Source organism: Vicugna pacos, chromosome 5 (genome assembly GCF_048564905.1).
Source record: "Vicugna pacos chromosome 5, VicPac4, whole genome shotgun sequence".
In the NCBI taxonomy this organism is placed as follows: domain Eukaryota; kingdom Metazoa; phylum Chordata; class Mammalia; order Artiodactyla; family Camelidae; genus Vicugna; species Vicugna pacos.
The window spans coordinates 23,510,319-24,650,876 of NC_132991.1; the positions used below are offsets into that span (position 1 = coordinate 23,510,319).

General features: G+C 36.5%; 7 long non-coding RNA genes and 2 pseudogenes across 12 annotated transcripts; 7 read left to right on the top strand and 2 right to left on the bottom strand.

The window, feature by feature from the left end:
- Nucleotides 1-23,731: 23,731 nt before the first annotated feature.
- Nucleotides 23,732-36,899, bottom strand: LOC140696358 (uncharacterized). Its single transcript, XR_012072569.1, has 3 exons — nucleotides 36,692-36,899; nucleotides 27,736-27,880; nucleotides 23,732-23,998 (listed from the first exon to the last, which is right to left on the bottom strand). It is a non-coding gene; the product is annotated as an uncharacterized lncRNA (long non-coding RNA).
- A 283-nt stretch (nucleotides 36,900-37,182) lies between these two features.
- Nucleotides 37,183-598,906, top strand: LOC107034178 (uncharacterized). 4 transcript variants are annotated; one of them, XR_012072565.1, is made up of 7 exons: nucleotides 37,183-37,326; nucleotides 86,526-86,641; nucleotides 218,697-218,820; nucleotides 220,897-221,179; nucleotides 240,931-241,070; nucleotides 241,995-242,100; nucleotides 242,623-243,182. It is a non-coding gene; the product is annotated as an uncharacterized lncRNA (long non-coding RNA). The 4 variants fall into 4 exon arrangements; XR_004190107.2 differs by lacking the exons at nucleotides 218,697-218,820; nucleotides 220,897-221,179; nucleotides 240,931-241,070; nucleotides 241,995-242,100; nucleotides 242,623-243,182 and adding exons at nucleotides 360,730-360,865; nucleotides 414,487-414,670; nucleotides 516,821-516,905; nucleotides 598,833-598,906; XR_012072566.1 differs by lacking the exons at nucleotides 218,697-218,820; nucleotides 220,897-221,179 and having other exon boundaries at nucleotides 242,609-243,182.
- On the top strand, nucleotides 43,400-43,999 carry LOC140696585 (small ribosomal subunit protein uS12-like; annotated as a pseudogene).
- Nucleotides 134,990-136,857, top strand: LOC140696357 (uncharacterized). Its single transcript, XR_012072568.1, has 3 exons — nucleotides 134,990-135,342; nucleotides 135,990-136,147; nucleotides 136,771-136,857. It is a non-coding gene; the product is annotated as an uncharacterized lncRNA (long non-coding RNA).
- Nucleotides 140,040-148,823, top strand: LOC140696360 (uncharacterized). The gene is made up of 2 exons (XR_012072570.1): nucleotides 140,040-140,103; nucleotides 148,446-148,823. It is a non-coding gene; the product is annotated as an uncharacterized lncRNA (long non-coding RNA).
- A 48,362-nt stretch (nucleotides 598,907-647,268) lies between the features above and the next one.
- On the top strand, nucleotides 647,269-649,594 carry LOC140696356 (uncharacterized). Its single transcript, XR_012072567.1, has 2 exons — nucleotides 647,269-647,508; nucleotides 649,438-649,594. It is a non-coding gene; the product is annotated as an uncharacterized lncRNA (long non-coding RNA).
- Nucleotides 649,595-652,474: 2,880 nt separating this feature from the next.
- LOC116280706 (small nucleolar RNA SNORA11) lies at nucleotides 652,475-652,589 on the top strand (annotated as a pseudogene).
- A 258,084-nt stretch (nucleotides 652,590-910,673) lies between these two features.
- LOC140696588 (uncharacterized) lies at nucleotides 910,674-1,118,841 on the top strand. 2 transcript variants are annotated; one of them, XR_012073078.1, is made up of 5 exons: nucleotides 910,674-911,142; nucleotides 1,021,934-1,022,030; nucleotides 1,102,683-1,102,778; nucleotides 1,110,953-1,111,812; nucleotides 1,118,638-1,118,841. It is a non-coding gene; the product is annotated as an uncharacterized lncRNA (long non-coding RNA). The 2 variants fall into 2 exon arrangements; XR_012073077.1 differs by lacking the exon at nucleotides 1,102,683-1,102,778.
- Nucleotides 1,004,434-1,026,784, bottom strand: LOC140696586 (uncharacterized). 2 transcript variants are annotated; one of them, XR_012073075.1, is made up of 7 exons: nucleotides 1,026,722-1,026,784; nucleotides 1,026,352-1,026,564; nucleotides 1,022,107-1,022,174; nucleotides 1,021,945-1,022,000; nucleotides 1,014,722-1,014,800; nucleotides 1,010,329-1,010,454; nucleotides 1,004,434-1,004,635 (listed from the first exon to the last, which is right to left on the bottom strand). It is a non-coding gene; the product is annotated as an uncharacterized lncRNA (long non-coding RNA). The 2 variants fall into 2 exon arrangements; XR_012073076.1 differs by lacking the exon at nucleotides 1,021,945-1,022,000.
- Nucleotides 1,118,842-1,140,558: the final 21,717 nt, after the last annotated feature.

The following is a 1,140,558-nucleotide window of genomic DNA, read 5'->3' on the forward strand; positions in this document are numbered from 1 at the left end:
TCTATGATTTTATTAAGAATTACTTAACAGGTTCTTGGGTGTTTTACAGAAATTAATGCTCACTGATAGCAAAGTTGGAAAAGCAATGTGGAATTTCTCTCCTTGTCGTAGAAAAGGCGGTGTGCTCATAATTGTAAGTGTCACGATTCTAACCTCTGAGATGGATAAATGTACTTTACAATTTGATTATGTACTTCCATTTTCAGAAGTCTTCACACTCCCGTTTACAATTGTAGGGAAAAAATATCTTTCCACATGATTCTCCCTGTACGATCTGGTGTGAGAGGAGGCACACTTGCAGCCAGTTTAGTGTGGCTGAGAAGTGTCACAGATCACTGATCCTAGGTAAAAAGAAGAGGCTCTTAACACTGTTCAAAGCTCTATACCTGCTCTAACCCCAAACTTCAGAAGCTTGAAGGACCTGGGGAAGGGGTGGAAGGGATGGACTAGCACTGAGACAATTTGTTTGCAGTTATGTTCTTCCCACTCTCCAGTTGAGTGCTGAAACGTCTGCTTAAAAATTTTAAGAAGGTAAGAATATATATGTAGTACAGACATTGCTTCACTCTGCCGCCTGCAATTTCAGGAGTGGGGTTGTGTCAGCGGGCCCTGGCATGATCCACTGTGTATGTGACTTTTCTACCCTCTGCCCTAGAAAGGAGAGTGTCAGGGGAGGACTGGGCTGTGGACACAGGGAGCATATTGTTCCAGTGGTTCTGCTACAGTGCAAACCAGGCTTCTTTCTCTCTGGAACTAACTTTGCTACACACGCAAAAAAATTCTGTTCCTATTAGGTTTTTCCTTGGCCATTGTGGAACCATAAGTATGGCTCCTGTGGCAAAGGGGTAATTTTTCTGGGTTGAGGGAAGCTGGCTTACCTATTGTTCTTGGCACAGGGCTAGCACCCTTCTAGACAAGAGGGACAGAACAAAGCTGAGAGTTCACAGAAAATACGTGGCCTTTTAAAACGAGAATGAAAAGAATAAACCCTGTTTCTCTAAAGCTTAGTTTATCTCACTACTAAGTATTTGGAAATTCAGTTTAGAGAAATCAGCCTGATCCTGAGCTACATTATTACCTACCATCATTTAGCATTTATATGGGCTATTGAAAAATATTGACAATAATTTGCTGTCGTCATTGTGTAGCAGTGATCTCTTCTGAAGTTATGCTTCTATTGAGCAGGATTCTTACGTAGTTGAGAGAAATACTTGTTCGGTAAAATATGTTTATAGATGTCATTTGAAATCACATTGGACTTTGAACTGGGGGTACAGTAATGCTCTTTACGATATCCAAACAAAGTACCATCATTTGGAGATTTTTTTAACCATTGCTTCATTTGGGATCCTTAAATAGTAATTTATTTGACAAAGGAAGGTGATCTATCACCAATGTGTCTTTCCCAATCCTCTGGGATAGTCCCTATGATATGGTAAATATTTATTGTTGTTTGTGGAATCTGCCATTCATTAAGAAGCTTTAAAGGGATGTGAACTCATCTTTACTTCACACTTGTAAAGGCTTGAGATAAAGATGGGGATATATGAGGGAGCAGGCAGGTACCATGAACACACAGACCTGCACAACCTCCTTGTTATCGAGTGATGTACCTAGTTATGTTTTTTGACACAAACTGTTTTATCCTTTCTTCTGGGTCAGTTTTACACATGTTCTGAAAAAGAAAATGAAGGAGCAAATGCAGAATTGGATGTGCATACTTCCTTTCTCTTCAAATGGTTCTGATGTGTCTTTTCATGGTTTATTTTTAAGCCAATATATTAAAATTTAATAAGAGGTTTTCTCCAAAGAAGGAAAGGAATCATAAAGAGAGAAAATGGAATGGATTAGTAAAAGTGTGTTTTGCTTAAGGAGGCAAGTATGTAATTGTCATTTAAGGTAAATGGTGCCCTCACATTCCCCTACAACATCATAGGTACATAGAGGAAATAGAGAAGACGGGGAGTTTTGTTTTGTTCCTCCTTTGAATGGACAGGCTCCATCAGCCAATGGGCTTGATGTCTTTCCTGCCAGCAGCTTCATTTCATGGGAACCAGTTAACTGGTTGCCCAAAGGTACTGAGCCCTGTTTGCAATGCTTTCTCCCTTCTCCTCTCTGTCCTTCCCTCTGCTTCAAGTCCTGTTTCTTACTCAGGGCCCTCACCTTTGCTTTTTATTCAGAGGAAAAACTTTCTTTTCAAGACAGCCTTGTCCACAACTGTCAGCAGGCTTAGCATTTAAATAAGTTGTGACCCTAAGGTTTGAAATTTCCACTGTGCTGCAGAAAGCTACCTGGAGGAAACTGAATGTTTACCTGAAATATGTTATGAGGAAGGACAGTTCCATACTATTACTGTCTGCCCACTGCCTAGCATAGAGCCTGGTACATGAGAGGCACCGAAGAATGTCTGTGAATGAATGAATGCATACATGCATGAATGCTGTATGAAAAAGCCAGACTTAAAACAATACATGCTGTTTGTTTTACATGGCAAATAAGAGTTAAAAAGTATTAATATAGGTGCAAAAATCACTGCGGTCACAATAGGATTTTGATATGATTTTTGAATTCTGAGTATAAGATTTTACTTCCAAAATGAAATACCTAAATCATTTACCAAGCAATAGAGATATAACAGTCACTCACTTGCAAAGGAAATTTTCAATACAAATAAAGTCATACATATTTATACCAGGGTAATTCAAAATAACTTCCTCACATAAGCACTGCTACGTTCAAATACAATCTTGCCAACACTTCTGAGTACATTGCTTTAAGAAAAAAAAAATGCTCCCTGTAGCGTCCGAACTATTTAAAAATCTTGCCAGCTTCTTCAACATACATCAGTTATCTCTCTTCAAATCACTGACAAGAATTTGAAAAACTGCTTCATCAGAACAACTGTTACCCTTTCCCATACTCTAGTTAGAACCTGATCTTCTAAAAAGGGCCATATTTACAGCTTCTTTGGAAATTTTGAAACCATTTGGCTGATATGTTTTTGCTACATTTTCTTTTCCTGATTTAATTACTGGGGACATTTGCATGAAAACAGGAGGATAGGGACATAAGACTTTTGTCTTATGAGTTTATCTGTTTCTGATGCTTATTCCCCACCTGAGATCAGTATCTGTTTTGTTACAATTGGGAGGCCAGGAGCTAGACTGGAAAAGATGAAGAAGTTGGTGGAGGTGAACTGAAGTTCAGAGAGAGGAACTCAGGAGCTAGGGGATTGGTGGGTGACATGATAATGGATTTTCTTCTAGGTCACTTATTTACCAGCAGTCTTCATGTTGGTGACACATGCGGTTCCACTGAAAAGATAAGAAAATTGGGGAACTATGCAGAACAGGTGGGTTGATGCTTTTCTAAGAAAGAGCTCAGGCAGTTACTACTCTGTCGTGGGTGTTGACAGACATCAAAGAGAACAATGAAGGAGCTGAGACTAGGTCACGTCTGAACTCTGGAGATGGCCATTGAAAGTTGGGAAGGAGATAAAGCAAAATGCCCCACTAATTTAGACCACCTTACAAATGCTTGCAATTTTTTACGAGGAGAATCAGAGAGGACCATCAGCGTGAATTCTGAGCATCTTCACCTGGCATTCCATGGATGTGCGGGAAGGTACACGTTCAGAGCTGAAGTCATAATCTTCTAACTTTTCACTTTCTCCCACACATACCAGCTTGCTGAAGGGCACCACTGTCCATCCAGTCTTCTAAGCCCATACCCCGGGTAGACTTTGATTCCTCTCTTTCTTTTAGCCTCCATACTGAACCACTCAGTAAGTGCTGATGATCATACCTCCACAATTTCCTCCAATGTGCTCAGATTCCTCAGACCCTCTACACTTACATCCCCACCCTGTTTCAGCTATGCAATGTCTCTTTCCTGGAAGACCATGCTCACCTCCTAATTGGCTTTCCTGTTTGCAGTCTTACCTCGGCCATATCTATTCTCCATACCGTCACCAGAGTAAGGGATTGATCCAAAACATAAATCTGACCGTGTCACTCTTGGGCATGAAAGCCATCAGCAGTTCTCCAGTTCCTACCTGTGTACATCTCGAACTCAGGTAACCCTAAGGAGGTAACCCTAAGGATGGCTGTTTTAATATTCACAAGTATTGTCTTGAAATAATAGAACTTCAACTTCAACTTATCTTTCCCATAGTTTTAGGTAAAATTGAGAATCCAAGAGCCTGGACCATGTTAAGCTTGCCCGGCCTAGAATTTGAGTACTTCAGTGTGAGAAGCATGACGCCCATGAGATAAACCACAGATTCTTTAACAAAGCACATAAGGTCCTCTAAGAGGGAACATTTTCTCTTCTTCATCCTCTTCTCCCGCCACTCTGCAAATGACACATTACACTTTTATAATAATGTTTGCATTTTCCCCCGAACAAACCACACAGTTTCCAATGTTAGGGCCTTTGCCTATGCTATGGCTCTACTGGGAATACTCTTTCCTGCTCTCTTCGTTTGGCTGACTTCTCTGTTCATCCTTTAACTCAACTCACACGTCATCTCCTCCTGGAAGTTCGAGGCCAGGCCTTCTGTGTCCTCATAGCACATAATGCTCTGCACTAAGGTCGTTCCTTTATGTCTTCTTTCATCTGGAATAAGGCCTCCAGGAAGTCAGGGACGTTATCATCTTCACCTTCCACCCTTTGATGAGTTGCATGTTGTGTCCTCCCAAATTATTGAAGCCATAACCCCCAATATGATGGTATTTGGAGGTGGGGCATTTGGGAGGGAATTAAGTTTACATGAGGTCATAAGGGGCCCCCATGATGGGATTAGTGTTCTTACAAGAAGAGGAACCCAGAGATCTCGCTCTCTCCTAGAGCATACACTGAGGAAAGTTTATGTGAGCACCCAGCAAGAAGGTGGCTGTCCACCATTAGGGAAACCAGTTCTCACTAGAACTGCGTCTCCTGGCACCTTGACCTTAGACTTCCCAGCTTTCAAAACGATGAGAAGTGAGTGTCTATCGTTTAAGCCACCTAGTCTATTTTGTTATAACGGCTTCAGCTGACTAAATCAATATCTCCAACTTTAAGTATCTGGCACATAGTGGACACTTAAAAATACTTTTTGAACTGAATATGAATGTAATGGTACCTCAACTAATTTCCATCACTGGACAAAGAACTCCAAGCACATGCATGTTCTACTGATAATGTGTTTAGCCACAGGAAGGCCATCCATGCTTCATAGTCGTAGGAGACCCGAAAGTTGGAAACTGTCTCATTGCATTTTTCAATAACTTGCATTTAGTTTAGACGTGCATTTGCAAAAAAATATTAAAATAGCAAGACCTTTCACATGTAAATATTTTTAAATTTCAAAGCTTTTACATATGCATTATCTTACTTGATCCTTCCAGTAAAATTTCAAGGTTGGCAAATATTTTTATGCCTGGTTTGGAAAAGCAGGAAATTGAGATTTTTTGAGGGAGTAAGACAAAATAATCAAACCTATTTTGGAAGTCCCAATTATGTGTTTCAGATATATAAACATCTTTGTGAAACTGGTAAATGGCAAATCTTTTTATTCTTATGTGATGGATGAGGAAGTAGGGTTTTGAAAGGACTTGCTCAGTCTAAGTAGAAATTGAACCCAGTGTCCTGTGACTTACTTTGGTCCCGATACACATGTATACATAAATATAGAATTATTAGAAAGGAAGCTTTGGTTTTAAGAGAGCACCAGAAGGAATTTTTTTCCTCTTCTTTTCCATAACTGGTCTGTCACTTGTCTTTAGCACACAAGGACACAAAATCATAAACAGTCATTCAGGAGAGTAGTTTGGGAGTGAAACTGGAAAATTAATTTGGTTTATTTGACATAGGAGAGTAGGGGAATCAGGGATCATATGGAGACTGAACATTTTAAAAATAATTTATTCCTTTTGCCATAAAGTCATTAAATTCTTAGTTTTAAGTAAACATAATGGAACTATCTGAATATATGTCACCTACAATTTTCCAGAATATTTTTTCTGATAAGTGTGAGTTCCAAGAAAATGTGTATTTCTTAGAGTTCTGTTGTTGAATGAAAGGCTGCTTCCAGTAAGAGGCTGTCTGTCCCTTCTCTTCACCCAGGATTTTATACAGCAAATTTAGGAGACGCTCTTTTGACAGGAGAAAAATTTCACGGAAGTTAAAATGGTAGATAAAAACATATTATCTGATATATTTGTGCTTTACAAGATAATGTAAATATGTAAAAGGTGAACTGCTGTCTAATGCAGCAGTATTATCAGCCGATTAATACATTTAAATATGTGATGGATCACCTCATTTTTTAAGCTAGTGGATTGCCTAACAGTTACATACATGTGTCATAGATGTATTCATTCTGCGAGTGCTTATTAACTCCTACTATGCACTGGACACCATGCTGGGAATAAGGATGCAACAGTGATGAAGACAGACTTAATGCTTGACGGCTGGCTGGGAGGACAGACCGTGTGTGATGGATGCCATTGGGAGTATAGAAGGCAGGTCCATCCAGCCAAATGATAGCTACAAAATAAAGTGAAGGCGAGAGTAGATCTTCCTAAATGCACAAAAGGTCAGGTCTTTGAAATCCATCAACCGCCAGTGAAATTAGTTTAAATCACCTGTGACATGTTATAACCCTTCCAGGCTGGGCTAAAGGCATCTTGGGACCTCAGAGTGGGAGGGAGGGAGAGGAAAAAAGCCTGCGTCAGAACTTCAGGGAGGGCGGCCAACGTTCCAATGACCGTAGCTAAAGGGCTTTGGTGCCCAAAGTTCTCAGAGACTGACTCAGAACCCAGGGTTCATTCTGCTGGGGTGGTAACCCTTCTTGCCAAGTATGAGGCAGTGTCTCTTCCTTTCTGGGGGTTCTGCTTCATTGTACTAGGAGCCCAGACAGCTCTGGGTCTCGTGGATAGACTCTAGCCTGACAGGAGGACATTAGAGACAGGGCTGGACAGGCTACCGGGGACCTTCAAACTGGGGGTCAGACCTGGGCGCTTGTTTCAGGAGAGATCCAAAATGTGAAATGGGCACCACAGCAGACACAAAGACCACATCAGAAGGAACTAGAGGTTTGGGGGCTGCCCCTTAGGGGGTTTTAGGGTGACTGGGTACCCCCAGGGGTTGGGCTCTGTGTGGCAGTCTCCCTCTCTCTCTTCAGTGCTCTCTTCGTGCCACCGCTATCCCCTCTCCATCATTCGTTTATATTCCAGTAAAAACTGTTATGCTCAAGTATTGACTAAAGCTTCTGTTTGCAACAAGAACAGTTAGCAGCTTTTGAATGTGGATTTGGCTTTTATCAGGATAATATTATTTTTGGTAATTGTCAGTTCTTTAGAATATAGGTAAGGCTTTGGGGTTTTGCTGCAAAAAGTATGATGCTTGGAGTTAAAACAAATATAAACAAATAACTTCAATATTTTGGTTTATGTATTGACTTGAATGGTTGTACATTTTTTAAACCTAAAACAGAAAAAAAAAAGATAGCAAAACAATACAGAAGTCTTTAATTAGTGAATATATGACTTTGGTTTCTTAAGCATCCTTACTCTTAAGATGACTAATGTGCTCGTGCTGTTGCCATGTAATGGATTTGGTCTTTAGAAATGGACCCAACAGGCATAAGCTCATCAGTTGTTTATGTTTTGCTCAACTTTATTTTTTAAAAATCACATTAAAAATGGAACTTTATTTTCTGTCTGCATTTTAGCTCATTCTTATACCACTGTTTGAAGTCAGCTACTTACCACTTGGGCAAGTGATTTTGGCCAAGTTACTTAACATCTTTGGGCCTTGGTTTCCACTTGTATAAATACAAGACAATCGCAGCAAGCTAAGGGGACTATGATTTAGAGCAAACAGGACAGTGGGGACCCAAGCGGCTTGTTGATTGCAAAGTGCTAATGCAGGTGTTTGGTGTTTATATTCACATGCAGGTTATGCTCACGTCGTATAAATTAGAAGGTGGATACGTTGAAAACCTCAACCAGTTCCTGAGGCAAGACATGTGAAATGGCAACAACTAAAAGGGTCAGTGAAGCGCTTGGCTCCTAACCAATCCTGCACAGAATCTTTCCTAACCACATAGTTTAAAAGATCAGGAAAGATAAAGGCATGAGGAGAACTGCCCTTTTCCTCTAACCCTTAAAACATTTTTTTCTTCCCAAGAAACTCAGTGATAGAAGGTTGAGGCCTAACTCAGTGCTAAAGGTGGCCATTCCAAGGACTGTTTAGAGTGTGGTATTTGTGAAAGTGAGGTGTCATGAACATGTACTCGTACCAGACAGAGGTGGACATGATCAGAACAAGCTTGTTCCCAAAGCCCTTCCCTGTCCTTGGCCATGAGTCACAAAAATCTGACATCTGGACATGAAATGAAATGCTCCCTTGAACCAAAATTGAAACTCTGTGAGTGTGTGTGTGTGTGTGTGTGTGTATTTAATGTGTAAAGGGGGAATGAAATCAAGACATGAAACTCTCTCATTGACTCAAGTTCAGGGCCAAATTTTAATAACACAGCTGTCCAGATGTGAGACACTAATGGGAACATAAGGAATTCCTGGATAGAAAAGGGCTGGTTGGCCCAATGGCCCATCTCCTTCAAGTTTATTGCAACACACCTCTCCGTGTTGTCAGCATATCTTCTAACCCCTTCTGCCTACATAAACATGTCCAGCTGTCTCATAAACTCATTTTTTCTGTATGTTTCACTCAATGGACTTATTTGGTAATTTGCAGTATTTTCCATATGCTGGGGCATCTTTGGATGAAGTGGTCCTACATTATCACTACTTCTTCGTTAATTACGTGAAATATTCAATAATAAAAATTTTCAGCAGATATCATTGGCAATGTGGAAGAAATCAACTGAGAAAACAAACTTACAGTGAATTTGTAAAGAAACAACTGTTCTTTTGCTAATCTATGTTTTAATCTTAAAGATGTGAAGACGAAAGTGGAGAGTGATTAAGGTAGGCAAATATAAACACTTTCTTCTGCTGTATTAGTCTCATTAACAGATTTCTTAGCAGGAAAAAAATGCTAAGCTCAACTGATGTAATAAAGAAAAGGATCTGATGTTTTATTTTGGTTGGGTTAAAGCCATATTCCAGATAAGATTTTTTATTTCCTTAATTATATCAATATTTTAGGCATAAGTTTGACTTGAGTTATTCAAAACATTGAATCAATTCTCTGAATCAGTGTAGAGATGATTTACATTGAAAAGTTTTTTCGAAACTTTCCAAGTGCCTGAGGACCAGTGCGCTTGGGGTGAGTTCTTTGGTTGACTGTGGGACCTCCTGACTGGAAAATACCCCTAAAAATTTCCTTTAAGATTCGATTAGTGTATAATTAGTGTATAATTTAGCTGATTAATTAGTGTATAATTTAGCTGAATATTTTGCATTTTTCATTTTTGAATGCCAGTATTTTCAAATTATTTCAACATACATGTGTTGAGGTGTGTGTAGAGATTATACATCCGTTTTAGTCTTTTGTCGATAAACACATAAGGTAAACAACTTGCCCTGGCTCATCTCGGCATTTCCTGGTTTGGAAGTCCCACTTTCTGTGGAATCTCTCAGCACCAGGTACTTCACAAACACATGTGAAAAAAATAAAAATAGTTTGCCCCCAAAATTTGCTTAACTTTTTGGTCTGTGCACTCTTCAGACCTTGGGAACTCAAAAAGCAAAGTGTTATGTTAGCATTAAGGATTTTGCTCTCTGGTTATAACAGCCTATGTCCGGGTGTCAGCACCTTGGTGACTATGGTAAAAGATGATCTATGTGATTGTTTCTTTTAAATTGTTTCCAAGCTCAGATGCATACTGGCTTATTAAAAAAAAAGAGCTGGAAAATATTTAAAAATCAAACCTATTTTCTTCCAAACTTTTCTCTTCCAGACATACTGTAAGATACATCCTGCATCAAGCACAATGAATGATCTCCAAAATCTCTGATGTCGAAGCCATATCCTATTGTCCAGATTAAGGTAGGAAAAATGATCTATGTTGAGTTATTTTAATCTCGTGTGCCTCACCATTAGAGGAATCCTGTAAGTATTTTGTGTATTTTAGGAATTTTAAATTTGTGGACTGTGACTTCTGAACTTTCTTAAGAAGGGAGTCTCAGTAAAGAGCATGCCTGAGTCTACGTCTTAAGGATTTTTAGCTTCAGCAAAGCCATTTACAGGATTCCCCTTCCTAACAACTGCTCTGCCAAGCATTGTATAAAATAGCATTCTTCATGGTTAGATGAGCCCATGGAAGGTGACCAAAAGATTTTAAATGCAGAGGCATGTAACCAGCTACTCATTCAGAATTTCTCCATCTTTCGCATGCACGCCGTGTCTCTGTGGTAGCATCTTGTTGTGTGCACAAGCGTGCGTGTGCGGGCATGTGTAAACACATAGCATTTAGCTACAGAACATGTCACAGATTTCTTTCCTGGTCACCATGCTGCATGACTGATCCATTTCATATGATGTGTTTAGTATGGTTCATTGCCCACTGGTCTTATTATTTAACAATTTGCATTAAATTGAATTTTCTATTTACAGGTGTAAATGGAAATTTTGGCTTCTGAGAATTTATTATTTACTGGCTAGAATGTTCTTGGTTGAATTAGCTCTGCCAATGTTAGGTTGTGTCCACCTGGAATAAAGTTTGGGATACTGAATTAGAATATCATAATAATAGGAACTTGTTATTCTTGTGACTAAGCTTGAGCTACTGAGGCCAGATCAGTATCATTAGTCTAGGAGACATTTACTATAATTCTTCAGTTTTTTTTTTTTAAACATGTGTATTTCTTGATGGATGAGAGGAAGTTAAATCAGTGGTAATGTGTATAAATTACTCAAAAGTTCAAAAAGCTTGAAACCTTTATCACCAGCTATAACATCTTGTTGATAACTGGAAAGTTCTTGTTTTCAGCTCTGGGCTTCCCACAGGCTCAGGGCGCTGGTGCTTATTGACTGCAAACTGATTGTCAGGCTCGACTACATGCTTTACCTATCCTATTTCATTAAATCCTCTATGTATCTTGTGAGGGGAGCATGATGTTTATTCCCATTTTACAGGAAGTGGATGCTTAAGAAAGATCACAGACTTGCCTGCTCATATGCCCAGTGAGTGATGGAATCACTCTGAAGCCTGCTTTCCAGGCCACTGCTCTATTCTGGGTCAACTGTCCTAAGAGCCTCTCCTGCCACTTTCCCCACGTCCCGGCTTCCGCTTAGCAGCTCAGGGCTTCAGAACACATGAACGCCATTCACTGCCTCGGTCTTTGTTGTGTTGTTCCGTTCTTACCTTCTCTTCCTAACACTCTTAATTTTGTTTATTTTATTTATTTATTTTAAATCAGCTCCAGCACAGGAATGGTCACCAACAGACACTATCCATACTGGCTCTTTCAGAGTCTGGCCAAACTCCTAGGACGTTGTTGGGTGTTGTAATATTTTAATTTTTAGCTTATCGCTCTGTCTTTTTATTTTTTTATTTTATTTTTTTAAAAGTCATTTTCATTGTCTTTTATTTTGAGTGGGGTAATTAGGTTTGTTCGTTTATTTATTTTTAGAGGAGGTACTGCAGATTGAACCCAGGACCTCACGCATGCTAAGCAGCAGCTCTACCACTGAGATATACCCTCCCCTCCTCTTTTCAAAACAGCCTCATTGAGATATAATTCACATACCATGTACTTGGCCAATTCAGTGTTTTTCAGGTTATTCACAGACATGTTGTCATCACCAGAGTCAACTTTAGAATATTTTCATCACCACAGAGACACACGTTGTACCCTTTAGTCATCACCCTTTTCCACCTACCCATCCATCTCCCTCAGCCCTAATCGACCACTAGTCTACTTTCTGTCTCTGTGGATTTGCCTATTCTGGACATTTTATATAAATGAAATCACATAATACATGGTCTTTTGTCACTGGCTTCTTTCACGTCATATAATGGCTTCCGAGTTCTTCCGTGTTGTAGCGCGCGTCACTGCTTCACTCCTTCTTGTGGCTGAGTAGTGCCCTGTTCCATGGGTGGGCCACCGCTGGCTTACCAGTTCATCTTGGGTTGTTTCCACCTGTTGGCAGTTGTAAAAAGTGTTGCTATGAACATTTGTGTACAAGTTTTTGTTTGAAGATCTATTTTCAGCTCCTTTGGGGATATACCTGGGAGTGAAATTGCTGGGTCTCAGTTCTATGTCTCACTTTTTGAGGAACTGCCAAACTGTTTTCCACAGCAGCTGTGTGATTTTATGTTCCCATGAGCAGTGTGTGATGGTGTTCATTTCTGCACACCCTTGCCAACCACTTGTTATTTTCTGTTGTTGTTGTTTGGTTGTAGCCTTTCTATCGAGTAAGTGGCCTACCTGATTTTTAATATCTTTTGAAGACTTTTCAAGAAAGCTTTGCGCTTTTCTCTTTTGCACTCTCAAGCACTGGTTTATACCTCTCTTAAATTATTTGTCACCACATCCTGTAATCTTTTTCCTTGCCTCCCTTACCTCCTTCTTGAAACCAGGATGGACAATCTTACGCCTTCTGTGTTCCCAGGGCACAGTACCGAGGGAGAACGAATGACTTACTAAAAGAATGCAGGGAGCTGTGCAGACAAGGAGCGTTGGGAACGAACATTTCTTTGTTATCACCATTGTGCCAGGCACTGTGCAGCACTAACATATATTATCTCATTTAATTTTTATAAAAATAATAAGATGTTATAGTCTTTGTTTTACAGAAGAAATGAAGCCAGAGGCAATATCTTGTCACCCCACCATCAGGCATGGAGCCTAGCTTCAAACCCAACTCTCTCCCAATTCAAAACCTGTGTTGATTTCCCAACAATGTGTTACAATAGAAAAAACAGACAATAAGCACTATTGCTGCTCATTAGCACTACCACGACGACTTCCACTTACTGGGTGCTTCCTGTGTGCCGTACACCATGACAGCTATTGGGGGAATACTATCTAATTTAATCATTTCAAGAATCTAAGGACCCAAAATTATTAGTATTCCAGACAAATCAAACAGTCATTGAGAAGTTAATTTGCCCAAGAACAAACAGCAGGTAAGCGATGAGCTCAAAACCAGGTATATTTAAATGCAAAGTGTATGTACTTCTGTCAATGCAGGGCCAATGCATCAGATTTCTGAGAGTTTACCTGGTTATCCGGCAGGGTGGAAAGTCAGCCAGGTAGTCAGGCAGTCAGACTTCCCTCAATTTTCTCCAAGTACTTTTTGTTTTCCTAATTGCCACCAATCATGATTTTGTTGGTGTCAATATTTGGCTAAATCTATGTATGATGAGAAAAGCACTTTGTGACCCTAAAAGAATGTTCTGTTCACTAATTTATTGTGGTTTAAATCATCTTATGTATATATGTAAAGTATACTACACCTGACTGACCATTTTTTTTAGATAGTAATAAATTGGCTACTCCTGCTTTTATCAATTTGGTCATCCTTCTATCCATCCATTCATCCATCCATTCAATATTTTTGCCACATACTCATTTTTTCTTTTACTGTGTAAATTCTACCTTAGGGCTCTATGAAATACTGCTAAGAATTCATAGCAAAGAGAAACCAGAAACATTATATAACAGGTATAGAATACTTTAAAAAACATACTCATTTTATACTGATCTGTATACTCTGATTTCAGAATATCTTTCCAGGATTTATAGTAGGCTGTTAAATATTGGAAAACCTCTACATGGCCACGTTTTGAGGGCAGGTATAGGTGGAAAAGAAGAGGCATCAGATGACTTTAAACTTCAAATAATTTTAATCAATGCACTTTCTCATTCTTAATATCCTGTTTTGATGTTTCACCCATCCTTTCTGTATCATGCTCTTCATGCCTTTTTCAAGTTTTTTTTTTATTCAATACAGAACTGTGTTACCATTTGGCATATGTCTCCCTTGTCAGTGACATCTTGAAAATTAAAAAAAATAATACCTCCCTTGCCTGCATCCACCCAGGTTGGCTGCCTGTAACTGCCCTGTGCTTCAAAATATGTCACCTTATTAAATTCTGCAAATTGTTCTGAACATTGTCTCTATAAATGTTTTGGAAGGGCTTTACTGTCAGGTCAGCTTTCTAAGGGCTAGAAATATGTCAAACCTGGCAGCCTTACCTTTATTTAAGAGCCAAAATACAAATAAGTAGATTACAAAGCAATCAATCAATACAGCATCGCAGGATGTTACCGTTGGCATTGACCTCGAAGTTCGGCACCCTCATTTTACAGCTGAGTAAGCTCATCCGTAAACTCTGCAGGAGATGGGGCTTTGCCTCCATCAGTTACAGCTAGCTAGGTAACCTTGGACGGGCTGCTGTGCCTCAGTTTCCTCATGTGAAGGAGACGCGCTTTTCCCTTCTTAGATAAAATCCCCAGGTATTTCCCCCCTTCAGTTACTACAGTGCCATGACAAATGTGATACGTTGTACTTAAGACTTTCTAGTCCTTAAAAAGCTTCCGACCTCACACAAAACATCTCTCTCATCTTTTATGGGAACCCCTTACATAGTCTCTAAATGTTGGGCGCAATATCAATCCATAATTATTGGCAAAATCATTAGCTTTTTCTCACTGTTGAAAGAGTAAACAAATGAAGATCTCTTTCCCATTCAGAACATTTCTTCACTTTTTTCCCTCCCTGGTTTGTTGTTGCAGGGTTGCTTGGGGATATTAGGTTACTGACCTTTGTTTTTCTTTCTACAAGAAGCTTTCACTAAAGTATTTGAGGGGGGATGTCATATAAGAAACAATGACTCTCACATGCAAGTAATTAAATGGATGTAAGGCAAGAAAAAGAATGGCACAAATTTGAATTGATTAATTTTCTTTCTGAAAACTTGCGGAGCCTAATCTGAAAGTTGTGTGCTGGAGCGCACAGGTTTTCTGAGAATATTTCCTCGCTTTCGATACATGGAAGTCTCTGGGTGAGTAGTAGCCCTGCAACGCCTGGGCAGGCAAGTTTGGCAAGCTTGGCAAGCAATCTAATCTGATATTATACATGCTTTTCTACTCAACTGTAAAAATCTATTTCATTCATCACCTGCTATTCTTATGGCAAGTCTTTGGAATAGAGATCCTAAATGTGTCAAAAATATGTAATGTGTTTGTGATGGAAATAAATAGAGACTAGGGTGACTTAAGAAACTCGCTTTCACATGTGCTGGCCAGCACGTGCAGAATTCTCAAGTAGGTTATGTTAGCCTTCCCACTTTCAATGCCTTTATGGATGTGGTGTTTATATATCCTAGATTTTCCAGGGCAACCCTGGGTTGTAAATATTCTGTCCTGTTGTTCCCATAAGTACAATCATACTTGTCAAGCTGTGTGTCGTGAGTTTTGGTTTGGAAAATATGGATGCCGTATGTCCATCAGAGCTTGTTTGTTCTGGCCTGATGCCTTACGCCGTTGCTCTCCTATGCCCTACCCCAGCACACTTTCCATTCTCATCAAAGGCTTGTTTCTGTTTCAGTCCACTTGTTCTCTCTGCCTAGTGTCTAGGGGGCAATGTGAAGAGTAAACTAATCTGTGCTAATGGGCAAGGGGGAGAAAATCGGGGTCAGGAAATGCCACACATCTAGCGTGTTCTGTGCCCTCCCAGGTAGCAGAAGTGGCCCTCTGGAAGAAGTGCCTGAGTTTCATTTAGCTATGACAAAGTCCTTCTACGGGTGGTTTGTGGGTGCAGATTCTCGAAAGAGGCAGGAGCCCCCTCGTTTCTCTGCAAAGATGACTTCCTACTCTGTCAGTATCTTGGGCCAGCTTTGCATATGTGTCCCAGGAATGATTAGCTCCCTCCAACAGAAGGAGAGGAATAAAAGGCCAGCGTGCCAGCTTAACTTCTCTGCCCATGATTATTTCTTCTGGTATGTGGACACTGCTCACTTTTTTTTTTTACCAAGTTGGAAAGCAGAATTGTTTTATGACAATATTTGCTGAGACAGCAAGACACTTCAATGCCTCTCCATTGTTAAATCCCTGTCTCCACCTAACCTTGACTTAAAAAAATTTTTTTTCTTTAATGAGGAGGCTAAGTTTAACATTTGTAGAAAGATGTTTAGGATTATTTCAAATCGTTTGTAGATTTCATGTTCATTGCCTGCCATTTTCCTTTTAGCCTAACCTTGTTATTTGTTTATTTTATGTGATTTTATTACGTAAGCGTATAAAGATTTCCACTAACTGTCCGAACAGCTTGCTTTGGAAATCTCTGCTTAACCACTTTTATTTGTATCACATTTTTTTTCTTGTCTTGCTTTGGTAGTTAACTGTGATATATTTCATTTGCATCTCTTCTAACTTAAAAAAATAACTTCTCATTTCTTTCTGTTAAGCACTTTACCTTTCAGAAATTCAATCAGCATTTTTTTTTTTTTCGGCAGTTTGTATTACCTGAAAAAGCAATGTTAGTACCTTGGCTTTTCAGTGCTGAGAGCATTTGCTGAACCAGATGCTTTCAATATCAGCTATTATTTTTAATTGTATGTGGTGAAGTCTCAGGATCAGTCTCTGTAGTTTGTTGGCTATTTAGGAAACTAGAAGGAGCAAGCAAGCACATAAAACAGGATACAAATTTAGCGTCGTTATGATCTGCATCAGTATCTGAGTCATTAAGCTGCTTCATTATCAAACTCAGGCTTTCCTTACAGTCTACTGTCAGTTTGTTGTTCCTGATCTTTCATGTGTACATTCAGTTAATTTAGTGCTAACATTGTAACCTAGTCTCTTCTGTTAACTGAAATCTCTTAATAATTGCATTTAACCTAGGTGTTAGTGTGTATCTGAACAAATCTGAAAGATTTATGTTATTATTCCCATTTTACAGATGGGAATGTAAGTTTTGAGTGAGTAAATAATATTTTTCCAGTATCACAGACGATGAGAAGGAGGCTTAAATTCAAGCCAAAATCTGTCTGACTTAAAAACCCCCATTTCTAACCACTGTGCTATAGTACTTCCTGTTAGCTATGGGTAAAGGTGTCTGTTATGTAAATCAACATAGTTATTGACGATGGACTTCCTTCTTTTATCCTGCAATATGCATATATGAAACATTTAGTGTTAGCCTTGTCTGGTTTTCTTTTTTTATTTGAAAAATGCCAAAAGCACATCATATATTCATGGAATCAGATAAAACAAGAAGTGAAAACACTTCCATCCTTCCAAGGTCTTTCTTACACCCCTTGGTGTATGTACTTTCAAAGTTCTGCTAAGCATGCCTAGACAGGACTCTGTAGACATTTCCTTCTTAATTTTTAAAGTCTTATCTTGAGGTTTATTACCAAAATGACTACGTCTTATCACTTTCTGCTTGTATAGGGAACATATAAAAATTTATTCCTCTGAAAAATACTGCAAAGTGTCTTCATTTTTTTTTCCAAAGGATTTTGAGAATCAGAATCTGTAAGCTGTGAATCAGTCAGGCAAATAGTTTAAAAATATTGACTTTTCTCTTTTCTCTTGATATTTGCCCATTGTTAGACTGTAGGATGAGAAATTTAGTCAAAGAAAATACTTAATATTTCTTACCATTTTTCTCTAAGTGAATAGCTGGAGATTCTGACAAATCCTTTCCTCTTTTAGTTCAGAAACTTCTTTTAAAAACAGATATTTAACATTGGGTCTTTCACACTTCCATCTTCTACTGAAAATGGGGGCGTTTTCATAATGAACAGGTTGGGCAAAGACCGAAAAGCTAAAGGAAAGGCAGTCACCACTGCAGACGTTACAGGAACACTTCTTTGACTCCTTTGAGTCCATCAGAGTTGGTCTTGGATAAAACTGTAGAAAGCAGAGCCTGCCTCATTCATTTCTCAACCAGGGCATTCTTTCCGCCTTTGGGCTCCAACTGAAGGCCATCAGCCTTTCACATTTGCGGTTACCTGCCAGGGCCTTTGTTTTCATGTCTGTTTCTCTCTGCTGGACTGTAAACCATGCAAACCAGGGGCCTTGTCTTTGTAACCCAGTGCCAAGTCAGTGCTGAATAAACGGTTGTAAGATGAAGACAAATCCATATATGAGTGATTGGATGACGACAATGATGGCTGTTTGGAGTCCCCAGAGTAAACCACACAGGGATTTTCAGTAAGGTGTAGCATTAGTGTGAGAGGCAGAGTGTATTACTAGACAGAACACAGGTTCAGAGTCATTGCTCTTCCAAGCCCTCCACTTACTAGCAGAATGATCTTTGCTGAATTCTGAGATTTTTTGGTCTCAGCTGTCCTGTCTGTGACATGGGCATAATATCACTCATGGCCTGTGTTGCTGTCAAGATTCAATGAAAAAATGACAAAACATGCCTAGTCCCGATCTTCAGACTACATTAAATTCATTTATTTCCATTTTTAAAAATATTTACTGATGTTAAAGTACATATAACAAAATCAACTATCTTAACCATTTTTTAAGTGTACAGTTTGGTAGTAGTAAGTACAGTCACATTATTGTGTAACCAATCTACTGAACTCTTTTCTTCTTGCAAAACTGAAACTAGATACCCATTAAACTACAACTGCCCATTCTCCCCTACCCCCAACCCTGGGAATCACCATTCTACTTTCTGTCTCTGAAATTGACTAGTCAAGGCACCCCTTGTAAGGAGGATCTTACAGTGTTTGTCTTTCTATGACTGTCCTATTTCACTTGGAATAATGTCCTCAAGGTCCATCCACATCGTAGTGTGTGTCAGAATCGCCTTTATTTTTTAAGGCTGACTAATATTCCATTGTAAGTATATAGACCACATTTTGTTCATCATCCATTCAGCTATGGACACTTGGGTTGCCTCTACTATTTGGCTATTATGAATAATGCTGCTATGAACATGGGTGTACAAATCCCTCTTTGAGACCCTACTTTTTCAATTCTTTTGAGCATACATCCAGATGTGGAATTGCTGGATCACATGGTAATTCTATTTTTAATGTTTTGAGAAACTGACATGCTATTTTCCATAGTGACTGAATCATTTTACATTCCCACAAGCAGTGCACAAGTATTCCAGTTTCTCCACATCCTCTTCAACACTGGTTATTTTCTCTTCTTTTGATAGTGTGTACCTTACAGTGGTTAAAGTGGTGTCTCACTGTGGTTTCGATTTGTATTCTCCTAATATTAGTTATGTTGAGTATGTTTTTAATGTGCTTTTTGGCCATTTGTGTTTCTCCTTTGGCAAAATATCTATTCAAATCTGTAGCAGACTACATCAAATTTAAATTAATAACAGTAATAGTATGAATCCTACTGCTATTAATGACCATTTATTAATCTGATAATTTTTTATGGGGCTTCATCTGTGCCAGAGCCCACTCTAGGCATTAGAGATATCACAGAGGTGAAAACAGACAGAAACCTCTCCTCTCAAGGACGTTACATTAGAGACAACATATAAAATAAATGAGTAAAGAATAGAATATACTAAAAAACGATAAGAGTAATGGAAAAAATTTAAGTGGGGAAGGAAGATAGGAAGTAGGATGGAGTTGGGATTTTTGAGGGGCCCTAGGAAAGCCTCACTGAGAAGGGAGGTACAGTCTGGAAGAAAGTGAGGGCACGAGTGGTAGCAGAATCCAAGGGAAGAAGTTTCCAGACAGAGGAAACAACCAGTCAAAGCCCCGTGGCAGAAGCATGCCTGGTGTCAGTGTGAATGTCATTGTTCTGGAGCCCAGAGAAAGGGAGGATAATGGGAGGGGAGGACTGAGGTAGAGGGTGTGTGTGTGTGTGTGTGTGTGCACGCGTGCGTGTGGTGCTTGAGTGCACATGAGTGCACATATGCCTGGTCAGGTAAATCCTCGTAGGACTTGCCAGATAAAATATAGTTGCCCAGTAAAATTTTGACTTTGGATAAACAACAAATGCCTTTTTCTGAAAGTAGTGGTATGTCCCAAATATTGTATGAAACACACTTGCACTAAAAATTATTCATTTAATTGGGCCTTTGTATTTTTACTGGCTAAATCTGACAATTCTCCTTGTAGACCATGGTATTGCCTAGCTTTTACTCGTGGTTAGATGGGGGAGTAACACCATCTGATTTACCTTTAACAAGGTCACTTGCTGTTGTGTTGAGAATACACCCCAGGGGAGCAATGATAGAGGCAGAGAGACCAGTGAGAAGGAGGATGCACTCTAAGCAAGAGATGATGGTAGTCTGGACCGGAGTAGTAGCTGGAGAGGTGATGAGAAGTGGCCAGATTTTGAAGGTCATCATCAATTTTATGTAGATGCTTCTCCTTCTAGGAATACCTAGTTTAAAAGAAGATACCCAAAGCGGGTAATGTTTTATCTGAAGGAGTGAATCTTCATTCATCCAAAATACATTTATTTAGCATTTGTACTGTACTAGTACTAACACTGTACTTATTGCACATAGTTAAGTAAAAACTCAATCTTGATACTCAAGGAGTCTGCAGTGTAGCTGGGAGAATTCAGACTCTGGGCTGTCTAGGTGGGGGAAATACTTGAGTCAAATGTGCTTGGTAGCCTAGAAGTCATATCAAGTAGATGACATCCACTATCGTATAAGAAGGGTGGCCATATAGTCTAGCATCCAAGCCTGGACACTTTTGAGACTGAAAGAGCATGTTACTAACAGTTGCTCCAGGTACAGAGATGCAAATCAACACTGTCCCAGGCAAACTCAGAGCCAAGACCTTTATACGTCTGAGGTCCACTCCGATAGTGGTTTTGAGTACAGGTGGTGGGAAAGGGGCATAACACGTCACCAACTTTTAAACTTTTAAGTGAATTCCCATGGTTTACGTATCAACCATGAGAAATAAAAATATTTATTATTTTTAAAAAATTAGGAATAATGTACAGACAAAATAAAGGAATATTGACCATAGCAAGAGCAAGGTGTTTCCATATTTATCAGTCGAATTGCCATAGACTGCCTGGATGTGACTCTGTGGTTGTTCTTGTAACAAATGTGTTCACTGAGTCCCCTGCGTAGGGAAAAAGCATGGTTAAGTGAAATTTGACCTGACTTCTTATAAAGATTATAGAGAAAGCTCCCTATGCAATCTTCCTTTCTTTGGATGGTATTATTTCAACTCATCATGTTTTGCTTGTTGAAAAGTGCTTGTTATTCTTCCTAAGTGACTTAAGGGTTTTTAGACATCACTATTATCCTTAGCCCAATGAGGCAAAAGCTTGTGAAGGATTAAAGCGCTGTCGCGAGTTTTAAGTGCTGGAAGTAAGGTATGTACCTCCTACCTTATGGAAGGAGCATATTTTCTGCTACTGAATCAGGCCTCGGGGCTTTTTGGTCACTGCAGTGAGAGTGCTTGTGAGTAAATGCAGATGCATTTCAGGGCACTGTAATGCGATTTTAAAAATTGTTCAAACAATCAATTTACTGTTGTCATCACATCTCTTCCGATTTCCAAGTGCAAATTTGACACCATTGTTCTTATTAACAATTAAAGGAAAGTTTTGGCCCCCAAGTTTCCATTATAAGGGATGCATTCTTGAAGTTATGGTTACATTAAAATTCTTACTACAAATGAAGCCAGCTAAAAATGTTTACCAACTTGAATTGAGCTCATCATGTTTTGTTTGCTGAATAGTGTTTTGTGATTTCACCAACATAAGAATGAGTCTCCAAACTATTTTTAAAAGTGGAGCTTTTACTCTAAAGAAGTGCTTGCCTCATTTTCTTCGTGCTACTCCAAACAAGATGTTGTTTATTACTTTGAAACACTATATGTAAACCCCAGGAATATGTTAAATATGATTGAAGTCTTGGCTGTCTTTAACAAATTGAAGTTTCCAGAAATTTAGCTGTGTTTAAAAACCAAAGCCATGTTTTCAGGAAAGATTTCTATTTCCAAATATGTGGTTGCCCAAACCTTTTATATTTTCATGTCAAATTCAGCTGCCAAATAACACACACTGTACCTTAGCTATAATAGAAAAACACACATAGACTTCAGATTTTAAAAAGCACTGCAAGAACAACTATGATCATATTTCTTGAACTTCTGCTATTCATGTGCATATAAGTGTGTTTTAGAGTGAGCTCTGTAAGGCACCGGTCACTTACACTGGGACAAATTGACATGCACAGCACAAGATTGGCACTGTGTAACAGCCGATCTGGGAAAATATAGGAATTCCTAGCCAGACCAAAATATGAGGTCAAGGAAGTCGCTTTTATAATAATAGTGGTTATCTGTTTAATGTGTGATCTGGCAGTGATATGATGTTGACCATAGGCAATTATGCATATTTCTAAACTGGTTGTGTGCAAGCCCAGGGTAAGAGAAATCCCCTAGTTTGTGATAAAAGGGTATTTATTGCCCTTTTATTTCCTTCATATGCTTTACTTAATCATTTATAAAAGACAAATTAATAGTGAATACCAATTGCATTTTGTGTTTTATTCTGTACTCATTCCTACACGTTTGGGATATCTTATTAATATGTGCTCTTAATAGTTTTGGCACAAGTTCAATGTCAACGAATGAATGATGTACACATTTTATAGTCTTCTTACAGGATAATAATGTGGTTCAGTGACAGTGTGTCTTTATTTCTTTGGGGGCAGGGTACTCTAATATGAGTCATGAGGGATAGAGACCTATTAGTTTTTTTTTTCTCAGCTAGTGCAATGATGCAAAATTTTTGTTACATTCTAGTGCATTTTCTTAGAATGGCATTATCAGAAATAGTGTATAGATTAGTGCCTAAGAAACTGGTTGATCACATGGGACTATATTTTCCTTTATCCTTTCAATGTGACTGAAAACTCATATTCTATATTTTCATATCAATGACAATGTGATGACACAGCAAAGGAGTTATATTGGCATGTTGCACACATCAAATGTAATCTTATTTGGGGAAAAATATGTCTATTTTGAACAAGAAAAAAGCAACTTGAGCGTTTCAAGTATCTGGAAGGCTATGCTGGAGAGGAAAGGGATTGGCTGTTGATTCCCTACCCCATGGGCAGGGCAAGGAGAAATGGGATTGAATTTTAGTCAAACGGGTTTAAATTAGCCGTGCAGAAGCTCTTACATAACTACTACAATGGGTGGAGCGGTTGTCTTCTTGACTCCCAGGGACTCTGCCTGCCGTGTTCACCAGGGCTCAGCACAGTGCCTGGCATGGAGGCGGCGCTCCACCAGTATCCAATGAATAAAGAGAAAAAACGAATTAGGGAGATGCTCATAAAAACCACAGTGCAGTATTAATTTTTAGGTGTAATGGTGCCATTGTTTTAGAAACATCTACAAGGAAGCCAGAATGGTAAATATTGAAAAAAACTCCCTGGAATTTTCAATTATAACAGCGTGCTGTATTTACCTACACAGTTTCCAATTTTTCCTCAGACGTTTTTCCTTCAAAGCTGTCCAGTAGAGAGGCTGTGGGCTCTCCCGTTGGGAGTGGTGGCTGGGAGACTTCTGGCCCCGGCGCAGTTCACCGCTGGTGGGGATCTGGGATTACTAGCTGCAGGGGTTGCCTTCAAGAAGCCTCTGAAGACTGAATGTTCTGGCGATGTTAAGGGGTATACGTTGTGTCTGTTTTTGAAGAGATTTTCCACTGAGTGATTTTTGTGTGTGTGGGTGAGAGGGAATGCACTCAGTTATATATTATTCTTTCTAACATTTAGCGGGACTTCAAAAGAGGATTTTATTTGAAAGATGTAAAAAAAAAAAAAAAAGAAAGGCTTCAAACATGGAGCCAAGCACAGCCACCAGACACTGGGGAGTTCTGGGTGCTCAAAGAAGGTATCCCTCCCACCTGCACATGGACTGCTTGCCAGGGGACCAGCCAGCACCAGATTCCAGCCAGAGAAGACCAGTGCCCAGCCTTGGGTTGGGGCTTTGGTGGCTCAGGCTCCAGGAACTCCTCTGCTGGGTCTCTGGTGAAGGTGACATCGGCGGCTGATGTGCGTAGGGCCACCTCCTTCACTGGGGACTGAAGGCACTCCAGAGCTTACACGTTTCATGGGCCTATGAAAACATTGAAGGCCTGATCACAATTATATTGGTTGCAAATTACAGGAAGTTCAAAATCCAGACTAATAAAAACAAGCGAAATACAACGTTACGTCATCCTCAAGGAGGGTTTCTTAAAAATGTCATTACATTTGAAAACAATTTTTAGGTTAAACGTTTTCACTCTGCATACCTTCCTCCATGTGCTTGATGATGGCTTGGAAATAGTTGATTATAAATTTGGCTTGTTATTCGAGGGCTAATATTTCAGAAACAAAACAGTAAAAAATTCCTCCAAAATTATTACAGCAAAAAGATTGTACTTAATGTGGAATGTGGGTACATTTTAATCTGTTTGCTATAATTGCTCCTGAGAAGTGATGGTGCATGGGGTCTGCAGAGCATTTAAATAGCCTCAAATCTAGGAGACTGAGTGGGAGAAAGCACGAGGTTAGGTATATTTTAAAGGATGCTAAGAGAACGTAGCATAGGTGCTGAGCAATATTTCCTAATAAAGTGAAGCATCCAATGAGCCTTTTGCTTTCAATGAAATCTTTTATGATGTGCAGACAGATAACTTTGAAAGAGATGGATCTAATCCTTAAGTACATAGTACTTGATAGCCAGTCTGGATGAGGAGAAGGTGAGAGTTTGACCTCATGTAAATAATGCTGTGTGGTGCATCTTGTGATGTGTGCTTTTATGTTAAAATGCTTAATATTGGTCTAATCTGTACAGCCAGGACAAATGCTCATTGTTTTCCAGTCGACTACCCTTCTTCGGTGTAACTCCCGTGTTGGGGAAGGGGAGATGACAGCTCCAGTTTCAGTTAGAGGGGCTGTGAGTGAATGTACAACTCTCTCTGGAATAGAGTTATTTCTTAGCATGCTCTGAGCTTTGCTTGATAACAGGAAAGGACTATTTTAAAGTATGTTTTATCCCTTACATAACCACACTGTTTGCACATCAACAGATAAGAGTGCTCTGCTGCTTCCATTTCAGGCCGCTCTTAATTATGTTTTTAACATCCTAGAAGGACTATGTTTGTAATTCAGTGAGTCCTTCAGTGCTGGCAATTAAATTTTATTAATTAATATAGTTGTCTAGTATTTAAGAGAATAAATTGTTCATTTTTAAACTTCGTTATCTTGTTTGTATTCTTAAAACATTTTTCAGACTATGACAGACACGCAGGTGTACTCATGGAATAGTAGCTTTAAGGTCCATTTTATCCATGTGCACACCACCTTTTGGATTTAAGAGTTCTGCAGTGTTTTTTGTTTTTTTGTTTTTTTTTTTTTTGCTTTCACACCTTACTCTGTTTTCCTTTCACAGAACATTATGAAGTATTGGTTGCAAGTATTAGTTTCGTTCTTGATAGATGAGGCAGCTGAAGGCATGACTATTGAAATGAGCTGCAAAGTCACAGTCTTTAGTTAATCCCCAGGGAAGGGCTCTCTCCAGATTTCCGAAGGAACTCTTTGATGAAAAAAGGTAGGGTGTGGAGTTTTAGTGATTAATTTTTCAGCTCCATGCTCTTCCCTTGAGTTGGCCCGATTCAAAGCATCTTCAGGTAGAAGTGAACCCACAAGACCCATTAGGAAGGGATCCTGTGTGTCTTGTCCACCTGTGTTTCCCAGGCACATAACCGTAATGATAACAAGTAAGCATTTGTTGCCTCAGTGAATGAGTGGAATCAATGGGTGGGAGTAATGGCTCCTAACAGAGGTTTGCCAGTGGCACCTGGGGCTCTCAGCAGAGCTCAGGAACAGGGGGCCTCTGTCCAACCAGTGAACCGGCACAGCCTGTCACGATGGCTCTCTTGGCCTGGCCTTGCCTGCTCTGCCCGCTTCACTCGTTCCCCTCAGGCCAGCTTGGGACTTGAGTCTAGTGCACAGGCTAGTGATTTTGATCTGTTCCTCTTCATCAGAAGAGATTAGGAAGAGATTCAGATTGGATGAGATCGTGGAAGGGGGCCAAAGGCCTCCCAGGTGGGGACAGGTGGAGCATGCAGCAAAGGCGTAGAGGCAGTCAGAGCAGCAGAGCTGTGTCTGGGGGGAACTTCCTCCCTGTGGCTCCATGGTTCAGCATCCCTCCCTTTCAGCACCCTCCCCTCCTTCATTCTGCCCTTTCCCCAGACAACTAGCTTGCTGTCCCCAAAGAACTGCCTTGGCTGAATTCTGCCGAGTGCTATGCTGTGGCACCGAGGACGCTGAGTGAACAGCCCCATGCTGCCAGGGTTACCGTTCCTGGGTCTCCACCGCATCTTCTCCAGGAGGGGCATTGGGACACATCTCTCCATGGTCTCATAACCAGGAATAATTGTGTCTCTCCTGAGCAAATGGCTTGTTCTTTGTTTTAGGGACACTGCAATTCATATAATGGATCACGTTTTCCTCTCTTAGTAGCCTGTCTGAAAGCCCACATTCAAATTTACAGCCTACCTTGGGCATGTATATAAGACTTCCGGGCAAGAATTTTGTCTCTTTCAATTTCGCTGTGTTTTCTTCTAGAGTTAGTTCAATCACCTATTTTAAATTTAGTTTATCTTATTGTATCCAATGCATTTTTGTTTGTTTTCTGGTTTCTTTGCTTTTTGATAAACCAATTTACATCCTTTTTGGGAAAAAAAGCAGGATATAAAGAAATAAAAATAAAGACCAGTGTGTTCATGCAACATCTTTATTTTAGCTTTTTTAAAAAAAAATTTCCAGGCCTTAAATTCGTATCTTTTCCTCCTCTAATCTCAGCATCAGTCCACTGCTTGTCTAGTGCCATAATCCCGTCTGGAGGCATTTTTTTTTTAGGAACTTGACCATTATATTAAAAGTGAGGTGTTAATAGCTGATCCCCACAGCTGCTATTTTCTAGCCGTGTGAAGTTAGCTAAATTACTTAATCTTTTCCATTTGTAAGAGGAGCAATGACATTTATTTTTTGTGAAGGTTGTGAGGATTATGTGAAATACTGTTTGTAAAGTATCTAGTACCATATTTGACACATAGTAAGCCCTTTGTTTAAAACAGTCTCATAAGTGGGAAATGCCCTAGCGTTGGAGTTTATAAAGTCTCTGCTTTTTCACTCATTAGGTTAAGACTTTGGGCAAATCGTTTTACCTCTTTGGACCACATTTTTATCATATGCAATTTTAGGGCATGGCCTGGAGAGTTCTTGTGGTTCCAACTTCACTATTCTTGGATTCTTAGGCTAGCCCTGAGTCTGTCCTCCCTAGAAATGGCGTGGATATATTCACCTCGGTGAGGAGATGTGTGGGGGAAAAGGGATCCAGATCTGAAGCAGGGAAACGAAATGGTCCGTTGTGCTGGTCTCGATGTTCTTCACTGGTGTTGATTATGGTGTTTGCAAGGGTGGTAGGGTCTTCTGGAACACTATGAATGGCTACTGATTATAGTCCTGAGTTCAAGTGGATTTCAAAATATGCGCCATGATGGATGTTATTCTCTGTAGCGAACGGTCTGTAACCCGGTTGCTTGGTGAGTACATGGAGAGGTATCAGTGGAACAAAGGGAGCTGCTGCTGCTGGTCAGTGGCCACGCTGACCAGTGATCACATTTGGTTCAGTCATGGAGTCAATCAAAACAAGTGTCTGTGTCCAAGATATGGTTTCTATTCAGGAACTATTGGGCAATAAGAGACCCCAAATGCAAGAGGGAACTTATTTATCAAGAAGATTAATAAAAGAAGAGTTTGTAATAGATGATGTAGAAGAATACACTGAAATTCTACACTCACAGCAAGTCATCAAGATGCAGGGGAGCTCTGTGGTTCAGCGCACAGCATTCTTTAGTGTGTGGTTTTGGCCAAGTTATTTAATCTCTCAAAGCCTCAGTTTCCTCATATCTCAGAGGCATATTGATATTCAGCTCATATGGTGGTTCTAAAAGATAATATGAGTGAAAAGATATATTAGTCATGGGTAACTATTATTATTAAAACTGTTAGTAATATTACAAACTTCAGATTCACACTGGACTTCAAGGTCTTGCTACCCTAATCTAAGAAAGTATGTGCACTACAAGAATAAATGTTAAAAGCAAACCATTAGGTGATGAAATGATTGAGTGCATATGCAAAAGGAAAAATACTAGTGAATGTTTGAATCAGTGTACCATGTTCATTAATTTTTGACCCTGGGATCTTACTTTAAAAAGGTAGCCATCTACTTCTGGTTTTGACTGGTTTCATTTTGTGTGTGTAAGGTGGGATCATAAAGACACTCGTTTTCATAAATGTCCCCCGTTACTCCATGGTCCTGTTCCGTCTGCTTTGTTTGAAGCTTTCCTCTACCACCTTTGTGTAGGGTAAATGTAAATGTGCTCAACATGTTCAGAGAATGGATTATGACTCTGAATCCTGAAAAATCTTTATTTTATAACATAACTTTAAAAATGGCAAAAAAAAAAATTAACCCTGAAGAAAGTGAGTGTTAAGAGACTGTGGAACTACTGTTACAAAAACAGAGAAACCACTGAAAATAGTCTGGTTTGGGTCCGAGTATTTTTGTCTCAGTGAGCTTCAACTTTGCTTGGTCCACTGAAAACTCGGTGAAAATTTGAGATTCTAAGTGGTAACAACGTGTGGTAGTTACAGCCTCAGAACCGAGCACCTGGGAGTGGTGGTTTTCTTGTGTTTCGTTGTTTGAACCTTTCAGAAGAGAAGTGAAATTCTATAATCCGAGTTTCATTGATAGCTTTAATTTTGACCTACATTTTCAAGTGCAGTTTCTCCTACATAAAGTCCCTATTCTGGTCCATTTGGATTCGAAAACTTTATGGATAATTTTGCAGGCAGTATTTGAATAAAAAAGAAATTAGAACTGAAATCTAGGGTTCTGGTTGCCTAACACTTAAAAATCAGAATACCCTTAATTCAGTTTTTAAGAGATGTTCCATATTTATTTATTATTGAATTAATGCACTCATTTCTACAAGCAATTTCACTACATTATTTTTTTATTTAAAAAAACTGTTAAATTGTGGTAAACATAACATAAAATCTGCCATCTTAACCATTTTGAGTGTGCACTACTATAGTGTTAAGCACATTCATACTGTTGTGCAACAGAGCTCCAGAACATTATCATCTTGCAAAATCGAAACTCTATACCCATTAAATACTAAATCTCTATTTCCTCCTTCCCACCAACCCCTGATCAGTTCAGATTTGAAGTTGTGTATGTATATGTTTTGTGATTAAAATTTGATGAGGCCAGAGGTCGTCTAGATGAGTTGCAAACTGTAGAGTACCATGTGCTTACTTGAAAATATGGATAAGAGGCAGGAGTAAGTGTTCTTAGTTAGGTGAAGTACGGGATGCTATTTAATGGCAACCTGAAGTGCTTGAAAGGCAGATAGCCCTCATGAGTTTCGAGTAGTAAGGTTTACAGTTAAAATCAAAACCAGAAATGGAATAAGACAGAAAGCCCTGATAATGAAGAAGGGCAACTTTCGAAATACGTAAATAACTGAGAGAAGTTGTGAAATTATTTTCCATTGAGAAAGGCAAATATTCACTTCAATGTTGTGGTTTTGTTGAAGTACTGCCAGCATGCCAAGGAATATGTTATCAGGTCCTGAGTGAGCGAGCCCCTTTCCTAGATATTGTGGGTCGAAGACAAAATCCAGAAGGAGGGGATCTTGGAATGTGGGTGCTGATACCTCAGAGTCTTCATTTGCTTAACTGAAAGTGTTTATTTATTTATTTTTAATTAAAAAAAAATTTTTTTTCAGGGTTACCCTTGCTTGTGAAGACCCATGGAAGGGTAGGATCCAGGACCCCTGGGTCAGAGCCACTGTTTTGCTGGGAAGGGACGTGTTTTAAATGCAGCCAGGAGGGCCACTGGAAGGACAAATGCCCTATATTTGGGGAAAGTCCACTAGGAACCTGTCCAATATGCAAAGAAAAGGCCACTGGAAGCAGGGCTGCCCCAGGTCCCAAAGAGGGCTTGGGGCTCCCAAACCAATGATGGCTGAGATGACTGAAGACTGATGGGGCCCAGGACCCTCCCTGGCTCCCAAAGGACACCTGGTCATTTCTCTGAAGGAACCTTGGGTAACCCTTGACGTGGCAGGCAGGAAAGTTATTTTCTTATTAAATTTGGGGGCTGTCTACACTGTGCTGACTAATTTCCCTGGAGCCTTGTCCTCCCAATCCTGTGTAATAACTGGGGATCAATAGAAGGCCCCAAACCTCTTGCTCACTAGGAAATTTACTTGAAAGCGTTTAAATAATGCTCAGGGTCCTGACTGGGAAATGAACATCATGGAAGAGGTTTAAATCAAAGAAAGAAAGAGTGAGGTCCTGACACCCTGGTGCAGGTCTCCTCCACTTAAAAAAAGTCAAGATGACAAGATGCCATCTTATTGGTTACCTAGCATCACCACCTTCATAGGTACCATGTACTAATATAATGGGAGGGATATGACAGGATGATAATGATGATGGTGGTGTTGATATGATGATGATGTTGAGAATTGTGATCACTCAGCTTCATGGTTGTTCCATCCTTCTATCAGATCTCCTGCCTGATGATGTTCCAAAGTTTAGAAACTCAGTGTTTGATGATACTCCTTAAGCCTCCACAATGTGAAATTTATAGATATCATGACCTAGAGTCACTTAAAACTTGATTCTAGTGTGTTACAGGTTCATTTTACATTAAACAAGTTTTTAATGTGTCAATCTGGAAATGTAATGATCACTTATAAACTTGCTTCCTTCCTAAAAATGTATTTTGAGCCCAAAACAAATAAATTAAAAATTTTAAGGAAATAACCCTTTTAAGTGGGAAATTATTTAAACTTGTTCTTGTAATTTTATATCAGCATTTAATTAAATATTTTAGTTTGGTTCTGGAATGAAAGCTATAGCTTCATTTTAATAATGGAGGAGAACACTAGAGTAACTAAAAAAATGAATATTGCCTATATTAAGTTTTTTGAATTAATTAAATACAAAGTCTTGTTTAGTTATTTGACTCTGAAATACAGGGTAAGAATTTTAAAATTTCCATTCAATTTTTTAATGATGCTTTTCTTATTTTGATATAACATAAATTTTTCCCATCTCTGAACACACATATTTTGCCTACTCTGGGCTAATTCTGAGTGGTAGGGAGAGTTAACCTAAAATTAAAAGTAGGTTTCAAGCAATCTACAAATTAGGTGGTTCAAGCACAGACGGTATTAGTACTACTTTGGTAGTGATGTGCTGCAGGAAAATATGATGAGAAGAATAGCAGTTATTGCAAGCTAATTAACTAAATCTGGGTGGCAATATGCTCCTGAGAGGTTTTATTTTAAGGTCATTCCATTGGCGGAGTAAACAGAGATGACCCCAGTATTCATGAGAACATTGGCATATGAATCGGTGGCTATTTGGTTTCAAAGCCTGGATTCTTTTCCTTTCTGAAGCCCCAACTGATTCTCTTTTTCTTGGTTGATAGGGACCCCCTTCCTGATTGCAGGAAGACCATTTCTAAGGCAAAAGAACGTGGGTGGCTGTACTCCTCTGCTAGGACCTACGTCAGAGTTAACGTAGTGAGTACACTCTTTGACCAGAACTGTCATCTACGACTTGGGAACACTAAACCATGTGGAAAGAGTCCAGCAGACAGGAGAAATGGCACCAGATGAGAACCTTAAGGACCTTGTGGATAGGTTTAAAGAAACGCTAATAATTTCATCAGTATTTACCAATAGTTGTATGTTTTTCATGTCCCAGGTGCTATGTGCATCTTCTTATTTAAACTTCACAAAACCTTGTAAGGTAAATCTTCTCATTAATCCCATTTTGAGATAAAAAAACAAACAAAACAGAGATTTAGAGAAATTAAATCATGTTCTGCAAGCTTATGCATGTGGTAAAAGATCTGGGGTTCACCCAAAGATTGTCAGAGCCCATCACAGGTATGTCAATTGTTCTGGGGGAGGATATGAGACTTGGTTGCTGTTCTTTGGGTAACGATTTTGCCCAGTTATTGCCAATTAGTTAAATTTGAAGTTCTTTACAAAGTTCTTTTTTGTTCTGCTTCCTTCCTTTTTTTTTTTACGTCTGGTTATTTTCTTTCCACTTCTCATATCACTCTCAGATGTGAAGCATAGGTCATAATTCCTGCCCGTTCTCTTCTCTCACTGCAAAACTTGGATTAATTGGTACAGAGGAGCCAGGAATATGGTGACCAGTCAGTTTCTCTGTCTGTGCCCTTTAGCCCAGCTATCAGGATGAATTCAGAATAGGCACACTCAAGGATCTCCATGAGTAATAACTATCAGCTTTGTCATAGATAACTATATTGGGTGTGTTTAAATGTACAACTCTGTTTTTCTATTATTATGTGATATTTCACGTTGACTTGTCAAACTGAAAAATACCCATATTGATTTTGCAGAAAGCTTCACATGTGAGATAAATGCACTCCAAGACTCCTCACAAGGAGCTCTTTGGAGCTTCAGATGTGAAATGGATCATTCCTCAATCTGTAATAGACCCTTCTGTGAAGCTCTTCAATCAAACCTGAGAATATAAGGTGAAATTGAGGGGAGGATGGGAAACCCCTACAGGGGGATTTGAGTGAAGTAGCTGAGAAAGAACCTAGGGTATTTGCTGCCTCTTTTTTTCAGTTCTTTTCTGGAGCATAGGAAGACTGTCAATCAAGGTGTGACCTTACACGCTGTCTGTGTGTAATACCTGGAGACAACAAGCTGTAGAAGGAATGTCGTATGCACCTTTGATTTCTTCCCATTTGTCGTTTTCTTCCTGAGAACCTTCAGGTTATTCTTTAAAGCGGTTATTTTGTGTAATTTATTGTTTTATTATGGGTTTCTCTTTCCATGAAATTATTTATATTGTTATAGATAATAGGATGAATTTATCTTTTGAGAAAAGCATAAATGATCTTTAAAAAGTTAGTGGTATATGAAAACTACTATAGTTGGAGACACGTCATATTTTGTTAAGTGATGATCCTGGTAAGTACATCTTATTTAGAACTCATGTTTGTAGATCATGTAATGACTTTTAATTAGTTTGTTCCCAGTAAAGCAATAACATAGATTTACCCCTACTAGGGGAAACAGCATTCTTCTGAAATTAGTTTTTATGCCACATTTTAAATTTATTTAGGGGCACATTTTCAGTTGGACATCTCTAGGTTAATTAAAAAAAAAACTCTAGAATTTTCAATGGGCTATTTAGTTTGGGGGAGCAGTGAATCCTGACACTAGTCTGAGTAATAAAAACTATGCTTTAAAATTTATGCTCAAATATAGAATATGTTTGATAATAGTTTTGGTTGCTGAAGCAGCTGTGACATGTTTGCTATCCCATGTCTGTGTCATAGTTTTTCTAAGCCATGGAGACGGGGTTGTTCATAAAGCTGGAATGTTAGTATAATCTTAAGAGCATATTAATTGCCCGGGAGGTTTACATATTTGTTCTGCGCATGTGATTAAAGATCACGGCAGCTTATACAGCATAATTTTAGAGATGGAGAAAATGGCTATTGTAATACTTGCTACTCTCAGTTTCCTCTACAGCAATGCCCTTACACCTTTCTTTTTCAGGCGTTTTGTAGCATCCTAAACAGAAGGATATTGAAGGGAGCTGATTCTGCTTTGATCCTTGTGCTTGTTGTCAAAGCGCTTGGGATTGAAGAGACTGTTGGCTACAATTGACTGTGACAATTAGGAGATGATCAGAGCCCTAGAGTGGAGCACTTAAAGGGTAATTTACATGTCAGTTTGTCGAATAAAAAAAAAAGATATTCAGCTAAGATTTTTTTTCCCTCAGAGCCTTGTAAACTGCAATTTGTGCTCTGGTAAGAAAAACCTGGCAGAGGAGTTAGGATAGCCATTACCATTTGAAAAGAAGCAATCATAAGGCCGCCGCTGAGTCCTTTGTCCACTAAAAACGCTGATTTGCAGGCAGTGAGTGAAAAAGTGGAACCGTCACTAAATAAAACCTAGAGCTAGGTAACTACCCCCACCCCCACCCTTGGTGGCTTTTTAGTGTTGGTTAAGTGTGCTTTTTAAAAAACATATCTTAAATCCTACACTAACTATCATTATAACAGTGTTATTGGTCATGAATGTCCTTTCTCAAAAAAATAATAAAAGGATGCATTGGAGAAGTGGTAGGTGGAACACACACCAATGGTCAATGGAAAGGCTAGAGCTGGCTTTCAGCTGTGTCTTATTCTTTTCCCTTTTGTGCACCATCACAATTTTCCTCTAGTCATCCTCTACACTGTGCTGTTTCGCCCCACTGTATCAGTGTGCATCTAGGTTTCTCCAGTTTTATTTATACTCCAATTTTAAAGTGAGTACTGTATTTCTAACCTTCACATATTTAGCCTATTTGAGTGCACTTGGCCAAAAAAATAATGCAGTTTCAGTCCATGGTTTGCTGTGGGTGCACTTGGCTAAAAAATAATGTCGTTTCAGTCCATGGTGTGCTATCCACGTGTGGTCACCTGTACACTTTTCTATTAGGTAATCCGTACACACAAGTAAAAAAAATAGCTACAAAGCTAAAAAAGATAGTTGCTAGTAAATATTTGGTGATAGCAGTCACACGATCCATTTAGTTGTCAAATAGAGTTTTAAAAATTAGTTATTTCAAAAGTTTTTTTGTCTCCTCCTCACCCCTTGGAGACCATTAATAATAATAATAAAAAAAAACATAGTTGCAAGATTTTCATTTGGATAATTACCTGAAAAAAAGTTAATCTATCACCCCAACCATCTTATCCAGGTATATTTAAATTTGGTGTGTGTATTTAATTCAGATATATATTATCTTTCAAAGGCAGATACATTTTATATTCCATTTTTGGGATTCTTGGCTATGGTGAAGGGCATTTGCAGAAAGGCAGCAGAGGGTTAGAAATGAGTTTGTCTTTATACTAAAACACCAGGCTTTGTTGATGAGAGCTAAGATCATGCGTGTCCTTCAAAAGCCAAAGTTCCCAACAGCCAATTTCTGTTCTGGATACTGTATGTTAAGTTTTAAGGCTGTCCTTCCATTAAAGACATTCACTACGTCTGAATAAGAGGGCTTTATTTATCTTCATTTGCATCTAATACCTTAACAACAACAACAACAAAATTTTTTTTCAAGAGATGCCTTATGAAAGGGAGTCACATTCTATTTTGGGGTGGTTTCTGAAAATCACAATAGTCACTGTGGAGACCGGTTGAGAGGTCAGTAATTCATAGGCAGGTGTGGGTGTCTCCTCTGACTGCTTTGCAGGAAGGCCCTGAGCTTCTTTGTAAAGTTTTCCAACTTTCTAGTTTTCCTTGTGTGCATCGGCCCCTCACAGAGAACATACAAGCAAGAAAAGAATTAAAATGAATAAGTGCATAGGGTATTAAGTGCAAAGTGGGTAATGAGAGAGAGGGTCAGAGAAGGGCTGGGCTTCCGTAGCATGTGTCTGGAAAATGCAGGCAGTGGTGAATCTGTATCAAAAATCAGGCACAGCAGGAGGTGATCGTCTCCCAGGTAATGGGTAAATGATGAGCAGATGAGCCATCCTCCTATTGATTTAAGCATTTTGTTCCAGCCAGTCACAATTAACTTTGATTTGTTTTTACTTTCCTCTTATAGGTTTGCATTTAAAACACTCTTGGAGCACTAATTGTATAAAATTCTGGTAACTGCACATTCTCTTTTTAGAGAGGTAATGAGTGAATGAATGAAAAGGCAGGGATTATTGGCCATTCTAAGGGGGGATTGTCAGAACATTTCTACTTGACTGAAATTGTTTTGGAAGGTGAGCTGGAACAAGAATCTTGCAACTAAAATGAAGTGACTCTGCATGTGGTTCTTGGATGTTTCTTTCATCAAAGGATTCCGCAGAATTGTTCTTAGGCATAGAAGTTGATTTAAATTTTATTTATGAGAAAATATTTAGGTGAATCCAATGAGAACATTATAAAGTATGTGTATTTGACTCAGCAGGTAAATGAGAGTCTTTGAAAACTCACTTGGAATTATTTGAGATGAGTTTTCCTATTATCATCACGGTATTCCCCCCCCCCCCCAGTATAGAGATTGCCATGTTGTGACAAATAAACTATTGAAATACTTCGAAAAGTTTTTAGAAATGTGCCCCAAGGAAACAATATGTAAATTGTTTAGTTAATTCACATGTCTATTTAGCAAAATGTTGCTGTTACTGAAAAGTCCTCGAACCTTTAGCACGACATTCCAGAGCATCTACGGTCCTGTTTGAATGTACACCTCTTTGGTTGTACATGTTTGGAAGTGATTAGAGTTACCAGGCTTAGCAAATAAAATTAAAGAGTTCCTAGTTAAATTTGAATTTCTGATGAATAATGAATAATTTTTGATATATATATGTCTTATCAATATTTGCATTTTATCTGGCAACCCTAGGTGGCACTCTGATTGGACAGACATTGCAAATATGCATTGAATGGACAATTTAATTATTTATAAATTATAAATTGTCATTTATAAATCATTCTACTTTTCACTGTCAGAATAGGTCACCAAACTTGCCCCTTCAAATGGAAATCAAAAGTCTCTTTAACTCATCAGTGCTGGGTTTAATTTCCCCCATAATTTTCCCAGGGCAAGGTGTGACTTGTCATTTCAAGCCTAGAGTAATTTCTGGCTGACTAATATCATGGAGACTTCAGAGAAGGGGACTGAGGACCAGGCTTACCTACATTGATCAGGCTCTGACTGGAGTGTTTGGTGGTTACAGGAACAGAGGACTGAATGATACGATGAGGACATACTATCTTTGTGAAGCTACATCTTTCCTTTTGTGGCAGTATGGTGACGACACATACATATACATTTGTTACCGACACTCCTGAGACGGTCACCATCAAGGTTCCTTCTGCCCGGAGTCATTGGAACCAACAGAATCAGAGTGAGTTCGGTTTGGAAGCAAAGGAAAGCTTTATTCTTGGATCAAAGAACGGAGAGGTGCGAGGAGAGATCTAGAGCACGTGCTGTTTTCTGGACAGGCACGGGCGGGGCTGCCTTGTACGAGTGTCCTCAGCGGGGGAGGGGAGGGGAGGGGACGGAGTTCTCGCGGGACACGTGCAGCCGCGCTGCTCACGCTCCCAATCACAATGCAGGGCGCAGCGTCTCTGCACACGGCCCCCAGCCGCCCCCACCCCCACCGCCGCCGCCGTGGACTGAGTGTTGTGCGCCGTGCAGCGCCTCTGCCGGAGGCCCGTCAGCTGAGGTGCTGGGCGCAGCCGTTTCTGAAGGGCCGGGTGCGAGGCCTCTGCGTACAGACCCCTGTGAACCAGTGAAACTAGACTGAGCGCAGAGGATAAGAAAAAGGTTAGACTTTATTTTTATTACCCAGAGTCTATTTTTATTTCCCAGGAGTGGTTAATGGGCTTTGCCTGTGACATAAATACACACACATACAGACGACCAAGTTTGAAACCCTCGTGATTCTAATCCTGGTAGGCTCTTCGGGGAAGGAAAAGATTCCATGTTCTTTTATTTCACTCAATTTCGTTCATCATAATCGAGTTGCCATGAAAAAAGCTAAGCTACAATGTACCGAAAAACCAGATACCTGGTTTATTTTGGGGGCCAGCATTCATTTTTGCTGGTGTCATTTCTGTCATAGTCAGTTCAGGCTGCTGTGACGAACCTCCATAGACGGTGTGGCTTCTCAACAACAGACATTTATCGCTCACAGTTCTGGAGGCTGGGGTCCGAGGTCAGGGAGCCAGCAAGGCGGGGTTCTGGTGAGAGCCCTCTTCCAGGCTCGCAGGTGGCCATCCTGTCTGCACATGCTGGGCGGCGGGAGCTCTGCTCTCTTCCGTCGCTTTTAAAGTCAATAATAATTCCATACATGAGGGCTCTGCCCTCATGCCCCAGCCCCCTCTCAAAGGCCCTACCTCCTAATACTGTCACACTGGGGGTTAGGGTTTCAACACGAATTTGGGAGCGGGGGACACAAACTTTCAGTTCATAACAATTTCTCATTGTCCTGATGCTTGTTTATGGTCTGTCAGAAGGACTATTTGTGGCAGAAAAGTTTGGAGCCCTGTTTCCCATTGCCTAAGGTCCCTTCTCTCACCTGTAGTGGAGAGGTCCTGACAAGCCCGGGTCTCCAGAACATTTTTCGAGTCTTCCTAAGTTCTGCCTCAGACCCTTCTCCAGACTGCAAAAGCCTGCTCAGTGCTTCCTCAGGCTTAGCATGGAAGCGTGGCGGCGCTAACATCCTCAAGGGCAGCCCTCAGCTGATGGGAGCCAGACGCCTGTGGAGAAATGTTTCAGCCACCTATCTTTCAGATGGGCAGTTCTGAGAGGCACTCAGCAACCTTCTCAGAGGTTCCGTCTTCAGCAGCAGACTCTTATGTCCCCTCATGGCACATAATTTGGCTTTTCCCTCAGCTCTGCTTCATTTTCTCCATTCGCTCATTATTTCTAGGAATAACCAACATGCAACCAATTCCTTGTCTTAAGATCTGCTTTCAGAAGAACTCCAGCTAAGACTCCCCTGATACTCTTTTCCTCCCAGCACCATGGTTCTCTCCTTGATCTAGATTCAGATATTTTGCTTCCTCTGTTTCCATTAAGGCTTACTTTATTTATTTTACTTTATTTTTTTTATCAGAGGAAGTGAATTCTGCCACTGTACCTTCTACTAAAACTGGGTCAAATTGGTTACCAAACACACGGGTACATTCAACGCACCTAAACTTTCCTTTACAAGAAAAACCGCTTTTAACCAAAAACCCACTGCATGTGAGGGCATATGCTAAGGGATCCATGAACATTGTTTCATTTAGTCCTCAGCATATCACCAAGAAAGAATCAGTATTTCTATTTTACAAATGAAGAAACTGAGACTCAGAAAAATTAAGGGGTTTCTTTCAAGACCCCAAAGAAGCTAGTAAGTGGTAGAATAAGCATTGGGTTCTGATCTGACTCCAAAACTCATTCTTTATTCTTTTTAAACTGAGGTATAACTGATTTACAGCATTCTTTTAGTTTCACATGTGCAACATATTAATTTGATACTTGTGTGCACTGTGAAATGATCACCATAAAAAAAATCTGGTCACTATCAATTATCATAAAAAGTTACAAAATTTTTTTTTCTTGTGATGAGAACTTTCAAGATCTGCTCTCTCAGGAACCTTTGAACATGCACTGCAGTGCCATTGACTGTGGTCACCATGGTACACACCACATCCTCATGACTTGCTCATTTCACAGCTGCGAGTCTGTGCCTCCCAATCTCCTTCACCCCTTTTTCCCACCTCCAACACCCCTCCCACCAGGCAGTCACTACTCTGTGCTCCGTATCTGTGGATTTTGTTTGTTGATTGTTTTGTATTTTATATTCCACATAAAAGTGAGATGGTACAGTATTTGTCTTTCTCTGACTTATTTCGCTTACTGTAATACCCTGGAGGCCTATTCACATTGTTGCGAATAGCAAGATTTTCTTCTTTTTTGTGGCTAAATTGTATTCCTTTGTGTATGTATGTATGTATGTGTATATATATACCACATCTTCTTTATCCATTCATCCTTTGTTGAATTCTTAGGTTGTTTCCATATCTTGGCTATTATAAAAAAGCTGCAATGAACATATGAGTGCTCATATCTTTTCCAATTAGTATTTTTATTTTCTTTGGATAAATACCCAGAAGTGGAATTCTGGGTATCATATCATAGTTCCATTTTTAATTTTTTGAGGGACCTTGATACTGTTTTTCATAATGGCTGCACAAATTTACATTCCCAAAGCAGTGCATGAGGGTTCCCTTCTCTCTACATCCTTGCCAACAAATTGTTGTTTCTTCTCTTTTTGAGAATAGTCATTCCTAATAGGTATGAGGTGATATCACATTGTGGTTTTGATTTGCATTTCCTTGATGATTAGTGATATTAAATATCTTTTCATGTGTCTGTTGGCCATCTGAATGTCTCTTTTGGAAAAATTTTCTATTGAGATTTTCTGTCCATTAAAAAAATGGATTTTTTATTTTATTCCAGTTTTTTTCTTGTAATTGATTTCTAGTTTAATATCATTGTGGTCAGCAAAGATGTTTGATGTGATTTTAATCTTGAATTTATTGAGAGTTGTTTTATGGCCTAACATATGACCTCCCCTGGAGGATGTTTCATATGAATTTGAGCAAGTTGGTAACAATTTAAGTTTGAACAAAATCTAAAACTCAACATTTTTACTAATCCTCTCCACATTTAATGTTTTTGATGTTACATTTTACAGTTTTTTAATTTTGTGTATCCCTTAATTGATTATTGTAGTTATGGTTATTTATTTGTTTTTACTACACATGTCTTTTAACCTTCATACTAGCTTTTTAACTGATTAATCCACTACCTTTATGATAATTTACCTTTACTAGTAAGATATACACTTTCTTATGTTTTCTTGTTAATAATCAATGCCTTTTATTTTTCAGCTTAAAGAAGTCCCTTTAGCATTTCTCATAAGGCCAATTCAGTGGTGACAAACTCCTTTAGCTTTTGCTTGTCTGGGAAATTCTTTATCTCTTCTTCAGTTCTACATGATAACCTGACTGTGTAGATCGTTCTTGGTTGGAATTTTTTCCCTTTCAGCATTTTGAATATACTATGTCACTCCCTTCTGGCCTGCAAACTTTCTGCTGAAAAATCTTCTGATAATCTTATGGGGGTGCCCTTGTTATGGAACATTTTTTTTTCTCTTGCTGCTTTTAATATTCTCTTTTTATCTTTAACTTTTGACATTTTGATTGTAATGTGTCTTGATATGGATACTTCTAGGTTCATCTATTTTGGAACTCTCTGTGCCTCCTGGATCTGGATGTCAGTTTTCTTCCCTAGGTTAGGGATGTTTTCTGCCATTATTTCTTCAAATACCCTCTTCTCTCTTCTTCTTCTTGGACACCTATAATGTAAATGTTATTTCATCACAGGTGCCTTATGATATCTTCACTTTTCGAAATTCTTTTTTTCTTTTTGCTGCTCTGTGGAGTCAGTTCCACTGTCTGGTCTTCCAGGTCACCAATCCTTTCTGTTGTTTCATCTGGTCTGAGCTTGAACTTCTCTAGTGTAGTTTTCAGGTCAGTTATTGTATTCTTCAACTCTGTGGCTTCTATTTGGTACTTTCTTATACTTTCTGTATCTTTGTTGAAGTTCTCACTGTGTTCATCCATTCTTCTCCCATTTTGTGAGCCTTTTTATGACCTGTAAACTCTTTTTTTTTAATTGAGTCATAGTCAGTTTACAATGTGTCAATTTCCAGTAGAGCACAATTTTTCAGTTATACATGAACATACATATATTCATTGTCACATTCTTTTTCGCTGTGAGCTACCACAAGATCTTGTATATATTTCCCTGTGCTATACAGTATAATCTTGTTTATCTGTTTTACATATGCCTGTCAGTATCTACAAATTTTGAACTCCCAGTCTTTCCCTTCCCATCCTCCTCCTCCTTGGCAACCACAAGTTTGTATTCTGTCTATTGATGAGTCTGTTTCTGTTTTGTATTTATGCTCCTTTTTTTTCTTTTTTTTAGATTCCACATATGAGTGATCTCATATGGTATTTTTCTTTCTCTTTCTGGCTTACTTCACTTAGAATGACATTCTGCAGGAACATCCATGTTGCTACAAATGGCGTTACGTTGTTGTTTTTTATGGCTGAATAGTATTCCATTGTATAAATATACCACATCTTCTTTATCCAGTCATCTGTTGATAGACATTTAGGCTGTTTCCATGTCTTGGCTATAGCAAATAGTGCTTCTATGAACATTGGGGTGCAGGTATTATTTTGAAGTAGGGTTCCTTCTGGATATATGCCCAGGAGCAGGATTATTGGGTATGACCTGTAAACTCTTTATCAAATAAATGACTTATCTCCACTTCATTAAGTTTTTTCCTTATTAGGTTTTGTCTTGTTCTTTCATTTGAAGCATTCCTGTTTCCTCATTTTGCTTGACTCTGGTGTATTTCTATGTATTAGGTAAAACAGCTGTCTCTCCCAGTCTTGAAGGAGTGGCCTTGTGGAGGAGATGAAACTTATCTTTCAACCTTGCCCTAGCTCTTGGTTGTCTCTCGAACCTTTGTGATTGTTTAAGCAGCCTGATTGTTCCTGGTAGGTCCCAGTTGATGAAGGTGTATCAAGACCTGTCAGTGTTCCAAAAAGAGGGTTGTCAGTGAGCACCGAGTTTCAGGCTGATTGGAAGCCAGACCGTCAGGCAGCAGCTTTTAAAGGATGCTAATATACACACTTCTGTGGGATTGCAATTGTAAATCCTGCTGGCCTCTAGTCTGTGTGATCTGGCGTCCCCTGGGCAACACTTGCAAAAATCAGGAATTCAGACAAGGGTATAAGCTCTTCTGGGAGGTACCAGGGAGATGTAGGGAGGCAGAGGAGGAGCACAGAGATGGTGTTCCCCAGCCTCCGTTTCCTGAGAGCACCTCTGTAGCCTCTAGATGCATGGCACACCTGAAGCCTGCCCGCAGGCTGAAGCTCCAGGACAAGTGACTAGGCCTTTTTTACAGAAAAGCTGAGGATGCGTTTCAGTCAGCTATCTGTGCAGTGCCCTGGGGGTAGTAGCCTGCCAAAAACTGTTTCACTGATTGTTCCTGAGAGTCCTGTGGGACCCAGGAATGCAATACCCCCTGGCCACCAAAGCCAGGAGATCAAGGAGCGTCTCTTGTGCGAACTGTGTGTGCCCACTGGCTTTAGCGAATTAGTGGTAGAGCACAGGACCAGGTGTACCTGCCAGCTTTTGCAGGGCTGCTAGAGAGCACAGGGTCAGGGTGTGCCTGCTGGCACTATTCAAGGTGGAGGGAAAGCACAAAAACCATACCTGCCAGTGCCTTCATCCCTGAGAGAGTCCCAGCAGGCCTCTGCTCCACTGTAGAGGCTTTATGATTAGCAAATGAATCTCCTTCATATTCAGTCTAGGCACTTTTCAAACTGTTGCTTTTGTGCTGGTCCCCGGGGTGAGTGATTCCATGTGTGAGCCCTTTAGGAGAAATATCTCAGTTTCCTACAGCCTTGGTTTTCAAAGCCAGGCATTCAGGGAGCTCATCCCTCTGTTGCAGGTTTGCAGGTCCCAGTGATCTGGGTACCTGGGCTGGGGCATGGACTCCTTGCTCCAGGTTTGTGGGCTCCCTCCTGACCGTGGGTCGCCAAGTTGGGCCTGGAGCTTTTGGTGAGACTGGTTTCTGCCTCTCCTACCCATCTTCATGTGGCCCTTTTATCACTTATTGTGAAGGAACTATTCAGCTAGTTTGCAAGTCTTTGTCAGAGGGTATTTTTCCATATATAGTTGCAGATTCAGTGTGTCTGTGGGAAGAAGTGAGTTCAGGATCTTCCTACGCTGCCATCTCCGAAGCCTGTCATTTTAACCACTATACTATAGAGCTCACCATATAAGGCTCTTAGAAATTAAAATTTTGTTATCATATACCAATATGAGTGGCTAAAGGAATAATTGAGTAGGAAGTAGAGGTGAGAGTATTGGTTTATATCAAATTAGGCAAAATCTTTAAAAAAAAGTTTCTGCTCTTTTGCTCAGGCCTTTGCTACTAGCAGGATGAGCAAGTGTTGTGGTCTTTGTACTATTAGGAAGCTATGGGGCCACTGATGAGATCAGAATTGCATGACAAACAATCCAAGAAAGCCCACTTGGGCACAGCCCTGAAGGCCAACCCTTTTGGAGATTCTTTTCATGTGAAGGAAATTGTCCTGGAAAAAAATAAGGGTTGAAGGCAAATAGCCAAATTTTGCTATTCCAGCTGATCAAGAAGAATGGGAAAAAAATTGAAGTCTTTGTACCCAGTGATGGTTGCTTAAATTTTACTGAGGAAAATGATGAAATTCTGGTTGCTGGATTTGGTCACAAAAGTCATGCTGTTGGTGACATTCCTGGAGTTCGCTTTAAGGTTGTCAAAGTTGCCAGTTTTTCTCTTTTGGCCTTCTATGAAGGAGAGAAGGAAAGACTGAGATCATGAGTTTTGATGTTAAAAACATGGTAGTAATAAATTTTCATATGCCAAAAAAAACCTCATAAAAGCTTCCTATATCGACTTATAATTGAGTAAAAATTCTGAAGTGCTGCTTCCATCATGAGGTCTGGAGCTCTATAAACCTGTGTCTGTTTTGGTTTACAGAGCCTTACACATGGTAGGACTTGAAAAATGTGCATCGGATGAGTTAATTGGAGTATTGTAGAATATGGTTTAAATTGACTTCAATGAACCCAAATTCTTAGTGATCCACCTTATTAAACAGTTGACTTTAGCGTCTTTTAAAATGATTTGTTACTTGAAAAAATAAAGTCCTAGTAGTGTCACATGATTTAAGACCAAGTGTTTAGAAAAATGCTGTAACATGGTTCTCAGTGAAATATGGTGACTTCAGTTAATTTAAAACTCTTGGAGGCAAAGGGAAGTAGAAACATTCCATCTGATGTTATAGTAGGCACATAATTAGAGGTCTGGAAGTGCTAGTGTGCAAAGCTTACGTGTAGTAACATGACTTTCATGGAGACAGGGAGCGGCTACCCAGAAAAGCCACAGAACATCTATTCTCCACTTGGAAAAGGGTGGGAGAGTTAGTAACCTCTTTTTAACAACTTACTTAGAGGGGAATGAGGACCCATTACAAGTCTTCATTGTCTACCTATCTTGACAAAATAATATATTTAATAAATATTAGAGTTTTGAACTCCTTAGAAACTGACTACAGTTTGGGATCAATTCTGTAAACCCAGCATCTTTATCCTATTGCATCCCTTGGTGTAGAGGTAGGAGTTACCCATGCAAATGGGTTACCCTGACTTTTTATTGACAGAACTTCAAATTCTCTCTGAATTTCCATGCAGTTCGGGACTCTATGGCAGTTTCTAAAACCTTCAGGAGGGTGTTAATTTTGAACAGTAATAAAGATGAGCATATGCAAAAGATGAGATAGTTCTTTGCTGATTTCTGTTGGTTTCTTATGGCAACTGTAAAAACTGGCAGCCCCCTCAAGAGAGGAGGCAGAAACTATTGTAGTCCCAGTGCCTTCACCACTGGCGGAATTAGCTACACCAAAGAAACATTACATCAAAATGTAACTCAGTCTTTTACATGTTCAGCAATGGGAGCTATGTAATAAGCAAAAATAAATTTTGTCTATTGGATTTCAAGACTGTAAAAAGAAGTCTAATATTTTGCCATTCAACATGTTGGATGGAAATGCCTTAAGATAAATTCAATACAATCCAAAGGAACTTCAACATATGTATAAATGTCTAAAATTCTACTCAAAAGATTGATTGATTTTTAGAGATACTTTTAAGGTTCTTTTTGCATGAGAACCAAACTTCTTGCCTGAAAAATTAAGTTATTTTGATTGGCTGAATTTTAATGGACAATTTAAAATGTAAATAACAGAGAAGAATATGATTATTATATATTTAGTTACATACCAATTACCATGTCTGAATTCTAATTAGGATTAGGATACATGAATCAGTGCAGCTAATATATGGGTAAACATAAAGTACCCAACTGACCCAGTTAGGAGAATTAGACTTACATACACCTTTACAAAATTAATGCTAACAGTGGGTACAGACTCCATCCAGAATATTTCTTAGACCAAATTTAGGAACGTCCAGGGCATTTTTCTTCAAAAATGCCTAAAACGATACCTGATATTCAGTGTCCCTATATTTAAGCTTTTATTTGGTTAAGAGCACTCAACCAGCTTGAAGATTTTGGATAAATACCTCAAATTATAAAGTTGTATATGTGAACTAAGAAGCATTCGGTATCATCATTAGACAGACATCTGTGACTTTTAACTCTCATTGATGTAAGCATTCCCCACTTTGTACTAATGTGAGACACTATTTGAATCAGAACTCTTGGGGTCTGGAAAGACAAAGAGTCTGATGAACCCATACCCTTTCAGAGAAGAAAGAAACATTTTCTTCTCATACATGTGTCACCTATAATTGTTGGCAGAGGTGGTGTTACCATCAGAAATTAGGGCTAGAGGTAACAAGCCATGGATTTCCACAAGCTGCTATACAGATACCTGAGATCGCTCTGGGAATTAGCCCATCACGTTTGTAAGATAGCCATGTTTTCTCACATTTAAATCTGGGGCTCAGGAAAATAGCTTCTACTGTGTGAAATAAGAATGACTTTACTTGGGAACATTCACTGTTCTCTCTATTTAGAAGGATATCTGAAAGATAATAGTGGACTATCATATACTTCAAGCTTTAAAAGTTTGTCCTTTGGACTACCTTGCAAGTCAAGGTTGACTTTAATGTAGAAAAGCTCTCTAGTTTTTCCTTATATGAATGATAAGTGGCATGATCAGGATTACAGAGTGAGTGTTCTGTCCCTGGATCTCTCTCCTAGAAAGGTAGGCAGGGACCAAAGGTACCAGCTCTCTATATTTAAGCTGTTCTTTGCCGAACAGCATACTTACATAACTTCTACTCATCAGTGGGGACCTGACTGTATTATCACATAATTAACTTATCAACTAACAGTGACCTTAAGCAGGTGCTGACTTTATATGCACACAATTTAGGCACTGGTACAATCTAGTTTATTAATTTTTATTTTATTATTCCTGTATTCTCTAAATGTAATATTCTATAAACACTGTATTGTTATATAATATACTACTTAGTATAGTACTTAGAGAGTAAATCACTAAAAACATAAAATTAGTCCATTATACCTAAATATTTCAAAATTTGCAAACAGAATGGTTTGGTGGAATAAATCAAGCCTCAGAAAACATGATTTCCAGGCATATTCGAGTTCTGTGAAACTGAATAGTCATATTGCCTCTTGGACCTCCTTTTCCTAATATTTTAAATGAAGAAATTGAAACAAATTTTCTTTAATTTTTTCCCACAGATCTTTATGTTCTATGCATTTGTTGAATGATGATTAAGAACATAACTTCATACTGAGTACTAAAATTGGGAGGATACACTTTCATTTTCTTCTTGACTGTTCCAAAGTTTAATAAGTTTAATTTAGGTGGAGTACTGACATTTTCTGTGGAACACTGAACTCCATTAAGCCTCTGACTAAAACTTTTGTTTTTTTAATGGATAGGCAAAATATAATTAAGAACTTATAAAATGTTTTGGCCTTATTCACATGTGTCAAAAATCCAGAAATAAAAATGAAGACTTGCTTTATTTAGAGAAGAGTATACAGGCTTTTGTTAGTTCCAGAATGATAACAAGGTGTTAGAATCATAGAATGCAGAACTGCAGATTTATGTTTGGTACCCTGCCAGAAACTACAGGGTTGAAAGAACATGTCGATTTATGTATATTCTCAAGATTTTGTTATTCAGTCTCAGGCTGTTTGACCATTTGCTGGGATTCATATTCTATTTCTAATTCTTAACCTCAGACTAATTCTTAGAATAAAAATATGATTGACTAAATGTTAGCTGTGGAATTCAGTAGGTTCTGAATATGGATAGTAAGAAGGGAAAAAAAATCAGGAAAACTTAATGTGTCTGACCAAAACTAAGAAAAAAAATTGATTTCAATATGTCATATGTTATTTGGAGCACTTAAAAATACTCATTCATTAAGTCTGAAAATGTGCTCAGAATTTATTTTAAATGATCCAACTATTAGCTTTTATATTTCACATCCACAGCTTCTTTATTGTTTTACAATCTCTACATCTTTGAGGTGAGTCACTTTTATCAATATTTCACACCTGAAATGACAAGTTAATATTATTGATGGTGGCAGTAAGTTGAGTTGATTATTCTACTATCTCTTATTGAGCAGATTTACAGTGCTATCAATAATGTTCCTTGGTAGTTAAATGTTTTAGATAATCTTCTTATAAATGCATATCCTATACATATTGTACATTTCCATGTTATCATAATTGACATTTATAACTATACACTAGTTATCACTACAATGTATCAGTAATAAGGCAATAACTACTATTTATACTGTGTTAAGTATTTGCATTTTCCAGAGGTTCAAATACCAAAGGGATCCAAGGTGGGGCCAAAAGAAGGGATAAAGGAGACATTCTAGACTCTAAATAGAAAACATTCAAGAATTGCTTTGATATCAGATTTAGGGAGAAAATATGCCAATAAGAAAATGCTTTTTTTTCAGGGTTAAATTGGCATTTGTTACTTAATAGCATTTGTCATTTTCCAATTTTTCATAAGTAGCAAATTAATTTCAAATCATTTTGCTCTTCCAAATGCCTTTGTGTATTGTGTTTCTTTTTTCATATTCTTTTGGATAACATTTGAGGAAAAAATAAGACTACAACAGTCATTGATTACAGTCAGGATGGAAGACAGTTGTAAGACCAAGGAACAGGTGGAGTATGTATGATGGGAATATTCACTTTTTGTGCCACCATTTTGTAGCTGTTTAAAAAAAATTTTTTAGCAAATGGTGGATATTGTTTCTTTACAAAAAATGGTTCTGTACTGGATCCATCTGCGAAGTATAAACATGTCATCAGCACTCATTTTCCATCTCCAAAAAACATTCCCCATGTCCATATTTGATTTTCAAGTGCATCTGTGCACTGATGGAAACCCTCCCAACATGCTGCCACACAATTGCAAAACCCACACATTTCTGTCTTTGAATCAAGCTTTCATGAGAGCCTGGCCTCCCCTGGGTATAAGCTTGTTTCGAAGTTGCAAAGGTCCCCTGGGTGACCCCAATAAAAGAAACTTCAATGTCCACAGTAAGGTTAAGTTATTCCTTTTAGGAAGATAATTTTGTCCATGAAGTGTTATTCTACTTTATTGTGAAAATTTTTTGTGTTATCTTAGAATCTCTCTTTTTTCCCCCACACTGTACTTACCTAATGATTAGCCCTTGTATGACTGAGTTTCTCAGTGACTAAATTCACATTTAAGAAAGAAAGAAAGAGAAGATCTCAACATTAGTTTGCTTATTTAGAAAGTTTAAGCAGAACAAGCAGGAAGTCCATCTCAGAAAGTTGAAAGGCAAGCCTCCTGAATTCTACGAGTCCCTCGCATTGTTGGTAATCACGTAACCTGAAAGAATTTAAAACATCACTGGAGAAAATTTAATCTCTTCATAAACACACATTCAGAAGTGAACTGCTTGATAAAGAAGGAAATTTTATTTTACCTCATTATTTCCCCAACGCGGGACCAGAGTTACCTTCACTATAGGGCAATGGAGTAAGCCTTGCCTGTCATTTTTAATCAGGTTGTTTTAGGTAATTTTTGTTATGCCCCTCATTACTGAATTGTTTATCAATAGGTGCAGCAAGTGTCACTAGCTTTTCTCATCAAACCAGGTCTGACAAAGCAGCACAGTGCATGGGAAAGAGGCAGCTAGGTGAAACTAATGCCATAGATGTTTGATTCATTAGGAGCTTATTGTTAACGGGGATGTCTGATTGTAAAGGCTCAGTCAAGCAAAAGAGTGCAGAGTAATCAGTCGGATTTATAGTTTGCAGGGCTCAGAAAAAAATCAACATAAACCTTTGGATATAGCAGAAACAGAAAAATCCCCTTTGGGCAGCCCTAACCTGGAACCAGCCAAATAAGGTCATGCTACACGAAGGTTTCCTGTTAGGTGATGGGAGATAGAGGCGGATTAGAGCCATATGGCATGGCCTATCATACCTTCTGACTTAAGATAACAAAGCCAAGCTTTGTGCTTAGCTGTTTTTGACTGACATCATCAATTTTATTTTATGTTGGTCACCTCCGGTAACAGGAAAAAATGGCCTAGGGTTGATAACACATGCCTTTTTTTTTCTTTTTCCCTTTTAGTATTAAGATGCCTAGAAGCTAGTTTTGTGCTGTTAAAAATTTCAAAGAATTAGTAGCTTACTCTTCTATCACCCATCCTCCAGCAACTGTCAGCCCCCCTCCCCCTTGTTTTCAGTTTGTACCTTGCAAATGAGAGGCAGCCTTATTCAGAACCAGATGTAAGGCTCCTAGAGAATGAGCATAAGCTGGTGTACTTTAAGCCTAATGGGAAGTTTTATATGCAAGGGCCTTGAACTGATTAGTATAATTCCCTCTTTAATACAGCTGTCCCTCCAGATTAAGGTAAACCAAATGTTGCAATCAGAGATTAGTGTACCTTGCCAGTTATTAACATCCCCGGTGCTCAGCAAGCACGTCAGACGCTAATGCTGTGTATTTATTTGCCACTTCCCCACTGTAACTTGAACTTCTGCACCTGTCAAAGCATTCCAGTGAAGAGAGGGGCATTATTGGAAAGCAAAAGTTTTATACCTGTACACCTGTTTTGTTTTGTCACAGCTTAGATTTTCTTTTGGCAGGCCAAGACTGCCAGGTGCTTTAATCTGCTACTCTTCTGGTTTTTTAACGAAAGACTTTGTGTACTAAATTGCATTTGTTACTTTCATATGCTTGCTTTTATGCCACCAGAGAGCTGCTCACCTAAACTGAGGGCGTGTGTGTGCCTGTGTGTGTGTTTTCTTTTATAAAAGAGGTAAAGGGTGAGGTTTCTTTCCCAGAAAACCCACCTGTGTCTCCTGCATTCCTTAGCTTCTGCAGTGTTTTAAGTAACAAGGTGGGTTGCACAGCTGTAATACATTTGGCAGGATATCCTGCCTTCTTGCAACCCAGATGTCAAGAAAGACAAAGTCCTGGCTATCTCAGAAAGATCTGACTATGTTTCTTCCCCTCCTCAGCCCCCACCCAGGGCTCACTTGGACTCTAGGGCCGAACATATACAGTAAACACACTGGAGAAGCTTCGGATGGTCCCCGTCTTGTGTTTTTGGTAACGTTGGTCAGGGCGCAATGCCCCCATCCTTTTTCTTCAGGGTGGCAAGTAAGGGAAAATAATGGAAAATTTGAGGAAGAGCCCTCACACTTGTCAAAAAAATGTGATTTTTATCAGCATCACTTATTACTCAGAGATTGAGAATCAAAAAGTACTTTCTGTAAAAAAGGCATAGTTTGCAAAGGAACCAGTAGGGTCATGTTGGGGTCTGATTTTTTTTTTTTCCGTATGTGGGTTTAAAGCATGTAGCTGTGCTCTTACAGAGCAATCACCTGATGCCAGCAGAGGTGGGGCAACACCTGCCACCCCCTAAATTTTGTCACAGACAGGAAGGAGCCACAGTTTCCTAGCTAACCCATGACACTGGAAGCAGTTACTGATTCAGGGTGTTATCAGTGCTGGGGGAGCATTTTTCTCGTTTGCCCTCCTACCCGCCAGCTCCATCTTGGTGTTTGCATGTTGATTGCTGGGTGCAGAGTTTCTACACGTTACAGCTTAATTGCAGATTTTTTAAAAAGACAAAAATATGTTCATATCTTAGGAATTATGTCTTGCAGCCTACTAAATATGCTAATGCAGCACTAAGCAGGGATAAAGTTCTTGCCATACCCCCCAACAGTTGCGTGGAACTCGCTGCCAAGTGATTGTTAATTGTGAAGCACAAGCAGGCTTTGCAATCCATCTTAATTGTCATACTTACTTCAGGTTTCGTGATAAGGCTCGATGTTCTGTTTAAAGTGACAATGTTGACAAGGGGAAAGGGTGTGGGCCTGAGCCTGTGGTTCTGAAGGGGTTGCGTGCTCTGACCTGCCAAAGGTTGATATGGACGGTCTGCGAGGGGATTTTAGTTGTCATGGGGTCCCCAGGCGGTTGAATGGAGAGACGGTCTGTCCTGCTTTTTCCTGTTAGGATCCTGACACGTGGAGCATTGATGAACTCAGCACAACGTTGAATGGGAGCTTTTTGGCAGCTGAGACACTGGGGCTAAGCTGCAGGTCAGAGATAACACCAGTGCGGATCTCCTCTTGCACAGCTACCAGCGCGCTTTCTCCCCTCCTGAGTGCAGGAAATGGCTCATGTTAAATACGTTCACTTTTCAGTTTTCCTCTCTTCTAAAATGGAGCTTGACAGATTGGACTTTTCAGCTCCCCCTTTTTTTCACCACCTCTGCTTTCTACCTCAGAAATACTCTTCAGGAAGCAGGAGTTAATCTTGGTGAGGAAACAATAAGGTGATGCTTGATTTTCAGGGGAAAGCAGAAGGATATGGCTGCCTTGGTGCTGCACATAGACTCATAACTCCCCACCTTTGAGGCTTTCCCCTTCACATTTCTTCAGCACAGACCAGAAGAGGGACAGAGTGAAGAACCTACCACTTAGACGGATGTAAGAGAGACCTATGTGGCTTTAAATAGCCGTACAGAATAGGAAGGACACTTTTGGTAGGGAACGCTGACTTTTAAAGAGGGGCCTCTCCAGTACCCATGTGGCTCACCGCCCGAAGGGTGAATCACCGCTGACACCAAAATGCTACTGCCTGTAGCTGAATCATGCAGGTGTCTGCGATGTAGAGAACAAAGGGGAACGGGTAACAAGAGTTACTTTGATAATCTCTTGTCAACATGCTGTATTCACAAAAGTGATGTAGGAAAAAGTGCTATCTCATTATAGTGTCTGTCCTAAACTTGGGCTGTCAAAACTCCATTGCAGGAAAGGGTATTTGAAATTGATTCTTGTGTGGTATTGATGAGTGACTGTGAAACTAATAAAACTAATAAATGGAAACTGCCCCCAGACCAACTCAGAATCTGACTTAGGGTACATCTGTATGGTCTCAGTGAGGTCTGAATGTTTCCTTTTCTCTCTGATGAGTCCTTGACGCCCTTTAAAGCAAAAGGGAGGTTTGTGAGAATGTGTGTGTGTGTGTGTGTACGTACGTACGTGGAGGTAGAGGGGACAGGACTGGCAAAGGGAGATGGGATGGAGACTAGGGCATGGGAATCGAGAAAGCTTTCTGGTCAAGGTTGAATATGCATCAGAAAATAAAAGGGTTGTGGGTGGAAGTGAGAGTAACAGTATAGTCCCAGGCTAACACCTTGGAACAAGCAGGGGGATGCTGCCCTTTGATCTTTGTCACCTCTCACCACTCTGTGCACCCTTTCTGTCTCATGAGGGCATAGAGCAAAACTGAGAGAGAGAGAGAGAGAGAGAGAGAGAGAGAGAACGAACGAGTGAGTGAGATTATAAAGCCAAACTTGGTGAGTCAATAACCCTGAGGAGAATGATTCAGGTTTGGAACTCCATTAGAATTTGTTGTGATGCAAGGTAGTGGCACCCTCCATAATAGAACAATTTTCCAGTCCTCCCCACCCACTATGTAGCCTTTGTCTTCTTGGAGCAATTGGGACTAGGATATTCTTAGACGTATTCTAGATACCTCTCTGGCTACCACTGGTGGGAAACATCCAAGGACCTTTGAGTTCCCCTGGGTTTAACTTTAGATAGAGTAGCAAGAACTGGACAGCCTCAGGAACCCAAAGAAATAGTGGAAGTAAAGTGTTTCATACAGTTGTCAGCACATAGTAGGTGCTGGGTAAATCCTCACTCGTCCTCTTTGAAGAATGAAGCCAGTTGAATTTCTTGTGGAATGCTTCTTTTGCCTGTATTTCCAGTTGTAGCCCTGCCTGAAGAAACTTGTGAGCTTGGAAGGGGCTGCTGTCTTGAGTGGAAGATTTAGGTTTGGTTGTGTTTTCTACCCGCTTTGTTCAGACCCAGTGTGAAAGTTGGAATTGACCCAAAACATGCTAATCCTAGATGTACATGATCAATGATCATTGCCGTCAGGTCAAAGGGAGACAGCTACAATATGGTTTCAAGAGCCTGGAAAACCCTTACTCTCCATGTGTCTCTCCAGTTAATCTTGGAACCTGCTAACATTCCTGATATTTCTGCTGGTAGAAATAACTCTGAGTAAAAGCCTGTTTTCTTGATACTCCTCTTTATGGTACAATTATGATTCTAGAGAGAGGCCACCTTTTGTTATGTGGATACTGTTGATTTCTGATTACTATTTGTGACAACTGGAAAGAGAGAAACTTGATACAAATGGCAGCTTTGTTAAAATAATACAACACTGTGACCACAGAATGGGACAAGGAGATTACTAGGTTGGGGTTGTATTCCACCAGATAATTTTGGATCAAGATGCACAGATAGCAGGAAAACTTCTAGTCAGCTTTGTGAGACAACCTGATCTTAATTTGGGCTCTTTTCTTTCTTCTTGACATGACATTTCATTTCTAATGACATAACATGTGAAACTGCTGTTCCCATGTTGTCTTGGGCTATTCAGAATCTTTCACCTTGCAGATAGTAGGCTAGGAATTCTCAAACATTTTTCTGCTCCAGAAAGTGTGCGCACACGTTTGACACTTCCATGGGTATGCCTTGATTGTGGTACAGTAGGCATTCTATTTCAGCCTTTACTTTAAACACGTCTCCTTGTCCATCCTTGATGTCCCCGTGGGAGGGCATGCTCTTTGCCTTGTGCATGCTCTTCATCTTCACATCTCATCACTGTATAAGAGTTGCTGCCTTAAGTGATACGCTAATTATATAGATGCTTTTTCTTTTTTTCACACAGTTTGCATGCTTTTGCCATTTCTCTAAGGGCCTTACTCCCTGTAAGTATTTATAATATGTATGTATGTGTATATTTGGTATATGTATGTGTGTGTTTATATATATATAAATATATATGTATATATACTCATTATTTTAACAAGAAATAAATTCATTATGTGTGCTCTGCAGTAGAGTTAGGTTAATGGTTGCTTTGAAAAATAAAGACTGTTAAGTGACCAATGTGCTTTATCTTATTTGGCTATATATAGTCATCCCTTGGTATCTGCCGGGGATTGTTTCCAGAAACCCTGCCATCCTTATACCAAACCCTGAGAGTGCTCATGTCCCTTATGTAAAATGCACAGTACAATGAATACAGTTGGCCCTCCTATCCGTGGATGCAAAACCCATAGATACGCAGGGCCAGCTATAATCTGAATCCTTTACTTTTTCTTCACATATCACATGATTTTACCCTTGGCTTTTTTCTTGGTTTAAAAACTATGTGCATTATTTTCCTTTTGACTACACTAATCTTACATACTTATTGCAGAATGTTTGAAAATACTGAAAATTATGGGAGAAGTTAAACTCACTCATCACCCCACCATCTAGAGTTAGCCATTGCTATAATTTGGTTGCATTTTCCTACCTTTTTGGCTTATTGTTTTAAGTATTGAGAATGCATGGGTCACTCTGTAATTTCTTAATTGTTAACTGTTTTTCTCTTTCCTTTTCAGACTTTCAGCTCTTCAAGTTCTCTTTATTCCTTTCGTGCTGATGGGTCCCATGTGGGACCAATATAGTACTTTTGTATCTGAAGCTAGATCTGACTTGTATTCTGGGAAGGTTAGCTCACAGCCTCTACATGCTACATTTTGAACTTCTTAATATGCACTTTCCTGCTCTGAATCAGTGATTTATTTTTTGATCTTTGTTAATACTTCTTTTCAAGCTTGAAACAAAAGAAATTATCTAAAAATAACCAGAGACTCTTATCCAAGACTTTAAAGGAGCATGAGCCAATAGGTTGACACCTTTGATCCTTAGGTAAAAAGTTACAGTTCTTTTGTTGGCTTTCTGCAAAAGGAGGAAGTAGGGGCAAATTACACAGCTGATGCTATTTTATGCATGAAGGAACCTACATTTGACAGCTAGTAAACAAGTTTCAACATTTCTTTGGTAAAGCAGCTCATTCATTTAACATTTATTTGTTGAGCTAACCCCTACCATGTGGCAGGCACTGTTCTAGGCATGGGGATTCAGTGGCCCAAACTCCACCCTTGTGGGAGCTTACTACTTAAAAATAAAGGAGCTAAACTTTAAAACTTTCTACTTAAATTCCCACTTTAAAAAGTAATTGCACTTCATTTCCTAAACTCTGAGTCAGTCTTGAAGCATGGGAGGAAAGAGCTCTTTTATTACAATGTTATTATGTATCAAATAATGTCTTTGCTTCCAGAGCCCTCTCTCCCTCATAATTCTCCAAGTTTCAATTTTTCAGTAGGCAAAAAGACAACGCAGTGATAAAGACCAATTTTCATAAATTAAAGTAAATGTCCTTGATTTTGATGTATGTTGTTTTATTGAGGAAGGAGATCAAACAAACAAACAAACAGGAGATGTAAGACTGATTAAATTCTTACAACTATTTTGAGGAGTAAATACCAGATGCAAAATTAGGAGCAGTCCTTTACTTTCAGATAGAGCTGAATAGTTTTGAATTTGAGATTATGGATTTTGCCATTTAGTTAACCTACATGGTAATGGAAAAATAACTATGAGGCGCTAAGCAGAGAAATAATGTCTGAGGCAGAAAGACATAGGCCAAAATTTCATTTGCTTCAAATGTGTAGTCCATGGAGGGTCTATAAGATGTGCAGTGAAGGTACAAAGGAATATGTAGAAATTAAGAAACCAGAGCAGACAATGGTTATCTTGGTGGCTTTTATTTCCACTTGTTTCAATTTGAGTGTATTTTAAGTAATTTGTCAATCAGACATCAAGGGAGATGAATTTTACAGATAGAATTGGACAAGTTTTTTTTTTTTAATCAGAATTCAGGATATGCCATAGACAGTTAGATTGTGACATGAAAATATTGAGAGTTTAAATGGATGCTACATTAGAAATTCTCCTAGATTCTTGAGTTTGTGTGTAAGAATGGAGTCTTTGTTACTTTTTTTTAGAGGTTGATGGGAAAAGTATGTGTTATAACTCAACTGAGAAAGGAAGAGTGTGTGTTGGAGACAAGAACTTGTGCAGTTAAATAACTCAATCTGTGGGATAGAATATAGCTGTTGACTAGTGGCTGAAGACAGAGACTGTTAGCTGGAAGGGTTGATCAAATTATTCACGAATGTTGGAAAGTTCAGAAGAAGAAAGGAAAAGAACAGAAGAAGAAATGGAGGACCTAAAGGTGAGGAAAGAGAGAAAAATGCAAGTGAACCAGGGTAAACTACAATAGATTATATTAAGGCAGAATTATTCTGGAGTTTTGATACCAGCTCATCACTAGGGAAAAATGACATTTTTTTTTAGGCAAGGTTGTATAATTTACACCTGTAAGTATTTGGATATAAGATAATCTAGGAACAAAGAATATAATAACATTGTGTTTTCCAGAATCTATAGGAAATCCTGGCTAAGCTTAAGTGGTACTTTGTGAAGAAAGATGCAAAGACTCCAGGTTTATCTTTTAATCTAGTTTATCCCTATTTTAGCATGTTGTCCTTCGTTAAAAAGAAAGTAAGCTACCACTGACCCTTGATTGAGTTTCAAATCCAAATTCTTTCCCTTTATTTCTCCACTAGACTCTGTCCTTTTCAAATCTCAAAGCCTGTGAAGTTCCACCTGTTCATTGGAGGTTTTCCTTCTTCTGTAAGATGAGATACCAACTATTTACAAACCTATAGAGAATTTTTTAAAAAAAATTTATTGTGGTAATGAGCTTTGTCTTTCTTGACATGTAAGAGAGCAAAGATAGTGCCTTCCCACTTAGAAAATGTGTACAGAACACACAGCACGGTGTGCTGCATCTGTGCTTTGTCCAATACATATTAATGGATTGTTGGTGAGAGGGCACATGTCACTACCGGAACCTCCTGCCTAATGCCGGGTCTTAAGAGGCCTGAAGGTTTTTGTGAGCTGGAAGGATGCCCCACTGTGGCAATTCCTTACATTTAGGATTGAAGAGACGGTTTTCCTTTTTAACAATGGCACCACTGGTGAATTTCATTTGATATATGCATTACTTGTATTGAGTGTTCAAGAGTTTGTTAATTCAGAAAATTCAAAACAAATTAAAATGTAGATTGCATACTGTATCTACAGAGCATATATAGTGTGTGTATATACATATACTACCACAGTATATGTGCATACTGGGCAATATTGAATTTTAAAATAAGAAAAGAAAGGTTAATATTTCTACTTTGAAAAGAATCAATCTATTTGGTCAAAATAAATGAAGATCTTTCAAATTGTTTACTTTATGTTCTGCCTTTATCCATCACTAAATATTCATAAAATATCTACTAAATATAGAGATAAAGAAGGCACATTATATCCTCAGAGAGCTTTTCATCTAGTGGGTCAAAGGCAACCACACAGAGTGGACTGTTGTTTTTCATAACAGAGTTGAAGAACACCGAAATGAAAATAGCAACAACAAAGGAAACCTAACATTGAAGAGTCCTGACTGTGTTTCAGCCTACGTGACATGTTTTAGGTGTGTCATCTCAATCCTCAGGACCACTTTGTGAGTTACAGGTACTCTGACTTCCCCCACCCCACATAGACTTTCCAGATGCAGCGGTAGATAACTATACATACTAGTAAGTTACCCAAAGGCACACAGCTAGGACATAGCAGTGGGCCTGTGAGCCGAGTCCGACCCCAGAGCTGGAATCGTCAGCCATTATACTCCACTGCCTCCTAGGGGATGGGGAGAGCGAAATCACCTCTGACTGGGGAGGGGTCAGAGATGTTTCTTTGAAAAGCGATCTCCTGGTCTGAGTCTTAAAGAATCGGCTGGATTGTGAGGCAGGTGGAACTACAGAGAGGGAATGCAAGTTAGAAGACAGTTATGGAGAGGGCAGAGCTCCGGCTTGAGTAGCGTAGAGCTCGGTGGGGCGTTGAGAATACACAAGGGATGCAGTTGGGAGGCGGGGCAGCTGTGGGCTGAAAAAGGGAAGGAAGGCCAGGGAATCTGGTCTAAATCCAATAGGACCTAAGAATAAAATAGAGTAACAGCTTCATAATAAAAACTGAAAGAATGGATGTTAATTAAGGGGTAATCATTATGAGGAGAGTTTCATCAGCAAAGCCTTCTTAGAGGAACTGGGTTTTAAACAATTATTTGAAGTTGATAGGAGTGGAGTAGAAAAGCATGCCAGCAACCTAGAATACTGTGATTTAAATAGAACACTAGAACATGAGGAAAATGAGGAAAGCTGATAGACGTCCATTTTTCATGCTTTTAAGGACTGCTGAGGGACAAGGTTGAATAGGTAAATTTCTACCTCTCACACCTAAAAAAGGGGGAATGGAAATATTCCTCCCAGTTGTCTCCATCTCAGTTACTCGCTTACCATCCACCCAGCTGTTCAAGTAAAAACATGACAGTAATTTTTGATTGCTTTTCTTCCTCTCTCTCTAAAATATATCCTGAATCTTCCCTGCTTTGACCCTTCATTAGACTCCCCAGGGAGCTAACACTCTGCTGTTCGAAAGCCTCAATCAGATCAAGTCACTTCCTTGTTTAATACCCTCCAAAGGCTGCCCACTGCATTTAGAACATTTTCCAACCTCCTACCCCCTTAAATTTCCAGGCTTACCCTATTTTGCTTTTCATTGTGCTTCAGCCTTCCCACCTCCTTTCTGTCTCTTGGATTCACCAAGGTCATTCTCACAGTAGGATATTTTTTCTTTTTCTTTTTGACTGTTTTTTTCTTCCAGCAGAAAGTCAGCTAAGAAAATATCCTAGCCTTAGAGAGCTCTTCCTTGGACAGCCGAGCTGAACGATTATGTCCATGACTGTTTTCTTCCCTTGTTTGTTGAGAACTAGGCCACTCTCTCCAGGAGAATTTTGGCTCCAGAGGACAGGACTTGCTTTGTCTTAGCCAGTGCTGCAAACTCAGTGCCTAGGAAAGTGCTTTGAATATAGTAGTTGCTCAATAAATATTTGTTAAATTGATGAACAATGAATGAAAAGAATGGGAGTGAGGATGGCTTGAATAATGGGTAGAGCTTATGTTTTATCCAATAAATGAATTAAATTGTGGAATAAATCATGTGGATTTTTTAAAAAATTATGTTCTGTTTTCAACAGTTAACCAAGTTGTTTTCTTTGCATACCAGCTTACTGATGGTGGGTAGGTGGACTAAAAGCCTTTTGTGTTGCAGGGGAAAACAAGTTTGAGATTTAAAAGAAAAAAAAAGGGTCTTAGCTAATCCATAGGGTGGGTGAGAGCTCAGCCAGAATGCTCTTTGGAATCCAGACAATTCAGTGACAGTAACACTCACAGTACGTGTTGGGGAGGTCAGATGAGATGAGTTTGTGACATGTGCAATCACTCCTGATGTGTTTGATTTTTTGACACTGTTTCATGGTGACATTTGAATTTGAATGGGAAATGACCTCCTTGTTCACAGTTTCTTTCCTAGTCAGTACAGGATCACTCCTTCAACAAAAACCAGTACGTTTTATTCAGTATACTTCTCCAGTGTCTTAACAGATGAAGTTAATGAATTTATTTTCTCGTAGAGAGAGTGATTTCAGGACAAGGAAGAGGTTTGTAGGAGCTGTTTATTTTTACTTTTTAAAAAGGAATACCTTCCTGGCAGATAAGCAAGTAAATAAGCCAGCAGTCTCAACAGCTTTCCTGGAAGGAGTCAGCCGGTGCAGGTATGGGAGAATTCCTTCGGCCAGCCTTAGCTTCCCCGGGCTTTTCTCACACTTGTGTTGGCACAGTTGGTGGCGTTCATTATTAGCGGTGTGTCCTACAAGCCATTCACTCATGGAATATGGCCTTGGGAGTGGAATCTTCATGTGAAAATAAAATTGTCATTGTTTTTTATTGGCTCGGGAGGCATCTCACATCATGAAAGAACATCCTTAAACAGACCTCAGTTCTGAAGAAGAGAAGGAAAGGTGAGGGGGGAGAGAGGGAGAGAGAGAGAGAGAGAGAGAGAGGTGCCCTCCATGGAATCAGCCTGGAGCTGAGAAGTTAAGGGTTTGCTTTGTGCGGTGCGAGTCGCCTTGCCAGTCTCAAGCTGGCACTGTGGGCTTGCTGTAGCTGCTGCTCCTGAGCTGAGAAAGGAGACGCTTCGCTTCAGTTTTACTGCTCAGCCTCACCATGCGTCTCAATATGCTTTTGATTTTTGTATTTTAAAAATAAGGTGAATGATCTCAAAAGGAAATCATTGCAGGCAATTTTATTCTTTGTGTTTTCTAACGGACAATTAAAAAGCAATCCTGGTCCTATTCCAGAGATTTTCTCATTTCTTAGTACAACTGCAATTTAGGCACATATAATAGTGCAATGATATTATTAGATATTATCATGTTTATCTTATTCATGAAAATATGTGACACACCTTATTTGTATTCTTTTTGGAGGAAATGTCCTGGAATGGGTTTTGTCCTGGTTCCTTTTTGCGCCTCTCATAAGGTGTGTGTTAGAATTTGAGTTCCTAGGAATAAGAATAGCATTTCTTTCTTTTTTTCTCCAGGAAAGCATAATGATTTTGAGCTTTGAGGAGTTTCAATGGGCTATTGTTGCTTGTTTTTTTTTTTTCCACAGTGTTCTAGCCCACTAAGTCCCACTGTGACACACTCTCTACCTCCAACGGCAAATATTTATATTTCAAATTAAATAAAACTATAATTAATTTTCTTCTGAAAAATTTTTGGAATTTTGCTTTTTCAAGATCTATGAGGTAATTGGAGACACCCCAGACTATCACAAAACTGGCGCTGGGAATCACTGCTTTAATGATTAGCATTTTGTAAGCCTTCAGAAAATATTAAAACCAGGATAGATTTTCTAATTTCTAGTGGGTGGATTCACTTTAGTATAATGTAATGTGTTAACAAATGTGCAGAGAGGAGGTTGTGGATCCAGAAAGATGGCTTTTGCAGAAGGCTTTTATACAAATTAATTCAAAGAATAACAGGAACAGTTGTGTATTGGGGCAGAAGAAATAAGGTGACTCAATTAAATGATAGAGAAATCTCCAGGAAAAAAATTGTCTCACATCAACCCAATACTAACAATAAAATTCTCATTACGGAAATCAATAATCCTGCATAAATGCATAATAACTTCAAAAAGGGAATCTTTTATTAAGTATTTTTTATATGATTGTCTATGCACCACATATTGAAATCAAATACTGCTTTCCTCTACTTTAAGAATGATGAAGTTCTCTTCTATGTCTCCCTAAAGAGAATCTTAAATGAGAAGGACCAAGAGAGTAATTTGCAAATAAATTCACCTACTGAATTTGTGCCTGAACTTACTATATTTACCTAATTCATTTTTGGCTTTTGCTTAGCTCTAGCCATGGCAACTTTCTGAGAAATTAATGCTAAGTTCTATCGGATTCCTGGAACATTTGTACATGGCAGTGATGAATATGTAAGGGTAGGGCAAGCTCCAGGGTTTGGGTCCCACTCAGAAGGGGGTCTTAGGCAATGGCTGAGGAGCCATTGTGTGGTCTAATTGGTACGGCTAGCCTATTGCCATTTCATGGATCCAGGAAAACAGTTTGGTCTCTTTCCACATTCAGAGTTGAGCCTAACATACTAGTAGTCCTGAACTGAGAGTGTTCAGGATCCATTAATTTGATGCTAAAACCAGGATCACCTTTGTGGCTTTTGGAGATGGATTAAGGATGTTTGTAGTGTTCACAGATATACGATTTGTAGACTACAATGGTAAACAGGTAGACTGAGAAAGGATACATGGCCCTGAAAATGCTTCTGTTTTGTCTTTTAGCATGGATGTCTGGTTTAGGCTTCCTGAGTTTTTTGCCTGGTGTTCTGCAGAGAAATTTGCATTCCAAAAGATAGGCCAGGCTGCCTTCCTGCTTCTGAAACCGCTAGAAGGTGTTCTGATATAATAGGTGTTTCCCCAGCTTTTTCTTGGGTGAATCCTCCATCCACCTGGTTAATACAGGTTGTATCTGGTTAATGCTCCAATAGTCTTGCATTTATTTTTCTTTTAACTTTTTTGAGGAATAAGGGTCCCTACTTTCTTTAAGAGAGGTTATCTGTTACACTTCAATAAAGCTGAGAGAGAGCGAGAGCGAGAGAGAGAGAGAATATGTAACATTATTTTGAAGATGATCCTTTCATTTTTAACCTTTCGTTCTCTTTACCCTTTACCACCTAGATCTACAGGTACAAACACAGGTGAAGAACCACTCTATCTCTGCAATGATGCTGAGTTCCTGAAGGTCCCTGTCCCTGTACACTTCTCTCATTTTTTTTTCTTACTGTCCTTACATTTTTATTCATGTAGTTTATCTCTTAACTGTCTTATTTTTCTATTTATATCTCACAATTTAGGATTTGCTTGGAGTGTAAAATATGTTTCAAACTTGAGAGTGAACAAAACTAGGTAGCTTTGTGAATAACACCCCTCCTTTTTTTATTCCAGAATTATTTAGAAGGGGAAGAATGGAACTTTTCGGATCAGTCCCATCTGCTTTGAGCTGGTTAGGCTTTCAGTCTGGCCCAGTTCACTGGCATCAGATGCCAGTAGTACCAAGGTCCGGGTCTGATCCTCCCTTGGGCTGGTTTGCTGCATATTTTCCCAACAGGTTGTATGGAGATTCAGGGCAGTCATTATAGAAATGCTTGTCTTAAAGGAGATTGGTGAACACATGAGTGACTAGGTGACGAATCCAGCCCCATTCTTGGATAAACAAAGCCTACGCCCCCCCATCATTTTTGCAGTGCTCCTGGAAGTGAGAACTTGGTCCTCAACCTCCCTGCATCTCTGTTTCCTCACACGTAGAGCGAAGATTAGATTTGCTCCCTTTCTACCTATCCAGGATCTGTGAAGATTAGGTAATGGCTGTAAAGTCCTTATACAGAGGTATAAACATTATCATGAACAAGGAGATTAGTCGACAAATACAAAGAATATTTCAAGGACCCCCCAAAAGTGTATTGCCTAATAACTTTGGAAACAGTAGCAGTAGTTTGCAGTCTAATCCATTCTGAGTTTGGCTTCGCTGCAAAAAGCTAGGTGTGACTATTTAACCTTTTTGTTTATTAGGTAAAAAAATTGATAGTGAACATTTTTATTAATAAAAACAAAGTGGGCTTTGAATCTGAAACAGGTTTTATTTGAAAAGAAGGTGAAGGCGAAGGTCTCTAGGAACATATGTGCCACTGAGGAATATTTGCATACATTTGATCTGCAAGCACGCTTCAGTGATTTTCACAGTATACCTTGGAGTTTAAGTTGTAGCAAAGAGCCATTGCCATCACTCAGCACCGTAGTTCATTCTCTCTCCAGCTTTATTATGGCACACAGCAACAACTTCATTTTTAGCATTAAAAAAAAATCCTCTTCACTTAATTCAGACAGTGACCTGCAGGCCTCCTTCTGACTGAAGGAGCCATTCAGAATACTTCCAGACAAAAGCAGGGCTTTTTCCTAGCAACCAGATCAAAGCCAAATCTCCCAGAATAGCTCCCTCCCAGGTTTCCTTTGGCGCATAGGTTCACAAGGATTCTCAGGCTCGTGGTATCCAGTTCAGACTACTCTTTCAAACTGCAATGGAAAGGAAAACTCCTGAGGAATTTTCGCAGACTCTGAGAACTGGCGGGCATGGCAAAAGCACTTAATCTCGGGAGAACACGGTGGTCATTTGGAGCATCCCTAACTTTGTTATCGCCTGCATCTGCATGTACATTCTGTCGGACTCCCACAGAATGAAGTCTCTGTTTCCTTTCTGCCAGTACCTAATATCAGCTATGCCCAGGAGCTGGCTGATGAAGACTTCCTGTTTGTTTTGAGTCACTGTTAGAGTGATAAATATACTTTAGCTTTCTGCTTAGAGAGGAAAGAAACCAGCTGTCCTGAACGAAAGAGAAAAATGCAGAAATTCCACTGAATGGCCCTGTTATCGTGGAGTTTCAAGGGCAGCATCAAAATGAAAACTATCAGCCTGGACAAAGTAAATAATTTCCATATTAAAGCATCTTGCTGCATGCATAGACCTGTGTTGTTTGTCTTTAATCATTTAGGCGAAAGATGAATTTTTCACTCTTCTAAGACTAACTCAGCAATGTTTAGAAATTTAAAAAAAAATGTAAACTTACACTACAGAGCAATGGTGAGCTATATAAATAAACAATTACAGTTGTGGTTTTTTGATCTGACCACAAGCTTTTAATGCCATTTTTGCATGAACATAAATGCTTCTGGATAAACAATAATGTTTACATTATCAGTGGCATCCACTGTTGTATTGAGTCATTTACATACATGATTATTTGGATATAGAGTAACCTAAGAACAAGAAGAATCCTATAAAATTATTAAAACAAGGATAACAGGAAATCCTTTATAGCTTAAATAACACTTCTTAAATAAAGCTGTGGAGTTTTTATGTTTTTGATCTTGTTTTTGTCCCTTTATTCTCAATAGGTTTTGGATTTGATGACTAGAGTGTCCTTTGGAATTTGTATTTTAATTCTGATCTGGAGGACAGTGCATTTAGGAAGCCTTGCTGATCTGACTGTCTTGACCACTGCAATCTGGCTTGTCTTTTGTTTTAAAGCCCAGTTTAGACTTGACTTCCAGTAGTTATGAATTGGAAAAGATGACAACATCGTACATGTACTGGGAGTGGGTATGAATTGCTTATTTCCTTCCAAAAGCTATGGTCTCTTAAAACAATTTCTAACAGTAAAAGAAGAAGTATTTACTAATATCTACAGTAAGTCTCTTTGTCCAGGGTAAAGAAAATGTTTAATAAACAAATTCAAAATAAAGTTAGCATTAACACTTTTATTCTGTCAAATTAGTGAGCAGATACAGAGTCAAGATGGTGTGCATTGGTCTTATCACAATGTATCTGATTGTATTTGTAAATTGAGACTTGAAAATGCCCTTGAATTGTTGTATTTAAATAAGGTTCTCCAACATGTCAGTGTCAGTGGTTGGAACATCAACACAATAGCTTCCTGGGTGAAAGAATTACAGTGCTAAAGGCTTGATGGAGACTGGCTCCTTATCATTTAAAAGCTCACTTTAGAAAAAAATTCATGTGATGTTGGCAACTTATAAAGGAAGACAGGCATTTAGAAATGTTTAGCACATTAGTTAAAACAAAGCCAAATATACTAAATATTGTTTTTACTTTATAAATATGTTGTGATGTGTTTTTTTTTAATATTCTCACTTTACTGACCCAAGGAAGTTGAGAAGAAAGTATTTTTAAATATGATGGAGGATGGAAAGCTTAAAATACTGAACAGTATATTTTCTGTCAAAATGGAGATCTGTATGTATATGAACTTAGAAAGAACAGAATCAGAGAGTGGATGGTATTAGGAGAGAGGAAAAAACAAGAAGCAAGGATTTTTTTGTGGGTAGGGAAGAGGGTATAAAACAAATTTATGAGAAAAAATTATGCCAGGGGACAGTTTTAATGGGTATATCAGCCTCTGTACTTTAAAAGAAGAGGTTGAAGTTTGACAGAAATACATGAGTTAGTGGTTTAGGTGAGGGTTGTTTGTTTGTTTTTTTTTTTTTTTTGTAAAATCTGTAATTTAAAATAAATTGGAACTCTAATTGGGTGGAACCTATCACTTACCAAGTATAAAAAGGCGTGAAGAAACCGCCCTTTACCTTTTCCAGTGCTATTGAATGTCAAATATCTTGTGCTGAAGTGAAACTATTATGGTCAATTTGGTGTTGCCTATGTTAAGTCACCATTCTTCTCAGCACTAGTACTTCCTTAGATTGTTGAAAACTCGCTTTGGTTGTGATGACACATTTGTGATCCAGCCTTAAGGAATGAAAAATCTGTAGGGATTCTACTCATGGATAACCAGTACCATTTCCTCATGACTGAGTAAAACATGAGAATCACGTCTTATATTTTCATATTGCATGACAATTTACAAAATGCTTTCATTTGCAACATCTCGCATGGTCCTTGGTTGTATCTGGTTCTGGTTGTGAGAGCAGTAACAGTGTGTCTTCTGTCCTGTGCCAGTGGTGATAATTCCAGCACCATGGTTCCTTTGAAGAGGACAAATATCCCTCATGCTGTCAAACATTTCAGGACCATCTTCTTATGAAATAGATGCTTCAAACCTGTGTTTTCAAGCATAGGAACTGTAGCAAAGTGAAATGAAAGTATGTAATGTAGTTAACCCCGTATCTCCTGGAACTTATTGTAACACCACACGCCTGATTCCAGGAGTCTGGGACAATTCTATTGAAGAAGGTGAAGAATAGGCATGGGGTATAAGAATTATGGGAATCCATTTGCTATCTGAATAAAGTTTTTTTTTAAAAACCCCTATTAGAAGAAATGGGGGTCATAAGGGGGGATGTTTTTCACACCTGTCTTCACACTTCTGAGGTGATAAGTCCAGCCCTCACAAAGTACAATGGCAGGTTTCACACCAAACCCACCCAGGCATATTCCTATAGTCTCCTAACTCATTTATTCTTTGAGAATAAAGAGGCAACAAGATCTCTTGCACAAACCAGTGGCTTAGAGATGTCTCTGCCATCTTTGTTTTGCCCTCCTGTCTTCCAGATGTCTGCTATCTTTTGCATATCATGTATGGGTCTCCAGGGTAATGTACTAGGTTTTCAATAACTTTGGCTCTACATCAACAGTCTTCCTAGTCTTGATCTTAATACTCAGTGAATTAGACACCTGAGTTTATGATTTTACCAACTGGGCTCATACAGTTTCTATGTGTCTTAGATTATCTTGGCCAACTTTTCTATTCTACTTCAGTCATGCATTGACATAAAGATAATTTATTTCTCATCATCTCTTATTTTTCAAAATGGTCTATCTCTCTGATCATAGCCTAGAGTCACAGAATATTATAACTGGAGTTAACTTCAGAGACCACGTAGGGCAATGTCTAACAACCAACCAACAGACCTCTTGATTTATCAACCCTCAAACCTGATCTTCACCATTTTTCTCCAGCTCGGTTAACACTCATCTTATGTAGGTAGGTGTTGAAAAGAAAAATTCCAGAACCTATCCTGGACTCCTTTTTGCCTTTACCACCCTGTATACAATCCATTAGTAGATCTTACCTTTTTGCTCTCCTGACTATATCCAAACTTTACTGAGAGCCACCATCACCTCTTGCTTTGATATGATAAGAGCCTGAAATTTATCTCTTTGCTGCATATTCTCTCATATTTCCCTGTGTTAGTTTCTATATATTATTTTCTGAGACCTTGCTTATTGATTTGCCTTTTTTTGTGTGATTTTCTGGCTCTGCTACCCCTCACTAGGCTGTAAGTTCCAGGGGAGTGGAGACATTGGGTATAGTGTACACTCTGTAGCACATATAATTGTGCCTGCGACATCTTACACTTTCAATGAATGTTTGTTGAACAAATTAATCCCCTCCTACACAGACTGGTAATATGGTTCACAAACAAGCAGATTTCTCTTAGGCTTTCAAGATTAGTTAGTAAATCTACAACTACAGCTCAGGTCTCTTGTCTCAGTCTAAAGCCTTTGTCATTGGACCATACTGTGGTTACTGCAGTTCTTACCGCATAAGACCTTGCTAAATACACGTCAGGAATGCAATCCTCCTTGCTCCTGGCCTGTAATGTGGGGCTGGCTGGAAAAGTGAGTGAAACTCATTATAAGATCAGTAACTAAGTGGCTGGCCAATGTCCAACACAGACCTACTGCACCAAATTCTACTCTTCAACAAAGTTTTAGCATACCATCTAGTGCAGGTAATTAGCTGTAAAGGCCAGTACAAACTTTAACTTTCTGGATGATCATTCAATACCATTTTAGCTGTAATGTCACCTTCAGATATAGAACCATTTAATTTTTAAAGCATTCTTTGCTTTGTCTCTGAGAAGTAAGTACGTTTCCACCTTCCAAGGCATGCTTTTCCTCCTATACTTACGTTTCGAATCCATTTTTCTCTAGCCTCTCGTGAAGTCTTGTTTATTCAAAGAATTGTGGGGTCTTTCCTGCATTCTAGCCTTTCCCTCTTCACTGCCTTCATTTGAATGGTCATGTGCAAGCTTTAGAGTCTGTAGACCTCAGTTTGAACAAGACTCTCTCATTACTAGCTGTTTGACAGTAGACAAATTAGTTAATTTCTCTGGACCTTGGATTTCCTCACCCAAAAAATGGGGATAAGGAAGGTCAATTGTATAGATTAAATTAGAAAACGTATGTGAAGAACTCCCTGTCACAGGGTATTCACTAAATGGTAGCTACAAATATTATTATAGAGATAATCAGATTTCCCTTATCTGAAAAACATCATTAACATAAATGAAAACACCACCCCAAATTCTCTCAGCTCTACTACCCCTAAATAACCCTTCTTTGCTCATCGTTTATATTCATGGCCAAAATTCTTGCAAAATATGCTCTATATTTATTCCCTTTCCGTTCTCATAATACTGTTGTGTCTGCACAGACTGAGACATGTATGTTATCTAGTGTCAGATGTTACACTCTTGATTTTTCTATGCAAACCATGTTATTATTAGAGATTTTCTATTTTTCATGTATCTGTGTTCTTTAATTGCATCACGAGTGTCAGTCTTTCAGGAGAATGAGCTGAAATTCACTAAGCTAGGCTTAGTGGCTCCAGAGAACTGGAATTTCCTCCCAAATGTTCCACAGTCTTCCAGATATTATTGGAAGAATTTGGAGGTGATGAAAGGTGTTGGGTACCCTAACTGGGAGGTGGGTTAATGGACAGAGATCTAGTCAAGATTCACATAGTTAAGAAAAAAAGAGAGGTATGCTATTATTTGAGGGAGACCCAAATAGAAATTTAGAAAGAGCTAAGTTGCTGATACAGGAAATGTGTCTCAAGAGGAGACACTTCCAAGGGTGATGTGCCGTTTTCTAGAGCTAAGGGTAGTACTGGAAGGTGAGTCTGGAGGAGGAACTTAACAGGAAATTGTAGGACAAGAGTGAGCTAGACACCCTCTCAAAGCTACTTCTGAGAAAAGTGAGAACTGAGCAGTCCTCTCTGCACTGCTAGAAAGCCTTATCATAGGTTGGGCGGGTCTGTCTATAGAAAGAGACTTCATCAGCGGACCATGAGGAACACTGGGCAGTGAGATAGTAAGTAATAATAACCTATTAGGTTTATTTACTTTTTTCCTTTTAATTAAAAGAACAAAGTAGCTCAACTTCTTGCTAGTGTATCTGCTGTGAGGCTCACAACCAAGATGTGAAAAGCTGCAAATTCACCTGGGTTCTCAGTGCCACAAATGTCTCTGGAAAAGGGAGTCTTCTCAAAAATAAACTCAAGCAGCATCCCAGGTTGTGCTCCAACCTACTTCTCTACCTCCAGATGCTTAATGCTCTACCTGGTCAAGCGAAAACGACCAGCTCCATATTTACTCAACCCATTCTTAGTGAATGGAATATCTGCCACATCTTTTCTCCTAACAACAAATAAATTTTTTTTGAGAAAAGTTTTAAATATTTTATTTTAGTTGGAATACTACAAAAGGCCAGTTACTGAAAATTACATTGGGTCAATCTTAATCAGACTAGGTTATATCCAAGTCTTATGTGAAGTATCATAGACATTTTGAGGCCTCTGAGGTGACTTGGTATGTGGTCCCTCCAGGGTTTGAGTTGCAACTATGATGAGTTTACTTGAATAGAGAATCTATCTTCTTTTATTGTTTTGTATTATATTTATCATCTTCTTATCTGCACTATGTGCCAAACAGTTTTCCATGGAATGATTTATTCTAATAATTAAAGGAAGGCAATATTCTTTTGGTGGATGACTGTTTTGTCTGAGTTGTAAAATATAATTTGCCTTTTTCTTTGTGTCATTGTTCCAGAAGAGATTCATATTTAATTAGTTTGTGGTGTACTGTGGCTTACCTTTGTCTCCAAGTAAAAGATTTTTCTTTTTCAAAATCAGATGGATTCTTAGTTGACAAGCTAAAAAAATCTGCAGTAAAATTAAAAATACTAAGAATTTCCATTAAAATTTGCTTCTAAGTTGCCATAATTTAGCACTTCAGATTCTGAACACCTATTAAAGAAATACTTGTTTGCATTATGTTAGATGTAAATTAGGTGACTCACTTTCTCCATCTCCTTCTCTATATTTGTTTTTAATTCTGTTCTAAAGCAGGAGCTAGGACCAAATAAAATTAAAGCATCCTTTTGGTTTGATTGGGCTAATATTCTTCAATGGTTTGAGTATGACTCACAGTCTGTCCCTTTTTTATTAGTAATTAAACTGAGACACTGAAAGATTATGTAAACTTATAACAGCAGATTAAATGGCAAGGCTGTACTTCACTGAAAAACATTGCTGTGTGTAAACTGATTCCTTGAATATCGTCCTCAGATAATTTAAATATTTGAAATTATAGGATGGTCACAGAAAAGTAAGGTAACTAAAAACAACCACTGTAGTTTATTTTCATTTTTGTTGGAAAGGGGTTTCACTTTGAAAGGGAATGAGCTTAAATAATGTGGCCATAGCACTTTTTGTTTTTGCTTCATTGACAAATGCGTCTCTAGCGTGGTGCTAGCCATTTCTTCTTTATTTAAAAAATATCTGCTTTGTTTTTCTCTTAACCAAAGCAATTCATGTCCATTATAAAAATTTAGGAAATATAGTGAATATAAAATGAAGAAAAGTAGAAACCACTCAAAATCCCACAACTTAAAAATAACTGTTTTTAATGGTGTACATTCTTCCAAACATTTCTTCTATGTATGTTATGTTTTATGCACACTAAAAAAAGTAAATCTTACTGTAATTTAAAAAATCACTTTTCACATAAGAATACATATTGAATTATTTCAGTGTCATTAAATATTCTTTCACAATAGTTTTTATCCTGGCTGCGCCATTATTTGTTTAATTAATCCGCTATTATTGAACAACTAGGTTGTTTCCCACCTTTTAAAAATTATAAATATTGTTGGCATAAATAACTATGTAGCTAAATATTTATCCATACTGTTGATTATTCTCTTTGAACATATTTCCAGAAGTGGAATTGCTGAGTCAAAAATATATATGGATTTTAGGCTTTTAGTTCATGTTAGTTGCCCTTCAGAAAGATTACATTAGTTTACATGCTAATTTGGTTGTAGCTTATCAATTTGGTGTTTTTAAACTTTACAGCTATTCCTCTTATGGCAGCCAAACATACTGACTGTATACTCCTCCAAATTGATAATAAGAGGGTCAAAAATAATTGACTAAATTCTATCATGTCCTGATTATTTGTTATATAAATTTAGCTTAATCCTTTCCCTGTCTGTTCTTGGCTAGTTTTTGCATCTGGATCCATGATATGTTTTACTCTTCTGCAAGAAGCCTCAAATAAATTGAAGAAGGGACCTTGTCAGTTGCAGTCTAATATAGTGTATTAACAGTCAACCCAAATTCAGGCAAATGTCATCCATTAATCATAGACTAATATAAGAAGCAAGAATTGTGATGGTATTAACCAGAAAAAGGTTCCAGAATAACTCTGAAGCAGAACAAGTAACTTATTCACTCAAAAAGCTATAATACAAATTAATGTGCTCAACATTAAAACTGGCAAAGCTTCCAAAGCTCAACCAGGTTTGCTGCTTAGATGACATTGGTAGGAAGAAGGCCCTGATGTATTTTCATCTTTTAATTTTCTTGTCTCTTCAAAGCTTTTTTTTAATATGCAAATTTTACTAGGTGGAATATGGTAGAGATTATGCATCACTCATATGTTTTAGATTCCAAATTGTAAAAACACAAAAATTGATAGAGGTGTTTTCTTTAGTGTCTGATAATCTCTCTATAAGGCATAAAGTCTGTTCATGAGTCATGCACCAGCAGAGAGAAACAATTAAAATATCAGCTCTTCCCCCACTTCCACCTCTAAAAATGTTTCTAGCCTCAAAAAGGAACTTAGTTCTCGGCAATTTTAGCTTAAAATGCTTCTTCAGCTTTTCTTAGACTGTGGCCATCTCAAAATGCAAGTGAAGAAAAAATTGTCCCATAAGATTAATTTTCGGTGATTGAACTTACATCTTAAAAACTAAGCTGTTTCACTTCCTTATGAACAGACAGATTTCTTGAAGGTAGGTTTCCATTCCATGTTTATAATCCCTAAAGTGCCTAATCTTTGACATGCATTTTGTGGCACGAGAATGTCTTGTGTCCCCACAAAAGCATGATATTATTATTACTGGTAATACACTGTAGCGCCGAGAATGCCCAGCTATGCAGCAGTCAAACACCCAGCTTCTCCTTCCTGCTGTACCAGCCTACTAGCTCTGTCACTTTTGGCAAGTTAATAACTCTCTCTGAACTTAATTTTCATAGTTATAAAATGATGATACAAATAAATTTTCTCCTTATAGAAGAGGTTGTTTTAAGAGAATGAGATAAGAGAATACTATGTAACCTGATTACATTAAAAATGAAAATTATTTATTAATAATATTATTATTTTGAAGACACATGTTACTGTTCACCTTATTGGAATTCTTATTTCCCAGTGTTTGGGTTGAAATGATAACCTAACTTAAGTAAACCCTCTTTGTATGTGGTGTTTTATTTTACTTTAGAATCTTACATCTAGAGTTTTTTTTTTTTTACTAGAACTGATACATATATGTGGGTTTTTTTTTTTTTACTGTATTTAATTGTTTTTCCATCTTTTTTAATTGAAAGACAGCATATTTGCAGAAAAGTGCCCCACCATAGGTGAAGAAGTACATGAAAACAGCAGCCTAATTTAGGGATCAGTACCCCAGAAGCTCCCCTCACACAATTCTGAATCTGCTACATAACACCCTGCCCTAAGGGGACCAGGACCCTAGCTTCCAGCACTGCTACCTGGTTTCCCATGATGTCATGTCTGAGTGCAGCAGAATCAGAGCACTTACTGAGCTGTGTGACATAGCAAATGGCTCAGTCTCTTGGCTCCAATTCTCATCTTTAAAAATAAGGAGGTTGAACTTTGAAGGTTTTTTTTTTTCCATCTCAACATTTAATGATTCTTCTTAGGGACACTCTGTTTATCTAGGTTAGTACTGTTTTTGTACAACAACTTCTGTGGTTTGTTAGCTCAGGTGGAGCTTCACAGAAGCCATGTTCCAAATGAGAGGTGGCCAGTTAACTTTTTCCTCTTCTGTGAATGTAAGCAAATCCCTGACCTCACCCACCATGTTATAGACATGGTCCCGGAGGAGTAGGTGAGAAGGACTGACGAGCCAGAGGAACTGAGGGAACTCCACCTCTCCTGCAGCACTGGAAGGACTACCTCTGCTTTACCTGGTGGGCTGGGCAACATCACCTCCCGTAAAGAGCAGAAAATTCTCTATAGTTCGTTTTGGATCCACCATTCAGTTGTGGGATGAACACAGACTTTTGCTCGTTTGCAATTAAAATACTATTGGGGTAGCAACATTTACTACTTAAGTAAAAGGATGAAAAAATTTTTTTTTTTGCCTTAGTAATATATCTAGAAGGAACCTATAGTTCCATGACTTCTGTCCTCAGAGGCTGAGTGAGATGAGGAAGAATGAATTAAAATAACTTCCTTTAAAAGTCAGAACAGTAAGCACTGCCACGTTCCTCCACAGTCTTGTGACACGTGCTCTGCCATGGGTTCAGTGTTCTGAGGCCTAAGAGTCTCCTAGCATAAGGGATTTATTTAGATGCTTTTATTTTATAATCTTTCCTGAATGATTTCTTCAAAGGGAAAGATTCAGTTTTACAGTACCCAAACAGATGAATGAATGAGAACCTACTTTCCAATAGGTTTGGAACCCCAAGACACTATGCCATTGACGGAAAGTGCACAAATCTCCAGGGCTCAGGGGACATCTTAACCCACTACTTCCTGTTCTGGGTCTCAACCAGGACCCACGTCTTTACCTGTGACCCACAGTAACCTCTTCTCCAAGATGTGCATGTGGTGAAGTAGAAACTCAAATTTCTTTTTTATTTTTTTGAGGAACACTGGGTAGTACCACATTGCCCAAAGAGACAACAAGAACTTAATTTCTCCCAATAAGGGTGCCTCCAAGCATATTTGCAGTTCATGGTCATGGCTTCCCAGGATAGGCGGTATGGTGAACCACTGGTTCACTATATATTTTGTGCCACATCCTGACCCAACTTTAGGAAAAGGGGAAGGCATGTTCCAGCTCCTCATGCAGGGAAACCCATACTGAAATGGAGATGGGCGTTGTCTCCTCTGCAGCCTTGTTGGGTGAAGAGAATGCTTTCTGCTTACCTTTGTGGAAATTGCTTAAATACAATTACAAACCCAACAAGCATTTCCTCCACCTCCTCCAGTGTCAAATAAGAAACTGAACCCCCAAATCTAAACACCAGACAAGTAGCTTGCAAAATGAAAATAAATTTTCAAATCCAAAAGCCGTGTGCTTCTGTGATTGAAAATCTTTTTCTTAGTGAGTGGGAGTTGCTTTCATCATTGCTGGTCATATGTTTTTGTTTTTCATTTCTGGTGGAGAAGTTTTCTAGGGTATTTTTCAAACTTTCCAGCTTAGCAAAGCGTTGGCTAAAATTGAAAAGAGAACTAGGCTTTGGGTCGGAGGCAGCATTAGATTTGTTCGTGTGGTGGTGGGGGGGTAGCAGGTTGCTGACACAGCGAAAATAAGACAAAACATTTGAAACTTCTGGCTTTGTACTTCTCAAATGCCTCTTTTAGAAATCGCTTAAGTCGTTATTAACATCCACCACCCACCTTCCCTTTTTGGTCCTGACATTGGGTAATAATAGATAATGTTGACATATGTTCCCTGCTGGTCAGAAATACTATACTTCTGTGAAAGGTAAAATTTTCAAGCTATGACAAAATGTATTTTACTTGGACAGAACATTAGTTATTGGACTAATCTCAGAATGTGGGCTGTGGGGTAAAAGTTTTAACATTTTAGTTGTGGGAGAAAGTTTGTTGGGAGAGTAAAGGCATCAGTATGGGGTGTGTTTAGCTTTCACCATTTCTAGAGGTATTGGCTTGCTGTCAAACTCTTATGTCCTTAGGAATGTAAAGGAAACATTCCCAGTATGTATGAAGAACAGCTGTCCATGGACACAGCAACTTTTAAAAGTGATTATACCCAACTTACTGCACTATGGATTATGGAATCGAAAAATATTTTTCACTGTGTACCAAAGAATGCTGTTTTACGGGCCAGTTTTAAAGCTTTTAACTGCATGAGACATATGCTGTAGTTCTGTTGTTTGTTCTCCATGTGATGTACTCTGAAATATGTATAAAGAAAAAAAAAGGAGAGAGAGGGAGAGAAAAAAAGCATGCAAATTCTTCTGATCAAATGTGGTCCTCAAAACTACTTTTGAGACTAATTTAGGGGGTGAGTAAGGAAATGCCCCAGCTGGCTTCCACGCTACTGAAGTCTGTACAGCCCTCTGCAAAACTGGAAAAATTGATTTTGTTTTGAAGGCTCGCACAGACTTTAGTGTTGTGGAAGTTGGAGAGAGTTTTTATTGAATCTGGTCCTTTGTGTTTTATGACAGTCTGAATGGGTGTTAAGATCCATGAATAAATCTCTTGCCATTTCTGAAATTTCTGATATAAACATGGGCTCCGTCAATTTGTTCTCCGCACAAATGTCTTTCAGAATGTTAACAAACATGGCGCATTGATGGGTGGGCTGGCCAATGGGAGAGCAGTCTGCTTTACTTGGTAGGACATACTGGTATGATTTTTCTTTTGTTTCTCAATGCTGTTGTCATTAAAAAGCTGGGGGGCTGCCGCGGGGTAGAATGGTGGTGGTGGAGAATGAAGCCTTCATGACAAGGAAGATTCAGTTTAGGCTGTTGGGGAAGTGATGTTAATGACCTTCTATTGAAAGTCTGGCCAAGACACGCATCAAGGGATTGTGAGTTTGTCCTCAGGAAATGAATTAGTTATCTTCTTTAGTGCCTCAGGTGAATCACTGGGAGAAACATAGGTGGTGAAGACATAATTTATTTTAAAAATATTGTCTTTCTATATTCTCCATCAGTCTGTGATTCTTGATTGTCCTTTAAACTCAAATGTCAAATTGATAATTCCCTAAAATTAGTTTCCAAATAAATACTGTAATTTAAAACAAGCAAGCTAAAAAAAAAGTCTCCATTTTTATGATAAAAATTAGGACATGCACTATATAAACACTTTTGAAGAAAGAATCATGATTGAGTTTCAGGAAATGTTACATTCCACTATTAATGGTAGTGAAAAATTGCATATTGTATAATTTAAAGGTTTCTAATATATAACTATCATTATAACTATCATTCTGAGTCTAGTATTAGGTTTTCATTTTGAAACACAAGTCCAAATCTTAGGTTTAAATCTTATTCTTCAGATATTTAATGCTCAGACTAGTGCTGTAATGGCTCCTATTTCTTGCATCAACAAGAATTTATTATGTGGTTAAACTGCCAAGCAGCATCTAGCCTTTACTTAGTTTTACATAATTGCCCTTCTAGGATGGTTATTGGGTATACAGAGCCATTCCCTAGCCTTATTCTCCCATATACACTGCCCTTCATGGAGACTTGGTAAAGGATCTGAGTAGTCATTTTGGTTGAATTTACGTTTATGATGAAATCAACGAGCTAATGGGGATGCTTCATGGGAGATTTTAATACACTCTGTTACTGGCATTATAAATTGGGCTAGTTACTTGATGTGCTTCTCTTTGTGGGCCAAATTCTGCCCTGTTTCTTACTTGAGATTCCCACTGAAGTAGTAATTACCAAGTGCAAGAATACTAAAAATGTTCGGCCAAATTCTGCTCTAAGTTGCTATCATGTAACTCCCAATGAAGTTAATTACGACTTAGTAAGAACTAGTGCTACAGAGTCTTAAGGGCTTTGGAACCCTGTGATCTGCCATCCAAGACACCAAGCCAACAGTCTGCCTTTAAATATCTCATTTTCAGAGGCGAATCGACTCTGAGGAAGGTAAGAGATGGGCTATGCCAGTAACTACATATGTAATGGGTTTTAAACAGTAGACTTTAGCATCTTTGAACTTCAAGAAGTTTGATCTTTTTGCAGTTTCCCTCTTTAAGGGAGAGTCTGTTTTATAGAACCTTTAATTCTCTCTTGCTTTAGAGTCGATTGGTATGTTACCTCCTGTCCCATTCTCTCAGCATCTTTTAACTGTAATAATATGTAATTTTTATTTCCATTAACTGTAAAACATTTGCTTAACTCATCACTGCTTAGCTGTTATTTCCTGGAGCTAAACCATTATCTTCCTTAAATACAGATGTTTATATTGTGCATAATGTAATTCCTGTCATAAGAATTCATTGTAAGTTTTCAAGTACTTTGGCTCTCATAAAGTGTCTATCTCAGTTTAGCCTTTTATTATTTTTTTAATGAAGAAAAAAAGGGCCCTGTGACCTATTGGATTTGTAGGCTTTTGTCATACAAATAAGGTAGAAGGGGTTGGGCCACTACCCATGGTTTGGTGTGAGCAGAACACACCACACTTTGGGCCATCTACTGGATTGTCTCAGGTTAAGAGTCTTCTGAAAGTTGATATGTAGAGCTGCCTCGCTCTGGAATCCTCTAGTTTGTACCTGAGACCCTGGTAGCCCAGAGAGCATCTTGAGGTATGTACTAGGAACCAGGCAGGTTGGGGAAGATGGTGAACAGAGACTAGTTACGTATCCTGTGGGAGCCCAAGGTTGAGAGTGGATTTACATTAAAAGCCTTTTTAGATTAGAGCCAGGGAACAATCAGCTCAACCTTAGAGTAGTGTGGGCTTGACAAGGAATGATTTTCACCTCCTTCAGTGTTGCCCTTGTTCAAAGCTGTCTTTCTGTATGTTGCTATCAAAGCTATCTTTGTAGAAGGGGCATTGAGAATTCAGTTTCAAAATTAGAAGCAGAGGATACTAGGGCTAGAAGGAACTTCCTTCTTTCCTCCCTCTTTGTTCTTTCTCTCCCTTCTTCTCTTCCATCTTCCCTTACTCCTTCCTTTTTCCTTCTCTACATAAGCATTTATTGAACTCCTAGTATTTGGCAGGCATCTTAATGACCACTGGGTATAAACAAGGAAAGCCACAGTTCCTGTTCAGGAGAAACTCACATTCCAGTCGTTCAAGAAAAGCAACAATTATAGAGGGTCTCTTACATATGGGAGCACTAAGGAGGGATACACAGGGTGTGCCACTGAAAAATTGTGTTGTACTCCTTTGTAATTAAACATAAAAATCATGTTAAACTATAAAACCAGTGCAGTCAAGACCAGAAAAGTTTTGATTTTACTTGGTATAAGTTTATTATTGCTTTAAAAATGATTTCGAATTAGTTTTTATTCTCAGTTTTCGGTGCCCCTCCAGCTGGTGCCAGTGGCACGTGGTGGGTCTGTTAGTTCATCTTACAGTGGAGACACCTCTTCTAGGCTGGGCTTTCAAAAAAGCCTTCCAATTGTAGGCGATTCTTGAATCTTGAAGAACATGGAGTTACGTACATTGTGATGGAGTTGATGAGGTGCCTTGGCTGGGAGGAGGAGAGAGGTTAGGATTTGGGGGCGGTGTGTGTTATGGTTAGGTAAATTCTCTGTGAAAATGCACTGAGAAAAAAAATGGTTCCCATGCTTGGTGTCGATGGAGCATGGAGTGGAGATTTGTGGGAGTTAGGACCTGTTATAACATGCTGATGAGTCTGGAAACAATTTGGAAGAAATGAGGGAACATTGAGAATTTTGAGTAAGGGAATAATGGATTAATGCTTTTGACTGAATAACTCATTTGACAGTATTGAGAAGACGCTTGGAGATGGGGTTAAGGCTGGTGGTAGAAATGCCAGTTAGGAGGCTGTTGTAACATTCCTGACAAATACTGGGAGACTTAAAATAATATTTCAGTGGTTTAATCACTAGGACATAAGAAAATTTAAATAATGGGAATGGGAGAGGGGAAAGCTCTCAGAATGATACTTATGTTTCTGGATGGGCAGTGATTTCATTCATTAAGATTTTAAAATTAGGATTAGAAAGCCACTCAGAAAGGGAGATGATGCATTCTGTTCTACATGCCTTGAACTTGATGTCTTTCTGGAAGAGCTCTGTTGATTTGGCCTGAGAGGAAGGCCCCATACTTTAGAGCCAGAAAAGGGGCTGAAAGGGGTTATGAGGGCTCCATCTGTACCATGTGAAGGGATTTGGACTTTATTTCTGTCTTTTGTTTCATTTACTCATGTTTAACTCAATTTATTCAGAGTTTACGGGTATAAGTGGTTTGTGTGTTAGCACTAATTATGAAATACTCTTTATCAGACACCGAGACTCACCTTGAGCTGACCCAGCCTTTTTTATTTCTGTGGCAGGCATCCAAGTTCTCTGCTCTCAGGTAAACACAGAGAAACCCTGCTGTCACCCATCAACTATGGCCTGATAGGTGGGGGGGGGGGTGGATTGGGGTCAATTGTGGAAACTGGATCAGCAGCAAATGATTACGTTCTATTCTAATGTAGGTCCAGCTCTGTGTAATCTCCACATACTGGTCCTAGAAAAATATTTTATTGACAGAGGAATAGGAGCTTAGGAGTGAGCAAACAGACCCATTGTTAGATGAGGGGTGCCCAGTTGGGACCCATCATCCGCCAGAGTCAGACTCTTTTGTAGGGAATGGTTAGGAAAATGCTCCTTGGGATCAGGTGAGGTTTGGAGACTCAGCTTAAACACTCAGCAGCTGTTAAAACAAACAAACAAACAAATCTTTCTGCACTTATGTTTCCTCATAAGCAAAGAGGAATGAAAGTATCTACCTCCTAATGTTGTTGCCAGGATGAAATGTGATAGAGTGTAGGACAATGCTTAACCAAGTGTCTGGTACTTATGAGCATGTGATAACATTAGTTAGTATTAGTTTTACGGATGGATTTCAGGGAATTCGTGAACACCTGAAATTGTATACATTGTTTGTGATAACGTGTAGAAGTGCTGTTATTTTTTTATGGGGAGAGAATAAAGTACGGCTGTCATTGGAATCTCAAAGGAGTTCATAATTTAACCAAAGTGACAATAACAAAGATTAAACACAAAAACAAAAACAAAATAAAGATTAAGAAAGACCATCCTAGACAAAGTTGTTAAACAGTTGCTTTTTTAAAAAATAGAATTTATTTTTTAGGGCAGTTTTAGGTTTACAGCAAAGTTGAGTGGAAAGTACAAAGAGTTCCCATATACTCCTTGTCCCCACACACTCAGCTTTCTCCACTATCAACAGCCCACACCAGAGTGATACATTTGTTACAACAAATGAACCTACATTGACACATCATTATCATCCCACGTCCATGGTTTACATTACGGTTCACCCTTGGTGTTGCACATTCCTTGGGTTTGGACATATGTTTAATGACATATCTACCATGATAGTATCATTCAGTGTAGTCTGACTTCTCTAAAAATCCTCTGAGCTCTGCCTATTCACCCTTCTTTCTCCCTTGACCGCCCGCAACCACTAACCTTTTTATCATTTGCATGTAGGTTTGCCTTTTCCAGAATGCCGTGTACTTGGAATCACATACAGTATGTAGCCTTTTCATGTTGACTTATTTCACTTAGTCATATACATTTAAGGTTCCTCTATGTCTTTCATGACTTAGTAGCTTATTTCTTTTTGGCATTGAATAGTACTCTATTATCTGGATATACCACAGTTTACTATCTATTAACCTACTGAAAGGCATCTTGGTTGCTTTCAAATTTGACATTTATGATTAAAGACGCTATAAACATCCTTGTGCAGGTTTTTGTGTGGATGTAAATTTTCAACTCATTTGAGTAAATAGCAAGGAATGCAGTTGCTGGAACATTTTTTCCTCCCTTGTGTTTAATAACCCTTTGCAATTGTCTTTTCCCTGGAAACATTCTTGTTACCACCCATCTTGCTCAGAGAAGTCTGTTGCATTCTATCAAGATTTCATCTTGTCCCTCCTCTTCCAGGTGGTAGGGTCATACCTCTACCCACGGCAGCTCATGGTCTCTACTAGAATCCAGTCTCCCTAAGAAGGATTCCACACTGAATCCTCTTTATTCTTAATCTCCACCCAAATCACTTTCTACCCTGGGTCCTATTCGCTGTCATCCCAGATCTTTGTTAGGAAACTGAGAAATAAATTCCTCCTAATGAGTTGATGGATTGTTATTCCTACAAACTATGATATTTACATTTTAACAGGTCAGAATTTCCAAGGCAACACTTTCAGATGGGGTGGAAAGGTTGGAGTGTATGCTTAGGCCACCTGGCCTACCAGCAGCAGAGATATTTCTGGGACTGGGGGCCTCTGCGGCCTGCTGAAACCCCACTTTATGATTGATTGTTTCCTCTGTCTTGAATAAGAAACACACCTGTGAATTTTCATCCTTCTGCAGCTACTAAGACTTTGTTAAGCCTCAGAAAAGTGACAAATGTACCTTACCTCAGTTATTCTTTCGGCAAAATGGGAACAGCCATAGACTTGCTGCCTAAGAATTGTATATAGTTTGATTCTTTTATTTTCTCTTTTGTTTAAGGCACCTGAAAGATGGGAAGTGCTAAGTGTTCAGAAGTTAAGTATGAGATTTAAAGTACAAAATATCACTGCATAATGGTAGATCAGGTTTTTCAAGAAATCCTTTGGGGGAAGTTAAACTTCCATTTATACAGTGGAAGTAACATTTATCTTGCCCCTTAATGTTATTTTGTAAAATCTACCTTAGAATAACGCAAATCAGCAAAGCTTTCTTCCTTAAGAAGAACTTTTTAAAGGGAGTGAAAACATAGTTGTAACATTACTTTTTGTGTGGCATGTGAAAAGAAAATCCTGGAAACACATGTTTATTTTTTTCAGTTCCTGACCACTGTGTTTGGAGAAACTGCCAAGTGTGACTTAAAACTTGCAAATACAGTAACTTGCTTTGAAATTTGGACCCATAAAGTCTTGGGCTGTTTTTTGTAGAAGGGGAATTGTTATGTTAACTTTGACTTCTTCTGATCATGTTGCTTCCCTGAAATCAGCTGCATGCAGATTAACGGAACAGATTCCAATGAATGAATAAATTAAATATAACTGACAGTACTCAATATACAAATACTGAATGTGGAACATTATCAATTCTCCAAAGAAGTGCTCTTTATGCTTTTATACAAGCGCTTAAGAACAGACTTTAAAAAAGGACATTGAAAACTTGCCAAACTTTCTTTGTATTTTGAAAGCCCACATCAAGAAGGGGTAGTAAATAGTCGTTGAATATAGGAAAAAGGAAACTATTAGCATTGTTTTCTTTTGAAGATAAAAAGACAGTCACAAGAAAAAGCTTCATAATCTTTGAAATATGAATATGTTGTTTAATCTGTTTAAAACAAATGACAACTTAAAATTTATGCATCTGTATAAATAGACAAAATAGCACATTATCTGTTAATTAAAAAAAGATAACTGGCTGTTTTATTGAGGGCATATTTAAGGATAGCCATTTCTTTATGCCATTTGGCAAGTTTCAGGCAGAGTAAGATAAGACATTAGTTTTGAGTTTTCAAAGCTAAAAAAAGTGTATATATTTTATAATCTAGCTTTGAAAAAAATGTCTAAATACATCTGTCTTTGTTTTTTAAAATACTGTAGCTAAACTTTTTTTTCAGAGACTTGATGTACAAATATATTTATTTGTGTTCATGTGTGTAAATAATATTTAAGAAGCATCTGAGGCTTCCAGAGCAGTATTTTTAAAGCATAAGTGACATTCAATATTATATTAATTTCAGGTGTACAACATAGTGATTTGACATTTATATACATTATGAAATGATCACAAAAATAGGTCTTGTTACCATCTGTCACCATACAATGTTATTGACCATATTCTCCAAGCTATATGTTGCAATCCAATGAGCTACTTATTTTATAACTGGAAGATTGTACTTCTTGATCCCTTTCACCTAATTTGTCCCATCACTAGCTACTCTCCCCTCTGGCAACTACGAGTCTGTTCTCTGTATCTGAGTCTGGTTTTGTTTTGTTTGTTTGTTTTATTTTATAGATTCTACATATAAGTGAAATCATATGGTATTTGTCTTTGTCTGATTTATTTCACTTAGCATAATGCCCTAAAGGTCCACTCATGTTGTCAAAATGACAAGAGTTCATTCTTTTTTTTTTTTTACTACTACTTTTTTTTAATAGAATATTAATAGACTAATATTCTATTGTATGCATATACCATAATTGCTTTATCCATTCATCCTTTGATGAACACTTAGGTTGTTTCCATATCTTGGCTATTGTAAATAATACTGCAATGAGTGAATATATCTTTTTCAAATGAGTGTTTTTGTTTTCTTTGGATAAATAAATTCACAGAAGTGGAATTTCTGGATCGTATGGTAAGTCTATTTTTCATTTTTTGAGGAACTTCCATACTGTTTTCCATTATGGCTTCACCAATTTACATTCCATCGACAGTACACAAGGGTTCATTTTCTCTGCAACCTTGTCAACACTTGCTATTTCTTATCTTTTTGATAACAGCCATTCTAACAGATATAAGGGGATATCTCTTTATGGTTTTGATTTGCATTTTCCTGATTAGTAATATTGAGCACCTTTTCATGTGTCTGTTGGCCATCTTTATGTCTTCTTTGGAAAAATGTCTAATTAGATGCTCTGCCTATTTTTTTTTTTAATTGGGTTGGGTTTTTTTGTTTGCTTGCTTGCTTGCTTGCTTGCTATTGAGTTGTATGAGTTCTTTATACATTTTGGATATTAATCCTGTATTGAGTATATGATTTGGAAATATTTTCTCCCATTCAGTAGGTTGCCTTTTCATTTTATTGATGGCTGTCTTAGCTGTGCAGAGTATTTTTAGTTTAATATTGTTCCATTTGTTTATTTTTTGCTGTAGTTGACTTTTCTTTTGGAGTCAAATCCAAAAAACTTATCACCAAGATCTATGTCAAGGAGTTTACTACCTATGTTTTCTTCTAGGAATTTTATGGATTCAGTTCTTGAAATCAAGTCTTCAATCTATTTTGAGTTAATTTTTGTATATGGTGCAAGATAGTGGTCTACTTTGATTCTTTTGCATGTAAGCTGTTCTGTTTTCCTAACACTATTTATTTAAAAGACTGTCTTTCCACATTGTATATTCTTGTCTCTTTGTCATATGTTAATTGACAGTATATGAGTTTATTTCTGGCTCTCTATTCTCTTCCATTGATCTATGTATCTCTTTTTGTGCCAGTACCATAATATTTTGATTACTGCAGCTTTGTAGTATAGTTTGAAATCAGGGTGTGCAATACCTTTAGAGGAGCCTGTCTTCAAACTTCTCCTTCTCAGCTCCTCATTTTTATCTCATACAAACTGGCCTGATAAGTATTAGCATATTAAAGATGTTTATTTAATTTGCAGCACATTTTTGACAAGCATGATAATAAAAAATATTTGTAAAATTCTCTGTGATCCAGTAATGGCATGATATGATGAATTTCTAAGGCCTGAGGGCTTTCAATAGTTTTGGTAGGCCGGCTAGGAAAAGTCTAACTGAACAGGGGATAGCTGAAGATTAAGTAAGATAATGAGATTGGAAGAGTCTAGTTTAGTGCCTGATGAAGGGCAGGTGCTGAAAAATGTTCCTTTTCCTTCCCTCTACACACTTGAAGTTGTAGCTGATATTTATCTCTTGTGTTCAAGGCTGGGAAAAGTGTCTCCCTGTTGATGGGAGGCCACATGTACCTTGTCTCATAAGTTACATCTTGGAAGTCTAATGGCAGTTGGAAAAATCTTAAACTGGGACTTTACTAAGTTCCTTGGCCTTTTTGCTCCTATATGACACAGGAACTTTCTGTAGGAGTCTGTCAACAGTCACTGATGACTATCCCCCTAAGGAAATTAAATCATTCCACCAAATAATTTAAGGGGAAATACATGAAGGCATACTGTTAAACAAGTCAGGAAAAGGCATCCACTTCCTTTACTGACTGCCGTTCTCCTGGGCTCCTGCAGTTCTCGAAGTTGAAAGAAAGATTTCTAGAGATTCATGGATGAATAATTTGATGGAGTATATAGCACAGTGACTGGCACATGGAGTAATTTTTTTTTTAATAAATGGAAGAGTGGATGATAGAATGCTAAACAGGCATTATCTGATGGGCGAGGAATGTAAGCTTCCTTTCTCATCCTGGGCTAGTCTATCTAAGGACATGCTTTTGGGGAAAAGTGATGGTGGTGGGCAGTATGTTTCTGGCTTCATGAGTGACATGCAATTTTTGTTATGATCATCACTTATCAGTATCAGCTTACTATTAATATGTATAACTTGGTCTTCAGTGAAGACTCCAATCTAGTTTTCTGTAATTGTACAGTAAATTAGACTTGCCACACTTACATGGGAGTTTCACAGAAGTCATCAACTAGTCACCAAAGAACTTATTCTGAAAACCACTGTAATAGCTATTTGTTTTAGGATTGACTGTTAGCTATTTGAATGTCTTTCACTTTGTTTTCATTATAAATGTATTACACATATTTCTAGGTCAACATTAAAATCATCTACAACAAACTGAGCTAATTTGGCACTCCAACACACAGTGTTCTAAAATGGATGTGCTCTGAATTTCTAGTTCCAGATTTGAGATGGCCAACTGAAATTCTGTTGAATCCCTCTTTGGTTTCTTCATCTGTAAACCAGGCATAGTGTTTTATCCCTACAGAGGAGGCTGTGACCATCAATTAGATATTTGTTGTATAGGGCTTTGATAGCTTGAAAGAATGACCTTTTATAAAACAAGATACATTGTATTTATCCTTACAATATTTTCTTGATTCTAATTATAACTCATTTTTTTTCCAACCATAGAAAGAGAACGGAAAGGGAAAATGTGAGTACAGAGAAAGTGGCACTGATTTCCATCACAAAAAGAGATTCTACAAAGCTCTGGAGGAAAGTCACACCACAGCATAGGCTGATCCTGGGTGAGTGAGTCTTGTGTTAAATTTAAATACTGCCTTCAAGTAAGACAGCAGGGGCTTTTTCAGAGCACCTACTTCAGACTAAAAAAAAAAAAAAATTAATTGTTGGTATCTGTTACTTTATATCTGTAAACTTAAAAATTCATAGGACGTCACAATTAGAGGACACATTGTAGATCTACTTTAACTTAATCTTTTCATAGATAAAGAATGGAGATTCAAAAAAATTTTGTCAGTGTTCCATAAACTACATAGTGAGTTGTTCTCCTGTTCTCAGTTCAATGGTCTTTAGTTTGCACATGACTGGGTTGTAGGATACTGTAAGCATTATTTAAAAAAAAACTTAATAATATTGAGATGAATCCTCATAAGCCAAGCTGAGACTTTGTTATCTATCTCATTGTGGCCTGTGAACATGACTTGTTTGATCTAAGCTTCTTCCAGTGAATTTCTCCCTGTTATCAGTGCTTGGGGCCCCTGTATTCCTAAATGTTTTGGGGTTTCTGAAATGGACTTTGGTTAATTTAAAAAGAAATAAAGAAAACTAAATACATAAGTAAATAAAGTAAGGGTGATATTGGAAAGATATGATGTAGTCTGCAGAAGAAAAGAAGCGGCTGAAGAATCAGGGCTCAAAAAGCTCTGGGCCAGCATAGCATGGCTGCAGGGATTCAAGTAGCAGCACCTGGTGGAGAGCCTGCTCACTGTCCGCAGGGTAGGCACAGAGGCTCCAGCTGCTCCTACATCCCAGGAAAGCTGCATACCTCAGGGTCAGAGGGTCTAGCTTGGGTAATGCGCCTGCACCATGGCTGGGCATGAGGTGGGTGGGTACGGAGTGAGTGGAACATTTTGAAGGGCAGGTTGCCAGGCTTGGTGCATAGGGAAGGGGGAGCTCCCAAAAGGGGGGAAAAAAACTGAGCTGCTGTTACCAAAAGAGGGAGGCATGAATTCAGGGCAGCAGAAACATACATGTGTCCTGGAATCCATTTCATTACCATAGATAGGAAAGAATGCTGTGTGTTCAAATTTTTATTTTGTAAAATAACTTAGAAATATTTCAGATGTTGGCATTCAGTCTTAGTTAATACTTTTCACTTGTTCATTTCTCTAATTCCAGTTATATTTAGACTGTCTCTCATATCCCATTCAAGTCAACTAGAGAAAATATGGTAATTATAATAAGAATTTTACTCAGTTTGGTGATAAGTATTCATTCAGTTGGTCAATTCATTTATTCAACATATATTTATAATAGACTTTGAAAACACAGGATTTAATTTCAGTGGCTGAATTGGCAAGAGGGGGAAGCAGAAATTTCCTTTTCATTAAAATAAATTATGCAATAGACTAAACGAGTGGCTTTCAAGCAGTGCTCTAGAGTGATGAGAAGTTCTCAGTGGCCTTTGTCGAGTGGTGAGTTAGGGGCCAGCTGGTTGCACTGCAGTTCCTCTGTGCCTCCACCTCTCCCCACCTGCTGTTCCACCCAATCCTCTCCACTTACTTCAACCAGAAGAGTTTCAATGTTGTTCACTGGGTATCTGAATGAGATTTCCTTTTATGAAAAAAAAAAAAAAGGTTTGAAAACTACTAAACAAGATGGTACCATGTTAACTGTTAGCATACTTACTAGATATGATAAATACCTTCCTCGCCCTAACCCTCAACAGGGAATATGTCTATCTAGGCATGGAGAGCTCATCTTCCTAATTAAAAAAAAATTATTTGAACTTATCTGGAAATAACAAATAAATACGGAGTGCTCACTGTGGATAAGGCTCTATACTATACCCTTTGGGGGAATAATAAGACAGACCAAAGGCAACTCCTTAGCTCAACTTAGTTGGGAAGACTAAACAAACATGTGAAATAATAAAAGGTCCACAGAAGAGCTGCTTAATAAGTGGTACTCTGTAATCATAAACTGGATCACGTCATCTCAGCTGGAGGGAGTTACAGGGAGAGCAGGCCTGCACAATGGTGGCGTTTTCTGTCTGGGTTTAATGTTCTATGAGTCTAAGGAGTTTTAAAAATATATCAGGAAGTACTTTTTTGTTATGCTTTATTTCTGCACCTCTAAGTTATCCAAATTCCTATGTACCTTTTGGATTTTGGAGCAAATACGAAAACAATATTTCAAATAACCTCATATTATTTCTCTTTCATTAATCTGATGTTGCTAGGTCTGAAATGAAAGGCAAAAATCACATAATTTTATTTGTGTATATGGGGGATGAATTGTTTTTATTTGAACTGTTAAGAGGAAACAGTGTTAGATTAATAAAAATCAAAATTATGCAGATAATTAGTGTTTTCGTAGCTACAAATTTCACTTTGAATTTGATCTCTGTCGTTGCCTGCTGGGTGAAGTCTGACTCTATGGTTTTCCATTATGTCTGCTTTTGAAGGCTTGGTTCTGTTCTTCCTTCATTTAACATGTTCCTAAAGCCATTTTCCAGTGAAATCCCACCCAGTGAATTGACTCACATCAGAAGAATTCCAGAAATAAGAACAATCATGCCCTTTCTGCCATTGATGTAATGGTGTTTTTCAGCATACTTTAACAGTCATGAGCGATATTTTGGCAGGCAGCTGAAATAGCCCTAGTTATCTGATTACATTTCTGATGCTACCTTCCACGGGGTGCCTCAGGGGAAGGGACATTATTGTAAGAATATATATATATTTTAACTTGGGGATGTTATCTGTTAACAAAATAGTAGATTAAAAGTCATGAGAAGTTTTTTTTTCTTTTTTAGAGTGTATCTGAGGAATACAACAACATATATTCAACACACCAAGTTCTAAACATATGGATTCCTTAAAACAGACTGGTATAAACATTTTGATAACTCCTTGGTCTTTTCCTTTTAAGATAGTTTTAAACTGTGGGATTATTAAAATGTTTACCATCTAAAGTGGCAGCATTGTCTTCAAAATTTAGGTTTACAATTCTATACCTCATTTTTATGTGCATTTTTTCTAGAAATTATTCTTTTCTAAAAATTGAGCTAAAACTCTTAATTTCGTTTGCTTTGTTTCATAGTAAATATAGTTTGTACAGCTCTCCCTCTCTCTACTTTGCATGTTTTAGCATCCTCTCTAGGAACTCTTTTTTTTTTAATTTAGAATTTTCTTCCAGGTAAAATGAAACTGTGAATACCTTAGGTTATAAGGTAGTTCTTGTGCAGATTGCTTACTTTCTCTCCTCAGTTAAGTTTCTCTCCTTAGTTGATCTGGCAGTTTGATAAGCTTCGCATTTGGTTGGGCCTGAGGTGGGTTTGTGCAAAAGCAGATTATTTTAGTTAAAGTAATCAGTGTACCCTCTTCTACCTGGATGTCTGGGACAAGTGCCAAGAGAGCCCCCAACATTTCATTCAGAGGCAGCGTCTATGAAACTGTCATGTTTTTTGAAGGCCAGTTTTTGCCATGGTTCTAAAACTTTCTTCCTTTATTAGGAAATCAATTCTAGTCTTCTGACTTCATATTTTGTACTAGTTTTAGTTTAAAAAGTATCTTTTCTGAAAGGATTTTTTTCCCCTTAGGGAAAGAAAGCTTTATATTATAATTAAGGTTTAATTACAATTGATTAACACTGTAAATATCTCCATTTTTGGTCTATGTCAAAGCCAAAGTATATATTTTATCAGCAATAAGAAACTGAAACCCTTATCCTGGAGAGAGGTAGTGAAAATTTGACCAAGAGTTAAAAGGTGGTAATCATCTGAGTAGTAATTACCATCAGGAATTCTAAACTATTTGAAAATAATCCTTTGTCTCAACCAAAACTAAATTGCAAGCTCACTCATGGTGGTTCATATTCAACTGTTTTAAACAGAGCATAGTGTTTAAAAGCAGAAGAGGTAGAAAATTCTGAATCAAATCTCATACTGCCCCTAATGTGCCATGTGATACTGAAATACTTATTTCATCTTTTGAAAACTGCAGTTTCCTCATCTCTAACATATAATGATACCTGCTTCACAGAGGGATTAAAGTGTTCAGCCCAGTACCCAGTTCAAGTCAGACTTCATTAAATGCCAGCTCTTACTATGACTACATTCAGTTTATTTTGCATCATCATCTAAATATATCTCACAAAATCTTTTGTCACCAGAATGTTTTGCCTATCTATCTTCAACATGCTGGCCAGTGCCAATGCAATATTTTGATATGTTAGGAGCTACTGGTAAAATCACTTCTAATTCCACACTCAGAAGTTGCTATGATCTGAATATTTGTGTTCCCCCCAATTTTATTTGTTAACATTTTAAGGCTCAATGTGAGGGGAATTAGAAGGTGGGCCTTTGGGAGGTGATTAGGTTGTGAGGGTGGAAGGCACATGAATGGGATTGGTGCTTTCATAAATGAGACCCCAAAGAGCTCCCTAGGCCCTTCTGCCCTGTGAGGATTCAACGAGAAGTTTGTGACCTGGAAGCAGTCCCTCAGCCTCCCATCCTGGCACCCTGTTCTGAGACTTCCAGCCTCCAGAACTGTGGAAAATAAATTTCCACCGTTTATAAACCACCCAGTCTATGGTGTTTTGTTTCAGCTGCCTAAATTTACTGAAACAGAAGCAATCACCATTAACATACTTGGAAATTTCATCCCAACTTTTTCCTGTGGCTATATTATGTATTTATTGTTTGAAAAGTAAGCCTTACAATGTGCAGCCTTAAGTTTTCAGTGTTGTGTTGTGAGAACAGTTTCTTTTGATGGTCTTTGAAATCACGATTTTAAGTGACTCAATAATATTCTACTATACAGAATAATAAGAATGTAACTTATTTGAATATTCTCCTATGGTTGAATATTTAGGTTGTTTGCAATTTTTATTCATTATAAATTATATTTCCATGAACATTCTTCTATATACATACTTAAAAATATAACAAATGCATTCAAATATATGGATATTTTAAAGGAATTTTGTATATTCTAATTGCTTTCCTGAAAATTTGTAGCAATTTACCTGCCTGTCAGTGTTGCCTCATAGATTTGTAAACCCCAAATCAAGATGTTCTTTTTCATTTTGACTTGTTACTCCTACATAATAAATGGGCAGATTCTCACTAATTTCCCCCACAGTTAACATACATACATAATCTATCCTACCTCCTTAAGACATTAACTGCATGTCTTGAATCACATTAAAGTTTCAGGAGTTATAATTCATTTCTGAAGGAATTTTAAATGGGCAACAGAAAGAGAAAGAGATTTTTAAAAATTATATTATTGGATATAAGAACTATGTGGGTTTAAAAATGGCTAATCATTACAAAGACTAGAGAAGCCAGGCTAAAGCTATTTGTATTTTCTGTACCTCATTTCAAAGGTGAAAGATAACCAGAAGGAGACACTGGATCATTGTATTTATCCAACTACTTGGTCCTTCATGTGGGGTATATCGTCTTTGCATCATTATTCACAATTATCTTTTCAGCCAAAGTATGTTTACTGGATGTCAAGTTTAATGCACATGTGGCCAATGGAATTTATGTGAGAGGAGCACATCACACATGTGGCTTGAGTCTAAGAGTCAGTCATTCATTCTTTAAATATTTATTGAGGACCAACTGGGTGCTGGGCCCCATTCTAAGCACATTAGTGAGTCAAAGAGATGAAAACCCTTACCCTTTTGGAACTTATATTTTTGTGGGGAAGACAATAATAACATAAGAAATCCATTTTATAATACATTTGGAAGTAATTAGTGCAACAGAATGAAAAAGGCAGGGAAGCGGTATGTTGGGATGGCAATGGAGGTTAATATTTTTTAATGGGTACTTAGGAAAGGCCTCCCTGACAAGATGACTTCTGAGCCAAACTTGAAGGGGGTGGAGACATGAACCATGCAGATGCTGGGGTACGAATTTTCCAGTGTGTCTACCCCTGCATGTTCAGGCATGTCTGGCCCACTGGGAGATTAGCTTCATGGAAGTTTTTGTGAAAATGGTGAAGAAAGTTCTATGCATTTTGAGCTTGATCCATGAGCCACTGACATTGAGGATAGTAAGAAAGATCCTGTGGGGTGGTTCATATTTAAATCTGGTTCTGGACATGTCTAGAAAGAACTTTGCTGCCCAAGCTACATTGAGTCAGCATGGAGTATATCACAATAGGAGAGGGCCCATCTCCCCACCTCCATGGACCTCAGAGGAGAAAGGAGTACATTGCTTGGGGTCCAGGGTGAGAAGAAACATTGGCCACTATGCTACGAGATCTCCTCAGGGAACTTGGCCCCTAGCACTTGGACTGTGGCTATTGGTGGGGCTTGTCTGTGTCTCATGGGATAAAGATCACTACGAGTGGGGAAGTGTTCTGTATCAAGAGAGCTGGTGGAGCCAAATGGTCAGAGTCACAAGAATCCTAAATCAGTGACAGAACATGGCTGAGCATGGTAGAGGTTGAAGGGATAAGGGACGGAGTACGTGAGAGAGATCCCTTGGGATTGCCCAGAAATACATGTGTGTTTGTGTGGTGGTGGTGATGGGGGCTTTATAGGAGGTTGAGATCTGTCAGAATAATTAACGTATGAAATTCATTTTCACCTAATTGTACAAACATGTAGATTATTAAATAACTTTCTAGCATTGTTTCAGCATTGAACTAAAGTTTTGGAAAAGATACTTTTAATTCGTTTTTTCACTCGTTAGCTCAGTAATATTGAAGACCAGCTCATTGAGCTGGCAACAGGAATGATCCACAATAAAACTCAGTACTCATCTCTGTAGCAGGGAAGTGTGACTAACACCACAAATACTGTTGTTTTTACTGGTCATTTCAAGGCCAGGTCAGCAAGAGAGACTTAGGTCAGAGACAGGGGATTTCATTATTCACAACTCAGTGAGCAGCATAAGCATCAGTGTATTTGGTCCCCGCAAAGCCCTCATTCTTTACTGAGTGACCTGAGAGAGCCAGGTGACAGCCGCTTGTGCAGTTCATTTGTAACACAGGACAGAAGTCTTTGGGGGAATTCTGAGGGATTCTGAGCACCGAGGGGACCTGAAAGTTTCATACTGGGCAACCAGCTTGCTGTCCCACTACTCGAGAGAGAGATACTCTCTCTATCTCCCATGTTGTTCATTGTACAGATATCCTTGCACAGACAGGCTGGAACAAAAGATGTCAGTGCTTCTGCTTACAAGAAATGCAGAAAATGAGAGACCTATGGAGCATTATCTGCAGCAGCGTTCACAACTGGTTTTAAGGAAATAACTCAAGAAGTGAACAATAAACCTAACACCTTCTTTTTGAGACTACATATTGCCTGGAAGAAACTCTGCCACAAGTAATAAATCCTCAAATTGCCATGACCTTTGGACTGTTAGACACATCTTCTGGGGGCAGAGTGGCCTTTTCTTTTGTGCTATTGAGGGAAAGCCCCTGTGGGCGTGTATCTCCAGTATTCTTCAGCCACTGTCACTGTAGGTGAATACCTTATAAAGAGTGGCCCCTTGCTCATTGCTTTCTTTCATATGCTCCATCTCCTGTTCTGCAGGACCAATTGCACTTGGTCCTAAATGGGGAGATCTAGCTATCCAGTGACCTAGAGTCCTGGGGTAGAATCTGAGATGAAGAGGAGGTTGTTGGAAAGGAAGTCTGACACGGTGGCCAAATCATAAACCATAACTCCATTAAGTACTATTTTCATATTGAATAGGCAATGAAATTGTATTACCTGTCTCTGCAATGGAAAGAAAAATCAATATGTGCTGTTTCTTCATGTAATAAATGTCTTTTCTCTCCTCCCTGCTGTTGCCACCCCCAACATTTTACATTAGCATATAAGAAACACTGCAAGGTGTGGGATAGGACTGGATCTTCAGAAGGTGATTTCTCATATCAGTTAGTGAACAGTTTTTAAAATAGCATTTGTCATTATGGCTAAAAAAGTACATAATCAGGACAGAGTAAAGCAACATTACATTACTGAAGAAAGATCTCTTCTACTGCCTCCTAGGATGTCTGGGAATTGTAGTCAACCGTGTATTGTGTAATAGAAAAAGGGCTAGACCTGGAATTCACTTCAACTTCTTGCAAATTAGCTTTGTGGTCTTGATTAAGCCACTTCACATCTCTGACTCGCGGATGTTGATATTTAAAATGGGGAGAACAGTCTTTGTTCAGTTCTTCTCATAGATCATAATGTTTAATGCACTGTATGCATACGAAGGTGCTTTGGTAATCAAGTCTGATGTAATTGTAAATTGGTATCACAATTGTGGCAGTATTTAACCTAAAGTAGAATTTATTCTTCATAGTATTGACATTGAGGAACAATATTCGTATTTCCTTGAGTTACAGTTTTTTTGCAGCATAGGGAGCATAATATGATCAATAAAAAAACAAAATTCCATAAGAATGAATGATATTCTAGAATATGTTAGGACAATCTAAGCAACAACTTTCCAACATTATTCTCATTTTTCACTAACTCATTTTTTCTTAGTTGCACAATCCCCAAATATAACCAAGTGGTGACCAAGCAGTTTATTCAAATTTCCTGGAATGTCCTCTATACTTTCTTCTTCTCAACCTTCTGTGATAACATCACCCTTAATTGATGGCTCTCATAACATCGCATCATAATCCTAATGTTTTCTCTTTCTGACAATTGGGAAATTTTACTAGGAATCAACAAATATACTTGGGGTGGTAAGTAGAAAAAATTTGTCTCTACTTATGACTAGAGCGATTCATGGAAACTGCGACCTACAAAGCAACCTGCAGTATCTGCTTTTGTTATAAATTTGAAAATAAGACATGGATCTGCAGTGATTCCATAGATTTTAGCCACCAATGTTGGGAACTAATTCACTCACCACTAACTCACTCACCACTAACTTACCTAAGTTCTCATCTTGAAACTAGTGATGGTTGACACAGAAATATTTCTAGGATCAAAACTGAAAGCAGGTAGATGCAGTGGTTGTGTAGCTAAGAATATCAAATCTGTCTGAATTGAATACATGTTGAGGTTACTGAGATTTGGTTCATTGAACAATTTGGTGAAATACATATCATAGTTCAGATATGACTGCACATGTGGAATTTCTTTTAGCAACCGAATAGGTGCCGTGTGTGTGTGTGTGCGCATGTGTGTATGTTTGTAGGAGAGCCATTCAGCATGGTTAGTGTAACTCAGGAGTCAGTTCTTTCCTGAGAACCAGTGGTCTCACTGGAGTGGTATCAGCTAAATTGAAGGCAACAAAGGAGAATGATGTAGAAGGTGAAAGAAAGCTGAGTAAAGGATTAGGTTGAATCCTGTTTCTTGGATAAACGTGGATCAATGAAAAGCATTCTAGAATATCTGCTTCCTACTACCCAGCTTGGGCAGGTCTGAGTCATTAAAAATATATATATTTAATGCCAAGACTAAGTATTCTTGCAATCACCAACTTTCCTGAGCAACAGACACTCATAATGGTATATGTGAATGTTAAATTTGTGGTTCTCAAATTCTAGCATGCATCAGTATCATCTGGAGAATCTTTAAAACACAGATTCCAAGATTTTATGTTCAGAAGGTCAGGGCAGACCCTGAGAAGTTGCATTTTTAACAAGTTCCCAGGTAATGAAGATACTGTGGGCTGGGGAGAACACACTTGGTGATCCATTGGAATCACCCTATTTCCATGCATGTGTTTTATTATTATTATTATTATTATTATTATTATTATTATTATTATTATTATTACTACTACTACTACTACTACTATTACTATTATTTTTAAAGTCAGAGTGGAAGGCCCTAATGCCCAGCAACTGCATATTCCCTCTCATTCTGCAACACACTCCAGAACTTTTCTTTCAATTGTGTATTCATCTACTCACATATCAAAGCAGTTGTTGGGTACCTACTACATGCTAGGAGTAGAAAGAAGTTGACTCTGATGCAGGGATTTCAACTGGGAACAAGATAGACGGTTTCTGCTTTTGCGGGGCTAACCTCTTAGTGTGGATGGGAGGAAGGTGGGGAGGGAGAGAGGGAGAGAGAGAGATTGAGGGAGGAGGGAGGGTAGAAGAGAGATAGATCATGAGGAAATAAAGAATCCAGAAAAATACCACATAGCAATAAGTGAAATGTGGAGAAATAAACAGTGATTTGATATCAACTGGCAGGTTATAGAGTGGCTATTTTGGATTGGATGGTCCGGAAGGTCATTCTGAGATGACATTTAAGCTGTGATTTGAATGACAAGAAAAAGCTCGCTGTGTGAAAGATCAAGGACTAAGAGCCTTCCAAGCAAAGGAGCAGCTAGTGCAAAAGCCTTGCAGTAGGAGTGAGCTTGGCAAGTTTAAGGAATGCAAGATCAGTGTGGCTGAGCATCGTGGACCAGAGAGTGAGTGATGCCAAATGAGGTTGAAAGATAAGCAGGGGCCATTTGAGAATCATTGATGTGATTTAATTGTAGGTGTGATGGAAGAAGCCATTATCTAGTAGTAATCTAGTGTGACTGGTACAAGGATGCAGTGGACAGAACATCCTACAGGACAGAGGACAAAATAGAAGCAGGGGACTAGTTGGGAAACCATGACCGCAGTATAGGGGAAAGAGGATGATGACGCTGACCAGGTGTTGTGAGTTGGTAAGTAGTCATATTCTGAAGAAATGTGGTCAGTTAAGTGTGCTGACTTTTTGAATATGTGTGTAGGAATGTGCATTAGGGAAACAAGAATTATGTCCAAGATCCTTGCTATTTAATAGTGTGATTCGAGGACCAGTAGCATCACATCATTTGGAACTTGTTATAAATGCAGAATCATATGCTATAACTCAGACATACTGAATTAGAAGAACCCTCAGGTGACTCATATACACATTAAAGCTTGAGAAGCCTTGTGCTAGATTATTGTCTTGCTCTCCAGGGAAAATAGTGCTACTTATTGAAATGGAGAACCCTGAGGCAGGAGTCAGTTGGGGTGAGGGAAGGGAATCAAAATTTCTCTTTTATGTGTGTGAATTTTGCAACATTTATATGACATACGAGTGGAGACCTCAGTTAACAGTTGGCTATGTGTCTGGATTTCTTTGGAATGGTCAGGGCTGGAGATAAAGATGTAGGATATGTTAGTATTTGCATGGTGCTGACTATCCAGTGAATGAAAAGATGAGCTCACTAGTGAGAAGGTAGAGATAGAGGAGATGGCCAGGAGTGAGCTGGGCACTCTAAAGTTTAGACCTTCTCTTAAGAGGAAGAGTTAGCAAAGGAGACTGGACAGAGGAAAGCCATGAGAGCATGGTGTCATGGAAGCCAGGAGAAGACCATGTTTCAAGAAAAAGAAAGCAGCCTGTTGTGCTGAACGGTGCTGAGAGGTTGTGTAAGAGAATACAGAAAAGGGCATTGGATTTGGCCACATGGATGTCAGCGGTAACTTTGACCAAAGCAGTATTAAAATGGTGAAAATGGATGCCTTTTGGAGTACACAGAGGAGAGAATTTGAGATGAGGAAGTAGAGACAGTGCTTACAGATGACTTTTTTAAGCTTCAGGGAAGTAATATAGTTTTATTTCTTTGGTGCTCAGAAACCAATGATCCCTCCTGGTTTCTCCTGCCACAGCCAAATTCCTAATGTGTCCTTCCAGGTATGTAGAGGAGAAAGTATAAACGATCCTAGTCATTGCCTTTAAGAAACTCATAATCTAGTGAGACACAGATGCACACAAATAATGCAGTGCTCTGTTAACTTTATATTAGAGTTATTAGGATTTATGGGCTGGGAAAGAGTTAATATTTTTGCCTACATTCTGTTAGGACATTGCAGGTACTATTTTATTTAATCCTCACTATATTCCTTTGAAGTTATCTCAGTTTTACTGATGGAGAAATGGAAATTCAAAGAGGTCCAGGACTTGTTTTTGTGTAACCAGTCAATGGTGAGACTAAAATATGAACCCAGGTCTCCTGACCCCAGTGCTATGTTCTTTTACAACACCCTGTTACATTTCATAGGGGAAAGGAGAAGTAATAAAAATTATGCTTAGCAAAACTGTGAGTAGCCCTTCACAAGTTGGAATACAAAGATTCCTTACTGTATTAATACAGAAGAGCTGCAGCTTATGTGTTGTTTAGGGGTAAAATTCCAAATGGTGAAAATTATCCTAAAAACTCCATTACATCTCTCACATGTGCCTGGGAAATGCTTATATCATGAGGGCCATTTAGAAACTGAGATGAGCTGAAGAAATGTCAGACTTATGTCTCTCTTCTCACTCAGGGAAACACAAACATTGAAGAGATTCACCTGTAATACTGTTATTATTATTGGCTGTGTACATATGGCTTCCTTAACATCAGTTAAATTCACATATTAGGCAAATCTAATGACTTATTGTTAACTGAAAACTTACTATATATGGTCTGTGTACTAGGAATATTACATGCATTTTCTTATTCGAATTTTAATCCGCACACTAACCCTGTGAGGTAGGTGAGGTAGGTATTTTTATCCCCTTTTTGCTGATGGGAAGACTGATTTTCCTAAGGTCACAGAGCTAGCAGGTTGGAAAACTACTTTGCCAACTCCAAATTACTCCAATGTGAGTATGCTTTCACTATGCACATGGTCTTCCTGGCTTGCAATCTTCTGTGCCAGCTAGGCAGATCCTTACTGTTAGTTAACTCGTAGGGCTCCCTAACCATGTGGCCTGCTCATTCCTCACCAGCGTAGTTATCCCCTATATCTCCACCTCATACTTTCACTCCTTTCTTTACTAAGGTGCCTTTCCCTTCTTAAGTCCCTGCTGGAGCTCATTAGTATCTATGGATCAACTAGGGAATTTGTATTACAGAGTCTGTAAGGAGGAAGCAGACTCCATCTGAAGTCAAAGCCATTTAGGACCATGTGACCTGATTTAATGTAAACACAATAACCACATTCCTGTTGAAGCAGAAATTAGTTCTTTGTCTTTCAGAGTCATCAGAGCAACTGTTTTAAAAGTTTAGATGTTTGCACGTACCATCTAAAAGATTCAATTAAAAATACTGCTTAACTCAATTCAGATATAATTTAATTTTTTATGACATAAGCCCCCTTTTAAAGATTATTTATAACTGTTATTTTTCCAGTCCTCTTTGACAGCTCTCTGGATAGTACCCTATTTCTGTAGCTAGCTAGCGGACATTTGCCCCCTGCTTGATTGGATAATACAAACCTGAATTTTAGGGGTTTACCTAAGGGAATTTCCCCCAGCCTTCTTTGACTCTGTCATGGCTTTGAATGTTAATTCTCTGCCTGTGGAAATTGTCCTGAGCATTGTGAATGACTATTATCTTCCAAGTCTCTTGATGGAAAAGAGAAGCCTTGATGGAAAGATATAACAATTCACTTTTTTTAAGATCAAAGTATAAGACACAAAGGAATCAAAGGTGAGGAGTGAAATCAGAGCTTGGTGGACTGTCTAGAGTGACTTACCCATCTTCATATGTTAACTCTCTTGCATTAGAAGCTGGAAGAAGGCAGTGATGACAGTTACATATGGCTGTCCACCTAGTGGGATTTGGCTTGGAAATAAATTCTGAAACATTGTTTCAGACCAGATAGTCTCAGTAATGTTGGAGCAAAAACACCACCAAAATCCTAATAGTTAACCAACGTAGTATTATTTTCAGTCATTCAAACCTTCTGCTGGTCCAGATATCTCTCCGAGGGTCCCGTATATGGAAACCAGTCATTACACACTGCTTCCATCTCATGGCACTTTTCTTGGCATAGGGCTTAAGGGTTTGTCCAAGCAGAAAAAGAGAGAATTGGGGATAATTCCCTGGCTCTTGAGTACTTTCTCCCCAGAGAAGCTTCCATATCCCAATCTATCAGCCAGAATTAGTCATAGTTCCACCCAAATGCAGAAGGGGGCCAAGAAACATAGCCTTCTGTGTGTCTAGGAAAGGTTGGAAAACCAAGGTGGGCACCAGCAATGTCTATTACAGACACCTTTGGAAAATGTTCCTCCCAGCCTTATGTTCCTGGACATTCAGATGCCTGGAGTACATGAAGTATGGCCTAAGGTGGAAAAGTATGTATGCAGAAGAGTAAAAAATTTGTCCCATCTCAAAGACACCCCAATGTCTTTATCCACAAGCATGGATGATGAACTCCCCCCAAATTTTCTCGTATGCCATCTTGACACAGAGACCATTAAAGTAAAACAGACTAACCCCCTTACAGCCATGAGTAAATAAATACACTTTTACAAGATATTTTACAGGGTAGCCAAGGACTTTGAATTGAAGGCCTAGATCTGGATCCTCTTAGGCATAAAATAGGCAAATGTGCATTTATATATTTTTTAATTCTGTTTTTTTTTAAGGTTTGTTGTAGGAATTAAACATTAAAATTGAGTCCAGGCATCAATGGTGAATCAGAAAGGGAATGTAGGAAGCTTGGGCACATAACTCAAGGATAAACTACAAAGCTGCGAGCTTTCTTTGAAGGGGGCAGGGATGGAATCTTTCATTTAACACATCTTCTTTGTCTGTTATCCTGGGAGCAAGTTTGATCCCAGTTTCTAATTATGGGAATAGTGATCAGGCCCCAAATGCCTTACAAACATCATATATAGGTGTATATATAGTCTCACCTTGAAAATTTCAGGGATATAAAAAGTAATCTAATTATGTGGATAATTAAAAACAACCAAAGTGCAAGTTTGAAACTTGTACTTTTATGACTGCAAAGCAGGCTATCAAAATGACAGGGTGTCTGGATGTGATCGTTGCACGCACTCAGATTAAATGAGTGCATTAGTTGATTGTTTCTGGTATGAAGATAAGCAGAGAAAAGTATAATAATGTTGGCATTTAAGTGGACCTAATTAGGCTTCCAGTTTAACACTCCATTAAGATGAATGGGAAAGGGTCACCCCCTGTTCAGGCTGTGGCATTGTCTTAGTGTGTCTGGATTTCGCCTCTGAAGACAACAGTATGTCAGCATACGTTCTCGCAGTCACCCCTGTAAAGCAGACTGAAAATTTAATTCTTTTAAAATTAAATCTCAGGTCCTGGAAGCCACAGTAAAATCCATGAGGAGATCTTAAATCTTCAAGTTCTGCCGCTGTATTAGTCATAAATAACAACAATAACAATGATAATGTCTGTAGGAACATTCAAGAGCAGACTTCCATGTTTCCTGAATAAGAACTGGTGAAACTAACAGCCTCCAGTTTGCCACTGAAGGACCCTGTCCATGGGAAGGGTGAGTGACTTGGGTAAAGTTACAGAGGGAGTCGTTGGTAACGCCAGAAATAACATGGAGGGACTGCTCTGTTCTTGTTACAATAGGCTATCATCTATCAGGGAGAGAGAGTAAGGAATAACGATCTCGTCTACTAAACTGAGTATACATGCATTTGAAAGAAAACCTACGAACCCAAGATAGCCCAGCCCAGGAGGTATGTTCATAGGGAGATGACTAGGAAAATTCTGCCATCTTGCTGTATGGAGTTTTGGCTCAGGGGTGTGTGAGTGGGAGGAGAGTTTAGTCATAATAATGGCCAAAGTATATGGATGTGATCTGAAAGTTAGGACATTCTGGAACCATATTCACCGTCATCACCCAAAGAGCCACAAGGTCACCACGTGCCTTTTAGCGACTGGATTAAAAAAACTAGGTGTCTGGAGATTGCATAAGGAGAAGTCACATGTGGCTTGAATTGAGCGGTTGGGTAAATGGCTGTTATAGTTCTATGATTCTTTTGAAACTAGTATGTCTACATCTCCAAATACAAACTCAGGACTGTAACTTGTAACTCTGGTTATGATGTAGACTTGCTGCCTGTCATTGGACAAATAATTTTCTCTTGCTAAGTTTCAGTTGCTTATTTTTTTAAACTAGTAATATGAAATATGGCCTGCTTATCTAAATTCTAGGTTTTGTGGCTGTTATTCAATAAGATTGTAGAAAGGAAGTTTTGGTGTACAGCGGGCACCTAGATAGACCCATTACTATGTACAACTCTTTTCTAAATGTGAAAATTATCATAAATTTTGGAACTGTTTAAATGGGTCCAATCATAATAAAATAATGGCAATATTCTTTAATTAAAAATAAACCACCTATAGAATCACTGCTCTTAGCATTTAGGAGTTGGATGGAAAAAAATGTGGTTCTCTTTGAGCCGACTTCTTTCTGAATGCTGGGATTCACTTTTTCAGGTCGCTGACTCATGATACGCCATTGCTTGAACATTTCTAATAATGAAGAGTTGAGAATGGGACATCTTTTCTCAGTGCTGATCATGTTGGGTTATTTGTTCTCACTTGTCTTGAAGTATTCTATACCAATTGATACTAATCTTGACTCTGGGAATACAACATCTGTTCCTTCTGCTATACAATAGCTGTCAGATCTCTGAAGCAAGTGGTCATGTCAATTCCTTGTTTTTCTCTTTTTCATTCACTATAAGGCATACAGAAGTTTTCAGAAACTTTACTGCTTCAAAGATGTCCCTCAAGCTTTAATATTTCATGAGGATTCAACCTAGTTATAAATGTCCTATGTTATGCTATTATGTTTGATTATTCCCACTTGTTGAGAACAAACAAATTAGTATTTGGAATGTATTCTTTTTCACAGTGTATTTCACTAAACCACTTTTTTTGTTTTAGGGAAATCAAATTAATTTGAGTTTATCACAGTTAACTTAAATAATCATTTACTTGTAGTTTGCTTTGCTCTAGAATTAGTCGTTTAATGCCAGTTCCAATAATGCATTGACAAGGTAAAAAACATGGAAATGACAAAAAATAAATAAAATGTAGGAAAATAAGAACGGGGTAAGTTTCACTATATAAAATAGAGGTTATTATATATTTCTTTGTGGAGAGTCCAAATTTAATTCTGAACTTGCTAGCAGTCAATTCAAAGAGAGAACTAAGACCCTTTAAGAGACTAATAACATCTAAAATGTCAAACAGACAATAGGAAAAAAACTCGACAATTCCTCATGTCTAGTCCTTAGAACACTTTCTCCTGACTTCTCATAGGGAGGACTCTCTATAATGAAGTAAGAACATCTTCAACAACATTCTTATAGTGAATTCCACAACATAGCTCACAGGGTTTTCCATGATAAAGTGATAAAATCCCCAAGTGCAACGGCCTGGGACTTAGAGCTTGTCATGGGTGAACTGTGTTCCCCCAGAATAGGTTGAGGTCCTGACTCTCCACACCTATGAGAGTCACTTCATTTGGAAACAGGGTCTTTACAGATGTAGTCGGGATAAACAAAGTCATACTGAATTAGAGTGGCCCTAGTCCAGTAGGACTGGTGTCTGTAAAAAGAGAAGAGACATGTGCACAGACACGGGGGGAGACTGTTGTTGCGCAGCCACGCGCCAAGGAACGCCTGTGGCTATCAGAAGCTGCAGGAGGCAGGAAGCGTCTTCCTTGAGAGGTTTCAGGGCAGCGTGGCCCTGCCCACACGGTGATTTTGGATTTGTAGCCTACAGAACTGTAAGCGAGTAAGTTTCTTTTCAGGGAGTCAATTTGTGATACTTTGTTATGTAGGTAGCTCTAGGAAACTAATATGGTGCTCAGTGAATATTGACTAAGTGTATACATCAGTTTCGTGGACCAATTCACTGACGGGAAAAGGCTGCTCAGAATTGAGAGACATTGTTATGATTAAATAAGAAAAAAAATTGTCACAGTCCCACCTGATCTACATATAGCGATTTCTGTTTTGACTAAAATCAGTATTTCTGCCTAGAAGATGTGTTTGTTGTGGGGTTTATAATTACTGACCTGTGACTGGGAGGTTTAATTTGTAGATTTGGCCACTACCATGAGCCATTTTATTTTCTGTGCCATACAGGTCTTCTCAGAGCTTTGTGTAGTATCCAGCCTATAGTAAGTTTTCAATTAATGTTTATAGGAATAAGATATATGGTAAATTCTATTATTACTTGATAAATAATGAGGGTAGGGGAATGTCTTGTCCCTGAATGCCATTATTTAAAAGGGGACATATTACACTTATATATTTTAATTAGCTATGTCACAGGAATCCTGTTATCTCCTCTGTAAATTTTACTAAGTATGGGTGTTTCTGCCTCTTTTTCATTAGTCCTTTTCTCAAAACACATATCCATGACTTTAGTCCTTATCATCTCCAACTATCTTCAAGAATCAGATAAATCAATGACTCCCTAAACATTGAGAAGAAAAGAAAATAAAAAATGACCGAAGAGGAAAAACAATGCCCTAATTTTGGTTGGAACACCATCTACCAAAGTTCTTGTGTGCTGGCTTCCCCTCCTACGCTCTCCTCAAGGCAGTCAAATGTTGTGATAAGATAAACGTAGGAACTAATGGGTCATGAGCCCACTGCAGTTTATGAAAGCTTGTGGAACATAGATGAATAGCATGCATGATGAGCTGGTTTAGAGAGAAAAAAAAATCCACCTTTTCAATAACCTAATATTTTATTTGAAATGATAAAGCTTTGGAGAATCATTGAAATCCAATGAATTATGACACCTTCAACTTAAAAAGCAGAGATGAAGTTTCTCAATACAAGAGGCATCGTTTTGGACCAGAAAAGAAGAAGTAAGAAACCCAAACAAACAAGTTTAAACAGAACGAAACGAAAAACAAACCCTAAAACGTGGTGGGCAGTCTTCAGCAGAAATATGGAGCACTTGAATGCTCACGTGTTTGCAAAAAGTTCTGTTCCTCTTTCCTAGGTTCATCCCACCAACAGCTCCACCGCTGTCGGGAATATAATGGAGCACAGTCTCGAAGTTGCCCTGTGCCTGTAACATTCACATGTTCTCTCTCCCCCCAAATTTGAGCTGAGGCACTTTTCCTTTCTAAAGAGCAGCATCTGGCCTCTTCGTGCGCTCATTTGCATGCCAATACTGGATTGCTCTCCCAGCACACAGCTATTTAATAGTGGTGCTGGTGTCCGAGCTCTGGGAACAAACCAAATGGTTTGGGTGTGCTTTTGTGTGCAGTGCGGGTCGTTGCTACAGTGTGCTTATTAAGAATAGTACACATTCATTATAACAAGATTGCTCTTTTGCTCAGGGGCCATCACAGTGCATTCTGTAAATGAATTAACAGTAGCATGCATTTGTGTATTATGGGCCCAGAAGATGCATTTGTTTATTAAATAAATCTGCAACACAGAAAGTATAGTTGAAAAAAATCTAGAAAATAATCAGAGTGCGCACGTACAGTAGCTGTTTGTTTGTGTGATTTTTTTTTTTTGAAACCTCAATGTCTTGGCGAGTTTTCCTCCTTTGTTTCTTTCAAATAACCAGAGATCACAGAGTCCATACTATAGACTAACAGCCTGCAAAAAATGATGTAAAAAAAAAAAGGAAACCAAATTTAAGTTACAGAAGCATGAAACATTCCCAGAAGCGGTATTGTAAATAATCATATACCTATAAAATGATTTAGTATTTTGATTCTTTTGATTTTCTTTAAATTCTTTTGCTATTCTTGAAATCCCTTTTTTTCTAAAAATCACTGTTTTTACTTTTTAACTTAATTTTTATTTTTGGCTAAAATTTAGCATGCATCACGTACTTAATTTCCCCCATGGAACTTTTTCTTTTGAGATATAAACTCTGCTTTGGGGGCATTTCTCTATTGATCCATTTATTTTCAACCTTTTGGCCCAGGTATAGCTAGTATAACTATATTAATCAACATAAATCAGTCTGTTGGATTTCATTCCTTTTAAATAATGATTATTTTAAAGCCCAATGGCAGTTCACAATTACACTGAGAACTCAGATATGTTTTAGATGTGGCTATTCTGTATTTCTCTCCACTTATATTACGTATCTTGCTGTCTTTAATATGTAATATGATATGTTGTGTGCTTGAAGTATAATGGAAAGAAAATGGAAATATTTGAACCTATGAAATGCTGAAAGTGTCTAAAGCCACAGCATGGATAGTATGAAATCTATTAAAATGAACTGAGGAAAAAAAGAAGAAACAGCCATATCTTCAAATTTTTGAAGTTCTTATGTTACTCAAAAGATGGATGTCTTTTTTAAAAAGAAATTGATTTTGTATTTGGTTTCTTGAAACATCTCTATAAAATCCAGGGGTAAAAAAATGAAATTTGCCAAAATATTTTAAGAGGGAAAGACTGGTAGAATGAGTGAATTAGGGCTTCATAGATTTTTGGCTTAGCTAAACATCTATGACGCTATTAAAAATACCCAGCTAATTACTACATAATAAAAAAGTGTATTTTGTAAGAAACATAGCAGGACTGCTAAAAGATATTCCACATGTAGCAAAAACACATAGCTGATTGAAACAGGATTATACTTTTCTCCCACATGGAATCTTAAACACTTAGCATTTTGTCCTTTAAGAAGTAATATTCAGCTCTGCTGTTTATTGGGGGGAAAAAAACCCTCTACCACTGTAACAATTGATTTGATAATTATATAAGGGAGAAGAAAATATTTGAAACCTAGTTTCTTTTTTCATCTTTTTTTTTTTTTTAAAGCTCTATTTTCCAGAGCATTTTATTTATTATTCTGCTGCAGCTTTTAGAGAGGCCAGCCAATCAGAAAGCCTGTAAGGGCCCAGGCCCGGACTCGGTGCTGAGCTCCAAACGCGATCCCAGCCCTGACAGGGGGATTATAGGAAACAGATGACTTACGCTTCTAATTTGTGGCCTTAAATTGCAAACAGAATTTCAGGAGTCGAGCAGAGTAATAAATGGCAATAGAAAAAGCCACACACAGCCAAATCAGTATGTGGTGGTTGTAGGTTAAACTAAATGGGAAGAGACAGGTTATGATGGTTCAGTGTATTACAGAGAAGAAAGTCTTAAATTACCAGTGCTGAGAGGTATTGCTCCACGGCGGACAGCATTGCATTGTGCAGTCCACAGATACCCCAAGCAGAACGATAAAAAAGCAGGCTTAACATAGAACCTGTTGCTGGAGGAATCATTTTTTTACCCCCTCTTTTAGAAATGGAAGCAGTGTTTTATGTTTGTTTTGACCTCTGCTGTATACTTGGCCCCTTAACATCTGTTTTCTCCCGTTGCCGTTTTTCACACCAAATTAAATGTCGAGGAGTCAGATAAAATAAGTTCAAAATATGTCCAAATTATTTTTGTTGACTTCCAACAAATGTCTCAGTAACTCTTTTCACACAGAACGATACCATTTAAATGCCAACTTAGAAAATTATTTTCCTTTCAACATTTTAAGAGCTAAAGAAAGGGGTTTCGAGGTGTACTTAAACTCGGGAAATATTGCATTGGCCTTTTTGGTAACTTGCATGACTCTTTCAGACTTGCTTTAAGGCTTTTCTGTCATATAAAGTTATGTGCATTTGTTGGGATAAAAATTTGAGGAAAATTGCTTAACAACAGCGTATAATAAAACCATTATTCAGAGCTGCTTCAAGCCATAAATACCAGTTAGAATCAAAAGAGACCCACTGTTTATCACGTGGAAACCAATATGTATTTGTTTCCTTTATAATCTCTGTATATGTGTGTATGTGTGGAAGAGGAAGAGTTAAGATGATAATGACACGAATTTCTACTATCATAAGAAGCCTAGCTGTCTTAAGTCTGTGATATAAAAATAAAAAAAGCATCGCATTGTCAACTTCTAATCCAATAACTAATTTGATAGAAGTAAATTATTTTTCTTTGAAAAGAATACCACCTTCTTTTAAGATCCAGTGTATCTGTATGTCAGAGATTGGCACCTAATTCATGATGAAGATTTATTCAAAAATAATTACCCCATCCTATATTATTTATTGCCAATATATCAAAATAACACTTTTTTTTCTAGTGAATGATAGAAACAGGGTTTACTTTAGTCCACAAAGCTGTGTTTGAAGTGAGACCAAGTAAAAATCTACAATTTTTCTTCTACTTTCCTTATGGACAAGAAATTTATTACTCTAAAATTCAGATCTTTTAACTTCTATATTAACTTTAAATGTGAACCTTTTGTTTTATATGCTGAAGAAAAACTGTTATCCTATGGGTAACATGGTGAGAAATGAACTATTTTCATTGTACTATTAAGTAAGTTTCTTGATCATCATTGAAGATGACTGCCTAAATAGATTTTGATTAATCACTTGCAAAAATTATGCTTGTTAGAACCATTTTATATTCTGTGTCATGATGATATCAATGTAGGTTATAGCTATTTCTTTGTAGATGGTATGGTTTTTGTTTTTAAATCACCTGGCAAAAAGAGAAAGCAAACCTTAGTTGAAAGCTTTGTCTCTAAGAGAAAACTCTTTTCATGCCTGTCTTTTTTTTTTTTTAAAGAAATGCTCAATTATTATTTGTGTCATAGTGGGAAGACTGGATCTCTACAGGGCCTGAACCATTTCAAACAAGAGATAGCTTTTGTTTTGGTACCCCATCAACACTGATCACCTAATTAACTCTGATACCTCTCTGGCTAAAGCAAAATGATTTGTAATAGTTCTTTGGAGTTTACTTAATTAGTTTCAATGTCTTTTGTGTGGTAAATGTGGTGATATTTTATAAAATGGAGCTGAAAAAGGAGGAGGCAAAACACAATCTTGTGAGGGATGGGGGAGACGGGAGGTGAGAGGGAGGGCAGACCAGTATGACCACACTATGAAAGCAAGGTGTAGTTCCAATGCAAAGGCTTGCAGGCCTGAGTCAGTCATTAGTTGAGATCATCAAGCAGATCTGACCTGGGAAAAGGCTTCCTGTCAAATGTAGGCCCAGGCATCTGTCAGGGCCTCAGATTCTACACCTTGATCAGCCCAAGACACTGACACCATTTTCTTTAACAAACACCAACAGCCTTTTTTCTCCTTCACTTTAACATCTCTCAGGGGTTGGATTCCCTTTCTTCTCCCGCTCTGTAGAGAGTAAAGGGAGCTTGTTAACTTGCTTAGATATTTTGACTGCCGATGCTCTTTGGCCACTTGCCTGTGGTAACAGTGTCAAAGCATAACTTGGTATAATTGCTGTATTTGCAGTCAGAAGAGTGTTCTGTCTTTATGTTCAAGCTGCTGAATAAAAAGGAAGTGTCATTTTGGAAAATCCTGTAAATTATCCTCAAAGTTCAGGCAAAATACAATGTGTGACATACCTGGTAAGTCTTGTTTTCATTGCCAAGATACAGAAAAGGAAAATAATGGGGTTTTACCTATGTCAATTAAAAGCTGGCAAATCCCTGTGTTTCTTAGTCTGAGATTGGAGAACAGTAAAATAAAATTAAAATTAAAAATGAAAGCAGCAGAAGTGGGCTCTTTATAAGTTAAAAAGTAACTGGAAAGCATTATAATTTTTAATTATCCATTGTGTCACAATTTATATACAGTATGGATTAGAAATGACAATTTGAGATGGACCTTCATTTAACAGAGATGTGCATAATTTACAGACATTAGCGATTCCCACTCTGCAAGTGGAAATTAAGACTGTAATGAGACTTTATCTTATTGATAGGTAGTAATAGATGGCAATCTAGAAACATATTTATTATAAAGTGAACTTTTAAAGTGATAGAGTTGTATTCACTCTGTATTTTGTGTATTTTCAAAGAATCATTACAGTAGGAAAAAACTGCAGAATGGGATTTGTGGGGGGTTTCCCCTTAATACATAACAATGCAAAGTTTGAGGCAAATAGTGATGAATGACAGAACACTATGGCTATCCCTCTGGCCTTGTCTACACAAGATCCATGTGTGTACGTCTTCAAGGATGATCCTTCCAGAATGAGTGCCAGCTGAACATTACGTAACACTGGGAGGCCCAGGGCTGCCAACACTGGCATTCCTTAGTCTGCGAAAAATCATCCTTCTTGCTAAGTAGACCCTCCTTGTGTCTCACGTACTGTACAAAGCTGTGTGCTGCTGGCAGGTAGTGGCTTGTAATTAGTGTGGCAGGCAGGTAATGACTTGAAATCACCTGCCAATTGTTTCTGAATGTTTGTTCCAAACCCTGGGTGAGTGGGAAAGTCATGTGGTGGTGGGGGAGCTACAAGGATGCAAACAGAGAGAAAGGGGAGTGACACAACCAGAGAACCTCAATAGAATTTCTCCCCAACTGATGCGTATTGTACCCTCAGGTCCTCCCTGCATGGCTCTAGAAAGGCACTGAGAATTGGCAGGTTACTTTACCTGCCTGCCGCTCCTGCTGGGAGAGACGGTGCCTGTTGAGAAATTCGTTGCTGTTTTGGAATCAAGCCAGCCTTCTTAGCTTCAGCCTCTGCACTAGGAAACTGGGATGGGGAGAGCAAGGGCAACTCAGCTTGTTTGAAAAGAAGCATGAATTACTCAGAGCCAGATTTTTACTTCCCCTGTTTCAACCCACTTCTTTCTCTTTCACGAGCTTTCTCCAACCTCACTGAGAGCTGTTGGTGTCGAAGCAAGAATAGCTGAGCAAGGAGCCTGTGCAAAATCAAGACTCGACCACTTCTCTAAGGATCCTGCAAGTGCTTCAGACCAGTGCTCAATGCACACAAATGCATGCGGGGCCCAATACGGGGCCCAGGGGAGGGATGATGAGGCTGTGACTGAACATGTTGAGAGGAGGGCAGGAAGGGGAGAAGTGATGGCCAGCTGGGCAGTGTGTGGCCTCTTCAAACTTGAACAACAGCCATTTCGCTCCAGCCAATTGCTAGAATACGGGTATGGGGTGGCCAGATTTCCTAAATTCTCAAGAGGAGCCAGAAATCTGGAATTTTATGGAAAAAAAATCCCACTTTTACAGCATTGAAACTAATTAAAACAATTTTAAACCTTTGTGTGAGTCAAACAAAACCAGTGGCTGGATTTCAGGCCACAGGCAGCTAGTTGATGATTTCTGTTTCAAATTAATTCTTCTTGGTACCTTTTCCTTCTGTCATCTTGTTAGATTAGTAAAAAGGGAAAAAACAAAAAAACAAAAACGAAGGCAGACTCAAACATGCAACAAGTGTTATTTGGCTTTTACAATTTTCTCGTGATCATTGTGCCCAAATGCTTGGAGAGAAACCCCTTTGGAAATGGCTCCACATGCTGTCTGCCTGGTTTCGAGCTTTCCCTACACGTTGAGGGCATCCTTGGGCCAAGCCTATAGGGCTCTTTCCAACTGACTTCTAGAGAAGAGCCTCTCTGAGCTCTGATTGACTGGCTCTAACCAGGCATTACTAAGGAGAATCCACTGACTTCTCCCAGGCCAGCCATCCCAAAGGGCTCCGAAGAACACAGCTGGGGAGCTGGGAAGGCCTAGATTTCATCTGATCTGGGCTCTGACTGCCCACTAGCACCTCGACCTTCAGTAAGCACCTCTGTCAATTCAGCCTCCATTTCCTGGCTGGCAAAATAAGAGTAATGTGCTTACCTGGTGGAACCGTGGTCAGGATTAGAGAAACATGATTAAATTAGTCCTTTTATTAATCTTTCAGGTAACATAAATACATAGATTGTGGTCGTGGGACTCAGTAGCCAGATACATAGTTTACACTGGTTAAAATCCAAATCATAAATACCCTTTGTATTTATTGGAATCCAAATCCTATGCTTTTCCAGAATATTTAAAGAAAATTAATAAACATTCTTGATAAAGTTCCTTTCCAGTTGAAACAGTATCAAATAAAATCATGCTCTGGCATTCTGGAACACATATGCAACTGCATAAGTTTTTAAAAAGTTGAAAAGTTAATTAGAGTGAAATGAATCTGAAGGGAGAGCTTGCTTTGATTTTGGACTTGGCCTACTAGACAGAATGATGAGAGTCATTTTTTTTCTTTTAATGCCAGGTTGTTCATTTACATTTGTGTAAGAATCATCTAGCAGATAAAGGTTAATAGAGATTATTCATACATAGAGAAAGCTTATTAGGTTTGTGTGGGAGTAACAGCAATAATGGGGCTGGCCACTCTGAATGTGCCCAGGGCTAGAAGAGAAGGAATTTGCATAGACGTCTTGTAGTCCAGGGACCAGATTTTGGAGGTGACCTCAATACAGTCTGAAAAGTCATCATGTCTGTATTTTGGATTTCCTTTCTATATGCCCTTACTGTACTTTTAGAAGAGAGATTTCTAGCCATATGGTGTCAAACTGAAAAATTACTTGCTTATTTGTTAGGTTGGGTATTTGGGGGGCAGAGGGGTAATATAAGTATTAAAAACTTTATTCTCAGACTGAAAAAGAAAAGTGAATCTACATGAAAGCAAAAATGAAAGTGGCCTAATTTGTCCTTTTCCAACTTTTTTTCAATATAGTTGACTAAACATTTTGGAGTCGCCTTTATCCTCATCCTGTCATCAATTTTGTATATAGTCTCTCTTAAAAAGAAAAATATTAAAATCAGTCTCACATTCAGCTGTTAGATTCTAGTTTTTAGTTTCTGATTGTGCAATTGCACAATAATTAAGATAAATTTAATATCTTTGAAGTTCTTTGAAGCTTTTTTTTTTCAAGGTAAAAAATAATTCAGCACCTAAATTGTTTGATGAGCTAGTTTAATTTAGAACTGACAAAACCAAACCACAGGTATAGAGAGGTATATCAGAATGTATAAATGGAATTACACGGCTATTTAAAGAGAAGGGAAGATGTGTTTTTTAACACACCATTGTTATTTTTTCTGAAACATTTGACTACAATGGAAAAAACTTAATATACCCTGATTTTTGCATAGTCTGATGGCTGTAGATACTGAGATATTACTCATCTTCCTCACCTTTTGAGCTTATGTGTGTTCATCTTAGTATTAAATAGAACTTAACTGATAGATTTAGTTTTCCATAAAGTAGGACTCTAACAGACTTTAAGCAGGGAAATCCAAACACACATTATGAACAATTATGTATAAAAATTACGATACTTAGGTGGTTTATCAGCATGAAAATGAAAAGATAGCTCATAACTGTGTACAGCCATCAGGTCTGTGTTGCACTAGGGAAAAAACTCCTTGAGATCAGATAAATTATTTTTCTAAATAGAATTTTCTATTAATTTGTGAAAACTTAAGAACTAGGAGAATTGATATCATGCTTTCAAAAGAAAAATTTAAATCATTTACACTTAGGTTTTTATGAGTCTTTGTCAGGATTTGTGCATTTTCTCCAATTAAATTGTTTTCTTTTAAAAAGCTATCTTTGGTGGGGGCTGGGTGGGAGGAAGCAGGCGGAGGGAGAGGGTACCCTGAGAGGCATGGACATAAATTGTCTTAATTTCTGAGAAATGTGGGTCTGACAATCACTTAAGACAATATAGTTGATATGGCTGCCAGGATGGACTCTTTTCAAAAGAATGTGTTTATAGAATATCATTGTGACACTTTGCTCAGATGGATGTCTTTAGCAGTATTTGATTAATGTAACGTAATAAAAGAGATGCACACCAAAGTGTCTCTACATGTCTTGTTAAGTATATTTGATTCATTATATGTGGTTCTCAGTTCTTTCCTTTTTCTGCAGTTCATTTTTTATCATTTCAATAATATATCTATAAATATGAAAAAGTTGGCACTTTCAAAGTCTTTGACATATATGGCTATTAATTCATAACTCTAAAAAATTGTATCTTTCAACCTGTCATTTTAAAGCTTGTAGAGTTTATTACAGTAAGTAACCTGTGTTGGAAATTAGATTTTGAACTTTAGCAAGAAGATAAATAAGCTCATGAACCTAAAAGTTAAAGAAAAGATATCTAGACATAGTTACAAGATAGAATCACACAGAAAGATCAGTGATTAAAGATATAATTTTAAACTCTCTGAAGATATCACTGAGGTTTATATTGGTTACTAGTTTTCAACTTATTTTGCTCTCTAACTCCAGATATCAAATATTAAACAAGCCTGTAACTAACAAAGCTATTTGAGTTCAGTTTCACCATCATCTTTGTTGCAGTGAGTTAATGGGTTAAACTTTCTGGCTTATATGTCAGTGATGCGGATGGTTTTAAGCGAGGGTATTCTGAACGCAAGATAGAAATAGTACTTACTGATATTCACATTCTCAGTGTTACTGTTTTAATGAGACTAATAAGCACTATAAGGCAAATGCTATTTTATGTCCATTTTACCGATGAGGGAATGAGGCAGTGGTAACAAACCCAAGACCGCACATATGCTAAGGGGCAGAGCTGGGCTTGGGACTCAGAATTCTGACTCCAGAGCCTTTGACCTCCCATCAGGAAAGCTAAACTTGGAAATTTTTCTCTTTGGTGCCTTTGGTCCTGCTTCACATCCTCTACTGCGTAAGTAACAGCTGGGCCTCTCCTTCCCTATGTTCCTTTCATGGATTCAATTAAGAAAATAATGGCCAAACATTAGGATAGCAAGTCTGAAGTGTTCCACGTAATGAACTCTGACTCACGGGATGATTTGGGAGTTTTGGGTGCCAGGCTAGCACATCATGTGTGAATAAGCTTGTGGCAGGGACTGAGGGTGAGGCCTGAGGACATGGTTTATGTTGGAGCCTCACCGGGTCTTGGTGACTCATGTACACCAAACAGCAGAGTCATGAACACTTACACACACCCAATATCAGGTTTACTCTGAGGCTGTTCTCCCACAGCCATTTTACAGCCCTCTCTACAAAGCACAGGACTTATTTTGGCCTTTTCACAGAAGGATCGTGAAGGAGAATGAAGGAACAGATGGCCCCGAGGTCCTGATGGTCCCTTCCTGGGGAGATCACTCCTCCTCTGAGCTCTAAAAGACACCCAGATGGCACTTTTCTTTCTCTCCTGCTGCGTGGAAGGAGTGGGTTTGGGGTCAGTTAGAAGGAGGCCTAGCTCTTGGCAATATCGTCACCACATCTGAGACCTTGGGCAATTCACTTATTATTCTTGGGTATAATTTTCTTGGAAATCTATAAAACTTATAGGATGGGATTGGAGCATTTTTATACGTTTGCAGGAAATTAGCACAGAAGAAATTTTAGCATTATTTTCAGCTGTCACTTTGGCAATTGCTTCAGCTCCGGGATGGCCGATGCCGGAGCACTGATTAAGGATGTTAATTTTATCCATCTTTGTATCTGTTTAGTGTCAAATGAGGGGAAGAGAGGGTTTCAAATGTGCCCTGGTAATTTTTTTTTTAACACAAGGATTTTTGAAACTAGAAATAAAATCAAGGAGTCTATACAAGGACTAAAGGAAAGTCAAAAGAAGCTTCTGACATTGTAGGCTCAAAGCACACATGGCATCTTCCAGGCCAGGGAAAGCATGGTCCACACTGCACTGCTCATAGCACAATCCATTCGGGGCTTAACAGCACCTTCAAGCCTCTGAGCTCTTCTTCCCTAGTGGGGACATGCCACTGTCTGTTCTCAGTGCCATCACTCCAGGCCAGGAAGAAGAGGTGGCTTTAAGGGAGTCAACTAGGTTGCTGAGGATTGTCTATTTTGGGGACACACTGGCTAAAATGAATCATAAAATCATTGTTCTGAGGGATCCTCTGTTCTTGGAGATACAGAATTGGAGAGGAAAGCTGTGTTTGTCATTTTAAAGTGCTCAGACCTGGCACTTCCCTTCAGCGTGTGTTTTGGGCAGGTCCCCTTACCTTTCAGAGCCTAACTTACTGCCCCCTAGAAATGAGAGGTTGGACCCCAAGATCTCTAAGACCCCATTTGAGCTTGCATGCCATTGCCGGGACTTTTCTACATAAACACTAAGCAAATTTACAGTAACCATGGAGAAAGTTTGTGTCCTTGTTGATAATTGTAAATGTCCATGATGTCAAAATGCAGGATGGTAAAAAGCGAAGTTGAAAAATGAGGAAGAGGTGTGACAGGGTGTAATCTAAATAGTTTTGAAGGGTGTGCACTTTTTAGGCTGCCTGAGGTCAGGACTGAAAAATATGTCTTCTCCAAGCATATTACAGAGTTGGCCGAACTACATTTTGGTTAAGAACTACTTTCTCCAGAAATAGAGTGTATGATAATTAAAATAAAAGTAGCCCCTTCGCTCGGTGCCCCGTTTCTCTGATGGAAACCTTTGGATGGTTGTTTTTCTACTGAGCATTTAAAAGAGAACTCTAGACTTAAAAAAGGGGTAAGGGGCCCTCGTAGAAGGAGGCAGAGAGGAACAAGGGAAGGAGAAAATACTTCGAAAACTTATTGTTATATTCTTAAGTTATATCAAATTAATTATTGAAATTTATATGTTTTAAACTTATGTAAAAAATAGAGTGAAGAGTGTAATGAATCTCCATGTTCCCATCACAATTCAACAATCAATTCATGGCCAGTCTTGTTTCACCTGTATTTTCACTTAATCTTGTTTTAAGAAGGTTGTTTCGAAGCAAATCCTTACATAATTTCATCCATAAATATTTCCAAATATGTCTCTAAAGGCTAAGGACTCTTCTATTTAAAAAGGCAGTTGCAATATTATTAACAAACCTAAAAATTTAACAAAAGTTCCTAAATATTATTCAGTATCAAGTCAGGGTTCAGATTTCTCCAGTTGTCTCATTTTTTTTTTAAAAAACAGTTTATTTGAATCTGGATCCTAACAAGGTCCATAGACAGCTGTCGGTGAATGTGTCTCTTAAATGTCTTTTAATCTATAGGTTTCCCCTATTCTTTCTTTTTTTCCCCTTTAACATCTATTTGGCAAAGACACTGCGTCATTTTTCCTGTGAATTTCCTAATTTTAATGATTAAATTTCTGTGTTATCTTTTGACTTGTTTCTCAGTTTCTATTTCCTGTAAATTGATACTTAAAGGCATTATTATTAGATTCACATCTGTTTTTTTAGCAACTTTACTTCATAGATGTGCAGTATGTTTAGGATTCAAACAATGTCTCATCACCTTCCTTTTTGTGACATTAGTAGCCATTATTGATCATTGCTTGGATCTTTTAATTTAGTACAGGTGGCAATATATTAGTTCTATTAGTATACTTCTTTAAACCTAGTAGCTAAAATATTTTTATTAAGAGAAACTTCCCCTATTTGATTACTCTGAGGAATTACATGTTTATAATTATTCATATATCAAGCTCAGGATAAATAATGACTTTAACCATTTATTTACTAGATTTCAGCTTACTTTCTAGCATTCTTAAAAGATAACCAGTAAGAGCTGTATGTGTGCTTTTAAATTGTATTTCTTTGAACCTACAAATTAAAAAAAAGTTGAATCATAAACTTTTAAGTTATATAGATGTAGATTTAAATCCTGACTCTGCCTTATTACACCAGAAAGAACCTTTCTTCCTTTCTTCCCATAGTTAAGTGCTAGTCACTTTTGGCTCTCTTCTGCAAAAACTTTCCTGACAAATTTAAAACCTCCCAAATGCACAATTTCACACTCATTTGTGTGGATGTTTGTTTAGTGCCAGGTTTCTTAAAAGACTGTAAGTCTCATGTGGGCAGGGGCCACATTTTGTTTTAACTAAGCATCATATCCCCTTTATATGTACAATGCCTTGCAAACTGAGTGTGCCTATAAGTATTGTTTATTGAATGCTGAAAGATGTGGGCAAATTGATCTCTCTGAGCTTCAGTTTTCTCACCCATGAAATAGGGGTAATAACACTGGTGCTCTGAAGTTATTGTGAGGATTAAAGAGGCAGTGGGTACAAGACACCTGATCCATGGTAGGCATTCTCAAGTGGTAGCCAGCTGTATTACTATCTCATAGCTAATGACCTTGGATGCGTCAGCTCCTGCTGTGAACTTCTTTGCTGATATCTGTGAAAGTATTGCCTGAGAAACAAGTGTGAGAAAAATATTTGTCTGCTTCTGTTTATGAAATGCTAGGCCAGATGATAAATTAATAGCATTTATAGAGCTCTAAAATGTTCTGAAAGGGGGAAGAGAAAGAAAGACTAAAGTCTCCTGCCCCTAAAGTGTTCTTGGGGAGATGAGGTAATAATTGAGAATAATATCAGAATAACCAATAATTCTATGAACCAATTAAATCTGATAAATAGATGGAAAAATGTCTCCAGGGATGATGGATTCTCAAGGAGGTGAAGAATGTACTTTGGAGGCGTCTTTGAGGGTAAAAGAAATTCTGAAGTTAGGAGCGGCCTCATTCTCAAAAAAAGGAAGTTGCTGCTTTAGGAAGGCTGACTAAATGTCCTCACAATACTCACTTGACTAAAAATATCTCTTCCATTGGCTTGAGATCATTCAAATCAGAGTCTATCCTTATGCAAATGCTAGAACTTGAGATTTTTCATGCTCACACCATTTGTCCCTATTCCATAATTTTGCTCAGTCTGGTCCTTCTCTGGAATGCCCTTCCCACTGTCTTTCTCCCTTCCTATTTCTGCACCAGGTCAGGAGGCACTTCTGGAAAGTGTCTTTCTCAGGCTCTTACTCCAACCCACCAGGTGGTCTAAGGGTTTGCATTTTAGCAAGCTCAGTAAGCTAATAGCATGGAGCCCAGGAGACCAGTGGGAAGTATCTAGGGATAGTGGTGTCATAGTCCCAGGAGATGATGAGGGCCTGGACTGGGGCAGTGGGTTTGGAGAAAAGAGGACAGGTAAGAAACAGATTCAGTAGAGAGAACTGATAGTGCTTGAGTATGGCATTTTGTTTGCGATGGCTCCTGAGCATTCACCACATGAGTACATCAAAATGTTAGCCCATTAGCACAGTGCAGACCTTAAGGTTCTTGTATTATTTGGTGTTTACAATTGCACTTACTCCTGTTCCCTTCCATAAAGCTGTGTGACCTTGACTTTTCTTCTGTGTTTTCCCAGTGCATCCTGTGCACATCCCTATGACTGTATTTACCACACTTTATGTTTGCTGACATACTGAACCCAGAGGTAAGAACTCTCTTTCTCAGCAGACTGCCCAGAACATACTTAGTGCTTAAGAAATAACAAATGGATGATTGAGGTCTGATCTGGCAACTTACACATTTCAATTTGTGAAAGATACATAGTTACCTGGAAGCATAGACATCAGTCATGTGTTGACACATGAACCTAAGTTAGTTTATCCAACTGACATCTTTTCAGAAGCTGGCACTTTGTGGTGGCGAGTTGGCACAGACAGCAAGCTCGTTTTGGGTGGATCAGCAGTATAAACTGACTTTTAACCCTGGCTGAGGTGCAGGGAGAGAGGAAAGGTAAACTACTTAGTTTGTGTTCTTTCTTCTTAGCATGGCCCCTCTATGAAAGGTGGGAGAAAGCAATAAGTGTTTAAAGAATAGGGATCTGTCTTTTAGTCTTTCTTAACTAGATTGTGGAAACTGAGCAGAAGCAAACCACGTAGAGATTAGAGGGGGTCGGCAGTTCTTGGAGAGCTTTAGAACATGGACATATGAAAGGGTGGTATGTAGAAATGCATAATAGTCTTTCCACACAAAAAAAGCATCTTATCTTCACAGTGTTTTGTATATTTGCACAGACAACTTGCTCCTTTATCTAAGTTCTGAAAACACCCAGTTATCTGCCTAAGAGAGATGCTTTTTGACATAAACAACTATCTACCTGGTGTCAGAATTTCTTAACAGATAAGACACACTTGTGCTCAGGAAGGAACTTCTGCAGTCAGATAGCACACTAAACTTTTATTGTTAATATGGGAAGAAAGGCGTGCGTCAGAATAACAGGAAGACCCGCTCCGGTGTATCTGAACCTGACATGGGGGAGGGGTTGTCATTTTTATTAGGCAGCAGTTCTTGAAACATGGACTGTCCTAGATTTTATTGCTTTCTGAAATTTTAGTACCATGGCAGAGATTAAATGAAATCCAGGATTATTTCAGACAGCGTTAGAAATGAACAATAAAATGTTTCTCATTAAGAATCTGACTGATCTTGTTGTATTTTAGAGGATTTAGCACTCGTCTGTGTTTGTCCAATTAAATGTCTTCATCTATAACATGTGTTTCTTTCCTGGGTGGAAGGATGAGCAGGAATGGATCATTTTCTATGCAAAAAATTTTTATCATTTTTTTAAACGTGAAATTTGTTATTTTCCAATAGTTCTGTATTTCCTAAACAAGGTTGTTTAAATATAAAGATATATAAGTGATATTTTGACTTCTGATTTATGCAGAATCTTAAAAATTATACTAACTAAACTTGCAAATTATACTGATTTGAAAGTTGGAAAAATTCTTCTCCAAAGGAAAAATAAAGATTGTAAATTCTTTTAAAATATATGTTTTTGTGTTATGTCTCAGTCTTATGACAATGAAGAGATAAAATAAAATGCCTGTTTGAGGTAACTTTTCACATTTTTTATTTTCATATCCTAGCAATACAGAGATAATTCCTAGGAAACGTCATTTCCCGGACAAGTCAAAGGTTTACCTTTGTGCTTCTTGTTATTTGCTTTCAAAAGTGTCAGAGACTTTTATTCATTTTTTTCCTTTCATCTCCAGAGTCAATTGAACTGCTTAACCAAATACATCTTAATAGTGTTGATAAGGTCTCATTATTATTCCCCATAATAATTATGTCTTAAGGACCAGCAGGAAGTCTGGTGTTCAACATGGTTTACAACCTCAGTGAGATGGACAGTTCACAGAAATGCCAGCTAGGGTTGAGACTACAACTGAGTTGTTCAAATAGAACAACAGGGTTATTCTGGCCTCCTTTGCCTTATTATATATTTTTGTTTGTTTCCGTATTCCTGTCAAGCATACTTCCCCTGAGAAGTTTAGACAGACACTCTAAGGAGGTGTGTTTTCAGGAAGACGTAGCGGCCACGTTGGAAAGAAGTCTTGCTGAAAATGGCAGAGGTCATCATAACATGGTCTTGAGCCTCACAATTCTGGAGGAAGCAGGTGTGAGGTGGTGGCACAAAGGGCAAGATACTGAGGTGTTTCTAATATGGGCACAGGAATAGGTGGCAATAGTAGAATATCACTAAAGCTTTCCTCTGGAATGAGCCATTGCCAAATATAATTTTAAGCTCTATGCAGTCCCAAGAAAATATAAATTTCCATGATTTTTATGAACTTGCACTTTGGGAAGGTTGGCAAATTGATTCACAGACAAAGAATAAATGCACTCTGAATTCACAGTTGAAGCTCATATTGTGGCTTGAGTTGAGCTAGGTGTGGTACACATGGATGTCCTTTCAAAGGTCTATTTGTTAAAAACAATACTGAAATTTGACAGGTAACTGTAGATATTCAAGGCTTACCTAGGTAGGAGGCAAATGTTGCATTCCAGTTCAAGAATAGGCAGTAATTTTTAAAACCAAATCAAGTATCTAACCAGCCTAAAGAAATGTGTCTTGTGAACTCAAGAGATTGCACAGTATATTCTTTAATTTAATTGGAGACAGATGTACCTCTGGTCTAATAAGCTCCACATTGTTAAATGGCAACGCCGGCAACCTCCCTTCATCAGCGTTATCCAAAATGTAGTCTTAACATTACTGTACTGAATCTGTGGGGAGACTTGTTATTTTTCCTGTTATTTTTTGTTTTGTTCTGTCTTTGGTGGTAGCTGGGGTGTGTGGAGGAGTGGATGTTCAGAGGATTGGGGAGCCAGTTTGGATGACTCTCCAAAGGGTAGCACTGAAATAGTAGGTGGAATTATAAACAGAGCTCTACGTCCTTAACTTTTTATATCCAGGAAGCTTTGCCACTTTAAACAAAAACCAGAGCAGGGAGACTGAAACCTGTTTCCATATGAATTATTTTCCTATCAGTGTAAAGTCTGATAAAGTGTGGAAAAAAGCAAAATTTGAGATACTTTTGTGAGAGCTTGGTATTGTAGGTGGACACATGTCAGATATTATACAAATTTAGTCTAAATGCTCTTGGACTGTAAAATGAGAGGCAGATTGGCCATATTCTCTAAAGAGGACATAGTTAAAATAATACTTAGCAATGGCCAAATATTAGCATAACTTTTCACTTTAGAGATACCTTATTGTACAGATAAATTCAGTAATAGTGGATATTTTACTTCTAAGAATTTGGTGACCAAAGGACTTTGCCTTCTCCCTCATACTCTGTCTGATAATAAGATTTCATATTCTGTGAACACTTCACATTTCTCAATCCTCTGAACTTGTGAAGAGTCCGCCTCCCTTACATTTCAGCTCCCCCACGATAATGCTGAAAAGGAGAAGTCCAGTTCCTTCCACAGGCACTGCCAATACCACACGGCAACCTTTGCCTCTTCCCAGGGGCTCTGGATTGGCTCGGTTTGTGGGGGTCCATGGAAGACTCTACCACGTTCAGTGGTTATTTAGCACAGTTGAAATGCCACTGGTCTACAGCCCACGTCTGCTTTCCTATGGCTCTTAGGAAGGCCCTGGCCTCCATTCTGAAAACAGAAATTAAAACCACAGATCTATGAAGGTCAAAGGGGAAGTTAAGAAAGCTGTAGCGTTTGTTAGGACACGGCAACTTCTTGTTTAAATTTCATTGGCCTCATTTATATTGACCCTCAGGTAGATGCTCTAATGACTTGTAATTTTGTTGGGTACTTTGTAAAGCAGAAGAAAATGGCAGATGTTGCAAAACGCATAGTTAGAGACAAAGCTGCAGTATTGGTAATTAACTCAATAGAATAAAAAAAATGGGACTTGGGCTATTTGCTGGAGGTTTGAGTGCAAATCTGACAAGGCAAGGAAAATGGATTGCACTCCAGTGAGAACCAGCTTAACACTTGAATTCAGAAATCTCCAGATCTCTTCCTTGTTGAGTCCTGCCTTCGATTAGAGAAGAGCTTAAGAAAGGGAAGTCATTCAGAAGTAGGGGTTTGGAGAGTAAACTGAAGATTTCCATGGAAATGAGCTTTTTTTTATGACTTTTTTTTTTGTGTGTGTGACACTTTTAAGCCATTGCTTTCAGTTTACTTCAATGCAGTCACTGAAGTAACTTAGAAAGAAATCTTTGATATACCAGATCAACCAAAAGTTTTAAAATATCCTTTTGTGCCTCCATTTATAATGCAAATAGTAAGCTGGCATTTTGGGTTCATTTCACCATCGTCTCTGAAGTGGGTTAACATACACAGAGCGAGGAAGTGAAGGGAGTCCCACAAGAGAGCACATCTTTGATAGTTCAATAATAGTAAAAAAAAATGTATTTAGGTCTTTTCTAAATACCTTTTACTTCCTAAGAGTATAAAAAAATGAGAGGAAGAGATCTAAGAAGAATAAATTGTGGTTGCCCTCTATGTTAGCTGAATGACTAAAGATATTGTTCTATGAATTACCCACTACTTAAATATTCCTAAGTCTAGCCTTTATGAGCTCATAAAAAAGACTTTGCTTATGTGTCTAGGAAAGCCAGTATCTTTATATACTGTCAGAACTAACATACTGTTTCAATATAAGTTTGAAAACCAGCAGATACTTTGTTATATAAAGCAAGCTGGGCGATCACCTTAAACCCACGTTTACATTTCAGTTTTATCATATGTAAACATTCCCTCACTGAAATAGTTTAAAAAAGTGGTAACCTATGTTTGAGAATGATGGAAAGAGACTGAATTCTGGTTGAAAATAATATTGCCCCATAGTGTTTTATTCAGGAGAATCTCCCAATCTTTTTTCCGATATACTAAAAAAGCCGAAATTAATTAATGTCAGAAACAGAAATGAAGGTTGGCAATGACCATCCATCCATGCTAGGAGAGAGGAGGCTGGGAGTCCTGGGTGGTGTATAAGCCCTGGATTTCACTTTCCTGTTTGAGTTCCTCTGTGAAGCCTCCCAGGCATCCTGAAGTTTCAGAATTTCTTCAAGGCAACTGATGTCAAAACACGTTTTCTGACAAACACCCCCCAAAAAATGCAACCAAAAGCAATAATATTTCAGGAAGCTTCAGCTGAAGTGTGAGTAATAACCTTTGGATAAACAGAAGTTTTACCATCTTCTGTTTCATGATTGAGCTTTTCAAAAGTAAACAGTTTACAAGGGAAAAAGTGGGGCACGTCAGATTCGAGAAACAGAGAAAAGCTTGACAGGAAAACCAGAGTTGTGCTTTGTCAGGAGAGGTCGTTGGGACACGCCTATGTTCTAAACTGTTTAGATATACTCTCTTCTTTGCAATCATCCCTCCTGCCCTTCCCATCCCTCCTTTCCCTCCGCTCTTGGGCACTGGCTTGGATCTCTTTGCCTTTGCATCTCTCAGGGACTTGAGTTCACAGTTTCTTCACATTCTCCCCCTTCTCCTCTCATTCATCTTTCCTGGCCCTTCTCCCACTCAGGCGTGCTGAGAAACCAGTCCTTCCAGGTGCCCTCCTCTCCTCAGCCTTGCTTAATTACCTCTCATTTATATTTCTTAATGGTTCTATTTCAGGAGGAAAAAAAGTCTCCCAGTGACCCCCTATCTTTTGTGATCTGATCGGAGTTAAGTTTCACAGCTCTGATTAGAGACAAATCTTTATTTTTCCACACGACCTCTCCTTCTGCTGTCTCATTTAACACAGCTGGTATAAAAGCGATCCGATGCTGGAACTGTTTAGCATGTCAAGACTCTACTTGCAGAAACGATGCTAAAATACCACGAGAAAGTTGCTATCTACATGCTGCAGTGGATTCTGTGGGTACCTTGCCTGGATCCCCTGAAGAGACTGGTTCATGGGCTCCCCAGCTGCTTGGAGTGTGGCTGGTAAACTTTCAGCCGCCTCCCCTGGAGACTTGCCCTCTGGCCAGAGACTGTCAGGAAGCAGGGAAGCTTGCAAAGACCAGCCTCTTGGCCTCACTGTGGACCTACTGCTGTTGTGTGACTTGTGCTCCAGAGCTTCTCTGTGGGTGGATTGACACTAGTCTCCAGCTGAGCCCACATCTTGCCTGTGTTCTTCCTTTCTTTCTTCCCTCTCCTCCTCCTTCAAACACTCCTCCCCCAGAAAATCACTTTACCAAGAATTTCTATCCCAGTCTCTGCTTCTGGGGAAACTCACCTAAGACAAGCACCTTTTAAAAAAGAAAAATCTTGGAATGATTTAGCCAAATCTCCAATAGATGAGCTATGACCACTTTGAAGGTGGATGTTGATTGACTAAAACCTTAGATTTGGAAAAGCAGAATGAAAACTTAAGATATTTTCAGTTATGGCAAAACTTTAGAAGTACAGAGATATTATCTTTTACCTCGCAAAAAAGAGGAAATATTTAGGATGTTATTAGCCTAGAGAAGTCCCACGAATGGGGCTGCAGCAGTCTTCTAAGTCCTTACAGTATGACTAGCTTCATAATTTCCGAAGTACTTTCTATTACGCGACCTCAAGTCAACCTCATGACAGGCATGATGGGCAGGGATAATTATTAGCTCCATTTTCCACATGTGAAGACTGTGTCTCAAAGAGGTTAAATGACTTGGCTGTTATCTCACAGTTAGTAAGTACCTGGTCCATAGTTTGTGTTCAAACCCAGGTGTCTGTGTGAAATATAAAATAAGATTTGCTGGTTAATTTAAACACATTCTTATGTTTATCACAGGTTGGATCTTCATAATCCTGTTATTAAATCTGTTAGGGCTGCCTTAGTGATGCACCTACTAATCTAGAGTTAATCTTGGACAAAGTGGTCAAATTCATATTAAATGTATTTTAGCTACCTATTGATGTGTAACAAAGTACTTTGAAAAATAGTAGCCTAAAAACAACAAATGTATTACTCACAATTTCTGTGGGTCAGGATTCTGAGGGTTGCTTAAGTACTTCTGTCTCAAAGACTTCTCAGAACTACAGGCAAGGTGTTGGCCAGGGCTGTGATCTCATCTAAGGGCTCGGTTGAGGGAGGATTTGCTCCTAAACTCACTTAGGTCGTTGTTGGCAGGAGTTGGTTCATGGGGAGCTATGGGACTGAGAGCTTGATTTCCTCGCCAGCTGTTGGCTGCAGGCCGCCCTCTGCTCCTTATCACACGGTCCTTTCCACTGGGCAGCTCAAAATACGGCAGCTGAATTCCCTCAAAGTGATCAGGGGAGAGACAGCAAGAAAGGACAAGCACGGTGGAAGCCAGAGCTTTTTTGTAACTTCATCTTGGAAGTGACATCCCATCACTTTTACTGTATTTTGTTGGTTAGAAGTGAGTCACTAGGTCCAGCCCACTTGCAGTGGGAGAGAATTACACAAGGACCCGAATCTCAGGAGGCAGGAGTCATGGCAGAGGCTGCCTACCGCAGTGGGTCCCCTTTACTTTCTCATATAGGAGGCAACTTGATCCACCCCTTCTTGTCTCCATAAGGGAGCACTGGGTGATGTTCAGTATGTTAATTTCATGGGCGTGAGCACATGTGCTCTGGTTTAATGCTCTTCTCACTTGTTCTTCCTCCCACCCACTCTTCAATTTCTCTTCTCCTTTTGCTCTTCCTTTCTTGCTTCCTCTGCTCTCCCGCTTCTCTTTCAGGCTCCCTATTTCTCTCTCTCTTCCCTTCTCATCCCCTCAGTGGTTACCTTCCTTTCAAGAATCCAGGTCCTCTATATCTTTCATGCTGCTGTAGCCTTTCCTGCTTCTCTGTCTGCTCAAAGGGACCATGGACAACCAGCAATTTTAGATGCTGGCTTTTAGTTTCTAAATTAAGTGACTGAACTCGACTATTAGGTCTAGGCTTCCTTCTAAGTTCCTCTAGGAAGATGGCACTGCCGTGAAGTGAGACAGTGTGCTTTATACCGAATATTGAAAATCTCATTTTAGAGAAGAGTGAGGTGGTGGTGGATTTCTTTTCTGTTTCTCCATGTGTAATGCTAGGACACAGTTACATCTAGTGTCCAGTCTTGTGAGTTTTATGTTACATTCTTTAAAAATATAAGATGATGAAAATGATGATGATGATAATGATGCAGGCCAAAGTACACTGTTACATCACTTATCTAAAGTGACCTTAACTCTTAATGACAGGGACAGCAAACTTTCTATTTCCAGTTCTAGCACTGTTTTTTTTTTTTTTTGAGATTCTTTTTTTTTTAATTCACTTTTTTTTTTTGGTGGGAGGAGATAATTAGGTTGATTTATTTATTTAATTTTTATTTTTTAAGGTGGGTACTGGGGACTGAACCTAGGACCTCATGCATGCTAAGCATGCACTCTACCACTGAGCTATACCCTCCCTCTAGAACTGTTTGAATGAATAAACAAATGTAGCACTATAGCAGGAACTACAGTAGATTGCATAGGTTGGTTATTTAAGCCATTAAAGATTGGGTAGAAAATGGTTTTTCTAGATCTTATGTGAAACTCAGACAAAACATTAATGGCATCTTTCTAGGAGCTACTCTCAATGCAAAGGGACTGTTAGACCCAGCAGAGAGCATGTTTCATCTGTGGGGATGGTGTGCAATAATTAGCCTGCTTTGGTCCAGGATGACTGACAGTGATTCCATGGGACTCTTTTATGATATTAGGCAAAGATTCTTGGGACAAAACATGATTAGAATATGTTAAACTCGAATATTGTATGTTAAGCCTATTGGCACATCGCAACCAATTTCATTGCATGACCTATTGGCTAGGAACATCAAAAGTAGGAGTCAAATTATTTGGAAAACAGTTGTTTAGTGAATTAGAATGAATGAAGTCTTTAGTGAGAGCAAGCATCAAATTCTGTCCTGGTTTGTTGCTTGTCATGCCCTATTCTCCATCTGGGATGCCCAAGGCACTCTTTTTCAGGACACTTGACCTACCAGTCATATTTCAGAAACTACTGATTTGGTGCTTGCTGATGGAGTTTAGACTCTGAGGAGTCCAGCTGCTGGATTACATACAGAGTAATGACCCATCAGATGCTAAAGGCAAAAGCTTAAAGTGCGCTAGTGAATTAAACCACAGTATTATTGGAAAGGAAGAATTTATTATATTGTTAAACTTAATTCAATAAGTTTTGCTTCTTTAGGTGCACTTGCACTGAGGGAAAAGTAAGAAATTAATCTTAAACAAATGTTATCATTTTTCTTCCACTTTCCCAGGTAAAGGATATTCATGTGAAATTAATAGACAAAGTATTTCATTGGGATTAAAGGAAGGCCATTAAAAGGAACGATAAATTGTGAAAACTGGGCATGACTGCTTAGCCAGGCATGTACTTCTAAGATCAGAGACTATGTGCCTGATCTTAGTAAACACAGAGGAAAACCAGCCTTGCCTAATTCAACGATACCCTGGGTGACAAACTTTTGGGCTTTGCATAAAATCTCAGAAGTTCATTGATACAAAGATGTCAGCATTCATCATGGTTGATGCTTAGAGTTTAATCTGAAAGTTAAAATGGGCACAAAATCAAAATAAAAATGGAGTTTTTGCTTCAAATCTAGGAATTATTATGGTACGAAGAACATTCTCTTAATTTAAAGATTACTATAAAATGAAAATGTAATATATTTGGTGTTTATTCTTTCTACATATATACCTCATTGCTGCTTTTTAACAATGGATAAAATGTTTATAAATAGTAACTTAAAGATTACTGAGGAAATTGCTGAGTGTACCTTTTGTCACTTATGAATCAAAATAATCTGACAATCTTCCCAGGAGTTCTAAAATGATATAAGAGAGGTAAATAGTTTAAAAAATTAGGCTTCTCATTGTATCTATAATGCCATTTCTAATAGTGGAGACACTTTTAGTATTCATATTTCAGGTAATAAAATATATTTTCTATCAGTGCTTATTATGTAGTGGAATAAATGAAAGGGTTCAAATCCTCAAAAAAACAGATTTTTGTCATTGTTTTAACTGAATAAATTCTATAGCAGATGGCTTATGTCAAAGAAAAGAAAAGAAAAATACTATGAGGTAGGTCTGTGTCCAAAGGACTAAACATTGTAATTTCATTAGAATTCTTTCCTATCGCAGGATATGCAATATGCTGTGCTTAAGGTGAACACAGAAATAATAATGAATAAAGCACTTTTTTTCTTCTGTTCATTCACTACTAAATGTGATACTTTGAAAAAAAATTTAAAGTAGTGTTTTAAAGCGAATCTGATTTGGAATTTCCCTTTTTCCTCCCTCCCTTTCCCTCTTTCCATTCCTCCCTTCCTTTCTCCCTCCCTCCCTCCTTCCTTCCTTTCTCCTTCCTTTCTTCCTACCTTCCTTCCTTCTCTCTGCCCCTCCCTCTTTCCCTTTCTCTTCCTCCCTCCCTTCTCTCTTTCTTTCTTTCTCACACTGGAGTCACAAGGTTTGTTTTGATTTTATTCCTGAAATTATTTTAATCTTGGACCACTACCAGGAATAACAGACAAGAAATTCCACCTTCTAGTTATTCAATATGCTTAGTGTTGCAAAGAATTTTTTTTTAAAGAATAGCTTTCCCTTATGGTGGTCCTGAATTTCAAGGTAAGGTACACCTTGGGAGGAAAGGAACACTGAGATGGAAAATTCATCTGCCCTTTATGGAGTTTGCAATTTTCTCAAAAGTGTCCCTCTCCACAATTTTGGGATGAGTATCTGGCTTGGTTTCTCTGTCAATTGCTTCTTCACCAAGAATGGAAGTTTATAAAGAAAGGAATGTCATAGACCAAGGTAACTGTGGCTATCCACAGAGATTTCCTAAAGAAATGTTGTATAACCACTAGTGGAGTGTGAGAGAGGAAACCAATTTCTACCCATAAATGCTATTTTAAACATCTCTCATACATTAGTGAAACTAGGTTTTTGCCTATATCTATAAAGGTTTGCCTATATCTATAAAACCGTGGTGTTTATACCTACTATGTGAGTTTATTGTATGGGTTAATTGAGTAAAGGTATATAAGCTCCTAGGACAGTACATGAAATACAGAAAGACATTCTATTTTCTATATTCTGTATGTATTTATTTGTTAGCTCAGTGCTTCTCAAATTTTAATGTTCATAACAGCCAACTGGAGGTCTTATTAAAACGCAGATACTGACTCAGTAGGTCTGGGAGGGGCCTGAGATTCTGCATTTCTGAAAAACACTGACATAATGTCTGTGCTGCTGGTCCACACAGCGCACTTGGAGTAGCGAAGATTCAGGCAGTGATTTACTTCATCATTTATTTATAACTGTGGCTGAAGAGTCTATGTGGTCTTCGTCCTGACTGGCTGTGACTGTCTTTTGCTAATATCTAGAAGCCTCCAAGAAAGGCATTGTACAATATCATTTTATATGTATTTCTTGCCCATAAACTCTCTTGAGGTCTGAAGGAATCTGCGATGCGTCATAGGAATAACTGTGACATGTAATCCATAATCTAAAATCTAATCCAGAATCCCACCAACCCTCCAGGTGGTTCTCACTTACACTTTGGAAACCATTAAGCCATTTGTGAGAAATAGGTGCTCTGGGGAAGTAAAATTTTGTTTTGCAAATTCAAAAAACTTTTCTTGTTTTGACTAAAAATGTTTTCGTGATGAAGCCTATCTGGTACATCCCTGGGAAACCTCCTAAGGATTCATTGCAGGCAAGGTGTTTAGTCAGGTTCAGTGCTTGCCACGATGAGCAGCAGATCGCTGCAGAAACATTGGTTGCACTGCGATTCACCCTGTTATGAGGTTGAACTTACTGGCCAGTGTTGCCTGTACCTTCATTTCAGGTACATGATTGTGAACGTTGTGCATGAGCCTTTTCTCTCTTTCTCCAGGATTTTCACCCATTTTTCCTGCTGTGTAACATGTGTCCCTAGATATCAGGGATATCCTTGTCAAACAATAATGGTTATTGGTCTGATCCTGGGTGTCCAATGATCAATGAATATAAAGAAAATCCAGTTTGGAATTAAGATTTTGGAATGATCACCTTCTAGAAACAGAAACTAATGTTGCAGCAACAAAAGGGGGGGAAACCCCAGCAAAATCTATCACTTCATCTCTTGAGTAATCTTAAATTTACTTTAAATCTATTATTCTCTGACCCATCCCTCCTACCAGTTAAGTAGTTCAAATGAGCATGGTAGAGATGTAGATTTTCCTCCTGTATCTTCTGCACTACGTAACAGCTCATCTATTCAGGGATATGGATCAAATGTATTCAGAAGTTCGCCATGAATAAAGAAGTACCATAATGTGCATATATCATGAATGTAGTACACGCATGTACCTCATCCATTGGCAAGAGCCATAGACCCTCATTCATGGCCAGTTGAGTTTTCTAGTTCAGGTATCTTGTGTCCTAACGAGCATTATCTGGAAGCAACAAGGTAGAAGAGGGCAGAGTTACTCTGAGAGTAGCATGGCAGCTAATGGAAAAGGAGAGGATTGAAAAACAAAAAAGAATCCACAAAATCAGATACAAAAATGGAAAAAGAAACTGTGATCTGAACTATTTCTCTGGGGGCAAATAGCGCTTTATGCATCAGAGCTGCATTACAATATAGTTCAATCATAAATGGTTCTCATGGTGGCCAGGAGTAACCAAGGAAGGCTGAACCTGCTCTTCATTTACTCTGTCTTAGCAAACCAGAGCGTTTATGACACAACTGAAAAAGATTTCATGAACATTATTTTAAAATTTCATAACAGAGATTCATTTCTTAAAGAAATACAGCTTCTTTTTCCTTGATTATGCCAGATAAATGAAGCATTAGCTTGATTTTAATTTGATTTGTGTTTCCAATCTGAAAAAGAGAATGAATTCTGAGTGAGAAAGAGGTTAGGTATTTGAGTTTCATGGGTATTACAGTTTTTGATTTACATTCAAACTTTGTGTGGAAAAGTAAAACTTACTCTTGTCCTGGGAAATGAAGTAAAATGCAAGTAGGGAGTAGTTTTGACCAAAAGTCTGAGTTTATAAACTCCAAGTGCTGCAAAACTGACGGAATCTGTGAGTTAATATTTATCGGCACCTTGCTACCTTCAGGTGAAAAGAGCGACACAAACACCAAGCACTGTGAACTCTGGAATTTTCAGTCCTTACAGTTTGCTAAAACAGCAAGCGACTCAGTGGCTTATTATGAAAGGTGCACCTTTTGCAGGCCCACAGAAGCACTGGTTCATGCTGGTGTCTGAATTCATTCTTACCTGTCGCCTTTCTCAGAGTCTTTCCGAATTTTAACACGATCAATGAAATGGGCTGTTTTTCAGTTTAAAATATTTTGGCAGAAACTTTATTTCTGAGTAACCAGAGTGGAAAGTGTATTTGAAGTCATATCAGATGACTTCTGTATAGAAAGTGAATACCACCTGATGCTGGCTACACAAAATTTGAGGTTTTCCCTTGACAGTGGTGCCCAACTCCAGTGGTCGCTGCCCCTCAGAGGGGGGTCTCCAAGGCGTGCAGTGTACCTTTCTTTATCTGTCAAGCACGGGCAGTGCAAAAGGGTCTTCACAAGCTGGTGTTCTTGGGAATGTGGGGTTATCTACAATTTTTGTTTAACTGGAAGATAATCCATAATGTACAACATTGTTCTGAATGCAAAATACTACACAGAAAAGCTTTCTTACTTCTGGAACTTCTGGAACACTTGCACTAGTTATGTTCTATTCTATATTTTTAGAAACCTAGCATTTTAATGACCACAATCTACAATGTATGAAGTAGTCCATCCAACACCGAGCCAATGAATTTGCTAGTTCTCTCATAAAAATAAGATGTAGAATTATCTGATGAAGTCATTAAGCAGAATAAACGAATATTCTTGCGTTCACACTCACACTCACTCATGCCCGCACTCACACGCATACACAGAGGCACACACACATATTCACATACGCATGCAGTCACACACTGGTTCTTGCCCCCACATTCACACAGAAAACAGAAAGTTTAAAATTATCATTAATTTTAGTAAAAGTTAGGATAGGAACTGATGAATAATTGGCAAGTTGAAAGTGCTTGTTTATATAGAGGTTTAAAGACTAGCACAAAATGTAAATAATTGTTAAATTAGTAAGTATAACAACCTAACATTGATGCCAAATACTGTCTCACTCTCCACTTCTGACCTCCCCCACGCTGTCCCTCACTGCACCTCCCCCCCTGCCCCCATGGTGTCATACACAGAAATTCAGGGAATTGTTGTTTGTGCTTTGGAGTAATCCCAGATCATGATCTTTTCTGACTACAACTTTAGACATTTTTAGTGTTTTCTTTCTTCCTGAAGATTTTTCAGCAGCAATACTTGAATATAGAGCGTTTGGTCTTCCAAGTTGTACTCTATTTATGTTTCTGTCTCTGAATCTTTCCAACGTTGTAATGCTAGTTCTGAAGTTGGAGTTACCCAGGTGGTAGTTATTAACTGATGTGTCATGGTTCATGGTGAACAAGCTAGGTCAACAAACTTGTTTTTCATCATGGCTGGTTTTAATTTGAAAGGGAGCTTGTTACCTATTTGATAATGCTTCACTGAAGTTCACCTATTTCAGGTAGATTAATAGCTTGTTCAGGGATGAGGAACCCAGGGGCCCTGTGGTAACTGTGTGCTGTTAGGTTCAAGGTTCAAACTTCAGAAAGTATAAAAGTCCTTGTTTTTCTTCTACCTGTTTGGCAGTGCATGCCTTAGTGAACTTTTATACTTGGTAACACTTGAACAATCACAGGTTTGAGATCTTATAGTAATATTCCTGTGGAGCTGTGTTGTATAACTACAAAAGAGATGTGTTTTGGTAGGACTTTCCAGATTAGAAAACTTTTCAATTTTGAAGAGCATGGGGTTGGAGGAGATTTAAAAATATTCACATATAGTCTCCTGATCATTCACCAGGAAAAAGGTCCAAAAATCTCTCCAAAATGGAATATTAAATTTCATGTAAATCCAGATACCATAGGTAGGTATTAACTTGAAGCAAATATGTAAGAAAAGGCTGTTCATGTTTGGCCCAATTAGTGATGATGACATATCAGTAATTCCTTAAATGGATGTCTACATTGATACAGTTATATTACATTAATACATTATAATACATTTTAAAATTTGCAGTAAATTATTAACTGAAAAAACCTCTTTTCTTAATAAACGGGAGGTTCATCTCATTTGTTTCTCTTACCCATTCACAAAATAGATCATTGGGCACGAAAGTCATATCGGCTAGCTCTGTCCTCATGGAGAAGAAAAAATTCAAGATGCACTTCCTTCATAACATGATCCTTATGCATCTCAATGTTGCTAAAATTCTACTCAGATTTTGTTCCTGAAGCATTTAAATTCAGCACTACTATTTGAAGATTAAACCACAATGGAAATATTAATGATGTCTCTGTACTGAAAACAGCTTGGCAGTCTCTTAAATTGATAGGTTTCTGAAGAAACTCTCCATTTCAAATAAGGATCTGATGTTTGGATCTCCCAAACAGTCCAAAATGTAGTTTACCTACATAGATTGTCTATCTAGGAGCTTGTAAACAAATTCATAAATTTGTCATGCTGATTATAGTGTTGGCAAACACAATGGCTGATCATGTTATAAATGTTTATCAACACTCGCACTCACCCACCTGCTAAGAGGTGCTACGCTTTAATGAAATTGTTTGAATATCAAGGCTGGTTGCTAAGATACAATGTTCTTGTTACTAGGGATGTGATGCTTGCAGATTTCTGTTATCAAATAATGATTAGAGATGTGCTAACCTCAAGGTGCTCAGTGCAGTGAAAGGTTTGCCGAGCTACAAATTAGTAAACTGTCTGCTTGAGCAGGCACTGGCGGAAGAAACATGAGCCTCATCCATACACGCTTGGCATTTTAAAAGAAGACAAGAGAGGACAGGGAGCATGGCCATGAATGACGGGTCCTTGAAAGTTTGCCCTGGAAGGTTTACCTACTCTGCTACCCAGCATGATATCTCTCTAGCCAACCAGGGGATTTGTTGAAATCCATTGCCAATAATGCCCTTTTTCAGAAAAAATCGATGTTTTTACATTTCCTTTTAAATGGTTGTTATGAAATTAATCACATTAAATACATCGCGTCTTTTGGTGAGAAACAGAGGTAAGTAAAAGTGTAATCCTGCAGAATGGAGATTTTAACATGAACACATTTTTAAAAATAAGGCCAAGTTTATGAAACATATTGGTATAACCGTCATAGTTAGTATGATACATTCTGCAAATAATGATGCAGAAGTTTTTCTATTGGGAATTCAATCCGCCAGAATATTTACTGTAATATAAATTACCATTCATGAAAGTGTTCAAATGTTTCTCTTTATTTTCATATTCCCTCAGACAACGCAATGGAGATGACCAAAGCTGTGTTGTCTATATTACTCTGATCTTTTATTTTGTTAAAGTGGGATTGAGTTGCAGTATGGCACCTGTACTGGGGAAACTTTGAGCACAACACTTTCAGGTTGAAAATGTTTCTGTGGTTCTATGACCGTCCCTGGAATTCCCAAGTGCTCTGCTCATGACTAGTAATATTTCAGAAATGTGTGGGCAACTGTACTTCTGGTGTCATGTCTAATTTTTACTCTTGTTACTTTATAAGAAATTTCAATTATTAGGATCACAGATCTGATGGATGTTAAATTGACTCATGAAAGTTCCCTTAATAAAAATTGAAATTGTAAACATATTTTAATAATGGAAGTGTTAAAATGAAATGATATTCAGATATAACATCTGGCCTTCCATTAGATCATGAATACCATGAGAGCTGACTGAGTCTGCTTTTGCTCACCATTGTACAACCCTCCATCCTTCAGAAGAGTGCCTACACAAAACAGGCTCCTGATGAATGGATGAATAACTAAATCCAGAAAAGTTTGCTGATATCCCTCGCAGATCAAAAGTTTGTAAGTTAAATTTTCCTGCCTGTTTGTGTAGAGTACAAAAAGATCCAAAGAAAAATTTATTTTGCCTTTATAAAATAGATTTTATGTATCCCAGTTTTATAGATGAGAAAAGCAAAGTTCAAGGGAAGAAGACTGTGGATGAATCTTTCAGAGTCACACAACCAATGTGAGGCAAAGTTGGATCTGAAACTCAGGTCTTTTGTAAGCCTAGTCCTATTTCCAGAACCCCAGCTGCCTCTCTTATATTGTCAGAGCTGAGGAGGGAAGACGGGGCTGACAGCTAAGTTCACATGGATGAGAACGCATTTAAATGCAGCAAACATGAGATGCCTACTTTGTGCCCAACACAGAGGTAGTCACGTGAAGGATAAAAATAAGTAATTTACAAAGTTCTTGGCCATAAGAATCTGTTTTCTGTTTATTTGTTGAAATACGATATGCTCGCTTTTAAGAACATGAAGACTAAATGTGAGTTCCAAGGAAAACATATTTAGCCTGAGCATAGAGAGAAAATTCTCATTGTGGATGAGGTTAGGAGAGGGCACGGAAAAGCTGGGTGTTTAGCTGGGAGGTGTGGTTGTGTTACTGACAGGATCTGGGTTTGAATTCTTGTTCTTCCACAGACTGGCTACATGAATTTGGACGTATTTCCTAACGTATACATATATATGTTTTTGCTGCTGCTGTTATCATTTTCGCATGTGGATGAAATGAGTTAGGTAAGGCAATGTGCTTAGTGCATACTGAGAAGTCAATAAAAGATATTTCTAAGACACTCGTTGATTGTATTCTACAGCATAGAGCTATATTACACTTGTTCTAGCCCCAAAATTGTTTCTGAAGCTGAAATTTCACCTCTTCAATGAGATACGTCACTCGTTTTATACTGTCCGAAGGTTGGTTCAGTGAAACTGATTCACATTTATTGATTACCCAAAAGAGATGTTGCAAAAACCTCCACATGTTTTTAAGACTTTTGTACTTCAAGTGGATTTATAAATGAGCACATGGTTAATTACAGTTGTACAGAGACGTGTGGAAATTTCTTGGGTAGCGGTGTACTGTCATGGGAGGGGTGACCAGTATTGGGTGGGTTTATCTGGAAAGATTTGTTCTTTTTCTACTCAAGGTGTTCTTATGAGGCTTAAGTGAGAAGCTAAATCAGAATGTCAGAAAGTGGTATCTAAAGTCAAGGTAATTCAAAAAATTACAGTGTTACAGCCTATCCAAGGAGGAAGTAGACAAACAGAGAACAAATCTCCTAGTGTTTTCAGGACCTGTAATATTTGCCAGTGATACCGTATGCACTGACTTTTCTTGGAAATTAACTGTTGTGATATTCAGCAACACATCCCTCCACTTTCTCTCATTTCTTGTTTTATCATAATTCAAGACTGCTTTCTTTTTTCCCTGAGCCGTCTTAATATCTGCACTTGCAGAGTATTTTATCTTTAGTCTAAATAAGAATACTAAATATTTGGCCTAGTGGCTCAGAAGCCAGCTTGTCTAAGCCAGAAATTGTCCCTGCTGTCTAGTTTTTAAGACTATATTTTAAAATGCTGCTTATTCACCAGTGAGAAAATTAAAAAATGCAGTATTAAAAAAACATGTCGTTTATGCCATTTAGAGAATGTATTCTATGCACCCAAACACCCATCGTTCATATTTAGAGATGCTCCTAAATATAGATGTACTGAACTACCTACATATAATTCAGATCATGTCAAAGCACAAACCCCGCTCAGTGTGGGGTAGTTTGGGCATTTTGTTATCTACAGCAGCTGTTACCTCTTTTTGTGGAGAAAAAAACCTACTCCTATTTAAATTTATGTTGCATTGGGCAAGTTGTATTGCTTGCGATTATATGTGGCTCAGCTGTGTCACGTGGCACGACCTGCTCTAACCTGACTTAATGCAGTCCACATGTTGTACTGAATGACACACATTAAAACATTCCACTTCTCTGCGGAACTGTGTGAGCAGGTGATTTCTCTAAATGGCAGACACTCCCATGCTTGTATTTTAAACCTCTACCACTTTAGCTAAAAATATCTTCAAAAGCCCACCCATAACATTTCCCTTGGTTATTTTTGCAAATTGTTGGGTGACTTACAAAGAGCAGGGAGGGATGCCCAAGGGGAAGTTTTGAATTATTTACATAATTTGTTAGGATGGTGCCTCCTTTAAAAAAATCACTTGGTAGAAGTCAAAATTCTATTTATTTTGCATAATTTGAGTCCTAGGGAAGGGGCCTAGTCATATGATTATTAACTTGCTGTTTCTTAGATTCCAGCAAGTTAGTAGTTACATTTCTCATCAAACTACACTTTAAAAATTATAAGAAAATTACTATGTCCCAGCAAACAGCCTTCATATGAATACACACTATTTTTTACCAATATATTTATTCCTCTTCTTTGTGAACAATAAGCATCATTGGTCTCAAACTCAACTTGAAGTGTTTGGTCATTGGTGATAAAATTTTATATTGGGCCATTCAGACATTTTCACCTGGCTTCCTGAATGTCCAGCGGAACACATTGGTAGCACATCTGGAGCAAAGTTCTCCTTTGTTATCAAGCAAACTGACCAAACAGGGATCTAACATACAGCCCTGGTTTCTCTACTGTTGTGCACCAACCAAGTGAGGCAACTAGGTAGGTGCATAGTTCAGAAAAGAGATCCTTAGAATACAGATTTGGGAACTGAACATACTATTCAAATTTTAGTTCCAGCACATAATAGCTGGGTGACCCAGTGAAAGTCACTTAACCCCTCTGAGCCTTTCCCTCTTCTACAAAATGAGATGATAATATTATGTTCACTGTAGAGTGCTTTTAAAGAGGAAATTAGCTAAATTATGTGAAGTGCTCTATGAAATGCTTGACATGTAGAAGATATTCAAGGAAACTGAGCTGTCATTAGCTTTAAGTTCAAGCAGAGAATGATAAAACCAACAACTTCCCACAAGTGAAATGAGTTAAATAAATCAGCATATTCACAAGATACTCTTTTGCTTCTTTTTTTTTCTAGAAATGTTTAGAGCCCCAGTGTACCATGCAAGTCAGTTCTTCTGGGCACTAATTTTCTGAGGCATTTTGTTACAGGCTTTAGAACTTTTGCTAACTTTTCCTTTAACTGATTAAGAAGACTGTTTACCTAAAGTATTTGAAAATGTGAATGACCAGAAAGCTAAATAATATGGCAAAAGCAAGGAAGAAAACATTCGCTTACCTAAGACTTTAATTTTCATGTGATAATGTATGTATTTTTAACCTAGTGTTATCAAGGTCTCCAGCACTGTTTGACTTGCTGAAGGCAAAATGTCAGGTTGTTTGAGCCTATCAAGAAAGGTACTGATTTCTCAGTGGAGTATCTATTAATGATTGAATAATTTATCAGTTATAAGGTGTATCTGTACCCAGATATGTCTATATCAAATAGAGCATAGGAGATAATACAGCCAAACCAAAATCTAGTGGGGTAGACTTGGTTGCCATTTGACATAAAGTAAATATTGAATGGAAAAATGGCTCTACTGTAGTGGAAAATTTACTTTTTGCCTGTAAAGAATAAGACATAACTAATTTAACAACCATGCAAGTGAAGGTGATATGGAATGTTTTCCAATCATTCCTGAGGATGTAGCTTTATCCAGTTTATCAGCCGTGGTTCCCTCTTCCTGTGCAGATGAAGTTAACATCTTCTCTAGTCTTAGAGAAGTCTTTCTTCTGACTTTGGGGGGACTTTTTTCTTTAAGTTAAATATAAGGGTTTTCTGCTTTCTCTCCATCATTAAATTTTAAGTTGTTTATTTTTTATTTATATAGCATATTCTAGAAATGAAATAATTTTTGTATTTCATCTAATATGACAAAATCGAAACTGAGCAGCTGGATCCATGACTGATTTCTGGTAGATGATCAGTAACTTCATGTTGGATGCATGAATGGATGGGTAAGTGAAGCAATGAATCAAAGAAAGCAAAAGTATGAAGGGAAAAATGGTTTGTAATGAATGCCGTGTGCTATTGTGATTGTTTTTAATACCTCTCACAGTTATTATTTGTGCTGCTTTAATTTTATGGTTTGCCTGTGACACACGGCCTTACATTACGTATAGGTATTTCCTGGATTAATAGCAAACTTCATGAAATCTCCATTCAACATTTTTGAATCCGTCTCCCATTCTAATGCATGTGGCTGACTTAAGTAAAAGCTACAACATAAGGAAAGACAGGGTGGTTGGCAAGACAGAACTGACTTTGACTCAAGTGTTACATGTGAACATGCTATTTTACTCCTGAAGCATTATGCAGAGGTGGAAGTTTGAGTTTTAGAATAGGCAACACTGTGATTTTTGCTAACAAGCCATATTTACTGGAACACACGTGTTAGATATATATGGGTGGATTGGTGGGGGTTTGCTTTGGGAAACTGGCTATAATTTGAAAAGAGCTTCTGTTAATGTCTGCATTTTTCACACTGCAAGTGCTGGACCTTATCAATGAGGTAGAAGACACGGGAGGGAGAATTGTGTCTCAGTGGAGAAAATCCTGAGTAAGCCTGGCTGCAAAAGTCACGGTCACAACTATAATTTTTCTTTTTAGAAACACAATTTAAAATAATATAATGGGAGGAATTCTGTTTAGGTAACATCTAGTTTAAACTGGTTCTTTCACAGATGAAGAAACTGAAATGTCCTGAAGTTATAGTACTTTTCTAATATGGTGCAATTAGATTCTTGTATAGGGTGTCAGCTGAGGTCTCTGGACCCCCAGTACAGTGCAGTTTTTGTATATGACATCAATTCTTAATTTATTTTAAAAGAGTCAAATGATACAATTAAAGAAAATGAAAACATAATTACCACGACACAGACTTAGCATTTTCAATAGTAGTGAAGCATTTGCACTATATTTATGACACACCAACACTGAGGAGAAGAAAGATGGGGAGTTGAAGGAAAACTAAAATACAGAAAGGTACAGTGTAATTGGGATTGAAATAATAGTCTACTTAGAAAACAGTTCAAGAAAGGATATACCCTGAACTAACTTACACTCACAGAAGCCAAATTGTGCAATTCACACTGAGAGAGGAATGGGCTGGTGGGGAAGTGAGACTTCATGTAGAAAATGGCTTTTGAAGGGAGAGTAATGTTTGCGTAGTTAGGGAGGAAGAAGGATATCTAATTAGGGGGAAAAAAACCTGATGTGAAAGTGTATGTAGTATAAATGGGGTGGTTGCAGTGAGACTCGCTGTTGGTGGACAGCATCCAAGGACTTGGAGAATGGAAAATAGGTGTTGTTGTGTAGGGATAGGTAAGATTAAACCATGTGGTATGTTGTGAAGAGCATAGGCTTTAGACCAGACAGACCTGAGATGGAAGTAGCATCTGTCATTTAGTAACTTGAAAACTCTGCACAAGTCCTTAAACTCTCAGAGCCTTGGTTTCCTCATCTGTATAATGGACATAATAAGCTCAGGGTTGTGTCAGGTGAGATAAGATATAAAGTGTTCGAAGGTGTACAATAAGCATACCCCTTTATCTTCTTTCTCCCTTGCTTCCTCTAAAATGCATGACATACAATTCTAAGAAACCTGATTCATTCATTTAACAAATACATACTAATTGTATGTGGTGAGTCAGTCACTCTGCTGGTTCTGAGACTCACAGGAACAATGCAGAGAACTGTCCAAGATCAGGAGTATGTTCCGTGGCTGCACTTTAACGAGTGTCTCTAACTGGGCCATGCGGTTAGAGACTACACAACCTTCATCACATTAATATCCTGTCCACATGAACTAAACTAAGTTCCGTGGAGAGAAATATTTGATTAATCTTTATTTTAGCCAAGAACTGTGTGCAGAGCATGACACAAGAACTTAGCCAAGAACCATCTGCTAAGTATGACCTAAGTACGACACTATGCGTCCAGAAGCCATAGTTAGCAATTCCAAATACATGGATTACTTTTGTGGAATAGTCTGCTTTATGGGCACTTAAAGTCTATGAGGTATATCTTTGAGCATTCTTTGGTTGATACAGTTCCACTAAGTCTTGCTTCTTGCTAATTGGAAAAGTGTGCATGAGGAGGCATGACCTGTGTGAAGGGTCCTATCTACTTTGGAACATTTCTCTAAGGAACTTGGACAGAAAAACATCCATTCAAATGGCTTGTGACAAAGAGAACAAATTTGGCTGAATTTTAAGTTTTTCTAATTCCAAAAATTAGCCATCTCTCTTTTTAGGCCAATTAATATTGATGCTGCCTGTTCTATGGGGACATTCACTGTGAGCATGATTTGGCTGCATTATATTGGAATGACAGGTAAAGGATTTTGATGACACCTATAACTTATTGATATACACGGAACAGTTTTCTCATGGGTTTGGAAATACCAGCTTCCTGGTACTTTCAATTATTTTCATCTATGGCTGTGAACCTAGGTTTTTATAAATTGAGGCCTATTATATAATCTTCCTCTTTTCTATTTAGAGTAATGAGAAGTGTTTGAATCCAGTGTCATGAAATAGGTACTAATGCAGTCCTGCCAGAAACTGGCTTCTTATATCAAAAGGCTAAAATTTAACAAGTTATAAATGCAACTAATTTTTTTAAACATGAGAATTAAGAATTGCAAGAAAAGGTAAAATAAAATTATAAGAATAATTATAATAATTAAGGAAACCTTAACAGGACAAGTTTCTTTTGTCCATATTACTCGATTTCCCGTTTTAGTGATGCAATACTTGAGTCACGTGAGGTGAGGCATACCTGTGTGGAAGTCCCTTGGCTCTCTTTTGTGTATATATATTCTATATTTTTCAGGTGTTACAATGTGATTCTGTGTTTGATAATCTGGTGTGATAGGCATTGTTGTGGTAAGAATCTTGCCCTTGATGGAAAGTAATGAGACCACATTTGTTCCTTTTTCACTTTTCACTTGGAAGATGTAAGTGCAGGTGCTGCCTTGGTTCTTGACGGCTTTTCTCTCTGGTTTTGTATGTTAAAGTAGTCATATCAGATTTGAGTGTCAAATTTTCAATTTTATTTAAAGATTTTTGACATTCAGGCACATAGCTGACACTTATATCTTGTCTTCCCAGAGTTTATTTTTAATTGGGAAAGGGCTCAGCTAATGAGAAAAATATTTAAAAACTGTATTAAAGATTAAATATTCAACTTTATTATTTTTCCTTTTAATCTTGAGAATGTGCATGGTGATAACTCCTGGCCTGAGCAGAGAAAAGAATCTCTCCATTTTTTGATTGCATACATTTTCCCATGCTTACTAGTGTTTTTAAGATATATTTTTCTCATGTTTTTTTTTCTTTTCCTCAAAATTCTCTATATATTTTCACTCTGTTATTGTCTCTGCCAGACATCATATGGTTACTTCCTAGACTATGTGCTCCTCACTTTTATTCAATCTACCTTTATTGCCACATCATTATAATTAAGGGAAAAATACTTAGAAATTGCCTGTGTCCCAATAAAAGAAGGATCAGCTAGGTTGTGCTGTATAACAAAAATCCTTAAGGTTCTAGTGGCTTAAATAACAAAGTTTTATTCTCACTCACCACTTTATCCTGTTACAGATCAGCAGAGGGGTTCTGCTCATTGTAATTACACAGGAACCCACACTGGTGGATCCACCTCCATCTTGAACATTTCTAGGTTTAATACAAGAATAAAAAGAGGGTTCTGAGAGGCAGTGAATTGGGAATTAAACATTACATCCTGTGAGTGTCACATCCACCTACATTCATAACACATTGGGCAGAACTAGAACTAGCCATGTGTTTCCGTATAACCAATGGGGAGGAGGATGTATAACCCTATCTTATGCCTGGAATGGGGTGGACTGGATCTACAAGTACTACAGGGAGCTTGCCAGGCTGCCTTTGATCTTAGTTGAAGTTATAGATAACAGATGGAGGGACAAAGATATTTGGCTTTGTTAAGCATTTGTGAGGATGACTGGCATCAGACAGTGTCTAACATGTAGCCAGTTAAGTTACACCATAGCTTGGACTGTCTAATCTGGAATCCAAGTACTTGGCACCTTTCTAGCTCAGTTCCAAGAGTAGAGGTAGGATGACCTAATGATGTTAAATACAGGTTTTGGAGCTAGAGTCCTGGATTTGAATCTTCAAATCTGTCTTTTACTGTACATATCTTCTTTGGAGAGTTATTTAATTCTCTGAACTTTAGTTACTTCATCTTCAAAGTAAAGATGATTATAACAATAGTAAACAGGTTTATAGTTCACACATCTACCCACCTGGCTGAAATGTAAGCTCTATTGTGGCAGGGATGTTTGTCTGTTTATGTCACTGAACAATTTCTGAGTTCTTAGAACATAAAAGATGTTTTATGTATGTCTGGAACATAAAAGGTACTTAATCCACATTGAATGATTAAATATATGTATAGGATTTTTATTAGCATCAAATGAGACTATGCATCTGAAGTCTACTGCACAGTGGCTGGTATGTATCTAGGGATCAATGAATGGTAGCTATTATTTTTACAATTCTGGAAGGAAGTTAAGAGATAAAGTGAGGTTTGCAAATAATGGGGAAAACCTTTCCTAAGTCTGTTCATAGTAGAATGTACTTTAGGGAAAATCTAAAGATAGATTAAATTCTGTGGCGGGCTTGGAGGTCCAATTTGATTTTAAACTAAAATGTATTTCTATCTTAGCAAACATCCAAATAAGCAACATTCTTATAACTGGCATTGTTTTTAACTGTCTGACATAATTTTGTAACTTTTCTTGGGGTCAAGACAAACTGTCACAGAGTTGTATCTGTTGGGGCCTCTCTGAGGGCTGTGTGGTTGGCATCTGTAGTGCCAGCCTTCATTCTTCTCTCTATAATCATCCATCCACCCATCTATCCATTCAGTTCAATGCATGTTTATTGAATATTACTTTGTGCCAGAGAACAAAACTTTCCTGTGAAGTTTCCTCATATTATTATTTTGTTTTCTACCATCTTAGCAGAGATTTTAACTTCAGTATTGGTAATGATAATTAAAGACCTATAGTTCAGATTACAACAGGACCCTCCTGGTAACCAGTGTCATATTCTATGATAACATTCTTGTCCACAAAATGATCACGTATTTGAAATGGTTTTGTAGGTAAACTAAACTGAACCAGAGAGCCAGTAAACATTCCAGCAAAGATGCCAAGGCTGGCATCACCTATAGACAAGGGCCTGACCTGATTAGCCCCACTACTAAATTTTTGGTGCTAATTGTAGCTAAATGCCATTTCAACAGTTTAAACTTGAGGAATTCTGGGGATGTATTTTTCCTTTTATTCTGAATATTCGTAGATGGTTTGGCACATATACAAAAAAAAATTCTCTGCTGTATTTATTTATGGTGCTTCTCTGTTGGGAAACAATAATCTTTCTGCTTCTTAATCTAAATCGAACTGCAGTATACCAATAAAACAAGTCACAATGTACAAAGTAAATTTTCTCTGTATAAATAATTAACTCTTTAAGATTTATTGGCCTTTCTCTATTTCCCCCTTTCTCTGAGTGGTGTAATCCAAATAAAATGTTGCATTTATTCTCATCTGATGAAATATTCATAAAAGAAACCACTACCTTTGAATTTGGATTAAGAAACTATGAAGAAAAACGTGGTTATGAATGTTGACCTTTGTCTAAGTATTACCTAAAACCTATCAGCTGAAACCAGCCGTCTGCAGGGAATCTTTTCATGCTTTACCTTTATTGTTGCCCCTTGGTTCTTGTTAAAACTTTCATTGACTTTAAACTACTGTATAATGATTCTGAGACAAACAAACGTGAGTGATTCGTTTGTATTTTTATCACGCATATGCTGTGATAAGTGAACCAGGACTTGACTAGAACATATTTCTTGGATGGTCTGAGTGGTTTTGGGAAAGCAGATTCCCTCTGTCCCATTTAAGCAGATTGTGCTGCTATAGAAATGAGATTTAAAATTGCTGTTTTGATCTTTTATGGTTATTTATTACTCTGTGCCACGTGGAGATAAAATTATGTACCTGTATCAATCTTCAGGGTAAACTTGCTGCCATGTCCCGTGATTTTTTCATGTGTCCCAGGACAGTAGGTATATTTTGGTTTTGGCTCTAATCTAGGCTGGAGGATTACAGCAAGACTGAGGGAATGCTGGTGCCCACCTAGGACTCTGAGTTTACCACGAGTTGGGTTCTAACGTAATATTCTAAAAACCCCTAATCCGCAATGATGCTCAGTAGTGTTCTTAGAAGAAGTAGATCTCTGGTGCTCCTTTTACCCTTCAGAAGTTTTAAAGTGGATTATCAAATAAATACTTGCTGGATTGTTCATCCCAGTGTCAGTTCAAGGTGGACAAATAAATCTTTGTACCTTGCCTCATTTTATAATCAACTCTGCAGCTCAACAGTGAAACCACTTTAGCCTTGGAGGAAATGCCTCTTGGAGAAGTCACTAGATATTAAGCTGGTTCAGGAGTTCCTAAATACCAGTGAAGGATCACCTCCATTTGGTGTTAATATTTTCAGTGGATGGTGTCACACATGTTTTAGTGTAAGGCTGACAAATTTTTTTCCTGAAAAGGTCATATTTTATTTTGAGATCATGTCCCTTTTCATGTAAAATTGTGTTTTCTTTTATAAAATGAATATAAGGTAGAAAAATAAAGTTTTTAGCTATGTAGGTCCCTTAATTTTTGCTTAAAATGGGCCAATTCTTAAAATTTAAAAGTTTGGGAACCAGTGAACAGAATAACTAGAAGTGGCCCCTTTGTTCTAAGTGCAATCACACTCCTCTTTTCTAATGTTAGGAGTCAACTGTCTTGCTGAGGCTCCATGTCATCACCTGTCCTAGCCCAGCCTAGCCAAATGGTACTGGATGGATTAGAGTTCATATTTAGTGGGTTTTTTTTATTTAAAGACAAGTTAAATTTGACTAGAACAGCAAGCACAAAGAGGATCTGGACCAACAGGAACTGACATGGCCTTTGCAGTTGAAGAGTCAGCATTTGACTGCCTTGTTGTGGGATAGACACATTTTAGTGTTAACGTCAGGGTTTTGAGAAATTCTTATTCTCTGACCTGAATGAGTCCTTGAGTTTTTCAAGGTAGTTTTTTTGGTATTAAATAGTGATTGAGTATTATCGGATGTTGTTTCACTCTTCTTAAATAATTGTGCTTAATGGCTAGACTTAACTAAACTCTAGAGAATGATGTAAAACTCTGTGTATGTGTATATATTTTGTATTTTAAATTATGTGTCTTTTGAGGAAATTTAGAAACAAGTGAATAAGAAAATGAAAAGCATTTGCATGCTCATTCCCTAGAAATGACAACTGTTGACATGCGGTTATACACCCTTTTGGTCTTCTTTGTGCATGTATTTATTAACTTGGAATCATGCAGTATGTAGCATTTTGTAATTGATTTTTGCTATTTTACAATATACAGTAACTATTTCCTTTATCATTTATCAGTCTTCAGCAACTTAATTTTTAATGGCTGCATAATATTTTTGCAACCCCATCTTGTTAGATATTTAGTTTGTTCCCAATGTATTGCACTTGAAGTTAACGCTTTGCTGAGCATCCTGTATCCATTTTGGTTTTTTTTTTTTTAGTATGGCTTCCAAGAAGTAGAATTACTGGGTTAAAGACTATAAATATTTTTAAGATCTGAAGAAAGATTTAAACATTTTCTGAGAGGGGACAATAAAAATCAGGTACTGTTTTGAGACATATAAATCACAATCCAGATTAAATATACAGCAAGCAAACATTCACATTTTCTGCAGAAGATTCTAAGAGTCTGAGAAAGGGATAATGTAGGGAAAGAATAAAGAACTGAGTTGTGACATCATTGTGACCAGATAGGAATGTGGGAGAGCAGAAAAATATTGACTTGCTGTTCTTGCCTTGAGGCTGGAAAATGTTGACATAGGTGATCACACTTGGTAGTAATATCTATCTTTATAGGATGAGGAACAACTACCCCAGAATAAATAGTCCAACAGAGTGGACACAAGACTAGTTAGCTATTGACTGCATAACATTAAACTTACGTACACTTAAGAAATTTCAGTTTTTACCTTTTGAGTTTTGGAGTTTTATGCAAAAGATAAATTACAGATTTATGGTGTTGATACAGGGGGAAGTAACTTTGAGTTCAGTTCATGAGGGTTTTATTCAAGACCTAACTGGAGATAAAATGGATGTCAAATATCAGGTTTCATGTAATTTATATCTTATTTTGCTGTGTGATCTTAACCTGCAGGTTTTCTACCTACACCTTAACAGGTGAAACATGATAAGAGTGCAAGATGCTGACTAGACATCACCCCGCCATCCGCTGCTCTGTGTGCAATCTGATCACACCTCTGGCTTTGTGAGCTGTAGCCATGGCTTTCAACTGAATGACTAGACTGCCATAAATCTGATTTTAGACTGAATTTCATGTGTTTAAAATACTAAACCACTATTTACCAATCCCAAATGAGAAGTCATGAAATATTTCAAACCACAGTACAAATACTTATATTTAACTAAAGGTAGAGCCAAATTAAATAGAACTGTATCTTTATGAACAAATATGTAAAAACATAGCTCAAATATATTCACTCTGTTCTATTCAATAAACGAAGCTGGGAAGTTATCATGAGTTTACTTTAAACACCTTTATTTGGGACGTGTTTGACCTCCAAAACTAAATTTATAGCTAAATTGACTCACATTTCCCTCAGACAGCATCTCCTCTTGAAGGTTTCCTGGATCACCAGGAATAAATAGGCTCTCATTTCTCCATTCAGCCATGAGACCCAGTCCATAGTACTGTCAGTGTTTATCTTCTCGTTACTTGTTCCCAGGTGTTCCCTTCCAGTGAGGCTGTGGACTTGGCGAGATCTGGCTCTGAGTCTGTTATCTCTGTCTTCCAAGGTCCTGGTACAAATAGATATTTGAAACTTGCTTACTGAATGCATGCTACATACGGTGTTTGGCAGTTCAGTAAACTATGAAACTATAAATGCACCTGAATTCTAAAAATGTTCTGTGGTTAGTTATTTTTCTTTAATTTCTTATCTGTTTTCAAAGATGGCAGGTATAATACTCAACATTTCAACAATGTGCACTACAACTTGCAGGTCCATGTCTGTAAGTGAGGGAGGGAAAAGTGGATAATACCATTAATAAATATTTATTAGAACTTTTCCATGGTACAATACACTTCACTATCCCCTTAGGATACAAAAGTAAGAGGAAAGCTCTTCAGGAATGGAGAGTGTAAAGGAAAAAAAAATAGCATTTCTCAAATTGTGTTAAGGGCTTGTGATGTTTTAACTGACAGTCACAACAGCACCATCATATGTCTTCCAGGGTTGCTGGGGCACAGAAAGATAGAGCCTGGGGATGGCAAACTCTTGAGTACCTTGTTGCAGAAGTGATATGTCACATTCACTCACAGCTCATTGGCAAGAAGTAGTCACAAGGCTTCAAGCAGACTGCAAGGGAGAATGGGAACTCTTTCCATATGCCAAAAAAGGACAAGGCCTGGAACTGGTAAACACGAATAACTTCAAAGAGTAAAACTGAAAAAAAAATTTTAAATAAATTAAAAGTTTTTATTATAAAAGTGATAAATACTCATGTTAGAAAACTCAAACAATATGAAGGAATATAAAATGATTAATAAAATCCTTCCTCTAATCCAGATATCCCAAATATAGCCATTTGTAACATTTTTATGCATCATTTTGGAAATTTTAAATTTTATTTATATATACTTTATTTATTTATAAATCATACTATAGGTGATACTAAAATAGGATTATTCAATAGATACTTTTTGCAGAACATTTTTTATTCAAATAATATATTATGAGCATCCTTTCCTTTGAGCACATATGGATCTATATCATTATTTTTTATGACATCTAACGGCAGGATTTTCTATTTGGAAAGATAAAATCATATATAGAGAGTGTTGGTCTAATGCTGATAACAAGGGAGTGGAATTAAGGGAGGAGGAGAAAGATGATAATATTTGATGTTAGTCAGATATTATTCTATGGGCTATCCTCTGCACTAAGCACTTTACAGATAATGTCCCTTTTAACCCTCACAACTTTGGGAGGGATGAGGCAGGTACTATTATAATCATTTCATAGAGGAGTAAACTGAGGCACAGTGAAGCTAAGAAACTTGCCCAGAATCACATAGCAAGGAAGTTCCAGAACCACAACATGACTCAGTTCTTCCTGGATCCAGAACTTGAGCTCATAACCCTGGAATATATTGCCTCTCCAGGGTATGAGACTTTAAATTTTGATGTATATTTCAAAATTATTTTCTGAAAATTTAGCAACATATTAAAGTCCCAGTAATAGTGAAGAGTGCCTGTTTCCCACAATTGCATCAACCCGGAGCAGGTTTAAACTTTGTCATCCTGACATGGGAATACTGTGTTGGTTTGTGAGGATCTCCAGAGCTATGCATTAGAACTTGAAGAGAAGCAAGAAAGATTCGGGACACTTCTGGGAAATGATACTTATTTTGCAAGAATCTCTTGCGTCCATTGTCTTAGAGGAAGGGTTTAACCAGATGATTAATTGTACATTTGCTACTCATTTGAAGCAACATTCTTTCCCAATGTCAGCAGTAACCTAGTTCTCAGCTATTCATAGTTACATTTTTGTTAGGACTTAGAGCAAAGAATCAGAAGAAGCATTTCCCTGGTTTTTAAAGGATATTAAATATGAGAGTGCTATTCAAGGTAGTGGGTTGCACTGAGCTGTGCCTGTGTGCTGACAGCCATGTAAATGAGGTATCTGCATGGTCTTTAATTCCCTGCGTGTGTGGGATGGAGAAAGGCTCTAGGGAATAGGACCTTGGCAAAGGCCCATTTAGGCAGGTCTCTGGGCAGTGCTGTATACAGCAGTTATTACTGAGCAACTACAATATGCCAGATCCTATGCTAAGCATTGAAATACAATGAGAACCAAAAAGAGGTACTGTCCCCATTCTCAGAGTGTACTGTTTGCAGGAGACCCAAAATAATTAAATACAACCAAATATCAACTGAGGCAAAGGACCAGCTAGAGCAGTACATAATACTGTAAGAACCTATGAATAGTCATGAATGTCCTCTATGAGAAACTGATGTTTAATATCTGAATGATGAGTCACTAAAAACTTTTCTTTTGGGAAAGATCACATTTGCCATCCTCTGGTTGAAGACAAGTCAGATAGTGCTGGTACTTGTCATCACTGACCAGCGAGAGACAATGGTGGTTGAGGCTCAGGGGTGAGTAGTGGAGATGGAGAGGAGACACATTCAAGAAATGTTTAATAGAGAAAGTCAAAAGGACTTGTCAATAGCTTTGATTTGGATGGTAGGTTAAAGAGCAGTGCCAAAAATGAAGCCAGCTCCCTGGGTTGCACACTTGGTGGTGGTGTCCTTAGCTATGGAAATCCCTGGGATAGGACTGAGTTTGGGGGGAGTACATTATAAGTTTGGTTTTGGATAGACTGAACTCTCGGTGCCTTTGAAACATCATGAAGACAGGAATCTCATCTTTCCTATTCACTGTTGTTTCCCTACTACCTAGAATAGTGTCCTGCATTTTGATAGGTAGTAAGTAAATTTTTTTTTGGAGTAATTTCATGAAGACATGTCTTTTCCATTATTTAAATTACTTTACTTTTCTTAATGACATTTTGACATTTATTCATGTAGGTTTTACACAATTCTTAATGGCTCTTTTTTTCATAGTATTTCCTCTGTTTTGCTGCTATTGTTAACATCCTAATCAATAGGATTTCCCCCCATGATTTTCTTTAATGAGTTTTTTTTCTATAAAGAAATGTTATTTACTTTTTAAATTAATTTAAGCAGCCACTTTACTTCTTTCTTAGATTTTTCTAATGGATTTTTAGTCAGTTCTCTAGATTCTTTTAGTTATAGGCTTCATTTATTTGAAAATCAAAGTAATTTGGAATCTTTATTACCTCTTTAAAATACTTTAAAACATGTATTATCTTACTTAATCCTTCTCATGACCTAAGTTTAAAAATTCTGATGAGCTCAGAAGCCAGCATATGACTTCATAGTTGAATAAAGTAATATTCCATTTTGTTAAGGGATTTATCTGAAAAGGAAAGGTTTCAAAACACTGTTTCTTTGAAAATGTACAATTTTGATACCTTACGAAGAAGGATCAAACATAAATGATGAGACTGTAAATCCTGAAGCCAATGCCTGGAGGTATCTTCATTCATTCATACTTACTGAATGACTGGTACATACCAGGAAATAGCCTATGTTCTTTAGTTTCTAACTACTATCATTAAAAAATAAAGGTAAAAATTCCTGCCACGAAGGAACTTGCATTGTAGTGGAGCTGCAGACAATGACTAGGACAAACAAAGAAAACATACTGTTTGTTAGGTAGTGAGAAGTGCTAAAGATAAAAATACACTAAAGTAGGACAAATATAAGGTGTCAGGGAGGGATGGTGAGGTTTCAGACAGGATGTCTAGGGAAGGCCTCACAGAAAAGATCCAGTTTAGACAAGAGGAAAATGAGGGGCACATCACCTGGATATCTGGGAGGTAGTTCTGGACAAAGGAGCACATTTAGTGCAATGGCAGGACAGTGTCTGGTTCACTCTAGGCACAGTGCTGTGGCTGGTATGCCTGGAGCAGAGAGATGGGTGAGTAATGAGAGAGTTCAGGGAGGTAATGGGCACAGGGGTGGGGTGGAGGTAGACAGCATAGGGCCTTGTAGATCACAGTCAGGACTTTGGCTTTTCCTCCGAGTAATATAAAAAGCCATAGGCGGGTTCATATTGAAAGAATGGCAGAACGTGGCTTATAACTGAAGAGGGTCACTAACTCGCTCTGCTAGGACTGGACTGTGGCTGGGAAAGGAGGCCTATTAAGACCTATTTCAACTGTCTACACAAGAGATAATGGTGACTTGGGCCAAGCTGGTAGCAGCGGAGGTCATGAGGAGTGGTTGGATTATGGATATAGTTTGAAGGTATAAGCAGTAGGATTTCCTGATTGATTCGATATGGAGTATGAAGGGCCCAGAGAAGTCAGTGATGCACCAAGGTTTTGGTTTGAGTAGCAGCAGGATGAAATTCCCATAACTGAGATGGGTGGACACTGGGAGGACTGGTGTTTTTATCTTGGAGGGGTTTGGTTATTAGGAGCTCTGTAGTGCTATTTGAGCAGTAGGGTTTAAGGACAGGCAGAGGGATCTTGTAGGGGTTTATCACTGCATTGCTTCCTCACTTCTGACCATTAAGGCTCCAACCATGGCAATCCATTGATGAATGAGTGGCATTCAAGCAGTATCAGGCTGAGAAAAAGTGGGGAGATTGAAGATGAGGCCAATCTCACAACAGGCAGGGGAAAGGGAAGGGAACCTGGCTGCCTGCTCCTATGTTAAGAGATTTATTTATATTTGCTTACCATGTAGTGTTTGTTACCCAATTACTAAATGCGATATTATTCACAGGTAAAATCTTTATAAAGACCATGATTTATATGCTATTCTATTTATTTAACAAATACTTACCAAACACCTCATCTGTGCCAGAATTTGGGGCTACAGAGAAGTATAAGATTTGATCCTTGCCCTGAAGCAACTCAGCCTGGAGGGCAGATATACATAAATAATGTGAAGCATTATTACAGAAGGATAGTCCCAAGCTATGAGATTAGAGAACAGGGGATGATGAATTGTCAGGTAAGTTGGGCTGTGTATTCCTCCTTGGCTAATTAATTCTGGGATTCCGTTTTATTGGTGTTCTTATTTCCCCTTACGAACCAGGCATGTAACTATGAAGGGGTTGCAGGGTAATGTATCATAAGACTCTTTGTTGCCTGAGCTGAATTTCCTTCAGGACTTGCAAAATCTTGGGTCATGGGACTCCAACCTAAGATTAAAAAAAAAAAAGTTCAAAGTTTCTGTTCCTTGTTTTAAATTCTCCTAAACACAATTATCTAATTTCTTTTCCAAGTGCCATGACAAAGCAAAGTTTTTCAGTAAGGGTACCTATGTGCAAATTGAGTGTGTTCACAGTCTTCATAACCAGGTGCTTGAGAAGGAGCAAGACTAGTAATATTCAAAAGTGAGCAGTTTAAGAAGTGTTCTTATGAAAGATACCTGTGTGTGTTGTTCTTTATTTGTTCATCCCTTTGAAAGGGCTCTGTGAGCACCATCATTCATTCCATAGAGCATGTACTTGTTTCCACAGAAATTTCCTTTTCTATTTTTGGTGTAGACCAGCAATCTAGTGACCTTGAGTAAACTTGGCTGTTGAGGATGGTTACAATCCTCTCAGCTTCTGTAGCGAGATATTACTTGAAAGAGACCATCCAGCTTTCTACCTTTAAATTCACGCAAGTGTAGCAGTGGCTTTGAATTCACACACACACACCAAGTCTTGTACCATTGTCTCCTGAGCCTAAGGTAGACTCATCTTTGAATTATTTTCTTCTCAGAGTCTTTTTATTTCTAAAGACAAAGGATAGAGCAAAGAAGGAAAAAATGAGGAGAAGTAAAATGATGGTTAAGTGATATTTGTTCATTTACCTATGTAGCAATTGTTTTGTAAGGGCCCAGTCTATATGGAAGTCATTTTGCATGGCTGGTTTATGAGGCCCATGCATTGGGTATGTGCCTGGAGCAGGTTAAGAGGCGACTTCACCCCACTGCGTGTTTAGGGAAGTGTGACTTTGCTTCAGTGCTCCACCACCCTTATGGAGCCCACACCCCTGCCACTACCAAGAATTATAGAAGTAGTGGGTTAAAGTTCTTCCTATCCAAAATTCTCCTCCCACCGTCTCCTCATCTGGCAGCTTGTCTATGACTTCTGCTATACTTTCCACTCAAACTACCTAGCTTGGCTAGAATCACCTACTTAAGGTTTGTGATTACTTTTACTGAAATCATTTTGCACTGATGACAAATGAGCTTCTGACAACACCCCAACAGGGCAGGAAGGGGCTAGATCAAGAAATCGGGAATTTAAAAATGTGTAATATTCTTTTTTCCTGATTACCAGTGAACCTGGGATATATTATAAACTAAACTGGGTCATGTTTCCCCTGGATTGTTCTTTACAATAAATTTAATTTAAAATTATCTACTTTTTATTTCTAGTTTTTAATATTAGATGTATTCAGAGGATGTATTCAGCCTAATTCAATGAACAATTATTAAGCCCTACTGTGTGCCAGACACTATGCTGAATGCTGAGTAACAAACACAGCAGAGACATGATACTTGCTCTTCAGGAGCTCAAGCCCCAGGAGAGAACATTGGTGTGTAATAATAACAACTATCGCACAAGTCACTGTAGCCTAGACATCTATCCGGTGCCAGGCACTCTCCTTGAGATTTTTCATCCATTTCATTCTCACAATATGCATGTAAGGCATACAATTTTTTCCCCCATATTTAACAGATGAGAAAACTGAGGTTCAGTGAGGTCTAGTCACTTGCTCCAGGTGACAGACAGTAAGTGGAAAATTAGGGTATAATATTTGGATTATCACATTTCATGATCTGTGTTCTTACAATTATGACACATCACTTTCTGGTACAAGAAAACCCACACCTTTAGAGCAATGTGAAATGGGTTGATGTGCTTTTGTGTTTATGCAGATTTCACTAATTAGGAATAAAATTTCTACAGAATATTCTTACTACATTTTTATATTTTCTAATGCATCTAGAAAAAGCAAGATGTTAGGGCCAAATAATATTGTATAATTTTAGCAAGCATATAAGATTTACATGGAAGTCCTATTGGATAGACTACATTTAATTCAGTGGTATATTCCACTATTCAAAATGTTTTGTACCTCTTTTTTAAAAATTTTTTTAGATTTTTTTATTCCTCATAGAGTTAATTCTATTATTTAATAATAAAAAATATTTACATTAAAAAAAAAGACTTGATCAATTTATCGGTAGACTCTGGATAAACTTTGGATGTTTGCAGAAACCAAACCCACCTTTTGAAGAGGACAATTTGCCACATTTGGATTTCAAAACAATAGGAGAAAAGTTTTGGTGGCAATTCCACAATCATTTCTTAAGCAAACATAGAATCAGTGTACATTTTTCCAAGGTCATTTGCTTGAAAGTGGACAATACTTATTTGCTGCAATGAGCAGAGTAATATTTTTAATGAATGATTGCTTTATAGTCACATATCATCCAGGTAGATTCACTGCAGTGAAGTGATAACTGAAAGAGCGCTACTTAATGTGTGAATGTGTCCTCACCTCTCCTAGTCTTTGTCCAGGAGAAGAGAATAGCCATTTTAGGCAGCACCTTCCAAAGGATCTAAATTCAGTTTTAAAAAAGAAACGGAGGCTGCAAGAGCATGAACAAGAGAGGGAAAGAGAGAGAAATCATCAAAATGAGGAAGTCATTCCTCTGGTTATCAGAAACAGGAGCAAAGTAACAATAGCTGAAATTCACCTCCCCGTGGGGGAATGAATCATCAAAATAACCGGTGGAAAACAAGGTTGTGCAACCTTGACCAGCGTGTGTCACCGGCTGGTGGAATTTTTAGAAAGGCAGCAGTTTGGGTTCATCACTGCGGTTCGTGATTGCACACACCTGTTTGGGGTATGGATTTTGCAACCCCCCAAAAAGGGGAAACTGAACTCACTGCTCCTCCCGAGCTGTGCAAAAAAGCAGAAAACCACAGCTGCTCGAGCAGTTAACAGATATCAGTAAAATACCCATGTTACATAATTAAGGATAACGTTCTTGAAGCATATGGGCCGGAGGTATTATACTCTCATTAAAACTTTAGGTAGGAAACCATTTAGCATATTCTCACACATTTCTAGGGTTGGATTCTATAATAAATGTTTGTAATTAGACATGCTCTAAACATTTTATTAAATAATGCATGAAGAAAATGGTTGATGAAATATAGACAGCCCTGCATTTTGTGTACAATGTCACAGAGGCATCAAGAAGAGACATAAAAGATTTCTTCCCATTGGCTTGATCACTAGTCATTCCGGGCAGCTTAAGTAAGACTGGAAGAGGTTTCATTCGTCAGAGCAGCCTGTCTGTAATCTTAAAGAAATAGGAATTGATGACTCTGTTTTTTTTCCCCCTTTTCTTTTAAAAAACATTATAGGTAAGTGGTCTTTGAACTGCTGCTCCTGAATAGGAAGGAGTGCTTTTGACCAGAGCAATGCAAAAATCTCACGCACTTTGTTCTGGTAAGAACATAGATCAGCTTGATAGGGGATAATTGGGATGGACAGAGCCAAAAAACCCTAAACCAACATTTAAAAACTTGTATCTTGGCCAACAGGTGCTGTTATTTATAAGTTGGAGAGGAATAAGGGACTTAGGTCTCTTGAGAATCGCCAAAGGCAGGTGTTGGGTCCCTGGGGAAGTGGTAGGAAACATGCCCTTTAGATGATATTAGAAGCAGGAAAGAAACTCTTTCAGTTCTGCAGCCCTGTTTGATATTCAGGACAGGTGATTAATGGTCAACAATTCTTATCTAAATGGAAGAGTGTGTGATCTATGGAAAATGAGCTTGGATGATCTCGGGAAGTTCTGAAGGGAAGAATGACCACTTTCTGCAGTCATTAAGGTCAACTAGATATTTTGTTTTCTAATGCACACAAATAAGAAACCTAGTGACAGAATCAACATGAAATTTGGAATGCCTTCTAGAACATACTTGGGGAAACTGGGCAACGTTGACATCGCTTTTACTGAATTGTCTGCTTAGGAGGTGAATGGGGCTGCCAGTCTGGCAGTTTCCACTGGCAATAAATCACCACTAGACATTTTATTTAAAAGTTGGCTCTGGCTTGAGGGAGGTAAGGGATTGTCAATTTGCTTTTATTTTGAGGCCAGGCACAATCATAACACACACAGGCCACCTGGAAACTTCAGCCCACATGGAGAAGCATGGCTCAGGTCTCTGTGGCTGTATTTTTGTATGCTTGGAGAGTGCAGGGCTGAATGAGAGTCTCAGGATCCTGACCAGAAAGATCCTGGCTGACTGGCACAGCCTGGAGAAATCCCTTTTGGAAACCAGTTTGGTTCTAGAATTATGATGTAGGCAGGATATCATAGATGTGATATTGGGCAGAAAGTGTGGTGGTTTACTCGTTTATTGGTGATGGTGATGGGGGTAGGGGAAGCAGCAGAGCAGACAACTAGTGCATTCCGAAAATCACTCCAGTGTTAAGGAATTGAGTAGGTCTCTATTTTTTCATCCTTATCTTACTTGGAAGTTGACTTTTTAAATTTATGAAGAATGGAGTCCTAGTTTTGAGATCAAAATATACTAAAGTAAGGGATCATGCAACTGCACTATCCTCATGTGAGCAGTGTTAGATGTTCTTTGAAAATCAGTGTAGTTAAAAGACGACAAAACAGAGAGAAGAAAAAGGTTATATCAGACACTTATAGCTTCTCTAAGAGAAATCCTTTCTATTCCTTTCTTCTGTTTCCTGATTCTCTGAATATTCTTCAAAGCTTCACAACATCCATGCAGAATTTTTTTAATTTAAATATATCAATTTTGAAAATATGAAAGTTAGTGTGTCAGGACAATTATATTACAAATAAACTGATTTACAAATTACCAGACTTTCTTCTCTGTTTACATGTGATATTTATCAGTCTTAATTGTACTTCATATTTTGTATCATGCAAGCTATTAGAAAGGATCTGGTTAATATAGAGATATATTGACTTAACTTTGGTCTCATGAATAATTCAGTTTGTTCACTTTCTGGAGATACCCAGTTTGCTGTTGATGCTGCAAATATTTGAATTGGATTCAACTTGTCCATCAGAGATTTTTTTCCCCTCTCTCCTGGATTTCATGTATGTAATTTTGATGACACTATCTACCAAAAAGTAAGAAAAATATATACTTTGATTTCTGCTTGGTAAAGTCATTCAAAGTGATACAAAACATCGAGAGCAAAAAAGGAAACCACTCCAGCGATGTGTGGAAGCAATTGGCAATTTTCCTGGTATTTGGGACGTGGGAGTAGTTAAAGATTTATGGCATTAATTACACATAAACACTTGGAGCATCAAATATCTGACCTGATAGGATTTTTCTTTGTTTTAAAATATATAATATTAGATCTTTTAATAAATATTTACAAAAAGTTCTGTTATATATGCAATGAGATCTATGTTCCTTGGGCCACAATTTCTTATAAGTTGTCTGCTAATAAATGACAATATTCATAAAATGAAAAAGAAAAAGAAGAAAAATGGAAATCCCCCAAAGCAGTCACTTTTATAAAAAATTCCACAATTCTGCCTGCATTAAATGTCATGCCAGCAAATCTTCACTCAAATAGATCAAGATGCAGCATATATAAGCCTAAGGAAGAAATAAATTGTCAGCATTCCTTGGGTAGCCTCCAAAATGATGCAGGTAATTAGCAGGTGTTTATATTTTTCATTTTGATTTGCCCACAGGTATTCATTTAACAATATGTTTTAGAGACAATCATGTGAAGATTTTCATCTTGGCATGTGTCTCTAACATTTGTTTGGATTTATTATACACATAATTCAAAGTGAAATTTTCTGACCTGGATTTTATCAGATTTGAGGGCCCTAAAAGCTAATATGTGAATATTTACTGTATCCTGTGTTTTCCAGCTAACCTGTTAATTTCAGAGCAGTTAAATTTCTAGTATTTACCTTTATTTTTTTTTCTCCTTCTGCTTGAGAGTTATTATAGGACATCAATTGTATGTGTGTGTTTTGTGTGTGAAGATAGTGTTAACTCACTTTGTGGAAATCATAGTTCTAATCTTATTTTCACTATTTTGTTTAGAAAAATCTCTTCTCTCATCCTGAAGTCTTGAAGTGGATAACATAGTTTGTTTTAAAAAATTAAGATATGAGATATTTTGGAGATAAAAACAATTCAGGGGAAGATTATGTATTTTAAAAGGTATCTTATTCTCCATGAAAATAAAATGCCATTAACGTTCATTGAGTAAACAAAACAAGACAGGCATGCACACGCACTTACTCACTTGTTCACTCGCTAACTTGAGCAAAAATAGTCTCTGAGGGAAAGAGCCGCAAGGCTGGTGCCAACTTCCCCAACATACCCAAGAATTTCTTTATTTAGAACCTCCCATGTGCTATTTTTTTAATCTCTGGAATCTCAGGGATTTTCCCATCCCGTTACATGCTTGAGACGTTTCAGAGCATGGTAACCCCCTCTCGGAATCCTCTAACTCTTCTGTTATATTTTTAAAGTGTGGGCAGCATTAGTATACAGGGACGTGACTGTTCCTATGACAAAGGACGATGTGATTCTCGGCATGCGTAGCAATACCTCTGAAGATCATTGTTGGGTAGGGAAGAGAACACCATGAGCCACCAAGGCTTCCTTTAATGGGCCCTTGAAAATCATGAGATTTTACATCAAGAACTCTGAGAAGGTCAGAAGAGCCATGCATGGCAACACCTATAGAACACTCTGAGTAATTCCTGAATGTTCATTAGGTGACAGGTGATCTTTGCTGAGAGCCAAAAATATGATACATGTCTAGTCTTTTTCAAATTGTAAAAGATACAGTGGCCCTGAATTTTGGTAATGCATTTGCTTTCAACACAAGTGTGGCAACTTGGCTCTTTTTGGACCAAGACCATGATAATCTCTGAAGCAGTATTCTAGTATTGTCCCCTTGCATTATATGGGTGAAACTATTAATATGTATTTAAAAATCATATTTGCATGTGGTGTTTCTGATATAAACACACTACCTCCTTAACAATAAAGCACAATATGCAATTGCAGAAAACTCCTTTTGACTTATGAACGTCTGGGTCTGAGATTCACACAAACCTCACTTTTGTTCGACTCCAAAATGTGGGTGCCAAATGAATCTACGGCACTAGGCTTATGAACACTACTGCAACTGTGCAGCGACTATTTCTCTACTGGGAGAATTGTTTCGGCAGATAAACCATCTGGCTGGAAACACAGCCCTCTTTGAAAATATTCCCCATTATGTTAGCTCTGAAACAATGTGTACAACTATGCTCCAGTGGAGGACATGTTAACAGAAATTCAATGTCAAACAATATCTGCTCTGTAATCTTTTGCTAAATGTGAAAAAGAGGTAATCAAAATGCAAGATTTTAATTTTTTAAAGAGTCATTGTGAATGTGACATAAGATGAAGAAAATTCAGGAAAATATTTAATAAGGAACTGTAATAGGAGAGTGTTTAACATAGTGACTTTTTTTCTTTAAGGCTCACCCATGGAAAATGTGGCTTCTTTTGTAATAAGCAGCATGAAGAAGGCACATTAGTGCTTTGTGTTCATTCATTTTCTTTTTACTGTTTTTCTATTTTTACCACTTTTTCTGTTTTCAAATATAGATTGATTATATATGGTGGGTGAATTGTTGGAGGCCACTATTTATAGCTATAAATCCTGAAGTGAACGTGGGTGACTCAAAGTGCCTGATGAGTCAGGAACATGATGGAAAAACTAAACAAGTGATACTGGATGGAGAAAATTAGTATGCAGTGGGAATAGGTAATATCTATAACCAGCTAGAGGAAATTCAATAGAAGTTTTAAGAATCCAAGCCAACAGTGCTGTTGTTTTGGAAGTAAAGTTTGAGGGAAACAAGAGATTTAAAAAATATATAGATTCAATTCTATTTAGGGTGATATTAAAAGAGAAGACTTGAGTGAAGTCATAAGAAAGTTGTAAAAATGTTAAGCCATCTGAGTTTATGAGACCAGAAAAATCTATGGTGGGTGTGTCTGGGCCACTGGTTGGGGTGACTACAGGAGCAGTCAGCATGTTACTGAAATGAGGTAAAATTAAGCTAAACCTAGGAATTACTACAATGTATATGGAGTGAGAGAGTGTCTTAGAGAACAGAGCTAACTGGTCAATTGATGGGAAAGACTGATGCCATTTGATGATAATAATTCCCGTGAGGCTAAAAAAAAATGGTACATAGATAAGAAACAGTTTTTTCCCCTTCATCATAAAATTGCCTTGTACATCTAAGATACTCAGTTAAATTTTTTTTTTAACTCGATAGAACTCATTTTGGTTACTTTGTTCTTCCATCTAGCTCCCTCCTTCCCCACTCTGGCTTTAGCTATGCAAACAAACATGTCTCAACAAAAATCCCAGCTTTCAACCCTCAATGAACCATGCTGCTTATTTTTTCCTAGTACTTCCAAGATGAAGAAACTAAAGTCCATAGATCTTGAGTTACATTTTCTTTTATTTTTATAACTGTATTGTACTGGATAGCCAGGAACTTGTATTAATCAAAGGCTTCCTTATACCTGCTCTGCATCCAAGGTGATTTCCAAGTAATGGATTCCAAGAAAGAGGCCTGGTGAATCCCATGAATTGATAAAAGGACCCAGGAGGATCCTTCTGGGGCTACAAACTCTTGTTAATAGGAAAACAGAGTTCTGTCCCTAGGAGGAAGGAAGGCTCTTTTGAGGGTTAGGATGGTGATTTTTCACGATTGTCTTAGAAAAACTTACAACTGCCTACCACATGGGAGCCAGTATCAGTGACCTATAGAAAACGAACTGATGGAAGCTTTTGGTCAAGTCTGATTCTACCATTGTTTCCTTGGTGAAGACAAGGAACACACAGGTTCCCTCTGTACGCTGGGGAATATACTACCAGTCCTAAAAGCCCTGGCTTTTCTCAGTCTATTCAGGGCATTAGCATGAGCAGGCACTCTATTAGGTTACATTGTGTCTGTGTTTATGACTAGGAAGTGAACTCTGGATTATGTCTCTATCAGGAAAAGAATATTCAGCAAATTAATGTGTTGGACTTCTATGAAGTCTTCTTTGGTAAAGTTTAATTACTGCTCTAATACTGTAAGGTCTGCTGCCAGTGGGGAGAATACTTAACACACAAACTTCTCTTTGCACTTCCCAATTTTTTTTCCCCTCACCAGTAATGGAGACGCACTGTCACGTGGGAAAGACAGATTTTTGTTGGAGAGAAACTGAGGCACTGTTAAACATTAACAGGCCATTTGATTTTGGGGGGAGGATCTTTAATCTTTCTTCTGCAATTTTATAGATTGTCTGTAGTGTCTGTGTGGGTGTCTGTGTGCCTGTGTGCGTATTATATTGTCAAGGGTTTGACAAATTTTAAAAGTTCACCAGAGACATTTAGATACAGATATAAGGTGAGTCTTTAATTTTTTTTTTGTTTGGTTTTTTTGTTGTTGTTGTTGTTTGAGGGGGAGGTAATTAGGTTCATTTATTTACTTATTTATTTTAATGGAGGTACTGGGGATTGAACCCAGGACCTTGTGCATACTAGGCACACACTCTGTCACTGAGCTATAACCTCCCCCTGTGAATCTTTAATTTTTAAAAGATGAAATTCAAGTAATTTTTATTGGAAAACAGAATGTGACTTTGAAAGGTTACCAGGATTTGATGAGATACTTATTTGATGATATATGCATAAAATTGGACTTCTCTGTATTTTTGGTTAGCATTTTAAGTAAAGACAATTATCCAAATGATCACAGTCCCTAGAATGGGATTCCAAGGAAATCTGAGGCATTCTTGTCCCCACAGGGCTAGGTAAAGGAATAATGGCGAATGATTTTCTTCTTTGCTGCCTTCTACAGTTCTTCAGGTAGATTGTGTCTCCTGGCTCTTCTTAACTTGACAAAAAAAAAAAAATCAATGTGGCAAGTCCACATAGTTTGCTTCCCTGTCCTAGATGAAAAAGACATAATCTAGAAATTCTAAGCAGTCTTTACAGTTTAATGGTCATCACCATCTACCCAAGTAAATGAAGTAATAGTTGAGGTTCGAAAAAACAAGAAACAGAAACCAGCCCACAACTGCACTGAGGTGGGCGAGCAGCCCGTGCTCAGGGCAGGTAAGGTAGATTGACAACAGGCCACTTCTAAGAAGGTTTAGGCCCTTACTGTCAGAGAGTAATAATTAATGATCAAATGTTAATGGAGATACTGGGCTGTTGACGTCATTAATTTAGCTCACTGGAGCCAGTTCAGCCCAGGACCTGCCACAGCTGTCACTGCATTTGCTTAATTATTCCAGTGCCCTCAGGCTCTTTCTTTCATTTTTTCCTTACTCGCCTCCACCCCAACACTAACTGTAGGATATTACGTTTTCACTGACGCAGAATTAGGAAGAGTATCCTGCTCCCCAGGCAGTGCTAACCCCCAAATATGTGAACACCCAAAGGCAACAAGGGAGACCATAACTTTTTTACTTAGATGAAAAGATGGAAAAGTTGAAGAAAGACCATCTTTCTTCAGCCCGATTGTGCTGATATAATTTTGGGGTTCTTTAAGGATTTGGATGTTGAACGTGAACTCTGAGCTGAGTAAAATGTCAAAGTGCTCACCCTCTCCCACAGTCAAACAAAGAGAATACAGAAGTGGTGCAAGAGTGTTGGTAAAACATAATGCCATACAATCATTCTTCCCAGAGGGAACCAGAAAGTTAGCTTTGCCGGGCAAATTGAGGCAAGGAAAAACACGGCGAGGGAAATGCCACCGTGATTAAAATTCAGTTGTAGGAGTATGTGAATTTGTCTGTTGTGCTTTCAGAGCCTTTTGCATCTCCTTAGTTTTGTGTCTCTTTTATCAATTGCACTGCCTTGAGTTTAAGGGAAACCATTCTTTGTAAATACCGTTTGGATCTTTCTTTCCCTCACCTGTTCTAATAATCACCACACTTCTCACTTTACTGTTTCCTAATTGGAATGGGGTACTAATTTGGGTTTTAAACGACCCCCACCTTGCAAAATGTGTAATTAGAAAAAAAAAAAAAAGCTATTTCCTTGGCTTCTCGGTATACATTTCTAGTTGGGCTGGGTGTTGTGATGTCAAACGTGGCCATTGTGTTTTGTGCCTCAGTGCTGGAATTCTGCTGGACTCTCCAGACAGGAGTGCTTAAAAGAATGTGAGGCACCACAGCAATTTAGTTCTCTCTCCAGTCTGCATATAGTGGTTTGAAGTAATTGAAGCTCTTCAAATTTTTATATGCCCTCAAATTTGGAAGTGATTATATCTGAGCATGTGCAGTGCACTATGATTTAAAATTATTAGAGTCCCTCTAACTTATTGTAAAGATTTCAAATTGAGAGTGATAGACGAACCTGGACTTAGCAGTTCACAGTGGGTTAAGATAATTGCTACATTGAGATGGTGTAGAGGTGACTGAAATTCTGGATACTAGTGTACATTTTTTAACTCATTGTTGAAATGACTTATTTTTTAGATTCAAAATATATCATTAGGCCACCAGAAAAAGCATTTAAATAAACCTCTTAAAATTCACCGTAACACAATTTTCCTTTCAGTGCCATGAGCCCCACTGATGACCTGAATGTGATCATTATTGTAAAGCCAAACGCCCAAATTTGGCAAAGAAAATAACTGTTCTTTTCTAGCTAATGTATAAAAAGAAATGTATTCAGTAAAAACACCTGATGCGCCATGGTGACAACACCTTGAGCCTGTAGTCTGTCCTTACAAATTATACTGTTTTTGCTTTAAAAACTTGGGACTTTTTGAACTATTGCATAAACTACTACTTCTAATACATGGTCAAATCTGTTTTTTTATTTAAATATTTAAATAAAGTGCTTTTATTAAAGATTACTTATCTTAAATATTCATATTGTCTTATCTCTGGGATGAAATATACGCATTCATTTTTAAACCCTTTTTTTTATTTGGATATTTGGATATTGAACCAAATGCAAAGGCACATAATTATGAAGTGTGCAAGATGGAATCCTCTGATGATTTACTTGGTCACTTGATGGTCATTAAACATTCCTCAGATCTTTTACCAAAGGATATTCTCTAAGTGGGAACATTGAAACTCTTGTTGAATGCCCTGATGCCAAGATTCTAAGTTGTAAGGTAGATTTATGGTTCAAAAGTTAATAATATGTAAGAAGAAATCCAGTCATTAAGAAGTCAGCAAAAATTCTTAACATGTTTTATTTGTACCTTTGAAAGCCACATGGATGCTCTTTTACTTGATTTAAATGAAAGTGACAAAGGTGAAATTCCAGCATATTTCTCAGTCACTTCCCTTCCTCAGTAAATGTTTTCATTTTGATAAAAATTAGGATAAGTTGATTATGAATTTTATTTTTTTAACCAAAACCTAGAGTTGGTGTTTGAGATATCCCAGAACATGAAAACTTTCTGATCTGATAAACTAGCTTTATGAATCTCCATATTTTTATTACAGCAGAAATTTAATAGGATTAGGAATAGAAAATTCTAATAATAGAAAATACATTGTATTTGGGATTTCTGTAACCCTAGGGATTTATGGCCCTGAACTATGTAATGTCCTACATTTGGTATAGTAGTCAACTTTTGCCCTCAAGTTTCTTACTCGTTTTTAAAATTTAAAAATGTTTCTTATGTTCACATATTTTTAGTCTCCACTATTACATTGCTCTTTGGTGCTTACTTTTGACAAGCTAAGAAAGTTTGTTCAATTATTTGTGGCCATGCTAAATTAAGAATGTATCAGAGGACTAATGTTATGCTACTAAAGAATTGAATTAAGCCTTATTTAGGTCACAGGTAGAATGAGCACAATTATATCATGCTAGCCTTTGCTGAGCACATTATGAATGCCTAGAAATTGTCTCATTCCAAAGCATGATTATACCAAAATAAAGTTCTTGCTTTTAGCTGTATCAGTTTGGGAGTCCTTAGGAACTGGAAAGGTTAATTGGAAAAACTAAATTACTATTTGTACTTTAAGTCTTACAGGAATGTTAGCTCAGTAAACCAGTTTAAGTAAACTTTCTGTTATGTATTGACACACCTTTTAAAATAAAGAATGCTGTTATTTCATATTTTAGTATTGCCTACAGGTAAAGCTGATACTATTTTGGAAATAATAAGGACATGAGTTACCATTTAAAAAATAACACACAGAATATACAACTCTTGGCCTTGAGAGATTTGGAAGGAGGTCTCTCAGGTAAAAACGCACGGGAGTTCTCAATTATTTTGCATTTTTAGAGAATGATAAATTTATTAAATCCTTTTCTACTATATACAAAATAAATCCCAGGAGAAAAAAGGGATAATTTAAGAAATTTAACCATAAAAATTTGAGGAATGATATAAATTATATGTGTTTGCTCTTAGGTGTAACAGAATTTAAAAAGAAAGTCTAAGGGAAATGATCAATAAATTTTACCTCATACAAATGAAACTAAAAAGCCTCCTCTGTATATCAAAAGTATGAAAATTGAAAATACAAACAACAAGGAATATTTCTATAAATATCACAGTTGGTATAATATACATAGTATAAAAACATTTTACCAAAATTTATGAAAAAATTAAATCCTCCATGAGTAAAAGATATGAAGGAAAGGGTAAAAAATAGTGAAAATAAATTATAAATGGTTAGCAAACTTGTAAAAATGAAATTTGGCAAAAAGTCTATTTAATATATTATCAAGTATAATAAATAGGTTGAAATTAATATAGTTATAAGATAAAATTTCCTAATTTTGAACTGCAAACATTAAACAACCCCAGTCAATCATTTAATAGATATTTTCAGTATTTTTATAATAGTAAATTTTTATGTGCATTTTAGCTCAATAAAAAGATTAAAAAATTACTATCAACAAGGGAATATGTAACTTTAGGTATATCCATACAGTGGAATACCATATAACAATACAAATGAATGAACTGCAGGACACCATAGATGAATCATACATGTTGATGAAAAAAAAAACATAAAAGAACATACACAGAATGATTCCACTTACCTAAAGTTCAAAAGCAGACAAATTATATTGTATAAAGGTGTGTACAAGGGAGGTATAATTTGAAATGAAAATAGGCATGTGAATAACAAAAGATGACCTCTAGTGGTTCCCAATATTGGCACTACCTCAAAATCACCTGAGGTGGGATGGGACAGCTTTAAAATCTACCCATGTCTAGATTCCACACCCCCAAGTTCTCATTTCATTGTGTCTACAGGGCACTGTAGCAGGTCCTAGGCATATAGCAATGAATAAGATATAAACAATCCACAGTCTGGAGAGGCTTGCAATTTGAATGGATTATAGAAAATAAACAGGCATACATGGGGTAGCATGACAACCACTTTGCTGTCTAAAGAGCAGGGCCGTAGGTATCACACAATCTAGACTTGAGGAGCCAAGGGAAGTCTCTTAACAGAGTGAGGCTCAGGCTCAAAAGTGTACTGTCATTCTCATCTCTTTGCTTTTTCTCACAATCCTCATCCAAACCCCTCAGTAAACCTGTGATTGCTATCCTCAAAATACACCGAGAATCTGATCACTTCTTACTCCTCCATTTCTATCACTCTGGACGATCACCCATTTCCTGGAATATTGTAATAATTTCCCAATGGCTCTATTTCTACTCTTCCACTGTGTGTTCTGTTTTCCACCGGCATCCAGGTACTTCCAACATGTGCTACCCACAACCCTGCAGAGTTTCACATCTCATTTAGAATAAGACCCAAAGACTCTGTGACCTTCCACCTTTACAAGGTCTGCCCCGGGAACCTGACCGAACTTAGCTCCTTTATTTCTCCCCTCACTGCCTGAACTTCAGTCCTTCCATCTGTCTTCTCTTCCACAAACAAATTAAGTGTTCCATCACCTCATGAGCTTTGCACTTGCTATTTTAGAAATGTTTTTCTCTCAAATAAAAGTAGGACATTGTTTCCTCACTTCATTCAAGGTTCCACCCATAGATCGTATTATCAAGAATTCTTCCTTGACCTCCTATTTAAGATGGCAGTCTCTGTCTTATTTATGCCTTTACCTTACTTAAGTTCTCTTCATATTATTTATCTCCTCTTGATATATTTACTCATTATCTGTGTCCTCACTAGAACATAAGATTATTGAAGTCAGGGACTGAATCAGTTAAGGCTCAACCAAAGAAGCAAAATAAGTATGACATTATCTATCTATCTATCTATCTATCTATCTATCTATCTATCTAGCCATCCATCTAGCTATCTAGCCATCCATCCATCCATCCATCCATCTATATATCTATATATACATCCAAGGAATTATGCTAGGTGATTGTGGGAGCTGGCTAAGAAAGTTTGAAATCCATAATTCAGGCCTCCACAAAGGAAAGGTTATGGTCAGTGTGAAACTCACAGTCGCAGGTTTAAGCTGCTGTCCACAGGGGGAAATTTTTGTTTTCTTCCAAAATTTACTGAGATATAATTCACAAATAAATATTGTGTATATTTAAGGTGTATAGTATGATGATTTTCTATACCTATACATTATGAAATGATAACCACAATCAAGTTAATTCACCACCTCACATAGTTGGGACCTTTTTTTTGTAGTGAGAACACTTAAGATTTACTTTTAGCAAATTTTAACTATCAAGTGTACAATACAGTATTATTAACTATAGTCACCACTCTGTACATTATGCCCCAGAAGTTATTCATCTTATAACTGAAAGTTTATAACCTTTGACCAACATCTCATTTCTCCCACTCCAGCCCCTGGCAACCCCATTCTGTTCTCTGCTTCTGTGACTTTGACTTTTTTTTTAGATTCCCTTTATAAGTGAGATCATACAGTATTTGGCCTATTTTACTTAGCATAATGTCCTCCAGGTTCATCCATGTTGTCACAAGTGGCAGTGCAAAGAACCTGAAAAGACATTTTTCTAAAAAAGACACAAATGGTCAACAGTTTTGTGAAAAGGTGCTCAACGTCACTAATCATCAGGGAAATGCTAATCAAAACCACAGAGAGACATCTCCTCATGCCTGACAGAAGGTCTATTGTCAAATAGACAGGAAATAACAAATGTCTTGGGATGTGGAGAAAAAGAAATCATTGTACACTGTTAGTGGGAATGTAAATTGGTATAGACATTATGGAAAACAGTAATGGAGATTCCTCAAAAAATGAAAAATAGGATTACCATGTGATCCAGGATTCCTGTTTCTTGGTATGTGTTTCAGGGAAATATAATCACTATCTCAAAGAGATCTCTGCAGTCCCATGTTTATTGCTGTATTATTCACAATAGCCAAGATATGGAAACAAACTAAGTGTTGATGAAGAAGGGATAAAAAAAATGCAAAAATATGAAATGTCCATAAAAAGAAGAAAATCCTGTTATTGGTGACAATAAGCCTTCTAATGGATTAAATCAGCCCACTCAGATTATCCAGGATACTTTCCCTTATTTAAGTTAACTGATTATGGCTCTTACTTTTATCTGAAAACTTTCTTTATATCAACAAATTAGTGTTTGGTTAAATAACAGAAGACTATATCCTTGCCAAATTCAGGAAAACCATCACATTGGGAAGAACTCATGTGGGAATATGAGGCCCCAGACACAAAAGGAGTTTACATTCCCTCAGAGGCATTTCTGCATGGAACTTTGCGGGTTCCTCATGAAATAATTGGGGGAAGGGAAGACGAATGGAGTTCCTCTCAAATGGTTTGTGTGTGATGGAGGTGATTGGCCACTGAGGGGAGGGCAGCCAGCACGAATCTGCTTTCACGCACCCTTTTTTCCTATAAAGGAAAAGCCTGGCCAGGAAGGGGCAGCAAATCCTCTCTTCTAGGTATAAGTATTGCTTCTGGCGGAAAAGTAGAAACAAAACTTGTCTGTTTCTGGAAAAGGAACAGGAAACAATCTCTTAGGAACCAAGCAAAAATTTATTGCTGGAAAAGATAGAAGCAAAATTCTCTACCCCTAGGAGGGCTGCTGGAATCCAGCTTGGGCCTAGAATCTTATATTTATAACAAGTAGACACCTACAACTTCTAGTGGAGAGAGGAAAACTTCCATCCAAGCAGAATTGCAAATACAAGGCAGAGTTTTGCTGCCATAGGTGGGAAGTTAGGAATGCTAAGAAGGCCCAGGCCTAGAGAGCCTGACTAAGACTAAGGCTGGACCAGGACAAGAGAGAACTCCCCTGCCTTCTCCGTGAACCTGATGCTGAATAACAAGCAACAGCATTCTACTAGTAAAGGAGAGACAGGGCATGGAGGGAGACCACAGTGTGGCGTAGGCTTTTATGCTATGCTAAAGGCTGATGGGAAAGCAAGAACACTAAGAAGAACCATCTAGTACTTAGGCCCCACTCTGAACTTAAATTGACATCAGTCTATTGCTAGAGGAACATGAAAACAGAGGTGTAGTCAAGTTAAGGTTAGCTGGCAACAATAAAACCAGAACTTAGCTCAATTCCTGGCTAGATTGGCTCACAGTGCCATCCAATCACTTCATAGCAGAAGATGGATGTTCATTTCCAGGCATAAATAGTATTTCCTCCAGTCTCTATTATTCTCCTACATATTGAGTGATATTTAATGATAAAAAGTCACAGGACATATATAAAAGTAGCAAGAATTTTCAACTCTTTGGCAAGAGATAAAGCAATCAGCAGGACCAGAATTAGATATGACACAGATATGCAAACTATCAGAAAGGGATTTTAAAATAATCATTATTAATATTTTAGAAAACTGATAGAAAGTCTGGACAATATGCATGAATAGTTGGGGAACTTAGAAACATATGGAAACTGTAAGAAAAGGTCAATGGGAATGCTGAAAGGAAAACATGATATCAGAGATGAAGAGCTGATTTGATGTATTCATCATTAGACTGGACACAGGTGAAGAAAGATACAATAAAGTTGAAGAGGGGATAACAAATTATCCAAACTGAAAGACAAAGAGAAAAAAACAATGAGTAATAAATATAACTGAACATTCAAAATCTGCACAGCATCAATCAGTCTAATGCATGTATAATCATATCTCCATGAGGAAGACAGAAAATGGGGCAGAAGATGTATTTGAAGAGGTAATGACTGAGAATCCCCCTCTCCCCAAGGAAGTAAGAGATCAAACTACAAATCCAAAAGCTCAAAGAAAGACAAGACAAATACCAAAATACAACAAGCCAAATCACAGCTAGACATGCCATAGTGAAAATAGTGAAAATCAAAGACAAAGAGAAAATCTTTAAAGAAGCTAGAGGAAAAAGAAATATTACATACAGAGAATGAAAAATAAGGGTTGCACCATTATATTTGTCAAAAACTATGCAAGCCAAAAGCCAATGGATTAACATCATTAAAGTACTTTAAGGAAAAAAAAATAACTTAGTCAACCCAGCATTCTATACTCAGAAGATATGTTTTGAAATGAAAGTGAACTAAAGTGAACTTATCTTTAAAGATAAAGCTCAGAGAATTTTTTGCCAACAGCACTATAAGAAATAAAGAAGGTCTCTAGGAGTATAATACCAGATAGAAACTTGTATCTACATGCACACACACAAAATAAAGAGCAGAGGTAGTGATAAAAACTAAGTTAGATTTAAATTTCTAAGAATATTTAATCATTTTAGGGACATAAAATATGTAAAAATAGATGTTTGATAAAAATAACACGAAGGATGGGAGGAAGAAATTGGAAGTATATTGTTGTAAGATTTTTATACTAAATGTGAAATGGTAGAACATTACTCAAAAATAGATTGCAAAAAGTTAAAAATGTGTATTGTAAATCCTGTGGCCAGCCCCCCCAAAAGAGTTGTGACTAATAATCCAATAGTGGAGATGAAATAAAATGATAAGAAATAATTGGCTAATCCAAAGAAAGCAGGGAGAGAGAGAAAGTAAAGAACAATTTGGACAAACAGAATGCATCTGACAAGATGGTAATTTTAAACCCAGATCAATAATCCTTTTAATAGCAAAACAACTAAACACTACATTTGAAAGACAAATTGATAAAAACAGCAAGACCCAATTACATGTTATTTATAAGAAAACACTTTAAATATAAAGGCACAGATAATTTAAAAGTTAAAGGATTAGAAAAGATACACCATGTAAATCTTAATCAAATGAAAGCTATAGTGGCTATATTAAAATCTGACAAAATATATTTTGGAAGCATGGTATATTACCAGGGACAAAAATAGACATTATATAATGATGAAGGGTTCAATTCAACAAAAAAAATCATAATTTTTAATGTGCATAGATAATGACAGAGCTTCCAAATATGTGAAGCAAAAAATGATAGACTTGAAAGGAGAAACAGAACAATTCTCAATTCACTTGAAGATGTTAACACTCTTCTCTCACTAATTCATGGAAAAAGCAAATAGGAATTTAGTAAGAAGATGAAGACATGAACAACACTATAAATCAACTTGGCCTAATAGACATTTTTGAACACTACATCCAACAACAGCAGAGTATTTGGTTTTTATAAGTGCATGTATAGTCCATATTCTGGGCTGTAAAACAAACCTTAATTCATTTAAAAGAATTGAAATTACACAAAGTGTGTTCCAGGACCACAGTGGAATTAAACTATAAATCACTAAGAGAATGGTATATAGAAAATTCCCCAATACTTGAAAATTAAACAATACTCTTCTAAATAACTCAGATGTCAAAGAGGAAGTCATAAGGGGAATTAGAAAATATTTTGAATTGAATGAAAATGAAAACAGAGAACATATCAAGATTTATGGGACAGAGCCAAAGCATCACACAGAGGGAAATTTATAGCATTAAATTCTTGAATTAGAAACCAAGAACAATTTCAAAACAATAATGTAAACTTCACCTTAGGAAAGTAGTAAAAAAAGAGCAAATCAAACCCAAACTAAGCAGAAGAAAGAAAATAATGAAGATAAGAAAAACAAATGACAAAGCAAATAAACCCAAAAGCTGATTTTCTGAAAAGGTCAAAAAATGTTATAAAGCTCTAGGCAAACTGATCAAGAAATTAAGAAGGACACAAATTATCAATATTTGGGATGAGAGGGCATTACTACAGAAAATTCAGACCTTAGGAGGACAGTAAGTAACTATTATAAACAACTTTATGCCAATTGATAACTTAGATGAAATGGGCAAATTATCTCAAAGACATACACTGTCAAGGTTTACTCAAGAAGAAATAGATAGCTTTGGTATGTCTGTACCTATTAAGGAATTTAAATTCATTGTTAAAACAGTCCAAAAAACAAAAATTCCAATTCCTGATGGTTTGGACCATCAGGAATTTAACATTAAACATTTTAGGAAGAAATAATACTAATTATATTCCAAAGTTTTAAGAAACTATAAGAAGCATAAAAATCCCCAATTAATTTTATGAGGCTAGCATTATCCTGAGACTAATAATTGGAGAAAAAAAAAAAACCCAGGAAAGCGAAGCTGCAGAGCACATTCTTTATTGAACATAGACACACAAGTCCTTAATAAAACTTGGAAATTAAGTTCATCCATATATAAAAGATAATATGTTGTGACCTGGTGGGAAGCAAGTTTATTTCAACATTCGAAAGTCAGTCAATGTACTTTACCATATTGAAAGACATATTAAAAGACAGAAACTGTACAATCATCTCATGTATACAAAAATATTTGACTGTATTTAATATTCATTCATGACAAAATTCTCCAGAATTTGGGAGCAGAAGAAAAAGTCCTCCATCTCTTAAAAGCATTTATAAAAAACCACAGTTAATACGATACTTAATGATAAAAGGCTGAATTATTTATCCCGAAGTTCTAAGGAACAAGGAAAGAAAGTCCATTCTTACCACTCCCATTCAAAATGATCCTGGAGTTCCTAGGCAATGCAACAATGCTGTAAAAAATAAAAGATACATAAATTAAACAGTAAGAAATGAAACTATTCCCATCGGAAGACATGGTGTCCACATAGAAAGCTTCAAATAACCTACAAGAAAATTACAAAAACAAATACATGAGTCTAGCAAGCTCTCAAGATACAAAAATATGCTGCATCTTCCTGCTTATGAAACTAGCAGGGAAAAGTTGGAAATTGAAATTAAAAAAATATATCTATACAGTACCATTTTAAATAACATTGACAAACCTGAATCATTTATGGATAAAACTAAAGACATTTTCATTATTTGCACAGAGAACTAACACAGTTGAGAAAAATCTAAGACCCAAATAAATGTGGTGCTCTACCATGTTCATAGATAGAAGATTTAATATTGTTAAGATGTCAGTTCTCCACAATTCAATCTATTGACTCAATCTAATGACACGGCAATCCCAACAAAACCCCTAGCAGGATTTTGTGTAGGGTTTAACAGGTTGATACTAAAATGTATATGGAGAAGCAAAGGACCTAGAATAGTAAAAATAGCTTTGAATAAGACAAAGTAGATAACTCACACTTCATTATTTAAAATCTATCTATAATTCTGCGGAAACTAACTAGTATAGTTTTGGTGAAAGGTCAGATATATAGATTATTGGAGCAGGATAAAAGACTCCAGAAACAGAGACATAGACGTCACAGTAATTCAATGGAGGAAGAATAGTCTTTTCAATATATGGTATTTCTAGCACCCTTAATAAAGTGCTAGAAATTAATGTCAATCTATTCCTCATGCCATTTATAACAATTAACTAGAAATATATATTAGATCTAAAGGCACAACCTAAAACTATAAAATTTCTAGAAGAAAACATATGAAAACAATCTCTGTGACCTTGGATGATGAAAATCTTTCTTAGATAATACACAAAAAACCAAAAATCATGAAAGAAAACAATTGATAATTTAGATTTCATCAAAAAAACTTATTTTGTTCAAAAAATCATATTAAGGAAAACAAAAAGATGAGTTCCCAACTGAGAAAAAGACAATTGCAAAACACATGCTTGGTAATGGAATTGTGTTCAGAACTATTGTATAAAGAAGTCTTACAACTTAATAAGAAGAAAACAAATAACCAAATAAAAATAGGCAAATGACTTGAACAGTTTACAAGAGAAGAGCTACAGATGGCAAATAAACATATGAGTTGATTTTAAACATCATCAGCCAATCAGAAGATGCAAAATAGAACTACAGTGAGATACCATTACATACCTATTAAAAAGCCTGAACATTACAAACAACAAAAGACAGTACTAAGTGCTGACAAGGATCTGGAGCAACTGGAACAGCCATATGTTGCTGGTGGGAATGCAAAATTGTACAGCTACTTTGGAAAACAGTTTTTAAATCTTCTTATAATAACAACTTCTACTCATTATTTGACTCCAAAAATCTCACTCAAGGCATTTATCCAAGAGAAATAAAAACATATGTCTACACAAAGTTTTATGTGAATATTTAGGAGCTTTATTCATACTCCCCAAAACTGTAAACAGCCTAAATCTCCATCAACTGCCAAAAGTATAAACAAACTGTTCAATGAAATATTACACAGCAAAGCACTTACCCTTGCAACAACATAGATGAATCTCACAAGCATTATGTCAAGTGAAATGAGCCAGATACAAAAGCAAACATATTTTTTTTATTCCATTTACATGATATTTAGAAAAGAAAAAACTACTGGGATAGGTAACAGAGCAGTGGATGCTTAGGGTTGGGAAACATTCCACATTTTGATTCTGTTGATGGTTACATAACTGTAACTCATAATAAGAGTATGCACCTAGCACTAATTATAATAGCCAAGACATGGAAACAACCTAAATGTCCATCAAAAGATGACTGGATGAAGTATACTACTCAGCCATAAAAAAGAATAAAATAATACCATTTGTAGCAACATGTATGGACATGGAGATCAACTTAGTAAGTGAAGTAAGCCAGAAAGAGAAAGAAAAAGAAAAACATATGATATCACTCATATGTGGAATCTGAGAAAAAAAAAAGACACAAATGAACTTATTTACAAAAACAAAAACAGACTCACAGACATAAAAAACAAAATTATGGTTACCAGGTGGGGAAAGGTATGGGAAGGAATAAATTGGGAGTTCAAGATTTGCAGATACTAACTACTATATATAAAATAGATACTGTATAGCACAGGAAACTATATTCAATATCTTATAGTAACTTATAATGAAAAAGAATATGAAAACAAATATATGTATGACTGAAACATTATACTGTACTCCAGATATTGACACAACATTGTAAACACTGACTACACTTCAATAGAAAGTATGTATCTAAAAGCCTAATGTTAAAAAATACAATTAAAAATATTAAAAACTACATGAAAGTAAGTGATAGTTTAAGGCATTGTCTTATAGAGTATCACCTCTTCTCTTTCCTCTATTTCTTGAAATCAGGAGGGGGATGAACTGCCAGTTTCATAAGACACATTTTTGACATCTCTTTGTGATAGAAGCGCTGAATAAAGCTTAATCAAAATGCTCTCTTTCTAAGAGAATGGTGTTTGAAGTCTAAGACTTCAAATTATTTAAGATGAGAAATTTACTTTTACTGGTTAAGGGTGGATGAAGGAAACCTTTTACAGTACATGAACAAATTTTATGATTCTGAAATCCAGGCTTAGGTGCTATGGCACATAGGAAAGTCATACCTTCTATTTAAATTTTTGAGAGACAATGGTATCAGTTTCTAGAACACTAACAGATGAGGAGGTGTAGCTATGTCCATTTCAGGTGAAAGTTAACATCTGTACTCTGAACTGTTGAAGGATTGTTCCCCCACAAAATGGGAGACAAGGGCTCTCCAGCAGCAAAAATGAGGTTGAACTTGGCTTTTCTAGTAGGTTAGTACCTTTATATGGCCCTGAGATTACTTACATGAAAATAAGGTATTTAGCTATAGCAAAAAAAGCAGCAGAATTTATTATCTTTATCTTTATAAAAATATACAAAACACTCAGCAAGAATACCTGGAGTTCTCGAAGCAAAAACTAGTCAATAATAAAAATTTAGTTTACTTCATTTGTCAGGGTCCAGATGTCCCTGAAATTGCATCTGTTTGGTTCACCCTGCCAAGTTCTCACTTGCTTTGCAGCCATTGGTTTGAAAAAGAGTAATGGCAAGAAGCAGAACAGAACATCAGAACATAACTTATATTTTTGCAAGTGATGATTAAAACATTCATTCATCAAATGAGACCCCGTGATTCAGTTCTTTCTACTGGAGTTATATCTATTGGGATCAGGGAGAGGATCATTAAAGATATATCTGGTCATGGTGGGAAATGACAAAAATTCCACATTTTCTTATTCTTTGGTCTCTTAATAAAAATAGCTACTATTTATTTACTTCTTGCCAGGTGTTTTATATTCACTGTCTCATTTCTTACAATTCTGCATGTTAAGTATTTAAGTCCAATTTACAGATGAGGAAATGAAAATTTTGAACGGATTATATAACTTGAATATTGTCACAGAGTGAATCAATAGTGAACTGAAGATTCAAACACAGTCCACAGCCCATGCTTTTCTCATTTCACCATGTGTGTGTTTATCTCTCTTTAGTTGACTATGTTGGCCTTTGATGCTTTGGTGACCTTTCTTGCTCCGTTGGTTTTGGTGATTGCCAGCACACCATCCTAGCTCCTAATCACCTATGCATATACTTCTGCAATAAGATCCTAGTTCATTTTCCTTCTTCAGGGGTGTCTTCAATCCATTCTACATATTGTACCTCTATACCTAGGATTCTAAAGCATCCATTCCATCATGACATTTCTGAACTCAAAACCTATCATTTCTCTCCTACTGCATTGTGTCCTCCTGCCTTTTGTTGGCTTAGCTTTAAATACCTTATATAGTCTTCTTATATTTTACTCACCCCTGTATTTCAGTTTCTTCAGAAGCACTCCTCACTCTGGTCAGGTGAATCTCTCTGTCCTCCAAAGATCAGTCTTGTGCTCTGATTCTTGTTCTTCACTCTTCCTTCTGTGTCTACTGTCTTTTTCATTTTTTCCTTTTCTCAATTTTATCCATCTCTCCAGGCCTAATTTAAGTCTCATCTCTTTAGTACATTTGCCTTCTCCCAGTTACAGTAACCCTTTCCTTTATGAATTTCAAATGCTTTTGGAATTTGTTTTGGGAACAGACAAGTTAGTTGTTTCAAAAGATTTTAATTGTGTTAAATTAGATAAAATGTCAAATTATTAAAAGGAGCAATTACTATTGTATCTTCTGACCTACAAAGTGTTTTTTGTGGGATAAAAGATGTGATATCCAAGTACATTCTAATCAATATTAGAATTGTGTATTATGAGTCATTGGTAATGGGTAATAATTTCAGTGTTTTTTTTAAATCAATTTTTGTTTAGTAAACTCCTTGAACTCTTTTCTTAAGAAAATGGTGCCCATAATAACTAGTATTTTGTAGAATATGATTGACACAGAAGTAGGGAAAGTCTATGATCTTTTGTTTATGTAGTACTGTTTTTTAAATTCCTTAAACTATTTTCCAATGATTAGAGGTTGTTCTAGCAGGACAGGTGAATTTAAAATCACCAAGACCATTAGAGAAATAATTCTACTTTGATTATAAACCCAAAGTTCAAGTCATTTCTCTCATACTGGTTATTTCTAAAACCAAATCAACTTGTGAGAAAAATGGTATCATTATATTACAATGTTTTTGCTATGATCTTTCTCCTGCCATCTCTTCTATTCCCTGGATTTCCTGTACTTAAGGACATGATGGGTATGATCCATGGCTGGCACCAACGTTCTTTCTTGAAAGAGGATAGTGGTGACGCTAGATCTGCAGAATGTATATCCATCAGGCTCTAGTAATAAAAAGTTTATTAGTCCAAAACGATGTGCCAGCACGCCCACATTTTAAGCTCATTAAACATCTCCAGTTATTTTACAAATGGCTTGTTTTCAATAAAATCCTAAATGCTTTCTATCCCAAGTACTTCCCTCCCTTAATTATTTTTAAATGATGTCAAGGAAATTTTATCCATATGTACTTGATTTCAATATTTATTGAGTCAACTATTGTTTGTAAAGACTGATATAATAGTGTACCCTTTCAAAAGTAAGGCTCCAGATATGCTTTTAAAATGTGCTTCTCCTGTTATTTAGAAACTTAATTTTTGTTAAATCTTGCTTGTAAGCAAAGGTTTGGGTTATAGTCAAAACTAGCACTTCTGAACCAGCTTTGAATTTCTTCTTCATTCCTCTGTGTTATTTCCATGTGGAGATGCACGAAGTATGCAATTAGAAATGTTTTCAGATTAGGAATAGCCTTAAGTAAGCCACTGCTATTTTACTCTCCCACTCAAATTTTATAGAATCATTTGTAACTGGAGTAAACGTTGCTCCTAACATATTCCTTACTGTTGAGTGCTTTTCTTCTCCCATTGATTTTTCTTAGAACCCTTTGCATAGTTGGGCAAATATATAGAACATACCAGAAACACAAGAATGAATAAAAAAATGACTTAAAGCTATCACTCTAGACTTAGGACTTGAAAATATTTTTATATTTAAACTGTTATACCATATCTATTACATAGTCATTGTGGGAAATATAAAAAGGAGAGGTTTTTTTTGCTATGAAATATGTTTATTTTAAAATTATAAATTTACATTATTCTGATACATTAAAGGAGCAAAAGTTAAATCGTTCATGTGCATGCTAGATAAGTTTAGGTAAATAAATTATTCTAGGTAAATAAAATAATCTGATTGCTTTCATCTTCTAAATAAATGACTGAAAATACATTTTTCTTTTGACATTATGCAAATATATTGAAGGGTCTGAAATTATACCTGTAGTGATTTTTGTATTTCAAGGTTGAGGAACTTGTCAAACTTGGTTAAAACTTGTTATTTAAGCTCTAAACTATGCAGAAGACAACTCACAGCTAATTAGTGCCCTATAGGGGAACCTGCTATTTAAAACTTTTCCAGGGAAGAAAAAGTCCCAAGCCATTTTGCCTAGTGACGTGACATTATGGGAAATGAGAGATTGTTTATTGGTGCTAAATCTGGTCAGTCGCTAAAGGTATATCTGATTTTTAAATTGCAGTTTAATTTCTGTCTGTTCTGAGGAAGAGCTGTGTGTAAAGGTTTTTTTGTGCCTCAGACTATGGAATTTAAGATTGGTTCTAAACATTTATACACAGACTATAACAGCTTTGGTGGAATCATTATAATCTACTAGGTAAATACTATTACTTACAATATTCAGTTTGTACTTTAAAGGCATATTCTAATAACCCCAAATAAAATAAATAGTCAGTTGGATTAATAATAATCAGTAGTGTTTCAATGTCTTTGATGAGTATTTGCCTAACCTGCATTTCAAAAATTCCACAAATAAGTATGCATCATCTTTAGAACCTTTACAGTCTATCATGCCATCTCCTTACACTTCTATGAAGAACTCCTTCCATTAAAAAAAAAAACTGTTATAAAAGGAAATTAACAACTTTTAAATAATACTCTTAGAGAAAATCTCCAAAGGTGGGAAACTCAAAGTGAAGGCCAACACTTAATTCCTCGTTTTTTCTGCTTATTCCTACGTGTTGGAGGGATCTCAAGTCAGTATGGTACGAGCCATATGTGCTGTAATAACAAGATACAATGGAACAAATTACGGATGAAGTGCCAGCGTGTCATCCCCCTCTGTAAACTCCTCCTTCTCTCCTGTTTAGTGCAAACACAGAAGAAAAGCACTTTTGAGGTATATACCTGTTGTGCTTTTGGGAGCATTACAACCCCAGTTGCCTTGGTCATAGTATCAGATAACTTAAAATCTCTATCTAGAAAATGAAATAAAGCTCAATCATCTTGGAGTTAGCATGTGATTGCATTACCTGGTTAAACATGTTCAGCTGAATTATTAATTTTCTGTCTTGTTAAGTACTGGATTCATGGCTGGAAGTGAAAATGCATGCAATGTAAAAATATGCTGGAAAACAGTTGTAAAACCATTATTAGGACTCAGTATTGCATGACTTCTTGTGAGACAGAGTGACACGTTTCTTAAAACAGGATCAGCTGTCATTTTCACAGGTTTATCCAAATAGTTTACATGATAAATTACATATTCTAAAAAATTAGATGACAGGAGGTTCATATAAGATAATTTATATATAACAAAGGCTGAGAAGATAGGGGTAAACTGTACTTGTTTTAGAAAAATTACTCAATATTATCATGGACTGTTGGTCTATGTTGGAGAAATTTTTTTCTGATGCTTAGAGAGTTTAGTGACCATTAGAGTTTATTTTATATTGAGAAGTCATGGCTTCAGTTTATTTGTTCTTATTTAGCTTCACTGTATAGTAGTTATGCCATGGAAAGTGATAAGAGGTCTATGAAGGAGAGTATACAAGAAAAGAATAATTACTTGTTATTGTTTGCTAATTTCTTTGGTATATTCCATATTATCACAGTACGCTTTTCAGTTACACACTTAAAGTTTATTTTGGAATAACAAATATGAAAACATTTATTAGCGACATTAAAACAGAGTCTAGTGAATAATAAATTCATTCTTTCTTTGTAGAAGATTTGTTATCAAAGTTTGTATAGTCCTACTTACTATGCTAGGAATTGAGTTTCTATTTTAATGTTGTAAAAAGTTAAACCCCCTCCCCTCTCTTTAATTTAAGAAGTTGTTCAGATTTCTAGAGAGAATAGTAAGAAAAAAAGTTACAAGTCAATTCAATTGCTAGCTTTCTGGACACATTACATTCTAAAAAAATACTTCTGCAGTATCAAAGAACAGAGTTCCACTTACTGATGATAAACAACAATACACTTAAATTATTGGGAATGTTTGTGAATAAGCTAATTTTTAAAGGTCAGAAGTCCTCCTCCCAGGGCACTAAATATATAAAATTCAGTATTATCGGATTGAAGAGGGAGGTAGAAATACTTTTTTCTTTTTACCTCACAGATAAAAATAGCAGAAACATACTTGAGAGGGTCATCAAATTTTAATGATAGTAATTGGATAAATTGTCTTTGTCTTTCTGAATTTCAGTGTCCTCATGAAAAGGAGACAGGAATATTTACTTTTAAGGTTGTGATGAGGATTACACTGGCACTGTGTCCATATGCCAAATAAAGCTCATTTAGTGTTAGCTAACATCGCTATTACCACCAGCATTATTGTCACCCTCTTCATTTTAATCATTATCAACATTAGCCTCACTGTTTGTGAATGTCCGGTTCTGTGGTCACTTAAGTAGTTGTTCTTTGGCTGATCACTATTTTTAGGGAGTATCTATCTTCATTTAATAAGAGTTTTCAGAATTCAAAATTCATTAATTTGTTCTACGAACACTGATTTAGCACCTACAATATGCTGGAGCAGGAAATACCAGACCCTCACTGGCCAGAGATATATATATTATATATATGTATCTGATCATCATGCAGATAATTTCCATACTATAACTGTAAGAAGTGCCACAAAGTACAGGTACAGAGATGTTATTATAAGAGCATATTATGGGGGATTTGGCCTAGTCAGGGAGGTCATGGAAGGTTTCTCTAAGGAAGTAACTTTGAAACTGAGATCTGCAGGAAGAATTGACTGAGCCAGGAGGAAAAGAGTGTTCAGCAGAGGAGATACCAGATGAGGCAAGAGGGAACATGGTACATTACAGGAACTGAAAAAAGGTAGGTGTGCTGGAAGACAGTATGGGAAGGAGAGTGTAGGCGATGTTATAATGAAATGTGTAGAGAAGAAGCCACTGGGAACCTTGGTGTTTATTTGAGAGTACTTGATAACTATTGAGGCGTCTTATTCACTGAATGAAATTTATTTATTTATTTACTTCAGTTACTCTGGCTTTGTGGGGCTTTAGTTTTGGGAAAGATTAGAAGTAGAAAAATCAGTTAATGAGACTATTTTGATGGTTTAGATAAGATATAGTGGTAGCTTGAATGAAGGTAGTGGCATGAGAAATGAATAGAAATGGATGGCTTCAATGAAAAATCAGAAGGAAATTTTATTGGAATTTCTGATGGATTGATTATACTGGGAAGACTTAGTGAAGAAAGCTGTTAAAAATGACTCCCAGTCTTTTGGTTTGCACAACTGGATCGTTGTTGGTGCTATTAGGAAACATTGGGCGAAAACGGAATTTAGAATATAGAACTACTGTGAGATCAGGTCTGAACAACTTAAATGTGGTTCTGTAAGGGAGCACAGTGAATATGTCAAGGCAGTTTATTATTTGACATGGGAGTTTTAGACTGACGAGTTAAGTTTGTGACATATCCCCATAAATATTGCATGAGTTTCAAAGAGGTTGTGCAGGAAGAGAGTGTGCAGTGAAAAGACAGGGTAACAACCCAAACAGTGATATCCAGGCAGAAGAGAATGAGACTGCAGAGAGGAGAAGTCAGCGTTAGAAGGGAAACCAGAGTGACATGTTATGGAAGCCAAGGGAAGTGAATGTTTCAAGAGACAGGTAAAGAGTGGCTCTTGTTTCTTTAGAGGTCAAATAAGAAGACTAAACATATGTCAATTAGATTTATCAATTTTATTTATGTTAATTAGATCTTTATCCTTGGTAACTTCGGTGGAAGCTGCTCCCACCTTGTGTGTGTGTGTGTGTGTGTGTGTGTGTGTGTGTGTGTGTGTTGGGGGAGGGGAGCTACAAAACAGGGAGGGCTGGGCTGATGGTTGAGGGGGAGATAAAAAAAATAACTATTTTATACAACTATTTAGAGAAATTTGGGGCGATTTTCAAGGTGTTTATGGTTTTGTTTCTTTACGACAGAGATTTTTTTTTAAAATCTCAGAAATGAAATTTGATTAGGATTTGTTTTTTTTCTTTTTCTCTTTTAGAAAATTTCCACAGTAAAGGCTACTGTGATAATTTTTCAAGGCTTTATTTTGTTTTATTTTTAAAAATTGTCTCTCACAATACATATGTTGCTAGGATTGCCACTGAACTTAACATGTGCAGTCTGAATTTTAAATTTTTTCCTATTAATAGCCAATCCCAATTCATAATTAGATCAACTATATCTCAGTATAATTAACTATCCCATTTATGAATCTATCTGGTAGTTTTAAAAATAAGGTCACAAATTTATGTCCTGGTGACTCATAATACTAGCACAGAAGCCACAGGCATAAGCCCAAGATGATCACTTGGAATTGGTCAAATCAGTTATTATTGGGCACTTACTTTTAGACACACCCAGTGGACTTTTCTTACCCTTTGATGTATTTTTTTTATATTATATTTTGAAAAAAAAAAAAGAAAAAAAACAAAGAAACATCCGAAGTGAGTAATAAGTGTTTCTTAAAACTTCTCTAAATTATTTTTTTCAAATTTGGGATTTTATAAAATTGAGTTTTTTTTTATATTTTGAGGTTCATAAAATATTTTCTCCCTTAAATTAAATCATTACTTTTCAAGAGAAATTTTACTTGAAAATGTATTTTTTTTCCCTTGGCTAAATAAATGGAAGCCTAGGTTACATAAAACATTCAGGTTTCAAGTTTAAAAGTAATTTTTTCCCTACATCAGGGTGTACCAGGCCTTCCAGGGGAATAAAATGCAACAATGACAAGGATTTGTAGCTGCTCAAAATTTCTGTGGTGCTCAGAGCAAACAGAATGGAAGCATTTAAGCTTCTCATAAGAGGAGAACCCATTATTGGATGGGTTCTCTAGCTCCTTCCCTCCCTGGCAGCACAGAGATATGATATTGCCATTTCTAGCACTGTTAAATCAGCAGGGATATCTGTAGCTAATGGTTATTCCTTTCTATTCTGCAGTTTGACTAAATGAATGGGCTGTGCTGTCAGCTCTAATGACTTTGGAAAAGAGAGGCAGCCTACTGGTCCCCTCATGAAGCATTACATTAGATCTCACCATATGAAATAAATATCTTGATCCTTGCTTCAAACCAGGGCGGTGCATGCCTGCAAAATTCCAGTGAGAGATGGAAGTGTCCCACATATTGTGGCAAATTTCCCATAATGTCTTGCAAATTGCAACAGAGTTCGTGGGAAAAATAGGAGGAAATGATCTTCCTGCATAGGGATAGCTCATGTGGGAAGGCTAATCCACAGGTTCCTGCAAGAATGGGGAAATACATCTGGTACATTTTTGAAGCACACCGTGGAATGGTTATTTTGCATCTGAGTTTTACACTTTAGAGAAGAATTTAGAATGAACGAATTTCCAATAGATGCTCTGTGTTTATACATTGCACCTTTTTGCTATTAAGAGAGTTGCTTACCAAAAGAATGGCCAGTCATAGCCTTGGCGATTCTTGCATATGTCTATTTCTCCAAATTGTAGAGTCGTAAAGCAATTAGCATTGACATCACAAGTATATAGCAAGCTAGTCCTAAATGCATCAGCTTTTAAAAAGGCGTTCCCCAACAACATAATTGGTGAAAGTATTAGTATAAATTAAAACATGTGGGGAGATGGTATGTTTGCACTTTCCTCCTAGGCAATAGGAGAGTAAAATATATCAGTGAATAAATGAATTTCCTATTGTCCACTGTTACTATCCTTCTTTGTACTTCTTCTGTACAAGATGAAAATTAGATTTCCAACAGCAGCTTTATTCCTATGACTCTACAAAATCTTTGTCATTCTGCAAGTAGGATAAATTTGGTAAGTAACCATGTATCCTTTTTGTGCTTGTTCCTTCTGAGCAAGGGCAACTGCTCTCCACTGAACACTTTTACCCTCCCAGGCTGAGTTTGACATAATTACCGCACTGGAGCTAAGATTCGTAATCTGATTGCCAATGTCAACGGAAATGAAGGCTTTCATGAAAAACAAAACCTGTTAAGTATACTCAAGACTCAGCATCAGTCCCACTCATGAGTAATTAAAATACCAATTTATGGTGCGTTTGTCTTTTACTGGTAAATCTGGGAATCCTACAGATTTTTTTCTTCAGACACAGATGCTTGAAGGAGAATAAACTCTAAGGACGGTACATAGATTCAAATTTTGGATTAGGATTTAATTCCACAAATAGTATTTTGAAGGTGCATGATATGTGGGAAATAGGCTAAAATAAACTGAAATAGCTTTTCATATTTAAGATTTCCTGAGCCCTAAATAGGAAGGAATCTTGGTGACTTAGAGTGGTTGAATTCTCTGTTGGTTTTTATTGTTATTATCATTGTTATTTTGCTTATATCAGGATTTGGTTCAAGGTTGAAACTTAAAGGAGGGAACAATCCAATGTTCTGTGCACTTCTTATGTCTTAGGCTCTGTGACTGTAGCTTTATTTATTCCATGCACCAACCTTGTGAAGTAGGTATTGTTACCTTTATTTGATGAGGCTCATGTACATGGAATGGCTTGCCTGAGGCCACACATTCAGTGGGAGAATGAGGGTACACAGGAGAGCCTAGAAAAAGAGGAACAGTGCCCGGTTGTGGAGGAAACGGTTTCAGGACCTTGTCAAGTTTTATTAGTAGGAGTCTGTGTGGCATATGTAAAAATACCTTCTAAGGGTATTAAGCCAAGGAGGAAAATATAAGATTATATTGGGACAAATTTGTTTATATTGTTGCCTTTACCTGGGTTTGGGGATTTATTGTGTTGGCTCAGCCACCTTAGAAGGATGTAGATTTGGTGAATTGAAGACTAGACTCATCGGTGGCCTAGAGTCAATGAGGAAGAAATGTAGGAGTTTCCCTGGAAAGTTGTAGTGGAAGAAGTCCAAAGGCTTAGGGAGCTGTGAATGTTGGGATGAGAATATTCTGCACAGTCTGCTCAGCTGCCCACTCACCGTGCTCCCAAGAAGAACTCTCCCTCACCGGAGTGTTCAGAAATGTATTGGTGAGGGAACAGCTCCATCCCCTGCAGTGGCTGTCCTCCGCAGAGTGGAGGTCATAGTAGGAGAGGCTACACTGACACTAGACTTCCAGATTTCAATGGAATAATGGGACATGTCTGTGCTTAGCCAGCAGAGGCAAGTGCAATATCTTGATAAGCTGCAGAGAGGAAGCGGTTATCAGAGTGTCTGACCCACAGAGACTTGTGGCGACGATTCCTCCATCATGCAGTCCCTAGGGATAAAAGGGATGTGCAGTCGGCTGGATGTGTGTTGCTTCTCCTACATGGACAAAGCCTGGTGGGCAAGAATTTGACTCAGGTCACCAAAGTGAGCATTCAAGGCAATCATATCCAATTCGTAGACCTAACCCAGCTCACCAGTTTGGAACCACTACGTTGGTGGTGATTTGTTACAGCAGCAATAGGAAACGTACACACGGGAAAATGCAAAGTTACAGAGAAAAATAGGTGAAAGATCGTTCTTGGCTGTGAAAGTTGACAGAAAAGTTAGCCACCAATTAATTTTTCTGTAGACCAGTACATGGGCGTGTATGTAATTTAAAGCAACAAGATCTCTATTTTTAAAGATGAAGTTTGGGTATTCCATTATACTTAAGGCTAGGGATCTGTGAATTGCTATATGGACACATCTCTGAAAGATGAGATCTGTTTTAAAAAGGTAAGAAAGTTCCTGGAGAGCAGTGTGTCCTTCTAGGAGAAGACTGTCTCTTTATTGCTGTTATATCAATCCTTACATCTCCTGAAGGATTCGTCAGGTTCAAAAATCTGATGCTGATTCTAAGGAGGGGGCTGGAGAGTCACACCTAACCCATCCCTGGTCGTGTCTCTTATTTCACCTCTCACTCTTGCCTTTGCAGCTGCTTTTACTTTCTTTCTTTGGAAACTTTCTCCTCTTTCCGCAAGGCAGATAGACCTCAGGCTTTTGTCCTGGCCTGGGAGTGCTAGGGCAGGTGGCTCAATGTAGGGGATAAATACTCTTACCTTCCCCTTCAGAAAAGATGGCCTCAGAACCAGTCCATATGTCAGTCAGCGGTAAAATCTGATTTAATGTGTGCTTAGGAGAAATTGTAGGCCATTCAGTGTGCTTTAGTTCATGCCTCTGTTCTGCTTCTAACCAGGAGGAAGGAGCTTTACATTGGTCCAGCCCAGCCAACTAGAGTTCCAGTTCTGCTTAGGCATTGGAACCAAAGTCCAAGTTAACAATGAATGCTAATTAAGTCAATCATAATGGAGGTAAATTGGCCTTGCTCTGCCATTTTTATTGTTACATGTATTTCCATGGGGACTTTGTGCGGGTAAGAGTTGGTTGGGCCAAGGCAAGATTTACGTATTTCTGTGTTTCTACATTAACACTCTGCCTTAAAAGTTCCCCTCTCCACAATATCTAAAGTTGATGCACATTATAAAAATTTTACTTTATCTTTATTTATTGTCTAGCTCTGGAGTACTGTGGATTTTGTTCTGATTTGCTCACTTTAAGATAAACACAATAGAACAGGAAAAATGTACATAGAAAATAAGTTTTAAATTTACATATGAGTCATTTATTCAGAATAGTCTCATAGACATGAATAGTGCTATATTAGGTTTGCCATTTAAATATGTTTTTAAGATTAAAATAATTCATAATGATTAGAGATTTCTAACCTTAATTTACTTTGTATAAAATTATATCATGAGATATAAATAATAGATATTTGAAATGTTTTTATTCATGTTTGAGTTAAAACTTTTTTAAAATTTAAAACTTCTGCTCTCAGCCTATTTCACTTTATTGGAAAAAAAATCTAAGGTTACATTTTAAAATTGTACATGCAATCCCCTTTCTCAAAGTTAGATTATGCTTCATCTTTCAATTTAATGACACCTGGGAATTTATTTCTTGAAAGTTTTTTGAAGAAAAACTTACCCTACCCTAACCCCTAAAGTTTCCAGGATCAGCAGTAAATTAAGTTTTTCCCTTTTTAAGTTTCTAAAACACAAAGTGGCATTTCTACTCCTCTTGATGACAAAAGCTAGATGATGAAGAATGTAACTTCTCCACATACATTGAGGAAATCTGGCTTCCTCACAGTGGTCTTTTTCCCAGACAAGGGAAATAATTTGTCATTTCCTAAAGAAGTTGTCTTCATTTCCCTCCAATCAGGTATTTGAAATTAATGTCTATCTTTCTATCTTTCTTCTCTTCTTCTTTCCTTCTTGATCTACTCTCCATCCCTCTCTTCTTCTTTCCCTTCCTTCCTTCCTTCCTTCCTTCCTCTCCCTCCCGTCACAGACAGGTCATTGATATAAGCTAATTGTAAAGTAACAATAATTTTTATAAGCTTAACTTAAAAAAAAATTTGGGATTAGCAGATACAAACTCCTATTTATAAAATAGATAAACAACAAGGTCCTACTGTATACCACTGGGAACCATATTCTATATCTTATAATAAACTATAATGGAAAAGAATATGAATGGAAAAGAATATATACATACATATATATATACATATACATATATATGTATAAAAACTGAGTCACTTTGATGTATACCAGAAACTAACACAGCTGTGAATCAACTATACTTCAACTGAAAACAAGAACAACAACCATTCAGGAGTTCCAATTCTGGGTGAGACAGAGTAATCACATGTCAAGCAGTCACTCATAATAAAGGCTGCTACAGAACCTGGCGGAATGGATAGAACAGCGGTTTGAGGACATTACTGTAATTTGAAATATCACTGACCTGACAGTTATGTTTTCCCCTCCAATATACCCTAGTCTGGATTTAAGTAGTCAAAGATATGGGAGTAAGCATCAGGCTAAGAGAGAGAACCTGGGGTGAAGCCCTGTAGGTCTGGTTTCAGGAAAAAGAAGGGGATCTTTTGGTAGCAACAGTGGTGGCTGCAGGGGCCCACAGGTATTTCAAACTTTGAGAAATGTGAACATTTAATACTTTGTTTTCTTTCTCTGTCCTCCCGTTGCTTGACCCTGAGTGCAGGTACAGTCACAAGAAGTTTGTGTTCGGGTGGTTAACTAAAGCCCCAAATTTCTGTCAAACTAAAAAGGGAGTCACTGGGGATCAGAAAGTATCAGAGAGAAGGATTGGGAAAGCAACCCCATAAACTTGTTTATGAACTTCTGGACTCCCTTGAGCTGCACATGCATGGATCTAATTGTAAGCAATTTACCACATACTTTGACAGTGGAACTAATTGACAGGCAATTGCCCAGGTCCTAGACTGTCCACTGGGTGGCAAACACAGAAGACAGGTGTGAATAGCACTGCAGAGGCATGGAAAACTGGAACATACTTTGAAACCACAAACCACAGAAGGCTAGTCAGAACGTAGGGTCTGAGCCCAGCTGGGTTGATTGCTTGCTAAAGCAAAATATCAACATTTTCCATGGATTTTAACAAGTCATATAAGGTAATATTTAAAGTGTCTTGAAAATAATGGATAATTAATTGGCAAACAAGAATCCAGGAAAACCCAGTTCACATGAAAAAGACAAAGAACAGATAGATGCCAGTGCTGAGATTAAGATTTTGGAATTACCTGACAAAGATAATAAAGCAGCTGTTATAAAATTATTCAAAGAAATAAGAGTGAATACCCCTGAAGCAAACATAAAGAAAGTGTAAGCAAAAAGTAAAAGACAAAAAGAATTACCAAATGGAAACCTTAGAACTAAAAATATGGTAACACAAACTCTGCAAAAAATAAGCAAACAAACCAGAAAAACCCAAAGTAAGCAAACTAACAAATAAAAACCTTTATTGTATGGGCTCAGGAGTTGCTTGGAGATGAAAGAGGAAATAGTGAACTTGAGAATAAATCAATAGAAATTATGAAATCTAAGGAATAGAAAAAAGAGAAGAAAAATAAATAGACCCTCAGGATAATAACAATAGGTCTAATAGTCATGTTATAGAGTCCCAGAAAGTGAAGAGAAAGAATATAGTACAGCAAAAAATATTTGGGAAAAAAAAGCTGAAAAAGTTCCAAATATGCTTGAAATAAGATGCAGGAAAATCTTTCAGAGATGCTAAACACCAGTGACCTTGGGAAGGAAGCAGGAGTTTGGAGATACATATATAAACCCAAATTTCTTAAAGCTTTTATCAGAGGAATCAATGTAGAGGCTCAAAAATTATAGTCAGGCTTATAATAAAATGCAGTAGTTCTAAAACCTATCACTTTTCACCCTTAGTTATGATTTTTAAAGGCAAAACCTTTGCATTATTCCAGTTTTAAAATCTTAGGAACATTATTTACATATTTCTAAATAATTTGGTTATATGTCTGTTTTTTCACTATTAACTTTCTGAAAATAACCCTAAGGATTTAGACAATTTATATCTCATCCTTCTCCTCTCCCTCCTTGTCTTAGTGCATTTGGGATGCTGTAATGAACTACCACAGACAGGGTTAGTTTATAGACAATAGAAGTTTACTTCTCACAGTTCTGGAGGCTGGGAAGTCCAAGATCAAGGTGCCAGCAGATTCAGTGTCTAGTGAGTTTCTAGTTCATAGATGGCACCTTGTTGTATCCTCACATGGTAGGGGGTGCAGCTAGGGAGTTCCATGGGGTCTCTTTTATAAGACCTCCAACTTCATGACCTAAGCACTTCCCAAGTACCATCTCCTGAAACCATCATCTTTGATGATTAGGATTTCAAATATGAATCTGGGGGAGTCATAAACATTCAGACCATAGCATTCCTAATATCATTATATTCTCAACTCTGCCTTGGCTCATTTCTGTAATTTCAAACAACATATTAACCTTACTATCTTGTTGCATCATTAATAGACAGTATCACTGGCCTTTATTTTGTAAGTGTGACACTGTCCTTTTCCTTTACAGCCCCTCACCCTCTGCTACCTCTGATTCTGTGTCAGCTGTACTCTCATTTAAAAGACATTTATTTATTTATTTATATTAGTGTGGATTTATAGATTCTTATTTAGCTTAGTGAGTTATAATCCACTAATATCATTATTTTGGTGCTCAAATTTAGCTAATGGAAGCCTCTTGAACTGTCCTTTTGATATAGTCTCATCGTTCTTTGATTACATCCTGTATTCTTCCATGCTGAAATGTTTCAGGCTCATCTTGCACTTTTTTCCTGATACAGCTTGGAATTAGCCTTGTATTCTTGCAGAATGATATTTGAGAATCAAGTTCATGGTCCTAAGTCTGTTCATTGTTCCTGGTGTGTTATTGTTTCTAGGTCCTCTCAATGGTCACGACTAAGAAATGTATGTATGTATCCTATATATATATATATATTCATACATATATTCATATGCACTTATTTTAATATAAATATGTGTATGTGTGTAAATGTATACTTATATAGAGATACAAAGATATGCATTTACATTATAAATAAAACAATTATATAACATATAATTATAAATACATATATACATATTTTTACATATATATTTAAAACTCAGACTTAATACTGATACTCCAGTTCCAATTCAGCATCATGGATGGTAACTTTTTGTGTTTTTGTGCTTTGTAAGATACATTTTCTATTCCGTTAACCTTCATAACAGGAGAAGTTAAGTCTTCTGTGATTTGTACATACGTTGATTCTAAAAATTAAGACACAATGAACACATTTCAGATTGTTATTGTAGCTTAATTATTCACTGTAGAGACACATAGTGCTTGTTAGGATCACTTTTGCTTCCTCACATTTACAGATCCAACAGTTATCTCTCTGCTATTCAAAGGAGAATGTTTCCAGGGATAAATGAACCAGGTTTTCTCTTTCATACCTTCCACCAATTAACTTTTACTAAGTCTTCAGGTTTTCCCCTCATCAGTGATAGTACTGGTTCCCTGCGCACATCCTCTCACCTTCACTTCCCTCTGAGCATCCACTTTTTTTAGTCATTGATCTTCCTTCTCCAGTTTGGCCTGGGAGTACACATCACTGCTCTTCTGAATTAAATCCACTCTTTCCTGAATCTTTCAGGATTTCTTTTTTTTTCTTTTTGCTAAATGTACACCCTAAACAGGGCCTATACATTTTCTGAACATTAGAATGTTGGGAAAATGTCTTTATTTTTCCCTGTGATAAATTGACCATTTTTGCATGGTTATAAATATTAGTTTAAAAATACTCCTCCATTTTCTTTTAGCATTTTGTAATGCCAGTAAGGAAGTCTGATACTAACTTGACCCTTATTTCTTTTTAAGCGACTCTGTGAATGTATTCAGGATAGAATCTTTATTCTTAGTATTCCATCTTTTCATACTAGGGAGTCCAGGTGGCATTGCCTTTTTATTCACGCTGCTGGGCACTTTCAGACTTAGTCTTGATAGCTCTAAGATTTTATTTTCCATTATTTCTTTGGTAACTTCCTTTCTTCCTTTTCTTCTGTTCTTCCTCTGATCTGTGTTAATCAGATGTTGGGATTCCTGGATTAATCCTTTATATTTAAATGTTTTTCTGTCTTATATTAATATGAGAGGACATCTTTTTTGTTTGTTTTACATACCTCTAATTTTTCTGCTAAAACTTCTATTTTTTATTTATTATTTATTTATTAAATATTCTAATTTTTTTATTTGAAAAAGTTTTAAAAAAACTATTTTGAAAAACTCTAATTATTTACCTGTTCCTTTTTTATATCATTTTATTCTTTTTCTTTAAAAAAAAAAATAAAGCCTCTCCTAGGCTATTAAATAGTGCTCTAACACACCCAGAATAATTGCTCTCATTCTCCCTGCAGAGATTAATCATTCTCCTTTGAGAAGAACTGTTTTTCTCTATTTGTCTGTTTTGCCTGGGGGATGAAAATGCCCACTGCTGAAAGTTCTATGAGCAACTTTTTGGGAAAGAATCATTCATCAGTGCCCCCTTCCTTCTGGCCCGCTATCTTCTCCTCCCTCCCCTCCACCCCACCTACAGTTTCTGAGTTCAGACTTCTTGAAATTCTGCCTTGCAGATTGATTTCCTTCTAGACTACAGTTCCTTTTGTGCATATTCTAGGATGTGGTGTTTGTCCATGTGGCTTGTTGTCTATTCTGTTTTGTTTTTGCTGGTATATATATATATATATATATATTGTATTTTGTCGATATTTAGAAGTACATTTCCCCCAGTTTTTGACATCTGTTAAATCACAGCATCTCACAATTGGTGATGTTTCAGAACACATTAAACATGTATATTACTTTTTTAAAAAAATGGGGTCTTGGGTAAACAGGTAATTAACTCACGTGCTCTATGTACTGTCTTGAATCAAGTTTCTTTGGTTTCTATGTCCTGAATTTCCTAGCAAAACAGGTAGCCATGTATTCCCAAGTCACTCTGCTTGGTGCTTTCATCATGAATAATGTCTAACATAGCGTAGTATGCATGGCACTTTTAATGTTTTTATTTATGAAGTTGACTAAGAGATACTATAATAGAATAGTTATAATATGTAGAAAGTGTGCATGCAGATGATGAGGAGGAAAAGTTTAAATGAATGAAGGAAAAGTTATTTCTCCTCATTAGTATGATTTCTGAAATTTATATTATGAAAAAGCAAAATTCTTGGGAAGTCCCAATCTGGGACAATCATAGGCTATCATTCCCTAGAGGTGCTATATACTGATCTAGATCTAGATCTAAATCTAATTTCCTCTGTGAAATAAGTTTGAGAAACATACTATGTGTTTCTTTGGGAGAGTAATAAAATTCATTAACATGTTAAAGACTGAAAAGTCTTGTAATTAAAAAGTGCATTAACATTGCTTATTCCAGTGTATCCCAACTTTTTGATTATAAAAATATTTTTTTGCAATAATTTATAATCTCGTAGTAGAATTCACGTTCCAAGGAACATTTTTGGATTATGCTGTTCTAATGGAAAAAATAAAAACTTGGTTTCTAGTCATGATCCTGGCATAAAATAATAGCAAGGCTTTTATTGTCACTCAGTATTTTGTTCCCGTCTCCCACTTGTTAATTCTCTATTGTCTAAATTCCAAGTCTAGAGATTCTTTTCAAAATTCCTTATTCTTTCTAGTTTTTCATTTTTCTTCACATCACTGTTAGAATTACTTTCAGAATTCTTTGTGTTCTTTGCAACTTAAAAGAAATTCATTAGATTTTTCCACTGAATTCATCAAACATTTCCATTTTATCTTGCTTAAAGTATACTATATGTTTGGAAATATGTAAATATACTACTTATATGAAATAAATTAGGAGGCAGTGTTTTTTTTTAATCAATTTGTTGGTTTCTATTAAAAAAGAGAAAATGAGTGAAACAATGCAAACAAGAGATGCAATTACATGACCCTTGTCCTCTTACTGTCTCTAGCAGACAGAAGTATTCATTTTGTTGCTTTTTATTTTCTGAAAAGGTATTAGGTCTTTGCCTCAAAGGTGTAACATCAGAATAACAAGACGTCATCTTTTGACTTATATCTGACCTCTGCAGCCTACTCATTTTTTATTGAGAGTCAGCTAAATAAGTTACCAGATACTGTCTCTCTTAGGAAATTCTTCCCAGAATCCTGTAGTAAACTTTCAGAGAGAAAAGGCAAATAAAGTCAAATTTTCCTGTGGAATGCTGAATACAAGAAATATGTTAGTAGGACTTCTGACTTTTTCCCAGAAATTTATCACCTATTGATTTAGCTACATTATGCTGCCTTGAGTTAAATTGTTAATTGTTCTCAATTAGTCCTAGTTAGTTTGGGCCAAAATCATTTTGACCAGACTTCTTTAAAACAGAAAGAGGGAATACTCTCATATCCTAAAAAGAACTAATTCTAATACAGCTTTAATTTTTTGTTTTCGTAAGTGAATGATCAAAGTAATTAGTGATCATAAGTGTTTCAATAGTTTATCATGTGATGTTAACAAACAATAGATCAGAATGTGACAGAATTACTTATTTGCCATTGAGTAGTAATTTTTTTTTGTGCTGTGGTTACATTGTTAAGCAAACTAAAATAAGCAAATCTTCATGCCAGGGGCTTAGTTAAAGTCATTTTATTCGGCTGAGAAAATCTGAAACATCTCTGTGAAGACATTTTTAAGAGAGCATTAGGACATGCGTATTTTTAGGATGCTAATAAAGCCCATCACCCCCATTGGTTTTAGCTGCCAGAAATTATGATTCATAGTTCTTGATAGCATAGAACAGAAAACATTGTAAGGGGAAAGAAATTCTAACAGATTGCTCAGGAATGATTTCTGAGTGTCAGTTAATCAAACATTTCTATTTCATTCCTTTAGGAAAATGCACACTTCTGTTTTAAAAATGTATTTTTGCTTTCTAATAGCCCACAGTTATTGATGAATTCTTAGTACTATTAAGGAAATAGGAACATAAAAGAATATGAAGTATTATAATTATTTATAATAACAAGAATGACACAGCTGAAAATTTGCCTGTGAAGAATGTTTCAAAAGCACAAAGGATGTTTGTGTGTGAGTGTAAAGATTCTAGTTATACACAGTTATATTATTATATTGCATTACTTCTACTATTTTTGTTATTGTTCTAAAGAAATAAAGTTAGCCAATTAAATACTTTTAATAAAATTTTAAAACTTATTTGAGAATGTAAAGTTTTAAAATACATGACAACATTCTGAATTAGCTGTATTATGCTAGAAAGCTTTGGAATAATTTAGACTTAGGGATTAAAAAAGAATTACTTGCTATCATTATTATAATTGATAGTCAAAGTATTCTGCGTTGAATAGCAACTCTTGCAAAAATCCCAAGTTATGCATGATTTTGATTGTGATAATGCATTTCTTTACTTCTACTGCTTCTTTATTAATGTTGACTTTACTTACAACATGGTTTTCTCTCAAATTCTAGTTGTCTGGACTATTATTACCCATTCACCTTAGTAGATTTATACTCTCCTTTTCTTATTACAGCACATTTAGAAACACACAGAGATGTGAAGGGAACTGCCATTGAAGGCCTTGCAGTGTGATTCAGTTTTGAAAGGGCTTTCACGCAAAAATAACTGTTTTGTGGAAATTTTCAGGTATGAGAAAGCATCTCACAAAGAAATCCCCTCTTATCTGACTGATCAGTCAGTATTTAAAAAAATGCATGTGTGGGACACTGCAGATTGAAGTGTGCAAAGCATTTGTGTTTTAATTAAAATTTTAGAGGAAAAACTCATTCACATGAATTAATAGCAAGATTTTTAACAGGTTGCATAAATGGTGACAAAATTTACATCTTTGTATTCAAGTAGAGTATGGAGTTATTTGGTGAAGATCACTACATATGTTAAATTCTTTCAACATGTGCTATAAATATTAAAGATCTGTGGCTATTAAATTATGTGAAAGCAAATGACTCATGAGTAATCACAAATACCTGTTCTGCTTTCACTTACCACTTATTTTCTAAAAGGTAGCATGGAAATGAAATGAAAACATAACATAAAAGAGTATAACTTTCTGTTAAATGATGCTTTATCATATAACGGGATATTACAGCCTAATTCAATACAGGACTAAACCAATATTTAAAGAAAATGAGAATTCCTGAAGCCAGGAGCCTCAGGACTCTGAAGTGCATGCTGTTTACATATCTCTCCAGAAGTTTTTCTTTTCTTTTTTAATTGCTCCTGTGGAAGAGCAAAAGACTTTATATTTAAGTAGATTTCATAAACCGCAGAAGTCAAAACAAGCAAGTAAGTGATATTAAAAAAAAACACAAACTTAAACAAAAACCATCTATGGAGTTGATAAATGAAATAAAATAAAATTTGACTCTGTTAGAGTTGTTACTATCAATTAAATATATCCTTGGTAACTCTCATCTTTTTATCTTTTGGGGGGAAGGTTCCCATCCCCTCACCTGTCTGCTTTTTGACTTGTTTTCATCAGACATCAGTGAAAAAGGAGTGTGCTTCTTTCAATACAAGATCAAAGAGAAGAACCACTGATCTGTTCTTTGGACACGTAGATACTCATTAAGTGTCTCACACTGAGAAGTGAGAGTGTAGCAGCCCCAGGGCCAGAGAACATTGGAAGGAAGAGACTGTGTGGCTTGGAGTCCAGAGATACTCTCTGAGGAGCCTCGGGACACCAGGCCTTCCCAGGATAACTCAGCTCTAGTCATTTCTACATATTGGCCTTCCAACTCCAGTGATACCTGCAGATAGGATTCCACTGTTTAGAAAAAAAAAAAAAACAACAAAACTGAAGCTCTCCAAGTACAACCTGTCATTTTGTAGGTGAAGAAATAATCCCTGAAAGTTTAACTGATTAGGGAAGGGTACTGAGATGCTAGAGTCTCACACTTTTCAGGGTACACACAGTGGGAAGTGACACTGGGGAACTCTTCAAGAAGAATAAAACTCACATCTCCTACAGTCCTGAAACACTTCTTTTCCATGGCCATGCGTGATCCCCTGCAGGGATTAGGTAACTCCTCAGAACACAGCAAGCGAGTGGGTAGGACCAGGAGGGAATTTGTGAGCATTTTGAATCTGGGTTTTTTGTTCGGTATGGTTTCTGGTAGGCTAGAATCTGCCGTATTCCAGACTACTGGAGCAGGAGCAAGTGACCTTATTTGAGGGTGACAATTCTGGTCTCTTTTGATACTTGATTCCCAACTAACTGGTGAAAAATAAAAGATGGTAAACACTGAGGATTCTCTCCCTTGACGTCTCCCTCTGCCTTGAGCTGGTGCAAGGCAGTGATCCTGCAAAGGCCTGACTCCTTTTGAAACCTACACTGTTCCTCTGTTGAGTGGTCCTAAGGCTAGGATGGGGGATAGCATGTGGGTTGTAGAGAGTGTTAGCCAGCCTTTTGGCCACGGATCTGAAGTTTAGTTCTCTAGTAGGCATTGTTGATCTCTGGCGGGTGTGTGTGTGTGTGTGTGTGTGTGATATTTGTCAATTGGTTTCAACCCAGGGAGAAAGAAATCAGTTACTTACTTAATACTCTAAACCCCCCACATTCATGTTACTCCGGTACAACATGAAGGATGGGACATTCCTCAAAGAACGAGATAATACTAATACTGCCCCAATCTGTTCTTCAAATTTATTATATATTTCAGGCTTTGCACACCTTATGAAAAACAGTTCCTCTCTGTGTTCTTTACTGAAGGTGATGCTTTTTGACTGACTTTCCCAGAGTACCAGTGTGCTTGGGCCTATCTCACTGAAGACCAGGATGGTGTTCCTTCACCTGCCCTGGCTCAAGTTTAATACGTGGAAGTCATTCCTTCTGCTGCTCCTTTTCTCACCCCTAAAGCTAATGAGTAACCAACTTCTGTCAATTCCACCTTCAAAAGAAATTTGAAACCTATGTATATCTCTCTATCACCTGTCTGTACCTGATGCTAATCCATTACCTTTTCTTTTTTCTGTGAAGTTTATCTTCACTGTGATCAATTCCTAGTCAGTCTTCCTGTTTATTGTGAACTCATAAATCCATTTCCCACAGAGCAGCCATGGTGATTAAATTATGTTAGTCTCCTACTTAAATTTCTTCAGTGGTTTCCTATCATGCAGAGTATGTATCTAAGCCCCATGCGCTAGCCCCTAAGGCCCTTGTGCCCTGATGCCTGACCAGACTCTCCCGCTGCATTTTGGCTTATCGCCACCGATGCCTGCACTTCAGTCTCCCTGGTTGTCCCGATGGCCTACACTCCGCTCCTTGACTGTGTTGAGTTTTCATGGCCTTGGGACTTTCTTACACCTCTCTTGCCTAGAAAATTCTATTTTTCCTGCTCTTCCTCTAAGCCCATTACAGAGCTCTGCTTAGCTGTCACTTCCCAGGTCTTTCCTGACCACTCCGTCTAAAGTAAGTTCCCCCTTTTCTCCATTGTTCTCTTTGACAGTACTCTGTTCTTTTATCACATAGCACTCTTCACCATCTTAAATTTGTGTGTTTACTTGTTTGCTTTTAACCTGAATAAAGCTCATCTCAAACTATCTTATGTCCAATGAACTAACAGTTAAGAATATTTATATATATATTCAGGTATATCTAGTTAACTTACATACAGTTATAGCTATAGTAAATACCTTGTGGTAAAGCTGATTCTTCTTGTCTGGAATACTGGTGGCACTCTTAGGAGTGAACAGAGCAGGATCCGGGTCTAGACCAAGTCCTTTTCTTTACTTGTCATCTTGGTGTGTGCCTTGTCTGCTTCCAAGTCTTGTCCTGTCATCACAGACCAGAGCCATGCCATCTACAGCCATCAACTTCTACCTAGTCACAGCCCAAATCAAAGCTGTGGTAGTCACTGAGAATGCTCAGGCTTTTGGCTTCAGTTGTACCAAGATGAGTCTTTCAAATACAGGGATTTCTATCATATGCCTATTATGCTGGACATTATGTTCTTGTTACTACCGTAAAAATTATGTATTATTGAAGAGGTTAGGGGGTGACACCCTGTGCTAGGGGCCTCTGCAAAGTTCCTGTTGCCTGTCAACACACATGAATGCTTTAGCGAGAGAAGTTTTTACAGTCCTTTCTGACTTTGAGTATGAAGAAGGACATGTTTCTGCAAAGTCCTCTTTGTTAGTTAAAACCTTTTTTCCTGTATGAGTGGTTTAGCTCCTGATAACTGAGGTTACTCTGTAAATGACATTTTTATTACCTGAGCCCACAAACCTAAGGCAGGAATTTTCACTTACCTGTTTCTGGCCTATGTTGTTGATATATATTTTTTTATGCATTCAGGAACCAGTGTTCCAAATTAAGATAGAAACTGTCTGGACACATGCAAGTTTGATATGGTCCGAAAGGTTCATTTTCTTTCAGACAAATACTGAGGCTGTTAGAATGAGGTATCATTTCGCCATTGTTAAAAACTAACAGTCTCCTCTGTAGAAAAGTGACAGTTTCTTAAGGGCCAACTCCATTGTGAACACCATGCTAAACATATATGTTAAAACGTAATGTTGATCCAAGAAAAACAAAAACAAACACATGTCTGTCCATGTGCTTTGACAGGAAGAGAGAGTTGAGATCTTTATATTTTAGAGAAACTTCTCTTTGTAAAGTCGTGTTAAAAGCTATGTCAGTAAAAGTTTTGAACTGAGGAAAACAATGTTCATGATTAATGATGCCTTTTCCCAAGATGTCTCAACAACGGGTGAGCCCTTGTGGACCTGAACACAGTCCAGGCTGGTCCTCAGCCTCCCGGGCTCAGAAGCCTGACTTCAGTTGCACACCAAGAGCAAATCCATGGTTCAGGATGACTGATGTGAAGTCAGAACGCCATCTTCCTCAGTTAGAGTGAAAAATATAACTCACAGACTAGACTTAATAAGCACACTTAGCCACCTTGGGCTGTCCTACCTGGGCATCTAAGTTATTAACACAAGTGTGGTTGGTGGCCTAGAAGAAGAAGGAGAGGGAGAGAGAAAAGAGGAAGAGGAAGAAAAAAGAATCAAATAATAAATAGATTTACATTGGTGTGTCCACTTCCATAATAGGGATGGAATTTTCAAAGTTTTTGGCTAAGTATTTGCCTCTTGTAGACAGAGCAGGATAGCACTACCAATATGTTCCTCTGTGACTTTTTTTTTTAATGTTTTGATGGGTGACCAGCTCATTTTTAAATGCACACATTTAAAAAATGTCTGTTAAAACAGTCAAACAGTCAACTCAAGTGCAATCAAATATTGCAGAACTTGGAGCCATTTCTCTTTTAAGGTGGTTATATATGTCTTCTCTGGTACGTGGTACAAAGATACATTAAGCTTCTCAAAATTAAATCTGGGTTTCAAATATTGAGAACACTATGCTCAAGAATACTGTGTGGATCACATTAAAATAATCACTTGTAGGCTAGCTGTTTAACAGTGTGTTTCAGCCAATCACAGAAGTAAGGAATGTTGGAAATAAAAACTGAGGATTAGACAGAGAGTAAAAGGGGGTTAAAAATCAGGACTGTTGTTAAAGGGCTGCCTCTTAGGTTCCGTTTGGCTGGGGCTCACTGATGTTCATTTGCCTCCTTCCTGCTTAGCCTGGACAGAAGAGAAGGTCCTTGTTTGCTATAAATCTGTAAAGCTGGGCTGCTCCTTTTCCAGATAAAGTACCTTACTACAAAGCTTTTGATTTAAATATTGGACGAGAAATTTTAAAATTGCCTAATTTAATTTTTATCTATTTACAATTTTCTTGTTTCAGCTAACCAGCCCATTTTAAATGCAAATGTTGTTTCATTGACACTCTGCTTGTTTTGTTGTTCCGTTACCTGTACAGAGACCTTATCGGAGCTTTCTTTTTGAGCACTTGGCTTCTTATTGTGAGTTGTGCCTCTAACATTGGAGGAGGGAAAAATAACTGGCAAGATTTTCTTTCAGCATAAAACATTCAGAGGACCTTTTATTCTTTCTAAATGATTTCATGGAAGTTAGAGTCTGAGATCACTAGGGATGGATGCAGGGCATTAGAAAATTGGGGGAAATTCATGTGGGTATTTGCACTGTCATTCCCCAAGAGGCATCTGCGGGTTTGAAATCATCATCGGAAAGCGTGGAAAGAGATCAATCAGGAAAGAAACATTTATGAACAGAAGCAATAAAGCTACTTTTGTTCTTTACTGGGGATCAAAGTACCGTTAAGAAAAAATTGAAATAAGTTAAAAGTTAGACCATTTACAATTAGCTTAAAGTCTATCGTTTAAATCTTTTGAGTACGTTCATTTGCAGGATGTTTTCAAAATTTTGTCTTGAATCAGATGAGTGGTTTTTAGACTTTTGAAACGAAGAATGTGCCTGCCTTAGAGTCAACAATCTGACTGTCATTGCAAAGGCAGAAAACGGGACTGTCCGGTAGTTCTGTGGACATGCTGTCTAGTTTTGGTAGTATGTGTTTATCATGTAGTAGTGAATTTATCTCAGGCATGGCAGATCAAGGCCTTCCAGGATTATGGATTGTAGAAGATGAACAAGATGACTTTTATCCCCATTGCTCTGAATGTCATAATAAATGCTCTCATAAGATAAGGAAATCTTCCACGCTTTGGCTAAATACAAAAAACCACACACTTTGGCTAACACATAAAATTGTAATTTTATATAAATATATAAATCACACACAATGTATCATTTAATTCCCATACAACATGGAAAATAGTTTACAAGACTGACTGGCCATGGATTCTTATTCTGAATCACAGGGATTCGGTACTGGGTTAAAGGCAGCTGCCTGAACTTTTGTTTAAAACCAAACAAAAGCAAGATAATAACATGAGGAACCCTGGCATTAACCCTGGCATAGACGGAAATCTTTGAGGGAAGCGACTCTCCTGCCGATGCCAACTTCATGCTCTGGGAGAGCTGTCATCTCTGAGTAGGGTGGAGAAGTACTCTTTTCAGATTTGTCACGAATATGCTGTGGCCCTTTAACCAGGCCGGATGGGAAGCTCTGCACAGGTATCCAAGGGAACCAAAGTGGGGTTTTCCTGGAAACTAGGCGGGAGGCTAAATGAATACTCTCAGAACAGTGAATCTCAAATACTGGCCAATGGACCCAGGCTGACCTGTGATGACAGTTTCACTGGATTACAGTGAAACTAGATAATCAAGAGAAAAAACATTTTCATTAAGTGAAACCTTTCTGAAGAATTATCTTTTGTTGAGAGATTCTGTACTTCCTACTTCTTGGTGTTAAATGATATAATGATGATAGTGAATGTAGTTTTATTCCTTTCATTTAATTTTTTTTCTTGACAAAATTTAAAAATATAATGGTAACTGGTTACTTTCTAACATTTTGGGGTATTTTCACTGGTTCAAAAAATTTCAAAGTCTAGGAGCTCAGGATTAGGAGAATGTTAACCTGCTGTATAACAGGTTGTTAGCTTTATTCTTCTGGCTTAGCTTTTACTGTGACGTTATGATCATTAAAATTGGTAACTCTGGACTGGTTTTATCTGAGATTAGAAGCCAGATACAGGGGTAGTTTAAAAGCTATTTAACATTACCCAAAGCTTACGAATTTTTTGTAAAATTTGGCCAATATAGTTATGGCCTAAATATTGTTAACAGAGGGCCACTGTCAGATTCTGGAAGTATCTCATAAACAAATATTACATTTTATACTGGCACAGTTTGTTTGTTTGTACATTATTTATGCTTAACTCTGACAAGTGATAGAAACAAAGTGGATTCTGCACCTTTAGGAAACATGTTGCCCAGTTAACAAGAACATTTTTGGTGGTTTATATGCCAGAGCCAGTCTGGGTTTCCATACCTTGCAAGCGTACCTCTGAAGATGAACCCTCCCATAATTTCAGCAGCTGTTGTGCACAGAGCACAAGCCCAGACCGGAGCCGGCTTCTCAAGCTGTGTGAGTGTGCTTGGGAACCGTGAGCTGTACCACTTACTAAAATGGACTCTCAAATAGACATATTTGTAAAATTACTGAATAATTAGATGAAAGATGTTTGAGTTTCTGTAAGTCAGCATTACCCAAACTAACTTGTACTACAAATTGTTAAACTATCTAAATTCTGTATGATAGACTCCACATATGACATAGAAGAGAAAAAAGAGGATGTGAGTGGGAGGGAGTAAGCCTGAATAAAAATTTTGTATTATTATTCTGACCCAAACTCCATCTGCTTACCAAGACTGCTATTTTTCTAGGGGACTAATTTTATAAAGCATTAAAAAAATCTTTTATACTTCAAGTATTTTATTCAACAATAGGTTCTCTTTTAAAATTTAATACCCACCTTTATTTTTAATGGATTTTAAAGGTACATCATATATTATTATAATAAATTCTTAACGATTATCAAAAATAAAAAAAATACTTAGAATAGTTTCCTTTTACTAAGGATGATAGACATGCAACTGATAATCATATGTCTAAATATATATCTATTACTTACAACCATGGCTGCACAGTAGTATCAACTGGGGAGTTTTAAACCATGTGATGCCTGGGTCTACCAGGTTTGGGCCTGGACCTGATGGCTTTTAAAGCTCCCTAGGTGATTCTAGTAGCTTTGAGAAATATGTGTTCTGTCCTAAGGCAGGTGTTTCAGAAAAAGGTGACTACACAAAGAAAGAGTTTTCTTACATATTATTTGTCCTTATAAAATTTATTTCCAAAGATTAAATTTAAGATCTGTTTGTTAAAGAGTGCATTTCCGGGGGAAAAATTGAGGAAAACAGATGTTTTTGAAGGGAATCTTGGTACGTAGTTTCTTCCACATCTTTAGAATATCCTCTGCATATATCATCCATTTATTTACTTCCTTCCATCTCTCCAAGAGCTGGTTCCCAACTCCTACTCCTCATCCAGAAAGGAGCCTATGTCTACCATTCTGAGTATCCTTGCATATATGTTCAATTCTTTAAAAACCTGTTGAAATCCAATAAAAGACCAGGAGACATAGGAATGATGCCAGGAGAGTGTGTAGTAAGTGGGGGAGGGTCTTTTCCCAAGGGATGGGGGGTATTTCAGAATCAGACTATGTCTGTACATGTTTACATTTATGCATGCAGTGTATATATGCGTGCTATAAGTGTTCTTTATGTGTCTATAAGTGTTCTTTATGTGTGTCGTATGTGCTATGTTGTGTTAAGGGGTGTGGGAAAGGACGTGTCTTTCTCTTTCACTGTACTGTGTGCTGCTTAGGATCAGGGATCTGGATTTATTATTTTGCATCCTCAGCCTCATGAGTAATATATTGGTGCTGTATAAATGTTGGTGAAATGAATGCATGTTAAAAAGGGAGAAGGAAGAAAGAAAGAAAAAGAAGGATGCATTTAAGGTGGTATTCAACACAATAGGACAGAGTGTAAATAGTTTCGACGTTCTCAGCTGTGCATAGGTAGGAGGCATGCTGGACAGGTCAGGAAAGGGAGAACGGAGACCACGCAGCAGAGCCTGGCCCCTGGGCTCAAGAACATCAAGATCCACAACTAGAATCCCTTATGTCTCCAAAGGGGCCCCATGCCTTCACGTGGGAGGCCAGGAAGGGGTGGACAATGGGTGGAGAATAGAAATCTAGATCTGAAATCACTTCACTGGTTGTGGAAATAGCTTTTTAGGGTCCTTCATTCCCCAGTGACTGGGGAATTGTACTTGTGTATTTCTAAATGTTTTCTTCCTAAGATTGCTTGGAAAGTAGGGTGGGAACTACTGGTTTGTAAGAGAAAAAAGCTTTATGTTTGCAGGGACCTAAAAAGCAGTGAAATTTCGGGAAATTGTTGGATTCCTGCTTCTAGGAATTAGCAAACATTCTGGGGCTGCGCTGTAGGGCGGAAAAGGCAAATGAAAAGACTCATGCTTCAGTTAATTTTTCCCTCGGTCATCTGTCTTTTCCTGTTTTACTTTTTTCCGCTCCTCCTTCTTTTGCTCCTCTTCGTATGTTATATTATTTTGAGGCAATATTTAATAAGTGATAAACTACTTTCAGTGACTTGATACAATTAAAAAATGGGCTTTTCCCCACCAAATTAACTGGCTAGATTATATTTCTTAATAACAGACAGAGTTTTAAAGTTATCTGTAATTTTACACATTCTTGTGTTTTCTTGTCATACTTTTATGTTTTAAAAAGTCTCTTAGTTTTATAATTTGACTTCTGTTTCTCTTTTGACAATAACTCAGTATATGTGTGTGGGCAGGTGTGGGTGTGTACATGTATATTTTTTATCTCAGAGTACTGTCAAATGTTCTTTCTGAAAAAGACATCATGTTTTCCTTCCATAAGTTCATTAACTTTTGTATTAATGTTAAGAAACGTTTCTTCTGCACAATTAAATACTCAAGATCATTTGTGCTGGCTATCTGACGACTGCCCTTCCAGGCCACCCTCTTCCAGGGAGGCTGATTGCAAGAGCGACCCTCTGCCTTCCAGTTGGTCTCTGTCAAAGACCGTCGACAATGGTAGAGCAGTGGGTGGGAGGAGCGTGGGGTCAGAGTATTTGTCCCCCCAGATCCCTCTCTGGTGCGTGGCTGCGGTTGGCTGTGGCCCTAGCAAAGCCACAGCTCCTCTCCAGTGAGTGGTCCTTTGCCCTCCCGTCTCTCGGGGCTCTGGTATCCATTCCTTGCTCTTTCATCTTCAGGCCTCAGGGTGTACCAGCTCTCCACTGTCACTGGCCCTGGTGCACCCCATCCCTGAGTTGTTTCCCTGCTCACGTTTTTACAAACTGTCCTTTTATTAAATTCTTCTCAGTTTCCAGGCTTCAGTGTATCATCTGCTTGGACTGTGACCTGCCTGGGCATTTACCCCAGGCCCCCAAGAAATGGTCAAAGTGTAGGGGATCCAATGCCCCTTTTCATCCTTGGTATGTTTGAGGAGAAATGTCTCTTGCTTTTGGTCTTTATTTTCCTCCAGGAAGGATTTTATATTTTTAGTTCCTCTTCAACTTGCCCCAGCTAAGAGTGTTTAAATAGCAACAGGTTTTCCAGGGATGTGGAGAGTATCAAGGGATGTGTGCAGTCTCAGACTCACCCTGGGGTGGGCTTCATAGTATTTCAGGAGGATGGACTGAGAACTAAGGGTCCTGGCTTTGTCTTGAAATCAGACATAAGTAAGTTATTTCTGCTCTGCTGTGTATTCTCTGAGATTGTAAAAGTATCTGACATTCACAGGGGAGAAACCTATTTTTTTAATTTGATCAAGTCACTGAAAGTAATTTCTTATCATTTATTAAATATTACCTCAAAATAATAATTTTGCCTTTTCCCCCTCTCAAATTTGGATATGCGTATGATTTTCTTTTCATCTATGACTTTAAATAATTTTGTATACTTTCATATGATCCTGGTAAAAGTAAGGTTTTTATTTTTCTGTGAACAGTTTGGATTGACTTTATCAATCTTAAAAGAAAGAAACTTAAAATCAATTAACTACAAATTTCAAGATATTTCCTTTATGAATATCAAATATTTTATACCTTGTATCTTTATTTGAAAACTTAAAACTGAGAAAGTATGGAATAAATGCTACCTTTTAATCTACTGTGAGAGATATGTAACACGTTGACAGATGAAAACAACTAGGGACTATTTTAAAAACCTCCAATCATCAACTAAGTGACATGTTTGAGTCAATCAGTTTAAGAGGTTACTGGTCCACTGATGAAACCATTTGAAGAAAATGTGCTGTTTGATGTTACAGAAGCCAAAAGCTGAATAAATGTGTCATCTGTTTTTCATTTTAATTCAGTATTTCAGAAGTATTTACTGTGTATTAAAAAATCTTTTTACCCTTTCAAATCTTTTGGACAACCTGTACAGTTTAACATATATCTATAAAAGCACATTCTCGGTTGGGTTATCTTCTTCATATGTGGTATTAATAACATTATATATGAACTTTTTAATTCACGTAAGAAACTGTTTCACCGTTTAGCTGCTGAGTTTTAAATGGAATCAACCAAAAATATAAAAGAAAGACTTTTAGTTCAGAACAAAAATTAACTGAAGAAGCTTTTTGTTTTTTGTTTTTTAAATTGTACATTATAAGTCAATCTGAATAGTATTTCTAGTTTGGAACAAAAATATCTGGGAGCATGTTACCTTTGAAAAATTAATATGTTTTGAAAAGATAAGCTCTGTTTCAGGAGACTAGATTATTTTGTGCTGTTGTCCCTGAGAAAATGTTGCTGGATTAAGAGATTCTCCTAATTCAATTCTCCCTCCAACCCTTATCCTTCCCTTGCAATTAACACCTGATTACTGTTTTTCCTTTTCTCATTTTTTTCTACCTCTCTTTTCCACAGAGTTGCTTTTTAAAAAGATCCCTCTCTTCTTTCCATATGCTCTTCTCTCTTCTTTGCTCCCTGCCCTCTGGCCCCAGGCCACTGCCCTGAGCCTGGATCCATCCAGCCCTACCTCTTGAGAAAGCTAATTTCTTCTTCTGGGTTTGGCTATTAAATCTTACGCTCTGCCGTAAACAGGCTACCTGTGGTGCTGCCGGGTATCCATAATGCATATCCAGAACACTCTTAAGTGCCACCACTCCTTCATTCACTGATTTCTAGCCAGAAGCAGGGAAAGAGGGAAATATCAATACCTCATTTTAAAGCTATTGTCTTCCATCATTTTCATTAAAAGGATGGGAGAATTAAATGTAAAATGTAATGACTTCTCAGGTTTCCTTGTTGGTTTCTAGGAGTGGGTGTTTTTACCCAGCTACGTTCAGGCAGCAGGGTTAGAAAGTGGTGAGGGAGAGCCACCGGGGTGTTGAAAGTCTCTAAACGGGATCCTGTAATTTCTAGAAAAGAAATACTTCTGAAAACAGACGATGTGATTACATAGGCTTAATTAACAGTTCAAAGAATTGGGGAGGACTTATCATGGTAGGATGCATGTTTCTTGTTCTTTAATGAGTAAATGACCCATTCCAGGGCATGAGCACATATCAGAAGCACATGGCGATGAAGAAGCGCGGTGGTGGTAGATCTGATCAAAGTTTTTCAAAACTGACTCCAAGTATTTGATGAAGAAGATTAACATGGAGACAATTTACCAAACAAAAACAGCATAAAGAGCCAAGAGACCTTCTAAGGGACTTCAAGGCTCCAGCTTGCCCACATAAAGAATATCATTAAACAGAAAGAAAACAAAGACGAGAATAAATATCTAAGACTGCTGAGTCTGTAGCATAACCGAACTGCCAATTGATGATTTTTTTTTGGTTCTGTTTTTTAAAATAGACACCAGAAGATGTTTTGAGTTTTTAAAAGAAAACAAAGCAACGCGTTTGACCTGGGTTCTAACTGTATAACTCTCTTAAGTGTTCTAAAAGATGTCTGGACCAGAATTGGTTAATTAGCGCTTTGTGTTGCACTGTGTTACATATGACCTAACCAGAGATAAAAAGGTTTAAAGGTCTCTTGTAACCCTGCAATGCCATTTGTAACACAAAAATAACCCCCTTTCATTACTAGCATGCCACTGTAGCACGCAGGTTATTTTTTCCCTTCACTGCAATAAGGGCAGCTTTCGCATCAGAAGAATTCTTGGCAAATTAATGCGCTACCTCTTGGGCTAATTAAATTAGAAAGGATCAAAAATACAGAGCGGCTTTTGTGGTGGACACAATGTCGTGCTTCATGCATCTTGCTCAGAGAGGAATTTCTGCCATTTAGCCCCCTTTGCCTCTAGCAGTGTTCTGGACTCTCTAACACAGTCAAGTTCCTAATTTGCCTCAATGAGAGAGAATTATTAACTGATAATAAGAAAAGGAGCATTCACAGCTCCAGGCTGGGCTGCGTGGAAAAGGGTGATCTACCCAGCACCTGAAGCGCATGCAATTTTTATTAATTCCTGCCTAAAACAATGCATTCAGGAGTAAAATTGCTGTGCAGATGACAAAAACAATTACGCCTTTGATTCGTTCGTTCTGAAAATGTGAACTACTTTAGCTCAAATATAACCAGATTAAACAACTAAAGCGGTGGCTCACCTCTCTTTTAAATCCAGTTTGGATTGCAGCAAGCGTGTTTCATGTCGAGAAGTTGCCACTGCCACTTAAACTGATTGTCCCTGTTGAGATCGCTGAGTGCGCAAGTGATTTTGACAATAATTAACATTGTTCTCTCTATATTGTGGTCCTTTGTTTGGAGGATGACACTGATGATGGTGTTGCTATCTTTATGGGCATTAATCCCAGAAAGAGAGATGGAGGCTCCTGCAATCAATCCTTGCATAGTCATGACTCTGTGCTTCCATAGACTTGTGTTTTGCTGCTGTTTATACAGTCTTCTGTTTGCAAGTCTGTCACTTTGCTTCTTAGGTATCATGGTAGTTTTGATCAAAACAAGGTACCTACATGTCTCCTTACCACAACATCACTAACAGCCTATCGCTTTCCAGATACTTCACAACAGCCAGAGTTTCTGCAGCCAGTGCTTGCAGAGTGTCGTCTGCTGTAGCTTTGAGGGTGATTAGTGAACTTGACTGTCTTCCAGGTTCCATATGTCCACAGTTCACAGAGCTTGGACTAACCTACATACGTAGCTGTGTTAAATTGAGGCCGAGTCTTTGCATATGAATAACGAATGTGTGTTTGTTAAAAAAAAGATTAAAATGTTGCCAGTTGTGCCAGGACCATACTTATTCTCATGTAGATCATTGACTTGGTCATTTTTTTTTGTTGATTTAAACCGTTGGTCAAAATGAAAAAGTCTCATCATGCTGTTGTTCTGTATGTGTGTTGTATTCATTTTTGAGCTTCCTTCAGATGTGATAGAAATTAGTGATTGTATTTCGAGACTCTGTTAGGATCTTTTGACTTTTCAAGAGATTTTCATAGTATATGCAAATGTGTGACCTTGATCTGCTCCAATACTTCCATGGTGAATTGCTGTCTTTAAACTCTGATCAAAAATTCCCTTCCCTGTGTGTGGCCTGCACTAGTCTCCAATTCACTGGTGAAAAATTCAAGAGCCATTGGTGATATATGCAATATGTCAAATGAATGATTTCTCTGGAAACCAGAGAACATTCTAATGTCATTTTCAAAATTTCCTGTTTGAATCCCAGAACATTATGGGCAACAAAGTTGTTTTATTTGAGTCTGTTACCCAGCCTTTTTTTCCTTCATCATTTTTTGAGTGCTAGAAAAATGGTTCTAAACTAGGATTATCTATTTTGAGCTCATTGGTCATTTAACCATGTAGTAGTAAGCTTAGAAAATCAAACTTTTTTCACTCTATCTAATTCATACTTCCTCTTTCAATACTCATCTCAAGCACTACCAGTAAAAGTTTTCAAGGATTATTTCATATCACACTCATAACATCATCTCTTCAATTTATCTAGAATTTAATTCATGGAATATAAAGATTTGTGGTTGTTATATACTAAAAACCTTGGTCTGGTCTATGCAATTTTCAAGCCTGATCTTTTAATTACCTGAGAATTGATATTGTATACTATGTTTTCTCTTATTGCCCATAGCATCTGGCTTAGCATACTGTAAATATTCAATAAATCTTCTGTTTTGCTAAATGGTTTCTTTAGTGGGTACCAGGGATCAGTTCTATTGGCAATGTTAAATGTTTGGGTAAAAAAAAGAAAAAGATATATAAAGAATCTTGTCTTACATAGCTATGAACTAGTTTCTAAAGTTGGGATATAAGAGAATTGTGTTAGACAAAATTGCCTTAAAAATCCTTTCTTAGGAAGCTGCCATATTGGAGACCAATAGATTCTATTTCCTCAGTAAGTCCAAAACAGCAAGGTTTTTCTCCAGTACAGGAATAGATAGTTTTGTTTTGTTTTTTGCTTGAACGTAAGTAAGATAGTTGACGTGTATTTAGTGTCCATCTGGTAGAAAGCAGTGGTTATCTGAGTCATCCTCAGTGCTGGAAACTGTTCAGTATAAGAAAGGCACATGAGAACTGGGATTGGCTAAAGGAAGAGTGGCTTCACGTCTCTTATTTCATGCTCATCCTGTGGAAATAGCTGGCAGAACTGCCTTGAAACATAAATAGCTCTTTCTTCATTTATTTATTTATCTTATTGGCCAACTCACATAAAGCTGTGATCCCATTACTTCAATGTACATTATAATGTGGCTGCACTGTGAAATTTCTCTCTTATTCCAGAAAAAAATGCTTTCTAGTACATTTTGAAGATGTGTTCAGTGCATGGACCTGTCTTGTAAATGCAGTCTTGGGGCTCTTCCTTTAGCATCGAACCTACTTAGGCCTCTTTTGTCTTCATTAGAGCCAATTTCATGTGGTGGCCGAGCTATAATTGATGTATAATCCTTCATAAGGACAGTATGTTACTCTTTTAAATCCCATTGTTGTTGAGGAAAGTGCAGTTTAGAGAGACCTATATCTGCCAGGCCAGGAAGAACATTAATGAGCTTTCTCATTGTCCTCAAGAGGTCCTGTAGAATTTTCTTACTGTTCTGCAAGATAAACAAACAAATGAAACATAACAAAATAGGTATGTGATCAACCTCCTTGCTTCATGCTGAACTCGGCAACCTTGTCAAATTTGTCTTACCAGGGCTCACAAAGTCCTGAAAGTTTAGAAGACTCAGGAAGGGAGGGGTCACACATGCTTCTTAAGAGGTCCCTTATCCCTAGATGTGAGATTTTTGGGTGTTGGGTTTTCAGCTAAAGAATTTTATGGCACTCTTTTCCTTGAAAATCATTTTCACTAGTTTAGGGTTGGCTAAAACATAAATGACATTGATATTGCTAAATCAGTGTTCTCAGGAGAAGCATCAATATATTTTTTTATAAGGAGATTTCTTTTTTAGCAAACATATTTCAAAACGATTTAAGTTTATCTCAATTTCTTATCTTCACATAGCTATTGCATGTGAGGCACACACACTTTTAACAATGGATGCACTTTCTTCAGTAAACTTGAACATTAGGTAGGTGGACTGCAGGAACGATGCCAGTTCTTTTCATGATGACAGTGGTGACATTTTAAAGCAGTTGTGTAATCTCTTCTTGATCTTCCCTACATTTAAACTCTTACTTTCCCTGAACATATATTGGACCCAGAGAAACAGAACATGCCTATTTCCTTTCCAGTGTGTGAGAGTGCTGTGTTTGAAAATATCATCTGTATGTGCTTTATTTTTATTTCAACCATACGTGCTTTTATAAGTATTTGAAAAGAAAATATTTTAAAGATCTGAAATAGAAAGAAGAGAATATATGTGAGTTACAGCAGCCCCAGGGTAACTATCTCACACACTAATGATTCATATGGCGTCTATGTGTCTATTTATGCTGTCATTTATTTGGGGGAGGGGTGGCTAGAGAAAGAACACAGTGTATAGCATATTCCTAAATACCAGTGGTTTCTGGGGCGGGGGGAGACAACACCCTGAACATTATCCTTATTTAATTAGGAGCAACCATTACATAATTATTCACATTAATTCAGTTTCTTAGAACAGTCTTACACTTATTGGCACTTCCTTTTTTTTTCCCTCTTTGTTCTAAAAGAAAGGAAGAGTGTTCTGTATTATTTGAAAGGGAAAGAGGAAAAGGTTTATTTTCTGATAAAATTATACAAGAATATCCACACTTGGGGTGCTGGGGTCATGTGGTGTCTGATTTTATACACAGTCCTGGACTTTTCTATAATTATTCCATGCTCTAATAAGTAATGGTGTCTTTAAAGAAGCCGGAAAACTTGAACTCAGAGCTGTTTCATAAATAGAAGATTTCGATTGTCAGAGTCTAGATTCTGACCTGGAGGGAGTGGGTGCAGCATTTAAGAGCCACTTGTGATTGTACAAGGTCATTAACTGGGGACACAGCAGTGAAGCCAGAACTCCTGTAACTGAGTGCATGGTGTTTAAAAGGAAAGGGGGAAGCGCTGTTAAGTCAGCGTACTGACAAGATACTTTTACTTACACATGGATTACTTATTTACACAGTTGACCCAGAAAATGCACTTTCCAAGAGATGTCATAGGAAATAAAAGTTGTCTTTATTTCTATATGTCTTAATAAAGTCCACAAAACAACTCCACTAGCAAGCACAGCATTTTCATCATCATCCCACACCTGAGAGAAAGGGCAGCTGAGTTTTTGCAAATTTTCAGAGGTCATACCTATTTTTCGAGTGTGTGAACACTGACATGCTTGAAGGAGTACAAGTTAAGGAAGTAAAAGTTAAGGAAATTAATTTAAAAATTATTAGTTCTTACCATGCAGGGGCAAGAATAAATTAAAGCAAATGCACATTGGAAAGTTTTCTTTCTACTTTCACCCACACATCCATTTCTTTGCCTTTTGCCATTAAATAGAAAAGGAGAAAACTATTTCCAGGTGTCTTCACTCAGTCTCTCTGTTTCAGAAATATCAGTATATGACTTTACTACTGACGGGGGACAGAGAAAGAGGATATCTTCTCTTCTGATCTCTGTTACAAGTATACTTACAAAACGGTGTAAAATAGTTCTACTGAGTTCCAGATTTGCAACTACAAAAAATTGGGTATTTCTTTTTCTCTTTGCTTGAAAATCAAGTCCACCCTGTCTCGACCACATAAATAGAACAATTTTCCTCTGTGAACCGCTTGATGAGGCTGTGGCCAGATTCATATAAATGTCATAAAAACAGAGTACAGAATGGATTATTTTATGATTAAGATCTGTATGGATCTTTGTATGAATGCAACGTGCTTTGGCAGGGTTCCGCTGCACGCACACTACTTTTAGTGTGTGTGGTGGAAAAAATGGCCTGCCACACTGTCACTGTAATGTCTTTCTGAAAAGGAACAAAAATCACTGGGCTCCACCAAAGGTTACAGCAATCATACAAAGGTTTGGTCGGCTAACCAGTACCGTGTGTGTTCTATTTCCCATTGTGATGATAACGAGAGTAAGACTCAATAAAATGCCATACTATATCTCAGCACTTTGTCGTTAAATGACATGTTGACATCCCATTGTAATCACGAGGTAAAACGTTCCTCTTCTGTAATTGATGTAAAAAGATTCATTTTCTTTCCGTATCTTCAATGGTGTCAATGAGCTGAAATATTTCTGTATCTTACTCTTTCTCTCGTCAGTTAAGATCTTTTGGGGGAGAGAGAGGCTTCATTCAGATTTAATTTTTTTTTTTTTGAACCAGACAAGCTGCTATCAGCACATGGATGCCAAGATGGCCCTTCAATAAAGAACCGTGGTTTAAGAATTTCAACCAAAGGATTAATGTATTAAAGTGAATAATAGCATCTAGGCAGGAGCAAAGATGATGATCAGAGTTGGTGAAAGAGAGATTATTGATCATCTGGCTCTATCAGTCACAGACAGGGCAGAGGAAAACAAAAGGGAGGAAAAGGAGATTAAAGAAAATGAAATATAGTTTAGTAATGCCAGTTGATTCTGTTGCTAATTATAAATCTTTGGCAAGAAGCTTTTGGTTATACGGTAACTCTCCACTTATTTGGTGGTCAGATTTCCAGCAATCTTTGCCACTGAGAACACAGCTGAGATCCTGGAATTTTACCTTGCAAAGCTTTGACTCTGCAAGAGCAACTTTCTTTGTAGGAGATGCTCAGCTGTCTCTTGTAAAGTTCACTGAATTAATTTTGCATATATATTTAAAATTGCTTATTTAATATACTTGGTTGTCTGGATATTTTTAAGCCACTTAAAGTTCTTCTCCTGGTTATCAAGGAGGCAGGTGATAGGGACTCGCCAGAAAAGCTTTGGGTAGAGGGAAGGATGTGCAAGTTAGCTGGCTAGAAGATGAATATACAAGAATAACCATTATTTGCTAGACAACAGTAAGTACTCCGAGAGAGAAAGCGCTGAACTGTCTTACTACTTACAAGAGGGAAAGACACTCTGAACTGAAACCTAAGGAAGTCTTCATGGAGAGAGGACATTGATATCCAGCCTGGTGGGATTTCTACGATGTGTAAACATAGGAACTGGAGGGCGGAGATTCAAGAGGGCATGGGATAAGAAGAGGAAGGCAGGAATATTTGGAGTCATTAATGAAGTGCTGAGACTAGCTCAATTTGGTTAAAGTATGAGATGAATCTACGGAAGTTGTAGAAAATGAGGCTGGAATGACAAATAAGGAGCAGGCTATGGAGGGTTCTGATTGAGGCACTGTGGATAATAGCACCCAGGCAGTAGCAAAAATGATGATCAGAGTTGGTGAAAGAGAAGTTGTGGATCACCTGGCTCTATCAGTCACACACTGGAAGAAAGAAAACAAGAGACGTCACTGTAGGCATTTAGGCTACGTAAAGTTGTTCCGTTAGGGAAGACTTATCTGATTTGTTCTGTAGGAGGTGGGGGGTGGTCAGGGAAGGTACCCAGATTTCTGGCTTGTTTGACTCTTTAAGTGGTGGTCTCATTACCAAAATGGGAAACACAAGGGGACACGTAATATATTGGGAGAGTAGAGACAGTGGACTATTTTGAATGGGAAATGCGGTATTTGAGCCTATGAGCTTCCAGCAGACGGCTTGCCTGCTGGGGGAGATCATGAGACAGGGAGGCTGGAGAGAGATATGAAGTTAACTAAGCAGAGGAAAGGGCAGTTCAGAGGTAAAGGTTATAGTTCAAAGTTTGCATTTGAATATTTGAATATTTCCTATTAAGGAGTAGGAAATAAGGAATGAAACAATAAGGAATAAAGATAGATCTTCAGAGTCCACATTAATGGGAGAACAGTCATGGGGGAGTGTAAGAAGTGACAAAGAGTATAGCTATGGGAAAGGAGGCCTGTCGTAGGCTGTAGCATCGTGGAAAACAGAAAATGAAGGGGATAATGGAAGGGGATAAAGAACCAACACACACTGAGTACTAGTGGTATATCAGATCTGAAGGTACACAAGATTTTTTTAATCTCCCCAGGCATCCTATGAGAGGCACATTCTTACATCAGTTTACAAAGGAATAAATTGATGTTCAGAGAGGTAAGGTAGCATGGCCAAGATTATGCAGCTGGCAAGCAACTGAGCTGCAGTTTGAGCTCAGGTCTGTTCAACTCCAAAGTCCATGCTTGTACACTGTTCAGTGCTGCCAACAGGTTGAAGCGTGTAGCAGAAGAGAAAGGGCTGTTTGATTTGTTGACCTTCAGCAGAGTTGTGGGAGCAGAAGCCATATTTTGAAAGGATAAGAAATAAGTGGGTAACAGGTTCAACTGAGTTCATGTACCGGCTGTGATGAGGAACTGTTCTAGCTGCTGGAGACACAAAGACTGGCAGGACCTAGGCCTTTCTCTCAAGCAGCTTGCTGTCTGGAAGGAGCAAAACACACATCTAGATTAGTTCAATGTAATACTGCATCTGCTTTGAGAACACAGTTTACCCTTTCAAAAAATAGAATGAATGTTTAATAAAAAGTGAAATGAAAAGTTATTTTTTCTTTTTAAGATAATGTCCATGTGAAGATGTTTTTAGACAGACTGGAGGACCTGGTAGTGAAGAGGTCATTGAAGATGTTAAAATAAGGTCAGACGAGAGAGTGATGGGACCAAGGACATTAGAGGTGGGGTAGGTAAGTGTCATTTTCTTAAGGAGAAAAAAAAAGAGGGGGAAATAATCTGATATTATCCATGCCTTTCTTATGCATACCCTATGGAAAAGAAGTAGGCCTGAGGACATTAACATAATTTTTGTGTGTGATAATACTGCTTGTGAGGTGGACTACTTTGCCATCTTTGGCCACTTTTGGCTTTCCATTTGTAGAGGGCATTAACTCTGGGCAGTCAAGACCAAGATAGAGAAAGGCTTTTTCTTTTTGGCTTATACCCATAAATTGCATAGAAAAAAAATCCATTTTGATTAGTCACTGCTGTTCTAATTTTAGGGGATAAATGCTTTGAGTACATTTTGATACTGTGATTAGAGGCTACAAAAGCTAGTGCAAAAAATCACTGTCTTCCTCATCTTCCTCATCTAAGAGGAGAAGCAAGTTTTGTGTTCTTGTGCTAGAATAACTTTGGTAGACTGTACCATCTCGTCGTTTAATGGCTGTAGACAATGATCAGAAGTCTTGTCTTCACAGTGTTCTCTATAAGCTGTTTTCCTTCCTAAATTTTACTGTACTTTCCCCATTCACCCATATATTCGCAGTTTTTCTTATAGGATTCAGGCTATGCTCTATGATAATGTAGCCCCCTCCCTCTCATTTTTATTATTTTTGATACATTACCATTTCTTACTAGCATCTGTACTTCTGGAAGAGGAAAGATTCAATGATGTGTTTTGCTAGAGCAATAAATGCTATTAGGTGCCTAAAATGGAAAGATAATGTGTGAAACTCAATGGTTTCACACCCGGTATTACTAAAAAGGCATCTAAAAAACAGAATGGTTTGTTTTTGCTGATTTTTAACACATCAAATATTAAATAAATAATTTCTACTTCTCATTGATGTAAGTTTTTATTAGTTCAGTTCTAATGACAATGTAAAAATATGTGAACAGTTTATTTTTTAATCATACAATAATAATCATGTGGTCTGCAATACCGATAATCACAGGTTTGTCAATGTACTAGAAATGATAATGGCTTGACTCTATTTAGAGCTGCATTAAAGGGAGTAAGCTCTTGACTTGATGAGCCTAGTATAGTTGTTCAGTTCTCATTAGCACTACTGGGACTCTGTGACTAAAGATTCTTACATGGAATTGAGATGAAAATCATCTGTGAATCAGAAGTCAAGAGAATATCTGCTGTTTTGCAGGAAATGTAACAATACCTTTGTTAATTCAACATTTTTATGAAGAGTATAATCTTTGGTTATTAATATCATTACCTTTCTTTACCACCAACAGCATTTTAGCAAAATCAACAAATACTGTATGGATTTGCTTCTGGACATATATAAAAAAGGTTCAGAGGTCAACAATGATTTATAAAAGCAACAATAGTCTAACAGTGAATTCCCAAAATAGCAATGACATTTGTATTTTATTTTTTGAAAATGTGTGCTTTATAACCTTTGCTATTTCCATCTTTGATAGGGTTAGACAACCTCACTCAGCCAAAAATGACCCACAACCTACAAGTTGTACCCCATATTTTGAAACTCACATAATGATCTTGGCCTTTTTTTTTTTCACTGAATCATATAGCTGTAGCCCACTCACATTTTATCCTGGTATTATAATGCTGTAATTCAACTCAACAGAGTGCAATAATAATCTACAATCTTTACCATATATGATAGTTTTCTTTTTTTCATTCCTTTCTTCTTGTTTTCATTGCTGTTTATCTAAATTGGGGATTTTTTTGTTTTTCCAGTTTTTTTCACAGCTTCTCAAATTATCTCCTTTTTACTTTTCTTTTCTTTTCTTTTTTTTTTTTTACTATTTCCCTCACTTGTGTTTGCTCATATTATATTCTTTAATGCAATTTTATTTTTTAATGCTGTAACTATAATAATGTCACGTATTCTCACTAAGTTAGGCAATTCTCAAGGTGTGGGTTCAAGAAAATACTCATTTTAAAAATATCACATGCCTATTATTGTGTTGGTTGCTGGTGCTAATTTTCCTAACTCCCATTGTTTATAAATATCTGTTGCTAGATGAAAGCAAATATATTTAAATGACACATTTCTTCTCAGAGGTTTCCAGATTGGATAAATATTTCAGGACCATACTAAGAAGTTCCAACCATGGACTGTGGTGGATATATCTGATTGAAGCCCAAGGGCATGGCCACATCATTATGACAATAGTTTAGGTTGTTAAGAAGCTCAAGGACCAGCAAGTGAGAATGTAATTCTCCATCAAGATTTCCAGCTGTTTTTAAGTGTTTAGAGACCAAGATGAAGACCACAAGAATCAGTGGCAGATTGTCAAAGCAACGATGCAGAAGCCTACCATTACCATTATGAGCCACAAGAGGTACAGTTGTGTTTCCTGTGATGATGAAATCCTAGTTGAGCTAATTGAAAGCTTGGGTATAATTAGCTTGTGAACATTTCTAGAATTCAAAACTTTTTTTTTAAAGGAAAAGAATTATCTGACTACATAGCAAAGAAATAGTGTCTATATTTGTGAGAGAAAACTGGGATAAAAATTTATTTGCACAGTTCTTTTGCTGGCTCAAACATTCTTGATTAGATTTGTGGGTTATATAGTAGAATTGGTAAAGGGGCATACTGTGAAAAAGAAATTTAGGAGACAGAAGCTTTTTGCTCCAAAAAGTTTTACTTTGGTGATGAATGTAGATATGTGTTTACCTATTGGCAAAATTTAACAAGGCAGAAACATCTGTCAGAGCTCTTGTTTTAAATCTACCTCCTTGCAAGGCAGTTGAAGATTATGACAGTAATCTGAAACTTGAACTATATGCAAATCTGTCTAAGCTTGGAATAGTTATGTTAAATCTGTAAGAGAGATGTATCACTTTTATGCATCTTACTTTCAGTATCTTTTAATGAATTAGTCCCTTTTTATTAAATAATGAAACTCTTACTTTCAAAATAAGAAATAGAATACTGGTTTAAGGTGGATGGCTATTAAAATAACCTTTGCCTAAGCAACAGAATTATACATATTCCTTCCTACCATATGCTTCCAAAATAGTCTTTCTAGACTCTACTAGAAGATTCAGAGGATGGTTCCAACAGGAACGTTATATATAAAGCAGTAGTTAAGAATATAGGCTTTGGAGTTGGACAGAAATGTGTTCAAGTGCTATCTCTGACATATACCAATAATGCAACCTAAGAGAAAAAAGTCTAGAGTCATTTTTTCCTTGTCAGATATGATTAACATTATCTACTAACTAAGGTTGTTGAGAGGATTATATGTTATAATGCCTACAAATTTCTTAACACACCACCTGACATTTAGTAAGGATTCAAGAAATACCCAATACAATTAGAGTTGTTGTTAGGTCTTAAATTATTCTGGTTCCCTGTGGCTCACACAAAGTTCCCCCCTACCCCCACCCAAACACAGATTTAAATACCTCTATTTAAAGTGATTGGATGAATTTACCATGCATGATTAGACATATTAGGCCCAAAGTGGCTCTCTCTATGTGATGTTAGATAATAATCCATTCATTCATATTGTGTAATTCTGTTTTATCCAAGATATAGGTCTCTTTTAGATTTTTAAATAGGCTGTATATGGTCAGAGTTTACTATATTTTAGGAAGCATTTTGTTCTTGGTGGAAAGACATACCGGTCTAAGAATGGCATTGAATATAAGTGGAGAGTTCAGTTCAGTTTTCACTTGGAATACACAGGATCATCTTGTGAAAACTTATTATCTGTAGATGGTATAGCTGAGGTGTGGAGGAATAAACAACTTTGATAAAATGGCTAGAGCTGTTACTGGAATCCAGGACTCTTGACCCTGGTCCTGTAACACACTGTTTCTCTTTACAATTCTTATTTACTTGAGGACTGTATGAAACATCTACTTAAATGTGCTTCCTGTGAAAATTTCTTATAATGAATACTATTTCCAAAAGACAAATGGTATGGATACTAGTCTTATTTAAGACAGTTGGGGTCATATCCAGTCTTTAGAAAAAAAAGTGTTTGACTCTATAAAAAAAAGGGTTAATGCTTAGTAATGAAAGGGTCTTCTTTACAGCCCTGACGATACTGAGTTATTCCTGACTTATTTTTCTCATTGCAACTTATATTTTAAGTCATTCTTGGTTACTAAGTGTTTAGGGAATGCTAAATGTCTTGACGGTACCACGAAGCATGTTCCTGTCAGTATACCTGGAGGTAACTCAGTACCCCAGCTCACTGTGAAAATTGCCATGGCATCACTGCCCAGGCTCTATCTTCCTAGGAGAAATAGTGAATTTCACTTTCCATTGCTGGCCCTTTAGTGCCTAAAATGAATGAGCACGAATTTCTTATTCCTAGAGTTGAATAGTAATGGAAAAAAATGCTGAAGTAGTCAACTGCTGAAAATAAAAGGTCTATACTTAGGGTGGATGCACTAGGGTTTTATGAGAGGTTATGCAACCAATTTTGGCTTCATTTGTATCATTTTCTTCCATGTTAACATGATATCAAAAAGACAGAGTTGAACAAGTGGAAAATATAAATCAGTTATACCTGGCTCTTTACACTGTGAGAGTAGAAGAACTGTGATTTAGATGCTGAATAGTTATGTAAAACTAAACCACTGAAATCACAGATGATTTGGGTTGAATTAATATCCTGAAGCTATATTTTTAGTCATTTATTGGGGCATAAGTTATTTTGTCCATCTTAATGATTTACAAGGTTATCAGCAATTGTGACAATAGAATGGGAAATTTTCTTAAGATAGTGGAAAATGAGATAAATTGTTCTAGTCGTATTGAAATTATGTTAGTAATTTTTGTGTGTTTTCGTACTTTGCAAGGTATGTTTGCATTAGTTCAGATTAATTGCATTATTTAGAATGAGTTTTCAGTGCCATGGAGGTTTCAGATGGCATATTGCACATTCTTTAATATGTCTCCCACTTCACAACCAAGAAATTCACATAAAAGCCCCATAAATCACACAAGAAACTGTTGTAAGCAGTCTCACAGTGGCTAGGGTATTATTATTCATAGCATTAAATATTATGACTTGAGGCCCTTCAAAACCTTTCCTCTTCCAGAAAAAGGCATTGTCACACATTGTGACCAACGCCTCAAATACAAATCCTTTGATATAATCTTCATAATAATCTAACAGGGTAGGCCTTGTGCCCATTTTACAGAAGAAGGAAATTGAGGTGTGGAAAGGTTAAACAAATCAGGAACCATCCCAGGCCAGTCTGATGCCAGAGCCTGTTCTTGATCAATGTGCTACATTCTTTTTGTTACAAGTGTCGAACTTTAACTCCTTCTGCATTTAAAAATCTTTGTATTCTATTGGCTACTTTTATTCTCACTTCTATTTAGCACTATGGGTAAGCTCCCATTCCTCATTTAGCTTTCTTGAATTAATAGGCTAGTGTGTTACTTTTGAACTTAGCTCTAACCTTATTGCTCTCAGGACACTCAGGAATCTTGGGTTAGAGTTACCTTCTACTTATGGGGGTTTTTTTGGTTTGTTTGTTTGTAGATTTAGTTGGATTGAAGACAGATATGAATCACTTTCCTGATCAATTACACCCGGGGAGTCAGCATGATAAAGTAGCAAGAGCAGGGATATTAGATTAAGATCAAACTGGGTTCAGATCCTAGATGTAGAATCATCACTTCAGGCAAATTTTAGAGTCTTTCTGAGCCTTCCTTTCCTAGAAGACAGGATTTCTATAAAGATTTAGTGAAGGAATATATAAAAAATATCTGAAAAATTTGTTTCATTTCTACCTAATTGGTTTTAAGCAATTGTATATTTTTCATCACTATTTAAACATTATTATTTCCTTTATTATTTAGCATTTAATACTCACTCTGGCTCTAGATGCATAATCTATAATCTGGTATATTTGAACCAGGGGCTTTGTTGGAGTTTCTGAGGATGTTAGAAGTTTAAGTGCCACTAGAACCACACCCAGTATGACAGAGAGATGTACTATTCACAGAACATTCACGTGTTTTCCCACATTCCTTTCCCCTTCTATTAGTCAAGTAATCTCATCTGACTCCTTCCAGTCAGTGAGTTGGGAGGGAAAGTAAAAACGTAAGAAGCATTTGTGAGATGGTGTGTGGTTCTTCAGCTCTCTCCTCTGATGTAGTAACCTGGATGTGGAATGTTGACACAAGATAGAAGTATCCTGAATCCCTGAGATGTCAGTTGGAAATTACCAGGCCCATAAAGGACTTAGCACAAACAATCACTAAAACTCTGTGAATTATGGTGAGATTCTGGGGCATGTTTGTTATTGCAGCATAGCCTAAGCTAACCTGACTAATATGCGCAGCCTTTGGAGGAGTCTGGTTTTTTGCGTGACAAGGATAGAGGAAACTAGAAAATATTAAGAGGAGTTGCAATAGATTACCTAAGTAATCTGAGTGGACAACCAATAGGAAAAAGTCATTATTGTAGGAGCTAACTCTGTGGTTCTGCATAGAGAGAAAATTCTTTTTTTTTTCCCCACACATTTTAAAAGCAAATGTTTTGTCACTCTGAATGTCTTCCTGTAGGATTGAGGATTGATTTGGACCATCCTATATCTGATATAAAACTCTTCAATAATAAAAGAACCCCAACTAATCGTGTCATTCCAGGTCAGGTCAATGCTCTGTCTAGTCCAGGATTCACACCTATTATACTGTCTAAAATAAATATTTTGAAGCAAGAGTGGAAACTCAAGAGTAGAACTGTCCACTACTAAAGATTGCTACAAGGACAAATGAATTTACAAACAAAAAAAAAGAATTCATGAGAGTTTCACAATTCAATTATTTCACTTACCATAATGGCAAAATCAGATCAGTGAACCCAGCAGCCCAACCAACATCACAGCAATTTTCCTATAATCATTTAGGTAACTCACATGGTACTATGTCCAGGAGGCCGGTTGCACAGTGGAATGCTTTAACTCCTCAAACTTTTCACTTACTTAGCTGCCAAAATGTTTGTACTTGATAGTGTGGAGACACAGATGAATTTTGATTTCATGTCCTGTATGATTTGATTTAGAATTTGTGGTTGATAAAAGCATGACATTTAAAATATATATGGGATTCTTATTAATTATGTTAATTTGATGAAGTTTTTGTTCTAATTGGAAAGGCCCCAAATGGCATTTCACATTATTCTTTAATTGCATTGCCTATGCCTAAAGGTTTAGTTGTGGTTTTGTTAGTGATGATATGATAAACGAACAGGATGATGGCAGAGTGGTGTACACAAGAAGGACAGCTGGGCTGGAAGTCAGGAGCCTTGTGGTTTGCTCCTGTCATTCTTACCTGCGTGACCTGGGGCTGGTCATGTAACTGTTCTGGGCTTTGTTTTCCTTACCAGTAGAGTGAGGATACTCATACCCTCCATCTTTAAACTTACAGGGTCAAAGTGAGGATCAGATCAGCTAAAGCATGTGAACATGGCTTGATGACATACAAATGTTCTATTTATATTTATTTAAATTTGTGGACAGATATATAAACAGATAATCATTTATTTAACATCAGTTCTCTTGATTCTTTGTCTTCCAACTTGGAACACTAAATTTGTTCCTCAGTCTTCTCTTATAGACTTTTCCTGACCTTTTACCCCATCCCCAAATGTTGGCCAGATGCTCCTTATCCATGCTCCAGAGATCCCTCTGCATAACTGCATTATAGCACTTACTGCATTATATTGGCAGGGCATCTCTGCTCGTCTCCTTCACTAGACAGTGAACTTCTTGAGACTATGGCAATACAGCTTTTATTTGTGTATCTCTCATTCCCTACATAATGCTTGGCACACTGTCGATGCTCCTGCATGTTTACCAGTCTGATCATAAAGCTTGGAGACACTATGATGACTACTATATTTTTAAATAAATATTCTCATTTAAAAATATGATTCCACTTGGCTGGTTGACAATTTACAATAAATATGACTTTGCAATTTTTAATTGGAAACCTTTTAATTTCTTAATTACCTTCATACAATTTATGTTCCATCTAGTAGAAAACGATGAGAGTAATTTTTTTTCCTGCTTCTACTATTACTAGGAATATTTTTTTTTTTGCAAAACACGAAAATTCTTTGCAACTTTTTCCTTTTTAAGTTCTACCAAGCAGTTTATGGAATGGCAACCTGCCAAATGGTGATCCATTTTCTCAAAAACATCGTTTGAGATCATGCCAGCCAGGCACACTGAGCTTATCTACTGCATCATAGTACAGTCACATAATTCGTGCAAAATTATGTTTGACATTAAATTATAAACCCTTAGCGTAATAATAAAAAAATAAATAACCCTAAAAGCAAATTAAAAATATGTTTTCACTGGAGCAGGTTATTAGCCCACTGGAAACTTGATCTGTGGTAGTCAGTCCATGGGCATGCATCCATTTCTGGAGGGGTTTGAAGTTTCTCTCTGTGCAGAGAAAAATCCCTAATTCATGAAAGGAAAATTAGCTAATAAAATAATTTTTTCCTCCTGAACTGCTCTGTTGATGAAAACATGTCCACTGCAATCATAGAAATGAGTGACTTTTCAAATAAAGTAGTTTGTGTTGCCATAAACAGAAGGATGGTAAGGCCATTGCTGTTCTTTGCCAAAGGAAAGAGGAGCCAGCTGTGTCCAGCTTTTTTTCCCCTCTCCTGCAATATTCACATAAATAGTCTCTTCTTGGGAATGAAGTAGCCCAAATGAGATCCCATCAAAGAGAATCCGGGGTCTCTCGGAGTTTGTGCATTCTGAAGCCTTGCTCATCAGTTTAAAAAAAAGAAAGCTTAAAGTGAAATCTTTGTGACTGTTTTTACGTCTCAATTGGTTTCCTTAGTTGCCTGACAGACCTGCAAATTATAGACTGAGATTTTGGTAGTGTCTAAATGGTCATCCTTAGATTCTAATATACAAATCCAGGGGTTTATTCACTGGTTAGAGCAATTCACTGCAGTCTGGGCTGTCCTTAAACTGAGATTAAATTATTACATAGGTCCCTCCCATGATAAACCACAATAAAAAAATATGCAATAACACTAAAGTTTATCTCCAACTTATTTGTGAGGTTTAATTTTAATTGGTTTTCCTGTAAGTATAATGTTTATCCTTGCTTATTTGTAGTTGAAAATTAGTATTGTTGTTTTTGTAGTTAAAGTATATTTTTGCATCTGTATAAATGTTTATGAAAGATAATTTGTATTCCTTTATAAAAACATCAAAAAGGGTATGTTTTCTTTAATGTAATGAGAAATAAAGCCCCCGAATCAGACAGACTGCATCTGTAGGGAAGATACAAGACTACATTTTACCCAAGATAACATTTCAAAACGATTGGCAGGTAACTGGCAAAATTGTAAAGTGTTCTGCTGCCAAATTCATTTTAGTATTGGGAATTAATTTTCCAATGTGTTTTTGGAAGTAAGAGGTGAATTAATTACTGCAGACACTATGATATCACTGCAAGTCTGAAGTTAGACAGTGATTCAGATGAACATGGAACCGGTAAAATAATTGGACTTAGCTCCTTTATCTTTCAAGGGCTCTTTTACATGACAACACAATATTCACACTGCTCCAAGGGACACCTTTGGCACTTCTACAATTCTAATTTCTTTCCATGCTTGCTGGTTCATTGTTGATTCTTGGACCTCAAGCAGGTTAGCGGGGGACGGAGCAGAGTTTGGTGTCTGTCCGCCTTCCTCAGGCTAGCCCCAGGCCGCTTGTTAGTTCAGGAAGCATCTGCAAGTTTTCCAGAGAGAGCAGTTGCTCTTCTTAGCAAGGAATACAAAGCTTTGCTGGGAATTTCAGTGGGATTCATGACTCTGGAATGATCTGTAGGTGAGCTCCCACTTGCTCACCAGAGCGCTGGGATTGGCCAGGCAGTCTCCTGGAGGAGCTGCACCGTTAGGCCTGTGATGCAGGACAGCATTAGACCAGGAGCAGGAGAGAGAGTCAGGTGGTGTAAATCTTCCCAGACAAGTGTGGAATGCCATCAAATAATACATGTTTGCCCTTGATATTAGAGATCCAAATACCATTTTAGCAGGGAAAGTAAGTCCCCGGCCTAGAGGAGGGAATGAAATGACAGTAGCTTGAAAGGCAGCATAATGTCCCTACTAGTAGTTACTTTTCCTCAGGTTTTTTCCTCTTTCCCTCAGTTTTCTTGTTACATTGTCTTCTTTTAAAATTTCACTTTTCAGAACAGAATTAGATTAGTAAGCATATTATAATATTTATTTGTTTATCTGATAATATTTGTTAAGAGATTCACATTCTGTCATTTTTTTCCTTTCCATAATAATGAGTGTAAAAGGAATTTCAGCTGGTAAGGCAGAAATCTTTTTTTTTTATTTTTTTTTTATTAAAGTAGTAGCTTAAATAGCACAGATGGTTTTTCTGGGGCAACAGCCTTCCTCAGCTCCAAGTCTACTCGGTCAAAGGCTCAGTGGTTATGACTTAGCGGCACTTATATTTGGCCTTTGAGTTCCAGATTGAACATCTCTCCTCTGGCTGAATTTTATTACCATGTAATAAAATAAAATCCAAGTACTTAAACTCTTTTTAATGAGGACTACCAAAATATTTTTAAAGTTATTCTGTGGCTCTCCCTTTCTCCTCTCCATATTTTAATGAATTCTGGAGGAAAAAAAAAAGAACATTTAGACCACGTCTATACAACATTAATATAATGATGGAGGCACAAAAAATTCAGATTGGCAGTCATGTCAAACATGAAAGGAAATAACCAAGGTTTTCTTTTCTTCCTTTTGCTTTTCTTTTCCCCTGTTGAATTGATCAGATAACTACGTGTTTGCCTCAGAATTAAGGCAATTATAGCTGCCTTCAAAAGAGAGAACAAGATCACTTATACACCATTTCTCTTAGTTATCCTTTTTTTTCCCTTCAACCGTCACCGTTTGTTTATTTTAACCTTGCATGTGGACCACAATGTTCCCTTAAAGAAAACAACAAACAAACCCCAAATTGCCAATTCCAGTATTTTTTTGAAGATTGCTTTTTGTAAACCAGGGAGTTGATATTTTTTCAATATGAAGTGAAATTTATGACTAGTGCACAAGGTTTGGATGCTTTCCTTGCTGCTACAGGAAGTAAACTGTTATATATACGGAGACACCTATACACTCATTTAAAGAATACTGTAAGCAGCAAGTTTGTTGTTTTTTTAATACCATGTTGACTACTTGACTATGTGGTGATTCTGTTGCAGGCTTCCTCTCCATTGTAAAAGTATCACAGTAAACTAGGAGAATATCATGGCTAAATCAGGTAAACCTACTTTATCTGAGTTACTGAATCGAAATGAAACATTTTTTAAATGACTCACTCTTGACTTTTTCATTGAGAGGCAGTATGGGCTCCTCTTCAGGCATTCTGCGTGCAGTTATTTGAAGTTGCACTAATTTTGTATCAGATAAAGAAAATTACACATATCTTCCCAAACCAGCACACACAGCAGAGCACACTGGCTTGTCTCTTGCTAGCATATGGTATTCATCATTAGCAGTAGCGGCAGCAGTCACCTCCTTAGCTGACTGGTGGAAAATAGAGCTCCAACTCAAATCTCTGTCTGCTCACCATAGCTTTTTCCAGTTAAATTGGTACCGCAATCTGTATGGTTTCATCACTCCATTGGCAGTTTAATATAAACATCTGTTTCCAGTCTTTTATATCCTATCTGAGATTTATTCAGTCCCTCTGAGTTATCTGTCCTTTTCTCCTTCCCCATTTATTTCCCTTGACTTCTAAATGATGTTATATTTTCCAATATTTCCTTGATCTTTTGCTCAGATGTGGGCATCATTAAATGCATTTAATTAGCCTTTTTCTTTTTATTCTGGAGCCTGAACTGTTTGTTTATAATCTGTCCCCTCCTGATCCATTATAAAGCTCTTTACCCTCACAGTGGAATTTTCCTAGGAAATAAAGTAACACGACTCCAGGTTGCAATGATGGAGGTTATTTCATTGTGATTGGCATCAAGATCAAACTAGGAAGGATTTTATCCAAATAAAGTGATTTTGCCTATTCTCCACCCATATTTTGCCTTTACCATTACAATGTGAGGATGTGAAGGCCCGAGTGCTCAGGATTCATATTATTTTGCTTTTTTTCTATAAAATTTATAATGTTCGAAAGTAAGGGCATTTCCTGCAAGGTAATAATCTGTGGTGGAAGCAGAGACCCTGAATTAAAGATGGTAGAATCTTTTAATTCAACCATTGGTTAAATGTCAGGAAATGTCCAGCCCAGAGGTCATTATTATTAAGTCAAATAGAAAGCTTTTATTTTCCTATCTCCTTTTTATTCGGGGAGCTGTTCATAAAGATTTATGCTGTGTAAGTCACTAACTACAGGGCAATGGTAGAATTCTGTAAACAATTGGCAAGCAGAACTTTGTTCTTATTGTCCCATTAAGCTTAATATGAGGTGTTAAATTTAATGAAATGTGGTGAGTGAAGTGTTATTTTCCTATTGGTTACTGTAACAGTCATTAACAAGCAGGACAGGACTAGTACTGAAAATAGAATACTGTATCCATGACAACACAGAGTTCAGCTTTTCCATTTTCAGCAAATGGGACAGCAATTACTTAATATTTTCTGGATTTATTAATTTCCTTGTAAGTGGGAGGAACAGGAAGACTCTCGAGCTGGGCAGTTAATAGTCCAAATTAGCTAACATTTTTAGCTACATCATTTATATAGTCATTTAGTCATTCACTCATTCCTATGAACATTTGTTGGCAGTCTACTATATGGTAGACACTAAGCATACAGAAGTGAGTGAAACACGGGTTCTGCCCACAAGTTGTTCATGGTTTAATTCGTGCGGTGGTTCTCCAATCAGGGTCTCTGCACAAATAGCATCGGCAAAACCGGGAACTTGTGAGCTGTGTAGCCTTTCTAGGCCCTTCCCAGACCTCCTGAATCACGAACACTGGGGTACAGCCCAGCGATCTGTGTTTTAACAAGCACTCCAGGTGCTTCTGGTGTTCCCTAAAGCTTGAGAACCACCAGCTGTTTGAAGAAATTAAAACCTTTTCAACTAATAGTATCTTGTTATATACCCAAAATGATTACAATATAAGGGGATACTGCCATGTAAGAGAGATATTATTCCATAGAACTTCATAGGTTCCATACATATTTATCCTTTTGGTTTATGGCCAGGAAGATTAAGCCATGGACTAATAACTTCACGTGATTGATTAAAAACCCTAACAACAAAACTTAATGCAAATCTTACAAATTCCACGGATCTTGCTACATCTCTTTAGCAACCCTATTGTTTCATGAATATTTGAAGACTATCTTTGAAGATAGAATTGTATATTATAAGATGATTGAAGGAAGGGTCGTTATCATATTTATAATAAAATCCTCAGTGTACCATAATGTTAGAAAAACAAATGTTTAATAAATGTCCAGCTCATTTGTGGATTTAAATCTTGAAAAAAAATCACTTAGCCTTTCCGTTTACTTCTTCTTTTGCAGAATGAGGGTTGACGTAAGGCTTGGGATGTAGGTTGCTCTCCCACATCTCTTCCAATCTGAATATTTTCTTATTTTATCTTTGGAAGACTGTGTTTAGTAATATAAGCTCTCCCCAGTAAGAATATATGTAAACACACATGTAGGTTCATACCACATATAGGTAACATATAATCAATTTTTCTGTTTATATTTATTTTTTCTCTCTATTGCTTATTAAGCCTTGATCCTTAGTACAATTATATCTTAGCTTTTCTGTACAACCATGGCCTTGAATCTTTGCCCACTTGGAGCTGTATGTCTGTTCTCTCAGGTCATCACTCCATGCCTGGAACTGCCTTTCCTCGAACATGCACAGGATCCCTTTTTCTCCTCGGAGTGCATCTTTTCTGTGAAGCATTCCAGTGACAATAACAACTACCACTTTGTGCTGTTAAACACGTATCTTTTACCTCCCTTCATCCTGTTGATCTTGAGTGTATTACTTAAGAGGAGCACTTTATTCCTTCCCTGCTTTTAATTATAACAGGTGACATGCTTTATAAGCTCACAAAGATAATATTTCACATAAGGACACTGTACATATCAGGCAGAACCACTGAAAGCAATGTGACACCAATATGAAGAGTGAGTAGCACTGCAGGTAGTGGAATAGATTAGCTCCATGGTTTTGTATGATGTTAAACTGTTCATGGTTCATGTGTGAGCCCTGTGGGTCCTATTACCTTTAACATCTGCTCTAGTTGAAAACTATAGCTGTACAACCATCAGCCAGTTCAAGATGGAGATGCTGGTGTTGGCAGTGTGCTGGAGGCTGAGTGGTGTGGTGTAAAAACATTATTCAGGCTGTCAGACCTGGGTTCAAATTCTATCACCACTCCTCACTTGCTGTGTGACACTAAACAAATTAAACGACCTCTCTGAATCTATTTCCTCAAATGCAAAGTTATGAAAATAATCTTCATGTATTAGGTTCTCTATGAAGGGAAAGTGAAGTAATATTTGGAAGAACCTGTCTCAGGGCCTAACACAAACCAGTTCAACATATGTCCATATCTGCAATCCAAACCCCAACCAACAAATAAAAAACTGCCTACCTATCTCTCCATGTGAATTTTACCCCAAGCCCTTATATTAACATGCTGAAAAATAAGCTCATCCCACCCGCTCCCCACAACCTGCTGCTCCTGTATTCTATCCCTGGATAAAGAATGTTGCTGCTCAGCCATTGTCCCAAATCAGAAACTCCCTCCTCTCTCAGCTCCACACATCCAACCAAGCACTAAAAGCAGATTGTTTTCACTTCTCATCTTCATCCCTACAGCTAATTCCTTAATTAGCACTCAAAATACCTTGCTTGGGTCACAGTATGCCTCCAGATCAGCCCTCAGTTTTCTGTCTAGGATGTTGCAATTCATACTTCTCACACTGCTGCCAGGAGGTCTTTTCAAACAAAAATCTTGATGGTGTTACTATCTTATTTCAACCCATTCAATGATTCCCTGTAACTTTTTGGATAAAATTCGATGTTTGGCGTGGCATGCAAAGCTCTCTCTAGTTTGAAAAACAGCTATCCTTTTCCATCCACCGTGAGCCCTCTCATCACCGCTATCCATGTCTCTACACTCACTCTGAGAGATTTTTGTCTCTATTCAGGTTCTACTAAAAGCAGAGCCTGAGAAAAGGACTTGGTCTCAGGGAGTTTATTTGGGTGGTTATATAAGGAAGCAGGAAGAAGAGAGGAGAACAGAGAAAGCGACTGCTTTTTTCAGGGTATCTTGGTGAGGTCCCTGTCACAGGCAACAGAGCTTCCTTCCTTGAAGCCTCTGAGAAACCTGTAATACTCCCAGAATTGTCAGAAGGACAGGCAGCTGAGTCTCAAGTTTCAGTTCCAGAGCTGCTCCGCCAGGACTTTTTCCCCTGATCACACGTATTATCCGGAAGTCTTCCTTCCAGGACGGTGCTGCACTGTTCCACAAGTCACAATAAATGGCACGTACTCTTTTATTTCTGCCTCTAGAATAAAAAGCACCTTGAGGATGGGGAACATCTTACTTTCTTTGCTTCTGTTTATAGTACAATGCCTAGATATTTCAGAGCCCGAATCAACATTTGTTGAATAAATGGAAGTATGAATGAACAGAAGAAAATGAACCCCCCAGGCTAACCTTCATAAAACATAATTTCTTATCATGTCATTTCTCCTAAAAACTCATCCCTAGCTGTACCTTGCTGACACATAATGGCTAAACTCTTTAACTTGGCTTTCCCAAATTGCTTTTCTAACCTGATTTCTCATTACCTCCAATGTATTAATTTTGTACTTCAGACATACTGCTTGCTCACTGTCCTTTACACAGCCTTCTAGAAGCCTTTCAGATCTCTATCCTCATGCCTCTGGGTACATTATTCTATCTTTTAAAAAATATATGTTCTAACCTTACACATATTTTGAGGCCAGTCTAGACACTGTTTTCCTAAAAAACCAAAACAAACCAAAAAAAAAAACAAAAAGAAATTTAAAAAACCCCAAAAAACACTTCTTGACAATTTGCCCATAGTGGTCATTTTCTCTCTTTTAAATTTTTGCATTTCGGTTGTTCAGTGAATACTAATAACAATGCCGTATGCGTGTCATCAGCATGTATGGTATCTCTTCAATTAGACTCTATGTTTCTTGAAGTCAGATTCCATTTCTTATACTTAGTTTGAAATGAGATTGTAATTCATGGTATCTAAACCAGTCCCTTGAATGGGCTCTTGTATATATATTGCAATGCAATTTCTTTACAGAATCACAGACTATTCAGACATTTACTTACATATCAGTCATTTCAAACACACCTGTGACTGCAGGTAGTCAAATTAGAACTGCACACTACAAAAAACAACAGCCTTGAACTGACTGATGGGGTGAAGTGGATAGAAAACTTCAGTAGTGTGAAAGAAAGTATCATTTAGAAGTGTTCAAAAAAAAAAGATACTACAAAGGAGGATCATCGAACAAAGCAGTTTGAGACTATATCCTAGAAAAATGAGACTTTGCTGAATGTAAAAATAACCTGCTTACCTTTGTAAAAAGTTTAAAACAGTACTGAAGTTTATTCTCTTAACACATTTATTTAATTTTATAATGTTTTATGAGGGAAAGTGAGATGTGGTTAAATGATCTTAAAATATAACCAGTTATCACTTATGACTTGCATTTTATAAATTATTAATATTTAAAAGATAAGACCTTTTAATTTTGAAATAACTTAAAACAATTAGAGACAGATTTTTTTCTTTTTTCTTTTTTTTGTGGAGAAGAACTGGGAGACTGGAAGTTAGAGACTGGTACAGATTTGTACTGTAATACATTTATATACTCAATATTTTATTACCACTGTGTATTACTTAATAAAAATTACTAAAATATTTTTTAAAATCTTCCTGAATTTTCATCTCTTCAAGAAATGGAAATATGAATATGGACATAATAATATTGGCCCTTTAACTTCTTACTCTGTGTGAATATCATTTAGTATTGGACCAATTACAAAATATGGAAATTATACATTTTAAATAGACATTGGTTAAGTCAATCAATAGATCTGAACTAAGAGACTATGTTGAATGATAGAAGAATCACTTGTTAATATTTAAGGAATTGAACAGACAGACCTTTGATTATATCTTATAAGCTTTAATTATAATATTATTCTGATATTCAGCACAATATGGTTTTTAGGTTAATTCTGTGGGGTTACTTGTTTTTCTTTTTTTAATATGATAAACCTAAGCTGGAGATTCACTCATCCTATGTGAGAAAAAGAAAAAAAAGAATTAAAAAAACCTCTCCCTCCCCCAGCTTGGCTACCTTCCCTCTAATTCTTCCAACACTAATACAATGTTGCTGACTATGTTATGTTGTTACTAGGTTGTGTCAAATCAAGAGAATAATTGGACATTAAGATTCATCTCTGAATACATTAATTAGATGATTTCTTTATTTCTGTCTTAAGTTACTAATAATTTCCTCTCCATAACTAGGGAAACTCTGTAAGAACTCATTATCCTTTCGGGATTCTATAGCTACTTTAAGATGATGTTTGGTGGATGTGTCCATTCTGGTAACAGTAGACTCTATATTAAGTTCCAAAAATTAAAATTTCAAAAAGAAAGGGTACTATTTATATTTAAAATGTGCTCCCTTCAGGGGGTTATTTCCTTTCATGGAATATGTTCCAGAACAATGGTACCTATGGAGAGACATGAGGACCCTATGAATACTAATATGCTCATCAGGATGATCATTGAGAAGTCACATTTTCTCTAAATGCTGACATTTTATAAATATCTTCTCTACATGTGGAAGACATGGGCCATAATTCTCAGCTCTGAGCTTTTGTGCCTTGCTGCACTGGGAACTCATTGTGAGCAGATTCTCGTTCTTATTCACCTTTGTGTTCATAGTGTCTTGCCTAGTAAAGGAAGCACACAATAAATATCTGTTATCAGCAAATTAATACAATAACTTAATCTTTTAGAGTCTTATGTGTATTAAACCAGAAATTATCTGAAGAATTTTCCTGTTGTAACATTCCATGAACTTTAAGCAGGCATCTTTCTGCAGATAGTGAAACTTTTCAAAAATGTATTCAATAAAAACTTTTCCAAGAATTTATTCTAGCATAATATTTCAACTCACTGCAATTTAATACTTCCTATAAATAAAATTTTACTTTAAAATGTTAAAAAAAAATCAGATGCTTTACATTCAATACATCAATGCATACAGGTGAAACTCATCAAATTGTGATCCCATAGAACAAGGATGAGGTGATGAGCTGAAGGGGTACCAACATGGAGTTCAGAACTAACAGCATGGGAGAGGAATTCCAAAGACAAACTCAGCCTTACTCATCATTTAGCCTAAGTGGGCCAGTCCTTATATGACTATTTTTTCCTGCCATCTTTGGCTCATATACATTGGTATCATCTTCTACCTGACACAATGAATGTTGTCCCAGAAGTCATCAGTATAAATTGAATTTTTGTAAATTAGATCACAGCATTCAATAAAGGATTATTGAACTTCAGCATGTACTGTGTTCCAGAGTGTATGGGTAGAGCCAGATCTTTACCTCACACATTATAATCCAGTGAGGGAAACACACAAGCACGCGGATGATAATAACATGAAACATAGCGTCACTGAAAGGAGGAAAAGATGCATTCCTCCCAAGACGAGCATAAAATGACCTGGGAAACCATGCCTTTTGAAATGACCTGGGACTCAACAATAAACACAAGCAGGTTATCAGTACTCTTCAAAGTTCTTTTATTTTCAAATAACATACTCTGTAGTTTACCTATAGTAAGTTTGGGTTCTCTACATGCACACTTTTTTTTTCTGAACAGTGGATTTTGTCAAAGAGTTAAAAATCAAAGGACTCTTAAATTTTTAGTAGAATGAGAACTTTTACTGCTTCCACTTACTGACTGTTGTACATATTGAATTGCTTGTGCTCCTGAAAGCTGCCAAGTATACTTTCAGTTTTTACGTAACCATTATAGGTAAAGATAGAATAATGGATTCCTTCCAGTGCCTCCTTTGAATTGACAAGCAGGGTCATTCTGTGTCAAGGAGATGTGGTTGCTGCTTTTCTATTAATAGTAAGTTGTAGGTGTTGTAGCAACTAGTTAAGCAAGAAGAAACAATTCTATTAATTTGATAATAATATTCCTCCACAATTTTATTTTACCTGTTTAGTTCAGATAATGAAAATCACATACCTAGAGTAAGTCAAAGCAAGTTTAAATTTGACTACTGGATGAATTCTTTTCACCAATATTTTTGACCACATTCTACATTCTAGGCACTATATAGAGTCCTAGAGATAGAGATAAGGACAAAAATAAATGCAGTTCCTGCTCTAAGAATGGGGTTTAAACTCTGTCAGGAAAGACATAGATAAATCAAATAGTCACACAGTAAATGTGGAAAATAATAACAGCACTAGAGTCATGAAATGCCATTGAATGGTTTTAGGTGGGTGGGTGTGTGCCTGGGTGAGTGTTGTCATGTGATCACATTTGCATTTCTAAGTACTCTGTCCGCATTATAATTGGTACTGCCAACAGTGGATGTAAGGAGACTGGTTAGTAAGTCCAGGAAAAACAGCAATGCTAGTTGCAATTAATGTAATGCCAGTGATGATGACAGAAGTAGACAGATGACCCAATTACTACTTCAGTGAAAGATTTAAAGGAATTTAAGCATTAATATTTATCAAGTGTCTATAACATGTCAAATGTTCTTTTAGGTGTTAGGGATACAAACAAGAACATGTAAAAAAAAAAAATCCCTTCCCTCAAGAAGCTCCCTGTCTACTCTGACATTTCCAAGTATGTAACTAGGCCTTCATGTAAGAGAAGAATAATGTAAAGTAGGTGATGTCAGATAATTCATATTCACCACCATTGAACTTTGCTGTATACTGTATAACTCTTGGGGGTTCTTTAAGAATCAACAGAAATAATGTGTTTTAAAACACTTCCAAAATGCAAATATAAAGATGAGGTGTTGTTGACTTTCCTCTTTAGAGCTCTCTAATAATATCTAGCTTAGGCTAGTACTTACACACGTTTTTGTTTCTTGAGTATACAGAAATTGGGCCTTATATGTTAATAAAACACTGTAGACTGGGTGCCTTAAACTGCAGACACCTTTTCCTCCCAGTTCTGGAGGCGGGGCAGTCCAGGATCAAGATACCAGCAGATTCTGTTCCTGGAGGGAGGGGAGGAGGCCCTTCCTGGCTGGCAGACTCTGCCCTTTCCTTGCTGAGTCTTCTTCACACGGCAGAGTGGGGGTTCTGGTCTCCCTTTCTTGTATATGAACGCTAACCCCATCGTGGGGCTCCACTGACATGACTTTGTCTACACCTAACTTTTTCCCAAAGGCCCTCATTTCCAGCTATCATTGTTGTGGGGGTTAGGATTTCAACATACAGATTTTAGGGAAACAAAAACATTTAGCCTACAACAGGAGGCCTCCAGAGTGTGCTAACTAATGACAAGATAATTTACACTGGAATTCGCTCCTGGTAACAAAGAAGGTGACAAATGCTTGCATTCATGAATTCCTTCTGGTGGTCCCTGCACTGCCTTCACCCCCCACCCCTCACAACTGGGATCAGACTGAAAATGACATATTACATTAGTTGATTGAGTCAACGAAATTAGGAGTAAATTGGAGTTGATGTAATTTTATGCATCTGAATTCAGGGTTTTTCAAGCCATTAAATCTTTCTTTCCTAATTTTTCATTATATACAATTTTAAACATAAACAAAAGTGGAGAGAATAGTAATGATAATAATTTCCTCATTTTCATTACCACCTTCAACAATTATCAACATTTTAACGATCTCATTCCATCTATTTGTCACTGAATGTTTTGATTTAGCTGGAGTATTTTTAAATCATTCCAGATAAAATACCATGATTTCACCCATGATTACTTTAGTATATATTTCATCTGATAAGGCTTTTTTTTTACATAACTTCTTTTACTTTGCTAATCAATCTAACAAAATTAAGAAATATTTCTTAACATCGCCTAACACTACATTCAAATTTCATTTATTTTCAAAATAAATTTTTTTTTTTATTGCTGTTGGTTTACTCAAATTAGGATTCAGCAAGGTTTACTTGCTGTACTTGGTTGTTACGTTTTAGGTCTTTCTTATTCTATAAAAGGCTTCTTCCTCCCTCTTTCCCTCCCTCCTTTCCTTGCTCCCCTCCTTCCTTTCTTTCCATGCAGTCCATTTGTTGGGAATACTGGACATCCCTTCAGCCAACAGTGAGCTCAATCCTCTATCTCCTATATTTCCTGTGACTAGGTAGTTTCATTAATGACTTATCCAAAGCTTTTCTGAAAGCAGAGCTTGCAAGAGAAACCCCAGTGTCAGTGCCAGTAGTTTATTTGGGAAGTGTCTCCACAAGACAGGACAGAGGGAGAAGAGACAGTGAGCCAGGAAAGAAGGACAAAACCATTTAAGGTTGTGTTATCAAGGTGTCTGCTCTGGACAGCATGGCTCTATTCAGTGGGGTCCTCTGCGAAACTTAGACAGCACATCTTAAAATTACTGCTGGTTTCCCTTGCCCCTTGTTTGAAGGTTTCCCTGGGAGCTGATGCTTGCACACAGTGAGTTGGAACTATTCCCCAGAGCTGCAGCTAAGATCAGAGGTGGGCAGAGGGAAGAGATGTGAGCACCAGAGGCACCTGCTACAACTAGTTTCAGATTGTTGTTTTATTTTTTTCTGGCTAGAACATTTCACACGTGTTTCTGTGAGGCAGGTAGTGACCAGATGCCTCCTTTTAAATAATTCTCAACCTGAACAGTCATGTCAACTTTTTAAAGTTCCCCGACAACTTTTCAATAATGATTTTACCTTCATCGATGATCATTGCCTGTATCCATCATTTCTTTCAGGGCTGCAAGGTGATGATTTTTCGAATCCCATCATTCTTTCTATATTTACTTGTTTGGATTTTTCTAAACGAAACCTTCTTTTTTTTTATTGACCATTTAGTTACCTGAAAGTAACTAAAGACGGGATAAATTCTTGATACTTTTCTTCGTCACTCCTTACAAATCAACTTACAAGGTGAAGAGTTTGTGCCCTGACAGTCTGCAAAGCGATGTATTGAATCTTATTTCTTCCTCTAAACGGTAAGGAAGCATTTCCATGCTATTAAAAAATGGTGGGCTGGGGACAGTTTTTTGGCTGTTTCACATTATTAACAGACTGTCAGGCTTTCATGCTTAGCAAAGGGAATAGAGGCATAATAGGATGGATGGATAACTCAGCAGAAGGCAGGAGACAAGGAAGGCAAACCACTCCTGATGGCAGCACAAGATGAATCCGTGAGGTGAGGCAAGCGGTGGTCTCTGTGTTGGCAAAAGTCACAAAGAGTTGCTTGCATAAATTAAGAAGTTTGAAACCCCAGGTTTCTGTTACTGAGGTGCATTTTGGGGCTCTTGATTCTCAAAATAGAAACCTGGATCTTTTCAGTCTTGTTTTACGAAAATGTTTTATAAAGGAATGCTGAAGACTGTGAGGAGTGCTGCCAAATTAAACTGCAAGCCAACTTATCTCTCAGCTAAGTAGGGTCACCAACTCACTCCAGTTTGCCTGGGATTCTCCCAGTTTCAGCACTCAAAGTTCCTCACCACAGAAACCCCTCAAGTCCTAGGCAAATCTGAATTGTTGGTCACTCTAGCTGAAAAGAATCTTGTTACTGAAAAGATACTTATAACCTATGTTCAGTTTTACAGTTGAGGAATACAAATGCAATTTCCTTAGTTTGCTGGCCCATCCTGTTTTTTTCCCCTTTGGTTCTCCTTTGTGACCACCAGCATGTGTTTGTAAGGGACTAAGAAGGAAAGGCTATGTTCTACATTCAAGGAACAGAGAAAGTGAGGTCACCAGGCCACATGGGGATCAAAACATTGCTGTTAGCATCACTAACACCTGTTTTAAGTTAATCTGAAAATGAGGGTTGGGAATAATGATTTCCACATAATTGTTTTTGTATTTGTATTAGTTGCATCTTGCTGGGGAAAATAATCATCTGAAAAATTATTTTCTTTTAGACTTGGAACAGAGTTGACAGCTTTGCTAAAGATATACAACTCAGTTATCTCACTTTACATATCTGTAGAATCTATGGTCCTGCACATATCTTTGAACTGAATCTTGGTAAATGTTTCATTTTTATAATATTATTATAGAATATAATAATAAAATTATATAAGTGGCTCTAATTGGCTAGAGGTAATTTTTCTGGCATATGAGAAGTTTCCTTTCACCATCTGAATACCTATTTTTGGGCTCAGAATATCCTTCTGTGATCTCACTAGCCTACATCTTATCTACTTACCATTTTTATGTGTGTTTTTGTCCTATTCTGATGTGGTGTAACCAGACAGATGTATTTCTTCCATCCGTTGAAACTAGCCAAACACTGGGATTTTATTCCCTTCAGATCAAGCCTATTCACAGATGGGATAAAGAGAATGATTCAGCTGCTTCTCAGAATCCCTACCTTATTGGCAAGGATTTTCAGCTGTGGCTGTGACTAGGAAAATTTTAGCAAAAGCTGTGTGGGAAACGTGTAGGAAATTTTTAGTGCCCAATATGCAGATGACAGGAATACAAGGTGCACTCTAAAAAGGAAGATAATTAACAGTCGCATGGGTAACTTCAGTTCATATTTTACAGACAACTTTGGTGACAAATGGAGCCTGTGCAAAACACAAGCAGTATTTTTGAAGATAAGCCGACACGTCTATCGGTCATCTGTTCGAGAGAATGAAGAGGTGTGGTTGCTTTAGCCTGAGTCTTCACATTCATTTGTGTTCTCTTTCTCATGGTACAAATATAAATAATGGCTTTTAAAAAAGACTGGAGTTAAATTTCAAGTTTGGTCAAAGCAGATTTTAGATTCTTTGCTTGGGGATCCATGGGAAAACCAGAGCACCTCTCTGAATCTCATCTCTTGAGTAGGTGATGGAGATAACTGCTCAGTGGGGCTCGTGAGCTCTTTATCAGGATCAAATGAGATAGTGTAGAAAAAATGGATTTTAAAATAATAAACACCAACCAAATATTAGTTGTCATGGCAGAGCTGCTATTTCCTTGGATTCAAGGGGCACTTTCTATTTGTTGATGTATTTTTCATAAAAACCATGTCAAATTCAAAAAAAAATACTCAGTAGCACATTACATAAGGATTGGTACAAGGTAGACGAATATTCAATAAATCTGTTCTTTCTTAGTTTATTGGCACACATCTCCATGTTTATTTCTTTCTAGAAGGAAAATAATCCAGAACTATATTACGTTTTCCTTTATTTGGACTTCAGGCTCTGATTGGGGTTTTCAAATATTTTACCTATAGGTATTCATTCTCTTCCTTTGTACTGAACTGTTTTGGGAGAGGAAACAGACCTTGTGCATTACTGATAGTATAAATTTTACTGCATAAAGTATAATTGGGCTACTGTCTTTACTGTTTTAAACATTTCCCAGGGAAAAAATCTTCATCCTGGATTAAACTAGATGTCTAAATAGATTGATTCTCACCCTGAAGTCACTGAAATACCATTTTAATGCCACTTTCATAGTATAAATTTTGATGTGGTTTTTGAAAAGTGAAATGAATAAAATTTCAAAAGTAAAAACAAAGAAGAGAATATGACTATCACTTTACAACCAAAAATACAGATACACGCCCTCCATTTATTCTTTTCTAATTTAAATCATACAGTGGCTATTGGAAGATATCAACAATGTATTTTTGTCAGGCTTTCGTATGCACGGATGACAATTATCAGATATTTTGGATTGACCATTTAGGGCTTTTGGATGGATCTCTTTAAATTTGCTGTAAGTGCTTCCAGTCATGCTTGCTTTCTTTAGGTTTTACTGCATCAGAGGGAAACAGACCTCTTTCTCCTGTGACAAAGAGAGAACCCAGGAAGGGCCAGTGTTTTTCCCTCACAGGTGATGGAGTTTGTATAAAGAATGCAGTGGATAATAGCTGGCTTGTCTTCTGAACAGATGGTGATGGTCTTGTTGCTAGGATAAGGCCTCAAGAATTTAGTTTTTAATTCCACATTATTTGCCTCAGTGCCATGAATATCCCTAGGTTTCCTGAGGCAAAAATACACACACAAAAAAAAAAAAGAAAGAAAGAAAGAAAGAAAGAAAGAAAGAAAACCCACACAGGAAGAGTGACACAGAAAGAGAGAGAGATGGGGCGACAGAGCAAAGACGGGAGCCAGGTCGACAGAGGCTTTGGGGAGAATGCCTGCTCAACTGTCTGCAGTCACCTGGGTTTGAAAGGCAGGCAGGAAGGAAGATTGGTTTGGCAGAAGAACTGGGCCTTTGATGCCTTTGATACCACAGAGAAAAATACCCATTTCTTCCCATTAGAAGTCTGTTGACTTTCCTAATTAAGATAAACATGTTTCTGAAGGAGTTAGCTCTTACAGCATGACATTTATAAAAACAACTATATATACACACAGGAATGTTTGCCAAGAATTTGGGCTGATGGTGTTCTATGAAGCATTTTACAGAAATATTTTAAAATAGTTGCCGTATCTAAAAGTGAGTGACTTTCATTCCCTCCAGTCAATTAAGTATCTAATTTCAACTCTAGGAGATAATAACTGAAGTATTTTTTATAAATGAATGAACAGTTAGAAAACTGTTAAACACATAGCCCCGAAGCATGAAAAATATATTCATTTAACAGCTTTATTCTTTTATCGCTAATTTACTTCAGAGAATTTCCTCTAGTGTAATTTTCAGTAAAATGCTGTTATTTCGAAGTCTTCTTTATTGAATGTAAGAGTGATGTATGTGATTATAGGCCATAATCTGCAAGACCTGGGGATGCTGGACACTCAGCTGAGAGTGAGGGTGTATCTACGAGTTAGAACAGAATTACCTGCCAGGGCTGTCAGATCACATGCCTGAATTAGTCACTTCAGTCAAATTCTCCATTAAGTCTTATGTCCTCCCCACACCACTCACACACATCGTTGCTGACATTGACCACTTGCCTCAGAACTATCTGGATGCAACTTTAATAATTCAATAATTGGCTGTATGATTTTTATGAATGATATGACTGATGGTGTTGTAGGCAAGTCTTCCGCTTAACTTGAGGCTCACCGTAAAATGTAATGTGTTTGCAGAGTCTCTACCCGTTGGTTCAGGCTAAGAGCAGGCACCCGCTAGCGCTGAGAAATCTGCACCTCAGTCAAAATTGTTATTAGGCATATGTCACTGAGCGCTGTCGCCGAACCCTGTACTGTTGCGACTGAGAGTACGAGTCTCGTACAATGACTGTGTTTCTGAAGCTGTAGGTCACGCTCAGGCTCTCTGCAAGCTGGTTTGGAGGGAAATGATGCCGTAAGTGTCCTTGCCTCCACGTCTCCTCTGACCCCTGCATTTATGACACACCGCAGTTCTGTCTCCCCTGACAAACCATCCAGTGTTGCAGGGGCTCTTCTAAAATGTCCCAACATTTGTCTTTTTAAAACCCTTAGCTTCATCAGAATTACCTGTTTGGTATTAAACTCCCTCAGGGCCCTCGAGAAAACTATCTGTATGGTCTGATTGATTTCATTCAAGGTAAAGTGTTAATGACTTATTAATCTCTTAGATAATATCCTTGCTTTCTGGTAAAGATTTTTAATGATGCACAAAAATAACGACTAGTGATTAGAATTCTAAATGCGATAGGAGAAATGGTAATAAGAACATGGGGGAGTGGAACAGATATTTTTGGCAGAAATGCTTTTCAGTATTTCTCAACGCATGTCATATAGACGGCTGCCTTTTCTACTAAATGTCTGGCCAGCTCTGTTTTAGAGAATTTTTGCCATATTCAACTGTGTACGTGTCTGGGGATGTGGTAGACACCAGAATCTGGATTTTTATTTCTACTGGCTAAGGCATGCTGTAAAATATGCCCTCCAAAAAAGGAGACTTCATTTAAATAACCAATTGTTTTGGAAATGCCCAATCACTAAACTGTTCATTTGGTCAAATATACTTTAAAAAATTATTTCCAAAGTTATTTGCATGGAAACGCAGACATGTTTCATCTCAAATTAATATATCTCAAGCTTTGTACTACAAACATTGGACCTTCATAGAACACATGTCCTTACATATTTTGCATTCATCAGAGAAATGCATGATTGAGTTTCACATGATTGTGCAAGTAACAAGTGAATCTGATCTATCTCTCTGCATTTTCTTATTATTTCCAATTTTAATAGAGAAGCAAAAGCATTAAGATCTAATTTTATATGTAGAAAAAACACAAGTATTTTCAAATAAAATTCTGTATTTAAACATCCTTTAAATTTAAATAGCTTTTGTCTTAGGACATTTTACTCTGAAAGTATTTCACCTCACATTTATTTCCAATATTTCATGGGTGTATGTGTATATTCTGTACAGTCTTTATATTTGGACAGCTAGATTTTTAAAAAAGACCATCATGTTTTATCATTACCACATCCCCAGAAAGCTGACTTTAACGACTGTGAAGTCCTATTGAGTGTGGCCTCAAATCTCCCCCTCCCCTTTTAAATACACAGAGTTCATGCTGGCAGCAGACTTTAAAAAGCTGACTTTTTAAAGTCAACTTTAACACTTTCCCACTCAACACTTTCATGATTTGAATGACCACTAAGGCACTTTTGGAACCAAAAAAGGAAAAGTGAAAGGTCATGGCTGTTGCTACAGAAATCTTGTTGGGTTTTGTGGGACAGTTACTTCTGATTAAGACGTTTCCATCGGCCAAGCTTATGGATGAGCACTGATGAGTGAAGGATCTGCAAAGAGATCTGCTGAGAAGAGGGAAAAATTCAGGATGGAGAAAATAATCATGGGTGCCTTTTTTAAAAAACACTTTTCTCTATTAATGAGATGTACATATATATATATATTATGACAGCCACAAAAACTATATAATACAAAGAGAAATACCATTGTTCTTATTGGGCTCCTGTCAGAGCCCATCAGGGGGTCCAGGCATTTACAAGGAAATTCCGTAATTGTACTATCTTGCTTGGTGGGTAAGTCATTCAGAAGGGAACAAACTGTGAAAACTGAGCCTGCTATTTTTTGGTAAGCACGTTATCAATCTGTTTAAGTAAACTTCAGTATTACCCAGAAGATTGTTCTCTGCTTATTATATTGCTAACGCTGTGTTCAAATTATGTGAATGTTCTGTCCTAAATGAACACCACTGCATGTAGATGTCACAGGGATCTCTAAACAGAGGGTGGTTTCATTATGCACCATAGATATGGATATTTTACATACAGCCAAATGAGTTAAAGACAAAAGCTTTTTTTTTTTTAGCAGTTTAATGAAAGGAGAATAAATGTATGTAAAACATGAAAACTATAGAGAAAAAATGAGGATATTGCTTGGTATTGTATGGTTTTATAGCTGACTGTAACAATCACCCTTGTGCATTATTTCTGGGCAATCCTTAAAGAGCTTAGCACTGTAGCTACCGTAGACTAAAAGAAATAACCGACCAATATGATGGATAGTAATGGATTAGATCTAATTACAGCCTAACCCTGTTTCAAGGGCCAAAAATAAATAAATAAATAAAAATAAAGGAGAAGGTTTAGGAAAGATGTTTGGGGGAAATTTGGAATTTGAATAAAAGCAGGAGGTCCACTGAGAAAGTTACCATTTTATCCCAAATCAAAATTCTTATGATTCATGGACTACTTGGGGGGAAAGGATGACAACGATAAGATAAAGGGACATGTTGCTGTTATAGTCTGCACTTTATTGACTTCATAATTATATATTAGACAATAGAATTTGAGGACATAGTGCACCAAACACAACTTTTGAGATTATGACTCAGTAAACTGATTCTGTGAGTATTTGAAGCTACTTCATGAAGTTGTGAAAAGGAAGGAATAGGTCTTCCTAGAGTGGTTAACCAAACTGGCGACTGGGTACATGGAGAATCTGGCTCAATACAACAAAGATAACACGCCCGTTTTGATGTGTTATCTGAACTATATGTTCCCTACTATTTTCAGTGCCACTCTGGAAGGTGCAGAGACTGACTTTTCACTATCTTGTACTGCTTTCCTTTTTCTAGAGAAAAAGGACATAACCATGTATTACTAAATATATGTTACTATATTCCTGCATGTAAAAATGTGAAATTACTCCTGATGCTTTAAGAGGATGGATTCTTTTTATTTCACTGCCTGCAGATTATTCTTTGTGACTTCTTTTTTCTATTCTATTTCTGTTCTGTCTGCTCATTGCTCTGAGTTCAACACTATAGAGGTAAGGATGAGAAAAGAGGCAAAATAGAGAAGAAATAATACACACATATGTACTCTCTAGAAGAATACACTTCAGATCCTAAAAAGTTTTATCCACGATGATGCAAGAGCTAGTTTGCTCAAACAAGATCCAACCTCATTCAAGCATCTCTCCCTACATACAATTATTGAATTGTGTCAGTTTTGACTGTATATTATTTAGAGTTTGCATGTTTTGCTAGCTTGCTTGCTTGCTTGACTGATTTATATACTTCAGCTAACCAGTATGGTTTTGGTGATAGCTCTAAACCACTCCTCATAAGAAAACTAGAGAAACCCTTAGCCAGTAATTGTCTCTGTGGTTCACATCCAAGCCCTATTCCATCCGTTCAAAATACATTACCATCCATGGGTAAGCTGCCCCTCAACACCATAGGATCAAAAAAATCTGGTCAGCAGATCAGGAAATACTTCTGACTGGCTGCTTTGACCCATAGTACATTTCCCCCCAGGTCCCCACTACCCAATGTTAGTCAGCATGGCTATCATCTTCCTAGATTTCCCTAGGAAGAAGCCAGGCTACAGAGCTTTTCATCAGATTCTAGGGTGTCTTGTATACACAGACAATCTCCATTTTTTTTCTCTCCATTAGGCTTTAAGTTTCTTGCAGTCAGGGACCTTATCTGAATTTTACTACTGAATTAGCAGTATCTAACACAGCACCTGGTCGGCAGTACTTACTTAATAGCTATCTTCTGGATGAATGAATACACACTTTGCTCACTGGCTGCTGTTTACTATTGGAAGGTTCCAAGTATGCCCTGTTACTTCTCCTAAACTTAATTATGTGCTGCCCCTTTTGCCATGTGTGTTAGACGGCTACGGCTGCCGCCACAAAATACTGCAGACTGGGGGGGCTCAAACACCAGAAATGTGCTTTCCCTCAGTCCTGAAGGCTGGAAGTCTGAGATCAAGACGATGGCAGCGTTGGTTTCACCTGGGTCTCTCTCCTTGGTTTGCTGGCCACCTTCTTGCTGTGTGTTCATGTGGCTGTGCCTAGGTCTGCATGTTGTCGCTGCTCTGTTCTCTTCTAAAGGCACCAGCCATGGACTACGACCTCCCATATGGCCTCATTTTTACCTTAATTACCTCTATACAGACCCTATCTCCAGATGCAGTCACATTCTAAGTTTTTAGAGGTTAGGGCTTCAACATACGAATGGGGGGGGCACAATTCAGCCCATAACACCGTGGGATGGAGTAGGGAACAGAGAGTGTGAAGCAATTTATGCCCCCAGAGCATTGCTGGAAACAATAGAGCTATCAGCCAGCAATTAGTGAAACTTAACAGGGCAGTCAGGGAAAAAGATAGTCAAAGAGAGCTCTGCCAAAACCACTGTGTTCCTGGGCATCTTGGGGGCATACTGAAGCTTGGAGCCACAACAGAAAGTTCACTCTTTGGGGTGTGGGGACAGATGGAATTCACTAAAATAATCCAACCAGTCACTAATCACCTAAGTAAATACATAAAAATAACAAGACCTGGAGGAGGAGGGCCAAGTGCTTACATTTGTTATAATATATGATCTAAAATGTCTAGTTTCCAACAAAAAATTGTGAGGCATGCAGGCAATCAAGAAAGTATAACCTGTATGCAAGAAACAAACAGGCAACAGAAACTATTGTGAAAAAAAAGATGTTGGATTTAACCATCAAAGATTTAAAAATATCCATTATAAATATGTTCAAAGAAACCATGATTAAAAATTAAAAGATGGTTTGATGACGATGCATCAAATACATACCACCAAAAAGAGATAGAAATTATATAAAAAAAGAACCAAATGGGAATTCTGGCATCAAAAAATTTAATAACTAAATTTTTAAAAATTACTAGAAAAGCTCCATGGTAGATTGAAACAGGCAGAAGCTAGAACTCACAAACTTTGTATTAATAGAGGTTATACAATTCAAAGAACAGAGAAAAAGGATGAAGGAAAATCAACAGTGCCTCAGAGAAATGTAGAACAGCATTAGCACACCAACATATACCAAGTGGGACTGTCAAAAGGAGAGGGGAGAGAGAGAGTGCAGAATAAATGTTTGAAGAAATACTGGCTGAAAATTTCCAAAAATTATTTACAAACATTAACTTACACATCCAGGAAACTCTATGAATCCAAAAGTGAGAAACATAAAGAAATCTATAAATAGACACATCACAGTAAAAATTCTGAAAACTGAAAGAGAGAAACGACTTACCATTTACAAGGAAACCTCAGCAAGATTTACACCTGACTTCTCATCTGGAACAATGGAGGCCAGAAAGTAGTGGGATAACATATTCTATCCTTCCTTAAAATCAAGTGCTCGAAGGAAAAAAAGTTGAGCCTGGACTCCTATATCTAGCAAATCTATCTTTCAAAAATAAAGGTAAAATAAATACATTCCCAGATCACAAAAACTGAGAGTATATAGCAGACCTGACTCGCAGGAAATAGGAAATAGATTTCTTCAGACTTAAAGCAGGTTATCCCAGACAGACGTTTAAATCTGAGCAAAATAAATCTAAAGTCAAATCTAAACAAACAAAACCAAAAAAGAGCACTGGTAAAGGTAATTGTGTAATCTTAATGGATAGTCCAAATTCATGTTTATTCTCATTTATTCTCTTAACTGACTTAAAAATCAATTGTATAAAGCCATATGCATTAATGTGTTGTTGGGTCTGCAACATAAAGAAATGTAGTATATTTGTCAATAACAGTACAAGAAGGTGGGTGGGAGCAAAGCCGTACTGGGCTAAAGAAATGATTCCAGATGGTAGCTTAAATTCGCAGAAACTAGAAATGATAAAAATGAAGGTTAACACAGCAAAAAGCTCTTAATTATGTACTTGCTTGCCTTTCTCTGTTTATCTTTTTTAAAATATATGAAATTATAAAATAAAATATACTGTTGGGTTTGTAACATTTACAGATGTAATATATGTATAAAATAATACCCTAAAAAGGTGGAAAAGATAATATAGCTATAGAGAAGTAACATTTCCGTATCTCATGGGAATTAAGTTAGTATAAGTCTGTAGCTGTTTCTGATAAGTTAAGAGATATACAGAAAGTCCTAGAGTAACCATTAAGGAAATAACAAAAAAATAAAAAGAAAAAAAAATAAAGAATTTAAATGACACCAAAAGCATGAGCAACAATAAAACAAATAGATAAATTAGACTTCATCAAAATTAACTTTCAAGAAAGTGAAGACAAACTACAGAATAGGAAAAAATATTTGCAAATCATATATATGATAAGGAATTGGTATCTAGAATGTAGAAAAGACTCTTACAACTCAGTAATAAAAAGACCCAATTGAAAAATTGTCAAAGGAGCTGAATGGACATTTCTCCAAAGAAAACATGCAAATGGCCAACAAACATATGAAAAATGTTTGATATCATTAGTCATCAGGGACACACAAATCAAAATCACAGTAAGATACCACTTCACACTCACTTGGATGACTATCATCAAAAAGACAGATAATAATAGTTATTGGAGAGGATGTGCAGAAATTGGAATCCTTATACACTGCTGGTAGAAATGCAAATTGGTACAGCTACTTTGGAAAACAGTCTGTAAGTTCCTCAAATAGTTAAATAAAAAGTTGCCATATGACCCAGTAATTCCACTCCATGAGAGATGAAAAGATGTGTCCACAGAAAAAGCTGTACATGAATATTTATAGTAGCATTATTTATAATAGCCAAAAGGTGGAAACATCTCGAATATTCAACAATGGATGGATGAATAAACATGTGATACACCTATGCAATGGACTATTATTCACCCATATAAAAGAATGAATGAAGTACTGATGTCTACTTCAAAATAGCCTTGAAAATATTATATTAAGTGAAAGAAACCAATCACAAGAGACCACATATTATATAATTCCATTTTTATGAATGTGCAAAATAGGCAAAACTATAAAAACAGAAAGTAATAGTTTGTGTAGAGCTGGAGGGATGGGGTAGTTGGTATATGGTAGCTAAAGGGATGAGATTTCTTTGTGAGGTGATGGAAATGTTCTAAAATTGACTGTGATGAGGTTGCATATATCTGTAAATATATTAAAAACCACTGAATTACATACTTTAAATGGGTGGCTAGAATGGTATGTGAATTATATCTCAAAAGAGTTAAGTGGGTTACCTTCCCACTCAAACCTGTTGTTGGCTGACCCAAAATTGTTGCCATTAGACTGAGAGAAAAACATGAGAAATAGCAGGCAATATGAGTTAATAAACAAATGAATAAAAATTAAAAATAAACAAAACCAAAAAAGATGCCCAGGTCTTAAATCTGAAGAACTTAGGAGATTATTATTGACTCATGGAACTGACTGGAAACAACTTGATCAGAAGCCGACTTAAGATTTTTAGGGAACTGTATTGCTAATGAAACAATAATTCCAGCCTTGCAAAACTCTGATTGTAAAACAACCCACAGTTTCCCAAACTTAGGTGAGCTGGAGGTGGGCAGCGATGGTTTTGACCTCTGAAAGTGAGTGCGTTTTTCAGTGCTCACTTCGGATAGACCCATGTAGGATAATGCACAAGGGAAAACACCTCAGAGGGTGAAGCCAGAGTCATGGGGAACAATGGACACAGTAGCTTCTCCTAGAGAGTTAAATCAGGGTCTTGAAACTTGCTGATCTCTCATGAACTGTGACTTCACCAAGCCTGCCCAGCAGGGCTGCATCGCTGCTATGGATCTGTCAGTATTACGTGTCTACCGTTTTCCTCTCTGCACAATTGGAGTCTTTACTGGAGTTACTTCACTTCTGCTCTACCATTAATGTGGTGGTATATTTCAGGGGGAGGAAGGATGTGTCTTCTTAGTTCATAGCTCGTAGAACCTCAAGAAGCCACTTCAAGTCTGACTAAAGAGAAATACAATAATGGCAGTGACTCCTGGACTTTGAAGTGGGTTGTCTCTTTCCAAGTTATTGCTGAACATGTTCTATGTGTAAGAAGAAGGGTGAATATGACTATGGTGACCAGAAGGGCAGACAGTGCCAGAAAATGCTAGCTGCTCAAAAAAAAAAAAAATCAGTAGCTTTCTCTTTTTTGTGATCACACAGTTACATGTTCCAGCCTCTTATGTTTAACTGTGCTTACATGATAAGGTGTAACCAACAGAATGTGGGTAGAAGAGAATGTGCATCCTACACAGGCCCAGCCCATTAAAAATCACTGCAAACCCTTTTCCATTCTTTTCTCCTTTAACTGCTGTCTAGAAGGGAGGCAGTCCTCATGGTGACCTTAGAAGCTGTGTGTTGGACATGGCCAAGCCGCGATCACCCTAGGCTGTCAAGTGACTGAATAGAGGAGGCCCCATCAATGTTTTTCCACCCAGCACCATTATTTCAATAACAAAATTATTTTCTTGAATTTGCACCATTACACAATTTTCAGGTTTTTTTTTTGAAGCAATTAGCCTCCTCTGACTAATATAAATCTCATCATCAAATGCCTTCCCTGTACCTGCTGAGTTTAATAAATGGTGCTCACTGGATATTCCTTTTTTATTTTTTTAAACTGAGTCACAAATGCGCTAAGTTGTGGTTTCAATGGCTACTTAGACGACTTACATTCTATTCAAGGTGGGTTTTCCCCTCGTGAAGTTTTACGTCTTTCTCTCCTTGTGTTTGATATTATTGGTAGATTTATCCCCTTAACTTTTAGGTGTATATGTGGTGTATCTGTAACATGGTTTTAAATAAATGGGGAACATGAGGCATCTGCTCTCTAAGAAGTTAAATCAGAGGGAGTATCAACTGGATAAACATATATCATATTCTACATGTCTTCCCTACTCCATGCACTTTAAAAGTTAAGATTTAAGAAAAAAATAAACCTACATTAGTGGGTGACTTCATTCCTTGTGTGTGAAAGGAATAAAATGTATTTGAATCTGTAGTAGTCATTCCATATTTTTCAGAGCTTCATATAGCTAATTTGGATCACCAGCCAGTAAAAGTTGATTGTTAACTGCAAAACCAGTGACACGAAGACCCGACAGTTTGGATTGACCACGATCGTGTAGCCTACGCACAGCTTTATTTGACAATACACCCTGTAGCATCTTGGTAGTGATGTTTCTTTCATTCTTTTCACCTTGCATGTTGAAAAAAAATTTCTAGAAAGTAGCATATTAAAAAAAAAAGAGTGTTACTCATTTAAATAATTTATTTTTCAATCAGGGGCATCAGTTTGATGATTAATACACTGCATTCATTTTCTCCTTTTAAGAAACCTGAAACAAACAGGCTTGCACTGTGTGTCTATAATTCATTTAGGTGTTGAAGTCTGAGCCTACATGGGTAAGAGAAAATTTCAAACCAGCCGTAATTAATATGTCACTTTAGGAGGAGCAGTGGGATGAGGGGGTGGAAGTAAATGGGTCTACCTGATGTTTTTGCAGTGTATGTGTGGAAAGGAGAAATTAAAGTTAATGCACAAAGAAAGGACCAGCTTTGCAAGCTTATTCCTTTGAGTTCAAGCCAAAGTAAATAGGTATATCTGTGGATATCTCCTTCTGGAGGTGTGGAAAGTGTGGGTTAAGTGCGATGGACTGCAGCCCACTTCATGAGAGGAAGTTTGAAGAATGCATTGATCTGGAGGGCCAGCCTTGTTTTTCCTCAGCTCCACCACCATTTACTTGGTGAAACGTGAAAAGCTATTTAGCATTTTCAGCTCTCAATTTCTCCCTTGAATGAGGAGAACCAACAACTAACTGTACCTTTCTACCTTGCCTATTAATACGAAGTGATACATTGAAGGCAGAAATGCAATCAAACCTGTGTCATGTTCTATGCTTTTATCTGTGTTTCATGATAGTTTGACGCTATTATCACTGTCTTAGGAATTCAGCGTTTCAATATGAGTAAAAAGGCTCTCTGGGAGTCCCTGCAGACTGATTGATCTTCAAGTATTTCCGGTGAAATTTGGTGAATTTAGTTCTTTTCCATATACAGAGGATCAGGAAGGGCTTCCATTCTGTCACTGTGATAAAACTTGTCTGGGCAACTCCAAAGAGAAAGCACCGCTTTTTGGACTTCTGGTTAATTTCAGGACCATCACTGAAGGATTGTGAAGGCAGAGTCTTCTTTCTTTCCCAGGCTTGGCTCAGCAGGATTGCCTCATGCATCGCTTTCCTATCCAAAGCTATTACTGAATCATTGGCCCAGGAAATTGATCCAAAAGGGGAAAAATATGTGTGAGCCCTTTGAGGAATACTGTTTGTGTACCGTCTGACAAGTGGTACATCCTCTAATGAATCCTATAGTCTAATTGCCATGACTTTTCATATAATATTAGAGCTTTGAGGTGAAAAAGATTGGAGCTAACAACCAGGCGGCTTACTGTTCTTAGTGATCACATCCTCATGGGGGGTTGTGCCCAGCTGAGGTGCCCTTTAAAGAGGGACATGGAGGAAAAGTGGGCCCAAGGGAAAGAACATGTAGTGAAAGAACTTGACAACATATTCTTCCAAGGACTGTTGCAACATTTCTTTGTATATCCTTATATACAATTCTTCACGTTGGAAGTCATAAGTAATAATAATAAAAATAAATGGCTACTATTTATTTTTTGATCACCTGCTATATTCCAGGACAGTACTAAATGTTTTCAATGCATTATTTTATTTGATACTTACAGTAACCTTATCTGGTAAATACTGTGATCATTTGAATTTTTATAGATGAGAAAATTAAGCTTAAAAATATTAAATATCAAAGACAACCACTTAGTGAATGATGAAGCCCAGAATGGAATTCCAGTCCCTCTGACTCCTGAGTCTGCACTTGTAATTTTACTCAAGTAATTCAAGTAACTCAACTAATTAAACTCAATCATTATAGTTTGCATTTATTCATAAGATTGTTGTTAATAAGTATGCTACAATTTTTGTTTGTGAAGAAAGTCCATTCAATCCTTCCTTGAAGAAAGATAACATTCACAAAGTAAATGCTCGGGATGAACATAAAGGAGACTCTCTGGGGGAATATCAATTCACTTTTCTTTCTTACTATAACATGTCAGGAATTTGTGTATACATTGAGATTTCTTTACCCTACACTCCAAGTTCTTCTCTGTAGCGAAGTCTATTTTATGACAGTAGATTGTTAATTATCTTGTAAGTTACTTGTTCAACATTAAGAAGTCATTGAAATTTTGAGAAAGAAATTAAATGAACACAGGATTTTGTTGTTGTCATTGGTGTTGTGAAGGTTTACAATTTCACCTTGTCAAAAATTAGAACAAGTAGCTAGAGAGTTTAGACAAAAAATAAATAAATAAATTATCCAGGCAAAATTCATAGTAATAGCTTTAAGTGTCTAATGAATTTAATGCCATTCAACTTGCATTCAGATCAACAGGTTTAATTTTATAGGAGTTTGTAATTTGTGATATAGGAGTTGTAATTTCTGTGAGTTCCTTGAAAAAAACCTTTCTATATTCTGCTTTATTCCTCTCTCCTTTCATAAATTTTGGTGTTACAGAACTGTTAGTCATAAAAATGCATTTCTAGTTCAATGTAATTTTCCTTCTTTTTCTTTTATTTTCTTAAAAAATGCCATTTTAAAAGTAATAAAGCCCTTCCTTCCATAAATCTTCAATCGTTTTATCCTAAGGGAAGATTAATTTGTAAATATGCTAATGGATTTGTGTAATATTAAACTTTCCCAAGAAAAATTACATTACTTCATATGAATGAACACATCTATCTTATTCAATTTGTTAACTAATGGCTGAAAAACCCAAAACTGTTTCCTACTATGTGTCTTGTAACGAAAATGACTGCAGGCACAGCCACAGACTTGGCATTTCACAGCAAATTTATTGGATGAAAATTTTTTAAGCCCCTTTATTGAGTTTTCCTCATTTAGCTATATTTGAACTCTAGCTAATAAAATGCAATTCCTACAGAAAGGTGAAAAAGTAAACACACCGTGCAAAAATAGAAGCAATTTCAAAGCAGAAAGTAGACTGGGAAGAACAAATGTTTAGTTTAAAAGTGATATCAGTAGTAGGGATGGTTTGATGGAGACACTCCCACAGCTAACTTTCATTAAAACAGCAGGTGCCTTCCTAGGTTGGGCAATGAGCTAGGGACTCGGTGCTTCAGTTCTGCAGCTATCACAAACCAACTCTGATATTAGGCGTGAGAAACTTAACTCCTCCTGATCTCGGTTGCTTCTTTATTACCTATTTTCACCAGCTAGGTAATTCATTGCATAACTGCTTCCTGGAGTCAGGCTAAAACATCTTAGCATTCTGTCGGTATCCTGGGATGACATTAAGAGTGATTGTTGGCTGCTGTTCCTGAGCAGTGCCCTGAGTTCTCAGGTGAACTTGGTGCTACTTGGACATCTCCCTTTGAGGGACTCAGTGAGAACTCGTTGGACTCAGAGAAAATAAGCAGGGGGAGAAGGGTTTCCAAGGTGAGCGGTATCACCAACAGTCCTACAAATAGACCTAGCAATATACTTCTTGGAATTCTGATCATTCATCCCAATAACTAGATACTCTTGTTTTCATAAAGGCTCTCTGTTAGCAACTTGGAAAAAGCCCTAATTCCAGGGAAGACGACAGGGAAGGGCAACTGTGGAGGTCATCTTACTTTCTAGTGTTTCCCAGAAGGTGTATTGGGGGGACTGGGGTGAAGCGAAGGGGACCTGGTTCTCAGCCCCCACGGAGGTAAGAAAATAACTATAGAAAATAGTTTATAAGAATGCAGTGCTTCCATGCATTTATTCTTAAAATCTAGGCCTTTACTTTCTGTATTTTTGTTGACCTTTATTGTGCAATGTAGGGGAAGTAATTTGAGTTCTTTTTGCATGTGTTTTGTTAAGTAGGACCAAATGACTACCTCAAAGTATGCTGGTGATGTGGATTGAATTTGCCAGGTTGATTAGACGGCTTGTAGTAGACTATTCAGCTTCAACTGGTTTAAGCTGAGTGGTGGATGGGAAGGAAGAATTTGTTAGTTTGGATGACTGAAAAATCCGGGAATATAACTAGAATCAGGCATTGCTATATCCCGGTGTGCATATTATGCCACTAGTAATTGGTCTATTTCTAGCTCTGAAAAAGAAAGTTCTGCTTTCCTTTTTGGGACTTTATTGTTAGCCAATTTCTACCTGTGGCTGCCAGCTTGTCCAGTCATGCCCTGAGTTTCTCTTTCATCACAGTCCTGGCAAATACTAGGGCTCCCTGCTGTTGTCTGTCTTGGGTCACGTGCCCACCCTTGGGGCCAGATGTGAAGCCCCACCCAACCCACAGAGTGAGCGTGGGAGAACGGTGATTCTTTAGGGGGAATTTGGAGGACACTTCTAGAAGCAAGAGATACGTGTGATATACAGGCACCATTACAAAAAGAAGAGGCAAGAAACCATAAATAGCTAGAAAAGTAACCCATGTGGCAAAACCACAACAGGGGTCATTTTGCTACCTCGTAAAAGGTGCTCTGGACATTCCGTGTTAGAGCCTTGCCATTCAAAGTGATGTGGTTGATTGAAATATTGTCCATGTGGTTGCAGATGTAGCTGGAAAAAGAAGAGTATCCTTGGCTTGCGAGCAGTTTTGTAATGTTATCTGTAAGTTTTATTTCTTTCAACTAGAATGCAGTTTCTCCAAAAGCAGGCAACGTGTTATACAGTCTTTAATTGTACTTCTCTAAGAACATAGCGCAGTGCTGGACACAAAGCAAACACTCAGTATACACTTTTGATGGATTCATCTCAGCTGTTGGCAATGCTTATCACACTGAAGGATTTCCCAGGGATTTTTCTCAAAAGCCCATCCTCTCTCAGAGCTCCATTTGTTTCCCATCTTTCCATATCACTTGAAGAGTCTGAATATGTCTTTTTAATGTGCCTACAGGTTTCTGTGCTTTCTATCACACCACCAACGCTCTGTCTGGCAGAAGCTGGGACACGGCTGCTGTCTTTCTTCCATGCTGAAGGGCTGTGCTGTGCAAAGTATTGCTTCGTGCTGCTTTCCTGATCCACTTTGCATAACTGCCTGGAAGAAAGTACTTTTATGGATAATTCAAAAGAGGGAAATATATTGAACATTATTTTGCTATCGCATATTTTATGGGTTAAATCCACTTAAAATACTATATTACAGTGATATTCTACATAGGGTAAGAGCTTCTCAACTCTTAACCAATGGCCAACTAATTTCAGAGTATATTTGATACGTTGTAATTTAGAAAACAACCAAATAATTAGGATAGTTTCTTAAAAACATAGGATTTAAGTGTTCTGTAAGAGTTCTTGATTTGGTTTGTGGAAAGAGTCTTAGAGAAAATATAGTCCAGAGGTAGAAAATAGATTCATCTTGTGTGCCAAATTTGATCAGTTGGTGGTGGTTGCCTGGAGTGCTGTGTTAAGAAAGAATTTATGGCTAAGTCCAGGCTCAGTGGGAAAAAGTGCCGGAATTGAGTTTTTTCTTTCCGCCGTGGTTAAAGAAGGGGATAGTAGCACCATATGTACAGCATATTTGCCGACTCAACCCAGTCTCCTATTTTACAAAATCAATTACCAGAGAAACCAGTCCAAGATCACAGTCCTAGTTAGTGGCAGAGCCTCGTCTTTTTAGCTCAGTCTTTCAATATTTGCTCAAAGGCTATTTCCTTTGGATTAAATGAGATAGGCTTGTGAAAGCAATCAGGATAAAGTCTGATATTTCATCTAACCCCAGTAGCCATTAGCTGAATGTGACATTTTAATTAAATTATACATCTCTTTATTAACCAAGAAATCAGCAAATATTTATTGACCATGTACTGTGTGCTGGATAAACATGGCGCAACTTGGCAGAGTTGATGAGCATGACGTCTCAATTTATTTCTCAGAGGTTGATCATTTTTCTACCAGAAGGAAAGAGCTGGATTGTGTCATGATTCATCTCTGCCGTGTTGTTTTGCCTTTTCATTATCTACTAACATAGATCCCTCTTTGAACCCTGAAATCTACTGCCAATGCATAGGTGAGGGAGAAATGCACATATTTCCACTAATATCATCCTGTGTGTATTGCCCACTTACCTAAAAATGTTCCACCCTTTGGACTGTATGACAAATCTCTTGAAAATGGAATTATATTTAAGGGAATCAGCAGCATATCATGGACCTGGTTTTTAATAACAGGTGTCTAACGTGTGCATGCGACATGCAAAATATGCCGATGCAAATGGATAATTGCATGTGCAAAAATATGCAGATTGATGTGCAAACAGCTGTTCAAATAATTTCCCATTATTGCATGCCATTACCTCTTTTGAATGCACAACTGCATATTTTGTATACAGATATGTTTGCATTGTTTGTATTTCATGTGTGCAATTTATACACATCTTTTCAAGGATTTGCCTCCATCATGAACCTAATTGGGAACCCTTAACCTTCCAATGCGTTCTCAGTTCCCTGGGACACTTCTCTGCAGAATGAGGAAAATACTATGACTTACCCTTAGAAAGCTCTATATCACCAGAAGATAAATGCTAATTTTTATCTGCCCCTCTTTGTTAGAAACGTGGTCCTTTCCTATCAATACAGCTTTTGATGTCAGTGTAATAAAATGTAAAATCTGTGCAGATTCTCAAACTGTCACAACAACAGTATGCACTTAACAAAACTTATCTAGCTCTTTGTAAGTGTTTAATTTTTTTGTTTTGCTGGTTTTTCTTACATCTCCATTCCCGCGGTCTTATCAGTGCTCACAGATAACCCCACAAAATAGATTCTTGATTTTGAGGTAAGAGAAACCTTGGCTTATGATGCACTCTTTCAGAGATTTTTTTTTCCTGGACAATTTTTGATATCAGATTGAGAAACAGAAAATAAAATACAGTTAGAAACTCATTTTTATATCAAGCATTTCAGACGATTTGCTCCAAGTTGCTATGTTTTACTGCTAAGTTGGTTTAGTCCATTTCTATCTAAGAAGTTTATGTTTATCATTGGAAAAGTAAAACTGAAAAGGCCTGATATACTTCTCTAGTATTTGTTTCTAACATCACATTTTAATGTCCTCCACACTGTGTATTTCTAAAATAATATTTCAGTATATCACTGTTTCTTCAAGCTGAGTTTTGGCATTATTTGGTTCAGAATCTTCATATATTAGTTTATTAATATAGCATTTTATTCTGACATCCACATTTTCAAATTCTCTTCCAAAGAAACACTGAAATGCATACTGACTACTCCTCCCAGAATCAAAAGGTGTCTATATATTTAAATAGAATTTAAATACCAAATAGCTCAGAGTGGGGTTGAGAGAAAGAAGACACTCAGGTTACTTCTGTGTTTTTTTCAGAAAAAAAGGTGTAGTGAATCACCTATTTCTATCCAAATGGTAACTTTTAAAATACAAAGTGTTATTATATACTGATGCAATTATGAATGGGAGGGGTGGATTTTAGTGAGGTTGTTATTACTCTAAACCCAGTTAAACAGAGATTATTTGGAAAATAATATTTGAGATACAGTATCTCCTATGTAATCTCTAAAGAAAAAGTTGTACATGTTTCAGTGCTGAAACCTGAAGCAAAGCAAAGATAAGAGTTAAATGTTTCTTCTCTTTTGAGGTCCCCTCCCCTCCAGTGCTACTTATTATTAAGACTTCCGAAGTATTAAATCTAAAGGTCCATCAGCTCACATCTTCCAGCCCTGCCTGTCTGTGGACAGGACCCTGTCTGTCTGTTTCCTCTATTGCACTATTTTGTTTGTACTACTGTAATCATTTTGCTGGCCCAGATCTGTGTGGGTGTGCTGGCAGCTTTACAACAAAGTTACATGGGAACAGAGTTAAGGTTGAATATTTATTAGAAGAAGCCATCTGGCGTCAGGCTGTCTGTACAGGGGGCTGGCTTCTTTAGTAGGCTCTCTTTCTCTAGAGCTCTTCCTCCCTTTCTTTCTCCTGCTCTCCCCCTGCTCCTCACTTCACGGTTCTGAAAAAGTTGACGGTGCCTCTCTAACCCATTAACTTTGTCCTTAGCATTTGTGTTCTTAAAAAAAAAAAAACTTGCCAGATCGTTCTGTTTCTTTTAAAATGCTTCTCTTTTCTTGGAGGCAGCTTGTTGCTTGTTTTCACGATAACAGGTCCCAGGGAGGGTCACCAGCAGAAGGCAGCAGGACTGCCACAATGGAATAGCTGCTTCCTATGTGGGCTTACAAGTTGCCTTAAACATCCATTTCCTGTTGCTGTCCTTCTTACCTCCAGTGGGCAAACTAATATAAAAGCACCTCTCTTTGGAGCCAGGCTACTCGCTACATAAGCAATCAGATGCGTTCTTAGAGGCTAAGTCATTTGCTTAGTTTTCTGCCATCCTGCTCCACCTCAGCTGACTTTAAATTTTCACTACACCATGCTTGAGATGTTTCATTATTTTTCATTTACCATTTCTGAGTGAGTCAGTTGTTCATTCTTTTGTGAATGTCCTTCTTTTCTTTTTCATTGTAGCTACAACTCTCTCTGGCTCTGCAGAGCCTCCCCCTCAAGACAGGGCCTCCGCGTAGAGCCTCCTCCAGTTTACGTAGCTTGTCCTGTAGCTGTTAAGTGTGCTGCACAAAACTGCTATTAGTGATGCTTATTTTAAAACATGCATGGTATGTGACCGATGAAGCCAGGGAGAAGGAGGCTCATGAGCCAATGATCACCATTGCATTTGAAAGTCCTTTCAGACGTGGCAACAAGTATTTTGTGAATGCAAAGGAGGGGAGATGTCGATCCTGCTTTGCTTCTTGTGGGATAACAGCCAAACTCTGGGTTAGTCTCAGTTAAATCCCCACGTGTTGAGTTTTTCCCTCTTCCACTCCTTAACGTGGGAAACTGCCCAGAAAGAGACACCACAGCAGGCAAGACTGTGCTGTGGAGGGGAGGCCCCCCGTAAGGCCAGGTAAACCTGCAGCAGTGCGTTTGTCCTGGTTTTGAAAGGGTGGCAATTTGATTGTTCAGTTCCCTAATTATCCAGAGTACAGGAGTTATCACAGGAATCAGATGGGAGAAATTAAAAGATCAGTGCGGCATTTAAAACCTCCAGTGCAGATGGGCCATGAGGAATCTAAAGAGTTCAACAAGCCTGAATCAAAGTCAGCCTAATAGCCACTGTCTCTGCTCCATTGTGGGAATGGATTTTTTTCCCCTAAATGTGATTTTTCATCATTTTCTCAGGTGGGATATGGACTAGCCAGTCACTTTAGTAGAGAGCCCTTATTTCAGGCAGCTTCAAATGCCTCATCATTTCTGAATGAGTTTCAGCTCCAGGAGATTTCAGTGCTGGAAGAATTGCAATAAGCTATGAAACTTTATCCCTTCTCAAGACTCTTCCAAGTCACTGGGGAACTCTGGCTTCCACGGGTAACAGTAATCGCGCCACTCACTTATAGAAGGAAAGGTACCACCTCAGGGGTCACGTGACAATACCAGAGGGGTTAAATCAACTTCCAGCTGAGGTTTTACAGATACGTTTGGGATCTTGGAATGATATTACCATATTATTGTGCTTTTACTCTTGTTTCTTTTGGCTCAGGGCTGAGGGAACGGTCTTGTGTAATAGATTTACCCAGGGAAGGCTTCACCTGATCTGAGCAATACCGGGTTCTAATGTCACCCCGTTTTGATTTAACATGTAAGAAATGTCTCAGAGAGAAATGTTGTTGGTATTCTGAGACTTGTATTTATCTTTAATTTTTGAAAGACTTATTCAGGAAAAGAATCCAACACAGGATCTCAGGGGAGATGAGCATGGAATGAGAGTAATAGCTATTAAAATAAGAGAGGCGCTTAGGGAAATGACTGGTCATTTGATGCTTTTTTTCCTTCAAAAATCTGCCAAATGAAAGAGTTACCTGACTCATATACCATTGGGAGCTCTAATTGTGCCTATGTTTAAGAACTTATGTATACACCTACATATTTCTGTAAAGCTTTAACTGGATTGAGAAACAGCTTTAACCCAAATGGTCGCCCTAGTAATCAAGATTTAATTGCGGATTAATCACTGACAGGTCATAATGAAGAAACATCTTTTTCTTTTTCATTTTATAAACTCCTCCTGACCCCCCAGAAGAGCAAGGGGTAAGAGATATAACACCTAGTAAAACTGATAAATACAGGTTCCTAAGACTTTCTTAAATAATGGATCATATATTATTAAAGGATAGGTGTGATTCCTATTGCTAAGGCTTTGATAGTCTCACAGAGGAGATCAACAAACCGTATTACCAACAGAAATACATGAATACAGTAATGACCAAGAAGTGTTCCACAGTTCGCTGCCTATAAATTTATTGATTTGTTCCTCAGTATTTGAGTATTTGCTGTGTGCAGGATACTGCACCAGGAGCTGTGGTGTGTTCTAAGCTAAACTGATACAATCTTTGTCCTCAAGGACCTTGCAATATAGTTTGAGAGGAAGGTATTTTCATGAAAATAACACATGGAAGAAAATATTTGCCATAGAGTGATTAAAACAAGGAGCTAGTAGGGACAGCCCAGGAGGGCTGCACTGTCATGGTGATATTTATGCAAGGCCTTTAGGAAGGGTGTTATCAGTTTCAGAAAGGGCAACTCATCTATGGAAAGTGGTCCATCTTAGAGCATAGGGAATCTGTACAGGAGCCATGAAAAAAAGAGGCTAGGACTGGATTGAAGAAGATCTTGAATGCCAAGGTAAAGTGCATTTAACTTGAGTGACAGTTGGAAGCCATTTGAGTAGATGGTAATAAAATCATAGTGGTGTTGTAGGAAGATAAATCTGGCCACAGTTTGGGTAGCATTAGAATGTGGAAGAAATTAGACTAATGACCAGAGTATTACCCCTATGGAAACAGGCCAAGTCATACTTAGGTAAGGGTAGTTATGTCAGAGTTCAAAAGAATGATATCTATCTATCTATCTATCATCTAAATTTTGATAAGCCTTAGAAAACCAACTGGATGAATAGGAATAAGACAAAATACAGCCTAAGATTTTGAGATTGATGTGCATAAAGTTGTGGGAGAATGAATAAAAATAGAGATGTCATGTGGTGAGAGAAATTACAAGGGCAGGATGAACATTTTGATTTTAGATGTGTTGAGTTTGAGATACTAGAAGAATATCGAGGTGGCAGCTTCCAGACTGCAGGTGAATCAAAGAGGGGTATGAGTCAAGAGAGCATCAGAAATCAATTTGTGAATGATATGCATAACTGAATATATGAAAGTGGATAACATTTTCAATAAAGAGAGTATAGAAAGTGAGAAGAGAAGAAAGTTCAGGATAGAATGTTGGGAAAATCATCAATTTCAAGAATTAGAGGAGAAAGAAGAGCCAGTGAAGTATTGATTAGGAAACTATCAAAATATGACCAAAATCAAACAATGTAGACAGCGCAAGGAGTATAACAAAGATGGAGAAAATTGAATTTGGAATGAACTTACCAGTGATCTGTGGTAGAGCTGGTTCAGTAAATGTATTGGAGTGGGAGACATTTTGAAAAGGGTGTATGGATGGCTAAAAAGTGAAAAAAGAAATATTGACTGCTTTTTCAAGAAATTTGGCAGTGATAAAAGGTGAGGAAAATAGAGGTTAGCTCAAAGAAACAGGAGAAGGTAATTTTTGAATAGGAGAGTTCTGAGTTCATTTTAGGGCCAAGGAAAGATTAAAAATTCAAGAGATAATGATAGAGCAATGTCTGAAAGCTGCCTTTGAGGACTTCTCATATTTTTAGGTGAAAATAATACCTTCTTTTCCTATTATTTTATAGAATTTAAAAATTAGCGGTATTTCTTTTGACATTAAAAGTAACACATGCTCATTATAAGTGATACAGAAAAGTATAAAAGAGAAAAAAACAACATGTAGTTTTCCATCCAGTAATAACGTCGTTTATCTTTGTCTTGTGTGTATCACAAAATTGTGATTGTACTATGTGCAACTTTTGCTCTTGTTAGTTACCCTTGAGGCTCTTAGTATTGTTTAAAAATTGATTTTGCTTAAAGAATATACAGGCAACTATATGGCGATACCAACAATCATTTAATCATTCTTATTATTGGACTTTTAGGTGTGTCTAAATCATTTGCTAGTTATGATCAGTAACTTTTACATGAACATTTTTGCTCATCAATATTTATTTCTTTAGGACAGACTTGCTGAAAGTAATCCCTAGAATAGAAAAAGTAAACATTAAAAATTTTTTGATACCAACTTTCAAACTACTCAAAACAGTTCCTTACAAAAATGTAAATGCTCACAAAATATTTGTTGACTGGGTAGATGAATGAACAAATAAAACTGCACGTGTACTAATTTATTCTCCAAACAACAGTCTACTGGTTTGACTACTCCCTCACAAACATGGATTAACGCATTACTCTTATTTCTTTCTAATTTTGACTGAGTATCTTACAGTTTGTTTTTCTTTTGTTATAGGAAAGGCTGTACATTTTTTCTTTCACGTTTTTTATTAGGTTTTGTACTCCTTCTGTCATTCGATTGTTCATGTCATTAGGTTTTAGATTTTACTTACTGATTTGCATGAAGGATTCACATACTACTACTATAATTGATATGTATAAAATATTTCCACAGCCTATTGTTTGCCTTTTAATTGTGTTATTTGATGTAAGATACTTGATGTGAGAATTCCTTTTTAATATTTTGTGGTCAATTTTATTAATGGGATAAGTATGTAATTTTGTTTTAAAATTTCAAATGGTGAGTTAATTATTAAATAATATTTTTCCCACTGACAGATTAAGTCACCTTTCTTGTATCTTATGCTTTTACCTCTGAGTTATGATTTGCTACTACTGAGCTACCTATTGTATTTCATTTTCTAACTGCTGATTTGGGGGATAGTTCCATACTTTAGTTATTTTTCCTGTTTAACACCTCTTAACAACTAGTAGGAAAAGTGGCCCATCAAATGCCTGCGCTTTTCAAATTTCCATTCCATTTTCACCCATCCATCCTTTCAGATGCATTTTAGAATCTTTTTCTTCCTTTTAAAGTACAAAACAAATCCACTGGGGTTTTATTCTAAAAACAGGATATTCTGGCTATTATAATATCCAGAGAAGGGGCTTATATTTTAATTTATTCCAAGCTTCTATATGCCTTAGCAAACCTTGAATGTTTTCTTTATATAGGCCTCATGTTTTTGATGTCAAGTTTTTTCTTAAACATTTTACATTTTTGCAGTAATTAGAAATAAAATCATTTTTATCTCTGAGTGGGAATTAAGTAATATAGAAACACTATGAACTTTTATAAATTTATTTGTATTTGACTTCTCAGCTTAACTTTTACTAATTATAATTTAAAATTGATTTATCTGGGTTTGTAGGTTCAGTCATGGAATCTGCAAATAGGGATAAATATTCCTCTTCAGTTACAATAGTTATACTGCTTATCTATTCCAAATTGTAATATTCTAATATAATATAGAGTAACATAATATTCCATATTATATTGCACTACTCAAACTTTCAGGAGGCAATATATATGTGTATCTGTGTGTGTTTTACTCTTTTCAAGGGAATATTATCTATAATCTGTCTTTACGGTCAATATGATAGTTCAATCATTGGCTAGTTACCATTTCTTTCAATAAGATTATTACTTATCTTGTCTGTCAATCATTACTTAACATCCTTTTCAGTTATTTAGGTTAGATTATAGTTCAATAAACATGGGAAACACTGAAATTAAAGAGTGGTATAAAATTTTACTACTAACAATTTACATTTTTATGGCAATGATAGTATAAAATACCTATTATCTCTATCATTAGTATAAATATATATCTAGCTTCTTATTCAGTCTTCTCATACACACACACACTCTCTCATATGATTTAACCTTTTTTTTTTTATATTATGGCAAGCTATTCTGTATTATAAACCACTGGAGGGGAATAGCAACCTCAAATTAAGAAAGGTCAGGGCAAAATTACTTAGGTTTTATGGAGCAGCCCAACACAGACCATTGAAAGACAGAAGCTACATGCCCAAAGATACGACATGACAGGATAAGAGCTTAGGCAATATGGATACTGAGAATGTATTTTGGATGTTTCTGAAAGCAGAGCATCGTGACTACTTTAAAAACTCTCGGAATGTGTTAATTAAATGAATTAGCCATTTATTTGATTTTCTCATTCTATGTATGCCTGAGAAGGATGGTTTGAAAACAATCAGCATGATGGCTAGCCAACGGTCAACCGGGTAAACTACCATGAAGTTGCAGTTGAGAAATCTACCAACTGACCCTTTCTTGTTTAAGGAGGTTGAAATGTGTCAATCAAGGAATGTGACCAGGGGTTCCTATGCACATGTTGTGCTATTATTTTCAGTCTTCAGTTCAGAACAGAGATTATAATTTGCTTCTTAGTTCTGTTGGGATATTATACATGCAGCTCACTTCTAATGCACGTACACATGTTATACAAAACATGTGTGCTTAATTATTTTTTTCATGTAACTAATATTCTGTTTTACCACAGTCCTTCGGTAAAACATTCACTAATATCACCAAAAAAGGCATTCTGAAGATAAAATGCTTGCATTAGAGGGATTTAATTGATTCCCCAGCTCCTCAGAAAAATATCCCAGCTGTTTAAATCAGGCAAAATCAGCCTTAGTTTACGAATTAGTGCATCATTTAAACCAAACCATTTTTGGTGCTTTTTACTTGGTCAAAGAAAATATTTTTGTTTTCTTGACTTTTTCTTCCCAGCACTAATTCCTTCAGGCTGTTGTTAGTTCACCAAGAAGAAAAACAACATGCTTTAGCAGAAATTTTTATAAAGAATTAGCAGATACTTTAATGTTTAACAATGAAAAGTTCAAGTATCTTATAATGATGTTATACATTATTAAGATCATTTGAGGAAACCCTATATAATGCTTATATAATGAGCATTTAAAATTTTTAATGGGCTTAAGCATTAAGTTTGGGAAACTAGCCTGATATTTGTATCACTTATTCTGTAGAAATAACATTTAAATTCATTTTTTCACAAAACGTTTTGGCTGTATATTAATAAAATATGGACACCTTGCTGTTTAAGGTTCATGCTCATAAATTATGAACTTTCACTATTTGCTTTGAGACTATGTTACTTCCGCTCAGAAACATTATAAATTATCAAGTATTTGGATGTAATAATTTAAAGAAAAAAGGCTTTTTAGAGAGTTATAGTTAGCTAAGTAAAAATGTGTTACCTTTGCTTTTGGATAATATTAAATGAAGTTAAATTTTTGATATTAGGTGCTGATGCTGTAGCATTTGTATATTGAGAGTACACTTATTTCACACTGACAACCTTCTTCATCTTTGAAAATATATTGTTACATTTTAGTAATATGATTTTATTACTCTGCAGTGAGAGAAAAGTAGTTCCTTTAATCACTTTCAAGATAATAAGGGTTTTTATCTGTTTGGATCATATAAAGCAAAGGAAAAAAAAGGGAAGAGAGTTTTTTTTTTTGACCTTGAATTTAAAAATAATTACGGTAATACTTGATAAAAGACAAAAATCTTAGTGTTTCAAAATCTGTCTCACAAATTATACTACGACATGGTTCTTTGTGGACTTCAGCATTTGGATGTAATGTGTGCTCTGGTTGGACTCTGCAGGCTGTTTTTACTTTTGGCTTGTACATTCCACAGAACTTCTGAAAAATCAGCAGGGACAGTGCTAATTAATTTATAATGTTGTTTTGTGTTTCTAAATAAGGTACCTCAGTAATTAAGTGAAATATTTATGATGAATATAAAACAATGCAAATTCATTTGTTTGCCTGAAATCTAACTTGTTATTTATTTAGATTGATCTTGGGAAAGATTCTTTAAATTGAATCATAGCACGAGGAGGAGTGATAGTTAGAACAGAGATGGGTGAGATACTAGGGATGGATGTGTTTGAATATATTATGTTACGTATAAGTCAGACAAAGGGTAGTCATAAAAACTTTGACCAAATTGATAAAGAAGTTCTTAGCTTCCCCGAGGAAGAAAATAAACTATAGTGAGAATGGATCAATAATAAATTGTGAAAGGAAGATGTATAACTCAACTGTACTCTCCAGTGCTTGAATGAATCCCTATTTAAAATCATGTGTGTGTGTGTGTGTGTGTGTGTGTGTATGATAGAAATATAAAAAAGTCATAGTCTTTTTTTTAACTTTTTTTATTGATTTATTAAAAAAGTCATAGTTTTATGTGCTGTTTTTATAATTAATAAATATTGTCATCATTTTTCTTTCTGCAGTAGTGCTTAATCTGAATTTATCTCAGTTTATATTAAATGAAAAGTCTGCTTTACTTTTAATGCCAGCAGCAACACTATACTTATTCCCCCAGAGGAAACTAATAAGGTTTATGGAAGCTTGTACAAATAAAATATACTCACAGGTAGATTTGAAACATTTACTGTCCTTGGGAACAGGCCACATTTTTCTCATCTTTCAAGTAACAATAACGTCAAATGAATACTTGCAAACTTTACAAATTTAGTTAAGGCTACTTTCCTGGTCTTTCTCATGATGATCATCATCAAAGTTATGACTGAAATATTGCAAAAAACCCCATAAAACTTTGATGTAAAACTAACGGAAGACAAAAATGTTTCAACTAATGGCTTGTCTGTTTTCAGAGAAAAAAATCTTCTTCTGAAGTTTCTATGTAGGAAATACAGTAGTTATGCTGGCTACATTATTCTTTGTTTCAGGGTTAAGATTCATTTTATGCACTTATTCACATTAGACTACGTGATACCTGGTACTGAGGAGTATGTGTTCACAAACAGTAACATGGTATTAGAGACTGTAACCACAATTACAGCTAACATTTATCACAATTACTGTGTCTCAGGCTCTAATCCACCCCACAACCCTGTAGGAGTAAGTACTTTTATTTTGCCAATTGGGGAAATGGAGGCAAAGAGACAAAGCACAATTCCCAAGGTCAAGTCACTTGTAAATGAAAAAACTAGATTGGAATCCAAGTAATTTGTCCCTAGAGCTTGATTATTTGTCCTAAGACATCATTTTAAAATCTGTACTATATCAAAGCGAAGTAAAAGAATCAACGTTAGCCCAGGCCTGCGCAGCTCAACGTGTTAGCTGCCAGCCACACACTGCCATTTGCATTTAAATTTGAATTAAATTAAATTAAATTTAAAATTTAGTTCCTCAGTTACACTAGTCACATTTCAAGTGCCCGACAATTCTGTGAGGCTAGTGGCAATCTTTTGGATAGCACAAATACAGAACACTTCTACTGATGCAGAAAGTTCTACTGGACAGCACTAGTCCAGGTTAAGGACTTTGAATTTAACTTTAAAACTCTGTTTCTTTGGTGAGATATAAAAAAAGTATTATACCTTACTCATCAAGAAGACTGTTGGACAATTTGTCAGTCATCCACTGAGATTTATTTTTGCTTGTTAATTGATGAAACAATCCAAGTCGTCAATTCATTTCCATTAAAATTATTTTTAAAAGTCATTGTAAGAAAAAAATGTACTGCTCAAACATAAAGAATATCAAGATAGCAACAGTCTTCCTTTGAGTTAACAATTGAATAGACCATATTGTACTGTACAATATGGAGGTGCCTGTGATGGGCAGTTTCCAATATGGCCCCCCGGTGAGTGCCCCTCCTGACAGTCATGCTTTGTGCAATTCCCTCTCACATTGTTCCAGAAGTGGTCTGTGTGATGAATCCCACGGAAGTGGTGGTATATAACTTTTGAGAGTAAGTTATAAAAGGCATTGAAGTTTCTGCTTTGGTCTTTTTCTCATTCTTTTTTTTTTTTTTTTGGATAAATTACTCTGGTGGTAGTAATTTTCTATGTCATGAGCATTCCTACAGAGAGGCCCATGTGGCAAGTAACTGAAGCCTCCCACTAACAGCCAGTGAGAAACTCAGGCCTCTGTCAGCCGCCGTGTGGGTGAATTGTGAAGCACGCCCTCCTGCTCTGATCATACCTTAGATGACTCCAGGCCTGCTAAGGATCCTCATGAGAGGGTCAGACAGAAACACCTGTTACGTTGCTTCCATACTTCAGGTTCTCAGAAATTGCCTGAGACAGTAAATGTTTGTAGTTTTGAGCCTCTGAGTGTTTGAAGTGATTTGTTACACATCAATAGATATCGAATAGAAGGCCTGATCAGAGGGTACAGTTGAATTTAATAAATTGTTATTATTTGTCAAATAAATCATTTGTAAATTTCCAGAGGGTATGGCAATGAAGGAAAAATAGCCCCGACCATCAAGTTATTTACCATTAACTATAACACAAGTATAGTAAGTAAGGTAATCGAAGGGCAGAATTCTCTGAGTATTCCCATTGTGGGTGTGGGGAAGGGGTTACATCTCAATGGGTGGATAAAGAAAATCATCCATAGGTGGGTGGTAGGAAGCCCTGAAGGACGGGGAGGGACTTTCCAGGCGGAGTAAGAGTACAAGATGCAAGCATTCCTTATGTTGGGGGCAGTGTGTAAAAAGGGGGGAGGCTGAGAAAGTAGGGGTGTGTTTGGTTACAGCACAGGGTCCAGATGGATGAAGAAAAGGAAAATAGGTCTGAAGAAGATAGCTGAGGCCTTTTGGGGGAAGAGTTACATTATTTCGTGAGAAGTCTTTATTTTCTAAGGCCCGTTATGAATTCCAGATTCCTCTAGTAGGATTCGGAGCTTCTGTCCTTAACCGCGGGCAGGCTCCTTTCCCACTTAGGATCCCTCAGGGGTAGCCCGGGATTGGAACCTCTTTCCACATATATATGTTTGTTTGCTTATTTGGATAAATTTATCAGTAGAGCTGTCATGACTGTCAAAAAAATTGCAATTGAAGGCCTGGGGAATCATTGAAGTTTGAGCTTTGCTTGGCACCTGTGCAAAGACTGGATTCGAGGAAGAGAGACGGTGGGGCGGGGGGGGGGGTCAGGTGATCTGTTAGCAGTTGTGCTGGATACCCAGAGATGGTGCACACCTGAACTGGTGCTAGTATTAGCCATACAAAAAAAAAAAAAAAGAGAGAGATCCAATATTAAGGCCATTGCAGAGGAAAGGTAGGGCTTGACACTGTAATAAAATTTAATGGTCTTGGGAGAAAAAAAAAGCAGCCCTAAAACATAGATACAGGCTTATCAAATTTTTACTTAAACTGTTGTCATCGCCTTTAAAAAAGTAAAAATTCCTTTACATTTCCTGCCAGAGCCTTTACCTCCCCTCCTCTATTTTTGGTCTTGTCTCCATTCCCTCTCTGCTCTGAGTATTCCAGGATATTTAACAACTATAGAACTTATCAACCTTTCTCGGGCTCTGCTTTTAGTTCTTCCACTTTGAATCCTTTTCCCTCCTTGTCTGCTTGGCAAACCCCTCCTCTGCTTAAATGCCCACCTCGAGTGTAACCTTCCTTCAAAGTCAAATTTACCACATCTTCATGTGTTTTACAGTTTATCCATACCTTCTCTTCAAGTTTGGCATTGCTTTGCGGTAGTTTTATTAAAGTGTACATGCCTCCCCAGCAGGGCTCAGAGAGACCGTAATGCCTAGCACAAAGTAGCACTCAATTATTTTGCAATTGCACTGAAAAAGGAAAAAAAAATTAACAGGGACTTGAAACCTGAAAACTGAAGATCAAGGTTGAGGATAAATCCCATGGCTGATATTCCCTGGTGCTGACTACCTCGTTCATTGCCTTTCATGAAAAAGCCCTCCCTGAGGGTCCTGTTAATCTCCCTTTGTGTTTTGTTCTGAAGTGCCACACAAGATAACCCAGGGACCACAGGCTTGTCTGAGTTCAAAGCCAGTGTTTGTAACCACCAAACTTCGTCACCATCTCTTTAGCTGCCACGACTTGATTTGAACTTGGTTGGAACTGATCTATTCTGAGTCTGCTCACCAACCTATCAGCTATGCACAGTGAGGGGTGAACACTTGTGATTAAAATGAGGTTACGTTGTGGTTCTGTAACTACTGTTCATTTGTCTTCTGCTTTCTCCCCTGAGATCTTGTATTACCAAAGTCATTTTGTTTAACTTGACAGTAGCCCTTAGTCATAAAAATGACACTGTGCATCTGAAGTATAGTCCCCACGTAGGTGAGGCACTGGGGTGGGTCTGTAACACTGAGAAAAGGAAAATGAGATAAAATATTGAAAAAAGTCCACAAATAAATCATCTTAAAAAGATTGTAGTTCATTTAGAAGACACTTTACAGAGAAGATTTTCTGGAAACATTTTACAGTGTTAGGAAAGAACAATTAGGAAGGTTTATTTTGAAACGCAGGAGTAGATTAATAAATTCGAATATGTTGTCTGTTCAGCAGCCTGCATTTAGTAGTGGAGTAGACGTCTTTGATTTTGCTATTTTTTTTTCTTGTTGTTCTCCTGTCCTATATAGCTAAAGAGAAATTTGGGCGTCCTGATGCAAGTTTGAAAGTAATTTTGCGATTCAGCAGCTTCTTTGAGCACAGCTAGGTACCAATCTCTAGTCCACGTGCTAGTGGGAGGGGGCTACAATAATGAATAAAATTTGATTTTTGCTCTGGCTAAACTTACAGCCTGTGGGGGGAGCAGTTCTTCCCCTGAATCTTAAATAATTAAAATCCGTGAGGGCATGCGTGCAACTCAAATAAAATCAATATTTATTCTTTAACTTTAGTCCTTACCATATGCTAAAATTTTAAAGAGGAGAACATGCTGTGGGGGTGTGGCTAAAATAATTAGAAACAGGACTTAATACTTGTAAGGGCTCTCACCAGAGAAGTGAATGTTGACTTGGAATGCCACAGAATATTCCGTTCTTTTGGTTGTTAACTAAGATATTCTTGCCAGCACTCCACAGGTTTAGATTTAGGAAACAGGTATAAAGATGACTGTGAATTTAGGGATGGCAGTTTTGTACATGCATTGCTCCAAAAATGCTTTTATTCACTTGCTTTATACTTACGGATATGAACGTCCATCAGTTTTCAATTAGTCAACGGGCAATTCTCTGCCAAGTGGCCCAAAGTTCACAGTGTGCTCTGGTGTCATCTCACTCGGCAGGCCGGATTCTGCCCACCATGGGCAGAGGTGCCCAGCATCACAGGAGCCAGAGCAGCAGAGCAACACTGTGTATTCTGGGAAGGGTTGCCGCCTGCTTTGCATTCAGAAAATGAAGATTTGCACTTGGAGTTTAAGGGGGGGGGGGAAATAGATGTGAAGGAAACAAACAGAGTGAAATGGAAGCAAAATGTTGGCAAAACTCAAATTGCATTGGATTTATATTTATTGGATTTCTGAAGTAAGCTGACAAGAAAAATTACCTTCATTGCAAATCACTGAAGGGCTTTTCCATAGAATAAACACACTCAAAGAGAAGAGCTAATTCAAAGGAAGCTTCAGTGTGTTAATACAATAATTAAGGGGCACAGCACAACGGGCAGCCCATTTCCAAGGGCTCCGCATGCCTCGTGAGGTGCAAGGCACGAGGCTGAAGGCTAACCGACTCTGACCACCTGAGACTGGCTATCATCTTCTTAAAATATGATATGAAGTGAATATTGCCCTCATTGGAAGGTGTTCCCCCATACAAATAAGGAGAAAGAACACAAGTATTTTGTGGGCAGTCTTTAAGAGTTGAATTATTGGAATTAGCCTCAAAACTTGGAAACTTCAGTGCTTCTAATTGGAGCCTGTATTTTCCCATGTTCTTGGTGGTCTTTTTCCTTTCCTGACAGTCTCATCTTCCCATCCTTTTATTTGAACCATCTATTAGCCAAATTATTTTTGCCTGAAAAATTCATGTGCCCCATTTGGTTCGTTAGTAATGTGTGTGTGTTTAAGGTGGTTTTGCTAAAGCAGCTAATCAGCCTGGCACCTTCATTTCCCATGAAGCAGATTAGAACAGCGCTTCTCAAACTCTACCTTACGCAAGACTCATCTCAGTTCTTGTGAAAACATAGATTCTGATTCAGTAGGTCTGGGTTGGAGCCTGAGATTCTGCATTTCTGGAAAGCTCCCAGGAGATTACAATATAAACAGCAAAATCTATTAGGTCTTAAATATCAGAGAGCCATCGTGATGTTAGGAAAATAAAGGCTGTACGACAAGAAGGTAAAATGACGAATATTGTCAAGTAGTTGCCTCTCTTTTCTGATGGTTGATAAAGACCAGGTAAGAAAGAAATGGCCGGCCAAGAACCACAGACTTGCTGGGGATCTCAAATAAACAGACGAGTCTAATTTTGAGTCTAGGTGATGTAGCTGAAGACAAGAGAATTTCTTTTGGAAATAGATGACACAGGAAAATCTGATGTCAATGACATATCATTGCTTGGGGCTTTGTTAACAGTTAAAGTTTACTCCGGGCAAGTGAAGGTTAGAAATAGATTGAGAAGAGGCACAGACGCTGGTTTTAACTGAATGGGCAGGATGGGTTTTGTGCATAGTTAGGACCTACAGACCCTGGATGCATTCCTACCCTGTTTTTGACACTCTGTTACACTTGTGGGTTTTTTCGGGCCCTAAAGGTAATATGAACATAAATTCCATAAGTCCGTAGTAAATGAAACTGGTGAGAAAAATAGGACAAATGCAGTTTTCCTGATCTCTCTGTAAATGGAAACAAATGATGTTCGTCTGTTTATTTTGCCTTCTTTTTGTTTTTCCCAACAAGAACTGCCAGGGTGGGGAAGTGCTCCTAAGTATCCTGAGCATTCAGTGTGGAACATCCTGACTTTCCAGCTTCTCATTTGCTGCACTGTTTCTTTCTGAACGTTTATTTTGCATTAACAATGGTTTAGTCAGCATGAAGTCCAAAGAAGAAATGATTCTTTCCTGAAATGCTTTTAAAATTGCACTGTCCTGTATTTTTCCAGTTTGCCCCAAGTTTCTTTAAAGCATCAACAGCTATCTGAGAAACTGAAGACTTGTATGGTTTCTCAAACTTGCTAATTGCCTCTCAGAAATATTTCTTGGTGCTGGTGTCTGGTCTTCATTTTCTTTACATCTGCTTAGTTCAGTTCTTCGTGATCCCTCATCTGGGTTATTGTCCTCGCATGTGGTATAAAACTCCAAGGACTGTTGTTCTTACTGTAGTCTATGTGAGTAACACTGCCCAGGAGCTGTGCAGCCTTACACAAGGACACTTTCCCTGAGAGGACCCTTTACCTCTCTAGGAGTGACCCTTGCACAACTTCCCAAGGCTGTTATTATAAAGACCATTAAAAAATATCAATTCTTAATTAGTTCTCCATTTCCCTTCGGCCAGATACCTTACCGTGGCAGGCAACTCCCCTCCAAACTACACGTGTACTTTTGTCTCCTGTCATCCTACCTAAGTCCAGGGTACTACCTACCTGTCTCCTTTTGCCCACACCTCTTCCTACACATCTTCCTTTACACGTCATTCCTCCTGTTTAGAAATTTACTCAAATATCTCTTCCTTTATGAGCCTTCACTAATGTTTCTGGGCAAAATTAATTTGCCTACTTTTCTTTTGTTGGTACTTTCATAATTGTTTGTTTATATAGATCTATATATTGCTGATTACACTGTATTGTAATTCTATTTTTGTCTATTACCCATACAAAATGTTTCTATCTTCAGTTTTTGGTTTTTATAATGCCTGAAGACAATATGGCTTGAACATCTGACTTCCCTGGGCTAACTCTGCTCATCAGACCAGCAGAGCTGGGGTCCCTGTCCTTACTTGATGCTTTTGCTTGTGACATCTTTTCCTACTGGGTGCTGGGCTGCAGGGTCAGGGTTCTCAGAAAGAGGAAAAGAAGAGGACGTAAGAAGTCTTTGATCCACCTCGGTAACCTTCCTCCAAATCTCTCATGTCCGCAAGTGCCACACGACTTGGTACACACTGGATAATCACTCTTATGGATCACTTTGACAATGAAAATAGTAACACTAACATTCACTGAAGATAAGTTCTTATTATCAGGCATTAAGTATTTCCATGCCACGATCCTGTTTAATCCTCACCCAGCCCCAGATGCAGATGTGCTGTGAAGCTAATGAAGTTTAAGTTTTCAGGGCTATTCACTTCCCAGGGCTTCTTCGAAAGCCCTGCTTTTAAATTTCTTATCAAAAAATCAATAATTCTCTTTCACATTCTAAATAAACATTTTCTTTCATACCTAATATTATATTAATCATTTTGTATATTTTTTCCCCTTAAGCAAAACCTCCAAACTTACGTAAACCTAAAGCCCCACAGAACCTAGACCTGCTTTGCCTTGCCCTATGAGGTAAATACTGTAAAACATCACCATGACACCAAGAGGGTATTCGGAAAATTTAATCACAGAAATTACAGGCTTACATTATTGCAAAGCCAATGGTAAATGATACTTTTAAGGGGGTCTGTTCTGACACAAAAAGCACAAAACTTAAGGACGTGAGACATGCACTGTGAACAAGTGACGATACACTGACCTGAAATAGTCCCAAATGACCACAGTCATTGATGAAGTCCCAGTCCTGTCTGGCCCACCTTCATTTGAGAACAGAGACTGGGTAAAGACTGGCAGCCAGTCACCAGTAGTGTGGTTGAACGTGATTGTTCACTTCATCAGGATTTCACTTAGTCTGTGTATTTCAAATGTGAAAACGAAGGATCAGAGGAGTTAACTAAAGAGCCCCAAATTGTATAGCTCCTAAGTGATTGAGCTGGGTTCCAAACTGACATCTATATGAATGTTTACTGATTTATTTTAATACCTAAAACGCAAGTGAACAGAGAACATAATCATTGACTTCCTTCCAATCCCATTTGCAGCTCTCCCTGGAATCCCCTTATCCCAACCCTCTCCTCACGGCCCCAGGGAGGAGGGAGGTCTATAGAACATCACGATGAAAAAGGTTGACACATGTCCTAGCTCTTTTCTTACTCCCATTATCCTGTTTCAGACTGCCACTCAAACTTTGGAATTGGACTTGCTCGTTTATTAAATTGTTTACTCTAATTTCTAAAATTTCTTGCAAAATAAGACTGTGGTCTATACCTACCCATCTGGTCTCTGACCTCCCCCATTCTTACTCTTGCCACATTGTTTTGCTTGGGGTAGTCAGCTCCTTTGTCTCTCTCTGCTTTTCTTTTTCCTGCTTTGTACCCTGGCCTCATTTTGCAGGCCCTCTCCACATCAAGTTTTGTGATGGTTAATTTTATGTTTCAATCTCACTGGGCTGCAGGGGATCTAATTAAACGTTATTCAGGGTGTGTCTGTGAAGAAGTTTCTGCATGAGATTCACATTTGAATTTGTAGACTGAGTGAAGCAGATTGCCTTCCCCTAAGTGGCTAAGCCTCAACCAAGGTGGCAAAGGCCTGAACAAATCAAAAGTCTGGGTAAGAGAAAATTCACTCTCTTTCTGCCTGACTGCCTTAGAGCTAGGACATGGATCCCCTCTTGCCTTTGGACTTGGACTTAAACATCAGCTCTCCTGTGTCTCTAGGATCTTAAGATTTCTCAGCCTCCATCATCATGTAAGTTAATTCCTTATAATAAATCTCTTTCCATATCTATCTATCTATCTATCTATCTATCTATCTATCTATCTATCTATCCATCCTATTGGTTCTGTTTCCCTGGAGAACCCAGACTAATACCGACTTCTTTGACCTGGGCTTTAGAAATTAGCCAGGTCTTGGCCACACACACACCTCTCTAGCATTCTCATGGGCATCCCTGACCAGGCAGGAGCTGGCAGCATTCATCTTTGGTAAGACCTGCGAGACAAACTAGGCACACATCATAACAGAGTAGGATTTTACCAAGGGATAAGGTGTCCCCTTTCGGGGTAATGTCTCTTTACTGAACTACCATTAAAGAACAGCTGCAAAAAAGGAAAATATTCCAAAGCAACATCATCTTGGAAAATCTAAGCTATATCAACACAAAAACATTTTTTCCACCAATAAACACTAATTAGCCTCAATTTAGGAAAGTTCAATTTTTGATGAAAATCTCCCTCAGATGTGTTGTATCTTCTCTATTTTCTTTGTTGGGGTACACTGAGGAAACTAACCACTTCTTAATGATTCAAGGTCACTGCAGGGAACATAATTTATGTTACTCAGCACTAACTTAGGGATGCTTTCACTGTAGGGCATCTCTGTGCTAAAGCAGCACAAAATATTTGCTATTCATATGTATTGTAGTGTTGGTCATACTTAGTGTAATGATTGAAGTCCCTGCGCTAAGTGACCCCAGGTTGCTGTGCAAAGAGTTGTGATCATTTTGTCTCCTTTCTCAGTCTTTTCTCTCCCTGTCAAGCTGTCAGCTGTTACTCCTCACTTTCTTCAGTTGAGTCTGTCTTTAACGAAGATTATTCGACTCCCTCTCGAACAGCAGGTCTCAGTGGGGCCAATTTTACCCCCAGGGGACATTTGGCGATGTACGGGTGACATTTGTGATTGTTACAATTTAAAGGGGGATGCTACTGGCATCTCTGTCAGGTTACTAAACCACTTACAATGTACAGGGCAGACTTTTAGAACAAAGAATTACCTGGATCAAAATATCAATAGTGGCCGTGTTTAGAAACATTGCTCTAGATTGTGGGAAAGTGAGTAGGCACTGAATGATCCAGAAGATTTGTCTAAGATTAAAAACCAGCGTGTACTGGTTCATGGCTAAGGTAAGGTCAGGGACCAGTTTCATTTACTTCTTAAGAACAAAAATATTCTTGTGGATTGATGTCCTTTGGCCTCAAGCTGAGTGAGGCATTAGTATTTGCCCCTACATTCAGGTATTCAACACCTGTGTGCACACACAAAGCACTCTCCTTCGAGGAAGATTAGCTCGTGATTTTTTCTCTTCTGTAGTTATTTGGCTCAAATGCTATATCTACCTTAAAAAAAAGATCACTGTGGGATAAATATTGTAGTATGTAGTATGTTTCCAAGGGATTTTCAAATTTCTGTTTAAAACCATTTTGTTTAAGTCATAAAACATGACTTTCTGCTGTGATTTGATAGTTTTGGAAAAATTGGTAGCCAACTGACTTCCTACCTGCCACCCCTCCCCCCACTTTTTTTAACATTATTCTTTGGGGACACATGATTTTGACTAACAAAAGGGTAAAATGTCTACCATGGCATAGCTCTTTTTAAAGGAGATTCTATTGAAAGTCAGTTGATTAACCACAGTCTTGGCCTTCTTCACCCTTTTGCATAGTTTTCCAGTTGTTAGAGGTCACGGACACTGAAGGGAGAAATCTCACTGACTAAGTTGTGGCTGTCTGAACTCTACCTATTTCAGAAGTTCTGATCTACTTACTAAATGGTCTCTTCGTAGAAACTAATTTGTTTCAGTTTTAGAATAAAGACCAATTCTATTTTCTGAACTCTAACTCCATGAAAGTTTATTCTGCTTTACTAGATTAGGGAGAGTATTTGCTTAAATAATGTTACATAAAGATAGAAATCACTTTTCTATAATGTATAATATATATTTTACTATATAGCTATGCATAAGATAGGGAAATACGCTTTCTTTAACAATGCTTATTTGGCTGATTTGACTTAATTCCCATGCATTTTACCAATTATGTACATTTATTTAGTGCATAAAAAGTGTAACAATTAGTATTGAAGTGTAAACGAGTAGGCATGTTCTACCACTGTTTTATTCAAATGTGATGTATCAAAATCAATTTGATATGAAATGCAGAGTGATAGATGAGAGTCGTAGACCTAAGGTATGTCCAGGACAGTATGGGATTCTGTCGATCTCTAAGCAGCATTTCGAAAGGAAAAGTATATTATAATCTTTAATACAGGAGTTTCTTGATGCACATTGAATGGATCAGATACTATAAATTCAGAAATTTGACCTATATAATCTGTGCATATAATTAGGTCAGTTTTCTTATTTGTATGAAAATGAAACAAATACTGAAATAAAAATGATGCAATAAAACTTCAATTTTTTTTTAGTACTGTTGCTACTGTTTTTAATTTGATATTTTTACAATCATGTTTTCTAGTTTTTACTTTCCTTTGGAAAGTTACTAGTTAATTTTGTTCATGTTTGAGTTTTTTTTAAGGCTGTCCTCAGTGTTTTTATATATTGTCTAATGTCATTTTTAAAAGAAAAGTATTCTTTATGAGTCTATTGTGACATTTGCAACTTTAGAATAAGAGAAAAAATAATTTTTGATTGTCTGGGCCTCAGAAATCATACTGTTTAATATAATGATTTTATTGTTGACTCCTCTAAGAAATTAGCAAAAGTAGGTACAAAAATGGTAGATTTCTCAGGTACATCAAATTGAGATGCCATATTAATAGGGTACTTTTTAACTTATAAATTATAAAATTTTACTTGAAAAGAAAACTGTCATTTTTGTCCAATAAAAAAATTTCCAAAGGTGAACTTGCAGGAAATGATTAAAGGAGAATGGAAATAATTGATAGTCCTTTTATAATTTTTTAGAGAAAAAACAAAGATACTGTCTCATGGAAAAGTTTTCTTAGAAAACTGCACTTCATATATCTGAAAAAAATCATTGTTATATGAAAGCATTGATCTCACTGAAGTGCTCAGTAATATATATATTTTTTTCCTGTAGTTGGAGAAACAAATCTATTTTGAATAAATTTTCTTAACACTCTTCCCATCTTTACATACATTTTCTTAGAAGTCACATATGAAGCAATTTTTCCTGGAACAAAGCTCTAACAGAACTAACAATAAAGCTTATTTTATGAATTAAATCTCTAAAGTGCCAAAATATAAAGTTTTGGCCAATATTTTAATGTGAGAGTCAAAACTTTTAGTAATCATTTTGCTTTTAAATTCCCTTTTCTTGATATGTGTCTTTTTAACCCCAATTTTTACACAGAAACAAGCAGTCATTTTTACTAACTCTCTACTCTCACCAAGTCAGATATACTTAAGTTTAACATGGCTGGAAAGTATTGATAGAGAATTAAAATGTTGTGTTGTCTATGACTGAGTGTCTTCCTCTATGTAATTTAGAACTTTCCCCTTGTTAACACTTAGATTTCACATCAAATACATAGCGAGGTGGGAAAAGCCAATCTCTTTTTATTGTCACCCTCAGTGCTGTGAGACACATTCTCTGTGGCAAGTCCAGAGCCTGGGCTTCCAGGCAGGGCTTATCAAAAGTTTAAGATTCAGCCTAAAGAGTACGAATTTAGATGCCCCTACTCGTGTTAACTGCAAGCTTCACTGGAAAATGTGTACATTGCACATCTAGAAAAATCGTGCTCTGAGCTTCCCTAAGACGATGCTGAAATGCTGCTTTATGAAATCCAAAATGAATTAATGAAGAACAACACTGGAGATGAAATGTATATGTGTGTGTATCACAGCTAACATGGCAACTGGAATACAAAGAGTTTTTTTTTCACATTTTGCCAGCCATAGCATACGCTTCCCACAGAGGAGGGGATTAACAGCCTGTCTCCTTTGGGGTGGGGGGGGAGTATGAGACGAATAAAATGTAGAATCTGCAAATGGAGCTCTGAAATGATGTAGTTAACGTTACATATGTAGTCTATTATGGTAACTGGGAACATGTGTGTCATAATGTTGGGCAAACCGATTCTGAAAATGGGAGAGAAGAACAAAAACTGACCCCCAAATTCTGTTCACATCGCATGATCCAAACAAGATGCATTGTTGGGAAAGGTTTGCTAGAATACTATTCTCTTCTGTCTACCACACCCACCCCTACCCTTTGCTCCCCCTCCTCACTCCCCATGCCCTTATTTTTTTAGATCTAGTTTTTATCTTTCAATTTGGATGACTAATTTTCCCTATTACGCTTGACTGCCCATACGTCTCTCAGACTTTACTAGGTTTTTCTGAACCCACGGCTGGCTTTAAATACCATAAACTTGAAATATTTCCCAAGGAAGAAAGGAAAGAAAATCCTCCGACATTAAGACCTGAAAGAATACAAGAGACTGGAAGACATCTAAACTGTTTGTCGTGAGAAGACACTGATTGTGCATTTGGCACCTTGATCCCTTACATCAGTGGGTAAAGCCACCGATGGGGTTGGTAGTCCTATCTGGAATGAGTCATTCCAAAGGGAATGTGATAGGGAAAGAGGAAAAGTGTAAATGTGGAAATGATATCTCAACCCCAGGCTAAGGAATTAATAAATCCAGAGCAGGAAATAAGTAGTAGAAAGTTCAAACACATAAGGAATTAGACCAAGCATCAAGAGAAAGAAAGAACGAAAAGTTTTAAAACGTGAATTGGAGAAAACCTGGCAGATAGGATGCGTTTAGGGCACAGGGGCACTGATGGAATGAAGTTCTTTTAAAATGTGTCCAAATGTATTGACTCTTGCAGGGTTGCATATTTTTATTTTCATCTCATTGATTTGATTGCTTGTGTTTGTTTAGCCTTTCATTGTCTCCAGCTCATTATTCAGCATATCTTGATATAATGCACTTCAAAAATTTTGTCATTTAAATCCTTATTGTCGCCCTTGAAAACTGCTGTGTTTCAACATCAGCTTGTGGGAACCCCACCTCTATTTCCTGGGGGTTCTAGAATACCAGTGCATAAGCAGAGATGTTGTTAAATCAAGGCTGGGGTGGGAGGAGAATATAGGTCATAGTCTGTCTGTAGACGAAAAAGTAAATGGAGGGTCAGCACTTGATAGTCTAGGATTGCTCACCCAGTCAAATACTGTTCCGAAAATGGAGAAAAATAGGTAATTCACCATCCTCCCTTCCTTCTCGCTTCTACTTCTACCCCAATAGCTGTAGCAGATATGGAAATTTACAGGATAAATGCCAGATAATACTTGCCAAAGGGGAAAAAAAATAGAACTTCTAACTCTAAATCCAAATGGTTACTACTGCTTGCCAATCGTCTCTCTCAAATGTCTTTACAACATTCTTTCTCTCTCTCATTCTTGTAGCGAAGTACAGGCCTCCTTAACTTTCCACTTGCTAGTTACATGCATCTTACTGCTACAGTAATCCCTGTTCTTTCCTTCTTTGGCTTTTCCTCATTTTAATTCCTTTTACGGATGTTCGCCAACTTAATATTCCTATGAAACTTCTTCTACAATGTAGTACAATGGCAGGTACTATACTGGCATAAAACGTCTGCTAAGTTTCAAAAAGTTTACCAGGTATTAACCAAATATCCTTAATTGATACTCAATGCCCTCTCATAATATGACTCTACCTTATTTACAAACCTATCTTCAAATGATTACTTTAGGCTCTCTTACTCTAGCCAAGTGGCCTTGCTATTATCTGAACTCATCTCGTAGTTTCCCACTCGGTGTCTTTGCTTTCGCTGTTTCTAGGCTAAGAAACCTGTCTTCCCCCTGTTATGTTCAGAATCACCATGCTCTTCCAAGACCTTGTATCCTAAGATGTTTTCCCCAATCCTTCCCCTTAAGTCATCACTTCTGAAATGTTTACATTTGATATTTTGTGCTACACCAATTTCTATCTTACAATCTAGTTCTCACATACAGCTACATTGGAATCTGTATTTTTGTCTGCATCTGTGTCTAATATGTCTTTCCTGGCTCCATTATTCAGAGCTTTTCTTTAAATGCATGGTCTGGGTAAGATTTACCTTTATATTCCTACAACTCAATCCTTGATACATATAACCCCTCAGATAATAAATGAACTACTAAATATGCTTAGGAGTCTAACACCTATGTATCTTAAATACATTCAGAGCAGTTTTCCAGATGATCCTAATCGCTTGTTATTTCTTTATACATACTGCCATTTGTCCATAGTTCTTGGGCATCTAAACCTCGTTTTCAGAAAGCCGTTATCTAGAAATGTCACTTGGAAGGTCTATGTTTTAACTGTTCCCAAGATTGAACTAGCTTGTTTATTGGTTGTCTCTCAAAAATTCTACAGAAAAGTTCATTTTTTCATAGAAAACAAGAAAATGATGAGAGACCTGGAGATTTCACAACTCTGTTTATTAATCTAGGAGTGTAGAATCTTTATTTATATTGATATAAAAATTACATCATTAGTTGCTAGAGGACGAAATTAATTTGTTATTATTAGTCGTGTATAATAAGGGAAACAACTGATCATTTTGATATCATGTAGACAAAAGAAAATTGAAAAAGGTTAGAAGACATCCGTACCATTGTGGTCATAGACGATATTTACACTAGTAGGTAATCAGAACACCAGTAGGTACTCAAATTTGGACTGATGAATTTTGGCTTAAATTAGCTGATTCAAAGCCACTCGACTTATATTAATTGAGACTATAAATTCTGTTAATAATTCTCATAAATAGTAACCATTTTGTCTTGTTAAAAATATATTTGGGTTTATGCTTGCCAAAATGGATGTTTAAAAAAGTTTTTAAAAAATTAGGCAATGCTATCTTTCATGTAAATAGATGCCAAACTACTGATGTGGCCAATTTTGTGATTTATTTCACAGTTTACAAAATATTTTCATTTAAATTTCCCATTTAGTTTAATTTTTCCCAAATAACCTTATGAGACAAGTGTAATTAAACTTATTTTCATATGAGAAGACCAAATTCCAATAAAGAATTTAGGTTTTGAATACCCAGAGCCAGCTGGGCAAAGAAATATAGGGCTTTGGATATTGGACTTCAGGCTAGTGTCCTTCAAAACACCATTCACTTTATAGCAGCACACCATATATACTCAATAAACATTTGCCAATCTGAATATTACTCAAGGCTAAAAGCAATCTTTTAGAATATGGGTACATCTGGCACAAAACTGTATTGCTGAGTAAATATCAATGGGTTAAATTTATGTAATAATAATTATGTAGACTATGATTCTCAAAATAAAATGTAGAATACCTAAGGCCTCTATAAATCTAATGGGCTGAATGACAAGCCTTTGACTGATTAAGATCTAGCTCTTCTCTGGAACCAATAATCTCTCTAGAGCTTCCACTTCTAATATCGAGAATATGCAATCTAGGTGATGAGTAGCACTTTTATATGCATATGATTCATAAATTTATGGATTTTTTGACATGATTTTGAATTGTTTTTGAAGGTTAGGTAACACTGGATTAATAAGTGGTTCCTTATTTACTGTTAATTATGTGATAATCATTTATTAATGGTCATATGTGAATGCTTCCCTTACTTTTATGTATGTGTTTCATTTTATAATGGCAATGAAAACACTCCGGGCCATGCATTTCAGCAGGATTATTACACCTCACAGGTGGCTAAATCCATTTTAACTGCGTTTATCTCTGGATTCTGTAGCTCACCCACAGTTTTGACCATGATAACTTTTAAACTGAGGGGATTTATTGAATTTTAATTAAGGACGATGCTAAGACTGCTGTTCCAAATTTAACAAACCAGAAAAACATTTGAGTTTTAGCAAAATAAATAAAAAGGTCTCTTGAGGGTAACACAGAATGCAGATTACAAATTGAACATGTATTTTAAGGTATTGGTTAAATTTCTAGTGTGTTCCAGGAGCTGGACTCTGAGTGAATAGCCAAGGTACAGTTATTTGTTATAATAATGATTTCTTATTTCTATTAACACCAAGAAAATTAGTCTTTTAGTATTTTAGATTCCATATTTACAAAGTGGAAACAACTAAGTAAGTGATTTTCAAACACATGCTGTAGTTTATAGTCATTTCATAACATTTTATAGCTAATGGGCATATGTTAACTACTTTCTCTGTGCTTAGAGGTACATTTCATTCATTGAGGTTATGAAAATTCTTTGACTCTTATAGGTACTAGAATTTTTAGATATGACACTTCTTTTCAAATAAATACAATTTTCTAGATCCTAACACTGATAGCTGCATTTTCATTATTGGTTGATTGAAATATTACACAGTAATAGTAGGGCTGGTGTAATTTAGCAGAAGTGAATTTGTGTTTTATCAAACATGAAATAGTCTCTATATATTTTAAAAAAATAGTTAGCATGTGTAAGGGATATACAGTTTTGTTAATTCACAGACAGTGTTTTGTTCTCAGTGACCTACTGAAATAAACAGGCTTTTCAGTGGGAGTAAATATCCTGAGAATTGCAGCTGTAGAAAATACAAAGAACTGTCTCTTTTTTGGAGGTGACACTGGAATCAGACAAACGGTTCTGGTCTTGGCCCAGCATCACTTACTGGATAACAAAAGATGAGCAAGTAGCTTAACTTCCCAGGAAGAAGATTAAGCTACATTATATGTAAAACAATTAGCATATTTCCTGGCACACACATTGCGTGTAGGGATGTTCCTGTTATTGTCATTATTATTATTGATGTTTTTGTGCCATTAACCACCTAAACCTCACTATAAAATAGTGTATTTCACCATAGTGAGGGTTGGCGTATATGCTAATTATTCACTGAGGTTTTGTGTCGATAGTATGCTAAAAACACAAAAAAAGTGGACAATTCAGTTAACTGAATTTATTGGCCTTTATTAGTGTTTCCCTTATTATGCCCTATTCAAGGCTGTTTTGGCCGTAGCAAAACAAGTTGGGATATTCACATAGTTCAGTAAACTACAATTCATTCAAATTTTAAATCATTTAAAATTTTAAAAAGATACTTTTAGGAAAGAAGAATAGTGCACCTAAAATAACTCTACCAGTGAAAGACTGAAGTCTCTTATGACAGTGTTGGAGGGAACTTATTCAAGAATCTGAGTAAACTATAGCATTTTTTCCCTGACCGGATTGATGATTTCCTCAAGTGGCTGTTGTTTAAATAGTTTCAAGGTTTGTGTTTTTGAAAACATTAAGTTGATCTAAAACAGTGTCTGTGCCTCCTCCTTACACACTTAGCTTGCTCCTGGAGCTGGAAGTGCCACCAAATAGGTTTCAAATGGAAGCAATCAGTTTCACAAACAAGAGTGGAAGTGGCCTCCTTCGCTCTGGACCAGTCTCCCTCACTTGACAGTTGACAAAACTCCATGTATGCAGTGTTCTTGGGACAGCTTTAATGGCCTGCTTGAAGGAGAGCTGGTATTTCTGGGTCTTCAGTGCACTTTGGCAGTGCGTGAAAGAGTATGTCAATGGGTGAAGTGCATCAGGGCTCCTGTCTTACCTGTTGTGGGCTGTGCTCCTGCGCATCCATCAGCAAGACACAGGAGAGCACAGAACCCAGGATTTAGGAAACACATTGATTTGATGAATTAGGAATAGTGACCATAGACATCAGAGCGAGTTACTGACAGAGAAGTTGGAGTCCTTGTACACTGTTGGTAAGAATGTAAAATGCGGCAGCCACCATGAAAAACAGTTCGGTAGTTTATCAAAAGGTTAAACATTGAGCTACCGATGACCAGCAATTGGTTATATATCGCCCCTGGGTGTATCCCAAAAGAAATAAAAGCATATGTCCACACAAAAACTTATATTCAAATGTTCACAACAGCATCATTCATGATAGCCCAAAAGTAACAGCAACCCAAATGTCCATCTACTGATGAATGGATAAATGAAATTTATCTAGTATTCCATAGAGTGGAATACTAGTCAGCAATAAAGAGAAACAGAGTGCAATACATGCCACCCGATGGATAAACCTTAAAAACAGTATTCCAAGTGGAAGAAGCCTGTCCCCAAAGACCTCATATTCTATGGCTCTGTTCATATGAAATGTCCAGAATAGGAAAATCCGTAGAGACAGAAAGTAGATTAGAGGTTGCCTATGGGGAAGACAAGGTGGGAGGAAATGGGGAGCGAGCTCTGACAGATATAAAGGCTTCTTTTTGGGGTGGTGAAAATGTCCTAAAATTAATTGTGGTTCTGGTTGCACAACTCTGTGACTATACTAAAACACATGAAATTGTACACTTTAATGGGTAAACGGTATATGTGAATTTTATCTCAGTAAAGCTGTTACATAAAAAAAGTGAGCGGCGCATCGTGTCTGTGTATCCCACAGATACTCATGATTACTTTCATCAACCAGACTATTATGAGAATTTTCAGGTTTCACATTTCAAGTAGTTGAAACAGGCATTTTCAAGAACAATATTCATTGAAATGCATCAAAGCATAAGTGCACTCCCTGAAGAAACACTTTAACTCATGAGCTTAAATAATAACCAAATTTAATTCATTCCAGGTACATTCTCATTAAAGAAACTGCTGGCCAAAATGTTGAAAAAAAACATTTAGCTACTAAGCGAACAAATTAAACTCCTTTATGATTTAATTGCACCAGTGAGTATTTCTTGCTGGAATGTGTTTCTGCTTTGATACATTTCAATACACATCATGAATTATGTTGAATGATGGCATTTCAGAATGTGTGTGAGTATGTATATGCATATGTATTTTCAAACTGCATTTAAAATGTTATTTAAAATATGTGTGCATGTGTACATGTGAACATTCCAATTTCTATGTTTATGTGTATGTATACAATACAGTCAGAAATATTCCCATAAGTCCCATGTGATGTAGTCATATTGTGGGTATATATTTGCCAACTAGTTGCAAGCATTAGCAGAAATATTCCCTCTCTGTTTCTCTCCTTTCCACTCCATATATATACATATGTGAATGTACAAATATTTGATAATGTTTATTTATCATGTGATAGATCCACAGTATTTATAGGTGGCTATTTTGATCATCGTAAATATTTTGAACCACTGGAGCTATTTTCAGGAATTTTTAGTGCTTTGAAAATATACAGCATTTCACTTTTTGATGCACTTAGATTCATGGCAGTGATTATAGAAAAGGAATGACTATAAAAAATAAGAGGAAACAGAATTCAGCCCAAATCTTTTCATAGACTTTCAAATCTCAGTGCAGTGCTTTTCAGTTAGCTGTTTCTTTCTCACTGAATTCTTTCACAGTGTTAATGTAAAAATTAAAACTTACTCCTCCTATTTGATTGATAATCTTATGAGAAATGAGAACGCTCCCTTCTGAAAGAGAAATTATTTAAAAAATCTCTGAAATTTTAAAAATGTATTTTCTTTGTGGACTAAGACACACACAAAATCATACCTTTACATAGTTTGTTTGTTTTTATCTAATTTTAGCTCTTGTCAACTCTGATTGTATGTTTGGTAAAGACAGTCTGAAGTCTCATACTACCCTCTCCTTTTTCTATAGTTGGAAATCACCATTTCTATATCCTTTTACTCTGTTGCTTCTCCTAGGGTATTCCCCTTCCTCTGACATTCACATCACATGGGGAATATTATTATAATTATATACTTTTCCACAAGACATGTATAAGCATCACTTTCCTATACCTTTAGGTAGAAACACGTGGCCATCAGAGGGAAATGGCAAATTACCCTGCTGAAATGTAGCAGGCAGGTAGGACTTTTAATAGCATGTGCCCAGAAATGAGGTGGTAGTCCTATTTCTGCCTAATGGGAGTTTTGTCTTCAGTTTGGGAACTCATTGTCATTTAAAGCACAAAATACCCGCCCAGAAGGAAGAGTCTGCCTTCTCTAGGTGGAGTGCAGAATGTTGGCCTGAGCAAATACATACAATACACAGCCTCAGAGCTGAGAAGCCACAGCTGTCCAAAAGGAAGGACGCTGTCCTTAGGGCCAAATCATATACAGAATGTCTTAGAGGAGACCTGCCCTCCTTAAACATACCATGAGAGAAATGGTATTTAGTGAAATGTGAGCATCACAAAGAATAAGAATGTTCTGCAAATAACAACAAATGATACACAAGAGCAGTGCGTATTAGTGAGGGTTGAGGATGGTGGGACGCTCCCACAGGAGGATCGGCAGCAGCTGAACAGGTGGAAGCAGAGATGTGCAGCCTGGAGCAGGGATAAGTCATCTAGCCCTCGTGCCCAAACATTCAGACTATCACGTAGATTGCTGCAGAGAATTATGATTTGGACAACTGTTTGTATTTTTCTACTTCCATGAATTTGTTCTGGTTATTTTCATCTACTACTTCGTGTCTTCATAAAGTGAATTGATAGCAAGCCTTAAGTGAGCCAGATTTAATTATTCCTTATCAAGTGTCTGCTCCCAGAGTGAGCAGAACTAGAAAGCATGGTATTGTCCGATATGATTTCTGCTGAACCCTTTGCACGGAACCTCTTTCCTCCACTTTCTCCATGTGGTGAATTCCTACTCATTTTTGAAGGCTCAAGTGAAATACTGCTTCCTCTCTGAAGTCTTCCTTGATGGTGCAGATGAATTATTACACCTTCTATCATGAACCCATAATTCTGACTATACGCACTCTCTTATAGCAGTTAGCACTATTTCATAGATATTTATTTGGATATGAGTTTCTTTAGGGAAGAGAGCCTCATATTATTTAATTTGGCACCCATGGTCATTAGCACTGTGCCTGAATACGCCCTATAAAAGTGGAACCAATAAATGAGATCTATCGATTGTCCAATTTGAGCTTAATATATATTAAATTCTTCTTCAAAAGTTCCCTAAGTTTACATAATGTTATTTATTTAGTCCTAGTAAATATTAATTTCCCATCCTTTCTGAGCTTAACTTAGAATAGAACAGGAGGAGATGAGACCTCAAAGTCTAATTCATCCAGCAACTTTTGAGATCTTGGGGTGAACTAACAGTGTCAGAACTGCGCTTCACCCTGGACGTGGGTCAGAGAGAACTCTTCCTCTGCCCCTTGGCATTCTTCCTACTTCCTTGTCTTGTGCATTCACAGAGGGAGTTCTGTCACACCGAAGGCAAGGGTGCTGGAGGCATGTTTACCTCGTCCTTCACTTTACCTTGCACTTCATTCATTGCTTGTCAAGTAGCCCCCATCCTGGCACCTTTTTCAGAAACTTTCCTCCACTTGCTCACCCTCTTACATGGCTGCAGCTTAGTGCAGGGACAAGCACTTGGACTGAGAAATCTCTTTCTAGATGTTTGGATTTGGAACCTATAATGATTGGACCAGGTTCTCTATTGTCATAAAAATAGGCTACATGGCCTAAGAAGCTGAGGAAATCAGAAAAATAGAGAATTGAACACATATGCAGAGAAGAGAGATGAGAAAGACAGACTCATCCCTCACTGAGGGTCCTTGGTTGCATTTTTCCCTTAAGAGACTGAGCCACATTCCTAGGCTTTGGTTTCATAAGACAGCCTAGCACCTTTATGATCAATTTTCTTTTTGTACGAGGTAGCCAAGTTTGGATTTCTGATAATTGACTACAAGCATCTCTAACTAATTTGCCTTTGCATAACATAATCATTTGGGTGGCAAATAATCACATTTTCCCTTTACAGTCAATCTTGTATTCATATCCTTACACCTGTACGGCTGCTGTCTTAGTGCAGGCATTCATAAGCTCCTTGGAATCCTGTCACCACTTCTCAGTATTCCTCATCTGGTATCACATTACAGTAGACTTGGACTCTGTGACCACATTCATAAGCAGATGGATCTAATCAGCACATACCATGACGTGAGAGCATTATTTCAGCATTACTGAGTGATATAGAGAGATGGACATAAGTATATCGATATAGATGTCATCCTCTTTATTAGAGCTGAGAAATGGCGGTTAAGACGACTAGTAATGTCCTCACCAGTGGCATAAGCCATGGAAGTGTTCCTTCAGGGAGTAGGAGATATGATTTGGGCCTAGAGGAGCAATGGAAGTACCTGAAGACAGAGGGGGAAAAATTTAAAAAAAAAAAAAGAAGAAGAAGAAGAAACCAGTGAGGTAATATGAGCTACAGTAAGAAAAGCAGAATATGACATGGGTGAAGCAGAAGGTCACAATCATGTGAGGGACTAGTGGAGCAGAAGCAGATATTTGGGTTAAACTTGGGTTAAAGCAGACATTTACCTGTTTGACTGTGGCACTGAGGTATACATAAGATTAGAAGTGTCTTTTTACTTCCTGATATAAGTAATCAGCTATGATCATTTGTCAGCTAACTTTTGATCACTTCAATCATTTACTTGTTCAATACATTTTAATTAAGTACCTGCTGTATACCGGGCTCTGTTTTACACTATCGTAGAAACAGACACAGTCCTCACTCCTAGGGGGGCGCATAGTCTTGAAGCGTGACAACAAATAAATCTATGGTCACACATTATGGTGACTGCTGCGAGCACTTGTGTTGAATCTTATACTGAATTCCTCTATATCATAACACCATCCACTATTTCTTTTTGGAGTCAAATGTTTCAGGCCAGAGATTAAATGTTGTATTTGTAAACAGATACCAGTTCATTAAGTTCAAAGAACAACTTCTAAACTAAGGCACATCATTTTTCCTGATTAATAAATCAAGAACCTCTTCATGTAGTCTCTTGTTGTTGAGTGATGTGGGTTGAAGAGAAGTGATGGCATGTGAAATGTGGGATTGACCTGGCCTGGCTAACAGGGAGAGGGCAGGGACGTGATTGTCTGTGTCCTCGGATTTCAGACATCTCAGCAATGTCAGAAGAGGGAAGGACATAGTGCCTTTTAAGAAACCCATACTAGAAAATGATGGACTATATTAATGTAAAGTCTCATTGCTTAATATTCTTAGCAGGGATTCATGGGACTAAGACATGCATTGTTCTTATGAGTTTAGGGATTTCAGGAGGCAGGCAAGGACAGGTGTCACCCTCATTTTTGGCATTGACACAGTCCTGAGAGTGTCATTCTAGTGTCCTGCCAGAGGTTTTCTCCAGACAAACTGAATACACAGAATGCCAGGGAACACAAGGCAATTTATCTATGAAAAACTCCATGTCTACTCAATGAATAAACTGAGTTTTAAGATCAAGATAGCTGCTGTGCTCAAATAGTTAATTAATACAAGCCTGGGTGGGGATCACAGAGCGAGAGTGGGATGTGGGGATGTGGGGATGTGAGAATTGATGTTCCCTGATTCCCAGAGGTAGATCAAACAGGATGCTAAGCAAGAGATTAGAGAAGCAACTAAGTCTACCCAAGTTCTTGCCTGTTGATAAGGATGTACTGCAAAAGTTTTTTGTTGAGTCAGTCTACAGGTAACCTGGATTTTTCCAGAAGTCTTTAGTTTGATATTAATTATGTGGCCCTGTGTCATTTTGGCTTTGCCTACTAATTACTACCTCAGACTTCTCCTGTCCTTTATGATTATTTCTAAAGCAAAAACTGGAAGTCATCACTCATTCTCTCATTTATTATATGCATAGTCTCATCATGTGATCAGCCTGAGCAGAGACTAATTTCTCACAATTATCTAGCTCTTCAACCAGTCAAGAATTGTGTATTTATTGCCTAAAGCAGGGATCAGCAAACTATAGCTCACTGGCCAAATTTTGCCCCTTGAATGTATTTGTATGGTCCATAAGCCAAAAAAAATAAAATAGTTTTTACATCTTATAGTGGCTGAAAAAACTCAAAACAAGAATACTGTTTTGTATCACATAAAAATTGTCTGAAACTCAAATGTCAGTGTCCATGAATCAAGCTTTACTGGAACACAGCCACACCCACCTACTTATGCATTGTCCACCACCATTCTTGTGTTACAGTGGCAGAGCTGAATAGTTGCCACAGATATTGTGTAGTCCTAAAAGGCCTAAAATATTTATTATCTGGTCATTTATGGAAAGAAAATTGTTGACCATGGCCTGGATTAGTCCCATAACAACATGCCTTTATTTGGAGATAAAAAGACAAACCTCAGAAGCCCTGACCTTAGGGGTTCACAGGCTCGTGTTCTGATAGGGGTGAGCCCAGAGTGCTGGGAGAAATCATGGAGGGACCAATACCCCAAACAGGAAGGATCATGGGAAATTCTCAGGATCAAAGGCCATCTCTCAACAATGCACAGTGCATTAATATCCATTTGGAAATATATTTGTTGGTCCCAGAAAAAAATCTTTTTAACTTCTTGCCAGTATGGTGTATTTTGGTAATTTCAATGCAGCCACGGCTTAGTGAGTTAATAGGTGGCAATTATACAAGGATTGAACCTCTTCTATACTTTTATTTCCATTGAGCTACTATGAAACATTTGAATATTGATATTCATAGGAAATGGGAACAAGGGAAAACTTGTTCTGATGCAATTCAGTCACTAGTGAGTGGTTCATTTTGAATCAAAATCAAATCAAACCAATCATGATTGTAATGAGAGGATATCAATAGTTTGGGTCATATCAGTCCTAGTGACATTTGATCCTCATCTTGGGCAGTGAACAGAAAAAGACTTTCAAAACACGTATGGTCCCGCTTATGTCTAAATCCTAGAATAAAACAGTGGTTAGAAATTGACCTTTAGAGTCACAGAGACCTGGATTCCAGTCTTACTTGTTCATTACTTGCTGCATGACTATAGTCAATGACTCTCTAACAAATAATCTCTTCATGTCTAAAGAGGAGAGAATGATTATCTCTGTTCTGTAGGACTGCTGGGATGCCAGCATACATGGGGGTTAGCACAGAGCCATGTGGGAATGCTCTGTATATGTTAGTCATTGTTATCAATAAATATTGCCAACATAAAACAAAAGGCAAATATGTAAACAGAATTTAAAGAATAGTTGTCTGTCCTAATCTCCAGTTACCCAACAAGGGCTTCCTGCATAAAGTCCACCGATCTGTAGTTTTCCTAAAAATCTGGCTGATCACAGAAACCATCAAGAAATTTTTTAAAAAAATATCTGGATTCTTTATCTTTATTTTGGTATTTTGAATAAGAAATCTTGGCTGTAACTCTGGGAATTTGCATTAAAACAGCAACAAACAAACATACACTTCTTCCGGTGTAGAAACCACTCAAGTCCTTAGAGATGCTAAGGTCGTGAAATCTCTCAATAAATACATAGAACTGATGTCTTTCAGAGTAAAACATAATTTTGAAAAATGTGAGAAATGTGTAATCCGGACAGAAGAAGTCAAAATATTTATGGTAAATCAACATTTCAGAAAATAGAAAAGTTTTGTGGTTCATATATGGAATTTACATACGACAAGCCTCCCAGTGATTACTTTATATTGCCGTTCTTCTGATTAAAACCAAAATTAGCCTTTCAATATATTACAATATGGTTTCTTTTCAGTTCAAATGATCATTTTCTGTTACTTTACTCACGAGTGTTATGTTTTTGCCTCATCAAAGCATTTGCTTTTATTCTACTTTAGACACAGGCTCCAGCATTTCATAGACATGAGCTAAGAACAGTCTTATTGAGGAGAGAGAAACATTTAGAATAATAGGAGTTGTTACATGCACAGTAACAAATGAAATACATCTTTTGTAAATAACTCCCACCAGAAATCTTATATTTTCAGGCATCTATGCATATACCTTCATATAACAACTTTTGCGTTCGTAAAACATTCATTGAAGGCAGCTCTGCAGTTTTATAGAAAAACAACGTGCCAGGGATGCAAGAATCTTGCCAGTTCCGTGAAAAATGACACCAATTAAAGCTTAAATTGCTTGTTTTCTCATAAGGTACATATTTTCATAACTTTGAAATCAAATAATTGCTGCTTTTATATTAAATACAATAAAACAAAAAGGATGCTAGTTTAGAGGAACTGCTACAAGCATTTTAATATAATTTTCCCACCATTTAAAGTCACAAAATATGGAAAACAAGTCAAGTATGCAAAGTTCCAAGGAGATAGAGAAACTCCTTCAGATTATTACATCATTTGTCTTTTGTGTCAGGAAATGTGTATATGATTTCATTGTTTGATTAAATGCCAAAAAAAGGCACATTGCTCTTATCTAACTGATTACAGATTTTATTCATATGAAAAAGTATTTGTTAATGCTTTACCATTAGGAGATTTTTTTCTTTTTTTTCTTTTAAGTTCTAAACATGCATTTCCAAAAAAAATAATCTTCTAACTTCCCAGGCTTTATTTCTTTATTTTACGTTAGCAATACATGGTACTCAAATTTCCCAAAGTAAAACTCAGTCCCTAATGATTTCATATCTGCAAACTGAGCAAACAGTTCCTTTCTGACTGGGTAGAGCAAGTGTGTGTGTGTGTGTGTGTGTGTGCAAGTTCTGAAATATATCAATTTTCAAAAACATTAGGGAATATAGTTATTACATGTTGAGAAATCTACAATAAGAGATGGTTGATATGTGTCTCTGGGACATTACAAATCAGAGAGGAAAATACAATCCAAAATTTGATTCAAGTATTGTAAGATAAAACATTTCATTTAAATACCTTTATATGCTAATTCTTATACATAAAGCTGCTATATACATATATAATTAGAATTTATCTGCTTATTCTATTTTTTAGGTAACATAAAATACTGATAATAAATTTGTGGTATTTATGAAAAACATGTAAAAGTGTTATCACTTGATTCTTATATTTGTGTATAGGGGTGCCTGAGTGACAGCTATGGTTTCAGAGAGAGATACCACGTGCTTTTCATGGTATAAACTAGCTGTCTGCAATAATAATAAGCTTGTGCTGAAGCCAATTTGAGGCTACATCGAGGGATTTCAAGGTCATTTGCCAATGGCCTGGCCTCCATTAACTTCTTCAGTAAAAGTCCCAATGATCCTTATTTTGGCCTCAAGTGTGGGTTATCAAAATCATCCCTCTTAATATTTCCACATAAATAGCTTGTTTCCTTAAATAGTCATTATATTCAGTGGGGACAGTTTCTGAAAGCTTCTCAGTTCAATAGAAAAATGCATTTGGAAAAGTCTGTTATTTTAAAATACATCTATATTTGGAAAAAAGACTTTAAGAATGCTTTGAGTATTTAATTAGAAGACATTAAAGACAGCTAAATGTTCTCCTTGTCATGGGGAACACGAAGTGATATAAAACAGTGAGATTTCCAAAATATTGGGACTGTCAGTTTGCTTAGAGACAAGTAAGAAAGTGGGGTAAGTCATTATTCTACGTTCCCATACATATGCTGACTTTTTTTTTTCAGTCTTAATTGCTTAAATGTTAAATTAAGAAAAAAAGATATTACCCTCTTGAGCTTCTTCCTTGACCAGACATTTTTTGGAAGAACCCTCCCTCCCACCCCAAGAAGTTGTTATTTAGAGTAAAATGTGTAAACAATGAAGCACTTTAACAAAAAAGGCTTGGAAGCGATTGGTGAGAAAGACTAAAGAGAAATAGATCTTATTTATTGTGTTATTTAAACCTGAGTTACATTACACCATCTTGCATTTAAGAGGCAGCCTGCTAATGCAAGCAAGGGTGTCTCCTGCAAGGAGACAAAGATTAATGCCATGTGTCCTGGTGATGCCCCACCACAATTCAGCATTCTGTGGCGCCATGACGCCCCTGTTTTATATGGTGGTTTGCCAAGAGAAAATTACTTAAACCAATTGTGAATGCATTCCTTTTTTACTTTTTATACAACCACATTTATGTAAGTAAATATTATAATGAATATTTTTGAAATGATCCATCATTTCAAATTCACCTAGTTTGTATAAAATGCAACGTACAGTTTTTTTTTCTCTCTCTTGCGAGAAAGACTTTCACATGGGAATGTTCAATTTTTCCCCCATGAAAAAGATTTCTCATAGACAACCAACCACAACTGGAATAGATTCTTTTAAACATATTGTAATGTGAGAATTTTCTTCAGCTGGAGGGTGTTTTATTCTTTAAATTGAAAGCCGTTGTTCCTTAGAACTAGTATGACATTGTAATGCATGATGTGCTAGTCACTCTTAAATGCAGAAACTGGTACGCTTAAAATACATATTAAATATTGAAATGTTATGTGATATTTGAAACTCTTTCAGTGTCTCAGGTTGGTGAACTTGATAACTGGGGTTACCTGTTGCAGAGGCATGTGAGGATTGCAAAAAACTTAGGGGACTCCACGTTGAGAATCATATCATAACTCATTGGTTAAAGATGACGAATTTAACAACCAATGATTTGGGGTCAGTAATATGTACCATAAAACCGTCACTTCTCACATCCAACAATTAGCCCAATTTATTCATGAATAGCACAAAAAGACAGTGAATGTTGAAACTAAAACTTAGTTCATTTCTCCTTAGAGAGCAGTTTCTTCCAAAACAGAACTGAGATCATTTATAGGAGGTTTTCAGTAAAACAGTTTTCTGGGTTTGTTCATTACATTTTTCCGAGGGGTACTTTAGTTTTATCATCCAGTGCAAATGTGCATGTGTGTGCAAACAAACACATATATTTTTAAGTAAGCATTTTGCTATTGTTCTTTTTAGTAAAAGTGTTAAATTAATATGTCAACAATTTGGAGGATAATTTAATTTCTAATGTATTATATTTCTGACCTGACAACACTGTTTCACTTTTCCCTATTTCTTTTGAATGAGTCTGCTCATTACACTTATTACTCAGTTTTTTCCTAAAAATATATAGAATGAATAATAGTATCTAATTTATAGAATGCTTAAGAATTAAATAAGACCTTTTGTAAGAAGGACTTAGTACAGCACTTAACACACAGTAAGTCTTCCATGAATGTTATTCTTTCCCCTCATCACTCCCTCTCTGTGTGAGTAACAGTTGGACGACTTCATGTCCGTATTCTGAGCCAGATAAATCATGTGATTCCTCTCATGGGACATGGCCTACTACCTCATATCTGAGGTACTTTGCACTCAATATATTGTTCTAGAGAGAGACTAACAATTAATTCATTAACTCACTGAATAAATATTTAAAGGGGGCCTATCTTCCAGGAGCTGGGGACTCAGTGATGTGTATACAGACATAGTTCAGGATCCTTACCTTCCCATTTCTTAAATTTTAATCAGTTTCCCCTTCCATGTTTATTAAACTTCTTTTGACTTACTTTAACACTTTTTCTTGTTTTCAGCTTATTTATTTAGAGATGGTATTGGTGAATGTAGATTCACATGAAAACCCAACACCGTGGAAAAGGATTTTGAGTATCCAGCACTATTTTCAGTGCTAAGCACTTTTAACACACAAGTATAAATCTTAGATTTTTGTGTTCTAAGAATGCACTATATAGTAGCAAGTATAAGTCAAAGGAGAATGAAATTCTAAATGCCATGCCACAATAGCAATTGACAAGGTTTCATAGGTGTGTTATTTGCTATGCAGTTTTAATCTAATTTTATTTCCCCCAGAAATGGTATGGCTTATACCTGATGGAAATCCAAGCTGGTCCTTGTTAGAAATACATTTGTATAAGGGTGAAAGCTATGACCTCACTGAAGGGTCAAACATATGTGAACAATCAATAAATAAAAATCAAGAGTAAAAAAAAAATGTTTAGTTTGTACTGTTTTCCATGAGCTTAACATAGGGGGTTTGGATATACAAACCCTTTGTTTTCACTCAGCTTTAAAACTTGGTGATTCCCTACATGTTAATCCTAATGTTTCCCATTCAGGAGGTATTCATTTATACCACTGTAACTGGGCTAGAGTCTCTATTGCCTGGTGAATTCCTTATTTATCTTGGTATCTCCCATCTTATAGCAAAAAGATTTGTGCATAGTAGTAAATGAAATTAAACTAGAGAACTGAGGGAAACAGCTTAAGCATCCTGGATTTCACAATAAAACAGAGATAGACTGAGACTAGATCTCAAGGCTGTTAAATTCCAGACCTTTGCCAGTCATTAATTGTGATGTATTATTTATCTTCATCAATCTAGCCTTGCAAAATGAGGTTTTTATTGACGGAGTAATAATATTTGTGACCATGCAGGATTATCTCAGAACTTCCAGAGGAGTCATACTGATAGGATGGTCTCAGCCATCCCCAACCAGACCTCTTAAATGCAACACAGTTTATTGGGTGTGAGAGACTTTGCAGTGAGCTCATAATCAATGTTCACTCTCTCTGTCCTTCACGAACAGTAAACATCCCATAGCAGCCAGAAGTGGCATGGACCCTCAGAACATGAATCAGATCTCTCTTAGCTCTAGTGCTGTGCTTTGTTCTCAGTGTTTGTCTTTATCTTTCAGCTGTCTGGCAGTTTGGCTACGTTTGTGCAGAGAAAAGGTACGCACAGTTGATTCAGGACAAGGGGTTTCTCTAAAACTGAAATCTGCATATATAAGCATGTTTGCTTTTAAAGTCTTTGAAACATTAACATTTTATTCATTGTGATATACAATGTAGCAGTTTGGAATATATGACTGTTTGGAGAATGCCTTTAGAAGTTTCATGATTGTGCCATGTATTTTGTAAACATGAATTTCCCAAGATTTGCAAGAAGGTCACAGATTTGATCTATGACCTTGATGTCATGATAATTTTGGCAACTTTTCCATGCCCATCCCTTGGATCTCTCCCTCTGCTCATGTATAACCACTTCAGTGTTGGCTCATCAAACGTGCACAGCCCTGCCTCTTTCCTGTGAGAGTAAACATTTCGTCAAATAAAAACAGTTTCATGACTAGGGTTTCCTTGGCCAGAGTTAAAATAAAAGCTTTCCCCTTATGTAATTAAGGCAGAGACAACTGTAGACATACTCTAAATCCTTAAAATGTTCAAACCTTCTACAGTCCCCATGTGCCCCATTGGAGCCAAAGTCATCTTAATTATGTATTCTAGGTGGAAGGCAAAAGACCAAATCCCTCCTCATGTGTACTTCAAAGTCTTTCAAATCTCATCCACATCTCCTTGGTTTTTCTTTCATTTAATATTAAGTGTTCCATCATTATCCTTAAACTTTTTATTGATGTACCACTTTTATTTAAAGAAATAGAAATTGGCCAAATGAATCAATGATTGAGACTACTTCTCCCCAGTGCCCAAGTCCCTCCCTAGGAGTAAAACACTCCACGTTAGTAATAATATATTGCCTCATTGCCTTAGTCAAAGCATATTTCTAGGGAGCTTGAAAAACTTAGGTTTAGGGCAATCTGATGATATGCCCAGTGGCCCCGTTCCTCAACAACTCTTGTATATGTAATTCAATTAAAATAGCATCCAAAGTAGCCTGTAGAAATTAGCTATTAAAACTGGCTTGTGAATAATCTTAAAGGTGTGTGTCTGTGTGGTGTATGTGTGTGGGTGAAGAGAAGAAGGGAGTAGAGAGTGACTAATAAGGGGATGTATATAATCATCGAGAGCCTGCTGTATCCCGGGCACAGTCATGTGCACGAGAGATGTGGTAACACAGCCATGATCCCTAATCTCTTGGAGCTGAGCCGGTACAATAGAAGTGGGTGATACAAACTGTATAAAGGTAGATAAATGTTAGAAGAAAATAAAGTAGAATGATTACAAGAGAGGGAGCTCTTTTATGCAGAAAGGGACTTTCTGCAAAGGAAACTGAAATTATGAGATGGAGCCAATCATGCAAAGAAAAACGGAAAGAGGTCTTCAGAAGAGAAAACACTAAACACAAAGACTTTGAGGTCGGAATGTATTAGAGCATAGTAATCTGGGATGGGCGCATACATAAGAGTTGGGGTGTGTGTGTGTGTGTGTGTGTGTGTGTGTGTGTGTGTGTGAGATGGCTCAGCTATACTTTGACTCTCACTGGCTCTTGTACATGTCAGAGTCCTGGCAGAAAAAAGATGGCCCTCAAACTGGTTAATTCAGGGTTGTTTACAAAGCTGTGGGTAGTGTTTAGGGAAATGAGCAAGGATTGGGCAGAACCCAGTCACCAGAAAGAAGAGGGAGCCTATACAGCAGAGGCCTAAAGGGGCTTGTGGAAGGAGGGGCTACAGGACCTCAGAGAGGGTATTTAAATGGAGAAGGCTGCTGACGGGAACTGTGATCTGCACTAGAGCAACACAATCAGTCCTCAGTGATCTGGCAGGTGGAGAGGGGAGCCAGGAGAATAAATCCCTTAGCCCCACTCTCCTCTGTCTTTGGATATACTCTACCGCTAAAACCAACAGAAGCTGTAATGTCGGGATGTCATCCATAATGGTCACTTCCCCAAGTACACAGCAGGGTTGAACAGGTTGGAGGGTAGGTAGGGAAAGGCTCAGAAGAAATATGCAGTATAGATCAATTTCTGACGTCCTCTACAGCACGAGGCACTGAGTTGACAGGGGCTCTTCCCCAGTGCAGAGTCTGAAGGGGCATCACAGGGACTCAGCATGCCTGTGGACGACCCTGACCTGGGTAGACCCCAGGATAACCTAGTGTCAGGAAGTGTTCATGTTCCCTCTAGAGAACTGTGTTGCTGGGTGATTTAAGTGAAGAATTATGCCCCACTAGCAGAACAGGTAGCCTCTTTTAGGGACACTGTCTACCAGTAACTAAATGTGTCTCTAGTTTGTTTCTAATTTTAGGAATGAAGCCTTCAGAAGTCAAAAACCATAGGATAGTAAAGTATTACATGAAATTTTTTTCTTAACTCATTTCTTATTTGAAATACACTTGAAGTTTTGGGCAAACAAAACTTCATTTTCTTCTCAGTATCATTTTCTTCTCAGATCCCATTTTGAATTTAGCCTCACAGGTAACTGCATTCGTTTAGTAACGCAGCAGTGAAAAATACAAAGGGAGATGCCAATCCAAAGATACACGATATTGTGGTTCTTATATAAGGTGTGTTAGTCTGCTCGGGCTGCCATAACAAAATGCCACATACTGGGTGGCTTAAAAAACAGAAATTCATATTCTTACATTTCTGGAGGCTGGAAGTCCAAGATCAAAGTACTGGCAAGATGCTGGTGAGGCCTCTCTTCTTGGCTTGTCGACCGCTCCTCCTTGCTGTGCCCTCACGTGGCTTTTCTTCTGTGCAGGTGTGGAAAGAGAGAAATTGCTGGTGTCTATTTCTCTTCTTACGGCACCAGCTCCATCAGATTAGAGCTTTACCCTTGTTATGCAAACTTAAGTGCCTCTGTAAAGGCCCCATCTCCGAATATAGTTGCATTAGTGATTAGAGCTTGAACATATGAATTTGGGGGTGGTGCAAAATTCCATTTTTAGTAATGAGGAATGCTGTGTTAGATTGCTGGGGTTACTATAACAAAGTACCACAGACCGGGTGGCTTGAACAACAACATGTGTTTTCTCACAGATCTGGAGGCTGCAAGTCCAAGGTCAAGATGTCGGCCAGCTTGTTATTCTGAGGCTGGCCTCCTAGGCTTGTAAAAGGCTGTCTTCTTCTGTTGTCTTTCACGTGGTGCCTCCGTGTATTGTTGTCTGCATCCTAATCCTCTTTCTTACAAGGGCATCAGTCATATTGGAATAGGGCACACACTAACAACCCCATTTTAACTTACTTATCTCTTTAAATGTCCTCTTTTCAAGTAATCACAATTTAATATGCTACTGGTGGTTAAGACTTCAGCATAAGAGTTTTAGAGGGGATGCAGTTCAGCCCACAACAAATGCTATAGGACATCTGTTGAAAGAAGTTTTCAAATTGTCTGGCAAGCTGGGAGGAAAAGTGTCTTGGGCCATCCCACTAGCATATTTGCTAAAAACCATATTCGCTGAAAGCAGGGAAATGTGGTAAGTTACGGGAAAAAGCATCTTCTTTGTACCAACATTCCACCTACGCTGCTGCCCCAAAGCAATAGTTCTTAATTCATGACTTGATAGTTGCACAGCGGCTGTCTCTCCCCTCCACCACCCCAACTCCCACACTCTAAGTCTTGCAACTTATCATTTGAATTTTTGGTTTGCTGCGAATAATGCAGCATAGAAAACAGTCACACTATGATACCTTCTGACATCTGGCTGTATTCATTCAGCCAATTGACTTCTGCCTCAGTGAGCTGCCACCGAACCCTAGTGATCTTAGTGCATTGGGAGAAGTTAAAAAAACAAACAAACAAAACAACAACAACAAGAACAACACTCACTACACAAAAGATTGGAATCAATCTGCGCCAGCAAGAAATATGAATGCTTTTCAAGAATAGTTCCCAATAGTGCCATAAAGTGATTATATGCTTAACAGCTCAAGGTCCTGCTTCTGGGAGGTGTCAAATGGTTTTACACCTGGCTCAACACGGTTTCTAGGTTTTGGTACGAGTGGAGACTCATTTTCAGTTTGTATTGCAAGTAAATGTGATGAAGGTGCCTCTTTCATCAGAGAACAGAGGTCCCCAGGAGAGATCCTAGTAGATAGTCAGGTGTGCTGGAAGATGACTATTGACTGACTTCCTTGAGTGTGGGGAATTGGCTTTTAGTTTTTTGCCAATTTCTGTGATGTAAATATCCATGCCTTGGCCAATTTCAAGCTATCACCACGATGTCACTGGTTTCAGGGCTGGGAAGAGATGGACACCATCAGCTCTGGAAAGTGATGCAAGCTGAGTCCAGAATGCCTCTGGCAGTAGGTGGGACCAAGGGGTAGAACCCTCAGGTTGGAGCTATACCTAATTGTTCTAGGTGGAAACAGGCAGGGACAATCTAGAAAAACACATTCAGGGAAACTTAGTCCTATATAGAATTTTGCTGATGAATACTCAAATAATGTAATTGATAAAAGCCATCTTTTGGTCAAATAAATAAACACCTGGAGAATTTTCTAAAATTAGTAATTTGGACCTTTAAAGAAAAGAGCAGACTCTGTGGTATGTACACTGAGCAACATAGTGAAAGGATTTAGATTAATTTGGTCAAAATTTTTTTCTGAATCAATAGAGATTTTTCTTCTTTCTGTTTTACTTTTTTTTGGTGGGGGCAGAGAAGGGAAGTGTTTGCTTTTTATTTTTAATTAATTTTGTTGTTGAGAACAGACCATGGGTCAGAAGATACTATCTCTTCTTTAAAGCATGAAGTATGTAGACTATATAGTTTTTTCATCTCCGATGTGAGATTCATCATTCTCAGCAAGTCATTTTGTTTTTCAGAAATGAAAAGTCTGCCTGGGTATTGTTATGTAGGGCTTCCTGGATTGAATTGGCCCTGCCTCCTGATTTAGAGTTAAGATTCCACAGTAAAGCCAAAGCCACTCCCATCTTCCCAGCATCCTTATTTGAAAATGCTTTTTTTTCTTGTCAGGACGCATCACACATTGTATCTGAAAGTTTCATCCTCTGTGTAACCCAGAGGGGAAGCGAGGCCATCATTTTCTGTTTGCCAATTGCATGACCCTTCACAAACTCTTGGACACAGGTAGTTCAGAGTCAGAAGAGACATGGCTGCCTTCTTTGCTTCCTCCGTGGCTCAGGTGTCCCCGTGTGTCCTCTGTGTGGACCGGCTCCAGTGATGGGCATCAGGGATCTGCTTGTGCTTCAGTACCCTATGTAGCTGCTGCTTCTATCCATTGACCTCTGGCACATGACAATGTGTCATTTAGAATAATGCTTTTTCTATGTATTTGTCCAGTTTAATTTTAAATAATAAAGTTCAAGTCAAGAGTGGCACTTCATAGACAATAATAAACTTGTTCTAACTTCTACTCTGCTAGGATACTGTATAGAGTATCTTCATATGATTAACTAATCTGAATTTCTTATATTAAAGTAAATATACAATTGTTGTGCTTAAGTATATGACATACTAAGTAACAAGGAACATTTATATAGGTTTTATAGATTATGAAATCATTTTTATAGACTATGAAGTATTTTCAGATTAGGTTATTGTATCAAAAGTATAACTTGGTAACTTTGACAGGAATTATCCCATTAATTTCATTTGTTAATTAGAAAACTAAATTTCAGAAAAATTAAAAAATTTCCCTAAGGTCAGATCCTTGGTAAGGAAGAGAACAGAAACTCAAACCTGTATCTTCTGACTATAAATCACTATAATCCATGTTCTTTTTAAAATATACAAGGGCTTAACATACTTAACTTGAAAGATTGCTCAGAATTTCAAAAAAAAATTATTTCAACCAGAGGCCCTTGAAAATCCCATTCCCTCTCTGTGTTTATAGTCCTCTGATACTTTCATATACATCTTTTTGCTTGAAAGAAAAGATTATTCATTTTTTTCTCAAAAAATCTCTGCTTAAGGTTTCACACAGGCTGTTATTTTATTATCCAAGGAAAAAAATTCTCAAGGTTTTAGAATTATACATTTAAGAAATACTAAGATGTAGAGTTGCCTTACAGTTGGAAGTTTGCTCCATTTCAAGGTTCACCTCCAGCACAGTTTTAGTGAGTTACTCCTCTTCCCTCCCTCCCTTCCTTGCTTTCTTTCCTTCCTCCTTTCCTCCCTTTCTCTCTTCTCTTTCCTTTCTTCCTTGCTTCTCTCTTTCTGTCTTTTCTTTGAATATTAGTTCATTCTGAGTTTACTTCGTGCTTGGAACATACAAAATATGGATCCAACATTTTGTTTCAGGTGATTATCCAGGTGTCCCAGCAGCATTCATGGAATAGTTCACCTTACCCATTGATCTGAGATGCCATCTTTATCATAAACTAAATTTCTGTATATATTGAATCTCTTTTTGTATTTATTATAATTTCTTACTAGTCTTTTGGTATTCATGTGATATAATACACTCACTTAATAATTGAGAATTTAGAATATGTTTTAGTATATTGTGGAGCTAATTTACCTTTATTGCTCAGCTGAATCAGGGTTTTACTGGATATTCTTATGTATTTCTTTTTCTACTTGGATTTTATAATTATCTTGCCTAGTTTTTAAAGTAAAACAAGAAAAACAAACAAACAAAAAAACCTAGTTGGTTATTTTGGAGAGGATTGTACATAAAATGTGTGAGTTAATTTATGGCAAATTGGTGTCTTTATGATGTTGGATCTTCTAGTCCAAGGTAATGGTATGTCTTTTCATTCGCTCAAGAATTCTTTTTTGTCCTACAGTAGCACCTATAGGAGTTCTTTATATGAGCCCTGCAGTTATTTCTAGTTATGCCTAGCTATGTTTTTGCCTCAGTTTTTATTCTCTTTTTAAAATTCTCATTTCTGTTGGTCAGTCCCTTTCATACAACATTAATCATAGTGTTGATATTAACCATCCTTGTTTTTTTCCTACATCTGATGTATTCCAAATAAGTATGATGCTAGATTGTGGGAAGAGAGAGAGATTTTTTATCATATTGAGGTACTCATTTGTCTTTATTTTATTGATACTTAGGAGCCAAATACAGATTAACAAATTGACACATAAAAAATTTAAACATCATGCATGGCCAAAAACAATATATAAAAGTCAAAAGATAAACACAACTCTGGGGAAAGTACCCACAACTCACATTGTAGAAAAGGGGCTAGTGTCATAAAGACATTCTAGATATCAATGTTTAAAAACTACCAACAACATGAAAGAAATATAGACAAAGCTCGTGAAAAGAAAACACACATTTGGCTCTTAAATACATGACAAGGTGCTCGAGAATGCCCACAGTATGAGAAAAATTAAACTATATTGAGAACCATAGTTTTTCACTCAGAGGTTGGCAAAAGCCTAAATGTTTGTTCAAAGTGCCTGCTGGTGAGGCTGTGGGGAAGTAGGTATTAGTATGACACTGTGAAAGGTTATTTAGTTATATCTATTAAAACCATTAATGCAAGTACCTCCTGATTCATCAAATTCAGTTCTGGCAATTCTTCCTACAGATATACCTGCATATATGCAAAAGGATATATAAACAGATTATTCATTGCTACATTGTAATACTAAAGGAACAACCTAAGTGTCCATGTAAATTGTCTCAGTTAAAAGACTGGTTAAATAAACTAAGGGGCATCTATAGACTAGAATATTTTGCAGCTCAAAACAGAAGTAAAAAATCTCTGCACATACTTATGTAGGGAAAAAAGCAAGGCTCAGAGCCATGTGCATGGGGTGCTATGCTTTACTTAGGGGAGAAATGAGAACCCATACATGTTTGGGTTTTTACAAAGCTCTAAAGGGATAACAAGAAATTAATGACAATGGTTACTTTTTTTAACTTTTTTTTATTGAGTTATAGTCATTTTACAATGTTGTGTCAAATTCCAGTGTAGAGCACAAGTTTTCAGTTATACGTGAACGTACATATATTCATTGTCACATTTTTTTTTCACTGTGAACTACAACAAGATCTTATATATATTTCCCTGTGCTATACAGTATAAACTTGTTTATCTATTCTACATATGCCTGTTAGTATCTACAAATTTTGAACTCCCAGTCTGTCCCTTTCCACCCCCTGCCCCCTTGGCAACCACAAGTTTGTATTCTATGTTTCTGTTTTGTGTTTATGTTCTTTCTTTCTTTCTTTTTGGATTCCACGTATGAGTGAGCTCATATGGTATTTTTCTTTCTCTTTCTGGCTTACTTCACTTAGAATGACATTCTCCAGGAGCATCCATGTTGCTGCAAATGGCATTATGTTGTCGGTTTTTATGGCTGAATAGGATTCCATTGTATAAATATACCACTTCTTCTTTATCCAGTAATCTGTTGATGGACATTTAGGCTGTTTCCATGTCTTGGCTGTTGTAAATAGTGCTGCTATGAACATTGGTGTGCAGGTATCTTTTTGAAGTAGGGTTCCCTCTGGATATATGCCCAGGAGTGGGATTACTGGGTCATATGGATAAATCTTTTCCTAGTCTTTTGAGGAATCTCCACACTGTTTTCCACAGTGGCTGCACCAAACTGCATTCCCATCAGCAGTGTAGGAGGGTTCCCCTTTCTCCACAGCCTCTCCAGCATTTGTTATTTGTGGACTTTTGAATGATGGCCATTCTGACTGGTGTGAGGTGATACCTCATTGTAGTTTTGATTTGCATTTCTCTGATAATTAGTGATATTGAGCATTTTTCATGTACTTATTGATCATTTGTATTTCTTCTTTGGAGAACTGCTTGTTTAGGTCTTCTGCCCATTTTTGGATTGGGTTGTTTGTTTTTCTCTTATTAAGTCATATGAGCTTCTTATATATTCTGGATATCAAGCCTTTGTCAGTATCATCATTTGCAAAAATTTTCTCCCATTCCATAGGTTGTTGTTTTGTTTTCCTTATGGTTTCCTTTGCTGTGCAGAAGCTTGTAAGTTTAATTAGGTCCCATTTGTTTATTCTTGCTTTTATTTCTATTGCTTGGGTAGACTGCCCTAGGAGAACATTTTTGAGATGTATGTCAGATAATGTTTTGCCTATATTTTCTTCTAGGAGGTTTGTTGTATCTTGTCTTATGTTTAAATCTTTGATCATTTTGAGTTGATTTTTGTGTATGGTGTAAGGGAGTGTTCTAGCTTCATTGATTTACATGGTGCTGTCCAGTTTTCTCAACACCTTTTGCTGAAGAGACTGTCTTTATTCCACTGAATATTCTTGCCTCCTTTGTCAAAGATCAGTTGACCAAAAGTTTGTGGGTTCATTTCTGGGCTCTCTATTCTGTTCCATTGGTCCATATGTCTGTTTTTGTACCAGTACCATGCTGTCTTGATGACTGTAGCTCTATAGTATTATGTCTGAAGTCTGGGAGACTTATTCCTCCAGTCTCTCTTTTTCTTCAGTAATGTTTTGGCAATTCTAGGTGGTTCCATATAAATTTTATTATGATTTGTTCTAGTTCTGTGAAATATATCCTGGGTAATTTGATAGGGATTGCATTAAATCTGTAGGTTGCCTTTGGCAGTGTGACCATTTTAACAATATTGATTCTTCCAATCCAAGAGCATGGGATATCTTCCCATTTTTTTAAAGTCTTCTTCAATTTCCTTAATCAGTGTTTTATAGTTTTCCATATATAAGTCTTTCACCTCCTTGGATAGATTTATTTCTAGGTATTTTATTACTTTGGGTGCTATTTTAAAGGGGATTGTTTCTTTACTTTCTTTTCCTGTTGATTCATCATTAGTGTAAAGAAATGCAACTGATTCTTGAACATTAATCCTGTAATCTGCTATCTTGCTGAATTCTTTGATTATTTCTAGTTTTTGTGTGGACCTTATAGGGTTTTCTATATATTGTATCATGCCATCGGCATATAGTGACACTTTTATCTCTTCTTTTCCAATTTGGATCCCTTTTATTTCTCTCTCTTGACTGATTGCTGTGGCTAGGACTTTCAAGACTATGTTGAATAGGGACAATGGTTACCTTTGTAGGTAGTGGTGTGTAGCTAAATGGAGGAGGGACTGGTGATCCATAATCTGGGAATGTAAGCTTCACTATTTGCTTTTATTTGTATATATATTTTTATTGATATACAGTCAGTTTACAATGTTGTGTCAACTTCTGGTGTAAAGCACAATGTTTCAGTCATACATGAACATACATATATTTGTTTTCATATTCTTTTTCACCATTAGTTACAAGATATTGAATATTGTTCCCTGTGCTACACAGCAAGAACTTGTTGTTTATCTATTCTATATATATTAGTTAGTATCTGCAAATCTCTAACTCCCAATTTATACCCTCCCACCCTTCACTATATACTTTTTAAATGTACTTTTAAAATTGCTGAGCTATGTGAATGTGTTATCAATTCAAAATTATGTTTAAAGGACAAATGGATTTTCTAAATTTATTTCTAAGAATATGAGTTTAGTAAAAGTTTAAGGTTTGTTTTGTTTCTTTGTTTGTTTTTTATCTCAGGGCCTTTTGGCTACATCAGAACTGAAAAAGAGAAAAGGAAATAATATCGTTATTATGACTGAAGTTCAGTAAAAGAGGGTGAATGAAGGAAGACTATCATAGGATGTCATAGGAAAGTATTCAAAATAGAATTTGGGATGTTGTTTTTAAGATTCTTTGAAAGAAATCCAATTGAATTTGGATTTGTTACTTTTTTTTCCTGTTGATTTTAATTTAATGTAAAAAATGATGGTTTGCATTCAGGAGTTTTAATAAATTCATAAATAATACTCAAAGTTGATTTAAAAAAAAAACACCTCACCTATCTTAAAGGAAAATGCAGAATGTAGTTAAGATGCTCCAGGCAGATTCTGGGTGTGTTCTCCAAAGCAAAGTTCCAGTAAAGGCAGGGGAAATCCTCAGTTGCCCCATTCCCACCTCTTGGATCTTTTTCTTCTGAGAGTGCCAGTCCATGGAGGGAGCATGCCTCCAAAGGACACAGGGCCTGAGGGAGGACCACGGGTTCAACAGCAGTTCTGGGGCTTGTTCTGATGTGCTAATCCTGTGACTGCTTCTTGGCTCTGCCAGTGGCCTTGGCTTTGACTCTTGGCGTGGATCTTGGGCCTTGGCTTGGTTAACTCTGTGACTTCTGGTTCTGAACACTGGCTGTGACCCCAGAATAAATACTTGCAGCAACCTCATTAGAACTCCTGGTCTGTGGTTCTGTCCTGGTTTCCTGGCCCTAGGCTGCTTCTCTAATGCCAGCTCACAGACTTGAGACTTTGTCCAGAGCTGTATGGGAAAGAACCTCAATAAAGTGTGAAGGAATATACAAATCTAAGAGATTAATACAATTATTTAGGTTCAATCTTTTGACAAAGATACTAATAAGGAGTACAAGGTGATAAGACAAAAACGTTCAAAGCCTTTGATGAAACATATCAAAGACTTGGCTAGAGATGCTTTACTTCTGGGTCTGTAGTGGAAAGAATTAGCTTAATATATGCACAGTGTATTCATCCATTAAGGAAAAAAATCTCATCTCCAAAGTTCATGTACTGTACTTACTTCTTTGCTGTGTTTCAGACTCATACAGCCACCTTCCCCCTGGGCACCCCCATGAGGATGTCTGCTGGGTAACTCAGAATGTGCTTTAAACCGAACTCATCCCATTCTTTCTCCAGCTTCTGCCGCTCAGCCTTCTGTGCTCCTGCCCCTCCTGTGCTCTCTAGCTCAAGGGATGGCACCCTCATTTCCTAGTTGACCAAGTCAGGGACTGCGGCATTGGCCGTGCTCTCCATCCTCATCTCCACATAACAATAATCTTTCATCTCTTCTGTCTCTCTTCTATTGTAAGCCAACTTCACCTCTTGAAGGGACAATTGCAGCAGTCCCTTGGCTGGTCTCCCTGCTTCCAGTCCTGCCTCCACTGTAGTATTGGATGGAAAAGGCAGTGATATTTTGAAAATAAACATCTGATCCTGTCACATTTGGATGCTGTTTCCACAACTCGGAATAAACATTCTTCCATTGCCCAGAAAGGACATTTAGGTTAATTCCTCGTATTTTAGTCTAGATTTAAAAACCTCTGGCATGTTTTCCTCACATCTCAACCCCTTTTAGGACTAACTTGGTTTCCTCTTCTACATGTTCTCATGGAACCCCACTTCTGCTGGCAGACAGCTTGTCACACCGAAATATCATCACCAGCTTACTTGTCTAGCTTCTCCAAAGACTATCATGTGTAGTAAGGGTATGGAAAAATCTATTTGTCATTAATTGTCATATTTCCAATTCCACCACACACCAGGAATACAGTTGGTATGTATTAATCATATGTTAAATGATTGTGTAAAGGAATACATAAAAATTTAAAACGAAACATAAGATAATTCAATTACTAAAACGAGGAAAACATCTACTTAGTTTTTAAGAATGGTCAGTCCAGGTGAAAGGGACATATAGCTCTGAAACAAGAAACGAAAACTTACCAACAGATTAACAAATTCTAATTCGTTTGCAAATTCTACTCTAGGTAAGGTAGAAAAGAAAAAGAGACACAGAGAGAAGGATGTTCCTTGTATCTGTATTACACACACAGACCAAAAGAAAAGTGGGAGGAGTGTGTGTGTGTGTGTGTGAAACAGACATGAACACACAAAGATCAGTAGGTTTCTTAGACTTAGCAGCTTTCATGTAGAAAAGAGGTGTGATGGATATACTTAAAACTTTTTTACTTCTGCAACTCTTTGAATGTCTGATGGGCATAGAGAGTTACCATTTCATTGACGTCCTGCAGTAATAGAAATAAAGGTGCGTTGCTTTTTGGTACTTGCTGCATAAGGTTTGGTACAAATAGGTCGTGTCCAGGAGGTTCGCCATCTCTAGGCTTGCCCTCTAATAGCAAAGACTTAACTGTTAAACAGATGTGAGTTTGCATTAAATTACTGAGATCAGCTTTTGGAAACTGAACTTTGGAGTCCTAGCAAGAAGTTTAGGCTGCAAAATTCAAATAGTTCTGCTGTATTGTGATTCATCTTTATCTGGTTAAAAAAAATCCCTGTGCATGAACTGGATATTGCTTATTTATTTGAAATATTATTATTATGTTACATGTGAAATTATTGGACATTCTTTTTTTTTCACTCAAGACCCTTGTGTAAAGAGAATTTGAGCCTTAGCCAATCTTAACTAGATCTCAAGCTGTGGAGTAGCCCCGGTAGTTACCAGGGTTTCAGAAATGCAATTGTAGTATAAATATAGCTTTTCTAAAGATAACCTTACCTACTATTATCTTCTTTATTTCTGTTAATGAGGAAGAAGCTACTTTTATTCTAAAAAGATAATGGAAACAACTGTTTATATCTGTACCCATAAAAGTCTCGGTAGCAATTCTTCTCAATAATTCCCGTATATAGTTTTTGTCCTGTGTTTGCATCTAAAGTTATCATTATCAGTGTTATATTGTTTAATGAAATACACATATTAAAATCATTGCCTTTGAGAATAGAAGACATCATTATTAGCAAGTTTGTATTAAAATTGTTTTTCATTCTCTGAAAAATATTACAGCATATATTACCCATTATACTATGGGGCAGGGTCTCAACTTGGGCTGGATTGACATTTGGGGCTGGATAAGTCTTGGTTGTGGGGGGTCCTTTGCATTGTAAGATGTTTAGCAGCATTCTTTGCCTCTATTCTCTAGATGCCAGCAGCACCCCAGCCTCAACTGTGACAACCAAAACTATGTCCAGACATTGCCAAGTGTCCCCTAGGAGGCAAAATTGACTCTAATTGAGAACTACTGCTCTAGGGTTTGCAGCTTGTTTTCAGCTGTTTATCAAAACTTTATACAGTCCAGGCTATGTGGTAAAAAATATTTTTTTAAATGAAGAAATGAAGATATGTAAGTTCTGTCTCTTCCCTGTGTTTTAAATTAGATGTCACCAAGAAAAAAAAAAAGGTTTCAGGGGATTTGCTGTGAGCTCAGTACTACGTTAGGTATTGTGGTCGATGCAAAGGAAGTGCACCTCTTGGTCTCTAGGCTAAAGACGTTTTTAATCAAGTTGGAATGAGAAGATCAATACTCCAAGAATATGAGCCTAACAGAGACAGAATATATTGGCAATAAACCAAAAGGCAAAGTGGTCATACTCCAAAATGTATGGTGCAAACTATGGTGATGTAATTGATCTTTTGATTTGATGTTCCCTTGAAGGTTCTGTGACCTATTTTGACATGTGACCAGTGGTGAAATGCTGGTTTATTAACTCAAAGCTCTTTACTATGGTATATAATAACAAAGAGAACAGTAAGGAAATATTCCGCTTAAACAAACCAGATCACTTTTACATGGGACAGCCAAGCCATGCTGAGGAGGAGGCACTGAGCCTGGTTATGTTAGTAACTGAGTGGTAACTGAAGAAGACAAATCTAACCAGGCATGGCATGTCCAAGGCTGACATGTGAGCTTGTACATTTAGAGCGAGGGCACATTAATGGAGATCATACTGTGTTTTTCTGCTAACATCAGATCTTAGCTATTTGATGATTATAAAACTTTCCTAACATTTACAAGTTTCTAAACATATTTATTTTCTTTTATTCTGCACAGTTCCTACTAACACAGAAATAATTTAGGTCAAGTGTTTTTTTATTATCTGAATCGTATTCGACACCAAAGCAAAAAATCCTTTCTTCACCTTTAACCATTAAAATCCTTTATGTCAAGTTTTAATCTCCTTTTTTGACATTTTTACTGTGATTAATAATGAATCTTCAAAGAATAAGATATGGTCCATTTCTATAAAATATATTTCATATTAGAAAAATTTCCAAACTAATCTGACAAATTTCAAAAATCTCATATATTAAATGCAAAGTGCCATTTTTTATAACCATAGAATTGAATAAAGACAAAGGACTTCAGAGAATGTTAAGTTGATGAATACTACTATGACTATTCAAAACTGTTTTGGCATTCCCAGCTTCTCAGCCCACGGCAGAAGAGCAAATTCTCTACCAACTTGGAAGTAGGTATGACATGCTTTCACCAATGAAATGTGAGCAGAGTAACAAACGTTATTCCTGGGCAGAGACTTTGAAAGGCACGATTTCCCCTTGTCGTTGTGACCAGCAATATTCCACTTAGCGATAGCTCTGTTACCCTCAGTCTTGGAGTGAGGATAATGACAAAGCAGAAGAGTGACCCCAGCTGACCTGGGCAGAACTTGTGGAGGAAAGAAAAAATAAATTTGTTGTTTAAGCAACAACTATAAATATAGCCAACAAATATCAGTATAGCAAGTGAGATTTGATTTGTTAATTACTAAATAATTAACCAAAATAGGTAATGTAAAAGGAGGAGTAAGTTCTGAAACGATATATTGGGTATGACTGTGAACAGTGATTCACACAATAGTGGTATTCAATAAACAGTTAATTCTTGGGCAATCCACCGCTGCAGAGCTGTCCTTAAACAGGCAAAATAACCAGCAAAACTGTGTATCAAAATCTGTCTAGTTATTTAACTGTAGCGAGCAGAGAAGCAAAAATATTGGGCTAAATCAACTTTCAAAAGAATCTCAAAATTATGATTTATTAAGTTTCAATATTATGTAGAATCATAGGAATTTAACATCACTTATTTTTTTATTAGATGGGCAGCTGTGGCATAATTTATTAGATGCATACGTGAGCATATCCGTTTTGAGGTCTCAAGTGCCAAACTGCATTTAAAACCACAATGACCTTACATTGTCTTTGTCTTACACTGTAATTCCTACATTTTATCCCCACTACCTTAGCAGTAAAAGACTACATAACTGGAGTGGTATATTGCAGTGGTTTTTCTGGCTTTTTCACCAAACAATATTTATTGAATCCTGTTATATTAAAAGTGGTTGGAGAAAATGCTCCTGGATATGCTGTTGACTATCTGTTGCTCTTAAGAAGTATAAAATGTAGGTAAACAAATTTTATTTAGGGCGTCACAGCCAAACGCAGATTGTGCTAGGATGATCCTGATCCTGTGTTTATTGGGCTGTGATTTATGTTGTAGTTTCTTTCATTCTGTTGGAAGATGATAGAGGGCTTTCTGCTGTAACACTCATTTTGGAAACATGCATTTGTTCCAAAATGATTAATATATTAGGAAAAAATTTGCATGATGCAAATTTTGTACTTGCTTATTATGCACAATTTTGTCTACGAGAAATACAAGGTGATAGAACACTGAAGACTGCATGCAGAATTGAGCTGCTTAAGGATACAGAAAATGCAGAGACATGCATACCTCAAACATTTACCAGCTACCTTGTTCCCCTCATGTGCTATGGGCCACACCCTTCCACACCGACTATTACAATTTTCTGTCTAACTTCATGTCTCTTTCCTTTCATCGCTTCACAATAAGACGTGAGCTAAACCCTTCTGAGGTCACCAGCATAAGCAAACTTCAGGTCTTTTTCAAGATAAAGTGACATTTACTGTAGTATTTATGTATTTCTTAACCACTTATCATTTGTAAAACTATGCTACCATTTTTATTAGGTTTCTCTTTTTTTGATGAGTCACTGACTAGGTTTTTGAGTGTTATAACCCAACATCATTTTCCCACTAAGTCCTGTTGTTTTATTGCATGATTTTTGCATATTACTGATTACAGCAGAACTGATTGTATGAATGTCTGCTTATTTTGGTCCAATATCAATAGCAGTAATACCAATAATGTTGAATCTATAGAGATTTAACACCGGGGCTGCATGAAGTCTTAAGAATGAAGTGCTATCCAGCATTTCACTTCAGTACAGAAATATTTAGAATTTTTGGAACATTGCACTTCTCTCTTATAAAAAGAATTCAGACATGTCTGTAACTGTGATAGTATCTTTTGCAAGGAGCAATTGTTTCCCAAATATGTAGTCAACTATCTCATCTGGGAAGGATAAGGTCTTCTTGGGCAACCAGCAAGTTCTCAGCTTAACTGGGCCAATTATTATCACTTAGTATATTTCCTTGCTAGCAATAAAGGAAATAGAGATAAGGTCTATTTTGCCAACTCATTCATTTATTCATATTTTTGGCAAATATTTATTGAGTAAGTACTGTGTATCCATGCACTGTTCTAGAAGTGCTAGACACTGTGGTAAGAGAGACCAAATTCTCGCCCTCACAGGGCTTATATTCACAATAAAAATTATAAATATGTGATCATGTGAAAACCAAAGAGGGTTAGTGGTAGATTTCTTCTGTGCCTTTGGTTTTAGACTGAGTTTGTGGGTTGTGATCCTTCAGGATTAACTTTTAGTTTCAGCTGGACCCTGATGAACTGGATGCAAGTAGTTGGGAATACCAAAGACAAGTATTCTGAAAAAATTGTTCTCAAAAAATTGCTTGCTGCTAGAATGATCAACGACCCCAATTAGGCCAGGTTGCCAATGTACTGTGTACCTGGGGCATGTGGTAGAAAACTGCAAGAAAGCCTTGTTCGGCTTCTAGTGGTTTCTAAATTGAATTACTCAAGCAAACATTTCAGCTATTCACCACTAGTAGGAAACATTAACTATTCACATTAAACTGTTAAAAATTTTGACGATGCTTTAGTTCCCAGTACAAAATCGGTCGAACTCATTTAGACCTAGAGGAAGAGGATTAACTTCTTTCGTTTCTTCTAAATATAAACTTGCTTTCTTAGTTGAATTAACCAGGATCTTTCCCAGTCCTCCTGGCCTCCCCTTTCCTTCCTGATTTCCTTTTGTTCTGCAAAGAGCTCCATGCCTTGGGTGAGGTTCTGAACTACAACAGAGGAAGAGGGGGCCTTTGTGGTCTGTTTTGAGCACTACGAAAATGTATCGAACAAGTTTTACTTTCTTAGAGTGCTATATAGTTGGATTTTTTTTATGTGTCTAAGAAATGGAAACATTTTGTCTCATATAAAAAAGAAATATTTTTATACTGTGCTCCACTCACAGACCACATCAGAGGTATTCTAAGAATAGAATAGATCAAATATATTTTATGGAAATATAATGAGAAAAGGATGTGTTCCCAAAACTCACTCTGAACAAAGGAATGCAGCATGGTCAGAAATACTTTAATGCTCCTAACAATTTTCTCATGTGAAAGGCTGAGGAACAGCCCTGGTTTGAAGAAACCTCCCACTTCTCCCCAGGCTCCCTGAACTTGAGATCAGAACTAGGAAATCTATACATTGTGAAAAAGAAAATGTATGGAAAAAAATGACTTGGGGCACTAACCAAAAAGACATTTTTTTGAAAGAAGAAAATATCAATATGAAACATTTTGTCATATTTCATTTCATTGATCATATATTTATTTTATGTATTCCAGAGTACTGAAGCTTAGAAGTAACCGAAGGAGTTCTGGGTATTTGTATTAGATTTGTCAGTTTGTGTTTGAGGGAACTTACTGGGAAACCAAATATATTACAATCATTTGCTTTTATCATCCTGTTCTATCACATATGCAAAGAATAGTAAGACTAAGTACATTGAGCATGTATCTCCTCTGAAAAACAGAATACATCAGGGGCTAAATTTCTATTTAAATGAAAACATTCTTTGCATAATAATAACCTACAGGTGTTAAAGAAGCAAAACTTATTGGTTTATTAATGTCACCTGACCAGCGATTATATTTTTTTAATCATATTACATAATGCATTTTAACAATATGGTCACTTGCTTTTAAAGTTTTTCTAGCTGTTACACTAATATGTAAGTGTGATTTTCTTGCTTTTTCAAGATTCTGTGTTCCAGCTTGTATACTCATATTGATACTTCTGCTGGAGTCAGTGTTTCCACCAAATGTCTGTATTGTCTTCTTGAGTTTATGTAATTTTTTACCTCTGAAATATTCTAAATTGGGCAATAATATTCAGCCATTTTTCACCCCTACCTTGTGTTTTCTCAAAAAATACATGCATTCTCAATGCATTACTGTTTATTTACTGCAGTACATAGCACGGTCTGAAGGGACTAGAGAGTCCCATGAAAGGAAAGTCATCATAATATTTATGCATTAAACACACATACTCATGTACATATATCTGTTTTTTTAAACCCAAAATGCATATGCTATCATGGCCCCCAAGGTAGCAATAACATATGCAGAGAAAATTTATGCAGTTCCAGGCTGTGAACAGGATTTCTAAGAGCTACTTCCAGAAAACATTACCCCCCACCTCATTCTTCAATCTGTCCACTTACTTCACTCTGAACACCTCCTTTCTCTACTGAAATTGACTAGTGAGCTGGATGAGTTAGTCTAATAATTTAGGTCTGTGTTTGGTGGCTTCTGAGGAGTTATGGGAACACTTTTAGGAAAGTGTGTGTGTGTTTCTTTGCATATTTTTTCCCTCATAAAGAATTTGCAGGATGGATACACTACTTAAACAGAGTAGCTTTATATTTCAAAAGGTAGAATAGGTGCATTTTTGTCAACTTAAATACCTCTCTAGTTATTTTTAACTGAAAAATTAAAATAAAAATTATGTAGCACTTAAACATAGTTTAGCAAAATTTTAAAAGGTAAATTTTAAAGATCTCACTTTTTTTAAAATCTCCTGAATGAGGAAGTAATGAATGCGCTGGAAATCTTTGCTTTCATTATGTAACAGGAAATGTTACAGGATGATAAAAATGGTGAGAAGTAAATTGTGCTCAGTTTTGAGAGATACCCATTTACAGTGTTTGTGATGTAATATTTAAAATATTGTATTACATACTACTACTACTTTACAGTGTTCAATACTTATATTATATAATATATTTATATTCTATATATACATATATAGAATATATGCTTATGTGTTAAAAGCATATGATGATCACATATTTTAACATGATATTTTAAAAACATCATTATATATTATATAAAACATGCTAACTTTACTAAAATTCTTTTATTTGGTGAGTTTTCACCAAGTTCTGGTAGACCAGAGAGAATACCTGCATTTGAACATGATAAAATGGAAAAGGACATAGGATTTATAAGTCTTGAAATCTCATTTCACTTGTATTTCTTTTCTTCTGCCTCCATTTTCCATCAGTAGAATGGACATGAACTAAAACGTGTACCATTCAAGATATGAATTAAAAAAATATTTTTTCCATAATGAGATAGCCCATTCTATTTTTCATGATGTTAATTCTTCGTAATAATAATGAAATACATTAAATTTTGTCAGTTTATGATTTCCACAATGTGGTTCATTCTAACAGATTTTTTTCCAGTCTCATTTGGCGACTCATCTTAGAGTACACACCATTACCCATGCAGTGTCCTACAAGGCCTTCCATGACCTGGCCTCCTGTGACTTCTCAGGTAGCTTCTCCTGCACTCTTCCCCCAACTCACTCTGCCTCAGCCACACTGGCTGCATTATTGCCCCTCCAACATGCAAAAGCCATCTCCATCTTGAAGGAGGGCATTCACTGCAGCGTCTCCTCTGCCTAAAACATCCCCCCTACTGATATCCATTTGGTTGACTCCCTTCCTTCTTTCCATTCTTTAATCAAATATCACCTCTCAATAAAGCCTATCTTCATAACAGTATTAATGTTTCAACCTGTTACCTCATCCTGTTTCGACTCTAACATCCCAGGGCCCCTTTAGTTGCTCTTAGCATTTCCCCCCATAGTGCTTATCACCTTATCACAATATACTAGATGATTTACTTGTTTATTATATATTTATTGTCTTTCATTCCTTAAAGAATGTGAACTACACGAGGCAGGGATCATTGTCCATTTTGCTTGCTGATGCATCCAACTGCCCAGATGTTTGCCAGTTGTGATATCCTCAATCATATTCATCAAATGAATTAAATGAGTGAATGAATGAATAGACAAATACAAAATAGCTCTTTTCAGTCATGGTAATGGCTTCCCAACTCTCCTCATGGCAATTTCTTTATCCTGTATATGCTCCAATTTATTTGCATTCCTCTAAAAATAGTATCCCACAGTTTTCTTGATGCAGTCTGATCAATTTGGAGTCTGGAGGGAGAACCTCTTCTATGACTGGGCACTGTATTCCTAGTGATTCTGTTCTGAGGCAGCAATGTCATACTGCTGATTTACAGGGAAAATGTAATTAAGTAGAACATTGAAAAAATATATATATATATGTTTCTTGCTCAGTACTTTTGTGGTTGGTTTTATGGATATAAATGTTGGAATGTGCATTGATTCACTTTACATTAGATTTTGTTATAGTTGACACAATTATTACAGGTTATGAAGATCTTCACCTCCTCCATTCATTCAGTCACTGAGTAAATATTAATTAAATATCCACCTTGCCCTAGGCATAGAAATACAACAAAAAGCAAGCAAATTGGGATGTTAGCAGCTCTCTTGGAACTTTCAATCTTGAGGGAGGTGCAGGCATTAAAGTATAATCACAATGCAAAATAGAAACTGAGGTTCTATAGAAACAAGAGATTCTCCTACCATAAAAACATGAAACAGGGGGTTGGATCTGTTTCTAAGAAATGATGATTGGTTTGAGATTTGAAAGATGAGATAACTAATGAAAAGGAGAAGTTTTCTTGCAGAGGTAATAAAGTAGAGACAGTTTTGTGGCGTAAAGCAGCATGATGTGTATAAAAGCTTGAATGGAGACCAGAGTACCTAAAGTCAGAGCTATGCTGGCCAGGGAGAGTGAGGTGGGTGCAGGTGGGTGAGACCTGATCCTACAGGGTCATGAAGGCTGGGTTAAAGAGTTTGTTATCTTAGATGGTCTTACCTCTCTGACACTTACAGATCCTCAGAAGCAAAAGTTATTTTATCCACTCTATCTAAAAGTGCTGTGGTTCTATTTACATTCCCTTATAGAACTTGGCTATTCCATATAAGATTTATTTCAGTTAAGACACAATCACAGCCTTCAAGGATATGGACCCAAAGGAACAAAAAGACGGAGGTTGGGAAAAGTCCCATGATAAATAGCTCTCCTTTATCACCTCTGAGGATAGCACAGTGGGGAATAGTTGTAAAATGCAGCAGAAAGTTGAGCAGAGCCTGGAAGAAGCACATATTTTGTTTTGTTTTGTTTTTGCTTTTTTTTTTTTTTTTTTTTTTTTGGTCTTAGCTTATATTTATAGGGTCAGGAAGAAGAGTTGTTATAAACCTTCTTCCATTTGAAATCAGATGTTCCCTTGCAAATTTAGAGTTTAAGCATCTCTTTTGCTGTTGCTCTTGTTTACACTTTTCTCATCCTGAATGTAAAGGGCAAATATAAGGAATGTAAAAAAAAAAGAAGATAAATACAATTAGATATTAACTTAATTCAACCTGAATGTACTATTTCAATATCCCAGAGTATAAGTCTGGTAATAATTTTCTGTTTTTAGTGCATCACTCCACCTCCACACATGCTTATGGGGAAGTCTACTGTAGGGAGAGGTCACTTCCTCCCTCGTGAATTGTTCAAGAACCTTAGGGTCTTGGCTGATAGGAAAGTGATGTGGTTTATATATCTTGCTTCCCAAAATTTGTTGCTGAGAAAACTGAAAAGTCTGCCGTTTGATTAGGTCCCATTTGTCAAGGCCTCAGCACAGCTCACAGTGGTGCCTGTGCTGAGGTTCCAGAGCTATGTTTGTCTGCTACACACTCGTATAGACTCAGTCATTGTTTCCTAAGGCAAAGCTGCACACTTTGGGGGCCAGAACACACAGAGCTTTCAGTCTTCTCTCGACATTGTCAGAATCAGTCCTTCCTGTGATGTCTGAGGCCATCTCCTAGAGCTAGAACCTATAACTCAAACTTCTTTGTTCCTGGAGATGTCTCCCTTGTAGTTATTGACATCACTTTCTGTCTATAGCCTTCGGTCCCAGCCACCTTGTTCTCTGCTGCCAAATTTGTTTAACTCCGAGTCTTCAGTAATGGGTCAGGCTCTCCACGTCCGAAGATTCCCTGAGTTCCTTCTGGCCTTCACCACTCTTATGCCAGAAGTCTGCTGTCTCTGGGCCACTCGAAGAGAGCAAATGTTTTTGTAAACCTTTCTCATACATTTTCAAAATGAATAGAAGCCCTTCAAATGACCCTGAAGAACTTTTAATCTACTTCATGTTGATACACTTAGGTCCAGCCTGGTAACTGGGAATGAGGATTCAGGTTTGGCTGGCTTATTTTACCAACTTAAAGGAAACAATTGCGAACTATAGGTCAGGATGCATGAAGGCCAAGATTTTTATGTTTGGCACACAGCTCTCTCTCCAGAATCTAGAACAGAATCTGATACAAAGCAAGGGTACCTTTATTTGTGGAGTTAATAAATAAGTGGATGTTCATTCTGGGTAAAATGATTAGTTTACCATAAGTTGTGACTACAAAGTACCTCATCCCAATGAGTGTAGCAAAGTATTCCTTTGACAAAGACCAGCTCTTCTTGGGAGGATATTCTGATATTAAGAGAGTTGAAATTTCCTCTGTGTCATTATGTATAGAGAATATTAAGTCTGAAAATGTTTGATTTATTTAAATTGACATAGTATGTATCGAGCACTTACTCTGTGCAAACCACTGGATAGGTAAAGTGAGAAGACAGAAGGAGGGCCAACAATGTCTGTCCTCTTGTCTGTGGAGAGATAGACATATAACTAAATAATACCAACAAAGGGCAGATTTCCACAAATAGAGCTTTAGGCTCAGATATGGACACAGAAGAGAAAGAAATTAATCTTACCTGAACGATCCCAGGAAATAATAGTTCTGGTTGTTTGAAAGTTTATTTATCTTAAAGAGGAGGACTGAATTTTGATTGTGAATGTTGAGATCAAAATGGATTGAGGAAACAGAACTATTTAAGAAAAGGCAGGGAGGTGTATCAGGGAAATCATGTCAGATGAACTGCAGGGACTTTAGCGAGTGGTTGGTAGAATGGAGAAATGAAACAAACTATGCGAAGTTTTTGGATGACTTGATGACAAGTGGGTTGGGCAAAAATCTGCAATGAAAAATTCAGGTGAATAATACAATAAAGGCCTTTTTCTGAATTTTTATGTTATTAAGTTATATCTCTTGTTTATTTTTTAGTTGAACTATAGTTGGTTTACAATGTTGTGTTAATTTCTGGTGCACAGCATAGTGGTTCAGTTTTATATATATATATAAATATATATACATATATATATATACACACACACATTCCTTTTCATATTCTTTTTCATTATAGGTTATTACAAGGTATTGAATATAGTTCCCTGTGTTATACAATGGGACCTTACTGGTTATCTATTTTATATATAGTAGTTATTATCTGCAAATTTCAAACTCCCAATTTATCCCGCCACTTCCCCCTTTCCTGCCTGGTAACCATAACTTTGTTTTCTATATCTGTGAGTCTCTTTCTGTTTTGTAAATGAGTTTGTTTATGTCCTTTCTTTTAGATTCCACATATAAGTGATAACATGTGGTATGTTTCTTTCTCTTTCTGGCTCACTTCACTTAGCATGATGATCTCCTGTTCCATCCATGTTGTTGCAAATGGCATTACTTTAATTTTTTTAAATTGCTGAATAGTATTCCATTGTTTTATATACCACATCTTCTTTATCCAGTCATCTGTAGATGGACACTTATGTTGCTTCCATGTCTTGGCTGTTGTAAATAGTGCTGCTGTGATTTTATTTAATCCTCAAAAACACTTTAATTTCCATTTTACCAAGAGGAAAACTGAGACATAGAAATGTGATTTTCAAAAGCACACAGTAAATGTCCATCCTGTGGTTCAAATTTAGGACTTTCTGATTCAAAATTTTTGGTTTATAGTTTTTCCCTTATCGTAAGGGAATTTCAGTTGATCAGACAGAAGTAATGTGATTCTTGACTTGAACAACTGGAAGGGAAAAGCGGGGGAGACTGATTTTAAAAATAGTGTAAAAGGAGATTCTATGGATTTGCAAGATGAGCTACATGAGATGGGTGTGAGAAAACAAGAGCTCTGTGGGCAGGAAGAGAGAAGAAGGACACCATTGCCACACATGCCCCATGTTAGGAGGGACGTCTTGGCCAGAAACCTAAACCTGGAATTCATTCTTAGGAGATGATTGAAATGGTGAAGGGATAATGTGTTGGAGGGGGTGAGACTGCATAAGAAGACTGCACAAAGAGGGACTTAAGGGGAAGAAGGCAGCCCCTCCTAGAGCCAGAAGGAGGGCAAGAGATGAGAGCACATCAGGGAAGAAATGATGGGTTATTAATGACAACAGCAAATATACAAAATGCTGGGAAGTGGCCAAATGCTTATGAACTGGACAACCTAGGGAGAAATCAAGGCATTTCTTGAAGCTGAAATTTCTTCAAGCAGCTGTAAAAAAAACTTGTTAAAGGAAAGATTGTTGTGAGGAAGACTGCTAACACTCACATGTAAAATGCTTAGCGCGGTGCCGGGCACATAGATCATGATCAACAAAGTCAGCTCTCAGTACCATCCTCCTCCTCCTCCTCATCGTCATCATTAACAAGAGTTAAAAGAGGCGCTTGGATTTGATGACTCAGGTTTTCAGTGATATTTTAAGTAAGTAATTTCCATATTTTATGGGGCAGAGACAGATTACAAGAGGATGAGAGGAGTAAAAGAATTAAAAGAAACCCTAAACTTTTTTTTAAAAGCTTGGTGGTAATGTGAGTAGAGGGCAGTGACTCAACAGGGGTTATAACTGAAGGTGTGTGTTTCTAGGATTTGAGTATGTTCTTACTCCAAGAGGAAGGAGACAGTAGAAAGGGGGCAGATGAGAATAATTGAGAGGAGTAAGTTTTCAAATGGGCAGGCAGAAAGCGGTCCATTTGAAGGGATGTCAACTTTAGCAACCTCATTACAAAATTATTTGACAATACCTGTTTTACATGCACAGGTGGGATGAGTTACAGAGTATCACAACTGAGTGTAGCCTCATTCTGTGACTCATTTGTACAACTCAATTTCCAATGTGGAAATTATTTAGGAGTGAAATTCATAACTAAAGCAGTGACTGAAGTTTTTTCATTCTTTAAATATCAGTGATGCTGAAGAGAGATCTCAAAGAATACAAGATAGATGCCTGACGGAACTTGCAAGAACATCACTGATTTGACTGTTTGACTGTTGAGGGAGGGAGAGAGAGAGAGAGAGGTTGAGAGAGAGAAACATCTCATTTCTCCCCTTGTGCCAAAGGACATGAGAGTGAGTAAATCTTCACAGGGTATGAGATTGCAATAAAGATGTGTGCAAATTTAGATGGAAATTAGGCATGCTCCCAGGGCTCCTGGAAAATTGCCAGCACAGTGCTCAAGACATCACCTTTATAGACTATGTATATATTTATTTCTTTGTAAACCCAGTCTATAGAGTTTTCTGTTTATGATTGCTCCCAAGGACGTTCTTTCCCCAAGCAGATACTCACTCAATGCCAGTTTTCAAACCATATCAGATATAATCAGTAATTTTCTGTGCATTTCTCTCTCATTGATATTACTGTTTTATTTCTAACAATTTCTTTTGTGCAATAATCATAGTAAAGACTTATCAAAAAGGCATAGACGTGTGTGTGTGTGTATAGGGGTAATTCTAACTATGGGAAAGTAATATTAATTACTATTTCTCATGTCCCTTGAACACAGTAAAAATACACTTTTTAAAACATTTTCTGTTTACATTGCAGTTGAGTTCTTCAATAGTCTTCATATTCCAAGTATTTAGAGCTTGAGTTGCTTCTGGAAAGCACAAGATGATAGCATAAGTTGAAATGTAGGCTATTAATTGCTGAAAAGATCAATGCTATTACTTTCAAAATGCTTAATCATACCAATCTATTTGTCTTATGCTTTCATTTTACAAACTTCAAAATCATATGCTAAAATAAAGAATCTTACACCATTCTAAGTTAAAAAAGGTTAGGATGAACTATAGTTTCCCTAAAAGACACAAATATGCTTAAGTCAGTGACTCACGTGACTCTCTTTTTGGGTAGTTTTCCAACTTTACACATAATTCTAAGTTTCTTTAAAGTAATGCAGTTCTGAATATAAGGATTTATTATCCAGAAAATATAAATAAGTCATTTTGAGAGTCGGTAGTTATAAAACTGGAGAATATTTAGTTTTGGACATGTTTAAACTCTCATGACTTTACTAAATGCATGACGTGAAATACTGGACCCACTCAATCTATGTTTTCTGTCTTCTTCGTAATTCTATGGTACTACTCAGAATGGAACTACTGTATATGATACAGTTACTTATTAATTTCTATTTTATGCTGAGTTTATCAAATATTTATATTACTCTATTAATATTATAATAGCTTTTCATGAAATAAAATAGGTGCACTCCCTGTGCATTTTATATTCCTGTTTTTTGAATTTATAGCATATTTTAGAGCCTAAAGAAAGCATCTTGGTTGGAGATTTGGAAAAATGGTCATTTTTTTAAACCAGAGAATCAGCTCTGGCCTGGAAGTCAGACCACTGGTTCTTCTTCTGCCTCCAAGAACCAGCCAAAGGTCTCAGGCAAGGGTGGGAGCCCATTTCTAAGTGGGCAGAGGAATGTCTGTCTTGCATCCTCTATCACAGGGGATTGTTTTCGGAATCCAGCAAGAGTTTATAAAAGTATTTTGAGTATAATATTAAGAAGAAGCATTTTCTTTCCTCAAATAAATAACATTTTGTTATACCTTTCTAATTTCTCTTTGGAAATAATGTTGTTACTCTCAATTTCTTAGAATGTTTTAAAATAAAAATTATGTACTCTCCTATACCAAGTCTAGTTTTTCAGATATTGGAGCTCTTCTGTCCCCTCAAGATTTTGGTTTCAGGCTTACATAAATTGAAATGGTAATGAACTGGGCTTTTATTTCATTTATTTGTTCTATCAGTTTAGCCCAAGCAATTAATTATCCGTTTCATGCAGTTTCAGTGGAGGAAATTCAACGAGGAGTGTAAAAATAGAGTTTTCAAATGGGTGCATGAGAATCTATTTTCAGTTCCCATTTTAGCACATGATGGCACATTGAGGTGACTTCTGGTGGTAAAGTTAGGTTGTTAAGTGATTTGGAAGATGAACTTATTTGGGTCAGACTGAAACCGAGAACAATAAGGATCACCGAACGACAACAGCAGCAGCAACAAGCTGGAAGACTCCGTATCAGTAAAGTCCTTACTTCAGTGTTTTGGCATTTGGATTGGTGCCCCTTTGCTAGAATGGCCTTCTTTCTTCCATTCCTCAAATCTTGGCTTCTCTTCCTTGAACATCCAAGTGAACATCACTCTTCCTGAGACAGACTCTCCCTTTCTAGGTCTCTTGCCCTCCAGTTTTTATTTCTATTAGTCGTAGACAGGTGTAGACAGCTTAAAGCATCAAACAGTTCACATTTGCTAACGGTGTTCTTATCCACTTTCCTTCCCACTTTCTTCTCCTAGAGCCAATGAATTTTAACTCTCTTATCTCTGTATTCTAATTTGTGTACATTTATTTATCTATTTCCCAAATGTTCAGCTCTAAGTACTTGCTCCTCGTGTGTATCCCTGATAAATGTGATTTAGCTCTCTTTCTTTCCTATCATTCCTCTCCTCCTACATGAAAATCTTGGTTCTTCCTATCCCCCATTCTCAGATTTTATAATGTTTTAAGTCATATCAATGTGTAGTGTTTGAATTATTGTGGTTATGTAAATGCTATCTACATCTGAGCTTTATTTTATACATATATATATATATAACATATATGATAACTTTCTCCCCTCTTTTCTTCTGCTTAGTTTTTTTTTTTAAACTAAGAAGTGCTTATCACCATTTCTACTCCAAACTCAACTCCAGTTGATGAAATCTCCTCCTAGTATGTTGAGAAGATCAGGAATGTTATTACGGTCATCTCTCTCTCTCAGTGGCCTTTTTCTCTTCTAATCAGAGTTACCCTTTGCCCATCTCATTGTATTGATTCTGTTTTCAATCCCATGTTTTTCTCTGCCAATATACTGCCTCTAAGAGTTTTCTAAGAAAATATACATGAGAGAGAATGGTGTTTGAGAGTATTCATGCATGAAAATGTCTTTATGTGAGCAATATTTTGGTATAAAATTCTAGGTTGGAAAAGTCACTTTATTTTAGAATTCTGACAGTTTCATTCTGCTTTCTTTTGTTTCTCAGTATTGCTATTGATCCAAAGTCATTGAAATTGCTTCTTTGTTTTTCCTTTCTAGAAGCTTATAAGAGTTTCCTTTTGCTATCCATATTCTGATATTTCATGGTGATTTACATGTTGTATCTTTAGTGACATCTTTTATCATGAGCATTTAGTATGTTCTTTCAACCTAAAATCTCATATATTTCACTGATGAATATTTTCTTGATTTATTTTTTGTATGATTTCTTCTCCTTCGTTTTCTTTTTTATTTTTTGAAACTCCTATAGTGGGTCACCTAGGCTGACCCTCTAGTTTTCTTATTTTTCTCCCTTATTTTCTTTCCTTTTTTTATTTTCTGAGAGATTTCCTTAACATTGTCTTCTACACTTTGAGTTTTAATTTTGAGTTTCATATTTTTAATTTTTAAGAGTATTTTTTCTCTGAGAGTTCCTTTTTAATAGCTACTTACTCTTGTTTCATAAATGCAATACATATTAATTCAAGCTTTTTGGGGGGAAGGGGTTTCTTCTTGCATAAAATGTTCCCTCAAATGATTCTGGCTCCCTCCTCTTTGGTTATTTCAGTCTTTCTCTTGTTTGCTTATTTCTTTAGATGCAAAGATGTCCTTAATTATCTGCTAATGTTTAAGAATGGGACACTAAATAGTTCTAGGAGACTTTGAGCATGTGAATGGGGTTTGTTGACTGTGTTTCCTTCTGTAAGGTTACCTGGCTGGGGCATTTCACTGGAGAACATTTGATGTTAGAATCTTTGAGTTTCCTTCTCTTGAGTTTTCTACATTTCCCAGAGAAATAACTGCTAGTCTTTTGCCTGGAGAACAAAGGAATGATTGCTAGCATTTGAGGAAGCAGAGGAGCTAAACAAAGTGAGGGGGAAAGGCAGTTGGTTATTTTAGCCAAATCACCTCTCTTTCCTTATTATTCCTAAATGGTACTATACTTCTCCCACTCATCCAGACTTAAAACCTAAAGCTCTCGTAAACTATTATTCCGCTTTTATTCATAATCCAAATTAATAGCCATCTCATCTTCTTACTATTTTGCAAGATAATTAGTTAGCAGGACCCAAAAGTCAAAGCTACATGGTAGAGTATTTAAGAGCATGAAATGCAGAGCTGGGCTTGAATCTTTGTTCTATCATTTGTTAGCTGTATGACGTCTTTAATACCTTTATCATTTTCAAGTCTCAGTTTTCAGCACCTCCCAGGATTTCTTCCAACCTAAGAATTAACATTACTCTTTTTTTTTTTCTGAATAAGAAAATTTTCTCTGTATATTTTATAATTTTTAGTCTTAGATTCCTATAGTAATATTTCAGAATTTAGACAATTTCATAAATAAACATTTAAAAATTCATCTTCCATTTTGATTTACCATAATCATTTTTTCCCTTAATACTTGTGTTAACCATATTTTTTTTTCAAATTTAAAATTTATAGCTTTTCCCACTCCATGAATGACTCAGCCTTTGCTTCTAAATATCCTAATCACTTATATTTCATTGAGTTTCCAAGGTCTTTATGAACTACTTATCTTTCCATTCACTTGGGAAATGTTTTTCTTTAGGTTTCATTTATCTCCTAGAACTTTTCTTTTATTAGTGACCTACATAATGGAGTCTTTTTGCATAGTCAATACTTATTCATTTCACTCGTCCTTAACAACTCTGAAAACCTTTCTCATGAATGAATGTGTAGGAAGTGGTGTCTAGTACGCATATAAACTTTAGCTGTTCCATTCATCAGCAGTGTGAAGTAACAGTAATTAGAGCGAAATTGCAGTCTATGGGAAAGTGTTAGGTGTGGCCTGTCATTAATGGAGGCAGTATGATGTAGCGTCACGTGTAAGGGAAGCTGTGCAGAGAGGATGTTTTGTCTTTGAGAAAGATTCAGAAATTGGTTACCATGCTCTGTTTCTTTTGTAAACAGGCCATACTGAAAGAAGGTAGCGTGATGTAAAAGCATTAAGAGCAGACTGAGAATGAATTGAGGCTGAGGGATTGCTTCCACAATAGCACCAGTAAAAAGGCCCTTTTTATTTGAGTCAATGGGAGTTTGAAATATGTGAAAACAGAACTCTTCTTTTTTAATGGCAAGTTGGATACTAAAATATTATTTGTTTCTTGGTGTTTCACAGCATTGTGAGAATTGGTGGTTTTAAAGACCTCTCTCCAAAGATAGCGAAGATGATCTGAATTTGACTGTGGTCAGGGAAAGTTTTCTGAGGTTAGATTGCTATTTAGAAATATTTTTTCACTTCTATTTATTTATTTTTAAAACCCCCACATGCTTTGTAAATAAACTTTTGAAATTATACCTTAAGTGCCTCAAAATTCATTCACTAATTGATACTCTCTATGGAAACACAAGACTTTAGCTCTTTTTTGTTTGTGGTTAGAATGTGAAGATCTATGCTCTGTAGTGCAGATAAACTTGGTTCCTCTTACCTATAACTTAAAAACACTTTACTTTCCAGGAGACAAAGCAATAACCACAGATTTGAAAAACCTTCCTTTTGTGTTATCTTTGCTTGTTTGCCTAACAAAGTAGTACATTTTCCGGCTCTAACAATTTTCCTGTGTATCCAGTGTGGTTTACTCTAAAAATCATAGAGACATAAAGTGACAAAGACTATCAGCTTATACATAAGCCAAAGCACATCGGAGTGATTTAGCATAAATGAATGCATGAAACTGTGGGAAGCAGTTGTCTGGCAGAAGGGAAGTGTGCTCGGATTTGTGCCGCAGGTCTCTCAGCCGTATTACTTGAGGATGATTCTCCCACTCAGTAAGAACTAGCTCTGATGGCGTATCTGCATGTGATTTATAGTTTGAACTCTCCTGCTTAAGATGGTTACTCAAAAAGAAGAGCCACCTTAATGACTGTGGTAGATGCAGCAACTTTTTTTTTAGAGAACTTGTAAGAGTGATACATTCATGATTTATTTTGTCTACCCTTTTATCTATTTATATATATATATATATATATATATGCACACACTCAAATATATGCATAGATGTATACATAGATGCACAGATCTATCTATCTATCTACATATGTATTTATCTCTCCATCTACTTATCATCTATGCCTCTCTCCCTATTTTTACATAAATATAACCACAGGCAACTTTAAAATTTCTGTTGACATATACATGTATATATATATATTTAATATCTGTATCTCTGTCTGTCTATCTAACAGTATTTCTTTTTGCTTGTGAACAACCTGGTATTTATCTCTCCATATATTTCTCTTTTCCTGCATATATTTTTCTCTTCTCATAAAATTATATATGTGTATAAAATATATAATTATTTCATTGATCAATAAATAGCTATTTTTATTTTATAACAATGAAATCACATTGTTTATTTCTTTGCCTGACATTTTTTTAACATTTTTTATTGATTTATAATCATTTTACAATGTTGTGTCAAATGCCAGTGTAGAGCACAATTTTTCAGTTATACATGAACATATATATATTCATTGTCACATTCCTTTCTCTGTGAGCTACCAAAATCTTGTATATATTTCCCTGTGCCATACAGTATAATCTTGTTTATCTATTCTACAATTTTGAAATCCCAGTCTATCTCTTCCCACCCCTAACCCCATTGGCAACCACAAGTCTATATTCTATGTCGATGAGTCTATTTATGTTCTGTATTTATGCTTTGTTTGCTTTTTGTTTTTCTTCTTTGCCTGACATTTTTATCAAAATCCTCCCAAGACAACTGATACAGCTCTAATTAGTGATTTTGAAAGGTTACATATTATTCCACAGTAAAGAGGAACCACAATTTATTTAGTCATCATTCCTGCTAATAGTCATTCATCCCATTCCCAGCCAACTTCAGTTTCAGATGTGACAAATGATGTCTTTTCACTCATACTTCTAAGTACTGTTGATTTTATTTCCACAGGGTAGATTAGAAGTGGAATTCGTGTTTGAAATATATATGTATATTTTAATTTTCATCATAAAAATTAAAATTTCTAGTAGGAGTTACACTTACTATTTTAAGAGTTTGCTATTCTGGTCAGTGCAAGGTGATATCTCATTACTAAACAGTTTAATAGGCATTTCCTTCGTTAGCAGTATGAAAATATATATATATATATATATATACTTCCATTTGGATTCATTCTTGTGTAAATTGCCTACTAATCCTTTACCTGTGTCTCCATAGTAGGGGTAAGAGTATATTATATGTTGTCCTCAATAATCCTTCGAGACATTCATATCCTTGTTAACTTTTCACTTTAACTGTGCCTTGGATTTAATAATTAGCTTCTAACAAATAGAATATTATAGAAGAAGCAATGGGATGTCTTCTGAGATAAGGTAAAAAAAGGCTGCAGATTTTCTTATGGAGTGCTCTCTCTTGTTCTCTTTGTGTCATTTACCCTCTGGGAAGTCAGCTGCAATGTCCTGAGACAGCCCTATGGAGAGACCCATGTGGTGAGGGAACGAAGCCTGCAGAACACCACTTGGGTAAACCTGAAAGCAGCTCTCCTCTCCCTGATTGAGACTTCATGAGTCCATAGTTGCCAGCAGCTTTACTGCAACTCTATGAGAGATACAGAGTGAAAGAACCTAGCAAAGGCACTCCTCAATCCTTGACCCACAGAAACTGTGAGGAACTGAAGGTTTGTTATTTTAAGCTGTTAAATCTGGGGGACAATTTGTCGTGCAGTGATAGGTAACAACTACACATAGGGTTCTTACGTTTTTCTTATCAGTTTATCACGCTACCTTCTGGTTATTTACCTACAGCCTTTTACATTCCTTGCAGATGTTCTTTCCAGCTCTAACATGTATATATTAATTTTATTCATGTTATCTTTTGCTATATAACTTAAGTTTGTATAGTCAAATGTTTTCTTTCTTCCCTCCTTTTAGTCTTTTGGCCTAACACTAGGTAAAATACATGATTTTCTAAATGTTTTCTATGATTTTTATTGTTTCGTATTTTACTCTTAAATTTTTAAATTCATGTGGAACTTGTATTATAAATCATTGCTGGTATGCTATATCTCTTGGAGAAGTCCTCTAAGTTTGTTAGCTTTTTCTTTACAGTTTCTAGGTTTTTGTATTTCTTATTCTGTATTTTGAGATATTTCCTTTACTTAATCTTTCAGGACAATTATTCAGGTCTCATCAGCAACATATTCACCATGAATTTATATATTGCATTTTAAAATTCAATAGCCATATTTTCTATTTGAGTTGTTCTTCCCTAATGTTGTAATGGAATCATTTTACGTACACTTGCAGTTTGTTTTGTGGTGAGTAAATTCATCAGTCTCCATCTGTAGTTGTTTTGCTAGACACTGCCTACTCTGGGTGTTCTGCTGCTTCTTTCCCTCTTGCTGACAGTCCTTGAGGAGCATTGTACTTTTTGTGTGTCAGCTTATTGTTCTCCATTCCCTGTGGTGCCAGCTTAATTTTTGGCAGCCTTACCCAGTGGCAATCCCCTGCATGATGGAAAGCTTTGTGCTCTGCGTCTGCAAGCTTGTGGAGTTCTGCTGGTGAATGCTGTTCTCCTTTCAGGCAGCAAATGGAAGCCTTTTCATTCCTCCTTTTCTCAGAAGTTTGCACTTGCAGTCTCAGTGGTAAGGAGAACTCAGTTTAGTAACTCTTGGCTTCTCTTTTTTTCTGGGCAACCAGCCTGCTATAATCACTTTTTTGTCCTGGAGGTACAGAAATCTCTTATACCTGCAGAAGTCACATGCCTGCTGGATCCAGCAGCCACTTGGTTCTGGAAAGGTAGTTGGTATTTTGATTCGAGTTGGGGCGATTACAACAATAATGCATGTCAGATGTCTTCTTCCCAGCTTCTCTTCTCACTCCAATCCTAACTCACCGTGATATGATTTTCATGCAGTCTATATATTACTGAGGTACTCACGGTTATAAAATAGACATTGTTCAAGATAAACATATGAACTAATCAAAGTATGTCATCTGCAACCCCTGAACCTGGCAAATTATAAGTGCTAAGTATATATTCCACTGAAATGGAGAAAGGGGCCCAGAGTTTTGGGGATTAGAACTGAAAAACTTAGGCTTCCCTTTTAAATGTATAGTATTTTCTAAAGGAATGTGTTTTTTGAGGGAGTTAGATTTTATTCTTCATTTAGTCATCTACAAAGGCTTTTAATGAGTATGCTTAAAGAAAGAAATAATAATAAAAAAAACCTGTAAAGTAACTTGTAAAAGAAGTTTGAGGAAATTGTGATACAATTTCCATGAATCTATTATAAAATGATAATGAACAGTGAAGCAAATTTCAAACTTCATGTGGTGAACCTCACTGAAAGTAGTTTTTACTCAGTGATACTTTCAATTAACAACTCAGCTGAGATGGAATATTTCATCAACAACTTGATTATATTTGTTTATATTTGTTTCAGACACACACACACAAATTTTTTAATTGAAGTACAGTCATAATGTGTCAATTTCTGGCATACAGCACACAATGTCCCAGTTATGCATATACATATATATATTTGTTTTCATATTCTTTTACATTAAACAGATTAATACAATTGTGAGTATTCTACTTATAAACATAAAATGACTTACTGGACTAATAATATTAGAAATGTGTATGTAAGTTAGTTCTATGATTATCAATGCAACATAAGAAGGTCACAATTAGCAAATGTGACAATATTGTGGTCTATTTCCCAATTAGAGTAATTTTAAAATAATCACAAAACCATGAATTAAGGAAAACCTGGATTGTCAAAGTCTATTTGCTCTTTAGGGTAGATTACCCACCCAGCAGGTAATACTCTAGGCCAGAGGATTATATGAAGCCAGGTGACGCCTCTGCTTATGGAGTAATTTGGAACTTGAGACTAGAGAAACAGAATGAAACACAACAGAGAAATGCTGCTTCTGTAAATGGTCTTCCTCTTGGAGATCTACACAAATAGAAAATATTTTAGTGGTTTAAGTTGGCAATGTAGAGGCTACCATCAGGGAAATGGTAGCTAATGTTGTATTTTAAATCGAGAAATGCAGATCTCATCTATTCTGCTGTATTATAGCAATGTCCATAGGTGTTTTATCTTCTTGATACATTGGCACTTTTGTGAATATGTAAAGTGCTTCTTTGTCTCTTGTAACAATCTTTGACTTAAAGTCTACTTCGTCTGATACTGGTATTAGGCATTACTGCCCTTTTTTGGTTACTATTTGTATGCAATGTATTTTTCTATCCTTTCACTTTCAACATATTTGTGTCTTTGGGTTTAAAGTGAGTCTCTTGTAAATAGAAGATAGATCATGCTTTATAAAAAAAAATTCATTATGTCAATTCCTATCTTTTAATTGGTGAGTTAATTCCATTTACATTTAAAGTGATCACTTATGGGGAAGGACTTGCTTCTGCTATTCTTTAATTTGTTTTTTAAATGCCTGATATGTTTCTTGCTTCTCAATACCTGTATTCTGCCTTTTTTCTCTGTTCAGTTGGTTTTTCCCTAGTGTTCCCTCCCCACTTCCTTTTCTATATTTCTTTTTCTTTTCTTAGTGGCTATTCTTGAGAATACCATTAACCTTATAAAGGTACAACAATTTATTTTGACTTGATGCCAATTTAGCATCAATTGTATAGAAAAATTCTGCTCCTTTACAGTTCTATCTCCCACTATTTTATGTTGCTATTGTAATAAATTATACAATTTTTATATTATATGCCCATTAACTTAGATTTATAATTATTATTTAATGCATTTGTCTTTTACATCATATAACAAAAAGAGGAGGTGCAAATCAAAATAAAATAATGCTGGCTTTTATATTTTCCTATGAAATTACCTTTACTGATTTTTTTTTATTTGCTGTCTTCAAATTACTTCAAATTGCTATCTAAAGTCTTAATATCAGCCTGAAAGATGTTTTTGACATTTCTTTTAGCTTCTGTTCCCCTCAGCTTCTGTTTATCTGGAAATGTCTTAATTTCTCTTCATTTTTCAAGAATAGTTTTGCCAGACATAGAATTCTTTGTTGACCGGTTTTTTTTACCTTTAATCACATTAATATGTCATTCTCCTGCCTTTTGGCCTCCGTAGTTTCTGGTGAGAAATTGGCTGTTAAAATTATTGAAAATCCATTATACAAGGCAAGTCACATATCTGTCTTGGTGCTTTCAAGAGTCTTTCTTTGTCTTTCAGTAGTTTGAATTTAATGAGTCTGTGTGGAGCTCTTTGTGTTTCTACTAGTTAAAGTTGGTAGAGCTTCTTGGATGTGTAGATTGATTTCTTTCACCAAACTGGTAGTGTTCTTTAGTCATTATATCTTTAAATATTCTTTCTGTCCTTTTCTCTCTCTCTTCTTTTCCTAGGATTTCTGTATTGTATATATTGATGTGTTTGATGGTACCTCCACTGGTTTTGGATTTGATCCTTGTCCTTCATTCTTTACTTTTTTTGTTCATCAGACTAGATAATTTCAATTGGTATATCTTCAAGTTTACTGATTCTTCTGCCTGCTTAAATCTGTGTTGAACCCCTCTGGTGAATTTTGCATTTCAACTATTATATTTTATAGCCCCAGAATTTCTGTTTGAATTCTCTTTATGTCCATCTCTTTGTTAATATTCTCTATTTGCTGAGCCATCATTTTCTCTTTAGTTGTTTGATCATGAGTTTCTTTAACAGTTTGAGCATATTGAAGACCGTGGATTTAAGCTCTTTGTGTGGTATGTTTAACAGGTATAGTTTCTGCCAAATTTCTGCCAAATTCTTTTCATCCTGTGAATAAGTCATACTTTCCTATTTCTTTGCATGCTGCATAATGTTTGCTTCAACACTGGGCATTTTGCGTATTATAACGTGGCAACTCTGGAAATCAGATTTTACCCCCCCCCAGAGTTTGCTGTTGTGACTTGTGGACTGCAGTTGTCCATTTGTTTAGTAATGTTTCCAAACTACACTTGCAAAGACAGTATCCTTTGTCATGTGTAATCAGTGAAGTTTCTGTTCCATTGTCTCAGTCAGCAGTGACATGATTGGAATTTCCTTAAATGCCAACACTTAGCAGCTTCTTTGTTCATCAGTCACTTCTCTGGTTGTTATAAGATTTTGTATTAGTATCTGGAGTTTCAAAACAGTTAATTCTGTAAGTTTTTGCCAGCTTAACGGTTGCTTCCAGAGGGGAACTGATCTGTGGAGCTTCTCTCTTCACCATTTTTTGTGATGTTACTTTTTGCCAACATTATTGTATTTACTTCTGGGGAAAATTAATTAGTTCCTGCAATTTTATTTCCTCATATTCTTTTTTGTTTATTACTATATAAGTCTTTAAATTTTTGTGATTTCCAAGCACGTAGGCTCAAGATGAACATGTAGATGTGAAATAAAAGTCAATGTTTTGGACTCTGTAAAGCTATTCTTTCCATAGATGTAATATTTAAACTATTAAAAATAATTTAAAGGAAATTGTCATCTTAAAATTAAGTTTAATTATTTCCTGCCTTCTACTAACAAAAACACAATTTGGAATCATCACGGGAATAACCCTTTGGATAATTTTTTTTTCTGCTTGTTTTGGGAATTTTATAGTCTTAAAAAATTTTAGACTAGTTTTATTAAACTCTTCCATCAAATGAATTTGTTTCCAATAATTGATTTTAGTAATATGAATTATTTGTTGCTGATGTTTCAATAGTCTTTAATGATTATGGAGTTAAAATTTACTTTCTCTCTGTAAACTGTAGTTCTATAATTCTGTCTACATAACCAAAGAAGTAGATTAGCATGTTTGCCAGAATTAAAGAAAGAGTTTTCCAAAATGTTTTACAGAGGTTATGAAGCTTATGATATGAAAGGAGTTTTTCTAAAGAAAAATTTTCAAGTACAATCTATGATATATATTGATATTATACTGCTTGACAAAATTTGTATAATAGTTACAAAAGTTGAGATTAAATCTGTACAAGAAAATAATTAAAGCTTTGTTTATCTTTACCATAAAATACCTTCAGGGGAGCTAATTTAATTTCAAATACTTGAATTTATTGTATTTTTACACACATCAATTTTGTTATATTTAAATATGAAAATATGACAATGATGAATAAACTGGCATGAAACATTCTGCTGGTGCTTTTGAATAGTGTATCTTTAATGTGGCAACTCTTAACAGTTAAAGGAACTTTGACAGTTAAGTAATCCCTTCACCACTTAAGTAAAACAGGATTTTATTATTAAGTACATTGCCTGGAAATGGTGTGCTTTTTTCATTCACACTATAAACAGTTTTGTTAGATTGGTAATCCTGCTTGTCAGATTTGTTCACTGTTTGATATTAATCAGTAGGTTTATAAAAGGTGCAGCCCCGGACAGAAATGAACAGAAAATACATTATAAATAATGTTTCCATAAATCACAGAGAGTCAGACACCTCTAACTCTGAGGTGTATAGAATGTTTTGACATTTCGTGTGTGGTGTGCTAGTTTGCTACTAAACCAAAATTTTAATAGCAAAGCTACTGTCCATTTCATTACATGACTATAGCATTGGATTGCCAAATATAAATTTGTTAAAAGTTCATGAGATATCATTTTTTTGAGTATTTAATGCTTAAATTTTTAAAGTTTATATTCTTCTAAAATGTGCACAATAAAATTGCTGTAATTGTATCATAAATTATGTAATTTTAAGTCATAAGCAGTTAGATCACATATCTCTTTACCTTCTTTAAATTTCTTTCTATATTTTAGAAAACATTCAGATATCATTTTACCTAAATATTCTACTGTAGGGTCAAAAGTTTTATTCACCAGAATATAATCTGTTTCTTTAACTTTCAAATGTTAGGATTGATTTGAAGGGGGTTTTACATTTTTTTTAGGAACTCCAAGATTAAGAATATGTACTTATCCAGGGGATTGTTATGAGGAATCATTAAATTAACAGCTAGTTAGCATAAAATGATGGAAAATGATTCATGATAATCCTGTATAATTCCTGGGTGAAAATTTGCTAGTGTGACAAGTAGGTCTTCATTTCCAAATATGTAGATTTCAGAAATTAATATATACATATTGTCCAAAATCTATTTGGCCTCAAATGTTCTTTGACCTCTCAGTGTTCACTGGCTCTTACCAAGCCTTCCAGCTCTCCCCATGGTGAGCTGTTCTTCACGCTCACAGCTTCAAGGGGGTAGCAAATTTGAAGTGTTTTCCATGCCAAACTGGTGTTTCCCAGTTGCACAAGAATAGTGTTTGGTTCTGAATTCTTCTCGTCACTCTCTCCTTTCCTCCTTTGGCCCCTGAATCTGGATGTTTTCCTCCCAGATGAGACTTTGCTCTGCCACAGCATGGGCCAGATTTCAGCAATTGCTAGAGGGCAGTGGGGAGCCCAGAGAGATGAGGAGAACAAGATAAGAAGTAATTACGCCCGTTTCTAACGGGAGTCGAAACTGGTTAGTTCTGAGTCTACAGCAGGACTCAATTCCTTAATCCATTGTTAAATGTCTGTTACGGACCTTAAATTACGAGCATATACATATAAATGAGATGTAGGCTCCTAAGGCTTCCAAACCACCAGCTCTTTCATTATCTAGTGACAGGGAACTGACAATTTCTTCCTAGTAGACCTGATTTACAGTGTATTTTCTTTGGGCTTTCTTTTTATGAGTGTGTGACTGCCGGTAAAAATGCAGCCCAGCAACAGGTTATTTCAGAGTCTGTTCAGGTATGGCAGTTGCATGAACACGTGAGCTCAGGGTCAGGAGTTGGAGGCCTGTGTTGCAGGCACCTTTGGACCCTGGCAGCAGAGTATATTCTCAGACACACTAGGCAGTTAACCACACACATGATGAATCATGAACCAGGAAGCCTGGCTTCTGATCAAGGATCCACCATTACCTGGATGCCTCCACGAGTCTCTAAAACTTCTGGGCCACAATTTCTTTATAGTTAAAAAATAGGTGCACTCTATGGTTTCTCAAGTTCCTTGATTCTTTAATAGCTATTTGATGATACCAAAAGTGATATGCCTCCACAGTAAATGCCAATAAAAGGAGAAGCTGAACTATGAAATGAAGGAGAAGAGGCAGGAAACAACTACTCTTTTATTGAAAGAAACATATTACATATTATGCATAAGGATAGAAAGGGGAATAAAGGAAATAATAGACCAATTACTTTTCTTAGTGAGCAAATGTTTGCAGTTTTTAAGTTTATTCCTAAGTTACAGGACTTCTTTTATAGCCTTTATGCATGACATGAAACTCCTTAGAAGTACACTAATTTAGTTTGCCTTTCTTTTGGCATTGTTTTTATAAGATCAAGAATATTTATTATTAATATTAATCCATTACTGGACATTTTTATTCAAAGGTTTAGAAAGTACACTGAAGTATTATCTGGGCTAGACTCATTTTAGGAGAAATCATAAACACGGAGAAACCATAATCCTGGTGTAATGTAGGAATCTAATTAAGACTAATGAGGCAACATTAAATTTAATGTATGATGTATTTTATATGTCTCACCATTAGAGCTGCAGCAAGCTGTTCATCAGAGTCGATCTTTGGTGACTATCTCCCTACAGGCATTCTTCAGAAATATAGGTTTAGGCTGCAGTGCAGGGTTTGCAGAGAAGTCAACACAAAAGCAACCAGCTTGGAATCAACCAGCTTGGACTCAGCTGGCCAATGAATCCAGAAACGTTTATGCTGTAGAAAAAGTTCTCCTAGGTTTCAAGGCATGACTGTTGAATTTTGGAACACTAAGACTCATAGTCAATGACCAAAGAAATCAGTCCAATAGAGAAGAGAAGCGGGACAGAGCAGGCAGCAGAGAGGACCAAGAGATGATGATTTATCTGGATTCCTAAGATGTAGGGCCATCACTGATGAGGAAGAATTGGGGAGGATCTGAGAAGAATTGTTTATGCTGGAATTTGTACCAGAATTTAGCTGATGTGCACATAGGCACAAAGGAAGGGGAACTGGTTCCCAGGAATGTGAAATTAAGAGAGTTTCACATGACATGATAAACATCTACAATAATATCCAGCACAACAAATTACAATAGCTGATGTTTATTGTGGGTTGTTTTGTATGTACCAGGCAGTATTTTAAATGTTTAATGTGCATTTTTTCATTTCATTCTTGCAATAGCCCCATGAGGTGGCCATGATTATTGTCCCCATTTTCCATGAAAGAACACTGAAGCAGAGAGAGATTTAGTATGTAGTTACATGTAGACAGTTAGCGGCCAAGTAGAATTAGAACACAGGGGTCTGGATCATAACTCAGACCCATAAGGCTAGGGAAATGGGCTTATATTTTCATATCCGCACACATGTGCTAAGATCGGGCCTATACCCTCTGTTGCAAAACAACAATCGCTTAAATTTAAAAATTAAAATATCTATTGTAATTTGGCTCCTTAAATAGAAACCTGGAGTTCTCTGAGCTTGGGTCATGTTGCCCTGATAGTTTTGTAAATGGCTTATAAAATTGCAACCTTTCTAGATGTGGGATGTTTCTGCTTTAACGAGCAATGGTTTATCCCAGCTAATTGTTTCTGTTTGTTGACATACAAGCGTGTACATAGTTTCTGAAAATTTGAATTCATAGCCTTCTGGATCCTGCTGGTCCCAGGGGACAGTGATTCAGATTTGTTGTCTGATGGTTCAGGCAGAGGACAAACCATGTATATCCATAGAAGGCAACGGCCAAAACTCACGAACTGACCAACTGACTAACAGTTTTAATTTCAGCATTGTGGGAATTATAGGACTCATACACAAAAGGAAATTAAAAAAAACGCTTTTTTGCTGCTTTTAGTCATTCTTTGTTTGTCTTAACTCTTTATAGCCTTTCTTTTTCTGCTGGCCTGGCCCTGCTGCAGAAATCACCGTTTTTGAATTAGTAAGGAGCAGAGCTGAGTTAAACCCAGGACTGTGGCTCTTGCATCCACATGCCTTACTACATACCACACTGGCTGTTACCCTGAGAGTGACTTTCCTTTGGCAACTTGAACATTTTCCCTCCAATCGCTTTGGTAACTGTTAAGTGAGAACCTTTTATACATGTGAGACAAACTGAAAAACTTAGAGTGAAGGTGAAGAAATCCTCTCCAACCATAACTGTTTGTTGATGAAGGTCTAGGTCATAGTTTTCAAATCTATACAGGATAAGATCCAATGCTTACATGGCTGTGAATTGTAGACTAGCTTAAACATGCACAATTTGACTTAGAACCCATTACAAAGGATATTCTCCTTATGACTTATGTAGCAATAGGCATTTGCACACTATGGCGACAGTGTGGAAAACTCTAACTTAGGTAATTCATTTTCTACATGCTAATGCAGATCTAGAATGATGAAAAGCACAAATAATTTCTAAAGTATCTCCTCATAATTAGGGATGGGTTACCTGCCTGTCCTTTAAAACAAGTGCTTAAGTAAGTGATTGTCCAGTAGTTTCACAGAGGTTTCTCAAATGGCATCTGTCCCCTCCTCCTTTTTTGAATTGATGATTTCATTAAAAGCTATTCGCCAATTGTCGTTTGGCTTCCTCCGATTTAATGTGGTCTATGGGGTTCATTAGATCCAGCGTGTTAATGGCATCAGCTGGGTTTGGGTTTCATTGCAGCTGAACCTCACCATTGCTAATCACTTAGCTAACATATGCCAATAGCATGATACCTAATGACTCCTTCTGCAGTGACTACTTTATATTCCCATATCTCCCCCTCTGAAAGACCAAAGTAACACTGACTATCAGTGTGAGCTGAAGACGGGGGAGCTCTGATTGCTTCCCCTCTCATAGGCGGCACCATATGTATTTGGTTCTGGATGTTTCAGCTTTGTTGGGCATTTCCAGTGATTCATGTTCATCCCCTCTTCATCCCTGTCCAGGTCACATGGTTGTCACATGAAGCAAAAATCAGGGGCTTCTAGTTCCAAAACAGTATAGACTTTTTCCATTTGCTGCTCAGCTTTTTGCATCCAACATCATCTATGCCTCAAAGTGGCATGGCTCAGAGTCATCTGAATTTGCTGTCTGCAATCTCGTTGCTCCCTGGGGACACTGAGTGAGTGGGAAAACGCTGCAGATGTATTAGGACAGTGTGTTGCTCTTCAGAATTGCTGGCATTTTGAGATAATTTTGATTTGTTTATCTTATTTTTGGTTTTCTTTGATATCTGAGACCCGAATAAAGGGCACTGGCCAATCTTTTTCTCTCTCCTTTTTCTCCTAATGTCATTACAAAGGGAAAGATGAGGGGCTGCTGGCTTTAGGGGGTGCGGACAGCAGCACAGTGTGATGGCAGAAAATAATTCTGCTTCAAGGAAGATGCTGCCCAATTTTTTAAACTTAATAGGATTAGTCATGGGAACTATTTTTAGCAGAAGTTCAACTTTATCCATGTATTTTAATGTGGGAAAATTGTGTCCTTTTCCCTCTGCTAATGTTTGATGTATTCCAGCCCTCCTGTGAGCGTGTTTGAGTATCTTAGGGGATCTGGAGTGGAGGAGAACTTCCTCTCGGATTCTCTCTGTTTTCTTTCTTGAAAATGACATTCCAAAGCTGTTTCACTTTCTGACAGGAAATGGAGCCTTGCCAAAAATGATTAAAGTCCGAGAAAGCATAACAGTTCCAAAGCTGCAGCCGTGCTTTAGGGGTCCTGAGTTTGACACGGTGTCAAACAAATGTGAAATATTGTTTAATAAATTTGAATAATACAGAGATAGGAAAAAAATCATTCTTGGCTTATAGCAGTAGTGGTTGAATCAAGTATGTAAAAGACTATCTTCAGCTAATAAGTGGAAATAAATACCTAAATACACTTGCGTAAGGTTAGCCCAGCCTGTGACTTTATTCCATTACACGAGTTGTGTGAGGCAGAAGTCTTGTTTTTAAATATGTGCAAGTTTAAAAGCATATACGTTTCTGCAGTGTGTAAGGGAAATGACTACTGCCCAAACCCGTGTATAATGGATACCTTTTAAAAATTATAATTAATTCAATAAATTCATCAATAAAATCACTTAGACTAAAATAGTTTTGTTTTAAAAGGCTAAATAATAATTGAAACCTTTAGTCAATATCTGGAATCCTAAGCCCAAAGGCTTTTTATATACTAGCTGTCTCAATTATTTCACTGGCAACCCTAGTTAGATTGTTATACTTTTCCACCACAGAATTGTGCATTTGTGTAGATAACTATGTGCTCCTCCTTCCCCCAAATAAAATTGACCAAGAAAAAAAAAGTATTTTTTTAAATCAATAAAAAACTCTACTTCTCTGAAAAAAAAAATCCTTGAGTAAAACACTTATAAAAGATGCTTTTTTTTTAGTTCCTTTGAAAGATAGTTGTTAAAATAAACTAATTTTATTATTTATCCCTTTCACTCTTTTGGGTATTTATTTGGAATATATGTTTTCAGTACAAAGATTGGAAGTTTTCTGTATCCACTGACGCTCGATGAGTACTACGATTCACGACCACTTTTTAGACAAGTTAAATTGATTAGAGAAGTCATTCAATGTCATTGAGTACCATTTGTCACTTCATAAACAGCTACAATCTGCTGCCTACAAATGCAGAAGGACCGACAAATAAATCACATCAAATGGTGGGAGTAGACAGTATCCCTTCATCTATAATTGGTACAGCCTCTCCTGTCTCATTTGTTCATTCTTGTGATTCTGGCGTGGATTGACACTGACATGGAAAGGGCAGCCACTGTCAAAGACGTTAGAGAGTCTATGTTTCGGTGATGTACGTGCTAATAGATATCCATCATAATATTACTTTAACGTCACCCACGTATCAAACGTACAACTTAACCATCTAGATACCTGATGATATGCCCGTGTGGTTCTGTTCTAGTGGGAGATAAGCTCTTGGGCTTCGAAGGGAAATTGATAGATGCCAGAGGAAATAACACGATTAACAGATATACAAGAAAACAGTACAAACATAGCCTGCATGTGCAGTTTCACTGGGCATAATTGTAAAGCTCTATCCTTTAATTTCAGCCACATTTTCATAAAATATGATCAACAGAATAATATACTCTTTTTCACTAATTTCAAAACGGTTTCCATTTTAAAAATTATTTTTCTTTTCTTCTCAAGCAAAAAATGGCCCCTATTAAAATGAATGTTTTGTATTATGTCCCAGGGTTACCCTTTAATGAAAATCTGCTTTCTTAGGGTCAAAGCTCTTTCACCCTGCAATAGTTGTGTGTGTACAAAGTGTGCTTGTGTATGTAAGCATACACACACACACACACACACACACACACACACACTGGCTTTTGTATACATTATACCATACTGCCAACACTAGCATTAAAAATTAACATAAATTAATGAAGACAATATACTTCCATAATGTCAAGTCTTTAAACACTGTAGACTCCAGGGAGATGGAAATGGACTTCAGTTGTTGCCGAAGCACTTCTAATATATTGTCTTCCACTCTGCGGAGATAATGGCCATGCCCACAAGATAAACTAGAAAATTCAGTATTACATTAGAACAGCATTGTTTTATTGGACTTCCACCATTTGCCAGGAGCTTCGCATATATTGTCTCATTCAATTTCACTGTAAGTAGGAGAGGTGGATATTTTTATTCCTGTCTCGTAGATGAGGAAATGGAGGCACCAAAAAATAAGTGAGGCGCACAGTATCACTCAGAAAGGGAGAAAAACCCCAAAAACCTAAACTCCTGAGCTCAGGACTGTCTGTCTCCAAACCGCTTTACACTATGATATGCCCTCAATCAAACTTTGAAAATTCAAGGAAGTCTTTGAGCGCTGAACATATAATAATAATGTCAACAGAGGAAGAGGCCAATCTGGATTCTCTGAAAAATTTCCCCCTTCTGAAGTATCATGTTACTTGATGCTGGGATCTGAGGGGTCTGCAAAAATGGATCATTCTCTATGGAACCTTAAGCTTGGGCTTGCGACACTCAGTCTCCCTGTCATCCAAGATGAAAAGGATTCTAGAAAGATACTGGGTATGTGTGGGACTGTTGGAAGGGGTATCTGAAGGTGCTATTTACTACAAGTATTGAAACAAGTCAATCATTCAAATGAAAGATTCTAATCTTACTGTTTAATTAGCCAGAATCTTCCACAACTTTTTAAACTTTCTATGAATAAAATAGCCCTTGGAAAAATGCAGGATCATTTTCTTTACTAATGAATGGAATTTACAAACAACTATTTGAAGGGTCTACCTTACTCTCCTGGAGAATCATATTCCCTAGAAAAAGTTGGATTCAACTGGGGACCTGGAGTGGTGTATATAGTAAGAGATAAGTTGCTGCAACTTTTTTCAAAAAATCCGTAATGAGAAAACATGATTTTTCTGTAGATCAGTTCAGTTAAATTCCATCAGACATGAATTTGTTGACATGGAATTTATTTTAAAAAGATATAGTAAACCTTTTGTTCTTTTCTAATAGATAGTTAAAAGGAAATAGACATGAATTCGTTTGAAAATAGGTTTGGACAAATAAATGGCAAAAAGCAATTCTGGTTATTTGATCTAAGTTTCAAAAAATGGCATTCTCCTATTGATAAACAATAGAGAATTGACCAATATCCAAAGCAGGCAGCTTTCATAGGACTGTGCTCATTGTCAACAAATGTTGAGAAAAGGTCAACGGTTAATTAAATAATCCATCACCTCAGGATAGAGAGTAGTTCTCAACTCTGACAATCAGTGACAGAAATATTAAAAGGTCAAGGAATGAGTTACAATATATTCTGTTTTGCTATTATGTATTATAAAGATGTGACTGTATTAAAGACAGAAAAGGTTTATATCCTACTAGAAACATGCTTCCTAAACAAATAAATTTTGAATTATTTACTGATATGAATACTGTGAATTCTCTTGGAGCCAGAGCTTCTTTGAATTTTTGTACTTTTGGGGGAAAAAACACGTTTTTGACAGAGAATATTTTTGTCTCAATACTTGAAAAACTACATGATGGGGTGTAGTCAGGGTCAGGGTGGAGACTTCTATTTTGAGAATTACTTTCACTGGGGCTTGGTAATTTCAAACCGTTATTTGCTTTGTAAAAGGACATCTTTGCAAATGTGGTAGCTTTCAACTGCTGATTGTACTTTCTTCTCATGCTGCATAACTCGATCACTCTCAGAGAATAGTAACACCTCCAATTTTCTTACATCAAGTCCAGAATAACCCTTCTGTAAATTAAAAGTGCTACACAAACTTGATATATCAGTTTGACCTAATTTTCTTTTGCCAGGATTGGCTTCCTCACTATTGCTTTCCAGACATTGGTGGTTGTTGTTTTTCAATGGAAATTATTATTTAATTTGGGCTGCCTTATCTAGCAAAATTTCTTTCTCCATCATCCTCCCTCATTCCTTCTTCCTGCCCCAGAGTGCCACTGATTCATTCTGAGCTTTCCAGTATCAGGCGTAAGCATTTCTTTCTTTCTTTCTTTTTTTTTTTTTTTTCTGTGCTGTAGGTTGACTAAACTAAGCCCACTCATTTTAGTCTTCCCACCAGCCTTTCTCTTTTACCTCTTGGGGCCAAAATATGGAACACAGACAACTAAAAGAGGTGCCCCAGAATAACTGCTTTCCAGGAAGCCATAAATCATGTGTGATTAAAGTAATTGGTAACAATAGGAAGAAAACATGTCCCTGTGCTTTGGCTCTTTAGTTTTGCATGTGAGAGGAAAGTGGTCACCAGTTGAGATCACCGCAGGTTGAGGAGAGATAATGCTTTATTTGAATAGAAAAATGAAGCCTCTTACTTCTCCCTTGAGAACTGGGGGCTTGGCAAGTAATGGTCTATGGCCACGTCACTCTGCTGAAATGTTCATTTATATGGCTTCTAAATGAGGGGTGCTGCACCAGGGACTTTGACCCATGACTGTGCATGGCTTTACTCCTCGCTGTCTGGGTGAGCGCTGCTGTTTCGAATATGGGCAAGTGTTATATGATTATTTTATCTCTTACTGTAAAGTGTTTTGAGAGACTTTGTATGAGAAGCAATATAAAAATAAATTGAATTGAACTATGGCTTCACCTCCCCACTTTTTAGTGCTGAAACCTTTAGAGCAAAAAGTGCAGTGCTGTGACAAAGGACAAGATTAAGACAGTGTCAGGAAAATGGTCAGCTCTGGAGAGCCCTGACCCTCCAGGAGGGGTGTGTGTGTGTGTGTGTGTGGTCACACTTGCCTATGTATTAAAGCCTTTTTTCAACTAGACAAAATCATATCTGTGTTCTTAAGTTACTTTGAGTCATAAGATATCCAGAATCGACTCCCAGATAATACATTTCTATGAAGATAAGAAGACTTGTTAATTATACAAATATCTCTTTTACATAGCATATCCTGTGCATTAAAAGCCCCCCAGTTATCCTCTACAAGGCCAAGGTCTGAACCGCATCCTATTACTTTCTGAATCCACAACTGCAATAATTTTTCTTTTAAAATAAAATAATCTTGGCTTAGGGTAATAGGTTTTTTCCTGTAGAAATGTGATTTTGTATTTTATGACACCACATCAATACATTATTTTAATAAATGGCTCTTGGTTCACCAGAAGTGCTGTATTTTGACAATATCAGCCAACCTTTTCATTTGTTTAAGCAGGAAAAGTAGGGTGCCAAAATAAAGCTACTCCAGAAGAACATCTCAAGAATGTTTATGAAAACTCTGTTACAGCTACATTTATTAGAGTTAAAGCATAGTACTAATTTGTCATGCAGAATTCCAGGGAAGTGAGTAATTTCTGTATTTCTCTAAATGGCAGCATTTTGTATTTGGAGGTAACAATTTGCTTGTAAATACAAAGCTAGGAACATATACTGTAATGTGACAAAAGGTACCCGAGATTTGTCATTATCTGGCAATAGTTATTAGGTGTATTTGCTGCCACGCCACGGCATTTCTCATAAAAGTAAGTTGGGGAATGAAGAGATTTATCATATCAGGCTTTCTGACAATGGGCCTGAATTTTTAAAAATTCGAATTAGATGATTTACTAGAGATTAGAAATGGCTTTCCACTCCCGGTCCTCACAACACAGAGATTTCCCTAGCATACCTCATTCGTGTTTATGTCCAGGCTCTCTGAGACTCCCTGTTTATGGATAAGCATGTCAGTCCACGGGAGATCAGACTTATTTCAAGACTGTGATCACATTGACTCTTACGCTTTCAAAAAACAGAGAGCAAAGCTCTTCCAGGACCCAGAGTCTTTCTTGCTTTGGGGGCTGCAGAGAGCTCTCTCTCCTCTGTAGATTTGTTGTTTATGACTTCTTTTTATCTAAAGCTCTTAACAATAATTTCGCACAGTGAGTCAGATCCTCCTAGGTACCCTGGGGCTGAGTAGGAATATTATTGTCCCCTGGCAGTCCATGCTGCCTCTGGGGCCTGGGAAAATGAACACTCCTTCAAGGATGCCTATTATCCTAGGATGGCACAGAGACATTCATAGCCGTTCATTTCTGTGTTTATTCTTTGTGGGATAGTGTGCTCTGGTTTAGAAGGGCCATTCTCCTAACCCAGAGTTAAGATAACAGAAAAAATATACATATAATATATGCATACATTAATGCTTATATTAGCATTTCTCTTTCAAAATGGTTCATTTCATAGAAAATGCAGTTGTACCTAGTAATTTATATGCAGAAGTAGGAACAAATCTCAGGAACAAGACAAGAGGGAGAGATATATTTTGTAATTTATTGAGTTATAGGTCCTAATACCTTATTGTTACTTCCACCCTGCAATAGACTGAATGTTTGTGTACTCCCAGAATTCATATGTCAAAGCCCTAATCCCCAGTGTGTTAACATTAGGAGGGGGGCCTTTGGGAGGTAATTAGGTCATGAGGGTGGAGCCCTCATGAATGGGATTAGTGGCCTTATAAGAAGAGATACGAGAGAGATGACCTCTCTTCACCATGTGAAGACACAGTGAGAAGGCAAATCATTTACAAATCAGGAAGAGGGCTCTCACCAGAACCTGACTGTTGCTGGCATCTGATCTTGGACTTCTAGCTTCCAGACTGTAAGAAATAAATGTTTGCTGTTTAAACAACTCAGTCTGTGGCATGTCGTGGTACCTGAACTGAATGCTTCCCTCCACCCCCACAACTGTACTTACTTTCCGTTTAGACCATGATTCCACCTATAATTGGATTAATCAACAGGTAAATTTGCAGCCTGGGGCTTTGCTTTGTAGCCTTTGCTCTCATGTTCCCTCTGCTGCCTTTATGCAATGTCCCTGTGGCTGCTGTGCATATATCTGCTGTCCCCTCAGAACACAACATCATCCATTTCTGCTCAGATATGCCAAGTGTTCTCATGACTGTGGACCTTCACTCATGCTGATCTCTAAGACTATAATCACTTCACCAGCTCTGAGTAATGAAAATCCACTCACCTTCAGTCCTTCCTCAGTCCTAGTGGCAGAAATGAGCCTTGGTTTTCCATCTGCAAAATGGGGAATATATAGCACTCCCTTTTTGTGGTGACTATGGCAGTCAAGTGAGAATGTGAGTTTAGTACTCTAGTAAAATGCCCTGGTGTTCTTTAATTAATCAGTTCTCTGAGAACTGGGAACATGCTGTACTTAAAACACTCAGTCTCTTATTATGCTTACATAATAAATATCTTTTTCTATGCCTTGTAGGCCTTGAGGAAATGCTGAACGTTATTTATGTCCATATAAATTCCTAATGGTTATATTTGGGGCTTCAGATTTAGTGAGAACTTAATACCTATTTTTAAAAAATGGCCTGTACCAAATGTTCCAAGATACACCTTGGACTCTTTGGACAGGTACCAAACTTGTACTTGTAATTAGTCCAATTCACCAAGTTTATTCTTATTACACAATAAGGGCTTCTAGTTGCTACCTTTGAACAGACTCTGCCAAAAGACGTGGAATATAAAATACACCAATGTCATTTTTGGGTTCTGCATGATTTCCTTATAGTAACACAGTTCAGTTGTCAAGTTGAGAAAGCCTAGAAATGGGACTTCATTTATAGGCTCTCCTGATGCTTATAGATTCTACATTGACTGCTTGATTTGTAGCAGTGATGGTACTGGTTTGTCTGTATTCAGGTGGCAAAAGCTTCAAACTCCATAGTGTGAGGGACACTTTACTTCAAGTGGCTTCTCTGATGCCAAATGTACCAGTGATGGCAGAGGATGAGGGAGGTAATTAAAATAGGTCACTTTGGTATTCCCACATGCCAGCTGACTGAGCACAATGTGGCAGGCACACAAAAGAAGTGTAAAACGCAAGGCTTCCAAAGGTGTGGTGGGCTCGTTTATTGGAACTTTAAGTCTGGTTAAGATAAACTGTCTTTGCTCATTAATGGAGAGATCTGATGCACTCCAAAGGATGAGTTGTAGAGTATCACGTTTTTTCTTATTTCTCTCGTATCATTTAAGCATCCTCTTTGGTATCAACTGACCAACTAGTGGAATAGGAACAACTTTGTTTTTTCAAAAATCTATATAAAAATGCCTTTCAAAGTTTTTTTTGGTTGTTGTTTTATTTATCTACAACCTGTTTTTCTCCCTCAGAGGAAGCTGGCCTCTTCAAATGTGTGCAGAGAGCTAAACTTTTGTATTGGCAGCTTAGTGCCCAGCTCAAAATCACATCCCACAAAGCACTGAGCTAGAGACCAGGGGATCCTCGTGATGCCATCTTTAGATTGAGATCACATGGCTCTGAATGAGCCTCATCTCGAGCTAGTCATTTTAGGTCTAAACATTTGCCAAATTGAATTTCCTCAAACTGCATGTACCTTTTACCTCTGCCAGTCAAACCCACAAGTTTAAACTATATGGAAGGAAAAGAACCCCAAATCCTTCCAAATACCAATTATGCATATATTTTGAAGCAAGAAATGGGGGGAAAAAAAGCAACTTTTTTTTTTTTTTAAAGAAAGAGGTAAGATTTGCCCCCCAGGCCAGGGGTTTTCAAGTTCTCATATGTCTCAATGAAAGCCAGCCTAATTAGTATAAGTCAGAATTTTGTATTTCAGACATTCAAATATAATGAGTTCTATTATGACAGATTGCAGTAGGTGAGATATATGCTATTCAATGGAAAAAAATAAACATGGCTCATTTCTTCATTAGAGGATGCTTATTTATGGTACATATATATCTGCCTCCACTGTAACACTGAAGATTTGACTGCTTTTTAACTGTAAATTTGATACTGTTGTGGCAGCCGCACTGCTCACATGATAGCTGTAGTGCAGCTGCTATCAGGGAGGGAGATTTATTGCTTCCTTACATGGATAAGGATATGTGCATATTTACTTTTAGTTTTATAGCCAGTGTCCTATATTTTAGTGACGCTAGGTGAGATAAAAGAACACTGTAATCCAGTCCTGCAAATACAAATGGCATACTTCGTATGAAACTTTGTTTTCACTGTATATAAATTCCCTGTCTTTTCTTGCACTGAAACAGCCTAAATTGGAAGCGATCTTATACTCCTGCAAGTGCCCTTATGCTTGTTTTTCGGCATTTCTTTCACCAAAGGCACTGGATAGGAGGAAAAAGGGAAGGGAAGGGAGGGGAGCAGACAAGATAGAACAAGAGGGAAAAGAGAAGAGAGATGAGTGAGTAAGATAAAGTAACTCAGAAAAGTTTGCGTGTGTGTGGTAACTAATTCCTGAAGGAAGTTGGTTGATTTGAAACTTGGGATTCAACTTCAAGTCAGTTTGGAAGCACATAACTTGATGTTCAATAGACAATATAGAAAACGGATAGAAAGTTGAAAAAATGTTTTTCCAACTGATTTTGTCTCTTGTTCTTTGTCTTAATATTGTCCTGAACCAATAACCTCATGACAGATGGGCAGAATTCAGAGTTCTTGGCAGTTTGGATTAGATCTGTTAAGCATTCAGGTCTAGTTGGTATTGAAACAGAGTTGGAAATCACATGAAGACAGCCTTTTCAGAAACATCCCATTTCTTGGTAGTTTCTGATGGGTTGAAAGTACTGCTAGAAGAGTCTTTGGAGTATTGGGGGATTTCATTATTGATATCAGGCAATATAGAGGTGACTGATGAACTTTCAATAGTATTAATGACATGTTTTAAGGTAGAGAAAAGTTTTGATGTGTTCTTTTATTATCCCATATCTTTGAACTTTCCCATGTACTCATGTCCTCTCAATTTTTTTCTTTTCAGCCTTGTGGATTTAGAATGCTGTTTTAGTTATTTCTATTTAAACACTATTAAAGCTGTGAAATTGGCAAGTATATGTTCCCTATAGTGTATGAGACTTAGGGGGGCCTGTCTCAATCTTTCAATTACCAGAGAAATATTTTATAGCTCTCAAAATTTCATCACATACATATTAGAAAATAAATTGACAATTTAAAAGTTGTTGAGTAAGCAAGTCAGGTTATTTTACCTGTACTTAGAGAAAATGAAAAGACAGATCCTTGATGGCTGTTTCCTCTTTTGCTCAGTAATCTGGTAGCATTGTTGGTATTTTAAGCAGATTTGATGTTTTAAGTATTCACTTTTGTACTTAAGTCTTTATGTGGGGATTGTTCTTTGCTCTTTGGCCATCTGTAAACCACATTTCCATTAAGTATTAATCAAACTGCAACTCCTAAAAAGTTCATAGGTAGTTTTTTTTTTTAACAAAGTCCAAATTGCTGCCTTTCTGAATTAAACAGACAGTTTGGGTACATGAATTATTGCTCCCGTAATAATTGCCTGCAACTGAGTAACACATGGAGACCATCTTCGATAGATATAGAAATAACTGAGTATGCTAAATAGTCTTTGCATTATTTCATTATAAAGCTATGCCATTCAATTAATTTATGTCTCCAGCATGTGAACACATTGTGCACCAAGTACTGAAATGAGATACATTGTCAGTGAAAATACACATTAAATTTTGTACAGTATGAAAAAAGTAACTTACCAGTAATTTTATCATATCTTGAACTAAAAATGGATACATTTGGTGAAATATGTTATTGAAATCAATTCTACATGTTTTACTCTTTTGAATGTAACTAGAAAACTTAAAATTGCATATGAAGCTAACAAACCCAGAATAGGTTTGATACCTGTTTTGTAGGGAAGGGTGGGAAGAGGGTAATCACTTACTTGCTTGTTTCCTCATGAATAACTGTCTTGGCTTAAAAATACTTAATAAAAATATGAGAAAAGCCCCAATGTAACTATGTTTTAGCAGCAGTCCCCCTACCCTGCACCACTATACCCCACAATGACAAACTTTACTTCTAATGGATATTTTTACCCAGGCCCATTTTAAAGATTATAGACATATGGGTTTTATTTTTCAGGTGTTTTCTAAATAAACCTTTAGTGTGTATGTGTGCTTATGGTAATTTAATTTTCTTGTTGACGCAAAAAAAAAAACCTGTAAAAATGCAGAATTTCACACATCCTCATTCCAGATTTATTATTAAACGTTATAAGTGACAACACTTATCAAAAGTATGAAATTTTACTTTGAGTAATACAGATGAGAAAACTTCTGGTGAAGAGAAAGTCTTCATATGAGTAAGATTACAAATAAATTTAAATTATTTTTGTCAGGTGCCTAACTGTATTTTATCCTAAAATTAGTCCTGTCACTTGATTAAAAGTAATGACATCTTTGCTTTTGCAAACTTAACATGAAACACTACACAATGGTGAAAATTGATTTGGAATTTGAAGTTAATAATTTTAGAGTGATAATTTGTTTTTCATTTATTTCTTTTAAATTCCACAGCCTAAAGATGTAACAGGTACTTAACTAATTGGTGGATTGATTTCATTTTAATCTGTGCTTCCTCAACACACTTGGTTCCATCATTTTTGATTGGGTCACCTGATCAGTGGTTATTTAGTAGAAATTTGAGTAAATTGGCTCATATCCAGTTTTAAACATTGAGGAAGTTTGTAAATAGTCCCTCTATAAAGTGGGCAGGAGAAGGTGAGGATTAAAGTTTTCTAATGCATCTTCATTGAAGGTGAGTTGTTCCTTTTCCCATGAAGAAGAACGGCTGCATTATCCTTTGCTTTCAAGTGGGATTGCATCTGGGGATGGATGGATGAGAGTGAGGAGGTATGAAAAAATCATTAAGAAACCTGTTCTGTGTTAGGAATTTGAAAGCATCCTAGCATTTCATTCCTACAGCAAACCTAGAGGACAGTATTATTGGACATGTTAAGTACCTGAAGAATAGAGAAATTAGGTGTAAGGTCACCCAGCCATATTGAGGCACAGTCAAAAATGCAGGAGCTGCCAGAGGGATCATTGAGATTGCAGAGAAATGTTCTCCAACAGATATATGTGGGACACAGACGTAAGCCTCATATGTAATTTTAAGTTTTCTAGTTACATTCAAAAGAGTAAAACACGTAGAATTGATTTCAATAACATATTTTACCAAATGTATCCATTTTTAGTTCAAGATATGATAAAATTACTGATAAGTTACTTTTTTCATACTGTACAAAATTTAATGTGTATTTTTACTGACAATGTATCTCATTTCAAGCTAGTAACATGTCAAGGGCTCAATAAGTCTATGTGACTGATAGGTACCACATTGGACAACATAGCCTTAGAGTCCTTGAGAAACCAAAAGTGGCACACACAGTATTTTGATTGACTATCTAGTAATCACTGTAATGAAAATGGCCAGAAATTTCAGACAAAATGATCCTACTGACATAAACATTAATTTTGGGCCATGCAGGGCTGATTTCATTAGGGAAGAATATGTGTTCTGAGGGAACATGTTGCTTAGATAAATTAGAGCACAGAGTAGTACAGAAAGGATGTTCAAGTCGGCTGGTTGGGGAAGTTCGGATGACATGGTTTCCTGGCTTCATGATCTTACTAATCCAATCAACAAACATTGTTAAGTGCTACTGTTAGTAAGAGCTCGCTGTCTGAGGTGTATAAAAGCCAATACCATGGCACTGGTTTTTGAGAAAAGAAAGAGTTTTATTGCAAGGTCCACTGGCAATGAGACAGGAGGCAGGGCTTAAATCTGTCTCTCCTGTCCAGCGTTCAGGCTGAAATTTAAGGGGTTAGGAGAATTTCAAACTTGGAAGCTGATTGGCTGGGCTCAAATCAGTAATGAAGCTAGCTGGACTCCTGGAAGCCAGATTTTTCTTACTGAAGGGTTTTTTCATTTTGTAAAGAGCTCTGGTGGCAACGTTTCTGTTCTTTGAGTTCTGTAGACTTAAGATTCTTGTTCTGGGGTTGTTCTGGAGACACAGGTTCCCATCTTGCATATGCGTAGTGCTGGCCCTGTAAAATAACTCCAGATTTGATTAATCAACAACCTGTTTTAAGGAAGCAAAACCAGTTTAAAGTGACCAATGTTTTATGTGCTGCTTCACTACTGTCTCAACTGTACTGCGTATTGGAAAATAAAGACATGAATATGGTGTCTTTTCCAAGAGGCCTGCCTCCTATTCCATGATATGCCAACATACACAAAGAGAGAGAGAACAAGTTCTTTTAAAACTGGGCATCAACAAATATTCAAAGGAACTGAGGGACTATACCACATGTACTGGCTAACTCAATGCCAGAGGCGTTGTCTGTACATATCAAAGGCAACCGATTCAGCAAAGAAGAGCAGCTGAAAAGTTCATCTAGAGAATGGCCAGGTTCCACTGTTAACACCTGGCCTTCGTGGTTGGAAGGATTTTAGAGTCTAAGAAGAGGAATTGGCAGTAAAATAAGTTCACCCTTTTAGAAGATACAGGTGTTTCATGGTGTGAATGAAAAACACTGCAAGCTGTATCAGTAAACAAAGAACGCTGAAGCATCAAGTCATTAGCGGCTGCCGCCACCCCCGGGGAAAACAAGCCTGCAGCCTGGCCTCTGCAGCCACTCACAATGGTGCCCTCTGAGGGGATTCAGAATAAGAAAGGACAGGATACTGGCCCTAGATAGCTAGGCGCTTGTCAAAGGAATGAATTCAATGAGCCCAAATGTTTGCTTCCTCCCATACATAGTAAAGCTCTAAATTCTTTAACTTGAGATGACTAGTTTTCTTTAGATAACAAGAGATCTTTTTTGTTCCAACTACCTGGTCTTTGTCGTAAAGCTCCTATCTATCCTAGCTCCTCCCCTACCTCTTCCAAAGCAGTCCCTCAGAGCGATCTGAGAGGCTGTCATCCAGCCTCTTTGTGATCTACTGCTTTTTGCGATGTGGAGCAAGTTATTTACCTTCCCTGTTCCTCAGTTTTATCACTGTGAAAGAGGGACAATGATCCTTCACTCACCAGTTTCATTGAAGATTAAATTAATTACTGTATGCAAAGGGGTTAGAATATTGCCTAGCACATAGTTGCTTAGTGGATATTACTTATTATAATTATTATCATTAATATTAAAGTTATCTGGGGGACTTTTAAATAATACACTTTCCTTGTTTCTAGTTCATATCTCCTGAACTGGGTCTTGGAAACCTCTAGTGTTTGTGAAGTTCCTCAGTGGACCTCAGGACCAACAGAGTCTGGAAGCCGCGCTGGTGGTTGGAGGAAAAGCACACTGGTGAAATCAATCATCCTGAAGGTGAGCTGTCAATTACAGGAGCAGTGATTTTGTCTGAGGCCCGCACTAGCATCACCAAGAAATTTTAAACACCTGGAAAGACCAATTAAATAAGAGAGGCTGGAGGTGGGTCCCAAGCCTCAGTATTTCAAAAACTGAAACAGTAGCAGTGCGTAAATAAGGTCCAGCGCTCACGAGCTAAGGTATGTTTAAATCCCACATTCTAAAAAATTTTTTTAGAAAAATGCTTGTAAGGTTTTTAGATGATGGCAAATTGACATGAAAATAGCAAATTAAGAGGAGCATTGTGAAAAGGGTGCTTAACTGACCCAATGTTATCTTTCACTGACCTTTTTATATGGATGAATAAAGACAGATAGGAGTTAATTGCTCTTCAGTTAGATAGAGGTCAGCCTTTTGTACTGAAATCTTAGAAGTAGGTTGAACAAGAAGGTATTACTTGCATTACTGTACTTAACCTTGACTTGGGTCATTTAATGCAGTGTTTCCTAAACTTAGCTGAGCATCAGAATCCCCTAGAAAGCGATTTTGAACATCGCTTTCTCAGCCTCACCTCAGAATATTGTTATTCGATGGGTTTTAGATAGGACCCAGGAATCTGAGTTCCTTAAAAGTGTCCCAGATAATTCTAAAGATATTTTCATTTGCTGTGTGTAGTGAATCAAGGTACTAATGGTGGAAAAACTGATGCTAGTATTAGCAATCAGAAAATGCTGACTTAATAAAAGAAAATCAGTAATTTTCCCCTCTGAAATATAGTTTGCTAAATAGAACTGCCCTGGCCATGCGTTATCTAGAAAAGGACTCTTTCCTATCCCCTCTTTGGTAATTCGCTTGCAGCAGTATCAAATATTATGAACAACTTGTTAATAACAGAGAAATTCTAGACATTTTGTTAATAATTAACCCTTATTACAATCCTCTGGGTAAGAAATATTGCCTCCATTTTACAAACTGGGAAACCAAATCCTCAGATGGTTAAAAAACTTGGTTGCAATCATATAGCAAGAAAATTAGAAGCCGGGTCTATGCAACTTCAAACCTGTACTGATACAATGAGTGAGCATCAGTATCCAGCAAATGCCATTCTTAGCAAGAATCAGTGGCAGACCAAAATAACCAACCCCAAACGCAAATATCTTGATATGTATTCATTTTAGAACATAAATTAAGAAATTATTTTCCTGCTATGGATAAACTCTGAGTGTTAAGAAAATAGTTTTTATAAAAAAATTCTCTAAGCGGTTGGGTTTGGGCATCTCTGTATAACCATGCCCATAATTTTCACGTGTTTCCAATGAATGGGACGATCACAGTCAACCAAGACAGACTTCTGTGATAAAGAGCTGCTGACTCCTTTAATAAGGTGTTTCAAATGATTGTTGAATAAGCCCTTAAGGAGCAGCAGTTTAAGCCCTCAGGTTAAGTTTCAGAGTCACATTTAGGAAGAAAATAGGAGAGAGTTATCTAAAAGATCCATAATGTTTCTATAACCTTAAGGCAATATAAACTGACTTTGCTCCAACAATGAAATTCAAGGGGCAAAATATTCTCCAAGTGATAATGAGAAGGAGTAATATTGCAAGTTTTATTATCTGAAAATATTTTTTTAATTTACTATTTGCTTGTTTGGAACTGTTGAATCTAGGCACAGGCTTGGCTTGTGGCGTTGGGATTTAATCCTCCTGTAGTGCATCAGACGTCCTGCCTGGTGCCCCAGGAGAACCTTGTGTGTTGCTCTGTTTTGCACTCACTGTGTTCTAGTATCATTGACAGCCTAATTGTTCATCTTCTATCTATGCCTGATCACTTTTACCAGCATCTAGCTCAGAGTCAGACATCTGATTTGTTCTAAGTGTCTGCTGGAAGGATAAGTTGATGGGATTAGTAGAATTAATGGCTTAGAAGTATGGACCTGAGCCATGATTTTTCTAATCAGATTCTTTACCCATGTAGAGTTATTTGAGCCTGCTCACCATCACCTAGAAGCTCATGCTATCCATTTTTTTTCTTAATTCCTCAAAGGTGCACTTGGGTGGATTCAGGTGGATGTTAATTAATGGCCTGAAAACACTTTCAGTTGAAAACATAAAATTATCTATTATTCTGAATTTTGATACGTTAAAAACATACCTGAAAAGAGACACTGCAGTTGAAGCTACTGTAAAGAGTTTGAGTAAGGATATACATGGGTTTGCGTTAGAGCATAGCACTACTGTTTTATAGGCTGAAAAGTGAATAGCCAGTAGAAACAGTGGCATGTGCTGTATTTAAAAAGATTTAAAAATGTATCCTTTTACCAAATGGTGTAAATTAAAGTAAGTTGTCAAATTGATAGCACAATAATGCCATCTTCATGGTAGCACATACTGTACCACAGTGGAAATTGTTTTAATTTTACAGAGAAATTAAAAATGAGATCTGAGGATAAATAGCTTGAAATGCCTTTTTTTGTTTTTGCAATTTTAGAATCATCATTACTTGCTAGAATCCACTCCAAACATAACCAGAAGAATAACCATAATAAATCATGATAATTTATATCACAGCTTATTTTGGGGAAGTCACATCAGATACACTTCATACTACTTACTCAAACTATAATTATTTTCATTAAACTATAAAATTGCTTACACAGATTTACTCTAAACACATAAAATCATATCCTTAACAATGAGCACTGCTAGACCACAAATAACTGAAGTCAAGTGTAAAATAGCAGTCCTTGATTTATACTTTTTAATTATTTATCTTTGTAGACATAATCAATGTACTTTTGTGCGTTTATAATATATTCCTTTTTATTTTGTTGAAACATCCGACAGGCTTATTCAGTCTCCATCCCGTTAATTAAAAGGTAGCGTCAAAAGAAACTTACGAAAATGATGTCAGGTGCCTATTAACACAAACTCCTAAGTAGTTCACGTCTGTCAAGAGTACAGATTAATCTAGAAATGAGGGGTCTGGGGGAAAAGCTGATGGGTTTTGTGTTTTGCAAAGTGGGGAGGTGATAAGAAAGGTGGTTGAATAACTTGAAAATTGAGGAGACCTAAAATATTGTTCTGCTTTGAGTGATAATTCCATACAAAATGAGAGAAAACCTAGGTTATTGAAAGCGGTGCATCTGAAATTATATACCTTCCAACATGCTTGTTGTTACCAAAACATAAATTCAGCAGATACATCAATGGCTTTATTTTTTTAGTGCTACCTTTGCCGACCCAATAAATGATTATCTTTGGAAACTCTGTCCCATCCTAGGATATGTGGGAATTTCACTTAATATGAACAGAATTGGAATTAATTTGTTATTTTAATTGTCAACAATTGTCACAAAACTTGTGAAAATTGACAATACAAATTGTTAACCTATTGTCATAGTTGAATATGGCTTTACTGTCTTCAAATGCAGGCACAAGATTGTTTACAAACAACAGATTATTTATTCAAATATTTAGTTCCAGAAAGAAATTTTTAATTTTATAATTGTTACAGGTTTGACTGATGAGTTTCTTTCTGTTGCTTTGATTAAATCTCTATGTACATATCCCCAAGAAATTAGAGAAAAAATCCTATTTTTAAAAATTTCACTAAGATTTAATTATCTAGTTTGGCTATCTATGTTTTAAAATTCACTGTAAAGTAGCAAATCCCAGTTTTCTTGTGTCTGTACAGATAGTAGGAAGTTCCACATCAGTGTTATCATTAGATCAGCATGTATGGGTGTGGTAAGTTCCACATCAGTGTATCATTGGATCAGCATGTGTGGGTGTGGTCATAGGGGAAATAAGATTCCAGCTTTATTGTCCAAGTCCAGAAAGAGAAGTGTTTCTCTTTTCCAAACTCTGAACAAAAATCTCGTTTACTCTAATTGGACTAACTTAAGTCACCTGCCCCCAGTGAATGTGATCAGGGAAGCATGCATGCAAGTTCGTAGCGCTGTTAGTAAAGCTGAAAGGAGATTTGTTGTTGGATAGTTTTAATTCAGAGGCTACAAGTGAAAGTTTTATTTTATAAAGGGAAAGTTACTCATTCAGAATGTCCAAAACTTCGTGTGGTAGGTTTTTGGACTTGAAGTAATTGAATAATTAATAATAATTGAAATAATTGAAAATAATATATAACATTTAACATTAGGGAAAATATTTCTTAGAAGAAAGCTTATATCAGTTGGCTCTTTTTTGCTTAGAATACTACTCATTGCCATTATATATATATGCCTTGTTGTGTGTGTGTGTGTATATATATGTATAAATATAGTTTGAAATAGTTTATAATTAATCAGTTTGTTATTTGGTCAAATTGTGTTTCTATTTGAAAGCCACTGTCTTCAAATTTCAACTTTCTTTTGAAGGAACAGAAACCCAATTCAGGGAAAAAAAAACTATGTTAATATAACTTAAATGGATGTGTGAAAATTAAATCTAATATAGCTTAAATATCACAGAGCAGTGCAGTGCAATTTTTATCACTAGAGGTGGTGATGAAGAAATATAAAATTACCATGTTCAGTTTAAATAAGAAACAATAGTTTATTTAGGTAAATTTGGTATACTTTGGGCAGCTATTAAATGATACACCTAGACTTCTTGGAGAGATATAGGCTATTTTGACATTATAGATTATATTTCACATAATATAATCTAGTTTATTATGTATTTTATCTGCCTTAAATTTAATTTGGATTTATATCACTTTAAAATGACTGGCTGTATATAATTTTGTCTTGCAAGATACAAAGAATCAGCCTCAATCCTGAGTGACTTTCAGATCATATCCGTAAAATCAGATTAAAATGCTTAACCATGTCTCAGATTCTCCAGATTAAATTGACCTTCAAAATCAACAATGTAGTGATATTTGAGTATTTTAGTTATAGCTCTCACTTGTAAACTTGAAGATAATTTTTAAAAGGCATTGATATTGCATCTATGTATGCAAGGTTAATTTACTAAATGTATATAAAATATCTATATGAATAAAATTTAGTTTCCTGCTCTTTCCCCACCTCTTTAGTCTCACCCTTATAGAAAAAAGACAAAGCTACATGGATATGACTCTGAAATTAAATTTATGAGGGATTTGAGTAAAGACAGAATGCCTTGGTCTAAAAGCTTTCCAGAAGTATATGATAATAGATTAATACTAAATCCCTATTGTGCATACCAACAATACTACAGACACTAGTGGTGAGTGATTCACAGCCAGTGAATGGTATCTTTTTGTAGAGTCATTTCAAGCTATACATTGGTTAAAACTTTCTGCAAGTGACAGAAAATGGAATCTGGTCCTGAGGTACCGTTGGTTTCACGCTTAGTTTGATACAGGGACTCAAACTAAATTCTAAGGACGTAATCTCTCTTAATCCCTTTGCTAGACCCTGCTTCTCTCCATGTTTTGATTTCATATTCAGTTTCCATGTTGTAGCAAGCTGGCTCTTCTAGCCAGAATCTCACTGGCTCACAACTTCATGTTGGGAGTGGTTGCAAGAGCACTAAGACTAAGATTCACTGTGACTAGACAATCTTCAGCCATGTGTCCACTTCTGAACCAATCACGATTGCCAGTGAATGGGTGTTCACCTTGCTTAATGCTGGGTCACGTGCCCATTGTTGGATTCTGGCAGAGCATCAGGAAGACCACATGAAGTGTAATATATCTAAAGAAACTAGGGTATATTGCTGGAAGAAGGTGAAGTGAATGCTAAGAAAGTGAATGTTTACTATTAGAGTTTGTTTAGGTTTTTATAGGATGCTAACTACTCAAGTTATTTCTGGAACTCTTGTTTTAGTATGGAAAGTGTATGAATCGTTCCTCTAAAAATAGTCCTATTCGTCTATATTCCTAGTGCACTTTTTTATTGAACAATATTTTGTAAAACTTAATTAGCCATCTCACTTGTTAGCCCTTCTGTGACTGACTTTTGACTAGTTTCAAAATAGAAATTGTCTACATTGGAAAAGTTTGCTCTTCTTGAGAATATTCAAGAGTGCACAGATATTCTTGTGTTAATTCCAGAAGCTCAGGTGTGAAAATATTCTGAGAGAATATCAATAGCCTTGCCATAAATGTGTAATATTCCAAGCTGACTGACTTGAAAAAGTCTATGCTAATTTGAAGATAGATAGATAAATAGATAAATAGATATTTAGACAGATGGACAGTTCCTCTAGTTCATTTGGGTACAAAATATTTCTCTAATACTGGTTATAGTTATAGGCCTTGGAACTAGAGTACCTAGGCTGGAATCCAAGTTAGCCACTGTGTGATCTTGGAAAAGTTATTTAAGCTCCCTCTATCTCAAAATTTTAATATATAAAGTACTAAAAAATGATAATTATAATACCTATTTCATTGGATTGTTTGAGAAGCAAATATGTTAATGTACATTTCATAATAAATGATAGTTGTTATTAGTATTATTTTTAAAAAATCTAAAATTACTACATTCTATGTGAGAAGGAAAAAGATAATCTATAAGTCAACTTAAAGAAGGATAAAAACAAATGGAGAGCCAGGGGACCTAGATTTTAACCCTGACTTTCTCCTAAATAACTTTGGTCTTGGGCAAAGTTCTGTACATCTTTAGGCTTCAGTTTCTTCACCTATAAAATATATTTTGTGGCAATGAAATTAGATAATTTTATAAGCAAAAATGCAATCCAGAATAAAACAGTGACCAGAATTGGCTTGGGGTAAATTAAGCAAGACCTCCCAGTAGACATAGGTTTGGAACATGGTTTTGAAGTATATTAGGGGAAAGGATTAGTGGAGGAAAAAGAAAATATTAAGAAGGTTTCCCCAGATGAGACTAAGGGAAGGGCAGCAGCGGTTGGAGGCATAGATGTAGAATCCATTAAATAATTTGTTTGGGACAGCTACCTTTGTTTTGGTCAGTGTATCAAAACATTGGGAAATTATAATACATTTGACCCTTGAAGAACACAAGTTTGAACTGACCATGTTCACTTGTATATAGATCTTTTCAATGGTAAATGCTACAGTTCAACACGATCCATGATTGATTGAGTCTGAGGTGTGTAACTGCAGATACAGAGGAAACTTGGCTACTGAGGGCTGACTCCAGAGTTGGATTTCTGACTTATGGGAGAGTGGGCAACCCTAATCCCCATGTTGCTCACAGACCAGCTGTAGCTGAATAGACTGAGGTGTGAAGGATTCTTTTACTATACAGTATTGAAGGCTATGCTTAAAACATTTTGGCAATAAGTAGGGGAATATGTGATATGAGATAATGACAAACATTTTGAAACAGCAGTTTACACATAGCAGCTTTTCAAGAAACATGTGTTACTTTGAAATTCAGTGAGCTTAAAAATAGGTACTCCTGGTTGGATTACTGAAACATCGTGGTTCTCAGGTTGTTCTCTTGATAAAATGTTACTTTAATCATATAGACCTGTGTATTGTGTTGCTTTCAGATGGAATGCTGTATAAATATCAGTTAAGTGCGTTTGATCTAGTGTGTTATATAAGACCTATTTCCTTAATGATTTTTCTGTCTGTGTACTGATACAAGTGGAGTGTTGAAGTCCTCTACTATTATTGTTACTGTTGATTTCTCCTTTACTGTCTGTTAATAATCACCTTAAATAATCAGGTGATATATAATTTGCCAATGTTGGGTATATATATATTTACAACTCTTATATCTTCTTCTTGGATTTATCTTTTGATCACTATATAGTGTCCTTCTCTGTCTCTTGTAACAGTGTTTGTCTTAAGGTCTATTTTGTCTGATATAAGTATTGTCACTCGGGCTTTCTTTGGGATTTTCATTTGTGTGGAATACCTTTCTCCTTCCCCTCACTTTCACTCTGTGTATGTTTGTAGATCTGAAGTGAGTCTCTCATAGGCAGCAAATATATGGGTCTTGTTTTTGTATCCATTCAGCCAGTCTGTCTTTTGCTTAGAGCATTTAGTCCATTTATATTTAAAGTAATTATGATATGTATGTTCTCACTGACATTTTGTTAATTCTTTCGAATTTATTTTTGTAGGTCTTTCTCTCTTCTTTTGCTCTCTTATCTTGTGATTTGATGACTATCTTTAGTATTATGTTTGGACTCCTTTTTGTGTGTGTGCATGTGTATATATCTATTATAGATTTTTCTTTTGCATTTACTTTGAGATTTTTGTGTAACAGTGTATATGTGATTGTTTTAAGTTGCTGACCTCAATTTCAAACACATTTTAATTATCCTACATTTGTACTCTCCTCCTCTCACAACTATACTGTTTTCGATATTTTATTTTACATCTAATTGTTCTGTGTATCCTTTAACTGCTTATTGTATATAGAGATGATTTTACTACTTTCATCTTTTAACCTCTTTACTAGCTCTGTTTGTGGGTAATTCCTACCTTTACTGTATGTTTGCTTTTACTGGTGAGATTTTTCATTCCATAATTTTCTTGTTTCTAGTTGTGACCTTTTCTTTTTTACCTAGGGAAGTTCCTTTAATATTTGTTAAACTGATTTGGTGGTACAGAATTCTTTTAGCTTTTGCTTGTCTTTAAAGCTTTTGATTTCTCCATCAAATCTGAATGAGAGCCTTGCTGGGTAGAGTATTTTTGTAGGTTTTTTCCCTTTCATCACTTTAAACATATCATGCCACTCCCTTCTGGCCTGCAGAGTTTCTGCTGAAAAATCAGCTGATAGTCTTATGGGAGTTCCCTTGTATGTTATTTTCCCTTGCTGCTTTTAGTATTCTCTCTTTATCTTTAATTTTTGTCATTTTGATTACAGTGTATCTTGGTATGTTCTTTGGGTTGATTCTGTATGAGACTCTGCACTTTGTGTACTTGGGTGACTATGTCCTTTCCCAGGTTAGGGAGATTTTTAGCTATTGTCTCTTCACATGTTTTCCTGGACCCTTTCTCTGTCTCTTCTCTTTCCAGGACCCCTATAATATGAATATTAGTGCATTTGACATTGTCCCAGAGGTTTCTTAAACTGTCCTTTCTTTTCATTCTTTTTTCTTTTTTTCTGTTCAGCAGCAGTGATTTCCACTACTTTCTGTCTTCTAGATCAATGATTCATTCTTTTGAATCACTTAGTCTACTGTTGATTCCTTGCAATGTATTTTTCATTTCCATTATTGTGTTCTTCATCTCTGGTCATTTTTTACATTTTCTACTCTTTGTTAAAAGTGTCTAACTTCTTGCTGTGTTTATCCATTCTCCTCCCAAGTTCTCCGATCATCTTTATGATCATTCTTCTGAACTCTTTCCCAGATAGATTGCCTGTCTTCACTTCACTTAGTTCTTCTGAGGTTGTATCTTTTTCCTTCGGGTCTGGAATGTATTCCTTTGTTGCCTCGTTTTGTCCAAGTTGTTATCTGTATTTTTGTGTATGTGATATGTTACATTTCTTGACGTTGGAGAAGTGGCCTTCTGTAGGAGTCGTCCCATGTGTCCCAGCAGTGCACTCACCTCTTGTCACCCAAGCTGTATGTTCTAGGAATTCCCCCTGAGAGGGCTCAGTGGGTCCTTATGTTGTGGAAGGCTATGTGGGTGGTCTGGTAGGCTTGGTTGGCCCCTGTTCTGGTTGGTTGCCAAGCTCTGCCTTGTATGGGTGCTGCTGGCTGCTGTTTAGAGGAGCCTGATCAAGATGTACCTGGTTGGAGAATCCTAGAGGGCTCCCTTGACTAGTGCTGGCTCACTGGAGGGGGGTCAGAGTCCCAAAGATTCTGGGGCTGTTACCCATCCAGTGGCCAGTGAAGCCACATTCTGGGATTAGTGCCAGTCTACCGATAGGCAGAGCTGGTTCTGGATGCAGGGCCTAGGGATCCCAGAGCTTGTTTCAGATCATTGGGAAAGGGGGTTGGTTCCTGACACAGTTGCGTGTGGGGTTTGGGGCATCCCAAAAGTTGTGTTGGCCTACTAGTGGGCCAAGGCCCAGCTGGTCCCAGGGTGAGGTCTGACCTGCACTGCAGGATCCTGGTTTTCTTGCTGCTGGTGTCTGCCTCCTGGTGCGTGAGGCTGGTCTAGAGATGTGGTGTGGCTTCCCGTTGGGAGGGGCTGATGCCTGTTTGCTGATGGGTGGGGTTGTATCCCTGCCCAGTTAGTTGTTTGGCCTGAGGCATCCTAGCACTGTCTTCTGCAGGCTTTTGAGGGGGCCAAGTCTCGGAGCTAATGATCCAATACGCCAGCCACCATAGCAGCAGCATTCATGCAGCTGAATGTTCCCTAATATATCCACAACCAGTGTCTGTGTCCCCAGGGTAAACTGCAGTTATTTCCCACCTCTCCAGGAGACTCTCCAAGACCAGCAGATAGGCCTGGTTCAGGCTCTTATCAAATTACTTATTTTGCATGTGAGATTTTGTGTGCACCCTTTAAGAATGAAGTCTCTATTTCCCTCAGTCCTGTGGGGCTCCTCCAGTTAAGCCCCACTAGACTTCAAAGCCAAATGCTCTGGGGGCTTATCTTCCAGGTGCCAGACCCCCAGGCTGGGGAGCCTGACATGGGGCTCACAATGCTCCTGTGAGAGAAACTCTGCAATATAATTTTTCTCCCATTTGTGTGTCACTCACTCAGGGATTATGGGATTTCATTATATGGCTAGTCCATCCCTCCTACCAGTCTTATTGTGGTTCCTTTTTTATGTCTTTAGTTGTAGAAGACCTTTTCTGGTAGGTCCCAGTTTTTTTCATCGATGTTCTACAGATAGTTGTGATTTTTATGTGCTCAGGAGAGGAGATGTGTTTAGGGTCTTTTCATTTCGATATCTTAGGCACAATCCAAGATCACCATTCTTAAGAAAACCAAACACATATATGGTATTAATTCATATTAAGACATTATGGTAAATAAAATTAAGACCATAATATAAAGAGAAATATAACTGAAAATGGAGACTAATTTACAGCATAATTTTAAATAGTTGCTGGGATATAAAAGGGGAAATCTATTTCCTTTGAGCAGCACGGGGCTGGAGATAATGTAGAGAAGTTTAAGAAGTTTGGAGAATTCAGCCAAAGTATACTACTTGGCTCTGCAGTATAAAATATTCATATATTTATTACATGAGTAGGGAGAGGTAGATGTACTACAGTAACAAACAGCCCCCCAAAATCCAGTGGCTTAAAGTAACAGATTTTTACTCATTAATGTTGAGTGTGAATTACAGAGTGGGTGGAGTCTCTGTTTTGTGTGGGCCTCACTCTGGTTTTAGTCACTTTGGACTGCTACAACAAAAATACTGTACCTGGGTGGCTTAAAGAACAAACATTTGTTTTCACAGTTCTGGAGTCTGGGAAGTTACAAGATCAAGGCATTAATAAACTCAGTGTCTGGTGAGAACCTGCCTCCTAATTGATAGACAGCCATCTTCTTTCTGTGTCCTAACATGGGCAAGGGAGCTCTTGGAGTTTGCTTTTATAATCCCATTCATGAGGGCTCTACCTTCATGACCTGATCGCCACCCTAGGGCCCCACCTCCAAATACCATCACATTGGGGATTAAGTTTCAAAATATGAATTTTGGAAGTATACAAATATTCAATCTATAGCACCAGGATAAGAGAGTAGCCATTCTCTGGAATTGTGGCAGAAAAGCAGAGAGGATATTACACACCATGCACTGGCTCTTAAAGCTTCCGTATGTCACTTCCATTTACATTTTTTATTTTACCTTTTTTTCCATTAAGATTATTTAAAACAGTTTTAGGATCACAGCAAAATTGACAGGATGGTATGGAGATTTACCATACAGTCCCTGCCCTACACATGCATAACCTACCCCATTACACACGGAAGTGGTACATATGTTACAACTGATCGACTTATATTGGTACATCATAATCACTCAAAGTCCATAGCCTACATTACAGTTCACTCTTGGTGTTGTATGTTCTGTGAGTTCGGATAAATGCATAATAATGGCATGTATCCATCATTATAGTATCACATGGAATATTTTCACAGCCGTAAAAATCTGTGCTCTACCTCTTCATCCTTCCTCCTCTAACCTTTGGCAACCACTCATCTTTTTATTGCCTACATAGTTTTTCCTTTTTCAGAATGTTACATAATTGGAAGCAGACAGTGTGCATCCTTTCAGACTGGCTTCTCTCACTTAGTAATATGCATCTAAGATTCCTCAATGTCTTTTCCTGGCTTGACAGCTCACCTTTTTCGGTGCTGTGCAATATTCCATTGTCTGACCGTATTGTAGTTTATTTATGCATTCACCTACTGAACACCTACAACATCTTGGTTGCTCCCAAGCTTTGACAATTATAAACAATACTTCTACAAACATCTGTGTGCACATCTTTGTGTGGACATAAATTTTCAACTTCTTGGGTAAGTGCCAAAGAGTGCAATTGCTCGACTGGAAGAGTCTGTTTAGTTTTATAAAAAAAGTAAACTGCTTAACTGTCTTCCAAAGTGGCTGCATCATTTTGCATTCCCAAGAACAATGAATGAGAATTACTCTTGCTCCATGTCCTTGAAAGCATTCGTTGTTCTCAGTATTTCAGATTTTGGCCATTCTAATAGGTGTGTGGTTGTATCTTATTGTTGTTTTAATGTGCCTTTTCCAGATCACATATGATGTAGTATCTCTTGTTTACCACATATGTTTTTCATATTCTTGTTTTCCATCTATGTATCTTCTTTTTTTTTTAATATGGTATTTTATATTATTTTTTTGTGATAATATTTTTTAACATTTTTTATTGATTTATAATCATTTTACAATGTTGTGTCAATTTCCAGTGTTCAGCACAATTTTTCAGTCATTCATGGACATATACACACTCATTGTCACATTTTTTTCTCTGTGATTTATCATAATATTTTGTGTATATTTCCCTGTGCTATACAGTGTAATCTTGTTTATCTATTCTACAATTTTGAAATCCCAGTCTAACCCTTCCCACCCTCTACCTTCTTTATTTACTTTATTGAAGTATAGCTGATTTACAATGTTGTGTTAGTTTCAGGTGTACAGCAGAGTGATTAAGTTATATATATGTATATACATATTCTTTTTCAGATTCTTTTTCATTATATGTCATTATAAGATATTAAATATAGTTTTCCTGTGCTATACAGTAGGTCCTTGTTGGTTATCTATTTTATATATAGCAATGTGTATTTATTAATCTCAAATTTCAAATTCTTTCCTCCCTTTCCTTTCCCCTCTGGTAACCATAAGTTTGTTTTCTATGTCTCTGAGTTTTTTTCTGTTTTGTAAATAAGTTCATTTGTATCTTTTTCTCTTTTTTTAGATTCCACATATAAGTTGAGTTATATGATATTTGTCTTTATCTGTGTATCTTCTTTGGTAAGATTCTGCTATAGTTTTTGTCCAATTTTATAACTGAGTGGATGTTTTCTTTCTGTTAAGTTTTAAGTATTATTTGTTTATTTCAGATAACAGTCCTTTATTGTGTCCTTTGTAAATATTTTCTCTCAGTCTGTGATTTTGTTTTATTGTTCTCTTAACATTATCTTTCTCAGAGCAAAAGTTTTAAATTTTAATGAAGACTAGTTTCCAGCTCATTAATTACTTCTTTCATGTGTTGTACCTTTGTTGTATATAAAAAGTCATCACCATACCCAAGGTCATCTAGATTTTCTTCTATGTTATCTTTTAGGAGTTTTATAGTTTTTGTTTTACATTTAGGTGTGTGATTCATTTTGAAGTAATTTTTGTGAAGGATTAAGTTCTGTGTCTAGGTTTTTATTTTTGTTTTTTTGCACGTGGATGTTCAGATTTTCTAGCACCATTTGTTGAAAAGATTCTCTTTGCTCCATGTTATTGCCTTTGTTTCTTTCTGAAGGATTGTTTGACTATATGTATATGAGTCTATTTCTTGGCTCTGTGTTATGTTCCATTGACCTATTTATCTGTTCTTTCACAAATACCACATTGTCTTGATTTCCATAGCTTTATAGTAAGCCTTGAATTCATGTAGTGGGAGACTCCAACTTTGTTCTTCTCCTTTAATATTGTGTTAGTAATTCTGGGTCTTTGGCTTCTCCATAAAAACTTTAGAATGAGGTTATCAACCAACATCTGAAAAATAACTTGCTGAGATTTTGTTTGGAATTGCATTGAATCAGTAGATCAATATGGGAAGAACTGACATCTTAACAATATTGAATTCTATTTATTAACATGAAGTATTTCTTCATTTATTTAGTTTTTTATTCTGGTCATCAGAGTTTTGTAGATTTCCTTCTATAGATCTTGGACATATTTTGTTAAATTTATACCTAAATATTTAATTTTTTGAGTGCTAAGGTAAATGATATTGTATTTTAATTTCAAATTCTATTTGTTCATTGCTGTGTATAGGAGAGTGATCAACTTTTGTATACTAACCTTGTATCTTCCAACCTTGCTATAATCACTTATTAGTTCCAGGAGGTCTTTTTGTTGATTGTTCTGGATTTTCTACATACATGAGCCCAGTATCTGTGAACAAAGACATTTTATTTTTTCCTTCCCAATCTGAATACCGTTTCTTTTATTTTAATGTCCTATTACATTAGCTAGAACTTCCATTACAATGCTGAAAAGGAGAGGTGAGAGGAGACATCCTTGCCTGTACCTATTACTGGAAGATTTTTGGGTTTCTTATCATTAAGTATTATAATAGTTGACATTCACATTTCATAGTACAAATAAGTAGTGTGGCTACCTCTGTTCCCAGATGGCAGAGAAGTGCAATCTTACCTTCTGCCAAGAAAGAGACTGGACATATTTGTTGAGCAGCAAACATGACTACTACATTCAAAAGAAAGCAAAGTAATTTTTTTAAAACTATTAAAATTATGATCTTCCAGCTTTAAGAATCTACATATTTAAGTAAAGCATGGAAGACTCAATTTTTTGTACTTCAAACATTAGTATTCCCTTGCTCCAAAACCTTTATTTTTACCCCATACCCTCAAATACAATTCCATCTCCATAGGTGACACCTTCCTGCAGCCTGTTTTGTCACTACCCGCCTACATAAGTATCATTGTAAACAGTGTGGAATGGAATGTCTCCTGCTACTTCAGAAGTTTGTATGAGGAGACAAAGCTAAGACAAAGAGGTGGCAGCAAGTGGTCCCATTATCCGAAAAAGGACATACACAGTTCCCCCCACGCCCCAGCCAGCCTATGTAAACAGATGAATAGATACTGGAACGTACTGAATAAGTGGGAAGCCATAGACATTGAGGGAGAGTGTTCTGATTTATCCTCTCCCTCTACTTACAAACCTACCGAGAAGGACAGTAAGACAATTGCTTATAGACGTTGGAGTATCAATAAAAAGGGGAGACTGACATTTTTCTCTCCTAAAGAAAGCTTGCTGAGCCTAGAAGTTCGTGAGGCTCACACTCAGTAAAGGAAGGTAAGGACATTGTTTGAGAGCTTTACATGCATGTCATGGAATTTGCTTAACGTTATGCAACATAGACTTCTGAGTGAGAAATGGCTGGAGCATCTGCAACACAGAGCAAGCAGGGACAGCAGTAGCAGGCCACCTGCACCATCAGTGTTTTGTGTGACAAGGATGTGCGAGACCTCCCATGTCATGGGAACCACACCTAAAAGAAAATGTTGGGCAGACAGCCAGGAGCAAGAGAAGAGAGAGAAAAAGGCCAGCCACAGAATGCTTGTCTATCTTAGGAAACCTCTGGCCAGTGGGGGCTCTGAGGAACCCACAAAAAGTATAAGGATCAGCATTTGGGAAGCTTCCCCTCACACTTTCACCTCACCCCTATCCCCTTGGAGAGCCCAGCAATGTGGAGACACAAGGAAAATCCAGAAATTGTGGAACAGCTGAGAGAAAGGCAAAGAGGCAGTGAAAGCACCCCCCCCCCCGAAAAACAGTAGTAAATGGAGCAGACAATGCTATCTTTCTCTGTTGCAAAGCCCACGCCACAAACTAAGATTCAGGTAAGAGGAAAGAGATACTTTAATTTGGATTTGAAATTAATATTTTGATCTAGACTAGATTTAAAACACTGAATCAGAAGTTTGTGGGATTTGCCTTCAAAGGACAGAAAAAGGAAAGATTACAGAGTATGGTTAGATGGAGTGGTCAATGGGAAAATTTGAAACTTTTGAAATCAAAAAAATCAATACATATCTCTGTTTCTCATATCATTCTCTCTCCCATGATATTAGAAGACCATCTGCCAGGCAGTGGGGCTGGAGGACCTGGGCTTGACATGAATGGGGACTGGAATGGCCCATAGGCAGAGGAGTCCTGATTCAAGGTGATGGAAAGCCTGGCAGGCAGTGTAGATGCAGTGTCAAACCAAAGGGAAGAGATTCAGAGCGTCAATTGAGAGCCACAGGATGAGAAACGGGAACACACGATCTGAGGGCAGTTTCCAGGCGAAGATGAGAGATCGAACATCTAGAATTTCTTGGTTACTGACACATTGTTGCAGGCACATTTTACACGGAGCCCAGTAGCCTTAGCTGTTAAGACTGGTGAACCAGCTTAAAGACCACCTGGAAAATGTTTTCTCTTTCTGGCGTTGAAATTCTACCCATTCCTCTGGGAGAGCTAGAAAGCTGCCACCTCCACAAATATGCTTGCCTGCGTCTTCCTGTGTTTCCTGGCTGGAAATTATCTCTTTTCTCTTGGATTCCAGTAACATATTGATATTTACACTTACATAATCATGTCCCTATGTTTCCCATGTTCATGTGAAAATCAGGAGGGTTAGCAATTTTTTGCTACACACAGGAACTATTTAGGAAGGATTTGTTGGGTGACTATTAGTGTGAGAATAAATAAAACTCACAACTTAGAATAATTTTAAGCCCAATTTTTAAGCTGCAGAGGAAGTTGCAGATGAAGTCAACATCAATAAGTGATATTTATTAAGCAATCACATTTGCATATTGATGTGATAAGCAGCACGCCAAATAAGTTAAATGAATTGTTCCTAGTTCTCTGAGAGCAACTTGCAACCTTATAATTTTGTAAGGTCCAGAAATATAGACCAGAAATACATGTAGAATGCTGTGTAGTCAAGAAAATAATTTATAAGAGAGTAACGTTTGACCGTGTCCAACAATTACAGAAAGATAAGATGATAGGTAGAAATAAAATTTAGTTGTGGGGTTAAACGTAATAAAAATTATCATTTTTTTTTCTTTTGAACTACTGCAAAACAGGCAGCATTGAACTTGCAGGCAAAAGACATACTAATCTTTTTCATGTTCTAATCTTAGTCTTGCTGGTAAATGTTGAACATAGGCAAGTCACTTACATCTTTGAGGTTTTTTCCCTTGTAAAACGAGAGTATTGAACTACATGAGTCCAAATTTTTTTCAGCAGTAAACATTTTTTTTCCCTGCAAATTCTTGTTCAGAATTGCAATATAAAAAGATAAAACTGGAGCTGCTATGGTCAAATGGAGTGTTGAACCTAGGGTTTACTGCGCTGCAATTTCTGCTTCCCTGAAGCACCTGTAACTGATTCCTTATACCTTTACAGATCCACGTAATACAAGAAGGCCTCTGGTGTGCACCACCTCTTCCATTTGTTTCTACATTCAGCGTCTATATTTTCCAGTGGACATTTCCTTATCTGCAGAGTAAAACGTATTTTCCAATCAACTTTCTCAGTTAGTATTAAAAAAGCAAGAATGCAATTAAGGCAAATTTAATTTCTGAGCTAAAGATTTAGACCCCGACACACAGAAAGGTCAGGGACACAAGTTGGAGCACTCAACAGCCTGGATCTGCAAGTGTACTTGGTCTTTAGGATTCATTTTGCCTGCTGGAACTTCCTGAAAATGTTGTGAACTTTTCTTTTCCATTTAGTTATGGATTTATGTAGTGGTGAAATCTTAGGGGTTTTATTCATGTTCTGAAATGGAAATGTACCTTATGAGTATATTTGCATACTCAATGGTTCACATGAGCTATAAGAAAAACAACCGACACCTACGGGTAGAACTGCCCTGTAGGGGAGAATATGGGTTCTAGTACAAATTATTCTTTAAAATTAAGATGCTGAATTTGATTTGGAGAAATTTAACTGACATACTGGCATCCTCTCAAGGCCCTTGATAGTGGAAGGTAATAAGATTTGTACCCCATTGACTTCCATGACCCAAAATGTTTATTTCACTGCAAAACTTATTTGGTTATCTGAAAGAAAGGGAAAGAGATAGGTGAAGAAATCAGATCTGAAAAGATGGTCTCATGCCTGCATTTGCTCAGGCTCTCAGCCTGGAGACTTTTAAAGTAGAAGAGGGACTATGGGCATTAATGAACTTCCCCCAAAACAACATTTGGAAAGTCCTTAGTTTCAACTGAAGACCACCAAAAACCATGTTCCTTCTTGGACATTCTTGTTGAAATAGGACATACCTCGGCTTTATGAAACCAAGCACAGAAGAATTATGCTTGTTCTCAAGCCAATTGGAGGAGGGCAGTGTTCAAGTCATCACAAATATTGTTCTAAACAGAACAATGACATTGGCAACATCATTTGATCTTTGTGCCAAGGACGAAATTAATGTCATATGCTTACTCCTATGGATGACTGGAAGTAAGTTTCCACCAAGCACACAAAAGCAATGGGGTTCTCTCTCACTTCCATTTTCCTTTCTGATAAGTCAAAGAGCTCTCATAAACAATACTGGCTTCTCAAGGATTGGAAATAATAAGAGGTTCAGAAGTTTAAAAAATTAGCTTAATTTAGAGATATTTTGTTCCTCCTTAAAAAACAAAGAAGCAAACACAGAAATAAAACCCTCCAATGGTATCAAAATTTTCAGTGGGCAAAAATGGCCTTCATTCTCTCCCAATGTCATGTACCTTTAATAATTAAGTAAGTGCATATGTCAGGAAACTATATGGTGTTACGGGTTCTTAGAGGTTGGCCAGATCCAGCTCTGGCAAATACCTACCATTCCCAATCTGAGTTAGTCTGCATTCAGCATTTTCTGTATGAACCTTCTCTATTTATGGCTTACTACTTTGTTAAAGAGGATAGTACTAAATAAATGTGGATACATTCCCAGGTTATATATTTTCACTTTTAATTGTACCTCCCCAGACCACCCCACGACAAGTAAATGAGAGGTGGCATGCTCTGTTTGGATCAGCAAAGACACACATGTATCTATGCATTATTTGCACATGCAAGGTTTTAATTTAGTGTTTGCTTCCTGGCCAGGCAGAAGCCAGACTTGGGTGAGGAATCACTCACACTTGAGAAAGTATGAGAAAGAGAGGTGCTACTTTGGTATCTCCACTCTCCTATCTCAAGCTAGGAACTCTTGAACTGAGATTATACACATGGGAATTTCTTAAGAATCAGTGCTGATCAATAAGCCAAGTTTGATAATGATCATTATCAAGTTGGGTAGAAATAGTGTTCTTCTGCAAGGCTTGGGATATTTGTTTAGGAGACAATCAATCCAATCTGAATTTGAACAACCAGTGTCACTTTTATTTTTAGCTGTAGTGACTGTAGATGGATAAATAATATGACAGGCTGCATTTTACTTAAAATATGCATTAAGATGAGATTTTTTTTTTCCTTCCTGTATTGAGGTAGTTTGTTACCTTATTCTAAAGTTGGAATGAAATGTTGATGTCATACATTTTGTCAATTTTCAAGTTTAATTGGTCATATTATTACCAAGGTAGTCTTGAGGGAAAAAACACCTCACACCGCCCTGGCAGTTGCCAACAGCCATGACTGATAACCAGACGCCAACAGGGCTCTTCACAAACACTGGCAGAGCTCGGGAAATTGCTGTAGTTGGAGAGAGATCACGGCAGGCTCTGGGAGTTTCTTCTGAAGTCTTTCTGAATTAGCAGCTAATGGGGAGCTTTCTTTGATGGCACTCTTATAATTAAATGCAGCTGGATGAAAATCAACCACAAAGGAAACTCGTTTGTTTATCATTACCTCTGACTTTGGGAGCAGATGCTTTCGAAGCACCGTAGTAGCCAGCTTAATTTGTCTCTGTGTAATGTGAAGCAGGTAAAACTTTGATTAATAAACTGACAAGTGCATTCCTTAATTTCTTTTCTGAAGTTTTCTTCTGTGACTCTTATAGCACACATATGTCAAATCCGGAAAGCACACGGATAAACATTCAGTTTCTTTTTATATATGTCAGACCAGCTGAAATGGAGGTGTCAGTCGGCGGTGAGCTGGCTTGTCAAATGTTCATCTCGAAAGCTGCTGTAGTATTATCGCAGGGAAGTAGGCTAGTGACAAGGATAAACACAGACGGCATATACGTACCAGGCTACAGAACGACAGCTCTCGCGGTTGTAATCACTACTGGCTTTCCAGAAGGGACTCGATAATTTTCAGTAAATTGGCTCTTTTATGGGTTGAAACATTAATTCATCTATTTAAAAAGGGTAATTTTGACATATCCTTTGCTTATAATAAATGCCTCCTCCACTTCTTAACAGGCAGACTTCCTCACCACCCACTTGGTCTGTTAACACACTCTTAACTCCAGCGTCTTTATTCAGACTGCACTTTCTACCTGCCGCCCGCCTTGATATTCTACAGTGCGTCTCTCCCGCCATTGAAGGGACTCTTGAAAATTACATTTCTCCCGCTAAATCTTTCCCACATACCTGGAAAGAATGTGTTGGTGTTTTTATTCTTTTCTTTTCTTTTGGCTTAACAAAGTTTAAATATACAGCATCCAGCATTCACACTGCATTCATTACTAATACAACAAAATTCTTGGGTCTTATGAATTTGCACTTTCTTTAAAATTAGTAGTTGCTCAAGATAAAGTTCCACATATGTCTGCATGTCATGTCCTTTGATTTTTGTGTCCATGTCAATGTTATCGGTCTCACATTATGATGCCTGCAGCTGTTTTTAATTGCCGTAATACCTAGCACACTACTGAGTATTTCATAATCACTTGAAACTCCCATTATTTTTTAAATGCCAGTGCTATAACACTGTCTGTTTATTCAGTTATTTACTACTTCTGAAAATATATTTTTAGGGATATGTGTGTATATTTAGGTAAATGTTTGTGTTCTCACCTGTTTGCTGCACAAAATTCATGTGTGCTCAAGTTGGCAAAAAAAAGGATGAAAAAACTATATCTAACTCTGAAGTTCTTTGTAGATAAGAGTAGGAAAATGTAATATTTGGCACCATTCTACTTCCTTTTTTTCTAAAGCCATGATTGAGTTTTAAAAAATGTTCTTCATGCAGGCAGAGGGGAACAGGAGGAGAAGGATGAGCTCTGGGATCTTGATGCAGCTGGGACTGAATTCTGACCTTGGCCTCACTCGTCCCCTGAGTCTCTACTTCTTCACCTGTAAAACCTGGGACAATAATATCACCTTGTAAAGATTAGACATAATCTATCTAAAGATCATGGCACACACCAGGCCCTCAGGATATATTAGTCAATGCTATTAGAAATAAGTAATATGATATTTCAGTAGAAGAAAAAAAAAAGCAAGTTAAAAATGGTCATTCCTACATGGAGCACTCTAAAAGTGACTCTCTGTGCTGGTCTTCATGAATGATGTTCACAGCGTGTGTTAGCACGCCAATTTAGATGTCATTTCATGCAAAACTAACTTAAAATGTTAAGTTAGAACTGAAAAGCAGCTGAAATTCGTGAATGCCTGTGGAGTATTTCTTGTGAAAAGAGAACGTCTATCCATGCCATGACCAGCTGAGTACTGACTGTACATTCAGCTCCCAACTACCAATTGTCATTTGATTAAAAATAATCCAGCTTCCTTTTCAAGGAAGCTTCATTAAATGCCTACTCTCTACAAAAATTTTTTAAATAATCTATTAGATTATGTTAGAAATGTCAGGATAATTAGTTAAATCACAGTGTTATGTTGGTACATAGTGAGGACCAAATGTATGTCTGTACCTTTATGTCAGCTTAGAATATTTGAGAAATTTATTTGGATATTTGTTATCCTTTTAAGCATTTTTCTCTAATGAGATTCTGTCTTTACTCTTCTTTTGGGGCGAGGAGAGCAGGGCAAGAGTCAAAATGTTTTAACTGAACTACAGATTCGTTAATTTTGGAGAAATGCTCGTTAAGATGATTGCCTCTGAGGAAAAACCTGCATGTGTAACTATCTTTATTGTTTCGTCTACTTTGCTAGAGAGTGAATTACCTGATGACATTTCGAAGGAGAATCATATGCTAGCTGTGAAGAAATGTGACTTACATACATTGTGACATGTGCTTTCTGGAAAAGTCTGCATGGTGGTGGGTCAGAGAATTAAGTAAGGGGGCCATTCTACATGACTCTGATTCTTGGCCCTGTACTTTGATTTATCTCTTTAAATGATCAAACTCATATACTAGGTTAGAATCAAGATATATATCACCATCTTTATATACTTTAGGATGAGTCGGGAGTCTAGCATACTGTCCTTCACTTGAAAATAGCTACTATTAAATCACATGTATCCTTCTCAGAGCTGGGGTCATGGACATCTATTGTGCCAGGGCGTGGATTTACTCTGAAATCTGGGGAAATTATGGAACATTTTGAAAATCCTCCCCAATGGTTTCAGCATTCATTAGGTGTGGGTGTGGGTGAATGGTATTAGGTTTCCAGATAATTTGTGAATTCAGTTGGTTAAATAATGCTCTTTTGGCTGTTTTAGCAATAAAATAACATTATTTAAGCATTGCATTACACAACTTGATGAGTTGTGAGAGTCATTTTTGTGGTATTTGTCGAGTCCTGTAGAGTAATGCTACAGGGAGGCTTCTGTAAGTAAAAGAAGAGGGATATGGAAGACTGTAGGTATGAGGGCTGAAGCCAGGCATACAGTAGATCTCAAGGATCTTGGGGAAAGTCGTACACTGTGTGCAGTCAAGGTCTTCTACCAGGTGCTACTGAAAATAGAGGTCTGATTTCCATGCTTTGTATTGTGATGTCTGGAATATGAGGGGTTTGTTGGACATGAATCAGGGAGAGCCGGGGGCAGATGGGTGTCAGAGCTAGAAGCCAGGAGTCTGCAGAGGTGATGGGGATTCCATGAAAGCTGTCTGTATAAATCAGGCAAATCTGTCTGCAGGAAGCTTGCCGGGATGTGGGCAACTTGTTCTTTGAGTTCAAGAGAAAAAAAAAATGTGTCCAAACGTAAGGAGAGCAACACAAAAACGTAAGTGAGTAGTGCTAATGGTAATACTTCTGGTGGTAGGTGTCAGCTTTTAAATTTCCGGAGGCCCTGACCCTGATTTCAGTCCTCACAGCTTGTCTCTTAAACTGTTTCTGGGCCATCATCCTTGTGCTCTCAGCCTGCAGCAGGCCGGGAGACTGGGGCGAGCCTGGCAGCGAGCTTGCTGTTGATGCCTGAGATTCCCAAGTCTCTGTCTCTGAATGATTCGTCAACAGACAATTATCCCAAGAACTGCACCCCTTCTTGATATTAAAGGGAGAAAGAGCCCTAATAATTTTAAGGCTTGCTTCCTAGACTTTTTTTCCTATCTGTCCTAGACTTTTTTCTCTTTCTGATTTTCATCCAGCATCTTTTGTGAAAAGTTCCACCACAAAAGTCTGCAAAAGAAAATGGAACAGATGATGGAAACTGATGACTAGAGTCAGCTGTTCCCTAAAAGTGGCAATAATGTCAGAGTGGTAAAGGGATAATCCATTCTGCTTTGGGCTTTGTCTATTTTTCTTGTATCTGAATTGTCACTTGGTTGTCTCTTATTTATACTTCAGCGAATGGTTCACAGTGTGTGTGGGGGGGCATATGTGAGAAGTAGCTGTATTGTAATATTTATCATTAAAGAGCTGCCTTTGTTTCATTTTATAAGCAACAAGTTGATGATTTGAATAATAAAGCAGACTGGCTTACTCACTGAAGGTTGCCTCCGTAATGGAGCAAATTTATGTACCGAGGTTCTCGTTTTCTTTATTAGATAATTGAACAAAATCCTGAGGAACTGCTACTAATTGTGCATTCATTCCAGCTTTTGTCTGTATTGAGGCCGGACAGGTTTTCTGATGTTTGCAAAAGAATTAGATATCTACCAACCCTTGCAATAGCTTCTCTCATCCCAATATGTTTTCATTAACTCTAACTGAGTCCCTGGGCTTAAATGTGGTTTATCCCAGAATTTTTTAACACTCACCTTTTATAAGAATCACATATTGGAGGATGTTTTCATTTTAGGAAAAAAGTGTGATCAAAGACAGGTCATATGTTTCCTTCTTTGAGGCAGCAGGGGCAAATGGGCAAGGTTCAGATCAAATGTTTTTGCTAGCATGACATTCAATAGGTAACAGTTGCCCTGAAGCAGGGCATGAAAGAGTTAGGGGAAAGAATAATAGAAACTGAAAAACCTTTGAAAATCCATATAATATTAGGTATTTGGGGAATCACAAGTTGAAAAAAATCACTTATAGGAAATGCACAGTAAAGCATAGGTATGCTGTTTTAATAGTAGCCCTACTTTCCGCTCCCACTGCCTCTATTCAAGTTTGGGTCCTAAGAGTTACTCTGTCTTTGTTTTTTAGAATAGCTTCCTTAAAATACTCTTTGCCTCCGCACAAGATCTTGTACACCTTCACAGGACATCCAGGTTAATTTTCTTGAAGCACATCTGATCTTATTATTGTTGTTTTAAAAAATTCCAAAATTTAAAATAATAAAGCTCTAACTTGGTAGCATCACATTATTTAACCCTGACCTACTTTGAAGGCATTTTCTAACATTCATCGTGCATTCAGATGTGCCACACGCTGGATTAACTACCTGCTCTTCTCAGGCAAACCCCTGCGTGACCTCACTTCTGCAGATAAACTCATTCTCTTCCTGCAACCTGTATTCCTCAACTCTTTGCATTTCTACCAGTTAAAATTCTACCTGCTTCAAGGTGTATGTGCTCTGGCATGCAGTCTCCTGGATATGGCCCCAGTGGTCTTGCCTCTAGATACTCGTGCCTCTGTGATCCCCTCCCCCGAGTGTGGGCTGGACCTAGTGACTCATTTCTGATGAACATAGTATGGCAAATGGATGAAATGTTTAGATTACACAGAGACTGTGATTTAGATCTTGCTCATTCTGCACTCTTCTTCATTTACTCTGAGGGAAGCTAGCTACCATCTTGGGAGCCATCCAGTGGAAAGGCCCTGATGGCAAGGATCTGAGGGAGGCCCTCAATCCAACAGCTCAAAAGGAACTGAATCCTGCCAGCTGCCACATGAGTAAGAGGCAGTTCCTTCCACAGTAGAGCCTTCAGATGAAATTGCATCCCAGATGACACTTTGATGACAACCTTGTGAGAGATCTCAAGGCAGGGACATCCAGCTAAGCTGCACCAGGATGTGTGACAGAAACTGTTGAGATGATAAATGTTTAAGCCATGAAATTTGGGGTTATTTGTTATATAGTGATAGAAAATTAATACAGATTTTGGTACCAGCAGCTGGGTTTAAATTCCTGTAACTTTCTATAATTCTTCCAAGAACTATTATCTCTCATTTGTATTTTCCTGGAATGCATTGTGTGTACTGTTCTTTTGGCACATTTCAAATTCTGCCTTCTTTTGTTTTCACTTCTATATGGCTTATGTCCTGTAAAAAACGAAGTTCCTTGAGGTCAGGGCTATGCCATATTAAAGTTTGAACCCTCTTCCCCTAGGGTTTTGACAACAAATTTTATGTATTAAGTGATCAATAAATATTGTTAAACCAAATGACATGAAATATTTAGTCATACTTCAATGCCAAGCTTAGCAAACAAGAACCAAGTCATATCTAAGACCAAGTCATATCTAAGATTTTACAGTCCTTGAGTTGTGTCAAGAATTAGTGGGTATGAACTCTGATGGTTTATTCAGGAACAGCTTCCCAAATATTTTATGGTACTTAACATTATTTCTTATTTTGGAAGGAACTGAATTACAAGAAAAACACAATTTTGATTAATTTCCTACAGATTTCGTTAATGTTTTTTCTAGGTTAAAATATAAAGAATCCGATTATGTTAAATGACAGCCTCTACTGGACTTTGAGGATTATGAGGATAGTTTTAGATTTTAAAATGATAGCCCCTTGGATAACTTCACACCATCAGTTTCTCTTTAGGAGTTCTGAATTCTTTACTAAATGATTCAGTATAAACATTGGTTTGCTACCCTATGTAATGACTGAGAACTCACAAATGACATTTGAGATTTGGTGCTGCCATACAGTAGAAACAGTGTTGGTTTTTGGAGCAAGATAGTTCTGGTTTGAATTTTGGCTGGACAGCTTATTTGCTTTTGACCTTGGGAAAGTTACTTAGTCTGAGTGTTCCACACACGTTTGATGGCACAATAGACTATGAACCATGGGTTTTGAGGAATAACTGAGAATATACACATATACACTATATATATATATATAGTCTCTCTATATAAATACATATATAGAGTCTGTATATTGAGATATCTGTTTAAATATATATAAAATATTTGAAACTATATATAGAGTATATATATAGATTACATAGAGACAGACTAAAGAATTTACTACAGTATGTGACACTTAGAAATTAAGTAAATAGCAGCTGAATACCAGACAATCTAGCCTAGTTTGTTCACAATAGCAAACCATTCCCTTCATTTCCAATTTATATTCTCATAGAGTTCATGCCTCTACTTCCTGTTAAGCTGACCCATAGACTGAGGAATATTTCCCTCATCCCACCTGTGATTTTACAGACATACAATTGCTATGTGTGCATTTAATCCTTTCCTTCATTTGGTCATCCATTCAACAAATATAACTGGGACCATATCAGAAATAAAGGACCTGATACTATTGCTTCTTTGAACTCTTGGTGCATTTGATTGTTTGAAGTAATCACTTGCCACGTGCCATCTGCTAACCTATACTGTTAGATATTGCTTAATGTGGAGGAAGAGTTGCTTTAAGCAGTTGCTTTGTAGTTATTCAACTTTGATTCAGTTTCCTACTCTTTCTCTTGCCAGCTGTGTGACCTTGGGTGAATGACTTAATTTGATTAATTATAAGTTTCCTCAGCTGTAAAATGGGGAGGGGAGATAGTGGCATCTTATATGGCTGCTATACTGATTAAATACGACATACACTCTAACATCCTGGGCACATCATCCAGCATAGAGTGTTCATCAAAATTTAGCTATCATACAAGTGCCATGTGCATATATCTTGTTTCACAAGTTTCATATATTCAAAATAATGTGAATGTGCCTTATAAACTTCAAAAATCCTTACAAGTGTGGGTGGTCAATTTTAATAGTATCTAGGATGAAGACTTTCTAACACCTCATTAAATTCACAAGTCTAGGAAAAAAGCTGTGTAATCAACAGGTGATCAATAAAAGTTTGCTGTTGCATTTGATAATCTGTTGATAAGACACTAAGCAGGACTCATTTGGCGCTGAACAAGCTGAGTCCTTAAGGTATGGGTCAGCCAATAAAGTGCTCAATCGCCCTCTTGGCCAGCGAGCACTAGCATCCCATAGTGGTTGCTTTCCTTTGTTTATTCCTTCACGGCCTCTTGTATGCCAATAACATCCTACTCTGCCACCAAAGATCTTTTGATTCCCAGCAAAGACTTTGATTCTTTTTCAGAGGACAAACACACACAGGATTCTCTTCATGGTTAAAACACACACTGGATATTATAGCAGGTTAAGGGGGCAAGGCTCAGATAAATGGGAGGGTCATGCTCTGAGCCCGTTCACCTCTCATTAGAGGGACTGTCGAGTATGCTGGGAGGCCAAAGACATCATTCTATAGACCCTGTTGTGTGTTGATTTTAGAGGTGGCAGCCACAGAGATGCACAGCTTAGACCTTCCAGTGAGCTTACTGCCTGGAGCGGAGTTGACTGTGCCCCACTCTGTGAGAACTCCTAGGCCACGGTTTCTTGGCTGCTCCCACAAACGTTTGACATGGTGGGGGCACTAGTGTCAGTCTGTTCCCCAAGACTCAGGACTTCTCCCTCTGACCTGGATGAAAATTTCTCAGAACTTTTCCTGTGGTCTGAGGGCCTTACAACGCAATCCCCTTTTCCCCTATCTTTTCACAGGCATCAGACCAGACTTGTGATCTGAAATCTTTCTGTCTACCCCTGTTCCCTTCCCTTTTATCCGCAAGAAAAGTTCAGTCCCCTTCCCCAAATTTTGCATGTCAAATCCTGCCTTGGCTTTCCAGGAGCACTGACACAGTTGGTAATATGCTACCATATTGGAAATACAGCTCCATTCAGGATGAATGCCATACTGGCCCAATGTGACGCTTTTCCATCCTGTGTCCTCATGTCCCACAATCTGTGCCCTTCCACTGAACACAATATGCCTGCAGTCTTTATCATGAAAGGACCTGTACATTTATACAGGACTCAGACTTACAATGTGTATCTTTGTAGATGCATATTTATTTAATATGACTACATGTTTGTATACATTAACCTGCCAATTAGCAATAACCTCCTTGAAGGCAGTAGTGTATCCAATTTACATCAATTTGTGCTTTCACCTCTGATGTTAAATATTTTAATACATGACAGGAAATATGTACGAAGTGAATCATTCCATAACGGATCCAAGGAGGATCTGTGAATATTCGGACCAAGGTTCAAATCCCAGCCATGCTGCTTCCTGTTTATATAACCTCAGTCATGTTACTTTTTGCCTCTTTGAGCCTCAGTTTTCTCATCTGTAAAGTGAGTTTTGTGAGGATGAAATGAGAAAGTGTAAGAACATACAGTTTCTGGTACAGTTAGCCATCTATATATATGGCATCAGGAGTTAATAAATTTCATAGAAAATTAATGCTAACTATTGCTATATACTGTAAGTTTCCCCATAAGAATATTTAACAACAACATGTACTTACCATATACGAATAAATTTACATAACTTTTCAGGATTAAAAACTTTGAAGAATATTAAGTTAACCTTTATACTGGACTCTGCTTCTTGATGTTTATTTCATATTTGTTCTCCTGCTAAAATAATAATATGTATTTATATATTAATGTTTTACCTAATTAAGAATTATAAAATCATAATTTAATAATAATATTAATAATGTTATTAATCATTAATTTAAAAGAATTAGAGTGGTCTTTTATTTCAAAATACAACCAGGATATAAGGAAGCTGTTTTCTCAGCTGAGTTTCTACTATACAGACACACATCTCCACACACTCTCGCTTATCTTACAGTTTTTGTAGGCTTAGAGTATCCCAAGTGAAGAGCTCACAGTACTTTACCCAAGGCCTATTCTGGTGACTCTCATGATACAGGAGGCAGAGATTTTCCTTAGCTTACCTACCCTCCATATCTTATCTTCTCAAGGCTGGGCTTCTATGACTTCCAAGGTTACAACTGGCTGATAAGAATGAGTTACCCATGTTGATCCCATGAAGGGATAAGACAGGACAGTTCTCAAGGCTTTTCTTCTCTTTCAGGGTAAAGTACAGTTTAACAGTGACCTCCAAAAGACAAGGACCTTGTTTTTGTTTTCTAACCAAAATGTACTAAATTTCAAGAATGTTAGACTATATAAGAGCACACCACTGGGGAGAATATTTCAGATGTGTGACTTCTCTTATTAACCCCGAATCCTCGCAGAGGCAGCCGCATGTACTAATCACATCAGGGTCAGCCTGTAGTTTTCACTCTGATCATATCAGAGCATTTGATGTTGCTTGGAAATACGTCCTAATTCCAACAGAAATGGGAGTTTTTGATAACTGGATCAAAGATCTGTGACTTCTACAAAATGTCTAGTCCTCTATTCTGCAGTAGTGAAAACATGTTCTTCCTAAGTATAATTTTTTTGCTTCATATGATATATAAGCCTGAATTATCAAAGAATTAACTAAGATGACCATGAGTGATAAGCTGCAGTGAGGAAAATTCTGATTTAGAGGGCATTAAACACACCATGTCAACTTTTTGATAGCTGAGAAAAACACTGAACCCAGAGAAGATGTTTTGGTGTCTTTTTTGCATGACACAGGATGAACCTTCAGACCATAGCAAACAAAAATGATAACCTTCCATGTTCACACACAGTTTTTAAACAATGATGACCAACAGAGTTCTTGCTGTTAGCTAACCCAAATGTTTTGTGCTGCAGTTCAGGGATTTTTGTTTGTTTGTTTGTTTCCATATTTTTTAAAGTACTTTTTGATTTATAGCAGAAAGAATTTTCACATAGTCTTTCCCCATCTGCTTTTAATTTGCTACTAGAATGCCTCTGTCTTCCACTGATCCACTTCCTCTTTTATGGAGCTGCCTCACCTCGTAACCCTAAATTCAATTCTCGCTTTGTTTTTTGACTAGTACACAGGAATGCTCACATTCAACTATCGAGTATATTCAACTCAATAACTCTTAACCATTATGTCCAAACAGCCACCAAACCCTGATGATATTAGCTTCTAAACTTTCACAAATCTGTTTGTGTTTCTCCATCAGCAGAAGCACAAGCTTAGAACATACTTTTATCACTCTTGTCCAGAACAATGGGGTCTCTGAGCTTCTGTTTTCCTGCACCCCCGCTGATAAGCATTTTTGTGTCTTTGCCCCCAGTTTATTTTATTTAGAATGAACTGCTGTATTAATCAGTAAATTGTAATATGCATCTCAAAAGTTGACAATTTTTGAAGTAGAAAATAAAAAAATTAGAAATACAATTCCAATCCCTTTTCTCCCCACGTGAATTTTCTCATACTCTCCTTGGGAGAAATGCGTCCCATGCACCCCTTTTTGGAGACTGTTCTCAGATATGGCTGCAGTATTTTAACTTGTGTCCTTGCCTTTTAATTTGTTCCCCTAAGTTCATCTCTACTTCACTGCCAAGGTGATCCGCGTGAAATGTGCCCTTGGCCCTGTCACTCCACTGCATAAAGAGGCTCAGGGGTGGCCTCCCCCAGGACGAAGTCTAAGCCCTTGTGGACAACGCTTTTCACACCCCTTTCTCTAGATGCCTTTCTATCTTAACTGCTCACTCTTCTAAGCTGAAGACTTCCCATTTTAGCAACATGAAACAGCTTGGATTCAGCTGCACACTTCTTACTGTTACATTACTCAGGGCCTTTGCTCATTCTTTTCCTTTCCCCTAGAATAACACTCCTATTTTCCTTGACTCACCATTCAAAGACTCATTCTTCAAAATTCATCCCAAACATCTCTATTCTGAAGAATCCTTCCCAGCGTTAACTACTAGATATTAGAGGCCGTAAGGAAAGGGCCTATGGGGTTAACTAAGACTGCCTATAAATGTTAGCAGCTAGAGGGAGAACCAAAAAAGTCTGCAAAATTAAAACGAATGAATGGTTAATTAAATACTTAAGAACATAACGTGCTGTTATATCAACCAATAAACTGCTACCACAACTCAACTGAATCCTATATAGAATATAAAAATTGCATTTATTTGTGATGTGTGGCAGTGTTTTGATAGGTTTGCCCTGACATGGACTGGTACCTCGAAAACTAGTGATGTATCGAGACTACTAATAAAATGAAGCATCCCTGCCTGTTCTGGTGTTAACATATGGTCCAGATAAACTCTTAGCTCACTCAGATGTTACATTAAAATCATCTCACGTCTGTCTCTTTCACTTTTTCTAGGCTATGGCAATCATCATTTTAGAGTAAAAGGATATCAAGGTTTATTTTGCACATTAGTATTTTATCGAATAAAATGCTGAGTATTCAAAATTTTAAATAATAATAAAAATAAATATTTAACTTATCTTTAATATAAACATTATAAAGCACTAAGTAAAGCTCAAATCTATAAAACTAAATATACATTTTTACTTCAGTATAGCAAATTAAAGTGATAAAGGATTATTTTAAAATGACAAAATATATAAAAGACTCATTAAATAAAATTTTTTAAAAATTTCATCTTTTAAAAATAATCAGTCGTGTAGTATAAAGTATGTCAATTCTTGATATGCAAGTGTGTTTTTTAACATTTTTTTTCCCATAGATGAATTATTTCTAAACCTACATTAGTTGGAGAAATATCAAGGAGATAAATATAAAGCCAAATATATTCCTTTAATTATTCCATCTTTAAATAAAATCATTTTTGTTTGACAACTTTAGGAGAGCATTGTAAACCTTTCTCTGAGCCTTCATCCAATCCTTTCCTGAAGAGCCATATGTAGTCTTATTTCAAAGAGAACATTCCCAGTTCATCTTTATTTCCTTTGTTTTCATTGCGTGTAGATGGAAAATTCAATGCAGAGTTACTTTATCAATATCAATACTGGCATGTTTGAGTTCCATTTGCTCAGAAATTCTCTGTACTTGAGTAAAAATTATTTCTGCAGTAGCAACTTTGCTTTGTCAACCCTCATTTTCTAACTCCCATAGAATATAATGATATTTTAGAAGAATAATTTTAAATGAGAGCACCTTTTGTGATTTTTATGCTATATATAACTTTCTGGGTAGAGAGGATGTTCATTCAGCAAGTGATTTGATCATAAATTGATACATTTTCATTGGTGTTGATTTTGAAAACTCTTGTATTTGTCCATATATTTATCTTTATCAAAGAACTTGATATTTTCAAATGGGTTTGAATTACTGTCTAGCATCCTTTCATTTCAGTTTGAATGACTCCCTTTAGTGTTTTCTACAGGGCAAATCTAGTAGTAATGAACTCTCTCAGGTTTTATCTGGCCGTGCCTTAATTTTTCTCTCATTTTTTGAAGGAAAATTTTGCTAGATATGGAATTCTCTGTTGACAGGTTTTTTTTTTTTCCTGTAAGTATTTTAAATGCATCATCCCACTGCCTTCTGGCCTGTAAATTTTCTGCTGAGAAATGTGACAGTCTTATTGAGGATCCCTTGTACATAATGAGTCACTTTCTTCTTGCTGCTTTCAGGAATTATTTCTTGGTTTTCATCTTTTGAAAGTTTGATTAGACTGTGTCTTTATGTGGTCCTTATGAATTTATCTCACTTGAAGTTTATTAAGCTTCTTATATTTGTTATCCATGTCTTTGGTCGAATTTGGGAAATTTTGTATTGGTCATAATGAGTGTATTGTTCTGTTTGATAGGTTCCATAAGTCCTTTAGGCTCTGTTCACTTTTATTAATTCCTTTTTCTCCTAAGATTCAGTGATTTCAAATAACTTGTCTGCATGTTCACTGCTTTTTTCTTCTGCTTCTTTGAGTTAATGTTGAGCTCCTTTTGTATATCTTTCAATTCGGTTATTACGGGCATACCTGGAAGATGTGGCTTTGGTTTCAAACCACAGCAATAAAGTGAATACTGCAATAAAGTAAGTCACACAGGTTCTCTGGTTTCCCAGTGCTTATAAAATTTATTTTCACACTGTAGTCTATTTAATGTCCAGTAGCATTATGTCTAAAATATAATGTGCATACTTTAATTAAAAATGCTTCCTTACTAAAAGCTGCTAACTGTAATCTGAGCCTTCAGCAAGTCATACTTGTGGGTGCAGTGTCTTGCTTTAATGCCAATGACTGCTGATTGATCAAGGTTGTGGTTGCTGAAGGTTGGGGTGTCTGTGGCAACAATGAAGTCTGCAGCACAGATCGACTTTTCCTTTTACAAATGATTTCTCTATAGCATGCAATGCTGTTTGACAGAATTTTACCCACAGTAGGACTTCTTTCAAAATTGGAGTCAATACTCTCAAACTCAGTCTCTGATTTATCAGCTAAGTTAAGGTAATACTCCAAATCCTTTGTTGTCATTTCATCAATCTTCATAGCATCTTTGTGAGGAGTAGACTTCATCTCAAGAAACCAATTCTTTCTTCATTCATAAGAAAGAACTCTCATTCATTCAAGTTTTATCATTAGATTGCAGAAACTCAATCACATCTTCAAGCTCTACTTCTAATTTTGCGAAAATTACCAAAATGTGACAAAGAGATACAAAAGGAGCAAATGCTGCAGGAAAAAGATGGTGCTGAGAGACTTGCTTAATGCAGATTTGCCACAAACCTTCAGTTTGTAAAAAATGTAATCTCTGCTAAGCTCAATAACATGGAGCACAATAAAATAAGACGTGCCTGTATGTTTTCAAGATCCAGAATTTTTGTTTGCTCTGCACTTAGCCTCTTGCCCTGAAGTGTCTGCAGGTCTGTAGTCCCCTTACGGTTTTCGCAAGTCATGCCTGTTGATTCCTGCAGCTTTTTCTAGCCTTATCTATGCCACTTCTGTCTTTCTGTGCTCCAGTTTGGGCAGCACATAGACCACTCCCTCAGGAAGCCTGGAGACAGGTTAGAAAGTTGCAAATTTGGTCCACTCTGTTCTCTCCAGGTCTCTGAACGGAGCTGGAGACTGGACAGAATGATGCTTCCCCCAAACTGGGTGGAGCAAGGGTGAGTTAAAACACTATGAATTTCCTACCATTTTGTATATGGCTTTTTTCTAATTTTTTTTAATTTTATTTTTTATTGAAGTGTAGTTGATTGACAATGTTAGCTTCAAGTGTACAGCAAAGCAATTCAGTTATACATTACATACATATATATATATTTTCTTTTCCACTGTATGTTATTACAAACAAAATTGAATATAGTTCCCTGTGCTATACAGTAGGTCCTTATTTGTATATGGCTTTTTCTTGATTGGGTGCTTCTTTGGTTGCTGTAGAACTTTGACTGACAGAATGTCAAAGTTATTTTAGTCAAGTTCAAGTTTTTCATTTAGTATTTCCGTATGGGAATAATAACCTGGAGCTTCCTGGTCTACCATTTTGCTGATGTCACCAATTTCAGAAGTTTTAAAATACCATAATAGAGATTTCATTTGGAATACCCCTGGTCTGAATTATTTGGCTTCTACTAGTGTGATTGCTTCCTTGGACTCAAGTTTCCTCTTCTGTGGCTGATTTTTTTGCTGTGGCCTCTGCTGTACCTGGTCCAGTGGGGCTTCCATATCCTCCTGCCATGTTTGATTTTTCTAAGAGAAATTTTCAGAATGATTAACTCTGAGCAGTTCCTCTCCTCTGGCCAAAGGCTATTTTGAGGAATTGTTTTCCTTTCTGCCAAATGGAGAATGAAAAGACAACCGTCTGCCTCAGAAGATTCTTCTCATCAGTGTGCTTTTTTTTTCCCCAGGGAGGTAGGGGTCAAATGGAGATAGAATGGGATGAATGGAGAAGTTGCAGGAACAGAATACAAAAACGGCCTAAGTGGACTTTAGGTGATGGTTTCATGGATGGGAGTTGAGAAGGGCAGAGAAAGGGGAATGGTGTGCCAAGTCATTGACTTATGTCAAAAATGTTATTTTCTCTATTCCTCCCTCACACTGTTCATGTTACAAAATAACACGGTCTACCAAAAATATTGTATGACAACCTAATTCATCTTTGTACTCCCAGTATCTAACAAGGTATATCAAGCACTTAATTGGTGCTCAATACATACTGAACTGAAATGACAAGTATCTAGTTTTCAAAGTGGCTCTGAATGCAGATCTTTAATACATACTGTTCTCACAAGAAAGTATTTTATTCCCATGTAGTGTTACATGAGCCTGTCCATAAATAACATGACAACTACCTAAGGTTAAAATATATGTGAAAAAATTTTAAAATGCATGTTACTTTTTGTCTCTGTGAAGTATAAAGGAGATTATGGGGATGATGAATATTGCATTCTTTTTGACATACACATTCTAATTTATTTTTTTCTCTCTTAATCAGTCATCAACCTATCAGTCAAGTAGTTGTATTGAGTTGTATTTCCACAGGATTTCGCAATGTCCTATCAGACATATTAAAAATGGCGTAACTCTGGTCCTAAGGAGAGCAATGTATTTTATCTATTCTCATCTCATTAGACAATGAATTTATTTTTTCTAAATGGGACTTTCTAGTCTCTTAAATTTATTTTAGCTTTTGGTGAGTGAGATGTGAAAGGAGATGGAAGAATAACCAAATTTAATTTTCTTTTAAAAAGATAGCTTTGTATATAGAAATGAGCCTTGTGCTTGGCAGCAAAAGATCTAAGTTCTAGTTTTAGCTCTTCTGCTCTCCATTGATGTGTCACTGTTCAGGGAAATTTGACTCTCCATTTGCTTATCTATAAAATAAGAATGAACCCAGTTCCCTTATATAACTGAGTTTATAAGGGACCCAAATGAGAGCATGTGTGAGAAGATACTATAAAATGTGAATTCTTGTGATGATCTTTCCCTTGACCTTCTTTTTTGTTCTGCTCTCTCTGTTGGAGGAAACAGACACTTGCCAGATTAGGGGGGCAAAAATTGGCATCAGTGAACGCCTAAGTGGTAGCCCGTAGAGAGCATGGGTTGCCAACAAATCTCTGTGCAGTGGAAACAGAAATGTTTGGAAAGCTTGTGTATGTGTTTGTATTATTAGACCATATCCTTCCTCTGCTCACAATCCTTCAAGGGCTTTTCAACCTGCTTAGCATAAAATCCAATGTCCTTCCTATGGCCTTCAAGACCCTTTCTCTTGCTTCAGACTGATTTTCTCCTCGCTCCTTTCCATTCCGATATCTTTGCTATTTCACAAACATTCCAAGCCCATTTCCTACTCAGGGGCTGTGTAACACTGTTCCTCTTCCTGTAAGGCTCACAATCCTGAGAGTTGCATGACTCATACTTACTCTTTAAACAGGTTTCTACTCAAAGGTCATCTCTACCAAACGGCCTTCCCTGATCATCTATCTAAAATAGTAGCCCCTGTCTCTCAAGTCCCATGACCTGACTTTATTTTTGTTCATTGTATTTAATGCTGCCTCTCTGTTTTATATATACACTTTTTATTGTTTGTATTCCCTACTAGAATGTAAACTCCAGGAAGGCAGGGTCTTTGTTATTTTCCCAGACCTACATTCAGTGCCCAGCTCATTGTCAATGCTAAATGAATAATTATCGAATGAATCAATGACTGGCTGAATTAATGAACAAACATGAGTGTCATCCCATGAACTCTACAAAGATTTATAGCCAAGTCTGTATTTTTAGAAATGTTATCTCTTGTTGTAGATTAAACACCTGATCACAGTTAACAGCACTTAGCTTTTCCCACTTTTTATAATAGTCCACTCTTGCTTTTACCTCAAAAGCCTGGTTGGATTCTTTTAAGCCATTGCTTTGAAGGCGTTTGTATATTTTTCTAAAGTCGTTTAATGAGTTGGAAATAACCATGCATGAAGCACTTTTAGCATAGCCTTTACAAAGTTAGCTTTTGCAATTTAGAATTCTTGTTAAGATAACTCATTGGAGAAAAATGTATTCATTTATATCAGATTGTTTCCATCACAGATGATCTTTGAAGGTACTTTTCAAGTAAGTTAAAATATGAAGTTATAGCAAAATAACAAGACACAGATCCCTGAAAGACAGAAATCCAAACTGGGCTCATGTGGAACTAACTCAACGGACGGTTTTGCTGGCAGCCTCATCACATGGGCAGTTAGAGGCAGCTCTGTGTATAGACAGTGGCTTGGCTGCTGGCACAGCTGCCAAGGTTGAGGAAAACAAACCTAATTGTAATTAGTGAGATTCCAGATTCTGCTGCCCTAAACACTTAAGAGAGTAAATGCCCTAGAAACAGAGGAAAAATTAGAGAAAATAGGAAATTATAGAGACCTTAGCACAGTTGTGCTGGCTCTGACTTGGGTTCCGAAGTAATGCTGAGTTTTGTGTTACTGCACTAATTTTTTAACTAAGGATATGGCCATGTGTGCTGAGATACGAGGGCGAGAAGCAAAGTAGAGAAGTCTGTAGGTCTATTAGGTCGAGACTGCATCTTCATAAAATATGTAGTGAAAAGTTGCAACTGTGTTTATTCCTTAGTTAACAGTAAGACTACAGCAATGGCATCTGGAGTTTTTTTGTTTGTTTTTTTACAAAGGGAGGAAATCACCTTCAAAAAATTATTTTTATAAGTGTGTAGAATGAAAGGAGAGGTATCAAGCAAATCTATTTCTTTGTAGTCTGGGTTACTGTCTTCTTAAAATTGAGAAGAATGGTTTAATCCCAGGTTTGGCTAGGAAAATATTTACCCTAATTTTCTTTGTTTGATTCCTTCTTTTAAGAAAGACAGACAACTTTGTATCAGCGCATAAACCTGATACGCTAGGAAGTTGCTTGCTGAGCTCTGATATGACAATGGAGAGCGTTGCTGTGAGCCAGTCAGGTGCTGCCTGTGGAGATGTTTTTGTTTGCAGCATTTTCACACATACTTATTCAATAAAGCTTTTGTTTTACTGACATTGGAAAACAGCAGACTGCATTGTGCTGTGATTTTGAAGTGACAGTGTCAGTGGGACTAGGGTAAAAGATTTGAAGTGAATTGAGGCTGAAAACTAAAGCTTTGTTGCTTCTTATTTAGGAAGGAAAGTTAAATTGAAGATTTTTTGTTTAATACTCCTGCTCCAAACCCTGTAAAAACGAAAACAACTAAAACAAGAGAACTGCAGCAAAACCAAACTTGTGTCTTCCTTGCACTATTTTTAGTGACAGAATGTCATTCCAAATATATTTCTATATTTCTCAGGGAAATAAGAAAATTGTCACAACATCTTATGTTAGTTTCTGACAGGCAATACATATTTAATACTCAATAAATAATATAGCTCAATCTAGTTACAACTTGACATTCTGAAAAGTGTAGTGTCTAATTGAGAGAGGATAAAGTGACACCTACCAGCAGAAAACAGGGTTTGTAATCAAGGTTCTTGTGATAAATGCGAATCACACAAAAAAGTCTTCTTCATAGATTAATTTTATACTTAAAGCCTAGACTTTGAAAGGATCCGTCAACAAGACATGATAGTAAACCTCTTGCAGCACAAACTGGCTCTAATTCTGCCCCTGGTGTTCCAATTGACTTTCGTGTGCCAGGGAACCTCAGCTGGGCTTCATTCAGCTGCTTCATCTAATAGAATGAGGGCAGTAACTGCAGAACTTCTAATACGTCTTTCTTTTCTAAAACGCCGCATCACTTTGTTTCAGAAAATAAGTAATTCAAACACCATGGTGGGTCTTTTAATAATATGTTAATAGAATTTTGTTCATCATGTTTGTGTGTGCAAGTGGACTATAACCTGAAAGTTATTATTCAGTAAATTTAGAGCTAAAATATTATTGACTTTAGCATTCATGGAAGGGTGGATGTGAATGCAGTTCTTCTAACAATGTCCCCGCAGTTCTGGGCTTTTTCTTCTGTCACAGTAATTATGTCCTTGTCCTCCATTATATTTTGATGATTCCTTCCATTCATGATATGTTAAGTTTCTCCTGTTAAAAAGCAAAATTCAACTGAGTAAATTTAAAGATCAAATTGGCCTTATTCAATGATTCATGAATCACACAGCATCCCATCTAGCAAATAGAAAGGAGCTTCAAAGTGCTACAGAAAGAGAATGGTTTTTAAAGGCAAAAAATGAGTAGGACAAGACAAAGGATTATTTCAGGCAAAGTCACCTTCCTGAGGGGGATGAAAGGGGGTATATGGTAGATTACCTCACTAATGCTGACCAGGAAATTCGACTGGCTGGTTAAGATTACTTTCCTGGGGAAGGCTGAAATTGCAGGTAGGTGAGGCTTGGTTTGGTGATATGGGTTTAGCACAAATGATTCCATTTGGGGCCTGCTATCTCTTTTATTAATATTCCCATCTTAAAAAAAAAATTGACTCAAGGTAATCATCATCTATTGTCACTCTTTCCCTTCACATCCAAGAGTAGTATTTTATATTGCTTTACTATTTACCTTCTTTATTTTCCTAATTACCAATCAATTACCAAAAAACAATGTTTTTTTAAAACAAAAAACTTCTCAATGGCATTTGTCCTTGTCACTTACACCTTACCTTGTACTTAGTTCCCAGTCATTCTCAGTGTTCTTTGCAGGCTTCCCAACTTGCAGTAAACATAAGATTTGGGTGTTTTCTGGCAGTTGGGTTGACCTCTTGTTCTCTTAACATTTTTCCTCAGGCTCCTAATTCGTATATTTGAGTTCCATAGCCATTAGCTAGCTTCTATAGGAGTAGTACCTGTAATCAAGTCATTGCTCCTAAACTCTACCTGCCTTCTAGTCAGCTCTGCTTGGACACATCACTGGCACTGGTCTCAGCATGTTCAGATAGAACCAGTGGTTTCTCTTCCCTAACACCCCGAGTCGGATATCTGTAACCTTCCGGTTCTTTTCTCCATGTTCCCCTTCTAACCTAGTCACTAGGTCCTAATCTACTCTAACTCTTAACATCTGTCCCCTCCCCCTTCTAAACTCATTGATTTCCCTTTGGTTTAGACTTTCATCACTTCACAGTGGAGCTAGTATACTGGTGTTTTATTACCTTTCTTTGTTCAATTTTCTTCCCCCTTCCATTCACCTACCACAGTGCACTTATAGAAATTATTTAAAATTGTAGATATGATCATGCATTTTATCATATTTTATCTATTTAAAACCTTTCAATGTTTGCAGTTGCCCTACGGAGAAGTCCAAATATCAGGACATGAAAGACCCTTTTCTGTGCCTACTTCTCCAAATTCATCTGTTGGACATTCCCCACCTATCTTTAGAGGCTACCCTACAGGCATACATACTACTTATAATTGTCCAAACATGGCATGCTATTTTCTACCTCTATTCCTACACTGTTTATTTTACCTGGAATTCTCTTTACCTATGATCAACCTGGTAAACTCCTATTTATACCACAAGACCCAATTAGGTGAACCTTTTTGTGATACTCCCCATAAGCACAGTTGAGTGTTATCTCCTTGAGTTTCCTGTGCCTGTTCCCACATACCTCTCACCTTGTCCAGACCTCATTTATCTTCTCTCAGTAACCATGTTTTATTTATACCCAACACTGTTCCTGATAAATAGTAATTACTTGATATATATATAGGGCTAAGCAATGCACCTGATAAGCATCCTAGAAAATAGTAGAGAAGTATGAATAATAATGCAACAATGTTTGCTGAGGATTTTGTGATCTTTTCTTATGTCCCTTTCCTCCCCATGAAAACAATTTATGTATAAAAGAATGAAACAGAATAGTTGGTATTAAAATCTTGAGGGATAACGTGGGGAAAGATCAAGAGGAGGAAGCTGGAGTATTTTGGGCACTTCTGAAGGGGAGATGGAGACCATCTGGAGAGGAGGATGCTGAGGGAATGAGTGCCAGGACAGAGATAAAAGTGAATGGAAAGGAAATGGTGGCTGAACAACATCAAAGGGCAACTCTACTGCAGAACTGAATAAGGAACTGTGCACTCACCCTGGCAGAGATGTAAGTGGGTGGCACTGGATGATCTATCTTAATGGTTATGACAAGGACTAAGAAATGGGGACACAATTTGGTTTATGACCGCTTCCTTCAGTGTGGCTGAGCTTATGTGCTTAGGACAAAATAATACAAAACAACAGGTTATGTTCTGATGGTTTTAATTTCTCTTTATGTGCAAATGTATCAAAATATGTGCTTTCTACTTTAAATAACACTAATCTAAACTACTAATTTAGAGTAACCCTTATTAACATATTTAACTCTTTTTCCTTTTTAAGAAAATTCATCCAACTATGATAAGTATTAAATAGTATTAAATAAGTATTATTTAAGATGATCTCTCTCCTTTCTGAAAGCAATCATTTCCATGTTCTGCAATGCAGAGCTCAGGTGGACCTGTGTGTGGACAGGAAATCCATGTGACTAAAACAAGATAGTGTATTTGTTTGACTTAGCAGAAAAATCACAAACGCAAACATCCTCTTCAACCATTTGTTTAGAATTAATTGCTAATGATAGATAGAAAGCTTTGAGAGCAACAGGAAGTATAAATAATATAGGAAGAAAAAAGAGAAAAGAATAGTGTTAATAATAACAGTTGCAGATGGTTAGCGTTTTCCCTGAAAAGTATTGTTTTAAATTTCTGTTAAATCTTACCAGATTTTGGGGGATTGTTTGATCTTAAGTAGAACATGTTGCCACTACTTCAGTGATAGTAAATGCTGCTGAAACATTTGCAAAATAAAGATCAATACACTGGAAATGCATGAACTTACATGTTTAGGTGATAAATCTGTGTCATAAAGAAGTTACTTTTTGTGTGGTTACATTTCCAGAAAATAATGTTGGATCCTTCAAAGTATTCATACAATATCCATGATCTGAATAGCAATATTTCTTGGGTGGAATACAAATTACCAAAAAACCCTTTCAAAATGCATATATGGATATATATTTTCTCTTACATACTTACAATTAATTTGTTCCTTGTTTTTTAAACAATGAAAACAAAACCAAATAATATAATTCAGTAATGAACATTGGTGGTGATCTAGATACTGAGAGACTTTAATCATGTAGTTGTCAGGGCATAGTTGAGTGTGTTCCATAGATGTTTGGCTGACAGTTCATTTTCTCACATCATGGTGAAATGGTGGTAGGTTTATTGTGGTACAGTCAGATGTGTTTGGATTTTTATATCACGAATTTTAGAAAAAGATGGGGTAACTGTCCATCTATAACTTGGGGAGATGTTAATCAGTGAGAATAAGGTACCAAAAACCAATGAGTGTTGATGTGTGAGTAGTAAAAAACAGCAAAAACGGAAACACAAAAACACAAACTAAGCAGCAACAAACAGCAGCCAGTAATGTTTTGGCTGTTTTAATATAGTATTTTCTATTGATAGGAGTAGAGAATGGGTATTTTAAGTCACCTTCCCTGAGTAATGTTTTGACTATTTTAGTATATTTTCTATTGATAGGAGTAGAGGGTGGGTATTTTAAGTCATCTTTCACTTTAAGACCAATTCTATTTTGGTTTATTTGCAAATCCAAATAAAAATAATAGGTTAGTACTGTGTATAGTTTTGGACACTAATTTATTAAAGAGTCTGAGGAAGGATCTCAAACAACTTTGAATGCTATTTTTAGAGTAAGAAATTCTACAGAATTTCTCTGGAAGTTGTTCCTCTTGAATTTACAGTCACAAATTTATATTCCCTTTGTGATCTAAGTGGAAATGATCCATCTTCTGTTCAAATTATTGGTCAATATGTCAGTCAGATCAAATGCCACTTCTAAAATGCTAAAAAGTGCTTCTGAGGAACAGGGGATTTTTTTAACAAGACATAAAGTGCTTTTTAATCCATTTCTTACTTGTTAAAAGCATTATGATTCTTACATATTGTTCTATCATGATGTGGTTTTAATCCTTTATGAGAAGGGAAAACACACTGTGGAATTCTGAAGTAAGTTTAGAACTGAGTCTGGGTAGTCTCCTTAATAGCAGCCCTCCCCCAAAGCTGGGGTAATCACATCGTTCTTCTGGAAATACTGTGATCAATGAAATGGGGAAGATTTTTAAGAAAGAATATAAAAATATTTGCAGAATTCTTTTTTTTTTTAAGTTTTTCAGATTTGCTTTTGACTTCTAAAGAATTTGATTTCTCATGTTCTGAATAAGTCCACCAACTCCAAAATACCAGTCCAACAAGTGGCCATGGGAACCCCATGAAGAAGCAAAGACAGTGTTGCCTTACAAGAGGGAATGTTTTATTTTTCATGTGAAAGTTAATTACCTCTGGGGGTAAGAGCTAAATTAACAGTTTTTCCATATATCCCATCGTTTATCAGTCTTTTTTCCCACTTGAGTCCCATTTGATACCACATCTTTGATTAAACTGAATTTAATTCCACTCATAGCTAGATGTTAGAGGTACTAACAATTCGTTCAATTTACAATTAATAGAATCCAGCAGTAATGGGAAGGAATAGAGACTGACATCAGAGGTACTGCCAAGTTCATAACCATCTTCCTACTACATAGGGAATGAATGGGAGAAGGGTGAGTAGATTAGATAGTATACTATTGTAGTCGTCTACGCATGGCATGATGGTGGCTTGGATTAAGGTGGCAGAACTGGTGATGAAATTGGAATTGAAAAATAGTTCACATGTAATGTCGTAAGGCATTGTGTTGAGTTGGATATGTGACAGGAAGAGAGGGTGAGATCATGTGTGGTTCTCTGTGTTACTCAGTAGATGAGAGAGAATGCCGAAAGTGGGCCAAGCTGAGGGCAGAGAAAATGGGTATAAGAACATCAATTTAGTTGGGGTGCTGGGGATTTATCTATCTTTTTTACCTTTATAGTCAAGACTCCATTCACATCATCATGTCTCATTAAAAGGCAAATAAATGAATTACTGAGGATATGACCCAAATTTATATATCTATGACACCATGATGGAAAAAAACAAGCAAAATTCTACACTTTTCAACATGCCATCACTCCTGTTTTAAACCACAGATATATTTCATCATGGAGTCTTTCTCAACTAGTATTTAATAGTTGCTTTCATGGTTCTGTCAACAGAGTAACAAAACTGAATTTTCTTTGCTTCCTGTCTTTAAAAAAAGAATCTTATTTACTATCATTTGACTAATGATACTGGAACGTACTTCTTACAATTGCCAGTAGTCTAACAGATCATGATAAGCACTTAATTTCGAGTATTTTGGGTGCAAGAAGTTCCAAGCGTGTGTAGAAAAACTCATATTTTTTAGAATCTCCTTCCCTCTGCCAGGGAATGTGGGTTTTGCTTCAGGAACTTTAGAAGAGCCTTCTCTGCTTTAGGTGCAGCCCAGGAGCTCATCTAAGGATCAGGAGACTTGAGACCATCCTCCCATCTCCTGCAGCCACCCCCCAACCCTTGAATCCTCTTAAACAGAAAAATGAATTTAAGAACTACACCGAATATATTTGACCAAGTTTGGAAAAGAATGCTAATTCTCTGGTTCTGTCTGTGCTGGCAAAATGACTGAGAATCTGCGGTAAATGTTTGAATACTGCATTAAGGAAACCTGATCTGAAGGTCCAGGTTGTCATTTCCTACTGAATTACACACAGGTTCCTTGGCGTAGTGTTTCAAGTGTGCTCGCCACCAAGCGACTTCTTCGTCTGTACTTGTCTGGTCCTCTCTCTGTAAGCCTGTGCTGCAGACAAACTAGATTGCTTGTCATTCCCTACTTGTCTTCATACTGTTCTCTGAACCTGAAATCTTTTGCTCTCTTACCAGATCACTTCCCTTCTTGCTTTACATTTCCTGCCCATGTCTTGTTCACAACTCTCAAAATTTTGATTTTTTTTTCTTTTAAGGCCTATCTCAAATGCTAGCTCCACTACTGCAGTGCTCTTCAGTTTCTTCTTAAAGCATTTGTAATAATTGGCAGGCTTATCTTCTGCTTTAACCTTGTAAAGCACCTCCTCATCCTTGTCTTGCTTATTGTGGTTATTCATGAAAGCAATAAATATTTTTTGAATTAAGTTGAATCATCCCCACTGACAGCCCCTTTTTACATTAGTTAAGAATTGGGAAATTATTCAAATCACGGATAGACAAAGGTACTGTACGAGGCTCTCCCCATTATATTGCCTCATTAGGCCGCATTCACCAAACATGGGTTGAACACCTACTAATTTCAGTGTTCTGTGTTACTCTGTCCTGGAAACAGGACCAAATATAATTGCATAATCATATCTCAGGAAAAATATATAATTATGTGCATCTCACATGTTCAAAATAAATTTCTAAAGTAAAATAATTAGACTAACTTGATATCAATTAAATCTTTTCCAAATAAAGACTGGATATTTAGCTTGGTTTGATCTTGTGTAAATGCTGATAAAGAGAGTTAATCCTTCCACTTGAGAAAAACAATTAACACGTATCTAACCCAGGCACTCATTTATTCAATAACTTTCTCAACAAAATTTATAAGTGAAGACACATTTTTATTCTCAGTCCCTTGGCCGTTTTTCAAAGATGCTCCCAAGGATTTGGTTCTAAAGTCCCTGATTGTAGGTAAGTTTCCCCGGATTGGTTATAAACAGGACAGAAGTACAGCTGAAATCTGGAGGCAGCAAACAATTGTGGAAAATCTGTGAAGTAATGTTATCCTTGCAGCCTTTTCCGGCCTATTTGCAGGACCCATGGGCTGCAGATAAGCATTAGGTACTCGTCCAAAACAAACCACAGGGTCTTTATGCCACTGTCCATCCTTGGTGTAACTTTCTCACAAATAATTAACTTAATAAAAATATACAATCTTTTCATCATTAAGAAGGTTGGGGGTGGGGGAACCACCTGGGTATGTGTGATCTGACAATTCACTGTTTTACTGTAAAATTTCCAGCCAGCCTTGCGTTTATGAAATGACCACATGATAAGATGTAAGCCAAAGAGTGTAAGAAATGCATTGTGGGTAAGGAGTTTATTTTTTGTTATTCTTTTGAAATATTCAGCTGGTATTAAAAACAGACCTTTTGAGCTGGAACAACAGTGGTACAGGTAGACTTCTTACTTTTGGGAAAGATCTGGTCTTTAGCTTATGGGAACCAAGCCGAAGCAGATGTGAAAAGTTCAACTAAAGGAAGAACAGATTAAACGCACTTCTGTGGCTGAAAAACCAAAACAGATGTTATTATTAAACCACAAAAACCTGGGTGCATTTAAGTAACACTAGGTGTCTGAATATTAAATTTGTGTTTAAAAAATTAAGGCATTTAAAGCTACACAGACTGTTGTGGGCCAAGAAACTCTTAATCTTCACATCAAGGAGTTTGCATATTAAAAAAAAATTTAGGAACATTGAGTCTCTGTCATTGTGCTTGTCATCTAAAGCATGTGACAATGAAAAACAAAGCCTTTTGGTGATTTTAAAATTATTTTTTCCAAAGCATTTTGAAAATATTTATTTACATAATTTTTGAATGTCTACACAGAACAACTCTGAAATGTCTAGATTACTGATGTTACAGTGTAAATCACGGAGAGATCAAGCCATAGAGCAGAATTAAGGTGATGCCAATATATGAATTCACAGGCAATTGGTCAACTAACTGGAATACTTCCCCCACACACATGACTGCCTCCATCATGGGATATAAAATGGCATAAGAAAGCAAATACAAATCAGAATTGTCCTACAAAGGCATGAACACACTTTGATACTTCATTTTGGCTTTCTTAATAACTTCATGTTCTTATATGCCACCTCATACAATTCTACCCACTTAGCCACTCAGGCTAAGATGCCAAGTCAAAAGGTTGCAAAGGTGTTGTCCTGTGAAAAGTCTTATACTAGCAACAAGCCAGCAGAGAGAGAGGGTGGTAGAGGAGAGGTGGCAGCGATTTGTTGCGTTGTTAGCAGCCTTTGATCATTAATCTAGGTATGTCTCACACACCAGGCCAGAGGGGATGTATTTAGCTAAAATGGACATTAAGGGTGCAGTCTTTCACCTCTCTTTGGAGAAATGAGTGTTATGTGATGTGGGACGATTTTGGAGAGAGCTGGGAGGACGCCAAGCTTCTATATCATGTAATCTTCAAGTGCTGGAAGTGGAGGAGTCTCTATTAATTATCCATTCCCATTGGAAGAATTCTCTTTTCCACTCTGGGTCTCAAGTTGGGAGAAGAAATGAGGTGATTTCTAAATTGCCTAGGGGCATTTTTTTCAAACTACACATGCTTTTTCTCTATTTTCTACATGAACATTTCAAAAGGTCTTTGAGATGATTCCAACTTCCACCTCTCATTCCCTCATCACATACCAATGAGCCCCACACCCCACTTCCCGTACCTTGGGAACCATAGTTTAACATTCTATGTGGGAATGACCACTGTCTTAGTTTAACATCCTACAAGATTCATGATATGGCCAGACTGTTACCTCCTCCACATGCTTCGTGAAAGAACTTGTATCATCATATTGATTGCATGTTGGGCTCACAATGTTCAGATCTATTGGGTTAAATAAAATACATTATCACAATTTCCCTGTGAGTTTTCAATTTTTAAATGTGGCTACTAGAAAATTTAAAATGACTTATGTGATTTGCATTTGTGGCTTGTGTTATATTTCTATTAGACAGCTCTGTTGCATCTGGTAATGAAAAAGAGGGAGAGGAGAGAAGTGACTGCTTAGGGAAAATAATGTAATGCATTTCTTTACTTTCAGCCATACTTTGCCCTTAGTAGCAACAATTTTGACTATATGTGAATTCCATTTAAAAAAAGATTAAGCAGTTAGCAAACAAGAAAGTAAGTAATGGGGAAAGATCCCAGAGCTAGCATCTCTTGGGTGGCTGGGCCAATAATAATGGAGCAAAGAGCTGGCATTTCAGCAGGGGGCATGTGAGAGGATGTTCCTGCCTGACCTGAGGACCGTGTGTAAGGAGTAGTCAGCCCTGAATGGTGCAAGTGACAATATCCAGGAAGGTGCATTCCGAGTAAGACCTGAATGTGGATAGTCCAATATGTGGAGTTCTTCTGAAAAACTGTTGAAAGAGAGCACATGAATAGAGAAATGAGACTACATGGGAGGGATGTAACTTTCTAAGAATTAGAAATCAATTTTTAATCCATTCTTTATTTCCATAAATATCCATTGAGGTCTATTCAAGCCATTTTTAAGACAGTGGGGAGGGAACCAAAGAAACAAAATTTCCATCTCCCGTGATGTTTGCATTTAAAGGGGAATAGGAAGATGATAAACAAGAAGACACATGGTAAGTGCATCAGGCTTTTCTAGGAAGATAAAGTAGAGCAAGAGTATAAAGAGGGAGGTGTGTTGATTTAGAAAAGATATCTAAAGAATATTGTTTTGAGGAGGTGACATTTGAGCAGAGATCTGGCTGAAATGAGAGAGCAAATCACATGGGTAACTGTGGGAAGACTGGTCCTGCCCAGAGTAGCAGACATTCAAAGGCTCTGAGGCAGGGGCTGTGTGGAATGTATTTTAGGAATAACTAGGGACCGGTGAGGCTAGAGAGGAGTGTGAGGTGAGGCTACAAAAGAGAAAGGGGACCAATTTTGCTGGACCTCAAAGGATAAGGTAAGGTTTCAGGAGTTGATTCTACGTGAGCTGGCCAGCTTTTGTAGTTTTGAGCACGGTACTGATATCATAGGGTTTACGTTTTAAAGACTCCCACCAACAGTAAGCAGAACAGATTCTAGTGAAGCAAGAGGGGAGAGAGCCCGTTAAGGAAGCTGTTTGCACAGGCTTGGTAAAAGCTGGTAATAGTTTATACTGGACGGCAAGGAGAGGTAGTTAGCAATGGTTGAATTTTGAACATGTTTTGAAGTTGACCAAAGGGTTTTCCTGGTGCATTGTATTTGGGGGATAAAGTAGGAAAAGAAGCAAGGTTAATTCCAAGGTTTGAGCTTATGCAACTATAAAAATGAGACGACCACTTATGAAGAAATTTGGAAGACAGTAATAAGCAAAGAATACATGTTGCAATCTATAAGATATCCACTAAAAGGAAAGCTAGAAAAGGTACTACTAGCAAACTAACAAAGAGAAGATAGAGTAAAAAGATCTGATTAGTCAAAAAGAAACATCAAGAAAGACGTATAGCACAGGTAGACCAGATAGAAAGCAAATAACATGAGGGCAGATGTGAACCCAAATGCCAGTAATTTATATCGATCAGATTCCCTGCTGAAAACTAAGGTGACAGTAGGGTTAACAATATAAATTGAGAAGAAACTCCTGGAGGAGGAACAGGTAGGAAGGGGTGAAAATTAGAATTCATTTTGGGAATGATAGGTAGAGATGATTAGTTGACACTTGAATATTGAAGTCTGGATGGAGTTCAAGAGGTTGGGGCTGATAATGTCCATTTGAATCACTAGAATTTTCCAACAGTTAAGAGTCTGCCTCTCAAATTCATGTTCTGGTGGTGACTAGTTGACCAGCTAAATATATACATAGAAGACATGTTTTAAAGGAGATTCAAATATCTTACTGATACTTGTATTAATAAACTTGTAAGATTTCTTTTCCTTGTACTATCAAGGTATTCCATGTACTATGAAGAAAGTATTTCAGTGAGAGGGAATTCAGACCTGATGGTGGCTACAGTCCTTTCCAAACCTACAGTTCTACCTTTATAAAGTGAATCCATGATCATTCCAGGTGAACCATTTTACAATAAAAATTCATTTTATTTCATGTAAATCATAGGAAAACTACCAACTCTTAAACTCCTTTTAAGGAGCTTCAAGTTGCCTTAAGACTCATTCATTTAACTTGATAGATGCCATTGAGGTAATCACTGTTAACATTTATTTTGCTAAAAATATTTGGAGACTTGGAAAAAATATAGATGTTATTTGAAATTAGAATAGGGGGATTCAGATTTCCTTTCTATCTCAACTTTTATAACCACCGTATTACTACTTTTCTAAGTGTATCCTTAAAAACAACATTTAAAAATATATTCCTACAACATAGATTATTACTCTAACAGAGTTACCACTGTAGCTCTTGATTTTTGCATTCATATTCAACAGGTGGCCTTTTTCATATAAACTTACATAGTTGTCACACTGAACTTAACTAATATTTGGAACAAGTTTATAAGTTTAAATTTTGTTCTGCTAAATATTATCTTCCTTTGCAGTTCTCGATTGTTGAGATCTGTTTATATATTGACTAGCTCTCTTTCAAACTTTGTTACCATGAAAACATGAATTCACTTCTTTCTGCATCTCTTAATTCATCATACTCAAAAACTTTGAACAGAGGTAAGAGAACAGAAGCCCATGTTATACCATGTCAAATGTGCTTCTTAGCTTAATGGTGATCAGGTGACTTAAGTTGCATTTCATTAGAGAAATTTTTTATTTTTAAAAATTATGATTTTACTTATTTTTATTGAAGTATAGTCAGCTTGTGATGTTGAGTTAATTTCTGGTATACAGCATAGTGATTCAGTTATATGTACATATATATATATTTTTTTCCTTTTCACACTCTTTCATTATAGGCTATTACAAGGCATTGAATATAGTTCACTGTGCTATACAGTATGACCTTTCTGTTTACGTATATTTTATCTATATTAGTTAGTATCGGCAAATCTTGAACTCCCAGTTTATTTCTCCATCCCCTTCCCCCTCCCTGGTAACCACAAGTTTGTTTTCTATGTCTGTGAGTCTGTTTCTATTCTGCAAATAACTTCATTTGCCTCATTTTTTTAGACTCCACATATAAGTGATATCATATGGTATTTTTCTTTCTCTTTCTGGCTCACTTTACTTAGTATGACAATCTCCAATAAAAGAACAGAAGCCCATGTTATACCATGTCAGATATGCTCCTTGGCTTGATAATGATCAAATGACTTTAGTCGCATTTCATCAGAGAGAAATTTAACTTACATTAATTGAATTATATTCTCCACACAATAAAAATAAGAGTGGGGAGGACTGAGAGAGGGAAAGAGAGACCACTGTACACAATGAGGCTCGTCTGCCCTTCATTCTGCTCAACTGGCGTATACTTGGTAGTTTCAGTTCTCATCAGATTTCTCATTTTCATGAAGTTTTTAGTTTTATCGTTTTGTCAGGCTGAATGTGATTCTAGTTTTTAAAGATGTTGGGGGGGTGTACAATATGGTTTGCAAACATGAGCCAACTACTTTATATAATGCTCAATCATAGAAAAAATGATTAGTTTCATAGCCGGAGGAAAAACTGGCTGTGTTGATTTATTGAGACATACTAACAACTATTTCAAGGGCAATTTTGATTACATAATATTGCCTCACAAATAAAATATGAAACTTTCAACAAGACACAACTCCCCTTAACTGTACCATGATTTAACCCCAAATCTCCATCTTATCAATGATGATATGATGTATTAGCTTTCATGGAGATACAGATATAATATTCATTTTTCCCTAATCTCTCAAACTAGAAATATTTTTGAAGTTATTAAATATTACTTATTGACTGTAGATATTTGCTAGCTCCTTTCCTTGTGATTGCAAAGTATTGTTTCTAACACTTTTAGCTTCCAATATTTTCTAGAATTCTTTTAAAACTGGGTAGATTTTTTTCAGAGTGTCAAATATTCTGTCATGAGTACAGAGGGCAGGACTAGATACTTCTTGAGTGGAATTTGAGTCCTCTCATGCTGCAAAATGCTTAGCACAAGCCTTTCCATCTCCACTCATGCAGTTCTTTTTGATAAGCCACAGTCCCTCCTGTCTTCATGACCCAGGCAAAAATTCAGCATTTTCAAGTTTTATCTGAACAATAATGCCCTATGCTATAATTTTCCTCTCATAATGTATTCATCACATGAAATAATCATTCACTGTTAAAATGTTACCTTATAATCATTTATCCAATTATTATTATTTGTAAATGTGCATTGAATGCGATTTTAAGTCTTGTGAATATAGCAGTAGCAAAATAAACTTTCTTATTGTCTTGCAAAGACTGTACATTTAAAACGTATCCACAAGCAAGTAGAGTGTGGTTTAAGACAGAAAAGTCCTAGATGCCATAAGAGCATGAAAGTGGGTCCCTTTTCTGGCTGCACATTGGAATCACCCAGGGACCTTCTAAAAAAAACCCAACAGACCAACAAGCAAACAAACAAAGAAACACCACCACCTATGCCTTGGTCTCATGCCCATGGTCTGATTTACTTGGTGTAGAGCAGACTGAAAGTGTGGGTAGTTTGAAAGTTCCCCAGGTGATTCTAATGTCAGCCAGGGTTGAGAACCAGTGTGCTCCACCCTAACTGAATGCTGGCTGGGGAGCCTTAGTTTATATGGTACTAACATATGTCCATCTGGTCAACCGTCAGTTACCTCACTGGACTCTTCAATTTAACTTTTCACAAAAGGTAGTAATAGTCAAGGGAGTGTGAAAGAAGAACGGATTCACTCCTAGCATCCATTTTCTTGTGGGATCCTTGGTATCAGTAAGTGATAAACCTGTGGATTCTCTCCTGTGCCACTGCCAGGAATAGCAGCCTCTGGAATTCTTTATCTAGAACGTATTTAATTGAAGATCAGGCATCATTGATGATCATTCTCATAGAAAGTGAATAGCATTCATCTTACTTCCTTCCCCACCGCACATAGAAATGTGATGCCTTTTAAGCTTGATCTCTAGCCTTTCTTCAATTTTAAAGCTGTTTTTCTGGGCCCAGGCACTTTAATGTTTTTTTAAGCAAGAATGAATAAATTCTGCGTCTGCTATGGATAAAAAAGACAAATAATCTTACTAGTTAGCCAAGTCCACACTTCCAAAAAAGAAAATAAGAGGCATTTATTGTCTTAAGTCAGGCTAAACGTAATATGATTTAAGGTATCCAGGTAATCAAAGAAATCAAGTTTTCGTTCCACCCACCATTTATCTGGATGAAATAAAATTTTTTCTTTTCCCACCCTTCATCATCCTGTCCTGCTAATTTTGCTGCTTACACAACTTGGCCTTACCTTTTGTGATATTTGCTTTTTCTTCAACTAGGTGCCCTTCAAAGGTTAAATAAGAGAGACTACAATTTTGCATCATGACTTGAAACTATTAGAATTTAGATAGCAATTCAGTAGTTGGGACAATGAATTTCAAAATACCAAAAGATAACAGGTTTAGAGAAATTGGCATATGTTAGTGATTATGCAATCATCCATTTCCCACAGATTTCTTTTTATAGGAAACTTTGGAAAATCCCAGAAGAACTGACCGAGTCATTTAAACCACAACAGGTTTCTTTCAACATCAAAATCTTGGGTAGGCGTGGGCAAGGAATAATGTTCTTTTTTTTTTTTTTTTAAGGCATGGACAGCCTGGGTCTGAGTGTACAAAGCTGTGGCTTCCCCTCCTATAGATGCCTTCTGAACGGCAACTCTAACTTCCTCCTCAAACCAAGGCATCCTGAAAACATCCAAGCAGAGGAAGCATTTTTTCACCATGACATGGGAAAGGGCCACAGAGATCCAAATGGAAACGGACATTTCATGTGAGTGACTGTTTCTATCCCAGTTTGGCTTCTTGCCTAATTCAACAGACACTTAGGTGGCTGACTAGGGAAATTTTTGTTAAAGTGAATCCAGCTCTGAGTTGGAAACAGTGCCTTTGGACTGGCGGCTGCATTCCTTGTGCTAGCTGGCAAAATTAGCAAATTTTTCTATTTATTGTTGTTGTTGGGTTTTGAAAATACTTCATTTCCTGGCAACAGTTTTCTTTCTCTGGTAGATAAAGGGAAAGATCTCTTCCATCTACACTGCTATCAACTTAGAAGCTATTTTCTCAACCAGGCAGGATCCCCTGAAGACTCACTCTAGCTCTCCATGGCCTCTTGACAGCTGGCTTATAACCAAGCGGTCTCAGCAGAGTCCTCCCTTCCCTGATTGTGTATGTCAGTGGGAGTCTGTTTGCTGTCACCAGAAGGTTCATCTTACGTGTATGACCATGGCGGCTGTGTGTGTGTGTGTGTGTGTGTGTGTGTGTGCGCGCGTGAGTGTATTCATGCGTGCGCACGCGCACACATGTAAAAGGTGGGCACCATGCCTAGTTTTTCGCTTTTAAGAATGGTCAAAGACAATGATTAAGAAATTAGAGATTAAGGTGGCAGTCCTTCCCCTGTTGATCTCCAGGAAGCCAAATAAAATCTCATTTCAAGGGCCACCTATCATATTGAGGTAATACACACCACTGTGTTAATCAAAAATAGACAGTTTCTACACTGGTGGCAGAGTGAATTGACACAGTCATTCCAGATGGCATTGTAGCACAAGTCAAAAGCTTTAAAAATCACACATCCAAACTTAGGAATTGATCTCAAGGAAATATTTATAAGTGTACCATAAGATTTATCTGTAATGATTTTCGTTGCAAAATAAGAAGTGAAAAACAACTTAAATGTCTAACATTTGGAGAATGTTAATCAACTGTAATATGTACATCTAGTGAAAGGTTTTTGTAGGCATGCTTTTAAAAAATATCTAATGACATGGAGTAAGATTTTGACGTAATGCAGAGTGGAGTAAAAAGAAGAATGAGAAGCTAATACAGTTCAATGACAAAGTTATATAAATAAGTACGTATAACTGCAAAGAGTAAACAACTAACAAGACATAGAAATATACCAAAATTGCAACAGTGGTTTTCTTTGTAGTTTGGCATTCCAGGTAGAATGGATGGATAAATGGATGGATGGATGGATAGATAGATAGATAGATATTATGTAGATATGGATAAAACATTTTTTATAAGAAAGAAAAAATATTTTGTTGGATATAAAAATATTTTCCCAACCTGTAAATATTACAACTTATTAGTATATCCATATCAAACTACATTTGGGAAAACATCATTTTTGTTTCATAAATCTAATTACCACAGAATAGAAATAGCTTGAAAGAAAAACGAAATTCTAGACAGGGCAGAGAGCTAAGAGACCACCCAGTTCCTCTCTCTGCTTTCTCAGGGGAGCAGAGAGCTGATAGCTCTTTTATCAAGGTTGCAGCTACTTTGTGATAAAAGCCCAAACAAGTCCCAGCCCAAAGCTCATTCCAGTATGCACAGATAGCATTTTATAGTTAATGTTGTTCTGTCTTTGTTTACATGTAGGTCATTGATTTTGATTAGCATTTTGATTATTTGGTTAGCATATTTACCTCCCAAATGGTCAGCTATTTCTGGATATTGAGGCTATCTGACATTTCAAATTCAAAAAGGTTGTCACAGTAGTAACAGCAACCCTACACGTTGCGTAGATGACGTCTGGTGGGTGGTGTGCAGCAAGACCGTCTGTCTTAGAACCTGTTGCTATTGGTGCTTCTGACCTTTAGCCTGGATGATTTTGAAGTAGAGGCTGTCAATTGAAAAATGCAAGGAAAATAAATGATTTCTAACCAAGTAACTTTAGTAAGATTTTTTTTTTTTTCTGCATCAGGTATAGAACCTTGTAAGAATTCAGTAAATCCTCATTGATGGAATTAGTAAATGCATGATGTTTTCAGCAACATTTACCTCTCATGGTATAGAATTACATACAGTTAGAATTGGCCGTAATATTTAAACAGTTCACACAGGTCCTAACTTACATGGTATGATAGAATAATATTTCCTGAAGCAAAAGAACAGATTTATTTTGGTTTAAGCTTTCCCCTTTCCCCATGTGTTGCTTTTATGTTGCAGAAATTAACTGGGAAAATACCACATAATACCTACCTGGTATTATAACCTTCTAATAATTCAGTCAGCGAGTATTCACAGTTTCTAAGGAGGGAATATCTAAAGTAATGAATTCTGAATAATATTTATTAGCTATATTTTAATGACCCATCTTTTATATTGAAAACATTAAAATCTTTTAGAAATGACTTTATAAATGTAATTTTAATTCTTTCACCACATTCATGGACCACTGCTTTCTTAAGAAAGAAGATTAAGCAGTTCAGGTTTGGGGGAACAGATGACTGCACTAATCTTCAGGTATTTCTCTTCTTGATACGGCCACTAATGTCTGATTGTAGAAGTACAGGCCCCATCACAGCACTGTTTTTGTGAGTGCTCTGCTGATTTAACTGTCTGTCAGGGGCTGGAAATCTGGTGTAAGAAACACACTGACCTTCAGCACTTTCAGGAACAGACGGGCCCTTCTAAAATAGTTCACAGAATTAGCTTCATGAAAAGCTAGGGGATGTGATCACGTAGAAGGGATTCAAATATAACACAGGAGCTTTGGAAGCCAGGTAGAGCCTTATTCTCAGGATTCCTAGAATTGAAGATCCAGGCTTCTCTCTGATGTGGACTACCTACGGAAAAACCCACAGCAGGACTGGTAGACCTGTCCCGAGTGGCAAAAGGTATTTAGTTTGACCATAAGATCTCTTTAGAATTTGGAGAGAGATTACTTGAAAGCTAAGTCAGCTTCCTTTGATAAACCAAACGACCTGGTGAGGTGGCCTTGTCCTCCTCTCGAGGCAGTGGTCAGCTTGTCCTGGGTGGAAGCTGCCTGCTTCTGCGAGGCAGGTGTCCTGCACCGGCTGCCCTCCACTCCTGATCTAGTCTGCTTCACGCATCTAATAATAGATTTCCTGCCTGATCAGGATGGAGATCTGATTTTTTGATCGCTGTCAAAGCACTAAAGCTTTGCTGGCTCTTCCTTCTGCCCCAGGTATGTTTTGTAACTTGACTCAACATTGAATCACATATTATATTGGAAAGGACTCTGAAATTTGAATAGGTAAATATCTTTTATGTCTTTTAAAATGTGAATATAGGCCCTATTCATTTTATTTCTTTCCGTTTTTAAGGAAATGATTCAAGTCTTCCTAACAAGTTTTTCCTGGCTACCACAGTCTTTGCTTTTCTCCCTCTTTTCTGAACTCGTGCATTTTTTTATCTCTAAGAATTTAGCACTTAAGGTTGGCACTATTACATTTCTCTAGAATTCAGTTCAATTCAGTGTTAGACATTTTTCCTATGAAAGGCAAGGATAATGCCTTTTACTAACATTGCATATATTACTAATATCTTTACTAATATTATTACTGGTATATGTGCTAATATTAATTTACTAATATTCCTAATATTACAGAACTTACTGTGTCTGCAGATTTGCAAGTGTATTCATTGACTAAAACAGTATTTCCACTTGGTTACTATTTAGCCTAAAACGTTAATTTTCGTCAGCATGAAAATAATATATTGAACTGTAACACATCCCCCATAATACATAGCAAGTCAAATAATAGCAATTCCTCTTTCATGTCCTCAGGAAGAAGTACTTCTAACAAATGCCTAACACAAAAATATAAGTTCCTGCCCTGATTTTCTATTACATTATACATTTCTTCTTACCACTACTGAGCCAATGTTTTCCTCTTTTAATTTCTCTATTAACTTTAATTAGGCTCATGAGTTTGCTGGCCAGGTGGGTTTTCCCTAAACACTCACAACTCTGTTTTCCAGGCTAGTAGTAGAATTAAGTTAAGCTGCAGATTTGAGGCAGATTCTAACATTATAAGCTGCGGAAGTTTCCAGTGCCACAACTCATTTCATCCACTGAGGATTTCAGCAGGCAGCACTTTTAATAAGCCAGGCTCGACATTTTTCAAGGAATACTTTGGGATCCATTTTTGAAAGCAATATTGGTTATGATTCCACAGCTGGAAGATTTCCGAGGAAATAATGTTTGTCCTCTTGAAAACATGCTTGGTCCATACGGCATAAAGTGCGTAACAATTCTGAGCAAACGATTCTAAATTTTACCAGAACCTATTTCTAATATGTAGTTTTCCAACAGCATTGTCATGGGCACACGATAGAAGAATAGTAGGATTAGTTCCAATTCAGTCTTTTACTTTCATTTTAGTTTGTCTTGTAGGGAAGATAAACTTGCCTACATTATTTATGTATTTTAGTGTATTAACGTAGCCTTCATTTGTAGTTTTCTTGTGAAAAATCTTAAAAATGGAGCAGAACAGAGCCGAAAATCTTCCTGCGATCCTACAGGGCATTAGATGGACTCAGGTATGCTGGCTGCTGGTTTAATAAAAAGATAGGATTTCCATTTACTCCAGGCAGGCTTAATGTATTGTTCTCGGAGTGAGACAGTCAGAATGAGTCAGGAGCCAAAGAATACACTTTATAGACACAAATAATCGTAAATTCAGAATGTCACCTTTAGGCAGAGGCATTTTTATTATTGTTAGTGGAGCTGCTGAGTAGGTTTGATGTTTTATTCTCTTGAGGACTCAATGTTCCTGAGTCCTGGAACCCTGTCTTTATCAGGCTCACAAGGAGGGAGCCCAGCCAAACTTGCTTCCTATACTTCTCTATGATTGATAGCAGATGGCATGCTTTAAAATAAACCTATCCATTAGCAGTCCTCAGTGTTTTTACTCAAGGCATTTACAACTGTCTCAAGCAGAAAACACATTCACTCCGTGAGCTAGTTTCAGTCCACAACAGCTGTACAGGTGCAAATCTCTCATTAACTCTTAAATAGTGGTGAAATAAACAATGGCTTTTTCCCCTTCCTTTATTTAAGGGAGGAGACTTCAAAGCTGCTGTGGAATTGCTCTCCTCCACAACAGAGCTTCAAAGGATAGTTTTATTAAAACTGAGCAGTAGTATGCAACGATACGCTAGTCCAAGGAACGTACATATCATGTGGTGAATGTTAGAGTTTAAAAGTTTGTTTCTAGGCACACAGATTCAGTGGTAAATTACCAGCCTCACCAGAGTGTTTGGGAAGAGGCAGAAAAGAGTGAAGACCTCATCAAGGTCCCTGGCGGCAGCGCTCAGGTCCCCGTCACAGGCACCTCTTCTCAAGCACGAAGTGCCCCATCCCCCTCCCATCCCCCTCCCATTGCAGAGGGAGTGTTGGACTGAGCTTTCACCAATATATGAGTTAATGGTTTGTTTTTAGGCAGCCATTTGGATGTCCTTGCATGTTGGTAGTTAGACAAAAGCAAAGTCTTTTTTAAGTTACCCATATTGAACACCGGTAAGAAGGCTGGCCTCAGGATATTGATTAGTGCTCAGGAGGAGAAAAAAAAAAGCTTTGTAGTTTAAATAATCTTGTCGTTAACACTGGCAAACACCTAACAGCATTTATCTCGGGCTGAGTTTTGGTCTCGAATCTTCCAAAAATGAACTTCTTAAATCTTGTCAACAAGATTTTTTTTTCTTAAGAAAACTGCTATCACTACCCCTATTTTTACAGATAACAAAGCCAGTCTGCTATATTGTCTTTGTTACAATTAAAAATGAGTCCTTAACAAGAGTATTTCCTGAAAGGAGGAATTGAGAGCCTGGGTTCTAAGGCCACACTGCCTGGGTTCAAATTCTTGCTTCAGCTCTTACTATCTGTATGACTGTGGGCATGTCACTTGATGGCCCTCTGTCTCCCTTTTCTCACATCTTATTTTATAACCCTGCTTTGGGCCAATAATTGTATCCACCTCATATGGTTGTTGGGATGACTGAATAAATGAATGTACGTATAATGCTTAGAACAGCGCCCGGCACTTAGTAAAAAGCCGCGTAAGTTTTAGCTATTGCGTTGTCATCACCACCATTACTAAAGTTATAGATTGACACTAAGCCCTTAAGATAAATTAGTCTTCTCCGATTATCTTCTACATCTGGGACTGTGTGTTTGAAAAAATTTTAATGTCCAAACAAAACAATTCATTTGTTTTTATTTCACACTTTATTAATCAAACACATACATATTTGCCAATCAGAGACTCTGATCAGCATGAGGTAATAAGTGTTTTCATATGAAATTGATAAGATTTTGCCCCAAAGCAAAGTAATTTGACACTCTAGCTCTAGCAGCCTTATTATTGGTGAGTGTGTTATTCCCTTAGGCCTTCTGAAATAATGAAACTGGTTAATGGAGCCCCTCATTACCTTCCATGGGTCCCCATGGGCCCATGCTGCCATGATAGGTAAACCTGAGCCAAAATCTCTCTTCAATGGGCAGCTGGAGATGCGAAGCAGTTAAAGTCATAAAATATGCCCTGTGACTACCCTATCCCTTGCTATTTTTTTTTTTAAAGGGTTGTCTGCAGCAAAGGATTTTCAGAGGAAGGTTCACATAATAGAGACTTGCCACTGATTTTCCAGGGCACACGTAATACAGAGAAATATGGTGGAAGGCTCCAAGTGTGCATGAGGCACACGTGACAACCCGTCTTCATGGCTGCCGCCTGTGTCCTCACCAGGAGCCTCTTGTAGAGACTTCTGCTTTCTGGTCTTTGCCAGTACTCTCAGATAGGTTTTAAATATATCCCAGCACAAGGTGAAGAAAAACCTAAGTGACGTGGGGAAATGGAAGTGAAGAACACCACCTGTTAGTGCTGGATTATTTTATGTTAGTAGGGATATTAGATATTCAGTTATTACAATTGCAAGAACTAAATGCTTACGTGGAACATTTCATTTGGATTTCTAAAAGGTAATTCTATATTGGTAGTGGTTATAGAATGTAAATGCTGGGCCAATGGATATTCCATGCTGCTTGCTGTAAGCTTTGAGGGAATATGGCTAGTAATTTGAGATTACTCAAGGGCACCTTGGGGTGCGTTTTAGAGGAAGTTGGTATATTAATGGTTCCTCCACACTTCATTACTAGTTTTAGCATCACACTGAATGGGATTAAGTCAGTTAGATTTATAACTTCTCTATACAGGGAGAAAGAAGGCTAAAGGATGAAGCCTAGGAAAAGCAGTACACTTATTGGATTAAGTCTTAGAGAAATTAAGTTTTAGTAAGAACTTTTTTTTTTCCAGAAAGATAGAAATTAGGAGCTTGAAAAGATTTAAGAAGACATTTAAGCATTATGGGTTTTTTTGTAGAATCCATTAAGACTATATTAATATAGAAGTACAACTGTGTATTAGTTATATCTTGTTGAATTCCAAACAATCAGTGTTTGGAATGAAATGGCACAAAGAAAGGGCAGGGAACTTGACAGCAGGATACTTGCATTCCACAAAGAACAACAACCTGATATCAGTCTACCCTTAGGCAGTCACTCCAGCTCTTTATTCATAAATGTAAAGCCCTTATGCCTCAGATTCCTCCACTGTAAGTGAAGAGAGTTGGACTGGATCAGAAAAGCAAGTGGCAGGTGGGCTTGGATTTTGCCCTCGCACGGCCATGACAGGCAGCAATAATTGAATACAGACTCTTCCCGCTGAACTAGTGTGAGGCCTCCGAATTCTCAGTACAGGGATCTGAGCAGCCTTCCTGTGGTCATCACCACTCCAAATGAACTTGAAGTGAGACTTGTTGGCTGTTCCTATTAGTCCCTAAAGTGAAAAATTCTAGATTCAGGGTGTTTTCCACCATGAGGTGGTGTCTATGTTTAAATGGGCAGATGTGTAAATGGAAAAATAGATATCTTGGTGAAAATGGCATAAACGCTGGTGTTTTTATATTGCCTTCAATTACTGCATTTCTATATAGAAAGCTTTCTTTTAGGGAAATTTTGACGCCCTTCCACACTGATTCATTTACTTACCTTTTAGGTTGTAAAACTACTGAACTATTGTATTCCTTTTGTTCACTTAGCCCCGTGGTCACTATAACCTTCAACTAATTTCTGCTAGTTTATACCCAGCCTATGTTCTCCTAACCTGATCCAAAAATTGTGTTCCCAATGATCTCCTCAATAGCTATTTACCCTTTATGCCCTTCTTTTGGTTTGATATTTGGAAAACTTGTTCTAGTTTTGTTGAAAACTTGAAATTTGAAATCTCTCAGTGGTGTGGATCTGTCTCTACCCTTCTCTGGGCTTTGTTTCACTGAAAGGTTTCGAAAGTTGAGGCTTATTCCCAACTCTGGCCCAGAATTGGGTCCCTTTGTATTACTATTTGTGTGTTAGAATGAACAGCAGTTACCCAGAGCTTTCCAACCTGAATAGTAGCCTTTGTAAAATCAGGAAATTATCCTTAGTTTAGGAAACATTGATAAATATGAAACCTATTGTATTATCTTAAATAACAGCAACTCCTTAATAATCTATTGAGTCTAGTACTGCTCCTTGTAATAATTCTTCTTTTTAATATAGTTTTAGATGGAAAAGGCAAATTATCCAAGTTCAGAACGTTATGCCTACCATACATTTCAATAGTGTTTTGCATTTTGTGGAGTGCTTTCTAGCTCCTGTTACTGGTGATTCATTAAGAAAATGTGGTCTTTTGGACATGAAGATGTGTTAGCACGTAAGAGACAGATTTTGGCTCTTCTCTGGCTGTCACATTGGGTAACAATGACCAGTGGTGCTGTTTCTCTACAATCAAGCTTTCACCTTTGTAAAATGGGTGCAATGATGCTGGATTTGTTTGTGTGTATGGTAAAAAGAAATATTATCCTAGGTTATTTGCCTTAAGCTCTTTAACAGATGAAAGCCTTATGTAGTATGCAAAGTGCTACTTACTGTGTCGTCTAGGACTTTGTTCCCCACTCTTACGTTCTGATCCTAACAGAGAAATAATGAAATTGTCTTTGAGCCAGAGGAGTGGCTGGATGGTAGCCAAGGATTTGGTTTGAGTCCCCAGTGGTATTTGATATTTGTGCTAATCAGTTGGCTTTCTTGTCACTTGGAATAATGTTAAGTTGGATTTGTATGTTCAGCAATGAAATAAGCAAACAGATTTTTTAAAATGTTGAACATTTAACAAATTAACAGTAATGAGTCTTCATACCCAAAGGCAATAAAGCATTGTTAAATGATTAAAAAATAAGCAGAATTTATATTGGCAATAAATAAATATATACTTTAACTTAGGAAAACGTGAGCAAATATATTAGCAGTAATTAACACATAATACTTTAAATAATATTTTAGTTGTTTTCAAAACTTTTTTTTTAATTGTACATTTACAGCAGGGCAGTCAGGGCTTTACTCAGCTAGGTTCTTAATGGCTGACTATCAGATTTGATCAAAATCAGGTTAAAGGCTTGTTGGTACAACTTATTCTTTGAGAAATCTTCCTGTGGCTATTCCCAGGAAGATTAACAGAAACAACAACAACAAAACCACTTTATAGTAAACAAAATAGCAATATAACTTTATACGGAGACTTTATTTTCAAAGGATCCCAGAATGCTTATAAACTGTTATTCAAACCATATCTAGGAATCACTAAAGCACAGCCACATTTTGGAGCCAGAAGGAGAGCTGAAATGTCAGCTGGAGAGGATGTTCCTGCTCTGGAAGGGGTGTGGCTTGCATGACCTAATAGGGGTTTTCTGGCTCTAACTTCTGCAGTGCTGCGTGGGTGGAATTCCTCTGCTTCAGAGATGCATAAGGCAAGGCTGTATTGCTGTGGAAGGTGGGAAGTGAAAGAGAATGTAGTAGTGGAAAGAGGAGGCATGGGAAATGGACTGTTTATGTTCCTGTCACCAAGTGGCGGTGACTGCAGCACAGTCACCAGTTGTTAGGGCTCCCTGACCCTGGGGTAGAATAACTCTGTCCTAGGTGCCATTTGAACCAAGTGACTTCAGTTGTCGGATGGAAAACTCTTTGATGGGAATTTCTGCAGGAAAAATAGAGGGGTAACAGATTTAGCTGGCTTAAATGAAGAATTGTAGCATGTCAGAATAGGGTGGACCCTGGAGATTATCTAGTCAGAAACCTTTTCTTTACCTTTGAGAAAAGCAGGGCCCAAAGAGGGGAGGCCATAAGAGCACGACCTCAGATCAGTGTTAGAATCTTCCAGTTGGAAGAAATCTTAGTCATTAGCTAGCTGCCTCCCCTACACAGTTATAAAATGACTTCTGAAATCTTCCTAAAATTTCTTTCAGCAATTCGGTTGACTGACAGGCATATATATGACCTCAAAGAGCAACATCTCCCATTGTTGGAAGTTTCCATGAACATCCATTCTTTCATTTCTTTAGTACACATTTATTGAGTGCCAATCATGTCCCAGCATTAGGCTAGGCTTTGAAACGCAAAGGGAGATAATACTAAAACACTAGCACCTGTTGTTTATGGGGAGCACACATGTTAGTTACCAAGGGCTTTACATGTTTTTACTCACTCACTCCTCACAACAAGCCCGTGAGTGGAAACTGCTGTTTTCCAACCATTTACAGCTAAGAGAGAGAGTACGAGTAACTTGCCAAAGAGAAGGAGCTGATAAGTGGCAGAGCAGGAATTTAAGCCAGGGGTGATGGTTTTCGCGCCCATGCCCTTAACCCTAACACCATGCCACTCTTTAGGGAGCGGGCTAAACCGTAAATGAACAATGCAATAATTGATTCTGATCAGCGCTAAACAAGCAGGGTTCTGTAAGAGGCTTAGTGGGGGGTCCCCATTAGCCAGAGTGGTCAGGGAGGACACCTTTGAAGGGAGGGAGTATTCCTAGGAGCCAGTCATGAGAAGGGCCCTTGTCAAGGGAGGAATAAGCTTAGAGGCTTCCCCAGCAGGAGTGAGGAAGAACCCGATGGGTTTTGGAGCCCAAACTTTCTTCCTCTAAAGTTCTCTAATTCTGTTGTGCTCTTTAAGCGACACAGTAAATTGAACCGCTCTATGACATACATTTGTATTGAGGGTAAATAGGACTCTTTTTCTTGAGGAGTAGTATATAAGCCACCAGTCACATAGGAGGTAACTGGTAGTGCCCACAATCACAAAAAATTGTAAAGGGTCCATACTCCAGACACTTTTTTTTTGGATTTTTTTAACCTTTACACATATTTCAGATGCACACTTTGGTGAATTTTGATAGATGTATACACCATTGAAACCACCACAATCAAGATAGCTAACATACTCCAGACTCTTGATTACTCAACTATCCTGCCTCCTCGCAGAGCAGTGAGAAGTCATTTTTCTCTACCACACAAATCAAAGATGGGCCAGCAGATAGAACATATTAAAAATGAATATATAGCCTGCATTACACCTAGAAAATACTGTATAACTGAGAATATGTATTTTTTGTTAGATCATATACTATCAGTGTTGATTCTGATCCCAGCACAAAATGATGTGCTTTCAAATAGTAATACTAATTTGATTGCCTGCAATTAGCCTCCAAGAGCAGTAGGTGAGATGGTAGCCGTTTAAGAACACACAGGGTGTTCATCCTTACTGCTCGGTTTCCCTCACATTGTATTTCTTCTCCCGAGGGATGAGACTGGTCGGCTATTAGGTAGGGATACCTAGGCTGGCAGGTAAAAGGGAAAGCAAGACACTCGATTATCTTAGGAGAAGAACAAAGAAGGAAAAACCAAAACTACTTAAGGAAGAGTTAAAAGAGTTTCCCAGTGGAGGAGTATTTTTGAGATTAAATATTTCTCTCTGTGAGTTGACATTTAAAATGTGTGACTTAAGAGAGATAAGAAAATTGTGAGAAACATAACCTTAAATATTTTGGATCACATTTTCGTGAATTATGCAGCATTTGGCACAACTTTTAGGAAACAAACACTCTGGGGTAATGATGAGTATTTGTATGCACTTTCTGTGAACATATATGTACACTCACACAGTTATATTTGTGGAATAATGTACTGGATATATAGAATATGTCTATGTAAAATTGTTTTATATGTAACATTTCCATCCCTGGGACTAACTGTTGGCTCTTTAGAACCTGTTTTTATGGATGCTTCCGCACTGAACGTATGGAACATAGTTGTTGGCTAGCGCAAATGTTGTTTTAATTCTTCGTGGGCAGTCAAATGTCCTTTGAGAAGTCACCCTAGACCCATCCATAGAAATGGCATGTTGAAGACTGGACGGAACAAAGCAGCAAAAGAAATAAAATGAAACCATGTTATCATTGGCTACCCTTTAAACATACGAAAAACTCTCAGAAGAGATAATCTACAGTAGGGAACAGTGCTGTGCTGGCACAGGGTGTACAGGATGACCTAATGGGTCTTTTCCATCTCTAATTCCTGTGATACTGAAGATCTAAGAGATGGAGCCAGTAATTGCTTACAACATAACAGATTCCTCACTCTCTCTCCTTTTTTTTTTCCCTCCCTTCCCTAGAGTTCAGCAGAGAATCTCTTAAAATAAACAAAAACTGTGAGAAACTAAGAGAAGTCAGGGACTGGCCCACTTTTCAGAGGCAGAATGTGGAAAGTATGAAATGCTGATTTGACTCTGAAGGCTGGAAGGCAGAGGGCCTGAGCCGTTTATACTACACGCAGTAGTTTAAAAAGGAAAAAAAAAAAAAACTTGAAAAAATGGGTGTAACCCTGGGCTTTGATACAACTGGCCTTTCAGCCCCCACTTGAGATTTGCACATCCCCAAGGGAAGCTGTGGTTTGGAATAAGATCGTGCATTTAATTTCACTCAGGGAACTTATTGGACTTGGCACCAAAAGAAAGAATTTGCAGTATATTTTTTGTCATGATTAGTGGCCCCCCTCACCACAACATTTGATTATTTTGGAAAGGGAAAAGTTAAATCCTTGTAAAGTTGTGATTTACAATTTTCGAGCATCCAGGTAGGGAGCATGACTTCTGCCAGCTTGATCATGGGATCCACATTTTATTCTAGCTCATTGATGTGAGAAAACAAAACAGTTCTGTGGGGGAAAATAGACTTGGAAATATATCCCTTGATTATCCTGGGAGATTTTCTCTCCACGCTACATCTTCTCAGTCGCATTGATTTTGGTATCCGCTGGAACTTGCAGCAAGAAACTAGCACGCGGCTGGTTTACTTTTCATTTCTAATCTCTAGTGTCTGGTTTTTTTGTTTTTATCATTTGATTTCTTTGCCCTCACGTTTATGTAAATCTTGAGGCAAAGGAGTTAAAAAGAGGTTCTTATTTTATACCTGAAATGAACTTTCGCTGGACATTTTTTTCTCGAGCTTTGTAATTAAGATTGGAGATCTTGTGGGTATTTTAATACGTATGTCCAAATAGCCCAAGGCAAAGGGAATGACCAACTGTGTAGCTGATGAATATTTTCCTGGTAGATGTACAACAACTTTCCCCACAACCGTGATGCTTTATCCTTTGACATTGAGAATGCTGTTTGCAGAAGCAACATTCCTTTGAACACGCAGCTTTCTGAAATGGTGTCCCGCCGCAAGGACTCAAGTAGGGTAAGTCTGAGCATCAATGCTGAGTAACAGCCAGGCTAATTAGCTTCTGCTCTGTTGTCCAACGCTGAAATACAGCTGGTCGGGTCTTGAAATAAATCTTGAGGTAGAATTCATAATAATAAATTTCACCTCTTGTACTACTTTTGAATTTTGGGGTCTATTTCTGGTTGAATTTGTGTTTGTTGGAAAACCGTCCCTAAGGCTTATTAGACAGGGAGTTTTCCCCATGCTTACTAAGTCAGAGCAATTTGCTGAATAATGCCAATGTAATGATGTTAGTGGTATTGTTGGCAGAGGGAAAGCACTTTTTCTCTCATTCTGGACTTGGACAGGAGATGAAGATAAATACAGGAATCCCATTGGTATTTGGGAAGTGCTACACTTGTCCCAGATTGAGTATGGCGGTTCATGGAATGGATGAGTAAGGACAAAGAGCCTGGCTTCTGTTCCCAGCTGGCTGTGTGACCTGGGGCACATTGTTTCTCTTCTCTAAGCCTCAGGTTTTTTGTCTGTACAATGGAGTCAGTGAAACTACTTAGTTTGGTTGTTGATAGGATGGAAGGATTTAGTATAAATATATCATTAATGGTGTATAATTGATGCCATTAATGATGTAAAATAGCACATCGTAAGAATTCAACAAGTGTTCACTAGTATGACTATTTGACATGACCTCACGAGGAGGCTGTTTCCTGGTTGTGTACTGTGTTACGTTCAGATTCGACTTTTCTATAAAAGTAAGATACAAGATCTGCTTTCTCTTTCCACATTCACTGATCTAATGACAGTGAGTCCATAACAGTTTTTTTTTATTTGACCCCATCTTTGCAAAACTATTGTGGCATTTGAATCAAGACAATTCATTCTGTATCAATGAGGCATCTTTCAATGGACAGTGACAGAAAACTGACTCTGAACTTTCTTCTGCAAATCTCAAGCTAATACTAACTACTACATATAAAATAAAGAAGTTTATACTGCATAACACAGGGAACTATATTCAATATCTTGTAGTAACCTATAATGAAAAAGAATATGAAAAGTAATATATGTATGTATATATATGACTGAAACACTGTGCTGTACACCAGAAATTGACACAACATTGTAAACTGACTATACTTCAGTAAGAAAAGAACTTTATTCTGTAATTTCTAATGTTTCTAGGAATTCTGACCTTCTTTTTCCCTCTTCTCTCCTCTTTCTGCCCTTTCCCTGTCCCCCCACACACGTTTTACTCTCTCCCACCCCTCTCCAGGATTTACTCTCTTCTATGGTGGATTCATTTTAGGCAAGCTGTTTCCACGTGATGGCAAATGCCCTCCAGCACTGGAGATCTTACAGCTAGCAATCCTAGAAGATATATATCAAAATGAAATGGCACAGAGATAATTCCTATAGTGAAGGCTGGATTTTTCCCCAAATAGCAATAATAGATGTATATTCATAAATTACTACTGTGGCCTTTTTTTCCCTCTCCATATGCTCTTTATATATGAACAATTTTGTGACGTCCTTGCCTAAAATACTGCAACCCTCCTGTATACTACAAACATGTTTACCCCTTCCAAAAGAGATGCAAACTCAAATCTCATTCTTTTACTGCATCCCAGGTCCAAGTTCAGAATCCTTGAAGGATGTGTATTGGCTTTGAGTTTGATAAAGATACAGCGATTTCATGATTCACTCACTGAATGCTGGGTGGTATTTTCAATTACTTCCTCCATGGACAATGGAAGAGGATAAAGGGGATAAATTCAGTAAGGCTACCTTTAGAAAAGAGGAGGGGAAACAACTTCCAGTGGTCATGAGTCATTGGCATCTACCATATTCTGTTGGGCTAGAATAGCAGGATCTCTTCTTTCTGCTGGTAGAGAGGATCCCATGGTCCCCGGCCTGGCTGCTCTGAGATCTGCTCTGAGAGATGCCCCTTGTCCATTGTCTACCATAGCCTCACCCGAGAGAGCAAAGGTTCTCCTGCTGTGACAAACTGTTAGCAGCTCATGGCATCCTCACATGGTATCAGTGCCCTGGGAACTAATTTGGGAATGGGCCGGTCCCCCAGACTTTTATTTGCCAGACTTTGAGTTTCTTTGATAAACACCTTTAAAACCTCAGCAGGCAATTTGTTTGTGTGTTTTAGTTTTTGAAGAGTTTCATGTATTTTCAATTCTAAGGTACACATTTTTTTCACTTTTTAATATTTCTGAAATTGGGAAATGTGTTGCAATCAGTGGTAGATGAGATTAGATAAAATAAGGGAGTTCCTAAAACCAGTGAGTGTCTGGAGTCAAGGGCTGGATTCTAGACTGTGTTCTGGGAGTTTCTTCTTTCAGTAAGATTCTTAATGCATTACCCACACCTCCCCTGCTGACTATACTGCTAACAGATACACTAAAGAAGGCAAAAATTTCGACAAAATTCACTGGTTAGAGTGGTAGAATAAGGAGGGACATAAAGGACAAAGTAAAAATACTAACATACCCATTTATTATCTTTATGATTTTTAAAACTTGACTATTTACTGATGTTCAGTGATGCCATTTACATTAGTATCAGCCTCATCTGGGATACTGACTTGATTCTCCTCCAAAACATCTCTTGATACCACTTGTATAGACACAGTCAAGGTTAAACTTGACTCACATGGTTATGATCAAATCTGACATTTAAACTTTTTTCTATGTGCTAGTGAATTCACCAGAGCTGTCTCTATTCATAATTTGTTCTGCTGAAGTATTGTCATTTGCATTTTTTAAAAAAAATTAACATCAACACAATCTGCATGGTCCTTTTTGCAAATTAAGTCGATTGTCAGACAACTATTGGGTTTAGTACATTTCCAAGGAGCAGAGCTTAGTCTTGTTTATGACGTAGGTGATTTATCAGTTTTCTCTCTGTCCAGCCCTCTCAGCCCTCTGCGTCCATTTATTGTGCTCACTTCCTTTTCAGTCTGCACTTGAGTAACTCAGACCTTCCTGTTCCTTAAAACACACCTCTATCAAAACCTCCATCAAGAAACAGGTCTGGTATTAATTAGTTTTCCTTTGGTCTGACTTCAAGTCAGTCCTAGTTGTGCTTTCCTTTTATACTGAAACAGTGAGGGTATTTCTCACTGAGCAGGCTGGGAAGTGGACTTCTCCCGTTCTCCCTTAAATACAGCTAGTGAAAATACTGCCCACACCGATTAGAAATAAAACTGAATTGAGAGGATGGGTTAGATCAGGGTCTAGAACCAAGTTTGCCAAACTTAATCATAAAATTATCTGGAGCACTAAAAAAAAAAAAAAAAGTTTCCTGGGCCTTGTTCCAGACTCATTGGGTCAGACTCTCTGGAACAAGGTCTTGAGAATCATTTTAATGAACTCCCCAGGCAATTCTTGTGTCCAGACAAGTTGGTCTAAAATAAGCCAATAATGGGAGAGGGTATAAACATAAGAGAGCACAGTGGAGGCCACAAGAAACTACGTGACGTGCAAAAGATTAAAACTGATGAATCTTCTTCATGTTTTGTTTTAATTGAAGTATAGTGGATTTACCATGTTGTGTTAATTTCTGGTGTACAGCATAGTGATTCAGTTATATGTGTATATACACACTCCCTTTCATATTCTTTTTCAAGTATGTTTATAGTTGGTAAAATCATTGAGTATTTTTTGTTCATCTTAGAATTCATTTTTCGTATATTGCAAATTTTAATATATTTAAAAGGTAGAAGGTTTTATGCATTTGGAAACCAGAGAGAGCAAATAAGACTAAATCCCATAAGATATGAATGTGAGGACTCTGTGGAAGCAGGACATACTGCTGCTCCACATCCATACACAATCCCTTGGTCTAGTCTGATTTATCTCCTACTGAGTACTTTTACTCCTAATTTAGCTTTTTTTTCCACTTCCATTCCTTCATATCATATACTTTAATCTTCTAAAAAATATTTATTTATTTATTTATTTATTTATTTATTTATTTATAATTTTCTCCAACTTTATTGAGGACTAACTGGAACATACAAGTCTATATATATTAAGTGTATGATGATATGATTTGGTTCACACTGTAGAATGATTACCAAGGTCGAGATAATTAACCCATCCAAACACATCCATCCCCTCACACGGTTACTCTTTGTGCACATAATGAGAATGCTTAAATCTACTCGTGGCAACTGTTATGTATACAATACTATATTATTAACTATAGCCACTATACTGCTTATTAGACTCTCAGAACTTATTCTTCTTATAGCTGAAAGTTGTGCACTTTGACCTACATCTCCCCGTTTTCCCTGCCTCACCCCAGCCTCTGGCAACCACCATTCGGAGAGCATTATTCTAAGTGAAATAAGCCAGACAGAGAGAGACAAATACTGTATGTTATCACTTATGTGTGGAGTATAAAAAGAAGCCAATTTCATAGAAACAGAATGGTGTAGGTACTTCAGTCTTTCTAATATGAGATGATCTCACAAGCATTTTTATTACTTTAGTGAACTGTAAATTTATAGGTAAAAATGATGAATACCATGCTATACATCATCTTTTATAACTTTGTACTATTTAGTATTTTATACGTATATCAACTTTGTATATCCTGTACAATTAGAAGTATCTCAGTATCAACTTCTAAATTAAATTGCCATCTACATAGGTGATATTGAAATGGTTAAAATGTATTCCTTTACATAATTTAAATAGTGCTATGTTGCAAATATCTTGGCAGATGGATAAGACTAGGATAACCTAAGGTTTTGGCAAGAGACACATTCTGAAGTATGATGGTCCCTTATTTAATTAGACCTTTTTATAAGAAGTATGCAAACCACTAGTGAGTCATTGAACATTTCTAATGTTGATTGTTACTTAATTCATGTCTTTTAGATGGGCTGTAAACCAGCTTAGGTACATAAATTCTCTATTCCATTTAGTCTCTGCTTTATAAATCTGTGGCCAGTTACTAGTGGCATTTCTGTTAGCCTGAAAAAAACAGACCAAACTGCTCCAGGTCTGAGATCATCAGTCCTGTGTCTTTCTAGATCTTTTCATGTAAGAATTTGTGAACCCAGCAAAGAGAAAGAGTTAAGCCTATTCTCCTAGTTGGCAGAAACTTTGTAGTTTAAAATTACATACTGACTCTGGTGTAGAGACACGAGAAATTATAGAGCAGACACTGTCCAGGACAACGTATAATTTAAAATGTACTAAAGAATGTATACCGCATGGCAAAGTAAGTGAAGTGCTTCTTCAAATATAAGTGTTTTGCATAGAAAGGCAGTAATTATCCACTCCTAGGGAAATGTTTGCATTCATTCTAAATCAATATTTACTATTCATTTCTTGTGTTCAACAAAACAGGGATTTAACTTTTTTTTAATTTTAATGAAGCACTAAGACTATAATAATTCTACAATGTAATTGTCTTGATATGAAATATTGCTAAATGGTGTTGCTATTTTGAGAAAGAGCAGTGTGAAATGGAAGGGCACCCCTATTTGTGAGATGTTACTTTGGGAACATTCAATTCATACTCAGCCAAGCAGGGCGACTCACCAGTTTTCAAAGATAACTTAAGCTGTTTCCTTGGTAAGGCCCTTAACTAGGATCATTCAGATGAGTCCTTGCCTCTATATTTTTTTTTCTCTTTTTCCTAGTACATACTTCCTGATAATGATTCTGTTTCAACTCCACTGTGTGGTATGTGAGTGTGTGTGTGCGTGAGCATGTAAAAAACTCTTCTATAAACTATTTTTTTTTCCTACAAGAGGAAAATAGTTCTTTCCCGCTTTCCCCTCCCAATTTCTCCTGATTATTTAGTTCAAAAGAACCTCAAGGAAAATGCTAGAGGGAAAAAATAAGAAAATAGGACACATGAATACTGTATTCTGAGACAAGACTGAAAGTCTCTGGTATATTTTTATTTATAGAGCTTGTGATCTGATCATTCTATGACTTTTCTTTGGAAAATGACTACAGTTTTTTTTACAGAGTCTAAAAAAGAACTGGATGATATATTGATATGTTACATTACAACATGAGTACCCTTTTTCTCAGCAACAGAAACAATAATGGCTTTGCCCCTGACTTTCGGGTCAAAGCAGAGTCCTTTAGGGCTCGCCATAACATTTCCAAACGCTACATAAATGCCCAAGTTTTCTTATCTTTCTGTCTTCCACTTCTGTGTATATAGTTTAAGACCTAAGTTTTCTGTTGTTCTTTCTGTTTTTTTTTTTGTTTTTGTTATTATTTGGGGGCAAGGGGACATCTTTTTGAAAATCCTACCATTCGCATGAGGTTTTTCAGTTTTTATATTGATTAGCTTATTTGATATAAAAATGTAATTAATATTATATTTTCAGATTCACAGCTTCTAGGTTGTTCCTATATTATTTAAAACAAGGTTTAGAGCAGGAGGGGAATCAAAGTAAATTATATCCCTTTGTAATCTCGTTACATAGTTCATGTCACTTCCCTGCGTTTAAAACATTCGTTAATAGCCATGTGGAGTGGGTCTGTCCCAAGTTCCCTCTCAGAGCCTTCCTACCATTCATAATTCATGCAAGCTTTTTGAGTGAGTTACTATTTGGTATGTACTCTGGGGACAAATAATATCATTTATGTATTGTGACTGCTAGTCTACTCTATCTTCCTTTTTATTGACAAGAAACAAGGGTGTTTGGAAACTAAATGGGGTGCAGAGATCATCCTTCTCTTCAGAGAGAGGCACCTTCTTTCTGCAGGAAACACTATTGTAAACTGTACTGTTATAAATGGTGTGTTAGTTCTCAAGATATTCCCTTCCCTGTGTATGAAGTAACAAACTATTCCTTCAGCATTCAGTGGAGAGAGCCATTGGAAAAGCAGGCGGTTAAGGACACATTCCTAAAGTCTGGAAAATCAATGGGACACTAAAAAGAGAACTGAAGTGGACCAGAAGGAGGGTCTTGAGGGTCATTTAAAAACCCAGAAACTGATTATGAACAGAGCTTTTACCCAAGGAACTGGAGGGGGCCAGCAAACCCATTCTACTGAACTCCAGTTAAATGTCTAATAGTTGAGATGTTTTCTGCACAGCCCATAAAGGATAATGAGGAAGGTTTTGATAGCTTTAAAGAGAGTCGCTCTGTGGCCTCTCACAAAAACATGATCTGAGAGTAAGTGGCAAGTGTTTGCAGACCCCAAAATGAAAAGGGACAATGCCAGTTAGGTAAGGCTGTTACCTTTTTAATTGTACAGGAAAGGGATCATGATATGAGTTTGTACCCGAGGGAAAAATAAAAGTAAGTGATGTCAGAGTGTAAAATCTAAGATCTCATTTACTTAAGCTGAAGTCTCCTGGAGACCTTGAAATTATCTATGATTTTACCTCTACATGATAATTATTTAATGTAGGTCAAGTTAAGGATTAACCTGCATTCTTAATTTTATCATATTTTTTTGGATTATGAATTGTTCCCTGTATTAATTGGGTTAAAATATTACTATATTATTGTGTCCTATTGCAATCATTTGTAAGATTATTCTTGTATATCCCCACCCCCAACTCCAGCAAAGACAGAATTTATGAATAATTTTTAAACATTAAAAAAGAACATTCATGTTGAAGTATTTATATTGTTTGGTGATGAAGAAAACAATTTTCATTAACTGTTCCTTTTATGGTGCCTTTGCTACTCTTAGCAAAAGTCTATTAAAAAGAGAAACCCTAAAATCCTCTCCCGAGGCACTGAGGACACTTGTGTTGACCTTGTACTCACTCTTTCAGAATATGAGAGAGTTACATTGAATAAGAGAATAGTTGAATACTTCTGTTCCTAGAAGTAATTTGCTATATGGAGGATAGACTAGTCCACCAAGAATGAAGTGATTCTTTCTGCTGGATTTTAGGCAAGAATTGCTCAATCAGGTAAACAATTGATCAAATTGATTAGTTGACAGATGTTGATTGCATTCCTTCTTGCTGTGACCCCCAAACAAGTGCTGAGAGTTAGCCGAAACAGGGCACCTACAAACACAATGGAGAAAGATAAGCACTCAAAAAGATTCCCCTGAATTTATACAGACTTTAACCAAAACTGAATGTGTTATAGAGGTATGTCCAATAAAGTGGACTTCCATAAGAATCAAATAACAACGCTCTTTGAATTGATGATCTGAGAAAAGAGGCAATGCAGTGTCCTGCAAAGAGTGCCCTCACCTACTGAAAGCCTACAGCTGACGTTTACATGGATGTACTGGTTATGAGTCTCTCTTGATCCTGGCACTGCAGTCCTGGAAGACTGACTGACAGGGGGCAGGATGAGGCACTATGGCAAGGCTGGTCATCACCCACACCTGAACTTGTTTCAGCTCCAGTGGTGTTCAGTGTGGTATCAGTGACTGCTAGACGCCTCCTCTTATGACAGTTCCACTGTTTGTGTCAGCAGTTCTCAAGCTTTTTGGTCTCAATGACCCTGTTATACTAAGAAATTATTGAAGACACTCAATAATAGGGAGTTATATATGTATATCAATGTTTACCCAAATAGAAATGTAATCTGACATTTAAAAATCTGTATGTATTCATTCATTTTTAAAAACAATAATAAATCTGCCACATAAACATAAATATGTTTTTCATAAAAAGTAACTATATTTTCCAAAACAGAAAGCATGTAGTGAGAAGAGTGGCACTGTTTTATGTTTCAGTAAATCTCTTTAATGTCTGGTTTCTCCTACTCACTTCTTCATTCAATTGGTTGTCGTATCAAATATTATATAGCCTTTGGAAAAATCTACTATATACTCATGAGAGAGAGTGAAAAAGGCAAAAAATATCATTATGCAAATAGTTTTGATTCTGCAGAATCCTTGAAAGGGTCTTAGGAACCTTCATGTATCCTCATGTATCACAATGCTGGTCTATAAATGTTGAAGCCATATGTCTGTCTGCATACCCATGTGAGTCTTGGAACACCTGGCACATGCTAGGTACTCAATACAATTTCTCTTCCAATTATTCTTCTCCAGCTCAAAGTAAATCTTCTAGATTTATGCCTTAGAGGGGAGATCTCTTCAGATCTTAATGATACTGATATTTTATGTATACCTGAGTGACCAAGGAGAACATTCTCTCGCCCTAGATCTCTTCCCAAGACCATATTTCTTCATCTTTGAAGAAGGTTAAGGAAAAAAAAAGGTTAAGAAAATGGGAATGGGAAAAAATAGGTTCTTAGGATCCTTATAAGGAACAGAATTCTGTACCGGGGACTCTGGATTTCTGTAGTCCTTAAGTAGCTAATCCTAATAGATTCTAAAATATTTTCAGAAATATATTAATTTCAAAGCAAATAGGGTATGGATAGTGTGTTGCGTAGTATGGCTGAGGTATGACTGGAGGACACATCTAGGACATGTTGTTTCATTATCTGATAACGGATGCAATAGAGCATGGCTTATAAACATAAGTACTATATTTTCCAGATAGTTACAACTATCTGAAAATATATCCAAAATATTTAAAGCCTGGAAAAAAAGCAAAAGTATTTTTACAGTTTGATACTGGGTTTTTGACATGCAAGTGTTAAGATTCATTTGTTTAGTTGATGCTTGCCAATCATCTTCTGTGTGCTACAGATAGAGCAACATAGAAAGAGGTATGATTTCTACCTTGTAATGCCCCGCAGTCTAGTGAAATCTACCCGTAAAACATGGCAATTAATGATGCAGAGTAATGCATGTTTGGATGTGGGACAACACAAGATGTTTTAAGAACTCATGAAAGGGACATCATCTAGTCTTTTAGGGAGAGTGGGGCTTCAGAGGGTAAGAGGAATTACCTAAACAATGAGTGGAACTGGCCAGGTTGGAATTCATACAGAACTGGGAAGTTATGCCAATTAGAAGGAGAGCTGAGAGAGAGCACCATCAATCCATTTGTAGACGTGAGGGAATTTCAGCAGCTAGAGTAAGAAGTTTGTAGGACAACGAGTGAGGGGTTAGAAATGTAACAAGCAGAGGTGAGGGATTTGAAAAGAGGTAACATTTAATTTTGAGATTATTATAGAGTCTTCAAAGGGTTTTAACTAAAATATAGCCACAAATAGGCTTGAGTTTTGTTAAGTTCCCTCTGACAGCAAATTGGACACAAAAGCCAAGAAGACTGGTGTTGGGTTGATTCTACAGAAAAGAATGGAGGCGTATATAGATAAGAAGCAGCAAAAGTGATGACAGACAGTGGACAAATTCTAGAGATACTGAGAAAGTTGAATGAACAGGCTTTAATGATTGATGCAGAGTGGGGATGGAGTGAAGAGGAAAAGTCAGTGTAATGCTCAGGTTCCTGGCATAAGCAGTGAAATATTTTCATTGAAATAGAGAGCCCAGTAGGAGAAAGACTTGAGTCCAGATGTCCAGGAAAGATGATGAATTCACTGTTTTTGAGATAATCCAAATGGAGATGTTGAATAATACATGGTATCTGTATACTCCCCAAGACTGTGACATCCATTAAGTCAAAGTTTTATGGAATTACAGAGTTCACGAGATTATGGAATCCGCTAGACTAACCACTATTAAATGGAAAACTATATCACTTTGTTCCTCCATTGCCTATCATCTATCTGCCTCATAGTAGAAGTTCACTAAATACTTATAGCATAAATGAAAAAAAAATGGCATGAAAAAAGAAATAAGTATGTCAGAGAAGAGCTTTGGAATGACTAGGCAGATTTAGAAGTCATTAATATGGGTAATGGTTGAAGTCAAGGAGGTCGTTAAAATAACCCATGGAGGTAATGTAGAGTGAAATAAGAAAGGACATTCAAAAGTATCTGGAAGAATTGCAACACAGAAGGAATAGACAGTGGAAAATGAACTTGCAAAAGCTGTACAGAAGATGAGCCAAAGAACTGGAAATTATATCACTTAGCATTTGGCTTATAAGCAACAGAGGCTAACTTTCTACTTTAAGAAACATTTAAATTTATTGGAGAATATCTGGAGGTAACAGAAACGGGAGAATGTGGAGAACTAGGTGTGGGAAATGGGCATGGACAAAGAGAGCTCTAGAGGACTGCAGAGCGGAAACTATAACAAGTGTGATGCGGCAAGAGTCGTGGGGGCTTCTGTCCCTGCCAGTACCTGAATGTCATGTCTAAGCATGAAACCCTGACATGATCAAGCATTAACATCCCAGGAGAAAGTGTCTGATTGGCTGATTCTTGCTTACAGCACTACTTCCTGTGCTGGGGAAAAGAGAAGGTTCTGTCCTTTCAGCTTCCTTAATGGGAAGCAACCGTTATCTCCCGCCAGAACTCCACACCAAAGGAGTGCTCCCCGAAAGGGAAAGAGCCCATAACAAGGAGAGCGGAGTGGGAGCTGGTTAGAACGACAAAATGACAAAGATCATTATGAGACAACTAGAAAACTATGGCCATCTCCTAAACAGAGATAAATTGAGGGGAAAGAGAAAAGCAAAGGCTTCTGAACGGCAGCAGCAACGAGGAGGTCATCGGTTGCTTCGGCAAGAGCAGTGGGAGCTGTGCAGCCCTGCTGGGCACCGGGCTGCTGTAGACTGGGGAGTGAGAGTCGGGTGACAGAATGAAAGCAGCTTGTGCAGATGACCATTTCAAGAAGTTTAGCTTAACATTAATCTAATGCAAGAGGAGAATTTGCTTTTAAGGTTTGGAAACCTTCACTATGGCAGAGAAAACAATTTAGCCAGGATTTTTTATTCTGATGGTCAGGGAAAGAGTCGTTGAGATTGCATGACTCTAAATGGGTAAATTTCCATATTTGAGCAATTACCATACATTGGAATTTCTTGTTCTTTTTTCAGGGAACTGATAAGTCACGCAGCTCTGTAAATGGCTTTGCTTTTGCCTCTTAAATTCTTGGCCACGTGATTTATCACTTGCTTCCATGTATGTTGCTGTTACACTTAGTATTGCTGTCTTTGTATTTCTTTCTAACTAGAATTTCAAGCACATTGAGGGCAGGGGGCTGTTTCATTCCTCACAGTACCTGCCACAACAGTGGCATGAAATAGTGTCCATGCTCAGGGAGTATTGGCTGATTAGTTTATTGATGTTTAAGAGCATTGACTTAAGTGACATTTACCCACAAATCTTTACAATAAATAATTTCCTAAATGTTCTCCTCCTTGAAGTTTCATTTAATATCTCCTAGCTTTCTTTTACCATCAAAGTTGTTACAAAAATGCATAAAAAAAAACCATGCATTTTTGCATTTTAAGATAGAATAAACTTTTAGATTGGAAACTTCCAAAACAAACTGAAACCAATGAAAAGTGTACTTTACTGTTTTATATCTAAAAATGGCACTGCCCAATTTAAGCTATTTTTAAAACCTGTATATTCATGCAGCTTGCATACCAAAATGAAAATTGGTGAGCTATAAACCCTTGAAAAACAGAGTTTATAATGGAAACAGTAATTGACCGTTAAGTACAACATCAAAAATACAATACTATATAATACAAAGCCCAGGGCCTGGGATCCCATCTCTGCTCTAACCTCAGACTGGCACACTAACCCAACACCACAAAGCCAACTAATAGTTATATTCCGAGATGTTTTCTTCTTACATGGCGCGAACGTGGACATGTGATCCAATAGCCACATGCTGCTAAGCTTTGCAGAACCAGTACACCGAATATCCTTAATGAACTCACAACTCCAGAGCTACGATTCTATTAAATACTTAGACTTACTGGGAAAATATATTCAATTAAAAAAAGAAAAGAAAAAGAAAACTAAAAGCCACTGCTGCCAGCCCCAAAGCTGTGCTGTGTTGCACCATAGACTTTGAGTGTGTAACATTACACCACAGGATTCAGTGAGGGTAGAATGACCAATTGTCAGGAAAGCGCATGGAATTACTGAAAATACCCTTGAAATAGTCAGAATTGTCTTCAACTTTGTTCTAGTTCATAGTTGGTCCAGTTTCCCATTTCCAAGCCACAGCTATCCATTTCTACCATGTGAAAATGCAATCTAAACTAAAGAGGAAAACAAAAGTATTAAACTTAACTAATGAGATATGAAGGATAAACCCAGATTCCGGGTTATACTTGGATCTAGGCAAAGACAGGCTGGGGATGGGGGGTTAGGGGGTATGTACACTAAGGATCTTAACCAATCCTTTTTTTTTTTTCTTTATGGGAGTGGGGCAAGGGGTTAAGGGAGTTTGTTGCTAAAGAAGGAAAGTTCAGAGATTCCTTTCATTTTAAAGTTGAAATGTGAGAGCATTGCCAGCTTATTCCTTTAAGAAGCTTCCAAAGAATTTGTCAGCTAAGAATAGTCAAGATTTTGCCTTTTAAAATCTCATCTATTGACACAAATTTTCAATGAGTTAGTTAGTTTACCAAAGGACAGTTAGCAGGACTCTGCTGTTTTCTTGTTGGACCTTCTGTTTCTGTTACCACCTTAAAAACTAGTGAATTTGGTTAAATGAAAATGAGTGAAACATTATTGGCTCTGTTCACATTACCTCTTCATCTACACCCTGTGACCAAAACACTCTGTGAGCTTCGGAGAGCAGTCTCTGGGAGAAGGTTAGAGTTGGGACAGCAAGGGTATTTTTCTCTGGGAGTTTTTAGAAGATTTTAGAAGTGACAGTGTCTGTTCCGGGATTCAGCCATTTTGCTACATGCAATTAAAATGTTGGGTTTTTTTTATAGTGATTTGAAAAACTGAAATACATCCTACATATCAGTGCTTAAAAGTTTATTTGCTTACTAGAATTATTTTGGTTAATAAATCTGATGTCACAGCAGAGTACTTCTGTGATTTTTTTCATGTCTTTCTTCAAACACTAAGATCTATCTTAGGTAGCATCATGGTATATACTAGCAATTCTCTTTACTCAGTGTCATATCAAAAGATATACACCTCTCCCACACATAGATCTGAACATAAATCTGTTTTCTTTCTTTTTCTGTTCTTTTTTTATTTTCTTATAATTCGTTCATCTACTGAATTTGCTTCACCCTATTTTATACTCTCCATGAATTCTGCAATTTATTCATGGCTTATTACACTGTACATAAATAATTATGGGGGGGGTTAAGTTTTGTGATATTAACTGATGCTTTCCCTTTTCTTTGTACCCCTTGGCCCTTTCCAGAAAAGTCAGGGAAGAGATAACACATGAAAATGCAAAGCAAAGATGAGTAAAGTCTTAGCTTTTGAGTTTCAAAAGCCTGCTCTTTGGGGGAGAGCAGAAGACCTGAGGGCATGGGCAAAATATTTGGAAAACTACCTAACAAGTAAAGAGCCAAGCTGTCCTTTTGCTCATTAGATAAAACTTTCTTGGGCTGAGGGCATGAGGAAAGTTGGAAGATAAACCTTGAGAGTTTAGAATGGGTGGTTCCCCGAGGAAAGAAAAAGGCCCATATCCCAGTGCCAACTGCTGACTCTAGGCGGGTGGTGAGAAGGAACTGTGAGGGGTGGGAACGTAATCTTTAGCTGGATTGTGTCCACGTGCCAGTGGGCGTACACAGAGCCAAGGCTTCAGACTAGGACCCTGAGGATCAGGGTCACAGCCAGGAGGAGAGCCTCTGAGTTGCCTGGTGTCCTGGGCTTCTCCGCCCAGTTCATAGAGCAGCTTGAGTCCTGCCTGCGGAGCCCGGTCAGGTCTGGGGCTTTCTCTTTCCTCCTCCTTCCCCGAGTTCCTCTAGGATCCCTGAGCAAAAGCTTTCTAGTACTATGGCCATCGGGGGCATTGGAGGCTCTGAGAGGCCCTTTGCCATGTTTTTGGCACGTGGGGTCTATTGTGTCAGGCGATGAAAAGGCTCTCTGCGCGGACCCAGGTCCACTTGCTTCAACTCACCGTGCAGCCTGCAGTCGGCCAGCATCTCAGACCCACATGGAGGGAGCACGTGTCTCTCCACACTGGTTTCCCAACCTTGTCTGGGATTTCTGTTCTCCCCTCATTTGGAGCCTGACCAGGTGGAGGAGGAAGCAAGGAGTTGGAAATCTTTCTTTGTTTTCAAAGTATACTTTAAGATCCTCCAAGAAATTGTATCTCTCAGCTTAGAGGATGGTATCTTGGTTCTCACTCATTAATTAATACGTTTTCTATGACCTGAAGTTTATTCTCCTGCTTCTGCCTGAGGACCAAGTTAAGACTTGTTTGGTTGAATTATTTTTTTTTCTTTAAGTGGTGGCATCCCTTCCTAGAGGTAAAATCATAGCTGTTAATTGATTAAATCAGAAAAGTCCAAGAGCCCCATGAACTGATACAGAAAATGCATGAGTTAACATTTCAAAATATCACCCCACCACAACTATTTGGGCCATATTTATTTAATACTTGTCTCTCTTGCTAAAAATCTAAGCTCAGTGAAGGCAAAGGCATTTTTTTTTGCTCATCGCTCTATTCCCAGAACTTGCACATGGCCTGAAACACAGTAAGTACTCAATAAATATTGCTGAATAAATTAATAACTAAAATGATCAATGAAATGCCTAAGCAATTATTTCCCTTTGGTGGTATGCCCCAACCTTCCCTCAGGAAGGGCCTTCCATGGTTTACTTTTATCCATTACTAACTCTGGAAGCTACTGGTTGCAATCAATATTTGGTAAGACTTTTCTTTCCTCCCTGGTTTTGCAAACTTACTATATTTTTCATGCAAAATTAAGTGAGATCCAGAAATGTAGACTTTCTTTTAACATTGGATCTGAGCATGACTTGGACATAATCTGTTGAGAGAAAGTAGTTGTCTAGATTAATGGAGAATTTCTGGCAAATTGATTAGCCTAAAATAGTTAAAAGTTTTTGTTTTTTGTTTTTGAGCATAATTACATAAGGTACACTGGGTTGAAATGAGAAACAGAGGACTCATAGAAACTTGTTTTGATCTGAGTATTGTAAAGTAAGTTTCTTTTGAAAGAATATTTTAGGTTTTAGGTTATTCTTGGCTCAGAGCAAAGATTTAAGGTGAATTCACCTTTGACTCTTCTGTGAGGTGCTCTCTAAATTTTGTGTTTCAATAACAATTACTTGCTAAAAATTCCTACTCCCCAGACCCTTGTATGTGCCTGTAGTTCTAATTGACCTAAATGTGTGTTGCTGTAGGGAGAATTTCAGGCTCCAGAGAGTATCTCTCTTGTATGTGACAGAAGTGTATGTGTGTGTGGGGTGTGTGTGTGTGTGTGTGTGTGTGTGAGCGGAAGCCACTGAACTGCGTGTTTTCACCCCTACAAGAAAAGGACTTCAACTCGGGAAATGGAAAACCAGAATTAATATCTGCTTCCAACATACAGGACATGTAGATCAACAGGAAAATATTTCTATTCTAGTCATTAATTCCTTAGAGGTAGACTGTAAGCTTCCTAAGGACTATGTGTGTGTGCATGTGACTGTTAATTTGTGCAAAATCTGTGTAATTATGCTCAAAATGGCATAGATAGCAACAAAAGAGGAGAGGTGTTTCCAACAGATCATCTGGCATCAATGATGCAGTTTACTCTACTTTACTCTGGGTCTAACTTGGACATTCATCTCAAGGTAAATGTCAATTTACTCATCCATATATAGCTTTGTTAAGTAATGTAAAATGCAACTTTGAAAACACATTAAATACTTACTGAATACACATTACATAAAACTATAGCTGGTCAACCTGTATTAAATACTCACTAAGTAACCAGTCATATTTTCACTTTTCTTTTAAATAGTTCCTTGATTTAGTTGAAAGCTCATGTAGTAGAAAAAAAAATTGGGTGGAATACTGTGCAATCTGCTAATAAATTTAATTGGTAGAGGAAGTCAATCAACATGATTTGGTATTTCTAAAATAATTACCTCACGTCTTCAGCTTAAGTAGAAAAAGAGAAGTAACTTTCCTAAGTGTTTCTACTGATATTTATATGTTAAGGATAATCCCAGAGGCTTCTTCTCAATGTTGGGAAAAGATCGTTTGTTTGTTTTAAATTCCTGCATATCTTTTTTGCACTGATTACTCAAAAGGGAAAAATATACTAAGTATCCATTCATATTTGGAATTCTTTAAATTGTAGAGGCAATCAGCAATAGTTTATTAAAAGAAATGAAAACAGTTACATGACTGCCACATCAGTCTTGGGCAATAGATCAAATCATGAAAAGTTTGAGTTTGTTGTGGCATTGACATTTCTAAAGCAGTTACCATGAAGTCTAACTTCAAACGCAGGTTTTAGCAAAGACCACAAAATGCATATTTATATCGTAGTTTTCTAACTGTTCCCTATTGTCACGGGCATTTGTCCTGCCTTTGAAGTTTTGAAGAAGGAAAGCTAGGAAGAAAGCTATGCTTGTTTGTTGAGGTATGTGTTCTAGGTGTATGTGGATTTTTTTTTTAATAAGGCACATTTTCCTCCTTCCTGGACTTCTTTCTTTTGATTTGGCATGTTAAAGTATTACCATTTCAGGAGCACAACAGCAAGCCTTATCATAGACTGAAAGGAGTGTCACTTGCGGGCTGGCTCTGAAAAACAGAAGATGCTCAGTGCCATGGGGGTACAAGTATTCTTCCCCTTCCTCGGATCAGCCTTGATCCCTGGGGTGGAGCCTTGTCATACATTATCATCAAGATGCTCTGTAATGGATTAAAATCTCTTCTAGGTTGTTCATTACCCTTTTTTTATTTTTAAGGATTTCCCTTCTTTCCTCCTCACCTCTCTTCCATCACACTCCCTACTGCAGTTCATAAGTGTGCGCCGGCCAGAACTTCAGTCTTCAATAATCATGGCATCAGGCATCTTGTGATCATTCTCCTGTACATTTAAATGGAATTTATTTTAAATCATGTCACTCAATTTTCTGAACATGTGGCTACCTTTCTTGCTATTAAGAGGTGGGGTGGAGAAGGTTGAAACCAGAAACTGTTAGGGAGATTTGGTGTTTTCCCAAGGATATGAAATCCAGGTATCCGTATTGATAAGTGTGACAGATTTTTAAGATCCACGCATTAACGTCTTCTCTGTGGTTAAAGAGGAGAACATTTGTTTTGGCTGGAATGTAACCAAATCTCATTAAATAAAGTTGAGTATATTCTTAGCCTCAATATATGAGGCTAGAAATATCTCCATTTATGATGGAATTTTAAAAAATAGACTGGGATTAGAAAAAAATTGATTTTTGATTTATGCCAGGAAATATCTATTTATTTATTTTTTTGCTGACTTAAATGTACATACCACCGTCTTCCACTCATCTGCGCTATCTACATGTGCTTTGAACAAAGTCTGGTTTATGTAGGTTCTTGTAATCTTGAGGAAAACAAACTGACATGAAATTCACATTTGAACTTAGTCTGGATACCATTCATTAATTCAGCTAAGTATTTGAGACCCTTGTCTGGGCCTGACACTGTTCTAAAATCTGAAGCTCTGAAGGTAAGAAAAGTGCCCGTGGTGGGGGGTTGTGCGTGTGCATGTGTGTGCGTGTGTGTGTGTGTGCATGGCAGTGAGGAAGACCCCTGCCTGTGAAGCCTACATGCTAGAGGGAGACAGCATTCTTCAAACGATTACAGTGATCAAGATGAACATAGGAAACTACGGTGGTCCAAGCGCTTTAAAGGAGAAGTTGCTACGAGGGTATTGCCTCATCAGGAAGGTCAGGAACTGCTTCCTGCCTGAGGACAGGACTGAACTGAGATCCAAAAAGCAGCAGGAGTTCTTGCAGGAAGGAAGCTGTAGGAGGGGAGGGAGGAACATTCCACTGAGCAAAGACCCAATGGTGGGAATAAGGGAAGGTGAGATACAAAAAGCTGGTGGAGATCAGACTGTGTATTTTAGCCTCTACATTAAAGGTGATGGGGAGCCACTGACATTGTTAATCAGGAGAGGTGGGAAGAGGGCACACATGGGCACCATGTGGCCAGGATTTGCATCTTGAAAGGAACTTGCTGGAATGGAAAACCACATTGATTGTAAATGGGTACCTTTGATGGGAGGTTCCTGCAATAATCCAGAAAGAGGGATGAGAGTTTGGCTTGGGATGATGGTGGGAGGAAAGATGAGTGCAGACAGGAGGCACTAAATATTCATTTACTATGGAATGGACACGGAGGCATTTGAGAGTGAGTGGTTTACAAAAATGCTCCCGGGGTTACTGGTGGTGCCATTGGTGTTCTGTGATGCCCTTCAATGGGAAAAGGAAGAGGTGGTCAGAAGGAGGGCCAGGATGGAAGGAAAACCACATGTTTGGTTTTGAGCTGTTGACTCTGAAATATCCAAGTGGAAATACCCAGAGAGCAGAGGGCTACAGGGCTGGGCTCAGTGGAGAGGTCTTGATCATAGATATGTGTGCTTGGTGTGCAAAGCCATGGCCAGTGGAGAAGGTTGCCTAAGTAGAGGAAGAGGGAGAAAAAAGAGGGACACAACCTGCCTGGAAAACTGCAACATTTACATGATGAGAAACCAAACCAATGGTTGGGAAGGTGGGAGGAAAAGAAGAGAGTGTAATGTTGTAAAAGCTGAGGGTAGAGAATGATTCAAGTTGGAGGAAAATAAAAATAAAATATGATAAAATATTCTCTATGTATCCTGAGGCAAGATTGAAGTAACATTTCTTTATTGGCTGTGTTAGTAGTCTTGGATACTAAAAAAAAATTAAAAAAACAAAACTAATGACACCATTCTGACTTGAGAAGGATAAACAGAAACAGGAATGTGATGTGTGGAATCCAATGAGTGAGGGTTGTTCAATGATTATTATGTTATGGGGGGTCACAAATTAGCACTGTAGATATTTTTCTTCAAAGCACTTAACATGGTTTGCAACTATAAGTTTGCCTGCCTTCTCTTTCTCTCTCTCTCTCTCTCTCTCTCTCTCTCTCTCTCTCTCTCTCTCTCTCTCACTCACTTACTATCTCTCTGTCTAACTTTCATTGCAGGGACCATGTCTAGTCTCTAACCATTGTGCCCAGCATTTAGCATAGTGCCTACAAGTACTCAAAAGGCATCTAATATTTGTTGGTGAACAAATGAGTGACTCTCAAATATGCAATAAAGAACAGACAACTCTGAATAAGGAAAGAAAAGACTTGTGTCTCCTGCTGCTCTGGGTCCTGTTTTTTTAAAATATCTATGAGTTTCTCTTTCTTAGTATAGAAGATCGTCAGCCTTGGCCCCAGGACTTCCAAGATAACATCTGATCTGCAGTTCCATGAATCTGTTTACCTAACTCTGGTGAAAACTTTGGAGCAGATCTCTAAAAAATACTAGCCTTTTCTGAAAACTTGTTGCCATCCAGGTCGACTTAAAACTGTGCCGGTGAAACTGAAGAAGGCAAACACCCTACGGATGTGCCCTGTCTCACATCCTCTGCAGGGCACCTGTGTGCCATTGCTGTGGATCCAGCTGCAACCTGGGAGCCTGAGTGTCTGGCCTCAGCTGCATTCTGTTTCTCTTGCTTTCTGCCCTGGGCTGCTGCTGCTTCAGCTTCAGAGTAAAAGGCTGGACACGTGCACATCTGGAGGGTAGGAAAGTCACATCCTCAAAAGACCTTTGACCAATGTGGGGTGAGAGTCAGGAATAAATACTCTCCTCTACACTGGGCTCAGGTGGACAGTTCTGGGGTGAATTCTACATGGTTTTCACAGGATCCCCCAAAGCGCTGAGCTCCAGTTTCCACCGTGGAAGTCAGCTCAACGATGCTTTCTCTCCTCCTTTCTGGTTTTGCTTTTGCCAGCCCCCATCCCCAGTTGTTTCCTAAAGGAATTTTCCAAATTAAGTCACCTGACCACAAACCTTTCTCAGGAGGATGTTTTTTTGTTTGCTTGCTTGCTTGTTTGTTTGTTTGTTTTTTGGGGGGGAGGGAGATCCCAAGTTAAGGGAGGTTTCCATTGGATCGATACAGGCACACAAAGTTCGCTTTACCCAGTTAGGATGTTTCTGACATTTCTGAGTATAATTTGAATTGTTCTTAAGCAATATTTTGCTCTTTGATTTACATTTCAGTTTCAGAAATGCTTGATCCTTACTCTGTTATGAAACTTCAATTGGCGTGGACTTGTGTCTCTTTTAGCATCTCGCCTAGGATACCTTTCAGCTTTTATAATGAACAAATTATCATTGTAAATAAATATTTAAATGTACTAGTAATGTAGTTATTTAAAGAAACTACTTATTAAGAATAAATAGTGCTTTGCTGGTAAAAGTACAATTACTCACTTGCTAACATGTGCATTTTCATAAAATTTATCTTGGACTATAGTTTTATTATGTCAGGTTTGTAAATATTTGGATACCTCATTGCTGGTATCCATTTTTTGAACTTGGATTCCCCCCCCCATTTTCATTTTAATGATAATGCTTTTTTTCTCATCCTCAAATAAGTTAAAGTCAATAGTATATATACATAGATGTTTCTCTTTTTATTGGAAAAGAGGGAAATATTTTTCTTCTGCTGTTCCCTCAGCCCATTAATCACAATACAATATATGCTATTAATTATGCTTAAATGTAGCTTGTTTATATAATTTGTGAACCTCCAATAACTCAAGATTTCAAATTATTTGTCTTTCATGTAGACATTTTGATTACTAAAACATTCCTAAAGCGAGAAGAAGGAATAATAACATAGGATTAAAACTATGAATCACCTTTTGATTAAATACTCGGCAGTCTTTGTTGCTAAATCTTCACTCAGAGAATAACTCTGTTTCATTTGAACTTGTAGATTTTAATTCCATATTGATCACCATAACCTGCTGAAAGCAATACATAGTCACTCAGATCATAGTTTGAATTTAAACTGGATATCAGTGATTTGTTATAACCACAGTGGCCTCTAATTGTGCAACTCTGTTGGGTAAGACTGAGGGAAAAAGGTGGGCAGTGACATTTGGTGACAGTCTCCTTTCAATGTTGAATTTGATGTATCTGTTAAGGTCACATGTTCACTCAACTGCACATGTGTTGGACTGACCTAGGCTTCTGCTCATAGAGTCTTGATAGTGGTAGCAGTAATAGATGCATATATAAATATGCATGTGTACATCTTTCATGCACATAATGTCATTTGACTTGAAAAACTATTTTTTGATGCAGATGGAACAGGTAAAATCATTTTCATTTGGCTTAGAGAAGTGGTGTTACTTATGACCAAATTAAAGGAACTAGTACCTGGAACCAGGTGTTCTTGCTGCTGGTCCAGCGATCTTCCTGGTGTACGCCTGTGCCCCGTGTTCACTCGCGCTAGACCGTTGTCATCTCAGCTAGTGTCTTGCTCTCACGTTCTTCTCTCCTCTGCCTTTCTCAGCAAGTGATAAGGTACAAACTGGGAGCTACTTTGGATTAGCTGTGTCCTTTGCCTTATTACTCAACCTGAACCTTGTATACATTCTTGCTATGATGGTTAATTTTACGTCCATTTGGTGAGGCTATCGTATCTAGTAACTTAATCAAACCCAAATCTGGGCTACAGTGTGGTTAACATCTACAATCAGTTGACTTTTAAGTAAAGCAGATAACACCCGGTAACATGGATACACCTCACTCAATTAGTTTCAAACTTTAAGAGCGAAAACAGAAGGAGGGAGAGAGAGGGAGAGGGAGGCGAGAAGGGAAAGGCAAAAGAAATAATTCCACGTCAACACCTGCTTGAGTTTCTAGCCTCCCAGAACACCCTGCAACTTTTGGGCTTGCCAGCCCCCACACTTGTGTGAGCTAATTCCTCAAAATAAATCTCTTGATACAGGGTAGGATAGGATATACATATATATTCTATACAGGCATTGGCTCCTAGTAGTGCTGTTTCTCTGGTGAACTCAGACTGATGTACTTGCCGTGTATTTTTCCTAAGAATAGCAATTTTCATACAGTTGTCTCCAGCTATTATTTTTCTTTTCCTTAAAGGATCTCTTTCTGTTGTTCTTCCTCCTAAACAGAGTTTAAATTTTCACTTGTAGTCTTGATTCCATAATGCTCTTCACATTCATCAATCTCTTTTCTCTTGTAACAGTCTTCCCATTTCTCAGTTAGTGGACATAACCCTAATTTATGTAACAAAACAACTGCCATTAGCTGGTTCTTGTCAATCTTCCTATTAGTAAAACGAGGGACATTTCACATCCTACTCCAAATACTTTCCTTTTAGCCAAACAAATGTGTATGTACATGTACATTCACACTGAGTTCTAAAGCATATATGGCATTTTATTTTTGGTTTCAAAATATATTGCAACCTGTTTATAATTTCACAACAGAAGACTGAGGAGCCAAGGAATCAACTATGAACTCAGTCACAACACTGACTTTCACAGTTCAGTGTTGAATACTTTGGTCCTTATGGCTTTTGCATAATAAAGATTCTTAGGTAGGTAGACATTTTTGGTTGCCAACTAGAATTCACCTGGTTGTTCTGCTTGCAACTCAAATGAAATCTAGTCAAAATTTAATTCCAGATCTTTCCCCCAAACCCTCTTTTCCTTTTTCTGTTTTTATTCCTCTTTGGTTGTTGGCAATATAATTCAGAGTTCTCAATGACTCTTGACTCTGTAATTTTCTTCACTAATATATCTTCAGTTTGACCCCCAAATCCTGCCAGTTCCTTTCATTACAAATGCACCATGCTCTGTTCAGATTTTATGTTTTTTCATGCTGATTCATTAATTTTATAAATATTTATTGATGTGTATCTGCATCAGGCATGGTTGTAGGTGCCCAGGATACATCAGGGAAGAAAGCAAAGTGAGCCAGGTAATTAACAATTCATATAATTAATAAATAAATTATGTATGCTAGGAGGTGATATTTTTCCCTCAAAAAATAAATAAAACAGGGTGAGCTCCCTGGGAATTGGCTAATTCAATATGTATTTAACAAACCTTTATACATGAGTGACTGACTGAATGATGAAAGCTTTAAACTCAAGTATGTCTTGTGTGTCTTGGAAGAAATTAGTTAGGTTTAAATAAGGGCTTAGTTCATCTCTTTATTTGCTTTGGTTGGGTAAAGATTTGTTATTTGTTTGTTTGCTTCCTTGTATTTTGTAGCATAAACAGGTGACCGCTCAGAAGATGCTGACAATTTAAGATACCAAGTGAATTGTTTAAAAAAAAAAGATGAAAAATTCCTCTCCTTTTCCCTCCCTCTTCTCCCTCCTTCCCTCCTTTCCTTTCTTCTCTCCTCCCTTTCATTTAATTTGGCAACAACTATGTAATTCCTACCATGATTCAGGAACTACATCTGGCATTGGAGATACAAGGCTCCTTAATAAAGAGCCCCTGAACTTAAGGATCTCATAGTCAGGTCAGGGATGTGCATGCCCAGAGGTCAAGGGAAGGCACCCTGCTGAGTGAGAGCCAGGATTCTGGAGCTACACTCTCTGGCTGGATCCAAACTACTCTGTCACTCAGCTTCAGTCTTCTCTTCTGAGAACCAGAGATTAGGACCTACTCAGAAAGCTATGTAAGGATTAAATGAGTTACTATTTGTAAACTGCATAGAAAAGTACTTGGCAGACAATAGTAAGTTTTCACTACTTTTTAAATTATAAGTGTGATATTCTATAGTAAGGTCAAAGTGAGAAGCATGCCCAGAAATGATGGAAGCCTGTACATCGTAGAACTAAAAACAGAGGGATGGTTCTTTGTTGTCTGTAAATTAAGGAGTGAAATGAGACTCCTGGAGTTGGGATGGGGAGCAGGGTGGTTACAGGGCTCAAGACACAGTGAGTTTGGGACTAGCCTTCAGTGAAACATGAAAGCAGGACATGACAAAGGACAAGGACTATGTTGGAAATTTCCAGACAAAACATACTGGAGAATAGAAATTCAGTAAAATTATATGGAAAACATACACAGCTGTCGGTAAAGCCATGAAAAAAGTACTGGAGCCTTTACTTCAGTGGTTCGTCTAGAACATTATCATTAGTGGATTATTTATCACAGAAAGTTACTGCTGTCTCTTTAAACTGTAATTGTTAACTTTACAGGGCTAGTTGGGATTTGAGAAACTTGGAATTTATAATTTAAAAATTATAGCATTTTTGTTAATTTTAGAAACTTTTTATACTTATTCTACAAACTCTTTAGTTTTCTTACCTGTAAAATGGACTTGATACTAGTAAATCAATTATAGTTTCATTTTAATCTTATTTCTAGTTAAATTTTCAAGCTGTAGGATTTCATGTATTATAATTGCTGCTTGGCAGAATTTCTTAGGGAATATAGTTGGGTTCATGCATACTTTCATGTGATGTACAATTAATACTATTTTCAATAAATTAGACAATATACTGCATTGCTACATTTCACTTGTTAATGTCGAACTGGAAAATAATATATTTTTCCTAAAAATAAAAAAATAGTGATTTATTTCCTGACTTAAAGTAGTCTTAGCGCGCACGCACACACACACACAAGTCCTTGAAAGCATATATTTGTTCTCAAAGAGCAAAAAAAGATTTGGGAAAGAGGGCAAACTTGCTAGAATTTTAAATCAATATTTGTGTGACACCTTTTTATCTACTGCCTGGAAGAAATAAAAACACATTAAACTTTTTAATAAAAGTAAGTTAGAGTAACTGAGAACATTTTCAATCACATAATAAAGATTTGTTTCAGACATAAACAATGACTTTCTGTGAGCTCTGCCCTGACATCTAAAGAATTCAGAATGACATTCGCTATCCAACAGGGATTTTCCTTCTGAAAACATAGCCTACTAAGAATCCGCAAACTACTCCGCCTCCTTGGTTCCTCTGTAAAGCACCAGGCGAGCATGAGACACAGAACTGGCTGGCTGAGGCGAGGTGAAGCAGCCTGCACAATGGGGAGGCTTCAGAGAATTTTCCCGGAAGCCCACAGCTGCCAAACCAGGACTGCAGATCTTGGCCCTCTTCTAGCCAGGGACCAGTCAAGGCCCAGGAAGGGTAAAGGAGAAAGACCATAGGAGGTGATCCCAGAGTAAGCAGACCGCATCCCCGAGCTCTACATAGCAGCCTATCGACATTCATTTGTTCATTCATTCATTCATTCATTCACTCAGTGAATCTCGGCATGCCAGGCATTGCTCTTGGTGTTAAGATCAAATAGTGAATAGAACAAAGTTCCTGCCATCAGTTTAGTTTAGGAGACAGACAAGAAACAAGTAAGCATGTGGTAAATCAGGTGACAACATGCACTATAGAGAAAACTACAGGAGAAGGAGAAGAGGGAATACTGGGGTGGGTTTAGACTTGCCAGATAAAATACAACGCACTCAGTCAAATTTGAATTTTAGATAAACGGCAAATAATTTTTTAGTATAAATATGTCTCATGCAATATTTGGCAATAGTTTTTTTGTTTGTTTTTTGTTTTAGGGGGTTTTTAGTAGAAGTTTATCCTCTGTAACATCTGGGGCATACTTACACTGAAATATGAAATATCTGTTGTTCATTTGAAGTTCAAGTATAACTGGGTGTCCCCTACAGTCTGGCAACCCTATCTGAATTAGAAGAGGGGGAGAGAGCCTGTTTTTCTATTGAGTAGGCAAGGAAGCCTTCTGATGATATGACAGGAAAGCGAAGAGCTGAAGAAGTAAAGGAGTGAACCATGCAGCTATTTGGAGGAGGCCTGTCCATGAGAGAAAAAAATGTGAGTGAAAAGGCCCTGAGGCTAGATGTGTTCCTGGAAAGCCAGTGCCATGGTGGTGAGGGATCAAGTTGGAGAGTGCACGGGATGGGCTTGGAGAGTTGTCAGGGAACCAGATTCTGTAGGGTTTTATGGGATAGCATAAGAACTTTGGCATTTACTCCAGATCAGATAAGAAGTCGCTGGAAAATTTTGGTCAGGAAATGCCATGATCTACATTAAATTTTAAAAAGAAATGCATGCTAAGTGGGGACTAAAAGGAGGGGTGAAAGAAGCAAAACCAGTTAGGAGTCAATGGCAAAATTTTTTTTAAAAATGAATTTTTTTTTTGCGAGTGTAGAAGCAATGAGGAAAGTGAGAAGTGGACATCTATATTTTTAAGTTAGAGCCCACAGAATTTGTTGACAAACCGGATGATGCGAGATGTATGGGAGAGAGGCAGGCATAACTGGAAGGTTGTTGGCCTGAGCAATTAGACGAATGGAAGAATCGCGTTGACATGGGCTGAGGGGAAGGCTGCGAGGTTCGGGTTTTAGAGGGCCGTCTGAAGTGTTTTTTCAGGAGTTAGGTTTGCAGTGGCTTAGTTTTCCAGGTGGAGATGGCTAAAAAGCATCTGGAATTTAAAGGGGAGATTAGGAAGGCCGATGTGTTTGTGAGCCGTCAACATACAGGCATGATATAAAACTATGAAACTAGAGGAAGTTGCCTAGAGAGGAGAGGTGATCTAAGGATTGATCCTTGGGCACCTCTACAGGTAGAGGCATAATAGATAAAGTAAACAATTAAGAAGGAGCATTGAGAGATAGAAAAGGAAAACTGAGGGGGAGTGCTATCAAAGAAAACAAGGAGATATTATTGTTTTATGGAAGAAAGATAATCAGTTATGTTAAACAAAAATTGATGTTTTGAACAATAACCCCATCATGGGGCTTCTAATTCTTTATTTCTTCTTTTCCCTCTGTCTTTCTGAGTTGGATATATTTTAAAAAATAATTTAATGATATAAGAGGGCAAGTATGGGCCAGCATTTGAAAATTCCTGGCTCTCAGTTTACTCCCTGTTTCACCTTCATTAACATTTACCTCATCCTGGACTCTTAGATCTCCTGCAAAAGTATCCACTCTTTATTTGAATCTGTATTTTGAATCTGCCTGTATTTTATTTTCTTCTCTGTGTTCACCACAAAGACTTTTAAACTCTTAAATCAATATAGGAATGCAGGGACAAGCTAAAGTTTGACCTCCCCGACCATGCCTCCACTTATAACAGCTAATAATCCACCTTGGTCAGAAAAATATCTGAGCTACTTATTCCCTTTAAGTAAGAAACTCATCCATTCTGTGATGTACTCCCTCAGTGTTCAGCTGGCTAATCTGAAAACCAAGTTCAAATCATGTGTTGAAACTAATAGCATAATAGCCTCCCTTTGAAAATATTATATTTTAAAAGGAGACTTCATAGCACATGGTAGCAATTGAAACAAATTGTTGAATAATTTCTCTATGAGAAGCTAGATATGGGCACAAAGTTGATAGGGAGATGGTTTGGGGTCGGGCTCTAAAAAATCACCCTTCCAGAAATTAAGACAATGTAAATGACTATACTTCAATAAATTTTTTAAAGGGTAAAAAAAAAAAAGTCACCCTTAATTCAAACAAAATTGGACTATTGCTCACTTTCCAACATGGCAGTTCACTTTTTATATATGAGAGAATTACCTTACTCTTTTCCTCAATTCGAGCTAAATACATAATTTGTAAAATGTTTTGAGATTATTTTTAATCAGCAAATTTCTGCTTTATTTAGAAAAGGCCAATAAAATATTTTCTCTACACATTCCTATACTTCTTTTTACTTTGTTTCTTAGAGTGGTATCTTAGCAAGAATATACTTATTTAATTAAAAGTTAGAAGTTAAGTCGTTTTCACAGTTGTGTTCTCATACAAAGCAATTATACAGCAAGATTGTCAAACATCTGGTGTGGAGTCTAGATGTGACCAGAGACTCTTTTACTAGACCCATCAAGCCACTAGGAAATCCTCTTCTGGCCCTGCGGTGTCTGTCCCCTAGTGTGGCAAGTCTGCATGGCTCACAGTTGCACCTCTGACTAGTCAGTGGAGTCAAGCAACAGGACTGCACAAGCTGTAAAAATGTCACCTTTGTTGAACCCAAGGACCTTTGATGTCTGGGCTCTATTTAAATAAAATTGTTGCTGAGTCGCTTATCTGTTTCTTTCCAAGTGCTCAGAACCTCACAAGTTAGTCTGCAAAATTGGGCTGAAAATTTGGCCAGATTTCTAGAACATCCACCCCTGGTGTTGGCCAAAAATATCAAAAGAGCAGCCTTTCTTGTGGTACTCAGGCTCTTCTGATTTCAGGCCCAGTTACATACCAGGCACTTTCCTCTTCCTTTTTGGGTGGGAAAGTAGGGTATGAGAAAACTAGGAGGAAGACAGAATATCTGGACATTTTAAAATGACTTTTTTCATGTTTTCAAATCTTTGATTGGAGGCAACGTAAACTAATGAGTTTGATTGTTTTTTGTTTGAAGTAAAAAGAGCAGCATAGGGGAAAAAAAAAATGGAGGCACTCTCTGTGCCAAGACCAAAGGGTAATTTTGTGTCCTGGCAGTTCGAGTTGTGGGTTGCTTTTCCACAACTGTGCTTCCACTGCTATTAGCCTGCTCAGAGTTCTACCCGGACCAGTGCCCACATAATCTAATAACGAGCAGATGCTCCTGCTGTGGATATTGCTCTTAGATGGTGATTCTGGAGGAGATTTAACTCTTTCCTGATCCCAGGAGACAACAGAATGGGGGGGAAAAACGTAGAGTAACCTGACATCCTAAAATAATGAATGCAGCTTGTAGACTTACCTAATGCACAGAAAAGGACCTAGACTAACAATAATAGAAAGCCAAGAGAAAGTATGTCACAGGAAGCTTTCTCTTTTGTTTTCTTCAATGATTAAGGATCCTGGTAATTATAGTCACACTATCCATGTTTTATTAAGGACCATTAACTAAATAAAGACACACTATGCAGTTTGTCAGAAGTATGATGTTGCCATGCTGTGTATAATTGAGTGGTAGGTGTTCAAAGTTAAATGTGTAGCAGCCGTGTGTGTTTACCTGGCTAGATGATGGCCCCAGGAGCAAAGTTTTGCCTTTTGATTTTGAGGAAGCAAAAGTACATGTAGAATGATAGGTAGCTAGAGAACTCCCCCTTTAACCAGACCTCCGTGGACACCTCAGGAAAAATAGATATTCCAGAAATCTAGGGGATAAATTATGATTAAGAAGTTTGATCCAGATAAGTCTCCATAGGATGCAAATAGTGAATTTTGATTTTGGTGGTTCACCCATCACCTCTTCTATAGAAGAGAGAGTGGAGAACTTCACCCTGTGGAAGATGACAGATCCTTAGTTTGACTGACAATATACTTACTTAATAATTTAAAATACATTAAAAATTATTTTAACATAATAATGAAAATACAAGAGGGTATCCCCCAAATATAATAAAAATTCCTTCCTACTACCCATGGGTAAACATTATTGATATTTCAGTTTTTTTCTGTTTTTCACAAAACTATATATTTTTATTTTGTTTTGCTATGCAATGGCATCATATACTACAGTTCTATGTTCTGTTCTTTTGCAGTTAGCATTTTATTTTGAGTGGATTTCATGCTATTAAATATTCTCAAGACCTTGTTTTTCAGTAGTTGCATATTATTTTGTTATATGTTGGACCACAAATTATTAAATCATATCACATGTTGGGTAGCAATGATGACTCCAAAGTTCTACTATTATAAATGACTATGTGATAAACAACTTTCACATATAATTTTACAAATATTTCTCATGATTTATTTTGGAATATATTTTTTCCTGTGTCAATAGATTAAAACGTATAGTAAATTTTAAGATTTGTGATGCATATTGACAAATTGCTGCCTAGAAACATGCTTATTGCAAAATCCCATAGTGTGTATGTATGTGTGCATTTTAAGTCTTTCACAATGTGGTCTGTTTTCTTTGCTTTTTCCTTACTGGGGTTTGGATGTTTCAGAAAGTTTGTATTTGTGTTCCAGTGGTTAGCTTTATAATCGTACCTCATTATAAGACCCTTAGTCCCCTATTTTTCCAGACAGCATAGCAATTTTCTACTATGGATGTTCTTGTTAGCATTTGCTGCCTAACAAATTATCCTAGCGCTTAGTGGCATAAAGCATTTTATTAGACCTCATGATTTTGTGGATAAAAATTCAGGCAGGGCTCAGCTGGTGATTCTTCTACTCCATATTTTGTCAGCTCGAATCACTTGTTGGTATTCAGCTGGTAGCTTGACTGGTCTGAAGGTTTGAAAATGGTTTACTGTATGTTGATGGTTTGGTAGAGATGGCTAGGAGGTTGAGCTCAGTTGGGACCCTCTCCCTTCCCATGCAATCTTGGGGCATTTCTAAGTGATATCTCCAGCTGGGTAGTCAAACTCATATGGCAGCTCATGGCACAAATAGTAAGTATTATACGAGGCCTGAGTGGAAGCTGAAAGGCTTCTTATGACTTAGCTTGAGCTTCAACTTTGGAAGTAGTTGAATGATGCTTCAACTGTCTTTTATTGAATAAACAAGTCACTAGAATCAGCCCTGACTTAAGGGGAAGGAGATTATACTCAGACACTGAATGAGAAGAGTAGGAAATTAATTGTGGCTATCTTTAATCTACACCATCCAACCTCTGGCTATAAATTACTTACTTTCTACAACATATGAAATACTTTCATCTCCTCCCAAGATTGCAAAAGTCTTACCTTCCCATTGTATCAGTTTGCAGTCCAGGATTTTGTCGTCTAAATTAGGTCCATGTGTTCTCTACTCCTACCCCAACATGCAAAGATGGGATAGAGATAGAATCAATAGATGTTCTGATTGAAAATGATGAACAGGAGGCACTTAGAAGTCAGTGGCTCACAGCAGTTCTGAAATTCAGCTGTGTTCATGGTCTAATTAAGCTCCCTACAAGTGATTCTTTGAGAGTCTTGGTTACACCACTGTTCCTTATTTTCCTCTCTGAGTCATCCTTCCTTTACCACTAGAAATTGCCAATATTTGCATCTATGTAGTTTTCTCACCATGCTTTGTTTCTGTAGAAGTTTTGAAGCTCAGAGATCTCTTTAATTTGTATAGTTCCTGTCCATTTTGGTCCAATCGAATATAATTATTTAAAAAATTTTTTGATTTCTTATTTATCAGTTAATAGACAAAAGCCACGTGTACAAATCTCTTTGAGATTAGTCCTTCTTTATCTTAAGCTCCCTGTGAGATTGTTGACGGACAACACCCTTAAGTCTTAGAGACATTATTGTCTATGGATAAAAGTTTTCTTTATATGTTATCTTTCCTTTGGCCCATGTTTTCTCTCCCTCTCAGAACCTAATTCATTCCCTGTGAAGTGTGTTCGTGGCCAGTATCATCAATGGATATAGAAGGTATTATTATCTGACACTTAGTGAGATCTGCCATCACTAACTAACTATCCCACTCCCTCATTTTTCATTTTTTTTACTATCATCTCTATTGCCTCTTTCTGCAAGGATTACCAAAAAGCTGTCAGTCTTAGCTGCCTAATTAGCACTTACACAATTTGAAATTTGTCTTCTGTTTTCCCTGGGGTGGAATTCATGAATTTTGTGGTGGTTGTTTTCCTTCTTGTGTAGTTTTCAAGAGAGGAGGGGTCTCGGACTTAACCTCTTGCCATGTTCCTGTTATAATTAGAATTAAGTTGTTTGTTATATTCATGTATTTTTTAAATGGTCACCTTTAGAGGCGAATGCCAATCTGATAAGGGGTAAAACAGAACATTTTGAAAGAGGCAATTTGATATTATTTAATTTGTACGGATGTAATTTATTGAGGCCATTTGGGTATCACAGTTTTTATTAACTAGTAATATCTCAAATGAGATACCCCATCCTTCATTTCAGTAATGATTTCAGACGGGGGTTAGAATCAGATTTAAGATTTAAAAAAAAAAAGGGTGAGAAGATACTATAAGAAGAAAGATAACATCTAACAGTTAGTTCACAAGGGGTGTCAAAACGAACTGAAGTCAAAGCAACTAGATTCAGAAGGCTAAGTTTAAATGGACTTTTCAAAAATATGACATTAACATTGGGGAAAAATCCCAGACTATAGTTGCATCAAAAGAAGTATGCGTATAATATAAAATCCAGTATAAATGTGAAATAAAGTTTTAAAGTTAAAATAGGAGACTTTCTGGAATTCTTTTTAATCTGATTTTTATATACCTGGCCCTCATCATTCAGGTCTCAGCTTAAGTGTCACCTGCTGAGGAAGGCCTTCTCTGAACTTCCAACCCAAAGTAGCCCATGAGTCTCCAGCTTATTAGCACTTTTCAACTCTCAGATGTCTCCTCGTGTATTTATTTTTCATCTTTTTTATCATCCCTTGCTCCCCTTGTGCTAATAAGTGATAAACTTTATAAGAATGGAAGCTTGTGGGTCTTTTTCAGTACGGTTTTCTCTGCATCTGGACAGACCCTGATGCCTAGTTAGAATACAATAGCACTTTTGTCTATGAATGATAGAAATGACATAGAAATTTCAGATTGGTAGTAGTATGTTGGAGAGGTTTCCACTTCCAGGTATCTAGTCATTCTTTTCTGCTCTTCAGCAAATGGGACTTTATTCCAATAAATTGTCTGTTTCTGATATTTAAGAGGCTAAAAACTTTATCATTTCTCTGTTGGATTTGATCATCCTATCAACATTCACTAATTTTAAGTTTTTAAGTTGTATGTTCCAGTGTGGTCTCATTTTTCTCCTTCTTTCCAAATTTTTCTGTTTATTTTTTATACACTGTTTCACTGGCTGTTGAATTAGTCAGAGCTAATTCCCAACATTCTTATGCAACGGCAATGGTGGTAGGAAGTCTCCCTTTGTTCCTGAATTTAATGGGAAGATCTCTAGTAATTTAAAATAAGGGAAGGCTGATTAATGATTTAAGAGCTAGTCTATATCACACTTAATAAGTAATTGGGTTGAATTTTATCCAATCAAGTGTCTTTATAATGGTGAACTTGATTGCTGGTACTTGTATTTGGTATTTTCACATCTATATAAGTGAGATAAATATACAGTTTCCTTATTTCTTGTTCATCAGGTTTTTATATCATGTATTTCATTTTTTTAATTAAAAGACTACCCTGTATTGTTTCTAGGCTCTAGAATAAATAATATGGAGCTGGTAAGTTTGTTCTTTGGAAATTTAAGAACAAAAGCTCATTAGTTTAAATACTATATTGGCCTAGAGTCATGTGTGAAGATTTTTTTGGTAACATTTCCAATTTATAGAATGGTTAATTGCATATATGGGTTGCCTATTTAAAGCTGGTACACTGAAAAATGTACATTTTACCAGAAGCTTCCCAGTTTGTCCAATTTAACAAACTAATTAAGAATTACACATTCTGATCTTTTATAACTATTTTATAAGAGGATTTTGTTAGAAAAAAATATAGTTGTTAGGAGAACAGGTTTTGGAATTAAGGCGAGGAGGTGCTACATTGAAATTCTGTCTTCGATATACAAGGAGCTTTGTGATAAAAGTAAATTAATCCCCCAAAGTCAATAACCACATTTGAAAAACGAAAAAGAAAGAAGGAAACATTTCAGTTTTGCTTTAAGGATTAACTGAAATAATATACGAAGTTTCAAGGATAGTTTCTGCTACAGAAAAGGCATGTAATACATCATCACTATTTACATTATCATCATCATCATGACCATGTCCCTCTAGATTTTATTTGCAGAAGTTTTTCCTGTTTTATACTTCTTATATTTATTTAATATTTCTATTCTTTTTCTCTTTATAATAAGTTACTTTCCACTTTTATTTTCACTATTATCTTTCTCCTATTTCCCTTAAGAGTGTTACCCTAATTTCTTGAATTGATTGCCTGGTTTATTTTATTTATTTATTTTTTTAAGTAATTATAAAAATATTCCAAGGCTGTGGTTTTGTCTTTGGATACCACTTTGGCTGCATCACATAAGAGTTAAAATGTAATGTACTGGTTTTGTTGTTTTCTAAAAAACTATATATTTATATTTATATTTATATTTATATTTATATTTATATTTATATTTATATTTATATTTATATTTATTTCTTCTTGGTCTAAACAAAGTTATTTAGAGAATTTATTATAAATTTCTCTTAGTTAGAATGTTTGCTTGTTTTGTTTGTTTCTTTAGTCTTTTATTATTATTTCTTATATTATTGCTTTGGTCAGAGAATGTGCCCTGCATAATTTCTGCTTGGTGGAATATATTGTATTATTTGTGCAACTATAGATAACATTTTTCTACATGTTTCATGAACAGTATATAATTTATTTTTTATAGGTTTTATAGCTAAAATGTATTATTAATTCAATCACATTAATTGCTTTTTTCAAATGATTTTTTTTTCTTGATCTATTGGAGTTATCAAAGACAGAACAATGGTAAAGTCTCCTACAGAATTTCTGTTTCTATATTTTATATAGTACTATTTAACATGTAAAGATTTGTGACATTTTTACTTTATTATTGTAAAGTGCACCTTTTCTGTATAAATGGCCTTTAGATCTGATTACTTTTTCCTTCAGATACATTTTAGTTTTATACTAATATTTCCATCCATGCAGTTGAATTTATGGACAACTTTTCTGGGTAAGACGAAATGTTATTTGTTCATAACTGGAAAGATCAAAGTTCATCATGTTCTTTTCAGAGCAAAGTAACTACTCTTCTTTTCTGGGAGGAACGTCTTTGCCTGAAGAAATTTCTCCTGACGTGCAGGTGATAACATGCAACATTAGCATGAGAAGGAAGGATTTGCTCTTGACTGGTTAAGAAATAGGCTTAACAATTCACAAATTTCTTATGGGATTAGACTTTAATACCTAATAATCACCTTTGTCAAGGAAAATGTATTCGACACTGTGGGAAGTAATTGCAATTTATGGAAATGTTTTGAACCAGGAAAGAAAAATCAAATTTTGCTCACAGGAGCAATAATATGAAGTTAGCTCCTTGTGCTTAGAAACAAGAGGGATCTCAAGCAGCTCATCCTCTGGTCTTCCTCTCAGACAAGACTTCATGTCTGGGAGACCTTCCCAGCTTTGGTTCATCGAATTCATACTTCATCATCACAATTAAAATCCCTTGTCTACAAAACCTTAAAAGAGAGATTGCAATTAATTCCCGGGTGTCTCTTCCCCTTAACACTGCTTCATACAACTATCATTTTTTTTCACATCTAGCTACTTATACAAATGATTGTGTAATGCTTTTTCACTTGTTCATGTCTTCTTTTTCCAGACACAAATGGTGAGATTCTAGAGGACAGGAAACTTCTTGAGTTTAGTTTGCTAAACTATGCTAAGCTGAGCACAGAAATGTGCTAAAAAATCTATCATGATGTGCCAGCTCACTTTTTACTAACATTATCAATCTTTATCTTTCCCTACTTTTTTTAATCCCCCCAAAAAGAGCATAATAATTGATGCTAGTTCAAGTGTTAGGTAGAAAGGTGAGGTGTAAAGATGAAAGAATTTTCCTTTTAAATTGTCAATCCTTGAACACAATCATTTAAAAGCTGTATTTGACAAGTCCTACAGCATAAATACAGTTGGCAATGTTTTCACAAAATTTGCAATTGCATACTTAATTAGGTGCAAGGGAGGAGCGGACAGTTAGGTTAGATGTAAGTTGCTGTCTCATCTCATCAAAGGAATCTAAGTAGTCTCTTGTCTCAATCTATCCATTAATTTTCATTTACATTTTAACCACTTCATAATCTACTGATTACTGAATGAGCTATTATCTATGTAGTCTCCTATTTGGAGGCCTTAAAAAGAAAATTGTCTGGAACATGTAGTACCTGTTGGAGGTTAGAATGAAAAAAAAAAAAATGCCAGAATACGCTGGCTCAATCTCAGGACATCAAGGATCCCTGAATAGTCTGTAATTAAGGAGTTGAGGAGGAGTGGTACTTGTATTATGTAAAGGAGGGATACGTAATTGAATTAAGCAGTGGGGGGAGGGGAAGAAAACAAAGATCAAAGCTCAAATAACATCAGTTCCTGTTCTTCACAATGACATAAATGATGAAACGATTTCTTTGTTCTTTGCCATATTACGCTACCCTACTCAAAGTGAACACACTATGGCAAAATTTGTAAATTACACAAAGACCCTGACTATTTTGAATGTTAAAGGAAAGCTTTAACAGGTTAAGCATTAGGAGTTTTAGAAATTTCCTTCTAATACTTCCTATGTGGGATGTTAAGGTTGAACATGAAAGGGGCTGACAATGTTAAGGGGAAGAAAAAACCTTAAGAGTGAACACAGTTATCGGTGTCCTACACATAAACTATGCAGTTGGGAATAGCCTCAGGGGGCCATTTCCAGGGAAAGCCTCACCTGGTGAGGTCAGAACCTCGGGATTTTAAAAGCCAGGGGCATGGTTCATTACAATGGGGACTGGAGGTGAGCAAACAGAGCCCATCACTCTTTAGAAAAGCTATTTCGAAGCTCACCCAAGTGCTCAGGCATAAATACACAAGCAGGAGGCCCTTTAGAAGGAGTTCAGACAAGTTATAATACTACCTGAACATGAGCCAGGCCAAACGGCTAGGGCCCGAATTAAAAGGAAACAGTTTATAGGCTGTGGGACCTCTTACCAATCCATCTTTTTCACTGGGGAGAAAAAAAATCCCTTTTGCAGAAGTGATGAAAACCTGTATTAAAAGGTGACACAGCAGAAAAAAAAACGGGGAGGGGGTATAGCGAAGCCAATTGGTTGAGTATTTCAAAAAAGGAGAAAAAAGCCAACATGGTTTTAAAAGTATTTAGTGGGGAGGGGAGAGAGGGAGGAAAATTCATGGTATATTCTATGATTAACAGTTCCAGGACAAATTATAGTGACAGCAAAGAATGTTTTAGAAAATTCAAGAATTATGTTATATTTAGCTAAACCTGTGCCTTTTTTTTTTTATAGCTACATCTATGAATGTGTTGATGAACTCTTTACAATGGTGTGAGATGTGTGGTTTGTAGAATTCAAACATGATCAGTTACATAGGCCCATAACTAAATCCAGTGTCCTTGATAAGTCCAGGACGGGGAAGCCTAGTCTAAGCATAATTAATGAATCTGACAATTGTTCTTCCCTGCTGTGGATATTAGCCTACAGATGACCTTTAGCATGCGTCAAGCTCTCTTTCTTATCCTCACAAGCCCACGGGTACTTGCAGATACATGTATACTTCAATCTAGATCTTAAAGGTTTATTACCATTGTCCATGACAAGTTGAAACTAGTATACACAGTAATACACATCCATGTTAGTGGTCTTTGGGAAAGTGGTCATGCAGGATGTATCTTATCCTTTGCTATTAATATAAAAAGGTATAAGAGGATTTGCTAGATGGCTCTATGACTGGAAAAAATGGAAATGTGTCAGATCCCCCTACAAGAAGAGTCTTATTGCCCCAACTGCCAGCAGACAGTCTCCATCTGTCAGCTCTTTTGGGGTTTGCCAAAGTTTCTGTGGGCTTTCTACAAGACGTGCTCTTCCTCCCCCCACCATCCGCATCCCCATCCAATGACTGATTGAGGCAGATATAAAATGGCCAGCCATTTATGCCCAAGACGGGACAACTCTGCAATGCTATATATATTCCGGAGCTCCCCTGAGCTTTTGACCAAAGGTTTTTTGGGCTTCTGTGGCTGTGCAACTTCCCCCTTTGCCCAGTCTTGCCTCCTCCCTCTCCTGACATATTCTGCTTGCCAAATTCCCTCTCAGTGCCTGCTTCCAGAGAAGCTAACCTGTGAATATGATCAGATTCGGAGGATTTCTAATAAGTGTCCTCTGCATCAACCTTATTTTATAGATTAAGCAGTTAAAGTACAAAGAGAACCTACTTGGGATGAATAACGAATCACATTAGATATCAGTGCTGTGGTTTTTTAATCTCCTGATTGGCCTTTCATTCTCTGATTGTATGACTTGTAAGACATTCAATAAGGATGCCAAACTTTGGAAGTTGTATTTCCCTTGGCAACTGTGTATCTAGGCTGTCAAATGACTTTAATTTGTATATTGAAATTATGTATAGGGTAGCTAATGAACTAAAACATTAAATAATTGAGAATTATCATTAAATTCCTATCTTTTTCTAAAAGCCTTCTGTCATATCTCTTACATTTTCAGTAGAATTATGTCATTGGAGGGGCTCTTGGAGACTACATAGTTCACCCTTTCCAGTTGGTACACAAGTAGAACCTGAAAATTTGACCTTCAAGTTAAATATGAAAAGTGGACAGCATGCTTTGACTGAGCCACAAGTAGATAAACTTGCAAACAATCCATACATTACATGGTATTTGGGGTAGATATGAACCATGGAAGTTGTGGATAAGCTCTGCTAATTAGGCAGGTTTTGCTAACCAATTATTAAGGCACATTTACTTCCTCTAATAGTAAAACAAGTAATGAAACTATGTGATATATCCTACCCTTATATTATTTTCATATATTTGAAAACTTCAAACTGAATAAAAAACACTCATTTAGATCATTAATGTTTATTTAGAATCTGTGATGTGCTAAGCAATGTTTTAGGTGCTGGAGATAAAGTGGCAAGCAAACACAATCTCTCACCTCATGGAGCTTATATTTCTGGTGGAGGAGATAACAATAATCAAGAAAGCAACTAAGTAAATAAATAAGCATAATCTTTAAGTATATATTGTAATGTCATGTAAATTATAAAAATACAGATGGAGTAGGATAAAAGGATAATGACATTGTTGGCTGTTCTAGAATTATAGATTGAACTCTGGAAATTTAATTTTGAATGGGAAGGTGGGTGAAATAAGAGAGTGGGCCATGAAAATGTCTGTTACACAGTACTCTACGCAGTGTAAGTGGGATGGGAAGGGCCTTGGAGTATAAACGAAGCACATCAAAGTCTGGTGGAGTGCAACAAGTAAGCCGAAGTATGTGGGAATTAAGTCAGAGTGGTTGCCAGATGCCAGATCTTGTGTGGACTTAGAAGCCATGATAGGGATTTTGAGCTTTAGTCTGAGCATATTGGAAAGACATTGAAAGATTGGGGGCAGGGACATCATATAATCTGATTTAACTTTTAAAAGAATCACTGACTGCTGTGTGGAGGTGAAACAGTGGAGGTGACACACTGAGGAGGCTATTACAGTAGCAATAAGTCACAGTGGCTTAGCTTATGGTGATAGCCCTGGAGATGATGAGAAGTTGTTAGTGTTGGATTTGTTAGTGATTTGAATGTTGGATATGAGAGAGGGAGAGCAGTCAACAGCGACTCTTAGGGTTCTAAGCAACTATGTGGAGGATGACTTACTGAGTTGGAGGCCACTGCTGCAAGAAATAAAATGGTGCCCTAAGTAAGCATTGACCTATTGCCAGTGGCTCATGCATGACATAATGGAGTTTCCTAATCTCATCTTACCCAATTATGGCTCTGCTTTTGGTTCTTAGTCCTTTATCATTTGGTTGGGGTCAGAATAAGTACAACATAAGAATGTGACATGCCAGAATGCCAAATGAGGAAAGATGGGAACTGGAAAGCATCAGACTGTAGAGTGACAGAGAAGCAATGTTGAGGCAGAGCATTTTTTTTTCTTGAAATGATTATAACAAACTAAAGAGATGTTCTGCTTTTCTATCAGGAAAACGAAAGACACAACACATGAGTTCTTTAAAATTCTATGATGTCCTCATTTTTTTAATTGATATTTTGTTCTAAAATAAAGTAAGATAGAATCATGCAAATGACCTTTCTGATTATAATTTTCATTTCTGTTTCTTAAAGTACGCTGTCTCATCCATAGCAATGTGCTTAGTGGCAAAATAGACAAATGGAAGTCAATCCCCTAGTCATTCTCTTTTCCTTCATCTTTTCCCTGCTGCCTTGGGTGGAGAACTGTTTTAACAGTGGCTTCATGTATGTTTGTGAAAAGGAGCATTGGTTGCAGGTATATGAAAGAGTGTGTTTACATTTAAGCTTCCCTTTAAATTTTGCTCACGGTACTTATATTCAGTTTGTTTTAAGAAAATCTCATAAGGTTACAGCTGTGGCCCCAGCTAGGATCCCCTGAGAATTTGAGGCCACAGTGTCAAGAGAGTAATATTTAAAGAGTTGATATTCACTAATTCTACCATCTACCACACCAGTCTTCACCCAACCAGCAACAAATATCTACAAAATAAATTCCTCATTAGTGCCACCTACACAGATGTGCATTTGACTTGGGAGGGTTTTGCCAAAAGCAAAACATATTGGTGAAGGGTCCTTAATCAATATCACCCTATCATCATCATCATCATCATCATCATCATTGTCACAATCATCACTATTTTGGCATGGGAGGGAAGAAAAAATTGTGACAAGGTAATATGTTTCTTGGACAGTTTTCTAATCTCTTTTCTATGTACTTCCAAGACTCTTGTGCCTTGAAATTTCTTAAGATGCATGCTCATCTATAAAGCTAAGCTTAATTTATGTCCTACAGTAATATGCAGCTTCAACTAACTTATAAAGTGGTACCCAACCTACAGAGAAAAATTCCAATTCTTAATGAATATGACTATAGCTACCTATGTGATTTATCTCTGAAGACATTTCCATGAACATTGACTTTTCTATATAGGTCAAATAATGTTATATTAATTGCTGTTATTATGTTGCCCCAATTGACCTATTTCATATTTGTGAGACTCCAACGAGTAGGGAGAAGAGACAGCAGAATAAACCTTTCCTTTTAAGCTGCTGTAATGTCCCCTCTTTCTGGAATTGCATTCAGAGTAAGGATTTTGCATGAAAGGGCTTCAGGAAGTTACAAAACTCCTTTACATGGCCTGTTGGATCTGTGTACAATTTCCAGCATTACCCAGAATAAATACCAGGAGACTGGTGTGGTTTATACAAGAGTTTATAGAGAAAAAAAAATCCACCCACTAGCTCCCATGCTGAGGATTACAACCAGGTCCCTGCTGCCAAGTTCTGTGTTTAGGTAAAGCATGAGAAAATCTGCCATTTTTTTTAAAGTCACAAAAGAGTTTCTATAGTAAGGAGTGGTAAGAAGCTGACAGCTTTTTATGCATAAAAGGCAGCTGTTCCTTCTCAGGTAATATTATTAATAAACCCTAAGGTAATGTTTGCTCTGAAATATGTCTAATTGAAATAATTTACTCTGACCCTTGGAGAATTATGAGACTGTTTTCATCATGTTCACACACAGCAAAATAATTATGAGATGCCATATGGAAAAGCCATCATGTGGTAGATGTCTTTCTGAATCTATATTTTTGACATGTTTCCCACAGATAAATCATATAGCTAATTTACAAAGTAAAGGTGAACAGTCCCTTTTCCACGTGGAGGTTTGATGTGAAATGTTTGCAGTTCCAGGATATTAACAGGGGTGTTGACATCAGTAATTACTACAGTTATGAGACATTTTTCACAAAGTATTATGAGAGTAATACTTGGTCAGACAGGGAGGAAAAGGTATGGGACTTTATACGTAGCATATGAACTTGCTGGGTGCTGTCAGTCTCAAAAAATGATGCGGACACGTTGGTGACCGAGGTACTTTTTGCCTTTAGCATAAAATCTGTCTGGAAAGTTCCAGCAGTTTCCACTGAGATAGCACACTTGGCAGATGAGGCTGAGCGCGGTGGTATGTAAGGGCTTTCGGGAAAACTTGTCAGCTTTCACAGGGAAAGGTCCAAGTGTTTATGGGAACTATGAAGTGGTGTTGGGTGGCTCTCAAAGGGATCTGCGGGGTCACTTGGGACAGGGGTTTGAAAGCTTTTTGATTGAAGCTCTTCTGAACTTATCAAAACGGTTCAAAGTCTGGCTGTGAGTCTCATGAGAGCCGACTTTCTTGTGAAATTTCTGGTATGGTACTTTCCTGCTGGGGTGAGAAAATCTTAGTAGGACAGACTTTCTCACCATATTTTAATTCTTGAGATCCATGTCCCTGTTAAACCCAGGAAACGGGGAATCACAGGAAACTGAGCTTTACTTTAAATCTCTGGGAAGTTAAAATTCAGATTCCTCTAGAGTTTCAATTGTTTAACTCAATCAACTTACTCAATTTCCTGACCGTGCTCTCCCACCCGCCACCCTACCACAAAAGATGGGGTGCAAGGTAAAAAAAGAAGCATGTAAAGAAAAAAAATATTTTTTTAAAAAGTATAACTCACTTTTCCATCAGCTTGCAGTTTCTCTATTTATTCTATTAAATTAAAAACGTAAAAGTGCTGAATAAAGTAGAGCCTGTTCATCGCGTGTAGTTAAAATACATCACCTGCATTCCCTACCTCTCCAGGAGTGGTGTCGGAAGCCCCTCTGACCCTCAGCACTGTCACAGTCACTTGAGGGGTCTCCACTTCCTATGCGCATGGCTGGATTTCAGAGCCCTTGGTCGCATTTGCAGCAAATGAGCCTTCCCTTCTTCTAACAGCTTTTGAGGCAGCTGCCGGGATGTGGATTGCGAGTCTGGCCAGACAGTGTCATCCTCACAATTAGCTAATAGCTGGCACACTGAGACCCCGGTTCCAGTCCCCCGGGCCCTTGCAGGAGCCTCCCATTTGCTTACCTCCCTGTACTTCAATTCTCAGCAGTCAGCTGTCCTTAAACTTTCAAAAAAAGACACATTTACATAATGGCTCATGTATGTAGATACAATCCACAAATATTTACCAGGTTTCTTAAGAAACAGATGACAGAAATTTTTTTTGTACCTTTTCAAAGTTGCAATCCTACCTTTGACAACAGAACATGGAATTTTCAGAAAAATAATGAAACATAAAACTGGAACCTTGACAGAACGATGAAACTGCTGCTGTTTACTAATATATTTCAGGTCTGATCCTTGTACCCCCCCATTTTTTGACAATTGCCGAGCATTTTGTTTTTATATCTACTAGACATCTGTGCTATTGGTGAGCACTTTTTCTAGCTATTGACTCGCCTAAAATCAAGGTAACATTTTTTGTGATTTATAGTCCATCATTATTATAGTGCAGCCTGTGAACGCATGAACTAGAGATTTATTGCCCACTTGTGTTTTCTCCCTGACTCGTGTAATAGAGGAAAGGTAAAAATGTCTTGGCTTGTTGAGGGCTTCCTTCTTTAAGCAGCTGTCTTTTTTGGTGTGGTGCTTGCAGCTTGATTAAACTACATCGAGAAGGTCAGTGACCAAACTTTGCCTTTAACAGTTTCCCATAACATGTATTCCTCCTAGACAGCTTTCCTCAGCTCAGGTTATTTCCAGCAATGTTCTCAAACCAAAAGAATGGTCTCTGCAGTAAAGCAACACATTCCCACTTTTATCCTTTATCTCGCACGTAAGCGATGACAGCATTTCTGTTTCTTCTGCCGACTGGGCCAAGAACAACTGGATTAATAATGAGCCTCTCTCTTTTTCCTAAGTGTATTATATTCTTTCTTTGACCTTTCAAGACATGGGAATCTTCAGTTTCATAAGACTGCTTAAAGAGGGGAATTTCCCACCCCCCCCCACCGCACCCCTCCCTATTTCTCATCACTTTTTCCCCCAGGGTGGCCAGCTCTCAGTGGGAATAGTGCATTCCGAACACACGCACACACGCCCCCTCTCACACCAATCCCAACACAATTTACTGGAAATTCAGAGTATATTGCAGACTTATAAAGAAAAGGTTTGCTGTAAAACCGGATTCCCATCTTAATCCCACCACAAGACTTTTTGGAAGACACTGTCACTAAAAGATGACATCAACGGCACACATGTTCAAAGAAAACATAGCAGCTAACACTAAATGAGTGAAGCTCAGGACAGATATTTTGACACTGCATTTGCTTTTCTGAAATATATGAGTGATATTTTTATATTTTCTTACCCATTCTTGTTTATTAACAGTTCCTGGTTTCTGATTATGTTTTATGTGTGAATGATTTATAACTGTTTGGGATAGAAACATGAGAATATGACTAAATTCACAAAGCTAAACCTTAACTAGTGCCTCTTTTACATCCCTCAGTCAGGCACCAAAGTGCTTATAAATTTTTATTTTAGATTCCAGAATCTCTTTCTGAGGTCAGGAAGACTTCCTCTTTTTTCTCCTAGTTTCCTCCTATTTTTAAACTGAAATTTAGTTGAGACTAAAGACAGAAAATTGTTTATGTCCTAAAAGAGAATGTTGGTTGAAGACAGTTTCTCAGATGTTAAGTGCAATTGATGTTCATTAATTAGGTCTCTCATTGCTATCAGAACAAGTACCTGAGTATCGCCTCAAGGTTTCTCTGTTTAGATCTTCACTTATTTTTGTCATTTCAGAATCAGATAAAATACTTTTTTAGTAAACTGAGAGAGTCAGCCAAATTATTTTATTCTGTGGGAGCATAGTTATTCAAATGGAAATATTCCTGGAAATTCCATTTTTACCCCCTGTCTGAACCACAAAAAGAGCTGAGACCTAACCACTCAGAAGTTAACTGCAAGTCAAAAAGAGAGAATTAAAGTGTGAAGACCCAGAGGCTCAGTCTTTTCCCAGATCTCTAGATTCCATTAACCATCTGCCAATTAAAGAAATCCATTTTGCTACCCTACAGGGATCTCATGATGAACCTGTCTAAAGTGGAAAGTTTAATTCTTACCTCCAAACTGTTCCTCCTCCTACCAAGTGCATCTCAGTAATGAAACTATCATGAATGCAATTGCTAAAGTAGAAAACCAAGCTTCCTCCTTGATTCCTCTGTTTCCTCATCACCCACAATTTATGTATCAGCAAGTCTTCTATTCTGTCCCAATCTATCATCTCTACTGCTAGCACCTAGTACCCTAGAATAAAGCACCATTATCTTTCACCTGAGCTACTGAAATAGCATCATGATCTGTCAGGGTCATATGAGGAAAATAGTCAACGCCTGGTGGCTGAATTTCAGGGGCACAAAATGTCCACAAAGTTATTAGAAAAACCAAATTAAGATGGCATCCCAGCCCCTGCTCTATCAGCAAAGCACATCCATTTGTAGGCATGGAGGGCAAAGGGAGAGGTGATAGTAAAAGAGCCAAGGAAATCAGCAAGTCACAGTGGGGCGGGGGTGGGGGGCTGTTTATAATCCTGATTAGAATTAGAACCATGGAGAGATGAGGCTACTAGCAGACATGCTACCTGAAGCAGGCAGAGGGTTCATGTGGGTTTAATTTCTCCCTTCCTTTGGCCACAAACTCATATCACAGCTTCCCATTTACCTTACCTGGCTAGATGGCAGTTGACAAAAGTAGCCTTGGAAATGCTATTTGCAAAAAGCCAATGCCTGGAGAGCAGACTTAGGGTGAGAAATGATTCTGCAAGCAGAAGTGCAAGTAAGTATCACAGTTCGCCCCTCTTGCTCTTCAGCATGCATTCTCCTCAACCACATATAACTTACTCCCACACAACAACAGCTTCATGCTTCCATCTAAGAAAATACAAACCAAACACAAATGAAGACACTCTGACATCTCGCCACAAAGCGGGCACACGAAGTCTCATTACTCACTGTTCTCTCTCAAAGTTGAATGTCTCTGGGTGACATAATGCCTTCATCAGATAGAAGTGTGGTTCCCCAAAGATGGGGGCTTATGAATAAAAATGCAAATTTAAGCATCACCAACACTCTTCATATATATATTGGAGAAAGAAGAAAGGGTAAAATATGAATAATTTGTTAATATGTAAATGACAAAAACATGCAGAGCTGGTAGAGCCCTCATTTCTGTCCCAAATCACGAGAAGGATGCTTCTTCCATCCACCCTTTTATAGTCCTCTTGCCCTCAGCCAGCATCTCAGTGGGTCAGGGTTCTCTATCTGATTAGTAAACCAAGGCTTCTTTTCTGAAGGGTCTGAACACTTAGTGGTTCTGGCTCTACTGAGTAATCGTTGTGGAATTCTGGGGAAGGATGTTGCCTGATACCCATTGTATAAATTATTTGCTCACTGATTTGAGAGTCTTCTCAACGGTGGAGGTTTTTCAGCAAGCATTTCACTTGGGTTACAGACACCTTCATGCTTCGTGCCTATTCTTGATACATTCACCTAACTTTTCCCCAGACAGCGTTCACCAGTTTTCCAGTGCTCTTCTTCCAATTCCCAGCCAACTAACCAAATAGCCAGTGACAGCCAATGAATCAGTTTGTCCCTCAGGTCATTTCTTTTCCAAGAAAACTAAATAACCAGATTTATTGATCCAAATTTTTCTGATAATGGTAGATATTCCTTCATCATATTCTTTGAGTGGGAATTTCTACTCTTTGAGTCATCTTTGAGTGGAGCTGTACCAGAACATCAATCCACGGCTGGCTGGTGTCACCACATGATGCGAGCTGTCAGTAACCAGGTCTGAGCTTTTCTACCTCAGTCAGCTGGTCATAGGAACTCCTTGATAGGTCACATGTGGGGATGGAGGGAGGCAAGGGTAGTATAGGGTAACTAATCTAAAAATGAGTTTTATTTGACTCTTTAAAATGGCTGCCTCACTGTTCTGTTCACTGGGATTATCTACTTATCTACTCTTCTCAGTCATCAGTCTTTGGAGGGTGGGGACATTCTGAGGTAGAAACAGCTTTGGCACTTCTCATGGGTGCTTGTTTCAGGGCCTGAGAATCATCTGAGTTGAGTCTTCTCTCTGAAGCCCCCAGTAGTTCTGTGCTCTGCTGTCTGCAAGGAACTGAGCCTTGTGGAGTCCTACTTCTTGAATCTGGACCCTGGCCTGGAAATTGAATTGCACTGAGGAACTCACTCATTAGGAATAATTGTTTCATTTATTAGCCAAAGTGTACATAGCCAAATGTACAAATTTGACACACCTTTATTAGTCAACGTCTGCCCTGGGTGGGATCTGGGGAATCCATCTTCTAGCAGTTCCCGTGTTTTTTTTCCTTGGTCTCAATTTATCTCAGTAATTTTCCAGTGTCTCTGCCATTGCTCAAAATTTTATCTTGCGACGGAGAATTTGTGTTTTATAATTCCATAAATTATGGGAATAACGTATTCTGGTCATTTTTAACTGATGACCTGAGCCTCTTCTTGTGTGTTCCCAGAAGTCTGGCTTGGAGCGAAGCTTTGCGATTCACACAGGACTTTACTAAAGGCTCTAAAGCAGGACCTGTATCTGTCAGGATCCTAGATGCAAGCCACAGAAATGAGATCTGGATATATCAAGCAGAAAGTGGAGCCTTTAAAGAACATTTTGGATTTGAATGATGGCCAGGAGGCAGGCTACACCACAGAGAACAAAATTCACAATCACACCGGATTTCTGCCCATAAGTACGTGGTGTTGCTGCCTTTCCCCTGAACCACTAATGCTTTTGGTGCTGGATGCTGGACACAGCTGGAAGTGTCACACATTACCATTTTGACCTGTGTTTGTTTGTTTGTTTGTTTTTGTAGGACCATTTCCAAATATACACACGCATTTTTGTTTTTATCCAAACTGGGATTGATTTTTTTTAACGTTAACAATGTATTGTGAACATATTCTTCCCATGCTCAGAAGCTTTTTTCTGTAATATAATTTACATACATTATGTACATAGTAGATTATTACGTAGGTCTATCAGTCTATCACAGTTTATTTAACAAATTTCATATTGCTTGTGCCACTTCCAGATCTTTATTATCTTACCTGATGCTTCAGTGGACATTGTAGCATTAGTATTTCATACCCATTTCAGGATATTTCTCTAGGATAAAATTTGTAGAAGTTGAATTGCTGGTTCAAACAACATGGCAGTTTTCAAATGTTCTTGTTGATGTTGCCAAATTGCAATTCTGAGGGTTCCCTTGAGAAATGGAGTATAGGTCCAGGGTTGTCTTTTGAGAAACAGTTTGTTATGGAAAATAGAAGAGGCTACAATTTTCCTTATTCTCTAATTCCCACTGTCATTTTATAGTGTTTCACTTATCTGGATTCCAATTCCAATTCTGACCTTCCTCTCTTTTTATAAGATTTTAATGAAGCTTAAATTAGATAATGAATAAAATTGCTGCTTACCATATACTTTGCACAAGCTGAAAATATTTTAGAGGTCAGCTATTAGTAATGATGTTATTATTAATCTGTTTTTTCCTCAACATTTTCATCATTGATAGTCAAGTTTTTATTTCTCTGTTGTTTTTCAAGGGCTCCCAATATTCATACAATAAGTGTAAGAAATTCTACACTTTGAAAACACTAAGGTACTGATTTAAAATGATAATTAAGGTGAAATAATTATAGATAAAAAACATTTTTTTCCTAGACCTCATATAATCCTTAAAGTCTGTATAGAAAGTAACAAAGTGCTCTCTCATAAATTGGAAAATATGATTTTCACTGATATTCTTAGAAATGCTTAGGCTAAAAATGTATTTTTAATTTATTTTGACAGAAATAATTTGTTGCAATTACATCACCAACACATTTAGATATTATATATATGTCACCTTGACTTAATAGTGACCTGAGGAGGAAATTTGTAGGTTTAGCAAATCCCTTCTAGTAACACCCACAGAACTGAAAACTTATTCCACTTCTTGGTGGTCTTCTGCCCATCCAGAGCTCTGGAGGATCATAAAAAATATTGCTTTCTCTCTCTAAACTGCTGTAAAATATATCCTGTGGGACCCAGGGGAAAATCTTTCTGAGGTTGGGCATTCCATGGAGACTCAATATTCCATATTTTGAAATGTAGCTAGAAGAGGAAATGGATTTACTTCTCATGATCTCTTCATTCATAATTGGGGATATAAAAAATGAAATTTAGAAAGTGAATAAAATATGATTGAAAAGAAAAGCCATGATTTTTATATATAATTCTTCACCAGATGAGTGAGCTTGGTTAACTTAAGATGGTACCTAAGATTAAACAGCAAAAAAAAAAAAAAAAAAAAGAAAAGATTAAATAGCAATGATAAAACTATGAAATGCAAAACTTCTGACACCATGAGCTAGTTCCTAGAAAAGGTGTCATATGTTGTGGATGTGTTAACACATTTAACACATATTAATATGTTCAGTGATGACATTAATAATATTTCAGGAATCATTAATTATTGTGAAACTCAGTAATGGTATTAGTAACCACAAAGCAGGTTAGTTATTTTTTTCCCTGTTCTCTCCTATTTCTATTAATTTCCTTAATTTAACTTAGTCTTTCATTTAAATACAACCTATCTTATTCCAAAAAGTATTTAAGACAAGCATATTTCTATTTGCTATCTAGAATTCACTAATACTTTGGGTTTTTCTTAGTCTTGTCTTCCAGTTTTCATTCCATTAGTTGGGACTAATTGCTGTGATTTCTCCTTTTCTCTTTTTAAAGCCATTATACAGAGAACATACCCCCGTGTGTTCAATTTCAATGTGAAATTCACAATCTTTGATAACACTTTGTTTGGCTTGAGTCACAGTGACATAGACTTAGTCAACACGTTCACACTGGGTTAATTAGAACCTTCTGGATGGTTGAGAAACCTAGTCATTTGGGTTCTAAGGACTGTTTTAGCAGAGAAACCCTATCCTTTCACTATGGGCTCAAGACATCATGTTCTTTAATTTTATTCTGGAGGAAAGGGAAGGCAGTAACAGTTTTTGAAGAACTACTGTGTGAACTCTTTTCTCAGTAATCCAGCAGCCTTCTGTTTTATTACTTTCTCCGTTTTAAAGATGAGTAAAAGAAGGTTTAGCGCTAAATGGTAAAATCAGGATTTAAATTGAGGTTTACCTTTATTTATTCAAACAACAAACGTGTATTATATTCCTCATTATGTTTTAGGGGTTGGTGTAATGGGAGTTGTTGGAAGTTATGGAGGTGTTACAGTGGTGGAAAGGATTCCAAAGTTGCTTCATTTTCTACTAAACTGTGGCTGAAAATATTTTATGTACTTCCTTGGTATTTCCTGAAGATTAGAATCCTAACGTAGGAAGTCAAATTTAATTTACAATTAAATCATGTATAAACTAATGAGCAGCAGCCAAACGTGCTGATTGTGTCTGCTCCAGCATTGTCATGAACAGTGACAATGTTCTGACATAATCTGGTTCAGCCTGAGAATCTGTAGAGTCTGGAATATGGAGCGTGGACTTAAGGCAAATACTTAGCTGGTATGCTCCAGTGTGACCGCAGCCAGAGGTGGATTTTCATAAAACTAATAATGTTTAAGCTTCTAAGGTCCTGGGAGAGACTCTAGTAATGATGGTTTTATTTCCCTTTTACTCTTTTTTCATTTGTGAAAGCAAGGCAATTTGTATTCACTTTCTTCATCAGTGTATTCCACATTATGTAAATTTCTGCCAGAACAAATCCTTTGTCCATCTCTAGTTGCACCAGTTTTTAAAATAGTGCCCTACTCACGTAACTGGCTAGTTACTAGCTGAAACTCAAGTCCTTAGGGGTCAGCCCTCCCACTCTACAGTGGCTCTCTGTACATTGGTGACTCCCAAATGGGATTTTTCAATAAAAATCTCTCCTCTGATTTTCTCTCTCCAGATTTTCTATCTACATGCTTATTCAGCACCCCCGCTTTGCTACCTCAGGACCAGTTGGAAGTTAATATCTGAAGCTACCTGTTGATTCTCACTCCTCCATCCAGTCCCATGCTCTCTTTTATTTTCCCATCTTGGGGAATGGTACCATACATATTATTTTTGATTCCTTTATCTCTCAAATATGTCCACGTCTTTCCATGTCTAATGCTATCATTTGCCCTAGTTCAAGCTTGTGTTGTTTTTCACCTGAATTAATGAGATAATTTCCTCCTTGGTCTCCTTTCTTCAACATTTGTTCTTTCTAATCCATCATTCACTGTGCAGATAGAATCATCTTCTTAAAAAGTGAATCTTACAACACCACTTGCTGACTCAAAACCCTGAAATGGCCTCACAGTCTGAGCAGCATACAAATTCAAAATCCTCACCATAGACCATAAAGATCTCCATGATCTTGCCAGAATCCTGCTAACCTTTCCAGAATCCTCTTCCATTCCTTCTATATTTACTGCTCTCCCATCACACTGGTTTTATTTCAGTGCTTCAGTCTAGCCTGTACTTTCTTCTTCCCAAAATGGTTTTATTCCCTCTTCCCTTAGTGAGTCCTACTTACCCTTTGGGTTTAAATAAAGAGTCAGTTTCTCAGAAAACTTTCCTTCATCCCATTACTGCATGGATGTCAGATCTCCTGGTAGACCCACTCATAGCATATGGTGTTCCTCCTTCACAGTACTTGTCACTGGCTGTCTTTTTACTCATATTTCCATGATTATTGGCTTAATGCCTCTTTCTATCCTGAAAATCTGTATGCTACCTGAGGGCAAGGGGCTGTGCCATTTTTTAAACCTGATTCATAGTAAGTGCTTAATAAAGCTTGCTGAATGAAATAATAAGTCAATTAAATATTTCTTGAGTAACTTCTGTTTAGCATTTTGAAAGAGGAAGAATAAAAATTAATTCAAAATTAGGAAAAACTCCTAAACCACTGAACCTTTAAACAATTAGGGACAAAGGAAGACAATATGCAATTAAGTGTGAAAATACTTGGTACAGCGGGAAAGTGCCAGAGGAATGCAAGGGAGAAGGTGGGGCTCCTACAACTGGAGGAGTGGGTGGGACTTCCATGTATGTAGGATTTGGTCTCCTCTAACAACAGATATACATTTTTACTCTCCCGTAGTCAAGCCTTAATTATAACAATTATTGATATTTTTCACAGCAGTTCTTTGGCTGTTGTAAAGCGCCTCGTAAATATGTTATGATTTAAAAATTTCTTTTTTCATGTTGACATAGTCATCTGTTTCTCTGCTTTTTGTACCACCCGTTTGAGTGACATCAAGCAATGCTGCTTTTGCTCTAGAGGGCCTGTCCCAAATCGGAGCCTTCAGAGAGAATGGTGTTCATGGCACCAAAGTGGCCCTCCCCCACCCCCAGCAGCAGATGAAATATTTCAAAGGGGACATCTGCCACCACCACTGAGATTTTATGTAGTACCCACACATGTAGTCTCACTAAAGTGGGCATGACAGCTGAAAAATATTAAAAGTGTGTGTGTTTTTAAAAACAACTTATGGTTGGGAATTAAGAAATGACTTTTAAATAAGAACAGAATTTTTTTTTTCTTGCAAGTGTGTACTTTTTATCTTTTTCTTTTTTTTGAAGACCCCACACTTGCAAACTCTTTTAGGTCATGTGTTTGCTTTACAAAACATTTGGCAAGTAATAGGTGCCATGGGAATATATCCACTCCATCTGGAATCAGCAGACCCTCCTGGTTCCACTGTACCTGCGTTACCACCAGTCTCCGTGGCTCACAAATGTTTTTGTTTTCTTTCTTTAATAAATTTTGGATGCAATAATTAAATGGAGGAACCTTACTGAAGTGAGTTCTTCCTTAAATTTTGTAAGGCAAATCTTGGGGGAGAAAGTAAATGTATATTTGCCAATTTGATGTTTACAAAAATGAAACCTGCGTAGAATGTAACTACTTCTTTTCCTGGTAGAGCATTTCCTTTCACAAAATACGACCCAGTGAACTCACATTATTTCTGACCTAGTTTCCTACTCCCCCCCAAAGTGGAAAACTTTTTAAAAGCATTTAATTTTACTTAGATAATAGCAAAGTATGGGTCATGTTGTCCTAACTTTTGTGTTCCTTTTAAAAATTGAATAAATATTAAAACTGGAAAAATGATTTAGTTAATCTGATTCATTCACTGTCAGAATAAGACTTTTTCTTGCTATCTCCCTTCTTATTTTCAATTTTTGTCATCAATTGAAGATGGTTTTGTTATTTCACAAAAAGCCTTCTGGAGTTCCACTCCTCCAGTTATTTTATTTTGTTTTGTTTTATCATACTGTGTTTTATTTTACATTAACGGAGAGGTCACGTAGAAAATCAGGTTTATAATCCCACAAATACAGCATCCCTTGTTTGATATTTGGATCTTTCTTCTTTCATTTTGGCAAGAAACACTGTGGGAATAAATGTTTCTGCCAAGTATCAGTTATTTAAATATTTCATTACCTCACAAAATAAAAAAGAAGACAGAAAAAATAGCTTCTCTAAGACAATTGGACAAAGACAAATTCCTGATTTATCTGAAGACAGTTTCTGCCCTTTCTTTAGAACAACACTAGAATGTTTTAAATTTCTTTTAAAAATTTCTGGAGATATTTATAACACTAAATTAATTCACATGTTGACAGTTGAAAATATAGTTTTCTAAGTAGGAGACGTTTTGGTATCAAAAAGGACTTTTTCCCACAAAAGCAAAAACAAAACAGAATAACAGCAACCAAAATATATAATAATAAAATATCCATCTAAATACACTATTAGAAGGAAGAAGTACATATACACATATACCCACAGACATATAAATGTTTTTTAGTGATCTTAATACCTCCTGCTATTTTCTTGTTACACCTTATGTTTCTAATTAAAAATCTGTGGGGACAGTAGTCATAAGAAGAGCTTGGTGTGTGTGTGCATGTCTGTGAGTCTATGAAAACAAAGACTCAGCAAACCAGAGCCACTATATGGAAATTAACTAATTTGCATGTGCTAGATTTTTTTTTTTTCAGTTTAACTGCTTCAGAATACAACTTTGTTTTTGGTGGAGAGCCATAAACCTAAATGTTTTGGCCTTTAAACTTAGTAGAATTCTAAGTAGTTCTCAGTAGGTCTAATTTTACCCTTGAAAATCTATTGTCTGATTGATCTGGCAAGAAATAGGTTATCTTTAGTAAAACACATTTCTAGTTCATGTTATATTTCACCTGCCACTTTATAAACAGGGCCTCAATGTCTTTATTGACACACTTGCTAAAACAAGACTTAAAAAAGAAAAGAAAAGAAAGGACTAATATATTTTACAAAAGGAATCTTATTAGGACATTTCCCATAATGGTGGGGCATTTAAGATTACATCTTTTGGACCAAGTTCATAGGTGTTCATTATTAATAGTTTTGGAATGTCCTTGCCTTTAATCCATGTCAGCCATCTGACAGACCCATAGCATGGGTGTAAGGGAAGCATATTGTCAAGTTCCAGTATATTATTATTTAATTACATCTTAATTTCCTAATGACAGATGGAATCCCCTTTATGCCAGCTTGTTGCTTTATGCCTGATTTTAAATTTCCATGTTCAAATAAAGTAAATTCTTCCATTTCAATCCAGAACAATAAGCACGAAGCCTCTGAGAAGCTGGAGGTTCTCAGGACATACTCCTTGTGCAATTGAATATAATTGGAACACCCGTAGGTTACACACTGGTTCCATGTAAAATACAAGGCTCTGATCCTAATGGGTGGGAAGATCATATTTTTAGACATTCTTATCTAAAGTTAAAACCTTTCAATAGCTTATAACCTACAATTTTTGTATGATACTATAAAGATGAAAGGAATAAGTGATTATACTAGAGATTACAGAACAGACCCAATACATAATATACCCGTGACTTTAGCTGATACTGAAAGGATTTCTTCTCTAATAATTATTTTTGGGACAATCCTCTAAAACCTACTTATGGTAAAACTCTAGACATTTCCCTAAAGATCAGGGAAACCTTGAGTCAGATTCTGTCTCTCAAGTCTTAGATGAAACAGAATATTAAATTAATGAAAGATTATATATCAGTGCTTCCAATTTTATTCATAAAAACAGATTTTAATGGAATTTTAATTTATTTTTAAATATTTGAAAATAGCTTATTCTCTGGTCTAATGACTCAGAAGATGTTTGTTCCTCCAAAACGGCAATTTCTGAGATTGTTCCTTCTATAAAATTTGGTTTTAGTAACTACTGGATTATCTCCTTTTCTTGAATGGCTTGGCTTAGTCACAGATACACACACACACACACACACACACACACTTGCTACCTTATCAAATATGTATATTTATCATTTTATTCCTTTGCTAAATTTAGTCAAATTATTTAAAATATGGGATGTGGATAGATATATGTAAGTTACTGAGACTGAAATATATACAATTTGGGGCGGGTCCTCCTTGCAAAAAATAATGCAAAATTATAAGTATAAAAATAAGTACAAATAGAAAAATACGTGCTAGTGAGGCGCCAGAATCTTATGCTTCATTGGCTTTTCAGAAATATTCCAGTGAATAGAGGGCTCTAGATTGAGGCCTCTGTGAAGCTTTAGTCCCCTCTCTCATCTCCTGTTCTATTCTGCCCTTGATTCCCTAGAGGAAGTGTTAATGTTGACAACCAGACATGTATGATACTAACATACTAATGTACTAGTCTCTCTGTCTCTCTCTGTCTGTCTCTTCCAGATAAGCCTCTATTTCCTATAGTACAGATCTTTTTCTTTCTTCCCCAGAAAAAAAGGAGTATCTTTTTTAAATGTGAAATCTTCTGATTTTTAAATATTTGCAAATAAATCCATACTTTCAAGGATACATTGAGGTCAAAACACATCTGAGTCTGGTGCAGCTGATAGTCAACGACCGATCTAATCATTCTCAGGTCTGGAGGATGTGGGTAAAAGTGGGACTGGGCTGGCAGTCCACTGAGGCCGGAAGCTCCAGGTCTGTCTGTGGCTTAGGGAGGATGAGTTTTCTTCTGGTTCATCCTCACATGGAGTGAAGATGGAGTTAGAAACTGAGAGACAACGGCTGGTGGCCGGACAGGATTCAGATGATCACGACCCTGGATTCCTAGTGGAGTGCATTTCAATTCTACCTTCGATGTTGCTGACAGGGCAAGCACTTTTCCTTTCAGGGAATTTCTGTCATTTCTTCTTGGGCTTTAGACTATAGGCATTGTTCCTTAACTCTGTAGTTGTGGCATTCTGTGGTTTCCAATCCATACAGGAATGCCGTGCTGTTGAGGCTTTTCCTATTCCCACATTAAACATGAGAACAGCGTGATTATACAGAATGCATTTCCTGTCATTTGGCCTCTTGACATTTCCAGCATGCTCTATAGCTGAGCCTGGAAGGGGTTTTTATGTAGTTGAAATCTCTTGTGCACACACACACATGCACACGCACAAAAGGCAGGCCTGGAATCTCATTTCTTTTTTCTCTAGGGAACATCCATGCTGTAAATTGACATCAACACATGATAGAAATTGGTCACTCCCTGATATAGTCATTCAGGAATTTTTGCTATTTTAAGGCCTATTATTATTTCCAGCAGTTGCTACTTCATCATTCAGCAAAATACAGTCATCCACAACTTCCTGACATATCAGTAGTTCTCCTCCAGGCCTTAGCTCCCCAGTAGTCAGCCCTGCCACTTAAACACAGACATGATGGGGCAAGAGCGCATGGGTTTGGCTCTTAGAGGAAATGCAGTCCTCTGTGCCTCCAGCCCTCGCTCTTCACTAGCCCTATGAGCCAGGTTGAGCAGCCTTATCTAAAGGAAATCAAGCAGATTTTGAGACTGCACCCTATTTCTGCCACACCAACTGCATCTGCAACTTCTTTTTGTGCAAAATGAGGGATATGAACAACCAAGAAAGTGAAGAGAGCGGGAAAATCAACATATAGATTTAGTTGTGAAATACACAGGAGCAAAGAACAGAAAATATGAGGGAAAGAAAAATAGGAGACTCGGAATGAGTAAATAGGAAGGGATTAGGAAAATGTGTATGCTCAATTCCAGGCTGCACTCTCTTTTTTGACTTCTAAAGAATATTTGAGTGTCTTACAGAATTCCTTCAATTTTACGTGAGGGAAGTCAATGGGATAATTTTTTTTTTAATTACTCATCTTTCCTGCCCATTATGCCGGTGCATTGTAGATTCTACATCCATTTAGTTGCTGAATTAATGCTTCATAGGACATAAGACTTGCTGATAGCCTGATCGTACTTTTTTCCTACAAATGCCTTTGTTATATTTTTGAGGTTTTTGAATCTTTAAGGTTTCAAAGCATGGATAACTTAAGATTCATTAACGTAAGCACTAATGAGTTTCTAAAGGTTTGTATGGGTGGAGCTTTACATACATAAAAGTTTAACAAACTTCAGAGAACAGATCAACTGAGCATGGCAGGAAAGAGCATGTGAGTTCTCTGCAGCTGTGAGAAATTTTTTTTTAAGTAATTGAAAAGAGGTCATTTTAAATCATAGTTTACTGCATTATCAGTTTGTAGTAGGTAGTACAGACTGATTCTGAGCTGTTTGCTTAGACGACTAAGCTGTCATTTTTAATTAGGTTTTGTTTTTATTAAAGGCTAATTGCTATTTTTTTTTTAAATTAGGATTACTTGATTGCTAATGACAAGAGTATTATGGTTACATTTTTCAAAAATTCCCAAACCTACCTAATTTTACATAAGTATATTTATTTTGAATTTTTTTTACAATAAGGTAGATATTTTTAAAACCAGAAAAACTAATATTTACTAATAATATTAGCAAAATAAAATACCTTGTTTTTGGCAAGAGGATCACTGTTAATGTGTTTAACAAAACATAAACAAACATTTGTGGTTCTATTTGGCTTTAAGACACATTTTATATCTACATTTTCTTATAATGATCCTAACTTTCTGGGCAAATGCACTATAGCAACCAAATAAATATGTCATATATCAATGTATATATGTATACATATGCATGTTTAGATGTAAGTGCTCTGACTGACGCCCCCTGTTGGTGGGTGTACTGCTATGAGAGCTTTTCCCTCTCCAGATCAGACCTGAATGGCACCGTGTCCTCCCCATTTTCTCATTGTTGTAACTTGCCTTACACAGTGTTTAGGGTGTTGTCTTTGGCTGTAGCACAGAGACTTTCTCCTCTGCAGAGCTAATTGGATCAAAGATTAAATAGCTAATTAGGCTTGTTCCCATTCTAGGAAGCAGTCAGCTAAATTCAATACCTCAGATCTGTCATAAAATTCTCTTGGACTACTTGCAGGGCACACGTGATCTGAGCACCTGCTACATGCAAGGCACTGTTTACAACAGTGAATAAAACAGACAAGAAGTGCTGTCCCCAGGGGTGCATAGTCTAGTGGGAGGAGACATTATAAATAAGTAAATTAAGTGGAATATTACAAGGCTATAGGTGCTATGGGGAAAAAGTGAAATAGGACGTCTAGGGGTGCAGGTAGGTGCAGGAGAAACACAATTTTACATAGAAAGGCCAGGGGCGGCCTTGCTGCGAAGGTGATACTTGAACAAAGATTTGAAGAAGGTGAGGAAGTGGGCCATAGGGATATGTGGGGGGAAGGGCTGCAGATAAAGCCAACTGCGAGTGCAAAGCCTGGGGCCGGGAGTGTCCTGGTGTCTTCCTGGAAGGTCAGGGCCCCAGGAGTGTGAGAGGAGGGAGCCGAGGAAAGGACACAGGAGGTGGGGTGAGAGGGATGAGAGGTGGGTGGGCCTCCCTCCAAGGGCTTCCTGGGTCTCAGAACGATTCTGCATTTTTACTCTCCAGGAGGTGAGGAGGGCGCTACCCAGGGAAATGGTGGGCTCACTTAGGATCTACCAAGAACACTCTGCTGAGAGGAGAATGGGTGAAGGAGGGCAAAGCTGGAGGCAGAGGGATCATTTACTAGGCTAGCACAGCAATCCAGGCACCGAGAGAACTTCATCAATTGTCTTTCATGTTTCTTCAGTTGAGAACCTGAGTTCACTACCCTCATAGAGAAAATTACTGTCCAGTGTTGATAAGTCACCGGAAGCTCTCCACGTGACTCCACTCTTCACACTTTCCCCATCACAGAAACGGCCACAGGGAGAGCCTCCTCTCAAACTCTGTGACATTCTGGTAAATACGTAATTATACATACAGCATCTTCATATGTTCTTTCAACAACCAATTAATATAAACCAGATGTGCAGTGAGCCCAAAGACGCTCTGGAGGTTGCCTTGAGAAAGTAAAGACGTATTGATTTAGAGCGCACACCTGCAGTTCTTGCTGCTGTGTGCTGCTTCTGCTGCAGCTTTGACGTCAGCTGCTTAAGGGAAGCCTCAGCTTCCAAAATCCTCGCTTGCTGATTAAGTAGAGGAACTCTGGGTCAACAAGATCATCTAATCACCTCATTGCAAAGCACAGAGCATAGGGGAATGGCATCTTCCTTTAAGAGGTCACTAAACCCCACCTGGTGTTTAACACGATCTGCTTGCTTTACTGTGAGCTTGAATCAATCACGTCTAGTTACTTGTGAAAATAAAGACTCAGAGAATGTAAGAACAGGTAGGAGTATTTAAAAAGTTGTGAGTAAAAATGTAACCTTGCTCTGTTCTCCCAGTAAGCCAAGAAATATGAGCTTTCACTTTATGCAAGATCGTGTACCTAAGACATCTAAAAGAGAGATGAAGAAAAATGACTTTATTAAATCAACAAATTGTCAAAGAAAAGGATGGAAATCTTGGGATTTAAATTATTTATGAGACTAATCTAAAACCATAGCCAAACAAAGCACTAAACGCATCTTAGATCAAAATGTTTTTGTGGTTTTTTTAGATTTCCCTGTTTTGCTGCTTGAGTACTGTGTGGAACTTTACTTTATAATTGGCGAAATATGCATAGTAAGAACAGTCTTCTTAAATATGAAAAGTACAGTAATTATTGAGGATATTAGTGATAATTCCATTCACCTTGAGCTTTGATTTTTTTTTCAAGTATTAGTTTCAGGTATTGAGTCCACTCAAATCATTACATATAGGTTGTAATATGAAATCTTTACTTCTAACAATATTTTATTTAAAAAGATTTTGTTAACCCATCACTCCTATTTTATTATCATTGACTCTTCCCTTGTATAAAGAAATCCTGATCTTTTATAAACCGTATAATGTCCAGGGTGGAATAATTTATGCACCTAGTAAGGCAGGCAATTTGGGTTGTTTTTCTCTTGGTCAGAATGAACTTGGACTTCCTCTTTTTAATCAATGAACCAAGAATATTTTGGCAATGGAAGTGATAGGTCCAAAAAAGAGCTTGGTATTTTAGGTCATGGAAGCAAACGTTCTCATAAAGAGAAGGGTTGTAAATGGCATTAGAGGTGATGCCTTCTCTTAGGCGAGGGAAGTTAGAGCTCTTTTCAGCGCTGTCCACTCCTCCTCATGATGTAGCTATGCGCCCTGAGAGGAACCCTCTGCTCTGATTGATTTCTCACCTTCCCTTAGCAGAAATCACTTGGACCCTGTGTTCTTCCATTTCTTCTTTTAATAAAATAGAATAATGGCATCTTCTTCCACAAATATGAAGGGTGATATAAATGATGTTTTCTTTTTTAATCTCTGGACAAGATAAATGACTGGAGGGCAAGGAAATGCTTGCTTTTTCTTTCTGTCCGTCTTACTTTTAAGAAGAAAAGGATGAATTAATTTCGTTTGAAGTAACCCAGATGTCCTCAAGATAGGTCCTGTCTGCCAAAAGAGTTCTTTAGAAATTCTCCGATGAGTCAAAATTCCAAGGTTCTTTCCTGCGTTGGCTTGTACAGTTCCCTAATACTGCTTTGAGTAAGGTCAGAACGATACAGCGTCTCTCACTAAAGTGTTCCTATAATCCTCTCAGTTGTCACCTGAGTCTGTGAGTCCAGAATTTCTCCAGAATCTTACCCCAGCAAGTCATTTCTCGTTTCCTTCTGATCCCTGCGCAGATCCATACACTAGACAATGAAGAAAGCAGTATTTGTATGAATGTTGATTGATTCAACTACTAATTGGTAATATCTGTGTACAGTTGTTTCCTCCGATATATGTTATATTATACTTAACTAGCCTCCTGTCTAGGATACCAGACATTATGCATTAGGACAATATTTGTTATACTCTGTTTAATTATCTTTTATAGATTATCAATAGAGCAGTTTTAAAAAATGAATGAGAAGTGTTTGCAGCATGCATTCCATAACTGAATGGATGTGTATAATTTTCTCTTTGGTAAAGTTTCCCAGAGACCCTTCTCTGAAGTAGTCATTTAAATGATAGTGATCTTTGGACGATGCTGTTAGGATTGGATAATAAGGGTATGACTCATAAACATGTCTTTTAAACATGGGAACAAGTAACTAGAACCCACTGTCTCTGGCCAAAAACCTCTCATTTTTATGGGTTTTTCCACGCCCACATGAACGGCATACACCTCCAGCCTTTAAACTGGCAGGTTTTCTTAGAAAAGTGACCCATTCTCTGATGGAGAATACCTAAATCCCACAAGTGAAAGAAGCAGCCTGTTATTACCCTTCCTGTTCAGCACATGAAAAGCAGAAGTATGTGAGAACCAGGCCCAACCTGTAATTTGGTGGCTAAACAGCAGATCTGTGCTGTAACAGGAAAAATAAAAATACAGCTTTACTTTGGTATTCTTGGCTGGTCTACCCTGGAGGAGTGAAACTTCTTGATTTTCTCATTTCCAGAACAATGTTCTTGTCTGTCATTAGGTTCTAACTAAAGACGCCGTGCACATGGGGAGTTCCATGTTTGCTGGCATTCCAAGGACTGACGTTGAGTGGATGGCTTGTGTTTTTCCGTCACGTCCTCTGCTGGTCTACACACTTTCTCCTAAGTGCATTTTAGGGTTGCATTGTTTTAGGCTTTTTTTTTTTTCTTAAAGCAAGTGATGAAAGATAAACTCTTGACAATTTTAATAGATTTCAGTTTATTTGAGCATGTGTAGATTTGAATTTGGCTGCACCAAACCGAAGGTGGTTAGGAGCGCTGCACCGACAGGAGCTAGGGGAGAGATGTTTTACAGAGAAGACAGGGAGCAAAGGAACGGAGTTATTTGATTGGCTATAGTCTAAGCAGTTGCCTTATTTAGGAATACCTGTTTGGCTGTTTGTGATTGGATGTTTTTAACTGTCATTTTGTGGATTTGAGTGCTTTGGCTCTGGCTTAGACTGCAGTTTGCTTGCATAGGCTGCCACAGCCTGAGACACCTCAGTCTGATGGCCTCTTGGCTTAATTACCTTCACACAAGGCACACAGTTACCTCACTATTGAAGTAATCAGAGTTTCTTACATCTTTGATTGACTACCACTTGCTTAGTGACAGAAAGGGCAGATCTTCCTAGTTCAGTCTATAATGCAATAAAAAAGACATTGATGATAGTCCTTCTTTTATCAATTCAACTAATACACACGTGTATATATATATACACACACACACACACATAGATATATGTACACATACACACACATATATGAATATATACATATGTGTATAAAATCTAACTGGAAATATTCATATTTGTCTGGGTCCCTAGAGCAACAAAAGTAATGAAGACAGTGTTATTATTCTACACCTGTCATTGAAGACAAGATCTTTGTCATAGATAAGTGAGGAAAGGGGAATTTGACACAGTTGTAAGAGATACAGCTTTTAATCCGCACAGAGTCCCCAAAGTACAAATCATTCCATCAAAATGCTGGGAATCTGAAGCTCAGAATAGAGGCTTGGTGCCTTGCCAATACTTCTTTATCTAGTAAGTGATCTGGAGTCAAACCAAGGAATTGATTCTTAGGATAGTGAGTGCCCCTGATTCGAGGTTGCCGTGTAACCTGGTTTAGATCCCGGGTGTTACTGGTTTCTTACTTCCTTAGCTTTCAATGCCACTGCCCTTTTGGCTGAGTAGTATATACATATACTAATAGACTCCTGACACTAAAAAATGTGCAGAGTTGTTTCCATCATTAAGTAGAAGCGCGTCGATATCATACTAGAATTTTATGTGTAGTATGCATTCATAAGACAGTATCACAAGATAGTAGTGTATTTCCCCAGGAGATAGGAAATCTAAAGAATCTTTTTTGATGGGCACATTTGTTATGGGAAGAAATAGAATGTTACTATTTGCAGCAAGCCTCTGTATTTAAAATAGGTGTAGCAAGGTAAGATAAAAGCTAGCTTTGCCTACTCTTTCCCTAGCCCTACCCTAAGTTGGTGGAGTTGACATCTTCTTTTCTGAAGGCCTAGGTACCATTTACTTTCTCATTCAACTCTGGGATGAGGAAAGGGGGGTAGGAGGAAGTGACATTTGCATTTGAGGACCACTGAAGAGGACTGATGAGAGTGCTTCAGTGAGTTAGTGCTTTGAGTTGCTGAGGCTGTGTGACAAAGAAACTCAGAGAAAAGAGGTGTTTTCAGAGTATTGAAAGTACCTGAGGCTAAGAAGTAGACATCCTATCTCCTCAGTCCCTTCAGTGGTAGATACTGTTAACCCTGAGAGATGCCAGGGTCACTCATGAGATGGTTTAGGACTTCACATGAATCACCATGGCCATGAGGGTCACCTGTGCCAAGCAGAGGAGACTCCTGATGGTCTCCTCTGAGGAACGTAACAGCAATGACCAGCCTGCCCTGATGATCAGAGTGCCCTGCTCCAAATGTCCCCAGAGAAAATCATGACTAAATCATAACCTCCTTCCAGAAGACAGGAGGGAATTCCGAGCAGATCGTTTGATGAGTAAGAAAAATTAAAAAAAAAAAAAGTTGAGGACTAAATTTCCTTCTCATGACAGAAAACCTAGTGCACTCAGCTGGGGGCTGACACTCTCTTTCCCCTTGTTGTCTATGTGCAGCCCCAGCATCCAAACTTTGAGGTGAGAAAGATGAGTTGAAAAAAAAAAAAACCATGAAAATTATTTCCTGGCATCTCACCCAGGAATGAGTGATGAATAGAGCCTAGAAACAACTTTAAAAGCCATTTTCTTTGCTCATGTGAGGTCATGAGGTTTCTCCGTGTAACTCTCTGGGCACTAGAATGAATGAAAATGGCACAAAACACACTCAAGGTCTATCATTGATTTAAAGTGATTGATGGCTGGTCTTGTCTGATTGTGCTATATTGTCGAACCATCCATCATTCCAAACAAACCCTGTACTCCATAGTCCAATATACAGTTACTTGTAGCCAAAGAGTTGAGGATTTATTTTTTTCCCTGAGAGCAGTTGGTGGTGGGGTGGGGACAGGGGGAGAACACGTTGCTTCCTGTTACAAAACTACAAAAGAGTTGTCTGTTAGGAGGAAAGTACTCTGATGACACATGCTACATTTTTGTTAAGTTTATGTAGGAGTGTGTTCCTTTCCACTGAGCAAACCACATTTTCCACATTTCCCACACTTTCCTCGGGCTGTGTCTTCCCCAAGCTTTTTCGCAAGGCCAAGTATTTGTCCTACTTAGAAAATCCGCCGTTCCTGATTCCTAGACCAATCCTGGTTCAAGACAGGAAGTTCATTGTTTTTTAGAATACCTAAAAGATGATTATAAAAATATTTCATACACATTACTCAAACATAGAAGATAGATGAAAATAGGAAGAAATTAATAAAATTCTGACAGTTTTCTCTTTTCCCACATCTTCGAGTATCTCCATTCTTTCCTTCCATGATGTTTCCTTGGTATTACATATATTATATGCAGTTTGGTGTCCTTTTTCCTCACACACTGTTATATCTTGAGTGTTTTGGCTGGGTCATTGCAAAACTTTCCAAGGCATGATTCTGGGTGCAGACAGGGAGTGCTGGCCTCTCCTGACTCACTCTGCCACCATGTCAGTAGAGCTGCATAGGGGTGAGCCCACCCATTCTGAATCACCACTCCTGCTTATCTCACCCATGACATGGTGTCTCATGCCACCTCTGGACCTCGGGGTTGAGCCCAAAATCTAGCTTGCCCCCCCAACCCCGAAGTGCCTCTGGTCATGTTGAATCTCAGGTCCAATCCTGCACAAGATGCCGCAGTTCCTAGAAGTTGGCTCTTTCCTCCGTCATCACTCAGGCTTCTATCTTTATGCAATGATGAGGACCAGGCTTTGTTCTTGCCAGGTATGGAACCTCCCTGCATCTCTTTTCTGTCCTCCTAGAACCTAGAAAGGAGTGCTGTTTTACATTGACATCTAAGGACCTCTGGCTTAGACCCCACCCCATCCCTACCTGCTTCCCTGATACTACATTACGACTACCTCTTAGTGAGTTCCACTGTGTCTTGGGCCGTGGTCCTAAGTACGCATCATAGATGTGTGTGGCTGTATTCCATGAGAACACTTACTTTTCCTCATTATTAACCTTAGCCAGGCCCTCTGCAATCATCAGTTCCTGAGAAACAGACATGCTGTAGCTTCAGTAGCTGTAAGCTAACTGGGTAAAGGAACTACTCCAAGATTCACCTCCTACCATTCTTTTCAAAACTTTACCCCCAACCACTTTCTTTGCTACCTACATTTTCCTTCCTTGAGACGCTCCTTCAAAGGAACATTTCATCCAGGTAGTCTATACGTATTTTGGGATTCAGATCTCCCAGGATGCTTGTCTTTGCTCATTGCCTTAAGCCAGTTGTTCTCAACTGGGCATGATTTTGCCCCACTGGGGACATTTGGCAATGTCTGGAGATATTTCTGATTGTCTTAACTGGAGCTCTGCTACTAGTATGTGGTGAGTAGAGGTCAGGGGTGTTGTTAAATATTCTGCAAGGCGTGGGACTGGTCCACATGACAAAGAATGAACTGGCCCAGAGTGTAAATAGTGCCAAGTTTGAGAAACCTTACCTTAAACTGTCCACATAAATGCCCCATAAACATGAAGCCACACCCAAATCTGGCACAAGGCATGCTGAGCCTCCCTTTCTCTATGACCTTGGAGAGACACAAAACACCCCTCCCCCTGCCTAACTCACCACTGGTGGGTCGGTGTCTTACCAGGGACTAAATCCTCTACGTTGAAAATAAACTGTCAAAGAATCCTGACTCCTGCACCAATATAGAAGAGGTGCGAAGCTAGGTATTGGGAAGAAGACACATTGTCTGTACTCCAGTACTTGTAGGCTAGCATGGGAGATAAAATGCATTCACGGATGGCTACATGACACACACTCCTTATGCTGCCAACGTGCATATCTGGCAACATCCTTCACCTCACCTAGCAATTCCTGTGTTCTCTTGAATGGGAAAATAAAACTAGTTGGTTCCTTTCTCGATGAAATGTGTTTTTGCTCTCCATTACCATCTTCTTCTTCCTCATTGCCCTTGGTTTTTCCCTGACTCGTCAGCTTTAGCTGAGTCCAGAGGGGCTTATCTTCTCAGGCAGTTCTCCGATTTTCCCTCAAACTCGCTTCCCCTGACATCTTTTCAATCTCACCTCTCTCTCTCTCTCTCTGGTATTTATTTTACTCTATGATTTTTTTTGTCTCCACAACATTTTACTATAAAATTTTTCAAAAATAAGTATAAGTTTAAAGGACTAAAGAGTGAACACATGTGGACCCACCACCTAGAAACTATAATGATGCTTAGTTTGCTTTATCACTTATCAATTTGTACGTCTATCCACTTGGATTTTTGATGCACTTCAAAGAATGATCCAGTCATCAGTATGCTTCATCCTTAAACACTTAGCATGCATATTGTTACTAGAATTTATATCCAGTATATCTGTTCACATATTTTTGCGATAAAATTTACATACAGTGAAGTGCACAAATCTGAAGTTTATGATTTAATGAGTTCTGACAAATGCATACACCTGTGCCACCCTAACAAAAGCGATTTTTCTTTTAAATGAACAAAGCTGAACTCATTACTCGTTAAGTCTGACTTCAGTTCCATTTTTTGAGTAGATTCAACACAACAGATTCTAGTGTAGTGATTCACATATCTGGAACCATCTGCAGAATTGTTTTAGAAACAGAGATTCCTCTTTTTAGACCCTGCTTCAGGAAGTCCATGGAAGGGCCGAGAAATCTATGAGTCTTAAAAATTCTGCAAGTACTTATGATAATTAGTTAAGTTCAGAAACTTCTGTCCTGAGAGAGTGCCCCCGAGACTTACCTGATAACACTCATCCATGGTGCGCTTGTAAACGTGCAGATTACTAGGCCTCTGTCCTGGAGATTCTGATTCAGTAGGTGTGGTTAGGACTCAGAATTTGTGTTGTCATTTGCATTGTTGTTGTTTTACTAAGCTATTCATTCTCTCATTTATTAAACACATATGTGTTCAGTGTCTATTATGTGTCAGGCACTTGGACAATTTTGAACTTTGGGCAAGTGTGGAAATCACTCTAGAAAACATCAAAATGATGTCAAGGTTGGAGATAAAATATGACTTGGAAATATTGCATGGCAACTTCAATCACCACCTCCCTCCTGCAAACACTGCTGCGGTCAGACCTATAATGTAACAAACGCATCTGAGAAATGAAGTCTTATCCTGAATGGTCCCTCACCTGGCTACTAGCCAGGAGACTGAGTTAGGAGAGAGGAGTTCTATTCTCAGGTGACAGAAGCATAATCCTGGAACCTCTTGGCCACATCTCCAGCCTCAATATTTACAGACTTTTTGAAGGGTCTTGGATCCAAAATAAATTCATGAGCTGGATGACCTCTTAAAACTCTGGGGGGAAAAAATCTGTGGTGATTTTCTACTACTTGGCCATGCAGTTGGCATTTAATATAGCAGTTTCCATGCTAAGCCTTTGTCTCCCATCATCTTAATATGAGCTCATAAAGTGGGCAAGGTGGAACTACGGCCCCTAGGGCTGCACCGATGGTACCCACAGGCCAGGTGTTCTCAGTTGAGTTTAGTGAAATGGTAGATGACTGTACAGAAAAGTGATGAAGGGACTTCTTCTCTCTGCTGGGCTCCATGTCAGGGCTGTCTCCTCTGTGAGGAATGAAGAAGGAAGGCTGGGCCAGTCCTCCCAGTGCCTCTGTGTGTTCACTCACCCAGAAGCTCTGGTATTTTCCCTACATTAAGCAGAACGATGAGACTGATAAGGTGGCTATGTCCAAACTACTATAGAAGTACAGAATGGGGATTTTATAATTATCTGAGATTTAAATCCCTTATGGTGAAGGTGATACTGGGTAGAAGAATGATCTAGCAGAAGGAGACAGGCATGGGCAAAGGCATCCTTGCAGGGAAGTACATAACATGCTTGGAAATGAGAAGTTATATGTTTGGATTGGAGTGTAGTGGGTGTGAAAAGGATCAATGAGTAGAGAGGCTGGAAATGTAGATTTGGGCCAGATTATAGCCAGCTTTGAATTTTAAGGCTAAGAGTTTAGGCTTTATTTTATGGGCAATAAGGACCCATTGAACTGAGTGTGTTATAATCAGAGCTGCACGATAGCTGAATTATTTTGGCAGCAACTTGAAGGACAAGAGGCAGCATGGATTTAAGACTCAGAAGACTAAATCTGTGTGCTAGACATGCCATGGATTAGATGAGTGAACTGGGGTAGGTCACCAAACCTTTCTTCATCTGTTTCCTCATTTGTAAAGTGAATACAACTGTACTTATCCTGCAGGGCTCTGACACAGGTTTAAGATCATGGATTTAAGAGACCAGTACCAAGCTTGGTGAATGCAGGCGCTTAGTAAGTGCTCACTGGAAAAAGGGCAACCCTAGAGGGTTTATCAACAGTTTGAGTAGAAAATGTGAGACAAAAGGAGAGGAAATGGAGAAAAGAAAGGAATATGAAGATAATGTCATGAAAAACCTCTTTCAAAAATGTGGAAAAGGAAGAATAAAAGATGCCTGATATGTTAACAATTGGTGACAGCAAGGATGGATGTCATAGCAGATGTCAGAGTAATGAGGAAGGAAATATTTAAGAATTCCAGTAGGAATCACACAGGACATAGAATTTGGTTCTTCAGCTAGTTATTTCTGGAAATAATATCAATTGTAGTAGTAGGTAAGGAATAAATAATACTTAATTGTCATGTAATTCTTCACGGTAGTTATGACATTAGGTGTTATAGATTATCCCTATTTTAAAAATTAAAAGAAAAGAAAAAAAGACAACTGAGGTACAGAGAGACTAAGTAAATTGCCTGAGGTCCTACAGCTACTAAGCATCTGAACCAAGCGTTAATTCCAGTCACTCTGGTTCCAGAATGAGGGAGCGTAATCTCTACGTTATCCCAAAGGGGATACATCCCTCCTAGAAGAATTTCTAGATGACTCAGCTTTGCAGAAGGACTAGTCAGACTTGGCTGGTCTATTGTGGAGAACTATGAAGATATAGCATGCCAATGATTTCCTACAGAAATGAATGCACATTTTAGCCAATAAACTAAGATACTCATTTTTATTTTCTTTAAATAAATTTAAATCCAACAAAGCCCCTATTCTGTTTTAGGTAAAGTCAAAATGATGGGGGACTCCTCCCATCACTAGTCATTACCGTGTATGTTGCTGAGGCCATATGCAATATACATTGCTGAGGTTCCACGTACAGCAGTCTACACAGGTCTAGTGTCTGGGCAGCCTCCAGGGCCCCAAGAAGCAGGGGAAAGCTGGAGATTCTAGGAGTCCAAACTTGAGGTCTGGTGTCTTGACTTGCATCACATCCCTTCTGTAACATGCTGGCCCCTTCACAGGACTGTGCTACAAACAGTGCCTGATACCCCGACCTCTCCCCAGGCCGGGGAAGTCTCTTCTCCTCCTCGCTTGCTGGTTCGTCTGGAAGAATTCTCCTCCTTTCTCTCTCTCATCATGACACCCACCAAAGATAATTTCTCAGCAAGTTTTGGCTTTTGCAAATAAGACAACAATGCCTCCACTGTAGAACTGTAAAACTGTGGTTAGGGGCAACATACATAACAAGAAATTGAATCAGTTATTTAAAGCCTTCTTACAAAGGAAACCTCAAACCCGGATGGCTTCACTGGTGAATTCTACTAAACGTTAATAAGGATTAGTCATCATGCTTAATAGTAAAAGACTAAATGCTTTCTCTTTAAGAACAAGACAAAGATGTTACTCTTGCCACTTATATTTAACATTTTACTGGAGCTTCTGGCAAGGGTAATTAGGCAAGAGGAAGAAATAAAAGACATTCTGATTAGAAAAGAAAAATTAAAACTCTCAGTATTTGTAGAAGTGGTTGTCTTATATATAGAAAATCCTACAGAATCAGCTAAAATATTCAGAGCAAATAAATGAGTTCAGCAAGGGTTTAGGGTACAAGATCAAAGTAAAAAATTTAGTTGTATTTCTATATACTGGCAATCTAAAAACAAACAAGAAAAAAATTTCACACAAAATAAAATACTTAGAAATAAATTTAGTAATTTATACTCTTTAAACTAAACAAATATTGTAGAAACAAATTAAGAATTTTTTTTTTTACTTTTTTGATTTTTAAAGATTTTTATTATTTTTTGTTTTTTGTTGTTTGAGGGGAGAGGTAATTAGGTTTGTTTGTTTGTTCGTTTATTTGTTTATTTAATATGGAGTACTGGGGATTGAACCCAGGGCCTCATGCATGCTCAGCACACACGCTACCACTGAGCTATATACTCCCCCTTAAGAATGATATAAATAAATGAGAAGACATGTGATGTTCATGGATCAGAAATTTTCATATTGTTAAGATGACAATACTCCACAAATTGATCTACAGATATAACACAATCTTTATCACAATCCCAATTGGTTTTTTGATAAACTGGCCCTAAAATTTATTCAAGGGACTCAGAAGACTCAAACCAACCTTGGAAAAGAAAAACAAAATTGAAGGACTCACACTTCCTGTTTTAAGAACTTACGACAAACCGACATTAATCAAGACAGTTCCGCACTGGCATAAGGACAAACATAGATAAATGGAGTAGATAAACCTACAGGAAAAAGGGGGAAGGGAAAAGGCAGGAGGGAAAAACACACAAAGCAAAACCCAAATTTCTGCCTTGAAGGAAGTAATTCCATATATCATCTGCCTATCAGGCCGTGACATTTTTTCATGATTTCCTCAGGAATCATTTTGGAATGAATATAATCAATGAGAATAAGTATTTTCCAATTGACATTTGAAAATTGAATAATTCTGTCACTGCAGAGAAAACAATCAGTATTTCTCTTCTCCACTTTACTGCATTGTTCTCTGTCTGCCTCCCTCACCTCTGACCCCATAGTCAGCCACCTGGCGAACTCTGGAAAGTACGAGCATTAGCTGATTTAAATACACACTTGAGGCATAAGCTATTCACATCCCAAATTATCATGAAGCTCAAAGATTCTTGGAGATTTAGTGGGCCAGAGTATCCCAAAACGATTTCTGCACCCTCTGAAGACAGACTCCGCCAAGTCACCATGTAACCTAGGATTAGAATTTAGAACATGGCACCGCGATATGGTAAGAGAGACTACCTAAACTCCAATAATAAAAGTATAGTTCAGCTATTAAAGTTTCTATAAAGTAGCAAGTGTTTTAAAAATTGTGTCTTGAACCAGAACCAGAGATTACTATTTGGGAGAGTTGGGAGGATTTAGTTAAGATTTGAGAAGAAGTAAGGAACATTCAGAGATATTTACTTTGAGAGAGTATATAAAAATATATATATATATTTAAGGAATTTATAAGTAGGAAAATGAGGTGGATTGCTGCTGTTTCAGAAGGGGCAGGGATGGGACAAAACTAAACCAATAATTAATCTTAACAATATATGAGACTGAAGGAAATTAAAGTAAAATGAATACAAGTGACTTGAGTTTATTTTGGAATAGAGACCCTATTTAATAATGAGGCAACTGCCCAGACTGAAAAAAATGTTTGGGGAGGGATGAAGAAAAGTTTATAAAGGCCAAATTTATTGAGCTCTTAAAATATGATCATGTTGGAGTGATTTTCAGAAGTTGTGATTATTAAAACTACTTACTACTTCTCTTCATTTTGAACCTGCCAAGTCCTACCAGTTAAAGAGCACACAGCCTAAACTATCATAACAGAATGGAGAGAATCCTCAAAACTTCATTAAATGTCCCCTTAAACACAGTGAATGTATAAACATCACTTTTTCCTACCTTTCAAATGTTACTTCCATCTTGAAGTGACTAAACTATAAGTTGCAAATGTTCTAAAGATAAGTTGCAAATGTTCTAAAGATATTGGGAAATTCATCTCCCATAAGGATCTGTTTCCCACTGTGCCCACCCTCCCCCCGGTATTCTAGCAAATGCAGATGATATGAGCTATGGGATGAGAAAAATCCCAGTAAGATCATAATTGAAATATCTAATCATAATTCTTAAAAAAAAAAAAACACCCAAATCAGATAGGTTTCTTCCTCTAAGTTAAAAATACCAGCAGATGAATTTTACATTTTGGATATTAACATTAAAGAGAATACAAAAGATTGGCGGTAAGGGTTGGGGAAAGAAAGCAAGCCAGGACAGCAAGGCAGAGCCACTGTAAATACACTGACAGACTAACAATTAAAAAAACTAAATAGAAGGAAATTGTCTACAAATTTTTACAGGAGAAGGTTAATCTAAAATGACACTAGTCCTGAAAAGGTTAGCTGTCACATTCAGTGGCAAGGGCATACAGTGGTCACTGGCTACCTAAGGGGAGAAGTTGGTAAATTACTTTCTCTAGCTCACATACTTTCCGGAAAGATCGGCTCGTTGGTGTCTTTGGCTGGCCTGCATTAGGAAGGCTTCCCAGTCTGGGGAAGGTTTTGTTAACCTAGCTAGCAGCAGGTCCTGATTGGTCATGGGAGAATCTGGGCTAAATGGTATACATTTCCGATGATGTAAAAGTAAATTAGAGAACAGGGCAAGTTATTACACCAGAGAACGTGGGGCAATGGGGAATAATAAAAATCAGGCTACTCTAATTTCCTTTGAACAACTAAATATATACAGGTCATTATTTCCTGTAATCCGCAGGCCTCCCAGTGCAAGTCCTGGCCCTGCCTTAAAGCCTCCGAGACAAAAACAACAAAACGTAGCGTGGAGAGAAATGAAAAAGGCTGCAATGCTATTTAAAGAATGAATTAAATACAGTTTTCAGACGCCGGATTTCTTCTCCTATTGGAATGTTAAATTAGACAACCGAGAAAGAAAACTCACCTTGTTTGAAAAATTCAGATGTTTCCCTAACAGTAATTTCCATTTGTATTCCCTGCAGTCTGTTCCTGTACATCGCTGATGTGGCTGAGCCACATTTTAACTTCACTTGGCCAACGCGGGGTCATAAAGGGAGTCACAGTTTCTTCTTGAATGGGGTTTAGGCTATACTTAACATTATTTCTCTGGAGACAGAGCTTAGTTCTTAATTTCAAGTCTCTGCCAAAACTGGTCTATTTTCTCACGACGCACACCATGCCACTTTTATAGGAATGAGGAAGTCTCTTTCCCGGTTTAGGTAGGTCTGTACATCCCTCCCACTCTATGAGGACTTCTAGGTGACTTAGAAGAGAAAAGGCTACTTAGAGGATCATGTCATCCTGTGTGTCAGTTAAGAGAATGAGAAAGATGAAGCTTTTTTCACTGCTTTTGGCTGCAGGGAACCCTTATATCCAAATTACCTGATGGGTTTATTAAATACGCTGATTCTTGGGCATCTCATCAAACTTACTGAGGAGTGAAACCCAGAAATCCTTTTAAATAAGGACCGCAGGTGGTTCTTATAATAAATACTAAAGTTCAAACCCATTGCTAGCCATTCTTTACATTTTCACAAAACTTATCCAAAGGGACTGCTAAGAATCATCTTTATCATATTTCTATCTGGGGACAGCTAGAACCAAATTTATCTTGTCTGTGCCAAGTTTTTACATTATAATATTGTGGAGAATAGGGTTTTTTCCCCCATGATACTAAATTCTTGTGCTGCTAAGTCAGCAGAGTCTTACTGCATTTTCACATGTCCTTAATGTCTCACTTATAGAACGAAGCATAAGCCATGCAGTTTTCTCATGTGGGGATTTTTGGCTTCCAGGCAGCTAGACTAGGACAGTGGGGCCGCTGCTGCGTGATGGTAGAGAGCTCTCGCTCTGGCCTGGAGATACCCAGGTGTTACCTGGTCCCAGAAAATCCATCTGGAAAGACTGGAGAGTATTTGGTGATGGCAAAGGTTGAATTGAGACCCTAGGAAGCTGGCAGTATTGATCTCGGAGTTCAGCTTAAGGGATGGGGTCAGTAAGTGAAAAAGGCAAAGGGAGTGGCCTGGCCAAGAAAATGACAAGAAGCAGTCATCTAATGTGCAGCAGTCCCACTTATCTAAGGTTTTGCTTTCTGTGGTTTTAGTTACCCGGTTTGAAAATATTAAATGGAAAATTCCAGAAATTAGCCATTTGTAAGTTTTAAATCGCACGACGTTCTCAGTAGCATGATGAAATCTGGAGCCCTCTTGCTCTGTCTCCTCGGGGATGAGTCATTCCTTTGTCCAACGTAGCCCCCATTAGTCACTTAGTAGCAGTCTCCGTTATCAGGTTGACCTGCTCAGTATCACTCTTTCATGTTCAAGTCACCCTTCTTTGTCTTACTCAAGGTCTCAAAGTGCAAAGTAGTGATGCTGGCAACTTAGATATGCCAAAGACAAGCCATAAAGTATTTTCTTTAAGTGAAAAGGTGAATGTTCTTGATTTAACAAGGAAAGAAATTGTATGCTGAGGTGCTAAGATCTATGGCGTGTACAGATCTTCTATTCATGAAATTATGAAGTGGGAAAAATAAATATGAGTTAGTTTTGCTGTCACATCTCAAACTGCAAAATTTATGGCCATAGTGCATGATAAGTGCTTAGTTAAGATGGAAGGGGCATTAAATTTGTACACTGAGCTATTTTGATAGAGGGGATGACCACATTCACATAACTTTTATGACAGTATATTTTTATAATTGTTTTATTTGATTATTAGTTATTGTTGTTAATCTCTTACTGTGCTTGATTTATAAATTAACTTTATCATAGGTATATATGTCTAGGAAAAACACATAGGAAAAGACATAATATATAAGATTTGGTGCTATCCATGGTTTCAGGCATCTAGCAGGGATCTTGGAATGTATCCCATGTGGATAAGGGGATACTCCTGTATGTCTAAACATGAATTTCTTTACTGTCAAATATTTAGATAAATACATGTGTCCCATTTTACCAGGAATAGTCCTGGCTTAGACCTCTTGCCCCAGTGCAGTCATTCATTGTTCCCTTTTCCCAGAGGTGTTCAGTTTGGATAAAAATGGTGTTCATATGTGACAATATCTAGTCCTCTCATTACCTTTGCTGGTCTTAGAAGGAGGTCATAGACTCAGCTTCTATGATTAGAAGATTACCAAGCCCCTTTCAGGCTTTATCATTACTTAGGCTTAGAGCAAGTTCTAATAAGGTGAGAGAAGTAACAGGTCCACAGTTACTAGGCGCAGAGTGGGGGAAGGGTAGCATCCAAGAGGAAGGTGTTAAATAGAAATGTTGAGGACAAGCCTGCTTCAGGCTACATCGAATTCTGTAAAAGACTCCATTACTTCTGAAAGTTATTTTTTCCTTAAAAAAAAAGATTATGTTTGTCATTCAGAGCAAACAGAAGTTTTAGAAATTTTATTTTTATAAAACCATTGAATGTACTTATTTTTATAACTTCCCTTGATTATTAAATGATTTTGAATATTAAATAACGTATTTGAAAAATCTCACTTTTACTCTGACTTATCTAGGATTAACATTTCTAGTAATCTTTTCCAGCTCCCCCCCACCATCATCTTTGGTTAGTCTAAAAATTATTAATGACATATTAGAAAAAAAATCCCTACTTTTCCAGAAGATGCGGTTATTCTAGAATCATAGAAAATTACACATCTCTATTTAAAGAAAGTCATAGGTTCTATTAGGTCTGGAAAGCAGAGAAGAGAAGTAAGCAAAATCGGGGGTTAATATTTAGTATTTTGACATTTGAGTGGGGTGGAAAAGATACTTTCGTAGAACTGAGTTCTGTTGTCACAGCCAGAAAGTGTTTCTGAGAAAATAAACATATACATCCCCTCAAAAGAAAAAAAAAAAAGAAAAAAGTGAGAACAGGATTTTTTTTCCCCCTTCTTAATTTGCTGTTTGTTTCTAAAAAAAAAAAAAAAAAATCCACCCCCGCGTAGGTCACTTGGAATTCATTTTGTCTACATCCTGGACTGCACGTAGAGAGACAGAAAAAAAGTGCCTGGGATCTGAAAAAGGAATGTGGTAGGGCATGGGAATTGCGATGTCGTGGTGGTCACCAGAGCATATTTTGGCTTGTCTTAAAACAAGCAAGCACCGTCGGACCTTTGGAAGACCAGCAAATTAGCCCCGCTATCGGGCTACCTATCAGAGGCTGGCTGCCTGAGAAAAAGCGTGTGGGTTTGGAGCTGCAGCCTGAGGCGTTGGCAGGCCCTCTGTCAGCCCTGCCTGCCTTCCGACTTCCAGGGCTGCTCAGCGACCTCTGCCCCTATCCGGTGTACTGTTACAGTTCATCTCAATAATTAAACAGTTCGGGGATGGCAAGACTTTTGTGTTGTCAAGAGAAAATCAGGGCAGTGGCTTTTTCTTAATACTGAAATCAAGAGTGTTTGGCTTTAATTATATTAGCTAGTGCCTGTTCATTAATTTTCCCAATCATAGGGAGACATGTTTGCTGGAAAGATTGGCAATGGGTTAAAGTGGTTATTAAGGCAGGGCATTTCAAAGGAAAGGGATCCGAACTCTGACAAAATCAGATGTCCGAAATTTCAATCAAGCACCCTGGGTTCTGATGGCCCTTTTGCTCCTTGAAATAAGACAGCTTTTCTCCCATCTGGAACCCCAAGTCGCTCAGGGAACCAGACTGAGCCATTGGATGCCAGCTCCAAATATGCTGGTTTCTTAATGCCAGAAAAATAAACTGCTCCCTTCAAATGCCCAGTAATTGGTTGATATACCACTCTAGAAAAGTCTCTTATGACCTCACTATTACTCAGTGAAGCTGTCCCACCTCCCCAAATCAAGGGGGAAAAAAAGCAATATAATGTACTTAGTGAAACCAGCAAATTTGCCATTTTTGCTACTTTAGCAGAAATGTTCATGCTTCAACTTTTTGTGAGAGATGTCTTAGAAATTTTGCTTATTTTTTTTCCCTTTGGAGAGTTTAATGTGTACCTTAATGCCCCCTTTCATTATCGGCCTGGCCTCCTTCCCAGCTCTTCCCTGCTGACTCCAGACCTATCCTGGTTATTTTGTGGGTGGTGGCTGGCTCTTGGTCATTCAAACATGTTTGTGGCTTATAAGTGTATCAAATTAGATGCTCCAGTCTCCTAGGTCTCCTCCCTATACCCTGACAAAATTTATCTGGCTCACAAATCTTCACTGGCCTCCCTATACTTTTTTTTTTCCATCATCTATCTCCTTTGTGAGCACGAGAAATATATATGTCTACACACGCAAACACACACACACACACACACACACACATACACACACATATATATGCTTACAATGAAAATGGCCAAATTATAATAATTCATAAGTGTCCTACTAACTCTTTTCAATCCTTGAGCATACAGTTCATCCATGAATAGCCTTGATGTTAAAGCTTGCAACCAGTCACGTTGCTTATACCAACTCCAGAGAACGAAGCGATGGCTGCAATATCCCTGTATTTCTTTGATGACTAGCTGAAAATTCCAGTAGAGATGACTATTAGATTCTGTGTAATACTTCTCATATTTGGTTCTACAGGATTTTTTTCCACTTTGGCTCAAACTCCTGTGGGCTCTTGAGAGCTATGCAGCAGAGTCAAGAATATGGGTTTTGGAGCTAGATAACCTGGGCTCAAATCCTAATCCTGTGTCTTTTTATCTGTAGGACTTTGGTCAAGTTACTGAAAGTCTATTACCATTTTCTCATCTGTAAAATGGAATTGATACTAGTATCTATCTTAGAGCATTGTTGGCAGGATTAAATGAAGAATACATCTATAGAACAGTGTCTGTCACAAGGTAATAGATGTCGGTTCTTTGCACCATGAGCCAATATTTTTTACGGCATCTAAGACTCTGACTTATAAATTTTTATTTATTTGCTTTTATTCCTTTGCAAATTCTTTAAGAATACAGACTTGAGCTCTTTTCATCGCTGTATCTTTAGTGTAGCATCACAGTGCCTTGTACAAAGTTACTCAATAAACACTTGTTAAACAGATGACGGATGAATGAATGGACAGATGGAAGTAAGGGTATAAAGCATTAGGGTTGGTCCTAAGCCATCATTTTAAGATCATAAGGGGTGTCTCAAGTGATATCTTCTTTCCATGATTTCCTTCATCTGTTCAGCTCGTGTTGCCCTTCCAAGCTTGGACATACTCCAAGCCTTGTTTTTCCTCCCCTGTCTTACCACAGTTTTCCTCTCTTCAGTCCTTCTAAGTGACTGATTATGTAGTTTGATCAGTAAGAGAAAGGGGCTTTATGTGCCATGACTCTCGGATAGCTTGTATGTTTTATCAGATAATTTTTTTTCTCACTGCTTCATTCCAAGGAAGTGACTAATACGGGGATTTCAATAAGGCTATTAGCGAAAGTACTTCTGTAGGAGACTTTTGGACTTTTAAAAAATCATACCCTATAAACATCCGCCTTCTTTACCTGGAACTAAATCTGACCCTTAGCAATATTTTGTTACAATCTAGGAAAGGCTAAATGAACTCCTATTGGATGAGAAGGTAGGGGGCGAACATTGAAAGACCTACGAGGCCACCAAGAAGCCCCTGTGGCATAGGCTGAATTACAGTTTAGCAAGAGGTTAGCACATGTAGTTTAGCCTTCCCACAACCCCCAGGGGAAGTGAAGCTGGAGTGTCAACATGAAATATTTAAGCCTCATATTTTCCAGGTGTACACAAGCCAAATCTCGCAATGATGTTGGCGACTTTTCTGAGTTGCAAAATAATGGAGATATTTTCAAGTGAATGATTCTCTGGCTTTCTTAAGAATATCCTTTATTTCTACTTGTTCTTTCAAACTCAATATTTCAACACTGGTGAAAGGTCAATGTGGAACTCAGACAAGTGTCCCACATCTTGCTGAGGCAACAGGCATACAACGAAGGCTTCCTAAAGCTGAAAACACAATGGATGGAAAAAGAATTGAATAAACACTCTGAAATTTTATATTCACACTGTTGAGGCATTTATTAGCCAGGTTGGGGATATGTCAATACCAGTTTTCCAAATGCCTGGATAATGGCTGTTGGTTACTAAGAGCATGTTTAGAACACAGTTGAAAGGGTCCTCAAACTACTGCTGTAGTAAGGGTAAGAAGGACACTGCTGGCATCACCTTTTCATTATAAGCAACTCCCACTCATTGTGGATGCCCTGGAAGAAGTTGGTAACAGAAGATGTAGAGGGGAAAGGGAGGGGGATCTTGGGCTCATTCCTGGTGAAAAGTAAGGACTTTTTTTTCAGAAGCAAATGAGAGCTTTATTGTTTGTCAAATAACTGAGTGGTGTGAGGTCCTCTCTAGAGTATACCCTCTCCCTTAAAAGCCCTGGTCGGGGCTGGCTTACAGGGTTCTCTCTGGGGAGGAAGGAGTAGTGTTCTCACAGCTTTCTGGAGTTGGGCACAAGGCAACTGTGCAGTGCCCGGTGCAGCGTCTCTGAACATGGCCTGCACCGGATACCTTGAATTGAGGTGAGGTGGCCAGTGCTTCTGTACACGGTCTGCTGAGGGAAAGTATCAGAGAGACAGTCAAAGAGGTGAGGGGAAGGTCCAGAAATTTAATTCCATAGTTGCAAGGGAGGGAAATAATGATCCCTGGAAGGCATCACTTGCAGAAAGATGAAACACTGTGAGAAATGAGGAAGAGATAGAAGGTATATCTATTATTTACCTCATACACTGGGCAAAGTTGGCCATGTTCTATCACACCATCAGTCCTCTAGTGCCGGTATTTTTGGTCCCCGTTTCATAAAAAGGATAAGTTGGCGCTTATTGAGGTAAAGTCACAAGACTCACATCTGTGTTAAATAAAAACAGGTCCAAGATTCCAATGCAGATTGGCCACACCTGAATATTGTTTGTATTTTGTGCACTTTTTTTCCTGGACATTCTGCCTATTGGTGAGGGCCTGTGATTTGTTCCTTAGCTTCCTAGGTAAAGGTGGAAACTCTAGAGGGAGTTGCATTGTACGGTGAAGAGAAGTCTGCTATGGGAGTGATGGATCCCTCGGTTCTAGTACACACTTTGTCACTAACTAGCTGTGTGCTATTAACCACTAGTCTAGGCTTCTTTCTTCCTCACTGTGAAATGAGGGGCTGGGGACTCAATGTTGTCTTAAGGTAGCTTTTGGTTTCAATATTCTGTGGTTCAATCGAGTTAAATAAAAGTGAACATAAGTAGACAAGGGCCAGGCTTCTAGAAATAATACACTGAGGGACTCCCTAGCGAGTCACTGTTGTTAGGGTCATTAGGAGAAATACTATAAATCAAAATTCCATCTAGAATAGCATGTTAGTAGATGCAAAATAAATGACATGAGAATATTGAACAAACACGAAATTTAGAAAACAGATATTTCAAAACTTTTTGGAAAGCATTTGAAGGGAAAAAAGAAGGGAAGTCGGTAAGAGAAAGGTTGATTCAAATTTTCCCCCCTTTGGGGAAACAGCTGCATCGCTGATGTTCCCTTCCACGTACCAGAATGGTGTGCTTATTTCAGAGTATGGAACTGCTTGTAGCACCTCCCCCTGCTCTTAATAGTTCCAGCAAGTTGATTATAACCCTTGCTAGGTCATTGCATATTCTTTATTTATTTTATAACTTGCTCTAAGCACCTTAAATATTAATGATTAATCTAATCTATCTTTGTATTCCATTCAGAGGCAGCTAAGCTAAATGAATACAAGTTATAATCACACTCTGCCTAATCATCAGACCTTAAATCTCTAACGTACTTGATACATTTCTAAGCTATTTTCTATACAGCAAAACCTCTCTAGGTCCTTTAAACAATAAGGCTGGCGTGGAGAATTATACTAAATTACAACTCCGTTATGAAATTTGATTTTCACACAATCTTGTGAAGAAGATCAGAGTTTTTTTTTGTTTTTTTTTTAATTTTCACTTGTAGTTGATGAACCTGAGACACAGCAAGGTTAATACACATGCCTGAGTTTTCCCAGTTAGTTAGTGAAAAGGTGAGTGTAGAACTCAGGTACTCTAATTCCAGTTCAAGCTTTATTCCCTTCATTATGGCCTATTTAATATTTGTTTTACACTCTAGATATTCTCGAGTATATCTCAAAACTGAAACATCAGACAGAGAAGTGGAGTAGAAGAACAGAATGAAAACACCTCGCTCTGGTGCCAAAGCGAACCTCACTCTGACGGTTTGTTTGGCTTTGGCCAAACGTACTCAACTTCTCTGAACTTCTTCACTTGTAAAATGTAGATTATTACACAGTATTTGAAAGGCTTTTGTCCAAAAGATATAAGACTATCTCTTCGGAAATAATTTTTAAATTATATACTTTATAAACATCACCCTTATAATTGTGACTGTAGAGCCAAATGATTAATTATCTATATTTAATCATATAATAGCAGCATACATAATTTAAGCAATTCCAAATTTATTCACTCTTTGAGTTTTTTTTTCCTGTTGAAGTATGGTCAGTTTACAATGTTGTGTCAGTATCTGGAGTATAGCATAATGTTTCAGTCATACATATACGTACATATATTTGTTTTCATATTCTTTTTCATTATAGGTTACTACTACTGAACATAGTTCCCTGTGCTATACAGTATCTTTGAGTTTTAATAAAATTTATTCTCCATGCTTAGAAATACAACAAGGCCATGTTACAAGAAGGAAAATATACATATAAATTTAGTCTGATCTTTCTATTCCTAGATTGTTCCTTTTTTCTATGCTTGCAGGGAATACATAGCACACTTTTTTTTTTGCTGTTTTATTTTATTTTATTTTATTTTTTAACACCTTTATTGTGGTATAATTCCTCTACTGTAAACTGCATATATTTAAGATGTACAATTTGATGAATTTTGATAGATGAAACCACCACCACAATTAAGATAGAAAGAACACTTCTTTGCTCAGTGGTTCTTCAAGTGTGGACCCCCACCAGCAGAATCAGTACCACCTGGGAATCTGAAAGAAAAGATGCAGATTCTAGGGTCTCTCCCCAAACCTACTGGATCAGAAACTCTGGGGTTGAAGTCCAGCAATCTGTGTTTTAACAAGCTTTCCAGGTGGTTCTGATTCATGCTGAAGTTGGAGAACCAATGCCTTAGATTAGTTAAAGAACTATCTTAAAGTAAGTCCTGCTAAATCCACAGATACTCACTCAGAAGTTACTAAAGGTAAGGTACTGTGCCCACTGAGTAGAAAATTCCATTATAAAGCAGATCCTGCAATTCCTGCTTCTGACATTCCACAGTCTGGAAACAGAACTAGGGAAGGGGAAAGAACTGTGTCAAGTTATAGGAACATTAGGTTTAAAATCCAGCTCGTCGGGGTTAGAAATGACAAATAATTCACTTTAGGATCCTGTTAGCATCACGGATCAGGAATGCACCTCAAAACAGGCAGTTTCCCTCAATGTGAGCAGGAGGGGGTCAAGGAGAGGGAATACAATACTCGTTCAGTCGCAAGACTTCTCTCAAAAGAGAGGCTACTACTTTTTGCTCTGCTCAGCTCCTTGAGCAAAGGTACGTTGGAGGAGGGATGGTGGAAGAGAGAGAGACATCACGATAAAAGAGGCAGAAATGGTGGCACTGTGTAGATCTGGTGAAAAAAAATCCCTCAGAAGGGCCCCCAGCCTGGTGGCATTCCTGGAGGGGAGTGTCTACAAAGTGGAAGAGAAGCTGCCACTCTCCTGAGCATATTCCCCAAATGCGTGTCAACAGAAAGCAGTTGAAGAACAGAGACTTCCAACTATTTTGAAGCCATAAAAAATTGGGGGTTGCACTTTCATAATATATGTTTGGGTGTTTATTTTTTTAAACATACAGTTAATAAGACACAGACAATAGAACTGAAACGCTAAAAGCACGCAAATAAAATTGCTAACATTTTCTTCCCATAACCAACCCATTTTATTCACACGACCCACAATGCCTTGCTCACCTCACAGGGGAAGCTCCTAGTTTAGACTGAGATGAAAAGGCATGAAAGGTTGCAGTGGAAAAGGGAAGGTGGGTCTGCTCACCACACCCTCAAGCAGCAGTGGTCCAGATAGACATGAAAAGACTGCAGTTTTTGGTAGTTAATGTGTATGTGAATATGCTGGATCCCCTACCTACTAATAGTAGAAAGGACATTTCCCTCATCCTGATGTTGTCTCACCAGGTTGCTTGAGAACCCAGCACAGCTTCTTCTAGTGGTAGGGGGTCACCATTGCATGTAATGACAGGAATGTCTAAAAAGCGACTTGAATGTACTTGGCTGACACATTACCCCTTTCCCCGTGGCTCACAAACCCACAGTTTCATAAACATAGCAAAACAATACAAAATTAGTAGTGTGCTTGTGGGCACTTTGGTAAGGTGGGAGGGGGTTAGGAGGAAAGGGCTTTGAGAAGCCCAAGGCAGGTTTAAAGGTAGAGCCTGAAATAACAATTCAGTGAAGAAGAATTCAGGGAACACGAGAAATTGGAGCCAGAAGTGACTCATAATCATTTGAAGAAAAGTTGGGTAGGTTTTAGATTAATTTTTGTTTCTGTTAAATAAAATTTGTGTGTGTGTGTGTGTGTGTGTGTAGCACAGACCACAGATATTAAGGAGGTGATTTTGTTGGCAGGAAAACAACGGGAGGAGTAAGTCAGTTTGATCTAGAAACAAGAGCCAGGCAGCTCAGACTGAGTTCTTAGGTACTTTAGGCTGGGGATTTAATATGTCAGAGAGAGTATCCACACCAATACTGTATTTATAATCATGAAACCCAACTCAGAAAATCGAGAGCCTTCCCTAGGGATTTATTTGGGGACTGGCTGTCCTCTTTGCCTAACTTTACTGCCTGATACTTCTCTCAGTTTCCAGCCAGGATGAAGACCTTCACATACTTCTCCCCCATGTCCTCCCATACGTACCTTGTAAGCACCCACTTTAATGTGACAACATTGTCATATTTGTTGTGACTATGTCAGGATGACTAAATCCTTGAATATAGCCATGTATCTCCACAGCATGAATGAGTATATGAAAGAAAAAGAAAATGCTAGAAAAATACATCCTTATTAGTAATTTCAGATGGAAACCAATGCTATATACGGTATATTCATTGTGAACTAAACCTGATTATGTGTGAGCCTGAAGGATTGCTTTTGTCTGTTATTAATTAGAAGGAAGAAGACCCCAGACCCCATTAGTATTGTGGAGGGTAGAATGAGATGGGTCCCGTAGGCAAGCCACCCCCAAGGAGAACTTTCTGTATAGAAGTAACAGCTTCTAACAGTGTCTCCCTCCTCTCACAAGTGAAACCAAGTCCCCAGGCTGACACCAGCTCAGGTCTTGACGATGGAATGTGAGCTCAGGGTGGGGGTGGGGGTGGGGAAGGAGGCAAATGCAGACACTATACCATATTCCATAATTTACAATTGTTTGCTTTTTATTCCTATGAAAATAATGACTTTCAAAAATCAATAGGAATCCTCAAGTACTAAATCTGTGTATATTTGAGGAATAAAAGATGAGCCAAATTGAACATAAAATTTTGCCTCTACAATGATCTTGATTTGGGCAGTCAACTTTACCATCACTGTTGGACCAAGTATAGAGATTTACAAAATTCTTTACAAAATTCAGAGAAGTATTTTGGTAGCTTTCTAGATTCTTACGTTTTCACACCCTCTTTAAGTTTGCATCCTGATCAAGGATGCAAAAATACATTTCATTTTACTTTTCAGTTCTTCTCTTTTGGTGGTAACTTCTTGAATACATATTGGAAATGATTCATATATCATAAGATTTCCATGATTAATTTGCAACATCTACCATTGGTGTGGAAAAAGGGAGTGGAAGTTATGTACTTGTATATTTGACATTCAAGAAGAATAGGAGTAGGAAGTGAAAAGAATGAAGGAAAATAAGAAAGCCTGGTAGATATTTGTGGTGTATACAGAAAGTGAGATAAAGCAGGAATACTATATGAAGAAATGGAAGATTGCTAAGGAGAGGGCAAGGTTTATACTTCAAGCTCATATGGCAAGAAAGTACCAGACAATTGACATAAAACAAATTTGAGTTTTTTTGATAGAAAATATTAAATCTATGCACACTTAAAAGGTACTAAAAACAAGCTCAAGCACGAACAAGCTTGTGGCTCTTTGATGTAGGACAAATTCAGGAAAGAGCCATTGGAGCCCTACGAATGCGTTTTCCCAAAGGATCATAAAAGGATGCAGTGCTGAGCCAGGGCACATTCCTTCTCACGGTCTCCTTTACCTTTTCCCTGCTTCCTTTCTGATGTCGTTTGTTGTTTATGGCTGAACATTTAAGGCTTCTTCCTTTTAACGAATTCTTTAGCCTTTGACTTGCCTGTCACTGCTGAGTTTTATGCTTTTGTTATAAGGCAGTGAGCTTGCTCCACACACAGTCCGAATTGAGCAAAAACCCCTTGAAAAGCCCCCTCTCCTCCCAAATGATGGTATTATCCTTTTTGATGTACACTTAGAGAATGAAACAATCTGCTTCATTCCTTGTGTTAGAACAGCTGGAATGAAATGAATAGAGGGGCTGAGCAGTTCTGCAAAATCTTTGATAATAGAGAAGTACAAGTGTTCCCCGTCAGCAGTTGGATAATAATTTCTCTGGTATGAATGATGTAACCAAGTGGTTGTACATTACTGCCCCATTCTTTCTTGTCCCAAGACACCCTTGGAAACGCGATGCTACATCTCAATGGGATTTTCCAGTGCAAAGATTCTTTTCAAATAACATAATTGTGGATACACACCACTCCTACAGAGGTAAGTATACTGAAGATGTGCCAAAACATTAGGGCAGAAATTCAGTTCCCATGGCACACAAGCAGGAATCCAACCATTTGCTGCAATAAATACATTTTTTTGTGGACTCCAAGATTACAAAGTGTATACTGTCTATAAGACTCAAATTACTTGTTTATTTGTTTTGGAGCAAAACAATCTGATAGATGAAACAAGAGAGAAAAAGATACAGGAATAGAGAATATTTTTGTTCCACAGCTGAAATTGGTATGCTTCTGTTGCTGTCTAGGGTAAGAAGGCTCTAGGTGTGAGTAATGATATAAAGAGAATTTGTTGCTTCACGTTGGTTGAACTTTTACTTCCTTGACTTTCAGAGACTATATAAATGAAACAAACCAACAAAATAAATAACAGCAACAATCAAAAAATCTTCCAATCTAAGGTTCAACCAAAATGAAGTTCAGGAGAAAAAGAGTAGTATAATAGTTGGAGACAAAGTGAACATAAAGAAATAGTTAGGTGTCAAATTCCTGGAAATCATATTATATGCACAGCAGTCGAACAAACCTGACTTTAAACATATGAAGATCTACTATCTAGAACATATGATGGACATAATTTGGATAGCTCTAGAAGAAGAAATTAGAACCAATGGAAAACCCATCAAAGGACAAATGCCAGCTCAAGATAGAAAAGTAAATTTGAAGTACATCTACTCAGTGGTACTAGTGCTCATCATCACTGGGAGTTCTCAAGCAGAGGTGATAGTGAGGAAGACCAAGGGACCCGCGCCATCATTCCTGAATATCCCAGGCTATGATATTGAAGCCATGATGGTACAGTTTATACTTGAAGAAGTTTATTCCCTTGGGAACATTGTGGAGAATGAAATATAAGACTTTCTTCTGTTGAGAAGTGGGGAGGTAAGGAAGAATTGAACTGTGGATCACTCTTCAAGACGGTAGGCTTTAGTGGACACTTGTTTTGGTCTAGCTGTTATTCCCCCTCTTTTTTTTTTTTTTAATGAAAATCATCCTGATTTTCAGAAAACAACAACAAAAATAACAACTCTCCCCTATCCTACTTCATTTGGTTGAGTTTCACAGCCCCTGGTTCTAGGGGAAATCTTGACATGGATTTGCTCAATAAAATCATGACATTTGTGGCCACAGTGATTTGTTGAGCAGTGAGTGTGTAGTTTATAACCAGCCAGTTGGGCAAAAGAAGCCGAATGAGGAGTCTGTGTTACAGTTGTTGAGAGGTCACACAGAGCCTAGAGCTTCTGGAAGCCATCTTGTCATCATGACAGAAGAGCCTATGTGAAAATAAAGTCAACTCAGGGTAAAACAGAGCTGAGATGGGGGCAAAGTAAAAGGGATGACAAATGCATGTAAGCTCTTGAAATCAGCCATGTTAAAACTAACTCTACCCTTAGTATGTTTATTCTTTGGGCCCTCTCCCCCCGAAATAATTGTTGTTCTTAAGGTTATTTGAGTTGATTTTCTGTCACATGCTAACAAAGTGTTCTGATTACTACATGGATATCCAGCGAGAACCATCATGTAAAGTCCCTGGATGATCAGCAGTCACCAAGGGCCAGGAAAAGGGCAATGGCAAATTTGGCCTCCTTGTGGTTTTGTTTAGGGGCTGGCCCTGAATATGATACACTATTGATCTAACCAGAGTCTCTCTTCATATTATTGATTACATTGTTGTGTTGTTTTTTTTTTTTTCTCTACCTCTGCTAAATAATTTGGTTTCCTCATGGCTTTTTCAAACCAGTCACATCTGAGTTCCATTATTGTAGATTTTAGGCCATTTTACTTTTTATAAGCCCAAATACCAGGGTGTAATTTGGTGCAGTGAAAAAAGCTGATAATTAAATTGATTGAAAAATGTTTACTTGTTATTGTCTTACTGGAGTCCATCCTTCTCCATTTCTTTATTCTTGTGTTGAGTTATTTTTATTATTGAGCTATGTAGTGTCTTTGTGTTTCACTTGAATACTCTAGAAAGAGAGAATTATATTATGAATGCTTAGAATGATGTAGTATTTATATAATCATTTTATGTCTATTTTGATATTTGATTTGTAATTTTTAAATTCTCCTCAAAATACTTAGGTCAGGTTCCTGGTAAATATGATTTTTATTTGAAAAAGAATTTAAGCAATTTGATTAGACACAATCTCCAGTACATAATCAATCCTTAAGCAGTTGTTTTTCTATTTTGTTTCTGATAGTGTGCCTTGCAATGACAGAAGACAGCATGATGAGGGGAAGTTAAAGAAGTAAGAAAATTGGAATTTAGAATGTCAACATCTTGAGGTAGGTAAATGCTATATATATATAGTTTTCTTCATTTCTTACTTTTGATAGTGAAGAGAAAAAGCCTAGGGGCTTTTTTTTTCAACTTTCTTGAAATAGTGAAGAAAGGAAACCGGTATCTTCTTCTTTTTTTTTTTTTTTTATTGCAGTGCTTCTTGAATTTTTAAAATAGTAATACATATATAGAAAACAACAGTACTAATTCTGAATACTGAAGTTGCAAGACAAGACTGTTGGCAATGAGGGCACTGGCCCAGGTTCCAGCTCCTCTAGTCTTATCTGACTAGTTTTAGGGCAGAAGGAAGCAATATTTTGGGCTTACCTATAATTTAAAACCATCACCAAAGCTATGTATTCTAAAAGTTGGTCACTTTTTAGTGATCAAGTGGCTCCAAGAGGAACAGAACTCTTGCTTATTTTCCCAGTCAATTCCACTTCAAAACATTTCAATAAAAAGAGGGAGAGATTTAGGTTGTTTCCATGTCCTAGCTATTGTAAATAGTGCTGCTGTGAACATTGGGGTGCATGTATCTTTTTGAATTAAGGTTCCCTCCAGATATCTGCCCAGTAGTGGGATTTCTGGATCATATGGTAAGTGTATTTTCAGGAATCTCCATACTGTTTTCCATAATGGCTGCACCAAACTACATTTACATGAACAGTGGAGGGGGGCTACATTTTCTCCACACCCTCTCCAGCATTTATCATTTGTGGACTTTCAAATGACGGCCATGCTGACTGGTGTGAGGTGATACCTTATTGTAGTTTTGATTTGCATTTCTCTGATAATTAGTGATAGTGAGCATTTTTTCATGTGCCTATTGGCCATTTGTCTGTCTTCATTGAAGAATTGCTTGTTTATGTCTTCTGCTCATTTTTGGATTGGGTTGTTTGTTTTTTATTATTGTTAAGTTGTAAGAGCTGTATATATATTCTGGAAATTAAGCCCTTGTCAGTACGTTGGTAGATGACTGAATAAAGAAGTTGTGGTATATTTATACAATGGAATACTACTCAGCCATAAAAACCGACAACATAATGCCATTTGCAGCAACATGGATGCTCCTGGAGAACGTCATTCTAAGTGAAGTAAGCCAGAAAGAGAAAGAATAATACCATACGATATCATTTATATGTGGAATCAAAAAAAAAAAAAAAGACAATTGAACTTATTTACAAAACATAAACATACTCATAGACATAGAAAACAAACTTATGGTTACTGGGGGGAGGAGGGTGGGAAGGGATAAATTATGAGTTCAAGATTTGTAGATACTAACTAATATATATAAAATATGTAAACAGTAAGTTCATACTGTATAGCACAAGGAACCATATTCAATATCTTATGGTAACTTATAGTGAAAAACAATATGAAAACACATACATGTTCCTGTATGACTGGGACATTATGCTGTACACCAGAAACTGACAAAACATTGTAAACTCACTATGCTTCAATTAAAAAAAAAAAAAAATATATATATATATATATAAATAAATAAAATCAAAGCAAAAAAAGGAGCTTCTGATCATTAGCAAAAAAGAAAAAAGGGAGAGAGAGATTGTTTTAGTCATTGCAAGCTGCTTGCTGAGATAAGGATATGTTTGTTCATATGAAATTATCTCATTTTGGCATTTTTTTAAGGATAGCTACACCATTTACTTCAGCGGCTTAGAATCTTGTTAACAGAAGGCTTGAAACATGAGTCTCTTCTTGCCTTCATTTAATCTTTTCTCAAATTCAAATATAGCAACTGGGACCTCTGACTTTGTGTAAGAATGCACTAAACCTAGAAAGTTATGGTTTAGGGTTATGCCTGCAAGAAGGTAAAAGTGTTTCTTTTATTTGAGGAATCATACAAATAACATATGTAAAAGCTATAACAATAAGCAAACAAAATGTTTTTTCTTTATGGTCTCCATAACAGCAACGCTTTACAGAACCAAAGAGCCAATGTAAAAGTCAAATTGTGGTCTAGACAATAGGGATGTTTTACATTTGTGTAGTTAAAAGAGATCTGGTTTACAATCTAGGGACTGTGGGATTTAATCCCGTCAGGGCTCTGCCTCTATACTCTGTCCTCTGCCAGTAGGCAGTCTAGACCCACACTTCCCAAGCTTGTGTGATTTTGGAATCACTAGTTGGGCTTGTTAAAAATACAGATTCCTGGGTGGACCCTACCCCAAGAGATTATTGACTCAGCAGTTCTGGGATGAGGGCCATGTATTCGCATTCCCAGTGAAGATAATGTGCTGGTCCTTGAAAATTCACTGATCTAGACCTCAGTGGTCCTTGACTTTATAATGCAGAGATCTGATTAGAACTATCGATTATAGCCCCCAAATTAAAAAGAGATAATATTCTACTTTTTAAAGGGAAAAAAATTCCTGTTTAGAAGTTCCATACTTTAAAATATTAATAAACATTTAATTTAGATGAATAAATTATAATAGTAAAAGAGAAATACATTTCTCACAATCACCTTGTGGGAAATCTAGGACAAATATTGGTACCGTTGTCCATTAATGGAAATGGAAGCATGTCTAAAGTTATCCAGCTGAATCTTAAAAAAACAGACAAACATAAATACAAAATAGAAACAGACTCATAGACATAGAATACAAACTTGTGGTTGCCAAGGGGGTGGAGGGTGGGAAGGGACAGACTGGGATTTCAAAATGTAGAATAGATAAACAAGATTATACTGTATAGCACAGGGAAATATACACAAGATCTTTGTGGTAGCTCACAGCAAAAAATGTGACAATGAGTATATGTATGTTTATGTATAACTGAAAAATTGTGCTCTAGACTGGAATTTGACACAACATTGTAAAATGAGTATAACTCAATAAAAAATGTTTAAAAAAGGAACAAAAAAGCACACAAAAAAATCATCAAGCTTTGATACGTAGAGTATAATCTACATTTTTAGCTTTAATATGTATAACTATATATAATCAATACATTATATAACTGTACATAATATTATATGAAAGAAAATATTTTTAAAAAAAGTTATCTAGCTGGATAGCAGGAGACTTAGGACTAATCTTGTCTCTCAACAGACTCCTGTTTTCTTTTGTTGATATTTCACGGCTTTTTATAAGTAAATAATTACCCCTTTACGGTCTGTAATTCGTGATATTCAGAAGGAGGATTCTTTTTTGCTTGGGTCAAACATGCCCCTTGAACATGGCTTTATAGCAGAGGCAGGTAATAGTTGAAGGAGGAGGAGGAGGAAAAGACAAAAGGAATAGCATATTCTGGAACAAGTCACCTGTCAGCTTCAAAGGTAGCAACAATGCTAACAAGAGAGCCTCAGTCTGTATTCTTGAGCAAGAACCCTCAATCCAATATACTCCTGTGGTGTAATATACATATATTTTCATTAACTGATATGAAGCACCAGCAATGAGCAGCTTTGGCTAACACTGCAGTTCTGTACCTTCCATCAGAACCTCATTACTCTCCCACACTAGCAAGTGTTTGCTCTGACCTCACCTTCAGTACCTCAGCTGTTGGAAAATAAGTCCCCAGACATTCCTTGATTAAGTTCTTGTTTCATGCTTGTAAGTTAATACTGAGATGCTAAGTCAGAGGGTGGAGGTGTAGTTAGTGACAATTAAAATTAAAAACAAAGTGAGAATTAATCTGCTTCTATATAGCTGCCAGCAGGCCCCCTCTGAAGGAATGCCAGGGTGGAAATCCAGTCGCTGTAACATGCTAACGAGGTTGCACCAGCTTGTGCATTTTCAGTAAACACCAGCCATTTGGCACACAGTGACATCTCAGGCCATCCAGCAGGCTGGGCCTCATGATGCTTTTGTTTTACCTTTTGTTTCACCTATATTTTTATAGACACTTTTCACACAACAGCTTTGCTATTTTTAAATATTAAAACAACCTGTAAATGATGCTGTTTGACTTCCATCTTTTAGTTGTTACATCTTTTAGCCTATTCTTTTTATTTTTGAGTTTAGAAAATTAATTTTGAAATATATTTCTGAATTGTGTACAAAAGAAACAGCAACAGTTATTTTGTAACTTGGCTCCCTGACATTATAGGCCAGTAAAATTAAATAAAAATAAGGACTGACATAGGGTGAGCAATTTTCTGTTTAATGAAAAGAGCAATGAAAATGTAACACTTCCTGTTATAATTCTCTCATTTATCAGCAGAATAAATTTTTGAAAAATAAGTAGAAAATAAAATGTCAAACATTTTAATTATTAGCTTTATTTATGAAAAATACAAAAATACAATGAAATGTCTTTAGCATTTTTTTGTTCAGGGTGCACCCCTGGAAACTTTGTTGACAGCCTAGAAATGCCAAGAGCCCCTGTTTGAGAGAGAGAGGGTCAATTATCTGCTCAGTTGAGAAGGTCATGTGATAGGCATGCTGAAGTGATGGTTTTGTAACTAGCTAAGCAGTACTTGACACTACTTGGGAAAACAATGATCTGCTCAGTGACTAAGGTTATTAGAATGCTCAATGCTTCCCACGATATTGGCTAATTAGTGCGATGGGTCTGGCCAATAGCTGTCTTTTCCTTATCAAATCTTGAAAGGTTTCTAAGTATTCCATCACCATGACCATTTTGAGGATTTTAATGCCCATGAATTATCATACTATCAGTAGGAAAATGATATTTGTTTTTTAAAAGTTTACTCTCTGCTTGCATTCTGTCATGTGAGATGAGCGTTCTGTCATGTCAGAAAAAAAATGGCATGTTTTCAGATTGTGTATGGATTTTGGCACATGAAGTTACATAATCTGGTGGAGCCCTGTGTGCTCCGTACAGCACAGACTGGTGGGCCCCTGTCTGGTCAGGACCAGAATAGCTAGACTTCTTGGCCTGCTGCCCATAGGCTGTCTATCTGTGGCCTTAAACACCGTGCAGAACCGGGTGTGATAGTGAAAGCCCGCAGATGGTCAGCAGGAGAGTAACATCCAGTGTCTGCGCCTTTGCCCTGGTGCCCACGCTCAGCAGTGCAGATGCCACACAATGACTTCAGCAGCTGGCTGCAGCACTCACTGAGTCCGTTTTGAATAAAGATCTTTCGGAACTTCCTTCAGGTTTCCAGGGAGGAAGCTGTGTAGCCCCAGTAGTGCCTGGGGTGGGAACTCGGTTGAGTGGAATTGAGGAGGTGACTCTGGGTGGTCAGAGCTGAGGCGGGTGACCCTACATTGTTATTTTACATATAGTGAGTACATCTATCTTATTGTGGATTGGTTGTGCACTTTTAATGATGTCCCTGCTAGCTCTAATAATACACCATACGTTCATAAATTGAATCTTGATTGGGAAAAAATTCTGTTGGATTTAAAATGATTATAAGAAATTTCAGCATTACATTTACCAATCAATGGAAGAGGTTTCAGGTTCACTAACTGTAATTTTTAACTGTTTTAACTTTTGAATGGTTTGAAAAGTTGATTTTAAAATTGTAACATCTGTTTGTGATACTTTTTATGAGAGATGACTATTAATGATTTGAAGATACCATTATTAAAGTGTCTAGACTGGGGTGTGCTTATATAAATTTAGGTATAGATGTAATTTAAAAAGTTAGAGAAGTGCTCTCTGGTACTGCTGGGCAGGGGTGGGAGTTCTAGCTCCCCACTGGGACTCCAGTGATACCATCTGGGCACTGTGTCATTTCAAACCCCCTTGAGTGTGAACAGAGGCTGAGTGGGGGATCAGGACTACTATCCTGGGAGTGATGCAGTGTGCCTCATACTCCCTTGCTGGAGTGGCATGAGAAGAAGGCAGCAGAAATCAAAGATTTAAGCAATGTCCAGAGTTTCATAACATGATGCTCCAAAAGTCCAGGCTCAACAAAAACTTACTAATCTTACCAAGATCCAGGCAAATCTCAGCTAGGATGAAAAAGACAATTAATAAATATCAATACCAAGAAGACAGAGATGTTAGTTATTTAACAAAGATTTTAAAGCAGCCATCATAAAAAATGTTTCAAGACCAATTAAACACAGAGATGAAACAAATTTAAAAAAAAAGTCTTAATAAAGAAATTGAAAGTTTCAGCATATAAATAGAACACAGAAGAAAAACCAAAGAGAAATTTAGAATTGAAAATAACATTAGATTAAAAACATGAATGGGCTCAACAGCAGAAGGGAGGGGATAGAGGAAAGAATCAGTGAAGTTGAATATGGACAATAAAAACTTCCCAATCTGAACAATGGAGAAAAGTAGACTGGAAAAAAAAAATCTAAGAGAGATTTAAGCGCCTCTGGGACTACACCTAATGACCTAACATTTATATTATTGGAATCCTACTAGGACAAGAGGAATAGGTCAGAGCAGAAAAGTATATTCTAGGCCATAAAACAGATCTCAACAATATTAAAAGAATTGAAATTATACAAAATTTGTTCTCTGACCCAGATAAAATCAAACTAGAAGTAAAAAACAGGAAAATAATAGGAAACTCTGTAAATACTTGGAAACTAAATAGCAGACTTCTAAATAATTTGTGAGGGACAGACTGGGAGTTTGAAATTTGTAGATACTGACAGGCATATGAAGAATAGATAAACAAGATTATACTGTATAGCACAGGGAAATATATACAAGATCTTGTGGTGGCTCACAGCCAAAAAGAATGTGACAATGAATATATGTATGTTCATGTATAACTGAAAAATTGTGCTCTACACCTGAAATTGACACAACATTGTAAATTGACTATAACTCAATAAAAAATGTTAAAAAATAAATATAAATAAATAAATAATTTGTGGGTCAAGAAGAAAGTCTCAAGGAAAATAAAAAATACCAAGCTGAATAAAAAAGGAAACACAGTATACCAAACATTTGTGTGACACAGCTAAAACAGTAGTGATAGGGAAATTTATAGCACTAAACACTTACATGGGATAGGAAAAGTTTCAAATCAATAATTTCAACTCCTACCTTAAGAATCTAGAAAGAGAAGATCAAATATACCTATAGCAAGTGATGGGAGGAAATAATAAAAATAAGAGCAGAGATAAATGAAATGGAAAGGAGAAAAACAATGAAACAAAAACCTGGATTTTGCAAAGATCAATAAAATTTACCAACTATCAAAAAAGAGAAGACACAAATTACCAATGTCAGTAATAAACAGAGGATATCACTACAGACCCTGTAGATATCAAATAAAAAAGAATGCTATGAATAACTACACCCAGATAAATTTGGTGACTTAGATGAAATGGACCAATTTCTTGAACAGCGCAAACTACCACAAATTACCAAATATGAAATAGATAATTTGAATAGTCCTATAACTATTAAGAAAATTAAGACCATAATTTTGAAACTCATGAAGGAGAAATTGCCAGGCCCAAATCATTTCCCTGGGGAATTCCACTGAATATTTAAAAAAGAATTAGCACAAATTATACACAACGTCTTCCAAAAAAAGAAGATGCAGATACAAACCAATTCATTTTATGAAGCTATTATTACACTAGCACCAAAACTAGACAAAGACTGTAAAGGAAAAAGAAAACTACAGCCTGATATCCCTCATGAGTCAGACACCAAAGTCCTTAACATAACATTAGAAAATAGCATAAGGCAATATATAAAAATATATATATGCCTTGACTAAGTGGGGTTTATGACAGTGATGTAAGATGGCTTCAACATTAAAAAACTATTAACATAATCTGCTGTATTAACAGGGTAAAAAAGAAAACAAAAAGTGATCATATCAATTGATACAGAAAAAACACTTGACGAAATTCAACACCTGTTCATGACAAAAACTCTCAGAAAAATAGGAATAAAGGGAAACTTCTTCAATTTGATAAAGAGCACCTATAGAAACCTACAGCCAATACTTAACAATGAAGAATTAGACTGCTTTCCCCTACGATCAGGAACAAGGCAAGCATATCTGCCTTCACTATTACTGTTCAACATGGTGCTGGAAGTCCTAGCCAGTGCAATAAGGTTAGCAAAGAAATAAATGTCAAACACTTTGGAAAGGAAGACATAAGACTTTTTCCTATTTGTAGATGACATGTTTGTCTACACAGAAAATCCCTAAGATGCTACTGAAAAAAAAAATACCCCAGAAAATAAGTGAGTTCAGCAAGTTAGCAGGATACAAGATAAACATGATAACCAAAAAGGAATTGGTTTTCTATATGCTAACAATGAACACATTGGACACCAAAAATAAAAATGCAATGCCACTTACAATTAATTGATCAAAAAAAGAGAAAAATACTTACATTTGAATTTGAAGCAATATGTACAGGACTTATATGCTGAAAAATATAACTTGCTGGTGAAAGAAATCAAAGATCGAAATAAATAGGTATACTGTGTTCATGGATTGGAAGACAGCATAGTAAAGATTTCAGTTGTCTTCAAATTGATATATAGGTTTAATGGAATTGTAATTAAAATACCAACAAAATTATTTTGTAGATATTGAGAAGATTCTTGTGAAATTTATATGGAATGACAAAGGAACTAGACTAGTTAACATAATTTTAAAAAGAAAAATGAAAAGGGAGGAATCAGTCTATTGAATTTCAAAAATTATTATATAACGTATTCAAGACTGTGTGGCATCAGTGAAGATATGCATAGATCAATGGAACATAACAAAGACCTCAGAATTAGAGCCACACAAGTATGTGCAACTGATTTTTTAAAAGGTGCAAAAGCAACTTCATGGAGAAAGGATAGCCTTTTCAATAAAAGGTGCTGGAGCAATTGGACATCCAAAGGCAAAACCTACCATCTTTTATAAAACTTGTCTTAAAATACACCGTTGACTTAAATGTAACCATAAAATTATAAACTTCTTGGACAAAAGTCATAGGAGAAAATATTTGGGATCTAGAAGCATCATCCTTAAAAGAAAACATGAATCAGTTGGATTTCACCAAAATTAAAAACTTTTACTCTGCAAAAGATGCTTTAAGAGGATGAAAAAAACAAGCTACAGACTTGGAGAAAGTATTTGCAAGCCGAGTATCTTATGCAAGAATACCCTCTAGAACATGTAAAGAACTCTCAAAATTGAACAGTAAAAAGCCAAGCAATCCAGTTAGAAAATAAGCAGAAGACGTGATCAGACATTCCACTAAAGAGGATATGTAGATGGCAAATACGTTCGTTCAGTAGTGTTCAGCATAATTAGCCATTTGGGAAATGCAAATTAAAAATACAAGATTGAAATTTAAAAATAGTGATAAAACTAGTTACTCATGAAGATGAGGAGAAATCGGATCACTCATACACTGGTGATGAGAATGTAAAATGTTTCAGCCAACACTATAAAAGAGTTCAGTAGTTTCTTAAGGAAACTGAACATGCAAACATCATACAACCCAGCAATTGTACTTCTGGGCATTTATCCTCAAGAAATAAAAAACTCGTATTTACACAAAGACCTCTACATAAATGTTCATAGCATTTTTATTCATAATAGCCAAATCCTGGAAGCAACAAAGATGTCCTTTAGTGGATGAGTGGCTAAGTAGTCATAGGTACATGAAATACTACTGAGAAATTAAAGAGGAGTGAACTGTTGACACACAGAACAACTTGGGTGAATTTAAATTTACAGAGTTATACTGAGTGAAAAATGCCAGTCCCCCAAAATTACATACTGAATGATTTTATTTACATAACATGTTTGAAATGACAAAATTATACAACTAGAGAACAGATTAGTGGTTGCCACGGTTTTAAAATGTGGGGATGGAGACTATAAAGAGAAACATGATTAATTTTTGCAGTGATAGAAATGTTCTGTATTTGGATGTATCAGGGTCAGTATCCTGGTTGTGATATGGTACTATGGTTTTGCAAGATGATACCCTGATGGAAAACTCAGTAAAGGGAACAAGGAATTTCTGTGTATTATTACTTACAACTTCATGTGTATCTATAATTTTCTTCAACTAAAAAAAAAGTTTAGTTAACGAAAAGTTATAGAAACAAGCTCAACTTTCTCACAAGTATTTTATGAGTCTATCCATAAGTTTAAAAATTTAACATGTAATACCTCCCTGAATATTTTGTATTTGTTATCACAAGTATATAACATAAAGAAAAATATGATGAAATATTTCACTTAGCCCAACATGAATGCCCACCAGTTTCATCCCAGTTTACCCCAGTATATATTTCAAAGAAATGAAGATTTGTATTGTAAGAGGGAATTCCACAAGTTAAAAAAAAATTTAAATCACTGTTTTGTAACCTCCAATAGAATAATTATCTTTGTAATATTTTTACAAAACGTGGGTAAATATTTTGATGGGGATGTTTATAATGGATGCATAGGGCTGACAGCACCTGAATCCATTGATAAGACTTCACTAAACGTCAGTTCATCAAAAACACAGTACAAATGGACCATTGGATATCAAGCAGATCCTGATGTAGTACAACAGGGAATGGGCAGCACCAGCCATGAAGTGTTTTTGCTTCACAAATACCACCAAAAATATTCATACAAATATATTCAAAACTCTATCAGTTTATACCTGGAGATGAGGAAGCGGTTAAGTGACAATATTGGGAAATAATCAGTCACATCAAGAGGAAGAGAAATTCAACATGAAAAATGACCCACTTTTTGTTTTTTTTTAAACAAGCAAAGGATCAACAGTTAAAGATTACAGAAGGCTTAGGAGACGTTTTAACCAAGTAACAAGTATAGATCTTGTTTGTATTCTGATTTGAACACACCATTTAAGAAATAGTTTAGGGAAAATTAAGTGTGGACTGGATAATGATGATATTAAGAAGTGGTTGTTTAATTATTTAGGTGTTTCATGTTATTGTGGTTATTTTTTAAAGGATTCCTATCTTTTAGAAATACATTTTGGTCTTATGGGTAAAATTACATGATGTCTGGAATTTGCTTTAGAACACTCCAGCTACATAACATTATCAATGACAAGGGAAGTGGGGGAATGGAGAGATACAGAGTAATGCCAGTGATTGTTGGATTTGAATGATGGGTATGTAAATGATTATCATATTATCCCTTATACTTTTGCATATGTTTGAAACTCTTCCACTAAAAATGATACATACATATATATATAATTTATGCCATGCAGAAACAAATAGAGATAACAGAAATGATTGTCAGCTTTTTCATAGAATATTTTAAAACAACTGAAATGATTTATCTCTGGATTAGTATATTATTTAGACTGGCTCAGATTGCATCAGTCACACAACCTGAATGCCCTTTTATTTTTTCTGATAGCCTTTTACAGTAGCATTCCTCATTCAGATGCTGAGACAAACATGTCCTTAGTTTTCTCACTATATCTGCCTTTGGACACTGTATTTTATATCTACCCTCTGGAGGATCCTGATTTCAATTAATTTCTGAGGTTTAGTGTTAACACAGTTAAAGGTATTACTATGAAGGTCCTTATAGTTAAAAATGACAAACATAAATGAGAAAAGACATTATTTGCTTTGCCTTCCCCTACCTCCCCCTTCCTCCCTCACCCCACTCTTCCTCCCTTCCTTCTTCTTTCCTTCTTTCTCTCTTTCTTTCATTCAAATTTCTTACTTAGGAATTTCCTTGCTATTAGTTGAGTAATATACATTTTAAAAAAGAGAGTTACCCAGGGCAAATATCTTTGGCACTTGATTAGGGAAAAACAAAACAAAACATAATTTTTAAATACAGTACATTATCCTGCTGACTTGTCGTATGAGACCAGAAAACTATACTCTTGTTCAAACTCATGAAATTAGGGAAAAAAACATGCAAATTAAGTGTGAAACAAATTATTCTGAAAACAAACAAGAACAGCAACATTAGAACAGGGTCATCAAGGGAAATTCAAATCCAGGACACAGCTGTGTAAAACCTTAGTGAAGAGTAGCAACATTTATGTAAAGAGGGAACAGATTATGTTAAAAAGGAATGCATGATGAGAAAGAAATGGACTAAATCTATTTTCATTTTGAGGAGACCGTTCTGAGATATCTTAGTTACTGCTTAAAAATATCTTTAAGGAGCAACTTCCACTTACATTATAGATGGCAAAATGAAATTTCCCTTCATTTTGTTGAGCATCTTCATAGTAGGATGTATAAAATGACTATGCTGTTACCAAATGTGGTCAAAGAAGAGATTACTCATTCATTCATTTAAGATTCCACAATGTTTTATTGTTTCCCTGCTATGTGATAGGCATTAGTTCAAAATTGGGAAGTTATAATCCTCAACTTTGATGTACTTAAAATCCTGCCAGGGGTCCTGGATATCAAATATAAACAATTGTTACAATGAAATGTATCAAGAGGTACACTCACAGCTCAACAGGAACTCGAAGAGACCCCTAGTCATACAAGGCATATGGAGATTAAATTAAGTTTTAAAGGATAAAAGAGTTATTCTAATGAAAAAAAGACATTGATGGCTCTGGTGGTGGTGGGCGGTGAGAGGTTACTGGCATTTTAAGCAGAAAAACCCATGTGAGACATAATGGTCTGCAAAAGCTTGAAGCATTCTAAAATTTAAATGGTTTAGGTTGGGCCAGGGGGTATATTTTGGTGGTGAGAATAACGTGTTAGAGGTGAAAGGTGCATAATGCACAATGTTTCTGTGTGATAAACTATATAAACTAAGATGTATGTCATAAAGCATCAGAATTAATTGAAGGATGTTACATTGGGAGGGCTGATACGATCCGATACGCATTTCAGAAAATATCCCCAGACTCAAGCTGAGTGGTGGTGGGCGGTGGGCTTTAGAATACCACAGGGTTGGTAAGAAAATGAGTGAAGATTCTATTTCAGTAATGTTCTTTTGTATCTACTATCTGTGGTTAATAAGAAGGTATCATTTATGACATTTTGCCAAGTCATTCTCATATCCATTTTGTGCCTTTCTCATGCTCTGCTCTATGAACAAAACAGATGATCCTTGCAAACTACATTTCCCAGGCTCCTTTGTCCACTGGAATTCCAGAAAAGTGTAGTCAATTATAGTTACTGGTGGGAGACCAGAGGACAAAAAGGACGGAGAAGTCATGGTATTTCTCCAAATATCATTTCATTTTATTATAGTTTAGGACTCAGTGTACTTTACTTTTGTTTTGTTTTGTTTTGTTTTTAATAGGCCCCAAGAATAGTTGAGTAGTGTGATAATACACCTCCAAAAATAGCCATACACACAAGACAGAATTTGGTAAGTTCAAAATAAAGGTACAACATATTCTTAGGACTCAGGTAGGGAGTGAGAGCTATCAGCTGATAAAGAAAAAAAAAAGGGTTCCATAAGCTATTTTGTTTAAATTTACTCAATACATAATTTAATCCATTCTGAGGGCTAGAGTTGAAGGTGTCTGAAAGTTATGTCTCCATTGTATCATTGACCTTCATAAGATTCCCCGTCTCTTGGTATTTCTCTCTGCATGTCTGCAATGAGCCCTTTTTCTAGATTTCCTGGTTTGGTCCATGTCTGATAGCTTATAGTACAGCTGTGTGGGCAAGGACACACAAGTGACCAGGTGGTAAGAGAGGCAGCCAGGGGACATGATATTTACCAGGGGGATCAGAACTGATGATATGGTTTGGGAACAGCATAATAACTTTGGGATTAGAGGCTATTCACAAATTTCTGGAGCCAGAGCAGAAAAGTACCTAGAACGAGGACTACCAATATATATAAACTGAAAAACACACAGATTTTTCTATATGGATGTGGAAGAGTAAAGGTTTTTTCAAAGGTAGGAGGTGAGGGTATAATAGCAAGAAATTCCTCCTTAAATTTTAATATGAAAAAAATCATCTGTTGAGTATGGCTTTTGTTTTTGGATTATGCTCACCTGTGTCAGGAAGACAGTATGACAATCAGCTATAACAGAGGAAGAGGACCTGGAGAGACTGCCCACTTTTGCTAGGTGGACAAAGAGAAAAATCAACAATTTAACTAAAACACCAGTAATAATGAAAAACACCTATAACAACACGATTTCTCTTCTTTTTAATATTGGGAGATTCATAGTGCGTGGCACGTGCAACAAATATTAGTGCTCAACAAATTGGCTTAGTGAATGAATGGCAAAATAAATGACAAAGTACATTTTTTAACAGCACTTGGATAAAGCATAATTTTTAAGACTTGATGCTGGAAATAAAGCAGTCTTTTACTTATCCTTAAATCCAAGTGGTTTCCAACATGTACAGTAAGACCAAAATTGTTTGCATTTTTAATAAATAAGTTTTTTTTATTCTGGGGTTGAAACCCCAAAGCTGTCCAAAAAATATTTGCCCTTGAAAAGCTGAAGACATGAAGTGTGAACTAACGGCATGATGCAATCATATATTACCTTCATTCCCTTCCCAAGGTATGAAATTAAGCCTTCTTTTATTTTAATGATGGTAGCATTGAATCTACAGTATGGAAGGGTAAACTTGAATTTTCTTAATAATAAAAGAAATAGAAAGTACCATTGGCAAAATTGCAATATCCTTCCAAAAAAATGAAGCACAATAGACAGAATATTCCAATAGGCAGATGTTAACTTAAAGTGCGCATTGTTTGGAAAAGGAGTTAATTAACAACTTATTAATTGGATAGAAAATCTGAAACTGTTGTACTTCTAGCAAATACATAATTTTCTTCAAGTATTATTAAAGCGTTTTTGTTGTACCTATTAAAGATTCTTGTCTCTAAGTTAATTTTATTATGCTAATAAGCTATCATCGTTACAGAACCTAAGCTTTGATCCATGTTAATTGTCGTGATCTTCAAAGACAAAGTCACCACTTACTTTAAATGAATTTTACATCTTTTTAAAGAATCACACGGAAATTAGGGGAAGTAATTAATTTTTTATTATGTGTCTCAATATTTTTAAGGGAGGAAGTCAATGGTATTGGTTAGAATTCATTTTAACATTTAACTAGGGAAAACAGCATGAGGCAAAAAAAACGTTCAGATGCAAAAGATTAAAGAAAATTTGAAACTGGGACCTAATTTGTCTTGATAAACTTTGGTGTTTAATATGCTTCTTTTGTTCTCAGTGTGAAACTGCAGGGTTCTGATTTGTAGAAACTTTTTGAAGAATTAATTCTTTCTAATTTTTATTCATTTCTTTGCCTTTCTTTTACAGTAAGACAGACAAGTTGACCTTCAAACCGTAACACTTTTAAATATCTATGAACTTACAAGGTTAAATCTATTAGTGATCTGATATTAGCTATTGTACACTAACAGAGTATGTTTCTTCTGAAGCAGAATAGACCTAGCTGTTCCTATATAATAACTAGTTATTTGAACCTTCAGGGGTATAAGCAAATAATGTTATTAAATTATTTGCATTTCCCTTTATAACAAGAAAAGGTCAAGTGTGGAAATATTAACTCCATTTTATAAAAGTTTTTTTTGTATGAAGCTAAAATACACTTTAAGAACATATCTGAAGTGGAAAATTACTGGTTTTATCTTTGTTGTAACCAGAATGATGTGCAGGTTAGAGACATTCTGTAAGTCTCCTGTCAAACTAGATACAAAAAACATGGATCAAAACCCAGAAAGCTGAAAAAGCACAATATATATTTTTTTTCTTAAGCATTCAGAGAGAAGGAATCAACTGCCAGATTTGTAATTTTGCAATCACTTGTGCTATATCAAGCCACCTGTATCTTTCTTTTTGGAAAGATATGGGTATGAAAGAGATGTTACAGGTAAACAGATGTTAAAAAAAATTCGTAACTGATGTTAAGTAGGTACTTCACAGGTAATAGAAATGTATCAAATGAATTTTTTAGAGAAAATCTAGTGGCTCTAATATAATAGTTAATACAGAGGAACATCTCAGTGCAACAAACAAGCTAATGATGATATTTCCACCTTGCTGTGAAGGAATTCTGACACCCATTGGAGAGGTAATGAGCTCATCATAATGATTTCTTGATTTGTAAACCAGTAGTTCTTAATTCTTTCCATGCAAGAAAGACACCTGGTGATGACAAGAATGTGAATTCCAGCCAGGTGCCCCAGGGTTTATGTTTTAGTAAGTATTATTAGCTGATGCACATGTAGTTGGTTCATAGACCACAAAGCTTAAATAAGATTAATAAGAAACTCAATTTTATCTGACTTTACACTTTATCAGACTTTAAAATACATTTCAATTTGTAAAATTCTTTACTGGCCAAGTTGCTACTAATCAATCCAGAAAATAGCCATATATTAATATGTTGGTTTCATAATTTTAGTATTCGTAACATTTTATACATTATAGTAGAATGACTAAAAAGAATACAACAAATTAATTATATTAATCCAGGTGTGTCAAAGTGATACAGGAAAAACGGATGTGGGGCTTGAGGAGGGCCGTGTCCCAGGCTTCGGTTGAGCCCCTGGGGTGTGCCCCACCAAGTGTGGGTCCTTGGTTTTGTGCAGGAAAGAATTCAAGCGCGAGCCACAGTTGAGTAAAGGTAGATTTATTTAGAGAGATACATTGAAAGCCAAGAGAAAGGCCACAAGGTAAGGGGGTTGGGTGCTCAGATTAGAGTAAAAGTAGGTACACACTCCATAGACAGAGTCTCCGAACTGAGAGAGAGAGAGAGAGAGAGAGAGAGAGAGAGGCCCTGAGGGGCAGTGTTGCCCATTTTTATGGGCTTTGGTAGCTTCATATGCAAATAAGTGAAAGGACTAGTCTGTCTAGCCTGGGGTTAGGGCTGGGATTCCCAGGAAGTTGGCCATTTCCCACTCTTTGACCTTTTGTGGCTAGCCTTGGGACTGCCATGGCGCCTGTGGGCATGTTATTCACCATGCTGATATATTACAATGGGCATATAATGAAGCTCAAGGTCTACTAGAAGTTAAATCTCCCACCATCGCGAGCCTCAGGGCCTACTGGGTGTTGACTCTTTCACCATTTTGATGTTAATTGCTGTAGCATTCCTTGAATGGCTGTGCCCTGCGCCCTTCCTGTCTCAAAAGCATACACCTTAAGTTAATATGTCTTCTTCAAAATTGTGACCCTATACATTTTTTATGGTAAGATTGCCATTTTGTTTTCTTTGCATATTATAATAATGGCACGTATTGGATGTTTGTAATATGGAGAAATTAGATTTTAGTCATTTATGTTGTAACCCAGTATATGGCCCAGTTTAGGTTATTCATTTTATTTACTAAATATGGCTTTTTTTAAAAAGTCATAAATATACAGGACAAGCATTTTCTACCCCTGAGATCAGTCTAAAAACTGTGCTGGAGTTTCTGAGGATTATTTATATGAGTTTTTGCCATACTTTAAGTTCTGTAATAATACATGAACATTGTTCCATATGCCATCTTACAAATTTTAACAGATAAAAACCACATTTGCATGTGTACAAAGGTATCATTTTTTTCGCAGACCTTCCAAGGTGTTGGGGCAGTCCTCCATTGTATCTTGAGATTGAATTCCTGCTATATGTGATTTAGGGTGAAAAGACTTACGAAGAAATATTATCTACACTTAAAAATATCTAACTCCTAAAACCCTGCTAAACAACTCTATTATCCTTTAAGCTTTCCCTCAAACATGTTAAATCACACTTCAAATGCATTGTGGAAAGTATGATAATCAGTATATAAAATCATTCCTACATTAAAGATGTTGATTTTGCTACATTGGAAGCATTTAGGGATGTAGTAAAGATAGCAAAGAACTCGAAGCTTAGTCCTCATAGGATTGTGTTCAGCTGAGGTTGAGGAAGAAAGAGGCATATGGTTCATATCTAGTTTTATCAGTCTCTTTCTAGCTTGTCAGAAGGGCCTGGGGAAGACAGGGAGAAATAAAATTTTAGAAAGTTTTTCCACCTTTGTGACTCTAAGGAAAGAGTGAGGTGTGCACTGCTTTTTTTTTTTTTTTGACAGATCTTAGCATAGAAATTCACAGCTCCACATATGTCTCTCCATCCCAACCAAAGCCACCTGGACACTAATCCCAAGAGGTCACTGCTACATATGATGGTTTAGAGCAAAATGTGCTTTGTAAAAATGGCAAATCAAAGAGAAATATATGATGGATAAAACCCTCTGTGTATAGTTTTAGCTGATTAACTATTTTAGATCAGGCTTCCGTATGATAAAAATTATAAATAAATAACTTTAATTTAGGAAGTAAAAAGCCTAGGAAATTGGTTAAATAGTTTAGTCAAAAAATTTATTGCATAAAAACTTTGTTGTAAGATTTTTAGAAAACTGTCAGAACAACACTGCAGTGGCTTCAAAGAAATTTGTGATCAAAGGTGTAGCAAGTTCTATGATTAAGGACCATAAGCCAGACTTTGTCAAATGCTATAAGCATTGAAGAGCAAATCACTGAATAACGTCTGATTTATTTCTAAATATCCCATGGCTTTCCATGCAAAGGAATAGAATGTTTGCTAAGGAAAAAGTCATTTTTTCCAGCTTTTGCTTGAATTAGGAGATCATTAACATTTTTTTGCTTACTGTTACTTTATAACACAGGTTGCAAACTGGCACCAGCCATTTTTTGTTTGACTTACACAATATATAACATATTTTAAAGGTAGTTTTTAGCATTTAAAAGTCATGTGATTTTATAAAATATCTGGATATCTATCTTTAATTGAAAAAAATTCACCATCTGAAAATACTAAGCATTTCCTTTTCCATAGCAAAGATAGCAGGGGAACAAGTAGAAATTCAAGTATCCTAAGACCTAAAGACACTTGAGTTTTCCACAACTGATAAAAACACGTCTACTAGAAATAAGTATTAATCCTGTATTCACTATTGGGGAGCCCTCTATGTGAAAATCACTGGGATATGTTTAAATTTAAAAATATATTAAGGACAATATTGTAAGGAATAAAAAGACTATAGAAAAATGAGAAGAAAATGGACTATTTTTTAAGAGACACAGCCAGACAGATTCATGTTCCAATTACCTTTTTTAGCATTGCAGAAAACCTTGGGTGAGTCTGACTATTTGGCAGATCTTAGATTAAGAGAAATTAAATGTTAAATTTTGGTGCAAATAATCTTAGTTTCTGCATATAGTAGGTAACGTTCTAACTGAAAAATGCTAAAATACCTCTGCCTAAAGATTATTATGAGATGTTTGGGGTTAACTGTGTTAGATGCTTTCCTATTCTAAAGACCTTTGCTTTTAACTAAATGCTTGCTTATCTTTCTAATTTAACATAGTCCCACACTCTTCTTTGTAGTAATTTTGGGCTATCTGATAACATATAATGGAAAACATGTTTATGTCTTCCACCCGTTCTTGTTGCATATTTCAAATGCTTAGAACAACAATTTTCAGAAGCTTTCATTAAGGTTAATTTAAAAACTACATTAAATACAAACAGATTTTCTCACAAACAAAATGCAATGTGTACTTAACAGACTTCTGTATGTTATATTTGATAAACTACCTCATATAAATGCAAATTTTGACTTTCTGCCAGAACCAGGTGGTATGGAAAATATTTCTATTAAACAAATAATGCTGGAAGAGCAAACTTCAAGCACTTGCACGGGAAAGGAGGATGTTTGCATGATGTATATTTTCAAACTGACCTTTTTGTATACAAAATGAAAGAAACATACTGAAGAATAATATGTGGTGAGTCGTTGTCTTTGGTGTGAAAGACGATTCAGGAAAATATACTTGGGGAGGGATTTTACATATTCAGAGAAATAGGCTAAAATATTTTCTTCTGTTTCTCATGGTTATTTGCTAGCATTATTTCATCTCCTCCTCCGGTAGTTATCAGAATAGCTTTCATCTCAATCACTAAGACTGAACAAGGAGAGCTAAATAAAGCAGGATGATCCCAAACGTTGCCTCAGATGGAAAAGCTTTTTTTTGAACTCTCAGCCAGACAAAATACAATCAGCACATAAAAGCAAACAGAAGACCTCCCCCACACTGATAACCCTAGTTTAGCCATGAGAAAAATATTAGGAGAAAAGTTCAACTAAGAGATAATCTACAAATTATCTGATCAATACTCCTCAAGATTTGTCAAAACCATCAAAAACAAGGAAAGTCTGTGATACTCACAGGCCAAAGGAGATAATGGAGGTATGAGGACTACATGTAATGTAATATTTTCTACGGAATCTTGAAACAGAAAAATGACGGGAAAACTAGTGATTTCCAAAGAAAGTATGGATTTTGGTTAACAGTAATGTACCAGTGTTGGCTCATTAATTTAGATGAATGTACCATAGTAATGTAAGATGTTAACAATATGGGAAACTGGGTGTGGGGTACATGGGACACAAACTTTGCAACTTTTCTGTAAATCTAAAATTATCCTCTTAATTTTTTTTTTAAAGAAATAGAAGATAAATGGAGAGTAACATTTTATGGCTTTATGGTCCATGTTGACTCTTATGGGTTTCCTCTTGATTGAGAAGGCCTTAAGAATTGCTATATCAGAGACAGTGATGAACATATACAAACTATATACTCTTTCCTGCTAAGTTACATACACTGTCTCCACCAGAGTTAAGTGTGCCATTTTAGAGAAAGTTGTTTTCTACATGAAGTGCAATGGGAAAATCTGTGACCTTGATCCCATTGGTACTGTGTTGTCCATGACCTTGACCCCACTGATACCAGGTTCTAAATATTAGGCCCACCAAACTTGCTCCTCTCTATGGTCATGGGTTATATTTGTGAAGTGTTATTATAAAATTGGTCTGAAGACCCTAGAGAAATGTTTGATTCAGGACAAAATAGTCATATTTAAGAATATTGCAAATCATTTAAACACTATATTGTTGATAATATACAAAGTTGGGAAAAAACTAATGATCCTTTCTGGGTTTTCTGTAATAAATTAAATGTATAAAAATAAAATACCAAAATTAAAAACATATGTATTTATATATACAAACACAAAATGATGAAGAAGAAAGAGGAGGAAGAAAGTTTCTTTATTGAGGGTTTCTGTCTAAGCATTGAGCTTTTTAGAACTTTATGTACTCTGTAAGTTTAGTATTACTGTTCCTATTTTGTAGATAGGCAATAAGATTTAGAGGGAATAAGTAACTTACACTCACACCTTGTAAGTAATACATTAACTTTCCTCTCATCAGTTACTTCTAACAACATCCATGGCCATCCTTGTCAACTTTCTCACCTATTAAGTCCTCAACTCTTTATCATCTTGGCATTTGTTCCTGACCATCCCTTTAAATTAAGGACTTACTGCCATGGTCTCAGAAATCCTATGTGATAAAGCTGGAATTCTAACTCAAGTCCAGATAACTGCGAGGTCTAAACCAGTTAAGCCAGTGAATTAACATGCCTATGGTAGAATATTTGCCTTTGGGGTACTAATAAATTAACACATTTAATGCCTGGAAATGTTAAAGTACTTCCTGACTAAAATATCCATTACCAAAATGTTTTTTTCTTAAAGAATGTAGAAGTATATTTTCTCATTGGTGAAATACCTATTCATTTCAAAATATGCTGCTGTATATATTAACCTTACAATGTAAAATGTTGTAAGAATTGTAAAAGCACATAGGAGACAGGAGAAAAAGTAAGGATGACACTTTGAGACACTTTGAAGGATCTTAATGAAAAGTTACCAGGGAGCAAACAGTAGATTTTGCTGATACTATTCTTATTTGTTTCTTTGTTTGTTTGTTTGATTCAAGACCTTAGGTTTTCATTCCTCTAAAAATAGTTCATGCTTTGGTAAGAAATGTTTCCTCCTGCTAGAGAAGGTAGACTAGGCCAGTTGAGACTTCTGGAGATCTCTTTAGACCTCTGATCTCAAGTACTATTTCTGCTAAACTAGGATTAACATTACCAACTCATAACATAACTTCACAATTGCCTCTAATGACAACATCTGACTGAGCATACAACTCTTAAGGGACAACCAGGTTGAATAAAGTAATTCTCACTAGTATCATAACATATTTAAATTTATTTTATTTTAAAATCAAGATGGAGCCAAGGTTTTTAAAATTCATGAACTTTTAGAAAGAGATCTTTTTCTCCCATTTAAATAGGAAGAGTTTCCTACAAAATCTTTGTCTCCAAAGAGCTAATAATTTTGGTATACATATAGATTATCACCACTACCATTATTCTATTCCAAGAGGAAGTTAAATTTCAAAATTAGAGACATTTTTATTAATTCTTTATATTATACATTTTTCTGAATCCTTGAGAGAATTCAAAAGTCAGAAAAGGGTTTGATTATATAAAGAATGGTTTTTGTGGTAGGTTAATAAAACCATGCATACTCTAGCATATTTAATGTGAGAAAGCCTGACAAATGGCATCGATTTTCTAACAAAATCAATATTTGCTTTGCTAAGTTGGGTAAATTCATTTCTCTAAATTTTATTTAATATCAAAAGAACAAAATTCAAAGAATATGCAAAACCAGAGACTTCCAAAATTGAATATGAAGTGAAACATTATCAAAAACTGTATTAAGCTGGTCCAGATTAGTCATTATTTAAAGCAGATAGTCAAAAGTATTCAGCTTTTGAAAGGTAAAGTCCTCATATATTTTAATGTGAGTGACTTCAAATTTAATACTATTACTTCTTTATATTTTTCCAGGGAAAATTTCAGATTTTGAGCCAAGTATGGAATTATATGGTTGGAGGTTACATAATGCAGACCTATGGAGTGTTTTATATTATGTCTACGAGACAGAGCATTAGATTTCACAGAGAAAGTCGTAGAGATGCCACATTGTTGAAATTTCTGATCTGGTTGCAATGCTTAGGTTTGATGAAAAACCCAAGGGCCAAATTCACAAAACACTTACATTTGCTTTCTGCATGCTTGGTGCCCCAAAACACTAGAATGTGCACTTTTAAACAGGCAAAATAAATTCTTTCTTTCCCTCTTAACTGAACTTTAAAGTTAAATATTTCTTACCTAACTTTAAATACCCTCCTTAAGGGCTTTGTCAGCTCGAAAAAACTGCAGGCAACCATGAAAGGTGTTCCCTACTCAGCCGTCCTGTTTATCTATCGGCTCATCTCCAGTTCAGTCCAAAACACAGGCACATAAGGAATCCTCCTAGGGCATCTACAAAATATGTAACATCACTTTTAAAAGTAGCTTATGTCAGTACTTTTTAACACATTATATTTACTTCCAAAAGAGGATTCAGTAATATCACCAATCAGACCCAGTTTCTCTTCACTGTTGAATATCAAATTGTGTCCATTCAAAGCTCACTTCTAACCATCACTGTCAGGAAGTATATATGCACATATGATATACACTATTATACATATTAAATAGATAATCCCAGTTCCTTCACATTCTAAAGTTCTCCTTGATATTATGCCTTTTGATTGTCAGAAATCGATTTATAACTCATAATACAGGTTATTAATTAGCTATAAGAAAAACACATAGCTTTTCTTACTAATCAAAATCAAAAGGAAAGCAAATTAGGAGTTGATAGAAAGATGGCAATTGTCTGTGCAGATGGACACTCTTAAAATCCCTCTTTCTGATTCTTCCCAAAGTTACTCATACCTTGTGAGTACTGCAGTAATCTTCCTCTCATCGATTGCTCTTGGCAACACCTGTTACTAACCTTGTCAACCTTTCTCTCCTATCAAATCTCCCAGGCCTTCATCCACCTCCACTGTTTCCAGGCTCTCCCTTTAGAATGGTTTCTCGTCACCATAGTCTCACACTCAGGCTTTTAGCTGCGTGTGTCCTGAGACAGTTCTTCAGACTGTACCCTGCAGTACACTTTCGCCTGGATAAAGGACTCTTCCATTACTGGAATAACTATGCATCCGGGATGGCCCATAAGTATTCCAGTGGTGAAATAACAAATACTTAGGGTGCTCACCCATGCAGGGTTGCTGAGGTGTTTCTGCTGACGCTTACTATCCCTAGGTGATTATTAACACCATCCACTTGTGCTTTCAAGAGTGCTTATTTGATCACCATGTCAACAGCCAATTTAGGACAAGTTGAATGGGAATAAACTCATGATTTACTATTTTAGGCAGAAACACTTCTTGAATGATGCGCGGTGAATGTTCCTGTACTCCTAATAGTAATAAATGCATAAAAACCAAGCTGTAGTGTAAGGGTATTTTATTCAAATTCCAGAACAAGGCCTAGAGAGGGTAAATAAATGGGGATTTTTCAGTCCAAAAGTTCTAATGATCATGTGCTAGTAATTAGCATGTATGTTTAAATATGCCAAGTCTGTCTCAGTAACAAGATTGTGATAAACAACTAATGATAAAAACACCTAACTTATATTTATAGTGATAGTATTATTCTGAGATACCTCAAATAGCAGCCTGGATTGAAAAACGAAAACATCACATGTTAAGAGACGGTGATGGGTCAGAATCAAGATAGGCATGATAATCACGCAAGAGGACTGTCAACACAGATCTGTTAACAGGGTGATCAGACAGCCTTATAGAGGATATTGAGAAGATAATCTCTTGGGGTGAATGAATGGCCGGGGAGAAGAGAAATAAGACAGGGACTGATGAGGTGAAATGATTTCCCTTTCTACACAGACAGTGGGGAAGTTCAGCAAGGCTTGGGTGATTGCTATTGTGGAAAGCTCATTTTGTCTTTGTAGGTGGGAAGGGAAATGTCTACAATTGGGGATTGACACTGGCAGAGAAGACACTCAACTATCTCAGACCCATCTGAGACAGAATTTCTGATCAATCCTAAGTAGTGACACATACTGGGAAACATGAAGGCTGAGTCCAGGCATACGTGTATTCCAGCTTAGCACATGCATGGTTGGGAACAGATTGAGAGAGCCTGGGGATGACAAAGGTTTTGCATATTAAGGATATCCTGAAATTCCTAGGGTAAAAGTACAGTGTATCTATTAAATGCCAATGTGCATTTTCTGTGTTACTTTTTTTCTGTAATCCTTGTGACAAAAGTTATTATCCTATAGGCAGAGGAAATGAGAAATGTGTTGTTTAGCAGTACCCCATAAAGCTTATTACTTGAGGTAGTTCATGAACAATTACATGAATGTAAGAATGGATGTACTTCATACATGATATGTATTCTAGCCTCAAAAGAACTGTGGAAGTAGGTATCATGCACACATGACAGGCGAGGAGACTGAATACAGGCAGATTGAATAATATATCCAAACGTACACAAACAATTTATGGTAGTGCTCATCTAACTCCAGATAATTTATTTTAAAGCATTATTACTAAGACTATAAAGCAGAACTTTTCAATTAAATGTTTGCAGCTATCACCTGGTTTTTATTTTTATTTTTATTTTTGTATGAATACTGTGAAGCAAGTGATCTGGGATAGGCTGGAGATGTAATGATGTCAACTCTGTGGGTCCCCACACCACACCTTGAGTAGTAAGGGTGAAGTGTAGTGGGTAAGACACAGAGTGCCTTTATTCTCAAGTTTTCAGGATTATTTATGTATCTTTCGTTACAGGTTATTTATAGACTTGTTTACAGCAGTTTCCTTTTGGGTTTCATTGCTTACTGTTTAAGGAACTCTAAACTACTATGTATGAAATTGACTCCCATCACCACCATCACCATTTGTATTGTCCAATCAAGTGTGATATTTTATTGGAATGAATAATTGCAGATGAAACCCTTTGTGAGCTAATGATACATTTTCAAAATTAGACAGGGTCGTAATGCAAGGTTGATGTAAGTTAATATTTCTCCATAGTCTATAGTTTGTTTCTACAGTTACTATCAAATGACCCACTAGCAATATTTTTGTTGCTTTAAGGTAGCACTCAAAGATATCTCCAGCCTATGAAAATTTAAATTTTAGTGGTACTGTTTAATGTTTCTTATAAAGCAAATTTAAAATGCAAAATAAATAAATACAAAGCAATAAAACAAAAACAAACACTCTAAAATTAAAGTTCTATAATTTAACCATCACCAGTATAGTTTTAATGAGACTATTTTTATGATTTTGATACTGAATATTGAAAGGATTTCCTCCTCTATGTATTTTACAGCTTTTAATGTAATTTCAGTTACATTATTCTTTCTCATTTTAGACCCTCAGAACACCTTTGTTCAGGAGGTAAAGTAGGTCTAACCACTGAATATGTACTGGAGAATAAGGCTGAGAGAAATGGAGTATTTCATTAAACCACTTAAAAAAACTTGGTATCTCAGAAATTGATTATTTTAAATAATAGTAATTTTAAATACTTTTCATGTTTGTCACAAAATCCCTTCCTTAGACTGTACCCTCTTGTAGAATAGAGTCCAAGTATTTTATTCCTGAAATGCTCAAATTTTACAAATTATAAAAATCACTAGTATAGGTAATTAATATTAACAGCAGAAGTTTTATTATGGAAAAAACGTAAGAATTATCCTTGCCAAAAAATCAACTTGTAGTAATTCTGTCTCTCTACATGGTTCCACTTTACAATGATTTTCTACAAAGGAGAGTTCTATTATTTGTACACATTATTTCTTAGCCAACAAAGAAGACAAAGAGAATATTTTAACAGTCCTCTAAAAAAGGAAGTTATCTGACAAAGTAGTTTGGAAGTTATGTGGAGGCAAAAGACCCCAAATAGCCAACACAATATTGAAGGATAAGAACAAAGTTGGAGGACTCATACTATCTGACTTCAAGACTTACTCTACAGCTACAGTAATTAGAAAAAAATGTGGTGCTGGCAAAAGAATAGATGAATAGATCAATGGAACAGGACAGAGATCAGAGGAATAAACCCACACAAATATAGTCAACTGACATTTGACAAGGGAGCGAAGGCAGTTCAATGGAGAGAGAATAGTCTTTTCAATAAACAGTGTTGGAACAATTAGACATTCATATGCAAAAATAGTACAACCACCATTATCATCTATATCATCATCATCTAGACATCAACCTTACATCCTTTACCAAAATTAACTCTAAATGGATCACACAGCTAAATGTGAAACACAAAACTGTGAAACTCCTAGAAGATAACAAAGGAGAAAATTTTAGTTATGTTTGATATTCACATTTTAGACTAAGTACCACAGGCACAATCTGTGATAGAAAGGATTGATAAATTGGACTTCATTAAAATGGAAAACTGTTCTGTGAGACCCACTATCAAGAGAGCAAGAGGAGAAGCCACAGACTAGAAGAAAATATTTACAAAAGATATATCTGATAAAATACTGTTACTCAAAATATACACAGAAACTTTCAAAACTCAATAAGGAAATAAAAAATTCAAAAAATGAACAAAAGATCTGAACAGACACTTTACCGGTGATGATGTGCAGATGGCAAATAAGCGTATGAAAAGATGCCCCTAAATCAGCCACCTTTAGGGAACTGCATATTAAAATAACAATGAGATACTGCTACACACCTATTAGTATGGCTAGAATCTAGTCTACTGACAATGTAGAATGCTGGAAAGGATGTGAAGCAACGGGAACTCTCATTTATTTTTGGTGGGAATGCTAAATGGTACAACCACTTTGAAAGGCAGTTTGGCAGTTTCTTACAATGTTTAACGTATTTCCTCCGTGTCATCCATCAATAATCTTCTTTATTATTTACCCAAATAAGTTAAAAGTTGTGTCCAGTCAAAACCTTTACATGGATTTTTAATAGCAGATTTCTTTATAATTGCCAAAATTTGGAAGTAACCAAGAAATCCTTTAGTAGGTAACTAGATAAACTTGGTACATTCAGACAATGAAATATTATTTAGTGCTGAAAAGAAATGAGCTGTCAAGCCATGAAAAGAGATGGAGGAACCTTAAATGTATATTGCTAAGTGAGAGAAGCCAGTCTGAAAAGGTTATACACTATATAATTCCAACTATATGACATTCTAGGAAAGGCAAAACTATGGAGACAGTAAAAAAAAGATCATATTGTCAGAGATTTGTGGGGGTGAGGGAGGATGAATAGTTGAAGCACAGAGGATTTTTAGGGAAGAATAACTATTCTGTATATACTGCAATGCTAGATACATGCCAGTGTACATTTGTAAATACTCATAGAAAGTATAAAAAAATTGTACACTCTAATGTAAACTACACAAACTGATAACAACATGTCAATGTTGGTTCATCAGTGGTAACAAATGTACCACATTGACTATGAATGTTTATGATGGGAGTGTTTATGAAAGAATTCTCTGAACTTTCCATTAAATTTTGCTGTGCTCCTAAAACTTCTCTAAAAAATAAAGCCTATTAATTAAAAGAATAAAAATAAAACAAAAAGAATGTGTTGAATTTAACTTTACACTATACTTTCACTCAAGGAATGTGTAAAATTCTGGTTTTTGTTTTGTTTTATTTTTCTTACATAGGTGAGTTCTTCTAACCTTATCCCCGAAATGTGTACACACACACACACACACACACACACACACACACACACACTTCCCCTATGCATGTTTAGTGCTTATCTCACAGAAGATTATTTTTCATTACCTGGGAGATATTTTAAGGAAAGTGTCTTGTAATGAATTATTATAAATTTCCAGTCTAAGGCATTGACTTTCTTTGCCTCAGGCCAGTGGGTGTGATGATGTAAACTAGAATTGGTCTATTTAAATGACTGAATCTATTAAGGGATCAAATATATTTTAGATTCTATCATGGATTCTTAATGTAGAAGGATTTTAGTAGTAAATTTTGTATTTAAATGTTAGAAACTAAACTGATACGACAATTTCTCAAGATAAAATAGTAAGTGTAGGCATTGATAATCATTGGCAAAAGATTTTCTAACTCAAATAAGGTGAGAAGCATTATGGCAGAGGAAGCACGTTGTCTACTGGAGTTCACATGTGGGACACTTGGGAAGACATGGATGAATTCCTAGTCACTAAGGTTTCAGATTTCTTTTAGTGGTGCATTAATAAATCAAAGTATTATAATGTTAATGTAGAGAAATAGAAGCCCGCAATTATGTGTATGTGCTAACCTTTTACAAAGAAAATGTAACAGCAATGATTTTATTCCTTATATTATTTTCTGCAATTTAAAATCTGATTTTTGTGGTGGATCATAGATATGATTTCAAGCATACGGGGGAAAAAAGCGCAGGAATATATGCAATATGTACGGAATCGTCTCTGATGCTTTGCACTTTAACCAATTCATTCACCATTTAAAAACAATTAAAAAATTCATTAAGCTGGATTCTGCCCTTGGATACACACAACAAAACCCCCAGTGAAGTCAATGGAAATTGCGCGTGCATATCCAGGGGCAGAATTTGGCCCGCTGTGCTTAATTCACTCTGATCATTCCTATTAATTCAATATTAATATTTCCGTTCATTTATTCAATTAGTTCTGTGGTATTCAAAATTCATTGTATGTAATACATTGCGATCAGTCAATCATTGCATTTCCAGTCCACTTTCTAACAATCAATATTTGAAGTTAGTCAAGGCAAAATGCACTTAAAAACCAAACAGAAATAGAAATAGAAGTCCCTCTGCAGTGATATCTACTACTTTGTTTCCTGGTTTCTTGGGCCTGACCTCTCCCTATGGATTTAGTCAGTGTGAGAGACATTAGCAATTTGTGGGGCAGAGTTGGCCCTTAGATCAAATGCTGCTTTGTTGGGTAGCCAAGTAGGGCTATCTAATAACAGCCAGATGTGAAAGACTAGGCTCATGAAATACCCACCACTTAATTAGGTCACACAATACCATTTGGCTCCCAATCAAATTTGGGTTATCTCTATTCTGAGCAAAGGGATCTCTTCTGTCTTCAAGGAACATACATCAAAATGAACACAATATGTTAACATCACAGTATAAACATCGCATGCATGAATAAGTGGGACTAAACTCTAGAATGATCTCTGTGTTTCAAAATTTCTCTAAGTATAATTTCTTTAGGCAGGCAAATTTAAATTTCTCGCGTAATTGTCATGTGCATTATAGGGCTCTACAACATGCGAGATTATCAGCAAATCTATAGAAGGGAAGTGCATGGAAATTGGCAATTCATATTTAAATATTCATTAAGCATTCTAGAAGGAATTATGTTCACCATTGTTGTTTTGTAACAGATATATTGAGGTATAACTGACAATAAAATAAACCACATATTTAAATGTACAATTTGATAGATTTGGACAAATGCATACACCTGTGAAACCATCATTATAATTAAGATACTGAGCATATCTATCATTCCTAAAAGTTTCCTCATGTCTCTAAACATCTCCCACATCACTGTCCAGGAAACCACTGATCTGTTTTCCATTATTAGAAATTAGTTTAAATTTTCTAAAGTTTTAAATAATCAAAAAATACACATTCTTTTTTGCCTGGCTTATTTTTCATTCAGCAGAAATATTTTGAGATCCAACCACATTGTTGTGTCTGTCAGTAGTTCATTTCTCTTTATCCCTAAGTAGTATTCCATGTATGGATATACTTTGTTTGCATAGCCCTCTCTCTGTAGGCATTCTGAGTGTTTTTAGTTTGGAGCTATTACAAGTAAAGCTGCTGTGAACATTTGTGTACCAATCTTTGTATGGACATCTTTCCTCCCACCTTGAGTAAATAAACAGGAATGGAATGACTAGATAATATTGTATGTGTATGTTTAACTTTTTAAGAAACTGCTACATGTGCCATTTTACATTCTTACTAGTAGCAGAGTTCCAGTTCCTCCAAATCCTTAGTGATATTTGGTATAGTCAGTCTTTTTAATTTTAGCCATTCTCCTAAGTGCACAGTAAAATCTACTGTTGCTTTATTTTACATTTCTTTAATGACTAATTATGTTGAGAATCTTTCCATATGCATATTTGCCATCAGTTTATCTTCTTTGGTAAGGTGTTCAAATCTTTGCCCATTTTAATTGGGTTGTTTGTTTTCTCATGCCGACTTTAAAGAGTTGTTTATATATTCTGAATAAAAATCCTTTATCAGTTACATATATTAGGCACATATTTTATCTGAGTCTGTTCTTTTATTGTCTTAGCACTGTCTGTTAAAGAGGGAAAGTTTTTTTACTTTTGATGACAGCCAATTGATAAGTTTTGTTTTTTTCCCCTTTGGGTGTCATGCTGTTGCTTTTATATATAAAAAGTATTTGCCTAAACAGATGTCAAAAAGATTTTCTTCTAGAAGTCCATAGTTTTATATTTTGTATTAGGCCTATTATTCATTTGGATTTAATTTCCACGTACTTTACAAGGTAAAGATTAAAGTTCAATTTTTGTGCATATATTAATATGCACAAAATAATTCAATTGTTCCAGTGCCATTTGTTGACTAGATTAAACATTCTTCGCTTAATTGTACACTCAAAAATAAGCTGTCCATATGTTGTGGATCAATTTCTGACCTCTCTATCCTGTTCCACTGACCCAGTTTTTCAATTTTTATGCCAATACCATTCTATCTTGATTGTTACCACATTATAGTAGTCTTGAAATTAGGGAGCATTTTGGCCTCAAGTTTGTTCTTTTACAGTGATACTTTTTCTGTCTAGGTCTTTTACATTTCCGTGTGATTTTTGCAATCCACTTGTCAATGTCTCCAGAAGCCCTGCTGGTATTTTGCTTTAGATTGTGTTAAATCTACTAGTAAAGTTGGGAAAAACTGGAATCTTAACAATATTGAGTCTTCCAGTCAATGAACATTTCTCCATTTATTTAGGTCATCTTTAATTTATTTCAACAATATTTCATAGTTTTCAGCGTACAGGTTTTGGGACTGTTTTGTCAGATTTGTTTTTAAGCACTTCCTATGCTATTGTAAATGATATTTTTAAAACTTCAATTTCAGATTGTTTGGCACTAGTATGTGATTAGTTTGATTTAATATTAGCATTGTAATCTTTAGCTTTGCTCAACTAACTTAGTAGGTTTTGGAATTTTGTTTTTGATGTCATGGAATTTTCTGCACAGATGATCATATCATCTGAAAAAAAAAGACAATTTTAATTCTTTGTTTGTAATTTGAGTAATTTTTTTCAAGACTTATTGCCATGTCTAGAATCTCCAGTATATTGTAGAATAGAAGTGGTGAGACCAAATATTCTTGTCTTGTTCCTGATGTAAGGGAGAAAGCACGCGGTCTTTTACCCAAGTATGATATTAGCTGTAGGTTTTCCCTAAGTACCCTTTACCAGACTTTGAGCATTCAAACATCTATTTCTATTTGATAAGATTTTTTTTTATTAAGAATGAATGTTGAACTTTGCCAGGTGCTTTTGTGTGTGCTTGTTTATGTGCGTGTGTGTGTGTGTCTATTAAGATCATATGGTTTTCCTTTTATAGTTTATTAACGTGTAATGCTGAATTACATGGATTGATTTTTGAAAGTCAAATCAGTCAGCAATGCATTACTCAGATAAACTCCACTTCATCATAATGTAGTACTATCCTGCTTCTATATAGTTGCATTTGACTTATATTTCAGTGAGAGTTTTTGCATGCATGCCAGGAAGGATATGCATCTGTACATTTATTTTATCATGATTATTTTGTCTGGCTTTAATATCAGGTTAATGCTGGCCTCATAGAATAAATGGGGAAGCATTCTCTCTTCTTGGAATTTCTAAATGAATTTGTGTAGAATTGGTACTATATCTTCCTTACATATTTGGGAGAAAACGTAAGTGAAGCCATCTTGTATGGAAAAAATTTTTGGAAGGTTTTTAAACCCAAATTTGATTTATTTCAAAGATGTAGGACTATTTATTTAAAAGATTTAGGCTAATCTCTTTCAACTTGATTTTTGGTGGTTTTTGTTGTTCAAGGAATTTCTCCATTTTATTGAACTTGCTGAAATTTTTGGCACAAAGTTTCTCATAACATCATCTTATTATCCTTTTAACATTTGTAGACTCCTTAGTGAACTACTTTTCTCATTCCTGAGGTTGATAAAATGTCTTGTTTCTCTTTGTATCTGAGAACTCTAGCTAAATGTGCACCAAGTTTACTGAATTTTTCACAAAGAACAAGTTTTTAGGGTTTTTTTTGTATTGTTTTTTTCTGATTTTTATTTCATTAATGTGTGCTCTGATGTTTATTATTTCCTTTTTGCATTACCTTGGATTAAATCTGTGTTTGTCTTACTAGTCTTTTTAAGATGAAATATCAAGCCATTGATTTAAGACCTTTTTTATTTTTTAATATGGCCATGTAGTGCTATAAATTTCCCTACTTATACTGATTTGTACTGCTTTAGCAGTAACCAATACATTTTGATATGTTGTCTTTTCATTTTCATTGAGTTTAAACTATTTTCTTGCTTCCATTTTGATTTCCTTTTTTTTTTTTTTTTTTGGCCAAAGGATTACTTAGGAGTGTGCTATATAATTGCCAGATGTTTGTCATATTTCCAGAAATCTTTATGTAATTGATTTCTAATTTAATTTTATTATAGCCAGAGAACATAGTTATTCTGACTTTTAAATATATTGAGACTTGTTTTCTGGATTAAAATTTAGGATATCTTTGTAAATATTACAATGTTCTTGGAAAGAATGTATATTTTACTGTTGGTGAGTGGATTGTTCTGTGTATATCAATTACATCAACTTGGTTGATAGTATTTTTCAGTTCCTCTATATTCTCACTGATTTCTATTTATTCTGTCAATTATTGAAAGAGAAGTATTGAAATTTCTGACTATAATGATGGGTTATTTATTTTTCCTTGTGCTTCTATCACATTTTGCTTTGCTTATTTTGAAACTTTGTTATTAGATACATCCAAGTTTAATAGTGTTATGTCCTCTTGTTGAATTGATGTGATTATAACTATGAACTTAGGTTAATTTCTTTGGTTATATAATTTTTTCAGAAACCAACTTACTCTGAAATTAATGTAGTGACTTTATATTTCCTTTTATTAATGTTAGTATGGTAAATATTTTATTCTTTTAACTTTAACCTATTTGTGTCTTTATATTTAATGTGCCTTATAGGCAGTTATAGTTAGATCTTGTTGTTTGATCTAATCTCATTATCTCTGGCTTTTAATCAGGATTTTTAGAGTATATCTGTTTAATTTTATTACTGATACAATTAGGTTCAAGTCCATCAGCTGCTATTTGTTTTTTGTCTTATATGTTATCTTTTTCCTATTTTTTGCCTTTTTTTTGATTGAGTAGCTTTTATGATTCCATTTTATGTCCTTATTTGAGTTAAGTATGACTATTATTTTAATGATCGCCTTGTTATTTAGAGCATATTTCTTTAATTTATCACAGTCCTTTCTGTATAGGAACCTTAGCAGTTTATATTTCTATCACTCTTCTCCCAGACATAAGCTATTATGCTGTTTTAAATTTTACTTACATATATGCTATAAACCCATAATATATTTTTATTATTTTTGTTTAAACAGTCCATTATATTGTTAAACGTTTTAATACTAATAAGAATTTTATTTAACTACATAGTTATCTTTCTCAGTGCTCTTCATTTCTTTGTGTACATCTATATTTTCATCTATTATTCTTAAGCCTCAATGAATTTCTAGTTTTTCTCATAGTAGAGGCCTCTTGATAATGAATTCCTTTGGCTTTTGTAGGCATGCAAAATTTTTGTTTGTTTGTTTAGTTTTGTTTTGGAAAGATATTTTTACTGAACATAGAATTCTAATTTGACAGATTTATTCATTTAGTTCTTTAAAGATGACACTCTGCTGTCTTTCTGCTATCACTAGTTTTGTTAAGAAATCTGCCACATCCTTACCTTTGTTTCTCTGTATGTAATTTCCCATTTTTTTTTTCCTGGATATTTTCAAAGATTTTTCTCTTTATCTCTGGTTTTTAGCAATGTGATTATAATGTGACCTGGTGTGTTTTTCTATATATTAATTTCTTGTGTTTACAGTTTATCGAGCCTCTTGGATCTGTAAGTCACAGTTTTTATCAAATCTGAACATTTTTCAGTCATTATTTCTCCCAAGTATTTCTCTGTCTACTGTCTCTAGCAACAGCTCCAGAGATTCCAACTACACAAATAGTAGGACATTTAAAGTGTTTGCACAGCTCCCTAATTTTCTGTTCATTTTTTTAAATAATTGTTTTTCTATGTATTTTGTTTTGAATTTTTCTATTCCTATGTCTTCAAGTTCACTATCTTTTTCTACAATGTTTTATCTGCTGTTAATTCCATCTAGTGTGATTTCATGTTTGACATTGTACTTTTTATCTCTAAAAGTTTGATTTTGGCATTTTAAAAAATATATACTTATTTTTTCTCCTTCCTTAACTTTTACAGTTTGGTTACAAAATCTATCTTAACATTTTTATCTGCTAATTCTATATCTGTGGAAGTTCTGGATTACTTTTTTGATATTTTTCCTAATCATGGGCCATAGTTTCCTGCTTCTTTGCATGCCTGGAAATAGTTGATTGGATGTTAGACATTAGGTATGAATTTTATCTTATTAAGTGTTCAATATTTTTGTGTTCTTATAAATATTCTAGATCTTTATTCTGGGAATACAAATTATACAAAAATAATTTGATTATTTTGCCTTTTAAGCTTCATCACTGGGTACTAGAGCAGTACCCAGTCTAGGACTAATTATTCAGGCAAGACCCTTCTGAGTATTCTTTCCAATGCCATATTTATATGAGGTGTTTCAGTCTGGCTGCAAGGGATAGGTACTTTTCCCACTCTGAGTCATCACTGGAAACTAGTACTTCTAAAACATTTAGGGTATTTTCCCTTCAGTCTTAGGTAGTTTCTTCAATAATCAGTACTCAGCTGAATATTAGAGGATACCCACTATGGGTATCTGGAGTTCTCTCTCTGTGCAGCTCTCTCCTCTTTGATACTCTATCATGCTGTGTCATACCTTAGTCTCTCCTGACTCTTACCCTGGTCCCCTCAATTTAAGGAGTTTACTTGACTGGTCTGGGTTCCCTTTCCCTGGGCAACACTCTGGAAACATTTTTAAGGCAGTAATCTAGGGTAATTGTAGAGTTCACTTCATTTTCCCCCATCTTTCAGGGATCACTGTCTTTCATTATCTGATGTTCAGTGTCTCAAAAAACATTGTTTCACATATTTGTTGATTTTTTATTTTTGTTTCAATAACAAGAACAAAGTTGACCCTTGTTACCTCTTCTGGATCAGAGGTATAAGTCTTAGGTTCATCACTGAGTCATTATTCACTGTGCCATGGCCTTCTCATTTGTCAACCAGGCATTCAAAAGAGCAGTTAATAGTCCCCTCTCAGTATGATCCAGCTGAACTTTTAAAAGATAAAGACCTGGGAGAACTGGCAATTATTAGGATGACCAACTATAAGTAAGATCCATATTTTGTAATAAAAATGATTTAGTGTTCAGAATAACTATTTTGGCTAAAGTAATTCTAATTTGAATTCAATGACAGGTTTTCATGTGACTATACTCTTTTTACCACTGGATAAGTTGATATGATTCCAATCATCCCATAGTAGTTTAGCAGAACCAAATCCAGTAATTAGCTCAGTCATTTAAGCCTTCTATTTGGGGATCTTACAGTGTATCCTCTAATGATTTAGATGATTATAAAGTCTATTGATGGTCTAACTGTCCTGGTCACCTTGCCATTTGCTTAAAAAAAAAAGGAAAAAACAAAAATATAGCTACAGCTTTACTTTCCTATCTCCATGAACATCTACTTATTTTTCTCTGATATTTTATCTTTAAAGATATAGCTAAATTAAAAAAAATCTTGCTCACTTAAAATGTTCTTTTCCTCTTTCCTCTTCCCACATTCCAAAATTACATAAAGTTTTCCATTATTTTAATCCAATGACTTAAACAACTGTTGTGATTTCATAAGTGGAAGCATTTGACTACAGGTGGGGATTAATCTGCAAAGGCAGGAGAAACTGTTGAAAACAAAGAGCTAGTGTCCAAGTAAATATCTCTTGAGAAATTAGGAAGTACAAGCTACATTGCCCAAGAAAAATTATTACTGAATATTATGATTTAAAGAATTCCAGGTGGTCTGCGTGGGTCATAATGCTAGCATTTCATCTTGGAATAATTTTTGTTCTTCTAATACATTTTTTTAAACTAGTGCTTCTCCTACAAAGTGCTAGAAAGTTTGTTCATATGGGCTCATTAAATCTTTAGCTGTTTAACACAAAATGAGAAATAAAGAAACAATCTTATGAAAAAATATTCCTTTGTATAAACTGTAAAGATAATGAGGTAAGAGAATTTGGGATTCATGTTGGGTAAAGGAGGGTTGAATTACCTGGATCAATGCCTAATTTATCATTTCTCTTTCCTCATGTGGATATAGCTCTTGTCTCCACAGTTTGAAACTTTAGTTTAATTCAAGGCTTTTCTAAGTTGTGTTTGGGGAAGAAGAAAGGCATTACAGTTATTTTTTCTTTGGCAGAGAAGGAAATCTATGTTGGTAAATCATGAACAGGAGAGAGAGTTGGAGTAGGTGATTAGGAAAGATCAGGATAAAATAGTCATGGTCTCCATGAACTGGATCTTTTCTTCATCTGTGGATGGACCGTTTAACTGACTCTACAATAGAATATAGCAAATCCTACTAAAAATTTGTTCTCTTCAAGACTAGTGAGCAAGTTTTATTTACCTGCTTATAGTCAATTATTTCACACTCTATGTAAGTCTTCCATTCCTCCCTATGGCCTAAAGAAAAACTTTCTGGCATAGAATAACTCTTTTACAATCTAGTCCCAACTTACCTCCCTATTTGCATCTCACATCACAATACCCCTTGCACCTTATTCTTCAGTTGCACCAAATGATAACATGTCTCCCAACATCATACAGTTTTATGCCTCTTCCTTTTTCTGATCTTTTTCCTACTCAGACCTTTTTCCCCCTCTTTCTCACCAACTGTATTCTTGTTCCTCCTTCAAGACCCACATCAAATGTCTTATCCTCATTGAAGTCATTCTCAACTCCCTTAGGAAGATTCACATCTTTGCCTATTCATATATCTTTATTTTTTTTAATTCATTCATTTGTTATATTTTTTCAGATTCCACATATAAGTGGAAGCACATTGTATTTGTCTTTCTCTGTTTGACTTATTTCACTAAGCAAAGTACCCTCCAAGTCCATCCATGTTGTTGCAAATGGAAAAGTTTCATTCTTTTTTATGGCTGAGTAGTATTCCATTGTGTGTGTGTGTGTGTGTGTGTGTGTCTGTGTGTGTCTGTGTTTGTCTGTCTGTCTGTCTGTGTATACACCACATCTTTATTCATTCATCTGTTGATGGACACTTGTGTTGCTTCCATATCTTGGCTATTGTAAATAATGCTGCTACAAACACTGGGGTGCACATATCTTTTCAAATTAATGTTTTTATTTTCTTCAGATTATATTTAGGAAGTGGAATTGCTGGATAACATGGTAATTCTATTTTTAATTTTTTTGGAACCTCCATGCTGTTTCCCATAATAGCTGTACCAATCTACATCCCACCAACTGTGTACTGGATTCGCTTTTCTCCACGTCCTTGCCAATATTTATTATTTACTGTGTTTTTGATGATAGCCATTCTGACAGGTGTGAGGTGATACCTCACTGTGGTTTTGATTTGCATTTCCCTCATGAGTAATGATGTTGAGCATCTTTTCGTGTGCCTGTTGGCCATCTTCGTATACCTTTATATTAAGATTGAACACGTATCATTGACTATCACCTCCATAAAGAACATATTATATCTCCATCCTGCTACCTAACATAATTGGCACAAGGTAAGCCGTAAGTAAGTATATAAAGGAGTTAGTTTAAATGAATGGGTAAATGGATAGTTTCTTTCACACATAGAGATGCCACTCAGAGATGACCATGTTCAGGCTTATCTTCTCTTTGCACATGCATAAACAATGCACTGACCTCATCAGAAGAAATTGTTCTAGCTCATTTCAGAAGGATTTTGTTGCAGTGCGTAACTAGTGCTGGTAAAGAAGCCTTGGTGTTACTTGTGTCTTTGTATGTTGGATACACTGAGTGAAGCAAAAAGCTACAGGAGTGGAAATTGCCAATGTTCAGCTAGCCACTGAATTTATACTATGAGCAGAAAAATAAAAAGTGGCAAAGCAATGGAAACTTCATGTCCGGGAACAGGATAGTTATGAGCCTATTTATTGCCTTGACCCTTAGTCAAAGACTTTGTAAAGTTGTTCTAGTAGTAATCTCCCAGTATTAGTGCAGTGACTACAAGGAAACAAAACAAAACAAAATTTAACAGCAGTTAGATATTATAACTGCAACCACCTGGATTTGTAACCCCTTCACTATTCTCCTTAATATTTCCACTATCACTTATAGCTCCTCCAGAAAAAAAAAACAAAATCATTTTACAGTGGGATTACTGAAATTTATCTATCAGGTAATATCCATAAATAAGCAACAAATGAATTTTTAAAAAAGCATTTCTATTCTCAACTTAATGCTTTGTTTAAATAAATGACATCTACTTTCCTTGTCATGGGTATTAGTATATCAAATTGTGTTTGCTTAGCCTGGTAAATAAATAATATAATAGTTTCATACTTTGTTTCTAAGGCTAAAAGAATACATAAATACAGTATGTCGGAAACCTACTAGATCCATAGTAAAAGCTTATGGGCTGGCTGAATGAATAAAGGTCTGCTTTCATTTTCTTCTTATCTCTACACTTTAGCTTAAACAAAGGATGAAATTAAGGTAAATCAAATTATTTAGTAAAGCCACCTAGTATTTTAAGAACAGATCTTAGAGTTTAATCTTTCTAACTTCTGGCCTGACTCTTGAGAAGATTGCCACTTCTCACAAGCCCTCTTAAGTAGAGGAAAGAGCAGAGAAAAAAAAAAAAAAAGCATGAGGCAACTGTGAAATATTTTGCAGGATTTTAATATTACCAGCAAACTTTCATTCCCTTTGTTTAGCGGCCAGCTGTAGCTGACACAAATATATAGTTGCTAGCTGCTAGCCCGCCCTGAGAGTGAGATTTTATGTAAAGATTTATTTATGGCTAATTTCTTTATCCTTATATCAAATATAATACTTGCCAGTATCTTTCAGCTTGTAATTAGTTTGCTTCACATCAAAGAACAACATTAGAAATTAAAGTCCATTCAGTGTCGTGTATGATCCACAGCCTCTGTTGCTGATCTTATAAACGATGCTCATTTTTCTTTCTTTTCCAGACCTCCTCCCCTCGTCCTTCTGTTCCCTGCACCTGTCTGCCCCCGCTTCACATGGTTAAGTTCTTTCTGTATTAGCAACATATAGTAATATCTTTTAGTAATATATAAACGTCAGGGAAAGAAAACTTTTTCTGCCCATCAGCCTGATACCTAATCCAAGGAAACCTCAGCTTCTCCGCCCTTGGCATCTAAATTGTACAGTTAGATCATTTATGTAGATGTCCTAAAGATCTTGCTAAATTAGAACGAAATGGTTGGTACCAAGAGGCCTTCACTTTCTTCTCCTTAGTGTGGAATCCTATAGCACTGTGGAACTTATAAATAATTGAGTTATTTTTAAACCACTGGATGGTTTCCAGTCACTCTATTTCACACTGGATTAATTATGTAAGAAAACCGAATTGTTCCTCACCAGTGTTACAACTTTTAAAAACAACATGCTGTTTAAATTCAGCTTTGGCAACTCCAGCCCAAACCCCCTCAAATTTACGGCACCACACCCATAGCATCATAAAACCTTTAGTGGTCCTTTGTCTTTTAGCTTGCCTTCTATTTTTTCTCAAGGGTGTTTTAGGCTGGAAGATGCAAACAAAAGTTGTCCAGATGTTATTTGTATCAGAGCAGGATTTCAAGCCAGCTATCTGTGGTTGCAAATGTTTATTTTAATGGGTTATTGTGCAATCTTGCTGTGTAGACCTTCATGGCCTTGTATGCATGTTCTCAGCAATGCCAGGGCATTGTTTTTTTGTTTTTTTTTTTAAGTTATCATTTTAGTCCAATTGAATGATTACTAGTCACTAGGGGAGTAAAAAATGTAACACCTGTAGAAACACGGGGGGATGTTTTTGCCAATGCCCTCATGTTGACACTGTGCACACTGCCTGATTATGAAACCGTGACCAATGGGCTTTAGGTAAGCGGGAGGAAGGTGTGGTCCACGCCCTAGCAACAGTCCAGGCCCGAGACAGAGTTACTCAGTTACATGGCTGCAGTAAACATAGCAAAAGGGCTGAAAAATAAAGGCCAGCTGCTGCCCCATGCCGCCTGATGGAATGAAAGAGGCGCTCAGCTAAGTCCCCGCAGTGTGAGCTGCAGTTTATTTTAGCCATTATAACAAGCACAGGGCTTGTTACTATTCATTTTTAGAATTCTAATAAAATCTTAACTGATGTTTCCTTGATACTAAAGTAAATTGTTTACCCTGTATCTAAAAACACATATTGAGTCCAATGTACCAATTAGAAGTGGGGAATTTCTAGTCCTTAAAATAAATGTTGAAACTAAAATTACATCATATGAAAATCGATTTGCTTTTTCAGAAAGTGCTAAACTTTAGAGCTACTAGTTTTCACTGAGAATTTATTTAAAATCAAAGGATGTTTCTAGTACATATGTGAAGGATACATTCTCTGCTATTGAGTTAAAAAACACACACACACACACATTTTAAAATCAGGTTTAGAAGGGACCCCAAGAGGAAAATTATTTTAAGACATTTAACACCAAGGTGTGATATAACCTCACACTAAAGATTTACTGGGCAGTTTTTGATTGACTTTGTAAATGAAAGCTAAATACTGTGTTGAAAATAAAAGCTGAAAATAGTGTTTTGTAAATCCACTTTGAGGTAAATTAAATGTTGGCGTAGTTTCATAGATACAAGTTGTCCTGGTGAGATTTGATGGTTTGATCATTAGAAAGTGTGTGATAAAGAAAACAGTTTTTCAAAACTTTGGAAAGAAATCAATTTTAGGTTAATTTATATAATAGTATGTATATGTCAGTCAGTGTTGTGATAATAGCACTACACCCCCTCTGTCTAGTTGTTTATAGTTTGGAAAGTACTTTGGACATTAACTTACAGCTTTGGATATTTTGTAATGTCACACTTTGTCCCTACCCGAAGTCTGAAACATCCTCATGTACTGACTTGTTCTCCAAAGGTGTAGATACAGTAATATTTCTGTGAGATTCTGCCCCGTGTTCTCAAATGGCTTATTGCTCATATGGATCAAGGGCTAGAATAAAGCCAAAACCCATGCAGTACTCATGTGTTTTATCAGTATCTCCAATTTCACTATTGAAATCACACATAAGAGCAGTTAAATAATGTACATTTTTGGCTAAAAACAAGAGCATGGAAGAAGAAGAGATGCATGCCATTGCTGTCTTTCTGCCAGGAGGCTCTGTTATTAGAGTAAAAGCTTGGATAAACAGACAGCTTGGTGTCTTAGTTTGGGTTTTCCCAGAAGCAAACTCTGGTATAAGGATGTGTGGGTAAGCAGTTTATTTGGAAGGCTCAGGAGACACCAGTCGAAGGTGGCAGGAATAAGGTGGAGGGAAGTGAAGTCATCCACGAAGGAGTGTTTATTAAGTCAGCTGTCACAGTGTGTGGCTGGTGCTTAATCCTTCCGATGATCTCTAGAATATCGTGCAAAATACACAACTCAGAATGACCCTATCCTAGAGGTGACGGAGCTGGGATATATATATACACCACCTCCCGAGAGTCTCTGGGTAAGAGAGTTATTGGGTGGGAATGGAGAGGAATAGAGGCAGTGGTGGTGGTATGTTAACTCCTGGTATTTCTGGCCTGTCCTGACTGCATAGAATAGCCTTTCTTGGTCCCGGAATAAAGCGCTCAAGCCCACAGATGCAAATGAGGGCAGGTGGAAATCAGCCAGATCACACTGTCTGCAAAACAAAGATGGGACACAAATTAGCATCTTGTTACACTTGGGAAAGAAGACAGTTTATGATTTTGCATTTCCAATTACCTAAAAGTTTTAATACTTTACTTTTTTTGTTGCTAAAAATTACTCTGCGATATTATTTTATAAAATGTTCCCAAGTGAATCGCCTGGGCAATATGATATACATTTTTCTCTATAAGTTCAAGATCACGTGATTTTGTGGTCCTAATTAAAATTTCTCAAGGAAGAGTAGCACCCAAGGTGTCCAAGGTATGGGGAACAAAATGATCTTGCACTGACTTCAAAAGAAATATTTTTAGCAGGTTTTTCTGACTGAAAATTTAAAGCAAAATGTGTTGGGATTTGCCATATTCTATTAAAAGTTGGACTATAACAGGAAATTTTTTTTAATTCCAATTAATTGAAGGATGTACAGAATTAATTTCTGTTAGTCAAGGTTTCACTGTGGCTGCCAAGAAATCAGAGCCATTAATCCAATAACTCATTCCTCCTCTATTTAACCAACACATTTTATAAAACATTTACCATGTACCGGGGAATTATAAAATGAATAACATGAAGGTGGCTCAGGCAGTGGTCAAGGTTTTTAGAGTAGTTAAGACTTGATACTGAAATTCAACTCTGTTGTTTTCTGGCTAGGAGACCTCTAGCAATTTACCTCTGTTCCCTGAGTCTGAATTTCCTCATCTGTAAAATAAGACTAGTGGAGTTAAGGGATTTGATGAGATTATGCTTGAAAAGCGCTTCAGGGTATGCCTGGCACATACAAGCATTCATTGCATGTCACCTTTGTAATGGTGGTGATGGGAATGCTAAGATTGCTGCCATCAAAGTTCTAGCAACCTGCTGCAGGGGGCTGACAGATGCAGTGTGATGCTGGGCAAAATCCAAGTGCTCTGTGATCACCCAGGATGAGCACAATTTGAGAAATATCTTTCGAGGAGGTGAAACAAGTAAATGGTTCTTGGAAAACAAAATGGTTTCTGATAGGTGAGATTAGGGTTCAGATTGAGGGGGTGAATATAAATCAAAGCATAGAGTTCTAAATGGACCTGGTGTGCCTAGAACAGTTAAGAGTCCCAAGCAAATTTAGGCTGAGAAGTCCTAAATTTAGGTTTCCAGTTAAGCTCTCTTCCATAAACTGCATTGTGCATTTACATAAATCCACTTAGATGTCTAATGGATATCTCACAAGTAACATGTACAAACTCAATTCTCTATATTTCCTCCTGAAATATATTTACTTCCCTCATAGTCTTTCCCATCTCAGTTAATGAAAACTCCATCCTGCTAGTCATTCAGGCCTGAAACCAGCGTGTCCTCTTTCATTACTCTCTCTCTCAACCACACATCTGCTTCATCTTCAAATCAGTTGTCTCAGCTTTGGAAATACATTCAGCATATGAGCTCTTTTTACTTTCTCTACCAATGCCATGCTGGTGTCCCTCCTAGACCATTGCGACAGTCTCTAAACGTGTCTAACTGCTTCCTCTTGAATACCCCAAGTGTCTCTTCTCCAAGTAGTGGTACATTGAATGCTGTTTGAGTTAGTCATAGCATATTACTCCTCTTCAGGGCACGGCAAACCACCCATTTCATCCATATTAAAAGCCCAAGTCCCTACATGTTCTAGAAAGCCCTCTATAATCTCACCTCTGTTACCTTTGACCTCACTTCTTTATTTATTTCCCTCTTGATTATGTCATTTGAGTCATACTGAGTCTCTTGTTCAACAGGTGTGGCTTCACATTCCCAACTTGGGCCTTTGTTTTGGCTATTACTTTTGCCAACACCACCTCCCGCCCCCAGACATTTTTCTGGATAATATCCTTACCTTCTTTAAATCTGCTTAAACCTCATCTCGTACTGTGATATCTATACTGACCACCTATTTAACACTCTTGCACTCCTCTGCCTCTGCTCACTCTCTACTCCTTTTTCCATACCCTTTACTGTCTTACAACTCAGTATATTATGTAGAAATTTTATTTAATGTTTATCTCTTCCCACTTCCTCTGCGATGTAGCTCCATGAAGGTAGCTGTCCTGTGTGTTCTGTTTACTGAATGGCTGCTCAGCACGTGTCGATGTTCAATAAAGAAGGGAAATAAATAAATAAATAAAACAAAAACACAGTGCCTTCCATCCATTGTGCACATTACTTCTTATTATTTAAAGGATCTTGGATATAATTTCCTTACTCTTTAAATGTTTTCTCCATTGGAAAGTGGAATATAATATGAAAAAAGGAATTGTTATTTAATTTATACTTTGAAAGATTCCTTTCCTTTCTGGAAACATTAATCCTGCAAGTCTGTATTAGGGAAAAAACACCCTAATAAATAACATATTGAGTAACTTCAGTATGGCAAGCATTATGTGTATTATTTCATTCAAAATCACAATAACGCTACAAGTGGTTGTCTTCTCTACTTTAAGGATTTGAAAACTGGAGATCAGAGAGGTTAAGTAATTTGCTAAGATTCACACTGTAATTGAGGTGATACTAGAGTTGGAACCTAGATTTTTTCTGACCCCATAGCTCTTATTAATTGGCCATCTTGATTTGATAAATCAGTACCTATTATATAGATATGAAAAGCATTAAAAATGCACAAAAGTCTCTGAACCTAACAAGGGAAATCTAAATTTTTCTTCAAATAAATATTTGTCTTTATCCAAGGAACTTAAGCACATTCTTACTGCTTCTCTTGCTTTCAGGCCATTCCACATAGAACAGCTCCATAGATGTAGAGAAGACTTCATTAACATTAACAGTAAACAGGATGATAAGAATTAAGCATCCCTCTAGAAAAAGGCAATTCGTGAGCTATACTTACTAATTATTGCAAAAATGCATGAACTATAACAGTGGTAGTGTACCGCTTTATGGACTTTTGCAAAAAGCTACTTAAAGTAGCATCTCATAATGTTTACTTACTGAAAGTTATCTTTGAAATAGTTTACTTTTGGTTTAGATGCTTTTTTGAAGCTTGTTCAAAACTTTGGTCAGAGTTTCCACAATAACATTTTATTCTTGTATCCTGTTTTTATGCAAAATATTGCCTTTTCTGGGTGATACCTTTCCCATTCTGTTGCAGCTACCGTTTAGGTTTTTAAGTTTCTTTCGTGCCTTTCTTTATATATGTCAACTGCGTTAGGAGGCAGGAGCATCTGTTTAAATTTCTCTCCACTGATTTGATTTTACATCTTCTAAACTCAGATTACTAATTTATGTCATTTCCTTCACTCTCTCCTGGAGAAATCTTAGTTTCCTTTCCAACGCAGCAAGTATGACTTGAGGAAGGAAAATTTCAAATTCACTTAAGAAAAAAAGATATTTTCTGTTTCTTCACTTCTTTTGTTTCTAATCTCTTATCAGCCAACAACAAAGAGATCCAGCCTCGCAATCCCTTTTTGCATAAACTTGGAAGCATAGAATCTTACAAAAGAAAGAACCTTTTGTCCACAGAAGAGGTCATCTTGCCCATTTTGCTCATTTGACAGGTGAGAAAAGTGAAGGCCCAAGGGCTTAAATGGCTTCCTGAAGGACATGCCACTAGGAAGTGTCTGAGCCAGGACCAGTTTGAAAGTTACCAATTCTTAATTTTCCAGTATCCTATTTTATGACTTAGGGTTTCTTATTTTCTGAAAGTAGGGAATTGATCCTGTAAGATGAATTTCACTACTCTGTCCACAGAAGTATGGAGTAACCAATATTATTAGTAAAGGCTTACTTTAATGTAGGTTGTTTTCCCAAATAAGCATGTTAGCACATTTCAATTTGGGACCATGAAAATAATTGTCCGCGAAACTTCAGACTTATCTGAGAAAGTTAAAATCTGAAAAGAGAAATTCATTTGCTAATTTTCAAATAAGATTCAACATAGGAGTCTCAGTAGATTTTTCTGCAGCTTGATCTGTGTACATGGTAAACAAAAACCACATTCAGCTTCATCTACTTTCTTTTTTAAGTCATACTGCAGAAAAGAGGTTAAATAAAATCAAATTAGATAGCAAGATATGCAGTGAGATAAATCTGCCCATCCTTAGTTTATCTTCTGCAAATGAGTGTGTGTAAAATAGTCTGTCTCTGGTTCTAGTTGCCACGGTTTAATGCAGTTCCACTGAATGATCCTGTTAACCTAACCTTCAATTTGCTGGGGTCTGAACTCTGAATTACAGCTTACGAACATAGTTTAACAGCTGGTACTAGGGCTTCTTTTGAATTTTTAATCATATGAATTAAAGATTACTGGAGATGCTTTTTTAGACTTTTCTGAGGAGTGATCTAATGTATAGATAGTTAAGTATAGATAAGCCCGAGGGAATGGAACACAAAGGTGCCAGGCCTGGAGACAGGGGGCTGCCCACTCTGCCCACAAGATTGAGACAGGGACTGCAAAGCCTTCATTAAAAATTGCATCTTAAGCAATGATAACATTATCAAATATTACACTGTCCTCAAATGTATAACGTATGTTTTGTAGTTACGTTCAGATGGGCATCAGTCAAGTAGAAGTGAGCATAGATTCAAAGTTCTCATTACATCAAAACCTTAAATGGGTACAGAGACAGATCAGAAGGTAGTTACCATCCTGAAGGATTGTTTGATTGTGGCTATTGAATTTCTTAAAAACAGCCATGTTTTTCAAATAAGATTTTTGTGAAATTTACTGAATCCTGAAATTAATTTCCTGGGGTTTGACCAAAAATTTTTTAAAGAACAAACCAGAGTAGAATAGGAAATGTCAGAATGGATCACATTTTGCTCAGCTCAATTGTTGTGTGAAATTCTGTGGGAGCTGTGTGTATGAGTGTGTCTGCATGTGTGTGTGTGTGTGTGCTGGGTAAAATGTGTTTTTTTGTTTGTTTTTTTTTTTGTTTTTTGTTTTACTGTTTAAGAACAGTTTGAAAAACTGTTGGTACAGAATGTTTTAATTATATCTGTGTTTCCAAAATTCTCACTATTCCAATGTACTCCTTAAGGATATATCTAGCACATATAATCAGGTATATATAGAATAATAATACTGACACATCACAGAGGTCAGGTTTTTAGTAACTTCTAGAAAAAATCCCAGAATATAGCCATTTCCTATAAGATATAGTGATAGGAAGGGAGAAATATTTAGCAGTAGCACTTGTCAATTTTTTAAGCTATAAACGTATATACGCATTTTACTAAATCCTTTACTGTTTGTTCCAGCATGAGTGTCCTTCCATGCTAAAAGCTGCAGGATAAAGTTTAGCACAATTGGCAGTATTCTTGGCTGTCGTGTCAATGGCCAGGTGTTTGGGGTGTAGGGCAATTCTTGGTTACTTAGTATTTCACGTTTCTGCGCTTCATCAAGTGTAAGGACAAGTCTTCATTCACCAAAATACATGGAAACGAGAAGTTAAGCGAAAAAATAAACCAACAAAATTAGGGCATTAACCAAAATGATTCATGGGTCTTCCTCATTCATAATTCTATGAGTTCTCTAGAAGGTTCCTCCCCTAACGGCTGCAGTGCTTTGTTGCCTGGTTGTCTGGACAAGTGTAGCTCCACTTCCTTTTAGTAAACATGAAAATGGGTGTGTTTCTTTTGTACTGCTCCACCGTTTTTTAAGAACAAATAAGTATATTTGTGAGAAGCTTGGGTCGTGTATTAAAGATTTCAAAGGTTGAGAAAGGTGATGCATTTAATTCTTTGAGAACAGTGCAACACTTCCCATCTAAGAGTCAGAACATGGCCCCCTTTCTGACACCGTCTTCAACAGACTCCGGAGAAGAGAAATTGACCGTTATTTATGACCACGTATAGGCTTTGTTTTTCTTTTAGTAATTTGATGTGAACAGGGCAATGCTAGTTAAATACAAAGGAATAAATGAAGACAGTGCAGTTAATTGAGAAGGCTGAAGACTGGCCACAGAATTAGGAAAATGCACTGAGACAATGGTTTCAATAACTGATAGGGCTCCTTGTGGTGAAGCAGTAAAGCAGGAAGTAACAGAGGAGAGCAGATTTTGGATAGCTTTTGAATACTTTTTTTACCATGTGATGAAATGGTTGCTTCAAGCAGCTGGCTGCATTTAATTATTTTTATTTCAATTTTATTTTTTTAAATGTGGTTACTTCATAGACACATTTATTTTCCAACATCAGCTCCTTAGTAGTATAATATAGAATGCCTCATTAGCAATGGAAAATGGGCTTAAGTTCGAGCAGGAATGTTCTGAATAATGTTTTTAGATGTGGAAGAACTTAGCAAGGGAGATTATAGAACCTCTCTCTTCCCCCTGAGGACTTTAAAACGAGTAACAACTTTTTATTTAATCCACACATTTCACATAAGGTCTATCCTCATTTGCTGGTGCTGGTTTTCGTTCAGTTTAGCCCCCAACCCTTGTTCTTCATTACACTGCCTTTGCTTGGAGAGGCCACATGAGAAAACAGAAACACGCCTCCACTGGGAGAACACTGTGGATGTGGCTCCAGCAACTGAACCGATGCATGACTCTCTCCAGACCATCCTTCCGGTGTTCACAGCTGTCATTTAGGGGTTGGATTAGAGCAGTGGTTGTCAAAGTATTGTCTCCGGACCAAAAGCATCAGTGCCACCTGGGAGCATGTTAACAATGCAAGCTTTTGGGTCCTCTATGAAATTAACTCAATGAGAACGCTCTGGGTTCAAGGAAGTTTGAGCTTCTGTACAGAACTTTAACCCAGCAATGTCCATGGCCCAATATGACACAAATATTTGCACACTGAATGTCCACTCATACTTATTTATGCCAAAAGAACCAATTCATCCTAGATGGCACAGAAGAAAGTTCATTGATTTAGTCAACAAATATTTGTTGAACACTAGGTATGGACCATACACTCAGAGGACATACTTTGAAGATGACAGTCCTAGGTCCATTCCATGAAACCCTCTGCAGAGATAAGAAAAGTATTTGTAGAGCTGAATCAGGCATTTTTTTTTTTTTTGACTGCTGATGCTACCAAAAATCTTTTAAAATTTCCAATAGTTTCTGCCTTGCAGGTGGAAAAGCCTTTCCCACCAGAGAGGATGGGTTCCACCCCCCTGATGAAATTTCCTCAGCCTGACAGTATGTGCACTAAGAATGCTATCTTTAGGGTGTTCTAAAGAAAGGCAGAGACAGTACCGAAAAGTGCCACAGCTGAGACGTTTGCATGTGCCTCTAACTCAGATCTGCAGGGTGACGCGGGAGCCTCGGCTACAGCTGGGGGAACAGGGAGCAGAACACTGGCAATGGGCAAAATGGTTATTCATTTCCTCTCTTGTGATCTTTCAGATTTCATTTTTGTGAATCTCAATACATAGTTGAGACTTTTCCCAGATTCACAATCAACCCTGATTATCTTCCTCCTCTCTCCACTTTTCCCTTTTTAGTTTCTTGGAAGCTGTAAGAGGAAGAAGATTAAAAACTATCTGGCATGGAACATTCTTGGTTTTTTGTTTTTTGTTTCTTGTTTTGTTTTTAGGTCCCTTAGTATTTGTCTAAGAGTTGAGAAAAAGAGACCGAGGAGAGAATAAAGCCAAGGGAGAAAGAGAGACAGAAAGTTTTGTTTCTTTTCAAATATGTTTTTCATCTCTGACCTCACATAGAGCTTGACAGTGCATCCAGTCATAATATTTACATAATTTTAAACAGGTAGTGATTCTTCGGGTGACAAAATTATTATACAGTGTTAACCCCCCTCATGCTCCTGTGGCTGCATAGCTTTTTTTTTTATTTCCCTTGGGATTTAGTGCATGTGGACAATTTAGATTGCGTGGACAACCTAGCAACAGCCGGATTGCTTTAAGCTGTTCAGAATGTCTTGCTTACCTGAGCTTACCTAACATCAACGCTTCAGTTCTCTATAATTGTTCTGAACCTGCACTGGAACACAAGGTCCATGTGGTAGTTGAGGTGTACTGAGTGCAGGACCTCGGGAGGCACAGCTCAGACTACAGCCCACAAGCTCCATCTGCCTTGGCGCCAGTCTTCATCCTGAACACAAGTTGCCAGCGGTCTGCAGCAAATTTCTTACTCAGCTAAGAGATTTATCAGTAAGTTAAATATATGCTAATATATTTATATACTAATATAAATACATGCTAATATATAAATATATAACTATATTTATAATATGGGGCTAGTTTTGACAAAAAAAAAACAATAGTCACGAGGGCAAATGAATAAATCAAATGGTAGCCTCACCATCTCCCCTCACTATCCTTCCCCTGTCCCCCAACAGATGCAATAAAGATGTTGAAAAGCGCTAAAAGTCTGGAACCCTGGACTGACTCTAATCTGATGAGATTTGATAGGGATAACTGTAAGGCCCTACACTTGGATTCAGAAACAAAATGCACAAAGGTAGGACTGGAGGAGACAAGACTTAGCAACAGCAGGTGTGAAAGAGACTTAGGCATTTAGTTGACAATGAGCTCAGTGGGAGTCGGCAGTAATGTGGCTGCCAAAAAGGCTGATGGGCCCCGGGGCTGTACTAATGGGAGCTCCGCATGGTGCTGGAATAAGGGAAATAATGGTGCAGCTCCACTTGGAGCCGCACACACAACTCCTGGGAGTGCAGGCAGCCCTGTGGGCCCATCTGCAGGGACCCATGGCAAAGGAAGTAAAGGCAGCAGGAATAACCACAGGCAAGGAACAGTTGTGCGCATGAGGCTTACCTTTAGAAAAGCCTTAAGAAGTACCCATTGGTGCAGCGTTGGTGGTATAGTGGTGAGCATAGCTGCCTTCCAAGAAGTACCCATTGCCATGAGTAATGGACTTGTCCAAAAACACTGGAGTTAGTCTGCATGATCCAGAAGAAGAAGAAGAATCACTTGGTAGAAACCTGAGAGAGAGAAGCTAGAAAAACAATAGAGGCACTGCCGTCAGACAAATCTGTCATGGGCTTCTGGCTTGTGGGGCTACTCTATAAGCTCGAACAAGCTTTTTCTTCTCTTCTTTGCTTCTATTTTCATATTCAGAATATGAGGATAGTGCCTATCTTATAGGTTTGATACGAGGATTAGAAATAACGCATTCAAAATACCCGGCACACTGTTGGCCATCATATGTACTCAGAATCTGTATCACCAGTGATGAGAGAGAGATCTGGAGTGTAACTGGCAAAAGTGGGAAGAAATGAATTATACTCAGTAGAAATGGTGGTGAGACTGATGGACCAAAGGGAACAGAGAGTTGGAAGTGGACAGGTGAGTAATCAAATGACGTATAGGGTTCCTTTGGATCCTGAGAGCTATGAAAAATGTCTTAATAATACAATGGTATATATAGAAAAACATCACATTAGAAAGAAAACTGAAATAATGAGCAGTGGATTGTTGAAGAAACCTCTGCAATATTTGGTCTTAGGTGTTTTACAAATATTTAGGAAGAGGAAGAGCTTCTTTAAAGATCAGAACCTTCTTAAAGGACTTCAGAAGGTAGTAAAAGCATCATTTAGTAGGGAACAGAGCTGAGAGGGGTTAAAAGTTTCGTGAATGTTATAGAACTGTTTTTCTAAATTCCTTGAATAGGTAATCTATTTCATAGTTCAAAATCAGTCCTTCTCACCCAGTTGAAATCTTGCTTTTTTAATACTTGAAGGATAGAATTCTTCACGTCCTTTCAAAACATTGTGCACACTGTTTTCTTTCATGTAGCCTTGAGTCAGGACGGACTTGCACCTTTGGTGTCTACTTCCTTTCTTTATAATTAAAAAGAATCTGAAATGTATCTGAGATAAAGCGTGCTTCAAGTATAATCTTTTAAATTATGTCCAAAGCTATTTGTGGCATGTAAAAATTCTCTATCAGCTTGCTGCAATTCTGATGTTACTTCAAGACAAATTGTTCACCAAAACCCACAGCTGCCCAGGGACAAAATCCAGAGTCTGCAAATGACCTTCCACAGTGTGGAAGGCAAGTCAGTCAGCAGGCACTCAAAACCTCATCCTGAGTAGAGGGCTGTCATTTTTATGGTTTCTTAAAATACTGCGGAACTGTGTATATACTTATGTGGATGTATTACTCCACCTCCCTTTTGCTCAGGAGTATGTATATTCCAACATACTCTCACAGTTGGTGACACTAAATATTTGTTTACAAATGGACAGATAAATGAGGCTTTCCATAACAGTGGTTCTCAATCAGTTATACATTAGAATCATTTGGGAAGCCTTTGAAACTGGTGATGCCTGAGCCCACTCGGGACAAGAAAAAACAGAAACAGTGGGGTTAGGGCCAGGCATTGGTATTCTCTAAAAGCGTCTTGTCAATTCCTACTTGAAGGCAGGATTAAAAATAGCTATATTAAATGATCCTGTTTGTATTCCTAAAATCTCTCATCTTCCTCAAAGTTTTATAAACTACTTCTCCATACATTTGACATGGGGTGCTAAGATTTGATAGTCCTAATATCGTAGCCTTTACATTTATACCTTAGAATTTTAAGACAAGCCATTCTTTTCTAGTCATTAGATGAACGAAACAGTATGAGTATTCTGTTTGTAAATTATGAAGCTTAGACATATATTTTTGGTTTGCTATTCAATGATTTCTTTCTTGGGTGTTTTAACTAATAAGTAAAGCAGACCTTAAGGGATTATTTGCATTTTAATTTTAAACTAAATATGTTGAAGTGGATTGGTTCTACTCAAAATTCTTTGAGTTTTTTTTTTCTACTTTATTTACTGATAGATCTCATCTACTTAGAATAGTACCTGGCAAAGAACAGTAACTCTATAAATATTTATTGAATAAATGAATGAATGAGGGAATGAATAAGTACGTGAATGAAAGAATGAATGAGTGACATTTCCATCATTCATAGAAATCTATGTTTAATCTGAGTTCACAGAGCTAGAAATCATACATTTCAGGGCATAGGGAAGATTTTCCTTCAGAGAATTTTCAAATGACCAGTAGAGTATTTTAAAACAAACTATATTATGAATATATTTAGCTCAAGTATACTCTCTCTAATCCATACAGACCACTCATTTCTTATTATCCTCAGCCTGATTCAGGCAAGTATATTATTTATTTAAGTTTTACAGGCATTTGAATACATAACCACTCTACACAAGTGTTTTTCAATTTTTGGCCCCTAGACTAGAAATAGCAGTATCACCTGTGAACTTATTAAAAATATAAATTCTCAGGTAATCTGTGGGTTAACTTGTTACTACCTCTGAATTTAATACACTCGAAAGCTTGAGAACAAGGCTCAATCTTAGGAAGATATGATCTAGTAAGATCTCGCAGTGCAGGTACACCTTAGGACAACAACAACAACAACAAACAAAAGTAAAACAGATCCCTATGCCCCATCCCAGATATGCCCACAGAGCTAGAACCGCCGGGATCAGGTACCAGAAATCTGGGTTTTAACTTAGTCTGTCTCTCCCTGCACCCCAGGGCAACTATTTTGAAGTAAGGCTAACAGGGTCCAAAGACTGGTGTTCGGGGACCCTGGGTCCGGGTGGCCTTGCCTCTGCAAAGCTGGCCAGTCCCCTTTCACGCTATGTCAGTGGAAGAAGCTTTCAGTGCGAGGGGTCGAAGCAGAGCTGTGAACACAGTAGTGCTTTCATCGCTATAAGCATTGACTCCCCTCTCTGCTCTTCATTTTATGTAAACCTCAGGTTTTCTTCCCACCTTTTGCTAACTTCCAGTCTTAGTGATAAGCCTTGTACTGGGGAGCTGTGTCCCTGGATCTAGCCTAATAGAACCAGTTGACACGCCGCTAACTTGATCTCTCTCGGGATATGGCACTGTGGGATCCCTCCGGAGGATGGTACTCCTCACACCCCTGTTTGATCTGGTCTCCATATCCATTCTATACTTGCACAATGCATCTGCTTAGCATTATAGTTACTACTTTTACTTTTCCACTACAAAGTTGCTAATTCATTCAATTAATTAGTTTGGCAGTCTATTTCTTCTGTAATCCAGTCCCAAGCCACTTTTTCATTCATAGCTCTAATTATTACCCAAATATGTAAATCTTCTGGGTCACACAGAATGACTCTCCAAGTGTGCTCTCCCACCTCCTTTGCCAGTAGCTGCACATTACTCTTCTTACATGGACCAGACTGAAGCACCCTCTTGTAGAGAGGCTGTCCACTGTCCAGAGAAGGCTGTGAGGATATTCACATTTCTCCAGTAGTCATGGCTGAAGGAGCCAAGTGCTTGTATTAGGAATAAAATGCAAAGAATGATTATATAAGAAACACTGCAAAGATTGTCATAAAGCTACTCACAAAGGCATCATCAATGCAGTTTTTCCTCAAAGAATAAAGATTCAAGTAAATCTATTACTTGCTTTAATAATAATGCCCAATTACTAAAATGCCAAAAAAACCCAAACCTCCACGTCATAGTTTTTACATTCAAATAAAATTGGTCTTCTCAATAAAATATCATATTTGACTTGACACTGCCAATAGTGGTAATAGAATCACTACATAAAATTAATGCAAGACGGAGAGCCTTCTCTCCTGTTCTTCCACCTTTCGTCTCTTAAAGAAATTCCCGTGGTGCCATGAGTATAACATAAAACGAAACACAACTGGTGAAAGCAAAAGGACAGAGACCTAATTCAAACAAGATAATTCAAATATTTGTATCACTTAAGTAACACAGAGTATCATTTTATTAGGCCATGTTTTCACTTATATAAAATGAGTATGGTAAAGCTGTGTGTGTGTATATATATACACACACATACACATGTATAAAAATATATATACATATATATAAATTATGCAATATACATATGCATATAAACTTACATAATAAACTATAGAAGTTAGAGAAATTTTAAAAATTGTTAGAATAAAATAACATAAAATATATTTTTAATTGTATCTTTTTGATTTTTAATAAAAATATGGACCTTTAAACCTAATTTTTCAAAAGAAACAAACCCTTTAGTGAATACAAGTGTCTATCAACCAAATGATGAGCATAGTTGGAAAGGTAAACAAATCTAAGACACAATTCTATTCCACAAAATTTAGTTTACTGGGGAGAAAAGAATAAGAACATGGAATTAAAAGCAGCATATATAAATGTATGTATCTACATATGTATAGGATATACATGTCAATTCAGTGCTATATTGTGTAATATAGGCAATAAGTATTATTAGAATTCAACAACGTTAAATTATGTGCACTAAAATATTTCCATTGAGGAGGTAGGACTGTAACCAGGTCTTTGAAGAGGAGGAGAATTTGAATAGGAGGGAGAAGTACAGGAGGAAGATGACTGGACATTCCTATCATGAGAAAATCAATATAGTACAAGATACAGCCATTTGTCTTTTTGAAAATGGATGGAGCACAGACCTGGACAATGGGACTATGTTGGGGAGGGAGGATGGAGGGGAGATTTGTACTGATGAAATTCAAAGTGGTAAAGATACATGCTGAAAATCATAGTGCTGCCTACCCTCTATTCCTTGAGCCTAAACTAGTAGGGATGAACCGTTCTCTATTTTCCTGTCCACTTCGTATAGGAAGGCAAAGTAATATTTTCCTAACTCAAAGGAACTGCATGCACATTTAAAAGTGCTTCGTGTTTAGGTATCATCTTACCTTCATGACATTTCACATCATTACGGTAGATTTGGAGTAATGAAGTTATGATAAGGGATGTAATTTTGAAGTAGACACGTTTAAGTCAGAACTGCACATACTGTGTTATTACATGTATATTACACAGAGCTCAGTAGCAACCGAAACAGTACAGGTTGCTATTCCTACAAGCACTTACTTCATTTCACTAGCTCTTAACTTTCTCCAAATGTTTATGTGGAGGCAGGGAGTGGGGACAGAAGAGTAATGTGGCTGCAATTATGAGGCTTTCTGGGGCACAATAAACCAAAACAGCAATGCAGAAATAATTTGAAAACAAATCCCTAAGAGCAAAACTATCCACCAGAAGAGAAAAGCAGGGCCTGGTGATCTGAGTACAGAAATATAGGTCACAGGCACAGCCTCTGAAGCAAAGGACTCAAGAGAGTATTTGTTGAATGGACACCAACACAAGTCACAGCTTCAGAGCCAAATTGCCTGGGCATGGGTCCGGGTGCCATCGGTCGTTACCTGTGCAACCTGAGACAATGACTTCACTTCTCTAGGGCCCGATTTTCCCGTCATCACTTAAAGTTGTGATGAGGGTTAAAAAATTATGATTTGTGAAAATCTAAGCGCTCAGTATGAGGTGTCACAGAAAGAGTGTAAGCATATACTGTATCATCTCAAATGGGACATTTTAAAGAGTGAAAGTGGGTGCTAAAAGCATTAAAATTTGTAGATGATTTTGAAATTTTATTTATTGGTCAGAAAACCAGTTTCCTTGTAAACCAATAGCAGTTTATTCAAAAATAATGTTTAAAAATAACCTCTTTCTTAAAGATGAAATAACATACCCATATAAATTAAACAGAATTACTTACATTATTTATTAAATATTATGAAGGAACACAAGTAGAAAAGATATTTTTGCAAAGCTCTGCTCATAATAGAGCTAATATATTAGCAACTATCACTTTACTTTTTATATGTGCACAAGAAAATTTGGACTTAATCATGAGCAGATTTAATAAGGAACATGTATTTGATCTAACTGAAAAGCCTTGCTTTAAGAGTAATATAAAAACCTGTCTTCTTTAACTACATTTGTTAAAGTATCATTTTTTGGCACAGTCATCAATAAACTAGTAACTTTTGAAGTAGATGCTACTGCTTTTCCAAGAGTTGCATCTTAGGTTTTCATGTGTGTAGGGACATCATTCCATCCCTATAGTGGATAATAATAGTCAAGAAGCATTTTTGCATAAGTTAAAATTTCGCCCTTTTTCTTGGCATGCAAAAGTCAATAATTAATTTTTCATTAAGAATATTTTTTAAAATAATTTTTATTTATTGGAAAATGCAAGAAAAAGCTACATGTAAGGGAATATATATAATATGTAATAATTATTATAATTTTAATTATATATATATTTAGTGGGTGAATGACTTAAGGGTGGCATTCTAACAAGTCATCTTGATGTAGTTGAATACAACTATTAATAATAATGCATTGTTTGCAAATGAAAAATATAGGACAATGCTAGCAGGAAAGCGGGGACAACAAATGTGAATTAGGATTCTCCAAGCCAACTTGGGAATGTAATCCTTTCCTACAAGAGTCAATGCTATTGCTGTCTGTGCATGGATCAACTGAACTATGCATGGGTCAAAGTAAAGCATGGTCACAAATTCCATTAGTCATGTATGCATTTTTATACAACTTACATTTTAATATTGGGTCGCCTGTGTATGGGAACACACCAGATTTCAAATTAATTCAAGGCTGGCACAATTTTGTCTGCATATGCTAACCTCCCTCCCTCCCCAGTCACTACTGTTCATCATTCCATTAGCTAAGAATACAATTAAGCCTCCTTGTTTTATGGTTTTTAAGCATGCCTACTGAGAGGAGACTGACTTAAAATCTGTACCTTTTTGCTTTTTGATGCTACATGTAGGATAAGGACTAGGACATATGCTGACAGCATCATTTAAGGAATTAATAAACAAGGAAAGTCTGTTGGTGGCTAATCTGCATGGAACATCATAGGATCACATTAAATAATGCTTGTTGAATATTTCTATAAACAAGGCATTAGCTCGTTTTTCTTATACTTATATGGCTCTGGCTCAGTCCTGACATCCCTTCAAGTGAATTTCCTCATCTCTTACATAGACATGCACGATTATCTAAAAAGTCTAGATGGATTTGAGTCTATTAGGAATATCAGTTACTTTAGGGAAAACATGTTGTGAAAAATTATTAGCATGCTCGATCACTGATATTGTTAAAATTTTTTGAAAATTTTTTTTTTTTTTTATTCCCGGCTGCACTGGTGAGGAAACAAATACAGAAAATCCAGGGTAAATTCCACCAGGCCACACAGCGAGGCCTGATAGAGCCAGGAGAGACTTCATAAAATCCAGACTCTCAGACTAATGTTCTATCTGCAAGACCTCCATGTAAGCCTCATAAACGTAGGTAGGAATAGCTTTCCCTAAAATGCTCATGAAGCAAAACAGAGCAATCCTTCATTTCGTGTGATTTCTAATTTGAAATGCAAACAATTGCCAATTTGTTTGACTTGTATTTATAATTATTTCCTTGTGAATTACTCATCACTAAACGCTTTATATTTCCTCTCTTTCCCAATGTCGATGGAATAATCATAGCATAGAAAATGTTGGCTTTCAAAGATTTATTAATATCTCCTTTTGAAATAACACGTATTTGTATGACAGAATAAAGGCTTTCTTAAAGAGACAAATTTTGAATTTGAATTCCCTCTCAGACAGTGACTTATCTGATGTGCGTATTAAGATGAACTATATAATGCCTTGTATATAAAGGTAGCCAGTTTAGAACAAGTGGAAAGTAAATGAGCATGTTTGAATTTAGTTGAGCACCGCCTCACCACCAGCTCCTCCTGATAGATTTTTAGACTTCACTACATTTGCGTAAGCCGAAGGTATCACACTAGATGCATTACTGAATCTGGTTTTACTTTTGCCTATGATGAAAAAGACAAGCTAGTGGCCCTAATACGGCAGCATGCATCATACGCTTACTGTAATGTAGAATGTTAACTCTACAGGAAGAACTGAGCCTCCTCTTTCTCGGTCTTTTTGAACATGAGACATAATTTAAAGCATTTCTAGATGGTAACATAATTAGCCCTTTACTGAGAAATGTAACCAATTCTGATTAGAATACAGAGCTCAGTAACATGACTCAGAATGTTGTTCTTACTCTGTGTTTGTAATCATTTCAATATCAAATACTTTTTAAGGAAGAAAGAAAACAGCAGTTCTCCCCCTTTTTGGTCCTGGTTGCTATCAAATGGTGATTGTATATGTGTTTTTCAGTCTTTCCTGTGAAAAACTTGATGTGAATTTAAATCAGTCTAAATACTTAAAAAATCCAATATCCTCTTTTAAAAACAGAAATTCAAAATTGTCAAATATTAACAGCAGTCCCCCTTAAGAGAGAAAGGGGGACTGGTAGAAGTTCAGAGAAAAGTAACCTATTTATTAAAGAGTCACAGGATAGGCTTATAAGAAAGATGAAAGGAAAAATTTAAAAGAGAAAGTTAGATTTATTGTCGGAAAAGACCATGGTAACCAAAACTGCAGTAGTAATATAAACAGTCCGGGTGGAGACACTTCACATTTTGGTATAAGTGAGGGAGGGAAATGACTCAGCTCATTTGCCAATGATAAGTATTATTAGGTGCAGAATGTAGTCATCAAAAAGCAGGTCCTTGGCTTTTAAGTATCATTTAATCTATCTTGAAGAAAGACAGTTTAAAGTGAGAAAGTGTGATAATAATCAAATGGATGTAGAATTTGGAAAATTACTGATTCAACTCAATCTTTACTTTCCCCCCAAACCTTTGAATAGTTTTAAAGAGAGAGAGAGTGCAGTGCATAGATATAAAAGTTTCACCTCCATATCTCAAAGATGACTCATTTTGCACGAGTGACACAGAAACGCATACAAAAGGGCAAGATAATACAAGGGACAGGGCTAAGGGAGAAGGAGATGCTCATTTTAACAGGAAAGGGAAGATTGTGTAAAACATGAAAAGCCACCCTATATCTGAGAGGGAGGAAAAAGAGAAGTCATGAATACTGTGCCATTTCCCGTTCGCCTTACCTGGGTTTCTTGCCACTTGATTGGTTAGGTTTTATGGGTTGCAGTAACTGGCGTGGAAGAGGTACGCCTGTCAGCTGTTCACAACGCAGAATTTTGAAAAGGTCAGCATAGTAGCAGGATGACAGGCCATGTAAGTCATTATGTGACTTATAACTCATTTGTAAATAGAATGAGAACTTGAGCAAATTAATGTACACTCTGCCGTGAGACCTCTGAAAACATGTTGGTTATACTGAGAGCTAGATTTTCCTTCCTATCTCAAAAGACAAACAGACATTTCCTCACACACGCATTGCCTTCCTTAGGAGCAGCAGAAATGGAAAATAGAGTCAAATTTTCTGTGAAGAGGTTTACAGAAAAGATACTAGCAGTAGAAGGAAGGCAGTTTGGGGGAAGATACGTAAGAATGTATAATATACAGGTGGTGTGTGTGAACCAGCTTCTGGTTGGTGCCATTTAGACATCATTTCCTCATCAATAAAAATCTTAAGACTTCAAAGTCGTATATTTTCCAGGAATATTAAAATAATACTATCAGGCAAGCAGACCCATTTGTGATATTCCATAGTTTTATTGTGATGGATCTGTTCATTGTAGAGTTTTATCTTACATTACAATAGGCATAATTTTATACCATTTACCAAATACTGTTTCTTGAATGAAAACGAGTGATGTACATATCTCTCCTAGTACATTCTTTAGTCCTGAAGTGTTAAAGCTGCTGACCGAGCTACAGGTGATTGATATGGAGTAGTGAAAGAGTTAATTATCTGTAATACTATTTTTCCCACCAGACATCCCACTGAGCCTCTGTTATACACTTAGGCACAGTTCCTAATGGCAAAATCTATTAGAACGCACAATATTCTCCCGAGGGAGGTGGTGGAAGTCCTGTCACTTGAGACACTTAAAACTATACTGGATAAAGCACTAGAGAGCCGTGAGTGCCTGTGCTCAGACCCTCAGGATAGACGACATGACCTAATGGGTGCTTTTCCATCCCTTAATGTCTTTGATTTGCTGGGTGTTGTAATAGCTACTTCATATTTAAGTAGATCTAGAACAACAGTCTATTTTTCCAAGGGGAATTTAGTTTGGTCTATAAAGTGTCAAGACGGAGGTGACAAGGCAAACCACAAAGGAATGAAGGAAGCCTCGTGGAAATTTAATTGATTTGGAGCAGGGCTGAGCAAACACAACAGTGTATTAGGGTTTAGCAAATGCCTCAACTTTTTTCAAAATGTTTTCAGTTCAAGGAAACCCAAAACACATTTGGCTAAACACTTTTTCCTTGATTTTCAAACCCATGTGTATTTCAAGGGAAATTTAATCCATGTGTTTCTGATTCATTTACACTTAGCTCATCAAAATGTGGTTTCGTAAGACCCATTTGATGTCTAAGAAGCCTTGTGAGCTTTTTTATAAGCCTTTTTTCTTTGAACCAGGAAGTTGCTTTTTGCCAAGAGTCAATGGAACTTCAGCCCGAAAAGAGTCCGTTTTGTTTGGGATTTTGGAATCCTCGAAGTTGGTGGGAGCTAATGAGAGAGGGTGGGGACACTGATTCAGATCGGATGAACGTTCACATATCTAAATATTATCTATTCAAACGACTTGAAAGATCTTTATTTTTTTCTTGATTTATAGGAAAAAATCCATGTGAAATTCTTGAGAAGCTTGTAGAACACATAAGGATGAATTTTATTACTGGATGCGCTATTGCCATGTGTTCTGATAATTATCCACTGATGTGTCTCTTGGTGATGAGTAATCAGGGCAGTAATGTCATATTTATCTCAGGGTAATTATGAAGAAGTGACTCCAAAAGGTGTTTAGATTGGCCATCTTTCTACATTAAAAGAAAAAAGCCCTCTGCCTAGTGTTTGTTGCTCTGTGCACAACACTTCTAGTTCTTCAAACAAGAAATGAGACAAATAAGACTCAGTGAATGTGCTGATTCAGGTGCACACAGTCCCCTATCTCATTGCCGGCGTTCTTAAAGAGCATCTGGGGTAGGGAAACATACATCCGGTCTATCTGTCAAGAGTCCATGAGAAAGCCAGCAATGTTTGCACCTGCAGGATGAATTACATCTGTGGTGAGTGTGGGAAGCTACATAATGAGACAGTGGAATGGCTGATACAGTTCTTTCCTCTTGCTCCTACCATACCTTCTTTTTGCACTACCCTTACTTTTCCTACTTTTCCCTCTTTCCTCTCCCCACCTTTACACAATTACCACTAGATAATAGAGCAAATGTGACACATTCATCCAAGGATGGGTTGACATGATTTACACATTGCTTTCATTTGGTTGTTCTTTGGATGAATTCTTCGTTGAGAACGAGATAATGAAAACCATACGGTCATTGAACACAAAATCTGCCGTCACTTTGGCGGCTCCCTTGCAGCCCGTTTCATTCCATAAAGGCTGGTCCCTGAGTTTCCTCCAGTATAAGAGCCCAGCCAGGTGGAATCCTGCCCCCCTGTGGGTTTGGATCATTCAGCAGATACTGCCAATTTAGTCCTCGCCTGTCACCCAGACCTCAGGGAGCTCATTTGGATGTGGCACCTCTCGCTGGCCTGTTGTAGCTTTCGAAACTCGGCCTTTTAAGTATTTATGGAGTTCTGTTCAGGGACCTTCACTGTGAGAACTGAAGACAGAAGAATCAGGATAGGTGACAACTGAGAATTAAACATTAGAAGTTTTTTCACTCATGCTGACCGCAAATTTTGAATCACTGCCTAAAGGAAATGAAAATTTTGAATGTTATGGTGAATGAAGGTGAATGTGTCCTTAGTTTCCGGGCTGAGTTTTGACAGTATACAGCAAAATTATAAATTTTTAACTGTGGTAGCAAGTTCAGACTACAGGTGTGAGAATCAAGAATTATTCATTGATTCAAACTCCCATATCAGTGCATGAAAAAACTCAAAGCAATAAGAATACAGATGAGGTCCCTGGCATTCGAACAAAAGTTTATTTTCATTTCTAATTTGTCACTTGTTTTACACAGACACCAAAGAGACATCTCAGCTATATCAACTCATCTCTGAAAACACAAAGGTAAAAACTGTTATTTGTGGTTTAAGATACAAAAATATTTCCTCTTAAAATTGGCTGGGAAGACTCTTTTGCTCTGACAGAATTTATGAAAATACCTAATCTATTATGTCTAATTTTATTTCTCATCTCAAAGGCATGTAATTGAGAATAAAAACTGCAGTCAATATTCAAAATGTAACTCATACATCTTTCTAATGTAGGAGATATGCTGTCAAGTTCTTTCTCAGTACAAATATATGTTTTGCTTTTAATTATCAGAAATCTTTGTCATTATCGATCAAGCAAAACAAACTTTCTATAATACAGAATTACCTTATTATCTCTCCCCTATAAGTGTAGGAATGGAAGCAAAGTGATTTAACAAGAAAATATACAAACTGCTGTCATTTGTGTTACTGAGAGATGGAAAGGAATCTATAATTGCTTTGCCCAAATTCCTAATTTTATGTGTGAAGAAACAAAACAGCTAGAGTGCACTTAGGAGACTTGTTCAAAGTTCCCCAACTGACTTGTATCAGAGTAGACATTAGAGTTTAGTTCTTTTAAATGCTAGTCCAGTGCTATTTTAACAATAAATAACATCTCTTTAGGAGGAATACATTCTTAGGGTAAGGACACTTCAGATAAGACGACAGAGATTCTTTGAGTTTAAAAAGCTTTCACTAGGTAGAAATCTCACATTCAGAACAGATTAAAGTGGAATTCACTCACTGAAGTCGCATCCGGAGCCCTAGCGTCTCATACATGTGCCTCTCTCACCCCTACCTCCTGGGAGGATTCTAAGACATGTTAAAAGAACACAAAGTTTTCCTTAGGACTATGTCTTGAAAACACCAGTAACTTCTCCAGTTGTGGAGGACAGACTCTAAAGTGAACCCCACAATAACCCCATTCACTAATGTGACTAAGAACCCAGTTCAACCTATAACACCTTCTTAATGTGTGAACCTTTGCTGTAATCTCTTTTGAAAGTAGGTGAGAATTTTGACCTGATTCTAACCAGTGGAATATGGCAAAGATGATGGGAGTCACTTCCATGACTGCACAACATTTTACAATAACCTGCCTGTCTTGCTAGCAGACTGGCTTTAGAGACTTTCTTGTTGGCTTTGAAATAGCAAGTGGCCATGTTAGGAGGTCCACATGACAAGGAGCTGAGAAAGCCCTCCAGCCCATAACCAACAAGAGGTTACTGCCATCAGGCTTACAGTCACAGAAAGATGAATTCTGCTACCAACCTGAGTGAACTTGGAATTGAACTCTTCCCCAGTCGAGCCTTTAAATGAAAATCAGCCCTTGCCAACACCTTGATTGTGACCTTGCAAAAGACTCAACCAAGACATGCCCTGATTTCTAACCCATAGGAGCTGTGAGGTAATAAATACAGGATTGTTTTAAGCCACTAAGGTTGTGGTAATTTGTTACATTGTATTGAAAACTAACCCCCCATCATCTGTGAATGGCTTTGTGAACAGGCTGTGGGTAGAGAGGGGAGGAATTTTGATAAGCATGGTGGAAAATGCCTGGACAGCCTGGAATAGATCATTGGCAGATATTTGGCCAACATCATTAAAGAGACTGTCAGTGAGGGCTCATAATGAAGGGAGGAGCATGTTACTGAAAGTTGGAGGAAGAAGGGTCCTTATTATCTACTGGAAGAAAGCATAGCAAAATTGTCTCCTACAGGTACGTGGAAAGCAAACCTTAGACACGATGAATTTGTTCATATAGCTGATTTCCAAGCATAGTGGTGAAGGTACTGCCTTGTTTACTTTTGCTGATTGTAGTAAAATGTGAAAAGAGAGAGATACACTGAGGAAGGAACCACTAAAAGTATCAACATTAAGAGATTTATCGTCAAGAAAGCATGCCCTAGAGAAAAACTCGAAGATGTGACTCTATAACCTTTTAATTAAGCCCCAGAAAATAAAAGGTTAGGGTATTCAGTCACAAAAGGGGGCCTTTCAAGAGATTAGCAATGTGCCTCACAGATCCTCCCAATTAAACCATAAAGATTCTACTCAGTTAAGTGTGCTGTCCCTTGGCCATTTTAGCAGGACACCTAGGTAGAAAAGGGATTATCACCAAAAAAATCTGTGAGCCTGGTTTTTGTCTTATGACATGAACCCCATTAAAATTCACAGGAGACCCAGAAAACACTTGAGTTAATAGTTTCAATGAAGAAGTCACTACCAGATGGACTAAAAAGGACAGAGAGTACAATGTGAAAGGAGGCTGTCAGACCCCAACAAATTCTACTGGCAGGAAGTCCTGATAAAATTACTCAGCAGTAAACCTATGCCACCTTTCATGAAAAAGGAAGATTGACTCAAAAAGCTGAACCATGAGCCAGGGATGGAGCCTACAGACACAAAGAATTATTCTCAGTCCTTGAAACTGAATCAAGAAACTCCCAACATTTGCCTGGCTAGATTTCAGGAGTTCCATGGAGCAGTGACTCTTTTTTATCTTCCATTTCCCCCCTTTTTGAACTGGAATGTTTATAAATGTTATTTTTGTCCCACCATTTTATATTGAGTTTGTTAAAGGCAGATAACTTGCGTCTTGAGTGTCACAGGGTTGCAGATGGAGAGGAATGCCTCAAGAGTTAGCTGTTCACAACAGATTCTACCCAGAAACCTCACTCTTACCTAGACCTGATTGAAATGATGGGATTTTGCATTTTGAGCTGATGCTGTAACGGGGTGAGACTCTTGGGAACTTTGGAGGAGGTGATTTTATTTTGCATGTTGCAGGGGCATGAATCATTGAGGGCCAGATGGTGGACTGTGGTAGACAGAAGCTAAAATGACGCTAGAGAGCTCCACTTTGAAGCCCCTGTGTAATCCCTTCCCCTAGACTGTGGGGGGAACCTCTACCTTGCTTCTAACCATAGAATATGGACAAAGCAATGATGGGTATCCCTCCAAATATTATGGTACATTATATAAGAATCAACTTGCTAAAAATCTGCAAACAGCCTGAATCATCTTGTAAATGGACCTGTCCCCAGGCAAACCTCCAGATAAGAAACGTTTGTTAATCTTTCTTCTGTCCTCTCACCCATATGTGGACATTCATCTTTAGGATCCAGAAATTGTAAGCATTTGAAATTAGGAATTATGGTTGTCTTGTCTGTTACCCCCTGGCGTTTGGAGGGGGGTAGTGGAACACAACTGAACGATGAAAAAAATTAGGGTTAATTTGTTCAAAGCCCCAAATCTTTCTTTCCCAGCAATGTCAGCAAGTTGGCTCATTTTTAGGCTTATAAGATGGATACCCTCAGTCCAGGTATAAAATGAGATAAAATGATGTTGAGCAGAAGATAAGGGATTGTTTCTTCTCTTAAGTTTATTTTCATCAGCAAAGAATCATTTTCCAGAATCCCATAAAATAATCTCTCCACATATCTCATTGGCCAGTCCTGGATCACATGCCCACCACACAACAATTCTTTGGCAAGCAGATTCATAGGACGACCACGGCTTGCCAAGAATAATCATGATTCTCTTGAGTTGCTGGGGAAGAGATGGTGGACAAAATTGAACAAAACTGGCATCTGCCAATGTGGGGGAAAAGGTGAATTGTCTGCTTTTTTAGATTAATAATAGTATTTTCTTCAAGAAATTAACAGGACTTTACAAATACCTGCATTACAAAATGACAGTAAAATCCATAAAATTAACTTAGCACCTCCCATAGGCAGTACTCTGGGAGCTGGGGTTATAAGAGTGAAAAAAAGATAAAATTTATTGTATTTTAAATAATGTCACATGTTAATGGTGCAAAAAGATCGAATTTATAAAGATCACATTTATAAATGACTTGGCGAGGGTGCTGGAGGGCTGGTTTATGTAGGCAGGCCGTGTGTATATCCATGACAGAACTGCCAGTGATACAAACTGACTTAAATTCACATTCATCTAAATAAAAAGAGATATACCCCATTTTGCCTCTGTGGCCAATTCCCTCATTGCGTTTAAGCAGGGCCACTGTATAGGGCTGCAGTGTCTGTGTACTGCACAACTCCAGGGGGAGCCAGACACAGATGATGGTATAAACAGTTGCAGCGTGGAGTCCCTGAAATCATCCTTCTACCTCAGATCCCTGCTCTAGCTATGGTCTTATCTCTCCGTCCCCCGTACCCCTCACTGAAAAACTAGACTAATTTTCTGCCCTAGTTGTTTCTTCATTTTATTCTGTTTATTTCTAAAGCCACTGCAATCTGGCTTTCACTCTACCACCCCTGCAAGATCAACAATGACATCTTCTTCCAAAACCAAAAGACCCTTTTTGGTCCTTATGTTGTTTGACATTTTGACAGCATTGGATTCTCTTTCTTGAAATAGTCTCATCCCATCTCACATTCTCCCCAGCTCCTTCAAATTCTCTGGCTCTTACTTCTCAGCCTTTCAGAGGATTTCTTGCAATTCTGTGATGCTCTGTGATCTGCCCTGGGCTCCCTTCTCTATCCACCCATGTGATCCATGCAGACTTGGCTAATCGAAATTTTGTTGGCCATTTTTCACTGGTACTTAAAAAGTTATTCATGTATTTTGGTTATTTTAATGCCTTTAAATCATGGTCAGTTTAACTTTGGACTTTAACATTGATATTTTTGAAATGAGATGTTTAGACTGATATATAGATAGATAAATAGATAAAGATCGATCTAAATTAACTCTATGCAACAATTAAGGACTATCTTAGACCTTAGACACTGTGATCTGGCACCTACCTGACACTGATTAGTTGCTCAATAAGTAACTGCTGAGTAGATTAATGAATACAATTTTTAGGGAAGATTATAGAAAATATAAAATCATGATCACCAACTGTAAACTACAGATGTATAGTGGTAAAATATGAAATGTAACTCAATGACTTATTCTCCCCCTCAAAATATTTACTTAAGTGCCTATTTTGTGTAAACAGTCTGGTACTTTGGAAGACTAGAATTTTACATCTAAAATGAGATGGATTATTTATTCTTTTACTCTTGAGGTTAAAGGTCAAGCACTTTTTATGTTCTGTGGCATGTCCTTGGTCACAGTTATAAGAAGATGCACACAAAAGTGAATAGAGCAGGGAGATCTGATTATCTGGACATTTGGATATAAGATGCAATATCAAAAGATACCAAATTATTTTAGGGTAAACTTTGATTATTTAGTTCATGATTTATGAACAAGAAAGACATCTCAAATTTACTGAAATATCAAAGGAAATATGAAGCTGAAGAATTACATTCTTATATTTTTGAGCATAAAGAGAAAGAAAAATGATTCAGACTTCTAAACTTCCAGCTAAGCTTCCCAAGGGTCAGTTAGACATTTTTATTAAAAGGAAAAAAACACACAAAATAATACATCCATTATTCTTTCATTTTGCAAAATGTCAAACTCCATGTGATCCTTTTAATTTCTATGGGTGTTCTAAACAGATTCTATCTAGAGATGGAGCTAATACACAGCTTGGCAAGTATAGATCAGAATGTGTATAAAAAGCCATCATGACTTACACACACACTTACACACTCACACCGCAGCATCAGAAACCCTCGTATCTGACAGACACAATCAAGTGAAAGCTTCCTTTTGAATTTGCCATATCTAATGTATCTATTTTTTGGCCAATTTTGTCTCATGAACATGATTTTTATGTCTAAAGGACGTGGACTCTCAATGTGTCTGCGCTCCTCTTTCAGCTCCTGGAGCTGAGAAAAGGTCATGAGCAGTTCACTACCTCTTCCTTGAGTAGCCAAACTGGTGTTCTTTTCTGGAGTCATTCATGGGAGTCAGACAACGCAACAACCAGACTGGATAACTTCATCTGAAGCGTGCAGCTTCCTTTCATCCCCTCGCTGCCTGCCCTAGGCTCAAAGTCATTTATTTATGTTCATCTGAATATTTGAGATCTTAAACAATTCTTTGATGCAGTGAATAGACTGATCAAACTTATGTGTTTAAAAGTGAATAAACTTTATTCCACCTCTGCAGAAGGGAAAGCTAATGACTTAAACATGGAAAAGCAGGGTTTTTTCTTCCTTGCTTATCAAAAACCATGAGGACTTTCTGTTTCATCACTCTTTAAGTCTACCTATCATGGTCTAAAGGTGAAATGCCTGAATATTAAGCCATAATCAATCATTGTACACACACTAATTACTTTCTGTCCTCCCCTTTCCTTGTCATCATGGTCCAAAGCCGGTTTTTGAGCCTGAGTACATTCATCTGAGCTGTTAGCTGCCACGCTCCACTGCATCCTCCTATGATCTGCCTGGTCCAGACCCCTGGAGAAAATTTGTGCATGCATACTGTATGTGAACTTTAGATAAATAAATAAACACGCGAACCAGCTTCCAGATAATTGAAAGCGAATGAAGGAGGGAGCAAAAAGAAAACAATTTCTCTGGGGATAAGCGGCTAAGGTGGCAGGTATGATTAAAATCCATATGATTTATGGGTAGGTGGATTACTAACATGACAACCCTGTTAGTGTTTGTTTGTTTTGGTGCATTTGACAATAAAGTTTTGTTGTTGTTGTTGCGCTTGCTGTGGGTTTTGCTCAGGAGTTAGCCACTCAGGAATTCCTAGTGCCTGACTGAGCAGTAATTTAGCAAGCTCTCTTGTGCTCTTTTCCTGTCAGCATTAACATGTCAATTCATTTTAATAGTCTGGGCATGCTCAGTGGGCAGGCATTTTCTCAGTAGGCATCCCAGGAGCCCACCCCGTGGTGCAGAAATGTGTTATAGCTTGTCTCAGACCTCGGAGACTTCAGCAGGTTTATTTTCATTATGGCCAAGTATATTTATTAAAACAAAGCCAAAATAATGTATAAAATCAAGACCTTAACAAATGAAATAGGTTATATGTATCTGATTGGTAATTTAAGCTCCTTCAAAGATCAGGTTGGACAATCTTTCTTTATACAAAATTTCTTACATGGTAGAGCTTTTGAAAAAACCGTGTGCTGTCACTACCTCTGGTTTTTGGAAGTTAAATGATATTCTGTCACAATGGGAATTTTCTGTAATCATGATTAATAGTTGAAGTGGCTTTTATATTAAACGAGAATTTGGCTACTATCTTTCTCGTTAAAGTGTTTTCAAATGGATTTTTATCTAATGTTCTGTCCACAAATAAGTGGATGAAGGAATGTAGAAATAAGTACGTAAGTACATAAATAAATTTACAACACACGCACACACTACTCAAATCAAACTACCAATTAGAAGTCTTAGTTTTCATAAATCTGCCTCTCAATTGTCAACTAGGTCTCAATTTAAATAGAATTTTCAGAAGTATTAGCAAATACCTTGTCAGACAGAAAGGAAGTGAAAGAATAAAAGAAAAAGGAGAAACCTAATTCTACAACCCCCACAAAATTTGAGAAGAGTTGGCAATTTATGCTGTTTATACGAATTACTGCTGTAAAAAAGCAAGCTTTTGAGGGCACACTTTAAAGAAGCTAAAAAATTCAGTGTGTTGTAATGTTGACAGAATTTTTAAACTGCTGAACAATTCTGTAAGATCAAGAGTAAAGGAAAAAGTTGGGAGAAAGATATCAGGATAGAGAATTATATCAACTATTTCTTTGCTCCATTTCAGTTTTTTTCTCTTCCATCCCTTCTTTCTTGACCAGGAGTGACAAGCTTTTTCTGTGTGATTTTGTAAGGGAAATGAGTTGACGGCATACGACTCATATGGATTTCCTGTAGTACAGGTGGGAGGAATGGTCTGGCATTTGTACATCATTACCCTACAGAACAGAATTCTGGTTAGAATCTAGAGTTCAACAGAAAGATGTTATACCTCAGGTGCTCCCTTGTCTCCTACTAAACAGTCTTTAAAATGACAGTGTTGTGAATTATTTTGCATATAGACAATTTTAGAAATTTCAGACAAAAACTTTTAGAATTCTCTACAGTGTCAGAGTTTCCATTTTTACCTCCTTTCAGTTTTAACCATGGATACTGACTAGTTGCGTGTTAGCAAGAATTCCCTTAAGGTTTCAAATCTTCAGTGATTGGAAATATAAACCTGGGATATTTAAGCAGTGATAACTCAATCCTAAGCACTCGTGATAATATTTTAGCTGATACCATCCTTCATAGGAAGTACAATGCTTTTGAAAGTCCAAAAATACTCACTGGACTCAGGAAGTAGCTGCTCATAGCTGCTTATTCAGGTCAGGGGAAATGTTTTCCATACTCTGCATCTACAGGCAAAGTGGACAGATAGGGGACAATAGGAAGGGATAAAGGGACAATAGGATGGGTGTGAAGGCAAAGGTCAGAAAGGATGGAGCGGCTCTCCTTCCTGATGCCTTCCTATCCTTCCTGTGGCTTTTCCATCACTCTGCCTGGTTCAGACCCCTCTGGAGTCTTCTACTGCCCACCTCTCAGCCTGCACACAAGGGCATCTTTGGGTGTGCATCTGCCTCTGTAGTACATGCACACTCACCTTAAGGAGATTAGAGAAAAGAAAAATGAAGGAGCAAAGGATATTTATCTTCTGATTCTTAAATCACATCCTACCCTTTATGACGCCTCTAAAGTTTGCATACTGGGAAAAACTTGAGTAGCATTTTGTCTTTTTGCCAAGATGAAAAATGACAACTTTTGCCCTAAAATAGTGAATATACTTTAACTCACAAAAACTTTGTTCACGTAAAATAGAGTAGAAAAAGTCCTTCATCAATAAATGCTTTCTGGTTTTCAGTGAGAAGTACTCTATTTTCATGATTCAGTCTTCTTAGACATTCATTTATGTTACTATGAAAAAAATAAAATTATAATTTTAATAAAACAAACTAGAGAATATATTCTGCCTGTCACCTTCTCTCTGTGTTCAGTGTTCAATGGATTACCTGGTAGCAATAAATTCCCTGGCTTGTATTTTAACTCCAATATAGCGCTTCCAATTTTTTTAAACAAAATTTTTGCAGATATATAATTTACATCATCTATGATTGATAGTGTTTATTAATAAAACTCCAAATCTCTGTCTCTCTCTCTCTCTCTCGTTCTCTCTTACATACCCATAACTTCCCTCTCCCTCCAACACACACACACACACACACACACACACACTCTCTTCTTCAGGGTTCATTCCAATTTAATAAGGATTATTTTCACAGCATTCCAGACATAATGTTCCAAATTATTATTCTATAATCCTTGTTCCTCTGCTGCAGATAAAAGGAGGATACATTCAAAGAACCATTGCTTGGAAGTCTCTTTTACTTAAATGTTAAAACAATCAAATAAAAGAATTAGCTGTGAAATATACAAGAAGGTTCCATGGGATTTGGAATGACTCTTTCTAACATTCAAAGCGTTTACATATGTTGTGTGTGACTAGAATAATGGAAGTGGTAGAGAATACCAGATTTTAATCAATTTTCAGAATTATTTCGAAAAGGACTTTAACTTTAGAACTAATAAAAATGTTGCACATAAATGTCCAATAGCTAAAATATACTACCTCATCATTTGCTTTTTATGGACGTAGGGGTGGGAATAGTAAAATTATTATTTCCTTTAAATATCTTTGTCAATTTCTTTTAATCTTAGGATTTATGACTTCCTTTTTACAGTGAATCTACCTTTCAAATAATTACTTATTCTTTGAAAACTTTACAAAGGCATCCTACATGATTTATTTGCATATTATTTACACTAAATGCGTAAATCATATACTAATGACAGTCGCATCTTTGTAGTTCTTTTTTAAATATGGATGAAATATGAGTTTTCTTCCTAGGTACAAAAGCGTCATTAAGGGCTCAGGTGGTTAAAATCAACATGAAAAATACATGCTGCATTTTCTCCCCTTAAATGCAATAATGTAATCAGATTTCAAGTCATCTTACCTACCTCACTTACAGCTTTATGGAGATTAATTAGTTTTTAGACCCCAGTCACATGATCTTTTCTGACTGTCATTTAGCTGGCTGCCTAGAACCTGTAAGCTGTCTCCTGCCCCAAAGGACAGATTAAATTTTAGTATTGTTTGTCTTCTTCTTTGATTTAAAGGTTGATTTTTAAAGTTATGGCTTCTTTTATTTTGTTGTTAATTGGAAATTTATTGTAACCTTGTTTGGGGGGAAGATAAATATTTAAATAATTATAAATACTAGGTAAAGCAAAATGTTCTCCCTATTTGATAGAAAGACTGTTGTTATACTGACACCTAGAAACTAGCATTTTATTATTTATAATACAGATGTTACAAGGGTTCAGAGGAGTTTTCTAAACTAACCTCCACCTCATGGGAAGTTACTCAGGTGCTCCAAGTTAAGGACACTGGTAGTTGGTCCCAAAACAGTTTTCTAAGGTCAAAATGATGGTAATTTTTTTAATTACTTGGAAATTTATTTTGAAAAAGTATAATTTGCCCCAGTGGCAAAATTTGTTTTAAAAAAAAAAACATGAATGCAGAAAACAAAATTTAGCACAGCAAAAACTTAATAGTGATGCATTTGTTACTGCTTAATAATGTATTTCTATGATTACTCTTATCATTCATTACTCTTGCTGGCTGAGCTGAGGATTAAAATGGAAAGATCACAGCCTTCATTTTTGTTATTTAGCTGTGGATTCTCAATCGGAAAAAAAAAAAAAGAAAACGTTGATAAAGTACTCCAATCTCCTTTACAATATGTGATTAAAGAAAGAAAAGAAACCTTGTCTGCTACAGTTGTTAAAACATTGATATTTCTAGCTGGGGTCCTAATTAAGGTGTAATGAGAGATTTGAAGTGCAGTGAATTCCCGTCATTCATGTCACTAAACCAGTGAACCACAACTACACATGGAGTTTCAGGGAGAAATAGGACCAAGTGAATTAGTTACCCTCTAACTCCTGAGCAGTTGGTTCAGAACTAGAGCCACCGGGGCATAGGTGCATGGGGAATGTGTGACTGTCTGGCTGCTATTTGACTGCAGATTTCCTTTCATGGATACAAAACAATAAACAGTCACTCCGCTTAGGAGAGAACTTGATTCCACAAACACATGGAATTTCCTGGCTCTTGAATGAAGACGCTCCAGGATTTTCACTGCTCAGGTGTTACTGGATGCACTGCCGATTCGGGAACTGAAATTGCCTCTTTCCCTCGCCTGTGGAGTTGGATCATTGCCTTTGGCACTAACCCCAGACTCCTGCGAATGATGAAGACATCCCTCCATGCCTACATGGAAAATAGCACCAACACGGATGCCATTAGGAACATTCAGCTGCGTGTGTGCTGAGAAAATTGTGTCATCCATACCTTCCATGAAGAGGGAGGACTGAGACCGCCAGGATAGGCTGAAGCCTGTTCCCTTGACTGGATTCACTGGGTTAATCAGAATCTCTTTAAGGACACTGAATACAGTGTTTTCTAGGTTTTTTTTCCTCCCAATACACGATTCATCCACTTGGGCTTCTCATGCCTGACTTTGGCAATGAGAAATTAATCACTCCACTCTATGCCTACCTCCAAAGATTCTTTAAATAATTAGAACAGAGATAAATTATGTGAAAGAATCTCAATATTCATCCTGGAGCATTTGTGTAAATAATAGATGTGATAAGCTTTATATTCATTTTCTTCATAATGACCTTCGGAGAGTGAATTCCATTTCAAAGTCCCAATTTGCAAATAACGAAAAGCCAAAAACAAGAAGACGGGCAACAGGATAATCAAAACCTTCTATAGGTTCATTGGTCTCATCAACCTCTCTATTATTCTTAGGAAATGTGTTATTATGTTTGGGTTCTTTACCAGGAAGCATTGGTTTCATAACCTATGACATTCTTTTGGCCCTATACAAAGATTTTGTGCATTCCATTATCCTATGTTTAGTTAAAATAATAGAAAAAAGTAGCCTCCCATTGCCAGGTAAACATTACACAGCTAATTCAGTTGTCCCCCACAGTCTTACAACTTCAGAGTTAAAATTGCATAGTTACATTCTTTATTAGCACCTGTGAGCTGCCCCTCTCCCCTTCTCCCACAAAAGAGGCCTATTTCAGCAGGGTAGACAGTAAGCACCTCCCCACAACCCACAATCCATAGAAATGATTATAAATAAACAAATGCCTGAATATATTCATTTCTATCACCAGTAGGCAGCATTCCAAGCCAGGCATGTTGATCCTGGGTTTCTGTTCCATTGATAAAAGGGGATATGCCAATTTTGTTCCAGCCCAGAGCCGTCCAATGTGCTCTTGTAAGGCAAGTTTCCATGTTGAGTGAATGAGGATCATTGTTTCTTACATAATGAGCCTGCCTCTCCTTTGGCTCTCAGTGAAAGGCTGCCACCACACTGGCTAAGAAATAGCCCTGTTTAACCGCCAAGTGTCTGCTGAACACAGTATGGTAATGGGAATGATTTTCTTATCCATCATTACATGACTGGCACGTGAATAATTTTGCCCACCAGGTCATCATGTCGCATCATCCATGGTGACTAGCTTGATCAAATGTAAAACCTGTATTACTCCACCAAAATGATCATTTTTTTTATAAGAAAAATAAGGAAATGTCTTTATTTCTACTCCCCCCACCTCCATATATTGAAGATGTTGGTTTCAGAGATGAATGGTTAAGAAAAGTCAATAAAGTACATTGACTGAATTCATATTATAATTTAAAATATGTATGTTTTCAAGGGGTGCATATGTTTTATACCTGTTTCTGGCTGGCATAGCCAAACTAAGGATCTAGACATTAATACTAGATCCAGTTCACTAATATTTATTGCTCTAAATCCAATCTATATTAGTATGTCAGCCCTGAATCAAAGCAGAAGACAGCAGTATTTATGATTATTAGTACAATATTGAATCATCCTGAACCAATCACTGATCCAATTACTGTGTCATTATTATCTTTTGAATAGGGCTTGATTTGTCTGTGATAAATATGATGCAATTAAACCACCTTTTTACATAATAAAACACTGCAGGTGTTTATTTTTAAGAGTTCAAAGATACCAACAACCAATAGATTTAATTTAAAAAATCCTTGATTTAAGTGTGAATTTCATTAAATTTTTCTAACTTTAATGTACATTTAAATTGTATCTTATTGAAAGATACAATTGTGTAATCTTTTGTTCGACCATTATTTAGAAACTGTGTTGCCAGACCAAACAAAAATTAATGTGGTTGCTTAAAATCCTGATTAAAAATATCATTTATTTAAGACAAATAACATCACCTGAATTACTAAAGTTTAGTAATAGATATATTACTAAAAGAGATTGATATATGCAATTTTAAAACTTTTTCACCGCACATTTAAATATCCTATTATTTGAATGACCCACACTTCAATCTGAATATTAATTCTAAAAATCTTCATATAAAAGACAAATATCATTAAATGGAAAACAATATTTAACATTTGAATATTTAACTGTACTTCAATAAAAAAAATTTTTTTTAAAGTTTGAGTATTGAAGATACGTAAGAAATTACCTTAGTCCTTGGTGTATTTCTTCTCCTTACTCTCTCTAGCCCCAAATTTAAAGTCAACATTTATAATTAGAGGAGTGAGAAAAAGATCAATATCTGGGTTATAATTTGGGGGGATTTTACCAAGATATCTTGATTATTATAATAACCAGTCTGATCATTATTATATTTTAAAGCACTAAAATTCAAGCTAAATTGGAGGATTTTTTTGTGGAAATGAACAATATTGATTACCAATTTTCAAGGCTTTAACATAAGTCAAACAATTTCATGACCTTATAAAAAAAAGTGGTATTAAAAATAATGGATTCAGAAATAAAACCACCTTGACGGATTCAATTTTTGCCCAAATGGGCCTATTACACTAATTCTGTCCTGCATTTTTCTTGATACCTTTTGGGGAAAGAGAATTTGATATAAATTTTAATCTACCTATCAGGACTGTTTAAGTAATATCACTCAGCAATGAAACAGTGGTTAGCCACCAACACCTTTTATAATGTTCCTCTAGATGTGGTCATGTAACAGAGCATGTGTCAGCATTTACTGACTGCGTTATTGCAATCAACCAAGGATTTCAAAGCAGCTGATAGCATATAGCTTTTATTATGCACCTTGCTGTTGGCCTGTCTAGGTAATGACAGAAAGTTTGTTTTTGCTTTGAGGCTGTCATTATACAAATTACAGTTTTTGTCCTCTTTCATCCTCTCTCTCTGTCTCTCTGTCTCTCCTTTTCTTCCTCTCTCTCTTTTTTCATGAATAGTTCTAAATAGGAGGGAGTTCCCATTTTTATTGCCAGCATTTCAATAATTGTAGATGTGCTCTTGTAGAAATCAATTGATAATTCTGAACACCTACCATCAATATCCAATTTTCTCCATATTTTTAAAAGGCAAGAATAAACTCCAGTCCATTCCAAGTAGATTAACAAAAATGCACTTGTTTTTTTGTTTTTTTTATTTTTCCTATCCACATTGTATATAGGGGAGGGTAAGAGTCCATTGTGCCTCACATAAAGGAGTATTAAAAATTAAAATGAACATTTTCATTGGTGCGGACTAAAATTTACTTCTATAACCACAGAAATTCAATATAAATTAAGAGTTTGTAAAAAATTGAAAATGGGTACTAGGTTCCAGACGATATTTAATTTAACCTAAGTGTTAAAATAAAAGCAATAACACTGAGAATAAATTAATGAACTACAATTAATTATATTTACAATAAGTGGTTTGGGTTTGAAACACCTACCCTCTGCACTGATAAAATAAAACCTACATCCTGCAGAAGCTAAAGTAAGTTAAATGAAGATGCTTTTAACAGGGTTATTACTTAAGCAATGACAGGTTTACAGATTTTAGCACCACTGGGTTTTCACAGGAGCTACAGCAAGTGCTAAAATAACACACACCTTCAGGTTCATTAAATTCACCAGTGTGATGAAATAACTGATATTTTGCTATATTACTACAGTCTCTCAAAGAACCATCTATAAATAAGATACACTAATAACAACTGTTTGTGCTGGTAAAATAATGAAATAATTCTTCCAAGGTTTATCTACAAGGGAAAAATAGTGTTTAAGCAATCCCGTTAGCCGAGTTTTATCTAGTAATTTTGATTTCTTTGGAGTCACATATTTATTTATTTACCTAAAATAGGTATGTTCTGTGAAAGGTTTTGCCATGGGACTGCACTCAGAAGGAAAACTTGTAAAAAGGTGGTGTGCATTAAGAGGATATAAACTGAATCTCACCCCCAAATATTTACTTTATTGTCTGATGTTTACTAGGATATTTATGGAGGCTGTTTTACTTAAAGAACTTATAAAATTCCAACAATGGCCAGAAACAGCAGCATCTCAGATAGATCCTTTTACTGTAGTCTGTTGTGAGATGAGCTGAAAGGATAAATAGTGGGTTTCAAATAAATCAATGGAGCCTGGCCTTTGGAGACCTGGAAGACATATGGGCCGTAATAGACTATCTCAGGTTGTCTCATGAGTGATTCCATCTGGATGAAGCCTTGGTGTTATTCACAGCCTACTTCTCCCCTAAAACACCTTCAATCTTATCCCCAGCCTCCATCTCGAATGTCAGACCACCTGGGATACGCAGCTGTCAGGCTGAAAGGGGAGCTGCCTGGGACTGGCCCCGGCCCGCTCGTCAAGGAGATCTTGTCACTAGCCAGCAGGCAATGCTAGGTGCACAGGGGTGACAGCACTACCGAAAGCAGGGGACACGCCCGGCTCGTGATCGGAGATTTTAAGGAAAAAAAAAAAAATAAAGAACTTAGAGGAAACTGTGGCTCTCTCTACAGTAGAGCTACCTGCATATGATACCCTCTCCTCAAGGTAGTTTCTTCTTTCTTGTCAACAGTCACGTAGAGATCCGTATATTTTGATTATAAATAAATCAAAATGTCTAATATTCACAAGTAAACATCTTCATACTTCATATCATTCTCAAGTATTTTTTGCCATTTGTTCTCTTAGATTGGTATTCATATTTTCCGTTATTAAACAAACTCAGCTTGATCAGCACATGCCTTGAGAGAATCCTTTCTTTATTGTAACTGTGCTGGTTTGTCTCTTTTCTTTCCTCCTCTGCCTCCTTATTCCCTCAGTACCTGCTGAGGTTTGTGGCTCTCACAGGCTGAGAGACAGCAGCGCCCTGTACAGGTGGTCATTGTTGTTGAGGAGTGACTAGAAAGAATCCAGTCAATTTAGTATTTAGTGTTCCCTTCTTCCCTGTCCAGAGTCCTCTGTTTAAGAAATTAGCAAACACAAAATTCCTTTTGCAGCTTCAGTAAATGCACTCTTCCTCTTTGGGGATCGAATTATATTTCTGTGATTCTGATTTTTCTTTTTTCTTTTTTTGCAAGAGTATGGAGGGTCTCTTAAGCCCACTGAAAATAGTCCGCATTAATCACAAAGGAGGCTTTCTTCAAGAGGGCAGATGCCATATCTAGCTATTTGCTTGTATTTCTAAGTTTCAGCAATGGTTCTTGGCACCCCAGAATATTTATCCAATGAATGGGTGAATTTGTGTCTTCCTATTTTCTGACAAAAGAGAAATTGTTTTCATGGATAATCAAGATCCAATGTGAGATGAAGTTTTATTTGCCTTAAAACGTCCCTCTCCTAAATTTCTTTCCTGTCCACACTTGTTACAACCCTTTTACTTCTTATTTAGCTCCTTTCTCAATATCAACCTGTACTTATTGTGAGTTTTTTTTTTTGACTCCTTTTTCTAACCCCTCATATGTTGTATCCAGCTTTAAGATAGGCTCTGACAGTTAAATAAGTTATTTGTGGGTTGGTTTCTGGTTTTATGAAAAAATAATCATAATTTTCCCAGGGAGGCAGCACAGCATAATGGTTAACAGCATGGATTCTGGAGTCAGGTGGAGGGAATTTTAAACTCAGCCCAGCAACGAACAGCCCACACGATCCTGGGAGGTCTGCAGTATGAGCTTAGGTTCTCCCCACTGAGGACATGACACACTCTGCCTTGGTGGGTAGTAGAAGAATTAATTGTGACACCTATATGAAACACTTGTCACCTAGTGCAGTGCTGCCATTGAAAGCCCGATATTTGCCCTACAGTGTTGACTTGTTGTGTAAAGTAAATATTAGCATCCCCATTTCACTCGTAGGAAACTAAGCCATGAAAGAGTTATTCATTTGATGTCACACTGATGGTGAGATGGGGTTTGAATCTAGGTTAATCTGATTCGAGCATCTTTATATTTTTCTGCAAGTTGCTTAGAAGGCAGCTTTCGGCCTCTTTGTAATTTCACACTCAGTCTACATAGTCAGGAAGGCTACTGGCTCCCTTTTTAAAACAGATCCAGAATCTGACCATTTGTCTCTCCCTCCACCAATACCACCTCGGACTCAGCCTCCATCATCTCTTGCCTGGAATTCTCTGTTGACCTCTTAATAGGTCTCCCTCGTTCTGTGTCCTGCACCTTCTCTTCTGAACATAGTCACCCAAGTGATCTTTGGAAAGTGTAAAACCTATCATGCTGTTGTTCTGTTGAAAACCCTACACTGAAACCCCATTTCACTGAGCCTAAGAACCAATATCCTTGCACATAAAGGGTTGGCAACTATGGGCAGCACGCCAAACCTGCCCACCGCTATATTTTAATAACCCATGAGCTAAGGATAGTATTACATTTTTAAATAGTTAAAATACATACTTTACAGTATATGTGAAAACTATATGAAATTTAACTTTTAATGTTCATAAATAAAGTTAGTTGGAACAAAGCCACTTACATTTACTTATATATTGCCTAAGGCTGCTTTGGTGTTACACAGACAGGGATGAGTTGCTGGCGACAAGGATCGTAAGTTGCAAAGCCTAAAATGCTTTCTGCTGGACTCTTTACAGAAATGTTGGCTGACCTAAAAAATCTGGCCCCAGTTATTTCCGTGACCACATATACTACCCCTCCAGGCACCATGTTTTTGCTGCACTGGCATTCCTGTTTGTGCCTTAGGACCTTTGCACTAGCTGTTTCTTCTTCCAAGAATACCCTTCCCCTAAATCACCATTTGGCTAATTTTCTTTATCTCTTTCAGATGTCACCTGCCTCATGAGGCAACCCCCCACTGAGCACCTTACTTATTACTGAAATGTACACCTTACACCTTGGAGTCTCGTTCCCCTCCTCCCACCTAACTTGCTCTGTTTCTTCTTTTTTAGCGCTTACAACCTTCTAACAGGCCATGTAATTTGCTTACTTACCATGTTTTTTTTTTTATTCTCTCTCTCCTTACTAGACTATAAGCCCCACGTGAGCAGAGATGTCTGTCTTCCTTGTTCAGTGGTACACCTCAAGTGCCTGGAATATTGCACTCATACTCAGTAAGTACCTGTTGACTTTTGAATGTGATATTATAGTGCCTCTTACTAAGCAAAGTATTTTTTTCAATTTTTTAAAAATTGAAGTATAGTTGGTTTATAATAATGTTAGTTTCTGGTGTACAGCATAGGGATTCAGTTATACATAGATATATTCTTTTTCATATTCTTGTTCATTATAGATTATTATAAGACATTGAATAGAGTTCCCTGTGCTATACAGTAGGACACTTTTGTTTATCTGTTTTATATATAGTAGTTTGTATCTGCTAATCCCAAACTCCTAATTTATCCCTCCCCCCTTTCCCCTTTGGTAACCATAAATTTGTTTTCTATGTCTGTGAGTGTTCCTGTTTTATAAATAAGTTCATTTGCATCATTTTTTTTAGATTCCACATATAAATGATAATATATGATATTTGTCTTCCTCTGTCTTACTTAGTATGATAATCTCTAGGTCCATCCATGTTTCTGCAAATGGCATTATTTCACTCTTTTTTATGGCTGAGTAGTATCCCATTGTATATATGAGTGTGTGTGTGTGTGTGTGTGTGTGTATGTATATATACATACACATACATATATATATACCACATCTTCTTTATTCATTCGTCCGTCCATGGAAATGTGTTGGCAATTGTAAATACTGCTGCTATGAACATCAGGGTGCATTTATCTTTTTGAATTAAAGTTTTCTCCAGATTTATGCCCAGAGGTAGCATTGCTGGATCATATGATAAGTCGATTTTTAGTTTTTTAAGGGATCTTCATACTGTTTTCCATAGTGGCTACATCAAATTATATTCCCACCATCAGTGTAGGAGCGTTCTTTTTGTCCACAACTTCTCCAGAGTTTATTGTCTGTGGACTATTTTAATGATGGCCTTTCTGACTGGTGTGAGTTGCTACCTCATTGTAGTTTTTTTTGCATTTGTCTAATAATTAGCAATGTTGAGCATCTTTTCGTGTGCCTGTTGACCATCTGAATGTCTTCTTTGAGGAAATGTCTATTTAGGTCTTCTGACTATTTTTCGATTGGTTGTTTGTTTTTCTGTTATTGAGTTGTATGAGCTGTTTCTATATTCTGGAAATTAGGCCCTTGTCAGTTGCATCTTTTGCAAATATTTTCTCCCAGTCTATAGGTTGTCTTTTCATTTTGCTGATGGTTTCCTTTGCAGTGAAAAAGCTTATAAGTTTGATAAGGTCCCATTTGTCTATTTTTGCTTTTATTTCTATTGCCTTGGGAGACTGACCTAGGAAAACATTGCTATGAGTTATGGTAAAGAATGCTTTGCCTGTGTTCTCTCCTGGGAGATTTGTGGTTCCTGTCTCATGTTTAAGTCTTTAAGCCATTTTGAGTTTATTTTTGTGTATGGTGTGAGGGAGTATTGTAACTTCACTGATTTTCATGCAGCTGTCCAGCTTTTGCAATACCACTTGCTGGAGAGACTTTCTCCATTGTATATTCTTGCCTCCTTTGTCCAAAATTAATTGACCATAGGTGTATGGGTTTATTTCTGGACTTTCTATTCTGTTCCATAAATCTGTGTGTCTGTATTTATGCCAATAAACCATGCTGTTTTGATTACTATAACTTTGTAGTGTAGTGTGAAGGCTGGGAGTGTTATACCTCCAGCATTGTTCTCTTCTCTCAGTATTGCTTTGGGAATTCTGTGTCTTTTGTGATTCCATAAATATTTAGGATTACTTTGTCTAGCTCTGTGAAAAATGTCATGGGTAATTTGATAGGGATCATATTAAATCTTTAGCTTGCTTTGAATAGCATGGCCATTTTAATAATATTAATTCTTCCAATTCAACAGCATAGGATATATTTCTATTTCTTTAAATTACCTTCAGTTTCCTTTGTCAATGTCTTATAGTTTTCAGTGTATAAGTCTTTCATCTCCTTGGTCAGGTTTATTCCAAAGCATTTTTTGATACAATTCTAAAGGGGACTTTTTACTTCCCTTTTCTGGTTTTTCATTGTTAGTATAAAGACATGCAACAGATTTCTGTATGTTAATCTTGTATCCTGCTACCTTGCTGAATTCATTTATCAGTTCTAGTAGTTTTTGCGTGGAATCTTTAGAATTTTCTATCTGTAGTATCATACCATCTACATGGAGTAACAATTTTACCTCTTCCATTCCAATTTGGATTTCTTTTATTTCTTTTTCTTGTCTGATTGCTGTGGTTAGGACTTCTAATACTATGTCAAACAGAAGTGGTGAGAGTGGGCATCCTTGTTTTTTCTAGATTTTAGTGGGGAGATCTTCAACTTTTCCCTGTTGAGTATTATGTTGGCTGTGGGTTTGTAATAAATAGCTTATATTATCTTGAGATATGTTCCCTCTATAACCACTTTAGTAAGAGGTTTTTTTTTTTATCATGAATGTATATTAAATGTTATTAAATGTTTTTTATGCAGCTATTGAGATGATCATGTGATTTTTGTCTCTTCCTTTGAAGTGAAAAAGCTTATAATAGTTACTTTAATGTCTCTTATGTTGGAAATCAGATTGTCTAAACAATTTAAATAATAGAAGTATCTCTTTATAAGGAATAACATTAAAAACAAATTACCCATATATATTTTTGAATAGTATTATAGATACTCATGTTAAAAAATGATAAGTAATGGCAAATAATGTAAGATTGATTTTAAATAAAACTTTATAAGGTACTTTGAGAAAAAGAATATTTTTTCTCTTCCAAAATAATATTTCCTTCATTACCTATATAAAGTCTTAAAATTTCAGTTTAATTTTAACCTAATTGATTTTTAAAAATTAATTCAATGTAATATGAAGTAAGATTTTAAGTAAAAATCTTAGCTTCTTTCTATAAATTTAATTCAATTGACCAATTTTCATTGAATACTGCCATATATGGTCCAAAATGAGCAGAAAATTCACATGCACCTATAGTTATAAAGACTGATCAAAGCATAAAGAAACATGTTTTATGTAAGAACTTGAACAATTTTTTTTAATAAAAAGTCTGAGGACAGAAAACACAAATTATATTAATTAAATTATTTGCTAAAATGTTAAAAGCAGAAAATGATAGCTATGGCATTCCAACAAGTGAAGAAGCATTTTAACCTCCTTTCTGCCCACATATAATAGAATGAGATTTTATATTCAAAATGGTATCTCTAAGAAATATTTAAATACTTTAAGTCCATTTGAGTCATCTCATTACACTGTACCTTTAGTATTTTAGTGAATTGTATTTCATTCTCCTCATTTGAAAGTTAGCCATCTGCTTCAGAATAAATACAAATGTTTTAGACAGAATCCCCACTAATGTGAGTAAAATAGAGGAGATATTCATATTATACTGATCTTATCAAGCATTTGCCACTTATTTGGGGGTTGGTAATAGTCTATTCTTGCTGCCATTCCAGTAGGCCACCTTGAATGATCAAATTACCTGCAAACAATTAACTGAAACATTCTACCCACGCAGGATAAAAATAGAGGATGGAGAAGGAAGGGAGTTACCCATTTAGTAAACTGGACAGGGATTCGGATCTTGAAGAAATGGGTCCAAATAGCTAAACACTGTAGTTAGTGTACATTTAACTTCAGACACTAGTTATAATTTGAGTTGACGTGACATGCTGCCCTAGATCATTGATCTTCTAGTTGATGCTAAAAATATGTCACCTGAAATTTATTTCAGTTTATAGACAAGTTGCTGCAGGTCCCCTAACTCTAAAGAAAGCAAAGAGTTTCCCCCAAAAGTTGGAAAGCTGACTCATTCTGGACTTAAAGATTCTAAAAGCAGGTTTTAAGAAAACAGATGTTAAGAAATAATGCTTATGAAAATAAATAAAAGAAAAATGGCAGAAAAAAATGTTGATCTTGTTTAGTGGTTCTAGATATTTTTTATATGGATGATGTGGAAAAGACCATGACCCTGTATCTCTAAGTGATAATCAAAACCTGCAGCACTGTGTATGTACAAGAAATGATTCAGTTCCAGCAATACAATTTCATAGGTGCTCATTATATGCCAAGAGAGATAGAACACCTAAAACTAGCATAAGTTTGGGGAAACTTGAGTCATGAGATAGACAGTGGGAAGTGAAAAAGGTGGAGGGGAAAGAATGAAGTAAGAGACTCTGTGGAAGTTCATCCCCAAAGCCTTGCACAGGGAGGAGAATCTCAACTTTGGACCCTACGGAGTTACAAGGGAAGATGTGGGAAATCAAGCCAGTATTGCAGTTGTCACAAGTTAGAGATTCTCTATGGCTTGTGATGCTTGAGGGAGGGTAACCAGATCACAATCATATCAATCCAGTGGTTACCATCAACTTCTACTTCCCCAAAATGTACTCAACTATAAAATACTACTTTTTAATATCATTTTTAAACAACAGCTATACTTAGTAATTTTAGTCTTTGTTTCAGGAATTTATTGTAGATTTGTAAGGAAATTTAACTCAGTAGTAGAGTTCTATTACAATTAAGATTTTGCTGTTAACAAAGGTCTTCTTTGGGAATACATCTCTTGGTGGATGGATCTCAGGAAATGTTTTTATGTAACATGCTCAGCTATTTTGTCTTTGGAATGTGGGATTGAGTTAAAGAGAATGAAATTATTCTCCTTGACTATTTCTGTGCTGGCTTATCACATTCTCCTCAATGCTCAGGGTAAAGTATTTTCTAGAAAGAGAAATTTGTCTAGTTTTCTAAGCTAAGACTTGCTTTGGACATTGGTTGCCTTTTAAGTAAGTGAGACTGATGTCAATTTTCCACGCCTTCTTAACACACACTTGGGTACGTCTTTCTCCTGTCATTCTCCACCTCAGTGGAGTCCTTGAGATTCCCTAAAGCAGGCCAGTAGGATGGGAGTTACAGCAAGGCAGTTATTTTTCAAGCTCTGGTGAAAACAGTGATTAGTGGAGAATGGAAGTTATCTTCTAACTCTCGAAGACTAGGTATTTTGTGGGAGCTACTCTGACCACAATCCTTACTATCTCCAAATAGATTACAGGGAACAATTTGGAAATGAAACAATTCAATAGTATTTCATTAAATGTTTTATTTGATTGTCTGTTGATCTGTTTCTAGTCAATACAATGCAATATCCTATTTAAAATATTTCATCCCTGAACTACTTTTTATTGTTTCACTTTGCTTTCAGTGTCGTTTCATTTCCTTTTATTTGGCAGAATTCTGTAAGAACTCAGTCACCCTCCATCACCCTCCCTTCCTGAGAGGCATCTAGTGTAAGCTGCTTCTAACCTATACATAGAAGAATGTAAATGATAGAATGATAAAATTGTTGTATAGTAGAAAAATGCAGGACAAATTCAAGAAACATGCAAATTAAGTGACAATCCAAAATTTTCCAAAAAATAATCAGAAATAAGCTATTGGTAAAATCACAGTATAGCTGTGTTTTGATGACTTTAGTCTTTACCTGTCTTAAATTTTCATTTTACTGAAACTCCATATTCCCATGAGTTTTCTTGAAACGTTTAATCTTTTCTATCTATTTTAGTCTGCTTCTAAATAATCTTGGTATTTTTCAAGTTAAAAATATTCTTGCCTTCTACTTTATTATTGTAGATATTTTATTCAATGATATTGTAATTAATGCCTTAATTTGGTGTTCTCTGTAATTCCTGTTACCTAATTATAAACAGTATAGAATATTATTTGTATTTATATTACAAAGTACAAGTTAGTCCAGAGAAAACACACCCTTGCATTCTTGCACTGAGCTAGTCAAATACTTGGTAAGCATTTGCATTTCGAAGAACAAAAACAGATTATTAATGGTAAGGATGGGAGATACACACACAAACACACACACACTTAGGAATAGTGTTTCCATATCTAGGATGATATTTGCATTTGAGAGTCTTTTGGAAATGTTTTAAAAAATACCTTCTTTAGAAACTAACTAGTCTTTATTCAATTAGTGTCACATACTGGATATGATGGAGTTATCATAGCAAATTTATAACCAGCTTCTCAGGTCCTAAAGAGTCAGAACTTTACATGACAAGCCAAAACGGATTGTATTGAGAGAGAACTTGAAGCCAAGATTTACAATAGGTTTCATAATTCTCTGCCCTCAGTAGGTATGCATTTTTTAACACACTCAAATCATAAAAATCGTAAAGATAATATAAATAATGTATTATGTATGATATAGTGTAGTATAGTATTTAAACAATGCATATAAAGTACTTAATATTATGTTTAGCTCATCATAAGTGCTCAATAAATGTGGTAATAATGATTGTAATTTATTGTAATTATTATTTCATGGAGTCAGACATTAATTCATGAGAAACTAATAGTTAAAATAATTTATAGTAATAAAAATCAGTAACTAATGTACAAGTAGAATAATATAATGGATATAAAAGATTGGGATCTATTTAATTAATATATACTGAAACAGATATTTTATTCTAATTTTACTTATGATAGAGATCAACCTCAACAGAAAGTTATGACCATTAATATAGCAACTTATCAGTAATACTTAGGTGAAAAGATAAGACCTGTGGGTTAATGTTCTGATCTTGATTTCAAAAATCCATTAAATCAGTTTAAATAATTCTAACACTTTAAGTGGCAAAATAGCGACAGAAGGATTACTTTTTCACTTATTTTAGGGTATTTTCATTTGAAAGAGCATTATACAGGTAACTGATACCATGGTCATGACTACACAGAGACAAACCATCTTGGGAAAGGGGGCAGAAAAGGCAGCCATCTCTAGGTCTTTGGTCTACATGAATGATCCCACATCCCTGGATAGTGAGAAACATGCCTACCTGAATGGGATTAATACCTTATTTGGATGACTGAACACATTGTTCTCTTCACATAGAAATATTTGGACATTTTTGCATAGGTTATCCTCAACACTGATGACATAGTGTAACATGTCAAAGATATACTTTGTTCTTGGTATGATCCATGTGTTCACTTGCCTGGCACTAGAACGACTTTAGTGCAGATTTTTTGGGTGCCCAAACCTCCAACCATGCCAGTAGAATGGCCTGGTAATTCCATTCTGTCGGCCCTAGTCACTGTAAACCCACAGCTAAAACAGGCACAAAGATTTGCAAAGAATGACAGCACTGATGGGATGTCATAGAAATTCATGCTGCACCTGTTCTCAAAAATAAAGTTTCCTGTCTTTGCAGTTTTCAGTATAGCACTTTCCACTGATGCTAAATTTGTTGATTATTTAAAAAGAAGAAGAAAGAACGATACAGACAGGGAAATAAGGTGCCTGCGACACCCCGTGTTGAAAGCTGCATTACTTACTCCGCTTGGATGAATTTATATTGGATAAATCTAGTACGAAGTGAAAACCCTATTTCCAGCTGAGACTTAAAGATGTTTTACTAAAACATGCTTAAGCAAATGCATTTTGGTGCCTCACAAGGAAGATACACACAGAGCTCTCTCCGCAGAAGTTCAATAAATTGTATATCGGCAGCTGAAGAAAGATGTTCTCTTTCTGATTTGCACTCATAGATTTGCATTGACTTAATTTAAAATTCATGGTATGCACAGTAGAAATGGTTAAATATGACTTTTGGATGATACCTAACAAGGGAAAGTAACTTTTTCTTTCCTGCTCAGTAGTTAGCTACGCTGCCGAAACTCCACACGCTCACCCAGACACTACTTTTAACAGAGGGTCCCTTCACCATGAAAGTCTAGGACAGCGGAACTGCACCTTCAACTGGCATCTCTCCACCTTAGAGGATCCCCATAGCTTTCAAATCCACCTCAAGCCCAGGCAGTGGCAAAGTGGGAGAGGAATCGAAGAAGCAAAAATAAATATTAAAGTACATAAGAATTAAATATTACCTATTTAAATAGCAATTATGCAGTTGAAAACAAGATCATCACACCTGTACAAGAAAAGGCATGCAAACCCAAAACATCTGCTTGGATCCACCTGCCAGGCACCTGTTTTGCTGTTTCAATGCCATTTGATTGCTGGAGATGTAGAGGCTCTTGTGAGGTAATGAGTGATTTTACATTATGCATGATTGAAAACAGGTGTTCTAATGCTGCACAATTCTATGCATGAATAATTCAGTTTGTTTAGAGCAAGATCTTTAAAAGAAGTACTGCATGGGCTTTATTATTTCTATAAACATGAAGGTTATTTTTTCTTTAATGTACAACAATTGTTCCTTTTCAGTCAGCTTGTTTATGGCAATTTTGGTATAATTTTATGGATGAGGAATAATATCTTGAAAGGTAAAATTGATCATACTTACAACATGTAAGAAGTAAAACTGAAAGGTCTGTTAGCAAGAGGAAAAACGGTATTAAAATTCAATGTTCTAAGTGAAAATGCCTGATTATTTCCTTCCTGCTTTGCCTGCTTTCTGATGGTAACAAAACATTTGTCTGAGAGCTGTAATTAGGGAGGGGTGAACTATTTGGGAAAATAGAGAAATTGTTTTGTATCTCAGCGCAAACACCAAGCAGAGCCCAGACTTCCTTAAAGACAGAACTGATGTCAGTCAGCAGCCCTGCTCTCCTGCGTGGATATCACGAGTTCACAGCCTCTCTTAAACCACTCTAGGACACCACTGAGAAAGACACTCTCTTTCACTCCAACTCCCACTTCAAGTTTTGTCTACCCTGGTTTGCTAGAATCAGAAAGAAGTGTTAGTATATTGTGTTTCAAATAGCAAGTAAAATCCCCACACTCCCAATGTTAAGACTTAGAACCTCACCCAGGAGACAGGAGACTTGTTCTCTTAGAGAGCTGGTTTCTTGGACACCAAAGACGCCACATAGTCTTAAATATTTAACACTTCTGAGGTGTGAGAGACAGAAAAACATGTTTGCTTCAATTAATACTATTTAAGTAATGGAAAGACAAAGCAAAAGTTATAGTCATCACCACCTCGCTATTACTGATTTACATTTGTTGAGTGTTTCATACCATATAAACCATAGTATAAGAGAGTTATTGACACATAATAATCTCTTCCTAAAACATACCACCTCAGCAAGTAGTCAGCTTTGAGCTTTGAGGTTTGGCTCTCTTCCCTCATTTTAAGAGCTGTGGGGAGCTTCACAGGGGAATCTATTATTGAAAAGCTTTTCAGTTAGAAGTAAATTGTAAGACTGGTCCTTCATGTGGGGAGCAACACTGGGAAAGTCACAAAGAAAAATAGAAGATTGGTATGAAGGAGAACACTTTCATTGCTATTGACACAGAGAATTGACCTTATTCCCTCCCACGGGGATAAGGTTGGCGAGCAAGCCTTTACAAGTATTCACCAAATATGAGTGTTGGCCTCATAAACTCTGAGGATCAATGCCAAGAAGGGCTTCAGGAATCTAAACTAAAGGATATAAGTAACCAGAAGATAAAAATCTTGGTCTGGCAATCCTGACCTAGCATAAAATGACCTCTTTCTCTAAAAGTTAAGATAGCAAAGCTTTCTTTTTGAATATGCTATTTATATAAAACTCTTTTTACTACACATCTCAATGCTGATGGACGCCTAAACTATTAAGTTGAATCATCTGAAATAGCAATGTTTGTTGGTCAAGTTTGGTTGAATATTGAACATTTCATATGACTCAGTCTATCTCTAGTAAGAGTCCCTCAGTTGGAGGCATCACTTATTCTTAAATACAGTCAACCCCACCTTTCACTGCACAAAATGTGTAACTAGTAAAAGGAGCAATGTTCTCTGATAGGAGGAAATGCAGAGACCTGATGTGTGATACATATTCAACAATGATTTTAAGAGAAGGCTTTGCAACCATGGTAGAAGTTGGGAAACTCTCCAGCTCACACTTTTCTCCCCATGAGTCAGCTGTTCTTAATGAACTGGTCTATTGAGTAGAAGGTTGCAGCTCTGCCTGTGTATCTTGGAATGAGAGCTGTCAGGACTGTAGCTCTAACACCCAGAGATTATGCGTAGGGTCACACTGGTTAAAAGCCTCACCTTTGCTTTCAGCCAATTGCTGACGTCAGTCCACAGGGGCATTACGGATTCGCCTGGGCTGTCCAGCCCAGATGAGCCTTCAAATGTCTCCAGCGCCAGCTACCACCCGACTGCATGTGCTTAATTGACTAAGCAGGGCGGCAAACCCTTTGACGCTCCTCCCACTGATGGGCGGGGCCTCTGCGACCGTGGACAGCTTTGATCGATAGAATCCGAGAGGAGCGGAGTCCCGCCGGTTTCTCCTCCTCCTCTCCGGGACGCTAACTCCTAGACGCCAGCCTCCGCTAGGAAGTGAGCCTCTTCAGCCCGCCGCTCTGTGAGAAACGCGAGCCGCCTCGGGAGCCTCTGGACGCAGGGTTGCAAAGGTGCGAGGCGGCGAGAGGCGCGGAGCTCTGAGGCAGCAGGCGGGCGAGTGGAGGAGCCGTCCTGGAGGTGCGATCTCCAGCCCACGCTGCTCCGGGGGAGGCCAGCCGGGCCCTCCCGCGTTCCCGAGCCACCGACTTGTGAGTAAAACAAGATGGTTTTAAGTTTTGTGGAAGTTGGTTATGAGGCAATAGATAACCAGAACTTGCTTTTAGAAATAACACAAATTCAGTCGCTAAACCGGTGTGTGAACTTAAGAAATACGAGTTAACCTTTCAGCCTGAATTTTCACATCTCAAAAATGGAGTACTGGTGCCGTCTGCCTCCGAGGGTGGTTCTGAGAATGAAAACGTGACATTTTCAGAACAGTGCCTGATATATATAAATCCTCAAAAATTGTGAGTTATTATGCATGACTGTTCAGGGCTCTACAAAGAAATAGCATATGTGGGAGAATTATAAGCTTAGAATGTCCAAGACACTTTATGTAGAGACGCAAGCTTCTTGAAGGCATCCTAGCTTATTACCTGTGGCTTTTCAACGTGGTAATGGTAGGTTTCCATTAGCAGACCTTTACCTTGGAAGTCACGAAACCCAGATTGGAGAGAAGTCAGGTACTGTGCAAATTTAAATTATTATTTTAAATGGCAAATTTCACTCAGAACACAGTGGGCTTAACACAGTACTTTGTGCTTATCTGAGTTGTCCAAAAGGGTGATATTGGTGGGGGGAGAAGGGGGCGAGGGGGCGGGGGTTGAAGGATGGAGGTTGGCAAAGACAGACTGGTATCTTTTAGTTTTATCCAGGCCTAGACCTTTTGAGACCCCTGGTATGTGCTTGTGGGCTGCCAGTGGTAAGTTCCTTGTGGACTAATAAATGGTTAGCCACTTTAGGGTGTCTTTAGTGTGTAGTGGTAATAAGCCCACACATGATAAGGCTCAGTTTCTGCTAAATGTATGGCCAGTGCTTTGAAAAACCATCATCAGTGGTGGGCTGAAACAGGTGAGTATTATTGATCACTTGATTATAAGCATCTGTACTAAATTGCCAGTAACTTTAATTGCTAGTACTTTTAAGTACCGACTTAAATTGTCAGCACCTGAAGGGTAGAAACCGTGTCTGTTTAACCCATATGTGCAGGTAGAGTTGAAGCATCTTTAACTGGAGAGGTAGGGTAATGTCATGGTCAAGAATATGAGTCAAACTCCTGGTTGGTGATTTACTAGCTGTTCTGTTCTTGAGCAAGTTACTTCATCTCTTTGTGCCTTCCTTTCCTTATCTTGTGGGGATCCTAGGAGTAGTTACTCACTGAGCCCTTATGAGGGTGAACCAAATTAATATTTGCAAAGTGCTTAGAACCCGGGACACTGCAAGTGTCCTGTAAGTATTAGCTAATAAATAAGTAGTCCTAATATTTATACTTTAGAGATGAAGAAATTGAGTCTAGACAAGTTAAACAGCTTAGATACCCTTCATTGCTGGGTCACCACAGAACAAGATTTAGAGCACAAACCACAGACAAAGGAAATTGATAATTATTCAAATACTGATAAGTCTATGGATATAATAAAAATGAAGGTTGAGGTGAGGGTTAAAGATTATGTAAAAGTGTTTAAGGTCATTGGAAACTGCTATCATGCTTTGGTATATATTAACAAATGAAAAGGTAAGACAGAATTTAGAGTTGCACAAAGTTATGGTTATTTAAAATAATGATTCATATTAACCTTGATCCTCATTATTGGCAAACATGATACTGCTTTTGCAATTCAGAACCAAATAAAACTATCTGCTTAACAGTCCTAAATTTGGAAAAACTTAAGTGAACACAATTGACAACTTAAGAGAAGCATGTTATAAACTGAATTATCATAACAGGGTTTTATAGTACTGGGTGAGGCACTTGTGCAAAGAGTTTTTAGAAGCAATTAAAAAGCAAAATGCCTGCTCCTGAATTGCTAGGGGTCAGCTGAGGAATGAAGACCAGAATATTTAAGTCACCCCCAGAACAGTGTAGACAGGGCTGGTCCAAGGAAGGGCTAGAATTGTTGTCTGGGGCAAATTTACCCATGGAGTGAGGGGGCCCCAAATGAGAGGAAAAGTGTCCTTCAGTTGTCATACACAGAAAAGGTGACAAAAATAAGCACATTTGTTTGGAGAGTAATTGAGTAAACAAATGTGTGTAGACATCTGTAAAATCACTGTAGTCCCTATATGAGAAGAACCTCATCAGGTAGAAGTTGGTTCTCCCCATCCCAGTCTTACTAACGGCCTCCCCCATTCTAGCTTCACCTGTTCTCGCCTAATTGACTGCTCTTTTTTAATTCCATCTGAATGCACTCTTTCAACTTGTTTATATATTGCAGATACATATACACACACACACAAAATACAATAAAACTATGGTGTTGTAGCAGGCATGCATGCCAACTTACAAACTGAGGTGTATAAGGAATTTAATTTTTCTATAACTGAACTTATTTTCTGTTTAAGCTTCATTTTACTATGCATTGAAAATGACATCCTCATCTAATAATCTGCCATCCCTAAACTTAATCCTTGAGAAAGGAGTACCTAGTATTAAGACCCTGTGGATAAGAGATGGGTGGGGCAAGAGGAATTTGGTCTAGGTTGTAAGCATCCTTCCACTATGACATCTACTGAGACTTAGATCGCCCATGTGACCTCTGCTGCCGAGCACATGCTGTATCCTCCTTGTGGAAACTCAAGGCGTCTCCAGGCCAGCTCTCTCGCAAAAGGTATCATGCTCTTCTCTGCCTCACAGACAGACAACCTTACTGGCTTCCTCTCTGGGATTCCTGGAAACATGCTCAGCCAAGCTCTTTCTATCTAGATATTTCGTGAAGCAATGTCTATGCACCACCCCTTTACAGTGTTGGATAGGTGGGAACTCTGGATCTTGCTGGCTCCCTAGACTTGATCTGGTTTGGGGGCACATTCACCTTTTTCTCAGACCCTAAACCCTATCCAAGGTTTATATAATCCCTACGTTCCTCCATACCCCTTCCCTCAACCTGTAGAATCTTTTCTATTTTCTGAGACCTTCTCTTACTTACTAGGAATTAGTCTAAGTCATTTCTAGTCAAAGATTTATACCATAAGTACTTAAGTGTTTAGAAACACAACAATATGAGTTCTCTGGCTTTCCAAAGCCCTTTCCAAACTGAAGATATCTTCTGCCTCATTTATTAACTGTCTCTTGGGACAACTCATGACTTGCCACCCAACAGACAAGGGAGAGGGGGACTGGATGGAGAGGTGCTGGGGGAAGTACAGCAGTTAATATTAAAAAGTTTATCCAGCTATTTGTAATCAGCAAATCATAACATTTCTGAACCTGGCTATAGGTGACTTTTTAATAATTTCAATTTCTCCTGTATATCTCCCCAAATTGTTAGATCTCTGAACCCAAATCCTTTTTCATGCCTTTGCACCTTTTACTCATATGGCTCCTTGTGTGCAGACTCCTCATTGCTCTGCGCCCGGGCAGTTCTGCACTTACACGATAGAGCATCGCTGTGGGGAGTGTGGCCTCTGGGTCAGGCCTCCTAGCGTCAGCTGTACCACTTACTCTAGGTGAGGTGCTGGACAGATTCCTTACCCTCTCTATGCCCTGGTTTCTTCATCTTCAAAATGGGGATTATAAGAGTGCCTTCCTCAAGGGTTTTTCAGGGGGATTAAATGAAATAAGATGAATAAAGTCCTTAAAATGGTTATCTAGTGAATAATACGCACTCAGTAAGAATTGGCTGTTTCCACTCACCTTTCAAGACTCACTCGATACCACTGCTTCCTAATAGACTTTGTGGGTAGCTCTGGCTGGGACTCAGCGCCTGTTTTCTTAGGTCTCACAGCTCCTCATGCTCACCCCCATGTTACTCCCATTCTTCTGCCCCCGGTAGTCATTCAGGTCAGAGGCCAGACCTCAGCTCCTGAGGGTAGAGAAAGAAGGGGTCAGAGACACTGACTGGGAAGGGCTGAGGGTGCCTTTTCTCAGAGGAGAGCCGTCTTTCACATTTTGTAGAGTGGCCTCTTGGGACTATCTTTGCTGCATCTTTTTCTGTTAAGAGTCTGTTTCCTTCTCCAGCCCTACCTAATAAACATTTCCACCACATCAGCCCACCAGGAGGAGTGGTAGGGGAGTGGGAAGAAGGAAGGAAGGAAAAGAAAAGTTTTGTGCCAAATTATTAGTAGAAGTAGTATTTAGTAGAAAAACAGTCCTACTTTTTCAAATAAAGAAAAAGGTTAATGGAGGTAAAGACATGTTCAGGTTTACAAGTCACATGGCAAGCAGTTAAATCATGACTCAGTTTAGCTCTTAATACTTCTGCAGTCTCTAAGACATCTGTCATCTTGGTGTTTAGTAAATGCAGTTCTGCTTCTCATGGGAGGATGCCTTCTCAGAAGCATGCATTATAAGTAATATCTGGGCATTGAAGACAGAAAAGATTTTGGTTCTAAAAACTGCACCCTGGCTTCTCTCACTGCTCTGCAGACCTGCCTGGCTTGTTTGGGTTGTAATCCCTGTTTCTTAAAGCTTTACTATTAAACTTATTGACTTGAATCTTGTCCCAGTGTCTCCAGTTTCTTGCCACAGATACAGTTTTTATCTTAAAGCAAATCCTTCATTTTCTTTGTCTGCACAGAATTCCAGGGCCTGGATATCATCTAGTCTTTGGGTAACATCTTCCAGATTTGTTTTAAGCTGATTACATGTTGCTGAACAATCAGATTTTCTGCCCTAAGCAGCACAAAACCAAGTGATGACAGCTCTGGCTCCTGGCCACCAGCAATGTGATGATGCAGCATGGGCCTTTGATAGCCATGATTTGATCTTGGGTGTTCTCGGATGGCTGTGTACCCCTAAAGAGTGGAAAAGGAACTCTCTCCTGCTTTGTGACACCATGACAGGAAAGCTCGTGTCTGTGTCGTGGCAGTTTACACCATCTCGTCTCCCCTTCCTACATTCATTCTACCTTTTACATTCTCTTTGCACGACGACTTACATTTTCATGCACACTTGTATTTCTAACTGAGACCTGCTAAATGTTCTAAAGAAACAACTTTAAGAAATGGAGTGCCAGTGGAGGCTGTGTTCTGTTTGGAAATGCAGGCAGAACTTAGTATATATCTTTAGGAAATATCAAACCTAAAATGGAGAAAATCTTGAGCTGGAGCTCCATTTTTTTTTTTTTCTGGTCTAAATGTCCCATTCAAGTTTTCCTCTCTTGTTTTGCTAGTGTGTTATCTCCTGAGCTGTAATCAGTGATGCCGTGTGCCAATGCACGATGGTGATTCCTGTCGTTTGATTCAGTTTTTTCAACCTACCACAGTAGGGGCTACCTGTGGAGGCAGAAACGTGTACCCAGAACACACAATCAGCTTTATTCAGCTTTTATATAACTGAAGGCAGAGTTCTGGGACGTCCCAGCACTCTGCCATTACAGAATGGAGCACTGCTAATGAAGAAAACACAGTGAATGGGAAAATGACGATCAAGGAGAAGGTTCACTGCTCTTCATTAAATATTTACCAGGAGTAGGGTTCTGGGGTAGAAAATGAAAAATATAGCCACTGTAAGCCAAAGCCCCAACTTTCAGAATTTCAATCTGTTTGGGGAATCCCAGCACAGTGAAAGCTAACTGGAAATACTGAACATGACATACAAAGTTTCAACTTAGTTCTTGAGGAAATTAGCTCTGTAAAACATTTGGAAGTAAAATGGAGGTCATTATGGCTCGTAGCAATCAGAGGATGCTTTAAAAATCTGGAACATAAGTGGGGCTGTGAAGAGCAAGTAGGAATGGGGTATTTCAGAAGCAAAAGGAAGAACGTTCCAGGTGGAAAGGAGACGTGAGCAAAATTTCAGCCTAGAGGAAATTGAGAGTCGGGAAAACTGAGGGATTAAGTTTGGTTGAAGGGTTTACGTAGGTTTAAGGCAGATTGACAATGCCTGCCACCTAGTAGGATTCAAGAAACATTTGTGAAGTACACGATAAAGGGCTAAAAAGATGGATTGATGTCACATTATGATACAGGGCTATTTTCTCTGCACTTTCCCTGGTTGGTTAAAGGTGGTTGTTAATGTGACTAAAGCTAAATTTGGAACTGTAATTTAGGACTTCAAAGTACATACTAAACCTTTGTCTTCATCGGTCATCTGTAGAAAATGTGTTACAGTCACAAAGGGACCTGGGTGAGACCAGGTGAATGGGTGCGATTAGAGGCACCTGCTTTGTTGGAAAAGGACCCAAGGTGTGTAAGTAACACCTGAAAATACCTGCCTGTAAATGGATTGAGCCAGCATTTTGGAAGTGATATGGTGTCCTTTTCTGGTTTTACTAATGAGTGTGCAATGCTTTGATTGTGAGAGTTAGAGGGAGTTCCATGCGTTACACTGGCCTGTTCATTTGACTCTCTTTTCCAGATTCTAAAGTCCCTAACGTAAGAACTGTTTTCTTCAACACCTAGCAGCTAGCAGAAGACCTACCACATACTCAGTGCTCACTAGATATCTGTTAGCTGAACTGATCTATTAAAATACCTAATGGGTTCCTGTATAGTAAACTACACATATCTCAGATGTACAATTTGATGAATTTTGATAGATGTGTACACCCACGAAACCACCACCAAAATAAAGACAGCTAACATTATGCGTAGTTTACTATATGTGAACCACACCACAATAGAGGTGTTAGAAACAGACAGACAGATGTACAGGTATGTAAATGAATAACTAAGATGTCTGTGCACACTTTGGTTTAAAGAAACAATTACATGTTTTTAGGAACTCAAGTCAATTTGACAATTTAGAGCCTGCTGTATACCAGGTATTATGCTGGGTACTGGCAAGATGATGATGATGATGATGGTAATGAAGATGTCCCTGTGATGCTGCTGCTGCTGGAGGTGTTGGTGGAAGCATATTATGGAGTTATATGCCAGGAAATGTATGCCATTACTTCTTATATAAATGAACTCACTTAATCTTTTAGGCAACTCTGTGAAGGACGTGTAATTATTATCCTCAGTTTCCACATTAGAAAACTGAGGAAAAGCAGGTTGAATGAAGTTCCCCAGGTCACAGAGCTGGTGAGTGGCAGCACTGGGATCTGAACTCAGGCTTGTTCCTGATCTTGTATATGTACTGTTCTATACAAGAAAATTATTGTTTATTATGCTAATTTAAGAAATTAACCATAACAGCTAACCATTATTAAAACAATACACATTTACTTAAAATTGGAGTTGAATGAGACTCTTTAAAACATTTTACATGATAATTTAAACATTTATTGGGAGTCTACCTTGTATTAAGTCCTTTTTGAGGGGTTGTAGAAGAATACATTTGAAAAGGATGTGGTTCTTGACCTTGGGGCAAGTGTGAGAGAAAGATGGGTAAATGGACATTAAAATATAGCATAGAACTAACAACTAATTGTTGATGAATGTACTATGGAGCAGAGGGGAAACAGCAACAAATTCTGAATGTATAATTGACAAAAAATTGCCACAACTCATGAGCAAGATGTGAAATTCTCATTCAGCGTTGTTTTACGTGACAACTTGATTTTTACACAGTCAGTGATTTCAAGCATAGGTTAATCACGTGCATTGGCATAAACATTTTTGCAGACTCAAATGTTGGCAATCTAAATTTGAACGTTTAATATGTAGTGTACTCAAGAATCATCCCTTACTCTGAAGACTCTTCTATCTGTACAATTCTAGGAGTCTAGAGTAGTTTCCACCCAGTTTCTCACAAGGATGAGAATGTTAGATAGTGTATTAGATTTCCTCTCATATTCAGGCCAGATGAGGACAATGAGAGTTAAGGGCATGGATTCAGAGCCTGGGCTTGTCTTCTAGCTCCATCAGTAGTGGTTGGATGACTTTATACATGCTGCTTTAGCACAGTGGCTGAGTACTGTAAATACTTCTTCAATGATACTGTTTATAATTGATTTTATTATTATTATTAAGTATTTTTATAGTAAAATATTTTCAGAACATTTTGTTTAACGTTTAATACTAAAACATCTTGTTTTGATTGGGATGCAACGAAGTAGTTTCTAGTCCAAGCGGCCCCTCCAACTTGCTGGTGATTTTTTTATTTTTAATTGAAGTAGAGTCAGTTATGATGTGTCAGTTTCTGGTGTACAGCACAATGTCCCAGTCATGCATATTCCTACATATATTTGTTTTCATATTCTTTTTCATTAAAGGTTATTACAAGATATTGAATATAGTTTCCTGTGTTATATAGAAGTAATTTGTTTTTTTAATCTATTTTTACATATAGTGGCTAACATTTGCAAATCTCAAACTCCCAAATGTATCCCTTCCCACCCCCTGTCCCCAGTAACCATAAGATTGCTTACTATGTCTGTGAGTCTGTTTCTGTTTCGTAGATGAGTTCATTAGTGTCTTCTTTTTTTTTCCCTTAGATTCCAAATATGAGTGATATCATGTGGTATTTTTCTTTCTTTTTTTGGCTTACTTTACTTAAAATAATTATCTCTAGGTCCATCTCTGTTGCTGCAAATGGCATTATTTGATTCTTTTTTATGGCCGAGTAGTGTTCCACTGTATAAATATACCCCAACTTCTTTATTCAGTCATCTGTTGATGGACATTTAGGTTGCTTCCATGTCTTGGCTATTGTAAATAGTGCTGCTGTGAACATTGGGATGTATGTATCTTTTCACATTAGAGTTCCCTCTGGATATATGCCCAGGAGTAGGGTTGCTGGATCATATAGTAAGTCTATTTTTAGTTTTTTGAGTAATCTCCATACTGTCTTCCATAATGGCTGTACCAAACTACATTCTCCCCAACAGTGTAGAAGGGTTGTTTTCCCCACACCCTCTCCAGCATTTATCATTTGTGGACTTATGATGGCCATTCTGACTGGTGTGAGGTGATACCTCACTGTAGTTTTGATCTTCATTTCTCTGATAATTTTGCTGGTGATGTTGAGCAGGGTAGCATCTTTATTCATCACATGGGCAGAGAAGGTTGGAATAGAATCTGTGAGGTTGGAATAGAATCTTTCATCTTAAGTGTGGTTCATTAGTAGGATTTCCTTAGGCATTTACTGCTTTTCTAATTACTATCTTAATAATAACAAAACCATCTGATTCATTTTCTTAACTTTCAATATTGAATGTCTAAAAGAGTATATAACCACTATATATAAATATAGGTGAGAAAAATTTCTTCGGTATAGCACAAGGAACTGTATTCAATATCTTATAATAACCTTTAATGAAAAAGAATATGAAAACAAATATGTGTATGTATATGCATGGCTGGGACATTGTGCTGTAAACCAGAAATTGACACATTGTAACTGATTGTACTTTAAATAAATAAATACATAAGAGTACATTGGGAAAAAATAAAATACCTGATGGCGTTCTTGAATTCAGAATTGCATTAAATCAATAAAAAGATGAACTGAGACAAATTCAGTGTACACAATGGATATGGCTAGATCATCCTAGGCGTAAATTAAATGTAACTGTAAACAACTATAACTGGGCGATTTGTGTCACCAGTTCTTCCTCCAGTGTGATTAAGACAACAGTATCTAGTTTGGACCCCTCTGAATTCTTCCACTTGGTATGTTTTTGAGAAACTGCTCATTTCTCTCTTTCTCTGGTTCAGGAAGGGGTCATTCCCCAATGTTTGCAGATTTTCCAGGTTTTTGTAATTGCTCAAAGTTTATTTTTAGAACCATCCTGAAATTCCAACACATTTTGTTCTCTTTGATGTTCTGCAAGATGATTTTTATGAATCCTTTATTGTCCTGGAAATGACAACTTTGTTTCTCTAGAACTACAGCCTCTGTCCAGAATCTCTGATTACCACATCATTCCTACCACTCTGTTTTTACTGCAGTACCTGGAAGGGTTAGTTATATCTTCATCCTTTTTGTGACAGAACTATTTCCAGATGGGAGTTTAAAGATGAAATTTAACATACATTTGCATCACATTTAGATGATTACTTAGAGTATTTAGAAAAATGAATAAAGGCAAAACAAACAAAAAAGCCTACAAAAAGTTTATACATAAAATGTCTCATTTTTAAAAACTAATAAATTCAAGAAAAAATTGAGTAAGAAAATAAAAATGTAGTCAAAGCCACAAACATAAAGTTATATATATGTAAGTACGTATGTATAAACATATACTTTCACTTAAATTTAAAACAAGAATTTTTAAAGCCCTGAATAATGTGAAGAAATTGCTGAGGTCCGGTTACATTTAAAATCATGCCTAGACACTCTAGTTACTAAAAAAAACTCTCTCAAGGAAAAATTATCACAAAAATTAAGTGGCTAAGGTCAATAATTTTTAGCTACACTATAAAAAGAAAAATGAAGATGTGCTTTTTCTACCTTTCTACTCTCAGTCTTAATATTTTTAAATTATAAATGTATAGTAATATTACAATAATTTCATTACATTTCATAATAAAATTCTCAGTTATTTTAAAGTAGACTTCCATTTGCATTATCAGATGCTTGCTTCTGGATCAGTTACCACGGTCTCTCCATTTCTGACTTACTTATTTGGAATTGCTTTTTGGTTGACTTGAACCAGAAAAGTTCACGGGTGCTGAACTTCCTGAGCATTTTCATGTCTGAGAATTTTTCTTCTTTCGTATTATATTTAAACAGTATTGGGTCTGTATTTAGTATTTTCAGACCTTTACACATTGTTCCACTGTCTGCTAGCATTGACTTAGTGAGAAGATAAACTCTACAAGGAAAAGATAGTTTCGTCTGTTTTGTCTTCTTGTGGCCTGAACCAGTCATAGAGGTAGGGAGTGCTCCAAACTCATTCGTGGAATGAAGGAAGGAATATTTTGTAAACAATCCTGATACCAGCCTGGAATTTATTTCTGTTCAGGTACCTGAAAAATTCTTTTATAATTCTTAAATTTTAATAGCTTTACCGGGATTTTTTTTCTGACATTGACTTTCCTTATACTTGTATTACTGCAACACAAACGGGCCTTTCTATATATCAACAAAATATTTTTTTGCTGTTAAAACTATCACATTTAGGCAAATTCCTCCCTAAAAAGTGGGGATAATAATGGTATCTAACATGGATATTTACATGAGTTAATACAAATAAAATATTCTGTGGACATAACCGTTATTTGATCTGACTCAGCTTCCCAATATAACTCTAGCTCAGATTTCAGGTTATTTTTACTATGTAAATCCTATTTACAAAAGATCCACACTCTCATCTTGAATGATTTATGCTTTTCCCTGGAGTTACTAATTATCTTGCTTTTTGTTTGCTTTAGTTTTCTTTGTATTACTTACTTACTCTTCCCCAAACCTTACCTAGTGGATACCTCATTTCAGTATGTCTACACACACCAGCAGTCTATCAGTTGTCTGATGTTTGGGACATCCCTCCCTGAGCCTGCTCACCTGATCTAATCCGGACTAGATACTTGCTCTTAGTGCCTGCTACACAGCTATCCCTCAAGCCTAGCCCTTGCTAGCACCTCTTTTCTTAGATTATATGTCTGTGTCCATCTTGGATGACTCTCTTGTTTGCCTATTTTCTGGTAACTTTCTGAGAAGGTTGTACTGTAGTTCAGTAATTTAAGAGCTTGAATGTCTGGGGGATACATCACGTTTATTTTCCTATCCTACTGAATTTTCCTTTCTGCTACTATATACTTCATTTCCAAAAGCTCTGGGTTTTCCTTATTGTTTTTTCTTTAATATTTGTTTTTAAATTGCATACTGTTCTTGTTTCATGGATACAGCACCGGTGCTGTAATCGAACTGTATCCATTGGTCTCACTTTATCTTTTTATTGACCTGATAAAATGTAAAATAAATCTATGTATAATTAAACATTAACTGGAAGTTTCTTTTAATTCACTGAGCATTCCTTCTCCATATGTTCAGATCTCTAATTTGGTAACCTCAAATATTTTTGTATTGCCTGTATGCTCCTGATTTTACTAATATTGCTGTTTCTTCAAAATCTGTATCCCTCTTCCCTGCAATCACAAAGGTTTTACGAAGCCTCCCTGTTAGTGAGATGGTTTTTGTGCATGTTCTTTTTATTTTTCCACATTTATTTGTAGTGATGTTCTCTTAGGTAGACCAAATCCATTTTCAGCTAATACTCTTCTTTTTCTAAGTCACTCATCTTTGAGCCCTTATGTTGCTCCAGTTTAAATTCCTCTGTAGTAAGAGTCCCTCATAGGAAATATTAGTTTGATTGTTGTGTTATAGTTTTTCTAGACTGGCTTTCATCTGCTTTTGTGCAGGCTAGATTCCTTTATGTTTTACTTTTCTTTAAAGTTTTCACACTTGCCTTTGCACTTTTTATTTTCATTGCTTTAACTTAACAGTCTTCATCCAAGCTTTTATTTTGTTATAATGTATGAAGGACAAATTTTCCTTAGCTTTTCTTATATTATTTAAGGAATAGGTTGTGTTCACCTCAGAACAACAATGTGCTTTCTCTATAGTCTGAGGTGTTGAGAAGGGGGGGGGTGTGTGTGTGGAGTAGGGGAGTAAGAGGGAGAAGGCAGAGCGCAGGTGGAGTATGTATTTTGTTGGAGGTTGTGGATTCTCCTCCCTTTTCAAAAATTTTGACATGTCAATAGTTGGGAACATGGGAGCAATGATCTAGGACTCAATCAAATAAAAAAATTTCCTCTTTTCCCCCCTCTCCTCCCCTCACTTGCCCCTTCTCCTCCTCTCCCATCCTCCCTCCTCTGTCTCCCCGCTACCCTCTCCCTCTCTTCCTGAGTAAACCTAAGACCTATGCTTCCATCGTGGAGCCAGGTCTCCTTGTTCATCTCTTCTGTTTCCTTGCTTCTTGAAGTATTTGTGGACCAGCAGCACAGACATCCCAAGGGAGCCTGTTAGACAAGCAGAATCTCAGGCCTCACTCCAGATTTTCTGAATTAAAATCCGCATTAACCAGGGAACGTATTGTGATTCCTGTGGCGCCAAAGCTGACAGCTGGGGGAGGGGAGGTCACACAGCACCTGGGGTTTTTTGTGTCCTCCTACTTTTTCTGTTTCTAAAGATAGTGTCTTATTTATTTTACCTTTGTATTCAATTCTAATAAGTCCCATTTTAGAACCTGAGAGATTTAGCTTCATTTGATTTTGATTATTGGCCTCTGCCTCTCTGGTTTCACTTCCCCCTAAACTAAGAGTCTAAATGATGGGAAGGGAGCCCAGGTGGTTCTTTCCATGTTGTCCCCTGAGATCCTGCCACTGTAGGTAAAAACTTCTTCCAGTGGATTTCCTGTAATCCCTCCCACCCGCTGCCCCAGGTAGTTAATCTGTTTCTTTCTAAATGGGATAGTTTTATTTAACTTCTGCTCATTCACATTGTCTCTTGAGCACTATGTTTAGGTACGAGAGGGAAGGCATAGCAGCCCCTCAAAAATACAAGCCACATCAGAATCTTCCATTTTCTCTCCTTGGCTGCCATGTTGAATTTTTGCTTTTTATACTACTGTTGAGTCAGTCATGCTGGTGGTTGAGTTTCCCTTTTTTTTCCCCCAAGAGGAATGAGGTGATATTATGGGAAAGAGATACTGTGTTTTAGTTATACTCTGCTTCCTTTCCCCTTAGGGCCCATCTAAACTTATTTTAGAATTAATGAGGTTTTTTATGGAAGCTCAATCTTATTAAGACAAATGAATGAATGTAAATTTTGTCTTCTTCCCAAGGAACATGGAAATAAAAGAAACAAAGAGATGTACTCTGAGTTTTAAATCTAAGTGTTTTATCTTACAATGCTTTAGCATAGTAGTGGATAACTGGAATTTTTAAGGCTCATGTACCTGTGGCACTCCATCACTGTTGGTTTTGCTGGCAGGTACTTTAAGCTGATATCTCCCTGCTACACTCCTCTGAACCTGCTCAAAAATGCGCATGGAGCTGCCCTTACTAAAGTTGTGTTGTATTCAGAATGAAGTAAGCTGTGAGCGGTGTAAGCTTCCATTCGTTTCTTTCAACCTTTACCAGGAAGGGCAAACCTCCTAGGGTGAGAGATAATTCTGTTTTTATGATCACTCCTGCTGAATCGTGCTGTATTATGTGTGATCTGACTGGAATGGTGCGAGTCAGTGACGTGCCACTGTACCTCTACCGCAGAATAAAAACACAAAAGGACAAATAAGAAATTGTTATTTATAGAAAAGAAGGACCCACTGCTGTACACTGTAGATGTAGCATATACACAGAATTTGTAGCAATCCAGGATAACACCAAATAGCTAATGGACTCATCCTCTCAGTAAACCGGTTGGAAAGACAATGCATTTCAAAATACAGTAGAAGTGATGTCAGGAAACAGGACATGAACGAAAGGGAAATGGGGAAAGAGGAGGGGCCAGGGAAAAATAAGGAAGACTAGCCTTTTCAAAGCTTATTTGATTGAATGATTATAGTCTATTTGAGAGTGTAAATAAACTTATGTAAAATGCACATTCTGAAATGATAGATTTTTCTTACACTGTTAACTTCTCTGGATTAAGCTTAATTTATCAAACATTGCATTTTTAATTTTAGAATTTAGAAGGACATTGGTAACATTGTTCCTTCTCAAGAATATTTCAGATTAAAAGTATTTCTCCATTTTGTTGGAATGTATCTTTAGGCATTAAATACTTTGGATCTCTTTTCATATGGTAAACGTCTTAATAAAATTGTATGTTCCAAATGGAAGAATCATAAATTTCCCTATATCTAATAAAGCAGGCCAAGGGTGGGAGTAAACAGAAGAGATTTTTAGTAGATTTTATATAAAGTCAGAAAGTATGTTTAGAATTAAGCTTGATTTTCCTTCTCTGCTCATCTTCCAAATTCTGTACTTCCCCAGATGGAAGAGGAGCTATCTATTTATGATCATCTACTTAATTTAACCAAGTTACAGTTATCAAGCAGATAGGTTGCTCCAGGATTATTAAATGAGAGTAGCTATTGATTTCACTGACTGATCTGCCCTTATTTCTAATATTTCAGGGCTGAGCTTATAGGCAAATAATTCTACTAGTTTAGGAATATGTCCAGAGTGAAGGGAAGGACCTTTCCACATCTCCCAGTAAAAATGTACTTGCATCTTCTAGAAAGAATCACAAAAAGTGGTTCTCTAATAACAAGGGGAAATATTTTATTCTTTATGCTACATTTACTGAACACCTTTTGGCTTCTAGCCACTGTATCAGGAACCAATAAACTAACCCCAGGCATCATGATTAAATCAGAATAATAGAATAAAAGAGAAAGCTATCATAGCTTCCATATCATTAAATCTTTCTAATTATAAAATATATTGGGACCAAAATCCCATACTAATGTACTTTCATCAATTGTTTTGTTCAAATTATTCATGTATACTTCTTATCTTTATTTTCTATTTACCTTTTTTTTTTTTTTAAATTGAAGTATAGTCAGTTACAACGTGCCTATTTCTGGTGTATAGCACAATGTCCCAGTCATGCATATACATACATATATTCATTTTCATATTCTTTTTCATTTAAGGTTATTACAAGATATTGAATGTAGTTCCCTGTGCTTTACAGAAGACATTTGTTTCTTTAAATCTATTTTTATATATAGTGGCTAACATTTGCAAATCTCAAACTCCCCATTTATCCCTTTCTCCTGGTAACCATAAGACTGTTTACTATGTCTGCAAGTCTGTTTCTGTTTTGTAGATGAGTTCATTAGTCTTCTTTTTTTTTTTTCTATTCCACATATGTGTGGTATCATATGGTATTTTTCTTTCTCTTTCTGGCTTACTTCATTCAGAATGACATTCTCCAGGTCCATCCATGTTGCTGCAGATGACATTATTTTATTCTTTTTTATGGATGGGTAGTATTCCATTGCATAAATATACCCCAGCTTCTCTATCCAGTCATCTGTCGATGGACATTTAGTTTGCTTCCATGTCTTAGCTATTGTGTACAGTGCTGCTATGAACATTGGGGTGCATATATCTTTTCAAATTAGAGTTCCCTTTGGATATATGCCCAGGAGTGGGATTGCTGGATCATATAGTAAGTCTATTTTTAGCTTTTTGAGGAATCTCCATACTGTTTTCCATAATTGCTGCACCAAAGTACATTACCCCCAACAGTGTAGGAGGGTTCCCTTTCTCCACACCCTCTCCAGCATTTATTGTTTGTGGACTTTTGAATGATGGCCATACTGACTGGTGTGAAGTGATACACCTCATTGTAGTTTTGATTTGCATTTCTCTGATAATTAACTATATTGACATTTTTCATGTGCCTGTTGGTCATTTGTATGTCTTCATTGGAGAATTGCTTGTTTAGGTCTTCTGCCCATTTTTGGATTGGTTTTTTGTTTTGTTTTGTTACTAAGTTGTATGAGCTGTTTATATATACTGGAAATTAAACCTTTGTCAGTTGCATCATTTGCAAATATTTTCTCCCATTCTGTAGGTATTGTTTTGTTTTGCTTATGGTTTCCTTTGCTGTGTAAAAGCTTTTAAGTTTACTTAGGCCCCATTTGTTTTTGTTTTTGTTTTTGCTTTTTTTCTAAAACTTTTTTCTCCTTTTTCAGTTTTATTAGGTAGAATTATTATAGTTTGACTGCACATACACATTATATTTATTGCATGTAAATACATATATATAGTATACTGCACTTAGTTTACATACATGTGCTAATTATTGGTTCTAAGAACAGATTAGATCTTTAGCTTTTTAAACTTATATAGTTATCAAAGGAATAAAACCAACTACAAAATAAGAATCAACAGAATGCAGTAATCCAATCATAAAGGACAGTCAAATGTGCTTACACATATTCAAGAAATCCCAATAATAATTAGTTCATTTGTGTCATTATTATTTTTTAGATTTCTCATATAAATGATGTCATATGGCATTTTTATTTCTCTTTCTGACCTACTTCACTTAGAATGACAATTTTCAGGTCCACCCATATTGCTGCAAATGGCATTATTTTATTCTTTTTTATGGCTGAGTAGTGTTCCATTGTATATATGTACCACATCTTCTTTATCCAGTCATCTGTTGATGGATATTTGGGTTGTTTCCATGTCTTGGCTATCATAAACAGTGCTGCTATGAACATTGGGGTGTATATGTCTAATTAGATCCCATTTGTTAATTTTTGCTTTTATTTCTAGTGCCTGGGTAGACTGCCCTAGGAGAACATTGCTAAGATTTACATCAGAGAATGTTTTGCCTATGTTTTCTTCTAGGAGGTTTATGTGTCTTATATTTAAGTCTTTAAGCCATTTTGAGTTTACTTTTCATTATTTCTTTCTCCTCTTTGTGAATTTTTTTGTCAAAGAAAATTGGTAAATACATGAATCTTTCAACGTTAGAAGTAGAAGCAACCCAAACGATCATCCGTTCTGGCCAGCTTATTTTACAGATTGGTTAAGAGATGACACTAACTAGGGACACAAGCAGGAGAGGTGGCATTAAGCCCTGGGGCACTCCAAGAATAGCTCAATCAGAGAAGGAAGTTCTAGGAGATGGAACTGACAAGAAGTGACCATTGAGAATATAGGAAGATAGTCTCCAGGCCATCCAGATTGCATTTGTTAAATCTGCAAGCTTTGTATTGTGTCTTTTCTCAGTCTTGCTGGCTAATTTACAATAGTTATTTAATTATGCTGCTAACTCAATCAGGAGATGACTGACATTTTGAGCTGGACAGTTCTTTTTTGTGAGGGCTGTCCTGTGCAGTGTAGGATGTTTAGCAGCCTCCCTCGTCTCTACCAACTAGGTGCCAGCATCAACCCCCAGTTGTGACAACCAAAAATGTCTCCAGACATTCACTGCTAAATACCCGCTGAGGACAATATCACCCTGATTGATAATCACTGCTCTAACCAAATTCCTACTAGCTAAAGGGACAGAAGAACTTGAAAACAGGGCGCTAGTCTCATAGTAGAATTCATTAAATTATTTTGGAAGTATTCTGTGGTTCATTAATACTATAATATCAATAAATGTGATGGGTATTTTCCTATCTACTTAGTATTTGCATTAGTGAACAGCCTAGTGAATCATGCAGGATTTTTGGAACATAAACAAAATATAACTTTATTTTTGGCTGCCACTATCCCTTTAAAATTTATTTCATTAGGGAAAGTCTTTCCCAGTCACTAGAAAAGTTCTCCCAGGTCTGTTTCCCCTCTGGGCATTCGCTGGTAATAAAAGTCCTCTGGTTGCTTTAAGTTCCAAACCCAATCTCAATTTAGAAAATAGAACACTCATCTTCTGGAATAATCCTGATTCCTAACTGCGTCTGGCACTAAACCCTCTCGTCTCTCCCAGGTCAGGACCTGCTTGGGGCAGTAGGAGAGGGCAGGGCAGTCTGGGCTTCTTTGTGGTTCTCCCCTGCCATCCATTTCTCCTTCTCCAGCATTCTGTTCCTCCTGACCTCTTAAAGGTCAGCTGAGGGGGTGAGAGGTCGTGGGGAAACGGTATAAATAGCCCTGTGTGGCATGTGCCACTGTCCAGTGGAATGGAGACCCTCTGGTGTGCAGATGTTTAATGCCGACTTTCATTTCATGGGCACGTTTATGAGTTCTGCCTGCCCTGCATGGTCCTTCTGACACTATTTTGTGGCCTGTGATGTGGCATCCTTTATTCCTCTGACTGCCCCTCCTCCTCACTGCCCAGGCTTCCAATGTCCACTCCTCCCAAACTCCCCTCATTGGGAGTCCATTGTCCTCCTAGGTGGTCGTGGTCTTCAGCGGGAACCCAAAGGCCACAGGGAGCCCTCTTCTTTGTGTGGCCCACATCTGGTGCATGGGAACACTCCCCTCTTCTGCCCCAGGAGTCTTTGGGAGTGCAGGCCCAGCCCCCGCCCAGTCACCAGGCTTTACTGCCAGAGGTGAATGTGATTGCTACACAGACACAGGCGCCCGCGTCTGGGCCTCCCCAGGGCAGCTCTCCACTTGAGGAATTTCTCACTAGGCTTGGGGCAGCGCATCCAACCCAGATCCCTGAAGAAGTCTTTAATTTTGAACTCTTGAATCTGTTTTGAATCCCAAAGAGGAGGTGAGTCTCTGAATATCAGGTAACTGGGTCCTGGATAATCACTTTAAAGTTTTTTTCCGAGTGGCCTGTCTCACCTTCAACTTGATACTTGATATTGGTAAATCTAGGTTCCTACATCAGACTGTTATTTTGATCTTCTGATCTTGCTATATAAGTTTTTACTTGCATCCTAATTATTAAACTAAAATGCAGACCATAATCCAAACTGTAACTCCCTAAGAATAATGTAATTTTTCTTGTACAAATTCTATAATAGTGTAATTATTCTTGTACTATTACTAATGTACTAATACCCCATGATTTTCAAAAGTCCACTAAATCCTGTCTGGACCTCTGTATAATCAATCACCTATAAAATGATTGAGTTTCACCAGATATTTGTTTATATAAGATTTAAAATTCTGAGTCTCTCTATTTAATTCCTAGAACAAGCCTGTATGAAAAAAATCTGACTTTGTATTTCTTAGTTTTCATTCATTTATTTGAATCATGTTTTCTTACTATTAGGCCCATTTAGGAATTTTAAAACATGAGCAATAGTTTAATCAATGGATAAATATTTACTGAGTACTTACTATGGACCAAGAACTGTGCTGTTAGAGCATTGTGAATGTCGTTTTATTGCTCAATTTACTGTTTCTTTCAATCTGTTTCTCCATTAAAAAAAAAAATCTATCGATCTCTGCAATATTTTCCAGTGGGTATTAGGACAAATTAACCTGCCCTTAAAGCACCTTGTGATGGTAAGAGACATTGCACATGAAAGTACAATGATCATCTTGCCAAGAGGCTCTGTAAATCTTTAGGACATACAAAGAGTTGTGTTCTTTATTAACTAGGGCTGTCACTGGAAGTTGCTGATTCTTTCAGCTGTGTCTTAGATTTATAACAGTTACCTGTGAATTTGTAATAGTTATTCCCCAATTCAAACAGTATCCCTAGGAAGTATTTTTCCAGTTATCTGAATTTTATTTTAATGCACCATCCAACACGTTGCCGTGATCCATGGAAGGAGAATCAGATAATGAAACTATTGTTTTGAATGGAATTACTCAGTGTCGTTGAAAACGAGTCCCACCGCCAGTCCCATCCCAGGACTGGGACTGATTCAGGTATCTTTCAAAACCGTTGTATACCAGTCACATTCACCTCTGTTTTCTCCAGATGCAAAGTAGGCTAATGCAACAATGACCATTTTCCCATTTGATAAAATTTTGAAAATTCTTGATTTGCCACTCAGATGTACTTTTGGGAGATGATAAGAGAAAAATGGGCTACCTTTGGGACAGAAAAAGAAGCGAAGTTTTTCATGTCTCAAGTTTTAACTTTAACATTCTCATCCACGAGAAATCCTTTTATGAGGTTATCTATACCATTTCAGAAATAGTAAAAGCTGTTAATGATGATAGGTATTGAAAGCTTAATATTTTATGTGTATTTAGTCCTTACGGCACCATTTAAGGCAGATACTATGTTGAATTTTACTCATTCCACACTCTTTAATCTTTATTTGTTGTTTTTTTCTTTCATGTTGATGCCACTTTTACACAGTTTAACCTGTGTGTATGGCTAAGCAGCCAGCACAGCATTAGGCTGTGGGACTGCAACCCATCTTATTTTCACTGAGGAATTACTTCTGTGAACCCCGTGGGGCTCTCTTTTGAAAGGAGTTGTGGCAACCAGGAGCTATTCATCAATAAGTGTGTCGAAAGACGTAAAATGCAGCAGGAAATAGAACAATGGAAACTTTGGTTGGTCCCATGGGATGCTGTACACCAAAGAAACTTAAAATATATGCATAAAGAAAAGAATTCACACACACACACACAAATTCACATTTCCTAGAGTTGCCTTCTGTTTGCATATTCATGTCCTTTTTTGACCCGGGAGGGAATTACGGTTACAAAGGATGAGGTGACCTAAATAACAAAGTTCCGAGATGGTTGTTACTTCTGTTGGTAGTTGAGATGTTCGCTGATTTCACAGGGACCTCCTTGACAGCCCTCTAATTTGGCCTGCTTATAAGGATCAGCCCCAGGCTTTTCTTTGCCCTTTGTGTTACCTGTTGGGAATGGCACTGACCTAATGACCATGATGTTCTGCTTTGTGTACCAGGCTGGGAGAGAAAGTGAGAACCCTGTCAGGGAAGGAGTGTTCATAGTTGAGTCCACTTATTTCCACGAGAAGATAGGGGAAGGGGGTGGGATTTAGTTGGGGAAGAAGAAGAAACAACAACTCTGGAAACATGGCAGTTTTGTTTTGGCATATGGATCATCCTGAGTTACCCCGTCTGTCATCTCACCACCTGTGCCCTGTTGCGCATTTCAGGTTTATTTTATTTTATTTATTTACTTTTGGTTGTCGTCATGATTCCTCTTGTGTTCTCGTCCTTCTCCCTCTTCTCCCGTCTTCCGCCCTCTTCTCCTCCCCTCTTCTTTTCTCTCCTTGGCTTCTTCCTCCTTCCCCTACTCCTTCCTGCTCCCACCTCCTTCTCCCTCCCTCCTCTTCAGGCTTCCCTCCCCTTTTTCTTCCTTGTCCTCTTCCTCCTCCTTTTCTATTAAACTCCTTCCCCTGCTCCCATTTACTTAATATGGAGAGTAGACTTCATTCTTTGAACACATTCTCTCCCCTATCTACTTGTTTTTTAGTTTTGCCTTTCCAGTAGATAGAATTCCTCCTATTAAGAGCAGGTACTCCTTAAGCAAAGCATAGAGAGAAGAGCGGCTCTGCTCTGGACAAGAAATGGAACAAAATTTCTCCAGGGCAGGTAGGCAGATTAACTTGGTTGCTGAATAATTAGTAACTCAGGGCCCTCTTTTCTTGGAACAGAGACCTGACTTTCCTCCAGGAACTTGGGGTAGGGAACTCTTTCCCACCAGTGCATGGAAGCAACTTGTTCAGAACAGTGAATGCTAAACAAATGTAGTCCTTAATCTATTGGCTGTGGATAAGTAAACAAAGGCTGCCTCCGATGGAGACTTGATTCCTCTTTTGTGTGGATTTTGATGCTGTGGCAGAGTCATCCTTTCTCCATCCTGGGCCCAGTGGTGACTGAGATCAGGACTTAAGTCTACATTGCTTCAAAAATGGACCACACATGTGAGAAACAAATTATGGAACACTTTGAAAGCAACATGTCAACAAGTCAAAATCAGTCTGGCACAGTACAAACTGAATACAGAACTGCCCCTTACCTGCATTATTTACCACGGAATGGTTTTTTTTGAATCAGAAGTCTAGTAAGGGTTGCAATAATTGCATTCATTAAAATTAAGATCTGTTGAAGGGAAGGTAAATGAATTTGGCATCAGAAGCACCATGTTCCAATCCTGTTTAGCTATGAAAGTTTGGGTAAATTAAAATTTTTCAATTTGATAATCTGTTAAATAAAAGTAGTAACAGGGTAGTACTGATGAATAAAGTAATTTGAATCTTGTGATAATAGCTAATGTACATGTGCAATATAAAAGATAATTTTAAAATATTGACCTAAGGAATGATAAATGCAGATCAAGTAAGGGCAATACCAAACCTTCATTCTTTTATACATATTTGATACTTATTTAAAGTTTAATTTTAATGGCCTTTTAAGCAATATAGCATTGTGAAATTTGATTCATACTATATCTACCCAACTTGATGTCATGTAGGACATTACAGAATGAAGCAAACATTTGCCTACATTTTAGGTAAAGTAAGTTATAGCCATCAGGAATTAACTTCTTATAATATAGACTCCTATCATGAAGCTTTTTATAAAATAAAGGCCACTGTTTATTTATTCCTTATGTATGTATGTTTTTACTTTAATGGATCAACTTTTTTCTAAGTCATTGCATAGCTAATATTGCAACACCTATTAACAGCTTCATGATAATAAAGTAACTCCTGATTTGCCACAGAGTAGTCTCTTGTTTTAAAGGAAACGGGGTTAAATAATTTTAAATAGCATTAAAAAATTGCCATATATCATACATAACTTTCCAAAATCTCTGTTCCACTGGCTGAACATTTTTCCATGGAATATTTACACATAGAGATAATAAATAAAGCTGACATTGTACAAGAAAAAAAAGTCTAGTTAAAGTCATTATTGAACAGTGGGGTAGGGGAGTGACTGCAGATCTTCAGATAATCATGTTTAAATGTAGCTAATGCTTATTGTGCATTCAGTGTGAAGGTTGCACCCATTAGATCTGTCACAGGGACAGTGCCATACTGTAGTGGTGAATGACATGATCTAGTTTCTTTTCTTAAACATCTCAACTTAAAAACAGTACCGTATGTTGCATGCAATTCGTATACCCAGTGTCTTTCTTTTCTTTTTTAAATTGAAGTGTAGTTGATTTACAACACTGTGTTAGTTTCAGGTATACAGCATAGTGATTTTTTGAATATTGTATTCTGTTCTACGTTATTGCAAGATATTGGGTATAAATCCCTGTACTATACAGTAAATCCTTGTTGCTTATCTATTTTATGTGTAGCAGTTGTATCTGTTAATCCCATACCCTTAGTTTGTCCCTCCCCCCAGCCCTCTCTCCTATGATAAACATGACTTTGTTTTCTATGTCTGTGAGACTATTTCTGTTTTGTGTATACATTCATTTGTATTATTTTTTAGATTCCACATATGAGTGATATATAGTATTTGTCTTTCTCTCTCTGATTTATTTCACTTAGTATGATGATCGCTCAGTCCATCCATGTTGCTGTGAAGGGCGTTATTTCATTGTTTTTTATGGCTCCATAGTATTCTGTTGTGTATATATGCTGCATCTTCTTTATCCAGTCATCTGTCCATGGACATTTAGGCTGCTTCCATGTCTTGGCTATTGTACATTGTGCTGCTATGAACACTGGGGTGCATGTATCTTTTCAAAATACTGTTTTTGCTTTTGTCTGAATTTATACCCAGGAGTGGAATTTCTGGATCATATGATAGTTCAATTTTTTGTTTTTTAAGGAACCCCCAGACTAGTTTCCATAGTGGCTACACCAATTTCCATTCCCAACAACAGTATACAAGGTTTCACTTTTCTTCACATCCTCTCCAGTGTTTGCTATTTGTAGAATTTTTGATAATGGCCATTCTGATAAGTATGAGGTGATAGCTCATCATGATTTTGATTTGCCTTCCTCTAATTAATGATGTTGAATCTCTTTTCATGTGCCTATTGTCCTTCTGTATGTCTTCTTTGGAAAAATGTGTATTCAAGTTTTCTGCCCATTTTTTGATTGATTTGTTATTTTGATACTGAGTTGAATGAACTGCTTATATTTTAGATATTAACCCTTTCTTGGTCACATCATTTGCAAATATTTTCTCCTATTCTTTAGATTATCTTTTCATTTTGTTCATGGTTTCCCTTCCTGTGCAAGAGCTTTTAAGTTTAATTAGGTCTCATTTGTTTATTTTTGCTTTTATTTATTTTGCCTTAGAAAAAAGATCTAAGAAAATATTGCTACAATTTACATCAGAGTGTTTCACCAACATTCTCTTCTAGGAGTTTTATGGTGTCATGTCTTACGTTTAGGTTTTTAGATGATTTTGAGTTTGTTTTTATATATGGTATGAGGAAATGTTCTAATTTCATTGTTTTACATGGCTTTCCAGCTTTCCCAGCACCACATGTTAGATAGACTTTTTTTCTCCATTGTATATTCTTGCCTTCTTTGTTGGAAATTAATTGACCATATAGGTGTTTAAGCTTATTTCTTGGCTTGATATTCTGTTCTTTTGATCTATGTGTCTGTCTTTATGCCAATACCATGCTGTTTTCATTACTGTAGTTTTGTAGTATATAGTCTGAAGTCTGGGAGGGTTATATCTCCAGTGTTGTTCTTTTCTCAGGATTACCTTGGCAGTTTGGAGTTTTTTTTTTTGTGGTTCCATATAAATTTTAGAATTATCTTTTCTAGTTCAGTGAAAAATGTCCTGGGTGTTTTGATAAGGATTGCATTAAATCTACAGATTGCTTTGGGTAATATGTCCGTTTTAATAAATGTCTTCCAATCCAAGAACTATCTTTCTGTTTCATTAAATCATCAATTTCCTTCATCAGTGTTTTATAGTTCTCAGTGTATAGGTCTTTTACCTCCTTGGTTAAATTTATTCCTAGGTATTTTCTGATGTGATTTTAAACAGGATTGTGTTTTCACCTTTTCTTTCTGATACTTCATTATTACTGTATAGAAATGCAACATATTTCTGTGTATTAATCTTGTATCTTGCAAACTTGCTGAATTCATTTATTCTAATAGTTTTTGGGTGGAGACTTTTCAGTTTCTCTATATAAAGCATCCTGTCGTCTGCAAACAGTAACAATTTTACCTCTTTCCTTCCAATTTGGATCTCTTATTTATCTTTCTTGTCTGATTGCTGTGAGTAGGACTTCCAATACTAGGTTAAATAGAAGCAGTGAGAGTGGTCACCCTTGTCTTTTTCCTGAATTTAGCAGGAAGGTGTTCAGCTTTTCACTGTTAATTGAGCATTATGTTGGTTGTGAGTTTGTTATAAATGGTCTTTATTATATTGAGATATGTTCCCTCTATACCCACTTCAAGAGTTTTTATCATGAATGGATGTTAACTTTTGTCAGATGTTTTTTCTGTGTCAATTGAGACAATCATAAGGTCTTTGTCTTTCCTTTTCTTAATATGGTATATCACACTGATTGATTTGAGTATGTTGTACCATCCTCATGAACCTGAAAGAAAGCCAACTTAATTGTGATATATGATCCCTTTTATGTACTGTGGGATTCAGTTTGCTATATTTTTGAGGAATTTTGCACCTACATTCATCAAAGATATTGGCCAGTAATTTTATTTTTTGTAATATCTTTGTCTGGTTTTGGTATCTGGGTAATATTAGCCTTGGAGAATAAATTTGGGAGTTTTCCTTTTCTTCAGTATTTAGACATAGTTTGAGAAGGATAGGTATAAATTCTTTTTATATATTTGGTAGAATTCCTCCATGAAGTCCAGTATTGTTCTTGACAATACAGTGTTTGAGGAAACTGGCATGGATTTTTTTCCTTAAAGAAGACAAAGCAGATAAAGTTGGGGCTAAAAGGAATAGAGGCTTTTAGAATTACTGAATTTGTATCCTGTCCTGCATGGAAAGTATGCTGTAGCATTTCTTCTCAATAGTCTTGTTTTCTTAGAAATCTAGTTTGAAGGCCCTAAAAAGGGGCTTATAATAGAGGAACTATGGGGGTGTCATCTGTAACTAAGACACTCATGTTTATAATAACATATATACTTTTAAAAGTTGCCAGGTGTTGAAGCTATTATGCATTATAGACTGCAATTTTTAGTAAGTTTTGTAAAAACGTGATACATCTTTTTTAAAAGTTTTATGAAATGAATAGTATCTCTATTTTCAAAGTTTAATGAAATGAATGGCCAGAGGAAAGTCAATCTGCTTTAAAGCATTATTGTGCTAATTACAAAAATGAGGTTATGTTTTCCATGAGATTAGTATTATCACACTGAAAGAATGGGTTGTCCAAGAGTTATATAGTGTCCATTTTTTTTTAATGTTTTAAGGTGGTGTGCCTCTATAGAGGATAAAGTCCTTGGTGTAGTATAATATCTGGAAAGACTGTAGCACACAATAAACAGGGACCATTTTAATTGAGAATATCTCACCTCCATTTTCGTGATAACCCCCTGAGCAGTCCACATGATCAATGTTCTGGCCTTTAAGTTGGTCACTAGGAAATCACAAGACCCAAATCAACTTAAACTGCGCTGCTGTTGTATCTGCTTTACTGTAACGTGTTAACGGAACATGGTCATTTGCTGCCTGCCTTTGAGGACCTCTGTCCAGATGGGTCTTTTACACAGTCACTGAGATTCATTCCAGAGGGTCAGACGCTGAGCACTCAGACTGATGGTATGAACCAGGTGTTAGAAATGGAGGCAGCGTGTGTAGTTGAGATCTTGAATGCAGTGGCCGTTTCTGTCAGCTGCCGTGATTGACTGTGCTACTTGTTTAAGTTGTTCTTTCCCAGAAGGCTCCTTGAGGATTACTTTGTGGTTCTTATTGACACCTTTAAGCTTTCAATAGCCATTATACTTACACTTTTTTTTATCCTGTCATAACATTTTCCATCAGAATTATATTGATCTCTTTTTGTGAAAAATATGATCATCCTCATAGTGACTGAATTTTTCTATTTCTGCCAGGGGAAAAAAAAAAAGCTATTAAAACGCTTGCACATCTCCCCCAAACTGATACTATGCATTTAAAATACTTTTGTGATAATAAATACCACACGGACATATGTATCCAGTAAAGGGTTTCCATTTTTATGACACTTGCTTCTCAAGAACAGACATATTCTTCAGAGGGGAAAAAAAAAGTTGCCAGCTCTGAGTTGATTGACATTTGTTTACTTAACTCTCTCCTTTTGAAAGCCTGCACACCTATTTCAACCTTGAACAGTTTCCAACTGTGGTATACTGGAACATTTTTTCATTTATTAAGTTCAGTGTTGCCAACCCAAACAAAGTATAATCAGCGATGATCCGAGCAGACCAAGCTGTCTAGCACCATACAATGTATCTGCATACTAATTTCCAAATTCCCTCACATTTCCAGAGAACTAATGGGATCATTTTCATTCTGTTACAGCAACTCAACAGTTACTGAATCACCATCTGTGTTTTCGTTAACCTGAATCAGATATGAATTCTGTTATTGCAAGGTAGAGCAGCTTGTTTAATGATTCTTAATCTTTTCTTTAATTAAATCATGCAGCCAACCTGAAAAATCTATCTTAATGCAAATTAGGAGCTTTTTTGGCATTCGCTTACAGTAATGCACTAATAAGGTTAATTTATGAAGGTTCTCTTCCAGTCTGTACAGATGATATTTGTTCACTGCATATTTTTAGCATATTGTCCCTTTTTGTAATATTTTAAGTAATAAAAACATAGTTATTTTTCACTTACACAAATGAGAGATACTGTAAGCAGCACTCTGTTAACCAGAACCAAGTACAAAAATATAGAGAATTCTAGGTAAGAGGAGAATTCATTTTGTCAAATTTGAAATGCCAGTTCTCTGGAAAACTGTCTCTCTCTAACCATTTTCAGTTTTTTAGATCTGTGAAAAGAGAGAGAACTGAATAATTAGATGAGGACTTCCCTTGAACTTTTTTTTATCCTTCTGAACATGAGTTAGTTATACAAAAAGTAAAGAAAATATATAATAATCCTATCAAAACTTATCCATTATATAGTTTTTACAAATTACATTCTGATCATTTCAAAATAACCTCATCTACATGATCTTTTCAGTGAGGTACTATAATGAATATTTCTCATAATGCTGAATTCAGTATGAACACACAATCATAGAGCTGGAATAGATTATAAGAAACAGTTCATGATAAAAAGAACTAGCAGCTTCTAAGAACAGTGGGATTAAAAGTTAATGAAAGAAAGAATACTACTAACCTTACAACTCTGATGTTTACCAACAAGGCTTCTTTTCATGATAGAGTTAGCTGCTATATTTACTAAGTCTCTTCCACATCTAGATTTAGCATTTGACTAAAAACCACCGAAGTTGGTTGAGTAAGGTAGAAAAAAAATCATCTGCATAAATTTGTTACTGGTAAGCATATGGATTTACTGAGAGTCGTAATGTTGAATGCTGTGAGTATAAACAAGACATATCCTCAAAAACTTTCAAATTTATTGGAAGGGTTATTAACTTTGCACTCTCTAGGCTTTCTAACGTGATTTCAAGTGGGGTGTCAGTACTTCCTAAAGCAATTGTTCTCTCCCTTGCAGAGTTTGACCAATTAGCATGACTGCTCTCTAGTTAGATGGTCATTCACTAAGAATAGACTAAACTTTTTAATAAGATTATTTATAACTTCTATCTCACATTACACTTTGAAAGGTCCTACAGTAGGATGCATTTAACTGGTGAAATAAAAACTGCATAACATTTTTTTTAACCTCATCATCTGTCCCTATGATATTTAGACTCAATTCCTAAATGGTTGTCTGATTAAAAATACTTAATATCACAACCTATTTCTTTAGAACATAATTGGGTAGAGGTTATTTCCAAAACAAAATGTCCTTGTTTGTGTTACTCAGGTGGAAAATTGAAGTTCAGGTTTTTAAAATAGATTTTAGAAGATTTCATCCTGGGATTCTGAAGTACGAGTATGTCATCCATCCCCCAAAGCACTGGGACATAGTGTAAGTAAAAGATGAGGGCTATGGCCTTAAAAAAGTAATAAATTGTAGAATACATTGCTTTGGCTATGACCAGGCCCCTAAGCTTACCTCCTTCATCTCTAGGATAAATATATGCAAATCTTGACCTGTGGTTTTATATCTCGTAGACTTTGAAAAGGTAAAAACAAGCTGATTAATGAGGTAACAAATGTATTATTGCTTTAAGTTCCAAAGTCCAGGATGACTGTTGACTGTATTTATTATACCTCTAGGTAAAATTCAGTCCAGAGGGAACTAGGCCCAACAGAAGCATCAGTCATTTAGAGAATGATTATATAGCTTAATTATAATTAGAATCAAAGCAAGACACTGGTGTTCAATTGCCACTAGCCATTGAAGTATTTCAAATACTTTGGGTCAGAGAGTAGAAGATATATTAAAGTAGAGATGTTCTTTGGCAAGAGTGAGATCCTTGTATTTGAAACCAGATGACGCAGAAATAATTTTACATAGCAAATTGGTAAGTTACAGTGCTTTTTCTTTCTTCTAGGCAGCATCTGTAGAATACTGAATTCTTACCTTACAGCAAAGCTGCTATTTTAAGAATTTTAAACTAATATTGACTGCTGTCAGATCAGTTTCTAGATTTATTGACTTAAGAAGTAAATATAAACTGAGGTGAAGGCAAGGTCAGGTCAATATTTATCTTGTGAATCAATAGATTTTGATACTAACAAAAAATAAAGCCTAATAAATGTATGTGGTTGATAGGAAACGTCAAAGTTACACATTTTTGATCAAATTCTTCTCTCTTGCTAAGTACATGTGAGTTGCCAGTTTTAATTACTATGGGATATGATGTGCTGTAAGGGTATACAGAAGAAAATAATTCTGAGTCCTGAGAGCCTAAGCTATGTCAGAGAAATTGGCAGTGTTCCTGTCTCCATCAGACACATGTTTTTCAATCATTTATTATTAAAGTTTTACCTCATTTAAGCTTTTATTTATCTGCCTCAGAAGGAAAAGAAACAAATGAGGGAATGTTTGATGCTGAAGTGGAATTTTGTTCAATTTTTCAACCCAGTATCACTTGAAATATGGTTCCTACACATGAACTATAATTGCTTGGTTTACTTGTATCTTGTTCATCTTTATAACTTGTGTGCTCCAAGGTACCAGTCTGTCTCAGTTCATTCAGCTGCTATAACAAACTGTCATAGATTGGGTAGCTTATAAAGAACAGAAATATTTCTCACGGTTCTGGAGGGTAGAAGTCTGAGATCAGGGTGCCAGGAGGGTCGAGTGAGGGCCCCCTTCCAGGCTGCAGGCTTCTCACTGTGTCCTCATGGGATGGACGTGGGCAAGAGTGCTCTCTGCAGTCTCTTTCATAAGGACATCCGTCTCACTGACGAGGACTCTGCCCTCATGACCTCATCACCCCAAAGTTCTCTATTGACTAATATCACATTGTGCTAGGATTTTAGGATATGAATTTTGGGGGAACATGAACATTCAGACTGTAGCACTGGCAGACTATAACACAAAATCTTCTACTTATGTTTTATACAATTTTAAAGGTTATTTTCAACTTACAATTATAAAATATTCCCCACGTTGTACAGTACATTCTTGAGCCTATCTTACACCCAGTAGTTTGTACCTCCCACTTCCCCACCCTTATATTGCAGCCCCACCAGTAACTACTGTTTTGTTCTCTATACTTGTGCATCAGCTTCTTTTGTTACATTCACTAGTTTGTTGTATTTTTTAGATTCCACATATAACTGATATCATACAGCATTTGTCTTTCTCTTTCTGATTTATTTTATTTAGTATGAGGTCCTCCAAATCCATCCATGTTGCTGCAGATGGCAAAACTTCATTCGTTTTTTATGGCTGAGTAGCATTCCATTGTATATGTATACACCACCTCTTCTTTATGCATTCATATGTTCATGGACACTTAAGTTGTTTCCATATCTTGGCAACTGTAAATAATGCTCCTATAAACACTGGGGTTTATGTATCTTTTCTAATTAGTCTTAGTGTTTTGTTTTGGTTTTCTCAGCTATATACACAGGGTAGAATTCCTGGATCATGTGGTGGGTCTAATTTTAGTTTTTTGAGAAATTTCCATACTGTTTTCCATACTGGCTGCACCAATTTACATTCCCACCAATAGCATATAAGGGTTCTCTTTTCTAAACGTCTTTGCCAGCATTTGTTATTTGTGATCTTTTTGTTGATAGTCCTTCTGACAGGTGTGAGGTGATGTCTCATTGTAGTTTTGATGTGCATTTCCTTGATGATTAGTGATGTTGAGCATCTTTTCATGAGCTTGTTGACACCTGCATTTCCTTTTTGGAAAAATATCTATTCAGTTCTGCCTATTTTTAAATTAGGTTGTTTTCTGATACTGAATTATATGAGCTGCTTATGTGTTTTGAATATTAACACCTTGTTGGTCATATCATTTGCAATTATTTTCTCCCATTTGGTAGGCTGTCTTTTCATTTTGTCAGTTTCCTTTGCTATGCAAAGGCATTTAAGTTTAATTAGGCACCATTTGTTTATTTTTGTTATTATTTCCTTTAGGAGATAGATCCCAAAAAATATCGCTACAGTTTATGTCAAAGTGTGTTCTGCCTATGTTTATCTCTAGGAGTTTTATAGTATATTCACTAATCTTATAGCAGATTTATTATTCATCCATAATTCCAGGCTTCAGATTGGGATTTCTCAATCCCTCGTATCAGTTCAAGATAATACAAAGTTGGTCCGAAATCTATTGAAGGCCATGTATAGGGAATCAATTCTAGTGTAGGGAAATACAATTTGAAAAATTCACAGAACATATGATCTCTGCCCTCCAGGTTTCTACTTCATCAAATGTGGAATGGCAGAGCATACCAGACGCTGAACAGTATTTAAAAAGCATTGTGTAGTTAATTAGGAATTGTTAAATTGCAAAATATGTGCATGAGGCCCAGAAATGTGAAGTGTGGTCACATCTGGGAGACTTTTGGGGTCCTAAATAAAATGAATTACTGAGTCGGGGAGTAGACCCATATTCCAGTCTCTGTCAAATAAGCAAACGAAACCCAGGAGTACAGAGGTGAACAAATCGTTCATTATCTTTGAAAACATTTTATGAAATGAGCATTTTGATTAGAAAATTATCTTAGAAATATTTGCAGACAGATCTACAAAATCTTTATAAAGTGTAAACTGGAATATGACGACCTTCAGTATTACAGATTGTGACTTTTTTTTCCAGCCAATAGGGAATTTGTATTTATCTCAAATATTACATTCCTGATAAGGTATGTGTAAAAAGAAAACCTTAGTTAAGTTTTTTTCAGGACAGCTTTTTGAGGGCAGAGCATATGATTTCTGTAATCATTCTGTCACCTTCAGTGCCAAGGAAAAGAGTTTGCACACAGTAGGTCCTATTCAACAAGTGGTGTCAGTCAAATAAAACTTCAGTGAAAAATTTCGTTTTTATAATATATCACTACTGTCCTCAACTCGAATTGGTTGTTAATGTATTCACTGATAAAATGTTCCATTACCTAGATGTCTGTGAAAAAAGACAATGTTGCATTTCTTAGAGTAAAAATTAAATGAGTTAAACATCTTGTGTATTCCCATAGCCTTTATCTGTCTACTTGCTATATGAAATTATGTTTTTCTCAAGAGAATGGGCTATATTTTCTCTTCTTGGCATCTAAAGAGGGAAATGTATTAGGTCTTATATATTCAGAACTCAGTCTTTGTTGAAATAGAAACCTTAAATAGAAACTTGAGATAAATGAGTTATTATTATGAAACAAATTCTATTAAATGAGGAGGGAAAACTTAGGACTGCTTCTCTTTGCTGTGAAGACACCTACTTAATTTGTGAAAAGTAGGAGAAAAAGATAGAAGACTGTAAATTCCTCTGTTTTTAATGTGTCCTCTTATTTTATTCCGATTGGCAGATTTATCAGGGTCTTTTGCACAGAGCTGATTTACCTTCAAGAACGTAAACAAATTCTTACAGGCTCAATGAAGAACTACCTTTTATCGTGAATGCTAGTAACTTGGAAGTACATGCTTATTTGAATAATCTAAACATAAACTAATGGGGTTTAAATGTATTTTTAAAAAGAAGAAACATAGCAAACTAGACACTGGTAAGTGTCACCAGGTTGGGAGGGAGGACCAGGAAGAAGACAGGTAGAGAAATTTATTAACTTGATAGCCAGTTCTAGTCTACCACATCAAAATGTTTTTCAAACTTGGGAGTGAGGATTATGTGTTTATTAAAGTGTGATCTATGGGTAGCATGACCGTATCATCATCCAAATGTAAACAAACTTTCAAGAGTTAATGGGGGCACTTTCAATAATATGTTTACTACTAGAATTAAGAATATTCTGAGATGATGTAGTCAAGCTGGGGTAGATCATTACCCTGAGTGGACCCTTGTATATTGGAATTATCTAGAGTCCTTATAATGTTGCATCAATTTCTGGTGTACAGCATAATCTTTTAGTCATACATATATTCATATTCATATTTTTCATTATAGGTTACTATAATATGTATAGTTCCCTGTGCTATACAATATAAACTAGTTTTTACCTATTTTATATATATTAGTATCTGCAAATCTCCAACCCTCAATTTATCCTTTCCCACCCCCTTTCCCCAACAGTAACCATAAGTTTGTTTTCTATGACTGTGAGTCTCTTTCTGTTTTGTAAATGAGGTCATTTATGTCTTTTTTTCTTTAGATTCCACATAGGAGTGATATCATATGGGTATTTTTCTTTCTCTTTCTGGCTTACTTCACTTAGAATGACTATCTCCAGGTCCACCCATGTTGCTGCAAAGGGCGTTATTAGTTAATTCTTTTTTAAGGCCGAGTATTATTCCATTGTATAAACATACCACAGCTTCTATCCAGACATTTAGGTTGTTTCCATGTCTTGGTTATTGTAAATAGTGCTGCTATGAACATTGGGGTGCATATATCTTTTCAAATTAGAGTTTAGGGTTCTTATTTTAAAATGTGAGTTCTGGGCTCTAGACTAATCTCACTGCCTCAGATAGAATCTCTAATGCTGGATTCCACATTTAAGAAGCACTCCAGATGGTATCAATGGACATCTATGTTAGGGGAGTTGGAGTTGAAGGAATTGGTCAAAATAGAGTGAACTCAGCATGAGGGGTAGGTTGTCAAATTCCTCTCTCCCAGGACTGTGATATTCCTCACCATACCTAAATATGTTTGACTTATGATTCAGTAAGATTTTTTAGTGGAGACTTGCATACACACTGGTGTTTGCAAATCCCTATTTTACAAATATGACCCTAAAATCAGCCTGAGACAAGATGGGAACTCTAGCCTCGCTACAAACTGTGAGGCTTCTGCTCAGCACTCCAGATGCCTCCTGCTAACTCACCCACCCCTGCCAAAAAAATATGACAATGAAACAGGTAGGATTTAAATACCTGTGTTGCTATCACAATCCTAAGAGCCCCCAAACACTGACTAGACATTAGGAAGAGACAAAACATCTGTCCTTAAAAAAAAAAAAAAGAAAAATACAAAGAGTCTTGAAAGTAAGTGTCCTAAAAATCACAAGTTTTAACTGAAACTACTTTAAGATCACATTATTTTAACTGAAAATACCTTCAAATAGATTCAAGGAAAATTATTTATTCTCAGAGCAAAGTCTCTGCCTATTGCACCCATCATTCATTACAGTGAATTCTAGCACAGCATTGACCCAAACCAAAGAAGAAAACATTTCTTACTGTGTTTTTTCCCTAAACAATGCTCATCTGCCAAGAAATGAGCAAGGGCATTGTGTTTTTTTAGTGTCAATTGTGATATATGCAGATTTCTATACTTGAAATGAAAACATTATAGCTTAAATGTTTAAATATTATTTGACCTAAAATAAAAGAAATAAATTTACCAGTTGTAGTTTCTCAAAGTCTCAACTAGAACAAAAAAGGCACCATTTGTTTGATATCATTTTGATGAATTATTAATTTTATCACAGCTAAGATGACAGCTAATATTAGAACATTGAATTATTAATTGTCAAATGTGCAATAAAAAGCAGAATAAACATAAACTGAGATGTGTTTTACATATGGGTCACAGTGTTTACATAGTCTATTTAAGAAAAATACCAAAAGAACGAGAAGGAATGAAAAATCTTGCCAACACTTCTGATGGATTCTTTTACTCAGTATTCTCTATGTCACTTTAAAATATAAAGCATAAATAACATGTATTGTCTAATAAATGTGATTATTGAACACTAAAGGTATACATTCTCCACACTGCAAGTCATCTTTGTGTAGTTCTAATAAGATAGTTAAATTACAAGGTGATAATAAGAGTGAGAAACATCTGTGGTCTTAAAGAATTCACCTCTAATCCTTTCAGGATTATTTTATTGAGAGATGAAAACAGGTAATGCAGCAGAGCTTCCAGTTATTTTTTTAGCCATTAGATTTTTGTCATGACAATTATTCCTATGACTACATAGAGTAAACCTCAGAGAGGTCCCATTCTTCCTCAAATGTATGAAGTTTCTAAACAGCTCTATTCCACGAGGGCTCAGTGCTGTGTCCTGTCACATAAACATGCCCTGAGCTCTTGAGCCTTCAAAGCCTTAACACTGGATTCCTGAATAAGAAAGCTTCCTTGGTGTTGGTGTCTTAAGCACTCCAACAGCGTGTCGCAGAACCACTGCTCAGAGCGCAGAGAAGTGGGGGGGGGGGCTGTAGGCTGATGGATGTTTTTCAGACATAATTCCCCATCAGAAAAAAGAAAATAGTTGTTCATCCCAGACTTCATAAGGATTTAATCCAGATAAAAGATAAGGGCTTGATCTCCAGAATATATATGCAGCTTATACGACTTTGTTCAAACAACCCAATCCAAAAGTGGGCAGAAGACCTAAACAAGCAATTCTCCAAGGAAGACATACAAATGATCAGTAGGCACATGAAAAAATGCTCTTTATCACTAATTATCAGAGAATTGCAAATCAAAACTACAATGAGGTATCACCTCACACCAGCCAGAATGGCCATCATTCAAAAGTCCACAAATGATAAAATGACAAATGCTGGAGAGGCTGTGGAGAAAAGGGAACCCTCCTACACTGATGGTGGGAATGCAGTTTGGTGCAGCCACTGTGGAAAACAGTATGGAGAGTCCTCAAAAGACTAGGAATAGACTTACCGTATGACCCAGGAATCCCACTCCCGGGCATATATCCAGAAGGAACCCTACTTCAGGATGACACCTGCACCCCAGTGTTCATAGCAGCACTATTTACAATAGCCAAGACATGGAGACAGCCTAAATGTCCATCAACAGATGACTGGATAAAGAAGATGTGGTATAATTATACAATGGAATCCTATTCAGCCATAAAAAACAACATAACGCCATTTGCAGCAACATAGATGTCCCTAGAGAATGTCATTCTAAGTGAAGTAAGCCAGAAAGAGAAAAATACCATATGAGATTGCTCATATGTGAAATCTAAAAAACAAAAAAATACAAAACAGAAACAGACTCATAGACATAGAATACAAACTTGTGGTTGTCGAGGGGGGTGGGAAGGGACAGACTGGGAGTTCAAAATATGTAAATACTGACAGGCATACGCAGAATAGATAAACAAGATTATACTGCATAGCACAGGGAAATATATATACAAGATCTTGTAGCTCACAGCGAAAAAAAAAAGTGACAATGAATATATGTATGTTCATGTATAACTGAAATTGTGCTCTACACTGGAATTTGACACAACATTGTAAAATGACTATAACTCAATGAAAAATGTTAAAGATAATAAATTGTTATTTTAATAAATGTAAATTATGTCATTTACTATTTAGGCACATGGATCAGGGAGTACAAAGAAAAGAGTTTCACAGATTATTTTTCCCTTTTCACTGAAGTCGAACCCCCAATAGAAAATATGTTTATTCAAAGTCTATTGCACCCATCACTCACTACAGCAAATTCTATCTCGTACATCAACCTGAACCAGAGAGGAAATCATTTATATTCAGCTTTTCCAAAGATAACTTATAGCTCATCTAATATGGACAAAAATGATTTTAGCCAGAAATGCTTTTGTGATAATATTCAAAAGAATGTTTAATCACTTTTTTTGTACTTCACCAATGCCATATATGCCCCCACTGAAGGTTCTGTGTAAGATGCTAGATGATGTTAATTGTAGTATCTACTAATTAAAATGTACTAATACAAACATAATATCTACTAACCTATATATTAAGTGACAGACTTACCAATAGTCCTTTCTATATGAAATTAGAATTAGCATAAAGTAGATTCAATATCTTGTAGTAACTTATGGTGAAAAGAATATGAAAATGAGTATGTATGTTCATGTATTACTGAAGCATTATGTTGTGCACCAGAAACTGACACATCATTGTAAACTGACTATATGCCAATAAAAAAATATACTTTTATTTGAAAGGGGGCTGAAACATGAGAGGTTAAGGAAATTACTGGTCACTGATAGGGCTGGACTTTGAACTCAGCAAATCTGACTTTCTCAGCTGTGGTCGGGCATTATGCTCATGTGATACAGGCATGGATAACAACATACTAAACTTATATTGAAAATTACAGGCAAAAGAGACTAAGAGGCCCTGTGACTCCTGGATTCATCAGGGAGAAGAGATTTCGGTTGGTTCCTTAAACAGAAATGAGAACGGAGTCCACTCCCGTCGAGAATGTGCTGGGTTCCCCCTTCGCCCGGAGAGCACCCAGCTCTGAGTCTCAGATCATCTGACTGTCCCGCCCAGTACCCCTCCATGTTGCAGGTTTTTAAAGATGCCCTGGGTGCCTCTCCCTCATTACTTAAAGGTTTAATTTGTAAGTTTGTTTTATTTTTGTCAAAAATACTCCTGATGTAATTTGAGGATTTCAATAGTCACATAGCTAGTCCTGGATGGTCCTTGTGATACCCTGGCCTCTGCATACCTTGCCCTTCTCCCTTCAGTAATCTTGGCCTCTGCCTTTTTCCAGTCCCCCACTCCGGACTCCACATGCTAGACCTTGCCATTACCAGTAACTCAGCTCTTCCCGTATCAGTTCAAAGCCTCTCAGTCTTGCAGCACCACGGCCTAGGCTTACAGTTGGTTTGTCAAGTCCAGCAGTTCCTCACACACATCCCAGCCTCCCACATTTCCATTTTCCTCACTCCACTAAACCCAGACTTACCTTATCCACCTTACTTCCATGGCCCATTATCATAATCTTTCCCATACACATACCCTCATTCCTCTTGCCCTTTTCTCTCCTCATGGCACTTAACTGGCAAAGCCTCAACCTTGACTGATTTAAACTCAAGGGGGCCCTTGATGTTGACAGGCAGGCACACTACTTTCCCTAGTGCTTTCATTCTCTCTAATTCCAAAATTACTATTTGTGACCTTCTCCTTTTTGCTCAATCTCCACCAACTCTTCCCCTAATCATCACTCCCATATAACACCCTGGCTTCCTATTTTAGTGTGAAAATGGAGCAATCAGAAGAGAACTTCCTGGGACTCTCACTGCTGTATTTATTCACTCACCCACCATCATCCACTCAACCTTTCATCGTCTTTCTCTGCTCCTGGCCAAGGCCAAACCCTCTGCTTATGCATTAGATCTCATACCCTCTTGTGTAAAGGAGAATTGCTGGAGTGAGATCCTTCATTTTTCAAATCATGAACTTTTCCTCTCCATTCTGGATCATTTCTAACAATATACAAACATGCACTTCAATTGTCCCAAATTTTACCTAAACACAAGTAAAAGCTTCTTTTTGTTTTGCCCTCAAAAATCCTAGTCTCATTCTGTTTTCCTTTCCAGAATAACAAGAGAGGTCTGTATCCACTGTTGAACCTACTTCAGTGAGGCCTTTACACCCATCATTCTACCAGGACTGGATGTCAGTGACCTTCAGGCCTGTCTGACAGCTAATTTTTAGACTTGATTTTATTGACCCTATCATTGGCAAGAAACATGACAGGTCATGATAGTTTCCTCAAGGCACTTTCTTCATTTGATATCCAGAGCATCACATCTAGTATTTCTCCTACCTCAATAGTTGCTTTTTTTCTGTTTACTCTGTTGATCCTTCATCTTCTCCAAGACTTCTTTTTGAAACTCTAATTGTCTCCATCTATATACCTTCTCCAGTGACTTTCTCACTCGAGTCTATATGTGACCAAATGTTTGTCTATCTAAGACCTGCCCCAAGGATTGCATACTCATAAATCCAACTGTATAGTGGTTACTGTCCTTAAATATCTAAAGGTAAATCAAATTTCACATTTCAGTACAATTCCTCATTGTCTCCCAGAAACCTTCTACCTTTTTCTTCATCTCTTTTATGGACATTTAGTTCTTCCTATTGCCTGGGCCAAATACCTTAAAGTCAGTCTTGATTTCTCCCATTTTCTTCTCACTCCACATCTAATCAATAAGCAAATCCTCTTAGTGCTCTATTCAAAATGTATCCAGATTACAGCCACTTCTATTCTTAGGCTTCCAGTCTAATCCCTGTCTGTCTTCACATACATTACTGCAGGAGCCTCCAAACTGATTTCCCTTCCTTTGCTCTTGTTTCCTATGTTAACAATGGCTAGCATTATGTGTATGTTTTACCTGAAGGTGAATGCCCAACCAAGGACTAAATTTCCCAGACCCCTAGCATATAGGTGGAGCCATGCAGATAATTTCAGCCACTGGAAGGCAACTAGTGAGGTTGTTAATTATGCAGTACTCATTTCTTATGCTCCCTACTCCCTCTCCAGAAACCACGGATAATTTCTGCAGAAGACCACTGCATCACAAGACAGAGGGAAGATGGAACCATGGGTCACTAATTGGAGAGAGTGATCAACAGAGCTACGTATCCAAAAACATCAACATTATTATGAACAATAAATATATACTGTATTAAGCCCCTGAGATTTGGGGGTTGTTATAACATTTATACTATCTAACTTACACATTTTTCTACATCCTATTTCCCACCAAGCTGTCAGAATCAACCTTTTAAAATATAGGTCAAATTATATCATTCTTTTGCTCACTTACCTTATTCATTCACACAGGCCTGTTAGCTATTTCTGGAATGCACCAGCCACTATTTTACTTTGGGCCTTTCACTTGCTCTTTCCTATGCCTGGTGTGCTCTGTCAAGAGATGAGGGGGCAGGCATTCAAAGACTAAGGGGTAATCTCTTAGTAAGGCTTTCCTTGACTTACTTATTTAAAATGGGATCTGAATGTTAATCTTGTATCCTGCTATCTGGCTGAATTCTTTTAACATACAGAAATCAGTGGCATTTCTTTACACTAACAATGAAATATCAAAAAAGGAAAGTAAAGAAGCAATCTCTTTTAAAATTGAATTGGAAAAAAAGATATTTAGGAATAAATCTGACCAAGGAAGTGAAAGACTTACATGCAGAGAACTACAAAACACTGACTAAGGAAATTAAAGATGACTTAAAGAAATGGAAAGATATCCCATGCTCTTGGATTGGAAGAATTAATATTGTTAAAATGGCCATACTACCCAAAGCAATCTACAGATTTACTGCAATCCCTATCAAATCACCCAGGACATTTTTGACAGAATTAGAACAAATAATCCTAAAATTTATATGGATTCACAGACCCAGAATTGCCAAAGCATTACTGAAGAGAAAGAATGAAGCTGAACGAGTAACCTTGCCAGACTTCAGACAATACTACAGAGCTACAGTAATCAAAACAGCATGGTACTGGTACAAAAACAGCCATATGGATCAATGGAACAGAACAGAGAGCCCAGAAATAAATCCACAAAATTTGGTCAATTAATCTTTTGACAAAGGAGGCAAGAACATACAATGGAGCAAAGACAGTCTCTTCAGCAAATGGTGTTGGGAGAACTGGACAGCTGCATGTAAACCAATGAAGCTAGAATATTCCCTTACACCATACAGAAAAATAAACTCAAAATGCCTTAAAGACTTAAACATAAAATAAGACACTAAACCTCTTAGAAGGAAATATAGGCAAAATATTATCCAACATAAATCTCAGCATCGTTCTCCTAAGCCAGTCTACCCAACGAATAGAAATAAAAGCAAAAGTAAACAAATGGGATCTAATTAAACTTATAAGCTTTTTGCACAGCAAATGAAAGCCTAAGCAAAACAAAAGACAACCTACAGAATGGGAGAAAATACTTGCAAAAGATGACTGACAAGGGCTTAATTTCCAGAATATATAAACAGCTCATACAACTTAATAAGAAAAAAAACCCAATCCAAAAATGGGCAGAAGACCTACAGAGACATAAATCACCAATAAGCACATGAAAAAATGCTCTATATCACTAATTATCAGAGAAATGCAAATCAAAACTACAAGATACCACCTCATACCAGGCAGAATGGCCTTCATTCAAAAGTCCACAAATGATAAATGCTGGAGAGGCTGTGGACAAAAGGGAACCCTTCTACACTGCTGGTGGGAATGCAGTTTGGTGCAGCCACTGTGGAAAACAGTATGGAGATTCCTCAAAAGACTAGAAATAGACTTACCATATGACCCAGGAATCCCGCTCCTGGGCATATGTCCAGAGGGAACCTTAATTCAAAAAGATACATGCACCCCAAAGTTCATAGTAGCACTATTTACAATAGCCAAGACATAGAAACAACCTAAATGTCCATCGACAGATGACTGGATAAAGAAGTTGGTGTATATTTATAATGGAATACTACTCAGCCATAAAAATAATAAAATGTCATTTGCAGCAACATAGATGTGCCTGGAGATCATCACACTAAGTGAAGTAAGCCAGAAAGAGAAAAATACCATATGATATCACTTATATGTGGAACCCCAAAAAAAAAAAAAGACAAATGAACTTATTAACAAAACAGAAACAGACTCATAGACATAGAAAACAACTTTATGGTTACCAAGGGGGGAAGAGGGTAGGAAGGGACAAATAGGGAGCTTGAGATTTGCAGATAGTAACTAATATATATAAAACAGATAAACAAGTTTATACTGTATAGAATGGGAACCATATTCAATATCTTGTAGTAACTTATGGTTAAAAAGAATATGAAAATGAATATATGTATGTTCCTATATGACACTGAAGTATTGTGCTGTGCACCAGAAATTCACACCAAATTGTAAACTGACTATACTTCAATAAAAAATATATATATACACACATTTAAAATAAAATAAAATGGGATCTGACCTTCACTCAGACATTGTATACTGCCCTTCCTGCTTGAATTCTCTACAGAAGAGTTGCTATTGTCTCACACACTCAATATTTTATTTGTTTTGTGTTTTGTCTGAATCTTAGCACCTGAAGATGTGTCTAGAACACTGTAGGAACCCAGTAAATATTTGCTAAGTAAAATAATTGGTGCAACTGATTCATTACATTTTTCATTTCTTCAAGCATTCAACATTTATTGAATTCAATATACGTGGAGTTCTCTGGCGTAGAGAACCTTAACCCACTCACAGGTGTATATATATATATATATTCCATTCCTTCATTTGTGTCACACCCACCTTTCAGGTATAAATTTAGACATCACTTCCTAAAGCCAGAACCCCAATTGTCTTATGTTGATGCCTCTCTTCCTTACGCTTCATGTTCTGCTCATCTGTTATCACATGATGGTCTATCTGTTTGTATTCCCAACTATATTTACTTTCCATGAAAGCAGAGATCATAACAGTACTGTTCAATCTTGCATCTCTATATCTATTACACTTTACAGTTCATAAAGTAATAACTCATTAAACTTTCTTGAGCTCACAGATTTAAAGTAACATTATTTTATTTACAATACACCCAACAGGAATCTGGCTGGGTTCATTGTGACAAGGGTCACAAAACTTGGAGCCTTCCTATGAACAAATACCCTACACCTGTCCCCCTGCACCTCCACATGGCTGCTGGGCAGGACCAGTGGGACAGGGCTGAATATTGGAAGAAAAGCCACAGTATTTAGTGGGGGAATTTGCCACCTAGAACCTGTCTGGTCTGTGCTTGAGTGGGCCATGAGTGGTCTTATAGACATGAAGGCTTTGAACCTCTTTTCAGGGGAAAAAAGAGAAATGCCATATGCCATTCAGGAGTACAGAAGCTTTTTAGAGCAATGAAAATACTTTGTATGACATTATAACGATGGATATCTATGTCATACTTTTTTGTCCAAACTACGGTGAACTGTGGACTTCGGTGATTATGATGTTTCAAAGTACATTCAGCCTTAGTTAAGAAAAACAAAAAGTACCATGCTGGTAAATAAAAATAATGAGTATGCATATGTGTGGAGAGAGAGCATATGAGAAATTTCTGTACCTTCCTGTCAATTTTGTTGTAAACCTAAAACCTAAAAATAAAAAAGTCTTAAAAACAAACTCAGAGTGGACATTTTTGGCAAAACTTTGGTTTCAGTTATATGTGTGTGCATGTGTGTGTGTATGTCTTTGTTGGATTGTGATGAAAGATATTTTTTTTTAGGTCAAAAAAAGTTTGGAAGCCGCTGTAGCTAAGTTACACTGGCAAATAAAGGCAAAAATTAACCTCAAGAAAAAAGTACTATTATTGCTTTGGATTTGGCAATTTAGAGATTTCTGATAATTCTGGATTGTGGTTTCATGGTATGAGAAGTGGTAGGAAGAAACCAGATGATTGAAGAGTAAATTTTCAGAGAAGAATAGAAGCTGTTTCCTTGGTTTTTATGGCCCAAAGCATGAATCAGGGATGATTTTCTGGCACCAAATGTTTATAGTGAGGCAAGGAGGGTATGGGCCAAGATCCTTAAAGAGAGAGAATATTTTAATTTTCCATCTGCACTCACAAAAGAACCCTAAGTGCGTATGTCTGTGCTTCTTAAAGACAAACTGAGCCAGTATCAAGCCCTAGAAACAATCATCCTGGTACATCTTACTTTAAAAACTGAGTTGGTTATCCAGGTTTGTTTGTGTGTGTATTCAATATATTGAATATTTTTCAGCAAATATTCACTCCATCCTTATACCCATCCCCAATTTAATTCTTTAGTTTCATGGTGGGCAGAGTGTACTTTTCTGCTCCTTGACTTACATTGGATATTAGGGAGCAGTATGGTGTGATCCTTGAAATAAGTCTACACAGTCAGGCTTGTGTTCCCACACTCCTGTATTTCAGTATGAAGAGAAAATGCCGTTAAGTATGCATTACAGTCCAAAGATGAGAGAGACGTAGAACAGATCTGAACCCAACCTACAAATAGGAGCCAAGTCCAACTGAGTCCAGGCTGTGATCAGCCCAACTTTAGAGATCTGCAGATTGTGACTGAGAAATAGGTACTGAGTTTTGAGACGGTTTTAATACATAATCATTGCAAAAAGAACAAACCAGTAGAGAACCTATTGTCCTTTTCCCTTCTCTCCCAAATGAAAAGAACTGGGACCAGGACAGGGAAGAAGGTCTACTTTTATATCCCTAACGAAAATACTAGTTTTACTGTCCTTTGTGCTGACTCATTGAGGAATGGGGAAAAGTTGGAATAAACCATCTATTGATTCTTTAACTTCTACAAAACCCTCTTAGATATTCCTTCTGCGAAATTGTTGCAATCTTCACATACATTAAAATGGCCAGTGAGGTTTCCACTTTAAATACAAATACAAATGTTTCCAATTGTGACCAAAACTGACATGTATCCTTTGGAACTGGGGATCAACAGAGTGAAACCACCTCGTTGGAGCTTATAAAGGTTATCAGTTCCTGAAGCTGCTGGTTACACTCCAGAGATTAGGAATGTTTCAGGATAATAGCTAACTGCATGGAAAATTGGAAGGTAAAGACTAAACTTCTCTCAATATGATGCAGTCTTTGTGAGAGCAGTCTATCATTTATTTCCTCAAATGCGTTCAGTACAACATTTTTGCAGCCGAGGTATCTTTGGCCATGCAAAGCAGGATGTTACTCTCTTATATCTGCTGCCAGAGGGACTGGAAGAGCAACAGCCTTAAAGGAAGTGTAAACATCTTTCATTTAGCTAAATGGAGTGTGAACTAGAGTTGCTATATTAAAGAAGGAGCCAAAATAGACAAACATACACATGCACGCATGTGCAGGCGAGCGCGTGCACACACACACACACACACACACACACACACACACACAATCATCTTCTGGCTCTCTCTTTTGAGTCTGCAAGAACTCAGAAGATAAATACACAATTCTATCAGTTTGTATTTTTTAATACTGTATGAAGCATACCTTATTGGAATTTACTCTTGCTATATGATAATTGTATTTTAAAGCAGCAAAATGTATATAGCTCTTGCTATATGCAAGCCACTGTTCTAAGCATTTTATTAATATTAAGTCACATTATTTTAAAAATAACTCTATACGGGAAGTAATTTTATTATCTAAACCATGTAACTAAACCATGGTTTAGTTACAGCACAGAGAGCTTAAGTGATTTGCCCAACATGACACAGTAAATGGTGAAGTGAGATTTGATTCCAGAATACATGTTCAAAAAACAGAGTGTCAAATCAAGATGATGGAGTAGGAGGACATCACCTCCCCCTACAGAGACATCAGAGACCTCTACATGTGGAACAATTCTCACAGAAAACTAACTGGCAACTGGCAGAAAAACTCCTATACAACCAAAGCTGCAAGAAAGAGTTCCACATAACCAGGCAGAACAACAACAACAAAAAAAAGGCACAGGGTTGGGACCTGCACCCCTGGGAGGGATCTGTAAGGAAGAGAAAGTCCACCTGGGTGGACCCTCACCCTCACCCAGGGGAGTGAGTGGGTCGAGCCACAACTTGCATCCCAGTCCTGAGGTCCTAAGTAGAGGAGACAGGGTTCTCCCCTTGGCTGCTAGGAGAACTGCTGAGAAAGAGAGAAGGAGTGGAGAAGCCTAGGCTCCACTCGCCAGAGCATGTGGGTGCTGGCTTGCCAAAAACAGAGCAGAGAGCACTCTGTGCTGGCAGCTGGCTGTCACCTCCTGGGACTCCCCAATCTGAGTGGGACAAACACCCTGGCCCCGTTCATTCCATACCACAGCTGGGCATGGGAACTGGGCCAGCTGAGTCCTGGGAAAAGACTTGGTCGAGCTTTGCAAAGACAGCCAGGGGGCCTTGGGAGTGGTCCAGGTTGAGTGGTAGTAGCCATTGTCAGTGCTTACTCAAGCAGTACCGCAGGAACCACAGTGACCATCACACCATTGTCCCCTGCTCCCAGTGGGGTGAAGGCTCTGGCCTCACCTACTCCATGCCACAGTTTGGCACTGGATCTGGCACAGACAGATTTTGGGAGAAGATTCATTCTAGGGATGCAGAGGAGGCTGAGGGTTTTGGGGTGTGGTCTGGACAAAATGGTGACAGCCAGTGTTGGCACTGGCTCAATCAGTGCCACAGATGTAGCCCAGCACAGCCACTTCAGTCCCTCCAGCCACAACACTCTGACCCCCAGCCCCAGCCTAGGATATGCTCCTGCCCCAACTACTTCACACCGCAAACTTGCACGAGATCTGGGACAACCATAACAAGGGAAGGGACCCAAACTTGGGCTGCATATGAGCAGAACCACAGATACTTACACAGGCAATGAATTTGACCTCTGTGAGTGCACAAGTCTCACTTCAGTACTCCCCTCCTTCGGAGCAAAATACACACTGTAAGGGACCAGAGTCAGCTTGAGCCCAACTCTCAGGGTTTCTGCTCAAGCAACTGAGGAACACACCTTGCGCCTGACAGGGCAGTGACAGCCACTAAACATAGGTGAAATCCTGCCTCACACCTGTGCAGGATTTACAGCCTCCAGCACCAACCACACAGCCTATCAAGGTGATAGCAACCAGTACGTTCTGAGGAAAGATGTGGCTGGAGTCCATATCAAAACTAGCCCTTGCACCATAAAATCTGGGAGAAGACAAGGCTGTCCACTCTCACCATTCCTATTCAACAGTCTTGGAAGTCCAAGTGACAGCAATCAGGCAAGAGAAAGAAATAAAAGGGATCCAAATTGAAGAAAAAAAAAAGAGGTAAAAGTATCACTATATGCTGACATGTTACTATATATAGAGAACCCTAAAAGGTCCACACAAAAACTACTAGAGCTGATTGAAGAATTCAGCAAGGTAGCAGGTTACAAGATTAATGTTCAAAAATCAGTTGCATTTCTTTACACTAATGATGAATCAACAGAAAAAGAAAGTAAAGAAACAATCCTCTTTAAAATAGCACCCAAAGTAATAGAATATCTGGGAATAAATCTAACCAAGGAGGTGAATTGTACACAGAAAACTATAAACCATTGATGAAGGAAATTAAAGAAGACTTTAAAAAATGGAAAGATATCCCATGCTCTTGGATTGGAAGGATCAATATTGTTAAATGGTCACACTCCCCAAGACAATCTACAGATTTAATGCAATCCCTATCAAATCACCCAGGATATATTTCACAGAACTAGAACAAATCATAATAAAATTTATTTGGAACCATCAAAGACCTAGAATTGCCAAAGCATTACTTAAGAGAAAGATAGAGGCTGGACGAATAACTCCTCCAGGCTTCAGACAACACTATAGAGCTACAGTCATCAAGACAGCATGGTATTGGTACAAAAACAGACATATAGACCAATGGAACAGAACAGAGAGTCCAGAAATAAACCCACAAACTTTTGGTCAACTGAAATTCGACAAAGGAGGCAAGAATATACAATGGAATAAAGACAGTCTCTTCAGCAAACGGTGTTGGGAAAACTGGACAGCAGCATGTAAAACAATGAAGCAAGAACACTCCCTTACACCATACACAAAAATCAACTCAAAATGGATCAAAGACTTAAACATAAGACAAGATACAATAAACCTCCTAGAGGAAAACATAGTCAAAACATTATCTGACATACATCTCAAAAATTTTCTCCTCAAAGAAATAAAAGCAAGAATAAACAAATGGGACCTAATGAAACTTACAAGCTTCTGCACAGCAAAGGAAACCATAAATAAAACAAAAAGACAACCTACGGAATGGGAGAAAAATTTTGCAAATGAAACTGACAAAGGCTTGATCTTCAGAATATATAAGCAGCTCACACGACTCAATAAGAAAAGAAACAACCCAATCCAAAAATGGGCAGAAGGCCTAAACAAGCAATTCTCCAAGGAAGACATACAAATAATCAAAAGGCACATGAAAAAATGCTCAGTATCACTAATTATCAGAGAAATGCAAATCAAAACTACAATGAGGTATCACCTCACACCAGTCAGAATGGCCGTCATTCAAAAATCCACAAATGACAAATGCTGGAGAGGCTGTGGAGAAAAGGGAACACTCCTACACTGCTGGTAGGAATGCAGTTTGGTGTAGCCATTGTGGAAAACAGTGTGGAGATTCCTCAAAAGACTAGGAATAGACTTACCATATGACCCAGGAATCCCACTCCTGGGCATATATCCAGAAGGAACCCTACTTCAGGGTGACACCTGCACCCCAATGCTCATAGCAGCTCTATTTACAATAACCAAGACACGGAAACAGCTTCAATGTCCATCAACAGGTGACTGGACAAAGAAGAGGTGGTATATTTATACAACGGAATATTATTCAGCCATAAAAACTGACAACATAACTCCATTTACAGCAACATGGATGCTCCTGGAGAATGTCATTCTAAGTGAAGTAAGCCAGAAAGAGAAAGAAAAATACCATATGAGATTGCTCATATGTGAAATCTAAAACAAACAAACAAAGAATCAAACAAACAAAGCATACATAAAAAACAGAAACCGACTCATAGACATAGAATACAAACTTGTGGTTGCCAAGGGGGCAGAGGGTGGGAAGGGATAGACAGGATTTCAAAATTGTAGAATCGATAAACAAGATTATACTGTATAGTACAGGGAAATACACACAAAATCTTATGGCAGCTCACAGAGAAAAAAAATGTGACAATGAATATATATATGTTCATGTGTAACTGAAAAATTGTGCTGAACACTGGAATTTGACACAACATTGTAAAATGATTATAAATCAATAAAAAAGTTAAAAAAATAGAAAAAAATAGCACCTAAAGTAATAAAATACCTAGAAATAAATCTAACCAAGGAGGTGAAAGACTTATACATGGAGAACTATAAAACATAGATTAAGGAAATTAAAGCAGACTTAAAAAAATGGAAAGATATCCCATGCTCCTGGATTGGAAGAATCAATATTTTTAAAATAGTCATACTGCCCAAGCAATCTATAGATTTAATGAAATCCCTATCAAATCACCCAGGATATATTTCACAGAACTAGAACAATTCACAGAAATTGCTCATATGTAGAATCTTTAAAAAAAAAAAAAAGACAACAACGACAACAAACGAACTTAAATATAAAACAGAAACAGACTCGTAGACATATAATACAAACTTGTGCTTGCTGGGGGGAAGGGGATGGGAAAGGACACACTGGGCGTTGGAAATTTGTAGATACTGACAGGTATATATAGAATAGATAAACAAGTTTATACTGTATAGCACAGGGAAATATATATAAGATCTTCTAGTAGCTCACAGTAAAAAAGAATGTGACAATGAAAATATGTATGTTCATGTATAACTGAAATTGTGCTCTACACTGGAATTTGACACAGCACTGTAAAATGACTATAACTCAATTAAAAAGAAAAACTAGCCCCTGCACCAAAGACACTGGACACACACAGTCTACACAGGGATGCTCCCACATAAAATGACCCCCTTCAAGGCCCCCAAGGATAACTATTTCTCCTAAATTCATACAGAGAAAGTTAGGTAAAATAGAAAGGCAGAGGAACTATTCCCAATTAAAAGAGCAAGAGAAAAACCCTGAAAGACTAAATAATGAAACAGAGATCAGTCTGCCAGTCACCGAGTTCAAAGAAGAGTTAATAAAAATGCTGATTAGTAATATAAATGCAGATCATTGTAACAAGAAAATAGAAATTGTAAAATTGACCCAATAAAAAATAGATAATTCAATTTCCAAGATAAAATGCAATCTAGAAGCAATGAAGAGCCAACTAACTCATAAAGAATAAATAAGTGATCTGGAAGATAGAATAATGGAAATCATCCAATCAGAACAGCAGACAGATAAACAAAGGAAAAAAAGATAAAAGCAACATATGAGACCTATGGGATAAAATGCGCCAAGTTAGGCATAATAGGGTCCAGAAGGAGAAGAAAGAGAGATGGGATTCACAAATGTATTTGAAAAAATTATGGCTGAAAACTTCCCAAATCTAAAGAAGAAAACAGATACAGGTACAGGAAGCTCAGAGAGTCCCAAATAAGATGAACCTAGCCAGAGCCACATCAAGACACATAATTAAGATGGCAAATTTAAAGAGAGAATTTCAAAGGCAGCAAGAGAAAAACAAAGAGTCATTTATAAGGGAACCCTATAAAGCCGGCAACTGATTTCTCTACAGACAAGTGCTGAAAGGGAAAATATGCAGGGAACTATGCAACCCAGGATGCTCTACAAGTAAGATTATCATTTAGAATAGAAAGAGAGAAAACTTTTCTTGGAAAAGCAAAAACTTAAAAAAGAGTAAGTAATACTAAACCTATTTTAAAAGAAATATTGAAGTGTTTCTCTATATGGAAAAGAAGCAAGAAAGTATAGGAACGGGAGAATCCCAATAAGAAAGGCAAGTATATAGTAAGAATTTAAGATCACTTGAATAAACCAGTATGTAGATTAAAAAACAAAATAAAATATAAAAGTGACAATAAACAGTAAAAGGATAAGCATGAAGATGGAAAACAGGACATCAGAATCACAAAATGTGGGGGAGAAGAGTAAAAAATGTAGATCTTTTAGAATGTGTTTGGACTTAAATTATCAGTTTAAAGCAAGCATATAGTTATAGGAAAACATATGAACCCCATGGTAATCACAAATTAAAAACCAACAATAGATTCACAAAAAACAGAAAGAAAAGAACTTAAGCAAATTACAAAAGAAAATCATCACACTACACTAAGAAAAACAAGGACTGAATGAAGAACTACAAAAACAACTGGAAAAAAAGGAATAAAATGACAAGAAGTACACATATATTAATAATCACTATAAATGTCTATGGACTAAATGCTCATCAAAAGACAGAGTGGCTGACTGGATAATAAAAAAAAATTTTAAATAAATAAAAAAACCTAAGAACCTGCAAAATGCCGCCTACAAAAGATTCACATCAGGGTGAAATCCACACACTGACTGAAAATGAGGGGCTGGAAAAAGATTATTTCAGGCAAATGGAAGTGACAAAAAAGTGAGGTAGCAATACTCATATCAGATAAAACAGACTTTAAAACAAAGTCCATGAAGACAAAGAAGGGTATTATATATTGATAAAGGAATAAATACAAGAATGGAGTATAACACTGGTTAACAGATACATACCAAAAACAAGAGCATCTAGATATATAAAGCAAATACTAATAGACATAAAAGGAAAAATGAACAATAACACAATAGTAGTAGAGAAGTTTAACACTCCACTGACATCAATGACAGACCATACAAACAGAAAATTAATAAGGCAACCGAGGTTCTAAATGACACAATATACCAGTTGAACTTAATTTGACACCTACAGGGCAATATATTCAAAAGGAGCAGAATACAAATTCTTTTTAAGCATGCATGAAACATTCTCCAGAGAGGCCACATACTAGGTCACAAAACAAGCCTTAACAATTTAAGGGGATAAAAATTATATCAAGCATCTTTTCTAACCAGAACAGCATGAAACTAAAAATCAACTACAGAAATAAAAATGGGGGGAAAAACACATGGAGACTAGATAGAATGCTAGTAAAAAACTAATGATTCAATAATAGAATCTAAGAAGAAATTAGAACTTACCTTGCGACAAATGATAATGAGAACACAACTTTACAAACTCTATGGGATGCAGCAAAAGCAGTTCTGAGAAGGAAGTTCATGGCAATACAGGCCTTCCTCAAGAAACAAGAAAAATCTCAAATAAACGACCTAACCTACCATCTAAAGGAATTAGAAAAAGAACAAAGCCCACAGTTAGCAGAAGAAAGGAAATAAAGATCAGAGAAGAAATAAAATAGAGATTAACAATATAAAAGATGAAACCAAGAGCTGTTTTTTTGAAAAGATGAGCAAAATTGACAAACCTTTAGCCAAGCTTATCAAGAAGAAAGCAGGGAGGACCCAAATAAACAAAATAAGAAAAGAGGAGAAATAAAACCAATACCACAGTGACACAAAATAAGAGAATATTATGAACAGTTATATACCAACAAATTGGACAATCTATGAAAAAAAGGCCAATTTATATCTGGAAATTTATAGCCTGCCAAAACTGAGTTAAAACAAACCCCCCAAAACACCAGTTTTAAAAGACTGATCACTAAAAGTGAAATAAAATCGGTAAAAAACCAAAACAAAACAAAACACAAAAAACCTCCCTACAAACAAAATTCCAGGCCTGGGCATCTTCACTGGGAAATTCTTCCACACATAAAAATCAAAACTTATTCCTATCTTTCTCAAACTATTCCAAAACACTAAAGAGAAGGGAACACTCCCAAATTCATTCATTCAAGGCCACCAGTACCCTGATACCAAACCAGACAAAAACATTACAAGAAAAAGAAAATTACTAGCCAATATCTTTGATGAATATGGATGCAAAAATCCCCAACAAAATATTAGCAAACCAATTCCAACCATACATAAAACGGATTATACACCATGATCAAGCTGGATTTTTATTCAAAGGTCACAAGGTGGGCTAAACAGATGCAAATCAATCAGTGTGATATACCATGTTAACAAAAGGAAGGACAAAAACCATCTGATCATCTCAGTAGACATAGAAAAAAGCATTCGACAAAATTCAACATCCATTTGTAATAAAAACTCTCATCAAGGTGGGTACGGAAGGAACATATCTCAACATAATGAAGGCCATTTACAACAAATCGAGAGCCAGCATAATACTAAATGGTGCAAAGCTGAAAGCCCTCCTGCTGAATTCAGAAACAAGACAAGGATACCCACTCTTATTGCTTCTACTAATATAGTACTGGCAGTCCTAGCCACAGTAATCAAAGAAGAAAAAAATAAAATTAATCCAAAGTAAAAGGGAAGATATAAAACTGTCACTATTTGCAGATGACATGAGACTCTCTATAGAGAACCCTAAATTCTCCACCGAAAATCTATTAGAACTAATAAATGAATTCAGCAAGGATGCAAGATACAAGACTAATACACAGCAATCTGCTGAATTTCTATACAGTAATAATGAAATATAAGAGAGTGAAAACACAATCCCATTTTAAATTGCATCAAAAAATAAAACATCTAGGAATAAATTTAACTAAGGAGTTGAAAGACCAATATGTTGGAAATTACAAAACTTTGATGCAGGAAACTGAAGATGATTCAAGGAAATGGAAAGATATCCCGTGCTCTTGGGTTAGAAGAATTATTATTATTAAAATGGCTATACTACTCAAAGCAATCTACAGATTCAATGTGATTTTTATCAAAACACCCAGTACCTTTTTCACAAAAATAGAACAAATAATCCTAAGACTTATATGGAACCAAAAAAAGGCCCCAAATTGTCAAAGCAATCTGAGAAAAAAGAACAATCACATTCTAGAGGAATCACATTCCCAGATATTAGACTGTATATACTACAGAGCTACAATAATCAAAACAACACAGTATTGGCACAAAATCAGATCCATAAGTCAATGGAAAAGAATAGAGAGCCCAGAATTAAAGCCATACACATACATTCAATTAATCTAAGACATAGGGATAAAAAATATACAGCAAAGAAAAGACAGTCTCTTCAAGTGGCGCTGGGAAAGCTGGACAGCTACACGTGAAATAATGAAATTAGAATATTTCCTCACGCCATATATGAAAGTAAACTCAAAATGGTTTAAAGACCTAAATGTAAGACATGACACTATAAAACTCCTAGAAGAGAACATAGAAAAAACACTCTTTGACATAAATTGTAGCAATATTTGTTAGATCTCCCAAGGCAAAATAACTAAAAGCAAAAATAAACAAATAATCAAACTTAAAAGCTTTTGCACAGCAAAGGGAACCATCAAAACAATGAAAAGACAACATACAAAAATGGGAATAATGCAAATGATGCAACAAGGGTTGATATCCAAATATACAAACAATGCTCAATATCACTAATTATCAGAGAAATGCAAATCAAAACTACAATGAGGCATCACCTCACACCAGTCAGAATGGCCGTCATTCAAAAATCCACAAATGACAAATGCTGGAGAGGCTGTGGAGAAAGGGGAACCCTCCTACGCGGCTGGTGGGAATGCAGTTTGGTGCAGCCACTGTGGAAAACAGTGTGGAGATTCCTCAAAAGACTAGGAATAGACTTACCATATGACCCAGGAATCCCACTCCTGGGCTTATATCCAGAAGGAACCCTACTTCAGGGTGACACCTGCACCCCAATGCTCATAGCAGCACTATTTACAATAGCCAAGACATGGAAACAGCCTAAACGTCCATCAACATGTGACTGGATAAAGAAGATGTGGTGTATTTATACAATGGAATACTAGTCAGCCATAAAAACTGACAACATAACTCCATTTGCAGCAACATGGATGCTCCTGGAGAATGTCATTCTAAGTGAAGTAAGCCAGAAAGAGAAAGAAAAATACCATATGAGATCGCTCATATGTGGAATCTAAAAAACAAAACCAAAAACAACAACAACAACAAAAAACAAAGCGTAAATACAAAACAGAAATAGACTCATAGACATAGAATACAAACTTGTGGTTGCCAAGGGGGCAGAGGGTGGGAAGGGATAGACAGGATTTCAAAATTGTAGAATAGATAAACAAGATTATACTGTATAGCACAGGGAAATATACACAAGATTTAATGGTAGCTCACAGAGAAAAAAATGTGACAATGAATATATATATGTTCATGTGTAACTGAAAAATTGTGCTGAACACTGGAATTTGACACAACATTGTAAAATGATTATAAATCAATAAAAAACGTTTAAAAAAAACAAATATACAAACAGCTCTTATAACTCAATATTGAAAAACAAACAACTCAATTAAAAAGGGGACAGAAAACCTGAATAGACGTTCTTCCAAAGATAACATACAGATGGCTAACAGGCACATGAAAAAAAGCTCAATATCAATAATTATTAGGGAAATGCAAATCAAAACCACAATGAGGTACCACCTCACACCTGCCAGAATGGCCATCAACAAAAAGTCTACAAATAGCAGATGCTGGAGAAGGTGTGGTGAAAAGGAACCCTCCTACACTGTTGGAGGGGGTGTAAATTGGTGTAGTCACCAGGGAAAATGATATAGAGGTTCCTTGAAAATCTAAAAATAGAACTACTACATGACCCCAGCAATTCCACTCCTGAGTATTGACCTGGAAAAAGCAAAAAGACTAATTTGAAAAGATAAATGCATCCCAATATTCATAGCAGCACTATTTATGGCAATGGAGGCAACCCAAGTGCCCATCAATAGATGATTGACTTAAGATGTGGCATATATAAACAATGGAATATTACTTAGCCATAAAAAGGAATGAAATATTGACATTTGCAGCAACTTGGAGAGATCTAGAGAATGTTATGCTTAGTATAATAAATCAGACAAATAGTATGTATCATTCATATATGGAATCTAAAAAATAATATAAATGAATGTACATAAGAAACAGACTCACGTGGGAAACAAACATGATTACCAAAAGTGAAGGAGAAGGTGGGACAAATTAAAGGTATGGGTTTAAAAATGTGATTTATTCAAGAATTATAATCTCAGATCTCATTGTGCATACAACTTAGTAAAAACAAAATTAAAAGGCTAGAATTCTTTTCACCATTCACTCATTGATTATTCGGTTTTATTTAAGTCTAATTATGAAAACAATTTACCTTCTACTGATCAGGTCTCAGTGCACTAACTCTAGCGTACATTTGTCATACATGTAAAGAAAGTCACACAATATTTTGTAATAACCTTAATGAAAAAGAAAATGAAATGAATGTATGTATATATCTGCATGACTGGGACATTATGCCGTACACAGAAATTGACATATTGTAACTGACTATACTTCAGTTTAAAAACAAGAAGGAAAAATGCCAAATTAAGAAAAACAAGTTATACTATGTTTTGTTTTTTAAAACAGAACAATTTTTTCAAGTACTATAGTACTTGAAAGGGAAGATGAGACACAAGATTAGGGTTTAGCAATAAATGCTATTATTATCAAGTCATTATTGGGCACTTAGCTCCACCTAAAGAGTGGAAGTGCCTCCTTGTAAGACACATTTATAGGTAGTTGAGCAACAATATTTCAGACATTTTAACTACTCTTCCCATGATGTGGAGTTCAAAGACAGAGTTATATGGATTTGGGTGTTCCAGATGTGTTTACATATTTTAGGTCTGCTCTCTCATCTCACACTGATGACTAGAGAGCTACTGTAATGCCATGATTTGAGGACTGTCAAAATCAATCATTGCTGAGATTTCTTGCTGTTTTGTGCTGAGCACTATTCCTGGTATATTGCCTCTATTCTCACATTCAGTCTTGACAACCTAACAAGGTAGGTGCTACTGTTACTGTTCCCATTATACAGATAAAGAAGTTGAGGCTACAGGGAGGTTAACATGATCCTGCAGTTAGCAAGGATACACATTCAGGCAATCTTGTTCTAGAAGCTCTGTTCTTAACATCAGGCAACCTCTTTTCCCCCAATTTTTCTCCTCTTTTCCTTGCCACAGGGACTGCATTTTTTAGTGTCATTCCTTTAAAAACACAGCACAGAGGCATCTGTTGAATGCAAATATTTCATAGAGAGAAGGATGCATGAGAAATGTGAAATGCTACACTGGAGAACTGACTTGGGAGAAGTTAACCTGGGCTGTCAGAATGGTGCATCAAGGCAGCAAAATCAAATGAAAAGAACTGATAAAGGCAACTTCCCCTATCCCATAATTACTTTCCTGGTTGTCCTTAACAACTATTGAAAATCCTCTCAGGCAACAGGCTTTGGTCCTCTCAGGTCCTGTGCCGCAATCTTCAGCCAGCATGGCAGCTGACTGCAGCTTCGTCTCTATTACCGATGAGGGTAGCCTTGAACTTTCAGCCTTGAGCATATGAGCCCTGTCTGTGGGACTCCAATGTGCCTGGCTGCCAGCTGGGCTGGCTCTTCACCTGACACCACTCTCCCCCCTACCATCACCCAATTTTCATTATTTCATTTGCCTGATTTCCAACCATACCCCAGCAATCTGTGGAAATAAAGCATTGCTTTGAACACTTTATAACCTAAGTGGTCCAGATGCCTTCCAAAGAGTCTTTCTATCTCACATTCTCCCACAGCTTAGCTGCTACTAGAATCCGATCTTCCTCCAAACGAACTCCCTCAAAACATAGTTCACCTCACACTTAAAGCTTTGAGCATTTCTACTACTTAGCAAATATCATTGTCTGGCCTCGCCTACCAGGTCATTCCCCTTGGAAAAGAGACCAGACAGGGGGTCATCTAGGTGCTCCAAGGACAGCTGAATCTGCAACACAGGGAACAGCCATACAAGTTGTCCTTTTTTCTGACTCTTCATGGATGGTTCCTATTTTATGCCCATCTTCCATGGATGGACTCCCCTGTTCCTTTGTTTGGATCCCTAAGTACCTTGAGTGCCAAGCCCACACAGGCTGTGACAGCCTTTACTTCTATCACTAACTGGAAACCTAAAAAAATATACACTGAAGGAAACCTTTTCAAGTTGAACTTCTGTCAAACAATTGGAGGAGCATGTGGTTTTGTGGTAAGATGTGTCAGAGTTGTGGAAGTGGCTAAGTGTTGTGAGTGGGAAATGACTAGCTCTGTGCTCAGAGGGCTGTGCTCACAGCGTACTCCGCTCATTACCTGTCGCTTATCTGGATCTCTTTCAAAGTCTAGAAAAATCCCTCAGTTTTTGAGACAATAATATGACAGGTTATTTATTTAATCAAAATATTTTTACATGAGGAATAAAATTGACCATTTGGTGCTATTAAAGACTACAGGTTTCTGATGGAAATTATTTAAAGAAAAATTCATTCCTTTGACAAGTGCATGACTTTTTAGTAGAGGATATCAGTGCAATTATTCTTTCTCTTATAGGTTAATTCAATACATATGGACCAGGTTGTATGCTGGGAGCTTAGGATACATGTAGGTTTATAGTCTAATGGGGGAAAAATAAACAATTATATATCTGAGTTCTCAGATGACCAGGGTAAATCACACATGATATGCAGGCAAAGGAGAAAACCTGTGTGAGGGTCTGGCAAGTTGGAATAACTAAAATAAATTCAATATGGCTAGAGCAAGGTGGGATAGTGACAAGCCACGACATGATATGAGAGTGGAGTGTGTGTTAACAGTGTGCTGGGGACATTTTCCTGGTCATCGGAAAATTATGGTAAGGTTTTAAGCAGTAGCAGTAGTGTGACAAGATCAAAATTTTATTTACCTTTAAAGTATTATGCTCTTTTCAGTAAGGGAGTAAGTAGGTGTAACAAGGAGAGAGGTAGTGGCTTTGACTAGGCTAATGGCAAGGGATATAGAGAGAACTGAATGAAGAGAATGGAAAAATTGGACAAAATTGACACTGTTAAGGAGGTTGAAATCTTTTAAAAATAATAGATCCCCATCCTCCATGATCTGAGCATATATACATCAGTTTCAGCTAAAACCAGTCCACTCCTCCACTCGTTATATTCCAACCACAGTGACCTTTCAGTTCCCCAACCTCAATAGCTCTTTGCCACTCTTGGTCCTTTTCATTTACATTCGCTCTCCCTGGAGTTCTCTCTCTACCCCTGTCCCTCCAAAATCTTCCCTCTGCGAAGCTTGTCCTGAGTCTCTGATGTAGATTATATATTTCCACCGTGCACTGGTTTTTGTGTATTTACTTACTTTTAGTGCTTTGGTATGGAGAGGGAGAGTCTCTCTTCCGTTACAGTAGGAACCTTGTCTACCTTGCTCTTGACCTTGTTCCCACTTCCAGGACACTGCCTACACAAAGTAAGCACTCAGTATATGTTTGTTAAATAAGTAGACTCAGATGGCAAGTCTTATTATATTAAGTCTATCCTAATAAATATGGCCACCATTGTAAAATCAGCATGACTAGAAGACTGGGTCTACTTGGATTACTGCTGGAAATAAATCCTCAGTGATGACTACCTCCTGCTTATAGGTGATGCTCATGAACTTTAAATTGGTTAGCAGAGGCAACTTGGTCTAAACACCAGTGGTTCCTAATCCTGGCTGCACAGCTGCATAACTTCAAGAGATTTTTTTTTTTAAAAGTACTGATACCCATGTCTCATCCAAGACCAACTGAAGCAGTGTCTCAGGATGGCAGATGCAGGCACCGGTATTTTCAGATGATCACAATGATTCAATATGTATGAGAGATTATTACTGTGTAATGTCTACTCAGCTATATCTGAGGAAAGATCACAGATGTACAGATCCAGTGATCAAATACAATGCCACAGGGTACTCAGCCCACAAAAACCAGAGACTGCATCATTATCAACTTTGCAATTCACTTGTTCAAACTCTCCCAAACATGTACTGAGTCCCTATTTATGCACCAGCACATTAGGTAATAGAGACGCAGGCATTTTTAGGACTGAGGGTGCCTAGATAGACTATTTACTTCCTACCTGAGGTAACAATACACAGTGGTTGCCACATCCATCAAATGTCTGACTCATGCATGTGGAACCACTTCAGGTACCGATATTTTCATTGACTTGATTTTGAAAGTCTTTGTTCTCATGTTTTACCTTTTAATCCAGTTATGTTCATGTTTATTTGTTTCTATTTACATATGCTTTTGCCATAGTCCTGCAATGAATACTTCTTAATGTTTAAACATTAGACACAGTCATAAAAATGAGCAAATAAATACTAAGATTCACCAGTCTGCTCCTGTGACATTTTCCTTTCTTCAAACTATGATGGAGATTACAAATGAATTACTGAGAATAGTTGTCAATTTATAGGAGAAAAGTACTTTAACTGCTGCATAAAAATTGTGGTTACAGGCATACCTCAGAGATATCACGGGTTCAACTTCAGACCACCACAATAAAGTCAATATTGTAGTAAGGCTAGTCACAGGAATTTCTGGCTTCCCCTTTCATATAAAAGTAATGTTTGCACTATACCGTACTCTATTAAAGTGTGCAAGAGCATTACATCTGAAAAAAATTATATATCTTATTAAAATACTTTATTGCTAAAAAATTCTAGCCATCATCTGATCCTCCAGCAAGTCATAGTCTTTTTTTGTTGGTGGAAGGTCTTGCCTTGATGTTGAGGGCTGCTGACTGCTCAGGGTGGTGGTTGCTGAAGGTTGAGGTGGCTGTGGCAATTTCTTAAAATAAGGCAACAATGAATTTTGTGGCATAGATTGACTTTTCCTTTCACAAATGACCTTTCTGTATGTAGCGTGCAATGCTGTTTGATAGCATTTTACCCGCACTAGAACTTCTTTCAAAATTGGAGTCAACCCTCCCAAACCCTACCTCTGCTTTATCAGCCAAGTTTATGTCAAAGTCTAAATCCTCTGTTGTCATTTAAACAGTCTTCACAGAATCTTCATCAGGAGTAGATTCCATCTCAAGAAACTACTTTCTTTCTCATCCTTAAAAAGCAACCCCTCATATATTAAGTTTTTAATCATGAGATTCCAACAATTTGGTCACATCTTCGGGCTCCACTTCTAATTCTAGTTCTCTTGCTATTTCTACCACATCTGCAGTTACTTCCTCCACTGAAGTCTTGAAGCTGACAAATTCATCCATGAGAGTTGGAATCAACTTCTTCCAAATGCTTGTTAATGTCAATATTCTGACCTCTTCTCATGAATCACAAATATTCTTTATGGCATCTAGCATGGTAAATCTTTTCCAGAGTGTTTTCAATTTACTATGCCTAGATCCTTCAGAGGCATCATGAGTTACAGCAGCTGTAGCCCAAATGTATTTTTTACATAATAAACCTTGAAAATCTATGTTACTCCTTGATCCATAGGCTACAGAATGGATGTTGTGTTTGCTGGCATGAAAACAATGTTACTATCATTATACATCTTCATCAGGGCTCTTGGGTGACCAAATGCATTGTCAGTAACAGTAATATTTCAAACAGAATCTTTTTTTTCTTGAGGTCTCAACAGTGGGCCTACAATATTCAGTATGCCATGTTGTAAATATATGTGCTCTCATCCAGGCTTTGTTGTTTCACGCATAAAGCACAGGCAGAGTAGATTTAGCATAATTTTTAGGGCCCTAGGATTTTTGAAATGGCAAATGAGCACTGGCTACAAGCTCAAGTCACCAGCTGCATCAGCCCCTAAGAAGTGACGCAGCCTCTTCTTTGAAGCTTTGAAGCCAGGCCTTGACTTTTCCTCTCTGGCTATGAAAGTCCTAGATGGTATTTTCTTCCAATAGAGGGCTGTTCTGTCTACATGGAGATCTGTTATGTAATGTAGCCACCTTCATTATTCATCTTAGGTAGGTCTTCAGGATAACTTGCTACAGTTTCTACATCAGTCCTTGAAGCTTCACCTGGTATTTGATGTTACGGAGACGTCTTCTTTCCTTAAACTTCATGAACCAACCTCTGCTAGCTTTAAACTTATGCAGTTTCCTCACCTCTCAGGATTCATAAAACTGAAAAGAGCTAGGGCCTTGATCTGGATTAGGCTTTGGCTTAAGGTAGTGTGTGTGTTTCAATCTTCTATCAAGACCACTAAACCTTTCTTTGGATCAGACTTTTTCTTTTTTTTATCATTCATATGTTTACTGGAGTAACATTTTTAATTTCCTTTAAGAGCTTTTCATTTCATTCACAATTTGGCTAACTAGAGTAAAGAGGTTTAGCTTTCAGCCTATCTTGGCCATCAGTATGTCTTCCCCACTAAGATTAATCATTTCTAGCTTTTGATTTAAAGTGAGAGATGTGCAACTCTTTGATTCATTGAAGACTTAGAGGCCATTGTAGGGTTGTTAACTGGCCTAATTTCAATTGTGTCTCAGGGAATAGGGCAGCTGAAAGAGAGGAAGAAAGGAGAAAAATGGGGGAACCACTGGTGGGCGGAGCAGTCAGAACACATCTAACATTTATCAATTAAGTTCATCATCTTATATGGGTACAGTCAATGGTGCCCGAGAATAACTGCAGTAGTAACATCAAAGATCACAGATTACCATAACAAATAATAAAGAAAAAGTGTAAAATAGTGCTAGATGACTAAAATGTGACACAGAAACACGAAATAAGCAAATGCTGTTTGAAAACTGTTGCCAATATACTTGCTTAAGGTAGGGTTGCCACAAACTTCAATTTGTAAAAACCAAAAAACAAAAAAATCTGAGATGCACAAGAAAATGAAGCACAATAACACAAGGTATGACTGTATTAGAACATGGAAAAGAGAAACATTGAATCCACTTTTGGTGTTTGCTGGTTAACTAGAACCCTTTTACTTTTCTAGTGCTAATTTCTGTTCAAATTCAAGGAATCCAGGGCTGAACCCATACACTTTGTTCACAGCTCTTTGCTACTTTGTAAATGGATCACGGGATGTGTAGCCAACAAAACACAGCAGATTCTTACAAGATTTCTGTGTAAATTTAACTAAACTATGTGTCAGTGAGAGAGATAGGCACCATGACTCTGCTTCAAGCTCTCAAGCCTACCTACCCTTGGGTTTCCTGAATGTTCCACGTTGTAACTGATTTGCAAACATCATGACCAATGGAAATATTTACCATCATTTGAGGGGCCCTTCCAGTAGTGCTATGCAGAATAAAGAGGCACTTCCTCACCCTTCCATGTCATTTGCTTATGATTTCATCCAACTAGAGAAAGTCTCAAGCCTGCTTCCATTCAGAACCCTTGTCTCATTCCTTCATGCCATTTTTGGTTTCATTTGGTCATGTTTGTTCTCTGTATATAATGGGATTGAAGGATGATTGTAATTATAGAAATTATAGGCACCATCTTTCCATTTTTTAGAACTTTATGCAAATTTCTGCCAAGTTCCAGAGAATTTTCTTGACCAATGAGTGTTTTCTAAATGTTTTAAGTGTTCTTCTCTACATCAGTTATTAGTAAGAGCTGTAATATAAGAAGTGCAGAAAAGATGACTATCTGATTAAAAACTCAGTTGAATGAAAAATATTCAACAAAATGGATCTGTATTAAAAAAAATACATTTTAAAAGAAGGTTAAAAAATCACAATAAAAATGAGAATGCAGACCTCAACATAATAAAACTATTTGTGACAAACCTATAGCGTGCATAATACTCAATGATGAAAAGATGAAAGCCTTTCCACTAAAATCTGGAATAAGACAAGGATCCCCAATCTCACCACTTCTATTCAACACAGTATGGGAAGTCCTAGTCATAGCAATAAGACAAGAAAAAGAAATAAAAGGGATCCAAATTGGAAGACAAGAGGTAAAAATATCATTGTATGCAGATGATATACTATATATAAAAAACCCTAAAGTCTCCACACAAAAACTGCTAGAGCTAATAAAAGAATTCAGCAAGGTAGCAGGATAGAAGATTAACATATAGAAGTCACTGGCATTTTTTACAGTAACAATTAAATATCAGAAAAGGAAAGGCAAGAAACAATCCTTTTAAAATTGCATCCCCAAAAACAAAATACTTAGGAATAAATCTGACCAAAGAAGGGAAAGACTTATATGCAGAGAACTACAAAACATTGATTGAGGAAATTAAAGATGACTTAAAGAAATGGAAAGGTATCTCATGTTCTTGGATTGGAAGAATTAATATTGGTAAAATTTCCAGAGCAATCTACAGAGTTAATGCAATCCCTATCAAATTACCCAGGACATATTTCACAGAATTAGAACAAATAATCCTAAAATTTATATGGATTCACAAAAGACCCAGAATTGCCAAAGCATTACTGAAGAAAAAGAATGAAGCTGGGAGAATAAGCATCCCAGACTTCAGATAATACTACAGAGCTACAGTCATCAAAACAGCATGGTATTGGTACAAAAAATAGACATATGGATTAATGGACCAGAACAGAGAGCCCAGAAATAAACCCATAAAATTTTAGTCAGTTAATCTTTGACAAAGGAGGCAAGAACTTACAATGGAGTAAAGATAGTCTCTTCAACAAATGGTGTTGGGAGAACTGGACAGTTGCATGTAAATCAATGAATTTAGAATACTCTCTCACACTATACACAAAAATAAACTCAAAATGCCTTAAAGACTTAAACATAAGACACTATAAACCTCTTAGAAGAAAACATAGGCAAAATATTACCCAACATAAATCTCAGCAATGTTGTCCTATGGCAATCTACCCAAGTAATAGAAATAAAAACAAAAATAAACAAATGAAACCTAATTAAACTTACAAGATTTTGCACAGCAAAGGAAACCATAACCAAAACAAAAAGACAGCCTACAGAATGGGAAAAAATATTTGCAAAAGATGAGACTGACAAGGGCTTAATCTCCAGAATATGTAAATAGCTCATACAACTTAATAAGAAAACAAGAAACAACCCAATCCAAAAATGGGCAGAAGACCTAAACAAGCAATTCTCCAAGGAAGACATACAAATGAACAATAGGCACATGAAAAAATGCTCAATATCACTAATTATTAGAGAAATGCAGATCAAAACTACAATGAGGTATCACCTCACACCAGGCAGAATGGCCTTCATTCAAAAGTCCACAAATGACAAATGCTGGAGAGGCTGTGGAGAAAAGGGAAACCACCTATACTGCTGGTGGAAATGCAGTTTGGTGAAGCCACTGTGGAAAACAGCATGGAGAGTCCTCAAAAGACTAGGAATATACTTGTCATATGACCCAGTCTTCCCACTCCTGGGCAGATACCCAGAGGGAACCTTAATTCAAAAAGACATGCACCCCAATGTTCATAGCAGCACTACTTACAATAGCCAAGACATGGAAGCAACCTAAATGTCCATCAACAGATGAATGGATAAAGAAGTTGGGGTATATTTATAATGGAATACTATTCAGCCATAAAAAATAATAAAATAATGCCATTTGCAGTAACATGGATGAACCTGGAGAACATCGTTCTAAGTGAAGTAACCCAGAAAGAGAAAGAAAAATACCACATGATACCACTTATTGTGGAATCTAGAAAAAAAAAAGACAAATGAACTTATTAACAAAACAGAAACAGACTCACATAGAAAACAAATTTATAGTAATGGTGGGGAAAGGGCATGGGAAGGGATAAATTAGGAGTTCAAGATTTGCATGTACTAACTAATATATATATATAAAATAGATAACAAGTTTATACTGTATAGCACAGGCAACCATATTCAATATCTTGCAGTAACTTATGGTGAAAAAGAATGAAAACAAATATATGTATGTTCCTATATGACTGAAGTATTGTGCTGTACACCAGAAGTTGACACAACATTGTAAATTGACTAATTTCAATAAAATATATTAAAAGTTAAAAAAATGAGAATGCAGTATCCTACAGAGAAAAGAAATAGGACTTAGAAGCTATACAGAGAATCGAATCCTGTCTCTGCCAATTACTATATGTTAAGTTTCGGACAAATTATTTCTTCCCAAACTTCAGTTTATTCATCTGTTAAAAAAAGAGGTAGTGACTCATGTTTAACAATAACAACATTCATATTTTTTAAAATATGCAAAATTGTAAGTTCAGGAATAAATGCTCTACAATTGTTTAGCTACATCTATTTTCCTAAGGCTGCAGTAAAATAATCCAAATATGACAAGAAGTATGTATGACATTAAAGCATGACAATGAATAGCCTACCATTTCTACACATAAGGCACGCTTCTTAAAAACTAGGGATGTGGACATGATCCCTGACTCATGGATCTTATATTAATATCAGAAAGAAATCTATTAAAGTATCCTATCAGCCTTAATTTCGGCTATTAGCTTTTCTTTGTACTGTCTCTTTCAAGTCAAGATCAAACGGAGAAGCAGTCAGCTGGAGCACACCTTTCCTCTTTACAGTTCTACTGCTGTTCAACATAGTAATCTCTACCTACTTTTCGGGAGAACTTTGAACATTAATAAGACAACATCTATGAGATGAGCTCCTCTGAGAAAGTGAAATACACATGAAAGAGATGATAATTTATTGATTTTCAAATGTTATATAAGGTATTCAACTAGATTTGTGCTCTAATAAAAAAGTAAAGCTTTACAATAAAGAAGCAGCCAGAATGGGGAAATGTTTGGTATTTTTCATTACTTAATACAGATATTCTGTCTAATTTTTAGAAATCATTCTAGCTTCATGAGGTGCTTTGTCAATTTAATTAGATAGAGCTTCTAGAAAAAGAGAATGAAATTGAGATGCCTGTTGATGATCTTAGGAGGCAAAAGAACAAAGAAAAAGCATTTTGAGACATTTGGGTATATTAGGTTGAAGCATATGAGATTACCGAGGCAACCATTTTTATCCTACTAAACTGGCAAATTCCGTATGATTTGCTGTGATTTTTACTTTAAAATTGCCTTGATTTATGTTTTTATTCATGGAGAAAAATCACAGTGGTGACCTGATACTGACTGCATCAGATATCAGATTGAGCTTGAGCATGGTAGTGCATGAAAAATTTGTAATAGTCATAAGAAATAACCAACTTACAGTTACTTTCATTAATTGGTGTCATTTATCAAGAGGTATTATAAAAATATCAATCTTTGAAACATGTTAACTATTTCACAGATCCTCAGTTGATGTTGTTCATGGATTTCATTTTAAGTTTAGCTTAAAGTATAATGCCTACCTGGGAAGTCCAAAGCAAGGGGAGGCAGCCTGCTTGAGAAAAGCTTTCCCAATCATCCTCTGAAATCAGTAACAGAAGTGAGAATCCCTTTAAAATACTTCTGAAGCCAAGTTCCATGACTGGGAAAAGTCTACAGTTGAAATTGTTAACATATCTCAACTTAGTGACCCGAAACAGTAGACAACCTAATTGCAGGAGATCTGCCACGTCAGAGGCAAAGGATTTGGGTAAGTCAGAATTCCAAACAGCACACTTACATTCCACTTGTATGTGTATTTTTGAACAATAATATCCCAGAAGCAGGTAATGAATAGTCCAGAAGATGGTATGGATCATTAGCAAGTGGTTGCGATGTTCTGATGAGACCACTGCCAAGGATAGGGATATGGGAACATATTCTTTGATTCTTCTGGGATGCCTCATGGAGAAGACAGATTAAGAGGTAAAAGAGTTCCCCAAATGAGAATTTCTCCTACTGCATCATGTACACACAATAGTGTAAATATTCTTATAAAAATGAATTATTTTATGATTCCAAGTGTATCAAGAGAATAAGGTGGATCTTAACTGCTGAAATTAATAAAAGGAGGAGTAATAAAGGAATGTATATCTTAGGCCTATACTTTATAAAGGAAAAGAGGTTGCAACTCGAAAGTTAAGAGGTAGTATCAGGAGTTGGAATAATTCCTTTCATGATGAATGATCACTAAGCAAGTTGCAACAACATTTCTTTACATACTCTAAGTTAGAGTCATCAAAAATGATCCTTATTAATTCATTCAACTGGTGATAACTGACAACTGTCAAAATTAACTAATGAAATTATTTCATGTTCTTTTCATAAATGTCATAGAGAATAGGAACAAATCTTACAATTTTATAGAGAAGACTATCAATAATTAATTTCCCTACAGTTGACAGACTGCAAGTAGCAAAGTCAAATAGTCACATCCTTGAACTTCAGTATCAAGTCTGGTGGTTGCTCCTGTCTTTCACATCCCATTTCTGTATCTCACAGCATTTGCTATTATAAGTACTTGGACATCAGAGACATTCCTTTTTCTTATTCAGTCTCTATTAAAAATCTTCCACTACAAAGAACAAATTAAAAATTGCTGCATCTTTCTTAAAATACCACCTCATAATAAAAATCACTATCTCTCACTGCTCTTCCCAGTATGTGATTATTAGCTTAAGATCATACCATTAAAGACCTGGTTTGAGTTGTCACAATAAAAGAGTCTGCTGTGATTCTCTGTCCTCCTCTGCTGTTTTCACCATCGTAGAACATTACATGGTAAGAGGAAGGCCTACACTGTCTACACAGCATCCTTCAACTTTGAGTCAATATTGTACATATTTAGTTCCTGGTATTGGATTTTAAAGAGGAGAGGATAAGGATATCCAAACTGTGTCTTGTATAAGTTTTATAAGCTGTTTAAAGAGCCAAGAACAATGTCATGTGAAATGTATTATTACAGCCAGTAGCACACCTAGGATGACTTAGCATTGCAGGCTGAGTAGTTTCTTGGTATCTATGCCAAATTCTGAGGAGTTCAATGGCATCGTCCCCAAGTTCAGCAAACTCCCAGGGCCTTTGGTTCTCATGACCCCCTTTGGATTGATTCCAGTTGTTGAAACTAAATTCTTGTCTCCACACATGTCAGTTCCCATGGCTTATTCCCACTCTCCACTAGATGCTGAAATCTAGACATGGGACTCAGCTCCTTTTGCTTGATTTTCCTTTGTACAATGTTTTGGAAATTATTTGTGTGTGGTGGGGTCTTTATTGAAGTTTTGGAAAGATGATGGAGAGAGAATTAAATGACAAAAAATTTTAAATAAGATAGTCTTTTGACCTCACTCCACCACCAGAAGCTCTATTTCTTTGTAGGCTTTAGATAGATTATGACATTGTTGCCATCTTCTTGTTCCCATTTTCTCCTACTCTCCTTTACCCCAAATTCCCCTTTTTAATGCAAAGCAACATATCTATTTCTTTCTTCTCACAAACTATGACTTCCAGGTCTCACCATCTGTACCCAAAATATCTTGTATTTTCCTTCAAAGTGAATTCTCCCTCCAAGAACAACTATGATACAATGATGTCTTTTCATACGGTTATAGAGTTGGCCAGCAATAATATGTATGTGTATGTGTGTGTGTGTGTGTGTGTAAATTGTTTGAAAAGTTGTCAATATGTTAATTACAGAGGTTTTTATAAAAAGCTATATTTTCAGCTTCCTTTCAAAAACTGAAGCTTTCATAGACCCAGAGATTATCATACTAAATGAAGTAAGTCAAATAGAGAAAGACAAGTATCATATGATACCACTTATATGTGGAATCTAAAAAATGATACAAATGAACTTGTTTACAAAATAGAAACAGATTGACAGATATAGAAAAAAACTTCAGGTTACCAAAGGGGAAAGGGTGGGGGGAGATCAATTAGGAGTTTGGATTAGCAGATACAAACTACTATATATAAAATAGGTAAACAACAAGGGCTTACTGTATAGCACAGGAAACTGTATTTAATATTTTGTGATAACCTATAATGAAAAAGAATCTGAAAAAGAATGTATCTATGTGAACACATATATACATATATGTCACTGTGCTGTACACCAGAAACTAACACAACATTGTAAATAAACCATACTTCAGTTAAAAAAAAATTAAGCCCTGGCAACACCAGTCCTCCATATTTGTGTGAGAACAGTTTTACAGTGACCAGCCTTGTTAGGAGAATGCCTTCTCTGGTTTTCCAAAGCCCTCACCATTCTGTCTTCTAGAGGACTCTTTCAGTTATGAGTTTGACCTTTATAGGCTTATCAATTTGCATGTCCTAGTTTAGAACCACTGAAGAAACAGATATACTTTTTTGAAAGGTTTGTAACTAGGCAATCAATAATGGACAAAACAGCATGGTATTGGAACAAAAACATAGGGATAAATGGAATAGAATAGACAGCCCAGAAGAAAACCCCACAGACCTACAGTCAATTAATCTTTGACAGAGAAGGCAAGAATATACAATGGAGAAAAGACTGTCTCTTCAGCTAGTGGTGTTGGGAAAACTAGACAGCAGCATGTAAATCAACAAAGTTAGAACATTCCCTCACACCATACACAAAAATAAACTCAAAATGGCTTAAAGACTTAAATATAAGACAAGGCACTATAAACCTCCTAGAAGAAAACATAGGCAAAACATTCTCTGACATAAACCTTAGCAATGATCTCCTACAGCAGTCTACCCAGGCAATAGAAATAAAAGCAAAAATAAATAAATGGGATCTAATTAAACCAATAAGCTTTTACAAAGCAAAGGAAACCATAAGTAAAACAAAATGACAACCTACAGAATGGGAGAAAATATTTGCAAATGATGCTACTGACAAAGGTTTAATTTCCAGAACATTTAAACAGATGATACAACTTAGTAACAGAAAAACAAACAACCCAATCCAAAAATGGGTAGAAGACCTAAATAAGCAATTCTTCAATGAAGACATACAAATGGCCAATAGGCATATGAAAATGTCACTAAGTATCAGAGAAATGCAAATGAAGACTACAGCGAGGTATCACCTCACACCAGTCAGAATGGCCATCATTCAAAAGTCCACCAATGATAAATGCTGGAGAAGGTGTGGAGAAAAGGGAACCAACCCTCCTACACTGCTGGTGTAGTTTGGTACAGCCATTACGGAAAACAGTATGGAGGTTCCTCAAAAAACTAAAAATATACTTACCATATGATCCAGCAATCCCACTCCTGGGCAGATATCTGGAGGGAACTCTAATTCGAAAAGACACCTGCAACCCAGTGTTCACAGCAGCACTATTTATAGTAGCCAAGACATGGAAGCAACCTAAATGTCCATCAACAGATGACTGGATAAAGAAGCTGTAGTATATTTATACAATGGAATACTACTCAGCCATAAAAAAGAATAAAATAATGCCATTTGCAGCAACATGGATGGCCCTGGAGATTGTCATTCTAAGTGAAGTAAGTCAGAAAGAGTAAGAAAAATACCATATGATATCACTCATGTTGAATCTTAAAAAAAAAAGAGAGAGAGAGAGAAAGAGGACACTAATGAACTCATCTATAAAACAGAAACAAACTCACATAGTAAACAATCTTATGGTTACTGGGGGAAAAGAGGTGAGAAGGGATAAATTTGGGAGTTCTAGATTTGTAAATTTTAGCCACTATATATAAAAACAGAGTAAAAAAACAATTTCTTCTGTATAGTACAGGGAACTATATTCAATATGTTGTAATATCCTCTAATGAAAAAGAATATGAAAATGAATAATGTACGTATATACATGACTGACACATTGTGCTGTACACCAGAAATTGACAAATTGTAACTGATTGTACTTCAGTTGAAAAGGGGGCAAAAAAAAACACCCCAAATGATAAACTGGACTAATTAGATTCTCTCATTCTGGTATCTGAATTATCAAATGTGGAAAGAAAGATGGGGATATCCATTTGCGCTAAAAGTTAAAGGGGCATAATAGAGACCCTGGAAGGATTCTGTTTGGGTCACATGAAGTCAGAATTTATGAGAAAGCAGAAATCTACAAGTTTAAAGAACTAGGAAGTAGAAAATACACACACACACTGAACACTGGGTAATAAGATAACTAAAAGTGAGTTGGGGAGCAGACACACAAGCACAAATAGTAACTAAAGAACTGGAAGCCTAGAAAGAAGATCCAGGAACTCCAATGGCTGAAGCTTCTAGCACTGACTTTAATCCAGACCCACACTCCTATTTCTTGTCTGAATATCTGTTTTTTTAATTTCTCCTGAGACCCCACACATGTGTATCCTCGGACTACATTATGTTATTTGACATAATTTAAATGGTATCCTTGTTCTTTATTTAAATGCATCCTTGTTCTTTATAATCAATCATCAGTAACATGTATCTATTATACACACATATAAAGAAGGGAGACGGAAACTTTTTAGAAAACCAGCCTATTCATTAACATCAGACCCTCAGCAATGTTATTAATTCCTAACACCTACCACACCTATTATATATCTGTGAATACTTGCTAGGTGATGTGTACAATCTAATAATGCATTTGCTTTTTGCCTGTGAAATTAGGTAACTAAAGTCAGTAAGTTTGTTTTGAGTGCTTACGATGGCATTATGTTAAGCTTTTATGAGAATACTGTCACTTTATTCCAGAGTGCCATCATGAGTGAAATGGTGTGAGCAATGCCCTGAAAACTCAGTAAGGGAGGGGACAGACTTGGAAGTGGAGTGAGACCCAGGGACAGGCTCAGTTTCAAGGATGGGGTAAGACGAACCATGGGGTAGAGTTCCTGTTGGGTGCATTACTTGCAAAGAAGATCTTTTGGAAATATTCTAACGTGGTGACTACATTCAGTAAGTTTAATCAAAATGACTACTATAATGTCATGTACTCAGAGTATTCAGAAAGTTGACATCAAATTGTATAGTCAACTGGAGGAGAGAGATGTTCACTTTCTTCTAATCATCGCAATACAATACCCCCTTCACTTCACAGGCAAACTTAAAAAACAAAAAGAAAATTCAACATTTACCACCTCCTATTTGCACATCTTGGTCTCTGCCCTTGTTGCTACATGAAACAGCTCTCAGTAAGTTCAACCGTAAGATCAGTATCGTACAATGCAGTGTATATATTTTAAGTAAGCTTCTTCATGGAGAACCTTATTGCTTTGACTTCATGACCTAACTGCTCTCTGAGAGATTCTCAGGATGCTACGCTTTTCAGGCTCATTCTTAGCTAGGCATGAAATTACAGAATCCTTGTTTTAGTCCCAGATCTTCTTATTCTCTCACTTTTTATTTTATCCCTTAGTAATCTCATCCCTGCCCGTGGTTTCAATGACCATCTCTGTGTAGTGACAATCCTGTCTCTATCTCTACCAAACTTCTATGGGAGGTCTAACTAGCTCCTGACTCAAAACATGTAAGTATTTAAAATTCAACATATTTAACTGTGAACTCTGAATGTTTCTCCACCTATCCCTCTACCACACATTTCTTCCAAACCTGGTCAACTTCAGAACATCTCAGTAAGAGTTACCTCTCGCAATTTAGCTATAGTAGCCATAAACCTCCTGGTCATTAACAATACCAACCATTCTTGTATTCTTATATACAAATCATGACCAAATCACTTTAATTTGGCTTCTAAACATTTCCCCATTTCCGTTACCTAAATACAAGGCCCCAGTCAAAACGAATGCCACTGCTTGACTGGGGATACTAAAATTGTCAATTAATTGGTCCACCACATCCAATCTGATTCCTCATCAATTCTGTCTCAAACAACAGTCAGAGTAATATTTTCACAACACTAAAGTGATTATATGATGCCAAGTCTTTGCTTGTAATTCCTTCTATTGCAGTCCATTTATTCTTAGGTAAAACCCATAATCTTCAATGCCCTTAACTGTGTTGTCTAGTCCTGGATATCTCTCTTAACAGCCTGCTCATCTCCTGCTTACTCTTGCTCCAGCCTTATTTGTCTGACCTGAGTTCCCATATCGTTTGGGTTTCTCTATGACTTGGGAAATTGTGTCTGAGCCTTTCCTACGTTTTCTCAAAGTATTTCCAAACCCCTTCCCTCTCTCCACATCCATCCTATTGTTCGGATATCAGCTCACAGAAGCCTCTCCCGATTCTGCACCTTCACAAATTTTCTTTGTATAAACACTGGCAGAAAGAATCTTTTACCCTGTTGCCCTTATCCCCATTCGTAACTGCACAATAACTGAGTAGAATGAATGGATACTACTTTCCTCACCAAATCCCCAGTTCAGGAGATAAGGGACTGTGCTTTTGCTCACCATTATTACCCTATGTTTAGATGAGCAGTTGGCCTGTGGTGGAGACTCAGCTAAATACTGTTAAATGAATGCCCAGTGAATAAAGATGCTTACTGAACACAAAGACAGCAATAAACATGGAACAGAGAGTGGAGGCAAGAGAAATGTGAGCAGAGATTTCCTCACAGTGCCCTTCGTCAAAGCCTTAAGCTGTGAGGAATAGTACTTCACAAACTACACCAGCTCAATCAACAAGGTTGGTGAAAATTCAACACAAGGATACAACAGCCTCCTGTAGAATCCAAACCAGGAGACATCTGAGCTTCAGGGAGGACTGAAACCAGGGAGTATAAATTTAGGAATTGAGATGACTTCTTTACTTTTGTGGAGCAGAATAATTTCATACTTCTTTTTCTCCATTTCTAGGTTATTATAATTTCCTCCCTATTGTTTTCCATAGTGGCTGTACAAATTTACGTTCTCACCAACAGTACTGGAGGGGTCCCTTTCTCCACACCCTCGCCAGCACTTGTTATTTGTTGCCTTTTTGATAAAAGCCATTCTGACAGGTGTGAGGTGATACGTTATTGTGGGTTTAATTTGCATTTCCCTGATAAGTGATGCTGAGCATCTTTCATGTGCCTGTTGTCCATCTGTGTGTCTTCCTTGGAAAAAAATGTCTATTCAGGTTCTTTGTCCATTTTTTGATGAGATTGTTTATTTTATTTTTTTTGATATTGAGTTGTATGAGTTCTTTATATATTTTGGATATTACCCTTTATAGGACATGTCATTTACAAATACTTTCTTCCACACAGTAGGTTGCCTTTCCATTTTGTTAATGGTTTTCTTCACTGTGCAAAAGCTTTCTAGTTCAGTGTGTTCTCATGTGTTTGTTTTTGCTTTTGTTGCCCTTCCCAGAAGAGACAGATGCAAAAGAATATTGCTAAGACCAATGACGGAGTGTACTTCTTATGTTTTCTTCTTTATGGTTTCAAGTCTCACAGTTAGGTCTTTACCCCATTTTGAGTTTATTTTTGTGTATGATATTAGAAAATAGTCTAGTTTCATTCTTTTATGTATATTCATCCAATTTTCCTAACATCATTTATTGAGATCTTTTTCCATTGTATACTCTTGTCTCCTTGGTTGTAGACTAATTGACCATATAATGGGTTTATTTCCAGGTTCTTTATTCTGTTCCATTGATCTGTGTGTCTGTTTCATGACAGTACTATACTGTTTTGATTAATGTAGCTTTGTAGTATAGTTTGAAATCAGGAACATGATACCTCCAGCTTTGTTCATCTTTCTCAAGATTGCTTTGACTATTTGGAATTTTCTGTGGTTCCACACAAATTTTTAGGATTATTTATTCTAGTTCCATGAAAAATGCCATGGATATCCTGATAGGGATTGCATTGATCTGTAAACTTCTTTGGGCAGTGTGAACATTTTAACAATATTAATTCTTCTAGGCCATGAGCATAGTACATATTTCCACTTATTTGGGTCATCTTCAATTTCTTTCACTAAGGCCTTACAGTTTTCAGCGTGCAGGTCGTTTATCTGCTTGGTTAAATTTATTTCTAGATATTTTATTATTCTTGATGTGATAGTAAATGGGATTATTTTTTTAATTTCTCTTTCTGATAGTTTATTATTAGTATATAAAATGCAACAGGTTTCTATATATTAAATTAATTCAGTTAATTTGAAGGATACACAATTATTAGTTCTAACAGTTTTTTTTAAAGAAGTCTTTAGAGTTTATATATATATATATATATATATATATATACACACACACACACACACACACATATATATACATACATACATACATATATAGTTTCATGTCATCTGCAAATAGCGACAATTTTACTTCTTCCCTTCCGATTTGAATGCCTTTTATTTCTTTCCCTTGTCTGTTGGCAATGGCTAGGGCTTCTAATTCTATGGTGAATAAAAGCGGCAAGATTGGGCATCCTTGTCTTGTTCCTGACTTAGAGAAAAAGCTTTCAGCTTTTAACCATTCAGTATAATGGTAGCTGTTGGTTTGTCATATATGACCTTTATTATGTTGAGGTATATTTCACCTACACCTACTTTATTGAGAGTGTTCATCATATATATTGAATTTTGTCAAATGCTTTGTCTGCATCTATTGAGATGATCATGTCATTTTTATCCTTTGTTTCGTTAAGGTGGTGTATCATGTTGACCGACGTGAGAATACTGAACCATCCTTGCATCCCTGGCATGTATCTTGCTTCCTACTATATATAATCCTTTTAAATGATTATTGAATTTGGTTTATTAATATGCTGTTATGATTTTTTGCATATGTGTCATCATGAATACTGGCCAGTAATTTTTTGTTGTTGTTGCGTCTTTGGACTCATTTTTGTATCAGGGTCTAGTTTTGGTTTCTGGCCTCATAAAATGACTTTGAGAGAGAGAAAAAATTATGTTTTCTCACTCCCATCTCCCACCTTTTACAATTTTGGTGTTCTATATTTTTATTTATTTATTTTTACATCTTCATGTTTATTCTCTTGCAATTCACTGTAGTTATTGCATTTCCAATATGGTTTTCTCATTTCTATAGCTTCCTGTTTCTTTTCTATTTAGAGTAGACTTTTCAAAATTTATTTTAGCATAAGTTTAGTATTGCTGAATTCTTTTATTCTTGCTTCTCTATGAAATTCTTTATCTCTCTTTCTACTCTAAAGAATAGTCTGAAGAAAAAGAATGAAGCTAGAGAAATAACCCTCCCAGACTTCACACAATACTACAGAGCTACATTCATCAAAACAGCATGGTATTGGAACAAAAGCAGGCATATGGATCAATGGAAAAGAATAGAAAGCCCAGAAATAAACCCACAAAATTTTGGTCAATTAATCTTTGACAATGGAGGCAAGAACAAACAATGGAGTAAAGAAAGCCTCTTCAGCAAATGGTGTTGGGAGAACTGGACAGCTGCATGTGAATCAATGGATTTAGAACACTCCCTCACACCATACACAAAAATAAACTCAAAATGCCTTTAAGACTTAAACATAAGACACTATAAACCTCTTAGAAGAAAACATAGGCAAAACATTATCTGGCATAAATCTCAGCACTGTTCTCCTAGGGCAGTCTACCCAACAACAGAAATAAAAGCAAAAAGAAACAAATTGGACCTAATTAAACTTATAATCTCCTGCACAGCAAAGGAAACCATAAGCAAAGCAAAAAGATAGCCTACAGAATGGGAAAAAATATTTGCAAAAGATGAGACTAACAAGGGTTTAATCTCCAGCATATATAAATAGCCCATACAACTTAATAACAAAAAACCAAACAACTCAATCCAAAAATGGGCAGAAGACCTAAACAAACAATTCTCCAATGAAGACATACAAATGGCCAATAGGCGCATGAAAAAATGCTCAATATTGCTAATCATCAGAGAAATCTAAATCAAAACTACAATGAGGTATCACCTCACACCAGTCAGAATGGCCATCATTTAAAAGTCCATGAATTAATAAATGCTAGAGAGGGTGTGGAGAAAAGGGAACCCTCCTGAACTGTTCATGTGAATGTAGTTTGGTGCAGCCGTTATGGAAAAAAGTATGGAGATTCCTCAAAAGACTAAAAATAGACTTGTCATATGACCTAGTAATCCCACTCCTGTGCAGATATCCAGAGGGAACCTCAATTCAAAAAGACACATGCACCCCAATGTTCATAGCAGCACTAGTTACAATAGCCAAGACATGGAAACAACCTAAATGTCCATCAACAGATGACTGGATAAAGAAGTTGGTATATTTATACAATGGAATACTACTCAGCCATAAAAAATAATAGAATAATGTCATTTGCAGCAACATGGATGGGCCTTGAGAATGTCATTCTAAGTGAAGTAAGCCAGAAAAAGAAAGAAAACTACCACATGATATCACTCATACATGGAATCTAAACAAAACAAAACAAAAAAAGGCAAACTTATTTACAAAACAGAAACAGACTCACAGACATAGAAACAAACTTATGGTTATGAGGTGGGAAGGGCGTGGGGAGGGATAAATTGGGAGTTTGAGATTTGCAGATACTAATTACTATATATAAAATAGATAAACAACAAGTCTATACTGTATAGCACAGGGAACCATATTCAGTAGCCTGTAACCTATGGTGGAGAATATGAGAACAAATGTATGTATGTTCCTATGTGACTAAAGTACTGTGCTGTACATCAGAAATTGACATAACATTATAAACTAACTGTACTTAAATAAAAATGTATTAAATATAAATAAATAAAATGACTTTGGAAGCATTTATTCCTTTTGAATTTTTTGGTATACTCTGAAGGATAGGTATTAACTCTTTGAATGCTTGATAGAATTCCCCATTGAATCCATCTGGTCATGGATTTTTGTTTGTTGTGAGTTTTTTGGTTACTGATTCAATTTTATTATAGAAATTGGTCTGTTCAATTGTCCAATTTCTTCCTGATTGGAAAATTGTATTTTCCTAGGAATTTATCCATTTCCTTTAGGTTGTCCAATTTGTTGGTATATAATTGTTCCTATGTCTTTTATGAGTGTATTTCTGCAGCATTAGTTGTAACTTCTATTTATGATTTTATTTACTTGGGCCCTTTCTCTCTTTTCTTTATGAGTTTGGTTATATATTTGTCAGTTCTGTTTATCTTTCCAAGAATCAGCTCTCATTTTCACTGATCTTTTCTATGTTTTTGTTTTGTCTCTATTTTCACTCAGATCTTTATTATTTTCTTCCTTCTACTAACTTTGTGTTGTTTGTTCTTTTTCTAGTTCCTTTAGGTGTAATGTTAGGTTATTTAAGATTTTTCTTTCTTGTTTCTTGAGATAGGCCTGTATGGCTGTAAACTTCCCTATTAGAATTGCTTTTGCAGTATCTCACAGATTTCGGAAAGCTGTGTATCCCTTTTCATTTTTCTCAAGGTTTTTTTTTTTTTTCTTTGATGCCTTTGTTGACCCATTGATTGTTTAGTACATGTTTATTCTCTATGTGTTTGATTATTTTTTCTGTTTTCTTTGAGTAATTGGTTTCTAGTTTTATATCATTGTACTCAGAAAAGACTTAGTCAGGAAAGATTGGTATGAGTTCATTCATCTTAAATTTATTGAGAATTATTTTGTGGCCTAACAGGTTATTTGCTCTGGAAAATGTTCCATATTCATTTGAACAGAATGTATATTCTGCAAGTTTTTGGATGGAAAGTTCTGCATCTTTTAAATCAATCTGATCTAATATGTCATTTAAGGCCAGTATTTCCTTATTGATTTTCTGACTGAGGGATTTATCCACTGATGTAAGTAGGGTATTAAAGTATCCTTCTTTTATTGTATTATTGTCAATTTCTCCCTTTATGCCTATTAAAATTTGCTTTATACAATTAGTTACACCTATGTTAGGTCCATAAATACTTGTGAAGGTTATATCCTATTCTCAGATTAATCCCTTTCCCATTATATAATGCCCTTCTTTGTCTTTTGTCACAATTTTTGTTTTAAAGTCTATTTTGTCTGATAAGAGTATTGTTACCCTGGATTTCTTTTTGTTTCCATTTGCATGGGATATCTTTCTATATCCTATCACTTTTGGTCTATGTATATCTTTAGTTCTGAAGTGAGTGTTTTTTAGGCAGAATATACATGGGTCTTTTTTTGAATTCATTCACCACCCTATGTCTTTTGACTGGAGCATTTAGTACACTTACATTTAAAGTGATTATTCACAAGTATATACTTACTGCCATTTTGTTAATTGTTTTCTGGTTGTTTCTGTAGTTCTCAGTTCCTTCTTTTCGTCTCTTCCCTTGTTTGGTGATTTTCTTTAGTGTTATGTTTGAGTTCCTTGATCTTTATTTTTTGTGTATCTATTATAAGTTTTTGGTTTGTGATTACCATGAGATTCATATATATCAATATTACATATAATGTCGATATACATGTTTATTTTAAGTTGACAGTTGCTTAAGTTTGAAAGCATTCTAAAAGCACTACATTTTTTTAATCACCTGCCAAGTTTTTGTTTTTGACACCATATTGTGTATCATTTTATTTTGTGTATCCCTACTTACTGCATTTTCTGTATATTTACTTTTACTAGTGACATTTTTTTCTTTCATATAGTTTCTTATTTCTAGTTATGGCCTTTTCTTTTCTGCTAAAAGAAGACTAACATTTCTTTGATGATCAGTTTCATGTTGATAAATTCATAGTTTTTGCTTTTCTGGGGATTTCTTTATTGCTCCTTACATTCTGAATGATAACCTTGCCATATAGAGAATTCTTGGCTATAAGTTTTTTCCTTCAGCACTTTGAATATATTTTGCCACTCCTTTCTGGTCTACAAAATTCCTACCGAAAAAAAGTCAGCTGATATCCTTATGGGGATTCTCTTGTATATAACTAATTGTTTTTCTCTTGCTGCCTTTAAAATTCTCTTTGCTTTTAACTTTTGCCATTTTAATTACAATGTCTTGCTGTTGATCTTTTGGATTTATATTGTTTGGGATTCTCTGAGCTTCCTGGATGTGGGTATTTTTTCTTTCCTAAGTTAGGGAAATTTTCAGCCATTATATATTTGAATACATTTCTGCTCCTTTCTCTCTTCTCCTTTTGGAACCCCTATAATGCAAATGTTAGTATGCTTGATGTTATCCCAGAGGTCCCTTAAACTATGCTCATTTTTTAGTTCTTTTTGCTATTCTGATTGGGTGATTTTCACTATTCTGTCTTTTAGATTGCTTATGTACTCTTCTGTACCATCTAATCTGCTCTTCCTTCAATCTAGTGTATTTTTCATTTGAAGTATTGTATTCTTCAGCTCTGATTGGTTCTTTCTTATATTTTTAAACTTTGTTGAAGTTCTGTGCTCCTCTATTCTTCTGTCAAGTTTGATGAGTATCTTATGACCATTATTTTGAACTCTATCAAGTAAATTACTTAACTTTATTAATCAGGTTTTTTTTTTCCTGGGGTTTTATCTTGTTCTTTTATTTGGAACATGTCCTTCAGTCTCATTTTGACTTTCTGTAATTATTTTTATGAACTAGGCTAAACAGTTACCTCTCTTGGTCTTAAAGATGGGGCCTTGTTGTGGAGTATCCCCTAGACTGTGGATGCTGGGTGGTGTAGGATAGCTGGTGAGCTCTTCAAACTGATGTCTCCTGTGCTGTGACTCAGAGCAAGTGAGTTTGTGTGTTAGCTCTTTAAGTGTGGAGTTATAGTTTCCTATAGCCCTCTGGTCCTCCTGGATGTAAGCCCCATGGTTTTTTGAAGCTAAACGTTATGGTGGCTTGCCCTCCTGGTGCAGGTCCCCAAGGCTGGGGTGCCCTGATGTGAGCCTTGAACCCCTCAATTTTTAGGGAGGACTTCCATATTTCTCTCTATGCTTTTGTTTCATTCTCATTTCTAACAAGACTGGCTTTCTCTGCTTCAAGTCCCTTTTAAACACTTGGAAAAATATAGTATCTTATTCCAGTGAACCACAGTGATTGATCAAAACTTCCATATCTGTTACTTTACACTCTTGAGAAGAAATTAAGCTATATCATCATAAGTAGGGTATCTATACCTAAACCAATAAGCTATGGCCAGGGGAATGAAATCAGCAACATGGCTGCCGATTTCTCATTCTTCCAGGATGGACTGTGAAGTTAGTCTCAAAAATAGAGTGTGGTTTGTGCAACTAACACCCAGGAATCTGTTTTTCTATACTTGGCAACAGAATGTCTATGTGATATGCTAGAGAGTTGGGAAGGGGTAACGTGGCAAGTCTAATATTTCCAGGCTGAGGAGTTAGGAAAATTATAGTGCTGATAGTAGAACTATGAAGTTAAAAGTAAGAACTATATTGGAGAGGAGAGTTGATAATAGGTTATTATTGCATTGTAAGAGAGATATTGTAGGTTTAGTTTGGAGAAAAGTGAGTTATTTATCATTGGGTCATAACATTTGTTATGTGAGAAACTGACTCTAATAAAGCTTTGTCTAAGTAAAAGGCCCCTCATATCTTGATTTCTTAATCTAGCATACCAACTCCTTTCCTTTTTCCCAAGATTTATGTAGATAAACCAGATTAACATTTTCCTCTTGCTGTATTCTTAGGCATAATTGACAAAGCTCATTGACATTTGAAAATTGAGTAACAGATATAGTGCAAATTCAGGCACAATATGAGTCATGTTAAGACAATTCTCTGAAATGCAAAATGATAGTTTGAGAAACTCAGTACGTATACTAATGGCAAGATTACATCTATGCACCCATCTCTAAACTTGTATTAATGGGTCAAAAATTCACTCTGAAAGTAGGAAAATTGAATTATAGTATAAAACATGCTTATTTTCATTGAAAAGGTTTTTTTTCTTTCCAATTTTATTGCTAATCTATAGATAGGTGCCAGAAATGTTTGACTTAGCAGTCAAACTATATATACCATGGATGGCTGGACTGTATGGCTCCTGCCTTACAATTATGTGGAATTTAATGGATATGATTCATAAGTGCATATGACTTTGTGTCAAACTTAAACAATACATAATTGGGAACTACTAAATATTATTGTTACACTTTTCACTTTTTATAAATATTCTTAATATATTATATTGATAATCAAAATGAGAAAGCTTTAATTATGTCTGTTTTCTAAAACTACAAACACAAAAATCAAAGAAGTTATCACAGGAATTAAATAACATGACAAAATGTATCAGAAATTGAGATATGAGAATTTATATGTAATGTGTTTTGTGGGTAATGATAGCACATGAAAGCCTAATTTAATCAAATATTTAAAGGGGTAATTATTAATTTTTAAAGAATTGAAGTGAACTGTGACTAGAAAAAAAATGTTTATTTTTAATGACAGAACAGTACTCCTGATGTAATTTAATATTTCATTAAGGCAGTAACGCTGATTTTGTGGGTATTATCCAAGGTTTTTATGTTTGATGATATATTTTTTCTTCTAGAAAAAAGTCCAAATTTTATTGCATAGCAGTGGTGGATGATGGGAATGCTCTTTTCCCATCCATGTGATTATGTTCTAATGTCACTAAATTACTAGGACTTAATCAAGGAAATTAAGAAAGGTCCATTGGCTTATGTTAGAAACATAACATAACCATGCATAGGGTTCCATATTTTATGGCAATTATGCAAAACCATTTTGTTAGGTGCTTTTCTTCAAAAATTCTTATGCTAGATAGACTTTAGGTATTCATGCTTTTAAATGGTTCAAGTTATAATGAGAAGATTCCTATAAATTTGTCCTGCCTTTTTTCATTAATTTCAGGATGCAGAATATTTTTCACATTTTGAGCATTTGCTTCTCAATTTAGGGAAATTTAAGTTTCTCATTTCAGCCATAGTTAAAAGTGTAAATTACTAAAATTGAAAGGGTATACACACATTAACATGGCCATGGGAAGAGTATTTGGCAGAAGAATGCATGCAAAATGAATGTTTGACAAAGGCCTTTAAGGTTTTAAAAAGAGAGAAAAGAAAAAAAAAAGACTCCTAAATTTGACAGATGAAGATACTATATATTTGCAGCTTTCATTTGTGAGATGTAAAAAGACATACACAGAGAATGTATTCATTTTAAGGCTTTAAGTTTTTTTTGCACACTTTTTCATTACTCCAAGTTGTGATTTTTCTGTTTGATCACTGGTACATTTGTATTCTGCCAGACTTGAAAACTTAGTCATCTGTGACTCCTCTGGCTGTTTTAATCTTTGTAACCAATACACTGTGGAATTTTTTATTTTATTCAAAGAGATGTTATACTTTCATAAGGTACTGGTAGATTTCTGAGAACATTCTTTCCTCAGCAGTGGGGAGTAATTAGTTCTAGACTGGGTACTGCTTTGGTTCTGCTTAATAAACCTTAAAAATAAGAACTGAAAGTGTAAAAAATGTCTTTAGGAAACTTAACTGTGCCAGAACATAGCTTGAGAATATTTATGAGAATACAAAAAATACCAAGCACCCATCAAGTTAAGATTCACAATGCATTGCATATGATAAAAAGTGACCAGGTATGCAAAGAAACAAAATATACAACTTATATGGTAATATACCAATCCACTGAAACTGACCCAAAACTAACAGATGGTAAATTAACAGACAGGGACAATAGAACTATTGTTAGAACTATACTCCAAATGCTAAAAAGTTCAATTGAGACATGAAATAATTAAAAAATATACAGAAGACCCAAACTGGACTTCTACATAAAACTGGAATGTGTGAGATGTAAAAATACAATGGATGGGATTCATGGTATGTTAGAAATTAAAAAAAAAAATTCTAGAAGTAGTAAACTTGGAGATATAACTATAGAAACAACCCAAATAAAACACAGGGAAAGAGAATAATTTTAAACATGCACAGATTATCAGGCATCTGTGGCATTTCAAGATGGCTAATACTTACTTAAAGTCTCTGCAAGAGGATATGGGAGAAAATATATTTGAACAAAAATTGGCCAAATATTTTCCAAATGTAATGACAGTAACCTATAGCTCTAAGAAGCTCAATGAACACCAACAGATACACACATACACACAGAGACAAAAGAAAAAAAAAACTACAACTGAAACATCACAAGACTGCTGAAATATAAACAAAAAAACTTCAAAAATAGAACAAAAAAGTATAAACAAAGAATGAGAGCAATTTTCTTGTTAGAAACAAGGGAAGTGAGAAGACAGTGGAGAAACATTTTTATAGTCTTTAAAGAAAAAACTGTCAACCTAGAATGCTATACCCAGCAAAAATATCTTTCAAAAACAAAGGCATAGATATTTCAAGATGTAAAACAAAAATCACCAACAGACTCAAACTAAAAAAAAGTTAAAGCACATTCATTTGATAGAAAGAAAACATGTACAGCAAGATAAAATCTGCATCTACAAAAAGGATTAGAGAGCACCAAGGATGGTAACTTGTAGGAGATATATGTATTACGAACCCTAAAACAACCATTAAGATAACTGTTATAGCTAATAATCCAATTGTGGAAATAAAAATGGAATCATAAAAATATTTAACTTACTAAAAATAAGACATTTGTTAAACATTTAATTTAACGTATCCATCTCAAGGGCTCAACTGGAGACTTAATTCAGTAAAACAGAAACAAAAATGACACCACAGCCTGAGATACAGAGTCTCTTATAGAAATCAATGAGAAAAAACATAATCTAAGAAAGAGGAAAAAAAAAAAAAAAAAAAAGAGGGCAATACAAGGAAAAAGAATGAAGAGCCCAGGTCAGGAATCTTGGCTCAAGATCTGCATTGAATGGCATTCTTTCTGCCATTCTTAAACGTTAAGGATTTTTTCCTCCACAATCAGGTAAGAAAGATAGAAACCACATACCAACATGTTTATATCAATAATCACATTAAATGCAAATGGTCCAATATCCCAATAAAGAGATAAAAATGGTCTAATTAGTGAAAAAATAAAACAAGATGTTGCCTACAAGTTATACATTTCACATTCAGAGAATATTAGATAAAAGTAAAATGATAAAAGATGATCTATGCCAACATTAACAAGCCAACTGGAGTAGCTGTTAAATGTTGGACAAAGTAGATTTAAAACAAGAGATAGAGATTATTTCATAATAAATTAGTCAATTCATTAGAAGATACAACAAACAAAAAAACTCAAAATACATGTAACAAAAACCGATAAAACCGTAAGGAAAATACACAAATCCATAATTATAGTCAGATATTTTAATAGCCTTCACTTAATAATCAATAGAGCATGTAGACAGAAAATAAGTATGAATAGAGAAGATTTGAGCAACACTATAAACCAACTTGACCTAATTGCCATTTAGAGAACACTCCACTCAATAACAGCAAGACACAGAAGCAGGGAGCACTGAAGGGGTTTTTTAAGCACATATATAATATTTACAAATGTAGACCATTTTTTGCACCATAAAACAAGTTTCAATAATTTTTAAAATAATTTATGTCCTATGAAATATGCTCGTTCATCTCAATGAAGTTAAGTAAGAAGTCAGTAACAGAAAGATGTCTCAAAAGTCCCCCAAAACACGTGATTGATTAAATATCCCATGGGTCATAGATAAAATCAAAAGAAAAATTACAATGTATTTTATCTAAACGGAAGTTAATATGCAACATACTCAAATTTGTGAGATGCTGCAAAAGTAATAGTGGGAAAATTTATAGCACTAGAAAAAAGAAAGTTCTTAAATGAATGCTTTTCACCATAAGATCAAGAAAAAAAGACAAGGATATCCATTTTCACTATTTCTACTCTACAGTTTACTGAGGATTCTAACACGGTAAGGGGGAAAAAGATATCCAGATTAGAAAGGAAAAAATAAAACTAACTTATCCACAGATGACATCATTCTTTATGAACATTATCCAGTGGAATCTACAAGAACTCCTAAAACTAATGAGTAAATTTAGCAAAACTGTAGGATATAAGCTAATTAACAAAATCAATTATATACTAGTATTGAACAATTAGAAAGTAAAGTTGAAAAAAACCTTTATAATAGCATAAGGATATGAAATGCTTAGGGATAAACTGACAAATAATGTTAAAGACCTGCATATTGAATTCTATAAAATACCACTCAGTAATTGGAGACACATCGTGAATATGCATCAAAGATCCCAATATTAAGATGCCAATTCTTCTAAAATTGATGTGCAGATACAGTGCAATTGAAAACATTCTAGTAGTCTTTTTTGTCAAAACTTGACAAGTTGATTCTAAAATGGATATGGAAATACAAAGGGTCTGGAATAGCCAAATTAACTTTTGAAAGGTAGAACAAAGTTGGAGGATGAAGATTACTAGATTTCAAGATACTATAAAATTGCCCTAATTAAGAGAGTTGTGGTATTGGCATAAATTAGAACAGATCTATGGAACAGAATAGAGAGCTCAGAAATAGACAAACACATACATGGGAAACTGATTTTTGATGAAGGACAAAGGTAATATAGTAGAGAAAATATTTTATGAAAAATGATACCTAAAAATTTGGGTATCCATATGCTAAAAAAGCATCTGCAATACACAACTTTCTGTATACTGTATGTAAAAAATTAACTCAAAATGAAGCAGAGATTTTAATATAAAATTGAAATTATACAATCATTTTGGAAAATAGTTTGACAGTTTCTTAAACAGTTAAGCACACAGCTACCATATGATCTAGCAATTCCACACCAAGTATTTACTCAAGATAAAGAAAGCATGTGTTCACACAAAACGTTTTATAGGAATGTTCATATGTGCTTTATCTCCAATGACCAAAACCCCAAAACAACCCAAAAAATCCATCAACAGATAAGTGGATAAGCAATAGAAAATTATTTAGGGACAAAAAAAAATTAACTATTGAAATATGCTATAACATGGGTCAATCTCAAAATAATTATGGTGAGTGACAGAATCCAGACCATTTAAAAAAGCATCTAATTTATGATACCATTTATAAAAACGTTTAGGAAATGCAATATTATGATTCATACTAGAAGCAGACCAATATTTGCAAGATTTGGTGGGGGACAAGGGGACTGAGGAACAAGAGGGAGGAACTAGGGAGGGCTAAAATAAAAATGTTGTGGGTAATGTAATATGTTCATTATCTTGATTGTGATGATTTCATGGGAGTATATACATATGTCCAAACTTGAAAAATTAGATTCTATATATATGTGCACTTTAGTGTACAATTATGTCTCAATAATGCTGTTTAATACAGAACTAGCCAGGCTCAAGAAACAACAGGAAGCAGCACACTTACTTGACACAGACATACTTGGAAATCCCCACTGGAATGGATGAGTTCCAACCATTCCTACTCCATCTTTGTCCTTCTTCTCCAGACTCAAATCCTGAGACACACACAGAGAGGGACAGAGGGACACAGAAACAGAGGGACAGACACTCATTTTCCCACCTTGAGTCAGGTATCTACCATTTGCCTGGGAGAATACAGATTACTTCAGTTTGAAGTCTCCATGCACATTGTAGAGAGATAAAGTCCCCCAGAGAAGTTTGAGATATTATGAAAACAAGAATGAACAACCAACTAAACATATTTTCACTTAAGCAAACATATTTATCCCAATTCACTGAACATTCAACAAATATTTATTCATTATGTGTTCTATCCATGACAGGAAGAATCACTGATGAAAAAACAGAGAGCCATCCTCCTTGGGAAGTGGTACAGTAGGGGAAAGTTATACATAACAAGGTGATTCATATACTCGTATGGGTTCTTATCCTCTAAGTCTCCAGTTCTGCCCAAATCCACGAAACTATGTCACCTCGAGCCAGCAGAGGCTGAGAGCAGAGGGGAAGTCACGGGGCCATAAACACAGAAGGAGGGAGCACTGTTGGGGTGGTGAACACCTGGCAACAGGCTTGGAGTAAAGAGGATTGGAGTCAAACAAGTGCCTTTACATGCAGTTAAAAACAGAAGAGTGAGCCATTGCAAACCAAAAATTTAAGCATTGTCTGCAAACAGTAAAACAAAAGCCTCCTACAAGTAAAGCAAAATAGCATGGGCCAAAGTCAGTTCTGGATCAGGACTTGTGCAGGAGAGCAGCACTATCTGAGACAGACCCAAATAGACGCCCGCCGATTTTACCAGTTCTTCGCAGGGAGAACTCTGTGACAGGTAAGTGCGTGACGTTGGTAGGTGGGGAAACCTAGGCTGACAAACTTTTGCCAGTTACGGGTGACCATTTACCTTGGAAATTAAGTTCTCTTTCATGTTCTGATCGGTTCAAGGATAATATTAGTATCTGCCTCCCATGTGTATTATGAGCGATGTGTGAGAGAATGTGCACAAATCCCTCAACAATATGCTTTGCTCAATGAAAGGTAGAAATAGGTTAGAAATTATTGGAACCTCACTCTCTATTTGTTAATTCTCATTATGTTTATATTAGCTATGTAGTAATTGTCTGTTCATCTTTTCTTTCTATCCATTCATAAAGTCTCTATTAGAGAAACTCTCCAGTTATGGTCATTGCTGACTATCTATTCTAGAAGAGACATGAAACTTACACAATACCTCACTTATCATTCCTCACTTTCTCCGTGGTGCCCAAGCCAGCTCTGTGACACATATTTGTTGCATCCACAGAAATGATCTGGGTGGATTCCAACTGAATTGCTATATTCAGTTATAAATTCAGTTATATTTCAGTTATAAAGCAGCAAGGAGACTATTAACCTAGCTACCTGAGCAACATATTTCTAACTACATTTAGCAATGAGATAGGCCTCTCAGCTCTCTGACAGTTAGCATTCTACAGGCTTGAAGCTGCTCTCCTGGCCTCAGATGCGACGTTGCTCCATGTGTTTTAAAGAACGTATCTTGTAATTATAGATAAAAATACATGATTGTATGTATATGTTTATATACATGCTTTTATATATTCATATTTAACTTATAATGGGTCAGTAAAACAATAAACTAATCAACCAATCGCCATTTTGCTTTTATTAAACCCTGGGAGTTTTTCTTATGATACATGCAACAAATAACTAAAATGTGTCCTTGTGTGAGCAAATGCATGTGCCATGCAGGATACGCTCATTCCAAATGAGGTACAGTCTATTCTTATATTTAGTCAACATTTCTTCAATTTTATATTCATGGAAAGATTAGTCATCTTTTTGTAAGACACATACACCAAGTTGATATATTCTAATTGTTGCACATTTTATTATTAGAAGTTTAAAATATAACAGTGACAAGAAGTCCTTGCTGGCTAACTTTTCCCCCCATAGTTTCTATGAAGGCCTCGTTCTCTAATCAGGATTTTGAGCCCTTGAATTGCTGAACTAGCAAACTGTTTGTAAGTTACATATGGTACTAGCCGAAACTGCAGACTTTGCAAGACTTTCCAAGAATTTCAGAAATCGCACAAAAGGAAACATTAAGTGTATCCAGTGGTAAAGGTATGATGAGGAAGACACATTCAATGGCAGAGCAAATTCGTTCAGAAAAAGAGCAGCACAGGCAATCAAGATAACCAGTGTTACCACATTACCGAGAAAAGGTATTGAAAAATCCTGGCCTCCATCTTTGCTAGAGATAAACTCATCACTTCACAGCTCAAGCCATCCAAAATAGAAAATGCTTGATTCTTACTCTCTCACAAATGGGTGAAATAACAAACCAAGTAAAGGAAGTGTTTTTCAATGGTCAGAAAAGCCACCTTCTACAGTCCCTCACATCCTCCTCTCAGAAATCCTTCACACCAATCATTCTCTCCATAATAGCTTTGGACCAACAACTTAGCAAACTAATGAAAGTAACTTCTGACTCAGAAGCATTTCTTTCCTTTTGGAAATATTGCAGCCAAGACATTTTTTTTTTTTTGGAAAAAAAAATAGAAGGCAAATAAGAATGTCTTAAGTAAGTGAAGTGAATTGTGAATAAAACAGCATCCTGATGAGGAAGAGGAAAGATGCCTGCCCAACTCTGCCAGGCCCTGTGCAGCAAGGGCTTTTTTGGAAGTTGGGAATGATTGGATTGGCCAGAGTTCGTTTTGTTGTGAGTGGAGCTTCCTGTTGGCTGGCCTAACATGGGATGCTATTAAGCGATTTGGGCTGGAGCATTGTTATTCTCCATGAAGAATTTAAAGAAGATCTTGACTTGAGCCTATTGCACGAGGAGTCATGCTGTGCCATGCAGTATGAAAATATCATCAGTCTTGTGCCACTGGCACATTCAAGCACCTAGTGGGATAAGCCAGGCACCAATGTTCAAGGTTTTATATAAGGTAACAGCTGCTTTGGTCAGACAGCTAATTAAATATGTTAATTTCCCATACAACCAACAGTAGCGACAACAGATCAAAGTGGGATTTTATGACATTTTTGGGTTCCCTCCTATACCCAGGAGGACCGATTGTGCCCACATCATCTCCCAGTCTCCTTTGTGCAGTAATGCTGCTCTTCCCCTTTGAAAACAGCCCTGTTCTATGACACTGCAAATATTGTACATGCTTTGGTACCACTCTAACCACTGCCAGTTGTCACCACTCCAACCACTGCCAGTTGTCACCACTCCAGTCTTGAAAGACTATTTGGGTCCGATCCCATGCTAGTGTTTGGTTAGTCAGTAAATATCACAAATCATGCTGAAGGCGGGCAGTGGGCTTTTTCTCCATTGGTGTCATTCTGGCTTGGCATTTCTTTTATCTTTGTGGAACCCACAGAGCACAGATTGTAAATCTCATGAGCCTCATGACTAGATTCCATCTGAGTCATGAGGTTGCACCAAAAGATTGTTCTAGAGTGTTATGACTTCATCACATGGAGTGCACACATCTAAGAATGCATCATTTAGACATAATAACTGTTAAGGCAAATGCGCTTTCTGGCAATAAGTGGCACTGTGAAAGGAAGAAAATGTTCTCCATTCATGAAAAGAAGTAATCACAATATCCAAGAGTTATAAATATAAGTGTCATGGAACCATCTATATTTTTGTGTCATATGGGAATCTTGGAAGATTTCAAGAGTGATGGCAATCCAGTTGTGCTAATCTGACTACTTTTATGCACCTAAATGAAAGGTTCAGAGAATCTGCACCGTTATGAAGAGTTGAAACAGGTCAAGTGCTAGTAATTGGCATCCTGATGGAAATATTAGCCCACGAGTTTCTCAAGGAACTTCAAAAAGCTCGTGGTTGTTGATTAGGTAATCATCTGTAGAATACCTATATTCTCATGTCTAAAGCCACTTTTATAGGAGGCATGGTTTTTGTATAGCACATGTATTTGTCATATTGCTTAAAAATACCTACATTCGGTATCATTAAACCTAAATGCAAAGTGATATGGTAGGAAAGGCTAATGAACTAGAATTTCTGTCATGATTGCTAGCATGTCTTTATTTTCCCACTTGTAAAATGAGGGGCTTGTGGAAATGAACTTTGAGGTCATATCTTGGTCTGATTTTCTATTTGAGGGAATATGATAAAAATCAAAACATTTCTGCCTATCACCAACCAGCTGGTGACTTTGAACAATTTACTTAACCACTCTTGAATCTCCAAAATTCTGTGTATTTAAGGGCATAATACATGTGAATGTGGTTGGTGAATTACAAGGTGCTACAAAATATTATTAATGATATTCTTTGTTTTAGATTCATAGTTCATTTTTTCAATAAAGGATATAGTTTTGTTTATTTAAAAATCTCAGAACAATGGTGCTTTTGGTATAATTCAGTCCAAGTCCAAAAGCCTGAGAACCTGAAATTCTGACGTTTGAGGTCAGAACAAGATGGATGCCCCAGATGAAGACAGGATTTGCTCTTCATCTTCATTTTCCTTTCAGGCCCCAAGGTGATGGATGACAGGTGCCCACATTGGTGGGGGCAGATCTCTTTCCTCAGTTTACTGAATCTCTTCCAGAAACACCCACACAGACACACCCACAAATACTGTTTTACCAGCTACCTGGGCATCCTTTGTTAACACAAAACTAATCACCACACATAACTGTTAATTTGTCTCCCTTCTCCAGATGTCATCAGAGGGACCAGTGAGAATTTAATTAGGAGTGAGTAGAGTCAACATCATAGAGATAAGGAGGATTTTCAGGGCAAGTGAGGAGAGAAAAATCCAATGTTTGATGGTTTAATTTTATTAAAAATCTCTAGGTGTGTTGTAGTTTCCTTCTGAGGGAACAAATGGAGATTCTAACTATGACTACAGAATGCATGAAATGTCTTACTGGTTAGGAGAAGGAGAAGGGGACCGATTCTGGAAATTATAAAATTATAATCTTTAAGTCAATTTTCAGCAACATTAAATATATGGTTTATAAGCCATTAGGAAAGTAATAGAGATCACTGATATGAAACTGTCTGTTCTTTGCTGAACAGGCAGCTAGAGGGTGGGAAGGACATGGAGCCAGCAGTTTCCCAAGGCCAGTGTTGGTGTATTAGTCACAGTTCTCCAGAGAAACAGAATCAATAGGAGATATGGATATCATATATACCTCTCTCAGAAGATTTACTATCCAATACTGGCTCACAGGATTATGGAAGTTGAGAAGTCCCAAGATCTGCCCACCCCAAACTGGAGACCCAGGAATGGGCGGTATAGTTCAAAGGCTTGTGAGCCAGAGAACTGATGGTATAGATTCCAGTCCAAGTCTGAAGACTTGAGAGGAAGACTTGAGACGAGCAGCACCAAGAGAAGGAGAAGACTGATGTCCCAGCTCATCAGTTAGACGGGGTAATTCCACCTTCCTCTACCTTTTTGTTCTATTCAGGCCGTTACCAGATTGGATGATGCCCACCTGCACTGGGAAGGACCCTCTCCTTTACTCAGTCCACCAGTTCAAATGCTAATCTCTTTCAGAAACACTCTTACAGACACAGAAATATTTTACCAACAAGCGAGGCATCCCTAGGCCCAGCCAAGTTGACACATAAAATTAACGATCACAGTTGGGCATTTGGACTCAAGGTCTGAAGGTGAAACAGAGCATTGTATGGGATATCCATGTCAGTACCAAGGTAAGCAAGGTTGAGCTGGTTTCTCAAATGCAAACACATCCAAGGAAATGAAGACTAGAAGTAAAATGGCAGATTTCAGCTGCCAGATCATGTGATTTCAGCTCATGAGTAAGAATTTGTACAGTCAGAACTGAAATACTTCTTTCAGCTTTTTATGTAGTGACTGCTGTCTCAGGTGAGGTCTCTTAAGATGGTGAAGAGTGGATTCACTCTTGTGAATTCACTAACAAACCTTTATGATGCATTCACCTCAGGTGCATTTTGAGATATTGTTAGGAAAATGCCACACAGCTTTCCTTGAGTTCAATCTGACATTGCACACTGTCTCACAGATTGGAAATTAACTTAACAAATAGATGGACAAAGATTGGAGTAAATGAAGTAGGGACTAAAGTTCAGTCATTTGTCTATCCCTTTCCTGCTTTCACCTCAAAATATTTTTAAGTTAATATGTACCTGGCACTGATCTAAATACTTTGTATATATTATCTATGCAAACTTTGCACCATTTTTATAAAGAAAGTAACTTTCCTTACAAGGAAAGGCTATTTTAACAGATGAATCCTAGACTTAAAGTTATAGAATGACTTTTTCAAGGACACTGAGCCAGAAAATGACCAAGGATTCCAACCCAAGATTATTCAGCTTCTCAAGTTGAGTTCTTAACATTCTACCTCCCAGCTTCCAAAAGCTGAAACTTGAGAACTCAGCAAAGGGTATCTGATAGGAAGTGGATCAAATAAAATTTTACTACATTAGAATGAAGTCTTAGACATAATCAATCCAATGGTCACACATTACTCTTGTGGAGTAGGGGAGGTGTAGATGAGGGCTGTACAGAGAACAATCAAACCAAAGAAAAGAGGGTAATAACTCTGGAGACAGGTGTCCAGTGAGAAGCCAAAGAACTCTTTCATCTCAATTTATTCATTAAAAATGATTAGTTTTTCCACTATATTTGAATATTATTTTATAGTTTACAGAGTATTTAAAAATGTTTCCTTATTTGATTCGATCCCTACAGAAGCTCTATTTCATAGTGAGGGAGATGCTGTAATCTCAGTGAGGGCAATGTTATAATCTCAATTTTACGGATAAAAAATTTAAGATTTTAATTATAAAACTATCTTGAAATGGCATAACTAGTAGATCTAGACCTAAACACAAGTGTTTTGTTTGTTTTTTGGTTTGTTTTTAACTGCAAATGCAGTTTTCTTTCTAACTACATTATCTCTTTTGAGGTAGCACATGGTTACCAAATGCACATGTAATAAATACTAAAAATTTTGATAAATTTAGGATTATCTTAATAAAGTGTTGAATTCAAGCCAGAAACAAAGGAACTGCAATGCAATGCAAACAAATGTAAAGGCTGTATTTAGATTTCAACAGAAGAACTGTCCTGAATTGAGGGAATTTCCTGGTTACAAGCTTGCCATGGATCAACAGTGTAATAGAATCGGTCAGAAATTGTTCATGACAGCAAGGCAGAGTTAGGAGGAATATACTGTTCTGAGGAATGAGAGTGACAGCTGTGTCCTCCTGAATTGGTCAGAACACAATGCGTGCTTTGGGTTCAATCACTGGTAGGACACTGAAGAGGGATATTGGCAAGCAAGAGTTCATAGGAGGTCACTAAGTAGTGAGATGGAGTCAGGAGATAGATCTGTCTCTCAGGTGAGGCAACTAAGGGCAGTGCCCAGCCCCACACAGAAAGTTCTAAGCATCTGAAAACTAGTATTTTCTTTTATCCTTACAATGATCTTAAACAATAGGAACTAGCATTATCCTCATTTCATAGATGAGGAAAGTAAAAAGTGATCATTCCAATGCCCAGAGTAATAAGCTAGAAAACAGTTCATTTGCCATACAAAGAACGTAAGGATGCACTTGTGAAAGTATGCAATTATGCTAGAGAAATCCTAACATCACATAAGATCCTAGAGCTGTTTGTTTTCTGATGTTCTTTTATTACACCCTATACTTCTTAGGTCTCAAATTTCAACTGAAGTTGAAGAAGTTCATTTACCTTAGTTAGCATACATATGAATAATGGTATTAATATAAATGCATAATAGGTAATATATTTTATAATATAGAATATAGATAACTTATTTCTCAACCATATTTTATACATGTCATAAAATTTTTTAAATCTATATTTCAGCACCATAATAAAGTGGTTTTTTTCTATTTCATTACTTGAAATAATTGACTACCTTCTTAGCCATTACTCTGTTTTGCTAATTTTCTCAATTTTGATTAACTTCAAAATTGAACCATTAGGTAAATAAAAACAAGAAACTAATAATAGAAAAAAGTTCTATCACTGTTCTGACACCAATTCTCTGACATCAACTAGGTTTTCTGCAATTTAATTCAGTTCTGCCAACAACTATTTATGCTCAATTCCAAAGACACAGTTCTCCACAAGACTACCCTGGCTCAGATGCCAGCCCTAAGTCTCTGGGGTCACCTGTACTTCTGGCTCACCAGCTGTAATTTTTGGGTTCCTACAATCTCAAGTTTGATAATTTGCTGTAACAACTCACAGAACTCATTTAAAGCACTATGCTTACATTTACAGCTTTATTATAAAGGATACAGATCAGGAACAACCAAACGCCGAGGTGCACAGGGAAAGGTCTTGGTGGGGGAGCTCTTCATGCACAGTTCCCGTGCCCTCTCCTAGTGCAATCCAGCCACGTCACTCACCCAACATATCAATGTATTTGCCAACCAGGAAGCTCCACTGAGCTCATGGTCCAGACTTTATCAGGCATTCATTACCTAGATATGACTGATTCAATCACCAGCCATCTGACTGAACTCAAGTCTTCAGTCTCCTAACCCACTCCATATGGTCTCAAGTCCCAACCCTCTAATCACATGGTTGGCTTTTGGTACATTGCTCCCATCCTGAAACTATCTTAAGAGCCCCCTCAGAAAATTCCAAAGATGTTTGAAGATTTGTGCCAGGAACCAGGGTCAAAGACCAGATATATTTTATATAATATTGTTTATCGCTCCATCAGTCTGTCCATCCACTTGTCTGAAATTTAAGCAACTTAATGTAGTCTACTATAAAAATGGCAGATCCTATTTACACAACCATATTTAAACTTTGAGAATAATATTTAGGAGGTTTAGATTAGTTATGGTAAACACAGGAAAATTCAGGCTTAAAAAAATTGCCCTTTTGTTTATGATTAATGAGGAAACTAAGGGATAGATTTCATTGATTTACACATGCCCAGGGTGATTCTGATGACTCTCCATGCCTTGTGCCCCTTAGACGTGGTTATGCTAAGTTAAGGACCAACTGGTCATGTTAGGTAGTTAGATAAGTGGGGGCACAGGGCAGATAAGGTGGAAGAAAGGGAGGATGATCTGGAAGATGAAGTTATGCCCACCTCTAGCATAAAGGAATTTTATTTCTTCTAAATGAGTGCCAGCAAGAAACCTGTTAGTACCAGACAACCACAACTGCTCGGTAGCAGAAAGGACTTAACGGAACACAACCCAATGCTCATTGTATTATAATTAACATTGCGGTTTAGGCACCTGCCCCCGGGGGTGTTTCTGTATACACCATGGGTGAGGACATGCGCAAAGGGGTCAAACATGACTCAGCATTCCAGGGACAAGAGCCGTCAATCAATCAAAAGACCACTTTTAAGCAAGAGTATAAGAAATAAGGGAGACCAAAAAATGCCATTTTTCCTCTTGGATCAGCCCACCTCCCATTCTTGAAGGTGTACTATTTCCTTTCTAAATAAATCTTTTAAAATCTATCGCTACATGACACACCATCTCCCAACTGTAAACTTATCTTTCAGATATGACAACAACTGGGGTCTTTTCCTTTTTGGGGAGTAACAGTCACAGGACTTGGAATGAGTTTGCAATTTCTTTCCCTACTCTTTTACAAATGAAGCACTGTAAGCTTTCTCTTCACCCTCCCCACCAAAAAAAAAGCATTTTACTATGATATTTTAATTAAGTAGCTCTGTTTAGGCACAACTCAATCTGATGCTTTTCATGGGGATTTATTTATTTATTTTGGTTGAAATATATCCCTGGGGTAAAGGTATATTATCATTTATGTCAGGAAGTGAAATGATCTTCGTACTTGTTAATCCATAAATAAGGATATGTCTATCACAGGCAGAGAAAATGAAGGGGTGGGGAAAGAAAGAATGCGTAGCCGCAGGGTTTCTGTGTGCGCCTAGCAGTGCATGAGAAAATGAGGGTGAGGCTGGCTTAGCTTTCATTCTGCTCATCACTGATGTTGCAAAGAGAAAAAATGGATATTGTACTTTCTTTCGGTCATATAATGCACATGAACTTTTTAAGGTTTATAGTGTTCCTTAGATCTTGTGGCAACATTTATAGAAACTTTAGAACAATTCTGAAGTCTAAATGGAATGAAGTCCCTGAAAATTGGAGCACTCTGTTGAATGGAATGAAAACTAAAGGCATGCATCCTGCTTATGTGCATCTGAGTTTTGATGCAAATGCTGAAATGACAGGTAGAGAAAGGAGAATTACTGTGTCTGCTCATAGTCCCTGAAATGACATCCTTTGGGTAAATCTCCCTGCCAGGGAGAAACAGACTATCTAGTATTTTGACAAGGAAGCGTTTATAAACACTAGAGAAAACTTGGACCTTCGGCAAAGAAGAGATTATGAGAGGGGGCAGGGACAAGAGTCAAACCAAGAATGTCTGGAGGAAAAGAAGCCAATACTGAACAACACTGCTGAAAAATCTAATGATGTGAGTTTTAGTTGCAGAGAAGGCTGAGGAACGGTTTGGGGCATCTTTTACTTATTTTCTTATCATGCCATAAAAAAAGAAATTGAATTTCTAATAAAAATCATTCTGAGTGATTTCTATTTGAGACAGCCAAAGAAAAATGATCTAAAGATCTGCTTTAAGTTTCTCAGGGATAAAAGATGTTCACATCCACAAAATGGACCTAAGGGATTTAAGCTACCCACCTAGCTGTAGGATTTCTGGAGCTGTTGCTCAAAAGGTGAGGGAGAGGGCAGGGGTCTGACTGAGTACCCTACTTGAGACTCAGGCTCCCAAAAAGGCAAGCTACCTTGGCAACGCTTGCAGTATCTTGCTATGGACAAGTTCTCATTTAATTTGCTGCTTCCCCTTCTTGTCGCCATAGCTATCAAGACTCCATTATTCATTAAATAAGTGATGATTGTACTCAAAAATTGCAGCCACACGGGCCACACAGATGCATTTTCCTATTATTAACATGTTGCCAACTTGCAACTCTTCAAAGTCTGAGTAAATGTTTGGACAAGAGGAGGCAACAAGGACAAGCAAGAAGTAGCGGTCTTGAAGAAATTCAGCCCCACTTCTAACAGCTTTAAAGTCTTAAGAGTGTTTTCACTAGGGCAGGACCAGATAAATTGCTCTTATACGTGCATGCAAGAGGCTAAAATTCCTTTGAAAGTTTATAATTTCTCATGGGAAAATACAACATAAAAGTTACTTTTACTCATAGAAAAACAAAACCATATTTTCCTGTCAACCTTTGCTGTTGGGAATTTCAAACTTTTTGCATTTTTTTCCTGTGATTCTTAGCTGGCCCAAGGGACAGGCGTTTACAACATAATTTACTTTCAACGTGTCTCTGTAAATCATTGTAATACTCTCTATTGCTTGTGGAAAGGGGAAAAAAAAGCTCCCAGTGGGATCTCTTGTCCCACTTTCCCTAGACTCCACCAGCCCAAATGCAAACACAAACTTTCCCTTTTAAAGTCCAACCTCGAAGACAAAGGCACAGAGAGGAAACGGTGTACAGAGAGTACAGGTAAAGTTAGAACTGTGGGCAGGCTTCAAGGGAAAAGATTATATTTAAGATTAATTGGGAGAGGGGAGATCTGCCCTAGGTGATTTGGAAATTATAGAAATACTTAAGTCATTCTAGAGTTGGTAGGCTCCCTTCAGCCAAATGACTTAAAACTTTTTTTTTTCATAAAAATCCTAAGGACCTGTAGCATACTTTTGCAAAGCTATGCATATCAAGGATCATTCAGTTTTACATGAGAATTTGATGACTTATACACTGGTTGAACCTTCACCTTTTAGAACCTTAATGGGAATTTATTAGCTATTTCACAGTGTGTAAATTTGAATCTAGGTCAGATGAGGAAGAAAAATAGGGCATATTCAGGCCTAAAGAGTAACCTGAAAAATCACCTATCAGAACAAAAACAGATAAGGTGTGAAATTAAACAGATGATTAAAAGTGTCTTGGGGGAGGGTACAGCTCAGTGGTAGAGTGTGTGCCTAGCATGCACGAGGTCCTGGGTTCAGTCCCGAGGACCTCCATTTAAAAAAGTAAATAAGAACTTCCTACCCTTTCCAGAAAAAAAAAGAAGAAGTGTCTTAAGCAATCTGAGGTTTGAAGACAGAACCTGATGAATTGGGACTCTATATAGACCACTGGAGCTCGAATTCAGGTGACTAGTGAGCCTGGTTCCTACACAAGCTGCAGATTAAGGAGCTAACATATTGTGTTAACCTGCTTCTGCTAACTCTCCATAACAGGAAATGTAACCCAGGTGGGTCTGATATTCACAAGATTAAAGCGCATATGTACCATCAAATGGTCACCGCATTAAAGCTGTTTTAATGAGGACTTGGGAGATAATGAATGAATGTCGCTAATTCACTACAGAGAAGACAGCCTGACCTCCTCCTGACCTCTTTGCCGCCAGGTATCTTAAACAACATATTAGTTCTGCTTAAAGCCAAAATGAGACGGTCTGTAAGATAAGAACAAGCCAAATGCTTAGGAGAATGCCTTTTGCTGGTGTTGAAGCCAGAAAAAAAAAAATCTGCTCCCTAGAGTCCTTATAAAAAGAACACTGTGTAACAGAATGAAAATCATCTTCACTGACACCTTTATCTCAGGCACAGCCAGCCCTCAGCTACATCAGGCTGTTTCCGATAGTGGCCCTCAGTACCATCCAGTGCCACCATACCAGGAAAATACCACTCGGTAGAGGCATGGGTGGAGGACTGTTAAGGATATAACTCTCGGCTGGTTTACCCTAATCCTGGGTAAAATTTCGAGGATTTGGAGGGACTGCTTATCTTCCAGGTAAGCCTTCATAAATATCAAGCTTTGGATAGATTTAAGACGGCTGCGTATTAGAGATTGTACTTGCTAGAAAATACTCAGGGCACAGTCAATTTACTGTGATCCCACTTGTTTTTCCAGGCAGCAGGATTAGAGGTAGGTTTTTGTAGGAACTGAGGATCCAGTGATGGTTTTCCCTCAGTAAAAGACAACTTGTCTTCTGCTAGTAGGCGAACCAAAGGAGCAGCTATGATTAGGGAAGAAGGGGCAGATGGGAAATTCTCTCGTGCCTGTTATGGTCAATGAGTATAAACACTGTCAAATAAGGTAAAATTCGTGTAAGCGAGAATTCACTGTAGGACTTGTCCAGCATAGATACAGGAAGTAGTTTAAGTTACAGTGGTTTCAGTTAATATGAACCTAGTATTACAGTATTTTCTCCTAAATAAGCTTATCGAGAAAGTTTCCAAATGCATTAAATGAATATTGACGTCTGTCTATATGTGCAAAGCCTCAGCGTTTAAAGAATACCTTTAGTTTAAAATACAGAAGAAAACTTAAGTGAGGAAGTCCTCAGAATGATTTTCCAGGCCAGATTTATTTTGGCAGTCACATTCAGGAAACTATGCAGTGTACCAAGTTCTGAGTATTGTATTTGGACACTGATCCATAACTGTAGTCATCAGTTTACTGACAACCATCTGCTTGGACACTACTCCCACATTCTAATAAGTAACGTAAAATTAAAATGGCAACAGACAATTTTGGCAGCAAAAGTAAAAATGGTAATTGGACCCTTGAACTCATACTCAGAGTGACGAGTCAAAACTATGCTTCCGCTTCATCGTGGTCCAAACACATTTAGGTAAAGAGTGCTAAGTCTTGTCGTTGCAACCAAGAACCCTTGAAAGAAAGATCTACACCTTTGCTTCTTTATCTAGCACTTCATTACACACAGCTGCTTTGCTTTGTCGGTGAGGTACATTCCACTGGTGAGTCCTAGTTTTCAAGCCAAATGTTTTCTGTCATTATCCTACTTTACTGGAGCCATTTGAGGTAAAATAATGGCCTGAGAAACGTTGGGCACCCTTCATACCCTTTGGTTTTCTTACATCAGCTACCATCTATTTCCCAATGACTCCCCAACACCCACATCTAGCCTCGACCTCTTGCAAGGGCTAGAGACGTGTGCAATCAATGACCTATAAGATATTTTCTTTCAAATATTTCATAGACATAGTTAAACAAAAATGTTCAAAACCAAACATACTTTTTCCCATTCCACCCAGCCCTACACAACATTCACCAAGTCTCAGGGAAAGAAAAAAAAATCCCTTCCACGCCGCTGCCCATTTCAAAAACCGAGACTCGTTGATTTTTTTCTTCTCTTTTCTTTTTTGTAAACTAATTAGCTACAATGTCCTGCACATAAGGTTAAAGTGACTAGAAATGCAATATAAATTTGCTTAAGAAAGAATAATTTTAAAAAGTAGCTCGTTTACCTGAGTTTGGTCCCAGTTGGCTCCGCGGCTGTCCTCGGGCCTTCCTTCTCAGGAGCCTTTCCGCCTCTCGGCTTTGCTTTTCTCTGCGTTGCTTCTACTGCTGGTGGGTTCTCCAGACAGGGTGGCTAGCTGGCTTCCGACAGCTCTCGACTTACGGTCCTGCTTCTGGCAATTCCAGCTGGAAAAATGTACCCCTTCCTCTAAAGTTTTAAACAGAGAATCTGAGCCTCCATGTCTCCGTTTGGCCTGAATTAAGTCAAATGCTTATCCCTGATCCAAATAGAGTGGGTGGGCGGAGGCAGCAACCTGATTGGCCCGTCTGAATTACAATCCACACCTGGGAGAGGGCTGCGGCCAATGCCACTTAAAGGCACAAGAATGAAAAGTGTGAAGTGTTACTACTAGCACAGAAATTAGGGCGCTTTACCAGCAGAGCGGATGCTAGCAGGATAGTCCAAAAATGTGGATTTTTTTTTTCCAAAACATGAGCAAAATACAGAAAAATAAAAATAAAAGTTTAAGTAGTAAACAATATAATGGCGATGATACAGTGGGAACTGGTGAAAAGTAGGCACATTTTGGAAGTCATTGGGGTTCCCTTGGAGAGTTTGTGTTTATCTCCTGAGCATGCAGCAATTTCTATGTCTAGCAAGACCTAAGGGTTTTATTTTTTCAAAATAAATTCCAGATTTAAAAAATAGATAATTCATTTACATGTTCCTAACTTAAGTAGTAGTTCAAGAGAAAGACAGAAAGAGAAAACAGTGTGTTTTAGTTTGAAGAAAAAAAGCTCAGGAATGACTTAAATCATGGACATCAAGAACATTTTTCATACTAATTTTACTCACCAGCTATTCTTTTCCACTGCAAACAAAGGGAAAGTTTAACTTGCAGAAAGAGGATTTAGATTAGGCATAAGGAGTCTGCTGTTTCGTGCATATTGAACGCACCTGTAGCAAGAGTCGAGCCGCAGGTAGCTGCGGCGTTGTGCTGGGCTTCCTGTAGCAGCCTAATGTTGCCTTCTCACCGCATGCTCCTCTCTGAGCCTCTCTGATTAAGGAAAAAGAAAAGCACTGAGCTGGGTGCGAAAATGTATTCACCCTAGGAAGGTTATGCCTTTTTCTTCTGCTACAATTCTATTAAGTTGGAAAAGACGCTATCTGGCCGGAGTGGTTTGTTTCTCAAAATTCAGGAATGAGCATGACCTGGAGAGCCTGTTTAAAAACAAGTGGCCGGGCACCACGCACAGAGATTCTTGTGCAGTAGGTCTGGGCTGGGCTTGGGCATTTTCATTTCTAACAGATTCACCGGTGCTATGGAATCTGCAGCTCCAGGCAACCCACTTTGAGAATCACTAGCTCCCACAGTGCCCTGTTGTGGCAGATAAAAACTTTGTGGATTCTTTTAGAATTAGATGAGTCAGAAATGCTTGTGCCCAGATATTTCCATATAATTAATGAATTAATTGTAAATGTCTACAATCAGTATTTTCTTAGAATCTTTTTAATCAAATTAGGCTCATATAGATCATTTTCCTCACTTTTTCTTAAAGTTTTAGGGCACTGGAAATCTTATTTTTAGAGAACTCTGGCTTGTGACCTTTTTCCCAGTAATTATTTCCCTATTGACCCAACTCCACTCTCCTGTCTAGTCTCCAGGCAACATGTATCCCATCCTCAATGGAAAGAAAAGGCATAAGCAGAATTTCAGAGAAAAAGGCCTGGGTCTTCGTATTCTTATAAGACTTCACACCTAGGAAAGAAAAGTGCCCAAATGGCTGAATGTTTTTCCAGTGGGTCCTTGTGGTTTAGTATAATGTACTCAGCAACAGTACTGTACACAGATCAAAAGTGCTGCATCTTAAGTAACTTAGATGGCAGTGGAGACAGGGTGCTTTGTAAAACTAAGTCTTTCTGAAAAGTGATTCTAGTTGTAAAGAAGACACTGTAGTCAAAGTGTCAGAGCAGGCAGAAAGAGAAAGGGCAGCATGAACCAAGTGGCAGGAAACCATACATCATGTGAACAACGGGGTCCTTGGGCAGAGAGAAGCAGGAACCTCGAAACTGATCACACATTTGGGGGTGACAAGTGTCCTGGAGGCAGGCAGAGAAAGGTGAGAAGAGGCAGGAATCTCCATAGTCCCAGTGTAATCTTGTGCTCATTATGCCCTCATTACAGTAAAATTAACCTTGTATATTAGAAGTGCCCATCATGCACCAAGGTCATGACACTTCCAATCCAGGCTAAATAAGGGCAAAAATCCCTCCTCCCCTTGGGTAGGTGGAGCTGGGATGAAAATCAGGGACTATGACCCAGACCCCAAACCCCTCCCTCGCCAATGAATATTCTGCTCATTCATTTTTACACTCTGTGTAACCAAATTGCTAAGAAACTCAGGGCAGCTGCTCACCTGAGCCTGCCTGCTCTCCCCTTGAGAGTGTACTATCCATTCCTTAATAAATCCTCTATTTACTTTTTTGACTTCGTATCTCCTCTCTGAATTCCTTCTGTGATGAGATGAGAATCTAATCACCCACAACAAGAGAATCATACAGGGAATCTGAATACAGTTGTTTCATGATTTGTGAGCCTGAGATCAAAGCAATAGTTCTAAATGGACATTTTATAGGAAAGGTGATGTTAAGTATGTGTGAGTAATAAAATTATAAATAAATTAGATACATCCACGAGAAAACAAATTCTCTCCACGAACTCTCTTTTTCTCTTGAATGAGCAGGCTCCTTGGATACCTTGAATAGTTCACTTATGAACAACTCAAGGTTGGTCATAAATTCCAAGGCATGTAACCATAGCACAAGTTTTAATTGGGTTTGAGAAAAAGTGGGAACCCTTCTGCCTTAAGTCAGTAAAATTCTTCCCTTGCTTTTTTTTGCCAAGGGTGCAGAGGACAGGAGCCCCTTGAGTGATTTAACCAACCAGATTCTTCTTCTCACAACCCCCAACTTTGCAGTTTCAGGGCCTCAGTCTATTGAGTATTAGCAGAAAAGTCTCCCATCAGTTTGGAACTAGCTTGTTTAAATTGAAAGAAAGAGATACCCCACTGCCCATTTTACATATGAGGAAATTAAGGCTCTGAAAAAAATCACTGAGTTAATGCATGTAAAGCACTCATTCTAGGGCCCGGCACCCAGTAAGCTGTTATCACACAACAGGCCGAGGACCTCTCTTCAGGAATATATACAATTGGACATGAAGACAATCCATGGGGATATGTTCCATAGCAGAGTTAGCAGATAGAACAGACAGAAGAGAGCAAGCAACTCATTGTGGAGTGGCTACAGAGAGGTTCTCAAAAGAGGTCTCTTGAAGGGGTTCAGCACATGGTAGAAATACCGTATTTGCTGAATGGATCCGTAAGAACATACATGATTTCACCATGAAGTTTAAATAAAATGATCTGTCGTTCTGATGCAGTATCAATAGATGGATTTGATCAGAACTACTGTTTTCCTTTTGGTTCAATTACAATATATAGTCAATGATTCCTAAAGGTGGTGACTCTCCAATGTAATAGAGGAACTGCTAATGAACACAAACTGAAATACTTTGGGAATTCCAATCCAATTTCATAGGTAGGAAGGAGGGCGGGGGTGGAGTAGCACAGGGAGCAATACTTTGACAAAGCTCCCAGGTGTTTCTGGTTATCAGTAAGTTCTGGAAACCATTGGTCTAATACAGCTGTCCTCCTCCCTGGCTGAACGTTGGATCACCTGATGCCCTTTTAAAGCTACCCAGACCTAAGCCCCAGCATACTCATCCCTCTTTTACTTTAAAAGTTCTCCAGGTAATTGGAATGTATAGCCACAGTTGAGAGCCACTAGTTGAAGCAGAGGAATGTACTGCACTTAGCAAAAGGAGAGAGGAGAGGGAATAAAACAATTGTTGGAAATGACACTCTCATGGAGGTTTTATTGGGAATTATAAGTACTTTGGATCTATTTCTGCTATTACTGTTTTTACCCTTCTCCCAACCCCTGAATCTCATAAGGACATAGAGAAAGGCAGATACTAGCTCTGATTTTTTTTTTCTACCAAGCAATGTAGCCTGAAATGTTTCTGTCAGTGGGTCCTTGCTGTTTGCAGTAAGAAGAAATGATGGCACATCCTCTGTAGCCTCCCAGTCTAAAATGGAGCAGTCTCTGTCCTTTTGATAAGGAGTGGTAGAGTTTATCCAAATCCTTCTACTCCACATATTACGTGTGTGGGGGCATCCTGATTTTCACAGATGTCAACATATGTTTTGAAGAAAATATCTAAAATTTCAGAATTTCTTCTCAAATGTAAGCTGTCAAATTCATTAAATTCATTTTCAAAGAAAAGAAGAACAAAGACAGCCAAGGTGAGGAACCAGTCGAGTAATCATCGGTTTTTTCTTTTTCTTTTTTTTTTTCAGATTGCCAGCTTTGAAACACAAATGGATGGTGTAATTCGGAAGGATTCATAATTCACTTATAGAAGATGCTTCTATTTTAACTATATATGAGCAACCACTGAGGACATGTCTTCAAGTAATATGGGACCTCGATGAGCCCTCATCTTGGATGGTCTCGTGTAGGATGAATGTGTTAATGCTTCCTTTCAGTTTGGAGGTTCCTGGTTCTATGTCTGCTGTTTGGAACATAGAAATTTTTAAAGGCTTTGAGTAAGAAAAAAAAGATATTCCATTTGAGGTTGTTAAGAGCAACTGAATTAAGTTTGTGGTTCAAATGCTACTATGGAACAAAAATGTGAAAAGTTGTTTACATAAAAGTATATCTTCTATAATTCTGGAGGGCTGGGTAAATAAACTCATAAGTAGATGTAAGTGAGAGAATGACAAAGATTTAATATTTATGCTGTAGTGATATTGGTGACACTATTTCCGAAGTGAATAATATATTTAAGGTTAAAGTTAAGTGATATTTTATTAATCTTTTGTCAAATTAGTATCATTCTTTCTTCCCCTTTTTGGGAGCAAATTTTGCCAGTGGTTTATCCCCGGCAGTTAGATGACAGAACTTCAAAGTTAGAAAATCAATGAAGCATTGAAGGGGGTGAATTAATTATATATACACATATATATTTATCCAAGGTATTTTTGTCTTTCCTGTTAAGTACTCTCTTTTCTCCCTATTCTTCTTCTGTTTTGGATAGGTTGAATGTCTATGTTTATTGGTACAATTGCACTGTTTTAATCCAAGTAAAATCTGAAATAGAATGAAATTCTTTTTGGCTTTTGTCTGAACTTTGTTTTGATGTTTCTGCTTAATGAGCATACACGTTTTAAGTTTTCAAACAAGGGAATACTCTTGTGTGTATTTCCCTTTACATGCCAGAAATCTTTTACATAGGTCATAGACTCAGCCTGAGTGTAAGCCATTAGTCACTAAGCAATCGTATTTATACCATATATCATTTATTTATAATATATGAATGTTTTATGTTGTGTGGAGGTACTATGGCTGCTTCCTGGCTTATCTCTATGATTAAATTTCCTGCATGGTATTGTAGAGCATGGAATGGGACACACTCCAATGAGTAGAAACAGTTATCTAAGTCATGGATTCTACCCACCCCAGCCCACTTATTATAATTTTTCTCTTCAAGGAACTTCTTATATCCCATTAAATAATTAAAGAAGAGAGTTGATTTATTTTGCTTTTCTTTATCTATAATGACCTTAAAAGGGGAAGGGGAGAAGGGAAACAGAATGTTGATCCTGTTAATAACTATATGTAGTCTTTTACCATGGTTTTACGGGAGTAAGACGGGAGAGAGGACTCAATTTTCTTCTTCCTTTAGCAGGCCCCCTGGGGTGGGGGAAGCACTCCAAATTGGTCCTCAAAAGCATCCTTTTGTTCTCAGCAAGTGCCAGATTGTTCTGACATATAGCCTGTGTCCTTATGGATGGATACCTTTGTATGCATATGGGTATTGAGTGTGTCACATAGAAATAATTTGCCTTTAGAGAAAGACTTCAAAGGGAAATCAGAGCTCACTATTCTATCTGGTGTGATCCACATTCTTCCTTCCAGAGAACACGTAAATGCCAAAGTCCTACCTGCCTCCTGTTATTCTACTATTGAGAATCTTTCCAAGATTCAATAGTATTCTATGTGCTAATTGATTATGATTATATTTTATGAAAATTTAAAAATAATTAACCATATATAACTAGGCCACAGTACACAGTGAGTATTGATAACACGTTTTACGCTTTGTGTAAACCACCTGGCTCCAAAGGTTGTGAAATTCTTCTAAATCTTTTTTTTGCCGCTAGTTAGAAATTTACCACAATTACCATGTTTCGGGAAAAATTATTTTTACTTTAATTTGGCTTTGTGTAAAATGATTTGTTGCCCACTCATGACAAATAGTACTTAAAGTGTTACCTCCTCTCTGAAGCTTAGCTGGATGTTGTTTGTTCTTTCATTCATTCATTTCACAAATACTTATTAAATACTCAAGCAGGAACTCTGTCCTCTGGACTTGCCTGCTTCTGCTGTGTATATTCCTCTTGCTCCTTACATCAGTAAAAGCCCTGGAAAAAGTAGGCAAACAGACAAATAAACAATAGTCCCAACATTTCATTAGCTGATTTTTATACTCTTATTATATGGTTGTTGTCTTCCCCGAGGCCAAGTTAACTTTCTTAAATTGCTCCTGTGGACGTTTGCCACACTGTTAGCACTCACTGCTCAGACACTCATGGGGCAAAATGTCCTTTATAAAGCCTTAGTTTGCTCTTATGCTCTGTTATTATATTTACCCCTGTCTGGAAAGTGGACCCAGAAACCCAAAACGATGGAAACCTCCTGTACTAGTTTCCTAAAGCTGCTGTGACAAAGGACCACAAACCGAGTGGCTTAAACAACAGAAATTTATTGTGTCACAGTCCTGGAGCCTAGAAGCCTGAGATTAAGGTGTTGTCAGGGTTGGTCCCTTTTGAGAGCTGTGAGGGAGAATCTGTTCTATGCTCTCCTCTAGCTTCTGGTGGTTTGGTGGCAATCTTGGACATTCTTTGGCTTGTAGACACATCACCCCATCTCTGCCTTCATGGTCACATGATATTCTGGCGGGGGGTGTGTGTGTGTGTGCATGCACATGTCCAAATCTCCTCTATTTATAAGTCCTACCCCAAAAGGGGAAGAGAAAAAGCCTCGGTTCTTGTCTTGCCTGAAAGAGATGAATTCAGACGAGAGATGAAAGCATTGTGTAGTCAAAGGTTTTAAACATTTCATTAGCAAAGTGAAAGTACACCTCCAAAAATGGAAGGTGGCTGATCCAAGGAAGGACAGCAGTGGTCTTTGTTTGCCCCTTCTCTTACACCCTCACTTAGAGGTGGTCTCTTGATTGTTTGACGGCTCTTGCCCCTGGAGTGCTTAGTCATGTTTGTCCCCTTTTGCGCATGCCCTCACCCATGATGCACACAGAAAATCCCATGATGGGGCCTAAATTGCACTGCTAATTAATATTACAATGATCGCTGGGTTATACTGAGTCAGGACCCTGTCACTAACATGCAGTCAAGTTGGTTATCTACTTCCAACTGGTCTCTTGCTGGCACTCATTTAGAGGAAGCAAAACCCCTTTATGCTGAAGGCAGGCATACCACCATCTTCCGGACCATCCTCCCTCTCCATCTTATCTGCCTGGTGCCCCCACTTACCTAACTATCTAACATAAAGACATCCCTCATACAGGGTTAGGGGCCCACCCTACTCCAGTGTGACCTAATTATAACTAATGACACCTACAATGACCCTATTTCTCACATACTGAGATACTAGGGGTTGGGACTTCAATATAGGAGTTTTAGGGGAGGACAATTCAGTCCACAACACTTTTCCATCAATTGTGAATCACAGAAAGAGAGTGGAGGGAGAGATTTACAAAATGATCTGTGTGTGTATGTTCTTTATCACCTCTTCCAATCTTTTCTATACCGAACTGGGTCTCAGCAGCACCTAAATTTCTTCACAATTCTAAGGAGAAACATAAGCATATACTCCATTAGGAATCAGGGTGACCAGAGGTTATATTTTGTTTGAAGAGAGAAGAGTGCAGCTTGGGACATATTGTAATGTCTGTATAGATGTGTCACTTTTAATCTTATAACTTACATCTTAATCACAAAATTTCCATTGGATAGAATTTTTATTATCATTTATGTAATAAAAATGTATGTCCTCAGTTCCATATATGAGCTTCCAGAAATGTGGTAGTATTTCACACATATCATGCTTGTCATGCGCTTATTTTTGCCTAATTCTCCTGATCCTAGAAGCAGCAGAGTTGGAAGGAGACTGAAGAACTCAGGGTCACAGTTCCGCCTTAGTAGCTTCATAGCCATTTGGAACTACTTTTGGAGACATCAAAACAATCCTAAAAGATTTCTCTTTGTTTTTCTCAACTTTATGTGAAAACTAGGTTATTCTGGGTGTTGGCATCCAAACAGGTTTTAAATATTTGATTTCATTGACTTCCTTGTGGGTTCTACGGTTTTAAATAAATAATAGTTCAATCAAAATTTATTTTTATTTTAACCAGGTAGACACTTGTATCTCCATTGCTTTCAGTAGTAGCTGAGAATTTTAATACCAGCTGATTATTAAGATACCCTCCAGAAATGTAGAAATCATTTTACATGCTTTTTTTCTAGTTTGGACTTCACAGATTGCCACTGACTGCGTGTGTGTGTGTGTGTGTATGAGAGAAGAGAGAAAGAGAAGAAGAAAGAGAATGAGAGAAAAATTTACTTCACATGGCTGTTTACTGAGAATTACTAAAACCACAGATGTTTCTCTATAGATTCTTTTCCTGGCCTTTGCACATATTTGAGTTTGGTGCATTTGGAGATTTTGCACTAGTCTGGGCACCCAGAACTATAAACAGTCTTTACCCTGGTCATAACCTTCCCATAAAAAGGAAAAGAAAAAGGAAAAAAAAGAAACATACTGTAATCACATGAACGTAGTTAGAGTTTAGGGGATTGTTTCTTGCTTTGCTGTAAACCGATGGTTGAAATCTGTCTAACTGGAAACATTTCAATGCAAAATAAGGCTGCAGGTTTCTGGAAACAAACCTGCAGTACCTGATGCTTGGTGGGTAACATGATGCCTGCATCAGGTGAGGACGTTAGGTGTGTACGTGTCGGCAAGCAGTTGTATATTTCTTGCCAATTCTTCCAGACAGATTGGCTTCACTACATTTTTACAGTTTGGACGATTTTTTTCAAGATAGGACACCACCACAGTCTAACACTTTTTTTTGACAGTCAGCGAGGTATGTCTTCTTGATAGCTTTGGAGTCTGTCTTATTGTTGTAGCTTATATAAGTTGTATTAACACAGAGTGTAAGAATTAGGAGAGAACTAGGGAATATATTTTGTAGTATTCACAGTACTTCTGGAAGCCTGAGCAAGCTGAGAAAATGCTCTTGTAAAACTTGTCCTCCTGACCCAAAACTTTCTATCCCTGTCTCAGTAAATTAAACCATAGATTCTGAACTAAGCCTGAGGTTTCCTGTTTTATTTTCAGCTTTTAAGATTTGCATAGCAAAATATCTGATTCAAACAATGCAAGAATAGAATGCAAGTGTCTTTAAAGAAAATGGGCCATGGGTTTCTTTCTTTGTTTTGTTGGCTAGATTTATATAGCACCTTTGACCCAAGGTCTAGGGCACTTTCTTAGGTCAGCTCCTTCCCCACCTTTTTTAAAATTGATCACTTGAGATGTAATCTGTGAATCACCCCCACGACTCCCTCTAAACTCGCACTGGCATCATGCTCTGGCCGCTCATGTCAGAACCAGAGAAAACTACAGCATGTCAGGTCTATGCAATGCCAGTTCTCTGCAGAGGGAGACATTTGTCAATGTCTTATTGCAACTGATGCCCTCCTTGGGAGTTTTTTGTTGTAAAATTGTGGTCATGAGACTAATTTAAAAAAAAAAAACTTGCGCATATACAAAAAGGGGCAGTGGGCTGTTATTTTTCCCCCTTTTTATTTCCATCAGAGAATAAATATCTTAACAGAGACTGTACATTGCGTTACTCCTCTAACACTAGTGCTAAGAAGCACACACATCTTCCAGCAGACAACTGGCCCAGCTGAAACCGAGTGAGAAGCGGCAGATCAGGGGTCTGCGGGGAGAAGAGGGATGGCAAAGCCAGTTCAGGTTTACTTCCCAGGGCAAAGCTACTTTTCTGATGAGTAAGCGTTTTCTCCAAAGCCCCTCAGTTTAAAAAACGGAAGGATGATGGAAACTGCCTTGGTTAATTGTCAGCTCACACCTTTCTTTAATGAGTTTCCTAGAAGTTTATGGTTAAGTTACCCTGGTGACTCAGGTAGGGTTTCCGTCAACTCCAACGGAGGCTGTCAGAATAGGAAAATGGGGGTCCATTCTCTGATTAATGAAAATAATAATTATGTACAGATGAAAGCAAAGAGAGAAAGCAAAGAGCGTCCATGTTACTTTAAACAAAGAAGAGTTAAGGCCTTATCTTAACTATGCATTGGCACCGCAATGCGAAATGGTCATGCAAAATTAATTTTTAATGTGTTCAATTTATATTAAAAATTTCTGCAAGTGTGTGAATTTTTTTTCCAAGGCTGGAGTGCTACTTCATTTACAATATTCCCTGAAGGTGTTTTTTTTTAAAGAGACTCTTAAACTGAAGCCATTTTAAGGGTTTTATGAGACATTATGTGAGCTTTCATATGCAAGTTAGTCGTTAAGTACCAGATATTATATTCTGTAATATGCTTAAGTGATATTAGAGGCTGTATATAGCCTGCAGTAATGGCTATTGCTGCTTTTTTAATTTATCAAGAAAATGTTGCTTAAATAAGGAGCAAATCAATGCTGGGTTGTACAAAATATAAATGTAAGGAAGTAACAGTATTTTTTATATACTTGCTTCTTCCGGCTTCACTGAAAGGGAAAAATACAACCTACTTTCAGGGCTTATATTGACAGAAATTGTCAAAAATAAAACAAAATAGCATACTTAGAATTAGAGAGCTGCTAAGAATATACAGAATGACACTGAACAATGGATACCCATTGCTACTCAGTGCCTCGTGATGGAGATAAAGACCAATTTTATGCCCTTGATAATTGTCTTTTGTACGCTTTCTGGCATTCAGACCGAGTAAAATCTCTTACTTGGATTTAAACCAGTTAAGGCTTTGACTATTCTGCCTACAAAGGGAAATATTTGTATTAAGCTGGATTCATTGGCCCAGTTTTGAAAAGTATGGATAAAGCCCCCACCTGATGAGTGAAATTGACTTAAGAAAAATGAAAGGGAGATCCCTGGGCAGCGCCCCTCCCACGCTGCCCCCAGCCGCCGCCACCCCCCATTTCTGAACATTGATCACTCTGTGGATGCTTAAACCACTGTTTAACATGGTCCTGAATTCAGTTTTTCATTTGGCAAGACATAAGACACAACCAGTTATTGACAAGCTATGTATTGTATCTAGGGGATTATCATTACAGAAAGAAGGCTGAGACTAAAAATAAATCACTTGTCATTGAAAAGCAAAACAAAAACAAAAAAACACCACAAAAAACACAAAACTTAAAATAGTGAAAAGTCCTCAGCCAAACGAAGACTTCTTCAATTTGGCAGTATGAAATTTATTTTATACTTACATTTTCGTATTAAAATAAAATGATTACTTAGCTGAGGTTAATCCCTCAAACGTTTTACCCTATTATGGGCATTATCAACATACACCCACATATATATTTGGGGTTTCTTAAATCGTATCTTAAGTATCATCAATATGCTGTGGAAGATTCACACTTTGAACTCACATTACTCAGAATACAAAAAAAAAATTTTCTTTTAATTTCAGTTGGGTTTCCTTGACAGTTTTGTAAGACAAATATGTAAATAATAGGCCAATAAACAAAACAACTTTTGGAGATTACTGCAGGCTCAGTACGTGCTTAGTCCTTCTGTATCTCAAATATGGGTTAATGACTGTTTACTAATTTTTATTTTCATTCCTCAGACATTGACTAAGCCCTGACTGTACCCCTGACGTGACTCTCCGAGTTCTGAGATCACCTAAACTACCTTCAAAGCATCAACCCAAAACATGCGTCTCATTCACTATGATTTCAATGGTCAGTGCAGTTCTTACAGAATGAAAATACAAATCTTTCATACACGGGGAGACTATCGGATAATCAGGAGGTTTGTTTACATTAGAGCACCCTACGGCCAGCCAACACTTTTCTGTGTTTTCTGCTGCTTTTTTCAATCTTGGAATGATTCTCATTATACTTACTAACTATCCTTATTGTCATTAAAAATACGTATATATCAACATGGATGGGTACAGTTTTCTATCTACAACCCCTTCTGGCTATAGAGTCTTTCTATGTATTTACAAGTCTCCTGGTCCCCCTGAGTCCTAGGAAACCCAAAGCTGCATGTTTAAAAGGAGGACAATATTCCAACTTAGCCCTCCGCCTCCCTTCGCCCAGCTGCAGACCGCTTTCCTTGGTTCTCCACTTTGCATTATGATTAAAACATTTAAAATCAAAATCATCTTTTCCACTTGCCTTTCCTCTCCAGCTGTTGATTCCCACCCGATCCTTCTTTTGGAGTCAGAATTAATACGAATATTTAAAATCCTTGCCCTAGCCCAGCAGCTGCAGATTTCGACTCCCTGTACTGTTCTCCATCTGTAGCTCACCAAAATGTTTCTCGGAAAAATAACATGAAGTTGGTTTTTCCTTCCAAAACTGCTAGTGTTTTCACGTGCCTCATTTTAACCCGATTTCTGTTATAAGGACTTTGAACATGATCTTGCCAGAAGTTAAATGTGTCAAATTGTGGGGGGGTGTCAGGGGGTCAGCTGGCTTTATATTAATTACTATCAGTATAAAACAGCATGTGGGGCTGTCGGTGCCACTTATTCTTTTGGAACATATTCAAACACATATGTACAGACTGTACATTTTTGACTAATACAGGGAAAGAAAACGAAATAGAGTTTAGCTCTACCAGATCTTAAAATAAACATTCAGAAGAAATAAGAGATAAGCAAATAAAGTTTTTTGGCAGAGAGTTTATTTATTTAGCAACAGCGATGCGTTGCTTACACTTTCTACAAATGTTTTATCTCTTTTTCCGCAGCACCTGTCCCTGAGTGAATAGAACCACATCTGTCTCATCTTGGCATAACAAGTATGCATCTACATCTGTGAATGATGATTCCATTTTTGAAGGAAACAGTGTATACTTTTGCACTCCTGCAGTCTGGCTTAAAAAAAAATATTGCACAATGGATTTTGTGTCTTGCAGGAAGGCTTCTACAGTGAATAGAAAGTTTGGAACTGGTGCAAAAACACTGAAATTGCAATTTTGGAATGCTATGAATTTTACCTATAGCTATGCATGCATATTATATGTGCACATGTATATATTATTTGATACAAATATTATTGACATTATTAACACAAAATATCAGATAAAGAAAAGATTGACTTAGTAGAAGGTAAAATTGAGAAAAGAAAATGCTTTCGTAAACACTTCTATATTTTACAAGCTCGTAAGACGGTACTGGTTTGCATATTGCTTCAGAGATATTTCCTGAAAGAAAAAGTTAATTTTAAGGAAGGCAGAATTCGAGGTCTTAATTGATACCGATTAGATTTACTGATTATGATAATTTAGAGAATTTCGTATTTTGCACACTTTAATTTCAATACAAATAACCAATCTCTATGCAGAATCCTCTAATAATTAAGGAAAGGGTTGAGGGGAGGTGGATGATTCTGGAAGCTGTAACTTCAGACAAATCCAAAGCATAAGCTACAGTTCAGAAAATACACAATTCTTCCTTCCCTCAAACTGGCGTTAACTGCTGTGCTCTCAATTTGAAACCACAAAGGTGGACGTCACCCTTTCTCTTTTCCCCACACCCACTCCAGTGTCCTAGTCCCAGTTCAGTTTACTCCATTCTTCTACTATCTTGTTCATTTTACCATCATTCCTTTTCTAGATTCTGCAAAAGCCTCCATACTGACCTCTGGGCCTCAGGACCATCTTCTCTCCAACCTCTGCTCACACTGCACCCAAATGGAACATTTCTGAATTCATTTCGAATCTCAGGTTTTCCTACCTAAAACCCTTTGATGGCTGCCCTCTGCCCTCGTGGGAAAGCCCAAACCCAAGCCCTCACCTGGTTCAGAAGGGCCTCCAGGACAGGTTCAGGCAGCCTCACCTTTTTCTACCACCTCTGGCCCTCCTCACTCCCCACTCCCTCCAGCCACTGGCAAATTATTTTCACTTTTGAAACTCTTCCCATTATCCTCTCTCTCTCCTCCCCCCTGCCCCAACCTTTGAGCTTTTTCCTAAGTCACTCCTTGTGTTAGGTAGTTAGATAAGTGGGGGCACCAGACAGATAAGGTGGAGGAGAGGGAGGGTGGTCTGGAGGATGGTGGTATGCCTGCCTTCAGCATAAAGGGTCTTTACCTCCTCTAAATGAGTGTCATCAAGAAACTGGTTATAACCCAATGCCCATAACTGCACAATAGCAACAAGGACCTAACTGGACATGACCTAGTGCTCATTGTGATATAATTAGCATTGCAGTTTAGACACCCCCATGGGTTTTTCTGTGTGCATTATGGGTAAGGACATGAGCAAAAGGGGCCGAACATGACTAAGCTCTCTGCAGGCAAGAGCCATCAATCAATCAAGAGACCACCTCCAAGTGAAGGTATAAGACAGGGGACCAAGCAAAGACCACTGCTTTTCCTCTCTTAGATCAGCCTGCCCCCTATTCTTAGAGGTGCACTTTCCCTTTGCTAATAAGTCCTTTAAAATCTTTTGCTACACAATGCTTTGTCTCCCATCTGAATTCTTGTCTTTTAGGTTTAACAAGAACTAGGGTTTTTCCCTTCCCCCTTTGGAATAAGACTTGTACTACCTGCCACATTTTTGTTTCTGCTTTGCCCACTTCCCTCCACATTACTTTACTGCACAAATGCAAGTGGGGACAGACAGGTAGAGCCGTGTAAGAGGTGTCAAGTCTGTGGATGTAGGAACTATGAATTCAAACTTCATGACCTTCCCATTGTGTGTGGATGCCTCTTTACTGTGTGCAGAACACTGACTCATGGCACTGTGGGAGTATTTTTAAAATGCTGTTCAAACGTTTGGCAACACACTTAGGAAAACTGAACAGATACAAGCTGAGTATGGTCACACACAAAATAGAAATGACAAAAGCAAGGGGTACAGGAAATCGAAATTATTTTGCTCTTTGGTGCAAAGAGTGAAAGTATTCTTGACATATTATTCTTTCATCTGCCATTTCCTCAAATTTTTTCCACAAATAAGATAGTTAGGTTTGGATAATGTTGACATAATGACTTGAGGCTTTCGAAGATAATCCTTTAGGTGATTCCATAATGCATAATCCCCTTGTTACCATTTCCCAGAGTTTCAGGAGTCCGCATTCATGAGTCTCAGCTCTGTTCCTCCCGCTTCTCTGGAAGTCTTTTTATTTTATCACTCCACGATCAGAAGCAAGAACAGCTGCTCTCCATGGCAGTGTCTGTTCATACCGATCAAGAGTCCTGTACCTCACCTATCTTTCAAATAGTACCAGGTCCTTGAAGGAGAAACTGCGTCTGGTCTGCAGACTTAACTGGGTTTTGTTTTGATTTCAAGGACACTGCCCGTCCCAGGGTGGTTGCCGCCCCACTGCACTGCCACCTCCTCAGGTCCCATGAGACCACCCAACGGCTCTCCTGGCTTCTATACTTTGCATCCTGCCTTGGGTGGGAAGTGCCTGAGTGGGCTGCAGTGTTGACCATTGGCACAAACCTTCCTCAGTATTATTATTATTTTTTTTTCATTTGAAGGTGAGATGAACAAGCTGCAGAATTAACCAGCACTTCCTGGGTGGCCACACCTTTTTTTCTCTCCTGTCTGGCCTACCCCAGCTGCCATCTGCTCTCCTAAGCACCCCTGGCCCTCCTGTGATTGACAATACACAGCAGTGTCACACATGGAAAAGTGAGCCGGGGTAGAAATCTGAAATTCTTTCTCCTTCTCCTGTGTGTCCAGTTTCCTGTTTGTGTATACATACTTGTTAAATTTCCTTTTGCTTAGTTTTATTCCAAAGAAAAATTAAAAACAAAAAATTCTAAGTAAATACTGAATATTATTTGTTGATGCACTCTGGATATTAGATAACACATAGGCAGGATGTTTGTAAAATCATATATATTTTACACCCGAGAGAATAAAAGGAATTGTTTTATTCCTAGTGGGGAAATTATATATTTAGGGAATTTTTCAAAATATATTACTCCATCGGTTTATTGGTCAGTGGAGTCTGAGTTTGGATGTTTTAAAAATATATTAAAAAGAATATAGATAAGAAGGATCTTTTATCTGTTGGATATATTCATCCCCCCCCCCCTAATTTTAGACATGCCTCTCACTTACAAACTCCTTAGATTTCTCAGCTAATCCTTGCTATTATGTTTGGAGTCAACATTGTAATCTAGGGAAAAAAACTGCAATAAAATACTCAATAATGAGCAATGAGCATTTAAAAGTTGATGTAGAGATTTTGGATCAATTTTTAATAGTCAATGTAATTTTAATTTTGAGAGGAAAAGTTGCCTCAGTGCCAAGAAGCACTACATATACCTATTCATAATTTTTAATCTCAAATATATTTATTTCTATAGCTTTAATTAAAAATTACTATGTATTCAAACCACAAATTTGATCTATCGAATTTTAATGAAAAAAATCTTACATTTAATAGATGTTTCATTATATTTTCCTTGTTTTGTTTTGTTTGTTTTTACAATTTTGCATAGTCATTAAAATTCAGAATAATTGACATTTAAGTTTTGGATTCAGGAATACAATAAAGAAATAATCTTAGGCATACTCTGTTTTTTTCCCTTCTCAGCAAAGCTAAATTATACTTTTGAAATTTTGAATATCTATTTACTTTGGTTGCCTCTAACTTAAGGAAGGGAGACAGTGAGGAATAGGAAAAATTAAAATAGAACTAGGTTAGTTAAGGCTAAGGAAGATACCATAGATAGTATCCTAAAAAGAGAATAAAGTAAGATATTTCACGATCATGAAATAGTCTTCATTTGATATTAATATGTGCCAGTAGTATAGGTGGAAATAGATATATCTTTGAGTCTATCCAATAAGGCTTTTATAAACTAGCTGACACTAGTCACATTTCTAATTATAGCTAACTATTAAGGGTTTATTAGAAATGCTCTATATTTATCTCTTGTTTACACGGAGTCTCAGATTTAACCACAGTTAGTTTACTTTCACTAGTGTCTACAGGGTTAACTGAAGTCCTCTGTCACTTACTAGGCATATAATTTTGGCAGATTTACTTAATTTCTCTAAGTCTCAATTTCCTCCTCTGTAAATGGAACTGATACAAGTTTTACTGTGATAAAATCAGGGGTCAGAAAACTATAGCCCAGAGGCCAGATCTGATTTGCAGCCTATTTTGGAGCAGACCAGGAGCTAAAAGGGGGTGTTTATATTTGTGATGAGTTGTAAGAACAAAAAAAAAAAAAACAACAAAAGCAATGAAGACTATGGAGACCCCATGTGACTGCAAAGCCTAAAACATTCACTATCTGGCCCTTTACTTATTAATCTATAAGTTTTCCATCCCTTAAATTACATCACAGAGTTATGTCAAAGATTAAATGAGATTATGTGTGTAAAGAATTTGGCAGGATGCCAGGCATATGGAAAAGGCTCAGTAAAGGTCACTTGTTATTGTTTTTAGTAATAATAGTAAGAAAATTATATTAATATTCTTAATGGGAACACCAGTTGGTTAAGTCCCATTTTTATCTGTGTTGTCTCACACTCTGTCCCATTATAAATGCCATCTCCTGCTAGAGAAAACTGAAAGCCATTCATTTTCAGAGGGATGTAAAAGGTTCCATATTTCAAAGAAAACTTAACAATGTACAATTTCTGGCTTATTTTTATTCACTAATTAATTGATTTTATTATTCTTAATGTGACTCTGATGTGAGAAGCTGTATCTTGGGAGAAAGGAAGTCAGGAGGTAGATTCATGAAAACATGTCAAAGATCACTGGAAAGGAAATCCCTTAATGTTCTTTCTTTGTGTGTTATTTTTATTTCTCTTGTAAAAGAAAGAATGTTAGTCACTTGATTTCTCCTTTTCTGAAGAGAGGCTTCAATTTGGAAAGAGTGATGTTTTCCCAAAGGGAGAGGGGGGAGCTGGAAGGGAAGACACAAACGGGAAATCAGTCTATTGTTTTGTTTTACCTTCTGAGAGTGGAGAGCATTAAATCCCATGCTTTCAGAATGCCCTGGGACTCTTACGTAAGTCCACCATAAACTGAGGTTCTTATGAGTAAAACTCCCTTTCTTCCTTAAGCATCAGATTCAAATGCATTAAAAAAATAAATAAATAAAACTTTGTCAGCAGCCCTGCCAGTGGAATGTCATGGATCCCAGCCAGTGGGTCCTTGGGAACGCCATCACATAGGGACCTGGTCAGCTGAGGAACAGAGCAGTGGAATAGTGTTCAGAGTAGTCTTGTTTGGATTCAAGCTTGAGTCCAACTGAATGTGTGGGGAAACAAAAAAAAATGAAGACTTCCCTCCACAAAAATAAATAAATAAATAAATAAAGTAAAAAAACCAGTAGGGGTTCAAGTTAAAAGGGAAGGCCTTATAAATTGCCCTGCCTCGGTCAGGCAGGAGCGAGGTTTGTGAGTGCCACGGCTGGGTAGAAGTGAAACAGGCCATGAATTCCCCACCAGATTCATGTGCGACTAGGATTCTGGCATTCCTCCGAGGGCTTTCTTCGTTCTTCTACATCTTGAGAGCCAAGCCACAGGATTCCAGAGCCCTCAGTTAAGAAAGTTATCGCAAACCTGTGAATGTGCCAGACCCACATCCATCAGGGTCCCTATTAATGCACTAGCATGTGACATTTTTGTTACCAACTTTCCCACGGCAAAAATAATAATAATAAATAATAATAATAATAATAATCATAATAAAAATAGTCTATATTTTTTAATACAATGGAGAAAATCACCCTATCTTTCAATGACTTGAGTTTTGGGACCAGTTTTGAAAATGTATTACAACCAGTCCCCTTAAAGCCAAAGCGAGGCTGAGGAGAAGCAAGATGATGTCAGAGGTCACCTCACAGGTAGAGATAAAGTCCCAGATGAAGTGAAGCTGCCAGGAGACTGTGCTGGTAGGTCACACAGGGTGCCCGCCAGAGGGACAGCAAGAAGAACCAGGGCTAAAAGCCCTCCCTGCCAGGTAAGGGGAGTTCCCACTCATGAAACCCGATGTGGAAGGGACAGACTCAGATTCTGCAAGTTGCTGCTCACTCGATCCCATTTAGCTGCACTCCAGGTCCCTGATTACTAAACCTAAGAATGGATGCACATTTCTGAAGATTCCAGCCTTTTCTACCTTGTTCCTCACTGAACCTGAACTCATAGGATGATTGTTAAAAACTCTTCCGCTGCAAAACTGTCTCTCTTAGAGATATTTAAAGGCAGCATTGCTGATCAACTTGGTAACAGTTTTTACTAATTTTTCAAACCATTTTGTAAGTAGGTGAGCTAAAGCTGATTTAAAGGCAAGGTATTATGCCATCTCATCTTGCATCCTGAATCCTTATTTTTACCTGTAATGCCATCTATCCTGGATCCACCCCGCGGCCTGGCAATTATCACCCAAGGGTATCATCTTTTAGGACACACAAGGCTCCTGTTACAAACATACCACGCTACTCAAACAAACATTAGAGTAGGGACACTGAAGAGAAATAATATGCCTGGTGTGACCCCTCTAAGACTAGAAGTCCTGCCCTCTGAAATGGGAACATTTAAGATTCATTTCAAACCTACTGGTAACCTCTAAAGATATCTGTGTATGTTGTCTCTATATAAAGAGAGTTCCAGGAATAGTCTGGACTCCTGTCAAACATTGTAGCAAAAAATATTTCCTACTAAGCCCTCCTTGGGAATCTGAAATATGCCTCCAGAAATACCTTAGAGCCTTTTTCTATAGGGACAATCTTCCTCCCAAAATTCCAATAAATTGTTTTAATAAGTAAGCAAATGCTGGAATATAACCAAATTATAAAATTCTAAATATCGGGTTATTTGGCCTCTAACTATCCATGTTTACTCTCAACTCAAAGGGAAAAAAAGAAGAAAATAAGGGACTAGATGTTCCCTCAATAGACAGCATCTGTGAAATGGTCACATTGGCCAAAACTCTTGGAACAGAGTTGCTCGTTTTTGAATAATCTCAAGGCACAGAGGGCCTGGCAGCAGGTATCAACAGTCTCAAAGAGTCAACAAGAACTTTTCCGTGAAAGGCTTTCCAGTTTGCAGGGCTGTCTCGATATTCTGTGTGTGTCTTCAGTGGATACCAAGCCAGGACTAGATTGGTCTGTCAGTATCATTTCAGGAAGCAATTTTTTTTTCCTTTTTCTGTCTTCTTCCCTGTTTCCTCTTATGTTTCCTGTTTCTGCCCTTCTTCCTCTGTCAAATCCTTCTTCTCCTTTTCATTAAATTTTCTGGGATTTAGAAGGCACAGCTGAATGTAGCTTAGATATTTGAAACTTGGAAAAGATTGCTTTGGTTAACTTTTATTTTCTCCTATGTTTGGTGTGGCCCATGGGCTTGGAAGGGAGTGTCACTGTGGGTGTGAAGGGAATGAAGAGGACAAACACTTCTTACCTATTGGCTAAATGCCAGGAGGAGAGCCTGGTCATTTTTATGGGCATTGTTGTGCTGAATGATCATATTGACTCCATGAGGTAAATATTACCTTTTCCTTGTCAAATTGATCCGTCCCTTGGCCAAGAATTGGTAGATGAGTGTCCCAGGCAGAGAGAACAGAAGGTCAGGGTGGAAGAACCACAGTGAACAAGGAAGAGCGGTGAACACAAAGAGAATGAGAAACTGGCAGGAGTCTGATGATGCTGAAATGTATGTGCACTTTAATACATTTAACATCCATTCCAAGTGCAGTGGAAAGCCAATGAAGGGTAAGGTACAGGAGGAGTGATAGGGTACGATGAACAGTAACAAATCATCTATCTGGTTGTTGACTGTGTCTCTCCAGTTAGTTCTCTAGGAGGTGACAATGTATTTTCCAGCTGCACATAATGACATCTGAGAGGATGGAGGCAGATTACAAGTTTTACTTTCTTTTCTTATTCCAAATCCATTACTTAACTTGAATGCTGTGGCTTTTCTCTTATCTACCCAACAGTGGATAAGAAATAGTCTTATGACATTTGCAATTACAAGACTGCGTTCAGAGTGCCATTGCCTTTCTCTTATCTGTGTGAGAGTTGGCTAAACCAGCGTGATCACCTTTCAGTTGGTCGGGGAAGCTGCAGGATCCGTGGGAAAGCACCCCTGCAGTTGTTTAGTGTCTCAATCCTGCCAATAACATTATTTACTGATTAAAACATCATGAGGCACAGTTGGTAATAGAATAGTTCTAGACCCACATTGTTTTATTTTGAATCCTGGCTCTACTACTTACTAGCTGGGAATCCTTGGGGGACTTACTTAACATCTCTGTGTCTCAGATTTCTCACCTCTCATGTGGGGATAAAAATAGTTTCTACCTCATGTGATTATCATGAGGAGTAAATGAACTAAAACTTTCATAGCACTTGGAACAGTGCCTGGAACATAGCAGTGAACTAAGAAGGACTAATGGTACCTAAAATTGTCAAATTAAAGCAAGGATTAAGTATATTCTTAGAGGTAGTCTGCCCAAATTTGTTTTAGCCATCCCTTGGCAAGCGGGCAAGAAGGTAGACACTCCTTTTCCAATATCTGTATATTACTGAAGTCTTTTAGATGAATGAGCTTGCAGACATTGGGAGTGCGACTTGAAAGAAAGACAATAAAAAAATAGGACTCTTGAGAACATCAATATTTAGGAAAATAGGGAGTAATAAAAACAGATCATCAGAAAAAATGTTCTAAAAAGTAGAAGAATTGGTGAAAGTAGGGTTAGAGTAACAAGGGATAACAGGCCAACAGTGGTAAAGAGATCAACAGGGTGAAAAGGGAAAATAAATCCTCATTGATTGTACCATTAGGACAATATTGACCTTTGTTCATTTGGTCTTAGGGTAGACTTGGAACAAGAAATTGGTTTGTATCCAGAGGTTAAAACTGAAATACAAAAAATTACAAATGACTATTCTAATAGGAAAAAAGAAGGTGAGAAGGGAATTGATAGTTTCGAAAGGAGGCTAGAATTATTTGTGTGGTGCGGGGTGTGTGTGTGTGTGTGTGTGTGTGTGTGTGTACACTCAAAACATATTGGGAGAATGAGAACCAGTTTGTAATGTGGGAATATAATGTAATGGAAAAGAGAATGTATACATTTAAAATTCAAGACATATTGAGTTGAATGGGTTTCCTAAAAGAAGATGCAATACACTCTGATTATAGGAGAGGTAGTTCAGAGCATCCTGACTGGGTTTTTATCTTATCTCTAATATTTACTAACTGTAGCCATGGGCGTATTGCTAAAGCTCTCTGTCCCTCAGTTTCCACATCTGTAAAATTGGGATACTGGTAGGACCTACCTCAGTTGGCTGTGGTAATGTATTGTGCATATATGTGCCCAAGCATATGTAAGTGCAATAGAAGTAATAGATGTTTTTGTAAAGGAAGGGAGAAAACATTTTCTTTGAGACTGAGCGGTAAGTCAGCAAAGGAGTAACCTAATCGTAAAGGACAGAGGAGGAAATTTGAGCAATTTCTTAACTGAAACCCTCTACTCTCTCAATAAACAAGAAGGAAACTTCTGACCATGAGGAAGACAGGCATGGGGTCTGAAATTTTTAGAGAATGATAGACTTTAAACATAGGTCTGGAAAATGGCAAAGAATGGGGCAGGGGGAAGGTGATTAAGAAGGACTTAGGGACCAGCTGATATGAATACACTTGTCAAAGAATTAATGTGTGCTTTTCTCCAGCAGGTTTTGCCAGCTAGTTTGCCCTGTAGTTACCCCTCTCCAGGAACTGGTGCAGGTGAGAAAGAAAGGCAGAGGGACTAAGGGACCTGCCACTACACTCATTCCAGAAGTCATTCTATCAGAAATACTAGCATCTTGAAAATTTGTTTTCTATTATATTACTTCAAAATATTTTCCTGGTTTCAGTGTTTCTTTACTTTTTGTTTCTTGTAGAAGAATTACGCAAAATAAAATGTAACCATTTTCAAGTGTGCAACTCAGTGGTATTGAGAACATTTACATAATTGTGCAACAATGACTACTATCCATTTCCAGAAATTTTTGATCATCCAAACTGAAACTCTGTACCATTAAATAATAACTCCCCATTACCCTCTTCTCATAGCCCCCGGTAACCACTGTTCTGATCTCTGAATTTATCAATTTGGCTACTTTAGGTAACTCATGTAAATGGATCATAAAATATTTTTTCTTTGTGTGTCTGGCTTATTTAACTTAGCATAATATTATCAAGGCACACCCATGTTGTACCATGGATGAGAATTTCATTCTTTTTTAGGCCGAATAATATTCAATTGTGTGTACGTATCATATTTTGTTTGTGTATCACATCTGTCATGGACATACAGGTTGTTTCCATATTTTAGTTATTGTGAATAATGATGTTATGAGTATCAGCATACATGTCTATGTTCCAGCTCCTGCTTTCAATTATTTTTGATATATACCTAGGTGTGGAATTGCTGGGTCATTTGGTAATTCTGTTTAATTTTTTGAGGAACTGTTGTACTGTTTTCTACAGGGACTGCAATATTTTACATTCCCACCACCAATGATTATATCTGTCTATCCGTCTATCTATCCATCCATCCATCAAGAGCAAGTGGAAATGCAAAATTGGCTTAATAGCCAAAAATCAAACATTTCACCATATTAACAGTAAAAACATACGATCCTCTCAACAGATGAAGAAAAAGCATTTGATCTAATTAAATATTCATTCATGAAGGAAAAAGACAGGAAACTAGGAATAAAAAGAAATATCTTCAATCTGACAAAGAGCATCTATATAAACATCAACATAATTTTTATTGGTAAAATATTGAATGCTTTTCTACTAAGACTAGGGATAAAGTAACAACCTTAACTATTTCTACCAATGTCTTATTAAAGGTCCTAACAACTGTAGTAAGAAAGGAAAACAAAAGAAAGTGTAATGATTGCAAGGGAAGAGTAAAACTGTCTTTGCAGATATGAGTGCACTGTAGAAAATCCTAAGGAGTCTGAAATTCTACTAAAAATAAGTGATTTTAGAAGTTCAAGGACACAAGTTCACTAGAACAAATCAATTTTTATACAATTAAAAAACTGTAGCAAATAATTGAAAAATAAAATATAATTTGTATTAATAATTATTTAAAACTTCAAAATAAAATCAACCAAATACATTTGAAATCTCTACACTAAAATCTCCAAAATGTTGTAGAGATAAATTTAAAAGGATCTAAAAAACTGAGAAATAAATCACATAACTGGCCTGAAAAACTCAAAGTTGTTAAGATGTCACTTTTCATCAAATAATTTGTAAATTCACTGCAATCCCAATCAAAATCATGATGAACTATTTTGTAAATTTTTATAAATTACGTATCTAGATTAGTGGAAACAACCTTGAAAAAGTTTAACAAAATTGAAAATTTCATATCAGATTTTGAGAATTGTTTTAAAACCAACCTACTCAAGATTAGGTGGAATTTGCCCAAGAATAGACCCATAAATCCACTGAACAAAATAGAGTCCAGAAATCTACACAAAAACGTCAACTGATTTAAAACAAAGGTGTAAAGGCAATTTGATGGGGAAAGGAAATTCTTCTTCTTTTTTTTTTTTTAATGGTTGGGCGACCATCATGACCATCATTTAACATATTTCTATCATCCTTGAAAGTCTGCTGTCGATCCCTGCTCCTATCCCCACCATCAGGCAATCACTAATTTGATTTCAGAAAGGAAATTCTGTTTCAACAAATGGTCTACAGCAACCGCATAAGCACATGGAATGAAGTTAACTGTAAATATTTACCTCCCAATGTATACAAATATTAGAAATGGATCGTAGACCTGAAAGTAAAATCTAAAGCAATAGACTTCAGGGAAAAAAGTTGAGAACACCTACGACCTTGGGTCACGCAAATATTTCTTGGCAAAGAAACAGAGCACTAGGCATAAAGAAAATCAAATTTTAAAATGAACGTCACCAAAGTGATTATTTTTTAAGTGTCAATCAGACGATCCCATTATGAAAATAAAAAGACAAGTCACAGGCTGGAGAAAATATTCACAATACATATATCTGACAGATGATTTGCATCCAGAATACATAAATAGTTTATACAAATCATTAATGAAATGTTAACTACCCAGTACAAACAGACAAAATAACTGAGCTTATGAAAAGATACGGCAAGCCAAAAGCCCTCTGAACCATTCTCCACTTGGGGGCAAATAAAGACCCCTTTATGCTTATTTGAAAAACTAAGTTAAAGACTGATAACACTAAATGTGATGATATGAAGGAACTAGAACTTTCATACATTACTGGTAGAGTTACAAATTAGTACACCCCTTTGGAAGACCATTTGGCTGTTTCTTACAAAGTTAAACATACTCCATCAATCCATTGCCCAGAAATTTCACCCGTAGGTACCCACAAGAGAACTGAATCATATATGGCCACCAAGAGCAGTGTACCAAGATGTTTATAGCAACTTACTTGTAGCAGCACCAAACTATAAAAGCCGAAATATCCCTAAGAGAGAAAAAGATAGATTCCAATATATTCATATACTGGAATACGACTCAGCATTTATAATAGAATAAGCCACTGTATAATGAACAACACTGAAGAATAAAGCCACAACAACTCCAACAACAAAACATTTGGATGGACGGAAGAATCCAGACACAAAAGAGTGCATACCATATGACACAATTTATAAACATTTCAAATACAGGCAAGTCTATATTGATTAAAATTGGAGCAGTAGCTGCCTATGAGGGCTGGAGAATGACTATAGGGCAGCATAAAGGAACTTCCTGGCATGATGGAAATGTTCTGTGCGTTGGGTACATGGTTGTATGTATTAGTTAAAAATCATTGAATTTTACACTTAAGATGTGCACATTTCATTGTATATAAATTTTCCTTAATTTAAAACAAATTTTACTAAAGTTTGGCTAATAAGAACCATATTAACAGGAAGACGCGTCACCTGTTTCAGTAGTGCTGACTTTTTTGGGGATTCCTCGAATACCATACCCTTTCATAGTTCCTTACCGTCCTCTTCTGTCCTCTTCTCAAATCAACTCTAACTGGCCCTTCACAACATTTTCCCTTCTCTCTTTTTTTCTATCTCCCTTGCAGGGCAATCTCTGCTCTTCTTTTTTGATACCTCTTTTCAATTCTCCTCTTTCTCCATCTTAACCATTCTCATACCCCTTGTTCTATTGAAGTGTGAAAGACAAATGGTATGTTAAACTGTCGACTTTCCGCCAAATATTTTTTTATAAGTGGAATACTGGAACTCATTGTCAATGAAGTTGCTTAAAATAATTTGCACGATCAAAGCAATCAACTTAGAATGTTATCTTTTGTCTTCACCAGTTGCTTGACTACTAAGTTGTCAGAGTTTGATGGACCTGGAGATAAAAGAAAGAGCTTTCAATCTGGGGAGAAGTGGGCAGCCCTTCACCCAGGAAGGACTTAACAAATGTGCATAAACAAAATGACAAATGTTTCTGAAAGGGGAAAAGTCTTCTAAGACTCTTACCTCTTCCTCTTCTCTTCTGTATGTTTTATTTTCTATCCTACCACGGAATGTTTAAAAAAAAATCACTCTGGCATGTCTCTCAATTCCGTGACCATTCCTATTTGTCTTGCTCAAGTCCTGCTGTCCCTCACTTGTCTCAAGATGGCCCCTGACTCACCTCTATGGTTCCAGTTGGATCCATCTCTTTTCTTGTCAATTTTCCTTCCCCTTTCACTCTTAATCTTCTCATTGATTCTCTCCCAACCTCCAGCTAGACTAAGCATGGGTGGTTTGGAAATAGATTATACCCTTTCATATTTCTGTAACTTAGCATAGATGATTTTCTTTTTCTGGAAAGTCCACACCTAAACACTCAGTTTGTCAAGACCCAAGTAGGTAACTAACTTCCAGTGGAAAGCCTTAGTCTGTTCTCACCTGTGTGTGCCTCCTTTTGATGACATGTGTTCATTTGTCCACATGCCACTTTGTCTTTTGGCCTGCTAGACTGTAAGCTCCTTGAAAAAGGGATGATACTCACCTATGGATTCTAATTTCTGACCCAGTGTTTGACCCATTGTAAGCATTTAATAAATATTTGTTGACCGACTGTTTTATGAGAAATGTTTTAAAAGATAACTAAACTTTTCTATTTGCTTGACATGTTTGTGTGTATGTATATTTGCTTCGATTTGCCTTATTTTTAATCTTATTCCTTTATTTACACACACATACACACATGGAAAACCATTAACAAACGTTATTGCAGGAAGGTGCCGAAAGAAGTAATGTACATGGGTGTATTCTCCGGAGTTGAACATTTTTGCCTTTTATTTTTCATAAGATGGCTTATGAAACAGTGATCCTCAGCAAAAGAAACTAATGAGGTCAAAACTGGCTTTACTTCAGCAACAATATTTGTAAAAGAAAAGTAGAAAGACTAGTTAATACTCTTTTAAGAAGATGATTTTCCTTTACCCAGTTTACTTGTGGGGAAATCCCTGACCCACTTTTAACATGATGAGGATAATAGGTAGGTTTGGGTTGGTATCAAAATTAAAGTCTAAAGTCTGCATCTAAATTATGATTTGCTTGCTTGTGAGAAATTTCCTAACTGGGCCGGCTTCCAAAAGCACTTTACTGTAGCTTCATGGAATTTTCTCAACGGTTTTATTTGTTCCTTCTCCACACCTCTTCCCTCGTGCATAGAGGCACATCTGTCTGTTTTCTGCCTTATCAAGCATGCATCTACATCTGCGAGGAAAACTCCACTTCCTTGGCTAAAAACCTGTATCTGATTGTGGTAATAAAGCTCTACTTCCTCAGTTCAAAACATACATCAGACAAGACCAATTACTTCAAATGACTCATAGTAACAGGCAAAGCAATAGTCCTCTTTTCAAAGCCTTTGAACTTTTCCTGCTTCAAAAGTGTACTAAAATGTGGTTATGAGGCGATTGTCTGAAATTGCCAAATTACCAGTTTCCAAGCTTTGACATTTGTTATTTTGCATAACTAGACAAAGGAAATCAGTGAGATTACCTACCGGGAGGAAAAGAGACAAAAAAAAAAAAAAAAAAAAGCAGGGCCGGGGGGAGGCAGACAAAAAGAGTAACTGACATAGGTGAGGCTGGTGGCTGTGATGCCTCTGAGGCAAAGGACAGGAAAGGGCTTTAATTAACTGTTGATAGGATTAGGTTACTAAGTGAAGCAAGCGGATATTTTTCATTCTTATTCTTGCTCTGAAAGGCATAAAAATATATGACTCTGAGGATGATCAGCAGATGAGATGTTTTCTTAAAGAAACCACTGTCCAGAAGTTTTGCCTGATACTCTGAATTCTAGTGAAACATTTCCTGATCCTTGCTTAGGTGCCTGAAATGTCAGTAGTGGCAAAAAGTACTCAAAACCCATAATTGCCTGCCAACTGTCTGGGGCTTTGTGTGAACTGAATTTGTGGGCCGTACCTGTTTCTGTCCTTTCTCCAGGAGTGAATTCGGTCTAACTTTCTTCAAGGGAAATATTTTCTATATGTTTATTGCCTTCCTCCCATACCTTTTGATAGCATAAAAGGCTTTTCATTTTACTTCCTGTAAGTATCTTTTAAAACGTCTACCTACTTTATAAAACTTTCTCCTAAACACAGTAGGTTATAGAGGGAAAGCCAGCTGTGTCTAATAATGGTTGTGGGCAAGTTCTCTAGAATAGAGGTCCGGCTCTGTCCTGGCTCTGTCCACGCGTTCGTGGGGAGACTTCAGATGGGCTACCGACTTCTGTCTTAGTTTCTGCATCGACGAAATGGGGATAATGGAATGGCACGTACCCCATGGGTTGCTGTGAGCATGAAATACATTAATATTTATAAAGCATTTTAAACGGTACCTGGCATATGGTGAGCCTTAAAATGTGTAAAATATTTTAAAAAGATGAAGTGTGTATATTTAATTTACTTTTCAGATCTTGATTAAACGAAGAGCATGAGGATTTTGTTTGAAATCCATGAGAAAATGTGATGAGAAAAAATGCTGAGGCCCACTGCCTGAGTATAAAGAGAAGTCGTTGGTAGTTAAAACTAGCTGGCTTCTCCTATAACCGGCACTGCACTGAGCCACTGAAGGTTTCACCCAGCAGAAAGTCCAAAGATACTCAGTCCACTGAACTATGCCTTTTCCCCAAATACCTTTGCTTATTTTCTTAGTGTATCATTGTGTCATCCCCATTAAAATAAGGAGCAAAAAATTTCCAACCCTTAAAAACATACCCTTTCTTAGCAATAAACGCACAAGTTTAATGAGGTGATATTATTCACACTTTATAAATACCTAGCAATCAGGCATGGCGCTACCACTGATTCTTAGGCATTTAGATCAAGAGAGACACTTTAACTTACTTGGTTCAAGCCATTTACTTTACAGAAGAAGGAGATTACAGTGAAACAAGCATAGAAGGTTTCCCAAGATCATAATCAATTAGCAATGGATTTGGGTCATACTGGTGGAGAGCGTGCCTTTTGGAGCCAGGAAGGCTGAGTTCAATTTCCAGTTCTCCCAATTCCATATCACTGAACACATCTTAGTCTCCTCAAGCCTGAACATAAAGTAAGATGATATTTGTAGATGAGATAATAATTGTAAAGCAATTAGCACACTGACTGGCTCATAGCAAATTTTTAATAAATGATACCTGGTTTTTTCTTTGGTACTCTTATTATTCCTTGTCTCTTGTGGGTCCTTCCATCATAAAACCAAATACCAGATGTTAAAGTAAACACTGGCCTCCTACAAGTCATGATTGTTAAATCATAACCCTCTGCCATTTGCTCCCCTTCATGGTCTGTTCAACAGGGGGTAGTCATAGATGCACAGCTGACACCTTAACTTGTGGGGCAAACAGTCACTGAGTCAAACTCTCATACTCACATTTATATATAGCACAGATCCTGCAAATAAACCTAAAGTTGGGTTCCATCTTGTCCACTTTGTGTCATCAAACTCTTGTACAGGAAATGGAGTGTATTTAATGTTGGTGACTCCGTGTGTGTCATTTAATCGTCTCTATTGATTGGGCTTGGACAGAGCTTAGATTAGACTGTAAGGATTCTTGGCCGTATCCTTTTACCCAGCACTGCATCAACATACCTTCTGGTGTGATATCACTTTCACAATCAATATCTGAAAAAAAGCCCTGCACACAGGCCTGCAGGAAGGGAAGGCACAGCCTCTAAGGCTCCTTATACACACAGATTAAACCTCGCCAATTGAAAAAGGTTTATTGCATGTTTTAGAGCAGGACAGAGGAGAAAATAAGAACTGAAGAGGTCTCCATAGATTTCTTGTGTAATTTACGCATCATTTTTTATTTAAAAGTGTCAAATTCTCCCTTTTAATGTTGGCTGACATTTGAGAATGGATCATTTTTATCAGCGAAATTTTACAGTTTCAATCTAGGGCTTTTTTTTTCCTACATGTAATAATAGTCTATAAATATATTATTTGGGCAAATTGATATCTTAGACAGACTATTCTTGCCCAAATTCATTTTGCATAGATTTTACTGCTGTGAAATGTCCACTGGGCCTCCCGGACTAATCTTCCACTGAAGCAAAGTTTATTTTTCTATTTGCCAAAGTTGTTCCATCACGAATTCACAGAGCTCAGGCTTCAGATTTAAATAACACAAACTAAGTAGCATTAAGCAGCAAATGTGTCTCTTTATACGAGGTTCATGGAGTTTGTGGTGGTGTCATAATGCTGACTGGAAAGAGGCTGGGATAAAATGCTTACTTATCTCTCCTCTGAAACATGGAATTTTCCCAGAGGTCAGTTGCTGGGATCTTGGTGGTCAGGACTGAACTAAAACTCCTGGGAGTAAATGAGGCAATATGAATCATTTCAGACTATTTTAAGTATCAAAATTCTGGGATTTGGGAATAATATATTCTATCACGTAAAATGCAAATTGCCGATAAAGCAAATTACCTGGCATCAAGACGCCCAGCGTTATATGCCGAGATGGAAATCTTCTGCATAGAGTGAGAGGGACGACTGGACAAAGAACGAGAACTCTGTCCTGTACTACTGCTGTCCTCTTTCTTGGCAATACCTCTCTGCCAGCAACTTTATCATCTCCTCCTGCAGGTTCTTTAATCCTTGTCTTGTGTTCTTCTTTTTGTCATATATGACTTTAGAACAGTGCTTGGCAAACTAAACACCTTGAGCCAAGTCAGGCGGCTTGTTGTGTAAATAAAGTTTTATTGAAACACAGGCACACCCACTTGTCTACATCTCATTCATGGCTGCTTTCCCATTACATTGGCAGAGAGGAAGAGTTGCAACAGAGACTCTCTGGCCAGCAAAGCCTAAAACATATGCTATCTGGATCTTTGCAGAAGAAGTATGTAGACCCCTATGTCAGAGCAAAAAGGATTCATTGTGAAAAGACCAGTTTTATGTGGCACAAGTTGGAGGGAAATTCAGTTCCTCCCCAAAAGATCATCCTGTTCTCTGATAGTAACTGCATTTTCTGTATCCCATTTCTAAAGTTATAACTATTAGACTGTCATTTCTACTTACATTTTTGTATAATGTTCTCAATGCCAGGAAATATTAAGCAGTTGAAAACATAGTTCTGTACATTTTATATTGTGTGTTCCATAATGACTTCCCCACCCTCATGAAATGCTTAAAGTGTATGGTTGCCTCTGAAGAGAGAAAGTATATATTTATATACATCTATATTTTTACTGTTTTGAATTTTGATTCTTATAATCATGTGCACAAATAAATTTCTCAACACACATTTTAAAGTTAATCATTCCCAAAGAGATTGTTTTTCCCAGATCCTGGTCAATATATTATATAGCATATAGACTTTTTCTACATTAGCAAGAAATTATATGATAGCATGTAAAAATTGTAACCCAGCTACTTGACATACTCATTGAAACTTTTCCACATTTCAAATCAGGGAACTACAAACAAGAACATTATAACTCAGCTAAACTAAAGCAAAGATTCTCAGGCATGACCTTTGCCAAAGTGTTTTAGAACTTAATAAATACTCAGTGAATGGTGGTTACTTCTACTTCTGTTATACCCACATCAAAGGTTGTAGGTATAACATTTCAGTTCATCTCCCCGACAACTCTGTGAGGAGGGCTGCCCTAGAGATGATGGAGGCCAAGAGTTTAGTCGTGGGCAGTTGCATTGAGTTTGTAACTCAAGGTCTTTCTACAACACCAGGTGCTTCTAACTGAAGGCAGATCTCCATGGCATGCAGACTTTAAATGCCCCTTGGAGACCAATTTCACTAGGGATTTAGGGACAGAGAGACCCGTACACTTTCAGAGCAGTCCTAGGAGCCTTGATGATTCCACTGAAAATCTATCATTACACATGAGGAACATGTTTTGTTAGCTTCAGTCCATCAGGGTGTGGACCTTTGGGGGAAATGTGCCCACTGCGATTCATGAGAGTGGAGAAGTTCCCCATGTTCAGCTTTTATTTTCCAGAATCTGAACACAGATACAGAGTGCTCACCCTCCCACGGCCCAGGACTGAAGTCATCAGTGGAGATGCTGCTCCTCTATCATGGAAAGGGTTTCAATGACTCTAAGTCATGAAGCTTGTTCTTAAGTGCCCAGAGGGATCTGGACTGAAAAAAAAAAATGGGGCATACATTCTTGATCTGCCCCCTTGACATCAGGTCTGCTGTGGTTAATTTTGCTAAAACTTTGTTCTGATCAGGTCACTTCCCTGCTCACCAACCTTCCCAAAACAATAATCAAGTTAAGGTGCCTAGTGCCCTCAGGCAAGCATCTCCTTGGCTACACCGTATACAACTTTTGTGTGATGGTAGAAGTTGCCACCTAAAGGCTAAAAGCTACCAGTGGTCTGGGTCACGTTTGTTCATATGTTTAGAAATCTGAATGGGTCGGTTCTTGAGGCTGATGCAAAATAATCTCACTCTTCACAAATACCTGCATGATAATGAGAAAGGCGGCAGGCAGAATTAATTCTCTCTGCAGGTTTTGTTTGTTTGTTTTTGTTTCTGTTTTCTGGAGAATATTTTCTCCGTGCATGTTAACAGTTTGCTACACATCAGAGCTATCCTGGAGATGTGTGCGTGTTGTGTCTGTGTGTCTGTGTTTATGTTCTTGTTGATCAGGTCCCACAGGTGATGAGAATCTGAAAACTGGGTACCGTCATCCACTGGTATTTGCAGGGGACTGGTTCTAGGACCCTCAATGGATACCCAAATCCACAGATGCTCAAGTCCCTTCTATAGAATGATGTGGTTCATTTGGACCTCTGTGCCTGCAGGTCCTGCATCTGTAGATATGGAGGGCCAGCCCTAGAAGGGATATTAGAAAGAACCTCACCACAGGATAGAGGTGGGGCATAGAAAAGGATTGGGTGGGAGCTGGGAGCTCACCCTAGCCTAGGACTGGGGAGGTCTCATGGGTGATGTAATTTTAAATGAAAACGTCTTGAAACATCCTAGTATTGGAAGGATAGTCAAATCTAGGTTTGGTGGTGCCTGAAACTCATACAATTTAGAGGGTGGCCCTCTTCAAGAAAAAAAGACAAAAATCTACAAGCACAAAATCAAGGATGGAGTCTTGGAAGAGGGCTTGAAATCTTAGGTTTCCTTAGCTTCATAGTAAATCTGTTTCAGGTTGGACATTGACATTACAACCTGATTTTCTGCTGGAAGCAAATGCCCCAGTCAGGAGATAAGAGTATCCCTAGGAGCCTGACTATCAGACATACTGACAAAAGGAAGAGGTCAAATGGAAGTGTCCTAGAATGCTTGAGAGAGGCAAATTGTATTCTCTCTTGGATCTTTGGAAGCTGGTCCAGATGTCAAGGCTCAGACACACGAGAACTCTCCTGGTTGAGGAGCTGGGCTGAGTTTTGTCACCTGGCAAAAGACTGGAATCCAAGCCGACTCATACCATGTAAAGACCCCTTGTGTGTGAATCTAAGCTACAGCTGTGAAAGTGGCCACAAAGAAAGCAGTGACACCCTGCTACTCTTCCCTTTCATTATCCTCAAACCTGGAAAAACATTGGGAAGACTGGCAGATTAATCATGGCTCTTCCGTGAAGAATCCAGAGGAGAGCCTGCCCTTCACTCAGGTTGCAAGGTGAAGAGAGATGTCGCTGTGCAGCCCCCAGGTCGCAGTGGGAGTCTCTGACACAGCGACAGTCTCACTGGTCCATGGGCAGCAGAGGCAGGAACAGGACAGGAGGGTTCCAGTTCTGAGTGGAGAGGAAAATGGCACCTTGCAAGCAGTAACTGGGAAATATTTTGAAAATGCCCACTTGGACACATTGGGTCTCAAACTCACCCTACCTTGTGTACTTAACAAATGCATCAACAACCTTAAGGTTGGTGTTGCCTGGCAGACATACAGTCAGAGCAAATGAACACTAGATAACATTGCTGCATTTCCTGTCACTGAGCCTTTGTTCTTGGGTTCCTTCCATCTTGTCTACCATCTGCTCTCCCCTAGTCCATCTGCATTTGATGAAACGACCTGTCCTCTGAGGTCCAGCTGAACTGGCCATGAATCTGAAAAGCTTCCTTGATCCCCCCAATCACAAAATGGTCTTTCTTTCTAAGCTTTATGTCTTTACCTCTTTTTATGGCTCTACACACTTTCACCTACAAGTGTGGTTACTTGCGTTCATATCTGGACCAGCCTCTTTTCTCTCTGAGGATTAGAATATCACTCAGTTTGCCTGAAATCTTTCAGGTTTCTGTTTGCTTAATAGTATTTGTATCAAGGCAAAACCACACACCGAAATCTCATGGGAAACAAGGGACGGCCCTAGAACTGAGCTCCCCAGATGGGAACAAGGTTGGAAAGTTAAAGGAACCTTTCACCTGTGAGTACAGCAGTCATTTTCATTCACTGGCCCAGCCTAACATTGTGCAAAACCTACAAACAAGAAAAATGACTCATTCACCTTGGCAGGTAGCAAACTAGTCCTGCAAACACCATGGTCAGGCTCATGGTGCACAGATGGATTGAAGGTTGCCTGATTGTAGCTTGAATATATTTTTTAGAGGATACCATTTTGATAGAAAAAGAATGAGCTTGACTACTCATGTATTAAAAAAATATACTTTTCTCCTCAACTCCTCTGCTCTCCAGAGCCAAAATCCTTCCATTGAAGACTCTGTTACTAGGTACTATGACAAGACTGAGTTCCCAGACTCTCATACTCCAATCCCCATCTCACTCTCTGTGCGTCCCTCAGAGCAAGACCCTTGGCACACTGTAGGCTCTCAAGTGTGAAATCAAATAGGTGGCTAGAAACCAGCTGTCATATCCTTCCACATACACTCATGTAAGCTACTAGGGTTTGGGGATTCTTTTCCCCTTTAGTCTATATTTTCACTTAGAGAAGGAAGGGAGTCACTATATTCTTTGGTGCAAGAAGCAGCGCATTTTTTTATGTAGGTAAACTGTTCAGAAAAAAAAAAGTACCTTGTTGCACTGAAAGCACAACTCTATGGCTCATGAGAACTACCTTGTTTTCTGAGTAAATTGACTTATGTTGAAGAAACTAAAGCCTAGACAAATAGATTCAAATACTAAATAAATATCTTAAATGGAATCAAATTCTTGGAGAAAATATGAAGGCTCTCCATCTGGGGTCAGGATGGGGAGAGGGGAAGGCTTGACTCTTTAGCCAATTTGCTGGAGAAAACTTAGCAGTCTGCAGTATGTTGTGAAGAATAATCCTGAATTGGCATGAGCAGGAAAGGTAGGATTTGCCTGCTTCTTTAAACGTTAGTTCCTGTCCTTCATGTTCATTACACTGTAGACCATTAAGCTATTTTATGGGCAAGAGAGAAGTTCAAGTACAGCACAAGTTGCCAAAAGGATTACGGAGTTCATTTTGATTGATCAATAATTAACTGTACCTTGTGAAATTACAGGCTTGACTAACTGTGGAACGTACTGTAGCGAACAGCCCAAGTTGCCAGAAAGAACAGAGAAGACAAAAGAAAAAGCGATAGAAACTGAAACATCTGTCCCCTTTATGTTGCGAGAGCTGGTAACCAAGATCTCGCTGTTTCCTTCTCTATCTAAAGTACAAACATCATAAAGCAGGGATTGGATTGATACGGGACGCGACAGAGGATGTTTGCTCATAATTATTTCTAGCACTTTTTTTGAAGCTCAGGGATAAAACATTTCCAATTATTCATCAAGCTCTTGGAACTCATAGGCCCCGATAATAGGGATTTAGCAGAATGACAAATAGCACACAGGGATACAGATGAAAAGGAGGAATGTGAAGGGATTATTACCATAAAAAAAAAGCAAATGACTATTTGATGGAATTACAACAATACTGGGAGTCAGAGGAGGTGGGAAAATAATGCTAATTGATAAATACATAGCTGTTCAGTATGAATTTGAACTATGTCATGGCTGGGAAATGAACAATACCTGCCATTTTCTTTCCACAAGTGAGTCTCATATATACATATTATATATATGTATACTATATATATACATATTTTATATATATATATATATAAAACTTTTGAAATAAAACTATTCTGGACTTTTGCTGCCTCAGTGGCTGTCTTGGAAAAGCTGCCCACTTTCTTTCAACCACTGATAGTTCTAATTATTAAAATATTGGTGTAGATTCCCTTTACTAATGACAGCCCCTAGTTTACCCAAAATACTACCTGTATTACTGATTTATGGCTCACACCCACCTACTTTTAAACAGGTTTTGAACATCATCCCACTTGGACAAATGTTAAGATCTAAACCAAATCTAAAACCAAGCATAGGACTGACTTTCCCTGTTTCTGTCCTGTCCCTCCTGTACACCCTTCCTTAGTTAGTACAGAGAGAAGCTAAATTATTTAGAAGGCGCAGCAATCTGAGCACATGTATGCTTTTTAAATCATGTGTGGCAGATTCTTGGATGCTGGGTCACCTCAGAGTAGGAGGCGAAATCACTTTCTACCCACGACAGGTGAGCTGTCCCCTTAACCGTGCAGTTCAGACCAGGGAAGGGAGTATCTTCCACAAAGATACTGAATATAAATATCTCTTTCCAGTTAAACTCTGCTTAGATGAAAGATTCCTATTTTTTAAATAAAATACTTGGGGAAGAAAATACCAAAGGAATTCAAACTAAATGGCAAGATGGGATCTCTAAGACTTCTACTGTCCCTGGCCACACAAGCCCACCCACTGCTGGTGCCACCCAGGAGTGTTGTTAACGAGGTCACCACCTCTTGCATCATGAACTCTGCTTGCCTAGTGTCCTACAGAGAGCTGTTTAGAGCACTAGGCCGATAGGTCTTCATGGTTGCATGCAGTTTTGCTTTTATTTTTATCTTCTAAACTTTGTGTGACATATAGCTCACAGTTTAAGTTTCAGAGAGGAGTACACCACTTGCTGGTGTAGTCAAGATGCCCCAACTCATGACAGCATAGCATAATAAAACAGATCAGTTTTGCCACCTAGTAATGTGCTTTAAAGAACAGAGCAAGTTACATTTACAGTTTAGGAAGGAACACATTTCTAAATTAAGACATATCTGTCATCAATATACTATTAGTACATATTAACTCTACAAATCTGCATTAATTGCAGTTCTAAACACAAGAATTCTTTCTGGTCAGTTTGTGGGGGTGGAAAGTAAAAAGGGAGAGATACTCTAGGATTCTGGAAGAATCAAGACTTTCAGAACACCAGATAAGTCAAAAGATGAATGTGTATGAAATAGGATTCCAACTTTTTTTCTGAACAGAGAAACATTTACAGATGAAAGAGGAAAAAGATGAAAAGGTATTTAGTCATCTTCTATGCGTATCTCTTCTGAAACTGGGAATAGGAAGAATATTTCAGTTTTATACTGATTTTCTTATGGCTTTTGGAAATTATTTATTTGCATTACACTAAAATAAATACCACAATAAAGTTTTTGTTTACTATGATTTAAAGTAAAGTAAATGTTTTAGGACTGGAATTTAAAGTTACGTTTGTGACTGCAAATAATTCTTAGAAATGAATATTTCCCTGTTTTGCTTTTATACTAAACAAATCTGCAGCATGTTCCTTTAAAAATGAAATACAGCTTGTGTTCATAGTGACAGTCAATAACACTACAGCATAATAATCAATTGCTATTTGTAGCAGCAGGACTAGCAGTAGGGGCAGATCAGTGCAAATTACTGTCACCGTGTGCTGTCGTGTATGCAGCCAGCCTGTAGAACTCAAGACAAATGGAGCCTGAGTCAATGAAACGAGGCAGTACTTAGTCATACCTGCACAACAGCAGAGGAATGTGGGTTGGCATCAGATGGAACAGAAAAGTGGTTATAAATCTAAAACACTGATGGGTAAGAAAAATAAATTAATCCAGCTAAGAGTTCTGCTCCCAAGATTCAAAGTTAAATGTTCATGTTTTTTTTTTCCCCGACTGGAAATTGGTGGATTACAGGTGTCTAGGGATCTACAAAAAGGTTAGATGGCTTTTTAGTAAACACCGGAGCTGTGTTGTACTTTACTCCAGCGTTTCAGAGAGATGACTGTGAAACCAGATACTAGGTATAAATCACTGGTTATGGCCATTCAAATGACAGATTTAAGTGATAATATATTCCATGTACAAATAAGAAACAACCAAAAGGGGGGACAACCATGTTTATCAAGATCATTGAGCGTTCAACTGTTTTTTAACCTTTTTAATTTTTGTGTTTAATTCCAAGAAAGAAAAGAAGTTGCTGGTCTACCTTCGGGAAATCCTCAAATCTTTTAACAAATCAGGCAAGTAATTCTGAAGCTAGAACTACTGACTTTCTACCTTAGTTTCTTTCTGCAATGAGTTAGGCCACTTACTTGCCTTTTGCAGATAGGTAATACAGAGTGAAGGGGGAGAAGGAAACCAGTGTGTTCAAATCCACGCAAGAAACGAAGTTGAGTGAACTGATGACACACTAACCCCTCCACTTCTTACCTTCCCCCAGCAGTTAATGAAGTTTGCAGAGATGCCTACTAACTTCTTCAGGAGAAAACTGTTTCCAGTGTTACCTTGAAGGGGACCAGGACCAGCCGTGTAATTTACTGCACCCCATCTTAAGTGAATCTGTGGTGCCCCTTGTTCAAAAATAATTAAGAATTTCAAGACCACAACAGCAGACCGTTAAACCCAGTGCGGGCCCTTCTAACTCTGGGCCTCTTGAACCTACTCAGGTTGTGCATCCCCCAGTGGGACAGTTTATCTTCCTGCGTTTCTGCCTCCTCACCAACACCAGCCTCCTTCGGTTTATGGTACTTAATCAACCCTCAACAAACTGATCCCTAAAACAGCAGTTGGAGATTGGCAGCCTGCAGACTGAAGCTGGCCCAGAGACATATTTTGTTCAACCTGATAGGTGACTATTACCAGTCAAGACTGAGTGACAGCTGATCCCTCTGGATGAGACTCCCTCTCTCAGTCCTTAATATTTCTCATTCTTTACAATGAGCCATTTTCACTTGTTACATCCCTGCCTAGTCCCTGTTAACATTTGAGTTGGCCACCCATAAAACGGCAAAGAAAGTCTTTAGCTAGCGTTCCCTGTTTCCTAATAGCAGTGCAAATAATAGTAGTAAAAGCCTTATGCTGAAAAAGCTATGTGGAGCTTAAGAAAGTATTAGTTAAAGCACAAATAAGTAATAGTATTGATGAAATGCATGTTTTGTAAATTACCCTCTTAGGAAAAATTTGCATTAACTCAGTACCCCCTTTAATGAAATTCTGTTAGGAAGAAATGCCACTCTCCACTTTTGCCCTGTTCACTTCACTGATCTAGACGGGGAAAAACTCAGAAATTCACTTACTAATATGCTGAGCCATTTACAATTCTGAAATCACTTTAAAAACAACTAACAAACACCAAGGGGAAAGGGGCAGAAACACTTAAGTACAATGAAAAGAAACTGAAATGACCCTCAGAAGCTGTGATGAATCAAAAATAGTAACTCTTTCCCCCAGTAAAATGACTTTATCAAATATGCCTAAATTGTGTACATTATTTAGAAATGTGACGATTCACTTGATTGTTAAACATGGTGGTAACAAATTGTAGTTTTCTAAAAGGGACCAAACAACCTGAAAAATAATGCACCTCAGATATAAGAAAATACATTTCTGCCAAATATGACAATGCTTTGAGTTTAATACAGTGATTTTCTTATTGATAATCCATGTTTTTAATGGCTTCAATATATAACTCTGTCTTATAACTTCATCATGGGCAGAATTCAACTGCAAACCCAAGGTGCATTTTTATTGCTCTCACCTTGCTAGATTATTTTCAAGATAGAAAGTCTATGCCAATTTAATTGTGATTAGACTTAACTTCTGGACTAAGCTCACATATAAGAAGATGAACAAATCCTAGAATGTTTTTCATAAGTCATCATATTTGACTACTCCTTCAACTTCCCAACCAATGGAATGAAGAACTTAATATACACTTTTGGTCTCTGCTGTATTCTACTGATAAAAGCTGCTTGCCTTGTTTGAAGCATTTGGAAAAAAGAATGCACACAGCAATACTCTCAGGTCAAGCTCGTGCCGCAGTCAGCCACTCCTTCTGAGATGTCGGGGCTACATGACTTTACATTAGAGTGCAGTTTTTCTTAGTTCTGCCTCTATCCCCAAAACTGTAATTCCATTCAAAGAGATATTTACCATGGAAGCCAGCATGGATTGGAACTATCTTAGGGAGACTGCTTTTTAGAATATTATGGGTGTTTACCTGGCAGTGAACAGATAAGGCTACTGGTACCATTATTATAATTTTCCTGAAGATGTCCCTTTTTAATGATGAAGACTGCATAAGGGCTTTGGCTCTTTCTGTTTAAAATATTTGCCACAGAGCTTAAACCTTAAACGAGGTGTGTTAGATGTAGAATTTTTTTTTAAACAGAATATATTTAAGGTGGGGCACAATGTGTCACAGAAAATATTTCCCTGAGGGAAAGCTATCTCATGAGGGTGTGATTCATTTGGCTCAGGGAGTCTATAAAGCCAGCACAAGGAGCCCATATCTCTGGGTTGTTTGCTCTTTGTGACGTAGCCTAGGCATTGCTTACTGACCTTTCTCGACTGTCATTTGTCTCCATTGATCCCTTTTACAATTGGTGAATTCCACTTCCTCTTTTCTCTAATATCCACACATCCCTTGAGTAAGAAATGCGGCTTATGGAAACATGACCAAGCCTTGAGCTTACAACAATGAAATTAGCCCTAAGTGGAGACAGGCTCTGCACACATTCTATCATTCTATATAAACATCTAGAACAAAGCAGGTCAGGGACGAGGCTGACCTTGCAACCTTGTGGTTGACTGACCTGCACAAATTCACAGGCCCGATCAGTGCCGGGGTAGGGATGTGCACCTGTGCTTAAAGGGCCAGCCCTTTCCATAGAGCCACACTGTCTTTGGGCTCTAGGGTTGTAGTTCTCTGCACCTTAAAAGCCTTATCAATAAATGAACCAGAAGACACCTTTGAGGATTTTTTTGGCTTGTGTTGGAGGCAAAGTTTATAGAACTGGGAATTCAAAATAAAAATGACTGCCTGCCCTTTGGATCATGGCTGCTAGCTAAATAAATAAATAAAAAACAAAAAACTGGAATCATTTTTGAATTCTAGATTCTCAAGAAAGAAGCAAATACCATATAAACAAGTTGATAACAGGGATTTTTTGAAATGCCTTTCCTGTGATATCAAAGACTCAATTCAGATTGCGTGTACTTGCCTAAAGCTGAATCGTAAGATAAATACCAACCTTTATTCTTTACATTTTCAGTTTTGAGTATTTTACATATTTAGTTTAATTCTATGAAAACCAGTTATCTACTCACACATGTGTGTGAAGGGATAGAGTATGTACAGTAAAGAATGACAGATCTCCCCTCAGCTTGCTTATAATGATTAACAAAGTACCTCTGTAATGTTTCTTAGTTAACAAAAATACTAATTATATAGTTCTGTTCCTAAAGCCTTCTGGATATACACCAGTAAAGAACATATGGAGGGAAAAAAGACACATTCAGGTATACTAAATAGCAGGTACAAATATCAATCACATGACTATCTCATAGATGCAGCTTCATTTTTCAGTTTGTACTTAAAATATATAAGATGCAAACTCAGTGTTATAACCACTTTATCAATTAACTAATTTACAATCTGTAATTTCATCACAAACTTTTCAAGTACTATAAACACTAGTTATTTTTGATGCCCTTTCTGTTTCCGCAAACTCCCATGTGAAATAAATAGCAGTGTATTCAATTCCATCATTCATTGGTACTCCTGTTTCTTATAAATAGAGAGAAAAAAGGAACCCTAGAAAAGCCCATATATTTTATGTGGCATGTATATGATAAAGAGCATACTGAGATTTCTATTAAAATAGAAATTCACATTGAATGTTTGCTTGCAATGCTGACAGTATGCTCACAACTGTTGGTTCCAAAAAGATCGTGAAGAATTTTAATGATTTGAATGGTAAGAAATGCACTAGCATTAACTAGTACTGATGGTAAAAAAATCTCTGGTTCTAGTTTGCAGACTCCCCGACTCCCTCCCCTTTCCCCCCACCCCCACTATTTCCTTTTCTTCCATTGGGTTTTGTCACATGGATATTAATAGCCATATGGGAAATTTGAGATTGATTGAGTGGCAGCAACATAAAATACACTGAATGTATCTAAGAGTCAAGATTTAACTAAATGAAATATTCTTACATTTTTACTAAGAAAAAGAAAACTAGGTGAAAACCATTTTATCAATATTCCTATTTAAAATTCTAATTATTAAGAATTGTCAGAAGAAAGAGAAAAGACTGTCAAAAATTTTCTTGTATCCTATCTTACAAGATGGTGGTAAAACAAAGCAGAAAACCAGACACTAAGGAGAAAGCTGAAGCAAAGAAAAGCTGATGCCGGTGGTAAAGTTAAGAAGGGTAACTATAGAGCCAAAACGCCCAACAAAAGGAAACACACTACAGCTGAAACTTTGTGTTGGTCAGAGGAATCTGCCGGTATTCCCCATCCAAGGAAAGCCATGTGAAAGAGGATATTAAATCCAGGAGTGAAAAGAAGGAGGAGATACTTCTTGTTACTGTCACAAGCCAGTTGGGTGTGACAAGAATGGTGGCACCCAAGTGTTCAAACTTGACAATATGCCTAGTTGTTATCCTGTTGAAGATGTGACTCAAAGCCGTTGAGTCACTGGAAAAAAACCCTTTCATCACCACGTGAGAAAACTTAAAAGACGGTTGCTTTCAGACCATCTCCACTGCTCACCACTGAGGCAGAAATATGTCTTTCCTGAAGCAGCTTGCTACTTGTAATTGGATCTCTGGTCCTCAATTATTTTCTCTGTGTTGAACACAAAATAAATTTGTCATTGCTACCTCCACCGAAAGTGATGTGAAAATCCCCAAACATTGCATTGAAGCTGAATTCAAGAAGAAGTTGCCTAAGCCCAGGCACCAAGATGGGACTCTTCACATAGAGAAAGAAATACCAGGTTATAGAGCAGTGTGAGATCCGCAAGAAAGCTTGAGACTCTAAGTGTATGTCAACAAAGCTGTTCTCAGCTCCACGATTGTGTGTTCAGCATTCTCTCTCACAAATGGAGATTATCCTCACAAATTGGTGCTCTAAATTTCTAACAAAGAACATTAAAATATCTGAAAAAAATTTCATGATAGCCCATTTTTCAAAATCTTTTCTTTTAAAATTAGATGACAGTTTTGTCATTGACACGTTTGATTCTATATGCAAATTTTAACTAATGGGTAATGAAAAGTAACTATTCAATACAAATAATAATTTGATATTATTTTTACCCAGAAATAAAAGTGAATTTTTTAAATATAGTACTACTCAAAGTCATCATGCTGTTGACATCAACAGCTTTCAGTAAACCTGGATTTTATTTATGTATCATATATCAGATGCTGTGAATGTAATGATTAACATTTTTTTAAAAGACACCGATTCAATTTATAGAAATAAGAATAAACACTAGTAGCTAAAACATATATGTTCCATATATAAGTAGATTTATGTTATTTTGAAAATAGTAACAAATACTAAGTTTTTCTTGTTTGGGGAAAAATCTAGATTCCATAGACTATAGATATAATGCTTGAAAAAAAGAATAATGCCTGAGTAACGGAGGGCTCTGAGGGAGAGGGTCCTGTCTGATATTTAGGAAATTATTGGAATTAGCACAGGTTAGTTTATTGCTGTTACAGTTTTAAAAATTAACAACTCTGTATAAAACTTACAGTGCAAATTGATAACCAACTATCCTACCACCAGAAAGTGATTCACTTCTTGAAGATGTCCGTTGAGATATTTTGTAGCACTTAGGATTCATCAAAGTGTAGCATTTGCGATATGGGAAAATAGCCTTCAATAATAATCCTTCCCTTAAAATGGTGGCAATTGCCAAGGGCCTAATATAATTTGGCAAAAAGTGCCTCGTGTACTTCAATCAAGAGCTGATTTAATCTTATTACACAAACTATAATGGTTTTATTGAACTCCCGTCTAGTCTCTATTGGTCTAGTCATGTAGATGGAAAATTACTTCCCCCATTTTGTTCTTTTAACTTAAGATGTTTTGGAAAAGGAAATTAAAGTTATCAAGATGATGCTGTCACTGATTCTAACAACAAGAAAACTTTGAAGTTAAAGTAGATTCACTGGGGACTGTCAATGAGGCGTCCATGGAGTGCTTAGATGTTTCATGCCAGTTACATGAGGGCACCCTTCTCCCAAAGATTGGGAAACTGTATTTGTTTCATATTATCTTTAGCATCTCCAACAAGCTATTCTTCTGTACACAATTGCATAATTCATGTAGCACCACTGTCTCACACAAGAATGGTTGTACAAACGTATTTGAGAGGTTGATAAGCTAAAAATTAATAACTTTTGATGAACATTCATGTTCTAAATTTTAAAAAGCATTAATTAAAAGTTATGAATGCTGCATACACAACCGACAAATTTTGGAGACAGTGAAAAGTGAACTGTAGAAGTTGAATCCCAAGGGAGGGTGAGTTTTGAGATTTCTCTAAGATGTTATCCCTTAGTTATCTCTTCTTGCAAGAAGAGGGACTTGAAGAATTACTGATTAATAGAAAAGATCAAGGTGAGCTTAGATGCCTTTGCACACATTCTTTCAAACCCAGGGTTGTCTCACCAGCCCCCCAACTTGAGTCACAAAACTGGCTTGATCCCTGGAACAAATCTGGCTCCTAAAAGGAAAAAAAAAAAAACCATAGTGTGGTAGCATCAAATAAATTTTGTTTGAAATATGCAGTTCCCATAACTAGTCGTATAAAACTTCTTGAAATTAAGTTCATGTCTTATATTCTATTTTTCATGAATTTGACATGTCACACAGGAGCACCCAGTGCCATAGTCCCTCTGTGACAGGGATCTTTCTCTCCTTGGTGCAATTCTTTTCATGTTTAGAGACATATTTCTGAATCTTAGTCCTTGTGAACAGATTCCTGCAATTCATTCTTGGATCTACAGATCCTGACAAGGTCCCTGCTTAGAATTTTGCCTATTTTATGAGAAATTCATTGGCTTTTATCATTGAATAACTCAGACACAATCAATCACCTAAAATTTACATATTAAATACTCAATAGGTTCCAGCAACTGCGCTGAATGTAGAGATAAAGTAGTAAATAAAATAATAGTGTGTCTATCTTCTTGGGGCTTATAAGCTCATGGGGAAGCTGGCATTAAACATGTGCTCAGAATGGGGATGGATGTTGCAAAGGGCTGGGGAAAATAGCAATGGAAGTGTATGTCCCAACATCTAACCTGGTCTGGGTGATCCAGGAATGACTTCTCATGAAAGGATGTTCAAACAGTGACCAGAAATAAGAATTAGCAAAGTGAACATGGGCAGAAAAATACTTAAGCAGAAGGAAATAGACATATGAAGACCTAGCAGTATGAAAGAATGGTAGATTAGGGAAAACAAAAATCACAATGTCTGCCTCCTACACTGATGGTGGGAATGTAGTTTGGTGCAGCCACTATGGAAAACAGTTCAGAGATTCCTTAAAAACTAAAAATAGAGTTACTATATGATCCTACAATCCCATTCCTGGGCATATACTCCAAGAAAACTCTAATTTAAAAGACACAGGCATCTCAATGTTCACAGCAGCACTATATACAATAGCCAAGACATGGAAGCAATTAACAGATGATTAGATAAAGAAGTTATGGTGGAATACTACTTAGTGGGTATTACTCTCTGTTAATTTCTCTGATTGCTTCAGCTGGACAGTACTTGGCTACTACAATGGAATACTCCTCAGCCATAAACAAGAATGAAATAATGCCATTTGTAGAAACATGGATGGTGCGAGACCATTATCATACTAAGTGAAGTAAGCCACAAAGAGAAAGACAAATACCATATGATATCATTTATATGTGGAATCTAAGAAAGTGATACAAATGAACTTATTTACAAAACAGAAACACTTACAGATACAGAAAACAAATTTATGGTTACCAAAACGAAAAAGGTTGGGGAGAGATAAATCAAGAGTTCGGGATTTGCTGATACAAACTACTATATATAAAGTAAACAACAAGCTCCTACCGTACAGCACAAGGAACTGCACTCAATATCTTGTAATAACCTATAATGAAAAAGAACATGTATATATACATTTATAACTGAATCTCTATGCTGTATACCAGAAATAAGCACAACATTTTAAATCAACAATACTTCAATAAAAAAACAAAATCACGATGTGTGGACTGTAAATGGGGTTGTACCTGTCTGATTATTTCCTTATTTCCCAGGACTTGCCATGATTACCTATCCTGCCTTATTTTGAGTTATGTCCACACCACTGTTTTCTATTACATTGGTGTCTGAGGCCATCATCTGAATATAAAGTAACTTTGAGGGTAACCAGCAGAGAAACAGGAGTACAAAGCAGAGTGTGATATGAGTAAGATGGATTAGATCAATGAATTAGGTGTGCTGTCAGATACACTGTATGGAAGATTTAGCAGTGGACCCTCACTGTGAGGACAGAGTGGGGAATGAAGAGGACTTACCAACAGTGATGTTAAGCACTGTCCAACTGAAGCAATCGGAGAAATTAACAGACAGAAATAACTATTTTGGGTCACACCATCATTTGGAATAGAATGTTCACATTTAAGTCTAATATTTGTTTCTAAGCTTATTCGACATGTGCCTTTAAAAAAATTAAGATTATTATCAAGATGTTGGGCTCAATTGCATAATATTGTTTAGATATTTTTGACTGTATTATTTAGAGACATATTTACCTTGTACACATTATGGGTGACAACAGTTTGACTCAATTTTTGCTAGTCTTCCTTGTTCAGAATCAGGTGCAGATAAGACTGTCACTTCATGCTTGTGCAGTTGAGTTCTCCAAATCATCAGAAATTGGTGTAGGAGGCAAGTGTGGAATCACTGTTTCAAATCCTGTCCAGGAGGATCCAGGGTGGGAGACAGGATGCTGCCTGGGGCAGAAGGGAGCTACAGGGCAATGGTGTGATTCAAATTGTTAACCTGAACAGAAAGAGTTTGTGTAGGCTATAAGAGGAGTCATATTAAAGAGGAAAGTAAGTTTGTCTCTGCCCAGAGCCCAGCTCTCATCTTGAAGACATCATGGTAATTTAATATGTGTGATCTTTTTAGCCAGGCACAGACCTACCTCATATTTGAATAGACCCAACTTAAGTCTTTTACTAATCAAAAGGCCGAAGCGTAATTTAGAAATATTGGAGAGTTCACCAAAGTATTTTCACAAACCTGCATCGATCTGGGTCTGCTTGGTTTCACCTTAAGGCTATTTTATAAAAAGGTTTCATATCTGAGAAAAACAGAGACACAACTTCAAACACGTTGAAGGGGGTATCAAGGAGAGGTATTAGGCAGCCTCTAAAATGACCCCCACTGATCCCCGCCTCCTGCTGTGCCTGCACTTTTGTAATAAACTCCCTCTGAATGTGGGTGGATCTAGCAACTCACTTCTAACAAAAAGAATATTGCAGAAATGTTGGGATGTTTCTAATAAGACTAAAATGCAACTGGCCAGCAGTTGCACCACTAGGCATTTATCCCAGAGAAACAAGAGCTTAAATGATCACACAAAAACCTGTACAGAAATGTCTGTAGCAGCTTTATTCATAATGGTAAAAAAAACTGACATTAGCCCAAAAGTCCTTTAACAGGCTGCTGATTAAATAGTCACATACCTACTGCGGAATACAAGTCAGCAATAAACAAGAGCAAAACTATTGATATCCATAACTTGACAAATCTCTATTGTGCCGAGTGGAAAAATTCAACCCTGAAAGGCTGCATACTGAATGATGCTATTTATAGAATAATTTTGGAATGACACAATTACAGAAATGGAGAACAGATAGTAGATGCCAGGGGTTAGGGGCAGAGTAGAATGGGAAGAAAGAAGTGGGGATGATTACAAAAGAGTAAAGTGAGAGATTATTGTGTTGATGAAGCTGTTCAGTATCTTGCTATGGTTGTGGTTACACACACATGTGTGATAAAAACTGTGTGGAATGAAATACATACACAACAAAGTACAAGGGAAACTGGAGAAATCTGAGTAAGATTGATGGACAGTATCAATGTCTGATTCCACGATGTGATATTTTACTACAGTTTTGCAAGATATTACCACTGGAGAAAACTGGACAAAGGGCACATGGATCTCTCTGTATAATTTCTTACAACTGCTTATGACGCTACAATTATCTCAATAAAAATTCCCATAAGAGACTAATGGGATATCACATATGAAATCAGCTTGCAAAAAGACCTGATCTCTTTGTCTTATGCTGTCTGGGGGACACCAGCTGCTGCAGTGTTGTGAGTAGCCCTATGTGAAGTCCCAGACATCAAAAATTGACATCCCCAGCCAACAGCCAGTAAGAGCCTGAATCCCATGAACGGCTATGCAAGTCACCTTAGAAGTGGATCTTCAGAGGCCTGCCCACGGCCATGTGAGTGAGCCTGGCAGCAGATGCTCCTCCCATCAAGTCTTGGGGTGACTGCAGCCCATGCTCATGCCTCAGTGCACCCTTGTGAGAGACCCTGAGCAGAGGCACCCGGGGAGGCCAGGTAGGATCCCTGACCATGGAAACTGAGATAGCAAACATCTGCTGTTGCACTATTTATAAGAGCAAGATTGGAAGCAACCTAAGTGTCCATCTGCAGATAAATGGATAAAGAATGGATATCAATGGATACATAAATCCACAAATAAATGGACACACACACACACACACACACTGGAATACTACTCAGTCATAAAGACTGAAATTGGCATTTGTAGCAACATGGATGGACTTGGAGGGAATCATGCTAAGTGAAATAAGTCAGAGAAAGAAAGACAAATACTGCATGATATCACTTACATGCAGAATCTAAAAAAATACAAACTAGTGAATGTAATAAAAGCAGCACACTCACAGATATTGAGAGCAATCTTAGCGGTTACCAACCAATGGGAAAGGGGAAGGGGGAGGGTCAGTGTAGTGGTAGGGGATTAAAAGGTACAAACTATTAGGTATAATATAAGCTACAAGGATATACTGTACAACACAAGGAATATAGCCAATATTTTATAATAATTATAAATGGAGTATAGCCTCTAAAAATTGTGAATCCCTATATTGTACAGCTGTAACTTATATAGCAACTATTCTTCAATTAAAAAATGAAAGGAAAAATAAACTACTGTTTAAAGCTGCTGCATTTAGGCAGCAGTAGATGACTAAGGGAAGAATCACACACCTCCCACCCTCTAAGGGCACCTCTCATAGGCTGTGGCTGGACCCATTAACAGAAGGGTCCACATTTCTTAAAGCAGCTTGAGGTCCTGAACTCTGGTCTCTTCCTCTTCCCCTCGGGTCCAGGGGTGAACAGCATCTCTGAGGCTGTTATCGCTGTGTTCTTGTACTGTCTATCCCCTGTGCTTTCTCCACACTCCAAGCACACGTCTGTGCAGAGTCTTTGGCAAATTACCCCTCTTTGACGATGTCATCTGCTACTAGATGAGACTCAGTGGTTTTTCCAACTTACTTCCCTTTCTCTTCCTTCGTACCCTTTTTTCAACCTTTGGGCCCTTTTCTTCCATCAAGAGAAATTTTTTCCCTTTTCTTTTTTCCTGGATTTTCCTTGATGCTCTTTCTAATGTTAATCAATTTAACCCTTCCAGTTTTCTTTCAGGGCTCAGCACTGGGCGGCAGAAAGATGATTACTTAGAAGGAAAAAATTGGGAAGCAATTGCAAAGATGTTATTACTTTGGTCCAGGGCCACCTTTTAAAGTTGTGCTGTTTGTGTGTTGCAGAAAATTCTCTAGGCGGAGGAAACAAGTGAGGTTTGAAATCCATACTAGGCTATGCTTCACCTGCCAGACCTTGGAGCAGGGCAGCCCCTGACTCAAGGAAATGGCACATTATTTCCTTCTAAAGGCACCTCTGCCAGCTAAGTTGTGCTCCCAGCGGGCTCTCTCTGCTGCTCAAAGAAGACCCTCCTAACTAACACCAAGGATATTCTATGCTCTCTGAGGCTCTGTCTTATCTCTATCATCTTATTGTTTAAAATATCCTGAAAATATGAAAGAAGAGTTTTTGGATCAGGGTGTGTGATTTTTAGTAATCGGAAGCTAAAGAGGACATCTGTACTCTGCTTAGGTAAAAATAACCATCGTGTTTCCTTTTAGTTGGCAAGTTTTCCTTCATTTGTAATATCCCTGAATTCATCATCTATCAGATTTCTGTAGCCTATTGAATGGCAGCCAACACGATTGGGCTTCAACGAAAACATGAAATTAAGCCATAATATAAGATATTTTTAAAGCTAATTTGGCACCTCAGTTTCACCAAAGCCCTACGTGTTTAGAGATCCTCTCCGTCAAATAATGCACCCTCACGATTTATCAGTTGAGCAAAATTCAAATGCAAGTGACAAACACACATACAAGCTGAGCATGCACAGGACTGTCATCTCTAAGAAGTGCTAAGTGTTTGGACAAAAGCTAATCTGTGAATTATCTGGAAACTGAACATCCCTCACTGACTCATTCACTCATATACAGCGTGGTCTATTTGACAATCTTAGGGGATCCTTTGTTTTGGGGTTCATGAGCCTGCATGCTTTAGCAGTTTTTTTTCTGCACTGGGTCTACAGTGCAGGAAATGATGACAGCCATTCTCTGGGAAGCTGAGGCTTATTTCCATTAAAGATGCCTCCCAAGGTGCCCCCTGACCTGGCTCTCTCAGTGGAGCAGAACCTTTCCCAGTGTGGGCTAACCCAAAGGTCCCGAGCAGGTTCTGGGCAATGATTTAATTTGGTACAACTGTGTGATGATTACAATGGCTCCCCTATCAGCTTTCCTGAACTTTTAAATACGGCACAGTTTCACTTCTACTAAATGTTCTCTGTATGAACATTTAATTTCTTGAATTTCCAAATGTTGAACATTTTCTTATTAAAACTGCACCATCGTATCCTCTCTACTGTGTTGATGATGATAAAAATATCAAAATTTGGAAACATCATTTTCATCTCGATGTGCATTGTTTGAAATATTTGACTTGTAAAAGAGGGAAAGAGAAGATGTTACTGAACGCAAGTTTGTGTGCCCCATTTAGTGAGGCCAAACATATCAAAATGTGTGAGTCTGAAGCAGAGAAAGGTTTATTGCTGGGCTGAGCAAGTAGAATGAGTGGCTCATGCCTAAAAGCCACCAAACATCCAGAGGGTTTTCAGCTGAGCATTCTTAAAAGCTAGCTGAGAGAGGGGCGGCCCCGGTGATCAGCTGTGCACAATCCTCCGGTTGATGGTGCTCAACACTTAGGCACCAGGTCTGGGGGCTACGTATTCTTGGTCATCAAGTAGTTGATTTCTTCCATTTGGTGGTGGTTTTTAGTCACTGAAAACCTCAGGCAATATGCATGATCTGAGTACTTCAGAGACAAGTACAGCAGAGGACATGGGGGAGGGGTCTGTCCTGGGAAGGCCCCATAGGGTCCTGTTCCGTTACGCTCCCCAACTTTTTCTTTGATATCCCCTTGATCTTGAGGAGAACAAGTATTGAACAAGGAGGGGAATAATATTTTAGATAGAGAGGTTAATCATAAACTCAGCTGAGGAACTGTTTCAATCTCTAATCATATTCCATCCTTCTCCAAATCTTTCAAGGATAGGGTGATGACCCCTCTGGCTACTTCCTGCTAAAATGGGATGTAGTCCTACATTGATTTGGGGAATGGACACCGAGTTGGAAATTTTTCCTGAGTTTCAAGTCCTGTATCTGAGTCTTGTATGGGTAAGATCTCATTCCCCAAGGAATTCAGGAGCCTAAGCCTGAAAAGCAGTCTGGACCTGGCACTTTGGGAGGGACAAGGAGCCAGGTAGCCAGTCATCTCCTTCTGTCTGAGTAGGTTTTAACTTTTGATGTGGTATTAACACATATACAGCAAAAACTTCTGGCCTCTATGCATATCTCCTTTTTCCTGCTAACATCTGATCTAACGCAACGCTATTGCCTAAATTTTAATAGTTACAAGAGGAGACCTTGAGGTCATAAGTTTACAGCTGCCATCTGCCAGCAGACAGTGCTTTGAGACTGGCTGGTGGTGGCATCCCATGTGTGACACAGCTCAGAGAATTGGAGTTCTCAAAAATACAGGAATACGTCTGAAATATGTCCACAATTGACCACCTAGTTTTACTTTGGATGTCCGAACCACAGCTACTCCATGTAGACTTTCAAATGCATTCCCCTCCTCACAAACAAAGCAGATGTACAATGCATGCCCCAAAGGCCATAAAACAGGCTGCTCTGGTTAGTAAAGTTTAAGTCAAACCATGCATAAACCAGAATGACTTCCCCATATTTCAATATGTACAGATTTTTCCATTATTTCTCCTTTTGATTACAAATCTTTCAATAGCAAGCACTGATGATCAAAATATCTCCATCAGTGCTGAGATGGTCACTCTTGCCCCGGGTTCAGATTATGTCTCTTGCTGCTAGGTCTCTTCTATATTTGCCTAGTTATCCATATTGTGGGAAAACTAATCAGTTATTGTGAACAGTTGAACTAGGCTCAGAGGTATGATAATGGAGAAACACTTTATAGGCTATATATTTTATCATTTACACCCAATTGTTACATAAGCATGGTACATGTGCTTTTAGCAATAGACTTAAAGCAAGCACTATTATACATCACAAGTAGTTCTACTCTGTGATGACTCCTTTTGAGAATTCTCTTTTTATGCTAAACATTGGAGGTAATATTGATAGGGAGATAAACATTTGGTAAACAGTTCAATTTCAGGTATCACCTCACACTAGTCAGAATGGCCATCATTCAAAAGTCCACAAATGATAAACGCTGGAGAGGTTGTGGAGAAAAGGGAACCCTCCTACACTGTTGGTGGGAATGCAGTTTGGTGCAGCCGTATGGAAAACAGTATGGAGATTCCTCAAAAGACTAAAAATAGACTTACTATATGATCCAGCAATCCCATTCCAGGGCATATATCTAGAGGGAACCTTAATTCAAAAAGATACATGCACCCCAATGTTCATAGCAGCACTATTTACAATAGCCAAGACATGAAAACAACCTAAATGTCCACTGACAGATGACTGGATAAAGAAGTTGTGGTATATTTACGCAATGAAATACTACTCAGTCATAAAAATGAATAAAATAATGCCTTTTGCAGCAACATGGATGGACCTGGAGATCATCATTCTAAGTGAAGTTAGCCAGAAAGAGAAAGAAAAATACCTTAAGATATCACTTATATGTGGAATCTAAAAAAAAAAAAAAAAACAAATGAACTTACAAAACAGAAACAGACTCACAAAGACACAGAAAACAAACCTATGGTTACCAGGTGGCAAAGGGGGAGAGAAGGGATAAATTGGAAGTTCAAAATTTGCAGCTACTAACATATGCATATACATATACATATATTTTTATATATATATAAATATGTACATATTTTTATATATACATTTATAAAACAGATAAACAAGTTTATACTGTATAGCCTAGGGAACTATATTCAATATCTTGTAGTAACTTATGGTGAAAAGGAATATGAAAACAAATATATGTATGTTCATGTATGACAGAAGCATTATGTTGTACACCAGAAACTGACACAACATTGCAAACTGACTATACTTACATATGTGTATATATATATATATAATTTAAGAAAAAGAAAAGATTAAAAACCAGCAATGCTTCAGTCACAAAATTATAACCATATTTATGAGTTCACTGAATCCCATACAATCAATGTCCCTTACCAAAAGTTTCACAAAATCAGAGTTTTCACTAGACCTCCTACCCAGCTCAGCAGTATGATCTGAAAGAAACTTGTACTTATCAAAAAGTCCTTCCCACAGATCTCCCTGAAGTAATTCCGCAGAACTTAACTGTCTATGAATGACAAAACCCAACAAGGAAGACCTGACTACGATGTTCTTAACAAAGAAGCTTAATCAAGTTGCTGTGACATGCATTTCAAGATTACAACCAGAATCATAACTGATAGCATTATACCAGGACACCTCTAAATTTCAGAAAATTTATATAATTTTTAGAATGTCCACATCAACAATATTCATTCATACCATTAATCCAAGGAGGCTTGTAACTCATTTGCCAATGTTTCCTGTGCAATTCAACATGCCAACCGATCCTAGTTACTTTAATATTTTTCCCAGAGATGCCTCAGGGACCCTTTGAAGCTTCCCAAAGTAGCTGAAGTCAAAAGAACTTTAATTATAATTTGATAGGAAGTTTGTCAACATCAAAAAGTTTCACACAAAAAACAAAACAAAACAAAACAAAAAGTTTCACACAGTTATCAGAAGCATTATAAGTAAACTTGTTCCCTCAACAGGGAGGAAGCAAATCTAGTACCGGCCTACTTTTAACAACAAAATCCACTTACCTAATGAAATTTAACCTATTTTCAGCCTTACCAAGCACAGAATCCCTTTTTTTAGGGCTCCTGTTCTATAACTTTTCCACTACTTTCTATATCCATATTAGTTTCCCCTTAATTTTTTTTCCCATCTAGAAACAACCAGCTCTAGGACTGTCATTATCTTTTCCCTTTACAAAATTAAATTCCATTCCTTTTATATATATATATATATATATATATATATATATATATATATATATATATATATTTTACTCAGAACATACATCCTACTTTCCTATTATATACTGAAATGTTTCCCCCATTTTTAATAGCATCAATTACATATTTAAGTTAGAATCCTCAATCCTTACAAGTCTTAATTTCTACTGAATGTTTCAGTATCTCATGTTTGGAAATGACCTGGCTATTCAGCTATTCAAAACTTTCATTATTTAATTTAATTTATCACAACTCTAAAATTTCAAGTTACCAAATATCTGGAGTGATCATTTCTAAGTAGACATTCTTAAAAGATAATTACTTCTAAAGAGTTAACCCAAAAGCTCTTATCTCATTTGCACTTAATTCACCTATAAGTGAATTCACTTATTCAACCTATAAGAATTTCACCATACCAAGTTAACTTTTTTCTTTCTGCTGACAAAGTCTGCAACAGAAACATGAACTTATTGACCTTCAGGAAACTCAGGTACAATGAAAGGCATGTCTGTATTGATTATACCAACAAGCTTAAGCTAGCTTTGTATCAAATATCAATTCAATACTGAATCTTTTCCAGATCATGTGAACCTGAAATTTGTTCTGTCTAGCTTCTTCTTTTGTACTTAGGAGTATTTAATTTGTAAGCACTTACTTTTAAGTCAATTAAGTAGCACTCATTTACATGTTAATTTTTTACATAAGGACAGACATAACCAGAGATCACACGGTTTTTCCACTTGAGTTTAAAAAAAATCTCTTTTTTCCCTTGAAAGCCCAGGTAGAACATCTACATCTCAAAAGCACAAGAAGAGAAATGCAAATTTCTCCTACTCTAATTGCTTTTACAAAATCCAGCCATCTTGGCTGTTTTCAGGGATTTGTTTTTCCAGTTCCCAAATATCTACTTCAATTTAAAGAAATAACAATAATAGACAATAATATGTATCTGTATCATTCGCTCACATTCACATGCCTTACTTTCAGCTAGGAACAGACAACAGGATTTGGACTCAGGTACCAAGATACACACACACAGAGACAACAGGATTTGGACTCAGGTACCAAGACAGACAGACAGACACACACACACACCCTAAGATAAAAGCCAAATCAACTGCAAAAGGCCTGCTTTGAAATAACAGAGACATTAGGGGCCATTGTTCTCCAGATCTCAGGGAGTACTGAGCAGACAGTGTTACAATAAAAAATATTTTCTTTTGTTTATGGGAGCATAGCTGAAGATCTCTGTTTTGCAAAATATAACCTAGGGGGACTATAAGTTGGAACAGAGCTCTGATCATTCTTAATTATCCACAGCTCATGTTATCAAATATCCAGCAAACAAAAATTCAAAATGATCTTTCAGGGTCACAGTTCCCTAGCCCCAAAAGGGGAGAATCCCAACAGATGCCCCATCACAGATGAAGGAAAGACCAAGTCTAGAAAGTGCAAATCCCAACCAACGCTGTGCCCCAGGCAAGGCCAACATAATAGGGAAGGATACTCTGGTGTCGTCACACATGTGATTCCCTGTTACTCACCAAAGATGTCTCAATCGGCCAATCCAAGTACTGACACACATATAAACAACAAACATGGTCCCATAAACAAAAAATCAGACAAGATATAGCCTCAAAACTGCACTTCCACTCCCAGAGGCTTACAGAGTGGCCTGGCTCCTGAAAGAGAATGGACCCAGAGCAGCTCCCAGTGAGCCCAGGATGGTTCACTTCCTGGAAGGGAATGAGCCCAGGTGGAGCAGGTGGAATTTCCCCATCTTATGCAAGCTGGAGTGGTTCACCCCAAAACCATACACACGAAAACACAAACTACAAATAAACTACAATTACAGACAGAAAATCAGAGGAGGTGTAGTCTAAAAATTCCACTTCCCGTCCCAGACGGAGGCCTCCGAACAGACTGACCCAGCTCTCAAAAGAAAAGAGACCCCAGAGTGGCTCACTTCCTGCAAGGGAATGAACCCAGAGTGTAGAGAATTCCCAGCCTGAGTATGCTGGGGTGACTCACCCTCGAGCGACACAAACGTGGACCGTAACTCCGGACATTTCTCGGCTCCAAACAGCCTTACGCTGGTGTGGCTGGCCCCTCTCAGGGAGGCTGAAGTGAGCTCCGGCAGCTGCTGGGGACCCAGGGAAGGGGCTTCCCCTAGCCCGGGTAGACCTGCCACGGGCGCAGATTCCTAGACTGACTTAGCCAAAGTTGTTACCAAACACAAGTTCATGTGCTTCCTGCACAGTGGGGTCAAAAAGCACTGAAATGTGAGAGTTCGGAGCAGAGAAAGGTTTACTGCTGGGCTGGGCAAGGGGAGTGAGTAACCCAGGCCTAAAAACACGCCAAGCTTCCTAAGGGGTTTCAGCTGAGCATTTTTAAAGGCTCCCTGAGGTAGGGGCGGCCCAGGGTATGAGATCAGCTGTGCACAATTCTTTGGTTGATGGTGATCAATCCATCAGAAGGTCTGGGGCTACGTGCTCATGATCATCAAGCAGTTCATTTCTTCCATTTGGTGGTGGTTTTTAGTAACTGAAAAACTTAGGAAATATGCATGAGATACTATTATTGGGGTACTTCAGAGAGGAGCTACAGGAAAGGGTATGGGGGAGGGGACTGTCTCAGGTCCTGCTTAGTTACAAAGATGCCATTTTGTATTTTACTGTAATTCAAATAGCACTTTTTATTAAAAATAAATAAACATAAATGGAAAAGGGGCAATCATTGAGTGTAAGATGTTACTCAAACACAGAATATAATAAAGCTCCTTCAAATTATGTGGTTTTAAGACTCATAGACGTAGAATACAAACTTGTGGTTGCCAAGGGGCTGAGGGGTGGGAAGGAACAGACTGGGGGTTCGAAATTTGTAGATATTGACAGGCATATGTAGAATAGATGAATAAGATCATACTGTATAGCACAGGGAAATATATACAAGATCTTGTGGTAGCTCACAGCAAAAAAAGAACATGACAATGAATATATGTATGTTCACGTATAACTGAAAAATTGTGCTCTACACTGGAAATTGACACAATATTGTAAAATGACTGTAACTCAATAAATAAAAAAATGTGGTTTTATTTTTCTAAACTAAAGAAACATATTCTCTCCAATAAACATCTAGCTTTTCAAAGTAAAATAATTTAGTAGACAAAAACATATCATGAACACAGAGCTTTCAAGATTTTTATGGACATTTATTTATAAATATATGCAAGCATTCTTTTTTCTGTATTTTTCTCCTTGTTGGCCAATTGCAAACTGATCACTTACAATTGTACTTGAGTGCTTAGTGACCAGAAAATTTACAAATGCTGCTGCTGCCAGAGAAACCGAAAGTGCACAGGCAGATTGAAGGAAATACTACAGGCAAAAATTAGGCATCATTAGTTACCCCTGCTAATATTGCAGAAAATTGGAATGCTTGCCTCACTGAGAATTGGAAAACATTCCTGAAGTTTGTTTACAACAACTTGAAAAGCCTTTGATGTATACACAGAAATAATGATTTTATGACATTGTGTTGTTACACTTTGTAACTATATTTTAAAATGTATTTGCACTCAGTAGATCTAAGATTTTTTTTAATTTCAAACTTTTCATTTGCATTTTATAACTACATATTTAAAATATTACATAAAGACAAAAGTTTTAAAACATACATGCTGGAATTTATTACTAGTTTTACTTCCACTAGTTCTTTACTAATACAATTGTCCTATTGATATTCTAGGCTGTCACAAAATTATGTCACATTTAAGATCTTTCTTCTGAACTTTTCCTTACTGAGCCATCAATAAACCATTAGGCAATCAGCATTTTCTTGGTAGACTAATTAAACTAGATATTACATTTTTAAGATTCAGGTGGAAAACATATTTATTGAACGTATATGTTTAATAGCGTAATTTTAGGTGTTATAAATAATATAGAAATAAGTTAGAGGCAGTGTATTATCTAGCAAGGGAGACATATATATAAATAACTAAAATACCTATCAGAATGTTCAAATATTCTGATGGAGGTAAATGCATGCCGACAGCATTAAGAGAACAATTATTTTCTGTTGCTTCATATGTAATCCTTTGTCTTTGTTTTATTTTTTGCCATGTGATGACCTCCCTCTGTTTCACACTATTTCTCCATGTTGAGAATGAACAAGAGAGAGAGAACAAGTATTGTGAGGCAAAATAACTGTCTTTAAAATATATACATGGTTGTGCATTTTGTTGTTTTTGTTTTGTGGGAGCCCACGGCTGATTCCTCTATACATTGCTTTTTTTCCCTCTCTTGTGCCCCTAATGGCTATATACTTCTCTTGATATTTTCAGTGTTTGTGCTTACAGATGACCTTACTGTCAATATCTCTGTCAAGTACATTTCCTCAACACCTGTTATAAAATGCTACAGGCTTCCATGCACATGTGATACCATATTGGAATGATCCAGTTCATTTGCTATAATGCAAATAGGTAGAGTCCATGTTGCCTAACATATTTAAGCACCATTATATTTTGATCAAGGGAGGCTTTTGGAAGACTTTGGATGGAATAACATAGAAAGATTCTTTCAGCATGCTTATTATTGAAACCAATCAACCAAAGAGATGCTACTGAGAAACATGCCCTTCTTGGTTAAAGATAATGCTGAGACATATGATAAAAGATGTGTAATTAAATTAGGGTTTTCACATAGTCATTGCACTGCTATCTATAAATATAGGTGGGTAGGCATATTATTTTGGAGAGTGTATGGATTTTTAGTTTACTCTAAATCTTTTCTGAAGTTTTTGATTCATAAATTTCTGTAAAGAAATAAAAATGGGCAAATGGAACACATTCAGCTGCAATTTTCACCTTTGAAGTATGTCCTGTGTACAGGAAGCATTTAGCAACACTAGTATGGAACTGATCTAAAGTTCTATCCACCACTGATTTCTCACTCTGTTAGTGTGGAACAGAGTCAACATAATATAAAATAGAAAGAAAATTTAAGATTAATTACTTTATGTATTTAATAAAAATGTTCTAAGTGCACTGCCTTTGTGTTTGGCCTTGTTGGTTTATAACTAAGACCCAATTCCTATCTTTTAAGGAATTTTTATCACACACACACACACACACACACACACACACACATACACACCATCTAGCAAAGATTTTTCTCCCAGTTCAAACATAATATGGTAACCAGAATGAGGACACAATTATTTGGGAATAAAAAGTTAAAAACAAAACAACAACACTGAAAAAATATTTTTTTCTTTCCTTTTAGGACTATAATCACATTTTTTTAACAGTAAGGGGAGGGCAGGAGACAAGTAAGATGCTTGGGTGCAAAGAAATAGACACAGAAAGTAGAGATCCCATCCTGGGGGCAGGTACTGAGAATTAGAATGACAGGCATATGAATGTCTATTTTGTTGCAAGCCACTAAGGTAAATACTTAGCACAGTATTACTTTTAGATAGACACTGATGATAATGTTCACCAGCCTTAATAAAGATCATATGACAAATACATGCTTCACTATACATGTTATACGTTTCCTGAGTTTAGGGTCATGATTCTTTTATTTCTGTTTGAAACGGTGATATATGTATTCCATTATGGTAGTGTTTGTGTTGTATGACTAGATTTATTTTATTTTATTTTCATCTTCCTGAAATAGCCTGACTTTTACTTTGCCTTGCTAAGCCTTCAGTTTGTAATGTGTTACTTTCCATTGCTGTAGACAAAACTCCAAAGCCTACTGCATACAGTTTTATAAAGATTTTCACCTGGTCAAGTTATTGCTTAAATTATAGGTTTCTGATGTCAAGAACTTGCCAATTGTTTTAAACTTGCAGAAGTCAACCCAAGTAAATAGCCAATACACACTATCTAAATATTCCTAATAAATGTCTCTTTCCATTGAGTCATTATCAGGAAAAGGAAAACCAGCGTCTATAGGAAGTGCACGGCTCCACGGTGACATGACATGCTCCACGAACATGGTTAGTCTTAGATCTGTCTGTTGTCTCTGAGACTGCACAAAAATGCAAGCATAGCTATAATGCACATCAAATAACAAACTGAGTAGGAAGGAGCATAAATAACATTGTATTCTTCAGCTGCACTGCTATCACAGTTTATACACAGGGCTTAGACCTGATTAGGTGGCACGGGATGATGCAAATGGCATAACAAATCTCTGTTAATTGGGAGAGATTTCCGAAAGGAGGTAGATTTTAAATTCCCCTCTAAAACAGTTGAGTCAGAATGTTGGAGAAGAGACTCTTCCAGGTATGTTGTTTGTTTTCATAGAGGAAAAAAAGAAAATTAGGTGTGTCGGAGAGGAAATGCACTTTAGGAGTTTAGTGGGAGACCCTGAAGACTGTAAGGAAGAATACTGTGTCTGTGCTGTGACCAGAGATGATTAGGTTAGGGTCTGGGACACTGAGAAGCCTCTGCGGTGGCAACAGTATTTAAGAGGAGCAATTTGACATGGAAAGCCCAATGAGATGACGATAAAATGATCATGGTGATGACAGTGATAATACACACATATATCTGATTTATATGTATGTATGTATATATATGGATCTCACTCCATAAAATTTTTCTACTTTTTTTTTGCTTTTAATTTTTATAAAATGCCATGTTTAAGGCAATTATTAAGACATATTAAAAGATCAATTAATATAAAATGACTTATGTCAAAGATTCAGAAATATGCAATGGAAAAGGGAACTGAATCCAGATTTTCTGATATCTGGTCCAAGGCTCTTCTGGAGAGAAAATAGCAAAGCTTGCTAATGAAGCAGCTGGGTAAGATGACTTTTCTAAGGTTGGTGATTCATTTATTACTGTATACTGTGATTATCAGCCAAAGATGTCTTACTACCTTCTTGATAATTCAAATTTGTCTACTTAGAAATCTGACTAGAAGAAAACTAGGCCTATTTTAATTATTCTCCGGAAAAAAAACTGAGGGCAATTATCAAATTTTTCACATCATGAAGTTGTTTTTGCCTGTTGGTATAAGGGCTGTTGCAAATGTGCACAGTGTATGAGTTTTCACCAAAGAAAGCCTCCTAAACAGTGCAATGACAACCTAATTGTGTCAAGCATTAGTGGCAATGGGAGGTTTACCTGAGTGAAGACTGCAGAATCAGACCCAAGCTCCTGAGGCTACAGACTATAATTGATTGGAAACTTCAGCTCCTGAAAGGTAGGAAAATGTAGATGATTTCAGAGTTTTAAATAAATATATCACCATTTCAAGTGAATTAATAAGGTGTGCCTTGAGTTGTAGTTAAATATATGGTCATTTGAGACTGTCTGTACGTAGCTTCATCGGATGTAAGAGAAGAGATTGTCGTTGAAAATATGCTAAGCCACAGTTCCTACCCAGGGCAATTTTACTTTTATTTTTAGTTCATGATTTTATCATCAGAAAACTGATAACTACCCTTTTGGACCCATCCATTCAAGAGAATGATGTTCATACTGATTAGGATGGTTGCACAGAGGAGATTTGTTGTCTATTCAGAGGGTGAGCTATTCCAGTCTTGAAATATTTGGTGTACAAGAACAGTACATGGTTTATGGGCTCATTCTAATGGTATGCGGCTCCATCTCTCATTTTCCACTGATAGTTAAACCATTAAAGAAACAGTTCACAAGTACCAAATTACAAGAAGTTGACTTGAATCCACAGTGCATATAAACCGTTTTGGTTTCCAACTACGATTTATTCAAATGGCTAAGAATCAAGTTTAATTTGATAATTGGTAGAGGAGTGCATATTTAGGGCTATCTCCCACTACTCAGACCTTTAGTTCAGTAAATATCATCTGCACGTTCTGGCAGACGCTATCTGCAATGATGCCCAAATGAGAATAAACCCCCTCGTCAGTCACACATTTACTAAATGATATTATGGCCAGTGAAGGGTTCTCAGTATGAATTCACCTCAAGACGTCCAAAATAAGGTTGACATTTTGTGCCGAGAAATAGAAAATGAACTAATTATTCAGCATGGAATGACCAAAAACATTGCAAAAGCATTTCTTCCAAATCCAGAATTTAACAGGGTGTATTGTTCACTATAAAAGATCATTGTTCTGACCAACTTTTCCCAAGTTGTATAAGCTCGAGGCTACTTGTGCTCACAATCACAGCCCTTCTGTTGTCCACCATGAGTTTAATTCTTTGCTACCCTTTTGGAACTTTGTTTTTTATCATGAAGTAATCAGTTAATAATTTATATTTCAGTTCATTGGATCCTAAAACCCATGTTTTGTTGATTATAGAAGTAATATTCAGGACAAACAGAAGACAGGGAAATAGAATCCAAGCTGAACAAAAGACAATTTTAAAAAATACTATGATATAGATGATAGGACTTTTAAAAATTCTGGAATATCCATCTCATTGATATTGTTTAAAGATATTTCCGTAATGACTCAGAGATGCCTGCATGTCCTTGTACACAAAGATGTTTATTTCATACCAAAGTATGAGCTACAGATGATTTTTCAAGTTTTTTTTTTCTTCTCCTGGACATTTAACAAAACCTGGTCACAAATAAGCTTTGGAGAAGAGTATTTTTCTTATTGGTGATTTAGATTGGATCTGAGGAAACAAAGGGTAATTTATAACTTTAATTTACTAAAAGCATGCGAATTGAATATGCTAGGATTCAATAACGAAACTGTGATGCCTCATTCCAGCTGTATCTGTCTTTGCGAATGGTGATTAAAAAAGGCAAATTTGCTTACATCTTTCCTTGCTGACACTGAGGTCATTGCTTTATGGGTTTGCTTTCATTTGCTCATCTATAGTAATTTCTATTTTTAGCTACTCTTGCAAAAAAAAATCAGATGCCCTGGATCAAAATAGATATCTCATAGCGCAATTATAGCACCACCAGGCAAAAGTTACTGTATATGAAAAAAAAAAAGAAGAAAAGGAATATGACTGGTTTTATCATAAAGCATAACCAATAACTTTATATTTAACATGAAAAAAACATTTCACACACTGTTCTTTGTTAACACATAAGAATGCCTTCATAATGGTCATTCCTTGACATGAGGTCTTTATAAAAGTAATAATTTATTGCCTTACCTGTAACTGAAATAATGGCTAAATTATTTTAAAAAAAGAGTCTAGTAGCTCCTTCAGAGTAAATCTTCCACAACTTGCTACAGCGCTAATCATAAGCATGTTATACAGTAAGTTAGCCCGAAGCTAAGTTAAGGAGGCAGATTAGGACTGTAATATAGTATCAGGACTCATAAATCAAGCGTGCTTGCAGATTTCCTTTCACTTACTGCTCCTTCTCACAGTTCAGACAAGTCATAATTACACATCAGTAGGCATTGTGAACAGAGGAATGAGCTACAACATAACGCACAATAAACCCTGTCATATAAAAGGAAACTGGATAAAATAACAGAAGCAATACTCCATTTTACAACATCACACTAAAGAATTACACCGTGCCATTGTGTATTATTCTGATCAATCATGAATCCATCCACAATTGACAGCTCAGTGGGCAAAAATTTACCATTGAAGAATAGTTCCCAGTTTTATTATTTTCTTGTTTGATTATACACATTAAGCACGAGACTGTGTGTGATTCTGAAAAGCCACAGGTACATAATATAACACTGCCCTGCACACATTGCAATTAAATAAATTCTGCTAATGCTCTTTTAAAGCTTTCTTTTATTAGACATGCTTAAAATAATTCATACCGGATGAACTGTAAGTGGTTCTTTATTCATGTTTTATTAGTATTATAATTTTGAGTAATTATTCAGGTATTCTTGTTACCTTAGACCAAAGAGATGTTGACTCTGAAGTCTTTTCTGTTATTTTCAGGCTTAGATGATATTACTACTAAGCTCAGAGGACCCTCCTTTATCACTAGGTTTGAGCCGAACATTGAAAATGAGATTTAATGAAACATGAGCAAATATTGGTTGTTTCAACTCTAATAAAACATTTAAAAGAACTAATAAATGTAAGGTAATTGTTGAATGCTAATCTAAAATTGCTACTACTGGTTTTATTTTATGGTTGGAACTCAGCAGGTGTTGGGGGATATATTTTTCACATTATTCATCAAATGCAGTTTTGAGAGACACCAAAGTATTTTTACCTACTCCACATTCATAAGAATTTAATTATGGTTAATATATTAATGACATCAGAAATATAGAGAAAATAATTTTAGAGCCAGAGAGTAAATTATTTGCCACTCTGGAATTTCCTTTCAGATGGTACTGGGTCCACATTTTAGCTATGGCTTGTGTATATGAAGGAGATCTTACTGAAAATTGTGAAGTTCACATAACTACTTTTATTTAAATTACTGATTAAAAAAATTTTTTTAATCCATAGGATAGTGTTTTAAGGCTACCAGGATTTAGAGAGAAAGAAGGGAATTGATGATGAGAGACAGACTAAAAGAATGAAAGGGGGTGAGTTTGATTTAGGCACATTTTATGCAAACACTAGTGACCTTGAAACCACAAAGCCTGAGTTGAGACTTGAGTTGACCTAAACTCCACCATGTCCTTAAGGGGCAGAGTCATATTCTTCGTGTCTATTCACAAAATCTAATACTATATTGGGGGTATAGTTTTCACTTTATCCAGGAAAAATTCCCCTACACCCTTCTGCTCCCAGAAGATTCTAACCTGTAGCATAGCAATTAACTTGTTGCATTAAAAAAATGTGTTCACATGTCTTCTTGTCTTTTTTTGAGGCCAAAACCTGTCTTATTTAACATTCTATACCCATGATTAAAGGATAGAGTTGATTGTCATAGAATTAAAGCTCAAATATTCATTTAGTCTTGGCTCAATAATAATGATATTCATAATACTTATTGATGGTGTAGTATAAGCCAGGCACTGTGAAGTATGCTTTATAGACCAGATCTCATTTAGTCTTCAGAAAAAATTGGATATATTTTTTACTCTTATCATTCCAATTTTGTATATGTGGAAATTGCCCAAGGTCGCAGAGCTAGCAAATGAGAACCCAAGATCTGAACCCAGCAGTCCAACTCCAGAAGCCCTGCTGATAACTATGTTCCACTCCCTTCCATTTGAGGTCAGCTTCCTAATCTTTCATAATCTTAGTAAATTTAATTTCCCACTCCATAAAGAGGTTTCTATCAAAAGAGCTGAGGTCAAAGCTTGATTCTGGGCTAAGTCCCACACTGGTCAGGAACCTGTACTGAGAACATTTTAACAGAGGGTCTGACATGGCCAGATCCCCTGAAACACCTCCTCTAGGATCCGCTTGCTCTTTCCTTCCTAACCCTGCGGACACTGCTTTCTGGGTTTGCTTTTATTTCCTAATCATCTAGTGTTTGTTTGTTTTTTGTTTTGTCTTGTTTGTCTTTGTTCAAAACTTCTAAAATGTCATAGACAACCTCCTAAGAAGCTAATTATCTATTTCTCCAAATACAAAGGACTGGGTGCTCTTTGAGTTCCATGGTTGAAAGCTAAAAACAGGATTGCGCCAGACTAATTTCCTACATTATTGGCTTGCTTTATTGAAAACATGGGCAATACTGTGTCTTTCGTACCCTAAACCATATTTAATTGAGATTGGATTCTCCAATCCATTTAGGCTCTGCCAGTCATTTAAGTGGGGAGAAAGGTGAGAAATCGGTAACTTGGCGCTGTGCCCAAATTAAAACTGAGTTGATCAAGTACTTAACAGCTTATCTCTTAGTTTGTTATTGTTGAAATGTGGCTGTAAGGGAATGAAGGAATTCTATGAAAGCAGAGCAGATATAAAGTCGAGAGAGGCAGAAAGAAGCCTTCAGATAATTCTGAGTAGGAATTAAGTGTGTATAATTAAAATGTTTCATAGCCTTAATATTTCACTTTAGCAAACAATCTTTACCTCTTTCCTGTTGTGAGGCTTTGATGTCAGCTGCTAGGAAACGCCCTCAAGGAAATGGTCACTTTGTTATATACATTTTTTCAATTAGTTTTATCAGTTAAATTAATAAAAAGTGAGCAGAAAATGGGAATAAAAGGGGGGACAAGAAGCCTTTATTAGGTCTTATTGTCAACAAACTGGGAAATCATCAAGAAGCCTCTCTTTATACACATGCCCAGAGTTAATTTATTAGAAATCACACTTCATAGCAAGATCAGCAGCTTATGTTCCAAACTGTTTGACTCTTCTCTGTTAAAGTGTGGATCCAGTCAATAATGGATGAATTAGTTACTTAAAATTGACAATACATCAGACTTGTCCCAATGAGGAAACAGAGAAGGGGTTATGAAAATGTAAAAAACCTCAAATGTAGAAACTGAGTAAAAAGGAATTAGCAGTTCTAGCAAGCTGAGGGGTGGCAGAGGGTAATTTTGTCTTTATCTTGAAATGTTGCTAACATCAGGAAGAATTAGCATTAAAAAGTCTTAAATGAGACATCTGTTAACTTGGTCAGCCAAATTAGAAAAAAAATCTTTAAAATTTCTAAACAGTCATCACTTTTCAATGGGTTTCAATGGGTATCAATGTGGACAGCAAAACTGTATGAAATACAAATACAGTTGAACTTCAACTGTATGAAAAAGACATTTTGGCAATAGCAAATATCTGTTGGAATATATAGATACTGAAATAATGAGTAATTCATAGTTGATTTGCAGTTTGGAGATTATGTAAGTATACGCAGCCGTACGGTTAAAAAGGCTTTTTCTTCCTCATTTATTTTCTTAGAAAGTGTTATTATCTAGCCCATTTAAATAGCAACTATGCAAATTTCTCATGCTTTATAAATGTTTCACCAAAGGATTCGCAACCAATCAATTAATTCTATTTATTTTTTTCCTGATTGTCAGCAGATGAGTATCATGTGAGAATGGTTCTTTTTTTATAAGTTGGTTTCTATAGAACTCCATTTCCTGTAGAAGTCTTTTGGTAAGGAAGAAAAGAGTGGATCATATGAAATGAATTGTCTTCTCTTCATGGAAGGTTAACCCTTTATTTTCCCTACATCCTCTCTCCTTCATGACTGGAATCCAGAGGAGAGGAAATAAAAATAGGAAGACAGCTTTGATGTGAAAATTTGATTTAGTAAGAATTGTTTAGTATGTACTTAGACTATGCAGTAGACATTTGAGTTTATATTCATAAACTCTCTCCAGTTTGTCTGGCAGGTCAAACTGCCCCTAACTTTTATTTATATAAATATCTGTAAGTGCAGAAGGCTGGAATTAAACCTTTGAAATGTAGAATCTCAATTTTAGAAGAAACGTTGGAGAGTCATCAACTTACAGGTGATGGTTACAGCCTGAATGAAACCTTCAAGGGAGTGAATACAGGCCAAAAAGAGAAGATATTCTATGAGCAAGTCCTTTGGCATCCAGCACTGTGAGGGTGGGGAGAGAAAGAGAAAGTAGCAGCAGAGTCTGGGAAGAAGGAAACTGAGATGGGAGGAAAATCAAGGGATGTGGCATCCGGAAGCAGAGTGGAGATCAAGCATGATAGAAACTGAGGACTGGGCACTGGAAATGACATTGTGGAGATAATAGACGACCTTGGCAAAGCAGTGTTTATGGTGTTCCTAATGGACTTCACAGAGAATGGGTGTAAAGAAATTGGTGAGAGCAAGTTTGAACAAGTTTAAACAGTTAGAAGGAAATTTCCTGTAAAGGGGAGCAGAGTGCTGGCTTAGTAACTAAAAAAGGAAGTAGGATTTAGAGAGAGATTAAGATGGAAAAATAACAGCATGTTTATGTGATAATGGAAGTATATAGAGAGGGAAAAACTGATGTTTGTAGGAGAAAATGGATGGTATGACATACTGGAGTGAGAAAGGACTGGGTCTAGCGTACTAACGGAGGAGTCAACGTTAGGAGCACCAGTGATATCTGTAACGATCGGTTATGTCTGTGTCCATCGAAACACAGATCGCTCTATCTTTCTACAAATGAATGTCTATCCCACACTTACATCACTAGCAAAAGAGCTATATGGTTTCAGTTGCTGAGGTGGGTAGATGCGGTATGTGAAATTTGTGAAAATACACTTTTCACTGCTTCAGCTTTCTCAATGGAGTAGGAAGCCCGGTAATGCACTGGACGTAGGATTGTGGGGAAGGTGTTAAGAGTTTGGGGTAAAGAGAAGGATGCATTAATCTAGGAGAGTTGGAGAGAAAAGCTTATTGTGTTTGAATGACATTAAGGTTCTTGCCTATGAACTGAAGGCCAGAACAAGTTGCAGGTTGTGTGTTTTTCTCCAGCCATGGACAGGCATACAGCAGGGAGAAGAGTTGTACAGACCCACTACTGTGGTTTGCCAAAGAGTGAAATAAAGCAGCATGAGAGGTGAAGGAGTTGGGATTGTAAGCAAAGGAGTGAGTACCCTGATTGACCTTGGAATTCAAGCTGGTAAGGACTGGCGTGACCTCTTATAACATCTTCCTAAGTGGCGTCCTTGGTTGCTTTCTCCTCTTTTCTCTCCTGCCACAAGTTACCAGTAGTACATAGCACAGAACTTCTCATTCCTCTCTTTTCCTAAACAGCCTTCAAAGGCAACCTGTTGTCCTTAGGTGAAAGTGTCAGTGTCTTACCCTGACATTAAACTCCAGCTTTGGTTTGCACCATGCTTCCTGATGCCCTAGTCCATTCTCATCATTTCCTAAACTTACTTCAAATGTGTTCTTTTGCCATGTTGTTCTCCTTGCTGAAAAGGTCTTTCTCTCATACTGGTAGCCCCTATTCATACTGAGAAACCCAAAGGCAATTCATGATTTTGTAAAATTTTTGTCGTTTTTTTCAAGGCATAGAAAATTCTCCTTCCTTTATTTCCATTGCACCTGATTACTATTTTTTAGGATGCTAACTTTGTATCATAGTCAACTGTTGACTAACCTTGTACTGTAATCAACTATTAATGTATCTGAATCCCCAGAAGTAGAAACTTTTAAAGCAATGGAATGGGTATCATTCATATTTTTTGTTCCTGTGACTCAACTAATTCCTGGTTTATAATTATCTGCAGGAATTCTAATGAATTAGAGCAAACAAACAAACTGAAATGGGAACATATGGTGGTGCCAAATGTCCTTACATATTTGGTAGAAAATGGAGGAGTTTGGATTGAATATGGCAGACATAGATCTTAATCCAAAAAACAAAGTAAGAAATACAAGCTAAAAATATGGCGGTTCTCTTTTGGGAAGAGTGTGTCATAGTATCTAAGAGGGAAAAGGGAGAGAATGTTAAGACTAAAGGAAACTGAATCAGACCTGAGAAGTTAGAGAAGCATCTCTCTAGCCTAGTAGCTAAAAGCAAATCCAGCATCCTTGAAACTATTACCATCGAAAGCTGCTGTTGTCACCCCATTCAATGGGATTTGTGAATTTTTCCCAGGTTATTTTAGCATCCAGATACCTTGTCCTTGGCCACGTGGGTGGCTGATGTTCTGTTCATCTGGTAACATTCACAGTTTCTTTTACTACAGTGCCTCCCATCCACTGTTCCTCAGTCTCCTCTCAGAGAAATGGTAGTGATATTTCTTGTTCTACCTACAATAGTTAGGGAATACAAGTAAGGTCATGGATATGAATATCTTTGAAAGCGCTGGATAAATACAAGGCATTATTAATTGCCTAAAACGAGAAAGAAAATCTGAACTATCAGTTGCATTGTAAGAAACTGAAAGTTAGGCATGCATTGGCTTTATTTCCTTTATAAATGATTGCTAATTTAATGGGCAAAGTAAATATTTATGTAAAATCTTTTACTTCAGTCCCAAAAATGTAATCCAAGGGAAAATGAATAACTTCATGCTTAAGATATTGAATAACTATGGAAAATTTGGTAACAGCACTAATGATTGGAATGTTCCCACAATATCAGTCTTTTTTTTTTTTTTTAAGTGGTCTACGAAACTGTGAGCTAACAACATACTGAAAGATTTTCTCAAACAAGGGAGAGTTTAGGCTTTGAGTGAAATTAGGTTACTACATAGCGATGAAATAACTTAAGCAAAACCCAGACCAGAAAGAAAGCAGGGAAGGGATGTGCAGAAAAGATATAAAGTATCTTTTCAAAAGCTAGAAAATGGGTAGGAAGAGAGAGAGAGAGACAAGTGAGCTAAATTACCCCAGCACGTTCTTTCGGGACTCTAGACCTTAAGGTCTGAAAGAACACATAGTAACCTGAAATGTGCCCGGGCTGCCAGGTGGCTCTGTCACTGGGCTCATCCTTAGGGTGTTACGTGTGGTGATCACAGGTTAAACTTTGTTATGCTAGTAGGAAGAACTCTGACCCACTCTAGTTCTGAACCAATAGTCCAGTCGTTTGGGGACTTCTCACTGTGGCTAACACATGTTTAAGTGAAGTCCTTGATTATGTGTCTGGCATGTTGCCTTTTCAATTTAAGTCTTTTAATTTGTCTTTGATACAGGGATACATCTGAAAATAGTAAGAGGTAAAGCCGGAAAAAAAGGATCAATGCTTTATTTTCTGAACTAAATAAAATGTTTAATATGGTTAAGACGAGACACATATAGCCAGCAAAATCTTTAAGGGGGTTGGTTCTCATTAGGAAATTGTGTTTTTGAGGGAGTCATAAAAGAAAATATTTAGGTTTGAAATCACAGACACACACAATTTTTAAAATACATTTATTTTCCTGTATGAAATCTTCAGAGAATCTGGTGTTATTTGATGTAAGGGGAGGAGAACCTATAAGCAGAGAAGGTTTTCAATTACAAACACATGGAACTTTTGCTCAGCCCTGTGCTGTAACTCTAGCTTGTAAATGAGATTGCCTACAAAAAAATTTACTAACTGGATGCCTGTGTGCCAGATATGGGCATAGCAAAGGCACATTTGTTAACCACGGTGTCTGAAAAAATATTGAATTGATTATAAACATTTAAAAATGGAGAGATTTCACATTTCTTAAAAAAATCTAAATTTCAGGAAAAAAAATCTTAAGAGCTGGCAGCAGTGAACACACATTGTTCCTGGGCAGCAAGTAAGTGGGTGTCAGAGCAGCTGTCCTTTCAATGAGTATTCATTCTCCTGATCCCGGAGACTCTCCTCACCCGCTGTTAATCTTGTAACACGCTGACTTCACTCAGATTTAAGTTTGCTGACTGACACCTGTTGGCATCTGAGTCTGAAACACCACCCTTAATGAAGTCCTGACCACCTTTGGCAAAATTTGACTTTAAATCTCAGATTGTCACATTAAAACTCCTAGCATCTAATGAGGGCTTGGTGCAACTGCAGAGATAAGAACAAAATTTTATGTATCAGCCATAATTGGCACCCAGCCAAAAGAGTGACTTAGTATTTTAACCATATTAAGAGTTATTCCTTAAGCAGAAATGAAGAGCTTAATCCAGATTATTTAATGGAAGACTATTTGTATTGACTAAAATAAAATCAGAATTGAAACTGGATCAGCGCTTGACAGTAAGAAAAAGTCATTCAGACATGAGAAATGAGAAGCTATTTGAAATGGTGAGGTGTAAACAAACAAAATATCTTAGTAAAATAAATTTTTAAAAGCACCTATGTCAAAATCGAGACAGAATGGTCTCAAAGAAATAGCCTAGATTTAAAAACTGCCACAATACCATTTCTAAATAAAATAAAGCAGATTTTTAGAAATATAAAATGATCACTTATTTTCCCATTTGAACCTGATTTCTTGGATTAAATTGCTATTTAAGTTGAATTTCATAAAGATAAAATCCACAAATGCATGCAGAATTTATTCATAACAATATTGCACCTTGTGGAAAAAGTAGATGAAGTAGATAATATGATATTTTTTATTGGACTAATAAATAAAAGGCAATTCTCAAGCCCCAAAGTCTCAAGCATATTTTCACTTTAAATGAACACATTCATGAAGCATTTTACTGCAACAGTTTCTTGTGGGAATATATAGGTAAATGGCTGCAATGATGTGAAAGCGCCTTGTAAACTGTAAAGCTCTATTTGAAAATTCTTCACGTTCCTAGCATACAGCTGGACCCTGTTGTGACTTCTGTGTGTGCCATGATTAACGTCTATCTTACAGAATTAAAATGAATTGCAAGAGAAAGGATCAGTCAATTTTTCATCACATAGGGGAAATGATTGAACCCATATTATGATAAAATTGTTGAATTAGTGGCAATATCAATAAATATAATTATGTGCTTATAATAGTAATTTGTGTAATTATTGTACAGTTATACTTTCAGTTATATAATTGGATTTCTAATAGCTAACATTCATTGAGTGCTAACTATGCACCAGTAAGTACTTCATATGTATTAACTAATTTAATCCTCAATCAAGTCTGAGAGTTTGAAACTGACTTGCATTTTAAAGAAGGGAAAACTGAGGCAGAGGTTAAGTAACTTCTCTGAGATCACACAGTTAGGAGGTGGCAGGGTGGGGACTGGAACCTAACCAATCTTGTTCCAGAGTCTGTAACAATTAGATGAAAAATCTCAGGGCAGCGATAACAATTTACTGCGATGATAAATCCACATTCTGCCCCTCTCGAAGTGTGTGCCGTTGGCAAAATCCTTCACTTTTCTGTCAGAATTTGTTGTCTGCATATAATACAAAGAAATCTATAGGTTTGTAATAAATATTAAGTAAACATATAGAAAGCATGTAATACTGTCAATGGATCTAAGTGCTCAAGAATAGGTGGACTGCTATTTTTACTATTACAGTTTATTAACAGTGTTCTTATGATTATTAGTAACCATAGTAATTGATTAGCACCTAGCATGGTAATTGACAGTTGAAAAGATCATTCCCTTTTACAAAATAAGTGGGAGGATATTAATGCCCTTCTTATCTGTAAGACCTTGTCTTTACTGACAAAAAGTAAAATAAATGTTTATATGATGTTATGGAGTCTAAATAAAACACTGGCAAGCACATTTTTGAGTATTTGAACAAAAAATAACTACTAGTCTTTCAGAACACAGTCCTTTAAAAGCTAGTTCTCCATAATAAGACACTATTTTAAAAAATCACATTTTATCTGAACAATTATTTTACTCATTGTTATGATCATAAATCACTTAATGCAATTAAGTTAATACTCCCTAAATACAAATTTATAGACATTAGTTAAGAAATAAAACTTGCTGAGTTGTACATGATGGCAGTGGCCTTGCAGATTTGTCCATGCAACCAAAGTATCAGGGCAGCAGAGTGTGGAAAGCTGGGTAGGGTGCTGGAGGTAAAAGTGTCTGATGAAGAAGAGCCACAGAAAATACGGCAAGTTCTTCCATGTCCATCCCTGAGGGGAGGGTGGAATGAGGTTAAGTGGGGTGGGAGGGAAAGAAGAAGAGACAGAGAAAGAGCCCAAAGGCATCCCAAGTTTATCACAATGAAACACACACACATATGTGCAGGATGCACCCTGGGATTAAGGACAAAGGGAACATGGGACATTTAAGCAAAAACCAGAGTGCCAGTGAATGGGGAACGGGAGTTTCAAAAAGTTGTCAGAGGAGAACAGATATCTCGGAGATAGGGCTGCCCCTCTACATGATGCAATCTGGGACTCCCTCAACAGTACATGGGAGGAAGGGGAAAAACATGAGTTAGGTGAGTTTAAACCTAAAGGAAGAGAAAGCACTGACATCATTGAATTTATCAGAAACTAATTAGGTTAGACGATCTTTCATCAGTTTGCATGAGATCTTAAAGTTTTATTCTTGACATGCTTAATTAGAAATCTGTCGAAAATTACACTTACAGTGTCACTAGAAGATCTGAATAAATCAAGTGTGAAACAATAATACCTAAAAATGAGTTTCATATATAACATATTATAAAATTTATTTCCAAATATATCCTTCCTGTATATCAAGTAAAAAACCAGAAATCAATTAATATTAGTTAACATAAATATATAATATACATAGGGATAAAATTAATCAAGGATGCAGGATCCATATGAAGAAAATTATGCACTTTTATTCAGAGATTGAAAACTAAATAAATGAAAAAGAAATCTATGGTCTTGTATAGGAAGACCATGATATCAAATCTTCCTAGTTTAATGTAATTCAATTCAAATTAGAAGTAAGTTGTGTCCATTTGGGAAAATGTTCTGAATATTATGTGAAAAATCATCAGGTAATAAAAGTGATGGAATTCTGAAAATGAAAGATAATGAGTGGCGAAATCTTACTACAAACAATTGGGATATACTAAAGGAAAACAATAGTTATCATAGGAAATAGTTCCAGAATAAAAAAGAATGCACAAATTAATAGATTGATATATTTGACCAGAGAAAATTTAATTGTTTTTTCTGATTGGAAAAACACAACACACACACACAATAATACCACCACAAGGTGAAAGGCAAATGACAAAATGGAGAAATATTTATTACATGTATGAAATGTATCTTCAGTAATCCTTTTAATGTATAAAGAAGTCTTATAACCAAATAATGACAAAATAAATATAATAGTAGAAAAGTAGTGGAAAGTATATTAAAAAAGTTCAACTTTCTTAGTAAAGAATATACTGGGTTTTGTTTTATTAAATTAACAATTTAATGATAACATCTATTTTGGTTTAGGATAAAAACATTTACTCTAATACATTGCCAGGAGCAAAGTAAATTAATACAGACTTTCAGGAGGATAACATAGTGATGTGTTTCATAAAGCAGAAAAAAAACATATTCATTGACCAAGTAATTCCATTATTTTTAAGGAAATAATCAGACAGTTATATAAAAAATTTTCATTACAATGTTGTTTATGATAATAAAAAACTTAGAAACAACCTAACTGTCCAACAATAGTGAAACAGATGATAGTAAAATTCATAGAATGGAATGTCCCTTGAAGTGATACTGATCTTTGACATGGAAATATATGCATGCGTGTGTGTGTAGAGTATATTACTTTAGAAACAATTTACAAAAATTATATCTATACACACAGTAATACAGAGCATATACACACACAAACATACACATACATGTACTTACATGCACACATACATACATCTACACATAAGACATGTTTAAACTTAACATAGACAAATTAATGTATATGTATATGTATACACCTACATACTCTAATTGCATATAGTCGTATTTGTCATATATTCTCATGTCATATATATTTATTTATCTGTATATATGTACGTACATATTCTCAAGTGGTATCGACCATAGTTAATTGAGTTAATTATCTCTGTGTGATAGGAATAATGATTTTTATATATTCTTTATGTGCATCTATATCTCTGAACTTTTCTGTAAGAGGTATATTGCTCCATAATTAAACAAATAATGTGAATAATTTGCTTATCATGGGTTAGTAACTAACATCTTGCTTCTTTGACATATGTGATCATTGCAATTCTGATTCAATTTTGTGCTTGGGTGAAAATGAAAGATCATTCTTTATTTCAATCAAACCTTGCATTAATCTCTGGCAATCGTCGGGTATGTTGAACTGTTCTGTCAGTGACGATCCTGTGGAAGGTAACCATGCTCCCACAATTGACATGTCCCTAAACAACCACCTATGGATACTGGGCTGTGATTCATTAGCCTTCTTCAATAAGGTAAGATTTGAAAACCAGGAAAGCCGCGTTCAAGATGGACACAAAGTCCCAGATATGAAGTTCAGTAAGATTTTTTTCCCCCAAAACTACAGTGAGTGGAACTCTCTGGATTTATCTTGAATTCTCGGTGAATATTCTCCATTAACCACATACCATCTTCCTTTGACTGCAGAGCATGTCATCTTTGCCTAGTGGGGACCCTAATTTGCTTTAAATTGCCAAAGTGCTCATTATGGAATGCTTAGTAGCTAGAGTTTGTACATAATATTTGAAAATCAACCTTAATTTTTCTGCCCGAGATGAACACTTGGATTCCACAGTAAACATAATCAGAGATTTACAGAAACCTAGTGAACTCTGTTTATTATACTTGCCTGGAATAGCTGCAGAAAAGGTCAGAGGTCCAACGTCTTCATGCAGAGACAGATCATGTTCTAGCTGGTTCTGAGGAGGAAAAAAACAGTAGGTGATGCTTTAATGAATGGCTTATCATGTGAAACACACTATGTGATAATAGCAGTGTTGGTAAGACAAGAAGGGAGCCTTTCTTTCCTTCCTTTTTTTTGTAAGGGTTTAGTTAGTTTTACATTGCTTTAATGCTTACATTTCAATAGTAGCAGACAAATTGGTTCACTGAGAAACTACTCAATTCTGCAGGGTCCTAAGCAACTTTGATTTCATAGAACTGGGTTGAAATTTCCATTTTATTTCATTTTATTTTATCTTATTTTATAAAAGCTGACATTTTATATATCTAAGTACCTGGGCTGGAACAATTTTGATTTCCTGAATTATGATTTTCTCTTATTCTTTTCTGTTTGACATGACTTTGAGACAACATAACAAAAGCCTCATAGAGGCCAAAGTTGTTTTATTATAAAAAGTGTTCTGACAGTACAAGAGAATTTGCTGGAATGACAGCAGGGATGGGCAAAGATGTCTTTTTTTGGTAAGTGCCTTTTTCAAGATGCAGTGAACCAATGAAAAAATGTAGCTAAGCAGATCCTCCTGACGTCAGCACACTCTCCTCTCATTCAGCCAGCAAAACAAGAATCCTCTCAATGGCTAAGAGAAACTATTGTGGACCAGTCTCCCTCAAACTTTAATATGCATATGACTAACATAGAGATTCTGATCAAGTAGGTCTGTGATTCCTCACTTTGAGCAAGCTCTCATGATGGTGGTGCTGCTGGCCATCAGATCACTCTGCGTAGCAGGGTGTGCACAAGTGAACACAAACTTTGTAATTGAAAAGATAGCTCCACACAACAGAATGCGATGAGAAGAAGGAGGTCCTAAAATAATAAAAATCTAGTAAATGAAAAGGCAAATGCTTAAATTAATGAGGAAAGAAAAGTCTAGCCCATCACTGGTGTTGGGGAAATTGATTAGGTCTTGATGCAAAAAAAACTGTATTAGTGTCTCCCACCAGTACCAAAGTCACTGCCTGGTGTACTGAGAAATTCTGTGTAGAATTCAATACTATAAAATAAGTATAAATTCAGAATAGGGAAGATCATTTTAAATAGAAAACAGAAACAGAACACTATAGGGAAAAATTAATATATTTGACAACATACATGTAAAAATTTTTATATTAAAATAATTTAAAAGGTAAATAATAACCTGTAACTATATTTGCAAATCAGAACATCCCCAACAAAAAAGTGATTCTTAAAAGCTATCTTCTGGCCCAGTAATTATACTTATTTTAGAGCTATGCAAGAGATGTTTTCATAAAGGTATATAATCACAGCATAAATCATACTGTCAGAAAGTAGAAAATATCCAAATTAAACAATCAGGAACGAGTTAGAAAATCTAGGCTCTGAAATACTATAAAAACATTGAGTGAGAGTTTACGGATGTATTTAATATTAGATATAGGGAATTCTCATACTTTATTTTTAAGTGTAAAATTATCAAATTCTTTTAAATGTATATATACATATACACATGTGTGCATATAATACGTATACATACTGTAATTATGCATATATGCAGATGCACAGATAAGTGATAGATTCAAACATACACATATCCACATGAAGGAAGAAAGCATTAAAAAAAGATTTTAATAAATTTTTTCTCTGGTTGGTTGAGATCACAAGTGACATTTATTTTATTCTTCATACCTTCTATACATCTAAATTTTCTGCAACAAATGTATTATTTTTATAATCATCAAAAAGACGATGCTATTTTTTTCAATAAAAAAGGACTGTGAATCAAGAAAAAAGTGTTTTTCATGCCACAACAATTTTAGTCCTGACAAATCCCAGAACAGAGAAGGCCCAGAGCATCCTGTGTCCTGGTAGCCTCTCTTCTGACCCCTAAATAATGCAAAAGGGACTCCAAGGCGAAAGGCAGAGTCCAGATTCTTCCTCAATGTTTATTCGTCAGCCATAAACCATTATTAAGCATCTATGATATCTCTAGCCCTGTATTACTATATCTCTAGAAGAATGTCTTAATCAGTCAGTGTGACAAACTATACATACTTAGATAATAAAAGTTCTTCTCTTCTACAGTTAAAGACACATTTCCACTTTGAGATTTTCCTACTTTATCTAAAAATAGTTTTCTCAAAGAATTATATAGATTTCATTTAAAGGAGACACAACATGTAACACCACTTGTGCATACATTATATATAATATTCTTAAATCTACTGTAAAATAGGTATTATTGTCCCTAATTTAAGAGATTCAGCAATTGAGATGTTCAAAATCATAGAAGAGCTTAACCTGTCTAGGACTATAGCCGATATTCTTTCCTTTTTATATTACCTTTCTTCAGGGTTTTCACTTAATGAACAAGGAGAAGCAAGAAAAAAATGACAAACCATCCTATAACATTGCTCATTATGGTTTTGCAACCAGGTGCTTGGTCTCCACAGCTTCTAGGGACAGTCTGTCCAGATTTCTAAGCCTAAACGTCCTTCATCTGGACCATGAGTAGGCAGCAGGCATTAACTGAGTTATTTCAAGCCTGTCTTTGTCCATGAATTTTCCCAATGTGTTCCGGGAGCATCACCCACTTATTAAACTCCACACACACTTTAGACAACTAGTAAACAAATGGGAGCAAACTGTAAGGGAGGAAACAAATCCTAATAGGTTGTCCTAATTATTTAAAAAGAGGGTAAAGAGGTCATGGAAAATGTGTCTTTAATGGGCCAGCACTTCTGCTTCAGATTATAAGGAAACAGGTATGTAGCAGTAGCTCAAATAACGTGAACTTATTCTTACTCCAGTCTCCAAACGCTTTTTACCGAACAATAGGGAACTGATTTCTTGAACGCCACTTAATAAAAGAATCACCATTTATTATTTAGTTTAATGTGGTAAAATGTCATGCTTGAAAAGTGGTACTGCAAAAGTTGAAATGGATCCAACACAGGCCTTCCTGAGACCTGAGACGGAGTGGGTTTGGTCATTTCCTTCAGGACACAGCAGGAACATTTGTATGCCCCTTATTCCCATCCTTGAATGACGCAGCTGTCTTGCTTCTGCACCCCTTCCTAACACACCCCAACTTCAGCAAGAACATATTCTAATGGCCTAGGGTGCTCTTAGAGCACTTACGTTGTCTACTTCTAGTAGCAAAACCTGAACTCTATCTAAATCTGCAAATCCTCCTGCTGTTTTCACTGAACAGTCACTAATTTGTCTGAATTCTTAAACCCTTTCACCTCAGTTCCACAAACTTAGACCATACTGAATACATTGATTTGAGTATCTTTTACATTGCTTTCTAAAAACATTTTAGTTCTGCATCTTTTGTACTTCTAAAAATATTAGAGTGGATATATTTTACTTATATTAATAACATGTTATATATCAATATATAAGGATAGATTTATTTGATACATTAATGTAATATAACATATATTAATTTTTAAATAAAATTTAATCAATTTTATTAATAGTGAAGTAACTTACATCATGACCAGAGTAGAACAGCAGGTATAATCCTAGGGGAATCAGTATAGTGTGGTGGTTTAAGGGGATTTCTGGAACTAGAAATAGGATTTTTAAATCCTAATCTGTTATTTATTTGCCATATAACTTAGGCAAGTTATTTGACTTCTCTGTTACTTTAACTTATTTTAAAATGGATATAATAATAGTACCTATCTAAAAGCTTTGTTTGAAGAATTAAACAAACAAAAGATATAGTATTTGGCATATAATAACCTCTCAAGTAATATTGGGCACCAATATTATTATCTGAGTTCTCATGCCTTATACTAGACCTGGGATACACACAGTAAACAAGATAGACTTCTACTTAGAGGACCTTAAATTCTAGCAGATGACAAAAGTATGTAGGCAAATCCTGGGAAGGGAGAGCTTTCAGGCTCACTCACATGGTTATTGGCAGGATTTAGTTCCTTGTGAGCTCCTGGACTAAGGACTTCAATTTCTTGTCAGTTAGACAGAGATTTCCCCTTAGGTCCTTGCCCCATGGGTCTCTCTATATGACAGCTTAAACATGGTAATTTTCTTCATCACAGTAAGCAAGCCAAAGAAAGAAAGAGAAAAAGAGAGAGGGAGAGAATTCTCATTTTCTATAATCTTAGAAGTGATGTTTCATCACTTTTGCTGTATTCTGTTTCTTCGAGGCAACTCATTAAAGTCCATCCCACACACTAGTGGAGAGAATTATACAAGGGCTTAAATACCACGAGGCAGGCATCATTAGGAACCATTTCAGGGGTGGCTTCCCACAATACAGAAATACGAACATTTTTGTAAATGGGGTGCATACAGTTGGGGTAGTTCACATATGATAGCCTCAAATTTGTCAAATGGGTCACTCTGAGAGTTGCATAGAAAGTGTTGACGAATGGACCAAGGAAAGACGAAGATTTGGAATACCTGCTCAGGAAAGTAGAATTTGACCAAGAACAAGTACACAGTCTTGAAATTGCTGAGAGATTAGTGAAGACCAAGATCAATTGAATGTATTTGGGATTAATTTATAGTGTTTGGGGGTTTCCTCTAGGGGATTTATCATCTAAGAATGAGAAGAGGAAAATGCTAATTTTAGAACCAATCCATGCTGGGATTTGTACTGTGGGATCTATAGAAGAATAAATAGCCAGGATTTTGAGAGCTGGTGAGAGGGTCTTTCCGGTGTGGCACCATGGAGTCCAGGTAAGAAGTGAGTGGAAGAGAGAAAAGATCCACCAATAAAATGGCAGAATCAAGAGGTTTTAGGACTCTATGATAGAAAAGCAGTTATTAAACAAATGGAAGCAGGAGGGAACATGATAGACATCATGGCCAAAGAGAGGAATGCAAGAGTTCCAGAAGTCTGATTTTCAGTAAAGTGTGCTAAAACTCTGTGGTGGGAGGAGGGCCAGAAAATGTGAGCACATTAATGGAAATGTAAAGTCTTAGCATAGAAAACACCTTGGGAAACTTGTTAAATGTAAATCCTTTTCGTTATTGAAATTCAATATGATAGAGTGGAAAGTACCATCCATACTGGATGGTTGAATACAGCTGCAAAGGAGGTGGGAAAATGCAATTCCTAGCTGGGCAGCTAGGGGTTATGTTTCTATCACTATGAAGGAAAGAAAAAAAAATTTTTGGTGAACAAATAGCTCTCTGAGTCAAAAGGAGTATATTAAGCAAAATCAATATTATTCAAAGAACAGTTTCAAATAAATGCAGCAATTTTCCTTCATGAAGTACATAAAGAGCTATTTTCTAGAATGTTGTACGATGCATAATGAAAAACATGGTTATCGGCAATGTAAAGTTAAGAAACTTTTTTTGTTTTAACTTTCCTTTTTGAAAGAAATTACTTATCTTACTAGAGTCAAACATTCTTTTATAGCATCTCTTAAGGAAAGATATTTAGGGTAGAAGAAAAACAAGTAAGCTCATCATTAGAACATGTAGACACATTAACACTTTTTCCTCATCATCCTTCTATCCACACCTAACATGCAAGTGATGTCAGTTCAGTCAATACTCAAGATAACTGTTGCTAAACTCTTCTCCATTCTTGTAAACAAATATTGTTTAAAAAGCTTTAAAATGAAAATTAAATTATACTCATTACCTAAATGACTGGCTTGTACTTTTGCAATGTCAAAGACATTTATAATTTTAAGATGGGTGTAAGATTTATGGGTGGGAGGTGCACAACTATGAAAGGTTTCTTTCATCTCAGTTTTTCACAGATGGAACATTATCCCTGTTTTGTACTAAACTTCAGTGTTTGAAACTGAGTAGAGAGGGAGTTAAGTGAAAAAACCAAAAAAACAAAAAACAGAGGATCATTGGTCCCAGAGAGATCCAGGTTCCAATCACCGCTTTCTAGCTATGTGACTTCGAATACATCACAGGTAATTTAACCCAAATTGGAGGTAACTTCTGATTCTCAGTTTCCACAAACTAAAGTGAGGATAATCATATTACATTATAGTAGTTTTGAATAAACTAAATGTTATGACTTTTGTAAAGTATATGATATGTACTCACTGAAACATAATTGTTTTGGGTATCTATTGATTTGTACCAAATCACTCAAGAATTTAGTTGCACAGAACAACTGTTCTCATTATGCTCATGATTCTGTGGATTAGGATTTCAGGTAGGCACTGAGAGAACAGCTTGTCTCTGCTCCATATGGGAGGCCTCAGCTTGGGTGATTTGAAAAGTTGAAGAGAGTTGTGAAAACCTGACTAAAACTCTATGTATAAGGCCTCCATTTTGGTTGCTTGCTTAGTTCTTCAGTTGTTGTCTTCATGGCATGGCTGGGACTGAACTGTCCTGTCACTTTTCCACTCACAAGCCTAAAGCCTGGGCCTGGATGGCCAGAACAGCTCTAGACTGGCCAGGCAGCTCTCTCCATGTGCCTCTCTGTATGACTAGACTGGGCTACATGGCAGCACGGCGATCTTAGGGTATGTACCTGCCTCCCTCCACAGTGAATATTCCAAGAGGCCAAGGTACAAGGTGAAGGCTTTAGACTTAGATTCAGCAATCGTGTAGCATCACTTTTGCCAAGTCACTGGCCCGGTTCTGGTTCAATGAAAAGGGACACCTCTTTCATTATGAGAGGAGTGGCACACAGCTAGGGAGAGGTGGAATTATTTGGGATCATAATTAGAGACTAGCTACTGAAACAATAAAGTTATATATGATTTCTGTCTTTTGTTTTCTGCTGTTTTCAGGGAATATATATTTTACATTTATTTATAAATATTTATTTTATAAATGCAGATTTATTAATATTTTTATAGTAAAATAAAATACACAGTAAATTATATATAAATATATAATATAAATTATGTATTAATATAAATGAATTTATATTAATATATAAGTTATACCTAATATATACATATAAAATGAGTATTGAATAAATAATAAATAAATTTTTACTTCAAATAAATAAATGTGAATAACTTAAATATTAAATATAAATTATACTTATTGTATTAAATGTATTTATAATATATTATATAAAAGAAATATAAATACAATATAAATATAAATCTATTGTCCCAGTATAACCTGCTTCACCAGCTTGATGAATGATTAAGGACTCATCTCTTTTTAATATTGAAATGAGTTTAAATGAATTTCTCAGGTGTCCGCTTTCCTAAACTGGCAGGGCACCCATTACATTTTAGTGCCTCTCTTCTCTCAAATAGTCCATGAACCCTCAGAGATTACTCAGCCTAAAGAAATTTACCTTACTTTCAAAAAGTGAAGCATTAAAAATCCTTGGCAAACAAAAAACTTTCTATTTTATTGACATATCGCAATGATGTATCCAGGGTTTTGCGTGAATGAGAATCTTAAAACTTGTTTTCACAAAGCAAAAATTAGGTAAAGAAAATAGAAATGGCGGTCCATAGTTGTACTTTGTCCCCAGCACCAGCTAATTTTTGTATCATATATATAATTTAAGATTAGATTGGAAGTTTAGGTGCTGAAGCACCCAGTTCAGTAACTGTTCCTAGTTTGTTTATTACTTTACATATCGGTTCATTTAGATGATTATCTGACACCTGCTCATGGCAGATTGTTTTCACAGATTATATTGGCTAACACCAGTTTGCCACCTGCCATCTGTCCAGTAAAGGTGAGTTCAACAAGCTGGTCATTTCCAGATAATCATAAAAAATCCTTTTGTGAGGTAGAGTTTTTCTTTATCTGTAAGAAGGCACTGACCAGAGGAAAAAGTGTTATTGACAAATATTAAGAGACATAGTATCTTCAGTCTTTATCAAGCATATTTATCTGAACTGCTGATTTGATCATTGGTTTGATTTAATCAGGAGGAGCATACTACATTAAAAGAGAATATATTAGTTTTAAATTAAGTATTTAATTTGGCTGACATCTTGAACAGCTTTGATTGGCATTGTTTTCTTTTTCTTTTTTTGGTTGATTTTTGACATTTTAGCAAACTTTAAATAGCTCAAATTAAAAAGAATGTTTTAAAACACATATACAATATTATTTATATCATTGTGAAATTAGAGCAACCCTATTAATATAGATTTTTTGAATCCTTGAAAAGTATACAATATTCAATGAGGCAAAGAATAGTCAGTAACCCGGTGTCTTACTGTGTAATAAATAAAACCATTTCTTAGGAGTAATAATAATTATTTAAGATTATTTTTAAAATAAAATGAGAATTTAAAGAACTCTTGAGAGTCAATTATAAAGCACATCTAAAAGTGAAAAAAAATCAATATTCTATTTTTTAAGTAGGCCAATTTTCCTTTTTTTTTTTAAATAAAATGAGTAATTCTAGTGGAAGACATAATAGTAAATTTACTTTCACTTTCTCTTTCACTTTGTAATTATTTAATCAGTATTACCTGAATACTCTCCATGTGTCAGGTATCAGGGTTATGGTATTCAGCAAGACAGATCTGGCCCCAGCCCTTCTGCCACTTAAGGTTTAGCTCTAATTGTTGTCTTAATGTAGTCAAGCCATGAGCTCCCACCCACGCCTCTACCTATTATTATTTGGATAAGCACAATTTTTGTAAATATGTGAATTGGCTAATAATAATTGTGAAACCTGTGTTGAAAGCAAAATCAGAACATCTTGAGACATTTAAAACCATATCTAGTGGCTTGTGAAGAGACCTGTACTTTGGATATATATTTATTGGAGAGGAGAGGACCAGGATTTCTGTTACTTGTGTAAATTCTTCCTATCTGGCATGATAGGAATTTTACACAGACTGCTCTGAGAAAGTAGTCCAACACTATTTTAGAGTATTCTATTGGACTGTGGGGAGTTCAGAAAAAAAAAAAAAGAAAGAAAGAAAGAGAGAGAGAGAGACAGGGCAAGTCCTTAAAAACCTTCTGATATAATGGAAGACAGCACCAACATAAATATATGGATATAAACACAAGTGACTCTAAGAAATAAATATACACAATCAACTGCTAGACCAAAGTCTCTCTCAAGGGCCTCTTTGTGCTATACGATCTCATGATTTGTTGAAACACAGCTTTCTAAGGGAATATACAAAAATCTTAGAGCTCCAAGGGGCATGAAGTTTGAATACCTGGGAGTCCTCAGAGCTTCTGGGAAAGGCCTCATCAAAGAATTGAGCCGTAGGTCACACGTATCACACACACAGCATCACATTCATCACAAACACAGCCAAATTGCCATCATGTGAACATGCTGCCAAAGTGTTTAGTAGAAGAATGAAAAATACAACCAACTGGGCCATTGTCTACATGGCATGGGAGAATTGCTCAACTAATTTTTTCTTGATTGATATGACCAGTTGTTTTGGCTCCATGTCAAGACTGAATCATACACAAGTGCCCTGCATGAGTCATCACAGATTCCAAAGATGCTCAGATTCCAATCCGGCTACATTTTGAAATCTAGGATTAGAGGTATTTTCCAATAAATCTGTTGAATTTTTTTCTGATCTAACCAATCATAAGACTTTTGCTTCTTTGATTTAAGAAATCTCAAGCCACAACCTCATAGTTTGTTTTACAACTTTATAAAGTATTCTATTTTATGGAAGAAAAGAACTGCATAAAATTTAGTGCTGTATACAATACACAAAGTAGTTTTTATCAAAACAGACTTTTGTATTTTCTAATAAACAATCTGGCATAAAACAGTAAGTTGAATGATAGCAAATTCTCTATGAAGACAGCACCTAGAGACAGTGAAATGGACTGACTAACTGTGGGAATAGCTGTGGCATGTGGAGAAAGGGGACATAAGTAAAAGCACACACCAGAGGTGACGTCAGTTCATTTTAAATGGCATACATCTGAGTAGACTCAGGAAACAAAGGGAGTTTAAATCTTCCAGTCTAAAATGTACAAATGGAAAGAAGTAATTGAATTAAAAAAAAAAAGAATCATGCTTGTTCCTATGTCAGGCAAGTTAGAATAATGGGATTCAAAAACAAGAGCAGAACAAGATTTGCAGCCACAGTTGGTCATATCTGTATTGTCCTTATATGAGGAAAAAACCGTTAAGGGCACCAAGCAGATTTAGCACGACAGTATTGGACATGGTGTGTATTAAACATAATCTTTAATTGGCAGGGGGCACATTCTTTTAATCTCAAATAATTTCATAAAAATTTCATTGAAATATATCAGCGATAAACACATTGATAAACATTACACTTCTAGTGATAAAGTGTAACATACTAGACTCTATGTAGAAATGAAATCAGGAAATCTGACTTAGTGACCATTGAAAAACCCAAGTAGATCATTCAATGCAACTCTTGCTTATTCGGGGACATTGAGACTCAGGAAGACTAGGGAATTTCTCCAAATTCACAGGACAGTAGCAGAGAAAGGAAAGACTCTGGAGTCCTGGCCAAGTGTTCTTCCTATTCACTGCATATAAACAAGCTAAAAATTAAAGTTGACCTTTAACTGCTGATCTTGACCAATCAACATAATAGATAAATTTAGTTAAGTGTTCTTTTTGTGAGGAACCACTTCCTTTTGTCAATTTTTGTTATTAAATTTTAGACAGTGATGGAATTTCTGGGTTTGTGAAGCTGATTAACTTGAAAGTTTGTATTAGGCAGGATTTGAAAATAGGGGTAAAAGAGCTTTCTTTTAAAATGAATCATAAAAGTTGTGTATTTAGACTAAAAATCAGGTTCCTAGAACTACCAATGGGTTCTAAGTTATGAATTATTTTAGTTAATTCTAAAAGGCTTTCTCTTGCCCATTCTTCTTCTCATTCATATTACCATTTCTTCCCATTCATATTACCATTTCTCCCCCGCTTTCTGTCTCTTGTCCATATGTATATTCACAAAGCAGACTGACTAAATTCAAATGATAGATTAGTGACCAATTTACAAACAGAAGATATATGACCAATAATATCTCTTCATTCACATCTGAAAATGTCAAAGGCATAGTTTATTTCTTCAGTTCAAAGGCAAATGTCTAATAAAGACGGTTGGAAATGCAATAATGATTTCAAAATAACATCTTTTATAAACATCTTGTGACTTTAAAAACTAATAAAATGTGTATGGTGATTTTTGTTCAGTAGGAAATTTCAGTTAGCACAAGGTCATGTGTACGATAAATAGGTAAATGGTATTTAAGGTCTCATGGTAGAATTAACTATCTAATAGTAAAAAAGGAGCTGAATTTGTTTATATTCAAAGTTATAAAATTTGGATTTCATGGTATTTCATGGTCCCATCACCATCATTACTTTTATTCCATTTATTTTTGAAGATGTCAAAAGATGCATTCATATCTCATGTGCACAAAGTATTATATTGGCAGCAATGAACATATGCAACTTAAACATATATATGTATGTATGTGTGTGTGTGTGTGTGTGTGTATTCTATTCAAGACCAGAGTGGGCCAGACAGGGCAAATGTTGTATGTGTAGAGCAGATATTTATTTCTTAACAGAATAAAGATTTGGCCTCTTAACTCATGTCCTCACTCACTCCTCCTGCCTTAGACTGAATGTGTCTCAACAATATTCACGTGTTGAAACCTAATTCCCAAGGTGATGGTATCTGGAGGTGGGGCCTTTAGGAAGGAACTAGGTTAAGAGGGTGGAGCCCTCATAAAGGAGACCCCAGGGAGACCCCTGCCCCTTCTGTATGGGAGGACACAGAGAAAAGGCAGCTGTCTGTAAGTCAGGAAGTGGGCTTTCACCAGACATCAAATCCGCTACCATCTTGACCTTGAACTTCCCAGCCTTCAGAACTGTGAGAAATAAATGTTTATGATTTCAGCTAGCCAGTCTATGGCATTTTGCTGTAGCAGCCTAAACAGACTAAGATTATAAGGAAGGCTGCTTTATCTAAATCATGAATTGGACATTGGGAAGAAGCTACAAACATACCTTAGATCCATTTGTCTCTATACTTACTTTGGAATTCAGGGATTTCGTTGAGAAAAGCACCTATTATGAGACTGTGTGTGTGTGTGTGTGTGTGTGTGTATGTGTGTGTGCATGAGAGAGAGAGAGAGAAGAGGGGGTGCTCTGTGAATGTGATAGAGTGAATTTAATACACAGATGAAATAATATTCTCACCAGAATAGTTCTCAAAAATCAGCTTTAAATAGTAATGTAGATGACAATTTCATCTTTAGTAGACTGAACCCTCAAAATTAGAAAATAATAGAAAACAAAAGGGAAACTTATTAATGTGGTTAAAGAGGCATAAATTAAGGGTTACAGGTATAGAAAAAGACAGCTTACTTCAAATGGAGACATTCATAGAAAATTTCATGGAGGAAGCAGTATCTGAGTTGAACCTGGAAGAGCAGGCAGAATTTAGACACAATGAAAATTGGCAAATGGTAAGAGTGAAAATACAGAAGTGATGAAGTTCAGAAAGTATGTGGGAAATACTGGCAAAACAAGCAAAGAAATGTGACAGGTGCACTGGGTTTGTAAAATTCTCTTCAGCAGTGTTGGTCTCTTAGGAAATGGCCAGTCTTGCCTTCCAGTTGCTCAGGTTGAAAAAAAGGAGTCATTTTGGCTTTCTTTCTATATAACCCACATCCAACCTGTCAGCAAATGTGTCCATTCTAACTTCAAAATACACCCAGAATCCAACTTTTTCTCAGTCTCTCTACTGCATCCAACCCCAAAGTCTCCTCTTCTCACTCAGAAAAAAAAAAAAAAAGGTAAAGATTTCTTAATGATGAATAAGGCTCTGGGTGATCTGGAGTCTCTTCTTGCTCCAGTTCATCTTTATCAGATCTCCACTTCTCTTGGAATTCTAGCCACACTGTCCTCTTATGCCAACCAGGCTGTGGCTGCTGGACCTTTCCATTGCAGCTCTCTCTGCTTAGGACACTTCCTCTAGGCATCTCCATGGCTTGCTCTATTATCTAGTTTATGGCTTTACCCAAATTTCTCCTTGTCAAGTCATCCCTGACAACCCTGTTTAACAGCCGCTCTGGCCCCATCCCAACTCCATACCCCCCTTATTCCATTTCCCTGTTTTAATTTACTGGGTAGCACCTATCACTAGAGGTTTCAGATAGATTAGACCACCCCTGCTGTGGCAACAAGAGACTCTAAATTCCTCAGTTTCTTACAACAACAAGCCACAAGTCCATATGGATATGCTGTGGCTCAGCTGTATGTAATCTTCTCCCTGAGACTCAGGATAATGAGTAAGGTCTATAAGGAGCACTGCTGGTTGTTTTGGCTGAGGTAAATTAAAAAAAAAAAAAGGTAAACTACAAGATGACTCTTAAAGCTTTTTCCTGGAAGTGACGCAGCTCTCTTTCCACACACATTTCATAGTACATGAATAGTTTGTATAAAATTTTAGATTAGAAGAGTAGAAAAGGATAAAGCATAGAGGGTCTTCATTGCCTATGTAAGGCTTTTAAACTTGCAGGGAAGTTAAATGCATAGAAATAGCTTCAGAAGGACTGTTCAAATAGCAGTGTGTACAATAAATTGCATATAGGGCAAGAGATATTAGGAATGGCGGACATATTTCAGGTAGAGGTAATGTGATGCTAATAGCATGGGCTAATAGCATGGGATTGGACATGGACAGGAGTGGGATCTGAGGGCTGCAGTATGTCTAACAAGAATAAAAACTTGGCAGCAAGGCAGGAGGACAAAAAAGAACAAAAAACTGAAAATGACTTGGAGGGATTATGGTCTTCCTAATGAAACAAACAAACCAAACACACCAAAAATGAGAAGTGCTTTGAGAGGGAAGCTGAAGAGCTCTTGGGAAAGCACTACAAGACTTGGGGACAGAAACACTTACAATGGTTCATATCGGGTCCAGAAATAAGTCCTGTGATTTATGTACTTACTAAGATAACTTTATACTTTTCTCATCAAAAGTATAAGATTTGAGTCATTTTCGTCATGTGACTTATTTGCAGAAAACTAATTACCTTGATTATACCAATTTTTGGTGTCAGATACTCACTGCAGAATGTGATTGCTTGCAATAAAAATACATGAAACCTCTCAATTACTTTTAATTACTGAGAGCTTGGACAGGAAGTACCACCTGTTAGACATCAACTGAGAAAGTTTGTACTGATGAATTAGTGTGTTTGTGTTGGGGGAGTGGCTCTGATCAGGGCTTCCATATATACGAACCAATTCTGAACGTTAGTTAAGAACTCAAAGCAAACTTATATGATAAGTACAATGTCCAGCTGTGATGTAGTGCCATTTCTATCACACTGCATAGCTGAGAACTACCTTGCTTTACAGACAGGTGTTCTCCACAGTCAATGAATGATGTCTATGCGATAAACAGACTATAGCAACAACAACAACAACCAAAACCCAACTATGAATGCTCAGAATATTAAGCACAATTTCTCTACCGGCTTGAAAAAACTAATATGAAATATTGTACAAAGGTATTTAAGTATGTTACCTTATTTGATGCATAGAGTAAGTATTCAACAAATGGTAGCAACTATGTTAGTTTTAATCCATAATAATTTGGAAAATAATGCTCTGACTTAATATTCCTGCTCTTCTATATAACTGATATGGCTGACCAAATTCCCACGATTAGAATACGATAAAATGCTTAACACTGTAATTAACAGTTTGATTAATTAATTTATATAATTTAAAATAAAAATTACATGTTCATTAATTTAAAGTAAAATCATCTCATCCTCAGTCATCAGGTATTATATCTCATGAGACCTTTCATTAAAGTTATGAAAATCATAAAATATGAAGAATATTAGGACTCGATCTAATATGAAAAACACATATTTCAGGTACTTAGCACAGGGACTGATGTAATACATGCTCAAAAGATGACTGAATGAGTTAATAAATAAATGAATGCATGCAGATGGGGATACCAGCAAATATGTAGGAGGGCAGGATTTTAGTTATTATGCATGTGCTGTTTTTTTTTAATTTAAAATATTAGTTTCCAAATATGTATTGCAGTATAAACTAGTATTTGTTTATTGTTACCTACATGAGTGCCATTTTTTTTGTACATTGATTTTTAGGACTAAACAAATGGTTTTAAGTTCTTTCTAGCCTATGGCTAGACCAGAATAAGATGCATTTCAAAAGTGTCCACATACCTTCAAAGTGATGGTTGGAGAATCTCTCAAGGCATTTAAAAAAAAAGATAAAGCCTTCTTTTTAAAGTATTTTGCTCACCTTTCTTTAAAAAAAATGGGAGGGTTAAGAAACTTGGGGTTTATTGAATCAAGCAAAGCTTCAATCCCACAGTAACCTATTCAGGGGTGATATTGATCAGTAGAGTCAAAGACATAAGAATCTAACTAAAATAAACAGTGACTTTATCCTCAGTGGGTTCTTCATGAGCTTCCTGTAGGTAAGAACACAAATATGGTTTTCCTTTAGAGTTATTTTGTCTATTCCTATTAAACATGCCTCAGGAGTTATCTAACATAATAAAGTCCATAGTGCATTCGAATGTTTTTTTTTTATGAATTGTTGGAGGTTTGGCAGGTTCATAAATACTATTGGTTAAAAATCTGAATAACTAGCTATAATTATTTTTTGATAGAAAAACAGACATTTTATGTGCATTTCTTCTTTCTAAGAATTTAACACATTTTTAAAGTGTAATTTTGTTTTATAAGTAAAGTTGCAGCCATAGGAATATTTATGATCACATGACTTTTGTCTGAATGAGGAATTATTTGGCCTCAGCAATTAAATATGAATTTCTGTGATTTTTTCACTTTGTGTATCATTTGTAAATCTGTTAGTAATATTTTATAATCTTTTTGAATTTAATCTCCTTTGGAACCATGTACCTATCATCTGCTTCTCTTGCTTTCTTTGGATCTTGGAATGTTTTCCTTTTACTTTCATCATCTCTCACGTCTTCAGTTTCCTTGTGTTCTGTTTTATATTTTCAAATGTTTCATGCTGATAGTTTCTCTATGCAGGATATGGAATTCTTTGGTGGCAAAGAGATACATGCATCAGAAAAAAGATACGTTTGGGCATCATCAGACCCATGTATAACTTAAACCCTAGTCCGGGGGATCTGTATCTCAGAGTCAAAATGCATATGAAAATGAGAAGAACTTGGCTTCATGTAATTAAAAAAACAAAAACAGCAGACCAACTTCCCAGAATCTGGGGGTTAGTGAATGTTTAGGTGCTAACCTCTTGGAGTTTCTTGACCTCTGGGCCAGTTTTAAAGCTTGATCAAACAAGGAAGTCCAACTTGAATAAACCCCCTGGTCCTCCTTTGGATGCATGGCTAATGTTTCCCTCTCCCACTTCAATTATGCCATCTTCATTATGCCTCTGTCCTCACTCTCACAGTTGTTAAAATGAAAAGCCTCTTTCTGGCACCACGGCTCCGCTATGCAGGCCTATACCTGTGCTGGCAGCATGCTCTTCTTCTCACCTCAGATTGCCTTTTGCTTGGGAAGGAGATCCCTGCAGTGCATCTCAAACTGAAAACTGAAAGAAAATTAAGTTGCTGTTTGGAGTTGGAGTGAATTATGGAAAACGGGCCCTTTTTTGTCTACCAGGCATGTTAGTATAAGCTATTACCCACCTTCTCTCCCATTCCCGACAGCTTCAGCAGCAGCTGTCAGTAGGAAAATCTCATCCAAACTTTCCTAAGTTTGTATCTAAGGCAAGGACAGACACACACACACATACACACACGAATCTGGCATTTCCTTCAGATCCTGGCTATGTGTTGAACGTAAGGGGCCACACAGTGGTTGGTCTGGCTATTCTGGCCATCACAGTAGCTGACCAGAGGTGTTGAACAGTCAAACCTGGTAACTCACAATAACTACACTGTAATTCAGATAAACAAAAAGCCAAATCAATTATTTGGTTGCAAAATTTGAGCAAAAACTGAATATGAATTAAATATGAATGTGCTGCCTTCAACTAATGTGAGTTCATTGTAGAAAAGCGTATCATTTGATGGTTTCACATTTTGTTTGGATATTTCATTTTTTTTTCAGTTTCTGACACTCTTATAGTTTTGCATGAGAATATCCAAATGCACACATGTGCAGGCTTAGTTTAAGCTTCAGGACTTACACAGTAGGGACTAGATCAGTGGAGAAGCTGAGATGCCCTTACCTGACTTGGCAACAATAAACTAAGCAAGCAGGAACATGGGTGGGTGACTGCTGGGCTTTGGAAAGATTATCTTGGTGATGCCAACTACCAGGGACATTGGAGAATCAAAGAAAGATCTCATGACTGATGTATGTTTAAAGTAATATTTAGGTGGTATTTCTTATATTATGAAGTAAGTAGAAGATTGCTTATATATGTCCTATATTCTAAACATTTCTACTAAGGAAAATACCTCCAAAAATTTTTCGACAATTTTCATGCCTGGAGCCAAGCCAATTATGGCCTCTGTAAGGTGAAAATAGTATTGGGAGGGGTAACACACAATAGCTATTCTTTACCAAGAATATCTAATATGACCTATGTTGGAAGCTTTGCCTCAGAGTCATGAGTTCAGGGAAATCAAGTTTCAATATTTTAAGGAGGAATTGTGAGTCTGAAAAGTCAGGCAACTAGTGCTGAGTTTTCTGACCACAGTTTTGGAGCATCACAATCATCGCTCACTAAATCATCAAGGTCCTTTCAGGAAATGGAAATCCAAGATTTGGGGACTGAGCAGAGAAAATGAGCAAAATCAAAAAAGAAATTAATTGTATCTACTAAACCACAGTTATCCAAATTGTTTAGTCTCATAGGAACATATATTCAAAACAAACTTTTTAAATCATGTGCTCAATTTGGGGTAGGGCATAATGACTAATTTTGCAATTATACATTTTTATTTTAGGTCAGTATGTTTTAAGAAGTGTTTAAAATATAATTTAAAGACCAATTTTATATTTATAATATATAAAGGCATTTTAAATTTCACAAATTAATTTTAAATTAATCATATAACAAGATGCATGAGTTTTGAAAACCATATTAAAATGACATACTGTGTTTTGTTTGATGTTAGGACTGAGTAGTACAGTGTAGACTGAAATTTAATTCTGTATTATAGCATCATTAAAAATAAATTCCATGAACTGATGTTAGATATGTTCTTACATATTTCTTCTTTAAAACTACTAATTTACACATATTTTTAATTTATTAGTAAAAAATAAGAGTATCTGATATTGCTTTTAAAAAGCATAGCTCAGTAGATTGAATGTGGAGAGGTTTTTTTTCTAATAAATGAAAAGCCAAATTGGATATAGTAATTACTTTATTTTTTAATATTTTTAAAATTGAGATGAAATGTATATTTTAATAATTTTACCAATCATAAGTCTATTCAGTTCAGTGTATTAATGGATAAATGTGTAAACCTCATAGCACTACCCCAGTCAACACAGAGAAGATTTCCAACACCCCAGGCTGTTTCCTCATGCCCCTTCCAGTCAATCCTCAGTCTGCTACACAACAACAATTCTGATTTCTAGCACCATAGCTGTTTGTTCTCAAATTTCATAGAAATGGAATCATATAGAGTGTAATGCTGTCTTTGGCTCTTTTCACTTGACATAACATCCTTGAAATCCATTCATGTTACTGTTCATATCAGGCATCTATTTTTTTAATTGCCAAGTAGTGTTCAATTGCATAAAATTACTCCACTATGTTTATCTGTTCCCCTCTCGATGGAAATTGTCACTGTTTCCAGTTAGGACCTATTATGAATAAAGCTGCTATAAACCACTCTTGTACAAATCTATTTGAGAACCTATGCTTTCGTTTCTCTTAGTAAACACTTAGAGATGGGGCTGCTGGTTCATAGAGCAGACATATGGATGAGAAATTACATACACTTTTCCAAAGTGGTTGTACCATTTCACACTCCTATCAGTAACATATGAAAACTTCATTTGCTCCATATCCTTGCCAACCTTTGGTGTTATCAGTGTTTTGTGTTTAGTCATTCTAGCTGGTGTAAAATGGTATCTCATTTTAGTTTTATTAGTATCATTTTGCTGAAGTGTTAAAGATAGCTTCACATGTGCTAGAGGAATTTTAATCAGATTAATACAAGAAGCAGATATAGAAGAGAGCACTTTAGGCATATTTTAAGAATTTTTGGAATATTTACTCCCCTAATTATTTTTTTTTAATTTCTACTTAGTGTTTTCTATCTTAACTAGGAGTCTCAAAATTCTGAATTTAATATACATTATCAAGAATAAAAACAATTACAACCATATATCCAGGCAAAACCTTTATGTCACTAGCAATATGATAAAGCAGTATGAAATTAGGTATAACTTTCAGTCTGTTGAAACACTTCATTCAATGTACCATGTTCATACTGATATTAGTAATAAGATCTAAAAGTAATGAGTATAAAATAGGTCATTGTCAATATACTTCTGGTTTCTAAATCCTATGCTTTTAAGTTACACTCTATTTTTGTTTAATACTATAAGGAATGCAGAGAAGCATAAAACAAGAAAAGAAGATCCAGAAAACAGACAATAACCATGGTAGTCAATATTAATATTTGTAAGGAAATACTGTCTCCAAGTAGTCAATTTTTTGTGACAGAACAGGAATTATGTCCCAGTGCTGATTCATCCATCAACAGTTTCTTTAATGTTAGGCTTTCTGGTACCTTGGTAAACTGAGACTAACACAAATCTATTACAATTATTTCAAAAATATTCAATCAGAAGGTAGTATTAACATGTTCACACAGTAACAAAAAAACCTGGTTTAACTCTTTTTTCATTCCTGTTAAAATGAATGGTTGGAAGGATTGCTCACTTGTTTATTTGGGTATCGCCAAGCCTCTAGGACTTTACCTATTCAATTATGTCTGTGCTGACATCTGACTCTGGAGATTTCAAAGCTTATAAGTTATTTCCCCACTGGTACCAGAGGAATTAAGTCCTATTTAGGAAGACTTTGACTTTGCATGGAGGAGTTAAGAGATTTCAGTGAAAATTATAAAACTGTGTAAAAATAATAAAGCAGTAACCACAGGACATAAAATCTATCTGAATTCTTTAAAGGGTTATGAGTAATTTCCCTTGCATAAACAAGTTATTCAGAAAGGGTTCTAAAGTAATTTAGAGGGAAAGCCAGGAGAGCATGTGAAAACCCACATGGCAAGCAGGATCACTTTTTAAAAAAGTTTGTCAATCTAATGAGCACTTAATTAAAGTCAACAGAGTCTCTAAGTCTCCAAGTAATTTTCAAAAAGAGCTTTTGGGAAAGGGAACATTTTTCTCCATGCTTGTCCTCTTTTCCTCTTGTTCGCCATTTGTCTGATAACTGTGGAAAGCCTGTGTAATATTATCTTTGGGGTTTTGTTCTTATTAACTCATTCTTCTCATCACATCACTCAGTTTATGGCCAATTAAATATAAATTATTTTTTTCTCTTAAAATATCAAATTTGTGGTCTTAGAAAAAAATTAAGTTTTATCCATTGCTTGGTTAAAAAATACATTTTTGCCAAAATTAAGTTTTACCAGGCTCTAAATTTATAGCATTTTGATAGCCTAATCAAATATATTATATACTATATATACACATATAACATATAATTACATAAACACTATATGTTTTGTCATCTCAGATACAGTTTTGATCTGCCCACTTCTTGTCAGAAATAATCGAGGAGTAAAAAGGAGAAAAGGGACCCAGAAGGCAGCCATAAGTTAGAGGATAGAATGGAAATACTAATCATTTAATAACTTGTTAAGAAAAAATAAATTACCATAAAATATATAGCCATTTTTGAAAACTTGGGAAATATGAAAATGTATCATCTCTAATTGCATAATACAGAAACAATGACTTTTCTTTAGACTATTTGTTCGGTTCCTTTTCTGTGTATTAGACTAGGATTATGGTTGTGAGTTCAGAAACTATTCCTACTGAGAAGCCCCCAGCCCCTCAGATCGTCCTATTCCTCAAGCTATTGACATTGGCTGGTTTAAAGGGGGAGTTGAGAAATCTCCAGGGAAAACAATGAAAACATTTTTAATTTTTGAGGCTCAGATATAAATCTGCATCTCTGATGAAATTATGGGAACCAAGCTGAATATATGAAAGGGTCTCATCACTAGGAGAAAAACCTATTCTTAAACTGGGGAAGGGAAGCAACAGGGCCTGAGGAATGGAGAAGAATTTTTCCCAGTAAATGCAGCTGTTACTAGAACAGTACAAACTGAGCCACACTAGACACCTGTGTGCTCAAAGGAGAGAAAGACCTTCTGAGTACATTTTTAAAAGTAGTATTTTGCGGTATATATCCAAAATTTACTGCTATCTTTATATATTTTCAGCTGATAAGTAGTAGGATCAGGATTTGCACCTAAGTGGTCTGATTTTCAAAGCCCTTGCTTTGAATCATTATGTGATTTTGCATCTCATAAAAGCAATAGGCAAGCTATTAAATATCATTGGTTGCAAGTGTCCTCACTCACCATGTCAATTTTATTTTATATGTAAGTAGGAAAAAGTTAGAAAAATTCTTAACTTCAGAGTATTTACAAATATTTTGTTTGTTCATTTTTTGTTGTTGTTAGGAACTAGGGCCACAAGGCCACAGACAACTGTCTGTGAGATACATTCAGTGCATATGATAAAATCTAAATGCTTACAAAGGGAGGTTCTCCAGGTTCTTTAAAAAACAAATAGAAAGAAACTGTTTCTTATTACCACCGTATGCTCATAAATATCTGTACTAGAAATGTTCTTAAAAGGGTTCTAATGCAATCTCATTTACTGTGCCCAGTCTTACACAAGCTTCTAAAAACTTAAGTTTTCATGTCTACTTATAATTAATTTGCATTATGTAAATCCAAATTCGGTGGGGTCTTACTGTACAAAAATTATTATTTAGAAATTCCTCCTAGATTATCTTGAGAAGAGCTAGTGCAAATGAATTTTTCCAATTTGTGACAAAGACTTAGTGACTCAAAGTCTTCTGACTGTATAGTACAAGAACTCCATCTCTTGGAGTGCCGACATATTAGGAAATTGAGGGTCTAGTGGTTAATTGCCTCTCTCTTTCAGTACATGGGCATTTAGAGAAGTTAAGACTCTTGGGTATATATCTGGAGAAAACTCTAATTGAAAAGGATACATGTAACCCCATGTTCACAGCAGCACTATTTACAATAGCCAAGACAAGGAAGTAACCAAATGCCTGCCCACAAATGAATGGATAAAGATGTAGTATATATATATATATATATATATATATACACACAATGGAATACTACTCAGAAATAAAAAAGGATGAAATAATGTCATTTGCAGCAATATGGACAGAGCTAGAGATTCTCATACTAAGTCAGTTAGATAAAGACAAGTATCAGATGATATCACTTACATGTGGAACCTAAAGAAAAACGACACAAATGAACTTATCTACAAAACGGAAACACACTCACAGACAGAAAACAAACTTATAGTTACCAAAGGGGAAAGTGAGGGGAGAGATTAAATTAGGAGTTTGGGATTAGCAGACATAAACTACTATATACAAAATAGATAAACAGTAAGGTCCTATTATATAGAATAGGGAACTAGGTTCAATAGCTATAGTAACTTACAATGAAAACACACACACACACATATACTTGGTGTGCATAACTGAGTCACTGTGCTGTGACACCAGAAACTAATACAACATTGTAAATCAACTGTACTTCAATTAAAAAAAAAAAAGGTCAGATTGAACCAGGATGGGGTCTGCTGGCCTCCACCCATCCTCTCTTTATTTCCAGTGGAACAAAAGGGGCTAGAGGATGATACTTTCTGCTCCCATAGGGAATTCCTTCCCTAGGGTAAATTTAAAGTGCTTAGAATAGGACCCTGCAAAACAATGCCTTCTAGATACCACCACACCAAATAATAGTGGAAAACGAATTACCACTGCTGATAGAAACACACCAAGGACAAACCCAGAACATAACAAGGCAAACATCTGTACTGCCTGTATTCAACAGAACACGGATACTTAGATGGAAAGCAGACAAAAAGGAACCATTGGGATTCTCTCAGGAGCTCCTGGGTCTAAGCCTCCTCCAGGAAATACAGTTGTGACAAATAAAATCTCCTATCTTCAAACTTTTGCACTTAGATAGCTCATACGACAAATTTTAAATTTATGTGCTCCTCTTCACATAGTCATAAGTTGACATGTAAAAGTTTAGTCATAGCTTTAAATAAGATAATTTTTTAATAATAGAAAGTTAAAAGATTGTCGACTTGAGAAAATAAAATGTGATGAGGTTTGATAATAATTGGAATAAAAACTATATCTTGACAAAATAGATTTTAACTACCTGACTAAATAAAGTACACTAAATCTGAAAGAAATCACACAAAATGTTTATATCTTTGGCTTTGTTCAGTGCTATCTGGAAAATTTTAATTGCTTTGGAAAACATTCTAGTTATATTTAAAATAATAGTCAATAACTTATATCACTTTGAATTTGGGTCATTCCAATACAGGCCAAATGACTTGCTTTTAATGCTAACCACTCTTTACTTTTAATGGAAATATGCGTGATTGTGAAAGAAGGGAAGCTTTGATTAATCTGTAAAGGAAGCCACCTCAAACCCAGTATTCTGATTTTCTCTTTGACTAGCACTAGAAGATTCTTACACTTCAGGGCAATGCACCATCTTAAGATTTAGGATGACTGAGAGATGAGTATTTCTTCTGAAAAATGCTAAATGGACTATTTTGAAGGGTCATTGTCAGGCAAATCAATTTTCTGGAGGAAATTTTATATGGAATTTGAATATCTAGAAATGGATCCCCTAAAATACACAGAATTATGTACTATCTATAATATTATGTATTATGTTATCATCTCATAACCTAAAGGGTACTCTTACCTCTTCTTGAACTGCTGGGTTAGGGAAGAGCTCCATTCCTATAAGTCCTCAACCATCTTGTAACAGGAGAAGACAAAGGAAGTAGTAAGGGGGATGTGGGACTCTTGTTTGGGACACTTCAGAACCCTGGGGAGGGCACAGGATTTACCTGGAGTGTAGAAAAAACAAGTATTCTATTGTGAGTTGCAGATGAGAATCTAAAATTCTCCTAGTTCAGCTTTTAATAAGAGATGAACTCATTCACTCTCCTTTGGAGCTGAAATGGATGTTAGAATCTTGCAGTTTGTCTTTTTGTGAGCCTACATCCCTGGATCACACACTCTCCAGTTACCTCTGCCCAGGGCACAGAGCTCTTCATGGTTAGTGACAACTGTGCTCAGAAGGACCTGCACTGCACAGGATGTTGCCAGCTCCTCAGAGAGCAGAAGCCACCACCACACTGAGCCTCACAGTCAGCCCTTGCACAGGAGTGCAAGTATACACACATACACAAACTAGTGCCATTGAACATGAACTTTGGATATCAACAGACAATCCCTAAAATCTAGACAATCTTTCCAGACTCAACTGACTCCTTCCAGGCTCAATGGACTCTGGAAAAGTTTCCACCAGGTCTCTCCCTTACTCACATCCACCAGGAGCCAGGCATCACTCAACACTGAGGAGAGCATGGGATCAGGGCCATTCCTTACTCTGTCCCTCAGAGCCCTAACACTTTGTATATAAAATTAGGGCCAGAAGAAAAAGAATGTTCTCATTTATTTTTTAAACAATCATTAAATAAGTAGTCTTCTTTGTCATTCAAACAATTAAATGTGGATTTAAACGTTTACCTTTGCAGTGAATATTTTGATGTCAAATGAACTGTTCATCTGTTCTTTGAAACAAACATCTCTGAGGTTATAGCTGCTTCAGTAGCTGCTTCTTGACAACTGAAATAAATGGAAAATGGAACGTTTGTTCAATTCTGTTGATTTTCCTAATCGTTGAACCTCAACACAATTTGTCCACTAGAATTTGAACCCCTGGTGGACCAGGATTCTGTCTTATTTATTTTTGCAGCTCTGGCACTTGTCATAGTATCAAGCAAAAAGAGAGTAGTGAATACATGTTAGTTGTGTGTGCAGTTTAAAAACTGCTCAATTCATCGTGAAAACAGTGAGTGAAAAAAAAAAGTATACCCATCATTTTACAATCTGCTTATACAATTCAGATCTGCTTTTTGGATATACTATGAGTATGAAGGCCAGTCAACTTTCTCTCTTGAAAAAAAAAAAAGAAGAAATATACCACTAGGAATTAAATATAAATGTTTCCCTGTTTGCAAATATATTCTATACATAAAACTTGTTTTTTTCCCTTTAGAAGAAACATCATCAGAATCATAAACTCAGAGGTTGCCCGGTCTGCATTTTACTACTGTGGAGAAGATGTCTATTCACACAACTGCCAATTGCTTTATTTTTGATAAAGCATCTGTAATTACTTTTAATTTGAATATAAATTTCCTTTGTTGAAAGAAAACACTTAACCTTAGTTATGTTAGAAAGGAAAACAGCATAAAAACTGGCTATATACATATTTAAAGTCATAAGCATAAAAATACTAATTAAGATAAAACATTATACCATAGTCTCTATAATAAACACAAATTAATAATCCAATCAGGAATGTGAGCACCTTCAGAAAATTATGACATGAATCATATAATCTTACAAAAATTAAGTTAAGGAAAATGATGTGGACTTTGGTTAATAGCCTAGTTAATTTCTGACACCTTTGAGGATTTTTTCAGACTATATAAAACAAAACCTTCATCTGTTAATAAAGCAGTTTTTTTTTTTAAAGAAGTTCTGTACCTTGCAGTTCCTCAAACAGTCAATATGTGAAAGGATTTATTTAAAAGCTGTCAAGCAGTGGAAGAAACTAGTGAATACAAACAAAATTGCACTGACTGTTCTTTAAGTAAGATTCTGATGGACACAAGGCATTTCTTACAGCCTCTTGAAGATTTAATTAAATATGGAAAATGTAGTTACCATTGTAGTACCTTCCATTGTAACAGATGCTGTGAGGTACTGCCTGGATTCCCCTTTAGGACTGAGGTGTTTATTCCTCCACATGCAAAGCATTGGTGGCTGATAGCTCTAAGCTGAGTCCCTTTTCTGGAATGGCTTTGGTTGTGACTGCAGCCAATTCACCTCTTCCCTGTGCCCAATCCTATGTCATTCACATATATCCGGTTCACCTAGGTGAACCGGAGTGTATTCCCAATTCCCAATGTGCACACAAATCTCAGACTCAAAATCTGTTTCCTAGAGAGCCCGACCTAGTACAACATTCAGACTAAAACACAAGCAAACAAAACCAAAAATCTTAGGTTGTATGTTTATATGGGCAATACAATTGGTTGTAAGTAAGAAATCTACCTTAACTTTTACGCCTGAAATACTTTTGAAGGTACCCAGCCATGCAGAGTTGGATTTGGTTCACTGATATGAACGGGTGTTTTTGTGTAGGCAAACTGGTAAGGATGCACCCAAGAACACACACAGTCTGTGTCATGCTTCTTGCTGTCCATCTTACCGGTATTGTCATTTCCTTATTTCTTCCTATTCCCTTATATTTGGCATTTACTTATTTTGTTACAACCAAATATACTCAAAATTTACATAAATGAAAACAAAAAAAGACTAAATTGTATGTCAGCTGAATTCATATAAAGTGCAAATGTGGAATCAGCCCTTTCATGACTGCCTAAAGCAACCATTTCCCCAAATTTACTTGGGTCATAAGAAACTGGGACACTAAAAAAACGTGGAGGTTCTGATTCAGTCATTCAGTCGGGCTGGATAGTTCTGACATGTTCCCAGGTGAATATAATGACCAAGTAAACCTGAGAAAATACTAGCTGGCGAGAAACCAATGGTGTATAGCCCTACGGCCTATTGTGTCTCAAGCTTTAATGTCCATGAAAATCAATGCGCATCTTGTTAAAACGCAGATTTTGACTCATTAGTTCTAGGGTGGGGCCTGATAATCTGCCTTTCAAGAAAGCTCCCAGGTGATGCTGATTGTCTGTGGATCACAGTAAATGTACAGTAGCAAAAAAAGAGCAGTAAAAGTATGGCCCACTCAGAGGACCTACAAGTGGGAGCACTTCACATGTGTATCTCAGGTCTTTTTGGAAAAATAGGCCTTTTAAAGATTTAGTGCTTTACATAAGGGTAACCACACTTTTCCCCACTCTTTGCTATTGTTATTATTATTACTTGCAATTGACATTTTCAGAAGGAACAGAAAGGAAAAAAGCATTTTGGGCCACGTGAATATCGAGCTATCCTTTGGTCTGATGACCATCACCATCTCCAGTTGTTAGAGATGCCTGGGACTCACACTCCTTAACAAAGCTTCCTGATGCAAACTGCCAGTGTTGATTTCAAGCATTCTCAAAGTGATCATCTACTTTTCATGCCCTCTGCTAGCTTGATGAATGGACTTCTAAGGGACTCGGGAAGAACCCTCCAGGAAAAGGTTTATGTGACATGTTCTTGAGCGGCATGCAGTGTAAAACTAGTCAACAGATCGGTTCATTATATTTTTCAGTTAAAGGTAAAATGACTGCTATAATCAGTACATGAACTGATAGCTCAGTGTTGATGATGAGCATTACATATGTGTTTTGTAAGTCATTTATCACACTCACATTCTCTTCCAGTTCTCCTTTTCGCCTAGACTTTCTCCTTTGGGTGCCCTCAAGGGCATAACAGCTGTGTTTTAGACAGCTATGCCCCTTATTTAGAAAATGGATTTTGTAGACATCTGTATATATATATATATTTCTTTTTGTCTTTCCTGATTAAAACACTATACTGTCACTACCTCAATGTCTTTATTCTTGGGACTATCGAGAGATAAAACTAACCCCAATATAATTAAATTGAATTAAATAACAACTGAGGTGTCAGATAACTTTAGTCAAAAGGTCTCGGTAGAATAGAGAAGTCTTTGTCCCAGAAATCTAAGTCCTTCTGGAACGTCCTTGCACTTGGTTTTGATTCTGATTTGAATTGAGTAATATTTTCCTTCCAACCCTCATGCATATTGCTGATATTCTGCTCTAACTTCAAGCCAATGATTAATATTCTTGCAAAGCTTCCCCCTTATGGTGAATTATTTTTATACTTTTTCGACACAGATTTGGAAAACAAATTTCCTACAAAGACCCTCCTAAGTTACTAAATCATTTTTTGGAAGTCTTACCTTACAGAGTTTCTTTTTAATTTGTATTAATTTGTAAGAAATAGAAAATATTTTCAAAGTCCAGATGAGCTGGTTAGTTCATTTTCACAGTTTGGAGTTTTCCTTCCTGTGTGAGAACCAGATTAGCGCCCTTTATTGCATGCTATTGTTAACTAAGGTAATTCCGAGTCTAAATCAGAACTGGTCACTGAGCTACTTGAAATAAAGGTACGAATTAATACTAAAGATGATTTACAAAGTTCATTTCCATGAACCCCGATTCCTGCTTCTTGAAAACTCAGAAAATCAAAGTAAAAGAAAGCAAAGCAAGCACATTTTGTTTTCCATGGTTCCCAAGTCCTGTTAAGTGAATTTTACTCCCTGTCTATGCCTTCTCCTACACATTGCTTCTTAAGCTTTAATATGTTTCAGAATACCCTGGAGCAATTGTTTAAAAAAAAAAAAAGATTGCTGGAACTAACCCCCGGAGTTTCTAATTCAGTAGGTCTAGGGTGGGACCAAAGAATTTATATTTCTACCAAATTTCCATTGATGCTGATGCTGATCCTACTGGTCCAAAGAGCCCATTTTCAGAACCGCTGTGCCTTACTGTTTTCAAATTTCTCCTCCACAGTCTCTGAGTTTTCTCTTCCCACAGCAAATGCTGCATGTTTAACATTAAAAAATTTAAGTATCTTCACATGCAACAATATTAACACATTTCAAAAATGTTATGCTGAGCTAAAGGAGACAGACACAGAAATGTATGTACTATAAGATTCAATTTATATCTATAGTTCAACAGCAGGCAAAACTAACCCTAGATGATCTAAGTCAGAATACTGATTGTCTCTGAAGATGTGGGAAGAAGACTTAGAAAGAAACATGGGGGGAATGTTCTGAGGTGATGCAAATGTTCTATATCTTGGTACGAGTAGTAGTAACATGGGTGTACATTTGTTAAAACTCAGCCAATTATACACCAAAGATTTGTATCTTTTAATACATGCAAATTATACCTCAATGAGGAAAAAATATTTGATTGCCAAAAATAAAAATGGCTGTTGGTAGAAAAATATCTATTAAGTCAATTTAGATTAAAATTAAGAAGATAGTATTAATATGGTTCTCCCCTCAACAGCATTTAACTTTTGATAGATTGACAACCTAGAAAAAATTACTTCTAATATTGGATTGTCAGGTATTTGCTAGATTGTGGATATACTTCTGTGGGAGCAGGGAAGATTTCTGAGTCCACTCTCAATACCGTTTCTCTTTTTTGATTAGGTTATCTACACATCTTGAATTTTTATTTCTTTTTCATTTTCTCAGAATGGGTAAGTATCCATATAGAGTACTATCTTACCCTCCTAAGTAATGTAGCACTCTCTCCAACCCAACAAAATCTTTATCATGTTAACACATTTTATAGCATCTTTCCACCCTGAAATTGTCTTGTTTATTTATGCTTCCTTGGGGATTTTTCATTCAACCATAATGTGAACTCCACAGGAAGAAGTAATATGTCTGTCTTGTTTGCAGTGTATTGCCAGCACCTAAAATGGTATCTTAAACATATTAAGGACTCAGCAAATATACATGAAATGAATAAAAGAATGGATGAGTCAGTTTTTCAGCTCTTCTTAGAGCAAACCCAACACTTTGGCCAATTCCATATCTGTGTCAATCTTATGGGGTCCCTAAGACCAAAGATGAATAATGTCAGGCCAGCTCCAAGATTCTAGAGATGCTCAGTGAGGGAGAGGTAGTATGCATTCTACTACACCACCATATCTTCTGAACTGCCTATAAGATGATCCCCCATCCAGGGATATGCATATCTACCCAAAGGGACCATAGAACAGTGCCAGCACCTTCTTAAGGAGTATAATATGGTCAGAAAGGGAAAATACCTTGATTCTAATATAGTTTTTAATCCAGCTGCTTAGTGCTGGAGATCACAACACTGCACTGTGGGTGGCAACAGGGAAGAGCAGGGTGGTGACTGGGCAATGCTAACATGGAAGATACTTCTTAATACTACTTTTTGTGGGGTTTTTGGCACTCTTATTTACACTAAAATTTAAAAATTCAGCACATATTTCTTAGTTTCTAAATCTATAGAAAGTAAAAGGCATATCTGTGTCAAAAGAAGTATTTGAAATTTTCCAGTGGCTACATACACTTATGTTCACCTTAGAAACTTGGAAAAACACACTTACGACTCAGGAGGAATGCAATGGGCAGGGAATGGCACCAAGAGACCTCATGGCCAGCTCTAGACCACGACAGGAAGTAAATGGACTATTCAAGATGATGGCTTCTTAACTTCCCTTTGCTAGAGCTGCTATCTGAAAGGTACATTTCTACGCAAATTATATTGACAATGTAGGTCCCAAAGTTAAAAAAAATTCTGGTTCTTGGTTTTGCCACTAACATCTCATTATGTCCTTGGACACAAATGACCCTAAAAATAAGAATAATTATTCCTGACCATTGACCATATAAATCTATTCTGTGCAATAATATATTCAGAATACTTTCAAGCAATCAAAATATATTATTTGAATGTGAAGTATTATTTCTACTTACATTAATGGTAAATAAGATATTCTTATTTGATAATGGTGGTTATAGTATTATAAGTATACAAGAAATACAAAGAGTATTCCAAGCATAATTTAAAAGTAAAGCCCTTTCTTTTAAATTTTAGACATGTATTTTTCCATGTATACACTGAAATTATTTTAAAATTATGGAATCATATAATTTGTGAGAAGACCTTAAGTATTATCTTACAGTCTCTTCTTGGAATAAATGAGGAAAATTAAGCCTGGAAAAATTAAGTGACTTACTCTAAATATCACAACAGTTTATTTATGAGATTAAGACTAAAACCCAGAGATCCCTCTACTCTAAATTCAAGGAGTGAAAATGACCCAGATAGTGAATAATTTTTTTACTTACTTAGAATCTTTAAGGAAAAATCTTACTAAGTTCTAGGCCATGAGTACCCCAACATGATATTACTCTTATAGAGTAATTTTCCATGGGCTAAGGATTTTAAGAGATCAGTGAAAAATATGACTATACCTAGGAGAAAGTGAATTGTGCATCCATTCTTATATAAGTGAAAATGATTTGTTTACAGCTTAATTCTTGTGTTCTTGGGAATTTTCTTTTTAAAATGGCAACAAACATTTGTACTATCAATTAAACTTAGAAAGAAAAAACTGTTGTTATTTTCAGAAAGAGAAAATGTATTGGGGGAATCCATTTAGTAAGGTTGAGTCTTGTGAAAGATGTTGCTGTCATCACTATGGCCATTTGGTTCACCTGCTAATTCCCAGGAACGTGTATATAGCAGAAGGTCTCTGCCCCGGGCAGTCCCTCCTAATGCTGGCGCCAGATCAGTAGAATGGATTGGATACATATATGTGTTTTGTCACCTCCACAGTACCAGAGAGCTCAAATCACTGAACATTTCATTCCCTTTCGTGGCTGAGAAACGTGTGTTCCTTATTATAAAAGGTTTGGGATGGCATACTGTGTAATAGCTCAGATGAGTGAAAACAAATTTAAATATAAGCAATGCACTGACTCATACTTTGCATGTTGTAAATACTCTTAGAAACAGTATGGGGCCTTATTATGTCTGAACCTCAGGTCTTTCAACTTCCCCGAGAAAAGAGAACAAATGGCAAAATGCATGAGAAAATAAGTAACTAACCTCTGTGATTTCCCACTTCAGCTCAAGCCCAGATCTTTTTGTCAGTTGTTAATTACAGTCATATTTCTCTAAAGCATTTTCTTTCTTAAGGAGAAAAAAAGAAGAGAAGCATTTCGAGGAGAAAGGCTAAACAGAAAAGGTTGACATTTCTCTGAGTGGAGAGGGACTTACTGGGGTGAAGGCATTGGCAGGGCTGCCTACTGGAGAGGAGGGAGCTGGGCGTTTAGCTGGAGTAACTGAAAGTGGAATCAGACACACAGAATGGGACAAGTCAAGAGGCAGGGCTAAATCCAGATTCAGAGCAGAATATGTCAAGAACTCTTGCTTGAAAGTGAGGGAATTCTCAGGAGGAAAGAAAGATGAGAAGAAACTATGATGAAATGTGAATACGTTCATTCTGCTAAGGAAGTCTGCTCAATATCGCACTCAGCGCTCTCTTCTCTGTCCAGACACATACTTGTAAAGGATGGTAGGTTGATTCCCAATGCCTCTCACATTGGGGATCATTTTGCTGTACCTCATAAATCTAGCAGAGTTCTGGTTTAAGGGCAAAAAGAAAAGAAGCATTTTTACGTGAGGAGGAATGAAGGCACAGAAAAGTAAATGAACTGATTCAAGGTCACCTAATTAAATTACTAACGGAATTTGCATTAGGGCCAATGTCCTAACTCCACATCCTGTATCATTTTTAGAACTGTTACACTAGATGTGACCATAGAGGTCACTTGGTCTAGTTTTCCATCATCTGGTCCACCTCCCCTTGGAGGTTAAAATCTTGTTCTAGCATTGCAACCACCTACCTCACCTTTATCCTGATCATTCCTTTCAGGGTGAGTGGTAGTTCCTATCAAGAATGCTAAACAGATGGTTTTGTTGAGCATGAAATCCTGGGTTTCTCTGAAAAGCCCCGAAATGTCAGTTACTGTTTTGATTGCTTTCTTATTTTTCTATACAGACACTTGTTGACAGGAAACTCTGTGGCCACCATTCATTGCATTTAAGTAATCAAACAACCACAAACTGTCACTGTCACTTTCATTTCCTGTCATCATTCATCTTTAGCTGCTCCCAGTTTATCGCTAGAGTTGGATGCCCCATGCATCTGTGTATCAGGAAGGGAAGACTGTAGGTGTGTGCAGGTGCTGGTAAAAGGCTTGAGAAGGAGACAATAAATGCTTGCAACCTAGCTCCTGGATTTCAGTTTATGTCATTCACCTGTGGTTTTAGAAACATTTTTTTTGTTTGTTTGTTTCTAGGATCAAATGGAAATCCTAGCCTTATTGCTGCAGGATTTTCTTAATCCTCCCATAGTAGTTAAAGACTATCTCTAGCTTCACTTTGTTGTAGCTTGTGCAGGAGTGATGCAAGGCAGGCTTAACTGCTTCCATCAGTAGCTACAGGAGAAAGTTTTGTGATGGTAAGAACTGGATTTGGTTGTCCTTCACAAGGACCTTTCTCCCAGCTATTTCTATATAAATGGATGTCTCTATAGCTTGGAAGACTATCAGGAAACAGGTGTTTTTCTATTAATAGCTTGGATGTATCAAAGGAAGGAGAAGGTACAGCAGTAAGTGAAAATCAGGTGGTCCACGGTTGAATACTTTGTACACAATAACTAATCACTCAAAGCTTATATCTATTTATAATAAAGTCTATAATTATAAGCCAGGTGGCTGTGGTTAGGATTGTGGGGTTTTAAAGCAGGTTACATGACTCACCGTTACAGCTTTAGAGGAGACACGGCCACCTGGGCAGTGGATGGTGTGGCATGTGCCTACCCCTCAACGGCACACGTTTGCTCGTCCCTAGGGCTTTTCTGCCCTGTCTTCTAAATCTGCACACATGAAAGTTGTACTCTATAAATCTCCTTCTCCATTTGCAAATGTAATGCCCAGAAAATTTTACATGAGATTCTATGGGATTTGGGTCCAGAATTTTGCTATTTTTTTCTGCTGAACTGACATAGATTGGGGTTTGCCAATGCAATACTTTGAAATCCAAAATGTCATCCTACCCATCGACTCTGTGGCTTTAAAGTCTTCATTTTCCCCTTATCATTTAATTCAGAATCCATAAGGGATGATCTCAGTAGTGGTGTAGCAGCAATAGCATATTACAAAAGTGAAGCCATTAGTAATTTTTCAAATATTTATTGAGTATCTCTGTGTTAGGGTCTGGGGGGAGGATACAAAGATGTGTAGGAGATGGTCCCTGTACTGAAGTATTTATTTTCTTAACTGAGTAAATAGGCTATAAGAAAAAGATTAGGGGAAAAAAAAAACTTGTTTATATCCAATGCTCTATTCCTGGCATAGACATATTTGCTAAAGATGATAAAACATGAGAGATTACCATGTAAACAGATTGGTTACATTTAAAGCTTCACAAAGAAGGTGGGACTGAAAACATGGATAGGAATTAAGGAAGTTAAAAAAAAAATGACAGTCAAGGGCACTTGGGTGCAGTAACTGGTTTTTGTTTACTATTGCTGTGTAACAGATTGACACAAACTTAGCCACTTAAAACTGAACTTATTATCTCCCAGTTCTATAGGCCAAGCAAGGCTTGACTGAGATCTCTGCTCCATGTCCCCCAAGGCTGCAAACAAGGTATTATTCAAGCAGCATTGATATTTGCAGCTCAGAGTCCTCTTCCAAACTCCTGTGGGTGCTGGCTAAATGCTGTGCCTTGCAGCTATGCCATTGAGGTTCCCATTTTCTTGCCAGCTGTTGTCGAAGGGCCCCTCTCATCTCCTAGAGGCCTCACTTAGGTCCTTGCCATGTGCACCCCCTGCCCCTACCAAGGCCTTCTCACAACATGGTAGCTTCCTTCTTCAAGGCCAGTAGGAGAATGTGGCAAGGAAAATTGTGCTGTTTCAAAGTTTCTTCTTCAGGAAAGGCCCAGTATCTTCTCAAGGCTCACCCAATTAAACCAGGACCATCCAGATTAACCTCCCTTTTCATTAGCTCAAATTCAGCAGATTAGTCAACCTGATTAGTACCAGAAGTGAAATCCAATCGTATTCAGAAATGCCACCCACATTCAATGGAGCAATATTTACACAGGGTGGATACACAAGGAGTTAGAAATCTCTGAACCATCTTGGAATCGTACCTACCATGGTAATAGCAACAATGTGGTGTGACGTGGTTTTACATGGTGTGTTTGGGGCACAGCAGATCAGCTTGACATGCAGAAGTCAATGGTGAAATAACTTTAGAACTGTAGATTTGGGGAAAAAATCAGAAGCAATAAATGTCTCAGGTCCTTAAGCCACTTTGGTGGGTTTTACATACTTAGCGCAGCATTTTAAATGAAGGAGAGGACCCACCATCCAGTGGGCTTAATAATCTTTAGACACATTATCAACTTTGACTACCTAATGTCATTAAAAATGACTCACAGCAAGATTGACAAATTATTTCCTTTGTTCGGAAGCCTTGCTGATGTCATAAAAATAGTTCATAATAATAATATATATATATAGCATAAGTTGTGATTTTAGTAAATATTTAAAGGACTAGCTGGACTGAGCACACACTGACCTTGGTAAAGGCACATTCAATTTTTCGGAAGCTTCTGATTGTTCTCTCAAGTATGTATGCGGAAAAAAAATTACACCTTTAAATGGTTTACTCCTTGCATTCTAAAGTTTGCTTTTGTGCCTTTTTGCTGTTAAATCTCTCAAGTTATAGGTCCCTCATGGGAGCTGACACAACACAGTGAAAGATCTAGATGGATTGGTAGTAAATTTGTGGGTATTTTTCTTTTTAATAAAGTCTTTGTAGGGCTTGTAAATGCCTTAGGCAACTTCTTCTTCTTCCTTACCCTTGTCATAAGGCCAGGTTATGAACAAAAAAGAACAAATATCCCTTCCAAGATTAGTTCATGTGTGAATCAAGCAGTGCATTTCAAGTAGCTTTTTTCTTGAAAAAAATAAAAAACCCCTTTTTTTTGTTTCTAGGTATTTTATATTAAAGAAAAATCAAGACCCTTAATATACTCTCTTGAGGTTTATAAACTTCAGAATGTTATGAAACATGAGAAATTCAGCCACAGAATCTGGAGCAAAGTTCACTGATGATACCCTGGGACTTGATCATTTGTTGCTCTTTTATGATGGTCTGAGAAGGCAGTGTGTGCTCATATTGGCATTATGACATCTCTTCAAAAGCATCACTTTATAGAGCTGATGATGTCTTAATATTTCCTACCTTTGGAAGAAGACACATGATTCTTTTTTATAGTTACAGCCACGTTGGTATAATAGTTTGTCCTCTTGCTCCAACTACTAACCTATAGTAATGGGTGCACCCCTGATAAACATAAAGAGATAGCTGTTACACAGTCTCCTGATCTTGCTGATATCTGGAATGCAGAACTTTGACATAAGATCTTTGTCCAAGAAGCCATCTCAAACTTCTAATCTAGCATAGTCTGGGACTTTTCACTGACATTCTAAGATGAATAGATAAAAGTAAAAATTATGCATTTCTGTGAGCTTTCTCTATGTTCAGATTTCATTCATTGTGGATCTTAAGACTGACATTTTACTGAGGAATGAGAAGTAAAGTATCAGAGTAGGTAAATGCAATGACCCAATCACAAAATATGTTTAACAGCCTTGGTCTCTATGTATCTGTCCATGATGGTTGTTATTACAACCAAGTTCAATGTTGATTTCTCTGGAAGGAGCAAGTGGCTATTAGAAGAAGCCAGGATTTAGCCCATTTATTGTTTGCTTAATGTTTTCTCTCTCACTAAACCAGAGGTAGGAAACTCACTTGTTCCTAGAGGCCAAACAGTCACATAAATGAGAGAGACCGGCTGGGTGATCAGAGGGTGCCTGCCCTGCCCAATGGAGTGGCTATTCTTCATTTCCAAGTGACCTGCCTATGCTGGAAAGTGAGCTCAGTCATATCTGACTTCCCAGTTTTTCCACAAAATCCAGAAGTCTGTTTTTTTAAAATCAGATATCACCTTATATATAAATGTAGGAAGTTAATTAATAATTATTAATAGAGTTTGTGGTCAGAAAAATTACACCATCAAGGCCAGACTCACTCTCAGCTATCAGCCTGGAAACATCCCACAAGGCTCCACACTCCATGAGAGCAGAGAGCATGGGACTTTACCTCCAGTTCACTGTGTATCCACAGTGCAGATCGACTGACCCATGGGAGGCCTATCCCATTACTGAATGAATGAATGGTTTCAGGAGCCAGTTAAATGCCTTCCATTTCTCCTAATCTTATGAGTAACAGGAATTCAAAAATAAGACAAGCACAATGGTAAAAAATAGCAGTACACAGGTAAATTCAGTGAAGTCATGGGCTTTCTAAGGTTAACATCAGAGTTCTTTGCTTTTGTGAGTTAAAAAAAAATGTGGTCTGTGGTTAAAAAAATCTAGCTTGCAGTCTTTCATGTGGCTGTCACACTATTTCCAAACATGAAGGCCCATATACAAAATATATAAGCCAGAAAGTTTCATATAAATTTCCAGATTTCAGTATTTTCTTCAAAATAAACAGGTCCACATGATTGGTCTCACATTTCCAGATGGCACTGTTACTGGATCTGGGAAGTGACTTCTCCCCAGGACACAAGCTTTTCAGTTAGGCATAGTACCTACAACTATCTTTTGTTCCAACACACTGAGGCTGACTGCCACTTGTCAGTTTTGAGGGCCTGTGCACGGTCATTTTTCTTAGAGTAGCGAAATGTCTCTCTGAGTCTGTCTCTGCTTAAAAGTGAGAGAGAAATGAAAACTCAGGTTCACCCAAAAGCTGTACACAAATGTTCATAGCAGCTTAATTTGTAATAGCCTAAACTAAAAATAACCCAGATGTCCTTCAATGAATGACTGGGTAAACAAAATGTACACACCACGAAATACTGCTCAGCAATGAAAAGGAATGAAATTTTGATACCCATAACTTGTATGGATTTCAAAGGATTCATGCAAAGTGAAAAAAAAGTTGGTACATATGACCACAAGGTTGCCTACTACATGATTCCATTTGTATAACATTCCTGAACTCACAAAATTATAGAGATAGAAAGCAAATTAGTGGTTGCCTGGAGTTAGGGATGAGAAGGGGAAGGTGGGTGCAGAACAGACTTGGGTTGGCTATAAAAAGGCAACATTAGGGTTCCTATGGTAATGGAACAGTTTTGGTTCCTGACCTGACTGTGGTGGTGATGTACAAACTTACACAAGTGATACAACTGCATAGAAATAAATACACCAACACGTATACATGCATGCATGCAGAAATACATGTAAGCTGGGGAAATGTGAGTCAGAATAATAGGTTATTTCAATGTCAATTTCCTGGTTGTGATATTACACTATAGTTTTGCAAGATATCATTATTGGGGGAAACTGAATAATGTACACACGCGATCCCAACAGATTATTTCATACATCTGCATGGGAATCAACAAATATCTCAAAAATTTTTGTTTAAAAGAAGTAGAAAAAGGAAACAGTCTGTAAAGGGTAACACAATCAGCTCATTACATGCCCTTCTTACCTACCCATGTCTCTTGCCTGGTCCTTGTAAGGTTTTGAGGGTGTCGCTGCCACTCCTGCAGCCCAGAACCGATCTCTTCAAAGGGAATGCTGTGGGTTTGAAGTTGGAAACAGAACAGAATCAAAGGAGGCACAAAACTGTGGTCAAAATTGAGCACAAAAAGGGGGACCTTGAAATTTCTCCAGAGAGAAATGTCTTTGCTGTTTTCTAATGACACAGGGTTAGCAAAATCAGAGCACACAATAATAGTGCTAACTGCTGTTATCATTGCAAGCATTTCTGCCCTAAGAGTACAGTGGGCCCCCATGTTCTTTGCTGTTTCTTGTCTCCCACGTGAGCTGGGAGAATAACTTTCAGGGTGAAATCGGTTTGACTTTACAGAACTGCATCATAATAAAATAAACTCGTTAGGTGCACTCTTAGGATCCTTAGGTATCCTACCATCTATGCAAATATAATTCCTCTGTCGTGAACAAATACAATAAACCGGGAGTTGTCCAAACAATGAAGGATAGTTATAGAAGAAGGGGTTAATATTGTCAAAGGGTCAATTTTGATCCATGATCTTAATATGCTATGATACTATGAATATGCCATACAGTGAAATAAAATGCTAATTTAAAGGGGAAAACATTGATTATCTACCAAATCTTGAACAAATGCAACACAAAAGCCTGGAGTCTGTATCTACTTGCGCTCCCTTTGCGCACCGAGTCCAGGAGGAAGGACAGGTGAATCAGGAAAGCGACAAGCTTTCAACGACTCAGGTCTGCCTCCCTGTGTCAGACAGGTACAGGCTGCCCTGCGAAAGGCTCAGCGTTGAAAAGGCTTAACTGCAGAGCTCGGGAGGAGGAGACAATCTCTATTTGTTTATAGTCTTTAGCTCTAATTACATAATTACATTGGAAGGGGGACTGACTTCTGGGGAAAAACAACAAAGCAAACAAGGTAAAATTGTAACAGGTCAGTCTGGCTATTATCTCTTCAGCCCTCGCGCACGTGCGTGCGTGTGCGCACGAGCTCGCACGTGCCCACGAGCCAGCACATGGTATTAACAGATAAAGGGAGTCAGGGGTGTGTGCAAGGCTATCATTTTACCTTCAGTGCACTGTGGCACCCTGATTATCTCACGGAAATTGTAAGGTAAATGGGATGTTGTAGGAACAGAGGCAGGTAATAAAGCAGACTAATTAGCCTTAAGTACCTGTAATCCTAGGAGATGTACCTTTAGATAAAAGCTAGGGAAAGTCCCTCAGGTATGACTAATAGGTCCCCAGCCAGGTTGGCTCTGGATCAGGTGTAGCATGTCAGCTGTGCTGAATGCACCCTATTGATCCGGGAGAGCCTGCACTTTCTGCCACAAATTGAATTCAAATTGCTTGCAAGGGGGAGGCATCTGGCTCTACCTGAATCACATTTCAAAATAATTTTCTTCAATACTAGTTTGGTAGTATTTATTTAGTCTTTTTTTAAACTGTCTTTTCAAATCTATCCTCTTAAATCCTGAATGTGATTTTCTTCAAAATAATTTTGTAAATGCTATGGTCAAGTGTATTATAGACACATTTTATATTTTAGAAAAAAATGGAGAAGAGTTTACTTAAAGATTATGGCCCCTGACTTTTAATTGCTATTTTATAAAAGGACATTTTGTTATTTATTTTAAAGGGAAGATGGATATTTTTCTATTTATTGACTAATTATAAGAACTTAAATAATGAGAAACACAGAATAAAAAATATGGGATTTTAAGCTGCAAGAAATCTAAAATAGTGTTCCAAACTTTAGCCATAGAGATCTTTTATTTAAATAAAATGTTATGACACAGCCTAACCCCCACCTCCCACACATACCTGCTTGTTCCCCTCCCTACACACAATCAGAGCTGATAAAAGCAGGGTCCTGAACTCCATCCATTTGGTCCCTTCTCATCTCCTCTTTGTGAGATCTTTCAGAGGTCTCTAAGGAACCCCAAAAATCACTAGACTAGGCAATATTCAGTCTTCAAATGGGATCACATGTAAATGATTTCAGAAGAATGAGAATCTAGGCTGTTTTTGAAACCTATTGCTAAGTGAGATCCCATAATTTCTTGCTAATCACTTAAATAACCAACACTACCATAAAATTCTTCCCAAGCATTATACATTTTGATTCTGATCAGACATTGGGATCATCTCATTCATTCTACAAATATTCATTGAGCATCTACTGGGAATTGGCACAGTTCTGGGAACTGGAGAGGCGTAAGTGAACAAAACATACAAAACACACCCTACTTGCAGAAACAGGTAATATGCAATTAGCAAAGTAAGTAAGTAAAATCTTCAGTAATATTAGAAGCTAAAAGTGCTAAGGAAAATAACAGAAGTGGTATAAGAGGCGTTAGTGGCAATTTTAAGTGGGGTAGTTAGGGTAAGCCTATTTCAAAAAATGATATTTGAACAGAGAGGTCAGTGAGAGGAGGGAGACAGCCATGTGGATTTCTGGGGAGTAATACATGCATCATAATACACAATAATAAACAAATACTCATTTATAGTAAACACTCAATTGTGTAGATTATGCTTAATCTTGATTTAGCCAAATACTTCTGGATCATGATCCAGTGAGAAAAGCCAAGGTGACCAACCTCTAATATAAAGAAAGGTAACTAAGATAAATGTGAAAATATTGGACAGTTCACAATAAAATGAAATGTTGTTGCTGTTGTTTTGCTAGGCAGTCTGGGGTAAAAGAGAAAGAGTTAGCATTTCACAGTACTTTTAATTAGTCGCTTCCCATGCATTCCGTCGTGCTGTTCCCCCTTTCTCAGTCAAAAAGCTGGGGTTGAGAAGTTACGTTGGCAAGATAATGCGTGCTGTGCTAGAACAGGCGTGGCCAGCTCATGCCAGCCATTTGTGGGCATCTCTTCCTGACTCTTCCTCAGTGACGTCACTTTGGCAGACTGAAATCAGCTGTGAGTGGGTGTGCTCATACCATAGAAATTGCAAACACCACGAATCTGCCTCCCTGTACCCCAAGAACTGGTTGTTACACATCTTCCAGCACACCACTGAAAATAACCTACTGAGTCAATTAGGTTCATCTTATCGATTTGGTCTCAATAATTGTGCTAGTATTCTCAAGAATTCTTCATAAATCGTCCCTTTAGATCAGTTACCAAGATTATCCCAATACACTTTCCCCACTCTAAGACATTTGGCCCATTTAGTGATCTGTTTTATTCCTAGTCGGATGACCAGAAGCTGAATCTGCCTCTGATTATCTAAAGTTAGGGTGAAACCCTTCTTGTGATGTTCATTTTAAGCAGAGGCTTGATCTATTTAGGACTTCTGTCCTTTCGGGAAAAATATTATAATACTAAAAGGAGGTAAAAGGGATTCACTGAAACATAAAAATATTCTGATAAAGAATCACACAGTATAAAAGTGGGACAAATTGTAAGATAAACAACACAGTCTGTAAACAGGAGTAAATACTTCCCCTATTACGTGTGAATCCTACAAATAACCAAAATGATTAAAGAAATGCTCATTTGAAGGGACTGAAGTGACTACTTGACCTACATTTACCTTTGACTCAGCAACTCAGAGGTGACAACTAGCTCCCATGATAGTAGTTCTGCCTTCAGAAAGTACATCTGCATTCCAGCTCACTTTCAGGATTCAGAAGACATTTTTGAACTAGCGCATGAAGGAAACATTGATAATAAGAGAGTTTCTCTAATTCTCAGGATTTTATGTCATGATGTTTTACCTTCCTTAGTGAAGGTTTGTTATTAAGTTAACAGCGTTTCTAAGCTGAGAGGCTGAAAGACTGTTAGGCTAATTACTCCAATACACCTACAGGGGCTAAAAATTGGACCAGGTTTGTTTGGAGGGATGCAAGATACAAACTAGACAGCTGCTTTTTTCTCACTCATTTCACTCCGTTACTGGTTAACTTAGTGGAAAAATGTAAATTTTCCAGGGATTTTAGGCTGAAGGTATCTCAGCCAACATAGATGTGTGCTTGACTTGAGGTCTAATTTAACTCCCATGTAGTATCGATCGACACAGACCACCAGGGACACTTACAATCTTCCTTTGCCAAAGGTAGACAATGGTGTAAGAGTAAAGTGTAATAAATGCCCCTGTGCAGTCCCATGTCGATATCCAGCTGCCTTTTGTGTGTGTGTGTGCCATTTTGAGTGCATCAGTATTTCACGTTTATTGTAGTGTGATGAAACACCTTTCGAAATGGCCAGAGGGACACTCAGCAGTGAGCATTTAGGCAGTACAAATTGGAGTGAACAGGAGGACAGTTAGCAGGGAATATTTCTGAGGTCAGAGTAGTCTGGGTGGGAGCTGAATCAGCTAAATGCAGAGTTAAGAGCTACAGTACCTGCTGCAAAGTAAATATAGATTACCTTCTTGATGACAGATTGATCCACTGGACAAGGATCTTTCAGGAAAAAAAGACAAGTGCAAAAAATTAAGTAATTCACACTCACCGACTTTTTAACCCTTTATCCTACAACCATCCCATTGCCCTGTAACTTTCTATTTCACATCATCCTCAGTCTAGAAGAAATCTACTGAATTAGTAAATACCTACACAAAACTCAAAATTCCAACTTTAGCATGAGCAATTTTGGAAGACAAATTAATTCCTCCTCATTTAAGTTATGATTCTATACAATCACCACATTAATTATCATTTCTAGGTCTGAAGAGCACAGCAAGCACTATTGAGTAATTGTTGCGATTATCCCATCTGGAAAACGTATACATGGGCAGAAAATCAGCTTAATGCACAAGCACCATTTTGAATTAATTCAGCAAATATTTCTGAGCCTTTACTATGAGCCTGCCTGCTCTTACATGTTTATTTAGAAAATTGCTGTCTTCAAAAGATCTCTTTCAATCTGATTAGTTCACTTTATTAAAACTGACTAGATTTCAGTGGGGAAAGAGTAGGGGTGGGTGGGTAATACCTCCATTTATTTAGTTAGCAAACATTTATTGAACAAATACTCCAAACGAGGCTCACTGACAGATGATGGCTTCTCAGCCTCAAACACTTAGTTCCATTCCTCCAGGAGCTCACAGTATATTTAGGGGAGATGAGTGATTAAAAATACAGAGTATGGTAGATGATAAAAGAAAGATCTCAGAAAGGAGGTGAGTTGCCAATTTATCCAAGATGGTGGGTGGTAAAAGATCATGACAGGTTTTTTTTTTTTCTGGAAAAGATTATAAAAAGCAAAAGTAGGGCTTGGCAGAGTTAAAGGGAGAAGAGAGCCTGGAGGATGGGGTAAGGAGGAAGAGCATTCAGAGAGGTAGTAATACACATGACTGAAGGACAGGGCACATTCAGGGACGTAATAAAGATTTAGTATGTCTCATACAACCAAAAGGAAGCACTAGTTACTGAAGGTGTTTGGGGGAGCCCCTGAAGAAGTAGTATAATAAACTGAAAGCCCTATTGGATGCTGGCAGGGTGGAAGTTATATGAAATTAATAATAACAAGTTAATGAGGTGATTCTCTGTCGTTAGGAAGATTAAGATCTAGCATTAAACTATGATAATTGAGATGACTGAAAGAAGAAATAAACTTGAGCTAGACAACTCCCAGGTAGTTTTCTCTAAAACTACTAGAAATATGAAAGTTTCATTTCGTTTTTACATTGTAAGAAAAAAAAAGTCTTAGCAATAATGTTTAAATAGATCCGTTCCAAGAAATGCAATTTTTCCGGCCCTTCTAAAGTAGAATTGTGAATTTTACTTACGAAACATTGTTTTTCATTTTAGATGAATTCATTCTAAGTGACATTTTCCCAGGCACCAGTTATCATTAGGTATTGAGGTTTCCCTAAATATAATTATATCTGCCAAAGGAACTAGGAGAACATATCAAAGAATCCCCTAAGTTTTGCAAACCTGGATTCTGAGAAAATCCAAAGAACATCCAGGAAGGTGCAGAATTTTTTCTTCAGACAGTAGAGACAGTTAAAGATATGTTATTTGCTGAGGGTGATGACAAACTATTAGAAATACGAAATATTAGGATATTTTGTAGGCTATACTTAAAAGACAGTAACTGCTTTGGTGAAATAGACTACAATAGCTAGGATTTACTCACTTGCTTAAAACTGGTTTCCTGTCTCAGTTTTAGGAATTACCCTTGTTTCTTGGCCAATAGGGCACAAATCTGATCCGCCACTCACAGGCGGTGTGCTCCCTCCTGAAACTGGCCATCCCCTCTCAGCTCAACAACTGAAAAACACCCTCATGTTTTGTTACAGAGCTCTGTCTTAAGTACTGCTCAGCAATGCTCAAATGGGGGAAAAAATGAAGGAACGATTTAGGATGGAACACAGCCTTGCATTTCATTTCTGACCTGAAAGATAGAATATGTCCTTTGCAATTAACGGAAGCTGGAAGACAGCTTGGAATTGCTTCCTTGGGGAAAAGTTCATGTTCAATATTTCAGCCAATCAAGCAATTAAGTGACTTACACATTTTGTATACCATAAGCTAATATTTTCATCTGCATAAGTATATAAGTAAGTAAATAAATTATGTAAATCAATCAATCAATAAAAAGTCTGTAGATGGAGGGGCTTAAATATCAGTAAAGATCACTTTTTTAAAGTAGAATTTCTAAATTTATAGATTTACAGATAAGAATTTAGTAACTGAAATACTACTTCAAACTCTCTGTAACATTAACATTGTACTGATTTGTGGAGAAATGAGGTGCATAATAAAATTTGCTTCTTCTCTTAGGAGGAAGAGAGAGGAGAGCGAATAAGAGAGACAGACAGGCAGAAAGAGAGTGAAATGTCATTGGTAACAAAAAGATAGCGACTCATTCATTTTATGTCAACAAAAGGTGTATCAGAAGGTACTGGGCGCTACTTTCTACTACCAAGCAAAATACCAGAAGAGATTGTTATACTGTATTCTTTTATAAAAATCACATTTTCTTGTATGTAATCCCATCCATGAACACATTAGGGGAATAGAGTTACTAGTGTATGTTTCCAAGTGTGTTCCATTATATTCCAACTGTAATTTTCTGAACACTAATTTACAGCTGTACTTCAAGCTTCCTCCTGCTACACTGAAATAAATACTGTATATATTTCAGGAATTCTGTACAAAATTATATATTTGATAACAGAGTGACTGCTGATTCAGTAAACATTGCATAGCTGCACTGTGTTCATCGTGTTGCCACACGATTTCTGCACAGCAGGCACACGAAGGAGGGGAATTTGTATACATTCATATTTGTAAGTCAGTTGTTTGAATTCCCTGCCAATCATTTCACACACTGATTGGAGAAACTCAGAATCTCAGACCATCTTGTGGAGAAGGAGAAAGGTCCATTTTAGAGATGAATCGACTGCAGGCAATGATAAATAAAAAGCACTTATTCAGATAATATCAAATCAAGAGCATGAAGAGGAAGAGAAGATAGATGATGGCCTATTGATTTAACTAGTTTCAACCCTGGCCTCCCACTACGTGTCAAAGGTACAGAGTCTCCTAGGGACAATGGCTGCTAACTGGAGGGCACTGACTGAGATTACATGAGGCAATGCAGCCATCTCACCTCTGAGCAGAACATCCTTCACCTTTGGTGCCAGGGATGATCCTGGCTTCCCACTCCATTTTCTTTGCTCCAGGCAACGGCAAAGGAGAGAAGAGCTGATACAAGTACGGCAGTCAGTTCAGAGCTCTCTAACGTGGCCAGGGCATCTATAGGCACTGATGGAAAGTATTTTCAGGTCAATCACTTTGAAAGCCTGGATAATAGAGGCACAGGAGGACTTGTAGCATGGATAACAAAGTTGTTGTTTTTTTCCCCTCTTTTATCAACTTGAAGCTCAGTTAGAGATCGCACCAAACATTGATTTTGCTGGCCTGTGTGTAGGCTCTACAGGAGCCTTTTTAGCTGTACAACACAGACATATGCTGAGCAGCCTTTGATTTCTTTCTTACATGTTTGTTTTACAGGATAGGCCATCGCCAGCATGTGTTGCTCCTATCGTTATGTGAGATCCACATCATCACTTTGCGTTGAAAAATCACCTGTTCCCAGCCTTGCCTTTCTCATTTTCGGCCAGTCCTTGGGCATTCCACGGTTGTTCCCCACCTCAGTCTGAGAAGTTCTGGGTTCCCTATTTAGACCTTGTATTAAAACATCATGGCAGTAAACGATTCTCCCAGGCGCTCTCCCCTTAAGGCTTCTTGGGTCCGCTGTGGGACTCTCATCACTGTGACGGGAGTTATGCATGTGCTTCAAGCAGAGAGCAGATCCCTTAGTGTAAACTTTTCCACAGAAGTCTGTGCAACAACTTTTCAAAACCCGGGTCTCGTTTATTTTCCTCTTTTTTCCTCCTGGTTTGATGTCAGTCATCAATCGAGCAGGAGACAACTCATTTCATTTCTGTGACACACCATGATGGACTTGTGTTGCAACCCTGACTTATTTTGAGAACTTCAATTTCTCAGGCTGAAAGCTTGCATGTCCCATGGTTGGAAGAGCTATTGATCCGATGTAGATGGACGGCTCAAGAGGAACCGATACATTCCTTACAGCGCTTTCTTTCTCTCTTGCTTTCCTGGCCACTATATAATGTCGTCTTTCTCGGGGAATTTCTTGTCATCTACAAAGTTTGATTCTCGCCTCTGGAATATACTCCATTTTTATGCCTTTTTTTTTTCACTGTGAGCTTTGTCCTCTTATAGTATTGCTCCATTTCATTTCAGATGAATTGTCTATTAACTTAGGTGTTGGCTATTCTTGTTCCCTTTTACAACTTGCCGGAAAATCTAGGCACTGAGGTTTAGTGATATTTCCAGTGTGAATTTCTAGTGATTTTAGAAGAAAGAATGTACAATATTCCTCCCAAATACAAGATGCTATTATGGCAGTAAACATTAGAAATTTAAGCTATTATTTAACATAGCAATTTAAAATATGCAAGTAACCCAATACAAGTATTAAATAACGTAATTTTTCAAACCTGATTTACAGAATTCCTAGTGGAAATAATTCGTTCTATATGCCCTTCTGATGGAAGGTGGCTATGCCCCATCTGGAGTTCTTAAACTAGCCTGGCCTAACATTCCCCACAATTAAGAAATACATGAGTTTAGAGATGGGAATAGTACGAACACAGGATCTCTACTCCTCAAGACATCTCGAATAGAATGTAAAAATTTTCCTTGGCAGATTTCATGTAAATACGCTTTATTTTTATTTTAATTTCCTTCCCAGCATTTACTGTAATGATTAATAAGTGCCAAGCTCTGTCCAAGACATTTTGTGTACATTTGCTCTTCTAGTCTTCATAGGGCCTCTATAAAGTACATCTTAGCATTATGTACATTTTATTGGCAAGGACACTTAAATTTGTGTCTTGCTTTATCCTCACAAGTAACAAGAGTAAAACAACTATTGGAACTGAGTCTGTCCAACTTTGGAACATGCTGGCCCTGTAAGGAAACAGAATTCATCTCCGAAAGAGACTTTAATAAAAGGACAACCTCCATATGCATGGCCATGTTTAAAGGAACCACAAAGATAGGGAGGAACCCAGAGATTTGCAAGAATGTAAGGTCTTGGCATCCATGGGACTGACTGCAAGGGGATCAAAGCACATAGTTACTGGAGCACAGTGAGAGCTAAGAGGAGAGACATCCAGAGAGGTCTACACCTGGGACAGAGGCATGGTACCAAGACCTCTCCACTTTTCCACCCTCTGATCTCCAGCCTGTGCTCCACGTTGGCTGCACCCTACTAGAAGTCAGCTGACAAGGCAGCCGAGGTGATGCAGCCTTTAGTGGGCAGCATTTCAGATCTCAAAGCAGCATTTCAGATCCCAAGAGGGGCAGAAAATAATGGATGGGGGCAGATGGTGGGGTGGCAAACAAGCAAGCACACTAACCAGTTGGTTATCTGCAAGAATATGCCAGCTTTCAAATGGCAGCTTAGCCTGCATCTGCCAGGTTCCATTCCTAGGAAGTGATCCACCTTGCAAAGAAAAGGCAATGTCCACATATAATATATGACAAGCCAAATAAAAAAATAAAATGAGATTTTTTTGATATAGGTTTGTTCTTCCCAGTTTACAGAGTATTTTTATTTTTCCTTCTAAAGGAACTGGGTATATATATATATATTATACAACATCTTTCCTTTAGTGTTTAACTTAAAGTTCCTAGAAACTTTATTATTTTATGTCTAAAATTTGTTTAGAAAGTACCAAGAGTTTTGGAACATAACCCCAGAACTAATTCTTAAACCTCATTCTCCTATTAAACTATGGGCATGGAAACTTTCTGTTATTTGTCTTTTTTTGACCAACTGATAACTTGCAAGTTCTATTTCATTGATCATCTTTAAAGATCTTTCCATACCCTTAATTTAGTCACTGACATCTCTAATGCTGTTGATATATACTAATCAAATTAGGCAGGGATGAGGAACATTCACAGAAGCTACTCCCAATCCTTCCCAGACACACCCCAGCCTGAGGTTGCACCTCCACCCTTCAGCATCTTCACGCATCCCACGTGTCTGCCAGCCTGAGCTCCCTCCCAAACGGATCCCACATGCTGTGTATTCCGGTGCCTTTCCTTCCCTCCATTGCTCCAGCTTGAATGCTGGTTCTGCATAATCAGAGCTGCCTTGCAACTACTTTCCCTGTAAATAGTCTCCCTATATTTAGTACTGCTTCCCCCCACTCCTGCCAGGGTTATCTTAATAAAAAAACAAATACAATTATACTGTTAGTTCTCTTAATAGCCTCCTCTGAATGTCAAATGCCCACAGGATGAAAAATCTAAGCTTCTTAACTTGGCAAACAACAAATTTGCAGTCTGGCTTCAACCTGCTACCCCCAGCCTCTTCTTTTCCAGTCTCACATCCCATGCAATCTATGCTCATCCAAAGCAAGGCCACAGGCTGAACTTTTCTTCTGCCTTCGTTCATGAGGTGCCTGGATGTCTCTTCTTTTCCTTTACCTATTTGGCAAACTTCATCTTCCATCTACCCATCCATCCATCTATCCGTCTATTCATCCATCTACTCTATTAATTTACTTATTCATCAGATTTAATGACTGTTTTCGCCTTTATTTTGGGTCAGGTAATCTGCTAGTGCTGGAGATTCAATAATGAGCAGGAACAGACAGCTCTTGCCAGCATGAGGTTTGGTCTAGTGACAGAGATAGATATTTATTAAACAACCCTGCAAGTGAAGTAACACACAAAGATAAATTTTGTCATGAAAAAAAGGAACACAGTTCTGTGAGAATGCTTGGTAAGGCAATCTAACTTTTTCTGGTGGTGGTAGTGAGGAGGGGCCCATGAGATAAATCTCTCCTGAGAAAGTGATGCTTAAGTTGAGATGTGAAAATGAGAAAAAGAGTGCTTGGCTAAAACGGGAAGAGGAAAGGAAAACACACCACGCAGAGAGAATGCAGGTGCAAAAACTTTGTAGTGGGAGAGACCTTGACATGTTTGAGAAGAACAAAAACAAAGAGGGGTAATTTTATAATCCAGAACAGAGATGGCTGTAAGAAGAGTGCAAGATTAAAATAAAGAGTAGAAACAGTTGAGCACAGAACCATCCCAGGTACTGTGGACTCTGGTGAGGACATTTTGCCTTATCTGAATCCCATGATAAGCCATTGTGTGGAAGGCAGGAAGGCGAGGTGACTGGGTTTGTGCTTGATCACTTTGGGTGCAGACAGAAATGTGCAGGAGGGGCAGACTGGAAGCCGGCCAACTGGTTAGGAGGTTACTTCCCTCGTCCATTGAGAGAGGACAGTGGTTTGAACTTGGACAGGGATAGTAGAGATAGAGAAAAGTGTACAGAATTATGGTAGAATTGAGGAAAAAATAGACAGAAGAGGAAGAGGATGGGGTCAAGGACAACAACTTCTGACTTGTGCAGCTAGTAGATTCATCCACTGGAGCAGTATCTATCCCTCAGGCCCAGCTTAAATTTTATTTCCTATGTGAATTTTTCCTTAACTTTTAAGGAGCAAATTTAAACATTCCCTCCCTGCTCTGCACAAAGATTTATCCATAACCTATTATTTAACTTACCATACTTTTAATTTATGGACTTTACAGGGCTTGTATTTTATTCTCCTTTGTTTTACTGGCACCTCACATATAGTGGGTGCTCAATAAGAATGAATGAATGAATGAATGAATGAATGAATGGACCTCTTTTGTATTTCATATAAAGAAACTTCTCTTATAAATTAAGGATGCAGACATTCAAAATAAGGGATGTGGATAAAATCTAAGAGATCATTTGGGCCATTAAATAGCTAGAAAATATAGATTTAGAATACAGCCATTCTCCAACTCCTCTCGTATGAAGGACCATTCCACGTCCATCCTGTGTCCTCGCTGGTGTTTCTTCTTGATAGTAAAGACATCTATCTTCTACCTAATTTCCATGGTGGCTTCCCATTAGGGTGAGTCACTTTTCTACCACTCATGTACTGTGACTGCAAACTCTCAGGTATCACTGAGCAACGGGAATTACCCCTTATCTGCAACTGTTTACAGGTTAGTTCAACGGTTATAGAAAAATAAAGAAGAATAAAACAGAGGTGTTTTAAGAAGCATAATGAGGAATGAATTGAATTAATGAATGTTGCCAGGGTATTTTATTAATTACAATTTAATATAATATGATAATCACAATTAGATTGTGATGTATGTTTGAAGTGGCTTTACAAATTACATTTTGAAGATATGAGTACAGTCTGACAACTTTATTGCAATTTAAATTGAATTTTCTCTTTTTTCTCTTTCCTTCTCTTTATTCTCCTCCCATTTAGCAGGTCTGGAATAAGATATCTGAAGCACAGTGATACATAATAAGAAAGGGGTACAAAGGTCACATACTTTCTCATATTTGAAGTAACCCACCAATTAGTTCATTTTGTCTCCATATCTGTGTTTGTACCTATAAAAATGTTAAAAATATTCATTTCTCAATGGTGTGCCAAAGCATTCTCTATGTGATGTACATATATAAAATTTAGTTGGTCAAAAACACAGGAAATGTTACCTATCCTCTTCCTAATTTTCTTATAGCACCAAGAAAATAAACAAACATTTCTCGCTGAGCTCTAATACATTTCAAGGAAGTATTTGAGTACAGAAGGCCGGCCTTACTAAAAGAGGGTAACTGTTTGATAAAGGAGTATGAACATGCAAAATGTGTTTTGTAGCCCTTTCACAGGATATTACAATGATGATAATAATGACGGTAAATATAACAGCTAATATTTTAAAAATGTTTATCACATGTCTGCCACATGCATCCCATCTAACAGGTGTGAGGAGATTGTATCATTATATATTTTTTAATTTGCATTTTTCTGATGATAAGTGATGTTGAATACTTTTTCATGTGCCTGTGGGTTATCTGGATGTCTTCTTTACGAAAAAAACGTCTATTTAGGTCCTTTGTCCATTTTAAAATTGAGTTATTTGGATTTCTTGTTTTGTTTTGATTGTTTTTTGCTGTTGATTGTATGACTTCTTTATATATTTTGGATATTATATATAACCCATTCAGTGGGTTTCCTTTTCATTTTGATGGTTTCTTTTGCTGTGCAGAAGGTTTTTACTATGATATAGTACCACTTACTTATTTTTGCTTTTGTTGCTTTTGTTTTTGGTATCAGATTCAGAAAATCATAGCCAAGACCTATGCCTTGGAGCTTACCACTTATGTTTTCTTCTAGGAGTTTGATGATTTCAGGTCTTATGTTCAAATCTTTAATACATTTTGAGTTAATTTTTGTGTATAATGTGAGACAGTGTTTGAGTTTCATTCTTGTGCATGTGTCTGTTCAATTTTCTCAACACTATTGGAGGCTGTCCCTTCACACTGAATATTCCTGGCTCTTCTGTTGTAAATTAATTGCCCATATATGTCTGGGTTTATTTCTGGACTCTCTATTCTTTTCCATTGATCTATATGTCTGTTTTTATGCCATTACTATATTGTTTTAATTACCATAGCTTTGTGATATAATTTGAAATCAGAGAGTATAATGTCTCCAGCTTTGTTCTTTTTCAAGACTCTTTCGGGTATTCAGGGTTTTTGGTTGTTTTGTGTGTGTGTGTGTGTGTGTGTGTGTGTGTGTGTGTGTGTGTGGCTCCATATAAATTTTAGTATTATTGATTCTATTTCTTTCAAATATGCCTTTGAAATTTTGATAGGGATTACATCAAATCTTTGGATTGCTTTGGATAGTACAAACATTTTAACAATATTGGTTCTGCCAACTCATGAGCATGGAATATTTTTCCATTTATTTGTGTTTTCTTCAATTTCTTTCATTAACGTCTTATAGTTTTTAATATACAGGTCTTTCACCACCTTGGTTAAATTTGCTTTTAGTTATTCATATTTTGTATGAATAAATTCCTGATCATATAAAATCTGTATTATCTACTATGTTAACAATTAGCTCTCTTTAGGGGCTGGCATTTCTAAAAACCAGGATTAACCTTTGGTTCAAATATGGATTAACTATAGGGTTAGAGGTTTGAAAGAAACTGTTTTTAAGACAGAAGCTTTAAAATTAAAATATCATTAGCTATAAGATAGATCTAGAACAGAAATAAAATATCACCTCCAAGTTCCACTTAATGAAAAGTAGAAAGCTTCAGATAGATGTTCTAAATGGCAGGTGTTTCTTTCAAAAAGTGTGGCTTTATTAGAAATATAAGAAGTCAAAGGTGGTAAGACAGCAGTAATAATGTATGTGGACATAAAAGTGCACAGATTAAAAAAATACAAATCTAAAATTACTTTAGGTCACTTGGTTAAGAGACTTGACAAGATACTACTGAATATGCAAATTGTACTCTTTAGAATTTTATTTTTTTTTAAAGTTTATAAAGTTCTTAAGAAACCATAGTTAAATTTGTTAAAGTTCTATTTTTTTATTTCTCTTTTCTATCCCCAAAGTCTTTCCATGATGCATTGACTCCAATCCCTCCATCCTAGTAATAGGAAGGATTCTTTCTATTTAGCAGAAAATCCACTTTGACTTCAAATTTGCATTTTTAGAACTGACCTCTCTAAATATGACTACTTTAAGTACTACTTTTCAATTGCCTTATGATACTACTTTTCAATTGCCTTATGATAATTCATGTATGAAATGACATTCAATTGTTAAATATAATTCTTAGTCAACCATAATTGTTGACTAATTTGCATGTAGCTCACCCAATGTGCAAGATGATGATACTTGTTATTATGCTGTATTTCTTCTGAGAAACATTCAAAAAAATATGTTACAGTTCTCAATTAGGAAACTCAAGCCCTATCACCTTGATCATTAGTTTGAGGACCAAATGAGCCAAAGTAAGAATCAACTGGTATCTTACTTCCACCTTGATAGTCTCATTGTCTTATTTAATTTTTTTATGGGTAGTATTTTAATTTACGAATGGGCTTGCATTTGTCATTTCATTTGCATTTTAATTTATATTCATTTTTTTAAAAGTGGGAAGCAAATCAACAACTTCAAGTTCCATTGATGTGATTGACAATATAGCAATATCCTGTTTTTATTTAGGGTCCATCTGTTTTCAGATTGTTAAGAATCAAATTAATTAAATCTTCCTATGATTCCTTAAATGTACATGAGGGGCAAGTTGTCTTTGAGTTTTATTTAGAGAACTGCTTGGTTTCTCTTTCTTGTTCAAGTTGAAAGAGAAGTAGAGCGAGACATGAATGATGAACCAGAGCAAGAATCCAGTGTCTATTGCCAACAGAAAGCTATGGGTCAGGTGTGGGGCACTCACCACTGAGTTAAAACATCAGAGGGAAAGCACTCAGGAGGCAGTGTACCTCAAGCAACTATTTTTCACGAGAAATTAAGAATTGTTAACTTAGTTTGAAAAGAGAAATATGGCAAATATGCATTTTGATTTACTTACTAGTATAATGATGTCCTACTTCCTGGATTTCTATAACTGTCAAAAAAGGCCAGAGCACTGCATACTTAGCAATTCTGGTACCCAGATGGCTACCCCTCTCTCTGTAACAAAATTGGTTTCAGTAATACTTATAGAGCAATCAGTAAAACTCATCATTTTCTTAATCGAGCTTTAGTTAGGAAAACATTTGGCATTTATAGAAGTATATATATATATATATTGACTGGACCAATGTCCTTTTTCTGGTTGTGATAGTGTACAGTTTTGTAAGATGTTATCTTTAGGGGAGCTTGGTGAAGGATACACAGGATATCTTTATATTATTTTTTACAGCATGTGAATATATAATTATCTCAAAATAAATTGTTTTAATTTAAAAAATCAATCGATTTGTTAACTACAAATACATCATATGACATGAACACTGATTTCACTTCTTTCTGTTTCCCTCTGGTTCAGATATGTGCATAGTGTATGTTTACACAGTTGTCATTGCTGTATACAACTTTATTCTGTGTTTACTTTGTTTAACATGAATCAATAACCACTTTTCCCTGTTACATACTTTCCATAATTATCATTATTGATAACTGCACAGTCAAGTTGATAGGCTATAATTAATTACCTCTTTTTCTGAAATCAAAATGTCCACATTTCATGTATATTAAGAGAGCTCTACATATGAATAACAGCAAAATAAATAAATTTTAAAGAAAAGTAAATTAAAGGCCTAAACTTTCTCATAGCAGAAGGGAAAAAATGTGGGGGAATTTGATTGTCTAAGATCTGTAAAATCTTACAGTTTGATTTTTCAACAGAATTTCTAGTTTACATATTTATTTTAAAGTTTAAAAGAATTAAAAAGAATTCATATGTGATGAGTACATGGAAGATCATTACACTCTGGTCTACTTCTGTATATGTTTAACTTTTCCAGTATTAAAAATATATTTTTTAATTTGCTGATAAAAGATTTTGCCAACACCCTTGGAAACAGTCTGAAATACCCCTTGGTCACAGACCACTATTAGTCTAAATGGCACATCTGTGAAAATTTTTTAAACTATCACTTCCTAAATTTCACAGGCAAGGAGGCATTATGACTTCATGAAATGTAGTATATTAGATGTGATGCTGCACCAGTGAGGACATTAGGTAAAACTAAGGCAATCTTTAGTTAATAACAAGGGATCAATTTTAATTAATTGTGACAGATGTAGTATACCATGTAAGACAATAAGATAAACTGTGTTTAGGGTGTTTAGGAGCTCTATACCTAGCTTTACAGTTTTTTTGTAAACCTAAAACTTCTCCAAATTAAAGTTTATTAAAAAAATAAGATGAAATTTCATGTCATTGATGTTATTCAAATTCAGTAGTACATGGGATAATCAAAATTTTCACTTCCCAAACAAAAATATTACACCCCAAAGTTCACACTGTTTCACCGTTTTAAATGTTAAACACACAAAAATTTTTGAAGTGGTCATATACAATGAGAGAATTAAAGTAGTACGCATCCTATTTCATTGTCTTTTGTAACCACTGTTCAGGCACAAGAATATGTAGTACCACTGGATGTGGAGAGAAAAAATAAGGAAGCTTAAATAATTTCAAATTTCTACTAGCTTACTCTCTTAAGGAAACACAGGTAGTTGGTTGTCTTATTGTAGAGTCATGGACCAACTGTAACCTGGAGATCTCAGAATTGTCCTGCATGTAGAATACTACATTTATTAAAGGAGAAATACTTAAAATAATAAAATAAAAATAAATTTATACATACGTGCAGTACTTAATAGTAACCACAACAATTGTTCAGAATTCACAAAATATTTTTGAGAGAGAGGTGCATTTTATCACTTAAATTGTTTGATATTACTGACGCATGAGTATAATGAAAAGCAAACCAACGTGTCATTGGTTATATTTTTGTCTTTAAATTCTAAGTGTCCTTGCTTGCCTGTACTCAGGGTATGCTGCTCCTACCACTCATTGAACCAGATACAATTTTAGATACTGGAGATACACACTTTCCTTCCAACATGGTGCTTACAGTTAAGTGGGAGACTCAGACAGTAAGTAAGTAATTAAATAAAGAGGGTAATTGCATATGGTGGTAAGTGCCGGGTGGAATGTACTGGTACCGAATGTCAAAGGGCTCAGCAGGCACAGTGCCTCCTTCCTTGCAGGAGAGGATGCAAGATGCAGGGATTTGTTCCTTACTCTACAGAGGATCAAGGCCTTAACTTCACTGAACCCATACGTTTCTGAATCTCCCTAGGGTTTATCTCCCACTCTCCGGAGTGAAGGTACCTTACTAGGTCTGCCAGTGTACTGGCCAGCTCTTATTTTCTTTGGCCAATCAGCAAGGTGTCATTAAGGTAATGGATCACAGTGATATTTGAAGGGACGATTGGGATGTCCAAATCAGACTATATTATAAGAGACAGGAGAGAGCTAATATCTCCTTGTGGTAAAATTGTAAATGAGTATTTTTGTCATATGAATGTCAATTGTTTGTGATCCTCCTTTTTAATTGGGATTGAAAAGACTGCATTTACCAGATAAAAAGTCTCATGCCAGCAACTTGAGGCTTTATTAATCTGCTCTAGAAATGATACCACATCCAGCTCAGTAGATGTGAAGGGCTTCTACTTGGTTAAACCATAACCAAGGTTGTCCATAGTTGTTCTCTAGTTTCTACAGGTCTCAGAATAGAAAATTAGGTGGGAATATGATAGGACCACTACCACTGTATCCCTTCTGTCTTTAGATTGGTTTTAATCTCTGCCAACCCCACTCCTCTACTCTGGGGATGTGATATTTGATTTGAATTACTACCTTAGCAGGGAGTGGGAGGCAATTACAGAGGTTTCTACTTAGTCTTCCCCACAGGAAAGATCCAATATGGGATATTTTTCCAATTTCCAAGTGTATCAATTCTGATTTTCCTTGGGAAATGACCACTGGGGCCTTCTATGAGCTGAACTTTAGCCAGGATTTCCATTATTATTTGGCCCCCACAAGCCTCCACTCTAACATGATGACCTTTGTTTCTTCAGGTATTGGTGGCAACTCAGACACTGAGTCTAACAGTTCTTCTCATGCCTGGTATTCCCCTTTCCCCAGTGTACAGTCATCAGAATAAACAGATTTAGGACCCTTCAGAAAAGAGCTGGGAAAATCATCATTGTACATACATGCTGGTAGGTGTTACAGGGATACCACTTCGGTCATTCGGTTCTGCATCTGAAAATCAGGTCAAATCTGGAAGCTGAACAAGGATCATGACTGTTTAATCGGGGAACTGCCCTGAGACTGCTACTCTCCCAACTGTTTGGTTATAGACATTAGGCAGAAAGCACGTTGGCTACTCCTTTGGCAGTTTTGACCCTAGGGACACCATGCACTATTAACTGTCTTCACAAATCCTGCAGCCCTTGGCCATACCTCCTACCTTGTCAACTGTTATGGTAGTTGTGGTCCCTTGACTCCTGAAAGTTAAACAGCCACCTGGCTTCTCTCACTAAGATGCTTCATCAAATCTATGAATACTAATGAGCTCAGTTCTGTGACTGCCTTTCCCATCTCCAGCCCTGGCTTGTGGAACAGAGTCACCAACAAAATTCTGGTGGCCCTCTCACTAGCACATTCCAGTCAGCTTTGGCTAATGATCTGTCCTCCTGTGGAACATCATTCTCTGGTTGGTTTTCTGACCTCACATAATGTATCTATTTCAGCAGGCCCACTTCATTCAGCCTCTTTCCTCCTTTCTCTATGATCTGTCCCAGCAGCTTGGACATTTCTGCTTTACTCATCACTGGCCCTCCCTTTTTCCAGACCGGTATATCCACCCTGGCATAGAGCTTCCCCCATCCCTTGAGGTCCTTGCCAGGGTACTTCATCCCATATCCTGAGATACTGTCCCTATATTACTGAAGTTATGCTTATCAAGTCTTTTATTCTAACTCCTTAAATCAAGTAACTCCAAAATCCAATCCCAGTGTTATTCCTCTGGCTCCTACCAGAATGTGCTAGCCAATTCTTGCAACAAATTCTGTGTATATTTCTTCTCTCCTTTGGGAGACCTAGGACTTTCAAAGGAAGGGACTTCACCCAAGTTTCTGTCTAGCAGCCAGGAGAGGAGACGGAGATAGCTCCTTAGGGAATCACCAGTTGTCCTGCAGTGGAGGAGCTTCAAAACTTCTTCCAGCATATGGCTAGTGCTAACCCTGGCTAAGGAAGTATGGACAATTTCTGTAAATTTTTAGGCTTCTGGGAGTCTCAAAAGGCAGTATCATCAAGGTATCTATCCAGCTGTACCGATTCCATTTTTCCTAGGTTTTCAACCATGGGCCTGACATTAGCATAGCAGATCTGCTTTGGCTGAGTATTTAAACATCCTCAGGCTGGGGAGGATATAGCTCAGCGGTAGAGCACATGCTTAGCAAGCATGAGGTCCTGGATTCAATCCCCAGAAACTCTGTTAAAAACAAACAAACAAGCAATGAAACCTAATTACCCCAAATAAATAAAATAATTAAACATCCTCAGGGCTCTGTATCTCCAAATATAAGTTTCTGTGTCTACTCTTCTACTTAATCTTTAACTGCTTATTGACAGTCCTCAGTTTCTTATTATCCTTCTCCAGGGCATCAATAGATCTTAGAAGAAAGCAGCCCACTATGCTAAATTTGTAGGAATTGCTTACTCACAATTTTCAAATATTTGAATCATAATACTTAGGAGAGCTTTCTGCTCCATGGGGATATTCTTCCAGGTGACCTCAAGCAAAGTCTTCAGCAATTGGACTATTACCATGTATCATATATACTCAGAACTGTGTCTTCTTTGCCAGCTGGGTGGTGGCCAACCCATAGCCTCATCATAACATCTTAACTCAAAACACTGCCAGAACCACTTGTATCAGTTTGGGTTCTCTAAGAGATAGACAGAAAGATGGATTAGCAATTTAAGACATTTATTGGGGAGGGTTGGAGGAGGTTCTTTCCTTAGAGGAAGGCCAAATGGAATTCAAAGGCAGATGGTCCAGGATCCAATGGTGTAGACAGATACTCGGTGGAAGAGATGAGGAAAGGAGTAGCAATAAAAGAGGGACTTTTTCCTGAAAGAGCAACACTGTTCTCTGGCATGTCAAATCGAAGAAGTCATAGAAAGAATAAACAGAATTTGAAGGTGACTAGGCTAGGATATGGGCAGCTATATCAATCAGCAGGGCTTTTAACCTAAATTGGCAGAGACTATCTTGACTGTGGAAAGGGCCCCACCTGTATAAGGTTTCTCAATATTCTGATTAAAGGAGTGCTTTATTTGTAGGAAAGCCAGGGATATAAAAACAGGAATGCCTTTTGAAATAATTAGATAGTTGAAAAAAATTCATAGTAATTAAGTAGAAAATCAAAACTGTTCACTTCCTTAGTCTTAATATGTGGGTCAGTCTATTTTAAATTACAAAAGGTAAGAAAGGAAGACATTATAAGGATGGTCATTATAGTCATTGTTTAATAGCATGATTCTGGAATTCTAGTCAAAGAAATAAGATAAGAAAAAATTGAAGTATTGGGAATAAAAATAAAATATCTCCTTTAACATAATTATCCACTAAAACAGCTCAAAATGATTAGTGGGAAATCAATTAAAACTAAATTCAATGTAAAACTGCTCTGAGCCTATACAAAAGATTACTCACTACATTATTAAAAGTCATAAAGATAATCTGAAAAATAACATGGATATGTATATGGTCATGAATGGAGAATTTCAATATTACAACTATAGGCGTTTTTTATCAAATCAAGTCATACATTCTAAATAACTCAAATTTATATTCCAATATGATATTTTTGTAACTTGAAAAAATTATTTTGAAATCATCTGAAAAATAAATGAAAAAAATAGCAAAAATGGCAATGAGTTGGACACTTCTATTTCTATATATTGTAACACATCACAAAGTCACACCGATAAGTATGGTCTTATTGATTATATAGCCATATAGATTAATGGATGAGAATATATAGCCAAAAACCTGTGTAAATCAATTGTCATTTTGATTTTGTTAGTAAAGATGGTGTTCCAAATTAATGGGAATTAATAATATCAGTAAATTTGTATTGTGAAACACGATTTTGTGGACTTAAGAACAATTATTATTCAATGGCTAACGTATCTAAAATGACCAAGATGTTAAGAGTGAAACAAATGCCCTTATTATAGGAACATCCTGTTTTCCAAGAACTGAGAGTGTTCCTGTAATGTGGGGCTGTCAGATTTGAAACAGGGTCAAACCCAGACAGACAGATATTTTGGTCATCCTAAACGATGCCAAAGGAGGATATTGGAGGTCATGGTGTAAAGAACTGATGGGCTAGTTTGCGGGACTATCAGTAGATACCCTCACAACTCCCTGTAAGAGTCCCAGGGTCAGAGGGTGAGTAGGCAGCTGAATCACGCAGGGTCTTGTGGGATGAGGAAAGAATGTTGAGTTTGCTGCAAGTGTGAATGCCCTCAGTGGGGTTTTTCAACTGGAAGGTGGTACAGGTGACTCATGTGCTTCCATATGGTATAAAGAATTTTTCCAGCTGTCACAGAATAGAGATGCCTACTTCTTCCTAGACAACAGATTGGGAGAAACTGTACCAAAACATTTCTAAATGGCTATTTTTGAGTGGTGAGAGGTGTTTTGTTTTGTTTTTACTATTACTTTTTGAGATAAATTTACTGATATTCATTACTACTTTAAGCAAAACAATTGTTTTTATTTAAAAATAAGCTTTGTAATATGATCTGAAGAAAAAAAGAAAAAGATGATGAAAGAACATTCCCTTTTAATTAAATCTAAGCTTAGTAAAATGTGACTTTTTAATCAAGGTTTATAATTCACTTAAACCACTGAAGAAAGTAAACATCCTACTGTATATGCTCTTTTTTTCCTAAAGGCCAAGCTCTAGTCTTTGATTTGGAATTCAGAGTCCGTTCACCTGAACATAATAAAAAAGGACAATTTGGACTTAAAAACAACAAAACATCAATTTGCTTATATCAGCAAAGAAGTGGTTGCTATATAGTTTTACTTCGAATTTTCTGAAATATACCAGAAATGAAGGGCTTAAAAATGATATAGACCTGGTCAGATAACAAATTCAACTGTTCTCTACCTTGAGATTCACAAATTCTAAAGCTCTAGTACAGATAATAAAAGTAAAAATAAAACAAAATCCTTTCCCCAAGCACAAGCACAATAGCACAGCCCTTTTATTTTATTGCTGGTGTCTCAGGCAGACTCATGAGGACTGTAACAGATAAAATATTTGGAAGTGATATTTTAACATTTAATCTAATGATGTCTTTGATTTTTCTAACAATGACACTTTCTAGAGTTTAGCATTGGAATATCAATAGCCATGATTTTACACAAGCGCACACACACACACACACACACATAGCTAGTTCGTGAAAGTTACTACATTGAAAAGCTTCAGTGAAAATGAACCATAAGTGTTTTCAATGTTAATGACCACTGAATTTTTTCTTATCCTTATTCATGGATAATGATAGTATCAGTGATATCACTTGAAACTATGAAAGATGATGACTAGGTAATTACTTGTTTTTCTGCACACCCATGTCATTGCAAATTAGTGAAGCCTGCCTCAAGTTGTCTGCATCCAGTCCCATTGATCTCTTGGTAAGTTTCTAAAAGCAGGAAGTTACAATGATGTGCAGTTAATGCTGGCGGCTGCAAACAGACTGCCTACAGGTCTGTTTTTGTAAAGAAAATTTTCAATTAGTGAAAGCCATGGGCATCAGCTTTCAAAAAGAGGAAAAAGAACTTCCCTATAAATCTTTGATCTTTTTTGCTGCATCATGTTTTTCATGAAAGATAGTTTCACTGCTCCTGCTTAAAAAGCTTCTACAAAATAATTTCATTTTCAAGCCAGCAAGATTAAAGACTTGGAATCTTTATTCAAATAATGAAGCAGAAATAAAATGTTAAATTTAGATCATGTTTATAAGAGATTTACTAGATTTAAAATTAGCCAAGAAGTAATAAAAATAAGTGAAATAACATTTCATTCACTGTTTTTGAATTGATAATAGCAATATTTCACACATTGGCTTTGCATAATCATTCCTCTTTGATCTTTCTCTGTCTTGTCATCACTTTATGAATCTATTGGTGCTTTTAGAGGCTTCCTTGATTCAGGAAATCTCCTTTTAAAAATGTTTCCAACCTTTGTTCTCTTCATGATGGGGGATAACTTTGTAAGAGAAGAGAAAGGAGGTTCTGGATCTCTTCACTGTTTCCATTAGTCATGCATTTCTATGTACTCTGATGTTTTATTTCTCCCTCTTTCATTAAAGAAAACAGAGTTGGTTCATGTCATGTACAGGACATGGACATTTAGAAGGCCCACACATAGAAACAGATCTTAGGGATCATCATGAAAGAAAAGTAATCTGGAGTGAAATATAGCTCAGCCAAGATTATCAATAAAACCTGGGCATTGTCTGGAAATAAAGAGGAAAGAAATTTCTTGGAGCACTTTGAATGGAGTTGTAAAGTTTTAGAGTAGAGCAACTGCACAAAACAAGTACTCTCTATGGGTTGTTAAATTGAGTTGTGTCAGAGGACTTAACCAACTCTCTGTTAAATAATAGATCTAATAAACCATCTCTTTATTAAAGAAATAGCTCCTTATTAAAAGTAAAAAGTAGTCTCTAGCTCTTCCCATTACAGGGCTTAATAATAAACTTTATTTTCACTGGTGTCCAAACAGTAACATTGTTCCTCAGTATTAAATCTTTCATAGAGAGAGACGTAGGGTAGGGTAGACCTGTAGGATTCATTAAGTATGGGGGTTCCTAGAGAAATAAGAAATTAATGCTTAGTAAACTCTGATTATGGATTAGATATTTTTACTTCCTTACCACAAATATGAGAGACTTTACCAATGTAAATAGTTACATTTCAATAATGGTTAAGAAAGTATGTTGGTAGTGTGCTTACACATAATGAAGACAAAACTTCAAACTTTCTGTAAGTATACAGCATAACAGTAATTTTAATTTTAGTAATTCATTTTGACGGCTTATAATTTATGCTTAACCCTGTAGAATAATAAAAATTATGCATTACTTAAATTTCAGATCAGTTTTATTGTAAGTTTTATTTTATTTAAGCAGTAAGTCACCTATATAGGCTCAATATTACTGCTTTGTCTTCTGTAATGTGATCTATTCATACATTATAAACAATTATAAAAAACATTAGTATGGAAAATTTCTATGGAAAGGCAATAGGGAAATAAAAAATCTATATAAATTTTTAAGGGAAAAAAACATATAATTTAAAGCTTTGTCATTTCTATCTCTGTTTTCACCTGTTCAAACAAACAAAAAAATCCTCAGTAACTGTTGTTATATGGCACACATGAGAGATGAAAAAGAAAGTTTTCTTGAAATTAAAATCAGTGACAAATTACAAACTAAAAGATGGACCTTTAGGCCTAGCCAACACTTCCCAATATGCATTCTTCAGAAGACAGTCTGGTAAAATGCTATGAGAAACTCTACCAAAAGCATTCTGTGCTAAAATATGTGAGGGGAAAATCACTCCCAAAACAGTTAAATATGTTCATATTAATATGCTAATCTGCATGTCTGAGACAGGGATATAACATGCAGCATTTAACAAATTTACTTAAATGTGGTAGCTTTCTCAATTGTATAACACTTTTGGGTGCACTATGGAACAAAATTTAGGGAACTTTATTTTCAGGTAGTAACAAGTTAAAGCAGAAGTTAAAATGCAAGCTCACAATTTGTTTTGTTTTGCTTTTTCAGTATCTTATCAGTAATATATCTGAAATGATTTTTTTTTCTATCTAAATGTGTTGTTTACCTTACTAACTTTTCAAGGCCTTTGGGTCCAGTTAATGTTTCAAGGAAAACAAAAAGAGATTAAATACTCTTTATTAATTGTGTAGGCCCCTAAATGATCATCTTTATTGTACTGTCAAGAGCTTGTCTTGCCACATCAAACATTTTATCATTATTAAGAATAAATTGATTCAATTCAAAATTATTTTAATTTTTATATTCCAGGAGGTCACCATACTGATACTGGACTTAGGGTGGACACCAAGTTGGCACAGTGCATTGCAGCCCAGAGCTCATGGGTTCAAGCCATCCTCCTGCCTCCTGTAGCTGGGACTTCAGGCACACACCATGCTGCCTGGCCAATTTTTAATTCTTAATCTGTGTTTAGATAAAATATTTAGTAACTCTACATTCTGGAGGGTATCAGCATATTATGTTTTTGAAGTCTGTTGAGCATCCAACATGTGGGAACCTTTACCTGGTGGTATTAAAAAGATAAGTAATATATTTTTCCTTTGCATAGGAAAACTGGTTAAATGTCAAGTCTTTCCAGTTCTATTATTTCATGAATTTATCAAATGTTATAGTCTATAAAAATATGTTTTCTGATGATATTAGCTATGTATTCAACTCAAGTATAGAAATACACAATTATTATTCTTTTAATTTTGGAATCTAGCCTCTAGGGCTTATATTTACTCTGTTCATCTTTCAAATAGAGCACTTACTTAACTTTGTTCACCTTTAAAATCTATGGCTCTAGCTGAGGCCATAATAAAGTAATTATTTTGTTGATAAAAATATAAAACTATTTCTGTAACAAACTGCACAATTTCTCTTAAAACACTTGCATTTTGAAAGCACTTCTGAGGGTTCCACATCAGCAGTAAATGGCACAGTGGTAGATGTGGGAGTCTTGGAAAAGTAGAAAATTGGCTTTACAAATTAGAGACCAAAAGCAAGAAACCAAAAAACCCAGAGTCATAGAAGGATGACAGTGCTTTGGCAGGAAAGGTGAATATGTGGAGACTGACAGCCAGAATTAAGCAGATTTAGATCATTTTAAGTCTAATAGATGAAAGAAGGAAAGAAAGAAAGAAAGGGAAGGAAGGAAGGAAGGAAAGAAAGAAAGAAAGAAAGAAAGAAAGAAAGAAAGAAAGAAAGAAAGACAGACAGACTTATCAAGGCAGATAGAACTGTGTTGCAGTGGCTGTCTGTTGGCATCCCTGCTACCCACCATTCCCTCTGTTTCTGTGTATACAAATGACTGACAAATTAACTCCATGCCAGTACTTGGTGGGCCAGCTCTCAAGCCAGTAGCAATGTTTCTTTTTAAACCATAAAATGCACTTGGCTTTTGTTTGTAAAGTAGAAAAGAAAGAAGGAAAACTTCGTTGGCACAAAGTGGCTTCACTTAGAAAATGCAAATTATTATTCTGCCAAAACCTGTCCTATTGAGTTGGGGCCTCAAAAAGGAGGAAGGTCTTAAAGAGCCATTTTTTTCTGGTAACAATATTAGTTTGTGTGCTTTATGCAAAACCATTTTCTCAGCAAATTAGCACAGAGTATATTTTTGTGAAATTAGATGATAGGACACATTGGTTATTTCAGCATAGATAAGATCTGTTATAATTCACTTTTTATATACTGTCTGAATGTTGGTTTCTAAACTCATGGGAATGTAATTTGGCTCTATCAAAAAACTGTCCAAATACAGATTTCCTCAATATACCAAGATAGCAGAAAAGACCAAGTGCATTTAGACTATACATATTTTTAAGTATTTAACCATGTATATGAAAATTCATCTGCTTAGAAGCTATTCTCAACCTGTTGCTAAACATTCATCATCATCTTTGCTCTCAGTATATATTAAAAAAATGGGAAGTCCAAAAAAATGACAAACATGACACCTGCTCTTAGTAATTTTAAAAAGATAATGAAGATATCCCTGAACAAAATTTTCACTTTATGTCTAGTCTTTCCCAAATGCATAGGCTTTGACCAAAAACAATGATTTCCTGCTTTGAAAAATTTAACTGAATACACAAACATTTTCATTAAAATTGGAAAATACTCCTTAGCCTTATAATTGTATTAATTCACATTCACATTTGATAATCATATCTTTGCTACTAAACTGTTTCTCCGTAATTTTAAATACTCAGATGATAACTAGAATAAAACCAACTGTAAAGAAATATATATTTGATCTATTCCTTTAGAAATATCCAGATATTGACCAAATTTGTTAGACATGAGTGGGCTGAAGAATATGCTATATTTCCTCTGATACTGAAGTATTTTTTAAACTACGTTAACTAACTTTTTCAAGAGTCATGTGATTATAAACTATGCTCATATTATCTCATACTTTTCCAATAAGAAACCAATTGTTTCTTTGACATAATATTTTCATTTAGTGGGTGCCAATATGAACCAACAATGTGAACGGTGCTTTTATGTGCATCACCTTATTTAAGTCTTGACAATTACCCTAGAAAATGAGTAGCCTTATTTCATTGATAGGAACAGTGAGAAAGATTGTGTAATTTATCTAGTTAGCTGCAGAATGAAAGTTTAAAGCTGGTACTGGCTTATTCAAGAGTTAATATTCATAGCTATATATACTGCCTTATAGGTCCATGTAAAATGTAAATAAAGAAATAGACTTCTTAGAGTACCATATTGTCATGTGGTGACTAGCTGAATGGTAGTAGACTTTGATGACATGTTTCATTGCTTCACCCTCCTCTTTCCCCGATCTGTGCCTGATCTGGACAATGTTTAGTATATTTAATATTTAAGAATTGTCTAAAATATACTTTGTCGTTAGTGTTGGTTAATTTGGACTTTATAAAGCTAATTAATAATAAATGAAATAACACGATAGAATAACAGCTATATAGAAAAAGTATATACATTTATTCTATGCATAATTATGAACAACAATCCACAAGTGTCAGAGAGCTTTTGATATTAACATTCAATCCTTCTAAGGATATAGCAAAAAAAAAAATACAAAAACAAAACAAACCAAAATCAAAGCCATTTTTTAGACTCTAAATTCAAAAGTTTTATGATCTATATTCTGCTCATCCTATACTTAGTGAGTACTCTGATTTTGTCTATATTATGAGGACTTCTTTAAAAATAGTCAGTGTTATTTGGAAAGAATTCTGTATTTCTTGAATTGTGATTGTCTAAAATTCTTTATTTTCTTAAGTATTAAAGATTTCTTCTCCCAATAGACTATGCAAAAATAGCTTTTAAGAGATGTTAAATCGAAAAAAAAAAAAGCAGAGTGTTTTCTCCCTATGTGAGTGGCCCTGATGTTCCTTAAGTCTCTCTGGTTCATCGAATTATTTTGCCTATGGTGATACTGGAAGGATAATTTGAGGATAATTTAGGAATTGCTGGAAACAAACAGCTCTTACATATATCTGACCCCCAAACAGCTCCCATGTTATATTGAAGTAATGAATGTTCTCAACATTCCTTTTTGAACCTTTATTCCTTTTGATGGCACTGGTATGTTGAGTTTTATTCACTAAAGTTAATCTTTTTTAATTGGCATCTAAAATACTCTATTTTTTAGATTTCGGTGGTATCCCAGAAAATTTCTGAGGTTTTCTCAGAATGTTTACTGTGGCTCTAATATCAGTCCACAGAAGGTGCCAGACTATGTTTAGCCTTAGGTGGTAGATCAGATATAAACCCTCCAGAGCCTTTTTGACAGTTCAATTTATTTCAAAGTGGTCAGAAATCTGGATCCCACATTCATACAAATAATTGTCTTTCTTTTCAGTTTTTTTTCAAGTCTTCTGGTTTTAGTGGAAATTTCTTGATGTGGTGGTGAAAGTAGAAGTTAAAAAAAAATGGGTTCCAGGTGGAACCACCCCTCCAGTCCTTCCTAAAGAGGTCACAGACTGAAAGGTATCCTGACTCTAGGTTATAAATAGAATGACTTAAAAATAGCTTCATTGACCTTGTTTCTAATTCCTCCTGCCACCTGCCAGCTTTACCAGTGCATGGTTGATTTACAGATGTGGATGAAAGCCAGTTGGCCCACAATTAATCTACATAAGAAAAAGGTGAGACTACAATTTAAAAGGTGAGGCAGATGTGATTTAGGAACCCTTGGGGAGAACTGTTTGTCCTTAAAACACAGAGGTTCTTAATCCTGAGATGTTACTAAATCATTATTACCTAGAGTCAGATTTAAGAAAATTTTAGCTGTGGACTGTAGGATAATACTGAATAGAAGACGGGATCATCAGTGAGGTATACTAAATCGTGATGATATGAACATAGGAGCAAATCCATGAATCTTTCAGGAAGTGAACAAAACCAGTAGGAAGAATTTAAATTAAATCATTTCATAAGATAGAATAAGAAACGAAGCCTGGGGAAGATATTTTTTCCCTTTAATGACAGGCAACCAGTGTTTGTTGGGCATCTACCAGGAACGAGATTTAAATGTTGAGCAAATAGGTGTTGACTATATTCTCACAGAGCTTAAAGTCTAAACCTCTGCTGCAAAATAGAAATTTCTGCAGCAATGGAAATGTTTATTAACCTCACTGTCCAATTCAGTAGCAATGAGTCGTATGGGATTATTGACAAAGGGTCTCTTTTTGATCAGACTCTACTCAGGCTCCCCAAACTTTCCAAATAGGCCTCAAATTATCAACTTCTGTGTTCATCTCTCCATTGTCCAGTTTTAGCAAAAATCCTGCTAAATTGGTTTAGCTAGAATTTCCCATGTTCTATATCTGATCACCGTCAATATCTAATTGGGTTTCTCATCCTCTGCCGTCACTTGGGTGACATTTGATCTCCCTGGCCTGCCTACAGCAAGAATCCTACGCAGTCATTTTAGCCAGCTCCTAACCCCAGTGTTTCCTCTCAGAAACTTTCTATCCATTGAGCCCCACCTTGCTGCTTGGCTATAAATTTCCATTTGTCCATGCTGTATTAGGAATTGAGCCCTGTTTGATATTAAGATTTCTTTCCCACTATCGCAACAGTCCTGATTAAAATCTTCTTACACTTGATTGTCCAGCTTTGATTTTTCTTTAACACTATTGAGCACTTGAAATATGGCAGGTTGACTGAGGAAATGATTAAATTTTAGATTACATTTATATAGCCATATGTGACTAGTGGCTAGCATACTGGTCAGCATTAATCTAGACAGGCATTAATCTAACAAATTAAGAAAGTATGTAATTGCAAATTATAACAATTGTTCTAAAGGAAAAGTGATATATACAATAAAGTTAAACAGGAGGACCTTACTAGCCTGGGATGTGATGGTCGGGAAAGGGTTTCCAAAGAAGAGTCACAGCTGAAAAACATCTGTAAAATGCATAGGAGTTAACTGCGGGAGGGAAATGGAGGATAGAGGATGAAGCAAAGTAAGGTATGCAAAACAATGAGGGAAGGGGAGTGCCCCATACCTAGAATCAAAGTTATCACTGAGCAAATTGCAGGCTTATTTCACTTCCATTTTGCCTCCTCACCTCAACATCCAAATTCAAAAAGGTAACATATAGATGAGAGAAGTAGGCAGGGTTCAGTTCCTGTGAAACCTCCTAGACCATAATAAACATTTTTGTCTTGGTGATTAAAAAAAAATGAAAAACTATTGAAGATTTTTAAGCAGGAAAGTGGTCATACTTGTATTTTTACAAGATCATGCTAGCTGCAGTGGAGAAGGGGGGTTAGAGGAATAAGAGTGGATGGGGACAGAAAAGCTGTAGGCCATGGAAGTAATCCAGACATGATATGATAGCTGCTGGACCTGGCAAAGGGCAATGGAAATGGAGAGAAGTGAATGTGTTTCAGGAGTTCTAGGGAGTGAAATTGATAGGACCTTATAAAATATTGGATCTGGAGTGAGGAAAAGCCAAGTATCACAAATAACGCCTAGATTTCTGACTCACAGGACTGGATGGATGCCAGGGTCACTCACTAATAAAAGAAACTAGAAAAAGGAATCGAATCTGGATGTGAAGATGATCATTTCAACAAATGACTTAGTGAGTTTGCAATGTCTTTGCGAAATTTAAAAGTGACATATTCAAATGGATATATAAGCACAGAGATCAGAAGAGATTTGTGGTTAAAAATATATACTTGAGGGTCACTGGCATGACAATTAACAAATTTATGAGCAAAAAAGTGGACTCATGGAGTGAAAAGGACTGAGTAAGAAGGGATACAGGCTTAGGATTGAGATATTCATGATTCTAATATTTCACTTATTTTCTTTGTTGATTTATGTTCTAATTTTTCTTTTTTGCCCCTAGGCCATCTCAATTCATCTTCAATAATACATTTGAAATACCCAATTTTACGATCTTAATTTACTCTGATTCACTTACTCCCAAGTTAGGACATACAGGAAGTGTTTAATCTAGGGTAAACTCATGTATATGTAGCAATTCTATATATTTTTCTCCCCTCTCTTCTCCTTAAACTTCCAATCAAAATTCTTATTCCCTCAAATTACATAGTTTAGATATGCTAATCAGAGAAATTTACAGAGACATGTAACATAAACAATTTTTTTTCAAGAAATATATGTTAACCTAAATACAGTTCAAGTTATTTGAATATATGGAAGCAAATGCTTCCCATTACATTTCTAGAAGAGAAAAAAATCAACCTAAGCACTTTTAAGGGCCCCACCTGCCACCACCCCAAAATTTTTCCCCCATTGTTCTCTTTCCTTTGTTTTTAATAACAAGGGTAGCACTATTTCCCATCAGCTGGGCAGTAGAAATCAATACCTTGGCACATCCTTTTAGCAGTTATTCCCCATGTACCATCCATCTAACAGCAGGACCACATAGCCAAGATAAAAAATACTTTTGTGCATCAATCAATCAATCAATCAATCAATCAAAATACTTAGGAATAAACCTGACAAGGAAGTGACAGACTTATGTGCAGAAAACTACAAAACAATGATTAAGGAAATTAAAGATGGTTTAAAGAAATGAGAAGATACCCCACGCTTTTGAATTGAAAGACTTAATATTATTAAACTGGACATATTACCCAAAGTAATCTGCAGATTTAATGTAATCCCTATCAAATTACTCAGGATATTTTTTACAGAACTAGAATACATAATCCTAAAGTTTATATGGAACCACAAAAAAACCCCTCCAAATTGCCAAAGCAATACTGAAGAAAAAGAATGAATAACCTTCCTAGACTTCAGACAATACTATAGGACTGTAGTAATCAAAACAGCATGGTATTGGCACAAAAACAGACATATGGATCAATGAAACAGAATAGAGAGTCCAGAAATAAACCCACACACCTATGGTCAATTGATCTTTGATAAAGGCAAGAATATACAATGGCGAAAAGACAGTCTCTTCAACAACTGGTGTTGGGAAAGTTGGACAGCTACATGTACATCAATTATATTAGAACAGTCCCTCACATGATACACAAAAATAAATTAAAAATGGCTTAAAGATGTAAGCGTAAGACAAGATACAGTAAACCTCCTATAAGACAACACAGACAAAACATTCTCTGATATAAATTTTAGCAATGTTCTCTAGGGCAGTGTACCAAGGCAATAGCAATAAAAGCAAAAATAAACAAATGGGACCTAATTAAATTTACAAGCTTTTTCACAGCAAAGGAAATCATAAATAAAACAAAAAGACAACCTATGGAATGGTAGAAGATATTTGCAAATGATGCAACTAACAAAGGCTTAATTTCCATAATATATAAACAGCTCATTTGACTCAATAACAAAAAAAAAAACCAACCCCTTCCAAAAATGGGCAGGAGACCTAAACAAACATTCTTCCAATGAAGACATATAAATGACCACTAGGCACATGAGAAAAGTGCTCAATAGCGCTAATTACCAGAGAAATGCAAATCAAAACTACAATGAGGTATAACTTCATACCAGTCAGCATGGCTATCATTAAAAAGTACCCCCACACACACATATAAGATAAATGCTGGAGAAGGTGTGGATAAAAGGGAATCCTCCTATATTGTTGGTGGGAATGTAGTTTGGTGCAGCCATTATGGAAAACAGTAAGGAGATCCTCCCTTAAAAAACTGAAAATAGACTTACCATGTGATCCAGCAATCCCACTGCTGGGCATATATCTGAAAAGATACAGGCACCCCAATGTTCAGAGCAGCACTATTTACAATAACCAAGACATGGAAGCACCTACATGTCCACTGACAGATGACTGGATAAAGAAGTTGTGATATATATATACATTGGAATACTACTCAGCCATAAACAAGGATAAAATAATGCCATTTGCAGCATTATTGGATGGACCTGGAGATCATCACACTAAGTGAGGTAAGCCAGAAAGAGAATGAAAAATACTATGTGATACACTTACATATGGAATCTAAAAAAAAAAAAATGAGACACAAATGAACTTATTTACAAAACAGAGACAGACTCACAGACATAGAAAACAAACTTATGGTTACCAGTGGGGAAACGGGGTGGGGAGGGATAAATTGGGAGTTTGGGACTTGCAGATACTAACTACTATATATAAAATAGATAAGCAACAAGGTCTTACTGGATAGCACAGGGAACTGTATTCAATATCTTATAATAACCTATAATGAAAAATAATATGAAAAGAATATATATATGCATAAATGAAGCACTATGTTGTATACCAGAAATTAACACAACATTGTAAATTGGCTACACTCCAATTTAAAAAAAAGAAATATTTTTTTTGCCTCTCTAAGCTATTTTGGGGATGCAAGTGTTTGGTGGGAGCTCCTCCCAGTGAGTTGCAAGAAGACAGTGAATGTAGGACTTTGGGATCATGTTAAAACTCATACTCCTTGAGCGTCAGTTGATTTCTTCAGAATCAACCAGATTCATGAAAAAAGGAGCCTGGAAGTGCTTGGGAATCACGTGGTCAAACAGCAAATTAATAATTTGTTAGATAATTTATAATTACAAAAGAATTATATAAAATTATAAAATAATTACAAAAGAATCTTATAATTTGTCATTTTGATAAGCGTAATTTTGAGTAAGAGTTCAACAAAAACACCAGTTTGTGTGTATGTCTATATACATATAGGTGTATACATATACGTAGATTTATGTATCTATATGCATTCATATATACATACCTGTCCACTTAAATGTATGTATATATAATATACATGCATATATAAAATCTATAATATACACATGTGCACATAATTATTTATATCATATCATACTGCACTATATTATTTAAATAAACATATGACATACATATATGTATATGCATATATTATACACATATACATAAATGATAGTGTGTGTCCTTTCTCTCTCTATATTTTAATATATAAATCATATATGTATTTACACATAAAATAAGTTAGCTTTTGCTGAGTGATAAACTACTCAAAAACTTAGTGGCTTAAAACCAATACCCATTTATATAGTTCATGACTGCATTTTGGCAAATTGTGTGGGTTCAGCTGGATGTTTTTCTCGTCTCTGCTGGGCTCACTCACACTCTGCAGTCAGTGCTGGGTCAGTGGGAGTTAGCTAGCTGTTGGCTAGGGCACACAGCTCCTCTCCATGTAGTCTTTCATCCTCCAAGAGGCTATCTCTGTGTCGCTCACATGGTTGAAATATCAGAGGAAATATGCGAGCCATCTTCAATCCTAAGTTTAAAATTTGAACAACCTTGCTTCTCCCATCTTCTATCTGTCTAGGAAATTAAAAAGACAGTTCAAATTCAAGGAGTTGTGAAGTACATTGAAAAGGAAAGAATCTGCATCCATTTTTTTGAAATTTATGTTATACACTTTTAAGAGAAAAACCATTTTTGCTAGTTAAAAATTTACTCCTTAAGTATTTCATATGTTCACTACCCAGTTCATTGTGATTTATGTCCTGTCTCTCTACCCCTCATATAAGCTTGACTTTGGTTATCTTTTCCATGGAGAAAGACCATGTCTGTGTGGCTCACCCTCTTTGATACTTCATAGAATTCAAATATATCATCCAATGATTGCCTTCTTCTGGAAACTTCCATAACATGCTGTGCAACCTCATTATATACCTGTTACACTATTTGCAACTGTCTTTCCTGCTCTTACTTGACCTTTTCAGGACAGTCACTTTATCTTACTTATATTTTTAGTCCCTGCACTTGTCACCATGCCTGGATAGACTAAAGTATTAATAATTCTTAGTCAATAATTGCAAGAAGGACTGCATGAATGAATGCCTAGAGTTTAACAAATGTTTCTCAATAGGGAACCAATAGTTGTTTTGAGTAAAGAAAAAAAGTAACATTTTTCCAGAAATTATAAGATTTTATCATTCACTTAATGCAAAAATAAAATTTTAAAAGAGAAAATCATAAAGTTAACACATCTTCTTCCCATCTCAGCTTCTCCCCCAGGACCTGGTGAACTTATGTTGACACACCTAGATTTTCCCCTGAACTGAACTTGCAGTAATTAAGCCAGCTTTTAATTAAAACGGAGCTTTCTTTGGTGATATCATGAGATAATTAAGTGACCATATATCCAGTTTGCCTGGGACACACCTGGTTTATTGCTTGTTTCCTGGTTTATTATTAATGCCCTCTTTTCCTCCTAAAATTGCTGTGACCTGGACCACAAATTCTATGATTACTCTAAATATAGCCCATGCTTTGAGTATGATGCCAAGAGAAGCCTGAAGGTTGAAAATAACCCCTATTATATTATGATCACATGTAAGTATTTCAACTGGAACAAGACACTACCTCCTTACACCACTTTTCTACTGCTAGTCAAGGATGTTGCAGTACAGACCTCAGAAAGGACTAGCAAGTACATGAAGAACCTCACATAAAGGTCACCAGCAAGCAGCTTCTGTAAATGAATTCTTTTGTGTTGTAGATACCATAACCAATAAATAATTTATTAAGTAAATGGGAAACTTCCCCAGAGATTATGACAAAATCACTGGGTTAAAATGCATGATAAAAATGGCATCAAACCTTTTACCTAGGGAAAGGGACCTCTTTGGCCTTTCTGCACTTGTGCCTTCTTCACTTTCACAGCTGACCTAGAGTGACAAAGAGTCTGTGTGTTCCTAATGGAGTTGGGCTCTGGGAATATGGTACTTAGTCCTGGCATGTGATAGTAATGGCAAGTCCCAGTGGTGCATACTAAAGGCAAAAGAACAAGTGCCACCACACTTGATTTTGTATTTGAATATACATTTCCATAGATAGCTGATGCCCTAAATAGCATAAATATTTCTTACCTAAGTCAGTATAGGCTATAGGATAATCAGTAAAATTTATTTAAAATAAAAGAAAAACTATCAGAATATACAATATTTAGCTGATGCATGTGTCATGATAGTCTCCTTTCTCAAAAAATGCAAGTCTGCACACACACAGGGCTCTGAGAGAGCGACAAGGCCAACCTGTCATAATCTCTCTCTCTCTCTCTCTCTCTCTCTCTCTCTCTCTCTCTCTCCCTCCCTCCCTCCCTCCCTTTCCTTTGGCAGATTTTAAGTAAATCTATCCAGGAACCAAACTGACAGTGCCTGGCTGAGGTACAGGTACAGATTGTGTGAGAAATAATATCTTCTGACAAGGAAATGAGGCACTGCAACAAGTACATGCTTTCTTACAAAATCTTCACTGCAATTAAATGTGTGGCTTTGGCATTCTGAAATATGTCAGATATGCATAGCTTGCAGGTAAGGTAGCTTATCACACACATAATCAATTTTTTAGCTTCTCTAATCCTTTTGAGTACAGACTTCATCTCTGCTATTTTCATTCCAAGCTTTCGCTTTATTTTTGCTTTTCCCAGGAGAGGCACCATGAAGCGGTCTCATGGTCTTATGCCTCTGGACTAGATGTCATTTGCACCTACAGCTAAAGAAAAAATAAGAACTGAACAAAATATCAAACTGCTTTTTATCCTCAGTAATAGTACTGCTACTAATAACAGTATAATTATAATAATTATTATTTTTATACAAATATTTTCTGATATTTATGATCACCTTGATTAGGAACTTTTTACCACAAAGCTTTAAAAAATAAGTCATAACTAATACTTAGAAATTTTAGATATAGGAAACATTTGAGGACTGAAAAGAATACAGGTTGGTTCCACTCCCAATCTTTAGTTTTACATTTCTATCTATACCTGGCCAGTGACAACTTCTCTTTCTTAGTTATGTCTGAATCACTGAAAGAAATGATAAAATCCACTCACACAGGGAAAGATAAAAATCGGTGTCTTTATATTTGCCATGCTATACACTTGAACCTTATGTCTCCCTTGTATTTGGTAACTGTCACTTTTCCCCAGATGCTACTTTGAGTCAAAGAAAATTCAAACCTCCGTAACTTAGAAGGAAAAACGTAGTATAACTTTGAAAATTGCTTTAAAAAATCTACTTAGGGAAATATCCATCATCTGTCATTTTACTCTGAAACACCTTCTATGTTCCCTCACTTCTTTTGTGTCTGTTTGCCAGCAGCAAACAGCAGGTATTTTTATTTATCAATGAGTATGAAACTACATACATGGTGTCCTTACACTTTCTTCTTTCATTTTTGACATCAGTTAACTAACCCTATGTGAATGTTTAATTAGAGGAAGAAGATTGAAAAATACGTCAGTTAGGTAATACAATACTGAACATTAAGGCAACTTAGTTCATCTCAATACTTCAACAGATTTTCTTTAGTTACCCTCTCAATTCTAATAAAACCAAGAGAAGTTGGAGGGAAGAACATGGAAGCTAGCTTCCCTTCCCACATGGAAGCTACTGGTCCTTTGTAACAATAAGGAAAGAGGTAAGCTGAGTGAGATGAATCAAATTCCACTACCTTCATTCATTCACTTACTTATTCTTTCAAGCACTCATTCATAGATTCACACAACTATTTGATAAATATGTTCTAGGCACTGCAGATAGAGCAGTGAACAAGCTGATCATGGAGCTTACCATTTAGAGGAGGTGGAGACAGACAGTAAACAGTCAATCAAAAGTACTCCTGGTAGGTGTTACGAAAACAATAAAATATGGTAAAGAGCTCCAGAATTCTGTGAACCAGGAGGGTGGAGGTGGATAGAGTTGATATTATGTTAGGTACAGTGGCCAGGAAAGGGCTCTCTGTGGAGGTGGCTTTGAGTTCATGCTCTATAAAGAGCACGCAACAGCTCCATAAAGATCTGGGGGAAGTGCCATCTGAGCAGTGGGGAGAGCTGGGGCGATGGCCCTCAGCCAGGATGAAGGCTGTGTGGCTGGAGAGGACTCACCTATGAGCCATGGAGGGGATGATGACTGGCCTTGGGCAGGGGCTCGGGGAGCATCTTGCAGCTGTGACCCTTCACTGAAAATCTTCAGTGAGTTTTAATCAGGGCTGGTAGAGAGACATGGGTATCCTGAAGGAAGGATCTACTTTGGATGGTTTACTTAGTACATATGATGTGTGACTATAATCTGACAGATTTTAAAAATACACATGAAACCTATATATTCAAAGAGGTGTGGTGTTCTGAATCACAACCACAAGACGCTGTATCATGACTCCAACGATGTCGCTATTTAAAATAACAGATTTGAAAATTATTTGGGGAGAGATTGAACCTGTAGTGTACCACCTGGTGACTTGAATGATAGCCTTTTTTAATCACTATGATTGGTGAATTTGATTTTTAAGAACAGAATAAAGGAATTTGGAGTCTCATCTAGCAAAAAAGAAAAGAGAAGAAAAGGAAAAGAAAAAGAGAAAACAGAAAGGGAAACATGTACTTTGGTAAGAACATGACTAAGATAATTTTGCTTTTAACGTAAAAACATTTTCTAAATTTGAGGTGCAAAAATGTTTTAGGCAATTGCAACATCTTTGATGAGGTGATATCTTCTATCACCAGATGGTGATGGTTTCTTCCCCCTCCGAACCTGCAATAGAATTTAATCTTTGTCTTCCATAGGCAATGAACGACCTCAGTATGGTGTTTTGGTGATATCGCATTTCATCTTCCTGATGTGACTGGAAACTGTTGAGGGTAGACTCTTGCCTTTTTAACAATTTATGTCACTTGGTCCAGTGCAATTGAGGCTTGGATAAATAATTGTCCATCTTTACCTTCTTAAATCCCACTTCAGTTAATCTTAATAATGATGTCATTTCCAACCTTAGCCTGGCCCGGCCCTGGCATCCAAGAAAGTCTATCTGATGACACTAGAATTCCTGCTTTCCAGACAGTAGGTCTTGAAAAAAATCTCCATTGGAATGTGCAAGTTGATGGGCCTAGACTAGAAAGACAGAAATAATATATTTGCTTTCCTCTTATATCTATTACTTCTTTTTAGGAATTTGTAATTTATTTATTTTGTTTTCATTATGTTGGTTGCTTTCATTCTTCAAAGTCTCTTACTGTATTTTCAGTCAAATCTACTTTTCCATGAGCACCTAGTAATTTAATCTCCATTTACGAGATCATTTTGTCTTTGTCTTGAAATTTCTTTTGTGATTTTAGTCAACTGCAGTCTTATATCTTTAGTTTCATAATCATTTCTATTCTTAGGCTTAATTCTAATTTGACTTGTACTTCATATCTGCCAAATCATGTTTGTTTATGTTGGCGTATTGAGTTATATGGCTTTATTCTGTATCATAGTAGAGATTTTTCATTAATATTTTGATCAGCAGAATAATTCTTATTATCACCTTTTTTCACCAATTTGCATGAGTGTTTTCTACCATTTGCTATTGTTTATTTTTAAATATCATATAAAGTTTCCTGGATCAGCAATAGCTGAAATATGGAAAGGACGGGAGGGGTTTGAGTAGTTTACTAGGTTTCTTACTTTAGCTGAAGTCTCTTTCATATGGAAAAATTCAATTTTTTAATAATCTCCACCTACTGGGAGTGCGTTGGTGCAGCTTCTGATCCTATGATCTATTTTTTGTTTTTATTGGACTTTAAATCACTATTATTTGCTTTCTTCTTTTCTTTTCTCACCAGATCTCCAATGTATGACATCCTCTTCCAAATTGCTTCCATTTGATCCAGAAGCTTACCTTCTCAAAAGCATCACCTCAGGGCCCTTGCACTTTCAAGCCCCTTCCTTTTAGAGCAGTCAGAGTCCTAATCCATAAGGTGTTTCTGCTTTCAGCACTTCCCACTAAGGGTAGAACCAACTAATTCTGGAGGTTAAATTATCTGAGTTGTGTGACCACTAACACTAGTAATCTCCTGTCTTCTGTGCAATGTTAACCCGACTCAACACTGCCAGGGGTGTCAGGGATTATTGCTAATTTCCGATGTTTATTCTTGCACTTACATATAAGTAGAAGTTTTTGCATTCTGTTCTCTGCTTATGCTGCATGTGTGGGTGATGGGTGGCTTTATTTGCTCTCCTTTGTAAACCATATGGTTAGTGTACGGTCTGTGGGTATACATTGGGATACCTGGATTAAATCAGTCATGGGGACTGGCAGTACGGTAACTTTTGGAATCATATAACTATTCTATCCTTTATTATTTCGAATTCACTTTAGGATTCCCTACTTACCTATTTCACATGCTTAGAAATCCAAGAGATTTTCTTTATTACTCCCATCACTTATAAAATACCTGATTCTATGATTATACATAGTTATTAATTTAACATTCACCTTCAAGAGAACACTAATTATTTCAGCTAATTCTTTCATGGCTCAATACATGTGTTAGTTCCCAACACATAACGTGCTCTAATAGGACCTATAAGATTAAACTTATTCTTTTGAGCCAATTATCTATGTTTGAAAACTCCTCTAAGTGGGTTTAAGTCAGTGATAACTACCTATAAACAACTGTCACAGTTTATGTGACATCAACTATTACTAAGCAATTAAATGAATCAAATATAGTGATATTGTAATGATACTGTAATTCTACCTTGTGGAGTATTTGTCATATTTAAATGAGGTAATATATTGAAAGCACCTAGCAAAATATTAGGTAGAAAATATTCACTCAAAAAACTTTGTGCACCTTCCTCATCCCTTGGGAGAAATTAAAATTGCATATAAAGGGCCACTGCTTCTCTAGTTCTAACTATCCTTTAATTTATCCAAAGTGTTAATTTCTCTCACAAAAATTAGTGATCACTGTGATTTAATATTTATTAAGAATTCACAAACATAGATATGGTGGTAATTAACTACTTGCTGTTAAGGACTGTTATTTCCATCTTTGAACTGGGGAAATATGGTTGGAAAACAAAAGGATTTACTCCCAACTCCAGTCACTGGGGGAATTCCAATTCTTGTGTTACCTGTGAATTAAGTTTTTATTCACTGAAAATACATTTTCTAAAATCTCGTCATTACATGCACAAAGGTATAATATCTTAAATGCAGAAATTTGGAGTTCAACAAATATAATAGAGCTGCTAGTGGGATTTATAATACCCAATAACCATCTCAGAATATACCTCACAGATTGCTTCTTTATATTGCAAAATGAATAGGATTTTATATCTGAAGAAACAAATCTGCACATTAAAAAATCAATGTTTCTCATGATACACACTTGGCATTATTTCTGGGAATACTACATCTGGTATAATCCAGTTAAAATAGCATAATTTACTTGACTTCCTGCATAGTCTTTTTGGAGTCAAAACTTCCACTTACAACGTGGAAAGAGGAACAATGATGACCTTCCTGCTTTGGCAACTATCAGAAGAACTTTTTGCTCTACTCCCCCTCAAAGCCCTGATACATAATCTTTCTCTGGCGATTTAAATGTCTCTTAGATTTGAAAAACAAAAAGGTTTGGAGAGAGTGAATGAGAAGAAAGGTATAAAGCATATTCTGTCACAGAGCCTTTACTGAAAAATCCTCAACAAGCAGAATGGATTGAAAAATTCAAGCATGACTAAAAAGTACATTCCCCACTAGTCAGTAGATTTTGCTTCCTATTTGTCACTGCCACCTTGGAGAGCGGTGAGCATTAATAATGCATGGGTGCTAGGAATGTATTAGCAACTAACCTTGCGAAGAAAATCAGCTGGGGACCCAGAAGAGCTGTAAAATGAAAGAGAGAGAGAGGAGTGAGAGAGAGAGACAAAAAGGCAGAGCGAATATACACACATGCTCTGACGTAGCCTTCTTATTTATTAAAGAGATTTGGGGAGCAGTGTCAGGTGTGTAGGCAACTATGGATCATTGTAAAGGAAGGGTAGAAATCCTTGGAATGGGGCCATAATTGAGTTCATTGATCAAATTCACAAATTTTCCCATCTGAATCAGGTTTATTACCTACGTTTATGTAACATAAAAAAATACTCCTGGGAGATTAGTGCATTTATACATTTAGGCAAATAAGAAATTATAGTAAATAATATCTTAGACATCTTTCTTAAAGAAGCATGAGCAAGTATATTTCTTAATGTGTTATGTGTAATTTGAGATCTACTTTAGGATGTAGTAGATTTACTGTGATAGATTCATTGTGATATATAAATGCCAATTCTGACTTCAGAATCCCCACAAAGCAAACAAGTGAATAAACAAACATACAGAGACATACTAGCTCCAAATTACAAGGTTGCTCATATTTCAGAAGGAAATTTTAATTTGGTTAAAATTGCTTTTACTTTTAAATTATTATTTTCAACTATTTTTAAATGGAAATCAACTCAGTTCCTTTGTAAAATGATGACTCTGTGAGGATGCCACCACATGACTGCTTTGTCCTGGTGGTTCAGGGGTTCAGGACTTATGAAGGGGCTTCACCCCAGAGAATGCTCTATGTTCTGTCCTTTCCACTTCCCTTAAACCCCCTATCCCACCCCACCTCTCTCAATACCATACCCAGCCAACACTGACTTGTCAGTTTATTGAACTGATTATGGAAGATTTTAAATTATAATTTATGAAACATTTATATTCTAAACTCACCACTTTCAGTTCAAAATATTGAATTAAGTTACTGCACTGGGATTTTTATTTTCATATCTAAAGATTTAGTACTTTAAAAAGTGAAGAAGTTTTGTCAAACATGAAAATACGTGAAAATGAAATATTTTAAATTTCTTTAGGAATGGATGTTTAGTATCATTTTCTTTTTTTCTTAATTTCATTTTAAAAATACCAAACATATTGAAAAGTGGGAGGAATTTTCCATGTATGTCATTATATTCACATATTCAACACACAGATTGTCCAATGAACTTGTTACTGTACTTGCTTTATCACGTGTCTAATCACCCCTTTCCCACTAGTCCATTATCCAGATATTTTTTTATAGTTCAAAGCAAGTTGCAGACATTGCTATACTTCCTCCTGAATACTTTGGCACTCAAATCATTAGCTAGATTTCAATATTAGTTTACACTTTTTTTTGTAAAATTTACATACAATGAAATACTGAATCATGGCTATGTAAGCCAATGAGTTCTGTCAAATTGCATACAACTGTGTAAACTAGTTCTTTCAAAATATAGAATATTGTTATCATCAACTTATTTACTATTTTCTTAACTCTCTGACATTGATTTAGGTTTGAAGAAAAGTCAGTCAGTCCAAAGACTACAGCTTACATTTTCCCACAGAAAGTGCTTATTCAAGATTTAAGAAGAACAGATCTTGGCATAATAAGATGATCACATGTTTAAGATATGAAGAGTCTAAGAGAATTGCTTCACTACCACTTTCTCATGTTCATTACAATTGTTCTCTTGAGAAATAAGTAATTTCATCCTATTATTTTCTAAGAGTTTTTGTTGAACTGAAGTAAATTTTTACACATCCTTCTTTAATTATTACCATTATTACCATTATTATTCCTTCACTTAATTTCTCATTTGGGAAAGTATCCCAGAATAATTTTATTTTATTGTGGCAATCTTCCTCTCCAAAACTCTTTTCTTCTCCATCTCCTTCCCCCAACATACATATGTATGTTTAAAGAAAACCTAATGGAATAGTTACTGAATTCCTTTATGTTGCTTAAAGCTCACATTATATACTCAAAGTGTTTTTACACAAAAGTTCAGAGACGAGTGAATACATGATATGGAAATGATATGAATCACATATATTTACATGTTAGCTGATAAAAAGTCTTAGAACAAATTACAAAATTACTGTATAAAGCTGTGTTTTCAGAAATGCATTTAAAGATTTGCTATCAACTTGTATTGCTCATAAATAGCAAAGATATCTCAAAAATAAAACTTATTCAAACTCAAAATGAAACTTATTCAAACTCAAAAAAAGATACACCTTTACATTTTAAAATCACTTCATTCATTGAAGACTTGCCCTATGCAATCAATTTTTTTTCTTATCAAAAGCGACACCTGCCTTGGAGTTGGAGAAATTTTTCTTCACTGTTTTTATCTATACCCTCACTGCTAGATTTATTGTTTTGTTATGAGCTCTCCACCTTCATCTCCATTATGAAAAGAGCTTCTCAGTTTGGCAATCTTGTTTCACTTTAGATTTGATAACTTGAGGTATCCATGACAGGAGTTTCCTGTAATTAGCCTTATTCTATGTCCCCTCTTCTAATCTTCAGTCCTATAGAAAGGGATGCACTAAGAAGCATGCAACCTTGCAGGTGGTAGTGGTAGCAGGGACATCCACTGCTGTTTCCAGAAAGCATATCCAATTCATTCAAGTCACAAATTCTCTCAGTCTCCTGCTACCTTGAGCAGGGGCAGGAAAATGGAGGAGGAAAGATAGGGAAAACAGTGTAATGAAAAGCTGAGGAAAAATGACAGAACTTAACCCATTCCAAGAATATCATAATCCTTCTTTTGTTTTATTCTTAAAAATAAATAAAATAGAATAATAAATAATAACTAAAGCCATTTATTTAAAAGTATTTAAGTCTCTGGTGGGCAAAAAGCCCTTAAGTTGCTTTCAAGGAGCAAGTACAATGCTCTGCATATATTAGATGCTCAATTATGTCAATCTGGCAAGGAAAGGAGATTGTTTTTATGTCTCTCTGTCAGGAGACCACTATAGTGGATTTTTTTCCCTCTTATTACTAACACCTTTTACTCATTTCTAATGCCAAAAAAGGAGAGCAGCACTTGAATTGTTTATACTGAGAATTTAAAGAATGAACAATGAAGCATTTGACTACTTTTGTGAATGAAATTTTGCTTAATAAAGTAGGAAAATATACACAGGAGAAGGTATACATTTTCCTAAGTTAAAAAACCTGTTTTATAACTAGAATATTATTGACCTTTCCTAAAAATATTTATACAAACACACACACCCCCAAGATACTGAGACATCTAATTCCTTATAACAAAACTTTATAGACTTAAATACCATGTGACATGCACTCATAGAAACATGTGATGCTGATTAAAAATCATCAACATGTAACCATTTGTGCTGAATTCTTCTGCTTTACAAAACAGAGAATCTAATTCTTGAAAAGAAATAAACCATTGGAAATAACTGATAGCCTTGCACATTTTGTCCACATTTTCCAATATTTTAACAGAAATTCAATTTCTCTGACTTAAAGTGAAGGATTGTAATTAATTCATTCTTCCCATAGGGGTATAGAAATGTATAGAACCTGTCCTTATTTTCCCAGCTATGTGATTTTAGCTGACACAGTAAGATATCCTTATTGCTGGCTTGAAAAATATGAATACTTTGGGGTTTTCTATAAAATCCCATTAGGCCATTATCCAATTCCTCTTAATACATTTTTTAAAAGTTACTAATTGATCCAATCCCAATATCTTTGGGGGGGTATATTTCAGTAATTTTTTAAATAAGAAAAATAGACTCTCAAGGAAATATTAACCAGAAAAGTTCAATTAAAAAATCATTATGGCAATATCATGAACCAACAGGAAACCAAGGCATGTGCTATAATTATGAACAAGGGCTGCACTTCCCTTAGTAGCTAAAGTCCAGGATGACCACCTTCCCTCGAGTTTGAATGTGCTACTGTGCAAAAGTCTTAACATGATTTCTTGTTCCACTAAATCATAGACTGGTAAACTAATGGTATTCCATTAATTTTTTTTCTAATAATCAAATGAATAGCTAAGACATTACTTCACCAGCCTTTTAAATTTATACTAATTCAAATATTTAAACAAGAACTCATTCATTTAGCAAGATATATAATATAAAATACAGTAAGAAGCAAATTATATAGCAAGTTATATAAGTATACTATATTATGTTAAAATATGGTAAGTGGAATGGAAAAAATTGAGGAAAACAAGAGGAATCTGGAGTGCTGGGAGAGGATGTAGATTGTGATTTTAAATGGGTTGTTAAGATATATTCTTGATTGAGAAGTTAACAGTTGAGAGATTTCCGGTCAAGATGGCAGAGTGGTAGGACCATGATCTCACCTCTCATCATGACTACAACAAAACCACAACTGAATGCCAAACAACAATTGAGAAGTTAACAGCTGAGCAATAAGTTGAAGGAGGTAAGTGACTGAATCATGTCAATATTGGGGGAAGTTCTTCTGAATAAAACTCTAAGAAGCTCTGGCCTCCAAGTTAACAGGACTGCCAGGGACCCCAGTAGAGGCACATGGAGGTAAATTATACAACTGGACTTGGCAATAGGCTCACAAAAACTCTCTCTCCTCAGTATGTGCACGCACACATGCGCACACACACACACACACAAACACAAACATACACACACCCCACAAAGAGACAGAAAGAGAGAAAGAGATGAGATCACAGGCTATAATGAATATCCAAGCAAACATCCAAACCTATTTTTTAAATGAATCAGACAAGTCTGGGGATTGCCAACATTTTTCTACTATACCTAAAATAAAGTCATTTTTATTTTGACATGGATAGATTTGCAGCCCCAAGGTCTGCACAAGTATAGCTCAAAGTAAAGCAAAGTGGGAGAGTAAATCAATTCATGGTTCTCATGTAAAATCTTCACCAACAGAAGAGACTCAGTGAGAATCTAATGAACTAACAGATAGTTGAAGCTATATTACGAGAAAACACAAATACAGTACTAGAAAAATGACATCAAACAAAAAGAGAAAGCTATTATATATAAAAAGTCTGTTAAAAAAAATCCCATGACTAGAAAATAGAAAAAAATAACATAATTCTAAAGCAAAATAATTGGACAGTACGAAACATAAGTACACAAAACTAGGTGATGTACAATCCAATTTCTTCTACAAACAGAAAATGAGAAAAGGGGATGTGTGAAGACACCAATGATCTCCTTAATACTCTGCTCAATGAGAACAAAAAAATTCATGATTATAGACTTCACTGTAAAATTTCAGAACACTAAACATAACCAGAAGATCTTCAAAACTTGTAGAGGAGAAAAATGTTATTTATAAAAAACAAAATCATACTGGCATTGTAATTTTCATCAGTGCCACTGAATGTTAGAAGGAAAAGATAATGATGTTTTCTAAATTTTATACCCAGACAAACTGTCATTAAAATAAAATAAAAGCAGAAAGATTTTCAAATATGCAAGTCTACAGAAAAGTTATTTCCAATGCAGTTTTTCATAGATAAATTACAGCAAAATAAAGGAATAAACCCCAAATGATGGACTTATGTGTTCCAGGAAACAATAACTGCAATTCTGCTTATCTGTGAAGTGAAGCATCAAAATGGAAGCTCTATAACAAGTTTAAGAAGTAAATGTTCCAGGTGGAAGGAGGATTAAAGCCTTTAAGGAAAAGTCTGATTAAAAACAACAGAGTCTTCTAGGAGGTTTATTGTGTCATCTTATATTTAAGTCTTTAAGTCATCTTGAGTTTATTTTTGAGTATATATGAGGGAGTGTTCTAATTTGCATGCTGCTATCCAGTTTTCCCAACACCACTTGTTGAAGAGACTCTTTTCTCCATTGTAAAATTTTGCTTCGTTTGTCGAAGATTAATTGACCATAGGTCTGTGGGATTACTTCTGAGCTCTCTGTTCTGTTCCATTTATCCACATGTCTGTTTTTATGCCAATACCATGCTCTTTTGATTAGTGTAGCTCTGTAGTACTGTCTGAAATATGGGAGGGTTATTCCTCCTGCTTCATTCTTTTCCTTCAATATTGCTTAGGCAATTCTGGGTCTTTTGTGATTTCATATAAATTTAGGATTATTTGTTTTAGTTCTGTAAAAAATGTCATGGGTAATTTAATACAATGGAATACTACTAAACCATAAAAAAGAATAAAACAATGCCATTTGCAGCAACATGGATGGAACTAGAGATCATCATTTGAAGTGATGTAAGCCATAAAGAGAAAGAAAAATATCATATGATATCACTCATATGTGGAATCTAAAAAAATGAAAAAAGAGGACACTAATGAACTCATCTACAAAACAGAAACAGACTTGCAGAGATATTATACAATCTTACTGGGGGAAAGGAGGTGGGAAGGGATAAATTTGGGAGTTTGAGATTTGTAAATGTTAGCCACTATATATAAAAATAGATTAAAAAAAGATTTCTTCTGTATAGCACAGGGAACTGTACTCAATAACTGGTAATAACCTTTAATGAAAAAGAATATGAAAATGAATATATGTATGTATACACACAACTGGAACATTGTGCTGTACACCAGAAACTGACACATTGTAACTGACTGTACTTCAATTTAAAAAAACAAACAAAAAAATGAAGTCTTGAAGCATAAAAAATTCTGATTGAAATGTCAGAAAAAATTGGAGACCTGTTAAAGTCAGATGACAGATAAAAATAAAATTACAAATGCCTAGTAAAAGAAACATGCAAGGAAAATATATAAGAAAATCATGATCAAACATAAAGCAAATGAAAATTAAGTATGTCTATAATAAATGTGGATCCTCAATAAATATTTGAAAAATAAATGCATGCATGCATTTTGACAATGGAAAAAGCACAGCATAACTGAGAGAAGAGGAAGTGTAACAAGAAGGAAGAGAGAAAAGAGGAAAATGTAGCAGTTTAAATGCCATCAATTTGCAAAATGTAGAATTGCAAAATACTATTAGAAAAGGAAATAATGTGTATTTAACTATATCACTTAAATTAAATAGCTACCAACAGAAAAACTAAAAATAGTAAAGTAACTCAAACAGTGGAATGAGCAGGAAGAACTGTGAATCTAGGCTAAATGCTCTTATTTCATATCAAGAAATCAAAGAAATTGTCTGACATAGAGCTATATTTTCAACAATTTTTGAGGATACTTCCCCAAAAAGTTAAAATAAAAATTATTATATATATTAAGTGAAAGAAGCCAGACACAAATTGTGAAATATTGTATGTTTCCATTTATATGAAATATCCAGAATAGATAAATCTAAGAGACAAAACACAGATGGGTTGTTGCCAGGGTTGGAGGGAAGGGCCAGTAGGGAGCAACCGCTTAATGTGTATGAGGTTTCCATTTTAGGTGATAAAAGTGTTTTGGAACTAAACAGAGATGGTGGATGCACAATACTTTGAATGTGCTAAATGCCACTGAATTGTTTAAACTGATTAATTTTATACTATGTGAATTTCATCTCAATATAGATGTCATAATATCTAAATAAAAATTCCAAAAACTGTAGGACTGGGATAATAAGGAAAAAAGCCAGAGACTGTTTATTTTCATCATAAACTTGTTTGTACTATGGGCTGTATTCACTTATTCATGTATTATTTTGATAAATATTTTAAATTATTTTTAAAATAACACAAATTCAGCCAAGATCAGAGGGACAAAAGTTATGTCTCTACAGAAAATAGAGGAAATGGAACAGTAAAATGTTGTCCAGTTTATTAGATTGTAAATGGATGCAAATGTGCTTGAAACATAATCTTTTTTTTTTACTCTCAAATGATATAAATGGATTTTAGCTATTTATTTCAATTAGATGCTTATGGAATTTAACAAATGCATATATATTTCAGATAAGTATGATAAAACAGTAAGAAATCTATAAAATGAGCTCAGATGTACTTCTTTAATTCACCATAATCCTACTGTAATCTGCACTCAAAGCTTTGTGTGTTAATTATGAAGGGATATGAATCTTTGCATTTCCTTTATCCTTGCCTTTTAGTAGTGACTTGGTAATATCTGCTAATGGGCTTTGTTGTCTGATGAACTGAATTACTGTGTTCCCTGCACAGGACTCTCCTAAATCATCTAAGATATTTGAGAAATTAACCTCCATTTAAACATTAGAATTGGGGGCTAAAGCATGAAAAGATTACCTCTGATGGAAAGGAAAAATCAATATTTTGTAGCTTTTCAGGAAGACAAAGTAATCCTCAGTTTTCCATTCATAATTTTATTTGTATTTGAAACAAAAATAAAAAGCAATTTTTATGATAAAAAAGAAAAAGAATATCCCCTACCCCTCAATCTTTGCAGACAGCCATTTCCTTCAAAACAAGAATTTTGCCTTCAAAAATGTCATCACTTCAAACTTTAAAAGTTCTACTTAAGTTAGCCATAGGCACACTGTGGAATATCTTTTTTTTTTTAAGAAGTAAATTTTGTTCTCATTTATGATACTGAAATCTTCTAAATATGCACATTTCAAGATTCTCAAGATTTGTCAGTGGAACGTAATGAAATGGAAACCTGGTTGGTAATTACACCCAGCTCAGCCAGAGAGTTCATGGTGCTGTCAGCCTGTTTGGTCATGGGTAGCTAAGCAACACAGCCATCTAGCACCTTGGTGGAGGATATTTTTAGCTTCATTGCACATTTTTCATTTGTCTATTGGAGATTGATTTGTTTTGCAATTTATTTTGAGAATCTACTACTTAAAATGAAAGGTATGCCATTACATCAAAGGAAATGTACAAACGGGAATTAAAAAATGACATGATCACCTCCATGATTTGATACAGACATAATATAAATATTGTTGAAAAGTTAAACATTATAATTTATTTTTTCATAAAGGTGGAAATATTTTTGAGGCTTCAAAATAATTTCTTATCAATAATTAAACGCTGAGTTCTCTGTTCATGAGGGAAGACACCATCAATATATTAATGTTAAATAACCTAATTTTTTCTAAACTCAAATTAATATCCTAGTGACATGTCCATGATTGCTTAATAAATAGAATATGAATTAGATACGAGGATTATGTTCCTTTGGTAAACAGCATTTCGAGGGGAGAGAGAAATGTAACAAGTTGTCAAAAATCTTAAATGTCAGAGTAGCAATGGGCAGAAGTATTTTGGAGTAGCTAATTGCATTTCCAGACCCCTGCGTTCCTGAGCTGCACCTGGAAGAGAGCCGATGGCCACAAAACACATTTACTCTCTCATGTCACACTCATTCATTTCCATGCCCGATTCCTTTTTGAGAGTTTCTCTTCTTAAGGTAACCTGTTATTCACACATCACTGATAAGAAACTGCGTGGCTTAGAGACAAAATACTACCAACCAAAGAAACAAACATGATGTCTAGAACTGACAACTTTGGAAGAGTACAAACACCAGCTCAACGATTAAAATCTATGTTCCTGAATCAGATACTTACTTTCCCTCTACTTTGTATTCTCACTCATATAACTGAATGATACTTCCTACCACCCAAGAATGTTGTGAAAAGTGAATGAAGTGTATAAAATATCTAAAATGCATTAAGCCACTTGAACATTGTCCAACTCGGTTCCCACCATTTGCAACCAGGCAAAATAATCAAGTATACATAGTGATTTAGATATTAGTCATATCTTGCCTGTTATCATTAATACAATCTAGAAAGATACCAACTCTTAAGCATCATCCCTATTTTCTTAAGAAGAATAATCCTTCAGTGAGTGAATAGATGGTATTTTTATTAAAAGTAAATGTGAAAATTGACCTCGGCTAACCGAATGTAAAAAAGAAAGAAAAAAGAAAAAATGTTTAAAAAATGCTAGTAAAAAAGATGTATCAAGTTTGTAATACATATGGATTATGTGTTGACTACTTATTGTTTTATATTTTTACAGCAAGTAAGAACTATTATTTTGTTCATCATTGTGTATCCATTATCTGCACTGTTTCACACACAATAGGGCTCAAAAAATAATTACTGAATGAAGAATTTATAAATGAATAAATGAAAAACACAATTAAAGCATGGAAATTTGTGCATCAGATTTTTACTTTAGCCCAGCAGTTCTCAAAATGCTTGTTCTGAGATTCCTTTACACTCTTAGAAAATGATTGAGGACCTCAAAGAGCTTTTTAAAATATTGATTGTATCTGTTGCTGTTTAATAAAACTAAATTTAAAAAGGCTTTTATAAATGTACATCTCTCATGATTAAAAACCTGCTGAAAATTTTAAATTTTGCAACACTTGTAAAATATATTCCCTGCTTCATTTAAATGTGATTATAGCTTATTTAGTAGAGCACATCCTCTTTTAAAAGATCCCATTTATAAAGGCTTCCTGTATGGTTGATTTGAAAGTCTAGAATCCCAATCCAATTTCTCAGGTTGTGTTCTTGGTAGTAGTCAGTGTGCTTCTCCGATAATACCTTAAAGGGGGGTCTCGGCGCTGTTCTTAGAAACTGAACAACTCCATGTTTCCTATGTGAACGGACTGTGGAGACAGAGTGACACATTGGGGAAAGTTTCCCATGCTATTCCATTGTTCATTTTTAGATATGAGCTAAGTTGAATTTCAAGCACGAGCATTTGGAGCTGATGAAAGTGACATGTCAGGGACTCTAGGATGGTGATGTAACTTCCTAGAGGTGCTCAGACCTCAGTCCTAAGTGAGGTGACATGGGAGAAGTCTGATTGGAATCAAAGTAGCAGCGTGAAGAGGCTACGACTATTTTTAGCTTGATTTACTCTTGTTTGTGTTTCTCTCCAATGTATGCTGAATAAGGTAGAACCTGACCCCTGCTATTGGGGACAACAAAAGAAGGAAGTCACACAATACACTCCCTTTAAGTTCTGGAGTGGAGATAAGATTAAACAATAGTAATGCTTCTTACTACTGACATAAAAATAAATTGAAAGCATTACCAGGACTGCCACTAACTCAGAGCTTCCCAATCACACTCCCAGTGGAGACGCCCATTTCCTGGTACTCTGGAGACTTGCACATAAAGGGGTCAGAATGCAGTGACATAAGTATTACCACTATAGAATAAGTCTGTAGGTAGGAGGAGTAATGTAGGTGGAGTAAAAGCCAGCAAAACATTGATTTACACGTGAAAACTGTAATGACATCAGGTAATTTGAAGCTATAAACTTTAAAAATGTAATGTTTTGTATTAGTTAATAAGGGAGAAGGCTTCTAGATGTTGCCATTCATGATATATGTCTGAGTACTACTATATGCTAAATATATCACTGAACACAACAGGAGAAAGGTCATATGACTTTGAGGGGTTGTACACAAACTATATTGCACATTAGTATATAAAAGATACAAATACTAGTTTCAAATATATATAGGGGTTGGGAAAACCTTGCTATTCCAGGCACACTACTTACTTTTTTTTTTTAACATTTTTTATTGATTTATAATCATTTTACAATGTTGTGTCAAATTCCAGTGTTCAGCACAATTTTTCAGTCATTCATGGACATATACACACTCATTGTCACATTTTTTTCTCTGTGAGTTATCATAACATTTTGTGTATATTTCCCTGTGCTATACAGTGTAATCTTGTTTATCTATTCTACAATTTTAAAATCCCAGTCTACCCCTTCCCACCCTCCACCCTCCTGGTAACCACAAGTCTGTATTCTCTGTCTGTGAGTCTATTTCTGTCCTGTATTTATGCTTTGTTTTTGTTTGTTTGTTTGTTTTTGTTTTTGTTTTTTAGATTCCACATATGAGCGATCTCATATGGTATTTTTCTTTCTCTTTCTGGCTTACTTCACTTAGAATGACATTCTCCAGGAGCATCCATGTTGCTGCAAATGGCATTATGTTGTCGGTTTTTATGGCTGAATAGAATTCCATTGTATAAATATACCACATCTTCTTTATCCAGTACTACTTACTTTTATTACTGAGTTGTTACTATTCTCTTTAAGATAGTGTCTTTATCTGTGGTTCATTTTTCAGAGTCTATTCAGTTTTATTGTTATTTGTTTTTTCCATGACACACTATTAGTCATCATGTAATTTCAAATCTACTTTTTTTCATCTTCTATTACTCTAAATACTTGTTCTCACAATGTTGTCTTCTAAGTATCACTTTATTTTCAAAGTTTAAATTTTGACCCCAAAAAGAAAGCACAAATAATCTCCTAATCATTTTAAATGCAGCTGTTGTTTACCTTGAAATGATATTGACGCTTTTAAAGTTTTAGGTCATTTTCTTTCCCTTCACTTCAGACTGGCATAAATGTTTAAATAGCTAATCTTGTACAAATAAGATAAAGAAGCTGCCCTGACAGGGACCTCCTTTATTTCATTTCCTCCTTTCTTTTTCTGTTTTTACTTAGCAGGACATACCTTATTAAAATGATTATGCAGTTTTTCCCTAATACCTCTATGTTTAACAAATTATTTTCTTGGTTCTCTGATTTTGGCAAATTTTAATTACTCAATTTAATATTCATGACATTATCTGTCAGTAATGCTAAACCATTATGGCTATAACTTCCGCAAAATGTATGGACAAATTTTAAATATAACTGTATCGCTTTTGTTTTATAATTGACTATATCAAAACTATTTTTACCTCTAAATTTGGTTTTACATCCTTAAAAACAAATAAGTAACCCCATGCTGTAGTGTAGTTAGGCATTTATTAATAGGTTCTATTATATAAAAGTACTCTGCTGATTAGAAGCAACATAATATAACCAGCAAGATTATGAAATTTGGTGTCAAAATATAAAGTCTGACAAGATATTAAACACTATTGGACTTCAGTTTTCTCATCTGTAAATGGACATAAACTCTTGATAAGCCTAAGGCATAAATAAGGTTTGCATGTGAAACACCTAACATACAGTTTATGCTCAAAAAAAGTAGCTATTATCATTAAATATATGCCGGACTTGCCTCTAAATTTTTCATTATATGCTAATGGAAATGCTTTCAGGAAATAAAGCAGAGATATTTAAAATGTGTTACCAACCAACAGCCTTGCTTTTTGCTTTTTGTTTTTTGTTTTTTTTTGTTTGTTTGTTTTTCCAGGACATTTTGCAACTGAATAAAATTATAAAGCTTGGGGTATAAAACAGATATGAATCTTTTTTCTAAAGTGGATTAATTAAATTTTGTTATTTCAAATTTTGTGGTTATCTTCACAAAACCTTGATTTTGGAAAAATACGCATGTGTGTTTTAAAAATTTGACTATTTCCTTCACTAAATGCGGATGGCCTCAGTTTAAAGATGTATACAAGGAAGCAGGAGACATGATCCAGAATATATTTCAAGGAATTTCAATAGGGATATCCAATTAATTAACATCTGTATTCATTTATGCCTAGCTTTACACTGGATAGATTCTATAGTCTATATCCTGCCATGGTTCAGAGCACGAAACTCTAACTGGAAAGATGTATGTAAAATAATCAGTAGGAGAAAGATTGTTCACTTTAACTCTAAGAAAAGCTTTTGACTTCTTTACATTAAGGTTAGACAATAGACATTTATTTCAATGGCATTTGTGAAGTCTGTAAATAACTTGTGGGGAGGAGGATGGATCTATAAACATTACAAAAATTCTAAGCTAGGAAAGTACCTTTGATACTTCAGCATTGTTATATTAGACTCATGATCTCACGCATGTGGACAAGGGAAAGCAGTTGTAATGAACTTTACTGCCTTTTTTTGCAATTTGAGTGATGCTGCAGTGTGGACACTGGATAAAATCAGTCACGTCAAGGGGAATTTGCGCTTAGAGCAGTGCTTTTTAATATACAGAAATGTCATAATTTAACAGTTCTCTAATACTAATTACCTCTCATTACATTTTTTTCTGAAGTCCCTTTAGACAGACCTAAGTTGACTACACTACTTTTCCTTCTCTTTTCTTATCTAGAAACCTCATTTAAACCTGAACACCAGGTATGAGATGAGCATACCTCATTTTCACACTGATGCCCTATAATGAATATTTTATTCCAGGAAACTTCTTGGCTTACCTTTTGCTGTTGGATAACAACACATTTTATTAAAGATCTGTGAAATGTTCCCAGAGATGTTACATAGCCTGTTCTCTTTAGACAGTAAGTTTTGCAAAATCTTCTTGGCATTGTATGGGTGATAACAGGAAACAAGAATAATGAGATAAAACCTCTTCTTTCAGGTTTTTTAATTGAGGAACAAATTATTTCATAGTTTCTCATTAGTTATTCCCATGGATTCTAATGACAAGGTGCCAACATTCACACTTTAAACAGGTTAATTAATCAGGTAGTAATGAAGTTGGGTGATACCTGAGTGTTGGTGTGCCGAATAATCACAGTTCCTAATAATGTGCTTAAATGTCTGTAAACCTGAGAGGATAAGTTGAAATTCAGATCTTCTGAGTTCTGCATAAATAAACATGTGCTAGCTAATGGGGAAACTAATTTTAATTTAGTACTCTATGTATAATTTTAACTGTGTTATATATTGCATATATATATATATATATACCCATAATTATATGTATATATCACTTTTTCCATAGGCTTATTGGTACATAAGCATAATCACATTTCAACCTTCACATATGGACAATTTGAACTTTCTTCAGACAATACATAAAAATTTTACACCTTAAATGTCATTGTTCAATTGTGATTTCACTTATGAAACTAGGATAAGAATGAAATTTCAGGTGAAATCTCACAATTTAACATAATACGTAAGTGTGTCAAATAAGATACCATTATCAGAAAGACATCACTAAGGTAATAGTCTTCAGGACCCTTGGTGTTCACTGCTCAGCAAGCTACACTAGAGAGATCTCCAGTTCTTATCACCCAGAGTTCCTTCTTCAACTACCCCAGGAAATATCAGTATAAGAAAAAAATACATATCTGATATGCTGGATATCACCTTGTTCATAATCACAGAAGAATATTATAATAAAATTTTAAGGTAGACAAATTATTTCTATTTTCCATAATGATACTGTGGACAAGACTATATCTAAGGAAACAGAAGGCTTAGGAAAGAAGGTGCTGTGCCCTCTCTCACAAGTAAGTAGTTCTCCTTGTGAAATCAACAATAAAGTATCAAGAATCTGCTTCCTAAGTGTAGTATGTGGAGCATCCATATTGCCCTGGTAACAATTAAAATATCAATGAAATGATAACATATACAATTAACTCTCAACTAATCAGGATTTTAAAAGTAGAGGGTGGGTCAGAGAAGAAAGGGTGAATTCAAATCAATATTAAAATAATCTACTATTTTTTAATTTATTAGCCATAAAAAAGAATGAAATAATGCCAACCTGCAGCAACATGGATAGACCTAGAGATTATCATACGAAGTGAAGTACGTCAGAGGAAGACAAATATCATTATGTTATCACTTACATGTAGAATCTAAAAAATGACACAAATGAATTTATTTACAAAACAGAATCAGATTCACAGACATAAAAAAACAAATTCATGATTACTAAAGGAGAAAGCAGAGGGAGAGGGATAAAAATTAGGATTTGGGGCTTAGCAGATACAAACTACTATATACAGAATAGATAAACAATAAGGTCCTACTGTATAGCACAGGGAACTATATTAAATAGCTCATAATAATGAAAAAGAACATGTGTGTGTGTGTGTGTGTGTGTATATATATATGTATGTGTATATATATATATATATATATATATATATATATATAACTGAATCACTATGCTGTACACCAGAAACTAGTAATAAATTATAAATCAACTTTACTTCAATAAAAAAATAACAATTCTGCTATCAATTTTGATGGTCAAAGTTAGTGAACTGCAGTTAGGAAGTAGTCAGGAACTTGAAATATCTCATACTTCTAGGATGAGGCTGCCCAACAGACAGTTAACAATCAGATCATGATCATAGCTCCCCTGGCATGGAAGCCACTCAGTTAATCCGTAAGACTGGGTCATTAAGGACAGAGGAGGCTGGCAGGCAGGGGCCTGAGGAATGAGGAACAGGGCTCCCACTCACATTCTCAAATCATTAGATAGTTTGAAACCTGGGACCACAACTCTGCCCAATGGGGACCCGGCAATCAAAAATTTAACAGGTGTTTCCACTGCTTTTAGGGAAGGGAGCACCTGGATTGCTGCTGCTGCAATTTACACATAATCTATAAGCCAGTAAGACCTCTGCCTTTGAATAGCTTGAAATTCTCTTTTCCTACTTACTTACCTGTCTATTTACACATATTTATGTGTATAACATTTGTTTTTACAAAGATGTGTTTATATACAGGCTGAAAGATGTATACACATAAGCATACATGTCTGCATATTTATTTATACTTATCTAGCTTGCTTGAAGTGTTTTATTATTTCTTTATCTTATTTTTACTTTTGCTTGTTTTGGGATTTGTTTTGTAGGGAAATTAGTTTTTGTATTTGTTCTGTTTTGGCTTTAACTAAACAGGATTCAGTGCCCCAACTTTCCAAATGGCCTCATCCTTCAACCACGCACTGTCCCATCTAGCTATGCAATCTTGGGACCAGAGTCTAGTCACCCACTTTCAAAGAGTACAACATAAACCAATTAATTAACCTGTAATTTAAGTAATGCGGCAAATTAGAACAATTAACTGACTGTGTTAAGAATATCAATATTAAACAATACATAATCATGAGCCCAGGGATTTCAAAACCCTCATTTTAAACAAGAAGGAGAATGACAGATTTTCTTATTATGCTTGAGTTTAAACCAAAGTTTTGTGGACCTTATGTGGTCTAACAATTAAGTTTTTCTCTGCTGGTACATAATAAATGGTGCTTCAGCTACTGAAGTGCCTACATATTTTTCTTCTTATTTACACATTACTATTACAAGCCATGATCTTTATTCATAGTTTATTATGAGTGACTGTCAATAATACCCATTGATGGAAAAATAAAATGAAGAAAAAAAACCACAATCTTTCATAATAATATTCTAATGGCACATAATATTATGCAGTTCTCCTTCTCCAAAAAGGAGTGTATGGACAAACCAAAACCCCAAAATGCCCTTAAAGCTTTTGTTTCAAAATGACATGGTTTTGATAAGTTTTTGTTGAAAAGGAAAAAAAAAACAGAAATGCATATATCATTAGCACAACTGCATTCCATTATTGTCTTTTGCAAAATAAATTACATAAATGGGATTTGTATTGTTTGTTATACTTCACCCAGAGATTGGGATAATTAAGTTTCAAGAACTGAGATGCTTTAAAACACATTTAATTTAGTAAAATTGGTAAGGAAGCTACTGCAATTTTAAAAAAATAAACAAAAAAAGGACAAAAGTTTCCTATGTCTTACTGGGTAATTTGGAGTGAATTTAGACTATGGCATTAGAAGTACAAAAGGTAACTAAAAATGCCATTAAATGAAATGTTCCAAGTCCAAGCAATTTCCTTCTTAACAGAAAGTAAAATGCAAACAGAGATTACTAAAACCCTGCTGTGTTTAATTTAAGTGTATGTAAGCCTTTTACTCACAGTCATTTTGTCTGGAGATAATCACGGCCATCCACGATGGTCAGGGCTGTGAAGCATGGGTTGTCAAAAGTTGCCCACTCTTTGATTCCACCTTGCTTGTGGCAGCCAGGGTTCACATCAGGCAAGTTCAACTCATTCATCTTCTGACAGGGTGGGATTCTCCTATTTCTGCCTCCACCAGTTTGTTTTTGTTGCCTCCAGACTGCTTACAGCAACATAGAGTCGTGTGTGTAACTGCATGCCCACCAGCGCAAGGTGCCACGATTGGCTGCATAAAGGCAAAAAGACTTCGGTAGCTGTGTGAACATGAATCAGTTACATATATCTTCATCTGTGGATTACTGATGTATATATGCATGGTTTATTCAGTATAAAATTCCCAGTGATAAAGCTTGCAAATATGAAATCAATATTTTTACACTATTCAAATTGTCAGAAGTATTTGTTACACAGAAAATCTATTTCGAAAAGTAAGTAAAATCTTAGTAATGGAGAAGTGACCAAATGCATCTTTTAAATATATAGAGAATTAAAGAGGTTAGAAACCAGGTATACATTGGGTCTGTCTAATAAGACCATTTTTCATTGGAATGATCATTTTTCCAATATTTAAAAATATGTTTCACAATTTGAGACAAAATACTTTGAAGACTAGAGGATACCATTCATGGAAGAGATGCCCAATACTATTTTGCCATTTCAAATTCAACTTCTGCTAGTAATCTCTATGAGGAGGAGAGAATTTTCCATAATACAATGGCTGGGTCATTATTTTAATTTTTAAAATTATGCATTAGGTACTTATTAAGCACATAAATCCCTGCTACTAGGTTATACAGGCAAATAAAATTACAGTGAATCAAATAACATAGTTTCATGCTATATTCATGTCTTCTGCAACTTTTCAATAGGGAAAGGAAAGATGCTCTAACATCTGGATAAGTATTTCTTAACAAGGAGTCAACTTTTTTTAGTATGTTGTAATTAATGGTTCCTGAAAGCATTTATTAATATGTACCAGCCAGAACTGGCATAAAGGAATTCCAGGTAAGTTATTAAACAACGTAATCCAGTAGGCACATAAAAAATAGTAGTCTCACCTGAACATGTGATAGAAAACTATGGAAATAGCCTCTGCCATGTAACAGACAATCATAGTACCAACTGAAATACTGTATAGTCCTTGAGCACACAGGGCCATTAGATGTCATCAATAAGCCTAGATTCTGGCCAATAGTAAGCAGTTTAGGGCGTCCAGGGAAACTTCAAAGCATCTTCCTGTCCTCTGTGGTGATGTAACTAGATCTTGAAAAATTATTATTCAAAATGTACAGTTTTATCTCATTTATTTTGGGTAGCTTTTTTTCACAGAAGCTATTGTAATACCTGGTAATAAGTTGTGTCTATATGTAACTATTCTTTGCAGGTTAGTCACTTACCAACAGCATTAAAACAGCTTGATATAAATCAGAAATGGCATAGAGTCCTAAGGCTTTTGAGATAATTTAGGCTAGCTCACTGGTATTATTTATGAGAAAGTTAATGTTCAGAGAAGGTATGTTCCTTCATCAAGCATCTATGTAGTTGGCAGGGCCAACATAAGTTGCCATGTGAATTGAGTATTGCATGATTCCAAGGGGCACCCTCTCCACAGAATACATGTAAAGCTTTCCCTGGAATTGTGAAAACTGGCAGTTATAAACTTAAATATGAAATAATGCAAAAATGAATAAAGAAAACTTTCATGACCTCAGTGACCTATAGAGGCAGAATTAGATATCAAGATTACATCAGCTTCACAGCAAGTACAGAATCCCAGGCCAACTGGAAAGTAAAAAAACTGTATCTTTAATACCTCTGCATTTCCACCATTATGCATGTTCTATCCACTTAAACATAATTACAAATATTCTAAAACAATGGTGTGCTAGTTATCAATTTATTGCCACTCAGCTCCAAATTCAAATTCAACATTTTCATTTGTTCTGTCAAAGTGGATCTGAGACATTTAAAATGGGTTTCTTCGTCAGCTGACCAGGTGTTAAGCTTTATCAGCAGCGGGCACTGGAAAGAGATTGAGGAAGGAAAGGGTTTGGATCCCCGGTCCAGTGTGCTTGTTTGGTAGTCTCCCGCAGCACAACTTGTTTCTTCAGCCTGGGCAACTACTCCAAGGTCCAGATTCTGCAGTGCATACAGATTCTCCAGTATCACGATACTGCACAATGCAACACACTGCAACATTCACAGCTTCTCCAACCATCAGCTCTAGTGGTGCACAGCAGCCAGCAGCACCCAGCAGCATCCCCAGAAATTCCCTCAGGTGATTTTGTAGCAGTGCCTCTGCTGAGACAATAACATTTGGACATCTTTGCCCAGCATCCTAAAGGAAGGATTTCTAACTAGTTCAGCAAATTCCACAGGTGCAGCACACAGTGAATTCTCTGTCACAGACAAACACTTTCTCATGAGGGCTGCATCTCAGCCCTAGGAGTAGGGGTGCTATCACATTGCTATGGTTTGTGGCTATACTGCATTATACTACATTAGGTTACATTTATTATATATAATGCAATTACTTATTTATACTATGTTATCTGCTCTTACAGTATATATGTCATTCCTATATTCTTTACCATTCTCTTCTCACTACCCAATCCCTCATTATGCCAATTCACTGTTATAGATAGCATTTTTATATTCAAAACACGTTAAAATACTGTAGTTTTACTAATTTACAACTCCAAGTGCATTATATAAAGATCTTTGTGTCCCCTGTTCTTAATACTGTTGATTACCATGCTTTTGACGTTGTTGACTATTATATTTTCAACATATTATCCTTTAATTATTTTGATAAAGTAGAAATATGCAGTATTTAGCTTTTCTAATTGGAGTTTGTGTCTTTCTGTGTTTGTGTGTATGTGTGTGAATTAAGTGCTCATGGCCTAAAATAATTTTTTATTTGCAATGCATTTTCAATTTTAGAAGTTGTGATAGTTCCTTATATTCTAAGAATATGTATCCTATGTCTAATTAAAGTGCTGCAAAATGTACTCCTTCAGTTATTCAACTTTCATGTTTATTTAACTTTCATAGATAGATACATAGATAGGATATATATATGTACATGTGAAATGACATTTTTAAAAATTTCAAGTCATGATTTTATTCCAATATGATTCCTACCTCTCATATTCTACATAACAAAATTTTCCATACTTCAAGTTTATATAAATATTTACTTTATTTAAAATTTCCTATTATTTTAAGTCTTCCATTGTGTTTAACTCTTAATCCCCATGAAATTAAGTTTATCACGTGATCTATCTTTATTATTTTTCCCAAACTGTTATTAAATAATCCCTGTGGTATACATTAAAAATTACTGTTTTTTTCATTGCATTGAAATTACAATTTAATTATATTCTATATTATTTGAGTTCTATTCTACTAATTGTCTTTGTATTTCTGTGACATATTACCTGTCTGATTACAGTAACAGCTTTATAATAAAATAGCATATATTATAATACAGTATTTGACATGGTGGGTCTTCTTTTCATTATCTTTTATTTTGCCAAACAAGCTTTTAAAAATCTGCATCTCCTATTTTCATCTAAATGAAAGTCAGTGCCTTTAATAAAGCACTGTTTCTGTTTATCTTCATGTTGAACTATAAATTCATCAAAATAAAATTACCATTTTATCTTCATGTTGAATTGTAAATTCATCAAAATAAAATTATCATTTTAGCATTGTCTCATGCTTTTTTGTGAACAATTTTAGTGATATTATGAGTTTTATTTTATTTTTGCTTGAGATTTCCTAACAAAGCTTTGCTTAGTCTTTTACTTTTAAACATTTTGTATTTAACATGTTTCTTTGTCCGTATTATAAATCGTATGCACTTGAATATGCTTTTGCAGTCAATTCAACACGTTTTTAATAATAAAAGTGATTTTATTTTTATACATTGTTATAATGAACAAAATTGATCCTACGTTTACCACCACCTTTTTATGATTTTTATTTTTTCTACTTGTTTCCTTGTGTTTTACCCTTTGCTATATTAACTGAGTTTGTTTGCTTAGATTTTTCTTTTTCTTTTCTGTGTCAGAGAATACTTACTCTAAATTCCACTGCTAGTTCTACCAAAATTTTTTTCAAAACATTCTTCTATACAAATTCCCTTCTCAGAAGAAAATGCAAATGGCTGCACATTCTGAATATAACTTCAAGAAAGACAAGGAGATTTAATGCAAAGCCATACATTCGAATTTAAGAATCATTCCTTTTGAGGCTGTCTACTTATAGGTATAAGATGATAGATCCGGAAACTCATAGCTGCTGCAACACAAAAGAGAAAAAAAAATCTTGTTTTTAAAGCATCATAGGGATTTTTAAATAAAGAGAACTAAATCAACTAAATTTCCAAAGATAGAAGAGCCTGTCTTAGATTAGCTGAGATCTCTGGCAGTTTATCCTCCTGAAGGCATTTGCTCCTGTGTCTAGACCAAAGACTACCATAGGAGAAAAAAGTAGCAGAGCCTGTGATAACCACGTGTGATGGCATAAAATGCTGAGACCTAGAACATCTCCAACCTGAGAGTCAGCTTCCCCTATGAGGTATTTTTGGAGTGCTATATTGGCATAGATATCATGAGAACGTGGGTAAGAACGAAAAAATAAAATCACTGATTTAGAGCCTTGATAGTTCCTTTACATAACATTAAAGACATATGAAAAGGCAGGTAAATGTACCAAATGATAAAGGAAAACTCAAGAATTGGATACTACAAATACTGGACTTAGAACACAAGGATATAACAGAAGTACAGAAAGTGGACTATTTCTAAAAAAATTGATTTCAAATATCGAATGGCTATTAGAGTTAATTAACTTAAAAGATGTCAATAGAAATAAAAATACATCAAGACTAAAGCAGAGAAGCAGAAAAAAATAAAATGAGCAATAACAACAAAAATAATATTAGAATATTATTAGAAAAGTGGTAGTACAGAAATTTTAATGTTAGTCATATTATTATTACTTGACTTGATCTGCAGAATGACATTCATTTTGTCCCCCAAAACATTATTTAAATGTTGATTATTTAAATCTTGACTGCTGCCCCTGCTAACAATCATGTCCTTAGATGGTGCAAAATGCTCCAGTCTTTTTCTAACTTAAACTGAAGTGACACCAGAGTTATCACAGCAATCTTACCCATCCATTGATTTCTCGTCAGCTAGAGGATTGACTTCAAGGCATCTTTGAGTTCTTCAGGGTTTTATTTGGATTATGAGATTGAAGTCTTTGTTTCTTTGTATTTGATGAAAGTAATTACCACCAATTCTTCATTCTTGGGACAGAGTATTACTAGAGTTGTCAGAGTTCACCTGATGATCGTGTGGAAAAAAGTGATTTTTCTTTTTGGCTCTAACCTCAGAAATCTATTGATAAATCTGTTTCTACTTTTAATATTTTATCCAAAATCTGTTTTAAAATCATTTTAATCTTGCTTCATACATAGTATATAGATTTTGTAGGTGTTTGGTATATTTCACTTTCAAAAATCAAGATGAATGTTGAATGTCATGTGTATTAGAAAATGTCTACATACAAGTGCTCTGTAGAACAAATGTTTTTGTTACACTTTAACAACTTCCAGCCACCAGTCAGGAACAGACGATTTTAAAGATTATTTTAGCTATCAATGGTGGAAAAAGATTGCTTTCATCTTAATGTAGCTTCAAGGAGCGGGAACTTGAAAATACGTCATGTTTAACAAAAAAAGGTAACAAAGTGGCTGCTTTAGTCTTATATATCAGAATAATTTGGAATCTATTAAAATCAAATTGATTTTTATTACCACATTTAAAACCTAGTTGAAGGTTAAGTTCTTGTGACATTATCAAATTATTAATTTTTGTATATGTTGTTCTTTTTATAGTTAACTGTGAGGTTTTCTTTTTCAAAGTAAGTACTTGAGTAATATTTGAGAAATAGGGAATAAAATGTGTTCTGCCACTTTCTCCTGGGTGTATATATACATACATATGAACCATATAACCATATAGGAGATCCTGAAGCTGCCTAGATTCCTTTCGGACTTAAGGTGATTTTATTTATAGAGGCATTGTTGCTGAGATACCTTGAATCCTAGAGGAAAAAACACAAAAAACTAAAAGTGATAAAATAATGATCAAATTTAAATGTGGAATCTCTTATTCAGGAGAGTACCATATCCATCTGAGCCTCACTATTATTATAGAAATAGATGAAATTCCCTCTCCAAGTGGAGACCAATCATTGGTATCAGTTTCAGAAAGACAGAAACCTTTCTCAAGGCTAAGAGACAGCAGGAGTAGTCGTAATATCAGTCGGAACCCTGATACACGTCAAAGGAAATGAAGCCCTACGGCTGAAGAAATTACATGGATACTATAGACCAATAATTTTAAATATTAAAACGCTCTTTTCAAGCTAAGGACAATTTGTAGTTATAAGTAGACAGCCCAAGGTTAGCAAGTACTGAGGAAAATGAGTCCCTTGAATACAAGTTTTTTTTTTTTTTTACCTTCGAGTTTCCTAGGGATTAAAGTGACTCATCTAATTCTCACTGATTAACATCATATTTTCCACCATTGCCCTGTGTGTGTGTGTGTGTGTGCGCGCGCATTCATGTGCTTTCTCATCAACTTACGTCCATATTTAAAAAATAAACTTTATCCATTTCTTTTTCTACATCACGTATTGAAGAGCAGCGTCAATTTTTAATTAAATAGAAATGTAGTGTCAGTTGGTCTCTAGCCTATTTCAAACCTGATATTTAAGTTGATATTCTAATTTGAAGTCTCATCTTCTTTCTTAATAAAAGCTATCTCATTTAGCTATCAGTTTATGCTTTTGTTGTGTCAACCTGATAATATAAGCAGATAGTTAGAGGTTCTGATTTACAACGGTTTCTCTAAAATATAGCTTGTGTGTAACTCTTCAGTCTAGAGTATTTGCTTGCTTGGTTTCTAACAAAGGCTCATTAAAATGAGTGAACCTAATATAAAACTTACCTTGAAACAGTTCCTTTGCTGAACTCTATCCTCAGAGGATTTTCTAATTTGCAATTTATATTTTAGGCTTTGACCAGGAAATTAAAAAGAAATAACATCCTACTCTCTGAAAATACTTGAGACTATTTCAAAAGTAGAACAGTCACGGATCTTGGGTTACTAAGACATTTGTGTCCGTATCACATATTTATAAGGAAAAATAATTCAGTATGATTTGCCACTAATTAAATGACATTTTGAAAACTGTGATTCAGTAAATGCTTTTTATTGTCATAACTAGGGCCATATTTTCATATAGGTTTCTATAAAGAGGTTGAGATTTTGAAAAGCTCTGATGTTGGACATATGCATACAATTTTACAAGTTTCATAGTAAAGAACATGATAATTTTGATGTGAGCAAAATAAACTCTTTGCCTGTTTTAGGCTTCTATTTTCTCTCATTTTTCAGAAACAGAACAACTTAATTTAAATATAAATTTATTGTCTTCTTCAGTATGAGGCTTAAGACATGTAAAAATCTCAATAAACAGAATTCTTAGCTTTTGGGTTATATTCTAGTTAATTGAGTCTTATTAAATTAGGGTGAGAATAAAATTAAATCTTAATTGTAAAACTTCATAAACTAAAATTGTCTGTTTTTGTACCTTAATATATGGAACTTAATTCAATCCTATTTCTATAGTTCATTGTTTTTATTGTACCTGAAGGTCATCATCCTGAACATGAATTATAATTTTCCAGAACTAGATGAAAAAGATTGTTATAAAAAGTGACTAGAGGACATTGAGAAACTTTCAGAACAAACTCCTCAAACATCTTTCTTTCCCTGACTATTGGCTTCCTCTTCACAAAAAGCATAGAAAAAATTTTCTCTTAAAAATCTTATTATCTAAGGATTCTGATTGAAATTCATTTAATCAATATTTAATTGATTAAAAATGATTAAATGACCAAAAATGGATATATTATGGGTAAAAACAGCAATGTCCTAGATTCTCAGTTTTTCTTTTAAAGGCAAGAGATGTCACTAATTTCACTGTTACTTATGAAAATAGAAAGATTGAGCACTAGAATTTTCCAATAACTCTTTTTTGGCCAACTCCATCTGATTACGGATCTGTAAATGATTGGATGTTCCAACAAAGGCATCTAAATCACATCTTCATAAAAAGCCTGTGTACAGTGAATTGTTTCCCACTTATGCTTTTGCTTGCTGGTTGAGTTTAGAATGTGTGTACAAGCTGTCAATGTCCTTATATGGCTACTTACTTTCCATGTGCCTAATGGCAGGAGCTGTCTGAGTACAGTTCACCAAGGCTTTGAATACAAAAAGTAATGTGACTAGCCCACTTCTGCACTAACAGAAGTTTTTATCCCATGGATAGCTCAGACCACACGTGTAGCACAGCAAAAGTGCCATCTGGAAGTTATTCACCATTATTACTTCTTATCAGAACTGTTCAGGAATTTTTTTTATCAAGTATAAATGAATCATAGAACAGACTGATGTATGCTCATTAAACTATAAAAACTTGTTAGACTATCATCTTACCATGCAAAATAGAAATCTAATAGAGGTAAGCCAGATCATGGGAGCCCATGGTATGAGTGTGACATGTGGAGGGAGAAACAGACTGAAATCTGTCTGCATTGTACCAGGAAATTACATATTCTTCTTAAAGTAAAATAAACACTTGCCAAAGCTGTTAATCATCCCTAGTGGAAAGGATTTACAGATTCAATATTAAGATGGTGAGCTTCCCACTGGACTTAGAAGCACTGTAGTCAAATGAATCTATTTTCCTCTGGAATCATTTAGATAAAAATTATATTCACATTGAGGAATATGAATGGCTTGAATGCTAAAATGTCACTTTAAAAATGCACTGTCCTTTCCGTGGGATCCTAAAAGCTTTCAGTTAATATTTGGTTAGAAGAGAAAGACATCCAAATTCAAACCACTTTCTTGAATGGAGAAATTACTAACCTATCTTTTCTATGAAAAAGAGAATGAGACTGAGGCTGACAACAGAGGGAAGTCTATACGTCGCTCAAATTCACTTCAGCGTTATTCATGCAACTAAGCCATAAAAGAATGTGCATTGTTATCTTAAGGTTACTTTGTTAAACCTCTCTCTCATATTTTAGGATAAATTGAAATAATCTTTTACTGATAGCATATTTGTAAATGTTACTGCAGTGATATTGTAGCTGGTAACTTCTATAAAAATAAACAATTTCTAAAAGATATACATTTGCAAAGAAATTATAGAATTTAGTGATTAAGGATGGGTGCAGTGCAGTATAAGTGCATTTGTTTCCTAGGAAACAAACCAGTCCTATGCCACTGAAGAAATCTGTAAGCATTAAAATATTCTGTAATCAGGCCCCAGGAGAACATATTAAATTTTTTAACAGGAATAAATATTTGACATCCTAGCCATTTTCTAAATATACTTGTAGATGAGGCCTGCTGTCAAGGGGCTGTGTTTCAAGGATGAGAACAAATAATGTAATAGGTGAGCCAAGAACATACTTTAACAGGACTAGTCCAGGTGGCAGGATTAATGTAGGTATCAGCCCGAACAATTGAAGTCATTCAAAACCATGAGGTAAGAATAACAACTACAAGACAAAGGGGAACTAATCTTAGAATAAAGATTCAGAGACAAGAATAAAAGGGCATAGATTCAAAACGCAATCCTCTTGAAACCAAAAGAGTGCAATTAAAGGTTGACCGATTCACAGGAGGCACCACTATAGGTGGCAGACTAAGAAAGTACTCATCTAAATGACACTGTTTGCTGAGTGATTAAAGACACTCCAGTCTAAAAATATGTTCTCTGTGTGTCTATCATGGTGCCTAAAATTGGAGCTGCATTTCTGAGAGGCCTCCTGGATCTCTGTGACAATGAATGAAGGTAAAACATTTTTTGTGTGGCCTTCTAACAAACAGAAATAAAGATACAAGGTTTGGATCTGGCTTCAATATCCTCGTCCTAAATAGGCATTTTGATATCTGCTCACAGGATTATTGAAAGGATAGATATCTTTTAATTCCAATATGTGATACAAAGGGTCTTGCTCAAATAAGCATTCAATACATGGTAGTAGTTACTATCTTCATTACTGAAAATAAGAGTCATATATTACTAGGAAACACTTACATTCAAACAAGTACTATGCATGTTACCTCTGTCCTAGTGAACTTTTGAGAAAGATAGATGGTAAAATATAAACAAGTGCATATATAGTATATACTACAACTGAGAATGATATTTCCTCTGAAGAAAAAGCAGAAGTGTTGAGGGAGATAGGAAATCCTGTTTCAACTATGGTGAGGGGAGAAACACATTTGAGCAGAGACCTAAAAGCAGTGAAGGGGTGAACATGCTAATGGTTAGAGGAAGAGTATGGCAGACAAAGGAAAAAGCTGTTGGGGACAGAGTACACTTGGTTGAGTAAGAAGCAGGAAGACAGTGTATGGCTAAAAAGAATAACAGAGATAAAAAATGGAAGGAAATAAAATTAGGACATACTTAGAAACTAGAAAGTATTAGGGCTTGGATTCCATGGTCAGGACTTTGGTTGTTATTCTGTGCATAATGGCGGATTACTGGAAGATACTGTTCATCCAATCGTGAGAGTTAATTTGTCTTTGACTCATGAGGTTAGAGAAGGTATATTTAATTCGTAGATGGAGTTGTAAGATCAAGGCAAGGGTATGAAATGTCCTGACTCTTGCCTTTTGCGGACAACAGCTGTTATTTTCATGATACAGTCTCTAGAGATAACCATTCCATTATGTGTAAAAGTGGATTTATGAATCAATTTCATGTACAGTCTGCACCACTGCTAGAAATTCCATTTGCTTTTTTCTCCAACAGTCTTGTGTGGCCACACACACTGGTAGTCACACATGCTCCTCATTAAAGAAGAAATATTCAGAGGTCAACATTTGTCATTATTGTCTCTGCAACATACAGATGTAGAACAGCATGGTGTACATGCAGAAACAAAACATTTAAAATCTGAAGTTAGTGAAAGAATTGGGGTTTATTTTCATTTGGGAAATGGAGAGATCTCTGCTTTACAGCGCTGTGCTGTTCAGAGGTCCTCTCAGCCATGAGGGAAAACTATTGAAACTGACCTAAGCAAGTACTTTCCACTGGCAAAGCTCATTGAATGTGAAGACACAAGCACTTGCTTATTTCATAAGCAAGGTATGGAAATATATGATCACAGCTAGTCAGGAAACTAAACATATGGAAGCAGGTTGACTAGGAAAGTCTAAGAAAGAGATTTAAAAGCAGATTATAGGTATCGCACACATATTATTTACATGAAAAGTAATAAACTTCATTATTTGCCTTAGGCAAATCACAGCTATATACATTATGGAGAGAAATTCTGAATAACTTTTGAAAACTCCAGCGTAAATTCTGGTTCTTTCATCTACCATTGAATGTCTGCTGTTTCCAAAGCCTCTTTACTGGATCTTTGGTTTTCCGATATGGTGATAATCATGTCATGTTTTTGGTGGACTATTTGGGAAAGGATGAGGAATGAGATTAAGGTTGGTGACTCACTAAACTCTAGCTACCTTGGCAGAACTGCCCAGCACCTGCCTACTCTGATCTTCTGGCCCATGGCCAGTAAGATTTATCAAATATATACATGGAGGCCAAAGACCTACAGAATAAAAAGAAAAAGCATAGTTCTAGATCAAAGATAAACATTCCCATGTGTATTAAAACTGCACTGTTCAAAATAGTAGCCACTAGTCACATATTTATTTATTTCAGCCGTAACTGTTGCAACACTTGAAATGTGGCTAGTCTGAAGTTATTTTGCGAGTGTTAAACACACGCCTGATTTAGGTGACATACAAAAAGCAAGAATGTAAGATACTCATTAGCAATTTTATATTCATTACATGTGAAGTGGTATTTTTAATCATTAATAAACTATTTTATTTTTAAATAAAACATAATTTAAAAATTAAGTTCAACTGTTTCTATTTAGTCTTTAAGTATGACTACTAGAAACCTTACAGTTACATATTAGCGACTATTTGTGTTTTTCATCATACTTCTATTGGACTGAGTTGTGTTAGAACTTTATTGGACTGGGCTTTAGTTTGGCCAATGTAATATGCACTGAGTTAAAAAACAAGTATTATGTCTTCAGTGAGAAGAGTTATCATTTTGGTGTCTAATCTGAGTCTGAATCCAAGCTATTTAACTTAATAGTTATGTGATCATGAACTTTTTATTTAACTTCTCTGAGGTTCAGAGATTTTTAATCTGTAAATAAATAATAATAATATGAGAGGCTTAAGGTTATGGAAAATGTACTTAGCACAGTCCCTGGTTCACAGAAAGTGCTAGGCAAATTTATTTTTTTCTTCCAGCACTAGAAAAGAAAACTGAATCTGCCCACCCTTCCTCTAACAACTAGCTTTATGTTGGCAGGCATATCTGCTAGTTTCTTTCAGCTACATTTAATTCCAATGTGAAATGGGTATAATAATATTATAATTGTTTTGAACATAGGTATATGTGCAAATTGTTTTTCCTAGTTTTTTCACTTCAAATATGCAAATAGTAATTATTGTATTCCCAGTGAATCAAAATATTAAAAATAGAAAAAAAATAATCTCCCAAGAATCTTTGGTTTCGCCTCAGGATTTAGGACATAAGAAATTCAAGTTAAATCTAACAAAAATGATGCGCTCAGTAAGATTGCTGTATCTGACATCATTAAAATGGTGACAATACATATTATCTTCAACTATTTTTTTATTAAAAGTAAAATATCTACTCCTTGTTTTAAAAGCTCCTATAAAGTGGCAAGTTTTCTCCACATTTGGGAAAAAACACTTAAAGCCATAGATGCACCTGTTTGAGAAGCTCTTTTTTTTTTTCCCTTTTAAGGGTAGTTTTCTCCAATTAATGTAAACCATGCTACCATAGCAACACAGTCTCCATTATGGAGGGCAAAATTTGCTTGCTGTCAAGGAAATCTGCTTGGTCCACAGGCAACTTTTGCTAAGAATCCAATGGTTAATTCTTCTCTCTCTCTTTCTTTTTTTTTAACAGGAGTATAAATGTTTCCTTTCAATAGGCATAGATTGTTCTCCCTTCTCTCTTTCATAAAGCATTGTTTGAACATGTGGAGGAAGACATTAAAGCAACTAACTTGTGTGTGATTCATTTATCCTCAGTTATTGAAGGGAGGTGCTTCGAGAGGAAAAGAAAAATGAAGGCAGGTGACCTGGACCCTGGGCATTTCCTAGGAATGGAATCCTTACCTATGGAATGCTTTGAACAGGATGTCCCTGATTGACTGAGAATCACTTATGGCAACAACAACAACAATCCTACAAATCTATGTATTTATGAGGCATGACTCCCTAGAGACTGTGACATAAGCTGTACCATGCTAAGATATATGGCAGAGATAAAATGGAGATGTTTCATAACTTTAGTGCTCCCTGCTATGTGAGATAACCAGCACATCTTACAGAGACTTCATGAGTTATACAATATATATGTTATATGTTGTGCATGCAGAGACCTCATAAATTATTCTGAGACAGAGAGTACATGTCCAATGCAGAAAGAAGTTTTTTTGAGACACACAAGCTGTCCCAGACCTCTCCTTACTTTGTGCTCCTTAATTGCTTGAATTAAAAAAAAATCATTAGTAACATTTGATGCTGGCTAGGATTCAGGTAACTGATTTAAGAATTTGATCCTTGATTTTAACTCAGAATACATTATTCAGAAGAAGTATTTCCACTATGACTTTATCTTTTGTATATGAGTTAGGAAAGTAAAAGTGAACCTTTCTACAAACTTAATAAGATCAATATTGGATTTTAATGATACCTTATTTTTGCTTCTCTATCAAAGAGGGCACTATTCTGTTCTCCAGAGGAGAGAAGGGTTCAAAAAGTAGGACTCCACAGTTCTAAACTGAGTTTTCTGTCATGGTTGTATATAATAATTTGTGTCTTCTTGAAAAAAATCTGCTGTGAAATACCATTTTGACAACATGTAATTTATTCTTCACTTTATCCTCACCTAATGTGTATGATATGGATGTACGCCTGATATGGAAGCAATGTAAAGTGAATATATTTAACCTAATAATTTTCTAGATTTTCAGTGGAAAAGAAATTGTAACTTAGATTTAAGATAAAAAGAATCCTAAGGCGGCAAACCCGTATCATGGGGATTTTCTAGTCAAGAGAACAACGATGAATAGCTCTACTACTCTTTTGCCTACAAAGAATGGCAGGGCAGTGAGCTATATATTCTTAAAATATCTGCCTGTTTCTTAACAGCTATGATTACATATCTGAAGTACATGTCCCTTTCTAAAGCATGTTAATAGTTTTTATAAATAAAAATAAAATTTGTAATCTAATTAGGTGATAAGCAATAAAGTATTTGGGAACACCGGGAAAGGAGGATAGGACAGGACTCATCAAGGTGGATCAAGACTAGCACCTAAGAATAGAGAGTCAATGAGAAATGACTTTCCCTCTTTCCTCATTTCTTCCTTCCTTTCCTCCCTTCCTTTCCTCCCTCCCTCCCTCCCTTCCGTTCTTCCTCCCTTCCTTCCTCTCTCTACCTTCATCTCTTTCTCTTTCCTTCATCTTTGCCTTTTTTCATTCTTCCATGCATCTTTTCCTTCCCCTTCTTTCTTCTTTTCTTCTTCAACTAACAAGATGTGAAAACAGGCTTTAGAACTTAGTGACTTCTCATCACATTTACGCTATTTTTCATCATGATCAAGCCCATAGCCATGACATATTTTGTTTGAGTCTGTACAATCTTTGTATCTCTTCTATAACAACATATTTTGGATAGCCATTAATTTTTTTCATATTAATTTTTAAAGCCTCATTTTGCTTATCAACACTAGATATAGTTCCATTTCTGAGTCTCATCTCTCTCACTGCCTGCTTTCCTCAAGGTCTAACTCCAAATACCTCCATGAATCCATCCTTGATTTTTAATTTATTGAAAATAACATCTCCCAGTTTGTTATGAGAACTCAATTTAGTTTGCTGCAAGTAACACACACAAAATTGTAAGTATCATGAATATAGGCTTTTTTTTTTTTTACTATCTTTTTATCTGTATATTCCCAGTACCCAGAACTGTTCTGGCAAATAAAAGAAGTCTTGTAAATATATGTTGAAGGAACAATGAATAAAACTCATTATAAACAGTTTTTCCCCTTGCTGAGGTGTTGATAGAGATGATTCTGTATATTAACCTGCCAGTTCTACATGGTACACTGGAGAATTGGTTGTGATAACCTTTAATTGACTTGGCCATAAGGGAAAGAATACTGCTTTCTGAATCCTTTTCTTGTGGTCCTTTTGCTATTTGTGATATTATGCTATGATGTCTGCTCTTTGCTTCAGTCTCTCATTAAAAGGATTAGATTTGTTTTAAGCAATTGCTCCAAATGTACTTTACCATTGTCTTTCAGGAGAAGCTTTGCTTCATTCTAATATGATATCTAAATTGATCATGTGATGCTATTATTCAGACTTTTCAGAATAAGAATTATCTGTAGCAATATTTGTATTATCATCAGATTCATAATTTTCATACCTTGGGAGAGATTACACTTTAGAAACAAGATTCACTTCCTTACTGGAGTGAGCCTTGAAAATAGATCTTCCATTTGAGTAGCACCATGACAGTTCTGGTTTAACAACATTAAATTTGGATCTCAACCCAATAACTCCTGGTTATTATAAACCTAGAAGTATGTGCCTGCCATAGTGCTATAGCATGCACATCATACAGGAACATGGAAAGCACAGAAAAAGTACTGATGGACTAGTTGGTTTTAAACATTTAACTTAATCAATGTAGAATCCAAAATTAGTGCTGGATCAAATTAGCTGGATAATGGTTATTTATTATTTGATACTGTAAAAGTCAACTTTAATTACAATGAGTTATGGAACACACAGTAAAAAAATGTAAATCTGATTATATTGCTCCCTTGCTTGAAACTCTCTAGGATCTAACCCCTAACCTCCCTTCCTACCAAAATGAAGACAAACAGTACCCCCGACTCCAATTCACGATTGCCCACCTCTCTAACCTCAGCTTTTACAGGTGTTCAGGTGTTCCCTCTTGCTCAGTCCACAATAACCACACTGTCCCTCTCAACTCTGGTCTTTAAACATGCCTTCCAACTTCTACTTCAGAGTCTCAGCCTTTATGCTGATTATTCATCTGCCTGAAATACTTTTTGTATAGCTAACTTTTTTCCTTTTTTACATCAAATATTGCCTCTTTGAGGAGGCCTCTCAGAATCAATGTATATAACATTCCCTCTGTGATTACTTTTATACTATTATCATTTATTTGCTTCAAAGAATTTATCTTTGGTATTATCTTTGCTGGTGTGATTACCTTTTAATTGCTTGTATCCTCCCACTGAAATCCAGTGAGGAAGCTTAATGTGGAAAAATTGGATTCAGCTGCTGATATGGGAAGCAACTGTATCAGGGTGAAGAAGTGTTGCAGAAGTAAGACTCACAGAAACAGAAAGAAAAAAATTTGACTCATTTTCCTTCTACTTTTTAAAAGGTATATACATCAGAAAAATAGCAGTATTAAAAAGCCTGTAGAAAAATATACAATTTTTTTCCTGAAACCTTTTACCCTTTGAAAAGCCTTTCAACTTCTTTATCTTCACGATTCTTTGCCATGCAAAAGGGTGTATCTTAGTTTGTTAGCTGCTATAACAAATACCACAGACTGGTGGCTCATAAACAAAGGAAATCCGAGATCAAGGTGCTGAAAGATTTGATGTCTGGTAAGGTCCTGCTTTCTGGTTCACAGCGCTCTTTCCTGTGTCCTCAAATGGCCGAAGGGGAAAGGGAACCTCCAGAACCTCCTATATGGAACCTCTTTTATAAGGGTATTAATTCCACTCATGAGGATTCCCCTTTCAGAACCTAATCACCTTCCAAGAGGACAATCTGGATACTAGCATGTTGGGGATTAGGCTTCAATGTATGAATTTTAGGAGAATACAAACCTTCAAGCTTTGGCAGCATGTTAGCTGCTTCCTATAGTTGTTAACCACAGTGTTACCCTCACTTACTGTTTTTGGTTTTTCAGCTATCTGGTTAACAATTTTATAGCTAGTTAACAATACTCTCTATATAAAAACCTCTATTAAGATAACTGATGGGATTTTTGTCTCTGCACTAGACTCTGATGGATTATCTATTGATATCCGTATTTATAGCTAGAGATAAAGATAGAAACACAAAGATTTACATAGATATTTACATGTATTTCCTAGTTGGATTGGTTGACATATAACCTCTTTCCTAGAATGTTTAATTCATTTGTTTATTTGTTTGTTCTTTTATTGAAGTTTAATTGATTTACAATGTTGTGTTAGTGTCTGGTGTACATCACAGTAATTCAGTTATACATGTATATATTTATGCATATATTCTTTTTCATATTCTTTTTCATTATAGGTTACTACAAGATACTGAATATAGTTCCCTGGGCTATACACAGGGAACTTTTTTATCTATTTTATATATAGTAATTTGTATCTGCTAATCCCAAACTCCTGATTTATCCCTCCCCTCCCCCCCTTCCCTCTGGTAACCATAAATTTGTTTTCTGTGTTTGTGAGCCTGTTTCTGTTTTGTAAATAAGTTCATTTGTATCATTTTTTAGATTCCACATATAAGTGATATAATTTGGTATTTGTCTTTCTCTTTCTGACTTCTTCACTTAGTATGATAATCTAGGTCCATCCATGTTGCTGCAAACGGTTTTATTTTATGGACTTTTATTTTCTACAGCTCTTTCAGTTTAGGTTAATTGACAGTTGGCATTCTATTGAAAGTTACCGTCCTTAAAGATAAAAGATCATACCTGTGCAAAGTTTTTCAAACTCTGTTACTCTCAGAATTCCCAAATGTGACTACTGACTTAAAATCTAAAAAAGGAGCAGTGTTCATATTTTACATGGTCAGTATCTTGCCTTAGAAAAGTCCCTATCTCAGTACCAACAGGATGTTGGTAGCTGGGTACTTGACCTCACTGAGAAGGCTTTCATGTTTTGTCCGTTGAAAAGATGATGTTGAAATATATGATTCCGGGATTTTAAATTGTTTCTTTGCGATTGGGGAGTTTAATATATGAATATTAAATTCCCATTCCCAGTAAAGCTACCTGGACACAAAAATGCATTTTTGCAAGGAGGCAGTAAACAGACTTCTACATTCTAAAGGGATTTTTCTAGACGTTGTATCTCAATTCCACTTTAACAGGAAAATCTCTAGAGAAAGGATTTATGGCAAGTTTAAGGGTAGAAAGGGTCTATCTTGCCGCAGAGGGTGTGGAATAAGAACAGCATAGGGAAATGCTTAAATTCAAAATGGAGAAAAGTGAACAGTAATAAAAAAAAAAAGAGAGAGCATCATTTTGAGCCAAATAAATCAGAAGAAAATGAGGAAAGAGAGAAGAAAGAAAATGGAGAGAATGAGCCATTGGTTGTTTTCCAAATTTATGTAACACAGAAAAGGGAGGATTCTGGTGAAAGTGCAACTCAGATGTGTACATTTTTGCCCTTTTTTATTGTTTAATTTGCTTTCTTTTTGCTAAATGAGATTAATTCTCTAAGTCTGTAAAGTACTTTCTTGTGCCTTTGGCTATTTTCCTAATTCAGAGTTATTTTAAGTGAGTGTACTGAGGTTTTAGAACAGTTATTTAAGGTAGAAGTTCAACCCAACTCTCTCCAGGGAAAACATTTTAGATAGATCACTTGGTAATTCAGGGGGAAAAGATCTCTTTTTTTTGCTAACTTTTCAGGTTTGATTCCCTTTGCAAGTTTAACAATTTATTAAAATAGACAAATGCAATTCAACATCAGTCTCAAAAAGAACTTTTGACATGTCAAAGGACTGTGATTAAAAAAGAAATTAAAAGACTTTTCAACGGGTAAAAGTGTTCATAAAAAATGTATCTTTTCTACAAGTTTTTAAAATGCTGTTTTGTTTTTTATTTATGTACTTTTTAAAATACAGAAGAGAAATTAGACATTTTCAAATTTTTCTCAGATGAGAAAATGAGTATATCACCTACTTGGATGCCCAGTGTATGGGTGAAAATCCAATTTTTCACTCTCATGAGGATTTAAAAAAAAACCTCTGACATGGATTTAATTCCTAAATCTCTGATTTAGGACACTGACTTGTGTTTTTAAATGCCCTAATGACACATCCTTTAACTTTTCAGAGATTAATTTAATCTACATCTTCTAAAAAAGTCATCAGTATTCAAACTCCAGAGTGTAGTGTATCTGCCCTAAAGTATGATTATTTTACCAGAGGATTTAAGCCAGCAATCAAAGTTGTACTGTATGTAGAAAAGGAAAAGCAATATTCCTAGTATTGGGGGAAAAGTAGAAGTTGAGAAATTACCCTCTGGGTAAAATGTAAGTGAGAAAATGGCATGATTTATTGCCTATATGTGGTATTAGTATGTATGTGGGTATAACAAATTAAACTCATGTTTCTGCTAATAAGTAAACCAGCAAATGACAGTATCCAGAGAACAAGTCTCTACAAAAATCTACCTGATAGTTTTGTGGTTTCTAAATTAGCCTTTAAAATTTTAATGACAGTGTCATAGAAGGAACATCATATTTCATAGCTTTGGAAATACAATGCAACTTTAGAAATATCACAGGCTTTCTAAGAAATCCTTTGCTGTCTGTAAATAAGTACTTCAAAAGTTGTGTTAGGAAAGCATTTTTGAGATTTCTAATTGTTGGCAGAATATATATTGCTGTGTTTCCCCAAAGGACTCATCTAGTCTAAAATGCATTTAAATAAAAATTATTGGATTTAAATTAAAATTTGTTTGATGTTTTTCTTGGGAAATACTCCCAACCTATTTTAAATTTATTTTTTTCTTTAAAATACAAAGTCGTTGTGGAAAAAAAGTTTCTACCTTTTAAATCAAAACCTTGGATTGCATTACAGGAAAAACAAATCTTGTAACAGGAAAAGTTAGGTTGAATAGCAAATAAATTAGATTCAGGCTTGAGATAACAGAAATAGCTGTAATCAGAAAATATGTTTTATTATTACAGATGGAGATAATGGTGAGAAAAGTGTGGGAGAATGCCTAAGGCTTATTTTAAGACAAATGTAACAATATATTACCTACATGGCTTATTTTCACATATGTATTTTTTAAATGCCTTTTTCTAGAGTATGTTTTTTAATAACAAAAACTAAATTTCACTATCACAGAAGATTAAAATTGACAAGCAATATTGAGAGATTTTGTTACACAGTATCTACCAGGTTATATGCTATATATATAGAAGGATAACCAAATCAAATACAGCTTAATTCCTGTCTTCAAGGAGCTTATAATCTCTTCTGAAAAATTACGTGCTCTAGAAAAAAATTGAGATATATTTGGTATTAAATGATTTCGCAAAAGATTTTTTAATTCAAGAAAGATAAATTTTTTAAAAAATGTGCTCATTGGACTCTGAGGAACCAGGTCTCTGGAGTATTTCAGGGAAAATAATACTGAATTTTAACAGAAAATAAGTTGTAATAAGTCATGGAACAGAGGAAAGGAGAAAAGAAAGGCAAATTTTGATTCTGGGTCAGGGTATTTAAATTTGCAAAAAGATCTGGAATCATGGCCTAATTGGGAAAAGTTTCTTAACATCTCTAACCCTCATTTTCCTCACATATGAATAAAACAGATAAGACAATTTTTTATGCATTCTCCAGTACTGAAATTTCAATGGCTCAAAGTGGCATACAGGAAACTACTGGAAGTAATCAAATGGACACCACTACAAGAATTGACTAATTATTGGTATCCAAATGTAATTGCTATAATCCTTAGGATTAGGGTATTTTAAAGAAGCCTATAGCAAAAAATGGACTTTTCAAAATGATTTTAATGTTATTACAAGATTTATAATGCAATAAAGAAATGAATGTATATAGTATTAGTATATAATGCTAATTTTATATATTATAAAATATATTTTTATATATAAATACTCATATATATTATATATAGTATTATATACTAATTATAAATATATCAAGATTTATTATTGTGAAAGAAAATTCATATTTTATGTAAGACAAGAAAAATTTAAACATAAAAATTTTCTCTGCCCTCTGGCCTCCTCTCTCCCCACACTGTGCATTGGGTATCTGCATTGTGCCTCGACCCAGCATCCCCCATGGGCAGAAACATCTGCTCAACCATAAAGAGCAACATTCTCCTAGCATCAACAAGAGGACAACTTAAAAGATAACATTCCTTCTTGATCTTGAAAGGATGGCGACAACGCTTAGATCTGGATTGTGTAAACTATCAATAATAAGTCATTTAATGTACAGCCCTCTGTCTCAAAAAACTTATGTAACCATACCTTGACTTCCAATGGATGGAGATTTCTGAGACGCTCTTCCTAGGTTATAATCCTCAAATTTGGCTCAAATAAAATTTTCCATTTCTTTCTTAGATTGATTAAGTTTTGGTCGACATATGCTTGGAGCAGCCGGCAGAATATCAGAGACACCTGCCAGAGGTCACCAGGCGTCTAACCGGAACTGGCGCTCGGTACCAGCATGGACCCAGTGAGCCTCACCAGCTTCTCCGTACCTCAGGTATTCCGGTGAGTTTTCCTGTTATTCGGATCTTGTTGTTTGGGTGGTGAACCTAAAAATTTTATTGAAGCTGGTTTTCACTTAAGACTTGGGAGTCTTAAGGGGCACAGGTGCATTTCCTAGGCAGGGCCTAGGGGGTCTGGGCAAGAGGCCCAGTGGCTGGATTTTTTGTTAAATTTGGCTTAAATCAAAATAAAAATGAGTTGATATAAGGTCTGAACAAAACTTTTGCTAGTGAAATGGGAGACTGAATTATTCGGCTCCCGAAGAATAAAAAGATACCTTGCTCCTTCAGGCGCCAGGCATCCTCACACGTCCTCAAGCCACGGAGAATCTCGCGGAAGTGTCTGAGGATCAATTCTCGCGATTAGGTTCTCGCGATATCAGGAGTCTGTAGGGGAAGCCCACCACCACCCTTAAGGAAAGGAAATACCGCTCGTCCAGGAGGGGTCGCGAGCTCCGAGCACCCTTGACGGTTTTAGGTTCACTCAGGAAGAAACCGAGCCAAGTAAAAGTCAAACGGACTAAAAGGTAATCCCTTGGGGAGCTAGACTCAGAAGCAGCACACGTGCGTCCCGCCACACTTTCCTCAGAAAATTGTTCAGGTCATACCTCATGCCTCATATCTGAACTCGGCTACAGAAATAATACTGGAAGTTGTGCCTCAAAGGCCAAATGGCTCCCGTGCGAATAGACCCCTGAGGGAATACCAGCTGAATTTATGTATGCTTGCAAGTGCTTAATTGGGAACTAAAGGAAATCAAGTCCTGAAGTGGCCAATCGGGTTTTTTTTGACACCCTAAAACCATTGTGAGCATGCAGTTAAAGCCTGCAGTCTTCTGGATCTGTGCCTTAAGGGTCTACTGGAAACAACAATGGTAAGTGTTTTTTTCCTCTTTTCTAACATTAGATTAGCAGTGAAAAATATTTATGGGGCTAGCTCCATGGATCCTTTGAATTGGAGAAACATCTAAATGGTTAAAATTTTAGAGAATATTCAGCTTATACTACTGTACCTATTTTGATTAGTATGCAGAAGCCCCAAAAGTCTTCAAAATTCCAAAACAGCCTCGTTGAAAGATTTGTAGAAGACTAGTGAAAGATTAATGATATAAAAGGTACCTAAAATTTTAACTACTGCTCTGCTCTGTCTTTCTGTATTTGAGTACTCACTCTAGGAATTTTCTGTCTGAATTTCCTTTCTACTCTGAAGACACTATTAAATGGAAATGGGACCAGATGAGGCTGTAAGCAAGCCTCTTCAGATCAAAGGCTAAACTGAGGGCTATAATTAGAGAAGATCTTAAACTCAGGGAGGATCCTCAAAAGTATTTGTAAATGGATTACCAAAATGGGAGGCCACAGGTCTGACTAAACTTACTATAGCTGATATTTGAATGATAGGAAATATTTTTGGTGGAAGGTCTTCTCCGCTAAGCTAAATGAAGGAAAGTAAAACATTCCAACATAGGTGAATGCGTATGCCAGACCTTTGATATGGCTGAAGTGGCCACAATTCTTTAATGGAAAAAACAAACAAACAAAAAAACCCAACTGTCCTTGTTTTACAAATCTGATCTTTACAGGACCAGAGGTATATATATTTTGTTATATTGATAAATGAATATTAGTATTTTGAGGTATTGATCATTTAATTTGAGTTTTCAGTTGTACATTGCTTCACATACAGAGATTTAATTTTTCTATGTTGATTTTGATCCTGCAAAGTTGCTAGACCATTTACTAGTTCCAGGATTTTATTTTAGTAGTTTCCTTAGACTTTTACATGTAGACCATAATGTTGTCTATGAATAAAAGTGGGTTTGCTTTTTTTTTTTTTAAACCTTCGAATCATGAGGCCAAATTTCTTTTGGTGCTAGCTGGGGCTTCCAGTAAGACACTGAACAGGAGCAGTGAGATTAGAGAACATCTTTGTAAGAAAACAGCCACCTCTAAGCATGATGTTACCTGTAGGTTTTGTGTAGATGTCCTTTACCACATCAAGGATTCTCTGCTATTCCTAATTTGCTGAGTATTTTTAACATAGAAAGATCGTGAATTTTAAAATATGTTTTCTACATCAATTGATATAATCATGTTGGCATTCTAATTTAGACTGTTAATACAGGGGGCTAGATTGATTAATATCTGAATATTCAAACTTCTACCAGCCTTGCATTTCTAAGATAAACTTAACTTGGTTATGTCCTGATATTAATGAGGGATTGATTAGCACTTCTAAAAAATGCTTTCTCCTGGGGATTTGGAGATCAGGGTAATGGAACTTCATAAAAGAAGTTGGAAAATGTTCCCCCTTCTATATTCTGGGACAGATTGTATAGAATTTTTGTTATTTCTCCTTTAAAAATCTAGTAGAGTTCACCAGAAAAATTATTTAGGCCTAGTGATAGCTGTTTTTGAAAAGTTTTAATTATAAAAACATTTTCTTTAATAGTTATCAAAATACTAAGATAACCTATTTAGTGTTTGAGTTTTTGGTAAATTGTGTTTTTTGAGGAATTAGTAAATCTCAGCTAAGTGGTGAATTTTATAACCTTGGAATTATTCATAATAGTTGCTTATTTCCTTTTACTGTGTGTGAAAATGGTAACAATATCGCTGTTTCAGTTTCTGATGGAGGCAAATTATACTTTCTTTTATTTACATGGTCAACATTGCTACAAATTTGTCATTTTTTAAGAGTCAGCTTTCATATTTATTATTATTTTTTATTCACTTGGTTTAGGTTTGCTTTGCTTCTGTTTTTCTGGTTCCTTTATGTAGAAGTTTAGATTATTGATGTGAGATCTGTGTTCTTTTTATAAATAAAATATTCACTACAACAAATTTCTTTCTAAACACTGCTTTATCAACATCACAAAAATGTTTCCACAATGTGTTGCCATGTTCTTTCAGTTTAAAATAATTTTAATTTTCCTTGAGATTTCTCTACTTGTGGATTATTTTAATTTTTGGTTTTTTACTTACCCAAGATAAAATCTATCATAGTTAATTCTACATACCTAGTTATAAAAAAATGTATTTCAGTATTGTTGGAATGTTCTATAAACATATACTAGATCCAGTTGATTGATGGTTCAATTCAGTTCTTCTGTGTCCTTTGCTGAGTTTCTATTTACTATTTCTATTACTGAGAGAGGAATTGTTATGGATTTGGTTGTATCCCATCAAACTACTATGTTGTAGTCTAAACTCCAGTACCACAAATGTGACCTTATTCAGAAATAGGGCCATTGCAAATATAGTTTAGATGAGGTTCTACTGGATAGGGTTGGCCCCTAATCCAGTGTAACTATTGTCCTTATAAAGAGGCGCGCACACACACACACACACACACAGAATGCCATGTGAAGAGCTTAGAAGCCAAGGAGTGCTAAAGGCTGCCAGCAAAGCCCCAGAGGCTAGGAGAGAGGCATGGCACAGTCAGGAGAAGGAACCAATCCTGCTGACACTTTGATCTCAGACTTCTAGCCTCCAGAATTGTGAGACAATAAATTTCTGTTGTTTAAACCAGCCAGTTTGTATTACTTTTTTTATGGTAGCCCTAGGAAAATAATACAAGGATGTTAATATCTCTAACTATATTGTAGATTTTTATATCTCTTCTTTCAGTTCTGTACATCATTGCGTCAGGAGGTTTGAAGATCTGTTATATTTAGAATTGTTGTATCTTCTTAATGAATTAACCTTGGTTGCGTGTAAGTGTTCTCTCTTTTTCTTTCAGTTTCTCTCTTTGTCTTTCAATAGTTTGGTCTGTCTTTACTTCCTACTTGAGCAGAATCTCAAGGTTAACTCAGGGTGGGCCCTCTTGGATCTTTTCTGCAGATGCTTATAGACCTGGGCATATACTCCAATGTTTGCATGTGGTCTTCTAGATTCCAGGTAATATGTTAAAGCTTCAAAGCCCCTATGGTTATCTCATTCTCCAGCTCTACCTTAAAACTTCTTTTGGTAACCTGTCCTTTGCCCAAGCTACTGTCCACTTCCTGAAAGAGGCATGCATTTTATCAGATGCACTTAATTGCTTTCAACAAATGCCCTTAGAGAAAGCCTGCTCACACTGGGAGGTCTTGGAGTCAGGTCAAATAAAAATAGCCTTGCAGGTAAGATAATTTTTAGAGGTCCTTTTTATATCATTTTTACAGAAGTTACCTTCAGCTTTCTTTTGATTAATATTAACATGATATAACTTTATCCATTTTTGTTTACCCAATCTATATCATTATATCTGAAGTGAATTTCATAGCATATAATCTGTCCATGTCTTTTAATCCATTCTGACAATCTATGTCTTTTAATTGGTTTGTTTAAAATATTTATATTTATTATTAATATATTTGAAATTAGATCTGCCATTTTATTTGTTTTCTCTATATTCCTCCATATTCTGAACCTCTTTTTTCCCTTTCTTGTGTTCTTGCATGTTATCTAAATATTACCTAATGTTCCAATTTATTTTACCTTTAAAATTTTTTTTACTAGCTTTGCCTGTACATTTGGACCTTTTTTGGTATGTGTTGAATTCTATATTCACTTCTAATTGAGTTTAGAAAACTTATCACAGTACAAGTTCCCTTTTCCATCTCCTTTCATTACATAAATATATATATGTGTGTATATATATGTGCATATATATATATATATATATATATTCATTCTCCAGAATTTAATTGAAAGCTTCACCAGAAAAATCTTATACTTTTTTATTCTCAGTGATCAAATACCTTATAAAAAATAAGGGAAATTATTATACTGTATTATCTGGAACGTATCATTTGTCAGGCTCTTTCTTTCTACTTGAAACTTCCAGATTTCCTCTAGTAGTATTTTCCTTCTGTATAAAGAACTTCCTTTACCAATACTTTTAAGAACAGTCTTGTTGGCAACAAAGTCCATTTTTCTTTATCTGAGAATGTTCTTATATTATCTTCATTCATAAATGGTATTTTTGCAGATTATAGAATCCTGAGTTGATTATTTTGTTTTGTTTTGAGCACTTGGTCCACTTCTTTCTGGCCTTCATAATTTCTAATGAGAACCCCACAAGTATTTGTGTTTTTGTTCCTCTACAGACAATATGTCATTTTTCTATGACTGCATTCAATATTTTGTCTTTGTCTTTAGTTTTTAATAGTTTTATTACAATGTTTCTGGACTTGTTTTGTTTTTATACTGTTTAGGGTCTGATCAAACTTTGGAAATTTTCAACCATTTTATTTTCTTTAAATCATTTTTTAGCATTGCATCTTTTTTTCCCCCTCTCTTCTTGGACTTTTATAACATAAATGTTAAACCTTTGGAGACTTTGATCAACTTTTTTCCAATGATTTTTCTCTCAATTCCTGCTGGATCTTGATAGATCGATTGATCTAACATCAAGTTCACTGACTCTCATCTGTAATTCACTCAGATATTGAAATCTTCTGCTTGTTTCCTTTTTGCTGAGGTTTTCTGTATTTCCATTGACTTCAAGCTAGTTACAATTGTTTGTTGCAGTATTTTTATAGCAGCTTTTTTAATACTTTCATAGCTTAAGTCCAAAATTTGTTTTATTTCCACCTTGGCATCTGTTGATTGTCTTTTCCATATGAATTGAGATTGTCCTGGTTCTCCACATTCCAAGTAAATTTGGATTATACCCTGGATACTTAAAATATTATGTTATAATTCTCTGAGGCTTGTTTGAATCCTGTAGAATATTCTTTTTTTTTTTTAAGAAAATTGACATGGTTAGTTTAGTACTGCAAGTTCCAACCTGCCTTCTGTGGGCAACAGGTCCAATTTCAGTGTAGTTTTAAAATATTTTCATATTCTCTTTGGATTTCTCCCAAGTATCGGTTACCCATTGGTCAGATTGGGGCTTGGGATCTGGTCTAACTGTTAGTAGGCTTTTCATATATTTTGTCAGGCTGACTGGAATGCAATCCATTTATGCACAGCTTGGAAGTGAGCCCAGGAGCACATAAACAACTTTCTAGAGCTGCTTTTCTGAGCTCCTCCCTCATCACGATCTCCCCGGTACTCTCTTGGTCTCTGGAGCTCCTCTCTGTTCCTCTGACCAGCAGTCTGGGGTTTGTTTGCCCTGCTCCACTGTGTTCCTTTGGAGCTGTGCCAACATCTGGGCCCAAGAGGCAGGAGGACAGAGACCCAGAGGGAGAGAGAGAGAAAGAGAGAGAGAGGGAGGGAGCGTGCAAGAAATTGAAAGCATCAGAAGTTTGCTATCTTTTCGGGACAACAGATTCCCTGGTCAGAGAGGAAGTTTCCCCTCCTCTGCTAGGCCTCTACTGCTGACTGTTGTTATAACCAACACCGGATTGTTTAGGGACTGGTGCACAATAGGATGATGGATGTTTTTTTTAATGGAAAAAAAAAAAAAGAACACAACAACTATGAAGGTATCTACACTGTTCCCCTTGTTAGGCATCCCCTTCCTTAACTTCCAATCCTGCAACAGAAGCCTTCTCTCTGAGCTTTCTCTGACTCCAGCCCAGTGCCCACTTCCAGCTTTGGGTTTCATTAAGATCAGGTTGGGTTGCATTAAGACCAGAGGAAAAGTAAAATGGCAAACTAACTTTCAGTTCACTGATATTTCAACCACCCCCACCCTCCTCCCAACTAATCTGCCTAGTACTCTTTAATTTTTAGAGTTACCTTCTGTGCAGGTTTTACAGTTCTGTTGTATGTCATAGACAGCATGCTGACACCACCTTACCTGGAACAAAGCCTCAGATAGATTATTCCTTAGTGCAATTGCATCATTGTACAATCCTTAAATACTTACTGAGAAGCAACACAATGATTTTTTATGTACATGTTTCCGACCCAGACTGCCTTAGTTCAAGTGCTAACTCTGCTACTTACTAGCTGTGGACTATGTACAGGTTATATGAAATCTTTCTGTCTGTCTTCTCATACTTTTAAAGGGAACAATGACAATAATAGTATCTCCCTTGCAGTAATCTACTTAGTTATTATGAGTAAGTGCTTAGAATAGTTCTTGGCACAAGGGGAGTACTGTATACACTTTGTTGTTATTAAAGTTCTAAATAAAAATGTAGTTTCTAACTCACCATCTGTATTGTACAATCTGAAGAATAACTACTAATCCAATGGTAGAAATGCTAGAATGAATGTGAAATTACTATGTTCATTTCAGATTCTGCAAAAATGCAGATTCTCTCTTTCTAGTTTAGGTCTCCACTTTCCCTTTTATCCCATGTCCTTCAGTACCTTATATCAGATTGTCCTGTGAAGATGCAGTGCAAATGACCTGGTCTGAGCACTGTAGCAATTAAATCACATAATCAGAAAGCTAATTTCATTGCACTTTGAGAAGGTTATTAATTGCTTATGTATATACTTTGGGGGAAGTCAAATATTGGGCAAAGGCCGTATGCTGATAGTCATGCATCAGTCAGGATTCAAAGGGAAACTTAAAACCAAGCTTCCTCAGGATGAAGATAACAATCAGAAGACTGCTGCTATAATGTAGGGAAAAAGAAAAAAAAGCAAACAAAAAAAAGCAGATCATCTCTCACTTATCCTCCTCTACACAGGGTAGGTCACTAAGAGTACACATTAGAGGTTGAGCAGAATTATTACCAGGATTTTTTTTTCCAAAAATATCTACACAGATTTAAGCTGAAAGTCAAAATGGAGCACACTCATATTTGCTGCCTAGGCAAAACAAGAACGTAACATAATAATGTTGGAAGGATATCTGAATGGTGTCTAGCCTAGAGGAAAGTTTACAGTGGTCTTAGACAAGTTTATAGAGTCTGATTAAAAAGTCAGGACCAACTATGTGTGTGGTATGTGTGTGTGTACACATGTATGTGTATGTGTGTATACATATTACACATGTATGTATAACATTTGCTGTTCAGTGAGATAAAGAAGATCAAAAATAACTATTTTATTTGTTTAGTTTTTTGAAGACTGAAGAAACCCCAATATATAAAACAATCTTCTAGGCAGTAGCTGATTCAAGCATTTCTGATGAAAGGCATCACTGTGAGTTTTATCTCTGAAATTTCATGTTTCCAGTAACTGCTATGCATAAACACCCCAAAACTAAGTTATAAGTGGTTGATAATCATTGAAATATAAACTATGTTGATAAGTTGAACACTTGAAAGTTTGAATTTAAAATAAAAAACAAAAAACCTTGAGATTCAGATGTTTGAAAACTGGATCTAAACTGGTTTAAGCAGAAAGGAAATTTTAATTCTCTCTTTTTTAATTTAATCTAATTTTTGTTAATAGAGGTACTGGGGATTGAACCCAAGACCTCATGCATACTAAGCATGTGCTCAACCACTGAGCTATACCCTCCTACCCCAAATTCTGGTTTTCTTGCAAAAGAATGTTCAGGGGCAAGGCTGGTCTTTGGCATGGCCAGAATCAGAACTCTGTGATATCATCTAGATCAGGTTTCTTTTATTCTCAGCCCTTGTCTGGAAGTCTCAAGCTCTGTGTGGAGGCAGAGGATACCAAGAAGGTAGTGGTGAGAGGAGCCACTGTGGAGAGGTCTACCCTCAATGGGAAGATCATTTTATCATTGACAGTGTTCAGAATTGTCTGTGAGTTGTGATAACAAAAGGCATTCTTTTTTTAGGTTTTAGAGTTGTCTTAAAAGTCTCTCTATACAATTCATACCCTGTAGCCTGGCCCTGGGATGACAGGAACTTCCCTCACCATTCCACGCTATGTGAGAGGAAGAGGATGGTAGCAGTTCCACCCCCTGTATTCTTTCAGGGAGAAAAACACTTGCTTCCCTCTCAGGAATCTCAGCAAACTTCCCACTGTGTCTTCATCCCTCTTACTGGACACTTACACATCTTTGACCCAGTGCCTATGGCTGGGAGAGTGCTTCTCACCCATTGGCTTAGCCAATCGTGGACACACTGACTCCCTAACTCCACCCACATCATAGAGGTGAAAGTGGCTTACTTAGGAGTCAATGGTGGCTTCCCAAAGGAAATTTAATGTTGTCTTTTACCAACAGGAAAATGGATGGATGTAGTTTGGTACATTTTCTCAAGAATTTATTATGTGCTGTATCTAGGTGACTTGGTATGAAGATGAAAGTGTTGATTATTCTGTGTAGCCTGGGATTGCAAGGTGGAATTTTTGACCCTCTTTCATATCATGACAGACACTAGAGGTTTGAATGTTTGAAACTCCCTTTTGTCAACAGAAACAGAGACAAAACAATCCAGTCCTAAAAACATGCGTCACTAATTACCTCTATCTATGGTAACTCTGTGACCAGCAACATGCATGGAATTTTCAATGAGGTCCATGTTTGCATCTGTATTTGGTTACATATATGAACTTCTGTTCATTGTTTATGGATCTTGACAGGTTGAATCAGCAAGCATACAACACAATTGAATGCATCCTTGAGAAGTAATGACATAACTGATTTTAGACCTTTTATGTATATCCTGTCAAGGTATACATCTTTTTCCACATAGGTTTCTGCAGGAAAAAAAAACAAATAAAGAATAATACAGTATTTACCATTTTACCACTTGAGGAACTGTAGCAAGCCTAATTTGACAGTTATGGACTACACCAGAAATCAATAAACTATGGTCCATGGACCAAATCTAACCCACTGCTTGTTTTTGTAAATAAGGTTTTTATTGAAACATAGCCCATTCATGTACATATTGTCTATGGCTGCTTTTGCCCTATAATGGCTTAAAAATTTAAAATATCTACAATCTTGCCTTTATAGAAAAAGTTTTCCAACACTGGGGCTGTACTAATGGTTATATTCACTTGGCACTTACTATTTGAGATAAATGGTCTAAATGCACAATACGATTTTATTCTTCTAACAAGCCTATGAAGACTTCATGTAATCATTCTAGAGATGAAAACTACAGAAACAGACAAATGAGTAGTTTAATATCACAAACTTAGCATGTATAGACAGCCAACTGAAAACTAGATTTTTAAAAAATTTAAAGCCGTTTTATTTAACTATTACTTCCTCACATTCTACAAGTTTTCTAATTTCTACTAAGTTCAAAAAAAAGATAGTTAACTTAGGAAGTATGGAGTAACATAAAGAATTTTTGAGTAGGGAAACAGAAAACACAATTCTAGGCTTGGTCTTGTCATAAATTACCTGTAAGAGTAAAGAAATTACTTTAAATTTTCTGTCATCAGCTTCTCCATCAATGAAAAGAGGCAGTACTATGAAATGACCACTGAGACCTCTTTCAGTTCTAAACCTCAAAGGTGTGGAACTAACTAAAAAATAAAATAAAGCTCCCTGTATCTAAAAGATAAAGTAGATTTAATGTACTCTTAATAAAATTAGCTCAAACAAATCTATATGACATGACAAGGTAGAATATTAACTAACATTGAACTGATTCTGATACGGATATTGGTTATTTGGTAAGTTGATGTAAAAATTATTTTTTGAACAATTGATTTGAGGGCAAACCTAGGGTCATTGTTAAATTTAGATAATGAAACATTTGTTAAGAAATTACTCAGTCTTTCCACTCATACTCCTCTGCATTCCCTGGCTTCTTAATACTATCATAGACATTTGTTTGAATTTTAAAATCATGTAACATGAAAAATTCAGTTAATTGTCCACAGGATTAAATTGCAGAATGATGTTCCTTCTTAAAACAATGGCATATGATTCCTGCAGACATCAATTTTTTTTGGTTTAGTGTAATTCTGTGCAACTACAGAAGAGCACTCGTTATATTGTGTTCACTGTTTTTTTTTTTTTCTTGAAGGGTGTAAAGTTTGCCCTCAACAGTCACAACATTGTCTCTCAATGTTTCTCATACTCTACAGCTAATTTCAATGAATGTTAACTAGAATTCTCATGTTTGAGGGCAATCAACTCAGTTTAGGGCCACAGACAAACTGGAGCACGTTGACATTTATATTTGTCTTGATTTGTCAAAGGCTGTGTGTACAGATGTGGGAAACGAGAGATAAAGAGAGACACAAATTTCTCTGTGTCATAAGGAAATCTATCAGCTAATCAGCCTGGAAGAAACATCCCTGTGTCAGTCATTTCATGCAGAGATATCAAGTGACAACTCTAAAGACAGTGACGGGATTAGGGAACCAGCTCTCCTGCTGCTTCCACATCAAATTAGCATTCTGAAACTTAAAGAAACCCTTTAGTGGAGTTTTGGAGGAGGTTCGTATGTGCAGGGAAGTGACACACTTGGTTGCTAAGACACACCTGTGTGTGCACACCTTTGAACGTGTGCATACATACATATGTGCAGGTGAAAGTGCCGTCCATTTTTCTAACATATAATCAAGCGACACGTTTTAGAAGTCTAGAAAGCTAAAGCGGAAAAGTGTCTGCACAAGTGAACCATTCTCTTGAACCCCGCTGAGCTTCACCACACAGAAGGTGTCATAGAAACTCATAGTGAAAAAAGACCCTCCGGCCATATTCTTTGGCAAAAGTTGGCTTCTAATCAGTGTGTATAGTTATAAAACTGACATTGCATTTTTTTCAAATCCCAAACTTGCTGTCATTATCGTGGCCGTTGTATGTGTTTGGGGTGGGGGGTATGTGTGTGTGTGTGTGTTTCCAAGGGGACAAGTGGAACCATAGTGAGATGGCTGAGGTCAGATCAGTTGTTCAATACAGACTGAATGACATGACTGGAAATAGGTGAAAATGTCTGTCATAATTAACGCATTACTCTCTGATTCAATGTGTGTATGTGTGTGTGTATCAATTTTCTCCATTTATATTATTTTATCAGCCTACTAGTAATTCTTTTAATAATAATAATCTATTTTATGAGTACTATTTCTTCAAAAGAAATACTATTTTCTAAGACTTCTAATGAACATTTATTTTTAGAAAGGATTTTATTTCAAACGCATGAAGCATTTATATAATAAATCATCAAAAGATGTAAAATTACATCATCTGGTTATATTTATGTTCATGAATATAATGTGACTTTTTTCCCTTCACATAGGTCTGTGCTGCTGTCAACCTCAACCTTTCCAAGCGACATTTTCATTTAGAATCTTATCATTTTATAATTACTACTTTTCAGAACTCCCAGAGAGTGAACAAAAGCTTCCACTTTGTATTTCCATTGTTATATTTCTTTGAAGAACAAATTAAATTTCGACCCCAGCCAAAACAAACTTTTAAATGGCAAAATAAATCTAGAATTATGTGAAAAAAAAAAAAAACCTCCTAGGGAAAGCTTGACTCTGGATATCATAAGTTCAGGTGTATTTAAGATAATTTACTACCATGTTTTCTTTTCTTTGTGCAAGGCTATGGCGCCATGTGCTGCCTTTGTAGTAGGAAAGGGAGGAAAGAGCTAAGGTCTGAAAAACATTACTGCAGAAATGAGCTGAGGAAACTGGTTAGTATATCATTCCATCCTGTCCCAAGAACAAAGACAGAAAGCTGCGTTTTCTTTCCCAGCTTAACTCACATCTATCTCTTTTACATACCCTTTTCCTATTAACGTCAACGATGTGAGGGCACGGAGAAGTCTAGAGTCTGAATCTACAGAGTTAAACTACATTGGCTCAATGTACCAATAAAAAAAATTAACAACTCCTTTGGGATATGCGGCCATTTACCTAATCTTCTTCCAAATATCTTGACCCTATGGAAGCAAAACGGACAATTTCATGTACCGTACACAATGTGCCAAATGGACTTCAGGGCTTGAAATTTATTGGTTATGATTTGACTCTCACGTAAAATGACTCAATAAGCTCACTTGGATCTGTCCCTGCAAGTTGTCGTATTAGACAATCCTTTCTTCTCTTCAGTTCACCATGTTGCTAAAATAAATTGCCTTCTCTTCTTTCTTAGTTTTGGCTTCCCCTGTATTTTCCTTTGATTTTTCTGTTCATTTCTCCTATACTCTTTCTTGCTTCTGAATTCTTACCTTTCCTCCTGCTGAGTGTAAAGATACCTTAAGGCCATGCTGCTGCTCAATTAAAGGAAGAAAGTAAAGCTGAGCTATTTAAGTAAAGAAACCATTGCACCTTTACTCTAAGAATAATGGAATTGCAGTATCATGAACATATACTTTTGCATTCTCTCAAAATATCCTGAACAAAGTCATTAAGTGCATTGTGAAGGTTTTTTTGAAACAACACTTTGCAAAATTTCCCTTAAAGTTTCCTGGATTTTCCCTAATTTGGTAAGACCTCTCATTTCTCAGCTCTATCACAGTGTCTGACTTAGTATTGTTTTTGTATTTTTATTGACTTTTTATTCACCACTGACATTTTATTAATCTTAATATTTATTGCTTTTTCAAGGGTTTTTTTTTCAGTTTAATTGCTTTACTCATTTGGCCCTATTTTTTTCTTATTTCCTTTTTATAAATTTTTCAGATCGTAAATTTTTAACATTTTAAATGGATATGCACATGCACACATACACACACTAATCTAAATGGTTAAGAAAAGTATTGGTGCTATCTCAAAGCCTCTATGCTGATAAAATGTTCTAGAATTCCTTATGTTAATGTCAGTAAATGAAAAGGGGACTCTATGGACACTGGGTGCTGTATCTTAGATCTCCTGATGCAGGCGTTATTTTAATGTTCAATATCTCTGGACGTTTGTGGTCAATGGAAGAGTGAGATCAAGATAAAAATTCTCATCTGGAAAATAAAATGAAGCTTAAATTTTCGTATGTTGGCATATTTTATCTTTATATCAAAGTTATTGGAAGCTCTTTATTTATAGACAGAAAATCTGGAGTTTAGAGAGGAAACGGAGTTACTTAAGGGCATTTTGTTTGTAGCTTTCAAAACTTGACTGAAAATCCAGGAGTCTTGACTTTAAGTCCCTGACTTTTTTCACCCTACATCCCTACTTTTGTCACCTACATTGGGCTTGTGTACCACTGGGTTACAACGTAGATTAGTGGCTATACACTGAGTCTCTGAGGTCAGATATGCTTGGGTTAATACTCTGTTTTATCACTGTGTAGCTGTGTAACATTGACTGGGTAAGTTAGTCAGTATCTCTAGTATCTTACTTTTCTCACTTATAACATGGGGGAAAGAGTAGCATATACTCCCTACATAAATAAGGAAGAGAGAGAGAGATTTATTTTAAGAAATTGGCCTACACAGTTATGGGGGCCATCAAGTCCAAAATCTGTAGGCAGATGCACTGGCTGGAAACCCAGGCAAGAATTGAAGTCACGGTCTTGACCCCAACTCCACAGGGCAGTCCAGGAAAGTGGAAACTAAGCTGGATATCTATGATACAGTCCTGAGGTTGAAGCCCTTCTTATCTAGGAAATCTCAGTTTTTGCTCTTAAGGCCTTCAACGGATTAGCTAAGGCCCACCCACATTATGGAGGGTAATCTTCTTTATTGAAAGTCAGCTGATTATAAATGTTAATCACATCTACAAAATACACTCATAGTAACATATCATGGGTAACCCAGCAACTAGTCACCACAGCCTGGCCACGTTGACATAAAATCAACCATCACATATTTTGGTATAGAACACTAGCAAATGTGTGGGGAAACTGAAGCACTTTGGAGGGGCAAAAGCTGGAAAGATTCTCTCTGTGCAAAGCCAGGGCATTGCCATCCACTGTCCTTAGACTCTTACTGTAGTTTGTCATAATGGTTAAGGCCTCTACATTTCGATTGCTCTGCTCTGCCACTTACAACCATGTGGGCTTTGGTGAGCTGCAATTTCTACATGGCTCAGGCCTCTTACCAAAGAGAGTGTTAACGATACTCCCCTCATGGTGGAAGGAGTTTGCTAGGACTAAATAAAGTAATATGTTAAATTTCACAGGACAATGCCGACATAGACTAGTACTCAATACAAGTTAGCTATTTTTATTATTTCATCTGATCTTCACTTTCCATGTGATTGGCTTATTACTAGGGTAAAAGATAGTTTTTGTCAAAACTGTAACGTATTTGAGAATGAAAGAGAAGTTTGTGAATATTTTCTCTGGTAAATCAAGCAAAGACCAGGGTGTCCAGAGAAAACCAAGTCATGTAGTTAACCCAGCTGTGCTGAAATTTGCTGTGGATTTCCTTTCAGAATTGGAAGTGCTTAAAACATTGTTTCTTAACTCTTTGAAGTTTGTTTTTTGGGGTTTTTTCTTCGTAACTTGTTAGTCATCACGTATAGTTTGATTTCTGGCAGCTCAGATGGACACAACTGCATTAGACAGTCTGTATTCATTTCTTGTGGGTAGGTGGTGTTAGAGAAAATTTAATTTTTCCTGAGGGTCCCCGCAAATGGAATTTAGCTAGTTTTATGACATCAAATTCAACTTCTTGCTGCCATTATTCAGTATGTAGGTATACCTGCATGAAGGTTGGATCTGCAGCCAGGTTCGAATCACTGAATACATGATAATTCATAGTTATCCCCATTTTTCTATGAGCAAGACAATTTCTGCCTCAGAAATTCCATGTTGCCATGGTAGCATGCTTACGTCATATGACACGTGAAATAGATATCTTACGGTTGGAGTAAAACCCACTTGATAAATACTGTATTTTATTTAATTGTTCATATATTGAATGCCCTTTGTTTCAGCTGAACTTTTGTTTCCCCACGCCGATTTTAAGGAAGTACTACATTTTTCTGACCTTTGTCTTTTCTACCATGACAGGCTATCCCTGATAGCATCCATAGCCCCAAACTCTAAAAGTTTGCTAAACTCAATCCACAAGGAATGACTGGTATACTGTTCAGGGTTCAATAAGAGAAGCAGATCCACCATGAGTGATACGGAATAAGAAATTTAACAAAGTGATTAAATGTTACATCATTCCTGTTGAGCAGTCTACATAAGCCTGCTGTAACTGCATCTGCCCATGGGCCTAATGTCTGTAAAGACATCAGCTGGAAAGGGCAGATAGACATAAAGAAGGAGAGACCAAGGAATAATAGGAACTTGTTGGGCACACCAGGACCATGCCTGTTTCTCACTGCCTCCAGGGGTCAATGACACAGGTGATCTGTAGTGTAAGCTGGCACCCCTTCTGCCCATGTGCCTATGTGCCTTCCCCAGGGTTCTGGGGAGTTGAAGGAAGAGGTCTGATAAACCTGGCTGTTATCAACACCAACAAGATGAGTGAGATCAAAAGCAATTACATAAGTGCATGCAAACAAGGGCCTTCCGTATGAAAACTTAGACCATAAAAATGCCTGCTTCCTTGTTTCTGCCCTGCAAATCTCATGTAAATTTCTCTTGTGGCCAACTCTGACCCAGGAGCCTGTAGGAAAAGGAACTCTGGGAAATGTAGTTCTATCTAAGCTGACACAAGACAAAGACACTACCAATGGTTTCAGTAAGTCTCTCATAGCTAAATATACATTGGAAAGTGCTTAGTGTCATTTCCGTAACTGTTCTCATTTTTTGCCTTTGGAGGCTCTGCTGTGCTGGAGGTCTTTGTGGCCAGTCCTGGTTCATTGTTTGAGACCTACATGCTGCCAAAATTTAGCAGTGTCAGGGCAAGACTCCGCCTAATTTCAACTTCTAATTTAATTTAATTTTAAGACTCCATCCTCCTTTAATAATAGAAAGCATTATTACTTTAGTAGTAATATAAAGAGCAAAATTTTGAAGACAATATTCAGGTTGCTATCATGTTGATAAAGCTGAGTGTGGTCAATGGTTAGGAATGCTGACTCTGGGATTAGCTTAGGTTTAAACCATGGCTCCACTTCCTACCAGTTGTATGCTGTGGGACACGTCACTCAACCCCTCTGCTCCAGGTTTCTCATCTGTGAAATATGAATAATAATAGGAACTGCTTCATCAGGTATGGGCATTAAATATTTCCAACATATAAGGTGCTTAGACCATGACCATGCTTAGTAAACCTTGACTAATAACATTATACCACAGATCTACTTGACTGAATAATCAGTTGTACAATATTTCACCAAAGTCCTCATGATTAGTAAAAATTATCTGCCTTATCTTTTTATAGATAGTCTGATCTGTAAAAGAAAATGCTATGTTGGATATTGATCTCTGTTTCCATAATACACCTTATAATTTCTTGTCCCATGGGAGAAGTCTTTCTGGAACAGAGTTTACTAAAGAGCCTGACCATGCCTGTCTGCTTTAACCTGCCTGTCCATGACCAAATTTAGGGTGTGCATGGTCCTCTTCTTTTCCTGTATCTCATGGATTTGGACAAGTGGGTTTGGCCCTGAGAAACGTTAGAGAGACCAATGCTTGTATCAACAACTGCTTAAAGATTTTAAACACTACATTTTGTTTTCTATTTCTTTCTTTCTTTTTTTCAGTTATGTTGAGCTCAAACATATCTACGAATAAAATATTTCCATTGACTCTGGGAACCACCAACAGCCCCAAAGTGTTGGCTTCCTGTTGTGCAAGTGGAGCCTGTTTGTCCCAGAAACCCACTCTAGGAAGCAGTGCTCTCCCCTACACTTTATTGCTCCCTGTTAACACGAGGTGGCTAGGATACCAGGCAGCTGTCTTTCCAAAATTTCAAAGGAGCAGATTGAAACTTGGAGCCAAGTTTGTCCATATTTGACCATTTTCACCTTGTGAAGTTGTGATGGAATTTACCACCATGCATTAGGTGGAAAATTTGAGTAATTGCATTTGCTTCAGTAAGTAAAATATATATTTTATTATCATTCTTAGAGTTGAGGAAATTATGTTTTCTAGCTTTGTTGTACATAGATCAAAGAAGAGACTCTCATTTATGCCAGATTTCACTATATATTAAATGAGCTATTTTTGGTGAGATTATGAGGTAACCAAAACTCCTTTTAGTTTAATTTTACTTTTAACTGGATTCAGATTGCTTTAACTGAAGAGTCAAAGGGCCTGACCTCTAATTCATTAACATAATCAGAAGCACATGTAAGCTACCGGCTGCCAGTCTGTTTGCGAGGCAGAGACTACGGGAGACACACAGCAGTCTTGGAGGATTTACTCAGTGGTACCCTCCGAGTATTGTTAGGCACACAGGCAGAGAAAGGATAAGTAGGGAGAGAAGGAAACCAAGAAAAAGAAATGCCGTAAAGTAAAAGTTGGCATGCAGATTTAAGGTTTAAGCAATTGTTTTCTAGGTGGAGAAATCACGTAAATAACACCCCGCCCCCTGCCCTCAGGAATACCAATCCATGGTTTTATTTATTTTGTAATTCCTGAAAATTCCAGTGACAGGTGATCGTAACAGCTCTTCTTGAGACCCGCTGTCTAGTAGAGTATTAGTTGTCCAAGCAAATTAACTTTTGGTAAGGGTTTAAATAGGAGAGGAGAAGAATATTTGGTTTCAGATTTACATCGTGACACACAGGTAAAGGATAGGAGAGCCGAGAGAAAATCCTTTGCAAGCTGAAACAAGAGTATATTAAAGTGGGTAACAGATGGGCACCCTCTGATTCTCACGGGCTCTACCCAGAAGGATTTTTGGAAGTGTCCTCCTTTTCCAAATTACTTTGTTCTTTGTAAAACAAGTCTCATCTTTGTAGAGGATAAAAATTTCAACCCAAACCTTAAAGAAATGAATTAGATACAGTACAATTCAGGTTTTTGTTTTCTTTTCTGCCATCTGGCAAAGGGAACCAAAATATACGAGGTATCTTTAATGTTACAAATACAAAAATGCAGAGAATGTCTCACAAAGTTGGCACCACTGACCCTGTAAGATAACAACCTCAAACACTACCCTCTACTAGGATTCTCCATTGAACAGTGTTACCATTTCCTGAAATGCCATAATAAGGAGTAATTTGATTGCCTGTCTGTTGGTTTGCTTTTGGTGTCATGCCCTACCTCACCTTTGTATGGTGGAATCAGCAAAGCTGAGTCATTGGTTATTGCAGTGCTTTATTGCCTTACTCATATCTTTAACGGAGCAGAAAGAGATTTGTCTCTGAAGACACATTTCATGTAGGATGTTGGTCATTCTTAAATTCACATTGCTTTCTCTTTACAATTTAATCTTGCAAGTCATATTTCTGTATTGTATATAAAATATATGTCTTTGTCTCATAAGACAGGGGCAAGAGAAGTATTGATATTTTTGTGATCCAGAAACACCCTTCATCTTTAAACTGATCCGAGAGAATGATTCAATTACTCTATCCTTAAGCATTCATTGTGAAGCAATTTTAATATTACCAAGACTCTTTCCCAACAAGTTTTCCCTACAAATATATTTTGATGACCCATATAAAGTTTCATTAACTCAGTCCCTGATACAGTAACTGGTAGATAGTAATTACTCAATGATTTGAATGGACTGGTCTGATATTTTATATAAAGCAGCTGAGATTAAATGGAAACATACCTAATGGCCTGGATCTGAAAAGCCAGTGCTAAACCTTGTATAATTAATTCTCAGTAACCAGTGGGTGTTAGCCATTTTGCAGAACATTTGCCATCCGGTGCCCATTTCCCACTACTCATCACTTATTCCCTGCACACCTTTCTTTCCTACTACACTTCTCAAGTGGACTTTTCTGTGACCCTTCCCAAAACTCATACATTGCTTGATTTCTCAGTTTTTCTTAGAGCACTCATAGTGTCAGGCATTTTTTTAATGCCTAAGTTGTCCTTTTGTCTTTTTTTTTTTTTGAGAGTCCGAACGATTGGTAGACAGACAGACAGACAGACTTACAAGCCAGACAGGATTGTATTCAAATCTGGCTGCTATTACCTGCATTCACATTAATAACCCAATATAGAGACTTACTGTCTTCATCTATAAAGTAGATGCAATGGCTGCCTCAAAGGATTCTAATTTGTAGAACAGTAGATTTTCAGTAAATATTCCTTTTTTTTTACTTTCCCTAATTTCCTTTCCCTCCCTAATTCCTGACCTTGTTGTTTGTTTGCTTGCATTTTTCATTTCTTTGCTAATGAAAATTATGTTTCTTTCCATTTATCTCATTGTTCCTGCCCGAATGTGGCCAGCACTGTCCTCCCAGGTACCTTTACCCACACATCTCACTGTCATTATCTCATTGATTATGATATTGAAAGATGAACAGTGATTTTTCACATCCGTGTCCTCTTTGGATTAATGCCCCTGACCTCTTCTGCATGCCTTGGCATCGAATGTACAATAATATACCTCTTTAGTTCTATACTCTAAGTAGTAGAACATTCTGACTCTATAACCTTGTTTTTCATCATTATTTTGCCTAATGGTTGGGTAACAAATGTTTGTCTTTATTCTCATATAACTAGGAAAGAAAACAACCTTAAAAAATAAAAAGGTCTTTCCCCTTTGTTATTCAAGACTAGCATTCTTTAGTGCCTTGCTGTTCGAGATGTGGTCCCTGAATGAGTATTCACATTTGAGCTTATTAGAAATGCAGAATCTTAGAGCCTACCTAGACCTGGTGAGTCAGAATCTGCATTTCCACAAGATCCTCAGTTCATTTCTATGCACAGTAAACTTGAGGACTGCTTTAAACCATACTGATTTAAAAAATTGAAAGCCATTTTCGAACTGGAAAAAAATCAGAAAAATAGAGGCAATATTCAAAAATCATTTATAAACTAGTGAATGGAGGGCTGAATAGACATCTAACTTTTGAAACCTGCCATAATATAAACAATAAACTAATTGCCAGTAAAAGTGACAACCGACAACATCAGCCGTGACAAAGGAGAGGGTTGGGTAGATTTTCCTGCTTAGTGCTGAATGAAGCCATGATAAATGTTGTTCGTAACCACCCTGATGTTATAAAGAAAAAATTACCAAGTGACATATTTCTAGATTAAAAGGAAATATTAAAACTGGCTTTCAATATTTAAAGCTTACTTAACTAGTAACACTTCGCCTGACACTGACTTATGTCATTTTATTTCATTCTTCTTTTGATCCATGCAAATAGTTACATGGTTTAAAATATATTATCATGTCACCTTTTTGAATAGATTTGATGAAAGACTTTTTTAATACTGGGTGATGAACCTTATGGCCAAGCCTTGATGAGACAATGTTTGCAAGAAAGCAGTGAATCCAGGCAAGAAGAAAGCCTTATTTTCCTTTTTAAAAATAATGAAAATGCATTATTTATACCTGCTCTTTCAATATTGTGCTCACTGATAATTAATGAGAAGTTTTGTGACCATGGATTTAAGGTGTTTCCCTGCATGTAAGAGTTGTCCATCTCAATTTTACTCTCAGGATCAAAAAGTAGCAAACTGTAAGTTTTGTTTCCCCTTTGATCGTAAAGATGCAAAGGGTATTGAAAGAAATATTAACATAAAATAAAATTATTTCTGTTCTGCGTGATTTTAAATTTACTCAAGTTATTATTTTTTCTTCTTCTTTGCTTCAAATTCAAAGAACAGGGGTTCCTTTCCCATACTTGGTGTGCAGTGCATCTTTTTTCTCTGAGTTAATTCTCCAAGTCTGGTCTGTCAGCCAGTATAAACAACACTTGATGAATGAGACTCAAGGTGTTTAGTCACCTGAAGCAGCTGTTTGAAGTAACTCTGCACACAGCCTGAGGCCTGTGTTTTCACAGCTGTGAGAACTCTTCAAAAGCTTTCCCTCTTGGCCTAGCTCTTTGCTGTGGCTTTAAACTCTTAGCGCAAAATCTGGACTATTTCAAAAGAGCAGAATGAAACTAGAGACAGTAATTTTGCATGATTTTGAGCCAAAAATGGCCTAAAGTAAATAAATGAAGTACATTTGAAAGTGCTTTACCTAGGTGGGCTATATATCTGAGAATTGTTCTCCCTCTCTGTGTCCCCATATACTCACTTAAAAGGGAGATATGTGGCTGAAACACTATGCTCTGTTTATATGGCAGTATTTTCATTTTCTGTTCTGATTCTGTGACACCAAGGCTAAAACCTTATGAGCTTGGAACTATATGTACCTGAATTAAGTTTAGGAATTGCTAGATGTTTGAGAGAGTTCCAGGCTCATAAATCGACCAAGGGTGATTAAAAATGGCATTCTTTGCCAGCCTGCTTAGGTGATGCAGGCTTTTGAAGTTCCTCTGATGTCTTCGATTGGCCTGGCATGCTTACCTCGGAGCAAACTTAACTGTGACCGCTACATTTGTTATAAGGCTTTGGGCTTCCTTCAGCCTAGTTTAACAACAGCTGTTTTTCTTCCTCTTATATATAATGAAAAAGACATAGTTGCTTCTTACAAAGAATCTCGTTTCTTCTTTACTAAAATGATCTAAGGGTCATTTCTGCTCAGAACAACAAACTTTTTTTTTAATTCAAGGATTTTATTTCTAAATTTGGTAGATAGCTATTTCCTTTTTGGAGCTACTTGGTGTTATGCCAAGTAAAGGATACTTGACTTCTATAAAATTTTCATGTGATTTACAATAAATAGTCTTCCAACTATTCTCCCTTTTTAATTAAACAGAATCATTTGTATGGTTTATCCATTCGCTTTACAAATATGTATTTAATGTCTGATAGGTGCCAAGAACTGGGTTAATTGCTGAGAACATAGGAGGAAAATAGACAAGGTCCTGTCACCATATGGCTTAACATCTAATTGGGAAAGAATGCATTAAATAAGTAACAATCAAAATAGGTCTGCGAAGAAAGAGCTGGAATAGAATGAGAGCAAATAATCCTTAACTGAATCTATCTTACTTCCTCTGAAGCTATGCCTTTAAGATAATGCTAAAATCAACACTGACAATGAATTTTTATTGTAATGTTATCTTAGTGCATTAGTTATTATGAGAAAGTCTAGTTTTTATCATTATGGTTTTCACATTGACTCATGCATACTTTGGCCCTTATATGTTTCTGAATCTCGTTTTTCAAAAATATGTTGAAATTTAAGTGCATTTTTATTATCCTCAAATTCTTTTGTAAAATATTCAGAGTACTTGATATAGCACAGAATTAAGGAACTATGGGATTTATGCCAATTTGTTTAGCTATATATTCTGCTCTGAATGATTTCCTAAGAGAAAGGTAGAGTCAGATTAAATTCACCCATTCATTTATTCATTCTTTACACAATTGATTGACTGCCTACTATGTGCATTATTTGTTCCTGAAAATACAATAATAAATAAATCACATCTCTTGTATTTGTAAGCTAACAACTATTTCTGTAACTAGTAAACTCTGAAGTTTCAGTGACCTGACAATAGTGGGCACATTACAGCCTAAGGATTCTCGCTTGGGTTTTAAACTCCTTGAGCTAAGAATGGTTATTTCTTTTTTAAGTGACTGAAAAAAAATCAAAACAAGAATACTATTTCATAATATGTGGAAATAATAAAATTCAAATTTCAGTGCCATAAATAAAGCTTTAATGGAACACAGCCACATCCCATCACTTCTATATTGTCTTCAGCTGCTTCTGCTCTATGACAGCAAAGCTGAGTAGTTGCAACACAGTCCATACGGTGCACAAAGCTGAGAATGTTTACTGTCTGGTCCTTGACCGGAAAAGATTGCTGACCCCTGGCCTCACGTAACAGAAGTTCATTTCTTATGATATAGTTGTCCCTGATCCATACGTGTCCCTCCTCAAAGTAAAGATTTAGGGACCCAGAGTCCCTCCATTTCTGGTCTCTGGAAGTCGTATTTAACATGACATTCCATAGGTGTTGGGCTTATTTAAACACGCTGGAAGGACAAGAGCAAATGGTTAATGTATGAGCAATTTTTTTGAACCAGGCCTGGGTGTATGAGATGCACTGATCTAGTTCAGAATGGTTTAGCTAGAAGGCAATATTGTAGCGACATTTAACTGTAGATGAGCTTGGGAAATGCAGTCTAGCTTTACGTCAAAGAGTAAGAGGAAAAGGGTTTGGCAATCAGCCACCAACTTCAGCTGTAAACTTTCCCCCCAAGGTCCTTAACAATTTGAGGCAGACAAATATACAGAGATAATTATATTATTCTGTAACGATTTAATTAATTGAATTATACCAAAGGTAGAGTGGAAGCAGGGGAAAAGATTATTTAAAGATTTCTACAAATGGTAAACTTAAGAAACTGGCTACCAAAGAAAGGTAGAATAGCATGCAAAATTATAATAAGTTCCAGTTTCTATAAATTACTCTGGAACTCTGCGAAGCCATTGGAAGTATCTAATTTAGCATGGATGAACCAGGGAAGCAATTACATAGGGCCTATCATTTTTATGATGAAAATAATAAAAGCTGCTATTTATTGAGCACATACTATGTTTAAGAAACAAGAAGTATTCACATAATAAATACTTTGTTAGTCACCACAATCCTATAAAATCATTATTTTCACCATTTAACAATGAAAATAGTAACACTAAGATAGATTAAATGTTTTCCTCAAGGTCACATTCCTAGCAAATTGGAACTTTAAGCCACATCTTTCTGAATCCAAAACGTGTGCCCTTCATTCTCTGTCACACTGTACAAAGAGAAGGAAGCAGAATGGACAACAGGAGAACACCCCTCCTGTAGAGAGTAATTTGCAAACAAATAACGACACTGGGTACAACAGAATACATGGAGAACAATAACTCTGGGTGATTGACAACATCGAGGAGAGGTAGATGGCAAAGATAAAAAGGCAGTTTGGACTTCAGCCTGGAGTTGTGGGGATCCAGGAAATATTTTTTATGTGGGAGGGTAACATGATCAAATTTGAGTTTCTGAGAAATAATTTGGATGTCTAGTGAAGGACATGTTTGACTAGAGAGATGACAGAATTTTTGAAGGGACAGGTAAAACAAGCAAATTTCTTAGACTATATCATTCATGAAACAGAATATTGATTAGAATTTCCCTTATCAACTAAATTTTAATGTGACTCATTTCAAGGAAGAAATAACTAAATACTATGAGTTTTTGAAAGTCACCTTTTTTTTTTTTATTAGTGTGTGATAGACTCAGATTACCAAAGTTACCATGGGTTAATCTGTGACGTGGCTTTGATTCACAAAACATGTAAGGAAGACTAGGATCTTCATTATTTTTTTAGGTGGAACTTTTATAGAGCTGAAAACAGCAAAAAAGAAACCCCTCATGGACATTAATGCAAGCATTACCTGGCATTTGTACAAAAATTTTATGAGTTCTTTCTCACCATAAAGGGCAGTACTTTTTTATTACTCAATTTAATTAAAATTTGCTCGAGACCACCTATGTGACCCAACCATTTCTCACTTCCACGGTCCTAGCAGAGAAGGGCTCCTAAGATCTTTATTTTGAGAATATCCAATATTTTCCTTCACTCACCTCTCTAGATTTGTGGAGCAGACTATTGGTCTTCTTGAAAATGTTGTATATTTACACCCAAATCTTTTTACCTGGTCAATTAGTACTTCACCTTTTAGTTTTCATATTTCTAAGATGTAATGTTTTGTTGTGTAATTGATTACCTCACAAGTCAATGGTATTAGATAGAACTTGAATTTTATATTTGCCATATTTTTCAAGCATAAGCACACTTCAGATATTAAATCAATAATATCAAATTTGAATTTGGTTTACTCTAAAGCTATTCTATTGCAAAAGGACCCCAGGGTATGTGCACATTTTCTGAGCTGCATGTAGCTGTATTTTGTTGATCAGAACCATGTTTTCTCTTAAAATGTTCTCTTATGAACAGAGATTTACTTGAGTTCTATCCTTTTTTACTGTCTTTGTCATTGATCAATGTACTGCCAATCAATCAGTAAAGGTTAGCTAATATTATTCAAAGTAATAATAATTTCATACTTTTTGAAATAAGACTCATCCTTATTGTGTACCAAGAGGGTTTGGATGGGGATAATTTTTTGAGGAAATAAAGATGATCGCCATGCCTTTTCTACAGCACTATAAAAATCAGTACCAACATTAACAAAGTTTATGTGCAAGTTTATATACATAATATGTATATGTATGTGAATATATAAACACACATATATGTATATAGAGTAAATATATATTTATACATAAACTTGTGTTATATATCTATTGTCATAATATAAATGTAAATATTTTAACATATGTATATACATTTATATATTCAAATTTTCCATTAAACATTAATATCAATATTTATAATAAGAATTGGTAACAAAGCATCACCACCTCTCTTAGGTCAGGTTCTCAAGGAAACAGACTTTGAGAAAGGAATTTGCTTACATGAAGACTCTGTAGTTTCCTCTCTGGATAAGAAAGAAAGGCAGCTGGTCTGGGCAGAAGGAGATGTTAAATTATGATGCTATCTCATCAGAGGTCTTGACCGATCCCACAGGAAACTTGGAGTCTTGAATGCCTTCGCACACTTATCCCAAATTGAGGCAGAGAAATTGGACTTTTGTATTCCATTATTAGTCACTGAATGTGACCTTGTCCCCAAGGAGGGGTGTTGACCTTGTGCAAACAGTTCCTTCAACCTACCATAATCCTGAGGGAGAAGCTTGGCTGTGGGCACCAGATGCCAGTGCTTCCAGGTCTGAGGGGATGAGTACTTTGATTTTCAAGGATTTATCTGGGCTGTGTCCCAAAGTACCCACCACAGTTCACTTTTTGTATCACTCAGACCCACTTCTTATAATATGTTCATCTCAACTGGGACTAGATCTGTCAAGATTCTGGTTGATCAGTTTTATGGATATTTACAGAAAAGATGAGTGGCATAAAATACAGTCCTCACTATTGCAGCTGGTATCAGTTCAGCAATGACATTCAAGATTATCCTGCCTGGTCTAGACGTCACTCACCCTGGCTAGTACCTCTGCTGGTCTAGAAAACTTACTTAGTGGGATGACCCAGACTCTCACCTTAAGAAGGATGACTCTGACCATCACACACTTATTAGACCAAGACTCCTACACTTGTTCATTTGTTGTCAAACAAACCACCCAGTGAATCACTAAATGCAAAGTGTATCCTTCCCCGAGTCCATGAGCAACACAAGTTCTGTCTTTTCCTGATGTCCATTAATTACCCCTGCCAGACTGATGACTTCTTTCCTTATCTCCTAGTCTGTTGGGACAAGAAGCCCAAAGTAACTGGATGTCAGTCATAGATGAAGTTTAATGGACTCTTGCTATGTCCCCAAGTGAAAACATTTCTCTTGTGAGCAACAAGATCTCTAAACCCATAAATCCCAGAGTTATAGGGCAGAAAGCACAGATTCTCCCAATAGATTACTAGGAGTGATGACAAGTGAAGTCAGGCCTACTTCTGTTTGGTTCCTGGAGCCGTGCATTTATGTATTGGGAATAGAGCACCGTGTAATGGTAATTGATTTGGGATGTATACTGCATCCTGAAGTATGATGCCTGATCCAGTCAGATTATTACCTCAATATGGTCTTCAGTTGTACTTTCTGAAGGCTGTCCCATTATTCTTACAGGCATATAGTTTCTGAATTATGCAGTATGTTACTGGATTGGCTAATCCCATGACCATGTGTCCAACTGCTATACCTTCTTTGCAGTAAAGTGGTTTCCTTGGTCTGATATAATGTTATTCAGGATCTCAATCTGAAAGCTCTCAATAGTAGTGCTGGTTAAGGCCCCACAAGCAGGAAAGGCAGGAATTAGTACTGGTTTTAATCAAGACAAATAGTTGCTCCTGTCAAGAAAACAGTGGAAGAACTCTGCCAAGGACCAAATATGTCCATTTCAGTTATACTTCCGGAGTCTAGAGATAGGATCACCAGGTGTATCTATTTGCTCAAAAGACCCTCAGTGAGCTGGACCCAGACCAGGATTCCATTTATTACCTGCCTTCCATACATTCTCACTTAAGCAGTTCTATGGGTTTCAACACCAACTCAGACCCTTTGCCATGCAATTCTTGGTAAATTTGGGTAGTTTTCTTTCACCAGTGTGCAGTTTCCAAATAAGTAATCAAGATTTCTTTCAGAAAAAGCTGAAGGAACAACTATCATACAAAATTGTGCTATTGTAAGTTTCTTTCTTGGGACCCATCTCTTAAGGTGTCAAAGGTTTTCATGTCTGAAAACTGGCTCAAGTCCATTTGTACAATGGAATACTACTCAGCCATAAAAAATCACGACTTTTTATTGGGATGGTTACCCTCAATCTCATCTTCCATCCTCGATGACAGTTGATTGCATAAATTAATCAAAATTCATGTTGACTGCTTATCTGTCTTTTCTCTAGGGTTCTGTGTGCTATTAAAATGTTCATAGCTCCTTATATGTGGGGACGCCCTAGCCATCATTCTGACATTGCTACTCATTAAGAAATTGAACACACTTTGCTTCTGACAATTAGTACCCAATTGCCTCTGTTATTTCAGGATGCTATCATCCCAATTGCTATGAGGAAGCCCAGTACTGTAAATGCATCTTTATTATCCCTGGCTTAGAAAGGACATCCACCGCTGAGGTCCTTGGAGCTGCTGGTGCCCCTTTCCCTAGTGCATTCTTTATTGCTTTTGTAAATGGAGTGTCGTATAGTGCCTCCCATGCAACATATTTGACAGTGTGTTTTCCCAGCCTCACACAGTATAGCCACTGTATCATGATTGCTTCTCTGAGTTTTTGTGTCCTTCCTTGAACTGAATTCTATAGCTGTTCTGGTATTTTTCTTCACTTACAGTGAGCTGTCATGTCTTCCAGCTTCTAGGGCTCACTGTAGTAGTGTAGCACCTTCTCTGGGGAATCTTGTCGAGGTGTAAATTCTGTACTGTGATAATGAAAGTTCTCCCATACTGACAAACTCTCCCTTACCCAGCCATGTTCTACTCTCCTTGGTTTGGTGTCCTCAGGATCCAGTCTCATGCATAGTCCCCTGGCTCTCACCCCTGTGTCCTGAATAGGTCCTGCTGTTCCTTCAGGTAAGTCTCATTTATCCCTTAGCAGCCTAGCATATCCCTGGCTGGTTTATTTTATTATTTAACCCTAGTTATTGGTCCTATTATTAGAAAGAGAAGTGGGGATACATCCTAAGTGTTCATCTATTGTCTTGCAAGATGGAAGTGTCTACATCATCATCAAGTAAAGGCGTTAGCACTAGTTTTTGGCAGGGAAGAGGGACCCACTTTTGCTTACTCAGAGTTTCAGGATTCAAGATTGTTGAGAATATCCATTCAGATGTCTTGATATCAAGTTTCAGGGTCCCCTTTCAACACAATGAGAGCTCTGACTTTGATGTGTCAGGCTTATCAGCACTGAGGATTCAAACCTTCCCCAGAGCTCTACCGTTCTAATATTCTAGTCCTGCAGGTATTCTTTAACATTTTCCTAATTCTGGCTGTGGGAGATTAGAACCCTTTTACAGGCAACTAAAGGCCTTCTGATTTCTACAATTACTCGTAAATTTGTGATTACTTACCTCACCTTTTTACTGTCTTTCTCCAATGCATTGGTAGCCCCCAGCAATGATTCTTTGAGTCTGTAGTCTTTATAATTACTTATCCTCCGAACTTCACAATCACTTAAAATACTGAACCCACCAATCCATCCCTATCCACTGATACTTCCTATCAGGGTAGCCTTCCTGAAAGTTTTGACACTTGCACCATGCCATAAGCCGGAGGCTATCAGTCCTGCATCTACTACCACTAATGCCAGTCTAATGCCAATCTCTCAATGCCAGTCTGGTGACTGCCAGTTTCAAATTCCTTTTTAGAGTCTAATGCCTTGGACCACCTCTGCCACCACCTGTATTAAGTCGTGTTCTCAGGAACAAACTCTGAGGCTGAAATTTGTGTTCAGTAAGAGATTTGTGTTCAAGTATTTTCAGAAGCAACACAGTAAATAGTCAAGGAAGGAGCACTGAACAGAGGGAGAAGTTGAACCGTGGTCCACTTGCAATAAAAGCCTTAGCCAATCTAGAAGGACCCCTTAGAGCTAAGATATCCCTGTAGAGTTTCCCAAAAAGAGGGGAAAATTGTGAACCTTTGTAGTCCCTCCCCCACTGAACAGTCATAAAGTGTGAGGATAAAGCATACACTTGGGTGGGGCAGCCTCCTCACCTAAGGGCAATTTCCATGGAGGGACTCAGCTTTCAGCCCTCATCAGCCAATCCTCCAAGCAGCTTGGGAAATGAATGAAAGGAATACTGAGTCTCGAAGTGAGGAGAGAGATATTAGTAGTGAACTACCTAATTTACTAGCCTAAAATACTATATCTATTAAAAATTGCCCACATAAGTTAATTCTTGAGTTGCATGAAACCATTACAAAATGGTTTGGATAATTGTTCTCACCTTAAGGAATGTTGGCTATGAGACTGATGGAAGAATTGTGAGAATAATTTATGTTGCTTGCTCCACCAAAGGCAATAGTCTAGACAGCACATACACATAGATAGAATGAGATAAATATGATATAGAAAGAAGTAATTATCCCCATCCATCTCCATCAATTCTCATCCATATCAAAGAGACTACATGTAAGTGCAAGGTTATATGCTGCATATACCAGAAAACCTGGTAGTCCTCCTTTTTCATAATCATTTTTGAAAATAGTTACAATGGAAGCGTATCCACTGCTTTAACTTGGAAAATCAGTGATAAGCCACCTTGAATCTTTTCTAACCAAATTCTCTGTCTCTGCCAACCATGTAGTTAGTTAAAAAGGACAAGTTATAGGCACATGAAGAGAAACAGAATAAATAAAATGAATATAAAACACAATTACATGGTGATGATTGCTTGTGATGAGTCCTACAATAAAAAAATTAAGGAGATTAAAGACATAGGGATTTTTGGCATGGTGGAATTTTGGATAGTAGAGATGGTTACCCAAGGAATGTACCATTTTCACAGCAGTCAGAATGGCCTTCATCAAAAGTGTAAAGTCTACAAATAATAAATGCTGGAGAGGGTGTGGAGAAAAGGGTAGGAATGTAATTTGGTGGAGCCACTATGGAAAACAGTCTGGAAGTTTCTTAAAAAACTAAAAATAGAATTACCCTATGATCCAGCAATCCCACTCATGGGCATATTACCAGAGAAAATTATAATTTGAAAAGACACATGCACCTCAGTGTTCACAGCAGCACTATTTACAGTAGCCAGGACATGGAAGGAACCTAAATGTCCATCAACAGATGACTAGATAAAGAAGTTATTTTACACACACACACACACACACACACACACACACACACACACACACACAGGAATATTACTCAGCCATAAAAAATAATGAAATAATGCCATTTATAGCAACATTGATGGACCTAGAGTCCATCATACTAAGTGAAGCAAGTCAGACAGAGAAAGACAAATATCATATAATATCATTTATATGTGGAATCTAAAAGAATGATACAAATGAACTTATTTACAGTAGAATCACAGCCATAGAAAACAAGCTTATGGTTACCAAAGGGGAAAGAGGGGGAGGGATAAATAAGGAGTTTGGGATTAACAGTTACACACTCTTATATGTAAAATAGATAAACAACAAGGACCTACTGTATAGCACAGGGAACTGTATTCAATATCTTGTAATAACCTATAATGGAAAAGAATCTGAAAAAGTATAACCAAATCACTTTCCTGTACACCTGAAACTAACACAGCATTGTAACTCACCTATGCTTCAGTTAAAAATAAGAGAACTATATAAAAAAATAAAATAAAGAATGTACCATTTGCCACAGACCTGGAGGAGGTAAAAGAGCCTTTGCAGATACCAGGAGGAGAAGGGCCCCAGAAAAAAAGAGTAGAAAGTGCAAAAGCTATTAGGTGAAAGCACATGCCTGTGTGTTCAAGGAATAGGAAAGAGTGGAGGGAGGAGTGATGGTGTGAGTGTGGGAAAGAGTTTTAAGCCACTGTAAGGACTTTGGCTTTTACTCTTAGTGAAATGAGAAGCCATTTGGAGCAGAGGAGTAACAAGATCTGATTTTGTTTTAAAAGGACCACACTTACTGCCATGCAGAGAGTAGAAGCAGGAAGGCCAGGGCAAAAGTGGGAAGATCAGTTCGGAGGCTGGTATAATAATTCAAGCAAGAAGTAATAGGGAAGAATACGATGATAGCTGTGGAATTTTTGAAAAGCAGTCAGATTTTGGGTGTATTCTGAAGGTAGAGCTGCCAGACTATTCTGTAAAGTATGAGTGAAATAGAGTCAGAGATAAATTCAAATTTGAGGGATTGAATTGGAGAGGTGGTGATGCCACTTCTAAGAGTGGAAATACTGTAAAAGGGGAAAGTTTGGTTTTGAGAAAAGACCAGGAACCCAGTTTTAGCATGTTAAGTTTGGCATTGCCCTTAGATATCCAAATGAAGGTAACCCATCAGCAACTGAACACATAAGTAGGGAGTAGGTCTAAACTGAAAAATATACATTCGGAGCATTACTACATTAAAGAGTTCTGGGGGTGCAGATGAATAAGAAACAGAACTAATAAAAGGGCATGCTGTGTACTCAGGCTTGTTGAAAGTTCAGGTTCCTGGAAGACTGTGACTATATCATTCTATCAGTGATACTCATTTGGAAAAGGATCATCATTTGCATTGCTTTTTAAAGCTTATGTATAAAATGTTCATACTGATATTGTTCTTAATACTGAAGCAACAGTGCAAAAAATATAAACTACTCAACTTTTTAACACCTAGAATACGGAATAGATCATCATCTGTAGAATCTAAGCTCTTCTTACATAAGCAAATGTGGCACCTAATTTTGCTTTAAACAATTTAATGTCTCTCTAGCCCCTTGATTAATTTGGGCACTGTCTTACAGATTTCATTCCTCTCATTTTTGACTTTCATGTTGTTGAACTATAATGCCGTTAACATCTATTTCAAGTAATTTCCCCTTGCTGGTGATTGATGTTAGATACAACAATTATGATGCCAACGTTGGGGATAATTCTTCACAGATGTTGTCAAATTACAGGTTAAATGGGAAAAAGAGTTTCTGTCTTCCGGCCACCCACTCTTCATTCCCTTGAAATAGGTGCGTGGTGCTGTGTATCCTGTGCTGTAGGTATGCCAATTCCCCATCCTGTCGCTCATCTGGTTTAAATGACTTCCATTTGCTCTTTCACAGACTGACAGAATGTTATGTTCAGAGTGCTTTACAGGTACCAAAATGCAGTAATTCAACCTTGAATTTTAACTGGCAAAGGGAAGCCCATTGGGTCTGGCACAGTCATGCTGATTTTCCCCTTGTTATAAATAACATTTGCCATTACTAATAAAAGAAAGAAATGATATGATGGCTGTGATTTGCTTCAAACCATTACGGAGAATGAAAGTGGTCTTGATAACTGTTAAGCCTGGATGATAGGTACATTGTGTCTACTACTTTATCTGTTTAATTTTACATTAAAAATAAAAATAAAAGCAGAATTCATGTTATTTTAACCCTTCATAAACCTTTATGTTCTCATAGGAAAGAAATACAGAAATTCCACAGGTAATTCTCCTCTTGGTTATTTAAAATAATGAATTCATTTTTTCTTGGTCATTCAGTTTGGACCAGCGGATTATGGTACAGCATTCCTTTAGTTTTGCATTTATTTTTATAAGTGAGTTCATTGCAGTTCTCAGCAGGGAAAGAGGGAAGGATATGAGATGAGGGACAAAGGAAAGTGAAGGAAACTTGGGTTGCCAAGTGAACACATTAAGATTAGAAAAAAAGGTTTGGAGATTTAGGTTTTAGCCTCACTGAACAGCTGACATATTTTAAGCCAGAAAAAAATTTGATCTACATTTTAGCTGAAATTTCTCCACCTGGATAAACTGAGGGTGGTTATTTGAGGTATTCCCATAGAGGTGTCAGAAGGCTCTTGTAACAAATGTCGGTCCAGAATGTAAACTTAAAGATGCTCTGTATCTCCCATTGGAGCAGGAATAATGACAGATTTTTTTTGTTGTTGTATAGTATAATTTATTTTACATACAGTCTTCCTACTCAAAGTAGAAATAGTATAAGTGACAAATTTCTTTTGTTTCTTTGAACTACATGTCATCAAACATTCACCTGATGTAACCTGATATATCTTGGCAGTATTTCATTAAAGGAATTCCACCAATAAAGTGATCTACTATTTTTTTGGTAAATCTCTAGAGAGAATATTGCTTTCCTTTAAATCACTTGCCAATATCTCAAACTATAGTAATCAAGAAGTATTTCCAAGTGTCTAATTGAAATCCTTACCACTGCAATTTAGTATCATTAACCTTGAATTTTCAAGATATTTTCACCAATCTTATTTTATCATTCTTATTATTTTCTTAATGACTTGGATATAATTTTACTTGTAATAACTTGAATGAATTACCAGACTTTCCAGGCAAGAGGTTGAAAGAGAAAGGGAGGAAGATGGACGTGGAAGAACCCAAGAATTTGGGAACTTGCCTGTGGTTTGACTCGTCTCTGATATGGGGCACACAACCCAGGTATCTTAAAAGGGAGGATAAATCTAAGCTTTCTCAATACCTGTATTCAAGCCAATACAATCTTAAGGTAAGGTATGGCAACTGAAGTCTCCAACCAATTGTTTAACTGAATATTGAGTCTTCCCAGTTTGTATTAGTGACTAGGGGTATAAAGAAAGGAGGACAGTTTGTGTGTATGTGTGTGTGTGTGTGTGTGATTATTGGAGTCAGAAGAACTAAACAAAATTGTGGGAGATCAGTTACAAATATTCTTTGCCTTACCTTGTATCCACACCCTTTGTGATATGACTTTGCAGCTCTTCTCACTCAGCAGTAGACCCTGTTGTTCCATTCCTTGTGTCTGGGTTGGCCTTGTGACTTGCTTTGGCTGATGGAATGCAAGCTTGCATGCTGTCTCACAGACCTCTGCTAATGTGATGTGTGCAAAGCTAGGCTAACCTGCTCAAGGGGGGCATATATAAATGGAGAAAAACTGAGATACCCAACCAACCCCAGAAACAAAGCCAGTAGCTAAACATCACTGAGGGAGCCAGCAGAGACCAGAACAACTGAGCAGCTAAGCCCAGTCTCTACCATAGACTGTTGGAATCATAAATAAATAGGTGTTGTTTTAAGTTGAAATTATTTGTAACACAGCAACAGATAACAGATAGAAGGATGCTAAGATCACTAACAAATTAGCTTGTGTTCAAGGTAAAATTCCTTTTCCAGCAGGGATACTATAATGCAAGTCAGGAAACAGAGACAATCATGTACATTCAAAAACTATAAACAAGGTGAAACAAATTATTGTGACTCCATAACTGCAGTAATTAGAATTGACCTTAAATTTTGAATTTGTTAGCCATCTTGGTTAATTTAGTATCACTGACAAATAGCACACTTTCTCAAGGAGAAGTATTTCTCAAAAAGAAATATTTCTCAAGGAGAAGGGGACTGCTATTTTCATGTTTTACTAGATAATTCCTTGCTCATGGAACTGAAGATTAGGATGTTTAGTGTCTCCGGCCCCTAAATATTACGTGCCAGTAGTAGTTCCCTGACATCTGTGCTCACCCAGGTGTTTGGAAGTTCCTTAAGATAATGTAATGCTCAATGAAGAAATTAAATGCCAATTCATTATTCTTGAGAAAAGCTGTGTGCTTATTTATCTATTTTGACTTTGAAAGGTGAATAACTATTGTTTGGATTATAGATACAATTAATTGAGAAATAGGAACTGTGTATTCTGTTGCTCATTCTGAATACCCAGCACCTATCAGAGTGCCTGGCACATAGTAGGCATCAAAAAAGTACTTTTTAATTGATCAATCAATGAGGAAGGAAAGGAGAAATTTAACTGCTCCTGCACTGAAGCATTCATCCAAGTCTGTTTCAAGTGCTGTTTTTTTAATGTTTGCAGAGGCCAGGAAGACTGTCTAGGCAGCCAGTCTGAACTAAATTAAATCATTTAAGTGAATACTTTTACTGTCTAAACAAGGAAGTTGACAATTGATTGCTATAATTTCTAAGTCCTATACATATATCATCTCATTTAATCTTCCCAATAAGCAATGGTATAGTATTATTTTTATCCCAATTATATTTCAAAAAAACAATGGAATAAGGACTTGAGGAAATAGTGGTTAAATAAAGTTGATCAGCACACTTGTAAAGTGTATAATTTAGTGGCATTTAGTACATTCACAATGTGGTACAAGAGTCACAGCTACCTAGTTTCAAAATATTTCACCACTTCCAAAGAAACGTGGTAGTCATTAAGCATACACTCCCCATCCCTTCAACACCCCTAGCGCCTGGTGATCAGGTCATCACTAATCTGCTGTCTGTCTCTATGGATTTAACTATTCTAGATATTTTATACAAATAGAATAATACAATATGTGACCTTTTGTGCCTGGCTTTTTACTTATTTTTGAGATTCATCCATGTTGTAACATGCATCAGTACTTCATTCCTTTTTATATCTGAGCAATATTCTATTTTATAGCTATACCACATTTTTTAATGCATTCATCCATTGATGGACTTTTGAGTGGTTTCCATGTTTTGGCTGTTTGGCTATTCAACAGCTGTTTTCAGTTCTTTGGTGTATATACATAGAAGTGGAATTGTTGAATCATATGATAATTTTACATTCTAGGTGAATTCTTGATAAAGGTGTTTGTATGATACAAAAAGGGTGTTAACTGATATAAGAAGGCATCACAAAATGCTACTCTTTGGGACACTGTTTGATGCAGTGGCAGCAAAAGGCACATATTAGGGAAGGTGAGAGAGAATGCTAAAGAATTACACAGGAAGTTGGTCATGAAAGACCTGTGGACTAAAGAGCTTAGACTTTACCCCATGGAGAACTTTCATGGTGAAAATTCCAACTTTCAGACTGAAATCTACCTAGTCCATGAGCCAAACTCAATAAAAGTGGGTAGCTTATATAAGCACTTGGGTGTCCAAATTTATTTAGATTTCTAAGCCTAATTATGAAAATTATTCAATGATGACCTATATTGGAGATCAAATGGCAGTCAGCAAAGAGAGTTATATAATGAGTTTTGTAGAATAGAAAAGTCATATGGCCATAATATGGGTGATGGATTACAGGGCAGTGATGGGAATGAGGTTTCATTTAAAAGCAAAAAGAGAGTACATTGGTCAGGCAAGACATGCTGAGCTTGAACAGAGGCAGTGCAAGCGGGAATTATGTGGAAGAAGCATCCTGTGGAGATTTTAAAGGATAGATCTCTTAGTAGTTGTCGCCTAGTTAGATTTGGTGTTTGAGGAGGCAATAGATAACAAAGATAACTTGAGTTAGACACAGCAAATGCTACTGGGACAACTTATGAAAACCTACTATTGTGTGAACCAACATAAATATTTTAGGCCATGAAAAATACTATTTTTTTATATTACCTCATGAAAATTAAACCAATGGCTTCTTTTCTCCTAATAGATAATGCAAAAAAACCCTTCTCAAATTGCTAGAGATGCGTTGAGGAAGGCCAACACTATTTCCACTTGACAAGTTATAATTGACTTGTTTCCAATGTGAGCATGTAAACACAATGATAAATATCACAGTCATGGTTCTTTGGTATCATTCTGTGCTCATCAAAAAACTTAAAAGTTTTTAAGTTCATTGCTTACATGAATGGAGGGAGGTGAAGCGAACATTAAAGCCCAGAGAAACACTGAAGAAATAAAAAAATAATGTCTTTCAAATTAAGTGTGAGTCCATGGTTTTACCAAAGTCTCTCAACTTTGGCACTATTAACATAACATTAACATGTTTGGACCAGGTAACTCTTTGCTGTGAGAGACTTACCTGCCATGATTGTAGGATGTTTAGAAGCATCCCTGGCCTCTATTCACTAGAATCTCCTTGTGACATTCAAAAATGTAGACATTGCCAGCTGTCCCAGGGGTTGTAAAGTCATCCTAGGTTGAGAATCTCTAATAAATCAAGAATGGTTAACATGTGGAGTGTTCATTAAAGCAAAACCTTCTCCTTTTGTTACCCAATGTCAATCAGTTAATTGGCAAAAGTTGTTTTGCTTATTTTTCCTCTGATTGAATGTGTCAAATTCACAAGTTGATATTATAACCATAATCAGTATAAAGTGTGACAGTGTCTAGTATCCAGGTACATCCTATAGTCATTCAAAAAGATCATTTAGTAGGTTATTATTATTGTTGATGCCCTCTCCTCACTTTGCATTGTACTAAGCTCTTTGGAGGATACAAAATAAAGCCCGTTCTTTTAAATAGTTAATAATGTCTTTGAACTTGACAGTGATGCCCCCAGATGTCTATACAGGAATTATTTAGATGGTGATTTGTTGGTAAGTGGGAATCAAATTTATCATAGTGTTACTCATATAGCAAGCAAAAATATTTTTTGTTTGCTTTGTAATTAGACTGTGTATTCATTTGTGGAGGCCTGTGTGGTAAAGCTAATGGTATTCATAATGAGGAGGATTAAAGTCCTTTCCCATTCATGGCCATGTCTATGTGACTCAATTGGAGTGGGGGTAATGTAGATTGAAAACTAAAGCATAGTTTTAAGAAATATCAAAATGAGGATGAAAAGAAAAGCAAGGGCAGGTCTAGAGAATATCCCTTAGAAACGTTAAGTTGGAAATAACGTTATGGTAACTGATTAGAGAAAAGCCTGTGGCATAACGCCCTGGTCAGTGACAGTATAACTGCTGAAAATAATAGAGATTACCTGTAAAATAACTTGAGATGAGCTTGACTAGGCTGATAGAACTTTTGTGGCCAAATAGTTCAAATCCTGAACTATGAAATTTGTTTTTGAATTCCCACATGATATATTTACATTCACATGAAAGAATATCTCCTTGTACTTTTGACTATCATTCACTTTCACTCATTAAAAAAAAATAGCCAACTCAAAGTAAAGATTGGATTCTATTCATCTTTTAGCCTGATATTTGCCAGATTCTATGCTGATGCTTTGCATCTAAGAAGAATATCACATAATCCGTAAGACTGAGAATCTCCCAATTCTGGGGAAGAGATAAAGAATAAACTAATAGTCGCATGTTTGTGTAAGTGCTATGAATAGTGGGGTGTTTAGGTTATATAAGGAGAAAAACACCAAGTCTTTCTGTAAAACTTTTGTGAAAAGTTGAGTATTAAAGAATGAGCAGAATTTCCTCTTATGAAACAAGAAGGAAAAGGCTTTCGATGGATTTATATACATAAGGAGACAAGTTAGTATGCAGCATGTTTCAAGAAGTTCAAGTAGGTTGGTGTCATTGAAATGAAATACAGAGACTGGAAGAAGATGAATCTGGAAAATGTAAAAGAGCTATATCATTATGGGCATCAAATGCCAAGGTAAAGATTCAAGGCTTTACACTGTGGGCAACTGAGGACCACTGAGGCTGGGAAAGATTTCCTGATATTTGTGTTTTAAAGCATTAACCTTTACATGGAGCATAAATTAGAAATACTGGAAGACCAGATGCAGCTTGACTAGCTAAGAGTCTGCTGTGAAGAGGGCGTGAACAAAAGCAATGGCATTTGGGATGGAGACATCCTCATGAGTGGGTTTGATGGATTAAATGATCATCTAGAAAGAACTATGAAGGAGGTGGGGGTGTTATGCTACTTGGAAGGGCATGTTAAATAGGACTGTAGCCAAGACTTTCTATCTGGTCATAAAATGTATTTCTTCCCTTCCTCATCATAGGACCATTGAGATCTAGAGTAAATTTGGCAGCTTCCCTCCCAGTTTTTGATGATCATGTACTGAGTTTTAGCCAATGGAATATGACAAACAGTGATTTGAGTCCCTTCTAGACCAGGCCCATGTGATCCTCTGGTGGTTTCTCCTCCTGCAGAGCAAACATACTACTGAGTCCAAACTCGTTCTGCTTGCCACATGACAGGTCAATAAATTGAGAGATGAGGTGTTGGGGGAAGGAATGATGACTTTATTCAGAATGCCAGCAGACTGAGAAGACAGTGTCCTAGAGAGCCATCTTACCCAAGTCGGAATTCAGGCTCATTTTATCCTTAAAGAGGGAGGGGGTGTGGTTGGTTGTTGCAAACTTCTTGGTGTCAGAATCCTTTTTTCTTGCAGCTATTCACATATGTCAGGTCACAATGTTCCTGTAAACCTCCAACAAGACAAATATTCTCTGTTCTGCAACTTCTTGTCTCTATGTGGATGGAAAATTGTTTTATCTTTAAAGGTCAGAGCTTTGAGAATGGGCTATCCCATATATTTTAGGCTATAAGCAACATTCTTTTACAATGGTGCAGAACAATCATGACTAAACATAGGCAACAGAGCACAGGGTTAGAGCTAAAGGAACATATCTAATATGGAGTCAGATTTGTTCTCTCCTACTGCAGACACAGACAATCTTGGTGACATTGGAAGCCACCTGTTGAAGAGGCACAAGAGTACAGGGTGGACAGGGACTATGTCCTTAAAGCAGTAGTTGGAAAAGAACTGCTCCAAATCAGGAACATTAATTTTTACTTTACATCAGTTAAACATATACTTTTGGGTTTGTTTGTTTAGGTAGTTAACCACACCTTAACTAATATAAGGCCTTGCATGAAGAAGGTCCACCATGATATTACAATGTTTCTCCTTTTATTCTTATTGTAATATTTCTATAACTATAGGCACCTATACCTAAAGTACATAAACATAGTATATAGCAGATACTTTTTACATTATGGCTAATCCAATTTTTAAAAGGCATCTGATATTCACCTACTATGGAAATCATTTAAAAACCATAATCAAAAAAAAAAAATTCAAACTCACTGGTATCAATATAATAAGCCTAGGCCTCTGTAACAGTAGAGTGATGTTCCAAATCTTTGTTTAGATAAAGTCATTTACTTATTCAAATTTATGGCAGGATTTATATTGCCATCTACAAATAGATATCAATAGTTAAAGAGATTTTATAGCTTTCTGACATTCAATATATTATGCAGGTTTAAAAGGTTCTGGAAAATGGATGAACTATCTAAGCTGAAAACTTTCCACTTGTAAACACGTTTCTTAAAAGTACAGAGCCGTCAGATTTAATACTTAGTCTTGCTTGTTTAAGCACATGGTAAAAAGTAGACAGGTTTTTCATATGACAGACCAGTCCTGATGGAACAATGCATCTTCCATAGGGCTAAAGTCAAAAGGGAAAAGTGACAGACACACCTTATTAGGAGAGATAATTCAAGGAATGCTTAGTTCTAATGCTTTTCTTCAGCAGTAGTATTTTATTTCTCTTCTGACGTGAAGCTCCTTTCCTTACCCATGGTGAGTTTAATCTTTACATGATCTGAGTAAATTCTTAACCCTAAAACTAGTATGTTTTTGAGCCTGTCCAAGCACCTGAGATATTGCAGAAGCACTCTTACATTACTTTGCCTGTACAATGCCTTGTTTTGTCGGTTTTTTTTTTTCTGCGTTAGAATCTTTCAAGAATAATTTCAGTTTGGTAGTATAGATAAAAGTCTGAAATCCTGTGGTGAACCAGGCCTCCAGGTCAGGCATTAGCCATTTGATGAAGCCATTGAAAACACAGAAGATGTACATCTCCGATTATTACCAATAATAGAAAATTCCCTAAATAAAGTTTGGTCCTGGGCTGCTTCCAAAGCAGTAATTCTCAAAATACAAGTTTTTTTTTTTCATTGAGAAGGTTATAACAACTTGTTTGTTGGAGATAGGGAAGGAAATGTAATTAAAGGCTAAATTCAGACTCAAATTTCATTTTAACCAAAAGAATATGTGTGATTTGGACACCAGTCACCTAGGCACTTCCTATTTCAAGGCAGTGCACATTGTCAGCAAATCAAATTATCCAATAGCAAGACTACATCTGGCAGAGCTAACTATGCCAGGTAACCTTAAATAGAAGCTGGGGGGTAGTTAACTCTGTTGCGACACTGGGCTTTGCTGGTAAGACTTATCTAAAGTTCCTCTTTGTAGCATCGCTATTAAAAGAATAAAATAGGAAGAGGTGAAATGAAAACATTAAACTTGTGGAAATATATGTGTATTTTAATGTCCCCTTTGCATTTGAAAGTGCTAACACCAGCATATTTAAAATAAAGCAATTCTGGGGTTTCATTTATATATGTTCATTCAAATATATATATATTAAAATATATATATATATATATATTTTGCTTTTGCATGTGGTCCTTATAGATTAAAGCTTTAGATCATAGATACTTTAAGGAAGTCCTGTTATACATCATTTACATTTGGCAAATCAAGGAACTTTGAATTTGGATTGAATTTAGGTACCATTCTTATCTAAAAGTGCCCAATGAAATGATTTCTGTTGTCATTAAAAATCTGAAGGGAAGCTTTAATTTGTAATCTGTCAAAGTAATGTATGGAGGTCTGTTTATTATAAATTTTTTAAATGTGTTACACTCTTGGAAGACTGATTCAGACTTACATATGAGGAATGAACAACACACACACACACACACACACACACACTCCTGAAGTCTGGTCAATTCAGATCTGTTAACACCATTTTTTTTTATTAGGGACAGTGATGCCACTTCTGTGTGAGATCCAAAGTGGGTCTGGCATCTCCATTAAGACTGTGCATCTACTGGTTGTCTCTGATGTTTGTTTTACTACAAACACTAAATAAAAAAATTCCTATACACAATGCTCAGAACAAATTTGTTCACATGTATGACAGCCAAATCATCCCATTGGCTCTGTAACAGTCATGATGTTCCACGAGGAGTCATGATGTATCTTTTCAAAAGAAAAGGAACAAAAAAACCTTCTGGGTGAATCTTTGAGTTGTAATAGTTTATAATTTAAACATTTCCTAGGATATCCAGTGTCAGCAAGAACAAACTAAGCCTTCCTTCTAATAAGAGGTAGTTTTGCCCCAAGAATGAGTTGGCATAGGGTATTTGAGGTCATTAACTCTTATCCCACATATTCTGAGATCAGGTTTAATTTATTCACATTTATTTATTCCCTGAAAAAAACAGTAATTGTTCTCAGTTTCAGACAAAAACTGGGAACAAGAACAGAAACAGGGAAATGCAGAGTGTGGGATTAGGAATTTCATAAAGTTGTAAATCAACTTCTAAATAGCCTGCCTATGATACCCAAACATATTAGTTTATTCACCCTAAGACTGTCCATCCTGTAACTCAAAACCTTTTGTCAGGTCTGAGAAATGGTTTGTTTTCTTAACCTGATGTTGTTTTAAAGGGCAATACCCAGATGTTCTGGGTTTGTGATAAAGAGAGAATTAATGAGTCTGTCTATCCAACTGGAGCCCACTTATGAATCAGTACAGATGCCAATTGCAGGGTGAACTGTGATGTTCCTGGTGCACAGAGGACTCACAAATGTTTCGAGAAAATGAAAGGTTTTAATTAATATTTCCTTTACGTAGTTTTCTCTTTTATAGTCTACGAACAAATAGATTCAGGCATGTTCTGGGATCACTTTAAAACCTAGCTCTATTATTTCTTCTTCATTTATAAAACCTTAAAAGCAATTGCCTCTGTTGATGCAAGTTGGGTTTTGCTATGTTTTGTTGCTTTAACCTTAAGCTTTACTGTAAGCTGTGTAAACTGAAATTATAGATCTCTCCTTATTTTCAAGTTGTTTCCCTCTAAGAAATCCCTTCTGCCTTTTTCCTAAGTAAAAAGACTAAGAGTGTGTGTGAGTAGAAACTATAACAACAATGACCTTGGCTGAAGCTTTGGCTGAGCGTATCCCACATGAGCCAAGAGGAAAACTCTACCTAAGGTGAGCTGAAGGTCAGCAGAGCCTTCTGAGAGTATTTTCAATAAAGTTACTTCATTTCTTTCTTTTTTCCCTAAGAATTGAACATAAGAAATCCTGGTACAAACACATTCTATATCCATTGTCTCTTGACAAGTGAAATATTGACATTCTGTAGCTCAGGGTAGTCTGATCCTTGATTTCTGTCTAAAGTTCGAAATAATCTTTTTGAGTTATGTTCTTCTTTAGCTACTGAGGGGAGTTTGTATGTAAATCCCACTTATAAATAGTGGAGCTGTGTGGGTTAATTATTGCATGTGGAGGTGAGGCTATGCCCCACAGAACTGATGCATTGGTTTAGCAATTACTACATGTAACATGTTTCTTATCCTATAGATCATGATAATTTTATAGTGCAATCATCTAATCCCAATTTAATGACTGTATTCTGATGAAGGTATTATCTTTTATTTATGTCCAACCGTCTACTTTAGGAAATAATGAATATTTGTATATTTAAAAATTTGAAGGCCAGCCTTGTGTAAGCCTATCAGTTTTCCAAAAGCACTCAGGAATGTGTTTAGCAAAACTTATTTTAGAAATCCTAGCTATTTGACATAGACTACTTTAAAAAATGAGGCTTGAAACTATTCTGGGTTAAAGAAAAGGAAACCAAAAGTTTCAGTATTTTTCCTGAATTTTTTAAAGAAGTTTTTTGAAATCATTTCCTTTTCTGAAATAGAGCAGATTTCTGTTATTTGTCAATAAGCACTTTCATTCTAATTTTTTTCATGATTTCTAGGACTTATTTAATTTCATTTGTTTCCTTTCATGGTGTGTTAATAGACTAACTTTAAAGAGTAGGAAAGTTGCAGAACAGGTTTCATTTATAGGGTTTTTTTTTTTGTAAAGTATCCGTTTATACTGTGCGATCATAATAGTTTGAGTATACTATTGTGGAAATAACTGCTCAGAAAAGTATATAACATTTTTGTTTTCTATCATGAGTTGAAGTTAATTTAATTAAAATTACACAGTTTTTTGTATAATAATATGGCATAATTCTAGTATCACCTAAGTGTTTGGAAATAATATTTCACATTCCAATCTCAGTGAAGCAACTAAAACAAATCACAACTTTGAAGCTAAACCTGCAGAGAAATGAGATCTGATGTCAGACTTTGGATGATATAACTAATCTAACTTCGACTTCAATCAACACAATTTAATTCTAAAATATTATATTCCTATCTACTTGCAAAGAGAATTTGAGGCATATTGCATAAAATTGACAATGTTTTTCATTATGACTGTCCTTCTTTGATAGTCTTTATCCATATTTTTAATTTTAAATTATTTATATTTATGATACTGTATTATAATATTATATATTTTTAATTATTTCAAAACTTATTAATTGATTTATTTTAAAAAACAGTAAACCCATCACAAGTTAGCATAAATATGTTTTTATTTAAAGAACTATATTTTCCAAAACAAATATAATGAATAAATAGAATGGCTGACATTATTTTATATTTTTGAACATCCGTGTTTTTTAATTTCTTCCTTCAAACCAGGAAAAAGGGTTATTTAAAAGTTTATGCTGTTACGATTTCCAATCCAATTTCCATCTAAAGGAATATCTGGAAATGTAAGCAAAAGCCAAAATTCTGATCATTGAACAGATTTATAAAGAGACAAAAAGTTAGAGAATCTAAAATAAAGAAGAGAAAATTATACCATTCACAGATTTTACTGCCAAAAAGCTCAGTGTCCATGGGGTATTGTTTATCTGTGATTGTCCTTATAAAGCATCAGTCATTTAAATATATTCAGTGAGCTCCACATCTCCCACTATGTGTCCTGTTCTGGCCGCCTTTTATTTTCTCAAACATGTTGAGCGTTTTCCAACCTCAGGACCTTTGCCCAGGATATTTTCTCAGCCTGGGAAGCTGGTTCTCTGGCTAGCTTTTTTTTTTATCTTTATTAAAGTTAAATGTCACTTCCTTTGAAAGTTTTCTAACAACCCAATCTAAAAATGGTTACTGTCTCTGACATCATCCCATTCTCAGACCTTGAGAGCACTGATCACAGCATATAATTGATCTTTATTTGTTCACCGGTTTGTAAGCTCTATGAAAATGCAGTCTGTTTTATCAGCCACTCTGAGCAGTCTAGCGCAACCTCTGGTACATAGTAGATAGTTAATAAATGTATTTTTAAAAGATATATTTGTTGTAGTATGACCCCAAAGAAGTAAAATTTTATCTCAAGAATCCCAGAACTGAGTAAGACAAAAGATAGACCTATGAAAATTGAAAACAATATTATAAGATAGCGTATCACCGACTGCCACAATGCAAATTCAACAGAATAAGAAATCATACATGTCTGGAGTGGGCAAGAAAGGCCTAATGGAGTTAACAAGACTTGAGCTTTGATGAAGATCACAGATTGAGTAGAGATAGACCCATAGAGACTAAGTCAGTTTCATGATGGGGGAGGGGGCATCAGTCATTCAACAAATATTTTTGAATACCTAGGATATGTTAGAAGCTGGCATTAGAGCAGCAAACAAAATAGACAAGTCCTTGCCCTCAGGCAGAAACACTTATTGGCTGACCTTTAATTATTTACTCTTTCTAAACCTCAGTTACCTCATCTCTAATACTTGAGTAAAAATAGTCCATTGTAGTGAACACTCTGTCCTATCTAGATCTTCTTGGTCTTCCTTTACCAACTTTATGAGACCCTCCCCAAGGTTCTGCACACTTGCTGCAAAGAGCTCTCAACTTTTTCAAGTTTCATGGACTATTTGTCCTAGTTGTCTAACTGGAGCATTATGTTGAATAATATTCTTTAGCTGCATTTTGGATGTGTAGCAAAGAAAGTCATGATTAATTTGTGATGTTATACATGGGCACAAGAGGGAGGAATTCCAGTATGGGGGTTATGTATCTCCATATACACCAACTGGAGGCAAGGAACCCGCTATGAAGTTTTTATAATGATGCAGATTCAAATGTGAGATCTGGGGCAGGTTGAAAACATTTCACATAGAGAGTGGAGAATGGACGATAATAACGTGATTAAAGAAGAATCAGCATGCTTTGTTAGCTCTCTGAATGCGAGTAGATGATGAATACAGGGAGGGGAAAAGGAACAGTACAAAGGAAACAAGTTAATATAGAGATCTGAAGCCCTTTGGCCAGGAAATATACTATGATTGACAGAGATATTTAGGTTAAGTATATTAAGAATGGAAGCCAGTTTAAGAAAAAAAGATGATACATTTAGTGTAAGAAACTCCTGGCAAAGTGAACTTTAAGAGTGTACTTACTAGTAGTTGGAGATGGTGCTCAGATTCAAGAAGAAAATAGAAATATTATAAGCAATGTTGTTGGGGATGGGGTGCTAGTATGATTAGCCCAGGACTCAGTAACTGTCCCACCCTGGCTCCACTCCTCTTCCCTGTAAGAGAAGATATATATATATATGTGTATATATATATATATATGAGGATTGCTGGTAAATAAAATAAAATGACATTTTCTTATTAACAGTAACTTGCAAACCAAACCCTAAAGCAAAAGCAAGATTAGAATACATAATTGACAACTTTACTTTAACTAACCTAACCTTTACTTTACCTAACCTTTACTGTACCTAGTTTAAACCCTTACTTAGTCTTTTATCTGTTTCTTCCAGCTCCCCTACAGGCACCAAATACATACATTCATTAGCTAACACAGCTAATTAGATCCAAGTCTATATAGTCCATTTCTTGGATTTCCAAGTTGGAACTTCTAATCTGACTCTAACACCAAAGAAATCTGTCCTAGTACTACGGGACAAGGAGGTAGAGTCAAAGGTATGAGAGAGAGTTTAGTCACAATGCCAAAGTCAGAGCTTACCTGATCATCCAAGAAAAGGTGGAGTAGAGATCAAGCCCTAAGATCTTGCCATTTCAAATGCACTGAAGAGAAAAATAATTGCATACTTTTATGCATACTTTTTCTGACCTTTTGAAAAATTTACCCCTAGAAATGGGAGACAAATCCTTTCAAATTTAGCCTCAACCACCTTCACTGGGGAATAGACAGACAGGGAGAGTGAGGAGGGTCATTGAGTTCCCCTAGAAACAACTCATGTGGAGAATAAGCCCAAACCAGCTCAGCCTTCCATAGTTCTCCAAACTGGGGGGCTGTGAATAAGAGATAAGCCGATAAAGGAATCAGTGACTGAGCAAAGACATAGTGTGGTTACCAGGAGTCAGGAAAGAATGGCGCTTCAAGAGGATTATGCCGCAGTGTCATAGATGCAGAGGTGAAGGAGAAAGAGGTCTAAGAAAGTGACCTTTGGACCTTTGGATATGACAGTTCAGAGGTGATGGCAGCTTTGACTATCAGTTTTCCTGCAGTAGCATTTCTGAAAAAATACTAATGACAAGTTCAGCTGGATGCTAAATATTAAGTGAAATTAATTAGTATCTGTATTAAATATAACTATATAATTGATGCTACTTTAAATGTATAAAACAACGTGTGACATTGACCAACTACTTCTGAGAGACTGAATGAAACTTTCCTCTCAACTCTTTCTCAGAGCTTTTATTATGCCAATATATGTTCTGGAGTTCACAGTCCATGGGGTAGAGTGCATATAGAATTCTGTCTTTCTCTAACTTGTTTGCCATTGGACTCCTTTTTATTTTTAGTGTCTTCTGGGGCAAGAACATACTTTGGGAAATATTTACTTGGCATACTTGATACAGAAACCAGATTATGAAAAGTTAAAAGTGGAGGACTAGAAGCAGAGGTGGAGAAGTGTAGGTCTCCACTTGTGAGAGAACAAATGCACAAACAGATGATGGTCAACCTAACCAAGAAACTACCCCTTTACCTACAATAAGCGACCTCGGGGGCCAGCCTGCTGGAAGTCGGGTCTGCAGTAAGCCTGACTGTGATCTCTAGTGACAATCCAGGAGGCTAAACAGTAACTTCTATGGCAATTAGTCCAAAGTGACCAGTAGCCGACAGCTTCCCTAAGTTTTGTCCCCATTTCCAACTTAGGACCAGCCAAAAAAAGTGTAGGCTGCCCTGCTTCTGGTCATCCTGCCTACAGCTTCCCCGTGACAGCAGCCTCCACTCCCAGCACACCTGAAGCCTTGCCCTCTGTTCACTGCCTAGCAGGCTTTCCCACGTCTCTGCCTGCCTTTGAGTCTGTCGAAGCACAAGTGATGGTGACTGACTCCCTTGCTATAATGAACTCGGAATAAACAGCCTGTGTCTTTCTCATTTGGTAGGTCTTTACTATTCCTTTCCACATTTGTAAATGCTTTTATTCAAAGAGATAAATTAATTAGGGTGTAAACCCAAGGAAAGGACATGATTGGGTAAAAGATTAAATTTCAGGACTCTGTGTGTTTGAAAGGAAAAATGCAGGAGTCACTGGAGAAAAAAGATGACAGATACTGCAGACAGGGAGAGAGGCAGAGAGGAAGAGAGAGAAATTGGGAAAGCAAGAGAGACAGAGAGAGAGAGAGACAGAGACAGAACTGACGAGATGTCTAGGTTCCAAAGAAAGTAGAAACGAGGAATGGGGTTTGGACAGAAGACACAAAGGAAATGGAGAAAAATCTTTTGCTTTGCCCCCCTCATTTCTTGACCTCCAGACACAGACTGAAGCCCTCTGAAGTAAAGCTCCTCACATCCCATCCAGCACAGTGAAGCAAATGGGCCGAAAGCAGGGGCCTGGCCTTTTAATTTTTTGTAGTTGCTTTGAATTGTCAACCAGTTACTTGACCACAAAATAATTTTTGTTTCCTCAATAATAAAAATAACAATAATGGCCTGGGATTCAGAAAAAAATGATTCATATGGAACAGTTTCAGGCTCTCTATTAGATTACTTTAAGGTCAGGATGAATCAGCTGAACCTGTTCTTAATGTAATGCTAACTAGAACTCTCCACCCTGTTTTTTCCTGCTGTTTTCTTCTCTTCCCACGTCTCTTTTGCCAAGAAATCTTCCACATTTCCACCTCTGCTGCTGATAAGTCTAAAGCAGGCTCTCAGCAATCTCTGAACAAAAGTAGTCTTTCAACTTTATTTGATTTGGGTTATCCTTGTTCTTTACAAATATGAGACTTAATTTAAAAAATAAAATACTCTCCTACTGGTAAAATGAGGTGGACATGTGCAACTACCACTTGGAATGGACTGACTCCACCTTGGAGTTTCTTAGAGATGCAAATTATCAGGCCGTACCCCACACCTTTAGTATCAGACTCTGCTGATGAGCCCAGTAATCCATGTTTAGACCCACATTCCAGGTGATTTTAGATTCTGAGAACTGTTTTAGGGCAGGAATTCGGAAACTACAGCCAGTAGGCTAAATCCTGCCCACTATTTATTTTGGTACAGCCCAAGAAGAAAAGAACAGTTTTTACATTTTTAAATGATTTTTAAAAATCAAAAGAAGATGATTTCAGAACACGTACAAATTTTATGAAATTCAAACTCCAGTGTCAATAAACAAAGTTTTATTAGAACACAGCTACACCTAGGTGTCACATATTGTCTACAGCTGCTTTTGCAAAACTGAATAATTGTGACCATGATTAAATGGTCCACAAAGCCTAAAATATTTACTATCTGGTCCTTGACAGAAACAGTTGGTCCCCTAGTTCTAGGCATAAGCTCCTAGGATCAAATATTCATGTTGGTGATAAGTACTGAAAATTTACTTTTCCTCGTAGCCTCTCTCCCTCAGAGGGTTTATTCCATGGGTCTGGAAATCCAATGGCATTTCCTCTCTCAGATTCCTCTTATTTCCCAAAGCCAGGCATATCAGGGTTGCTTCACAGCAAGGAAAATGTCGTAACAAAGGGATTTCTCTACCTTGGATGTAATCATTATAGTCACTTGGCTAAGAAAGGAGACACAGTTGGAGTCATTCTCTGAAAATATCTTATTGCTGGCTTAACTGAGGCTCTCAGACTTTGTTGTGCATAAAATTGCCTTATGGAGTTTGACAAAATTGTAGATTCTTGAGGCAAATACCAGAGGGCCTGAATCAAGAACTCTGAATTAAGCACCAGGAATCTGAATTTTCGCAAGCACCTCAGGTGACTCTGATTCTGGTAGTTTGAAGGACACACTTTTGAGAAACATTGAATATGATTGGATTCTGTAAGAGTTCTCCATTGCCATGGACTAGAGATAAACTGACTTTCAGGCTGAGGCATGTGATTTGGGCTTAGAAAGTAAAAGGCAGAAAGCTTTCCTAAAAGTGCAGATATGTAAAAACTCGGTTGGATTACAAGGTGACCCAAACGAGACTAGAAATCTGAAGCTACTCTAACTGGGGGTGTCTTCCTGAAGTCAGAGGAATTCTGTTTAGTTATCTAAGAGTTCTTTGTAATTTAGCCACTTTTGATAGTTCACTTCTTAATGTTAATATTCCTCTGTAAGAGAAGTTAGTCATCTTATTTATAGCATTACCAACAATTGACCCAAAGTCTATTCAGTGGACCATACATCGCTCCTGTCTCTATTAACTCCTTTCTTTATATTTTGCATCTCATTTCTCTAAATTTGGTTGAACAGGGACTTTTTGTGTACTTTCTACCTGAGGCCTTTCATGTGGAGAGTGAAAATTGCAAATTAAAGAAATATGAACCTAAAAAAAGAATTATAGGCCTTAAAAATACTTCTATTCTCAGTTCTCTATATTTCTATTTATCTTTCTACACTTATTAGTAATATGACTCAAACTTTTCAAGGTATCTTTTAGTAGAAAGCCTGCTGTTAAGTAAGTCTATCATTTAATACATCTGATTGTAGAACATTTAATTGTAGAAAAGAAATGTCATTCTTAAAAGTTTTCCCTCTCTTTCTGACGGCTGTTTGATAATTTCAGGTGGCATTCTGATTTTTCTATTTTCATCACTGATTGTGAGCTCTTTAAAAACCAGCATAGTAAAAACACATACTAACTCACTTTCTTTTTTTACCCAAATCACACAAGCAATTGCACGGGACAATTGAGTAAATATGTTCAGGTCTAGATAAGTATCTCCAGCCAGGATGTGAAGGTTATTTGCTTCAACAAAATACTAACTAAATAAAAGGGCAACTCCAAACTATTCAGTCTTGGGTAAAGTGAAGAAGGTTCTGTTTGCCCCTCTTCAGCAAAAGAAACTTTCAACATAGCAAGAGAGGAGTGAAATATTCTTTCCCTTCCCATCCTTTCACTGTCCTGCAAGCCCCTCTGCCAGCAGGTCAGTGGGAGATGGTGATTCAGGCCAGAAAGGTGGGGCACACCAGCGATGTGCGTGAGTCTGCCTTGGGCTGACTCATTTCTGAGGAAGCAGCACGCTTCTGTGGCAGAGGGAAACTATTTATTTATTTATTTGTTTCGTGTGTGTGCTCTTCCAGACTTATAACATACACCATCAGCCTCCTGAGCGGGTTCCAGAAAGGAAAAAAATCATAAATTGAATGCACATGGAGAAACCAAGTCTCGTCCAAGACCGCACAGGCTCCCCACCCCAGCACTCCAAGTCCACACCCTCATGGTTTACATAGCACCTTTCTTCCAAGGATCCCAGAGAGCTGCTCCAGCACAGAGGAACTAGGCTATGGGAAGGATGTGTTTTGAGTTTTCTGCTAGACTAGTAAAAGGAACTACTAGGCCCTCTAGAGTTTAAGTCCACACAGGCAGGCTTTGTATGTAGCAAGGAATCAGATTAAATCTCAAGTCTCAAGATGTTCATTTTTACATTTTATAAAGTCCATATCACTCCTGATTGGGGGAAATGTGCGAAGTGAGATGATTTTTGCCTTTAGAAACATATTTCCTGGCATCCCATATCTGCTCCATTTCTTTCCATTTATCACATTCTCTCCCCAAATATCAAGTGCTCTCATTCTTTCTCCCAGAGCAATTCTAACTGAATCACTTACACTAAGGTGTTCATGATGTATACTGCTCATCCCAAGTATAGAAATGGTTTTCAAAAAGGCTATACCCTGAAGAATAATTGCATAGCCAAAAGAAATTACTTTAAGTGAAGGAATTTGATGTATTTTTATTAAATTATTGGCTTCTGTGGGTCTTTTCAACAACCTGTATGTGTGTAACCTACCAATTTCTCTGCCTATATTTAAGGCTGGCTTTGCTCAAAAGAAGACTGAGACCATCTAGTAAAACTCATTGGCTTTGTCAGGACCAGCCTGGTAAAAGCTGCTGCTTCTCTCTGCACACACGGTCTTCAACCTCACCTACTTATTTAAATTACTGGCATAAGACTTGAACATCTAGTTCAAACCTCAAATGTTTACAGACAATGTAAAGAAGTCTTGGATCTGAGACAAGTTCAACTTAGTATCAAGTCAAGGCTAAGTTACACATCACATCTCTTTCTCAGTCTCTTTGTTGTGACTTTAGGCAACTGCTGGTTCCCCCCTGCTTTACATCAGTACCTTTAATCCACTGGACTCTGGCCACCATGACTGTTATCTGCCCCCATTCCAATGCCTGGTTTTATTGCTTTGAGTCTTATCACTGTAAGAACCATAGGGCCTGGTCTCTGCCTTCCCTATCTAAATCCTTATCCTTCATTCACAGTTTGCTTCTCACCATCAAGAATGACTTAACATCATGTGTTGAGCATCCAGTGTGAGCCCAAAATAGCACAGAACATTAAATCCCCAATACCTGGAAATCACTGGGCCAGACAGAACCCTTGAACCATCAACCAAAGCATCCTCCTACCCTATTGCAATCTGCCTGGTGAAAAAGGCAGATGCTAAGAGGACAAGCTAATATTATTAGGAATTTATAATGATTGTTTTATGAATTAACTTTAGATATGTAGAACTACTGGCTATTGAAATAGTGATTGGTGTTCCATGTCTTGTATTAGTTCTACTTTTTTTGATAATTGTGTTTCCAGCAGCAAAATGTCCTTTCATTTACTATAGATATATCTCTATTTGAAAAAACACCACAGTTAATACACAGTCCTCTTAATCCTTCCAACTCTACCATCACACCAGTTCGTTTCATGGGAAATTGATGATGATGATAAAGGCACATGCAATGGTCCAGGAGCAAACTTGCAAGAGAAGGGTTCCATTTTCTTAAGATTTTCCATAATGAGGTACACTTATGGATTGTTCTAAAAGCTGATGGAAATATTAAAGCTCAAGTAATCATCACTCTTCATTTTATAGAAGCAATTTTAGTTGATACACGTTACTATGCTGGCTAAAAACAGTCACAGACTAAAACACAGATCACTACCTAACTGGGAAGTGAAAAATACACTCGGGAATTTTAAAGAAAAATTGCAAGGAAAAGGGTTTAAAGATTAACATCAGAAAGTTAAATAATTCAAACTGCCTTTATTTTCTGACCATTTCAGTTAATCGTTATTTTAGGATCAATCACATTTGAAGAGTTGGCAAACTTTTAGATAAATATAGCAAAGTACACCTTGCCCTCAAGAATAGTAGGCTCTATTTGCCATCGCAGAACATGTGAGCGTGAACATGAATTGCGTATCAGAGTAAATAAATATATTATTGCTGTTGAAGTACCTACTTTAGAAGGTCAGGTATGGTTCATTTGGGTAATAAGATAAAAATGTTTGTAATATTAAAATATTGTCGCTTTCCTTATAAGGAACTTGAATATTTCTGTTGCTAGGAGAATGAAATTTTTATAAGTGACATGTATTATCTTACCACTGTCAAAAACAATCAGTAATTTATCTCTCCTTTTCTTGGATGCCTCCTTAAATCTGCATGCTAGCCATTTTCTTCCGTCTGCTAATACCGCAGATTTACTGTTCACCACCCACTCAAATGCTGGTATGCAGGCCACATGTGCATACACAGTTCTTTTTCTTTTTTTTTTTAACTCTTTTCTTTTTTCTCTCCTTTTTTAAAAAAAAATTTTAATGTGTTAGGGCTGAGTAATGAATAAGGTTTTTTGCCATGGAATGAAAACAAGGGTATCTGCTTTCATATAAATATCATTTGTCTCCTTCTACCTGTGAATAAAAGGATAAATAAGACATTCCTTCTTTTCTTTCTTCACACAGACACTGTTTCCTACTGTACAGAGTTTGGGACAAGTATATATTGTGCTGCATTCCTTCCCTATCCTGGTGCTGTCTATCAAATGCTTTCTGTAGGAGCAATTCCATGTACCAAACAAGCAGAGCTGAACTTCTGTTTCTTTTTGTGAGAGCACCCCAGGAGGCAAAAATTTGCAATAGTCTTAACTAAAGATTAATTAAGAAAAGATTACTTAAAATCCTTTTAAAATATATTTTAGATTGTGAAATTAGAATGAAAAAATAGCATATTGGATGTTATTCTATCTTTCAAGAGTTCATCTTCAAAAAAGTCCTTCCCTTTACAGAAAGAATTCATGCTAGTCTTAGAGGTATTTAAAAATAAAACAAAAATAACAATAAAATTAACAACAAAAACGCTGTAAACCACCACCAAGAGTTCCTGTTCTTTTAGGTAATAAAGACCTTTTGCTTAGAATGGATTGTGTCTTAAACTTTTTCCATGTCTTTGCTAGCTCAGCAAACCTTTGTTCTGGATGCTTGTGTCTGTCAGTGCCTTTGATTATAGATTACACCACCATTTGATTTATTTTTTTTTCCTCATGGGCAACATATTTCTTTCATTGAGCAACATTCTGAAACTTGGAAATCTAACCTGTGTTTTAGTCTTAGGAAAGTAACATTCATATGGTAAATCCTCCCCAGTTGGACTTGGTATTTATTCAACTTGTATATGGTTGATTTCAAGCCAGGTTTAATTATACAATCCCCCTCAACTCAAAGAAGATAGTAGAATACAAAAGCACTTGTATTTAATACAGTGCCAGTTTTGTGGAAGAAGGAAAAATAGGGAAATGTTACTACTATTTAACAATGAAGTAGTAATCTCCAAATGCAAGTCTAGAGGACTATGTTATAAATTTATTCTGTAAATTAGAGATTGATTAGGCTTGAAATCCAGGCAGACATCCTTGTGTGTCTCTAATACTCAGAAAAAAAAAACAAACATTTTTTAGTTCTTCTTTTTATCAGGAAGAAAAGGAAATCAGGCACCTGACCTGAATGTTTTATGATTAGAAACAATTTAAATACACCAACCACCTCTGAATTCAACTTTTTTCTTCCAGAAAATTGTGGTCGCTTTCAACAGTTTCCAGGGAAGTATTTTTTTACACGTTCAGAATTGCTTGTCCAGTCATTTTCTTATATTACATTACTCACATCCCCTTGCTGGAGGAAATTCCCTCTTACAAATGCTGTATCACTGGAATGTATGTATATTTATGTAACCCTGGTGGTTCTGTTTCTTCTTAGACAAACTCAATGGCACTATTTCCTGAACTGAACTCCGTTGTCCCCATTAATATTAAATTCACACTCACAAAAGGCGAAATACGCTTGAATCTCCCAGGCCTTTTCCTCAACATCTTTATAGCTAACAAGTTCTGCTCTGATTTGAGGGTTTGCTAGAGCGTTCTCAAGCTTTCTTTGGAAAACAGCATCATAATCCATTTGTTCAATGCTTGTCGGACAAAGGTTTCCTTCCATATTGTCATGCATTTTCTCTCTATTAATGATCCAGAACAAGGATAAATCTGAGATCCTTAGCCCTCACTAAAAGAAGCATATTCTCCAAATAAACAAGCAAGAGAGCTGAAACCCCAGAGAGCTGAGGCCCCCATGATCGTCTGGCACATTGGAATGACCCAGAAAGGTTATGCAGACTTCTTGTCTTACATGAGCCAAGGAGGCCCCCTGGGACAGCTCCAGGCTTGCTTGCCATATAGAGCAAGCAATTCAGCCAGAGTGTTGTCCTCTTGGTGATAATACATCGGTACCTCACATGTTACAGGGCCGCTAACCAAGAGCCTAGAAGCCTGGATTGCAATATATGGATCTTATGGTGACATGAGCCCTGTCTGTTTCTTATTAAATGTGGAGGAAATTGAGGGAAGGTTTAAGGGTTAACTGTGAACCAGTACTTAGGTCCACTCTTTCTATGTCCTTAGACCCTCAGATGGAAAGTGAGTGTACACTTACACATATACAAGCATTGCTTTAACTTTGGCCTGTTAATAAATAGGAAGGGTCATGCACCCTTAAACAATGCCAGTGATCCTTTTTTAAAACATTGAGGCCTGCATCCTAGATAAGTAATGTGACTGCTGGATTTCCTTTCTCTTTGCTGCAACTTTGTATATAGATTCCTGTCCTAACCGTGTATTTTGAGATTTTTCTGAATGGTTCATTTAATTCATATGTGAGCTAAACAAGACATTTGCTAAGGGGAAAAAAAAATCCAAGATTCCTTGTCCTAGTTACTGTCTAAATATTACATCGCTCCTGCTTTTACATAAGTTTCTGTGGTCATAAACATACATTTCCCTAAATATTTAAGTGAGAAGAATTTATGCTGTTACTCTTCACCAACTTTCTTAGAAATGTTTTCTTAAAAGGTATCAAGCTGATTTCTTGGTTTTCTTTAAATCTGTGATCTCAATGCTGAAAGAACTCTCTTGAATCCCTTTTCATTACTCACATGTAGCAGATCACGTTGAAAGTCTTAGCACTATTTGGCAAATGTTCTGTGTTCCATGATATCATGCAAGGCAGCAGAAAAGCAATTATTGTGGTATTTCTTTTAAAAAAAAATGGAAAGTTCTCATCTGATTTGAGGGTTGGGTGGAGCTCAGGGTGTGTCTCTTCTGTCTCTTCTGGTTTTTGGTGGAGTTGATTTTTTCAGAGGAAGTTTGTTTATTAGATATAGACAAGGAAAAAAATGTACCCAGATTATTTGCGTACTATGAACTTTTTTCTGGGCAAGCATAAATTCATTTTTAATCTGTTCTAGAGTCAGAGTCAGGAGACACACTGTATTCTGAGGACCTATTGCACAATGACAGTGAAAGTGTTAGATGGTAGAGTTTTGGAGGGAGGGGATGGTGAAGTGGGAGGGGTCTGGCTGCCTCGCTTAACACTGTGTATTTGAACTTAGACTTTGTGAGACCCCGCATGGGACTCCATTAACCTTTCAGCTCGTTTCTTGCACAGACTACCTGGGTGGCCAGAATAAGCAAGAACCAAAATTATTAGGGCTTGAAAAACGAAACAATGTGGTAGTGTTGGTGTTGGGGTCAAGTCATTGACAGAGGAAATGTGGCTTAGAAATCAAGACAGAAGCCAGTACCTTTTACTTTTCATTCCTCTTAATCAGCAATATATCTTATAGAAATGAAACATCATTCCTAGTATTTCCACAATTAATTATTGTAGAGGAATACATTTAGAGGTATTTAGAGCCATTCAAATGTATTTGAAACAAAATTGCAACATGATCAAAAGTTATGAAATGAAAAATTTTCTATGCCAGGGATCAAAAAAACTTCATTTGGAAGTCATACCTTTATCAATCCAAAAGGAGATATTTAACTACTGCCATTACAGCCTCTTTCACTTTCTGTTCTTTTTCTTTGCTTCCTAAGAGATAGCATGATTGCAACCCATCCCATTACAAGATCTGGCCTTAAAAAGGCTTCTGTAATGGACCCTCAACTTGAACCTACTTCCTTTTCAATGCATTGTAGTGAGTAGAATGCCCCCGAAGGGCAGCTGGTCCCTCCAGAGGAAGTAAGCATTCCTTGGCCCTCCACTCTGGCACACCGCAGTCCCCCACTTTCTCTGTCACCGTCCTTTAGGCCTGGCCCAAAACCTTCCTGGACCACTGCAAGTATAAGAGACACCCTGTGTGGTTCATCTATCTCTCAATTACTTATGATAATCAGAGGGTCTAAAATTTCAGATCATTAAGCACACAGATAATTCAAACCCTTGATAGTAGGCATAATTTTCATTCCCTATCCCCCCAATTTTATAAGAGGATGCAAACAAATCATATCATTTGAAAGATATAAATTCCATGTTTTTCTGTTTCCCTCATTGTACCACTGGCACAAGTCCTAGAGAATCTTAGAATGGCCCAAATGCATACACTGGGGATAGAAGAAAAAGAACAGAATCTTGGAAATCTACCAGTGGAGTAACCTGTTTGTGAATGTTTTTAAAAAATCACATCACTACTGTGAGGAGGGCTTTTTTCCCTCCTATATTTTGACTACTTTCTTATGCATTTAAACAAAATCAGTCATCTCATTTACTTAAAAATAGTGGCATTCCAATCGAAAAGAAATCTTTTAAAAACACATACAAACATAAACACCACACACACACACACACACACACACACACACACGCATTCATATACACACTTCTCCAGTATTTTTATGCATGACATCCATTAGCACAGTTCCACATTTACAGCCACAACTATATCTGACCCCTCATTCATGAAAGCTCCTGCTGCTTAGCCTGAAGCTATTGGGCTCCTGTCATTTGCCACTGAGCACACTGGGGTGGATTTGGGTGTCTTGCCCTCATTTACAATCTGAACAAAAGAAACCCAAGCCAAGAAAGCAGCTGGCACCATAAAAACAGTAAAAACTCTAGCTGGCATCACTGGTTGCCACTGACTAGCCAAATATCCACAGGGAATGGTGCCAATATAGATTTCTGGGACAAAACAACAAAATAGATTTTTGTCAATAAACACTGATTTGACAAGAAGTCACACAAATCCATCCATACCAAGGGACACGTACATCCACAGAGTTCCAAACCAATGAGCGCATTATGGACCAATTGAAAGCCTGCCTAAGCTGGATTCAGACATGGCACATCTCTCCAAGGTCTTCATCTGCCAAATATGGTTATATGTTAGGTGTCAATGTCGCTCTCTGATTCTGCTACCAGCTGACAACATAAACCATGAACAGTGACAAAGCAAACACATACCATCACTCTGGGGGCAGTGTTTTTTAAACTCTTTTTTACTGTGTTGCAATGGAAGAAATACACTCTGCAGTACAACCTAGCATGTGCACAGACATACAAACAATAAACGAAATAAAATCTCAGGGAACAGTTCTTATTCCTACTATGAATGATGTGCTCAACTTTATTCTTTCCTTTCTATTTTATTCTGTTATAGTCTATTGTACATTTTTAATATTTTAAAAACTACTCTTATGACCAGTGAAATTGATTATAATCTAGTAATGAGTCATGGCAGTGGTTTTAAATATACTGCTTAAGATGATATAAACTTTCTCACCCTTTAGAATGTGCTTTCATTCCTTAATAGGATTTTTTTTGAAAAACAGTTTTCTTTTAATTTCTTTTCTAGTTACATACAGATACATAGCTATTGCTCTGACAATCCCCAACAGATATGTGGCTCAAGAAAACATTCCATCAGAGTTACTGTGCATTGATTGAGTATCTGCTATGTGTAAGATCCTAGGATGAGTATTCTCTAGGATGGTTGCTAAAGACAAACTCAGAAATTATAGCTAACATCTATTACATTTCAATTAGTTGAACTTATATATAAAGAACTACAATCAATTACACAGCATTTTTAGATTCACTATTTCATCTAGAGTAGACCTCCTTTAGGAATATAAAAAAAGTATTGTTGAGCAAGGCAGAAACATGCCAAGATCAAATCGAATATTTTCTTCTTTTTAGGATGAAAATTCCACTTAAGTATCACCTGAACTTAGAGATGCTGGTGGTAGTTAGGGTTGGAGAGTCATCAGTTTTGCAGTTAGCCAGGGACAAGCCGATTACTGGGAAGGATCAGTCTCCCTTTCTCCGTTTATGTATTTATTGTGGGATGCCTTCACTACCTGGCCCCAGAAATAGGCATTTGAATCCGGATCAGCCAATCAGGATATGCCAATGACCTGGCCACCATAATTAGCTCAAGATTGAGCACATAACCCAATCCAGCCTGCTGAAATCATTACTGGAATCCAGCCTAAACTATCTGGGGAAAGCCAAACTTTTAAAACTTTCTTACAGGTTTTGTTACCTGTGATACAACATAAGCCTCGAACAAAAAGTGACCTAGGTAAAACCCACCTAAGAATAAATCCAGGTATTTGAAGGATATTAGTCTGAGCCCTGGATCTGGTTGTGTTTGACAATGAAGTCATCTTGAGGACCACCCTGTTAGAAGAACCAACCCATTTCTTAAGGAAAAAAAATTAGGCCACTTTTAACTGAGTTTCCGATAAGGGCAATGGCAAAAAAAAAAGTGACTAACACTCACCTGCTCTCAAACATTTTTGAAGGTTCTCGTCACTTCACTCCTTTGAATATTCCTTTAGCAATAATGGTTCTCTCATAAACAACTGTGTAATTTTCAGCAACCCCTCTGCTCTTGGTACATCATATATAAAATAAAGGTGTTAATGATGCTTTTATTGTACTGTCAGTGTTCTCATTTGACTAGAGCTTTTGATCAATAAGTACAAACTCTAGACTTAACCCAAGTGCAGCCTTAAAAATTTCCTTCTCCTCCAGTCACTACCTGCACTCCCAATTCTGATTCTTCATTTCACACAGGACAAGACTTCACCTTAACAAACCTGAAAATATCTGCCTTGGTGATTCATTATAATATTTCCCTATTACCACATAACGAAGTAAATGAATAAATGTTTCTTACAATGCAGTTTCTTCCTCTCTATAGGCATCTTCAGCCCCCCAAGATATTTCATATTTAAGATAATCTCTCATCTTTTTGATAATAGACAGCTTAACAGGTGTGAAATGATATCTTCTTGTGGTTTTGATTTGCGCTTCCTTGGTGATTAGCCATCTTGGGCACCTTTTCATGTACCTGTTGTCAGTTTGGATATTTTCTTTGGAAAAATGTCCATTCAGTTCCTTTGCCCAATTATTATTTTATTTTTTGGCTTTAATTTGTTTTATGCCATTGAGTTGTGTGCACTCCCTGTATACTTAGATATTAACCCCTTATTGAATATATGAGTTGAATCTATTTTCTCCTATTCCGTAAGTTGTCTTTTCATTTTGTTGATAGTTTCCTCTGTTGTGGGGAAGCTTTTTAGTTTGATGTAGTCCTACTTGTTTATTTTTGTTTTTGTTCTCTTTGCTTTTGCTATCAAATCCAATAACTCATTACCAAGACCAGTGTAAAGGAGATTACTGCCTATATCTTCTTCCAGTAGTTTTATAATTTCAGGTTTAAGTTTTTAATCCAGTTTGAGTTCATTTTGGTGTATGATGTAAGACAGTGGTCCAGTTTCATTCTTTTGCACGTGGCTGTCCAGTTTCCTAAAACCATTTATTGAAGAGACTATCCTTTCCTCATTGTATATTCTTTGCTCCTCTGTCATAAATTAACTGAGTATATACCTATGTGTTTATTTCTGGACTCTAGTCTGTTCCATTGATCTACTTGTCTGTTTTTATGTCAATACCATACTGTTTTGAATACTACAGCTTTGTAGTACAGTTTGAAACCAACCAAGTGTGTTGTCTCTAGCTTCATTCTTCTTTCTCAAGATTGCTTGGCTGTTTAGGGTCTTTTGTGATTCCATATAAATTTTAGGATTATTTGTTCTGTTTTCTATGAAAAATTCTATTGGAGTTTTGATATAGATTGCATTGACCTATAGATTGCTTTGAATAATAAGGACATTTTAAAATATTAATTCTCCCAATCCATGAATATAGGATATCTTCTTGCCATTTATTTATGTTTTTTTCAATTTCTTTCATCAATTTATTACAGATTTCATGTACAGATTTTATATCTCCTTTGTTAAATTTACTCATAAATGTTTTGGATGCAATTGTAAATGAGATTGTTTTCTTAATTTCTGATATCTCACTGGTATATAGAAACAGAGCTGTTAGAATGTCTATTATTAAAAAGACAAGATATAACAAATGCTGGCAAGAATATAGGGAAAAGGGAATACAAACTGGTACAGTTACTATAGAAAACAGTATTGAGGTTTCTCAAGAAATTAAGGATAGAACTAATATATGATCCAGCGATCCCTCTCCTAAGTATACATCCAAAGGAAATGAAGTCATTATCTCATAGAGATAGCTGTACTCCCATGCTCGTAGCAGTATTATTCATAATAGCCAAGATACAGAAACAACCTAAGCACCTGTGGACAGACGAATGGATTAAGAAAAAGTAGTATGTATATATGTATTTACACACACACACACACACACACACACAATTGAATTTTATGCCTTCTTAAAAGAGAAGGAAATCCTGTCTTTTGTGACAACAGGGATGAATCTGAAGGGCATTCTGTAAGGTGACATAAGCCAACACTACATAGTAACACTTGCATATAGAATCTAAAAAGAAAAAATGTCAAACTCATACAGACAGTAGAAAAGTGGTTGCTAGGGATGGGGGTGAGGTGCAGAAAATAGGGCCAGATTTATAAAAGCATACAAACTTTCAGATACAAGATGAGTAAGTCTGACAGCCTACTGTATGACATGGTGGCTATAGTTGATAACATTGTATTGTATAATTGAAATTTGCTCAGAAAACAGAACTGAAATATTCTCACACAAAAAGTAAACATTTTACTTAACTTGATGGAGGAATACTTTCACAATGTGTATGTATATAAAATCATGATGCTGTACACTTAAAAGAGCTTACAATTTTATTTGTTGAATATACCTCAATAAAGCTGGGGAATGATAGACTTTCAAAGTCAGTAAAGAAGTTTTTGTTTGCTTGTTTGTTTTTACTGTGTTCATTTTGCACAGGAGGAAGTGAAGTAAAAGATGTTCAGTTACTTGCCTGGAATCAGATATTTAAGGAGTTCTATTCAATAGTACATTGAGGGAGCAGAACCTGGAGCAAAGAGGGTATGCGATGGGGTAGAGCTGCAAAAGTGAGTAGGAGGTGGCTGTAGCCAAAGTCATGGAGCCAAGAAAGGTCAGAACAATCTCATAAGCTTGGGATATCATCATGACCTTGGGCGAAGTTTATTACCAGGTTTTATGTGAGAACAAGCAGACTGAAACTTAGTTAACTATTATCCAAAGAAGTATCATAGATAGCAGAACTATGTAAGCGTGTATTTATTCACATACAATATCATTTATTTTCTCAACAGCAGCCTCTGGCCTAGACCTGACTTTCTTGAGCAGTTTTGCCTATGTTTTTTTCTTGATCAATCTACACACTGGCTGTTTTTCAGCTTTTTCCCTTCAGCAGTCAGAGGAGTGAGGACCTCCCACGTCTATGATGGACAGACCTTTAGCTCATCTGTCAAAACAACCTGCTCGTTCACTGAATGTCTAGTCACTGAAGAAAAATGCCCTTCTGTTATTTCCCATCTATTTTCCTCTCAAAATTAGGAAGAAAGCTTTTCCTTTTCCACCCAAAAACAAACTAATGAGCAACAAGGTAGATTTTTAAAATCAAAGAAAAGAAAGTACAAAATAGTACAAATTAGCCTGACATTCATTTTAGGGTGACATATACATAGATTTTAGAAAGCTGAAAACTACCCTGCTCTTTTTATTCTATTTTGCAACATTCTGTCATTTGCCTGCCAGTGGACATTATATTCTCTTTCTCTCCTCATTTTTTACCATAAACACACAATAAGAAAAGGTGCAGTAGGTGAGATTCACACTCCCTTCATAATTTAGACCACAGAAATTTATTCCATATACAAAACAAATTGTATACAAAAAGAGTGCAAGTCCTGTTGGCCAATATTGTTAACCATCAAAATACATTTTATATAGCTTAATGTATAAAATAATAATTATTTGATTTGTTATTTGGAAAAATGATTTTACCTCCCCAATTTCATTAATTTTATGTATCCATTAACTTATTAAGCACAGATATTTCTAGAACTCGTAGAATGTGGAAAATATTTTGTAAAATATTAATTATTCTTTAGTGGTCAAATAACTACTATACCAAGACACTATTATAAAGGGAAACTATACAGTCTGTGTAAATGTATTTTAAGCCTGACAGTCAATAAAATAATTCATTATTCATCATCATGTATTTTTCTTTCCAGTTTACCTGAGTACTAGACTTAGGTTTGTCTTTAACTCTTTGGCTTCTTGTGGAAGTCACTGAACTTTGTAAGCCTCAGTTTCCACATTTGTAAATATATAAAACTGAATTAAATAGGGTTGAGGCTATGCTCATTAAGTGATCCAAATTGCTCTTTTTAGTAATTCTTATTTCTATTCAGAGAGTTAACTTTCCTTAAAGACAGGGAGCATCTTTGATTTTGCTGTATCCTCAAATGCTATGCTGTATCATAGCAAAAAGTTCTCAATAAATACTTGTTGAGATTAATTGAATTGGGTTAAGTCATTCTCAATTCTGAAAAAATAATTGGAGTTTAAAGAAATGAGTTGACCATAGTATTTTCTCTCTTCTGGTGGCAGGTTGTTCAGACTGATTTCAACTAGACTTTGAGGATCCAGTGGGGGTTCAAGGTTGCAGGAACAGTTGGGTCAAAGGGAAGTTATAAAATGCCTTATGCCCCGTGCCATGCCCATTATGAAGAATCCACATACTGACTTTCTCTCTCCCCTACAGCGGTATTTTCCTAGGACATGCTTCATATCTTTTGTAGAGCAAGATGGTTGTAGGTCATTTGTCTCTCCCCTGCATTTGAGTTTTAAGCCTCATCTCTAATGGCTGAACAGCTCTAGGTGTGAGAGAATGGTCAAAGGGAGGGCTGGAGGAGAAAGAATATTTGGGAAGTCCTTCTGACTCCTTGAAATCATATCAAGTTTAAAAGCAATTTTGTAGGCAGCCTGGAAATTCGAATTCAAGAGATCTGAGCAAGAAAAAGACCTTCTGACATCTACCCCAACTTCTTGCAGACTTTGATTCCAGCTCTGCAGGTGCAGATCTTACTGGAGGGGAAAAAAAAGATTCTGCTTTATTCTGTTTGTGCCAGTGTGTCAGAGGTTTCAGTGTGTTCTAAGTCAGACCATGCTGGTCTTGGTGTCCTAGGAGAAGTTTATTTTACGTGGCTATCCTGGAATCAATTAGCTCTCAGCCACAGTTTTCAAGAATGTGTGTGGCACATTGTATCAATTGTGGGAAGATTATAAAGTAGAAAACATAGACCTATCTCTCAGGAAGCTGACAGTTTAATTGCTTTTCAGGCCTGGTTATGACCTGGGGAAAGGTCAGGCTTCCCAGGCCTTTAGGTACCTCAGTGAGTACATTTTTTTAAACCAAGTTCACACTTTATTTTAAAAGGAGATATTGTCTGTGAGGAAGACACAGCTGTAGGAAAACCTAGGAAAAGTGTACTAACATTATAGTAGAAAGGGCCTTACAATACTGCAAGGAGAACAGCTTACTTTAAACCTTCCAGAAGGAGCTGAGAGACTCATTAAGGTCCCTCGCACAGCTGGTCAGTGTAATGATGAGCAGCGTATTCAAAATGAGGAATTTTGACCAATCCTATTTATTTTACTTGTCTCAAATATGGGTAACTAGAAATTTTCTCATCTCTTCCAGACTCCTTGGTATGACAAATCTCAAAGATGGAGGGTCTTTATTCATTTATGAAATTGGGAGGGGAAGAGGTCATTTCTACCTGGGCAAGACTGGGCATCTTTTGATAATTCAGCTGTGAAATCACATAAAGGCAAGCTGGTCATGCTCTTTGGACTCTCAGTGGTCTAAGCCTTTTACTTTATTGGTCTGCATGTATTTCTCTCTCACCATGTCAGTACATCTCTCTGCTCCTTTTCACAGCTTTCCCCACATACCCCACTGGGGCCTTGTCAAGGAATACTGATTATGATGAGATCCTTCACATTTTTGTGTAAAATAATCTTTCAGCCAGATATTAGATCTATGATTATTTCACATTACATTGAAGTTGATCATCCTTTTTCACTAATAGATGTATGAGCTCCAGATACTTCAGAAAGAGTAAAAAGCACTTGAAAAAAGTTTATTAATGAACTTTGTGTCCAGACTAAATTAACTGTTGGAATGTCCTCTTCATCTATCTATCAGTATGACTGCTACTTGCATTAGAGAAAGTAATTCAGAAACTTTCAGAGAGCATATTGTCATCCTACAGCACCAGCATACTGTGCTCCAGTCACACATGGAAGTTGTGGGGTTGCACTAACAATTGTTTTTTCCTTGTCTCATTTGTCCCACTAGTTGTGAGTGTTACAAAGGTGACTAACAAACAGAATGAGGAGAACATGAAGGGGATTGAAAAATGAAGCAGGAAGCAAAGAAATGTACAAAATGCAAACAATTTTACAAAAATGAACAAAGTGAAAGGTTTGGAATTATATTTTCACAGTTCTGTGTAGGTTGAATTGTTGGAGAAGGAGCACATTCAGGGATTAAAACAAAATGTCATCTTGTAGTTCCTCATAGACAATTCTTCTGTCACTTTAGTTTAGGTTTTCTGTATGAAAGATGGAACTGTGGTATCTGTCCATGGTCATTACATTTTAAATAGAATGACTAGAAACATAAATGGCTTTCACTCCATTTCATTCAATGTAATTTTCTTCCCCAAATGTTAAAAAAAGAAATCTTCTTGCCAAAACATGCAGATCGGCAGTTTTGAAGATACTGCTTTATCTGAGTTTTTCATTTTTTTTAAACAACAAAAAGAAAAATGGAAAAGAAGCAGGTAATAGTTTAATTTGTTACTAAGAGTAATTATTGTCTGGTCTTTGTGGGTTACTTTTATGTAAGTTTAAATAGAAAATCATTTAACATATATTTATCTTTGTAAGCAGTTCTAAACGATCAGCAAATACCTCCTCATCATTTAAAAGGAGCCATTTAAAACATTCTTGTTCTGATAAAAGAAAATTATAACCTATGAGACCATCGAAACTAAAGTAGTAGTTAAGCCATGATAGACACTATAAGGAGGAAAGACGTATTTAGTCAGCACATGTTTCTTTGTCCTCTTTTGAGTATTAATAGATACAGATTCTATTTTTGTTACGTTGTTGTGAACCTGAGTCCCAGTCAACTAATAAAGAGAAAGGTAATCTGTAAGATTTATGACACATTTAAATTTAGAGACTTTTCCATTTCTTCCGATTTTAATTATTTATGGGCAAAAATTAAATGCTTGTACCTTAGAAGACTGTTCTGTTCGTTTTGTTAAGAAAATATTATAATGTTATCTATACATTTTATTTTAGTTTATTTGGCAATTATTAAGTAAAAATTATTTGCTGAGTTTCTACTACGTGCCAAGCACAATTCCAGCTGCTGGGGATATACCAATGAACAAAACAGATGCAGTCACTGTCATTGTGAAATTTACATTTAGATAGATTGACATAATAAACAACAGCAACCATAAATACATGCTGGGCTGGTTGACTGGGTTTTAATAAATGCAATGAAGAAAAATGAACCAGACTAAGAATAGGGAGTGCCAGGTTCAGAGCTGGGTGATCATTGATCATTTTATAAGTATTATCAGAGAGGGCCTCACTGAGAAGGTGACATTTGAGCAAAGAACTATAAAAAAAAAAGTGAAGGAGGAAGCCAAGTAGATATTTACATATTCCAAAAGAAGGACCAAAAATTAAAAGGGCCTTGAAGCAAGGATTCCTGGAATTCCAAGGGCCAGGAAATAAGAAAAGGGACACTGTCCCTGGAACAGGATGGAAGTCATCAGAGCAGGTGAAGTTAGAACATGATTAAGCCATGTAGGACATGATAAGGGCTCTGCCTTATTCTATGAGTGAGAGAGAAGTTATTGAAGTGTTTTAAAACAATGTTTAGCATCATCTGGTTCATTTTTATCAGGATTACTATGACTACCATGTTGAGATGAGGCTAGTATAGGCCAAGTTTCCATAAGAGAGACCAATTGGAAAACCTTTGCAAATATTCAGGTGGATGATATTGATGTCTTAGACCAGGATGGTAGTAATAGGAATAATACAAAATGGTTGGACTTTGACTATTTACAGTTAAAGCCTGTAGGATTTTCTGGTGGATGAGGGTTAGTTTTAGAAAGGAATAAGGACAAGTATATGCATTTAGGTTTGAGCAACTGGAAAAACTGAATTGCCATTTATTCAGATGAGAACCACTATGGAAAAAAACAGATTTGGGATGAATGAACAGGGATAGGAATCTGATTTTATATGTTAGATTTGAGATGTCTCATCAAGTAGACATGTTGGGTAGCAAGTTTGAGGTATAGGACTGGAGCTGAGAGTAAATATAACTTGTTGAATTGTTAGTATATGGAGAGTAGTTATTAAAGCCATAAAATTAGATTCCAGGAATCTAATCACCTGAAAGATGATGGAATCACTTGAAAAAATGAGTAAGTGAAGCACAAGAAAAAAAATCTCTTAGTCTTGAATCTGGTCGGCCTCAGATATCTATTTGTCTATTTTGGGGGGTAGGGGTTGGGGATATGAGAAAGAACTAGCAAAGGACACTGAGAAGATGTAAACAGTAAGGCAGGATGACTTTAAGGGGAAGTAAAGTCCTGGGAGTTACATGCAGAGGGTGTTTTAAGATGAAGGTAGTGATCATCCATGTGTTAAGATATTTCTGACAGTTCAAATAAAATGAAAGCGAAGAACTGATCATTGGATTAAGTAATATAGAAGGTCAAAGTGACCTAGACAAGAGTTTGTTTACATGAAGTTTATCTAAAATATAGTTTGCCCTTACAGACTTTATCCATAAATATCCTAATGCATTCCAAGCTCTTAGAACAGTGTTGATCACATAATAGATGCTCAATAAATATTTTTTAGAAAAATATTTTCTAATAAGTGGGATTTTTGAGAGTTGCTAGAAGAATATGGAGATAGAGAACAGACTAAAATGAAATTCATCTGTGTTCTTTGACCTATCCATGTATTAACTTTAACTAAATGGGTGTATTTTAAAGTATATCATTTTAATAAAAAGAAGTGATATTAAACAAAAAAAGAAAAATGTGTTAAACAGAAAGCAAACAAAAAGATGTGTTATATAAAAATGGCTTAGGATCCCAGAAATTAATATTACTACCCAAAATTCTTGAGTGATTTTTTCTCAGGCATATGACAATTTCAGTGCTGTTTTAATAAGTGATAAAAATGGATTCCTTCAATGAAAAGTTGAAACTCAATATATGTAATAATCTTCACTCTGTAAAGTTTAAGAGGAGAGAAGGCTAAAAAGAGTAAATACCTTTTTATCTTACTCAAATTCTTTAAAAAGGAAAAAGGAAAGTCAGAATCTGCTACTTCAAAACTATGAACTCTAGGTAGAAATCAGGCATATGCTTTAGAGAATATTAAATTAGAAAATAATGTAGTTTTAAAAGTAGATGTTGGTCATTTCGTCATTCTTTTATCTAGGAATTCCTGAGCACCTAGTGTGTGGTGAAGACAGTTTCTGTAGCAAACCCGACTAGCGGTCTACATCATCTGCCTTCCTTCTTTGCTACCAAATGCTTTATTTTTTAAGAGGGGAAATATGTCCAGTTCCAAACACCAAATTCTCTTGTGAAAAGGGAATAGATATGTGATGCAATTGTGGCAATGAGCTGTAAGTGGAAGTCTTCTAGATATTTTAGGAAAATTTGCTGCCTACCCCAGCTCCTTCCTTTTCTTCCCTTCCTTTCTTCTTGCCAAGTCCGTGGATGTGACACCTGGTGGTAAAGCAGCCATCTTGTGACTACTAGGTGATCAGGATGAGGATGGAGATCTGCAGGCTGGAGGAACAGGTGCATTCCTGGTTGATGTCACTGAACTGCAGCACTTTCTCTGGACTACTTATCCCTGGAATTCTGATTTCATGAGAAAAATAAACCCTTTACCTGTACCCGCTATCACTTATTGAATTTGCAACTTAACATACCATATCCTCAAAGCTGTCACAGTGCAGTAGAGAAAAAATGCAGGTGAATACATAATTATACTTCAAGTTTATAAGAGCAACAAAAGAAGTCAGCACAAACATGGGATAGCACAGGAGGGGTGATCAACCCTGCCGGGTAGGCACAAAAAACACGTAATTTAACTGTAATTTAAGCCAAGTCTTACAGCATGAGTGGTCATTAACCTCAAAAAGGCAGGAAATGGCATTGCAGACAGAGAAAACAGCATTACACAAAAGAATAAAACTATAAACAGCATGGCACATTACACAAATTATTCTGATGGGATTGGAGGAGAAGTAGATTAGTATTAAGAATATCAAGCAGAAGCAAAACATGAAGGGTCTTGTGGCCTATGTTATGGAGGTTGTGTTTAACTTTGGAGGCAGTGGGGAATCACTGCAGGATTTTAAGCAGGGACTGACATTATCAATTTGTGTTTTAGATAGAGCTGGCAGCAATGTGGAGTATGAAACTTATGCCATCTCCCTTCCTCCACATCAACCAAAAAGATACTGAATAAAATCCAAACATGCGGAAACTAAGGGATAAATACTGTCGTCAAGTATATGAAACATTTATGAGAAGGATGCTCAGCAGTTGTTCTGAGTGTCTGTGACAGACCAAACACAAAGGAATACACTCAAAGAGAAACAGTAGAGTTGAGTTGGACCTTTAGCAAAAACATCTCATTTGAGGGCTGCCCTGAAAGGAGTACTAGCAGAATAGGCTGCAATGGGCAGCTTGAAATTTTCTCTCTTTAAATAACTGGGAGAAATGAAAAGAGCTATGAGTTCTGGGTGACTTCTAGACATCCACTCCTTCGCAGCCAGGAATGTGATAATGTCTACTTTGAATGCGCTTCAATTTCCTTGTTTTGAGATCTCTGAAGTCCAGAGGTGAATTATTCTTCTACTCGACACTGCCCAAAACACCAAACTACTTAGAATATAGACAAATAAAATACTAATCACTTGCATTTATGACTACTTATTAATGTCTCCAATTAAATGGTTATTTACACCAATAGAAACCAACATTGGAATAAGTCCCGCAAGAGTTCTTACAATAATTTGGTATACATATTTTTCCTACATGATGTCTTCCTATTTTACTTGGGAAAAGAGGGTTTCATGCTCTAATAGATTTAGTAAACAGGGTTACAAAAGATTTTTTTAAATGTGTTTACTGCAGAATACCTCAAAGCCTTTATTTAATAGGGTAATATTTATTCTAATAAGTTTATTCAAAATTTTATCCAGGGGTATCTTAGAGAGCTCTGGCTGCTATAACAAAATACCATAGATTATAGTGGGTGTATTAAACAGCAGACGTTTATTTCCTACAGTTCTAAAGGCCTGGAAGTCCAAGACCATGGTGACAGCAGACTTCAGGCTTGTAGACAGCCACCTTCTCACTGTATGCTCACGTGGGCCTTCTTCTGTGCATGTCTCTCCTCCTCTGCTTATAAGAGCACAAATTCCGTCATGAAGACCGTATCCTTATGACCACATCTAAACCCAATTATCCTTTAAAGGCCCCACCTCCAAATACCATTGCATTGAGGGGTTAGAGCTTCAATATATGAATTTGGGAGGGACACAACATTCAGCCTGTGGCAAAGGGTATGATAGAATATATTTTTATCCAAATTTATTTGACTATGAATTTCTATTTTTATAAATACAAGTTATTTAGAAAAATATGGTGCATATTAAATGATTATATTTCTGAATTTGAAAGAAATACTTGATAAATAGAAATTTAGGTTACTTCAGTTATGAAAAGAAGGCAGAAAACTAACAAGTTGGGCACATCTATGTTCTATACATTATAATTTCCAATGTTGTAGAATAGGTTGTAGAATATTACTCATGAGGAAACTGAGGCTTAGAGAAGTTATTTTTTTTCATTGTCTCATTTCTAATAAGCAACTATAGAAACATCTTTGCTATTGGGGTTGTTATATAATTTATTTTCCAACCTGAGATACATTTGTGAGCAAAACAGGGTACCAAAGCTATAATATTATATAAAATTTAAAGTATTAATTTATAGACTAATAAATTGGTACTAATATTTGGTAGACTTATAAAGTAGTTCTATTTATAGACATTTAGGAAATAATATTTTCAAGTATCAAACTAGACAAGATGCTGGTACCAAGGTATAATATGGGACAGTCGTGGGCACCATGAAATGTCTAGTCACCTTCATTCAAAACTTTTGACAAATTAGCTCATTCTTCCTCTTTAGCTTTACCTTCCATTGCTTGTCACATCAGTTAAACTGGATTCCTTGTGTTCCCTATGGAGACCCCTGGCCTCCTCACTTTCATTAATGCCAATCTCTCTGCCTGAGTTTTTTCTTTTTATCAAACAAAATCCCTTCAGCTCTTTAATGCACAATGCAAATGCCACCTTCTTGACATCTTTCCTCTCACCACAGTCCCTGCAAATCATTATCCCTTCTTCTGAAATTCCCTTATACTTTAAGCAACTAGGATGACTTATCATATTGGCCTTTGTTGCAGCTATTTATGCAATTATCTTAACTTCTAAATTAAATCAAGGCCAGCTGGAGAAAAGGAACTTTTTATGCATTTGGTATATGAAGACATTCTTGTTAGCCATATGGTATCTTGTATTCTAAGTGTTAAATATTTGATTTTTGAATGTGTTGTGGATGAATAAACGATTGAATTCAGGACTTCAAATGAATATTAGAGCTGAATTATGCCTCAGTATTGATTTCTACTGTTTTTAATCTTTGTTAGTGTAGAGCTGAAGGAAAGAATGGACCAAATTATTTTAAAAAGTTAAAAAAAAAGATAAACTGAATAATAGACATAAGAGATAGATTATTACAATATTTATATGACACCAAACATTTATGACTAAATTAAAAGTACAATACACTATGTGCATATTGACATATTTTGAAATGTTTATCATAAAAGATCAGTTTATCAGTTTTTGTTTTGTTTGCCTTTGAATTGTTGCTATTAGATGACTAAATCTAGAACTTAAAACCCAGTAGCATTCAAAAGATCTATAGTCAGGAGATATAGTCTGTTGGTTTTACCTTTACACGTTCTTTTAACACATACTTTTTCAGTACTCTTTATGCCCATACGGAGCTTTCAGACTAGTTGTAAAGATAAATATTAATTAATCAAAGTATCACAGAAATAAATATGAGAGCTGTTGTGTTTAGAATAAGAATTCATGTGAAAAAGTGACAGCATTTCATAACATATTTCACCTTCAAAGGAGAACAAGTCAAGTTGTCCTCAAGAATTTATGGGTATTTAGGACCTGAAGAAATAGCCAGAGTTAACTAGCCAAGATTAAAAGAAAGAATATTCTCTCTGGGGGACTAGCGTGTGCTCTATGATGATTATAAGCATTTGGAGTTTAAGAAACATGAAAAAGTGAGATGAGGTGACAGAGGTGGATAGAGGCCTAAGAAAGGTCTTTCGGACGATATTAATTCTTTGGGCCTCTAGAAGCAGAGGAAGTCAACCATTCATGTGTATAAGGGTGGTAAGCGTAGATTAGTGTTTCCAAAGATCACACCCGTTGAAGGGTAAGGTTATGTGTCATCTCTCAGTCTAATATGGTGCCTTGCACATAATAAGAACTGTTTTTGCACATAAAGAAATGAAAAAATAAAACCACAGAGTTTTTTGCAGAAAATATATAAATTAAGAACTTTTTTCTTTTGTCTTTTATCTCTATGGCACATCCCCTGGCTTTTAGGAATAGGAAAGACACATTGTTTATTTGTAAAGTTTCTTAAATACTGAAATCTTGAAATATATAATCAGCATTTCAGTCTTGCCTTCTGTTGAATGAAAAATGTTTTCCTGATGAACTCTCAAAGCTCTCAGTAAGTCATTGCCATTCACTCATTTCCATTCACTTGTGAAGACTGCTCAATAGGGTGATATCAAACATCCACCCCATTCAGTTTTCTGACAGAAGCTTTCAGACTGAATATTGGAGGATGGCCTTAACTTGTTTTTCTCCACCATAGGCCAAGTTCTGTGCTAGGTGCCGGGATACAGGAGGAAATATGACTGCTTTCCTAGAGCTTCCTTTGAAGACAGGGAGGTAGACATTAAACAAGTTAATAAAGCATCAGAAGATGTATTCTGGAGTAAAAAATGCTAAGAAGAGTTTTAAAATATGACCAAAATGGGAGACTACTGCTTTGGGGGATGGTTTCCTTATTTCTAATGGTCAGGGTCAAAAAACAAGTGCAGTTTGGAAATATCTTCTTCAAATGATTCTGTTGAAAGAGCATAGCCATAGACATGCATTTCAACAGTTCATTGTAGATTTTTAATTCGTTTTATTTGGTTTGGGTTTTCATGCTATCCAGGCAGAATATGTAAGAAGCATTAAATCCTCCAATGTATAACCAAATAATATTAAAAGCCCTTACTATATATTTGATGTGTTTTCCAGTTGAAGGGCACATATTTTTAAATGCTAAATTTAAATTAGGTTATCAAGTTGGTTTGTCAACCCCTGACAGTACAGCTTTCAGGGTCACTTGGTCCTCTCATTATCCTGCAATCTTTTTAAGGAATTTTATTACTGCCGTATGAGCCTCACAATCAGGATGGCTTAACCAGAACTGAGCCGGTAAGATTCACTCTGAATGCTAACTGAAACTGAAACTCTTATCAGAAAGAGAGGAAGAGGAAAGGAGAGTGAAGAGGAGAGAGAAAGAGAAAAGTACAAAGAGAAGAGAGAGTAAATGAAGGAAAATAAATGAGAGAACAAAAAATATTTATATATATATAGAGAGAGAGAGAGGGAGAGGGAGAAACAGAGCAGATGAGAGTGAGTCGTGCAGAGGCTAGGAGATAGGCAGGCACCTGCTGTGCCGGGCTGCTGCCCACGGAGGGCAGGTGCTTCCTCTCCACATGGTCGCTCAAAGGTTTCAGGACCTTATTCTCTCCGCTTCTATCTCCATACTCCATGCAAAGTGGGGGGAAAAAATTATGTTTGTTTAGAACTCAGGCTGGGGACCTCTTATACTAGACATACTTAAGGCAGGTTAAAGTCACAACGTTCTACATAGAATGTCCATCCAAGTCACATTTTTTTAATTGCTAATTAAACTGAAGACAGGGTCCGTAAATAGCAACTGTGTTCACCTCCACATCGACTACATTCTTGGAGACAATGTTAATTGAAGGACAAAAGATGGGAATGATTAAAATTTTACCTATAATCTCATTTTGATTTCTCTTCTCTCCCCCTCCTCCAAAACAACCTACCAAAGCATGCTCTATAATGAGGTCAGACAGACGACAAATTATCTCCCCTCTCTTTGGGAACAGTATTTCTTTCCTGTTTACGGAATCAATCCTTAGATATTTGACCTTAAGCAAATCAGTTAATCTCCCTGGATCTCGATTTCTTCTGCCTTTGTGAATGAGGATAATAAGAGGACCTACTGTATAGGGTTGTTAGGAATATTAAAGGAGAAGATTTGTATAAAAATAATACACCACAGAAGTATTCAGTGAATATTAGTCCCTAGGCAATTCTGGATTAAGCAGGCAATGGGAGTGTAGAAAGACCTCTCTACAGTGATATCAAGCAGCCAGCTTAGTTAATTAGAGGTTCTCAAGCAGAAAGTTAAACTGTGTATTTTTTGTACACCAGGTTTGGGAAATGTGTCATATCGTATATGGGAGTCTAAAAGAAAATAAGGAAAATGAAAATATTTTAAAGATAGAGGAAGAAACATCCTTCCTGGAGAATAAGTTGAGGCTGAAAGAAAGATAATAGAAAAACTCAGGAAAATCAAGAGAAAAGAGCATTTTTAAACCAAGTGGATTGTATATCCAAGGCTATTATGTATGAACTAAAAGATGCCCCTTTGATTTATCAACCAGGAGAAAATCTTAGTAACATTGAATTAAAACTATTACAGGGAAGTGGGGCGATGATAGTGTGAATTTCTTTGGTTTGAGAAATGAATAGGAGAGAATTAATTGAAGATTATGAATACAGCAAATATTTCAGAAATTTGGCTATAAAGGGAATGAGAGAGATGGGGAATATTTACAGACAAATTTGAAGCAATTGTGACAATCAATGAAATGTGTTTTCTAAACCTGTGGTAGGCAACATAGCAGCCCTCCAAAGAGAATCACATCCCAATCCCCAGCACCTGTAAATATGTTGCCTTACGTGACCAAAGCCATTAAGCAAAGGTGATTAAGATCATAAATCTTGAAACTGGAGATTATCCAGTATCAACCATTTGGACCAAATATAATTATGTGAGTCCTTGAAAGCAGACAACCTTTCCTGGCTGTGGTCAGTGAGAGAAGGGTCAAAGAGATGCAACGTTTCTCACTTTGACGATGCAGAAAGGGAGCCACAAGCCAAGGAATACATCTTCTTTACAAACTAGTGCAGGCAAGGTACTAGATTCTTACCCAAAGCCTCTGGAAGGGAACACAGCCTCGCTGACATCTTGATTTTAGGTTAATGAGACTCATGTTGGACTTCCACCCTTACAGAGTGATAAGATAATAAATTTATGTTGTTTTAAGCAACCAAGTTTGTGCTAATTTTTCATGGCAGCTATACAAAACTGGTACAAACCCATCTTTTCCTTTTGGCTCACAACCTCCCCTGTGGTTAGGTAGTTCCATGTGACTAAAATCCAGTTAATGGGATGTGTATGAAAATTATGTCAATATCTCAGGCCCCTAAACATTCTCATGAGATTCTTCCCAGTCTTTCTCTTTCCTTCTTTCTAGCCACAGAGGAGCCAGTGGAGTTCTTCCTGGCCCTACACAATGGAATAACCATAGGATGGAAAGATCCCTATGTGGAACTTCATTGGACTGAACTCTGTCATGATTAGAAATAAACTTTTATAGTGTAAAGCACCCACATAGTGAGATTTGGGGGGTCATTTTAATAGAAGGTATTATTACTTCCTCTGAATAACACAATTGTTATTAGTTAGCATTTTTTTTAATGATTGGTGAGTTTGATTTCCTCATGAAAGTAAACAAGTTGACATGGTAACATTCAAGACAGGGATGGAGAGGTGGAGACAGAAAGGAGAAACAGTAGAACTAGAACTTAGAGCACAAGTAATGGGACTAGACTTGGTGGAGGAGGGGAGGAAGTAAAGAAAAGAATGAGGGTAAGTTTTAAAGTTATGATGGTAGAAGATTTAGAAATAGCCCACCCCATCTGATAACTTTAGTTTCTCTGTGAACATGGTGGTAAAGTCATTTGTTGGAGAGATGGGGAGTAGTTTGGTCAGAGATCTGATGAGGGTGGGGAAGAATGAAAACAGTCACTGAGGAAAATGGGAAAGAGTGTTGACTCCAGGTCTAGAAAGCACTGACTCTCCAAATGGGATGGAAGATCATGATTTTATAAAGACACCAACATGCCCACTTTTGAGTTTGTCTCATGTAGTCATAACGAACACATGCCTGAGTATTGGATACTCAATCAACTGGATTGAAATGGTGTTGGAGTTTTTCTAAGTAGGTTTACTAGCTTATAAGATGGTAACATATAGTTGTTGGCATAAGAATTATTCAGTTGATGAGCCCTATGTCATTTATCCATCCAGGATCCACTTTCAGCCTTCTCTGCAATGCTCTCATCCATAGGAGGCTGACCCCCCCCGGCCTACATTTTCCAGGCTTTGTAGCCTTAGACTTGAGTTTGCCAGATGGAGGCACTACCAGGAAACTGAAGAAGAGAGAGAGAGGATAGAGTGCTTTCCCCTCTTGCCTGGCCTTGATTCTGTCAGTGACTACACTCTCCTTACAGCTTTTGTCAGACAGTCCCAAACTCTCTCTGGACTCTAGCTACAAAGTTTCGTCCCCATTTCCCCTTCAAATCTAGGATTGATGGTGGCTTCTCATTGTTATTCTCTGGATGTTTACTTCCATCATCATTGGTTTCCTTAACCCCATTCATACCACTACAAATGGCCCCATTACTATACTCTCTACAGTTAAACACTGGTGTGTTCTTCTAGGACCTTGGCTAACTCTGATTTGAATGCCATTGTACGGCCCTTGCTTTTACCCTGAGGGACATGGGAAGGTTTTGGAATATTCTGAGCTCTGCAGCTAAGTAGATAGGAGACTTTGACTTGTAGTCACACAGACTCTCCCCACTTCGATGTAAGCTGTAAAATAAGACAATGGCTATACTGAATAATTTAAAAGGTCATTTATATTTTGTAAAGTATTTAATGTACTAGTCATCTTTACACTAGTTTACTCAGATTGTTTATTAACTGGGTGAGTTAAGCACATGGGTCCAAAGGAACTACCTTTCCTCAAGCAAAAAAAGAATTCTTCATCCGAATCAATTTTTAAAAATTCATTCCAGACAGATTATTTTCTATCCTTTTAAAAATGAATTTCCGTATATACATATATATATCTCACTATAGGTAAGCTTCATTATTTTCAATGGTTTTAATTTTTATATTTGACAAATTCTGGATACTCACTATAAATTTTGAAAGAAATATTAAAGTCATGAAGGTAGAGATTACCAAGGTTATTCCCTAAGTGCAAAAGTGACACAGGATGAGCAATAAATAAAAGGATCATATTTACTTATTTACTTTAATATATATTTAAAGTGATTAATACAAGATGAAAAGACTAAAAAATAATTCTTGATATACTCTTGCAAGCCTATTCTGTGTATTTAACATGTGTAAAGTATTTATTATCCACTAGCTAGTCATTTTCAGCAATTGGAAATACATTTAATTTTATATATACTTTTCCCATAATTTTGATCAACCAAAATCGCTAATTGGGTTCTCTCATTTATTGCTCAATGCTTTTGCTCTTGATTTGGCTTGTGAAATTTTACATTCACAGAGTTACTTGTCAAAGAGAATGTACCAATCCTCTGAACATTCATTTAGCATTCTCATAACTTACTATATTTCAACTTTTTTAAAAATTTTGAATCCTTAGTGTTTCTGTGATTAACTTAGAAAGTGTAGTGTGTTTTTTTTTTAAACCATCCAGGGCCCACTGTCATACTTTACCCTCTCAATATTTTAATGAATGTTTATTTTAACTTCAGTAGTAACATTTAAAGGGGGAAAAATCACAACAGATCACACTTTGCCTTGAAAATGTAAACAAAAGAAGAATGGAATAGTAGCAGCTACTGTTTTCCTATAATGCTAGGCAGGTTTTATAGGATGAGTCTAGAGGTTTTTTAATGTGAATCATGTCATTTTTAACATCCATATGTAAAGCCTCCTAATACTGTATTGTTGAATCTTGAACTGTTTCTCTGCCCTAGAATGTAAGTGCCCACACCATAAGATTTATGGAAATTGTACCAATCTCTACAGCATACATATAAATGTAGATCTCTCCATATGGGCAGGGGCAAAGAATGCAGGCAGGTCTGTGATATGATGTTCCTTTTATCATTACCTAAACTAATTGAAGTAGTTACTGATTAACTTGTCAGTGCTCCACAAGATTGTATTTTGAAAGTAAGGATAACTTTATATTCACTGCTGTGTATTTTAAGAAAAACTCTGCCAACTAAGCTTATTGAAAGCAATAATTATGAATATATCTCTTCTTTCAAAGAATGAGAAAATGAGTGCCAAGAAATCCAATAACCTTTTAAAGTCTTGTAACTAGCTAGTAGTAAAGCAGGGTATATAATCTGGGTCTCTTGACTGTCAGACCGATTTATCTATTGCTTCTCCAACACTTTCCTGAAACTTCTCTATTAACTTCCTATGTCCTACCTCTTGTCTTGAATTCATTTTAATGAATGCCTTTCTTTCTGTTTTCTTCCTTTCTTCCTTTATTTCTTTCTTCCTTCCTTCCTTCCTTCCTTCCTTCCTTCCTTCCTTCCTTCCTTCCTTCCTTGCTTCCTTCCTTCCTTCCTTCCTTTCCAGTGCCATTCTTGGAAATAGCAATATCAAGAATTTTTTTTCTTATTTTGCTGTTAGCAGAATGCATTCATGTTATGCCTTTTTATGTTGTTGTTCAATCCTTGTCTGAAGGATGAAATATTGGACTTGTAATGCTGCAAATATGTTACGTAAATTATAGTAGCATATTGTATTGCTTTGACCTTTACAACACTCTATAATTTGATTGGCTGACTAGTCAAGTTCATAGTGTTTACAGTCTTGCCCTTACTTGGACGGACATGATGAGATATTCCAATCCAGCCAACCAAAATATAGAATATCAAAAAGGTCAGAGTAGTATAATGTTTTCTTAAACTACAGTCTTCCCTTTACCAGTCAAATAATACATTCTCATAAAAAAGAGAGAAATCCTGTGAAATAAAACAAATCTGAGAATAGTACATGTAATGAATATTTTTATTTGATTAAGTTGATGTTAACTTTCTTGTTTTCAATCTTGGTTCTCTTAAGAGAACTGCTTAGGTTTTTATTAAAGCTGTATTGTCATAGACTATGTCTCACCATTCTTTGAATCTCCAGCCCCTATAGTAATACTATATTATAGTAAAGTGCTTAATATGTGTGTGTGTGTGTGTGTGTGTGTGTGTGTGTATACACATGCATATACATATATGTTTGTTGAATAGATGGGTAAAATTTGCAAACTGTACCCAAACTGGCTCATTCTTCTTAGTTATATGGTACCACACTTTCCTTGGTGATTTTTGTGGGCTTATTTTGTTCTTTTGAGGGTCTCCCAAAGCTCAGTACCTAACCCTCTTCTCACTATATTGTTTCTTCCCAGGAAATACCATTCAGTGCAACATATTTCAATCATTATTCAATATTCAAAGCCAATCTCTTTCATATGTGTATCTCTAAAACTCTCTTCTGAGTTATAGACCCTTATATCTAACTGCCTACTTGAATTTCCTAGTTGAATTTCGGGGGGAAGTCAATTTCATCATATCAAAAACTAAACCATGACCCTCCTCATCAAACCTGTTTTTCTCACAGTGCCCTTATCACAGTGAATGGCACCAGTATCATTCTGCTATAGAACACTGGAGGTGGAAGGAAACTTAGAGAAAATGAACTCCCCATTTTAGTTTTAGCATACATGATGGTTCAGCAAAGTGCCTTAAAGTTAATTAGCACCAGAGGTTGCCTTTGGACTTTGACTTCCTGTCACTTTATTTAATAACAATATAATGTCAAAAATATTAGCAGGTAAAGCTCATGATTGATTTCAAGAGATGGGAACTCGTATTAAATATTCTTCTGAACACCTTTCAATTCCATCTAGTAAGATGCTGGACAGTATAGGAACCACACTAAGGTGGTATGTGATCAAAGTTATTAAAGTGATGGGCTGTGGAAAATAAATAAAAATTGTAAATCTCTACAAGCCTGGAAATCTTAAATACTAAATACATATCCTTACTGGCAGGCCATGGTAAATTTCTGCATTTTAAGTACCTGGATAGTCAACATTGTCAAAGATGTGCTCTTGGAAGTACTGTTATTGAAGAAGGAAAAAAAAAGTTTTTTGACTTATCCAGTTTTAAATGTATGCTTGCTTGATAATGTATTAAGCAAACCATTACCGCAATTAACTTTAAACAAATATTTTGACCATTTACAAGTATTTGATTTTTCTCTTAACAAAAACATTAACAGTAAATAATATGTTTATATAGTTCTAAGTGAGGCAATCAACTACATAAAGAGATATGAAGGGTGGTTTTATTGGAAGATGGATTGAAACCTAGGAAATTTCTTCATTAATGATTTTTCTAAATTGTACATTGGGCCAAATATTATGTATTCAAAAATTTAGCAAGAAAAAGATTTCCTCCCCTACTCACATTTACAAATTCTAGATCCTTGCTTTATAACCTACGGAAACCTGCCCAAAGACCAGAGATGTATAAGATTAGAATCTGTCCTATAGCTTTTAAACAGTATATGTTGTGTCTTTTTAGGAATTTATTGATCAAGACAGTCCTTGTAAAAATGGAAAGAGAACTTTGATAATGGAGAAGCATTTCTATCAAGAGATCCTAAACAATAGTTTCCTCAGATTCTAAAACCACTCCCCCAACACGTGATTATTCTCTAATTCCCTGGCTGAGCAAGTAACCATTTTAATTAGATTCTGAGGCAAGCAACATTGTGTCCATGGTAACAGGTATAAAAAGAACTTTAAAAAAAAAAGGAAAAAAAAAAGAAAAAATGTGATAACTGAAAATGTGTTTAAATCATGATAAAAGGATTTAAACAGATGTTATTTTTTTCAAAGTGTTATTTTAAAAAAGAATTTTAAAGGGCTCTTGATATGAGAAAAAATCATTTTTGGATGTGTCTGTAGGGAAGGTTTCTCACTCCTAAATGCTGTGGTTCACGATTGCTGTGGGTGAATTGGGTGCTCGGTAAATGAAAAGATGCCAGAGGGGAGAAACCCGAAAGGAGACCAAGGTACCTTCATTGAGATGCTTAAATCCAAGTTGAAAGTGTCTCCGGTGCTATTTAATAGATTATGTGTGTAACAGTCTTTTTTTAAATTAAAGTTTGTGTTCAGAAAAGAGAAAGTACTGGACTTGAATTTTGGAGAGGCACTGAGTGTGGATAAATCTGGAAGTACTGCTTAGAAAGTGGAAGGAAAGGCAAGAACACGGAGCAGTGCTTCCTTAAGAGGTATATGCACTTTCCACAGCTTTAGACAGTAACTGCCGTGTCAAATGAGGTTTTTCAGACTATGCATTTGACCTTCTCTGTTATTATATGCAGTCATACTTTAAAAACCACACATACACATGCACACAGACACACACATTTATTTTTATATTAAAGGGGAGATGGGTAAGGGATTGTCCCTTCCCTAGCAACCCAGGTTTTCTGAATCAGTAGAAAGCCTTTAAGAAGTAAGAAGGCTTGTTCTTCTTGTGTTCGCTTTTTTGCTTTTCTGCCAACAACTGCTTTCTCTAGGAACAGTGATTCTGCTACTTTGTTTAAAATGAGTAATAACTCCCTAAAGTTAAATGTCCCTCAGAGGACCCAGGCACATTCCATGAAACTAAGTGAAAGGTGAAGTTATAAGAGGAAACCCAGAGAGAGTAGGAGGAAAGGAAACTTTGGACCTGGCAGAGGGATGGCTTACTTTGGCTGGACTCCTCCTGTAGTTTAAATACCTACTGACTGAAAGCAAATTGGACGTTAAGGAAGGCTGGAGTGCCCATGTAAAGGAAAACAAACAAGCAATGACCCTAAGTTGGTCTTAGAGGAAGTCAAATCTCTTGTTGCTTTGCCTCAAATGTTGAAAGAACCTAAATATTGCTTTGCATGCAACATGATTTTTAGTTCTTTGGTTTTTGGTAAATAAACTGGTTATTTGGGAAAATACCAGCCAGCAGAGGTGAACTCTGAGGAGCAGGAGAGAATGTGGGGGGATAGAATAGAATTTAAGAAGAGAGTTTTAAAAACTTTATTCTAAATTTACACTCAGATCTGATGTTTAAATTAACAGGCTTTCTAAGACTTAGTATGTCTATATAACATATGGGATAAAGATTTAAAAGGTATAGCAGTAATTATAATACCTTCTACATTAAACAAGGGATTTCATCTCATCCGTCATTCACAACTAGATATAGTAGTTACACAAAGACATTTATAGCTCTGCACACACACATACAAACTCACATACACATAGAAAAACATACTTACACAAACACACACACACCCCTACATGCAAACAGGAAAAAAAGTGGCTGCACTATAGCTGTACGGGTAATCTGTATTATGGAGGAGTTCCATTCTGCCACTCCATCACAATGTGGGTATAAATGATACATACATATCATTGAATTCAAAACCATGAGGTTTCATTTTGCCCTTCTCAATGTGCGTAAAAAGCAAAATCATATGTGTTGTTAAGACTTTAGTAGTAAAAGAAGGATCTTTTCCAAAAGGGTGTTTGTTGGATATTATTTCCAGAATATTAATGTATCCCATGAGGATAAGGACTCCCTAGCTACATATGTTTACGAAAATGATGTCTTAAATAAAGTTTGTCTTTTTTTATGATAAACTTCTTAAGATTTCTTATCTGTTGATTATGATCTCTAAATGAGAAAGATTTCCTCAGTATTTGCCGAGCAGATTTGTTCATAGAGCTTTATTTTCCATAGCAATTTTGAAGAATAATGTAACACAAACTGGAGAACACTGACAAAGGGGAAGGTGCTTTGGTTCAAAAGGTTGCTGCTCAAACACTGCATCCTTTTAAAATAAATTCTCATTATGGTTTTTGTGCACCGACTAGGCCAAACCCTCACAACTACTTGTTTTGTTCTTGGGACAATCCTGTGAAGTACCTATGAATATCCGCACTTAGTGGCTAAACAAACTAAGATCCAGACAGGCTAAATATTTTCCCCAAGTTCCTGTAGCTAACAGGAGATGAAGCTAACATTTGACACAGCTTCGTTTTTATTGTAGGCTGTGTTCTACTAGACGTAATAATCAGCCCAGTGACTTACTTTTCAGACCTAAGATTTAGTCAGGTCCCAGGCATACAATGGTGAAAGCAAGAATACATTTTTTAGAAAGCACAGTAAGTACTTCCTTCATGTCATAATTTGTCAAGAGGTGCCAGGAAGTTCCCCCTCCCTCCTCAAAATACTTTCTCAAGACATTTACAAAATGCAAAAATTCTGACTAGAAATGCTTTGCTTAAAATATTTATTTTCCCCTTTGAAAAATGTAAATATTCTTGCATCTACTTTAAATGTGTCTCAATACTTTAAAGACATTCTGAAATCTGACTGAGCAGCAGCATAACTTAGAGAAAACCTAAAAACAAAAAGAAACAAAACCAGACACCTAACAAACCACTAGACCTTTTAAAACATAGTATCTAAAGCTGGAATTGAGGAATCTTTATTAATTTTTTGAGGTTCCTGGTAGTTTTAATAATTAGTACTTACATGTTTATCAATATTCCCTTCTTAGTATATATAGATTAATTAGAGAAACTTTTTTTCTTTTAAATTATTTTTTATTTTTGGGGTGGGGGAGACAATTAGGCTTTTTTATTTATTTATTTTATTTTTTACCGGTACTGGGGATCAAACCCAGGACCACGTGCATGCTAAGCATACACTCTACCACTGAGCTATTACCCTCCCCACCCCACAGAGAGACATTATGATGGCTTGGGAAAAACAGTAAATTTGGAGTCACAGGATTTGAGCTGAAATTTCAACCTCACCGCTTAAATCTGTAAGACCTTGGATAGAGGAAATTATCCCCCTTGGGCTCAATGTCCTCATTTGATATTGGGGATACTAACATTCCTCAAAATGTTATTATTATTAATAAAAGACATACTGAATGCAAAGAGCTATTTACATGCCAAATACTTGTTTCACCTTTTTTCTTTCCTTACCTTTTTTTTTTAAGTTTGGGGGGAGGTAATTAGGTTTTATTTATTTACTTTATTTAGATGGAGGTACTGGGGATTGAACCCAGGACCTCCTGCATGCTAAGCATGCACTCTACCACTGAACTATACCCTCCCCCCTCATCTTCTTTCTTGAGCATCAGGACAGTTCACTCATGGTGGCACATGGAGATGGTTAGACACTAGTTGTTTCCCTTTGGAGGAAACAGGCTGACACAAAGGGGAACAAGGCAAAACTAGCAAGAAGGTCCTCTTGGACTTTCTCTTTTCCCCTTTTCATATTTGTAATTCTCCCCTGGGTCTTTTCCATCAGGACAGGACTAGAGGAACACTTTAGCTCCAGGTGTTTTCTTATCTTTTTAATAGATTCTAAATCAGAGTAAGTGGTTTGATCATCTTCTATTGGCAGCAAGGGCCACTTAAAATAAGGGCAGATCTGCACAGCAGATCATACCGGGCTCAAAGGTACATCCACATCCTTGATTTTACTTGATATTTGGGTATTCAACCTCCAGATTATGAATCTGATAAAGAGTCTTGAACTATTTCAAGTGTTTAAGGAGTGGTCATATAAAAAAATTTCTTAAAGCAAAAAATTTAATACTAAAAACTTCTCAAAAGTGAGTAATTCAAAATAATATTTGAATATATAAATAGAAATTGTGTATTTTTAACTGAGGGATCAATTTATTCCTTGAATAGGTATAAAGTAATATAGGAACTTAGATTCTTGTGGCTTTTTTTGTTTGTTTGTTTTGGTTGATCTCCTGGCCCCTTTTACTTGACTCAACCTATAAAATCTAAATTATTTACATAACATTAAGTGGCCAGCTTATGAAGATTCACATTCATTGGCTTATTTTTTAAGATGCTTCTCTACTTGCATAGTAAACATTTTCCAGTTTCCAAGTACAAAATCTCTATTTTTAATGTAATAGTGTAAAAGATCATCAAAGTGCTATTAAAGGAAAATAACGCATTATCACATAAAATGGAAGGATCTAAATCACTGTAATATTTTAAAATTAATTTCTTTATGCTTTTCTAATGGCAGAAATAGTTTTAAATTGTATCTAGACAAGCACTGATATTAACAACTTTGTTGTAAGAATAGCCAAAATGAATGACTTTTATAACTTTTTAAATGTCCCTTTTTTATGGATTTCTACCATAAGCTATACAATATATATGCATTAAAAGAAAATTAAAGAATCATCTTTAACTGAACAATGTTGAAAATTACCTTTGAAAAAACCTGGGCACCAATATATTTAGAAAGTACTATATTAACAACTCAACGAGAAAGATACCATCCAGATTCCATTTTACTTATTATTCAGTCCTTCTCTCTTAACAGAAAATGTCGCCCAGAAGTAAGATGATCCATATGAAATTGCAAATATTCAACTATTTTTTTATCTGCAAAAAAAAGATAATTTCTTATGGTTCCATTAAATATTAAGTCAATTATGTAACAGCACATGGTCCAGTTAATATTATCAAGTCTAACAAAAAGCAGATCTCAAAAAAAAAAATTCCAAGGCACAGGCACAGTTAAATAAATAAGTAAATAATCTCTGTAGTCTAAATAATTTTCTCAATTCAGTGAAACTATAGACCATGTTTTGTTTCATAAACTGTTAATTCAGATTAGTTTTATTACAATAACTTCCTCCAATTTCCAATTTACTACAACAGTTTCTTCCAATTACCACACTAAAATAGCATGGGCAACATTTTTGTTGGTATGTGGTCTTCTGAACATGGATTACTGTGCATAGTGCTAATATTTACAATACAGCTCTTTTAGGACCCTAAGATTTGCCTATTTATTGAGAAATAGATAAGAAAAAGAAGAGTTGAATAAACTTCACTCAAGCTGCTACAAAAAACAAACATGTTTTACTGATCAGTAACATCAGTATGATCATTTGATCATATAAATCATTATCAAAGTTCTGAGATATATAGAGTATTGAGATAATTCCAGGAGAACATTTTCAAGACCTGAAATTCAGAACTTAAAACCAGTATTTAGCATTTGTGAAGACTAGCATAGTCTCCTAGTGAAAGTGAATTACAGTGTAAAAAAGACAATAGTAAGTTCAATATATTGTTAAAATGCATTACAGTTGTGTATAATTGTTTGCTAAAGCAGCCCATTCTATCTGTGAGTAATTCAGAAAGTCTACAAATAACAAATGCTGGAGAGGATATGGAGAAAATGGAACCATTAAACACTGTCAGTGGGAATGCCACTGTGGAAAGCAGTATGGAGGTTTCTCAAAAAACTAAAAATGGAACTACCATATGACCCAGCAATTCCACTCCTTGATGTACAACCAAAAAAAACCAAAAACACTAGTTGGAAAAGATACATGCACCCCAATGTTCATAGCAGCATCATTTACAATTGCCAAGACATGAAAGCAACTTAAATGCCCATCAACAAATGAATGGATAAAGGTGTGGTATATATATATATATATACACACACATATATATATGCATACATACATACATATATGCAATAGAATACTACTCAGCCATAAAAAAGAACACAATTTTGCTATTTGCAGCAACATGAATGAACTTGGAGGGCATTATGCTAAGTGAAACAAAGTCAGAGAAAAATAAATACTGCATGATATCTTCCATATGCAGAATCTAAAAAGCACAACAAACTAGTGAATATAACACAAAAGAAGCAGACTTACAAATATAGAGAGTAAACTAATGGTTCCCAGTTGGAGGGAGGGGCAATATAGAGGTGGGCGAGTGCGTGGTACAACTATTGGATGTAAGATACACTAATGGATGTATTGTACAACTCGGGCAATAGAGCTAATATTTTGGAGTAAATATAAATGGAAAGCAACCTTAAAAAATTGTATAGAAATTTAAAAAGTAGGGGTGGATAAGAGGTAGTCATTGAGATTTTAGGGACAAGCCCAGATCGCTTCATTCCCTCTTTTAAAGCTTATCCTAAGTAGTGAAACTGCTTCCCTGTGTGAATCATCTTAAAGCAGACTATCTTTATTATATAATATCTCTGAGTAAAGATAGATTTTATTTTCCAGATTAAGCCCTGTAGCATATCAATATAAATATATGAATAGGAATAAAAATAATCATAAGCCCATTTTATTGTCTCACTTACCACTTTCTTCTTCCTTTTGTTCTGTCCTTCATCTTTGATAACGTTGACGCTCTCAGTGACATGCATTACTTGGCTCTGGTTCTTACTGGCATTTTATTTTGGTGGACGATGGGGGTGAGGGCGATCTTAGTGAAATAAGCTTTATATTTTTCAATTTTTCAATCAATAAGAGAGGTTATTTTAGTAGGTAAATTTCACTGGCAGCAAGCCTAAATTTAAAATAGTGACCTGGCCACGTAGCCTTAGAAAATAGTAGTGTCCTCACCCCAGAAACTACAGAAAAGGAAACAATTACAGCCAAAAGACAACAAAACAATCCTTTTTCTCCATGGGTAAGAATAAGCACCTGTGTTGAGACCTTAATATATATCTGTGCCCAGAAACTCTTCATGTCCATGACCTGCCTGGGATGGAAGGAACTCTTTAGAGAGAGTTCACCAAATTATTTAAATAAATTATTATTTATCTTGTTTTGCTCTGTGTTCATCTTTGTGCTTCATACTCTAACCAGGAATGCTGAATCAGGTAAAACTAAAAGATGAAAATCTAGACAGTAATTTTTTTTCAAGTGATGTCTTCAAATACTAAACATACTTCCTCCTGTTTTAGGAGGATTTCTGATCATTTAGTTACCTGATAATCAGTTGTGCCAGTGGTAATTAAGAGGTTCCCACCAGAAAGTGTGCTTCAGTACCCTTTGTTTTTAATCACAAGATTTAGCAAGCTATATTCCTCTTCTGTTTTGTTATAAGAAATAATTTCTATTGCCACCTTTTATTTATGGATATTTTGACTCTATATAAAATATAATATGATTCCAGACCTTTGCAAAAATCAAGAAAAAAATCATGTTGCTTAAGGTCTTACAAAATTCAGTTCCTTTTTAATTATGACACACTATAGTGATGGTTTAAAACTGCGAAGTTTCTATTTAATGCAACACAGTGTTGCTTTTCTAAATGTAGGAAATTTTTACGCTTATTATTTTTTGGTTTATCTGTACACCAATCACAGGGAAGTTGAGATTTCAAGTCAAAGTTGCTTTTTTACGGTGATTCCAGTTAAGGTCTTGTTATATTTCATGCTCATGTCAAAAATCTTGTATCTAAACTTAAATGGAAGTCACATATGCAGCCTTGTGAGATCCAGAGTACCCTTTAAATGCTCCATGGGCCTCAGCCAAATGAATAATTGTCTATCAGCTTATGGTTCATTAGGGACCACAAATCAGTTGAGTGGGAGGTGTTTCATAGGAAACTATTCAAACCTAAGTTTTGCTAGATTCCTGATGAATAGAACAGCCTAGGATAAGGAACTTTCATCTAAGAGCTCGAAGGTAGTTAGACTGGTGATAGCTAAGGCCTATAAAGCTAATTGGGCAGATAAGAAAAAGGGGTAGCAATCTGGTCTGGACATAGAAAAGAGACATTCCTCGGTGTTTATTGGCGAGTAGAAAACTTCACTGGAAGGGTGATCTATAAATGAAATTCACTAAAGAATTAAACTTCAAGAAGCACTCTCCATATGGAGAATATAGCAATAAATCTTGCAATTTTGATTTTTGTTTCTTTTTCAGAGGGAAGACTACTTTTGGTGTATGTTCATTTTAAAATGTCTTATTTTTATTAGCATTAACTTATAATTGATGTTTAGTTTTATCATCTTTTAAAATTCATTTTGACTAAAGTTATTTTTATGTTATGTTTAATTAGGCTACTATTTTAAAGGAAAGAAAACTAGCGTATCTCTGAATAGAGACAAATCGATTCCTCTTCTCTTTCCACCATTTTTACCTTATGAACATACATTGAGAATTTTATGATGGTTTTTTTCTTTATTCCCATGGAAAAATAAATACATATTCCAGATTTCAGAATTCATGAAAGAAGGATTGGGGTTATAGCTCAGTGCATTTTTAGCGCTCTGGGTTCAACCTACTCCACAGTGCATGCTTAGCACTCTGGGTTCAACCCCCAGTACCTCTATTAACAACAACAACAACAACAACAAAAAGACTTTATGAAAGAAATAAGGTACCTGTGTTAACACTATAGAAATATGATATTAAGAAAAGTTTTGAAGGCATTGACTGTTACTCAAACCAACACAAACAAAGCAAAAATATGCACTTGCAGCTTTCCAAGGAAGACTGGGGAGATGCAGAAAAAGTCTGCAAAATGTTACAGTTCTTACTGATTTTGATACTTGAAAAGTGAAAGGCAACCTATGAACTAATTCAAATGGTAAGCTCGTCTTTCAGAATCTTACCTACGTACTATGTTGTTAATTAAAACATAATTTGTGAAGATCAATCAAGTAACTAAAACAAGCTATCTTGTCTTAATTTCTGCATGTTATAACATGTCATTAAACCAGAGAAATCTAATGTCCTACATCTCCTTTGGAAGAATTCTAAAAGGCCCATGTCACCTAAGAAGAAAAGGAGAGCTCTGAGAAATCTGCTAAAATACAGGTTACTTAATGAAAGAAGCTAATTATAACTTTAAAATTTAAAAAGTTGTCCCTAATGGCATGAGAAATGAGGTAGAAAATTTCATGTGTGAAAGAGGAGAGGTATGGGGCTGTCAGCATTCCTTCTCAGTGGCTAATCTGAGCAGGCATCACCTGCAAAGTGGCTGCAAAGATGATGTAAATGTTTCAGTTTTTCTTAGGAAAAGTCATAGACAGAAGAAACATGGAAGTCATAGTATCACATTGACTAGAAGGAAATGTGGTAGTCTTTTATTTCCTTTTTCTTGAACAATTAGAGGATCTTATCTAGTTACAAGAATTCAATTCTAAGTGAAATGTACATTAAATATTTACATAACTAAGAGTTTTTATTATTACATAATTTGGGAATTGTTAAATATTTGTGTTTAGTAAATTGATTCAATTCTACATGGTATCTGAATCTAATTTTGTATACATAAGATTGACATCTCAATTTTAATTCCCTTATTTATGTCATAAAAACTTAAATGATTTTTAACCCAACTGCTCTCCATCTCTTTTCTTTCACATGTCAATATGCCCCTGCAAAAAGTGCTATAGTCCATTATACAGAATTTTGAATTAGATGAAACCTCAGTATATAATTGGAACTGTTCTTTCTCCTAACAAGTGCAACCATTCAACATTGGAAAAAAAAAAGTATTTCATTGAGTTGCATAGCAGAATTTTAAGTTATTGTTGAGAGTAATTGTTCACCTTGCCATCTTTGGCATAAAAATGCGTAGATCTCAGAATTTCTCCAAGAATTCACACATTTAGCGGGAAAAACCGCAAACTACACAGAACAGTTCTTCCACTGTGAAAAATAGCAAAATTCCACACCTATAACAAATTGCAAATTTTCACATGTTTGCTTCAGGCAAACATTTGCAATTTTCACAGCAAATAAGGCTTTTGGCTCCAATACACAATTTTTTTTTTGTCTTCTCCCCCCTTGGGAAAAAAAAATGACTTTTCCTATTTTCAGAAAACCAGAAAAACACATGAGGCAAAATTACTGATAATATCATGTTTATTCTAGGTTTTTTAATTTTGATATCTACCCACTTAGACAAAAAATACTAGTTCAACATGACTCTGCTTGATTCAAGAATCCGTGAGTTTATACAGGGACCCTGCAAACGAAACTTAATTGTTATTGTGACCTGGTATACTCAGTTCCATTCTGATCAGAGGGATCACTCTTAAAATATTGCTTCGTGCTTTCAGGAAATAGGTTTTTTTCCATGATCAAATAAAAAGAGAAGTTGGGTTTCCCCTAAAATAATTACTTTTTAAATTTTAGTACTATAAGGCAATGGCTCTCAGACAAAGGATAATGGTGTTTCCCAATCAGCTATGAAGTGCAGAGAATATTTTTTTCTGCTAATACTTATAAAAACACTTGTTTACATTAAAAATAAAAAATAAATAAAAATCTAGAGACAGTACAAGGCTGTCTTGATACCAGTCTCCTCTGGTTTACTTGCCTTCTAGTGTATTTTATGGAGTAAGAATGACAGTTGTAACATTATTACAATAAGTACATTGGAAACTGCCTAACCCACCAGTAAGAGAATCTTTCCTAGAACAGCATCATCCATGGCCTATTGTTTGGTGGTTTTAAAACAAAGGATGAAAAGTTGAGCGTTGCCTTTATGTTACAGAGAGAAAACATTGTTTAATGAATGTTGGTTTGGGTTTTCAAACTTATAAATTCTACCCTATGCTATCAGTTGATTTACATCAGAACCACTTTATTTTATCTAATAATTCAGGGATGTACATGTGAGTATGTGTGTGTGTGTGTGTGTGTGTGTGTGTGTTGCATGATAGAGAACTTTCTGTTACACAGCTGTCCACTTTGCTCCTGGTTTCTATATAGGATTCATAAGTTATTCTGAGGGAAGTCATCTTAAAGGACAGAGCAGATCAGGCCCTGCTCCTCTCCAAAACATGACTTTTGACAACAGAAAAAAGGCTAAACTCTTTATCTTGTTTTTCAAAGACAAAGCATAAATTGATCTCTGTCCACATTACCAGGTTTCTCTTCCATGTCTTTCTTCCACCTGTCTCCTTTGTACCACCAATACCTGAAAGTCCTGTTGTGTTTCATCTCACTAGAATGTGTTTGCTTATGCCAGTCTGGTGTGTTCTCTCTCTGTGCAGTTCTCCTGCTGGATTCCTCATCAGTTAAGTCTCAGCTAATATACCATTTCTTTAGAAAAAACTTTTCCCTGTTTGGAACTCTTTCGTGTCCTCATACGTCTACCACTATGTTATCACTTTCCCTGCTAATTCAGATCATTCATTGGTCAAATCTTTACTGAGTACCTAACATTGCCAACATATGATAGAGACAAGCACAAAGGTTATTGGGTACATTTTTGCCTTTTAAAAGTTCGCCATGAACAACATTGTCCCAATCCAATTTTATAGGCAACCAGAAGGACAGGTTATCTCTTTATACTTTCTAGTACTTTAAAATGGAAAGCAATTAATTTTTTGGAATGAATGACATGCTTCACTATATGAAGAATACACATAGACAATTTGTTCAATATTTGTTTTATGAAAAAAAGTGAGGGCAAAAAGAACTCGTAACATAGGGACTATTTACATAAATGTAGTTTTTAAAAGTGCAATTATCTGCTCCACAACTGAAAGTACAATTAATGTACAGAGGGAAATACCCTGCTGGTGCGTTAGGGGAGCTTCTTCCTCACATCAGCAGTGCTTCAGCAGGACTTCCGATGGTCGATAGTTCCTAGTCTGGGTTACTTTGTCTTTCAGAACTAAGAAGAAAGTATTTGACCAGTAATCATGAAATTTTCTCTAATCCTATTAATTTAGTGCATACATTAAGTACATCATATAAAGTTTAAACATTCTTTTTTAACCTCTATTTTTTCTGCCTTTTCAATGTTAGGCTAATTGTAATAAACACAGTTGTGTCAAAGCTTCCAAATGCAAACACAACCATTTAATCCAGTGGAGAACACAAAAATCATAGTTGATCATTTATTTTCTTTTTGCCTAGTTGTAAGATAATTGTGTAGCTGTGTCCATTTTTATGTATACCAGCTATCACTCCAGTCCCAGTAGATCTGCTTTCACTCACAGAGAGCAAAAGGTAAGCTCAAAAACTTGACTTAGTAGCCCTCTTCCTTTCCAGCCTTATTTTTGACTAGTCTCTGTTTCTCATTTGTTTTCATATAGTCAAGAACTGTTTGTAGATTCATTTCCACTGGATACTTAGCCACACTTCTATGCCTGTGTTCTTACTATAACTGCTGCCTGGAAAACCCGTCCTACCCAACATGGAAATAAAATTAATCCACCATAACTCTCATTATTAGTGAGCACAACAATTGTCATTTGTAGGAAGCTTCTCAAATCCTAAGATAAGGAAAATGCCACTCTACCCTGCCCTACCTGTCTAACACACTATGCACAAAACTATCTTAGCATTTATTTTATGTTAAACTTTTTGTATGTCCCTCTTCTACTAGACTGTATTTATTAAGTGGTAAACATTGCTTATTTTTTATACCACATTGCTTGGCATTCAATAACCAAATATTGTTGCATTTAATAACCAAATATTGTTGAACTGAGATGAACTTTGGGGTACAGGAGGAGGGAGAGATGGACAGAAGGCCATCTGGGGCCTAGCACCTCATTCACTTTAACTTACGTACTTTTTCATATCAAATACAAGATGAGAGATTGTTAAAATTCTGACAACTCTGAAAGTAACTGGTAAAGCTACCCCTTCACCAACACCTGGGTAACTCTTTCTGGCTTGCCTGTTCTATACATGATCTCGTTGATTCTTACAATGGAAGTGTGAGGTGGGTAGTATTATGATCTCCAGATTAGAAAAGAGGAAATTCAGAATTAGAGAACTTGAATGACTTCCTTAAGATTCCACTGCTAGACAGCATCCAGAGACTTGAAACCAGGCCATCAGATTCTAAAACCCTTTCTCTAATACTTAACATTGAGGTTATTATATACAGTAAAAGAAAAAAAGCAGTGTGTTTTTACTGAAACTTTCTTATACATCAGTGACACTCCACTGGTAAATGAGGCTTTTGGGGGAGAAAGGGGACAGTTACATTATATTTGGTCCCTTTGCAATAGAGGAAAACCTAATTTTGTAACTACTGTATCAATGAAATTATTTTGTGACAAGAAATATGTGTTTAATGAAAGGTACTTAATGATTATTCACTCATTGTATTTCCATCATTTAATCCATGGAGCATATATAGGTATATAGAATATGGAACATTTCATGGACATCTTCAAGATAATTATCAAATTGCTTCTTCTGTACATTTTCACATATTATAGTTTTGGTAAAAAATATATAATTTAATGCTCAAAATTATATAACATTTTCATTTTTATATGCTCTCCTTATAGGTTTGTATGAAGTGGGTTTTAAACTATAGTGTCCAGAAACTATAATATAACATAGGTATTAACTTGTTTAATAAATAAATCTTAGTTCATTTCCACAAACATGTATTGAGTTTTTCTTATGTTTGGGCCTAGCATAGGGCAAAAATTGTGTTCTTCACATGGTGGGGTAAACAAAGATAATGAAACCATATCCCTTTATATTTGCATTCTGATGGTTCTCTCAAGTGAGTAGGGTTGGAGGTCGTATTTGAAGGGTCTGTGGATTTTGGAAAACCAATTCAGAAATTATTTGGTAGACAGAATAAAGCAGAAAGGTGAAATTGATATTCCTATATCACTAAAGCATCTTCAATATTAGTATGAGGTGAAGAAAGGCTAATGGTGCAAAATTCCCAGAAAGTTATATATATTTAATAATACATGCTTATGTATGTATATATTATGCATGTATAATAATACATGTGTATATATAATTTATGTATATGTTATTAAATACATATATATATACACATACACACACACACACATACACACACACACACACAAAGGAATGAGAGCCTTACCATGATCATCAGCAATGGAAATTGAAAAGAAATGACTGATGACGCAGATTAGGCCACAGTGTTAAGTGGGTGTGGTAAGAATAAACCAGAGATTTAAAGACTGCTGAGTAGAGAGATTATAACACCAAGGTCTCAGAGAAAAGGCTGGGAATGAAGATAGTTAAAAGAGAGTTTATTCTTGAGTTTAAGACAAAATTTGAAGGTACTTTATGGCTAAACAAATTTGTCTTAAAATTTGTCTCCTGGGAATATGTTTATCTCACTGATATACACATGCCTTGCCCACACACCCATATGTGCAAAATCCTCCTCCCTTGCCCAAAGGCTAATAGGTTCTGACAATGAATATTTCTTACTTCATGAGAAATAACTCTGCTGGGCTGGTATCAATAAAGCCCTGATTTCTGTTTATGGTAGTTAGTGTTTCAAATACGTGGACTGATGAAAATACATGACTTGGATGGGTGTGCACGTATTTGTAGGACAAAAGGGATGAAAACACTTCGTATAAGTAAAATGTTGTAATTAATTAAAAGATTTTAAATGCAGAGTTTAAAATAAACACTTAAAATTAGCACTCAAATACCCAAATTTGGATATGTTTATGAATAAAAATAGTCTGTTATACTTGTTTACCATTTTTATTTCCAGAACACTTTTCAAATCTAATTTTTTGAAGGACATTATTTTATTATATGTCAAAAATTTATTTAAGTTTTACTTAAGCAAAAACCTACATGTCATGGGGAGTTCAAACGCCAGCATACAATTTTGGTGACATTCTTACTTGCATCTCCCCCAGATGGTAATTGAAAAATCAATGCAGCATTCTGTTTTAATTATCTTTCTCCAGACATTGATTATAGTACTACTTCATCACCTCTTGGGGAAGTGTTTACTGAGCATGGGCAAAGAACTCAGGTAGGTGTTGATAGCCATATAAAACAAGTATTCTCGCTCAAATATTCCAGAATCACTTTTTTCTCAAACCAGCCACTGTACACTTGCCTTCTACATTCTGTCTAATTGCAATTTCTAGCTTCTTATCTGTTGTATATGTCTCACTTTGCTAACAATTAATGCTTCTTAATGATTTCAAAAACTTTGTTAGAGCCGCTGTATGTTAGTGTGCAAAGTAATGATGCTTTTATGATCTGCTAGTTTGTAAATTTTACAGTGATCCAGTTCTCCTGAGATGGATTGAGGCCATGTTAGTTACATGGTGGTCAATAGGCAAGTGCTCAAAATCCCTTGATAATGGTCCTAGTGTCACCTAATGACAGATAAGCCTATGGAAGAATGCTTCATTGCCAAGTTTTTGAAGCCATTGTAATGAAGAGCTAAGAAGGCTTGAGATTTTATATAGTTGCTCTTTAAGTAGTATTCCTTAAATATTATTTTGTCATCAAGATTTTTGAAAGGACCTGGCTATCATACAGTTTGGAGGTCATGCCTTTAAAATGTCTAGAATTTGAGTTTCCCACATTGTTTAAAAGGGCAGAGATCTGTGATGCAGAAGTCAGATAAGCTGGTAATTGAGTAGCAAATTTTGTATATTCTGGAAAAGATGATTTTTATGAACTCCTCTACTTTTACTCTTCTGAAAGATCTGTGGGAATGGCTAGCAGAATATAAAATGGAGGGGAATTTTCAATGGTGACAAAAATGAGATGGATGATAGTTTCATGCCCTCAACTTTAAAGGATTTTACTTAAGTAATAAACAGAGGGAAATAGTGAATTGATTAGTACCGTGGCTTCAGTTCAGCCTCTGCATTCAATAGCTCCATGGTCTTGGGAGGAAATATAAAAAATTCCTATCACTTGGTTTTCTCATATACAAAAAATGGAAAGAGGTCATATTTGTATCTACCTCATAGAGTTGTTGTGAAATGTAAATAACAGATTAAGTGCTCAACTCAGTCTGTGTCTAGTCTATGATAAGCATTCAACAAGTGTTAGTTAGCGTACCTCCACCCCATCTTCCTCACCATTTTTATGTAAGAGGGAATCAGGGTCAGATTTCTGACCTTCTCCCACCACCACAATTTCCCCAAGGAGCTTTGTGGCCAGGATCTGAGTGGATAAAATGCTGAGAGAACTCTGTTCACAGTCTCTGTGAGGGAAAAGGACAGGATGTGGTCTCAATGAACATTTTAGAAACCCAATATGGCAGGGTTTCTTCCTTCATTGGCAGCCAGAACAAACAAAGTTTCTAACTGAGCATCAGAAAAAAATTCTACAAATTCTATAAAAAGATGCATTATGTCAAAACAAGGGGACATTCCTCAATACTTAGAGGAATTGATTCAATAAAGTAGATATAATATAAAAACAAAACAATATAAAAACCACACAACAGAATAAAAAAAGAAACCAATACCAATACAATATTCAGAGCTTTTTGATCACTTATGATCTGTTTAAAATTTGAGAAAGTATTTTATCTATTTACATAGAGGAAAGAAATGTGAAATAGGAACAACCAGAAATCAGAAAACATTGCATGAGAAAGGAAAATATGATTGCTTAATTGAAACTGTGATGGGTTTCAAAAATAACAAATAAAATACAGTAGAAAACTGATTTACAGAAGTAAAATTCAAGGAATTCAACCAGGACTCAGATGAAAACTGTGAAAAAGAAAAAGAAAAAAACAAGAAAGATACAATACAGACAGAGGAAACAAAATATAAGGCAAAAGTCCAAACAAGAGCACAAATGAGGAACAATAACCAAATAAATTATTTTAAAAAAACTTTATTGGGATGGCAAAAAATCCAGAATTAGAGATTGATACATCTCAACAAATTTCAAGAACAAAAAAATTTAAGTTCTCATTACCAAAACATATTTTGATTAAAATCTTCAATCTTAATTATTAAAAAAAAAATCATATTAGCAGTCAGAATGACAAACCACAAGGCAATAGTTAAGTTAGAGAGAATTAATTAAATATTGTGAATAATAATTTAGCAATTATCACCTAGATCAAAAACAGATTTTATCATCAAATCTTAGAATGATTTGAGTCAAGAATGAGGAGATAAAAATTATGGTGAATTTCAAGACAATTTCAGTATTCTCTCATTGAAAAATCATATGTTGAATGTAAGTGGCAGGCATTTTGTACGGAAAAGGATTTATTGGTAATTTGCTCATTTCAAATTTTACATTTTCCACATCTTCACATGGAAAATGTTATGAAAAGGAAATACAAAGAAAAGAAAATTCCTAATAAAGTAAAAGAGAGGAGTGTGAAAAGACACAAGGCAATTAAAAAACCTAATGTATTTCCACTCAGAAGGAAGGACAGCACCTCTTTTCATGGAACTGGATCATAATGATTTCCAAAGGCAAGGCTCTCTCATGTTCACTTAGCCATCTCTCAAGGGTATGGTTTCCAAGGCCAGGACCCTGGTCTTACATGGATAATGCCATTCAAAACCTCCTCACATGCTCTCTCCCTGTTCTGTGCCATTCTTTTATACCAACCTGACCATTCTGAAGAGGATACGGGAATTCTTCAGGTCTTTTTTTCTCTCTGACAGAGCTGTTGTAGTTGTTGGCTCTGTATCTCTGACCAAGCCATTTCCCTTTTCTGGGCTTCAGTTTTCTCCCCTGAACAATAATTGCAACTGGTCAAGTTGTGTTAATATTATTTGCCTTTATAATTTGCAGATGGTTTATGGATTATGGCAGTGATTTTCAACCTTGACTAATATTGGAATAAAGTGGCAAATTTTTGTTTTGCTTTGTTTTTTAAAATACTGATAACCTGTTTCTCATCTTACGATTCTAATCTAAATGGTCTAGGGGTATGGCCTGGCCACTAGGATTTCAAAAGCTGATCAGGTAGAGAACCATGGAACTAAGTTAATTTATTGAACACCAAGAAAGTACATTCATGTGAAAACATTGTGTAGTGGTGAGAAGTTGGATTACAGTAGCAAAAACCTATTTGCCTTTGGGGGGCAACATCTGCCAAGGAAAACTAAATGCCTGAAAAATGAAGATCTTTTATAAAATTATTAGATTCCTTAAAAGAGGCCCTTTGTGCCAAGGAAGCTGTCTTGAGACGATTCCTTCTGGCCATACCAATTACAGGATCAAGTATCTTTTCTTACAGCAGAAAAGAGAAGAAACTTTCATGTGAAGGTTGGAGCATTGACTTTGGGAGAAGAGAGTAGGACAAACAGTTGGGACTTGGAAACTAGCAGGCATTGAGGAAAACTGAAAAATTCTGTCTCAGCAGACTCTTGGCCTGGAGTTCTCTTCTACAAGGTTGTCCACATGTCTATTTCACTGTATTGGGTCACTGCTAAAAGAGTGATCATTCTACCTAAAACGGCGTGTTTCACCCATTCTGTACACTTCTCTATGCTTTTTGCTGTTTTATTTTTCTTCATAAGACCATCTGACTTATTACATACTTAACTGTTTACGTGTGTGCACAGATATAGCTCCATTCTCAAACAGTTTCTGGTTTACAGTATTCAGTCAATTAATACTCATTGACAATGTCAGCAAGATTGGAGTTCTCATAAGGAATCATTTTTAAATCTACTCCAAGAATTGACTCATTTTTCTATTGAAAGACTGCTTCATACCTTTCATAGAAGATCTTGGTCACATTTAACCAAAACATTAATCAAGAAGGTGTCGATAAGTAATTGGACCATCAGTAATGCCCTAAAAGAACATTTCCTCTTAACATTTCAGCATCTTCTAATAGACTTCTATCTACTAAAAGACTGTCACCCAAACCTCCAGTTGATTTAGCTACATTTATAAGAATCTCCATAGCTACATTTATAGCTAACATTTATAAGAATATTAAAAAATGGACAAACTGGATGGAATAATTTTGTATCAATCAAATAATTGTTGAAAATTATCTGTCAGTCATACAAAATATACTTTGAGGGAGTGAGCATGTTATTACTGTGATTTATAATAAACTCTGCTTCTTTATATTGGCTACCAGTATCATTATCTCAAAACTACTCACTTCCAAGTTCTTGATATTCGAATGATATTATCAGTTATCATCACATTAAATTGTCTCTGTTTTCCATGGTATGCTGCAAGTTTCAATTTTATCCAAACACTATAGAATAATATTCAGTAGTAAAACCTAATCTTTGCTTGCTTCTTATGTAAAATATTGGAATGAGAGACCCAAATCTGCAACTTGTTAAGAAATACGGAGCCACAGTTTACACTTTATTTTAGTCAAAAGGCCAAGAAGTGATTGGCATAAAATTTAAGAGAGTAAGAAATATAAAATTAACTGTGTAAACTATGCTTTGAATCCATACAGAAGGGGTCTATTCAGAGGAAATGGTTTAAGTTAGTATTGCAAAGACTAGGACTTACTGTTAGAAAAAAAACTTTAAATAATTTGTTCAATGTGTCATCTTTGCTCATACTTTATATAATATAAAGGAAGAAATGTGGTAAGTTTTGATCAAAGAAAGTATTGCCATGAAATAGAAGTATATGGATATTCAGAATTTAGGGGAAAAATTCCTGACTATAGAGCTATTTTCAAAAGATCTATCTTGATCAACTCAACCTTCTACCACATTCCTCTAAAATAATAATAATAATAATAATAATAATAATAATAATAATAATAATAAATTATTATTATTACTACTACTATTATTATTATTATTATTATTAGTGATCATTTGAAACCATATCTACAACTTATTTGGCCCTCCTCCCATTGAGAGGTAGGTTCTATGGTTCTTTCCTTTAATCGGGATCAACCTTAGTGACTTACTTGTAACAAATAAAACACTACAGATGTGATATAATATGACTTCCAAAATCCCATGTAGCTTCCTTCATCTGGAGATGTTTGATCTGAAGAAAGCCAGCCTCTATATAGGAAATCTGACTACTCCAACACTTCCGTGCTAAAAAGGTCATGTGTAAGTGTTCCAGGTACCAGCTCAGCTGAGCTCCCAGCCAAGAGCCAGCATCAATTGTCAGCCCTGTGAGTGAGTCATCTTGATGTTCAACCCAGGTGAGACTTCAGATGATTGCACTCTCAGCAGATGTCTGACTACAATTACACAAGTGATCCAAGCAAGAGTCGCCCCATGAGTACCTCACAAATTCCCTACCCTTATGTACAAAATGATGATCAAAAATAAGATCATTATTTTAAACAACTAAAGTTTTGGGGTCATTCATTTCACTGGTATATTAACTAGTACAAATTAAAGAGCCATACTTCTACAAACTCTCTGATCCAAAATTATGCCATGTGGGTTCAATCCCTGGTACTTCTTCTAAAAATAAATGAATAAACTAATTACCTCCCCCACACACAAAATTTTTTTAAATTATGCCATGAACAATTAATTTCTCAAGTCATCCATATTTATCCCAAAGAGCAGAGCATCTCAGAGAAGTTTCTTAGGCTGACATTTTCAAGTTTCATGTTGCTAGTAACTGATTTAGTTAAGTAAATTCTCATTTTTCTGATAGCCCCTTTGGTTCCAACTTACACGTCAGACATCTACCAGTGTGCTGCTTTTGCCCCCTCTTTCTTTCTGACAAGCTTTGCCATTTGTAGTACCCCAGGGAAAATGTCCCTCAGATTATATCCAGTTGAAATTGGTTAACTTTTATATAACTAATAAAATTATTCCACAGACTTGTCTCTTAAACCATCATTTGTAAGTGTTAAATAATGATGTTATTAAATTTGGCCAACTGGTTTTCTTCTTGGCTTTAGCCAAATATCCTTAGAGGAGTGGAAAAAGCTTTGTCTATAGTTAACTGTTAATTATTACTATATAATCAGATATATAGTTACTCAGGTTGCAGATAGTTTTGGCAATAACATTACCAATCTTTTCCATTAGATATACAGAACCAATTATGCCAGATACTATGTAAACATGTGAGGAGCAAAAGTCTGTCAAATTGAGTCCAAATACTAAAAAAATACATATAATCTATGTTTTTTTTTAAAAGCAGGAAACATGCAGCATTAAAACATACTAAATACATCTAGTTATGATATGAATTAAATAGGTATGACACATTCCTGTGAACGGTTTAATAGGGTCTTAAGAATTGGTCTCCAAAGTCATGCTGTCTGGTTTCAAATCCAGCCTCAGCCCCTATGGTAGAGACTGCAAATCATCCACCAAAAATGTCTATTTCCTTTTTCCCTGAGCACATTTCTTATCATCTTTTGATGTTAGGATGGCCATATGCCTGAGTTTTTGACAAATAAATGTGAGTAGAAGTGATGTGCAGTATCTAGATCTGTCCTGTAGAGCCATCTCCTCTCCTTGTCTGGATGTCATCTTTTAAGATGATCTTGAAAAACATGTGCTTAAGTTTGGCAGAACTTATCAGCCTAGTTCCATGAATGACTGTGTGGAAAAGGGTTTCCCTAACCCCAACTCACCATTGACTGAGACTGCAATTGAATATTACTGTATTTTGATGTATATATCAAACTGTTGGGTATATATTACTGTAGACACAGAATCCTAGGATAATCATTTACTAGCTGTGTGACCTTGAGAAAAATTAAATTTTCAAGGCCTCAGCATCCTTATGTGTAAAATGTAAAATGGCTATAGTAACACCTTCTTACGGGATTGTTGAAAGGATTAAATTAAGTAATGTATGTTGAGGACTCAGAACAAAGCATGATTCACAGTAAATAGCGTGAACTGAGTCATTATCATCATCATAATTATGAGGATTCGATATGGAGAATATCTAATTGATGAGAATAGTCTTGCATTGTTAGAAATAAACACTAAGGATTACTTTTTATGTTTGACCTATTAAATTTAAAAATGCTAATACTTCTTTTATTTATTCATACTTTAAAATATTAAATACCTACTTTTCATGAAGCATCGCTAAGAACTACATTTATGACATTGGATATGGCAGGTATCCTTCCAACTGTCACAGAACATGTCCTTTAATGGAGAAAACAGGTATTACTCTACAGTCACAACACAATGAGATAAGTTTCATATTCAAGGTACAGAAGGATTTCATTTCATGAAGCAAATAATAGGGAACCTATTCAAATCTAGAGGAATCAGTGACTCTAAGAAAAGATCTTAATGTTAAGTGGGAATTACCTGGGATTTACCTGGTTGAAGAAGCAGGTTTGGGAGCTAGACAGGGAAGAGAAGAGAATTCCTGCAGAAGGAAAAGCATGTGCCAAGGCTGGGTGGTAAGAGGAAGCATGATAGAATCTTAACAGTAGATGAAGTAATGTAAGCACCTGAAGGGACAGAGGGCTATGGAAAAAGATAAGAGAGAGGAGCAGGGACAGATCATGGAAAGGCTCCAAGGATGTGCTAAGTCCTTTGGGTTTATCGTAAAGGCTGTGGGTGTTGTGGAGGGGGTTGACATAAATAGATAAGGATTTTAAAAATGTGACTCTGTCTGCAGTGTCAGAACAGATTGGCAGAAACAAGTCTTTTAGCTTGGGTATTGGGAGAACTATTGGGAGGGTGTTGGAGCTTGCGGATAATGGCAGCCTGGACTAGGATAACAGTAGAAATGATTTAGAGCAGTGAATGGATTAAGAACCTATAGAGGCAGGTAATCTACAGGACAGGGAGATTGTTATTTGTAAAGGGAGAGAGGAAAAGTCACAAATAATATTCAGGTTTATAATTAAGCTATTGAATGGCTGGCAGCATTTGGTGGGACTCCTGAAGAAAGTTTTGTCGATTTTGAGTTTGCAGCCTGTACTGGATTTCAAAATGGAAATAATGAGAAGGCATTTGAGTATTAACGTCAGAAGTCAAGTCTGCATGTGTTGTCCATGTATTCAACAGAAAGAGTGTAAACAGCTAAAAGGAATCTCTTCTTAGTCTACTTAATAGTCCTGAGGTGACCTGAAATAAAGTTAAGGTCAAGAAACGTGACTAATGCAATGTTTATATGTTTATCTAGCTGACAAGGCCACATGGAGTAATGGGGATTTGAATGAATATTTATTGGGATGATTTAATAAAGGAGAAAATTCCTGCATTCTAAAATGTATTTTAGTGATAATTCCATATTGGAAATTCTCTCCTATACGCTCATCATCAGTGTGTAGAAATGGGACGCTCTAAAAGAAATCCTTAATAAAACCATGATTTAATAGAAAGAAAATCAATGTAATTGATCTGAAGATAGAAAAGAGATCCTAGTCTCCTTAAAAGGACTTTTTATTGCTACTTTATTGGATGATTTCTTCAAATGTTTTTCTTATCTATAAACATTTATGATCAATTAAATTTTTTCTGATTATTGAAGCAATGCATTTTATAAAATTTGGAAAGTATTGAAAGTTTATATAAAAATATCTCAAATATTTAAGTGAAGTCATTATTAATATTTTTGTGTGTTTCCTTCCAATTCTTTGAATAGGGATACAATTTTTTTCTACAAAATTAGTGATACAATTTTATGTCTTGTTCTTGTTTATTTGCTCTTTTAAAGTATACACACAAGTCATTAAACACTCTTTGAAAATTCAGAGTACTAGAGCTGATAACACTTTAAATGTTTATCCATTCCTCCATTGTTGGATATAATATGGGTTCTAATTTTTCTTCATTACAAATAACTCAGATAATCTTCTTTATAATCTTTATACATGATGTAAGAATCATGTGTTCTTAGAATTAGAATTACTTGATTAAAAAGTATGCCTAAGGGATGTTTAAGATCACTTGGTTATTTATCAGGGTTACCGCTGGGAAATCGCATTGCAGAACCTAAGCTAAATGGAACATTTCTACTGTTTCCCTCTGCTGTAGTGTTGTTTTTTGTTTATTAAGTGTGCCTTATAATCAATGATTGTTTCAGATAGATATTATGGAAATTTTATTTGGTCAAATGATATATTTTCCCTAAAGTTTGCTTTGAGTATAGATCTAAAGTATGTTTGCCATTCTCTAAAATGATACTACTTCTTCCCACCCAATGCTCAGATCTATGTGAAAACTTTAGGGCCATAGCTTTCTCCAGAGCTTTAGTGTGCTTTATTCTGCATGGCATTGAAAGGCAGTGTCGCTTATGATGAATCATGAAGCTCACAACTAACGATACATTTAAAGCCAATTCATTTGTCTCTTTGATCATGTAAATGCATTGGCGTTCACCAAGCTTGCTGTGATAGGACATTATAGTTAGTTTGGAGTCATTTCATGGTACACTTATATATCAGTGCAGCTGCCACTAATGTTTACAGGTCCATGTGCTACATATCCTCATGATATTTTACAGAGGTTAATGCTTATGCACAGTAGATTTATTTATTATGTAGGCAATAACAGACCCACAGGAGCCATTACAGCTCTTAAGAGATTAGTGTCTCTGATCACTCCCATTTTATCCTGTCTCTTTCTTATTCTATGTAGCTGGTAAGCTCCTTTTTCTGTTTTTTCTTTTCTTTTTTTTTTATAATTTTTCACTCATATTGAAACCATTTCAGTACATTCTAATGGTAAAATTAGTCTTATACCTGTAGGTTGTAGATTTTAGAAAATATTTTATTGGTCTATAAATCAAACCGATATCTAGAACTGCTAGTACTTGCTCTTTGACTTTGAAGTTGTGTCCTCATTCTTGCTAATCCAGCCTTGATAGTAGTCTAGACAATAGTCTACTATTAAGAAGGAAATATTTCACATCTTGCACAGAGTTTGGCTTTTTTGCAATAGTAAGTGCTATCAAGGCATAAAATGTTATTCCCTAGCTCCAACACCTTGCAACATAACTTACAGAGGCTTTCTCTTCAAGAAAAATTCTCACTTGCAACTCATGTTTAGTCTGTTTTTCCTATCTTATCCCTAACAGCTGGGTTATATCTGCTTCCAGGGAAATGTGTTATGTATGTTTAATACCAATAGCTAAAAAGAACTTTGAAAACTGAAAATAGCCTTACATTTAAGTTTAAAGCAATCTGCCAAATATTTTTTTTAAATTGATCACCAAATTGGTGATCATGACATTAATCATTAACAAAGATTATAAGGACTTAAGGTCCAGTCTACAGAAATAGAGGAAAGGTAACCAAAGATAATCATTTTTGTTTCAATCATAACTTAATCCCTAGCGTTTCCTTCTTTGTATCAGGAAGCTTCTGGTCCAGGACCAATTTGCTTTAAGTGGAGATTGTATTTAATCCACAGTGTCTGAGGCTAGTGTGTGAAGACAGGAGTTCCATTCTTCCTACGACCTTGTCAGTTTTGCTTTGCTGAAAGGGCTTCAGCCTCGCCAGATCACGTGCTCTCAATTCACATGCTTAGTCAGGAAGGTTGTTGTGATATGAAACCAGCTTCATTCCCCAGAAGCCACACGTTTGCTCAAATTGGAAGGACTGTTGGCCAATGGGGGCATTACTCACAGAATATTTGTCAGGCCAGATGTACTGGTGTTCATCGTCTACCCATGAGGCAATGTCTCTGGATACTGAGTCACAGGGGAGGGGTGAAAAATTTAAGTAATTACATACCTGCAGATATTAGCAAGGAAGGTCTCCTTCATTCAGTATATTACCTCTCTTTTTTTTCTTTCACATGAGAATTTTTTTTTCTGAACATTCTACCATTTTAAAATGAATCTCATAATTTCTAATAGAGTAATTTCACACATTCAGAATTATCATGGAGTATTTTGTTATGAGGCTTAATACCAATAAGGGTAAAGGTATGGGTGAGTCCTGAGTTGTGTAAATGTATTAGAAGATGGTGTACATAACTATTGCTGTACCCAATGACCTCAATACTGAGTGGGAGTGTTAATGTGAAAATGGTTTTATCACCTCGATTCGGTGTTATCTATCAATGGTGGGTAAACAAGTTTTCCTAACTCACCTTATTTAAGAAACCATGAGAGTCCCAATGGATTGTTTAGGTTCTCAGGCTACAGGGAACATTCAGTGATGGTGCAGTCTAGCAAAACTCCAGAACTCACTTTATGTTACTTGTTTATATGAAAGATATTTACAAGACCATTGTATTAAATGTTCATTTGAGCTCCTTCTCTTAAGGTATCTAGACTGAATTCAGTCATAAAAATATTAATGGATTTGTAGCCAGAAAAGTCTCTGCATACAATCTATACAAGTATTGTTTAGAGAAAATAACCTTATTCATCTCATACTAATTTTGTATTAAAATATGATAGGGCAGTAATTGTGTTATATCCAAACCCCACTGTTCTTTTAAAGCCAACTTAAAAAACAAAAGAACTTGTAAATTAAATTATATTTTGCACAAATAATGCACCTATAATTGTGAGATTTTTTAATCTGTAAAAATAGTTTTTTTTCTAAAGGCCAGCCATTCCTTTCTTTTAGCTCAAAGGAATATTATACAGGTAGCAGTGCCCTGAAAAGTAAACAGCTCTTTCATATGCTGAGGATTTGGTGCTATGTGCCTTCTGTCTCAGGAGGGAACATTTTCATAATGCGTAATACTTATCGAAAGCACTGATTTTAGTTCAGAGCAGAGAAAACCTACCAGATATGATAGGATTTTTAAAAATAGAATAATCATAAATCTAAATTCATTGAGTGACAAAGGTAGATTTTCCTCTGGGGAAGCAGTGGGAAGGTCCTCTGATGTTACTAATCTAATTCCTGATGAGACAAGTACGTTAATCATTTTTAAAAAATAGTGTCATATTACATTTTGAGACATGGCAAAATGCTGAATTTATGATGCTCGATGCCAGAAGTGGTATTTATTTTCATATAACATCTGCAGTATAGGTGATCAAGGTATAATAACTACTAGAAAGAAAAAGTTCCATGTGAAAAAATTGTTATGTTTTTTTTTCTTGGGCAATATGAAAAAGATGAGAGGCAAACAAATTATATTTGTAGTATGAGAAAGAACTATTTTATCTCATTTAAAAAAATATACAACTTTCAAACAGCTTCCAAATTGGGATACTGCATCATTAAGCATTTGACATTTGTCCAGTTAAAACTATTGACTCATGCTTTCATTGCTTCCCCCTCAAATTACTACAGTGCCACAGCTGATCTGACTATATTTTCCATTTCTTATAAATAGCCACAAGAAAAGTATTAATTATCCTTGTACGATTTAATGCACCAACTGCCTTAACCTTTCAGGTTTTCTTAAACGCCAGCATAACAAGGCATATCCATGGCAGCAAATGTGATTTATGACAGGAATCTTTAATTTCTGTTTTTAAATATGTTACCCACCGATCTGCATACATTTAAATTCGCCTGCAACACTTTTCTCTGTCTTGAGGCTGTTGTTTAATATTCAAGGATGATTTTTGTCCACATACATTTTGGTCTATGTCACCTCAGATTAAATTATTACTGTTTGCAGCCTTTTCGGAGCAGGCCTCAGGCCCTTATTTACAAGAATCAATGAAACAGTAATGAAAATCCATTTTTCATACTATCAGCTCTGGCCTGCTTTTATTTAGTTAGCTGTGTCTAAGCAAGCAATTCATTTTGTGCAAATGTCATGTAGAGAAAAAAGGATGAGCCGTGAAAGGGTTAATCATGAAATAAGACCTGAGCTTTCCCCCATATAAAAAGCATCCGTAATGTTAAAATTAAAAAAAAAACCTCTTAATATATGCAAAGTAATGTATATTGACACATAAGCAAGGCTTTTCATGATGAATATTGAAATATATATGCAAAGCACAGGAAGTGTGTAACATGTTATAGATCTTTCAGTGTACATTTAGAGGAAATGAACCATTTATATTCCACAATTTAGTGAATACCTACTGTTTATTGGTACAGAGCACATAGGAGTATATTTGTCTTAGTAATTTATTTAGGTAAATATATTTATTCTTCTAGGGGTTCTTGTGCTTTTCTTGGTTCTATAGTCCTAGACATAAATATTTAACAATGCATTGTCTCAAATGTTATTCATGTAATTTATCAGAGAAAACAGTGGAGTTGTAATAACTTTTAAGCCTGCACCTTCTCTTAAACCTGAGATTGATTTAGAATGCAGGCAACTGAGCTGGATTTTCCTCATACTGCTGAGAATTATTTACTAGTTCTAACCAAGATAAGAAAAGCTGGTTCAGCTACCAAAAGAACAAGGTTCATTTAGCCCTTTTGGAATCAGCTTTCTTAAGCAAATACTTTGGCTTTAAAAGAAAAGGGGTTAGTGAGAGAAGAAAGCATTTAATTATTATGAATATATTTCCCTGTACTTGCTGACCTACCCACTTTCCTTTATACATATATGTATACACAGAAATATACATATATATTACCCCTTATGAGTATTACTCTTGGGAATTTCTTCTAAATTTTAATGCACTTGGCTATAAGGATGTCAGTTCAAATTATAGCTAAGGTCTTGTAAAAATGACTGCCCACTTTTTTTATATCATTAAAAGAAACATAGAAAGAGTGAAAGCATTTGGAGTCTTCTTCATCTTTGCTATAGACTTCCTCAGAAATGAATTTTAAAAATTAAAAAACCTGGAGTTTTCTATCTGTACATTTTTTCTATTATATTTGGTTTTTAAAAATCTGTTTCTCGTATTTGGTGATAGAATTTCTAACATAGGTAAAATGTGCAGATCTGAAAGTTGGCTGATTTGATAGTTTTAATTATCTTTTAAAAGCTGAGAGTAATTTTCTATAGAGCCAAAGCAGAAAATTCTTTCATCGTAGTCCTGAAACTGTATCTGAACAGTGGATTCAATACTGTGATTGCTCATATAGATCAAGACTAGTCCTGGTAATGGAACAGGTCACTGTAAACCAATCAGACATTGTGCCAAAACATTTAGTTGACCTCAGTTACCAAAGTGTGCTTACATCCAAAGGTGCAGTATCTATCCCACTGCACACAGATAGTCTTTATTCCAGTATTAAAGCCTCATATGGTGAGATTTTAAAATGTAGGTAGCGGACAAGGATGTTAATTGTCAGAGTCTGAATTATTCTAGAAAATTGATCATTAAAATATTTTATTGTTGATTGTTGTTGACTTAAATCCAGTAAGAAAGAAAACTGATTGACTGGTTAATGAGTGGTAAAAGTAAGTTGCTCTTTTTTCATACCTTTTTCTTATAGAATCAACCTACCATTGGCTTGCCTTCCTACCGGCATTTATAAAAGGTAACGAGGACTGAAAAGTCTCCTGCCAGAGATACAAATATGAAAAATAAAGGTACTGTACTTTCAGAAACTGTTCTTAATTTCTCAAAATGGGTTCAAGATTAGGGGGAAAACGCACAAAGTCTTACCTTTAAAGTATGAAAGCAATCCACTTGGGTTTCATTTATTCTAGTAATCCACACTGCTGATCAGTAATCTGTATAATTGAATAGATTTTGTTTATCTTCAGATATAAAATTTCTCACTTACATGTTTTTTGAATACATATAATTGCATTACAAAGCCAACCTTTATAGGACGAAGAGGTAAAGGTGTTTGTAAGCCACTCCCTGAATTAAGAATTCCTGTTTACAAATGTCCAGCAGATCTAAGACCTGTGTTCCATGCCTTCCACTCAGAGTTCATAATGAGGTATTACTCACTCATTTTGCATTTTACATTACACTTAAAAATCTGGTAAAAACTTGGGGAGAACACCAATGTTATATACCAGCTCTGAAAAAGAAAGAAATCTGCTATTAGTCTTTCAACTGGGTATCTATTTACAAACTACAGGAGATGAGATATGGAATAAAAGTATAGACAAATTTAACATTCGATTTCTCCATTGAATGGGATTAGATGGCTTATTTTTTTAAATCTTCCTATGCTCTTTATTTCCTAAAAATTATAGAGTGATTAGACACTAGATGACATTTCCATCAGGGGAATGATATTTTTTAAAGAAATGAAGAAGTAAGGGAAACTCCTGTGAGAAGGAGGAGGAAACCCAAAGGGGCTAAGAACAAATAGCACCTCTCTCAGCTGAACAGAGTATTATCTTTCCTTCACTTTTCTTTTCAATGGAAATTATCCCCATAAGATATTCATCTGAATTCAGAAACATTATCTTTTTACCTTTCACTGAGAAGATTTAGAAGATACAGTAATAATTCAATAGAAAATATTGCTTATTATCTGAGAGCTAGCTTGGATCAGCTGCATGAACAAATGGGTAGTTTGACAGAGGGAGGGCTGTGACAAGAGGGGAAAAGGCTAACACTGTGAAGAGTAGGGTTGGTGTGGGGCTGCACTGGGATGGGACTTGGAATGGAATGAATGTGTTTGTAACCTGACACTGTCACTTCCTCATTGTGTGAAAAATCTCTGAATCCCACTCTTCCTCTATTTCCTCATCTGTAAAATGGTGGTAATTTTAGTATCCACATCAGAGTTGTGCTTATTGTGAAATAATACGATACCCATAAAGCATCTTAAAACATAGTAGGAGCTTAAAAAATGTTAGCTATGGAAAGTGTATTACATGTTTAGGAAGTAGTAGAGCAGATTATTCTAAACTGGAGAGAGATGCAGAAAGGAAGGTGTAAAGGTGTAATTTTTGAAAATTTGAATATTCCAAAAAGGTATTGAGACTGCATTGAATCCAAGAAAAAAAAGGAAGGATAGGGGAGTTATTATCTTCGTTAGCCTCCTCATTCTCCCCTTCCCTGAAGTAGCAGAGCCCCTGCTGTCAAGAACCAAGGCTAGTATAATTGGCATTGATTAAATAGTATGATTTATATATGGGCTAGCCTGGGAACCTAACAACTATATTCTATAGAAAAATACATTACTTCTTACAAAGAGCCAATCTACACCTGAACATTTGGAATATACTCATTTATTAATTGACCTTTTTATCTCATTATGTCTTATTTTCCATTTACTTAGCAAATACATTTTTAAATAGCATTGATATATATTCAACTGTAGTTTAGAGAGTCACTAAGGAATAAGAAAACAAGAACCAGGGAATACACTGTAAAAATGATTTCTCAAATAGATTAATTATTGGTTAACAAATGTTCTCAATGAGCAAAGGCAAAAAAAATATTTTTTTTGTCAGCCCTAGCTTAGGACTTAGAAAATTAAATTTATGAATATGTCCTATTGCATTGTCCACATCTCACATAAACACGAAACTGGGAAAATAAAGTAAAAAAAAAATAGCAAATAGTTATCTATTAGATACCTGAAAATGAAACAGTGTGACCAATATACTTAGACAAAAAAAAAAAGACAACTAGATAAAACATTACAGTGAATATATTTAGTAACTAAAAGGTGGGGAATAAAAGAAAAATATCAGCATCTTTATTTTTTATGAATACCTTATAGTGCAGACTGTTACAAATATGGACCACAAAAGTAACTATTCTTCTACGAGAATCAGAGAAGGAATCAATTCATCTCGAGCATATTCAGATTCCATCAATGATTTATGACCGCTTATGAAGAAAAAGAAAATATCAATTTCTAAATTTATATTTAATATTTACAAATATGTAAATGAGGCTGTCTCAGAAATGTGCAGCAGATGTCCCTATCTACTCGGTGCTGATGGACTGCCTAGGTAATACTTTAAAATGATAGATTGGCAATGAGAATATTATTTTCTACTCTATTTCATCGTATTCATTTGGAAGCATTAATTCTTTTAAAGAAGATTATACATGCAATCCAATCTTGACAGCCTGGCTCTATGTAATGGGATGTTCTATTTAAATGTGAGGACATATTGATCTCATTCTGAAGTATCTATCTAGTATCTATCAAGAGGATAGAGTTTGAACATTTTCCATGGTGGGTCCTGTTCCAAAATTTTTGAAATTGAATACGCTATAAAGAAAATAGGAAAAATAGTAACTTTTCACTTCTTGATTTGGAGACAGTTTAATTAAAGAAAAGAACATTGAAAGGAGTTGTGATATTTCTTTACACAGGGTCTTTCAGTGGGAGGATGGAATATGTACCTCAAGGGAAAAGTAAGGCAAGGGATCTGATTCCCCTATATTTTGAAAAGTGGATCATTTTGCCCAGGGCCTCAGGACCATAAACTGTCACAATCTCCACGATGCTCCAATATGGCAGTATACCTTCACATACACCCTTTCTGAGCACTAATGAAAACGATTTGAACTAAGTAAATCAATTCACGTTAAGATCTTGGGTTTGTCCTGACTATTTAAAAATTGGGTTGAGAAAGTGTTCTAAGTTATTTTTATTCCTCATATCCATGTGTAAAAAAATGGAAAACATTTCTTTAATATTCATTCAAGGGAGGGTACATTAAATATGGAAAGAGAATGGAATATTTTTATAAAATAAAAATTGACCATAATCAATGGCAAAAATCAAGAACTATCATTTTGCGGTGTGTGTGTGTGTACAATATATTACATATTCCAAACCAAAAACTAAGAAATATTTAGAGTGTTGCCTAAAGCATAAATAATATTGAATAACAAATGTTGTTTATTTAAATGTTCTACATTAAAGTGTTTTAGCCTAGTAGAATTCTCCCAGTAAAGTTTGGATTACATTTTGCATATGAATATCAAGTGCAATAATGGGTAATCACAAAATACTATATTTGACTAATTGAAAATATTTTAATTTTCAAACAAAAACAATAATGACTAACATGTACAGATTTGTCTATGTTTTAATAGAAATGAATTCAAATAAAATTTTGAGTTTTAATGATATATGATGAATAAATATCAGAAAGCAGTTTAAGAATATTTATTAGCAATTTTCTGCTTGGGCTATCCTAATGGTTGTATTAAAAAGTAATAATGCTTTCTTAAAAGTACAGGGCAATTACGTTTATAAGCATCCAGATGCTGTGTTAGTGAAAATTCCATGAAATCTGAGGAAAAAATCTCATACGTTAGAGGGTATAGACTATGAATCTGGGATATTTAAGACAATAGCTTTTGAAGTATAAGTATAAAATATGTGCATGTGTTCCTAGGAGATGTTTTTAGAGGTTCCACTCAAATCCCTAATATGAACAGAGTTGTGATTGGAGCATACAAGCTAGAAATTATGTTACATGTATCTGATGTAGAGAGATTATATAGCTAATATTGACCATTATTAGTAAAATTTTAAATTAGAATGCCATTATTCAAGCTAGTGGGACTACGATGAATGTACACACAAAAAGGTGAAAACACTCTCTTAGAAATAAACATATATCCTATAATATTCACAGGATGTCAGATGACTTTCCAAAAAGATGCTTCCACTCATTTTTGTATTAGTTTCCCTTGTATATGAAATAAATTACCTCTTCCTGACAAACTTGTGACTTTCTGCACAAGATATATTTTTCTTCCAACAAAAAGGGTTAGTCTTTTTATTAATCACTATCTAACTGGAACTAAAAAGTCAAAGGGGTCTAATTACTAAATAACAGAAATTAGAAATGGAATAAATTTTCATTTATCTGGCTTAACAATGATGAACAGATAGTTCAAAACAGATACTCACACAATAGTCATTTCTATTTGTATTTGGAATGCATTATTAAAATCAATTTGTATCACCTTGCTAATGGCTGAAGGAATTGGCCCTAATCCATTGTGAATGATAGTAAGAAATCAGCCTGAGGGTCAATTTGCAGAATATTCTCCCTCATTCAAATGAATGGTTCTGTAGAAAGGTTGAAAGCTGCAAAATGTTCCTGGTGAAGAGCTCTAAGTAATCAAGAGGTCAAAATAAATTTGGAGTCACTTCCTCAAGGACCCATGCAAAGCAATCTGGAAATAAGAAAAAAGGACTCTTTTTACTAATTAGTGATTACTGATATTTTCAAAATAATACATTATAATAAAATATTTATGAATTTTATCCTAAGTGTCATCTTTTCTGTATGTTTTGGAAATAAAATTCTAAGGAGGGTGGTCTTGCACTCACTTCCAAGTCCAGCTACACTGCACTGTCTTCAAATGTTGGTCACTCCTTCCTCCTGTATCTCGGTTCTACGTCATTGTTGATTTCACAGCTGGTCATCTTTTAGAATTCCAAGAGCCATACTATTCCTTGGTTCAAGTCCTTGCTGTGCTTGCCTCAGCAAAAGTGTCCTGCAGGAAAGGCCACCCTTTTCATACTGAATCCTTTCATTTTGGCCAATAGTACAAGCCTGGAAAAATACTTTATTGGACAATTAGGAGAAAGTGGAACAAATAGCAATATTAAAACCTTCCTGTTAGACTCAAGGACTAAAGATGACACACCTCTCTCTTCTCTCTTTGTCTGTCTAACTCGCTCGCTCTCTCTCACACACACTTGCACACAGGCAGTTGCCACGTTGCATATGTTCTGTCTTCCCAGGTCTATTCTCTCCCTTTCTACGTCCCTTTCTGCTTTGTGTTCTGAGAAACTGGGTTTTCAGAACTGACTCTATGAGATCCTTTTCCCTTTGGCTTTTAGTTCAGTTTAGTCAACAAGAGTTAAAGGGATATGTTTGGAAAGTGGAAGGAAAATGAGGTGAAAACATACATTTCACTGGCTCCCACTACAGATCATCCATCTCCCAACGGATACAGATCTTGTTAAATGGCCCACTCTACTGGGTACCCTTAGCAATCTCACCACTTGACCCTTCAGCCTATGGGGTGGTAATACCTTTTTGTTCTTGATTGTCTTGGATAAATGTAAAATCTGTTTCTGTTTATTCATTTGTTTTTCTTTTTCCCTTAGTCCCCACCCACTATTTTAAAATTATATTTTTATTAAATCTGGTTCAGCTGCAAGACAGGAACGTGATTGAGTAGTCTCTTTATTAACAGACTGTTTCTGACCTTGTTTTCAATCTAGAGACTTACCTTCTTTCAGTCTTTCCTGAGAGCACTTTGTACATTTTTGTTAGACAAATACAACCCACTGCTCTCAAGGATGATGTACTAAAGGAATCAGGCCTCTTCCTGTACCAGGATGATCTGTAACACACAGTAATTCTCAGCAGTATATTTCTGAATGCCTTACTTATTTAGTCCAGAATATAGCCCCTCTTTGCATTTGCTAACTTCTGCACTCTGATGGGGAGATTTTTAGACAGAACACACACATCTCCCAAGGCCAAAAAAAAAAAAAAAATGCTTATCCAAGATAAGAAAGTAAAATTTTCTGTAAGAAGTCAACAATTTCTTAAGTGCAAGCGATTGACAAGACTACTTGTCTTTCATAGATGTGGCTCTATACTCTTTTCCAGAATGTTGTTAGTTCTCCTTTTCTGATCTTCTGGTTTCTATACCTAAGAGCCTATGGTACATAAGACATGGAGTCCACATAACAATGCTTTCCTAAACAACAATGTCCATCCCTGATTACATTATTTTATTTTCTTTGAACAACTGGACATCCATGTGTTAAAAAAATGAATCTAGACACAGACATCACACCCTTCAGAAAAATTAACTCAAATGGATCATATAAATATAAAATGTAAAGTATTGATCAAATGTAAAATGCAAAACTATAAAGCTATTGGAAGATAATATAGAAGAAGATCTAGATGAACTTGGGTATGAGGATAACTTTTAGATACAACACCAAAAGTACTATCCATGAAAGAAATAATTGATAAGCTGGACTTCACCAAAATGAAAAACTTCTGCTCTGACTAAAAGACACTGCCAAGGGATTAAGAAGACAAGCCACAGACAGATAGAAATATTTAAGAAAGAAATGTCTGGTAAAGGAGTGTTGTCCAAAATACACAAAGAACTTTTAAAACTCAACAGTAAGAAAACAACCTGATTAAAAATGAGCAAAGACCTGGATAGACAACTCACCAAAGGAGATATACAGGTGGCAAATAAACATATAAAATATGCCCCAAATGATATGTCATTAGAGAAATGCAAATTAAAGCAAGGAATATTATTACACACCTGTTAGACTGCCCTAAATCCAAACACTGGTAACACCAAATGCTGGTAAGAATGTAGAACAACAAAAAAATTACATTCATTGCTGGTGGCAGCACAAAATGATACAGTCACTTTAGAAGAGGGTTTGGCAGTTTCTTACAAAACAATATAATCCTGCCGTACAACCCAGCAATTGCACTCCTTGGTATTTACCCAAATAAGCTGAAAACTTACATCCACACAAAAACTTGCACACGATGTTATAGCAGCTTTATTTATAATTGCCAAAACTTGGAAGCAACCAAGTTGTCCTTCAGTAGGTAAATGGATAAACAAACTGTGGTACAGCCAAACAATGGGATATTATTCAGTGCTAAAAAGAAATGAACTATTGAGCCATGAAAAGACATGAAAAACCCTTAAAAAATGAGTATTTGAATAAAAGAAGCCAATCTGAAAAGGCTATATACTGTATAATTCCAACTATATGATGTTCTGGAAAAGGCAACACTATGGAGACAGTGGAAAGATAAGTACTTTTCAGGGGTTATAGAGGAGGGAGGATGAATAGGTGGAGCACAGAATATTTAAGGCAGTGAAACTTTTTAAGATTCTATAATGTTGGGTATACATCATTATACATGTGTCAAATCCAATGGAATATAAATAGATTTGGGGTGGTAATGGTGTGCTAATGTAGAGTCACCATTTGTATCAAATTTACCTTCTGGTGCAAGATGTTGAGAGTAGGGGAGACTGTGCAGGTGACGGAGCAGGAAGTATCCGGGAAATCTCTGTACTGTCTTCTCAGTTTTGCTATGAACCTAAAACTGTTCTGAAAAATAAACTCTACGTAAACAACAACAAACAAGCAAGTTTGTAGTCAGGGTTTTCAGTTCTATTCCCATCCTTATCCACACCAAAACATACTAAGTACAGGGAGGTGTTACAGAGAAATCATGTTTTGCTTTGCATAGTGATTGTCCTGCCCCCACCCCCCATCACTCCCTTATTCAAGAGTTGCGCATCATGGATTTGTTATTTCTTTTAACTAAACTCATAGGCATGAAGAATAATGTCAGATAATTGACATTTTATCCAGTAATTCATTGGGCCATAGTCTACAGGAAACTGATAAATAATTTCACCACTGTTTTACTATTGAAGGAGCTCTAGCAACAACAACAACAAAATTTTAAGCCTATATAGCCTAAAACGGAAAATTAGAACTGGAGAAAAGCTGAGTCTTTAGAATTCCATATATTTAAAAATATGTGAAGGGAATCATAATGTTTCACTTAACCAAGTTGTCCTTCTTTCAATTTTTTTTAAATAACACATGGACACTGTCTACATTCCAGTGATACTTTTCTTCAAGCTATTAACTTGAATAATTGGATCAATATTTAGAGATTTCTATTATAACTTTCCTCACTGCAAGTTTTTTTTTTAACAATTTACAAAATAATTTTATGCATTTAATTTTGTTCCATCTTCAACCAAAGTAGAATCATGGTCAGTTGATTCTACCTGATAAGTGACTCTCAAATCGTTTTCTTCTTATTTCCCTTCCCTAATCTGTTTTCTTGTCCCAGTCTCTTCTTCTACCTAATAACTAAATTTACCTCAGAATTATAAATCTCTCTATGTGTATGTGCATGTGTATGTGTGATTTCCATCCTTAAAACAGACAAAGAAAAAAACTAGTAACCCATCTCCCACAAGATAAAAGTCCACATTCCACAGCATGTTTTTTTCAGAACCTTCAAATTTCAGTCTTAAACCACCTTTCCAGTCACAATTCCTACTACTGCCTCGTTCCTGAACCCACAAACTTTATTTTCCAGACCGCAGCCTTAATAAGCCATGTATTTCATGTTTCTGTGTCTTAAATATGCTCCCCCTTCTCACTAGAATACTCCTCTTCCTCCCTGTAAAAGGATATTCGTAATTTAAAACCTAGCAGATATCATTTGATCTGTGAAGTCTTACCAACTTTGTTATCCCTGGAGAGAACTGGTAACTCCAAGTCTCCTAAGTCTTTATACATACCTATCAAATTTAAATCAGTCTACTCCACTAGACTGACATTTCCTAGAGAAATATTCATGTATGCAAATCACATGGTAGACACATAATAAATACTTTCTGAAAGAATGAAGGGATAAATAAATGGCTCTCCATCTTTCAAACTGAGGCTTAGAGAGGATAAGTGACTGGATAACATAGCGAGAAAATGAATTAGTCAGGAAGATGACATGGCTGTTTCAGGATTTCACTATTCTTTCTACAGAAATCACCCAGGAAACTTTTTCAAAATATGGATGCCATGCCTCAGGCCAGATCCAATGTATCAGAGTCTCTGAGCCACACACCAGGATGTACATATTTCTAAAGCTGCGCAAGTGAATAGTGTTGAGAACGATTCTTTTTTTCTAATTTTTAATTTTTTAGTGAAATATAATTGATTACAAAATTGTGTCAGTTTCTGGTGCACAACATAGTGACTCAGTTATGCATACACATTTACACATATTTTTTCACATTCTTTTTCATTGTAGGTTGTTACAAGATAGTGAATATAGCTCCCTGTGCTATACAAGAATGACTCTTACTTGTGCTACATCACATCCACACCTCATCATACCCCCACCCACAGAAACACGGTTGATGGCACCATAGACACTGAACGTTTTGTATCAACGTTCTTAGAATTCCAGACTCTGGTTCAGAAAGAGGAGAGTAAGGGGAGTGGGGCTAGAGTAGGGAGAAGAGGAAAGAATGCTGCAGAAGAGAAGGGAGACTCAGAAAGCATTCAGTCTTCGCAGGGAAGTCAGTGCTATTGTAAGAGAGAAGAAGCCAGGTTACTGTAGAGTTGCTGATATGAAGATATAGACACATCCAGACAAATTAAAATTTGCCCAGAAATTACAGAAAAAATGGCTGCCATTTATTCAAGCTGAGGAAGCGTCTTACGCTCCTCCAACCCATCACCTTTTTGAAAGGGTGCATAATGTGAATAGGCCAGGGATATAAAATCATTCAAAATTCACCTTCATTTTTTAACTTTTGCCACACATCCCTTGAAAATGACATTCAGAATAGTGAGAGAATCATATTTAGAAAGAAAGGGGAAAATCGATCTGTAAATAAGAGTGTAGCTCCAAACATACACTTGCTTTTCACTGTGTGCAGTGGGGTTTTTTGTTTGTTTTTGTTTGTGTTTTTCTATTTGTTTCTAAGTTTCACCATCAACTACTTAATGATAAGAAATTCAATCATTTCTTTGTAAATCAACCCAAGCCCCAAATCACTGTTTATTGAATCCTTGTTCTGCTGTTATTGATTATATATGAATTCCCTAGTATCCTAAGCCACAAATATTTTGATTTTCTTTCTTCTATTTTCTATTTACTTACCCTTTGCCCTGACCTGCTAGGCACCACATTTTGGGAGGATGTTACCGGCATGTCATTTATGTGGCCGGGCAGTGCTTTTGTCCCCTGTTGGCCTGCAAAAACAATCATCTCTGTGATTCTCTTGTTTTGTTCTGTTCCCCAGTTTCCTTCACCCTAGAGGCAATTGCTGGTAGTGAGCTGAGACCCCCAAATAGATTCAATAGCAGTGCTGCATGATCTTTTCATTATCTCGGGGTTGTCTTTTCAGATGCTCTGTTTCATTTCTGTGTTGTTGAGAAGTTTGAAAGCTCCTGAGTCTAATGAGCATTAAAATCCTCAGGAGTAACTCTTCTCTTCCCATCAGCTATTTCTGTGTTCTTGCAGAGTTCAATTCCCCTTTAATCTTGGGGCCTCATTAGTTACTTTTATACTTGGATAAAGGGTTGAATTTTACAGAATGGAGGCTCATACTCTGAAAATACTGACATTTCCTCTGTCATCATGACTGCATATGGTGGTTGCTGTTACTGACATTTGTCCAAAGACTTCTTATCAAAGATAAACTTATTTTTCTTAGGTACATCAAGCTGATTTTTTTGTTCTGTAAATATTCATGTAAAAGACTCAGGAGTCAGGAAGAACCTTCAATAATCACATTAGTGCTTGTGGGAAGAATTAATAGAAGGCAATAAATATTTGTTTGCATGTACGTTATACATAGTGAGAGAAAGAGAGAGACAGGCAGAGACACAGAGATGGAGAGACAGAGAGGGAGAAAGAATGAGGGTCTTGGTTAGGGCCACTCTCAAAGTCTATTTCATTTATCCACTGAAGAAATGGTGCATTAGAATTTCAGCAATGTATACAGAGTCTAATGTGAGACCTCTGGGAAGGATGCTTAAGAGGCACTAAAAGATTATCTCTGACATTGAAAATGCCTGGTCTCTTGTCCTTGCCTTTTAGACCCTGTGTCTTCGAAGGCATCACCTCTAGGAGGACTGACTGCAGTGATATGCTTATAGCTCCATTTGCAGACTTTCTTATAGGTTCATAAATGGAGACTAGAAGGAGGAGGGAAAGGAATAAAATTTAATAACTGAATAAAAATGTAAATAAAGATTTGCCTAAAATTACTTGTCCAAGAAATAATTCTCCCTCCCCCTTAAGCTAATACTTTGATAAGCTCAGTACAGTGATCCTGATTTGGAGCGTGACCTTTGAAAATGCTCTCCAGCTTGATTAAAGATGTATTAAATTTGTTTAAATAAACCTCGTTGTAATGGCACATCATTTGTAAGAAGCTATTAGGGGGCTGGAAACTGTGCTGCTGTATTTGCATGAAAATGTGCCCTGCTCGAATTGAGGATCTCTCCTGAATTAACTGCAAAGGGAAAGTGACACTTTCATAATTTTTTCTGACAAAAAAAAAAAAAGAGAGAGAGAGACAGAGAGAAAGAAAAACTTCATGCAAATCTCTGCAAGAGAGGGAAGAACTGCGTGTCAATAGCAGAGCCGTACGTGTTATCAGTGCTTTCAGTCCAACCAGCACTCTTAATGTTCTCAAGGTATTTGCTTAAATGCAATCAATAATATTTATCTGTCAATTACTTTGCTCCCAGAATGGCTTCATCTTTGAGTCGTGTATGTAAGCATATGAATTGTTTGAGAGTAACCAGATCCATAAGGATGTTCAAAAGGAAGCTGTATTAAATCCCAGCATGACTGGAATTCCCTCCCTGGTTTCAATTTCAGTGTGGTCTCTGAAAAAGTAATGTCCCCTGGTTTGTGGAGATGCTTAAGCACCCAAATGTCCTCATCCATCCCCTCCCACGAAGTATATAATGGCCAGATGTACTATAATTCCTGCCGGTGTGTCCCAAACGAGCTGCCACTCTCATGAAAAAAGTGTCTTTTCTTGAAATCAAATATTAAATTGAAAGCTTTCACATCTTCTTATAAGAATCTGGGTTCTAGGCAGGGCACCAGGAACTCTGGCCTCTCTCTAGTCACCATTTTCCAGTCTTATCAGGCACAAAGGTGCCCATTTTTAATCTAGCTTCTTCCTGAGTAGTCGTTCTATTTCACTGTTGAAAGTTTCCAGTTTTATCTGTTTGTGGAAAATTGCCATCCTCCATCCAGTGTGTGGAGTCTTTTCACCGAGGTGCATCTGACCAGTTTTCTATGACACATGTGGAGGCGATAAGGAACGGAGATGCAGCTCCCTGTCTCACTCAAGCAGGCGCTCTGTTCCAGGCATTGTACTAAGAGTTTTCACTTTTTTTTTTTAATTCTTAAAATAGTCCCATGATTAGATAATATTCCTGTAATTATAAGTTGACGGACCGAGGCTCAGTAACTGGCCTGAAATCACATAATTAGCAAGTGGTGAAGCTGGGTTTTCAGCTTAAGTGCGTCTGACTCTAATGCCCATACCATTTTATTATACTAACTTTGACTCAAATTTGCCATCTGGAGATAAATTAAAGGACCCAGCTACAAAACATGACTGGTAATATTGAGTAACAGTCTCAGATTCAGAGACGCATATGAGTATGTCCCTAAGAAGATAAACTATTCACGTAGCAGGACAATTCTCTCCTGCCTAATAATGTTTAGGGAAAAATAGTTATTTGTTTGTTGAAAATCATTTAGAACCTCTCTCTTTTTTTCTCTCTCTCTTAACTTCTGTTTGTTGTTGTTGTTTTTATGGATGTGGCTACTTTCTATAAAATAGTTTTAAATAGCGCGTATTCAATATTGAAGTTTATTTTTTAAATATTTCTAACAAAGTAGCCTAATGTAATTTGAAATTCAGTGTGGTGATCAAATTGAGTTATAATTTTGAACATGACTTGTGACTTCTAAGTAATAACGTTTTTCTGCTGTCTAAATTTCGTGAAGGCAAATCCAAAAAGTTTAGAGCAATGGCGTCATGTTTGGAGTCACTGCAGTTTTCCTAAGTGACTACTTTGAAGGTAATAATACAAAATGAAAGGAAGGGAAGGGAATTCAGGGTTTACCAGAACACTAGAAAATGAACAAATGAACATTCTTTGATTGCATTTGAAAGGAAGTCAAAATATGTTTGAGATAATTCCTCTTTATTTTTATTATTATTATTATTATTATTATTATTATTATTATTATTATTATTTTCCTATCAATGTCCAAATAAAATTTTTAAATGAGAACATTTTTGGACTAGAGATTATTTAGAACATTGTGAGTTAAATACTTTCACTCAATTAAAAAATCAGCAAATAAATTTTTTAAATGATTCTAACTTATGGAAAGGAAATAGATAATGGCAAGATGGTTAGTTAATGGCATAGTTATATGTAGTTTCCCAACCTATAGCTTCTTGTCTTCTTTCTACTAAATGATTCAGTCTCACCTCACTTCTTACACTTCAAAGCTAAGAAGGCCTCTGGAGAAAAGTATCACGACAATCTTGTGATTTCTTTGGTATTCTTCTCTTTTTTATCCATATTCTAATTTAAAATTTTTCTTCCAGATTTTATATAGAAAAGGACACAAAATACAGAATGCACAGGAATACCAGGAAATAATAAAGCTATCATTTCTGGGTAGAGTTCTAGTAAAATTTCTGTTATTTTTTATTCAAATGAGCTACTTGCTCCTGTTCACAATTTTCATAAACTTGAAGCTCTAAAACTCTACCTCCACTCTATTTTCTAATATTTTTCATTAGAGGCATTTAACATGAAAATAGTGAACAAAAGAAGTGGGCTAGGTGATAGCTTAAGCGGTAGAGCCCATCCTTGCCATTCCTGAGGTCCTGGGTTCAAGCCCCAGTACCTCCTCTAAAAATAAATTAATAAACTTAATTACCTCCCCCCTGCCAAAGGAAAAACAAAAGATAGTGAAAGAAAGCACTTCTTCTTTATTCCCTGTGTAAGTGGGGTACAGGTATTACCTGTGCCCCTCTGAGATCAGTAGAGGTCCACATAGGGGTACCTACTATTTGCCAGAGATCTGTGTATGTGTTTGTTTTTCTATAAATAAAGCAAAAGAGATCTCTCTCTGAAACTTTTGCATGAGGGTCTGGAATTTTAACTAATGCTCCTGCCTTCTAGTGCTTTTTTCTTCCTCATTTCCTTTTAGTTTTTAATTTACCATTCCCAGCTGAGATACTTGAGCAGATAGAAGCAACCCAGCTCCAGGCTAATTGGTTCATCATGCACTTTATGATAATTTTCATTCTGGATTTTGATTAGGTCAGTATGGGGACTGCTTTGGTCAAAGCTCCTAATGATCTGCCTATTAACTCTGAGATAGGGTCTTTGTACTCATCTTATTAGATATCTCAGCTGCCTTTAACTCCGCTAACCATGAAATATTACTGAACCATCTTAATGTCCCATGCTGGACTCCAATATTTTCCATATTAGTTTTAGCCCTATTCAACTCAATTTGTTGCTTTCACTAGATGTTCTAAATGTTGCTGATGAGCAGATGACATACTCTTTTCCCTTGAAAATCTTTTGCAGGATCAGCTCTTCACGTATTTCCTGGGTAGTGAAGTGTGTCACTGTTCTTCTGAGTCAGCCAGACATGGTTGTGTTTGCAGCTCCACCACTTACTAAATTCTCAAACTGGTGACTAAATCACTTACCTTCTTCTTAGCTCTACTTCTGCAATGTGGTCCTGGAAAATAGCTGATATGATACATTGATAATGTGTAGCACAGTGTTTCCCATATTGGAGAAATTCGTTTAATATCGCTACTATTACTACTGTTTTAGGGTTATCAAAGCAGATTTAAAATATTGTGTCTCATGGAAAGATAGATTTAGGCAGAATATAACATGGAGAATATGGAAAATATTCAGGATTCAACCTAGAACAATTCTGTGTCTGTTTTCGTGATTTTTAGACAATGGTATTTAGGGAAGCGGAAGTATTTGGACAGTCGATTCAAGTCTCACTTTCACTTTGTGGGTCTGATATTCTATTAGGTTTTGGTTAATTCTATCCTTGCCTTGTTTTCAATCGATTTCTATGAAATAACATTAGAGTAGTGAGCCTTTCTTTGTTCACATTCTGTTGACTCAGATTCCTTTACAATTTATTTGTTAGCAATTTGAGTCCATTTTGGATTATAAATTTAGTAATTCATGTCCGACCACTGCTTCCACTCCAAGTTCTTATCTTCTTTCTTTTGAATATTTAATTACTTTAACCATTTAGAAACTTGGTTTTTAAGTCTTGATGTAACTCAATTTGTTATCTCTGATGGTGCTTCTTTCTCCAATCTAAAGTTTAGATATGGTTTAATTTTAATCTCAAAAGGCTAAGAACGGCTAACAGAAGAGCTTTTATACCACCAAAGTGAAAATTTGAAATATGACTTTCCAAAAATGGATGTTTCCAGGAAAAAAAAAACACTTATCCTAAATTACCTGAATAAATAATCAATATATTTAGAGAAAAAGCCAGTTTTTTGTGTATATATATATATATATAAAATTTTCATCCCAACTCATTTTTCTGTATAGTATGTTTTACCTTTAACTAATTGGTTTCTAATTTTCTCTATTTATCCATTTTTGATGTTTCTGCATTGACTTGGCAAAATAATAATAATAATAATAATAATAATAATAATAATAATAATAATAAAGATTTTGAGCTGCATATTATTGTTGCAAGTAAAGATTTAACTGTATTTAACATGCATTTATCTTTAATTGAAAACAAATTTTCGATCACATTTATGGAGATTTATCAACAATTTAATGTCATAATTCTATAGTTGCTGGGTCATTTTTATATGAAAGTTAAGTAGAAAACAATCTGAAAGCAACTGTCAACCTGAAACAGCATCTAAGCCATAAATTGTCAAGTTAGATATTATTCTCTTCTTTCTGAGGCCATTTACTTAAGAAAATGTGGCCTTCACCAATTCAGTAATTCACAAGGATCACAGACTACAAATTAGCTCTTTTATTCCCATGTACAGAGAACTGTTCCCTTCTGAATTGTGGACAGTAGTATTTCAGACTCTTTTAAGGGGGATTTTTCTAAAATTATTTTTGATGTTTTATTTAGAAATCTTAGTTTCAAAAGATAATTTTAATTTTTTGAATTGTAAGAGGCCATAAGCATACGTGAAGTAGGCATCGAGGTGCTGCTGCCTCAGGGAGCTGAGCGACCTGACTGCCTACTCCTGCCGAGGCTGCACTTTGAGGGAGGCACTGTGGAGCCATCTGAGAAGGAACCACCTCCCTTTTGGGCAAGTTCTTATAGGTGAGGTCAGCATATCTGAGGATGTTGTGTTTGGTGTGGTAGGCTTAGAAACTTGAGGTAATTGACTTCTCTGGGCTGGCTAACTAACCTTATCCAAGTAGTGTATAAATCAGACTCCAAATGTATTCATTTACAACATGAGCTAATTCTCTTCCTGGGGCTACAAACTCATGTTTACTCCCAGGAACAGCCCTTTTTATCAGAGCAATCAAGAAACCAAATTAGTAATCAGAAAGTTATTCTTGAGCCTAGAAGGAGCACTGGGAGAGCAAGAGTTTTGAACTCTTTCCTTGGAAGATATGTCCAGAAACACTCTGTTTCGTGTAGGGCTAAATAACAGTGACCCAGCCCAAACTTCCTTTTAAAATTTTTTTTGATCTTTCTTTACACGTATTTTAAGTTAAAAATTAAATCTAACATACCACATCAATTTTTCCAAGGTTACTAAATCTAACAATTACCACCATTACTGCAACCTAGCATTGATGGTAACAATGTCGATTTCAGAGATTTAAAAAAAAATTTTTAAGTTATTCTAAGATTTAATAAAATCCAGGTAATAATGTTGATTAGTGATTTTGTCTGTTTGAGCTGCTAAAACAAAGTACCATAGGGTGGCTTATAAACAACAGAAATTTATTTTTCCCAGTTCTGGATGCTGGGAAGCCCAAGATCAACTCTATGATGGATTTGGTATCTGGTGAAAACCTTCTTCCTGGTTCATAAACAGCTACCTGCTGTGTCCTTGCAGGGTGGAAGGAGAGAGGGAGGGGCTCTCTGGGGTCTCTTTTATAAGGGTACTAATCCCATCCAGAGGGCTCCACTCTTATAACCTAATCACCTACCGAAGGCTCCATCTCTAAATCCCATCATATTAGGGACTAGGTTTCAGGATATCAGTTTTGCAGGAATAAAAACATGCAGTCTATGGCAATTAAGTAACAATATTTTCTTTCTTTCGTTGTCAATTTTTGAATAGACATGAAAGCTTATTTTACAGCTTTTAATTTGACAAAACGACTTTCTTTCCCCTCTTTTCTTTCTTTCCTTTAAAATGACTTTCGTAAGTATCCAAACTCAATCATTATTTATTGACCTTAAATAAACGAGTATCGCCACAAGCCTGAAATTTTCTTCCATTGTTGCCTTTCCTAATCTTATTGGTAGAAGCAATATAAATTTAACCATTGCCCCTAATTAAACATTATGTTAGTGATTCAGTTCTCTGAGAAGCCACATCAGAGAAATGGAGAGATAATTACATAGGGTTCGAAGTTTGAATTTTGGTTTTACCATAAACTATGTTAAAATTACTTAATTTACTTTTCAATACAGATCACAGTAGCACTAATGCATGTTGTCGTGTAGATTAAAAGAGAAAGCACATGTACAGTGGCTAGTAAAATGACAGATACACAACAGGTGATCTACACCAGATATATTCCTATTCCAGCTCCACTCAAACCCTACCTTACCTTTTCTTCTGTCCTCTCCCTTCCAAACATGATTTAAGACAATAGGAGTCAGGGTAAGTAGATCTGTTTTAAAGATTGTTATTAAAATTAGGGGAATATTCAGAATTCCCATCTCAGTTCTGATCGTCTTTGTATCTCAGGAATATTATTGAAATTCCTTTCTCCTTCCCCTCTGGAACAGCTGTTTACTGTTTGTAAGTATATTTGTGTTCCTTCTCCATTTTTCTCTTCCTCCTGCTGCTCATTAACCCTCCTGTCTTCTAAACTCTTCAATGTCAAAATGTCATTATCAATCATCTCCACATCTCTATTTTCATTCACAGTGAAGCTTTGTAACAGCGGTTTCTTCTTGTATATCTTTCGCTTTTTTTTTTTTTTTTTTTTTTGCGCTGTCCTTTCTTTCCTTAGTCCCACGTTGTATGACTTCCATACAAACCACTCCACTGCAGTTGGTATTATCAAAGCCAATGCCCGAAGGACTCCTTTCTTTCTCTTCTTTGACTTTTCTATTGCATCAACTACTGCTGTTATGAAAACACAGCTTCTCTTGGCTTTGATGTCTCCATTCTCTCCTAAAATAGTTTTAATGGCCCCTTTTGTCCCTTGCTCAATTCTTGACGATCACTAGTGCTCTTTCTGCAGGTCTCCTCTCTTTCTCTGCTTCGCACTATCCTGAGACAATCCATTTTCATCGTTGCATTGTGTATCTCCTGTGGAAGATCTTCCACTGATCTCAGGAATATATCCATGTCCCATCTCCTCCCAGAAGCTTAGATAACCCCATACTCCAGATATTTAAAACTGACCTCATTACTTTTCCCTTCAAACTCATTACTCTTTTATTTTCTATCTGAAAGTGCACTATTACTGAAAACACAAATCAACAGGTTTTGCAGAATTTCTCCCACAACCTGACAGTCTAGCTGCATTGATTCTAATACATTGTAAGTACTTAATATTTCTTGACTCCCTTTCCTTACCTCCCCCTTGCCAGATTAATTCACTTTCTAATAATTATTCATCAGTCTCTAACCAAAACAATCAGTGGGCAATATTTGCTTGCCTCTCTGGTAGCCTTTTCCCCTTTTCCCAACAGCTGCCTTTTGTTTTTATTTAAGGATTTACCGTGTCCCACCCTATTCCATGTGGTCTGTCTAGTGTTCCAACTGGGTTTCAAGGTGTAAAGCTTGTAATTTGGTTCTAAGACAACTGACACAGTCCTACTAAGCAAGTCCAATAAGAGGAATGTCTGGACTCTTACAGGAACAACCAGAAAAAAGATTCCCTTTTCCTACTGGGTTTAAGTCTGGGAGGATGAAGGGCAGGAATGTAGCAGCCATTGTGCCACTAAGAAACTAAGAACAAAGCCAGTATAGGGAAAGAAAAACAGGGAAGAAACTGTTTCTAGATAATATTATATTTTTCAGTTAAAAGGACCAATACATTTATGGGGTTTTTTCTTGATGAGATAGTTTTTGGATTATTTATTATGACTTAGTAGTAGTAGTAGCAGTAGTAATACCTAAAATGTTCTTAACTGAAATATTTCTTAAATACTTCTGCTTTTGTCAGCCCATCTCTATAGTTACAGAGCCTAAGGCAAGAATGCCTATGCAGGTCCACAAAAAGTATATCTACATTTTTCCAAATTTTAAGTCAAGCTAAAAGCTGTTAAATAAAAACTTACCCCATCTTTGTCAAATATGAATTCATAAAGACAATACTGAAAACATTATAAAGTTCTATTTTTTAAATGCTTAAAAAAATGAAAGTTTTTAATTTAAATTTTTAAAGTTTTATTAAATTTTTTAAAACACTTTTACAAAAATAAAAATGTTACAGTTCTCCTGTTCTGCATTCACCTAACCTGGATGTAAAGAAGTGGTACCATGTTACCTCTAGACCTATATACAAAACATGTTGACTATACACTTTTTAATCTTGAACAATATTTCTTGGCCATGGAGTAGCTGTCACAAATATTGTGCTAATTCACAAATCTCTCCAGAACTTCAAATTAAAACATGAAGATCACAGAAATGAATGCTTGAAATTCCTGGGAAATTATATTTCATATAAAAATATATTGCAGAGAGGAAGAATTTGACAAGTGAATTAATGTCTTTCCTCTTACCAATTCCTCTCACTGCTCATGTTCTCTACTCTCTGAAGCACTGTCCTTTGGTAGCAGCAGGAGCAAACCCTTCACATCTTTAAGATGTTCAGATGCAATTGTCTTTTATTTCAAGGACATAAAGCATAAGATGTAGAAGAGCATTTCCTTGAGACCAAAATGGTGTGAGTCACAAAGTGCGCCTTCAGGTTTATGAGTCCTACTGTGCCACTACTGGGGGTCAGAGACACTCACCTGTAGTCAAATGCATTTATTTGTTTTGTTTCTGATATGTGAAGTTATTTGAAGTGTGGCACACCTCATATCCAGGTGCCAGACATCACCTGTTCTTGCCTTAATGTACTCCATTAGACACAAGACAACTTCTCTCATTCGTGGCTCTCCATTGCCTGCAGGGGGGAAAAAGATCTTTAAATGGCATTCAAACCTAAGGCTATGCCCCAAGTATTGCCTGCTTTTTTAGCTTCATTTATTATCACTCCAAGACTCATCATTGATTCCTCTTCATTATATTCCTCAATCCATATGTTTTCTCTTTCTGTAAGTGGTAGAGTCAGGACTTGTACACAAAGTCTAAATTCAGGACCTGTGTTTTTAACCACCATGCTCCAGTATCTACTATCACTCAGTTGTCCATCTGCTATTATACATCTATTGCTTCATTTCCCTTCACAAGAGCATTTAGTAATTCCTGCTACCTAAGGAGAAGTGTTTATATACAATTATGTGGCACCACCTATTGAATCTTATCTTAAATGCTTACTAAAGTTCATTGTTCCCTCTCTTTTCATGTTACTGTATATTTATCCCTAACTAGATTACTCACTCTTAAAGGCAGAAGTTATGCCTTATACTTCTTGATGTACCCCTTCTTGCCAAAGACAATGACAATGCTATTTAATAGTTATGATCTTAATAAATCCGTTTTATTTGAAATCCTACCTTAGTTGAGAGATGTTTTGTGTATCATGAGTCATGGTGTTATTTGCTTTCCCTCTCCAATTCATTTGGTGAAAGTTCCAGCTAGAACACCATGTCTGTGTAATTTATCATAGGGCCATCCCTCTTCTCCACTGGGGACACCTTCTCCTTGTTCTACATCTGTGTGTGCTTAGGGTGGACACCTGGTGGAAGGTCTGTTCACACCCATGCAGATGGGTGCTGGGAGCACACCGCCCCCTCATGAAAACTGGCTTGCTACTGAGAGAAATACCTTATGTCCTCTAATCCTAAGCCATTCTGCATGTTTTCCTTACCAGGATTCAAAGAACATACTCTGTTCCTATCCAAATGTGAGAAGCTTAAATTCAAAATAAAATGTATCACAATAGCAAAGAAACAAAAGTGGAAAGATGCCCCATGTCATTATCAATTGACCTGTCTTTTACTGGTTATGTACATAGTACAAACCTTCAAAAATACTCTTAATAAAAAGATTAACAGTTTTTTGGTGTGAATATGAATGATTTAGGGAGAAATTATCAAAGACTTATTTCCCTCACACTGTCCAGTCTAGACATGATAGTTTAAGAACTACTCATCTTCATTTCTCAAACATGTGTACATTCTTTTTCCTTCTGGCATGAAAGTTTCCTTATCCTAAACCAAAACTCATGACCCTGTAGATGGGACAATTACACAACCAGTTATTATGAATCTAAGGAACTTATAATTTCTGTTGCAATGTATGTTTTTCTACTAGAAGTGCATCTATTAATTCATTAAAAAGCAAACAAACAAAACTGAGCACCATGAACCAGAAATTCTGTCCAGTGGTTATGTAGATAAGCATCAGATAAACTCCTTCCTGCCCAGCAGAATTGATAGCCACTGTTAAAGTGCAGATGTTATCTAAATAAACTAGTACATCAAAGCACTTAACCGCAAATGGTTTGCCAAATTACCAGTCAGTCACCCAGCAGGACACTGACCTAGTGGAATGGAACTCGATGTAGGTAAGTGGGTGAGAGATAACCAGGATGAAAACGTCTGTGCAAGGGATGATGTCTCAGTGAAATTTTCAGACGATGTGGTGGAGTATGCGGGTTTGTCCAAGACATTAGGTAAATAAAAGAGTAAGTTTAGAAGTTTTCAAGGCCTAATTGTTTCAATTTGCATTTTATCCTGTGGCTAATCCAGCATAATGTGGTCATCTAAATACTTATAAGTGTATTATTTCCCTCCCCCTAATGTAGGTCTGGTCAGGATGACTTTTTGGCCATCTGTTTCCTGTATGCAAGAACATGGACTAAATAATTTTTTAAACAAAAAACACAGTTTCCCAAAACTTTTCGCAGAAAAAAAAAATCCATGTGACAAATTAGGATAAAAAGGAAGGCTGCTAGTGGCCCAAGGCATCTGGCCCCAGGGACTTCAGCAGATCCTGGCCCACACAGCTCCCCTAAGGGATGGGAGGGGGCATACTTCCATGCATCTGCATCTCACTTGGGGCGTATCAGTCACTTTCATTAAGAAGCTTTCAACAGTAGCTGGAATAGTCCTTATAGAGTAACTCAATATTATCCCAATGTAATTATCTACAATTATTTATATTTCTGATCTTAAAAAAAAATCATAATGACAGATGACTACAGTTTGTGGGATCATTTCAGAAAAGTTATCTCTACTTTGACAAATAGACCTTGCCTCTTCCAGAATCTCTGAATAGTTAATTTTGAAACAATTGTAAAATGTGGAATTTGTTTATTTTTTTGTTTTGCTTTACAGCCCAGGCAATAGAATACTCAAATTAATGCACTGAATAATGCATATAAAAAGCAAATACCTTCTGCCTGAATTTATGGTAAAAATAATCCACAAAAGTTTTATATTACAGAATCATTTAGTAATATCCTAAATGTATAACATCATGATATTATATGATGAAATAAGATCATAACATGATGTCATATAAAATAAGATATCAATTCATAGAATTATAATATAGGAAAGATAAAATACATACTCTTGGAAAAGAGAGAACATTCTATTTTCTATTATAAAAATTGTTATTTTGAAGGAAAAAAAAATCTGACCATTGAGAGGTAGAGATGTTTAGATACAGAAATTATATCATTTTAAAAGGAGAGTAGCTTTTCTAATAAAAAGAGTATTCACAATTAACAAAAGTTAACATACAAAAGTGAATGTAACTTTTTCTCTTTTTTTGTATTTTTCTTGACTTTCCATATTTGCTATAGTAAGAACATAGTACTTTTGTTATTAGGGATTATTTTGATTAGATGATGAATGAAGAATGTGTCATTGGGAGGAACTTGGGTAAGCCTTTCCAGTTTCCCCTGATGGTATATGACTGTGTTCCAGGAACCCGGAATGTGCTATCTCACTGTTCCATGTAATTACCATGCAGTAAGAGATCCTTTAACTATAAATTCAATGCATATTTAGGAGCTAAGCACACTTAATTGAAAGTGCTACCAGTTGTCTATTCTAATGAGCTGCTAGCTAAACTAGAAAAAAAAAATCAGTGGATTGTCTGTCCTTTACTTTGAAACCTTTAAATAACTTGGAGAAAGAGAAGTGGAAGTGGGAGTCAAGAAACAATTGAGCAATATCACAGTTGTGAGTTTTACCTCCTGTCTCAGCAAAGCTTTTCCTGTCATTTCAGTAGCATATCTTTTCACATGCTTGATGCTTGTTCTGATGAGAATAGTATTGTTATCAAAGTGTACCCACCCTCCTTCATTTAACATGCTATTATTTGAGAATTTAGTTCCCAGTGCACTTCTGTTTTTGTTCTAATTTTGTTTCAAATTTGTTTCTAGAAATATATAATATTGACCTTATTGATTTTGTGATAGGTTGCCTTGAAATAGTTATGAGGTTGCAAATAAAGCAAATTTAATTCTTATCAAATGTAAGTAATAATTTTAAGGATATATTGATTAATTATAGGCTCTATTTGCTTCATTTCAAATGCTTATAATTTTTTCAACTCCTGTGACCACAAAGAGCTGTCTACATTAAAAAATGAATGTCACTTAATTCCTACAAATTATCCTGAATGTTAAAATCTGTCTTTATTTCAAAAGTTAAAATCATATGACTAATATCATTACTTGCAATTTGTCTCTGATAATGTGAAGAGAGTTCAGACTTTTGCTAAAGTTTTCATCAGTGTCTTTTGCAAATAAGTTATTCTTTTCTCAGATTGATAAACACTAGAGAGAAAATCTGAGAAAAGATAATATTCAACCAAAAACCTCAGGAATTATTTTGACACATGAGTTTGATATTTGGTTACAAATCTAGAATATGACAAAGATGTATAGGAACGTCATTGAACATTTTTTGAATATTTAAGAATATACAAGAATGTCATTGGCTGAGTATTTTTTTGGACATATGGACACCATAAAAATAAACTATAAACTTAAGAAGGTGGTTGGAAGAAGAGGCATTGGTAAATAGAGCAAATAGTAGTGCCTCTTAATTCACTAAAAAAACAAAAACAGAATGTATCTTCCTTGAGACAGAAGAAAATGGACCTTCCCCTCCACCAGCCTCATCTCCCCGTATTAATTCTTAAAACAAGATTGTAGTCAGTTTGATTCAGATAATATGGTGTTTTAGTCAGCTCAGGCTGTGATAACAAAATCCCACAGACTAAGTGACTAAAGCAACAGAAATGTATTTCTCACACTTCTGCAAGCTGGAAAGTCCAAGTGACAGCAAGGTAGATTTTATTCTGAGGCCTCTTCTTCTGGTTTGTAGGCAGCCACCATCTCCCTATTTGTGCATGCAGTCTTTTCTTTGTGGGCACATAGGGACGGAGAGCAAGCTCTCTGATGTCTCTTGTGATAAGGACACTAATCCCATTTTGAAATCCTCACTCTGATGACCTCATCTAACCCTATCTCCAGCTTGAGGGTTAGAGCTTCAGTGTATGACCTTGGGGAGGAGAAAACCAGCTTTCAGTCTGTAACAGATTTTTTTTTAATAATTTTTTACTTTAAGCCTATTAGGAGCCAAGGAGGGCTATGTCTTAAGATGATGCCACCAATTTTCATTAACTTCCTTTTTATGTAATGAGTAGAACACTGGCCTGACAGTCTATACCAACTGAGTTTAAATTCTGGTTGTATAATTTTCTGATTGTTAATGGCTTTGGAATGTTTAGCCTCTAAACAATTATGGGAAAATATTTTGTTCTCTTCATTGTATTATGAAGTATACTAGAAGCAATGATATGAATATGATTAGAATGTAGTAAACATTCGATAAATGTTTCTGAAATACTTTTAAAAAGTGAATAATATATCTTATTACACAAAAGAAACACACCATACAACCAAGAGGGCATTAATAAAATAACTATAATTGACCATACCCACCACAGTCAAAATGCAAGAAAGGGCAAAACCTATCTTTTGATCTTCCCATTATTTCATTGAGTTCTAAAGTAAAGTCACCACATTAATTATGACCAAAAACTTAGCTCAGAAAGAAAAGTTCTCTAAAGGAATTATCACATATTTAAGTCACATACCAAATTGAATCAGTAGTTTTACAACCATTAAGAAGGAACTTTTCCAAAGAAAATTGTCTGCAAATGTGACCTGTGGGATTATAGCCTGATCTCTTAAGGAAAACCATTTTTCTTGAGATTTCTAATATTTTTATTTTTGTTGTTGTTGGTTATTTCAGGTTCTTGATTCTCCTGAGTTGGATTTTTGATGTATAGCTCTCCCTCTTGTTGCAAATTTTCTTTAACATTTAATGGGGAATGAGAAGAATATATTCAGAATACTGCAATATAAAACACGTCCTCAATTTCAGGAAACCTATCATCTGAGCAGACATGAATCTATGTGTTTATGTCTAGACCTCTGTTTGATATAAAGATAATAGCTTCAGCTCATGAAGTATTTTGCCATGTTTGTCTTTTGCCTTTAAAGATAATTCCCAGAAGAAAACTGCATGAGTAGCTACTAGTGAGTCATTTCCAGTCACGCCATTGACTTGAGTAACCAAGATAAGATTTTGGAAATGAGTGCTACCTAGAAGGAAGGTAGACTGTAAAAATAATTTTGGTTGAAACTTGAGTCATTTTAGTTGTATCTATGAACTTACCAAAATACAACTTAGAAACACTGAATGTCTTCAACTTTGAATGACCTTTCAGAATCCAGTAATTGTTATTTTCTGTCTTCTGTTTATTTTTCCTCCTGTTTGGGATGCTTTTCTATATTGCCTTTACTTACTAGTTTCTAGAGTAAAACAAACTGCAGACTCAATAAACTGATGAGGATGAGGATGGCAGACTTGACTTTGGGAATGTTGTCTAAACAGAGAAATGGGTGCGTCAACTCACATCTGAATTGTGAATTCCACCATCATGTAGCAGAGAATCTCTGGAGACATAAGCTAATTAGCCAACTGACAAAAGAGGTTTCAGGTTTTTGACACAAGGTGTAGTGACATCTAGGCAATAGGACCTGTCCCATGGTGTTTTACATCATGTCATGATGGTATCACAAAACATAGGAGAAGCTCTTCAAATGATTTGCTACCTCATCTTACACCATGGGTTCGCAAGTAATATAAATAGCTGCTGATCAATTTGAATTAGTGTAACTGCTGCCAGACAATTGCAAATAGCAACAACAGTATATCCAAACAGACCTTAGTTATAAATGCAATCGGATAGAGAGACAGGACCAAAATTACACATGACACTGAAGATCCTGGTTAAGAATGTGGGGCAGCAATCTTACCTTGCACTTGACTTCAATTAGATTTGAGTAGATTGGGTGGTACTAATAGGTTTGTGGCACAAATTCACATTGAATGATTCTACAAGATGATCACAAAATACATATGAGGAGACAAGGTGATCATTCAAAGTTTCCATACTGTGGAAATAACATGATTAACAAGTGTATTAGGATCTGCTACTCATTTATTTGACATTCTTTAACTTTCTTTTATTGAGGGGGGTTTGAAATGGAATAGATTTCTCACTCAAAATTATTATGGGTGTTTGAATAGTTGAATTAGTGTTTCAGAAGTGACCAACAAAAATAATAAATGAGTTTGGGGGCCACCACACTACACAACTCCAGAGGGACATTACTTGTATTATCTGTTGTAAATATGAAATACATTTACACTATTTTTTCTAAAAAATGAAAGTAAGAACTTACTATTGCATCATATGTACCCAGTCTATTGTGCAATCATGCCCCTCTGCAGGATTTTAAACACAAATTGATCACACAGTACTTATCTGTAGGATGGCTTATTTAAGGCATGTCCCACTAAATGTCATAATATCTTTATAAGGGGATTAAAGTGAGTGGAAGTTGTTGATGGAAAGAAAAATGAAAGATCTTTTATAAACTATCTTACTAGTTGTCTTATTTAAATATATAATCTTTTTTTCTCCCAAGCAGGGGTCTTTTTTTTTTTTTTTTGCTTATATATCTGGCCACTATACTTTCAATTAAATGCCGTGTTCTTATACTCTTCTCTTTGTTTTTTCTTTTCTTCTTTATTGTTAAGTGTTGTAACCATCTTAGTCCTCTGATGAGACAATCACTCCTGGAATATGTTAAGAAAGAGGAGATCTTAAGCATTCTGTGACCTAAAGATGCCAGGGCTGTCATCATGCTTTCACCAGTCCCTGCACAAAGACTTCTTGGCAGGAAAATGTCAAGGAGCAAAAAAAAAAAAGTCACAAACTACAGATGTCTAACCTTTCAGATTTTTGTCATAGGTAGGTGATTCCAAAGCGGATCTGTGAAACTACCCTATTCACCACAACCCTGGAGAGAGCCAGTAAAATTGGGCTCAATATTTCTTGTTACCATTCCAATAGTACTATCTTGGGAAGAGAATATTTCCAAGAAAGTATGTTCAATTCTGGAAATGCTAATGGGTTGGCAACATTCCCCCAAGTCTTTCTAGCTTGAGGGAAGGAATGAGGGCAGAGTGCAGCAAGTTACTGGGAGTACTTGCATTGCCTAAGTTCTTCAAATTGCTTACCTACTAATCCCCAGTGCTTTCCTTTCCTGTGAAACAAATCCCATTCCTGGGAATTTGATATTGCTCTAAAGAATATGGTGGTGCTAAGGACAAGCTATTACCTGTATGTGTGTGTAAATCTGACATACACCCTCGCCCCAAATCAAACATTTGTTTTCCAACCAGAAAAGAGGAAGTAGATTCAGATTCAAGTTTCTTTAGGGACGAGATCATGCTGAGAGGCAAATGAATGGCCACTGTGGGGAATTTATGTCTCCTGCTGAAAAAGCAAAGGCTAATAATAATTGAGGTTGATTTGCAAAATGCACAGCTTCACAATGATCATATGATACCTAGTAATTTTGAAATTGAGGTAAAAAAAGGAAGCACTTCAGAGCCGGAATTATGAAAATCAAGAAGTTGCTTAAAATATTTGAGAGTGTGCTTAGAGAATCAAATGCCATATGCTTTATTTGCTTCTGAAGAGAAATCGTGTTTTCTGTTGGAACAAATGGCGCACACAGGTGTTTGGTTCAGGGTTTATAAGCTATCAAGAAGAGCCAGAATGTTTGGGGTTGGGGTAGGAGGTGTTAATTTGGGGAAGGTGGTATTGGGGGGAGGATGGAAAGAACAGAACAGAACGAGTAGGAAAAAAAAAAAGAAGTTTCTTAGCCATATTTGCAAACCGGGTGGAGTTGTTAGAATTAGAATTTACCACCTGAGTGCAAACCAACCTTGATTTATGCAGTCAAATTAGGATTCTGCTTCTCAACTGCTTTGCCTATGAGTTGCTGGTACAAGAGAAATGAGAAAAATAATAAAATTAACATACGTATTTGCTTGTTCTGTAGCTATTTCTGCCTGTTTTTCGAGAACTATACATAAGGCTAGTAGGCTTTCCACTCACAGGTTTGAAAGGAATGAAGTATCACCCATTTAGTTGACGAGAAAACTGAGACAGAGACAGATGTTAGTCAACTGCAGGATGTATACAGTACCTGTGATGATAGTATGTGTGGAGACATTGCTTCTCATACTGACAGATGCTGGTTCATAAGGTCCTCAATGTCTGACACGCAAGGCATCAACACAGTAATCTCTCTGGGGAAACAGCCAATGCTTTTCTTGAGATGGAGTCTATAATGAAACATCATCAATGCAAATTGACCCAGGCTTATAAAATAAGATAGTTCGACATTTTAGAGTCCTGGCTTCAGGATATCAAAAAACAAAAACTGTTAACTGGAGAGAAGGAGGCCCACTCCACATGTTTCACTGTGCTACATTGGCTTTCCTTACTAATATGTGAACTGTCATTATTAGGTCTATGTGACACAAAAACATCAGATAAAAAGAATAAATTTAGCTCGATTCAATAATGTATAAGTAGGCTGTCTAAAATCATCAGAATAATTTGTTGGGGGAAGACTCTCAGAATTTGTCTGTATAAAAGAGTCTGAGTCTCCTTTTAATCTTCTTTAATCTCTCTTCCAGTAAGGAGAACTTCAGAGCAAAAAATATTTAGAACAAAATATATAACTTTAAAAGCTCTGAAATGCCCTCAAAGCAGGTGAATATGATAGTCAAGGAATTATCTACCACAAGCAGAAAATTAACCATTTTAATCTCACAATTATTTTATTTATGACAAATTTCCTTAATTAGAAAACAAATTTATTATCCACGAATATAGAATGTTTAAATATTTATTATTTCTATCTGATTATATATTAAATTATTAAGTTCATTTCCATTGCTCTTTATTTTCTGAAACTAGGTACAAAAACTCATGCTTTATGTTCTCTAAAGATAAATTCTTAAAAATTCTTAAGCAATAATAATTAAGTATTAGCAAATTCCTTAAGTTTCTTACAAAAATTAGCCAATGGCAAAAATAAATTTAATATCTTAGGATATTAAAATCCTAAGACAAAAAATTATTTTTGCTGTTTATAACTTATAGCAAAGCCAATATCCTAGAAGCCCAGTATGAAAATATCTTCTTTCTCAGTATATTCAATAATAAACCCACTGGTGGTTTTTGAAGAAAGCACTCGTAATTGATTTGAATAATCTGAAAGTGCTGTGTTTGGTAAATATAATTTCACTTACCTCCTACCCATTTTTGATAGAATATTGTAATTCTAGAAATCAGATAAATTAAAAAACTTAAAGAAAAATAATATGCTATTTTGGACTTGGGTTATTAGTGATATTTGATTCTTGAAAGAACCCCAAACTCTGTAATATTTTTTGTTCTTATTATAACTACTTGAAAATATGTGTGGAGGTAAAGCAATGAAGTTGGACTGTAGTGACTTGTTACTGTTAAATTCCCAAACTAGATGACTCAATAGCATATAACCACCCCAATCTGTACCAATTTTACAAACATAAGGGCTGCTGCTAATGATGGCATATGTAGCCCAATAATGAATTTCTTTACTCTTTATCAGACTTATGACTTTATTTATAAGATTTTTAAATATGATAAAGAAGATAATGAATATAATTGCTTAATCTGGACAATTTGGCAATGTTGTATAGTAACAGAATAAGAAGCATTTAAAAGATGTAGATATTTTCTTTTCTTTCTTATAACTGATCCTCTATCTAGAGATAATTGATCTAAGGTCATAATGGACTACTACCTTGTTCATCTTATTTGTTACTAAGGATTAGCTCTGATAGAGGCAGAGGGGAGTTGGGCAAGATTTTCTCTTTAAAATAGTTCTCTCAGATAACCAATAATAAGCAGAAATGTCTCACTGATATTGGTTGCTACTTTTTACTTTAATTAATACTAATGAAAGTCTTAAATAGGTACCTTTAAGATATTAAATAACTTCTTTTAATTTTAATGTGGGCTATGAGTGTTTAAGTTTTAGTACTGAGTGGGATTATCTCCTGTCTTTTTGTTGTTTTGTCATTTTTTTTTTAAGGAAATCATCTAGTGATCTTCAAAGGTAAAGAGTTTGACAGCTCAGCTCAAGTTCATAAGATCTTTATTTGCTACTTAAAATTAAGTTCCAAACCTAAGGTGTACCATTATAGATATACTTCAAAGAGGCAGATTCTCACTAAAGAATTTTTAAAACTAGAAACATGACATGAAAAATGCATTTAGTATGTTCTTCAACAGCTATGTTCTGATAAAAATAAATATGGGTGTACAATTAAAAATTATAACGCATCCAATAATTATTTTAGTCTTGATGGCCTCTTTCCTCCAATTATCTTCAGTGAATTTTGTGAAATACTTATTGTACATACCTTCACAATCTGGAATTAACTAGTAGGGTTTTCTTTTTCTTTTATTGGTTAAAATAGTTTGAAATTTAGGAATAATTAATGTCTTTCTTTTCTCTCTCTGCCTTTACTGGCAATGATTTTCTGGCAACAGATTAACTATGCAAATAAAGTTTACATGTAGACTACATACTGAAAATTTTATAACTGGAATTTTAGCTATGATATTTACTTTAAGAAGATAAAACCTAAACTGTTCTAACTTGAGATCAAGTAATAATTTTCAGTGAATTTCCAGGTAACATTCTCAGAGAGTAACTGATAATTAAAATAATTATAACCAAAAGCATTAATCATTTCAAAAAGAATACCATTTTCAGACTGTGTGGACTTCAGCCAGAAGAATAGGAACCAGAGCAATATGGGGCCACATTTGGCTGACTCAATATAACAACACTGAGATGTGATGATGTTAGTATAATGACATCACCATTCTCTTGGGACCAGTCATTTGGAATGCAGGTGGCAGAGCTAGACTGATCTCATCAGAAAATAGTTAACCCATACAAACCATTTTTTTTAGGGTCTACAACTGCATTTTTTGTCCATCCTCATCACTATAATAAAGGATCTACACAAGTGGCATTACAATACTAAGTTTAAGACATATAGGTAATCTAGGACCAAGTCTCCTACTTGCCAATAAAAGCATCTGTTCAGCTATTAATTAAAACTACCAGTTGGACCAAGGTCTTGTAGAAACACCTAACAGGGTAGTTACCGTTACTTTTCTGGCATCTATTCAGTAGAACAATTTATTTCTTCCCTCCCCTTCTCCCTCCCTCCCTACCTTCCTTCTTTCCTATGGACTGTGCAGTATCAAAATTTAATGATATAAACTGGTAAGATGTTGAAAAAGTTGTGTAAATTGAATTAGAATAATTTCCCCTCTATGTGACTTCACACTTTTGAGTAGATATATTACAATTATGGAGAGAGAGATGTAAAATTAATTTTTTTCTAAATTTTTTCTGTTTTTTTATATATATCCAAAAATAAAACCACTTAAGTGAAAATTATCTTTAAGATACAGTCGGGGTTTTCATTCAGAGTTTGGATGGATCCAGATGTGACATAATAGTCATTAAAAGTCCAAACCTAAAGCAAACCCAATTCAAGGCAAGCCCAGTGATAGTGTTTTATCTAGCTATCTTGATTCCTTGATGTCTCTATATCTGCATTTGTTCTAAATATCTATGGATGCTCAGTGCTTCAAGACAAAAGACCTTGGAATCTAAAAGGAAGAATAAATTACATAACTGATTAATACTAATTGTAGTTTGCTTAGTAATTATCCGTAAGTTTTCAAGGAAATGTTACTATTATTCTCAAATCATGAAAATATGTTTGCTGCAACAACATCAAGATGAGTTTTATTTTATAAAGCAAAGAGCTAAACAATTTATGGAAAGGGCAATAATCTGTTTACTGAAAGATGTAGGGTAGTTTCTTTAGGAAATTTGTTTGTTCTAAATTAAGTAAGTTATCAAAGGGAGAAGAAAGTTGACAATCTATTTGTAGCCATCATTTAAAATTCATACCATTTCCTTCTCACAATCACTCTTTACAAATAAACACCACTCACTGTGTAAGGTTCTGCAAGTAAAAGTTCTTCCGTTTGGATGGCCTTAAGAGAGCCTTGCAATGACAGATGGTTTGGTTAATTACAAAATTAAACTTTATGCTATTGAGACATAATTTCAGTGAATAATATTTTCCAGACAGAGTTTAATAAGCAGCTTGTGGTTGAGTAGCCTTTTGCCCAAAAAAGGGAACCAGGTCTCTGTGACTACCTTCTACATTCAGAGAGCATGAGAGGAGAGGATGTTAACTTGACCACCCTAGGAACTGAGTTCCAGTAACCTTATCAGAGCCTAACAGAGTGACCCCACCCTAAATGTTGTGAAAGAAGGACTGTTGAAATAGCACCTGGCATTTCACCCTGAACTCCTATAACTCTTGCTGATTCACTAACCACAGTGAGGGGAAAGTACACTGGATGTTCAGCTGGCCTTCCTGGGGGAGTCCTGCTGGTAAATATGGACTCATCTGAGAAATCACAGGTTTTGACATTCACATCACAGAAACCTTGATTTATTTTTGCAATGTGGTAAGGCAAACCAGTTTTTAAAAGGTTGAAATTTACAAAAATAAAAACTAGAAATTTAAATATTTGTAAAAAGGAATGTCTTTTATCATGTGTTCTTTTATTGTTGTTTATGTATTTTCTTAATGAAAAGTAATTGGGATCATCAGTATCTGGTATGACCAGGAGTCTACTTTTTGGTAAACAGGTTTTCTTCAGATAATTCAGGAAGACTATACTTGACTAACTTGAATGAGTTAGAAAGGATTTCATACTGAGGCCACTAGTTCTGACATTTTTAGTTTTAGAGATAGTGTCTGATCTGAGTAGAATCAAACAGGACTTACTTGGATCTGTAAGAATGTAGAAAATTAGTAACAGATGCAATGATCTATAAGATTTATTTTCCAATTTTATATGTACATTTTGGAAAGTAAGTACAGCTATACATGTAAATATTAGAATTATAGGGGGACCAGTCTGCACTTGTTGCTTGTTCATCATGGAACAGACAAAAAGAAATTAAGCTGATTTTCCCTCCAATAAGTTGATGACTGCTTTTACTAAGTCAAACACATAGAAAAATTCAGAAGTAGCTAGATGATAAATTAACTGCCACCCAGAAAACATTCAAATGATTATCCTACCATGAAAATTCTCCTTTCAACTCTCTTAACCATATCTTCAGTAGTTTTTATTTTTTTTCTGAGAAGTTAGTTACATGATGGTGTAATCATGTTTTTTCATCTTTATATCACTACAAAAAATATTTCACAGTGTATATAGCACACTTTAATAGAAAATTTTTATATCAGTAAATGACTAGACTCAAACTTCTTAGAATATGACTATCAAATTTTAAATCGATTCAACAAATACTTGCTACTTCTATAAAATATTGTTTAACTAATAGAATCAACAAATTATATATATATACATATATATATGTATATATATATTAAAAAATCCCTGAATTAAAAATAAACTATTGTTTGGTCATAGCAGACTGTGGTCTAGTGGCCTAAGGGCAGAGTTGTAATAAATGACTTATAAAATTTATTCGAAAATCATCACAAAAGGATAAAAGCCACAATTTCTATGATTAGAATGTTTCTATAAGCTAAGGGAAGAGTGGATGAGAAAAGTGAATCAACAAATAGTATGTCCCTCTTAAATGTGCTGTATATTACTGTATTTCATCTTAATAAAATGGGTAAGAACTTATAACATTAAGGCTCAGGGCAATTGTTAAATTTTTGGGGACAAACAGAATAATACTAGTCTTACCAATTTGTAAAGAGTATCTTCCTGCAAGTATGTGTGATTTTTAAAATTAACTATGTTGAAGCATAATATACATTCAATAAAATACAGCTGTTTTTATCATATTGAAAAGATGTGCACTTAGATAACCGCCACCACAATTAATGTAGAAACTTTTCATCAGCTCAGAAAGTTTGTGTCCCAAACTAATCAACCCTCTCCTCGCAATCGACCCCAGGAAATCACTGATCTGCTTTCTGTCACCATGTGCTTTGCCTCATCTATAATTTTGCATCAGTGGTATCATACAGTATGTACTCTTAAGTATCTGGCTAATTTCACTAAGTATAGCCTTTTCGAGATTCATCCTTGTTACATTGGATTAGTATTTCTCCCTTTCTTTTCCCTGAACCACAATAAATTCCATTGTACTCTATTATGTGAGTTTACCACAATTAGTTGATCCACTCATCTGTTGATAGACATGTGGGTTGTACACAGTTGTTGATTGTTACGAATAAAGCTTCTTTATTTCCTTATAAGGTTTTTTTGGTATGTGTGGACATTTGTTTTCATTTGTGTTAGGTAAATACCCAGAAGGGGAATTTCTAAGTCACAGGAATTAATTTTATACAGCTCTCCAAAATGAATGAACTTTTGATTCCTTTTTCCGTCAGAAATGCATGAGATTTTCAGTTGCTCCACATCTTCATTATTACTTGATTGCCAGGATTTTATATTTTGTTTTATTTGCTTGTTTGCTTTTGTCATTCTTTTAGGCATATGGTGGTTTATCATTTGGTTTTCTTTTTTCTTTTTTTTTTCATTTGGTTTTAATTTGATGACTAAAGATGTTGGGCATATTTCTATGTGCTTATTGGCTATTTGTATTTCTTCTTTTGTGATGTGTTGTTTCTCATACTTTGTCCTTTTAATAGGGTTCTTTGTGTTTTTTATATACTCTGAATACAAAATTTTGTTAGATGTATGCACTGTGAATATTTTTCCCAGGCAGTGGCTTTCTTTTTCATTTTCTTAACAATGTTTTTTGAAGAATAGAATACTTTAATTTTTCTGAGTTCAATTTATCATTCTCTCTAATGATTAATGAGTTTTTTCTTTTGAATAAGTATTTGCTTACCCTAAGGTTTTGAAGATTTTTTTCTCTCATATTTTCTACCAGTTTTATGATTTCAGCTTTTACATTTAGTTCTGTGATCCAGTTTGTGTTAATTTTTTGTATGGATGAAGAGAAAAGTTGACATTCACTTTTTTTCACTTAGATATACAATTATTCAGCACCATTTTTTTGAAAAGATTATGTTTTCTTTGTTGAATTGCCCTGTCATCATTGTCAGAAATTAATTGACCTTACAGATATTCTATTAGATTGATAAATGTCTATTACTACCATCATACAATCTTGATTGTATTCACTTTTTAGAAAGATATTAAATTAGATTCTCTGTTTCCCCAAATTGCTTTTCTTTTCTAAATTGTTTTGGATATTAGAAATTCTTACAAAATTTATTCCTTCAATGCATGGAGCATTTATTTGCTTAATAATTTCAGGGTATAGATTTTTCACCTTTTTAAAAATATTGCTAAGTTATCCATGTTTGTGATATATTTATTACTATTTTTTAAATTTATTTTCCAACTATTTATTGAGGATTATAGAAACAAAATGGGTTTTTTTATATTGACCTTATATCCCAAGAACGAATATTAGTTCTACTGATACTTCTGTAGATTCCTAGGATTTTTGTATACATAGAAATATGCCTTTTTTAAATAAGTACAATATTATCTCTTTTGTTCCAATATGTAAATCTTTTCTTTGTTTTGCTTGTCTTAGCACGCAGGATAAGACTTCCAATACGATGATCAATACAAGTACTAAGAGGAGGCATTCTTGTCTTGTATCAGTCTTAAAGAAAATTATACACAGTCATATCTTGGTAATATTGTGGGTTCAGTTCCAGATTACAGAAATAAAGTAAATACCAAAAAAAAAGCAAATCACAGAAATTTTTTGGTTTCCCAGTGCATATGAAAGTTTTGCTTATACTACACTGTAGTTTATTAGTGTGCAATAGCATTATGTCTAAAAAATGTACATACCTTAATTAAAAATAATTTGTTGTTAATAATGCTAACAATCATCTGAGCCTTCAGCAAGTCATAATCTTTTTGCTAATGGAGGGTCTTGTCTCAATGTTGAAGATTGCTAACTGATCAGGGTGGTGATTGTTGAAGGTTAGGTGGCTGCAGCAGTTTCTTAAAATAAGAAAACAATGAATTTTTCTGCATCTATTAACTCTACCTTTCATGAGTGGTTTCTCTGTGGTGTGAAATGCTGTTTGATAGCATTTTAACCACCGTAGACCTTCTTTCAAAATTGAAGTCTGTTCACTCAAACCCTGCCCCTGTTTTATCAACTAAGTTTATGTAATATTTTAAATTCTTTATTGTAATTTCAACAATCTTCATATCATCTTCACCAGGAGTAGTTTCCATCTCAAGAAACCACTTTCTTTGCTTATCCATAGGAAGCAACTCCTCCTCTGTTCAATTTTTTTTTATGGGGAGGGGGAGGTAATTAAGTTTTGTTGTGTTTTTTAATGGAGGCACTGGGGATTGAACCCAGGACTTTCTGCAGGATAAGCACACACTCTACCACTAAGCTATACTCCTCCCCTCCTCTGTTCAAATTTTATCATCAGAATGTAGCACTTTAGTTACATCTTCAGGCTCCACTTTTAGTTCTCTTGCTAGTTCCACTTCACCTCCAGGTGCTTCCTTCACTGAAGTCTTGAAACTCTCAAAGTCATCCATGAGGGCTGGAATCAACTGCTTCCAAACTCCTGTTAATGTTGCTATTTAGATCTCTTCCCATTAATGTCAAATGTTCTTAATGGCATCTAGAAGGGTCAATCTTTCTCATAAGGTCTTCAGTTTACTTTGTTCAGATCCATCAGAAGAATCACTGTCTAAGGCAGCTGTAGCTTTATGTAATATATTTCTTAAATAATAAGACTTGAAAGCCAAAATTATTCCTTGATCTATGGCCTGAAGAATGAGTGTTGCATTAGTAGGCATGAAAACAACGTGAATCTTGCTGTATATCTCCACCAGAGCACTTGCATGACAGGTGCATTGTCAACAAGCAGTACTATTTCAAAATGAATATTTTTTTCTGAAGAGCAGGCCTCATAAGTGGGCTTAAAATATTCAGTAAACCATGCTGTCAACAGATGTGCTGTTATCTAGGCTTTGTTGTTCCGTTTATAGAGTACAGACAGAGTAATTTAGCAGAGTGATAAATAAGCATTGACTTCATCTTAAAGTCACTACCTGCATTAGCTCCTAACAAGAGAGTCATCCTGTCTTTTTTAATCTTTGAAGCCAGGCATTGACTTCTCCTCTCTGGCTATGAAAGTCCTAGATGGAATTTTCTTCCTATAGAAGGCTGTCTGGTCTAATGAAAAATCTGTTCTTTAGCATAGCCATCTTCCTTAATTATCTCAGCTAGATCTTCTGGAAACTTGCTGCAGCTTCTATATCAGCACTTGCTGCCTCACCTTGCACTTTTATGTTTTGGAGATGGCTTCTTTCCTTAAACCTCATGAGCCAACATCTAGTTTCAAACTTTTTTCTTCAGCTTCCTCACCATCTCGAACTTCATAGAATGGAGTTAAGGCCTTACTCTGGATTAAGCTTTGGCTTAAGGAAATATTGTAGTGGGTTTGATATTTCTATCCAGACCACTGAAACTTTCCCCATATTAGTGATAAGGCTGTTTAGCTTTCTTATCAGTCCTGTGCTCACCAGAGTAGCACTTTCAGTTTCCTTCAAGAGCTTTCTCTTTGCGTTCGTAACTTGTCTGTTCGGTGCAGGAGGCCTAGCTTTCAGCCTGTCTCAGCTTTCAACAACCCTTTTTCACTAAGCTTAATCATTTCTAGCTTTTGACTTAAAGTGAGAGACATGTGACTCTTCCTGTTAACTTGAACACTTAGAGGCTGTTGTGAGGGTTATTAATCGACCTAATTACAATATTGTTCTTCTCAGAGAAGAGGAAGGCCCAAATAAAGGGAGATATATGGGAGAATGGCTGGTGGATAGAGTAGTCAGAATATACACATTTATTAATTAAGTGTACCATCTTATATGGGCATGATTCCTGGTGCCCCAAAACAATTACAGTAGGAACATCCAAGATCATTGATCACAGATCACCATAAAAAAACAATAATGATGAAAAAGTTTGAAATATTGTGAGAGTTAATAAAATGTGACACAGAGACAGGAAGTGAGCAAAAGCTGTTGGAAAAATGGAGCTGTTATACTTGCTTGACATAGGGTTGCCACAAATCTTTAATTTGTGAAAAACAGTATTTGCAAAGCACAATTAAACAAAGTGCATAAAACAAGGTTTGCCTGTAATCTCTCTACACTGTCACTCTGTAGAACACAAACCCTATTAAGTACATTGTTTTATATTCTACAGACTATCTCAATGAATATACCATGTGCACTCAAAAAGAATATGCATTCTGGTGTTGATGGTAGGATTGGTGGTGTCCTATAAAATGTCAGTTAAGTCAAGTTGGTTTTTAACATTAGTCACATGTTCTTTTTTTTTTAACATTTTTTATTGATTTATAATCATTTTACAATGTTGTGTCAAATTCCAGTGTTCAGCACAATTTTTCAGTCATTCATGGACATATACACACTCATTGTCACATTTTTTTCTCTGTGATTTACCATAACATTTTGTGTATATTTCCCTGTGCTATACAGTGTAATCTTGTTTATCTATTCTACAATTTTGAAATCCCAGTCTATCCCTTCCCACCCTCTACCCCCCTGGTAACCACAAGTCTGTATTCTCTGTCCATGAGTCTTTAGATTCCACATATGAGCAATCTCATATGTTCTTTATTCTTACTGATATTTTGTCCACTTCATCTATTAATTTCTGAAGCAGGAGTGTAGAAATTTCCGAACACAGTTAATTCTATTTCTTCTTTTATTTATATAAGTTGTGCAGCATTTATTTTTAAGCTCTGGTTATAGGTTCATACACACATTTTCAGTATGATCAGTCTTTTTATCTCTGCTATAGTTCTTGTCTTGAAATCTATTCTACCTGATATTAGCATAGTCATTTCACCTTTCATATAGTTAGAGGTTGAGCAGTATATCTTTCTTCATTTAACCTACCTGTGTTTAAATGGTTAAAATGTATGTATTGTAAATGGCATATAAATTTTCCTTGATTTTTTTGAGTATTATAATCACTATCTTTAATTGCAGTGCATAGATCATTATATTTTATACAATTATTGATACCTTAGGTTCAAACCTAACATCCTGCTACTTGTTTTCTAGTTGGCCAGTCTGTACTTAGTTCCAATTTTCTTATTTTTCCTTTAATTTGGATTAATTGGGTATTCTTTATGATTTCATTTTTATCTACACTGTTGGTTTATATGCTTTATTTCTTTGCTTTGGTTCCCTATAATTGCTCTAGAGATACAAAACACATCTTAAGCCTATCACAGTCCATCTGTGAATAATACTATGACACTTCATGTGGCATAAAAGAATACATTAAGCATATATGTCCATCCCTCCTTAGTTGTTTTCTTGTTTTTATACATTTTATTTCTACATATTTAATGACCCCCATGATATATTATTATTATTATTGCCTTAAATATTTGATTATCATAAAAGCATCTTCAATTTTTTTTCATTTTTAAAATTTTCCTGTGATTTGATTTGAATGTCTCTTCCATTCAATGTTTGATATAGGACGAATCACTTAAGAATGGAATGATGTTAAAATCCTTACTTGTTTTATTGTCTTTTGGATATATCAGAGTGATATATATAAGAGAGATGTATTTTAATTTTCTAATATAATAATAAAATTGTCCATTTTCCTTATAGTTTTGTCCATTTTGATATTTTGAGTATGTACATATTCACTTCCTGGTGAATTTAATCTGATACTAATACAGCTATAAAAGTTTTGTTATAGTTAATGTTGCACGGGTACATCTTTGGTATACTTTTAGTCTTTTTGTGCTTTTATTTTAATACAAATTGCATAAAACTTTATTTTTAACTTCATCTGATAAAACTTGTTTTTAAAAATTGATGTGTTTATAAGAATGTGTAGAAAAGGAAACCTTCCTGCACTGTAGGTGAGAATGTAAACAATTGCAGCCATGATGAAAAACTATATGGAGAGTCCTCAAAAAAATTAAAAATAGAACTACTATACAATGGAGTAATTCCACTTCTGGATAGTTTTCCAAAGAAAACAAAAACACTAATTTGAAAAAAATGCACCTCTGTGTTAATTGCATTATTATTCACAATAGCCAAGATATGGACACAACTTAAGAGCCCACTGATAGATGAATGGATAAGGAAGATGCAGTATTTGTATACAATGGAATATTACTCAGCCATAAAAAGAATGAAATCTTGCCATTTGTGACAACATGGGTGGACCTAAAGGGTATTATGCTAAGTTAAATAAGTCAGACCAAGAAAGACAGATACTGTATGATCTCACTTATATGTTAAATTTTAAAAACTAAACAAACAAACATAAAATAGAAACAGAGTCATAGATACAGAAACAAACAGGTGATTGCTAGTGGGTGGAGGATGATGAGTGAAATAGGTGAGGGAAATTAAAAAGTACCGATGTACAAACTTCCAGTTACAAAATAAATAAATGAGTCACAGGAATGTAATGTACAGCTTGGGGAATATAATCAATAATAATGTGATATTATTGCATGTTGACAGATGGTAACTAGGCTTATTGTTGAGATTATTTTGTAATGTATAAAACTATTAAATCACTATGTTGTACACCAATAAGTAACATAGTGTTGTAGGTCAATTATACTTCAAAAAGCAAACAAGTAAATAAACTTACACAGAGTGGTATCAGATATCACTTCTGTGGTTATCAAAAGTAAGGAAGGGAGAGGGAAGGGAAATTGAATGAATATGGTCAAAAGATACAAACTACCAGTTATAACTTAAGTACTAAGGATGTAATGTGCAACATGACTAACATTACTATATGTTATATATGAAAGTTGTTAAGAGAGTAAACCCTGAGTTCTCATCACAAGAAAATTTTTTTCTTTTGTATCTAGATTTATTGTTTTTTTGCTTTTATCCTCTTTTGGATTGATTGATATTCCTCTCACAACTTTCTCATTCTCCTTTCCACTCTATTATTTTGGAAATTATACTCTTCTTTTTCCAGAAAATCTCAGCATGTGGCTTCAGCTAAACAAATTCTAAAGCTATTATTTTTACCCTTGTCTCAAGTAATGTAGTTACTTTATAACTATTCTTTAATTCAAACACATCCTTAGTGGCTTATATCACTATGATCCAATATTTTATCTTTCATTTCATCTGTAGGAAGAAGAAAATATTGATGTTGTTTTTAAACAGTCAGTGGTCTGCTTAGAGACATAAAATTTACCACATTTTTTGGCTCATGGCTTACTATTTCTCTCACATTCTTTCAAAAGTCATTTTCTTTCTTGATTTTTCAGGTGTATTTTGTCATAAAACCTCTCACTGTTAGTTTGTACATTAATTCCTAACATGTAAGTCTTCTTGGTTTACAAATTCCCCAGGGCTACTTTAACAAAGTACCACAAAGTAGATGGCTTGAAACAACAGAAATTTATTATTTTACAATTTGAGTGTCTAAAAATCTGAAATTAAGGTATTAGCAGGGCCATACTGTTTCTGAAACCTGTAAGAAGGAATCCACCTTTTCTTCCTTCTAGCTTCTGGTGGTTTACCTGCAGTTTCTGGCATTCCTTATCTTGCAGCTGCAGGACTTCAATCTCTACCACGTTGTCCCATGACCTTCTCTCTTGTATGTCTTTGTTTCTTCAACACTCTTTATAAAAACACCAATTACATTGGATTAAGAACCCACCTAACACCAGTATAACCTCATCTTAATTTTAGTAATTATATTGCCAAGGACCCTATTTCTAAATAAGGTCACATTCTGAGGTACTGGGCTATAGGACTTTAAAATACATTTTAGGGGAACACAATTCAACCCATTACACTGAGTAGAGAATTCTGATGAACAATTTGTTTTCACCAAACTGAAAATAAAACCCACTGCTTTCCTGCTTCTATTGCTACTGTTTTAAAAGGTTTTTTTTCTTGTCATTCATTTCTAGTTTGTGTTTTTTTTCCCACTAGCTCTGTTTCAGATTATTTTTGTTGTTGTTGTTACTACTTTTCTGCAGTTTGCCAATGATTTGTATAGATACAGATCTCTCCATATTTTTCAACTCAGGATTGGATTGACTTCCTGAACCCAAGAATTGTTAAATTATATTAATTCAGGAAAATTCTCAGCACATATTGTTTTGGATAATGCCTTTCTCCAGTTGTCTCCTAACTCCCCTGGAACTCTGGTTTGATGTGTTTTAAAAATTATATGTCTCCTTTCCATTATTATTTAAGCTTATGACCCAATGTTCTCTTGCCCTAAGACATCAAGTATTGTCATATATTCCCAGGGCTTTTTTTTTTTTTTGCTAATGATATGCACTTTCCTAATTACTTTTGGCCTATAACATAGTCTTAATTTTCTACTAGTATATGTAATTATATACATATATATACACACACACATACATAATCATACAATATTTTTAATCTGCAGATTTAGTGAGGCTGCATGGTATGGGTTTCTATAGACATCTAGTCTGCCATATTGCAAGAAGTAGAAGTTCAGGACTCAAAAGCATGTGTTTAATATAAAAGTCACTTTAATATGAAGAAATTATATTTTTACTCCAACATAGATAGGAGACATCTGTAATCTAAATGATGCATGATCTAAATTATTTTTCAACATGATCTAAAAGTGTAGTACACAAAATACAATGAGAATAAATTAGATCTATTATTTTCATCAATAAGAAAGAACTTTGATATAAAATGTCTTTACATGGCAAAACTGAAAAATTCTTGAAACAGATGACTGCTGAAGTAGTTATTCAAGCCAAATGTACAATAACTATCTTCATGTACTACTTAAGATCTGATATAAGTGTAAAATAAATATTTTTCTTTTCTGAAATTAGTCTCCTACTAATTCAATATATTATTTGCTCATTTTCCTATTAGCAAGCTTTCTCTTTTCTTTGCTGAATTGTTGGAAACTACATATAGGTACCCATATATGCATCAAATTTACAAATAGCAGCATTGTTTACAACTTTAAATGAAATATTGTTAAATGTAATTACATTTGGAATCCGTCTAGGCCTGCACTTTTATTTCTCCTTTCCATTCTAATTGACTTAAAAATAAATTCTATCAAGTGTGGGAAAGTGGGTTGGCTTTTTCCACAGCATCCTTTAAGTGGCAATGATACAGGAGACAGACAGTACTTTCATTTTTCATTGTCAATAAGATCAGATAAGAAAGAATCTATGAATTGATCAATTGATTATGCTATAAAATCATTAACTTGTTATTTATGTTAAGTATAATCTAGGCTTTGAAGTTTTCGACTGCTGAGGAAAAAAACAGATATTTACTGTTTTTTTTTTCACCAAAAGAAATTGTTCTGTGATTTGTTATAAACCTATACATTTAGAGAAATACACTGCAAAATTCAGCATACATTTTAAATAGTTAACAACTACGTGGAGACTGAGTTGGTGTCCGAAAAATACAAATTCTCAGAAGTTGGTATTATCTTTTTCTATTCTTATTTTTCATGTCGATTTTGGTGTAATTACCAAGTACTTTTGTATAATATATTATCAGTTAAGATTCTTCTACAGAATATATAAAGAGAAGCTTAAAAACACATATGTCTGAATTATTAACAATTGATGTATAAAAATATCTCTTTATATAACTGATATATAAACTGATTTATAAAGGATACATTTTGGTTGAATTGCTAATGTTAGCTTTTTGAAAAATAAGAAATCCAATGTTTTTCTTAGTGTTTCTAATATCTATTCTGATAAATCTTGAACTAATTGATTGGTTTTATTAAACACATCTATTGAACTATATATATTTAGGGCAGAGTAGTTTACATAAAATACCTGAATAATTCAGCTGCATTCTGAGACCTTTTGAACTGAATTTTTATTGCTAATATCTATAATTTTTGATTATTGTTGAAATGTTTTCTTATTTTTTTTTCATATCAGTAGGAGTTTGGTTGAAAATTGAAAATATCTTCTAAAATCTTTTTAAATGTAAATAATTAGTGAATTTGAACCATATATACATAGAGAATTTGAAGGATTTTTCTTTCTTGTCAGTTATATCCACCATAAACAAAGCACTCAAGTTATTTTTGATGATTTCAGTGTTCTCTTTTAGAGTAATGCAAGTAATTTTGCTTTGTTTTTAAAAATAGTATTTTGTTATTACAGAAGTCATAAATATGTATTGTATAAATTAATGACATTTAGACAAGTAAAATAAAGTATGACAAAACATTATATTCTCACTACTCACAAATGGTGTCTTCTGATATTTTAGTGTATGTTTTCACATGCAAACCACACATATATACAAAAAAAGTGACTGATTTTTCATAAACATTTTATTTTAGAATAGTTTTAGATTACAGAAAAGTTGCAAACTATGTGTTTTGTAATTTTGCTTTTTCAATCATTAATCTCCTCCTTTTCACTTTAGTAAGTTATTTCATCTAAGATACAGTCTATATTAGCATTTCATGAAATCTGCATACAGTACCAGACCAGGCTCTGCCTCTGATTGTTATTCCCTCAAATAGAATGTAATCTAATAGAGCTCCCTTTTCATGAAGACTTGACCAGCTTTCCCACAGAAGGTTCTACCTTCTGAATTTGTCTGCCTGCTTTTTTTGCTTCCATTTGTTGGTTTCTAGTTGATTCATTTTTCTTTGACATTCCATGATATGGCATTAAAAAAAAAACTTCTTCTGGAGCCAGAGACTGGGTTTTTCTTCTTATTTTCTTGAAAATAATGTGACATTTAGTCACTTAACTCTTCTATATCTCATTATTTTCACCTGTTTTTAAAAACTGTATTATTGAATTAGAAAGTCATTTCCAAATTTTCTGACTTTAAAATTACATTGTTATAGAGAAATAAACCTATGCATGTATTATAATCAGTTTTAAAGTTACTTATTCAAGAAAAAGTTTATCTAAGGTTATTGAATGCAACTAGTATTTTGAATATAATAAAAATGGGTGCTGATCACTGTGATTGAATTAATCCATTAAAAATTTATGATGATCATTACAGTCATCACCATTAAATTACTTCTGATAACATATTTTACATGAGTTTATCTTATTTATTTATTAAATCTCCCTTTAGTTAACTTTTAAAATACTTAAAATGAAAATTGAGAAGTAACTTACCCAACTAGCAAAAATCTTTAATTAGTGCCAACTAAGAATGAGTTCTGAATAAGTATACTGACACAAGTGACATCTCATATTTTAAACTTAAATGATGAAATATTTTTTGGTAAAATTTACTCTTTAAAATTCAATCTTTTATATTCTCTTATGAAATTATTTTGTTACTAAACCATGTAAACCATAGTTACTACTTTAATAGCAAAATTATAGGCAGGGCAAATTAGCATGCCAAGCAAGACATGAACAGAACAAGAACATATTTGACTAAAGGGGCCCTGTAAAAAGACATGATATTAATTTAAATCAATTTATAAAATTTTTATTGAAATAATTTTAGATTTAAAAAAGAATTGCGAAAATAATACAGAGAGTTATTCTGTATCTATCACTCCACTTCCTCTAGTACTAACATCTTACATAACCACAGTACATTTATCAAAAGTTAGACATTAACATAGGCTTAATACTATTAATTAAATTACAGACCCTATCCAGATGTCCACAGTTTTTGTTTGGTATACTTATCTCTTCCAGCATCCAAACCAAGGTGTTACATTGCATTTTGTTGTCCTGTCTCCTTGGTCGTCTCCAATCTGCGAAAGTTTGTTGTAAATCATTGGTTTTCCCTTGTCTTTCACAATCTTATAATTTTAAAGAATAGTTGTTAGGTATTTAGTAGAGTGTACCTTAAACTTGGGCTTGTCTGATGTTTTCTCATGATTAGACTGAGGTTAGGTCTGTTGGGAAAGTACCCATATCAGGTGCTACGTAATGTCCACTTTCATTTATCCACTTTCACTCTCTGATATACTTTCACTGTCTAATGGGTTTGGGCTCAAGATATGGCAGGACTCATAAAAGGAGCTGAAAATGTTATGTTCTTTTTCTATTTGCTACAAGAGATTGTGTAGAATTGATATTGTTTGCTAGAATTTACCAATAAAATCATTAAATGTTTGGTAGAATTTACCAGTAAAGTCATATGGGTCTGGAGCTTTATTTATTTTTTGAACATTTTTAAATGTAATTCAATTTAAAAAACAGATACAGAACTATTCAAATTATCTGTTCCTTGAGTGAGTTTTGGTAGTTTGTGGCTTTCAGGAAATTTGGTCTACTTCACCTAAGGTGTTGAAATTATGGATGTGAAATTGTTCACAGTATTCCCCTATCACACTTTTAATATTTTGGCTCAATATTGATATTAAGTCAAAATTTTATGTCCTCTTTCATTCCCAGTAATGGTAATTCTTTTATTATTTTGATCAATGTTTTCAGATATTTATCAAGTTCATTAATGTTTTCAAGTAACAAGCTTTTAAATTTATTGATTATTGTTCTTCTGTTTTCAATTCCATTGCATCCTACTCTAATACTTTTATTTTCTTCTTTCTGCATTCATTGTGTTCAATTTTCTCTTTTTCTAGTTTCTTAATATTGAGTCTTAGGTTATTGATACTGACCTTTCCTTGTTTCCAATAATAATATTTAATAGTATGTACTTTCTATAAACTTTAGCCACCCTCTTCAAATTTTCATATACTGCATTTTCATTTGCATTCAGTTCAAAGTATTTTAAACTTATTTTGAGACTCCTTTTTGGTATCCGAGTCATTCAGAAATATATTGCTTATTTTCCAAAATGTAAATATTGTCTAGATGGACTTCTGTTATTGAATTCTGAGTTAACTCCATCATGATCTGAGAGTATGCTTCATATGACTTCTACTCTTTTAAATGTATTCAGGTTTGTTTTATGGCCCAGAATATGGTCTACCTTAGTAAATGTTCCTTCTGTGTTTGAAAAGAAAGTGTGTTTTTCTGTTGTTGGGTGGAGTTTTTAATAAATATCTTAGACTAGCCATTTGATGGCATTGTTTAATTCTGCTATACCTTTACTAATTTTTTGGTACCATCACTTACTACCTGTTATATCAATTACTGACAAGAAGTATTGAAGAGTTCAACTATAATTGTGAATTTTTCTTTCTTTTTTCAGTTTCATCTGATTTTGCTTTATGTATTTTGAAGTAACATTTAGGATGGTAGTAGATCTTGGAGAATTTCCCTTTTTTTTATTATATAATGCTTATCCCTCTGCCTGATAATCTTCCATGTTCTGAAGTTATCTTTGTCTGAAATTAATATGGTTATCTTTTAGTTAATGTTTGCATGGTATATCTGTTTACATACTTTTATTTTTAACCTATTTGCTATGTCTTTATACTTAAAGCAAGTTTCTTACAGACAGCATATAGTTGAGTCTTGCTTTTTCTTCAAACAATCTTAATCTATTAACTTATGTGTTAAGATCATTCATATTTAATAAGATTATGGGTATGGTTAAATTGCAATATGCCATTTTGCTAACTGTTTTAAATTTATTCATCTTTTCTTTGTGTCCTTATTCCCTTTTCTGCCTTCTTTTGTGTTATTTGAGATTTTTCAATTATTTCATTTTATTTCTTTTATTGGCTGTTTTGCATTTTTCTAGTGGTTTCCCAAAAGATGTATAATATACATCTTTAATTAATTGAAGTCTACCTTCAAATAATAGTATGCTACTTTGTATGTGATACAACATTCCCACCATCACACATTCCTCTTCCCTCCCCATCCTTTGTGCTATTGTTGCTGCACCTTCTATTTTGATTTTGCTATAAACACCAGTGAATTGCTACTACTTTCCCTTTACACAGTCAGATATACTTTAGAGCATCTCAAAATGAGAAACAGTAAATTTCACCTAACTGTAACCCTAACCGTAACCCTTTCTTTAGTGCTTCAAATTTTCTTCTTCTTTCTATGGTTTCAAAAAAGAAGACTGTTGTAATTATTTTCTTTTTCCCTCTGTATGTAATGCCTTTTTCCCTTCCTCCAATGGCTGCCTTAAGTGTTTTCTACTTGTCTTATCTTCAGCAATTTGAGTATTTCATGCCGAGGGGTGGTTAGATTTTGGAATTATCCTGGTAGATAGTCTCCAGACTTCTTTGATTGTGATTTTGTATCTGTCACTAAATTTGTAATATTCTAGTCCATTTTTTCTTCAGATTTTTTATGCCCTGTTGCCTGTTTCTTCTCTTTCTGGGATCAATTGCCCAAATATTAAGACAGTTGATACTATCTCTCAGACCTTAAATGTTCTGATTTTCTTTTTTCTTTTATCTTCTTTCTTCTTCTTGTTTCTTTCTTTCTTTTTTTTTTCTTTTTACTATATATATATTTTTTTCATTTTAAGTAGTTTCTATTGACCTATCTTCATGTTCACTCATTCTTACCTTGGCTATTTGGGGCTGTTTTGATTCTATTTATCAGCTCATTAAAGACATTCTACATTTCTTTTGGTGTGTTTTTATTTATAGCATTTCCAGTGAACTCTCATATTTTTCATTCCATCTAACTTTGCATTAGTCCAACTTTTTCTTAGATTCCTTAGCATATGAATCATAGTTATTTTCAATTAACTTGGTGATACCTTGTGATTGATAGTAATTTAAGGAGACAACTAGATGACCATTCATAAACATAGTATGCAAATTTTAAAAATTAAATTTATAAAGCTACCTAGGCAAAAAAGTATCCATTGGTTTTTAACCTAATTTATAAATCAATAATATGCCTAAAATAGCACTCAAGAAAAATAAATAAGAAAAGCAAAGAATATAATAAATGATACAATAGAAATGTTGCTCAAAAAAAGAAAAGATGAGCATTTACTTGGACTCTAGTTTAGCTGTCTGAGCAGTAAATTAAATTAGAGTTTTAACCCTGACTATGTCACTAATTCCCTATAGCTTTATGCTTTGAAATGTACAATAAATTCCAGAGCTGTGTGAGGCAAATTGGATATAGCATAGTTTATATTCAACCTAACACTTTGTGGAGAGGTTCCAGGCACTGAGAATCTTAAAATTAACTTCTTTACCTCCTACTATTTCCTGAAATATCCATCCTGTATTTTTCTATATCACTAATTTATTAAAAGAGTAGGCTGTATTTAGTTCTTCATTCTTATCCAAATTCTTTACATTTCAAAAATATCTATTTAGCATGTAAAACACACACACATTCATACACACACACACACATTTTCTAGACTTGATTGTAGGCACTATATTGACATAAGACAGAATACAGTTCTGCCACCATGCTGTTTATAATCTGGAGATGTACAAAAACAAATCAACAAAATTTGGGTTGCTATGGATAAAGACCACATTAAGTGTAGTTGAGTATGCATGTCTCTTCCCTCATAATGTGGCTTTGGCCTAACTGCTGTAAAACTGTGTTTTAGCAGGCTACCAATGATCTTTCTCTAAAAACCCAGTGTGTTTGGATTTTTTTTTTTTACCTTGACTTCACTTTTGCACTTAAAATACTCAGTGATTTTCATCATCTTTTCCTTGTATTTGAACTGCTTCTGTAGCCTCCAAAATTGTGTTGGTTTATGATTGAAATACCTGTCATGAATATAATCAAATTACTCAAACAATACAGTCAGATATTCATTTACATTTTGTGTACACACATATGCTTTTTAATTAATTTTGCTATCATGTTAATATTGGCAACGAAGGAAGTGTTGAAAGTGTACCTCTTTTTCACAACTACTTTCATTGCTAAGAAATGCCTTCAGTGAGATACTGTATGGAATGGATTTTAGACACCTTCGTATATGTGAAGCGCTGTATATGTGTATGCATTTAAACAGTGCCTATTAGATGCTTTTCTATGACTATTACATCCTTTCTTCCATAACTTTTTAGTATATTTTAACTTTAAATATTTCCTTTGCAAGAAGAATGTGCAAGTAAGTTCATGGCTTTGTTGATTATTATTTGACTTTCAATGTATCAGTTTGACACACTATAAATTGGCATTTATAATTATAAACATAGAAATAACTTGGAAGGTTAATCACAAAAACATTATTTGTCATTGCATTGGGACAAAGAAAGTTGCCTATAACAATGTTTTTCAAACTTTTTTCATTATATCCCCTTTAGGAACATTTGAAAATATTTTTCTTAATCTGTCATCCCATAAATTGTAATATCACAAAATACTGTATATCTGTTTATGTAATATAGTCCTTTGGAGAGCTACAGAGCATTGTAATATCTTAATATTTCTATTCCCCAAGATCCAATTTTTGTCCCCTTAGGGATGATGTTTTCCCTGTCTAGAATGCATGTTCTGCAATAAGCTTATCATTGTGGCTTTACTATATCTTTTATTCTATTTTATTTCAATTAAGAAACCTTTGCATATAAATTAAAAAGAATTTTTAATTCTAAATTTTGTTGTTATATCATTCTCTTTTATTGTCACAATAATTTAGTTATACAGTCTCATGCCATAAATTTGTGGCAGTAAAATATATATGAAATTTAAGTAAAATAGACACAGTTCACTTCTTCCCTTACAAAGTAGTTTGATGTTTCATTTGCTGCCATAAGTTGTGAAGAAATCAATGAGGTAACATAGAGACAGATCATGCAAAAGTTAGCCTCACATAAGTGGAAGTAGAGGAGATATTCAATAAATCATGAAAAGCACAAAAATATAAGTTAGGGGAACAAGGTAACTTTGAGAATAGTCTTGGCGTTAACACTCAGTGATAAACTCGTTTTGCTGAAATGATTACAGTGCATTTGGGAAAAGGTATATTCTTGATATAATCTTAAAATTATAATCATATGATCAGTACATCTGGAAAATAACAGTCAAAATTAAATTGAACTTCATCTTGATACTGCAATTTTTACATGGCTCTGTCAAATGTCAGGCTTCCCTCTCCCTCACCAATTTCAAAAATGTTTCACCATGATTTCAAACAGTGAATCATCCCATCCTGTGCCAACCATCTGTTTTGTCTGCCCCCTCAATGACTCAAATTAGATGATGGAGGGCAGGGCAGGTTCTCAAGAGCAGCCATTAACACTAGAGGAAGGAAGGCTCTGGCAGCTGACTTTCCATTAGAAATTATGGACCATTAAAACTGGCAAGAAGAAACTTACAGACAGAGCACTGAAGAGTCAAATAAAACTATGAGCAAAAAAGTGGAAAAATATTAAAAGATAAAAAGATCAGCTAATCAATGTAAAAATAAATTATAAGACAAAGTTGAGAATCTGTTAGACAGCAAGAAGAAAAAAGGGGTGAAAATGATCTGAAAAAATGATGAGTATTGGGATAGAATCTGTATATAACAGAAAATCATATGTCTCTATGAAAAATACTGCTGTCTCCATATATAAATGTATTCTGTTGACTAGAATTCTTATTTGTGAAAAGATGAGTAATAAAAAATAACTCACTATCAGTTTCTTTTGCATTGCAGCATGTTTGAATGAAAGGAGAGAATAATCCAATGGATTTATAGACATGAGATAAAGGACATGATTTAGGAAAATTCTTCCAGATACTATGAAAGAATAAAATTTAGCAGATTGTGGTAACACTTAATTTATTCTCCTGGCAAAAAAAAATCCACATCCATTTTGCCTGAAGAAATAAATATTCTCAAATCCAAATAGTGTGAAGCATCTAAAAAAATATAGTGCTCTTTGCCTTTTGATGATTAATTTAGTTGATTTATTAAAGATTTCCCAAATGTAGACAATTTTTAGCAATGTATTTTCCAAATCACATAAAATATCCATTTCAAATATAAAATATTATTATAATATAAAATAACATACCTTACCTCACTGAGTAAACTGAATTTTTATCATGAAAAATCAATTATAACTTGTTAGAACTGTCCATTCTTCAAGATGTTTTCATTAGTGATTTGTTAGATCACTTTATAGTCATTTAATATGTTAATGCTTTATTAACCTAAAAGAAATTAGAACATACTAGAATATTCACTTTATTGCATTTTACTATACTTAGGAATATACTGGTAAAGATAATTGAAGGCTCTGTAATCTCCTACTTTATAATCAATCTACTATCATGTCATGGATTTTCTTCCTTAAAAATAAATCCTGAAAGTTCTTACCATTGCCACTATCATCCAAGCACTCATCAACTCCTCTGAAATACCAAAATACCTCTTAACTGGTCCTCCCTGCCTTCTTTCTTATTCCTCATAAAATATTCTTTACATAGATGTCAGAGTTATATTTAAAACTATAAATTAATTCATGGCTCTCTACTTATCACAATTCTCCAATGTTTCCCCATCAAACATAGACAGAAGTCCAAAGCCTTTCCTATGGTCTGTGAGGTCTGCAGGCTCTGTGTCCCACTCACCTCTCCCACCATTACTTTTTCTCTGCTGACCTTTCACTTTGCTCTAACCACTCCGGCCTTTGTGCCCTTCCTACCTCAAGACCTTTGCTTTTATTCTTTATTCTGCTTAGAAATCTCTTCTCTCAGATCTTTTTGCAGAGCCAGCTCTCTTGGTTTTGTTAGACACTGCCCAGATGTTCAACTGCCCAGATGTTCATCTCCTTAATAAAAAATAGCAAAATTTTACTGCTTGTCAAAAATAAGCCACATGTTTCCAATTAATTTCTTTCATAAAATTTATCAATAGTGGAAACTACATTATATATCTAGTTTGCTGGAATAATTTTAGTTTCCCTTGCTAGAATGTTAAGTTTCTTAAAAGCAGGAAACTTCACTGTCTTGTTTATCTCTATATTCCCACATTTCTAATGGTGTTTGACACAGAGTAATTAGATGATAAATGCTTCGGACTAAATAAATGAAGAAATGAATGAATGAATGAATTTTGAATAGTATTCTAAATTCTCTAAGTTCATTTTCTGCAAACACAAATCCTTAACATGTTAATTTAAAGTACTCTCACCTATTGTTTTGTCATTTAATTTTTTTAAAAATCTTTAATTTTTTTTTAATAATTGGACTCCCAAATTTTGCTCTCTAGGGCTGGCCTTTTCTCTTGAGCTTACTAAATTATACATCTATTTAGAAAATTACATTTAGTAAGTTCATGGCACTGTTTATAATTTCTTGGTAAGAAAGGAGAGGAGTCAAGAAATGTAAGAAAATCTACTGTCCTTAAGAAACTTATGTTCTAGTAGAATACATCATACGAATGGAAAAATATACTCCTTCTTAAACAAATATGTGATACTAGAGACATGAAAGTAATTTCCAAATGTGATCATTCAGGATGTTTTCATAAAGGAAGTGACATTTGATATCGGCCTTGAAGAATTCTTTGGTTCAGGGTGAGAGGAGAGGAGAAATAGGATATTTCAAAAGAAAACTTCATGAGCGAAGGTATCACAGCTCAGGATGTTACTAGCGAATGGCAAGCAGTTTGGTATAGATGGGACATGGGTTCCTAAAAGGGAATTATAGGAGTAAAGCTTGAGAAATAGTTAAGAGCTGTATGTTGAAGGATGTTTTAAACTGTGTTAAGGAACGTGATTCTTCAATGATGAAAGACTGAAGCAGGAGATCAATGTCAGCACAGTACACTGGACTTTCAGTCCTTAGAGCGCTCGCTATGCACAACAGAGTAGAAATAGATGAGGCAAGAATCAAGGAGAGGGCTTTAAGGAGACAATCCTTTATTGTCATATGGTATAATGATGACCCAGGTGGTGACAGCAGGAAAGACAAGTCAAATAAGGATGTGATGTTTACATTTTCATGTGTTCTGGGAAGGCTGATCCTGGGTGCTGCCATTTCTATAGCTCCTTCTGCAAAACCATCTAAACAAGAGCTCACTGTGCAAAGAGCAGCCCTAAGCAGCCATCAGATGTGGAGATGACCCACAGTCTCTCTGATTAGAACTGATTGAACCAAGTAGGCTGATGACAGTGATTATGTGTGTGGTGTGAGGTGGCTTGACTGAAGGACTTGTGCTAATATGGGTGTACAGATGGTTATTAATTGGACTAATCAGGTTTTCTCTCCTGGGAATTTGAATCCAGGTTATATATGGAAAGAACCTGAGAGCGTACAACTTAGAAGCCACTGGACCTTTACTAAGTCAAAGCTTAGTAAACAGAAACAGTAGGTAAGCAGAAGCTAGGGTATTAAGAAAAAGACAGCAGGCAGTTGGTGGTGGCAGAAGCAGAAGTACCAACACATTGATGATTTAAATTGATATTAGAGAATCCAAATGCTCAAGGGAAATGAGCTAACTTAATTCACATCCAAACCAACTTCTAGAAAGCTGTAAGAACTATTCTGTAAGTTTTATTCTTCTCGTGAGGCCCCTTCTGCATAGTTTCCAGGTTCCCTTGAGAACTGGTTATGTCAGTAAAATTCCTGTCTTTCTCTCCCTCCCTTTCTTCCTCCCTCCCTCCCTCCCTTCCTTCTTTCTTTCCTTCCTTCCTTCTATCCCTTTTTTCAACTTTGTTTTCATCTTTCTTTATTTTCTATGTAACTACTTACCCTTTTAATTGTGTAGTAATGTAAACAAAAAAATCTAGAGCAATACATTTGAGTTTAGTTATAGTTAATTAAATTATTTAATATGTATTTTAAATGTATATATACATATGCACACACAAGTAAATAATACACAAAAATAAAAAATAAATACATAAAAATAATAGGCTCTAATAAAAATTGATTATCATTATGCTATGTTTGTATGAATTTGTACCTTGCAGTTGATGAAGTAATATTCCTTCAGTAAATATTCGTTAAGCATTTGTTTAGTGAGCCTAATGATCACAGGTTGACATGGGAAATAGCTTCTCAGTGTGACAGAATGGATGGTGTTTCTGGCATTGTTTCAGTTATCCAGGCTATGTAATAAGCTTAGCAGTGAAAAGGAACATTCGTCGTCCACTATTCATATTTCTCATGGTATTAGAGGTCAGCTGTGCTCAGATGGACCATTCTTGCTGAGAGGTTTGGGTTTTCAGTTGGTGAAGGCTGGGGCTGGAATCATCTCGGAGATGTGCCCTCAGCTGTCTGGAACCTGGGCTGGGGAGGCTTGAAGATCTTGAGATAGAATAGATGGGGCTCTCAGGGTACCTCTATCCATGTGGTCTCTCCATCACAAAAGTTTAAGGGGAGCCAGATTCCTTACATGGTGTCTTGGGACTCCCGAGTCTTATTTCCCAACACAGAAAACCAGGTAGCTGGGAGCTGTATTGTCTCCTATTTCCTAACCTCAGAAGTCACGCAGCGAGGAACAAAGGCCAGCCCATATGCAAGAACAGGGGTCTTAGAGTCTATCTCTTAATAGGAGAAGTATCAAAACACTTGTAGACATGTTTTAATGATAATCACATTTAGAAAAATCAAGTTACACAATAGGCATCAAGCTTGACCAGAGGGTAAACAATCAGCCCAGTATGTCTGGAACCTAGGGGTTTCCCGGGATGCAAAGCTTTCAGTGCTAAAACTTGGAAAGTCCTTAATGACCTTAGAAGAGTTGATCACCTACAATTATTTTACAAAACAGGAAATGGGAAAGTAAGGTAGAGAACTATTAAATAAAATCCTCATTATGCAAGTTCACATAAGCTCTATCAAAGTTATGTCTCATGGAAAACTACAAAGAAGAAAAGCTTTATAAAAGAGTGATCCCTTGTCAAATAAAGTTGACAGTCTTTTGTGGGGTTTTTTTGTTGTTTGTTTATTTTTGAGGGGAGGTAATTAGGTTTGTTTGTTTGTTTGTTTGTTTATATTATGGGAGGTACTGGGGATTGAACCCAGGACCTCGTGGGTGCTAAGCGCAAGGTCTACCACTGAGCTATACCCTCCCCACAAAGTAACAATCTTTAATAACACTATCCCCTGCTTATGGGTTTAGATAATTTATCTCAGCATTACACATATATCTTTGACTACCAAATTTTTCATTTTCACATAAAACATGTTATATGGGTAATATTTAAAAAATGATGAACTAAATACATGCAAACAATGCCATAAAAGTGTTTATTTGCATAGATACAAACACATTAATATGGAGGCACCTCTAAGGATCAGAAAATGTTAGAGATTAAAGAGCAGAGTATTGTGGAAAATGGCATGCTTTGTGTGGGCCCTACCTTACCTACTTGATCTTAGGTATATGAAAATTACATTAGTTCAGGTAAAAATTGAAGTACATAGTTAAGTCATGGATTTCCAGAAATAGAGCCAATTTTGTTTTAAATAAAATAAAGTAACAGACACCCAAGCTGAAATTATCTGGCTAAATGCCTGTGTGGGGAAGTTCTCACATCCTCCTCACTTTCTGCTTCACTCTAATCAGAACCATTAGTCTTCTCATTCTTTTGAATATCAAATTCACCTGCAGTGGAAAAATACAGGAACATTAAAGTTTCTATTGTAAAAACACAGAATACATTTTGGAAACCATATGCTAGCTATCTTAAAAGTCATTTTATTGATTAAGTGAAATAATTTTCTAGACACTTTTTGAAATTAATGAAATTTAAAAATAATTTTTAATCACAATATGATACTACATTTTGAGGGAAAGTAGCTAAAAAGCTCCTGTGATTTTCCTTCTTTTAATGCAGGGGAGTTGTGGCCTTAAAGTCCTTAAATGAACCAAAACCTGTGAGCTAGTAATTCTGGAATCGGAAGGCAATATGTTGTCCTAAAAAGCATCCAAGAGTGGAGAGTTAGACACCTGATTTTTGGGTCTAGTTCTGCAGCTGCTGTGTCATGTAATATAAGGAAACATAAGTTTCTCAGGACCTCAAATTTCTCATCTATAAAATAAAGGATCACTCCTTTCATGCCAACCCATAAAGTTGCTGTATGAATAAAATGACATGCTTTGTGTGAAGGACTGTTTTAAAAATCAAGTCTGATTTATGTTAATGCTGGGATCAGGTGTCAATTAGTATTTAGAGAGCACACCACTCCTTTTTTTTTTCTATTGAAGTATAGTCAGTTTACAATGTTGTGTCAATTTCTGGTGTACAGCATAATAGTTCAGTCATGTATATATACATACATATATTAGTTTTCATATTCTTTTTCATTATAGGTTACTGCAAGGTATTGAATATAGTTCCCTGTGGTATATAGTATAAACTTGTTTATCTATTTTATATATAGGAGTTAGCATCTGCAAGTCTCAAACTCCCAATTTATCCCTTCCCACCCTCACCCACCCCTGGTAACTGTAAGTTTGTTTTCTATGTCTGTGAGTGTGTTTCTGTTTTGTAAATAAGTTCATTTGTCTTTTTTGTAGATTCCACATGTAAGTGATATCATATGGTATTTTTCTTTCTCTTTCTGGCTTACTTCACTTGGAATGACAATCTTCAGGTCCATTCCTGGTGCTGCAAATGACATTATTTTATTATTTTTATGGCTGAGTAGTATTCCATTGTATAAATATACCATAACTTCTTTATCCAGTCATCTGTTGATGGACATTTAGGTTGTTTCCATATCTTGATTATTGTACATAGTGCTGCTGTGAACATTGGGGTGCATGTATCTTTTTGAATTTGAGTTCCCTCTGCATATTTGTTCAGGAGTGAGATTGCTAGATCATATGGTAAGTCTACTTTTAGTCTTTTGAGAAATCTCCATACTGTTTTCTATAATGTCTGCGCCAAACTCCATTCCCACCAACAGTGTAGGAAGATTACCTTTTCTAACATTTTCTTATTTATCTTTTCTGGGAGGGTAATTAGGTTTATTTATTTATTTTTAATGGAGGCACTGGGAATTGAACCCAGGACCATGTGCATGTTAAGCATGAGCTCTACCACTGAGCTATACCCTCCCCTACTCCTTTTGATAATAATACCTATTACCAGTTATGAAGTATTTTCTCATTGCCGGATTTTCTGCTAATCATTCCATAATTTAATTCTAACATCAATCCTGTGAGAGGGGTTTTGTTTTCATTTTACAGATGAGAAAACTAGGGATCCGAGTTAGAAAGTCATTTTCCAAGATCACACACCTAAGTTAGGAGGAAGTAAATGTGCCTGTTCTCTTTCCACGGCTACAGGGCACCCCACGCATCATGGAGGTCAGATTTTGTCCTCAATCTTAAGAAGCTCTTAAAGATCTAGTGTAACAGGCCTGAAAAAAAATCCTTATTCAACACTGATATTTATTTATATTAGATGATAGGACTTTATTAAGAAAGGCTTTCTCTTAAACAGAACTCTATGTCAGGCTCATGTTGGACACTCTTCAAACACTGCAGCTATTATTTTGCTCAACAATTCTACCAGGGAAGAAAGAATCTCTTTCCACACGTGAGGAGACTGAGACTCAGACTGGTTAACAATCGTCCAGAGAGGTGGTAGCAATTTAGTATCAGACGAGAGGTTAAACTTTAGGTTGGTCCATCTTCCAATCCCATGTTCTTGATTTTAAGACACACTTCCTTCTACATTCTATACAACACTTGGGCTACATATTTCAAATGAGTTATTGAAATTCTGGGTAAAAGTTATTTAAGAGCACTGAGCTAAAAAAGTTATTAACTGAGCAAGTGTTGTGAGTACAAAGCCTTGGAACGCTAGACAGTCCTTAGTGCTTTCAACACAGTGCACAGCAGGCCCTTCAGGTGCTGTCAATCAATAATGACCCAATACAATCAACAGAGAGAAAAGAGTCTGTCCCCATTCAGAATACCTGTTTCAAATGTCCACACCTACCTTAATGCTAGGATTCGTTTTGCCTAATGATTGCCGTTCTGTTGCTTCTATTTTGTCCTCTGTCAACACACTACTTGGAGCAAAGGGTCCCTTTAATAAAATGAATGAGGTGACAAGTTTTATACTGCAGTATTTCATATCTTTCCATTTTATTGGCCTTCCTAAAAATTTACTTTCCTCACTCACATTGCTTTTTTGGTATGTCTTGCCAGACCAATATATTTTAAGTAAAAAATATTAATCAAATGAGTGTAAAGATTATTGATTAACCCACTTGCACACATGTATTAGAAAACAGAGTTTTGGTTAATATTTAGGTGAGTTACAAATGGAAAAGATGTTTCCCAAAAGGAAAAAAAAAACATATGGAGGAAAGAAATAAAGAGGAAAAAACTTGTCTGTGTAAAACTCAGTTCTCATGCCTTGAATGAAGCCCTTGTAATCTTAATGTGACATAACTAGCCACTGTGCCTACTATTACATTTCATTCCAGAGAGAAACTATACGGCTTGCTTTTTGTAACCAGAGCAGAGCCTTCAGAAATATAAGCAATAGAATATGTGGAAGAAATGTTTGTGTAGGGGAAATGTTGGGGCAGGAGGTGGAAAGGAAATGAGGGTTACATTTTTTCTAGTTCATGCATTTTTCTTCCAGGTTGTTCCTTCTGTTCTAAAGAAGGTAAGAAAGTATACTCCTATACATTGAAAGCCTACTATATTCCAGGGACTTTTCTCTTTCAGTTAATTTAATTACTACAACAACTCTATGAGTTGGCAGTGTTATTTAATTGTGACAGTTTTACTGAAGAAAATTTAAAGTTCAGAAAAATTAAGGAATCTTACCAAGGTCACACTGCTAATGATATTAATTCTAGGACTTGAAATTTTATCTGGCATTTATTTTTCTGCTAGACATTTCAAAAGGGAATCAGACATTATAAATTAAATCAGTAACTGCTCTTAGAATGCTCTATGTATATGCATGCAAATAGGAAGTGTGTGTGTGTGTGTGTGTAAGTTTGTGTGTGTGTGTGTATTAAGGAGTAACCTGTGCTTTTCTTCCATGGAATCATGGTTTCACAGATGTGGGGAGTATGTGCTTCACTCTACAATTCAAGCTTTTGGGAACCTTGATGGATATGAAAATGGGTCCTGAGCGAGGGTAGTAAGCTCTCTGCTAATTGTTTGTACTTGCTAGCTTTTTCTACAATTTGAACATGCATATCAATAAAATAATGCAAAGAATCAGACTTATATTATAAACCCATTTACAGAGAGATATCTGTGCCTTGGTCAGAAGATATTTAATGGAATGAAAAATTTCTGGAAATAATTGTCATGTAGGACTAAAATGGAACTCTTCCTTTATCAGTTTCAAGTGAAGGCTATTGATAGATATCAGAGTCTAGGATTTCTCTGTATATCAATTCTTAAAGTGTCCTTGATACCAACTCCTGCCACTGTCACAAAATGTAACCATTAAGTGTAAAAAGCATGACTTCTTATGCAATCAAACCACAATTTTTGTTGATTTATTTTGATCTGCCATTATTCCTTTAAATGTACTCTTTGACATCTTGTTCTTCTTCTGGTTGAAAACTAAAGCAAGTATATTTTCCTTATCCAGTGTTTTGTTTTTATTTTTGTTTTTTGATTTTGTTTTTATGTGATTATCATCTAAAAGATTCTTAAGTTCCCTTGAATGAAACCATCATTAAATTTGACCTAGTGGAGAATGGGGGATGTTGGGGATAATTGGATTTTTCTCTCCCTTATTGTTTACTTCCTTTATGACTTAGCTGTTATTTTAGACACTTTGAGTTCTAAGCAGATACCAGGAGCAAACATAAAGGGATAAATAAGGAAAAGTTCTTATTGAGCTGATGATGGATACTGTCATAAGCTAGTTTTATTATTTTAGAGCCTGGAGGATCTGAGCATGGACCCTTTTTCCTAGTGGGCATATTCATGGGTTCTTCAGAGATTATCCAGCTTCCCTGGGAGTATCTCTGTTCCTGACTCTCATAATGATTATTTTACATAGACTCTTGCTCTTAGAATACCATAACATTCTCTGGCAGAGCTTAAAATGTCTCAAGCACAGCAGTCTCTCTGCATGGCACACATTGATTTGACCTGAAATATGAATCTCTCTCTTGCCCTGGTAAACTCTGGGATCCAAGCAAATTTCAAAGTAGTCATCTCTCTCCTGTTGCCCTAGGTTGCTTTGCTCTTTGAGTTGTAACCCAGTACTCTATGTCCTTCAACACCAGGGGAAACATTCCATAGTTTCTGAGGATCCCACAAAGCTTCCTTCCCTAGGTATGTGGTAAGGTAAGACTCAACTGCCCATTTGGGAAGGAATACAGAAACTCACAGAATGGCAAGGACTCTCTGGAGAAATCTCTTGTCATTAATATACTTTTTAATGTTCTGTTCTAACCGAAGGTTCTAATGATTAAGGACTCTGATGGCTGGAGCACTCCCTTGCTCCTTGGCTGGAGTGGGTGGGTGCTAAAGGCCACAGCATTCTCCTGCTCCCTAGCTAAAGTCTACAAATGCTGAAGGCTCTGACACTCCTTTCTGGGGCTGGTGAGTGCAAGCAGTCAGGATATTCTCCCACTCTAGGCCTAAAACTATTGGTTACACAGTCAAGGCACTTTCAGGCTTCGTTGCTGGAGCCCATGGGTACCTGTGGCCAAGTCATTTTCCCACTGCCTTCCTGAGGAGATCAAGCATCACTCCCTATACTCTCCAGCTATTGAGGTAAAGCCGGTGGGCAGGTGCAGTCCACACAGGGGACATCCCTTGATCTCCTAGCCCTGGGGTCTGGCATTCTGAGTTCTAAGGGATTTTAGCAATTATAAAGACATTTCTTCGTAGGCCACTCCCTCCCACCCCAGATCACTGCACAGACAACAAACAGAAACACAATGGCACTTTTCTGGTGAAAATGCCTATTTATTTAGACTAGAGCTTTACCTTGAGGAGCTACAAAAACAGAAAAGAATTTTTAAAGTGGCAATAAATGTATACCTAGAAATAAATGCTTTAAAATATAAACAGACTAAATTATCCAACCAAAAGACATAGATAGCAAAATGGATTAAAAAACAAGTCTCAATAAATTTAAGAAGACTGAACTCGTAACAAGTATCTTTTCTGACCACAGTGGTGTGAAACTAAAAATCAAATACAAGAGGAGAAACTGCATAAAACATAAATATATGGAGGCTAAACAATATACTATTAAACAACCAATGAGTTACTGAAGTAATCAAAGAGAAAATCAAAAGATACCTGGAGACAAACGAAAATGGAAACATAATCATCTAAACCCTACGAAATGTAGCAAAAACAGTTCTAAAAGAGACATTTATAGCAGTACGAGCCTACCTCAGGAAACAAGAAAAATCTCAAATAAACAACCTAAACTTACACCTTAAAGAACTGGATAAAGAAGAACAAACAAAACCCAAAGTTTTTTGGGGTAGAAGAAAAGAAATAATAAAAATAAGAAAGGAATGAAATAAAATAGAGACTTAAAAAGCAATAGAAAAGATCCATAAAACTAAGATAATGGTTCTTTGAAAAGAGGGACAAAATTGATAAACCTCTAACCAGACTCATCAAGAAAAAAAAGAGCCCAAATAAATAAAGTCAGAAATGAAAGAGAAGTTACACCCAACATCACAGAAATACAAAGGATCAAAAGAGATTGCTATAAAGAATTATACATCAATAAAAGAGACAACCTAGAATAAGTGGATAAATTCCTGGAAATGTACAATCTCCCAAAACTAAATCAGGAAGAAATAGAAAATATAAACAGTAATCACCAGTAAGGAAACTGAATCAGTAGTTAGGAAAAAAAACAAAAAACAAACCCTCAACAAACAGCAGTCCAGGACCAGGTTGCTTCACAGTTCAATCCTACCAAACATTTAAAGAAAAGTTGACACCTATCCTGCTTGAATTATTTCAAAAAATTAAAGAAGAAACACTCCCGAACTTAATATACAATGCCAGCCTGGCCCTAATACCAAAACCAGACAAAAACACTACCAAAAAAGGAAACTACAAGCCTACAGCACCATAACATAGATGCAAAAATCCTCAACAAAATATTAGCAAACTAAATTCAACAATACATTAAAAGGATCATACAACATGATCAAGTGGGATTTATCCCAGTGATGCAATGATGATTTAACATCCACAAATTGCTCAGTGTGATACACTACAATAGCAAATTGAAGAATAAAAAATTATATGATCATCTCAATAGGTGCAGAAAATTGACAAAATTAAACATTCATTTATGATAAAAACTCTCAACAAAGTGAGTATAGAGAGAATCTACCTCAACATAATAAAGGCCATATGTGACAAACCCACAGCCAACGTTATACTCAGTGGAGAAAAGCTGAAAATATTTTCTCTAAGATTATGAAAAAGACAAGGATGCTCATTCTAACTATTTTCATTCAACATTCTATTGGGAGTCTTAGCCATAGCAATCAGACAAGAAAAAAAGAATTTAAAAAATTAAATTGGAAAGGAAGAAGTAAATCTGTTACCATTTGCAGATGACATGATACTATATATAGAAAATTCTAAAGTCACCATTAAGGGGGGAAGTTATAGCTCCATGGTAGAATACATGCTTAGTTTGCATGAGGTCCTGGGTTCAATCCCCAGTACCTCCATTAAAATAAATAAGTAAATATTTTTAAAAATAACTAAATAAAGGCACCATTAAAAATCTATTAGAATAAAGAAATAAACTTGGTAAAGCTGCAGGATACAAAATTAATATACAGAAATCTTTTGTGTTTCAATACACCAATAACAAACTACCAGAAAGAGAAATTAAGAAAACAACCTCATCTGAAATTGCAATGGAAAAATAAAATACATAGGAATAAATCTAACTTTGGAGGTAAAAGACCTGTACTCAGAAATCTGTACGACACAGAGGAAAGAAATTGAACATGACACAAACAAATGGAAAGATACACATGTTCACAGATTGGAAAAACTAACATTGTCAAAAAAAAACATACCACCCAAGGCAATCTACAGATTCAATGCAATCCCTTTCAGAATATCAGCGGCATTTTTCACAGAACTAAAACAAATAATATGTATGGAAACACAAAATACCCTAATAGCCAAAACAAGGTTGGGGGAAAAGATCAAAGATGGAGGTATCTCACATCCTAATTTCAAATTATACTGCAAAGCTACAGTAATCAAAACAGTATGACATAGGCACAGAAACAGGCACATAAATCAATGGAACAGAATAGAGAGCCCAGAAATGAATCTACACTTAAATGGTCAATTAATCAATGACAAAGGAGGCAAGAATATACAATGAGGGAAACACAGCCTCTTTAATAAATGGTGTTAGGAAAACTGGATGGCTACATGCAAAAGAATCAAACTGACTACTTTCTCCCATATATTCAAAAATAAACTGAAAGTGGATTGAAGACCTAAACATAAGTTCTGGAACCATAAAATTCTTAGAAGAATACATAGAGAGTATGCTCTTTGACATTGGTCTTAGCAATATTTTTTTGAATCTGTCTCCTTAGGCAAGGAAAAAAAAAGTGAAGATAAACAAATGGGACTACACCAAATTGAAAAGCTTTTGCACAGCAAAAGAAACCATCAACAAAGTGAAAATGTCATCTACTGAATGGAAGAAGATATTTGCAAGTGACATATCCAATAAGGGATTAATATCCAAAGTATACAAGAACTCATACAACTCAACATTAAAAACAAACAAACAAACAACTCATTTTTAAAATGGGCAGAGGGCCTGAATAAACATTTTTCCAAAGAAGACATACAGATGGCCAACAGGCACAGGAAAAGATGCTCAGCATCACTAATCAGGGGAATGCAAAGAGAAACCACCCAGAGATGTCACCTCATAACTGTCAGAATGGCTATTATCAAAAAAGACATCAAATAACAACTGTTGGCAAGGAAGTGGAGAAAAGGGAACCCTTGTGCACTGTTGGTGGGAATGTAAATTAGTGCAGCCACTATGGAAAACAGTATAGAAGTTCCTAAAAAAATAATAAAAATGGAACTTCCACATGATCCAGCAATTTCATTCCTGGGTATTTTTCCAAAGAAAACAAAAACACTAATTCAAAATTATATATGCAGCCCTATTTTATTGCAGCATTATTCACAATAGTTAAGATATGGAAGCAACCTAAGTGCCTGTCAATAGATGAGTGGATAAAGAAGATGTGATATATATGTATATGTATATACAATGGAATATTACTCAACCATTTAAATAATGAAATATTGCCACTTGTGACAACATAAATGGACCTAAAGGGTATTATTATGCTAAGTGAAATAAGTCAGACAGAGAAAGACAGCTACTATATGGTTTCATTTACATGTGGAATCTAAAAAGCAAAACAAAAGAACAAACATAACAAAACAGTAACAGGCTCATAGATGCAGAAAGCAAACAGGTGGTTGCCAGAGAGGAGAGGGATGCAAGGATAAGTGAAATAGGTGAGGGAAGTGAAGAGGTACAAACTTACAGTTACAAAATAGATGTGTCATGGGGATGAAATGTATAGCACAGGAAATATAGCTAATTATAATGTAATGTCTTTGTGTGGTGACAGGTGGTAACTAGACTTACTGTGGTGATCATTTTGTAATACATAGAAATATCAGATCACAATGCTGGGCACCAGGAACTAACATATGCTGTAGGTCAATTATACTTAAACAAACAAACTCATAGAAAAAGAGATCAGATTTGTGGTAACCAGAAGCAGAGGGTGGGGGTGGGGTGAATTGGATAAAGATGGTCAAAAGGTTCAAACTTCCAGTTACAAGCAAATAAGTACTAGGGATGTAATGTACAACATGATTAATATAGTTAACACTGCTAAATGTTATATATGAAAGTTGTTAAACAGTGAATCCTGAGAGTTCTTATTACAAGGAAGAAAATACTTTATACTTCCTAAAAATTTTGTATCTATATGAGATGATGGATATTCACTAATCTTACTGTGGTATCTTCACAATGTATATAAGTCAAATAATGATGCTGTACACCTTATACGGTGCTGTATGTCAATTACATCTCAATAAAACTGGAAGGAAAAAAAGGATACAGGGAAATCTGTCAGATTCTTTTTTTAAGCTCCTTTGAAGACATCTGTTAATGTATAACACAGGGCATAGGACCAATACAAAAGCACTTTGGCTTGCAAGAGCTAGGCTAAAGATGGATAAAAAAGATTTATTTTAGAATTATAAAATTTTGATTTTGCATTGAAAATTGGGAAATAGAGTTTAAACTACAAACCGTAGAGGAAAAAAATACATAAATATATAACAGAATATTTCTGGAGATTGTAGAAGGAAATGAAAATTTGACCAGATGGCAGGGGAGGAAAAATTGGAGAGGAAGCAAAGGAAACTTGTAGGAACGAACAGGGGCTGAGTGTCTGAGAAGGAGCACAACTCTCACCTTTCTGGGCCAAATCCCAGAGTTGCATGCCAGGAATCCCAGGTGGGTTTGGAGGATATCAGAGAAGCAGGCTTTCCAGGTTAAATGCCAGGAAGCTGCATGCCTTGTGAGACACAATGATGGGGGAGATCTCTGGATCTGTGACCCCAGAAAACAGTCTGGAAGAGTCCCACATACTGCAGTTTGGTCTGATGGAAGCACAGTCTCTGAATCCCTAGAGAGTCAGGAAGGAGATGCAGACAGGGGTAGGATTCCTCCACATAGTTCAGGCAGAGGACTCTGTGGGACCTGGAGGGAGGTGGTGCTAACCAGTGAGATATGTAGAACACTCATCTCAGCAGCTGCAGTGGAGACAGAAGCTTATACACATCCAGTGGGAGCCTAACAAGGTACTCTTTCACAATGCCAGAATGATACCTCAGTTCTCCCAGATCTTGGATGACTCTGGGTAGAAAGGGAGAAACAACAGATGGGAAAGACAGGGAATCCTCAACTGAGTGGGCATTACTCAGTTTTAAACTGGAAATGACTCTGTTCCAGGATTAAGTTTTTTGTTATGAATAGTTCTGATACAGGAAAACTGGGGTGCGAGAGGATGGCCATGCCCCAAGTCCTAGGCAAGTTCCTGGGACCTGCTTCACCAAGTGAGGGTCCTTGGCTTCACACAGGAAAGAATTCAAGAGTGAGCCATAGTAGAGTAAAGGTAGATTTATTCAGAGAGGTGTACACTCCGTAGACAGAGAGCAGGCCACCTCAGAAAGCAGGAGAAAGGCGGAGAGGTACAGGGTTGTATGCTTAGCTTAAAGTAAAAGTAGATACACACTCCACAGACAGAGTGTGGTCTGTCTCTCTCAGAAGGGAGAGTGGCCACAAGGTGGGGGGTTGTTAGTTTTTATGGGCTTCGTAACTGCGTATGCTAGCAAGTGAGAGGATTATTCCAACTACTTTAGGGTAGAGACTGGGATTCCCAGGAAGTGGGCCATCACCCACTTTTTGACCTTTTATGGTCAGCCTTGAAGTTGTCATGGCACCTGTGGGAGTACTATTTCCCATGCTATTGTATTTCAATGAGCATATATTGAAGCTCAAGGTCTACTGGGAGTTGAATCTTTCACCATCTTGGTGCTCATTTCTGTGTCATTCTTTTGATGGCTGTGCCCTGCCCCCTCCCCTCCTGTCTCAGTTCTAAAAAACAAAGCTAATTGCATAGAAAAATAAATACATTTAGATGTTTTATACCTGAATTTTGTAGACTGCTGAAAAATATGAAATTACTGTGTCCATTGCACTGGTTATGACAATTTTTGCAAACGCTGGGCTTCAGTTTTTACATAATTAGATGGAAGATATAGCTAGGTGACCATACATACCTGCATAATTGTTAACAGTTTTGCTCTTTCACTCTCCAAAGTGCCCCAGTTATGGTCATCTTATAACAGCAATAATACAACTCATAGAATCGTTTTCACCTGTGACAATGCTGATAAACCCTTAGCACAATATCTGGTGTTTTCTAAGCAATGAATTAATAAGTATTATTCTTTTTAGGCATCATCTAAAGCTAAAGAAAAAATTTTTAAATATGTAGGATGTCTTCAAACGTTATAAAATCTTGATTCCTTGGGTGAAATCTGATCAGCATGGTTTCCCTCTGGGAAATGGTTCTGAACAAACTAGTGGTCCATTTCTGCACTAACTTAAGAAAATGTTAGATAACCAATATAAGACCCAGGAAACCCCAAATTTAGTATTTGAGAGCATTTCTTTATAGCTGAATCATGATACAAGCTGTAAGTTTTTTGATTAAGCATCAGTGCAAGGAAATGAAGTAATCAATAGATGCTTTAAACTCAAAATATTTGAGTGGACTTCAGGTGGGGTGTCATGTTAAACATGTATCTTGTTTATATCATAAGGACTGAGGTGGGGAAAACATACCCCATTTTGAAAGGCTTCCTCATCTAGATCCCCTTCTGGCAGAAGACCCTGTCCTTTACTGATGAATGACAATGGGTCCAAGGCAAAGCCTCTTTCAGTGAAAGGTAAAGCCTTATGAATCAGGAAACTATAAAAAGGAAATAATATTAACTGCTCAACAGCCTGAATCATCTTATCAAACAACTGTATATTTTTCTGCTCTCATATGGCAGGAAGCTATAGAGATTTTAGGCAAACAGGTATCTATCCAACTGACCATCAAGAAATACCTGTGCTAAAGCACCAGCCACAGATAAAAGCCAGGCTCACTGCCTATATCCATCCATTTCACAGAACAAAAATGACTCTGTTTCTGTAGCTTGTGCTGGCCTCCACGTGAGGATTTCATCCTTGAAGTCCTCTTCTGTATTCTAGCCCTTGGCAATCTCATCCAGTCCCAGCTTCAATTATCACCTCTGTGGGAATGACTCCTGCTGCTACCCAATCATTGTTCCTTTGTATTTGTTTAAAATCTGGAGTTCTTTTGAAGATCACCCCCTCCAGTCATGCCACTGTCTCCATCTTTTTGTTTTTGTCATCTACATGCCTTCTGGGTCTCCTTGAGGACATTATTAGTCAGGTCACAGTTTTTGTTTCAATCCTGACTCATATGATCATCTTCTGTGTCTTCATTGCCCAGTGTCACATCTTTTAATAACATACACCTCTTAGTTAATCCAGTCTTTAAAATAAGCTCATTTGGGATAATTCCAAATCCTACTTTCAAACTACTGCCTTTAAGATTATTAAAACCAGGATCTATGTCTAAACTTTCTTTGTAGTCTTCAAAATATTTTTACAGGACCTTAAGTTTAGTATGAAACACCTCCCTCAATTTTAAACAGCACATTTCTTTATTTTCTCTCTACGCATATTTTAATGCCCCCTTTTCTCATTCTTTGCCCTTGACATCTTTCACACTGATTTCTGAAATGCTCAAATGTGCTTTTTGTGTGTCTGTGCTTTTTTTTTAGTTGAAGTATAATTGATTAATAGTGATTCAGGTGTACAGCAAAGTGATTCTTTTTCAGATTCTTTTCCACTATAGGTTATCATAAGATATTGAATATAGTATCAAATGTTCTACTATAAGTTTCTCATTCAAACCTCTTCTCCTATTTAGTTTGTCTTAATTCTAGGCCATTTATTCAGTCCTGTAACTTTTAATTTAGTTGTTTCTATTTTATAACATTCTATTTTATAACAATGGTGCCCATAGCAATAGCATTATCCTTGGGCATTCTGTAACTGTCTGTGGATTTCATATAGATTTGGAGGAAGATTCGTGCTCGCCACACACATGCATATCCGAAAGGAAAGTGACAGTTGGTAAAAGTTCACTTTGCCCAGCACTGTGCTATGCACATTTATTATGCTATTTAGTCCTCATGAAGACCCTCCAAGATTGATATCATTAATCACTTTTTAAAGAAATGGAAACAGAAGTCAAGTGTTTTTCCCATAAATTCCCAAAATTAGTAAGTAGAACGATAGAATTTGAGCCATGCTGCCTGAAAAGTCTGCTCCTCTCAAATAGAAGAACTGATCTGGTGCCTCTTGGTGGAAACCACAGCCTGATTATAACAGGTGCCTTCCACCCATCTGGGAACACCATTATAAAGGAAGTGTAAATGTTCCTGTTTCACAAGTTAGGAAACCAAGGCACAGAGATGCTAAGTAACCTGCATGCAAAGCCATAAGTTCAGGTATACGCTCCAGGGTATGCTCACACTCATTTATTCAAGTTGAGCCACCTAAGTGAAACATGTCAAATTACATAAATAAGTAAATCACAGCATGCAAAAGACTTTTGTTTTCCTGGATTTTCTGAGTAAAATCTCACGGGTACATTAAATAGTCTTCTATGGACAAGAAGAGAGGGATTGCCTTCTGAGAGGGATCTATTCACTGAAATTCCCCAATGGACTAATACCATGTGAACAAAAACTCTGGGCTTCATGCTGCCTCAGATTCATTTTGGTATTATTTATTTAGGACATTCAATGTCATCTTTTCTCCTTGGAGAGATCCAGCTTCAGATTGTAAAAGACCCAGCAGCTCTCCCTCTAGGCAGAGTCGGAAAGTCTGTCTGATACTCTGCAAAGCACTGTACACAAGAGATGTAACTTCCGAGATGTGATTTTAAGAGATCAGATCATCATCCAATGGAGCCACCAAAAAAATATCATAATCATCAGAATTTCTTCAAAATTCTGCCTGCTTAAGAAAATTGAAACACAGAGTTGGGAATCCCTGCTTTAACATAGGAAAGAAGGCATAAAAGCAGAGCTAACAGTACCAAAGATTGAACCTGTTCACTTGATAATTTTTCTGAAAATAGGCCCAATTCCAAGGTACTAAAAATAACCTTAGTAAATCACCTTTCTTCTGAAAAAGTGACTTAGATTGACATCCGCTTGTCAAGGCTTAAAAGACACCAGACCAGAAATTTCAAAAATTATCCTCTGGAGCTATTGTATTTCCCTCTACCAGGTTTATAAGGGATATGTACATGGCAGGGTGGGAGGGTGAGTTTACGAAGCTATAGGAATCTGCTTTGGAGGATTTACTTTGATGGTAGAGGGGTAATTGAATGACAAGCAGGCTTTAGAAGAGATGTGAAATCATTGATAAATGTAGAGAGATCAAATGCAACTTTTTGTGTCCTGTATATTCAAAAAATTCATGAACACATATTTAATGATTCTGAGTGTCTTACTGATAATAAAATTGAATGAATGAGAAAGTAAGAAAAACATGTGGGTACCTAGTGAAATAAGAATTCACAGTTTATTCCAAAAAACTTTTAAAACTGAGTGTATTTACCACTTTGTTTAAACAGGAAGAAAAGGCTTAATTATGTTGTAATACACCAAACACTTCAGGGAAATGGAAAATACCATATCAGACAAAGGGACACAGGTAATTGTTTCCTCTGGTGAGCTGTAGCCCTTGAAAGCTCATTTATATTATCACTAAGGTGAAACCTAGGTTTTAGAGAATTGTAAATATCTAGGTATATGTAACACACATCCAATCAAAAAGAAGATCTGATCCGTGTATGTGAGATGAATTATACTGATGTCTGTTATAAATCCCTAACATAGCTCATGAGATCAATTAAGATGTTCAAGCAGCTACAAAAAGGATGATTGAGGCAAATGGTAACATCAGGATGACCATATGGTAAGGGGAAACTAGAACTGTTTGGACGTAAAACGAGAGCCATCGGAATTCCAGTTACAGTCGTACACTATGCAGTGAGGAGACAGCAGGATGAGGCAGCCAAGAAAAATACTAGATGAAGAACAGTTTGGGCAGTGATAAAGACAAACAAGCTTGTGTTTCCAAGTCAATAAACAGGTGGTAGGAATGGAGGGTGACATCATCTGTGTCTGCTCTCCTTCCCTCCCCTCAACTGAGAGCCTCCTGCTTTACTGCAGGGCCAGGTACTTGTCAGAGAAGCAGCTCTCAGATTTTACAAGCAGTGAAAGAGGCGTTTGAGGGAGTATTTAGCGAAGGGGAAAGAGATTTCTTAAATAAGACCATCAAAGGCTTTGTTCCCCCTGCTTTGCCCAGGAACGAGCTCATTAATTGTGTTGCTCTACCCATGACCCAGGACAGTTTCCTCAAGGCTGCCCAGTGGGCTGCACAACTGCCAGCCATCATCACCGCAGGACACATTGGCCTTTGGAAAACTTAGCTCACCTAGAAATGCATTATCAGGTGATAACAGCCTTGCCAGTTCATGTCGCCCCAGTAGTAAGGTCTAAAAGGCTTTTATTTTTCAGGTTTTCTTCAGACTGCTAAACTGTGATCGGCAATTTAGCCTAACTTTTCACAGCAGTCCTAAATCTATATTTACTAATGATTCCGTCATGTGTTGAAAGGAAGACACTTTGAAAATCTTCATCAATTAAGGATATTGAAACATAAGAGCTTAACCCAGACCTCTAGATGGAATACGTCTCTTAGAAAATGCACTAATCATTTTATTCACAAATAATAAAGCCACTCTGAATATATTTGAGCTGTCTGAAGCTAAATGGAAGTCTCAGACTAGAGAACACTTCATGATCAACTGAAAAAATAAATGGTTATCTTAGAATGATGCAGAGGCAGGAAAGCATTGTGTCTAAGAATATGAATTTTGAAGCAAGATCTGAAACTTACTCTATTTGTGACATTAAGCACTAACATGATCTCTCTGTACCTGGATTCCCACATCCCTGAAACAGATATAATAATTGAATCTACATCATAGTTGAAATGATGAAGATCATGTGATATAAAACACATTATATGCTTAATGCAATATTTGGTATGTGGGAAATGTTCACTCAATATTAGTTAATATTGACATTATGAAAATTACTTAAGTGAGAAGAAAAAGGAGTACCTTGTTTATGTCAAGTGGAAAAACACAAGAAAGTCAAGGTTCGCAAGTCTTAGTATGCATAAACATCACCAAGATTATCAAGAATACTGATTTCCGGCCCTCAGCTCCAGAGCCTTCAAGTTGTTATTTTTCATATAACACCCTCTTGTGATTGACGCGGGTGGTCCATCAAGTACAATTTGAGAAACACTGAAGTAAGACATTCTTTGTCAGATTGCTAGCAAATCTAATAACTACAACCACTAATACCTAGTGGGGGGATAACTGGCTCTACCTGATGGCATGTACGCTTCCCCTGATGCTGTTTGATAGAAGCAGTGGCTTAAGTTGATATCTAAGGTTGTCATTTTCATCACAGAAAAAAAATTTGTGTACAATAGAAATTGCCTCATATTTTTCCTTAAAATGATTTTCTACAATTGTTCTATCTGATTTTTTTGTATCATTTATCAAGCGCCTCCTCCAGACACTGTCCTAGGCACTCTAGTTACCCTGATGAAAGCAGACTGTCCCAGTCCATAAGAAGCTTGCAGTATAATGAGAAAATTGAGTAAATAAAAAAAACATACAGTATTATAAGGATTACAGAAATGTAAGCAAAGGGTCATGTGAAAAGAAAGACATACCTAATCAGAAAACTGTTATGAAGACGAGAGAAGCTGGAGAAAGTTGTAAGAGAAAAATTATAAGAGATGTATCAAGCAGTTTTTAGAGGTCCACATTTCAATTCAAGAAGCATTTGTTAAGTCCCATTTTTAAAAAAATTATTATGCTTAAGCAATAAGGGAAGTTAGAGTATGACTCAGTCCTTGTTACAAATGTAGCTTATGTTTTAGAAAAGATTTAAATATGTCATAAGTAATAATAGTTGAAAAAGAATATAACAAGTGTTACAGTAAACAAATGTTATTCAACTCCAACACTATTTACACTTCATTTTGGGGAGCTGGTCCATGCTTAATGGGATGTTTAGCAGCATCCCTGGCCTCTACCCTCTAGCTGATAGAAGTAGTCCCTCCTCTACTTATCTCTGAATCATGATGATCAAAAAGTATCTCCAGACATTAACAAATATCCTACAGGAAGCAAAATTATTCCTAGTACATTAGAGATACAACGTTAAACATGAAATGAGAAAGGGCAAGATAAATTTCAATCAAGATGTATCAGGGAAGGCTCTATGGGATGAGCCAAGTTGAGCTGGACCTTTGAAAGGCAGACAGTGTGAAAGAAGACACTTGAAAGAGAAAAGCCAATGACTAGAAAATTGACTGCACGAGAAAGTTGCAGATGTAGAAATGAAGCCTGTAGGACTGTGGGAGTTCTTATGTGCCAAGGTAAGAATATTAGACTTCATTCTGAGGATGTGAGGGACACTGGAATGTTTTGGAGCAAAGGGTAGTAATGTGCTCTGGTCTTAGAAAGCTAACTCTGGTAGTAGTGTGAAGAATACATTGGGAGAGACAGTGACAGAAGCTAGAAAAAAACAGATTGGAGGTTGTTGCAGTAATACAAGCAAAAGATGATGTGGGCTAAATGTGGATATCCATTAAAAAACAGACAAGAATTAGATCAAAGAAACACTATGGCAAACTAGGCAATTCTAACAAGAAGTGAGTAGGAGGGATAAGTGTCTGGCCTGGAAGATGGTAAAAGGTGATGTAATAAATGAAACAGGAGATTCCCAAAGGAGAAGTGTTGTCATTGTGGAAGAAGGAAGGGAAGTGATAGTTACTCCTAGTTGGTTGTCCACGGCACACTTGAAAATGTTCAACAGGCAGTAAGAAATACAAATCAAATGCTCAAGAGATAAGAGCTCCTGAACTTCAAAATACAGACCTGGCTCTTAGATATCAAACCGGAGGAGAGAAAACCACATATGCTAAACTCCCAAGTATAGAATTTGAGTTATTAGTATATAAAAAGTGTGTGCTGAGGAAAAGAAGTAAGGCTGAGAGATAAGTGATCAGAGTGGCCCTGTAATAATAATCAGGAGAAGACAAGGCTGTCAGAGCCATGGAGGAATTTCATGCAGGATGTTTGAGGAGAAAGGTGTCAGAAAAGACGTCTTTATGTTTGGGTATTAGCAATGGAACTTGACCAGTAACAATGCAATATTTATACTATTGATTAACTTCATCATACATCAACTTTCATTTTAATTAAAATAATAAAGGCTACTTGAGAAATTGAGATAATTTATCATCATCATTGTCATATTTGTAAGTAAGAACCTTTGTTTTCATCTTTAAAAATTTCTTAAATATCAAGTTCTGCATCATACAGTTTGTAAACACTGTTTTCTGGTTTTCAGTTTTCAGAAGCATCGTAGATACCAAGACAAAAAAGTAAAAAAAAAAAAAAAAGCAAGTAGGAATATAAAAGTTGGCCATTTTGTGATTTAAACATTATGAAACAACTGAGAGAAGTTGAGGTAAAGGAGGGAGAAGGGCAGCAGCAAAGCTCAGGGGTGCAGATTCCCTCATTTGATACGGTGGGCAATTCAGGAGATGGCACCTACAATTTCAAAACCTGTTTAAATGTATCACTTGACATCATAAAAGAACACCTTCTAACTCAAAACAACTGGAGAGGTATGTTTGCTTTTCATCCATCAAACCACCTCCAATGAAATGCAAGTACTGAAGTACAAAAATAGGATAACCTCATAACTGTAAAGAGAACTGATAAGAGGTATTTGTAGGTAAATGAGCATTTTCAGTTTATTCTTAGACAAGTTAAAATGTGTAGATGAGAGGAAACCACTACCCAGAACATACTGTGACAAGTTTACATTTTGGTCAGAGCCCCAGAGCGGCTTCACGCACAGAGTTTGTAGATCTGATGAAAAACAGGAGTGAAAAGTGGAGCTGAAAAGGGGAACAGTTTAAGATCTACATATGGAAAAATTAATATGTTCCTACTTTCTTATCTCCATGCATGGAAGGAAGCAGCTTGGTGTCGGCCTCTAAGTAGATCTTAAAACAGTAAATACGTAAGTAAATTTATCATTTTAGCATAGGTGCTGTTTCCCCAAGTCCAAAGCGTTCTTCAAATTGAAATATAGGGGTTCCAGTCTGAAAGCCAGCTCCTTGCTTATTCATATTCAGGATGGATACTCCATTTCAGGCATCCTTCCTGCTCATGGGGGATGACTACAGAATTTATTTACTTACAAAATAGTAGAGGAAACTCACATGAGCTACCCAGCCCTTAAATCTTAAATGCAAATGAACTGCCAAGAATTTCCAGATATATGGAAAAATCCCACCAAATGGAAGAAAATACAAAGACAAATAAGTAGGGAAAAAAACGAACTTTGAAGAATGAAAGTTTATTCTGGAAACAGAATAGAACTTTACAAATAACTTTAGTGACTATATTAAAACACTTTTAAGATGATATCATACCCACAGAGCAAAAAGAGTACCATGAAAAGCAATGATCATTGAACAGAAGGAGATCTTCCCAAGAGCTAAAGGACACAGGTCCAATTTGGAAAGGTCTTCCACATGGCCACCAAAAGCTAAAAGAAAAGACCCATACTTAGAGTTATTGTCTAATGAAGAGAGGAAACTTTAACTTCAAGAAAAAAAAAATCAGAAACAGCATGAGCTTCTCAATCACAACTATGGGTGCTAAGGGACCGTGAAGCAAATTTTATAAAAGTTTAAAGTAAAATGAATTTAAACATCGCATTTGATACCCAGCAAAAATATCATATTTGTGTAAGGTAGCAGTAAGAACATTTGTAGACACGTAAAGATTTTCTTTTCAAGTCATTTAAAGTTTACTGAAACCATACTTCATCAAAAAGAGGAGACATAGGGAGACATAGGAAGATACGTGGTCTAGGAAACAGTGGATTTTCACCACGTCAAGTGTGTAACAGGCCTGAGGAAAAAAAAAGGTTCAGAATGAAACAAGAAAACTGAGAATTTTAGTGAGAAAAAAATCCAGATAAAAAGAGAGTATTTAAAATATAGAATAATTGTTAAGTTGGAAATTCACAAATTTAAAAGCTGAAGACAAAGTTATGATAAAATTTATTGTCATCCCATTTGGAAATACATAGACATTTTAAAGGAAAAAAAAATCTATGTAAGAAAGAAATAAAATCACAGTTCCTATACAGTGCAAAATAATAAATGGTATGATTTTTAGCCATTAATAAATTGTAAAAAGCAATTATTGGGAATTGGGAACCCACTTGATTTAGTAATCTTGATACCATGAACATTCTTCTTAGAGAGGAAAACAGACCTATAGAATAGGAATGTATTTCTCACTACTTCAGCCAACAGGGAACAGCATATGCAGTGTCAAAATAATCTAAATACTACTTAGTGGTTTCAAATTTTGATCAACCTTCACACAAAGCACAAATGACCTGGTTGCATTCTGTATAACAGAACTTAAATGCTGGAATGTTAAAAGAAGATGTGTCCATTTGACCAAGAAAGTGATATAAGTGAAATATCTGGTTTAACCTTAGTGAATATTTGACAGTTCCAAAACATTTTCTTGTAATAGAAGTATAACTCTTAAATGAACCCTATCATTCTTACTTATATCAAAAGTAAGCCACATGAAATTGTAAGTAAGCAGCTTTGATTCTGTGTGTCTCCAAGGTGTAAAGGTGTAGTTAATAAAAGTGTATATATAGCCATAAAACTGAGTATGAGTTCTGATTCCATAGCCATCTAGCTTGAGCAAGTTACTCAGCTTTTCTCATCTTTAATTTCCTCAGCTGTATTATAAGGATGACAGCACCTATCTTGAAAGGTTATTATAAAAATTAGAGAAAAGACACGCAAACTGCCATATGAGTCATTCTCCAAATGGTGCCTGTGGTTACTTTTATTATTAACAATGCATATTTACCAATAGTCTATCAGCATCATGAAAATATAGTGAGCTTATGTTGTTAATGGTTTCACTTTTAATTTTTTAATATTCATGTTAGTCTGAAATAGACAAAAAGCACATGAATAATACATTTAGTGAAATGATCTCTCAGGAATCTTAATATTATAACTAGAATATACCTGCAATGTACAAAATCCAAGAATTTTATTGTGATTATTAAACTAGTGCCTTTTGAGATCACTGCAAGTTGCCCTCACAAAAAACTGAGAGGCAAAGACAGCAATAAATCCAAATAATAAACTAGTTGTTGCCTCTGATTAGCAACAAGAATTGGGAGTCAAGCAAAATCCAAGAATTGTTGTTAATTCTAAGCAATAGTTTCCTGTAAGTATAAAATTATTGATATGTCAGACATCCCAGAAATTATCTAGTTGATTTCTACTATGTTCTGTACCCTAGCTCTAAAGACAAAACAAAATTTGACTTGTATCGCATTATAATTTAAGCGACAAAGTGGAACTTTTGCAAATGAGTAATGGCTACTCAATTTCTTATCAACAATTGCCAGTCACAAGAGAATGGCAGAGTTAACTGGCCCCTAATTCTCCAGCAAAGTGAATCTCCACTCTCCCCATTTAGTGCTGGGGAAGATAGAATATGAATCATGCCGGTGGCAGCATCACTGGAGGCTCTCATGATGATATAGATGTGAAAACTGTGAATCATTAACATTGTTGTAAATGTCAGTTGTCAGACTCTCAGTGTCATCTGAGGCTCTACTCCTGCTTTTTGCTAGATCTGCCATTGCCACAGGGGTTGTAGGCACTGCATTGTTTAAGTATTCATCACAGGGGTTGTGATTCTTTGATGGTGTTGGAGAGAGAATGTGGCCAATGTATCTCAATGGAAGCCTTTTGGTATGTAGAGTGGGTGGTATTGCAGGAACCAAATAGTCTGGATGCACGCCACACTGCCTGAATAAGAATGCAGCAATAACATATAGTTTAGATCTATTTGCTATGCTTCATTTGACGGGAACCTGCACTATAGACTTTCATATTATAGTTTTTCTATACACTAAGATTACATGCCAGGACTTGAGAAGAAATTAATTTTGTAGAAGCACAGAGTTCTTTAGATATACTTTAGCAGACATCTTCTAGATGCCTTCATTCATGTCCTCTTGTTGCTAGAAAGGATACTGGACTTTTACCAAATAATAAGTGACAGATCTTTTGTAAATGATATTGAATACATTAATAACTAAGCTTCAAATGTCTATTAATAGGCAACAAAAAATGACAATTTGGTTCATAAAACAAATCACTTAAACTCCTAGTCATTCTTTACAATTTTGATCATACTTAAGGTAACACCCACTAAAATACTTGGTACATAGACAATGCTCAATACAAGATAGTCACCAACAATAGTAAAAATGATTTAATTTTAGATAAATGCAAGGAAATTTACAAATCCTTAGAAACTTGGATATAAAGAATCATTGTTTGCTGACATTTCCCATTTCAGTCTGTACTGCTTAACATAGTATTGGCAAGACCAAGGTGTCTAAAAGAGGAAGCAGGACGTAAAGTTACCCAAATTAAAAGAAAGGTGAAGCTCTTCTTAAGTAGTTTCTCTCATTACAGCACTCTCTGTTCTAAGGTGCCTCTTTTCCCCGAGGGCACCCCTTCCATCCTGAATTCCAAATGCTCTAATGCCGTCCTGACTGTCACAGAATCTATTTTATCTAATTAATAATGTCTCTGAGCTATAGATTTGCTAAGATATGTTAAGAGAGGAGATTTGGCACTTGAATAGCTAGACACATCTGAACCCAAGGAACAAATTCTAATGATGGAGAGATACTGTGACAGGAGGGTAGAGATAAATATCTATGTTACTCTTCAGATGATATCATGGAGAGTGAATTTACCTATGTTTATATTCAGCTCTGCCTGTTCGTGAAATATGGATTTGGATAGAAAACATAATGGTCAGGAAGCGGCAGTGAAACACAATTAGATGCAAAAACAGTGTTTTAAAACTCTAGACAACGTAGTGGGGGATCTCATTTTCTTGAGCACTGCAAGTTGATAACTGATCCATTTCTGAGTTGGTTTAAATAAAATTGTTTTCACACTCCTGCTTTAAACCTTGACTGTTCTATTTCATATGTGTGCAACAACTTTGTCTTCCCCAGTAATGCTACCCTTATTGTCTTTTATACATATACAGTCATCTTTCCCAGGAAGCCTTCCGCAGAGAGGTGCCTTCAGCACAATGGATAAGCATATAGATTTTGGAGTCAGGATGATGACCAGCTCTGCTATGGTGAGATGGGAAAATTCAGTCAAATTCTCTGAGACTTTATTTAGAAATCTATGAAGTGAGATAATAATGAATAGGGGGCTTTCGAAAGATGACTCAGTACCAAACATTCAAAGAATGTTAGCATAACGCAGCACTAGTGGAGTGCAAGCTATATTCCAGAAACATTGCAATAATTACAAGTCTTCCTAAAAAACCCATGAGATAGGATTATCCCAATAGTACAGATGAGAAATGTAAGGCCAACACTGTCACAAAATTGGCCCTAACTGGCCCCTTATAGAGCCAGAGTTTGATGCCCTACTTTTCTGATTTTATCTTTCCACTAAACTACAACTACCTCTAACCTATTCTAGAATTCATTCTATGACCAAAATTTACACCTAAACAGGATTGGGTTACACGGTGACTTAACGTTCCTATTAGGTATATAGTATTTGTCTATACATAATAGGCGTTTCAGAAGCAGTAAACAACACATGAGGGTAATTTTTCATTTGTTTAGCTCTCCCAAAAGCTAGTACCCTATAGGTACTCAATTAAATCTCAATTAAGTCATTGTTGATTCTGTGAATTAATTTAATAATTTACTTTAGTCCAAATATTGATCAATTGGTATTATGGTAATCATTAACACTCAATAAAACTTGAAGCCCAATCATCAAATTATTTCATTAAACCAATGTTAACTTTTTAAAAAATTGTTATTGAGGGATAAATACAAATTGCACATATATAAAGGTGCCACTTGATAAGTTTTGACTTGTGTGCACAGCCATGAAACCATCACAGCAATCAAGATAATTAATATTTCCATCACTCCTAAAATTTTCCTCAAACTTCTTTGTAGTTGTAGGGGACTGAAATTTGCCACTCCAAAATGTGTCTCTGGCATGAAGATTAATTTAGACTGTTTATAATTTTAAGAGAGACTGGAGAAGTTTTTCTTACCTCCCCCTTAAATGCCTAAAAGAATTTAGACAGAGGACCTGTTCCCAGAATAGAGCTATCCCCAGGGATATTTGTAAAGAATATGGAGTAGGTATGGTGGGGGAAATTCAGGAGGGCCTTGAGATCAGAGCCCACTCCTTGCCCCAGTGTCTCTGCATGGCCCAGCAAATACTTGTTTCCCAAACATTTGCCTTCCTCTTCTTTGAAGTCCCAAACTACTACCCTCAATGTCTTCTTTTGTTTTTAGCTGAAGATGGTATTTAAGGTGAGGATTTCTGCCACTTTGGAGTTACTCAGTCTTCCTGAGTCTCTTTCATGTATACATGTCATTAAACTTTTGTTTGATTTTCTCCTGTTAATCTGACTCATATCAATTTAATTCTTCAACTGGCCAGAAGAACCTACCTAGAAGGGTAGAGGAAGTTTTTTTTCCTCCTCAACACAATCCATCCTTTCTCTAATTGTGACCTACTTTCTCTCACTGTAGATTAATTTTCACTTTCAAAGACTTCACATAGGTGGAAATATACGTTAAATACATCTCTTTTGCTTGGCTTCCTACGTGCAACATAATGATTTTGAAATTATTCAAGGGATGATGTGTATCAATAATTTTCCCTTTTATTGCAGAATAGTATTCCACTAGGCAGATAAAACAATTTGTTTATCCATCTATCAGTTGATGGATATTGGGGTTGCTTCCAGCTTTTGGTTATTACAATAAAGCTGCTTCTGTAAACTTTCAAGTACAAGACTTTGTGTGGACGTATGTTTTTGATTTCGATTCTCAGACAAATGCTGAGAAGTGGAATGGTCAGGTAATATGGTACACACACGTTTAACTTTCTATGAAACTGCCAAATTGTCTTCCAAATGGATTGTAACATTTTATATACCCACGGCATTGTATAAAATTTCTGATTGCTTCATATTCTCACCAACGGTTTGTTTAGTGAGAATATTTAACTTTAGCCATCGCATGTGTGAGTTGTAGTATCCTATTGTGACTGATATTTGTATTTCTCTGATGACTGTTGATGTAGAACATCTTTTCATGGGCTTATTGCCTATCGATAAATCTTCCTTTGTTCAGTATCTGTTCAAATGTTTTTGCTCATTTTCTTATTTAATTGCTTATCTTGAAATTAGGCTATAGTGTTCTTTGTATTTTAAAGACATAAGTCCTTTGTTTGACAAATGTATTACAAATATTTTCTCTGAGTCTGTGACTTACCTTTTTATTTTATTAATAGCATCTTTGAAGAGCAAATTTTTATAACTTTTTGTAAAGTCAATGGCAAAAACCCAGGAAAGACACAGTTTAAATGAATTATCTGACTTTTGGCCTCCTTGTTATATCAGTTGCTGAGAAACGAGTTGTAATGGTCACCTGCAGAGGCAGACGAAATACCCCCCACACCAGAATTTGACTGTCAGCACTGATGATGCCACACACATACTAAAAACAGTTTATTATTTTCATAATTGAAGTCTCTGAGGGAGATCAGAACAGGCATCTCAAGCAGATCCAAAATGTTTTGAGGGAGCAAGGAAAAGGTCTGGGTTTTTATTATGCTTAGGGGATGGGACTCAGGTAGGAGTTCTTACAGGTGAGCAAGAACTTGAGTGATCTGAGTTTCCCTCTGGTGTTAAAGGAATGAGTATTCAAGACTTTTTTTTCTTTTTCTTCCTTTTTTTTTTAATTGAAGTATAGTCTATTTACATAGTGAATCAGTTTTATATATATGTGTATATATATATATATTTATTTTCAATTTTTTTCATTATAGGCTATTCATGGTATTAAATATAGTTCCCTGTGTTATATAGTAGGATTTTGCTATTTATCTACTTTGTATATAGTAGTCAGTATCTGCAAATTTTGAACTCCTAATTTATCACTCCTCACTCCTTTTCCCCCCTGGTAACCATAAGTTTGTTTTCTATGTCTATGAGTGTGTTTCTGTTTTGTAAATAAGTTCATTTGTGTCCTTTTATGTGTGTGAAATTTTTTAATATTTAAAAAGATTTTAATATTGATAATATTATTATAAGTGATATCATATGGTATTTTTCTTTCTCTTTCTGGCTTACTTCACTGAGTATGATGATCTCCAGGTCCATCTATGTTGCTGCAAATGGTATTATTTTATTCTTTTTCACAGCTGAGTAGTATTTAATTATATATACATACCACAACTTCTTTATCCAGTCATCTGTCGATGGATATTTAGATTGCTTCCATGTCTTGACTGTTGTAAATAGTGCTGCTATGAACACTGAAGTTCATGTATCTTTTCAAATTAGAGTTTCCCCTGGGTATATGCCCAGGAGAAAGATTGCTGGATCATAATATAAGTCTATTTTCAGCTTTTTAAGAAATCTCCATACTGTTTTCCATAATGGCTGCACCAATATCCATTCCCATCAACAGTGTAGGAGAGTTTCCTTTTTTTATGAACTTTCTTATGAGATTGCCCAAATGTGGGGCACAAGGGGAAGAGGGAGAGGTGAGGCTTAAAAGCTGTCAGCAAACAAAAAAATGGTGTCTGATTTCCTCACACGAATGTTAAAATTGTCATCTATGTTTGTGCTATTGATTATTTCTCTATTTAATTCTCTCAATTTTTGCTTGATGCATTTTGTGTCTCCATTTTTAGGCACATAATCATTCATAATTTTTATATCTTCTTGATTATGAAATTTTTTATATATCTTTCTTGGTATTCTTTGTCCAAAATCTATTCTATCTGATATTAAAATATTCAGTTTTCTTGCATTTACTTTTTGCATGGCATACTTTTTTCTATCCATACAATTTCAAACTATCATTAACTTTATACTTAAAATATGTCTCCTGTAAACAGCACATAGTAAAGTTTTGCTTTTTCTACAATCTATGTATCCCTGCTTTTTAATTAGAGCACCTAGACCGTAACATTTAGTGTAATTAATGACATATTTGAAATATGTTTACTATTTTATTTGTTTAATTTTGCATCTGTTTTTGGTTCATCTGTTCTTTCTTTCTTTTAGATTATTTAAATATTTTTAATGTTTCAATTTAATTTAAATATTGGCATTTTAGTTATATCTCCTTCTAGTTTATGTTGGGGTGTGTGTGTGTGTGAGTGTATTGGAGAGAAAGGAAGGAAGAGTGATTGCTCCAAGGATTAAAATGTACTTACATAACACCTTTCATAGATTACTTGTAGAGCTAATATTGTACCAACTCATCTTAACTGTAGAAACCCTGAAATCATGTAGGAACCTCTACCTTTCATCTCACTGAGCTTTGTTATTGTTGTCAAATATACAACATTTACATAAATTGAAAAACTCATCAGGGATGTTACATAATTTTTGCTTTAAATAGTCATATATATTTTTAAAGAACTTAAGAGGTTAAAAATTAGTATTTTATATTTGCCCAGTTCTTTACCATTTTTGTTGTTCCTCTTCATGCCTGAAGATTCACAATTTCCTCTAATACTATTTCCCTTCAATTTGAAGCACTTCCTTTACCATTTCTTCTAGAACATGTCTAATGGTCGCACATTCTTAGTTTTCCATTATCTCAAGATGTCTTCTTTTTGCTTTATTCTTGAAGTATATTTTAAATGGAAATAAATTGTAGTCTGACAATACTTTTATTTATAATTTTAAGATGTTTTCCTACTGTTCTCTGACCTCCATTATTGCTGATGACAAATCCAAGATCATGGGAATCATTGACCCTTGTCTGTGATGTACCATTTGTTTTCAGCTGTTTTCAAAAGGTTTCCATTGCCTTTGATTCTCAGCATCTTCATTACATGCACGAAGGCATGGTTTTCTTTGAATTTATCATGTTAATAATTTTTTTGGCTTTATAAATTTATAAATGTATGCCTTTCACAAAACTTAGGATGTTCTTCCACTGTTTCTTCAAATTATTTTCTGCTTCAAACTTACTCCTCTCAGAGTGTCTTCTGGAGCTCCACAAATATATGTATTTAGATATTTTGATATTGTTCCATAGGTTCTTGAGGCTGTATCCAATTAAAACTTTTTTTCTCTCTGCCTTTCAGATGTGATCATTTTTACTAATCTATTTTCAGTTTCCTCATTTCCCTGCCATCTCCATTTCATATAGAGCTTTATTCCTTTTTATTTGTTTATTTTTTATTCTAAAATTTCCACTTGATTTTCTTTTACAGTTTTTATTTTTGTGCTAAATATGCCTATTTTTTCACTCATTTTAAGAGTGTTTTTCCTTTTTCTCATGAAGTATACTTATAATAGCTGTTGTAAAAACTCTGTCTCCTACTCTAGCTTTTGAGTCATCTTTTCTTGTACTTTTCTCCCACTTATATTGTCTATGGTTTCTTTAAAGTTTTGGCCATGGATAAAAAGAAAAATAGGGAGAAACTGATTTGCTTCTCCCATTCAAAAGTTTTATTTTGTTGTTTATTTATTGGTATCTTCAGGTTGTCATTGTTGTTAATTTTTTGAAATGATTTGTCTAACAGTTTCTTTTGTTATTGAGGGGCTAGATGGGCTATCATGCACTTAACTCTATGAAGCCAAAAATGGATCTTTTCAGTGTTACTTTTGATATAAATATTTAGTGTCTATGATATTTGCTTCTGATTGTGCATGTTATTGTGTGATTTTGAATGTTATATCTCTTTGTGAATATTAGAGAATAAAATACTTTATTCATCGTCTCATTCAGGTAAAAAACTTTAAATCATCTAGCCTATCCAAGTTGCTTCTTCTGAACTGCTATCTCGTTTCATTTTAAATTTCTCTTTGATATCACAGGGGCCATTCCATGCAAAAAGAAATGATGAGTGCCTCAAAATATCTAGCTTTCACTCTAAATTAGTAACTGGATTTATCCAATTTTGTCAGTGCTTGTGCATTCTTGAGAAAGTATTGCTACTCTAAATGTAGTAGGAGTATATTTCTTACTTTTACTTTGAAAATGGCTCTACCTAGATATACCAAGTGGAAATCTGTTCCTAGATATCTAGGTTTATGGGCATTCAATTGAAACTGCTAGAAAACAGAAAACATGCCTAAGCAAAATGACCATTCTCAGATAGAGCTAAGGTAGGATAAGTATCCTGAATAATCTTAAAGAGACAGATATCAAATTTTTTTTCTAATTTGTTTATCTTACATATATCCACATATCTGGGATGCTTGGAGGCATCAAAACCTCAGCGTCTTGTTTGAAGGTTAATTTTAACAAGGCGCTGTGGGTACCTGGCCCCATGTCAATTTGCATGGCTGACTAAACCTTCCCATACACATCTCTTGATAAACAATTTCAGGGTTTTTCAGCCTGTATAGTCATAATAATTAACTTAAAATTTCTACTGTCACATAACTCCACATTAGTTAAGGGGACAGGGAAACATCTGGACCTCATCGTCTATAAAATAACTCTTCATATGATGAAATTTCTATTGTTTCCCTCAAACCATTTCTTTTCTAGATTAAGCAATGTCACTTTCTTTCTTCATGGTCTCAATTTTCCAATACTTTTTTCATGTTCATTTTTTTCCACTGCTGGATCTCTCATTGATTGTTGAAGCACCCTATTGTTCTGGATTGGGTAATTCTGATATATTTTTAATCCCTCAAATTGGCCCCAGGTAATGCTTCACATATTCTGAACTTTATTTATCTCTAGTTCTTACAAACCAAGTTTTTGTTTCTATATCCACTAAAATGCTCACTTATCTCTTTCATTTTTCTCAACAGAACTACACTGATGTTTAAAATATTATTATAGGATCAAAATCAGTTGTGACTAAAAAGAAAGAAGGAAAGGAGTAGTCAATATAAAAAAAATAACTGCACTTGCAGTAGTTTGGTTAAATGGTTGCCAAGCTAACTGAAATGCCCCACTTGTGAATGTATGTTTTGATTTCTCTCCTCTGTCTGTAAGGAAACTTGAATTTAGCAGACGTTCTTCACATGGAGATCTATCACCATGAGGAAGGAATGAGAACTGAGCTGTTGAGAAATAGTTGTTCGTTTAGATGAAGTTTAAGAACAGCTATTCATAGTAAATAGAAAAAAATTCTGAATGGCTACTAATTCTGGCTCATGGTGGTGCTAAAACTTGTGTAAAAGTTGGGAGGAATTGATGCTGTTAGCTCAACAAGGCAATCCAAAAGAATATTTTTTGCTTGAAACATATATATATATATTTGGGGCAAAGCTTTCCTACAAACATCTGGCTTAGAACTTTATATCAGTTGAACTTGAAGGCACAGCCTAAAATGAGATTTAGTATAAACAAGGTTAATACATCCACGAAAAATCCAATATTAATATTCAAATCATTACTGCCATCGGGGAGAATTTTTTTTTAATGCTTCAGCAATCTAAGACTCTTTAAATCTACAAAACCTACAAAACCTACAAAAACTTGAGCTGGCACTGTGATGTTAATTGACCTCTTCCAAGAAAGAGAGGGAAAGAAAACAGCCTAAGTATGAGTCAATTCGGAATGTCAGCCCAGACTTAGTTTTAACTGTAAGTTGCTAATTTTAATTATACAGAGACAATTTCATTACTTCATTTTGTCCATGTTATTTTCCTTCACAATCATATTCTGTACCTTCGTTGAACAAATCAATGCAATATGATGCACTATGAAAAAAAATCTGTTCTAAATTATAGTAACATGAGGAATAGTCCTATGATTGGAAAAAATTTTGTGTTCTTTCAGAAGTAGAAATTGCTAGAGATAATCTTATAGGTTTTCAATTTGTTATTTCTTAACAACAATAACTTCAAGCTGTTAATTGTTTGACTGCAGGATAGTTTCATACTATTATTTAGATCTAAAGTTCAAAATAAATATAAGTAAAAGATAGATTCGTTTTTATTGATGATAATCAGTGAGATCCTTGGGAGCAGGGGCTGTTAATATTTTTCACTTCTGCATTTCCAGTGTCCACTATAGTGCCCAAGATAATGTGGAAGATGCCACATAAATAATCATTAAATAAATGTGCAGCAATGTTGATATTTTCTACTGTAAAAAGTAATGATACTTTGAATTTAGAGTTAAATCAAAAGCAGTAATTAGACATAGAAAAAAAATGTATATATTCAAGGCCCTTTCCAAAATAATTTATTTTCTTCTTACAGTGTAATGCTTAGTTATTTTTTTATAGTCCAACTTGAACTCAGCCTGACAGTTGTACCTCTTGCTATTTCAGCCCACCATGATAAATTTCTGATGCAGCACAACTTTGATATAAATGTGATGAGGATAAATGACAAAGGGGACCCAAGAATCTGACTGAATGGAGAAGTTATTCCCGTGAGAGGACACTTTGTTTCAGTTCCTCTTTGTTTCCTTCCTGACTCCTGCCTCTATACTTCCTTAGAGGCTACCTTTTATGTGTGTGACAAACTAAGACTGTTCAGCTGAAAAATCGTTTACTGCAACTTTTGCCTTCTCAAGCAGCACCATAAAAAGGTCTCCAGGAAAAGACTTCTACATCGGTTTCACTTGGCACTGAACATTTTTGAGAAAGAAAGAGGAAGAGAAATCCTTACTTAGTAAAGGGCTACAAAATGGAAAACTACCATTAATTTTTTCTTTAGAAGAATCCAATGCTGTGAAAGAACATCACTGAAACCTTCAAACAGAATGCTTCTCATGCAATTGAAGACACTGGGAACTTCAAAATTCTTTTAATTAGTGTTTATGTTGCATTCTTAACCTGATTCAAACTCTAAAGTCAGTTGTTATTGGACTTCTTACATTATGGAGAGAGCTGATGATTCCTTGACAATTATGAGATTTAGACACTGTTGGACCTAGCCTAGTGTCAGAAACAAGAGGATTGGATGTAAATTGTTATTGATTTAGCTTTAAAGAAGTTCATGGAAGGAAAAGAGAAGCAAGACTTTTTGTGATTCTAGTCCTGTTTAGAGTCATGTAAGAAAAGAAAATGTGCCAACAAAGAGGAATTTGTGTAACGTGTATCTCTCTTCCTCATAACTTTCTTCTCTGTACCCCAAGATTTCTGCTTTGGTAACCTATTTGGAACCATTATCAACACAGTCTAAGGTGAGGATTGTCATGATAGAGACAAGGTACGATCAATTTTCCTAAAATCCTACCTTTGTGTGTCACTTATTTAGAAAGTCTTGCCATTACTGAGTCAGTCAACATTCACTTTTTTTTTCCCTAAAATGTTGCTGTAGTTGTGATGAAGTGCTCTTGAATTATGTTTCCACATGGCTGAATATTGGAACCCTAATATTGGAACTCTCTAAATTATCTGAGTATTTTGAATTTTTTTTTTTTTGAAATTTACTAGTGCCTTCTTCCAAAAAAGAGAATCATGTGAAACTCCAAACCACTATGTGCTTACATTTGCCTTTGCTGTAGATTTTTTATTTCTCCCAGGAACATGAAGAAACCGTGATAACATGTGATCTGATTCAGACTTCCCAGCCAGGGATTCAGGTTTCTAGGACAGTGTGCTTCCTTACCTCGATAACTATTCTCCCCATCTAGAAAGTCATGAAGTCTGAGAGCAACATTCTAAAACTAACATATGTTGCATTATGAAATGCTTACTGTATACCAGGCTGTTTGCTAGACACTTTACGGGCATATTCCCATTTAACCTCAGGGGACTATTACTACAGTCTACCAAGGTCTTCACTAGCATTATCTCCATTTCACTCATGAAGACATTGAGGCTGAGAGAGGCTGAATGATTGTAGTCACAGGGCTAGTAAGTGTCATAGCCAGTTTCAAACACAGCCCTGTGTAATTCCAGATGACAAATTCTTGTAAATACCTCACCTACCGTCTCTTCCCTCCCCCTCCCCCTCCCCCTCACAGTGCTGCCATTTTCATTTTTACGGGCTCCTGCACCTGATTTTTGCCTTGATTTGCAGTGTTTTTCCAACTTGTTCCTCTTCTCTCACTGTTTCTACCTCTTTCCAGTCCCAAGGCACCCTCCATATTGCACTAGCCTTCCAAAATACAAATACAATCATTCACTCTCCTTCTTAATAAACTTCTACCCATCATCTGCAGAATAAACATCAAATTCTTTTAATCCTGTTTATTCAGTGATGCTCTGAATCGTTCTGTGGCCAGCATATGTGAGAAATGTTGCTGTGGGTGGTCCCTTAACCACAGCCTCTCATTTCTGTGCTATGGGTCCTGATGAACACTGTTGTTTATTGGCAGTTACAAGAGTTCAGTGGCAGATGGCCTGAGCTCCCTGCTCTCTGCTACCATTTTATGTTGTGGACAGAGTCCTATGCAATCCAGGTACATTCTTTTTCCCGATGAGTTTTAACGTAGGAAACACAGAGAGAGATGGAGACAACTGAGTACCATTGAAATCCAAAGACCTACCTGGAAGACATTTAGCAGAGGCCATAAAATATAAGGGAGTAGTTGTGAGTAAAGGGAAGCTATGAGCAGGAAGGAGAAGCAGTCTGCAGTTGCTTACTAGGATTCAAAATGTAAAGGCAAAGAGAAGCTGAATCCTATGAGAGTAGTAGGCTATCAAGTCAGCTTCCTCATATTAAATGTTGTGTAACTTCTTGTGAGTCCCATGTATATCTGGTTGACATGGTTGCCTGTGCTCTCTGACTTCTCATTGTATCCTTTTTTATTTCTTAATATATTCTTAATATAAACTCCAATTGATTAATAATCTTGATTTGATATTCTCACTCATCTTTAATAATTGGACCCATGCCTACCAGACTCAATGACTGCCACTCTTTTTAGTCACCAGTGGTCCACTCATACCTTGGGAATTTTCCAGAACACATGTTGCTCTCCCATGATGTTCTTTTGCTGAACTACCCATTCTCCTGCCCCCATTCATTTCTGAAGTACTGTTCAAACATTTCTTCCTCCTCTTGTCATCTCCTGATACACTCAGGTGTTCTTGCTCTTGTTCTTCAGAGAGACACCTGACATTGTCTCTAGATTGTGAACACTTTGAGGGCAAGAACTATGTCTTCTTCTTATGTGTATTTTTAGAAACCATCACAATTCTTATATAATATGTTTAATCACTATTTAATGAAGGAGGGAAAGAGAGGAGAAAAGAAGGCAGACAACTAGGCAGACAGGAAGAAAAAAAGAAGAAAGAAAGGAGGACAGAAAGAAGGAAGAACGGAAGGAAGGAAGGATGGACATTAGGAAATGCTACATAGCTACTCATTCAATACCTTTGATAAACATAAATGCCTAAAACTTGGTTTTCCTCTTCTTTTATTATGAAGCTGAAGTGGATGAAGTAGACCCTTGAGTGAGCATGACAGTATGAAAGTAAATGAAGTGAGTCAGAAAAGCCAAGTAAACCTCTCAAAGAAAAGAGAAATTGATAGAATTATAAGTCAGGTGCATGCTATATGTTCCGATTCCCACTAACTCCAGTGATTTAAGTTTAATGTCTGGGCTTCCAAACAAAAATCTCAGATAATTTTTCTTAGGTCTAAGAGTGTAGACCTTACCCAAGATGTTTCCTTACCCAAACAGGTCTCCTTTATTAAACGAGGCTCACTGAGGCAAGCTTAGTAGTACTAGGAGGCTTGGCTGGAATCCTAGAAAAGTTGTGTGATGTACATATGCTGTATGTGCAAAGGATCCACGGCTTCTGCCCTAAAGTGACCTAGGAAATAAACTTGACTATCCCCAACCCCTTTGATTTTACTAAAGTCACAAGGAAAGTCATGGAGATTCCTCCGTAGAACTGACAATATAGAAACAGATATCTGGTCATGTGTAGACAACATGGTGACACCACGGTCTTCCCCAAAACTGGAAACGTTTTGATCAAATTAGAACATTAATTGCAATTTGTCTTCAAAAACAAGAGCTACTGGTCAACTGTTCTAAAATTAAATTTTTGAAATGGCCAGCGTTAGGCAGGATTTTGGCCCCACGATCATTGTCCAGAGGTGTTTCACCTGTGAATATGTTACATTATATTGCAAAATGGACTTTCGTAGATGAAATTAAATTGATAAAAAAAAATAAGGTTGGAAGATTATTCTATATATTATTTGATGGAGAATTCCACGAACCTTTAAGAGCAGAGAAGCTTTCCCCACTGAAGTACAAAGAGACAGGAGATGTGTGACTCAGGAAGAGACAGGAGGGATTCAAAAGATGAAAGGGACTCAGCCTGTCACTGCTGACTTTAAAATTACTGGGGATGCAGGCCAAGGGATTGGAGAGGCTCTAGAAGCTAAGGAGGAACCCTGGACATCCAGCAAGGATGCAGGGATTTCAGTCCTACAACAGCATGGGGCTGAATTCTGCCAAAACCCTGAGTGAGCCTGGAAATGGATTCTCCCTTTGAGCCTCCAGAAGGGAGTGCAGTATTGCTGACACCTTCACTTTGGCTTTGTGGGGTTGAAAACAGAGGACACAGAAGTGTCCAATTGATTTCTAATAATAAATAGATGCTATTTTAAGGTGTTAGGTTTGTAGTAATTTAATATGGCATCAAGAAATGCATACATAACCATACATATTTTGGTTAGTCATAATCAATGATTCTGTACTACAGATTAACGCCATTAAATCCCTGGCTATAGCATTTCCAATTACTTTAACTTGGATTTACAGAAGTTTTATTTTTAAAATTTTGTGATTATTATGTGTTGTATTTAAATGTCTAAGGCAGGCCTTTGGGTACATATGTTTGAAAATGTTCTAAGTTAAAATCACCATGGTCATGCTCTGTGACTTGAAATTTGGTGATGTAAATGCTCATTCTACTCTGTTTACTGTTTTGAAGGAAGATCTTATTTCTGTGCCCCAAATTCCCTTAGGTCATCAATTGGAGGCCAATTGTCCTTCTATTCAGGCTGATGTCACCATTAGGCCCCTTTCATTCTCACACTGATGCCAAATCAATGTCTAGTGTGAATTATTGGTAGAGCATGTGGATCTGTCCTTGATATGTGGCTTAATTTAAATGCTACACTCCAAGTAAACTCTTGAGGGAGAATGACCTCAAGCTCCCTGCTTGTCAATACTCCTAAGAAGTGAAGCAGGGGAAATACTATTTGTCAAAAATTAGTCAGAGAATATGCAAACTGTCCATTCTTCTAGATAATCCAAAAATCTATCCCTTGATTTGTTTAACAATTAATTCAAGTTTGTTTTCTATTGAGCATCTACAATGAGGCCAAACACTGTATTAGGCATTGAGATTTGTCAATGAACAAAAGACACAAATCCCTGCCCTTACGGAGTATACAATCAGAAAATAAATGAATATGCTAAAAAGCCATAGCCGTTAATGCTAAACGTTCTGAAAACCAATGAAACAGGGCAAGAAAAGAGTGTGTTAGTGGCAGGGGAAGTGAATCCACAAGCAAGGTCTTTCTGAAAATGTGCCTTTTGATCAGAGACCTGAATGGAGGTCATGCAGTTTAATAGGGGAAGAACATACCAAGTAGAGAGAACAGTAAGTGCAAAGGCCCTGAGGTGTGACTGTGCTTGGCATGTTCAGGAAATAACAGATGGTCAGCATGGCTAGGATGACATGAGCTGGGGGAGGAAGCAGAGGATAATAACAGAGGTTCTATCAGGTAGGGCTATACAGGCCTTGGGAAGAAACCTGTGTTCTATTTAAAATGTGATGGAAGCCAGTGGACAGTTTTAAGCCAGGCAGTGACATAATCTGAGTTATTTATTAAATGGATCACTTTGACTGCTAAGTAGAGAAAGAACATAATGAGCAAAAAGTTAGATGTATTCTCAAAAAGAAATCATGGCTTAGTTGGTCCAGGCTTGTGTCAATAAGTGAGAAATGGACCAAATAAAGACATCTTGAAAGGAAGTATAATAGAAATTATTAGTGTGAAATATGAATGAAAGAGAGGCGTTAAGGATAGCTCTCAGGTTATTGGCCATAGCATACGAAATAATGGACTTACTTTTTCCTGAGTAGGTGACCTTAAGGAAGGAGCAGATATGGAGATCAAACCAATTTTTCTTATTATTCTTTGGCATGTTAAATTCGAGATGCTTATTGAGCATATATACAGTGTAAATGGTGAGTCTGGAGCTCAAGAGAGAACCTGTGATAGATCCATTTTAGGGTAGTTCATGTAAAGATGATATTTAAAGTCATCAGGCTGGATGAGATTACCAAGAGAGTGACAATAGTCAGAGAAAAGGAGAGTTTTTGAGGGTTGAGTCCTTTGAGGAAGATCCAGCAAGGCAGTCAGAGAAAATGGCTTTACCAGAAGCCCATCGTGATCCCATAGTTATTCTTCATGAGCTGAGCTTTAGTCTTAAGCTACCGGTGAGCATGGGTAGAATTTCCTGTATTCTTTGTGAAGCCCTGTGATGGAAAGTTCCTTCTGGTTTTAGAACTATGCATATTTGTGTTTCTCCTGAGAAACTACCTTATTAACTTATGGACACTGTGAATCACAACGTAGTTTGAAACTCCTCCTTTACACTTGCTTCTGAAAACACAGTGTCTAATTCAGGGACCTTAGGGAAGACACTTTATGTACCAATCTCACTTCTGCCTTCATCTTCTCTTTCCTACTGTGACTTTACATTTGTTCTATTCCCTAAGCCATGTAATCTTTAATTTTACTGTATTATATTTATGTAAGTTATATTACCTCCTTTCTGGAACAAATAAAATAATAATATATTTATAGATAGTAGAGGACAGATAGGTAGATAGACAGGTAGATTTAAATACATTAAGAGTCACATATATGAGTGGCATTTTGCAGGAACCGTGCTGTTGGGCAGTGTTTTGCAACAGAAAACCAGCAAGTCTGGATCCGTCACTGGTGAAGAAACTCACTGCAGGCCAGTCTACTGTGTGCATTACAGTAAAAGAAATGCAAGTTACAGGCCATAGCCCTCTTTCCTATACCAATTATCCACTTGCCTTGATTTTCTCTACACATATTGAAATCTGAAAACTACACTGAAGTAAATATTAGGGAAGTTTCTGTAGTGAGTTTAGCTTCCCTTGAGCCATGGGCAAATGACCTTATTTTATACACATATATTTATATAAAATCTGCTTTCATAATACACATTGGTCAAAATGCCTTTGTCTCTTTCAAAAAAATCATATGTTCACTCTACCAAAAAGTTCTAACAGCTATCTTTCACTGTCTGTTCAAACAAACAAAGGAGACAAGAAGAGAAACTAAAGATTATTTTTAATGATAACAGGCCAAAGCCTCACCTCAGAAATGCACTTACACAGGGACGGTGCACATGTCCGAGGGAGGCTCTCTGCTACTTGAAATCAAATGATTTTGCAAAGGAATGCCATCAAGACTTAAGTGAGGATAATCGTACATCTGGCCTCTTTTAGAATACGGTGAAGTAAGGGCTGGGAAGTTAGGGTTTTTACAAACTTATCTTTGATTTCCACTAAGTTTCTTGCATCACCCATTTAAATCTGGCCTCAGCTCTGCGTCTTTTAACCATCTCCACTTAAAGGGTATACATTTCTTGCAAAGGGTAGGGTTGGAGGAGAGGGTAAGGATCCTACCTAACTCCTCATTGTGGGCAAGTTCTTGACTGCCTCTTATCTCATGAATATTCAAAGGTAGCAATTAATCAAATTAGTTAGCCAACATTTGGGGAAGAATTCAGACGGTCATAAACTTAGAGTAATCTTTATAGAAAAATCCTAGGGATGAGAATTTTTATTTCTTAACCAAGTAATTCAGGTTGCCATCACAATCATTAGGATGCTTTAGTCCACATCCCTCACTGAGCAGAAATAGTTTCCTCTTTACAGTGTCTGCCACACTGTACAGATCCCTTGCTATATATACAAGCAGCTTGGAGAAAATATTTCTTTAGGTCTGACATTGACTAGGCACCCCTTTTGTGACACATTTTTGGCAGAGAGAACCACCTCAACAAACCAACTTCTTGCCAGGAGTGCTGTGTACACACCTACAACCTCGAACTTTATTTCCACGCCCGATGATGATAATAATTTTAAGAAATGGAAATTATAAAGGCTTGCTTGGCAGCCTTTTTGAATTATGAGTGATAAATCAAACTTGGAGCGCTTGCCAGCAAAAAGTTCTTTCTTATCTGAGTAAGTATATGAGGGTGGATCTGATACAGGCAAAGCAATTTGGTGAGAATATCATGATGGCTGCAATGGGTGGGCTTTGGGGGTTTTTGGCTCACACTCATTTGTCCACAAGCAGTGTCAGTGCCTTTTCTCTTGTGTAGCAGATTTTCTTACCTTTTGTTTTCTTCTTCTATGTTAACCAATAAAAATAAGAGGAGCATTTTCTAAGCATATCTCCGATCAGCCATTCCTGTCCATACGTGCATCTGTAGAAGATTGCAAACATGAAGCAATGTTTTTCAGTCACCCTGATTTCACAAGTGTGTAAATCCCCGCATTTCTTCCCTTTTACACTGAGCTCTCATTTGGGTGCTTAGAGTTTGCATTCTCAAATGCCACCTGTTGAAAATAAAAGTCTCATGACATTTGCAAATTTGGGTTCATCCTGCTTCAGCTTTACACAGCAGTCTAATTTCACAGTGCTTAGCAATTCCTTTTATTAGTTGCTCCACCCAACAACCCTATGATGTCAGGAACTTCATCTCTCCCTCTGTCTTGCTCTTTCCCTCTCACTCTTTTTCTTTCTCCTGGGCTGTCTTTTTCACAGTTAACAAACACAAACATCCATTCATTATCCCTTGAATTATTTTAGTGAATCTCTACATGCATCCCAAAGTATTCCATACAACTGAAGACAGTAGATGTCTGAAAAAATATCCTCTGTGTGGATGGGAGCAGCTGAGGCACGGGCAAATCGAGGTATTTTTCTAATTAAAGATATGTCATTTTAGAACAAGTTACACCAGAAGTCAGGCAGCTCACAGTCCTAGCTGTGTGACTTTCAGCAACTCCTGCTTTCTCTGCCATAGTTTCCTCTTTGGTTAAAACAAGGCAAGTGAATGAGTTTCCCGGGGTCTCAGACATGTCGCCATGTCGGTGTGCTCTCAGGGCCACATGTGAGGTAAGGGAGGCATTTGTTTGGGAACCCAGCTCACCGTCAGATGATGAACTGAGGGGAAGAGGGACAAGGTGGCATGTTTCCCCCAAACCTGCTTTGCATACTTAAGAAACACACTTTATGAAAAATTAACTTTGTTTAAAAAAAATCTTTTTTAAGCTCTTCGAGATTGATTTCTTCCTGTTATTGTTAAAGATTTGCTTTCTATGGTCATTTGGTAAATAAATAGCTTTCAAGGGGAAACCAATAGCCCCGTTTGATTTTTCTGCTGCAGAGTTTGTATGTTAAATTTCAGCCACCTCAGGGACTAAGAGCTTACTGCTTCAGATGGTTATGGGGAACCAGGAATTCTTGAAAGGGGCAGGGCAGGATGTCGTCTGCCTTCACTCACTGAGTCACTGAGACAAATGCCTTTTCAGGAGTTCTGTAGTTGTGATTTCACTCAAGTTCCAGTGGTTCTCAACCACTTCTCTAAATCTGAATGAAGAAGCAGCGACAGGGGCTGTGTGAATCAGGATAAAATGTATCCTAAGTGCTGAAAGAGGGATTTGCTGTGAATTCATAAACTTTACAGTAACATCAAAGTATTGGAGCCACAGGAAGCAGCTCATCTTAAGAGACAGGACAGAACCCCCCCAAACACACACCCTCTCCTGTGCCCAGGTAGCAGTCTAGCATGTTTGTATTTAATTAGAGCCGATTTCTTTTAGCATCTCTGCCTCCCGGTCAGCCCCCTCCGTGTCTTTGGAAAGGCAGGCCTTCCACAGAGCATGCTCCTTTTACAAGTGTTGTGACAAGATTGTGTTTCAGTTCTAAAGGGTTAATCCCAAAGTGAATTCTTTGCATGTGTAATTTAATACTTCATAACTGCTGAAAATTGGAGTCCACATAATTTATTTTCTTTGGTCGGGCACATTTGCCTCATGCTTGGCCGAGGCTGACTTCAGAAAGACACACCTAAAGCTCTCAAGTGTCCCAAGTGGCCCATGTCAGTTGTACAGAAGGATTGTGGTACTTGGCCGGAGCCCAAGGATTAGGTGTTCCTGAGAAGGTTTTTTTGGCTCTACAAAGCCCGGGGATGTCATGGGAACAGGCTGCACTCCCTTTTCCCCCTTGAAGGCCACATATCAACGGGGTATCTAACCACTCAGAGACAGGCTTTACACAAAGGTATACATTAAAATAAATAGAACATGCAACCAGAAAGAACCGAAAGAGAGGGAGGAATTGCTAAGTGGAGACAGGAAACAATTGCTTCATTGTTGGGGCTGAGATCTGAGATTCGCAGAGTGCAGCTCCACCTACAGGACTCTTTGCAAAGCTGGAGCTTTTTGCTTAAAAGGCAGGACAGAACTTTACGTGCCATTTCTATCCAGCTCGCCCTGCACAGGCTTCACCTAACTCACAAAAATCCTACTTTTTTACTGAAAAATAATGGTCCCTCTTTGATGAGAGGGATTGAGAGAGAGCGACAGAGAGATAATAAGTGAGAGGGGAAAGCCGTTCAAGGGTGCTTTCATTTAGCTCCTTTTTCTTACTTTGGCAGTAAATATTCTTCTCTTCCTTGCAATACTCATTTAATCTCTTTCTTTCCTTTTCAACCACTTCCTCTCATTTGGTTTCCTCTCATTATTCCTCGGTTTGGGAGGGGGCATGTGTATTTTCCCCATTCAAGCAAAATAGAAGGCTGTGTGTGTTTGAACCCCCTTCTTGTACTTCCTGGCAAGCTTTTGACTTTAAAGAAGGTTCAGGTTTTTAGATTTAAAGGAGCTGAAAACTTTAAAGTAATAATTAAAGCCAACTTGGTAAGTGCACATTTTCCTCTCAACCCCCCACCCCTCTTTTATTTTAAAAACCCTGCCTGCCAACTCAGTGGCTGCTGTCTAATGCTATTTCAACAGGAGACCAAGGTTTCAGGACAAGATCCAGGCCATAGGGGAGACTTGATGGCTCGGGGAATTAGTAATGGGATTCGGAGCCCTTCATTTCTAGGTCACTGGTTTGAATAGAGCCCAGGTCAGTAATGACTGAAAGTTGTTACCACCCGATGTCTGCTCTTCCCACACTGATCTGAGGTTGCCCGCCGCTCAGTCCCCGAGTGCCCGTGGCACATCTGTGCTAATGGCATTCATTGACAAGTTGGCTGTTAGAACGTAGGCCGAAATGTGCGGCAGACCACCTCTGCCATGTGCAGCGTAGTGTCCACGCTCTGTCTGGGCTGCCCCTTCAGGGGACGATGCAGAGAGAGAGAGTCATAAAGCTCTTTTGCCTTTCTGACTATTCTGGGACCCGGTTCATCCAGCCCCACGCACCCTAACTCTCCTAAGCATGGGATCCTCAGCCCCTCAAAGGTGAAGTCCACGGAGAAGGAATAACAGGCTACACAGGGCCAAGTTTTCAAGGACTCCAAATGTAAATGTTCAGAGAAAACGGATTTAAAAGATCTGATTAGGGAATACTTTTTTTTTTTTTTAATTTCTAGAGCCAAATAAGGATGGCCCTTTTAAAATAATGCTTGTTGGATCCTAAATCTGCTTACGGAAATCTGGGGGAAAAGGCTATATTTCCTAGGCTCATATTAATAGGGGGTGTGAAAGTAATTACTGCTTTATTTCTTTCCTTTGTTTTATAAGAGGAGAAATGCTTGCTGCAAGAGAATGGAGAGAGGAGTGGAAGCTGTAGATATTCAAGGACAGTATGATACTTTTGCAGTCTCCGTGGCCCCCTTTAGCTAGAGTCTACCCCCATCTCTGTTCTTGCTGTGAGTCGACTTGCTGTGGCGCTCACTGTGGTTAACCTGGGGCAAGGAGCTGGCCTCCTGGTGGGGACCGGGCTGCTGCAAAGAAGAGCTGAAGCCACTCAGACTGGCATCCATCCCTGGGCCTGGGGCTGCTGCCCAAGCAGGCCTGGTTCCATCTCTCCAGGGGGACTGTTTCCCTTCCCTAAGTGGAGGTGAAGCCCACCGCTAAGAAAGACTCACGTATTTATAACCAATTAAGAAATTACAATCACATAAAGACCCATTTATATCAGGCTTATATTTAGATTTCCTTTTCAGACAAGTGGGTTTTTAACGGCATTGATTTTTTAGTAAGAAACCAATTACAGGTGCTTACCGCGTTGCTCAGATCCTGGATGAGAAGTTTTAACTAGAGAGTTCAGTTAAAGAGGGCAACGGGAAACACAGCCTGCTGCTCCCATTTGTTTCTCATTTACTACTTCCGTCTCTACTTTCATTCCTCCTGGGTAATGTTGTTTTTGTTTGCTTGCTATTTTTTTTTCTTTTCTTTTCTTTTCTTTTCTTTTCTTTTCTTTTCTTTTCTTTTCTTTTCTTTTCGCCATGCTTCCCAGACTATTTGACTGCTTTTACTCTTTTATTTTCTTCTTCTTCTTTTTTTTCAGGAAGGGTCATCTTATTATTTGCTGGGGATATGGGAGAGCACTGTGGCTGATGTAAGGACTTTTATTTTATTTATTCTTCCACTCTGATCTTTTACCCACCAAGCTCTACTTCTGACACTGGGGGCAGTAGGACAGGAACAGCAATTTCCCAGAGGGTCCCAGCCCAGGGTTACAGTCTCTGGTTCCCACACCACCTTCAGGGTTCTTTGTATGTCATCTATTTTCTGCCTTGTCTTAGAGGAATCTAATGAGGATCTGATTTCTTTAATTTGAAAAATCATAAAATCCTAGAGTTGGATGGAGGCTTAAAGTCAGCTTCCTCATCAGTTTCTCTCAAGATGGAGATCTTCGTTCTGCTTGAATACCTCTGGAAGAGGTGTTCCCTCCTCTCCCAGACAGCCTGTTCCATATATGTTTAATATCTCAGGCAAGTCAGGTAATGGAGCTACAGCAATGAAAAAGAAATCACCTTTGTAAACTCTGGAGTCAAGGTGAAGAGTAGCAGAATGTGCCAGGCCCATACTGAGTATTTGGAGCTGGAGTCACTTGAAAAACAGTGAACGTGGGGAGAAGCTTTCTCTGAATTCCCCTTACGGGCCTAAAGACAAATCTTCAAAAGGAACTCAACTGATAAAAATCCCCACCCCGAGAGTTTCATCAACCAGAGAATATTAACTGTAGTCACAGGAGGTGAGACTGAAAGTTAACACCACACCCAGACAAACTTGTCACAAACTATCGTATCTCCCATCTCGTCTTCTAAGGGCCCGTTCATTCTTCGTAGAAGTCCTTTATTGTCTCCTAAGAGGCCTAGATCCCCCTTTCTTTTCCCTCTGAAGCTGGTACTTAAGTCTCAGTTCTAAGCCACCTCTAGAGTTACTTTTTTCCCCTGGGTATCATCACCCATGTATGCATGAAGCATGCATGTTAATATATGTGTGTGTTTTTCTCTTGTCAATCTGTCTTTTATTACAAGGGTCTCAGCCAAGAATTCATAAGGGTAGAGAGAAGATTATTTTTCTCCCCAACACAATTATAGAAGAAAAATCAACAAATAATTGCAGAGACGTTAAATGTTGATCAACTTTGCCTGCTACCATCTCTCCTAGGTTGAACGCAAACCCATGTGCTATTAACACTCACTCACGTCCTCAAGTGATATTCTCTTTTTACATGAGGGCTCTTGGGGACAGTAAATGACTTATGGCACACTCCAGGGCTCCTATTTCTTTAACCCCCACAGTCCCAAGAACTTGACAGGAGTTGGTGCTCCACGAATGCCTGGATCCATCAGGAATGTCTACTGTGTTCATGGTCATGGGACTTTGAATCTAGGGGAAAAAACTGTCCACCTGAAGTTGCACCCAAATTATCACTTCCATATTTTGAAGAGTAAATGAGATCAACTTTGCAAGATTTCAAAGGAAAAAAAAAATGGTGAGAAATAACTACAGCTATAACTCAGTTTTCCTCCACTCATTTTTTTTTCTTCTGCATTTTTAAATTGGTGTGAAATCTCTGTTTTTGCAGGATTTCCCTATAGAAAAATTTGGTAAGCAACATGGGAACTTGAACGTTTCAACAATTATGATGGAATAGTTTTACATAATAAATTTAGTAACACTGAAAAAGTACAAAAAATATATAAAAGTGATTAAATGATAACCTATCAGGAATAAGAGGGACCATAGGTAGAAGAAAAGACTTCCTTATGTGTAAATTTTAATTGATTTGATTTTCAACCATTGACTGTATTAACTATTTACAAATGACATAACATTTTAAATGATTTCAAGATTGTCACCATTATTTTAATAATGATAAAAACTAGAACACAAAAATAATAAGATAAGATATTTTTTCTCAGCCTTCAGTGTTAAAAGGGTATAACAATATCCTCCAAAGAGTGGCAGAACTTTTAAATTTTGCTTATTATATCCTACCCAGAGCACTCCCTGGTTAAATAAAATTAAGTATTTTATGTAGTCAAAACATGAAGAAAAGAAGCCAAAACAAAGAAACCCCCCCAAAAAAAACAAAAAATAATTTGTGAGTCTGCAAGGTGAGATTCCAAGCTCCTACATTTCAGAGGGACTGTCTTGCACTGAGGATGTAATCTTAGGGAAGAAAAGGTCCCGGTACCCATTCTCCCACTTGGATTCTCCTTTGACTTGCCACAGGATTCAAGATGGAGAATTACAATTCTGCAAGCCTTTTTTCAAGTGGTTTACTCATAATGTCAAATGTTTACGGCTAAGTGTGTGAGAAATGGAAATTTCCACATATATTGTAGTGGCAAATAACAGGACACCACTGGTACACAGTCCCGAGTTCTACTCTGGCTTGGTTATAAAGCGAGTTGCTTACATTCTTTAAGCCTTAGTTTCCTCATTTATAAATTAGCAATAATGACAGTATCTATACATCAGGGTTGTTAAGTAAATGTAATGATATAGTTTAGGCCCTTAGCAAAATGGTTGTCACACAATAAATGCTCAACAAACGTTCACTGTTATTTGTATGTTACTGCTCAGAATAATAATAATAATTATTGCTGTATTATTATTACATATTATTATAATCATCCTTAACATATCAAGTTATAATTCTCCTGGTTGTTTTGTTTCTGGGGGTTTTTGTTTTGTTTCATTTTATTTCTGGCCTGCCCAGCATCTAATCCCTGGTTTTAGGTAGCAGTGTAACCACTCAACCACTCTCCATCTGCATGGTTCTTTTGGGCTGATCCTAACACCCAAATCTGGCTGGGTACTCAGAATCAGGACTGGCTAATCAGCATAGTCCAGTTCTTTGGCAATAATAATTGAGTCAAGGATGAGCTTGAGATGCAAATCTGTCCAATAGGACTCAGTTTGGAGGTGATGTAAGACTTTTGTTTGTTCCCTTTATCTTTCCCATGGACCTTATATTAAGTAGTTGCAAGTCTGCAGTTGCTGGGTGCCACCAGGTGTCATTTGTAGATATGAGAGCTGGGGACTCCATGAAGAGGCTACTCTTGCTCTCACACTTCCCTGAGAGCCAAGCCCTTGCCTTCTATACTATGCTCTTGGTCCCCAAACCCTGGAACTTTATGCCAAACAGCTTTCTGTCAACTTCCAGGGCTTGTAATCGCCTCTTCCCTAGGCTCCATCTCTGGGGGAAAGGGAAAGGACTTCAGGCTAGAGGCCCCATTTTATAAGAGCCACCAGTGTAATTTGCAGGCCGTGCAAGTGTTTGAAACATGCTTAGGGACACTACTTGTAGAAAGTGTTCTGAGGGTGAAAGCAACAAGGAGAAAAGCAGAGTCAAGGGACCGAGACAGAGTGCTGGTGAGCTCCTTTAAATCCCAGAACTGGCGATGTGTGAAGCAAGACTGGCCGTTGCACTTCCGAATTCCTGAAGCAGTCTGTGAGTTGGGTATAGATTCTGTCATTTGTAACTGAGAGAGTTCTATCTCAGGACACTTGTCTTTACTACTCCATCCTGCATTTACATTTCTTTATCTGTAATTATACTTTACTAACAATATTCTGAAATGTATTACATTCTTTACATAGTGAATGCAGGGGAGTTCTTCCTCAGCTAGATTCCGAAGGACATTTGCAAGCAATGCAAGAGGGTAGAGTTTGGACTTACTCTGAAGTGACAGACTGTGTGACCATGGATAAGGTAGTTAGCTTCTCTGATCTTCAGTCTCTTCCTCTATAAAATGGAAATAAGGTTATTTAAAGTTCTAGGATTGCTAAAGGGATTACATGAGATAATTCATATGAACAGCCTAGCACACACTAAGTAATCAACAAATTCCTTCATTGTTTCTTTGAAGGTAGTGGGTTGAAGAATTAAGCCCTAACTGCTACTGCAACATATAGACACCCATTTTAACTAACTCAAGTAGTAGAGTCTTCTCGTATTTTTCACCGCATCGGAGTATCTCTGGGAAAGGGATACAGCTGGGCCTGGGTGAGCTAGTAGCAGAGACTCAAAAATCACCTCTCCATCCTTCGTTGCTCTCTACCACTATGCCTTCTTCCTTCTTGCTACAGGTTGGCTTTTTCTCATTCTCAAGTCTACAGGGAGGTACGAGACCGTCAACAGGCTGGATGTTTTCATCTTCTCTATTTAAGAGAGCATTCAAACTGAGCTGGGATGTCTTATTTTTATCTCAAATTTGCTAGGAAAGATCTGACTTCCTTAACTTGGACCAATCAAATAAGGTTAGGCAACAGGTAATAATTATATTAGCTTGCTGCCTTCCACAGTACTGTATGGTTGAAATGAAGGGAAGGGGAATTCTCAAAACATAAGGAGGGTAGGATTCCATAAAGAAGAGGTCTTAGGCTTGCAAAACAAATGGCTTTAGGCTATATGAGTGGTTTTTTAAAATTATTCAGAATCCCCTCTGTTTCAAACAGAGTGTTGAATGCATGCTAGTATACCATAAATACATGACCAGTTATCTCCTCCGTTGAACCTCTACAATGGACCTACAAGCAGGTGGGCTAAGCGGTTTTCCACTACTCACAGGAGGGTGAAAACTCAGCAGTGAGATCTGACCTCTTAGCCCCTTAGCATGATCCCAAGAATCTTTAGCTCAAATATTTATCAGGGTTTCTTCTTTAAAAGTGACCATGTCAATCTTTAGTATATGGCTGTTATAACGTTGATATGGATTATGTATGAAAAATGGTTAGCTCAACATTTGCAGTGACTGATTTTCACGCATTAATAATCTGACCGTTTAATTAAAATATAATACCAGAGGGTCCCAATCCACAAGGCAGAATGACCTAGAGAGTGTCCTGTCATTGAGAGGCAGGAAGGGGATAAGAAAGGAATAGCTCAGTGACAGGTTGGTGCCTTTTAAATTTGTATGTACCTTAATATAACTGAAACCTAAGTGTGTCCTGGCCCAGGGTTCCCACCTGGTAGGTTTCTAGCTTTAAGTATGGTATTTATTTTGTATGCATTCCCTTGAATACCATGGGCTGGGAGCACATTGCAACTGAGCAGAAATGCACAAACTTCAGGTGGAAGGATCTGGCACTTCTTTGGCTTCTGAAAAGACACCATCATCTCAGTGCACCAGAAAGAGCTATGCCCTGAAGGCTAATGTCTAGACCAGTGAACCAGAAACTCTACTTCACAAGGAGAACATACCAGCTCAGAAACTTATAATGAAGAGTTTTCATGTTCAGTTTCCTTCCTAGTTTACAAAGACCCTTATCAAACAAGCATTCTAAATTAGAATTAGTTAGTGATCCAGGTCTCTAAAGCCCAGGGACCGGGAGAGAAGGATTCTTAATTACACCAGCAGGGGCTTGGTTTCTATTCTTAGCGCAGCTGGGTGGTGTGGTTATGTTTGTGATGTGTCCTGTTTCCACACTGGCAGGGCCGGCCTTCAATTCATTGTGGGATACAGGGGGCCAGCGGAGGGCCTCTCGAGTTTGAGCTTCTTCCTGAATGAATGTAATGAGCCTTTTCAAAAACAGCACTACTGTGTAAGTCTCATGGTGCTATGTTTTAGGCCAACCACATTGAACTATACTTAAAACATACAGTTACTTAAAGAAATTATAACTTGATAGGAATTTGGAGTTCTCTTTATTTCCTTTTCAGTGAATCTCACTACACATCCCTCACTGAATGTGGCTCCTATTGGAGCTCCCAGGCTATCATGAGGGAGAAGCAAGGAACACTTGTCAGGACATCTGTCCTGCAGAGAAGGTTTCTGGCAGAAGTGCATCTCTGAAAATGGGGCATCTCTCTGTGTCCATCTTTGCCAAATGAGAACCATTTGTGTGCTTATTTTTCAGAGGAAGGACTATGTGTTACAAGTCAGTTTCCACCAATTTCTCTTTCCCTGCCTGAAAGTTGAGTTAATTGTTCCAAACTACTGTAAATGTGCATACAAACCCATTTCCTTGTAATATTGTTTGATTTATAACTTTTGGCTATCTCCAGTATTCCAAAAATTACAATAAAATGTAGTTTAGTAAGAAAATACAGATTCCCTAGTTGGTGAGTTCAACAAAGTGCCCAAATCCTTTCACGTGTTCAACTGCTGAGTTTAAACATATAAAATGACCTACAATGAGGTAAAAAAATAAATAGCTTGGCATCATGAATTTAATGGACACTCCTCAAAAAATTGGTTGTTTCAGTCCCAAGGCCTTTATTTTCAGTCATTAAAATACCTGATTCATGTGGCAACGTTCTTCTGTTAAAAAAAAAAAAAAGAACAAAACATCCATTTAGATTCTTACCCATTTTCTGATGGTTCTACAAAAGAAGAAGAAGGCATAAATCCTTACAAAACAGAACAAAACAAAACAAAATCTTGTCTTTTTGGTAACCCTGATGGATTTTGTCAAAATGAGATGAAGGCAAGAAGGTTGTTTCTTGGCAAGAGAATTCTGGAAGGAAAAAGTGGCTGAAATTCTGCATCGTTGCGCTCATATCTGGTCAAGCTGCCTTATCAGAATTCAAACTTTCATGCTGGGAAACTGCTCTTTCTTTGGTACCTTTTCTGCCAGAATTCAACTCTAACAACAAAAGTTTATAAACAATGAAAATTCCAGCTGGTTGACATCAGCGTCACGAAGCTTTCTCTTCACACTGATACAAATATTTACCCTGAGCTCTGGCAAAGCTTTCCTTGCCCATGTCACCCTTAATCATACATTTTTCCTTGATTGAGTTATGCTTTCCAGTACGTGATTTGCTCTGGTTTACTTTTTAACACATCCCAGAGGCTTCGTCAAAATCAACTCTGGGCAGGCCGTGTCATTTGGTAGCTGCCAAACATGTTATTGAGAAGGAACTTGGCAAATATCAAAACATCTTTTCTAACTGCTCTAATAAATATGTTTGTTCTTTTCGACCACCATTTACTTTTTAAGGTCCCTCATATCCATAAAGCGATGAGCCAAGAAAGTAAGCAGAGATGCAGCCGTTCCCTTGAGGTAATGTGCTGATTTCTCTTCCAGGCACCTTATTGCAAAGAAGTTGAAAATTTAAAAGGTTTCATCAATGACTCTTTATTTCCTTCAAGAAGACACAGGGTGATTTTCAAAAGGTTAAAACAACAGATTGATGTACTCTGTAACTGTAGAAAAGTCTGCTAGAACAAATATTTGACAAACCAAAGTGACTTGTGAAGGGATTAACACAAAATATTGCAAATATTTCTATAAAGCTTCCCTTGCCAAAATAAAATGTTTGGGTTTTCTGCCCTGGGTGCTTGCAAAATCCTTGTAAAATGCATGAATAGGGCAGAATTAGGGGGAGTTTGCCTCTCAGTACTGAACTGTTTGATTAAATGGGTGATAATGTCTTACCTGAAAGAAATATAGAAGATTATTTCAGTTGCAGCAGTGTGCACTTATATAGCACTTATGTTTCAAAAAAGAATCTCATCATTATACAAAGGCTATATATGTACCATGTGTTGTTACATTACCTCCTTTGGAAATAACATGAAGTAAGCTTTGAGCTAAGCCTGGACCAGTTTAAAAATAAATCTCAAAAATGAGATGGGATTCCCACCTCTGGGGCATTCACAGTTGTGATTTTTGTTATCATAGTTGTTGTTTTTCCTGTGGTCCCCAGTGGATATGCATGTGCGCGCGCACACACACACACACTTACACACACAATACCCTATACTTTACCTAGAGAGTTTCATTTTTTCCCCTTTGCCAGCCTTCAGATTTATCTGACTAGCTGGAGGTGTGTATTTGCCTGAGCATTTTGAAAATGCAGCAATTTGTAACAAAATCTACCTAATGTGATCATTAATAGATAAACATATTCCAAGACCATGGCAAATAATTATTATATGCTAAGGTGTAACCAGCTTACTTGAGAACTCAGAATTTAATAAGATGTTCTCCTCAGTTCCGTGGTAAAAGTGGTAGCAATTGATTGCTCGTGGAAGCCCATTATTAATTCTTTTGTATCACAAGGAGTCCATTTTAGTGCAGAGAAATGAAAAGAATACATCTGAATAGGCCTGAAGGGATTGAAGCAATTTCCCAAATTCCTAATGAGAACTGTTCACAGGAAAGCAGGAAAAGAAATAGCCCATCCTGTTGCTAAGAACCAGTCTCCACCAGAGTGAAAGGTAGTCACTGTCCCCACTTGACAGGTAAAGAAACGGGACTGCGAAAGGTTGACTAACTTGCTCAAGTTAACTTACCTGGCGAATGGAAATCAGAGGTCAATTGGGGTTTGACAAATTGTCCCCTGATGTTTGTTTACGTCACTTGGTGTGCCCGCTGGAGTGACCCAGTCGGCTGGATGCAACCACACGTGCACAGTTCCTGTTTGTTTGAGCCATTGAGGAGATTCACTTAAGGATTAACCTCACGTACCTATTGAAATCCAGTATAATGCTCAATTTGTGGGGATTTACTTCGAAATAAAATTTAAAATGGATACTCCATTTTCTGTCCGTGCCCTGTGGAAGTCCAGTGTCCTGAAGAGGGGATTAAGAGCTCTCATCGTAGATAACATGGTCACCAAAGAGGAGACTCTGGACACCGGAACTGTTCTGCCCTACATGTTCCAATCTTATCTTTTTAGATATGTAAACATTTGCATAAGATATTACTTAAGCAAAGATTGATATTACTGCAAAATAATGTTTTAAACCCAAGAATTTTTATGACTCAGATCTTTAAGCATGTTAGATATATTTAAAAATTCACTTTGATCCAGACCATGGCTTTCATAAGGTTATAATTTTTGCATGTCATCTAAAGGCCCATAAAGTCAAAACTCCTAGTTATTGATTAGACTAATGCTCCATGAAACCTAGTTTATGCTCAACTTTCCAAGTAGGTAGAAAGTATAAATTACCAATTGTATATGTTTGTGTTTCAGGTAATGCAATAGATCTATCCCTAAAAATAACGTGTATAAAATTGCTTTCATATACACCAGTGAGACTGCTTGTTTAAGGGGCCATATTCATAATTTGAAGGATAGTTTTCTGTACATTTGGATTTTTATAGGTTATATGCAGATGTAGCCAGCAAGGCAGTTTTCTTCCCTTTAATTTTAACCTAACAAAGTCTATTTTGAAGGGGAAAATGTTGTTTTTGTGATTTCAGTTCTTTTCACAATTGTTCAGGGCAATGTTTGCATCATGAGAATGTAACTGGTTAGACCTATTGAACCAGAATTTCCAGGAGCAGGAGTTCTGTTCTGTACTGTAAAATCATGCCCAGGAGGTACTGAGTAATCAATCAGATTTGAAGCCACTAATTTGGCCTACTTTGTTTTCAGATGTGAAAAACTTGGCCTTCCCACAGAGGCTATTTCATCTTTGTATAAAGCCTTCTAATTCTTTTCGGCACACCTTAGGCCATCCTGAATCAAGATGCTTTCTTTTCAGACACAAAACAAAGTGAGACAGGGGAGAGGAAATTGGTTGGCTGCACCGTTGCCTTTTCCATAAGTCTGTGTGAATGGTAGTCAGCTGTTTAGTCTGACACCACACATGGTGGCTCTACTTCTCCCATCACCCTCACAGGAAAATGTCTCACTCATCTTCATGTCCCCAGCCCTGTACCTGGTATATTTTAGGTTCTCAGCACTTGTGTGTTTCTTATTAAAAAAAATTGAGGTCATCATCCAAGTTCAGTGGTTGAGAAGTTCTCATCAGCCATTCAGGTTTTGTCTCCTTTGTTATTGAACCCAATTGCATCTTAATTTTCAGACACTGATTTATCTCCTTTTCCTTTAGGTTCCTTGGTAGCATTTTGCTTACTTCTCCCAAGTCCGCTTTGGGTATCTCCCTGTAGTTCCCAGTTGCTCGCCCATCTCCCTTCCTGATCTTCTCTCACAGGCACAGCCAGTCAATCATCCAGCTTCCCAGAAGACTGAGTCCTTAAAGAATAGAAGCTCTCCTGATGCTGCTCCCAGACCGTGACCCATGCTGGCACAGCTTCTGCTCCCACGTGGCTGCATGTTGCATGAGGAGAGCCACTAAAATGCAGGCAAGCACAAAGTCTTAATTGCTTGCTGGTGGGCACTCATCCAACATGCTGTTAGCAGAATGAAACCCAATCTTAAAGAAAAGTGCTGAACCCCTGCTCTGGATCATCCAGCCCCATGTGGAATGCATGTGTTTTCTGAGGTGATGTGGGCATGATGGTCTTTTTCCCCACTCTTTTGCATGGTGATGTCAATCTATGGGTTCCTAGAACCTTTAATTTGTATTGTAATAATCCCGGCTGCAGACAACTTCAGGAAGCAAGTCTACACCTCCTCTCTCAACTTATGACACAGACAATTAATACAGTTTCAATTTTTTTTCCTCTCTGAAAACACTGCTTTCAATGCTCTCTTAAACTAAATTGTTACTTCTAAGAATTTCTACATAGACACTTTGAGATTGTCACAAACTGATTGAGTTGTTTGCTGACTAGTCTTTGTGATTAACTCCCTAAACCTCAGTTTACTTATCTTTATAATAGAAAAAATAATAATACCTTCCTGATATGGTGGCTGTGAGACTTCCATAAGGTTAAAACTCTCAACAGTGCCTAGTACAAAGAAAATGTCGAATGAATGTTGGCTCTTAAAATCATTGATTAAAAAAATAGTCTAATAGCTTTCTTACTATAAGGCATCTCAGTATATAACATAAAATATTTAACACATGCATATTGGTGTTTGGGGGTTTCACCCTTTTCTGCTTTACCTGTCAGATTTTGGATTATATTCTGACCTATTTCTAAAACTCGTTTTTTCTAAAGAAATTAAAAACGTCTCCTGACATTATAGGTAACAAAAAATAGGCAAACAAGGTATAGAGGAATATTAGTCTCTACATACTTCTCCTTTAAAGCGTAAATATCACAGAGCTAGGCTCCAAAACAGAAACTCTGAATCCGCCTATAAATCCTAGAATACTCCAAACTTCCCATCACTGTTAGATGACCGAGATGAGGTGACTGTGAACTTTATTTGGTTCTGCAATACTTCAGAGAATGAGACATTCACCTTACTCACTAAAACTTAGAGTGTGTTAGAGTGAATTTGCATTTCACTTTGAATAACATTCCATCCTCGAAGCTTGTAATAATCCTTTGTCACGCATCTGTCTGGAAAAGGTTGTTCCCAAGGACCCAGAGCTGTACCCATCAGTTTTAAAGTCCGCTTTCCCATCTCTCTAAGGAGTTTGAGAATGTCTTAATACAAATAGGCTACCTGGTGGGCCACCTTAATATCCCAGCATTCCCCAAGAAGCATAAAGATTATACTCTTCCTAGGTTACATTTTTTCATCTGCTACGTTAATAAATTAAAATTCCAGAGAAGCAATGCCAGTGGTTCCTGTAGTCAGTTTCTGTAATATTAATGTTTGTTGATGTAGCAGTTTTTCGCACAGAGAGACCTTATCCCAGAACTCTCGTTAATATCAATGACTCATACACAAAAGTACTACATCCAACATTAAAAATTACCTCTGTCATTTTCTGGGTAAACAATAAGAGCAGATTTGATGAGAAAGACATCTTCCATATGGTAATTTGATATCTTCAGAAATCAGGGTAGGCCATTTAAATTGCTACTTTCAATAAAATGCCATTAAAGATGTCTTATTCCCATTCTCCCCAACCAATTCTGAACCCAGGAAAGGGTTACCAAGAAAGCCTGAATAGTGTCTTGTTTAACTTTGAATCAGATATGGCTCCATTTATTTCTTCAAAAAATGGTAAGAATTAATTAATATTAATCTATAATCACATTGATGGAAAAATTAATGGAAATTTTAATAAAAATATAACCTTAACAGGATTTGAAGTTGTCCTTTAGAATATAAAGCCAACACTTTATCCACAAAGCAACTGGTCCTCTGCTACCAGCTGATGAAATTATAAAAATTAACTGCAGGATGATTCTTCTTTTGTTCTCTATGCATAAGAAAATGGTTTGAGAAGTAAAAAGAAAAAGGCATTAAAAATTAAATTCAGAATTGATCAAGCTTATTCATTATTTTTGTCTCTTTAGAACATATATTTTTTAGAGAATTAAGGTGCTTGTTCATCCAAATAGATTTAATTCTCTTTCCAAAATTATCAGGACTTTTGTTTGTATTTTTTTTACACTTATAGTTTCAGAGAAGACTTGATGATTCTAAATAAATAGGTCAAATTATTTTGGATTCCTGAAATCTTGAGAACTATAAAATGACAGGTAGGTACTTGGCACTTTAATTTTGTTTAAGGAAAAATTGCATATATGCTGAAAATTAGTGTAGTATCAAAATGACAGTTTCAGTGTTAAACATGTATTTCCTAAAATACAAATAGTCACATTCATTTTCTTTGTTTACTGCATACTATATAATATTTAGTAAACTAACCCATACATATTAGTCACTTACTAGGAACTTACAGATGAGTGAAAATTTGATCTTTTTCAGTATTTATTGAATGTTGATGAAATTAGGTACTGTGCACAATACAGGATACAATGCTATGTAGAATATAGACTGTTATTCTTGTCATTGTATTCATTTGTGCTTACGATGCCAATACTGAATGTTAAAAGCTATTTTTCCTGGCATTATATCAGCCAGAAATCCTTATCAGAAGGTAGTTCTTCATAGCTACAGAATAATGATAACTTAGCTTTGTAGTGATAACCCTAACGCAAACAAAATATCCTGAAATCCCTTTTAAATTATCAAAGAAAGAATATGAGAAAAAGATGTAGTAATAAGTAGACTTTCATTATATAGTAGCAATTAGAAAATTGATTACTCATGACTATATGGTTACTCTCTGCAAAGAAGAATTTTTGATTAACTAAAACAATGAATCCCTGACTACACCTAATGACAGAACTGACAGTCCCAGCATAATAATTAGACCCACTGGTGGACATTCACAAGGATGCAGAATCGTGAATTCTGACTTTTTTTCTATTTATTATTACAATTCAAGTCATGTTCATAATTAGTGATGTGGTAAATAATCTTGTCCCTTTCTTTCTTTCAACTACCCGGTTTCTTGGAAGCAGCCTCTTTATTCCAAAAGCTTAAGGAGATGAGAAAAGTAAATGAAAATCCCACGGATTCTAGGAGGGAGCAGCTTTTGTCATGAAGTATTCCTCAGTCTAAATATTTTTCTTAACACTGGGTAGGAATTAGTCCAGAACTGCAGAGGCCTCCAGGAGCCTGTGGCCCCATGGGGCCCCATAGGAGCAAATTTCCCTCCTGAATAGACAGACACTTGAGGCTTCCCTCGTAAAGCTGCCCCCTTGTATTATTTGACTCTTAATAGTTTCCATTTTATTTCCTTGCTCTCAATAAAACATGTGTGAAATAATATTGCAAATGCAAAATACTTACATATTGTAGCCATGACTACAAAATAAAGCAAACAAATGAACAATCATAGATGAAGTATACTTTGAAAAATCATTAGCACCTTGTATCTGGAAACTAAAAAAATCTGATACTGACAAAGCCAAGCAATATAATTCAGTCAGCTAAGAGTATGTGTATGTTCAAGAGCTCGTTCCTTTATGTCAGTAATTCTGAAGTAGCAAGACATTTGTGTTCATCACAACCCTCTGGGGGTTGGGTACTGGCTTCTAGTCAGTAGAGAGCAACAATACTGCTAAAGATGTACGGTGCCAGGACAGCCTCCGCAAAAAAGAATGCTCCAATATAAAAAGATCAATACTGTTGAAGTTGAGAAACCCTACTTTATACCCAGTGAAATTTGGCTAAATCCCACTTAACGTAACTCATCGTCAGTTCTCTGTGTTATTTCTCTCTCTGCTAGATTCAGATGAAGAAAAAAATGTAACACAATATATTTCTTCAAAACGAAAGCACTTATGCACGACTTATTTTGAAGGTAATGTTGCTGTGCCTAGGAGTCCACAAAAATACCAGAAACAGTTGTTCCGTGTTCACCACTGTCAGCACTCCACTGCCGATACCCCATCTGGTGCAGTCTGATACGGATAATAATGGTGGAGGGTTCTTGCTGTCTTGACTGTAGTCATTACTGTGATGTTATTTTAGGACTAAGTAGTGTTTGCCCATTGGACCATAAAAGTGTGTCATGTAAATACAGGTTTTAGAACACACAATAGTCTGTCCATGTGTAGAAATATGGAGATAAAAAGCCTCATAAAATGCTATTTAATAGTATTTGTTGGGCATGTGGCGCAATTCCTTTTCAAAGTTAAATCACTTGGAAAAAAAGGGGCTTCTCTTTTCAAGGACCCCGTAAGTAATTATACTGCATTATACATCATTCGTATGTCAATGCAAATTTTGTTTTTAAATGGAAGGAGTTTTGAATGACATGGTACCAAGCAAATGTCCAACATTAACCAAACCTTTTATTTGTTTATTTACTCTCACCTGAATTGCTCTTTGAAATTCAATTGGGGGTAGAGGGTTAGTATTTATGTAGCTAGCAACCTCATATTTGACACTTTATCCTAGAATTAAATCCTGAACATCAAAATATCTCATAGAAAAGAAATTCCAAATGACAACAACCTTCAAGAAAATCCTTAGTGACAGTTGAGGCATATTTCTCAATAGATATCGTATTTACATTGACTGCAGAAAAACAAAATGGGAAAGATAAAAGGCTAAAAGGATATTTAGAAACTTTATACTTTGAATCATTCATAGAAGTGTACATCTAGAAGAGTGTGATTATATTGTTGGAAGCTTGAAATCTATGCTTTGTTAAGCTATTTTTTCCATTCCTATAATAGTGATAAATACCTTCTTATTGAGATAAATTTAGAATAATAACAGAGAGTAAAATTTATAGTTATGTAAAATAAAATTGTCCAAACTGGACGAAGTGACTTGATGATATACAGAACAATCTGAGTTATTAAAATGGTGGGTGGCCTAGAGACCCTCAGATGCTTCTCAAAACAAATCATCTTGACAGGATGAAAATCTTACAAAATTAAGTTTATGTGCCTTCTGATATTCACAGACATTTAAAATTGAGAAACAACTCTAGAGAATTGTTGGAATTTTATTTTTTTAAATAAAGTAGCCAAATATTCATACCTATTCATTAAACTCAGATTTTATTCTATTCCAATATTGGAAGAAATGTGTGTGAAAGAGATTAGACCTTTCTTTTTACCTCTTCCAGGTTTCCCTTCATCATTTAAAAGATAGTTAAGCCCACTCTAGTAAGAGTCAGTTTAACGTGTGACTTCATTAAAAATGTTCACATCAAGCCAGCAACTGCTTCAACATTATGACTCAGTTCTATTCTTTAGGTGTTTAAACTGAAAATAAAAAGTAATATGAATATTAATTTACCTGAGTAGTGACATATTTCTAGTTATAAGAAATACTGACCAGTTTCATGAATGTCTATAAAATGCATAAGTTTTTAATTCTCTAATGTCACACAAGAAAAGATCACTGATAAGAATTTGACCCAAGACCTACTCAGTAATATGACAGTTTACATGCCTCTAAATGGATCTTCTTTTACTAAAGAAAAATACCAACCAGTGAGAGCTAAGACTGTGGATTCTAAAGTAAAAATGATTTGTTTAAATTCCAGCCTAGGACTTATTGCTTGTGCATCTTCAGACAAGTTAATCTCCTGGGATTGTTTCCTCATCTCTAAAATGGTGATAAACTGCCTTATTAGATTGTGAAGAGTTTAGAACAGTGCCTGGCATATAGCAACACTACATAAAAGTTAGCTACTTTTGAAACTATTATTAACGTTTTTTTCTTCACTTAAAGAATAAGTGGGTGATACTTGAGCAGAGCTGTAATTTCTTCACGGTGTATTTGTTATGTGTATCAGAGTAAGTGATCACAGGCAACCTGAGGCTCCAACATGAACATTTTTCACTACGGTAGTAAAAACACCAACCCTTTGCAAAGAGACTAGGATGACTAAATTTAGTGTTAAAGTCCTACTGAAAATTTCCAAAATAAGCCTTAAGTAATATTCAGGGTTTTATTTCCCAAGATTTCTATCTAATAGGTTTGTTTCAAGTATGTGATAATTCACACAAGAGCAAGCGTACGTAAAGGGAAAACCACAAATGATTTCCATTTTATGAAGGTCATTTCAATGTATAAGGACATATATAAATATTACACTTGTATGCATTTGTTTTCTGTGTGAATTATCAAAAATACTCTCTTTTCTATTCATGTCCTTACCTAATAATGCTTTACTAGAAAATAGATGAGTCAGTTGACCCAACTGTAAAATTATTTGAACAATACTGAATATCCCAATTTTATCTGAAGTGTGTGGGGTAAGACCTAATAGAGGTACTTGCATAATAGCTGAGGTCATTTTAAGATTTGCATTAAAGTTAAGCTGCTTTATCTCAAGGGAGCAAATAGTATAATAGTCAGAACTTAACAGACCCATCTCTAACATGACCTAATAATCTGGTCTCCTATCAACCTCTGCAGCCTAATCTTATGCTACTTCCTCCTTTGTGCACTAATCTCCAGCCACACTGGCCACTTTTTTAGTTTCTCAAGTGAACTAATTTCCTTTTTCCACAGGGATTTAAAACAAACACTGTTTCAACTACCTAGGATATTCTTCCTCTTTTTTTCACCTACTCAGCATGTCTCTACTGGGACATAATTTGAACTGTCATTTCCCTCAACCTCTAAACAGATTTTCTTCTCATCTTATGTCTTCTTATGCTTTTTGTATGTAGCATTAATTCAACATTGTAATTTATTACTTCTTTCATATCTTCTTCCTCAGTAGACCACAACTTCCATGAGGACTTGGACCTTGACGTATGTTCATTTCTTCTCCCCACTAAAATGTTGATGCCCTCACCTCAACAAAGTGTATATTTACATCCTAGTCTTCTAACTTTTGACTAATTTCAAATAATCTTCTTGACAATTCCACTTAATATAGCCCAGTAGAAGTCTTGACCTGCTCCCATCCCACCTAGATTCTCCACCAGTGTCCTCATCTCTTAAAGGTGTACTTTCATCCACCTACTGGTCAAACCAGAAAACTGGAAATCACCCTTGATATTTCTCTTTTCCTCACTTCCTAATTCTAAACCATTATTAAGTTCTGTCACATTTATGTGCCAAATGTATGTGAATATGTCCACATCTCTTCTCCACAATTGCCACAAGTATCATTCAGGGTCCTGCCAGGAAAGAGTGAACTATTCAAAGTGGACAATACAAAAAAAAAAAAGTTTAATAAAAACGTATTTAAAGGTTATTGGGAAGGTATGATAAGGTTTGAGGAAACCAACCAGAAATACTTCAAGACTCCATGGCTAGAAGCAACAGGAAGCAGTTGAGAATGTAGGCTGAAGAGACAAGGGGAAGGAAGAGTTAACAGAAACTAGAGAGG